Source organism: Myiozetetes cayanensis, unplaced genomic scaffold (assembly GCF_022539395.1).
Source record: "Myiozetetes cayanensis isolate MyiCay16 unplaced genomic scaffold, myiCay2020 scf7, whole genome shotgun sequence".
NCBI classification, from domain to species: Eukaryota; Metazoa; Chordata; class Aves; order Passeriformes; family Tyrannidae; genus Myiozetetes; species Myiozetetes cayanensis.
The window spans coordinates 33,950,592-34,807,734 of record NW_026087964.1 but is presented as its reverse complement, the minus strand read 5'-3'; the positions used below and the strand labels follow the sequence as shown (position 1 = coordinate 34,807,734).

Genomic DNA, 857,143 nt, shown 5'->3' with positions numbered 1-857,143 from the left:
AGCTGAATCTAACAATTGCATGTCAAGGATGATGTAGCTAACAAAATATACAATTGTCTCCTATCACTTGCCTGTATCATTTGACAAAATGAAGAATTTTTCCTTCAAATTGGACAACCTTCGTATTACTTTCAACAGGCATGAATTTGGTTAAGATGAACATTAATTAAGATTAATAGTCTTTCTTTCCTCATCGCTTCCATTGAATGAAAGGATGGTTACTGATTTTTCCTCTTCCCCCACATTCTACTTTTCCATTCTGTTTCATATAATGAAAAATGTAATATTGGTAATGAAAGGCAAAATAAATGGGAAAGCACTCACACCTGTGTTTGTGATAGTGTGAAGAGCTTAATGAAGGTGGAAGCCTCATTATTGATAAAATTCAATTGATTTTTATTTAATAAAAATGCCTTTTTTGCTATAGTGTAACTGCAGTTTTAATTTTTTTGTTTTTGAGACATCAGGCTTATAGAAAGTTATCTATACTTACTGCTCTCAAGAAATTGCTAATTAAAAAGACAGTATGATCCTTTTATTCAAGGCTAAATTATGCTCAGTTAACAGGAATTCTTCCCTGATGAGATTCACCTGTATTAATCTAAGATCCAAGACTGATTCATTTTGCTAACAACAGGAGGTAGTAATTTCATCTTCTTGGACCATATCTGACACAGGTAAACTGATAAACAATACTTAAGAGGCAACTTTTACTTCAGAATTTTAATGCATTTCCTTTTTTTCTTACAAATAATTCTCTCCTGTTGTATTCTATGCTATATAACTCAGCTGTCATTGCGTGCTGAGAAGACTAGCTATAACAATATTTTAATGTAGATGAAGTTGTTAGGTTTTTAATGTTGTCAGAAATCTTGACTATATAAAAACCAAAACAATCTAGAGAGTAGAAGATGGGAGCCTTTTAAATGGATTTTTAGAAATTGATTTTTACTGTTAAAAGTGAATTTATTGTAGGATCCAACTCTGTTTTGTATATGAAACTTCAAAGGATCGCTCCTTTGTATTGTAAGTGGGCAGTATGAGAAGCTGGATCCTGACTTGCTTTAATCTTTTTCTAAAGGCTGCTATCAGCTCTTTAAGACTAGATGTTTTACAAAATAGATAATAAAGTCCACAGAAAGTATATGTGTGTATATGTTAGCACACACATGAAGGAATTCGTGGTTCCACGGTGCATCATCCTTACCCAATGTATGGAAGACAGTTTAAGATGCAATGGTTTTGGAAGATCTTTACCCTTTGGTGTATTTAACTAGAAGGCAGAAACATTAAAATACTAGGGAATACATTTAATTCCCTTTATAGCTGTCCCCAATGCTTCCATTGAATGAAAGGATGGTTACTGATTTTTCCTCTTCCCCCACATTCTACTTTTCCATTCTGTTTCATATAATGAAAAATGTAATATTGGTAATGAAAGGCAAAATAAATGGGAAAGCACTCACACCTGTGTTTGTGATAGTGTGAAGAGCTTAATGAAGGTGGAAGCCTCATTATTGATAAAATTCAATTGATTTTTATTTAATAAAAATGCCTTTTTTGCTATAGTGTAACTGCAGTTTTAATTTTTTTGTTTTTGAGACATCAGGCTTATAGAAAGTTATCTATACTTACTGCTCTCAAGAAATTGCTAATTAAAAAGACAGTATGATCCTTTTATTCAAGGCTAAATTATGCTCAGTTAACAGGAATTCTTCCCTGATGAGATTCACCTGTATTAATCTAAGATCCAAGACTGATTCATTTTGCTAACAACAGGAGGTAGTAATTTCATCTTCTTGGACCATATCTGACACAGGTAAACTGATAAACAATACTTAAGAGGCAACTTTTACTTCAGAATTTTAATGCATTTCCTTTTTTTCTTACAAATAATTCTCTCCTGTTGTATTCTATGCTATATAACTCAGCTGTCATTGCGTGCTGAGAAGACTAGCTATAACAATATTTTAATGTAGATGAAGTTGTTAGGTTTTTAATGTTGTCAGAAATCTTGACTATATAAAAACCAAAACAATCTAGAGAGTAGAAGATGGGAGCCTTTTAAATGGATTTTTAGAAATTGATTTTTACTGTTAAAAGTGAATTTATTGTAGGATCCAACTCTGTTTTGTATATGAAACTTCAAAGGATCGCTCCTTTGTATTGTAAGTGGGCAGTATGAGAAGCTGGATCCTGACTTGCTTTAATCTTTTTCTAAAGGCTGCTATCAGCTCTTTAAGACTAGATGTTTTACAAAATAGATAATAAAGTCCACAGAAAGTATATGTGTGTATATGTTAGCACACACATGAAGGAATTCGTGGTTCCACGGTGCATCATCCTTACCCAATGTATGGAAGACAGTTTAAGATGCAATGGTTTTGGAAGATCTTTACCCTTTGGTGTATTTAACTAGAAGGCAGAAACATTAAAATACTAGGGAATACATTTAATTCCCTTTATAGCTGTCCCCAATGTCCTTTACTATCCTCAGGCACTTGCAAAACTGAAAATCTGCTGAAAACCTTCATTTGTGGTTTGTCTTCAGGAAGAGTAGTTATGAATTGTCCATAACTGCATAACTGCTCATTAGCCTGAGCTCTTGAACTTCATTAAAATGCTTCCTTAACATTTCATGAAAAATCAAAGAAGAAATGGGGGATTAATGAAAAAAATAACATGAATTTGAAAACATTAATATCAGTTAAGACCAAAGTTTATATTAGTTTAAAGGAGAAAGAGAAGATAGAATACTCACAGTGCATCAAGGGGTTGACAAAGAAGAAATAAGGGGAGCACAGTATTTGATAAGTGAGCAAAAAGAGGTTCAGAAAAAAATGGTATGTATGCAGTTATACAGTTTTAGAAAAACAGTGACACAACAGGAACAATATAGAACCAAGAGAAGAGAGGAGAAATAACCTAAGCTTACAGTACTTTCAACCAAGTCCTTAAATGTTGTTGCAAGCAGTTTTGCATAGAAAAATGTTCTCATTTTGCTGTTTTGGTTTTTTGTCGGTTTTTTTGTTGTTGTTTGGTTGGTTTGGTTTGGGTGTTTTGTGTGTGTTTTTGTTTTGTTTTGTTTTGAGGGGGGTGGTGGTATGGTGGTTTTGGTCTGGTTTTTTGGGTGGTTTTTTTTTTTTGTTTGGTTTGGTTTTTTGTTTTGTTTTTGTTGTTGTTGTTGTTTGTTTGTGGTTTTTATTTGGTTTTTTATTCGAGTTATATTTGACCCTAGGTGTGAAATTCTTCAAGTTAATTGGATCTTGAACTTTAATGTTATTTTTAGAAACTCTGTGGGTTTGTATATGTATTTGTATATATTTGCTTTTCAATCTTAGTATTGAAGCTTTGTGAGATTTTTAATTTTAATCCAGAGAAAAGTGAGATGCTTCAGGAACCAAGTAGTGGAATCTGATATGTGAAGGCTACCTATTTTAGATCAAATGCTTGACATAAGCTATTCTTAGATTTGGAATTAATATTTATATTTGCTTCATGAACTAGCTTGTGAAGTGCTGAGTCTGGACTTTCTCTATTTTTATACCTGTTTTAACTTAGGAATTATTTCAAAACGTATTTTAATCCCCAAATCATATAAGTCATGTAGCGATAAATCCAATTTTTATTTACGATTAATTTAAACTATAGGTTGCAATTCTAAACTAATAATGGAAAGCTAGACTGCCTAGTTATGACTCCTCCTTACTGCCAAAAATCAACAGTCACCATTTAACATGACTTCATGGGGTTCTAATACTGGTGGATATACCAGTTCATAATCAGTGTATTTTACAAAACATAAAAAAAAGTTGTGCTAAACACTTAGATTGAAATCCTGCCTTTGTGGGTTTTTCAGTGCTTTCTGACTCTGTTCATAGATCTGTATCTTAACAAGGCACAAACCCCCACAACCCCCCAGGATTTCTCTTCTGCCTGCTGAAGTATGCCAGATCTCTCAGCCTCTGCTCATGTGGCAACAAGGAGGAGGATTTCCACTGGTCCCCTTTTGGAAACCTTTGAAAGGCCTCTGCCTCAAGAAATTGAAGATACTGACCCTAATTTCATCTTCCTCATCATCTGTGCAATTGCACTTTGGTGTGGTGGTGCAGAAACTAGTGATCTAGATTTTGGTGGTTTCTGGAGTACTGTCACTGTAATAATAGCTGTGGGAGAGACACTACAGACTATATTACAGGTAGAAGGTGACAACAGTGAAGTCAGGTGGGAGAAGGCAAAGGTCAAAGCTTTGCCTACAGAGAGCTGACTGGAGAGAAAGAGATCAGTTTCCAAATAAGGTAAGCTCATATCCCAATAAAAAGGTTGGCTAAGTTCCACATTGCCCAGGGGCATTTCACTGAAATTCAGGCCGTGCCAGTGGGAAGGAAACATGCCATGCAATCACACCCTGAGGCATGAGACCTTGGCTGGGGCTAAAGCGTATGTCAGGGGACCAACGGGAGATCCCCCCAGCCCCTGGAGAGGTGACCAGAGGATGAGGAGGACAAAGAAACCTGGTGGGAGCCCTACAGGACCTTATCCACTGGACCGATTGGCCACTTCCCTTGTCACACCAAGCATCTGATGGGCTGGAAAAGGGATGCTCTGGAGAGTTCCTGGTCAATCTCTGGAGAAGAGCTTCTCCCAGCCTCTCTCCCAGGGCTGTTCTCAGGTCTGGTGGCCTTCCTAAGGACAGTTCTGCCAGGTGGGTGCCAGCAGCATTGCAGGACAGAACAGGCAGTGGACACAACAGGTAATGCTGCAGGGAAGTCGGCATCCCTGAGAGTCTCCAAGGATCTTCAGTCCCAGCCTGGCCCAGTGGGTGACAGTCCAAGTGCTCACAAGAGTGGTTTTACATCCCTTTTCTCAACGCACTGAATTTCCCTTGTAATTGCTATTTCTAATTACAGAATTAAAAAGAATATGGAATAAGAATATTTTTAAAATGAAAACAGAGAGCCACATTTTCCCTCATCTTTGGACAGTAATCAAGACAGTACTGATGTATTTATTGCCATAATAAATAATATACCTTCTTATGTTACTAATCAGCTGAGTTCTAACATATTAAACAGCAAGTACATCTGACCTTATATCAAGATGCTGATATCATTTGAGTGTTACGGTAAGAAAAATGCACACAGAAATGTTGCTTTTTGCAGTGTTATTCCCTGTCTGACTGACCAGGGAAAAAGCATATTACCCTCCTGAGACCTTAAAAATCTAGACGAGAAAGCTAGAGAAATAAATGCTATTGCAGCAGAACACTGCATAAAAGACTAAAGGAAGGTGGAAAAGTGTGACATGATTTTAGAAATAGATTTAGAAAGCATGATTTCATACCAGCATCATGATTACTGAGAATTGTACTGCTAACATATTAATTCAGGTTATAGATTTGATGTTTAGTACTTTGAATTTCTCATATGGAAAGATAAGGCAAGGAAAAGGCAGAAAAAAACCACAAAAAACAGGCAAACATGCATATATTTTTTGCACTGATTCAGTGTTGTCTTTTCACTTCATTGCTATCATGACTATTGACAGCAAGACTTATCTGAACATTTAGCAGCTCTATTTGTGAAATATGGCAGTTTTTCCTATCGTGTTCTGTACGTATTCTTACATATTCTGTACAAGACCGGAGATCAGAGCTATAATCCTGTCCTGATAATCTTATTTTTTCTTTAGTTCTCTCCAGTTACATATCCAGTCTATTCTGTAATTGATTGATGACTGTGTTTCATTGCTTGAATAGATAATTAACTAGTGGATGCCTAGGTGTTGTACATTTAGGAACTTAGGAATTTCTGAAGAAAGGTTGATTTTATGTTCACAGCATGGCTTTTTTGCTTAATGACAGGTGAACTTCCAAGTGGCATCATAAAATGGCTTCCTGGTTGTATTTGGCTGGCAATAAATACTATTTCTTACTTTGTTGCAATAATTTTTGTGTTGGGTACTAAAAACTGTGTGTGCATGTACAAACTAAATGTAGCTTTAATCCTCTAATATTAAAAAAGAAATTGAAGAGTATTATTATATTTAAAAATTGCAAGTAAGTAAATAAATGCTGAATTAGTGACAATGTGACCACTTACTGGAGTTAAGGTATTAGCTGCCCTGAAGAACCTCTTTCCACTGGAAGTAGGAGGTGGAACTCAAGCATTGCACGTTGGACTCCAATGGCTATTGTGATCTGGTCTGACTGAAGCATTGAAAAGTTACCAGAAGAGGAGCTGGGAGTCCTCCTACCTGTGCTTGGCAGTGGAGTTATGACGTGGAAGGAATTAAAGCTTAGCTTTAAGTTTTCCAGATCTTTGAGGAAAGCCTAGAAATATGAGTTCACTCAAGAGCTTGAGCTGTTGATTACTTGTCTTGAAGAATTAATTCCATTTTTTCTACTTGTATTAGACTTGTCTGCAAACCAAGTCCTGGGAGAAAAGTTACATTAACAGGCCTGAAACTTCTAAAGGTTCAGTTTTGAAAAACTTACCTCACGTTCTACCAAATCTAAAATCCAACTGAAGTATTTTATGTTAATTCTTAAGCTCTTTACAATGATGTTGTTTCAGACTTCTGTACTTTTATATGACCAATGGGAGAGGACCTAACTAAAAAGTCTATGAATTCAATTAAAAATAAATATAGAAAGGAAGGGATCAGGAACTTGAAATAAATTACTTAAAGATTATTCTGTTGTGATATTGTGTTTACAGATTTTCTGCTTGTAAACTGAAAACTTCAGGGTTTTTTTGTGTTCAAAGATTCTTAGTTGTAAAAGATGCAGCGTTATTTCCTCCTGAAGAGCAGGGTTTGTCCCCTTTTTTCACTTTACATAACTTCAGTGAATACAGTAGAATGTAAGTTTAGGTGATCTCTAGACTGGGGTTTTCACTCAAAATCCTTTATGCAGCATCAAATTCATTAAATAATAATAGGTAATGAGGCTGATCTAGTTGCCTCAGTCTTTTTCCTGCAAAGAATAGCTATATTTGATTTATTTTTTTAAATTACTTATACTGGGCAAGTGTATGTGTTCCTCAATACAGTCTATTTGTAATTGCACTGGTACTCTAGGAGATTTTCAGCTTTCTTTTCTGATTTTCTATCTAAATCATTCTCTGCAGACGTAATAAACTGTTAAACACTGTGTGAACAGTAGAATCTACCCAGGACCTCTGTTCTTGTTCTGTCACCAGCTGTTTTACTGGAAACCTTGCCTGGTACCTGCAGACAGAGAAAGAGCTGAAAAACTTTTGCAAAGATGAAAAGAGGATAAGATATGAGAAGAAGAGAGATATTGAAGATAAGATTGAAAGTAAGTGAGCAAAGAGGAGAGAATAAAAGGAGATTCAGCTTTTTTTTTTTTTTTTTTTTTTTGTTAAGAAAACACTCTTGTATATGCCTGGGGGTTTTTATAGTGGATTTAGGATGTTAAATATCTTGTCCAGGAGATATGTTGGGGTCTTCTTACCAGTTTGGATCTGTTCAGTCTGAAGGTTTTCAGAATTATAACACATTCCTGGAAAACATAGACATAGGAATGGAAATAATCATGTAAATATCTGTCAATACTCCCTAAAGCAATTATTATTCAGAATACAGAGCTCCTACAAAACAAAACAAATATTGTCATTATAAAAAATGAAGCATTTGACCACTTGAGTCAAAGGATGGCTCTCCATGCCACAACAAAAGCTTAGACTGGTGCTGAATGCTGCCTTGGTCAGCAGGTGAAAGGGCCGGGCCTTAAAATAAATAATTTCCTAGCCTCCAGATATTCAGCTCTGGGGATTTTCAAGAGACATATCCATATGATATGTCTGAAACCTTTAGTGCTTTTATCATCTTCCATTTTTCTTACTATTTAGACTGTAGCTTTTCAAAACCAGCTGATTTTCCAAGTGATTTATTTTGAATGCCCTTTTAATATATGTAAACTGTCAAGTGTAAGATCCTCCTCTTCAGAGGAATCCTTAAGCCAGAAGAAAGAATATTGCAGAAATTACTTTAATATGTATTTTAATGCTTTTTATGAATTTTAATTTTTAATGAGTAACTGAATATTTTTCTCTTTCATTATAAGAAGCCCATTACAATAATTCTACATGATGTTATATAATTAATGAAACCAAATTAGCTGCTTCTAATGTTTAAAAATAACCTGAAACCAAGAGATATTGTTAATATTAGTTAGCCTGTTTTAAACTGTCAGTCAAGATACAAGTCTTTATTGCTAGATTGTTTGAAAGGAGTGATGGACTAACTCTGGGTTTTATCTACGTGTTTAAGATTTCTAGTGCTTTGTTAGGTGTTTGCTTTAAAAAGATCCTGTTTGTGTGCAACCGTAGCATATGAAATATGAAGGAAGCTCCAGATGGGTGTAGAAAGACAAAAGAGAGCTTTTATGGATATTGATATAGAAAGTATAACAATACAGACCTTCAGTGTGTCAGATGTAGAAATATAAGACTTTGACAACAGAATTTTTTTAAGACTTGCTTTCATCTGATTTTCTCTCTACTAATCAATTCTGTAAAAGTCATCTAAACTCAATTTGTATGTTGCTTTCTAAATCCATTACTTTATTTCTTTTACATTATTAGTCTAATGGTAGAGGTTCTGGTTGATAGTTTTTAATTCTTCCTCAAAAGGAAAAGTAAAATGGAAAGTTTTTCTATTTGACTCATCACTTTTATTTTCTTGAGAACTAGCATTTTAATGATGGCTGAAAGATAGGTGGAAAAACTTAGTTCTGTGAAAATTTTATAACTCTATTGGTAGCAGTACTTTACCTGTTTAGGAAATGTTTACAGTGTAGGGTTTTTTAATTATTATCTTTTTCCCTTCTAATAGAATACTCCACTTCAAAACTCAAAAGGAACCCACAGGGAAGGGGAAAACTGACTTGGACAGAATTTTTCTCTTTGTAAGTAGTCAGACTTTACTTTTAGGGGGGTTTTTTCACTTCAGATAAAGTATGTCTGTGTGTGTACTTAAACCAATTTTTTACAATAACTGCATTTAATCATGTTGTAGCAAGATGGTATTCATTTATGTGTGTTAGTGTGACTATGGCTCCTTTTACAATTGCTCTCTAAATGGGAAGAAATGAAGGTTCAGTAAAATACCATCCCAGACTTTGAAGGGAGGTTGAAAGAGAGCTTTAAATGAAACTGAAATCACCCAAATGGAAAAGTGAATATTCCTAAATCTACCCCTGACAGTAGACCTGCTAAGCTAAACTATATATGATCCATGGTGCTTAAATACAGGAGCAGACATTCTCTTTCTGAGCACCAGTCTGTTCTCATAGTGCTGGGACTTAAAGAAAACCTACAAAACCCCACGAAAATACACCAACAAACAAATGTACAGTGTTTCAGTCAGGTTCAGGATAATTTTTTGGCTTATTTAATTAAAATTTTTTCTTGTTTTATTTGTTCTATTTTCTTTTATCTCTGTTCTCGAAGTTTAAAACCAGCACTGACAATGGAATATCTGAGGACTCTACCTGTGCTTACTTTAAATGCTGCTAGTATTTTGTCATAGAGTATATACATTTCTACCAAAAAAACCCTCTTTATACTGCTATGCTCTTGAACAAACTCTCTTTTTTTTTCCTCACTATCTGGTAGATAAATGGGCTGTGTTCAAAAAGGACAGGGCAATTTCCATTTGATTTTCCTGAAGTGAATGTGCCGGTGTAGCCCTGAGGGACCTAATCTTTGTGGTTAACTAGTATAGTGAAAAAAAGAGGCAGAATGTTGTGACCCCAGAGCTAAAAGGAAATAATCCTTGGAAATAAAAGCCAGCCACCACACCTCTTGCCTACTAGTGGCATCACGTAGTAGTTCTTTGCTATTGACCTGTAATAAAAGTACTTGTGGTAAATTTGTGCAAGAGGAAAGGATGAGAGTCGTAAAGAAGTAACTAACTGTTGGAACTCACTGAATTGAATGGATTTGTGTTGTTGAGATATGGTTTGATGCAACATGAAGTGCAAACACCTGGCTGATCATTTGCGGAAATAAATTGTTTTTAAGACAGTCAAAACAAACGCCAAGTTTTGTCCTTTTTAATCTCTGATTAAAGAGACCATTAAGTATTTTTCTTTACGTTCTATGATGTGAAGCTGTTCTGTGTGATGGAAGAAGTGGGAGCAGTCATGCATAGACAGGTTGGCAGAGGCTTTTTTTGTTTCACATAGACTATCAGATGGTAACTACTGTAAAGCACTTCTGACTGTAAACACTTCTCTGTTGCACTGTAGATGTATTACATTTGTTTTTTCTCTCAAGGATTTGGTCATTAGTTCATCTAGCTTGTTGCCTCAGCTGCATCAGATCTGCAGTTTGTGCATGTTCTGCAGATGACAGATTCATAAAAGATTATGAAATTGAACATGCTTGACAGAAGCCACTAACAAGTGTTCCATTAAATAATCATTAGCATGCTTGCTGTAAACTATCCTTGGACTGAATAAATAAGTTAAAAGAGAAAGCAGTAATGCAAGCAGAGGAAAGACACACTTGAGATGGGAAGAGAGGGAAAACATACTGCTAATTAATGGTCATAAAAATAGAAGTTTTATTGCAATTCCTTCTTGGTTTTTTCTCTGGCTCAAAAAGCCAAACAACAAACAAGAACCACAAAACCCCCCCAAGTTCCTAGGAAGTAGGCAATATTCCCAAATAATTCTGTTTTAGCCTAGAGAAATAAAGAAAAAATTGAAAAGTGACTGAAAATGGCATTTTGCATGGGACAATGCTATAAAAAGAAAAGATTTCTTTACTCTGGTAAAAGCAATACAGGAAAATATGTATATTAAGTTCTGCCATATTTCTTTCTACATAGTAAAAAAAAAAAAAAATCCAACCTATTGAGAATTTATTGCTGTTCGTTCCAGAAACGAAAATAAAAACATGAAAGTGGAAATTCGGTTTGGTTTCTGCTGCAAGACCATATCATATATTATTGATAAAAGAATAATGTCTAAATCTGAGCTTGTCATTGGATTGGCAGAGATACTTGTCATTTGAGAGAAAGCAAAACAAAAGTGACTAGATTATATTGTTACTAGGTAGTACAGGTGTTGGGGTTTCATTTGTAATTAGGGTAAAAGCTGAGAAAATGCACCAATCTGGTATATGTGTGGGGGTTTTGCCATATTTTTAACAGAAAACCTTTGCTAATGTGATGCTTTCTTGCCTCTTGACAATGCTGCAAGCTACCAATAAAGCTACTGTTGCCCTCAACGCTGCAAACAGAAGCAAGGAGTAAGTACTGCTGCAGATGTACAGTACCAATTTAGAATGGTTTTTTTGTTAATACAGTGTAGAATCTAATTGGACAGTCCTTTGACCTCAAATGGTCTGTACAGAGAGTATGTGTCCACCCAGGATGAGGTGAAGAAGCAATACATATTAAAGTTGTAAGAGCACTGGAATGCAAAGCCAAGGATTTTAATATAAATGCAGATTGGCCATAAAATGATCTGTGTATGGATGGTACAGCTGCAGAATTTAAAGGGTTGCTTGGCATATTTCTTAAGGACACTGAGATAAGTATTGTTCTGTTCAAATTAGGTAAGCTTATCTAGGGCATGATTGTGCATTTTAAATCTGACAGGATGCTTTAATTGATTGTGCCCTTTCTCTAAGCAGAATTTCTGCAGGTGTTAGCAGAACATAGGCTTATTATGATGTGACTGGTACTGTACAATACATTTATCCATTTCCTACAAGGCCAGTTTGGGACTACAATAATTTTACTTTTGAAGAACTTTGAGGACAGCAAAACCAAAGGAAGTTTCAGAGGCTGTTGTTGTGAAGGCTTCTGGTGCGTTCACCAAATGGAAGATAAATCGAAGGGTAACACTGCAACGTCAGCTGAGATGGCACAAAATGGATCTGCAACTACATACTCCATTCTTAGGAAGTGAACAATGAAAGGATATATCTACTGTTCTCTTAAAACCCTTGTAGCATTACTTTGTTCCACAGTAATGCAATGTGTTTTGCCTTCCTTGTCAGGTGAGATCTGGAGAATAGAGTTTCCTAATCCATTGGAGTTGAAGAAAATTCTGTGTTTGTGCATCAGTATTTTTTGCTGATTTCTATTTTTAACTAACTTAATAAAAAAAATCTAAAAATTATTCTACACTTTTAAGAAGAATTCTATTGAGATCAGATAAAAAGAAAAATAAACCCAAACCATAGTGAAAGCAAAATAGTGTGCTCTATATTAACATTTTTTCCTCACAGAGGGATAGACTCTTCAGTTTTAATGAGACATGATCTAAATCTTTAACTTACAGAAGGCATTTGTTTGCACAAAATTGCATTTGAACAGAAAAATATACCTGCATTCACATAAAACTAAATATTATCATCAAACTCTGCAAATTATATGAAAATTCTGCATTATCTACTTTGTGGCTTAGAACCATTTGTATAAATTAGAGAATTTAAGTTTTATTCTAGGTGAAATTGTGAAAATTAACATTTTCCACTGTCAGGGTGCCTCAATTTTTTCTGTGAAGGAACTTTGTAAGATCCAGTGGAGCGAACGCTAGTAGTACCTGTATTAATTTTGGAACTAAAGAGAAATTCAGCAAAAGTGTTTATTCTATAGGTGTTGGATAAATAGATTCCATCACTGCTTCACAACCATGCCAGTTAAACTCAGCTGTCTTATTCATAATGACATAAGTTAATGCTACTAGTAGTGACCCGGGTTGCTCATATGGACTTGGGAACCAAACACCAAACCTACTTGAACTTAAACAAACACAAAAAAATAAATGGACAGTCAAATATATGTATATGTGTAGAGATGTAACACCCTTCTCCCAGGAATACATAAAATAACTTTTTCAACAGCTAACCTTGAAGATTACTGGGCTTTTTATCCATGGAAAGGTAGCTTTGCTGCATGATTAATGTTTCTCTTACTGTTCCTAGTTTCTGAATTTCTTTGTAGAAAAACAGAAGTGCTTATTTACTTAAATCTCTTGCTCTATGTTTTAGAAATTGCTATAAAAGAATGGATTAATTAGTGAGTTGCACAGGAAGATGCATAGGTGCAAGACAGCACTAAAGCAAACTTAGTATCAAGGATAACTTGAGACAGGGAAAAAGGAAGTGGTAGTCATTTAGAGCAATAACTTCTTGGGATGAAGGACAGGAGAAAGAAAGAAAGAGGAAGATGGATGACTTCTTTGAATCTAGATGCTGCTATCAGGAGGTTTATCCCATTCTTGGTTATACCATTCATCAGTGTCAAGCTGGTGACTAGCGGTGCTTATTGCTAATAGTTATTGATCAGTAGAACTGACAACAGATTTATAACTGGACATGATTGCATGGCTCCAGACAAATGAAAACATCACACCTCTTCTTCTCCCTTGTCTTCTAGTCTGGAAGTCATCTTTGTATTCTGCAGTAAGTCTGATGGAATGGTAAACCTAACCCTAGTTTAACACAAGATAGCCATTTTAAACTAAACAAAATTATTTAAACTAAATTGCAGTATGCTTAGTAAATTCACAGTTGTTTTGTCTGTAGTAACAAGACAATTTAACTCTCCCCATAAATAGTAATTAAAAAAAATAAAAAAAGAAATCATGAATAATTTTAGGGGTTCTTTCAAAACCTTCTTTCTGGACAGTGTTACTTACACTGACCAGTAGAAAAATTACATTGCCACAGACTCCAATGTATACTAATGTTGTCTACTTTGATGCTGTGTTTTCACAAATGCGCACACACACATACATCAAAGTGAGAAGGAAACAAGGAAAAGTAGTCCATAGAGATATGACCCAGAATTATTATTCAGGTGGACTTGATCCTTTCCTTCCTGTCAGATGGACTGGAAACAAATTGCATCTGCAGTGACAAAAACTGTTTCTTCAACATACAGATAGAAAACTGTGCAATTTCAACACTGAATCTGGGACTAGCGTTTTTTTGTTTGTGATGTGACAAAGGTGATGTGCATGATGATTTTGTAGACTGACTTCTGCTGGGATGTTAATTTCAGATGTTGATGGTAACTTTCTGTGTTTTTCTTGAGACCTATCTCAGTCTATTCAGGCTAAGCAGCCACTCTGTAGTGTCCGTGGACACTTGAATCTCTCTTGTGAAAAGGCTCCAAATTAGTTATCCACCTATATGTGTACAAGTAGGTTAAGCTGTTCCTTCCAAAGTACAGTCCCCTGTACATGTTTAGAGTAAAGGCTTCATCTGACATTCTTCTGGCAAAATATATAAAACTAATCTCTTGCAGACTAACAACTAGTCTTAAAAGAACAGCACTTCTTCTTTTCCCTCAGAAAAAAAAAAAAAAAAAAAAAGCAAGCATATCTGTAATAATTTAACATATTCTGTGCTACTTCTCAATGCTTTCCCAATTCTCCAATAGGATTTCAACTTTACACATCATCCAACCTTTCTTTATTGTGATATTGAACAAGTTCCAAACACAACATGTGTGTCTTGCCTTTTTATTTATTTTTTGTAATGGTCTTGCATGCTGCTGTTCATATCCTCTTCAGTCTGCCTTCAGTAACAGCATCTGTCTTGTACCAGCTACTGTTGAACTACTTCACACATCACAGGAGTTCTAATATGAACTGCAAGAACAAACTATATTTCTAATTTTGACACTTCCCTCTTGAACTTACAGATTATTATTCTGTACTCAGATGGTGAATATATTTATTTTTATTCATTGATTTATCTAAAAAGTCTGTTGGCCATATCTTCATGGGGTGTTTGGAATTAAGACACTTAGAATAAAGTCTCTATGTTCAAGCATCTGGCATACTTCTGTGTGTACTAGGTATGTCAATTCTCATTATACCAGTTAGGTGTATGAGATGACATCACCTCATGCTACTACTTCAGGATGAGCTTTCCATAGACTCTGTGTTTGATCTTCCAGCTACATACATATGTCTTGGATACACCTAAGCATTACAAAATTCTTCTAGATCACCATATTTATGCAAATAGTGGTCTTGGTTTGTCCAGAATTGGCTTTGTAGGATCTTAGGAACCTTCCTCAGATATAAGGTCCGGGAAAAACTCCATGAACTCCTGTCTTGGCTCTTCCAATGTTGTTCAAGCACTCAGTATTCACCATAAGGATCTAGGAAACTGAGTAAGCAGATGTATGAGAGAGGTTAAAAAAAAAAAAAAAAGGCAGCAAAATTGTTATGGCTGGCTTCAGAAAAATAAAATTGCCTGATATAGTAGACGTAGTTGACTTGAAAGGTAAGGTAGTCCTAGCATGAAATAGTTCACAATTTCAGGCTCATCAATTTTACAGAGAATCAGAGAGCTGTTGGGTTGAAAGGACCTCTGGAGCTCATCTAATCTAACCACCCTGCTAAAGCAGGTTCACCTAGAGCAAGTTGCATGATATTGAGTACAGGCAGGTTTTGAATACCTCCAGGAGAAAGAGATTCCACAACTTCTCTGGGAAACCTGTTCCAGTGCTCAGTCACCCTCACAGTAAAGAATCTTAATCCTCATATTCGGATGGAACTTCCTGTATTTCAGATTGTGCTGGTGCCCCTTATCCTGTCACTGGACACATCCACCCTTAAGATATTTTTATGTGTTGATAAGATCCCCTCTCAGTCATCTCTTCTCCAGGGTAAACAGTCTTCTCAACCTTTCCTCATAAGAGAACTGCTTCCCTAGCAAGCTTTGTAACCCTTCACTGGACCCCCTCCAGGAGCTCCAGTCTCTCTTGTACTGGGGAGCCCAGAACTGGACACATTACTGCAGATGTGGCCTCACCAGGGTGGAGCAGAGGAGCAGCATCACCTCTCTTGACCTGCTGGCCATGCTCTTCCTAATACACCCCAAGATATCACTGGCCTTCTTGGCCACCAGGACACACTGCTGGTTCACGGACACATTTGTTGGCCACAAGGACCCCCGGGTCCTTCTCCAGAGAGCTGCTCCCCAGCAGGACAGTTCCCAGCCTGAACCGGTGCCTGGGGTTATTCCTCCCCATGTTCAGGACCCTGTGTTTTCCCTTGTTGGTGTTTGTTAGGTTCCTCTCTGTCCATCTCTCCAGCCTGTTTGGGTCTCACTGAATTGCAGCACAGCCTTCAGGTCTATCAGCCATTCCTCTGAGTTTTGTATCACCTGAAAACTTGCTGAAGGGACACACTATCACTTAAAATATCATAATATAAGCACAAACTCTTAATATATCATAAATCAGCTATGCTTCATTATTTTTTTTAATTACAGAATAAGGATAATTTCTTAATTACTGAATAAGAAGAAAAGCCTTTTAAGCCACAATGGGCCTGTGTTTTCTAGTTTTTTCTTCCTTTCTAATTAAGAAATAAATAATTCAGCCAGAGTTTTGCAAAATACTTGAAAGCTTTATTCCCTTGTCATTGGCTTAACAAACAGCAGAAATGCACCCTGGGTGTTCTATTGCCATCAAATATTGTTTCTTTCTTTTTAATGTCCCAGTGAAAATGTTGTATAATGAGTCACCAAAACCAAATGGAGCAAGTGATCTGTGGAGTCAGAAGGGAAGGGGGTGAAGGACTTGAACAAAGAACTGACAATGCTGTGAGTTAGTGAGGAATAAATATTAATCAAATATGTGTTGTTCCCTGCAGTCTGACATCTTTCCTGAAAAAAAAAAGTCATTTGTAAAAATGAAATAAACTGGATCTAAACTATGATATGAATTGCCATTAGCCATTGAGGATAATTAACTAGGGAATGAAGACAAACTCAAGAGTTATTCAATGAGTTTTTTAAGAGGGTTTCAGCTTAGGTCTTGGTTCACAGTCCTCTCTAGAATGAACATTTTCAGGCAATAAATTAAGCTACAACACAATAATTCTTGGGAAAAAATGATTTTGAACTTCTGGTGCCTATTTTCACATTTTTCTTACTCCTGCTATCAGATCTTAGTCAAACATAAATCAGCATAAATCCTGGATGATGAATCTCGTTTGTGGATTAAATGGAAGCAATGAAACTCCATATTTCACAGTGCTTCCATATTCTTGTGCAGAACTTACTGAACCATGTAGACACCAGTGTCGTTTGGTCTTTTAATTGGGGAACCCAGTGGTCAAGTGGCAATACTAGTAGCTGAGGATCAAAGTAAAAAGGGTTGGTTTACTTGGTTTTGGGTTATTTTTATTCTTTGCCATTCTGAGATCAAGTCTATGTTCTGCTTAAGGCAACGTGAATTCAACATGTAAAACAGCCAACTAGAATACGGCATAGTCTGTTCTAGACAAGCTTGCAATAGGAATACCTCTGGCAGATGTAGAAGTGAGGCTCTGTCACCTCAGATAGATGCAGAACTGAGTGAAATGGAAAAGAACATATGTGATTTGACAGTACTAAAAATCCCAAAGGTTTCTTAGTCTCTATGGCAACACAGAGACTCTCAACTTTTGTTTTTTCTTTTCATTGTCATTTTCTTTGTTAAGAAGAAATATTTGGATTTCTTTTTTTTTTTGTATACTTATTTGTTTCCAAAGAGTTTTTGTATTGCAAGAGCAGGACACCGGTTTGGGAAGAGAGGGTCACAATAGCAGTCATGACATTTAAGTTTACACAATAATAGTGAGAGTGGCTTCTGAGCATATGAAATATTCATTCTATACCAGGGTATCACTGAACTAATGAAAGACTCAGTAGCAAGGAAATAATGTGACAAAATAACAAAATCTGTGCCATGGGCATGTTTCTCCCATTGCCTTCAGTATGTCTAGGATGTCCATCAGAGTAAACAATCAGGGAGCTCTGACAGCTCCCAGGTCCTGAGCTAGTCATGGAATTGAGACATGTTTGACCTTGAATAATCTCATCCTATGCTAATAACAAAAACAACAACAACAACAAAAATTCAAACATCCACAGAAACTTCTCCAGGGATTTTTTGTTTGTTTTATTCTTCTTTATAAAGAACTGCCAGATAAATCTTCAAAACATACTGCAGTTTTCTTATGTGCTTTAAGAATATTGACTTTCACAGAAATATTTGACATAGGAGAAGGTTTAAGGTTCCAGCACTCACTTAGAGTCCTTTAGACATGGTGCAACTAAATAAGGCAATATTCACTCCTTTGATAGTTGAAGTCTGTATATATCAGCTAAACTATATTATGTATATAACTGCTAATGTTTTTGAGTGTGAAGAATATGGACAGAAGTGGTTTCAGACTTCTTTATGGGGAATAACTGTTCCTCAGTGTTTACAGGGTCCATAGAGGAGCTGTTACTCTGACTTCTCTTACCTTCAGGGACATATGCAATCGATGTTCCTGAAGTAACAACATCACTTCTGGATGCAAAAGCTGTAGGAGTCTTCTAACTCTGAAGTCTCCTTTGACAGAAGGCAAGGGATGTTCTAACTTTTTCTCTCTTTCTACATGCTAGGCCCTGGATGGGGGGGTGGGGGGGTGAGGGGAGACGGTGTGTGGAGTATTTACTTCTGAAACTAGACAAGTTTAGCTTTCTGTACTTAGTTTTACCACAGAACGTTCCAGTCTCTGTATTGCAGCACTTTGTCATTCAGACTTAGGTTTTAGGCTCCTACCTTAAAAGGATTTAAGCATGCTCACTTGCACAGACAGCTGCATATTCAGATCCCCAATAAAAAGAGACAAAATGTGCTTTATGATATGCCAAAGTTTAGCCTAGATTACAGTTCTTATGGTTAAATAGATGCTTACCTTCTCATATAAGTGCCTTTCCTGAGGACTGTCAAAACAAAACTTAGAAAGTAACAGTACTGAGTTTGTTTATAAACCTGCTATTACAGTGCTCTTACTTGCACAGTGAATATCTGCATTCTGTGTAGTAACCAGTCTCTAAAGAAAAGTTAGTAAAGATCTTCCAAATGCTCACAGAAAATATGTCTGCTTTAACTTCAGAGTATTTTAATAATCATGTCACCATATGACATGAACTGATTAATGTTTTGGTTAGCACTCCTTGTGACACAGTTTTGTTTTGGTTTTGAATGCACCCAGAAAATTGTAGGAAGGTGAAGCTCCACAGATTTAATTTTGTTAGAAATGAGTATTTACTGTGTGCTTACTGGGAAAGTTTCTGTATGTATGAAAATAACCTATGGTCTTTAAAGGCAAAAACACTCAGACGATGAGTTGCTTCCAAGAGAGTGGAGGGTTCCTACTGTATCCTGATGCTATAAATGAAGGGGAAGCTACTGAATCAGATGAAGAGCTGAATTGTCAGAGTTAAAAACTGTCTGTACTTGCAGGTATGTACAGGGGTAAGGACTAAAAGACAATCAAACATTTGTTGTTACCTTCTAGAGGCTTGTGTACGGTAACTGCTTGGTTAGAGCACGGTGCTAACAATGCCAAGGTCACGGGCTCAATCCCCATACAGGCCATTCTCCTAAGAGCTGAACTCGATGATCCTTGTGGGTCCCTTCCAACTCTGAACATTCTGTGACTCTGCTTATTTTTATCATTACTAATCATGTATGTGATTTATCACAGTCTGTTTTGTTCACTACAATAACGTGTTTTGTATCAGGTTAGTATTAAATCATTGGGTTAGTAAGGGCATCTTATGTAATAAATATCGAATCTTTCCTTATTTCTTCCTTTTGCTGTGGTAAATTATGCTCTGAAGGCTATCTATCAGTGTGCAATAGGTAAAAGAGGCATTTATCACTTAGCTACCTCGCTTCTTATTCCTCCTTTAAAATAGACAATTCTCAGCTCAGAGTGTCTCTCTGTGGTCTATTGTGATACAAAAGCCCAGATGATCAAATAGCTAAAGAACTGAATAAAACAAACAAACAAACAAACAAACAAAAACGACTGGTGCCTGGGAGATAAGAAAAATAAGACTGATTAACTTACTGCTCTGGTGACCTACTTGATAAAATAAAAGGAGGAAAGCAAAGCATGTGGTCACTTCCTTAAAACTCATTGTCAGTTATTCTGCTTCATAGAAATCTAGGTCCAAATGTCTAAAGAGAGTGTTAGCTGAGAAATGAGGAGGTTGGAGAACAACTTGGGATACAGCCATTAGTGATATGACAAAAATTCCTTTTGTAGGAATTCTTCCCCTTGAAGCAAGTGAAAAATCACTGGAAAGAAACTTTTCTTCTCAAATCAACTTATGAGGAAAAAAGCATTCATAGCTTTTGAATACTGAACTATATGAAGATAAATCCATCCTATTCATAGCTGAAGATGTTACCCTTGCGTTGGACTCAGCAATAACTTACTTTGCCCAACAGAAACGAAAGCTAGGACTCAAGCCCAGTTCAGATCTAAGGATAATGAACTAATAGGCTGTTCTGGGATTTTTTCAGGGCATTAGTCAGAGGAATGGGGAAGGGAGGAGGATTAGAAATATCTTTTAAAGGCCTGCTTTTTCTGTACTGACCTTCCTAGTTATTTTTCAAACATTTTTTTTTTTTTTAGATGAAAGGAGTTTTGTAGTGTTGTAGAAGTTGAGCTTTTTCTCACTGAAGAACCTTGTCTTCTCAGGGTGGTCACTAGAATGAAAATGTCTTGTCTGATGCACTTTAAACGTCTGACCAGTTTGGGGTCTTGTCCCTAAATATGTTAACAATTTAATTGATGATGGTGCACAGCTTTTCAGTACCACAAAAGGTGAAATGGATTTCAGTCAGCCGAAGAGTTTGTACCCCAGAGTGCATTGTATATTCAGACGGAGCCCAGCCCTTATGATCTGAATGTTGTATGTCAGGTTCAAGGGCAGTCTTCTTTTAATGTATTTTGTTCATGTATGGACAAAAGAAATTTGGATGTTTATTTGTTGTCTCTCAACCAAAGCTCTTCTGAAGTTTCTGAAATTCAACCTTGTCTGTTACTGTCAAATCAAGGAGGTCAAATGCATTCATAAGAAATTGAAGCATGCAGGCATGTGCAACATGAAATTTTATATAAACTAAAACCTGAGGATAGTAGTGTGCAATATTTGTAAATACACATCCACTAAAACGAGGGGAGAATAATGCTGTTTGGAAAATAGAGGTACTGCATATATATTTGTAATATATTACAAGTGGAATTCATGTGCTCCCTAGTTTAACACTGAGAAGAAACTTTAGTCCTTAGTGGTCAAAAGCTACTCTTACTATATGCAACATACTGCATTGTAACTATTTATGATTGTCACTATGTGGAATAGTGTTGATATAAAAACACAATTGTCTCCACTAAGATATTTTTCAGAGAAAATTACTTTTATATAGGCATAAATATTTAATATATAAATAAACCATTTCATATATACATACAAATATAAAAATATATATACACCAAATTTCAAACATCTTTGAAAATAATAAATACAGTTTATCAAATGAAGTCATACCAACAGCTAACACTCCTGTTTTCTGCTTATTGATTATAATGACATACAAACCTTGAGAAGCAATATGCAGTATCTTCAAGACTGTAATGCCAAATGTGCCTTATGAAAGATTTCTTCTCTTCCCTTTGCTCTCTAAAACTCTTTATAAACTTTTCTTGCTGTATTTTACATTATAGAATCATAGAATCATAGAATAGATTGGGTTGGAAAAGACCTCCAAGATCATCAAGTCCAACCCTTGATCCAACTCTAATTACTATATCATGGCACTAAGGGCCATGTCCAATCTCTTTTTAAAAATTTCCAGGGATGGTGAATCCACTACCTCTCTGGGCAGGCCGTTCCAATGCCTGATCACCCTCTCTGTAAAGAATTCCTTCCTAACATCTAACCTAAACTTCCCCTGGCAGAGCTTGAGCCCATGTCCCCTTGTCCTGTTGTTGGTTGCCTGGGAGAAGAGACCAACCCCCACCTGGCTATAACTTCCCTTCAGGTAGTTGAAGAGAGTGATGAGGTCACCTCTAAGCCTTCTCTTCTCCAGACTAAACAATCCCAGCTCCCTCAGCCTCTCCTCATAGGACTTGTGCTCAAGTCCCTTCACCAGCCTGGTTGCTCTTCTCTGGACCCGCTCCAGCACCTCAATATCCTTCCTGAACTGAGGGGCCCAGAACTGAACACAATACTCAAGGTGTGGCCTCACCAGTGCTGAGTACAGGGCAAGGATCACTTCCCTGCTCCTGCTGGCCACACTGTTCTTGATGCAGGCCAGGATGCCATTTGCTTTCTTGGCCACCTGGGCACACTGCTGGCTCATGTTCAGCCTCCTGTCAATCAGCACCCCCAGGTCCCTTTCTACCTGGCTGCTCTCCAGCCACTCTGTGCCCAGCCTGTAGCGCTGCAGGGGGTTGTTGTGGCCAAAGTGCAGGACCCGGCACTTGGCCTTGTTGAACTTCATCCCATTGGAGTCAGCCCATCTCTCCAGTCTATCCAGGTCCCTCTGCAGAGCCCTCCTGCCTTCTGGTAGGTTGACACTCCCTCCCAACTTGGTGTCATCAGCAAATTTGCTGATGATGGATTCAATCCCCTCATCTAGGTCATCGATAAAGATGTTAAACAGGACTGGGCCCAGCACTGATCCCTGGGGGGCACCACTGGTGACCGGCCGCCAGCTGGATGCAGCCCCGCTCACCAGCACTCTCTGGGCCCGGCCCTCCAGCCAGTTCCTAACCCAGCACAGAGTGCCCCTGTCCAAGCCATGAGCTGCCAGCTTTTCCAGGAGTATGTTATGGGAGACAGTGTCAAAGGCTTTGCTGAAGTCCAGATAGACCACATCCACAGCCTTCCCCTCGTCCACCAGTTGAGTCACCTGATCGTAAAAGGAGATCAGGTTGGTCAAGCAGGATCTGCCTCTCCTAAACCCGTGCTGGCTGGGTCTGATTCCTTGTCCATCTTGTAGGTGCTGTGTGATTGCACACAGGATGATCTGTTCCATAACTCTGCCAGGCACCGAGGTCAGGCTGACAGGCCTGTAGTTACCAGGGTCAGCCTTGCAGCCTTTTTTATGGACACTAATTAAAAACGTAACACACTTTATTGTCAGAAAATAAAAGACGGTGACCCAAAAGTCTGTTCATTTAATCAGTTTTACTCATTAGGGCAAATAGAGGGGACTAAGATGTGAATATGAGATATTTTCAGTTTAATATATGTAAACATGGAAAAAATAGTTTTATCATTAGTAATCTGAATAAGCATATTAAACAAGGACTCTCAAAACATCGAAAAAAGAGAGTTGGAAGTCTATAAACACAAGAAGTTGTTGCATTTTTGTAGACTAACTAATAAAGGATTCAAGAATCCTTATCTACAGCTAATCACTTTGGTGTGGAATTGCATGTAACTTTATGTTTGTGTACTAGAAAAGAGTTGGACTCTACTTCTTAAACTAAGTAAAGAAAATGTTACTCTCTTCTTTTGACATCAAAAAATACTAGTATGTGCCATACACATCCAAATTTCTCTATTGCTAATTTTTCCAACATGCTTACGGATATTTGTCAAAAGGCAAAATTTTACATTTATAGTGAAAACTCATTCTACTGTTAAAAGACACCCCATATTTAAGGAAAGTGGTTTAAATAATTCTCAGAGGATAATAGAGACTTAATGTTTAATGCTAAAAAGAATTATTTAAATACTCCAGTAGAAAGCATACTCCTTAAGGAGGCAGAACTAGAACAAAAACATGAGTTTAAAGCACTGGGTTTTTCTGAATGAAGGCTGTGGCATATCTGTCCAGCATCAAGGCCTATTTTTACTGGACACAAGCTATAAAGTATGTAAAGTGTTTTTAACATCCAAAAGCCTGCAGGACAGTCTCTCCCTAGACTTCCAAGAGATCATGACAGCAAGGGATATATGAGTCAAAATGCAAACATTCTAGGATTCATATATATATCCATATATACATCACATGCTAAGTAGCCAAAACATATTCTTATGAGGTCATGAAGAATTGTCTGCCCTTCCATGTCTTTGAAAGCAATAAACTTTCTATATGGAAAAAGAAGTCTAAAAATTAATCAAGATATTTAATTTTGCATAGAGAGAGAGAGTTAGCCAGGAAAAAGAAAAAATCTTATGATTTAAAGCCATAACTGCTGTATTTAATCTATTTTTAGATTTCAACTTCTTGTTAGTGGGGGGGAAAACAAATCACAAAGCAGCATTCTTCATGTTTTTCAGCTGTCATTTTTTTTTTTTACTTGAAGCAAATATTTCTTCGATGTGAAACTTAAATATGAGTTTATTTAATGATAAGCTGGCTTTGAAATTCAGTTTTTGATCAGGCTCACATTTAAATAATAATAAGTAACAGATAAATTTGAGAATTAGTAGTACGCCTGGTTTCAATCTAAATTAAAAGTTGTTAACTAAATAAAAAATTTAGTTTACCTTGTCAGCTATCCCCCTTCCCAAATCTGTATTGCCTAAATCATATTTTTAATTTTTATTGTTGTGGGGTTTTTTTAATGCAAGAAATCCCTATTTTCTGAACTACATTTTGCAGAAAACCACCACCCTTATGAAGGTTAGATGCTCACGTGAAAGTCTTTAATCTGTGAGGTGACAATATTTGTGAGTTTCTCGTGTAGTGTAAGAACTTGAACTTAAATGCAGAGAAAGGGAGGGAGGCAAAGAAAAAGAAATGGAAAGGAAGGTAATACAGAGTGTGATTGACAGATTGCTCTTTGTAGCTTTCAGATAGAAACTGCTTTTTTGGTGGGGTAGGGTGGGGTTTTGTTGAGTGTTTTTTATTTAATTGTGACAGTATTTGTGAAATTAATATTTCAGAATGGAAAATACTCTTCAATAAAATAGAAATTCTTACTTTTTTCCCCAGAAAAATCTTTTACTTTCTATAAGAAAAAAAAAATTGTGCTGATTTCTTCTAGTTTTTTCACAAAAGAAAAAAAAAAATTATTCATTAGAAAGACAAATTTGTAAGGTCCAGGAAAATGTCCTTTCAAAACTTACTTGAACTGACAGTCTCTGTAACAGAGTCTCTGGAGAGTAAGATCTGCTGTGATATTTGCTGGTGTTCCTGAGTGTTGTAACTCCCTTAAGAGCAGAAAATTCCTTCCTCAGCAACTTCCCATATAACACCTACTAAAGGACCAGCCCATTGGGTAGTGCAGATAACAAACATAACTTTTTCCACATGGCAATGTCTTAATATGGAGAAAGTAATGTTTGATGTTGAAAAAAACCAAAATCAAAATTTCTAACTGTTCAAAGAATGAATTATATATTTGAACATCACCACTTCTCTAAATCTACAAATTAAAAAGAAATATCCTAACTGGGATATTCCCTCTTGTAAAAAACCACTCTAAGTTGTGCTTATGTACCTCTCTCCAAATCAAAACTTTGAAAAAAATCTATTTTTTAAAATGTCAGAAATTACTATTGTTCACAGATTCAATTTTTCTGATTTTTCACTTCCAATTCAAACTGAAGGCCTTGTGCATTGATTACTGTTGCACTGAATGTCCGTAATTTTTCAGCTTTTGCTGTTTAATGAGCAGTAGGAACATGTGTAGTCAGGAAAAATAACGGTCCTCCAAATTTCTTGCGTCAGTCCCTTGAAATAGTTTTGCTTAATCTGTTTTCTGTGCAACTGTCTTACGCTGAAGGATTATTTTATAATTAGTTTTAATATTCAGAGCTTCTCATCATATTCCTTCAAATCTTTCTCTGTACTTCATGTTTTGAATATTATCAGAAACTGTGGATCAAGATGGCCACACAAATCTTTTCATATCTAATTTCAGTCAGGCTCCATCTGTAGTGTTTTTCTTTGCTGTGAGGGTTGGTTTTCTTTTTCCTATTTTCCCTCCTTTGGCCATATTGGCTTTTTAAACTCCTCTTTTTATTGCTTTATGTTATGCATTCCATATCCTTTGGGCACACTTTAATCTCATTATACACGTTTCAGTTTCTCTCTGCTGTTTCCTCTCTGCTATTTTATTACACTCGATTGCACTCAACCTGCTGAAATTTTTCCCCTAAACTCTGTTATTCTGAAACCCAGTATCTTCATTTTCCCCCTTTGGCTTTACTCTAGATGTAATTTTACACTTAACTAGATTAGAATTACAGTGTAAAAGCACTTTACTTGTTCTATAAACTTTGTCTCAAATACTGTCCAGAACTAAAACATTCAGCACAGTAAGAAAAACACAGAAAACAAAAACACAAAAAATAATTACATGACAAATGCATTAACCATCCAAACAGATCTAGAAATGATGGATGGTAAATAAAGAACTCCTTGGAACACCATAAAAGTGTGTTCAAGAGACTGGGAAGCAAAACCTGAGATGAGTGTATTCACGTAAAAATAATACAAAAAATACCAACCATAACATAGGTAAATAATATTAATCAAGTGAAAGGAACAGATAATTAAGCCAGCTGGGACTGAATGATTACTATAAGAATAGAAGGATGTTTCTTGGCCTTGCTCATTGTCTCTATTGATAGTTCCTTTCTTCTCCCTCTTTGTCTAAATTGTCACATTTTATATAGTTATCTGAGTGAGAGATGGCCAAACAGGAATTGAAAATTCTGGGGAGGAGTTAAAGGTATTTGAAATTTAAGTTAAATTTTTCTTTTATGCACTAGTTGGGGGTGGAGAAAATAGTTTTTCATGTGCCACATAGACTTGACATTAGTCAAGTGTGACATACCCTTACGGACCATTGCTCTTTTGTATAATCAGCATCTTGCAATGGAGTTTATCTTACAAGTTAATTTCCTTTCACAATAAGTGATATTATTACTAATTACATTTATATCAGCTGTGATGTCTCCTTATGTGTATCTTTCTTGTTTTCTTAAAAAACCCCAACATTCTTTGACTAGAGTACAAGATTTATTAGTGTAGAGTTTGACCATCACCAAACTCAAAAGAAATGGAGTATTTGGCATCATTAGAATTTCCAGAGGAAGAAATTATTGTTATTTTCTTCAAACAGCAGAAAAATTATGAAAGGAATCACAATTTAATTGTCTTGAGTATTCTATGTTTCTCTACTAGCAAAATAAATTAATAACAATAAAAAGTTTATTACTTTGCAAAAATATTAATTTTGTTTTGGTTCTGTTTAGAATATGACTTCAAATTAAAATTGTTTTTCATGGGTACACTTCTGTGTACTTTATCTTTGCCATTTTGACTCATGCTTTTTTCTTTCATTTTTAAACATTCTTTTTAAGCAAACCCATGTTGGATTTCTCTAATATACTGTTATCCCTCCATATTAAATTAACGAATATGCTGACCTGCTTTTTCAATGGATGATTATAACCCTCAGATTTTTGAAAAAATCAAAGTCACAAGCATGGTTAAGTTTTAATTCTCTCATAACTATATGAGGAATGGTGGGATGCTTGCTCTGATATTGTTTAATTTTTTTTCTGTCAGGAGCATGCCAATACATTATTTGAAGTCTTTGCTTCTCCTGGTCCCTTGTGGCTAAAACTCAATCTGTTTATGCCTGGGAGGGAATATTAAATAGGTTTATAGAAAATTGATGGCTATATCAAGGTTTGAAAATGGAAAACTGTATTGACCCACTTTTTGTATACATTACAAAGATGAACCTAGTGAGCTTACCTTCCTTACTTATCACATTACCAATTTTGCTATAGCATGCAGCTACCTTTTTGATATCTACAGAAACAATTTCCTTGAGTAATTAGACTTTAAGTTCAGTCTGAAAAGAATTTTCCCAAAACAAGCAGTATCACCTTTGGTGGTCTGTTAATCTCTGAAGCTATGCAATAGAATTAACATTATTCTTTATACAGACTTGTGTTTCATATAATTAAAGAATTCCATAAAATTCTTAACTACCTGTACAATATTACTACCTATAATTGAAGGAATTTGAGAGGACTGGGCTAAGAAAAGTGTGTTGCTTTAGTACCTTCTACTCGTCACATTTCCATCTGGACCTGGTTGGAAGTCAGGTTTTAGGAACACGGGAGGGTTTTTTTTTTGTTGATTTCTTAACAGTCAGCACTTGCTGAGAAATTGGGTATATATATATATACATATATATATATATATCTTGGCAAGAATCAGAATTCTTCTTCTAGGTCCTCTTTCTTATTGTTCATTTTCAGAAAAAAACTTGCCTAAGTGGCTGCAAAACTAGAAGGTCCTCAGAAGTGGGAGTTGTGTTTTATTATATTTGGTCAGTTTTCAGTGTGATACAGAATATCTGTAGGGATGAGTGAGTCTTGAAGGAAAATTACTAGGAGAAGTAGGAAGCATTTAATTCCCAAAAGGAAAAAAAAATCTTTTAAGCACTCACATACGTGCTTAGAAATTAACTGAGGCAAGAATAAGACAAAGTGTGGGTTTGGTTACTTTGGGGATGCTTAATACTGTGGTGCTCTTTCCTCTAAACATATGCAACAGGCCAGATTATTCTCAGCATAATTTTGTTGAACGATTGAAGAGATAGAGTGGTTGCTCGGACAGAGTATTCTAGAACATTGTCATTTGGCTAGGATGTCCTGCTGAGAAAGTCCATTTAAGTTGGAGGGAAATGTTGGTGATAAATTGTAGTGAATTCAAAAGTACGAAATCAAGTGTGATGTCCTTAATGAAAATGGATCTTGTTCAACTGCAGTGGGACCATCATAGGAAATGTAGAAAAGTAACTTTAAAGTTGTGACCTCTCTTTAAAGAAGAACAATACTTGTAGACCTACTCTTAACTTTCAGATACCACCATCTGAAGGAATAACTAATTTCCAAAAATGTGCTTGGTTCTTTTTTATTTTTTTATTAATCCTACTGCTGAATGTCTTTTTCCAGCTACTGATTTTAAAAGACTTCATGAATTTGAGGACATTTATGAACTTAGGCATGAAATTAATATGAAGAAACTAAAAAACAGAAACATAGAAATGAAATTAGTATGCTGTTAAGATGAAGAATTAAACCAGAATAATATGCTCAGATATCAAACTAAACCATAATAATTACTTGTTCTTATTTTTCTATTCCCTCTTTTCAGGGATCAAAATGTTTTTAAATGCATAACATGATAGAAATAGATACTTTTAGAGTATCTTTTAGATACTCTAAAAGGACTTAATAATTATTCATGGATCATTCCTCCTGTCAAGCTCATGGTAATGTGAAATTACCAAGAAAAAAAATTCTGAAATAGGCCTTTTTACTACATTTCTTCAATTAGAAAATTCCTGTAAACTTGCTAGTAAGTAAAGAAGACAAAGGTATTTGAAATATCTTCTTTGAACAACAGTAATACTCCATATTTAGTACTATTAAAAAGTTAGATTGTGTTTTCATACATGTACTAAATTTAAAAAGGGACTAAGGGACTTTCTTAGGAGGGAAGTATTCATGGTTATCAGCAATAAAGCAGAAACTAATGCAGTACTTCTTTGATTTTTGTACTTGTTTATTGCTACATTTGCTGCAAATAATTATTGGATTTATGTATGTGTGCATTCATACTGTTTCTGGTTTCTCCCTCTCATAATCTTTACCATTCCTTTTTTTTTTGCTATGATATCATATGGAACTTTTAGGATCACCATCCTACATATAAAAAGGGGTTTTTACACTTTGCCATTTGACACAAGTTGACCTAACAACAGCATGTAAAGATATGACAGCTGAAAAGCTCACTAACGAAGCACTGTTCTGTATATCAAATGCTATCTAAGGGACAGCATAAGTGGCTCTGAATGAATTGTATATCACTGTAATGACATGTAATTCTCTTGATTATACAAAATCATCATTTATCCCATGGCTCTCCCTACTTTCAGATATTTTTTTGCTTATTAACACTATAAAATGGTAGGAGATTAAAAACACCATATGAGAAAATCAGATGATAAACTCAGTTTGGGGGATTGTTACCATGTAGACCAGTAGAACTACTAACATATGAAAGGCCTATGATCTTTTCTTAATATAATTTGGCCTAAAGTAGAAAAACCAGTCTGATTTGTGTAGTTTACCTCATAAGTTCGTAACTTCTCCCTCTGATTGAAGGATGTGGTCCACTGATGTGATTTGTACAGTGCACAAGAATGTTCTTTCTGAACTCCACTCTTTAGTCAAACACCCTTCAAAGCAGTGAGGTGCGAGCCATTGCTAATCCAAAGTTCTGTGTTTTAAGGTGTCAAACTATGCTGAGAGACACCCTCCTGATGAGAAACCGTGGAGTTCAGGCAGTGTACATATATGCCCTGAGGATTGCTTCTGTAGGGATGAAAGAGAATTTGGGAGCCACTTGGAAGCACAGTGGTGTGTTGTTTCCGGTTTAAATTCCCTGTGAAGCGTACCCCTCCACAGTAGATAGGCTGCAATCAAATACTGTCTAGATTTGAAGATGCAGCCCAGGAGTACAGGAGACTGGCTAACAGAAGATTTTTCCCTGTCATACAAGGAGCTGGGGTTCTGCCTGGATAGAGCCTCAGTGGATGTTGGAAAGAGGAAAAGTAGGTCTCTAAACTGACATTACTAGAGAGTACTGGAGCTACTTTTAAAAGTAATTTTACTGAAACCTTTCTAGAACAATCATGCTTTCTATTACATGATGTTCCTGGAGTTGCATATTAAAGAAAAAGTATCTGAAGTTGGTAATTTTATATGAAGCTCAAGCAGCAATTGACTGCAGATACTGGCATCAAAAATTGAGGTGGGTCTGGGGGAAATGTACTGGAAGGAGGAGGCAGGAAAATGGGATTTCCTCTTTAGGAAAGAGGTTGCAATAAGTAGTTGCCATGTTGGCTGGGTAAAAGGAAAGACCAGAATTCTTCCCCATGACTAGCACATAATTTCTTCAGCACAAAACAACTCCCTTAGCTCTTACCTGGTTCTGGTGAACTGTAGTGGGATAAGAATTATGTGACTGAACAGATGTATTAAAATCTAACTACATGCAGTGGTGGTCTAACCTGTATATATTGTGCTGTATTAAATTAATAAAGTGGTTTCTGAAAAAAAAAAAAATCAGTCATTGTAGATGAAGCTATCTAATTTAGCTCTAATTGGATGAGTTTTGAAAACAAGGTCAAATGGATTAATAATTTCCATATGATTTTTGTCGTAATTGGAGTATGCTGGTTGGAATGGCTCTCAGCTCTGTATGCAGCAATGGCTCTTAAGTAGTTTTTAGTAACTTTATAAAGGGACATACTTCAAATTAGTTTAGTTTATAAATATTTTGGACAGTATTAGCATTCACAGAAACACTGAAGGAAAACTATTTTGAGATCAAAAAAGTTATGATCATCACTCCCTTTTTTTTTTTTTGTTTAGAGTCTTTCACTTTCAATTTCAGTGCTGAAAAATGAGAGGAAAAAACTCTTTGGCAACTGAATTTTTCTTAATGAAGAATTTTTTTCCTTTGGTATCTGAGTGTTTGCATACACATCTAGGACTAGGGGGAGCTTTTGATATTCTTACTCAGTTTTATAGAACCACAAGTTTTTTAAAGGTTAAAAGACAGTTTCTGATCTTCTAGGTGGATTGTATGAATGTAGGTTAACACTAATTCAAGTCACATAATGCTTGTGAGAAGAAAAAAGGACAACAAGAAATTTCTTAATATCAGTTTAAGAAAGACATACATAATAATATATCTGCTGTTGGGTTTTTTTTGTTCTTAATCTATAAACATGTACAGTCTCCTTGATTTTTCTTTTGGTACATATCCAGTTACAAGATAAAAAGCAATAGAAAAGTTATTCTCTCCAAGGAATTTGTAGGCTATTGGATAAGAATGACCTTAATAGCAGACTCATGAAATAGTTCACTTATTGGTAATGAAAATGAAAGCTCTACTTAGTAATTCTGGCAGCTGTCAACTTGCTATTCACTTTAATACACATAACTATATAGAGAGTTGATGGGGTTAAAACAACAGAGAAGAAAAAGCTGAAGCTTCATAAGTATATCAAAATGTATTAAAATCATTGTCAGGCAAAAGCAGGAAATAAAAGAAGTACAGCTCAAAGTGTCACTAACACACAGGCTACGAAACCTATGTAGGAGTATTTAAAGGTATTATGTCCAAAATCTTTAGTCAGCTAATGAGATGCAATCAAAGAACCAAAGCTGGATGCCAAACTGAAACAAATTATGTTTCAGTCTCTAGACCATAATTTACTTCTGCCTGCCTTCTTTTATCAAGACCCATGAGCTGGGCAAACTGGAAACTATTGTATCTGTGTGGTATAGTTACCAGATTTCTTTTCCATATCTCCACCTACTGTATTTAAAGACTGAGAAAGAAATGCCAGGCTTCATTATGTGTTGGGATTTGTTCTCATTAGTACTGAGTCACTGATTGCAAACCTTTCTGGAAAGTATGGAACCATAATTTAGGTCAGAAGAAATCTCTAGAGATCCTCTAGTCCAACCACCTGCTCAAAACAGGTTTAATTAGAGAAATTTGCTCAGGGGCATGTTGAGTCAAGTCTGGAACACCTCCAAGGACAGGATACCTGTTCCAGTAGTTAACCAACTCTCAAGGTAAAAATATTTCAACTTGCATCTGTTGATGCAAGTTCCCACCGAGCCTCCTCCTTTCCAAACTGAACAGAGCCAGTTTTCTTCGTCTCTTCTTGAATGTCATATTCCCCCAACTGTGTTCCTAGTGAGTGAGCTAGACTCACTCCAATATGTTAATATCACTTTAGAACTGGAAAGCACCAAATAGGACACACCACTCCAGACACTGTCTTACAAGTGACAACAGAGGGGAAGGACCACTTCACCGGAACTTTACTGTATTCTTCTGAACAGCAATCCTACCACTCTTCAGCATACTGGCTGCTCTCCTGATTTCGTGCTGTCTGTAAACTTGACATCCCACTGTCATGGTTGATGAAGACAGTAAACAGCACTGGTCCCCATACTGATCCCTGAGAAATCTGACTAGTTATTGGATAGAATCTGAGCTTTGAACCAGACTTTTATTTCTGGCAGTTCAGTTCATTTTCCACTTACCTTATATATTCATCTAGCTCATATCTCTTTGAATTAGTGATAAACAGACTGTGGGAGGCTTTATCAATGGATTTGATAAAGATCAAGGTACATGGCATTCACTGCCATCTTCTTTGACACAGTGCTATCCACTCATCTTAGAAAGCAATGAAGTTAGGCAAACATGATTTACCCTGATTAAATAGTTCTCATTGGCCCTAGTCACCTTCTTGTCTCTTGTCTTAAGAGAGAGCTTCTAGGGGAATTTGCTCCATAACCTTCCCAGGGCATAAGGCAAGGCCGACCAATGTAGGTCCCTGAATCCCCCTTCTTGCCCTTTTCAGAGATGGATAAAACATTTGTCTTTTTCCAGCCATCAGGAACCTCTGATGATTGCCTTGATAGAGAACAATTCACAGTGACACAAGCAGCTCTATAAACCTCAATTCCACAGACTTGCATATGTCCAAGTGGGTTAAGAAATTCATAACTCTTTCTTCCTCTACAGTGGATAATACTTCAACAAATTCTGTTGGGAGGGCCCAGGATGGCTCAAACAAGCTTTATCTCTGAAAACTGAGCCAAAGAAGGCAATGGATATCTCAGCCTTATCATTTGTCATTAGACTTCCTGCCTCCATGACCAGTGGGTTCATATTCACCTTATCTTCCCTTTTGCTACTGAGGAACTTAGAAAAACCTTCCTTATTATCTCAGTTGGTAGTTTCAAATCCATTTGAGCTTTAGCTTTTTTCTAGATATGATTAGTATCTTCTTATTCCTCTCAAATAGCTTATCCTTGTCTCCACCTCCTATATGCTTCCTTTGTAGGTTTAAGGTCAAGTCAGGAGCTCCACATTCATCAGTGCTAGTTTTCTTCAATGCTGGCTCAACTTTCTGCAAATCTAAACATGCTCTTTTCAATTCCAAATTTGTAATCCTGTTCTTAATCTCAGTCACTATTGTTAAAATCTTAAACTTCACAATTTTGTTGTCATTGAAGCCAAGGCTGGCCTTGACCTTCACATCATACGGCAATGCTTGTTTGTGAGCAGTAGGTGCAATAGGGTCTCTCTTTTAGTCTGTTCATCAATCACCTGCATCACTCACCTTTTCCCTGTTGTGTGGATATGAAGTTTGGGTTAAGGTGGTCCTGGTTATCCTAACAAGTCTTGTTCTTACCAATGACCAGGCCACTCAACACACCTGGGCCTGCAGCTCTGCAGGTGGAGCAGGAAGCCAGGTGTTTCCAGCCTGCCCTGCAATAACAGTCCCCCTTACTTCAGGGTGGGTAGCAGAGTGTAGGTGGATTGTAGCATGTGCTGTTGGCACTGCCTGTGCTTTGTCTATGCTCCACTACTCCTGGATATTCTTTGGAACTATTCCATTTCTGCTCTTACCATTTAGAGATCAGGTAATCAAGCTGAACAGAATTTTCAGAGATTTTCCATTTTGTTATTTTATATGATGGCATTTTAATGTGTTTAGTGTTGTTCTCATCTCTTACACAACCTAATACCTTCTTTGCTTTCTGACTGTTGTGTACTGAAATATAAGTTTTCACAAGGTACCCACAGTTACACTTGCATCTAAGTTGTTTCAGCTCACTTTGAAAGTTGTGAATATGTAAAAAGCTGATGTTTCTTAAAATCTTCCCTGGGTGAGACCAGATTCAGAAATTGTGCTGCAGATTTTATCATGCTCTTTTGTCTTGCTTTTCTCAGGTTATTCTAAGTATAATACATAAAATACATGCTAAAATGACAAGTATGTATAAAGGTGTGTGCTATATACAGAAAATGGAACTTCAGCCTCGTGGTATGTTTGTGATTGTGTTTATTAGTATGCTGATTGTTTAGAAGTGGAAAAAAAGAGAGAATTGTGACAGGCAGAAGGTAATCTGGCTGACAAAAATTAATACATTGCTTCATGGCTGAGTGTCCTGCTCCTGATATGTTTCTTCTATTGTGTATGAGTAATACTTTTTTATTAATAGAAAAACACTAAAAAAAGCACTGCAAACTGTTAAAATAAGGCAACTGAAAAACAGAAAAAATAAGTAAATAACATAAGCAGCTATGTGAAAAATATAAAATATATTCTCTGCCCTCTATTGGTCTGCTCCTCTCCCTCTTCCCCTTCAGCACACACAACACTTGCAGAACCTGGCAATTTCACATCAGTGTGCTCTAATTATTGTGAGTTACTTCATCCCTTCTATTATTTTTAATACTTGCTATTTACCCTAGTCAGTTTTTTCTCAGGTTGACTATCTCTTTGCTAGTGCTTTTTATTTAAGTAGTACTTCTATGTTTTCAAATGCTGCCATGATATACTTTCATTCAATAAATTCATGTACTCAGTGAAGAACTGTGTGATTATCACACTAGGTTGATAGATATACTTGTTTCTATTTATTGAATGATAGTGAAAATTGTAAAAGCTTTATGAAAAATGGGTAAAACTTTTAAAGTCAAGAGGAATCTTTGAAACTTAGAAAAGAAACTGGGAAATGTTATGGGACATCAGGGCCAAGTAGTTTAGAATGCTTAGTTTATGTAAAGTGGTGTTTCTTTTCCTAGTGATATAATCAGCCGTGATATAGCTGTGACTAGTCTTAGACTAAGTTCTAAAATCCTATTTCTAAACTGAGATTTGCCTGGGATGTAATTTCAATGACAAACACTAATGAATGAAGAGTGTGTTGATAATTAAATATTAGACAATTATCATCTTCAGAGTTTGCAATAAAAATGGTCTGGTATGTGTGAAAGTAATTCTGTGCAAAAGTATCAAGGTTGGACGCCATATGAGAAGACTGAGTGAATAAGTAGATGATGAATGTGGTAGGTACTGTTTTGTTGCAGTGTGTGCAGGCAGACATGTGGTATGAAATTCATTGGAGATGTTATTCAGTTAGTAATGAATTACTCCTTGGGAATATGAATTAATGTTCCTATGGAAAAAAATTGTATAAAGTCTTTGAATAAGTATAAGTGAGAGTGTAGAGCTGGTTGGGTTCAACTGTGGCTACTCTAGGTAAATATTTAACTTCTGAGTTTTATAGACCTGGGAGGTAATTTATAGGGGGTTTTGTTCCATCAGCAGCCTAATCCCTGATTGATTCTTTTATTAACTAACTTTTTGCATCTCTCTTTTCTACAAACATACATATATACTGAAAAATAAGAAGTATTAGATTTCAAATAAGGGATGCTAGGGTAAAAGTTACATTTTTGAAAGGGAAATGCACAATGTCTTACATTTTAGTTAAGTTACAGTAAAGTCTCCCAAATACATTGCCTATGTGAAAACTGAACAGCCGTTAAAACCCTTTCAGTGACTTCAGCCTTCCTTAGTTTTTAATTTCTTTTCAGATCAGTAACTACATCTTCTTTCTTGGTAGTCAGGCTAAAATGAATAGCTGCTCCAAGTACACCTTGAATTAATCTCTGATATAACTTTGCTGACTTTGAAGTACCTTCTTTGCCTGCTATATGTGTTGAAGCAAGGTGGGTCTTGTGTAGCATACATGTATTGACATACAGCCACATATATTTTATGAAACAGGAACTGACATAGAGCACCTGTCCCAATATTATATAGCTATCTTCCCATAGTCTGTTAAAGTATGGCAACTCATCTACGATCATTTACCATATAATTTTCAGGGTGATTTTCCTACTTAGCATAATACTTCTACATTAGATAAGTTTAAAGAAAAAAAAAGGTAAATTTTTAAAAAAGTTTAATGAAGAGTGTAGAATGAAATTATGAAATTTAACCGGTCTAAGTTAAAAATGTTAGCAAGAACATCAGCATCAAGGGAGCAATTTTGTAAAATATATATTCTGTTTTATCTATAGTTTTAATATTCTTAATTCATAATCTAAGAAACAGAAATTCTGAAAAAAGGATTGATGTTGTCTTTAGAAAAATAGGTAGAAAAAATGAAAGAGCTTTTTAAGGAGAAGAGTAGGGGTGAAAAATATAATTTTTGTTTGAAAAAATAGTAGGTGCTTGGCACTCTAAAGATTCAGCCAAGGCTTGAATGCAAATTAGTAGAGATTGCTATTCAAATATGAGGTGGGGGAAGATTTATATCTTCAGAAACACATTTTTAGAACTCTCACATTTTTAATACATGAACAATAAGCTTTTCAAGTTGAAATCCATGTCACATATTTATCACTGGGGAAAATCCTGGTTGTATTATATACAAGCCCAATACATAAAACTGTAAGAAGTCAGAATTTGATCTAATTCTTTTAGAATAATTAGTTGTAAAACATACCAGTGTACATTTTTCTTTAAGTTTGTGTTGTGGGTGAAGTAAGATGACTCTACCCATAGGAACAGACTGTAAGTACTATATTAATGCCAAGTTGAAAACCGTCTGGCAAATTGTTCGTTTACTTGCCACTATAATTAGAGTGGAAAAGAGTGGGGAGAACATATACAAAAGATAAATTCTTATACTTCTTAATAGCTAGTATTCCTCTTTTAGGCCTTTTTTCTTCCAGCAAATGGGAGTTGTCTTAGTGTCACATATCATGACATTGAAGGATCATATCATTAATGTAAGGTAACATTGTTGGACCTATTGGAGGTGGCCAGATTTCTGTATTCTCCTGTACTTTGATTCAGATAAGCCTTAGGTTTTCCACAGAGACTTGAATAACTTCAGTAGAAAGGACTGAAAGTGCTACTGCATATTAGTGTGTAGTGTAGTTGAGGAAGCTTCCAGTAGCAGGGAGCTGTGGCAGTCAGTAAGGAGAAACAGAGAAAGTGGTTTAATTTCCTCTATTCTAACCCCTGAACTACAGAGAAAGAATAAGAACTGGCACCTTCTCCCCCATGTTTTGAAAGAAATGAACATTTCTGAGAAACGGATGAACTTAAACCAGATAGGTTAATCTCTGGTTTCAGTGATTTATAGAATAGACTATTCCCTTGATGGCATAAGTTAAAGGTTACTGGTTTTCCATATGCTCAGAGCTGCTGTAAAATTGAACATTTTGTTGATCTTATTTGTGTGGTATTTATTTACATTTCTGTTAAGTTACCTGATTTCATTTGTGTGTTCTTCCTTTGTGTAACCGATAGCAATCATATAAAATTGACACACTAACTTTGTAGCTGAGAATGTGGGTTGAAAGAATTCATTTCCTTTAAAAGAGTATCATAAAATACTCTCTATCTTTCCTGGTATTTTGAACTATTTCAAAACCAAGACAGAGCAGAACACAAGTGATGAATTTTCTGCTGATTGTGCTGAGATACAGAAAGTAATAAAACCAGAGAAGGGTGATTTCATCTAAAGCCTGAGAAGGGAAAATTGTTCAGTACCTGAGCCATGAGTACATAAAACTTACATTACTATGAGTCAAACATTTTTTAAAAATACAGACCTTTAAAGCTGGCAGAATCACTGTATATTGCTGTCTTCATGCTGACATTTTTTGTTGACTAATTGTATGTGGTTCAGAACATCTCTACAGATGTTTCTGGTCTAAATTAGAGGACATAGAGAAGACTGGTTGTATCACTGCCATCAGTATCTTATTCCAGAATCTAATCATCCTTATAAAATTTACCTGCTTAATTTCATAGAATTGCGAATATCTTGAATTGGAAGGGACCCTAAGGATTATCAAGTCCAATTCCCTGCTCCGCACAGGACCATCCAAAAAGTTATATGACTAAAAGCATTGTCTAGACACTCCCTGAAATCTGACAGGCTTGGTGTCATGACCACTTCCCTGGAGAGCCTATACCAGTGACCAGTCATCCTCTCAGGGAAGAACCTTTTCCTAACATCCAGTCTGAACTTTCCCTGACACAGCTTTGTACCATTTCCATCTAATTTTTTCCAATTTTAACATCTAGCCCTTGGTTCCTGTGTTCTATATTTCTTTTAATGAACTTGTGCTCCTGCACTGTAGTTGTTTGGTTTGTTTATTGGTTTAATTTTTTTTCCCTGTGAAGCTGCATAGATTCTATAACTAAAAGTAAAGTTATCTCTTATCTACCTGACAGGTAGGGAAAACTTAGCTAAAACCCCCTGGTTTGTGTAGTAATTTAAATATCTTCTACATAATCATTTTTTAATCTCCTCTTAAAAAAATGTTGGCTGCAGTTTTCTGTTGTCTTCCAGTATTATCCCACCAACAGAGCAGACAGCTACATCAAGGTGTACATAATCCAGCTCAACATTTAGCCACCCTACTAGGTTCCTGTATTAAGCCATGAATGTTGAATTCTCTCCTAGTGGGGCTCCACTAATTCTCCATTCTGAAAAAAAAGCATGTGAGATTTTTGCTTCTCTAGGCAGAATTTAGAAGAACATTGTGATTCCTTTGTAAACTCCCTGTTTAGCATTTTCATTTCTGTAAATGTTATCATTTCTGTGCATCAATGATTTTATTCTTGGGGACCTAGACATGCAACAGACAACATCATTCTGGCAGTGTGTTGGAGGCTAGATGGAAGTTATCAACACAGTGCATTCTGCCTTTCCATTTGGATGTTCTTTAAGGTAATGAGTACTCCGGAGACTGTACCACTTTGGAGCTACTGTAGCCTCCTTTTCCCACAGCACACTTAGGAATGGAAAGAGAGACAACACTAAACCAAAACTGGTAAAATATTTACAGTCTCCACTTCTGTTGAAATCCACACATGCAACCCATCTATGACAAGAAACTTTCAGCTCCCTAGACTTGTAGCATTTATATTCTAGAATGTAAGCACATCGCACAACACAGTAATTGGTGGAACAGCTAAGCAAATGTATACAAGGGTTGAGATTAAAATAAAAAATTCTTTACATATAATATAGCAGTAGTTTGGTTATTTAAAGAAGAATCAACCATATAGTGCTACTCTACTGCCTTTCACAGAGAAGGAATGCATTTGAGAAAAATTTATTTTTCACAGCTTGAGGGGAAAGCACAGCTATATTTGACTATGTTCTCAGAAAATGGTCACATTTTCTTAAAAGAACACTGATAAAAACATAACCAGCTATTCACAACATAACTGTGGTTAATATCTGTCTCTTGTGAACACTTGCATTAAAAGTTTGGAAATCTGAGAGAAAAAGTCTTCCATGCCACAGAACTGGTTTTGCCTCTAGTAGCTGATTGCAGACATGTTACTATAGAGAGACTGCTAAAACTGGGTCTTTGGTATTTGCTGTTGTGTAGAGTGATGACTTTGAAGTTTTTTGAGGTAATTTACAGGAAAACAATATATTTCAAAGGTTCCATGTTTTGCTTCCATACAACAAGACTGAAACTATTTCCAGCTAGAAGTAATGCTGCATTATCAAATCTATGGTTATCCTTTTGCAAACTGAGCTAAGGTTAAGTTGCCAAAAACTGTATTTCTGGAAGGCGGATAGAACCATAGAGTCATTTAGGTTGGAAAAGACCTCCATGTTTGAGCTTAATCATGAACCCAACAGCGCAATATTCACCATTAAACCATGAGCGATGGTGACTCAACTACTTCCATGAGCAGCCTATTCCAGTGCTTGGTAGTCCTCTCCATAGTAACATTTGGCATAAGAAAGCAAAGTTCTGGGTTGGATTTCATGATTAGAGGCAACAACAACAACAACAAAACTTTAAAAAACCAAAACCAACAAAAAAACCACCAAACCACAACCCCCCCCCCCCAAAAAAAAAAAAAATCCCCAAAACTAAACCAAAAAAACCCAACCCCTGCCCACCCCTCAATCAAATTTAAAAAAAAAACCCAAAAAAAAAAAAAACCAAAAAACCAAAACCCACACATTTTTTCCATGGAGAAACTATATTTTTTAACTAACTAGAGCTATGTCTTTAGTTTTCTTACCCTCTGGGACCTCTTGTGCTCTAGCTTAAATCGCATGTAACTTCATTGAGTTATATTTCCATTATGCCAGTTTAATATCAAAGATTTTATCTCTAGAGCAACAAGTGTACATTGTAGCTGGTGTGTATGTTTCCTTCCTTGATCCATGAATTTTACTTATTACATTAGCTTTTCCCTAGAGGATTTCACATGCATTTTGATGTCAAATGCTTTTTCAAAGTATCTGTCAAGAGAAATAAATATTTTCCGAGTGATTGACTTGAGGGAGAAAATGTACAGATAATAAGTCAGAAACGCAGTTTTATTTTCAGATAAATGGTTGGAATTTGGTGACTTGTCCTCCCTGGGAGATCAAAAGGGATCATAAGATTTAGTGAGTGGGAAATATAGAGTGCACTTTGCTTCAAACGGTGTTGGAACTTCTGGGGTCTTGGGGAAATGCTGGAAGCAGGTACAGTGGTCTTAATATCCTCAGCAGGAACATTTGATAACACGAGAGACTTGAAACACTTTATTGGAAAATTGTTATCCAAAGTCTCATCTCAACATTTCTGAAAGTAAAGATATTTGAAGTGTTGATAAAGGCTGATGAGGTTAATGTAAGATGAGGCCTAGGAGAGATCTAGGCTACTATGATATTAAAGATTCCAGACAGCTTGTGACAAATTAAAATTTAGAGAGAAAACTGCTCTTTCATTTCACCTCAGTGAAGCAGTAAGAGTAAAGCAATGTTCCAAAGAAATTTTTCTTAGTGAACTTCTGCATGAGCAACACATGCCTATATATTAAACCATGAGCGATGGTGACTCAACTACTTCCATGAGCAGCCTATTCCAGTGCTTGGTAGTCCTCTCCATAGTAACATTTGGCATAAGAAAGCAAAGTTCTGGGTTGGATTTCATGATTAGAGGCAACAACAACAACAACAAAACTTTAAAAAACCAAAACCAACAAAAAAACCACCAAACCACAACCCCCCCCAAAAAAAAAAAATCCCCAAAACTAAACCAAAAAACCCAACCCCTGCCCACCCCTCAATCAAATTTAAAAAAAAAACCCAAAAAAAAAAAAACACCAAAAAACCAAAACCCACACATTTTTTCCATGGAGAAACTATATTTTTTAACTAACTAGAGCTATGTCTTTAGTTTTCTTACCCTCTGGGACCTCTTGTGCTCTAGCTTAAATCGCATGTAACTTCATTGAGTTATATTTCCATTATGCCAGTTTAATATCAAAGATTTTATCTCTAGAGCAACAAGTGTACATTGTAGCTGGTGTGTATGTTTCCTTCCTTGATCCATGAATTTTACTTATTACATTAGCTTTTCCCTAGAGGATTTCACATGCATTTTGATGTCAAATGCTTTTTCAAAGTATCTGTCAAGAGAAATAAATATTTTCCGAGTGATTGACTTGAGGGAGAAAATGTACAGATAATAAGTCAGAAACGCAGTTTTATTTTCAGATAAATGGTTGGAATTTGGTGACTTGTCCTCCCTGGGAGATCAAAAGGGATCATAAGATTTAGTGAGTGGGAAATATAGAGTGCACTTTGCTTCAAACGGTGTTGGAACTTCTGGGGTCTTGGGGAAATGCTGGAAGCAGGTACAGTGGTCTTAATATCCTCAGCAGGAACATTTGATAACACGAGAGACTTGAAACACTTTATTGGAAAATTGTTATCCAAAGTCTCATCTCAACATTTCTGAAAGTAAAGATATTTGAAGTGTTGATAAAGGCTGATGAGGTTAATGTAAGATGAGGCCTAGGAGAGATCTAGGCTACTATGATATTAAAGATTCCAGACAGCTTGTGACAAATTAAAATTTAGAGAGAAAACTGCTCTTTCATTTCACCTCAGTGAAGCAGTAAGAGTAAAGCAATGTTCCAAAGAAATTTTTCTTAGTGAACTTCTGCATGAGCAACACATGCCTATATATTATAGCATTTAAAATGTTACTGCTTGGTAACAACTTTGAAAGCACTTTTTCATCTATATTATTGGATTTCATTTATAAGGAGTATAAAGCACTATATCGATCGCCATACATATCTCCAGTATTTGTGAATTAGCTGTGAAACCCTAGGATCTGGTGGTTCCTGTCCGTGTAGTTAAAAGTAATTGTGGTTTTTTTGGTCTCATGTGAAGCAAATATTAGTAGTTCTTCAGCAGTCTTTTTCCTGTTTCTGTCTTCAAATCTGTATCTCAAAGGAGAATGGGTTCTGCTTTCTTTCTTTTCATGAGGGCCTGGGATATCCCCATTAGTTACTCTGATTGTAATAGGGAAGATAAGCAACCGGGTGTTTGCCGTGTTCTTTGCACACTGGCAAAGTATTTTTGCAGTGGAGCAACAAAGACAGTAGCCCTTAAGTGGCATCATTGCATGCATTTGACTGTTGCATACTTGATGATATGTATAATATATTTGCAAATTGTTCTCATGTAAATTAGCTCTAGACTAAAATTGCACTTATCACTAAAAAATAAGGGCCAGATTCTATAATTTTTACTAAATTATCTTGCATAATTTCTATAATGATGAATAATTGAATCAGCAGCAGTACAGGCTTTGGTGAATTTGGTCTTTAACAAAGTAAAAGAAAACAAATGTATCTGACAAATATTTTATGGAAAATCTGAATGCCATCATGGTCCTCAAAATAGCACCTAAGGGGAAAAGAAAAAAAACCCTGATTCAGATATCTCCTTTATAGATTTTCTGCTTTTCAAATTGTGTTCTATATTTTCCCCATAAAACACAATAAAATGTGGAAGTTCTCGTTTCCACTAAGATGCACATTACTTTGTATTCCCAGATGTTGACTTCCAGTGTTCAGTGCTTTACCATAAGAATTTGCACTTGAAAACTCTGGAGTTAGAAGAATAATGATAAATGAAAATGAAACAAACTCTGGCATAAGCAGGTATATTGATTGCTTCGACTGAAGTTGATTTTAAAGTTTGTTAAATCCAAAGTAGACTAAAATTCCTCTTGAATTGTTTCAGATGCTCGAATTTCTGGTTCTCTAGACCCTTCACTAGCTTCATTGCTCTTCTTTGCATGTGCTTTGGAGGCTCTTCTCTTCAGCACCTCAGTGTCTGACTAGTAGTGAGGTGCCCAAAAACAGAGTATTTGAGGTATGGTCTCCTCATTGGTGAGGACAAACCAAGCTTCCCTCCCACCCCCTCGCCCTTCCTACCCTTAGGGAACCCTGTCAACCAGGAGCACCACAAACAGGGCAGGAAAACAGGAGATGATATGGCAGTTTGCACCACAGAGTGTGCAGGAAGGGTGCTGCAGCTCTGCTAGCTTGATCAGGGGAACAGTAGTCTTGACCCAGCAGAAAGCCACGGCCTCTTTGAGCTCTGCACCCACCATGACTGACACAGGTGCCCAGACATAGCTTTGGTGGTGACAAGATGACACCCAGGTACTGGGCTGTAGGGTGGCCCTTCGTACTTGCCAGTACGAAGGGTAGCAGCAAGTGGAACTGTGGGAGGTGCACCCAGGTAGAGGAGCTCTTCTGCTTAGTGACAGAGCTCTGGGAGGAGGTGACTAAACTGAGCAGTATCAGTCAAAGAGAGAGAGAGAGAGAAAGAGAGAGACTACTGTAATCATGCCCTCCCTGCCTTTCCTGGGACAGGCCCCACAAGCAGACCAGATGCATGATACAGAGGTTTCCCTATCCTCTCTCCACTGGTTGAACACAAGGGCTTAAGAGATGGGGGGCAATGGTGACAATACCTGCCCATCCCAACAGGTAACTACCTCTGTAATAGGTCTCCCCTGTAATTACCCATCCTTACAGTGTGTCCCGGCATAATAGGCACAAGGATCTAGAAGTGGAACTCAATAGTAATGTGGGTGATGGTTCATGTAGCTTGGAGGAGTCACTGAGGTTAAGTCAGACTTAACCCTGTGTCAAGACTGCTTCATAAAGAGAAAAAGATGGTCATTCACGTAGGAAACTCCCTTCTGAAGGGACAACAGAAGACCTGATACACAGACTGGCCACACTTCTTAGGAAAGCCTGCTGCCTCACTGGGGCCTGGGTTAAAGACATGAAGAGAAAGCTTCCTGTCCCTGTCCAATCCCTCAACCATTATCTATTGATTTTTCAGGTAGGTAGTGATAAAGTTCCAGCAAGAAGGTAGAGGAAAATCAAGAGAGACTTCAGGGTCTTGAGATGACTGGTTGAGGGATGAGGAGTGCAAGTAGTGTTTTGTTCTATCTTTCCAGGGGCAGGGAATGATGGGGGGGTGGGAACAGAAACAGCCAGCAGATCAATACCTGCCTCTGAGCCTGGTGTCACTGGCAGAATTTTTGGTTTTTTGATCGTTGTTCCATTTACACAGCAATAGAACTGCTGGTGACAGATGGAGTACACCTGTTCCCAAGGGGGTAAAAAGTCTTTGCATAGGAGTTAGCACAGAGTTGATAAACTAGATTTGAGGTATGAAAGGGATAAACCCAGGCTTGGTAGAGGGCTGCCTGGGGGCAGCACACCAAAGTTTGATGGATGGTGCACTAACGAGGTCCTTCAGTCTGCTGGCTCAGTGGAGGTAGGGGATGGAGGTCCACGATGCAGCAAAGGCACAATAATTATTGATATATTAGAAACCATGGAAGTGCCTGAGCATGGTCATGTACGAATTAAGGCACCCCACGCTCCTACACCCCAAAGAAGGGTGGGATCAATAGCCCAACCGAAGGGCATCTGCACCAATGCACACAGCATGGGCAACCAACAGGAGGAGCTGGAAGCCACTCTGTAGCACAAAAACGGTGATGTAACTTCCATCATGGACAGATGTTGGCATGACTTGCACAACTGGAATGCTGCAGAGGATGGCTATAAACCCTTCAGAAGGAACAGACAAGGAGAGGCAGTGGGATAGGCCTGTGTGTTACAGTGTTTTGATGGTCTAGAGCTTAATGATGGTGATGATAAGGTTGAATATTTATGGGTAAAAACCAGAACCAGGCCAACAGGGAAGGTATGCTAGTGTGAGTCTGCTGCAGACCACCCAACCAGGACGAAGAGGCAGATGAAACATTCTATAAGTTAAACGGAGCAGCCTCACAATCACTGGATCTTCAGAGTCACTTTGGAGGCAGTCCTGAAAAGCAAAGGCATCTAGGAAGACTAAGCATTCTTCAAGAAGGATATCCTGAAGATATAGGAGTAGGCCATCCTTATGTGCCAAAAGATGAGCTGGCAGAGAAGATTAACCTGGCTGAACAGACAGCTTTAGCTGGATCTCAGGGAAAAAGAAGCAATTATGACCTTCGGAAGAAGATGAAGGCACCTCAGGAAGACGGAAGGGTTGTTGTGAGGTTATGCAAGGAATAAATTAGAAGGGCCAAAGCTCAACTAGAACTTAATCTAACTGCTGCCATAAAAGACAATGAAAATTATTTTTATAAATACATGAGCTACAAAAGGAGGACTAAGAAGAATCTCCATCCTTTATTTGATGTGGGGGGAAACACAGTGACAATGGTTGAGGACAATGCTCAGGTACCTAAAGCCTTCATTTCCTCAGTCTTTAATAGTCTTTAATAGTTGTTCTTGAGGCACCCAGTGCCCTGAGCTGGAAGACAGGGAGCAGAGTGAATCCCCCATAATCCAAGGGGAAATGGTCAGTGACCTGTTACACCACTTAGGCACACACTTATTGAGCAGTGTGTGGGGGAAGTGTTTGAGTCACCATCCTTAGAGGTATTTAAAAGATGTGTAGATGTGGTGCTTAGAGTCATGGTTTAGTGATGGACTTGGTAGTGCTGGGTCAGCAGTTGTAGTTGATGATCTTAAAGGTCTTTTCCAACCTAAAAGATTCTATGGTCACTTCCCCAGTCCTGCTGGCCACAGTGCCAGTATCTTGGCTCTCGTCTAATTGTGCTGGCTATGGTGAGTGAGTGATGACTGTATCAGATATTCAGCTTTAGGCTGATGCTTTGTTTTGTTGGCTAGCAACGTCATGGCTTTATGGTATGTTAGGGACAATACTTGTAACACAGTGAGTATGCCTGCAGTAGAATGTTACCAAACTTGGTTACAGCTGCCAATGTGCTCTGGCATTGCAAAGCAGTATCTTCCTGCTGGGTCCTGCACTTTGACCACAACAGGCGGGGGACAGAGTGGCTGGAGAGCAGCCAGGCAGAAAGGGATCTGGAGGTGCTGGTTGATAGGAAGCAGAACATGAGCCAGCAGTGTGCCCAGGTGGCCAAGAAGGCCAATGGCATCCTGGCCTGCATCAAGAACAGTGTGGCCAGCAGGGCAGGGAAGTGATCCTTCCCCTGTACTCAGCACCGGTGGGGCCACACCTTGAGTATTGTGTCCAATTCTGGGCCCCTCAGTTCAGGAAGGACATTGAGGTGCTGGAGCAGGTCCAGAGAAGAGCAACGAGGCTGGTGAAGGGACTTGAGCACAAGTCCTATGAGGAGAGGTTGAGGGAGTTGGAGTTGTTTAGTCTGGAGAAGAGGAGGCTCAGGAGTGACCTCGTCACTCTCTTCAACTACCTGAGAGGAGGCTGTAGCCAGCTGGGGGTCAGTCTCTTCTCCCAGGCAATCAGCAGTAGGACAAGAGGGCACGGGCTTAAGCTCTGTCAGGGGAGGTTTAGGTCGGATATTAGAAAGAAGTTCTTTACAGAGAGAGTGATCAGGCTTTGGAACGGCCTACCCAGAGAGGTGGTGGATTTCCCATCCCTGGAGGTTTGTAAGATGAGGCTGGATGTGGCACTGAGTGCCATGATCTAGTAATCACCATGGGGTTGGATCAAGGGTTGGACTTGATGATCTCAGAGGTCTCTTCCAACCCAGTTAATTCTATGATTCTCTAAGTATCTTCCTTTGTATCTTCTGTAATTTCATGTACTCTATTTTCTTGTTATGCACCTTATGACAATATTCACCATAATGTTCATTAATCTCCTGAAAAAAGATTAAGTAAGAGAAATGTAGCAAGAAAGGAAGAGGATGATTTCAGCATTGTTAGGTCACTAGTATCCTCTTCCTTGGTAAATTTGAGGCTAACAAGCACATCTTGCTTGATTACCACTTGTTTCCTGCTTTGTTGCTAGTTTTTCACAAATGGAGAAATGTTCAGTGCTGCTATGTGCTCTCTGTTGCAGATTCTCACATGTATGTGCTTAGAAGTTGCCCAGTTCATGAATAAATGCCTTCTCTGTCCTTGTGGCATAAGGATTTATGTGTGATAACCTTCATCAACTTGAAGGATGTAACATTTGCTTGTTACTCACAAATGATTAATATGCAGGGTTTTTTAAATTTATTGGTTCTAATTTGTCTGTGAGCAGTTTTTCGTGTGTATCCATTAGATAACATCTGATAAACGGATCCTGTTGTGCATCTTTTTTTTCCCTTTTGGATCAGAATAATTTTTTAAAAATAGAAACGGCATTACATTTACAAACATAAATTAGAATTCTCTTTTTACTATCACCATTTGATAAATATCATGAATTTGCAGAGTTTCTATTAGAGGTCAAACTTTATTTTAACCTGAGAGAACGTATGGCTACTTCCACTACAGCCTTGCCTGTGCTTGTCCACAGCTCAAAGCTGAAGGAAAAGTTGGACAATCAGTCAGAATATTCTTGGAAGGATATTCTATCTTTTATGATTTTCTATAGTTTCACCAGGGTGAATGACTTTTGCAGGGACAGGTTTTTTCTTCCATTTTCTTTTAATAGTCTGTGTATATAAATACAGGTTTTTTAAAAAAAAGCCAGTGATAGAATTCTATTAAAAATAATAATAAAATTCTTAGAACTTGAAACAGGAATACTTTCCCTTGAGAAATTAGAGCTTTTTACTCTAAATGTTATATATATTGAATGCTAAATATGTTGAGCTGGAAATGATCCAGACAGGAGATTGACTGCTCAAAATAACTGTAGTCCAGTAGGATAGGCTTAATTAGGTTTTTCAAAAAATTTTGGACTTGCTGAAGACATTTGAGCTTGATCTTTATTTTACCATTTTCAAGATGGCAGTCAGATTTTTCCATGATGAAATTACTGTATTTGTAAGACTTGGTGCTGATACTGTACCCTGACCACACAGCAGAGGATTCTGAAAGCATCTTAAGCAACTTGTCTCCCCTTAGTCTGACCACCCACATCTATAGTTTTTACACCAATTAATATATTACTTCTGAAAACTGTTTGATTCTTCTCATTCACTTCAAACCTACTGTAATATCACTATTCTCACAGAATATTTCTGTTTTAAGAATTTTTGTTAACCATAAGCACTATCTTAGGGAATCATAGGATCAGATGGGTTGGAAAGGACCTCTGAGATCATCAAGTTCAACCCTTGATCCACTACCACCGCAGTTACTAGACTATGTCACTAAATGCCACACCCAGTCTCTTCTTAAATACCTCCAGGGACAGAGAATCCACCACCTCGCTGGGCAACCCATTTCAATGTCTGATTACCCTCTCTGTAAAGAATTTCTTCCTAATATCCAACCTAAACCTCCCCTGGCAGAGCCTGAGATCATGCCCTCTTGTCTTACTCATAGCTGCCTGGGAGAAGAGACCAACCCCCACCTGGCTACAACGACCTCCTTTCAGGGAGTTTTAGAGAGTGATGAAGTCTCCCCTGAGTGTTCTCTTCTCCAGGCTAAACAACCCCAACTCCCTCAGCCTCTCCTCACAGGACTTGTGTTCAAGTCCCTTCACCAGCCTGGTTGCTCTTCTATCAGTCATTATTAAACACGTTGATGTAGCGATGTTTGGAGTTTCCTGTTTTGCCTGTGTTACTCTATGTGCATTCATTCTGCAGGTTTTTTGTTTTCCTGATCTTCACAAGTAAACATTTTCATCAGTTCTCATTATGCTGATTCATCATTTTAGGGTTGAGGCAAAACTGGCTGTGGGAATATGTTTATTGTAAAGGTTTTAGACCTTGATAAATATGAGTAGAAACAAAGTTCCTCAGTAACCAGCAATACCGAGTCCTAAGACTACTTATATGCCTAAGCAAAATTGCAGGTGCCTACAGCATTTCAGAACAACTTAGTTCAGTAGGAATTTGGCAACTAATTTAGCAAATACTCTCCTGAAGTCTTGTTTGAAAAACTGTGAGTAGATAGGGTCTGGCGATCGGAAGATTTCGGTTTGTTACGGAAAGATAGGGACCAACCCCCCACCAGGGACCACCCCCTCCCATACCTGGCAGCCAATAATAGATTAGGTGACTTCACAAGCAGACGGAAATGACGGTGTAACTTAGCATTATAAAAGACTGTGTTACAAGGTAATAAACGCCATTTGCCGTCCACCACATTGGTGTCTATGAGTTCATGGCCCGAATGACTGGAAGATAGTCACCGTGCTTTCCCTGAACCAGGTCGTCACGCAACAAAAAACAGTAATGAAATATTAAAAGACAGTAAAACAATAGTAAAATTGTGGCCTTAGTTCTTTGGTGAAATTAATATTGTATATCTATGTGGCCAGCAGGAGCAGGGAAGTGATCCTTCCCCTGTACTCAGCACTGGTGAGGCCACACCTTGAGTATTGTGTCCAATTCTGGGCCCCTCAGTTCAAGAAAGACATGGAGGTGCTGGAGCGGGTCCAGAGAAGAGCAACCAGGCTGGTGAAGGGACTTGAGCACAAGTCCTATGAGGAGAGGCTGAGGGAGTTGGGTCTGTTTAGCCTGGAGAAGAGGAGGCTCAGGAGTGACCTCATCACTCTCCACAAACCCCTGAGAGGAGGTTGTAGCCAGGTGGGGGTTGGTCTGTTGTCCCAGGCAATCAGCAGTAGGACAAGAGGGCACAGGCTTAAGCTCTGCCAGGGGAGCTTTAGGTTGGATATTAGAAAGAAGTTCTTTACAGAGAGAGTGGTCAGGCTTTGGAACGACCTGCCCAGAGAGGTGGTGGATTCCCTGTCCCTGGAGGTTTTTAAGATGAGGCTGGATGTGGCACTGAGTGCCATGATCTAGTAATCACAGTGGGGTTGGGTAAAGGGTTGGACTTGATGATCTCAGAGGTCTCTTCCAACCCAGTTAATTCTATGATTCTATCTACAGGGAATAAAATGTTTCAGAATCTTCTCTCTTGCCCCTCTCCATCCCAATATAAGAGAATGAACTCTTCCAAGTTAATTATCAGTAGGTATACTGATGGATTTGAACTCTAGAAAGATCAAGCATGGTCTTTAAAAACCATATAGATGTCTTTTCTACTGAACTTGGTGTTCCATCACACTACTGAACTGAATCTTCAAAAGCTTACTTTTCACTTAAGTGTTGCATTCAGAATTTGAAGATCTTCTCCCAGTAGTGAAAATGCAGCAGACACCTTTTTGCCAGCTAATTCTCTGGAAGTGGGCATCCTTGTGCCTGATGTATTCTTTCTTCATAGCCAGGTCCCTTCATTCAGGGAGTTGTTTATGAAAAACCAGACTCAGCCTCTAGATTTGTGTTCATTTACTGGTGCTATTCTGGGTAACTTAAGATTTCCACCTTTCATTTCTGCATTTGTAATATTCTACTTCATTCATCTTGTCTATTTAGATCAAAATTGGATATGACTATTTTTTAGTCTAAAAAATTTTGCCAGCATTTTCCTTTGACTGGATTTGGTCTTGAGTCACTTTGATCTTTACTATCATCTGATTTTATTTTTTTTTTCCTGCATTTATTTTTTTCTGGTACAGTGGGTCTATGATAAACAACGTTGTTTGGCTGAAAAATATCTTTCATTCATATATTGTTTCAGATGATATATGTGAGATATTCTAGTCTCAATATTACAGTAAGTAGAGATTAAGAATGTTGACTGTTCTTAAACCTGTCATGTTGGTTGCAAAAATTGCAAACAATTGTTTGGTACAGAATATTTACTTGCAAATGGTTTAATGGTTGTGTTACTCTGCTTGAAGAAAGCAACCATTTTCTATACTATTTCTTTATGGGGAAGTGAAAATCAATGCAGAATATATAATTAATTTATGAACTATGTCTGCAGCACAGAACATTTGTCTTGCATTAAATTTTACCTTAATGCTGCCTGAGTGTTTAAGATACAGATCAGTCACGATGTGATTGCACTGAGTTCTCCAAAGCAGTGGACTCTATTTCATCAGCCACAGCATTCCTTGCCCTTTTTCATAGGGTACATATGTTCAGGGTAAAGATAGGGGAAGAATATTTATTAGGACCTGAAAGAACACAAGCTGTGAATTACAGTAAAGGCAGAGAGTTTACCTACAAAAACCCCAGTGAGGCAGCTATAGTTTAAATTGGTCACCTAAAGTCAATGTGTGTTCCTTGTAGCCAGGTGATAGCATTTTGCAGTCTATCTTTATATTTGCAATTTTTCTGCAAGGGCAGAAACAGCCATGGTAATACTGAGAACATTTGACCTGGACATTCTTTTTCAATTGCTGTGAGTGAACTGTGCGGTCTCTTGCACACAAAACAAAAAAAAATTATTCAGTAGAATTTCCAAACTTCCAGTAAAGGGCAAAAATTATATGCAGATCTTGCTGTTGATAGTATTTAATTTTTCCATATTCCCTTTGGTAAGTGTAGAAATTGCATACAGAGACTTCTACTTTGAAGATTGAGTTCCCCTCCCTATCTCCCACAGCATATGCATTCAACTTTACAACAGTGGCCCTTTCTTTTGTCAATCACAGTGTGGCTTTCAACAAAGAAAATATTTGGATTGTTTTGATATTTGTTCAGGAAGGCGTTTTATTCACCTTTGGAAAGCATTTAAATTATTAAAGCCACCCCTGAAACTCTGCAATTGAATGAAACTTCTAATCCTTGTTTGAAAATATAAATTATTCATTATAGGGTTTAATTTAAAAGTTGGCTGTGTGGTTCCTATGGTTGTTTACATTGCATTCTGGTGAAATTGAAAGCACAAATGAATTCCACTAGGTTTTGTTAGAGACCTTCTGACTCAGTATATCTGAAGGTTGTCTTTCTATTTCTTTAAATATATAATCCTTTTGTTTTTGCTTCCTTTATCAAAATAAAATATAGATAAAAGGACAACGTTACTAAGTGCCTTCAGCAGTAGCATTTCACTGAATGGTGTCATCCATTCAGACTGGCCACAGCTGGCTCTTCAATGCAAAATCCAAGGAAAATTGATATCTGAAGTGCTAGCACTACTATTTCTGTATATTTTGTTTCATTGTGAGCAAGAAATGAACTGATGTGCCCAGACTCTGACAATTTAGAGGTAGTGAATAGTCTATACCATTTTTTGAAAGAGGAGTAATAGCACCTGAGGGCTACATGAATTTTGTTTGGATAATTTTATTCAATGTAAATGCCCTGCTCCCCAATCTCTATTCCATTCTAGTGTCTTAGGAGCATTGTTGTTATAGATTTATGTTAAATTTACTGAAAAAAGTGAGCAGTGTATTTTGTCTATAATGTTAGTGTTGAATGCACTTGGGTTTAACAGATAGAACTGTATAGATCAGTAAATAATTCTGCCTCCCCAACATGTAAAGATGAACAGGAGCTGTGTCATGCATAAAACGATTTTGTAGTGGCTCTTACAGCATAAGAGAGAGGGTTTAGGGAATTTTCTGATCAATCTCTGTTTCCTTGTGACTTTTCAGAAAAAAATATTAGTTATAAACAGGCCAAAAGCTCAAGGACAGTGTACAAATAAATAATATGAAAGTATAGCATCCAAAACAGAAAATATACCTTTTTTTTTTTTTTTTTCCTGCTACAGAGGTATTTTAGGTATTCAGGACTGTATTATACCAGTAGAAGATTAATTTATTTTTTTATTAATAATATTATTTATCCCCTTTACTCTTATGATAATCCCAAATCTCAGAAATTACTGGGCTGGAGAGTAGAATAGACTGTATGACTTGAATATTGTTCTGGTTTGGGCTGGGATAGAGTTAATTTTCTTCTTAGTAGGTGGTACAGTGCTTTTTTTTTTTTATTATTATTCAGTTTGAGAATAACATTGATAGCACACATTGATTGTTGCTAAGCAGTGCTTACCCCGAGTCAAGGACTTTTCAGTGTCTCATGTTCTGCCATCGAGTAGGTGCACAAGAAACTGGGAGGGAACACGGACAAGACAACTAATCTGAACTAGCCCAAGGGATACTCCATATCACAGAATGTCATGTTCGGCACATGAACTGGGGGGAGCTGGCCAGAAGGGGATGATCACTGCTTGGGGATAGGCTGGGCATCAGTCAGTGGGTGGTGAGCAATATTATTGTGCATCACTTTTTCTTCTGGGTTTATGTGTCTTTTTTCTCTTGTTCATTATTATTATCAGCATCAATATTATATTTTACTTTAATTCTAGTTATATGAAATTGTTCTTATCCCTTCCCAGAAGGGTTTTTTTTCTGGTTCTCCTCCCCATCTCACTGGGGTGAGTTAGTAGGAGAGTGAGTGAGAGGCTGCATGGTACATAGTTACTGGCTGGGGTTAAACCATGACAAACGTGTAGGATTATGAAGCAGAAAGAGGCTTCATATGTGTTGCTCTACACATGACTGTGACACAAGAATTAACTGTGTAAGTCCAATGCAAAGTGACTGAGACATGACAATTTTGTTGGAATCTAGAGGAAAATTAGTTAATGCAGCCTTTATTCTGTATTTAACCTGGTTTAACTGAGATCAGAATACAGCATGCTGCTGCCTGAGTCTGTTCCGTCTGAGTTCACTCTTGTTGTGTTCTGTTTTAAACTCATTCCTATTGGGTTTCTGACACAAATCCCAACGCATTCCACTTCTATAGTGTAATGTTACAGTACATTTTGGTGTAAATGCTTAGTTTCTAACTGCTGCTTCCTTTTGATCATCTACACTCAAGTACATTTGTGCTTGTCTAAAAAGTGCAGCGTAGCAGCTCGCTGTTACTCCACCAAGCAGATTTACTCACTGCAATCCTGTACAGTATCCCCGCTACAGGTTTGGAGCAACCATATGCAGTCAGTTTTTATATAACTCTGACATTTCCCATCACATCAACATCTGCATTTCCTCCTTTTTAAAAAACGGCACTTTAGTAGAAAGTTTGTTCAAAATTTCAGCTGAAACAATCAAAAATCTGTGACTGAGGCTTTAGTGCAGGGAATATTGTGAGACTCTTTTATGTGTCAGCATGTCAGAACTAACTGACACCGGGAGAGGATTTAATGCTTCAATAAAACAGAGCAGAAGTAAATCAGCAATTTAGAACATTTCTTCAAGAGACATAATTGTATTAATAAATATTACATTCAGTTTTATTTTTTGAAAGATACTTCCATTGTGTGCAGCATTTCACTCCACAGTCTCACTAACGATATTTACCTTTTGCAATGTTCAGGAACTGACAGAAAATGTCATTTTCTTCCCTACAGGATTTTTGTCAATTTCAGTAAAATGTTCTTAAGTAGCTTTGCATGGTGAGAAAAGATGGAAAAAGGATTTCTGTCCTCAAAAAATATATTCTGAAAGAACATGATGGAAAATTGTGAAATACATCTTCAGTATTAGAAGGGGAAGTGAACATGTTTGAAGTGTTTGTTTGTTTTTCTTGAACATACTTGAGGAGAAATCTTGGTTCTGTCAAATATCATGAATGACTTCTGCATATGTAGGAAAATTGTTTTTTTTTCTCTATTGGTTGCTAAATATTTTTTTCACAGAAGCACAGAATCACTTAGATGGAAAAAACCTTTGAGATCATCAAGTCCAACCATTTTCCTGACTGCCTTTACCACAATACCAGTATTCAATAATCTGAAGCTTTTCTGCATGGACTGTAAAACACTTACTATGACACTTTATTATATATTCATGGAGTCAGATTTGTAGTCTTGTATATTTGGGTTGGTGGTTGACCTTTTCTTTCCCTGCCTCCAACCCTGTCCCGTATATCTCTCAATCTAGTATATGGAACACACTATGGCCCATGATTTTCTGCCGTGTCTGAAGGAACCTCAGTGATTCCTTCTGCATATTCTAGTTTTTCCTATGAGTTGCCTATATCATTCTCTGTAGTTTTAAACACCTAGATAGAGCTGTCAAATATGCATCTTTCCTACCCTAAGGTACTGGCCTTTGAATCCTTAGGCTCTCCCTCTCTAAATCATTTATGTAAAACAGAAGAAGGAATGCTTTTCTTTCCTATAATTATAACCAACATTAAGTTCTCTATGCAAAAGCTAAAGTGCCATCAAAAAACAACTCTTACACTGAATAATTTTTCCATCTTCTTAGCATTGCCATGTCTACAGCCTGGGTATGAGATAGCACTTCCAGTCGTATCAGAAAACACTCCTTAAAGTTTTCTATTAATACTTATGGAATCAAAAGAAAATTCGAACAGCGAAAATGTACTGTGAATGCTTTAAATTCTGAAAGCAAGGCAAGTTATGTGGATTTTCTGCTTCCAGAGTATATTTTCTGGAACAGTTTCTATTCAAAGGATATCATACATAGTCTCTAAGGACTTGGCTTATGACTGAGCTTTCAGGAAGCAAATCTCAGAAAATAAGAACCATAAGATCAACAGTTCCAAGTCAGACAAATCATTATCTAGCCTGTATCCTTTGGCTAATAGCAGATGCCTAGGGAATGTGCAGGATCAAAACAAACACATAATGATACTGCATTAAATTACTCTCCCAACACCCAGTCGTTTGTAGCTCGACTATTACTGAACCAAAGGTAGTTTCTCTCTCTTTTAGAGACTGCTTCATCTGTCTGTCCAATTGCTTTTTGAATCACTCTAGTCTTCCAGCCTCAGTAATATTCTTTGGTTGAGGCTGCAAATATAAACGCTGAGTGTTAGGCTAGTCTAAGCTTAGGCTCGAGCATATTTACTCATGCCTTATTGTGTGGTAGCATATCCATCTGTCAGTGAGACATGTTAGTTTTTTCTATTTCACTGTAATGTACTTAATGATTACGCTCTGCATTGGAATAGTATCTTAGGTCTTGCAGAATCACAGTGTATGCTGAGTTGGAAGGGACCCACAGGGATCATCAAGCCCAACCCTTAACCTGCAGAGGACCACCCCCAGGAGTCACATCATGTGCCCGAGAGTATTTTCCAAACACTTCTTGAACTCTGTCAGGCTTGGTGCTGTGATCACTTCCCTGGGGATCCTGTTCCAGTGCCCAGCCTCCCTCTGGGTGAAGAATCTCTTTCTAATATCCAGCCTAAACCTCTCCTGACACAACTTCAGGCCATCCCCACCTGTCACCACTGAGGAAAGATCAGTACCTGCACCTCCTCCTCTTCCCCTCAAGAGGAAGTTGTAGACCAAAGTCTCCCCTCGGTCTCCTCTTCTCCAGGCTGAACAGACCAAATGACCTCAGCTGCTGCTCATGCGGCTTCCCCTCAAGGCCCTTCACCATCTTCGTTGCCCTCCTTTGGACACTCTCTAATGGCTTAATATCTCTTACATTGCAGTACCTACAACTGCATGAGGTGAGGCTGCACCAGTGCAGAGCAGAGTGGGACAATTATTTCCCCTTCCATCTGACTGGCGATGCTTTGCCTTATGCCCCCCAGGTCATGGTTGGCCCTCCTGGCTGCCAGGGCACTGCTGATTCATATTCAGCTTGCCATCGATCAAGACCCCCAGCTCCCTTCACATGGCACTGTTTTCCAACGTCTCATTCCCCAGTCTGTACGTACATCCGGGGTTGCCCCTCCCAGGTGCAGAATCCAACACTTTCCCTTGTTGAACTTTATGTGGCTGGTGATTGCCCAGTCCTCTAATTTGCTGAGGTCTCTCTGCAGGGCCTCCCGGCTTTCAAGGCAGTCAGCTCCTCCCAGTTGTGAATCTTAGCATACTTAACCGGCATGAACACTTTTGAGCACAGCTACACAAACATTTTTGGTAACACCTTTATAGAGGGGGTAAAAAGTGTTTTTTCTGAGCTGATGTATTAGCATATCAGCTTTGGCATAGGTTCTCCTCAAAAAGCTTTTGAGGCCCTTGGTTAACGGTGAAGAGAGAAGGTGGGGGTGAATTGCTGGAAACAGTTTTGGGGATTTTTTTTTAAATTTTTTTTTTTCTTTTGAAGGTGAACAAATCAATATAGTCCCACTCTACTGTGAAAGAAAAGCAGATTCTAAGTATCTAATAGCTGCTGTAAGACTGATTTTTTTATTTAACCACATAGTTGCAATATTTTTGGCTGAATGTTTGTCTTCTACACTATGTGCTTCAAACAATGCATATTTGAAATGCTTTATTTCATTGTCAGTCATGCCCCTCTCTGTTCTTTGCAGCACAAGCACAGATGAGAAAGACCTGACAATTCCTTAGTCTTCCCTGTTGATTCTGAAATAGATTATACTAATAAGACTAAAAGACTTCGAGCACATGAAGAATTTTCATCCCTCTTTGGTTAATATACACAGACTACTATATACAAACTACTCATTTTCCTGATACGATTTAATACATCTTAGAGGATTTCTTGGTGTGTTCTAAGGTTCTTTCAGTAACTATACATTTGCAGAGAAAGAGAAATGTTCTATCTCTGGGAAAGGAGCTATCCAATAATAAACAAACAGTAGTTCTTACCTTTGTGAAATAGGATCACTGAAGTGTAAAAGGGTAGGAAAAGATTAATCAGGTCCAGAAAACTGGGAGAAAAGGTCGATATCAGGTTACATCGGGGATAGAGAGTGATCATGATCAATTTATTATTACAGAAAAGGACCATATTTTTATTAGAACAGCAAAAGAAACACAAATAATGAGCAAGGAGAATGCTTTGATTCCCAATGTTAACAAGAAGCTACAGTTATGAGTCAAAAACAAATCAAGAAGTCTACATGCTGAGCCCTAAAAAGACATAAACAAACATTAAATCTAGGCTTCTGGAATGCTTGTGAAAGTGATTGATTTGTAAATTAGACAAAAAAAGAGAAAGTGTCATTCACTTATGTTATGTCTGATTCTGAGGCACTCTTGAAATTATGGTTCAAAAGAATGGAGGAAATTTTTAGGAAACGCCTGTTTTTCATTTTGCATAGGAACATACACTAGGCAACGTAAGGCTAATTGAAAGTACTTAAAGAATTTGTATTATTCTACTTTGGGCATAAGGTAGAGACCTTGGTCTCTCATACTGTTACATACAACACAACAACTGACAAATATCAGTCAGGGCTCTGAAGGTCATACTAGTGCATTTTTAAACTTAAATTTACAAAACATTTCAAGGGCTTAATCATGTAAGAGTAATTTGGGATTGTCTTGACCATGCTGTTTCAGGAGCAGGTGTTTATGACTTCCATTGATATAACCATAATCATTGGCTTTAAACACTTATTGAGGTGTTTAAGAAATTCACAGATGATAAAAAGCTCTCCATATGGACTGCCTGACTATATTTCAGCTGGTTTAATGGCATGACTCTTGCTGCAGAACAGTGGCTTCTGTAAATCTCATGCTATGTTACAGAAGATGCTTTGAAATGACATTTCAAAATCAATGACAACATGTCAGATTTTGTTTAGTAGGTACAGTATATTCAGGGTTCCAGTATTTTTACTTCTTAATGTAAGAAGGAAATCTGAGCTGGTGTCAAAGGGCTTCCCAACAAGAAAGATCACTGAAACAATAATAATATCTAAAGGGTTTGCAATAACTTACACTTCTATAGACCTTGTTCTACTTTGCTAGTATGTAAAAACTTCTGTAAAATTTTGTAACAGAAATCACACCTAGAATGTCTAACTTTAGTATATAGGAGTTCAAAGTTAATTCTATTAATTATTTTTTATTTCAGCTTTGGAATTGTTTTCAATTCTGTGCTGGCTTGCAGTAACATTTATTAATTTTGTCTGTTGAGAGATTCTATTTCAGTAGTATGTGAGGAAAATTGAATAATCTTGCTACAATTTTTTTTCTTAGATTTCAGATCTGCAGGTTGTTTTCTCACCAAATTCAGCAAGGATCTGAGGCTAATGCTGCCTTGCAGTTGCATCTATCAACACTGTTAGTCATAACAGGTTCCACAATCAGAACTTGGTTGATGGTTCTATTCATGGGATGATAGGTAGAACAGAATCTCTGCATTGCCTTGTATTTATAGCTAGTTTATTGTCAATAAGGAAGGCAGATACATCTCCAAAACTCATGGAATACAGGTGTTGTATATAAAATGTTCATAGAATGGCATCTTATCTGAAAATAGCTCAAAATTATCTCAAACACATCTGATTAAATGTTTAGCTATGAAGATATAAATTTTGGTGTAGTGGAAATGTACTGTGGGTATAGAACTTCAATGGTTTTCTGCAGGAATGTTTTCTGAAATCCATTGTGGACTCTGGTCACATTAATAGAAAGAAACAAAATCAAGTATGGTAAGCACACATCTCAAGTTTTTTGTATGGGCTGCATGTTTTGACACAATTCCATTTTTCAAAAAAGTCTTAGAATTTAGGTTTTTTGTCTTGAAGTCAAATGAAATCAGAGTACAAAAACTGTTTATATGAAAAATATTTTTTTTAATACTTTAAAAGCTCCAATTTTGATGACTCCAATCATGTTGGATGCTTGCTTGATTTTGTAGGGGTTTTTTTTGTGGACCAGAAGTCTGGTTCTGGAATGTAGTCTTCATAGTTATGTTGAAATTCAAACATTTTAAAATAATTTATTTTCTCTCTATTCTATATCTATGTAAATGTTATTATAATACATCAACTTTATTATATTTTTGTACACTTCTCTTGCCTTAAGGTTTGATTTTATTTTTTTTCCCATTTATTAGATAGCAAAAAGTAGACACTACATGCAATTTAAACAAAGGTCTCCAAGAAGCAGTTTATATGTTATGTTGAGCTGTGACCAAGACATAACATTTGCAGGTGTGAAGGAGCAGAATCATCTGCAGGTTTTCAAACCTAACTTTAATTTTGGGATTCAGAGTGGGGTTTTTTATTAACGCAAATTGTTTCATGTTTTGGCCTTAGTTGGTATAATCTTCTACACCTGAATAGAAGTGCTCAGATCCAGTGTGTATTCCTTATGTATGGCCTGGTGGTTAATATGATTTATAGCAAAGAAGTGCATGACATAACATGACCTACTCTAAAAAAATATAATACTGCATGGTTCTGATTTGGAAAAAAGAATCCACAAATAACAATTCAAATATGTAAGCAGTTTGTACAAGTCAAGCAAATCTCTGATCTGGTTTATGCCTTGCACTGTTCATAACAGAAAGGGGAATCTATTATTTCTAAAGTTTAAGAGATACAAGAAGATGCAGATATAAGACATCCCAGAAAATCTTATCTGAAATCAGTAACAAGATTTGTTAGGCCAAAAAGATTGATATAGACTTGGTCAAAATCATAAAAAGGTAGATTATCCCACTTAGTGGATTTGACTGATCAGTTAAGAATTGTTGCACACCTTGAGTGAGAATGAACAGATTTTGCACTTTAAGAAGGGAATATCAATTTCCTAAGAAGAGAAGTGTTTGGACAATGACTTTGTATGGAGCTTAGTCAATACCAGTAGTGATAAAGGTATAAAAGGTTACATATTTGGAAAGTGTGATGAGACTACTGTTAGAAGTGTCCTTCTGGAATATACAGTTTCCTAATTAGAATATGTTCCTGTATTGTTATCTAGAAAAATTGAGTAATATTTTTTGTGATATCACTTTGTCATTAGAGTGTTACTATTTATAAGAGATGCAAGTTGTATATTTGTAAACACTGCACTTTTGTTGTGTAATTTATTCTTCTGCAGTTCTGCCCTCATGGATGTGATCACCTATTTCATCTTTTTGCATTATTTATTGAATTATGTAAAAAATAAATAATTTTTCCAAGTCTTTATATTTTACTACTCTATTGATATATATCATCTGATATATTAATAATACTGGTAGCTCAGAATCAGAAAAATTTTGATAAATCAGATTGTTTTGCTCAAAAATATAAAAATACTGAAATTAAATTTTTATTCTAGATCCTGGCCATTTTCCTCTTTGGAAAATGATTATTTTTGTTTTTTCAGTATAAAATAATTTTGCATTAATAATAATAATTATTATTAACTTAAAAATAATTTCAACTTCCTGAAACCCTGAGAGCAATATTTTTACATGGAATAGTGAATTATTAGTATTTTTAGTTTGTTTTGTTTTCCTAGTCACAGTGGAGAAAATATATAAATTTCCTTTCTTTTTTCTATTGAATGGAAAATCAGTTTCTTAATCATCAACAGGTCTAGTTGAAGTCCTGCACAATTTTGAACCCTTGCTACCTCTTTGATGTTCCAGCTTTTTAAAGCTAGTATGCCAACCAACTATAGGAAAATTAGATTTAATAATTATATTTTTCATTTCCTAAATGTTCTCTACTGAATTTTAGAAGTTAAACTGGCACTTGTTAGTACAGTTTTTAGTCTTGAAATTACTTGGTAACTTCAGTATAACAGAGTATTCAAGAGTAGTTATTAAATCAAAAAGCTTCTACACTGAAAGTAGTGTCTTGCAGACTCTTTTATGTGTATCTATTTTAAAAATTTGTGCCACTACTTTTACTATGAACAATGCTGTTTATTTTTCCTACATAAGTGCTTTGTTGTTTATTGTAATTATTGTGTAAAATACTTACGTATTTGCCATCCTTTCTGCTGGCAGTATAGATGTTCTACAGGGTAGTTTTTCATTGTGAAATGGTACAGGGAAGCATGGAAGACTGCTCTTGGCTCCCATGCCATGACAGCTATTTGTCCTGTGATGTCATATGAAGAGTGTTAAACAGCACAATACTGTCAGTAGGATGAGGCCTATAGTAGTGGGCCCTAGTTAAAGAAATTAATCTTCAGGAAATTATAGAGCTTAAGTCCAAGGCAATACAAGAAAAGGAAAGGACAACATGAAAGATTTCTCCGTTGTTTATTGATTTTTACTTAAATGGATCTGTGATGTTTCTGCTGTTATCAAGTTTGTTTATTTAAAGTACTTCTCAAGGTATTTGTTAAACTGTTGAACATAACAGCTTGGGAATAAAACTTGTCTCTGTAGAATGTGGACCTGAGCCAGGCTGTTTAAAATTTAGGCCACATAAACAAGAGGAAATTAAACACTGAAATGTTCCAGGTGCTGGAACTTGATTGTCATGTTGATAAATTGTTGGAACAGTCTTGCCTCTGTTTTGATACACAGTCTTGCAGATGGTTCTCAGGTGCCTTTCAGAGTGTGCATTGACGGGGTCTGCTTCCAAAAATCAGTTTGGAAACAGTCACCTCCTCTTGAAGCATAAGAGAGTTTGCAGAGAAAGCCATTCAGTTCCAAGATAGCTTCAGAGCCTGAGGATAAACCTGAGCACATTATTAGTGTAGCATTAGCTTTGCAAGCTATGGCAAGTGTACAGGGGAAAAGAAAGGAGGGCAATGTATTCAAAGTTTGTTGTTTTCAGGGAGTATGTTGCAGGGAATTTTCTTTATACAAAGTTATGTGAGTTATGGTTAGTGCAGGAGACCTTCAGATTAATTTTGTTTTTATCAGAAAATGCATTTCTTTCTGTCATACATGTCTAGTGGAAATCAGCTCTATTAGACATCCATCCTTTAAGGACAAGTTGTAATGACTGCACTTTGTTCTGGATTACAACCTGATTCCATTGTGGCACAAACAGTAGGAAATATTGTAAAATGGGAGATGTGTCACTCTAGGGTTAGACAGAAGATGGGAGCTTCACAGCAAACTCCCTCTCTTGACAAGCGTATGAAATGCTTACTTCTATTTCTGTGTGACTGGGTGCAGGTAAAGAATGTCACACCTGAGGGAAGTCAAGAGGTGGAGGATAATGAATTTGTAGGTGGTACTTTTGCAAAATCAGCTGAATTTATGGTAGATTTCAGAGGAAACAAATCTTCTATTTTCTCTCAAAAACATAAATCCTTCTACATTGGGGTCAGCTGGACAAAATTTCAAAGGGAAGCTGTTGTGGATATTGTACTGGTACCATCAGCTTGTGCAGTATTCTGTTTAAACTAGGTTTTTGATACTTTGTCTCTTATTTATGCCTACTGTGTCAAACATCTTTCATAAACCACTCCTTTTCCCATAATATTACTTTTCCAGATCCTTTCAGCTTCTTTAAATGCTTTTATTGTATCCTCAGTTATTTCTCTTGTTCCTTAAGTACTACCATGGTGTCAGCATATGCTGCAGCTAGCTTGGGAATAAAACTTGTCTCTGTAGAATGTGGACCTGAGCCAGGCTGTTTAAAATTTAGGCCACATAAACAAGAGGAAATTAAACACTGAAATGTTCCAGGTGCTGGAACTTGATTGTCATGTTGATAAATTGTTGGAACAGTCTTGCCTCTGTTTTGATACACAGTCTTGCAGATGGTTCTCAGGTGCCTTTCAGAGTGTGCATTGACGGGTCTGCTTCCAAAAATCAGTTTGGAAACAGTCACCTCCTCTTGAAGCATAAGAGAGTTTGCAGAGAAAGCCATTCAGTTCCAAGATAGCTTCAGAGCCTGAGGATAAACCTGAGCACATTATTAGTGTAGCATTAGCTTTGCAAGCTATGGCAAGTGTACAGGGGAAAAGAAAGGAGGGCAATGTATTCAAAGTTTGTTGTTTTCAGGGAGTATGTTGCAGGGAATTTTCTTTATACAAAGTTATGTGAGTTATGGTTAGTGCAGGAGACCTTCAGATTAATTTTGTTTTTATCAGAAAATGCATTTCTTTCTGTCATACATGTCTAGTGGAAATCAGCTCTATTAGACATCCATCCTTTAAGGACAAGTTGTAATGACTGCACTTTGTTCTGGATTACAACCTGATTCCATTGTGGCACAAACAGTAGGAAATATTGTAAAATGGGAGATGTGTCACTCTAGGGTTAGACAGAAGATGGGAGCTTCACAGCAAACTCCCTCTCTTGACAAGCGTATGAAATGCTTACTTCTATTTCTGTGTGACTGGGTGCAGGTAAAGAATGTCACACCTGAGGGAAGTCAAGAGGTGGAGGATAATGAATTTGTAGGTGGTACTTTTGCAAAATCAGCTGAATTTATGGTAGATTTCAGAGGAAACAAATCTTCTATTTTCTCTCAAAAACATAAATCCTTCTACATTGGGGTCAGCTGGACAAAATTTCAAAGGGAAGCTGTTGTGGATATTGTACTGGTACCATCAGCTTGTGCAGTATTCTGTTTAAACTAGGTTTTTGATACTTTGTCTCTTATTTATGCCTACTGTGTCAAACATCTTTCATAAACCACTCCTTTTCCCATAATATTACTTTTCCAGATCCTTTCAGCTTCTTTAAATGCTTTTATTGTATCCTCAGTTATTTCTCTTGTTCCTTAAGTACTACCATGGTGTCAGCATATGCTGCAGCTAGCTTTGAAATACATGTATAATTAGCTATGCATTTTATGATTGGCTAAATAAAAGGCCAAGAGAATAGAAAAATACTGAACTTGAATCACATGCCTTGTGGGAAACAAACCCAAGCCCCTTCTACTCCATTATGAAATATGTTGCAACAGCTTGTGTCCTCCTGCTGCCTCCTTTCAAAATTGATTGAAATGAACCAAACATCAGAATTTATGGGATGAGGGGTTAGGAAATGGATGAGCAGACAGAAATAATTCCATGAGCAGTCTAAGGTAGATAGAGTCTGAAAGCTAAGGTGTTTTTTTTTTGTTTTCAGTAGGAAATAAATTGGTAAATACACGGTTGTCACTTTTATGTTGCCAGAACAGTGCACTGAGCAAAGTCAATATCCTTGAAGTGGGTCTTTTCGCTGGCCTCAAGTTACAAATGTTTTTTAAACTTATGGGTCCTTTCCTCTTGTCTCTTCTTACTTTCCTCCCTTTTCCTCCCTATAAAATCAACTTTAACTTTTAGGTGGGCTAACTTAGCAATTTGTAACAGCTATCTACATTTTAACTTAAAATATATAATTTCTGGAAAAAAAAAACCAAACAAACAAAACCCAAACAAAACCAAAACAAAATAAGCTTTCACTAAGATTTCAAAATTGTAAATAGAGCATGTTGGGCTGTATTTTATTGCTCATTCTATGTACAATAGAATTCTATTCTCAGCAGGGACATGCATTTGCTAAGAGAATGATTAGGGTTCTGATCTTGTTTCCCCTGGCCACAGGCCTATTTTAAACCCTGTTTGTTCTCTTTGCTGGATCTGCTACATGTGATCTAGATTTATGTAGCACTTCTGCTTTTCTTCCACTTCCAAAAGTGGAAAGCTTCCAGAAGCAACACCTTCTGCCAGTTTGAACCTTCTATTGGCAAAGCAGTAACATTAGAGTGGACCTGATACATGTAGAATGGATCAGTATCTGCAACAAATGGAGTTTTTTACTACCTAGCTGTTGGTTCTTTGATGTCATAGTCTAGTGATAAGTCTGATCATAATAGAGTTTCTTCCTGGTCTATACAATTTTATCTTGAAAGAACTTGATATACTGTTTCATGTTTTGATATCCTCATTAAGACATTTACTATAAATCACTGAGGCGGACTCCTATTTTATTCATCTTGTAACAAGACAATGATCCAAACAATTCTTAGGGCATAACTATGTACCTAAATCATACAAGAAAACATTTATGCATAATTAATAAACTATAATCAGACTGAATTAAATAAACTTTTCCAACATGTTGGGTTTTTTTTAAAATGGTCACATGATTTACATTAAGATTTCATATTTTAACCTTTTCAAACTCCTTTGAAGCAGGCAGGTTTTCCTACTCTCTAATTCTAAAAGATAATATTCTAAACAGTGCTTCAGGTTTTTAACAACTTTGACCACAACTCAGCTGGAAGATTAGCAGCTGCAAAGATAATCCACAGTCTTTTCTTTAGCTGGGCTTTCACACTGGATCTCCTCTTGGCTTTTCCACTGGGATGTGCTTGGTGTTGCTTGGCAAGGCCTGATACAAGTAGTAGAGGGGGGAAAAAATGAGCCCATCCTCTTTTTCTTCCTGGAAGAAACACAGCATTTGATGAAATTAATAGACAGAAACACAGATTATAGTTATTCGCTATGCATTAGTTTTCAGTACTCAAAGGTTTGTTACTCCATGCACAAAACACAGACTTTTCAAATTTATCTGATCTAACAATTTCTTTTTTTTTCCTTTTTCTAGCTCTTGAGTATGCAATCATCTGTTTATATCTTCTACCTAAGAAATTATTTTAGATACATTTTAATAACTAGGATTAAATTGTTCATTATTTCTTCACTATAACTAGGATTAAATAATCGAAAGAAAAGATACTAAATATTCCTGCAATGTCTAAAGAAAAAAAAACTTAAAAATATTATCCTACCCTTTCATAACATTGAATAATCTCTCAAAAAGGTTGACTGTAATTGCATTTTTATCATCTACTTATATTTTATTGCTATTTTTAATGCATCATGATTAACAATAATGTCTATTCATCACTTCAATTAAATATTTCCAAGGTCTATTAGAATAATAGATTAATTCATGCTCATTTACTTCTGTATTTTCAAGGTAGAGCATTTTTGTGTAGAATTTTAAAACTTGATTTCAGGTTTTGCCCAGTTGCATGTCAGTTCTGTTTTCAGATGCCTTCTCTCTGCTTTTCACCATCATAAGCTCCCAGTTCCCTTTAATCAGATTTATTGTTGTCGTTCTGTGTCTTGAGTATTAACATAAATTATGGAAAAGACTCATGCAAGAGGAAGATCCTAAGAAACTCCATCACAGTGCTCAGATCTCTGGTAAAAATTTGATACAGTGTAGCAGGAGTTTGGTTACAACTGCCTGGATGTTATTTGTGTTTCCTGGTATTTGAAGCTAGATCTGTGACCTGAAATTGCTCAGGTCTCCCCAGGCATTGTAGTACTGCAGTCATGACTCCAAAAGCTTTTGAAATATTTTATACATAAAATTTAGAAAATCAGCATAGATCCACTTTGGCAAGATAGTGTGCAAATTTCAGCCATATTCACTATAAAAAAATTGTTTTGTTCCAGGTGCTGAACTGATGTTGCAAAAAAAATCCTTGGCATTCAATTATATATTAAAAGAAATCACAGCCTTAACATGTTTCATGTAAAAGTTTTAAAGTGTGGAGTAATATTGGAGTAAAGGCAGCGAGGACGTTCATTGGAGTTCACGGACAGGCTAATCTGTAACACAAATAGAGCTTTCAAAACTCAGAAGCGACATGATCTGAGTTCAAATTTGCTTTTTGCTGTTTACTTCTCTGACTTTGTAGAACAGAGTCATAATTTTTAGTCCTTGGGGCTGACAATTTCAAGCCAGCTGCACATTACCAAGTGTTTCACCTTTTTATGGAAAAGTACCTGTGAAACCCGACCACAGCTTCTCTACAGCACTTGTACACTGCTTGAACTGAAGGTTGGGCAAAGGCCTGAACACACTTATTTTAGATTTTTATCACTGATTGGTATGTTATCTTTTCTATACAATAAAAAAAATGATTCCAGCACTTAGAGAGGATGTCTAATTAAAGCCTTTCTGTGGTAAGCATTGTGAGCAACTCCAACACTGCTTTTGATAAAAATAAAGCAGGGGAAAGGATTAAAGGAATTGTTGAAGGCTGGTGAATGAAAGCCAGAGCTTAGTGATGAGGTTAGAATTTACTACTCAGTGTGACTCACTTTAGCTGCTGGAAAAATTGTGAAAAAATACTGAGGTGGAGTTAAAGACTCTTTACCCATTTAAAATGTATTTTAGAACAGACTTAAAGCATAAACCACTATTTTATTCAAAGGCAAACTGCTATGCAAACCTGATTGTTCTTTCTTTTAATAAGAGGTAATAAAAATTAGAGAGATAAAATATTTCAGAAATTTTTTTAAGAAAAACTTGATTTTTTGTCATGGCTTCTGAGCAGTTTTGGATTTCTGTGCGCTTACATGGTTGTGTATTTGCACATGCATAGGTGTACTTACAAAAATTTAAGTGTATGGAAGTGCATTAAAAATATCAGAACACCTTTGTTCTACAGTCAGCAAAGAGATTGATTGCAAAAACCATTTGCTAAGAATTGCTGGCTCCAGGATCCTTCCACCAGTCATTAATCCAGCAAATCAGTTTTACTCCCAGACAGTGAGACTGATAGGGTGATATTTTTCCACTTGCCAGTCTCTACCTCACACAGTGAAGCTTAGATGCTTTACATTAGCAGAACACCACAGCACCCAGAAAGTGGAGAGAAATTCTACTCACTAATCCAGATTATCACCTCTGCCCCAGGTTATTGAGGATGAAGGACCAACCAATAGTTTAATGGGTGCAAATTTCCCTGCAGAGTAAAGTGAATATGAAGGAGGTGTGGACTTGTTGACTATGCCTGATAAATTCTTATTTTTGGATATAACAATTTGTATTGGTATTGGCTCTTACTGTATAGTAATTCCTGTGTTAAACATGGAAAAAAAAAAAAAAAGCTTAGCTTCTAGCTCTTCAAATTCTTCAACTCCCTTCCAGGGTACCAGAGTACATATCAAAATTTAGTGATGCTGATGAGGTAGTAAGAGTCAGATTGAAAAACAGAGAGGATGATCTCCTCTGTGGGGAAAGTTGCTGAAGGTATTGTAGCACTGCTTAGACTGTAATATCTACAACACTAAAAAAGCTGAAATATTTACTGTGGCCTCAGAAGAATTAGAAGTCATGTAACTTGTAAACTCTTTTATTTATACATCCCCATTGCAATAGCAGCACTTACCCACTGTAAAAATTAAACTCACATCACAGAGCTGAACACCAAGCCTGCCTTTCCCTTGACAAATCCAGGTTCTGTCAGCTTCCTGAAACCTCAATATCATTGAATTACATCCACTGTAATTTTCTTGCTCTAATGTGATGAGAAAAAGTTAAACTGATTGGTTTAAAGTTTTTTTTATGTTTAAAGAGGATATTTAATTTTAAATTATTGCTGCTACTACTGTATTTAGTTTTATTCTAAATTAATATTTTCATAGGACACAATAACCTTTAGGAATTTATGAGGGAAACCTGATGATATGTCTTTTAATAAGTCATTCAACTAAACAGGCCAAACCCCCAGGATTTATTTAATATATAATGAAGGGCAGAAAAACATCTATGTGGTCTCATCCTTGGCACAGCTAATTCAGAAGATTTTGTCCCGATATAATATTAATTTGCTGACATGACTTTCATGTTGCATGTTATAGTTCTGTGAATTTGAGGTTTGCCTGCTAAATCAGTAATAAAATTATTCATCTTTTCATGCCTTTTGTTTATCTAATTTTGTAGTATTTAGTAGCAATGAGAATCCTTGTAGATATTTAAAATATACAGACCCACAGAAAAAAGCTAGGGTCACAGATCAGTACAATATAGACGTTTATCCTGATATATGCAGTTCTCTGAGTTTTTCTCTTTTCTTTCTGAAATAAGAGTCCAGGAAATACTAATCCCTGTATTAATTTTTCTAGCGCTAAAAATGAGTATTGATCTGTCTTCTCATCCATAACAGGCGGTGTCTTCTCTCTTTTCTTCTATTTTCTTTCTAAAGTTTTAAAACAGCAGCTGATTCACTGGGGGGGCACAAGTTTCACTGCTGTTTCTGCGAAGTCTGAAAGAAAAAGGATCAAGAAGAAAAAAAAAGCAGTAGGGGAGTATGATTGTTTCAGAAATTAATGCTGAGCTGGTTTTATATCTGCAGCAGTGGGTCTGTGCTGGAAGTGTAACCAGAAATAACAATGACAACTGCAACCTATAGTTGCTTGTAATTGCTGAAGTGATCAGTACTCTGCATCTGCTAGCTGCTTTCTGGAAATCAAGGACCAAACCTGAGTAAATATAAGAACTTTAAATGTAAATCCAGATGTGTGCATTGCTAAAAGTGTTAGAAAGAAAATAGTTTAGCTTAGGTCTGATTTATCTGATTATTCTTTGCTTGCTATTGTAGCCCCAGGCCAGTAAATGTAGTGGAAATCACAGAGAAACTGGAGAGCTGTAGACTCTAGTAAGGACATGAGGTCACAGGCCACTGTTCAGAAGGAGCTTACACTTATTCCAACAGGTGTAGCTGCACAGGTTGATTTTAATCCATCTTTGTGTTTCTTTCAGCTTTAGGTCTCTTTTTGTTTCAACTTTTTTAGTAATGTTTTAGTAATGTTTAGCAATGTTTTTATAAACTTTGCTTAGGCCCAGAGCTTCCTTTCTGGTAGGAGGTTCCTTTTCTGATTGAACTCTAATTATCTTGTCCTGGGTAATTGTGTACACAGCAGTAATCCATTTGCCTGATTTTTTAATTTTTTTTTTTTTTTAATTCTAGACTGTAACCCAATATGATCTCTTCTTAACCTTTCATCTTAATCTTCTCCAAATGCAAGACTGTTCCTTCTCCAAATGTAGGATTAGTGCTTTCTTCTTAGTTGTTTATTTATGGAATGTAATGACCAATTTTTTTTAATTTCTGCACCTTCGCCTTTTCAGAGAGTGATGCTGATTATGTTTTTCTAATAGTTTTATGATTGATTTCCAGTTCTTCATTAATGAAAAGTTTAAAACCTACTGAGACTACCCAGATATTCTGTTGGAGATGCAGGTTTTTGATTGTCATTCTTCTGTTGACATTACTGCCTACAGATACATAGTTTTGGGCTGATTGTCCTATTTTCTTTTAGAGTTTTAACTTTTGTGGAAGTTTATTTCTCCTAGTCTATTCAGCTTATTTTGTTTCAAACTCTTGAGAATCAGGCTGTTAGGTGAGCTCTTCGTTGGTGAATTATTGCTGTTGCTAGAAAAAATGTTTCTCTGATATCTCCTCTTCATTGTTTCCTGAGTTTGGAGAAAGACACTTAAAGGAACATTTTTCCAGAATGTACCTTAGATAGATGCTGTAGACTCATGCAGCCAAGGACACTTCTCTACAGGCTGAACTACCCAGTTTATTGAAAAGGGAGTGTTTACAGGATACCACAGTTTAAACTGATTTTCAGAATGAAGGCAAAAATTAATTCAAAAGTTAGAATAGAAAATATTTTCCTTTGCCTACTATTACCTTAATAGGCAGATGATGTTCTGAAACTTTTCCTGAACAAATGAAACTGGTTTTCATCCTTCTGAAAAAGGATCTACTGATCATCTAAAAACTTTATTCTCAGTACAAGATTCATAAGTTCTGAAGTTAAAAACAGGTCATATATAGATTAAAAATGGAGCAGATGAAAGAGAGAGCTTTCTAAAAAGAAGTGAAATGTGATCTCCTCCAGTATGACCTTGCTTCTTACTTTTCTGAATGTAGGGTAGGTTTTTCTTTACATAAATGTAGAAGTAATGTTTAAAAGTAATTTTTAAATTCTAGTTTTACCAAAATCTTTAGATTGGATCAAATTCTGATCTTTGTTTTGAATAATTCAACAACTCCATTTAAATTAGTAATCCGTATTTGGGAAAGGCATTTGCATTGGAAGAAAATACACAGTATATATGTTACTGAGAAAAAAATGGCTTCACAAAGTATCATAGTTGATCTTCGAATGATTTAAACTGTGGATAAGATCCTAGCTCTGTTTGCTTTCGTTAATTGTTGCTTTGCTTTTTATCCTTTCTTTATGTTTTCAGCAGGAACAAGGTGTAGTTATACATTCATCTCGATAGATGTTCCCTCTGGGAACCATGCAACTATGCTAAGAATCTTAGTCTTAAGTAGCATTATATCTCACAGACAGTACCTTGATTAAGATGAACTTTAATTAAGATAAATGATGGCTGCTTAGTCATCTGTTTGCCATGGTGAGATTTGTATCTTCAGATTAATGTTAGAAATGAAAATTTTTCATTTTCTTAGTGGAAGTACAAATTAGATTTTTGCAGGGTTGTTGCTCACCTGTCTTGATAAATGTACACCTGTTAGAAAGCAATAGTTAGTAATTTCATTATACAGATTTTTCTCTATAACGAAGTTGTATTATCTTCCCAGTTATCCTAGGAGGATGCAAGTCAGCAGTATCTGTTCTGGGAATAGTACTATTTAATCAAGGTTAGGCTTAATTCCTACTGATGCAAAGAGTCTTACTTTCACAGAACAGTTGAGGAGTGATATTTTTTGATCTATTTGGGAAGATGGTCCATTCAGAAATCAAGATGAATTGTTCAGTTGAGTAAAAACCTCAGGATGTATACATTATTTAGGTTTGACATTTCATCTTTGTTAGTGGTATTGAGTACACCAGCTTGAATTAGCAATCCATAAAGGTACTCTCTTGTCTATACATCCATAGATAGGTTCAGATCTTGTGCAATGAGAAACACTGAAAAATAGCCAGTTCCTTAATGTCAGCTTTAAACTGAGTAGCCTGTTCTCCTTCTGGGAGTAATTTAAAATAGCTCTGTGTTATTGGTTTTTAAACCCAAGCATTTTCAAGATTCCACTTAAAGAAATAAAGAAAAAGAGGATCTATGTGACCCAAATCTGTCATGGCAGAATTACACATGTATTAAATTTTTATCCAAAATGTGAGGGTTTTGAGCTTCAAAAGTCATTGAGAAAATCCTGGTGGGTTTTTTTTTCCTGGTCTCTAGGTTGTTTACCTGGATTCCATCTTTTCAATTGCTCAGTGCCTCAGACTTTTTCAAGCATGTGTACATGAAAGATTTGACACCAAGCGAGTTATGGGAAACACAGTACAACTTCCTAGCAGACAAATTAATATGAAGGGCCAGTTAAGTAACTTCTTTATGCTTCCATGGGAATGTTGTTTGGGTTACTTGCATATTTTGACTGATGCCATGAATTTGTTCTTATCAATATAGTGATGAGAATTTATAGTGGAATACAGACAGATCAATGAGCACCTTTTCTCCTACTACTGTCTTAAAATGTCATCTTTACTAAGGAGGTTCCTTTCTGCTCTTGTGAGCAACTATCTTACATTTCAAATGTATGATTAGACAAACTACCTAATGTGTGTAATAAAAATTGTATACAGGCTCTTCAGAATATCACAGTCTTCAAGGTTACTTATTAATAAAACAGTGAAAATGTAAGTAGTCTGTAAAACAGAGATCTAATCTAATCTTGTGCCTGATTTATTATAATATCTTTGTTCAAAAGCAGACTATGCCATCTCTTAACATGTGTGTTTACGCTTCCCTAGTCAGAAAAACAAAGCAGACTGTCAAATGTGGAAAATAAAGCTCTTCAGAAAGGTATATTTTCTATTACTGTTAAGTATCCAATTGGCTTTTTCACTGTGCCAACATCACTTGAATTGTTCAATGAAATGCATGCAGTTTTTGCAAATCTAAATGCTTGTTACTATAGTCATAGTATTAAATTTTAATATTAATGTTTTCTTGATATGAGTAGTCATACAAACAAGTTATTAGGAGTAAACAAACAATATGGTTACACACTTTGCTTCAGATTTTATTTAGAAATAGCACAGTTCTCTCACATTTTGTTGATGAGAAAACAACAAGCTTCAGTTTTACACTTCATCATAAATTTAAAATCTTGGCTGGATAGGATTTTTCAAAGGATATTTTTTTACCATAATCTAGAAGCAATTGAACAATTGTCAGTGATGATACCTAATTCTTCTAAAATACTCTCAATATAGTTTTTGAAGTGGTCTAGAAAAGAAATAGTCGAACAGTATTTTGTTATAGAATAATGAAATATTTTCAGTTCACTTGACTATGAAAGCATGCTATACACTTGTGGTTTAAACAAAGAGCTGAAGAGAGGATAAATTTTTTGAAAATACATATTTTATGAAATTCTACAACTTGGTATTTTCTTATTTGCCTTTAACTATGGACCATTTACTACTAATTACTAGTTTGCTAAAAGTACTTTTTGTATCCAAAAAGCATTGTTATCTTGAAGTATTAGTAGAGAAGTAGAAACGATTTGTGAAAGTTTTAGATAGAAAAAGAAAAAATCCTATGGTTTATATTTGACTTTTTCTTGGGTAATGCAAGCAATACTTTCCTGGAATATATTATTTATTTGGATTATATGTTGCATACTTACACTACATGATTCAGCTGCAAAATGAGATTGCACTGCAGGAGGCTCGGAAAACCAAATAACTTTCAAGTCTATATAAATACTTATTGGGCTAAGATTGTTGTATATGACAAAGACCATAGCTTTAGAATTTTGTAAGTGTTGACATATGGTGTAAGACAAGTATGGGTAACATGCAGTGTCCAGTTTGTTTTTATATTGTTCTTATTTATACAAAATTCATAAGAAATGTAATGTAATAAAGGCAGAACCTTTCAGGCAGCTGTAGGGCTGCATCAGACAGATTCAAACAAATCTCAGAGGTAAGATATCCTGTACTTTAAAAAAATATATGAAAACCTCTTTTTACTTCTTGACCTCTGGTAAATATCTGCATCATCTTCATCTTTCTTGCAGGGCCTTTCTAATCTTTGGTGCAGAGTAGCATTTGGTATTTGATTGTAACCTTAAACACTAGTTTCACTATTTCAGTGAGGTAAAGCTTAATCTCTTAATCTTAAAGAATCAATTTCTAGAAGAGATTTGGTTTAGGAAGAAAGTTCAGAACAGCTACATTTTATAGTTTCATCAGGGACTCAAACAACCCCACAGAAATAAAATGCCTTCCCACTCCATTTCTCTGATCCCTGGTATCTAGGCTGTGTTATTCAATTCACAGAGTCATAGAATATTCTGAATTGGAAGGGACCCACAAGGATCATTGAGTCCAACTCTTAAGTGAATGGCCTATACAAGGACTGAAGCTGTGACCTTTGTGTTATTAACACCGTGCTCTAACCAACTGAGCTAATCTCAGAGGTTTTTTTAAATATTCTCTGGTGTTTTTTTTCTTACCCAGAAAAGTTCCCCAAGGTACCTGAAAAATTTACATTTATCTGGGATTTCTACACATCTGATAGCCTCAGTAAACTTTATGGTACGAACCAGGATGTCACTGGAAATGCTATATATTATAGCCATGTCTAGCAAAGCCTTGTCTAATAAGATATGTAACTTTAGGAAAGCATCTTTCAACTTGGGAACATATAATGAAAAATTACTTTAAAAACTTCAAGTATTCTCATGAGATAATGAAAATGTATTGCTCTTACTAAGCAGAACAAATGATTATACACGTAGTACTGAGAAGAAAACCCCACCTGATTTATTGGCTCTGTTCTACAAAAACAAAAGAAGTACAATATAACACTATTAAAAGTTTTAAGGTTTGAAGCAACATCTGCACAATTCTTGTCTTGCAGGACCAGAGCTTGGGTTTAGTTATATTTATTTCGTTGTTTTAAATTCACATTTTATTAATGCTTACCTCACGTTCTTGACAGTGGGAGTACATGAGGTGCATAGGAATGGCTGAAACATTTTCAGTTAAGAAAAGGTTAGAAAAAGTGTTGTATCATGACACACTCTTTTAAAAGAAGGCTGAGCAATGTTGTTCTAATTCTACTTGCTTGTCTGTGTAGGAAAGTACAAAATTTAAAAATCAAGAGGTCACAAAGAGATGCAAGCATGAAGTATCAGGAGGGTTCTCCTGAAAGAAGCAGTTTTGATAAAAGGGTGAAATTTTAAAAATAGTTTTAACTACTTCGGGACTGTTGACTGAAAAGACCAAAAAACAATTAAAAACAAGGAGATTTTTTTCTCAATTTCCACCACATTTGAAGGCTTTTGGAAAAAACCAATGAGAGACACTGGCAAAATATTGTAAATGTCATCAAAGGCAAAATATTTCAGGAAAAATTTCCAATACTTTTAGACATCCTGATTGGGTTTTTTTAACCACCAAATTTTTTTTGTATCTTTTACTCCTCTGGCATAAGTCTCATCTACTATTGTTTTGTGATTTCTAGAAATCCAGTTGTTCTGAGTTCCAAGTGATGATTACTTAACACATCTATTCACCTAGGTATTTGCAAACTGTTTATGCATAAGCTTTTTGTCCTCTTCTCCGCTGTATGCCAGTTTACAGATTATCATTTCACTGACACACTGCATCTGAAAATTCAGAGTTTGATGAAGATTTTAAATGAAGTACCCTGCAAACTGGGTAACAGATGTACAGAGGTCTAGACAAAGCCATGGCCCCAGGGAGCCTTATTTGGGATTCAGATCAATTAATTGCCTTTCATGATTATAGTCTTTTCTCTTTTCCCTCTGAAAAGGGAAACTCAGCAGCAGACTTCTCTGGTTCACAGTCATGTAAAAAAATCTCCAGTACTCCATGTCCTTGGCATTTTAAACTCCTCTGTATGTTTGCATTGTCCACTCTTCCTTTCACGTTGGATTATCCTTGCCCACTTCTTTTCCCCTCCTGTATAGAATTTTCATTGTTTGGTTGGGTCACTCCTTTTATCCCACCTGTATCAGGCTAGAGCAGATAAGAATTTACAGGATTTATCTTTGATTCCAAAGTGGTTGATACATCTGAGGGACCACACTATCCTGTATTTAGTTTCCAGCACATAAATTTATAAAGTACTTTAAGATATGATAATATCTGACAGATTTCAAAGCAATTTAGTCATAATACGGTTCATATACCTCTTTTTGCTGTTGTTGTTGTTACACTAGGTTTTTCTGTTTGGTTGGTTTAGGTTTAGTTTATCTTTTCTACTTAAAGTGCCTGTGTGAATGCTGGCATTTTATTCTACTCTCCGAGCACATCAGGTGCTTTTTGTTGTTTTTTTAGTGCTTGTGTTGGTCATAATGGCATGTTGTAATGTTACCATGATAACTTTTTATAAGGTGATTATGATACTTTCAACACTGTAGCATCAGTTGGTAGAGGATTAGTTACACAATAAAAAAAAATAGAAAAAACTTTATATTATACAAAAAATGGTCATGGACTCTCAGATTCTTTGTGTTAAGCTGTAGAGTAAAACATCAGAACCCCCCCCCCCTATTTCTGTTGCTTTTCACTTCCACAATGCAAATAACATATGAGAGCAAATTTCACAAGAAGTCATCTGTATCTTCATCAGTGTCCAGTCAAGTGCTGGAAGTTGTGTGGCTAATATTTTTGTCAGCTCTCATGAGCTAGGAGTGGTAATCATTAAACCAAGGGTTACTTTCATTGACTTTCACAGTGTAGCAATATTAATGATGTTCAGTTTTCGGTTTAAACAAAGGCTGAGACCATGACAGACAAAATGTGAACTGTCTGTCTGTCTTTCTGACTGGTGGTGTGATTGTGCTTTTATTGTGGTAGAACCTCATGCATTCACATTGCAAATAATAGCTTTGTACTATTTCTAGCCTTATTCTAAATGTCTTCTTGGAATAATTTTCACTGTCTGTTCCAAATTTATCTGATTGTCTCAGTAATTCTGATAAAACAACAGCTGACATCTGTGGGTACTTTGCCTCTTGCAAACAATCAGCTAAAATCAACTCAAAAAAAGCATCTGTCATAGTAACAACACAGATTAGTAAAAGAGTTGTGGGTCACAGTTCTGCTTAAATGAGTGAGAAAAGGATGGGAAGAAATAAGTAAAGAAAAAGTACTTTTGAGGGTGAGGAGAAGAATAATGTGCTACTTAAACCTAGTAACACTATTACTTTACTGTTTTATGTGTTTTGTTTTGTTTTTTTCATTTGTTTTAAAGTGGCAGCTTGTTGTTTCAAGTAACCCACAATGTTTTGGATTTTTTGATTTGGTGGGGAGTTTATGGGGGAAGGAGGTGACTAAATCAACTGCTGTCAGAATGAGAACAATGTTTTTGGGGTACTAATTGGACCCTTAGCCAGAAGAAAATATGAAAGGAATGCCAATGAATGCACTAGATAAACAACAATAGAAAAACCTACCTCTCCACCCAAACAAAACAAAACATACCATGATAGGACCTACAACAGAGGGGCTAATACAACTGTTCAGACTGCTATTAGTTGTTTTCCCTGGCATGCTAAATAAGGTATCCTGCTGGATCTTCTCAAAATGGGATGTTGCTTTCTAAATCTATTAATTGGTGACATTTACAGTTTTGATCTTGAATAAGTCACTGTTAGGCTTCTAGATCACGTTGAAGGAACTTAAGATAGTAAATAAAGAAATATATTCATAAGCAAGAGACGCCAGTTTCTATTTTGTCAGACTAGCAAGAAGACACTGACTTGGGATTTGTCTGTGTCTTTGGATTTCTTAAAGCTTTCATACAGGCCAAATAAAATAAGGTCAGTCTAATAGCCCTTTAATCTCTTCCCTAGTAATATACCAAATTGTCACAATCACAGCCTTTACCCGGGATAAAAGAGTAACAGTTGTATTCTTTGTAAATACCCAGTAGGTGGAATTTGGAGCCAGCACAGGTCAGATCTGTATAAAGTGAAAGCGCTAGTTCTTGTTCATTAGCGTGCTTGTAGCAAGCGTGGGTAGAGCCCTTCTCAAATCTTTGTTTGTGAAGTCTAGCCATGATGATGAGTTCTTGTTATTGCTTAAAGTCAAATTCTCATTCTTCAAGCTGTTCTTTGTAAAATTTCCCAGAGGGCGACAAGAGTTTTTATTTTTTTTGGTAACTGCTGGCTACATTTTTACTTTATCATGGAGAACAGTGTTGACTTTTCCAGCAATTAAGTTTTTGTTTTTCTAGGTTATCCTAACGTAATTTGTGAGGATTTGAGTTATGAGAGGTGGGACAATAGGGAGTTGCTTAATGGGATTTTTTTTAATAACAGGAATTTTATCTCTACAGCCAAATTATTGGTCCCTATTGTCTTCATATAAGCCTATATGATACAAGAAAAGATACTGCTATTTGAAAACAGTAGGAGGGAATCTAAAATTTTAGACGTTGAATGTACTAACTTCTGGATAGGACTGCTATTGGCCCTGCTCAATAGGCACTTACTTCAAGGAGCCTTTGCAGAGATGACAGACAGAGATAACAATGTGAATCCCATTGGAACACTGTGGCCACAGTAAACCAAATCAGTAGCTGATGTAAATTTAGAAGAAACACATTCTGTACCAGCTAAAACTCCTGAAAATAACCCTTTTTTGACCAATATTCTTCCCTCTTTTTCTTTAATCTATGTTATTTTTCCCAGCTTAGTGATTAGTAAAGTATCTATTCCTTTATAAGTCCTGATGATCATGTGGTTATTCTTTTGTTTGGCTGTGTTACATACTGGCTGCTTGACCCAAAAGGAAAATCTTAGGACGTTTAACACTAGCCTTGAGGGAAAATTTCAGGTCAATTTCAATGTAGTGCTTCTATGCAGCAAGTTTTCCATAAACATGGTCTCTTCTCTTCCCACAAAAACTTCTTGCAGCAGATAAAAGGAACCCTTTCTTTTTTTTTCTTTTTTTTCTTTTTTTCTTGGTTGGAACATTTCAGTAGTAACTTCTCCAGAAAAAAATGTTGACAAGATATTTAGAATTTATTCTGACATACCTGTAGGGAGAGATGTACTGCATGGGGTTTTCTTTCCTTACTATTTTTGTGGAAACAAGATCAGTCCTGACACTTTCCTGAGTGCATCCAAATCAAGACCTTAAAAAATCCTCCAGTTGAAATGTTCTTAGTTAGTAGAATATCACTGTAGAATATTTCACCCACTTACTTCCTTCAGCAACGTCTCCCCAAGAATATTAACTGAATTAGAGGAGGCTGAGGGAAGACCTTATTGCTCTTTACAGTACCTGAAAGGAGATTGTAGCAAGGTGGAGATCAGTCTGTTCTCCCAAGTAACAAGCAATAGGTCAAGAGGAAGTGGCCTCAAGATGCACAAGGGGAGATTTAGACCGGATTTTAGGAAAAAATTTCTTCATCAAAAAGATTGCAAAATACTGGAACAGGCTGTCTGGGGAAGTGGTTGAGTCACCATTTCAGGAGGTATAAAACTTGTGTAGATGTGGCACTTAGCAACATGGTTTAGTGGTGAACATGCTAGTGCTAGGTTAACAGTTGGACTTGATGATCTTGGGGGTCTTTCCTCAACTTAACAATTTTATGATTCTATAAATTAATGCTTGAAACTAAAATGATTTTTCATATAGCTCCCTTGCTTTATGAAAGCTTGGTGTTAACCATGGTAACTAGGTCTTGATCCTGGGGGTTGTGCTTATCTAAACACCCCTTTTGTGCCAGTTGAATTATTCAAATGAGAATGGACTGATGATGAAGTATTGTTTCTTCTGTATTATATGTCTAATTTGTAATTCCTCACAGTAGTAGAAAAAAAACATGCATAGAGACTAAGTTGCCTTTAGAAAAATGTTTAAAATGAAGCTAAATGGATAAGTGGTGTGAGGGACTCAAAACAGTTCTATATGTGTTGGAGGAGACAGATCAGGTTCTGCCATGGTGATATTGTGCTCTGCCTCCCCCATAACTCCACCTCTTTGAGGGCCTTTATTGCAGCTGTCAGTCACTGGCACACAGGGAGGGAGCACTGCCCTATATCATACCCCCTGGAGCCCCTAACCCAGCCCCAGAATGGCTGGCAGACCCAAAGCCCCACCTGGCAGGAATGGCCACAGGAGTCCAGAGAAACCTCCACATGGTCATGACCCTACGTGCCTTAGACTTGTGGTAATTGGATCTATGCTGGATATAAGGTGGTAGCTATATCTTTCTCTCTTTGCTTCTTCTTCTCCTCCTAATTTCCTCTTCTTGTTTTAAACTTCTGACAAGTTCCCTGTTTTTCCAAAGTTTGCCAACAGAAGCGTGTTATTTCAACCCCTTGAAAAGCATCGTAGCAGTTTTCCTGTTCATGGCCTTGAGGTATAAAAGAACTGAAGGCCCTTTCAAAAAAATCTGTTGGGAGGATTTTCAGGGCCTTGTATCTTTTTGATGTAAAACTCCTTCAATGAGCTCATAAGCAGAGCCTGGGGTCTTGCAAAAAGCATTAAGGAAAACGGAGGGCTAACCCTTAGGTATTACACAAGCCAGGCTTAAAAACTAGCCTAGAGCCTAAAGCAGTGGTAGTAGGTGTAGTTGAGTTCGGTGTCAAAAGTAAATACAGGGGAACAAATTCCTGACTCCCTCAACAGACTAACAAGTATCTTGGTTTTTAATAATGCTTGTTTGCAGAGATTTCAATAAATAAATCTCAGAAAACATTAATGCAATTTAAAACTTCATTGCCTAAAATACAAAGCAAGTTATATACTACTCTTCATTTGGAATATTTAGTTTTACAGCATTGGTATTCCAGGCACATCAGCACATTTTTTTTCCCCCTTTAGAAATGCATAAGTGAAAATTCTCCGTTTTTATCACTATGCATTGGTCTTCTCAGTGATCAAAGGCCCTATGAAGAGTTTAGTGAAGTCATAATTTTAAGTTGTACATGCAGCTGATGAACACAATCTCTGCTATTACATTCTGACTTGTTAATTATGTCTTGAATTGATGACTTGCTTTCAAATTAATATATCCAGTGTCTCATACTAAAATTGTTTGACTTCTGAGCTGTCCTGTGAGAAGGAGGGTTGTACCACTGGAATTTTTGGTTATAAATTTTGGGGAACACAATGGAATCCCTTCCTGGTTGTTGTGGATGATAAGACAGTACAAATATAATATTCTTGAGTAACAACATAGATGATGCAATAGTCTCATAACTGCTAGTAAATATTGGTTTTCAATTAACTCTTGCAAATTAATATATGGCAATGAATGCAAGCAGTATTTGAAAATAGAATGTTAGAAAAATTATGGTGTGACATTACCCTTCACTTTTATTAAAAGAATATTTAAGTTTTGGAGAAAAAATAACAAAAGAATTCACACGCACTGTTTTCAAGATAAAAAAGCATACAAGTAAGGAATAAGATTTTAAGTATAGAAAGTTTTTAACCCTTTCAGTTCAACAGTACCTATCTCCATTTTTGTTGCAGTGGCTACGAATGCATCTATTTTTTTACTAAATTTAGACTGGCAGCAAACATTTATGTGAATTATTGAGTCTGACATCTAATTAACACAGTCTTTACAGGTTTAATGAGCAGTGATAAATTTCTATCCTTTCTTTGGCACATTTTAATTAGTTGTAATTATGAGTGGAGTGACCTAAAAAGCTTGTTGTCCCATGGACTCATCATAAATTTGTCTAATTTATATATGTATATATAGAATGAGTTTTTATTGAATTGAAAAACCAAAGGTTATTTAAACCATTACATCAGTTGTATAATATTCTTCTGTAAAACTCAGGTAAGCAAAACATTGGACATAAATATTTGACTATGCTGCAGGTGATGCCTCATAAAATAAATTTATTGTCTTTTTTGACTGAAGAAAAAGTAAGCATGGAAATACACTTCATCTGTTGCTCATGACTGAAATGTTGACTGCTGACATTCCTCTTTAGTGACAGTATAAATTTCAAGTAGAAAGTGTATGTGTTTAAAGTATTTACTTATAAAGATTTTTAGCACTGAATAGTCACTGAAGTGAAATACTAACAAATGAAAATATAATCTTAAAGATGGCAACACAAGTGCAAAGTGTTTTTCTTAAAGTAAATATGAAAAACTTTCTAAGCCAAGACTAATCTTCCTTCACAGGGAATTTTGTAGTCCCTGGAGAGAGACATGAAAGAACCATCAATGAGACTAACACAATTTACATCACCCAACACAGCATATGAAAGTAACCAAAAGATTCATCCATTAAAATAAACACGTATTTTATAAAAACTGTATAAATGAAACATGTTAACATTTTATAAAAATCTCAGTCAAGAACTGTACTTTGATATAATGAGTATAATTTCATGGGACACTATATAGCATTTCTCTCCTATAAGCCTGATATTTCACTTCTTGTATGAGTAACAGATAAAAACTTTTGAGGCCCAAACTTGTAAAATGGGGCCTTTGGAAGCTGATGGGAACCTGAGGCATTATGATACCCTCCAGGATCCAGTGCTCTCTATGCTGTGAAGCACAAAGTCCTATTTTTTTGGTATCTTTCATGCTAACTCTCCAAGACTGACAGCTACTGCACAATCACGCAGAATATCTGAAGACAGGAGAAACCAGGTGGGGGATTTTCTCGAATTGTGAAAAAAGGAGCAAAAGAAATCTCACTTGTTAATACAATTAGAAAAACATGAATAGTCTGTGTTAAAGGTGGCTAAAAGATTCATATTCAGAAGTCAGAACAACATGGGAGCATGTCTTTTTCCATGATTTGTGCTCAAATACTCTTTCCCGCAATTGCCAAAGCACTGAATTAGTTCCTAGCTTCTATATTAGCAGCAAAGTGATGTCTGTTATTTTCATTTCTGTCAACACAACTTTGGACAGCCTCTGCTGAAAAAGAAATGATAAAATTACTGAATAAGATCTTCTGTTGAACCTACACTCCATATATTGGCAGCTTGTGAATGGTAGAGATGGAGAGGGAGCGGTAGAAAATGCCTTGGCCTTTTCTTCCTGATCTCTATGCCTTTGATTACAGTTGCTTGAAATCATTTCATGATCTCAGCTGTAGTCTCAGTCAATCCAGAGCTATAAGGACAAACCTGAGGTGAAAAATATAAAAGTGGAACTCAAAAACAAAGAATAGCCACATTAAAAAGAACAAGGGTCTAGAACTTGAAATAGTACATGGATTGAAAAGCTTAAACAGCTTTGGAAATTTGGGGTTTTTTGCCTTAGGGAATCTCTTGAAGATAATATTAAAATAAACTTAAGTGTCCCTGTGAAGCTCAGGTCTCAGTTTTTTGTAATGCCTTATTTTAATGAACTTCCTTCTTTATTTGGTTCTTTCACAATGTTTACTGGCTTTGTTGTCTGCCTTCATTTTCACTCAATTTTTTTCTATTTCTTTTACGAAAGATAAGTAAATTGCTCTTAATTACTATGCATAATGATTGATGACAGTGTCATGTTTAATCATTTTTTGATGGTTTTGTCTTTCAGCGGGGCTATGCAAGGATGTCTAGCATTTGTTAATATAGACAGTAATTGTAAGTACAAATAACTCACTTTTTTATTGATGAGAAAATTGCACCAGGTCACATGTGCAGCTATGAATTTGTTTCCTGGAGAACATTTACTGTTGCTTTTTTAGGCTGGTTTTAAACAGCAAAAAATACGGGGTTGTCAGTTGCTTTAGGAGCCTAGACCAGACCTTACCAGGAGGATGTTTTCTTTCTCACAATCATCCTAAATTTTCTTCTTTGGGCATAGTATGTGCATTCTTAGAAAATTAACTAAGAATTGACATTTCATTTCAAAGAGAATTAATATCACACTCCAAAAGACACAGCTAAAATTTCAGAATATCTTATTCTAAAAGCAGCTTATTAATAGCAGAGTACTTATTTGCCAAGGATCATTACATGGTCCTTAGAAGGCAGGAAAAGTGTGACCTCATTCTAACAATTTGTTCTTTTGTAGTCTCAAAAGATTTTTTTTTTTTTTCCACGATCGGGTTGATGTTAGCCATCAATATAATCTCATTTCAAGGACTGTTTGCTCCCCTGCTAAATCTGACCTGTAGATTTTGAGAGTTTGATCTGTAGTATGTCTTTTCAAGACATTTGTTCTGTTTAGTTAATTGAAGTAACTTCAGCTTTCACATAATTTAAATTCAGTTTTTCTTCTTCAGCAGCACTATTCTACAAAATGAGTAAATCAAGAGTAAGTATTTTTGGCGTGGCATTTTGAAACAGAGCTATGAAGATGCAAATGAGAGCCTCAACAGATGAACATCAGACATGTGAGTACTATTTCTGAGATGAATGCTAACTTGTCCCAGTAACAGCTGAGAACATAAAGGAACCAGACTTTAGTGTGTCAGTAAATTGAGATGACTTTATTTTATCTCCTGCTAAACTCATCAGGAGTAAAACAATGAAATAAAATATTGTGAGAATTCAAATCATCCAACTGGTGAATCTGAGACAGATCCTGGAATAACTAGCTTTTTCTAGTACTGCTACTCATATCTTTTCCATTTTCTTGCTACTTATGCTGTCATCAAGTCAAAAAATAGTTAAATCCTGAATCTTCTCAACTGTCTGTGAACAGAGGTAATGAAAATTCCTTGGACTCCATTTGAGGACATAATTTGACCTTTCTTGTAAATTCTGTCAAAACTGCTGTGTAAATGGAGAACGAATAATGACAGAGGATACACATCACTGTCCTTACTAAATCTGTGGAGACTTAGGAAAGATAATGATGACACACATTAACTCAGACAGGTACCACTTTCAAAGAGTAGAACTTCCTTTTGGGGGAATTCTAGTACATTTCTAGCTTAATGTGTTGTGTTAAAGGCCCAGACATGCTGTTTTGAACTGGGTGTGCCCATGTATTTACAGTGCAAATAAGTACTTTTTCATTTACAAAGGGAAGATGTGGTCTAAATGATGCATGGTCTGACATAAACTAGTATGTGTAAAAATTACCTCAAACGTGTTAGTTTGCAGCATTGTAAAGAAACACCACTTTTTGTATGAAATATTTTTTCCGGTTTTGTTTATAAATCAAACCTGTGTTGATAAAAGGATGAAGAAATGAAATAAAGCTAGCTTTCCACTTAAAAAAGGCCAGACCCAGCCAGACCAGTCAAGTCAGTCACATGGTGCAGAACAATATATTTAATATTATAAAAGATACATCATATATGTACTATACTGCATATTTATTGCTCATTACAAAGTTGCATAGGCCCTTATTCTTAAAGCTATTTATTCATCTCTTCAGTGTTTGACTGACTTAATCTAAATTTCATTGGGAATGAGTGAGACCGAAAGTTAAAGCTAGTAAAGGATTTAGGTGCTTTAAAGTCTGATTTAGGCTTTTAAGTCCGAAATTGTTATTCAGGAATACTAAACTTATTGATACTGTAGCTCAGGGATATTTTGAAACATTTAAATGCTTTCTTGATTAGTTTAAATATTTCTGCTTTCTGTACAGAGAGCAGCTCCAACACTGCTTTAACCCTAGCAGAATCCAGTAACTAGATGACACTACTCTTCAATTTTTTGCAGGCTCAATTATTATATCTCTAAGACATAGACAAGGTCTAGCTCCTCAGAAAACACAATTATGACAACTTTGTTTCAGGGGAAGGTCTGTGATGACATGTTTCATGAAGTAAACTATTGTGTACACTATTTGCACAAAAAATAAGAAAGTCAGTGATTGTTTGGAAGAGAAACAGACCTGAATGCCTCAGCTGCTAGAAGAGTCCCTCCTTTCTCTTATGCTTGTTGCATGTTTCATCTCATTATTGCTATATTATCTTTGCTAAGAAGTAATTTATTGGTTATTTCAAAAAACGTTATAGTATACTGTACATAAGAATATTACCTGGCTCAAGGAGAATTTCTGCCTTCTCAACTTTTATCCCTTTAATCTGTTATAACCATGAAAAAAGAAGTGGAAGTTCTCCTCATGAAGTGTCAACTTGCAGGTTGATTTCATTTGTATTAATGTTTAGAGTTAAAAGGAATGTTCTTTTTCAGAAAATGGAAACTCTGGTTGGCTTGACTTTTTAGAAGTGTTTTGAGAAATGTTTTAGTTCTTAATTTTTTCACAAAGGCTTTTTCAAATGAAACAAGCACAATATTACTTATGCACCATGTCAAATGAGCCCTGTCCCATGACACAGAAAAGACTTTCCCACAAAAATTCTAATCTGCTTCTGAACTTTATTGTTTAAAAAAAAAAAAACACCAAACACAAACCCAACAATAACAAAACCCTACACTTGTCTGTGTAGAGCACTAAAGCATAAATATTGATTGTTTTCTACCTGAAGGGTTATTTTTATTCTGATAAATCAGTGCTTGCCTTCATGGATCTCCTTGACTCCAACAGAAAGTATACTTGTTTAAATAACAGAAAGTAGATAGAGAGTCTTCTCTGTTGCAGTAAATGAAAGAAAAATTTTAAATTTTAATATCTAGAACTATTTTATGTACTTTTTTTGGTCCATTTTTATAACAACAAGTTTGAAGACCTTCCTGCTCTATTCTCTCTGCATTCAAGGAAAGTAAACTAAGAGAACCATCTATTGGTCTGCAGAATGTACATAAAGTATTTATCTGGTTATTTTGTTAGTACTATTATTTATTAGTATTACTATTTATTAGTATTCTTGTGTTTTCTTTTCTAATCGTATGGGCCAAGAAAGTAAATAAATATACTTTAAAAAACTTCAAAGAACTGAAGTAAAATCACTAAATATAAATACACCTGAGCTTTGCAATTCTTTCTCTCATATACTTGGCAGTTATAGTTACAGCAGCCCCAGACCAGACCAGCTTCTACTTTAAGTTCTTTCTGGTGCTACTGCACCTGTAAGGAGCAGGATTAGTTCTGTGATTGACAGAACTTATAGAAACTGTAGTATGTGTATAAAAAAAATGTTTTTTTTCACTTGTTTCCACTTCCAAGTGACTTCAGTGGGTAGCTTTTTTTAGCTTGCATTATGCCTGCTGTCAAAAAGAAAAATATATGGCTGGTTTGTGGTCAGGACTGCACTTAAAAGAAGTGGTGGCTCCTCTCTCTTTAAATGAAAAAGAAAGAAACAGAGTTCTCATGTTCACAGCCACCTGAATGTACTGGGCAGCTGAGTAGCTAACAGTAGTATAATATGTATTTACTTAGTGTTTAGCATCAACTAAATAAAGTTCTACTCCAAAGTCTATACAATTGTTACGTTCCAATTAAAAAGGGACCTGCTGAGCAGTTCTACTCCCGCAATAATCAGAGAACATTTTTTTCTTTACACCACCTTCAAGCATGTTTCTGTGGGAAATGTTTAATTCTGTTGGATCTCCCTCTGTGTTTACTCTTTTTTATCTCTTTCTCCCTCTTTATTTACATTGTGAACCTCCCAGTGTTGAGGTGTAGATATATGATTAGCTCAGTTATAAATGGGCTGTTTTAGCTTTCCTACCTGTTTGTACTGTCTCCTCTCCCGTGATCATGAACACTCTCTCACGGGTTTTTCTAATACTGCTCTCTCCTTGCAGTTTTGGAAAGAAAAGAAATAAACCTGAGCACTGGTTTTGGCTGGAATAGAATAACTGATATTTTGGATTTATGCTGGAAGAACTGTTAATAACACAGGGATGTCTTCCTTACAGCTCAGAAGCGCTTACACAGAGTCAAGGCCTTTTCTGCCTCTCAACCCTCTCCAACAGAGAGAAGTTTGAGGGTGCAGAAGTTGGGACAGTGTCTTGGTTCTAGACAATTTGGAGGTGTGAAGACCTCGGACACAAGTCTCCTTCCTCAGATTCAATACACCTGGTTTTTCCAATACAGAAGGAGAGACCAAACGGGCTCACACGTAAGTGAAAAAACAACTCTTCACCAGAAGAAATGCTAATAACAATACTGATAAAACTGGATTAAATCAACTGATGAGGACAAACTTCCCAAGCCCCACCCACTGAACCAAATTGAAATGGTGGCCAGCTTCCTCCACCTGGTAAAACACACATTGCCACAGGACAGAGACAAGGTGGCCACCCTTCCAGGTGGTTTACCTCCCCCACAACTGGAAAACCTGGCAGGAATAGTTGGAGAGTTGGTGCTGGCAGGAAATGGCTGGTAGCTGGGATTTGATACCAGCAGACTATTGCATGGTGCTGGAATGAGGCCATGGTGCTGGTACAGGCAGTCAGAGCAGGGCTGTGTACCTCCCTGGGAACTGGAAGGACCCACAAGACAACTGCTGGATCCAATCCTAGGTAGTAAGGAAAGTTCTGTGTGGTAAGGGAAGAAAATCCAGTGTTGAGTGAAGTCCCACTGAGGTCTTTTATTGGGCTTAGGCTAGGTATGAATTCCCCCCGTACCTCCCCTGGGGCAGGGAGTTCTACACTGGATCATGGGACATTTCAGGATCTTTGACACTAACTGAGATGTTACAGCTGCCTGTTATGTTAGCCCAGGTGGATCCATTATGGCCCATCAGCAGAGATGAGTCTCTTCAGGCCATGTGTGAGAATTGTCCCCATGCTTTCCTGGAGCGGAGTTATCACAGCTGAGTCACCTGTGTAAGGACTAAGAAACACTACCCCGCCTCCTGGGATTTCCCTCTCTCCTCATCTTGTCCAACACCCAGTTTGTAGCCTGAGGTGTCAAGTGTGCACAGCCTCAGCACCTGGGCGGTTACTTTGCACACATCATCATCTTGCACCTTGATTGTCTGCGTCATCAGCATTTCAGTCTTTCACACTTGTGAGTACATCCTTCTCCTAGGATAACAGTACCACACTTATCTCAAGTTTTCATCACAGTCCAAATTTGTAGGCATATTTGGGGAAAAGAGAAATGAAAAGGTGGATGCCAGAATTTTTGTGTGACCCAAAACAGACAGCTAACCCCCACTGACTCAAGGGACATTCCATACCATATGGCAGGATGCTTAGCATAAAAACCATAGGGAAGAAGTAGGAAGTGGGGATTTTTGGAGTGATGGCATTTTTCTTCCTAAGTAACCATTACAAATGATGGAGCCCAGTGTTCCTGGGGATGGCTGAACACCTGCCTGCCCATAGGAAGCAGTGAATGAATTCCTTGTTTTGCTTTGCTTGTGCACACGGCTTTTACTTTACTCTTTAAAATGCATTAGTCTCAAACCACAGGTTTTATTCTTCCAATTCTCTCTCCCATCCCACCAGGGAGGTGTGAGCAAACGGTTATGTGGTGCTTAGTTGCCAGCTGGAGTTAAACCACGACAACCTGTGTTTAGACATATGAAGTAATTTGGTGAGACATTTTAGTGTCATGGCAGGTGTAAGGCTGAATTCAATGTGCTAGCATTCTTTTCTTGTAGTAAATGAAAAATAATATGTCACTCAAAACAAATGAAGAGCAATTCATTGTGATCTGCATTAAGGTTGAGCTGCCTCCAAATTAGGAAAAACTAAGCAAAGTCAGGACTAGAGGGATGGCTAAAAGAAGGCTATATTAGGGAAAAACTAGATTTGGAACAGTCAGACTGAGTATTTTTCATGATATAAGATTTTTTTCTTCCCTCAAAAATCCCAAGTTTTTCTTGCATGTACATATATCCAGTGCTTAAGTAGTGCTTAAATTAGATTTTATTTATGCTTAAATCAGTATGTTGGAGAATTGTCTGAAATCCACTCAAAAGTGCACTTCAATGGAGTTGATTTTTCTAAGTTTTTTTATAATACTATACTGAGGGCACCAGAATTCATGAGAATTAAAGTGCAGACTTTTTTTTTTTTTTTATTCTCCAACTTTAATCGTTGGGTCTGGCACTCACTCCACTGCATTTTTGCAGATGGTGAAAATAGGAGGAGTTAGTTTAATGTGTTTAGTAGCAAAATGCATCAACATTCTAGAGGCTTGTCATCATGGAGGTGAAGATTAGAGATGGTTGAATTTTCCATCCACCTCTCAGAGCTGCATGTGTTTTCCAAGGTGCAGGAAAGTAAAAGAAGACTTTTCTAGAGAGAAGAAATGAACAAATATTCTCCAGGGATAGTAGGTGAAGAGAGAATGCATATACCTTATGTGTCAGTAACAATAAAAAGAAATTTGCTTGCACTTGAATGCTCCTGAAAGATGAGCAGTACAATCCTAAAGTACAAAGATTGAACTGATTTGTATACACCACCTGAATGTAGTTAATTCTCTGCTCTTTAGCCATCTGAGCAGATTTCTGCAGGTCAAATGTGACCAAAAAGGAGCAGAACGAAAGGAAGAGAAATGATGTAGCTCTCTTGATGCTTCAACACAATCTACAGAATGAAAACAGTCATTGGGTTTACAATGTTAATTAACTGATGGAATAAGGCACTTCACATATGTGTAAAAGACTTGCTTGTTTGAAGTGAAGACTGGGGAGTGGAGGAACTGGTACAAATCTCCTAATAGCAGTTTTTCCAGACTTTTTATGCTACAGCTTTCACAAGCAGCTGTGGTATGCAGCAGATAGTGCAGCGAGTGAGGGGTTGAATTAACAGTATTCAACAGAGGCAGGAGGGACGGGTAGAAGATGAAGTGTCAAAAAATCTGTGGGGACCTCTGTATGTGATGGGACTGGCAGAGCCAGGAAAAGGATTTAGACGGGGTTGAGATGGCATCTCAGAACCTAATGAACAGTAGTTTATTTACCTTTCAGGATCCTATGGAGAAAATTATAACAAATAGCAGCAATAAGGTTTCTACTACAAATTGGATGCATGCAGAGGGCACCCTGGATTCTACCTTCTTCTAGTTTTTGGTGTTTTAAATTGCTACCATAAAATAAGGCTTTTTATACAAATTAATTGCTAATATTAAATTTTAATAAAGTAAGATTAGTGATAATGTAGAAAAAAAAAATCTGTTTTCCTATCAATATACAATAGATATCTGAGGGCATACGCTGAGTACTATATTTTAATAAGTTCTTTTAAAATCATTCCTGCAGCAATATAGTCATCTTTCAAATATCAGGGTCATGCTGTATACCATATAGGAAGTAATAAAACATGAATGCAAAATGACACACTATAATAAATAAAGTTTGAACTCTTAAAATAGGTGATTTATAAGACACTTTAGTAAGCTTTCCAAGTTTTGAAGAATAAACAACTTTCAGTGATTATTTTATCAGACAGGGCAATTTTTAGGCATCTCAGAGTTGTATCTGCCAAAGAAAAATAAAATCAAATTATTAATGACAGCACATATCTTTCTTGTCCAAATGAAAAAAAATATTCTGATCAGAAACACTCCCCTGTGTATATGGGGGAAAGAAATCTTCATTTTGTATGAGTGCAAAATGAAAAATGTCTTAAAAAGCAATCCCCACATGCTGAAATATGACATGCTATGGATTGATGTTCAGTGACTAAATACCATCCTCTGAACTCTTTCCAGGTTTTTTTTGCAAAAATCAGCATTTTTCTCAAATAATAATAGGATGTAACTGTCAGGTAAGACAAGCTAAATGTGTTATCAGGGAAAATGGAAATTGGTGATATGTATGTTACATGGTATTTGCTAGGAAGTCTTCACTTATCAGCAAGGAGAGTGGAGCACTACAAAGCGCAGCAAAACTGAGTTTCTTACCAGGTTTGGAAGGATTTTTCACCACTTTCTATTATCATATAATTAGAGGCTTTTCTCTTGGTAGAAGTTGGTTATGCCACATAAGGTATGACCAAATACTGGAGGAGCTGCCAGACAAGTTAACACAAGGGTGATCCTCCCTCACTTGTTTTTCTGAACTATTGAATTTAATTTGAATTCCTATTCAGGTTGCTTAAATACCAAAGCTGATAACCACTTCCCACTGTTAATCATTTCACTTAGATTTTGGATATATGAACCTAAAATCTGTATACATGATTAAAAGTTATTTTCCCAAGTACTTTATAAATAACTACATACTTTAAATTCAGGCAAGCCAAAACAGCTGGAATGTATTCAGTTTTCACTCATAGGAGCAAAATCTTCTTTGTAGTCTCTCTGAATATAGTTTGAGGTAAATTTGGGTTTTTGTGGTGTAATCTGCTGAATTACTGTACCTAAGAATAGATCCAGAAACTCAGATTATTATCTATATCTAAACTTAGCCTGCAGCATTCTATCAGAAACCTTCTATGAGAGGGTTCTGGAAGTTTATTCAATATTGCTAAAACATCATGTCTCTGCCCCTCTGGTCTCCTTCACCTTCTCGTGTAATTCAAACATTCGGGATTGTATTAGATCTGGAATATGATAATACTGTGACTATCTTAGAATTCAAACTCAGTCATTTCATCTGGGGAAATAAATGCAGTCCTTCAGTGTTTCCAGTAGATTTAAATCTGAGCTTTGAGGTGACTATTCTATACAAACATTGCATCTCTGTCAGAAATATGAAAGTGCCTGATCCAAGTCCCTACTTTATCTGCTACATGGCAGTTTTGAAACCAGAGTTTCCTGTTGCCCTACTTTTGTTTTTCTACTTTTCCTTCAGAAGTGACCTGGGAACCCAGGACTCCGTGGGAGCTAACTGCTGCACAGTTGGTAAGTTAGCTCCTGCTATCCAGTGCACACACTAATAATCTTCAGTGTGAAACTGTAGATCTCAAACTGAAGATTTATCTGACCTGGATGAGCTGGAGTATGAGTATCTTAAGAAGACCAAGTGGTATTTCTATAAGGTGTTCAGTTAGTGGCATGTGTATTGAACAACTTAAACCACTTTCTCAAGTCTATAGGTTCATCTTTGTTAATGTTTTACTTGAGATCAGAAATGAACTTTCAAAGCTAATATTCTGATCGCCCTGATTTGCCAGCGTGGTGATCCTACAGTACACAAGGTGGATTTTTATTTACAAGATGGTAAAAGATAAAAAATTATATAGGAGCGTGCACAATGTGATCTAAATGTTAAGGGATATTGAATCTGTTGAGATCAGACTAAAGCTACGTCAAAACAAAACACGCTGAAATGCTTGTAACATAGATGTAAATGTCCTTGGCCCGAGGTGTTTTTTTTTTCTTCATATCCATTCTCTGGCATCTTCTAATGTCCCTATTACCTCTCTGTTACCATACTGTCTCCTAATGTAGTCATACAAGCCTGCTTTTTCATAGATTGGCTTGTACAGAAGTAAATTTTGCCTATTGATGTTGCAGAAACCTTTCTGAAATCTCATCAACTTGAAAAGAACATTTCTCTATGCTTCATGCTGTTAGCAAAGAGGTTAAAATCAATGATATGTAAAGGCCATCTACCCTTTTAATAAAAGTGTTATTAGTGATTATTATCAAGCTTTCAGGTTGGGTTTAGGATTTTTTTGTTCTTGGTAATGATTTTATTCAGTTACTATATGATCTGTAAAACACTGATTTTTTTCTCCCCCTTCCCCCTCCCTGCTTCTTCTGATGTTTTACCCCAGATTTTCCAATCTTACTATGAATAAGCTAGGGTACAATCAGCCTCTTCAGAACAGCTTAAGTGAAGTGCATTATAGGGTGGGAGTAGGAATCGTACTAGTTATAAATTATCCATAAGTATTTCTGCTTTTCCCAAGGTGTATTCCCACATGAAAATAAATATTGATTAATTTTTTTAAATTATTGATTTTTCAAATGATCTTGCTTTGATCTCCATACAGGAAGTTAGATACTTCAAATTAAACCAGTATGAATAATATTCTTTGAATTTACCAGACGAGATTAGCATGGCTTTTATAGCTCAGTTTTCGTTAATAGTTTTTTCCAGTCAAGATTTCTATAATTTTGGTAATAACTCTCTTTTTAGTCATAAATCTCATTAAATTTTTATACATATATTAACATAGAGGAAGGTCAAACAAGTTTTTCCTAAATGAACTGGCAGGTGAAGAATTCGAGGTGAAGCCTCAGATTCTACAAATAGGGAAGCAAGCAACATAAAAACAGAAGAAAAGAAAAAAACACCCCCAAATCAGGGCTGTAATACACTAAAAGCTCTGGAACAATAAAAGGTAAAAACTTTCTGAAACAGAATGAGCAGAACAGTGCATCCTAAACTCCACTTTAGGTATTCTTGTGCTACATGAACGAGGTATTCGTGTGCTACATGCAGTACCAACACAGAAGTTAATGAAGACTCATATTCAAAGAACAAATTGCAATCTATTTTTGTCATTCCCTCTTATGCAGAAATGGAGGGAAAAAGCCAATTGTAGCTCTGCAGTTCTGAAGAAAGTTGCCCGTAAGTGTGACTTTGTAATACAGTTGCTTTGAATGGTTTCAGTTTCTGGAGGTTGTAGATTTGTATTCCAGGAAGTTCTCTATGCAGTCGTGAACAGTGTGATCTCACAAAGGTTTTTTTACAGGATAAGGCTGTGGATTAGTGGATTATCCCACTGTATTAGGGTGGAGGTTTTTATTATCTAGCTGCCCTAAGGTCTTCCTGCTATCATGTGCTGCTATTGTGAATTTTGTGAAGAGCATATGATTTGTCAGGGGGATCTCAAGCAACAGTGTTTAGGATAACTCTAACTGTGTCCACTTTAGTGTTCAATATTAGATAAGGAGTCTTTTCACAACTGTGCTTCAGTTCACCTCCAAATATTTTCAGGTTTCTCTAACTCAGTTCTTTCCTGATGACCCTGAATTGGTAAAAGGTGCTGTCATGTTAGAGTACAGTTAATGAGCTCTGATCCCTAATGGGCAATAGCTCACAGGATCAAACTAGAGTTAGTCACCTATAACCCTTTCTTATATATAAGAAAGGGTTATAGGTATGTATATATATAACATGGACTGCTGGTCCTCTGCAGTGAATGGTTCACTCTACATATTTCACTCCCACTGTGCCATGCTACTTGCTAAATTAGACCTAGTCTATGTTCGTCCTTCTATTGTATTTTCCCCTGCCTTAGCAATAGTGAGAATGTATCTTCCCTACCTCATATGACTCAGAGACGGCCTGTAAGGGGACACAGAGCTTTTGAAGAGAAACAAGCATTTTTAGATCTAGTGATCTCAGCTGGATTGAGCTTCAGAAGGATCAAGGACAACATAAGACAGATAAAAATAGAATGGATATTTAAGATTTGATGCAGCTATTTTAATTCCAATATCTGATAAGAATGCTGTGCTTGAACTAATTTCTTTGCTTCTTAGTAAATGCACATTTCACTGATTTCAGGAGAGATTACATGGCAAGGTCAGAGGTCAGCCTTCATCCAAAAAACAGTTCTACTGAGAATGTGGGACATTCAGTTTAAGCTTTCTACCTCAGTAAATAACCATGTTCTAGAACTTTTTTCAACCTGCCAGTTTTACAAATTGGAATTTTAAACCAGCACATAGTTGTCAAGCATGTCAAGGTATGAGAAATTCACTAGGGAAGAACAAAAACATAATTTATTGACTGCAGTATTTTCCAAATTATTTAAATGTTACTCCTTTTCTGTCTCTTTTCTCTGAACTTACTATGCTGTACTGTCCTGAGGACTAAAAATACAAGGTTGTGTTGAACACGTCCATACAAATGAGTAAATTTGTTTTATTATTCAGAAAATGAAGGGCAATAGAAAGACATCCTATTCCCAGAAATAAACCTGCATGTGATTTGATGTGTTTTCCCCTGCCTATGACTATGACAAAGAAACATGAATCCCTTTATGTTTGAAACAGATTCCCGTTTAAGACCTGTACAAGAACTGTCAGTTCTTGTACGTTCACTGGCAAAATGGTAACACAAAATTGATGGGTCTTCCTAAGCTGGCAACCTCTGCCTGGTATCCTTCTGCCCTTAGAGAGATCCATTTTTCTCTCTCTCTTTTTTTTTTTTTCTTTCCCCCCTGTGGAAGCTGACTTTCTGTGGCACTTCTAACAAATGCTAGAAATAATAGTTTATAATTTTCAGTTCCTTAACAGTAAGCCCAGGGGTCTTCCAGTGCTTTTCAAGCTTTGCTTAAACCCATTTGCTGTCCTCAGTAACCCAGACCTCGCGTCTGTCATCTCAGTTAATTCCTTCATTTTCAACTCTACTTGGGAGGCTTTTGTTTCATAACTGAGAATATTTTTCTACATGCTTCATCTCCTTGGTCTGCTGCCCAAATGCTGTATATTTCCTATAGGTGTTTCAGGCTTGTTCATTAGTTTTGGGCTGACTATTGCAACAACTTTGTATGCAAACATTATGGTTGATATACTCTTAGTTAAAACTATCAGAAGATGAAATACTTGTCTGATTAAGGACCTCACTAGGATCACCACATAATCAGAGGAAGATGGAAGCAGAGAAAGGTGGAGAATCCACACAGGATGTTGCAGGAAATATCTACCCATTCAATATCTTATGCTGAATTTTGTATTAGTATATTTTTGTGAAAATATTAATTGAAAAATACTCCTCAAAACCCTCTGGTTTTGATTTCAGAGATAAAGCAAACAATATGCTCATCCTTGGTGAAGCAAACTTTGAAGGAAACTGGATGACCACTCTGTTTACTATACACTGCCAACTGTGTTGCAAATTAATATACTGAAGACTGCTGGGCAAAATGATTTGCAGATTTTCAGTATGAGTGTGAACTGCCTCCATAAATATAGGTTTATAGATCAAACACTTGGCAGTGCTGAGAACATTGAAAAGGATGGCATCTTTCCACAGAAGGAAATGGTGTTTTGTGTGACCTTGCAGGCATCTTCTACATGGATTACCACAGACAAAGTCTCTGGATTGATGATACCAGGCACAAGCTCAGTAAGAAAAGTATGTGTGTTTATTACTGGAGGCTAAAGTGCATCTTTGCATCTTCACAACAGGTTGTTCCTCCCCTATAAAATAATGTTGATTTCTGTGTTCCAGCTCTCATTCTCAAAACTGCTCTGGGAAAACCAGACTTGACTAGTGCAGTAGCTATTAGAGCCTGTGTAAACAGGTTCAGAAGCTGTGATGTTGATAATGAAACAAAGTTTGAATTTTGGCCTAATCCTTCAGAGCATTGAGTACTCTCAGTTTCACTAATAAGATGTGAGGACATTCAGCATTTCTTACAAGGAATTTGACACCTTGCAGAATTAGTCTCTGGATGAATTTCACTGAGATACCCGGGACAGATAATGAATAGGTATTAAAGAAATATTTGACACTTTAAGATACATTAAAAGAGATTCTGTTGTGGCGGGTCACTAACGACCAGAAACTATGAGTTGAACAAAGTTTTAATTTGTTAATTTTACTACCTACTTATAGAGTAGGTAAATAATGCATTTATAAAATTGCCTCCCATTTCTTTTTAAAATAGTAGAGATTGATCTTTTCTGTTTTTTTTATTTAAGAAGTCTTTACAGAGAACTGGAACTGCTCAGCCATGACACCATACTTCAAATTGCAGTCTACCCAAACAGTGCAATTAAAAACCAGACAAATGTGGCCTATGTTAAAATAAATAAATAAATAAATTCCAAATGTTGAGGTTCTATTTGTCTTGCTTTAAAGCTAAGGTTTAATAATAAATTATAACAAAGTGAAATTATTAGTAATCCTTTATATGTATTTATATATTATTGTGCTTTTTATTAAAATTTATTTTCATATATTTCATATTCATTTTAATTATATAACTAAAATAAATATCTAATAATACACATTGTATATATTTCAACAACATTTTTTTCCCCAAAGCATTCTACTCACAGTAGTTTCCAGTTCCTACCCCACCCTCTGCCTGGTCTTAAATACATAGGCTCTAGTGAAATTACAAAAGCTCCAATATTGATTTGTTTTCAGAGCTGATTAATATGTCAGATAATGTTTTCTCTTCTTAAGTCAATACTCAATTTTTTAAAACTGTGACAATGGAAAACTAAGTAATTTTAGTTTAATTCTCACAGCTCTAAATAGTAGTACTAAACATAGTATATTTTTTACTGTGTAACTTGGCTATAAGATGGGAAATGAAAACCACTTTCTCCTTGCTTTAGAAGTTTCTGTAGTAAGAAGTTACAGCACTAAAAGCAAATGCTCTGTGAATGCATTCTATATGTAATTTCCTTCATACTGAATGCAGATAGAAAACACTGAAGACACTGGAATCATCAGGTGGCCCTGGAATTTTCTGAAGAGCAGAGTGCTTTGATTCTATTTCATATTTATTAATAAACCTGAGAACTGCAATAGCTTATCGTGAATTTTAGAAGTGTGAATGCTGTAACACAATCTTGAGAGAAAGGGCAAAATACGTGAAAAATTGATTGAACTTGAGTCAACTCAGTTCACCTTAGACATGACTGAGATGACAGTACTTATTAGGACAAATTCTCAAATGCTTGCTTTTTGTTATGTTTGTTAAAAAAACCTTAAAATTGCAGAAGTATTGCTAAAGATTGCAAATGAATAATTGATGTATTTGGTGTTCAGTGGAAACACTAAATGACAGCTTTGCTCTTTGGAACAGATTGAAATAAGGCAAAAAAGGAAGGAGTATGCCCAGTGGAAGCAAGGTCAAGTGACACAGGAAGAATACATAGATGCTACTTGCCACTGTAGGGAAAAAATTCATACAGCCAAAGCTCAGCTTGAGTTAAAGCTGGCCAGAAATGTGAGGGAAAAAAAGAGTTTTTCACCTATATTAAGGGCAACAGATAGTATAGAAATATTGTTGGCCCATTACAGTGTGAGGATGGTCACCTCACAGGTGGGGACAGAGGCAAGAAGACAGAGATGTTTAAAGCTTTCTTTGCATCTGTCTTTAACACAGATGATGGACCAAGGGGGTCTCAGTGCCCTGAGCTGGAGGACCATGACTGCAAGAATGATCATCTTCCAGTCAACCTTGACATTGTGTAGCATCTCCTGCTCCAGCTCCCTACAGCTCCAGCTCCATAGATCCCTACAAATCTGTGGGGCCTGATGAGATTCATCCCAGAATTCTCGAAGTGCTGGCTGATGTCATTGTAAAATCTCTCACAATGATTTTTGAGTGGTCTTGTGAATCCAGAGAGTTCCCAGCTGACTGGAAGCTGGTGAACGTTGTCCCAGTTTTTAAGAGCAAGACACAGGACCCTGAAAACTACAGGTCTGTCAGTCTCACTTCAGTGCCTGGTAAAGTCATAGAGAAGGTTACTCTGGGAGATATTGAAAAACACCTGAAAGACAATGTAGTCATTTGTCACAGCCAGCGTGGCTTCATGAGAGGAAAGTCCTCCTTATCCTACCTGATTTCCTTCTATGACAAGGTAACCCACATTGTTATTGATCACTTCAAACAGTACTCTGCATATTTCTTGGGTTCTCTGGGTGTGCTTCTGTAGCAATTTAAGCTCTAATCACAATGTCAGGTTTAAATCTTTGTCTAGCTATGTCACCATGATGAAATCTCCCTGGTGTTGGGGTGGGAAATGTGGTGGCATCATCATGCAGGGGGACACCTGGCCCCATAGGCCTGTAGGCAGTGCTGAACTGGGATGGCTCCATTTGGTTTTAATTGAATATTTTCACCTCCAGGCCCTTTCAGATTGCTCTTACTCTTGTTTTTCTCACTTTCCTCAGAGAGGAATGTGTTTATAGGTTCTTAGCTTCAATAATGGCAACTGCCATTATAACTGCTCACAGGGTTATTAGTAGGTGGAGGAAGTTCCTAGACTGAATTCCTAAGAATTAAGTGATTTTTTTAATAAGAAAGCTTCCAGAATCAATAATTGATTTAAGTTTTGTACTGAACTCTTCATGGATATGAGTGATGAAATATGAGAGGAAATGTCTTTTCTGTTTTGGACTGGATATTCTGCATTTGTACTTTCATGTGCATAAGAAGGGAAGAAAGGAAACTGGAAAGTAACTTGATTTTAAAAGTAACTTGATTTTATAATTATTTTGATCAATGGAATAGTTCTGTGACCTGTTGTAATGTCTTTATTAACACTGACCCATAAAATATGGTAGTGCTATTGTGAACAATATTTTGAGACACAGACTTGGTCAGTCACTAATGAAAAAATGTTTAAACTAGGATCAAAAGAGATTCCAAATATTCACAAATATGTATAAACAGTAATGACTGGGAAGAGAACCTAAAAAAACAAGGTCATAAGAAGGACAAGGAGAATAGTAGGATGTCAATCCACCAAATATTTTAATTGTTTCAGCACTAATTTGAGAAGGGAAATAAACAGGAAGAGCTGAAATCTTAATTAATGATCACAACAGTGTCTTAGTTGGCATATGAGACACTCAGTGGGATAATTCACATGATTAGAATATTAGTAGATATAATTTGCTCTAGAAACATCTGCAAGGGGGGAAAATAACAGAATGTATTGGTTTGCATGGCAAGTAGGTCCGTACAGAGATGATACACATGTTCTGGACAAGGATAGAATGGTCAAATCAGCTGTGAACCATAAGACAAGGTTTGATTCTTTGGAGGGGAAAAGACTTCTTTTTGAAGAAAAAAAAAAAAGGCAAAGCTTTCCATTGTATAGATGATGGTAGTAAAAATATGTTTTAGAAAATAGATGCAACAAGACACAGAATTTCCAGCATATTTTCATACATTAAACAGGGAAGAGAAAAAGGGAAACTAATTAGAATTAGATATGTAATTCTAAACGTTGTGGAAGAAGGACAGAAAATATTAAAGTACAAAAAAAACCAGGTGAAAATGACAGTGAAAAGAGACAGTTTACAATACTTAAAAAGGAATAAATGTAAAAACAAAGCAATAAATCTTAAGGAAATAGGCTAAATGCCTACCTCTGTGACTAAGTTAAGAGTTGTTATGCATACCAATATTAATAAAAAATATAAGGACTTTTTTTTCCCCTGTGGGTGCAACATTTGGAGAATAAAACATTTAAGACCTCTTTCAAAAAAATATTCAGAATTCAAAGTAAACTTCTTGTTCTCTTTCCTGAGCATCAGTCTTTTTATTTAATCAAATACAGTTTCCGGTTTTCTTGCCTTGACTTCCTCTTTCTTGGGAAGGACATGTAAATCTGGGAAGCATGCTGCAGTGGATTGACCCTGGACAGAGGAGAGAAAAAAACAGCTAAGGATTCGTGAGTTGAGATAAGAGCTGGGAGAGGTCAGTTACTGATTATCTTCACAGACAAAATAGACTCAAAGTGGGGACAGTACTTAAATTTATTACTAACAGGATAAAAGCCAAAGAGTGAGAAGTAAAACAGTCTTAAAAGCGTCTTACTCCCACCCTTCTCCCTTCCACGTTCTCCCTCCTCCCCCCTAGCTGTGCAGGGGGATGGGGAATGAGGGTTATGGTCAGTTGTTTTAGCCACTGCTCAGGGTGAGGAGTCCTTCCTCTGCTCCCATGGGGTGCCTCCCATGGGAGACAGTCCTACATGGACCTCTCTAACACGAGTCCATCCCTCGGGCAGCAGTTCTTCCCAATCTGCTGTCCCGTGGGTCACTCCTCCATGGGGTACAGTCCTTCTCAGATGAGCTGTACCGGTGTGGTCCCCCACAGGGCCGTGAGTCCTACCCCGGAAAAACCTGCTCCAGCATGGGTTCCCTCTCCACGAGCTGCAGGTCTCCAGCAGGACCCCACTCCATCCTGGGCCTCCCACAGGGTCACAGCCTCTTTCATGTATCCGCCTGCTCCAGCATGGGCTCCTCCGTGGGCTGCAGGGGCACAGCTGCCCCACCATGGGCTGCACCACGGGCTGCAGGGGCCACAGCTCTGGTGCCTGGAGCACGTCCTGCCCCTCCTTCTGCACTGACCTTGGTGTCTACACTGTTATTCCCATGTTCTCACTCTGCTCTTCCCTGGCTGGAATTCTTTCTGCGCCACAACCTTCTGTTCTCAAATATGTTATCACAGAGGCATTACTATTGTTCCTGATTGGCTTGGCCTTGACCAGCGGCAGGAAGTCTATCCTGGAGCCGGCTGGCATGGACTCCCCAGGACAAGGGAAGTTTCTGGCAGCTTCTAACAGAAGCCACCCCTGTAGCCCCCCAGCCAACTCCCCACCCCCGCTACCAAAATCCAGCCATGGAAACCCACTATACATGTATTGGGCTTCCCCAAAACCTTCATAAATGGGCTTGTAGAGATCCTCGCATTTGCTAAGCCTGTGTTTGCTGAAGGTGCTAAAAGCTCACATGGGCTCAAGGGAAGACAAAAGGAGATAAACACTGATGGTGATTACATGCTTCAAAAGATACATCTGGCTCAGGATGTCCCTGAAATAATTGGAGCCCGAGAGGTAATTAAAAAGTAGTATCCAATAAATATGTCCTTTCTTCTGGCTTTTATCAGGAGTGCTTACAGCCACTGCTGAAAATATTACCTTGGCTTGGAGAGGTCATTCGTATCTACTATACCTGTGAGACTAGAGCCTGGAGTTCCAGCCAGGGGATACTTTTCCTGTTGCAGGGCAAGTGGAACCAGTGTCTCTGCTGTTTCCTAGCAAATGCAATACACCAGGATGGTCAGAGAGCTGGAAAGCTTCCATAGAAAGGCAAAAGAAACAGAGTGATGCTAAATGAAATAGAGCTCTGTCTGCAAAGGGAAATGTAAGTTCTTTTCTTTATCTGCTTCTTTGAAACTTGACAGGACACTTTTTTTTAAAAAAAAGTATAAAAATTTGTCTCTTACATACATTACTTGAAGGAGGTAATAATTCAGTCTTAATTCCATCAAAGGTGAATATTTTATTTCCACTCAATATTTTCAATTCATAGGGTCAGGGTTAAAATAAATAAATAATTAATTAAATAATGGCAATTCTAGGTTAGGCAAGCGTATTTGCAGTTAAATTTGTAGATGTTTAAGATTGGTAAGATTTAGATGCAGGTTTCTGTTTCTTCCTCAGTGTACTGAGATTATCGTTTGTATAGGAGGATGTTACCAATTGGACTGGGAATATTTGGGAAAAAAAAAGATATTGTGCAGCAGATATCAACTTAAAAGCATTATCTTATGTCCATAAATCTGGATATAATGAGTTCTCACACTTGAGATTTTACTTTATCTTGTAGTGTTACTATACTTAAATTATCCTTTGTTATATTATTTAATCTTGTTGTTACTACCCACCCCTGAAAGCAAGAGTAACTCAGGTTGTTGTTAATAGATCCCTTGGGTGGATTAGAGTGAAAAATACTGAATGACCGATGCTTGTAAATCTATATATGTAGGGTTTGTTTTAGAACAATTTGATTGCAATGGAAAGCAGGTATGTACCTGCTTTGATTATCTATAGTAATATGACAATATGAAAGCATAAAAATATCACTAAAGAAAATATAAAAGGGATAAAGAAAGGAAAAGATAAAGAAAGGGTAAGAGTAGAAAGATCCATAATCAACACCCGTGGATCTAGGAAACTTGATTGTTGCACCATTGGTTGATGTGAGGAGTGAAGTCTTGATCCATCTTGGTCCATCAGGGGTAGGGGGAGAAAGCCCATGAAACACAAAGTCTAATGGGTTAATATACACTCAGGAAGACACTGGTACCTCTCCTGTGTGCATGGGGGGGGATAGTTTTACACTGTCTTGCAACAGGCTTTGGATCTGTTGTAACACTTCTGGATCACAGCCAGTCCTCATATAATTTATAGTTAATCACTGATACAGAAGGAAAGAGAATAAAGGGCACCATTTTTACTGCAAGAAATTACAAAGAACCAAAGTTTTTAATACCACCTTTAAAATCTCAGTTCTATTTTACATGTGTGGTCCAATGCATAGTTTAATATTTTGAGTGGCGTTCCTACAACTCTAGTGTCAGAACAAAAAGGAATGGCAAAGTACATCCTTTTAAGCCTTTTGTCAGATAGTATTTTCAGCTTAGATGAATATCCCAATTTCATAGAACATTTCAGTTTTCCCTCTTATTCCCCTTTATGGATTAATTTGGGTTTTAGTTAGTTGCTGAGATAACTACTCAGACTCTGTCTCTCTCTTGCTCATTCTTATGGTCTCTCAAGTGTCACTTTCAGTCTCTCCTTGTCAGGGAGTATTCTCTTCAATGGTCTAGAAGGACGTCCTGAATATGTTCAGAGGTGCTGCAGTGGAAGAGTGTTACTGTCTAATTGTCAGGAAAGAAGCAAAGGGGAATTGGCCATTGGCAATTCCTTGTAGCAGCTTCTGTTTAAAGGAAATGGGCAGGTAAAGATAGTACAAGAAACAGGGCATCAGATGAAAAGGGAAGCAAAGAACCTTATAGCTTAGATTTAGAGGTATGGTGCTAGAGATAACACTCACAAATATGCAGTAACTGATTTTGACCTGTATTGAGTTTATATATTGTGTTTTGTGATTTCCTTCTTCATTGAAAGTCCGGTGATGGTGACTAAGACCAGAAATAGCACAGCGATCTATCATGGCTGAAGTGCCAGCTCTGGATGAGGAAGGTATGTGGGCAGAAAAGACAAGGCACAGAGGGAAGGATCAGTGGGACAACCTGAAGTGGTTCCTCAATGAAGTAGGGGCGGGTCCCTCCCTGCAAGACTTTCAAGATTCTTTTTTGAACAGCTCTTCCTTCATAGTGTGAATTTGGATTAATGCCACATCAGAGAGCTTTCCTTGAGCATAAATAGCTGAACTCTCCTGGGAGACAAGAGTGTAAACTTCAGGTCCTGAGAGTAAACAAAAATAGTGTTAGTATGTCAAACATTATGGAAAGGAAGAATGAGAGAGATATATATATAAAATATATGTATATGTATATATATAATATATGTATATGTATATATATAACATATATATACATATATTGACAGACCAAAACAATTAAATAAAGATCTATAATTGCAGGGGGAATAAAAATAATTGTTTTGTAACAATTACCATTCAAAATAATTCAACTTCTTTTTGTGGAAGTGTTAATCCATGTAAGTCAACATATTGTAATCTATTTAGTTTGTTCTTCTTTGTGGAATTAACTGATAGAGACAAAAGAGTGGCCAAGGTATTAACTCTCCTTTTAAAAGTGCTTAAACAGTCAGATGTTTTTCAAACAGAAACAAGTATACTTCCCATTGAATGTGGAAATTTAAATTACGCCCTTTGATGTATCACTGTACCACTTTGCTTAAAGCAGGTGTTGTAGTACTGCGAAGCTGGTAGGTCTCACCAAAGGTGGTTTGGTTTGATTTTCTGGGACATGTGTCACCACAGCTCTTGTTTTGTCTTAATTCTCTTGCAAAGAGTGCAGTGACATGCAACGTACCATTTTCAGTTTGAAATATTTGTCACAAAAAGGAGATTTTTAATAGATTAATGACCCTTTTTGATGTTTAGAACCCTTTTTATTTTTTTATATTCCTTAGTTTATTCTTGGTATTTATCCATGACAGATGATGAAAGAAAATTCCTATCTATTTAGCCTCCATAAAAATAATCCTCCACCTCCTCAGAGTTCAGGCCACTAGTTTTATGCACTCTGTATAAAACAGAGTATGGACAAGTTGTTCCTGTGAAATGCCATCACCTCTTACTGTGGATGGTAGGTTCACTTAATGACGATGCTAAGAGTAAGTGTAGTTTGAGATTTCAGATATGGGCAGTCATGGTTACCGTCTTAATTATCTATAGAGAGAACTTACAACTGTACCTAAAGTACAGGTGCTAACCTAGTACATTTTTAGACATGTACAAAGATGTTCTGAGGACACGTTATGCATACATTTTAAGGGCAATTGCCAATGTTTTGAAATGCAATTTTCATTTAGTATGAACAAACAGTGTGAGAGAAATTATACATTTGCCTTTTGATATCTGTTTTAGTCCTCTGTATCTCCCCATCACTCAACAGTCCTTCAGAGTACATACTGCTTATGGGAATTTTCTTTCATCCTCCCTTTCCGTCCCTTTGCCATTTCTCTTCCTCCAGCCTATCAGCTTTGTAACACTAATTCTCAACTTCAAAGTAATTCATTTATTTATCTCCTAATAAATAATCTCTTTGATTTTTCCATCTTCTTTTTCTTATTTTGTACCTTTATACTTCCAAACTTTGTTTCGCAATTCAGTTTTCTTACTGTTCCCGCATCAACTCTTCACCTTTTTTTTACAAGGATATGGTGGGAAGTAATGGGAAGGGATTACATTCTTGAAATTCTCTCTCCCTTTTGTTAAATCACACCTTGAGATCTCTTGTATGATGGTTAAAAATAATTTGTGACATATTTACGTAATTGTCTGACATGTATATGTTACTTTTAGTTATACAAAAAAATCAACACTTTTTAAATATTATTGCTCTCATGATTTATAAATCAGGTTAAAGTTGAGTAGAGATGTGTCATAGTTCTGATGATACTTTGTGGGTGGGCTGTATTGTTACTGTGTTCAATTCTTTATTCAGTACACTGCTTTCATCTTGTGCTTCAAATAATATCAGTCAGAAAATATAACAATACAACTGGAAAATAATAATTCCATAGTAATCTATTCATTAATTATTTTAAGTGGTTTAAGGATAATTTTGTATATACAGCTCATGATAATGAGGGTCCTTGTATGGCCAGTAGCTTCTCACTATGACAGGTGAAATCACAGTTACAAATACACCCTCTGTGTGATCTTTTGATGGTTACTGATGAGTAGCAGCCAAGATGACAGAAATTCATACATAATTATTTCCCAAACATTTAGACTAAATTAGGAATGATTACAAGGAATAAAAGCCACCTCTATGGCTTTACTGGAAGGGTGGGCTCTGGGATTCACCATTAACATTAATTTCCTGTAATAACACTGTGGGGGTTTTGTCTCTTGTAACTTTGCCAAATGCTAAACATCTGGGTTGATGGTTTCCATGTCATGCACCTGCCCTAATGTTTAACTATTTTATAGAAATTTAACCTCATGTGGCCCATCTAGGTACGATAGCATGGTTGCAAATACCTTGTGTGGCTATAGTAAGGAAGAAAAATCTGAAGGTCTCTTTAGTATTTCATATGTTATATGCAAAATATATGTTTAGTACCATTAGATTATTTCCTCTTGTTCTATGCAGTATTCTAGAATCTGTTGGTTTGTAGTGAGAGATTCAAACTTGACAGGGAGAAGGTTTCTGTGAATAAGAACCTTTTGACTTGTGCGAAATCTACTCAGATTTAGGTTTCTACTATTCAGAAAATTTTGAAAAATTCTATGTGCTTTTCCTAGAAGCTACAAGCTTTGAGGTATTCTCATATTGGCAGGGAGTGACTGCTCTTAATTCTCTTGCAGGTCTCACTGCAGACAAGACAATGCTCTGTTACCACAGAGAAGCCAGACAGGAGTGCAGCTGGAGGGAGGACAGAAGTCTGTTTCTCCTTTGTTAATAACTGAGGTAGCAGAAAACCATATCCCTAGAATGAGTTTCAGTTAGAGAAAAAGGAGTAGGCTGTGGTTTTGGAAGTCTAGGGAGACAAAAGCTGGTCAGAAGGGGATAAAAATTGGAGAAGGAAAACAGGAATGGAGAAAAAAAAACAACAAACGAGCTAGCTGGAGAGAGGAGTGGAAACTAGGGAGTTTGACGGAGGGAGAGCAGATCTCCATTTGTAATTTGGATGCTGTGTTTAACATCTTTAATGCAAAGTTGTATATGAGGGGGTGTAATTTTCGGTGTTCTGATCTCTCTCAGACAGCCAGGCAAATGTATATATGGATCTGAGTTCAGGATTTTTTGTGAAAATTGGATTTTACTTTTCCAAGAACATAATAAAACTTGCATAAGATCTCACTGACACAGTAATCTATTAATTCCAGGAGCTCAGGGAGAAACTGCTACAGAGATATGCTCTGTGAGGTCAACATTTAAATACAGAATGTATAAACAAAACTTTAGGAATGTGAAAATATAGACTTTTACATTGAGGTGACTACTTTTCATGTGTTTAAATAATATATATTTATGTACTCTAAGTTGGAATCTTGTGTTGCTATATGATTTAAAGATACATAGAATATTTAAAACATTATTATTCTCTCACTACATATTGATTTTCTGCTGCCACATGTTTAGAACAACACTGAGAAATGCCCTGTGTTGGAAATGTAAGCTGACAGAAAGCGTTCTGCTTGCAAAGTGCAATGTTATGTTTCATTCATGTGCAACTCACGTGTGAGTGGGTGGATAGTTAATGGTGAGATTATGGTTAAAATATACTTAGTAGTCCTGCTGAGATGGGCACTTTGGGAAGGAATTGAAAATTCATGAGTCACCTGCTGTTTTCCTGAGTGGCTTAGGGTGCATCACGCTGACCAAACTGGCATGTCTGAGCTGTCTGCACAGTAGTCAGCCTATTTTCATTCTTCAGGTACAAGTCCATTTTGTCAGGCAGCAAAATCTCTTACTCTGTTATTTTCGTCTCTCTCTCTCTCTCGTCTGATCCTAGTAAAATTTAAACCTTTATATTTTGTTTGAGGTATCTTTTCTTAGAGACAACTGCCTACCAAAAAGTTCAGATGAAGTAAGGAACTTTGCCTTCTGCTTTTAGTGTGTTTATGCCTAAGTATAGTTAGGCAGGAGTTTGTGAGGCAGAAGAAAAATAAATACATGATCTTACTCAAAACAAAATCTTCTGCCTTTCATTTAGCCTCCAATATGACTCTCAGAGGTCCTAATGTTTATCCCAAATGTTTAATGTGAACATCTATTTCCTTAATCAACCATAGGTGTTGCCAGTGTTAATCCAGGAAATAAGTTAGCTGGAACCTGGGAACCAACAATGCAGAACTCTGTGTGTGTTTTTAATTGAAAGGGAACTGAACAGAATCTTTCATGTGGATGAATACCGGTCAGCATCTGAAATAATTTGAAGGCAGTCTTAAAATTCACTACTTGTGTTCTTGCCTGATTCCTTAGTAGGTGTGAAGAAAGGTAAAGAGAGCTACAAAATCATTGCTGTTGAGACCTCAGTCATCATTGCGAATATTATTTGATATGGTCATTTCACCTACACAAGGATTGTCACTGATATTTATCAGGAAAGCACATAAAACTGCACATGGAAAATATCCCCCGCTTCACAGAAAGCTTTTAACAGGTATCCTGCTGAGACCAAGGCAAGATGATCAGATGACAGAATACCTCATTTTCATGTCAGTTGCCACTCAGCAACTTCAATCAAGCTGAGACCTCCTGAGAACTGTCTTAGTAGATCCTTTAATTGATTAGCCTTGAGTTTTTCCAGAGCTCCCATTTTCAAATCTTCTGTTGCTTTCCTTCACTTGACAACAGGTGCTTATTATACAAATAACAAAAATAAAGCAACCAAAACCTTTAGTAACACTCCAGCAGCAATTTTTTTCTTTTAGAAATCTGCAAATAAATCATAAATGAATAAGTTTGACTAGATGGCAAAACATAGCTACTGCTCAGGCTTAAAATGAGAAGCTAATCACTTGTAGTAGACACTCAGAATTGTGTTCATCTCATCATTTACTTAGGCTTCAAAAGAGAAATCCTGTTTCTGATGGGTGCATAAGGTTAATAAGTATATCAAACAGGCTGTTTATATTTTCAAATGGCAAACTTCTTCAGGTTCTCCATCTCTATTGCATCTTTGTGTTTGTAATGTATTTGCATCACTTCTTGAACTTCTAGCACAGCTAGAATACAGAGGGCACAGCGAAAACCTCTTGTCTGGTAGGTTATCTTAGATGTTGCAATATTCTAGTCTTTTTTTCTGTAATAGAGTAGGAAACTCCTGAAATAGAAGGACAATCCTTTTCTTTTCTTCTCCACATCAATTTTTGTCTGCAATTCCACTAGGTTTTCATTTGCCATGTGAAGGACAGTGCCTTTGTGTTAAGATCTCCAGTGCTAGATGGAAAATTAAAGTGCTGTTTCTTTCCAGGGGGAGATGAGTGTATCTCAGATCAAAATTCAGAAGAATTAGATCTGCAAAGAAAAATGTAGCAGATATGTAAACTTCCTTGGGGAGTCCTACAATGCGTAAAATTGTTCTTCAAGAATGTGTGAATCTTTCAGATAAATTCAGTTTTCCAAATGTCTTGCTAGACCTGTTTGAGAGTCAGAGATGCATTATGAGATGTGATAGATGTTGTTTTCTTGCTCTTTAACATTTATTATTCCTGCCATATGCCTCAAAAGTTTTTAAAGCTTTATTTTTCTACCGTGTTGGCTTTGCAATTGCAGGGTTAAGGGGTAGTCATTACTTCATGGCAACATTCTTTAATTGCTGTATAAGAATTTTGTCTTACTGTCTCTGTTTATTGAAAATCAGCTGCTGTGTTTCCTCCCAAACTTTGAAGGTCTTTTGAAGCTTGAATGAAAGTATTAAGTATTTTCTGAAATCGTTACAAATTATTTTAAATTCTATTTATGTATTCCTGATTTCATGTTACTAAGAATAAATAACTAAATAAATTTAAATAGTTCTACTCGCTTGGTCTACTACTGCTAGACTCATCTATTTTTTTATAATTAGAGGTAATGTAGTTCTGCTCTACTACTTTTACTTGTACTTAGCTGTGTCTGAAGGAATATGTGTAGACAGCAAACTATGGTTTAGTCATCTTTTATAGTAACAGTCAGTCTAGAAAAGAAGAAAAATGGCAGTAGGGACTTTTTTTTTTTTATGAAAACTCAGGGTAAAATAGTGAATTTCTGGTATTCAGAATACTGTGTAAAATCAGTCAGTAGGCCATGTCACTGCAAGAAATGAATCCAGACAGGAATTCAGTTAGGAATGATCCTAAACTATTTAGGAATGTTAACATTGCATTTAAATATGTGACATGGTCAAACCTATGTTAAAACTTGTGTTTAAAATAGTTGGCTTATATACAGTTTATGTGCATGAGGCTTCCTGTGGCTGCAAAACCACGTTGAGGCATTAATACATACTGAGCTCTAGGCTGCTATGGCAACAATGGTAGCAATACAGGAGTCAGCTAATTTTAGACTAGCTTGGGTATGTCTACAAAGATTTTGGTTATGTTATTGCCTACAGTAAAAACTATAACTTTAGTTCACTTGAGTATCTTAAAATATGAAATAAATCCCGAACACCAAAAAGTTATATTTATATGTATGTGATGCGTTACTGGACGTTTGAGCAACTTCAGATTTTTTTTTTTCTTTTTTTGCTGTGTATTCTAAGATATATTGTAGTAATCAAACACAAGGTATAAAAAAAAATTGACCTCCATGACCAGAACACAAACCTGAGGCAAAACCTCAGGTAAAACCAATCTGCTTGAGATTTCTGTATTTAGTAGACTGAAAATCCAATAATCTCTTTGACAAGAATGTTAATGTCCATACTTTTCCCCTGGGAATCAATGAAATTTTTCAAGTAGGTATAATATTCATAGGCAATCGTTATGACATGAAGATGGGAACCGAGCAACTAATTTTTACATGACTGGGGAATAACACAGTGCAGGGAACGAGGTCACCTTGGATTACAACCGATACATATCACATATTTTCTGGTCTGGGCAGAATGACAAAACGCCTTGTGCAGGTAGGCTCACAGATAATTTATGGCCTTCAGCAGTCTGCTTTCACTTTTTCTGTATTGCTGATGACATGTCAAAATTAGAATTTGGTTATAGACTAATATCAATAAACTGTTATACCAAGAATGGATTTTATCAGCATACTTGAGGACATGAATTAGAGAATTGAGCTGAAAACTATCAGCTGCTGTAGGTTTTAGAATACAATACCAGATACTCTGACACAGGTAAGAAAAATATTGTATTGATTTTATTCTTTTTTAATTATAGACTGATTTAACAAAATGTACTTGAAAATCTGCTCATCTTGAAGGTTTTTATGAGCTATATATAATTCCCAATTTGGAAAGTGCGTAAGAAACTTTTAGATTGATGGACCTAAAATAAGTTTACTTTCCTGACACTGCTTCCAATACCAAAGTATGGCTTATTTTAATTTAATTTAAAGAGAAGTTTGCCTTGCTCTCACAACTGAGAATAGGAGTGATTCCCTTGCCAACAAATTAGCTAAATAGTCTCAATTTGCACACCTTACTACCATTTCATCTTTGGTTAGCTAAGTAACACTGTTATTGCATAAACTACCTTGTTCACAAAGAGTTGCTGTTTTAGCGAGGGTTTAATTTTTAATAAAACACAAAACCAAAATCAGCACTATTTAACTTTCATGAAGGCAAAAACCCCAGCTTGATTTATAAAAGCCTTGAATTAAAGTATTACCAATGTACACGCATGCACCTCCACACATGAGTTCTGAATCTGCAGAAGATGGTCCACTGTGATGTGTCCTAAATGGCTCAAATGACAATTGTTGATAAAGAGAACACTGTTAGAGCAGCGAATGCAGTAATGACCCCACTTATAGTGCAAATACTTGAAGATTTTGCTAAATATTGAAGTAGGTGAGTTAACTCTTCCTTACAGTAACAGCAGTGAAATTGTTATGTTATCAGTTAGGGTTGAGTGTTCCTGTTGTTCTTATTTTTTTTGTTGTTTTTTTATCCTTTTCATAAGAGGATTGTTTCAGTGTGTTGGAGTGTTTTATGGCCTCTGAGATAGACCTTGACCAAACACATTTAGGACTAAAACACTCGTTCAGTTCTGGAGCACTGCATCGAGTGGTGCTCACTTTCAGGATTGTTCGTTCCTGATTTACCTGCTGTGAGAAGGTGGTAGCAGAAGTGAGGAAGTGATTGTGTATGCAAGAAAGGAAGAGAGGAAAGTCTCAGAAAGAGACTTTCTGAGATAAGCATCATTTAGATGCTCAGAAAGAGCATCAAGCATCATTTTCTTCTCTTTTTTTTTTTTTTCTCAACAATGTGTTTGTTCTCTTGACCTCACTTCACCAAGTAGTCTTCTTGTAGTTTTGAGGGTGGTCCTGATGTCTTTTTCATGATTATTTTTCTGATTCCATCTGAGAAAATGTTGCTTAATCGTACCCATATAGCAGGAAACAACGAGTTATTTAAAAATGATCACTTGGCTGGTGATCTAAAATGATCACCATCTCTAAAGCTGGTAGAAGAAAAGGTTTTCACAAATTGGATAATAGAATGGTCACAAATCCAACTTTAGGACTAGTACAACTAAGATATATCTCAGAATCTGATGGAATTTGTGCAGGAATAGTATTTTCTCTGTTTTGCTATTAGCACATTATTCAATCTGTTTTTCAGAAAGAGGCATATATGGAAACATGGAGACAGAACACAAGGTGTGTGATGGTCACTACACGAATGTATTTTTAAGAGCATATCGGTGAGTGAAACAGTACCTGCCCAACAGACTATTGGAAGGAGGAGGAAATATATTCTTGTCTCAAAATTAGCTTAAAAGCTACTGACGTGCCTATGAAGCTTTCCCACTGATAATCTAGACTGATCTTGTGTCAGAAAGATAACACGCAAGGCATACTGGATCAATTCCTGAACTCAATTGTTCAGAAAGCAACATGCAACAACAGGTTGCATAAGCAAACTCCAACAGAGGAAAATGGCTTCATCAGTTAGCAGAAAGTACAATCTGATATTTTTCTGAGCGTGCAAGCTCAGAGGAATTGAAGTGATTAGGAAAATACATAATTACCTCTTTAGAGGGATGAGGTGGAAATATGGGCTGAACAACTTCTACTGAGTATGGAGTAGTAAGGTCTGTGTCTGCTGACCCAGAAATTGATAGAGTTTTAAAAACAGGTTAGCATAAGGAGCTAGTGAGTTTGGAAAACATAAGCAAGAAATGAAAAGATGAAGGATGGCTGTGAGACTATGAAAGAAACCCTGAGATGTAAACTTGGCTTCTGTTCAGATTTTGTTCTGTACAAACTTGTGCAAGGTCACTTCTCATACATGCTGTGTCTCTCATTTGTAAATTAAGAATAATACCTGCCTACCTTGGACTATTTATACTGAAGATTAATTAAAATTCATAAAAGCACTTTTAGAATTTACTGTTGCAAAAATGCCAGAAGATGATTTGCAATTTTGATAAAGAGGAGACCTGTGATGAATAGTAAGAGGAAACACTACATACTAGATGGCTAATGTAGTTAGAAGAATTGCCGAAGTTTCGGTCAGTTTTTGTGATGGACTGTTTTCCTGAAGTTTGTACCTTTTTTCTGAAAGGATGAAAGTTTTAAGAATTATTATTCCTTCTTTTTTTTTCTTCAAAGAAAGCTGTTAGCTGTACAACAAAACATGTACACTATGGAGATTTTAATGAGAAGCTGACTTTTTTTCATGCTGTAGAAGTCTTATTATGGCTTTAAATCATGGGTTGGCTCAAAGAATCTGAACAAATTATAATATGGGAAACTGACTATCAATTACAGTGGAAAAGCAGACCCCATTTTTTTTAAGTAGCTTGACTTGAAAGGAGTACTTTGGAAAGGGTGATTTTCTTTGCAGACATTGTGACCGTTTTCTAATCAGGGAAGAGGAAACTGAGTCCTTAAATGGTTTTCCATATTCTATTTTCTGGCACAGATGCCAATCATAGCCTGCTGTTTGAAATGGGTCTTCTCTTAACCACTCATAGAACAGTGTCAATGGATTTTGGTGAAAATGTGAATGGGTCTGGTGGGTTAACCTTGTCTGGATGCCAGGCATCCACTAAGCTGCTCTAGCACTCACCCTTCTCAGCTGAACTGGGGAGAGAAAAGATGGGAAACAACTCACAGATTGAAATAAGGCAGTTTATGAAAGCAAAAGTGAAAGTTTGCACAAGCAGAGGCAGGGGTGTGTGTGGAAAAAAGGGTTTTATTCTTTACTTCCTATCAGTGGTGACGTATGGCCACTTCTCAGGAAGCAGGACTTCAGCACACAGTGGTTGCTTGGGAAGGCAAACATGGTAAGTGAAAAATGCTCCCCTTTCCTTCTCATTTCCTTCTGGCTCATTTCCTGAGCTGACATCATATGGTATGGAATATCCCTTTGGTTAATTTGGGTCAGCTGGCCTAGTTCTATCCCCTCCCAGGATAGTGCCCGCCCCCAGCCCACTGATGGGGAGAATGTTGGAGAGACAGTCCTGATGCTGTGCCAGCGCTGCTCAGCAGCAGCCAAAATACTGGTGTGGTATCGACACCTTTCTAGTTACCAATGCAAAGCACAGCACTGTGAGGGCTGCTATGGGGAAATGAACTCCAGTTCAGGCTGACCCAATACAATGGGATTCATTGAATATGCTTAGGAATATTCAAATAATGGCACTGCCTGCCAGATTCTCATCGTCACCTAGATACTAAACATTGCAGACATAAAGCTCAATGAAGAAGGTAATGACTGTTCATAAATGCAGTATATTCATAAAGCCACCTGTGATAGTTCTCAATGCACATGTTAGACTCTAGTTTATTTTAAAGCTGGATATAAGATCACAATTTCATCAGATTTTTTTTTTTTTAGAACATGATTTTAACTTCTTCGAAACATTGTTTTGATTATTTTGAGGTTATTGTATAGCATCTATCACCTCTAGGCTGAAGTAATTAAGCTGAAGTTACACAGTTGGCTTGGCCCTGGAAACTAAGATGGAAAAGAACATCCCTGTGGATCACAAAGTTTGTGTATGCAGAATGCTACCATTTCTTGTTCCGTAAATTATAATTAATTAATTGCAGTTGTTGAACGTATATTTGCCTGTAGTGTGTGTCTCAACTGTTGGGTGGAACTGACCTCTGTATAGATGTAGAAGCTTCCATTTGGTTTTACACTCTTAGTAGCAACTCATTTTCCCTGTTTCATGTGAAAAATGTCTTCCCCTATTTTTCCAGCAAACAGTTTTTCATTAAAGCTTGATTTTTCTGTGAAGTTCCATGCAAATCTGTAATTAGTTTCTGAGTTCCAGTCAATTAAATACTGGCCTAAAATAGCTCTTTGGGTCTCATGGTATTTTGGGCCTCTGCAGTGTGAGGGTTAGACTGTGCAGAAAGTAAAAACTACAGAGGAAACATTAGTTAGTCTGTTTGGATTATGTAATTATTTAGTTACCTACAAAAAAGGAAAAAATACTCACTAAAAGAGAAAGATTTGCATCAGCTGTGTAGTACAGTATGTGTCCTCCTACTTCAAGCACTCTAATAGCTGGTAAGGAATGTTCTTAATGTTGAACTGGTTTTATATTGTAAAATATACTTGTTAATACTGCATTAGTTTTATTTTTGAAAATACAATCTAAATTTTTTTTAAAACTTTCTGTGTTTGCACTTTTTCCTTTTTATAAGACGTGGCTTATAATATAAATATAAATATATTATATAATAAATATATATATTTATATATAAGTATAATATAAAAAATATATATATAAATAAATATACTCAGTTCATGTCAAGAGTAATCAGAGGAATTTTAAAAACCAGTAAGACTTGGACAGGGCCTTGATTGGCTAGGCAGCCCAAGCAGCAGCCTTGAGAGGAGTAGGAAGCCCTTGGCAGCCAAGTAGGAGAGGAGAGGGTGTTGTTAAAAGCAATCAGGGGGGATTTTCAAATGGCTCCAGGGAGCATGAGTGACCCAGAGTGCAGCAAACAGGAGAGGGCAAAAAGGGGTGTGTCACAGCGGTTTGCACAGCAGTCCATGCAGGCAGGACAAGCTGGAAGGGCTCCTTTCTGACCATCTGGCAGTATCCAAAATAGGCAGTAGCTGGTAAGGAAAAGCAAAGAGATCCTATCAGCCCCAGCCTTATTAGCATATTAATTTAAGCTTCCTCAACTATGGTGTTGTCACACCATAAAGCTCAATCCTTTGTAGCTGCAGGAGCTGATGAACCAGCTGTGTCAGAGGCCTCCAACCAGACAGATCTGCTGATGGCAGACACAGCTCTCCATGTCACAGGTTGCCAGGAGTGCCTGATAATTCTTCACGAGGCTGAGCCTAACAAACAGCTGTCTTGCAGCAAGTGTGCCATGGTTGAAGAGCTGTGTCACCAGGTGAGGGAGCTGCGGGACGAAGTGAAGAGCCTGCATAGTATTGAGTGAACGGGCAAGAGAGAGACAGATTATATTCAGAGACTCTACAGTCTCAAGACTCTCAGGAGTCTCAAACCTCCATTGCAGTGGAGAAGCAGGTGGACTCAGGACCCTGCAGGGTAATTAGTCAAAGGACTGTTTGTCAAAGGGTCTGTGAAAGATGAAGTTTGGAAGCTTGTCTCTGCATGTACCAGGAGGAAGGTTCCTCCTCCTCAGAATTTGACAGGTAGGACTGGCACCTTCTACAACAAGTATGAGACCAGCACTAGAAGGCCAGAGAACTGATGAGATTCTTCTGGGCTAGTGGGGCTTCCCAAAACAACACTGCCTGTATCTGGCATCAAGACCTTCTCTATCAAGAGGAAAAGAAGGGTAGTTGTAATAGGACACTCCCTTCTAAGAGGAACGGAGAGCCCAATATGGAGACCAGGCCCAATTCACAGGGAGGTCTGCTGTCTCCCAGGGGATTGGAAGAGGGAAAATAATGGGAAACTCTCCAGTCTAATAAGGTCTTCTGATTACTATCCACTATTTGTTGTTGAAACTGGTAGTGACAAAATAACAAAGAGAATTCTGAGAATTCACTGCATCAAACCTAACAGAATTCAAGAACCATTCGACACATGATGTGACTCTTGGGGATGGTCCTGTGCAGGGCTAAGGATTGGATTCAATGATCCTTGTAGGTCACTTCCAACTCAGCATATTCTGTGTGATAATTGTATTGATCACAGTGGATTAATTGATGCATTTTCAGATGAGAGGAAGTATAGTTGAGATTGTCTTCATAACAGACAATGTGGACCTTACTCTGTTGTAGTATTCTTCAGGAAAGAGAAAAATATACCAGAGATAGACAAAAAAGCTCTCTATTGTACTTTGTACTGGGAAAGAGCAATTTTATTACCTTAAAATCAGAACAAAATCATTGGACCTCCTTACCTTGCCCCATATCTGCCAGTTGCAATAGAAAGCACTAATTTGTTTTGTTTTCCTTTTGTATGTTTCAGAGATGTTAGTATTATCATCCACTGTTACTGTGTTCTGCTATAATTACTGTTGTTACTGTTATTATGGTTTCTTTTTATTAAAAATGTGTACACATTGCACAGTACATTTTGAAAATACTGATCCTAATCCCCCTTATTTTAATAGAAATGAGGAACAGCTAAACTCAAGAGAAGATTGTCAATTTTTTGAATGCTAAGGGACAGGAAGTTCATCCTAGTTTTTATTGAATACCAAACTTCTGCATCCATGTTACAAATTAATTGTTCTCTGTCCTAGCTAGAGCTAAGGGTTTTTTAAATTATGGCAAGGAAGTTGTTTAGAATTTTTTTTTTTTTTTGCCTTTTACATACTCTTTTTTGACAGTTTAAGCAAACTGAATTTACTTATTGTGAATGCAGGCAAACTGAGGTAACAGATTTAACATTACTGGTGAATACCTTTTTAATTAAATGGATGCTTCATTTCTCCATACTTTTGCATAGTGTCTGCATTTATTTTCTGTTTCTTTTTTTTTTTTTAAATCTTCCTTCTGCCTAACTTATTGACAAGATCAGGAGAGACAAGATCATGGACAAGCTGAGAAGCTTCAGTGTTTGACAAGCTACTCCCTGGGCACAAAACCTAATGAGTTCTGGTTGCCTGCAGTTCTGTGTCATTTCTCCCTCCACCCCTGCTGCAATACCTTGACTTCCCCTCACCCTGCACGGTATCCTTCTCTATTTCTCCCAGCTCCTGCTGGTCTACACCAGTATGGACTGTAACTCATTCCAAGGCAAATGCTGAGGGCCATCTGTTAGGCTTAACAGAACAGGTAAGTCTTGCACTGTTTAATTGAATGTGAATGGAACTTAATTCCAATATGCAGAAATTAACTTGTAAAACTCAATTCTTTAATAAAAGAAACCCTGCTAAAAATAGTGAGCTTGTTACAGGATATAGAAATGTCTAACTTAGAAATGTAGTTTTGGATTCAGACTGTGAAAATTAGGCATAGAATTGCTGATGAAGCTGTGAATTATCCAGCTTGAGGAGTTTGGTTCTGCAAACTAAGTTAACATATTTCGTTAATTCATTTGTTAGAATTCATACGTGTTTACTGAAGTTACTATTTAAATCTCAGCAATGTTATGTCACTTTTTTTTTTCCTTGTTAGTCAATCAGTGTACGCAAGTAATTGTTCAGTTTTCATATTCTCAGCTCATGCAAAACACATGAAGCTCTTCAGGTGCCATTCTCGTTTTTTAAACCTCTTACAAAGTATGCAAACCCAATCAGAATTGTTTTAAGATTCTACTATGAACTTTTTACTTGCAAAACAGAGGTCCTTTATTTTTGACATGTCTTTCACGAATGAATTAAAATTTCCAGAAGAAAGAGTTTAATGCCTTGCTATGGAGACTTAAATATTATAATTAGTTCTATTGTCTTTCACGTTTCTTTAGTCATTGTCTCTCAGCTTGTATTATGAATGATTTCTTCTTATTGTTACTATTTAAAATTATTTGCTTTCTTTCATTGCAGTTATTGTAATACAGTGATTAAATATTCCCAACATCGCACTAATGATTATCTAGAAAAACATCTAATATGAACAGACATTTTCATTATTAATTTTATTAGTGATGGTTTGAAATTTCATGTACTTCTGATAAAAACACGGCAATAAGAGTACGGGCCATATGGGCCAGATTCCATAAATTCTTGAATTTAAGTTTAGAGTTGGAAGTAAGGAAACGCTACTGAAAGTACCTCTTTACAGTCTCACTTCATTATCTTCGAGTTGTCTTCTGAGAATAACTATTATATATCCTAGGAGAGCCTAACTGGAAGGGCTTCATTATTATCTTGAACTTCATGGTCTTTGCAGTCGGTCAGTGGAATAGGAGTGGAATAGGTTTCTTTAGATTTAAGTAGGCTACAACTTTCTGAAGGGTTGATAAGTACACATGCTTCATATAAACAGGCTTATTTATTAAATCAACACTGATTTAAGCATGGGTTTTCACATGCAAGCTTTACTTTGTGCTTTTTGTAGTATTCCTTGTACTGTCTGTTGGTTTGTCATTTAGGGAAGTGAAGAAAACTTACACATTGCAATCCTACTAACAGTTTTAATTAAAAACTTTAGAGGTACTTTCAACCAAAGAGGAATAGAGGAGAATTGAATTCCAGGGATCTGGAGTTGGAGGTGCTTACAGGAGCTGAGTGAACCTGAGAGACTAGCCCAGCAGTTTTTTACATGATTTGAATACAAGCCATTTATGTTGTTTCATCAACTGAAAGGTACAGGAGTACAGGCTGTTTGAGAGACTGATTAACCACCTGCAGAATACAACTAACAAGAAATTAATGTTGGCTAACAAGAAATTGATGTTAGTAGATTCTGAAAATCTTCATAACACACTTGAATATGTCAGAAAAAAAATTTCCATCCTTGAAAATGGAATCTTACGTTTAAACCTTTTTTTGGATTGTGCCCATTACTATTGCATGTGCAATACTTGGTATTTTATTGCTGTGGCAGAGTTATTTAACATTCCAATATTGAGTTAATACACCATCTGAAGTGGTCAGTTTAAGGGAAGTAAACATTCAGTTTAATGCTATGCTTCTACTTGGAGTCATCTCTTGAAATTGTCACTCATGTTGTTAACGTGAGTGGATAACACCTCTACCATTTGTTATCCCATTTAGATACTAAAACTGTAAGCATTTTATTTCACCAATTCTTTTAAATATATTGCTGTAATTGAAGAGGAATTGCTGACATATTTCATAATAAGAGCACACTCTGGAAAGAAATTGAGAGGCTAAAGGTTTTAAACCAAGGAAGCAAATGAAAAAATCTGAAAAGGAACAGTGTTGAAAAAATATTTTACATGTCATCAGAGATGGGTTTAGATTAACTGCTTTCTGCAATGGGTAGAATTCAGAATCTTACTTTTAAAAATTGAATGCTGCTTTCTGCTGCATCTTTATTCCTACTGTTTTTATTTAGATGACTAGAATGAAATAATTATTTAGTATTTAATTTATTATTAGGCATTTTTCTCCTATGATTTGATTTTGTTAATGACTAGGCACATGGTTTAGTTCTCAGTGCTTATTCAGACTGATCACCCATGTCACTACTGAGTTATGTGATGATACTATTTCCTGTTAAGTCTTTTAGAGCTTATGGAGGACCTTAAAGATTTATTTTTTTTTTTTAGTCTAGATAAAGTTTTGTAGAGGGAAAAACATGGCTTTGTGCACTTTTACTCTAATTATGATCCTTAGAAAAAAATTACTATAATTAGATTAATACAGTCCATATTTAGTTAATTTCACATATTGAATTTAATAACTTCAATCTCTTTAGTTATTGAGACTAATTTAGACTAATTTAGATAATATGCATAATTTTTTGTGTATGCATGAAGGTGTATTTGCAGAATTGCCAGCAGTCATGTTTTTTATAAAAATGTAAAGAAATTACTGCCATTCAGGAGGTATATGGTAACTCTTTAATTATGGCTCACTGCAATGACAAATAAACGTGGATTAGGTTCTGCAACCCATTCAATAAAACCTAGCTAATGAGCAGCTGACAGATGAAGACCTTGCCTACAGTAGAAGACACTAATTTTTGAAAGATAAGGAGCTCTCAGAAATGTGAATGTTCCTGGAGCTAGTGTGAAACACGTGCAGCAGAAACTTGCCTTCTACTTTTACATTTCAAGTGGGTGCTACTAATTCAAAGCAAAATGCTACACTTGAATTCCTTTCTTGTTAACAGTTTTGTCAATACTCAGGTAATCCTGTGGGAAGTATCCATTATTTTTTTGTGAGAAACTTGATATTGTTCTTACTAGGAACAACAAATCTTCTGCTGAATAAATTGAAATTGTTTTAGTCTTGTCTGGCAGCAAAAAATAGTTAACATAACAGCAATAATAAAGAGAAAACTGTGTTAACATGTGTGTTAATGGAATTCAATAGCAGATACAATCTTATGCCACTTTAAAAATAATTTCTATTTTAAACATCTTTGTTTCTAGCTAACTCATGTGACAAGATTCTTTTCACTGATCCATCAAAATGTCAGCATAAGAATTTCTGTTGATTGTGTCAAGCCTATTGATAGAGAAGCAAAAGAAGCTTAAAAAAAAAAAGTTGAAATAGTAATAAAATACCATCAAAAGAAGAATTAAAATTGGACTAAAAAGGCAGACAGGTAAAATCCTGGTTCTACTAACATCTAAGGGAATCTGTGTTTGATTCATGCTGTCAGGATGTCATCAAATGTACAGAGCCTTGTTTTGAAGAAGAAGGAAATTTAATCAGAATTTTGAATAAAAATTGAACTGTTGTACAGTTATGTATTTTCAGAGATGAAATAAGAGCAGTTGGTCACTTTATACTGATTTTCACTAATCATGGCATGAGTCATATAACTTCTAGATCAGTTTTGTGAGGATAAACATATCATGCAGTGGTGAGCAACTGGGTAAGAGTGAATGGGGTGACATCAGACTGGAAATTGCCCTGTGCTCTTCAACATCTTCATAAATTACTTGGATTCAGGATTGGAAGGGATCCTTAGCAAGTTTGCAGATGACACAAAACTGAGAGGAGCTGTTGACTCCCTCAAAGACAGGGAGCCCCTGCAGAGACACCTCAACAAATCAGAGGACTGAGCAATCACCAACCATATGAAGTTCAATCAGGGGAAGTGTTGGATTCTGCACCTGGGATGGGGCAACCCTGGATGTACAGACAGACTGAGGAATGAGGAGCAGCACCAAAAACAGGGACCTGGGGCTTCTGGTCGACAGCAAGTTGAATATGAGTCAGCAGAGCCCTGGCAGCCAGGAGGGCCAACTGTGTTGCGGGTGGCATCAGGCACAGCATTGCCAGCTGGTCAAGGGATAGGTTCTTCACTCAGAATGTGACTGAGCACTGGAACAGGCTCCCCAGGGAAGTGGTCATGGCCCCAAGCCTGCCAGAGTTCAAGAATTGTTTGTAAAAGGTTTTTGGGCACATGATGGGATTCTTGGACTGTCCATGCAGGGCCATGAGTTGGACTCTGATGATCTTCGTGGGTCCCTTACAACTCAGGATATTCTGTGATACTATGGTAATGTTATTGGATTGTTGTGATTCAAGAAATTATATGCTGGGAGAACAAAAAGAGTAAAATTCTTTGCTATTGTCCCAAGTCTTCACAACATGAGGTAAAATTCAAGAAAAGGAAGACACAGGAAAAACAGTAAAGGTGAGTAGCTTTTATCATGTTGTTTATTTAGTCTATGATTTGAAGACATATCATACTAGTTCTTTATTTTAATAAGGGTCTTAGACTGTTTTTCAGACTTCTCCTTCTCTATAGTGTTTTCATGCTGTCCAAGTTTTCTTTTGACAATAATCCTTAAAATTCCCAAGAAGAACTTCAGCAGAAATGTAGAAAGTAACCAACTTTGTGTCATTGACACTTAGAGATTTCCTGTGAACACCAAGGACTTTGGAATTCAAGTCTAAGTTTCAGCTTTATGACTATTCTCTTTTTTTTTATTTGGGAAGTAGGGGGAGTTGAATAGGAAATACTGAAGCTCTGGAAGATATGGTATTTTTTATTGTTTGTTTTGAATAAGTAAATAGTCTTACTTTTTTATCCATATCCTGTAAACTTTTACTCTGATTATTTAAAATTTGTACCTCAGTTGCTAAAAAAAACGAAGAAGGCTGCCAACAGCATGTTGTACAGGATATGGATATCAATTTATTTAAAATGCTTTCTAAAATAAATTGGAATGCACTGTACTATAATTTAAGTATTCTTCTGTGTAGTTACTCAGGAAGCTGTTAATAAAAAGAAAAAAAAGAAAGAAAAAAACTAATTTTACTGATACCTGTGGGAAAATCTGGAATAGTGGTCACTCATATTAAATTTATATCAACTTTATGAGGTTTTTGTCATCTTGACACATTTATGGAGCTGTTAAATTTTTGCTGCCTAGGGGATATAATGTACTTGATGTGACCCCACTTATTAAATCGGCACGATGCAAGTAGCATTGATGACTTGTCATTCAGGAATAAAACAGAGCCAAGTATTCTCTGGTTCTAGAGGAAGCACGTATTTGTCAGCAAAATAGGTACAGAAAGAGATACTGTGATCTATATCAAGTAGACACTTGAGAAAGAAGAAGAAACATACAGGTATTTAATCAGATTCTCACAAAATTTCTGCAGTTGTTCATGGGTGGTAAAATAGGTACTCTTGGTATGATAGCTTGTAAGACCTTTCAGTGTCCTAACAAAAAAACTGAGTGGACAAGCATATACACAGGATTTGTTACACATTTCAAATTTCTGTATTAATGTACTTTATAGAAGCTATATTTTCTTTATGATTATGCAAGCAAGTGTACTTTGCAGTAAGGCCCATATCATCCCTGTGTTGTTACCACTGCCTCAGAATTCTCGTGATCATTAAGTTGAATCAAATTCAATTTAAATAAAAATATTTTTTAATGCGTAAGTTATTTATGTTGGAACCAGATCCAATAACTAAAAAACTGTCAGTATCCACTGTAGTTCAGAGAGATCAAATTTAAATTTATCCTATCTTGAATAATTTTAAATTAGGATTCCAGTTCATTCACCAGGAGGATTTCAAGCTCATCAGTAAACAAGTAATCATGACAAAAGTCATTCTGATGTTAAATATATGATCTCTGTACTTTATTTTTCATAATCACTCAAAATATAAACTAATTTTAAAAAATCAAGATGTTCATATTCAGACCTTCATATTCTCTGGAGAATGTGGTATTTTGGTTCAGAAGGGAACAGTTCCACTTCTCTAAATATTTTTTTAAGAATTTGTATAGCTAAGGCATTTTGGTTAGGTTCAAATTAATAGTAATATAAATTATTTTGTCATTGAAAATTTTTATTGTATTACATCAAGCTTTATATCAATGGCTTTAAATATTTGAAATTTTAGAGTGAGTTATTTTTACTAGTTAATTTCTTTTTTCTGTGGTAGGGCACATTCTTCTGGTTAAAAATATTTATTCTCTGTTTCACAGCCAAAATCTTTCTACTTTTACTAGGCACTGTCTTGCATAGTCATGCACATATTACTGAAACAGTAGGAAGCATTGATTATATAGCTTTTATCTTCGCATCAGGAAATCTCATGGCAAATATTCCCATGTCTAAACATAGTCCTCTGTCGTATTTACTAAACTGAATCATAGCCATGCAGTTTTGTAACTTGTGTTTTGAAGTGTGCAAAATCCCTCCTTTTACATTTTGCTTTATCTAAATCTACCAGTGCCCTGGTGATTCTCTGATATTAACATTGTGAAACTATTTACCTTGCCAAACTGTTAAAGAATTGTACAAGAATGTGTGTTCTGGCAAGCATTCACTGCAAAATGTTTCTGTCCAAATGAAAGGTACAGTGAGCAGAGTCTTTTCTTTAATATTTCATTATTGTTACTTAGTTTTCTAAGTGAAGAAATTCACTGATACATGAAAACATATATAGGAGTTAACCAAAGTTTTTTCTGTGTTGGAGCTAGAGAATCCATGTTATTTTATTCTTTCCACTTTTCTCATGATCACTACTATTCTCAGCGCATAGAAGTACTCACAAATGATGAAAGTTATGAAAAAACTAACAACACTAGTAAATATTTCAGAGTTAAATATGTCTTTGCTATTCCAGTTAGTGACATTTAATAAAATTCCATATGTAGTACAAAGTACATTTAGTGTCTTTCCTATGTAGAAGACAACCCACTATGACTAATTGTAAAGTAGCCACAAGATTTTCTCATGAGACTACATTTTTTAATGCCAAACAGGTGTGAGACAGGCAACTTGCACAAATCCAGTTTAATCTATAGATTTTCTTGCCAGATTATAAATTAGCATCCAGAATTTTTCATCAGGGAGATGACTGAATTAATCTTGAAACAAAGCTATTAGTATTATCACATCATAGATATCTATCCAGCCATATACCATATATTAGGTATGGCACTGAAATTTAAGTTTTTTTAATTTATATCTATATTAAAAACTTAGAAAATTACTTAAGAAGAGCAGTGGATATAATTCTTTGTATTAAAGCCATTTTTACTCAGTCTTCAGTTATTTATTCATATAATAAAGCAATGTAAGCAATTAAATTTATATACTTTTTGTATTCCCTTTCAGATTTTTTTTGTTGTTCTTCCAAAAGGTTGCAAGTTCGTCTGTAACAGCTTCCCTATATAACTTTGGCCTTAGTTTATAAGGACAATATAAGAATATTTAATGAAAATTGAACAATCTCTATATTTTTATAACTAAGAATATGTATCAAAACTCAAGTTTTATACATATTCATCCCTATTTTTAGGAAAAGAAGGCCTTGATTACACAGACTTGTCTATTACCTTTTCAGGTTAACTCATAGAATTCCCAGAATTATTATGCTCTAGGCCACATCTGTTTCATGTGGATCAGTAATGAAGGTGGGGTAGCACAGACCAATTCAAAATTATTTTGTTCAGATCATAACACATTAAGGTCCTATATAGTTCTGTAGACAGAGAAGTTACTTTGTACTTATGACTTACTCTAAGTAAAAAAAATAGTACTATATCCAGTATTCCATTTCTGATAAAGTATACAGATGTTAATAGCAAATATCTTAGAAAAGAAGGCAAATAATCTGAATTTTACTTACTTAGTCCTATCTGTTTGAACAACAAGCCCTTCATGTTTCCAACTACTATAGGGACAGGCCAGTCAATCTTGGAGATTTGATCTCTTTCATCTATAATACGCATTCCCAGTTGCTGTCCTCTGACATCTTGGCATACTCTCAGTTTTCTCCACATACAGATCCAGTACAGAGTGGATCTCAATATTGGAGGGTGGACCTCAATGAAAAAGAAAAAAAGTGAATAGCCATGAAGCATGATGGCTGTTTCCCGTTCTATCTTCTTCACTGTATGATTTCTTGCATTCATCAAAATGTATGTATATTTTTGTAGTAGTTAAGCAGCACATGAAATATGCATAGTAGAAATAATGCTATTATTGCAAAAAAATGCAAACCACTTGCGAAAACTAAACCACAGATGTTTTAAGGCATGCATATCACACGTAGGAATGCTATCTCTAAAATGTATTACTGTCTTACCAAGGATTACTATGTCAGAAATGCACAAAAGTACTTTATTGACTACAATAGCTGTACCTAAAGGATATTTTTTTTATCTTAAATGACAAGAGGTGTCCTTTATAGTCCAGTAGCAGGAACAAAATAAATTTTAAGTTTCTATTCATCTAGAGGAGCATTTTCTCTTCAGCTGTTGACTGTACCTGAGTTAGAAAATCTTACTGGAATTTGGGTGTATGAGATGACTAGGTTAACATGCCAAAAATTCCTACAAGATATTGAAAAATTACTGTTCTGACCAAAAGAAAACTGGAGACATTTTCTATGATCTGATCTTTTGACTACTGTATCAATGAGAGCTTCTAGTTACAAGATTCATACAGCATTTCAGCTGTAAGTTTATCTATTAGTTATTTCATTTTTTTCCAGTTTGTGCTCCTGATATTTATCAAAAGCCAGTCAGACAAGATGAGCCTTCTCACTAAGGTAGATAAAGTATTTCATTACCATTTCCATTATCATCGAAATAGAGAAAAATCTTTCTGAACTAAAAACCCTGTCAAAATATTTAAACTAAATATAAAATGTGGAAGTTAAAATATTTAGCTCATTCATCCTGTTTGGGTCTATTTTTAAAGCCAATGCTTTGAAATCTACTTGTGGTTTTTAAGTGAGGTGTTCCATCAGGATACTCTTGATTTGCAGGATGTTTTATTTCAGCTACTCACCTGTCTTCTCATTCACTTTGTTACTGAGCAGAAAGAGGTATTGAGCAATTTGAGGGGGGGAATCACCTCTTCAGGAAAAAGAAGGAAAGCTTCAAATGCATCAGCTTTTACAACACTGTCTCAGTATCAGTGACAAATACCACAGTAAATGAGTTATCGTAGTGGACTTTCAACTAACTGCTAACCAAAGGAGTGTCATGACCTTTTCAGGTGAAATAATGCAAGGTAATGCAGGAAACAGGCGTTTATCACTTCAGTATAACAGAATCAACAAATATCCATTAAACACCAATGGAAAAGGAAAAGTACAAATTATGGTTAACTGCATAAATGTCACTGAGAATACACGTCAGTTTAAGAAATAGCAACAACAAAAAAAACGTAACTGATTTTCTGCATTTTCTGTGCTTTGAACAAGTCTTGGTGAGAAAACAATTGTTTTAATGGTAATCTGAAATGGTAATTTGTGTGGCATTGAGCCTGTTACTGTCCTATAGTAGCTTACTTCTAGTGGAGGAAAAGAGTCAACAATTCATAGATTTGTGTGAAATTCAGGAGAGAGAGTCCTATTTTTAAGCATTTGAAAGTACATATATGACAGCCATGCAAAATATGTACCTATATTTCAAAACTCCTTTCAGCAGCATAGCAAAACTGTTTCTATCTGCAAAAGGAAAACACTTGTCCACAAAACTAAATATGCTGAAAGAGTAGTGCCAAACGAGAGCCAGTATTTGATATTTTAAGGAAAAGAGCTGTGCTGAGTGCGAAACAGAAAAACTGTAGAAGTATATGCATGATTTTCCTCCCATTTTGCTTAGTTTTAAGGAAAAATCCCATGCATTTTGGAATAGCACTGAGCTCACGGTAAATGAAGGAGATACCGTAAGTACAATCACATTATTAGCTCAAAATTCCTATAGTCCATTACAGTGGTTCTGGTGAATGAACCACAAAACTACAGTTACGTAACTGATATTTCTTGGCTTCTGCAGAACTAATGCCAAGGAATGTAGTTTTACTCAGTGCCTGTGGGAAACAGTTGCTGGTGACAAGTCTTCAAGTAGTGTTAGTTTTAGATGCTCAGCACCTTGCTGAGTGTCTTTGCAGATTTATTTTATATCAAATTCTGGAATTTTTTCATATTTAGGCACATAATCTTGTTCCTAAACTGGAGGGATATGATTCTGGAGCAGTTAGGTAAATCAGTGTACGCAGTGTACATCAGGTTTAGATCTTGATATGGTTCCCATGCAAGTAAAACTAGAATTTCCTTGGAACTTAACCAAGACCAGGCATAGTGTCTCAGTAGAGAATGAATTTCAGCCCCAGAAGTGTTATTTTTTTCATCTAGTCAGAATACCTCCATACTTTCAGTTGAAGAAACAAGTCAATCCATGCAGATAGAAAAAAATCTTGTAAGATCTCATTTTGAAAAGAGTAGTGAAGTGAACTGTAAGGTTTTTCTCATGTAGTATCTGAAATGCAAAGAAAAAATGCCTTTACCATGCTACTCAAAAATTTGCATATAAAGGGAAGTTTAAATTATAAGAGATATAAAATTATAAACACAGAAAAGCAAAAAAAATGCTAAATATCACAAAGATGCAGAAATAAGAAACTGGGAAAAATATTTTTTTTTATCCTACTTATTAATTCATGCTCTCATTTCGTCATGCAACAATATTTATTTTGAAAGAACATTGAAAGAAAAAAAACACAACACTTTTTTTTTCATGTCCCTACACAAAATACTAACTGCAATCCAAAGCAATTAAGGTTATTAACATGTATAAGTGGAAATTCTCTTTTCCAGGACATTTTCCATGTTATACTTTCTTTCAGTATGTTTGAAATTATAAGTCTGCCAGATACACTTCAAATATTAAAACAAAGGTTTCTAGCTGTTAAAAACTTTGTTTGACATGTTTTTAATTAATGGTTAGCTAATGTGCTGTCCCCGATAGGGAACAATTACTCTTTCTTTTTCCTGAAAGAAGAAAGGAGTTGTCTGTTCCCTTCATGCATGTTGGAAGAAGGGCAAATTATAGACTAAGTAAATGTGAAGCTGGGACTTTGTTCTGTCTTGCCTACCAAATTATTCCTTTGGTTACAATTTGTAAGGTAGAACTTAAAATTTTGGTTTTGTGGGTAAGAATCCACTTTCCAGGTAGCATGGTGCCTAAAGATACTTTCTCCCACACTGCAGTGTGGTGTTTCTCTAGTTTTGCATTTGCTTGACACTGTACCTTTAGAACAAGTGCAGATTGCTGGCCACTGACCTATATTCCTTCTGAGTACATGAGCTTGGCACAAGTAGTTCTAATACTGTGGAGAGACATATTGCTATTTAAAAAAAAAAGTTATATTCAAGACATACATGAAGTAACAGCACTTAAAAGTTTCATAGGAGCCTAGAGAGATGGCATCCCATCCTTCAGAGGTTTCAGCTGCACCACTAAATGTAGTGTTATCTGTAAACTTGAGGAGGATGTCTTTGTTTATAACACACTACTGTCAGTGTGGTTGGCATTTCCAAAGGGATCTACTATATTTTCCCATACATCACTGGGTGAGATTTTAGTGCCCACAAGATCTTACAGCAAGAAGTTCCACTGAATAATTAAACATGCGTCTCAAAAAAACCCAAAGCAACCAACCAACTTAAAAAAAACCAAACCAACCAAACAAAAAAACACCCCAAAAAACCAAACCAAAACAAAAAACCACACACACAAAAAACCACACAACAACAACACAAAACCTAAGAATAAAGCACCACAAACCAAAAAAATCAACCACAGTTTTAAAGAAAATTTATTTTAACAGCCGAGAACACTGCCACACACACATATATATGATGAATACAGGTGGTCGAGAAGGTGAAAAGGAAAACCCATTTTGGTGCTTTTATAACAACACCTTTTGCATGCTCAATAAAACCCCAGGTTGTGTTCTGCCCCCGTGCTTTACGGCCTGCCTGGCCCCCCTGTGGGGGCCTCCAAGCATGCCTGTGAGAATTTCATTACTTATAGCAAGGGAGTTATCTCTCAGCAGAGAAAACATACACAGCATCCTGCATGAGAACAAATTCCTTCCGATGTTAAAGCTTTTTCCTGGCAGCAAAAGTTTCTTTGACCAGGTATTAACCTCTCCTTCCTGCTCATTTCTTCCAAAGGTCTGCACCTACAGTCTGTATTCTTTTTTAATTTTGTCATCTGTTCTGGAAACGACTGTTAATTGCTGTTTTCCTCTTGCCTCTCTTCACTTTTTTTTATGATATAGAGATGTTCATCTGTCTTCCTATAAACTGTCTTATTTCCAGATTGAAGAATTCTAGTTTTAAGTCATACCAATTACTTTTCTCTGGACTTTTCCCAGTTACTCCATAAATTTACTGAGATGAAATCCAACTGCGTAAGTTATTCAAGCCACCAGTGCATTTTAATGACAGCATGGCAATGTTTTCCATTTTTTCCTTTCCTTATTGTTTCTTGCCTTCAATTCATTTATTTTCACTGCTCCAAAGCTTTGAGTCGAAAAAAACACTCCTGAGAAAGCATAGCATTCATTGTTTTATATGTGAAATTCACATTTTTTCCCCCATATACATCACTATCTTTCTACACCTGTTTTTATCTGCCATTTTATTGTTACAATTGTTGTATATATTTTTATACTTGTGTATTGTTGATATAATTGCATATATTGATATAATTTTTTCCTCTGAAGTTATGCACTATTCTCAATGACCTTGTATTCTTGTATTCTCAATGATCTTTCTTCTTCACCTTCTCAGGGAAGCTGTGAATATATTAAAGAAAACAGATCCTTAGGTATTCTCTGCTGAAAGCTGCTCATTCTTTTTTACTGTTTGGGGATTTTTTTAACTTTGAATTTACCCTTGCAGAACCTTCCCTATTATCTAGAAATATTATCTAGGTAAGAGTAACCCTTTTGAATGCCTTAGAAATAGACAAGTGGACTTTCCTTTTCCACGTGCTACTTCATAATCAAGAGAACTGGATGTTCTCTTTTCCTGATGAACCCCGAAGAAAACCTGTGTAGAGACCAAGGGAGTAGAAGTATTTTCCTCTATGATCATGACTGTTGCCAATGAAAAATACGCAAAGTAAAACCAAAGAAGATTTAGTTACTTCTCAGATAGCATCTTTTATTTCTTAGATATTCACCCATTTGCAAGGCATGTGGCAATACAACCTGCATGTGGGTTTTTTCATTATCCTCCTTTAACAATTTTACTTAAGACTCCTGCCAGGAAGTAACAAGTGGAGCCCATTTGTCCTTAGTCATTATATATCATAAGATGTGCCAGAATGCTGACCAAATGATATGTGTTCTACTTAACGTATTACATTTTGTGCTTAAAAGTAAAAAGATTTATTGATAAAATTATTTTGGCAGTGTTTGAAGTTGACTTCCTTCTCATTCATTTATTCATTCTGTGTGTTCGTTTGTGCATTCTTAATATTTGCAACTAAAAAGCCCCCATTTTACATTGTGCTGTATCCACTGAGTAATGAACTGAATCCAGCAAGTGGAAAACAAGAGTAATATTATCTTTCTTAGTAATTGAATCTCTGTGATTATATGGTGCTTTCTTTAAGGATGGCTGGGGAAATATATTCTGAATATCACTAGCAAAACAAGGTCTTTGTTCTTGGTCAGATTTGAAAAGAGACAACTTTTTTGTGAAACTGATTTACAGAACTCTAAAGTCCATTATCTGTATTCCACTGGCAATTACTTTTGATTATCACGTATATGTATGCTTTAATAAGAGCTGCCTTTTGAAATCAGCTCCTCCTTAGACCTAATCTAGGAATAAAACCGTAATGCCAAGTTTATGATGTCTTAGTGTGTTGCTATGGAAGTGATATTAGCAATATTAGAAATCCAGCACTGTGGGTGTAGCAGTAGAATGTGATAGACACTGAAAGCATGGATGCGGTAAAAGAAGATTTAATTTCAACACAAATATGTTCGATTCTTTGGAAAACCATAAGAGAAAAAAAAAGGACAGTATATCAGAGTAAAGTAAGTATATTTAGATATTACTGTTCATCTTGATGAGGATGTCTAGAATGTAAGGACATAAAGTTCTTGATTGTGAAAATATATGTCTTAAAAAAATAAATTTAAATGTTACAGCCACTGCATGTGAATTAATATTCTTAGTAAGAAAAAAGAAAGGAAGTTTTTTAATTGTTTGCTTTTGTGGTCATAGGCTTATTTTCCTTTTTTTGTTTTCTTATAATTTTTTAATTTTTTTTTTCATTTTGAATATGCAATGGGAAACAGACCAAGCAGATGGTAGCAGCTTAGTTCTGTTCCTTTTTAACTGTGATTATTTCCAGTGACAGTTAAGAATGTCTGGCTGTCTTGGGCCCTTGTATAGTATGCCTGTTGATACTGAGTGATTACTGAATAGCTCTATAATATATACTTATGTGCAATTCAAGGTACAAAATGATCAGTGGAAGTTTGTTACAATGTGCTTAGATGCATGGAAAGATGAAAGACTGAAGAATGGATCAATAAAGTCATTACTAGATGGAAAATGCTATGAAAACATATCGGTGATGTACGATTAAACTAAAGAACAAAAATCACATACAATCACTGTTTCCAACTTTTGACAGGAAACATGAGCCTTTAGGCATAAATGACTGTGAATGGCAAAATGCAGCTGCTGCCTTCGTTTGAATAGCCTAAGGAAGACAGGAGAGCAATCAAAACATGCCCTAGCTGTAAGCAATCATTTCAGAGCTCTAGCTGACTTAAAAAGCTATAGCAAGTGAGACTCTGAAGAGTACTAGACAGCATCCTGTGATGCGGCACTGCCAACCCCTTTGGAGGAGATGCAGTGAATAAAGGAATATTCATGAGAAAAGGAACATTCCATAGAGAATTAAGCCAGCTGCACAGCCCACAGTCTCTGCATGAAGCATCACATATGTTCCAGTTTCTGCAGCTGCCCTTCAACCTCTCTTCAGCTGCTGAAACACCCATCTTTGCCTCCCTCTCTCTGATCCTAACAAGTGCTCCCCAGCAGCAGCTCAGGACTGTTTGCATGTTCTGCAGCAACTGGATGTAGTGCTATTAATATCTGTTCTCAGATGCACTGTTTTATGTTTGTCCCATTATTGCTTTTTATAATGAGACAATTATAATTGTCCCATTATTACTTTTTTAAATTTTAATTTTTGCTAAGAACTTTAAAAGTGAGAACATACCAGTTGCCCTAAGAATGCATTGGAGCTGTAGAGCTGCACACAGTAACTATCACAAATAAATTGCTGTTGTGAGTACAATTTATGTACAATAGTTGGTTTAAGAGGAAAGTAATTCCAGATGAGGTGCAAACCAGAGGTGTCATATCCTCCTAGCATAGTGCTGTGCCAAGTTTTTTAAGAGCTCTGGATACAATAATATCACAGGTCCAGAAAGAACAGGACCGCATTGGGAACAGCTAGAAGCCCATTTTTATTTTCTTTCTGGTTTTGAGGCAGACTTGATTCAGCAGGAGTTTGAAGGTCTGTATCATGCTACTTGGTGTATTTTGCAGACATATTTGTAGTCAATCTTCTTGACATCAAATACAGCATTTGGGGAGAAAGCAGAAATAATAAGACAAGGTGAAATATTAAAATAAACGTATCTATATTATGAGAGGAGCATATTTTGTTGACATAGGTCCAGATTTTGCTGCTTTTGCATATCTCCATTTCTCTTCATTCACCATTCTCCCTTTTACTGCATACCATAACTGCCAGAAACAAATGAAATCCAAAAATTCTGTAGAGAAAAACAAGTTAAGCACCCCCAGCTGTTTGCAACTGCATAAGCTGCTGCTTCATTAATTCCAATATGTATGTGCATAGGCCTCAAGCACAGCCTTGCTCCAGCAACTGCCAGGATACAGAATTATTGTTTGTAATAAATCATCGTAGGCCAGAGCTCTGGGTACCCTGGTGTGACACATGCTGTATTTGTGAGAATGGCATTTCCAACTATCATAATACTATGGGAAAACTTAAGTTTGTTATTTTCTTTGTTGAGCTGACTTCTGACTTTTGTCAACTTCACATTATTCTTAAAGAAAAAAAAAAAGGAAGAAAAAATTTGGTTTCTAATGTCAAGAAAAGGAGTTTAAGTTGCTCATAGAAAAGTAATACCATTGTATAGTTTTGGTTACGCAAAGAAAAATTAACCTAAGACCTGTATTAATTTGAGAAAGTTTAAACCATGACTGTGTCTCCATTCATGTTTGTTGCTGCCTGCAAATGAGTTCTCCGTGAAGATGAGACAGAAAATAGCACAGTGTAGTGGAAATTGCTAAACTGAGACCAAAGATATCATGAGTATATGTGTTTCCCAATGAGAGTAAATAAATAATTCTTTCCAAGCCTTCTTGAAAGGCATGGTCATATGGCACCATTTTTTTCCTTAATAGACTGTTTAATTATGGTTAATGGAGTGCTCTGCTTAAAATTTCTTGAAATAATATGGCCAATGGCTTTGTCAGGAAATACCTTATACTCAGAGATCATAAGTAAGGAACTTTTCAGAGGAATCCAGAGCCTTATATAAATATAGGAAATACACCAATTCTAATTAGTTTGGGTTTGTTTGAGCTGAATTAAAGTCTGGTTTATAAAATAAGCCTCATTTTTAATTAAGTAAATGTCCTTGCAATCTTTTGCACTATTTATGTATGTCAATTTAAATAATGCCTTAATTAATTTTTTGATTGGAAGATATGAAAGTCTGAAGAGCTTGTTTGGCTTATTTTGTTTTTAAAGGAAGATAAAAACCTACTTCTGTTTGTTTACCTTAGTCCCCTCTGCTCTCTGTCAGGCTATAAATTAAAACCATTCCAGTTCTTTTAGCTGCAGTGAGAAAAATTCATCTAGGGTTTACAAGTGGCTTTCAAATTGATATTTGTGTTCAGTAGCATGTTTTCACTGCACAATTCACTAGACATTCTATTTGAGTTTTAACTCTCCTCAATCTGATCATCTACACAAAGAGCTATGTTTAATAGGCTCACCTATGTAAATGAGAATACTAGCAAGTGTGTAGACACTGTCTTTCAGCTGAAACCCACCAGTGGAGGTTCAGAAAATGTCAGTAAGGAGAGAATAGCCATCCAGTGTTGAGACAGGTGTCAAACTTGGCTGTCAATCACCTGTATACACTGTGTGGTGAGAAGCCAAAGTATATGGTGCAAATGAAGGTAGTGAAACACTGGAGCTTACTGGTGTGCATGGTCCAGTAATAATGTGAAGCTGGGAGACAGAGAGCACAGAGTTGTTTTGGGACTAAACCCTGGGTGGGGTTATCACTAAAGAGCATTCCAAATCATGCTTCTATCTTAAAACCTGACAAAACTTTCCATGCATAGAAATTTATTTATTAGTTTTGTCCAATGTACAGACGATTTCTAGATGAGAGGAACTCACATTGTTAGTGTTTACCTGAAGATACAAACCTTAATAAATGTGGCCTCTTAATTAAATAGATAACATATGTGGTTTGGGAAGAAATACAAAATAATGCTGAAAAAATGTGATTTCCATTTTCTCTTAATAAGAACAAAATTTGAGCAAAATGTCAAAACTGTTGAGTGGATTGAAATCAACTTGGAATTTGAACATAACCAAAAAAGTGTATGTGCTTTCAGGTGAAGATAAAGCACATTCCTGCTTACATAATACATCATTTTATGAATGGCGTACCTTGGGCTGTAAACATAGCATGCTAAAGGAGATTATACAGTTTATTTGCAGTTCATTGCTTTGTAGAAAGAGCCAGAGCAGGTATCTATTGATTAACCAAATGCTTGGGGATAATTAGTATGAAAAAGAAGCAAGCTTTAAAGAACATGGAAACTATATACATCACTTCCACAGTGCTAAAGTTCCAAAAAACTTCCTGTGGAGGAGATAACCTGTGGATGCTTAGCAAGAATCTTTATACGAATACATAAATTAGAAAGCAAATATTAACTGTACATCTGTCTAGATGTTTAAGCAGGACAAATGCAAGCGCATGTTTAAAGTGCATGTTTTAAGTATAATTAAAAAAAACCCACCAACAATAGTTACCTTTTTTCCCACAATGCTTCTTTCTTTTACTCTTTTACTAGCTAGTCTACAGCCAATAAAAAAATAAAGGTAAAGTATGATTTGCTGAAATACCTTTGTACACTCCATGACGAAATGTATATATAATAGAAGTGTTAAAAATAATGCGGTTCCTCAATGCCTAAAAAAATATTTAGAAAATATGTAGTCTGTATGGGCTCAAAAAATGTCTAAAACATTTATTTCTTTAACACTAGTCCTTAGAACCCTGGATTACAAGAAATCATCCAAGTGAAAGGTTTCTACCTCACTTGCTCTTAATCTAAACTAGTTTACACTGTGGAAAAGTCATAGACTAAGACTAGGTATGATGCAGATGAAATGTAGTGAAATAAATCTCTGCAATGGATGCAGTTGTCAGAGTAATCTCACCATGGAATTGCTCTGATGAGAGTCAGAACAGTTTAGTTTAACTCCTGTGTTACTAATTTTTTCTCTTAATTCCTTTATAGTCCCTGGTTTATTTCTCAAATTGAACAGTGTTGGCAACCAACAATCCAAGGGAGAAAAAAAAAAGACTAAGCCATTGTTATTTCAAAACACAGCTAGAAGTTAGTGCCTGGTACTGTGAATCTGGAGAAAGAATTAAAATTTGACTCCTCTCAATTTGACCTGAGCTTTACTGTAGTTATGGATAAATCTTGAATTCAGTGGCAGTTCTACAGCTGACTTCTGTATGACCTTGATTTGACTTCCATGAACTCATGAAATTCCCTATCTGTAAAGTGGATGTCATTTTTCTGCATAATATGGATGCTGTGAGACTTAATTAATTCATATTTTTTGCTTGTAAAGAGCATGAGGTTCTATCAGCAAAGTCTATAAAGAGACAAAGCTGATAAAACCTTTGTGAGTATTACAAGGGAGAAGGCGCAGGCTTAGTTAAATGCTTAGTTAAATTTTGGATGTGCAGTAAATTACAAGTCATGTCTTGCCAGAACCATTTTGATAATTTAAAAAAAAAAAATCTTCTTGAGGAATGTAGTGAAAATGTAGGAAATTGTCTTCTGTGCTTGTGCTGGAAAGCTTCCTTTACCTTGGTATGGTTTTATTTGGATGTTGCAAGGAGACTGGAAAGGAGAATATATTTCTACTGAGGATTGTTAAATGTTGGTACAGACTGGTGTCTTGTAATAGGATTGTTATCGTTGTTACTATTATTTCTGTTGTTTGTCATTAGTAGTAGTAGTTTAGCTCTGATGATTTTCATTATACTATTGTGATTCTATTTGAATACATGAAAGAATATTTCCTTTGAATTCTTGCTTTCATAGCTGTGAATTTCTTTACACATGCAATGGAGTATATACGTTTGATTTAAACTATCTAATAATTGCTCAGAACATTAAATTTATTGAATGCTTGCACAATGTTTACTTCAAAACATTTTACTTTTTCATATAAAATTGATCAGATTTATTCTATGATATCCTAAAAGGTACCGAGTTTGAGTGAACACATCATTACATGAAAATGTAGATGTCTATTTTGCAAATAATTTTAACAGTTTAAAGGAAAGTTAGTCTACAATCTAATTTTCTCAAGTGAATTAGATTGACCACATGACCACAGCACTTTGAAAATACTTCATTGATCCAAAATAAAGTTCTACTTTACATTTCCATATGTTCTGTAATACATTTAGCCTATAAATCCAAAATGTTTTGTAATACTGAATCATAGTTGGATTTTAGTCTTGGTTTGGCCATATAAGTACGGGCCCCAAGGTGCTGATTCTACATTGACTTTCGTGCCATGACTCCAGAGGACAGCTTCCTCATTCATTTAACTAATTTTGTACTCTCATCTCTTCTAGCAACACTTTTAAACTCACTTACAAAAGTCCATGTATTTTTCAGTTCTCCTGTATACTGGTATATGAGATCAAACAGCACCCATGATGTTGTGGGATGTATGCTGTGTCTCACACCTCTGAACTGATTGTCAGCTCCTCTATCTGCACATCTATCATGAACTCTGCTGACTCATTGTTTGGGCTCTCTGTACCACTCAGTTGATCACAGTTGATCATATCTCCATTCCAGGCATAAGTTACCTCCTTTCTTCAACACTCCCTCTTTTCTGATACAACACTTCATGTTAACCTTGGCTGAATGTAGCATTGTTCAGGCAATGATTGCTTGTCATCGTGCTCAGAAGGATGTTTCCTGGGCTGAGACCCTATGTGCAGATAAGTGATGTATCTGTACAAAAATTATAACCTTCCTTTTCCATCTTGCCCTGATTCCTACATTGCAGCAGGTTTTACGAACTCCCTTTCAATAGCGGATGTTGTCCTCTGGAACCCAAAGCCAAATATGGGAAAAATTATACATATAGGGTTTTTTTGTTATTTGTTTTGGGTTTTTTTTTTTTCCTTCTTCTGGGTCCTGTGCTTTTAGGAAAATAATTAATGCACAGGCTTAAATGATCTAATAAAGCATCATCAAGGTCATCATCAGCATAAGAGTAATATTTTTATATCTATTTAAACTACTTTGATTCAATGCTAAAGATATACACAGCATCTTTTTGAAGATGTACTTCTTTCTCCCTTGTTTCCTGGACCAATAGCATGTGTTATTAGGCTTGTGCAATGACTCATGAATAGTTTGCCCATCAGTTCAAACTGGATTTATATTAGAACTATCTAATTCTCGGTGGATGGAATTATTTTCCATTAAATTTAATTTTTTTTCAGTTTTTTTCTGATTTAGTTGTTGTTTCTTCTCTGCTACCTAACCTACTCCTATGGAATGTGTAACTCACTGCATTAATTTAAGGTAAGCCTGAACAGAGTTTTGAAGCTGATAGATGTTTCCTAGTTATAGGAATCTCTTTAAGTAAGCTGTTAAATACTACACTGTTACCATGGGCTCAGTTAGAACGATAAACTAGTTTAATGTGGAGTATGACTATTTCTGTCAGTATACCCTTGAATTTTTAAGTTTTTCAAATCAAGTAGAAGTTGTTTATATTATGAAGAGTTTTTTTTTTATTAGTCTAGAGAAAAATATGAAATTATTTATGTTGATTTGTGGGGGATTGAAATTGCCATAAGTAGGAAAATCATATTCATTATACATAGGATAGTTAACAAATTGATTGGAAGACTTAGATTGTATAATTTATCTTATATCATGACTTCAATAGGTAGGCTATGATTCTAGTAAAAAACTGTCACTTTGGATTTTAAATCTATTTTTATCACCCAGAACATCTTATCTGTCAATATCTGACTAGAAGTCCTGGTAGCTTGAGACAGCCTTTCTCTGTGTGACAGATAATCTGAAGCTCTGAGATCATCGGCTGAAGTTTCATCTCTAGGAGTGAGAGGAATAAGAAAAAAAAAAAAAAGGCTAGAAAGAGCAAGAAGATAATTTTTGATTATACTTCAACCTGTGACTTTTGCCTTGAGCCCAGATAGAATGAGTGAATCTTCCTATCTTATCACTGCAAAGACAGACTACTCCTGTATTGATTTAGACAGAGAAATTCAAATAAGTTTTGGCTTGATTATTTCTTCATAATGTCTCATCTGATTTTAAGGGAAACTATACTACTGATTTTTTTTCTTTTCAGCCTCATTTTCTCTTCTAATTTTCAGTGCAGCAGAATATAAGTTGATGGTCTAACATAGACCTTTGTTATACTTGTCAGCAGTGCCACACATACCATGAGAAGCTTTCCATTCAAGCACCCTCAAGGTGATTACTTCATTACAATACAAATGTCTTGAAGATGAAAAAGAGGCTAAAATTTCCAACTAAGATATATATAAAATCAGCAACAGAGTAAGTGATTGTTGTTGAAGACCCTGAAAGGTCTTTCACGCCTACTTGCTATAGTGACAAGTGCTTGTCTAATCTACTCATAAATATGTCTTTTAGAAAACTGGAATCATATTTCTTGGTACCCGTAGGGAAAAAGACACTGCATTTAATGTTTATAAACATTCCCTTTAGTTCACAAGTCTGTATTTGACAGTAAGAACCACAAGCATATTTTCCTGACAGTAATTTTGAGTACTGAATATCAGGCATTTATTTATATACGTACCATAAATATGGGATAGATTTCTACCTTTACTTCTACAAGTAATTTTTTGATTTAATGCACAGTGTGCCTGTATTGTTTACTTAGGTTCCTAAGAGGATAACTGCGTGTTCTTCCTTCTACTGATGGATTTGGATACTGCATAAGGTAAATTAAGAGCCTAAGAGGCAGAAATGTATTAGTTGACTACACAAAAGCTATAGTGCATATTTTATAATTTTATATTTATATCTGTTCTGTTGAAATTTGAGAATATTCTAGGTTTGAAGTTGTATTTTATGTCGGAGAGACAAGTGTTGGCAAAAAGCTGAAAGGAAGGTGAGACTTTGTGTTGACTTTAGCATAGACATAAAGTCAAATTTTTTATCTGGAGTCAAAATGAAAAGCCAAATTAGTGAAAATAATCGGGGACACAAGTGAGTACCTGAGATTACAAGACATCTAAAGATGTAGAATCAAACTTATTCAGACCAAGCATACTTGAAAACAAACAATACAATCACTAAAAATTTGCTAGAAATTTTTTACAAGGAATCATATCTGTTGACATTCGCATTAATAACTTGATACAATATGTAGATTGCTGGAAGCCAACACAGGACTCAAAGGGGTTGTTTCTGACTTTAACTGTAAGGTTAGAACAGTGTTAGGGACCCTTAGTAATAGATGTCCAAACAAATGTACATCAGAGATACTCACAATTATTAGATAATTCACATCTAATTAAGCTCTCCATTGGGTTTCTGAACTAATGACCTGATTAAATTTGACTTGCAGCTTTGCCAATTACATATTTTCCTTTTATATGTTCCTTTTTGAAGCAAATTCACAGTATGATCAGAGTAGCAGTTTGCACACATCACAGAAATGCCATCATCTGCCTCAACTGGAGTGCTTTTTAATCATTCTTGTGAAATGTAATACTGTATCTACTTCCAGTAATCTGAGATTTCCTTGCAGATTTAAGTTTAGATTAATCTGCTTTGTCAAAAACCCTTGAAAATAAATAATAGCTGAGATTTGTTGACAAGAATGGGCAGGTGTTGATGACTTTAACCAAACTTCATGTAGAGTCTGTAGGTTTTGGAAAATTTTCAAGCTCAAAGCACTGAGAAAAATGCTCCTGTTTAGATTCTTGAAGTTTCAAAAGCTACCAGATGAAGAGTAGCAGGTAACTTTACAGCAAACTAAGTTAACAAAATAACATTTAACGGAGTCTTGTTTCTCAGCTTCATACAAAAAAGAATCTTGGGTATCATGATGGCAATTTTGAGTATAGCAAGAAGAGAAGGTAAAAACAACAGAAGAAAGAAAATTTAGTCTTTCTTTTGAAGAGAAGGAAAGCTGTTTACAGTGATGGATGTGTACAAAATTTGCTCTGAGTCTAGATTTAAAAGATGAGCATAATTATTGCAGAAGAAAAAAATGTTAAATATGTTTAACTCACTTTCATTACCGCAGGAATGAAAATGTCATTTTAGGTAACGTAATGAATCTGATGCATTTTTAATTTCTACTACCACAACTATGAGCACTATTAGTTAACAAAGTAACAAAGTTGACAAGAATTCCATATTTGCTCCAGTCATTTACACTATGTTAAAATACGAGTGAGTAAGCAGCAGTTGAATAAAGGTTCATTATCTTCCAGAATTTATGTTCTGGAGAACAGGTAGAAGAAGAAAAGTTACTTCTCTTTCTATATAATAGAAAAATCACATCCTAGAAGAGAGGGAATTGGACTGGAATATTTATTTCTGTCTTGTTGTTTATTCACTGATGTGTCATACATTAGTTGTTAACTTCAAGGAAGAAATAACATCTAGATTGTTAATCATTAAATCCAAATACCAAGGGTATTTTTTTATTTGCTTTACCTGAAGAGATTCAAAGAATTAAAATGGGATTGGATTCAACAGAGGAAGTTATGAATTTTATTTTTGCCTTTCTGCACTTCCATTTGCATTATATAAACCTATTTCAATTCCAGAATTTCCAACATCTCTTATTGCTTTTCTGTAGCAAACATCCCATCCATACTTTATTTATTTTTAAAATATTTATTTTTAGATCACCTTGAAAGATGAGAAGATGACATACTGTCATATACTGTCATACATGGAGATTAAGGTCAAAATGCCTCAGTTTGGTTGACAAACTGAGCTACCCATGACCTGCTTTCCAGACTACTTAGCATTACAAATAGCTCAGTGGTACAGTAGCTTAAAGCAAAGCTCCTGCTGACTTTCTGTTGCAGGTTTTACTATTCAGTATGTCTGCACATCAGGACAACAGGTCAGAAATCAGGTGATCACTAATTCTAAGATCCCATTAATGGCCATCCATGAATAGTCTATTTTAAATTACTCGCTCATTAGCACATAGAAATTCAGTAGCTAAGGAAAGAATATTATTCTGTTCTATGGGTTTTCATTCAACTGCTTTAATTGTGAGTATGTTTTTGTGTTGTTGCTATAACCCCAGGTTTGTTCTAGGGAAGTTGAGGTTGGGAAAGGAAGGAAGAAAGAAAGAACTGAGACTGAGATGGGCTCCTATTATCAATGTTAATAAGCAGACTTAACATACATGAGAATCATACAGGGTCCTCAGATGCTGCTAAGAAAATAACTGGTGTCCTCAATCTGAAGCATTCTTAGTACAAATGTAATTTCTTACTCACAGTAAAGCTGTCTTTTCTAAACACATGAAGGTTGCATTTTTAAAAGCAGATAATTGGGGCAAGCTTTGACACACAGGGCTAGCTTGTGCTTTCTATAAGAATATGCCCTGCTAGATATTAGCTGCATGCTTTGAAAGCACAGAAATTCTATAGCTTTGCATTTAAGAGTTGATGAGAATCTATTATCAATAAGAATTTCTTTTCTTATTAGTGAACCACAAATTTTCTCTAAATTGTTTGGCTAAAATCAAGACAAAATAAATTAAAGTAACCTTACATGAAAAATTTCATCCAGCTTTGTCAAAATTATAGATAATTAAAACCATTACCTTAAAAAAATTGACTAGAAAACACAAAAGGCTACAGTTCCACAGTTCTAATATTTAATGACAGAAACTAAAAGAGGAGGTTTTTTGTATCTCTCCTCTTTCAGCAAAACACACTGTTTTCTGAAACCCCAAAGTGAGCTGAAAATGTGTCATTGGTTGTAAATGGGCTTTAAACTAAGCTCGTATTGAAGGCACAAAGTTAACTTTAAAAATTTCTCACCAGAACAAGCATTTTTCAATTTCTATATGGTACAGATAGAAAGAACTTGGCTGAAACTACATTAGTAATTGTTTCTTTTTATTCCAAAGCACTCTGTCCATCAGTTCAGGTTTTTTATGTAGTTTTTATAATATTATCAAGGCAATTGCCGAGTCAAGTTTCTTCATACCTGTCTCAGCAGATGGTTTGCTGGAGGCCCATCTCACAAATGCTAATCTCTTATATCTCTTTAATTGAAATTTTGATCATTCAATTAAGTTCTCCACTGTTCCTTTGAGTGAAAACGTTGATGATACATGCATGTATACGTTTTAGTGTATATACACACACCCCCTACGTATATATACACAAGGCACACACACACATATATAGATATACACCAAAAAGAACCCAAATTTGGGTTTGATTTTTGTGTTCAAGAGAAGAACTGTCACCATGTAGTATCTGTTCATAGCTAACCAGACTGGAAAATCTTTACTTCACTATTTTTGTGTGCAGAGATATATTGACAGAAAGGTGGGAGGCTTTTACATCGCTGAATAAATCTGGTTTAATTTAAAGGGAAAGCAGCATGCCAATTATATGACAGAGTGATAGGACACATTGAAGAAATGTCTGTCAGGTACATTTATACATTTAGCTTACAGGGAGAAGATGCAGCTAGGAGTGCAGTAATTTGATTATTATATTAGCCCAGCTTTTAAGAAATCATATTCTGATACTGTTATGCTTTTGGAAGACTTTTTGCTAATTTAATATCATATTTTCATATCTTGATGACTAAATCCCTTAAAACTTTCCAGAGAAGTTCAAAGCTTCCTTAATTTTTTCTTTTTAATCATGTGAAATTTCATAAGGATTTGTATCTTTTATTAAATGGTCAAAAATTTCCAAGCATATTATTCATTACTAAATTCTACCATCTACCTAATACTGTTTTTCTTTTGCACAGTAGATGTCCATAGAGACTCTATAGATGTTCACAGTAAGACTCCTAAAGTTTTAAGTCTCTGCATTGTACACAACACTGTCTTCTTTTAACAATTGTAGGAAAATGCCAAGGTGTTCCCTCAATCCCAAAGGCATCCTTTCTTATTTGCCTAAAATTTAATGGTAGGAATTTGCAAGATATCTTCTTGTCTGTGTAGGAGAACAGACTTTTGGAAAACTCAGAAAACTGGACTTTCTAGAAGTGCCTTGTTATGTTTATTTAAAGTATATAAAGTATATAAAGTAAAATATTTAAAGTAAAGCTATAAAGCACAATTAAGGGTCCTCAGGACTCTCCCTGGACAACCAAAACCTAGAAAATATGAAAATATTTTGAATTTCAGAGGCCTGAGATATGGATACAGAAATAAACTTAATATCTTTAGGGCTTCACTTTTACAACATTACGTTCATTTAAAATGAGAAATAATAATATCTTTATCTTTTAAAACAGATGAAATCAGAAATGCTCTATATTACACTGGATGCACAGGAGATACTGAACTACTGAGGAAGAATAGTCATTCCCGTTTTTAGTTTACAAGTTTGAACATCTGACAGAATGTGAATAAATGGTAAAGAAAGTAAATCAGTCCAGCTGGGCTTTAGTCATTTCCCACTCCTTGCTGTATATAGACTGCGTTTTCCAGGGGTTCAAGTTCAGTTTCCACATCTGTGAACAAAAGCATCTTATCTCAGAAACCTCATGAAGAATTGGTCTTAACACGTTGCTTCAAAAGGGGAAACTTGTGTTGAGATAGATTACTGTGTAAATTACACTGCTGCTGTGTAGCTGTATGCATACCACTGCAGTCTTATTTGAATGTTCAGGTTCAGCAGCAACCTTCTGCTGAATCTACTACTGAACCTAATGTCACCATGAGCAGTTCTGCATCTCATGAGAGGATTGGATGCTTCAATGAAAGTATAAATAGAAGCTGTTTGGAAAATGCAGTTTAGACTTGTTTAAAGGAAAAGCATTTTTTCGAACATATTGATCCAATTGAATGCCACTAGTTGGACACTAGGAGCTCTCTATTTTAATGTCTTAGCGGTTAGCAACAAAAAGGAGTACATCAATTTTATACGGGGGAAAAAAAAAAGGAAAATCATACAATGAAAATTACCCAGAAAAACTAGTCATTTGGTCAGAAACACTCCTAAATATGCTAATGACTTTACAAGTAAATGGGTTAATAGTTTCATATACAGAAGATTTTTTTCCCTGGTAATTTTAATAAAAAATTTTTCTTTAATATCTGCTGAAGGTGAACTAAATTTGACCAAGTTTTCTTCGCTGTATGTAGTTGTCAGGTAAAAACAACTAATATTGGAGGGGTTTTCAATATGTCTGGTTTTAATTCCTATTTCTAAAAATCTCCTTTTTAGTTTGGATATTTGACCTTTAGGATGGCATTTTCCTTTCACTCTGTATTAAATTTAAGACCAGGGAATGCATTCCAAACAAAATCAATGAATCACAGAAAGAGTTACGTGATAAGACTGCTCAAGAAATATTTGTATTTGGTTCTGAGGTTTGTAGATAAATATTCTGTAAGTTTGGAGAAATGAATAGATCTTTATTAAGTGCTATTTTTGTGCCAGTGAGATGGAGATCTTTCTATAAAAATTCCTTATTGCATACATCAGTCCTTAGTTGCTATTATAGAAAATGTTAAGTTTCTATTCTCTAAAGTGCTTTAAAGACACTGTGAGCAGCACCTTTTTCAACACAGGCCAGTGCAAATTCAAGAAATCAATGATAACATTTTTGCATTTGAAAGTAGCCCAGTTGCAGTTCTGGTGTTGTGGTTGAAAGATGACAAAAGGTGTACAGTAGAAATAGATCAATGACTAGTGTTTTTTATGCATGAGCTTCATTGTTTTCTTTGCTCTGGCTAATCCACTCAGCCATTCTTGGTTCCTCACTAATTTTTTGCAGCTCAGTAAGCCTTCTTACCAAATCAAATCCATCCTTTATCATCAAATCCACCCTTTCCTCCTTTCTGTTCATATCCATGTGGGCAACTTCCCCTTCTTCCTTTTTATCTAAAATTTGAATACTTGATACGTCGTCTTTCCTCACAGTTATCTCTTTCTGTTCAGCTCCAGGGTTTTTGCCTTCATCTCTTGCAATCAAATTTGAGCCCTTTGCCACGTTTTTAATAATGGGGCTTACCTCACATGTTTAAACTAATAGCTTCCTCGTGTCCTTTGCTTCCCTTGCTTCACATTACTGGCTTGTTTTTCATTCCTACTCTTCTTGCTTCCTGTGACATGAATAGTAGTTCTATTATACCCTCTTATTACGAAGTATTTCTAAAAATACCTCCTTTGAGAAAATGCCTCACTCCTTTTGTATCCCAAACTTCCAGTTCTTACATATCTGCAGCAAAGGCCTCTGAAAATGAGTAGAGGATGGTATTCCTTATAAGCAATGATATTGATAAGTTAGTATGCTAAAATGAAGAGTAAGTGATGTGACACAAGACTGACTGAACTGGTAATATGGGTTCAGACTCTCTGACCTGGCTTTGGTTGTTTCCCCTGACCTGCTACATAAGTTTTACAGCTTCAGTTGTTTTAGATGTAATGGTTTACAAAACATAGAACATCAGCTGCCAAAAAAATGACAGAGAGAAATTACTAATGTCACTTTATAGTAGGGAGGTTTGCTTTTTCTTTTTTTTTCCTTTCACTTTCCTCTTTCAGGCATGAATCATTCTATTCTATATTAAATGAATATGTTTCAGGTCTCCAGATTTTCATCACTAATGAAGACTAAGAGTAAAAAGTTCTGATCTAAAACAAAGCCTAAATGATCCTTCCTACTAAAAGAGATACTAAAGGAAACAGGAGAAATCTAATAAATGAAATCCCTCCCATATTCACCCTTGAAATGGCTGGTCTTAGATATGGTATGCACTGCAAAGCATCAGTATTCATGACAGAGTAGACTGAATTAATAGCGTTGAAAAGTGAATTATTTCATAGCATAGGTTTTGGTTTTTTTCTACTGCAGTCTTTTTAAAAGAGGAAATGAAAATGCATGAACTTTCTGCTATGAATTATTTTCTTTTTTATAGTATTTAACTTCACTAGGCCATCACTGTGCATGTCATTTCTAATGGATAAAATATTCCTGCAGCAGCTGTACAACATTATAATTAAACTTTTCCTACTTTTGATGGATAAATTACTGGAAACATTTATATAGTGGAACAACTGCATTACCCATCATTTCCTTTTCTTTTATATTGCACTAGAGAGCCTCATTCATCTGTACATACTTAAACATAAAATTGTGGGGAGGGAAATTGCAATCAGGATTAAATAACTGATAGGAGTCTTTTAGTTTTGACATTGGAGGTTTCTTGGGGAGTGGGATAAAACTATTTAGGAAGTAAAACTCTGTTTTCACTTTGCTTGAAAAGAAGCTAATCTATTAAACATCAAATTGCAATGGTGATTTTAGAGAGTGTCAAATTCTGAGATATTCCTTTGTTAGGAAATTTTAAACACTGTGGTTAGTTTTGACCTTGAAAATTCAGTTACACAAGTCAACAGTTGAACAAACATCAAAATTTCCAGTTGAAACATTTGTGTGTGTTTGATTCATATGTAACCTGTATTTCTTATGAACTTTATTCTGCTGCCTTCAATGGTATCACTCATTCTCAGCAAATTAGTATTTTCTTTTGTGCTCCACAGAGATCTGACTTCTGGAAACCATAGCAATAGTTTAGTAAGTGGCAAAACTGCAACATGATTGAATATCTTATCAACCTAAACCTTAGAGATGAACAGGGAACATGAAACACCTGGAATGCAGTGCCTAAGAGACACTAACAGCTCAAAGGAATGCACAGATTAATATCCTGTGGTTCGTGTATGCAGTGCAGATCTCTAGCCTATGAATGCGGTGGATTTACACTGCGGTGGTTCTCTATTTTCTTATTTACAGCCTTTTTCCCCCTTGGAAATTGTTCTTATGAGAGAAACAAAGCAAGTCCTGCTCACTTTCTGTTAGGAATACCTCTGGAACATTGGTAGAACGGATAAAGAGATGGATTCACTGTTAGCTCTGCAGAGGCAGAGTTATCAGGTATTGCTGCAGGTTGCCTGGTGCAAGCTGTGGGTAACTCTTCCTTCTATACTATAGTATGTAGCTACTGGTAATTATAACTGCTTTGGTGTGCTGCAGGTCAAACCTGGAAACAATGCAAATACAGACAAACCTGTGGCAATGCACAACATAGAATGTGTCAGTTAGGGATTTAGCATTTGTTGTGGAAAGGAACCTAAACTGCAGTGACAGTATCTTGAAAAGGGGTGGTGATCTGAACTACATTTGCAACAGCTTATGGTACCTGAGTAAAGAGAATATTGAACTTCCAGCCGTATGGATGATCAGCATTACTGCTACGGCTGTTTGACCTCCTAATCTAGCAAAACTCTTGTGTGTTCTTTTTCTCTGTTCTTTCCTTATTTCCCTGCTCCTTAATGGCCAAGTCTAAACCCTGAACAGGCTCTGCCTGAGTCCTATCCTGAAACTCATAGCCTACAGCTTCCCCGATAGAGAAATATCAACCACAAGGACAAGTGAATATTCTGAAAACCAACATCAGTGTGACTCTAGGTGGAAGAAAATTTGACTTTTTCTCTTTTGTATAGGACAAACTCTGCTTGCCCAACCTTGTCAGTATTCAAAAAAACAGTCAGATTTCAATCTCCATTAAAAACTTGCTTCAGCAAACACTAGACATTCCTTTAGAATAAAATTTTTTCTCTCCATTAGAACTCTACTTGTAAGCTTTGTGTCCAGTGTGTCTACAGACATTCCCATACCCTCCAAAGTACTTAAAGCAGAACAGGACATTTGAAATAACTGTGATATTTTTACTTTTTATTATTATTATTATTTTCAGTTGTCCATGATAATTAAAAGTCCTTTCTTTGAGATATTTAGCAGAGGAACTACGCATCTTAATGGGACCTTGGCTTGGCAGCATGCATTTAAAGGTGATAGAAACCATGTACACTATTGAAGGAAATGAGCAAGGGTGGTGGATAGAAAGGAGATGATATCTTCTCTGGGAATTTCCAGGAATAAGCTGGGAACTTAGATCCTTGACTCCAAAACTAACCTTTCCTCCTATGGATCAACTAGTCTGTGTGATGAGGCACTCTACCACCTAGATACCTTGCACTGAAATTGTAGTAACCTGAAGTACATTTCTAATGCTTCACTGAGTGTAAAAATAATAAATGCATTTTGTTGTTCTTTTTGTCCCCCTTTTATATTTATCTGCAGTTGAATGGTGAATGAATAGTTGGAAGACTCACAGTTTTGAAGACAAAAGTGCACCAGAAACACTGAGATGCATGCAAGAGGATGTGCCTGTATACTCTACTAATACCTTCCAAAGCACTGTTTTTATAAACTCCATAAACTAAAATATTTTATTAATTGATGGCATAACCTTGAGTAAAGCAGTCACTCTGTTTTGAAGCCAATGTATGACCAGTATGAAATACCACCTGCAGGTCCAAGTAAGAAATCTAAGCATTTCAATGCTCCTGAAAGATTATGATGCATACTATTTTTCATGTACAGTAGTGACATTTAAACGTTATTCAGAGAAGGGGTAATTAGGAATTCTTGCCAATGATGAGAAAGACTGGCCATATGTTACTGAAAGTTGCTAGTAGAGATTGTTTCACTCTCCAGTGTCTCTTAAAGCACACTTTTTTTTACAGCCCTCAGTGTCTGTAGATATTCTTCTGCCTTAAAGGGAGGTTGATCATTTTTGTTTGGCCATGTATCTAAATGGGTAAGAGGAAAAACTTTACCAAATCTTTGACCTATACAAAAAGACTTCTTTTGCTAAAGACAATAAAGGATAGCAAGAGTTAAAAAGTTACACTTAGTGCCCTGAGTTGTCTAAGTATTTGTTTGAACCATAAATACTGTCCAACAACTGAAGAATTTGATTCAGTGATGAATATTTCTCTGTAAATTTCTTATTTGTATAGTCAACTAAGTTCATTCGCAGTACGATTAAAAATTATTATGACAATCCTTTAAAATATCATGAAGGTTTTTACTTTTACTTTTCTATTTTTTTGAAGGCAATTTCTGATCTTTCTTTTTCATATATAAACATGAATCCGTGTGAGAAAAAGTTTAGGGGTTATTGGTCATGTCAAGGGTTGAATGGAAGAAATTACACTACCTCTACTCTGGTTGTCACTACTTTGCCCGATATAGTCGTAAAGAAAAATGTATAAAAGAGCTTTGAATCCTTAGTTCTTCGATCTATAAATTATAAGCTGTCTTTATGGTTTTGAGTTCTTGATTTTATAGGATTAGTACATTAAATTTAATGCTAAGTAGGACACTAGGACTTACACTTTTGTCAATTTCTGGTTCACATTCAAATTTAGTCTTTTTTAAATACTATGTAAATATAGACAGCATAGAATAACCAGGGTAGAAGTTTCTTTTTCATTAAAAATGCAGCACAGCAGATTTGTGATAAATGGTGATGTTATATATATTGTATATGCCAATCCCTTCTGGAAAATTGGAGTGATTCTAGACCTAGCCAAGACTTTGACGTTCCACCCTAAATGTTTAATCAGGGATGCTGTGACATTCAATGCTGCTTGTATAAATGTGTCAGCCTAATTTTTATTAAATGAAACAGCATCCACTTCTGAAAAAAGAAAAATTATGACTGAACCAAACTAATGCTATTAATGCTTCTCACTGGATATGATATAAAAAATCTTAGGTTAACTATGATCCTCACTTCACTGAACACAAACTTCCCTAGTAAAAGTTTTGAATTGAAATAGAACTCAGAGGAGTGCTGTGTCAAATTAATGATCACAAAGCAAGGCTCACAGAGCATTAGTAGTCAGCTTTTGCCTTGGGTGAGACCAGGGAATAGATGCCATCCAGTTATCTGAACAGAATTTCTATGCTAAAATCTGTCCTTCAAAAACCAGGAGAACCTTATGGGATTTATCTGTGACTTCTCCACTGGATGATTCTATTCTGGCCATGGAAAATACATACTGGATTTCAGATAAGGGTCAGAGACACCAACCACAAAGAATCATTAAGTTGTTGCTGCTGCACATTAAAAGGGCTATCCAATTCTGACAAACTTTGCTTATATATATTATTTTTATTTTTTTGTATAGTCTAAGGCTTTTTAAAGGGAGACTGGATGCATAAATAAGGAGAATTTAGCAGAATTTATGTTTATGGGTATTAGCTAAATTTCCCAATATAGAAAATATTTTTGTATGAATATTTCTACTTCATAATGATGCTTTTACTGGTATTTCTTCTTCAGATTGTTTCTTATGTATATTTTATCTGCTTTTTGTCCATCCCATGGTGTTTAAATAACAAAGTAATTTGGTTGTATTCTGCTATCAACAAGTGATGCATGTTTTAATAATACCAGTTCATCCAGGTTTTAATTCCCAGTGCTAGTGAGAAAGTAGTGGACCCCATCAGAGTTTCCATATTGCTGTTCTGGAGTAGGACATTGGGAAGTGCTGGTTTGGGAATGCTGCTCTTTAAACACAGAACAGAAACATGCTCCATAGGACAGCCAAGGTAGAGGCACATACACAGGGGAAGTGTAAGGCTGCTCAGTGGATAAGCAATGGGGTTTGTGCTTATGCTCTAAATCTTCTGAAGTTTTACAGGAAGTATGATAGCTAAAGAACAAAGAGATATTTTGAGACATATTTAAACATTACTGGAAGAGAGGAAGAGTTCTCTCTTTCTATACAGTCAGAGCTTCCAGTCAAGGTGGAAGGAGAAAAGAGTCTTTTTCTTACAACTCTTTTTCTCCCATTGTTTCCAAGGGGAAATTGTACCATACTCGTTTTTTGACAAAATAATAAATTAAGACTCTAACACCTTGACCAGCTCTAGATTGTAAATTTACTCATATGCTCTTACTTAATCAATCCAAATTGCAGAACTGTTGTATGTGCCAGAATTCTTTCCTACCTGGAAAGTGGGGGCAGTCAGAACCCCGGTATCCTTTCTAGTGAATGAATGATTAGATGTGTTTAGTGGCAACAAATACTGTTCTGTATTTTCTTTGGTGTATTGCTATGTCCCAGGATATACTTTGCAGCACTTCTACCTAGACCTGATATCCACCCCTGCTGTTGGGTGGGAACAGAAGGTAAAATGCAGGATTATATTCAGAAATACAGATTATGCTTAAAAAGAGACATCAGGTGATGTGGAGCTGTCATGGTTTCTGTAGATCCAAGCTTTTTTGAGAAAGTTGGTGCTTAGCTGTTACTACAGAGATTTTATGGTTTAAGGTAAAGAAAAACCCTATTTTGTTTCCTGTAGTCCTGGTTCAGGAAGAATTATGTGATAGACCTATGCTCAGAAATATTTTATTCAAAAATCACTTTTTGTGTTACAGAAATACAAAATGTTTCCATCATCATAGGAGAAAAATTTAATAGGAAAGAGGACTTGGGGTTCCTAACAGAGAAAAAATAATGTTCATAGTTTATCCTGTATAAGATCTAGTAAGATACTAATTTTCTTATCTGGTAGCTGGATCTTTAATCTTATCTATTTAGTCTTTATTCTTTTTAAGAACCCATCATCATTTGTCTATAATTAGGAAGCAGTTAGTACATCCAGAAACCTACTGAAATGCAAGATTAACCCAAAGGGAAAAGTAATTTAATCTTCATTACAGTTTTGCCATGTCACTGAAGTCCTAAACTTAGTCACAGATGCATTCTCTTTCTCTGTGCTTGAGAAGAGATTTTGGTAAATTGTACTGTGACAGCTCTAAAAAATAGCAGCCTGCCTTTTTGTTCTTCCCTGCCCCCCAACCAAACTGCCTCCCAGTTACCCTGACATATGGTTAACTCATGACCTTTAGTGTAATTCGTGATTAGATGAAGGTTGAAGATGTTCCAATGTAGCTGTGGAGGGCACTGTGCCATTACATGTTGCTGGTGTCACTGGAAGAAAATATTGCTCATCAAAATACTTCTTTTTTTCCCCTTATAGCACTTTTAATTTTATGTTTGTCTAATTTTATATGTAAATGGCAAAATTCTGCAGCTTACAAGTATTTCCAGCCAAAACTGAAGTGACAGTCATATGAGTCATATTGTTTCTTTGGGGAAAAGTGGAGAAGATTAACTATGGGCAAAATAGTATTAATGTAGTATCCAACATTATCTTGTTTACTCCACTTGAAATATTTAAGTTGCATTAACAGTAATGCTCCATTTGGGCATTACATGGCCTTTGATGACCAGCTGATAAGAGGAGACAAAAAAAATATGCAGGCTGACATGAAGCCATCTGTTGCTGTCTGAAGACAGTTACCTCTCAGGCCTTTAATCACAGAGAAAAAAGAATTCTGGATACAAACATTCAGCCTTACAAAGGTGTTTCAGAAAAAAGCCCAATCAGAAATCAGATAAAAATATAGAGAGAAATATGTTTGATGTTAAAACTCCTCATGATTTGATCAGCATGTTCAGCAACTCAGGAAAAGTAACACTTATATTTTCTTTATTACATAAGAGAAGGAGCAACAGAAGCATAAAATACAGAAATTACGGGGGGAAAAAAAAAAAAAGATCTTTTATTGTAGTGCACAAAGTAATGTTTGTATTTTAGGATGAAATAGAAAACAACTGGAAAGCTCTTTTAATCATGTTAAAGACTGTATGATGATATATCCAGGTCAAAATGTTCCCTAGTTACTGCAGCCAGTCTGGTAAAGTCATACTGGCTATTCATATCCCAGAAGCAAAAGCAAGGAAAACTTGCCCTGGTCTTCTGGAAGCAAGTGGTCTATGACCCAAGTGTGTAGAAAAGTAAAAAGGGATGACAAAAGCTGCAGAGTCTTCAAAGTAGCCTGAGGAGCCCTATGGCAGAATGATTCCTAACCTCAAAGTAAAATAGCTATTACTTGATCGATGTATCACATAAAGTTCTTTACTCTGCAACCTCACAGAGCACTGTTTAGTTCATAATTTGTTTTTGAAATGTTTTATTCTGCAGCATACCCATAACAGTAACTGCCATAACTTAAATGATGTTTTAATACCATGAGATCTCATTATAACAGTATGGTTATTCAGTTTTTGCTGATACATGAGGTAAGAATACCAGCTGTTCTGGCTGAGTTACTGGCTCTATGGATTAGTAAAAAGAAAATTAATATACTCGTTATTGACAGGGTTTTTTCCTGTTGAGTTGCATTTAGAGGCACCAGTCAGGATTAGAATCTCATTATAATAGATGCTATATAAACATTAAAGATGACCTTACATGGTAAATACAACATGCTGTTACTGTTTAGTTTAGTGTTGAAGCAAGCTGAGCTTTTTTTACAATTTCAGGAAGAGAGGTCCTGTTTAAATAATGTTGCTCCTATTTAACTAATAAAATTATTTCAGTAATCTAAAATGTGCATAAAGACTAACAAAAAGTATAATTTAGCTCTGAGATTACACTGAAAACTGTCTAAAATGTACTTCAATGATTTGTACTGACAGCCTAAATATTGTATTGCATAGTGATCTGGGGGTGGGGAAATGGAAGTAAAATAAATTGTTTTCCATCACAAAACAACACTGAGTATAGTAGCACGATTTTATTTATAGCATATATGTTTATTTAATAAATTTATTGGTAGTAACCTAAAGAAAATTGAACCAAGTTGAAAAAATGTAGCCTATCATCACATGCTGGAAAAGAAGAATGTGTGCAAATATGTTTGCAATTTACTGAAATACACTGCATTTTGATATATATTGTATACTGCAGGAAAGATAAGTTATCTTCATATCTTACATTATTATCATATGTGTCAAATAGAATTTTAGTTTGTCATATTTCTAAAAAATATAGGCTCATTTCAGGAAAGCAGTCATCACTATATATGTATGTTTGTCATATTTATTTTAAAGTTTTAACCATCATCTTGACTTGATTTTTCTTGGAGTGATGGAAGGAAAGGACCATCTTTCTGACTGTTTAAGAGAGAAACTCACCAGCAAATGGGTAAGAACTCTAAGGATGATTGTAGCATTAGCTCATCTGGAGTGTGACATAGAGAAAAAAAAGGATACAGAGCATTTTGGCCATGGCATTCTAGTAAACACTCTGAATGAACCTATTCTTGGAAACAGAGGCCTTCTCATGTAAAGAGAATGCTATAAAAACACTGTAAGTGATTTAAAGTAATTCAAACATTTTTAACTCTGCTTCTAAAAATTCATTTTTAAATCAGTAAAGTCATGCCAAATTGTCAGAGTTCTTTGCAGAGGGGAAGTTTCAAAATTTTGTCCGAATTTTAATTCTTAAAAAAATTTCTATACTACATATGCCATCATCCAAGTTTAAAAATGACAAACCTTAAACAGCAAATAATTAATTTTGAATATGCTAGTATAACAAAAAGAAAGATGAGCAACTGTTTCTTCTCAGTTATTGGCTACAAGAAGAGAACATTGAAGTTTATTAGGCTGGGGTTGGAAAGGTTTCTGAGAATCTAGTAACCAAGTCAAGTAAGTGACTATTGTTTTTGCAATTTTTGCTTTTGTAAGAATCCCTGCATTTGAAAGAAAAATATATTGTTTCAGATTTTTTAATGGTTACCTTATTTTGTGGGTATTTTCTAAAAAAAAAAGTTTAAAAGGGAGGATGAAAAAATAGACTATACTTTGTTTTTTTCATTTTGTATTTAGCTGCATGTTTTCCTATAACTATTTTTTTAAAAATGCATTTAACTTTGAAATTCTATTGTTGCAAAAACATTATGTCATACAGGAACAGCAGTTAGCAATGATCACTTGGGAAAAAAATGTAAATCGTTTATATAAATTGATAGCCCAGAGGAACCCAAGAACCATATAATAAATATCCACAACATTACATCAGATAAATGTAGCTTCTGCAGAAACCACTTTCAAAGCTTAATTAGAAATAGTTATTTCTGACAAAAATGTGTGATTTGAATTAACAAATGTAATAAAATATCCAGACTTGAAGTTAAAAATGCATTTTCCTTTGAGACATGACTTAAATGGGAATAGAACACATACAGGGAAATTTTTTATTATTCTTTAGCAGTACATTAATACAGTGTTATAGACAGAAAAGAATCTTCAGTGTAATAATAATTTCATATTAATATATGGTCTATGGTTTAGTAGGATATTTACAGAACAGCATGTGACATGTTTGGTCACTGAAGTGTTTCCCAGAAACAACTCATCACTTTTAGCAACAGTCTGAGGCTGTAGTAGCTGGGTACGGCCAGTATGGAGGACAGAAAGTATTTTCCATATTCAGGGGTTTTTTTTTTTACATTATCATGTTCTTTAGCAGTCTGTCAACAAAAACTCCAGCTATTTTAGTTATATAACCTAAGACTAATACTAATAATTCAGTTATAGATGATTCATTCATATCCAAAAAAATTAACATCATTTAGTAATGTCAGAAATTGAAGTCCAGCATAACAGAGAAAAATCCAAGAATAATATGTCTCAACCTTTGTAATTATGACCCAAACCCTCAGAAAGTGTAGTAAATGTTTCAATTGTAGAAAAATATTTTGGGATCATTGCAGTAACTCTTGCAATAGCTCAGTGTAACAAGATCTGGGCCTTTTACAAAGACTAATTTTATGCAACACACGGATCAGTCAGAGCTCAAGCAGTGAATAAATTAGACCCATGTTGCACTTTAATGCAGTGTGATTGCTGATTGACAACTATTGCAATAGATAAACATTCATTTCTCAGCTATGAGTTAAGATCCAACTAGAGAGAGATCCCTCTGCCCGAATTAAGGTGCAAACAAGACCATATGCCAAACTCAATAATATGGATTTATTTAACAATAAATGTAAGGTAGACAAATAGAAAGAAATAGAAGAAAGGAGAGAGAGATCAATCAAGCAGAAGATAATCACCACACCCATGGATCCAGCAGCATCCTGTTGGTCCTTTTTCACCCTGGGCTTCTTGGTTTTGGGGGTCCCAGAGATGTTCTTCTGGGGGATATTACCTTTATACAGTCCAAGTTCCTGATATCTGCATAGGTGTACTCCCATAACTTGAGGTGATCTTTGTTTGCATGGTGATATGTGTATGAGCAGTTGCTTCCTTTCACGCAGTTTGCCATAGTGGTGATTTTTGTCCGAATGCATTAACACAGTGGGCTAACCAGATCTCACCTCTGCCAGGCCTGGAATTAATACCTTCCTGTTGCAAATTCCTCCCTTCTACGCTTATCTCAAGTTCCTGCTCTGGTTGCTTGTCTTATGTCAAGTTCCTTCTGTGGCCTTGACAGTGTTTGATACAGGTAACTATGTTAAGTCCTTAAAATACTTTTGTAATGATTTGATATTTTCCCCTCTCCTGCTTGTGGCTGATCCAGTTAATCCTTACCATCTGTCATGATTTCTAATGAAGGGTGTTGTCTGGCAGGTGCACCTGCAACAGAGAGTCTGGGAGGCACTTAAATTTGATCTTATCCAGCCAAAGAGTTCCCGTCTCTTCTTCACTAATTTTCCTGTGGTTTAGAGCTTTAGGGTAGGGGTGAGTTTTATGGGGAGGTTTTTTGTATTTTGTTTTATATGGGGTTTGTTTTTGATGGTTGGGTGGGTGGGTGGGGTTTTTTGAGAGAATAATAGATACAGAATGGAAATGGGAATCAGAACAGTAAATGCTCATGTCTTGAATCATATGATATTCCATCCAAGTTTCTAGTTTGTTTATTAATACACCTTGTTCTTTTAGGATGCCTATCAGAAATGTTAATGAAATTTGTTGTACCTAAATCTGAGCCCCAAGGTACTAATTTTGCACTTTGCTCATCTGATTCAAGCTCCAACTAATGTATAGCCTGGTTGTATTACAAAAAGTTGTGTCAATTAACTATGCCATATTTCAACAGGCAAACACAAAACCCACTAGTAGCGTCAGCTGCTCACTGGTGTGGTGATGCTATCCTATGTCCTAAAGCAGGACATCCTGCTTGGATGTTTAGAAGAAAGTAGACTTTGAAGGTGTCTAAAACTGCGTCTTTTATGGCAGACAGGTAAAGGGACAGGAAATCAAAGCACTCCTGTTATTTTTGGCTGTAGGCCAAGCGACTTGGAAAAGTTCAGCCGAAAACTTGAACTGCTCACTGCATCATTTTTAGTGTAATGAGACTATTAGTCAAAATTCTTTTTAAGTGATCAAAATTTTGTGCCCTACTAGGTTCTAAGTGCTGGAGATAGATTTTATTTGTTAGGAGTTAAAATATCAGATTCAGATACTTCTGGCAATGTCTTTGGTGTCACTGTAATTTCAGCAGCACCTGACAGCTGTAATAGAGATCAGTAAGTTATTGCAAATAAGTTGCTTATCATGTAGCTTTGCACTGGAAGAATATTTAGTGAAATTAGTGTCAGTGTAAGTGTCAGTGAAACCATTTGGCAAATCTAGCAGGGAATTTAAAAACTAATAAAGAAATAATATATGCATCTCACCCTCCTTGTCCCTGTAATGTATAAACCTCAAGACCCTCATATCAGGTAAGACTAAATCTCCCATCTATTCTAAAATAAATTTTAATAATTATTCGGTTATGAAAGTATTGACATCTCTTCTAAATACCTGATAGCAAGCTGCCTGGAGTTACCATTCTCAGATAAACCTCAGACATATGTATCTTTGACCAGTACATCTTTCCTGTTGTGTGTGAGTGACCTGACAACCATGAAATACAAAGGTGTATTTTTTTTCATGTATTTTAAAGACTATTTGTCCTTGTTTTCTTTGGATGTGAAAGTAACATTTGGTCTAAGTGGAGAAAAATACTGCTTGTCTCTGTTGCAGCAGGGAAGATCCTAGCCAAGGAAAGGTAGACTAGAAATTGTCAAAGGTTATGTACCAAGTATGAAAGGGGAAAACTAAGGGTGGGAGGAGGCAGGAGCAGGAGGGCTGAGACACTGAATCACAGCACACGAGGGGAGGAATGCTCCATACTGGGCAGAGCTCATCAAGAGGCTGCTGCTGTATTTGCCTTCATCTTCCATTGTAAGTCTGCATCTAACATGTTGTCTTCTCAGTGCACCAGCATGTTGAAGAATGAACTGTCTTAATAGGCTTCAAAATTCTTCTGCTCTACTCATGACAAGAATTGGTAATTGCCTGTCTACTGGATTATATCAGCCACTACAGCTTACCCTTTTACCTTTGCTTTTGAATGTATCTATCCACTTCTCTATTCAAGCTTTACATCACATAAGGACAAGAATTCAAGATCTAAATTACAATAAGATTAAGCATGCAGGGGTTTTTTTGGGGGGGAGGGTATTTTTTTTGTGCATTTCAATTTTTTAATGTATTATGGAATTACCTAATTAAATCATCATCATCATCATCATGGCTAAGCTTCGCGAATGAAGATTTGAGAAGGGCTCTACCCACGCTTGCTACAAGCATGCTGATGGCTAAAAAGGCCAATGCGAGATAGACAAATCCGGTTGCAGAAGGTACAGCAGAAAGACTCCCCAGGTGATATCAATGAGACGCGATTCTTTCTGCGTTGTCTTTTCTCCTCGAGAGTGATCCTGCGTGTGTTCTCAAAAGCAGCAGCAGCGTTATAGATGGTGTGTCTCCAGGCCTCCCGATTGGAGGCCAGGGTAGACCAATGGTGGTGATCAATATGGCCAAGGCTGAGGGATTGTTTCAGGCAGTCCTTGTATCTCCTCTTCGGGGCTCCTCTCTTGTGGCAGCCAGTGGCAAGTTCCCCATAGAGCACGATCCTAGGGAGGCGGTAGTCCTGCATCCTGGAGACGTGCCCTGCCCAGCGCAGCTGTGTTCTCAGCAGCATGGCCTCAATGCTCGTGACTGCTGCCTGGTCAAGGACAGACGTGTTGGTCACACAGTCAGTCCAGTGGATGTTTAGGATTTTAAGAGACGCAAGTGGTGCCGGTAAATGACCCATGATTCAGATCCATATAAAAGAGTAGACAGTACAACGGCTCTGTAAACTCTGATCTTTGTACTTGTCTTCAGGTGTTTGTTTTGCCACACTCTTTTATGGAGTTTACTGAAAGCTCTGTATGCCTTAGCTAACTTGTTGTCTATTTCTGCATCAATCTTACCGTCTGAGGAGATGATGCTTTCCAGGTAATTAAGCTGCTGGACTGATTTGAGCTCTGTTTCACCAATGGTGATGTGGGAATGCTGGGAGACTTCCTGACGTGCAGGCTGATATAAAACTTCTGTTTTCTTCAAGCTGACTTCCAGTCCAAAAAGCTCAGCAGCCTCTGCAAAACAGGATGTTAAACACTGCAGAGCTACTTCTGTGTGAGCAATGAGGGCGGCATCATCAGCGTAAAGCAGCTCACGGACAAGATGATTTAAGGTCTTATTGTGGGCCTTCAGTCGCCTTAGGTTGAACAGGCTCCCGTGAGTACGATATCGAATGTAGACACCGTTTTCATCATCAAGGTCTGCTGTGGCCCTTTGGAGCATCTTGCTGAAGAAGATTGTGAATAAAGTTGGTGCAAGAATGCAGCTTTGCTTCACACCATTGGCTATTGGAAACGGCTCAGAAAGTGCGTCACCATATCTCACTTGGCCGCGCTGGTCCTCATGAAGCGAGATGATCATTTTGAGGAACTTGGGAGGACATCCTAAATGTTCCAAAATCTGCCACAGACCTTTTCTGTTTACAGTGTCGAAAGCCTTGGTGAGATCAACAAAGGTAACATAGAGTCCTTTGTTCTGTTCCCGACACTTCTCTTGCAGTTGTCTGAGAACAAATACCATGTCTGTGGTACCTCTGTTGGCTCGGAAACCACACTGGCTTTCAGGTAGAAGTTCTTCTGCTATGGTGGGTATTAATCTGTTCAACAGAATTCTTGCAAGGATTTTACCAGCAATGGAGAGCAAAGTAATACCTCGGTAATTTGAGCAGTCTGATTTATCTCCTTTCCTCTTGTACAAGGTGACAATGACAGCGTCATGAAGGTCTGAAGGCAGTTCACCTTGTTCCCAACAACGCACCACAAATTCATGAATCTTAACATGGAGTGCTTGGCCACCATGCTTCCAGATTTCAGGTGGGATTTTTTTTTTTTTTTAATAGCATCTTTTTTTTTTTTAATACTGAATTAAGTAAGGTTTGATTATATTAATGTCAGGCATTCACTGTCAGATTTCTTACTTTTCAGAATACCTTCAATGTTAATAAAAAGGATTCTAGTGGAAGTTTGCTAAAATTTAAATTCCATGTGTTTGTTTCTGCATTTCAAATCTAAATGGTACAAGCAGTTTCCTTTAAGTATTCATATTCATTCTGGGTTTATTTACAATCTGCTGAGGTACAGAAAAAAAACACCTCAGTCTTAGTTGTCTTATCTCAAATAGTGGACAGTGGAGCCAACATGTAAAACCATATATTAGCACATCAGTCAGAGTGTTACTGTACTCTCCCAAAATAATAGGTCTACATTAAACAAGATTCAGAATCATAAAAACTCTCTTTCTAAGCCAGTAAAGAAGACATCTGGGAAGAACAGATTTAAGCCTGTTCAGACCTCAGAGATTTTACCTTTTATAAATTCAAATTATCTACTTTCTACATTTAAATAGTTCTTTCTACTGACAAAAGGAGCTGATCACTGGTGTACAACAGTCTGACTTAACCACAGGCATCACTGGAAGAGTGCAGGAGAGGTTTTGTAAATGTGACATTAAGAACAACTGGTGGTTGTCTTGTATTTGGTGTGAGCAAGAAAATAAATTCAAGTGAATGTAAGTGTTAGTTCTTAGATGGCAGCTCCCACTACATTTATGTCTAATATTAGAAATTATACTTCTGTGCAAATTAAGGAACTGTAAAGACTATTGATTTCAGAATTTAGCTGACGCTTTGAGAACCTTGGGGTTTATCACATACAGAGTAAACAAAGGTAACTTGAAGGAACACTCTGGAAGTCACTGTGGTTGAAACTGAAACTGCAGAAGCCAGAGCAGAAACATGGGTCACAGCTGTCTAGAGTTCATGAAGTGATCAGATACTGGCATGAAGTTTGCTGATGTTATTTTAAATTCCTGCTTTGTGCTGTGTAAGATCTGGAAAAATAATGCAAAGGAGAAGGATTCTGATTCTGGCATATTTGAGAGTAAAACTTTCATTGGCTTTAGTTGAGCCAGGAAAACACCCAGCAAGTGTTTTCACATAATGTTGCAAATATAGTGCAAAACATAGGAACTACACATTCTGAGTCCTGGCTCCGTATATTTGAACCTCTTATCTTTCTTTCTTACCTGACCACACCATAGAATTCCTGCTCATCCTCTTCATATCATGCTTGCCATAATGTCTAAAGAAAAAAAAAATAAGAAAGCTTAAAATACAGAAATTTTGGAAACATACTATCAGACCAACTTCTGAATCATTGTGGAAGCATTTTGTAAAAGATTAAACTCACACAGAACTTGTCATTCAAGATGCTAGGTCTTGTTCTATTAGCTTTGTAGAGGATTTACCTACTGAATGCAAGTTCGTAAGAAAAATTCAAACATGACCTTCAGCATCACTTTTGTGCAGGTGGCAAAGAACTGCCTCTCAGAAATTGCAAGTTCTTCATACACTGAAGTCTCCAACTGGCTTCAAGTAAGGGTCGTATATTTCTTTGGAAGAGGCATCTCCAGTAGTGACAAATAATGTAATGGATTTTTAATGTGCGCAAATTGACACTTAGCATATATAATTGTTTTTCCTTAGTATCATTTACGTAAGTTCAAAGTGTGTTATTCATTTAGTGTTTTAGAAATTGTTATTTTGGAGTTGTGCCAGAAATTAGCACAAAATTTGATATTACCATAATATTCTTTTTAATTTGAAGTGCACATATAAATGGAAGAAACCAAATCAAGACATAATTCAGACTCATTATAGATAGCAGCTTAACACTGACATATTCTGATAAGAACAAAATTAAGTAGAGGATTAATTATAGAGAAAAATAAAGTGAACACGTGCAATAAACTAATTGGATGTGGACTTGTTCATAGAAAAAAAGAATGTTTACCCTGTCCAGGGACAGATTTAAGATCTACTGATAATTACAAAATCCTGCTGATAGTAGTTGAGGACATCAAAAGTTCCTACAAAATATTTCACCAAATGATAGGACATGAAATACAGGAAACCGCATGTGCATTTCATTCACTTTAGTACCATGTGCTTCAGCAGTTACTAAATATAAAGCCTATATAAAGCTATATCTTCTGAATGGCGGTGGCCTCACAATATTTCAGCTCTACTTTAGTTCTCCTGTAACAGATTGGATTTGATACTGAAACACTTCCAGGTTATTTTGGAGCATTTATGCCTCTTGCATCAAATGGAACTATTTACATGATCAGATGTCATCAGGACAACAAATTAATATAACAAATATTCACCTGTTCTGTTCTAAGTGTCCATCCTTGGAGGTCTTTGGTGTTTAACTTATGAGAAATCTAACTTCAAGTGAAGAAGAAATGTAGAGTTACAGCAAAGGTTGTGTGTCAAGTAGTATGACAGCTTGTTGCCAGGCTAAAGGGGCAAATACAATAAGGTCAGTGAAATGTTTCGAAGTTATCAGAAGGTATGTAGCTTTAGACTTTCTTGTTAGATTAAGATGTGCTTCAGCAAATTATTTTAATTTGTTACAATCCAAAGATGCTCATCACTTCAATACTGTGTGCAAAGCATTCATCAATGCAATCCCGAACTCCGGAGTATGATTCAATCCTGAAGTCTCTTCAATAGTCAGTATATGCTGTCATAATGAAATCAATATTGATGAAAATAGTGGTTCAAGAACAAAAGCAGTTCTTTATTAGTCAAAATTTCCTCTCCAGAGACTTCTTGACACAGTTTCCAAAGCACTGATCTAATAACAGCCCAATAGTCACAAAAAGGATGGAGTAGTTGGTGGCGGGTATGCACTGTCTGCTCTAAGCTGGATCTTTAGGAGATATCAAAGCTTTAAACAGGGCATGGACAAGAGTCCAAGGGTCATGGCCTTACCTCTGATGTCTTGTTAGAGCAGGAGGGAGGTAAAGGCTATTCCAATAAGTACATAGAGCCAGTTGTCTTTATAAAGAGAGATGAGAAATGAGAAACGGTCTCTAAGCACAGAAACAACAGTTGTCTCTGAGCTTCCTTGTTTAAAAGAAGGATTGATTTATCTAATTTTTTCCACCTGTCTGTGTACTTTATATACATATATACGTTTCAGGAACAGGTGAGAACCTTGTGAAATGAAATTATCATTATTTTTTCTTCCTTATTTTTCTTTATCTGTAAGAGCTTCTTACTTTCTTTCTTATTGTGCTTTTCTTTCTTGTTAAAAATTTCCATTTGCATTTAACCTCAGGCCAAAGCCAAGACCCACTGATTAGAAGAAGTGTTTTTGTGGGTTTCAGAGAAACCATTTTTTTTAAATCCCTGAGACAGCACCACTTACAGAGAGTGTTCTGGATCCTTTATGATGTTACATTGTGGTGAATTTCATAATTTACTACTGCATAGGGTGCTAATAAATGCCTCCCTAATAGGTGAACACTTTTATTCCTAAAATGTCGATTACTGTAAGTGATTCAGAAATCCTAATGAATAGTTATGGATAAGGAAGTAATTTTGAAAATGAGTTTTTGGAGTGCATGAAAACACAAAGAAATGCAGCTTGCTTAGGAGGTGTTGACGAGATCAAAGAAGTCCAACAGAAAATGGAACTCTTGGACTTGACAGGAATAATTTTGTTAAGTGTGAGCAGATATGACTCTCAAAAAGAGTAAGCATCCAAATAAAAGGCATTTAATCTTACAATAAAACAGTGCTTGAAGCATTTGCAAACATTCATCAAACCCTTTCAGTGTGAGCAAGGAATATTTTAGGCTAGATTGTCACTATCCTTTCTGGCAGAATTCAAGTTATGAATACAAATGGCCTCTACCTAGTTGGCTAATAGTAACAGGTTAGAGGATGCCTTTGCACTCACCTCCAGCTTAAAAAGAACATAGATGATGAAGAGGTCACAATCTGCTCCTGGGCATGATGCTTCTTGTGGCAACAGTAAATTTATAAGTTTGGCTGATATAATTCCCCAGTTGATATACTACAGCTCAGATCTGCATTCTTGTGCATTCTTCCCAGCTTCATTTCTTTTGGAGTATTTCTTTCTTGTCTGAGCCCAGTCATATCCTTTTCCTCCCAGGCTTTCAGTAAGCCTCCTACTTCTCTTGTCCTCAAAGTAAAAACTTTCTTCAATATTTCAGGAGTCCTACAGTGTTTCTACTGTCCTGTTACACTTCAGGTGCTTAGGAGGTTGGCCTTTATTTTTTTGATTTTTTTTTTTTCCAGTAAAAATGCAAGCATTTTTTTTCTGCATGAGTTTTTGAAATTTCCCCCAGAGTGTCTGAGAAAAATCTTCCAAACAGCTTCAGGCTTCTTACTCTTTCTTTTCAACTCTGTACACAACACATATAAAAGTTTCTCTCTCCACCTTTTTTTTACCCCTCTGTGGAAATAAAGCCTTTAGAAACACTGCTTTTCTCTTTGCTTACCATCTAGTTGTCTTAAACACTTTTTTACTTCAAACATTCAGGTAGAGATGAGTGAAATGCCTTTGTTTTTTTCATTTTCTTCCAGGTAAGACTGGATTGTCTCATGATGTCTTGCATTAAATTTTGAACAATGAAGGATGATCTGCCTACACACTGAGCAGTATGTGCTAAGATAGATGCCTGGGGATTTGAAATTCCTGATGTGCAAACCCTTCTAAGATCCTCTTACATATGTCCCCAGTTCAGGCAGCATCCGAGGAAACTACACATAGTATGAACATCAGCAATGTCACAACACTGTGTTTAGCCTGTGAGTCCTGTATCAGTAAAAGTGATCTTTTAATTGCTGATTGGAATTCAGAAATTACACAGAAAAGCATTATACCAGTTGTATTAGACTGTGAAATGAAGAGAGGAGCATTTGAACTGCCAGATACTGAAATACAAATGGTTCACTCTTATGCCTGTAGTTTTACTGAAAAGGGTGTGCTATCAATTTCACTTTCATGCTGACTGCTGTGTACATAAACTCTCACTTAAAATACCACCAGTGAGAATCAGCATATAGACACAGATAGTTAGTTATCTCATACTACCTTTCTCAGGAGGGTGGATTTTGACAGATGGGTACACCTAAAAATTCTCTGTGGTAAACTGCCACTTTTTGTGAAAGTCGATCTGTTCCCTAAAGTTTAAGTAGTTGTTATTAGTCATTTTACTTTCTAGAGGATGCTATTTAGCAGGCTGGCATGTAGGCAGTCAGACAAAGTTAACTAGCATTACTTGAAAACCAAGCAATTGTTGGTGATCAGTTGTCAAAGGTTTAAGTGACATATATTCATCTGTGGGAAGTCAGAGGAGTCAGTTTGGATAAACTGGGCCTTCTGCTTTTCTTCCATTACTTTGAATCAGGAAAGCAATGGCTATAGCACAAAGTTTCAGAAAATGCTGCTGGTGATCAGACAAGCATTTTCTCCGGAAAATGCAATGAGTGGCACGTGTGGTCTCATAGAAGCATCTGCAGTAGAATCCAAGTTAGGGCAATTCCTAACAAAAAGGGACTCCAGATCTTGACCAGTTCAATGTCTGCCTAGGGACATGAAAGATGTTTTCAGTGCTTTACATAGGCCTTTAGTCCTAGATAACCCAGCTTTGTGCTCTGTGAACTCATGATGGGTAGCACAGACCTTATACTTCCCTCTGTGATTCTTCCTAACCGGTGTCTGGTTTTGTTGCAGATTTCAATGTCACGTATCTCTTCAGAGCATTTTAAGGCATCCAAATTGATGGCACCTAGGCAGTCACGACTCCACCTCACTCAGAATTTTACTGTGAGCCTTCATTATTGGTAATGATTCATATATGTTCCATATTCTGAAAACAGTGAAAAAATTCATGGTTTCAGTACTGAAGAAGGATAAAGTTTACAGGTATAGAGGGAGTACTGGAAATCCTAGGGTTTTCATGTAAGTATTCAGCACATTTTAGATCCTAAATTAATAGCTGATAATCACATTCCAGGTAACATTTTTTACATATTGCAATATTTATAAATACTAAAGAAGTAAATAATTTTTTCAGACATTAGGTTTTCTTGAGAAAAATAAATAACTTTCAGTGCAGGCACTTATGATAACATAGTGAAAAAATAAATAAATTAAGTTATCAGTGGAAGAAGGAAACAATCCTAAAGGAACATTTAATTCCTTTTGTATACCCAAGGAAATAATCCATACTACTTTAATCTGGGGTTGTATTGGTTTCAGTTTGCTGCAGTGATGGATAAGGATGCAATTATTTGTGACAAATATGAATTTCTTGTAGGTATTTTATATAAAAACACAGAGAAGTGACAAGAAACCTAATAGGTATTTGGACCACAGCAGAAGTTTAATCTAGCTTTGAACCACATTTAGTTCTGTAGGAGTGTACAGCACTCATTCCTGAATGAGATTGAGTTATTTTGTGCACAGATTATGATATCACCAAAATAAGCATGACAAATGCTCCAATTTGAGCAGGAATCCTGTCTGAATGTTAAAGATCCCCTTCCAGGCATTGCCTCTGAATTTCTAATTTGCTAACCATGTTCATTATAAAAAATATATGAGACATCAGCAAGTCCATATTTTAATGAAGAACAGGAAAAGCATCCAATTAAATTTCTCTGGAACAAGGGCTATTTCCCCATAAACACACAGGGACATGCATATATGCAGCCACACACCCCCTTTCTCCATTACAAAATTTTTAATTGTTTTGGGGCTCTCTCTTCATGGGGGAGCTGAAGGCATAATGTTGTGTTTTGTCAGGTGCTTGTAAAAGTGTTTCCTGTGCCATCTCTGTAGGATCAAGCAGATCTAGTCTGAAAACCTTGAGTTCACTGTAAGAAAGTCAAATGTGAAGATATTTTCCAAGACCAAAAATTGTCTCGTCTCACAGGAAATGCAGGTGAACAATTAAGTTTTTCATCGGGTCTCCAATGCATATAGACCAGTCTTCTTGCAGCTCAAGAATGGTGATCAACCATAAAGCTTTAAAGAGAAAAGAGGAGGTAACATATATTTTGTACTTTGATTATGTTTATTTGTGAGGCATTATATATGACATTAAATGATTTGTTAGTTTCAAATTTGACATCATAAGGCATTGCTAAGACTTTTGATTAGTGATTGTGGCCTTAAAATGTCCTTGATCTGAGCACACTTGTTACATTTTTAGTATGTGTACCTACCTTGCTGAGATTCTCTATCCTTAATTTTGGTTTTTACACCCTTGTATTTTATGAAACTGTCCATTGGCTTGAGTAGTATTTTGATCCACTCTTTCTTGTTCATTGTAATGGCTTTTTCCTTGTGTATAATAATTTGATCATATACAGTAGCTGTCTGTAACCAGGAGGTTCTACTGAAGCTGGAAAATTTTGATGAAAATTTGAACTGTGAAACAATGATGGTTTGGAGCGTGAGCTGGACTATCTTCATTATGGTAACATGAGTTATAAAACCTGATTATTTTCACATACATTAAAGACTTCTTAAGATTTGTTTTAAGATTAGTTTCATAAACCTGGTTATCCTGTGTAAAATTCAACTCAGTCATATAAACCTCTATTTTCTTTGGCTAAGTTCACATGACACACAAAATTATGCATTTATATATATACTATGTAGCTTGTATTTTTATTTCTAAAGGTACTTTGGTTAACTATTTGGTGGAAGATGATCCTAACAGAGAAGCTTAACTGTAGTATCTATTTAGTAATAAAGGTGAACTTATTTATTAAGTAAAATAAGTTTTTTATGATTGGAAGTGATCAGTGCACTTCATGTAATCTGGCAATAAATGACTGTGCACCCACAGGGCTACTTAAGTTCAAAACCAATTTGGTAATCTTCCAACTGGAAATTACAACAAATTAAGGTCATTTCTCTGAGGAAGGACATAAACACTAAGTAATGGAGCTTCTTTCTTTATGTTGAATCACAGAAGTAAAATTAGAGCCTGCTTAATTACATCTATTGTTGAATGTTTTGATCAGACATTTAAATACCTGCAGTGGGGCTCACAATCACATTTCTCCTTGCTAAACTGGAAATATTAAACCCCCAAACAATCAGGGCACGCATATCTGTTCTGCACAAAATGAAGCAGGAGAAACAAGCTAACTAGTAAAGCTAAAAAAAGGAAAAAAAAAAAAGCACTAGGTCTTACAGATTGTGGACTTTTATATTCCGCATTAAAATATTTGTTGTCTATTTTTTACACCATACCATTAAAGTCTGTGTTGTTTGGTTTTGTTTTTTTTAAAAAAGGCCTTTATAAAGGCCTAGAATATAAGGGTGAGTAGGTATTTTCCCTCTTCATTTCTCCACATCTCCATGTAATTTTGTAAGATATACCATATCTTCAAAGGGGAGGTTGAGCCTTGTACAGTACTGTGTGGACCAGACAGCTGGATTGTCTTTAGCCTCCTCTGAACTCCAAAAATGATATTATGTAAATACTCTCATTCTCTAGTTTTACTGTATGGAAAAAATTTCCCTTGGTACTTAGAATTTGCTCCTTGGCATTTTTTGTCGATGCCATATTTAATAAAACAGCAAAGTTATTCAGCAACTCAAAACCAGATTTTTGGAAATGTTTAAGCATCTGAAGTCCTTGGTGTGATTTACATGTGTCAGTCATGGTAGCCTGATTTTGACTTTTGAGATTCACTCAGGCTCAGATTCACACTCAGTGCAGCAGTACTGCACTAAGAAAGATGATTGAGCTTGAGGTCACTGTGTCCTTTCTAAGAGAAAGGACACAAGACTTTTGGGAGAATTCTTTACTTTTAGTTTACTAATTAGCTTAGTTTTTCACTCCACAATCCCTTGTTTTCCTTTCTTATTTAAGACAATAAGAATAGAAAATACTTTCTCTTGGAGCTTGGAGAGGTTAAAAAGGAAAGACAGTATTGCACTGACCAGATGGGATAGTACAGATACAGGATTTCATTCAGGCTGTTAGGTCCTGAGAGCATTAGACACCACATCTGCAAATACCTGTGAATTTCATGGGTTTCATGCTTAAATTTTTTGGTCTTTTTGGGTAAACTGAGAGGCAATAAGTTGACTCAAGAAATGCAAAGAAGGACTACATTCAGATGGATTAGCTGGAAAAGCCTGTGCAAACTGTAGTTGATGTTGACAAGTGAACTATGGAGTCTGTGTTTTATTGAATTATTTTCAGTTAAATAATGTAAGAAAATGACAGAAGGAAATATATTAAACTTATACATATGGATGTTACAGTCATGCATGAACATTTTGGACATAAAAATCTACTTAATCATCTTTCTCAGATAATAATATTTGATGTTGTTCTCAGAAGTACTTTAATATAAGCAGATAATATTAATAAAGCAATAGAATTGAATTTTAAAAGGAATTTTAGTTAAGTTCATGAATATTCATCCAGGTAACTTCTGCCTCTGTGCTAGATATCCATGATTTTCAGTGCCTGCATAGCATGACCGTAGTCCTGGGTATTCAATTAAAACCTTATTATTCATAATAACAGATTAATAAGCCAAGACCTCCTACATGGATACAAGTGGTATATATTGTTATAAGAAACATTCAATTTCATGTAGAAAAAAATGGAAGTTTCTGAACAGTAATTATGCTTTTGCAATGTGTTATAATTTGACAAATAAGATTGAAAATGCTTTCCTTTTTATATTCTGTAGAAGCAGAACAGTGGTGAGTGAGATATGCTAAAAGTACATGAAATCAATTTCTCTTGCTTATTTCACATGGCATTTTATGTTTCATTGTATATTTATAATTAGACTTTGTGAGTATATAAATGATACAATGAGCGACAAAATTCTCAATTTTTAAAAATACATTATTATAGCAATGTTTAAGAACTGAGTTTAAAAATTGTAAAAGCTTGCTTTGCTCCGTACAATAGAAAAATAAAAATGAGAAAATATGTATTTCAACCTTGCTTAGCAGTTAAAATTTTTAAAAATATTTATACTCCTACTGTATGCCATTATCAGTGGTTGAAACATGGGGTTTTCAGAAAATGGAGGAAAATATACTAAATCCATTCATTGTGCAAGGATTACAATGGAATCGAAGTTTACTTAATTCTTGCTTAAGGGTTTGCAAACTCACTCTGTATTTTACCTCAGTGGTGAGGTACTTGCTTTGTTGAAAGAAAAGAGGTTTGCCATTGGCTTCAGTAGAAATTGGAATATTTCCCCATGAAGTACAAAGTAATGTAGTTATTTCATTTATTTTCTCAGTAGGGTGCTTATTAAAGGGTATTAGAGAACTTTCTCCAAATCTGTACTCAAAGGAATTTCAACCCATCAGTATTAAACATCATAATGACATTCTGGGTTCCAGGAACTACATTCTGCTTTTAGAAGGAAATATGTTCAAGCAACAGGAATTTAAAAATGCTGTGACTGTGTTTGGGAATCCATTTCAAACACAGGTGGACCTGCTTTTCTTTTCAGATTCAGCCCAACTTCCCTTGCCTGGCTAAATGATCCCACCTATCTGGATATTTTCACAGGGATTCACGTGAATCCTTGTCTTGTCTCATATGGTTTTTATGTCAGCAGTGCTGCTTAATGGGATTCTTAGTACTCATCAGCTGGCACTTGAGTAGAAATGCTAAGAAACACTAACCTACGTGTCAAAACAGATTTGATTTAAGGTACATGTAAGTTAGCAATAGTTTATAACTGAAAACTGTGTGCTCTTGAGGTATATTGTTTTAAAACTGAAAAGGTTATGTTTTGTGTCTCTGCATACAAAGCAGGCAACAGTCTCCTATAACAGGCTAATTTGAAAGCTTAGCTAAATACTATTAGATTGTGCCTTTCTTAATAATGAACTGTGCTTTGCTGTGAGACTCATCTTTTCCTTAGCCAGAAACAGAGACTAAGGTATGCTTGAACTTAGGGAAATGCTTTATAACATGGTCAGTAGTCATGACTCAGTATATTTCACTGTGATTTCAGTGAGGATTGGAAGGACCTCTGTATATGGGTATATGGATTTTGTGGGAATGCTAAAGTATAAACAAAATATTAGAAATGGTATTTGCTTATTACATACTGGTGGGCTGAAACCTGTCTAAATGGTTGGTTTAGTTTCAAAGTTGCAGATCATGAAGATAATTTTAAAATTCTGCCAATAAACTAAAAGAAGGGTCAGAATATTTCTTGCACTCTGCCTTCTTTCAGTCTTTCGTTATTAAAGTTCTCCTGCCAGAAGCAGCTTTTCAATTAAGCTTCTGAGAATACCTTTCCTTTAGGACAGACCTTTTAGTCTTGAAAGGCAGATTTAAAAAAGAAAATAACTAGAAGATCTTGGAACAATCTTAATTCCCCTGTTCACTCCACATATCATAAAATATAAAACTGATGCATCACTTTAATCATTTGTTAGCGTTTCTATTACAACAGCACCTGTAGAGAGTGTCTGATCAGTGGTTCCTCAGTTCTAGACATTGCAGCCCATACTACTGTACAATCCTCCCTCCACAAGCTTGTGATCTTAAGGTCCTAGTCTTGCAATGGATCCCAGGAACCAAATGGAGCACAGAAAAACCTAAGGAAAAGCCCATAATATCCAAACTCATGGACCTTTGATTGCAGAATTGTAGAAGCCACAAGCAGTGCTATTAGCAATAGGGAAGAAAAATTTCAAGCTCCTTTTGTTAGTTCATAACAAGGACCCATTCAGCAGTGCCTAGTGTGCCAACTAGCAGACTAGGTCAGAGCACTTTAGGCAATTTCATTATAAACCCTGCTGTTGAGAAATTTATAAGACTGCTATAAAACTCCACTCAAGGCTGATCAGTGCCAAAGAACATTCCTTTTCCACTTAAAAATAACATGTGGCTGCTGTTTATAAATGATAGGTTTGCAAACGTGGAGAGAGAATTTTGAAAAGGCATAAATTGGGGTTGGACACCCATTCTCTGTTTCTTGGAATAGAAGTCAATAAATTCAAAACAAGGTGTAGCAAAAATCTTTTACACAATTCCCATGTAAAAAAGCATAAATATTGATTAATAGGAGGAAGTAACAATGAAAATTTGCCTGCATAGATTTTTTTCCCTTCTCAACAGGCAATTTTTTCCAACTACATATTTTAAAATTATAATTAGATTTTGGACTATGTTCTTTTGGTGATTGAAACTTTAAAAGGACAAGTTGCAAGAGTTTCAAAATGATCTTCTATAACTTCTCCTTCATATAATTTTATACCTACCCATATTGTCATTTTAACAACTTCCTGCTGTGATAAATTGTAATGACTATCTGCCCATGATCACCTGTCAGCTATAAAATATTGCAAAATACATTTTGAAATTGGACAAATTAATCTTTACGTGATAGACTTTTTCACTGTCTTATTTCTTATATACCTCTGTAATATTTCTTCTTCTAAATTTGGCTGGCTTCTAATTAATAAAATTAAAAAAGAAGAGTTAGACAAAGGAAATTAAGTTTCAAGTTGCCAAAGGACAAAAAGTTTGAGGAATATATACAAAACGCATGAAAAATCAGAGTTCTTACTGCGCCTCTGTTCTACAAGGATTTAAAAATAATGCAGATTATAACACCTGTTAATTTCTTTTTTGGTGTGCATAGTGAGCATGCACAGTATTATTGATGCTGGGTATTTGCTGAAAGATTTTCATCTTTCCATCAATACTAGTTTCTAGAAAGGTGCAGTTAGTCCTCATTGACTTGCATATAACACTCACCCTTATAAGCAGCCCACCTCCTCTCCAAGAACAAATTTGTTGTATGCTCTTGTAGCACATTCTTAACCCAGCCACATGAAAAGAAATGGTAGCTCCAGATGTAGGCAAAACGAAAAGGTGATGTTTAGGAGAAGATGTTTCTGACTATGACTATAAAATGAACAACTGAATAATACCTCTTCTAACAGCTCTGCTGGTTTTAACCTCCTTTCTTTTCTCTGGTGTTTCAACTCATACAATGGAAGACAAAGAGAATGCCATTGGTGGAATACAATCTAGTAAAAACAAATGAATGCAGACATATCACTAGTAAAGTGATCTAAGTCCTTGAAATACAGCTAGAGGATGGGATACTTTGGCAAATTCTCTCCAGCTTTCCAAGTCTTTAGGTTTTGTAGGAACAGACTGACTTGCATCTACCTTCTCCCTCAAAAATCCTCAGACACTGAGAGGGAAAATTCCATAGAGTTGCCTCTTTGAAGAAGATATAAATTATATCTAGATAAGTAAAGTTTCTTAAAATGCCTTCTAGTCACAGTAAAATGTTATTCAGATCAAACTGGGAATTAAAACCAGCTTTGTATCTCCTATGGCATCTGATAGCATTTAGGACAGAACCCCTAACTAATTTTAGAAAGGAACAAAGGACCTGTTAAAAATGTGAGGTGAGTCTTACATAATCTAGCATTGTGTTACCCCCTTGTTTCCAGATATATATTGCTATACCCACATAAGGAATAAAGGAGGAATAACATTTTGGGATTTTCCTATACTTGTCATTCATCATTTCATACATACCTTTATATACACTAAAAAATGTTAGGTATGTTTTGTATAGAGATAATTTGTTGTGATGTAGAAAATCTGCTCTTCATAGAGGCAAATGGTGGCAGGAATTTTTTCTCCCATATATGATATGGCACTGAAATATGAGGTACATGATTTTGCAGGAGAAAAACAGTTTTAACTATATTACATGTTTAAAATCCCAACTGAACACGATATAACTTTACTAGCTCATTTCTCCTGAGGCATCAACACCATTTATCACTACTACTTCCATCTGGCATGTCTGAACTATCATGATCAGCATTTTATGGGGAAATGAAAGCATTCAATATGGTCTCTCTTCTCTAATGCTCTTGGGTCAGATACCATACTGTTGGAGGCAGTGAAGATGCATTTTTATCACACACTTGAGAGACATCCATTTGACATATTTGATAGGTTAAGACCAGTCGAGCTTTTCCTTATTTTCACTGACCTGGCATGGGGTCATTTTCTATAATAACAATCTAAGATTAATTTTTTTTATACTGCAATGTTAAAAGTTTGGCACCCTGCAGTCAAACATTTGGAGGATGAACCCCAGATTTCTAGTACATTTTTTGCAGATCTTAGAAAGGCAATGGAATCTCTTGCCCAACTGTTTTCTCCCCAAAGAAAGGCTGCATATGGTTTAACTTAGCTGAGGTCTTGTGAAGAGGTGTTAGTTGCTCTCATTTTCTCACGGAGGATTCACGGAATGTGGGCTGATAACTTGGTTAAGTGCATCTTGTAGTTTAGGTTTAAAACTTCAATTCCAGTGTGTAAAAATATATGACTGTTCCTTTTTACACCACAAATTCGTGAGTCTCTCAATTTCTAAGCCTCAGTAGTCCATCATGTGAGAAGCAGTGTTACCACAAATACTTTTTTAATCAGCTTCTTCAGAGCCATTTGTGATAATTTTGAGATAGAGAAGGAATTCTGTAATAAAATATTAGTCTATAACTCTCTATAGATAAAACCACAATCCTTAATTTCTTTAGAATTCATCGTAACAACTTACATAATTTCAAATTCCATTTTTCAGTGTAACATTAAAATAAAGACATTCTTTTTATTGACATTATATAGGTCGTGAAAAAATACAGGTAAATTTAGTACAACAGGATGTGGTATGTACATGGGAGGTTTTGGATAAAATTTGTTCTGATTATTGTCTTTTATTACCTCATGCTTTTTGTTGACTGGATAATATTACTTACAGGCAAAGAATCTTCCAGAAATTTATACATTTATACAATCACCCTCATCTCTCAAATGTCTCTTTCTCTCACTTAGTGTCACCACTGAACCAACTCCTGCCATCATCTGCTGTAAAATGGCTAGTCAGTACGTCTTGTACAGGTTTGTGGTTTTATTTCTTTTACATATGTAAGCAAATGAAGATGTCAACTGAAGGCAGCCCTTCTTTACATAAATAATCTGGCAGAAAATCTGGATGCATATACATGCACATATATGTCTTCATCCAAGAGCACCTTGTGAAAGAGAGTGAATGTACAAAATAAGGGAAGCTTGATTCCTAAACGCTCTTTATTTTTGGAATACTAGTGATTTTTCTGAATTCTTTGTCTCTAACACTGAAACCTGACTTAAGCACTCTATTTGAAGGTTTTGAGCAGAGGAAGAACACCCGTTAGTCCAGGTTAGCACTTGTGAGCAGGAAAAAAACCATTCCAAAACCTACAAGCTTTCTGGTGTAGGTGACTTCTCAGCTGCATCCCACTTCCTCTGGTTGGTGGCACATGAGTGACTCCACTTCTGCCTTATGATATTCTGCTTGCTATGAGTAAGCAATCTGAAAGTGTGACCCTACTGTCAGTGGAGGCACCCAGAGGACCAGGAGCCTGATATAAGGCACTACACATACCACCTGTCCAGTGCAGATAGTTTTGATGGTGCCCAAATTTCATCTTTTCCTCTATATTTCAGTCCTATGTTCAGGTATCATGTTACTGAGGTCTAAATTCTTCATATGTCTTCTTGGAAAGGCTGTTCACTTACACTGGGATCAGACAACCCATTAGGAAAACCTTGTTTTGAAAGGTGAAGTTTAGAGATGGCTTTGAAAAATCTCACATGTGAATCCAGTGCTTAATATTGTGTTCAATAGCACACAGACACAATGCCAACATCAAGAAGAAGATGACCACCACAAAGCACTAAAATCTGTTATGCACTCTAAAATCAGGTATCCTAATTGAGCTAGTTCTCTAATAGAGATAGTTAGTTTATTTTTAGAAAATAGAAAATTACAGAACTGAGGCAAAAAACTGAAAGAACCTCACTGTTACTACAATTTCTGTTAATAAAGTGAAAATTGCTTCTTATATATTAGCATAATAATGCCAAGTACAAATATTGTTACATTATCACAACTATTTTGCACAATTTTTTAAAACATTCATATCTATTAATACTGAAAAAGCTGAGTATTTTAATTTTTCTTCTTAAGTTACTGCTTAGCCATTAATACTTCCAAATAGCTTTTTGCATTCTCTGAAAACATACATTTCAGTATCCATCGAAGGAATTAAAAATAGCACAACTTTGGAGAATTAAACCTAACTGACTAGGATAGCAGAGAGTCCTGAGGGAATGTTTCTTCCCAGGTTTGCAAAATACTGTTGGAATCCTCAGGGAAAATAACTAATCACTGAGGGGTTTCTCTAGGTTCGTATATCCTTTTATACTCTCCCCAAGAAATAAACATGTTTTATACACTCTCTAAAGGGAAGAAGGAATGGCTTGACTTATTTATATTTCCTTTTTTAAATTTCAGACCTGAAATCCTTTGAGTATTCAAAACAAAAATGAAAATTCTAAAAACTGGAAATCAGAGTTCTGAAATTGCTACCATTCTATACTGGTGTCTGTGTGATGGTCAGTGACATCACTGTCAGAGGTCCTAAAAGGCTTTAAGCATTTAAATCAAAAGCAGATATTTATTATAAAAACAAAACAACAAAAAACAAACAAACAAACAAAAATTTTCTTTTCTATATTTGATGAGATTAGTGTAATATTGTATACCAAGCTGTAACTCATCTATACAACAGTTATCATTTATACACTGATTTGTATTTTTTTCCCCAATGGTTTTATGTGACTTATATACAGGAATCACGTTTCTGTGAATGATGGTTCTGAGTTACCACCTCCCTGGTGACTTTCAAAGTCTTATTTGAGCTGTGTTTATCACCTTTCAAGCATCCTTATTGAATATTCATTCTTTTGTTTGGTTCTTTCTTTTTAGATACGAATAGTAATATGATGAGAAAAAGTATGAAAATAACCCCAGAAGAGTATGCATATTTGAGCGAAAAGTGCTTGTGTATTAGAAGTTTGTGTTTAATCTGAGTTCATGTGCCACTTTCCTAAAATGCAAGATATTGGACACTGCAGTTTTATCATGACAAAATTATGTCTTTAGGTAGAACTGAAATGACAGTTGATGATTAGTGTGGACAGAAATAGAATGCATCTGTAAGTCTTCCTGGTAAGAAGTCAATAGTCAATACAGATTACATCAGATTACCACAGTTAACTTGGGGTTTTCCTGTTCTTCATTTGGCAATTGCATGTCACATTAAAGACTTTTTTAAGCCAAATTTCAAATACCTATCAAATTATAGACTTTTCCACAGAAGCATCAACAAGATCTTATTTTTCACTAGTTTATGATGATCCAACCAATGACAGTTTATTGCAGAAAAATGTACATCACAAACAAGCTGAGACAAGCTAAACAAACTTCTCAAAATCCAGGACATAGCATTCCCTTTCCATGTGTGTATGATCATTTGTGCAAGCCTCAATGAAATTCATTATGTCATCTCTCTTCAATGAGGCTAGAGAAAGCAGAAACACTAGTATCACTGAACTGTCAGAAGGCAGACCTATTTGCAAGTGCTGAGTTTGAAGCACGGAAGGGAATGCACATGATCACCATCTTTGCCTAACAGAGACATACTCAAGATGTAGGCCAAACAAGTCTCTGGTATCACAGCTTAAGAGAATCTTTCACGGTATGTTCACAGCTCAGTTTCTCCGAGGTGTAAGATCCAATTATAAAATTATTAGAGAGATGTCTTTGCATGAATCAAGGTGCAAACAAGACCATATGCTGAAGTCAATTGTACTGATTTTATTTAATAGTAAATATGAGAGATAGAAAGAAATAGGAAAAAGTAGTGGGGAGGGGAAGAAAGTGAGTGACAGAGAAACAGATTAAGTATAAGAATAGTCACTCCCATGTGGATTCTGACAGTGTCCTATTGGTCCTCCTCTTGTGGTCTTCTCAGTGGTGAGGGTCCCACAAAACATAGAGTTCAGTGGATTAATTTCATTCAAGCTAAGTGAGAACGCCAAGGTACCTCCCCTGTTGAGGGTGGTGACAGGAGGAGTTTCGCACTGTCTCTTGCAACAGACTCTGAATCTGTTGCAACACTTTTGGATCACATACAGTCCTCTGGTGGAAGGCTTCAGGAATGATGGATGCTTTGGAGGTCTATGGTGGTTTATGACTCCTTCTCAGCTGCCTCTCACGTGAATGTCCCGGGTACATGTGACCTTCCGTAGGGATTGTGGGGGGGGGGGTCTTTGTGGAGGACAGGGGTTTAACAACTGCTTTGTAACAGCTGTTTGTGTAAGGGAAAACAATTACCATGGTAAGAAGAACTGTCTCATCTTGTAGGATCTGCCTCATTAGCCTCAAAGCATGGTTTGTAGCCTCTTCCTCAAGGGATGCAAACTTGGCATCAGCAAATGTGTCTGTGAGCTATTGTCTCTCTGCTGAACCCAGCCAGAGCTGATTTTCATCAGGGTTGCTGATTTTGGCTTTCTTTGTGGATACCTTCTTCTCCCCAGAGCTTTGTTTACTTCTCCTTTAACCTGAGATAACTGGACAATAGTATCACCTTTCCCTTATCTCAAGTTCCCATCACAGTCCAAGTTCTGATCAGGAGGCATATTCGGGGAGGGGTGGGTTTTGGTAGTCAGTGGTCACAGATGAGCAGTTGCTTCTTTGCACAATTTGGTACAGTGGACACAAGTCCATCAGAGATTTTAACAATGTTTAAGTCATTAACCATTTCTGTCTGTCACACTAGGTTTTTATCATGTTTCAGAGCAGTATATGGTAGAGAGATGGTACAGGAGAGGAACTACTTCTAAATTCAGAGAAATCAGGATTGTGCCCTGCAAATACTTGCAAAATTGCTTGCAAAATACTTGTTGATTAGAACGGGATGAGGTTCAACAAGGCCAAGTGCCAGGTCCTGCACTTTGGCCACAACAACCCCCTGCAGCGCTACAGGCTGGGGACAGAGTGGCTGGAGAGCAGCGAGGTGGAAAGGGACCTGGAGGTACTCATTGACAGGAAGCTGAACATGAGCCAGCAGTGTGCCCAGGTGGCCAAGAAGGCCAATGGCATCCTGGCCTGTATCAGGAACAGGTGGCCAGTAGGAGCAGGGAAGTGATCCTTCCCCTGTACTCAGCACTGGTGAGGCCACACCTGGAGTGCTGTGTCCAGTTCTGGGCCCCTCAGTTCAGGAAGGACATTGAGGTGCTGGAGCGGGTCCAGAGAAGAGCAACCAGGCTGGTGAAGGGACTTGAACACAAGTCCTGTGAGGAGAGGCTGAGGGAGCTGGGGTTGTTTAGTCTGGAGAAGAGAAGGCTCAGGGTTGGCCTCTTAACTCTCTACAACTACCTGAAAAGAGGTTGGAGCCAGGTGGGGGTTGGTCTCTTCTCCCAGGCAGCTATCAGTAAGACAAGAGGACATGGTCTCAAGCTCTGCCTTGAGGAGAGGTTTAGGTTGGATATTAGGAAGAAATTCTTTACAGAGAGGGTAATCAGGCATTGGAATGGGTTGCCCAGGGAGGTGGAGGATTCTCCATCCCTGGAGATATTTAAGAGACTGGATGTGGCACTTAGTGCCACGGTCTAGTAACTGCAGTGGTAGTGTATAAGGGGTTGGACTTGATGATCTCAGAGGTCCTTTCCAACCCATCTGATTCTATGATTCTGTGAAAAGTATTTTTTTAACTACAGGTAACAACAGTTAACAGAAACTACAATTTATAATTCTCTGTTTTAAAAGATTCTGCAGCAAATAACACAGTGCTATCAAAATTTCAATAGTAAGTCAATGCATACCTGCACATTGTGTCTTTTCATTTCTGATTGCTGTTTATATGTATGAATGAAAATAGTTTATATGTAAAATCCTATTTGGGAAAACAAATCAAAATACAAAAAAGATTGTGTGAAAAGCAAGGTTCATTTTAATTTATACTCTGGGACAGTTCCCAAAGCAAGGTGCTAAAACTCCCCCTCTTATCATGAACATACTTTGGTGTTCATTTATTGAAAAACCTTTGCCTAATAAAGGATAAATATTTTGAGAACTTGAACCTGGATTGTGCAGAGGTTTTCCCTGCAAAATGAGAACATTATTATTTTCTTGTGTCCATTCATTGTTTACCATATGTAAAATACAAATAAAAACATATATATATTTACAGTGACATTATGTGGTTCAAGCTTTTCTGCTTGGACTCATGTATTAGAACTTAGTCCCACAAATGACCTATTTTAAGAAATGCATGATAATGATAATGGCCAGTCTTCGCGAGCGAAGATCCGGGGAAGGTCTTTCCACCTTCCAGCCTGCGCATTGGATTTTTTAGGTGAGACACAGTGTGCGCGGAACTGAGCCCACCCTTTAATCCTAAGGTTCATCTGCCGGGGCCAAGCGAGCTTGGACGGTGGCAGCGAGGTCCTTAGGACGTAGGTGGGTTGCCTTTAAGGGCTGACGAGCCCCACCTGCCCGGGAGTGGCCCTGACCGGGAATCGAACCCGGGTCTCCACGGTGACAGCGCGGCGCCTTTCCATTAGACCACCAGGGGCTCCTTGAAATGCATGATACTTTTGTTACAAAGGGAAATCAATGCCTGCAAAAAGTGTTGCAAAAGAATCTTCCAAAAGAATCTAAGTCTCTCTGTAAATATTGCAAATATCAGACAAACTACTGTGAAGTTTAGAATGCATCAGGCACAACATTGCCAGCCAGTCACGGGAGGTGATTGTTCCACTGGGCTTTGTTCTGCTGCAGCTTCACCTCAAGCACTGTGTGTAGTTTTGCATGCCACAATACAAGAATGATATAAAGCTACTAGAGAGCATCCAAAGGAGAGCTACAAAGATAGGGAAGGATCTGGAGGGGAAGTCTTAAGAGGAGAGGCTGAGGTCACTTGGTCTTTCAGCCTGGAGAAGAGACTAAGGGGAGACCTCATTGCAATCTTCAACAACCTCACAAGGGGAAGCAGAGGGACAGGCACTGGTCTTTTCTAGCTCTGGTGACCAGAGACAGGACCCGAGGGAATGGCCTGGAGTTGTGTCAGGAGAGGTTCAGGCTGAATATTAGGAAAAGGTTTTTCACCCAGAGGGTGGCTGGGTACTGGAATAGGTTCCTCAGGGAAGTGGTCACACCACCAAGCCTGACAGAATTCAATAAATGTTTGGACAATACTCTCAGGCCCATGGTGTGATTCTTGGGGCTTTTCTGTGCAGGGTCAGGAGTTAGGCTCTGTGATCCTTCTGACTCAGGAGATTGTTTCATATTCTATGATTATGCCAGTGCTGTTCAATACTGGTTTATATGTTGTCTCTAAAAGAAACTGAAAATCCAGTTTGAAAGGGAATTCTTTAAAGCACCAAACAACACTGATACCGGTTTTCCCTAGTTTCATTCACCTGCTTTTTGTTCTTGCAAACTGTTCTCCATTTCAGATAATGTTTCTCATAGTTTCTGTAGTTACTGTGTGTCTCCTGAGGTTGGATGTGTATTCGGCTATTCCCATCTACTTCATAAAGCCTACAGTTAAAGGTTTATCTCATTTTTAAAACTCATCTATTCTTTGGAAGAATTTTGAGCCTCCACTAATCAAGAAATATAGCAAAAGAATTATACAGAGAAAATAATGTCAGCTAGATATGACAACTTGGACCATTTTTGTTTCACCTGGGATCTTTTATATAAAATGCCATTCTTTGATTGCTTCCACTTATTTCTGCTCTCATATGACCTCTTTTCTGTCCTTCTCAGTCTTTCTTTTCTACTGCTACTTCTCACCTCCTTTCAGCTTTCTACTTTAGCTTCTTTACTGGATTTCTTTTGAAATATTTGGTGTTCAGAGTTCTTTGGATTAACAGTTGATACACTGTCTCTTGGTGTATGAATATTTGCCATGGACATAGATTAATTAATATTTTTGCAATTAATAGATCATGATAAAATTACAATCCTGAGACTTCCATAAGAGAATTGTTTATCTAATGTAATTAACTAACTGTTACTCAATTAACAGGTCTTGGAGGCTTTAGTTCCGAATTTTTATGTTACTCATGTCATCAATAACAAAGACAAAACTTAAAACCAAACAATATCATGTAGTTAGATAGTTAAGTCTAAAAACTGTAAAGCAAAACAGTAGGTAGTAGCTTGTTGTTTCTTTACACTACACAGGCATCTGGAGAGTAATAGGGCTATGAAGATCTATGGAATTTAGATTTGAATTTGGATTTTGAATTTTGAAAATCTTTGGATTTAATTCTTGCTGAAGCAGCTAAGGAGTCTGGAAGATGAGCCATAATTTTTATCCTGAAAAAGGTATGATCATGAAAACTAGAAATAAATGAGACTGTATCTCTGCTAGCTTTAGCTTCAAAGGTTTCATACCTGAAAAGAAGCTCTGTATAAATCCATGTTGAGTGTTACAGAGGCACTGGAACTACTTTGCTGAAATGAGGAAGATAAACAGTGAGTCCTGAGCATGACACAGAAATAGCAGTGAAGACACTATGAAAGTAACTTGAGTGAAAGAAGATAATAGGGAAAAGAATCAATTAGAACTAAAATTAAAGAAATTGAAAAGAAAACAAACATAAACGACAGCATATCTTCAAAAAATGTGCACAGGTGAAAAATATGTTACTTAAAAGAAACCAACAGTGGTTTTTGATGCACTATATGTACTTAACATTTTTAAATCCCATAAAAGAGACCAACTATAAACATATGCTGCAAAAGTTTCAGAAGTATGGCACTGCCCATATAATTTCTTTTAGATTTCAGAATTTTTAATCATTCTGACAGTGTCAAGCTTGCACTGAGACCTTCCAAATTCTGCCCTGGTTCTGGTTTCATAAGTAAAGCTCAGAATGGAGTTAAGTGGGCATTAGATTATGTGGTTTGCAGATAAACATGATGTTAAGCATTTAGTTCTACCATCACAAATTAACAGAGAAAAAAGTCTAAAAGTAACAATATAATGATTGGAACAATTTGTAGCATCAGAGTGAGTTGACTTTGACATTGCTAATTTATAGAGTAACAGCAGCAAAATGTGTTTCAATGCTTACAGATTTTTTCTATGGGAAATTGGAAATTTCACTGCCTGTAATATATGCTGGTGTTTAAGAAACTGAGACGTTAGAGAAACAGACACATTAAGACTCTGTGTAAGACTGGAGAAGGAAAACGTCTCTGAAACCAATTTTGCTTTGAAACAGTGCTTATTTACGATGGATTTTTTTTTTTTGGGGGGGGTTATGACACAAAGCTGTCACTTTGAAATTGATAAGTCAAGTCATTCCTAAAATAGAGAAAAAATCCAGTGTGTTCAATCTCAAGTCACTTAGATGGAAGACTGTCAGGAAAAGGGTAGATGAATTACCAAAAAGGCAAACCATCATTTCAGAGGGAGGATTTTAATGTGCAGATTTGTTTCCCCACCTTATTCAGAAAAGGTCGGTACTCCTGAACAGAAGTATAACATGTCTTGTAAGACAGCTGAGACCCTCATAGCACTTCCATAACACAAGTCATTGTGCATCTCTTGACAGCAGTAAGCAAGAGTGGTAGACAGCACTGTGCGTTTCACAGGTTAAATGGCAGCAATAAATTCAGTCAGTAGGTAGATTACAAATATTTCAAATTACACAGCAGAGTTCTGTAAATTGTTGTCTTTTTTGCCTGGAATAGAGTGATGTGAAATAAAACTCATATGCCATTTCAGCAAGCACCCTAAAACCCTTAATTCTATATAAACCTTATATTTTTTTGTCCTAGTACCTTGATTTATTTAGGGAGTATGAGCTTGAAACCACAGAAACTCATGGATTGTTTGGAAGTTATGGATCAAACTGATCATCTGTTAACAGGTACATTTCTTACATGAGATGCAGGACCTTTCAAAACCACAATAAAAGTAAAACACCATAAGCTAGAGCTCTTTGATACCAGAAATAGCATCCATCTCTCTGGGTGTGATTAACTGAGTTTCTTTACTGTTATTCCTTTCCTACATTCCTGCCCACTGGAAGATGCAGACAGTGAGGATTCACAGTAGCACTTTCCTCTATGTAGACCTCAGTGAGATCTTCTGCTCTGCAGTTCAGGAAAGGGCCAGACTCCTTCAGGCTTGCAGAAACTGAGGCAAACTCCTGACTAAGTTAGTATGACTTGTACCCCTTGCCTTCTCAAGAAGACAGATGTATGAGCTAATTCTTGCAGTTTAGTAGAAGTTTAGGTTTTGAGAGAGTGCATTACACACAACTGTGGTGTCTCATCAAAGCTAGTTCTTGCTCTCTGTGCTGCATAAACCAATCTCTGTTGTAACTTCACTCAGTTCCCCAGTCCTCTTTCTCCTCCTTTCCACCTGCTACAGAGAAGTGTGATGTGTTAATTACCTAATTAACTCATCTTCTTCATAATTAACCTGGCCTTCTCTTTATCCTGACTATCCACACCAGAAAGAAGGATGGCAGGTGGATCAATTTACAGCAATCTAAGCTGTTTACAAGCATATAGGCAGTTTAAAACAAATGGTATGTTAAAAGGGTCTCAATAGGAAAAAAAAAGATGTATCAGCAGCCAGTGAGGTAGCAAAAAATGGCATTTTCATTAGAATAGCATCTCTGTTGTACTCTCAAATGCCATGCTTGTGAAAAGCTGAGAAGTATTTGCTAGAAAAAAATGGAAAACATTCCCACTGGGCAGAGAAAGGTAAGAGGGAAAGATTAGTCTGAAACAATCACCTGCTGGAAGGGTGCAGGTTCAGGAAGAACATTTCCTGACAGCAAGCCTTGGGTGAGGCATTAGTCATTCTCTCCTGCTAGGAGCTTGTTGCTTTCTGTGAATCTCCTGGGGAAAATCCTGCTAAAGAGTGATTAGGAGCAAGTAGTTTTCAAGGTTAGACTACTGCTTTATTTTATTTGATTTAGGTGGATATCATTATGGAGGGATTTCATTTTTAATTTGCAAGGTTGTGAGTGTAACAAAATATTTTTAAACAACTAAAGCTAAATCAAAAAAGAGAGTTATGTATTGCTACAAAATAATACTAGTGCCTTGCTTTTAAGTGATTAATCTCCTGAGTGGAACTCAAAACCTGACAGGAAATTTTCAGTGTAGAAATGCATATTATATCTATTCACGCTCCAGACCACGGGTGACCTACCCATCAGAGGCTCAAAGTTTTAATTTTTTCTGCTTTGGAACTCTGATGTGGAGCATTTTGTTTACGGTTTTCCTCTAAAAGGAAACATTAAGGACAGGGAAAAGAGGAGGGATGAACCAAACAACCCAATAATTGCATTTCTGTGATGTCAATTTTAACTGATTACTATGAGAAGTCTTGTCTGCACTCTTTTACACATCCAGGTAAAGTTTTATGAAAATGTATAAACAGTCTTGTCACCTAGGGCTTCCCTTTACAAGTAAGGTTTTTTCTTTCTTTTTCTTTCATAGGTGTTCATGTTCATTTTACATACTCGGAGTTGCTACATGAAAGTTCTTGATGATATTTTTCTCTTTAATGTTTAGAAGAATTAAGAGACCACTAATACGACTTTATGCATATCTTTATTCTGAAGGCGTTCTCTGAACACTTCCAAGTGGTAAGAATCACGGCGGGGAGAAGGGGAAAAAAAAGAAAAAAAGCCAGGTGTTTATGTTAGGTTTTGGTGGGAGTTTGTACGGTCTGTCTGCTCAGCTCTGTCAGGACTGAGGTGTTTGTGGAATTACACTGAGGAAAAACTTTCAGCACTTGAGAACCCCTTAGGACAAAGAAGCAGAGGCAACAATGATGATGATTTGAAGCGTTCTAAGTGTGCTGAGGTAGATGAACAGGGACTTCTAGAACTATAAATTCTGACATCAGTATCTTCTGTCTAAGTCATGCTTCAGATGCTGAAATCTTATTTTAAATCAGGATACTAAAGCTTACGTAGTAGCATAAACTCAAACATTAATAGTTCTATATTGCTTGGGTGCAGTGAAGAATAGACTATTTTTTCCCCCTTCCATTTTCTCCCCATCCTTTTCACAAACTTGCAGCCTGTTTCCTAAGAAAAAGTTTGAGTTGGGTTTAAAAAGGCTTCCAGAAAGCTTTTTCAGCTTATTTCTAGAATTTTGCCAGTGTTCAAATGCAATGTATTAATTAACTCATCCTCAAATTAGGTGATTCTTCAGATCTTTTCATTTACAATAGAAAGTATTGTATCTTTAGAAATTTTAGGAGCACCCTCGTGAGTGCAGTGCACACGAGTGATGCATGGCATGAAGGATGCAGTCCATATGCTGGCACGTGACTCAAAGGGAAGCATGTTCTCAGTGCAAGGGAATGCTGTCAGCTTATCTTGCTTTTCTAATTTGAGTTTATTTGCTGTAGTTGCTCTTCTGGAAATATGATCAACTTTAAATTAGCACTCCAGTCACCTTTAACAGATCTGTATACTTAGCTGAAAGAAAGCAAAACCCCATGACATTTTTCACTTTGCTCTGTTGCAGTAATCTGTTTTGGCTGAAGCATAGGACTGAGCCTGTAGATGTTAAGTGTGTTATGTCTACAGATGTAGTTAGGATGGGAACACAGTCTGTCAGAAATCAGTTTGCATTTGTCAGAAATCAGTTTGCATTATTCCAAACTTTACTAGTTCCAGAACAAATACAGAGTGCCTTTTTGAGATGTGTCGTCAAGAACAGATGTTAATGAGTCCAGACAATCAGGATGCTGCAGGACCTGCCGACCATATCATGCTCATTCCCCATAACTGTAGGGAATGGGCTTGTCCAAGCATGCACAGATAATGTTCTCTGTGTGGTCTTTGAAAGTGCATCTGTATGATTCTTAAGGTCCTTACCAGCTCTGGGCACCATGGAGGTGAGAATTCTTGTCTTAGAAGATGCTGGGGGTGCAGCTTTTGACATCGACTCCTTTGTTTGTTAGGAAGGATCTGTACGTTTGAATCCTATCTAAGGGCTGGCTGCCTCCAGACAGGAAGAAATTGGCTTCCAAGTGTTCGTCTAGGGATTCTCCCTGCCTTACAGCTCTTCTTGTGTGTTCTTCAATCCACTTTAAAACAGCATTAGGAATTTTCATTCATACCACACAAACACATGTTTGTTGAAGACAGTGGAGGCCCTGCACCTGTGCTACCTGCTGCCTTTCCAGTCATCATCCAAAGTAACCCCACAGCACTGGAGGATGAGATTTTCTGTAAGTCATAGTTATTTTTTTTGTCAAGCACATTACTGTTCCCAAACAAAGGGAAGATATAATGAGCATGGACAGTTGTCTATGCCGAAGTTAAAAAAATCCTGACTAATAAAGAGTGAAATAAACTGCATGTTATATCCTGAGCAACAGCCAACTAAATCACCCCTGATTATTCCTGACATCAGCCTCTGGGATACCCTCTTTCCTCCTGAACTTTGTGCTCTATGAAGAATTTACAAAATAAAAAAATTGCCAACTGCTATTCAAATGATAAGTGGTGCATGCTAATTACATTTTATATGGTAATTAATTAAAAATAACCATGCAAATGTCTAATTTAAGAGTCACTCAATTCACTAAGTCTTCAGACACTGCCTAGCTGCCCTAGGCATTTGGTGGTTAGGCATTTATTCAAGCTTTCAAAATATTCTCAAAAAGTCCAAGATAACGAAGGTTCTTGAAAAAGTTCCAGTTAGCTTGGAATATATAAACAGAGGTTTCAGAAGAGTAAAATAGCACTGCATATATTTGCATTTTTGAGCCAAAGTATACTGTGTATACATAAAAATAGACCAGGAAAGGAATAATAGAGATCCTAAATTATCTGAATATTTAGCTGCAGTGCGCAGCAGGCTAGTTCATAGATTATTTCAGGACCTGAAGAAAATTAAATATAATCTTACTTAAATCTAACTTCTTTACATAGAAGGTCTTTGATTCACACATAGACTGTTTGGCTATTTGCCTTATTCACAAATATATATAGGTGTATCAGGAGAGCTACGTCATAACTGGGACTCGGTTTAAATATAGTGAACTTTAATTGGTGGAGTATGCAATTTACAGAACAGATTACAATGGAGAATAAAATATACACTGTGATGCACACTTTCAAAAAGTAATGAATAAAAGTTTACGGAAGAATAATTTACCATCTTTGCTAATAGAAAAATAATGTTAATACCTGAATTGTTATTTTTAGGATCTCATTCCATATACTTTTTTTTTTTTAGGGTAGAATTTTTATTGAATTTGATCAATACAGAAGAAAAACAAAAAATCAAAAAGAATTTGTCCAAGAAAATCCCTGCACTTGATTGCATGTTACTGCTTATGTAGAAAATGGTACTGCAATGAATATTGACACAATTCTACCTTGATAAATACTTGCTGTTTCTGTGTGATGCAAGAGAATTTATGTTGCTCCACAGTATCAGACTCTCAAAACTAACCTTTTTAAATATAAGTCTCTATCAGATACTGAAATAGTTTCCACAGATGTGAATGAGTTTTAGATTATTACAAATGGTCTTAAAAGCATAACCTGCACTGGGTCAGCTTCACTCCAGTAAAGGAATAATCGATACAGCCATCTCAAAGAAAAGAATGATGGTATAAAGGCATTAGCCATGCCATTCTAGACCAGTTGGGAACTGTTTCATCTCTGAAACTTTTTCAGCAGGTTTAACTGCAGGAATATTCTGGTATTTAACCACAGAAAATTTAGATCTATAAATGTGGAATACACTTATTTTTCCATGCATAAAGGACGTTTCATCTGCTCTCCAAATATTAATAAAATATTCTTCATATTTCAAAAATACATATAAAATATAAAGTACATATACAATACATTTAAAAAATAAAAGATACTTTTTTCTGGGACTGTTTACAGAAGGCTAAAAAATGGAGTCATAAGCTTCTGTGTCTGCAGACACTCCTACCTGAAAACACTTCACAAGCAGAAAAGTTAAATTAATTAGTTGCAGTAATAAGTATTTCTCCAGATTTTATAAATAGCAGCTTTTTTTGTCACATAAAGTGAAACACAATAGCTGAGATTATATAATGACACTCTCTGCTATTCTCTAAAATGAATTTCACACACAGAATAAATATTTAACTTTTGAATGTTTAAATAGAGTTCACTGTTTAAACACTTCACATAGGAGCTGCATAGAATCATGAATAATAGAGATGGAAAAGACATAATGTGGTATATTTTTTTTTACTTATATTTTGTTCATACAAACAGGTTAACCTGTTTTGTTTACTTCTGAATGACTGCTATTTCAAGTGATGCAATTCAGGTTACTTCCTACTGGCAACATCCACTGTAGGTGCATCGGCACTGTATGCATGTGTTCACCAAATTCCCTCTTTGTGTGCCCAGAAATTGTGTTTGGTGTCAGTTATTCTGATAGTGTCCACAAATTCAAAGAGGTTTTTCAGTTTATTGATGACCTGCCAGTGGGGGTGTCTAGTGTAGTTTGAGACTTAACTACAAGGTATTTCAAATACTGTACTAATTGCACAGTACAGTGTAATTGTACTGTACTAATTGCAGAGACGTATTTAATAAGTTCTGTCATCTCACTGTATTCTCTACTTCCAGATGAAGTTACTTCATTTAGCTAAGATTCTGGGTTTTTATAAGGAGTGCATTTAATTTGTAAATTCTTTAACTTTGGATGAGGTGTATAGCATGTGTATAGCTTTCTCCAGATTTACAAATATGGCTCAGACCCAGTTTTTGGACTCTTAGTGATCAAAACCTCTGTTTTTTAAAGTGGTTATTTTTTTCTGATAGAAATTAGCAATATAAAAATATCCTGAATCTTACCCATAGCCCACTAATTAAAAGTGATATCTTGTTTCTCAGCAATGTTTGAATAAGAAACTGATTTAGAAATTAAAAAAAAAAAAAAAAACCACATCCATAGAATAATAAATAACTGATGGAAAATACAATACATACCTTCAACAAAATGTTCTATTGGTCTCCCATGTTTTGATCAAATTCCCCCACACTGAAAGTGTCCCAGATTAGTTACATCATAATGCTAGTCAGAATCAGTTATGATCTCAGGTGAAAATCAGTGACCATCAGTTGAATATCTGCAGTATGTAAACCAGAGTGTTTCTATAATTTCTCTTTCCTTTTCTTATGTATTTTTGGACATTCAAGGAAAGTTTTATTGCTACAGTATCATAAGTATGCTTTATTTCCCCTTGCTCTCTGGCATATTGACTGTCAGCATGGAAATTATTTCCTGGGAAACTTGAAAAGTCAATCAAAGCATTGCTGAGAACCAGTACAGTAAGGAATAGAGTTGCTGTTCATAGCACTATGCATTTGACATTAGTAAGGCCTGTTTCACATTGGTCAGCAACACAAGAGATCTGGCTAGGACCAGTAAGCACTCAGTGACTCAAAAGCATCAACGTATTATCTTCCAGTTGCACTCTTTTTGTTGAGACAGTGACAAAAGACAAGACTCAGACTCCTCTGAGCCTCCTGCCTGTATGGTTCAGAAGTCCTCAACTTCCCTCTGTCATTCTACTAGAGCCTGCTGGCTCCTCTTTCCACCCCATCCTGGCAGGCCCTACAGATACGGTTCCACCTGGGGCTCTGTGTGGGCAGACACAGGCAGCCAGTCTGTGAAAATATGATTGCACTGGGCAGACATGAACTCCATTTGTCTTGGACACTGTCTCCTGTGCGTACACAACAGCTACATTTAGCCTGCAGAACAGTGTGATTCAACCAAGTTGATAACTCTGATGAGCCCTAAATAATGCTACGAATCAAACCACTGTCTCAATTGCCTGCGACTGATCTTTTTTCTTCCTTTTCTTTTTTGTCTTGGAAAATTTTAAAATTTGAGTGAAATGAGAAGCAGTCTAATAGGATGTCTCACTGACCTTGTTCTCCCTTTTCTTTCAGAGTGTACAAATGTTATGTAACCGTTAAAGTGCAAACAAAGCAGGTGTTTATATTTCAGAACAGCAATGATGACTCCATCTCTTTGTAGTTCTTTTTGTCCATACTTTATCCTCTGAATCGGTTTGAAAGAATTTTAACGGGAAAAAATGAATATAAAAAATTCTGCAGAGAAAAATACCCAAACATTTTGTAAGCTCATTTGCCCTTTTCACAGACCCTGTTACTATAACAACTTGAATTGTTGCTGTAGTAATATTCTTTTATTATGAAACACAGTGTTTTTTTGTATGCAAGATATTTTCCTAAGCATCTTGACCTTCAAAATTAAAGTAATCTAAAATATTTCCTGGAAAGTTTTTCATAGTTTCATAGGAAAATATATGCAAGGGATAATTTTAGAAAAAAAAGGAAGAGGTGTTTTATTTTTCTTTAGGAAAAAAAATCAAAAAGATTCTCAGAAGAATTAAACAAAATTTTACATACTTACATTGTAAGGCTCCTTATTATCACCTACCATATTTTTTCTCTCTTAATTTTTTGCTTTTAAATGTAAGAACCTAAGGATCAAAAAAACCCAATAAAAAACAAGTGTTTAGGAAATGTCTTCAATTTAAAAAAAAAAACAAAACAAAACAAACTGTAGTAAGACAGTAATATACCAATATAATAGATTTAAATAATAGAATATATATTATTTCATATCATATTTTGTTTATAAATAATAGCAATTTTTCCTTTCTTATGGACCTGCTATAGGTTATGAGAGAATTATCTAAATTTTCTAGATCTAAACAATGTATTCTATTGTTTTTCTACCAGCTTCTGTTTATTTCTCCCACTGCATTTTCCTAGTTTTATCCTTTTGTGAAATTTTGTCTTGGTTTTGCTGTATAATGAGAAGCTGTTCCCAGCTCTTACTCTAGGTCTCCAAGAATAGAAGACTGTATTCTAAAGAGAGACTTAGCAAAAATCTAACTTAAAAGTTAGATTCTCTAGAGTAAGTTGTTTTTCTAAAAAACAAACAAACAAAAATTTAAAAAAAAAACCACCTGAAACAATACAACTAAAATTTTCAGAGGGATGCTAATTTTAAGCAAGGTATTTTGAAGAACTTAGATATAAACTCCATCAGAATTCTAATGTTTGTTAAAAAGAAAATTGGATTAGGAGGTTGCTTATGCAAATGAGGTATTTTAATTTCATCAAGTCTGTTTATATTTCTGATATCTATTGTTAGACTCATCTGTTCCCCACAGATGTGTCCTGCCTGAGGGCCACTTATTTTGAACATGGTGAGAGGTAAGAAATGTGAACTGCTCCTGTTCACCCATTTTGTAAGTGACACTTCAACATGTAGGCTCTGTGCAAGATGATATCATCGCTGGTCTGATAACAAGTGATTGCTACCAATTCTTTCTGTTAGTCTCATCCTTTAAAACATAAGAGGCAAAATTTAAGAGCATTGAATGGAGGCCTGTGGGTTATTTACAGGAAGAATGTGTTTTGTGGCTCTTAAACAAACTGAACATAAGTGCTGAGCAGTGAATTTTTTTTTTTTTCAGAACTAGGACATATGCAAGAAATTTTAAGATCAAAAAAAAGAAATTTAAGATCAAAAACTTTGATCTTCACACAGTGAAATTAAACTGTGTTGCAAGATGGAATCTGTGAAAATTTTGATGCTTGCAATTTTGTACTTGGACTGTTGGAAAACTCCAGCCAAGTCCTGATTCCGATGTCTTCCTTCCTAGTGTTAGTGATTACAACTCCAGAAATGTTATAAGTGTTAGTACATTTTCTCTGTGACCTTATGTAGAAACTATATCTTTGTTCTGATGTAAATAGTGTTTAACAAGTGCAGTATCTCAATACTGAAGTTTTTTTAACATCTGTTTTAGATAATGGTGCTTCGGTGGAGCCAAACTTACATCCTCAGTAATGAAACTGCTAAACTAGGTAACTCATCTCTTGTTCGTATGTAACTTTTTTTGCTGGATTTTGTGTAGAAGAACTGCAGTCATTCATCAGACACTCTGAGCAATTTTCCACTTCTTTAATTACAAATATATTGACCTATGCATATGTAACCATGCTAAGAATGCTGGAGGTCATCTTTGAATTCGTTTTAATACCATAATTGCAAAATCTACAGGAGTGTTCATTTTCTAGAAATAAGGCCTACAATGCACATATTATGAAGGATTTCCAAATCATATTGTTATTTTTCTGTTCACATATTTGGCACTTTTTTATTATTTTTTTTCACACTGTACAGCCTTTTAAAAATTATTCACACTTTCAGCAATTGTGCTGATAAAACACCAAAAGGAATTCCACTACTGTCTTTCGCTATTTTTCATTTTTATTTTACCATCATTATCTCATTACTCGTTACTGTCTAGTCTGACACTATGTAATAGGTCTTTAGGACAGAGTGCTAGCTTTCAAGCTGGTATTAGACCATTTTCATAGTATTTATCTCTATAAGAGTATGTCTCCTGTATAGACACTGACGATATGTAAGCATAAAATATTATTAGTTATATATATATAAATTCATAGTGGGCATAACACTCAATGTCTATATAATGTTCTATTTCTACATGACATCATAGATAAACTGCTGGAGTGGTCTGTTTAGCCTGGAGGAGGCGGAGAGGACACCTCATCGAGGTCTACAACATCCTCTTAATGGGAAGAAGAGGAGGGGCAGGCACTGATCTCTTCTCTATGGTAACCAGTGACAGAACCCAAGGGAATGGCCTGAAGTTGTGTCAGGGGAGGTTTAGGCTGGATATCAGAAAAAGGGTCTTCACCAAGAGGGTGGTTGGGAACTGGAACATGCTCCCCAGGGAAGTGGTTACAGCACCAAGCCTGACAGAGTTCAAGAAGTGTTTGGAGGATAGTCTCAGGCTCATGGTGTAACTCTTGGGGATGGTCATGTGCAGGGCTAAGGGATGGACTTGATGATCCTTGCGTGTCCCTTCCAACTCAGCATATTCTTTGATTCTGTGAAATTTGTGGTCGCAACATAACACATGGTTACGCTGATAGGTGTTTGTTTAAATAATGTGAAAATTTATCTTTTACATGGTGAGAGCAAAAGTTCAGCAGAGGTTACTCTACTAGGTTTTCTGATTAGCTGTTGCAAGAAAAGTATTAAGTCTTTGGGTTTACTGTTTACATTAGGATTATACTACATACAACAAGACTTTAAGTAATGTTTATCTGTGAAATCTTTTTCTGCCATGAAAGGACCAGGATCATATTCAGTGTCAGTTACCCATATCTGGAATGGAATAATTTTTGTTATTGGAAATAATGAGGGTGTTCTTACAATAACAAAAAATAATTTATATAATAAATTATGGGAAAAATCAAGTTACCTCTATAAGATCAAACTCTGATACTAGCATGGGGTCTGTACAGAATGGTGTTTTACTCCTAAATATGTCTTGTGCACAACTTGTTGGAATACAAAATTGTGTTTACAATGCTGTAGGGGAAAATCTGGGTGCAGGAGCCGAAAAGCACTCCTACATGCAGAAGCCAGGCATAGATATAACTAGCCCAAGCTTGCCACTGTATATTTCTTCTCTCCCTGTAGCAACACTGTGATCAATGTCATGCAGAAAATCTGAAACAGTGGAAGGGTTCCAGTACTGTGTGTTTGTAAAAGGTGATAAGATCCGTAAGTCAGCCTGTGCTCAAGTTGGAGCAATGTGGCTCCACTGTATAAAACTAAATGTCATTCAGTTACTAATATAGGTGCCTGGAGCAGGACTTAAGGCAAATGCTGTACTGTAACCCGCTCTTTAACATACAGAACTCCTAAAATTTAATGTTAGAGAAACCAGGAAAACAGGGGACTGAGGGCTTAATAAGTGGAAAAAGTAGATTGACTTGATTTTGTGTACTATTGTCTATTAAAAAAGGTTACACAGAAGGAATCTTGTAGGTTCCCCTTTTCTCTTCTCACATTTTATTTTTGCACTAGAGATATCGTAGCAATGCTTTTTGCAAGTCTTTGTTGTCCTTTGCATCTGAGATACTAAAAATGCTAATTAATGAACTTTTCTTTGCAGTCCCACCTTCCTCTACATTTGTAAGCATTCTGTAACCCTGCCAGAACAGTCAAGCAGTACTTGTCAAATAGGCATATTAAGAATTAGCTTGTATTTTCAGGATCAGTTTGGAGAATTCTTTTTTATTTCCTTTTCTTTATGTTATGCACTTTCTAAATATAGTCAAGCAATTTTTGGGGTCTCATTTTGCTCTCTTGTCATGCCCATTCACAGGCTTGAATGAAAAACGTACTTATTAGTAAGGCTGTACAATTAACTCCTCACTACATTCTTCTAAGTGTGAAGGAAAAGATATGCAACCATGTTGAGCTTTATAGTTAATATATGATTTTTCTATAAGTAAAACTAAGTGGTTACACCTACAATGAGCTCCAAATTTCGAGTTTCAAAAATGGTATTTTATCTTTCAGTGCTAGTGGAACTAGAGACCCAGAGCACTAAATTTAGTACCATAAAATTCCACTTAGACTTCTGAATCTAAAACTACAGTTCATTACTGTTTGAACCTCGGTATCAGGATCAGTACTGTGAAGGCAGTAGCTGATTCTACACTCCTCAGAAAGACCTGACACTCATACAGGTGGTCTCTGGAAGAGAAGAAAATGTTTCTTCACATTAGAAAATATTACAATTGTGAGGGTCTTGGGGCTCTGGTGACTAAACCACATATGTGTCTTGGTTTCATTTACAAAAAACTTAATTTTCCTTCTAGTAGCTAGTACAGTATTTTTATGCTGTTGCATTAAAATGACAGTGATGACACTACATAATTCATTAGTCAAGATACTGTGGGATTCATCTTTTCATAGAATGGTTTGGATTTAACCACCCACCATGGGCAGGGGTACCTTCCACGTTGCTCAAAGCCCCATCTAACCTGGCCTTAAACACTTCCAGGGTTGGAGCATCCACAGCTTCTCCGGGCAAGTGGTTCCAGAGCCTCACCACCCTCACAATAAAGAATTTCTTCCCAGTATCCAACTAAATCTACTCTAAGTTTAAAGTCATTCCCCCCCTTTCCCATCCCTACATGCCCTTGTAAAAAGTCTCTTTCCAGCTCTCTTCTCCAGGCTGAACAACCCAAATTCTCTCATCCTGCCTTCACAGGACAGGTGCTTCTACCCTCCTATTCTCCTGTTCTTAAAAATATCATCCTTGAATCCTAGATTAAATTACACTCTAATTCTACTTTTGTGTATTCCCCAATCAATTCAAATAAATTTAGTGAACTCACTTAAGTTACTCTTTCTTACACCAATATTAATTAGTGCACAATGTGGTCACGTGTATCACTTTTGACAATGAAGTAGTGTATCAAAACATCAGAACTCCAAGGTATCACTACAAGTCTACATTATGTGGTATTCTATTAACTTACTAAACATTTTTTTTATACTATGTCCATCCAGCCTTAGGCACCTTGAAACAAAATAGCACTTTAAGAATCCTCTTGCTGAATTTAAGAAATTATTCCTATGTAATAGTGCCCATCAGTGGCTAACTAAAGATTATCTGAAGCTAAAATGATGGAGGAGAACTGCAAAATCCTTGATGGTTATATAGGAAACCTTCAGCCATTCAAAGCGAGTCTTTAAGGGTCTAATCTCAAACAGCATGAGCTTGCCATTGATTTCTGAGGGTAGAGGATATTTGGAAAAGGTGAATAGTCTTAAAATACTTAAAATACTTAAAATCTAATAAATTAGATTTTTAGGGATACCCTAGAGGTGGGATCATTGTGAGAAGGGAATCGGATGAAAGTTACCTTTGTAGTATTGACATACAAGGAAGAATTCACAAAAATAAAATATTCTTGAATAATTTTGAAGATATTTGAATAATACTAAATTGGAAAGAGAAGCATAACGGTAAGAATTTGATGCAAATAAACTCCCCATTTCTCATGACTCTCACATCCTTGATTCCTAATGATTCCTAGCACAATAAAATATAATGAGTAAGTAATGACAGCTCAATTTCATGCTCTTCAGCAGTAGTAGCTGGATCGTGCTCACAAATGAGAAAGCTTGAAGCCCAAATTATTCCAAAGTTCCCCTGCAACAGTGATTGTGCATTTGTATTACTTTTCATGTTTTCTGTTGAGAGCCAACAAACCATTCAGTGCCTTCTGAGGCACAAGTGTGTTATTTTTAAAAGATTAATGGTTCTGCAGAGCAGTAACATATATAATTAGGAAGCCTGTATTCCTACTTTTAACCTGATTCAGTACCCTAGACTTGAAAGAAACGTAGACTTTGACAGTCTAATTGAGTTCTGTCAAAATATGAACCAAAAGAAATTTAGTTATATAGCCCACAAGAAAGTAGAATGAAAGCAAGACCAAAATTAGCTTGATCCAGTTAGAACCTTTTCATCAGATAAGACAGGGGTGAAATTATGAAGAACAGTGATATAATTGTTGAATCTGGAAAAATTAGGAACAGTATCACAAATGGAAGGCTATGGCTAATGGCAGCATTTATGTTAGATACTTGAAAGGTAATGGAGCCTGCAGTGGTTAGCATGGCAATAAGCTAAAGCTAAGCCATTATAGTCAAAATAGTATGTAACTGTAACCAGCAGGTACCCATAAATTCTAAGATTACTGCAGAGGATTTTTAGAGCTGTTTGAATAGCTGTTTCTTGATTAAGCGAAACAAATACAAAACACAGGCACACCAAAGCATCAAGGGCAACCAAAACTGTTCTTTACATTTGCATTTTCTTGGATTAGTGTGGGAGATGCGTTTTATTTCCCCATTAATGTTTTATTTTTTCCCACTAATGCTATGTCTATATCTAAATTGGCCCTGACTGTGTCTGAAACCAGGAATTGAAAAGGAATACAAATATGGTGTGCTATGGTATGCAGAATTCTAGCATATCTCATCCAAGAGATGTTGCTGAAATATTGATTATAACAACTTGTCATAAAACTTGTGTTAATCTTTTTTCTTTTACTAGTTATTCATCTCTGAGAGTATTTTAATGATTAAAAAGTCATTCTAACATTGTGAAAAATATTTAGTTCATGGAATGTATTTCAGAGTAGCACATGTGTGTAGGCCAAAAGGAGGGAGAAAGCGTCCTGTGCAAAATCAGGATGCAGCAAATAAAACACAGATATTGTGGGAGATAAATTACTCTAGAAAATTGTAGGGACTAGAAGTTTGGGGTTGCAGAGAAAATTCTTAGCTTGTTGCAGAAATTCCAAGGGAAACTAGCATCTTTCTAAGTCATAATTCTTTAATTATGCATCTTGAGTAAACTGCCAAGAAATGCAAAATAGTATGTTATGCACTAATATAAAGGTATCAGAAAGATATTAAAAAGAAAATTCATTTTGAAAAAGGTTTTCCTACTTTCTATGGGTTAAATTATAATCTTGAAAACATAGGTAATTCCTCTCCCCTCTACTGAGCACTGGTAAGACATGTCTGGAGTGTCTAGATCTGGGCTCCTCACTAGAAGGAAGACATGGACATACTGAAGCCAGTCCAGCAAAGGACATGAAGATGATTAAGGGCTTGAATTATGCTTCATATGAGGAAAATCTGAGGGAGCTGGGACTGTTCAGCCCAGAGAAAAGAAATCTTTGGCTTATCCATGTGTAAGAATACCTGATGGCAGGAAGGGGAGGGAAGTGAAAACAACAGATGGTATTTACTATTGCTAGTTTTTATGAGAACCCCCTAATAGATGTTGCACAGAAAAATTAAGAACCTTGATAGCTGTAGGCAGCTCTAGTTAAATAATTAAATAATTTAAAATATTGTCGAAGTTATCATGTATTATTAGATTAGGAATCAAATACTGCTAACATTAGTTTAATAAAAGTGAAAAAAACAGAGTTCTGGAAATTATTCTGTGTAAGAAAGTGTGCCATGATTAAAAAAAAAAAAATAAAAAATTACATGACCTGTTCTGCTCCTGAAATAACAGATTGGAGTGGACATAGTCTTCATAAATTGCTTGTTGATGTTCAGCATCTCTATAGTAAACACTCTGGTAGAGCACAGGAAGAGGGAACGAGAAAAGCTTAAAAATATTAATGATGTTTTACAAACCTTCACAAAAGGTCTATAAAAATTGTCTACAGCAATGGAAAATTTCATTGGATGTCTAATAATAAACATAATAAGAAGTTCAGAATGGACACTGACTATAGTCTTTGTCCTACAAGGCCTTTTTTTCTTTCTTTGATTTTTTTTAAACCAACTATGCTTACATTAATGCTTTACACACTAATTACTCACAAGTCTTGCATTCTTCTTGACCCAGAAACTACAAAGATTCAATTGCATTCTATTATGAAGCATGAAGCTACTACTGCTTGATATGGATCTTATTTTGAGTCCTCAGCAAGATGTAATATTCAAACAGTAACTCTCACGCTATTTTTCAGTGTAAAACAGCTCCCACATTTATGCTGTTTTCTCAAGACTGTAGGTTTGGATAGCAATTCTTGATTCCAGCTGAAATATTCTGTCCTAAGGAGGACTGGCATGTGAACGCTTTCATATTTTCAGCTGCTTGAGTAGTGTGGTGCTTTAAGATCATTAGCCTTCACTGACAGAAAGGTACAGTTTACTTACATCAGTTTAAAAGTTTAGAGAAACGAATCATGGCAAGGCAGGCTGATTCACATAGCGTTTCTTCAGCTTGCTTACTAAGTGAAGCTCTTCTAAACAATATGATAATTCCTCTTGCCTTCAGTGAAACAAAAAGTAAGGAAACTGGAATTCCACAGAAACACCTGTAGAACAAGTTAATAATCTTTACTGTTATCAGTTGAGGAAAATGTACAGTAAGGTTAACTTACTTACAGTAAGGTGATATGCTGAGAAACTGAAAGAACAGACTCAAATTGCAGTGCAGTCTCTAAAAATCTGATACACAGCAGGATTAAAATTAGATAATTTGCAATATGTTATTTAGTGATTTTTATACCTTTCAGTGTTTATCGCGTAACAAAGAAAAGGATTTTTTTAACATAGCCCAAAGGAAAAACACTTGAATATGACTTGCTAAAATTGACCTTTACTTACACATTGTGACTTTTACATGGCAGAATTATGATAAACTGACTCTAGCTTCAGATTTATTACTCAATCCTGACCTTTGGTTATATTAGAATATTGCTTTCAACCAGACTAAGTAATAATGTCTCTGTGAATGTAAGGAACTGGCATATCTGAGATGTCAATTGCCAGCTCAATTTTCCTTTCATCTGGGAGTACAGCATGTCACAGTGCTTTATTGATCTAAGAGTCATTAGAGTTCAGTGTTATAACTCTTCAGTTTTCTACACAGTGCAATATTGTAATAGGGATGAACCATGAACAGGAGCATGACTCCATTCAAGGCTGGTCAAAATTTGGAAAGTCTGTTTCACCAGAAATAAGTATAATGACTTTTTTTTTCTCCTAAGTTGGAACATGCAGCCAAAATATCTTTTGAAAAGTTCAAAATAATCCTTCCAAAATTATTTTGATAGATTTTGCTGATATGTTTTGATTTAATAAAATAATATCCATTGATCAAAACTGTTTAGGTAGTCAGAAAACTTTCAACCTGCTGTAAACTAGAGTATAATAATGAATAAAAGTACCTTCTTGCCACTTCCACTTATCACGCTTCAGGAGAATTAATGTATTTATGCATCTGAATGTCTTTCAAGTGGTGCAGTAGCTTCATGTGCCTTTGTTTTTCAGATAGGGACTGAAATCAGTAGGATCTTACTTTAGGAAGGACTATGATTATAATCCTACTATTAAAATAATAATTCATTTACTTAACATCTACATAAAGATCAAAGAGTTTGACATACTAATATTGTTACCCTATTGCTGCCAGGATTCTTCTGGATACTGCATTTGTGCTAGCATGCAGTCCTTAACCAATTTTTAAGCACAGAATCATTGAACAGAATCATTTGTGTTGGAAGGGACCTTAAATATCGTCTAGTTCTAAACCCCCTGCCCTGGACAGGGACCTCTCCAACAAGACGAGGTTGCTCAGTGCTCCATCCAACCTGGCCCTGAACATCACCGGGGATGGGACATCCACAACTTCTCTCAGAAAGCGGTTCCAGAGCCTCACACCCTCACAGTTGTTGCCTAAATGGCTGTGGGAAAAAAAGACTCCAAGCCAAATTAGGTAGGAGATAAGATAAGAATACAAAAGTTTTAATGAGCCCCCAGGCTTTCTGGAATACCCCAACGTGCGCTCCCGAAATAGAGATGTCCACAGTTTTTATAATGATTTTCACCCAATCCCCGTCCAGCCACCACCCAGGTTCTGCCCCCACCACGCCTCTTGGGAATTGGGTCTGGGGGTGTTTTGGGACCCCCTCTTCTTCATCTTCATCTTCCTCAGAGCACGTAATGTCCTTGGAGGCCTTCCAGAATTCTAGGCCTGAAGGTTGTTGGGTCTATGGCTGTATCTTCTTCCATAGGTTTAGGGTGTTCTTCTACAATTCTACCTTGAAAAAGAGACTAAATAGGCTGTGGAATTTAGGGAATTGATATGGGAATGGGTAACAGGGGTTTCAGCTGGTGTGTTAAGGGTAAAGGGATAATATGCTGCTATTCTAAAATCTACATTTACTACATAACTACTTCTAAGATCTACAAAAATTAAAAAAATCAAAAGAACAAAACTCCAAGGTATCACAGTGAAGAGCTTCTTCTCTGTATTTAACCTAAATTTCCTGTCTTTCAGTTTGAACCCATTACTCCTTGTCCTACCACTACAATTCCTGATGAATTCCTCTCTAGCTTCTCTATAGTCCCCCTTCAGATACTGGAAGGTTGCTATAAGGTCTCCATGCAACCTCCTCTTCTCCAGGCTAAAAAGCCCAAATTTTCTCAGCCTGTCTTCATAGGGGAGGTGCTCTAGTCCCCTTGTCAGCTTCGTGGCACTCCTCTGGACTTGCTACAACAGTTCCATGTCCTTATATTGGGGGCACCAGCACTGTATGTATATTAATAAAGCTGTTAGTTGTTGGTTCTTACAATAACTTGTAACGTATTTCTATCTGTTTGTTGCTGTGTGGATGTCCTCTCTATCCAAATTATTTTTGAGGTATTTGAGTTCATTGATCGTGAAAGCAACTAAGTAGGAAGGTATCCATTATACAGAGAAAGTTTAGCAAGGTATTTTCTAGAAGACATATAATTGAATTCTTTTATTTGTTAAGTGACTTTTAGTTAATAGCAGAAAAAGAAAGGAGAATTTCTCCATAGACTAGCAGTGTATAGTTTTGTGGTTTAATACTTTCTTCAAATGAAATACATATTGGTGGTGGTTTTAATATTTTAGGCAGTTTTGTGTAATTATTTTAAGCGTACAGTTTTTCTTTCTTACTCATGGTGTATAGAAACACAGTTTAGAAGCTACCAGAGCAAATTAATAAGAATGGAGGTGATAAGTAAATTAAAAAGCATTGATATTGTGTTCTAAATGGCAATGTCCTTCAAATTAACATTTGTTGAAACCTAATTTTGTTATTATTATACCTGAAGACATACTTACGTACTGTACATAATGTTTTATGCTTTTCAGCATCATCTGTAAAATTCACTGGTAGTCATTGAACCATTACAAAGAGGTCTCCAGTCATCTTGCTTTAACATCATAACTGTTTACAACAGATACAGGATTTTACTAGTTTGTTGGCAGACACAAGGTTACCTTTAAAATGTTTGCATTAAAGCAGAGGTGCTTTCTGGAAAAAAAATCAATGTGTGATGCTTTGAAAACAGCCATCAGTCAGCAAAATGGTTGTGGAAAAAGATTCCAACAACTATTGCTCATTTTACTTGACTAATCTGAGAAGGCCAGTATACCAGAAGCAGGTTTTTATTCCAAGAATTCTAATAGCACTTGAGGAAAAAAATAAAAAATCAATTGTCATTTTCAGCTCTTTAGAAGATTCTGTGTCTTATTTTACAGAGCAAATATTTGTTCCTATTACGATGGAGGAAATAAAAATGCAACTTCTGTCTAGAAATTACTGCTTAGCTTATTTCTCTTTTATGAGCATTTCTTCCCCCTGATTGAGAACACAATTTAATTGCTCAATAAAAGTTTAAGGTTTTAAGAAAAAAGTCTACTATAAAATTAAATGAGATTTAAAAAATGTATGCTAAACAATGTATCAGTTCATTATACCAGTGCTGGTGACTCCGAGAGCTGAGAATCAAAGGGTCAAATTCATTAAAACTAATTTGATTTCAGATGAAGTTGAGGCAACTTTTTGTTTTAAGTTTACCGTATATTCAAATTCAGCAAAACCAACACAAAAATTTTGTGGAACAGGTCACTACTGGGGATATGAGGTCTTTATTCACAGATAACCACTTCTTCCCAAATGGAAGAAAAGAGTCAGATTGCAACACTTTGTTGTTTGGGGGTTTGGCGCTCTGTGACATTTTTTCTATAAATTTCATTTACTGGGCAGTGACAAGGTAGACAAACAGAATTCTGCATGTCTGCTCTGCTATTCAAAATTAATGAGAAAAGACAGTAAAGCCTAGTTTTTAAATCTCCTGAGAAAAAGTAGCTGGATATGCACCACAGGGAAAGGATTTTTGCCTGTAGCATTTTTAGAGATTCACAGATTAGTGAATAAAGCCAGCGCCTGACAGTTCGATAAGATGGCACTCCACAAAAATTCCTGTCACCCATTGCCTTCATCTCCATGAGGTGTTTAGTATTTCTGTGCTGGATGAAATGCTTCAGCTTCTTTAACCTTCAAACCGTAACAAGGACACCTTTTCATACCGACTTCAGCACCCTGTTAAACTAGGGACTGTGGCCAAACAGTGGTCAGAGGTACAGGCCCAGGACTGGTGTCTAGACAAGGTTTTTCCGTTGCTCTGCTTGTGCAGGAGATGGACAATCCTGGTTCAGGTGGGAGTTCGGTGGCAGGAGGCCACCCCCTGGCAGGCTGTCTGCAGGGCATAGCAGAGGGCAGGGGTGCAGAGAGCAGATCGTGAGAAACCATTGATGAGACAGTGTAACGTCAAGCAGAGGCTTCTGGTTCCATTTTGATATAAAATCAGAAAACTTTAGAGTATTGGTGCTCTGGGATTTTTTAATAATTACTTATATATACCAAATTCAGGGGGTTTATAAGCCAATGTAATATTAAATTTTAAACTGTGAATCCTTTCCATAATCCTGGCCAGGATTAAAGCAGATTGATGACAGAAATATTATGGACAGTTTTACACATTTGCTTTCAGTTTTTTAATATATATTTCATTGTCTGTTAAATCCTTGCATCACTAGAGAGCCTAAAATAGCTTGCTTCTAAAGCTGAAGCCAAATGGACTTCATTACAATGGAAATAGCATAATTTATTCTTCATTATTTTTTGTTTCACCACTAACCTTTGTACCTCATAGCTTTTCTGTCTATTACTAAACTTTGTTCTACAGGCTGGAGAAGAAGGAATTCTATACTAATACATCCAAATTAAGTAACAAGGTAAGCTCACTGGCGCTATCCTCATCTTCAGCCTGGGAGACAGGACTTTTCCTTACAGGTTATACCCTTAAGTCTCAGCCATACGTGTTGTCAGAGAAGAATAGATCTTTACAGGAATATGCTAGCAGAATTGCTGAATCTCTCACAATTCTCATAATCTGTTATTAAAATTTCATTTTGTGGATATTTCATGAATTTATGGATTTCCTCCTTGATGAATGGTTAAATCATAACAACATAACATCTATTACCACACTGCTGAGCAGAAGGTGGCAAAAATTTTGAGTCACTGACCAAACGCTCCAGGATGAATCATCTACCAACAGGGAACACTTCTCTGAACTTTGGTTACTCTGTTTAACACCTCTGCTTTTCTGAGCTTGATTCTGTTTCCAGATGCCCTCTAAATATTTGTGGTGATGAAAACACATGCATGAAGCACGTGGAAAAATTCTTCTTATAGAAATGGAAAAGGAGAAAAAGACTGCACTTGGAAAAGCTCTGGACAATGATACCTATTGAAGTTTCTCCCCAAAAAGATAAATATTAGATATTATTTTATCTGTTGCAACCTTGTAAAATGCCGGTAGAAGTAATCCAACTTTTCAATTCACTTTGGAATTCCTCTAACATACCTTTCATACCTAAAAGAAAAGAAAGAATGTTTGTTAATTTATGCTTGTTTAGAACCAGTGGCTTTGAAATCAATCATTAACACAGTAAAATTAATGGTCTTGTATTGCAGTTCCTGAGCAGACAAGTGCTGCTGACTTGCATGGGAGTTCTCAGATTGCCATGGTAAATTTTAATTTTGGATTGATCCTGATGCATTATCTCCTTCTAAGTATTTAATTCTATATATAAAATAGGTGATGACGTTCATTCTTCTAGCTACTTCTAGCACGTTAGGAAAAAAAATATCATCTTTCCTGCTTTGTCCTAGAATCTGGCACCTTTCACTAAAAAAAAGAAATCTTGATATCTGGACATTACATTTTACAAACGTTATGGGAAAGTTAAAACTACTATGTCCATTTTTACAACCATGTGCTTTCAGTTTCCTACATACATAATTCTTTGTCTGTTAAATCCTTCCGTCATTGAAGAGCCTAAAATACCTTTAGATCTATGTAGGCCAAATAGTTTCCTTCTCTGTTCAACAGTCATTAGTTGGACATGGGGATTTTGATAGCTCTAGATAATTGATTATATATAAAGACACAGTTTATGATTGCCACTGAGATTGTAGCCAGACATTTAATTTCACTTAATTTTCCATGTTATTTTATCCACTATTGTGAATCAAGTCAGTCAAATATTTATTAGTGCAATAAGATGTGATTTTATTATAGGCATCTGAGTAAAAGGTATATGCCTTCCTGCATAGAACTTTTATGAAGAGATGCCCCATGATTCTCTGAATAAAGTCATTATTCAGAATTTCAATTGTTTTTTAAATAATGTTTGAATAACTCAGTGTTCTGCCAAAGAACTTTTTCACCCACTTTGGTGTTCCCAAGTCTTTTAATTGCTTGGCACACCCAAAAAGCTTCACCAAGAGTGATCAGTGTTGTGAGTGGCTTAAAACATTGTGGGAGTTACCTTCTCCCATTCTGATAAAATTATATGGTAAATAATGGACTTATTCATTTTGAATAAACATTGCAAAATTTGAAATAATTTGGCACTAATTCTCCCACTATGTCATTTTCTAAAGCAGCTTCAGTACTCAGTCTGAGGTGCTTTGCCATACTTTTTGGTGAATAAATTATAAAGATGTACTTTGATATTTTATTTCATTTTAGAAAGCCTCAACAACCAATTGGAAGGAATCCTACTGTTCTTCAGGACATGTAGGACTCAGCAGACAGAGGTCAAATAAACTTTTTTATTTTGCTCTGCCAAGACAACTGGGTCAGTGAATGAAGCAGGCAAAGAATTGAAGAGGTACCCATCTTCACCCTAGAGCAGATAATTCTTTGTTCTTGGTTGTTGTATTTTATGTAATTAGGATATATTTTTTTCAATCATTCTAGATGCATTCAAGTTGTAAGTGCCTCAAGATGCACATAGTGAATTATTATACTGTTGGTCTATCCTGAAAGCTTTATGAGTAGTTCTGCATCCTGATTTGTTAAAGGAAGATAAAACCACATTAAAAGTCAAGCTGAAAGGTACAAAAATCCATTACTGCTTTGTTTTTCATATTTATGAAGCACTGAACTGTAGAGTACTCTAATGATAGCTTGTATTAATTTTAACAAATTTGAAAATCTTGCTGACTAGTCTAACATTTAGGTGCTTTTCCACTCTGTTTCTCATCAACCTTTAGCTTTTTGCTGGAGGCACCACATTTGTTATGTTACTGTAAATAGAAAATTACAAACAATGGTAAAAAGAAACACCACCACTGGCAAAGCTAATAGGCTTTAAAAGCTTCATCCGATTCAGCTACAAAAAAAAATTAAATTAAAATGCATGTATTGTGAACATAGTTTTATTAACACAAAACTTTTTTTTTTCCTACTTGCTAAATAGCTGTTAGAAAGTATTCTGTTTACTAAAACTGGCATTTTCTGGTTCTTGTTTTCTACTTACACATGAACAGTGGAATTTGTCTTCAGAAACTACCCATGGGATTTGTGGCAGGGGGGAAGTAATGCCTCTTCTCACAGATTGGTCTTTAACTGAAGATTAAACTGTATAGCGCTTGAAACACTGGTGATCCTGAACTGTCCGCTAGAGGTGATCTTTAGCCTTTTGCAAGCAGAGCTTTAGTTTGCAAAGAGACAGGGGACGTGCAGGGTGTAATGCCTGATGTGTTGTACTGGAGAGCTGAGGAAGAGAATACTAAAGAGGGAATAGTAAGTGTTAAGAGAATAACAAGGGGTACCAGCAAGTGCCTCTTCCTCAGATGAGTTTAGGACATAAAAAAACTACTGGTGGTTCATTTGGAACCTTAACCTATAGCTGCATTTACTGATGGTGCTTCACTTTATTTATTTCTAAGCAGAATATACTTTATATATGCCCTGTAAACACTAAAGCTCTTAATACTTTCTTTGGCCTTTGACCCATAAACTTCCATCACTGAGGTTCCAGCAGCCCTGAGCAAAGGGAAGTCCACGGGTGAGATCCAGATGTACAGGGAGGTTCCTGAGTCCAGGAACACCCAAGCAGCACCACACAACTTGGAAGCCCTCGGCAGCAAACCAGGCGAGGAGAGGGCAGTGCCAGGAGCGACCAAGGGGCATTTAAATGGCTCCAGGAAGTAAAATGACCCAGAGTGTGGCGTGTCAGTGAGTGGCACAGCAGTTTGCAGGGTAGTTCCATGCAGGCAGGACAAGCAGGAAGAACTCCTCTCTGACCACCCAGGAGCAGCCAATAAAGGCAGGAAACAGACTCAGTCGCTGGTAAGGAGGAGCAAAGAGATCTTTTCAGCCCCAGCCTTATTAGCGTATTAGTTTAAGCTTCCTCAGTAAGGGTGTTGACACACCACGAAGCTCAGTCCCTTGTAGCTGCGGGAGCTGCTGAACCAGCTGTGTCAGAGGCCTCCAGCCAGACAGACCTGCTGATGGCAGGTGCAGCTCTCCAGGTCACAGGTTGCCAGGAGTGCCTGATGCCTCTTTGCGAGGCTGGAGCCAAGAGTTATTTTGCAGGTGTGCCGTGGTTGCAGAGCTGTGTCACAGGGTGAGGGAGCTGCGGGAAGAGGTGAGCAGGCTATGTAGTATTTGGGTGAATGGGTGAGAGAGAGATGGATTATATTCAGAGGCACTGCAGCCTCAAGACTTGGAAGCTGGTCACCGCAGGTACCAGGAGGAAGGTTCCTTCCTCCTCAGAATTTGGCAGGTAGGACTGGTACCTTCTACAACAGGTGTAAGGCTCTGGCACTAGAAGGCCAGAAAACTGATGAGGTGGCTGAAGGTCCTTCTGGATAGTGGGGCCTCCTAAAACACCTCCACCTGTACCTGCATCAAGATCTCCTCTGTTAAAAGGAAAAGAAGCGTAGTTGTAATAGTTGTAATGGTTCTAAGGGGAACAGAGGGCCCAATATGCAGGCCAGACCCCCCCTTATGGTGAAGTTTGCTGTCTCCCAGGGTCTCAGATGAGAGACATTACTGGAAAATTCTCCAGTCTAGTAAGGCCCTCTGATCACTATGTGCTATTGGTTGTTCAAGCAATGAAATAACAAAGAGAAGCCCAAGGGCAATCAAAAAAGACTTCAGGGCCCTGGGACAATTTGTAGGGGGTTCAGGAGTTCAGGTACTGATTTCCTTGATTCTTCTGGTAACAAGGAATAATACTGATAGGAATAGGCAGATCCATCAGAACAATGTATGGCTGTGAGGTTGATGTAATTGGAAAAATTATGTATTTTTTGCCCATGGGATAATCTACTCAACACATGGTCTACTGACACCTGATGGGATGTGCCCTGAATTTGTGCAGGATATGCTTCTCCAGCTGTATCCCTACAAATCTATGGGGTCTGATGGAATTCATCTCAGAATCCTCAAAGCTGGCTGATGTCATTGCAAAACCTCTCTTGATGATATTTGAGCAGTCTTGGGAATCCAGAGAGGTCCCAGCTGCTGAATGGTGTCGAATTCAAAGAGCTGAAAGCTGGCAAACATTGCTCCAGTTTTGAAGAAGGGGAAGAAGGAGGACCCCAGAAACTACAGACCTGTCAGTCTCCCTTCAGTGCCTGGTAAGTAATGGAGAAGATTACTCTGGGATGTATTGAAAAACACCTGAACCTCATTGATCTTCTCACAGCATGGCTTTGTGAGAGGAAAGTCCTACTTATCCAACCTGATTTTCTTCTATGCCAAGGTAACCCACCTAGCTGGTCAAGGGAAGCCAGTTGACGCAATCTTTTTGGATTTCACTAAAGCTTTCAATAATGTCTCTCACAGTATCCTTCTAGACAGAAGTCCAGCACACAGCTGGACACACAGCACATCATGTGGTGGATGAGTAATTGTCTCACCAGTCGAGCACAGAGAGTAATAGTGAATGGGGGAACAACAGACTGGTAACCTGTCACTAGTGGGGTTCCACAGGGCTCCATCTTCGGCCTGTGCTCTTCAACATCTTCATAAACAACTTGGATGCAGGACTGGAAGGGATCCTAAATAACTTTAAAGATGACACAAAACTGGGAAGAGCTGTTGACTCCCTCAAAGGCAGGAAGGCCCTGTGGAAAGACCTCAACAAATCAGAGGACTGGGCAATCACAAACCATATGAAGTTCAACAATGGGAAATGTCAGATTCTGCACCTGGGATGGAGCAACCCCTAATACATGACTGAGGAATGACATGCCAGGAAGCAGTGCTATGGAAAGAGACTTGGGTGACCTGGTCAATGGCAAGTTGAATATGAATCAGCAGTGCCTTGGTAGCCAGGAGGGCCAACCATGTCCAGGGAGGCACAAGGCAAAGTATCACCAGCCAGTTGAGGGCGTTGATTGTCCTGCTCTAGTCTGCACTGGGGCAGCCTCATCTTGAATATTGTGTGCAGTTTGGGGCACCATAAAGTCATTAAGCTACTAGAAACTGTCCAAAAGAGGGCAATGAAGATGTCAAGGGTCGTGAGGGGAAGACGTGTGAGGAGGGGTTGAGGTCACTTGGCATGTTCAGCCCAGAGAAGAGAAGATTGAGGGAAGACCTCATTGCAGTCTACAGCTTCCTCTTGAGGGGAAGAGGAGGGGCAGACACTGATCTCTCCTCTGTGGTGACCAGTGACAGGACCCAAGGGAATGGCCTGAAGTTGTGTCAGGGTAGATTTAGGTTGGATATTAGAAGAAGGGTCTTCACCAAGAGGGTGGTTGGGCACTGGAACAGGATCCTCAGGGAAGTGATCACAGCACCAAGCCTGACAGAGTTCAAGAAGTGTTTGGACGATGTTCTCAGGCACATGATGTGACTCTTGGGGATGGTCCTGTGCAGGGCCAGGAGCTATGCTTGATCCTTGAGGGTCCCTTCCAAATCAGCATATTGTGTGATGTTCCGTTATCCTGTGTGAAAGTCGTCCTGGGAGACTCAATGAAGTTTTCAAATTAAAACCTTAATGGGACATGGTCTATGTGCTGGCCCTTCTCCAGTGATGAACTTCACCTTTTTTGGAATGAACTTCTGATTTTTTCTTTTGTGATAGGTCCTCTATTTCTGTTAAGGAGTCCTTATATGCTTTAGTAATTAATATGTATTTTAGTCCTTTATAAAAAATGTGACAAGAATACTGGCAAAAAAGTAATGTCTTTTCTATTCTTATATCTCAATGAGACTGGTTACAGAAAAGGAAAAACAAGGAAATACAAATTCACTGGCACTTCATAAATATTATCTGTAAATATTATCCTCAAAATCATATTCCTCTTTTTTTTCCCCCCTGTTCTGTCTCAATATCATCATCTGCCCTAGGGTACCTTACAAAAATTGTAAATGTGTTATTACCATTTTTTTATTTCAGTTTAATGCAAATGAGTAATCAATATTGTAGCATGTAGTTTTTTGATCCCCTGACTTTATTAGGCATGAAGAATGTATATTGCATCCACAGGTGTTTGCTACTAACCTTGTCTTCATATGATTCTTGATAAATTGAGGATAATATTCTGTCTTAAATCTCCAAACGGGCATGTATTTTGTAGTTATATTTTTCTAAACATCAAGTTACAGAATTCCCTTTTAAAGCCTGTTTAGCACCGACCTATTAATACTTAGGTATTATAATTTAATTAATTTGCTGTTTTTTTCAACTATGATGGTAATTTTTAAAGATTTTTTTCACACAAAAAGTGTGTATGAAAATATTTATGCATACAGCAATTCACTTTTCTGTATGCTTCATGAAGGTCACATTTTCAAGAAAAGCAGACGGTTCAGGAAAAAAATTCCTACACATACACACACACTGAAGCATACATGCTATATTTATGACTTAGTTTATTTTGATAGAAATAGAAATCAAGTATATCCAGTGAAATGGAAATTTTTAGGCTGAAGAAAAAATACTTTAGTTGTCCTTGTGTTAAGAGGAAAAACAGTAACCATATGCAGTTTTCCAAGGATATTAAAATAGTCTGGTGTTAAAACTGTGTAAGCAAATGGGTATTGCAAGATGGGAATGAAGCATATGGTGAAGTGGCTGAATATCTTATTGCAGGAGTTGTAAACTGATTTCAATATAGGTCAGTCATTGACGTTCTCCAGAACTGAAATCATGGCTTCAACAATCCTTCTTTAGCAATATTCTGCATTTTTGTCAAATATGGTGGTTAGTTTTTTTCAAATAGGAAAAATGCTCTTGAATTTTCAAAGTAGTTTCAAGAGGCAAAACCACAAAGGAAGTGTTTTATATCAACCTGTATGACTGAAAGAAAGAGAAGATTGTTGCTTTTCAACTTCTTTCTTATACTATGGCTTTGAAGTGTGATTAACTGGTTGTTACACTCTTGTAATAAATATGCTTCAGCTGAAGAAGCATTCAATTGGCTGTTAACTCTTTAAATTAATCAGTGTGTACCTCACAGCCAGCTAAAGCTCATTTTTGTGACTGTAAAGTGCCATCTTTGTCATCTTCTAGTATAGCATATATAACGCTTTTCTTCGCAATACCTTTAAAGTAGCTTTAAAGTGATCTCCAGGGACCACACTTGTCATGAGATAATTACTGTCCTGTACTGTATGAAACCCTTGGCTGCTCTTCATGCTTTATGATATCCCAGGGAAATAATCACTGTATTACAATGTATTTTCTATTGTGATTTAATATCTTCTTACATTGATTGACAAAGCAGTCAAAGACGAAATTAATTTATCTACTACTAGTAGTTTCTCGGCACAGTTTGCAGCAAAAAGTCATTGGGTAAAGCTGCTCAGAAGTGTAAAACAGCCCTTCTTTGTGAAACTAGGCTTCAGCTACCTCCATTTAAAAAGGTATGAAACATGACATCTAACAAGCTCATTTTTCTCAATCACTTTTTATAATCAGGTTTAAGATCTCACTGGGTGCACGAAGCTCTGGTACAGTCTTCTTCTTAAAGACAGGAATTTGGTTTTGTGAATGCTTTTGTGATTGCAAGTGCTTTTGAAATATATGCACTTTTTTTCACAAAAAAACCCCCCAATAAACTGTGAGAACAACACCTTAATTTTTATTTCTTATGTAATACAGACAGGAAGCATATGAAAAGAAGGCTGGAAACCATTTAAATCATTGTTTGATTTATTTTGAGAGGAAAAGTAAAGTTATATCAGAATTTATGATTCCTCATTCTCCAGCTGAGAGAGAAAAAGAATAATATAGCAATGATTCGTAACATAATTTCTGATTTGGCCTTAAGATATTTATGAAACTGTTATCTTTATTCCCGTTTTTTATTCTCATATAATTTGATTTGTGGGAAAATTAATAAAAGAAATTACATACACAAAAGCATAGCCTATAACTGCTGCATACTCAAATTGATAAATGTGAACCATACTAAGCGTGATATTTAACAGAAATGAAAATATGAAGGTACTAAAGTTATATATCCTTTTTTTCTCTTCATTGGCTCTGCTATTAAATGAAAGGAAATCTGAATATTATGCATCTTGACAATGGACTCTTACATAGTGAAACACCATTTGGTGTTATTAAAATGTGAGTTATTCTTGTAATTGAAAATTGTTTCAACACTAAAACAATGATTGATGTACATAATATTCACTTGATAAGTCACAGAAAATACAATAACAGTAAATTTCTAAAAGCAATTAAGTTGTCTTTCATTAACATTGAAATTACAAGCAAAGAATAGTTATTAAGTTAATAAAGATATTTGTGGCATATGTAATTGAGATTGAGGTAGAAACTAATCAAAACTGAATTAAAATGTATTTTTACACATAATATGCTTCCAATAATATGTCTCTTTGCTTAGACAGGCAACCACAAGCTAAATCTATGCACCTTGATGCAGAAGTGAAAATATATATTTAGGTTGAGCAATACTAGGTTAATGATTGGACTTGATGATCTTAGAGGTCTTTTCCAACCTTAATGATTCTATGTCTCTGGAACTCATCAGAGAAAGGAAGGTTTATTAGTGGAAAAGCCAGTCCAGTGCTTCTTTCTTTTATGCTTTAGCAGTGTGGTTTCTGTTTTCCATGTAGAATATAAGATTTTTTCTCTACATTATTGTTGTGTTTATCTTATCTGTGTAAGATCATAAAGGAAGGTCTCAGATGCTATGGTAACAGTGACTCATGAGCCTGACAAATCACAAAAAACACTTTATCATTTGAATAAAATGAAAAATGCATTTGCTCGTAGAGCCAAATAAAATTAAAAGAAGGTAGAAAAACCCTGGAAGAAAGATGTGTGCAAAGCAAAGACAAGCACAGCATGCAGGTTGTGGTGGCATGCAATGAAGACTTTTATAGATGGTCAAATAAAAATGACATTTAGAATCACCTTAAAAGCAGGAATTATAGAAGGCCTTATAATTGTGGTTAAGAAACAATTTGCCATACATTGGCAATGCATGTTCTGTGGTTGTTATGTATTTTACAGAAAACATTCATTTATGCTATTTGTGCTGCCACTTCTTGTGACTATTAACACCTATTCTTGTGCATAAAGACTGAATACTCAGTATGTGGGGCAAAATATATATTAAGTCTACTTTAGAAATCTCTAAAATTGAAGTAGGAGGTGTCCCTGCTCATGGGGACATTGGAACAAGATGATTTTTCAGGTCCCTTCCAAACCAAGCCATTCTATGACCCTGTGATGATTCCATGAAAAGCTTCAGTTTTACTGTCATAATCCAAAGTCTCACTGTCTCTTTATAGGTTATAAAAGAGTGGTCCTTTGTGCTTTCGGGAACTTAGACTTCTTGGATTTAAATTATTAGAAGCTTAATGAAGTGCCAAATATTTCTCTAATGCAAAGTTAGATGTTGTTAGTCTAGGATTGCTTCTTGGAGAGAAAATTCCATGTATGAGAGCAGAGCACCTTACTTTCTTTAAAACACTGTAGTGGTTTGAAGCTATTCAGAGGCTATACCATAGCTTTATCAACTTTTCTAAGTTTTCCTAGAAAACTTCCTAGAGTGTATTTCTAAGCAAATTATGAATCTGCTGTGTGCATATCATGAATATTAGCTCTAGGTAAATAGTGGCACTGAAGTCCTGCCGTGTTTACTTCTGGATTTCCAAATAGTCTGTCTAAAGCAGTGTTTTCTATCCAAGTTCAGGCTTTTGGCAGAACCAAAGTGCAGGAAAGGCTTTGCTTCTCTGGGACTTCTGGTCTCCATGATTTGTTCCAAAATACTCCATGTTAATTTCCCCAAATGAAGTGATAACAACAGTAGTTTCATCATTATTCAATGGGATCAAGGCTTCACACCAAACCACTGCCCATAATTCAATGACATAGTGTTAGCAGTAGAAAAAACCCAATCCAAACAAAGATGACTTGCCTGCATCTTTGTTTTCTACTACTTTGCAAAATAAGTGAAATATGCACAGCTGAGTATTCAGCTATTACTATTGGCAAGCCTCTACTTGCATAAGTTATAGAGTTGCAGGGTTATAAATTAACACGGTCATACTGGGAAAGTGGTTCCTATGATGTGGGATTTTTTGTTTGGGTTTGGTTTTTTTGGTTTGGTTTGGTTTGGTTTGGTTTTTTTGTGGTTTGTTTTTGTGTGTTTTTTTGGTTTTTTTGGTTTTTTTTTTTGTTTTTTTGTTTTGTTTTTGGTTTTGTTTTTTTTTTTTTTTAATTATTTTTTATTCCAAGTTTCTTCAAGCGTAGCAAAGAATAAAACTATGTGTTTTGTTCTTTCCTGGATGGCAGGGCTAACAAATATTTAAGGAACTCTGCAGAGCCTGATGTGCTCTGCACTGCATGATATGATGGGAAGGAAGCCTACCTCTACAGGAGGTCATTGAGAAAGCAAGATAAAGCAGCACTCTGAAACGATCAGCAGCAGGACATATCTCAAAATATTATCAAAGGAAGAAAACTGTTTTCTTAAAGGGCAGCAGTCTCCACTGCAGAGGTAATACATTTGCATTGTGGCACTTTTAGAAGCTTTGTGATTTTCAGTGTGGTGTCATGGCATTCAGACAAAATGCCACACACAAAAAGAGGTTTTATAATCTACTGTGCATTTTTAAAACCTGCCTGAATGTGTGTCTGCCACTACGAAGAACTTAAGCAGTTCAAAGTGAAAAAGTTATGGACCTTTCTCACCTAAACAGAAATATATTTCTTTCCCCTTTAAAGGAAGGGACAGAGATTAAGTATTAGAAGTATGCGTTGCAACTGTGACTATAGATGCCGTATAGAGCAGATGTTGTAACAGCACATATACTTCTTTTCAGTCTCTTTTTTTTTGTCTTCAGAATGTATTTCTGAAGGGACAATGGAGGCTCTTACCCATAAATGTCAGGAGCAATATTTTTAAAGAAAGAATTCATAACACTTACTTAAAAGTAAATTTTGATAGTCACAAACACACTGTCATATAGTATTTCAGTGTGTTTTTATATACTGTTTGAATGTTCCATGATTATAATGCTTGAATATATAACTTCAAGACTGAAGGCAAAGGAATGTCAGAAGAAATACATTATGAGAATAAAAATTGCATAAAACTAGCCTTCTAAGTAAGTAACAGTCAGGCATGGCACTGGCAAATGTCAAAATAAATAACGATTATCATGTGCAAATTCATGTCTGAATGATACTATGGAGTAACTGTGCCATGAACCCTGTACCTTGTCTGAATATTATATAATCTCTCCCTCAGATTTTGACCAATTTATTTGCACTACTCTGAGCCTTTAATGAGTAACATGATAAAATGAATGTAAACTTTTAAATTTAAATGATGTGCATAGTAGGTGTCTTGTTTAAAAAAGCTAATACTCTCTCCTGCTAAAGAAAAACCCACCTCTCCCATAAAAAAAATCATAGCCATGACTGATTTTATTAAAAATGTCAGTTTTTAATTGGCATTATTCCAGTTATTGACAAACACTTTGCAACTTCAAAATTCAACTACTGGTATATGATACAAAGTTTTAACTGTCCTGGTTTATCTGAACATGATTTGATTGCCTTAGCATCCTCTTCTACTAATGTGCTGTAGCATTAGAAATTTAGCAATCACAGTTGCATTGGGATGACCCTACTGGTTAGAGCAACAGTCCATAACTGCTGAATCCTGTCTCTGACAATGGCCAGTCATAGGTGCACAGGGAAAACATCCTGACCATATAGATAGAGTAGATGCATGATCCTTCAATATTTCCTCCAAAAGTCAATAATTTATATTTTACTAAATTATTCTCTCTAACATCATATACACCATCTTTTGATGGGTGTTCTTTTATTAGTTCTTTAATTATTTCTTAACCTATTTTAGCTACTGCTAATTGCCATGGTAAAGTTATGTAATTTACAACTGTTATTTTCCCTCACTTATTTTAAACCTGTTGCTTGATAGTTTAAGGGCATCACCTAGTTTGGGTATTTTAGCAGGAAAAAGTGAATAGAATTTTTTTTCACTTAATTTCAAGCCTTCATAAGCCCATAGCACTCTATCAGATTCTCTCCAAGCTGTCCCTTTTCAAGGTGGATAATATATAGCTGACTATGTATTTTTATATGGAAGCTACTCAACGGTTTGCCTCATCACCCTTTGTTTGATGTCTAGAGGTTTTTTTTTAATTATTAACATAAGTCTATGTTCTAATTCTAGATTCTAAAAAATTCAGAATTTATCCATTTTCTTTGTGCATTGTTGCACAATAACCTAGATTCCTCTAGGAAGCTGAAATTCCACTAGTGATCTTCCTTTCCTCTGGCAGTAAAGCTGATTGAAAGTATAAGTAATATACTTAACATGTTGGCAAGTTCACACTGAAATACTGAGCAAATATCACATGATCTGTGTGATTGATTACTATTCAATTTATTGATCTCTAATTGACAATGATTTATTAGCATGTCTGACTGAAACAATTCCTCAGACTTATCTCCTGTGAAGAATGGTCTGTCATAGAAACAAGTCCTCCTTGGCTTCTCTGCTGTGAATATCAAGGCATTGAAATGCTCAAATTTTCTGTGACGGATTTTTCTTCCCATAGCACTCCTTTTTGTACCTTCGGGATCTATTCACCCCGAAATCACAAATCTCTGGCACAGGATTGCAAAGCCGTACAACTATTGGGCAGATTCCATGCTTATGATAAGTCTCTAAAATTATTCATAGCCTTGGAGTACTTACTAAGACATTCCTCAAATCTTTTATTTGTCCTGCACTGTTAATGGTTTCATATTTATGTTATGAAAGGTAATGATTCTCCTGGTCTGATTTATTCATAACTTCCCCATCCTTGATTTATTTTTGCTGTAAGATCCTCCTCTTTCATTTAATTATGATACATTCTATAAATAAAATGGCCCTTTTTTTAAGTGATGGAACCTGTTGGATGGGCTTTTGCTGTAATGTTATTTTTATTCTGATTGGCTAGTGTGGTGTCTTTATCTATTTTCCATGAAGTATTTTACCCTGTCAAGCTGCTTTTTTTCATTTCCTTTTTTTAACAAGATTCACATTTTTATTTACCACTACTAATTGAAGGCCAGCAGTATTATTATGAATAGTTAAAACTGTATCTCTTATTTCTGAAAGGATATAGGTTGCTTTCACAAAGTCACTATTTGATAAGGGTATTCTGAACCAAATCCTGCCCTTGACCCAGAACTAAATCAGGTTGATTTTTCTCTCTTTTTGCAATTTCTGCAGTGAGTTGCTTTGAGTAGCAGTCATATATGATATCAAAAACTTATACTTTAAATTATTTATCATCTGACATTTATCCGCTCTGGATTATGTTTTCATTTATAGTTTTATTGACCACTCTTGAAACAAGATATACATTCATGAATTTAATTGAGCCTTTTCTCTGACCTAAAAACAGATCAATCAAACTTCTGATTTACTTATATACAGTGAATTGTACTTACTATTAAAAGGTATTGATGACTTAGAATTTTTAAGATTTCCAGCTTTTTGTAGATTTTAATGTAGCTTGAATTTTCTTCACTTTAGACTCTTACTTTCTCACCGTCTATGTGTCACACTCCTGAAGCTTTGGTTTAACCATCTTTTAACCATCTTTTCAAGGCAATAGATTTTTAGCAAGGACATTCCATTGGGATGTGCACCTGGACCGGATCAACAAGAGATATGGTAGACAAAACAAGATAGAAAGCTCAAGACCCTTGGAGGGGTTCCAGTGGGGCAGTTCTGAGGGTGGTACCCAGGTAAAAGGGGTCTTAGGACTGGATGTCTCCATTAGATATGATAATTAGTAAAAGGTATAAAAGTGCAAGAATTCTGTATGTGGGCACACACCTTTGTACTCCTTTAGCCAGAAGGTCGTCATTAAAAGTGCTGCTCTCTATCTTATCTATACTAACACTGTCTGGAGAGTCTTTTTCTCCCAGTTTTTTTAGGCAACACATCCCAGAATTACTTTAGGAATCTTAATTTCAAAGTGGCCATGGGAAATCTAGTCCACAGGTAAGGAATGAAAAGAAAAAAGTTTTTAAACAGGGAAGAAGAAAAGTCCTCCTTAAGCTGAAGAATCATATATCAAGTCAACCCTTTCAGGCCTTTGATGTGATTATTGGGGTGTCCTGTGCAGGGCCAAGAGTTGAACTCAGTGGTCCTGATGGGTCCCTGTCAACTCAGCATCTTCTATGATTCTAAGAGAAGTTTACAGATTACAGGTTTCACCAAAGAGCGAAATTAGAGGTAGCCCCCAGAGGAACTGTAGAGTTCTATAAGAGTGAAATAGAGTGAAATAAAGTTCCCTACAGAGAATAATGGAGAATATAGTAAAACTTACCGGTTTCTAGGTTACACAAGACCCCAAAGCTCCCCTTTCCCTCCTGGACTGCAGGACAGCAAAGTGCTTTTATGAGAAGAAATACAAGCTAGAAATTGTGCTTTAATTTAGACTTCTGTCATATGGTTCAAGTGTATTTTCTAATGTCATGTAACCAGGTTTCAAGATAAATGGAAGAAATATTTTCCCAAATTACTAAGGTATGTCTCTGTTGTGCTGAATCTGGGCATTTGCTACACACTAGATTTGTACAAAACTCTAGTATTCCTTGTCTGAAACAGGAAACATACCCATGACACTTCATACAATTGACATTGTAAATTAAATGCTAAACTGAAGTACTAGCTATGAATTGCCTACCCATGTAATCTGTAAATTACTTTTAGTAATCCATAAAAGGAAATATATTGTGTTATGTTAAAGGTTTCTGCTGTATCTCAGTGAGTCCAGCTCTGCAGTTGCATTTATTCACTCTGGGAAATTTTCCTAATGCCTCAGGTGAAGAGAGGTCTTCAGTATTTTATCCTTGTAGTCCAGATCTCCAAGACTGCAAGAAAAAGATTTCCCTGTAGCTGTTCAGATAAAATAGTCTCCCTTTTTGACCTACAAGTCTAGAATGAATAGTTGAATTCCAGGGAATAGCGTGGCACTATTGAACAGAGAAGAAATGGGAATTGTAACATGTCATTCTGATTTACTACACAGCGTAAATGCATGCTTTATAAGAAAAAATCCCACCTTTCTGGGAGAACTCTGCGAAGAGGAGTGGTTACTTTGAGGCCTTTCTTTCAGTTTGATGTACTTCTACACTCTTAATGACATGGTCAAGGCAATGTTGCTATGTAATGTATGCATGCTATAATCCTGTCCCTCCAAAGAACGCATCCAGGATGGGTTCACTTAGAAAAATCGTCTCTTTTACAACTGGTGTCAGATCTTACAGCTGCTGTATATACTAGTCAGCCATAGTCATTGAGGGCTACTCAAGTGTTTACAGTGAATTACAAAGAATTTACAGGAGCATTGTGAGAGAGAAAAAAACAAGTTTTGTCTTCAGAAATGCTGACAATGTCATAATACAGAACAACAAGTATGGGTGTTTTATGATCCATATCAAAGGAAGATTCTGGCATTGCTGATATTTTAGTACAGCTGCATAACAAGAAATGGTCAAAAGAATAAAACTACATGGCTGAGATTCAAATATGCTCATAAAGCAGTGTTTGGATGCTCAGTGAGCTTTGTAGCCTCAATAATGCTCACTTGTGTCATATCAGAAGCCTTAGGCACTCTTGTCCTATGACAGCATCTTGTTAGCAAGCAGCAGACCCCAGCAGAAACAAAGGCTTAGGGCAGCTCTGCCTAACTGCCCATGAACTCCAGTTTCATTATATTTCTCCCTAACAAGGGACTTGGTTACTAATTTGATTTGTAGAAGAGAAAACCCTGGCAAATTAAAAGCAGCAAACATTCCCAAGTGATTTGCTACAAAGCAGAATAAATGAGTAACTGCTTTAAATTAATCATATTCCATTAATTTCATGTAACAGTAAAAATAGAGTGGTTTTTTTTCCTTGTTTATAGGTGAAATTTTCTAGTCTGAAAACATCCATTATTGGAAGTATTTATATTAAAGATGGTTTATAGAAAATACTTGATTACAGAAGTGCTTGATTCAAAAGTTGCCTTTTTAAACAGTATTATCAATGTCAGGGGACCAACAAGTCATCATTGCCTTATTCAAAAATTGCTTCAGAGTTCAGGCGAGAAATGTATTTGGAAAACAGTAGGGAGGTTTTAATGCTTAACATCCTTACCACACAATTATAAGGAATGAGAAATATTTCTCACATGGATGCCTCACAGTCTAGTGAAATAATTGCTCTAACACCTAGGTTCAAGATTGAACAACCTGGGCATAATCAAATATACTTTGCCATTGTTGTCCCAGTACAAATTTTACAAGATTTTGTAACAAGAGTTAACTGCAGCAGAAAAAATTAAACAGACGAAAACTGGAATAGATGGGTCTATTCTAGGTTTTGACATACAGAAGGATTTGAGAATCCAAAATGCCCTGACCTATTTTGCAGGGTCAGAGATAAGGTAAAAATTCTCAATAATTCTTGAAATAGTAACATTCCCCACAAATATAAAAATATAGAAAAAGGAGGACTTCCAGCTATAATGTTAGATTGAATGAGACATTTTTCTTAGCATTGGCATCTGTGCTCTTATTCGTCATTCCTTCTCCATCATCCTATTGCTTTTCTCTCTGATTTCTGTCACTCTTCTGTAAGCAAAATAAAACAGATGTGTCAATTTTCACATAGAAATCTCTGCTTTTGGTGCTTAGCATCATTCAATGTTTTATTTCCCTTTCTTTTCAAAAACTTTCGTCCTGTTAAAGCTGAGCTAAAGCTAAAGTTGTAAAACTTATTCTCCTCCTGATTTTAAAAACAGTTTACTAATCTTTACTCACCTTAGCAGTGCCACTGCAGTGTAATACTTAATTTACATTAATAATCCCAATTACTTCATTTGGTTCCTGTTGCGGGTCTGGAAGCCAAATATGTATCTTTAATCACATGCCTGATGAGCCCATTTGGCATTCCATCCCACAACAGGAACCAGATGAAGTAATTGGATTGGATTGTTTATGCAAGTTAAACACGCAGTTATTTTCAGGACAAATAGCCAACTGTACTTAACTGTTTCTCACAGTCAGTAGAAATAACTGAAGTAAATGGTGATTATTATATAATTTCTAAGAATCATGGAAGCTAAAGACAAGTTCCCTCCTTGGAGGTTTTTTTTTTATTCTGAAATAGAAAAGATACAAACTACAGAGTAGGTACAGCCTACAGAGATACGTGTTTTATATATATATATTATATATATATATATATATAAAAAACTTGTTAATAATTGTGTGAAGGACTTGAGAAATATGATGATATTTTCTTGCCATAGAGGGTGCTTAAATGCTGTCAACCCTTGTGTTATTTCTGTGTTCTTAGTTAATAAAATCTATTTACTAGCTAGAAATAAATAGTGGGTTTTCTGTGGAAAGAGGTCAACACTGAAGTCCCACCAGAATATCTGTTCAAACCTGTCATGATTCATGTATTCTTAAATACCCTGGAAAGGTAGTTGAATAAGAGAGAACAAATGGTTAAGCCAAAATTACAGGAGCTTAGTAAAGACAAGGACCAACTGTGAGTAATTATAGAGGGATAATGAAACCACTGAGTGACTGGGTGACAAAATAGCTGATGAAAATAATAATATGTGTTAAGTAATAGAAGGAAAATATTTGAACTTTATATGTGCAGTGGTGAGTTCTGAGCTGACTATTATTATTCAGGGATGAGATTATGAGACTGCAGTATTTAAAGCTATCCACATTACAAAAAATGTTTTCTAAGAAATCAGAATTTCAATGTACAATGTTCAAAAAATCCCAAACACAGTCAAAAAGAGGAGCAAACCGAAAAAGTCATTCTTACAGTCTATAAAACTATGACATCTCCTTTTTTCTAAAACTCTGCAGAGTGCTCTGGGTCATCTCCTTAAAAGGGATAGAGTGGATCTGCATGTTGCCATAGGACAATGTATGACAAGGATACAACAGGATTGGGCATTTGGTCTTGCACACTGTGTCTGCTTTCACAGACTAGCAAACTTCCATCAGCAAGGTGAATGCCTGAGAAGGAGGATACTCCATTCACCCCAAATGTCCAGTCCATTTGCAGACCTATGGGGGATGGTTAGGCCCCTGTGTAAGACAGAACACCCCTTTGGGTGTGGTGTCTGACAATCAATGTGACTGTGCATCCTCTAGTGCTGATCTGTCATTTTCAGTTGGTGCTCCTCCAACTCTTTGAGGTTCATTCAGTTTATTGGTGATGATTTTCTCATGTCTCTACAACAGGTGATCACAATTTGATAAAGGAAAATGTTCCTTATGATTGATATAGGTGTAACACTGCTTAGTCAGTGATACATCTCAACCTCTCAGCCATTTTTTTCCAGTTGTTTTCTGTGCCTTTAGGTGTTGTCCTAGGTGACAGTGGAACTAGTCTGACACTTCCTCAGTAGCAGTTAACAATGGACTAAAAAAACTTTTATAACACTTTAAAACTAGTTGCAGTAACATTCAGATTTTTCATGTAAATTAGAGCTCTCTTTTTTACTTTCTTCTGAAAGCTGTATTCACATAGTTAACTAGAATAATTTTTCATTCTTGATGTAGAAATAATTTTGAAGTCTGGAAAGACCAAACAACTCATGTTATGTACTTTTTTTTACAGATTAATTGGCACAAGACAAATAATTATAAAGCTCAGAATTCACAACAGGAAAATTGTGAGACTGTGAAGTGCATGGTCATGGGAAGGAGACAAGTAAGGGATGAAGAAGAATGTTTCCTATTCTCAGCCATTTGTGCCTTTCCTAAGTAAGAAAGATTAATAAAAGGTAGTTCTCCCCATATAGAAATTTTGTACAATATAGACTACTACAGCAGTAAAGACCAGAGTGAGAACCCTTAGGGTAAGCTTAGATAAACAAAGGGACTAAATTACTACAGCAAAGCTAGATATCTCTTAAGAACTGACAGTGTAGGCTCCCTTTGCCTTCTTTTACTGTGAAATGCACTGATTTAATATACCATGCTTTAGTTTTAACAATCCTGATTTCACTAATTTCCTTTGTTAGGCTGAATACAATGGGGAAACCACATTTTTATTTGCAAGCTCATATGCATTAAGGGAATCATAAAGTGTGGTGAGAGATTGACATGGACCAGCTAATGCCTTTGACTGAGTCCTAATACATGTTAGGTGGTGAGTATTACTTTAGGGACAAATAGCTGTGAAGCAGCAGGATTTTTCAGACATACCTATTTCTATTTACAGTAGTCATTTCAACACAAGAGCAGAAGAGTGAGAGTTGATATTATTTGTTTTTTAATATGTTCTTCTTGATAATCATTACCCACCAGAGGGAGCTGCTCTAGAAATATTTGAAAAACAGCTTAATTGTGAATTTTGGCTGCAAGATATAATTCTTCCTCACTTTCAGCCTAAAGGAACAGGGATGTTTTGGAACCAAAGTAAAAGATCAATCTTAATACAAGCAGGATGCCTTTTCATAACCATGTGTCACGCTTTTATCCTTTTTGTAAACAACTTTCAATCCTAGGGTTCATGAGAAAAGCTAATGTGCAGGGCTCTGTGCCAGTCTAAGGACACAGTTTTTAAGATGTGATATTAATGGAAATGACCCCTGTCAGTAAGATGGACTAAGCTTGCTTCTGAAGCCTATCTGGTCTTTACCAGTTTTATATTTCAGATGCTCCCTTAGGCCCATCAGTGCACTGACACATAAAGTTACAGAATTAAAGGAATATAAATTTCACCAGTAAAAGTATTCCTATGAGTAAAGTAAGTGAAAGAGTTCAAATTTTATCAAAATTTGTTCAGCCAGTGACTTCTAAATACTAAAGACTTTCTTTTCTAAATGTAAGATTGGACTCTCCAAGAATCTTTCAGTATTGGACCAATTTGATTGCTTATTTTGCTGGTGTGGTATCTCTCTTTTGCTTTTCTTTGCTTCTCAATGCTCTGGAAGAATCCATCTACTTTATGGGTAAATTCTATTATATTTAGTTATAATTAAAGCATACTCTTAGGAATGATCCTATCAATCCTGAAATTTAGATACATGTATCATCATATATTAAGCTGTTCACATCTACACCAAATATTTCCAAAACCAACACTTTTAACAGCAAATTACAAAGCAATTTAAGTCACAGCTGCAGTTTTTAAGTTGCAACTATATATGTTGGTCGTCCTTTGGATTATTATTCCAGGTAAATGAGTAGGTATATTTAAATATTTAGTTGCTGGGAACATTTGCAGTTGTTAATTTTTCCACTAAGAGCAAATACAATCATGTTTAAGGTAATCTTAGAGAAGTTTTCACTTCATGCTTGAGGTGGACTTGAGGTATATATGTGTAGGGCAAACAGGAACGGCCCTTAGGAAATATGACCGTATAAATTTTAAAGTTCCATGTATGTAAAATGAAAGTAGAGAAACTGGGTGCGTTGTACAGTATCTGTTTTATCTGTCTGACTCACAAAGAAATATAACAACCTATCTCTAGAGTACTCTCTAGAATACTTTGAGAAAGGACAAAACCCAAAATACTTACAGAGAAATACTTAACAGGCAGGGACTAAATTTATTTGCTGGAATGCTAAAGCAGTAGTACCTTATTTCCCAAGGTTATATAAAATAGTAATATATTCCAAATGTTTAGATGCTTTGTTATCTACAGAAAATCAGTATTTTTTTTCAAACAGCTGCTGATACTCATCAATTGTTCGTTCAAAATCTGCTTCAAAGCTGCTGGATGCATTTTTAACAAAGAACAACTTTTGTATCAAACGGTAGGCAGATTAAATGCAATTTATTGAGATTAAATTTGAGGCATATTTCTGAGTCAACTTGCCAGTTGCATCTTTTTGAAAAGCTACAGGTAGCTGCAGTGAGAGGCATTTAGAACTTCCAATAAGCTTAAATCTAAATGATCAGTAGCACGCCTGGGGCTGTGTTGAAAAACTAGGGCAGATTCACTGCCTTAGAAGCCAATAAAGGCAAGTTTGCTACACGCTACAGCTATGGGCAAGGGAGTGCATCCATTCAGCACCTGCTATATTGCAAGCTCCACTGAGCTTCTTCTGGGCAGCTCATCTTACAGCCCTGAAGGAGAGTTTAAATTTGAGTGAAGTCCAAAGAAAAATCAAACAAATGCTTTGTGCCTTGAAGCCCGAGACAGAAAGAAATTTTATATATTGCACAAAGTAGTAACTAACATACATTTGTATATGCTTTACGTAATTTTTTAGGTTAGTCTTCTGTTTTACTGACAAAGTCAGTAAGACTGACACTGCAGCTTTTTTCACAGCTCTAGCAGCAGAAAGAGGCACTCGAGATGCACTTTGATGCAATGTGATCTTTCCTGGGAGTACCCTTAGTGGTCACAGTTCCTAAGAGTCCCAATCAACTCTGGATATTAGTCTTAACACATAAATTTATAATAGTAAATTTATAATAAGAAAGAGTTATTATTACATTTACTGTTGTTATAATTTCCACTGTAATTTCTTTTCTGCCTCTATTCATTACGAATAAATTCTTGGTACAGCTCCCAGATTGGGAAAGAGCATCAAAGCATGCACTTTGAAGTTCAAAATATATTAATGCAGGTGACCCATTAGATTCCCCCATCATCATGGTCTTCTTAAATTGGTACTGGTTGTTCTAGCTTCACACCAGATTATCAGCACAGTACATAATTTCTGCCTTAGGCTTTCCTACCAAGAATTGTCATTGAATTTCAACATTATCAGCTCATGACATGGTATTCCAGAGAGAAATGCCATGTTTTACATGCAAGCTGTGATTTTTTTTTTTAATATTATTTGTTGTCCTACCTTTTTCTGTATTCAACAGCATAGATAAAACTGCATGAAAATAATCCTTTTTTTTTTTTTCATTCCAGCTGATCAAACTAGAAAGGTTACTGAGGCACTTAGTCCAGAAAGGTATTTAAGGAAAATTTCCTTTTTCTATTAATTTATTTTTCAGAGAGGTAACTTATTCTGAAGTGTTATTAGATGTGAAGAAAGAATAAGAATTGGAAGGAACTGAAAATTTCTGGAAAGCAGTTTCCCAGTTACTATGGAGGAAGGGTTTTAAAAGCCTTCTGCAAATTTGGAGTTTCTCTCCAAAGGATCTGTCTGCTATTTCAGATTTAAGAAAACTGGGAGATGTCTTGAACACTGAAATATTAAAAAGAAGTTATTTTATTTTCTCAGCACAGAGTAAAGCTAAAGATGCTTCATAGAGATACAAAGGGGGAAAGGAATATTCTGAGACTGAGGCAATTTAGTCAATATATTCTCTAAGGGAAATTACAAAGTGATTAACAACATGAAGCAGACCCAGGGCATACAGCCAGGGATTTATCTCCTCTAATAAGTAACACATGAGAAGAGGCTATTGCAATGATATTATTCAAAGTTTCACTGAATGCAGGTATTATTGGAACATTTAGCCTGACCTTTATAGTAACTAGTCCTTTTTTTTTGCCAAGATACCCTATACCGAATCCAAAAAATATTCCTGGATAAAGCATGTCTTCCAGAAATAACAGCAGGTGGGTCTACCCATCCTATTAATAAAGCATGACAATGCTAAATCCCACTCATTATTGAAATTGCATGCATTTTCTCATATGAGTTTCTGTAATTTTAGACTTTAGGTGCCTGTTTCTTAATCTTGTCCTTTTTTAAGTGCCATGCAGTGTTTTCTCCCAGTGAAGATACTTAGGCACTTCTTGAATTACTTCTATTACTGGTGGAGGCAGAAGGGAAAAAAAAAGCAGTTGCAAGGTTTCTCACTGCAAGGAATTAGTTTGCCATGTCCATCAGAAGATGCACCTAATCACTTGCCACCACATTTGACCTGGTAACGTTTAAATCCACTTACTGAGATTAGTTAAGCCCATTCTACAATGCATTTTTCATAATGCCTTTAACTTCCTTTATTGGATATCTATATCTGTATATAAACATAAGTTTATATTGATTTATTTTCTATTTCTCTCTTGCTGTTTTCTTACACTGTTAAGTACTATCTTCACATTGTGCTGGACCAGGACATGCTTTTGGCTGTCATTCTCACCTGGATAACAGAATTGTTACCGCACAATTCTTGCTTTCTTGGAGCCACCTTATTTTTAAAGAATTTCCAAATTTCTTTTGACATCTTTCTCTTTAAATATTGCTTTCTAACCTGTTTGACTTATGATTACTTTTGTTTTGGGGAAATCAGTCCTTTGGAAATCTATGTACTAACACAATTCTCAGTGTCTGGGACTATATTTATTCTTTTTCCTTGTGGGGAAATAGGTATGCAGCTGCACTATTTCTATTGGTCTGTAGGGTCCAAAACAATATCCAACTCTGTTATTATTAATCTTTAGTCAACACAATGATGTCTAAATTAAAATAAAATTGCAGTTAAAGGAAATGTCTTTTGAACTTGAAAGTTATCTTCTTTATTTAGCATTGCTATAATTCTCCTGGTTGGTATCCTACATGCTTTAATCAAATGGTATTGCCCAAAATCCAAGTTTTCTTTATGGATGTTGGAAAAGCAATTAAGAACTACGTTATCCTCGTAACATTTTTTTTTTAATAAATGTTTTCAAATATTTATTTTATCTTTCTTGATTATGACAGTTTCCTAAATATGGTTTTTAAAGATCTATATCTTCAGTGATTCATATGCGTTAAGGTTCTGCATTATCACTACTTGATTTAGCTACAAATTTTTCATGTAGAGCATGACTCTTTTTTTTTTTTTGTCTTTGTTGGGAGCATATTGGTGAATTTTTAGCATTGCACCACAATGACTTGTTCCCCCAGATTTCAGGTAATTTCTTTGCTCTTCTCATGAGTCATAACAATTCTTTTCCTTAGCAAAACAACTGGCATTTGTTATATAAGCACTTTTATATTCCTTGTCAGCTCAGCTGAACTTGTTTGCAATATGCTGAGTAGGCGTTTGCATGACAGTTGTCATCTCAGCACCCTTTTCTCCCTGTTGCTGATGCAACAGACTCCTTGAAGTCCAGCTAGCCTCTGAGATCATTAGTTCATTATCATAATCAGTGGAAATGCAGCCTGTTCTCATTGGCTAGCCTCCTCCCTTATGGGGATGTGGTAACACTATTTTGCAAAAACAGATCTTCCACTTTACACCAGCTATGCAAATAGTCGTGTGTCTGTAGCACTCACAATAACAAACTGTGCTGCAATAAACACTTTTCTAATATCCTCAAATCTTCTTCTATTGAAGTAGTTATCTGATGGCAAAGGATGTTATTAGAGACGCCACACAATTTTATAATTTCATGCAATTTAATGTTGCATGTTTACTTTTGCTCCAGCAAATACCACAGTATCTTAACTTACTACCAAGAGCCTTCACTCTCACCTGAGCTGTAGTAATGCTTCCAGCTCTTTGTCTTCCATCTGTGAAATACTGTATAAGTAGATAAATCTCTTAACTGAAGAGCTTACAAATTAGAAAGGTATATTTTAGTTCAAACAGTACTTGTCAGGATTGATCTTACTTCAGAGCTTACTTAACCTCTAACACTAAGACAAATGGAAATTCACTACTAACTCACAATCTATATTTCAATAGCTAGTGTTCCCTCACATTTAAATGAATGGTTTAAATGAATGGAGATGGATTAAGTTTGATAGGCCAACAGCTATGTATGAAAATGTACTCTGTTAGTATTCTACTTCTGAATAGGAAGTACCCTTTCCAAAATGAGTACAGGATGTGCATGCCAGTTGCATATGCAACCTAAAATTTGATATTCTCCCTAATTGCTAGTATACTGAATGACTGTCATACATACAAATGAACACTTAACCCATTTTCATAGCTCATTTGCTTTTATAAGTATTCTTAAAGGGCACAGGCCTGAAAATTCTATCTCTGGAAAGTTGCAGAAGTGACATCCTGTTACCACTCTTAAATGAGGAACAAATGTCATTCCTAGAGTGTTAATTACCAGTGAGGACACTGTCTAAGAAACCTGGGAGGATTCTGTTAATTCTTTACATCAGCCAGGCAAAACTTGGGCACTGTCAAAGGAATCTTCTCCAGCTGTAACAAGGAACTGCAACCTGGGCTCCTCAACTCAGAGTACTCTTCGCTTGCTTTAGAGTAAGAAGGAATCCACTGTAAGTAGACATAATTGAGTTCTTCTGATAACATAGTTTTTAGAAAATTTCAAAGTGAAAGTTCACAAAGCCATAAAATTTTACTGCCTCATGCAACAAGAAGCAGCCCTCTCTTTCCAATGTATAGTTTTTAATTGGTTTTAGAGACTGTCATCCTATGCCTGCAACAAATAGGCTTGATTGTCTGTGACAATCAAGTGGTTCATCCAGAGTAATAACTTCACAGCTGAACTCTGTTTCCACAAATTCACAAGCAATGTAGTAAATGGTAGTGTTTTTTCTTTTGGGTATCCCCAGTGTGACAAGAAGAAATGTGTTAGGAGACATCAATTCTCCTTCTAAGAGCAATCTATCCTGACTGGATATGGGGAGCAGCTTCAAGCTTCACTCATGACTCAGTTTTGATACCTTTTTTTTTGTAATGAGAAAACTGTACATAGCTAGTATAAAATAATGTAGAACTTTTTTATTTGACATATTTTTCTTCATATTATTTTAATGTGTATCTGAACATTAAAGTTTATAATACTTAAAAAATAATAATTTCAAAGAACAAAACAACTTTTGGTTTTGGAAATGAGATTAAGGCTTTACTAAAAACTTATATATATGACCCTTTGTATTTTCAAATATGCTTGTGAATAAGAAAAATACTCTGCTTTATGAAGCTAATTTTGGAATAATACTTTAGCAAACGAATGACTTATGCACTTCATCTCAATTAAGATGCTTTACACTGAATGGTACTTTTCATTGGCACATGAAAGTATTTATCTAAAATCAGAGATGCTTATTGTCCCCAGGACACTTGATTATAGTCTGAAATCTTCATGGAATTGCTTTGTTTGTATGATTTCCCTTCTGAAATGGAAATTTCCCCCTTGCTGTGGTATACTTATGATATAATCTACACTCAGCAGCAATGAAACTTGATGACTGGCACTCTACAAACAGCTAGCTATTTCAGTTAATGAAATAGATTTCCTGACACACTTCAGTTGCAGCTTAGTTCAAGAAATCGCTGTTCTATAGGGTATGCTGGAACAAAGTGATTCTGTTGAAAGCTGGATGCTCTCACACTTATGTTATGTTTCTGATTCTCTCTCAGTGTAAAGCTCATGCTTTTGGCTCCACCATGGAGCTACCAATTGTAACTGCAACTGCACTATTGACACTCATCATACTACTTGAATCTTAAACTTAAATGTCTTTATATTGCTATCTCTACCCTATGTATTTGTAGTATAACTTCAGACAGTCATAAGACATTTTAAAAGCACATGATGTTAAAGAGTAGAAAGATTGCTAAGCTATCAAAAGTACAGTTTCCAAGTTAATACATTTTCAAGACTTTATTTAGAAGTACAAACATGATAAAAAAATAATCTTTTAAATAATCAGTGAAGAAGTTTTTTCAGTACATTCTTATTCATCAAACAACTCTTAACACCATCATCATTTTCCTATGCTTATGAACTTCTGGTAGTCATAAGAATGTGTTTTCTTACTAAACCATCTCAATATGTATATCAAAACTGCAGAATTTTGGCTTGCATTGATGAAACTTTTTGTTGTTTCCATCTTGAAAACTGTTATATACCATTTATTTTGTTTCATACTGTGTCAATTCCACATCAGCCTCAGCTTTTAAATTCTATTGCTGTCTTCCACAAAGGGGCTAACTCCTTCTCCTGAAAGAAAAATATCTTCAAAAAAGTAACCTCAAGGCAGTTTGAAATACAACTACATGATTGCATATACCGATGTCACATATTACATATCTCCTAGTATTCCCTCAAATAAGAACATAGCACAGTTCACATTGTTAGGTTCACTGTATTTTATACACAGGTAGCTGGAATGGCACTTAATAATTTTAGGACATGGTTTGTGTTTATTGGAAAGATTCATCAGCCCTTCTATCTGATAGAGATTGATGAGTGTGGACTAATCAAGAAGGTTTACTAGCCAAGACAGCCCAGCGTCACCAGATTTCAAAACATTCTTCAGATCCAAAATACTGGCAACTCATGCATGAGTCACTTATGAAGTTCAATTTTTTAGAATTTTCAGTAATGTAACTATGCCATATTAATAAAATAAATGTGTCTAATTCCACCTTACTTCGGCCACCTTCTTTCCAAAGTAGGCTGATAGGCAATTTTCTGAAACTTACTGGCAAGTAACATTTTACTGAACTTCAGTGGAGCTTTGGCCAGGCAAAAATACCTGATATTCCAACCATGAAAAAAATCAGTAATTGAGATCTTGTTAAGCCAGGAACTTTATGGGGTGAATTCCCACCAAAAGTAGAATTTTCATACTTTTGAACTTATTGTGATGTATACTGAGGAACTCTAACACTTTCCAACTTACCATCAATGTCCTTATACAGTGACACTGACCAAAACTACTCAGCTTTCTGAGTGTACACAGCTTTCTTGTTCCAAAAATAAAGAAACAGACAAAAAATCTTAAGACCTATTTTATCTTCTGATTTTGGACCTTTGTTCTGAATCAACTGGAGAAGAAATAGTAGGCTTATGTGATTCATTACATAATGGGTAATCCAACACATAGAAGCAGCTTTATTTCTTCCCTTAAAAGGCACTCTCACCCTACTGCAGCTTGGTTTCAATAGTGTTTCAGCTGGGCAGAAACAATATTTCTTTTCTGTGCTATACCTGCTTCATCTTCTTTTTGTTCAGTAGCTTATTTGTCAAGCCATCAGCACTTTGAATTGTAAGCATTTTCAAAAGGATCCAGTTTTTAAATACTTATACTTAAAAGATGTAAAGAGTTGGGAAACTAGGTAAGACAATGCTCCTTGTTCTTGAGTAGAAGGGCAATACAGAATTTTGAGAGTTTCAAACAGAGGTAGGAGTAGCATTAGTCAAACAGATCCAACAAATCAGCAAAGCCCCTCAGGCCAAAAGGGACTATTTGATCGATTAAGCAAGGTCTCTGCTGATGCACACAGCTACAATGCATTTTCCTAATCGTAGAGTTAGAAACATCCCCTTAAAAAAAATTGTTTTCCTATAAGACTTGGTGAAATTTTAGTCTACTAGTCAAAATTTCATTCCCATTTTTCATGGTTTTTTTTTTCTGAACATTTTATACATGATCTCGTCCTACACTATACTAAACTCAGTTTCACTTTTCTTATTCTAGCCTTTAAGGTATTCTATCTTTTCCTACAAAACATTCTAAACTTCTCCTTTATTGTTTATGACTCTCAAAATGTCATTTGCATATACCTTTTTTTTTGTGCCAAGACCTAACATAATATTCAGCATAATTTTTCCCAAAGACTGATGCTTGACCATCCTCTACAAGAGCTGAATTTTTCACAGTGAAGATAAACTTATTTTTTTTAAAAAAGGAAATATATATCTAAATTATAATCTGATATAGTACATATTCCCTGAGGACATAAGTATATTTCTCAGTCAACTTGATTGAATACAGTCAGAAGTTCAAGAATTGAGCTGAAGGAAAAACAAAATACCATATCACTCATGCCAATAATAAAAAGTGCTTCTAAATGCAGGTCTATATGCAGATAGCTTCCCTTTTCTTTCATAAAAACATTTAATGTGGGATATGGGTGAATGCTTTTTTTCCCCTGTAAAGAACCTCAAGAGACCAGAAGAAATTTTCATATCAAGATTTGAATTAGCTTGTACTAGGAATGAAGTTTCAACCAACACCAGGCTGACTAATAACTGATGCAGTGCTGCACTACTAATCACAAAAGCTAGATAAGCTTGGGTAAAGCACTTTCCTTTCTTGGAGTTTTTTTCCTATTGTCTTCTGCACTAACAGAATAAACCTATTACCAAACAGGTAGGTGCAGTTTTTCTGAAAATTAGGTAGTATAGATGTGCTTCTATAACTGTATTTATGCAATTATGTTTGTTAAACCTACCATGAAAAGCTCTCATAGCAGTAAAAGCACATTTTCTATATGCTTCCTGTGAGCATCTCCTCCAAAACATGCCTCTCTGCTATGAGTTTTGAATACTTTCCAAGAACATGTTCGAATTGTGCTTAAGTAGCTTTTTAAGTGCAGATGCATAAACATGGTCAACAACTGTGTATTAAAAGTTGTTGGAACCCAGATACATAAGAATCTTTATTGTAAAAGCATGGGGTGTTGATTATAAAAGAGAGTTGTGTGAAAACAGGTCCTTAGTTGCAGTGGCCTAGGTCAGAATTATACGGTAACAGTTACAAGGAGGTTTGTTGTCACACACAATGGCAGTTCCATCTTCGCCCAAAACCAGACATAAGCAGTGCTCAGAAAACTCTAAACACTGAAGGGTTTTTTTCACCCTTTTTCATCAATAAAATTTGAGCCTCTCTGCAAGATATAAAAGTATGTGTCATTGTTATTCATGGAAACTGTCAGGCTTTTTAACTCTGCTGAGAAACAAGAAGAGTGAATGACAGATGGGACCCGCTCTCTTGGCAAGGAAGTTCTCTGCTAGCAGAATGCCATAGTATGAGACCTGAAAGAAAAAGGAGGTGACAATTTAACTTGTTCTTATACATAAACATCATCTGAAAAGAGGCATTTCATTGTGAAGTGGCCTGATTTGTCATATTAACTTCTATGTTAGTATGACATCATACCAATACTGTCTTCACTCTTACCCTTAGATGCCAAATGGTCTTAAAAAGCTTGAAACATATATATTAAATGTAATACCAATAATGCAAGCTGCTTTTGTGGCTTCCCAAAGGCTGGAAAGCATTCAACTCAAGAGTGAAACCCGGAGAAGATGAGCTTGAAGATTTTATAAGAAACTTCAAAATTCCCACCTATTGCTGAGGTGTTCAAACTGTAGTGACTCTTCATCTTGCAAAGTGCTCAGTATGATATGTTGTCATATGCTTATTATATGCTCTTCAGGTCAGAAACATGAATCAGAGTAATTGGTTCCAATATTATACATTTACATTCATGATGTGCCAATGTTCTCAATGCAAGGTCATTTAAAGCATGGGAAGGACATAAGTGAAAACCTCTTCAACTAAGTATGTGTGTGTGGGAACAAGAGAATGGGGTTGATGGCTGAAAGAAAAAACTGAAAAAAAATATTTTTGAGCTAAGCAAAAGTCCTCATATACATTGAAATGGAGTACTTTCTTTGAACTTTGTCTAAAAAGGTCTTAAGGTTTTTGCTGTTTCAAATTTTAAAGGCTTCTTTACAGTGTTCATGCTTTACCTTTATTTAGTTTGGTGGAATTTCTTTTTTTCTGTTGTTGTTTAGCTTTTAACTAATCCATTTGCTTCTGCATCAACTCAGATTCAGATTTCTTTTTTCCCATTGAGTAGAATCTCCAATTATAGCAGAAAGCTTCTTCCTATTTTTTTTCTCTCTCCTCTAGTATATATGAAATTGCAGATGCACGTACCTGGAAAGTTTTTGAGATTTGGGGATTTACTACCTGACAGACTTCATTAATCATTTCATAAAGACCTCTTAATATTAGCTATTCTTTAATTTATCTTTAACTTCAGGATGAATGATTTTTGAAAATCCATTTGGCTCTATTCTTAGCTATGTTTTATCCTTGACCATGGAATGATCGTCTTGATATCATATTGACTAAAATTGGCTCCCCAAGGTGTGGAGAGCCCTAGGCATTTTAGTTATAAAAAGTGTTTCCTCTAAATAATGAGGTGGGGAAATTTCCAAATTACATTTGTTAAGATTGGACAGTACTGTGGAACAACGTTTCTCTTTCAGAATGTTAGCTTTTTCAAAAAATAAGTTTTCCAAGCCACATGAACAAGTTTATTGCCTGTAGCCTGAATCACCTCTCGTTTACTCCTGATTGCTATAGCTAAAATGAAGCTGTTCTTGTTCTCACTTTTACAAAAAACTTCAAGCCAGATACATGTGTTCAAGAGCTCCAACTCTGAAGTGAAAGGACATGACAGAGTACTTATTGATTCACATTACGGCAGCAGAGGATGTAATTGGCTTTCCCAATGTACATTTCAGTGTTGTCTAAGCACTATCAACTCTCAAGGTACTGTAGTTCCAGCACCTGGTGCTGCTTCTCATTATTTGGAGTTCAGATCACATTTAGAAACATACAGTAAGCTGGGTGTTTCCAGACAATGAATTTGTAAGTATTTTAACATCAGAAATTTGCAACTCTCTCAAGTATTCATAAAAGGGATAAGCACGTGCTCATGGAGACATCCACGCATTTGTTAAATTTTTCTCTTTTCTCAGTTTCTTGATAGTTATTATCTAGTCTTTTATTCAGAGCATGAGGAGAATCCCTTCCCACCCCTCCCAAAAAAAAAAAATTAAAAAGCCCCTTAGATCCTTTAAATTTAAGACTAATTAGATACATGTAACATTTTTTACATATGATAGCCATTAATACTCTATTTCCTCACCTTTGCACTATAATGAAACTCATTGAAATGAAAGCTTTTAGTTAAAAATTTTATACAAGCTTTTGAAGAAACTCTTTGGTTTGTTTCATCTTTATTTCCTTCATAATATTTGGTGATGTCTGTATTTCTTATGTTTGATCCTTTAATGTATTCTGAGTCCTACTACAGTGGAATATCCTATGAGCTTGAACGAAGTCTGAGACTGAAAAGACAGCTTGTGATGTCTGAATTGCAATAGCTGAAAAAATCTTCAGGTTCATATGATGGCTATTTTGAAATATAAAAAACAACTTTCATGGGAAATACTAAATATCTGGTTAGTAAGACTGTAGATCAACCTGACAGCAGCTATTGGTTATAAAGATACAGGTAAGCATTTTTTCTGAGTGGCATTCTAGTTCTTTATGTCCTACATTGGCTTATCTCTGCTCTTCAACATTTGCATGTGAAGTGCCACAAATACTCATAAATAAAATAAATAAAAAGCAGAAAAAAATTACTAACATTCCTTACAAAAATATACTTTGTAATATAAAGTATTTATTCTGAGCCTTGTTTTTTCACCATTTATTTTCTTACTTGAGTATGGTGGAATCAATATTTCAAATCACATTCCCACAGCTCATCAGAAGTCACTGGATTTGGTGATTATAATTTTAAATAAAATGAAATTTCCTCCTTAATGATGGAGCACTATGCAGTCATTAGAACACAGGTTATGTAATTGCTGGGTTGCACCCAGAATAAAAGGCCATCATCTTACCTTCTATGGCATCTATTATGCCTTTTTACAGTGCATGACAGAATTCAATGCACTAATGTTGTAGAAATGTGCTGCTTATTATTTGCTTCATGTTTCTATATACATGTATACTAGAAATTTGCACTGGAGCTGTCAGCATTATGACCTTCATTTAAATTCTCTTAGACAGTTTCTTAATCTACAAATGAAGAAAGGATTTATATAGCATTCGTTGTCCTAGGTATAATTCACAGAAATTGTCAGCCATCAGTGAGTTAGGGAAATACTTCATGTATTTTGAACTCTAAGTAGCGAACCAACATTTCGGTGTGCTCACTTTTCAAGCAGGTATCTTGAGGTCTGTACGTAACGGGGAGAGAAGAAGACGTAGGCCATTACAATGTTTGAGGTGACATGAGGTCTCTGAGCAAACCACTAAAGGGACTTTTTTTCAGACCTCAAGGATGTGTAATGTACCCTAGGGAATGGTAGGAAGGCATGACACGTGTTTGGAGTCTGTGGTGCTCTGCAGACTGGGAGTGCCTGAGGATCACAGAGATACGAAGAGCCATCTCATCCATTCATCCTTTTATATTGTTAATGGAAATAAATGATTCCCAGTGTTGGACCCAGGCATAGTCCAGCCCAGGATCAGCCCAAAAAAACCTAGATGGTAAATGAGCAACTAAGCAATGTGAAGCTCCTTCTACCCTATTCTCCTTCCCTATTTATCAGTGTAGACATCTCTGAAATTTGTCGGTGATGCCTCTAGTGAAAAATCAGAACTGAAGGTGACATCTGCTAGCTTTTGATATATTCTGCACATTTTACAAATTCGGTGAGATGAGATTTGCAACCTTGTTAAGGAAGCTTTGCAGAATGTACTGTTTTATTTCCAGTAATATGTTATTTTAGATCCAACCTGGATCAGATTGCATGTTGAGAGTGTGAAGGTCCTATGCATTATCAGACAAAGGCAGTCTCTTGGATGTGAAAACAGTAATGTTGATGTGAGACCTTACTACATACTTGGAAAATGTATAGCAAGGTTTCTGAAATGGGACAGTGAGAAGACTGAAAAGGAAGGTTGATCTTCAAAAAAAGTAAAGTGCTTTTCCTAGCTATCACAGAGTTGAGTTTGTTCTGTTCTTCTGTTTTTTGAAAAAGATGATCTAAAAGAAGATAACTTTTTTTCATCCAGCTTTCTGCGAATGCCATGTTCCTGCACCATATTTAGGTCCAAATTACTGTGGATTTTTATGAAAGGAAGAATGAGCAACTATTTTTCCTGACATCAGTGTTTTATGATTACTGAGCTATTTAGAAATATTTGACATTTTACTGATTTTCTTTCTCAAAATAAACTTTACTGATTACCCTTACATTTCAGTGATTTCTTTTGTGCAGTAGTGAATCTGCAGCTTGTGAGGTAACTGGCAAAAAGTCTGATCCATCAGCATTTTTGTTTGCTTTCTTTAGTTTGTAGTGGCACAGCAACAATGAAGAAGCAATCATTCATCATCCAGCTAGTCAAACAGAACAAAGATCTGAAAGCGGAAATAATTCATGGTGTTAGCATTACTCATTTAAGTTCTATGTGACTTTTAATTGAGTTTTTCTTCAGAATTTGAACCAAACTATAATTCTGGCATAGGAATGATACAGTTTTCTAAATGACAAAGATTTGGGGTAAGGAGGCAGGGATGGGGGAAAGGACAAACAACTTCCCTAATAATATTTTCACATTATTTAGTTCTTTTCATTGCTATTAAGCTTTTTATTTAAGGTAATAGACCTTTAAGCGTACTATGACTAGAAAATTTCCAGTACCTAAAAAGAAAAGGTCTTCAGATTTACAAATGCTTCAATTTTAATAAATGTTTGTAGAATACTTCTCAAGTAAATTTTCTAGCTCTATCCAATATTGCCAAACTGAGTATCCTAAAAAACACAAGTCAGGATCCAAAAATCTTAATAAAGGGAACTTCTCTTGAGTTTATGTGTAGGAGGGCTCCCAGCTTTCCCTTTCAGTTGAAATTCTCAGATAACTTTGAGAACAAGAGTTTGATTCCAAGAAAAACCCAACAAATGAGATTTACAAAAAATATTCCCACAGTTAACAACACTACAAGTATGAGATAACAATTTTGAAACTTGATGACAAAACTGGAGACAGAGAAGGCCTAAGTGACTTAGAAACAGGAAGTCAATAAAAAACCTTTTACATGTGTTGTTATTTATACCCAGAGTTTGCATAAAAATAAGCATTTCAGTTTTTGAGGTGAAGACGTTGAAACTTTTCTCTGCAGAAGACATTGAAAATAAATGTTTTCTATGGGAGTTTGGAGGATCTTGGATTTTGAGCTTTTGTAAAAGAGTACTTCTGTATCAGATTGAATTTCCATTTCTATTTCTAGTGTGCTACCAGTGTCATGCCTTTCCCTTGAGGTTTTGGTGGTCTTAAGACAAGTGATACAGAGACAGGATGTGAGGTGCTCTGATAGACCCTTGAAGGTCTGAGGATGAAAACCAGCCACGGTACAACATGTCAGTCACCTATATACCAGAATTGCCAGTTTTTTGCAGCTGTTTCAGATCAGGGTTGTACCAGTAAAAGAACAGATCCCTTTCACCTTCTTGCTGCCTTTGAGAGTGGTTTGCAACACTACATTTCTCTCCCACTAAGCACAGTGAAAAAAACCATGGGAACAGATCTGGTCATTTTACATCCTGAGTTACCTGGAGGTAAATCCTGTAATCAAAGCAAACTCCCATTTCATTACCTTTATTTACTCTTTTATATGGCAATATTACAGATGGTTAATCATCATTTTACTAGATTCATTCTCTGCTTAGAGCACATCAACCTCTGCTGTTTGTAACAGTGAACATGAAGGGAGGTACTTTGTCTTTCATGTGAGTGCAGAGTTTGGCTGCTGCAACAGATACATTGAATAGTGGCAATGAAGAGTATTGATTAGTCATGCCTTGGAGTCCCTTTTGAAAAATTCTGTGATCTCAAAAAATTTACCTTGCAGGCTGCCTGAGTTCAGCTTCTAGGTTTGAAATACATGACTGAACAGCTTCTCATAGTCATCTTACTTGTTAGTTCTCATCTCTGCTAGGGTGTTTTACACTCTAATTTTCTGTCCTAGGTCATAATAGAAATCCTGGTGGAACTTTTGGCCTAGGAAGACATATAAGAGTTGAAATGAAAATATGTCCCCAATACATTAAATTGTGGTGCCAAGGTGTATATGGTTTCAGGATGCACCTCTTTCATTCTTTATAATTCATGGCTTGAAATTTCAAACATCAGTGTTGTTCAGCAGTGCTTAATAGCGCTAGGTGGCTTATGTGAAAGAAATTATTTGCTGAAAAATATTACTTTAATTCTTTACAAAGAAGACCTGGATTTGCCAGTTGTGGACTACAACCCTACGACAAAATTGTTCTCAGGATTCAGGAAATTAAATTGAATTTCGTCTCCTGAGAGTCAATGTCTGTATTCACTTTGACCTCCAGAGACAGGCTTAACTGGCATGCTGTGGAATTCTAGATGCAACATCTCCTAAATCTTTCCTGCCAGTAGTCCTACTTTTCTATACAATTATTATATGATCTCATAGCAATCATTTCTATACTTAGGATGGTTTTAGCTATTACACTTTCATCACTGAGTGGAAGAACATCAGGGCTCAATGTCTTCTGACAAAAAGGCAGCTGAATTAAAATCTTCTACATGCTTGGTAAATTTCCTAACACTGGATGTTGAGCTAAAAAAATAAGTCGAATTCCTCACAAGATCAATGCCTTTTGGTTTTCTGAGTACTTCTAATCTTTGGGTGGACTCAGCTGTTGAATACAACCCCAAATTCTTAAAATTTGGTTTGACTGAATGTCTCCTTGGTTAGCTGCAAAAATCAAAAGGTGTAAATGCTTTCATAGTGGTTTTTTCGTGATCTTCTATGACATCCTTATAACCTGGAGTAAAATGATAGATAAAGCCACACAAAAGAAGACAAAAAACCCTCTGATGGCTTCCTGGAAACGCCCAGCACCTAGGGAGACATTGCCAGAAACTGACAAAAGGATTAAAAGGAAGGAGTGATATGGAGATATACGTGGCCTTTTTTCTCGAACATCCTGGAACTCGGAAAGTGGACCGTTGGGTCTGTTTCATCTGTCTATCACCCCCAAATTAGTTTATTGACTATAGCCACTCAAGCTGCCTAAAAAAAAAGCTATAAAAAGAGATTGGAACCAAGCAAAGATCCAGGAGAAGTTCCATTAACTCTGTGGAGGTAATCGACGGACTACCTTTTCTTCCTCCACCTTCTTGGAACGCCTTGGGGTGAGCAATTGCTCTATACATATATACTAATTTTGCTTTTGCTCCATAGGACTTTAAATTTTTTACTTACTACTTCATTGTAAGTTGCTTTTGCTTCAGAGTGTGTGCCTATGCTTCATATTACTATTATTACTACAGAGTTTGTGTGCTTTTTGCAGTTAGACCCTATTCCAGACACAGTGAACCCCATAAACTGTCACAAATTTGCATTAATAAACGTGTTGTTTCATGAACTGTTAGAGTGAGTCTGTTTTTAGGTGCCAACAGTTTCTTCACTGGCGAAATAACTCATAGGAGAAACCTGCTGAGGGGTTTTTCTACTGTTACTAAGTGCAGTCCCCGTATATAAAAGGTACCAAACGTCAGCGAATCTCTTAAGTGAAGGGTCTCAATAGGTGAGATGCTAACAGACTGTTTTGGATATTAAAAGGCTTTGATCTCCTGGAGGGGGGACACTGATAGATAAAAAATAAATTAATACAGGTTGGACAGAAAATTCTTCTTTTCTGCCCCTTTTAACGTGACACCTGGCAGGGGTGAAAAAGAAACAATGAAGTATACATCCTTTGTCACCAATACAATAGAACAAAGCCTTGCACATGAGATTCCACTAAGCAGGATTAGTTTACTTAGGTATTGCAATTTTCAGGGTGAGTGCAAAATTGTCTGGAAACTACAGAGAGAGTAAAGTATCAACGGTGCAATGTCAAATGTGGGAACATGCATTTTGCAGAACTCTGCAAGGATCTGTCCTGCCTCTGAACACACTAAAGTTCTTGCTAGCAGTCTGGATTGTAGAATTGAACAATTTTTTTATATTTGTATATGACAGAGGAAAATAGGCTTAAAATCAAAGTGATTTTGATAAACTGGATAAATATTCCAGAAAAAAAAATTCAATAACGACAGTATAAACAGGAGAAATATTCAGCCATAGAAATAGAAACAATGAATTATGTGTTCTTGAGGCAAACAAAACAAACCAGAGTTTAAATTTTTCACAAAATGTTTATTAGTTAACAGGTTATTGCTGTTATAACAAAAGCTTCCATTCCACATGGAAGCATGGAAAAAGAGAACACATTGTGACACATCCACAATTATCCTTCTTTTCTTATAAACACTTAAAAAGGTCCCAAATAGCTTATTAGATCGAGCTTTGGACATTGCTCTTCAAATACAATACAAATCAGTTGAAGACAGCCCTGATGAAAGCGTGAAGCAACATCAGTTCTTGAGATGTCCTGGAGTGCCTACGGAACAGTGTTTGGAAGTGGACTTTAACTCTGTGAAGACTCTGCTTGCTGTCCCTTTGGTGGCTAACGTAACACTCTGAAATTACAGAAAGGAAGGTCCAGGTTAAACATTAAGGAACAGTTTGCAACAGCAAGTCAGAACAGATTGCCTGAGGAGGCTGGAGTGGTGCTATCGCTGGAGGACTTCAGAATTGGTTAGACAACCACTTGTCAAAAATGACACAGATGTAGCTGATTGTGCCTTGGGGCAGAGCCATGGAAGAGCTGACCTCGCAAGGTCCCTTCCAGTTCTACTTTTATGTGAAGAGCATTATGCAATTTCCTCCTATCCCCACCTTCATCGTTCAGTTTTCCTGTTCCTCCCACAAGCTTTCTTTTATCTCCAGCTACTCTCCTAAAAACAACCTTTAACTGCCTCTTGTTTTATGCATATGTAGGAAATCCTTTCTGCACGAGACAGTTCTGTGGATGGACAAGACCGATCTCACCCATGGAAAAGGAGAGGACTGCTTCTCACCATTTGTAGAGAGATGCACTGTGGTTACAGAAAGAGGATTCTTACTGCAGGATTAAGACCTAGACAATCAAAAATATTTTAGCCACTGATAGAAACATGGACTGTTGCTGAAGTGGTACCTTTCTATATGCAGGACAGAAAAAAAAAAAGAAGTTAGATATACCTTTATTTTTCAATATTCATTCTGAACGCATTGATGTTAAAAGTCTCATACACGTTTCCCCACTGTTTGATGTGACAAAGCTTAAAGGGCACTAGGTCCTAGTAAGCTTAACCTGAGCGTCCTCCTATTTTGCTGAGAGGAGTTAGTTTGAGAAGAAAAGGTAATTGCACTGCGTAATCAGAACGAGCAGTGAACTCTTGACCAGAAGCCCAAACGGGTCCGGTTGCAACAAGCTGGGTACAAGTCGACATTGCTTTGTACACCTCCTTCGCTCGGTGCTGCTACCGAAGTGGGGGGTGATCGCGTTTCGGAGAAGGCTGGAGCTGCTGGGGTTGCGGTCAGGCAGCCTCGGGAAAGGCGGCGCCGCGGGGGGAGCGCAGGGAGAGCCCAGCAGGTGAGCGCCCCGACACTGCCCGCCGCAGCGGGCCGGGCCCCCGGGCAGGGAGCAGCCCGCGGGCTCTCCGCGCGGTTCCCCCCGCGTTTCACGTAGCGCCGAGGAGGACGGACCGGAACGGGAATTGCAAGCCCCGTCCCCGGTGCGCGGCGGCAGAGCCGGCAGCAGCGGCAGCAGCACCGCCCGGCTCCGGCCCGCGGAACGCGCGCCGGGCTCCCGCTCAGCGCCTCGCCCGCCGAGGCAAAATCCGCGGAGCCGGCGGATGGCGCACAGGGGGCGGCCGGGATGAGGGGGCGCGGTGGGGCGGGCTCGATGTCGCCTGCCCCCGGCCCGGCCGGCGCACGTGGTGGCGGGGGGCGCGGGGCCGCCCCTCCTTGCCCGCCTCCCTGGCGCGGAGGGGCGCGCTGTGCCGCTGCTCCGGCATCAGCTCTCTTCTAATGTTTTGGCGTGGTTTTCTTTTTTTTTTCTTTTTTTTTTTGAACTCTTGCTTAGCAAATTGCGCTTGATGAGCTCATGATGCCGCGCCCCCCGGCCCGGTCCCGGGCAGGCAGCGGGACGTGAGGCGGGCGGGCGCGGCCAGGCGCGGGGGCTGCGCGCAGCGATAGCGCTCCGGCGGAGCCGGGCGGAGGGGGCGCTCTTGGTCCCACGCTGCTTACTGGACTCGGCTTGTGGGGCTTTTCCCTCCTTTTTTTTTTTTTTTTTAAATATTTCTGTTGCCCCTCTCCCTCCGTGTGCCGGGCTGTTTGCCGCTGTGCGCGCAGGTGGATCCATGAGCTCCGCCAGGCGCGGCACCGCCGCCGCGCAGCACCGCGCCGGGGCGGGGGAGCGGCCGCCAGCCTCGGCCCCGCCGCCGCCGCCGCGGGGGGCGGCCCCGCCCGGGCACGGGGTGGGCAGGCGTGAGGAGGGCGAAGTTTCTCCGCGGCACCGGGCGGCACAGGGACAGCGGGGAGGGAAGGACCTGGCCCCCGTGGTGCTGGGGGAGCTGACACCGCCGCCGCCAGCAGAGCAGCCCGGCTTTGGCCATGAAGAGGAAACAGAAGAGGTTTCTGCAAATGACGCTGCTCTTCACCGCGGCTCTGATTTTCCTGCCTGACATCGGCCTCTGGTCTCTCTACAAGGAGAAGCACCTGGTGAAGCCGCCCGAGCCCGCCGAGCCGCAGGTAGGTCCGAAGCTCCCCCCGCGGAGCCCAGCTCAGCTCAGCCCCGCCGCGCTGCCGCTTCCCGGGGCTCGGCCCGGCCCCTGTCTGCCGCCGGGCTGGGGGGTCCGGCCCCGGCGCGGGGTGCGCCGAGCGGAGCGGAGCGGGGAGCGGCAGCACGTGCGCTCGTCCTGCCGCCGCGCAGGGGAGAGAAAGTTGTGAGCGAACATCTGAGCCCGCCGGGCTGGGCTTCCCCGGCAAGGACGGGCGTGAGCAGCCACACAGGCTGCCTGTGAAATTAGGAGGACGTGGGATTTTGTGTGCTTCGTTGGTGAGCCGAGGGTGATGCTGGGCTCTGATTTTCATTACGAAAAGTGGAGGTTTTACCGCAACTTTTGTCTGCCTGTCTTGCAGTACTTCTCGGACTGATGTGTGGCTGTAGGTCCGGTGAAATTGCTCGAGATCCGTCTAGGTGTCTTACCGCTGAGATTTTTTTGTTTTCTCTTCTGTTGAAAACTCGACAGAAGTAACAGACAGTATTCTTCTCTTCTGAATATTATTATTGTGACCTGATACAGCTACACTATGTGTAACTGCTTGTCAAACTAATGTCACAACAAACTCCCGAATATTTTCAGTTTACTGTTTCCTCAATCACTATTATTAATAACAGTAGTTGTCATAAACTGTTTTTTTTTCTTGAGTTATTCTTTGACTTGCTGGATTCGTGTATGGCTCGTAAATCACAGTATGACCTGCATTAAGTGAAGTTTAGTTTTAAGGGAGTTGTTGTAACGTAGTTCTTTATAACCCTGCCTGTAATTTACCAAAGCTTATGTTTGTTCTGCTCAACAGTGCTCCTACACTATAACTGTCAGTGTAATTTAAATTTAACATGATATTTCATAGATCATTAGTAAGAAATTAAGGGATTGTCTGATCTTTTAGCTTGTTTACCACTTGCATTGCCTTCATGTTAAAGTGTATTAGATGGCATAACTTATAATTTCATTGTATTAGTAGTCATTTCAAGGGTCATCACCCATGTATGTAATGCACTTTCCACATACCAAACTTATTTAAATCAATGACATCAACAGTAACATATTTGATTCTTTATTAATATAGCTATCCATTACAGAAGTTAGTCCTCCAAAATATTGTAACTTTGGTTAATGAAATATCCTGAATATTACTAGAGTAGGAAGTTAGGAATAGCTTCTTAATTTGAAGCTTACTTTATCTTTCCATGGGTTTTTAAAATGCAGTAGGTGTCAGCTGCTAGAATTTAGTTGGAAGTAATTTCTGCTGAAAGAAAATTATACACAATCATAAGTGTCTGTCATTAGTTTACAAGGTGCACACTGCAGTCTTTGCAGTTTCCAATGCAAATAATGATTGCCATGTGTATTGCATGGCTTTTTAGAACACACATGCCTTGACATAGGATATTTCTAATGTTCAAGACTGCACTTTTAAGTAAGGCATGATTAGTTAGCAGTCAAAGGGAGATACCTTTCTTTTTTAAATTAAAAAAAAAAGAAAAAAGGGTTGTGGATAAAGTGGTGGAAGAAAACGTTGGAAATAAGCAGTTGGGCATACGTGAAGGGCTAGTGAGACTTGCTAATGAGACACCAGAAAATTTTAAATCCTGAGTTTTCTGAAGAGGTCTTTTTACTAGCTTCCTTTTTTCTCACACTTTTTTTTTCCCCTTTCCCTTTTCTCCTAGCCAGAATACTAATTGAGGAGTAATGGGACTGTTTAATGGGGCAACAATAAAAAATGAGCAGTGCAACTTCGAACCTTACAACTGACTCTAGTGTTATTCTATTATCATGAAATATCTGTTAGCATTCAAATCATGTTGGCAATGTCATTACCCAGTGGGGAAAACCAGGTTGAGGTACAGGTGAGTAATACAGTTAGGTTACTTCTGTCTTTAGCTGTGCACTGTTATAACCCAAAACAATTAGAAGGAACAAGGGTTGAAATACAAGTTTGAGTTCAAGTCCCTTAAATACAAAGGAAATGTTAAGACTTCTTTGAGACTTTACTAAAAATGAGGTCATGCTAGAAGATACTGCGTTAGAAGTAGCATCATAGTAGAACTGTAACTTTCTTTTTCCCTAGTAATTTAGTAAGGCATGCAAGAATTTACACACTCAGCGCAGTCATTCTTTGCCCTTGAGGTATTCAATTACTTTGTACTTAGTGTGACTTAGCACAAGTTTGGAGGTCAGTCCTACTGAAACTGCAGCAGACTTTTCTTATGGATTCTAAGATTGTGTTAGGTTACATAGGTGTGTATTCAGAGTCAGCATGTGATAGTGATGTATAGTCGGACTGCTGTGGTGTGTCTTGACCAGGGAAGAGAGGCAGAGCTGTCTATGACTTTGATAATTTGATTACAGGCTGAAGTGGTTTCGCCCTCATGGGTAAAATGTGTGTCTAGTGGTATTCTGATATTGACAGTAATGTTTATAAAAGTGCCATCTTGTTTTAAGAACAATTAAATTAATGTTATTGATCATCAGGTGTTTTTGAAGAGATGGCATAGGGAAATGATGTTTTGCCTAGTTACAAATTAAACTTTCCAATTCATTGCTAAAACAGACATCCCCAAGCTTCCCTGTGAATGAGGGCTCTGTCAGCCTCGCCCATCACTTCAGCTGTTTGCTAGAGCACCAGAGCAAAGGAGGAATAGCAGACTGATGGAGGAGGCATTGATATCCTGACAGCAGTAAGCAGAGAAGCTGTTTGAAAGCAGTCCATAATGCAAAAATAGGCTGTTTCTATCAGTGGTAGAACAGTGTCCCCTGGGGACTGTGTCATTCCCAGTGCCTAGAAGAGGTAGTTGTATTCTTTAGTGCTATCTAGAAATTCTAATATGACAAAAGTAAGTTGTCTTTTTTATTCATTAAAACAGTGCTACAATAAGTTACATTAGAGTATTTTTTGTCACTGTGCAAATTCTGTTTCTGAGCAGAGAAGCTCTTCTGTAGGAAAAACTAAAAGATGAGAAAATGGTATTGACAACTGTGATTTCAGACAACATTAATGATTTTGTTCACTTTACATGAATTCTGTAAACATTATTAATCTCTGTGAACCTCCTTTTCATAGAAACTTTCTATAAACTTTTGTGGTTTTGTAGGTTTTTCTCTTGAGAACTTAATAGGCTTGATCTTTATATTTTGATAATTGATTTTTACTTTTGGTTTCTCACAGTATTTAAAGTGGAACTTCAAGAGTAAAGGTACCTATGTTAAGATTCTGAGTTACATGGTGCAACAAGATCTTCGTAAAATATAGTTTGATAGTAAAGTGGCACACATGAGATAAAAAAATGATAATTTCTGATTTAAATCTTTCTAAGTCAGTCTTCCTTGCTATATTGTGGCAATAAGGGAAGTTGGATAGGGCATTTTTATTGCCTTTTTAAAAAAGTCTTATTCCTTAACACATTATGGTGTCCTTGAGTTTTGATTGCAGTTTCTACAGGTAGTTTAATTGGGGTGTGTGTGTGTTTGTTTTTGTTTTGTGATTGAGATATTATATATATATGATATAAGAGTCCTATCTGATCTTTTGATAAAATTCCAAAGCCAGTTTTTTGGATATTAAGTTATGCTAATAAAACTTAATTTCAATTTTGTTTTCTGTGGAAGAAAAACAATAATGTAGTACAACCAGTAGGATGTAATCCTGGTCCAAACCTGGTTATTTTATACTGTCTAAAGTTAGTGCTACTTTGTTTGGCCACAGTAAGGTTTTATCCTTGTCTGTTTATACACTTTCAATATATGAAACATAACTTCATATGAGAGAACCAAATTTCTTGCAGCAGCTTTCTAGTGTCCACAGTGTAGGTATTTGATGAAAAGTGTTGTGAGATACGTTTCTTTCTGTTTATATGGGATGCCAGTGTGGGTGTCTGAAAGGAGGGCAGTCTAGTGAAGTAACCTAATATATTTCAACTTCACTTTGTACTTTTTTTCATTGAGTTGTCACCTTCCTGCTACCCAGTGTCAAATCTCCCCACTTAAAGTTGGATTGAACAACAGCATCCCTTAGTCACAGATGCTCTGTAATACATTCTCAGTGTATTAATGAAATGCTTTATGATGTGTAAAGGAAGGAAGGAAGGTAGATTTCTGGCTTCATTTGACTTATACTGTGGTGCAGTGAGGCACGCTACTTTAACCTCCTGGTTGAGGCACTTCTGCCAGAGCAACTCTTGATGGTTTTGGTCCTTTTTATTTTGGAGCTTGCATGGTGTCCAGAACAAAGAGCAAAATACAGCTGTGCTGTGAGGGGAAAGCATTGTTCCATGGGATAGAGTCACACTCTCTTTCCTTTGTTCTGTTAAGTCTTTATTTCTATGTGGCTAGCCCCAGGATTGCCTCTTTCTCATGGGATATATGAGGTATGGATTCAAATGAACTCCTTAGGATAAGGAGGACTTAGTCCTTGCAAATCCTGTGGTCTTGTGTTATAGTTGGCAAACAGGCACAGAATTGACCTTCTAAGCCCAGTGGCTGTGAAAGTACTGACTTTGTCTTCTGAATCTAGGAAGCGGTTTCAGCCTGAAATCTGTCTTGCAAACAGTCATTAGTTTCTGAAGTCTGTGAAAGAGGTGAAAATTTAAATTCACCCCAAAGTGCAATGTTTCCTAACGTTTAGCACACAAGTTCTGGTAATCATAAATTTTCCAGGACAGTTAACTGTGTTAACTTACTGTTGATTGCAGTGAAGTACAAAGCTTGGTTTGGTGAATTCTCTTTCTAGAGCTGCATAAAAGCTGTGTCTTGACAGCAAAACTTTCTTCCACCTTCCCCCCCCCCCCAACTTAGCTATATTTCCATTGTTTTTCCAGTTGATTTCAACAGCTGCAAAATTTTGTGCAAATTATGGTTTGGTTTAGGACACAAACACACACCTATTTTCTCTTATTACACTGTCAGGACACTGTCAGTTAGTTCCATTGTCTCACCTTTGCTTTCACTGCAAACTTATGAGGTGGGAGTTTTGTTTCTCTTTAGCAGAGGAGCAAATAAAGTATAGAATGACAGACAGTCTCAACTCTACGAAAGTAGCTGCTTGACTGTTGCTGACATTCATTTGTACTATTTTTGGAGCGTACCTGTCAGACCATAAAAAATACTGATAATATGAAGCCTCACTTTCTCTGCTCAGTTTCTGTGCATGTGCTGTTGTTCTAAGCAAATCCTCATTTCTCTCCCCAGAGCAGCAGCTAAGACCTGGTGTGTTCAATGCTCTTTTATTCTACAGCCCTTTTCATTGCTGTGCTGGTGTGTCAGCTCCAAGAGCCCCTATACATGGCATGACAAAACAGAGTTATTGTCTTAAAATGCTGTGCGTTGGCAACCTCAGTTTGCCTTTTAGGTGTTTAAGTCATACAGTTAACACTTCCGTAATTTACTTCTTTATCTAAATTGCTCAAATATAATTTTATTCCCCTGTATATATTGGAGCCTACTGAGAAAAATATAATTTGAGGTCTAAAATCTTTGTTACTTTTAAGATGCAATATTATTTTTGGCAATAAGCAGTATGCTTCTGTTGTATTCAGTATACCAGAGGGAGCCCTCCTGTGGTTAATTTAATACCGATCAATTTTCAGGAATGTTACTAAACAGAGTATATCTTACAGGATAAAATGGACTGGTTTCTATACTTAGTTTTCTTTCCATTTAACTCCAAATTTGTAATGCATTTCAGCTAATGTGTGTAGTCATTTTGGATTAATCTAAATTAAAACACAGGGTCAAGGAACGTCTGTGCATGCCAGCAGTTGGACTTTTAGGAAGACTGCTGTGATGAGGGACTGCAGTGGAGTGCAAGGTTGCTCACTGACTAGGGGGGCATACCCCTCACTGGGACGTGATGCTCAGTTCTTTCCTAAAATTCCTTATCTCCCTGTGCTGGGAATTTTTCTCTTGTGTTTGACCCTGGAGAATTGCAATGGCACTGTAGGTGCATCCCAGTCAGGAGCCAGACTGCACTGTGTGTACCATTCAGTGGAGATGCAACTGTGTGTGTAGGCAGGTGTCTGTTCACATAAAGAAAGAACAATTCAGCTTTTCTTGTGTTTTTATTGCTTAGACAGGTAACTTATGGTCTTTGTCTAGCAATATGCTGATGCACACATTTATAGCAATTGACTTCAGCAAAACTGAGTGTATCGTAACTATTTTAATGGATTTGGGCCAGGAGATTTGGCTACTTTAAGTAAAAAAAATTAACTCAGAGATCAACAAGTCAAATACAGTGCAACTCAGGAATCCCAAGCTAAAAATCCTGCATGTATTGTAAATGTTCCTTGTGGTGAAGAGACCAAATTACGCTGACTGAAAGAAATAGCAGTTTTTAAATGTTTCTTTAAAATGTGCAAACTCTTTATGAGGGCATGGCAACTTTCTGAATCAACTTCTTTCTGAGAATTCCTGTGTGTTGTGGTTTAACCCTGGGAGGCAGCTAAGCACTGTACCACTACTCGTTCACTACCGTCTTGGTGGGGTGGGAGAGGGAATCCAAAGGGAAGAAATGAGAAAACTCATGGATTGAGTTAAATTCAGTTTAATAGGTAAAGAAAAAGTCCCCCACACAAGGAAAACAAGGAAATAATTCACCAATTTCCAAGGGCAGGCTGGTGTTCTCTGGGCCGTCTCTGGGAAAGCAGGAATCCATCACTTGTAACAATTACTTGGGGGGAAAAATGCCATCATTCCTAATGTACCCCCTTCCTTCTTCTTCCCTCGGTTTTATTGCTGAGTCTGATGTCAAATGGTATGGCATGTCCCATTGGTCAGGTGATTTCAGCTGTCCTAGCTGTGTCTCCTCCCAGGATTTTTTATTTTTTTGCACTGCCAGCTTCCTTGCTGGCAGGGCAGTACAAGAAGCAAAAAAGGCCTTGACCCTGTATAAACACTGCTCAGCAACAACAAAAACATCCCTGTGTTACCAACACTGTTTCTAGCATAAATTCAAAACACAGCCCCATAACAGCTACTGTGAAGAAAATTAATTCTAACCCATTCACAATCAGCACACAATGTAAACTGTTTTTTAAGGTCAAGCTCTGTAGTGATTCATTGGTTTCAAGCTGATTTTGACAATTGTCACATTTGGAGGAGTTTCACTGGATGTTATGTTTGTCTGGGTAATTTTTTTCAAAATATGTCTTCAACAGAGAAATCTTTCCCTCTTTATGAAAAAACACTATAGGAGCTTTGCTCAAGAGGGAAAGAAGAGGAAGAAAATCTGTTGCAGGAATTTGACTACTTCTGAATTTGTCTTTCAAATTCTTTACCTTCATTTCCATAATTTTCACATATTTTTCTTCATCGAGAAGGTGACGTGGCTCCAAGTCTATGCATACACTTGGTGATTCAAGTCACCTATTTAGTCACTGAACTAAGAACAATATACTAAGAGAATTGCAGGAAAAAATAAAGAGATGTTTGTCCAGCTAACATAGAAATATGTAGGCTGCAATGTCCCACTTTTTTCTGGATGCTTGTACTCTGAAGGGTCACAGCTGTCATGTTTCTGTTCAAGGTTGTGTTTCACAGGGACAATTGTATCTTATGCTGTCATTTTAAGATCTTTTGGAAGATCCTATTGAAGGAATTTCCTATCATCTCTTTCTTCTGGTCAAATCCTGTTTATTGAAGACCTCTGCCCTTAAGAAGTAGTCACTAGCTGGAATACGAGACTCATTTAGCCACATGTGGATTTAACAAATAACTACAGCATCCCTATCCCCACCATCACCTCTAGGTGTTGGTTACCATCAGATGTCTTGAGTTTTTCAGCCAAATCTCTGATGACAGGACATAGTGGTCTTGACAGATGCTTCATTAGATCACTGGAAACCACCTCCACGAGAGCTGCAGCAACAAGGAGTTTGGAGATTGGTGCCATCTGGCACAGCATAAACATGCAGTGCCATGACACTTGTGTCAGGTTTGTGCTACCTGAGAACTACCATGTCCAGTGCAGTTTCCTGTGCTTTGCGAGCTGTTATTTTTTGTTTGTTTCTTTTTAATACCAAATTTACAGTGCAGATTTGACGTAGTAGACTAGAAAATCTGGCCTGTACAACCTAAATGTTTCATCAGTCAGCAATAGACCATTGATTCTGTGCTTAAGAAGCAATGGCAATTTAACAGTTTACTTCTTCGCTACACAGCAGTTTATGACAGCATACGATACTGCTAAGAGATTTAGCTAGGCAGAGTAATTATCTGAACTAGATTTTTGTCAGGACACCAGTGCTTTAGAAATTGGATTGCTCACCGAAGTGTGTAAGTGTAGATTTATCAGACTAACTTAAGGTGCTCATTTGCTTAAAGAAGCATAATTTTTCATACTTGTACTTAAAATAGAAAACCGGATGAATTTATTTAGAAAATTTTAGCCTGTTTACTTATTGTTGCTCTCTGAAAATAGTTTTCTATAAATTAAGTACTAGGAGAATGCAAACAAAATTTTAGGACAAGGAAGAACACATTATAGCAGCCTATGACAAGTTCTGTTTATAGATAGAGAAGAGGAAGGACTCCTTGTGTCTCTGTTCAGAGCCAGTGACTGGGAAATACAGGCCCTGCAATGTTAACAGCTCTACTACTGGGAGATGAATATTTTATCCTGTATGTTTTTGCCTCACTGTGATTAAAATCTTTCAATTTTGCATTAGATAAAATAATTCTCTGTCACCAGCAGTTTGCCTTTCTGTTTTGTCATTCAATACCTGGGCTAAAAGTTGCGCTTGTAATGTAACTTTTGGATACTGCTGCTGAAACTTCATGTAGTTGAGTCCAAGAAGACAGGGTCAAACGGTGTATTAGGGAGGTCTTAGATATTCCCACCCACAAGAGTTAGCTCCAGCAGTTATTGGCAACTGAAATCTCTTCTGCACCAATTAACTTCACCCTTGCAAAGTCTTACTAGTCCCTGACAAAGCCTGCACAGATGCAACAGTAGTTTGTCAGAGCTAGATAACTTGAGAAGAGACTGTAAATCATACCAACTCTTGTGCTTAACCACCATCCTTCAATGGTTCTACAGTTTTGAATCATCTGTTTTGCACAGAGTGTAATACATGGTTTAATGCAATAGTTGACTTTTTAAAATATGTATTTATTCTTTTATTTAAGAGCAAAAAGCCTGTGTTCTTTCAGTGGGGAAAGCCCTTTCATTTTAAACATAGCAGCACACCTCTGTCTCCTGACTCTTTTTCTCCTTTTTGTGTGCTTTTTTTGGGGACCCCCCCCTGATTTCAGTTTCTTTAATGTTTTTAATATCTCACTCGGCTGCTGGGTAAATTACTGTATTAGATTGAGTCACAGAAATTTTTAGATTGCTTTTTCTATGAGGGGTAGTTTCACATTAGCAGAGAGAATTCATGTAAAAGACATGTTAATGCCATCCTACAAGCAATAAATTTCTATATTTCTCAGACTCTGATAAATGACTGCACTTTAAGTTGCATTTGTATGGGTACAGAATGAATGACAGGCTTGAACGGATGTTGTTTTTCCAAAATTGCTCAATATAAACTAAAGTGACAGTCAAATTGCTGATCAAATTCTGCAATTATAACACTAGTATAAAAATGTAAATTCAGAACTTTTATAACATTGAGTAACAAATTCTCCACTAAAGTTACAGAATCATTAAAGATACAACATACAACGGTATAAAAAATACTTGGGATGGCTGTAAAAGTTAGCAGAAAACTAAAAAAATTACACGCAAAAGCCTCACAGCAAGATAACTCTTGCAGTATTTTTAACCTATGTTTCACATCAGCTTAAATCTTTTTCAGCACAAGGGCATCCTTGACATAGTTTGTAATAATGGTGAAGCAGTGGGAATTTCACCAAGTACATGGAGACGCTCCTAACAATGATTAGATTTTGAGCTATGTTGCTTGAACTATATAGCCTGAGAAGAGTGCAGATTTTCCTCTCCATTCTTCCTAAAGTTGTCCATTTAAGAAATACAAGCTCAATGAAAGTGCTACCAGAATATACATATTAGTCTGTGCTTTGGTAACATGAAAGTGAAGTTATGTTCACCTCCACCAACTGCCTCTACTGATGGAATTTAAAAGCAAAATTGAAAGCTGCCATCTTCGTCAATGCAAGTAGATAAGCCATGTGAGCAGGAAGGGTTGCAGAGGAGGACAGGAGCCTTCTGGAACTCCGTCAGGGAAAGCAGCAAACCTGCAGAGAAGTGGGAAATAAATCTGACTGGAAGCACAGTCTACAACTTTCCTCATTTTCCCTTTCTTCTTGTTCCATGAGGAGAAGGTGTACCTAGAGCAGTAAAGATGGAGATTTTGAGATGTTGTTTAAACCATTCATACACAAAGTGTTGAAGAAATTGCTTGACAAAGAGTTGTTATTAATGTAGGACTTACTTTCTATAAAACTGAGGTGGTATCCCAGCACAATATTACTCAGAAATTCCAAGTGCCTTAATGTGCTCTGACTGTATGCATAGTAATAGTGCAGTCATAATTAGGGTGTTTCTTTGAAGCAACTTCAGTATGAACATGTGAAAGATATTTTTCTTTAAATACTCTAGACTCAGAACAGATGTCTCCTTCAGAAGCAATGAAGAAAAATTGTATTTTATATTGGAAACAAGGAAGTGGAGATGGCATCATGCTAGGCAACAACCTGCTTCTGCATCTGCAATAGATGTGAATGACAAATGAACATGGGAGATCAAGGCCAGGACACATGTATTTACTGCCTGTGCACTTTGTAACCTCTTCCAAGACACAGGCCTTGGAAAACTTGCCACTTTCTTGTCTTGTAGTAACGTTGGTTCTATGACATACAAAAGTCAAATCTTACTGATTAAGCTTAAAACTAGAATTCCATGAGAAGTGAAACTTATTAAATGAATTATAAGAAATTGTTAGTAGAAGAGGTTCTTCAGACGTACTTATTAGTGTGGGCTGTGAGTTTTTCCTTTTATTTATACATATACACATATACCTTCAGACATGTATATTTGTTTATGCACAGGAGGAGGCGAGGAGACCATCTTTGATTCCTACAGGGAGAGGGAATTTATTTTTCTCAATGTAACATGCCAACAATCTTGCGAGGCATGGAACAATTTTATGAGACACCATGTAAATACATGGAGAAGCATATGTTAATGAGAATGAATGCGGTACAATCTACAGTGTCTTTGGCATTTTCAAATTTTTTTTAGTAAATTTGGTTTTTTCCTTTTGGTCTTGTTTCTTGTCCCTCTTTAAGCACAGCTTGTATGTGAGCTGACTTTAGTTTTTGAACAGTGATAACTTTCAACAATCTACTGAATGTTTTTCCTGTTTCTGTTTCTAAGTCCTGAAATACATAGGAAATAATGATGTTGGCTCATTTAGTTTATGCCTTTGTTTCTTTCCAGTCTTTCCTGTTAGTCATTTCTACTCTTTAGACAGTGGACTCCCATACAGATTTTTTTAGGAGACTATACACAACTTTGTTCAAAAACGCTTGCCCAATGCTGCCATCCTTACAATACACTTTGCTAAACTGCTGTTCTCCTGATGTATGTGTCTAAAATAAACAGTTGACCTCCTCCTCCATTTATTAACCTCCTTTGTATTGCAGATTAATCTCCAGTTTACTGATTTGGTTGTTTGAAAGACTGGCTACTCTCTTTTAATGATAGCAGAGAATGAGAAGCTGCCAGAATGCTAGGATGGAAGTGACAGGAAGGAAACATGAAAGTCAGAAAAATGTATACCCAGGAGAATATTAAGGAAAATACATCCCATCAAATATATTTCTTGAACTTCTGAGTCATGTTGCTGTTGTGCCTTCTTTTTCATGTGGCTCTAATCTGCATGTCTGGCATATTTTGTTATCATATTATTATTTTTAAATGCATGCTAACTGCAACCTTGCTTCTCTGTTCTAATTTATTATAGCATATTAGTAAAACTGCTTTGGAATACCCTGGATTAATGATGCATTTAAACTGTTTTAAAATGACCCTGGGCTAGGTCAATTATTGAAGTAATGCCAGTAAGGAATATTTTATTTTGATTGCAGTAAGCTCTTAGTTTTATGTTAACTGCATCATACGAACATGACCTGTGGGCATTTTATGTTGTAGTGAATTGAAAATGCGTGAATAAAACATGCTTTATATTTTTATGTAGCAAACTAAGGCTGTTTCTTGAGAGGAGACTCTATAATCTTGTTTTCTTCTGATGTATGTGGGGTCACCTTTTTGTGCAAGTGCTCTGAGAAAACAGGGCTACCTTTTTGATATAAGGGAAGATATAGTGAGGTGTGGGTGCTGCTTATGGCATGTTAGGTGTCAGTGCAGTCACCCCTTCGGTATCCCAAGTTTACACAGACCCATGCTACTACTCCTGTACTCTCCCTTTCTCTGCAACCTGAAGGTTGGAAGACCTGAGTAGTGCAGCATATTATTATTTGTGGTGCAGGGTGGGACAATTCTGTGATACAGTTTATTTCTCAAAACTTCATTTGTAAAATGAGTGCTTTTATATTTTTTTCTTGTAAAATTCGTATCCTTAATTATTGCAATATTCCTTTCCTTTCTGGAAGTGTAAGGTGTTACTTACTCTATTCTTCTTTAAAATTGAGCTGGAATGAGAGCTTATTATATATTTTTCAAAATGCTGGGATATGTTTTTTCACATCCTGAATATGTCTCTGTTTTAATGTAGTGTGCTTTTCTGTGCAAAACTGCACTATAGTTACTGTACTAGAGTCTAAGATTACAGGCAGCTCGAACTGCAAAGTTAAAAAGCAAAAAAAAAAAAAAAATCAGCTCAGTATAACAAAATTTAGTAACATGGTATCATGTCACTAAAACCGGAATTGACTGTTCTTCAATGACACTGAACTTAACAGACCTGGCAGTGCTTTGGAAGCTTGAGTAACTTGTTACGTTTTACAAGTGGCTTTAGGTGGTGGCTGTAGTTTTTTGTTAAAAAGCTCTTCTGGAAGAGGAGCTGAAAAAGGACTCCAGTCGTGGCCTTAAAGTGCACCTATACAGAACTTGTAGAAATTTGCTTAAAATAAACAAAATATGTGCTTTGCCAGAACAATGTTTTCAGATAATTTAGAAGTCTATTGACTATCTAAAGAGGGATAAAACCAGTTTTTAAAATAAAGACAATTTGGCAGTGACTGCTCAAGAGATCAGCAGAGATCTTCAAAATCAAGCCACTTGCAAGACAAAAGAAAATGTAAAACAAGACCAGAAAGAATAATTCCAATCGCTTCTGAAGAATCATGAGAAGGAAGATAAAAACCTTTTTATGTTTTGGGGGTTGTTACTAGTCTGAGGTATGTCCCAGGTCCTTGAAAATTAAGATGTTCCATACCTAGGAAGCAGATGCATAAACAAATGATATGTGTATTGAATGGCTGGTGTTTGGAAGATTTATTGTAATGGACAGAGTTTGTGTAATGGAATAGAGAGGAAAATAAGGAAACAGGAAATTTGGGGTAGAATATAAGGAGAATTTTGCTGCTGTATTTCAGGATCTCTCCATATAATCTTCTGTCTTTGTCTAGCCCTCTGAAGAAAAATGAGGATAAATTATAAAATAATGTATATGGGGAAGTAAATAATCCTAGGTTTACATATGCAGCAATAACTTTTGACACAGTAATTGCTACTCAGGAAGGAGCTCTTGATGCCTATATTAGTTTTATGAAAATGTTAGCTTTCATTTCAAAGAGAATAACATTATTATGACTACTGTGTAAATTCATTGTGTACTCTCAAATCCTGTATGCAGTTTTTGTGCAATCATAATCATCACAGATGGCGTAGAAAAGATACCCATTAAGGGTGAGTGAATTAAGTAAAGGCTTCACTGTTGAGTGACTGATGAGAAGACTGAGAGTGTCATAGAGGTACCTTAGAAGAGAGTACCATGGAAAAGATATGCAGGGATCAGTTTATTGACTCTCTCTTTCATTAGACATAATAGCATTAAATTAAATGCTGTACCAGTTTCAAAACAAATGGCAAGTACAGGTCTGTGTACAATAGGTTATTAAGCTGTGGAGCTTTCTGAACCAGCCATTGTGGATATTAAAAGCTTGCATGGCTTCAAGAAACAGTTGAATACATTCATGGAGGAAAAATACATTAGGGATGAAGTCAGTTTGTCTGGTTTGCAATGTCCTTGAACCATAGGTTGCTGGAGGCCAGAAAGGTGTTGTAGGGAAGTGAAGTTGTTTATTTGCCATGTATTTATATCTGCCTCTAGGATTTGCTGTTGTTTGCTATCAGAAACAAATAGTTAGCTAGATGGACCTTTTTGTATGATTTATGAAAGTCATTCTTAAACTAATAATGTGTAAGTTAAAGTCATCCATAGTAGTTGCTGATACTAAATCAAGTTGTGGGACAGGAGATGATTTTGAATGAGTTTCTTGATGACAGAGACTGTTCTGGTGAGCCAGAAAAAGTAATATTGCCAGACGGATTCAATGTTGCTGCTCCACAATGAATTGGAGGGGTGGCACACAGAGAAAGCAGGTGTCCTAGACTAAGTATACCTGTAACAATATGCATTTTCCTGTTATAAACGCACATCTTGGTGTATGCATTAATATTTGAGGGAGACTAAAGACACAAAGGATTCTAAACTTTAATCGATACTTACAGGGGAACTGATCCTCCTCCTCTCCATCCTCTATTTAGGTGCTAATAGTAAGATCTTAGAGTCTTCTGTGTAGTTAGTTTGCTTTTAGTTTTTAAACTATGTAACTTTATCTAAATAGTGTTAAATTTTTCCTCTTCAGGATAAAATATTGAACGTGGACATGTTGAATGTGGTAAAGTATCATAAGGAACATCTTCAGTTTGAGATGGTGGTATCGTTCAATATGTGTGAAACAGCTTGGAGGGGTTGTGGTTTTCCATGTAAGGGTTTTTTTAATATTGAAGGAAAATATTTTCTTAAATTGATACATGGCATATAAAGAGGAGATTATGACCTTAAAATATTCAAATTACTCTGGAATATCTGCAAAGCTGTACAGTCATTACCCTGTAATTTGAACTCTTGAGTACATATGGATGTGAAGGTAATGGTTTCCTATTTTCAAATGGTTCCCATTTTCCTAGTATTGAACTTTGTTTGATATCAAGGCAGATATCAATTTTTGATTTCAACATGAGTAAAATCTACTACAGGAATATGTATCTTAACCATCTAAGACTAAAGAAAATATCTTTTCTTCTCCCTGTCAGTAGAGGTTGCTTACAGGAAACCTTACTCATTAGGATTCTATAGGCTGTGCTTGTCAGGGGTTTGCCAGGTACTTACCAGAACATCACTTAATAGTTTGCTGACAGTAACTGATGAACATAAAAGCCCATCCTTTTGTCTTTTTTATTTTTTTTTTAATGTTTGTTTGGTTTGGTTTTGCTGTTGGTTTGGTTTGGTTTTGTTGTTTTTTTGTTTAATGTGAATAGCATAATGTGAAATTGCTAATGCAAAGCACCACATCTAAGAGAGAAAAGGTATTTTTAAAGAATCGTGGACCTTTAAGATCATTGAGTCCAACCATTAACACTGCCAAGTCAACCACTAAGCCATGTCCCTGAGCGCCACATCTACATGTCTTAAATACCTCCAGGGATGGTGACTCCACATGTCCCTGAGCAGCCTGTTCCAATGCTTCACAACCCTTGAAGTGAAGAAATTTTTCCTAATATCCAATCTAAACCTCCCCTGGTGCAACTTGAGGTCATTTCCTTTTGTCATAGGAAAAGACTGTAACTCCCACTTGTTAACTGGGAGAAAAGAAGCCCTCTTGTCTACAATCTCCTTTCAGGCAGTTCATAGAATCGTAGAATCAGATGGATTGGAAAGGACTTCTGAGATCATCAAGTCCAACCCTTGATCCACTACCACCACAGTTACTAGACCATGGCACTAAGTGCCACATCCAGTCTCTTCTTAAATACCTCCAGGGATGGACAATCCACCACCTTCCTGGGCAGCCCATTCTAATGTCTGATTACCCTGTCTGTAAAGAATTTCTTCCTAATATCCAACCTAAACCTCCCCTGGCAGAACTTGAGACCATGTCCTCTTGTCTTACTAACAGCTACCTGGGAGAAGAGACCAACCCCCACCTGGCTACAACGTCCTTTCAGGTAGTTGTAGAGAGTGATGAGGTCTCCCCTGAGCCTTCTCTTCTCCAGACTAAACAACCCCAGCTCCCTCAGCTGCTTCTCAGAAGACCTGTGCTCCAGACCCTTTACCAGCTTCATTGCCCATCTCTGCTCACACTTCAGCACGTCAGTGTCTTTCCTGGTGTGGAAGATGCAGCCTCACCAGTGCCCTGGTCCTACTGGCCACGCTGTTTCTAATACAAGCCAGATGCCATTGGCTTTCTTGGCCACCTGGCCACAGTGCTGGCTCAGGTTCAGCAGCTGTCGACCAGCACCCCTAGATCCTTTTCCACTGGGTAGCTTTTCATCCACTTTTCCCCTAGCCTCTGGTGATGCATGGGGTATTTGTGACCCAAGTGCAGTTCCTTGTAATCTCCTAGAATTTAATTTTAGAATCATAGAAGGGAATGGGTTGGAAAGGACCTTAGAGATCATCTAGTTCCAATCCCACTACCATGGGCAGGGATGCCTTCCACTAGGCCAGGTTGCTCAGAGCCCCATCCAACCTGACCTTGAACACTTGGGATGGAGCATCCTCACTGTGAAGAATTTCTTTCTTACATCTGTTGTGGTTTAACAGTAGTCAGCAACTAAGAACCACACAACTTCTTGCTAACTCCCCTCTTGATGGGATAGGGAGGAGAACTGGATGAGTAAACGGGAAAACATTCAAGGGTCGAGACAAAGTTTATGAAATAAAGCAAAAACTGTGCATGCAAGCAAAGCAAAACAAAGAATTCATTTACTACTTCCCATGGGCAGACAGGTGTTCAGTCAGGAACAGCCCAGGAAAAAAAGGGCTCCATCTCACATAGCAGTTATTTGGGAAGACAAATACCATCACTTCCTTCTTCTTCCCCCACCTTTATATGCTGAGCATGGTGCTGTATGGTATGGAATATCCCTTTGGTTAGTAGGGATTACTGTCCCACCTGTGTCCCCTTCCTATTTCTTGTGTGTTAACCCCCTTCACTGATGGGGCAGTATGAGAAGCAGAAAAGGCCTTAGTGTAAGCACTGCTCAGCAATATGAAAACTGTGTTACCAACACTGTTTCCAGCACAAATCCAAAACTTAGCCCCATACCAGCTGCTATGAAGAAAGTTAACTCTATCCCAGCTGAAACCAGGACATACCTAATCTAAAATCTACCCTCTTTGAGTTTATAATCATTATCCCTTTTCCTATCACTGCGTGTCCTTGCAAAAGTCTCCTTTCGACTCTCTTGTAGGTCCCCTTTAGATACTGAAAGGTGTTATAAGATCTCCCTGGAGACTTCTCTTCTTAAGGCTGAACAACCTCAGTTCTCTCATCCTGTCTTCATAGGAGAGGTACTCCAGCCTGTGATCATCTATATGGCCCTCCTTTGGACTCCAACAAGTTTACATTCTTACTGTGTTGGGGGCCCCAGACTCGGTACCCTATCAGCTTTCACCTCCAGATGGGGTTTCACCAGAGTAGATAGGCAGAATTGCCTCTGTTGACCTGCTGGCCACGTTTCTTGTGATGCAGTCGAGGATGTGGTTGGCTTTTTAGGCTGCAAGGGCACATTGCTGGGTCATGTCAAGCTTCTTGTCAACCGACATCTCCAGGGCTGCTGTCAATTGATTCTCTACCCCGCCTGTATTTGTACTTGGGATTGCTTTCAGAGTCCCTCTGGATGGTAGGGTCCCTTCCTTCCAGTGTGTCAGCGGCACCACATGGGTTGTTGGTGGTGACAAACTTGCTGAGGGTGCACTGAGTCCCACTGGCTATATTGCATACAAAGATGTTAAATGGCACCTGTCCTGATACTGAGCCCTGAGGAACACACTGCTCATCACCAGTCTGTGCTCGAACATTTAACTATTGACCACAACTCTTTGAATGCATGCATCCATCCAGTTCCTTATCTGCTGAGTGGTCCATCCATCAAATCTGTATCTCTCCAGTTTAGAGCCAGCAGTTTCATGCAGGACAACGTGAAATGCTTTGCACAAGTCTGGGTCTTCCTGAACCGTTGCATAGTTATTTACTAAAGTCATCTCCTGTACTGCACTTTTACATATAATGTACAAATTTGTTTAATTTCTCTCTTTCTTAAATACGTGATTGCTGTGTAGTCCTAGCTTTTATATACAAAATTGCAATATGATCCAGTCAACTATACTGTTGACCAGGTGTTAGAACTTGAATTCAAGAATTATGCAACCTCTTGTAGAGTATTTCATGGCAAAACAATAGGATTTTCAAAGAAATAGACTTCACTGCCATAATCCCCATTACTGGAGTAAAGCTCCCGTTGCCTTCAATGGAAACTGAGTTTTGTAATCAGTGCTGTCAGTCACCATCTGTACTGACAGAATCCTGCCATAACGAGAGTCCATCCTTTCTGGGATGCCATCTGTCAGTGAGTTTCTTTTGACTTGTTTCTAGCATCAACCTTTATACCTTCTTTCATGTTCTCTTTTGTGCTCCAAGCAACCTCTCAAATCTTCATTCTCCCTGCTGTTTTCAAAATATGTTTTTGAACACTGATGAACACCATGAAGTACCCTAGCAATAATGTCTATTACCAAACTCTGGGCAAAATCACAGTCATGTGAAGAAAATTTGTCAGGAGGATAAGGTGTAGAAGGAATTGATCCCAAACTCTTTTCTCATCTCTACAAGTCATATTTCCAAGCGGTGGCTGAGGGAGAGGTTTGAACCACTGAGTACTTTGAGTCTTTGCTGTGGATAAAAGAAATTGGTTAGTGTGACAGTTAACCTAATAATAGCTTACAAAAGTATCAGCTCTTACAGGTTTAAAAATAAGATCAAGTAGCATTAATCTAATGGTATAACTGTTTCTGAAGGGCTTTTACTCAGTAAAGCCAGATTTATGAACTCTTAAATAAAATGTAGTTTTGAGCTGATGCTTGCTAACAATCTTGCACACAGTGCTTTCACCCAGTTATAGTTCAATGCCATCAATTTATTTGGCACTTCATAAGCAAACAGAATGAAAAGTGTGAACCTGAAACCTTCCAGTTTGAAAGGGAGAACAAAACATAAGAATATATTAGAAATAATAATTACATAAGGGGTGCATCTTCTTAATAAAGGACTTAGCATGTGTTTTAATGAGTTTTAAATATAATTCACGCATAATATTCACTGTAACTCATGCGTGGAGGAGATGTGTGTATATATCTGAACAGCAGCCTTTCTTCCAGGTGGTTTCAGAGATGTGATTTTTCTAGACAAAATTTGAGTGAAACCTTCTTGATTTTGAATTTGATTTCAACTGTAAAAAGGGATGATTTAGACTTTCAAAGAGATAGAAGTAGCAGTTACTTTCGTAGTAGTAGCCTTTTTTTAGTGTATATATATATCTATATATATCTATATATATCTATATATATACCCCCCACCAAAGTCTTTCACCTTACTTGTAGATAGCCTACAGGTAGAAACAGGCCAGGCCAGTTGCTATGTTCATACTGTATTCATTTTCAGAGGAATAGCCCTAGCTATTTCAGAGGTTAGAAATGTGCAACAGATAATTCAAGTGGATTTTACAGTATCAAGGCTTGCCAAAACCTTACAATGCTATATTTGCTCATGGTTATTTTGCATAAAAATTAAGAGTAGAATACTGTGTTGCAAAAGTGTAACTACATTCCAGACTGATTAAAAACTGATATGCAGTATCTATAGATAAACTTACTTATCTGTAAACAAACTTTCATTTGTTTAAATGTATTAAAATAAGAATAAGCAGTATTCTTTCTGAGGACCTAAGATGACATAAGGCACCTTCCTTTTGCGAAATATGAAATCTATTCCTTGCTGGGAAGTGTTGTGGATGACCAAATATGTCCTGTCTGCAGATGACTGAGATGCTCTTCATGACTCTTCAGTTCCTCCATTTGTAGTGTCCAGCTTATTACTTTGTGTGATTGGATTCCCTTATTTTTAAGATGCAGCTAGGAAATCTTCCTCTGGAAAACTGTTCTCAACTGACAGATGACCAATAATTACTGTGTGACTGATGTTACTGTTCAGCTTTACCTTACTGTGGTTTCTTGAAGGCTCTTTCCCCTCTGTTAGATGCTGAAGAGAGCTGACCATGTGCAAGCTTTTTTTGTCCTAGGATAAGATAGTTGTGTTTATTTTTCACCTCCAGCTGTATGGTGTTATGCTCCTACTGTTTCTCCTTGAGAGGAAAAGAAAAAAATTAGTCTGACAGAAAACTTAAAGAGGTTTTTCACCCAGGTTAGTGATGCACTTAAGTATTTTGCAGTCTTAGAGTAAGCCTTTAAGGTCCCCGAGCAATCAGTGTGAACTATTTCTGTCATGGAAAACTGTCCATTTGCTTCATTACCCTCTTTCTTCTAGGCAGACAAATAGATACGGGGGGAAGAAAAGTATCATTTAAACTTTGCCACCAAATTTACTTGGGATGTATTTCTGTGGAATAATAGTAGATGCGAGCAAGCATGAGAAATCTGGCTGCAGAACATCAGCTTTCACCAGCTCTGATAGGTTCACACACTCATATTTTTCAAGGCAAAGCTCCAGAAGCTCCTAATTTGGCTTTTTTGCTGTCTGTCTTGAAATTTTTCTGATTCAGTTCAAACACTCTTAGCTGAAATGGGGGAAAAAGTTAAGTCTGAGAAACAACTTCTGTCCAGTTGTCACCTAACTGCCTCCCTATCCCCAATTTCACGGTGTAATAACAGCCCTCACTCAAGTGGCCTGTGAGCTTGTAATGTAGAAGAAGCAACTATGTAGAAGAAGCACATGTGTGACTAGGTTTTCTTTCCAGGCAGTGAAATGTATACAGTTAAAATGCTGCTTGAAATTGTAATAAAGCAGTGCATGGGAGTTTTTCAGATGCACAACAAATATTTGGAGTCCCTTCAGACTTTGTTCGATGTCTCTGTCTTGAGTGATCTCTTGAAATGCATTTTATCAGTCTGGGGGCTTTCATTATACTTATTTGGGAGTACAATTCTATCATTTTATCGGTTCTTTTGGACCAGGCGCTGAGCAGTTAAGAACCATGAATCGGTCTTCCTGAAAAAGCAGCTGATTTCAAACACCTTCTGTTGGTTATCTTTTGTTTGAAACTATTTGACTTTTTCACTTTTTTTACAAAGAATAATCACAGTATATTTGCAAAATACGAACTTCTGTGTTGGGTAAATTGGTTTTTATATCTGGATCATCAGTATCAGCCCCTCTCCAGTAGCCCCTGTCTAGTAAGAGGTGTTAGAGAGGATTATTTTTTTTTTCTTGTGGTGGATGGTTATGGAATATCATGTTCACAGGGAAAATTATTTCTTTTTAATCCTTGTCAGTTGGCTTATTTCCTGTAGTCTGAAGAAGTATATCCCATATTCTAGTTCATACAGTACTTCATTTTAGCTGAGTTCAAATTTTGTTCATTACTGACTCCCAACTTGGGAATCTTATTATTCCTTATTGTCTGCACTTTGACAAAAATCAGTCAAGATACTGTCATTCTAACAGAAAACTGTGACCGATTGCTTTAAAAATAAATGATACTTGCAGTGGCACAAGAGAGCAAAAGAGATTCATTTAAACTCATGTTGAAGAACTCTCATCGCTCTTTTCCCATTGCATTTGACATTGCCTGAAAGACTGTTATATATTACCTTTATTTTAGGAGACTATTGTTCTCTTTATACCTGCTCTACAACTTGAGGAAAGCAATAATGCTTTCAAACAGAACTTAAATTTACGGAAGCAAGACATGGCATCTTTCTGTTATAGTAAGTGGCTATTTAAAGAAATACCTCTTTAAACAAAAGTTTGAGCTTGGCAGGGAAAAAAAACCCACCAAAACATAAGGGGAATCACTGGCTGCTTTAGGGCATACAGATTGAAAACCTTTCAAAAATGTAGTAATATTTGTGAGACCTTCAGCACCTAATGCTCATCTTAATAATTTCTTTTGAAGTGCTTAAAAGGCAAACTCATTTCATTTAGTTTACTTTTTACCCCAAGATTGACCTACTCTGTTACTCAGTGTCCTGCTCATGTACAGAGCTCATACAAAACTAACATACTGTATAACACAAAAAAGATGAGCTGTTGGAAAGATTCCAGAGGAGAGCCGCTAAGTTGATCACAGGGCTGGAACACATCTCCTGCAAAGACAGGATGAGAGTTCCAGGCTGTTCAGCCTGTTCATCTGTACAGGTTTCCTGTATTTTCCAAATTGGTAAACAGATTTCAGGGAAAGCCACACATATTGCATGTGTTTGCTTTGATTTCTTTGTCCTCTGTGTTTCAATAACTAGTTATTTTGCAGGGAAAAAATCCTAGTTTAAAAAATGCATTAGCTATTGCAGTGGCCTTATTTCTCTTTTCAGGTACATTGTGGGTTTGTCTCATACAGTAAACTTTAAATGGACTGCAGAGTTGTGGTTTCCAGGGGCTGCGACTTCACCTTTGCAATCCCTTCATTTCAGCCATCAAGACTGACTTTTGGTCGGATGAACAGAACACATCATCCCTAAAAGTTACCTGTAAAACACACCATGCTTCTCCTCTTTTCTGTTAGTACCAGGGCATCATGACTTGCTTTCACCTGAAATGAACGTTTGTAGGGAGAAAGAGATTGGTGAGTAAATAAAAATTCAGAAAGTAAAGCTCTCATTATATATTCTACATTGCTGAAGCAGCTAACACATTAGAACAGCTGCCAAATTACCTGTAATGAACATCCACACAATAGAAAGCACTCTGCTTACTGATGAAGTTGTGATTAACACCCATTAACAGCATGGAATTTGTCAATGAAAAAATAAAGATGATTCAGTGCAATATTTAGAAAGAATTGCTGTCTATGAACTTTCCTGATTTTGGGCATAGTATTTTTAGATAGTTGGAAGTCTGCTAATGATTTGAAAACATGCCTTGAAAAACTGTTTTCATAACTACTAAGACAAGGAAATGTGTTGCAAAATGATGCTTTAATGGAAAAAATAGTGGGTCTATCTTTCTGGTTCTTTTTTCCACCCCCACCCTGTCCCTGCTTCTGACTATGTTAAAAAATCAAAAATTTTTTTAGGCATGTTAGTTCTCCATTTTCCTTGGAACTTCTGTCCAGATTGTTTCTTTCACCTTTTCCGTATTTTATTCTGAATCCAAACTCTATAAAATCTGCTGTGGTAACCTGAGATAGAAGGATACATTATTTACTGTAATGCCAACCCTTTTAATCCCCCTGGAATAATGTTGAGAGCACATGGGCTTTTCTGTAGAATAATTAGTAGAAGCAGCATGTCAAGAAAATGTGATTTGCTTATGCTCTTTTTTTAATGCCCCCAAAATCTCAGGAGATAAGTAGGAACACTGAATAGTGTATATTAATTATTTCTCAAGTTGGACTTGTCTTGGGACTTTGTGACACAAAAGTCAGCTTTGAAACCTGTTTTTTGGGTTTCAACCAGCATGGAACCCCAGGATGGTGTCTTGACTTTGGTAATGTCATAGAAATCTATGATTCTGTGAAATCCACCTTTGGAATTTGAGCTTTGACTTGTTTGACTGAAGGCTAGATCTGCAAAAAAGGTCTCTGAATGTCAGAAGTTCTGGACTTTTCAACACTTTGTGCTTGAGGCAAGTGCAGAGTGATCCAGAAATCTCTGGCCTTGAGGATTAAGCCTCTTGATCATATGCTTGTTTGTGACCTGCGTAACTTCAAGATGGGGGGAATGGGCTGTTATACACTGGTCTGGAAGCTCCACACTTTTACTGTTAGTACACTTTAATTTTAGGCTTCAGGAGATTTTGCCCACACAGACCCTTGCAAAGCCTTTGATTTTTTGCTACCTTGAGTTCACGTCCAGAGAAAAACGACACGTTTTTCTCTAAGAGATTTCTTTCGATTTGGTGAGAAAAGAGGCGTTTTGGCAAAAAGGGTTTTACAGAAATAACAAGCAACTTCTCAGAAGCATTACAACAGATTCCTGAGACCAGCAAGCATTGCTATAGTGAGGGAACCTTTGTTATACCCAGCAAACACAAACTTAAGTGAAATACAGAAAACAGGTGTTTAAGTTGCCCATAGGAGTAAAGGAAAGGAGATTAAGAGAAGAAAGAATAAAGAGAGAAAGAGAGGAGAGAGAGAGACATATTTACCACCCTGGAGCTCACATGTTGACAGGTCAGGAGGGCAGAGGCCAAGGGGGGATGGAGGCCATGTATGTGTGTCTGTTTATAGACTCTGGCTATTCCCCCTAGGCGTAACTTTTGGCTCCCTGACACTCGCTGTCCCCCCAGCCAAAGTGAGGGGTGCCATAGACACTTAGAGGCTCCAGGTGATGTGGTGTGGGCAGAGCACCAGGCTGAGCTTGACAGACCAGCCGCATGGCTTTCCTGTCCATGTGCTCTTCATGGGCACAGCCCTGTTGGCTCCAGGCCTAGGCCAAGCCCTGCCCATACCCCAACAAAGTGGTTCTGACCCAGATCTGATCACTGATCTGGTGTCTTAACATGGACCTGCATGGAAGTAGCTGGAAAAAAATGCTGCGCAATGCTGCTCAACATGTAGTTCCTTCATGGCATCCTTCTTAAGAAGCCAAACTGATGGGAGATGTAGACAGCTTTCATCAGTGGTGACCCTGAAGTCGTATTTTAACATTCTTTTATGTAAAGGAGATGCAGTGGCAGTCTTTTTTTGTGTGTCCCCCGTCCTTTGCATTTTTCTCTCAGACGTTGCAATGAGAGCATGTGTATGCTTGGGTTCAGTTCCCTCCTCTGCCTGACGGGGTCTAAGGGTCAGTTTCCATCTCTCTGGAGAAAGAAACTACCAATTTTCAGTCAAATTTAAAGTAGGAATGCTCATTTTTCTCCCTTCTGAAGGTACACCTGAAGAGCATTCAACATTTGTTGGTTATCATCAGCGTCATATCTCTCAAGTGGCTTAACTTCCAGGTATGCTCAGTATCTGTGTCACCTAACTGGTTGAAGAAATAGGGGCTGTTGGTCAACTTCAGTGCTATGTGTGGGAGTAAGAGTTTCCATGCAGCTGGGTTAGCTGCTGAGTAGTCAAGAGGTAGGTAGATTTCTCAACTAAGGGAAGCCTGCAGATGAGGTCAGCCTATTCAACATGAGTTCTGCAAATACAAGATCAAATATCTTTGTTTGGCAGCAAAAAAAATTAGCTTACTTACATGTTGTTATGCAATAGTAGGTATCAACAAAGCCTGTCTTAAAACACCTTCAGTGCGTTCTGCTCAGACATCTCATGTCAAGAGTTCCTGGTTCCTTGTCTTTATGCTGTGTATTTTGTCAGATACTTTTTTAGTCTAATTCATTGTCAAAATGGGCTTGTCAAATCTCATCGTGATTTAGAGAAGGAATAAATTTAGTAATTGCTAAGTTATTTGAAGATTAGTCAGTCTCTGTGATAGTCTACTGTGTTTTGCCAGCAGAGTAACATCATTAGCCAAATTTGGTCTTTGTTTCATCTGTATAATCCCCACCAATGCTAACAGAGGCATACAGCTGTAGCTAAGAAGAACAACTTGAGCCAGAAAATATAAAACCAGAAGTCATATGCAGAGAACTCTAATGGCAATGTTGTTTTTTTTTCATCATTAAAGACTATGTAAATTTTAAACAGTTGTGGAGGGTTCAGTTGATTTAAGAATGCGGCAATTGAGATGGAAAATTTGCAGTGCTTTGCCTTTTTTTTCTGGTGACATGACAACTGGCAGAACTCATGTGCAGCTCTGATAAGACATTGGAGATAATTAACTTGGGATTTTGGGCTTTTTTAGTGGATATATCTGTCACTAACATTGAAGCTCGGAAGCTGGAAAAATGTGGCTTATTAGTTTGGAAATATTTGAAATGTTTTGCAAGGGACAGGGAAGAGCTGAGACTGAGGCTAAGTTATTAGATAAAATTGTATTGATGTAGTCCTTATATTTTTTTATAGGTAGATTTTTTTTTATAGATAGATATTTCAAAGGTACAAAGGAAAATTATTCCCGGAAGTCAATAGGCACCCACATTAAAGGATGAAAAGTTGAATTTTTTATATGTCCAGAATTGTTCTATGAAAGTGAAGGCTGATGTTTTTAGGACTACAAGAATTCTTTAAACCTTGAAGGTTTAAAGATTTTATATGCGTACATATATGTATATGTGTACAACCCCTTAAAGAGGCAAAGAACATAATATGGGGCACTTAAAAGCATCTAGCACTGTAACTCTGCTGTTTTCAATGCTACCATGACAGAACATGTAGTCTGAAATACACAGAATCTGCTGCCTCTTGTTTGCATGAGTTTTGATTCCCTTGCACCAGATACAAGGTCCTGGCATTGGACCTTGATGACTCCTAAGGCCTTGGTAACTTGAACCCCTTGGAGATTTTTTGATGTTATGCAGGGAGAAAATTTGAAGAACATTGGTGAGGCCACACCTCGAATCCTGTGTTCAGTTTTGGGCCCCTTCCTACAAAAAAAAGATGTTGAGGCACTGGGATGTGTATGGAAAAGGGCAGCAGAGCTGGTGAAGTGTCTGGAGCACTGGTCTTAGGTGAGATGGCTGAGGGAGCTGGAGAAAAGTAGGCTGAGGGGAGACCACAGTGTTTGGTGTGGGTATGGTGACCACCTGCAGAGTTGCAAGGGTTTTGTCTGTAGCTAAGGCTGCCTCTCCCCTCAGAGGTGAATTAATCTCTGAGCAGTGCCCTGTGCTTTAGCTGCTGTGCTTATATCATTAACCTATAGTGGGGACAGTTTCGGAAATGGAATAGGCATGATTCGTATATTCTACATAACTGTTTTGGTAGTACTTGAGTGAACAACCTTAAAGTGTCATAATTTCTACAATTATATACATTGACGCGTAGTAAAGTTTCAGACCTAGCATAGAAAGCTAATGTCTCATCAAGGTTACTATTTAAGTTTACTGTTTTCTGCTCAGAATCAGAATTACATGCAATAAAGTAATGTACTTGTTGGGAAAATAATGTAAAACAGTGAAATATGAGATTCATCCAGCAAATGGAGGTAAGTGTATTGCAGAAAAAGTGATTGATTTGGTGGGTTTTTTTTAGTGCTTCCAAGCTTGGTTTTCAAGGTGATTTTACATTATTGAAAATTTTCTACCTATTTTTCAAGGACTAAAGGATTCAGTATTATTGTGCTGTGGGTGCTTTTTTTTTTTCCCCAGATTTTTTATATTGTTGTTTTATTTTTGCTTTAATCTGCATTTTAAATATAAGGGAGCAGTTTTCCTGTGTGTTGTTTGGATTTTGGCTTGGTTTGGTTTTTAGCCTTGTGTTGTCACTTGTGTGCTTTTAAAGTGGGAATAAAATGCTATCGAAATAGAACAGCAGTGTTTCACATCTGCTTTGCACCTGGTTCAGAAGGCATAAATCTTAACACACAGTGCATATCATACTTTTACTCTTCATTCTTGACCAGAATTTTTACTTTTTTTTTTTTTTTTTTTGAAATGGAAAATAGAGGAACCTTAAATATTTTTCTGTTTATTGCTGCAGGGTGTTGTCAGATAAATGTTTACTTGTTTATAGCAGTATTTAGTTGTTTATAGTGGCAGGCCCTTGCTTTTACTCAAAGGAAAGTTCATATACTTTAAAATAAAAACAATCTAGCCTAAGCATAGTTTCTCATGTTTATTTTTGTAATGAAATAAACATTTCATTTTTATGTCATGATTTGATATATAGAACATACTGTCTTTTTGCACTGTGTGCTGACGAAACCAGATCTATTAAAGATCATGTATAGACTGAACACCCTGGGCTTTTATCAAATTTGAGAAATTTGATAAATTCAGATATTGCCGTCTGAACCCAGTGCAACAGTGTTACTTTTAATTTTTTAATCCTCTTATAAGGATAATATGGGAGGATTGGAATCATCTTTCTTCTTGTAGTATCTGACTGTCTAGGTAGACTAACCCAGAAATGTAGCAGCATTACCTTTTGAAAGACATCAGCTGGTATTTTCTTCTCTCTTACAGACTATGCCTGTCTCTTGCCAGACTGGGGTATTGTGCCTCTTGCTTTCAGGTGGATTTGGCTAGTTCATGAGTTTTCATCTCTGGTGTCCGTCACCTTTTTTAGTGGCAATTCCTCTACATCCATCTGTGCAGAAGTAAGAGGCTATTCAGGTAGTGAAGTGAAAAGGAAACAAAATAGAAAGTTGGATTAAATGCAATTCACAAACTAATGTGAAATGAAAAAATATACCTGATAAAGAAACCTCTCTGGTGGAGAAAAGCAGGAAGGAAATGAAGTTGTTGAAAGAGCACAAAAGGGTAGGGGAGGTAACTGCTAAGAGCAGACATGGGTAGATTTTAATTTTGGTCCATAACACCTCAGTAATTTACAAAAAAAAAAGAATGGGAGGAATGCCATCTCTGTCCACAGCCAAATATACTCCTTGCCTTTTTTTTTTAATGGAAAAAATGTATCATTCTGTAGGCATCCTAGAACAAAATATAATAATCCATTTCTGCTTTGGAGGGCAACTTTTGAGCTGTATGCATGTCTATGGCTTATAGGAATCTTAAACAAAATTCACATATTTCAGGAACCCTGAGTGGATTCACTCCATTGCTATTGGTGATGGACTAGAAATAGTGTGAAGGATGCAGAAAACTCATTATTTTAGGCTTTTTGTATCACCACACAGTGCAAGACAATAAATTAAATAAAATAATCCTGAAGAAAGTCTGAGCCCTACATTTACCTCTTTGGAATGTATTTTCTAATGTAATCCTGTGTTGCCAGAACAGCTTATTACCCTGGATTCTCATGTGAAGAAATTAGTCATCATTTCTCGAGCTAGATATGATATTAACTAACCCCACCCCTATTAGTTTCACTTACTTTATAATTTTGTGTTTTCATAAAAAGTCAGAATTTATGCAGCCGATGTTAGTAACTCAAGTTTTGCTTATCTTAGTGGTTTTTTGTGCTTGTTTCTTTGTGGGTTTTTTCCTCTTCTAATTTTGTAAAGAAGTTGCACCTTCAAAGAAATGCGCACCATTCTGTAGCAGACAAGGTTCAGATGCTTTCTGTGTCTTTTTAATAAAGTTCCTTTAACCTCTGTTTTTATATTATTAGTATTATTAGTACTGTGTAGTACCTGAAGAATTTTAGTGTCCTTTATCATGGTAACTCTAGATTAATTGAGACACAAAAAGTATTTTGTCCTGCAGATCTTCTGTTGATTGAAAAATTTAACTTGTTTGTAGGAGTATTTCAGTGTGTTTCTTGTCTTTCTCATGTGGATTCTTTAATTACAGTAATACATCAAAGATGACCCTTTTTTTAAATGCAGTGGCAGACTACAGTGATAGAAAGAGTAGTCAGCATCACAACTACCTGTCTTCTACTCCTCTGACATTGCTTTCAGAAATATATCACAGAATCAAAGAATTGGGTTGGAAAGGAGCTTAAAGATCATCTACTCTCAGCCCCACCCCTGCCACTGGTCAGGGACACCTTTCCCTAGACCAGGTTGCTTAAAGCCCCAGCCTTGAACCAGGGAAGGGGCATCCACAACTTCTCTGGACAACCTGTTTCAGTGCCTCACCACCCTCACAGTAAAGAGTATCTTCCTAATATCTGATCAAAACCTACTCTCATTTTCTGTTTTTAGGCCATTCCCCATTGTGCTATCACTGCACACACTTTTGAAAAGCCCCCCTCCATGTCTCTTACAGGATCCCTTTAGGTATTGAAAGGTTGTAATTAGGTCACCCCTAAGCCTTCTCCTCTCCAGGCTGACCAAACCCAATTCTCTCGGCCTTTTCTCATAGGAGAGCTGCTCCATCCCTCTAATCATCTTGGTGGCCTTCCTCTGGACTTGCTGCAACAGGTCCTTTCTGTGTTGGGAACCCCAGAATTGGATGCAGTGTTCCATGTGGGGTCTCATGAGAGACCTGCTGGCCACACTTCTTTTGATGCAGCCCTGGATACATGTTTGGCTTTCTGAGCTGCGTGCACACGTTGCTGGATTGTGTCCAGTCTCTCATCCACCAGCACCCCTAAGTCCTTCTCAGCAGGGCTGATCTGGATCTGTTCATCCCCCAGCCTGTAATGATATATAGAAATATATGCATATACACATAAATATAGATATAATAATACATAAAAATAGATACACATATAGATACATATAAGTATATTAATTCCTATAGAAATGGAATTCAGTGGCTCCACAAGCACTTAACCATATGCATGGGTTTCCATATGATCAGTATAAAGGACTTCTTACATTGAGTCTTGAGTCACTTAAATGAAACACGGATCAAAAGGTGTATAAAGGCACATAAACCTTGGTGAAAGTCAATTCCACCAAAACTGTTCAGAGACATTTTATGTCATATTTTCTCAGAGTTTAAAATAATAATAATGAAAAAGCAATTAAGATGTCTCTTTCCCTCCCTTCAATCTAACCCAAATTTCTGAACTCGAGGTCTGTTTGCTCAGCTTGGCTCACTGGTCATTAAATCTCCATGAAACATGAAAAGCATTTGGGAAAGGTCTCAGTGGGGCAATTTGAAATTAACCTATGCCAACTACACTTTGCTTATTCTATATTGTAGATTTTTTGGGTTTTACTGATACTGAGGCTGCAGGTTGCTGTTGCATTTATAGTTCTGAGCTACTATATACTTTGGAAATTTGCTAATATAATGATTAACTGCTTAAAATGAATTATCAATTTATATAATTTATACAAATTTTTTATTGCTTTAGTGTTGAATATTAAATTTTTCTGCAACTGTCCATGTTTTAGTATGTTTTGTTTGCCTCAAAATAAAAAATTGTTTCCTGTTACGTACATATTCGGGTGGCAGCAAAAGACATTTTTAAAACATTGTTCAGAGTACTTCCCAAATACCTCTAGAAACAAATCTAAAATACTTTAGATTAAATTCAGTGATGATGTTTTACTGAGTTTGTGCAAATGAGTTTCACAGGATCTGCACAGATGGATCCCTACACCATTTCAACAACCCCTCCTATTATTTTTTTTATTTTTCTGTGGTTTAAGAAAATGTCTTGCCAGTGTTGAATACTAGATTTAATAGTCCGAGCTTCTGGTGTTTGGCTGAGAATTAATTAATTTGGTCAGTGTCTGACAACTCAGTGTAATCACTGAGATTTTTAAGTATTAATCTTAGTCCTCGCAGAGGTAGTCCTGTCTGTGGTACCTAGCTGTGGATAATTTCCTATACTGTTCTAATGGAAATAGTTGTGCTGACAGTGTTTTCAGTGCAAGCCTAAGTGCAAGCTGGCTGAGGTGACAAGGAGGGGAGGTGTTAAGGGATACTATAATCCACAGCATGTCACCAACCATGCAAACCTGGTGGAAAGCAGGATCTGTGCCTGGTGCCATCCACAAAGCTGTTTGGACTATGTGCAGTGGTGTGCCAAGCAAGAGAAATATCTGAAGTTAGGCACACACAGACCAACCAAGGTAATTTAAATCAGGTGTGAAATATCAAAACCCATTTCAATATTCAGCAAGATGTGAATTGCCTTTCAGGCAAGACAACAGCTGGTGATACATAAAGCCCATTTGAAATATAACAAACTCTTTTTCTAAAAGGTAGGAGCTTGAGTTAGTCTGTGAGTGCACTTCTGTTGAAAGGCAGTAAGTATTTGTATAGAAGTATTGCATTAAATGACTTTTTCATTAAATGAGTATTGACTGGGTTAAATATGCAGTTTCTTAACACTTTTTACAGGTTTCTCCCATTTTAAGGATGACAGCAGTGACTTCATTGTGCACAGCTATTGACATGTTGTCACTGCATGTTTACTTTTTAAACAAAACCTTTTTCCCTAAAATTACTGAACATTAGGGACTAAGTCTTTAACTGTGCTCTGTAGGTTGTAATCATCCTGGCACTAGAAAGTAATTCTTAAATTGTCTTAACTGGAGCCATGGGATTTTTTTTTTCTGTGATTCTACATCAGTACTTAAGAGCTCATCACTAGTGTGGTCCTCACCTGCTGTAGAGTGGTACTGGTTTGATCACTGGCAGCAGAAAAATGTCCTTTAATTTGAGGATGCAAATTACATGTTTTACTGGTTAGGGCAGAATAATGAGTCAGTTCCCCGATCACGTAGACGGTAGCAGCACCATTGACTTCAACAGACCTGTGCTGTTATACATCAAGTGAGAATTTGACTCAAACCCTGACTAATGAACTCATGTAACTCCTGTGACTCAGAAATATGGCTATTTTTTCCAATGCTAGCTTACAGGGTGAGGTGTGTTTAAGCAGATTTAATTAACTAAATTTGGTCATCATACTAATAGGTGTTCCTGTTCATTTAGGGATGAGGCAGAATTGTTGTATTTTCTAATTAAAAACTAAAGGTTCTGTGCCCATTTGAAATATGTAGTGTTTGGATTGGAAGGGGAGATTTGGAAAGAAAAAGCAAGCTATCTGAACACTTAATAGAAAGAAACTTGGCCGGGAAGGAAACATGACATTGCTGGTCCTTACTTCAAGATAACAAAAAATATATTAGATACTATGCTTTGTTTGTCACGTGTTTTGCAATGGTCCTATGTGAGGGCTTGCACACCCTGGTGTTTTAGTTCTCTTTCAGATTTACATCTCATAGAATTTACTCTTTTTCTGTCTGCTAAAACTGAAGCTGTAGCAAGACTGGATTTAAGTTTATTTCTTTCAAGAGAGCTCTGATTCATCCCACCTATGCCTCCAGCTTAAATAAAACTTCTGTGGTGCTTTATTATAGCACATGTGATTTTTGTCCTCATCCTTCTGGCTGCTCTGTGTTTTCTTTCCCTGTTCTCCCCAGTTCCCAGTATCTGACAGCTCAGGGGCTGCTTGACTCCTCTAACTGAACTTACCACATGCTTCCATGTCCTTACATGTTTTACCAATTTTAGAGCTTCCATGGTATTTCTCGGAATCATGGGAAAATTCTCTCTTAGCTTCTCTCCCCTAGGGCATCTTCATTTTCCCTTCAATTCCATCTGTACCTCTGTTGTCTCTCTCTTTCTCCCCCTGCCCCTAAAACCATCATCATCTCCTCTGTGAGCTGAAGTGACTTGGGAAATGCTGTCTCTGTCTTGCTCCTGCTTGTTCTTAGTTCCCTCTTGTTACAGCTGCTCTTCTTTGTACTGTTAATTCTCTCCAGGATGCTCTAGAACTATGAGGAAGGATACTTAGGACAACACAAATTAGACATATGAACCAGTCTTGATGATGTTGTTCCATTATAAGCTGATCATGACCACCCCGATCAGAAAAATACACTATCTCTGGCCTCTACAGACATGATGCATTATGTTTGCATTTTCGTTACATAAAAGTCATCTGAATTTCTGCTTTTTGGAGCCACTTTTGCTTTGGATCCTTGTTTGCCATGCAGCAGTGGGAGGACTTCTCTGTTCTCTTTATTCATCTCAGTTGGTGAGATTGATCTTATTGTACTGAAATTTGCTGTATTGAGTGCTTTGTAGAGAATGGATTTTTTTCCAGTTTGTTAGCAACTGAAAATAGGAATTTAAATGAGTTTTACAATAGTGAATAATCCTGTACCACTCTCATGTTCCGTATTGTTAATGATTTTTAGAGATTTTCAACATCTATCATGTTTTCTTCTCATTATCTTCCCAAGCTGGAGAATCCCAGTCTATTTAATCTTGCCTTTTAAGAAGGCAGGTTATGTGCTTGTGATCATCTGTACCCAGTGCTGGTATAGCTTATGAAATTGTGAAGAACCAAAATATCATGCATCCTTCAAAGCATAGGTACACTGTGACTTACACAGCAGCACAGTAATGTTCCTTTATTACCTTTCTAGTAATTCCGTGGGTTTGAATATCTGCTTTGCATTGTATGTAGTACGTACTTTACTTTTCCCTAGCACATGTGATTTGTTATTCTGGGGAATAACTGGAGAGAATGTGTTCATGCAATGACAGTTGCAGGTAGGTAAAAATGCAAACCATGGAAATCGGGTAAAATACTGCAAATAATTATAACTGAATTTGAGTGTGTATATATATCAGCTAAGGAATTAGAGATGGCTGTGATGAGAAGTGTTTAGAAGACTGATGTGTCAGGCCAGTCCTAAACTTTAAAATTAAACTTTACTAAACTAGGCAAACACTAACAGCACACTTCCTGTTAATAGTTTCTTGTACATGATGAATCGATGTCACTGTGTTCAAAGTAGTCAGGCCTTGAAGCTTGTTTCGTGCCTGAGTTGGCAGTATACAATACGACAGAGCTGGGGCACTAGTAGATGACAAATGCTGGTTTTACAAACAGTGTGAGCCAAGACAGCTTTAGGTTTTCCCGCCTCCCCATTCTACTCTTTGACTTTTCACGGCAGGTGTGGATGAATTTTTCATTTCTCACTCTGAGTCATAAAGAGGTGCTTGTCAGAGGGAAATGCTGGGAGAAGCTGGGTGGCTCAGAAGAGCACTCAGGAATTCAGATAGAGTTGATCTTTGAATCCTTCTGACCTGACCCTACTCACGGCAACATGAGTAGAAAGATTCTTCTTTTCTTTGTTGTCATGTGGGTCCTTACAGAGCTCCACTGTTTTAGTGGTAGATCATATGAATCAATGCACCCAAAACCACAGAGAGAAGTTCTCTTTCTCCTGGGAACTGTAAATCACAACTCAGATAGCACTCATTCAAGGCCATCAGGCACTGGCTGTATGGTTTGTCGAGGCCGTTATTAACTTTCTGTACAATAATGGCTGTTAACTCTGGAAAATCTTGACAATTTCAAATTTTGTCTCTGTACTAAACAAGTGAAACCTGTTCAGTGGGAATTCTGGATGTGATGAGAACTTTAGAATGAAAATGATATTTAGGCACTTGAGGCATGAAATTAAAATAATCTGGCTTTGTTATTTGCCCTCCTCTCTCACATTGAATTCAGTTGCATCAGTCTAACTGCAGGATTTTACCAAAATTGCATGGTTTTGATTTGCAAAGTTAAAACTGTCAGATGGTATTTGTAAATAATATGTCCACATATATGCAGAAATAGATGTTTTCAAGTACACATGCAAAACTGTGTTGTAAATTCTTACTAAATTCTTACCAGAACACCAGAATTACTATATAGAGAATTTTACATGTGCTCTTGACAAACAAAGCTTTCAAAGTTAAAAGAAAAAAAGGGGGGGAGGGAAGAGAAAAAGAAAGCAGTAGCAGCTTGTCAATGATATTTAATGAAGTACTTCAAATTTTTACAAATTTTGTACTGGAAAAAATGATACCTTTCCATTCAAAATAGGGAGAATTCAGAAAGTGAGTTTAAAGTATCAGCTAATGGTCTGTGGTATCTGGCAATATTTGCTGTGACTTCAGACAAAATATTTCAGGTTGCTTGGTGATATAAAATACTGGAGTTTAGTTCAAAACAATTGTTAAGAAAAAAATGCTGTAAATTTTCTATTTTCTACAGCATCAACCTAAAATTTTCCCCAAAGGATAAAAAAATCAGCTTCTTTGAAAGCAATTTGAAAGCTCCCATTTACATTCAGATTTTTTTGTATCTCTGTTTCATTATGCATATTTACAAAGCCATTATTGATACTGAAATGCGGCCATTTTGAAACTCCTTTAATACTGTCACATTTGTTTTAGAGACTTTGACTTGTATATAGAGCTGATCTGTAGCTTACTCTGATAATACTGTAACTTTTGTTGTTGGCCTCAGAATTGTTCTGGGGAGGGAGCAATCTGATTTTTACAAATACTGTGAATGCTACTTAAACTATTTTAGTTTTTCACATTTTTTTCCTGTAGTCACACAGCACAAGCTCTATAGTGTCTGTACATTGTAATCACAAATGTTTACAAAATGGATAATATGGATGTACCTCTGAAAATTACTTGAACACATTTTCTGTTCATGATACTGATAAACCACTATCTGTAGATATATATATACTAGAACTGTATCATACTAAAAATCTCATTGCAAAAACTGTGATGGTTCATCACTATGAAGAATTTAATTTTCTTGTGAAGTAAGGGGCTAAAAATTGAAATGAAGTCATACTCTACAAAGATGCATAAGGTGTTTTTTTCTAAAGCTTAAGAATTTCTTCTTTTGAAAAAGATCTTATTGCCTGAAAGTGGCAGCTGAAAAAATAACAAACCTAGTCTCATCAGATCATAAAATAATTGCAATCTTCTGATGTGATTCGATAGGAAAAAGGCATGTGTAACTAATTTTATAGGGAAAGACTAATGAAAGTGCTACCAGAACTCCACACATTGTTGTGTTCCCAAATGATGAATTTAAAGAAGGACCTTCTAGGTAACCAGACGAGGGGAGATGGAGCATGCAAGCAGAGATTGAAAAATTCTTCTGTGTTTTTCATTTTTGAAAAAAAATAAAGTCAAACAACAGCAAAAAAACACAACCCACCTGCAAACATACAGCACAACTACAGACTCCAAAAAATTATAAATTGCTCAGGAACACATTAAGTTGGAAATGTAAAGGGATCATTAAATGTAAAAATTATGCAGAAATAGTCTGTCAGAGCAGTAATAAATGGGTGAAGAATCCTTGAAGACTGTGTTTGACTAGTTTATGAAGTAGATTAAGCAGTTTTTGAGGTAGTAAGCAGCAAGAGTCAGTGTCTTGGGGGTTTCCTTGCTGTTTCTATCCTATGAAATCTTAAGTTTTATTGAAGACACACTCAAAATATATTCCAAAAAAGTAGAGATATCACAGAAATTCTAAAGGGCTAATCTATTTAATATTAAAAAATTGAGTCGGACAACATAATTCAAAATACAAATGAGTTGCATTTTTAAAAGACTTTCTAAATCAGTGTTTTGGAGCTTTGTATTGCAATGTGCTGGACGCTTCTAATGCAATTTTGTGGAAGTTCAGAGTGTCAGCCCCTTGCATGGTTGTGCTTTCTTTCGTTTCTTTGGCTTGATTTAATTACATCCGATTTCTTTGAAACTGCCAAGTTACTCTGTGTGATAATACAGGTCTCTTATGCGTAGGGGGTTGCAGACTTTGCATAAATATTCAGAAAGGGAATTTTAATAAGCAGATTTACTATGTGTACCAGGAACAATAATTTACAACCTAATAACAACCAACTGTGTTTCAGGACACAGTTAGTGAATTAGATGTCAGTACTTGCATATTTCATTGATAGTTATGTACTTTTTAAGAAGTCTTCTAAGCTCCTACATGCTGTTTAAATACCTAATTACTACAGGAAATCTGCCTCCTGATTTTTAAATCTATTCACTGACATTAAGAAGATTCAGAAAAGGAATTAATTTATAAGAAATAGTCTAAGATGTTTTATGATAAAAGATTCAGCTTGGTATGCACGCGTGATTTTTGAAGCTCACAGTGTCATTCTGACAGAATTACCTCATTAAAATGTTTCCACATGTATTATTTGAAAGGATACCTCATACAAATTCCAGGTCTCGTAGACCCTCTAAAGCACCCAAAGGTGGCTGTTTCTGGTTTGTGTGGACAGGGGAAGCAGTGACAGCACTACAGCACAGCTTCCACAGTGGCTGCAGAGGCTTCCTTACAGAGTGGGCATTGCACCACCAGCCAGGCTTGGGCTCCCGAGGCAGTCGATCGTAAACGTTGGTATCCTTGTATGCTGTAAGGGTTGAAGCATTTTTGTGCTCAGAAAATACCATGTTGTCTGTGCTAATAAATGTGCCTCATTTGAACAGGCGTTTGTGCTAACAGTGCAGGGCCCAGCCCTGGCCTTTCATTAAGCTCATTATCAACTAATTATGAGGACCTGCTGTGCAGACAGTGTCGTGGTGCCTGTTGCTGTGAGGATGATGTTCAGCCTAGGGGTTGTGAGCATGGCATTCCAGCAGAGGCCTTGTGGCCACCGTGCCCTGCTAATGGGAAATGAAAAGGGCACCCTGGAGGTCCAGGAAATGGTTAGTTTTGTCTTAGCCAACCCAACAGGGTGAGGCAGCTTCTGTGGCCTGGGAAAGAAACACCCGGCGAGCACCTTACAGCAGGCAGTGCAGACCAGGAGCTGGTAGTTTTCTGCGAAATCAATTGTCTGACAAAAGGACAAGATCCCAAGTGCAAAAGGGGGCACATCCCCCTCTTGACTCTCTCTCTCCTTCTGGATGAGCTCTCTTGAGTCTATTTGCTTTGCCCTTGATGGCTGAGACCACCAAAATTGAGGTGACCATCTCAGTGGAATCAGAAGATCAGAACAAAAAAAAATACCCACCCCAAAACCTTTCTTCTGTGGTGTTAAAATGAATGTGTGATTTAATACGTATTCATTACTAGCATCGTGTTTGTGTAAGCTGTGTAATACATCAGTGTGGTGCCTTCCTGACACAGTGCCTTTAGCTCGTAGGTTGTGAGTTGTGGTTGGCACATTTCTGTTTGCAACAAGGCCTGGGTTGCAGAGTAGCAGAAGAATCATCTGAAATTCAGCAGAGGCAAATGCAGGGTCCTGCACCTGGGGAGGAATAACTCAAGGCATTAGTACAGGCTGGGGTCTGAAGGCCAGTGGTATCCTGGGTGTATTAGGAAGAGCATTGCCAGCAGGTTGAAGGAGACGATCCTGCCCTTCTACTCTGCCCTAGTGAGGCCACATCTGGATTGCTGTGTCCAGTTCTGGGCTCTTCAGGACAAACAAGAGGGATATGGAGCTCCTGGAGGAGGACCGAGGGGAGGGCGGCAAAGTTGATAAAGGGACTGGAGCATCTCTCCTTTGAGGAAAGGTCAAGGGAGCTAGACCTGTTCAGCCTCGAGAAGAGGAGACTGAGAGGGGACCTCATCTGAAGGGAGGGTGCCAAGAGGATGGATTCAGTCTCTTCTAAGGGTGCCAAGCAATAGGACAAGAGGCAATGGGCAGAAACTGATATACAGGAAGTTCCACCTGAATATGAGGAAGAACTTCTTTACTGTGCAGGTGACCGAGCACTGGAACAGATTGCTCAGAGAGGTTGTAGAGTATCCCTCAGAGGAGATATTCAAGAACCATCTGGGTGCAATCCTGTGCAATGTGGTCTAGGATGACCGCGCTTGAGGAGGGAGGTTGGACCAGATAACCCACTGTGTTCTTTTTCAGCCTTGTCTGCTCTGGGATTCTGTGATTGTGGGGAGCACAGTGACATCTGTTAGAGCAACCTACACTATAGTAGTCTGTAACAGGCACACTAGTATACTGGTGAGCTGTGAGAAATGTGTAACTGAGGAATAGCATACATAAAATGCAATATATACAGGTGAGCCATAGGACTGACTTTTAAATTCTGCAAAGTGCTTTGCTGTGGTCTAATAGCAGTAACTCCAGTGTGACACCTTTTACCTATAGGGCATTGAGTATTGGTCATTGCTTGCTGGCTACTGGCTGCAGGAGGTGCCAGATCCAGTTTGGCTTCCAACAGACAAAACCTAGTTTGTGTAGAGAGAATTTAAAGGTGGAGATACTCAAAATCACTAACAATTACTCAACAACTTCCTTCTTTTTTTTTAAGCATGGTTTGTGCTATTTTCAATCATTTCCCTGTCCTAGATCATAGAAGAGAGGCTTATTTTTCAGCTTGGCTGAGAAGCAGTTCATATTACTATAGGGAGTCTGACTAATAATTTGCAAGTGAGAAGCTGGAGAGATCTGAAAGGTTCAAGAAATGAGAGTACTTTTTCTTTATGAGTTACTGAATATAAAAGACTGATTATGTCTTTTGTTTTTGTGAGGGACAAAACTCATCATCACAACACTGCCAACACCATCAATCTGAACAACCCGACGATTTAAAAATATTCTGTCATAGCTTGTGCTTGTGTATTGTTCAGCTCCTTTCTCTAGAGTGAAATAATCTGGTGTAGTATTGAAACTGCCACTAAGAATTGTTAATGTATAATTTATCTTTGCAATTAAAAAGCATTTTTAACCAAGTGTCACAACACAGTGACAAGTAAATTAGGCTGTGATTTACATTACAGTGCTTTGCAACTTGATTTAGTGTCACCCTGGAGGAACTGACAAACAGCCCCAGTGGAGTAAGACAGTGCTTTCAGTTAAGAATGAATTCATTTCCTGTGTGTTAGCAAGGATTGAAAGATAGTTGCTTCTTGATACTGAAACAATGATTCATATTTTTTGTTTGTTTTCTAACATGTTAAGCAATACAATAGCAAAACTTTCCATTCGGAAAGAATACAGTCAGACACAATGATTAATAATTCAGTGATTTAATAAAATAAAACTTTAAATTACTACTTTAAGGTATTTTTATAGTAAGAAAGGAAGATGGATCTGCTTGTTTTGTATTTTCCTTAATCATTGTCTTATATTGGAAGGTTTGGAATGTCAGAATATGAAAACCGTGAAGAAGTCAAGTTAAATATTGCTAGATGTTGCTCACCAAAGGTAACTTAGATGAAACACTATTTCCTCTGAATTTAGAAAAAAATACAGTCCCTTAAATATCATTAGTAATATCAAGTATTCACTACACTAGTATTTTGGGATGTCATTCACTCTTGGTTTTGGATGATTCCATGTTTTCTTGTCTTACCTTCTTTCCAATAAGACAACAACATTATAGAAAATAAGTGTGAAGCTATAATAATGATATGATTTTTTTTGCTGAGAGAAAAAAAATCTTACACAAAGAGATAAACGAGTAATTCAATCTCCTCATCACCTATAGTTACCAGTTTCTAGGGAAACTATATGAAGAGAGAGAGTGAGGTTTACCAGTTTGTTCCAGCTGTACTTGCTTTGCTCCACTTACTGGAAGTAGTTGAATGAACTTCTCCTTGTCCTGGTAATGCGAGAAATGTTCTTGAGTCTATGGGATGACATGGTAGTTGCAGTCACTAGAGATGGCTAAGCAAAGACCATTCCTGCAGTGGGAAGGAATCACAGAATCATAGAATATCCTGAGTTGGAAGGGATGAAGGCACCCACAAGGATCCATACCATTAAGAGATACACAAGGAACTTGCATTACTGCAAGGTGTTCATAATGGTCAGTCCTTTAATCCACAGTTACAGAGATTTTTCTCCTCAGGTTCCTTTAGATACTCTTCAAGAAAGATGATGAAAAATTGACAAAAAATCAGTCTCATCCAAACAGTTACAAAAATGTTAAAAAAGGTAACTCTATTTCCGCATTCTAAGCACGTTATCTGCCTTTCACAGTGACTTATCACAGTGGATATTCATACACAAATACACAAAGTCAGATATAAACCAGTAAATATGAGCTCTGCAGGGCATACTGTGACCTGGTTACTCTAAGGTTGTAAACTCACAAGAGTCTGCAAGGAAAGAAGTGTTTCTCACAGTTTACAAAAGTTAATTTCCCCAACATTTTTTCAAATCAGAGTCTGAGCATATGATGTCAATTTTGGCAAAAAGTGTAATCCTTTGTATCACAAAGTGATTTGGCATTACTGTGACTTAGTCTCAAGTGCCAGCTATTGCTGTACAAAATGTAGGTAAAAAGAAGACAGGTCTAAGGCCCAGTGATATTTCCAAGATAATTTTCTTCTTGCTGAGTTATTCCTGTTGTTCATCTGCCGTAGGCTTACCACCTTAATAAACTGTATTTAAAATACTGAAAAAAACCCCCCTAAATTTGGAGGAAATTGCGTGGTCATTTTTTTTCCCCATGGATTATTAATTCAGCCCTAAATACAAATTCTTAGCTATGACTTATTATGTAAGGTTTTGTTAGACAAATGTCTGCAAGAAAGAGTAGGGCAGGGAGAAGGTGGGATTATCTTTTAGTAAAGCTCAGGTGTAGCACCTTTATTTCCTGATTTCTCAGGGTGGAGACTTGAGTACTTTGCACTCATGAGGTGATGTACGCCTTGGTGGGGTTTGCTCCGGAACACTGGAAAACCAGAAGTAAAAGCATCATAAAGTGAATTTACCTTCTTGAGGAAGTTTGCTTCTGTTCTTCTCCTTCTGTTAGTGAATTCAATAACAGGACTGACTTCAGAGCTGAAAGTTCAGGCATCTTTGGTCTTTCCTATACAAAAGTCAGGGAGCAGAAGAATGATAAGACTGGAGCAAGAGCTGTTTGTTATATACTGACATGTCTTTGTTAGGAGAGCTATGCACTCAGTCACAGTGAAGAAGGAAGACACTTCAGTGACGTGCCCAACATGAAAAACATTAACCTTGTTCACTTTTTGAAGCTCTTAAATGTTACTAGTAATTTTCAAAAAGTGATTTTTTGTTTTTCAAGTTTTTTCCCTCCAGTGACTTCTCATAGCATTTTTATTTGTATATTGATGATATAATAAATACATTGAAAAGATGCTTAACAGAAATAGAACAATGTCCCTTCACTGCCTTTTCTTTCTGGCTGATCCAATTAAAGTAATAGAGGTATAAATCCAGTTGTGGGGTAAGCTTTGCAAAGAGAGACTATCATACTGAGGAGCTGAGTGGACCAATAGCTGTTCTTTCCCAGTTTTGGTATTTGAAAGATATATTTTCTATTAAGAAATAAAGTAGATAAGTCCTCCTTTCAAAAGGTGTGAATTACTGTTGAGAGCACAGGAGCTAAGTTTGATATTGCTGATTTTTATAGATGTGACTTCAAAGGTAGCCAGACTTTTGGATTTTCTCTGCTTAAATTAATGAGTAACCTGCACTCGTCTTGACTTGTGCCCTCCTTTCTTTCTCTCCATGGCACAGGTCAGCATTACAGAAAACCTCTTTTATGTCTGTCTAAAGTGATTGTATTGTGCTATTGATTTATGCATGAAATGTGTCTGTGTTATTGTCCAGTGTAAGCTATATAAGGAACATTACCTGAATGTGCATTGTTTTCTCAAGTACCTAATGATGTCTTTGCAGTGTTAAGACATCAGAACATGAAAAAGCAGAATATGGGTAACAAGCACTATAGAGAGAAGGAAAATCTTGTAGTTTGTCTAAAAGAAAGAGGAGCTGCTGGCAAACCATACCAAGGAAAGGGCCTTATTTATTTATCTTTTTTGTATGTGTGACATAGAGACAGAAATATTGGACTTACATTTAACACTGTATTTACAAAAATAAAATATATGAAATACTGAAAGATAATCTAGTTGAAACTCACTGGAGGCACAAATGCATGTCTCTATTCCTTTATCTCTGCCTTTCTCCAAAGATCTGAGAACTGAGTGGCGTTTAGTAAGAATTAACTGCTTTGAGCTGGGCTTCATACTTACCATAAGGCTGTGGGGGGTTTACATGTTTATATATAATAATAATAAGCTGGTTATCTACTGCGATTTGCTTTGAGTTTAACTCATTTTTGGGTGCTGTTAGGGTGGATTAAAAATAGAAAAGAGGCACAGGGAAGAGGAAAAAAAAGCAAAAGCGGGGGGGCAGAAGGTTTTGGGAGAAAGGTTGTTTGAAAGTAACAGGAAAGAATTCTTCCTTAAAAAAGGGACATATATTCATTACCAATGAAAGGCTAAAGATGCCTGGGACTGAAGAAGAGTATAAAAAAATAAAAAAAAGAAAATCACAGTGCCTTTGAGTTTTCTGCAACAAAAGAGGTTACAGCACCTTTGTCACAGAACATGGCCAATGAAAAAGGAAGCATAAGGAAGATGAAGCAATTTTCTCTCAGAATTGTTTTGCTTTTTTCTGTTTAGTGTTTTAAAATACACACCAGATACACTAATGACACTGCTACAAGCATTGTTTAAGCAAGAAAAATCAAGAGGCAGGTTTCTGTGATACTTTTTTCCAAAACCAATTTGGGAAGGTGATAGAGGAAACAGGCATTTAAGAATTAATGAACAAAATGTTTTACAAAATATATTCAATTACATATAATTTCCAAGCCAATTTTATTTTAATTAAATATATTGCACATTGATAATTTTGATCTAACCTCAGCTCAAACAAACTAGAGTGCACAATCTTTCCTAGAAAATTGTTTGACTATTCTTAAATTATAGCTTGCAATACTGTTTGCGTGTGATAGGAGCTTAACTTACAGAAAACATGCTGTGAATATCTTGCTGCTTTATGAAATGATAAGTCCTTGGAGCTGTTTCGTATGTAGTTAATGATAGAAATTTTAAGGCATTTAAGTTCATGCAATGTAAAGATAGACAAAAAAAAGAATAGGGTTTGCATTATTAATATGTGTATTTTAGTAAGAAACAGCCTAACAATAGTCATTTGTAGGGAATAAAAATTGATAAATCTTGTGATCAATTCTGGGAATTTTTTTTTAACTAAGAAATTGGTATTTATTGGGATGAAATTGTGCTTCTGTACTCTCAAATTCACCAGTTTGTTTCTACGTTCTGGTCTTTCACTCTTACCCAAGTAAACATCTTTTGTTCCAAAATTTCCCTGCATACCCTTATGGCGTGCAATAGGAGTCTTCAGGACTGTGTCATAAATGTTGCACCGCAAGTTTCACCACAGTCTTCACAGTGCTTCAAGTACATTAAATTGAAAAGCACAAAATTATGTCTTGGGCCATAGAAGGCTCCCAGTTGGGGTGAATAACCATGCCATGAAGGTCCTTCGGTGAGCAGCGTGCATGTGAGCCACCCTGGCCTGGGAAGTCCCTTAATTCTACTACCAGAGATTGTTGCCAAGTGTGAAAACATGTAACAGGGTAGATACACCTTTGAAAAATCTTTGATGTAATCAGTTTGATTTTACACTGAAGTGGAGAATTGTTTTCAGTGCTAACAGCTGTGTTCAGCATGGAGTTGGAAACTACTAGGACAGCAGAGCCCAAGTAAAACGTCTGCTGTGTCTCAGCTGATAGCAGTGCCTGTCTGGATGAGCTTTTTTTGTCATCTACTTCCATCCAGCTCAGAGAGGTGCTGCAGAGAGTGGAAGTTAAAACAATTTGACATTTTTTAGAGCAGAGTAGAACTGAAAAAGGCAGAAAATAAGAGTTGCATTTTGTAGGAAAATATAAAAGTATACAAATGGGCATTCAGGGACTCATCTCACTGAGAAACTAACTACAAGTAATAACATACAGAAAATGTTTACCTGTGTGAAAGAGCAATATTGTGTGTTTTCAAGACTCAAGCTTACAATTACATTTGTTATGCAATCAAAATCATGCTTTTTTAACTGGCACTCTTTCTAATTGTTCAAAATTTATGGTTTTGTTAGATTCTAATAGTGTATCTGAAATCTCAGTTGGTACCTTCAGCATTTGCCAGCTTATATTGAGAAGTAACTGCAGTGTTTCATTCCCTCTTCCATCCCCTTTTCTGCATTTCCTTTTCCTCCGTTTACCTTTTTGGAAAAAACCATGGTAGGTTTTCTGTTTATGTACTAAGTATTGTTCAGCTGTGATCGTAACATCTCAATCAAAAGAGTCTGTAATATCTAATGCCACAGAAGAGTAATGAGTCAGGGATTGTTCTATCTGTTGTGGAACTGAAAACCCAAAAGATAGAAACATTTCATGTGTAGAATGTCTATGATAGATACTAATGTTGGCATGCATAAGTCTAGTAATTATTTGGTTTAGAAATAATTTTTTTTTTTTTAAGCTAAAGGAGAGAAATAAATGCTAATAGGAAGCATGTAAAAATATCCGATCTTGAATTCCTGTTTTTTAAATATACTCTTAATAATCTATTAGTTGTCGTTTGGTTGCAAAATTGCAAATTTCAGCCATGTAAAAAATTATGACAACCTGAGAAGCTTTACACTACTCACTTTCAATTAAAACACCTGTATTGGATTTTAACTGGTATAAAGTGCTGTAATTTTACTGACTTCAGCATTAATTCTACTTGTTTAGAAACTGTCTCTTCTCTTTGAATCTTCAATAATTTATCACAATAGCTGAGTTCGCAGAAAATTGCTGTTAGAGTCCACAAACCTGAAAGAGAATGGAAAAATTTCAAAATTATGTTTACAATAATAGATATTTAATCTCCTGTTCATGAGCAAAAATGTTCATTGATACAGTTTATATAATGGAAAAAGCTTTCTATTTTAAAACACCGAGGGACTTCAGAAACTGCCAACGGAGACACTGAGCAGTTCATGGTGAACCTTCTTAGGAGGAGAAATTCTTCAATGTTTGGTCTTTCAGTAGCATAAATATTTTTTAAAGATTTATGTGCTGTTGCAATATAATTTTTGATACACCATATTAAAAAAGCTATGGTGTATGGACCTTTTCATGCACTTTTTGTCATTTGTATGGCTTTATAGTCAGTGGCTAAGCAATATAGTCCATGAAGCCTTTAGTATGATATTCTAAGAATGATTAGGTCTGACAGTCAACAGAAAAAGAGAAAAAAGGCAGAGTAATGCAGTTGTAATTTTTAATCTGGATTAGGTAGAAACTCCAGTAAGGAAATAAGTATATTCTTCGTAAGACACTTAGAAGTGAGTCAGTTCTACTCATAGTAAAATTTAGTACACTGTAGAACTATTTTTAAAAATTGTCAGAAGAAGAAAGAAAAAGGAAAAAGGACTTTGCAGATAAGGCAGTTATTTTGGATGCTGTGATAATAAAAGGTGATCGGCAGGAGGGGAGTTACAGCAGTGCATTAATGAGTTCTGAAAGGGAGAGAATGGCAAAGAAAAGCGTTAACTTGTAGTTGCTACATGTGTAGGACTTTTAATTGGGGCTTCATTCTTCATTTTAAAGGATAATGAGTAAGGGTTTAGTTCTTGGTTTTATAAAGACATCGGCTGGGATGCCTCAGCAGTTTTATTTTGAATATTGTCGCTGCAGTTTTTTGCATTCTGTCTTTTCTCTCTTGATCTTTCTGTGGTCATGTCAGTTCTTTCAGAGTAGAAGGACACCTAGGGGAGACAGGCACCCAGTGTAATGAAACTATCATTAACGGAGATACAAATACTGAAAGGTTATAAACTAACACTTAATATTTAGGTATTTTTGCTATGTGATTTTCCTCTTCTCCACCTTCCCCTCCCAACCTCAATGGAATACTTTACTGAAGCCTATTCAGTAAAGAAAGGTTACTTCATTTTTTCTTTAAAATAAAAATAAATTTTTCAATTTGAGGTGGTCTGTGCTTTGTGTACCTCATTAATACTCTGGCACACAAGCATGTGCTTTTTTTCTGTGTACAGGTAATGTTGCAGTTCTGTGAGAATATGAAGTGTACATTGTTACACCAGTTGCAAAACCCAATCCGGACAGTAGCTTACATGATGATAGTAAAAGAATAGAGTTCTGAAACTGTAATACGTAAATTTGATCTGCTCATTCTCAAAGATGTCTTGATACTCCTGATTTGACTTTAGGGTCAGTGGGAGATCTGAATGGGAATCCTAATAAGAATTGACTTCCTTATTTCCAGTGGCCAACATTTTATAGGTTTTTGGAGAAAATCAGAGACAATTTCACAGTGCTTTTAGTAAAATTAAAAATATGACCTTTATATTTGGAGAGAGAAGGAAAAATAAAATCTCTGCAAACCACAATCTTTATTCCAAAGGAGTATAAGAGATTTGCATGCTGTGAATATATTAACTATGGTGCTAATGCAGCACTATCAATATAGTGATCTCTAGCATTATTGAAGTACATTCCACAGTTTGGGCTTATCTAAATTTGTTAATTAAATACTGCATTTAATATTTGAAAAATTATGTTTTCTGTGCATCAAGGTCTAACAGTTGTGACATACTGCTTATCTTCTAGTTATCAGCAATTTGTCTTAAACTAAATTGTAATGGAAGCCTCTGCTTTTCCTTAAATACTTTGAAAGGGGACTTTTTAAAAGTACAGCTAGAAGCTGTAGTTAGAACAGCTGCTAAAAGCAGCAAGGAGCACCTGAAGAAGTTTTGTCAAATGTGATATTCAAAAGTAGTTCGTATTTGTCATCATAATTAGGAATGTTAGATTTTTAACTTTTCTTAATATTAGCAGCTGCGGAGACTTGGAGTAGTAACAGTACATTTTTCTTTCAAAATAAGCTTCTATAGATGGGCATACTTTTTTTCACTTGAACAAAATCTCAGTGACACCCACTAGCATACAGCTAGTCTGTCTGTGTGCCATTTGGAGGCATGAGTTCTTTGAGATTCATATTTTATGAAGCGTTTCAAAACCTTCTTACCTATAAGCAGAGGATTTTAAACAGGTGTCTGAGTTTTGGCCAAGGATGGGGTTAATTTTTCACAGTAACTGTGAGGGAGTGGAGCCTGGAGCCATGTGGGTGTGACCAAGACATTGTGTTATTCGATGCCGTTTTATGTCATGGCCAGCGGTGGCAGAAAGGGACTATCACGCATCCAAGAAGAAGGGACGTGGTTTCCGGACGTGGGCAAACATGGTGGATGTAGGGTCCATCTGCTATTGTTCATTGTCTCAACTTGGTGAGTATTTTGCGTGTAAATCACTCTATGTTTTCTGTCCACTGTCGCTGTTACTATTGTTGCAGTTACTGTTCATTCTGTTATCCCATTGCTATTTCCTGTAAATTGTTCTTATCTCAACACGTGACCTCTGTCTTTTGTGTCTCCCACCAGAGGGCGGGGGAGGGGGAGCAAGTGGCATCCAGTTTGGGAGAGTCTCAGTGGTGGGGGCACTAAATTAGGGAGTGCCTTTCCTAAACCATGACACCAGGTGATTTCAAAGTGAGACAGTGCGTCACTTTCGATAATAAAATGAGGTGTGAGAAATTTTAAGTTTAAAAAAAAAAAAAAAGGAGGAAACAAAAATTGATCTACTATTAAGATTCTGAAGTGGCTCCTTTCTGAGCATTGGTCTGGAGATGAGCAGTGCACCCTTGCTGCAGCTGAGAGGAATCCAAAATTATACTTGCTCTGTATTGCAATGAAAACAAAAACTTTTGCATGTTGTTTGTAAAATACCATAATCTTTCTCTAGTCTTTTTATTTTAGCTTAGTGATAAGGGCAGATGTGTACCATAACTTGAGCACTACAACTTGTTGAAGTTCAAGGCAATGTCCTACCTGATTAAGATAAGGCTTATTTGCCTCAGCAACTCGCCTAAAATGTCAAAGGTACATGAGTTGATACTGCCCAGGTAACTAAATATAACTGACATCAGTAAAGATGATTTGAGATCATAACAATGTGTAACAGAAATGGCTTATGTTTCTGGGTGAAATTGTATCTACTCTGCTTGTTTATGGTGTCTCTTGGAGCCACCAGATCCATTTAGCTCCAGTTCTGATATTTTGGGACCATACTGTGTAAACTTCACCTGAGTGGGAAGAGCAAAGACCAAAGTCTTCTCCAGATGCACAACCATGATCCTTGACGTTAAGGACAGAAAGCATTTTTTCAGGCACAACACTGAATAATTGCATGAGGCATCATGACTGTAACCTGTCAGTTTGTGGTAGGATGCATATAGTGTCTATGTTTTCCAAGGTAGTTGGAGAGAACACTGTTATGCAAAATCTGTGATAGTGGAAACACTTCCTGAGTGCCACTGAATGTGATGGATGTTTTCCATGAATGGAGCTCCTGTCTTTGCATTGTAATGAACTTACCCTACCAACGCTGAAATTATGTACTCAGCTACTCTAAAGTGACCATTAATATGCCTTGTTAATTAAAGTCAATGGAGCTACACAAAACAACCAAATTATTCTTGTATGGGAGGGTTTGCATATCAAATATTCAACATAAGTGGTGTTTTTTTTGGAAAAAATAGCAAAACTTCCCTGATTTATAGGTACTTTAAAGGGGGAAAAAAGTGATTATGCAAAGTCTGGTGAAGGTTTTTGGTACTAGAGTACCATAGTAAAATCTGATATCATCAGATGAAGTAATTGGTAGCATAAGGCATTTTGTCTACACAAAAGAAAATCTGTTTCAAAGCTGTTTCTTTCTTAATTATAGTTTTAAAAGAAACCCCATATACACCACAGTTACCTAGTAAAATTTTAGAAGTACAAAGCCAAATTTTCGTAAACTTTTCAGTATCGCTCTGATGTCCCTGATGATGTAATTGGTGTCTGTGCCAAACAGTCAGCAGTACCCAGATGGATGGGCACAGCTGTTCGCTCTGTAGGCAGTGACCTTCGGCAGAGAGGTATTTCAAGCCCTCACAGATGTTTGTTTCATGACCATGCTGTGGAAATAAAAGGTGCAAAAGGCAGATTTTGAAGAAGAAAGTACCATCCTTACAGAGTTCCAGAGTAAACTTTGGAAGTCATTACTCTACCATTTTAAACCATTGTTTAATTAATCCATTAATTCAGCTAATTGAAATTATATTGAATCGTTCCTTAATAAATTTATTTAATTCAATTTAGTGGAAAAAATGCTGTGTGGAAAAAGCATGTCTAATGAGGGAATGCCACTGAAGTTGAAATCCTCTCTTCGGATAGGATACACTGTATGTCTTGAAACAAGTTTTATTATCAAGAAAATTTCTGCCTTTTCTGAGATAGGATGGAATTGTTCTTGTTATTTTTTAGATCTGTCATTTTTATACTAATTAATTTTAATGGACTTTAGCATTTTTGTTGTAAATTGATAAATATGCATATCAGCCATCTTCCTAAAATGTTTGAAGCACCAAGAATATCAGCTTTGAAATACCAGGGACAGATTAGTGTATAAAGTATGAATCTATACAGTCCTTTCTAGTGTAGGCTTTAAAATAATTCAGAATACTTCTTGTATATTATCAGCTATTGACAGGAAAAGCACAACTCTGGCTAAGTTTTAAAATGTTTTTACGAATGACCTTCTTCTATATACAGCTGTATCTGTGTAAGCACATTCAGTGGTAAGTGGGGATTGTACTAAGGTATTGCTTTTGGGCGCAGGGAAGTTACATTTTAAAAAATCTATCTGTGCCTAAATGGAAGTAATATATGCCCTTTATTCATAGGTGATTTAAATCCAAAAGGTCCACATCCTTAGAGAACTAAATACTAATTTTTAGATTCAACTTGGTAATCTAAGTCCTGTAAGGATCTGAATAATGAAAAGCAAGATCTTATGTGAATCAGTTGGACTTACAATTTTAAGTGCATGTTTATGTATATATTTATAAATATTTTCTGTATTCTATTTAAATAATCTAAATTTATTTTATCTTTAAATTTACTGAAAGATTGAGTACATTTGGTAGCATGTAAATAAAGCTCTGCAAATCTGAAATCATGTTAAGTAATTAAATAAAGGAGGGGGTTTTGCAGTTCTTGTTATTAAATGGTTAATACAGCATGTTAAGGAATCTCATCATTCTCTTCTAGCTATGTAAAACTGTGCCATGCAATTTACAGTGTGGGAGTTTAAATTATGAATTCCGTCAGTTGATTACCAATTATTACTAAAATGATTTTTTATAACCATCTATTTCTTACATTTCTAATTTTCTCAAATTGCTAGGTTTTTGCAATAAATTTCATAGGAGGCTTAAATGGCAATTGAAGCAGCTGTTCTTCCAGGGTACTGACACTCCTTCTTGTAAGCTTAATTTATTTTAGTTTGTGCTTAAAATTGTGTGTCGCCCAGTGCAATTATTTTAAAGGAATATTGTAATGAACGCAACTTTAAAATTGGAGATTTTCCAAATATGACTATTGTTGAGGAAAATAATGGAGAAGTGACAGTATAGTGTCTCTTACTGGTTTTATATTGGATAAGCAGAAAAATAAAATAAAATAAAGGTTTCATACTGCTGCCAGCTTTTATGACTAGCACAAGATCAGTGTGGCTGATATTTTATATGCAGGTATACAAGATTTGTTATTTAAGAAGCATTATTGTCAAATGAGGACTAAGATATAATGAGGACATTACCAGTGTTGTCATTCATTTCCAGGTATAAGATGTTTTGTTCAGTCTTAACTGACAGTAATTTAAATTAAACTTGAGATTTCATTGCAGAAGTGGCAAAATATTCACGAGAGAGAGACATCAAGTAGAGAAGGGTTTTCTGTTCTGCATTCAGGTGCTCTTTTCTCATGTGCATGTCTCTTTCAGTGGTAGTAATTATCATGTGAGAAAAAATGACCATTTTAGTTTATTTGTAATGTGAATATGTGCTCATAATTATGTTTATGAAATGTATGTGTATATACACGTTATTTAGCATAACACTCACATATTTTTGTATGCATAGAAGTAAATTCTTCCTTTATTTATCTGTCACATTCCTGTGCTACCCACACACTTTATGGTTGATAGTATCATAATTTCATAAAAAGCCAACTTTTTGCAGATACCCAGCATAGGCAGATATGCTAATCAAAATGATAGAGTTTATGAATTAGAGTAACTGCACATTTTATTATATAATACACTTTACATTTTACATTTTATTATAATACACATTTTAACATTATTACAAATTTTACAACTCCTGAAATAATTTAAATGTTGATTTGCTACTGGTACTAAATTGCTCCTTACTTTTAGCTGATACAGCTATAGTTATTACCTGTTCTATTGCCTGGTGGGAAAAGAATGAATAAAATAAATGCAAACAAGAGATTCTCAGGCCCAGGCTAAGTTTTGCATGTTCAGACTGCAGTGAAGTCAAAGCAAATAACGTTGTCTGGCAGCATAATGGCAACATGGATACAGTTTGGTGGAGACTCCTGAAGGAAAGAATACTCTCCATTATTTGGTTTGAGCACGACTATGTATGATGAATGTTTTAACAGGAGACTGGGCTATTGCATACTGTCAGTGTTTCAGCAAGAGTATCATTCTAGGGGATAAACTCAGAATTTCTCTGTAAAGAATGAATGTTTTCTACTGTTTCGAAGTATGCTTGTATAGCTTATTGTTTTCAGCAGAGACAGAGTGTCTCTAATCACACTATTTTAATGAAGTGCACTCTGATTTCTCCCTTTTGTGAGGATGATATACGTTCATATTTTTAAGAATATATTTAAATTTGGGGAGTCCTGATAAACGGTGTTCACTTTATCTCACTGACTTCCGTAAGAGTATTGTTTGTGATCCCCATTGCCACTGGATCCAGTAAATACTTACGTTTGGTACTTGAGGAAAGAATGTTCAAGAACTTTAAATTTAGATGAAATAATGTGAGATGAAAACTGAAGAGCAAGCAGGATGGAGCTTCTGCTTCTTGAATTATTTAACAAACAGGGTGGAAATTTGCTCTGGTGAAGTGTGAATCTGCTTTAGTCCCACCTGCACCCATTGGCTTTTCATGTCTTTATTAATATGGCATAGGATTCTCCCATTTCTAATCAGTGCAGCATTTGTGAGCCCAGTGCTTCTGGGTTATTGCAGGTGAGCACATACCTGCTAAATCCAGTGTGGTCTGGGTTTGCAGGTTGAACCTGGCAAGTCTAGGGAGTTGTGATGGTGTTGGACTCAACATAGGGTTGTCAGTTTTGCTTCACAGTGATGTCATCTTGGATATGTTGGACTTGCTGTTAGCACACAGCTTCTGTAAGTTGTGGCCTTATCTTCTCTACTCTGGACAAATTTCTGAGAGGAATAAAAGCAGACTGCATATTACACTTCTGACCTCAAACCCTTTGTGTAGTTGCATACATTTTTGTATTGTGAGCGAAATGCTCCTTTGTTGCAGAAGTGAACCGGTAGAATGATACTTGATTTGATAATTGTAGACTATCAAAGAAAGTTGAGATGGCTTGTTGTAAACTTTTCCTTTGGAAACAGTTTTGAATTGTTTCAGTCTTCATTCACGTCAAAATCTGATGGAATGGTTTGCTTTATGACTTCAAGGATTAGTTGGCAATCCAGGACAATGAATATTTCTGATCAGTAGAGGTTTTTCTCATAAGAGGAAAATGTTTCTCATGTTCTCTCTAGATTTATGCATAACTCTATTTCCAGGTAGATTGCATAACAAAAAGAGCATAACAAAACAGTCTTTTGAAAGACTTATGCATAGGGCTTTTTTAGTGTATGCCAAGTGTATGCCATTACTACAAAAAGAATTAATGGGCCCAGATATTTGAATTTTCTAGAACTGGAAATGTATTTGAAAGGAGATGATCATAAGAGTGATACAGCTTAGTGTCATAACAGTGAAAGAGGAGAATGTATCAAACCATAAATTGCCTGTGGGGTGGGATGTTAAAGAAGCTGGAGGTGAAATGTACTCTGGTTCTTTGGACCTATCCAACTGTCAGAGAAAAGAAAAAGAAACAGGTGGGCAATAGATTGATTCCCCGTCAGTGAGTTTAGTGGGGACTGCTTGTGGAACTGATAAATCTGGAAGGAATTTCTGAAATTAATTCATAAATAATTAATGTTTTTTATTAAGTTAGGCTCTATAGTTAGTTTTATTTAAACTCTGCACCTGACATGATTTCATTAGTCATCTGATAACTCTAATCAGGATCACTGTACTGTGCAAAAAATGCATATCCTTAAAGAAAATGAAGTTCTAGTCAGAGTTGACAGTCACTGGGAGGTTTTTTGAATTATACAGACTTCTAATTTTAAATGTCATCTCTGAGGGCCACTGAGCAGGGGAATAGTTTGTGCTTGACTTGGTGTATCTGTGGTTGCGCTGTGTATCCTTAGATGGTATTCCCTGGAGCTTAACAACTGTACCACTCTGTTTCTGAAAAGGGTAGAAACTGTGGCCATTTCTGACATCAGATGTAGTTCTTTATTTTAATTTTAAAACTTGCCTTTCTATTTCACAAGAGGAAAACATGAGGGAACATAGGAATAAAATGTCAGGATCCTTCCTAACTGGGGTAATGACTTGGCGAACAGAACTCCTGAGCCTGATGAAGTTACACTGTTACATCTCTAGAAGAATGCATCAAAAAATTAGAATTTTAAATAGTGCTGGATAACTTCAGGTAGTTTCTTTCATCTTTCTGGAAGCGGCCAGAGAGAGATTCAGGACCTCTCTTCTGGCTCTTCAAGTGCTTGGGGGGACTCAGAACGTCGTGCTGACCCAGTTCTCTTAAGGCAATTTGTAGCTTCAAAGGAGATGTGCCTCACTGCTTTTCCTTTTGAAGCACAGCTGAGCTGAGGTCAACTGTCTTTTGAAGCCCCACAGTTACAAAGAAGAACCCAATCTCCTGTCTGCCCGATCCAGCCTTTTCTGACCACTACCAAGCACTCCTGCCCATCTTTGTGAATATGCATTTGCAAGTGGTCCTTGTGTAATGTCTTGTAATTAAATGTGTGTTAATATATTAAGTTGTTAAGCAATAAATTGTTGTTTTCTTTTGCTCTCCTTCTTTGCCCTATATCTGACAATATATATCCATCAAGACCATACTACTGTCCTGAGCAATTAAGTGCTGGACAGTAACTCTGCTTAAACGTAAACATAAAAATAAATCTATCAACAATGTTTCCCTTCTTTAATAGGGAATTTATTTCCCCAATGTTACATTTTGATTTAGAGTTAGAAGTCTTTGTGAGTAGGTTAGTGATTTCTTTAGGCCCTAGGCTGAAAATGAGAGGTAAGCCTTTTTTTTTGCAGTTTGAAAAGACTGGAGTTGTATTGTACAATTAAAAAAAAATAATAATAAAAAAAGAAATTCTATTGAATATTTTGTTATAATTCCTGACCTTAAAAGTATTTCATATAAATTATATCAAAATCAAAAATTCCCATCAATAGTGTATGCAAATTATGTAGCAGATTGTTGAGCGTTTTTTAGATAGTGTATGGCTGTGTCACTGAGTAATCTTTTAGAGATATTGGTGGTGAAGAGAAGCAAACAGTGTGTTGAAAGTAACTTTATCGCACAGTCAAGTGTCCTTTCCCCAGAGATCAGTGCCAAGTATTTGATTAGTGGAAGTTTCATTTTTGTGGTAGATCACTTGTTTACATGTTGCTGAAACAGTCTTGTTCTTGAGCATCTTCCATTCAGTCAGAGCTCTCAAAGTCAGCAAGCAGAGTCACACCTTGCAGAAGTGGAATGTTATGTGTATATCCAAGTGACCTAAATTCTTCCTAGGTTCCTACTTCTTTTTTTTTTTTTTTTTCTTTATTGACTGCCTGTAAGCCTCCAGAACCAAAGGTCTCAGGAACATAAATAGAAATCAGACTATCTGGATCAGAGCTTTTGTCCTCAAGATAAAATGAAATTGATTGCATACTCCAGTTGGTGTTTGTGTCCTTTATCTGGTGTTCCATATACAAGTGAATTTCACCTTTTAAAAATGTGCTAGTGTAGTTAGTTCTTAAAACAGAGGTTTTCATCCTTTAAAAAGCTAAACTTGTAGTAAGTAGGGACAATTCTGCTTTCATCGCGTCTCATGTGACTTTTTTTTGGTAAATAGACAGCACTGACAGAACATGGACGTTGTGCCCAAAACAGAGCACATTTAACAGGAAAACTTGGGATATCTAATCTTTCTACATATCGCTTTTATAATTCCTTTATGATTTTGTTTCTTTTTTTTAAAAAATTTTGTGATAACCTGTTTAAGAAATGTATTCATTTTGCATAGTCATGCCTGTGAATCCTCTCTTGAAAATAACAGAGGGGTCATTATTCTGTCTTATATTTTAACTTACAATGATCTTTTGAAAGGAGTTTAGAGTCTTCGACTTTTGCACCAGGAGTAAACTATTTAGGGCAAAACCCCCACACCTTCAAAAAAAGCTTTTTTTAATACGGTACAATTATTATTTTACTCATGGCAGCTTTTATGGTTAAAAAAAATAATCACAGAATCAGTGTTCTGTATCTTTTTTACCTGATTGTCAATTAAAATTTATTAACTGAAATGGGTAACAGTTTTGCTCACTGTTTGTGCTGTATTATTTATCACAAAAATGTTTTAGTATTTAACTTTGGTCTAGATGCCTCAGTTTTGGTTTTTTTTTTCTCTCCCTCCTGAGTTGCTACACTAGCAGTGGATTTTGTTTTCATTCACAGGATGCTGGGGAAAAGCCAAAAAGGTTTCAACTTTGCTTTGATCTCACTTCACATTGCATGATGGAGATAGTTCAGCTTAGATCTTTTTGTCTGGAAACCATTTCTTGGGTTCAGAATTTTGCACCACTTAAGTTTAGAGCCTGAACCAGCTAGGAAGAAGACATTGGAGTTGGAAGTAGAATATCATATGTTATCATATGATAGTAGACATGCATATAAATATCTCAAAGGCAGTTGTCAGGAGGATGGTGCCAGACTCTTTTTGTTGGTGACCAGTGAAAGGATGAGGTTTGGTGGCTGTAAGCTAAAACACAAGAAGATTGACGTGAATCCCAGAGAGGTTGTGGAGTCTCCCCTTTTTGGAGACATTCAAAACCCACCTGGACGTGTGCTTGTGTAACCTACTCTTGATGACCCTGCCTTGGCAGGAGAGTTGGACTAGGTGTTCTCCAGAGGTCCCTTCCAACCCTAAAAGTTCTGTGATTCTGAGATCATTTCTGCTTTTTTCCTCTCTCCATACTCTTGTAAAACAAAACTTCATGTGGTATCTTTTTTTTTCCTATAAAGTCTCTGTGCCTGTCTTTTTGTTTCAGTAGTTTGTCTGTGTCCTTTCCCACAGGTTCAGTCAGTGAAAATGACCATATTGAATAGCCTTTGAAAGAGAAATGATGGCGATGTCTTACATCACCTGACAGATGAAAAACGAGCAATGGAGAAATGGAATATTTTCCTACCCCACATCTTGGAACTTACAGAATAGCCAAGCAGAAATCAGCCCTGTGCTAGTATTTAATTTCTCTTTATGTTCTGTTATGTAGTGGGTAGCTGCAGATGTTTCTTGACTGAATACAGGTGAAAAGAAAAAATACCCTTTTTTTTCCCCTACATTTGCAGTAAATATTGCTCTAATCTGCATTTGGACTGCTGACATTAAAGAGATCTCTTTTGCTTATCGTATATCAGCTGTGACAAAGTATGCCAGAATCTGTTCTGGAGATTTCAATGAATGAAAGGCTTTCGTACATAGTTATTTTTAAAACTGTAGAGCTCTAAAACATTAGTAATAGCATTAGAAAACCACTTTATTTCCTTCTTCGTCTTGAAGAATGTTTCCTTCTAAATGGGGAGATAAAGTACTTATAAAAATGAGTTACTGTATTTTTTACAAGCAATAATGTGTAATTCTAGGTATATATGTAGTGAATGCTACAAGGAGATTACCTGTATGTTCATAAAAAACTACTAGAGAAAAAAACATGTCTCGCCTTCCAAAGGTACATAGGGACCTTTTCCTGAAAATACCCAGTAAAAAAATCTTTGGTCCTCAAATAGAAAGAAGAGAGAGATTTATATCCAGTATCTGTGTAATCTTTGCTATAAGATCAGCAAAGATCGAGAATACAAAAATTACAGCATGGTTAATAACCAAAGAAAAATGTAATGAATTGACAGCAAGGAAGCAAAGGCAGATAATGCAAATAAAGTTGAAATGTTTTAAAAGAGAGACCAAAAATGCTGCATTAATTATAAATTGCTTAATCTCACTTTGGACTTAACTTATTCAGACTTAAATTCTGTTCTTACACCTCAATAGTAATGATATAACAAGGTGTAAAATTTAAGCTTTGTTAATACGGTTGGATGATTGGCTGTAAATGGAAAGGGAATGATGAGAAGTTTATTAATCTCCCATTATCTTCTCTACTATTATAATGGATTGTCTTTGCCTCATAGTATGCTGAACAATAAAGGATTATTAATACATTCTGAGTGAATAGAGGTGAAAAATTGGTCATATGCTTTTATTTTGCTATTGAATATTTGCTTCCAAATAAATCTGCTGCAGAAAGACAATCGCTGTGAATCAGCAGCTGCTATTATTAGTTAATAGATACTGTTGGTGACTCTAGAGTTTTCTAGTCTTTGTGAGATTTGCATAAGTGTTTTTCTGAACAGAGCGAACAGTTAGAATCTAGACATGTGGTGTTTTCATTTGCGTCTTCCAGTCACTTTCCCTTCACTAGACCTTTCACAATGCAGATGAAATCTACACAAATAAGAACAAGTCTCTTTCTTCAGTGACTTGCATATAGGATCTGGTCTTTCTTATCAAAGTCACTGGCTATGCTTAGAGGTAAAAAAAGAAAAAACCCCAAACCAGTAACAGATACGGAATTTAAATTCATGTCTTTTGTTCTTGTTGCTTTGGTGAGTTTGTTACATGGAAAGATGCATGGTCTGTGCTCTCAGCTGGTGACAGCTTTCATAAAGAAGCTCCGGCTAAGACTCATATAATTGGAGCTTTTACAAGAGGATTTGCTTTTCTCTCGGTGTGGCAACCCCACAATAACTTGTAGCAGGTAGAGAGCTCCCTGGGAAGGTTCATGATCAATGGAGAGCAGCTGAACAAGGCAGCCCAAAGCCAGCAGGCTTGCTAAAACCTTTCAAAGGCAAAATCTGTCCTGCATGGGAAACAGCTGGTAAATGAAATGTCTCATTTGTATGAAGGTCTCCTGTTATACAGCTTTTCAAAGAAAGGGAAATGCTTTGGAGGCAGAATGCTTGTGGAGAATTTTTTAGCATTATTTATGGGTTAAAACTCATGAAAAACTGAAGAAAATGAAATTAATATTAAAAAAAGAAGTGAGATTTAAGGAATATTTTATTAATGTGAGATATATAAGAGTAATATGTGCAATATGATTTGATGTTACTTTAATGTGTAGTAAAGCAGAGATATTTAAAAATAATCATGGTTATTACAGCAATACTAATGTCTTAGTGAGTTACTTGGTTTCATAGCTCTGTAATCCTCATCCCGCCATAACCGTAAACACAATAGTATATATTGAGAAAGATGTGGAGTATGGGCTATATAGTGTGCAACAGAGTGATTATTACACATTTGAGGACTGTTGTCTCCTCAAGGAGACTAGGAAAACCTAAGTTGTCATACAGGGCTTTTAAGAATGAGAGGCTGTGATTCATACCACTAATAAGGGTCCAAAATATTCTCCCTTTATCTTCAAAGTACTTCCATGACAGATATCAACAATATTGAAGATTACTATGTAATTTCAAAGTGAAAAATAGAATATTAAATAAATGTGTGGCTCAACTGGACATATTAAAGGATTATATTTATAATAAAATTATTTTGTGTTTTCAGTATTAGTCTCAGTTTTATCTTGTCCCCTGTTGATTAGCTGAATGATGATATTTCTTCTCTTTGAAAGAATGTGTGCATTCACAAACAGTTCAGGAAGGAATCATAAGACATTTCTGTAATTTATTCTCTTCAGAATTTGGACTGCTACATTTTCATATATTCTTCACTAAGAATGTAGTTTATTTATGAAACGTATGCACATTACGTATTTTATATGTACATATATATATATGCACACACACATTAACTCCCTCTTAATTCTTGCAGCTGTAACTGCAGTGCTTTTTGGTTATTTTTTTTACTACACTGGCATTTTTGCAGGGCCAAGCCTGTAATTCTGGTTAACTTCAATGTTGCAATAAAAGGTATAGCTTTTTGTTGTTAGTTCTTTTTGTTAGTAGTATTCTTTTCCTCCCAAATGTAAAAGCCCTGCAGAAAGAAAATAGAACTGTGGATTTTTTGTTTTTCTTGCTTACTTTTTGCTTTCTTTTGCTTTTCCATTTCCCAGCCACTGCAGTTTCTGTTACTTGTAGAATCAGAGCTTGAGTTAATCGCTGACTGAAATTGGTTTGTCTTTCCTAAGAAAATAAGAATTTATTTTTATTCAGAGCTCCAGCTTTTAGTGACACTTGGGTAGATAGGTCAGTGTTTATTTCACAGTCTTGTTTTTCCTAAACTCAAAGAGAAGGTTTTCTGAGCAAATTATTTTTCCACAGAAGCAATGGATTAAAAGAGAGAAAAAAAGGACACCCTATAATATACAGTAGATAATATATATACTTTACAACTTGTATCTTTTTTTTTTTGCATATGACTCTTTGCATGATTTTCTGTGTATATAATTGCAAATGTGATACAAAGAAGTGCTACACACATACAGGAAAAAAATACAATAATACTAGTTGAGTGATTACAAACATTATTTTGCAGGGAAGAATTAAATTTCGCCTTTTTCCTTTATGGTCCCAAGTATTTCATTACTTTGAATAACTAAAATTTGAATGAAACCATTTTGACAAGCTAAAATAAATGATAGTCTCTTTCTGTTCTTTGTTGTATCTCCAAACTTCTGCCTAACTAGGTCACTGTGATTCTCTCTAACTATTCCCTGTGATTTCTCCACGCAGTAAACTTTCTTTGTAGCTGTTAAGAATTTGAACAAAGGACAGCTGTAAGATCAGCCTACCTCTGTAGAAAGATTTTGCATCATTGAAGCAAAATAGCTGAGGATGTGGCTCACAGTTATTTAGAGCTTTTGTTGTGTTTTTTTGGTTTCAGGCAGCTCCACCAGACTGTGTAATATAAATGAACATGCCGTGTTTAGTAGTAATAAAACAGACAGATGTAGAACTTATCAAAATGGACTGTGTCAGAATGGAAGTTGTGTAGAACACCTTAGGCTAAGTACCTTTTTGTTCATTTGTAATTGAATATGCAAATATATATCCCCCCAATATGTTTCTCTTCCTGCAGCTAGCTTTTTTCCTTTATCTGCAAATCATTAACTAAGAAAATGTCAAAATCCTGAGATAAAAAGGCCTATATTGAAAAAATACTGTGTAGTGCAAACATCTATACTGACAAGATTTATGTATACTCACTGCAGGAAATTTTCTTTGTATTTTTTAAGGAATAGCTTTTGAGCAATTCGTTTACCTACAGCAATAAATCAAAAAATGTGTTGCATCTATGAACAGATTTTGAAGTGTTCCTCAAACATAAAAAAATTCTATAGGTATTAAAAACCATTATATTCTGAAACCATAACATATCTTTAACTTCTTACACAAAAAGTTATTAATGTAATCAGAGACATTCACTGTATTTACAAAAAACTCTAATGTTAAAGATTTTTTAATTTTTCCATGGAATGTCTGTAAATGTTTGAGGTTGCATTTATAATTACATAAAGTTTTTGGAAACAAGTTTGTTTGTGTAACTTTGGCTCAGTTCTGTGCACGTCTAGGTTATATACTTTAAAACATGATGTTCTGCTTTGTATTTTATGAATGGTTAATGTTCTCACTGCTCTCCCCTGCCCCACCTGTCTCTATGCTGTTAACCTGTGATTACAAATCAAATACAACGAATACTGCACTATAATCAGTTTAAAGAGGAAAATCAATATCAAGAGCTGTTGTAATTCAGTACCACCCCCCCATGTGAAAAGTGTCATTTTCCATTTAAGAATGCAAAATTATACATTCTAATGTCACAAAACCAAAGCAGTTATCTCTTAATACCCTACGAATTAAGAAGCTCCTTGTTAGTGATTAGTTGTGATTGATCTGTTTGACTTCCCAGTAGTCACAAGTGGCAAAAGCAGCTGCTGTCCTGGTTGGGTTTTCTCTGTGCTCGCCTACGGGTGCAGGTGTGCATCTGATTCTGTGGAATGATTCCACTTTTACTGTGGTGAAAAAACTTATCTAGATTATTATCCTAAACACTGATTGACTATTGTACCTTATACCTTCCCTGACTGGTCCCCTCAGTTCAGGAAGGACATTGAGGTGCTGGAGCAGGTCCAGAGAAGAGCAACCAGGCTGGTGAAGGGACTTGAGCACAAATCCTATGAGGAGAGGCTGAGGGAGCTGGGGTTGTTTAGTCTGGAGAAGAGGAGGCTCAGGGGTGACCTCATCACTCTCTACAACTCCCTGAGAGGAGGTTGTAGCCAACTGGGGGTCAGTCTCTTCTCCCAGGCAATCAGCAGTAGGACAAGAGGGCACGGGCTTAAGCTCTGCCAGGGGAGGTTTAGGTTGGATATTAGAAAGAAGTTCTTTGCACAGAGAGTGATCAGGCATTGGAATGGGCTGCCCAGAGAGGTGGTGGATTCACCATCCCTGGAGGTTTTTAAGATGAGGCTGGGTGTGGCACTGAGTACCATGATCTAGTAATCACAGTGGGGTTGGGTCAGGGGCTGGACTTGATGATCTCTGAGGTCTCTTTCAACCCAGTTAATTCTATGATTCTGTTCTATGATTTTATTTGCTCAAAGGCTGGACTTGATCCTCACATAAAAAGTCTATGTTATTCCACATATATGCATCCTAGGCTATAACATGTCTTTCTCTACTCAGGAGATTCCTTGATTTATTGTTGTGGAACTAATTTATTGGAAAATGAAAGTCAATCTTCAAATTTAATGTTATTCCTGGTGAAATGCTATGCATTTTACAAAGACAATAATCTTCGAGCATCAGAATTAGGATTCTTTCTCATTTCCCTAGAACTTGTAGTATTCTGTTTTCTGAATTACAGTTGACTGTGTCTTTTTATCACTAGCATTAGTTCTTTATTGCAAAACAGGTTGCACAAGGTGAAGCAGAGTCGTTACAGCAACTCCAAGTCCCTATATAGTAACAAAATCTTCTTTCGTGTTGGCTATGATCTCATCTAGCAGACAAGACAGAGACAGGAGCAAGACTCCTGTGTGATGCTAAACTGTGTTAACAAATCCCAGCTTGGAGTTAAAAGAAAGTGTAAATGTGTATTCATAAAAGTCATATGTGTATTTTAGAAAGTGATATAGGAATAAGTAACCTCAAAAATAAAGTGCCATCTGCACACTGAAACATTACAGTGAAGATTGTATGAATTACAGTATGTGTAGATTTCAACCTGTATTTAAGCTATGCCAAATTTTATTTCTTGTTTTATAAATTTGCCAAATTACAAGAAATACCTTAGACAGTTTTTTTCACAAACAGTGAGTTGGTCACTAATCCCTCTATTCCCTATTGCAAATGTCAATGATGTGTCATTTTGTTTTAAAAGTTTTTCCCTCTGTTACCTGGGAATTCTCCACAAGAAAATTTTTCCATTGCTGCATTAATATAAGCAGGTAGGTGTATTTTCATATTCATTCTGTAGAATGTCAGGGAACTGATTACAAGAATATCTAAAAGAAAAATACCAGTCTCATAATTCTGTATTGATTACCTAGCTATTAGTGACTGCTGCATACCATGTCTCATCACTGGATATGAAGTGTGAATACTTGTAAAAATTTTGTTGTCTTCAACCTAACAGTTTTATTCTTACATTAGTAAATTATCTCAATAGTGCTACCTTTTTCGTGGGGTATGTCTAACGACACAGTTATCATTAACAGAACAAATGCTACATTGCACACATACTCTTAACAACAACTAATAAAAACATGATCTCCAAGTGTCTAAAGCTGCAGAGGAGCCTGCGTGCCTGGCTATTGAATAACTGAAAATACTTTCTTGTAAATATTTAAATATTGTTTATGAGGGCAAGTGCAATTGATTTCCCTTATTCTGCACATTCACCCACCTCCCAGAATCCTGTGGTGTGTGGTTTCCAAACGACAAGTTATTAGTATCAGTTTGTAGCTATAGATCAGGTTTCCTCAGCTGATTTCTGCTGATTTTTCTTTTTGACTTTTGTTTGTTTCTGTGGCTGCCAGATTGGTATGTAAGCTCTGGTTCTTTCTGTTGAACCGAGTGCCATAAATTACATCCCTCTTTTCATGATGCAGGCTTAGCCCTTTTCAAAGGAGCACAGCTTTCTCACAATTTATGCCATCAAAAGGTCTCCAGAAATGACAAAAATACTACTCCTGTTGTTCCTCCTCCCCTCTGTTGGTGGGTACCAGTCTCTCTCAGCTGAGAGCAGCCTACAGCTACCCAGCTTCCTATTACCTCCCAGATACTTTGTATTTCAATTTCAAGATAAAAGGCGGTTCTTTTGCATGGCAGAGAAATTTTCCAATAAAACATGATTTATTTTTGCTCATGGTGACTGTTACTACAACACAGCTCAATAGGAGTTCTAGTCAACTCCTTTTATACTAAATCAAAACCAATGCGCCAGCATTATTGTTAGTTGAGGTTTTGATCTAGATATGGCCAGTAAAATGCACAAACCTAGTAAACAATTAAAAACCAGCATACCTGAAATCTCAGTGAAACTATGGAGCTAGACTTAAGCCTTGTAATTTGTATTAATTTTTAAGTACCACTGTTTTTTCTTTCTTGTGTATGTGGTTAAGGAGGAGAGTTGTTGGATTTTCTTTTGGTGGTGGTGGTTCTTTTTTTTAAGCTGGGGGAAGAAGTTTCTCCATAGGGAAGAACTATCAAAAGAATATTTCCTTTTTCTCATCTTGTTTGGGAAGGCATTACAAGGAAAGGAACGTTAAATTATAATTTCCTATGAAAGTGACAGTAAATGGGAAAGATATTTTGTTTATTTCTTTTGAACTAGTAGGAGACAGAAACAAAAAAGTAAGAATTGCTTTGAATCAGCTTGTGGTAGTTGTCTTATGAAATAAAACTTTTGCATAAGGTCTTTTTCTTTGTTCTGACATTACAGAATTCTTCAATTTGAAACTCAGATAAGTAGCATATATAGTAATTTATATATGCCAGTTGCTTCAGTATTGAAATACTGAAAAATTATAAATGAGGTTAGAAAATGTATGATATATTAGCAATGGTTAGACTCTTTAATACATTCACTAACATAAAGAATTTTTTCTTTGAATAAAGGAGTTTTAAAAATTGTTCATTTAATTTTGTTGAGAATATTCATTCAAAATACCTGAGTCTTTCATTTAGATGGAAGAATGCATAAGAATATTAATTTTTAAATGCCCTTTTTTTAAACCATGCTCAATTTCTAGATGTATTTGCCTTGATGTGGTATGCACAGTGATTAAAGCTTGCATGTGCATGTACGCATGTGTGTGTTCCTTTGCATCTAGGGAGCAGTTATCCAAAATTTCAAAATGTATGTCTGGAGCAGCAATGTTCTTCTCTTCCGTACTTGTAGAAGAAACTGGTTTGCCTTCTCCATAAACTGCTTTTGCCTTTGAAGGCTTGGGTTTCTTTTGCTGTGAGTTGCTGCTCGTGCCAGAACTGCTGTGCAAAGAGAGGATCCTTCCCCAGGTGCCTGCATTGTTGTGAATGTTTGGTTTTTGGATGAAGTCTGCTGCTTCAATGGCACTCATCACTATCTCAGATTCAGTGGCCTATACAAACATCTGTGTATTTTCAACTACAGATTTTTGGGCTTAAATAAAATTGAGTGTTTGTTTAAACTATTTTCTAAATATCACTGTGCCAGGTGATAAAAGGAGAGAGGAACCCAGGCCTGTAATGTAAGATTAGTCCTTAGATCTTAGGAGTTTGGGTTGCGCAGGGCCCCTACAAGTCTTTGGGTTATAGGCGTGATGGATCCTTGGATTTTTTGTTCACTCTAAGTGTGAGAGGGCAAAGAGTTTCCTGAAGTTAGGGTTTACTCAGATTTATTTTGTTTTTGGTTTTGTTTTTTTTTATTACTACTTCTGTGGATGTTGATATTTGAAAAAAATTCTATCTGTTTCTTACAGATGTGTTTTCTTCAAAGATAAGCACACTGATTTAATATCATTGGTATGTCATAGAAATATTTTATATTACCATTATTTATATTACAGGGAAAGCTTTTTGAAAATTAAAGTGTCATAATGCCTTTAAAATAGATAATGAAGAGAACATAGATAAAGCAAATTGTTTTCACTGTTGTTTCAAAAGTAAATTAGATTGTGATTTCTGAATCAAGATTTCAAGGCTTGTTCCTGTTATCTTACAGTATGTTCTTTTTTAACAGACCTTTGTAAATCCTGCATATCGTATATCATAAGCTTCTGTACACTTGTGTGCTAGTATTGCAAAATGAGGGATACTCTGTCAAAATATTTAAGGATTTTTTTACTCTATATTTTTTAATTGGCAAAATAGATGTAATTTAGAATGGACTGATTTCCTGGATGTATTTGAAAGTCTTTACAGAAAACTAATAGTTTTCCTTTTTTTGTTTGGGTTTTTTTCCTTAATAAAACAGCTCTAAATCGTTTGTTGCTGTTGTGTTTAATTAGCAGAGATGCAGTGGAACAGATGTGTCCACATCACTGTCAAGTTCTGCTGTAGAGGCTGTAGTTTACTGATTTCTTTTACTAATGGAAATAAGCAATGCTGTTGGTTCAAAATTTCATTCTCCAAAGTCATAATGACATCATTGTTATGGTTCAAGTCTGCCACTCTTTCAAAATACTGTCAAATGTGTTGGTTACTTGGTAACTTAGATTAATACCTTGTCAAAGCAATGTTTGGAGATAGAAATTTTGGGGGGTTTCATGATTTCTTTGTGATGGCCCAAGTACTTATTTTTTCCCTGCGGTTTTAGTACACTCTAAATGACAGCAGATCAGCAGTTATGATCGTAACTAAAATGTGCTATACAAGATGACAAGTTGACTTCTTATTTACTAAATGTAGTGATATATGTGCTGGATGTCTTGTCTCCCCAAAAGTGAAGAAGTACTAACATGAAGGGATAAGTTCACGTATTTAATTTTTTTGTTTGGTTTGGTGGTTTGGTTTTTTTTTTTTTTTTTTTAATTTGTTTGGGGGTTTTTTGTTTGTTTGTTTTCTTTTGTGAAGAATTAACTTCTTCCAATTTAATGTTGAAGCTTCTCTGCATTCACTTCTACTTAATTCACTGCTTTATATGGATCATCTTTTGCCCTTTACACATTAAGATGCTTATATTGAAAGTCTGAGAAATCTTTTATGACAAATTGTTCTCTTTTCATTGTAGTAGAATGTAGAAAGTAAAGTCAAGTTTCTTACATGGGAATATTGCAATTGGAGGGTCCTAGAGTAACCTTCTGTAATCTGAAAGCTTTTCTTTTGTTTTTTAGAGTATCTTGAAAAATAGAAGCTTCTACAAAACACGAGGTTTCTACCTTCTAATGCGTTTTTTCTACTATCCAATATTTAGTAACGCTTTAATATATCTGGCTTCTATGGCATCCTACATTGGCTAGTTGGAAATACACTGCCTTTGGTTGCATGGTGCCTTGAAAAAGGGCCTTCTAGGAATATTTCCTCCAAATTAAACTTTTTAAGAGCAGGCACCATCCTCGTCTTTAGCTCAGTGGCAAAAAGGAAGTAGTACTTACCTTCTTTATGGAGAAAACCTTTTACTCTAATGTTCATCGATTGTTTGTTCAGTGGTGTTTCTCCTGAGATTTCCAGAAACACTTTGAATCTACAAAATAGAGCGAGTTTCACAGTTCACGTGATGTCCAAGAAAGAATTTTGTCATTGCTGGTTGTTTTTTTCTGTTACTTTAAGGGGGCTTGCATTATGAGAAACAGTAAGGTTTCCTCGTTCAGCTTTTTTATACGATTCATGACTTCTGTAGCCAGCTGAGCTGAAGAATTCTGAAGTTTTCTCAGCAGCTTTTCATGTCAATTATCACCTTTGTTACCTTTCATTGTACAAGGTTTTTAGCTTAATTTTAGTTTAATCATACGTTTTTGAGATGGGGTGAACAATCTGCTGTACTAAAGGTACTCAGTCACCATAGTTATGTAGTTAGTGACATAGTAATTTATTCTCAATTCCTTTATAATAATTCCTGAGGTTTTTTATCCTTTTGGCTTCTGCTGAAAAGAGACTCGAATTCCTGTTTTTTCCTAAGCGATAGTAACAAATTTAAGACTCGTAACATTATCATAAGTTATTTGTTATCAACACTCAATTTCATTTCTTGTTTTATCAACTTGCCCTTCTTTTCCATTTAGCTTTACTTTTCATTATTATTAATAATTTCAAAGCATTATTAAACTTTGATATAATATTACGCTTTCACTCTTCATATCATTTGTTAAACATAGTGAAGAATACAGAGCTCAAGACAGATACTGTAAAATTTAAGAATACAGTTTATTGTAGAAAGGATCATAAATTCTTCTCTTAGGTTTCCTGTCCCTAATACATAATCTTCCACAGGAATGTTTTTGAATTTATTTCATGATAAGTTGGTTCTTTAATAAATTTTGAAAAACTGAAAGCATTTTGGGAATTCAGATAGTCAGTAAGACCAGCTTATTTCTTTCTGTAATGTTTTAAGAATACAAATATGTTTGTCAACTGCAACTTTCTTGAAGTCAATACTTACTATACACCATTACACGGAATGGTACCTGAAATGCTTTTCTGATGGATGAAATTTAGTTTTATGAGTACTTCATGAATTTTGTTTAGAGTATAAGTAATAAATTGTTATGTGGTACTGCATAATATGTAAATGGGGTAATGATTAATAAAGATGTTACTGTGTCTCCACTTTCTAGAGGTTTCTGTCTGCTCACCATGTATTTGCCTCACAAGGACAAGAGCCAACATTATGACTTGACAGTTCTAGATAAATGTTGCAGTGAGGTCTCCTATTTCATCAGTGTCTCCAATGAATTACGGCAATGCCAATATAATCATTCCCATCTTCTGTAGTTCAGTGAGGACAAATCGGTTCTTGGAGCTAACCTGCAAAAATTGATGTCATGTACGTTCTCTGTGTGACTGTCTTTCATGGTCCTGATGTTGTGTTGCTGAAATAATGTTTGAACTCAGTTGGGTCTATATGTTTGTTACATTGTTGGGTGTTAAGGGACAGTGACTATCACCAGTCATTACAACAAAATCCTCCACAGCGTGCAAAGACTGTGAATGGTAAAGAAATGCTTCTTAAAATATGAAAGCACTTTAACAGGGTATAAATACGGCATTTTCAGGCTCATAGTTAGATTTGTCTGTAGAAATAAACTCCTTTAATCTAATAAAACATTAATATCTCTTTCTCATTAACATTAAAGCAATACTGTGAACAATTGAAATCTGTAGATTATCATCATTCTGTAAAAAGAAAATATTTTCTGTTTCTTTATCAGTAAATAGCGATATAATAATTGTTTACTTTTTTTTTTTTCATTTTTGTCCAGGTAAGTTGCTCAGCATAGTTCTGTCCTGTCTTCATGCAGTAATTTTGTTTTGATGGGTAAATAGGAGCTCTAAACCAGTGAGATTAAGACCATAGCTCTAAGCTTACAATTTCTATGGCTCATTACTATTCTTTAGCAGCAGACATGCATATAATTTAAAGCCTGTTTCACTGCATCTCTGCTTTATCTGGTGTCCTGCTAAGGACAACTTCACAGAAAAGACCATTTAGTGGATATATTTGGAAATGTATAATTTAAATTATTAGTCTGAATACCATAAATATGTAGATCAGAACAAATAATTTTCCTATGTAATGTATTTGTGAGAGAGGGTTTTACATACAGATGGTCTGATATTTTAATCACTTAGGGCTACATTCAGTCAAAAAAATAGACAGACTATGCCATATTTGGTTAGCAGATTAAGGCAGGCTTCCTAACTTGTTCAGGTAGCTGTAGCAAGAGAGAGAACGAAGCACTGTGCCTTGCATGCCAGAGAGCAAAGCAGGGAAATCAACTCTGTTTGCCAGAACTTGTGAGAATCATCTTTAGTTTTGTAATTCATAACAATATTGCTCATCCTGAATATCTGAAACCATTGTATATAGAGTTGCTAAAGCTCAATCTGTGGAAATGTCACATAGACACTGAATTTCTGATGTTCATATAAGCAAAGTCTTATGTAATTAAAATTGCAAATGCGTTTTAATGCTGTTGTTCTAGTTCAGCATTTTTCACTGCTAAGAGCACTTACTGTCTTCGTAGCCTTTGTTTCTTGGCATACTTCAAATGTTACATGAGTCTCAGCAAACTGTATCAAATATATATACCATTACCAGCTGAAAATCCTTTAACTTAATTAACTTCTGTGCAGTGCACTCAGGTCTTCTCACAGAGCTTTGCACTTTTTGTTGCTCATTGTATGAGGCAGGTCAAATGCTACCTGGATATGTGCAGAGGCACAGTAAAGTTGTAACCTGGGAAGAATCTCTTTCCAGCCCATACTATGTGGCTGTAGCTTCAGGATCCTAGATACTAACTGATGGGTCAGAATATTCTGCTTATGGTGATCCTGGAAATCTCCAGGTTCATATCACTGTGATGTGTACGGAAATTCAGGCACTGCAGCAGAAATCTTGAAGTCACAGAGGATCACACGGTATTTAGGATGATGATAAGATCAAGATAAATTTCAGGAAGGAAGGAAAGTTTTTGTTTCTCAGAGCCGTAGGAGTAGTGACATTTTGTGTGGGCATAATTTACTGAGGTTAGCAGACTTCCTTAAAATGACAGGTCTGAGGGAATTTTCCAAAATGTTATACTAAACCCGTGACAAGAGGATAACAAAGTAACACTAATTATTTTTTTTAATTATGATTTCTAAATTATTTTACATTTCAAGACCTGTAGAGGGTAGTAATTCTGATTAGGCGTGGGGTTTGTGTGTGTGTGTGTGGGGGTTTGGTTTATTTCTTTGGGTGGTAAGTTTTTGGATGCCTATCTTGGATAATCCAGAAAGAACATTTTTGTATCTGGCTATTGTAATACTATATGAGAAATTAAGTTCTCTATTGACATTACAGGCACTTAAAATAATAAATAATGGCCAGTCTTCGCGAGCGAAGATCCGGGGAAGGTCTTTACACCTTCCAGCCTGCGCATTGGATTTTTTAGGTGAGACACAGTGTGCGCGGAACTGAGCCCACCCTTTAATCCTAAGGTTCATCTGCCGGGGCCAAGCGAGCTTGGACGGTGGCAGCGAGGTCCTTAGGACGTAGGTGGGTTGCCTTTAAGGGCTAACGAGCCCCACCTGCCCGGGAGTGGCCCTGACCGGGAATCGAACCCGGGTCTCGGCGGTGATAGCGCGGCGCCTTTACCACTAGACCACCAGGGGCTGCCAAAGGCACTTAAAATACATGTGCTTTAAATGCTGATGCAAAAGTAGTAGAATTTTTGCTTTGTGGGTTTTTTTTCCCTCCTCTGAAGAAACTATAATACATAATACTACTCATAATATATGGTACTTGAAGCAGCTTGGAAAAGAAGCAGAAGGGAGATTGCTACTCTTGCTGCTAATAATTAACAGTAAATAAAATAATGTGACAGGGTAAAACACATGGAGGAAGCAGGACAAGAGGATTAGCATGGGATTCAGTGTGCTTGCAGTTTTTACCAGCCCAAATGATACAAGAGGGAAATCTGCCTGCCTGAATTGAACTGCAGGAGCAAAAGAGAATAAAGAGATAGAACTGCATATAAATACACCCCTTTGAGATAGGTTGGTTGTATATAATGGAGGCCAGAGAAACAAGAATTATGTAAAACATTTCTTTACCATGCTGAAAACGGAGTGATTGGTAGAATCATGAACTAGCAAAGGGCAGTGAAATGATCACTGAGGAAACAGATGTTGTTAGCAATAATCTGTTGGGAATCCAGAAACTCTTTAGGTTGTGTGCAGTAATCCATTGGAAATGATTGAGAAAAAAATGGAGATGTATTGCGGCACTCACCATAGACCTACACACAGATTTCCCAGTTATTTTATCAAGTGTTGTCAAAATTTAGCAGTACAGTATGTTCTATATAAGGTATATTTCAATTTGGTAATGAGCTGCTAGTTTATCCAAATGACCCCAACAGAGAATGCTGTGCTGAGTATCAACAAGTGAACTAGTTTCAGGATTTGAAAAAGCAATGTGTGATACTCTAGATCACAGTGGTAAATAAGGGGGAAACCAACAATTAGATTGTGTGTGAGGGGGTATTTTTAATGGAGATTTTCAGAGATTTTTGAGGTTTTGGTCCTCTGTAACTAGGGCAACTAACTTGAGATGCAAAAATTTAGAACGACTTAAAATTTTGGTCAGAAATGAGTTCATTATTGTATCAGGACTGGAGACCTAGGCTCCGCAGAGAGTATCTAAAACTGAACTCAGTTGTGCTACAACAGTGGATTAACTTCTGTTTTATCTGAACTACTGTTTAGCAGTAACAATAACAACTTTAAAAATATTTTTACTATTTGACGTGACAGAATAATCCAAAATAATTGTTGCTTGGTTAATTCTAATCTGTTACTCAATTTAGGTGTTTTCCTTCTTTTTACCATGCTCAGTAATTACTTGAAACCATAAGCAGAAGTTGTGCATCTGAAGCACATGAACTGGTCTCTGTTATGTTCAATAAGCTTCCATAGTCTTGACAGATATGGTCCTCTGTGTCTTCTTTTCCCACTTAGATAGATTTATAATTAATAATAATCAATATTTGCTCGTCAAAAGACTTTTCAAACCTTAGTTGGAAAATCCGAAGCTTACAATCCTATATGAACTTTCAGGACTCCCTTAAACATTAGTCCTTGTTGGTGAATATCAATTATTCTAGTAATTTTCCTTGTTGTGTTATAGCTGTTGCTGATCTGAAGGAGATTAGTTGAAAAACAGCCAGTTTGTTGATTTCTTTCTTTGCTGTTTATGGAACTAGAAAATTGTTTTGTAATTCTTCACAGTAGATGTCTGCATGAGTGAGGACTGCATGTCTGTGACACCTCTGCAGTTTGCAGCCGTGGTATTAAAATGGGACAGCATTTTTAGCACTTGGTAGCAATTACTGGTACCTTAATTCAACATATCTATGTATATATACACAAATATAGATAAAGCAGTAGAACAAAACTTCTCATTCTCTCTTTGCTGTGTTCAGCACCTTGGTGATAGAATTTCATGGTTTTCCATTTTTTTATGTATCTTTTGTTTCAAGCAAATGCTGCATTGGTAAGATTATTACCAGTTCTTAATACTTTTGCTTGCCCATGGCTGTTCACTTCTGCTGATATTGCTGCCCTTGGCACATATGTCGCTGTCTAACCTGAAAATAATAAATTCCTCATATCCCTTCACACTGATAAAGTGATAATTTTCTGTTCCAGTCCACCTATGAAGAACTTCATTGGACTACTGTTACTTTTCTTACTGTTTTTGGCAGTGCTGTACTTGCTTTCCTGTGTGTTCATGTTAGTTTTTGATCCTTGCAAAAACCGGCAAAGATGAGAACACATTGGCATTTTTTGCACTTCCTCTCAAATTTGAGCACTGCGTAGACTTGTATCACTTGCTGCAGTTTGTCTGTTGCAAAGGAATGCAAGGTGGATTGTATTTTTGTGTCGTTTTCCAGACACAGTTTTAGACTTTGCTTATTCATATGTTACTAGTCCAGGACAGTTTTTTACAACTCTTTTGCCTATAGCCTTCTCTTATCTCATAGAGTCTTAGGTTGCATATGAGATCAGAAAACGTTGGCACACTTGCCTGCACATTATTATGATTCTTGACTCATAATGTGTCAGGATGGTGCTCAGGATGTCTCTGAGTGTTTTGGTCCGGAACACTCTGGTCATGTTTCATGTACTTCATAGTATTGAAGACGTTTAGGCAGATGGGAGTACTTCTAAATTTGACACATTCTTTACATGTTGCTTGAAGTTAACTGATACCTTCCTATTGCCCATTAACATTAAAAAAAAAAAAAAAAGAAAAAAACCAAGAAAAAAACTATTCTATGTTAATTGAGAAGAAGCGTTATTTGTTTACTAGTTCTCACTAGTAATTTGAAGTGCTTTGTGAAGTTACTTTTTTTCCTCTATATTTCTGTTATTTTAAAGTCTCTTTTATTTAATATTCTTAGTGAATACTGTTTCAGCTTTCTATTTCCAGAAATTGCATAGAGTCATGAAGCTTGACTTAATAGTGCCTGTAACCTAATCTGTGTGTCATAATTTCTGTGTAAGACAGGAACAAGTTCCAACAACTAGTTTAAATGTCCCAAGCCTTGTAATACAATTCTTGCCTTATATTCTAAGTGATCACAGGGTCAAAAGTATAAATTGTTTTGGTTTGCAGTGAGGTTGTTGCTTAGACACATGCCAGTTTATGCATGGTAATAAGGCAATTTGTTATTGTATGTTAATCTGTTATTTTTCTATTTTAAAAGTATAATGAATGCTTGATAGGTTGAAATAAATTTGCATAAACTATTATGGGTCAAATTCATGGATCTTCTCTTTCAGAGTTTGTAATGAGACATGAAAATTTTAATGAGACATTCCAAAAGAAATAGATTCTTAATATGTTTCTATGAATGTGTCTGTAAAACGTGTTATGAGAAATGGAACAAAAAGAGAACAAGGCTCTCTATAGTGTTTGCTCTCTTAAGAGATTTTTAAAAACAACCAAATAACCCTTCAGGACAGCTACTTACACTGTTTCTTCTCTGACTAAATCCAAATGCCATTGAAGTGACCTTTGGGAAAAGATTAGAAATGGAGAAACCAATTGGGAATTTATAAAATTTTATTAGTTTATGATGTGAGACATCTACAGGATCTCAGTCAACAGACAAAGGGATTTGCTGACTTAATGTAAAGGAAGGGCTAAGGCGTGGCTCAGAGCACTAGCACCCACAATATGGTGTTGCTTATGTCAGCTACCATGCTTAAACACTGCATGAACAAAATTCATGTCACCACTGCCAAATTTGCCAAATTTACTGATTTTTACTGGCTTGGAGAGTTTGGCCTGTGTATCAGTTAGTTTTGGAGTCAGAGAATGGTGTCTGACCAGATTTACTTAACAGTGTTGATACAGGTTAAATGAGTGACTGCAAATGAAGTAATCAGCTCATCTTTGTTCATCTTTGTTAGCTAATGGTGAATTTATGTACTGCTTAATCTAGTTCAGTGTACATAATGTAAATACTGGCTTCTTTGAACAGAATTTAAAACTTGGACCTGTTTGTGAATTTAGCTCGTAATTTCTGAAAGTTGTTGCTTACAGAATTACATACTTATGCAATCCATTGTAGCAGAATAAGAAAATCTAGGTATAGAGTATTTTTTAAAGTGCTGAGCAATAGCACAAAAGATAATAATTTCTGTTATAGAAGACTGTTGCAATTATAAGATATCAATCAAATTCTATGTTATAAGTATTGATAGAGCAGTAATTTATTTTAAAATTAAGACATTTTGAAAGATAATACAAAATGACTAAATAATATCAGAAAAGCCAAGTTACTGGACAATTTTCCAGAAGCTTGCCTGAAAAAAGAACTGCTGAATCCATGCTGTCATCTCCTCTCAATGATGCCTGGTGTGCCAGCGCAGCTAAAAGAGTACATTTATCTCCCTACACCTCATTTGAATCCTTTATTAATGCTGACATCTGTTCAAATCTTAATTACCACATTACCACAAATAGTCCCTTGTCAAATCTAACCTAATTTAAAAATAGCTCAAAAACAGAAGTGCAAAATGTGTCTCTATGTAATACAATGATGTTTTATTAATAAAGTAAATGGGTACATCATTTGCATAGTATTAAAAACAAGATTACAAAGCTTTTTATTCAGTTTATGGCAATTTTTTGGCATGGAAATTTTTATTGTTGATAACTTTTGAATGTATTTAATTCTAATGCATGATGCTTGGAAATATGATCCATAATCTGCCTAGAAAAACTGTTTTGTATAACACATAGTAGTTTTCTAGTTAAATGTCCCTTGCTGATACTTTTTATAGGACAGCTGCAAATATTATTATTAAAAAAAAAGAAGGAAAAAAACCCCTCACCAAGACTAAAGTAATTTTGTGCCATTTTTGATACCTAAATATTGAGCACATGTCCAAGTGTTTGAAATGACTATTTGGGTAGCAGAACCAGGATGTTAGAATATTTCCCCTCGTCCAAAATAATAAGAGTAAATCAGTGGCCTTTCTTTCTTGATGATCATATTTTCAGAGGCACCTGAAAGACCCTTAAAGGTCATTACCAAATGTGTGTAACTTCATTACCAGGTGTGTGTAGCTCCAGATGTGTTTTCCAAAAGTTATCACATTGTTTATCTTTCTTAATTATATTGTTCACGACTTTGTACAATTATCGTGGCCTTTGACTCTCAGGTGAAGTGGCAAAATCTTGGAGAGTGAAAATCACAGCAAAAGTCAAAATTTACCCCTTAGGCTTATGTAGATAAATTGTAGCACTTTCAGGTGCATCTAAACTCTTGATCAGCTGTAAAAGGGATGTAAAGAATCTCAAAGATGTGTTAGGCTAAGAATAAAGGGTACCTTCTGGTATACTGCTCATCTGCTTGTAACAAAACCAAAAAATGTGAAATGGACAGAAGAAAAGTTTATATGTACATCTGGACCTTCTGCCTGGGCATTTGAGCCTAGAGCTTGACTGCCAAGGCTAGCTCTCAAAATGCGATTGTCAAGTATCATTTCACCACAGCTGTTGACAAAATAAGAGCTATGTCTGAAGCTTATAAATTACCCTTACTACATGGGTCATTGCTTTTGTGAAAAGTTTTGAGGCAAAATCTACCAGACTGGATTTGAGACTTTGATAATCCATAGGGTTTTCCTTGGGTATAGCTCATCTGTGCAAGGGGACTTTGTTAATAGTTATATCAAACCTAAGAATTAAAAAAAAAAAAATCACTTTGTAGACTCTTAACTTTACAAAGAGTCAGTTAGTCATTCTTGTATCAAGATGAATGAAATTGCTTTAGAGCAGGAAGGGAAGTTGGTCACTTCCAAAGGGCTTTTCTGAGGTCTTGAGGGAATGCCGGAGGTTAAGGCTGAGAAGCAGTATCAGCAAGCACTTCTGGACAGTGTGCTGAGGGAGTACTTTGTGTTGAAACACTCTAAAAATTGTTTGACATAGTGTGGTAGGTTGACCCTGGTAAGATGCCAGGTGCCCAGGAAAGCTTCTCTTTCACTTCTCTCCTCAGTTGGACAGGGGAGAGAAAATACAATGAAAGGCTCAAGTGTCAAGGGCAGAGATCACTCACCAATTACCATTATGGGCAAACCAAACTCAACTCAGAGAAATTACCTTATTACCAAAAATAATTCCTTCCATGGGCTCCCATGTGGGCTGCTCTGTCTGTGGGACCACAGGTCCTAACAGAAGCCTGTTGAAGCATGGGCTTACCGTGGAGTCACAGCCGCCTTTGGGCATCCATCTGCTCTGGCATGGGGTTCTCAAGGGGCTGCAGGTGGATACCTGCTCTACTTCAGATCTCCACAGGCTGCAAGGGACACAGCGTGCCTCACCATCGTCTTTGCCACAGGCTGAAGGGGAATTTCTGTTCCTATTCCCAGAGCACTACTCTACCTCTTTCTTAACTGACCTTGGTGTCTTCAGGGCTGTTGCTCTCAGGTATTTTCACTTATCTTTCTGGCTGCAATTGTAATTTTTCCCCCCTTGTCATATCTATTGTGCCAGAGGCACCACCACAATTGCTGATAGGCTTGTCCTTGACCAGTAGCAGGTCTGTCATGGATCCATCTGGCATTGACCCTGTCAGACTTGAGTAAGCTTCTGTCAGCTTCTTACAGAAGCCATCTCTGTAACCTCCCACTACCAAAACCTTGCCATGCAAACCCAAATACATCCAGTCAGAAACAAAGATGTAAAATATTTGCTCCTTCCCTTTCTGAAAAATCCCTGTAATACAGAAAACCAGTGGTCATATAGTATGGGCGCTGAAGGAGAAAATGAGGCTGCACACACAGATTTCGATTTTGGGACTTGTCCGCTGACACTTTCTGGTATTCCCCTTTTTTTTCATGTTCTCTCATGAACAGCACACTGTGTTTTTCTTTTAGTCAACCAGAATTCCCATGATCATCCCAAACCAGTGCTGTGATCCCATACATTGACACTTGCATATATGGTGGCTGTGTTCAGCCATGAGAGAAAAACACACACTTACCATGCAGGCTGTTTAAAATGGTTTTCCTCTTTGAGACATAACATTCTGTCTCTCAAAGCACTTAGCCAAGGTCAATCCTCCCTTTTGATTCCAATTAACTAAATGCAGATGCAGAGTAACTCAGTTACCACAGTCTAGCAGTGTTGTTACTTCCATGTGTCATGATGTCATTTTGTGCTTCTCCTGATAAGGCCCAGCTGTCTCACCTGGACAGCAAATTTCTGTGGTGATCTAGATGAGATTCAGAGCACTTGTAATGTGGGGATCTAAACGTTTGTGGGATGGGGGATTTAAACTCTGTTCTCTGAGTTGTTTTCAATCTATAAAAAGCAATTTTTTTTTAGGTACTTTTCTTCTACAGTTTTTGTTGAATTATATGATTGTGGTCATCAAGAGAAAGACAATATTGTAAATCTGTTGGTGATGTAATCGATGAGAATCATTCACTTAGTGCATTCTTGCTTTTAGAGCTCAGGCCAACAAATGGTGTATGATTTTAAACATATAAGCACTCTTAATGACTTTTCTGATTATTTAATCTTTCTGCATAAATACATTCAGTATTTGTTTTTTGCCATTGGATAAGCTTCTAAATGCCTTTTTTTTTTTGTGAAAATAGCGTACAGGAAGCAACATAGGTACTGTAAAGAACTAAATAATGGTAACATTTATTGTGTAGTTTGAAATATGTAACAAGCTGTTCTGACATTAAAGATTATACCCTTTGATTGCTCAAACATTATTCCTCCAAAATGCAAGTTTTATTTGTTGTGCTTTAATTTAAATGTAAAGCACAAATAGGGTGTTATGTTGCCTTCCAAGTTTGTGCATACTTCTATATTTAGTTTGCTGATAACACTGATGTGTTTCTATAAAGACTTTCAGGTGAGTTTGTAAAGAAAAGGAAAATCTAAACTTAGGTCTTACATTTTCAGTTCTCTGGAAAATGTTTTAACTTCATCTGCCAGCTGACTGTTAGAAGACTCAGATGATGATGTTCTCTTGAAAGGTTTGTAAAACCAAAATCACGTATTTCAAGAGATCTGATGAATGTTGGTATTTGGATAATCTGTTATGTATTGGAAATACTGGCTTGTCATACATCAATAACACTGATTTTTTTTCAGTAATGCCTTTTGTGAATAAAAACTTGTAAGAATCTTTGGAAGTTTTGAATGAGAAAATCAATGAGCTGAAAAATGAAATAATGCCTTCCACCTAAAAATTACATTCTCTTGAGGCATTAAGAATATGAAATTATGACTAAAGCAGCTGAATTTGCTATTTTCTCATCTGTCAGTAAGAGAAAAAAAAGGATACATTTTCTTAACTTTTTCAAACTCTTGAGTTACTGGACGTCAGTGATTTCAAAAGAGCTAAAGGAATGCAAATCTGCTGAACATAAGGTGATGTCTCTCAAACAGCTGTTTTTTATGCTGAAAGAATAGCAAACAAGCATTTGCTTTTATTTTTTTCTTTTTGTTATGCAGAAATTGACTTAGGCTTATGATCCAATGCATGCGAGATTTCTTCCTCCAAAAACAACTCAAAGCTCTGCTCTCTTGCACTCCAGATAAAGGTACCGAAGGGTGGTGCATGCAAGAGAAACAAGGTATCCTTATCCTTGCGAGCCCTAATCCATGCTCAGTAAAATACAGTGTTCTTTGGCTCAGCATTACTCTGTTCTAGACTACATGTGTAAAAATGGTACCGGGGTGTTGAATGCTTTCTGGTTCTGGGTACTGTGTTACATTTAGTGATGAACTTTGTTTTATTGTTTTTTTTGCTTTTTCTGGCACAGTGTTAACACCACAACACACATCGTCTGAGTGGAATTCTCTTCTAGTGGAGGATAGCTTACCCACTGCTAATGAGTAACATCTGTGAGGCTCAAGCCAAAGCAGCTGATGCTTAGAGTCCATTTTGGATTACCAAGCCTTTATTGTGTGTAATCTCATGATAGCAAAAAATCCACTGACCTCTCTAGCCCACAGCTAGCTGCTGGGGGAATTAATCTGTTTTCCTGTTCAAATGCAGCAGATTTTTGAATAGCTAGTGGAAATAGAATATTCAGTGATGGCATAGTTTAAGGGTTTAAACTTTCTAATGGGTATCTAGGTAATTGCTTGCTTTTCCCTCTTGGAAGCAAATGAATGATGGAAGAATTAGGCAATGCTGTGCAAAACTGTTTTCTAATTAGTGAGCCAGCTACCTCAAAATATACCCGCAGCTCTCAATCCCTTCTAATTTTCACCTTGCATCTATTTTCTTAGTCCTGTCAAGAGCATTTAAGAACAACTCCTTTTATCAGTTGCAATTTGATGTCTGTATCAGGAGTGCTCAAATCAATGTCATAGACTCTACCTCCACAGGAGATCAATGTATTTTATGCTTAAAACTTAGTGTACCATCAGCACTTTTGTTTTAGATATGGTAATATGAGTCTGCAGCACCGAGGACCTGGCTGAAGGCTTACACACGTGAAACCAGCAGCAAGTCTGTTGCTGTAATTGTAGTGTGTTGTTGTAGATTGTTATGCCTGTTGGGTGGGTTGCTTTAAATGTGTATTTCCTTTCCCATCTTTTTATGTGTCAGTCTCTGAGAAGTTGGGAGAGATTTTTAAAAACAAAGTGGGATTCAGTAAATGTGTAGATGACATTCAGTGACTTTTGATGTGTTAAAAAGGAAGTAAAGTTCTGAAATGAAATATGGAGCTTTAGATTTTTTTTCTCAGCAGTGAAGTATTTTGGTGTCCTGGTCCTATATATTCACTTTTACAAATACCATACAATGTCTCATATCACTATATTGAGAAATACATTTCATATGTCTCAGCAACTAGTTGTTTAATTATCTTTTCATCTGCAGTGATAAAAATTGAACGTGTGTAAAGTCAAGTTCTGGATATATCTTCAAGATTGGCTATCCAGAAGATTTGTGAAATGCGTGAGCTGACCAGTGCAGTCACTTGAACAAGAACAGGTTGCAGAGAGTGCTTTCCTGAGGAGCAAGCACTTTCTCAGGAGATTGTCTTAGATCTATTGCATTTTCCCTTAGGTCTTAAAAATTAGAATGCCTAGATGGTAAATAGTAAAGCTTCCTATTTCACTAACAAATTATCACAGTAATTACATGGTCTGCACATGCTTTAGGGAGATGAATTTACTGTATTTGTGAGTATGATGAATCTCCTTGGCCATGACTGTCCTGTAGAGGTGTCCTCAGTGCTTATGTGACTCAGTTGATTGATTTCTGAGACAGTATCTGTACTGTGGCATGAAATATCTCTTACTTCTCATTCTTTGATTATGGTCACCTCTGTCTACTATACTAAAAAGACTGTCTGATTTTAGTCCTGGCAGTGGTCTGTTTCCTATAAATTTATGTTCCACCCTGATACCTTGGGTAATGTAACAGCACACTCTCCCATCTCAGTCTTCAACTGTGGATCTTGTGTTCCTGGAATCACATTTCTGAAACGGCTGCTCATTCAGCATTGCACACTGCAAAAATAAGAGTATTTCAAACTAATTATTCTTTGTTATTTGACTGTTACTTTGATTTGATACCACCTGCCCATATTTATCATTACTCCATATTTGGCTTCTTTTCTACAGATATTCATTACCTTTCTTTCCGATTCAGTGCTTTCTCAGTGCCAGTGAATGTTCAGTTTCTTCGTTCTCTTCTAATTCTCATTCTTTGCTGAAGGGGAATGTCTATTCATTCATTACAAAGGCACAGTTGTCTTTGGCTTCTCAAGGGGGTATTGCTTTTCTCTGAATACAGAGAATGTGCATTCTAAATTCTTGTTCACTGATGGAATCATACTTTTTTTGCTTGAATATGTTCATTGGATCTCATCTTCTGTGCTTCAGAATTTTTTTCTGAGAATCTACCTACCTGTGCACATGCATAATTGTAATTTGTAGATGTTCCTACATAAAATATCTACACACATGTATTTTTTTTTCCCCAGTAAGAAACAGTCCCTATGAATTTCATCTTTACTTTACCACTATTCTTTTACTGCCTCTGGTCTTGTCACCCTTGGCACTTCTTTTTAACCTTTAAAGAACATCCTTGTTGGCCAGACATAGATATGGACAGAGAGCCATGAATTTCCATTGAATTTGGCTTATATTTATCTAATGGAGCATCTATTTATTGTTGTTGTTCCTGAATTTTTTGTCTGTCCTTAAAAGGGTAGATTTTCTTTTCTTATATCTCTGAAAGATGTACGTCTTTGACATTACAGTAAGCAACTAACCTCAGGTTGGAAAGCATCATGAGATTCATATCCCAAAAAGAAATTTTCCACCCTAGGCATCAGATTCCTATTTACTGCTGTCAAAGACAAAGTAAAGTATTGCTCTTCAGGCAGTTGTATATATAAGCTTATTTCTCAAAACAAAAGATGGAACTATGTTTTTTTAGAATATTCTTAGTAATGCAGTGATAATACTTGTTTGACCAGTTTTGACAAAAGAATCATTTTACTGTCTCTTGGAGCTGGGTTTATCATGCTTTCAGTTTAGATTAAATCCAGTTTTAGTTTTTCCCTTCTGAGAAAAAAGCCCTCATTACATAACCAAAACAAATTAGGTCTATATTCTGTTTCCATATGTAGAACTCCAGTTTTAAGTCATTATTTTTAACACAAATCACTAAATATTAAGTATTACTATTCTTGAGAAGGTGTACAAGTATTTTAACAAAATGTAAAAGCAGTAGCTTAGGTAAAAATGCTTTTACTTAGTGAAAAATAGGTACACCAAAGATTTTTTACAAGCAGTATTTTTCTCCTACCTATTAAAAAAATAGGATTTTTGATTGCTGCAATGTATATGTTTTTAATTCCATGCTGTGTATAATAGAATTATTGGTAAGGGGAAGCATAAACTGCAGTTAGGTTATCAAGATTACTGTTTAAGTTTCTGTAACTTTCAGTGTGCAAACAGCCCCATCCAAATAATGTTCTTTTCATTTCATTAGTGAAATGAGTAAAAGTTATTTATGTTAAAATGTAGATAGTTTGCTAGAGCAGCATCACTGTATGGGCAGAATAAACTCAATTATGTGCAACTGTTTTTGGTTTTTGTGCCTTTCTGAATGATATATTTTCTGAATTCTGTTTTATTTTAGAGATTATTTTCATATGAAGGATCCATTTGCTTCTATTTCTCTCATCTGTTTGGCCATGATTAAGCAGTTCTGCATCCAGTACAGCCGTGGTTAGTTTTCTGTATGCAAAAACTTACTTTTTACTGACTTTATTGATCAGTGATACCTGATACTCTGCAAGAAAATTTCTGTAGTTGTCAGCATTCACAAGCAGATTCAAATAGTGTATTTCCTTCCTCCTCTGTCTAGAGTGTTCTGGCTCATAACAATTTTCAACCATTTAGAATGGATGAAGAGAGGTTTTTGTCCAGCCTGCAGGTAATATGTACTCTTTTCAAGGTAATTGTGGTGCTTGTCTGTGTTGCTAAGCACATGGTCACTCTTAGTTACTTTAAAACTGTTTTTGTCCATCATAGCAAGCTTTTTTCTTCTTTTGAGAGTGATTTTGCTAAGTGTGCTTCACTGAGCATAAATGCAGTAAATCCCAAACAAGTATTAGGAAGCTTTCCTTCTGACCTGTAATTTATGCTAATTTGTTTTCCTGGTGCTCAGAATGTTGTTTCATTGCAGTAGTTTCTCCTTCATGGGAAGAAGTACTCAATTCTGGATGTAAACTTACGTTTATGATTCTGGGAAATAGCAACTCCTAATATTTTTTGGACATTAACTTTATGAAAAATTTACTTGTCCATGACATAGGCAAATAGAGTGCCCATGGTATAGCACATGGTGGCCGTGGTTGTGTGGGTGCACAGTTTCCCATTTAGATTTGCATCCATTCTTTACAGTAAGCATTAATTTATGTAGATAACATCATCTTATAGATCAGGGCAATGAAGGTGATGAAAGGTCTCAAGAGTAAGTCATATGAGGAACGACTGAGGGAATTGATGTCATTTTGCCTGGAGAAAAGGAGTCTCAGGTACACCTTATCACTCTCTGCAACTACTTGAGAGGAGATTATAGCAAGGTGGGGGCCAGCCTCTTCTTCCTGGTAACCAGTGAGAGAATGAGGGGAAATGGCCTCAAGCTGCACCAGGGCAGGTTCAGGATGGACATTGGGAAGAATTTCTTCACCAAAGGACTATCAAGAATTGAAATAAACTGTCCAGAGAGCTGGTGGAGTCACCCATCCCTGGATATGTTCAAGAAACAACTGGATGTGGCACTTAGTGCTGTGGTCTAATTGACAAGGTTGTGGTTGTTTAAAGGTTGGACTTGATCTTGGAGGTCTCTTCAAGCCTAAATGATTTTGTGATGATTCTATAGTCTTACCTTTTTATGACAGCCATTGCATTTGACGTTATTACTGCACTGCCTGAATAAAAAGAACCGTTTCTGTTATTCTTTGCTTTCATTACTTGAGTTATTTTAAAGAGCAATGTAAATTTTGATTGTGTTGTTGTAGTGTGCTGCAGTTGACAGCATTTAATTCTACTCTCCTGTTTTTTCATCACATAAGCAGGAACTGAATTATTTTATTGATGTTCTCTTTATACTACATTTATTTAAAAATCAATAAAGAGGCCATATTAAATAAATATTTTTTAAACTGTGTGCTTTGGTTTTTTTTCTTGTATTCTGTCTATGCTGACATTTTTCCTAGGAAACCAAACAACAGCAAAAATGCTGTGTGTGCCTTGCTGCTTTGCAGTCATGTTGGTTGAGGAGTTCATTATTTGTTAGGAAGGCTTTCATGTAGGTGATAGAATTGCTTATACAATAGAAGTCAGTTAAGTCTGAAGCTTTGCGAGATGGGAAAACTTCTTGAACTTTTACGTAAGCTGTACTCACAACTGTTTTTGTAATAGCTGAAACAGTGTGGGGATTGTATGAGAGAGTTTTGTTCTAAAACTAAAACGTGAATATTTTTAGCTAACACACACCATACTGTCAAAAGAAGGTTTTTTTCCTCTAAACAACAACCATATATTTTTAATTAGACTTTTTCTTAAGCTAATTCATTTTTATAGAATAATATTAAAATGTAATGACAAATTCTTTTTTTAACTTATGCTTTGATTCCATTAGCTGGCAACAGAATTTGGTCACTGGTGTTTCAAAAACATGTATCACAATTAAATGCTTTGTCTCAGGGTAATGTGTTTTCAGGAAATTGATTTTTGAGTTAAACAGTGAACATGGTAAATCTGGAAAGCCGTTATATGCCACTGGTGCTATTTATTATCTGTCAGGTAGGGAATGGACTTCCCTGTTTTGGAGTGAAGTCAGCCTTTACTTCCTGACTGAAGAAAACGTGGATACAGTGATTCGAAAGCATAGTAGTAATCACATGGGGGCAAATCTTTCCAGCTGGTGCTTATGCTCATATATGGCTGAGAAACACCAGAGGAAGATTGCTCTGTCTTTCTTTTTTGTCTTAATCAGTAAGAATGGACTAAGAGAAAGTGCATTAACCCCTTTCTCTATTATATCTAAGAAATGGCACAAAACATTACTATTTGTTTTGGCAGCTGTTTTGAGTCTTTAATTCTGCATGGGGCTATGAATACCTCTCTGGGCACCACTTGCCAATTTTAGGTGGTTTAGGTCCCATAGGAACTGACATTTTTTGAGCTTATTCTATTCTGTTAATTATACCGATTATATCATACCAAGTAAGCAAGAATACAAAGAAAGCAAAGTATGTTCAGTTGAATCAACTGGAAGATTCAGCACCATGTTATTTGTTCACATTTTCAGCTACCAAGAAAAAAATTGACATCTTCTGGTTTGAAATGTTTCTGACAATATTTTCTTGTCTACAGGAAGCAGAAGGACTTCAGAGAATCGCTATTTTAGATGTTTAAACTTGAAAACAAAATTATATAAGAAGATATGATTCTTTGTCTATGCTTTTGGAGTAAAACATGTTTCACTCAAAGTTCTTCACAAAGTGTCTGTACTTTTTTCTCTGCCTTTCACACATTTTTTTATCCTTACATTTTTGTTGGTTTTTGGGTTTGGTTTTGTTTGTTTTGTTTAGTTTTTGTTTTTTCTTATTGCCAGCTGCATTTGCTAACCACCCTATCAGGCTTCAGGGTTTCATTGATTTCTGGAGCCTTTTTTTATTTTTTTTTTTAATTAGGAAGAAACTTTCTTGTATTGGTATTGCATTGATTTTAAAAAGTTCCCCTAAAGTATCCAGTTTGTTTTTCACTGAGTCTCACGATGTCTTAGGCTTATTGGTTTCTCATGATGCTGTCACCTTTTAACAAAGGTCTTTTCTGATGGGATGTAAGTCAATGTTCTCTTTTTTTCCTGTGGGCAGTTTTTCCCTTACCATAACCAAAGGTGTGGTAAAGAAAGGTAAGAGAGGAGCCTGGAATGATTAGCAGAATTTCAAATGTTAGTCAGGACCTCTGTAGGTGGTAGAAGGACTTGAAGGACTAGAGATGGCTTACTGAATGAATAGGGTCAACATACAGTGAAGCCTGTGAAATCCTGAGCTGAATTCTCCATAATTGATTATCCAAAACATTAAAGCTCTGTATTTAATTGTTCTAGAATTAATTTGACTTAGGTGCTGCTGCATGGAGGAACCAGCAAAGTGACTTTAGCTAGATTAAACCCAAGTGCAGTCTTTCAGTTTAAATCTTATCACATATCTGGTTTCGAGTTATTTATTGCTTTTTCTCTGCTTATACATCTTGTTCCTAATTACAGCCAGTTATTAAGATTAATGCTTACCTTGAACAAGCAGTATTTACCAGGTTTACCTTTTGTTTTGTCTGCCTGATGGATGCGCTGAAAGGACAAGGCTTACAGGATTCCCCCTCAGAAACAGGGAAGATTGATCAACTGTAATGATAAGAACAGCAGCATCTTTTTGGCTTTACCATGGGGTAAAAGCTTATCAAAATGATACAGCTAAATAAAAGTGAATACCAGGTAGTCAGTGACTGTAGTTTTTTCTGTAGGGATTTTGTTAACCTTTTATCTCCTGATTAAATTTCTGTTTCATACAGCTGTAGAATACGAAAGGATAGAGGCAAAAAATGACAAAGAAGCAGAAAGCTGTCAGGGCACTTTTTGAATATAAGACTTGTGAAATTTGGTGTTTCATTACTTCTCTGTGTTCTGCATGTGTACGGAGGTTTACCTTTCCACCTTTCTTGTGAAGAGATATATACTGTGTAACAGGACAGCAATGCTGGTTTGCTCAGTTAGGCCGTATTTTACTTTAATCATGGTGTCAGAAGTTAAGCTAAGGTGATTAAAAATCTGTTGCTAATGTATTCTTCAAGCTGAGACAGCTTGACCTTTAAAAAAATAACTATAGTTAAATAATCTGATTAGATAATGATGTAGTCATAGATCTCCCTCACTCCCTTTTTAAAAAATGTTTTCATTGATAGAACTGAAAGACTGAAATGAAGTAATGGCTCAATCCTATTGAAAAGCTGCATCATTAATCCCATTGCCTCTAAATTTTAATGAGGGTAAGTGAGGTTGTCAGGCTGATGCAGGTGGGTAGCACTCCAGCGTCCATGACAGGTTTTATTAGGGTTCGGCTGCTCATGCTGCTCTTTGGGCAGTGTGAGATACCTGTATCAGAGAGACAAGCCGCTCCCTTGGGGACAGGCACTCTGATACTGCAGCATAGAGATGGCCATGCTAGAAAAATCAAAAAGGCTGCCTGTGGAAGGGTTTGAAGAAGAGAATGTGACTGTGGTGGTGTGTTGCTTGTCAGCCTGATGGAAGTGCTGAGGTACTTGGGATGCTCCAGGCATAGATATTCTGAAAAGTGGCTCCTGCAGGAGGCAGCAAAGGTCAGTTGATTTTAATACTTTGTGATATATCCAATATGGCTTATCAGTTCATAAACTCTTAGCTTTCAAGAAGAAATACTCTATGAAGTAGAATAGGAGGCAACTTACTACTGCCAGAGTAGTTCTTCTCCCATCTTGTTTAATGAAAAGTGGATGCTCCCAAAAATCTTGTTGTCCTGATCTAATATCCCATCTAATTAATTTTCTTGATTTGTTTAAAAATATTTTTTATTCTTCTATCGGATCATAAAGCATTTGCTCCCCTAAAACTTGACATTGCCTGCAAATTTAGTAAGTTATAAATAAAAACTCTAAATAACATGCCATCTTATTTCATAAGGAAACATTTGCAGTGAGTTTTCAGGTACGTTTCCCACACTATATACATGGAATAATTTGTTAATTGATTGCCCACCTCATTTTCTAAAGGTGGTTCCTAACACATCTCAAGAATTTTTTGGGCAGCTGTTTTCAGCTGTGTCCTGTATCAAACACATGCCTGGGTAGCTGACGCTTCCTGTTTACACTAAGTTTTTAACTCTGTGTATTTCTCTTTAATAATTTCAAAAGAAACTCCCACTCATGCTACCTTTTTAGATGATCCATAATATAACCTTATTATGAATTGTATGTATATATTTATATGTGGTGAACTGAATTGCCTTGATAGAAAAAACAAACATATCTGTAGGACAGACAAAGTTTATTTCTGTGATTGTTACCACTTCAAATTGGTATGCACTTCGGAGATTATGTTTCAAAAACACTTATTTTTTGGAAGTATAGTAAGTGAAATTCTGAATATTTAAAAAATGTTCCATCTGGAAAGTAAATACAGAAAACAATAAAAGTCCCCAGTTTTTATCTGTAAATAATCGGCAAATAAAGCTTTTATCTATTTGAATATTTCTTTAATTTCTTTCTATACTTCATATTAAACATGTATATTTGTATTGTAGTGGGGATGCTCAAATAACACTCTTGTTTCCTGAAATCCAGGCAAATTGGAAGTAATATGCTAGTATAATCTGTTAAAAGGTGAGCTGCCTCTTGGTTTGATGGTAGGACCCTATTTTATTTAATTCACTTTTCTACAAATATTATATATGCATATCTTAAATCTAAAACAAGTTATGTAATAAACTACTACTAAAAAAACCCAAACAACTATTTCAGAAAGGCTGAAATAAGCTTTTGAGAATTTATTCCAGCAACTATTCTTTCAACAAATGTTCTTAATAAAAATCTAATTGCATTGTTCCTTTTAATTGTCCTTTTGTTTTTTCTTCCAAAGATAAATGTGCCTGGCATTGTAATGAATTGATTGCACATAGATGTCGGAATTGGCTTTGGCTCTTCACATTTGCTAACAGGTAATGAACTAGAACAACTGACAATCTATGCAGATTTCTTACTGAGAAGGCAGTTTCTTTAATTTGAACAGATGACCTGAGTACAGGGTCCATTAGGATAACCAAAGATGGTGTGCAAGGGGTATTTAGCAAGAAGAGTTTCTTAGTACTTTTTCTTTTAACAGAAATAGATGACATTTGATTTTACAATTACTTAAAGCCAAGAACAGTTTTTTCAAGGACAGTGTTTTGCTGACAGAAAACCCTAAATAATCTTCACAACAAAATCCAGAAGTATGAATTTTTCATGTTGAATATCTTTACTGATAAATTGTATAATGATCATCCCACAATGTACCACAAATAAATTGGTTTTTTGGCTTAAAATAGGAAACACGAATTACAGAGCATAGGGATCAGAACCTGGAGTGTGACGCTGTATTTTAAACATAATTCTGTAGGCAGTGTAGACTAATTCATTTGTGTCCTTCCCAGGCATTATTTCCCTCCTTTCATCTGCAGTCATCTTCATAATTTTCTATTTCTTTTTCATTGTTATGTAAGTGTAAGGATTTTCTTCTCGTAATTCCATCTATCCAATTTTATTTTGTTGAGATGGAATACAATTTTTTAAATATCAGTGAAAATATATGAAGTCGTGTTTTGTACTTCTAGGGTCAAAACTTGGTGTGTGAATTGCACACTGCAAGGAAGATAAACATGGCTATTAGGGGTAATTTTTTGAGTGCTGACAATGTGATATAAAACAGGAAGACATGGCCCATGTTGTAAAACAGCTTGTAAGGGTTAATTGCTGCCTCTGGCTAAGCAGGAATGCAAATGGAGAAAAACCCCTACAATTCAGTTTGTAGTTAAAAGCCTCCTTTGGTGTTAGATGTCCAGCTTTTGTGTAAGTGTTTGGGTAACACAAAGGTAAAGGGAGGAAAAAAAAGGGTGGACTTGGAAGAAAAATAACAGAACAACAATCACCTGAAGGATTGTGGAGTTTCTGTGCCAAACCCTATATTGTATTTTCCTTGTCCATAAGTGCCTTACATGAATTCCTAACCTCTGTCTGTAAGCCGTGATACTGCTTCCGTTGCTTTGTTCTTTTTATAAGTAGAAAAGCAAAACAATGAAAGCAAGTCAATACATTTTACTTCCCATGCTGTATAAATGGTAGGATCATGGGTGCCATCCTGTCAAGCTTTGGTATCCAAAAAGAGTTTAAAAAAGGGGGATTCTGCCTTTGCTATCCCATGCAAGAGCTCAGAACCTTTTACTAAAGGAGGATGAGTGAGTACATTGTAAAGCTGAAAATCATTATGAGAAGACAAACTGAGTATCTTCAATTAGTTCCTCTATTAGTGAAGTACTAATGTTGAAAATAATGGAAAAGGACCTAATTCACTAACACAAGCACGAAGCCTAAGGCTGAAGACATTTTGATAAAGGCTGGCTATTTTCAGTTCTTAAAAACTGCTACCTGTGGGGAAAAATGGCCACCCTCTTCGTAAGAAGGTATATTTGAAACCTGATGAAACGTATTTTAAAATGGAAGCAAAAAATTTCCATAAAGTCACAATTTGAAATCCAGTAAACAGAATCCTCTTCCATTATTCAACTTTTTCTCATATTCCTTTGACTTATGATGAGTTTTTCTTCTCAGAATTTTGAGTGGTCTTCTATGCTGTCTCTGCTTTTTTGCACCCAGAAAATAATTCCAGAGTGTCCATTTTGTCCCCTTTCTTGCCCACATGAAGCAAAAAGTCTGTTCACGTACCCATGTCCATGTCAAAGTTCAAAAGGAACAAAAGCCTTTGCTTGCATCTCTTACTGTCCTCAATTATCTCATTTTTCTTCTTTCCAGAACTGTTCTTTTTATCAATTTATTCCTGATTTTAAAAGTTCCTGGATACACTGGAGCAACAGAAGACATTTATTTTTATTAAACAAAACCTAGAATTATGCTGCGGGTGGAATGCCTGATTTAAAACGCTATCTCAAACATCTTGGTTTAGCAAACCTTAAGATGAAATGAAGTCCAAAGTAGAGACAGGTGCTAACTAACCATTCATCTCCTCAAACATAGTGGATAAACTGGAAAAAATTACTAGATGTATGCTTTTCTATTCCTAACTCTGTGTTCCAGTTCTGAACAAATGGACACTCAAGTAAAACACTGAACTTCATCAGTGTTACTAATCAATTGATAAGAGAACTGAAACTTTCAGCAAAAACCACCAAATAAATCAATAAGAAAGTAATTGTGGTCAGAATGAACTCTGTAGAAAATAAGTTTGCTATGCATTTATCTGTGGTTTGGGTTTTTCCATTTGTTTGTTTTTGTTTTAACTGTGTCCCCATTGTATTTTTTCCAGTCTAAATTGATCACTGCTTTTAAAAAAATATAATTTATTTGTTTTTTTATTTGTGGCCTAACCAGTTACATTTAATCTGAGAGTATAGTGTTTCCTGTGTGGTGGTGGGTGTTGAAGATTTATCCTTGGCACATTAATCACAGATAAAATGAGAAAAGGGATCTTGTAATTTCTGTTTGGCTCTGGAGTATACAATGGTTAAAACACATTACCAGTAAGGTGGTAGTCTAAATGTGCTTTTCTCTATATAGCCTTTGCAAATTTTCTAGTAATAGTGTTCAAAAATATGCATTGTGATTCTCTGCTATCCCTGATGGTGATGAGATGGTGAAATGATGTTCTTCTTACTGAGATAGGCTGAGACAGCTGGTTCAGTAAACCGTGGACTACTTACTTTTTGGGGGGTTTTATCGACTTATAAATGGGAGAAAGATTACTGCTGGTAAATTGTTTAGATACACATTCAGAGAGGCTTCTTGCAACCTCAGATCTTGATAGTAATATCCTCAGGATCATAGAATTTGTTAAGAAAAAAGCAGAGACTATTTATTTGTTATTTATTTAGTCTTAATGTTTTATGAGCTGCAGTAATTGCTTATCTCAACCCAAAGTTTAAATCCAGAGTTTATGTTCAAAGAAGGTGAAGCAGTTACACTGTTTTTGCGCTGCTGGTGGTAATAAGAATTATGCTGTCAACAAACTGAGGACAGATAGCAGTAGTTAGGTGTGAAAACAAGCTGTCACTTCTCCAGGTCTTTATTTAGTGCATAATCACAGAAGGTCTGTTGTCAGGAGATTACAGAACTCTGTAAATGAAGCTAGAGAACACGCAAAAAAAATTGCCATCTCTACACCAACTGTTAAAGGAAGTTTAAGGCAGTTTGTCTTTCAAAAAATGAAATGAACGTAAGAAAATCCTAGATTATTAGCCAGTTGGTGCAGGATTTGCTGAAAAAAATGATTGGGCTACTAATTCACATGCAGGTTAATTGTTAAATGTGACCTACATCCTATGGAAATGTCTACCTTACCAATTTTTTAAAAGTAAACTGGATAAGGAAGCATGCATGAGTAATGCAAAATGGTGTAGCAAAACTATGAAAATTTTTCTTTTTTTAATGTGGAGATAACTAGAGTAGTCATGCCAAAGTGCACTGCATGGAATTGACTCATGGTGGTAATTAACAAATGCAGCAACTAAGTGTGTGGCCATCAATCATCCTAAAGAATTAAAGAAAAATCAATTAACAATTTAATTAAAAGTCATTTGATGACCTCAGTTATTCTGTTTAAATAAGATCATAATTTCACTTCCCAGTTTAAAATTTAGACCAATTATTTAATTAAAATGCCAATGAAATACTGACCTAGGGAAACCTTTGTTCTAGGTGTTTTAAATATAGATTATCAAATTATCTTTACAGCTACATATCCCATGAGATACGGTAGTGTTCCTTTTATTTTATGAAATACTTTTACTGCTGGTGAATTCTTATGCTCTAATATAGACATGTTTTCTGGAAGAAGGGCACTCGGACTGTTTTTATCTGTTCCTCAAATTTTTAGCTGTCATCTGAGGGCGATTTTTCTTTTAATCACCTGCAGTTCTTGTCCATTTTCTCTCGCTTTCTTCTGATGAGAAGGCACAATGGGAGAGAATTTACTGGTTTTTGTTAATTCTTTTCCAAATGTCTTTGCTGCCGTGGTTTGCCCCTTGCTTATATACAAGAGGAATCTCGATCCTGGACTGAGTTCTGCGGGAATTTCTGTTTTCCTAGACTCATATTTGCATGCAAGATGGTGTTAACACTCAGTTTAGTCATTCGGGTTATTTTTTTAGAGGCAACTGGATGAATTCTAAATGTAATGTTTTACTGTTTAAAAAATGTAAATTAGTCAACTAGTGGGGTTTTTTTGATTGTTTTTTAACTTTTTTTTTTTTTTTTTAATTCTGCAGAGGTGTAAACTTTCCTCTTGCACTTTCGTCTACCAGTATTTCAACTATTAAAGGTTAAAAAAACCCTAAATTTTAAAAGAAACATTGAAACAATATTCTTTGAATGCTTTCGTGTCTTGAGCAAAGAAAATGGAGGAGAAAAATACCAGCTACAAAACAAATCAGCATATTAGCACTCCTGTCTTGCCAGTGATATAATTAAGATAGCGGGGAACCAAATATGAAAGAAGTTATTACCACCCTCCCTGCCTCTGCATTTTGCTCTGGCACACACATCTGTGACAATAAACATGTATTTCCCCACTACTGAAGTACAAGTTCCTGATAACAGAAGGTTATCAGCATTATCACCAGTTGTCATGGTTGGGAAGAGAGGAACTTTTAATTTCCTAGGTGTCACTTGGTGCTAGGACAAGCACAAACATATCAAGCAGAAGCGGGGCATCCAGGCTAACAGCAGGTAGTTAATGTGGATCGCTGCCACTGTAAAATGTATTGCAGAACTTGGAGTAATCTTTATTCATTTCTCTTGAGTAAGTTTCAGTGAATCTTCCTTCATATGCATATATTGAGATATTTCTAATATGCCCTGCTCATCAACATTCATGGGGTGGGGGAAGTAGACCTTTGGGTAAATGTAGACTCAGGATGATCTACATTTTAAGTGTCCTGTTATGCCAGTGAAACCCATATGAAGGTTCTGCTTTTTTCAGTTGTCACCAGTAGGACGTTGGAGGACGTCGACTCAGTGTAACACTTACTAAATTACTTGGAAAAGTCACTGAATCAGTAGTACAAATAGACTATCAAGTTCAGTGCCCTGTCTTCCCCAGTACCTCTTGAAGGTGACAGGAGTATCCAAACTTTCTGCACAGCTCCAATATGTAAAGGCACTCTGTCCCTCCCCATTGTTCTACTCATAACATGTTTTAGTAAGTAAAAAAAAGGCAGTTTACAGAACATCAGTTTTATAACTCCCTTTGCTGACACAAGAAAGTGCAGATTTACTTTTTTTTTTCCAGATTAATATTTGAAAGCATGCTTGAACTATTTTTACAAAGCTCTAAAAGCAGCAACTGGTATCTGTGAGGACTTACACTAGAAAATGAGAAATTTGAATAGTGTTAGGGGTTTTTTTAATATGGAAGTTATTCATTAAACCGACTTTTGAATTTAGACTTAAAAATGGGAAGGATGTGTAATGTGGTGTCTTAGTGACTGACATATTGAAGGTTGCATTAAATATTTTCTGTGAACAACTTGAAATGTTACTGAATGAATGTCTTGGTCTTTCGGAACTAGGGGCCTCCATCCTTCAATCCATGAAAGGAAACTTAACATCTAGAGCTCACCTTTCCTACATTGCAATAGTATATAAAAATACAACAGATACCAGAATAGACAGCCAGAGAGCTAATGATTTTTTTTTTTTTTAAGTAAAAGTCAGTAAGAATGTAAAATTTATGTGAAAGCTGAATTATAAGCAGTCTGTATGTACATACACAGTGCAATCAGTAGCTGGTACTACAGAGTATATAAGATATCTATGCCATGGTAGATTTGGTACTTCATATCAGGTGCTATTACAACTTGATGTCCTAACTAAATCTTGCCCACGGTATATGTACTTTTAATGTACAAAAATATACTTGAAATGTGATTAAATGGGTTGTCATGTGCTTTGAAACATTTTAGATCCTCTTTGTCTGTCAATATGTCTTCTGGATATACTCACCTTTGAACACTTTTAAGCATCTTGTTTCTCTTAAGCAATCACAGTCAACTGTTATATGTCCATTTTTATTTCACTTGTAGACCTTTATATTGCACCTTGTCATTATGTGCTGCTTCTCAATTTATTTTATAACACTAAACTATAAGACAAGGACTATCTTTCAGTCTTTTGCACTAATCCAAAATGATGGACTGCCTGATTTAATAGACCAGGTCATGAGCCAGACTTGGTTATGCTAGCTGGAGTTTATTTATACTGCTTTAAAATGTGCATTTACCTGTGTCATTTTTTTTTTCTGCCTCTAAATGTAATGATTTTGTTAAGTTTAAAGTTAATCTTATTATAAGAATAAAAACTCAGTTTTTCTTTTATGATTTTTATCTTCAATTCTGTCCTACTATTGGATAATTGAAATGTGATTTGTTTGGGCTTCTTTTTTTTCTTTTTTTTTCTATCTAAGCTGTTTTTCTAAGTTGTTTAAATAAGCACCTGGACATGTTAAACTTGACTAAAGATACCTTTTTACGGTATTGTATGTGATTTTTATAATGGTGGTTTGCTGGTTGTTTCTGTTGTTTCGTTCAGTTGTAAATGTATTTTTACTTGTTTCTGTTAGTTTTATGTTAACTCTTGCATGGTGAATTTTCACAAGCACTGGCAATTGGCTTAGGTTCTTCTGGCAGAGGCATCAACAGCACTAAAGACTGCAACTTATCAGTTCTGCCAACAATGAATGATTTTGACTAGTTTCTCTGTCATGGAGATCCATAACGGTATTGTGTGCAAAATATAGCAGTAGTTTATCATTGGAAGAACACAATCTTCTTGTTGATGCGTGTCAGTTGCCCTTAATTAAATAGACAAAGATCTATTTGGGCAAATTAGCCTAATGCTGTCCCTCCGTAAGTACCAGGTATTGTAGCATTTTGACTACTGGGACTTGCAGTCCTGCCCCGGCCCTATTTCCTGCTTCACCTCCTCCTATTTTGAGGCAGTTTGTGTATTATACTGCTCAAAGTGACATGAATGTTCTTTTTGTTTGTTTTTGCCAAACAAATTTATTTTGAATACAGTTTTAAATCCTCTTTTTTTCTTCAATTTACTTAAATTCTTTTGTAACTTTGTTGTATGTGACGAAGCGTCTTTTCTTCATGGTTTCCTAAATGTGTGAAAGTAATGTCTGCTTCTACACTACGTCCAAACACAGAGTTAAAAATTTTTAGGTTTCCATGGGTCACAATATTGTGCTCTTTTTTTCCTTCAAGAAACTATATATATATTTAGCAAAGTGAATGGTAGGTTTTTCATAAAATTGAGTGATTCTAGAAGCCAGAGATTAACTCTAATACATTCTTTGAAAAAGAATCGCTAAAATTTTAGTAATTTTCTGTGTAATTTCCTTACTCTTGAACCTTTTCTGTCACTTCTAATGGAGTCTGCATGTATCTCCTTTTATTTTGAACAGTTTTGTTCTGTATTAAGCTTAAACTTAGCCATTTATGTGTATTCACACTTTTCTTCATCATCCTAAAATATAAAAGGAGGGAATTTATTTGTTACATGATCTTTTATATTTCTTTATATTCCTTTTACCACTGCTATAAACTTTGATTTTGTAAAGTATTTTAGCATACGTTCTCTGTGAGAGATATAATATTGTATGAAATTTTATTGTTCTCTTTAAGATCGTGGAGACATCCTGTTAAGTGTAGTAAATTGTTTTAATGTATGGCAATAACTGTTAAAACTAATATGGGAACATAAACCACCAGGAACATATATTTATAGTGGAAAGTTTGGTGATAATTATCTTTCATACTGTTTGATGAATGTTTCAGCATGTAAGTGATGGCAATTTCTGAGTGATAAATCTCTCAGGTATTATAAAGGCTAAGAGCAAAACTTTTGCATCAAAAGCTGTCATTCTCTCCTGGTACAGCTATTTGTTAAGGCAACCTGGAAAATAAGTCTTACTTTATAATGACATCTGAAGTTTCACAGTGTGTTTTTATCAGTATTTCATTTTCTGAACAGGTCATGCTAAAGCTAGTTTATCTAGCCTTAACCTAATGTGAAGATCATTAATGTGACCAAAAAAATGATAATGTGGCAAAATTATCTGAACATTGGATTATACTTTCACCGCATAATGAGGGGTGACAACAACTTTACCTTCCTACTACAGTTCTCCTTGAAGTGTATGTGAATTTTATTAATCTGAAGTTTTATGATACACTTTTTGTATCATCCTTCCTATAAGACAATACAGAAAATTTGGACATATTTAAAGTACATTTAACATAAGCAGAACTTTTCTACATGAAGTCTTGACCTTGAAAACTTCTAGAACCAGTAGGGCTTTGTTACACAAAGGCCACTGCTTTTGCCATTAATCATAGTAGACTGTGCCTACAGCTATTGTTGGCTGAATTATTAAAGATATAGGAACATGAGAAGTATTTATTGCAGATCATTTTATCAAGCCAAAAGGTCAGGAATCATTTTGTATGGAGTGCAGCAAAAGGGATATTTTTCCTGTCTGCATTTACAGTAGGCCTCTAACTCAGTGCATTTAGGATACGTCAGCTTAAAATCAATGTAAGGAGTACATTTACAAGGAGTAAGGATTTGGTAAACCAATTGCTAAATATTAGTGTTTTTATTCACAGAAGTATCTTCAGGGTCCTTTATGCCAATCCATGTCACCTGAAATCTCCTTACATATTTAAGCAGCTCTCTCTTCTGTTTCTGTGTATTTTTGGTAGCATACAGGATGCCATCACAAACTCCTAGGGGCTGTTTGGTAGATAAATACTTGACTGCCTTTTTATCTTAATTAAATCATCATTGATGAAATGATGTATTGATTTATAGCTCACAGACATGCCAGGAACTTGGGGGTTTAAGCTCGAACAACAATGCTGAAAAGACTTTTTTAAAACAAGATAAAAATTGAATAGTAATATTACTTTTGAAAAAGCTCATCATTCTCTTGCTGTTTCGTTTAATCAATTGAACTAAAGCCAGAAGAAAAAGAAAAAAAGTACAATCAGCAATCATAAGAAATACATAATTTATTTGTCACATAAATATAGACAGTGAAAAACTGCTGAGATAAGTCCAGCTGTGCCCCCTTAATAATGCATGCTCAACTTACTGAATAGGAAATTCCTGTTTGGTGCATCCAGTGGCCGTGGCCATTCAGAATGGAGCACTGTAATTTGAGTTTGACTTAACAGGATTTCCTGTGAAACAGCATCTTGTTATAGGTATATATGAAGATGTGTATTTGCTTATTCAGCCTCAGGTACTTCAGAGTTAGGCTTAACCACATTGTGGGGCCAAGGGAAGACAGGTTCCTTCAGAAATTTCCAGAATATGGTGGTAGCACAGGGTTGAGTTCATTCCTACAGAGAAGACTGGAGAAATTGTGAAAGCCATCGCCACTGGTGATACTCTAAATTCTGTTTCTTTGAGTTTGAAGAGTCAAGAGGTAAATGAGTGCAAGCACTAACTACATCATTCCTTTGTGCATCCATTGAGTATGCTCAGATGGGCCGTTGTGGACACTTTCATATTTATATGTGCATAAAAACATACAGTTATATGTTATATTTATTTTATTACCATCTAATCTTCCTTCTTTGCTGGTTGAATGCCATCAGTTCCACAATTAGATGCTGCTTCTGTTAGTCAATCTCTGTTATCAGGCTATGGATGCAAATGTTCCCCCAAAAATGTTTATAATGCACTTTTTGTCAATGTCAAATCAGAAAGGTTTTTAGTTTATCATATATACTAAACAGTTAATTGCATAGCTACTCACAGATTATCTGCATACAAGGATGCACCAATGGTATGATTGTGCAGAGAAAAGCAGGAGCAAGGTGTACTCTTGTAGCATGGCAGATTAAGTTTTTAGAATTTTTGTCACAACTACCAACTTTATTCAGCTATCTGAAATTTACCTCTTGGGTGAAAGTTGATTGCAAGTGAGAATGTATGATTCGTCTTTGGAATTAACCTTGAAAAAAGAATATTACAATATTCATAGTACTTAGCAGCTTCTAAGGCATAGATGCTCTGCTTTCTTTGTCAGAGTAGAACTTGAGTTTGAGAAGTCTGCTGTGTGCAGTGTCTCACATAACTTCAGTTCCATTTTTTTAGGGTGTCTTTAATCTCAGTGTTTGGCTAATTTAAGAAGTTTCTTTTCACGTTGACAGTGTGAAATCAAAGCTCATTTCTCTGGAATGTTGCTACTAACGTATTTCGGGAAAAGGTTTTTCTTCCCCCTGAAACAAGTAAAAAACTTATTTTTCTTACTTTTCAAGGTGATAATTTATGCACAAGGTGTTGTAAACAGATACTTATATTGGATATAATAACTTGCAGATTTTCTTTTAATCTGAAAACCCAATTAAGCATTGGCCAGATAAGCTGCTAAACCCTCTTATGGATAAACATGATGTAAATTATTGCATACCTTCCTCCGAGAAGAAGAATCAGGAAAATAAATTTTTTTGTACCTAGAAAAAGGACTGAAATGAAACATTGTAATACAGACATTGAAAGGAGATAATAATGATTTTATACATTTGTAGTACTTTAGCTGGATTTTAGCAGTTGTTCAGTATTTTATTTTTTGCAGTTTTTATGGGATTCTGGTGAGTACTTTTGCTTAATGAGGACAGTGCACAGTGTTGAATGAAAAATGAGAATGCTGTTTTTCTGAGGGGAAGAACAAAGGAACACTAAAGAACCTTAAGTTTTCATACAGTATTAGCTTAGGAACCCCTCTTCCAAAGTAGTCTAAATACACTGAACTTGACTGCTTAGTTCCTGAGCTTGTAACAGTGTGTAGCCTATTCCAGAGCTTCATTAGATCTTTCTGAAGTCTAACCATGAATCAGTTTAAGGCCATTTCTTCTTGACCTGTTTATCAAATATATGTTTTTACTTTACATGTTTTAAAATTGCTATTGAATTGTGGCTCAGCTCTTATTTGTGTGTAAGAGCTTTAATTTGGATATGAGAATAAGGTGAAATTTTCCAAAATAATGAACAGTAGCACAAAGGTAGTGATGATGATTAGAGACAGTATTTTGAAGCCTCCTCTCAGGCCCTTGGTGGGAAGGTCTGAGGTCTCTTGGAAACATCAGAGGTCTCTTGGAAACATCACTGTTTCCTAGGATGCTTCCAGGTTTGTGTGAAGTCCAGGGAATAATGTCAGCCTTCATTTGTATTTCAGGCTTAAGCAAGTAAATTTAGAATACACAAACTGCTGGGGCTGCGTGGGCATGGGCAGCAGGGCTCTGCCAGGTGGGGCTTTGTTGCTTTCTGGGCCAGACACATGCATTTCATGCTTCTAAATGTGAATTTGATACAATATTTAAAATGTATTAAATGTGTGAGTGACAAAGCAGACATCCAGATAGTTAGCAAATTGCTTGCTAGTAGGTAGATCAGATAACTGTGTCAAAGATTCTGTTATTGTGTTTAATCTATGTTATAAATTAGGTGACATGTTTAGGTACATAAACCAGGCAGACTCAATTAATATATTTTTTATGTTCTTTGAATTTGGGGAAAAGTCTTGTATTTCTGAAATATTTTGCAGATTGGAGCCAGCAAATATGTTCTGTGATGAGAATTTAAATTTTCTGAGAATTTTACTGATCAAAAATGAGAGAACCAAAACACAGATGAAGTTGAGTCTGAACTTTAAAGAAGTCCCCTCTCCTTGTTGTATTCTATGGTGGATTTTAATTGTTTAAAAAAAAAAAAATTTTTTTTTTAGATCTAATCTAATTAATTAGTGTCATTTGTAGAAGATATGAAAAGGAGCTGCATTAGAATTCTCTCTCAGCAGAGAATTTCATAATAAATAAAAATATTCACTAGTTTTAGATAAGTATATATATCAATATTAACAGGCATTTAAAATCTTAATATGTTTCATAAATTTCTTTCAGCCAAAGATGGAAGTCTGTAAGCCACTAGTAATGCTTTTGGAGCAAAGTAATACAGAAAATATAGTATAGCACTCCATGATGATGAAGGTGTGAATTTTCCCATACATCATCTTAATGGCAACATTTTCTACAAAATGACATGGGGCACTCCTTTCATATTTCATGACTTCTATTTGCCCAGCTTCAAAATGCCAAATGTGCCAGTGAACAGCACTTTAATATTCATGGATTTCTGGGATGGCTTTGACAGTTGTCAGCTAGAAAAATGGCTTAATTAGAAGGAATATGACCTGTGATTGCTTCTTCATACTCAACCACGTACACAAACATGCAACATATATCTCCATGTTTGTCTTCTACAGAAAGTATAATTCACAAGTGAGAGTATTCTTTTCCCATCACACTTGACTATGTTGATTGAAAATGCATTTTCATTTATTATAATTACTGGAATTATACCTTAATGGAAAATATACTCTAATGCAAGGGGGAAAAAATCCTGATCAGCTCTGAAACTGATGATTTAAAATGGTAAATATGATTAAAATACCATTATTATTAATTTATATTATCAAAGATACAAATAGAAAGCTAAACTACAGGCAGCCATTTTCCAGACAGCACAGATATTTGTGTGCAAAACAGATTTTTGAAGAGATGAGAGGAAGTCAGTGTTTTGAAAGAACAGAAGTTCAGTTGGGGATCATGTTCATACTGAATTATTAATAGCAGGAGAGGATAAGCTAAACAAAAGCTTCAAAAATTAATTGGACTAATCTGTAGGGAAAATCAAAGGTAGTGGCAGAACCTGTTATTCTGAGAGGAGGAAACACAGTGGGCTGAAGACTTATCATAGTGGATGAAGTCCTGAGCAGTCTGGAGTTTTTATAACTTCACACACATTTTAAAGAATAAGAAACAGACTATCAGTATGAAAACTTGGAAAGTATGTGTAATATCACTCCTTCAAGTTCATCAGTTACTCATTGAAAGTGAGGTCAAGTGCAGATTTTGTGATACAAATTGCATTGAAAATAATGAGATATATATGTTTTAAAGTTGTTCTCAACCCAGGCTGTTATTCCATTTCACCAGTACCTCTAACAGTGTATTTTGGCTGTACAGATGTGAGTTTTTTGCTGCGTTTTATTCAGTGCTTGATTTGGTCCTCATATCATTTATGGTAGATTCCTTAAGGAATTCTGTGAAATGATGTGTGTAAACTGCAGATGCTGTACACTGCAGGCAAATTGCAAAATGGGACATGATTATCAGTTCTTGACCAAAAATAGTGCCCCCACTAAATTCACAATGAAATTTCTGTAGTCAGAAATACACCGTCATAACGTTTCACTACTAGTAGTAGTAGACAATCTGAAGGTAATACAAATTTAAATTTATTATATAGAAAGTTCTTCATAATTTCTTGTCTTTCACTACTGTGTAAATATTATTATTTGGTGGTAGATTCTGAGCAGTGGAGATACTCATGTTGATGACTAAGTGCTTTGCTACACTGAGTAGTCACATAGCTGAGAGAGTAACTCTGTAGAGCTTATTTATGCAAGACCTATTTCTGAAAAATAAATGACATTTTCTTCAAATCTATCTATGGTCAGGGAAGCACTTAAAAATTTGTTTAAAGTACACAACTTCCTTAGCATTCAGTGAAATTTTATGGCTTTTAAATTCCTAAATTCTGAACAAAGGGTTTAGACTTGATGGAGGATCAATCCTCAACTTTCTCTTCAATTGAAAAATCTGCAAAACAAAAAGCTGATCTTTTCATTATATCAGAAGTGAAATCTATGGCAGTGGACATTAATTTATACCATAATTCAGGCTTGTCTGCGTTAACTTCATGATAATTTATTTGGATTTTAGTTACTCTAGTATTCTAATACATGCTTTTATAGCTTCTAGAAATCTTTTGGCTTTTTATTATGTGTATTCCCTGTAAAAATGTCTTTTCGAAGAAAGACATTTGATTTATTGCACATTTTACTGCAGGAGAACCTTTACTTGAACGCATGCATTGTGGTCAGTGCTACAGATAATTAAATCTTGAGCGAGAGGGACAGCAGGGGATTAATTGTTTTTATTAAGAAATGAACATGAAGTTTGATAAATAATGATGAGGGTAGCCATGAAATGTTACTCTACTGACTTACTGTTTCCATTCATCAGTAATTACTGGGTTTTTTTGGACTTAGATACTGATCCCCTATATACTTTTGTTCATGTGTATATAAATTCAAATGAACTTCCATTAACTTCAAAAGAGTTCTCATAAAATTATATATTCATAAGCTTTGCAGAAGTGGCATTTCAGATTATTAATATTCTAGATAGAAACCAGAGAATTAACTTCCATCCCAGCATTTGCTGAAATAAAACCATAGCTTTCCCTGAAACTGAAGTGATTTATGTCACCTGACTTTTTTCCTTAAAAGTTTTTAGATTTGATGATTATAAAAATTTGGATTTAGCTGATCAGTGTTAGCAGTATTCAAGGTCAGCTTTACCACACACAGAGATGTGGAGTCAAGGAGATTATAAAGATACTGAGGTAACTGTGTTTATCTTGGGATCGCAAGTACCCTGCCTTTTTTACATAACACAGCATTATGTTACATAAATAATATGCTATATTCCAGAGTAATAATATATTACTTTTTTTTTTAAAATTTCAATTCTGTAGGTCTTGTTGTCTGATGTGAGATAATCAAGACATTTTTCAGTGCTCTGGGACTTCTAAATAAGGAATATTAATTGGTCCCTTTCATCATCTGGATGAGGAATAGGTCATGAAAGAATATAACATTCTTGGGTGACATGCCATTATGGACATCTCTGAGAAATTCTTTGTCATGGCAGTATTTCTTAACGTGATTTGCCCATAGCTGAAGTCAAATTTATTGTAGTCCTGCACAGCTAGTAAATCTGCCATCAGCCTGTCAGTTACATCAGTAAAGCTACCTTTTCCCAGGTGTCAGTCCGTAAATCCTTCATTGTATTTATTGATTAAGTCACAGATTATTTCACCTCTGGCCTTCAGTTTCTGGTAAAAGAACAGCAACGATTTACTTCTTCCTCAAAAAGGATGTTAAATTTAAATTATGGATAGTATATCAAGAAAAAATCTGCATCCTTTTCACACATATTGTCCTTGATATAATTCATTGTATTTACTTCCCTTGTGAATAGAATTTATCAAACTGTAGGAATTTTTCTTGAATTTACTAGTGATTTTGTGAAAAGAAGTAGTATACTTCAGTGGAAACTCTTGAATTTTAAATTGTAATATGGCATGTTCTGTTTAGACCGTGTAGTACTTTCTGCATGTTCAGAATGTGATGTTATATGATGTATACACCAAAAGGTTATGAAAGTAGTGTAAAATGCACTGGACTTTTGCTCATTTTCAGCTAACTATAAACTAATTTCCATGTCTTGAATCAGTTACAATAATCAAAAGTTGGGGGATGGGGGGGGGGAAGACTCTACCAGTTAGCTGTGAAACAAGAATATAAAAAAGCTGTACTTTGAGAGCAGTTGCTCAGAGTGGTAACATTTTCAGTAATGCACATTTCCCATATGTAATTTTCCACCAGGCTTTTATCTGCCTTCATACTACTGCATCATAGACTTGTTCAAGTTTGACATTATAGGATTTTGAACAGATCCTAAATTTTAGCTTATTTTACAGTGAAGTACAGCTTGTTGAGGGGATTTGATTTTTTCAAGGACAGACAGTTAAATTAATGTCTATCCTTGAGTCATTCTCATGTTGTTTATACAAGTAGTAATATATTATGGTACTAATATTTGTAAAGAATAAGAAAATGAAACACATAGGAAATGTGAAATTTTACGAAAAATGTACCGTGGACTGGTGCTTTTAATCTTCTATATTATTAAGAAAAAGACATTTGTTTGAATATATTAATTTGAATATTAGCAAGCAATGATAGGTAGTGATTCATGCTATTGAATGGAGCACTAACATTACAGTGAGAGAAGTCATCAGGTACAGCCTTCACCAGGGGCAGCTTTTGACCTTTTGTCAATAGTGATGAGTTTGTTAAAACTGGATGGACGTGAGAACGCAGATTGTGAAAAAACAATTACAGTTTGCATATTTTCTTTGTATTGACAGAACCAGGAAGGGCTCTCGGAAAGTATCTAGAGTATTAGTAGCTGTGAAGTTAATGAAGATGAGAAGATGGACTTTGGGAATTGGGCTGAAGATGTAAATCCAAGCCAACACCTGCAGTGTGCTGAATTTAATGTTGACAGACTCAACAGAATAACGCAAAAATATTGAGGTTTCAGTTTATGATGCGTGGGAAGGTTGTGCTGAAGACTTATCCAAAAACTGAATTCCAAATTTGGAGTAGTCCTGTATACAGTATACTTAACCTATGTGGTAATTTCCTCACAACTGAAATATGTACTTTCTAGAAAGATATGGTACAAGTTAATATGTGCTCTGAGTCAGTAAAGAACTATACCGTTTTAATTATTTGTTGAGATCCTCAGTCCTGATGGACTCCTCAAAACCACATCTCTTGGCTCTAATTTCACTAGCTGTGCAGTCCTTATCCCCACCTCAGCCATCTCTGGTCCCCACTGCACCACCCTCTGGTGTCTTGCCTCTGTTGAGAGCCTCCTGCTCACCCTTGATTATTTATTGCTTTTCCATGTCCACTTGTTGCTGTGGATCTCTGGCACAGTAATTCCTAGCAGTCTGCCAGGTTTTCCCCCTCTTCTAACCAGAGTTCCTCAAAAGTTACATTGGCCTTTCCTAGCTGTTTCAAAATTTCCTGAAGCTGTTGGAACATCCCCATTACTGTGGGAGGTGCATCATCCCTATTGCAAGGACACTCTCTGTTGCCTTCATGCAGAGATGTTTTTATGTGGCTGTGACCAACTTAAATTCATAGCAATCAGCAGAAAATCAGTAGAAAATAGGGGAAAAAATCCTATAAGCTGTTATCTTATGGCATCTCTTCTTCCTTACCATACCTGCATGACTATTTTTAATTACTTCAATATGAAAAGGTTTCTAGTACATTCTGACTTAATTTCTTTCTTTCAGGTTGTATCCTAATATTGTAGCTAGCTTGATACTACTAAATCTTCAAAATACTCTCTACCTATCTACTTACTTAACTGTTTTTATCTCTGTATTTTCAGTTAATTCAGCTAGACTATTCATGATTACTAAGGGGCTTTACTTGTTAGCAGGGCAAAAGTTAAGCAGTAAGTAATAAACAAAGAGAGATGCAATAAAGAAGTTAGGAGAAGAAGTACAGTTTAGAAATTTATCATAAGGCCCAGATCCTGTCATTATGCTGAAGAATTAAACTGAAAGGTCAATACTTTAATATTCTCTTTGCCTCATCAGATATTAAATGTCAGGACTTTACTAAGGTGCATACTAAATTAATCTCCAGTATTTTGGTCTCTCAAAGTCTTTGTCAAGGCCTGTTGTTTTTCCAGAGTGGGAGAAGACAGGCCATTGTTTTACCAGTTCCAATAGAAATTGTACTCGTAATTTTGGAGGGGATAATGACTCATGGGTTTTGTATGATTGTAGACACCTTACTAGTGATGGTGCTTCACAGCATTGTTACATTGAGCTTAACCATGGAAAGGGTACCTGCTGTCCTCCTCCGTTACTCACTGTTGCAGTTTGAGTGACCCATCATCTGCTGTTCTTCAATTGCTGTGTTCCCTGCAGCTTTCTATTGATTTCCTGGTAAAAAAGGTTCACTGAGACAGCGGCACTTGAATCTAGCACTATTTTTTTTTGTTTGTTTTGGACTTTGCTTTCGGTTAATTTGAATTTGTCTCTTTAAACAAGATGAGTCTGTGGTCTTCTATTACAATGGATATATGGTATAGAAATATATTAAGCAAATATGGTGGCCTAAAACGTTAAAATTAAAATACAGGAGGTATTTATTATATGAGTAATAGGAAGATACACACCACTGGGTAAATAACAAATGTGTCAAAAAGATGTATTAGTTGAATTTTTTTTGAGCTTTTTTCCTTACCCCGTAACCTGAAAAAGAAATTCCAAATCTCAAAATACTGGTTAGGAAAGCAACTGAGAAAGACAGTGAATTGTTGAATGAATTATATAAAAAAAATATATGTTGACTTCCTAAGAATAAATTGATAGAGCTTTTTTTCATTTGTAGATTGCAGCCTGGTGGTTTTATAACCAAAATTGAAATAATATTTTTCATTAATTTGTTAATTCCTTGGTAAAGGAAGTTCTATACAGTATTACTCTTCATTTTGTTAAAATTATGAATATTTTTTTCAGAAAATAAAAGCATTTTGATCAGTTGGATTTTAATTTTAGTAGTTGAGAGTTTGACCTCCCTTGAGCTCTGCATGGAATGGTAAAGTGGGTGTCTGACTTTGGCTCTTTCTACATGCCTAGCACCTCTGATCTAGATCAAGATGGCATTCACGGTTAGACACGTCCAGTTTGCATGTGTGAAGAATTTGCTCTTTATCAGTCCACATGTCCATTTTTTCCAAATTGCTAAAGATTTGGAAAAGTACAAATCCATCTCATTACAAGGCTGCAGAAAACCTCCCTCTGCCATCTCACAAACTCTTTATTCTAGTCAGGGTGAGGAACACATGATCTCTCAAACTAGCATTACAACTTATCTCCTGGTGTAAAATCAGTTGTGTATCTCGGCCTTTGGATCAATAGAGAGTCTGAGCAGGGCAGTAAAGTTACTGATAGAGGGCAACCCAGATTAAATTAAATCAGGAGACATTCAATTAGGTTTAGCAGAGACATTTGGAGAGAACATGGCATGGAAAAGAGCAGGAGAATTGTGATAACATCACATTGCTGCTGACAGCTGATGTGCACCATGAGTGTCTTTTAGGTCTGCCTACAGAAATATTATTTATTGGTGCCTGGGCTGTGTTTTTGATGTATGTATGGGATGCAGTAGTAGTATAATTGCATATAAAAGCAAACAGTAATCTAACATTGGTAGAGTAGCTGTATGTAAAACTCCTGGTTGTTTCAAAGCCACAAGTTTATGAAGCCTGTCAAACAGTTTGGCCTTTCTCAAGCATAAAGCCCTGTGGAATATTACAGAATTATTTTTTCTGAAACTCTAAAACTTCGTGCCTAATATATTTCAAAATAAATGAACAGAACAAAATGTAGCAATTGAAATGTTTTTCTGTTTGAATAGAAGGATGGAGTCTAGCCAAGAGCTTTTTACTGACATTAGAGCATGTGACAAAATTGCTCCATTGGCACTGGGAGTGGTCCCTTAAAATTGTATCCACTTAAAATTGCGCACTCCCTGCTATGAGTTCTGATTTGATTAAAAAAAAGTCATGTCATACTAATTTAAAGTGTAGTGCATTAGAAGGAGAGAGAGAGAGAGAGAGACAGAATACCAACACTTGATGATTCTCCTTTTTTCAGTTTGTTTTGGTGGTTTTTGTTTTGTGTTTTGGTTTGCTTTTTTGGTACTTGAATAGTAAAGCTTGGATTTGTTTAGAAGAAATGTTTAGGTCACAGATAATTCTATTCCTTTATGTAAAGGAGACTTTACAAAACTTTACTTAGCTATCCTCAAATGAGAATCAAATAAATCTCTCCAGTAGCTTCAAAAGGTTTTTGAAATATCCTTAGTATTTTAGAATAAAACTATCATAATACACATTTATTTGTTCTCATTCACCACTACCTGTGGCCTCTCCAGCTAATTTTAACTAGTTGATGTCTGTATTTTGTATGAATATTATAAACTGTGACATCCTGACTGTACTTTTCAATTGAGTTAAAATGCTTCTGCTTCCTCAGCTATTGAATGTCTAAAGTTGCATGAGGTCTTGAAACAGGCATAACCCTTGCTAAAGATTGTGTTATTTTTTAAAAGGATTGCTATGTTTTTTATTAATTTTAGTTCTTTATTTTTTTAAGATTGAGTTGCATCATCATTACCTACATTAAGTTTTACTGCAATGTGGAGATAATTATATCAGTACGTAGCAGTATCAAAAAGCAGAAAGGCCACAGGCAGTTTTAAGGCTGGTAACACAGCACTGTACCAGCATCCTCCAAGGCACAATTGGCTCTGTCAAAAGGTTCTCCCTTGAGTTTTTCAAGGCTTGTAAACTAAGCCCCTATATTATCATGTGTTTAAAGCCATTTTGTCATCATCATGGGATATTCAGTGGAATTAAATACCACCAGCAGTGGAATTAAATACCTGGTGGACTGAAATTTGGTCTCCCAAAACATACTGGTGTGTTTTCCCTTTTTACTCTTTGACACCCTTACTCCTCCCTGGTCTGCATGGCAATGCAGTGTTGCTCTCGGTGGCACACTGTGATAGATGAGCTAGACACTGGATAATGATTCTACAATAAATACTGTCATAGAGTTTCATAACGATTATTTTCAATCCCATCTGTTTTTCTCAAGAGTGTATTTCTGAAAATGATGAAGGGGTAAAAATCAAAATCCAAAAGAATTAGGGTGATACAAAGCAATCGTCTTTCATCCTCTTTGCTGCTGGAAGGGAGAGCTCTGATCCTGTCCTCCAGCTGCTTCATAACCCACTGCTGTCAGCTGGAAATGGGGATACAGTCTATTATTAGCATCCTATATGTATTATATTATTAGCATCCTATATGTAATAGTTAACCCTTGGTATGCTGCTAAGACTCTCCTGAGCCTCTTGTTTCCCTGCCTGGTTTATTAGCCCTTGTCTTTTAACAAACCTCATGGAAAACAATTTAATGCAGATCAGCAATCAGCTACATTTGTAAACTCTGCGGACACTAAGCCGAAAGCTTGGAGTTTGGATTTATTTCAGAAGTTTTATTCTGCAAATAGTAATGCACAGAGTTGCTGCTTTTCTACAGTAACTCCTTTAGAGAAGTAGAGGTTAAACATTTGTAAGAGTCTTCATTATCTACAGAATTTTTGATTGGAGCCTCACTTTTCCTACACAACATGCGAAAATATTGAAAAATTGACTGGACGTTTTTAAATTATTAGTTCAACAGAGAAAAAAGCCCTGATGTCTGAAGTGTACACTGATCACAGCTAGAAACCAATTCAGTGTGATAAGTGTAAGTGTGAAATGAATAAGAAAATATTAATGAAAATAATGGAAAAGTTTTGGAGCAGCATTGGTTTTAAATTTGTTCTGGGTACCAAATATGTAATTACAAGTACTGTAATCTTTTTTGCTGTAATTACATTTTAAAAATTAGAGGATAATTATTGCTAAGGAACACTCCCTTTTATTCATTTCTTACTACATGCTTTTTTATAACACTGCATTTAAAATGTGTAATCCATGATATGCTAACCTCAAGGTGTTTTTCGTGAGCTGAAAACACGTAAGGACATTATTGCTGCCAAAAGGAAAGAAGCCAAAATGGGGTCTTGCATTGTATGCTTGCTTTCTTGGGGGGGGGGGTCTGTATGTACAGTTCTGTAGTGGTTTCAAGCTAAGGAATTGCTGACATTCTGAAATGTAGCCAGGTCCTCTGTGAATCCTGCTCACCCAGAAAATGTACCTATAAGGTACCATCTCTATCATTCAAAGTTAATTCTTGATTGAACTTGAAAAGTGAGATCTCCTTATCCTGTATTCTTAGTTTGAATTGGAACACTTGCCCTAGTTGTTCAGTTCTATGAAAGAAAATTATCAATCACAGCTGGGTTTTCTTCTGAAGAGTTAGAGTAAGAAACAGAAAATTTAGACCCAGACATGTAAGAGTGCTACATGTTTCACTGCCAGTGACATCAACATTTGAAAATATGCCAGACTGGAAGTTACGATATAAAATATTTTAAATACTAGAAGGTTTAGACCAATTTAGAAATACTTTAAATTATGAAGTCACATTACTCAGTATATTACTTTGAATTAGGTTATATTGTATTAATATAGTGCGATTAGTACCAAGGCATTGGTAACTGATGTCTCTTAGTAGGAGAAAAAAGGTAACCAGATTGGTAAAAGCATCAAGAAGAAAAATGCATGCTTGTTGCTGATCAGAAAAAAAAAAACACATATTAGAAGAATATCATCTTCTGAATTCAGAAACTATGTGCTTTACTTACTATGTTGCATGATAACTTAGACATTTAAGTATAACTTTTTTTTTCTAAGTTAAAACAGAGCTGGAATTTATGCTCTTATTTGTTACTATTTTCTGGGCATGTCTGACAGCTGAGCTATTTGCTTGACCATAAGATCTAGAAGTCTGATGAAGAAAGAGAATGATTCATCTCAACTCCAAATTAAAGTCTTTCTGACATTCTGATGTAATACTTTGCACCTCACTAAGTGAGTGTTGAGTGAAGGCACTGAAATCTTGACACTACAAAGACTAAAATATTCATGCATATTAAAAATAAAGAATGTAAGAAATAATGCTTTATATCCACATTCATTGCTAGGAGTTTAAGGCAAATATATTAATCTTATCTGTACATTCATTCACTTGCCCAAAACCAAAGATACAACATGCAGCTTTTCAGCAAGTTTTCATCTTTCAATGTTTTGAAAGCTGATCATATTGGAAAAAGAAGGCAGAAAATCTCCATTTAAAATTTCAAGTATTCATCCATTATACAATTCTCTTCAAGGATAATCTTTTAAAAGAAGGAAAAAGAAATTGAGTTTGTATTATTTATTGTTTTAAAGTAATTATCACAATCACTTTTCCCTCTTAGTTTTTGCAAATTAGAAAATATCACACAGTGTAATGATTAGATGGAGGCATTCAGCATTGGCATATCCACTCCTCAAAAAATTTCATACACAGAGGAATTGTATCCATGGGAAGAAGGGCCAGCTTCTTTCAAAAATAGCTCTTGCACAAGGGAAAAGTTATTCTTTCTGTTCTACTTTCTTATTTCTGCCACCTTTTAGTTTATCTTTGGAAATAAAGAGCCAATATTTGTTCTGTCTTTCTCTTTACTTTTGAACAGGCGGTGGGACAAGCAAGTCAGTGTACAGCACAAACTATACTAGAGCTATAATTTTTACTACCTGTGGTTTCACTACTCCAATAAAAATATTTTGTGAATATTTCTCTAACGTGATAATACTTTTGTTCTAGCGGGTCTTGGACTGCCTTTGAAATGCTTTACTATTTAGTATGCTTGTGGGAAGGAGCTGGAGTAGAGAGGGAAAGACACTGTTCTGTCCTCACTTGTGAATCTGTGTTTTTAGCTTAATAAGAGAACAGACAAAGCCTGTGATCCACAAAGACAGAAAGCATTCATTTGAAATGGCATTTCAAATATAAGGAAATTGCAAATGAATTTTTTGTTTGTTTGTTTACTTCAGAAAGTTACATTTCTTTGCCATATCTGTGATTGAAAAGAGAGGCAAATAATTTTTGATTTGTAGGATCAACAATATTGCTTTTTATAAAACTAATATTTTTTTTCATTTTTGGTTTCTGAATTCATTTATCTGGTGGGTTTGTGCAAATGTCAGGTTTCAGAATTAATTATATGTGAATGATTTAGATTTACAAAAGAAATTGATTAATTGAGCTGTATTGAATATTTCTCATGTAGTTCAACTCACTGCCCAGTCAGTTGTTATATGAATTTTTTTATGTTTTAACCATAGATAATAAGGTATCATTCTTTGTCTCAGTGAAAGCATTTAAACAGTTATAAAAGGGAAACAGAGGAAGATAAATTCAGTTAGTTCAGAAAAGTATATTTTTCAGCTTGTGCTGTTTTTGTCTATGGTAGAGTTAATTTTCTTTCTAGTAGCTAGTATGGTATTTTATTTTGGATTTGTGCTGGAAAGATCTTGATAATTCAGGAATAAGTTAATTATTGCTGTCCAGTGATTACATGAAGACCGGGCCTTTTCGGCCTCTCACCCCAACCTGCCAGCAAGGAGGCTGTTGGTTCACAAGGAGCTGGGAGAGGACACAGCCAGGGCAGCTGATCCCAACTGGCCAAAGGGATGTCCCATACCATATGGTGTCGTGCATTGGTCATTGTTTTTCCATTGTATCAGAAGTCTGACTTGGTTTTTATTTCTCTCTCTTTTTTTATTGCTGTTTTCCTTTCCATTTAAATTATCATTATTTCAGTTATTTCCATTTAAATTATCATTATTTCAGTTATTAAACTGTTCTTATTTCAACCCATGAGTTTTCTCACTTTTACCCTTTGATTCTCTCCTCCATCCTAATGGGGTAGAAAGTGAGCAAGTGGCTTCATGGTACTTAGTTGCCATCTGGGTTTAAACCATGACACAGTTACACACATAACTGACTCCCAGCAAATTTAAGGAGATGTTAATTTTTATTTGTTCTCTGCAGAACTGAAAGATGCTGAACTTGCCAACATGATAAATTCCTTGATGCCCTTCCCTTCCTTTGATGATTCCTTGAAAACTGGTACCTAGATTTAGTGTTGTTGACATCAAGTTAGACTAATAATTTTTAGAAAAAAAATAACAAACCCCCCACCTATAAAAGTAATTTACTGTAATTCTGGAAACTGAGAGAACATTTACAGCCAACCAAAATCTGAATGACTAAATATAAAACTTCTGGATGACTTAAATATGAAAAGATTCCATTTTCCTAGGAAACTAGGAAATTATTTTCCTAGAAAACTAGGAAAATTAATTAATTACTCAGTGGATTGAAAAAAAAAATCAGTAAGTTTAAATAAAAAAGTATCAAAATGAATGACACTCAGTAAAGAAAACTGTATAAATGGGACTTTTAAAAAATAGATTCTAGTGTTACCAGTTGACATTACAAAGACAGTTTTAAAAAATTACTTTTCAACTTCGGATATTTAAGGACTATAAAAATACTTTTTTTGGTACACGTGATTTTTGCCAGATAATTTTGTAGTGCTCTTCACCATATGTCAAATTGACTTTCCCAAAGAAGTTTAAATTGTAGCTTGAAAACTTATCTGTTGAAAAGTTAAATCAGTATGAGAAATAAAAGATGATTATAACTAATATTATCTGTGCAGCTAATTATTTAAATTTCTAATTGTGCTTCTAAGATGGTTTCAGGAGTAATTATAGTCTCTCATCCAGTTATATTGTGAGCAGTAGCATCTCTTATGGAAATGGGTTGAAATTCCAGAGACTGAGTATGATACAAATTTTTTGTTTCATGCTATTTCTGAAAGTAATTATCTTTCTATGATCTGACTTAGTGTTATAGAAGATGCTTGCAGTGCATGGACTGTGAAAGGAATTTAAAAAACAAAGAAAAAACCCAAGAGGTTGTATTATTTCCAGTGCTGAAGTAGTTATAAGTTTGCTAAGACTCAGATAGCAATGATAGCACATTATGTAATAGCCTTCCTAAGAATGCTCTGTCAGTGTAGTCATTTCATGGACTTCTCCCCCATAAATCCACTCCAAAAACACTTGTCTTGATTGGCAAAATGATTCATTAGAGTGAACTTAAGATGTAAGTTTGTGACCATTGGTAAATGTCACATAAGGAAAACCTTAAATATTCTTTATCTAGAACATTGCTTTGAATGCCACAGCAGTTTTTATAGGGTTATTTCCATTACATGTTTTTAAGTTATTTAAACTATTGAAAGTTATGCTTCTTGTTTTTGCCATTTCTTTGTCTGTATGACCAGTAGAAGAAAATGTGTGGGTTTTCTTTCATTTTGTATGTGGTGTTTAAGAACAAGCATTATGTTATTTGATGTCTGTTTTATGCAAAAAGTTAAAAGTCAAGATTTATAACTATGAAATTTTGACTCTTGCCCCAAAGTGTGTACACACTCAAGATACGAAGTGCTGTCATGGTGACTATGGCTCCATGAAACCATTTTCCTCATTCTTATATTTTAAGTTGGAGCAAAAAGAGTTGGAGAATGGACTAGATTCTCAACGATATTTAGAAACCTGTTTCCCTTTTTAGTCACCTACCTCGTGGATTGAACTCTGAGCCTGGAATTCCTAGCCAAAATATGACCAGTGTCAGAAAATTAGTTAAGGCCAGATGCAGAGTCCATCTAACCTCCTAACTACAGCCTCATTCACTTTAAATAGTAACAGACATTTGTGAATATTTCTATAATTCAATTAAAAGATTCAACATGGATATTTACATTTTTTTGTAGATAGAACTTGTTACCTCATTTCACGTTACTGAAAACGTGATTCATGATTAATGTTACTGTGCTCTTTTCTTCATGTATTGCCTGTCATGTTTTCATGCTACCGTAGTCCATAGAACCAGGACTGACCCTGTGTATTGTTTTTCCCCGTGTTTCTGACAGCTTCACCTGTCTTTGAAGAGCCCTTTTTTTCTTCATCCTCCATAATTCAATACTTGCATTTGTGGATGATGGGGTTGGAAGGAGAGTCTGGTTCAATAACTCCATTCCAATGCTTCAAAGTTATTTATGACTTTCTACAGAATACTCATTAGACTCCCCTGCTGCCTCTTTCCAGGTCTTTTGTGAACACTTTCCAAGATGGTGACCCTGTCACCTTTCTTTCAGCAAAATTAGTCAATTAGCCCCACTAAATATGCTTGCATTTAATTATGCTTGCATTTTATTCATGCTTGTTTTTCTCATACTTCAAGGGCCATTTCTTCATGTTCTGACAGTAACTACTTCATATATATATATTTTCATCATTTTTATTAGCTCTCTTTACATATTTATAAGAAGGTACTATACTCTTTAAATCGTATTTTTTTATCTAGTTATATTAACTAATTGCCCCACCTGTTTCTCTATACAGTATGCCTTTTAATTTTTATCACATTTACTGCTCTTGCATTACAGCATAACTCTTTACTGTTCTGCATTCTTGTTATTACTATTTTTAATGTACAGATTAGCAGCATATTTACAGTATTCTGTGTTTATCTATGTCAATACAATCAGAAAGGTAATTGCCCCACCAAATCTCTCTGTACAGCCTCTCTATGTACAATCTTTAGCATATACTGCTAGTTTTGTAATTTTGTTCACATTCAATATATTTTATTTTTTTCTCATATCTTTTCCTGCAGTTAGTACTGACTATTACCTAGTCAATATTTTCTGTGGTTTATATTTGTCCCTTAGAGCTTTTCTTCTCTAAGTGTATCTTGATAAAGTGTCATGCAGATTATTGTAATATTATATCTTTAGTCAACATGTTAACCACTTTAGAGTGTTTTCTCCTTCTAATTCTAGAAAAAATTGTGATTTCACCTTATCCTTGCTTACTCCACCTTCTTCCAGTTTAACAGAGCACTGGTTAAGACATGATCTCGGCTTTGCATGATCACCTTTGTATTAATGCTGTGCATTTTTCAGAAGTTCTCTTGTACTATGTTTGAAATTCAGGGATCGCCACTTTCTGTGGTTATGTGACACATGATCGTGGCTATATGTGTTGCCATAACTGCAGCAATTGTTGATTTCTGTGGCTGTAGTTCTAGTTAGGCAAGCACTTCTTAGGGTCTTAGTAAGACACAGAGGACTGAGGATGGATTTGCAAACTGTTTCATCTCTTACAAGGTCTTCGTAAACCTTCCTATTAGCAGAAACTTTTAGTGTAGAGCGGAAAGGAAGCAATGCAGCTGCCGACATCCTTAAGTAGCCAGTCTAATTAGGGTGAGGGTGTCAGCCACATAGCACATGCAGAGGTGTTCCAAGCAGCAGTGATTTTGTAGGCTAAATGTTTTAATAAGAGCTCCCGCTTCCACTCTGACACTTGACATTGAATCAGTGTTACCTTCTGTGTGCTCTTCTCTTCAGCTGTACTGTGAATTGGGGCTGGATTGGATGCATGGCAGTGTTGGCACCTGTTTCGTGTTACTCCATTTGTTCTTCGCTACAGTGTAAGAGAGCTCTTGAGTCTTTTTAAGAATATCTTTTGGGCTCTCTGCTAGCAATCAGTGACATATTTCAATTGTAAATACAGTGGAAGCAGATAGAGCTGTTTAAATTCTTATGGAGGAAGTGGAAGTCCATTAACATAATCATAAGGCTATTTAACGTCTGCAGCTATTGTACTGTCACGAGACATGAGTCATGGTAGTCCTATTCTGGTACACACATTTGATTTTTGAACTTTTTCTCAGCTTAACTAAGACAAATGGAGAGTTGCTACAGCAGTTATTTAAACAACTGAGAAGAACCAAATATATTCCAGTTAAAGTCAATTAGATAGACAGATAGTGATTGAGGCATGCAAAACTGAGTGATGACATAAGATCGTGCCAGTAACAGATTAATTGTGTTGTGAAACACTGTGAGATGGTATGCAGAGGACCCAATTTCTGTACTTCTGTTGTATGAGATATTTCTTCTTGGATCATTAATTGACAGTTAAAATATTGCAACATGAACTTGGAAAAGAACTTGTAAACTGCAGAAAAACTAGAGAATCTTGAGTTTGTTTGCTGAATAAAAATAAAGCATTATGTTGTTATAGTAAATTATTAATGCATAATTGATTCATAACTGACCATTTAATTAATTTTTTTGTCTTTTAAAATTTGGGAAGGTAATAGCTCTCCTTTGATGGCTATATTCTAGAATCATCATAGAATGCTCTGGGTTGTAAGCAACCCTAAAGATCATCTAGCTCCAAACCTTTGCCACCCCTAGGTTTGCCACCTGCTAGGTCAGGTTGCCTGGGTCCCCATCTAACCTGGCCTAGATCTGTTCCAGGGATGGGGTATCCACAGTTTCTCTTGGCAGTCTGCTCCATTGTCTCACTACCCTCTGAGTGAAGAATGTCCTCTTAATATCTAATTTAAATCTTCTCTCATTTAGTTTAAAACCATTAGCCCATGTCCTATTGCATGTTGTCTCACTGTATAACACAGAAAGTAAATATAAAAGTAGGTCTCTCTCAGTAGTTTGCTAAGTGTAAGAAATATAGATGCAGAATCCCCATATTCATGTTTCTCATAGAGTTTATGTCAAGGATTCAATTATTTCTGTTATTTCCAATAGAATAATATATGAAGAAGTATTTAGTCTTAAAAAAGTAATGAATTACGTTACTACTTAATTTAATGTGACATAGATTACAGTAGGGCAATAAATCATATGCATCCTTAGATGGGCTTTGAAACATTTTATGGCCAAGATCAGGATGTAAATTGAAAAACTGACATACCATTTTAGAATAATGATATGGCTGCAGCAGGGAGAGAGATGGCCAAGGATAAAGAGGCAGCCTCATTTTCCAAGGTAATTGCACCTGTACTTCTCTCATGGTTTTTGACATTGCAGGAGTGAGGCCTAAGAAAGTGATTTCAGTTTATTGACAGTAGTTTTGTTCTTGTCTGGGACAGGGAAAGTATAAACCTGGGGTCACATGTCTGATAAAGTAACTTTTATTATAAAAAATAATTTTATGAATAAATTTGGATTTGTGGTGGGCCAAGAAGCTGTAGGCAGTAGATAAGAAATATTTTAGGTCTAATTATACAGTTCTTTTTTGCAAATAGTTTTTGTGCTTTTGACTGTTCAAGTGGTTTCTTTCTTACACCCCAAACCCAAAGTTTTTGCTTTAGGAAACTTGTAATTTGTATTTTTTTTCATTTTTGGGGAACACAGTTTACTTGTCTTTAATTCTGTAGCTAACTGCAGTAGCTGTTGAATGAGTATTAAATAAGAACATTTATTCAGATCCTTTACCTTTTTTCTTAGTCCTAAGAAAATTTTAGTCATTGAGTATGTCACCAAAAACGATGTATGAGATTACTATGGAACTATGAGCCATTTTAAAAGTACCAATATTGTAAGAGATATTAATGATAATCATTATATTTAACAAGATGTCCATGTAAAGGTAATGCGTGTACAATTTTATTTGCCTTGGAGAACAGTTTAAATGCAGATGAGCAACACAACCAACTTGCATTTGAAATATGTAAGTGGAGTTGCACTATATTCAGACTTAGGAAAAGATATCAGTGCGGCATGACTGTTAGTATCTAATTTAGCAGGCTAAATTACCTCACTAATCTCCCTAGGATCTCTTCAAAGTATATGAGAGAACATGGCTTCTCCAGAGAGCAATTCTTGAGCAGAAGCCTAATTTAAGGTGCTGAATTGTCCTCTGGAGAAGTATATCATTCTCCTTTGAATAAGTCAGGAGACTGATTAATAATGCTAAGGTAAATATCAAAACAGGAATTCAAAATGTATATGAAAAGTTGGCCTAGTTATGGTAGTTTGGGAGAGTCTGTAATTTCAGGCAAAATGGCCTGCTTTGGTCTCTGGAGTTTCTGTAACTCCAGACTTCTTGTTGAAGGAAAAAAAATGCTTACAGTTATATTTACCAAAACAGAAGGTATGAAAACAGGCCTCCTATCAAGAAATCACAAGAGAACTTCACAAAGGTGTTGGACTAAATGCATGGGGGAAGACCAGAAGTAGATTGAAAGAGACTATTTAAAAGAACTAATCAATCCACAAATTCCTGGGTGTTACCGAGATGTATCTTATAAAGCCTGATAGGTCTGCCACCACCTCTCCCCCCGCACTGTCTTTCAAAGACAGTCTGTGCGAGAGATGCAGAGGTAGCAGCACACTCATAAATATTACCTTTCTGAAGGTAAGTGTCTTTCCTGAGACCCCATAAACTGCCAAGTTGCAGACGGAGAACTCATCTTGGGAGTTCCGCAGCTATTACCTTGCAACTAGCAGAGGTTGTAGTGTTGGTGTGGAGACTTGATTTGCCTTAAAATTGCGTCATGGTTACATTAATTGAAATTAAATGTTTTCAGAAAGTCTTCAAATTGATTTTCTGCTTGGTAGGTGTTTGCTGACCATATGCAAGGTCATATACATGTAACATATGCATGTGTATACAAGTGAATGAGCTCAACAAGCAAACCTTTGAGGTGAGTTCAGTTTCCAGGATAGAAAAAGCTTTTAAGCAGCACTGAGCTTCCAAAAGTCAGAATAAGTGTCTTGAGATTGAGCCAGTTTATGGTCTTGTAGGACCTCCTAAATTGAATTTGATTGAATTTGAGCTAGCTCAACCTTCTGCTTAGACTGTTTGCTAAATTGGAGTAATTGCATTAGAACTGTGAAGAGATTTATTATCCCTTCAGTTCTTCCATCTAATTAATTCTGGCCTAATTGTATCCACCAGACTCAAAAAGATTTAAAAAAAAAAAAATAGAGAAAGAGACAATAAGTAGAATTACAATTAAGGGGAATTACAATACTGGAGAAGTTTACCTTTTTTCTTGTTGATGTTTTGTTCATTTGGGGTTTTTTTTTTGAGTGGATGAGAATGGGAATAGCTTTATGAAAAAATTTAAAATATCACCTAGGCTTTCCTGACTGTTGTGGGTATCTGTACTGCTGTCACAATGTATGACTACCACGTTAGTTAGGCATACCCGTTCTACCTTGAATTTACCTGGCCTGGATCATCAGTGATGTCATGGCTTCACAGATTTCTGTGTGAGTTATACTGTTTCTATTAGACCTTGTATATTAATTTGTACATATTCACTGCTATCATAATCATATGGTATCACTGATGTATCAGTGAAGTAATTAGATAAAGCCTCCACTGGTGAATTATTGGTATGTTGGTTTGATGTAGAGATTTTTTTTTTTTAGTTGATATTTAATGTATTAATATCATGTTCTGTTCATTCTCTAAAAAATGAGACACTTCTTGAATAAAGTTTGTTTAGGTTTGCATAACACAGCAGAGCAGAGATACTGAAGCTGGCTCAGCCTGGTAGAGCACTGTTTTCAGACAGCAAGTGCACAGTAAGTGCACACAGCTGCAAGTTAGCACCTAACACAGTACTCCACCGAAGTATATATTACTCTGCCTGTAGCATAGGTAATGAAATAAAGAAGAAAAGATTAAATAAAATTTCCCTCTTTTATATCTATAGGTTAACGTAAGTTCTTAGTGTCTTTTTAAGTAAATACACTTAAACTTGAAGTGTTGGAAGCAATGAAAAAAAATTGCCTAATAATGATACAATTACTGCTATTATACATTGCTTTATGAGAAGATACTCTTTTTGATGAAGATGAATCATTTTGACGTTATTGTTTTGGCATGTTTTGTCACAAATAGCTGTGTTTTGTAATAAATTTAGTTTTATTTTTCTAATAAATATCATAATTTTCCTATCTCTAACAGTTATAATATCAGTTAGTATGCTCCAGTTCCTTATCACAATGCTTTAATTTACAGTTCTAACATGACCAATGCCAGTAAAATGTTCTAGTATATTATCTGGCAGTAAGTAAAACCTGTCAAAAAATCGATGAAAAGAACAGTGCTTAACAAAAGACATATGCCTCATAAATAATATGTCATGACAACTGGCAGCCCTAGTAACATATTTGAAGGAAAATGCTGAAAGAAGTAACCAACCATAAGGAGCTAATGGGTTATTTTTGCTAGAAATCTGCCATAGACTTTTCCTGTCACAATATTATTGCATCTGTGATAAAGCAAAAGGATTTGTACTCTCATTTTTCTAGCATACTATAGAAATTTCAATTAGCAAATGTCATCTCACATTTATTTTTATAAAAGGCAAATCTGTTACCCTATCACCAATCCCTTTATATATCAGTATTCAATTAATATTACTGCTTTGTTTTATCCCCAGATCTGGCTCATTGTTTCCCAGATATATAGGATGCATTTATGTGAAACATTTAACGTTTTTGAAGAAACACATTCTGATAGTTTGGAAGTGACAGTTAATGGATTTGAGAGAAATCTGTATGTTTCATTTGAACTGAAAAACTAAATAACTTTCAAATTTCTTGATACTAATCTCGGGATTTTTTGTGGGGGTTTTTGTTTGGTTTTTTTTTTAATGAGTATGCTGAAAATATTTGTGGTGAGGGGGCATATTTACTTTAATGCAGCATATGACAGTGAAGTGTAATATTACAATAATAGCATCAAAGTGCCACACAACCACCATGACCCCCCTGAAAAAAGCCACCCAAAACCGCACAATCCCGTCTCCGCAAAACAAGATATAAAGGTATCATGAAACATTAGAACTAAAAGTAGGCTTTTAGGGAGATTTCACAGCAAGAGTTAATCAGAGACCTGGACGAAGACCAATTTGATGTCATGGAAAACTTTGAGTGTGAAGGCCAAATGATTTTTAGACAGAGGATAGAAAAGACAAGACATAATACAGGGGATAGGGTATAATGCAGTAGAAAACAGCAGTAAAATAGTAATAAAATGACAAAGGAAAGCAGTTTTTGGAACTGTCATCTTGATTTGATTCAAAATTAGTAATTTAGTTAGAACAGCCAAGGAGGAGGAGAGAAAACAAGAAGAGACATGGTGCGGCATTAGCAGTTGCAGGAAGGGGAGTGAATCATGACACTGGTGATTGCAAACAATTTTTGTGCTTTACTCTTCATTTTATTTTTGTGTCCGCCTTGCACTTAGCTGATAAATTTAAATGTAAGTCTTCCACGTGTTCTCTGATGCAAAGAAAGTGTAAAGAAAGCTGTAACATAAATACACAAGAGTTCTTTGAGTACTTAATGGGCTGGTTTGTTAAAAGTTCAATAGTTGTCCAATTTATCTGCATTTACTCTGTGGGTGGCAGAACAGCTGTTATGAAGTATTGTCTTCCAGTATTACATATTTTAAAAAAGTACATGACATTTAAGTTGTCTGAGGCTTTGCTAATCTTATTACATTCATAATTTTCCTTTGTTTCATTTGTGATTTTGCTGTACAAAGAATTCAGTGCTCCTGTTACCATTGGTGAATTGAAAGTGTGTTATTATCACATCAGCCCTACAGAAGCTGGTATGTGAAATAATGGTAGGAGCCCTCCTGATGTATGAGATGCAGAAGTCGTGCTATTTGTTAATTATGTACCTTTTCTTCTTTGAACAGTGAGATGCTGAATAAGACCAGAAATGATAAAAGTAGCATTGACTACCTGTATCATACTTTCAGGAGAGCAGTGGGTCACAATTCAAACAGCAAAAGAGATCTCTTCTTCAAACAGCAAAAGAGATCTCTTCTTCTTAAATAAGAAATTATCCTTTAAGGAGGAGGAACATTATTTCTGTTATTTCAGAAGAGAGGAAAAATGACCCAGTAGCTTCATAGGTTGTTCTGGATGCTTTTCAAATGTGACTGCTTCAGAAGTGCTGTCTGATGCTTTTGGTGGATAGGGTGGTATTGGATATAATTTCATTGCTTCTGTTTATTTACCTAGGAAGCATAGTGAGGAGAAATGCATATATTGAGAAAAGACCAGTTTGGGTCATGTGAATAATATAAAGAGGATCATCTCAGCACTCGAAGAGTCTGCTCCTCTGTGTCATTTAGAAAAAAACTCCAAGTAAAAAGGAATTTGAAAGGTTTTAGTATATTTCTCTTTTAATTCTCCATTGATGAGAAGATACATGATGAATGAAAAAAATATTTCCAGTAAAATATTACCAAGCATTACTTTGTGGTTTTAGTAGATCTAAGGATGGATCTCACGCTGCTTAGGATTTTCTACTGTTATGGTCAGAATACAGACATTTGTCCTACTCAAAACACGTTTGTCTATAGATCAGAGGGAAATGTTCATTGTCTCCCTTGGGGTGGGACTGAGATTAATTATTGTTATTTTGACTTGTGCTAGGCCTACGTGTGTCTAATGTCACATCTTGGGAGTGCTTAGTGGCACCTTCTGCTATTATGAATGCAAGAACCCTTGCACACTTCTCTGTGCCAGTATTGAAAATCTAAATTAAAATATGATCTCAGCAAGCAGTGCTGTAGGGGTCAACATGAGAAGGAATATTCTGTCTACAATTTGGGCAGCATGAATGATAGCCAAAGAAACCAGCTGTAGAAAACAAAAGAAAATATAAGCACATATTAAACCCCACAAAAATCATATTTAGAAACCTCAAAGCAAAGAGTGGAACCATAAAAAGGGATTTATGATGTATCACTTCTAATTCTGATTTGCAGTCTGTTATTATGATATAATCTGTGGTTCTCTTTGGGGAACAGCAAACAGCATCTGGTAGCTCTTTGGATTCCCTCCAAACTGCTTTGAAATAGATGTGAATATAGTAAAGTAGTATGAATCATAGGCAGCTGGTGCACGTATCTGAAAAATGAGAAGTTCTTTTTTTTTTCAGGGTATTCTCTTCTTTATATTCTGGTAAGGTTTATTGTTACAAATGCTAAGTTTAAAACTTAAGTAAGCTTCTTATTTCAAGTGCTGTAATACTGCTTTGCAGTGTGAATGTGTTCACAGCTGTCATTGAAGGCTTCTGTAAATTGGATAACAGAACTGTGGAGGCCAGCTGAGTTTACCAGTCAGTCTTGAGCACTGTGCTGGAGTGATGGAACCGTTCTGAGGCTGTGTGTCCTTTAGGTTCACTGTCTCTTCAAAGTGCCATTCATGCCACAGCATCACAGCCAGGGAAGTCTGTCTGGGGATAAGGCATCATAGGGAAAGCTCACCGCAGCTGGCTGACTTCTGCAGTTACAGCAGCCTTTAAAGCCGATAGCTCAAACTCTACTGACAGAAAATCCACATAACCTTTTGCAGATCGATGCGAGCTGACTCTGTGAGTAGTTTAGGCTGATGCAAATGAGTTCGCTCCTCAGAATAAAATAAAGCTCTTTGGTTGTGTTTTCACAGTGCAGAATGCAAGCTTACATATGCCATTTTTTAGTTTTGGCTTTGATAGATGGCCACTGGGGGCTAAGTTTACATCAACAGTGTTGATAGCACAATAAATGCTGCGGAGTACTCAGTGTCTAGTTACGTGTGCTCCAGAGGGGTTCACTCTGGAGTAGCACTAGACTGGTCCCATGGACTGAATGCTCACTAGCTGTTAGCTAATAGAAGATCTGGAAAAACTCAGATCTGTGAGCCTGGGCAGTTAGTTCCTGTCTCTCCAAATGTCTGTATAGATGTAGCCTGGAAGCCCAAGCAGAGGAATGCTACTATGTAGGTATACACATACACTACATTTTCCTTCCTTGCTTCCCTTAATATTTTAATAAAATAAAATCACTTCCTTTGGAAAATTATTTTATAGTTTAATTAACCTAAGTGTTATGAGATGCCTTTTAGTATCCTGTCCAATTTCTTTAAATTGTGTCATACCTTTAATTATTTCTTACAATAATTGCATACAATTTCTCTGCTTTCTGTAAGATGACAGTGCTTAAATCGGTATAAAAGATTTATCTTCTGAACCGTATGTGGTGATTTTCAATTTATAGTTATTTATTTAAAAAATATGAATAATGAATGTGATAAACAAGTATATAAGAAATGTAATTATGTAGCAAGTAAAAGCAGATTTCCACCCCAAAACTTCACATAGAGTTTCTTATATTTTCCCTTCCAAGAAATCTCATCTCTGCTTGCAGGACTTTTTTTTGGTGTTGTTTAATGGTTTATTAATAGTTGCCTCACATAGCAGTCCTAATTGCCATTTATTTATCTCACTCACTGTGCTGATCTCCAGAGATGCTAATGCCTATTCAGTGACTTGATGTCAGTGAGTACCCACTATTGGAAATAAGATTCTTAATAATGAAATCCCTATACCTTTTGATTTATTTTTACGTTTGTAACTTCCAACTTGCTTGCTTTGATCGCCAGTGCCATCTAATGCAAATCAAAGATTCCTGATAAAATCCATTATAAGAAGGATGTATAGGATTTTTCAAGCCCTTGGTGATATCTCTGTTCTCCAAAAGTCACGTTAATCATGAGCATGAATAGAACAGTTAAACTGTTTATTGCCACATATGTCTTGTGAAAACAGTTATAGCATAGAAAATGTTACATATGCTCTCATAGTGAAGAAATGCAAAGTGGTGATTATTTAATTATATGAAGTGTTACAGAACTGAAGTAGTGAAAGACAGAAAGAGCTATATTCTTTTTATATAATTCTCTATAATGCTTTCATCAGTCAACTGTCTCACAGATTTATAAAGAATTTTCCCATCAGCAGAATTATTTGATTATTTTTGGTAAGGGGTTGGAGTTCCAAGCATGGCATGCAAACTAAAGATTTCATGAAACTAAACTTTACTTGTAATATGACCAATAGTAAAATAATTTACTAGTTAAACGACACTTTCCTCATCAGCTTCTTAAGAGGTATTTAAACTAGAAAATGTTTTCTTTGTTTACTGTACAATTTGCTTGCTCTGAAATGGGTTTTCTGCCCCTCTCTTTCATTGCAGGAAAATTAATCTATTAATGGTAGGGCAAATAATTGAGAACTTCAGTCTCTCAGCCTTTGTGATTTGGAGTGTACTGAACAAGCGAGTCAGTTATTCCTTAAAGCGAAGATACACACAGTGATTGGGAATATTTTTCTATATTTCTTTATAACATAAGTCTACTTTAAAGTAATTTGACAACAGAACACAGATCCCTATTTGAAATAAAGGGATTTTTATCAGTGCCTGGATGTGTGAGAATGTGCATATAGCACTCCCCTCACAGAAGAAAAGAGAATAAGTCTTTGAAAAGCACAGTCATTAGTGTGGTCAGAAGTTTAACCTTCCAAAAATAGATGAGTGTATTTGTTGTCTCTTATTAGGGAAGCAGAGTGACTCTGATTCCCAGCTTGTGGCTTCCACAGTGCTCTTTTAGGAATAAAACATTTTTAGTTTTATTTTTACTCTTAGAACCCACCCACCCACATGAGAGTAAAAAGTAGACTACTTCACTTTAATGCAGTGGAAGGCTATTTGTTCCTAAAAATCTTTGAAAAATATAACAGAGACCATTAATAAAGGATTTCTATTTCAACTCTGCATTCAGAGCATTAGCAGTAAGCCCTAGCTGGATCACTACCTTTGCAGTTTGCCCAGTGACCCAAGCAGAACTGGTCCTAAACTGTGTCAGAACATCTTGGGTGGGGACTTCTGTAGGGTTCTTTTTCTTTGAAGCTTGTTGTTTTGGCGTTTGTTTTTTTGTTTTTGTTTCCTACATATAAAGCATGCCTGCTATTACATTACTTATTATATAACACCAGACTGAAATGGTAAATCTTACATGTGACAAAAAAAGAAATTGCTTATACTTCGTAAAATTGTATTTATCTTTATTGCACATAAGCAGTATAAGATACGATAGATTGAGCAAATTATTTTCTTTCTTTAAGTACTGTGAATTTCTGAATAATGTAGCAGGAACATTTGTGGGTTTAGTGATCTTTACCCAGTTTTTAAGTTAAGTGTTTTAGGTTTTTGCAGCACAGAAAGCCAACCAAATCCTGGGCTGCATCAAAAGCAGTGTGACCAGCAGTTCAAAGGAGATGATTCTATCCCTATCGTTTGCTCTTGTGAGACTCCACCTGAAGAACTGCATACAGTTCTTATGTTTCCAACATAAGAAGGACATGAAAGTCCTTGTTAGAGCAAGTCCAGAAGCAGCCACAAAATTGATAAGAGGACTGGAACACCTCCCGTATGAAGACAAACTGAGAAAGTTGGACCTGTTCAGCCTGGAGAAGTGAAAGTTGTGTGGAAACCTCATATTAACCTTCAGGGGCCTACAGGAAAGCCAGAGAGGAACTCTTCACCAGGAGCTGTAGAGGTAGGACAAGGAGTAGTGGGTACAAATTGAAAGATATTAGGAGTAATTTTTTTTTACTGCAAGAGTGGGTAGACACTGGAACAGGTTGCCCAGGGAGGTTGTGGATGCCCCAACCCTGACAGTGTTCAAAACCAGGTTGGAGAAGGCCTTGAGCAACCTTGTCTAGACGGAGGTGCCCCTGCCCATGGCAGGGGTAGTTGGGACTAGATGATCTTTGACGTCCATTACAACCCCTTAACATTCTGTGAGTCTATGATTCTTTGAGAGTTAATAGCAACATATTTATTCAGGTTAGGTGAAGTAACTCAGATAATTTAAACCGATTAGTTGATGACATTATTATTAAACTCTTCAGAATCAATATTACAATTATTGTTTTTCTGTAAATCTTAAAGTATTTAAGAGACAAATTTGCAGAAGGGATGCTGGTGCCTAAATGTCCCTGCAGGCATCTAAATCAGGAATTTAAATGTCAATGTATTCATACCTCACCTGTCAAGTACTGAGAAGAAAACTCCTTTGGATTTTTGGTTTCGAATTCCATAGCTGTATAAGCTGATAATTTGCTACTCCTCCGTATTTACATGTCTTACAAAATGTGGCCAGTGAGTTGAGCTGCAAGGAACCTTTGCACTGGTGGCCCTGTTTGTGAAAAGAGTGGAAACAGCATGGATGCTCACATCTGTTTTTCCATGATGATATGGAGAAAATGTCCTAAAATGAGCTGATGAGAAAAGCGCTGCCAGAAGAGATGGTGTAAAATGGTTTTGCTGAAAATATTTTGCTGAAATATTTGAAACTGGAGTCATACTTCCTCCTTTTCTCTAAGGGTTTTAGATTCAGGTTTTCATGTTAAACAGTTGACTAACCCTTTCAGAGGTTTTCATAGTGGAGCTGTTCTGTTTAGAATTAAGTACTTAAATGTCTTTTAAGCTAGAGAGAAGAACTCTGTAACCTAGTGATTAAGGCAGCCCTTTGGGATGGGAGAACAGGCTTTCAGATTACGCAACAATGAACATTTCAGTATTCTAAATTAAGCATTCATTAAAGCAGGGTCTTGAACTCAGTTCTCCATCCTCCCAAATGAATAACCTAATCATGGAGCTATGGCAATTCCTATGTGTTTACTGTGATTGGGGGGTATCTCAGGATTCCTTGTGGTGCCAGGGAGGTGTGCTTCGAGAGTATGAGAATGAATGCAGAGTCTGTTATCGCGAGCTGGCTGAAGCAGTCTTCTCAAAGTGGAGATCAGGTATTCAGATGCCCCTTATTTGGAGGGGTTTTGAACCTGTACTTTCTCTTATCTCACATGTGCCTTTTAACTAGCAAGGGACTAGATAAAACAGCATCTGCGTCAAACCTGTTTTGAAAGAATCTGTGCTGCTTAGAATTGTTGCTGCTTCCACGTGCTTAATTTTCAGATGGAAGCTCAGGACCCTGTTTTAGAGAATTTCAGAGTTAAAAGTCAGGATAAAGGCCACCTTCTGACAGAAGATCCTATAGAAGGGAAAGAACTTAGCTTTTTTGTCAGCCTTTTATAGTGACTAGCATAGATGCTCTATGCTGAGTGTACTGACTGTAGTAAAGTCCTTGCCTAGACACATGCTTCTCCTAATATATTGTGAAAGTGTGTGTAATGGTTATATATATATATATACACACACAGATGTAAATTTATCAGCATTGTCTAAAAATAGAGGAACATTTTGCAATGTTAAGAAAAAATATTCATTATTTTATATAACCTTCATGTTTTGAAATACCACACAAAAAAACCTCTGTATTTAATGTTCCCTTTTCATTAAAACCATCAAATTAGTTAACTGAAGTAATGATAATTGAAAGTGATTTGTCTGGCATAAGTGTATGCTGCTTTGTAAAAATAATTGCAGTTCTTGTGCCAAATACTTTCAAATCTCCACTTGATTTTTAATATTTTTGACAGAAGCTTCTCTTTGTCAGCTTTGACAATTAATATTGTAATAGAACAATCTAGGGACTTCCATGATTTAGCTCAAACACTGTAATACATTGTAGAATTTTGCATTCAATTAGTATAAGTAAAACTGATGAAATGTTTGTTACCTTTGTTCAGTATTTCTCAATATAATTTTTGATTTTAAGTGGCTTATGACACTACTGAGTATAAGGCATAATGGTTGGAATTCCTAATGTGAGGTATCTGCATCAGGTTGAATATTTGGAGAGATTTTCAAGCAAAATGCATATTTCAGAAACCTCAAGTAGAGGAAACAGTATTTTGCTTATTTGTGCATATTATTTTACTTTAAATAGTCTTACTGTCCTAGTTTGAAGCAGGAACGTAAATAAGGGGATTTTATGAAATCCATCCTTATTGTCTGCTTCATAGGCCCAAATTTAGACAAGTTTTAAAACTTATAATAATACCACTTTTTACATTCCCAGTGATGGTGTTTCAGTTCTTCCTAGGAAGCTAGATCTGTTTGTCACTTAGCATCAGTAATCTTGACCGTTCTGTGGGACATCAGAACAGAATCTTGTGGACTAGTATATTGGAAACATGTCATGGTGTCTGATGAGGCAGGCTTAGAATTGAGAATGTGGCACACGAGATTTGTGTCATAAAGTGACATGAGAAAAGGAAGGAAGAAAAATGGGTACAAAGTCTGGTAACATTAGGAGATAGGTATGGGGAATAGAAGCTAGGACTAGGTTTACAAAGGAAAGGCACCAGAACGAATCAAAATAAGGAGTGGGAAGAGAATCTGTACAGTTTTACCTGGTGATGATGACTGGGCTATTTCAGAAACAGGGAAGTGAAAGCAGAATGAAGTACAGATTAGAAAATAGGCAGATGACTTTGTGGAGTCTTGATTTCGCCTACATTGCTGAGATTAGATTTGGAAGGTATTGTGGATTAATTCCCTTCTCTCCCTTACAGGATCTGATCCAAAGAATAGTCATTATGCACTGAAGATCGTTTGCATTCCAGACAGTACGAAAGAACGTGTTTTAAGTTCAAGAATAATGTTGCCTCGTAAGCAGGACCACAGTTGACATGGAAAGGAAAAGATAGAAGTGAAATTACTTTAACTTGATGAAATTTATCATCAGTCCCTCCAGTCCTGCCCTTGTCTCTGGAGCTGTTAGGAACCATTAATAATAGGTATATATTCAAATGTGTGAATGGTGCCTTATTGGCTGATGGCTTATTTGATTGCAGATGAGGCTGTAAAAATATTTATATGACAGAGGTAATGGCTACAAGGTGTAGCTCTTTCAGCATGAATTTTAATTTGGTAGAGATAAGATATTTATTTTCTTATTTGATTTTGGAGTAGAGATACACACTTGAAATTGATTATTTGGAATGTTAATGCTAGGGGAATCTCAAAATAGTTTAAAATAGGAAGTAACATCTGTCTGTGTGTGTGATTTCCCACAGGAGGCAACCATCTCTTTTCCTTACTTAATTTCAGGGGTAAGTTCTAGCAAAATTCTGTCAATAATAATTATTCATTATCTTTAGTGAGGGTTTTGACAACCAATTTGACATCTAATCTACATATATCAAACTTAGTGACTATGGTTCCTTAAGATTTCCTTGAAATACAGGATTTGGAGGGGCAAGCGAGTTCATCTTCTTCACTTGGGAATGCTGGGAATGCTTACCTATCTGAAGGTAAGCAATACCTTGATAAACCCATACTGCCATCACCTGGAAACAAAACTGCACATTCCCTTGCTATGAAGAGTTGTGTGGGAGTTGGGCCACATTCCCTCTCATTTCCTCCTCCAAGCTCAAGTGATGAAGTTGTTTTTATTTGATGTATATCTGCAGTTATAGTTGATAAGGTACCTAAGGTACATTTCAAATGGTACCTTTTCTGAAGTCATGGAACCTAATTTTATAAAAAGAAAGATACTTAATCATAAAAATCTCATTGCTAATGAGGAGGCTTTAACCATGATTGATAATTAGCACTACTGACTTGTTGCAATGCCCTAAATAATGTTTCCTGCCAAGACATCACATTCACCTTCTCTCAGTGTTTAGCGTATAGTCTTGTTTCTTAGTTGAGAAAAGTTTTCTGTAGAAGTTTCTTTTCCATAGAATAGGTAGGAATTGCTTCTTTTCATTGTTCCTGTCTGTTCTCTGTACATCTTTGGAAGATATTAATTTTGCAAGTGTTGAAAGTTAGGCCAAAGTTGGTGCCTTTTGCATTGTAACACAAGATCTATTGTAAATATAAATTAGCTAAATTGCTACTATCCAATTAGTTCATCATCAGGCAATTTAATAATGTTGCTTTAGTTTGCTGTTTACAGCTTTAGATAGATTCTCTTTTCCTGCGTTATTTTTGAGCCCTGAAAACTAGAAACTTTTTATAAATAAGCTTTTGAAAATGAGCTGGAATACTTTTTTAAATGTGAAGGAAGCATTTCATAGCTGATGTAATAAACACTATTAATTTGTTACAGTTTTTTTAAAAAAGATAAAATGAAAGAGATCTGTGCATTCAAAATCAATAAATACGGGACAGTATCTCAGTGGGCATTAATACAGGTCCTGGAAGACAATATAAGGGAAAATTACACTAAAAAAACCCTGAGTCTTTAAAAGAAAACTGCATCAGTGTTCCAAAGCATGGAGTACAGGTTTCCCAGGAAAGCTATGAAATACTCATCTTTGGAGGTGGTCCTGGGCACCTTGCTCTAGGTGCTCACTGCTTGAGCAAGGGTTTGGTCCAGATGACCTCCAGAGGTCCCTTCCAACATCAGACTTTCTGTGAATCTGTGATAACCATGTGGTAAGCCTGTATTGCTTATTGGCTTGATTGTTGGCTGGATAAGGTCCTTGAAAGAGAAAAAGACAGTTTCAAAACCCTACCACATTTAATTTTTTTTATTTTTAATGATCTAGCTTAGACAATATTCATGGCTTTTATTTCCTTTTGCAAGAGTTCAGAGCACATGTGAATCTAATTCACATAAGGAATTAATCTTTCTACTCTGGTTAGTCTTGATTTTCTCAGTGCCTTGCAAGTGAATCAAATACAACTGCAGCCAGATCTTGACATAATTTGGAAAAATATGTAGTTTAGTTTACGATTTATTTATTTGGTGGAATTGCATAGCTCAAGAGAATGGTAATGGGATATATAATCTATCACCGAGAAATAACCAGTGTAAATAAAATCACCATGATTAGTGATCAGAGTGTTTTTGGCATACCACGGGGTCAGTGAATACCTTTGTGAATTGAGATTGGTCTTAGTCCAGTTCACAGAGTTTCAATGTTGTTTTTTTATCTCAGGAAGCATCAGCTTTTGCTGATGGTTTCCACCAACAGAACAAGGACTTCTGCATTCAGTCTGTTTGAGAGCAGAGTTACAGATGTAATGTAGGTATGTTTTGATGCTGCCTGATGCTGTATCTATATAAAGTTGGTTGTTTCAGGGTCACCAGATTAGATGTCTGTGGATTTTGTTTGTTTTTAAAAATAAGTGTGGTACTAATTTTTAGCAAATATGTATAATTTTTAATGTTGCCTTATCTTAATTTCTTCTATTATAACAAATCAATTCAATTTGAAACAATTTACTTACAACTTTATTGCTAACAATATTTAATTGCACCCACAAAGCTGATTGGTATTCCAGGCTTCTCTTTTGTGTGGTAAATATGAGATTTTTTTAAACTCCATGTTCCTGATTCCACAACTATATACTGTGCAAACAAGATAACTGTTTGCATTGTTTTGGACTGTGCAGAAAGATAATTTCAAGGGTCAGTGGAAGCTCCTCCATTACATCTTTCTCCTCATCCTCAGTGTTAGCATTTATACCTACTTCCCTGGTCTGTCCGCCCTCTCTTTTTCATGCTTGACTTTCAGAGATCTTAGACTGACTTTATTCCCACTAAAAAGTTCTAAAATTATCATAATAAAAATGTTTGATAACCATACTAAAGAGGGTTCCTTGAATATTACTTGTATGTTTCTTTTGCATGGTTTGTATCCAAAACATACACAGTATGTGAAGATTTTTCCTATTTCCACTACTGTGTGCTCAGAGAGAAAGAGGAAATAATAGAAATTTTTAAATGTTTCTCCAGAGATTTTTGTCATGTAAGGTAAACTCAAAAGTTAAGCTCCCCATATTTTTCCACCCTCTGTGATATATACATAGTTGTGTACTTACCAGTTGCACTTCTTAGTTTCTCTCTTGTTTTGTACTTTCATTACACTGACTGATTCTTTGCTAATGTGTGTTGGCCAATAGAGCTTTGTTCCTAGGTTTGTTCATGACTATGTAGAAGCAGACAGTTAAAAAACATTGATTTGATCACTTTGTTTTAAAAAGAAATTGTCATTAAACTCTGCGTGCCCCAAAGTTCCATAACATCCAGGACAGTGATTTGATTTTTTCAAACATCCGTGCCATTTCATTTTGTGCTAATACAAACTTGCCTTCATACTTATAACATAGAGTAGTAGCATGGCTTGGGTTGGAAGGGACCTTAGAAAACATCTAGTTCCAACCCTTCTGCCAGGGTCAGGAACATCTTCCACTAGACCAGGTTGCTCAGATCTCCATCCAGCCTGGCCTTGAACACTTCCAGGGCTGGGGTATCCACAGCTTCTCTGAACAGCTTGTGCCACTGTCTCACCACCCTCCCAGTAAAGAATTTCTTCCTAATACCTAATCTAAATCTACCCTCTGTCAGTTTAAAGCCATTCCACCTTCTCCTGTCACTACATTTTCTGGTATACGGTTTCTCTCGAGATTTCTTGTAGTCTGCTTTCAGGTACTGGACCGCTTAGGTCCCTGGATTAGAGGAAGAATCACCTCCCTCAGCCTCCTGGTTTTGAGGCAGCTCAGGCTCTCTGAGGCTCTGCTACCAGGCTAAGCAGGTCATCCACCTGGTCACACGGGACGTAACTGCTGCTCCCTACCTGAAACATGGATGGCCACATGTGTTTTTGGGAGCTCTGTCAGGGTCACTGCATCCTTTTTGGCAAGTGTAGATGACTTGGCTCCCTGCTGAATAGGTACCATGCCAGTGTTCCTCCTAAGAGGACGATGACACCAGCTGAGCTCTGGAGCAGGTAAGGTATCCACACCCTGCCTGCACAGAGTGCCTACAGGAACTGTTGCATGCCTTGTCGCTCACGCTCCCTGGGGTTGACTTATCTATGGATGAGGGTGGATGCTGGCACCACCCACACTGCCATCTGCTGGGTCAGAGCTGCCTCCGAGTCCCGACTCCACTGCTTCCTGCTCAAGAGTTGGGGATTGGTGCACCTCTCTCTGTTCTAGTACCAAAGTCTTGCTGGGTAGGAAAGCTCACCTCCCTCCCTTTGTGGGATCCTCAGCTCCAGAACCTGTTTGTCTGTGCAGATGGCCTCGGAGTCTTCACTAAATAAGACTTACATGTGAATAATAAATATACCAACTGTGATACATTCAACATTTTTGGGATAAAAGGAAGAAATCAGACATACCTGCCAAAACATGTAAGTCTTTATACACAGAGCTCAAGTAAATTACAGTAGTTCAAGTCTATTAGCAACACAGGAAGAAACATTAATCCACCTCTCCATGCAGTACTCTGTCTCCTGGCTGCTATTATCCAGCCATACGATTATCCAGATTTTCAATATAATGTATAGATAGGAGTGAAATAAAGTTTATTTAAGCCATCAAGACAGACTAGTAATAATTTTTTTTTTTTTTTTTGTGAATTAAGTTACAACTCGTATGATGTTTCTGATTCAGTCATTGTGGATCTGAAAAGAGGTATGGTGCTCTTCATTTTCTTAAAGAGTTTGTTCATTTCTTTGGAAAGATAAGGCTTTTCTTTTAAGTCCTCAGTGTGTCTTTTGACTGTTGAGCTTTGAAAAGAGAAAGTCGGTGCCATACAGAATGAAGAACTAAAAGGTCCTTGAGAAAAACTGTGTCTTTGCCTAACTAGGATACAGGAATCTGTGGGAATTGATAGTTAGAAATATCTTCTGCAGGTAAACTTCCTTTATGTTGTAATAGAGGGCAAAATAAGGCCTGTAAAAGGGACATTGAAGTGAAATTCATTCCAGATAGTTTTAATTATTTTCTTATTACTCTAATATTGGATTTGAAGAAAAGACTAACTAAAAGGTGAGAGTAATACTCCAATCTGTCTGTCTACTCACAGTCTTCTATTGAGTAAAAAAAAAAGAAAAAGCTGCCAAAGTCATCTTGGTGGCATTTCTTTCTTATATAATTTTAAATGAATTCTCTGTATCAATGATAACTAAGAGCACATAATTAAGATAAAGCAGTTATTATACTTTTAGACATAAACCCCACACTTATGTAAGCCCACACATACAGACAGTCCTCTCCTTATCAATGTCAGAAGCAGGGGAGGATGAAAAGCAAGACAGGTTTTTGTGGTAGTGGAAATAGGATGAGTAATAGCAAGATTACTATTGAGAGATACAGATTAAGCTATGGGGGATCAGGCTGTGGGAGAGAGAATCAACTCTGAGAAAACTCCTCTTTAGGTTACTTTTATGTATACACAACCATAGTGCAGCTGCATCACAGATTTTTTTTAGCGTATAACCTCCAAGCTCTAAATATGAAAATCGTATTAAATGAAAAGTAAGTCTGAAGGATAAAATCACCTTTAAAAAAGTGTCCTTCTGTCAGTATATGGCTTTTCATTCATAAGATAACATAATGATCTAATTTAAAACATACACAAGAATGAAACAGTAAAACGGGTATTGAAATTATGAGTAGTTCTGCTCTTAACAGTTACCAGAGCACAGTTGCACACAGTTCACCTACCAAGTGCCTCATGTATATTTTGTGCTTTCATTCTAACTATTTCTGATCTGCCTTTCAAGCTGACCCTTTTGTGGAGTCACGTGTTCAACAGACATTGTAAGCATTTCACAAATGAATTACTTTGTCACTGGAGTCTCTGCTACTGCTCTTCTAATATCTGTACTTTTATGTTGTGTCCATGGCTGTGAACTACTTGTGTTCTGGAAAGTCTCCATGTTAATAAAACGAAGTGGAGCACAGACTAAGCAATTGAATATTCTACTAAGAAGCACTTTGTGGTGTTGGGAATTGTGTTTTTAATTGAAAAAAGGAATGCTGAATAAAAGCTGCAGCTCTGTTTCTTAGAGGTGCTTTGGACTGTCATCTGTAGATGTTGTCTTTCAAGAGCCTTGACATTCAGCTTCTCAGACTTCATCATCTCTCTACACCTCGGTCTTTGTTTGCACTCAATCATTTGTTGAGGGGTCTTATACCCTTATTGGTCTTGTTTTGCTCCTGGTGGTCCATTTGGACTCCATTCTGCAAAGAAACATACCATTTGAAAAGCGAAATGGGATATGTCCCTGTTGCTCTGCTGCTGACATTTATCCAGTTCCCTGTCATCAACTCCTGAGTAAATGGATGTTCAGAGTTCACGGCCATGCTGGTAGGAAACATATTTTTCCTGTACGTTGGAGCTGTTAAGTGTAGAAAGCTCTTGATTCTTTTGTCACAGATTCCCAGAACGAGAATGTCTGCTACTGTCAAGTTTCTGATCCAAGATGGGTACTATAATTTGCAGAGAGGGTTGTAATCATAAGTAGATCTCTTGTATCAAAATCAAATTCATAACCTGAGACGTGATGTCATGAAAACTCCCATGAAAATTATGCTTCTTTGAATATAGGAAATTAGGATTCTAGAACTCAGTTAAGTTATTGCCTTTGGCAATCTTGGATTTGGCAGTTCTTACTGTTTTCATTCTAGCAAATGTAACTTTTGAGACTATCCTGAATTTTTAATATAAAGGTTTTAGATAGAAATACAGAAAATATCTCAATGATCATAAAATCACTTTGAGATAAACAATGGAATTTTAAAATCAAAAGACTCCAAGGTACACAACTTAGAGTTTCCACAGTACTTACAGAAAAGAATAATTTATTTTCATTACCTAAAATCTACATTAGATAGAATGGTGTGGATCATTGAGGAATGTGACAGCTGAAGATAGAAGTATTTTCTCATGAGAGTATAGCAGTGCTATCAGAGAAGGAAATAAGGCATCTGCAGAATTCCGATAAAGAAAATGGTATATATTGATGAGTTTAAGTCTGTGGGAAAAGCTTGTCTAATCTATCTCAACAGCCACTAAAGCAGCTGAACTCATTATCGAAAGGTTGACCTATCTGCTGTACAGGCTATTCAGTTCTCTGTCTTTCAGGAATGGTTTTTAAAGGATCATGAATGTACTCTATATCATGTGCTCCAGTCTCAGCATCACTGAGTTTTTGGAACAGCGATTATTACTGAAAGACCTAAACCAAAAGAATTCAAGTGCAATTCATCTCCTTCTGTGAAATTCTTCTCACTATTTGTATTTGTTCTATCTACAGTTCTTATTACAACTACTAATGCATGTTATTTACACTAATGTACATGCAAATAATAATATTATGGTGTATGAAGCTGGTAAGTTTTTGGTTTAAAATGTACTAGAGGTTATTTCAGTGAACTCAAATTCTGTCAGCCAAACACAATGCATCTTTTCTTGTTATTTACTTACCTTCTTTGGTATAAGCCTTGGGAATTTAGTCAACCTCAAATAGGATCATGGCATCCTGGTCTTATCTGGGGATCATAGGAATTAAATTAAGACAATTTGAATTACAGTTTCAACTTTAGAATCCCCTTGACTAAATATATTTCAATTTTACTTTTCAGATTCCAGTATAAGTAGTATGATATACAGCATCAGAACAGAGATGAACAGAGTTGGTTTTGAAAGATTAAAATGGTTCATTTTGACAGCCCTGACCTCAAAGCACATTGTTTTATAATTATTCTTTTTTCTATTTCAAGCATTCTGGAATTTCTTTTGTGTTGTTTTGGGAAATGAATGGACGAAAAAATGGTCACCATGTTTACATACACAGTCATGTGTATTTTCACATCACATCAGTTGAAATATTCCTAATGATGTCAGGAGTAGGAATAAGAATTTCTAGGTCAATGACAGAAAAATCTCAATTGGAAATAACATTTCTGTATGTTCTCTTCTATACTGTCAGCACATGTAGGGCATATTCTTTTCTCTGCTGGTTTTTTTCCCCCTTTGGTTTCTGGAGCATCCACTGCATTTGGACTCCACTCTGGATCCTGATCTGCTCACTACTCTTATCACTGTATTTACAGGTGTGGAGTTTGCTATTCTAGAAATACGCATTCTTTGCATCAGCAGTTACCTTTCTGCTCCAGGACTTTTTACAAGGACAGCTAATGTCAGGAGAAGGGTTAATGACTTTACAGTGACAGAGGAGAAGTTTAGATGAGGTATTAGGCAGAAATTCCATCTTGTTAGGATGGTCAGGTAGTCAAACAGGTTACCCAGAGAAGTTGTGGATGCCTTCTCACTGGAAATGTTGAAGGCCAGGCTGGATGGGGTTTTGAGCAATCTAGTCTAGTGGAAGATGTCCCTACCCATGGCAGAGAGGTTGGAACTAAATGATCTTTAAATTCCCTTCCAACACAAACCATTCTGTGATCTTAGAAAGGTTGTGTACTTGTCACAAGGTATAACATGTTTTAATAAAACAAGAAAGCTGTTATGCTTTAGTTTTAAAATGCAGTGACGCTTCGTCTCTTCTTGCTGAACTATAATGCAAATTTTATGGTTCCATAAGCATTGGTCATGTGTAGATTTTTGATAGTTTACAGTTTAATATGCAACTCTGTAACAAAATCTACCAACACTAAACTTGATACTTTGTGACAAGTAATTCACTGTAAAAAAATGTCAGGCATAACTTGAACAATATTTATAAACACTATATATATTACATATGTGTATTATATGTATGTGTAATCCATCTGTGTAACAATCTGAATATTTATTAGAGTAGTGTAGATCTGTTACATAATACAGTTTTGAAATAAAAGGATATTTTAATAAAAAAATACAGTGGCCATGTCAAATAAAGCTTTTGACCATAACTGTCATGTTTCAGTAAACATCCTCAGAATTTTGCTCTGTCTTTACATATTACCAAATCCTGTGAAAGTGAGAGCTTACTTTTAGTTGTCGTGCAGTCTGCACAGGAATCCTGTGCTGCTATAGCTTTAGACACTCAGAGGAGTTCAAGAAAGTTTGGAGGAAGAGCAGGCAGAGAACACAAGATCTGCTAATTAGCATTGTCACAGCACAAAGTGGTATTGTTAGCAGCTAAGTTATTTACATGGCTCCTGTTTAAAAGCTCCAAATCCATTCTCTCTATTCCTTACTCGTTTGCTTGGTACATCTGGAAAGTAAATGTAAGTAAATTCTTTTGACTCTAGTTTAATTAAAACAGGAAAGGTGGATTTAACGATATGATGTGATGTAGTGTTGCACAATTATAAGTAAAAGAAACCCAGTCTCAGAGCTGAAATTCAACCTGACTTGAGGAAGGACAAAAGTGTTAAAAATCAAACTTTGACCAGAACTCCAGAGGCTGTGTGAGGGAAGCAGCAATAATACATGGCAATTTGAAATTCATAATTCAAAACATGTCCATACTTGTTACAACCTGGCCTATGACCATGTGGTCACAGGGCTGTTGGTTTGAAGTGCTGAAAAATTCTCAGCCTAAGGAGAGAAACATTAGGTGTTTCTGCTCCGAGTTTCTGGCCACTCTTGTAGTCTTGGAACTTTGGTCCAACATCCTTCCTTTAAACAAGCTGACTGCAATGTTTCAACTCTGAAATCCATGTCTTGGATCTCTCACGTGTCTATCCAGTGGTCGCTCATGCTAATGTTCCCTCAGGATTTGACAGCACTCAGGCATCAAGTTTAACTCACTTTTATATATGATGGATAGCAAATAGAATAGACACAGCAGAGAAACCATTTAGCAATAGTCAATTTTGAAAGCACTTGGAGAAAGATACTTAAAAACTATCCTTAGAGTTTGAGTTGAGCATTTGGATTGGGCAGAGAGGGCACCTTACCTCATTATTTTTTCAATATATGACATCAATAAATGACATATGGTGTCAGTAAAAAACATCCTCTTCCTTTAAAAGGAATCTATTTCCACAAGTTCAGCTGGAAATTCAACTCTCTTTCCTTAGTCCCACTCATTCCATCTGTGCAAAGAAAATGTACTGCTCCAGGGAACAGATGGAGTCAGTGTGGCTGTACTTTGTTGTGCTGTGGACTCCACATTCTGGATTAGTCACGTTTCTTGAGTAGGATACTCTTCTGGAGTATAAGACAGCAAACCCTGTTGTGTGAGTTTATTAGATACTCAGCACAGAAGAAAAAGAAATAGAGTTCAGAGTACTATTCATCAGGCTCCATTCTACCTCACTGTTACTGTTTCTGGATGCATTTGAAATGTCATGGTATCTGCTTAAATGTTATACCTGTGTCTGTGATCATAATTTTCCTTAGTTTTGCTTTTTTATCTGCCCTGGAAAAATGAAGTCAGCAACTGTTCTAAAAATAAAAAAAACCCCACCACTTGCAGTTTGGCTTTAAAAATATTTGCAGTCTCAGAAAGCACAGTATCCACCACGCAGAAATCAGTTTCAAGAGAGATTTGTGATCAAAAGAGTCCTTTTCAGCTTCTTGAACAAGGATAGATAGAAAAGTTGTAGGAACAAATGCATAAGGATAGTGTCAATGGTATGACAGATGTAATATTCATCCCTTGGGTGCAGTTGAAGTTTTTGTGAGAGTTGGCTATGAGACTTGATTGAAATTTGCTGTTTAGAGCAGCCACAAAGGAAATACCAAAAAACTTTCAAGAGCATGTGAGTCATCAATACCTACATTCCAGTACTACTGCTGTCTAGAGAGGACTTAGGCTTTCTTATTGCAACTACAAAGTTATTTTAAGATGAACTTCTACATCTTCTGAGTTTAGGTTAAGTATTATATTAAATTTAAAACATTAACAAAGATATCTTCTCATTTGTAGAAAAAAATGCATTTATTCTTTTGGTGGAATAAGCTTCCACCTTTTTTAGAGCAGATGGCTTTATTTTTCTTCTGAGAAAGGTGAGAATAAGGAATTGCATATGTTATTGAAATTGAAGTCTATGCAAATGAGTTATCAAGTAGCAAATTTTCAGAAGTAAACTCAGAATATGTAAAAATAAATTTAAAAAGACATTTAGTTTTTTACTTCGAAGTATAACCCACTTCATTTTCCTGTTGTGGGAATCAGCTAGTTAATGAACAAAACAAATTAAATAAATGTATTTTACTCTTTTCTGTCATAAACACATAGGATAACCTTGTGTGGAAATTATATGCCTTTTCATCCAGTTGTTCTCTAGAAAATATTCAGTCTGGCAGGTGGTAGTACACACAAAGGACTATGTGCTATAGTATAGTATAGTATATATGCTATACTCAGGAAACAGAGACCTGGGGACCTCTGTAAGTGGACAGAGCCTTTGCTAAGAGATATTTCATTGCTTAGATCATCTAGACTGCTTGCAAGCTCTAAATGCTACAGGTTTGTGGATGAGGTATATCTTTGCCTAAATATGATTTTTTTTCCACCCTCCTTTAAAACCATATATTCATTATTCTCTAGAATAACTGGTTTCTGACACTTGGGAAACGTTGAGGCTTTTTGGTGGTACTTATCTTCTGTAATAATCATAGATGGACACACAAACAGATTTCTGCAGCATGCCAGCATATTTTAAAATAGTGTGTTGTTACTCTATAATTGTTTCTATGTGAAAAATTTTAAAGCTGATAAAAATTCTAGGTGGCAGCTTTGCAGAACAGACAGACGCAAAACCATTAATAATGTAGAGATAACACTACTTCTGTACCATCTAAGTAAAATACTTTTTAAGTTGCTTTACAATGTTGTATAAAACCATGTTTTCCACACTGCTTGAATTAAGCTCCAATGCACCATCCTTATTTGTTTCTGAAAACCGCACTTATGGATAGTGTGCTGTGAGATTGGAGTTTGAGCTATTCTTACATTTTTGTTCTGTGTAGGTTTTATTTCTATGTCTGCAAAGACTGTTTTATAGATTTCATTCTTTTTACAATCTTAGATAATATTACTGTGTCTCTTATGTGTATTTACTGTATCTAAACTGTAATGTAGCAAGAGAGTGAAAGAGTTTTGTGCTCACCTGAACATCTCCTGCGTCTTCCCCATCAAAGGCTCTGCACTATACTGGGAATGTGTCATTGACATGGGATAATATATTTCCTCCTTGAACAATATTTTGGGTACTAGACTGCATAGACTCTGGTGGGAGGAAAGGGTTAAAAGTGGAAAAATGATGAGGAGGATGGTAGATTTGCTCAAGTGACCTGGCAGCTTGGAATGCCAAGGTCTGGAGAATAACAGTTTGGGAAGCCCTACATATATTATTGCCTCTGTCTGTTGTGAGAAGTGGAATTTCTGTATAGAGATATGGTGTTTTGAGAGACTTAGAGGCACTCTCACAGACATGCTTGAGATCCCTGTTTTGGAAGAGAGAAGATCAAAGCTCAGAAATCATAACAATCACAGAGGAGATCACAGCATGGTGGTAAACTACACATGTATGGACCCTTGATAAATGGGTGCAAACAGGAGGCCCATCACCTGCTAGGATGGATCGAGCCTAATGATGCCTGTTTTCCTGCTTATGTGTCTCCATCTGGGTGTTGCTTTGGGATCCTCAGCTTAGCAAGGTGATGAAATAAATTTACTCTTTGCATTTCAGCTGTGGTTTTGTGTTTGTTCTGGCTGCCTGCCTGTGTTGACTCACACAGGATCTGAAATACTTGTCCGCATCATCAGTTCTGTGCCCACAAGCAGTTATTTGCTGTAATACTTTACAGAAAATATACCACAAAAAATAAGGAACATGGGCTTTGCACAATGCAAAAGGTCAGGGGCTCACGCCATATGAAAGTTTTAGATCTTCAGGAAAAGTGAAAAAACACATCAAGGTCTCCTGTCTCTCCTTTGTCCTCACTTCCTTAGACCAGATGTCTTTTCAGGCAGGTCTTTTCTTGCATGTAATTGCATTACCTCCTTGGTAATGATGGTTAACCAAGAGAAATACTTTATTGAATAAACTTTCTCTGAGTTCTTTTGACACCCAATACTCAGCATCACTTCAGAGATGCTCTTGAGCAAAACCTTCTTTTAAGGGTGAAGTCCTTGTGTTGAGATGAAAGTCACCACTCGTGACACTTATGTAAGCCATCCAAGAAGGCGACAGGCATTCCAATAACCCTGTCAGCAGCTTACCTGTGACAGCTACTTGTGGGTTACATGTTCTTGCATCATAGGTCACAGTTTCAAGGCAATTATATAGGCAATTATAATGTCAAATTAAGGTCACAACTTCAATACAGTTGTGTACAGACATGTGTCTATTACACTAAGGTGTGGGGATTAAGCAGAAAACAATGAGGTGGTATTTAGGATCAGTTAGACACCATGAAGATTTCCTTCTATCTGCATAGGTTTTGACTGTATAGTAGCTATAGTGCTTCAGTATTTGTGATTAAATTGTTGTCATATGACATTTGTAGTGCTGGTATTTGATATGGCAACTAAGAAGAAGATACTGGAAACACCTTTGGCACTTTTAATTAGATTCTCGCTACTTTCAGTTAAGAAGCATCCAAGCTGTGTAGTTATACATATGTGATAGACATTGTAGGCTTTATTTCTGTGTCTGCAAGGACTGTTTTATAGCTTTCATTCTTTTTCAATCTTGGGTAATATTGTGGTGTCTCTCATGTCTTTTTACTGTACCTTAATTGAAATGTACTAACTGATGATTCAAACCTTGTGAATTAACTGATGTAATGAAAATTTGTTTGTGTGCTGCTCAGTGCTCTACTGCACACTGCAATAATGCCTGTAGTTTCTTCAGCAAGCATTTTGAGGATGTGACATTACTGAGATTAAAAATGAAATTTAGAAGAGTTATAGCTAATGTATTTATAATTTTTGTCATTTAGTTAACTGTACTTTGCAGATATGAGTTTTAGTATTTTTCATGTTTGTTAAATGTAAATGTGAGAACAGAGAAATTGGATGATGGAATGTGACAGCTGATACTTGACTGTGTTGCATTAACACTTTGTCCAAGCAGTGCTTTCATCGCATGTAATTCCCCAAATTATTAACACTTCCATAAATGGTAGCCAATTGTCACAGAGAGGCCACCATCCTCACTATGCAGCTCCTGGTCTCCAAAGCAAGATGTCTCAGTGAAAAACACCGGATATGAATTGACGCTTAGGATACTATGATTGCAGAAATTTATGTGGATTAGTTGGTAAGGGACGAAAGCATGGTAGGGATTGTTCTAATGGTTCTCAGTTATGAAAAGGCATGTTCCCTTGTCCCAGATTACTCGCAAGCACTTTTAAAAGTGTTAGTGTAGGTATAGCCTGCCACGTTTCGTAGGCTGCAATCCACTCTGTCCGATTATTACCCTTTTTAAAAGCACAAAATTACATCATTTCTCAGTGCTTTCATGTAGTACCTCATTTAGTAATATCTCTGGTATCTAGACCAGATAAATGACAGGTCTTTTTCAATATTGATTTGACTTACATGCAGTGCAAATGATTTTTCTTCATGACTTTCCCTTCCCTTGCTGGTTTTATTTTTACCTTATGCTCCCCTTTTTTATGACCGAGATATATTTTGGTAAGCATATTCTGTCATGTCTGGTCTTCCTTTTGCTTTTTAGCAGATAGTACTGCTTGACTGTAGCGTTTATTTTCCTCAAAGACTGCTGTTCATGGAATTTGTTTTCAGGTATGTTAATTTGAGCGCATTATGGCCTGAGCAGTGTGATGTATCTCTTGTAAATGATTCATATTGGGTCCAGAAGTCAGCTGCCTCTGTGGTTTCACCAGAGGTGCTTTGAAGAAGCCTCTAGGTCACTGTAAACTCAGATGCATCACGAGCCACAGAAAACTGACCTCCGTCTGTTGTTGCCCTCCTTTAGTTCCCCCTGGGCTTCGTGCATTTAGGTAATGTTTAACAACCAGTTTGAGCAGATGGTCTGCTATGGGCCCTGCTGGGTTTTGGGTTTATATTGCAGATCCCCATGTGGATGGATGGCTCTCATGCCTCAAGAACAACTTTCTGGAGAGAAGTTGTGACCTTTCCTTAGTTTTCAGGTCACAAGGATGATTCTGTGGTGGTGGGTGGATGGCTGCAGCTGTTGACTTTTTAGCTGACTTTATGATGTTCTTTCTTCACGTTATGTAATGATTAATGCAGTCATTTTAATGCTAAGTATTAATTAGCATTATATAACGATCCCACTTAGTGATTTATATTTCTGTGGATAACATACCTCCAGCTCTCTGGTGAGTTATGTATTTTTTAAAGGTGCTCTCAGGCCTTGGGAAAGTGAGTAATATTTTCAGCGTAGGATTGACCAGAAGCAGCAAGTGCCCAGCTTAGGGCTGGGCCACTCTTTAGGGTCTGGTGGCAGGGCATGAGTAGGACAGGGAATGAGCAGACAGCCTCTGGGTCAGGGACTGGCTCCCAGGTGTATGGATGAGCCCAGTTTGGCAGCAGCAGCCAGTCGGGTCAGGTCTGGGTCTCCCCAACAAGACCCTAGAGGGGGAGGTGCAGCAACCTGACAAGAATATTGTATTAAAAGTAACTTACATAATGCAGCTTTTTAGTAGATCTATTCATTTTAACAATGGTGAAGCATTTAAAGATGGCTTTAATGTGATTGTTTGCCACCAAGTTACACCTTAGTAACTAAGATACAGTGTTCGTGAAAAATATTTCAGTATAACATTCATAATGATTACATTATGTTATCTAATTTCTGTTTCGAGAAACACAGTTTTTCACATAATATGAAGTAATGAACAGAAAGTAAAAAGCTATATGTAAATACAAATTCAAATTAAACTCTTCCAAAAGATTTTTTTCTTTCTATGTGTATATTATCTAAGGCACCTGATGATCAATCCAAAGACGATCCCGTCCTTTAAAGAGTTGTAGAAAACATTCTTGAATGAAAAAGAAGTTACAGCCAGTTGCTGAAGAAATTGAATGAGTCTTGAGTTGAATAAATTGCTTTAGTTGAATTTCTTTTTGAATGAATCACTTAAGTTGCACTTGCTAGAGATATTGATAGTAGACATAGATTAGAGATTATTTTTCATCTCAGAAGAGTCTGTTAGCAAGAACTGAAGGGGGTTTTACCCCTCTTGTTATGAGGAGGACTGGATTATAGCTTCTCTTGAACCTCTTAATTCCTCTTCAGGTCAACTTAATGAGAACTGTTCTCACTTAGAATTGTATGTTGAACTGAAATTGTGTGGCAGAAACATTAAAAGAAACTGGGTTTAAATTATTTACGTATGGTGCTAAATACAGATGATCTGACAGATGAGTACCTGAACACAGATGAAGGACAAGTACTGCCTTAATCAGTATTGAATGGCGCTGAATACAGAGCAGCTTATGAAAATGAAGCTGTGGGCACCAGACTGATACATATTGGCATGCCAGGAGGTGTGATGAAGGGGAGCTGTTGCAATGCCCAAGTGACACACTTTCTTTAGGGTTTGCTTATGCAGTAGGGTCTTGATACAAGTAATCAGTGAAATATAGACCTGACCAAGGGTCATGCACGTGTTCTCCAGGAAGAGCAGTGATATGAAGCCTTTACTGATGGTGCAGTTTTGTGTAACCACCTTTGTCAGTGCCGTGTCTGTATGAAATAAAGAGACATGGCGAGGGGAGGGGGAATGTATGGGTCTAGTTGATTGTGTAAAACCCAATAGGCATGCTAATGTATAAATGGATGTGGATGAAGAAAATTTTGTCTTACAAAATTTTCAGACCAGTTAAAAGAAAAATCAGCAAACTAAAGGGTTACTTCTGGTCTGAGGACCCTGTATGATATCTTGTTTGAAGACAAATTGAAAACATAAGGGTTTTTTTCCCCATATCTTTAGAGACATGCAACCTTTCCTATTGATCCATGGAGCTGAGTATTTGTTCAGGCATCAGCATCTTTATTAGCGTTGTATCTTTCTCTCTGGAATTGACAAAGAACAAGGAGAAGACTACTGCCTTGCCTATGGCACATTGTTGTCCCTAATATAAAACATGAGGCATTCTCTTCTTGATTTTAATCTCCAAGTGCTTTGGAAATTACCCCAGCTCTTTCATTAGGTCATTGTAATACCAACTCTCATCAGCCCATGGAACTCAGGCTAAACTCTGATCTCCTTTTTGTGTAGATGCCTGGGAGGAGCACAGGGTGAGCTCCTATGAAATATTGTAACTATTCCTTAAGTAAAAAGAAAAATCTTGTCTTCTGATGACTGATTATTGAATTTAGCACTATTTAGGGTCACAGTGCACTGAAAACCTAATTTTCCATGCTGCATAATTCTGTCTAATTGCCTGTATTTCTCTCCTCATCTTCTTAGGCTTTGATTGTAAACACGTTTGGGCAAAAACTAGGTTTTGCTGCTGAGCACAGTAGGCGTATGATTGTTAGGCACTGTCCTATTGAAGGATCTATAATAAAACTTTTATTACAACTGTTCTTGATACTGTTGCTGAAACTTTGTCTGTGGTAAAAGCTTAATAAGATTTGCTTGCACTCTGAAACCCTATTTAAAAAGAAATTTTCTGTTCAGTAGATTTCCAGTTAGTATGAATGCAGAGGTGAGGGTGTTTAATTTAGTAGCAGAACTAGATGCTTTTGTTTTCCTTCTGTTAACTTTGCTCATGCTGAGCACAGCTAAAAGCATAACTTCAGTTTATTCCTTCTCCTTCACCCTGACTGGGTTTGATAATTCACCTGCAATTAGAGGTTTAACAGGCTTCACAGCTGTAAACTCAGGGAGGCACATGAGTGTGCGCAGGTGGCTCTGGGGGCTCAGATTTTACTGCTCAGAAAATTACTTGGAGGAAAATACTGTCAGAGCTTTGTTTCATTTAGGGTTCATGGTGACCTGATCAACTTTATGTAAGTGATGGGCTTCTCCAAATGGCTTTTATTCCAAGATCTAACAGTAACAGGTAATGATACCTCTCTTTTCAAGGTACACGTATTGGTGACTGGTAATACGATGGTAGGTGCTGTAATATAATAAAAGGACCTTACTTTATATCTATCTCAAAATATATATCTGATATATTTTACAAATTACTATTGAGCTATTCATATTTCATTGTATGTTATGTGTGCCAAGGCACTGTATATCAGACTGATAATAGAAGTGAAAATTTTAAGTCAAATTTATACTGTTGATAGCATTCGGAATATGCTGTGCTAGGCATCATGTGCTTGTAACTCTGATTTTACAGAATTAGATCTTTAAATACAACCTAAAAAACCAGTTCTAGTTACTATATAAAGTTAGGGAGATCTGTGACTTTCAGTTTTGTTTTTTATCTGTGGAACATTTAGTATTGAATTTTACCTTACTATGTTTCTGTCAAATGTGCTAGACTATGCCTCCAAATATTGAACATCTCCCAGGCTGGTTTTTTGTTGTAACCAGAAATTTTGTCTTCAGGGTGGAGGAAAGGAATATCTGCTTTTATACCTCTAGGGAGGGATTATGTGTATGAATAAGTGGTAGAGGGAAAAACGGTAAATTACAAATGTGCAAAAAATAAGCTGGTACTTGTTTGACCTATGATATTTTGCTTTTCTGTATATGTAGATATTTCTTTCCATGTATGTTGTGTATGCTGTTATGCAATCCATGAGTATTACTTTATCTTTTTGTGTAATCCCTGTGTGTCTGGGTTTTTTAATTACTGTGTTTATAGCTGTAGACATTGAAGTCTCCAGAACAGGAGGCATGGGAGGAACAAGAGAGATCTGGATGAAGCTATTACTATGATTTTTGTTTGTGCTTATGAATTCTTCAGTTTAAGGTTTGGCATCTTGCTCCACAAGTTATTCTCAAGTCACCCAGGAAATGTCTGTGGGCTCTCAGTTTGAATATTATTTGCCAGTAGAACTACATATTTAATTACTTCCCATTTCTTTGTGTTTTACGTGAAAATTCTGCTTTGGAAATGCATATACATTTCTTAATAGTCCCTTTAAAATCAGGTTTACTTGAATCTCTCTTTTTCATCTATTATGTGTTCTGGTTTTATGGTAGTTCTGTGGTTTTGACCTTTATTAACTTCCCTAGTGAACTTTCTTTCTCTGTATACGATCTAAGTCATAGCTCTCTGATGTTTCACTAATGTCTTTGTACCTAAGACCTCATTAATGTTTAATATTCATAGATGAAAAGCAAAATTTAATGTCTCCGTGGATTCTAATACGTATTAAACTGACAATTTAATGTGTTTCCTTTTTGACTCCTCCCCAGTTTCCAGACATTTTAAAATTATGGGGTTTTTGAGTATTGAAATATCCAGCAAAGAGAAAAAGGGGACTAATAATATTAATCCCTTTAATTGTAACAGTCGTCTGTAAAAAGTCAGTTTCTAAAAAAGAGCTACTTCATGGTGCTAGGTATGATAAAATAATTTTTTTGTCTGTTTCTACATGGTAGTAATGGCCCTGCTTGTAGAGACAATTGGTCTTTAAGGGAGCCCTGGAGTTTGCCTTAAAGCCATTGAAGCGTAGCTGGATATGAGATCTGCTGGGGAACATAAGGATATTGAGTTCAGCCAAGGTAGTGTGAAGGGAATAAGAGCATTTTATGTTTATGCATAGAGACTTTTCAAAGACAGAATGGATACTCTCCTAAGCTCTTAGCCAGAAGGTCTGGTGAAAGCCAAGCCTGCAGGCAGACGCGGGCCTGCTGGGATGGATGAAAGCCTCCACAAGGGCCAGGGTTAACTGGTACGGCAGCTGTGACCCAGCAGGAGGCTGGCAGGAAGGTCTGTTGCCTCGAGTTTACTGGAAACCTGCCCTCAGAGAGGAGGGGTTATCAAAAGGGTCAGGAAGACCTTACTGCAGCACCTTTTCTCAAGGGCGAGGGCTGTGGAAAGTGCAGTACCATTTCTCTGTCTGCTATGGTTTCTGTAGAATTTAAGGGCTCTTGAGCACAAACTTTGCATGAATTTCTCAGTGTAATGCCACAGAAAGATCTAAAGTACAACATGTTTAGATATAGTAACTAACATTAACATTTTCAAACTTAAAAGCTGACATCAGTATGATCTGTGGGTACCGATGAAAATTAGGCTGCCTATATTAATGTATGTAAACACAAAGTTAGATACCTAGCTTTGGACATGGGATGGGTTCTAGTTCTTAGAAGACTGAAGGTCTTATTTAATTAGCTCAAGTAGTTAACCCGACCTGGAAAAGAATTATTATCTTGCATTTTAAGGAAGACTTTTTCAAAATCTATAAAAATAGTCTATAGCAAAGATGGATATAGAGTCTTCTGCTGAAAGAACTATGATAATAAATTTTAATGCTCATCCTGGTTTGTTGTGGTTGTTTTTAAATAAGGATTTTATGTTTTAGAACTTTTCACGTAGCTCCAGACCTATCAATTTGGTGTCTATATATTACTGCGGAAAAAGAGAAAAAATCTGAGATAAATTGAAGGTCAAATCTTTAAAGCTGCATTTGAGTTGCAGGAGCTTACCCTGTTCAGTGATGTGTAACCTTCAATTCCTACCAAAAGAGTGGGAGACAAGAAATTAGAAATTAAAACTCAGTGTGTCGATCAAAGCTTACTTTCATCCTACTTTAATATGCTGTTCACATTCTGGCTGTTGATAAAATTAGATTTAAATAATCAGAGTACTCCTTTTAGTGGAATATACTGTGATTGGTTTTTTAATTGAAAACTATTGGCATAACATGGAAAGGTCATCTTAAATGGCATTGGGCAGAAGGAGATCATCAGTTTGTCCGATATCAATATTTTTGGTTCAGAGGAAAAAAATTAAGTCGTCGTTTGAATTTGAACCTCTTATAAGTCTTCCCTCCTTCCACTCCTGTTCCTGTTTTCCCACCTGGGGATGACTTTCTTTGCATATGTGAATTCTTTAAATATGCTCTCACTGTTAAGGGAAGATCCGGCATTGATTCAGGCACAACCAGAAGTACAAGACCTGTAAGATCATTATTGCTAGTAGTGTGGTAATTTTAAGTATATGAATCCTGTTGAACTTTAGTGTCTTTTCAGGTTTGTAACATCATATAACCTTGACTGCCTTAGTTATGTCTAAACGTTTCAGTCATTTGTCCACTTTAATTAGGAGAATTCACTGTTGCTTCATAAAATGGCTGGGTTGGAAGTATAAAGTGTATGAATGCCCAACAAGGCTATTTTATTCTCAGACAGAGAAAAAGGATGTTACAGTAAATAATTTAATCTCTGTTATTTTTAGTAAATGCTAGCCTACTGACACTTGTCTTAGTTCTTTGTCCATTTAGTAGTCATGTTTCTTGTTGATTTGTTTGGGGTTTATACTTGCTATTCTTAGCCTTACCCAATTACTAACAGTAATGCTGTTCTCCTCAAAGTTTCATATACTCCCAGGGTCAGCAACAAGAACTGAGAAGAAGTTGAAAAAATAAGAGCATTTAGTCTAGGGGAGAAAATAATTTTCATGTCTGTGAAATGTAGCTACTGGAAAGGAAATATGTTATTCCTGTCCCTAGTGAAAAGAACAAAGAAATAAAAGGCTTAAATTATGGCAAGTAATGCAGGTTAGATGAAAGGGGAAGTTTTCTAATTGCAAGAATAATGAGGTATTGAAGGAGATTGCCTTGAGTGATTGTGCAATCTCAGCTATTGGAAATCTGCAAGGGCAGATGTGATTTAGACATACCCAGTCCAGATTTGAGGTGAGGCAAGATTATGCCTCAGAGGAACTTCCAGCTATATTTTATGATTCTGTGCCTGACTGTTGAATTCCACACAAAAAAACCTTAAAACTTACTGTAGTAGTCGATTTATTTTGGTATTTCAACAAAAATGGACATGACAGTGTAGCAACAGGAGCTGACATAATATCTTAGTATTAAGATACTTCAGTATTGATTTACCTGTTCTTGAAAGTAACTGGATTCAGTTAAAAGTGCAAAAGTTAAAGAGCAAAATCTATTCTGTTTTAATATGTTAAGGTATTCATTATATTCTTGTGTTATTGTTCTGTTGGTAGAAAGTAAGAGTGAAAACTTTTTTCTCACATGAAATTATTATATTAAACAGTGTGTTTTGTCAAATCTTAATTTTTAGACAGTTACCTATAAAAAAGGTATATGCATGGGAATAGCTTGACTTAAAAACACTTAGAAGAAAGGAAATGATTGTGGGAATGAGTACAATATTGAGAAGAAAACAAGCATTAGAGTCAGATTGAGAAAGCATGATGAGATTTAAAAAAAAACCAAAAAAAAACCCAAACCCCAAAAGCTTCAAATCAATTTATTAATAGTAGGAAGAAAGGTTATAGTGCAGACTGAAAAAAAAACCCAAAAAAAAGCAGTATAATTGCAATCTGACTTTACACTGGGAAGTGAAACAAAGTCTTTAGCTCAGGGCTTAGGAGCTGGTTTAAGTGAATGAGTCTGACTTCACTTATGATCAGCTGCGAAAATGTACAACCAAATGTACCAAAAATTTTAATTCCCTTACTTGCAGACTTCATCATGCTGGAAGCATTAGGAAAACTGTCTTTGATCCCAGTAAACCTGCACTGAGTTCACACAAAGCACAGAAATTGTCATGTTTTCCAAAGACCTTGAAGAGGTCTCCTTATCAGCTGTGTGCTGTCTTAAGAAGGGTAAACCTATCAGTTATGTTTAATCGGCTTGCTTTCTGCAGCAGTCTGTGGACTTTGAAAATCTCTAAGACAATGGAAATTACTATCCAATGCCCACATGAGAAGAGAATTCTTTGAAAGATCGTGTAATAATGCATATGCTGCAGCATCAGAAGCCCGCTGATAAGGGTTGTCTCTCTCATTTGGGCAGTTTAGTTCGATTTAAAGTCTTCTTTAAAGTGCAAGATAATAATTGTTTTCCAGCATGTGTTCACTACTTTAGTTAACTAAACATTGGGGTTTTTTTCTTAAATCAAGCATAACCCAAACTGCAAATTACAAAATCAGCTATTAATGCCAAAAGCTTTAGTATTTTACAAGTCAGTACCCATGGAACATGAATTCTGTTGTATCATGGATGAGCAAGAAACTTCAAAAATACTATTTAAACAAATCAGTATTTTCTTTCTGTTGCTTCTAAAAATGTGCGTGTAATTGCATAAAATAAAAAGCCACTGTATTTCACCTGTATGCAGAGCTGTTTAATTGTCAGCTAATGTAACTGTAGAGATTATAATTTAAAGCTCATTCAAATACTTGTTAAAAATCTATTACTTTTCTATTGTAAAAATTAAAAAATGTACTCATAGAAGGCAATTAGCTTTTACAAATATTCAGAGAGGTCAAATTAAGTTCTACCCTATACCACAGGCAAAAATACAGAATATGCTATCTCACTGCTGCAGAAACAAATGTTTTGTACCAAATTTTTTATTTGTGCTCCAACATTCCAGGTAGCAAACTTGGCTAAAGTTAGTTTCTGCATCTGACATTTCTCTTAAAATGTTTCTATTACAACAGAATATGCAAACAAAAGACAAAAACCCATTTCTATTGAAAAGATTGGTCAACTCGGGTTATTTAAGAAAAGTAATAATAAAGGTAGTTATCTTTTTTCTAATGTAACTGTGTCTGCTGGGTCAGTGGTTTGAGATTTGCTGCAAAGTGTTTATCAGTTGTACCTCAGGGATTTTAACAATGTTACACTCATGAAGCAAATAGTATTTCTGTGAAAGCGGCACCAAAGGAGAAGACAAAATAGAAAATGCTTCTGAAATTATTGTTGTTCTCTCATGAAGCAACAAATAAGTTGAATTTTACTCATAAGGGATAACCTAACTGTAGTGAACATTCTGTACTGTTTATAAAATCTGTTCCCAAAGAGAGAATGGGCTTTTAGTAAAAAAAGTTCAAAAGCAAATTACTTTAGGAGTAAGTTATCATAAGAAAATAAGATTTTTAATCACCATTGCATGAAACAGGTATCTCAAAGTAAGAAATGTATTCCTGCTTAAAACACCTGACACTTGAATCAAACAAAAGCACTTTTTGTGTTAAGTTGTTGCTGTGGCCAATGCGAAACAGCATGACACTTAGCATAGTAAAAATCTAAAGACTTTTTTCTTAACTTGAGGAAAAACATTTTTATAAAAAGTCTATTAGCAATAACCTCTATTGTATCTTTATTATACAGCCTTGCAGTGTTGCACACTGCAGGTAGTAAAAAAATTAATTAGTCCACAGACTGTAAGTAGATTCTCTCTAGTTTTGTTAGTCTTTTTTTAATTAACTTTCAGAAATCTCAAAATTACTAACAATTTGATTCTTTGCCATGAACATAGAATTCTGTTTTGGTTTGGGGAATTTGGTGTTTTAGGGGTTATTTTGGTGTGTTTGTTTGTTTGTTTGTAAGGAGAAGACTGTTCATATAAAAGAACATACTTAAAATTTTCTATGACTGTGTGGCAGATGGTTAAAAACCCCATAAACCTAACATATAATAAGTGCTTTCAGGAGTCGCTCAAAGGTATTTTTTATATTGTTCATCAGAAGGGTCTTAGAGAATTTTTTTTGTTCAAAGGCCAACCAGTAGCCATACTGATAAAAGTCCTGCTGAGTCTCTTCAAACCCCTTTCATGTCTTTTGATGTTAAAAATAATTTCGGGGAAAAAAAAGAGTCATTAAAAATATGCAGCATTAACACATCATCAGGTACAATTTTTAAACTTGCTGAAAATGAATAGTTGAATATGGATGCAGGCTTTTCTGCAAGCTTACCCTGTTTTGCTGCCAAAGCACTCTTTGTTTGAAAGAGAAGACCTGAAGAAGCAGTACATTGTCAGCATGTGTTCATTTAGATCTGTCATAGATGCTTATGTTGAGTTTTCTTACTTGTTAAGATGCTTACTTGAGTTTGGTTTCTTTTCATCAAATTGGAAATGAGACAAATGAAAATTAAAAAAAAAAAGAAGATGGGGTGAGGTATTTTAGTTATTGAGCAGATCTATCAGAAACTTAGACTAGGATGCAGAGAGAGGGGAGTTGCTTGCTATCTATTGTTTTTTTATTATCCCTGCAGTCTAGACCCTATCTCCTGTCCTACTGTCAGATCAAATAGTGTTGTTTAGGAAGCCAAGGTTCACTCACAGACTTTGTAGGTCACCTTTGGCAACTCATGGTGTTTCACATTTTACTGATAGGGAGTCCAATCTCCTCTGGAGTTCTGTGCATTTTATTCCCTGTCAATAGTGATACCATCATCCCTCTCCAAAGGGACTGGAGCATCTGTCTTCTGGGGAGAAGCTCAAGAAGCCAGGTCTACTTAGCCTTAACAAGAGCGGATGTTTATGTGTGTCATATTAGTGGGTATAAATATCTGACCATGGAGTAAAGAAGGCAGAGCCAAACCTTTTTAAGTGGTGCCGAGGGAAAGGGTAAAAGGCAAGAAACTCTGACTGAAACACAGAAGAATCCATTTAGACATACACTGATGTTCCCAGGATAGCTACTTGATGCTATTCATTTCCATTCTGCTGTCTTCTTTGGGGATTTAGAATCCTTTTGGCTGTGTTACTTGAGTCATCCTTGTCAGTCAGGAAATACAACTTTTTTTACTTCTCCTTTATGGTAATAAGAGATGCCATCATTGTTCATATGATAAATTAACTGAAATTGTTCTGGTTCTGTTGAGGTGAAAATGGATGTTTTGAAGATGTTAGATATTAGAAGAAATAAGAAATAATTCTTGATGATAGTTTTTCAGTAGTTTTGAGGATAGATACAGCAGAGTTGTGAAGCTCAGAACTTTCCTTGGTGAATACCTAATGTAGTCAACACAGGAGTCCATGAACACTTTTCCTGATAACTGTAAAATACACGTGTTTAAAATTCAACATCCTGAATGACTGTGCATACTGCAAGATCTTAATCCATGTATGATGGATGCAAGACAGCATCTGTGCTAAAGAAGCTGTTAGTCTTCTCACACCAATGTATATTATTAAACATCCATAATCTTCCATTACTTGACACGATAAATCACAACTTTGCAGCATGCAAATGCGTCATTAGAGTTCTTATTCACTCCATGCTCAAGCACTCATACATGGGTCAGTAGGAAATGCTGAAGTTTTTAAAACTCATGTTTTAAGTTAGTTTTTGGGCTGCAGTTTTGTGTCTTTGCTATATGAGAGATATATTTAATAACAACTTTTATACATGTCTATAAAAAATCTCAGTAAAGAAATGCTTGGGAGCTTGGCATTTTCTAAATAACATCATTAACAGCTTTGATTTGGAATTGATGGCATGATGGTACTGGGTTGTCTATGATATTCTAAAATCTTAACAGCACAGAAAATCTGATGTAAGTGTTTCAAAAGTGAAATAAACTTGAGTCATTCAGATGTCGCAGACTAAATCAAGTGATGCCCTTTTTTTGATGTGCTGGACTAATTATTTCTACTAATGTAAATGTCAGTGCAATGAACACTTATTTGCTGTGGCATAACAAATAAATGGCATAGGAAATCTCAGCCTATGAAGAAATTTATCATGTCCTAAAGTCTCTATTATATAGCTTCAAGCCAAAGATTTAGAAAATAATTTGGGTTCATATTTTTTAAAATGTTTTTAAAATACATAAAGTAAAAATAAAAATAAAAGGCAGTAATTATATCTTAATGTATTATTTTTCCTTCTTTTTGAAAGATTCTATATTTAGAGCCTTTACCACCTTCTACTGATAGCAAATACTAGTTCTATACATTTTACTGAACAACCTTTGCTCCATCATCAGTGTCTCCCAACCTAATGAGGATCCATCCAGATCTGCAGCAGTCATTTGTTTGAAGTGTGTGGGAGAGTGACACTGTAGGATGAGGTCCCTCAAATGTCCCTCTGGTGCTCTTGTCCCTTTAGTTCTTCCTGGGGATGTCTTGTATGTCCCTGAAGTCCCTCTCCGATGGGCAGCAGTTTTGGCAGGCAGTGGCTGCCCACCAGCGGTGCACGACTGACTGGAACTATCCGTGACTGGCATCAAGAGGTTGGTGCCAGGTGTGCAGGGTGGCTGCCACCCCTCAAAGCCTGCCACTGCATGTACCTCTGCTCCCCACCTAAAGGGACAGCATCCCAGAGAAGGACCCTGACAGGAAACATGGAGCTTGGGGGTTCAGAACTACTGGCTGGTATTTTTAGCCCATGTGATGCCTTGCTCCTGTTATCTTTAGGAAAGATTCATGGTGGATCCAAATGACTAAGTGTGATACTCTCATTTTATGGTTGTGGGTACTTCACAGATACTTAAGGACTGTATTGTACCCTTTCACTGTTCATAATACTTGTATGCAGATCTCAGTTCAGATACAGGGCCTTTTTTTGTTTTTCAGTGTAATATTGAAGAGATACAGGAAAGGAGAGCCACACAGGCAGTATACGGAGCTTAAGCTTAAAGTTATAGAGATGAGATAGTGTGATGCTTGGATTTTATACCTTTTCTGTAGATCAGGCTGCCTTATATCAAACACATCCTTAGGGGAAATAATATTTTAGTTTTCATCTCTAATATCCTCAGCCAGTCACTGGAACCAGAACGGATTTTGCTTGAATGTAGAAGTGAAAGAGCACTTGACTTCAGATTTGGGTGCCCTAGTGCTAAGATATCACTTTGATGTTCTGGGCTAAAATATAGCATTATCAGAAAAAGGGGAAATCTTTTAAAATTAGTAGTTTTTATGACTGATCCAGCTACAGGGGAGGAAGCTTCATGAGGATGTCTGTGTTCATATACTTGTCATAATACCAGAACAGAAATTTAGGAAATGGTTATGCTGATCAACATATGATGTGTTGTTAATGCAGTATTCAGTTGTATATTGGTGTTTAGTAAAGTAACCCCTGAACTAGTGAACAAAGCTTCAGGCTCAAAGTGAATCTGTAATTATATCTTCTTTTTTTTTTTAATTTTTTAGAAAGGTGCATTTCCATTGATATATCCTCTTCCCTTGCCTGAGTTGCCTCTAATTGTCTGCCTCCACTGAGTGAAATTAAAAATAAATGAATTATTCAATGAAGGCACTTCTTTCTGGGTTGGAGCTTTCAAATGTCACAGCAGAGAAGCTTTTTTTCCTCTCTGAGGGATCTAACAGTCTGTGAGTGAGTTTTTGGTAATTGTGCTATTTTTGGGGCTTATCATATTCTCCGTAACTGAACCAGATGTTGAGTCTTCTCTGGAGGAAAAGGGTCTTCTGAGTCTATGTAGTAGTGTATCAGTCGTGCATCCCAAAAGGTTTGAGGTTAATGTGAAAATGAAATAGTATGGCAGATGCTGTATGTAATGTTCCTGTAGATGGGTAATCCCTTTTGGACCGAAACACTTAAAAATGTGCAACTCACAGGTGCATACTACGTGTGAAAAGTGGTTGGATGATAAATTGTTGTAAGATTTTTTTGACAGTCAGTCAAAATCCAATACTTTGTATGCAGTGGGATATTTGCTCTTGTAATTGTTCTGAAATGATGAAAATAGTTCATGAGTTCAAGAGGCTAAGGGCTGTAGAGGCAAACTGCACTATTTGTGGGGGACTTACAGAAATGTTTTGGAGGGGAAAACCCTGAGTATGTTTTAGCTGATCAGTAGAGCTCATTTCTCATCACTATGTATTGATATGTCACTAAAGAATACATATAGGCATTGCTTTTGTGTTAGGATGATGTAGTGAGGGGAAGCAAGGGCAGGTGTGCCTGAGTCTTCTCCTTTCTCATATCTTGGTTTCCACCAGAAAGAAGCCTTGCTTCATGTGTTGGAAGGAGCCAAAGTGTTCCATAGTCATGCTTCCCATTTCTAAGGCCCTCATGTGTACCAAAAGAGTATTATTGCTCTTACAGTTACAGGCACACGTAGAACTAACACTACACACTAGCCATGGAGTGTTGCTGCCATTGAAGTATAGAAGAATCCAGGCTGTGCAAATGGCACTTGTGTATTTCCAGAACAATTTGTCTCCCACAATCTATGGTTCAATAACTTGCTTAGCCACAGATAATTAATCTTTGATAAATTTTTCTTTTATGGCTTGAAACCTAACCATATTTGGTTATTTGTTTACACACTTAAACCTATTTTTTGTACTGAATTCATAAGGTATTTTATAGCATGAATTTATTAAGTTTTAATCTGGATGTTTGTACATTACCCCCGAAATGAAGAATTGCTTTTGTTGCCATCTTTAGTACTTCTATTTGTGCAATGTGGTAATTTTATTTGAGTTTAGTCCATCAGCTTATGACTAAATATGTGTTCAGAAAAAATTCAGAATCAGGATCCATTAACACATTCTATCTTTTGATGTCATATTCACCTACTCAAACCTATCTTTCTGAGGTGGACTGTGGAGGTCTATGGCCTTTTTGTGTGTACTTACAAGTAGCAAGACTTTGTTACTGTTATCTAGCTATTATACCAGAGAGCCACCTGTGTATAACTAAACTTGAGCTTGTTCTAGTTTGATGCAAGATAGAATATAAATTGTCAATGTATCCAAAAAGTTAGAGAACTAGAATAAGAATATTACTTTTTTTTATTAGGTTTTTTTTTTTTTTTCCTTCCTTGACATCTAGAAATGCTTTAGAAATGGGAGCTCTTCTAGTCATTATCATCTGGAAAAAAGAGGCATGTGAGCATATTTAAGAGTTTTACAGTGGAGCCTTTTAGCAGTTTTAAAACTGCTAAACAGAAACTGTGTTTTAGGGTCTTTGAAAATGCAATTTGTTTACCCTTAGGCAGAAGTGAAATGGAGGAAGTGCTTTTGTATCCTGTTAAACAATATAGCAATGTCAAAAAAAAAAAAAAAAAAAAAAAAAAAAAAAAAAAAAATCCTTCAGTTGCTGTCAAGGGAGTGAAGGCAGTTCCGATCTCTTCAGAGCTATAGAATTTGCACTGCAAAACTCCTGCTCTTAATCCCTGCTCCATGCTCACTGCAGAGGTAAAACTAGTGTGTACACAGGGTGAGTTTCATGAAGTCCAGTCCCTCTAAGGGTCACAATGTTCAGTCCTCATTGAGATTATGCTGTCTGAATACTGGTGTTAAGAAGTTAAATGCAAGAGCATTGTATTTAATTCCCCTTACATTGCAAGAGTGTTAGAGCTGAAAAATCACCACGGTATGATGTGAGAGAGTTAAGGGACTTGTTACAAAAAAATCCCAACTATCCAAATGAAACTCAGTTGTTAAACAGGGACTTATGATGGCACCAACACTAGGGTTTTGAATTTGTTCATTTCTTATGTTCTCTTAGGGCACTATTACGCTTCCAAAATACGAGCCACAGAAAGATTTCTGTGAGCCTTTTGTGTATTGCACAATATTTGGATTTGTATTTATCCTTTCGCTATATAAATTTTAGTAGATGTAATTATTTAACTATATTATACTTGCAAGAGGGTGTCCTGATACATTAGACTTGTAAATGTTATCAGGTAAAGTAACTACATATAATTAATACTTTTAAAGAGTAATGGCATCAAAATGCAAATAGACAAACCAGAAACCTCTAAACTCTACTTCTCAGCTGTCTTTCAGTGTCCTGCAGACTTACCATTTAGATTTTTAGGGAAAGAAGCCAGCATAGGAATAAAGGATCACAAAAGTAAAGTTTATCCTGCATTTGATAGTTTCGATAGTCTTGATTTTTTGGGACCACACCAGCTGTACCCATACTGACAAGAGATAGAAGTTTAATTGAATCTGTCTGGGCCTGACTTTTAAAGAGCCAGCTATTGCTTCAGAGTAGATGATTTTAGGAATTTGGGCTCCAGAATCATGATTAATGCTCTTGCAGCCTGTGTTCTACCTTACACTTCTGAATTTAAAAAACAAGCAGTTTCGTATTACTATTAGAACATTAACATTGTTTTAACTCAAGAATGACTGAATTTAGGGAGTTCATTTCAAGAACATGAAAGATTAGATATTTTGATAAACTGAAATATTTTTATCAGTGTCTTTTAAGTTCTTTGGTTCTTCCAGGTGTGAATCTCTGACTTGTATTATATTAAAATACAGAGACAACAAAGTTTTAATAGAAGAATAACCACAGACTGGATTGCATTTTGGCATTATGTAATATAAATTACCTTTGATATTAAGACTAAAAAAATGTAGGTCATACTAGCAGAATGTGATGGGTTTTTCTTGGTATCTCAGGGATTTATTGGAGAGCATGGAGCTCACATCACTTTGCCCTGAATATCCAACGTTCTCAAAGCAGAGATTTTCAGCATGAATCTTTGTCAGCCAGGATTTCTAGTATCCTTTGCTTGAAGGCAACCAGTCATGCCTGGCATTCCTCACTTCTTGATTACAAATTCAAAAGCCTTTGAACCTCAGTTTTGACGATCTGGCTTAGCAACCAGATCTGCACCACGTAGACTGGCAAATATTTGTCTCTCCTAAAAAGAGCAACCCTAACTGAGCATGCTGGGACAATTTCACTTGGAGGCAGTGAGTGTCATTCAGTTTTGTGCAGCTAGTAGTGTAAAGTCAGGAATGGCAGATCGGTGAGTCCCGTGTTGTTTGGGTTTACAGACTTGATACATGAAGGGGAAAGCGTCACTGTTACACATGCATAGGATTTTTGTAGAGCTTTCAATATTTGCTGTTAGAAGATTGATCAGATGTTGTGTCCCTGGAACTGCTTTTTGAGTGCATTTTCACAGAACTTTTATAACAATGTTTCTAACATGCATTATGTATCTGCTCTTTATTCTGAATAGCTTGCTGATTCAAACCTACTGATTCAGTCATCTTCTTTGCTTGTCAAATTTTGTCCTCCACTTCCTTTACCACATTTTTTTGTAAATTAAGCATTTAGAAAAAACTAACTTTATTTGAAACCTTCTACAGCTTTGTACTACTTCCTACAGATCTACATTTCATGTACTTCTAATGGGATTTTCAATTCTTATTTTTCATAAAAATACTGGCATTTGGCAGAATACATTATGAAAATAAAAGCTCTAGAATGACAATTTCATCTAGAAGCAAAAGGCAGTTCTTAGCTTTACCCAAGAATCAGGAGTCTGGAAAGAGGAAGTCAAATTACCAACTAGATGTCATATGGGGTTTTTTTCTGGGTATTTTGTGGTGTTGTGTGTTTGGTTTTTTCCCCTTATCACTTATCATGAAATGATATCAAATCTGCAGGATTTGAAAGTGTTTTGGGGATCTGTTTGTTTTGTGCCTTTGATGCAGTCCTTTGACCTTGTGTAAATACCAATAACTCAACAGCGGGTATTGAAAAAAAAAAAAAAAAGAAAAGGAAACATTGAAAGGTACAGAGTAAATATAACTATATAACTCCAATTTTGCACGAGTGATAGTTTAAGGAAAAAATCAAGGTACTTCATTTACCACAGTAAAGTTTCAATATTTGCATTGAATAAGCTGAATGTTTTATGTGCTTGACTGTTCCTCTTTAATAATGCAAACCACCTATGTATGTATATATTTATTTGTTTGTTTATTTACTGTTTTCACAGACACTTCCATTGGGGCTGGGAGATGGACAGCTCTTTACCTGGACTGATGGCTTAAAAAGGAAGGACTGGCATGATTATGAAAGCATTCAGAAAGATGCTATGCGTTCAGGTATACGTGACTTCAGAACAAATTAAAGCGGTTTACTCTTTCTTTATCTGCATGGTTATTTTTTCTTTTATGTCATGTAAAAGGCATTCCTAACAACCTTTTTTTCTTATTGCAATGCCACAAGGACATAACGTTCTGAATTTAGGGGTCAGACCAAGCATGAATACCTTATCTCTGAAAACAGCCGGGTGACAGTAAAAATAAAGTGTTTCATGCTAATAAGTGTATAATGATTTTGTAATGGGAAAAAATGTTGTCAACAAAATATTTTTCATATTGAAGTCAGTTGTTAGACTGTGACCAAATTGAAACAAAGTATTGGTTTCCAAAGGGACATACATCACAACTAAAGCCAAGTTGTCCTTAAATCAATGAATAAAACCTGAGTTCAGTGAGTTCAGTACCTAGAGCTGCCAGGTTCTTAGAAGAAAACTTTTAACACTTTTACTTTTACCATTGTCAAACTTCAATCCTAAATGCTAAAGCTACTTCACTTCCTTTTGACAGTTTGTAAGTATTTGAAAATGGGAGAAAATTGTATTTGCAGATACACTGAAGGACACTTTGTTACAGTGAGTAATGCAATTTTAATGTACCATCCCGTGCTGCATGCCCTAATTGCAAAGGATGGTTTGTGTGCCTTTTTCTGTCATCAGAGCGTGTTCAGACTTGAATTTTTCTTTTATAATATAATGTACAACTATTCAACATAAGATGAATTAAATTAGAAGGAAGGGAAACAGCAGTTGAATTGCACCTTAATCAGTGTTTCAAAGTCATTATTTTACAGAGGCCTATCTACTATTGTAAAATAAATTATCCTGTCTTGATCCCACTGTCTTGAGACAGACAAAACCTCCCACAAAATACCTCTGTAGCTGAATCTAGTTGACAAATTTATAAGACTTAGTAAGTACTTAATTTTGAAGTAAGTACAAGTTAAACAAGTAAAATATTGCAACTGTAGGTTAATTTTGTAAGCCGTTTCTCCCTTTCTCTTTTGAATTTTGATCACTAACTAAAAAAAACTTATCCTTTCCTCCCACATGTGCTTAGGAGGTATAAAAGGTGCGGAAGAGAAGGATGTTATTTTAAGCAACTTAGGAGTTGTCAGATCAATAATTATTGTGTTCCAAAATTCTAACCAAAAAATGACAAATATCTAAGAGAGAAGGTACAAAACAGAAGCAGCATGTATGTAGAAACTTGCACATATGCAGAGAATATCATGTCTGCTGGTTGGAATGGACTGTTTTGAGAGATGTGCACTGATGCTTTGGCAATGTGCTTTTAATTCCTAAATGTGTAATATGAACAGTAATACTTAGGGCTATCTGAAGGATAGCTGTACCATTGCCAACATAATGCAAGTCATTGCATGGAGTCAGCTAAGAAATTTACAGAGTGTGTTATGTAGCTTTGTTATTTCCTGTCCTGATCCTAACATTAGAACTGTAGTAGTACACAAATATTTTTTCCAGTAAACTTTGATCCTTGGTAATGATAATACTTCAAATATTCTGACTGACTTATATTTTTTAATTTTTTATTTTACTGGTTGCTGAGTTTGCCCTTTTAAGAAATCTCTTTTAAATTATTTTTGTCATCATTATTCAGTAGATTAAAATAGCTTTTAATGTTGGGGTTTTTTTTGAAAATCACAGTATAGTAATAAAATTAAAAGGTAGATTATCTCAGTGCATGCTTTTGGAACATACTAGGTGATTTCTCTTCCTAATAACAAAACAAAATATATCTGAAATGAACTTTTAGTTTAAAATCTATCTGAAAGCATGAAATAACAGCAGGGAAAAGGCTTCTCAGGACATTTCAGGAAAGATACTCAATGCTCATTGCACAGAAAAGAAGAAAGGAGTGAAGTATTTCTTTTCATTCAGTCTAGCTGTTGATCTGTAAAGCTTACAATTTCCTAAGCACTGGGAATGTGAATTTCATAATTTCTAATTATGGAGAGGTACTAGTTTCTCCATGACTACTACTTCTGTTTCACAGACAAATATTTTGATCCCTTTTCATTCCATGAAATTAAAAATTTATGTTCCTGGATTTGTGTGGTCTCTACTCTTAAAGCCAAGGAGTAAAGCCATTTACTTTATAAATATATTATTTGTCAGTACAGAATAAATGTAGTGAAATGAGGATTATGTCATTCAGTCAAACCAATCACTTCCATTTTTCTCTGAATATTATTCTGTCATTAGCTCAAAACCAGTGACTGAAATATAGGAATAGGAATGCAAAAATTAACCTTAACAAGAAGTAATTCATAACTAAACAGTTGTGATAGATACTTTAGAAAGAAAAAAAAAAAGAAGTTTAATTGCTTCCATTTACTGAAGTGAGACATTAAGTCAATCAGATATTACAATGGAGGGGGAGGGAACAAAATAAGCTAATCAGAGAAACTGACTTTATTGGAGTTGATATGTCATGCCATCTTTTTGACATGAAATCAGCATTTTAAATAAGAGCTGTTTCTATTAATTTATTTTCCTTTGGGAATACAACTGATGACATGCCTTGATGAAGAATGTGCTTAATTTGCACTAAAAATATGAGAACTGTAAACAAATGCAAATCATACATCTGTCAATTTTTGTTTCAGTAAGTAATAAACAATGTCCCAAGTATATTGGAGAAGTGTTCTTGCACTGAAGTTCAGATTTGTGAGTGCACCTTACTCAGCTTGTGTGGTAATAACCTAGGTAGCTGCTGGTGTGCATATTAACCCAGCTACAGCAGCACTGATTGTGTCATGGCAGTGTAAACCTACCTGCATCCCTAGATAGAGTGGAGATCCTGGATGCTGCAGCCCCTGATATTGCCATTAATCAGCTACTGTAGCTGTCATTTCTTTGTTTCATCAGAGATTTCCCTACTTACCTTCAGTTGTCTGGGGAGGACTGAAGGCTTTCCTACCAAGACATTCATTTCAGGAGCATGGCAGCTTCTGTGGCACCAATGGCCACTGATTTTCCAAGCTTTCTGTGCAGAACTAGGAATGTGAGGTCCCTGAATGCTCCTGTGTGGGATGAGATTCACAGGGGAGAGAGCCATGAAAGCCTAAGGTAGTAATTCAAAAGCATCCATGAGAAGAAATTATGTTGATTTCACCTCTATCTTTATATCCTGGGTAGTGAGAATAAAAGTCCTCGAGAATCAGTCAATGTCATTGTTCCTTCATTTCTGAGAGTTATTTTATCTAGTTCACTCAAGAAATTCTCAGCTTTACCATCAGATACAAGTAGGACCAGTAATGATGAATTACAACCCTTTTCAGATAAGGGGAAGGATTCATATGTGTAACTCTTGGGCTTTTAAAGAAGTATAGATTGAATGTTTATATTTTAATATGGTGCTATTTTTTATATAGTGCTATTCATTTAATATGAAAAGCTGTTCCTAACTACAAGTGATAGCTTTCCCAATGTAAAATACTAGAAAAGGAGAACTGAGGGATTAGAAAAAGGGAAAATTTTGAGCTGAGTAGAACTGGAAAACAAAAAATAAGGTGTAATTTCTGAAAACGTTTTATCAATTCTAATAATTATATTAATGACATATAAGATACATGTAGAAATATTGCATACTGCAAGTTCCATAGTGGTTTTTTATTTTCAATTTGTATTTTTTTAATAAAGTCTTTTTTTTTTCCTTTATAGGTTTGGAGATATTTTTGTCTGATTGCATGTGTATGCTGAAATGATTATGTTCTATGATGTTTGTTAAATATTTAGTGTAATAGGAAAATTTCTGAGAGAATGATGACATGTAAAGAGCTGTGTAAATATAAATACACAAAAGCCTTTGTCTTCAAAAGAAATTGTTTAAGGGACTGATGGAGTGAATTCTGAGATGTAGCTGTCAATACTTTCATGTTTGACTGTTGAGCCATTTTGCTCCTTTGCTAATAAGGTCTCAGAGGAAAAACCTTTCAGAATGTACCATAAAAACCAATAGTTATTCCAGCAGTTATCAAGCCATTTGCACATTCTTTGTTCCTCCTATTTCTGTATTTAAATAGTATATGGAAGCCTGCTGTGGAGGGAAGGAATGAAGGTTTTAATTCTTTCCTATATTCAGTATTGTTTTTACCTTTCTGCTTCTTGAAAATGTTACCCTGACTGGGAGAAGAGGATTTTAAAGATCTTGACCTTTACATGCCTCAGTGCAGGCATTTCATAGAGATTAGTTCTGTAAACAAACAGACAGTATGTTCTATAGTTCTGCAAACAAACATTCATACTGATTAGTTTTATAAACAAACTAAGCGGAGATATTGAAAAATAAGTGAACATGTTAGTGATGAAAATGGAAATAGAATGAAGCTCTGTTAAAGGAAGCAAAAGTCTCGAGTGCTTTTTTACTGCAGTAACAAGTAGTGAACACCTGACATTTGACTTCAGCGTGACCTAAAGACATTGTGCAGTGGTGATTTTTTTCCATCAGTTCTGTTCAAGTATTTTTGAGAATAAAGTGTGTAAAATAATTCCCTAAACTTTTGCAGTTAAATCTTATAATTTTGAACAGTACATGTTCTTAAATTCAGATCAACTTGTCAAGGCAAAGCCTAGTGCCAGAGTGCCGCTAGAAGATTTGAGGCAGTATGATACAAAAGCAGCATTAAATGCAATTCCCTATTGGTCATGAAAAAAATTAGTTCTATGATACTTATACAGGTAAATGTAATAAAAGTTGTGCAGAAAAAGTTGTGTATACTGAAATATTGATTTACTTATCTTGTATTTTGTATGGGATTATACACTTGAGGTTTTGTCAGCATTATATATTAAACAAATTTTCTAGATTTAATTTAGGCCCCTGAACTTGCAGTTCTTTTCAAAAGAATTTGAGAACTTGCAGTATAATTGGAGCTGTAGTGATAGCCAAGGTCTCAATAAACATTCCTAACCTAATTTTTCATAGCATTAATCACAAATATGCTTCATGCAGCTTACAATGTATTGTTTTTTTAAGAGAGAAAAATGTTCATCAGTTTATCCTAATGCAAGTCTGACATGATTAAAAAATTCTAAACTGTAATGTTAATCATGGCTTGTCAAACAGACAGCACATAAAGGATATATAATATGAAAGATGGTTGCAATCTACTGCAGTTACATAAAGTGTATCACATATTAAAATGCCTTTGCTCTGTAAATAAAGTGCTGTAGACTGAGATGTGATTCTACCACTCTTATTCTTAATGGTCAGGATATCCTAATGAAAACAGTGAAATCAGTTTGGAGCTCGGTGCCAAGCAGAAAAAAAAATATTATATTTTACTGTCAAATAATGATTTGGAAAGAGATATATTTTTTTTCAGTGGTGCCTTCTTCAGAAGTTTAAACCATGATATCTAGAAAATATGGTTTGGTTTCTTTGGTTTTTTTCACAAATGCTTAGGGTTTTCCCTGGGTGACTACAGACTGGCTTTCTCAGATTGTGAAATGGCATGTCACAGTATTATTTCAGCGATAATTTGTGCTACTACACACCCTCACTGGATCTCAAGTTACAACTTAATATTACACTACTACAGAGGAAGCAAGGAAGAGTGAGCCTGTCACTGTGTAGAATTTGTGTCTGTCAGAAAAGTGTGCACTTGATAGAACTAACTCTTGGCACTTAAATCTATGCATAAGAAAGAGTTTAAATGTGCTGCAAGTCAGAGCTAAGCTGTTGTAAAGCACAATGCCTCTGTTGCCTTGGCCAGATTTGAAGCCCTTCTTGTGGTTAAAGTTAATTTGATTATTCTTGTATTCTTACCTGTCCCCACCCCCCATCCACACACACAATGGTTGAAAACTCATCAATTAAACCACTTAGTTAATAAGCTAACTTTAAGGAGCTGCCAGAGAGGCCAAGGAAGCAGGAGCAGAGTTCATAATATGACTCGTATTATATAGAACAGTGAACATTATCTTCTGTGTCCTTTCTGTGCTGGGCATTGGCATGTTGATTTTTACCATGATAGGCAGAAAGAAAATTGTGTTTCCAGAAACTTGGCAAGAAATATCTATGACTACATGGTAAATCAATTGTACATATTCTAGATTGAAACTAGCGCCAGATTCTAAGAAATGCTCTTATAATCTTGCTGTCTGCTTGTGATAGTCCCAAGTGTATTATTATCTGTTCTGTATAGTGGTGAAGAGCTGTCAGTGGACTCACATCATGTCAGTATTTAATGTGTAATACTTGTGGGTTTAATAGAGTTGCTGCCTGAAAAATAAAGGAAACTTGAGTTTAGAAGTTTTGGGCTTGGGGATTTTTGGAAAGGAGGGGTATGAGGGGAAGTCTCAGCTGAAATGGATCTTTTAATTTGGCACTTGCAATCTGGAAGGGTGTTTTGGGTTTTGGGCACTGTCAGTTGTCTTTCTCCCTGTGCTTAAACTTTTTCAGGACTTCTTAAGTATTTGTTATTTAGTAGGAGTCCATCTGCAGATACTTGGCTGTCTGGTGTTTTTCTGTTTAAGGGGAGATGTATTTTGTAGTAATTCTGGAAAACTGATTTTATCTGAAGACTCCTCTGAAGCATGTGTCTCATTTGCAGGGAGAGTTTGGAGTGAACAGCTTTGAAACCTTCAGGCTAGACCTGTCTACGTGTAACAAGGAGGAGAACTCTATAGACCATCTAAATTGAGCTTGTTGTCTCTTGTAATAGATGTAAAGATGATCAAGTTTGTCAGTTCAGGGCAGTTACTGCTTGACTCAGTGGAACAAAGAACCATTGGTTGGTTTACTATGAAAACTCAAATTCAGAGAAGAAGGAAATTTATTCTGACTACAATGTAGTGAAAGAGCTTCAAGAAGTAGTTGGCAGCAATTATAGCATATCAAGAGCATACTTTTCAGTTCAGTTGCAATGGGAAAATTAAATTTTTCCTTACTACTTTTATGTCATCTTTTAATTTTAGAACATGGAATAAACTGCTTCAACCGTCTTTAAAGTCTGTTTCTTTTAAAGATTTAAGAAAGACATTCCTTTAATCTGAGTCCAGGTTAAAAGACCCATAAGAACTTAAATTTTAAAGGCTTGCCAAATGAACAAGACTCTTTTTTGGTCTAAGCTACATGATATTTGAGGGAATTTACTATCTGCATTGTATACCAGTGCCAGATACTGCTTGCACTCTAGTCAGTAACCTTGCATGTTACAGACTCCATCATCTAAAATAATCATGATAATAATCACAAGCACACCATTCCAAAGACATTAGAAAACTCTTTACACTCTAAAATTCACCACTTTCTTTCCTTAACATTGCAATTGGCTTGATACTGTAAACTTAATTATCTTCATGTATAGAAAATGCAGTTTAGCAGAGGAGATAGTTAAATTTGCCAACACATTTTTAGGTATTATTTTAGCCTTTTGGCCTTCAAACCACCAGCAAGATGTTTGGATTCCTAAAAGAAACCCCAAAACAATAAGTTGTGCCTAGTTTCCTGTCGTAGCTTTTTTCTTTTGAGGATATGAATTAAGTTTGCAAGTACAAAAGTCTAGTGTACTTATCTCAATGCAGTTCATGACTGAAGTATGTGTAAGGTGACTTTCTTTTCCTTCCTGTTTTCATTAAACAAGCTGACAGAGGAAAATTATTGGACTGGTGAAACAATTTGTCTGACATCGATTGAATGTATGTGAAAAGGCAGAGATGTATGATTGTTTTGCTGTAATTTGCTTTTTAGACACTAGCTCATCAAACGATACCCTGTAATCACTGCTTCTCAAGGAACACAGCTACCTTTTGGGTGTTATTATGTGACACAAAGTTGTCCTCCCTCCATGCTTTCAGTGAAGTGGTGTCTGGAGGAATCTGTCCTCCTAACAAAAAGGAAGTAAAAAAAGGGAGTGGCATTTTGTTCTACCAACTTGTGTGAAAGTTCTGCTTTGTACAGGCTGGAAATAAACTTCTGTCTAGGCAATTCTGACTAGAGGTTCTGTAGGTGATGTTGAAATGTGAATTGTAAAACTTGCCAGGAAATTCAGAGGAAATATTCTCAGATTTAAAAAAAAAAAAAAAGAAGAAATCAAGATATGCATTTAAGTTGCATTATAGGTATTCTTAAAACATAGAAAAAGTCTTTCTTTTGGTATACATTTTAGTTTACATTTTTGTATTTTGTAATGATAGCTAAAGACATTTCAGGTTACCCTATTTATTACTTCTATTTTAGATGCTAATTAATTGGAGAGCTTGTATGTGTTTTGGAAACTATTGTCAAAGTGTATAAGGTTACTGATACTTCTTAGTTGCTCCTTGCATTTTTATTCCATGACAGCTTACAAAAGGTGAGACTGATCCCGAAACACAGTGAATACTGGTGCATAAAGCAAGGAAGTCTCCACTGGGCAAGTTGGAGACACTGAAAAGATACTGATTCTTTTGTCCTCCCAGGTCTTCTTTCCATCCTAGAGCAACTCTTAATACTTCAAGGATTTTTTAATTGTGAGACTAATCTATTTCTAATATTGTCACACAAAAAGAAAAGAAGCTCTAAATAACATGTTAATTTATTTTGGAGGGGTATGTATTTTTTTCCCCAGCTTTTACTAAAGCAGTTATACTGGGAAGAAATCAAAAATTCATGTGTGTCACAAGAAAGAGTGAAAGCTGTGAGTGGTTAAAGTTCTAGAGGGCTGACATTTTAGTTAGCTTCTATTAATGAGTAAGTTAAGCAAGTTACTAACATACTGCCACTTCAGTATGGTATTTAAATTACTTTTCCCTTCCAGTTTATCCAGTGATTAAATTTTTAAAATTTGTAATAAATTATGTTTTCATCTTTTCTCTTTATTTTGTGGAGATGTCTGAAGACATACATAGAAGCATATATAAAACAAAACACAACAAAACAAACAAATAAACCAACAAAACCCAACAACAAAAAACAAAACCACCCCCCCAAACAAACAAAAACAAACAAACAAAAACCAAAATCAAAACAGCAAATACTTTTGGCTGAATCCAAACATCAGTTTTCAGCAAGTTAACTTTTTCAAAAAGTTCCCAATGGACATACCAATTATGCATAAAAATGGCCTTGGGATAAATATTTAGTTGTGTCTGTAAGTGATGACTTGTCTTTTTTAATAGAAAATATTTTAAACTAATTAGTTGAAAATCAGTTCATGGCAGAAGGTGATCCTTTGAGTCTCTACTTCTACCTCTACCTGATTCCACAGCATGTATTGACTGGAAGTTTCACTTGACTTTAATACAGGGAATGTACTCAAATTTGTGTCAGGCATTTGAAAAACAGTTGGCATTAATTGGACTTGCGTTATTCAGAAAGACGTGAATCAATGGCAAGGGAGGAAAAGGGCTGTGTAGAGCTGTGCTCGTAGCAGGTCAAGCATTAAATTCAGCTTTCCTTACCACAATAACGTCAGTCAGCTGTAACGCTCTTTAAAATAAAGAATACATTTTAAACCACAGAATGAATTATAAAAGGCAATATTAATGATTGCAGCATTAGTGGTGTCTTTTATAAGAAGAGGGAAAGGCAGTCACTGGGAAATGCAGCAGTAGGGGGTATATGCAGCAGTTATGTAGTATCAGAACAGTTTTAACAGGAATAATGTGTCTGATTTTTCTAAAGAAAACATGAAAAGAAGAAGACAGCTGAGATTAATAGTGTTACTTTGTGTGTGGTAGAACAATACGCATTATGCTTTATGTAAAGTAGAAGGACTTTGGTAGGCCAGTCCCAAGAACATGAGATTTTTCACTTGTATCTGCTGTAACTGCACCTTGCTATATCTTAACATGTTAGTACACTTCCTTGGGCTTATATTGCTTGCCTTGAGGATTATTCTTGTATCTCTGAATTTGAAGGGGTGCCTGTTTTGTTCATTAACCCAGGTAATTATTTGCATACCCAGCTTCAGCTTCGTATTAAGCTCATTATCATCTGAGAAATATGGCACTGTATTGTATAATGTATAGATCCAAAGGGACCTGAAAAGGCAATAAACCACTGGTATACTACATGGGGAAGTTGTCCTGAGTGTGCAGACTCTGATTGCTTATAGACATTACAGAAGGAAGAAGTTTGACCTTGCCACTGAGTCACCATGTAGGGAATCAGATGGCATAGTTCTACTTCCTGAGTCTACCTCAAACTTCAACTGTGAATATTTACTATCTCCATATACAGGAATGGGTATTTTTTATTATTTTTTTTTTTTGTAGGAGTCTTACAGGCTAAATCTAAATTTACTCTGAACTGTCTGTGACAGATCATGTGTTCTTTGTAGAATATACATCATGGAATAGTGCTTCAGGTACAAGAGTGACCACACTATTGCACACTGTTCACTCACACTGCACTATTGAACATTGTGGACTCACACATAGCTAAATTCATTTTTACAGGTTATTCCATCTTCTTTGTGTGACAGTCACAAAGCCAGCTTCTGGAGCTAGTTTATCTTGAATTCATGAAAAAAAAGAGAAAAAATAAGGAGCTCATATTAAGAAGTTTGTTGCTTGGAACGTCTTATTTGTTTTCCTGTAATAGAATATGGTAAATGGTACATGGTTATAGTATGTCTTAGAATGAAATAAAATAGAGGAGGAGGGATAGGTTCTCAGGTAGCTGTTAGAACCCCATTGTTTTATATTTTGGGGTTTTCTGAAACATTATCTTTACAACTGTAATTTTGCATTAAATTTGTGGAGCTGTTTAGTTCCTATATAAAATCATGTTAGGAACACTTTAGTTTGAGTTTTTCAAGATGTCAGCTTGACCACAAACCTTAATTATAGAAGATCCACTGGTACTAGAGACTATTAGAATGCCATTCTTGATGCAGTTTGTGTGAATAAATTTATGTAAGTACTGAAACAAACACCTTACCATTATTAGTAGATTTTTTTTTAAGGTAATCTTGTTCTGTAGTAGGGACTTTTTATTCTAGTAGATCGTTCAGTTACTAAATGAAACTGTGAATCCTTTTTTATGGTTGAATTCTGTGTCTCGTATGCTTGCTCATTCAGTATTTGGCTCTGATTAATGGTCTACAACCAGTCTGTTCTCATGTTAAATGAAAAAAACATTCTGGTGGCTGTGGCATTTGGTGATAAGTAGTTAGACTAAATAGAAGATGTACTGTGCATCCCTTGGCTACAGAGTTATGATTAGATTCAGCTCAGCCTGCAGAATGCTACTGAGGATATTGCTGCTCTGCTGTAGTGATAGAGCAACTCATATCAAAACAGCATGTGTTGCTGCTTATCTTTCATTGTACACTGTGGCATTCTAAATACACTGGACAAACCAAATAGTATGGTCTATTTTTTTTCTTCCTTTTTTTTTTTTTTTTTTTTTTTTTTGCTAGATTTATTAAAATGGGAAAGGGGGATAGAATGAGTCCACCCACCAAGACACTATAGTACTTGCAGCAAGTTTTAAAAGCCATAGTTTTTTTTTTTTTTTAATTGTAGTACATATTTTTGTGAAGTGTTTATTCAAGCCTTCAGACATTTTATGTTTCAGAGCTCATATGTGGTCACTTTTCTCCTAAAACAAAACAATGCCACTAGCTAACCTCATGATTTATTTTAAAACAATCACTTGCCCCACACACACACTGTATTTTTACTCTGCAATGTATATGTTGGAAATTTAGAGGCTGCATTTTCAATGTTCCAAATAAATGAAAAAGGCGAGGGATACACTAATCTAATGTTCCACAAAGCACAGGCTATAAGAATTAGCAATTAATTATCAATTGAAAAAATGCACATATTTAAGATAAACCACAATGTCATTTCATGATGGTTATTTGAAAATTGCAAGGTGCAGAGTTGGATTGTTCCAGTGTATAATGCACTTTTCTGCTAGGACACCACTGCCAAGAGTGAAGGCCAGGTTGAATCTTAAAGTGGCGTGTAGTAAAATGCCTAGATACCTGCAGGAATTAATCTCAAGAGCACTGATCTATTTTTTTTCTTGCAAATTAATTGACTCAGTAAACCATATTTTATTAAATATAAACAGGTAACATATAAGAGCTAATTCCTGAAGTATAACTACAATAATTTTGCAGTCCTCTTTGCCAAGGCAACAGCTAGGCCAGCTGATTGTTCCCCACTCCTAAAATAAAGCCCTCCTTACTTTTGGGAACTGTGGAGTCCTGGGAGTCAACAAGCCCCAGCTGAAGCTACCAGAGCTTTGTGCTGCGATCTGGGGCTTTTGACACTGCCAGATGTTGCTGTTGCTTTGCTCCACTTGCTACTGATTCATTCTTCTGCTGACTGCTGCTACTGCTCCTCCTTTTTTAGCTGTCCTGTCTCACCAGTGTCATTTTGTAGCATTTCCTCTTGCTTCAGCTTTTAAGAAGTGCATAGGAAGTAGTGCCGTGTCCTTTATGTACACAGAACACTGGTAATCAGCTTCTCCCACTTCGTGGACCCTTAAAAAAAAAAAATCTTGTGCCATTTTTTCCTTGCAGTCCTACACAGAAGTTATGATCTCTCTAAATTAACATAAAGAATTGACCTAGTGTGTCTCTGGAAATCTAGAAATTATGTCTAAGGCAGTTACAAAGCTGTAAGATTTTTTTCTACTTTGATATTAATTTCTTTTTACAGAAATGCTTCTCAAACATCTGTAAAATAAGTAAATTTCAGAGGTTCCCATTTATCTCTCTCATCTCCCTGCTCTCCAGGAAATGCTCTTCCTTTACCTACTTCCTACCAACTGTGGGTTGAGGAATGGGGGAACACATCACTACATTTTATGTTAGCAACAGTTCATTTCATTTGTATCTCATGTGAATGATAAGCAAACAATACTCCAAAGATTCAACTACAGTACAATATGAATGTACCCTTTTAAAATTTTTAGGGAACATATTCTCCTTTCTTCTCTGCTTTTTTTGTTGTTGGTTGGTTGGTTGGTTGGTTGGTTTTTTTGTTGTTTTGTTGAGGTTTTGTGGTTTTGAGTTGAGGTGTGGTGTTGAGTTCTGGATGTGAGCAGGCAGTCAAATAAAATTTAAAGTTCTATGTTTTTTCTTCCCTTTTCTCCCAACCTATGCTAATTGTATAAAGCCATTCATGAAGAGAGAAGCAATTTAATTCATATTTCTCCAGCTGACCATCATGTTACTGTAGCAGCAATCTGGAGGCCAAAACCTCATTTTTGCTCCCAGCGACATCTCTGTACCACTCACCATGGTCCTTGAACAGAAAATCTGTGTATGCTACTGTCATCTGAAGGTAGATAAAATAGTAGGAACTTTCTACCAGAAAACTGAGTGACTGTTTGATTGTTGTATTCTGTAGTAGTTCGACATTGAAACTGTAATAAATAAATTTGATTTACATTTGATTTGATTACAGCTGTGTCTGTAATGCTAAGAAAAAGCCTTTTACATTGCCTCAGGTCATGACAGAGTTATGTAATAAATAATTAAAAGTGTTGTAAATCTTACTGCAGTGGTTTTTCAAGCTGTTGCAAGGTAGAGTAGCAATAAAATAAATTTTAAAAGGTTATTTTGATCCCATTTCCATTGATGTAAAATCAGTTGAATTCCTTTCCTATAAATTAGGCTAATGAAATTGTTTGACTTAGTGGAATACTCTGAGAAGTTTGGGAAAAGTAGAACAGACTTGACATAAATATATTTCAGTTTCTGATGCAAGTTTTCTGGACTCTGAGGGAACTTATTGTCAGTTCTCTTCCTGTTTCTCATAGTGTTCATAGGATTTTAAGGTTAGGATAAACCTCAGTATACGACCAAAGCTGTGATATCATTTCTTGCTTGCATGTATTCCACAGTTCCCTGGATTTCCTATTCCATTGTTTCACTATTCACACAGTTAGAAAAATGTTCCTTATTTTCAATCTGAAAAGCCCTTATATATATATATATATTTATATACGCTCACACATTTTTTGCAATTTGGATAGTTCCATTTGATATGAAGGAAATTCCATTAATGTGAGATGTGCAGTTTTAATTTTCTGTCTCCATAAAAACTTGGCAAAGAAAGATGCTTCATTAATTTATTAAAGTGTTCATCGTTTTTATTGGAAATTAACGTAAATGTGCAAAACCACAGAAGGCGTTTGCTCAAAATAATCCAAATCCTTGCTTAGTATGAAAGGAGAAAGTGATTTTGATATAACAACTTCCTTTTTCTCCTTTTTTCCCCGAGGACTAGTCTATACCAATCCCTGATTTGCCCCTTAAAATAAATAATTGTTCTCCTGTATGTCTTTCTAAGGGTTCAAAATACAACATTTGTGAATAGGATTAGAACTCCACCAAGTGTAGATACTATTGATACAAGATGAAGATAAGATGTATACTTTCAGGAAAAAAAAAATCCTTTTTTTTTGTGCATATATCAAGTTGCCTCTCTGTTGAAGATAATTTAATCAGTTTTTTTGCAGATGTACTGCACCCTGCCTTTCTGTTTGTGAGGAAAAGTAAGGAATACAATTATTTTATTTGTACTCAAATGGAAATTCACTTCCTAAAAAAAGCAGAACGTGCTGGCAGTCTGAATTGCTAATCTGTTACACTTATTAATCTAAGTAATATGGAATTGATCTCCACAGCACAAGATGGCGAGTTGTATACAGTTGTGCATTAGGGAAATTCAGAAATTATGTAAAAGATGCTACAATAGCTTTAAACAGAGTTTTTGCCCTCTGACTTGGCCAATTGCCATATCAGGGATCAAAAAGGCTATTTATTGTGTAGAAGTTTATGTAGCAAGAGGATGTAAAATGTCTGATTCAATGCTCTTATTTTGTTGCTGATCTTTATTTTCCATTTTACTTCCCACACTCTTTTTTTGAAGCTGATGTGTGACTGCATTCATTTGAAATTTGTGTTTCTCTGTTAAAGAAATACAGTCACTCCCTCCCACCCTCTGTGGGACTTCAATTCTGTATTGACATATGATAAGATGAAATAACTGTCCTCACTGTGAGAACTTTCAAGAGGGAGGATGGACTTGAACTTTATGTGTGATGAGCAAAGACAATGTTGTACTATATTCTCAATGGAATGTTTAGAGATAGTAGACAAAATTCATAATATATTTTTTAAAAATATCAGAATTAACTTACCCAAAATAAAAAAAAAATGCACTATAAGAATACTTACTTATTTGTAGATTCATGTATTAAAGTAAACTCCTTGTATTTACTAAAGCTTTTAGCACATGGAGAATTCTTATTCCCTACTACAAATGTTATTGGATTAAAGGATGCTTGAATGCCTGAATTAAAGGGTGTGCTTAAATACTTCTGTGAATTACAGTTTCGAGTTAGTATAGCTATGTAGTCATGCCTGAGTAAGCTAACAGCAGTGAGTATAAGCAGTAAATAATTCAGATTTGTACACAGTTCTTCCCCACAGACACTGAGTGGTTTATGTTCTTTATCCACTTGGTTTCCTGTGTTAAGATGTTAAGTAATTGTTTAACCCCTTGAAGTTATCTGGCAAAGCCAATCTTTTTTTTATCATGCCTATTAAATTATAAATAACTCTCATCTGAATTATGAAAACAAAACTCAAAAAGAAAACCCAGAAGACCCTGATAACACCTGTTGCCATGTGTTTTGTTGTTTATAGTTTTAAACAAGTTTTCCTTTCCATTGAATATGGAAGTAGTGCAGAACTCCACTTCTGTTGCATATTCAAAGTTATTTATAGCTGATCTGTTTTGCCAACAGTTTCCCTGTTTTAAAAGTACTTGTCTTCAATTTCACTAGCAGGGGACAATATAAAGAAACTCTAGTATTATGAAAAATATTCATCTCCTGAATAGCCAAATGGACTCCTTTAAGAAAAGCAAAGCAAGAATCCACCTTTCTTTATACAGAGTGAATGGCTGGAATATACAGAAAATTCTATAGTAAAAAAAAAAAAAATGTTAGTGACAGTAGTAGTATGTCATCATATAGGTAACTTATTCTGGAATTTTCACAGTATTAGTAACCACCTTATTTAAGTAACCAACAGTACTTAACCAACTAGTAACCACCAGTTAAAATAGTTACTTTTGGTCTATCTAGAATATATGATGAAAATGAGGGGCTAAAATTTCTATACTGGGAGTTGAGTAACATTAGCTTGTTACTTTATTATGAGTCAGAATTTGGTGCAATCGTACTGTTGTATTTTGAGTAGTACTTTGACTCATCTAGTGTTTCTTTAATGTCATAGTTCCTCATATGTAGCATGAAATCATAAAGACATACTGAAGCTTAATCTCAGATTTTGTATTATGTTAGTGTGTTGCATGCATTTGGGGATGTTTGAAAGTAAAAATGACAAGATACTTGTTAGTAATGAAATAGCATAAGCAAAATGCCTTTCATGATACAAACTAAATTTTTCCCCCATTGTAAGTAACATTAATTGCTTTCATAAGTTCTTAAATCAGACTGTAAATATACGCACAAAGTTTGGGATAAAAAAGTATTATTTTAGCTGAAAAAAAATCTAAAACTGAGTAACTACAGCACCTTAAGTTGCATATTCTATGTTTTTATTGTCATTTGCCTGTGTGGTATGAAACAGAGTACTGACAGAGGCTTGTGAGCTTTAAAGATACCACTGGATGTTTCTCTCAGCTCCTGGTTACTTTCCTCTTGATCCCCTCCTATAGCTGCTCCTGATTAGCTGAGGATCAGGACCCAGCTGGTCACCTATTGAATCCAGCTGGCAAGTTAATTTCTTTATAAGAGCCCAGGTAAAAGGAAGTATTTTTTCACAAGTGGGCGCTGAGGGAGAAGCAGAGAGAGGTTATATATAACCAGATCAATTAAATATAGAGGAAAGCATATCTTCTTGAGAACATGAGTAGGCATGAAGGGCTTTGAAACTCTGAAGGGTACATCCTCTGCAAGAATGAAAAGAATAAAAATAGTTGAGAAGAAGTGAAGGTTTTTATGTTCTGATTTTCTTTGAAGTGTTTTTGTTTGTTCTCTGCTCTCTCACTGGAACAGATAGAGGTATAGTTGCCTGAGGTAGGTACTAAGCAAGTCTAGTGACTGGTGATGAGAACTACCTTGGAAATAAAAAGCTGGAATAGAAAGTCTGTAGTTTGCCAGGGAACAAGCAGATGATTTCTTTGGGGAAGCACGAAGTGACCAGTTTCTGAAACCACATCAGCAGTGCTCTTACATTAGAAGCACTAAGCATATCTGGCTTGTCCCTAGGAATGCAAGCATGTTCAAGGAGCCTAGAGTGAAGCATTTGGTTTCCTTACTGTTTCTTCTGGAAAGTTAGACACTCTAAACTTCAGTGATAAAGTTGCTTTCTGAAAAGATGAGTGAGTGGTACAGGTGTTCTGACTACTAAAATGTAAAGCAACTCAGTAACCTGGTTCCTCATATTAATCAAAAGGAGTATTTCTGGAACTGGAATTTGTTCTTAATTTTGCTATGAAAACTTGATTCTGATGCCAAAAAGGTCTTAGCTTAATCTACAATTCAATTTTTTCTGTATAAGATGGCTTTAAGCTGATTGTGTATCTGGAAAGAGAAAACTAGATGACTTGGGTGAATTCAGAACGACTTCTTAGTCTCATTATTTGTCCCTACTTTATGGTTTTGTGTTGGAAGTAACAGGAGTGTTGCTAAAGATACTGGAAGACATTTCTTTGAGATGTTCCAGGCACAGTGTTCTAATGGAAGTTCAGTGTAACTTATTTTTCTCTTTGTAGTCCATTTTGTGCTGTGAGTTTGAGGCAAATAATTGTTTTGTTTTGTTATAGGAAAAGGTGAACATGGGAAGCCGTACCCTCTTACAGAGGAAGACCACGATGATTCTGCTTATAGGGAAAATGGCTTCAATATATTTGTTAGCAACAATATAGCACTGGAACGATCACTGCCAGACATCCGACATCCTAAGTATGTAAATTGTTTCCTGGACTATTTAGTTTTTAAGTTTATATCTTTACGTATCTCTAAATTATCTGTTTTCCTGGAAAGTCAAACATGAGCCCCCAGGCAACAAAAAAAATATAATTTCATTAAATGGGAAATGGAAAATTTATCACCATTGTTATATCTTTTGCTCTGTCTTTTAAACTGATATCTTATTAGTGACAAATTAAGACTATAGAAGGCCTTTTTTCATTACAGATGATTTTCGTTAAATTCCTAGGTAGTGATTTCTGCAAAAAAAAAAAAATCACATAGTTTTCAATGTTCTCGTTTGGTTAATAGCTGCAGGTTTTTGGTCTGGTGAGCAGAGTAATAAATTGCATACAGTTTTTGGCAAAAGGTTTTGACACGAAGGCTTGTCAGATGCTGATACTACAGCTGATTTATGCAGTATAAAATTATGTAAAAACGGAACATTCACGATGCACATGCAAAACTTGGGAGCGCTGGATGATGGTATTGTTCCCTAATAGCACTAACATAACACAGAGAAACAGGATAAAGATTATCCTGGAAAATAATCACTGAGCTAAAAATAGTAATATGATTCTCAGCAAACATAACTTCCTTTTGTATTCTTTGAGTAAAGCTTCCTATCTGTAGCAGGGAAAGGGGTACTTTTGCCTTTCTAGATTCTAAGTTCCAGTCCTCTAGAGTCACTTTGAGCTCTGAAGAGAGGACTGATTTGAACTGTCTTTTTACCTGGTATTTTTCCCCTCTTTTAATTAGATGTTGTGTAGCTATCATGTGGGGGAAAGATACAGGAGTGAGACAAAACAAATTGTCTCCATGACTATGTTTGTATTTTCTTTCACATGTAATTCTCTTCATTACACAGCATTTCATGTTAAGGTACCTACTCGTTAATTTATAAAATTTTGGGGTGTGATTAGTTTAAAAAATTTCAAGGACTGGGGCAGAACTGTTTGCATAGTAAGAATTTAAAAAAGGGAGTTCACTTGAAGGAACTAACCTTTTGTTGGAGGTGTTTCTAATTTAATGTTAAATGTTAATTGTTTAATTGTATTGTTTTGATAAAAAATGTTGCTCTTAATTTCTTTATATTAGTATTGTTTCATTGAATTAAGTTAAAAGAAATGTTTTTATAACAAGCTGTATGTTTTACATACTTTCTGCTTTGCCAAGTTACTTGAAATTATTTATAGAAAGAATGCTTTCAAGAAGTTTGGGTTCTAACATACAGCTTTACAGCGTCAAATCTGTGGTAAATTACATCGCTGGTATAATGAATATGCTCATCAGGCATCCTCCTCTGTTAGCAAAACTGCAGAGGACAATTACTAAATACAAAAGGAAGCTGTCAGGTTTATCATCCTTTTGTGTTTCTGTAAATTGATCTTTTGGCAACTTGTTCCGCACCCGCTGCTTTCGCACAGTCAATGACATTTCCATGCCTGTCCCCAGGAGCGATGTGAGCAGTGTGTTTTCAGAAGTGACATATTAGGAATGAGTCAGTGCTACACCAGCCTTTCTCTGCCCTCCTTCCCCCAGCACAAATCCTTTAGTGACTTTCACCTGAGTGTCGCATTTGGGAAGCTTGTATCCTTAGGTGTTGGCATTGTTTCCGTGTTTCATTTCGGCTAGGTTCCTGTGGTCTTCAGTGAAATCCTGTGTAGTGGTTTGACCCTTGTCGGGTCAAGCTGCTACATCACCCCTGTGCCCCCCCTTCCCCCAGCTCCTGCTGCAACTCCACAGAGGAGAGAAAAAAAACCAAACAGCTAAAGAATTCCTGAGTAGAGATAAGGGTTAGGGAGAAGCCACTTGCTTTCATAGACAAAACAAGTCAGATTGGGCATAATACTTAAATTTATTGCTAACGAGATAAGAGCTAAAGAGTGAGAAATACAAGTCTTAAAAAACACCTTCCCCAGCACCCTTCCTTCTTTCTCAGCTTCCTCCCTCCCAACGGTGCAGGGGGATGGGGAAGGGGGGTTTTTGCAGTCAGGGCTTTGTTTGAGTCCATTCCTCCAGCAGCAGCTCTTCCTATTCTGTTGTCCTGTGGGTTATTCCTCTGTGGTCCGTAGGGGGACACCTAAGTCACCATGGTCTTCACCACAGGCTACAGGGGGACCACATCACTGAGTCCTTCCCCTGTTCCCGTGGGGGTCCCTCCCATGGGATACAGTCCTTGATGGACCTCTCCAGCATGAGTCTGTCCGTCAGGCAGCAGTTCTTCCCAATCTGCTGTTCAGTGGGTCACTCTTCCACAGATGAGCTGTATTGGCATGGGTCCCCCACAGGGCCACAAGTCCTATCCAGGAAAAACTTGCTCCAGCGTGGGCTTCCCTCTCCACAGGCCACAGGTCTCCTGCAGGACTCTGCTCTGTCCTTGGGCCTCCCACGGGGTCACAGCCTCCTTCATGCAATCACCAGTTCCAGCATGGGCTCTTCCATGAGCTGCAGGGGGGTCTCCCCACCCAAATGATCTTCCACCAGCAGCAGGGTCCTCGGCTCTCAGTCTTTCCCCTGCTGGAGCGGGAAAGGGGGACCCCTGGGCCCTTCCACCCCCCTCCTGCTTCACTGACCTTGGAGTCTGCTTGTTATCCCACGTAATCCCTCTACTCTTTCCGGGCTGGAATTTTTTTCTGCACAACAGCCCTCTTTTCTTAAATATATTATCACAGATATGGTTCTTAAATATATTATCACTTCTAATTGGCTCAGCCTTAGCCTGCAGCAGCAAGTCCATCCTGGAGCTGGCTATCATTGGCTCCTCATAGGACAGGGGAAGCTTCTAGCAGCTTCTAGCTGCAGCCACCCCTATGGCCCCCCCACTACCAAAAACCCAGCCACATAAACCCATGACATCTTGTGTGGTGGCTGTTTCAGTAGTGCTCTGTGTAAACTGACTTGTGTCATGTGCTTCTAACCTTCCTTATGTTGAACACTCATAACACAAGTTAACATTAGTTAATTGACTGTATTGCTTACCATGTAAATGCAAAGAAAAAAATGTTCTTGTGCTAAAATTGCCTACTAGTTAGTATGCTGATTAAGGAGGCAAAGCTGGGGTCTGTACTTCTCATGGTTACACTTGAAGCAAGTGTATTTCTTGAACTTCCGAGAGACACAGAAGTCTGACAGTGTTTTCTGTCCTGCTGTCAGAAACAAACCCTTTTCTTAGCTGTTGTGTGTTAAGTATGGTCAGTCTCAAATTGCACTTCACTTTTGGAACTGTGTCCTCACTTCAGAAGTGCATGAAATGTGAAGTAGTTCATACCTCATTGTGCTGGTTTTGGCTGGGGTAAGGTTAATTTGCTTCACAAATTTGCGTGTCACCCTTGCGCAGGGACCATGTTAGAGGCTGGTCATGACACTCATAAAGTTGCTTTCAGAGAAACTAATTGGAAAATTATGTGATTTCTGTGTCAGGAAAGGGTACTCTTATTTCAATAACATTAGAGTAGTAATGCAGGTGAGGTATAGCAGGCAAGATCTAGTTTGTTCAGCTTCTGAACATTATAAAGGGCTTTGGTGGAGCTTCCAACTACCTCAAGGCTTTTAACTGTTTTCTGCATATTTGTGGGAGATGCTATTACTATAGACTTTAAGTCTTTGATCCTCTGGCTCTATTAGTGTATAGCATTTGCACAGGGGCTCATCTGCTAAAGACTGACTTTCTGAAAATACTGTCTATGATATATTTTATAGAACCAAATAGAATGGTTTTATTGCCATCAGTAGAGAAAATTCACAAAATGGAACCTCAAATAAAACAAAAAACTGGTTAATCCTGTAATTTGAATCAAATTAAAAGAGCAGGTACAGTAGTGTCAACATTTATCTGAAATAACTTCAAAAATATCTTGGTCCAAAGTCAGGTCAAGGAAATTGCAAGTACTGCTTCCAAGTGTTTGGTTTTATGGGAAGTATGAAAAGATAGCAGATAACCAAAACTTGCTATTTTTAATCCAAATAAACTTTCTCCTTTTGAGTCTCTTAGCAAACTGGGCTCAGGATTTCCAAATAACACCTTCTAGTGGGGACAGGTAGAACTAAACAAATGCTTAGATGATTCAGCTCTAAGAAATTCAGATTTTCAATTTTTTAAATAATATTCTTGTGTCTTTCCTGTGATATTTTTTTTTAAACACTTCAGCAAGATATGTTCTGATCGATTTTTCTTTCCTTTTTTAAGACATCAAAATGTGTGTACTGTAAAAATCCCTAGAGAAATTCTATTTTAAGGCTAACTTAATAGCTTTCCTGTATCCTTAATATGTTTCTATTGCGTCCCTTTAATATCTCCCATGTTTTTTTTCTGTCTCTCAGAATATTTTTTCCATTTCTGAGTGGTTCTTTGTCTGGTTTCTGTCCCACTCTTGTGTGAAAGTCCTCGCACAGCTGGTGCTCTTGCCAAGCTACATTAGCTAATTCTCCATTCTTTGCCCACAATCACCCCCTGGTTTTAAGTTTAAACAAACAAACAAAACTTTTTTCACCCCCTTAATTGTAAATTAAAATCTGAAACAAGATTATCAACTCAGTTCATTGTGCTTCGGGACCAATTTAGTGAAAATAAGAGTTTGGTCATCTAAAGTAGAAGGCAGCATTATGACCTTTAGGTAGCATTGAGCAAAAATAATGGAGTTAATGTTTAGGGAGTAGAAATTCTGTATCAGTATAAAAAAAATATTTCAAAACCTGCAAGATGAGTGTTTTCATGTTTTCTTTTTCACCTGCCTTTTACCAGTTTCTGTAATGTGGAATACAACAAACATGCTAATGCTAGAGACAGTGTTGGCAGTATTATTTTTTATTGTTGAAGGAGAAATGCTACTTACTCAAACTGTTGAATGTACCAGTTACGATTAATTCTTATCTTCTCTGCATTATTAAATATTCTGCCATTCATACCAGTTTTGTTCAAACAAACAAAACTGAATCTGATTCATGTTTTGAATATCATTCTAAATGTGATTTTAATGAGGCTTGAGGGAGTGATTGCAATCATCTAGTCTGAACAGTGAATATAAATTTTGTGATCTATCGTGCTTTAAACTCTTAAGTCCTTGTAAACTACAGAATCCATATTTTTAGCCTTTTACTCTCGAATCAAGGAATTTGAGTTTGTTCCTGATACCAATAGAGTTGAGACCTTTATAATTTAAAATCTTTGGATTTGGTATATTTGTATAGCTTCATTTTAGGACCAGGTCTTGTTTCATCTAAAATTTGTAGATTAATTGCTGATAACTGTATGCTGGGGTGCGTGAGCTGATTGAGGAAGGTGATTGCTCTGCTCTACTCTGTGCTGGTGTGGCCTCACTTCAAGCCCTGTGTGCTGTTCTAAGTGCCACAGCATCACCCCTGACAGAGTTCAGAAAGTGTTTGGACAATGCTCTCGTGCAAACACTGTGATTCTTGGGGTTGTCCTGTGCAGGGCCAGGAGCTGGACTCAAAGATCCTGATGGGTCCTTTCTAACTCAGGATATTCTGTGATTCTATATGACTTGTGTAATCACAGATCAGATGCACAATCCTTCTTAACTTGCCTGAGTAATCTATCACAAGAACTCCCATCCTTTTGAGGTTTCCCGGGGCATAGATAGAATCATTTTGTAGTGAAAGTCTTCTTATTGTACATTAAGGATGCCAAACCTGTTTTTTGTGATGTTGTTTTTTAGGGCCAGAGTCAGTGTTTCCAAGCATTGTCTGCTGGTCTTGCTGTTGCTGAGTGAAGTGCTGGCCCTTCGCTGTCACTCCCACCAGTATTCCTTTTTAGAAGTCTCAACTATGCTCATTTTTCTTACACATTAAATTTTTCACAGCCCTCAGAAGAAATGCATTTTCATATTCAAAGAAATATGAGTGTTTAGCCAAGGGTTGTGAGATCTTCTGTGTCCTGAACACTAATGAGATTTTTTTTAATAATAAAAGCAAATTTCACTTTATGGGTTCTGCATAACTGAAACTCTTCTTTTTAGTAGCAGAAGCTGATAGAATGCCTGAATGGTTCTCTCTCAAGATATTTGAATGCAGTGTGGTTGCTCTCCATTGTATTTTTAAAAGAGGCTAAAATGAATGTGCAGTGGGATTTCTCAGGGGACCATTTTTTGGATTGATTTTATTTTTGTGTGTCTTTAGTTGCAAAGTTAACAGAGTTGGAGTTACTGTTAATCACCATGTTTTAGTAAACTTTCCAAAAACACTAGTATTAAGACTCACATGGGAAAGGGATATATAACTATACAGTCAGTCATTCAGTAGTTCATATCTGAATCCCCTAAAAAAGTAGTCATTGCATTGTATTTGTTAATTTTTATAAATAGAATGCAGTTGTCACAGTCTAAGCTATATTGTCCCTAAAAATGAAATTTAAAAATTCATCTTTAATCTGCTAACCTCCAAATCTACTCAAAGATAAATTGCAGTTAAGTCCCTCAGCATTCTGTGATCTTAAAGACTGGCTTAGGTTGTCCTGCTTCACTAAAAGAAAATTATTTAATTTAAATGTGCTGAACTTCACAATATTTAATAAGGCACATGGAAGTAATTAGTTGTTTGGATCGATCTTCTGTTGAATTTTTGATTAGGTGTTGGAAGAAACAAATATGTTGGAAGATTTCTTTCTATTTCTGATTCAGTTTGGGAAATCGGAAATGTTGTCAGACATGCTGCATTCCTTCATACTGCTAATTGCTAGTATTAGCTTAACCTTAGTTGACCGAGGAGCAGCTGCTTAAACTCCACTTGTGCTTTTAGTGCATAGTGAAAAAGCTGGAGTTTATTACTGTGACTGTTTATCAAAGTGTTTTTTGAAGTTACTGAATAACGGAGTGAAAGTGAAAAGTCACACGGTCCAAAACATGATAGGCAGTGTCCCCATTTCCAAACCTCATCAGATTGTTGTCTGCAGTTGCTTCAGGGCATCCCATTCGAAGTGCAGCTACTCCAAACAAGATTAGGAATATTTTCTGCTCAAGAAAATCTATAGCTCTCTGTCTCTATCATGCCTGGTGTCAGCTCCTCTGCAGGATATGTACTGATAGTAAGAAATAACACGGAATAATTCCCAAGTCCTTTCTGGATGCTTTGTGTGTCTTTTTTTTTTTTTTTTTTTATGGCAACAACAGCTGAAATATGGCTGAAGATTGATGATGCCCCTTCCATCCTTTTGGTGAAAAACAAACTGCATTAGTTAAATAGGCCAGTGCAGAGAGTCCAAGCCTGATGGGTCTGTTTCTGTTTACTGAAAATTATTTGATAAAAGAAATAATCTGCTTATACAAGTAGGGGAATGCCTTGCATGTTACTTATAATCCGGTAAAGCCTCCCATGCTGCTGAGAAAATAGCAAGCCGCAGTAAACACAACTGTGAAATTTAAACTTAACGGGGACAGGAATTCTGAAGCATATTTACCCTCCAGCCAGTTCTGGACATCTGGGATAGCCAAGTCTATTAACATTTGACAATGATTAAAGCTTGAACTTTTAACTGTCAAATAATACAGTAGTAAAATTGGAAAGTACGTCTATCTTTTGTAAGATCTGTGAGAAATGTGGGATGTTCTGGTGTTTTTTATCTATGAAGTTCATAGGTGAAAGTGATGATATATGTTGTTTCATGAAAAACCTCGGTCTACCTTACTTTTTCTCATATATTACTCCTTGCTTTCTTTTCAAATATTTTTTTCGTACAATTAGGTATATATCTGATGAATTTGTATAGACTGGATACTTCTTAAGCAAATGAAATTCCAACTCTAATATTAACAAAAAAGAGCAAGTGCCAGCAGTACATTCTCAGTAGCAACACAATTGGCTGTTACACCTCATGTAATAAAGAAAGCAAATGTGCAGCAGTGCTGGAAAGGAAAAGGCTGATTTGATTATGAATAGCCTTATGGAGCTCCAATTTTCTGAAGGCTCTGCTGGCCACAAGATGCAGTAATAGGTGTGAGAACTTGCCAATCTTGTTGGCACATGTCGTCCATGAGGCCCAACAGCTGCACTTTTACAGGATTTGCTTCCATGTCTACAGATGTGATTTTGGTGTTAATAGGCACTGGCCAGACCTTGTAATAGCTTGCCCATTATTTTATCACTTTTATTGTGTACAGGCAATGTTATTGAGAGAGATGTGTAAGCCTGACCACATATTGCTATGAAAGGAGTGGAGAAGAGATGTAGGTAGGTCACAGAAGGACTGTCTTTCAAAATTATTTTATACTTAATCAAACTGGACATAGTAAGTCCAGTGCCCTGATGGGATGTACCCATGAAGGAATGGACATCTGTTTGAGGCCACTCTCAGTTGTCTTTGAACAAACACAGGAACTGGGAGAGGTACCTGAAGAGTGGCATGAAACTGGAGGGAGTGGCCAATTAGCTAGAGGATTCCTAGAAGCCTATAGGATATCTTTGGAATGTAAGGGCAAGTGCTAAAAGGATAATTAGGATTTCTGAAACAAAAGTTAAAGGGTAGTTGAATGTCACATCTTGGCTTGTTCCTGAAGTCGTGTACTTAAATTACACTTTGAAGTGACAAAAACCTTAATTCTAATCCTGTTTCTTCTTCAACCAGGAAAATGACCCTAGACTCACAATAGAGGCTTTTTATTGATTATTTTAAGGTCTGCCTTACTTTTGAGAGACAATCAGATAAGTATGCTAGGTTTGAATTAATGATTTTTGAGTACATTGATATTTCTGTGATCTTCTCTTGCGAAGAAAAAACTGTTTTGGGGGTGTTGGTGTATATGTTATATAAATTTGTCTGCTAGAGGTTACTTTGGAATTCATAGGTAATAAAGTGCAAGGTTTAAGCTAAAATATAGAGTACTAAGATGCCTCCTGGTGTCAGCTTGCTTGTGAGGAATTTTGAAAGGATATAAAATGACTATATGTATTTTTTTTCCCAAACCTCCTAGATTTAATACATGTGGGTGAGTAGATAAATTTTATGTTAATGATTTTTAATTTTTTTAGTAAGATCTTTCCATAAATGATGATGATTTTATAACTAACTGTCTTGTAAAAGAAAACTTTGCAAACATAAACATGCTTTGTGTCGATGTGGTTAATCTGACTCAGACTCTTCCCTTGGTTAGAGAAACCTTTTGATTTGAAAGACAGAGCGAGGCAAACTCACTGACTTGGGTTTCTTCAAAGCCAGGCACTGCTGCTGGAGGTTGTACATGACAGGCCAAAATGATGCAATTCGACATAAAGTAGCAAACACCTCCTTCAACTCCATCAGTTTTGAAGCCCGTACTAAAGGAAGGCTATGTAAAGAGCACAGGGCTTTGCCTCCTTAGTTCCCAAGACATGTTGTTTGCTAGTGCGTTTAATAGCAATAGCACAAACAATTTCTACTGTACAATTTAATCTTTTTCTTTTTTCATGAAAATAGCACTAGTGTTTTGGAGAAGGCTTATTTGTTCTAGTAAAGTGTTGTGACATTTATTGAGGTCCATACGCGGTAATGCCTACTTGTGTCCTAGCTGTGAACCACCATGAAAATAAAGATTACTTTCCCTGCTGTCAGCTCACACACAAGCTAATTTTACAGCCTTGTCAAATAGCAGCAGAAATTACTAGTTATCACTACTTAATCAGGCTCAGTTGACAAGGCTAGATTGGAACAGAAACACGGTGTGACTGAAGCTTGTAGCTGTAAATTGAATACTTTCACATGCTAAGACAATTACTATGTAAATCTTCACTGGAAAATGTTTTGTCCTGGTAGCTTATAGGAGTCTTGTCAGTAGCTGGGAGCCCAGTGGGTGCTGTAGTTTCTTTTAATAAAGGGAAAGAAAAGGTCAGATATGAAAAAGCAGTTCAGCAAAGAGAGCGTGAACTAACAAAGCCAGTGGGGGAAAAAAAAGGTTAAAAATCTTTCTGTTTTGCTTTAACTTTCTCTGGCACTTCTGAAAGAGGAGAAAATAGGAGGTGGGCTACTTTTATGATAGAGGAACAGCTCTAGTTGACTACCGCCTTGCTTCCTAAATGCTGCAAAGAGATAAGCGTGAGACACTTAACTTCTATGTTATTATCTCTCCAAAAGGGCAGTTTACAAAGTTGTTGATGTGTCTAGAAGGCACAGAGCCTGGTAACTGACCACAGCATTTCTACTGTATCCCTCAATGTGCATAAACTGTTGTTGATATATCCACAGGGTCAAGGAAATTGCTGCTTTTATGGATTGGCTTTTACTGTCAAGTACCTGAAGTGGTGCCAGCCCTGCTCTCCTTTCTTATTGTTTTAGAAGTCTATTTTCTTTAATTTTGTTGTCTACAGAGGCAGTAGATTTCTGCATGTTTCTCTTAACAGAGAAGCTGTAAAGATGGAGAATTTGGAAATTCTGCATCTTTCCTTAAGCTGGTATGATATTTTAGGGCATTTTTTCCCCCCACATGTAAGCTCATCAGGGAATTAAACAGAACTATCCCTATTACTTGAAGTCAAATAATGCTGCTTTGTTATTTCTGCCCAGTAGAGTAGGCTAACTATAAAATTAAATCACGATAGTCTTAGGACTCTTAGTAGTGAATAAGAAAGAAGTGTAATTTTAATGATTTTCTTTACTTCTCTTTTTATAAGCAATCCTCTTCAAGCTGTATTTTGTTAGAGCTTGCTGCAGAAAGCTTCACAGTTTTTTTGTGACAATTTTTTTCTTCCTTAGACAGGTTAATATTTCAGGAATATGGGAACCTCTTCCTATTCTCTTAACCTTCTAAAAGGCTCCCTACAATTTTGAAACCAACTCTAAAATTGTTTTGTTCAGAAACTCAGAACCTCAGTTTTGATTCTTCTTTCAATTCTGTCGAAAAATTCTGTCAACATTAAGTGTTTTAAAGCAAGTTAAAGAGAATGACAGTGCATCACTTTTATGAATAAACCTTGCACTTCTGGAGCCAAATGCCCAGCTCCAATGGGAGCAGCATGCCAAATACAAAGCTGCTGGGAAGTTCCACTTTGTTAGTAATGTACATTTAATGGTTTTTACTATAGAATTTACTTACAAGTATATTCTACCTTACCTTTTTGTTAAAAAACTTTGTTTTCCTAGGAAGATAATTCTTGGTGACTCTGTGGCAGGTGTGCATAATAAACGGGTTTGTGCAGCTTTCCAAGTTCAGTTTTTCAAAACAGTAATAAATGACATACTTGACTCGTTCATTTTATTAGTGCTTAGCAATGTATCTGTAAGGTAAAACATGGGCAGGTATTCTTCCCAAGAATGCCAAGGCGGTGGAAGGATTAAAAAAGGTGTATTTCAGATGCTGCACACACTGGGCCCCCAGGGGAAAAAGGCAATGCCCTCATCTTCCCTAAGGCTTTTTGTATCTTCTCTCTCTTCTCCCTCACTATCTCTCACCCGAGGCGGCCTTGTACATGTCTGCAAACATGTTCTCTCTCTTCGTACCAGGGAGATAGCTTGCTCACAGCTTCTCCCTGTGACTTTCTCTGAAATGCAGAAGGAAGAAAAAAAACCACCTAACCCGTTTGAGAAGGTATTTCACAGTCTTCCTGAGCGAATTTCTGTTACAAAGTCTTGCACAATTGCACCTGTCCCTATGGTATGTAATAATGGAAGGGAGAGAGGAAGGTGATTCTTTGGACAGAGACAGTGAACTCACAGCTTTGAAAATTATTGTGGAAACAGCTCACGGAATAATAGATAGGTCCCTTTTTTAAAAAATCTCATCTAAAAGTCTCTGAGGGAGAAATTTAATGATGTGGTGTTATTCTTTGATAAGAAATACCAGATACTAAGTTCTGAAATATCATGAAATAAAGACAAAATTGATCAAGGATATCAACATTTGAGAGTGTAATTCAAGGTTCATAGCTTCTGACTCATTATAATCTTGAAGATTTCTCTTCATGGAGATGTATCTGATTTATCGGCAAATTCATCAGTTGGTGCCAAGTTTTCATAGATACACAAGTGTTAGCATTTATATATTTTTTTTTTTTTTTTTTTTTTTTTTTTGCTAAGCCCACATTGCTAGTGTTATTTCATAATTTTGAGTATTTGTGCAGGGGCAATGCATAATGTCCCTTGCATGTTTTCCTCTTCTAAACTGCCATTGTTCTGAATGGTAATGTAATAACTTCAGTAAGAAAATAGAGGTGTGGGTTACTTAACTAGCAGGATGACAGTTGCTTATCATGGTTATTTTCTTCCTAGGTGTCTCTACCAAGGCATTTCAGACCTAACACAAAAATTATTCTGATATTGAAGACTTTAATAAATAAGCTTGAAGTAATTTATTATTTGTGCTAAGAAATTACAATTTTTATATCCTTAGCTACTGAACCCATTATTCAGCATTGTTCCATGAATAAGTACTGGTGTGCTGCACTAAAATATGTTATGTTTTAATGCAAGAAAAAATGCACGAGTCCTTTTCTAGTTTCAGTTGTCACGTTCTTCACCCCCTTGAATAGTATTCCTGCCATGAGGCCTAGATATATACTGTTGTTTCTTCATCCCCTTATCCCCTCCTACCTTATTGATTCAGTCATTTCGATATTGCACTCTAGAAATAAATGACTCTGCTTTCCAAAGGCTTAAAAATCATCTCTTTTGATGACAACCATTTATTTATTTTGAAAAGTACAACCAAAAGACTAGCAGTTATTTGACTAAACTCTGAAAAGTTCTGCATTTTTAATGTCTAGGGAGAGTGCATAGCTAAAAAATGCAAGAATTTAAACTCCACTCTTTGTTTAAATTTAAAGGAAAAAAGTTCACCTAGAGAACCCCTAGAGGACATTGACTTTGCAGTTAGTCTTATAACCAACACGCAGTAGGATTATACTACAGAAGTAATTTATTTGGGTTTAATAGCTAACTTGCCATATGGAGTAATGATAAGCTAGTTTTTTTCACTTGTTCTGTATGGGCTTCTCTGACTGAGTGCAAACAGTTATTTTGTGTTTGTGAATTTAGGGGTGGAGGGGATATCCCTAGGAGTAACTTCTTTATTAGTTATATCTTCAGATTACTAGGAGGAAAGAGAATAGGCATATCAGTGCAGCATGCATGCCTGGTAAGAAGCACTCCTGCAATTACAGAGTAACTAGAAACAATAACAAAGATCAAATGTCACTGTGGAAGTCAGCAATAAGACGGAATTTCCAAGGAAGAAAGTATTGGTAAGGGATTCTGTGAGATGAACTGAAGATGATCAACTTGTTTTTGTGTGGTGTTTTGTTTTTTTTTGGCTTGGGGTTTTATGGAGATGAAAACTTACTAGTTTTAAAATTGTATTTACTGGGATTTGAAAATGCTGAAGAGAAACTTTCACTTTCAAGAACAAGCATTTGTTCTAGTTCAAGAAGCATCAGTTTTGGCAAATAGCTGGCAACAGTGTTTATTGTAGGTGGTTTTCATTTGCCAACTGAAAGAGTTACACGTTAATAATTGGGTTCATTTTTTGTAATTGTTCTTACTGATAAGAAAAGGAATTTTTTCTAAATTCTATTGATGCAATGGATTTTCTTTTTCTCAGAAAATGTTTAAATAATTATCTAGACTTTTCTGTCACTAGATAATGAGCACTGTTTTCTCCAGAACTGTACATTTTTACAAAGCACCTGTCCATTTTCCAGTGTGCATCTATGTTCTACCAACAAACTGCTTATTAAAAAGTTTCAGAAGTTATGTCTGATAATGACTTGTCATATAATTGTCACCACATTTTAGAAAGAAAAGTCTGAATTAGAAATTTAATTTTTTTTTATTTTGGAAAGCATCAAAGAACTAGTTAGTTTATTCATAGCTACATAACAGTTAATATTTTACAAATAAAACTGTAGTAGATATGAGTTTTTATTATATCTTGAAACATTTCATCAGTGCGGTAGCTGTACAATAAATGGGTAAATATTGATTTCTAAGTGACATTTAGAAAGAGGAAATGCAAACTAAGGTGCAAATATATGTAAATCAAAATTGTAACCTACATCAGTGTTTATGTGTAGTTATTCTTTCTAACAAGGAGCAAAGATGTCTCTACTTTTTTTAAACCTAGAAGTTGCAGGTCTAACCTTTTTTCCTTTTTTTTTTTTTGTTTTTTTGATAATATTATTTTAGTTGCTTATTGCAAAGGTGACATGTTCCTGCTTTTAGGGATACTTTTGTCAGGATGTGACTTACTTTTTTCAGAGAGAAATCATTCCATTACTTTGTCCCCAATAGGCGAAAATGCCAGGCTTTGTTAATAACAGAGGAATGTGTCTCTTTTTTCCCTTTTTCAACAAAACCTGAAAGATTAGGTCCTATAAGTTGCAATAACCTAAACTTTAGTCGTAAAATATTTTTGGATATTAGGAGAAACCAAATTGCAATGAAGATGTTGCATGTACAGTGCTTTCCTTTGAAAAATGAAAGGTTGTTTACATTTCCTTGTTTATGAGTCTGTGTTTTGAGAGTTGTGGTGTACGTTTATATTTAATACCAGCAATCATTTTGGATATCGAGATGTGGAGTTGGAGTTGTATTTGTGGATGTTGTTGTTTTTCATATTGTAAGCATGTATCATCCAGGATAATACTGAATTGTTTTCTCAAATTTTATCTCCTGGTATAACAGACTGTTCTTACAGTCTTTGCTATTGACAAAAAAGGGATCACTTCAGATTTTCTTTTACTTCAAATTATGTTTTGGAATTCTTTCTGGTAATGATGTTGTAGAAGATATGTCCTCTGTCATTTTGCAGGAAAAAGTTTCCAGCGAAGGAAAAGAATTCCAGACAGTTAAATTTTTCACTCATTCTGCTTAAGTTTTGTCATTGTTCCAATTTATTCTATACTGTAAACAATATAAATGTTTTAAATTAACTAGTTATTGTCACATGAAAGTACTACTTGATTGTACTGTTGAATTTTTATGCCAGAAACCATGATGGTTGAATGGCCCAATTGGATGACACTGTATGCCAGCTCAGATTTTTGTTATGCTTATACAATTATTTTCTTGCCTCTCCAGCTGTAAGCACAAGGTGTACTTGGAAACACTACCAAATACTAGCATAATTATCCCATTTCACAATGAAGGCTGGACTTCACTCTTGAGAACAATACACAGTATTATCAACCGCACTCCAGACAGCCTGATAGCAGAAATCATTCTGGTGGATGACTTCAGCGACAGAGGTAAGGCCCAACTGCTTTTAACCTAAATTTTACAATGCAATGTGGTCTATACAGAAACTAAAGGGAAGCAAAAAGAGAGGAGAGGAGACCAGACCCAGTGGACTGTTTGCCTTGAAGTACTGTTTGATTGTTAATGGGAATAAACATTTATAAGTGGCTTTTGTTTTACTTGGCATGAATACTGAATTCCATGTCAAAGGAAAGAGTCTGTGAGCTGTTCCTTAGCCCTCATTAATACAGCATTTTGAATATATTATTTCTGAAATACTGCAAATTTAAATGTTTCCCCGTCTTTTCCTTACACTTCCCTTTTATTCTCAAAATGTATTATGTTTGACCATTTGGGATGCAACTCATTAGATTTTGTTCCTGGAATTTTATTTAGGTAGGCAGCTTCAAAAATACTAGTACAAAATAACCATGCAGAGAAATGTGACTCTTTTGAATGGAATGCGAAAAGAAGTGCTTTAGGATAGTTGATGCAAGTTTACATCCTTTACATACACTGAAATTAAGAAAACTGCAATTGCTTAATGACTTCTGCCATTATTGCTTCTTGAATGCAACACAAAAAGTGCATGCCTTACATTTCTTTAATGTATTTTAACAATTCCTTAGGTAAAATTAATCTATGATAAGGATATGGAACTGGGAAATAGTTTTTCTTTCAAATTCCGGGACCTCTCTTTGAAGTTTAAGCATGATGACTTTTGGCTTTTCTTTGGTGTTTGAGGGGTGGGTTTTCTGTTTCTGTTGAAACATCGGTTACTGGTGTTTATGTGAGGTTTGTTCTGAGTAGGTTGATAGACAACAAAAGAGAGAATTGTACCCTTTACCTAAAACCTTTGTCGCAGCTAGGACCTTAGAGCAGCAGATTTCTTACCTACTGTTGTGAGAAGCCCCTGGATAAGTGAAAGGAATAATAGTAGAGCACTGCAGCAGCAGAATCATTTTTGTAAGATTTTTAACTTGATATTTCAGGGTTTAGAAAGATGAATGCTGCACACATCTATCTTGCCCTCTCATATCTGCTGATTTACTTGCAACGTCCTTTGATGAACTGCCTCTCAGTCTGTAATACAATTTAAGAGAAATTGTAAAATGAGTACAGTTCTGACTATTCTATGTTGATGAAATCTAGACCTTGGATGAAAGTTTCCAAAACAAGAACTGCAAAACAGCGTGACCATTTTTCTTCAGGCTAACAATTTCCTAGTAGTAAACAACTTACGGGGAAGTCTGTAAGTTGATTTTATGAGGTACCTGACAAGTAAAAAATACTTTCTTTATGATGGTAGCTACTGAGGCTATGTTTGCTCAATATGGTAATACTGTAGCATTTTTTTGATCAAGATCATAATGACTATTGTTGGTGCACTTTTAAATATGTTAATATTTTGTAAAGCTTATCTACTTCCTGGTTATTAGAAAAAGAACTAGTGCTAGTAAACAGGGAATATTTGTAACTTCTGTTGCTATTTTTAGGTTAACTGCCCTAACTTAAATTGTATTGCTGGCTGAAAGTAGTATTAATTTGTATAAGACTATAAAAATTTCCATAATCTTCTTCATTTCCAGTTACATAAAGTTACCTAACTTTTCACTGAAATGCTTTTCAGCTGGAAGAAGTGGTTCATATAGCATGAAAATGTTTAACATAAGTTTGGAAAACCAAAAGATTTGTGGGAAACTGGGTCTAGAACTACCATTTTAGTAGGAGAATTAACTTCTGTTTTTTGGTATTATTGAAATAAAAATCAGAAATGTGTTTATGAATGGTTGCCAGTTTTGAACTTGGCAATGTTTGGTGTACTGTATGTTTTAAGAAGAGAAAGCATACCAAAAAAAAGTGCTGGAGTCTCTACTTGGAATTCAGAAATACTGAATTTCAGATCAGGTGAATCATTTTGGTGCATATGAAGTGTTTAATTCTTGTATTTGTATTCACAAATACAAGCCTTATATTCCAAACTATACTTAACTGAGATTATATTGTATTTTCTTGTGCTCTTTTTTCTTTTTCATGAAGTGACCATGAATGTAATAGAACTGGATTATTTTATGTTGAAAAAATGCTGCCTGATATCTATCCCTGTCTCCTCCAAGTTCATAGCAGAATCTTTTTTTAAGTAGCAGATGGCAAGTTTACTGTTGTTATTCATTTGCCCTTTCATAACATTTTCCTAGTCTGGTGAGAGAAGTAAAGGAGTGTAAAATAGTTTTTGGCCTAATCTGGCTTCAGTCGAAGTTTAAGTGTGGTCAGATGTTGTCAAAACTCATAGAATCACTGCAAGCAAAGTTTGCTACAGTGTTGAGGCAACATAGCGATTAGTGATAAATATATATCACTTTTTCTTATCCTATATTTTTTTCATGAAGCTTCATATGTCAAATAGCTGACAAATGGCTATTGCTTTGTTTTGTGAAATCAGTTATATACTATTTAAGGGATATTGTGTATGTTATTCTTATTTCCTAACTTCATGTTATAAGGAGAGTTTTCTGTTGGGAACCTGAACATCATTTGTAGGTAGTCAAAAGTGAAAATAGGATATTTCAGTAACACTGGAATTTTAAAAATAGTGATTAAATAACCTTTTTTGCTAAAGTGTTCTACTAATCAGACTCTTCCTTTTTGGTAAACATTGAGGACGTTGTTATGAAAAGTCAGTTTCTGTTAGAAATAGAGTAAATAAGAAAAAGTAAGAACTTGAAAGCTGTGTAAAAGATGGAGATTTTTTTTTTTAACTAATGCAAATATAAACCGAGAAATGCACTTAAGGAATTTTTGATAACGTATGATGAAAATGTGTTAGTGAACTGCTAGGTACTGAGCAGTTTGCTGGTTTGTCTCCAGAATTACTTGCATGCCCTTACTTTATTCATATTCACTCCTTTGGCTTTTATGATCAAACACCAAAAGCTTTAAATAATTCAAGCATAATATTCACCATAAATTATGACATTTGGATGTTATAAAAGCAAAAGGACAGCTGCACCTTTTTAAATATCAATATAATGCATACTAGAGGCTTGGTATTAAGAGGGAGGTAAGCAGATGTTATAAAATTTGGAAGTGAAATATTTGGTCAGATTTAATGGACAGATTTAATATAAAAGATACATGAAAATAGGAAGTCATCTGTGATAGTCAGAAGGAAATGTAGATTTTAAATATATGTACACAAAGTTGCAAAATTTATTTGTTCACATAATTTATAGGGAACTCTTATACTTAAAAGTGATGAAACAATGGGATGTAGAAATATGACCACGAGGCAAATACTAGACTTCTACTTAGTTTACCTTAGAAAACTATGAATAAGGGAGCTACCTCTGACATGTGCTGTTGGACACTTAAAATTTAAGAATGTTTTTACTCTTCCCCACTGATAGAGCAATCAGGTCTTCACTAGAGACTTCCACTAAATAACTTAGGTCCAAGTACTGTGGCTTTTTAACAAATTTAATATGTTAAACTTAATTAAGCAACTTAATGACGCACATGCTTTTGCATTCTAAAACATGCAAAATATTTCTGTTTTGTGATGGATTTGGGGTTGCAATCCCAATAATTCATTCATGTAAGCCTTATATTCCAAACTCTGTAAGTTGAAGATTTACCAGTTTCATAAAGGGTCACCTACCACAAAAATGAACCCTTATACTGGAGATACCAAAACATCTTTGTGTCAGGTGTCTCTGCAGTGGCCTTGTGTGTAGCTCTGGTTTTGTGATCCTGGTTTCTGGGAAAATGAGCCTTGTGGAAAGTGGCTTTTTTTTCTGGGAGTGTTTGACCTGGGATTAGCTCATGTGGTTAGAGCATGGTGCTAATAACACCAAGGTTGTGGGTTAGATCTCTGTATGGGCCATTCACTTAAGAGTTGGACTCGATGATTCCTTTGGGTCCCTTACAACTTGGAATATTCTGTTGTTCTGTGTGAGAGGTGTTTGAAATGGGAGGAGGATGGGAGGGGATTGATTTGCAGGTTTGACTTTGGGGATGGGGTGTTTCTTGTTGAAATAGTCTGTCAGCAGACATCTCTGAAAAGGGGGCAAGAAGCAGAATGTGGGCAACAGTTTTATATGGAAGGGCAAAATGAAAAAGCACACTTTCATTGGTTCTGTTATGGAACATCTTACATTTACAAAGGAGTATTCAAAATTCCAATTATTGTTTTAAAACTTTGGGGGGGACATAGATTTGCATAATTAATTAGTTAAACAGTTCATGTAGGTTGCCAACATGAGAGAGATTTTTGTGCATCAACCTTTATTTCTTTTGTGTTTCAATTACTTTATTAGCATAGTCAGACCTGTGAATTGTTGCTAACGCAGCATGTACCCATGAATGTAAAATTACCTTACCAAGCATTTTTACTTTATTCTGTTGTTCTTGAACTGGTACAGCACCTCTTATAAGAAAAAATAAACAATGCCACAGCCAACAAGTAAATTTATTAGCAGTAACAATTATAGGGTAGTATTTTAGTTTGGGAAAAAATTATCAGATTTGCCACCGAAAAAACTGAGAACTTAGCATCAACAGCTTCTTGCAGAACAGGACTATTTTCTGTCACTGGCAAGGAAGTGGTGTTTTGGTAGAAAATGACAAACTGTGAACTTCTCCTTGATGTTGATGAACCAGTCCTCTCTCTGTTATGTTCTCCTATCTCTGTCCCCTTGTTTAAGTCTGCACTGCTACCCATTTGAGAGTATCATACTGTCCCATATCTGGTACCATATGCTTTGTGCCAGATCTCTGAATAGCCCAGATTAAAAATGTGGAAGTCGGTGTGCAAAAGCAAGCTATGACTTCTTGGTCAGAGCTCAGTTTAGTTGGTCAGTGAACTTCAGTGCTAGTGATGTGCTTTGTTTTGTGTGAACAGTCTGATCTATTGTTTTTTTAAACTGTTGTTCTGTAAATTATATTAGTCATACTGTACAGTAATGATACAATAAGGGAGTCTGTGCTAAAAGCAAAGCAACTCTGTCAGAGTATCAGACTGCACAGCTTTTCACTGAAGGAATAATGCAACAAATCGCAGATGAAATTTCCCGTATTTTGGTCACAGACAGTTTATGTAACATGTCATTGTGATTCCAATTTATGGATGCTTGGCTTCAGATCATGGCTGGATATAACTCTTCTGATGAAATGAAAGGGAAGGTTATAGTGTATGAATGGCTGTCTTGTCATAAGAAACCTCTGCTATAGACAGAAATCCTCCAATATGATGAAAGCTCATGTCTCCAAAACTTGCAGTTTTTGTCAAAATATACAACATTTAAAATAGAAAATTGGAAGAGGATGTTCTAATATTGTGAAAGTCAGCCTCTGCCAAAGAAAACACTTTTAGTCAGTCCCTTTCCTTAAGTCTTAGAATCTTTATTCAACATGGTGTAGAGTTGCTCAATGACTTTTCATTAAGCTGAGCTCTTCAAAGTTACACAAGTGATTTGTTTTTCTTGTATATTAATGGTTCTTCCCCTTTATATGCCAAAGACCAAACTTCTGAACTCAAGTTTCTGCTCATCCCCTGAAAACTAAACACCCTTCTCCTCAAAAAAAAAAAAAAAAAAAAAAAAGTGTGCCTGTGGGAATTGGAGCACCAAAGAGACCTTGGAGCAGTGTCCTCTGGAGCCTAGTTCGGAGCTGCAGTGCTGAAGCGGACAGCTCCGAGGTGTGACAGAGCCAGCCTGGTGGCGCAGGGTCAGCACTTGGGCAGATGTTCCCCCGGCCCCCAGCAGTGGAGAGCTGGAAGTGGCAACCCAACCAACTGTGGAGAACTGAGCTCAGCCAGCAGCCGTATAACCCCTTATTTGGATGAATTAGCTCTCTAGGTTTTGTTTTTCCCCTGTTCTCCCATTCTTTTCTCTTTTTTTGTGGAGTAGATTGGGATGGGGGAGGGTGGGGTGGTTAGTGGGGAGGACCCTCTGCCATTCTTTTTCCCCTTTGTTCCTGGGGGGTGACGCGATGCTGTGAACTCCTTTTTTGTTGGTAAACCATTTCCCTTGTATCTTTGTGGTGCTGCTATTGTGTTTCCTTGTTAGTAAAGTTATTAGGTTGTGGTTTTTTTCACTTATAACCTCCTGACATGTTTTTGTCTCTCTGTGTTGGGAGTGGGAATAAAAAGGGGGGGAAGTTAATTTTATCGGAGTTTCCATCTAATATTTGTCTTTGTAACCAAGAAAAAAGGGTATAACTGTAAAATGTTTGGTAGGGACACAAGTCTGCACCTGGCAACTGACACGCTGGAAGTCAGATAACCACTAGATGCAATCAGTGGTGTGTGTGGAGGCAACAGTTGTGGCAATGGAGGGGCTGAGGACTGTGCTTGCTCTTGACCTTGATGGTGCCTGACTGTGTGCAACCTCTCAGAAAGCTGAGAAACAATTTATTATGAATACAGACAAATAATTCTATCCAAGTGATTTCACAGCAATATTTTGTGACAAATCACTAGGGTTTTTACTTGATAGTGAGGGGTTTGTTTTGGTGGTTTTGTTGCTGTTCTCTATGTTGTGTTGATCTGGGACATTGTGTGTTGTTTGTGATTAGAATACCCCTCTGTGGCAGAAATGGAAAAAAAACCAAAAAAAAGCAGCAGCGAGAGGAGAAAGGCAGAAGCAGGAGCATACATGCTTCTGCAGGTATGAATCTGCTAACAGTGGGTGTTTCCAGTGACATTACAAGTATACAATTGTGCTAAGTAAGGTTAATAAGCTTGGGGGAAGTGCTGTGCTTCTGGGATTACTTCTGGGACTGATGCTAGCTTGACTGCCACTCGGGCATTGTGTTGGACAGCATAAATACCTCGTGTAGGAGAGCTGTGCTGATGCAACTTTCTGCTGCCTACCTAAGTTGTCTCATGGCTGGAAGCTTATACAGTAGGAAAAACTTTAGAAATCACTATCTGCAAGTCTCATAGTTTACACAATAGGAAAAACTTCTGAAATCACGTGCTATGTTGTAGGATAGACTGTACCAATTGATAGTAGTTAAAAAGGAATGGAATAATGATGCACAGAAATGTGTTTCCTTGACTTAACTGGGTACTAAACTGAAATAATTCAATTGAACAATCAAGCCTTATTCTGTTTTTGTTATACAGACGAAAACAATTTATTACTGCTGTAGTAGGCATACATCAATATTTACACTTAAGTCAATCTGACTTTAGTAAACAGCAGTCCTCTGGAGAACACTGGTAATTGGGTTCAGACTAGAGAGATCCACTTCATTTTGAAACAGTTAAGAAACAACATAAAACTAAGGATGAACATTGACTTTGAAGCACACTTAGTCTTATAGAAGACATGAGGAGTTGCATTATCTTTTTCATGAGTGTCTTTTGTGTATTGAATTGGCAAGAACTTTGAGACATGGCCATTGTTATTCCTATACCAACAGTGGAATCTGAGGGTCTTGTTGCAGCTTTCTGGAGCAAACTGCTGGGCATTGTTAATAAAATGAAGCATTGAGTAATAGGAAAAGAAATGGTAATAAAAGCCCTTGTATAAGGCTTGGTACTTCATTTAGTTCTGAAACAGTTGATTTTTTTTTTTTTTTTTAAGAACAAACTGTGATTACCTGTGTGAAACTTTAATGAAAATGGTGACTAAACAAGCATAACCTTATGCACGTGGTATTTTATTATTCGTTCCCTTTGCCACCTTCCATCCTAAATTTTGGGTATCCCAAAATACAGCTCTGTAAGAGAATTTTGTGGTGAAAAGCCTTGTTGTATCAGTAGGGAGTGGTTCACTGAGGTAAGTTTCCATCAGCTTGAAGTGGTAGGCCAGATATTGCTGTCTTCTAAAGTAACTGGAGACTGGCGAACCTGGTAGTGACTTGCACGGAGTAAGCTGTGTCTGTGATGTAAAACGGGCTTTCAATGAAGTTTTAAGCATGCAGGCTCATCTTGTCGTAGAAGATCAGTCTCTGTTTTTACCATTCCTGTCCCCTTGAAGTATCTGTACTTCTGATGTAGCATAGACAGAAGGGAGACTGCTGAGAACAAGAGGCAATATTGTATCGGTTAGCCCAGGTTTTGCCTCTTCACCTAGGGAAGATTAGTTTGCTCTAAGTAATAAGACTGGTTGATGACCCTATCAATTACAGCACAGTTCTTACAGTAAACACAATACCTAGACTGAGGACTTGCATGTGAATCGGTGTCATCCAAAAGCCATCTCAAATGTAGATGCTGACACCTCAGGTATTTGAAAGATGTAAACTTGAGAGAGCTAACACTGCTGTTTTGAAAACACTGCGATCTTGAGGTGTCAAGTTCAGTGTGCTGTCACCAACCACAGCGTTGGCAGGTATTTGCAGTGGTAGACATAACTGACATAAGACATTATTTGTAAGAGAGTAAGTGTGAATTCACGTATCTGTTAGGTTTATAGGTGAATAGTTAGACCTGAAACGCACGCACAGCCTTACCTGCTGGGAAGCCTATTGCTGCAGTCAAGTAATTATACAAAGGTAGATAGATGTTTTCTGCTTCCTAAAGGATTTACAGTGGCTTCACACTTGCTTAATGCAATGTCCCGGAACCCAGAGTGATCTCAGCAGCTTGAGTTCTGTTGTTCTTGTCACTGAGAGGGTAAGTGAACCTTTACAGGAGCAGAGTTTAATGCAGCAAAGTTTTGAAGTAATGTTTGACCTGCATATGCACTGCATCAGAAAAAATATCTTAACTTCTAACCCTACATGAGGGTCAGTCTCATATTGTAAAGGAACTTTAAAACAAAAAAAAACACCAAAAAACAACAACAAAAACCACCAAAAAAACCCACAAACAAACAAACAAAAAAAGGCCAAATAGAAAACAAAACAAATTCAGTTTCAGGATACCTACATTAACTAGAGATCTAACTAAACAGAGGATTTACATTTTTGTACTTGGGATATTGAGCTATAAAATTACTCTTTAATTTCCTCTACAGTGCACTCACACAGTTGTTATTTGAATTTCTTGAAACTTGGATTTGCCTCTGGTCAAAATAAAATATACTGTAGCAAGTACAACCTAAAAGATATCTGAGCATGAGTTGGAATAAACTGATTTGAATCTGTAATACCAAGTTTCTGTTCTTCACTGCACATTCTTGATTTGGATTACTTAACATTATAAATTCTGTTATGGGGGTTTTATTCTGAAATTACAGATTACAAAATTTTGCCTTCAGCTCCCTGATGTACCTTACAATAGCAGTTTAATTACTGAAGGCATTCTGACTTGACAGAATGGATTTACCAGTGGGAAAACAAAGGGTTGCCCTGAGGTTGGGGAGAGTTCAGCTCCAAGAATAATGGTTATCTTAAAGTCAATGGCAGCCCATCTCAAAATGCACTTCATTTGCTGGAGTAGAAGAATATTACCATATTGAGAAAAAAAGGGAAAGGTGGGAAGAACTTCAAATAGTTGAAATTTTACACTTTACCTGGACAGAATTAATTGGGAATGCATCTGCTGTGGGAGAAAGTTAGGAGTGACCCCCACCTCCCAGTGCTGTCTGCACTTGGGCAACTCAAATACAACTCAGCTGTAAAAATGAGAACCCCAGTCATGAAATGTCATTACGAAAACTAATTCTTACTTTTCACATAGTTCAATGAATTGCTTATAATGCGCAAATAATTTTACTTTTGAGTACTTGTGGAGTCAGAATACAAAGTTTGTGTTTCCACAGACTGTATGGGTTGGTCTTTCTTTACTTGCCCACCCTATGAAATACTTGCTGGCTCTGCATCACACCTACAGCTTGCATCCCTTTCATGTATGAACATGCAAAGAATTTTTGACATGAGAACCAATGGGCAGCCTGAACTTAGTAAGACTGTGTTCTCTGTGTGTCAGCTTCTAAAAATGTTGTGCCATGCTTGTATTGAGTGTGGTTCATGAGATACCTGAAGTAAATTCGGATGTAAAACAGTACAGTCACTCTGAGTAATCTTAAAAGATTAGAAGCACGTTTATTCCTGTGGCAAATTAAATTCATTCTAGTTGTGTTGAGTTTTTGTGTTGTATTTTCCACTGTGCGTCTCAGCTTTGATTTACATTTCCTTAGGGTTAAATTGAATTATGACTGAAACTTAATTATTTCAAAATTCCTCATGTGGAATACACAAATTTGATCTCATAAACAGGAGAGAAAATTTCGAAAGATGAGTAAACATTGGTTTCTACATGGGCTTTTCTCGGAAATATCAGTTGTTTACTTTCCACTTGAAAAAGCATTATTATATTACAGTAATACACTAAACAATTTGACAAGAGACTTGAACAATTAGCTCAGGATTATCTTCTTCAGCTTCAGTTAATGACCTATGCAAAAGATGCACATTAGTTTCTGAAAAATTAGAAAATATGTGGTTCTTGCATCACATTTCCCTACATTTCTGTCTTTTATAAGTTTCTTAAGTTTCAATTTCTCTTTATAAGTTTCAAGATTTTTTTTTTTAATGTCAAAATTGATGGCATGAATCTCATGGGAATCTCCTTTGCATTAGGAAGTTCTTAACTAGTATTCCAAATGTATTACTTCCACAACTTCACTGAGTAGTATAATGGAGATACTAATTTTTACATCTTTGGATGATATATCTCCTGAATGTTCAGGATGAAAACCCACAGTCAGATGATGTAGGATAGCAGCTGAAGTTTGTTGCTTTGGACTTTTTGCAAACATTCCATCTAAACTGATCATATTTTCTTTTTTGAGTGGTTCTTTGTTATTAGGTGTCAGGAGAAAAAGCCTGAGATGCTGCATAATATTATTTTTCATAAGCTGATCAACTAGGTTTTGCCATAGTATCTGCATAAAGGGTTCTTGCCAAATATTAGTTATCTGTTACTTAGGAACTTTCTTTTAATTTAAAATTTAAATTCATTCATGATCGTTCTCATTGAAACTGTTGTTTTCATGTTATTGTTATCTTTATGTTAAATAACTATCTTCTCACTGTAGACAGAAAGAGATAGCAACTTTAGGTTTTCAAAGTTAATTGCAGTTTAATAAGGTGTGACAGGCTTTGAATTGACATCCCAGTAGTCTTTGCAAAGGTGGTAGTTTGTTACAGTCAAGGTTACGTTAATTACAGCATTTGAGTTCACCTAAGCAGACTTCAAAAATATATTTCCTGAACATAGGCTTTCAAGTAGGCTTGTAATCACCAAGCAAAATTATAACATCATGAAAGAATAGGTAATGGCATTGTGTATCTGATGAGTTACATTTTATGCCTCTTAAACAAAACAACTTCAGAAAACCTTTCACCTTATTTACTGTATTTTAAATGTGTAGCATTTTGGTTTTTGTTTGTTTGTTTGTTTTTGTCCTGTTTGCAAATCATGGGTGAGCCTGAGATCTGCTAATATTATTCCAATTATATTGCCAGTAACATAAAAGAGAGGTTATTTTCCTGTTAATGCACTGCTACTGAATCACTTGTAAGAGAATTTTAAACCCAAAGTTTTGGTGGTAAAACACTGTGTTTTACTAACAGGCCTGTAAAAACCCTTACAGTCAGAACTGGGATGCAGATAGTATCTGATAATAATTTCCTTGTGAGATGACTGGGAGAATGTTGATTTGGTTGTTAACTCTATACTTTTTTTTTTCCTTTCCCCAGACTAAATACCGATGTCTTTTCTAGGCTGGTTCTTTCATGTAGGATTGATAGCACGTGTTTAGTTTTCAAATCTTAACACAGACTAGAGAAGGGAAATCTTGTACTGAGATTAGCAAATGAATGCCTTCAAAGCTTTGTACGTGAAGAGCAAAGGTTTGTCCTGTCCTGTTAGTTTGGTAACCCTGACAAAATCAGAAATGTTTAAGGAGTTTTAATAGGTATTCTGACTTGGTTTTACTGATGGAATAAAACATAATAATTTCCATTGAAGTTTCAGTATATTCTATTTCTGTGAAAACAAACAAACAAAGCCTACAGAGTATTAAGAGAGCTGCAATTCTTCTATCATAATTTAATCTTGATACTTTTACGTTGAGATAACACAATACATAATTTGACAGCATTTGTTTCTGATGATTCTTTCCTAGATAATGGCAAGCAGTTCCGCCATTGACGAACGCTGAGGTGGATAGGGAGAGGGAACCCCAGAGCAAGAGGCCTTTCCTTTTATCCCTTGCTCCGAGGGGGAGCATGCCCTCCCCCTGGCCCCCCCACCCCGCGGCACCTCATGGCACCCCAGAGGGTCCACCGGCGCTGTCAGCCGGGCAGGAGAGAAGCAGGCAGAGAGAATTTTATTGTTCTGGTAACGGCTTAAATAGCTCTTGGAGGAATCACAATGTGACCAGTAGGAGTTCAGGAGGTGTTACAAACCAAGCAATTACAAGAAAGGGTTAACAGCCAATAGGTGAGTTTCCAGGTATCTCTTAGACATTCCAAGGTACAGTGAGGGATCTTGGGAACAAGAAGGGTTATACAAAGGGTTACGATCACCATTTTAGAAGCGTGATCGCTTTAAACAATCATTACAACTTCAGCATGCTTTATATCCTAAAAGCATACTGCAACACGCCATCATTAGTATTTATTTAATTTAGTTATTCTGCATAAATGAAGGCCCTGTTGCCAAAAGCATCTATTTGTTTAGTGTTGTATATGTTTATGCAGATTTTTATTTTGTGCAGTCAAAAATTAGAATTCTACTTATGTGTGTTTGTTCATTGCTCTCAGCATCTTGAGTGTCTCGCAGGAAGCATTCACGACATATGGAATTGTTGTTACAAATCTTCTTGTACAAAAATACAATTATAATTTTGATTAACTTGAAAAAGAATGTTTTGTTGTTCTCAGAAATCACTATCCAGACATTCAGTCAACTTAAGGGGCTTTTCCCTATGTGCTAATTTTCCAAATTGAGCTCATGCATCTTTCAGACAGATGGGCACTTTTATGAAGTTTATAAATAGCTGAATGCTTTAATGGCTCTGTCATGCACAGTTTGTTTTTTAAATGTTACTGATTTGTGAGCAAAAATTAATAATTTATGTAGAGCGAGTATAAAGGATTTATTTTAATTGGACTGGGTCAAACCAGGTTTTCTAAATTAGAAGTTCCACATCCAGTGGAAGATTTCAGTGAAGAAGAGTATGACAGAAGCAAAGTGATTTGGTATGTGCAAAGAGCTTTTAGCATTCCCCTCTGTCTCCCCAAGTCACAGCTTTAAAATATTTTTTTCCCTCTTGTTATCCAATTGTATGTTTGTGCATTGTGAGAGTACATGCTTCAGTCTTTTCAACTTTGCAGGGCTGCTGCATAATTCCACTGAGACATGCAGCACAAAGAGGCAAACAAATACGTTGATTTCACTCATGGTCAATGACTTAGTAACCTTTGTTCACCTACTGTAGGAACCCCCATAACTACCCCCCCGACAAGTTCAAGAAATATGCATTAGGACAAATAAAAAGGGCCAGATGCCTGCAGTGTTTTAGCAAAGCAGAATGCACAACACAGTGTGGAAAATCCTAACCATTTAGAACAGGTGATTGCTGGGGATTTTGTTTTTATGGAATGGAGAAAACCCTTTTAATTACACTGGTAAAATGTACTGCAAATATGTACATGGCATTCTGGGACGAAGGCTTACCAGTCTCTGCTGATTTCTGGCAGTCAAACCTTGATTAAGTGTTATTGTCATCAGAGAGGTGTTGGGGGGCAGGAGATTGTGAGATTTTGGTTTTGTTTATTCCATTTTTCTAAGATGTGTAATTTCATTACTCCTACTATTTCATCAGGATACTTCTACACAGTATTTCCTTTCTCTGAAAAAATAGTCGCAGAGAATGCATAGTATTAATTTGCCAGCAAAATATTAATTCTTTACAAGGGACTTAATAATTCTTTAATAGGTAGAAATCTCTCAACAAATCTAGAAGAGGATGTCTGGTTAAGATCTTTTGCCCCTTCGTTTGAAGGGTAACATACTGAAATTAGAGAAGAGAGTTGACATTCTTTGTAAAGGTGCTGTTTGTGCACAACTATCAAAATAGCAAACCTACTGCTTTAGATTTAGAAGAGTAGACATAGGTTTATTGTCATACTCAATTTCTGCCTCATTTAATCACAGAAGATACCCAAATTAATTGTCCTTAGATTTTTGCGGATCTTTTGAAGAGAGACATCCCATGTCTCCTGGATTTTTCTGATGTCCTCTGGCTATACTGGCTACAGAGGTTGGCTATTCAGTTCAGTACTTCACTGTAAGAAGGCTAGGATTTGGTTGCTTTTTCCTTAAGAATTTCTAAATATTCTGATCAACTAATTAATTATCATTACCTGTAAGAATGCAGCCTGTACAACAGCTGGGTGAGAAGGGAGTGTTTTATAAGAGCTGGGAACCTTTCTGAGTATCATATATAACCAGTAATCTTAAAGGCCAAAATGCCATTAAAGGTTTGTTTCTGAAGTGAAATTATATGTCTTCCATTTTAAAGTGTATATAATAAATCATGCCTTATATTGAAAATCAGTACTGATGGAGAAGGTGAGTTAAATGACAGTTAACAGTGTAAGATTTCTCACTTGATGTTTGAGTAGCAGTCTCTCTGCTGCAGCTCCACGGAGTAGCTGTGAGCAACTTTCCTTTGCCTATTTGCATTATTTTCTGTATTTGTGATACACTGTTTTTAGTCAAAAATGAAATATGCTTATGTTTAGGACAAATTTGTAAGTGTTCTCGTGGAAAGTCATGGTGCATTAAAATGTTTCAAGTACAACTGATATATTTAGATAAGAATTGAGAAAAAATTACTCAAGGATCTTAGTCCCATAGTATGGTGTATAAAGCTGTTCCAGGTGTATAGAAAGACACACTATGTACAAACAAATGTGATAATATTGAAGTCAATATCCTTTAGCACTACAAAGCAGTACAGAACAGATGTTAGTTTTGTTCTTGAGTGGTTTACCTATTGCATTTTTTAACTGCAGAAAGCAATGACAGATTGTGTTAATGAATGGAAAAATGAAAATAATCCATACTTAAATTTGAGTCTGAAATTATTGTAGTTCTTGAATGTGTTTGAAAAAACTAGCTGAGGTGCTTGCTTCTCATCTGCAAACCTCATTCTTTTACTTTAGTATTGGCAGTTTGATATTAATTATAGGAAATACGTTTTGTGCTACAAATTGTAATAATACATGAACATAGCATTGAAGTGTACAAGTGTACTACATGGCAAATTCAAATACATGCATCTAGTCAGAGTTATTTACAGGACTTTAAATATCCTTTTTTTTAATGCACTCCCTGCTAGTTTTGTTTCTTTGAAGGAAAGTTTAAACATGTTCTTAACCAGTGAGTGACAATCTGGATGCCAGCTGTGAATGTAAGGGCATGAAATGTAAAATAGGTTAATGGTGCCAATTATGCTGGAGCCCTTTTTTTTTTTTTTTTTTAATGTGTACTCCTGAAGAACAGGTGATTAAATTTTGAAGGTAATTAATGATTATTACTTCTGAACTAAATGGATTATTTCTGTAGAGTCTTGTAAGTGTTGCTAGTTGAGGTAATTTAACTGAATTTAGAGGTTCACAAAGAACTGAGCAAATTTCTTCTTTACCTTTTTCATATCCCCTTGTTCATTTTAGTTTTTTTAAGTATTATATATTTCAACTTCGTTTCCTTCATGGAGTGGGCAACTTATGCTGTACCTGACAAATGTCATGCATTCTAAAATGCTATGTTCTGATTATGAAATAACAGTACTTACAAAAATTCAAATAAAAGCAAATTTCCTTTATTTCAATGGGATGGAGTTTAGAAGCCCTTTGAAGAGGTGTGAAATTCTGTAAAGTATATGCAATTATCATGTAGCAAACTATTCTAGCACACTTTCTGGTCATAGTGTCTTCTTCATTTTTTATATGGACAATCACTCGCATTCCTCTGTGCTGTAGTGGGTTTTCTTTGTCCTCTTTAGGTAGTAGAAGGCATGAGCTTCACAGAATCACAGAATATGCTGAACTGGAAGGGACCCACAAGGATTATTGAGTCCAACCCTTAGCCTTGCTCAGGACCATAGCCAAAAGTCACACCATGTACTTGAGGGTATCACCCGAATGATTCCTGAGCTCTGTCAGGTTTGGTGCTGTGACCACTTCCCTGGGGAACCTGTTTCCATGTGCTCAAGAACCTTTTTCTAATATCCAACCTAAGCCTCCGCTGACACAAACTTCAGGCCATTCCCTCATGTGCTGTCACTGGTCACTACAGAGAAGAGATCAGTGCCTGCCCCTCCTCTTCACCTCATAAGGAAGTTGTAGGACTCCGATGAGGTCTCTCCTCAGTCTCCTCTTCTCCAGGCTGAACACACCAAGTGACCTCAGCCCCTCCTCACACGGCTTCCCCTCCAGGCTCTTCAACATCTTTGTTGCCTTCCTTTAAATGCTCTCTAATGACTTAATATCTTCCTTTTACTGTGGCCCAAAACTGCACACAATATTCAAGGTGAGGCCGCCCCAGTGCAGAGCAGAACAGGACAATCCCCTCCCGCTACCAGCTGGTGATGCTTTGCCTGATAACCCCCATGATGTGGTTGACCTTCCTGGCTACCAGGGCACTGCTGACTCATTTTCAGCTTGCCTTCAGCCAGGCTTTTTACATGGGCATGTAGTGATAGGACAAGAGGGAATGGCTTTGAACTGAAGGAGGGTAGTTTTAGATGTTCTAATGGGAAGAAATTCCTTCCTGTGAGGGTGGTGAAGCAATATAACAGCTTGCCCAAAGTTGTGCATGCCCCATCCTTGGAACTGTTTAAGGCCAGATTGGATGGGACTGGAAGCAACTTGATCTAGTGGAAGGTATCCCTGCCCATGGCAGGAGGGTTGGAACTAGATGATCTTTAAGGTCGCTTCTAGTCCAAACCATTATATGATTAATCAGATATCAATCAGACGCATAAAAGCAAGTTTCCGTTTGCTGTAAAGGTAAAAGCAGGTTTTCTGAGTATATTTATATACAAATACAATATATAATTAGAATTCTTCCTGTCTGCTTTAGACAGCTGGACAGAGCTCTGGAATTATATGGTTATGCTATTTTTCTGATTAGTGTGAGATATGTACATGTTGTTGATACAATATGTTTAACATATTTGTGAATGTAAATTAAATTATTTAAGTATCAGATATAAATAATCTAGTAAATTTAGTATTCCCAGAGACATATTTGAGAAAAACAAGTCCAGAACTATAAGCAAGGTTGATCATCTCACAGTAGCATGCTCATTTATTTAATTGACTGTTTTATTCAAAACCATGTTGTGAAAAGTATGATATAATGCTTTTTAAATAATTCAAAAAGTATCTTGCCAGAAAAAGATTATTACTGAATGTTCAAATACTTTGTGGAGTGCTGCCAAATAAGTATGTAATTTTAACTCTGTTACTCTTAGGTTATTGCACAAGGAAACAAGTAATATTAGGTTTATGGAAACTGTTCTTGAATTCAGTTACTCTTCTATTGTTTTGTCAATGTATAAAATAAAAAAGATGTTTAGTATATATGTTTTTTGAAAGAATAAGTTGTCCTAAAATTACTGAAGTGAGCATACCTCCTTTGTGGCATGCCAGTTCTCTCCTTTAAATTAGCTACAGAAATGCACTGTGGGAAGAAACACAATAAGGCTTTTATGAGTAATATGATTCACAGAATCACAGAATGGGTAAAGTGGGAAGAGGCCACAGTGGCTCATCTGGTCCAACCTCCCTGCTCAAGCAGGTTTATCCTAAAGCACAGGACTGTGTCCACACAGTTCTTGAATATCTCCAGTGAGGGAGACTCTACAACCTCTCAGGGCAATTTGTTCCAGTAAAGAAATTCTGCCTTATATTCACTTCCTGTGCATCAGTTTCTGCCCATTGCCTTTTGTCTTATTGCTGACAAGAGACACCCAAGAAGAGACTACTGAGAAGAGCCTGGCTCCATCCTCTTGGCACACTTCCTTTAGATGCTTACAGACATTAATGAGGTCCCCCCACAGCCATGCCTTCTTGAGGCTGAACAAGTACTGAAGAGTACTGAATTGGGCATCTTGTGTTTTCTTTCGTATTTGAGTTTGTGTGGCAAGGTTTTTATAGTGGGGGTAGCTATAGGGTTGTCTTCTGGCAGAAGCTTCTCCCTGATTCAACAGAGCCAATGCCAGCCAGCTCCAAGACAGACCTGCCACTGGCCAAGGCTGAGCCCATCAGTGTTGGTGGTAGCACCTGTGGGATAACAAAAGTGGAAAGAAGTTACTGTGCAGAAGCAATTTCAGCCAAAGAAAAGAGGAGTATGAATATATGAGAGAAATGGCTCTGCAGACACCAAGGTCAGTGAAGAAGGAGGAGGTGGAGGTGTCCAGACATCAGAGCAGAGATTCCCCTGCGCTTGAGATGAAGACCGTGGTGGGGCAGGCTGTTCTAATGCAGCCTGTGGAGCTCAGCAGTCCTCAGATATCCACCTGCAGCCCATGGAGGAACTACACAACAAAGAGGGCAGATGGCCAAAGGATGCTGTGACCCAGTGGGAAGTCCATGCTGGAGCAGGCTCCTGGCAGGACCTGTGGAGAGAGGAGGAGGAGCCCACACTGGAGCAAGTTTGCTAGCAGAACTTGGGACCCTGTGGGGGAACCCACACCTAGCAGTCTATTCCTGAAGGACTGTATCTCATGGAAGCGACATCCACTGAGTAGTTTGTGAAGAACTACAGCCTGTGGGGAGGACTCATGCTGGGGAAGATGGTGGAGTACTGTCTTCTGTGCGAGGAACTCCATACTGGAGTAGGGGAACAGTGTGAAGAGTCCTCGCCTGAGCAGGAAGAAATGAGTGGCTGATACATGTGATGGGCTGATTGCAGCTCTTATTCCCAGTCTCCCTGCACTGTTGGGGGAAGGAGGTAGAGAAAATCACGAGTGAAGTTTTAACCTGGAAAGAAGGGAAGAGTGGAAGGAAGGTGTATTTAAGATTTGGTTTTATTTTCTTATTATCCTATTCTGACTTGCTTGGTAATAAATTAAACTAATTTCTCCAAGTTTAGTCAATTTTACCTGTGACAGGAATTGGTAAGTGATCTCTCCCTGTCCTTATCTTGACCCATGGGCCTTTCATTACATTTTCTCTCCTCTGTCCAGCTGAGGAGGGGAATGATAAAGTGTCTGTGATGGGCATCTGGTGTCCAGCCAGGGTCAGCCTGCTATTATTTAAATAGAACTAAGTTGCTTAAGGATCAAGGTCAGTACCTCTGACCAGGAAATAACAGCTGCCTTGCTGAGTGTCATAAAAGAAATGGTTGGCTGTCTGGTATCCTAGAACTGGCCAATCATAATGAATGCAGAAGGAAATCAAGTAAAGTGATTCATGATAATGACCTATATGATTTTTGTTCTTTGTGTAAGACTCAGAAAATGCAGATGATATTTAAAATATTTAGTTTAAGCCATAAGAAATCAAAGATTTGCAAAACTGCTCATTTCTGTGTCTCTCATGAAGCAGTTCTGGGATGATATAAAATGTTATTCTTCACTGTTCTTCTGCATGGCTTTAGGGGCCTAGTAGTTGTCAAGGAGAATTGAAGTAGGGTGATTGATGTGTTAAGGTAAAAAGTCAGTGATGTAATCTTTGTCCCAGAAGGCATGTTGTTCCTTGGTATATCTCCTGTTTTACAGGGAAAGGCTTAGCATAGATTGATTATGTATGAGAAAGAGTAAGCTAGAAGAATTAGCTGAGAGAGCATAGTATTCATCTAGACAGTTTCCTTTTTAAATTGAATAAAAAAAAAAATCTATAATGAAAAGCAAATAACCTTAGGGTGAAACATAAGTGAGAAATTTATTGTGTGGAAAGAAGAAGAAATAAACTATCTTTGCAATCATTGCAACAGGAATATGTGTTTCCAGCTACATGAACCTATCTAGTGCTGGCTTCTGTTGGGCAACTTTTTAGGAAACACTTGGATAAGATTGCACCTAGAAAAAAGCATTAAGATGATTTTGTTGCTTTCACGAGTGTTTCTAGTGAAAATTTTCGTTTTAATTCTAACTTCATAAATCCTGGGTATATGCAAAGGCATCTAAGGCAGCATCATGATTTTCCTTATGTGTTTTTAAAGTTTGTGGCTATATTCCAAGATGTATTTGGGAATTTAAAAAAAAAATAAAAAGAAAAATTTGGCATTCAAAGAAAAAATTAGTGAATAATAAATCTTATTGTTATGTAGATACGTTGTTTTTTCCTGTTTATGTGAGTGGACCTCTATTATATAAGGGATTTGAATTTTATGCTAAAAGCTAGTGAATGATGGGTGCTTTTGCTATCTGGTAAACAACTAAGCACTGTGGCTTTTGCTGGTTTAGGAAAGATAGAATTGACCTGAAATTGAAGACAAAATGAAATGTAATTAATTTCTGGAAAACCAATTTAGAATTTCTCTTAGGGGTTGCAAGTTATACCTTTTCCACTGAGAAATCTGGTATAAGAAACTTACTTTTAATTGGAGCATGTCTTAGAGGAAGAGAGAATTTTTATACCTTAATCCTGTTTCTGGGTTTTTTAATTGTTTTTAAGATCTGTCTTGATTTTCTTTTCTTGATGTCAAACATCTGTGAGCATATTTAACTCCAAAGTCATTCTTGTCTGCTTGGTGCTTGATATCGTGCACTAAATTTGCTTTGCTAATGTAATAATCTAATTTTATTTTGTCTATTTTGCAATCATTTTTCAGCAGGGAAACCCACAGCATCTTATCTAATTGAGCAGAATGAACTTAGCCTCCTTAAAATTCCTGTGGATTTGTATAACAGTCTCATAGCAGGGAAAGCATCTCATTCACTAGTTTGCTCAGAAGTACCCCTAGCCAGCTGGAATGCTAACCCAGCAGATAAGATTATGCATTTGAGAAGCTTCATGCCAAGCGAGTAATGCTGCTGTTGGTACCCAGCGATATTCCACAGGCACAGAACATCTTATGTTAACATCCTATTGTTAACGTAATGGGAGCAGGGAAAAGAGATTTGCTGTGGGAACATTCTCAGGTGAGCCTCAAGATTTACATACATTTATGCTTGTTTTGTGTTTTAAACTTCCATGCGGTTCCCTGGCGCTCTGATCAGATTGCTTGCCTTGCCAGCAGTTGAATATATTCAGTTTGTGGTGCCTCAAAGCACATGGTAATGACTCCAATGTTTGAACAGTAAGGCAAATGTTTGTTGGCTGTGGGATGCAATGAAAACAAGATGTGTGTAAAGCGTGGTGTGCTCTAGTGGCACAACACAAACAATGAATAATAAGGAAAGTTTAAATTGCTTTTGGCACAGTTTGTTATAGAAGGTTAGTGTCTTCCCCTTATGCTTGTGTTCTGTTACTGTGGAATACCCACTGTCATGGGAATACAGCTCTTAGGTGAATGTCCGTGTATTTCTCTGTTCCTTGCGTTTTAATGGCCACTGCAATTTTAATTCTGTTTTTATCTTTGTTCTGCGGAGGTTGCAAGCCTTAAGAAAATTATTTTGGGTGGGAATGCCTCAAGTAGGTCATTACAGGAACTAAGGCAAGACATACATTTTTCTTAAGCCTCCAGTGAAGACAATGAGACATCTAGGATTGATATTTTCCCTACAGTTTATAAGAACTTGAGGGTCACTAAACTGCTGTTATGGTAAGTATGTAAGTACCATGTTTTAGAAAAAAGGTAACAGTATAAATGCTTTTTCCTGATAAAACTGCCCATACTGAAGTAAAACAATCTTCTAAATGGCTCTCCTTAACTGTTTAATGCAGGATAAACTCTGAGGTGAGTCAATGTAAGGTCAGCAATCCTAACATGAAGTGGAAAGGTTAGCAGCCATGTAGAGCAAGTTGCTTCCCTCACTTGGCTGGCCTTATTGGGATTACATTAATGATTTATTTCTGATTTTGTCCAGCCTCAGCATAAAAGTTAGACTTCAAAACAATTTGATAAATCATTGAAGTAGTACATTATAACTGAAGAGTTAAAATGGTAAAGTTATTTTGGTCACAGAAACGTAGTTGAGCATTGAATTTGGTTTTAATAGAGTTATTCAACTATGTTTAATTTTTCATAGCGTAAATGTTACAAAGAGAGACACTTAAGCATATTAGTCAATACTAATTGCATTGCAGCATAGCTATTGCTATTGCAGCATAGCATAAATAAGAAAATAAACAAGAGGAATTTCATTTGATGCACTTGACCATTAGAACCAATTATCGCTTTCAATGTTTCTTCACTCATGAAAATCCTTCTAACTCTTTTTTTCTTCTGAGAAGTTATGCATTTTAAGCAAAATATAAAATGCAGATGGTGAAGATTTAACAGAAAGGAATTGTCTATGGTAGAAAGAAGGGAACCAAATATTCCATATACTTTCCTGTTTCATAGTGCCCCAAGAGGTTCACCTCAGGCTCTGCTCAATTCTCCTATCCTTGCTATCAGTTTCTGGGTTTTGTTTCTTGATACTAAGACTGTCTTGTGATGTGATGGATTTTAGAGTTTTTTAGTAACAGGCACAAATTGCTCCCAGGGTGACAAATTATTTGTGTGTTTTCAGTGTTCCTAATTGCTACTTTTACAGCCTTTCCAGGGGGCTGTCAGGTGTGACTTAAGATAACTGTAGGTCATGACTGAAGTGAGAAAGACAGTGAAGAAGTAAAGGACAAAAAGACATAACAAATTCTTGACATTTCTTGGCTTTCATCTCAGACCAATATGGTTACTTAAAACATCTTAACTTTTAAAGCACATGCTTATTTAGTAATTAATTGTATTTTGTGGACAATATTGTATAAGTTACAATATAACTTGTAATGTATTGGTATTTTAAACACTGAACAAGAAACTATACATGCATTTCTTATCCATACAGCATCTACCAGACTTATAAGCTGCAGATCAAGTGTAATTTCTACTTTAAAAGTGGTCACACATCTGGAGTATGCTGACAGACAGATAATCATGAACAATCCATTTGCCTTGGGAGGTGAATGTTGATTTTAGCTGTTCAGACACTGGAGTCTTTTGCAGTTAACCTATTTTCCCTTCTTTCTTGGAATGTTCTGTATGTGGTTTCTAAAGCTTTGTACTTACATCCAAGAATATCCTTACTTTGGTTTTTGGTTGGGTTTGTTTGTTTTTAAGTGCATCTGTAATTATCTTACAATGTTGCATGTGAAAATTAAATGATAGGAGCTTCTGATCTGACCATATTACAGAGGAGAAGAAAGTAGTCTTTTGAATAAAATACAGGTTTTTTCCTTTTTGCTCCTATATGCTCCTTAATACTTCTGCAAGAATGCTAGAGGCAGTCTAACTCATATGTATTTGCATTGATATTGTGACAACTAAGCAGGATATGTAAAAGAAATTAAAGATTATCTTCTCAGAAGTCTGTATTCAGCGCTTACATGGGCACAGTTGTCTTGGCTACCTTCTGACTTAGCCAAAGCTAATTGCGCTTATATCTCAGAAGTACTTGTTTTTCTAGATATTAACTCAAATTTGGCTGTTAATGTTTTTAAGAAATTATCTACTGAAACTTAGAGCATGGCATCTGTATTCACTTTTTTGGAGACATTTTTGTTCTAGGTAGTTCTTAGCTGCCCACTAACAACAGCAGCAAAATTCTTTCCATTCTTTCAATAAGGGCAGAAATTATGACATAAGTGAAACATTTGTTAGAAACACACTGTTAAACTATTGTTGATATTATTTATAATATTCCTCCAAAGTTTTTCAGTGCACTCAACCATCTGACTAGTGAACAGATTCACATCCTGCAGCAGCAAGGTAAAATAAGAAAGAAAATAAATGCCAATGGCCCCTTTAGGGCTGACTTTCTTCAGCTGTCATTTTATCCTGTTGTCTGATTCTGCCGTCAGCTGCAGGCTCTCTGAAGCAAGAGCTATTTTGGGGAGGATGTGTGTCTGTGTGTGTCTAGCGTGGTCCCAATCTCAAGTGATGCATGTAGGATTTACTACAAAGTACATGGAAAATATAAAGAAATGTATTGCCTCATAAACAATTAATATTAATTGTGTCTTTTAAAGGTAGGTAGTAGCAATGGCATGAATATTAAAGAATGGCTCAGTCTGAACGAAGCTTGCCATTATGTGAGGCAGGTATGCCTTTCTCTTTATGAATTATTTAATTCCTTTCATATTTTGTGTGACAGGTGGTACCTTCTTGGAAATGCATATAGTTTTCTGTGGAAATAGCTTGCAAAATTTTCTAATGCTATATATTCCCAAAACTGTGGTATTCCAAGTAGTAAACGATCATTTAAAGCAGTGAACTGTTCCTGTTTCATGCCAATGTGTGCTGTTAACCCCAAGCTTTTGACTCAGTTCCTAAAGTTTCCTTCTAGAGCATGAATGTCAGTGTGAATGCCGTCAGTACTTAGAGCACTTTTGTTAGAGCTGGATCATGGTTTAGAAACTTCATTTAGTTTCAATTAATTTCCCATCCAGCAATGTACAGACTTTAATTCCCAGACTCCTTAAATCAATAAGTTTTGCTCATTTTGTTTTCTCATTTCCTAGGATAAATCGTCATGACCCAGGCAACCAAATTTATTCCAGTTATGAAATATGAATCAGATTTAATTTTTTGAGGTGGAGGCCAGTAGTGCGTATTAAAGCATACTACCACCTTCCTCCCTAGTTAGCAGTTTTGTTTGCACTGTAAAGATGACAGCTGAAAGGGTTAACACAAATTACTTGCTGTATGATATGAAACTGGGAGAGAATTACTTTATTTCTGGCATGAAACGGGGAGAGATAAGGAGTGGAAACATAGTAGCACATTGATACATTGATGACATATTGCAAAAGAACTCAGAGAAACTTCTGTATGTTTGAAAAACAAAACCAACTTAAATCTTCTGGGTGAATTTACCCAGAAAATAAAAACTGGAAAAATGTAGGCAGCTTTCTTCGAAATCACAGTTGCAGTTTAAAAAAAAAAAAAGAAAAGAAAAAGGAAAAAGATGAAATGCAGTTATAACTTACTATCTCTGTTATTTGATAAAGAATACAGTACGAAGTAAAACCAGAATTTAAGATCTTGTATGTGCTTATATTTTTTTTACTACTTCTACAACTGTCCTTGCATAGTCAGCATTCTCATGATACGTACACAATATACACACAATATTTTTTATATATATAAAGCTCTTAGCTCTGTAACATTTTTTTGCTATCCTTTGCGCTTCCCTAGGTCCACTCAGCAGCATTTGAGTTTCTACTTGGCCTCATTTATTGAGACATAAATCAAATCTATGGGCAGCAAACTGTTCTCTTTAAACAGGTATGTTAGGATTGCATCCCCACAGATGCTTTTTATTGTTTTTAAAAGTATTTGATTGCAAAAGTAGTAATACATTTATTGGTCTTCATAATGATTTATGTAACTTATTTGTGTCTCTGTATATATTAAACAAGCTTATTATCTCAGTTTTAAAATACTTTATAATCCCTTTTAATCTGCATGCTTTAGTTCTATTTGAAAGCAAAATAAACCCTCTACCCCAGCACCCCCCCCCTGCAATTTTTTCTCAATCTCAAATCAATCGCCAATCTCAAATATGCAAATTTAAGATCTGCCAGAGCTGGTTGGATTGCCTGAACACAGATTAATGTTTTTCACTGTGGATTTTGTGATTTATTACTGACCTAAATAATTCCTGAAAAAGATTATAGACTGTACTTCTGCAAAACACCTTTAGTAAGACATTACTTCTGTGAAACACTTAAGATGGTTTTTTAGATAAGTTTTGTCAGGAATTCACTAGTATTATAGAAGGGTGTTATGAAAGCATACTCTTACAGAGGTATTAAGTTGATTCTCTTTCATATTGGGTTTTTAAAAGGTTCTAAAATTACTTCTTACCTGAGGAATGTAATAACTTATTTCATTGTAGTGAAGTGAATTTATCAAGAGCTGTTATATTTGTGACAAACATACAAAAATAGCAGACAAATACGGATTTTTAAGTAGTGTAAACCATCCAGTAAAGAAGAATTCATATCCTTAAAAGTACCTAGAATTAAATTTCTAAATTCTAGTGAGATGAAAAGAATAAAAATTTTGTCAGTAACGCTATGTAATCACCAGATAGTGTAATAGTAATAGTGTAAGCTTGTGTTATCGTCATTGTCTTCATTATAGAATTCTTCTCAAATTTTGTAAAATATTTGTCCCCAAAAAAGTGATCTTTTATCATGCTGTCAAGATCAGCAGTTCCCTATATTTTGTACTAATCTGGACAGTATACTCAGAGCTTGAATTTTGCACAAAATAGGTTGTTATACACATCAGACCTTAAACTAACACATTAAAACAATCAGTGACTTCACTTTTCCACTTGCTTGTATCCTTTACAGTACAATGCTATGGTAAATGAGGCTCTCTTCAGTGCTATATGCAGTGTTCAGTTTTACTTTCTTGTGATTATCTAATCTAAAACTTATAAAGAGAAGAGTACTAGCCAGATTTATAGGTGGCAGAAAGTATTACTACTTTCAGTTGATCTTTCAGTTATTCTGAAGTAACTGGAAAACCAGCAGAATCTGTGCTTTCCTCTGTTGAATATCGATGGAAAATCAGCCATCTTCATACAATTTCTTGTTCTGTTTTTGCTATTGAGGTGATGTGATGACCTGATTAGTGAGAGACACCTCTGCCTGAATTAAGGTGCAAAAGAGTATGCTGAAGTCAATAATACAGATTTTATTTAGCGATAAATGTTATTCCCATGAGGCTGATAACACATACTTGAGAATGAGTAGAACAGGTCAAAAAAGTAGTGATGCTTACATGAAATGCTAATTCACCAATCTGTAGCTTAGTAACTCTTAGAGGATGAAGTACTAATTTCTTTATTTTTAGAACTTGGTGGATTTTCCTTCCAGAAATTTTTGTCATTATTTTGAAGAATGCTTTGTGGCACTGAGTTCTGTTTTTTAAAATGCATGTAGTGTAAAACAAGTACCTGTTCAGTTCACTTGTGTTTGCTTTGCTACTTGCTAGTTCTTCCAATACAAGAATCAGTAAACAGAGTTATCGCTCTATCTCTTCTGTCGTTCATGATTTCACACATAAGGCTTGCCATCAAACCTCAGTCACCTCTTAGTTTGCCTGCCATTTCTATCCTTCCTTGTTCAGAAATACTAATTTGTACCATTGCTTTTGTTTTTATTTTCACTGTTCTTATCTGTCCTATATCTTGTGTGACGTCAGAGAGAGCACTGTAGATAACACTGAAGGTGTGGGCACACAGCAGATTTGAGTGGGTTAATGTTTTCTTTGCATTCTGTTTCTTATTTTACTAGTGAACATTAAGCTGTCATTTCTACTGAGATCTCTATATTTGTATCTATTGTCATCATTTTTTTCTGTGTAGTAGTTGTCAGCTCAGTCCATCACATATTTGAGGTTAGCGTTTTCTTTCCCATGTGGGTTATTTTGTTGATCTACAGTGAAATTCATCTGCCATCTAGTTACTGATAAATTTAGTCTTTTTTACTAGCCTTTTTGTCAGGAAAAAAAAATGTCATTTCACTATTAACTCTTTTTTGAATTATATATGTGTAAGTTGAAAAGCAGTCCTTAAATAGATCTTTGTGGAATTTGAGTCTTGTCTTTTCTCTGATGTGAAACTTGAGCATTTTGCCCACCATTAATCTTGTGATTAGGCATTAATCCTTCCATGAAAAGAATTTTACCTCCCTAACATTTCAGTTGCTTTCTATTTTTATGTTTGGTAAAAACAACACAGATTCTGTGGGATGATGTATTATCCATATATGCATTAATTCTGCATAAGTCTAATATGGATATATGTGAATTAATTCTAATAATTCATTTTCCACTTTCTGTCAGTTTTGTTTTCTGGTATCAGACTTCACGAGCTGTAGTTTACCAGATCCTGCAGACATACTTTTATTAAGTACTGAGGCAATATTTACCACCTAATGTTTCTCTAGTGTCTAAATGCTAATTGATAGTTATGGGCTGGAGTTGCAATTCAGCCATTTCATGCTAGGGTTCCCTTAAATTTCAAGTGGGATTGCCTCTGCTTCTGACATTCTGATACTGACTGTTTTATGAATTTATTTTGTATTCTACTAATAACTAATTTTGAGAGAGACCTTGCACCATATCTGTGATAAGCAGAAGTTGTTACATAAATACCACCACAAACTCTTTTACACTGGATGCAGATACAAGTTAATGTGCAAAGATTTCTACTCTGTTCATGTCTGATTGGTTTCATACAGTAGTCTTACTTTTTGGCAAGCTTCTCTCTTTAGAAAAAAATTTATTAGGCATAAATACGTTTGCAAGCTGTTCCTCAGTGTCTTTTTTTTTTTTTGTCTTACCTTTGTGAGGTAGGACACTCAATTTTCTAGCCATGGGGGTTTTTTTAATAATTTATATTTGACTTAACGAATAACCTTATTTTAAACATGCTTTGATACTTTGCTGTTTGACTTCTTTTCTCCTTTTTTTCTAAACTGCTGTACATTTATTACTCAGAGACAAGTATAGATTGTTTCAAACACTGCAGACTCTGAAAGCCAAAAATCCCTCATTGCTTCAGGCGTGCTTTTTACCCTTTCAGATGGTCTTCTTAACATTCTCTTACTGAACATTTTTTTTTTTAATGTAATTCTTGTTTGACTATCTTATTTCAATCTTTCCGCAAAAATGTAGAATATAGGAAATTTCAAAATCTGCATAGAAGTTGCATTAAATTATTCAAAACATCTTGAGTTTTGCTTAGGATAAAGTAAAAACTCATTTTTCTTCGTGTAGTTTACTGCAGTGCATGCTAAAATATTTTTTGTGTTATCATGAGTAAGTCTTATCATGAGGAGAGGCTGAGGGAGCTGGGATTGTTTAGTCTAGAGAAGGGAAGGCTTAGAGGTGACCTCATCACTCTCTTCAACTACCTGAAGGGAAGTTATAGCCAGGTGGGGGTTGGTCTCTTCTCCCAGGCAACCAACAACAGGACAAGGGGACATGGGCTCAAGCTCTGCCAGGGGAAGTTTAGGTTAGATGTTAGGAAGAAATTCTTTACAGAGAGGGTGATCAAGCATTGGAACGGCCTGCCCAGAGAGGTGGTGGATTCACCATCCATGGAGGTTTTTAAAAAGAGATTGGACATGGCCCTTAGTGCCATGATATAGTAATTAGAGTTGGATCAGGGGTTGGACTTGATGATCTTGGAGGTCTTTTCCAACCCAATCTATTCTATGATTCTATGATTCTTTGAAATTGTGTCCTGACCTGAACTTTAGATAAATTGCATTGGTTATGAATTCATTACTGTTTTAATAATGTTTCCTGCTCACAAATATTTCTAATATCTATTGGCTTGTCAGTCATTAAGGTCATCATTTAATTAGTTGCACAGTACTATTTTTCCCTGATCAGACCGGAAGTGTCAGTCCATATCTGCTGTCTGCCAAACACCCCAGCCAAGAAAACCCCAAAACAAAATACAAAAATGTCCAACCAATCAACCAACCAAAAAAAAAAAAAATCCAAAAAAACCCCAACTCCAAACCAACCAAACAAACCAGCATGATACGGGAGTTTTTGCTGCACTGTTGGATGCTAGATTGATGAATACTGAGAAAATTGGAACTGTCCAGTTAAACTGATAAAAGACTTATCACAGTCATTTTAATATTAATGAAAAATGAACAATTTAATGGTGCTTAGCAGCTCAAATGACTGTCACTACAATTTGTTTTACAGTTTTATTCGAGCAGGTTATTTATGCATATTATCTTTAAGTATTGAGCTACTTGACATCTCTTCTGGCCAGCCAACAGAATCCCAAACACAGAGGGTTAAGTAATCCTGCCAGGTAAAGGAGGGTGACTGGTAAAGTGTTGCCAAATAAGAGTGGAAGAGCTGGTTATGCCTCGTTACTGCAATGAATACATCAGTCTGGCTCATATTAGCAAATATGGGACTTGGTATGGTGTTTGCCTCTTCAGTGTCAATATAGTATCTTCTAGACATTTGGATTTGTATCTCATCCATTAGAGTAGCCTAATAGAAATAATTACACCTGACTGTTCCTCCTTTCACACATTATCATCCATTTCTCCTTTATGACATTTGTTGTATGGTTTTGCTTTTTGATGTTAATGTGTGTCTTATAAACAACTGAATGTAAACCTATCACTGTTTTTTCTTGTATCCTGTTACAGTCTAACCCCAAGCAATCATGTAAGGGAAGAACTAGTGTTAATTAACCATGCCATTAAGGATTTTTGTGACATTGAGACAGTGGAATTCATGTTGATACAGTTGAATTTGTTCTCTGTTGCTTTTACTCATCTGAGGGATTGATATGAAACCATATATCTAGAAAGGAGAAATGTTTCTAAAATGTTTTATTAAATGTAAAAAGCAAAAGTTGTTACATTTACTTTTATTAAAGATGTACACCAACAAAGGCATAGTTAATAACTCCCTAATCCTTTTGATCAGAATAGACTTCAATCTTCTGTGCTGACTGCAGAGCAAGTTACAATGAACCAAAGGTGCTTGGACTCCCTTTGACTATATCCTCACTGCAATTTTAAGTGGTTTCTGTATGTGTTGTTAGATATTATCAACATTACAACTTAAGGTTATGGAGTGTTTGTGGCATATAAATCTTGGTTCCATTTTTAATTGCAAAGAATTGTGACTATTATGTAGCTGATCTTGCAAATTCAAAAATATTCAGTACTTTAATTATGCTTACTTTATTTAAGTGCTAAAGGCCACAGCAGGCCTGCAATTGCTAGCATGCTAACAGCATATAATACAGCCAATTGCAAACAGCAGTCTAATTTGTTGATTTCAACTGAGGTGTAATTATATTGCTTCATTTGCTGAGCAAATCATATGAGAGCTTCTCTAAATCAGCCTGATTGTGTAATGAAGAGCTAATTACAAACAGCAGTGTTCTTGCAGGAAATTTATGGTGACTGCTAATGCCAGGTTGGCACCACTATGACAATGGCTCATTAGTACATTTACAAAAGCAACAGTGGAACTCTGCCCAAAGCACAGCAACTGTTCTCTATTTTGGGAGATGAGAGTGATTAACTCTCTCCCTTCCATTGTTACTACTTCAAAAACAAAGAAAAGCCCCACATTTTTGTTACTGGTTCTTGGAAGAAATTAAATAGCATTTCTAGAAAAGTCCACCATAAGACAGAATGACTTCAAAGGAATTCTTCCTAAAAGAATTTGTGCTTTAAAGGACAAAGACTTTGAAAATGTTGTTTTGCCAGAGCTTGTGCATTAGTGACAAGTGGAGGTCTGGTATGTCTTTTTGCAACTTCTCTTCTCCCCTTTTACCTTTGCTGCATGCAGTTGGAGATAGACTTGGCAGTCCCAAGGCTGAAAGAGAACTTCTGACAATTATTTTTGTGTCAGTGCTGTGATGATTAAAGATTTTGAGATTTCTGCATTTTAAGATTTTTCTTCTGTTTAAGTTATAACTGGTCACCACCTGATACAGCTTCTTTTATTTAATTCTAAATTGTTTACTGTCAGATCAACCAGCTCAAGTGGAAAGATGAACTGGTCACTTTACAAATTCACAGCAGGATAAGTTCTCTAGTATTTTTGAAATTTCCATTAATCTTTTCGGTTTTATTAATTTCTTGGAGTTCCATGAAGCATACTTTCTTATAGATACTTTCAAGCAATTGGAATAATTTATTACTGAATTAGATGTGTGTAATTGCCTGTTCGATTTTAAGCCTGACACTCACAGTAGATTGAATGCTATTTTACACAAAGGCTTCTAATCTATTAAATGGTGCAGTGGGACTGATTTCCTATGAAATTGTCTGAATCACTTTCTCTCTTGGCACAATAGCACAGAATAAATTTCTTCCTGTATCTCTCCATCTTGCTTTTTTCTCCTGTAACATGGAATATTGAAGCTGTGGCCTCTTCTTATTTCCTCTCTAATCTTGCTTAGTTACAGGTGACCCTTAATAAGTGGTTTGAGTTGGACAACCACTTTGAATACAAAAGTACTTATTCATTAGATCAACAGCATTTGAATTTATAGGAATTTATAGGAAGCAGACTTCTTTGAAAAATATTTGATATCTAACTCAAAAAAAAGTAGTGTGGTTTGGGTTTTTTTCTCTACAAGCACCAAAGTAGCTGTTTGCTTTGATGCCTTGGAGTTTTGACTGGTTTTGAAGCTTGTATATAACATGAAGACAGTCTAGGCTAAATTTCTAGATCAACACTTTGTAGTAGGAGTGAATTTGTGGAGAAAGGATATAAAAAAGTCACTGGTATATAAAAGTCACTGGTAGTTATTGACTCTGTCAGGGCATGCATGTGCAGTGTTATTTTTAAATTCCAGAGAGGAAATGAATACATGCAAATTTCATCTAATTATACATTATTTAGGCACGGGGAACACTTAGTAAATAGTGATTTTTTTTTTTTTAAATGGTGGTTTGCCTCAGTCTTGTGAAGTATACATTCTCAATGAAATATTATACATGCTCTCTATTATAGCACTATATTCTGACACAAAATCTGTTTCACTAAACAGATCTTCTGCTCTAAAGCTAATATATTAATAGCTGTTAGTAAGACTATCAAAGGAACCATATTTTTATGTTTCATGAGACATAGCCAAAATATTGTAGTAGAAAATATCATAGTTATGTTTATATTGCCTCAATAGCTATTTTGTTCTCTGGAGAAAATGGCAAGAGGAGGTCTCAAAGGCATAGCAAAAATTATTTCCCAAATTTATTCTCCTGGTTTTCAGACTAATATACAAAATAATTTTAAAAGGACCCTGACATATTCAGGGAAGTTTGCACTTTGGATGAAGATGGGTCTCTAATTTAGATGTGGCTCACATGGCATTCTCTTTTTGATTTTGGATGTACAGGCTGGTCTCCTTATTTACACTTGAAAAGAGCCCACAAACATCTACTTCTTCCCTTGGTCTCCCTAACCAAGATTGGTGTTAGAGAGAGACCTTCCACTTTTTTTTTTTTACTTTGATTTCCCATTAATATGAAAGTTGAGTTCCAAACAAATTATTTCTTTGGGTGGGGTGGAAGAATGGAACAGAAGAGCAAACCCCCTCAAAATGGGGTGATGCCTGAGGCATCTGCATGAATTTTAGTCTAGTTTCTCATAAATATCAGCATCAACACACTTTGTTGCCTTTGGCATTTGTACTTACCACTTTTTGTTATTGTCCTATATGAACTCCTGATCACGTTTCCTCTGAGGAAAGAATGTGGATGTTTTATGGGTTTTGGAAAGTAAAATGTAAAGATACCTCTCTGTCACACTCTCTTTCTTCCTCCCTTTTTTATTAAAAAAAAAAAAAAATACACACACAAAAAAGCTCCCTTAGTAAAAACTGGTTTGAGTTGGAGCAAATGTAAAAAAATTCAAACAAAAGCCTGTAGCTTTAAGAACTGTCTCAAAAATCATTGTGCAGGATGAGATGGCATTATATTGTGGAGGGGGGGGGGAGGAGAGAGAAAATACTTTGTGAAAGCATGTTTGTGAAATTTTTATGTGAACCAACTCAGATAAATTTTATCTCGCAGAAGTTAAGATGAAAATATTGTTGAGACTCAGAATGCTTATTATGGTACTCTAGTTTCCATATACCTTTCCTGTACCATATCTTATTTTTCTGTTTTCTATTGTTTGCTTTTAAAAAAACTTTGTTATGCTTATGATACCCTCTTGGATGTAGTTTACAAACTTGGTGTCTAGGGTTTGGTTTGCTACTGAAGGAAAAATGGAACAACATGGCAAGATTGATTAATGATTTGGCCCACAGAGCAGGCTTCATTTACTCCAGAATCATAGTGACTCAGTTGACTGGAGATGATGAACAGATGTAAGGTGCAGAATTATTCATTAATGGTTTTGGGGCAACAATACCACTTTAAAAGTATTAATGTATGTTATGGGTAAATATGTTTGGAGGTTTTTTTTAGGAATGCTGATGCTATTTCTTGTGTTCCAGCACTTCACTAATTCAGTTATGTCTGATGTTTGATTGGGGTTTTTTTGTTAATAGCATGAGAAATAATTTGTAAAGGTGCTCGAAATGTATTTGGGTCATAAGAAGTAGAGGACGTGACTGCTACTATGATTGTAGAAGTTTGTATGTTTGGATATGGTTTGCATACACATTTGAATGTGTATGTATGTATGCACGATGCATGCATTTGTACACTGCATATTCTGGATTGTACAATACCATTTAATCCCAACTGTCTTTATAAGTATTAAGTAAGTATCTTGCTTAGTGCTTTCATTTAAACAGCGATTTTCACTGATAGAAGAGTGTCTCAGTTTGGTTAACAGATTGCTAATCATTCTGACTGAAATCTTCTTGCACTCATGATCCTTTCATGAAACTGTTTGTTCTGAGGTCTCCTGAAGCCAGCTGTACTTGAGTTTTACCTTCATGTGTTCAAGTTTGTCTGTCCTTTAATTGTGCATTTGACAACTGGTGTATTAAAAGATAAGGGTTAACTGTTTATTTCTGTTTATCACTTCATTAACCACTTATTACTATCCAAAGTCATCCCAATTACAGTGATTTCATGCTGCCAGTGTCCTGTTTCAGTAACACCTACTGCTATTCCATATTGTTAGCTGAATCAGTTTCCTGGGACAGCTTAATAAAGTAGCTGTCCCAGTTCAGCATATCCTAATCAAGCCAAGTATTTTGTAGCAATGTATTACACTTGTGCAGCAGTTCTCTTAAAGCCTTTTACATTGACATATTGAACAGCTGCTGAAGTGGTAGAGAGAAGCTATTAACTGAGGTTTTAGACAGTGCAGATTAATGACAAGAGGAGAAAGTTCAAACAGTTATGTTAGGGCAAACATATGTTATTTTAACATGCAGTACAGGCTCTTCAACATCAGTCCAATTCAGTCACTGCTAAAGTTTTAGAACCTACCTGAAAGCCCTTAGAATAAATGATGTAAGACTTTGTCCTTAAAAGACTGACTCGTTTTCCTGTTCTATTCACCAAACTTCGCTCTGGTCTCCCTTGAAGGAGAGGAAATTTCATTTTATTTGAGAAACTACTTTGCTTTGAGACTTTTTTTGCAATATTACAAATACACTATTGGTTCATCTTTTTGTGTTATTGAAGTACTTAAAAGCACCACTGAAGTACTATTAGCTTTTCACTCGATTCAAGTTGACATCTTCAAAAGGAGTATTGACTGGATTTTGTTTCAAAAACCTTCCTCTTTCTCAAATACTGGTAATAAGACTGGCAACTGGCTGTTTCTCATCCTAATTTCTTCAAAATAGTGCTGATATATTTCCTCTGTCTAGAACAAACTAGAGGTGAATGTTAATAACAATTGGATATGGAAATATGTTCATACAACTTCTTAGAAAAGAAAATTATTTATATTGGTCCCAATTTCTGGTTGAACATAGTAGAGACTTCCATCCTTAAGGCATTTCTGCTGCCTTGAATCTTATCTAAGGATTTTTTATTTATTATTTTTTTCATCAAACTTCATCAGAATCAGATCATTGGCAAAAACCATTTTCTGAAACCAGCCATATTCTGAATTGGTGAACATTAATTCTTCTCAATGGGAATTCAGTACAGCACTGTCTAAATGTTTATTTTAAAGAAACTAGCATGGTACAAGCTGTTGAAATGGAAACCAATTTTTTATTTTTCTCTTGTTTGGCAGTGGTGTTGATCAGAGAGATCCCCAGTATTGTTTTACATTTGCACATGTTTTTCATGGTGTGCTTGTAATACTTGACTCTGACACTGCACTTCAAACTACTAGTGAGAAGTACTTTCCTGGGGAGGTCAGCATTACTGTCTCAGTTCTGGTTCTCAGTTCTTAAAACTTAAAGAAAAAAAAGAAGTCCAGTCTTGTTTTACAAATTGCATTGTTTGGAATCTTCTCATGGCAAATTACTGGCTTAAAAGCCTCAGTATCTGATTTTGCAGTATAGGCAAACTCTTCCTAGAAATAGTACACTTCTTATCTTTTCCTTTCTCCTGGTACAGTATTTTATAACATAAACTGTAAAATTTCTCATTTCATGTTTTGCCGTTAGTGCACATAGTATTTTCTTTAGTGATAGAAATTAAGTTGGCCTTTATATCCTGGTAGACTTAAATGCTACACTATTTTAATATAGCTAAAGGAGGTCGTTTTCCATTTAACAAGTCCTTCTCAGTGCCTGTCAGTGCCTCTGTTCATTGGAGCCCTAGTAAAATCTCATTTAAAAATCTCAGAAAGTTTTGATGCAGACTGTTTTCTGCGAACAGACTTGGTTTGACAAGCAGTTGTTGGAAACACGAAACATTTTAGTTCTTTGCGGCATCCAACTTGTGTGCAAGTCAGCTGGAGACAGATAAATCTGCATCTAGAACAGGAGATACACAGTATTGTATGTCAGCATCATCTGTTTTCTGTTTCCAAGACTCACAGCAGATTGTGTTACATCTTTGGAAATATTATTCAATTTGTTTTTCTCATCTGTACAATAGGATAGTATTTACTTTTAAAGCAAGTGAGTTGTTTGCAGAAAATACTCAAGGCATTTGAATCCATGCTCTTTTCTTATGGGTCACTCTAACAAGTATTCCTTTACTTGTCTTCAAAATTTAGAAGATTAATTTAGCTCACAGCAGAATTACAATGTCATATAACTTAAATGTGACAACACGTGAATGTTCTCATAGAAGAAACTCTACCCTTGACTCTCACGTTTCTTAAGCTACATCATAGTTTGGTGGTGAACACTTAAAACCATCTGTGAAGATGGCATATAGCCCATTTCTAGTAGGTGCCAAACAAACATGTTCTTAAATGGTAATAATATGCAATATTGCAAATGCTGTCTCTGCTACAGAAAGGTCAAGCATTTTGAAAGTTTTGCCAAGCATCTTTTTACACTTCATCATACTTTTTGACACTAACAGGCCAGAAAAAGATTATTTTCCTTAAAAAGCAGGCACCTGTGCCTGCCCACAAGGAAATATAACTGTATGAGTGACCTTGAATAACAGACTTTGTCAGAAAATTAACATACAAAGTGTCTGTAACAATTCTCTATTATTAATCTAATTCCAGAGTGCATTAGTAAATTAAAGAACAGGGCACAAATTTCAAACTTTACAAAGAAACTGGTAATGAAAACAGAAAGTGCTTCCTCCCACAAACCGTCATTGTTGGGTTTTGACATTGCAGTTAGATGAGAAGGGATATTACAGATTTGGCATTTGTCATGATGGCTAGTCATCTTTTTTACAGCCAGCTTAATTAGGCCCTTATTTCAGCTCAGAAAAATTGTAATTGGAAAATATCTAATTTCTAAAGTGAAACTTTCTGCTTTGTGTTTTGTTACCACTTTTTTTTTTCCTTTAAATACCTGCCTGCCTTTTAACATTCTCAAGGAATTACATGTAAAGTCATCTACTTTCAGCATAGTTCAGTGCACAAACTTGCTAACAAGGTGTATTTCAAACATTGAATTATCATCACATAGAAGCCTTTGAAGAAATTTTGTATACTATATATATATATATTCTTTTTTAATAGGTGAAAACCCGTACTGGTTGTGGTTAATATTTGCAAATTGTGCTTACGTGAAGAAATAGTGTATGTTTGAACAGCCTTATCTATAATTTCAACCATGTTTTGTCATTTCAGAATTTGTCAAAAAGTTTTTGACGTGAATTCCCTCTTTCAAATCTTAATAAAAATTCAGGCATGTTTTTACCTGGAAATTATCTTAGGCGGAGTTACTCTTAAGAGTACCAATTGAACTGATTATTTCTTTCTGCAAAGTTAACATCATCAGTCTATTATTTTCTTTTTTTCTTCTCTATTGTAAAAGAATGTAAGATTTGAGAGAAGAATCAGGGCATTAAAAAAAAGTTAATAAAACCATAAATAATTCACTTATGATCTTCCTACTCCCCACTGCATATGCGCATTTTACTATGGTTGAAGTACCAGAAGAAAAGATTAATTTATCTAACCAGATTATCCTGAAGAGAGTGACCTAACTCACACAATGATGGGACTGGTAGAATAATTCAAATCCAACTTGCTCATAAATCTGAGTGAATGATAAATTCATTTTTATCTTGGACAGAAAAACTTGTATTATTTCTTCCAAAGTGATTCAGTTTTGAGTAGTGAAAATTACAGTATAAAATTAAAGAACCCATTCATTGTTTGTGAAAGTTTCTGCCTTGACTTTACTGATGATCCCAAGTTGTGTTTTCATAGCTGGAAGGTATTTGTACAGGTGCTGTAAGATCTGCTCTTATTTTTTAGCTGAGGACATGATTATGGTGCAATATAATCAGTTCTACTAGTGTCATAAACTGCAAGGGCATAATCTGTACCATCTGTCGAATATCAGCAACTATAGCAGAGTATCTCTGCATTGGTATGCAGTTGGAACTAAGGTATTGTCTTCCGTATTTAGTACAAAATTGTGTTATTTGCCCTCATTTACGACAACGATTTATGGTACTCGAATACAGCAAGTAGAATTGGTGCAGATTGACTTCAGAGAAGGCCTGTGACTAGCATAAAGGTTGTAGAAGCTGATAAAACACAGAAGTGTAAAAGAAACCTAAAATGCAGATTTTTTTGTGGACTGTCTCTTGCTGCAGCATTTGATGTGCGAGAAGGGTGGTCCTTGCAAACAGCACTGAGCTTGCACTCAGGTGACTCTGTGCAGTTGTGACTTCTACCACTGACCTGCTGTGTATATTTATTGTATAACAATACTTTATCTTTTCAGTAGCCATTCTTTTCTGATGAAATTGCATATTAGTGGGCAGGGGCTGTTTGTTACTCTGTACATAGCCTGGTGTAACACATTGTCAAACTTGATTAGCTCTATATTATATTTTTCCTTTTAGGTTACTTTAATGGGCCCTCCCCAAAAAGGTTTTATAAATCTGATTTTTTGCTAGTTCTCTTTAATTACTGTCCAGTGTTGGTACCACATCATTTATGGATGTAAGTTCAGAGAATTAATTTTTTGAAACAGTGTTTCTGTTCTGTTTCCTACTACTGATTTTTATATATAAGTAGGAAACAACCTTTTATTCTTACATGTATAACTAAAGTTACAGTAGTATGTGGTATGAGTGTAATAAATTTTTGAACACCTAAGTGCTACTGTTTATGTAAGGAATGAAACATGATGAAAACTGATATTTAGAGTGTTGGTGGTGGTATGTTCCTTTGTTTATGGCTCTATCCGCATTCTGTTTAGTGGAATCTTCAATCTAAGACTGTTAAAATACACTTGTCTATGGGGGAGCCCAGCTGGTTCTGGGCTCTCTGTAAGCTGAAATACCGAAGATGGAACTTGTACACTTGGCAGAGGGTTAGCCACGGACAGTTAGGACTGTGTCACAGAGTGGGTTTCCTGTTAGGAATGTTAACCTATTGTGTTAAGACATGTGGCTGTGTGTCCAGTCATGAGTTGTTATGTTAGTGGTAAACCAATGGTGCATATACATGCGTCACCTAGAACGGTATAAAGTAGCTACACTGTTGTAATAAAGTGAACTGGTATCCTGAAACTGTGTCGCTATCCCGCCTCAACCGCAACACTTGTCCTTTTCAAAAAGGACTAGCTATTCATAGGTTTTGATATAGACTTTGATGATCAGAATTAAAGCCAAATTTCTCTTAATGTTGCATCTGTTTGTCTTCACTGTCGTTAATTTCACCACCATTATGTCATGGTTGGGAGCTCTGAACCATAATTTTGTTTCCATCTCTAACACATCTTCTTTTCCCCCAAGGAGGTGCTACATTTAAAAGTTAATTAGTTTCCTCACAAATGTACAAGTCAATAAAATTGAGTTATGATTATTAAAATCTTAAAAATTACATCAGTCTTACAGATCTGGAACATTTCTGAACATGTGTTCATCACAAGCAAATTTCATTGGGATACAGATCATCTGCCCTTCAGACCCTGACAAGCCAATATGCTAAGATAGGGATGATTCTCAAAAAAAAAAAAAAAAAAAAAAAGTAGTTAAAAAAAGACAAGGTCATGATTAAAGAAACAAAAAAATGAAATGTTACTGATGCCAGCCTGCAGAGCTCTTCTGCTTTTTGAGCTCTTCTTTTCTTCTTTCACTCTTCTTTCATGGTTCTAGTTCCCCTAGTTCTTCCCTTCATTTATTTTCTCTTCCTGATAGCATAATCCTCTATTTCTGTGCAGTTGCTAAATGATATTGACAAAACAATTTTGTAATATAACAGGGAAAAAAACTCTGTTCATAAGAGTTCATATGTCCAAAAGAAACAGGCTTTGTTTTCATGAAAAAAGCTTTATCCTTTTGCACGAAATAAGGTAGTACTTGAAAACCTCACTGAGAGATACAAGCATCTGTACTAAAAGTAATAAAGGTCAAAGAAGGGACTTGGACAAAATGTGACAAATCAACATAGCTTCCACATGTTTTTTCAGGCTTTCCCCAAGAGGAATAACAGTCTTGTAACTAGTGACAGTGAGTCCTGATACGTTTGTGTTTTTTGTGAGTTATTGCTTAAATAATCTCCTTTTCCTTAAACTACAGTGTGTAATTTTGACTTCAGTTTGAAAGACATTTTTCACAATAGAAATATTTCTCATTATAAGAAGTTGTATTTTCTGAACTTTCCATGAGAATGAAAATGTGATTATGTAGTTGATAGTAGAAGTCAACAGGAACAAGACTTTTCATTTTGTTTTAAAAAATAGGTTCTCCGTTTTCTTCTGAAGAAAGAAACACAGCATGCCTTTCACTGGTCTTTCAGTTCTAACTTGTAACAGTTGAGATATAATAAAAATGCATTCCTCTGCACACAGACAAAGGCATTAGAAAATCTCCAATTGTATGTTGGATTTCTTTTTCTTTTTAAAGGGAGACTATATGGGGGATCTTTTATGTCACTGATTTTCTAACATAAATGAAACTTGTAAAATTATACAACTTTAGTGTGTATATATATATAAATTTCCTTTCATTGTTTAAGCTTTAACTGCCAAATACTTTCAACATGTACTTTATTAGGTACATTTAAGCAGTTATATATTTGTACTAAATTCTTTAAAAGAGAGGTGACTAAATGCTATGGCCTTTTTCTTTTTATTTTGACTGAATGCTTTGGAGTATTTTATTTTTGTTTCACTTTCAATGGCAAATTTCCCTGGCAGTTCAGTAGCAGTAGCTTGGACAGCAGAGCTGGCCAGGCACCCCTCATAATTATGTCATAGTCATGTGTGCCAGAAATCTTTGTCACATTATAACTATGTACTTCAGAGGTAGATAATTTATTGTTAGTGTAAGTTAAATGAATGTAAGAGGAAAATCAAATACTTAGAGTTTAAATATTATATGTTTGTAAACATGCACACTTTCCTTTAATGAAGTGAGTTTCTGAGATTTATTCTTTATTTTATAATTTTTTTTTTTTTAAGTTTTAGTCCTAATTTTCAATTTTATTAACCAAGAAAGCAAGAGAATGCAACAGCAGTCCAAAAGATGTAACTGTATTGTAAATCTGTAATCATAGATTTAGAATTATGGTACAGACTTGTACTTCGACCTCACATTTTCCTGCAGCAACACTTAAACGAAGTGATGCAACATTTTTCAAGAGCAGCAAGAGTTTTTAATTTTTTTGCTAAGAATATATCAATTTATTTGGATATTTGTCTTACCTGTTCAAATCACTTTAGCTTTTAAAGTATAACTTGCATTTCTGGCTGACATGTGTCCTGATTTCAGCCAGGACAGGTTAAATTTTTGCAATAGCTGGGAGGGGCCGTGTCTAAGGCCCAGATGTTATTCTGTCACTTCAGGTCATTGCCGGGGATAGGGGAAAGCGACACTCTCTTCTGAGGAGAAAGGCATTCCTTCCAGTTGAGAAAACATGGTAGGGAAAAGCCGATCTGTATTTGTTTATTGTTATGCGCTTTCCATGGAAATAATCTTTTTGTCTTATACCTTTTGTTATTAATATTGTTGCTGTTACTGTTCGTATTCTTATCTCGTTGCTGTTTCCAGCAAATTGTTCTTATCTCAAACCTGTGCTCTTTGCCTTTTGTGCCTCCAATTCCCAACTCCATCCTGCCACAGCAGGAAGGGAGAGCGAGAAAGCATCAGAGTGGTTTGGGAGAGTGGCAGTGGGGGCGCTGAATTGGGGAGCACTATTTCTAAATCATGACTACATGTTTGGATAGAATTCTCCTTTAGGACAACTGCTGAACTAATCCCTATTCTAACCGAATTTCTGTAATTTCTTATGCCTTTTTTTTTTTTTTTTTAATGTACTGACACATAATTTAGCATTTTTCTGTTTCAAATGTACTGTTAAAAGCATATCTTGATGATCAATAGGTATCACAAAGTCCAAGGTTGCCTGCTAGTAATTAAGCATACTTGCATATCCCCACATGAATACGACGGGAATATATATTTAACACCCATTCTTTAATAAGCTTTATCTGTCTTGTACAATAGAAAATATCAATTGAATCTGGTAGAAGCTGGTTTCTAAGCAAGCCAAAGAAAGGGTAGTTTTTTTATGAAGCACAGATCATGCAGCTGCAGAATTCAGTGGGCAGTTCTGTGTTTGCTACAGTGTAGAGGGGTTCAAGGTAAGATTGGAAGATTCATTCAGAAGTACATAGAAGCCAGATGACTCTGAAACTACCTTTAACAAAAATTTTTAAAGTCTCAAAGAGCACTGGGGGAAGTACTGTGTACATTTGCCCTAATTTTTTCTTTATTTTTCCCTGGCTTTTGGAGTCAGGATAGTTGAATCAAGTGGTTGATTAGTCTAGTCCTGTATACCTGTTATTACATTACACCACGAACCATAACGGAGTTTACCTTTTGAAGGAAAATTGTTGTTGCCTTCTTCCTTCTTCCCTAGATTTATTCACAGTATTTAAAGGCTCTTTGCACCAAAAATGGTTATAAAAGTTCAGCATTTGATTTTGTTCTGATTGAAAATGTTGTATTAAAAGGAATTTGATTCAAAAATCAAGGTTCTTGTTACATCTCTTGGGAAACAGTAAGAAACTTACAAATAAAATTTGAAATCCATATGCAATATACTTTACTCCTAGTGTGTAGTATATATCTGAATTTTGCTTCACTAAACTTTCGGTGGAGTCCAGAAGGTTATTCCTGACTCTCTAGTGAAGCATAAATGTCAAGTTACAAAGTTAAAACCTTTAAATAGGCCAATTAAAAGTAATGAAAATTAAATTTGCTTAGATATAGAATGGCAGATATTTCTTTAATTCCACTGAAAGAGTAATATGTAAAATGTTTGTTTAATTGTAAAATTATGTGTTTGTGTATCTATATTTTACTTTTTTCTTGTGTCTGAGATTCCAACAATCTATATCTTCATACTTCTTATGATTTACAATGTGATTGTAGTTGTTAACCGTGTTCAGGCTTAATGAGTACAATGAACCTTAAGGAATAACTGATGTAGCTGTTAGGACAAGAAAGTACCCTTCTGAGTAATACAAGTCTGAGTTAATTTGAAGAAAAATTTTAATCCTCTCTGTTCTTCCTGGGAGAACAAGACATTCTCCTGGAAGTAATGGTGAAAGAAAGTGTTTGATCATTTTTTATCCTTAAAAAGTTGTGGTAATTTTTTTTTTTTTTTTGAGTATAAAAGAGGCAAGTTTTAAGGTGGTTTTTTTTCTCATTTTAAAAGCAATTCAACATCACAATTAAGTGTATTAAATTTCAGTGAGGAAGGCTTTTATGTGGCAATAACCATGTGGTGCATTACAAGGCTTAACATGATCCCAACAAAAAACTTTAGGAGGACTCCTTTGGGCAAATGTTTCATGATGCATTACCTAAACGTTTAAAATTTTGGATCTGATGGTCTGAGTTACTGGAGAAACACTGGATTTAGAGTCGATAATGGAGACAACTTCCAAAAGATAGAAGGTACACTACTTGCCTGCTAGTCATATCTTAACATTATGGCAAAAATTTATTAGACTTGATCTTACATAGCAAAGAGATTTAAAGATTATGTGGGATTGATTTTGATTGCTAAATAAGTGCTTGTGCAATTAAAAACAAAACTAAACAAACAAACAAAATATCCCTGTAGCAGATATTGCTACTTTGTGAGCAGAGACCTGTTTTAATGTGGACCTGAACTCATAGATGGTTTACTTTTAGCTAAGCGTGCTCGTAGTGAAGAGCAATTTCTATGTGACTGTTAATAACCAGTTAGTTTCTTCTTATTTAATTTGCTTTTATTCAAATTTTAAAATATTAATTTTACTGAAAGGGCTCTTATGATGAATAAATCTGAATGGGTAGTTACTGACTTTTTACTAAATCAAGGATTTGGAAAAACAGCTTAAAAAGATTTTTTTTTTTTAAATGTGAGTAAAACGTTACATAAAATTTGCTTTTTTACATAAAACATTTAATTTCACTGGAAGGAAAATACTCCTTTTTGCACTTAAAGTAACAAAAGTAAACTCCAAATCAAGATAACTGTTGAATTTCAAGTATTTTAAATGAAAGTCGTGACTTCAATTTTTGTTTAATCAGAACAAATTACTAAATTTCACATGAAGAACCAAAATACATTGCTCAGCAAAGAAATTACTTTCTAAATTTTTTTGAGGTGTGATACTGAGTCTGATTTAGTTATGAGTGCTGACATGTTAACAGCTACCATCTGCTATATGTAAACTGAAAAAGGGAAATAAAAAATAGAAATTATTATTTGTGTTATACCACTTAAGTTAATTATGGACTACATTCCAAAATAAGAAAAAAGGGGAAAATTTTTACTGTCTAGAGGTATGCAGGCTGTGGGACTGATAAGCTGCTTGTGTCCAGTAGGTGCGAGTCTGCTTTTGTCAGACCTACAGATGCTCTTGAACCAGAGTTGTGCATTAATCTTTGAGAACAAAAGAGCATAAATCCCAAGGACAGAGTAGTGTGCTTGGGATTTAGTGGCCTGTTTTACTGTGTATATACTAAATCCAGTGTATTGGGCTTGTATTATATAAGTTTATAAAATTTGAGAGGTACATTTGGATTTCTGGCCTTCTGGCTGCCTTAGGCAGGCCTGTCAATAAACTGCATCACTGTTATTGATGCCTAAGATCCTTAGATCCTAGTATAGATCCTAGCTTTTAAGACTTTTTAATAATGGTAACTAACCACCCTTTGTCATCCTTCATGCCAAATTCTTGAAATTCTCTATAATGTTCTTTTTCAAGGAAAGATTTTAGCAAGAACAAATAGTGTGTAAGGAATGTACCTAAAAGAACTTAATATATGTGTTGTTTGATACAACTTTAGACAGAATTATCCAGAAGGCCCAGAATCCTTGAAATGGTTCCAAGCAGGATGGGAGGTGTTGACTAAGAGGAAAATATGGAGGAAGGAGAGGTTGTAGAAGCCCACTGACTCATACTGGGGAGGCCTGGGGAAGGGCCTGAGGGAGGTCTAGAGGACAGACAGTTTTAGGTGTAACCATGATGTAATGGTTAGATGTGGTATATAACCAGTATTATAAAATTGTAACAACCATTCCGTGTGCTTGTGCTAAATGTATTCTATACACCTTAAGGCCTTCATTAAAGACCTGCTCTCTATCTTACTTTACTGAATTGTCCAGAGAATTTTCCTTTGATTTTAGGCAACGTTATAATGAGTGATATCACTGACATTGCTAAATTTTTTTGATTTCTTCCTTTCTCTGGTTGCACATGACCTGCATCATATAAGGCCATTTCCTCTGCCCAACTCATGGTCACAATGATCTGTAGAGGAAAGGAGTTGACAGTAACTCATAACTTAAACGTTTATTTCCCCACAATTAAAGATGAATTGAAAATGTGACATGGAAGTCAGAGCAACTATACTACCTAAGTGCTGTCTTTGCAGTTGTATTGAATGCTTCTGGACTAACACCATAGGTTAAAGCTTTCTTAAAATAAGACTATTCAAATCTCACTTGAACAGTTATGGGAGTTGTAATTATACCAGTGACTATTGAATAGCCATCATTTATAAAACATCCAAATCAGAAATGTTGCTGATGGTAAAATTAAAGAAAATTAATGAAAGAGTTTCCAGATTTTAAATTTGAAGTCAAATTGAGAACTTGAATTAGTCAAAATAATGATCTAATTTGGACTGGGGATTCTCAGTTTTGATATTTGTCTTAAATAGGTATTTTCATTGGTAGACAAAGGATGTTGATTTCTAACTATTTGTTATAAGCATTATTTTGATGTGTTTATTGAATGTCAGTAGATTAAATCTTATTGAATTTTGATTGCCTAGCAGATCTGTAATGGATTGCATAGCAAGAGCTATTGGTTTATATTTACAGCTATAATATACTGCTTAAAATTCAGTCTCCTCATAAACAATTTCATTTAATGATTCTGTTTGGCATATGAGTCAGCAATGTAATGCAAAAACTTAACTATTGCCTGTCATAAGTATGCTTTTATAGAACAAGAAAATAAAAATGTGAGGTTTTTCTCTATTTGGGTGAAGAGCAAAATCTAATTTCATTATGACTGACTTATACTGTTAAAATAAAGAACATGTCATATTGGGAAAATGGCAAGGCCAGATAAGCAAGAACTTAATTTGGGGTTTTTTTTATCTTGTTACACTGTGTGACTAAACTTGAAAAAAAGCTCTTCCCTTATTTTAGATTGGCTTTTGATCTATGTGTGTAATAACCTTTTCCCAATAATAACTTTATTAGCAAACTTTTAGCCAGCACAAAATTTGGTAGCCTCTTTGACCTCTGACCAAATACACTGCGTAAGTGTTGCTACTAAATCTTTCGATGATAGTTTTTCAGTGGGTAAAAATACATCAGGCAAATACACATTCTGGGAACTTTTCAGAGAGTTTCTGTTTGTGCAGAAAAGGTAGAACAACCGAGGTAGCACATGGAAAAGGAAGGGAGTTGACAACTGCAGTAGCAGACCTGGAGAGAGACCGCTGTGTGTAACACAGATTTGAGTCAGAGGAGAAAAGCAGCTAACCTCCTGGTTTGGTAACCAAAGTGCCTTGGTAGCCAGATCTGCCCACACTTGCTCTTTTTTTTTCAGTTAGTGCAGACCTCACCCAGCAATTAGAGTCAATGCTAAAAAATAAAAGTATTACGTCACGATGTTATATAGAGTCTCTCTTACTAAACTCTGAAATAAAATATAAGAATTCATTGTCACGAGCTGATAGTTTTACCAGGAAATATTTTGTCAGCATAGTATTGATTCTGAATTCTAGTTCATCTGCCTTCTCTCTGGCTTGAGGAAGGAATTTTGCTGTGCATTTTAGGTCTTGCAAATTTGCTTGCTATTGATGTATGTATTCTGATTTTTCAGCAGTGTAATAAGCAGTAGAAGCAGGCTGCTCATTGACCTTGAAAAACAGTCTCTTAGTGTTTCTCTCTATCTGTAAATATTCTTTAAAAATTCCTTTTCTTTTTTATGTTGGTATTACTAGCCCATGGAAAAAAAAGAAACAAGTTTTTTTTTCAATTGCCACTTCTTTCCTTTGCAATGTGTTAAGGAAACTTCCCCTCCAGCCATTCAGGAGCCACTCTGGCAGTCACTATCACACCACCAGAGCTGGTACAGAGGTCCCTCTGCAGCTACACCGCTCACACTCGCACAACCAGACCAGGTTTCCTTATTGACTCGACCCCAGGTTTCCCATAGCAGTGTCTCAGATGTTCAGATTCTCAGAATAATTTAATCATGGAGCAGTAACTAAATAACGAAATAAGAGCTGGAGCTGGTGTCTCTGAGGAGGGACCCTGAACAAAGGAACCCTCAGAATTTATACACCAAGCTACCTGCGTTGAATTTATTCTTTAACAAATGTGTAACTGTTTATATCTAACATGGTGAAATAGTCACTGTACTTCAGCAGCTGACAATACTCTAGATACCCTGAAGTATTTTAAGACAAAATATATGCTATTCATGCAGAACTCTATAGACTTGGATAATGTTAACAAGTAGGAGGAGCTTGTTAAACTAATTTCCTTGGGTGTTCACAGAATATCAAGGTTGGAAGAGACCTTCAAGATATCTAGTCCTACAGTCAACCCAGGCAGCCTAGCATCACCATAATCACCTCTAAATGATATCCCCATGTGTCACATCCAGGTGACTCTTGAACACTTCCAGGGACGATAACTTCTTCAATGCCTAACCAACTGCAAGTGAATTTTTTTTTTTTCTAATATCTAGAGTTTGAACCTCCCTTGGTGCAACCTAAGGCCATTTTCTCTTGTTCTTTCACTTGAGACATGGCAGAAGAGACCAACTCCCACCTCACTACAACCTCCTTTCAGGAGGCCTGGTTGAACCTTATACAATTGACCTTGGCCCTTCAATCCAGTCTGTGCATCTGTCTCTACAAGCCTTTCTACCCTCAAGCAGATCAACACTCCCTCCTTACTTGGTGCTGTCTGCTACTGAGAGTGCACTCAATCCCCCTCATCCAAATCATCGATGAAGATGTTAAACAGGACTGGCCATAATACTAAGCCATGGGGAACCCCATTAGTGACCAGACAGCAAATGGATTAAATTCCATTCACAGCCACAATGTTGGGGAATACAGTCAAATGTAGAAGGTCCGCATGCATTAGATGGCAAACATTAGACCCCCCTGGTTATTTCTCAGACTGGGCTTTTGATCTCAGGAAAAAATTTTACATATTTTAACTTTGAGAAGTGATTTCATCAATAACCTTGGGAGGGGATTTATTTTTTTTTTTTTTATTTAATATAACCTGCTTTAAAGTGACTCTTGTTGCTTTTGTAGCTGTCACAGCTTGTAGTGTCCCTAGTGCTTTTACTGAGCTTGAGTCATTCTTTAAAACTCTTTTTCTCTTGCATATTCAGAAAGAAATAAGGTTTAGAAAGGAAGAAATAACTGTATAATATGCAAATATTTCCTGGGAAGAAGGAGGCAATAGCTTCATCTCTTAGTCATTTGCTGTGGCACTAGCATTTGTCTTTCTAATGTGTTTCAGCAGCTTCTCGGAGAGTCAACACACATCAAGTGAATGACCAGAAAGCACTGAAAGGCATTATCCTACTTCTTTGGATGGTGATGCACTCAAGGCTCATTATTCTACTTCTTAGGATGGTGATGCACTCAAGGCTATCTCTGCTAATTACTGTAGATCAGAGTCAGAGTGGGGCTTACTTGTCTCACACTGCTATGGTAGAAAAGGGCTTTGGCTCTGTTAGCTTTGTCCTCTCTAGGTCTGGGCTAAAGAACAGAAAAAGTAACAGGGCATGAGTACAGTTGAAAGCTTGGATTTCTTCTGCAGTCTTAAGTCTTTTGAATGGCACACAGCTCAGAAGAGAAAGTGGAAGAAGTGCTGAGTTGTGACAAGTTGAGGGGGAAAGGGGACGAAAGAACATTTCGTAGAGAAAAGGGTATAATAGTTCATTTCTTATGGCAAATCAGTAAAGGTGAGCATTTGCTTGACCCTTTCCCATGTCAGTCAAACGTGTAATGACTTTCAGAAGTCTGGTGGCTGGGAAGTCTCAGCTATTACTGCTGTTTCACTGTTGGTAACAAATTGCAACCAGAAGCTGCTAAGTTGTCTCTCCAAATGCTCTGAGAAGATCTATGTGACAGCCTTTTGCTGCCTCATCCACAGAAAGCTTCCAGCCTTGGATAGCTTAGAAGTTTGGCAGGAGGTAATTCCTACAGGAAGCAAGTTTATAGTTAAAATTAAAAAATAATAATCTTGGGTTCCATTTTCCTCCTACGCCAGACTTTGGAATGCACACAAGTGGTCTTTACATACATCTGCTTAGATTAGTTGATTATTTATGTGGATTGATATTATTAGGTTTCATCCTGCATAATATTGCACTCTGTGTGCAAATGGAGAAAGATAATAAGGGGTCTCTCTTTGGCACTCTGTTTGTGTTCTTGCTGGGGTAAATTGCCCCAGTTAAAATATCTAGAGTTTATCTCAGGAATCTCATGTTTTTCTACACACGTGCACCTGATGTGCATGACAATTAACTATTACATTGTTGCCTAAATGGCTGTGGGGAAAAAAAGACTCCAAGCCAAATTAGGTAGGAGATAAGATAAGGATACAAAGGCTTTAATGAGCCCCCAGGCTTTCCGGAATACCCCCAGTGCCGCTCTGGAATACAGATGTTCACAGTTTTTATAATGATTTTCACCCAATCCCCGTCCAGCCACCACCCAGGTTCTGCCCCTGCCACACCTCTTGGGAATTGCATCTGAGGGCGTTTTGGGACCCCCTCTTCTTCATCTTCATCTTCCTCAGAGCACGTAATGTCCTTGGAGGCCTTCCAGAGTCCTAGGCCTGAAGGTTGTTGCGTCTATGGCTATATCTTCTTCTGTAGGGTTAGGATGTTTCCTATAATTCTACCTTGAAAAAGATACAAAACAGGCTAGTGGAATTTATGGGAATTGATATGGGAATGGGTAACAGGGGTTTGAGCTGGTGTGTTAAAGGGTAAAGGGATAATATGCTGCTATTCTAAAATCTATATTTACTACATAACTACTTCTAAGATCTACAAAAATTTAAAAAATCAAAACATCAAAACTCCAAGGTATCACGTAAAGGTTAACTTTGGAGGTATTACTTGAAAAAGTGACTTTAGCTGACTTTTAACTTTAATACTTTTCCAAACACAAGTCTGAAAGTGAACAGAACTTCTGGATTGCTTGACTAGGGGATAGTGGTAGTCTTCTCAAACACTGAGGACTTCTGTATTTTTTAATAGAAATTTGTGTAACCATTATTTAATATAGTATGTATTGTACTTCTATATTTTTGTCCATGCTAGGAGGTTCTTCACAGGAGTGATTTAATGAAAGCTTCCTCAGATATGCTGTGCCTTATTTCATTGCTTTTTTAGTCACCTGGTCAGACAGTGTAGGGGTTTATGGCTTTACCTGTGTGTGCTATCTGAGCATTGTATTTACCACATTCTCTTTAATTGGGGCAGGCGACCAGATTCTGAACTAAAAATCTGATGCACATTTGTTTCGACATTCTGACATCTGAGTCCTTGTTTTTCGATCTGTGCTTATCTGTTAACAACTAACCGGTTCATTTGAATCAAATTTCCTAAATACTAAATTCTGGCAATACTTTCTTTCCCAGTCCTTGGGGAGTAAAGAAGAAACTTTATTTTCCTATTGGGTCTGTCTCTCCAGTTTCTTACACATAAAATTCTAGTAAATAGAGCTCAGTTTAATATACTTACTCAAGCTAACCCTTCTGAGAGAGTGCTTCATGTCAAATGGAATTAGAGATGCATCAGACTCTTAATTTGAGGCCTAGGTTTGGCACAGGAATTATCCTTTCATCCTTTCACGTGTGAAATTGAAGGTTCCCTGCTGGCTTAACACAGCCCTTAACAGCTGAGCACTTGGCCACAGTGCTCGAGCTGTGAGTATCTTTCCACAAATACTTCCCCCACCCCCCCGCCTATTAATCTGGGGTGGCTATGAGCAAGGCAGCCCAGCGTGTGCCTATTGCACGTTTCTATTCAGTTCTGCTGGCACTTAAGGAAGAAGCCGAGCTATACAATTTAGTGGATCTTTTCCCTTTGTAATGATTAATTGTACCAGAGGGCTGTGTTCAGAGGTTTCAGATTATTTCCAAATATGTCTGTTTGATAAAGATTTTAAAATGAGAAAGTAAGTAAACTAATTATTGTAGTTATATCTGAGTACTATGAAATTCTCCAGTTGTCAGCAATAGCTGCAACCAACAGTCTGTGTGTGAAAATCTTTTTTGTGCCAAGTGTGTTATTTGCATCAGTGTGATAGATCAGTAGGTATGATTACTTAATACTGTGATTATGTATTTAATGAATCAAGAAATATTTCTTCACAGTAGCAGAATCACAGAATATTTGGGGTTGGAAGAGACCTCTGGAGATCATCTAGTCCAAACCCTGTACTAAAGCAGGTTAGTCTAGAACAGGTTGCCTAGAATCTCTGAGCAGCGTGTTCCAATGCTCTGTCACCCTCAAAGTAAGGAAGTTTTTCTCATATTGAGGTAGAACTTCCTGTGTTTCACTTTGTGTCCATTGCCCCTTATCCTGTTACTGGGAACCACTAACACCTGCCCTTCAGATATTTGGGTGCACTGATAAGATCTCCTCTCAGTTGTGTCTTCTCCAGGCTAAACAGGAACTGCTCTCTCAGCTTTTCCTCTAACAGAGATGCTTCTGTCTCCTAGTAATATCTGTAGCCCTCCTTTATAAGAATTTAATGTTTTTCCAGTGTGACTCTTCCTGCTGTGAAATTTTTAGATGATGGTTGCCAACCGTCATCAGTTCAATCAGGTATTTTTTTATGTGTGATCTAAATCAAAATCCTGCTTACTGCAGGGAAGGGTAAGTTCTCACAAAAGAAAACAGTTTGCCAGCTCTGATGGTACTACAGCAGAGACATTCCTTAAAGCATTGTTACAGCTAAATAATTTTTTCTTCATATTCATGTACTTTCATTAACGCTTTCTGAGATACTTATAGACCATAGTGTTCTATTTGAAACTATTTCATAAATAACTATTTTACTTTTCAGTGGGGATGATCTGTGCTCTCTCCATCTTGTTCCTTCTTTTTAAATGTGCTGTTGTCTGCAAAGCCAAAGATTACTCTGTTTGTCTCAGATTTTCTATGTACGAATAATAGTCTAAGAGGTTTTAGAAAAATGTAAGCAACAATCTTACATAGTAATATGCAGTGACCATGCTTTATTAAATACTTCAAATTTGATAAGATGTACCCCTTTTGGGGAAAAGTATTTTGTATAGCAGAGTTCTGCAAGGTGTGAAGAATTAACTAATTATAGGGTTGGCTCAATTGTAAAGAGGATTTATTCAGGTTTTAATAACTGTGTAAAGAAACAGGAAACTACATGTAACTGTTAAAACACCTTACATTTTTAGGGAGGTCTTGTAGGTTTTTTTTCGGCAGATAAATATTAAAAGAGCATCAAAACGTAAGAATTAACTGCTGTCATCTGTGGTCTTTCAGATTAGCAATGTAATGAGCCTCAGGATGAAATCTGAACTATTATTCTGGTTGAACTGTATTAGAATATACCATTAATTATAAAGAAAATGTTCTACTAAAGCTAATAAATGTAAATGGTAGTTTTATGAAGTCAGTGGTAGTATACAAAATATGTTTTAGAATAAGTAATAAATTGCAAGAATAAAATTCTATGCAGGGCAATTTCTTGAGCATTGGAGGTCGTATTTTACCTGTGTCATTTCTTCATTATAAAAATTTTAAAAGTATATATTACTTATTGTGGGTCAGTGCATGCTCAACATATGAAATGCATTTCAGTGATCAATGAATAGCCAGAATACTAAGAATTACTAAAGCCACTGACATGTGAAGGCTTTTATTGATTACACTATTGTCCTTACTTGGGACCATGTTGAAACCTGAATTTCATTCTGAAAGGCTGACAAAAGAATTCCCAAGATAGTAGTTCAGTGGAATTTTCATTCGGTTTTAAAAATTAGTCCATTTTATTAGATGTAAGCAGTTGTCCATCGTGAAGCCTTGTTATAGACTTAAAAATATATTAACTCCTGCAGATTAAAATTTCTTGGCCCACTTTCATGTATGTGCCACTTTAATGATTCCTTAGATGCTTTTATTGGATGAAAGTGTTAGTGTTGCAGCTTTATTTGACCTCCATCTAAATAGGCAGTAAAGGGGAGTAAATGAGAGGTTGTTCCATTTGTATATATGTCCAGTCTGGTTTTTCATTTTCAGACTAACTACAGCATAAGTTCAGACAAAATGAACATGAGTGCCACTCCTAATGAAAAGACTGCTTAAGGATTTGGGATTTGAGGGATTTTTTGGTTGGTTTTTTTGTGTGTTTTAATCACATTCTTGAAGTGAATTCAATATCAAGCCAGATGGAAATTAATGTCTTGTTTATTTACACTTCTTTGGATGCTTAAATCACCAACTGGTACAAATTTTTGTGGCAATAGGCTTTTTTGTCAACCTTCAATGCAGTTTCTCTAAGTGGAAGTTAGACCTTCAGAATGTCTGTTGTAGAGTTGCATTAGCTAAAAAAAAAAATATTTGAAAAGTGCATAAAAAGTGTATGAGGAAATATGAAGAGTTCCATTTACTTAAAATATGTGAGATCCGTACTGCATGCTTCATGGTTGAGATTTTTAGTCTTTATTCTAGACAAAGCCTTCTACTCTACACTTCTAGGAGCGGTTTCCATTGGTGTCATAGTACTATTCATGTGCGTAAAATGACATCTGTGCTTCAAGGATTTCTGGGTCAATGAAATGATCAAAGATATAAACAATTGCTTTGTTGTTATTTTGTTTTCTCCTTTTCACCTCTGTTCACTGGAACCCAGTGTAAATCATTTTACTGAAACTGATAATGGAGGTAGAGATGACAAAAAATGATGTATTTCTGCACTGAGAGGAAGCTTAAGGGGAGAGAAAAACAGTTGTCTTTGTCCATCAAGTTCTGCTTCTAGAGATATTAATGACTTTGAAAACTTTTCTTTCTGAAAAGAGCAGACTACTGAATGCACAATGGTTAGGAAACAAAATAAAAATAAATCTCACACAACTCCTAATTCTAAATATGAACACTAGAATAGAATAGAATCATACAATAGAATCAACTGGGTTGGAAAAGACCCCCAAGATCATCAAGTCCAACCATTGATCCAACACACTAGTGATTACTAGACCATGGCACTAAATGCCACATCCAGTCTCATCCTAAAAACCTCCAGGGACGGTGAATCCACCATCTCCCTGGGCAGCCCATTCCAATATCTGATTACTCTCTCTGTAAAAAACTTCTTCCTAATATCCAACCTAAACCTCCCCTGGCAGAGCTTAAGACTGTGCCCTCTTGTCCTACTGCTGGTTGCCTGGGAGACTGATGCCTACCTGGCTAAAACCTCCTTTCAGGTAGTTGTAGAGAGTGATGAGGTCACCACTGAGCCTTCCCTTCTCCAGGCCAAACAACCCCAGCTCCTTCAGCCTCTCCTCATACGACACTACATTTTTTTAAAATGCAGATGTCCCAGATATTCATAGTATTATTTCAGAGTTTCTATAAATTGTGGCACTGTGCAAACATACTTTTTTGAGGGAGGAAGGAGAGGAGATATTCTGTAACCTATATGGTCATATATGCTGTTTTGTGTTTCAATATGTTTGTGCTTTTATTGGTTTCTTTCACTATGCTGACAAAAGAGTAGATCCATGAGTCTTAGTGACTGCAAAAAGCATTGCAAAAACTTGTCATAGTATCACATCTGGTTGGAAGTTTTATCTGTTTTGGAATTATATGTGTGACTTGAGCCTGGTGTTTAGTGTGTGTACTTTACAGAATCACGGGGGACCCAGCAGGATCATGGAATCCAACTGCTGGCCCTGAACAGAACCATCCCCAAGAGTCACACCACGAACCTGTGTGTATTGTCCAAATGCTTCTTGAGCTCTGATAGAGTTGGTGCTCTGACCGCTTCCCTGGGGTGCCTGTTCCAGCACCCAACCATCTTCTGGGTGAAGAACCTCTTTCTAATATCCAGCCTAAACCTCCCCTGACACTTCAAGCTTTTTCCTTGAGTCCTGTCACTGATCACCACAGAGAAGAGATCAGTGCCTGTCCCTCCTCTTCCCCTCAGGAGGAAGTTGTAACTGCAGTGAGGGCTCCCCTCAGTCTCCTCCATGCTGAACAGACCAAGTGACCTCAGCTACCGCTCATATGGCTTCTCCTCAAGGCCCATCATGATCTTTGTTGCCCTCCTTTGGATGCTCTCTCATAACTTAATATCTTTCTTATATTCTGGTGCCCAAAACTGCACACAATATTCAAGGGGAGGGTGCAGAGCAGAGCGGGACAATCAATTCCCTTGACCAACTGGCGATGCTTTGCCTGATGCACCCCAGGATAGTTATTCCTTGTTTAAATATAGTGACTAAAAAACTGTTTAAACTTTAGTGTCAACAGCTTTATACATTTATGTAAGTATCCCAGGTTCCACTTAAAGTTGTGTGTCTTATGTTTGGAGCAGGTTCATTCATGTATCTGACTATATTCTAATGTTTTTATGTGCATGAGATAAACAGTCTTTTCTTATGGCATAGAACTGCAATGGAAAAGAATGAAGCTTAAGGTAATAGTGAAAAAAGTTGTGTTTTTTAGAAAGTCCATCAGCTCCCTTTTTTTTATTATTTATAAATACAGGTACATACACTGTTATCATCAATTTTTTCGTTTTTTTGTTTCTCTGCAAGAGTTTAATAAGGCAAAATGATATTTGAAGGAAGTAGAGATTTTCACTTATTACTTTTATATGCATTTTATGTCTTTTTTTCATTGCTCACTTTGAATTGTCTGAACAATTTATAACAATAGCTAAATGATTAGCTGGCCAGCCTGCAGACTCTGAATTTCTGCTATTCAGAGGTGGTAGAATTTTTCAAATCTATTTCTTTGTTTTGTGAGCTTTCATAAAAACACACATTCCATTACTATAGTGATGAGTTTGCAAAAGTAATTTGGAAACTTTTTTTCTTTTCAAAAATCATACTTAAAATGTAATGACATTTCTGTCTTCAATACATTTTTCTGATTTATTTTATGTATATTAAATGCCAGTATGTTGCAGTTAATTTTTGGGGAGGTTCAGTGGGATTTATTTTTTTAGTTCTTGAAGACTTCAGTGAGTGTGACTGAGAAGAATCTGGCAGACATCTAGAGACCTTTTGAATAAATTTAGTCTTCCAATTAAGTTCAATCCTCTTAACCCTCTTCATTCTCCTTGGAAAGCATGTCTTCTATATTAAAGCAAGATATTAACTGCACAGGGGAATATAAGAGACTGAAAACCAGGCAGTAAGCATTCAGAATTTGAATGTTGTTTTTTTAAATTCCTGTTAAAAGTTCTAGTTTTTCACTTCTGTGTGTCCTAAACAATTGGAAACTATTCTCACCTGACAGCAAGGATAGAAAGTGTCCACTGACTTAATGAGCAGACATCTCAGTTTTGCACTGTGAGCATTCATCTGTTATTAGTTGCATGTGTAATACACAAACATCTTAGTGACCAAAACAAAGATTCTGTTAGTGTGAAGATGCTGGCAGGAACAGAACCACACTGTTGGAATGCTTCCAAAGCTTTTACAAATATTATCTCACTGGACTAATATCAAAGATTTGTAAAACCTTTACTAGAGTCTCATCTGGCATGCTGAAGGGTGAGAGGCAGTTGAATACTGAAACTTGAGGACTTCTCACTCCTGTTCAGTGAGAAATGGATAAAAGAGTAATTGATGGACTGACCTGAGCTAAAACTGCTTTACAGTTTTTAACACAGTTTGCAGAACAAATGATACTACTGGTAAACATTTTTGGCTTAAACTTAATTGTGTAGGAGGAAAAAGTTGTGAAAGACCCTTCCTTTCATCATTTATGTGAAAGCAGCCAGAAGAAATGATGCTATCAGAATCTCTAGACTAATGGAACTGTCTGAATAGGTAGGCCATTCTTCTTCCTTTATCTGGTGAGTTGATATTTAGGATACTGTACCTTATGGTGCATTTTGTCAGTTTTACTGCTTGTGGTTCCCTGTGGAAAAAATAAATCAGTAAATATTTTCTATTCAACAGTCACAAAACTGTGAAGAGAATAATGAATTGAAGGAGTAAATACCTCTTCTCAATAAATGCTCTTTTTTATGTTTTTACTTCTACTTCTCTTTCAAAGTTCACTTGCTTCCTATTGTTTGCTGTTCTTTTTTTGTTAATCACTGTGATTCTATTTGTTTTGTTTTTTTCTTGTTGGTTAATGATTCCACCCGTGTGCCACAGGACAGGCAAGTGCTTTTAGCTTCTAATGCCTTTAATAATTAATGTAGTTCCTTAAATGTAATCAACATAATGAGTTAAAAGCAGTTCAAGTGAGATCTTTGGTTTTAACCCATATCTGTTCTGAATTAAATAAGGAGAAAAATATTGTTAAAGCATTTATATCAACGTTTATGTGCATCTCCATAGATCTTAAACAATCAGGTGATAATAATCCTCGTACCTCATTTATGTGAAGAACGATCACCATTCAAGCCTTTTCTTTCTTGATGCTTTGAGTTAGTTACCTCTCAGATCTGTAGGTATTGGGGTTCAAGCAGGCAGGATTTGGTCTGCTGGTACCAAACTAGCTATTTGAATCACTAGGGATATGCTAGTTGCTCAGCTCCTTTTTCAGACACCTTTAGGGTGAGCAGGTGTGTTTAGAACTTCTTTGCATCATCGGTCTTGTGGGTGATGTATCTGAATCAAGAAGAACTTTCCAACATGGTCACAGCCAGGTTCATGATTTCCAGCTTTGATTTCCTTTGCACCTGATAAGCCTCTTTTGTATGCTGGTGGAAATGATTGGGTCAGCATCATCTAACAGGTTGTATATTTTAGCAATATTGTCAAGCAGAAGATAACCTCAATGCATCATCTTGATTCCTAGTGAACAATTATCTTGATTCCTAGTGAACAGACTAATTAAATTCTGCATAGTGCATACACTTATAAAGGGGAAGGAACTCATGATTTGGGAATCCTGGTGGTTCTTCTATCTGATCAGACAACAGGCCAGATGTTACATTCACAGTCTGCTATGAGGAGGGGAGTTCCTTTGCCCAGCCTGTGGTGCAGTGTGCATCCCTGAGGTTATGCTGAATGACCCAGACAGACTAAAATGGTGACATTTCAACAGGGAAATGGGCCATTTTACATGCCTTTTGACGATTTCAGCTATTCTGTTCATTTAATCTGTTATATATATATATTAAAAGAGAAGATGAGGAATTCCTTTTGCATGTGTTCTATCATTTTACGCAGAAAAAAACTGCAGAAGTTGAGCATTCTTGCTGCATGTTTGCAGTAAATGTGAGACATAGTCAATGCAGTGTGAGCATGCCAGTACAGAGAAAATGTAAACACAGAAATGATTCTTCAGAGGTGAGAGGCAGTTCTAACTCTTAATTTCTTCTCAGTTGTTCATTTTTTCAACTCTGATACTCTGGAATTATATGGAAACTGCATGGAAGGATAAGGGAAGATATAAAAATAATGCAGAGGAAATTTTTTTCTGCTTTGCAGTCCCACCTGTGTTGCTTACAGAAGATCAGGTCTTTGCGAATTGAAATCTCCCTCCCTGTATATTCCTAAGACAGGAACTCCGGAGAGAAAGGTAGCTTAAAATTGAGTACAGCAACATGTCTGCAATTTCCCTGCTTCTGACTTTTTCCTCTTCTGTTGATGTTACTCCTGATGTGCCAAATTTGATCAAAATATGTACAGTTCAAATGAGGGAGAGCCCAATGGTAGATTATGGAATTTATTTCCAACTGTCGTGCATCTCTGCAAATTCACATCTTTATATGAAAGTAATGTTTACACACACTGCATAAACTGATATGTTCCCAAAGGCAGTCACATTTCCATATGCAGAGCAATAAGAAGCATCCAGTAAATGCATCCTGTGAGAGGATTGTCAGTGTTTTATTCTGACAAGTCTACATGTTTGTGTGTGTTTCCATATGTATGTCCATATTAATTTATTTTTCAAATACAAACTAAATTCTTTCCACTGAATCCTCATTTAGTTTTGCCATTCTGGGAAGATAGTGGATAGAGTTTTACCATGTAATTTCTGGGTGAATTTACCTGACTTGTCCACATATTCAACACATCTAGGAGCAGGCGCTCACCTGATATACTACTTAATTCTAGTGAGTCAGTGGAGCTACAGCAGTACTTATATATCATCTTTAAATAAGCTATAAAATGGTTCTTCTTCCTTTGCTGAGAATTTTTGTGCCATTGTTCCTTGCATTTTTCTTCTAGTTAGGCAATACAGAATCACAGTCTTAAAATATTTGCAGACATTTTTTTATTTAAAGTTTATACAAATGGTTATGTTCTAGGTGTTACTTTCTGAATATCCAGTAAGTCCACAGAACTTTTAAAGCAATGTTGGGAATAGGGATCTGTTTTGATATACTTTGCTGTTCAAGGCTGCCTTGAATTATCCTGTTCCTCTATTTCAAGTGGAGCCTCTTCTGATGTATTGTCACCATTTTTTATTAGCATTATTTCATCACTGGTGTTCATCTGGATTTACTTTATTACAACTGAGAATGGAATTCAACCTCATTATTGTGGGTGTCGGAGCAAAATTATTGCATTCTTTCGTGATTTTTTAATAGTTGGGGCCAATCCTTTGTTAACTCTGAGTGAAATACCTTGACTTTTACTCACTGAGATTCAACAGAATAGTCCAATATTAAGATAGTAGCATAGTTGTGAATACAGAGAAGTCCTCAAAAATAAATGAGGGGCCAGTGAAAGAGGTAAACCCCCTTGAATATAAATATTAACTTTAGTTTCTCAATTTAAAAAGTAAACCACCTTAGAAAATCATATTGTTTATTGCATTTGCCTCATTACCTTTGCCTAGATGCTTGTAAGAAGGTGGGAGGGATGGGTCCAAAGTAACCAACTGCGGGGAGAGTGCATGGAAGCAAATCAGGCTTAAACACTTGGAAATGGAGAACTGTTAACACATGTGGAAAGAGGTGTTTACCAATGTGTGTGAATGAGGCAGTCTACCATCTTTTGTGCTTTGTTGTGCTTGTCTGCTGCCTCCCTCAGTGGGCTTCTCCATACAGGAGTTTCACGAACAGCCAGAGAGAAAGCAGCAGCACAAAACCTCTGATTTGAAAGTCACCACTGTTGATGGCAAACTTACTGCACAAAAAATCCTTAGTGAGATATTTTAATGTTCTTATCCATCTGTTTATGCTCCATAAATAACTGGAAAAATAAGTAAAGTGCTGTGCTACTGCTGTTCTGTGCAAGAGAATCGCATGACAATGGAGCCCACCTGTGGTCTCTTGGGTTAAGGAAGTTGAAACAATGTAGAAACCCATGCCAATTGTGAAAGGAGGCTTTTCAAAGAAACTAAAAGAAAATTTTTAGCTACAAAAATAAAAGAAGAAAAAATCCTAAAACAGTAATGAAAAACACTGGTAGCTACTTACAGATGAGAATAAGAACCGTTTTCTGTCTAAAGTTAGGATATTTATTTGTTCCTAAGAATTTCCTTAAAGGTTTTGTGTGCTGTTGATGCATGCTGCTCTGTTGAACTGTCCAGTCCAGGGGCTTTTTGCTATTTCCTTTTCCCTGAAAGCCAGCTTTTAGTATCTAGAAATTCATCAACAGAGAAAGAGAAAAGTAGAAAACTACAAATAAGCATACATGTCAGATTGCATATAGTTTGCATTTTCCCATAGGCCAACAAGGGTAGTCAGTTTTCAGTTTCTGTTACAGAAGATGAGAAGGCACATACGTTCTCTTGAGCAGAAGATCCTCCCAGGACACACTGGAGTCAGAGCTGGCAGCCTGTCCTGCTGTTTTCCTGTGTTGCTTCCTCTCTGGAGTGAATGTGCATGTCCTCCTAAAGCAGAACAGACACATGGCTCTCCCACTGGGAGTCTATTACCATATTGCCCTATATTGTTTTTGTTTCTGATAATGTTCTGTTCAGACAAACACTGCCTACCGCCAAAGAAGGTGCTCTTTTCTCTGCAGCACCTTTCCCATGGAATTCCCATCTTTACAAGTATAATGTTCCAGGAGATGATATTCCCCTGTTTCTAATGGGTTCTGGTTTTAAAGGTGCTTTAAAGTGCTTGTAGCTTGTTACTGCTTCGTCTTCTGAAGTGTACATGTATCTGAAAGAAAACAGCTGTAGCCCTTTTCTTTTTTCCACCTGTGTCTAAACTATTTATCATTAATACTCTGTATAAATCTCGTAAGGTTAGTCACCAAAGCCAGAGAGCCCCAGTCTATGTTTTATACCTTATTGCACTAACTCACTTCACTGTTTTTCTCATAAAAACCCTTTTATGTATGTTCTACTAGATTTGCTGTAGTATTTGTGTGTATTTATGGAGAGGTTCTGATTCCTTTACAGATTTTCTTCTCCCCTTCTTGCTCTTGCATGCTTTTCTGAATTTTTTATCTTTGTGGATTCTTCATCCCTTTCCTATGATAATCCAGCTCTTTTTCTTCTTGGACTTTTATTATCACAGCCTTCACCATAACTATATTATTTCATAAAAGTGAAGGAGAGATCAAATATGTCTCAGTGCCTAACAGAATTTGCAAGTATTTGCATTTGTTCTTGAGAATGCTAATATTTGTGGGGGGAAAAAAGAAAAGTTGCTGAAGTGGTTGATACCAGACTGTCAAATCTACAAGGATTGTGAGTCAGCTTTAAAGTATATGTTTGCTTATTTGATGTTTTCCTACATGTGCTTGCAACCATATAACTACTATTTGTCCTAGATACCGTGTTGTATTTACTGAAACTGAGTTTACAAACATGACCTCTTAATCAGATATTTATATATTTAAAAGGGCCTGTGCAATCCTTTAAAATATTGACATATGAAATGAAGGAGTTTTTCAAAATGCTTTTATTGTGGTTCTGTCCTTATTTTGTGTTTTCCTTTCTTCTTCTTTCCATACTCAACACAAGTCTTGCTCATGGCTGTTTTCTTATTTTTTACATCCAAACTTTATTCTAACCAATGTCCTGCTGCAGAATCTTAGTAATTGTCAGTCTGATCTGGGATATCCCACATGGTGCTTCACAATTGTCTTCAGATCTTTTTTTTATAACTATAAATCTTATGGTGCAGTTTCCCATGAGGACCTGTGAAGTGCCCTGTCTTCCTTGACTACAAATGAATCTGAATCTCTTTATTCTTAATTTTGTGGGGTTTTTTGATTCAAAAAATTGTATCTGTGTTCCTTTATATAGAGGGAAAGCAAGAACTGAAGCTACTTTTACACCATAAGGTTTTAATGTTCTGAAATGTTTGTAGATACCAGGCAGTACTTCTTACAAGAAATCCTAGACTGTCATGTCAACTAACTTTCCTAAAATGCACTGTTTCTACAGTGTCTCATCCAGTTGGCAGTTTATCTGCTTGAGAAGGAAACTGAATTGTTTTCATTTTTTCCAGTACTTTCCTATTGGCAAACTTGTTGGTGTTTCTCATCTTCTTATTTTTTAAGTGCTCTTTTAGTTGTTGGTTTTGATTTGACTTTTTCTTTTTCATTTGCTCTAATATTTTTCTAGGGATCAAAGAGATTTGGAGTAGTCTCTAAATTTTCAGGCTCTCAATTGTTCTTTCATTCTGTAAAAATAGATACCATGTTTGCCCTCTTCGAGTCTTTTGGGATTTGCTTCGTCCTTCAGTTCACAGTGGCTATGTGGAGATGGCTTCAGATCCTTACTTAGTTACTTAGTTACTCTAGGGTGAGTTCCATCGAGTACTGTGGGTTGGACCTTTTGTCCTTAAGATTAGTCTTTTTGAGTAGCTAATCATAATTTATTGCTCCTAGAAATATGCTTTTATGATTCAAGTCTCCTTGAGTCATGGAGATCTCCTTAAAGGAGTTACATTACATTGCTAATACCACAGTGTCTTTCCACCACATCACGTTACTTTTCCAAGAAGGCATTGAATGTTCTTTTCTAGCTACTTTCACATTTGCTTAAAGTCTGTGGTTTTCTCAGCAACCCTATTTCATAAAACTGTGCTGTGATGTTCCTCTTGATGCTGTCTCCAGTGCTGTGCTTTTGCCTCTGGTGATGTTTGAATGAATGCCCACATAGTGGAGGGATCTGAGTTTGTTAGTGGTGAAAATTTTACATGTTCTGGTATATATTATAGTGCAGAAAACTTTTTTGCATGCTGTAGGAAGAACAGCTTTTGTTTTAAATGAAACATGAAGGCCTCAAAAAAGGACAAACACAGCATGTTGGTGCCAAAGTCATGCTGGCTTCAAAACATTAATATCATCTTAATACGTTGAAGGAATTACAAAAGTAATTCCTGCAGAAGGTAGCTAAGACATTTCAGCAGTACCACCTTACAACTATTTTTCTTTGACTCTTTGTTTAGGAGGACCATTAACTTTGATTGTAATTCCATTGTCATCTCTCATAAACATTTTTCCCAATGAAAAGACAGAAAGGCATCATTATTGTATAACTATAGTTATCTTTCATAATCAATATTATCATTAGACTATATAAACTTTCTTACTACAACCTATAATGCTATTACAGTGATTTAATGAAGAGTCTCTTACATCTGGCAAGCCAACCATAAACTATAAAATACATTCTTGATTATGAATTAACAATAATGTCACAACTGATTGTTAATTTTTATCCTTTAAAGTGACATAGGAAAGATGTGAAGATTTATAGAGGTCAGTTCATGTTATTTAGCAGGTTAATGCAATTGTTATTATTTTATTGTGGTGCTGATTTCCAGATGTATTTTTGATTCTGGAAAGAAATACTCTAGTCTTGCCTTCAAAATGCGTGCTAAGTCCATGTAAAAATCCATCCCAGATTACTGGTATTTAACCAACTATGTATACAAATGCAGTATTCTGTGTATTTATTCCATGTGCTTTGATGTTGTTTGCTTTGTTTCTGATTTCCCTCAACAAGTATGTTCAAAAATAGGCCTTGTTCAAAGGGGTTTGGGACACAACTACAGTAAACAGAAGTCTCATAAAGTTGCCTTTTACTGTAATTGTTTCATGTTCCCAGTCCTCCTGGGATTATTTTGCTTATGCATTTCTCGTAGTCATAAATTTGATTATTCTACTACAATGATTTACTCTAAGAAAATTAATACAATCTCTTCAAAACTCTCAGCTGTGAGCTGTAACTCCCTGAACTGCTGTTTTACTTTCCAGGCATTATAAATACATTTCCGTAATTGCTCCATGTGGAAGTCATCTCACAGTGAAGTGTCTTTTTTTCCAAGTGGACTGATGGCATAGAGTAATAATAAGTGCAAATAGTAAATTTTTTTAAGACTTGTGGTACAACAATCACAGAATGCCACCCCATTTATGAGAAACGCTCAAATAGTAGCTTTGTACTTCAAACTTAAAATACTGTCCTGAGCGTGAGGTGTGATGTGTCAAATGGGTTCAGTGCTATGTAACCTGCTGATAGAACCTCATGAATATAAACTCAGTAACTTTGTGGATAGCTTTCTGGACCATAAAATACAGTTATGAAAATGTAGGAAAAGTATGTATAAGACAGATCACTGCATCAGAGAATATTCCAAATTTTAATGAAAAATACAGCTATGTTGCATAGCTTTAAGTGCAAAAGAACAACATTTAACAGTCAAAAAATGTATACGTATTTTGCTGTATATACTTTATCAAATACTTAATGAATGCCTTTAAGCTGCTTTAAATAGCAGGTTCTTCAAATATGAATTTGTATTTGCTTCAAATATTGTATTTCTGAGCATTATGTGGCTTATCTAAATTATTTGATAACAATATTTACAATTTCTATGTAGTCGTTTTTTTATCATACATATACGGAGGATTCTTTACCTAACTCTGTAGAAACACTGCATCATGATTTACAGAGTATAAAAGTTCTGTAAAGAAGATTTCTTACAAATGGTAGATGTGTGCAAGTGCATAGACACACATATATATACATTTGTGTGTATAAAGAACACGTTTTTTTTGTACGTATGCAGAAAAACTGTACTGTTTTCATTTTTATTGGATTGAATTTAAGCATCTTTAATTTTATTTCTGTTACTAAGAAAAGAGTTAACATTCTGAAGATGGTTAAGGTAATAAATCTATATAAGATTATATTTTGCTGATTGTTCCCTCTAAATGTGAACTGACAAAAGAATTACGCAGCTTAGCTAGAAAAACAATGAATCTGTTCTCTCCAGATCCAAAACTAACACTTTTCAAGTGGCTTTTCTGAAAGCTCAGTGCTCTCTTGGAAGAGGAATTCAAAAAGATAGTAAAAATTCTTACTCGTTTGAACAAAATAGAAGAAAAAAAGGTGTCAGTGATCATATGGCTGAAGATTTTAGTTGCTGTACAAAGACCGTTTTACCTTACTTTAAAACTACCTGTGACAGCAAGGACCGGGGCCCAAAAAGTTTCTTCCAGATTAGTGGTGGTGTGAGGATTGATAAATATTTGTGTTAAACTGAAATAAATAACCTGGGAGAAGAAATTTTATTTTCCAGTGTTCAAGGAAGGGGATTTAACCTTTAACCTTTTAACCTGTTATTTAACCCATCAAAAGATGCTATTGTATGTAAGATATTCTACTAGGACAGGCATGCAGGGGAACAATAGGAAAAAGCAAGGCACTTCCATGTTCATACTTGTGTTTCATACAAAGTACACCTCTTTCTCACAGCGTATTACTACCAACAGTCCTTATCTGTTATTACTAATATATTTGGTTGGCTTCACAGCCATCCAGCTACTGATGTTTGAGGCATACACATTAGCCCCTTATCTTCTGGGATTCTGCAATGATAAAAAAAATTAGTCTCCAATTGTTATTTGTAATGGTTTGGTTTAGGCAGAAGTTTCTAGCGCCTGCTGGTGAGATTACTTGAAAGCATTTTATAACTTCGTAATTCATGCTTAGGACTGCAAGAATTGTTTATATTAACTTTCCTCTATTGTCACTACACTATTTCAGGATGTACATTTGGACAGGTGTAAATGCGTACACAACACATGTTGCCTTGGAATACATTACCAATAACAAACACGTATTCTTCAATTTTCCTAATGGGGCAAGTGTACTTCTACCATGGTTTTTTTTTTTTCTATTTCTAAAATGACACCACAAGGTTCCTTTTCCATCTGTTGTGTTTTTTTATTCCGACAAACTTGTATACCATACCCATATTTCCTTTGTCAGATCTAATATCTCCTGTAAGAGAAGTGTCCACCTTTTTTGGTGAACACTGTGTGGTTGAGCTCCTCTCCAAAGAAAAGCAGACTGATGGCTACAGTAAGTGGGAGTCTGGAATGAAGATAGTTCTTAGTAACTTCTGCAGTTAAAACAATCAGGTAGGCTTCATTAAAAAAGTGAAATTCAATAAAGGTAAGCAGAACTCAATAATCTATGAAGCCAACCTTACCTTAGACTTTCCAAAGGATGTTATAAAACCTTACTTATCATTGTGATGTTACGCTACTGATAAGGGTCATAAATGCCTTTTTTTCCATTAGTGGTCACTATGATCTCTTTATTTTCATAGAAATTTGCCATAATTTGTAATTTTACTGGGGTGGTTTTTGAGAGTATTTCATCAATAGAAATGCTACATTTTCATGGTTTTCTGAATCCTACAGGAATTTTTTAGTGTTCCCATTGTCACATCACTACATAGAACACTTACTGATGTGATAACTTAAAACGCACAGCTCCATTCACATCACTCGACAGCTGAACTATTATAATTTACATTATAAGGAAATAAGGATAAGGAAAACCATATGCAAGGGTGGAGCTCAGATGGGCTTTGCAACTCCCTATACATTATTTAACAATTACCAGGTAAATGATACATGCTGTCATAATTCTAAAATGAGTAGCAGTACATCTATGACCACTGGTAAAGGCTGCGTAAATGAATTTTTGTTTTGGAGCAAACAGTTGTAATATTAACTCCAAATTAGGTTAGGCTGGTTCTCCAGCCTAGAACACTACTTTTATTATAATTCTTTTATATTTGCCCTTGGCTACTCAGGTTCAGTGAAGAACCTCATTACAGGTGTAAGAATTTGCATGAGCAGGTACCACAAAACCATTGCTGCATTAGTTTGTTTCCAGGTTGCTTTACTGTGAGCAGTGATAGTGATGTTATAATATATGTTCTCTGAGGTACTGCCCAAATTTTTATTTTATTCTTTAGTCATACATTATTATTCAGAAGATGCCATCTTGACAGCTTTTCTTATAGCTGGCCAAAACTACATCCAGAATTTCTTTGCCTCTTACTGGCTCAGTGGTAGTGGTGAGAATCTTGGCACTTGCAATCAGGAAGCAGCAGTTGGTCCTTTTGTCTCCCCCTGTCTCACCCTGAAGGCTTACACCTGACTTCTGATGTTACACTGCTTCATCTTTTGTGACAAAACTTGGTTTCAACCCAAGTAGGTTGTGTTTTATCTGTCTTACTCTTTTTTATTACCTAGAGTACTCATCTTGTTGATCTTTAGCATTACTTACCCAGTTTAATTTTTATACAAATTGTATCAGTTGCATCTCACTGACCTTGATGTCAAAGAACAACTCTAGGCTAAATGAACTTAATTAGTTTGTCAGCTTTGAACTGTTGTATTTCAAGTCTGTACAATATGGCAGTTGAAGGTAACAAAGGGTATTGGGGAAGACTTAGAAAAAAGAACAATGATACTGTACAGGCTGAGTAGGGAACTCTGAAGATAGGTCAAAATAAGACAGAATAGAGAAAGAGCTGTTAGATGATTAAATGATGTCAGCATCTTTTGCAGATATAAATTAAATTATCATTAATAATTTCCATGCTGAGCATTTAAACAATGCTCACAAGTAAGATGTCCTAAAAACTAATCTCCTTTGAGTTTTAGTGTTCTTGGAAAAAGAAATTTTAAAGTGCTTATTATTCAGAGTTTACAGGAGTTCAAGGAAATGCAGAGGTTGACCATCCAAGTTTAGAACAAAATTATTTTAGTCCTGCTTCAAGGACTGTTTCAGTGAATTGCATAAATGCCCATTTTGGAGTCATACTGAAATTAAGATTTAAACAATGTTATAGTTTTACTCTTTCAGTGAATAAATGCAAATGCCAAATGAACTTTCATTGCACATACCTGAATCTTCTCAAGGTATGTAAATACAGAGTGATTCCTGCTTACCTTTTCACTCTCAGCCTCCTGTTTATGTGTATTCTGGAAACATTAAAGCAGTTGTTGCTGCCAATTTACATTGTTGTGGATAGATTGCTCAGCTGCATCACATATTTATTGAATAATACAGTGATTATTTCATTTGAAAATTTTTATGCTGTTGTGTTAGTCACATAAATTGTAGTTCAATGCACATGAGTTTGTGAATAATTAGGTACTGTAGGAGCTGGCTGAAAATGTGGGTGAGCAGTCGATGTTGTTCCTTTAAACATACGCAACTTGAAAAGCAGATGGAATTGTGTTCTCATGATGTTTAAGGACTTTTAGAGCACTGCATATCACCAGCATCTGGAGACCAATTACTGAAGAGTCTCCATAGGGGTCCTGCCTCAGGGTTTTTAGTTGGATGAATAATATATAAACTCTATAGTTTCCCACAGAGAGCAACTGGAGCAGTATCAGAAGGAAATAAGCCTTTTAGGAGTTGAACTGAAAATGAAATAGCAGCACAGGATTTAAAATGAAACAGTTTTGCTTTTACTTGCAAAGTCGAACATTGCATATTAGTTACATGAATTCTGGGGGGGTTTTTTTAACCTTTACCATTTTTAAATCTTTCTCTTTCTAGTTTTGGTACACACCTATTTGAAAGCCTTAGCAAAACGCTGTAAGGCTTATTCAATTATTCCAAGAACTAGCATGCAAAATTTCCTTTTTAAGAAGTGGTGGAAATTATCGTTTGTATGTACATCAGTCATTTTACAACACAGGTTCAGCATTATAGTACTCAAACCATAGTCAGATTTTATCTTACCTGTTACTGTGTCTGGTTCTGGGTTAACTCCGTATACTTTTTACAACTAGAAACAGTTGCAAAATGGCATATTCACTACTATTCAAACCCCTCTTTAAACTCATGATGCATCTCTTCAAATTCCTAATCACTGTGTTCTGTTTAAATTTGCTTGAAAGCAGAACATATTTGAAAAGGAAATAAAATATCAGAATGGAAATACTTAGATCTAAGAAGAAATTTGTCTTTTTCTTAATTATGGTAGAAATTCTTCTTTACTAATTTGTTACAAGTCAAAATTCACTCAGTAGTCACTTTGGAGATGAAGAGTACATTAGCTGGAGAACACTTTTGAGACCTATACAGAAGAAAACAAAGGAGGGTGTAGCTTTTACTAACAGAAACAAGAAAAAAAACCCCAAATATCAAACCACAACAAAACAAACAAACACACACACAAAAACCCAACCAACCAAAAAAAACCCTCTAACATTGTCATTGCTGCTATGCATGTTTTATTTTGCAAGTCCCTACTAGATAGTTTCGGTAAATTTGGAAGCTCAGTCCCTTGACTTTTTAACTGTGGTAGTAATATTTATGAGGAAGATGTTCCTACCAACTTCAGCTTAACTATACCTGAACAGGCAGCAGAATCACGGAATGGTTAAGATTAGAAGGGACCACTGGACCAACCTCTCTGCTCAAGCAGAGTCATCCTAGAGCATGTTACTCAGGATTGTGTCCAAATGGCTTTTGAATATCTCCAGTGACAGAGACAACCTCTCTGGGCAACCTTTTCCAGTGCTCAGTCACCCGCGGAGTAAAGTTCTTCCTCACGTTCAGGTGGAACTTCTTGTGCATCAGTTTCTGCCTGTTACCTCTCATCCTATTGCTTGAGACCACTGAGAAGGGCCTGGCTCCATTTTCTTGACACCCACCCTTCAGATACTTTGAGATATTGATAAGGTTCCCTCTCAGTCTTCTCCAGGCTCCTTCAGCCTTTCCTTATAAGTGAGGAAATAAACTGAAGCATTTGCAAGTTTGATTGTGGCACCAAAATCTATGAAACGAAAGAAAAATTGAAGGAAAAAAGGTAGCTGTAGAATCATGTTCTTGGGAGAAAAGGATCAGAATGTATGTGGAAGCTATGTGTTTTACTATGTCAATCAATTTGATATTTAGAGCTTCAGAAAAACAAATGCAGCTTACCTCCAAAAGAATAGAAAGTGCTATATTATTAATAAAATAATTACTGGTGTGCAGTGGAATGCTAGTGCCACAAGAAAAATCAGGGTATAGTTGTGCCAGATTAGTATACAGATTAGTATACATAGTTTCACATGCAAAAAAGCAGAATAATTTACATACCTTCTATACAGTTTAATATGTAAAGAGAAAGAAAAGTAGCTACCAGGACTAAGTATCAGGCTAAACTGAACCTGGCTAATATCAGAGAGCTCAAGTTGGACTTCAATGAGGTTAAAACAGTCTCTTGGCTTTGACTGTTCCAAAACCCGTATCCTTATTTGAATAGTCTTGAGTTTTTCATGCGCATCACTTCTCTCTGGGTCTGGTACTCTGTTTCTGATGATATTTGAAAAAGTTATTCGTCACCTCTCCTCTGTTCCCTGTTATTAATTTCCAGCCTCTGTTTTCATTCATGAACATTGTATCTAGTGTGAGTTAGTGGTACCAAATCATCCTTTGTCTAGTCATTGTTGGTGTACTGGGCCACTGCTTCTTTGTGAAAACAGTATCTGTCAAGGTTATTGACCTTGAAGTTTAATGTCCAATGCTAAACTTTGTGCTTCCAAGTTTACTGCGGGAGTTTAAAAGGCAAGGGTAAAGTTTGATGGGTCACAGCAATAGAAATTAAAAAGGATTTAGACTGCATAGTGATAGAGTAGCAAGGGAAAAAATTAGTGTATGTGTTGGTGAAAAAGAGAAAAGGTTTCCAGGTGTCATCTCAAAAAAAATTTTTTTCTTTTTAAATTCTTGCTTCCATTACAAGATAACTTAAGGAATATAGGTCAAGCTCCAGTTATTTTATTTTGTTATTTCTTCTTCAGCTCTTAGTTCTGAGTGTCCAATACTGACTGACATCCAAGCTATGGAGGCCATTATGAACTGGCGAGGATATCTAAGATGATTCAGGGAAAATGAATGGACCAATGAAGTCATTACAAAGTCATTTATGATACCATAGCTGTCATTATGAGGGAATAAAAACAATATGAGGAGAGAATTTGGGGTGTTGTGTTCTTGGGTTGTGGTTTGTTGATTTTTTTTTTATTGTTTTTTAACTGAGAAAACTGAAGACTTTAAAGTAATCAAAACTTGATTTATGTGGAAATATGTATGTGGTTCAGTTATAAACTGCCTCCATAACGTGACTTCTGAGCCTGCAATCTCAAGTTGATGCTGCTACAAAGCAATAAAACAGCTTAGAAGCAGAAGTGTTTCTGCTTCTGCAAATTCAGAAGAATACAGAGACAATGCAGATGTTTGTCCCTGTAAGATGATCACTGTTCACTGTCTCTGCAGAGCCCTGGCTTAGATCAGGCTGGGACCGAGAGAACTGCTTGTTCCTGCTGCCTGAATGCAAGGATTTACTGTTCCCTCTCAGGGAGGATTCTACCTAAGACGTTTCTTTTCCTCATCCATTGGTCAGCCTCAGAGGTTGCAGTTGAATATGCCACCTTTCTTCTGAGCATCTTCTTAGCAAGACGATAGCTCTGTGGGCTCAGCATAGTAAGTACATAAAATGAGAAGTCTGTAAAAAATAGTCAGTAATAAGGCATATTTGATCCCTCAAGGCTCAAAGGCATAGGTCTCCTACACTGCTGGAGTGAATCCTTCCACTCCTTGCTGTAATATAGTTCCATCTCTTGCAATTGGAATAGATTAAACTACATATGGGAGCAGAAATGCATGTATCAAAATAAAAGTACAAAGAAAAAAAGATATAGCACATCATTTTGTATACCTTTGTTTCTATTTACGACGGCCTTTTTACTATGCCATTACAATTCCTGAGGATGGGAGACAAAATTACACATGGTTTAGTATGTTATCTTACTAGCTGTTTTTACTCCATGCCCTTCCATCTGTGAGAACTGGCTTACACTAACTTTGCACTGCAGCTGAATCTAAAAGATGTAAACTTTACCTCTGCAACTTCATGTGCTCACTTTAGTATCAGATACATTTCAGAAACTAATAATCAATTAAACATAATCCATATCCTAATTTGTCTAATATGATCCTTTGTTGTCTCTCAGTTTCTGCATAATTGAAATGCATTTCCTGCATTTTGCAGAAAATCATAGCTTATAAACTTTATTTTGTGTAAAGCTGTACTTATCTCAACTAATAAAACTATTAGTTAATTTACAAAACTAAAACCTTTCCTAACAGTAGTAGAAAAATTGAACAAACATAATTTGATTTCTCAGCAGCCTGTAGTGATAGACAAGGCTGTCAAGGCTCTGATTTCCATCTCCTTTATGGCTTTAGTGCTGGATACTTCATTTGAAAGTTTCACAAAATATTAAAAACTTTCCTCTGGTGTTTTTCATCTAATTCAACATGTCTGTATGCATTTCAAATGGATATCATTTTTTCAAATCTCTCTTTAAACTGGTTGAGTCTTCTAGGAGTACTTTCGAACAATCTCTAGTGGTAAAAGTTTAAAATGCAAAGGCAATCTGTAAATACTAATTACAATAGATGGCTTTTTTTTTTCTTCTAAAGAACTTCATGATTTAATTCCTTTGTTTCTGTTATGTATGTGAGAAGAATTTCTGAGTAAAAGGATTTGTGATTTGCATGGAGGTATGTATATACAAATTACGATTTAAATTAAATATTAGAAAACAATTCTTCACTGAAAGGGTTGTCAAGCACTGGAACAGGCTGCCCAGGGAAGTAGTTCAGTCACCATCCTGGAGGTATTTAGAAGATGTGTAGATGTGGCACTTAGGGATATGGTTTACTGGTGGACTTGGATTCAATGATCTTAGAGTTCTTTTCCAACATAAACGATTCTTTGATCCTGTGTTTTCATCTTTTGTAATGGACATAAGGTAGAATTAAGAAGCGTAATCATTACTTTTCATAGCATCATCTGCTACATTGTAGTTCAAACAACGGTTTGCTTGAAAAAATTGCTTAGCAAATTTTTAATGAAAAATTAATTGTATTATAAAATATGGTGTGATTTTGCAGCTTTAAGGTTTCTTTAACCTTTTAAAGCTGGTTTAGCATCTTAAAGAAGAAACAAGTGTTTCAGATGCCATACATAGCATATGTGTGATTGTACTCCATAGTTATGCAATGTTTACAAACTGTAGTATTTTATTTAAATATCTCTTAAATAACCTCATTCTTTTTTTTTTTTCCTGCTGAATGTTGTGCCAAGAGATGCTTAGTCAAACAACTACCATCTTTCCAGCAAACTAGCTCCTTTGTCTGATTTATTCTTTGCTACATTGTGACTGCTCAGGCATTTCCCAGGAGGTGAACTGTGATGTTTCATGCAGTTTCACAGTTCTCTCCTTATTTTTGGTGCTGTGATAAAGCAGACTGGTCACAGAAGGAAAAACTTCCCTTTGACCAGAGATACCCTGAAGGCTACTTTGGTAAAGAAATTTTTTTTTTTACAGTCTGCCACAGTGTGGCAGTAGTTCTTTTTGGTTCCCACCTGCTGATCCTGGTCTCTGTTGAAAAGCTTAGGCATATGCTATATGGCATCTGGCACTTTGCAACAAGTTCCAACTCTTGTGCTACTGATAGTGACAAGATTCCAGGAGCACTATAGTAAAGATATGGTCTTTTAACATCCAGAGTATTTTCCTCCTTTCCTTTTCATGGTTATTCAAGACAGAATGGCCTTATTTATTGAACGGGTAACCAAGACTGAGATCTCAGGCAGTATTTTCTTGAGGCACATACCCCTAAATTTCTACTGGAAGTCACTAGTTTCAGGTTTGAGGTGTGCCCCTCCTTATACTCTTCCTTCAGGCTGTTTGCTGTTGTTTTCTTCATTTCATCATTCTTTCATGGTGTTGGTGACAATGGTCACTCACATATCACTCCATCATCTGATTCAGCTTTCATTTTTTATTTACTTGTTATTCCAGTCTTATGCAGGTATGAGCTCTAGATGCAGTATTACTGTGTTAAGGGTTCTGTTTAGTCCAGCATCACAGTATGATCTAAGTCTATAGACTAGACAGAAAATTTAGTATACAAGGTAGCTCTTTGTGTATGCCCTGTGATTGCAACTATAATCAATGTGTTATATCACCAAAGTACTAAGAAAGTTGTACCATCAATAAATGTATTCATTCATAAAACTTTTAAAAGTGCTATCTCTCCAAGGTTGTGAGAGGCAATACTGCTTGATAATGTGTTCTCTTAGAAAGAAAGGTTAGTCTGGAGATAACAGCCTTCTCTGTGCTTCCTGCAAGTGTGTGAACGCAAGTGACTGAATTCTGATTTTGTTGCATGGAGCATATGTTGATGTTACATATTAATAGAAGTTTTCTCTTATGCTCAGAGAAACCAGACAAAGGCCAAACAGTTTGTTATGTGCTTCTAAATAAACAGTTGAGTGTGTTATGAACTGAATCTTTAGAGCAAATGCTGAGCACCGGGCAAAAATGATGTATTTCTTTTGAGTGAAATATCAGGCTCCTTTGTGAATCTACCTATCTACAAGGTCATCCTTATGGAAATTCCTGGTCTGTTGGTGGAAAGTGAGTGTATCTGAGGTACACTTGTTCACTGAGTTTAAGATATGGAAGCTGAAATTGTTTCTTTAATTCCAGCTCTGGTGACAAGGCACAATGCACAACATTATATGTTGATGGAAGTAATTAGAGTGTTTTGTCAGCAGCCATTAAGACATTAATGCTGCTTTGTCTTCCAAATTGCTAGAGAATAGGATACCTGCAAGATTAAAAGATATGGTGGTGGATTTATTTTAATTTGGTGAACTGCTGTAGGCACTGGGCTTGATGACTTGAGTATGTGCCAGTATTACTTGTTAAGTGAGGAAAGTTTATCAAGAGGAGGCAGGTTTTATTACAGAGAAGACCTTAAGTGTCTGAAGCCACAGAGTTCGTAGAAGTTGATGTGCAAAATTCATTAACAGAAAAACTAACAGGAGGTTAGCTGGAGGGTTATGATAGTTTCTCAAGCTATGTAGTAGCTCAGCCATTGGAGGGTGAAAGGACAAGATAAGTGCTGGTGTCTGGTTGGTGTGAATGACATAGCACCTCAAGCTGTATTAGCAGTGATTAAGGCAAATAATTTCAAATATGTGTGTCGGTAAGATTTGCTGACAGTTCCAGAAATCAAATGTTTCTTAAAGGGGAAGTAGCAGTAAATTATCTCAGTAAATTTCTACAAAGCTTTGAAAAGTTCCATTACTCTTTCTCAAATGGCAGGGAGAGAAAGAGGAGGAAATAAGAATTGTTATCTAAGAAGCTGGCAATGCATAGTAGTCAAAGGTCTGATGAATCCTCTTTGTCATCTCTCATTTTGGTGACTTCTTCAAAGACAGACAGTGTGGTTATTTCTTAGCTATTAAAAATGAACCAGCTACAGAAAATAGATAACAATTTAAAAATGCCCTCTGATGTTTTGCTGACTAAAAGATGGAGCTATGCTGAATAAAATTAATCCTGTGCACAGTGCCTGGAGTTTTAGGGCATGTGTAAAATTTTGATGTAGTCCTTCATGTCTGGACAGTATTTACCATAAGGATGAAGTTTGTGCAGTTCCTTGAGTTATAACATCATAGTTCAGGGATTCTAAGATTTTTTTTTTTTTTCCTCCTCAGTGTAGTTTAATGTGCTGACAACAGTTTAGAGGTATAACTAAAAGCAGGTAATGTTGATTGAAAGGTTAACTCTGAAATAGTGGCCAAAAAGCAAATTAGGAAAGGAGTTGAGTAAAGACAATGGAGATCTTGTTATGCTATTAATGTACCCTTGATACAGCTACAAGTTGAATCCTGTGTGGAATGCTCTCATTTCAAAAATGGCTTTCCTACAAGTGTCATGAATGCTAAATGATTGTATTGATTGCAAGACTGGGAAAATTTAGGGCAAATTCATTGAGGCTTCATAAATACAGGCAAGTCCTTCACCTCAGGACACTCTGAGGTTCACAGCTGTAGAAGCAGAGAGAGATGTGGGAAGATATAATGGGAGGTTCATCTGTTCTCATATGCTTTTGAAATTACCTGCTATTGATCACTCAGAAGATGCTGGGCTAACTAAACCCACAGAGGACTTCTACTCCAAACTGACTGAAGAGAAAAGTAAAGCAGAAAAATTATGCACATTAACATTTCTGTTTACGATAAAATAAAGTATGAATAATACACAGTAAAATTCAGGTTTAGAAATTTTCACACAGCTGTATTAAGCTGGGCATGTAACCCTCCCTTAAAGTACTTACATATCCTTTCTAAAGCACTTATATACCTTTTCTGAAGTAAATTAAATTTTCCCTAGTTTATGACTGCAGAGCTATTCAACACTTAATTTTTCCAAGGAAAATAATTTCTAAAAGTATGGCCTGAGTAGACGAAATATAGATCAGTGAGTAAACATTTAATGGGAGAGGAATATTTATGGGAAAAGAGATGCTGTTTTAAGATGATGTTGTTTTAAGAAAGTGAAAGGGACAGAGTTTAATGGAAAGCCGTTTTTATGTTTTCGTACTGTTATTGTGGTATCGTGATGAAGATTTACTGTTAAATGACCATTGTATTAATTCTTTATGAGAACTCTCAAATTTAATGATTCAGGATTGAATTCTGCTGCTCACAAATAGAAATCTGGAGACTTGTTTCAAATTATTGAAGGTTTTTCTCCAAGGTAATCAAGGTCCAGTTTTGACCCTCTTTTTTCATGGGAAAAGAGATTAATAAAATAATAAAAAATAGAATTTTAGACAATCTAAGTAATCAAAATAATAACCTATTCTTTAAAAGGTAAACAAAGTTTGTAGTACGTTGTCTCAATCTTTCATTACCACCTTCTCCATTTCTTTTCACAAACAGCAGAAAGAGCAGAACTAACTTCTGAAGTTAGTCTTCAGAAGTCTGGTCCCTATTCTGGCTCCATGAAATGTGGACCATATCTCCCTTCTGTGAAATAATTTTTTTTTCTTGTCTTGGTAGTATTTCCTTTTGGTCTGAGATTTACTGCAAAGGGATAACATTTCAAGAAAACATTACAGCTAGAGATGTTGGCTTAACATTTAAAGAATGCAAACTAAAATTATCTGCTGGGGAGTGGAGTTAGTCTGGATACAAAGGAAACTGAGCTCATGGTGTCATGAAAGCCCATAAAGGAGTAGTAGAAAAATCAGAAAGAAGCATTAGATAAACTTTCATAGTTACTTTCTAATTATTGAAATATAAATTATTGTCTCAGTATTTTTTCTGTATTCTCCACATACAATATGAATGTGTATGTCTCATACTAGCTGTGAAAACTGTCAATAATTTGAAACTCTAAAAAAGCCCATATAATTTCCACAGTGCCAAGGTTAAATGTTGAGACCAATTGTGATTTATTTATTGCTACTTTTTAGTTCCTACTGTAGTTGTATACAGAACATATTGATCATTATAAAAACAGAAAGACTGTTCTTGCCTCAAGAGTTTTTGTTTGTCTTTCAGATCACATTTTTGACTGGCATTTACAGATCCTGCAACAAAGCTGTTAATTTAATTTTGACATCTGTTAGCAAAGGGAAGGAAAGTTATTCCTGCTGTCTTCATAATTTTTTAGTGAAATATTTCACCCTCGGAAAATAAGGTTTTCCAAAAGTCATTAATTTCTTCTGTGCAGAATCACAGTTTCCATTAAACACTTTACAGTGTAACAGTAGAAAAGAAAAAAAAGAAAAAGGGAGGGCGGAGAAAAAAAGAGATGAGAGTGATTTCAAAACCACTTTCCCTTGCATCCTAGTTTACTCTTGAACATGAAAACGATTGTGACCCATGCTCAGATTTTAGCATTGCATCTGTTTTAACGTTTTTTAGCTTTGCTAAACAGTTTTGAAATTGTTCAAAGAAGTCAGTCTGTAATTATCTCTGCATCTCCTTTTTTGTTGGTGTTGCTTTGCTTAGCTTTGCTAAACAGGCAAATATAAATAATAAACTAATAAATTCTGAAGCATCTGAACAAAAACTTGTGCGCAGCATAATGTCTTGAAAACTTTGTAACAAAGACGTTTCAAAGAGTAGATCCATCGTTCTATTTTAAGATTTGGGAAATCTGGTTTTTTTAACAATATGTTAATGGAACAGAAGTTCCAACTATCTGTTAAAGTCTAATGGAAGTTTAAGTAAAGTCTAATTAAAGTTTAATGAATGTAGAAAATTTTAATAAGTGATGTGCTGTGTATGGGTGCCATGACAGTGCACGCTATTGAGAATTAGTTGGCAGAACATGGGCTTTTAGAGTTAGCATGTACAACTTTCATAAAACTTTGTTTTGATTTTGGCAGTTCTGCATATCTTTGAAAAGCATGAGCTATTTTAAAGGAAGGCATTGTAATCTTGTGCCAGACAAACAAAACCATTCTGCCTTTAGTTGCAGTTTCTTATTTCCTTTGTACTTTCAGTATTATGTTTGTAGCACCTTGGGTCTGCAAATGCATTTTGCTGCAGGTGTTGCTCATTGTTAATGATTGATTTTAAACCCATAATACACCTGAAAATGTTGCACTACTAAAGCAAATCTTTATGAAGAATTTTGCAGGCTGTCCTAAGAGTATCTCCTAAAAGGCTATAAATGCCTTAAGATGCAGAAGGTAACTAGAAGCTCAGTTAAAGCTCACCTACATGCTATCCAACCCCACCAGCTCTGCAGCTCCCATTTCCTGTTCTGGAACTTTTTGTCTCCTGTCTTTGGAAAATGGGCCAAATAAATTTGGAAAACTGTAGCCTTCGTAAGCAATTATATTCTATATAATTATTACTGTTGTTTTTTCCCCACAGTTCAGATTCATGTCATTAAAAATATTATTTGTAAAACAATTACTTCCTTATAAAACCATAGTAAGTAGCTAAAAAAAATCTAGATAAAAATAGAATAGGTGTTTTGTTTTATTTACATATTTTGTGGGTATTAGATGGAATTGAAAAAGTGTAATATTTGCATTTATTACTAGAATATAGAGCTATGGGATGCATCTGTCTTTTCAAATATACTTAATATGGGGATAAAAAGGAAGATTCAGAAATTTTTTAATCTCTATTTATCTTCAGTGACATTTGTCTTCCCATTAATTACTCTTTTTCCATTTGTGTCAGCCCAGTTGCAAACACTTTTTAGGCCTTTGAAGGACTGAAGAACTCTCCATTTACAATTTGGGGGGAAAAAGCAATCTTTTAGCACAAACAGACCTTTGGCAGGTTTAGCACATCTGTAACAGCTGTTATAAGTTGCCATAATTTTTTATGCAACATCATAAAGAAAAGGCCATAACTCCCATCTCTAAATGCAACTGGCATATTTCTTCCTGCTTCTCCTGCTGTGGACTGCCAATTATCAAGAGTGAGTAATGAAAGAGTGAAGCCTTTGGAGCAGCCAATTCTCAGAACCATTAGTTTTCTTTTATACTCAAGCCTAATTCCAGGAATGTGCTAGATGAGAAATAAGACATATCATGTCATTTCAGGATAATACTATGTAATTTTGGGGTAATAAAGAATTCATTTCTGGAGAGAGAAGTGATCTGATATGGAAAAGTTCAATTTCGTTCTCTCCAGAGAGTCTTATCTCTTCAAATGTGACCTTGTATAATTAAATATATTTCAAATATCAAAAGAAATGGCAGCAGAGCAGACAATAGAATTCTCTATTTTATGTAGAAATGAAATGAAATTATATGAAGCAGTCACTGCAGTATAAGATGAAGTAGATTGCTACTATTCATTGTTTCCAGTGGAATTCCTGCTGTTTGATTTTATTCATTACAGTTTCATGAGAAGGCAATTGTATCGTGTCTGTATGACTGGAGTTTTAGATTCACACTTAATTGCATTAATTCAGAAAGTACTGGCAAGAATCAGTACTTAATTGCTGTTATTACTTGAATATAAAAGAGAAGAGAGATGGTGTCCACTTTACAAGAAGTTACAGATTTCACACGTGAAATATCAGGTGCTCAGAAGGTACACTTCTGATCCTTAAAATAATATGTGTTTAATCGAAGAGAATCCAAACCCATTTTTTATTCCAGCAATAAAATAAAAATATTTTTTAAAAAATAATTTCCAAACCATGCATTTTTCCTAAAAACAACTGACCTCATTAATCTAAGTCAGAAAGTTTTCACTGTTTTAAGATGACAAGCTCAGACACAAAAATCCCTATTGCATTAAGATATCTGGTAATATAATGACAAAGTGGAATTAATTCAACATGTTTTTATATCTGGTTTTGTAAGTGTCGGTCCTTATACTGAAGGAGAGTGACAAAGAGAATGGTTGGTGACATGCTAGCTGCTAAAAATGACTTAGAATGGCTGAAAAAATTTTTCCTGAAACCAACATGCGTCCTCTGTTGTTTTCACATTTCACACTTAGTCTTTTTGAGCTGTTACTTAACTATAGTGGTTATAGTGCTCAGCAAATAATTTTTATCGTGGTGTTCATTGAGTTTACTTTCAGAGTAGAGGCATAGGGTTCTTTCTCAAGCTCGTATCCAAATCTGGAGAGCCTTGTAGCACACCAAGGGGGAAAGAAGGAGCATGCTGTGTTCTCACCCTGTGTCTCCCTTGCTTGCAGTGAGGCTGGACTTGCAATGGCAGGCTTGTCCTCAGGCCACTTAGGTGTGCTGTTCCTGCAAGTATTTTGCAGGTGGCAATGTGGGTGCACAGAGTCCAAGTCACAAAATGCCCTGAACCTCAACCTGCACTCTGACACACTCTCTAAAAGGCATGGCAAACATAAATTTTGTTCATGTTTTCTTCAGCTCTGATTTTACAACTTTGGCACTGGTAATGTCAGATGCTATCTAGAAAATATATAATAGATGGAACTACTTGCAGTGGATTGGACTTAGACCTTTCTTTATGAGTGGTGTCATTTTTAAAGCAATAACATAACTAAACTAACATGGCAAATTCTATTGTATAAAATAAGCCTGATAGACATTTAGATTTAGATTTCCATTCACTTAGAGTACTTTTGGTTAATGGCATTTCAGTACTCACTGAAAAGGCAGTTACAGAATCTTGTGGTCTGAGGTATATTAATAACACAGCAAGTATTGAGATGGGCTTCATGTTTCCTTTCATATGAAATGTTAAGGAATGTAAAGCTTTGGTGTAAAAAGAAGTGTGCCAGTTTCAGCAAAAAACGGGGGAGGGAGGGGATTGGTTTATTCTGGGGGGTTTTTCAGTAGTATTGATTATATATTGTCCTCCAATCTGGAGTGGGGGAATAGTGTGTCAAAGTGTCTGTCTCAGAAAAATTTTGTATTGTAAAGATAAATATAAACTAATGTTTTTTGCCAAGCTAAAGGCATGAGTTAGAGCTTATTCTTGTTGAAAGCAGCTTCTTGAAGTTCCACAGGAAGGTGAACCATTAAAACCTCTGAGCAGAAAGGCTTCTGTATGTTCTCTGCTCTGGCACGGTAACCTACTCTACAAAAAAATGTCAATTTTTCCATTATGCTATTTATTTTGAGAAAGATAGTAGGTTTTAGAATGGGATGCAAAAGGGAAGCATTTTGAGATGATTTACTTTGCTAGTGTCTCACTATTGCCTTATGCATCTGTGTTCAAAATAAAGTTTCTTTTATTGTCTCTTTTAAGTGTTCTTTTGTGGGCATGATCTAAACGAAGGTCAGAACAAAGCGGTTTCCTTATCCAGGCCCAAATACATGCCAGCTACCTTAATTTATTCTTGTAATTTAAGAATCTAGTATGTTATGAAGTCAGTGCCAGAGTAAGTTTTGAAACAGATAAGTGGTTTTGATGTAACCTCAAAAATTAATGTTATATTCATTAACTTCTGAACTATACTGTATCCTTTGTGAAAATCATGCTTTGCCGAGGTTTTTAAGCATTTCAGATGTACGCTCCTGCTGGGTTTTTGTAACTGATGTACTTCTCAATTCAATTCATAAAAGTTTGTTGTCTTTCTAGCTTTAGTAGAAGTTATTTTTATTGGAGTTGCCAATTTATATATTTTTATACTGCTAAAATGCTCATATTTAATTCTGTAAATTGCAGTTTTACTTTTCACTTGGTTCTAAAATTATATGATTAGTTTACTGTTTATTTTTTCAAAGTGCAAATTGCAACTGAGTATCTGAACATGAATTACGCAAATTCACATTGTTTAATATAAAAAGTCCTAGTTTAAGCTTATTAATTTCATTAATATGACTCAGTATCAACTGCACATATAAATTTGTTTGAAATTCTTAAGACTTACTCATTGTAAAGGCCTTAGGAATGTAAGTAGTATTTTCTACTCCCCCAAGGATACTGAATGTGTAGAATAAAAACATATGAGATGAATACATCAAGCCACTGTTATTTTGGTGGTTTGTAGTCAAATACTCCGGAACTGGAGGTGAAGAGTTTCATACAGATATATATGCATAGATCCAATTTGTATATTATTTCTTCCAAAGGAAAGGTAGTTGATAATGTGACCCCAGACTTCTATAAAAGACAGGAGGAAAATAAAAAGATTTCTGAATTATGGCTAATTCAAACCAGCAGGATAGGGATCTGATAATCCATGTCAACTGTTTCCCCATCTGTTCCTGTATATTGCCACAAAATGATTTGATGATGGTATCAAGGGACTTGATAGGTTTATGACTGGTTTGTTTGTTTTTACATCATAGCAGTGCAAATATAGACATGAAATTGTAGTAGTCTTTGGCAGAACAATCTCAATAACTGACCTCTTCTGGCTTTTCATCCATACCTCTATGTGAGCCTAATATGCCCTCAATCAGGTTAGTATCTGAAAAAATTGCAATGATTATGAAGAATTTATATTGATGGTGCACAGATGTAGTCCTGCATTGTTATGTGCATGTGCAAAAGTACAAAGAAAGGAAAATATTTCATTAGAAGAGTTTTAAGTGGTATTATTTTATAAAGAAATATTTAAATAACAAAAAAAACGCCTTTAAATATAACAGTATTTTTTTGTGTTGCCAGTATCTGAAATAAAGGTAGATACAAGTTTTCAATTGAAGTGTTACATTTACTCTAAGTTTACTTATATTAATCAAAACAGAGATTTAGCTACTCAAAGTTATGAAAGGTTGCTTGCCCTATCTCTCTCTTTTCCTGTTCCTGTTTTCTTTACCAAATAGTGTGTATGGAGAGCACTTTTACGTGTGGTGGGGCAGTAAATCTCTAGACATACGTGTATGTAGCTGTCAGTAAGTTTCTTGTGAAATGATATCCTGTGAATGAAAGGCATGGAGACCACACGTGTATATGTCAGGCAAGTGTAGCATCTTCTGTCTGGCATCCTGAAAGCTCCCAGACCCAGCTGAGTCCTGCCACTAGCTGGAATTCACACTGTAGAAGTTCTCAAGGATGAGCACAGCTGACATTGCAAAGAGTATAATGAAGCTCCAAGGAGCGGAAATCTACATCTCTAGGGAATATATGCAAACTTTGTTGAAAATACTGTCATAGGAATGATAAAAAAGAAAATTCTGAGCAAGCTACACCCACATCTGTCAAATTTCAGTTATATGTCATGAAAAAAAATTTCTCAATGGGATTTTTCCCCTTTTTTTTTCCCCAAAGCAAAGATACTGAGAATTGGTTTTAGTGAAAGAAATAATTTTTCCTAGTTATTCATAAACTGTTGAGCCATTTTCTGAAGTTACTTTGATGATTAGAAAAATAAATCTTCATCAAGACCATGATGTGGAAGATTCCAGTACTGATCATTAAGTTTTTGTAAGGCTGACATAGTGAAAGCTGACTTGTAGCAAGGAATTCTTGAGAAATATTGTTAGTAAATAGTACAAAAATTTTCTCTATACGAAGTAATTACGAAGCACCTTCAGTATGCACTGCCACTTTTTAACAGCAGTGTACTAGGCCCACTATGGTTAGTATGATACTTTTTCTTCTTAAGGGTAGATAATTTGTGAAATACGGAATTTAGTGAGTTACCATCAAAGGGATTTTGTAAAAATTGTGAGTAGAATGATGAAATTCCTTGTCCTTTGACTTACCTGTACAGTCATGCTGATGTGTTGGGAAAAGAATTAAGTTTGTTGAACACTGGGTTTCTGTGACAAGTCATATAGAATTATTAATTTACAAATACAAAATAAGACAAGGTTTTATTCCAACTGTTTTTCATTCCATTTAGAAAGCAGCATACAGTCTCTAATATCACAGGAGAAAGAAAAAAAAAAATAATGAGTGCAGAATAACTGTATAGAGTACTTGTATTCATGAGCAGCCTTAACCTTAAATGAAAATACCTAACCAACGGAAGCCCTGGATCATGCTACTTATAAAAGAACAGGAAAAAAAAAGTTTTCATTTTGATTAATATTTTCCTTTGATCTTCCTTTTGAAAGGCAAAAGAATTTTTAGTGCAGTCATTATTGTTCCCATTACCCACAGTTCTCTAGTGACTCTTTTCTCTGGGGTTCCTAAGAAATGCCTAGATATATATATATATATCATAAGTTTTCAGATTAAAAGAATAAAAATTAGTAACATTCTGATCATTTGATGAAATACTGTGTTTTGAAGTGCCTCCCTCTTTGGTCTTTACCTTACAACGTTATTTATAAGGGACTTACAATAAGTCTTAGATGCTGCAAATGAGACTCTTCCAACTATATAGTGGTGAATCATATGAAAGTTTTTGTTTTAATAATAGTGTTCCAGTATTTACTTAGTAGAAGAGATAATAGAAAAGAACATTGTAATCATAAATAATGTAAAAGAGAAACCAAATACGTGTATTTATACTAACTACTTTGATACCATATCCAGCAGTTTAGGTATGAGTTAGTCCTGAAAATATGACCATCAGGATGAATAAGATTAATAAACTTAAAGGTCTTAAAAATCCTCTGGCCCTGTAAAGACAAGGATTCTTTCATCTTTGTGCACTGCAAATGGATAAACCCCATCAAATAATGTAAGACTGTAGAACTGAGCACATCGTCTTTTTTAAAACGGAGAAGCAAACCAGTCATAGAAAGATGAACAGTAAGAATGCTGATGTTTCACAGAGCTACTTATTTTCCTTTTAAAGTGTTTTTCTGCAATACTTTAGAAGGGAAAAGGAATTGAATCTCTGAATGTTTGGTCTGATTAAAAAAAAAAAAAAAAAGCTAACAAAAATGTGTATTGTTAACCCTGAAGGTAACCCATGAGAGTACCTTTTCCAGGTTTGTAGCATAAACTACTCAGGTGTCAGTAGCTATCAAAGTTGTCAATCCAGTGAAGATTTGAAGAGCTGCAGGATCTTGGCAAGTTTTTAGAAAGTCTATCATGTTTCAGTCAGGGTTCTAAATTTTTCATAACAAAACTACTTATTGCGAACGTCCTTGACTAATGCATTCTCCACACCAGTAAAGAGCCATAGGAGTTGGTAACAGTGGTTGTGCCAGTCTTAAAGCAATTCCCGTGGGCTGTCTTAAAGAAACTGAGAGAAGCCCACTTAAAATTCTAAACTTGTGCTCCCTTCTGAATATCATTACTGTGTTGAGACCAAAACATCTCATTATCTCTTTATTTAGACAACCATGCAATGAGGAAGTATTACCAAGTTCTCTGTTTAGTTGAGACAATTGCCAGATACTGTGTCAGGAGGATAGTTTAAAACTTTGGAGCTGAGTGATTTCTTTTTCCCTCTGTTATGAACATCAATGGGGTTTTTTTGGCTTTAGGTGGGTATTTTGAAAGGCACAGAAGAGTAGGGAATCACAAAGGTAAATGTTTATTCATAATATTTTATATGGAAAAGAATAAAAAAATGTCATTTACATATCAAATACCTACAGCAATTTTTGAGTTTTTTAAAGTATTCACCAGTACTAGGTTTTTGGGTTTATTTTAATCAGATTTTATTTCTTGCAATGTAAGATTTTCCCAAGTAGAGGATTACCTGTGCTTTTATCTTTTTCTGCATATCTCTGAATGCTTCTGTAGACTTTTTTAAACATGAACCTTTATTTTTCATACAGTATTTTCAGCTGGAGATAGTACTGTGACACAGCAACCATTTTTGTTCAGCAAGTCTGTCCATCTTCAGTGCGTGTGATTCTTTCCTTGGCTGTGGGCACTAAAACATGTAACAACCAGACAAGCCTTTTGAAATAACAGTGTTTATATTCCTCTTAAGAGGAAAAGCATGTTTAAAAATACTCCAGATTTATTTTTCTAAAGATCTTGCTACTCTGTAATTTCTAGCTGAACAGACTTGCTTTCAGTTAACCTTAGGAAATTGTCTGTCTTCCCTTACTCTCCCTGATCCTAATTCCCTACTGTGTCCAGAGAGTGTTACTTTGTAAACCTCTTTGTTCTTTTGATGGCTGTTATGCTTCAAGTGTCGCCTAAAAGCAATCTTTTTCTTTACAGAATTATCACTTAGCACTCCTTTAGAATTTGGAGGGAACTGACTTACCCTGAACACCTAATTTCTATCTTTGTACCAGACCTTGAACCAAACTAATATATTTATATTTAGTAACCTGTGCACTAATATAACATCACCTGGTGTATGGGCAAGCAATTCTATAGTTTTTAACTTTTGTTGAGTATATTTAGATTAAAATTATTTCATCAACTGTGAACTTTGAGGCTTTGAGCTCATTCTGCATCTTGGCATTGTAGTTTGAGAAAAATTCTTTCATTTTCTAAGGTGAACTAAAGTCCTACCATGAAGGACCTAGTAAGATACAATCAGTATTCTCTGTTGTGTACTGATATCCTGACCTATATTAAATCATAGACTAGATTCTCACTTTACATAAATAAGCATCATTCTGTTTATCTCACTTTATTCCTATGGATTTTCTCTAGCTGTGGTTCTCTTTCAGTAAATTCCTCTTTAGCTTGCAAGTATGTAAAATTGAACCATTATAATATACGGAATTGCTAGGTATTATTCCAGATGCTCAGATTCCTTGAAATGATGAAACAGAAAAGCTATTCCGTAAAGTATGTTGTTAAACCCTTTCTGTAACTTCAATAAATGAGGAAAAAAAAAAGCTACATCATTATTAACTTATTATGGCCATTGCTAGAGCACCAAATACAATGATTCTGCTACTTTATTGCTGCTTTCCCTCCAGTTATGATTCATTTGGCAAAGTTGATAAATTTTATCATGGAGAGTAATTTCCATTTCTCTGAATTCAGTAAAGCAATTTTTAATAGCTATGTTTGTACCTCTTTAATCAGCCACATGTTAAGAAGTTTTGTCTTCATGGATTCTATAATTGCCAGCTAAAGAATATTAAGGAGAGTTACCAGTTTGATATTTTCTGAGTATTCCACAAAAATAGGTTTTGTGTAATGTAAAACACCCAGGATTTACAAACTGCCACTGTGATGGAATTTCCTGATATTGTTCAATATCCACAACATTTTATTTAACACAAAATTGAGATGAAAGACGATTATTAAGGTGCAAAAGCCAAAGTGAACTATGCACAGTTTAATGATGGAGATAAATTGTGGTTAATTACTTATACCCAAACCAAAAACAAAAACCTGGTGGCCACTTGATCCTTCCTTCATGCAACTGACAATTAATGTAATCAGGAATTCAACCCTGGAACAATTCTTTTAATTTCTAATTTTTTGGAGGCAAAATTCAAATTCAAGTTTTCCTCCTGAAAAAGAGTGTTGATCCTTCAGTGCTCTCCTCTTGTGAAAATATTCCGTAAAGTTAAGCGACAAATTAAGCTCTAATCCCCAATTTTTCATGTTAACATTTTACACACAAGAATTGGCATAACTGAATTAAAAGTAACATATCAGAAAAACATTGCTTATAATTTTCCTCTCTCTTATCCTTCTGAAGTTTGGGGGATTTGGGGTTTTTTTTCTGACTGTGGTGGATATTCACAGTCAGGTGCATAAGAGACAGGTCTACATCACTTCTTTGCTTCACCTGCACCCTATAGATTGTGCTTGGCAATATCGGCCTTGCTTGAATTCCTTACACATTATCCGGATAAGAAAAAATAAGATCTCCTTTTCCTTCCACACTGTTCCTTTTGTCTAGCACCTCCAATTAAATCAAAGGCTACAAACCCATGAGTTTAAAATTATTCTGTCTTCTCATCTTCATCAGAAGATACTTCTAGAAATTGCTAATTGGCAAATATTTCAAAGGCTTTCATGACTCGTCAAGAGGAAGCTGGGTCTGTAAAGAATTCTGCTGTTTTAGGGGATGTATTTGCTTCCCCTTGCTGGATTTCAGATCTGTTGTCTCCAATCACTCAGCACCATAGATGGAGAATGTTTCACTGATTTGAGGTACTCACAATCTATATATTTTGTTTGTTGCTACCAAATTCTCTGAAATGCCTAGATTAAGAACTCTAAAGGTTGGCAATGTGATGTTTGATACATAATCTAAGAAAACATTCTTATATGTGCACTGTAAATGGAAAGATTTTCCAAATAGGCTAGTGCCCAGAGCTTCTCTCATGAAAGGCAGTCAGTCTAGTATTATTTACCATCTTGCTTATAAATGCACCTCACTAATGATAAGGTACCACTGATCTTTTCAGAGGCATCTATTGTTATGAAGCAAGGATATCATCTGTCAAAATAAAAGAATCTTTTTAATGAGCAAAACTTGAAAGGGGATGTGACGGAAATTTTTTTTTTCTTTCTTTTTTTTTTTTTTTAATTCTAAAATAGATGCTAGATGTCTTCTGTAACATAAACAGGAAAAATAAGATTAAGCACTTTTTTGTCCTAATTATTTCTGTTTTCATTTTTTGTCTTCATTGTTGGAAGAAACAAAGAACTACAGGTTTCCAGGATTTTAATTGCTGTTTATTGCCTAGTATATCTAGCAGAAAGATTACAGGATTGTGAAAATTCATTCCTCTAAATTTGTGCTTGTGAATCAAATGCATTATCCATTCTTGCAAATGATCCAAAATGACCTTTCAGTGACCAGTTTTAAGGTTTAGTGGCAAGGTGGTGTTTGCATTGCAAGACAGATTCTAAAAACTAATTTTTTAACACTTAATACTATGAAACTTAAATAGCTAGAGAAGTTTTCAGTTAGATCATCTTTGGTTCCAGTTCAATTATTTTCTTTACTACTTATTTTTAATTTGTTTTAATAGTCAGAATGTGTCAATATTATCGTATATTGCTCTCTGTTGCATAGAGAATGTGACTTGATAAAAAAAAAGTACTTTGTAAATAAATTCATTGGTGAAAGGAAGTGAAGCTGCAGAACTGACTCTGAAACCTCCTGCAGTTCATAGTAATTAGTGTAACTTAAAGTCCTGCATGTGTAAGTGCCTATGCACTTCTGCTGACTATTCCATGCAAACTAATTGGGGATAAGATCTTTGACCTTACCTCTTTTCATCTTCTTATGAGTTTGATGCATTCTTCTTAGTTATCATTTAAAATACTGAAAGACTCTTCAGCTCACATAACTCAAACACATTACACAGGTGCTTTAAAGGTGTTTAAAGTCTACTTACCTCAAAAACTGACTCATTAGGGAGTATTACACTCTCAGTATATGATTAACATTTGAGTCAGGTGTATGCAGCTGCTTTTTTCCCTTGTTTGTGTTTCAGTCTTTGGTTATTTTTCTGATATTTTCCAATGTGACTAAGTAAGCAAAAATGCTGCAGTAGTTGCAGTTGCATTTGGCCAGATGATGTTTAATGGTAGCCTTGATGTCAAGTCTTAATGTTGTTAATTAATTAATCTTGGTTTTTAAATGAATAGTTTTGTCTTTTAAATCCTGCCCCAATATTCATGAAATACAGAATCTGAATTTCCCAGAGACATAGAGTGAATCTTCTGAAATTAAAGCTTACAATGAAGAGGGTGCAAAGTTCTTTCCAGATGATGAATCATGCCTTTACCATGTAGATGATTTTTCAAGGGATGCAAAATAAGTAAGATAAAAAAATTTTAATTATTATGTATGTGTATTTGAAATGTCCTCTCAATATTTAAGCATGCGTTTGTTATTACAAGATGTTAAAGTTTTTGAGATGGGACCTCTCTTTTTCCTGGAGAAGGGTTCTCTTGTGTGACTTTTTTTATACAGAAACATTGCAGAACTGGTTTCCTGGTAATTATGAAGATTTCGAAAATGATGTTTTTAAAAAACTAAACCCTGAATACAGGAAGCCAGGCAAATTAATGTTTCTTCTCTTCTGAGTCACATGGCTTAAGAATGCTAACAATTAAGCTGCAAACAGACAAATGTGGAAATACCGATAAATTCTATCCTTCAATAAGTAGTACAGATAAAGTGTTGTGTTCTTGTTGCAAATTATTTTTCTATGATGGAGAATAGTGTAGGGTGCTTCTCAGCCCAAGAATGTGAGCAACTTTGTTATGTAGTAGAAAAGCTCATGGTGTTTTTTCAACGGGAAGAGAACAATCTCTATTCCTTTTTCTGTCTCTTTCTGTGTTTACAATGCCAATGTTGAGTAACCAAAGTCACCTGGAAGTCACTGTTCTGACTCTGCGAAAAGGTTTAAGCATTTTCGTGACTGATTGTTTAGTCTGAATTTCTTGAGAAGTAGCTCTTGTTTGTTTTTCCACCTAAATCTCCCATTGTCAACAGGTCTTTATCAAAGGAATTGCTGTTATTGAACCTTGACTAATAAGAAGGGTCTAGTACCAGCAGTGACTCTCTGTCCTACCGATAATCATCAAACCATATTTGAATCTGGACTTTCTCCATATTTTTAGATACATGTGAGTAGCTAGAAGTTAGCTGAAGAGGAAAGAAAACTGCTGAAGATAACTTGTTAAACCCAGTTTAATGTATATGGTGTAACAGAGCGAGCGTGACACATGCTTCCTTCAAGGTCAGTTATTGCCAGTAGCCATAGTTAATGTTGGATCAGAGAATATTTCAAGGAACTTTGACTTGAAGTTTCAGTGTATGTGGGAGGGAAGAAAATATACTTCATAGTGGTTATATCGTAGACATGCAGTGACAACATCACTGCAGCTTTAGTACACAAGTTGCTGTGCCTAACTAGTGAATTAGTTTACAAGATAAATGGCAGAATTGCAAATCTAATTACAAACATAAAGAGAAAAATATGTTCAAAAGTAATGAATCCAGAAGTGACACAGTAGGAATATCTCAATGGAATACATGTCTCAGAGTATATTAATTATTTTCACAATTTTCACATTAGATCTATGTAAGTGTGCTTAATTGCTATTCCCTGGAAAGAGATGTTGCTAAGTTAACCAAATGAACCAAGAATCACAGAACCTAAAATTCTTTTAAGTCTGGATATGCAAGTTGACCTCTGTTTTATTTCATAATGGGCAGTAAAAGATGTTTTTTTTATAGAGGTGGAATAATAGAACAAAAGCAAAAAAGAATTACTCTAATTCTTCCTACACAAAAGTTCTACACTTGACAAACTTTTCAAAGTTTGAAAAGTTCTGTGAAAATGTGGGGTTTTTTATTTAAAATTAGAAGTCAATCTTTAAAAGATTTAAAAATTGAATAGGTGAAACAAAAGGGCACATTTGGTCATGTGCCCCAAAGAATGAAAGGACCATTGCTTTGTAATTATTCTATGTGCAGGGCTGCTTATGAAATTTATATTGTCAAAATGGGCTTGAGTTCAGCTTGTGTCTAAACTCACAGAAACCAGGTTTGATATCATAATTTTCATGTGACAAGATAAAGATGCAAATGCGGAGAATACAGGGAAAGAGAGAAATGCTTTTTGAGGGAGATAATTATTGTAGGAGCCTCTAGTGGTCTGCATAAAGAGTTCTATCAGTAGTCTTGGGGAAAGAAAACAAACCCAAAACAGTTTTGCTACCTGTTTCAGGAAAATGGTATTTATCTTCCCTAGAAGGAGACTATGAATATTAAATAGTTAATATATTTGATAAGCTTAGAAGGTGAAAAGGATTTTAGGACTACTAGGTTTTAAGGGTACATTTTAAGATACCTAGTAAAATTGCATGATGTCTAACTATTATGTAAAATAAGCAAAAGAGCTGTATTTTGTTGTAGTAATTCAATATCTAAATGTGCATTAGTAATAATTCCTATTGATCATAGATATTTCCACTCACTTCAGTAATATGGGACCCTTTTTTATGGTCTTTGACTTAATACTATCAATCTATATAAGATATATTGAGAATGTGCAGAAGTAATCCCTCTGATAAACTGACTGTGATTCCTTTTGCATTCTTCAAATATGGTGTTATTCCCTGTGGTATCTTGACAAAGCAGAAAGTCTATTTGTTGGGTTGATGATATATGGTTACTCCCATAGTTTCTAAGCAAAAGTTTTGTGTATTATGTCTGAGTGAAACATTGGCCTTTTTTGAAGCTTCAATCCCTATTTGATTTCCTCTGTCCTGCTTTTATAGATTTTTTTTTTATTACTGTTTCCCAGAAGACTTGATAGAAGTTGTATTTGCCCCCAAAAATTTGATACAATGTGATGTTGCAATTATAACCTACTTAAAGAAGAGGCAAAAAAAAAAGGCATTAGAACAGACTGTCAGAAATACTAGTTGATGGGGGAAAAAGGTGGGAAAATGTGACAGGCTGACTCCAACAGGGTAGTTTCAAGGATAGAGTATTTGTTATGGAAGTATGAGCAGAGTCTGACTGTCCAAACTGTCTCTCCAACCCTCTTCTTCCCTGAAACCTTTTTATTTGTGAAAAATGGCCTAGGACTCATCCCCATGGCAGAAAAATCATTTCTGCACATTAAACTGAGGAGTGTTGAAGTACTTCTGGCAGCAACTGAGAGAGCTATATAAGGATCAGCTTTCAGAATAATCCCTAACACTCAAACTAAAAAACAGCATAAGAAATGTACCTCCAACAAAGCTGGCTAGCACTGTGCCATACTTTTTTTCTTTTGAACATTTGAGGTCCATTACTGCAGGTATTCCTAAAACTTGTTTTATGATGTGGATCAGTTGTTTCCATAGTGAATGCATTTGGTAAAAAAAGCAATCAAGGAGAGTATTTTGTGGTTGGTGGTAGGGAGAGGGAAGATACATTTACCAGAAATATTGCTATTATTTTCCAAACTGAAAGAATGTAAGTATTATAATAGATCATTTAGGATTGTGAGGCCCTGAATCACATTTCTTAATTTTAAAATTAAGTATTCCTGTCTCTGGAGAGGAAATATTTAATGGAGTATGTTCAGTGTGTGTGCAACCTTGTACATTTGTAAGCCTATCATATGTCAGATAGTGAGTGTTATTTCTTGTTACAGACATACACCATATGTTTCAAGGAGCAGTAGGAAGTCTCAGGTCTTGATTGCTATTGATCAGCTAGTGACAAAAATTATTTATTATATGTCTAAGGAGTATCTGCTTTTCTTGTGAATTCAGACAGATGTGCTTAGGTTCTTTTCCTTTTTCAAGAAGCAGTCTAGTTGTAGGTCTTGCTTAGCAGCATCTTTTCTTCAGTAATCTGTCTCTGAATTTGTATATGTAAAAGAAAAACTAAACAAAACAAAAAATACGGCATTTTTAGGGACTGTTTATTAGGGCCTGTTTGGTTATTATACTAGCAGTTTGCAGTAAATATTATTTAACATGGACTTTTTCTACATAAACCATATTTTCATGTGAATAGCCATTTTTTGTGCTGACAGACCACTGTCAAAGACAATTATTCGAGTATAATTAACATGATCCACATATATAAACATATAGTATGTATTAATTTGTGAGATCCAAAACCACTGGGTTTTGCTTTACAACTTTAGAAGACTGTTAACCAAATATCTGTGATAACTTCAGTTTTGGTGGACACGCCACAGAGACTTAGTTCTTTCAGTATCTTAAATGTCCTCATACTTTTTTAATGTAGATTTCCTACGTTAACTAGACATAAAACAGATTGTTTCTGTAGGGCAAGCAAAAGTACAAATTTCTCTGTCACACTCACCTCTATAGGGAATCGGTCTCCTTGTTATTTTGGGTCACGGTTAGTGTTGTCAGATATTTCTGACCCTTGTTAGAACAGTTCCATGTTTGTAGTCATGTTCTTCTGCAAATTGTAATCTCCTGAATACCTTACAGCACATTGAAAGTGATTACGCAAAGTTTTTGAGGTACGGAATACCATCCAAATGGCAAAAATGTCTTTTAAGAACAAAAGTGAATGTTATGACCTGGTTATAGCACCTGACAAAGTCTTGCTGACATCTCAGATATTAAGCATCCATCATATTTCCTAGAGTTTCTCTTCATATATTCGTTCATAGCACAAAATGTTCCATCCTTAATCTTTAAATACAGAAGCCCATCAACTCTTACTGTGATTTAATTAGTCCGTTAACTTGGCCATCCAACAAAAATGTATACATATCACATTACTGCTCTCGCCAACAATCTCTACTGGTTATAGCCCTAACTTGCTAATTTTAAAAACACTGCTTGATGCAATGTTACCTCAGTACTCAGTTACTCAGCTGTTGAGATTCTTGAGTATAAATAAGGTGTTGATACCTCCAAAGGCTAGGGAAGACCTAAATACTATCAACATTTGTCTTCTCTTTGTCTTTTTGGGATTGTAGTGCTTGGTTTGTGTTAGTATTTTGCACATTTAAGAATACACGTATCAGCAACTTTCCATGAACATATCCGATTGCCAGAGGAATTGTGAAAGGAATCCAGTTTTATCAATGTATCAGAAATGCTGCCTTGATTTGAGAACTTGTGCCTCATCAACAAGGTATTCCCCAGCAGACAATAGAACAAAACATGTTGCAGAGAGAATCAGAGACTAAAGCAATTCTGTTCGTCATGTCTTTAAGTGAACTGAGTCACACTATGTTTTAGGATATGGAGGGAGGCAGAAGGTGTCATAATTAACAGGTCAGTTGTAATGAAATGGTGAGAAATAAAATGTGGGTGTGAATAAGAAGCAGAGTTCGTCATTCTTTCAAATAAAAGCTACCAAATTAAATCCAGTTATTTATGTTATGAGGGGAAGGATAGGATTAAGTTTCTGATTGCTGTTAAAAATGCAAAATCACAGTCGTTAGACTCATTCTCAATATCAAAATATGTTTCTTATTCTCTGATAATATTTACATTCTTATATGCTTAACTGTGCTTCAGTAAATTTTATTTTCTACTGTTAGACTACTCTGTATATCAACTCTCCAAGGTTTTAAGAGAATAATTATATGTCAGTCATGCAGTACTCTATACTTGTGTGGCCTAATAAAACACATCTTCACCGCTAATCCAGAGAGGTAATTAATAATAATATTGACATATAAAAGTAAGCTATTCTTTGAACTGTACGTGCAGAAGGGGTTGCATGCAGAGAGTGGAGGCAATAACTGCTTTACAGGCAACTCCAACTCACTACAAGAGAGATATTGAGGTGCTGGAGAGAATCCAGAGAAGGGCACCAAAGGTGGTGGAGGGTCTGGAACACAAGTCTTATGACAAGTAGCTAAGGGATTGTTTAACCTGGAGAAAAGAAGTCTCAGGGGAGACCTTATCGCTCTTTACAACTACCTGAAAGGGGTCAGCGTCTTCTCCCAGGTAATAATTGGCGGGGCAAGAGGAAGTGGCCTCAAGTTGTGCCTGGGGAGGTTTACACTGGATATTAGGAAAAGTTTCTTCACTGAAAGGGTGATCAAGCACTGGAACAGGCTACCCAGGGAAGTGTTGAGTCTGCAGGTGTTTAAAAGATGTGTAGATGTGGCACTTAGTTTAGTGGTGGACTTGGCAGTGCTGGGTTCATGGTTGGACTCTCTGATCTTAGAGATCAGATCACTAACATCTTTCCAAACAAAATAGTTCTGTGATTCTGTCATTCAGATAATCCTCTTGGTGCCTTTTTTTCTTATGTGCAAGCTGCAGAGCTTTGTATTATGGGCACTTTTTGTGGCAGTGACTGATGTTTGCTGGTGCTTCTGGAGCTGAGTCTCAGTGAAACTCTACCTGTATATTCAGGTTCTTCTGCATACATCTTGCTTCCTTTCTGTGCTTTCAGAATACTTTGAAGGGTAGAACTGTAACAAGACTGATACTCAGGAAAGTAAGTGTAGCCTCTGCTTCACTTAGTACAGCTTTTAAATGTTGTGCACTCCCTTGGACAGAGTCCTCCAATCTAGCTCTTACCTACCAAGGAACAGAGGGCCACAAACCTTGATACACATTCTTTATTGAAAAGCCATATAACTTTCAGTATTTTGTATGAGACTATGAGCAGTAGAAAATTACAGGAAACAAACCTGCTTTGGGTTTTGTTTAGGAATTAATTTAATTTTTTAGGTTTGATTTGCTAGGTCATGTACCATTCACTGTGTCTAGCAGCTCTCTGAATCTTCTTAATGGAAAGGTAATGAAAGTATTTCTCCTTTCTCTGCATTTCCTATGTATTCCCAAGTTTCAGAAAAGGAAAAAGCTGGAAGACCAAGAAACTTGTAAATTAGTTTAGCTTCTCATCAGTAATGTATTCTGCAGGGTATTAATATTTTCCTTTGTAGCCATAAAGATTGTGTTGCTATTCCTCTGTTAAAGTTTTTTTTTTTTTTTCTGAATTCATAGGTATCTTTTCTCCTAACAAGATTCCTTTTATTGTTTTATTGTCTAAATTTTTCTCTATGTGTCTCTGCATTGTATTTTAAGATCCTAAAGTAAATGGTTGCCATTTGGTATTCTTTCTAACTGTTTTTAAAGCTTTCTATTCTGAGGAGAAATTCACTGACATACTCAGGTCTCTGTGCTTTCCCTAGTCAGTGTCTGACAGTACTCCCAGTGGCCCCGCTTGTAGTTAGTGTGAAATGAGAAACTGGCAAGTAGTACTCTGTTGGGATGGAGTTATTACATTTTGGATACTGGATGATTAATGAGATTTGGGTCTAGAAATGAATATTATCATAATCTGATCTCTCTTGTATACTTGTATGCAGTATACCTGTGGTTTTTTAGAAATCATGCTCTCAGCATCAGTAGTGCAGCTGGAACAATTCCTCCCTCCTTGCACTGAAAGAGTCAATAATTTCAGACTAAAGGGCTTCCTGCGTAACCAGGCAGAAGACAACAAAACCTGTCTGAAGAGTTAATCTCTGGCTGCCAATGTGTCCTCATTATCATCCTGAGCAGTGATTGATTTTTCTAACAGAACCTGCAGAGAGAATAATGTCAGTATGATTTCTAGTAGTTGTATAATTAATATGGTGGTGTATAATATTTTGTGACTGCACAACTTTGTATGCTCTTGTTTAAAGTTTCTGTGTAGCTGGCATTTTTCATATGTGTTTGTTTAATTAGTCCATTGATTTCTCTGAGCAAGAAAGGTTTTTCTCAGGATAGGAACGACGTTTATCTTTTTCTGCTAAACCTATGTTGCATAAATTTTTGATATCTGGCTTCTCTGACTTTTATAATACTGAGACCTCCATGGGGTTTCTAAAGCTGGTTTCTTGTCACTTTCTTTTTTGTCTTTTTAAAGCTACCAAGAGATAGAGGAGAGAATAATTGTTGCCATAATTACTGAAATTGTTTACACAGCCATACTATTTGTCAAATTTTATTCTGCTTGAAAATGGTTCTTTATAGATCCAATTCACCAAGCATCAATAAAAAATAAGGACAATTAAAACTGAATTTTAATGCAAATGTGGCCTTTTCCCTATTCTGCATGAATGCACATTTATCAGGCTCATAAACCCTGCTGTTGACAGCATACCATTGAAATAACCAAGAAACAGCCATACTGTTATTGTTTCATGAACCTTTGATATCAAGATTCATTTTCCTCCAGAAAAAGACTGCAGAAGGTCAGTAACACACCACAAAAGTCTTTACCAAAACAGCTTGGGGACATATTTGCCTAAATTTGCAAACTCTGCAACACTGTTGGACCAGATCCCTTCAGAGGGGCTTGTTTTAACAAGCATTTAACACAAAATTGATCTCATCCTTCATTCACATATTCCCTTATTACTGACAGGTTGCGATTATAAATCATGAAGTGGTTGGGGTTGGAAGGGACCTTTCGAAATAACCTCATTCAGTGCAGCTGTTTGGGCACTGGTCACGGGGTTGCACTTGTTTTCTGTTGTAGTAGTAGTAGTTTCCCTTCTGCTTCTGTCCAATTAAATTGTTTATCTCAAAACATGAATTTGACTTTTTTTTTCCAAATTCTGTGCTTAATCCCATGGTGGGGGCAGAATTTTTCAATTTTACACTTAAAGATTCTGCAACAGGGAAATGCAGATGTTTAGATTTTAAGCTACACTGAATGGACTTCATATACTTAAAAGCTGAATATTTATGTACAGTAGATGCCCTAAAATGAGACTTCACAAAGGCGAATGATAAGTTACAAGACTCATTTCAACTCGGGAACATTCAGTCATATTCTCACAATGAGATGTAATAATAACTTGTGTGAATTCTGAAATCCTAAGTGATGTTTAATGCATTGATGTGTGATACACATAGCAAAAAGTAGACAGTATCAGTCTTGTTGAGACTATACCACCAAACAATTCATTAACCTGCAGAGAGAGTACAGATTAGAATGAGCAAGACAGTTTGTGACTGAGCGGCTGTTGAGTTCCCAGAACAGACCTGCAGCTCTAGGTCAGAAAACATGCTGTGCATGTATTAAGGCAGAACTGATAAGATATTGAATGATGCTTTCACCTTTCCAAAGTATGGATTTATTTTTTAAAACTTTATTCTCTAATGGGAGTCATGAAAATTATATCACTGTTTTTCCTTTCCTCCGTTATCAGTTAGGGATTGGTAGTGAGTGCTTATAGGTTGTTGTGGGTTTGTTGTGGTTTTTGTTTGTTTGTTTGTTTGTTTTTTGTAGGATTTTTTTTTAACTTGCATCAGAACTTCCTTGATCAAAGATGTCTTATAGTTCAGTAGTAAAAGCCAATACTATGGCAGTGTATTTAGAGATTTCTTCATCAGGAGCTTAGACTCCTTTCCATCCAGCATGCACATTCAGAATGGTAAGCGGTATCCCATACTTGGAGCTAAACCTGCCGACTACATGCCATGTTGGATTTGGATTTTTTAAATTGTTGTTAAACTTTGTGATGTAAAGCAAGAAAAACATGACATCAAGAGCAGTTTATTACATTTAATGAACATTTTATATTTTATTAGTTTTGTACAGTTAAGTGTAGGCATGTTTCTGTTAGAAGAACAAACATCTGAGTTTGTCATATATAGATAAGATGTGTGATCTTTCTAGTAATAATAATAATAATCATAATAATGTAAAAAAGTGTTATTCTCATTCCAGTAATGATACTACTTAATAGATTTTCATGGCAAGCATGATCATCATCATCATCATCATATTTTTAGAAGAAGTTTTGAACTATTGTCACCTGGAGTACTGTGCCCACAGTGACCTGTTTACCTACAAGATCTGGGTGCTAAGCTAGATCTGGGGCTAGATCTGTACAACATATACTTATTACATGTGATGAACCCCATAGTTGATTTTGGAAGGGCAGAGTGTGTTCAGTATTCTGAATGTGTTGGCCATGCACAGTCATAATTGTTAGTGTTTCTTTGCAGTGAGACTCTTTACAAAATCCCAAGTACTAAAGCAAGATACTCCTTAGAGTTTGAAATAGCACATTTATGCACACACTGAGGCTGGAGAAGGAAGAAGAAAGCACCATGTCCCCTAAATTTTCCTGTTAAAATAGAGCTACCTCTTTCAGTTGTTTCATAAAGTGGTTATTGCTGCAAAGTGAATGAGAATGCATCTGCATTTGGGAATTCCAGGCATGGGCCCATTTAATTTTGTGTATACTTAAAGGACAAAATTACAAAATCATTTCCCTGCTTTGAGAAAACTTGCACAGTTTCCCTCAACTTTTGACAGTTTTTTCATTTATAATAGAAGTTCCTCGGATCAACTTCCTATTCCATTCTTTTTTTGCTTTGTAAACCCTCTGTTTGTATCTATAGAAACAGCATAAAATTCTACTACTGAGTAAACGCAGTGGAGGATAAAGGATCATTTGATCTCAGAAGATGAAAAGCATTTGTGAGTCCAGAAGTCTTTGGTTTGTTTCGAACATCAAACTGTCACTCTATTACAACATGATATATAATTTAGCCCATTGGGAAGAAAAATCTATAACTTTATTATATAGTTATTGGAACTGTGGATTTTTTTCAATGGATTCCAGTGGATTTCAATGGGATTTTTGTTACGAATAGTTGTTCCACCTGCATGAGTGGCAGTTACATAATAAATCCCCAAGCATTCAGGTCAGGAAAATTTTACTTTTTACATCCAAAACCTCTCCAAAGAACAAACCCTACAGTGTAAGGATACACAAGTAAAGTAATGTAGGAAGACGGTTGGATTTTTTCATCAGTAGATACACAGACGGTAAAAACGTGTGACCGATAAAAAATAGTGTCAGGAGAAAATTCACACAGATAACTTCAGTTAGGTTTCATGGAGATCATGGAGACTGAAAGCTAGGACTATAGCTATCTAGCTAGCTATATATACAACTGAGCTGGTTGTTATTGACAGGTTAGAATATTTTATGAAGACAACCTGTGATGTTGAGGAAGTGTAAACTCTCTGTGGTAATTTCGTGATATTTTGTGAACTTTCACTGATGACGTGTGCCATAATGTGCTTAAGACTTTTGTTATAGGCTTTAGTAAAAATTCCAAATTGAATTGCTAATGGATCATTGTTGTTCAGTAGTATAAATGAAAATACTGCTTATATATATATTACCACACGTAGTTATTGCTCCCAGTGTCCTATTTATTTGCATCCTCCTGGATCACAGTTACAAAAGTAATAGATTTGCTACCAGGGGACATCAATTACAGGTGGCAACTACTTTAGTTCTGTGCACATTCCTATTCAGCTGTCTTTACTGTAACTTGCTTACTTTTCATTCGATTCTAAAAACTGCATTATATCAAATTATGATAGCATAGCTTTTGATACGATTTTCTCAGAAATTAAAATGCCTGTTATCAGTATACTTGGGTTAATTTAAATCATTAATCATGCTGGATTTCAGTATTCTCTGGAGGAATGTTACAGGAATCACTAACAGCTCAGTACTGCTTTAGTAATATTAAATATGAGTTACCTGTGCTTTGAGTAATAAGGAAAGAACTGTATTCTCATGTTGGAGGAACTGGATGTCGATACATAAAATTATGGAAAATATTTTCTAATGGATTTTATTCAGTTTGCAAGTTTCCTCTTACTAACTTACATGGCATAGGAGTAATTGTTGTAATGTTCAATGATTTGATTATTTATATACCTTAATTTGATCAGCTCTGAATTGGATGTAGGATTGATTTTTATTTATTTTACTGATAACCAAGATAGAGGTATACAGCACTGTCTGGTCAATACACTCAATATCTCTTAAGGTCTTCAAGGCCAATAAAACCTTTAGTAGGAAGAATTTTACTTCAGACTGTGACTGTTACTTAATTGCTACCACAGACTTTACAGACCAGCCCAGAGTGACCACTCCTTCAGAAATGCTGCTGATGGAGATGTCCCCATGCCATTACACAACACAAACTAGTGGGACCTTGGTGGGCTCCTACTGCTTTTTGCAGTCTGCCTCTGTGAATTCATCAGTAAAGGTGCCCAGGCACATCAGCAACCGCAGCATTGTGTGTGATGATCCAAACCAGTTGATTTTGTGTGAGACAAATACAGCTCACAGACCAAGGATGATGCATGTGACAGCCAGAAATAAAATGGTCATGGCTGAGGAGTATTGGTCGTAGACAATACCTTTTATGGAGTGTGGCATATGCCTTTCGAATTTGTTTAATGTGGAGGGTATTTCACAGTGCCTTTTATTGATAAAACTTTCCCCCTGTAACAAGAATAACTTGCTTTGTAAAGGCACGGGGAGAAGAGAATGGTTTTCAACCAGGTCCACTTGGAGCATTTTAGGGCAGATTAGCATTACTTGCATGGTTTTTGGTTTTATAGGTGGATTATCCTATAACATAATTTGAAAGATAAGCCATTTTCTCTAAGAAGGTCAAATATACTTCTATTTTGAGTTGTTTCCTTGGCTTATTATCTAGTCATCTTTGTGTTCTTGTCCACAATATCTTGAAATAGGCAAGTGCCCTAGCCCTGCTGTAAGCATGGTGAACATAGTTATGAAAACAAGTCTCACTTTGATTCAAGACTAGCTTTTTCAGACCACAGTGGTTAGTTTTTTCTGCCCTGGCCCTCTAAATTTTCTTTTATATTCAGACTACAGACCTTTTTGTTCACTGCAGGTAGAAAATTTGGCAGTTAGCTGAGTAATGGAAAATGCCATACTCGTCAGGAAATCCCTTCAGAAAGATATGAGCCATGGCTCACCAGCTATCGATCCTTTTTCTACATCTTTGGTGCTATGGATGCCACTTCAGTATTGTTTGAGTTGGAAGCAGACATATGCTTTTAAAGGAAATCTCACTGTCATCCCACTTGACTGTGCTTTGGCTCACATCATGAAGTGTTCCTGGTCTGAATCAGCTTACCTTCCTTTGAAACCTGTTTTTTCTGCAAAGCTGTCACTGGCTCAGGGAATGGTGGAGGTTGGAAGGGACCTGTGGGGGTCATCTCATCTGAACTCAAAAGGGGACAACTAGAGTAAGTTGCCCAAGACTATTTCAGACAGCTTTTGAATATCTCCAAGGATGGTGACTCCAATTAGCTAATCGTTATGGGGAAAAACTGGAGGACAAAAAGCAACAAAATAAAAGTATATTAAGCAAAAAATTTCAATAAGTAGCCAGTTCTATGGCAAAAATAGTATCCTAATTATAAAATGAAAATATACCCCAAAAGTATGTTCTCTAGAATCATGACAAAAAGAAATTATATCACTTCACTATAGAGAATATGGCTTTCCCGTAAGTTAATGATATAGTGTTATGACCTGCCCCAGAAGGCAAGGGTAACCCAGGTTCTTGTTGGGGCAGGTTTGAGTGAAGTAACACTGAAGCCTCAGTGTTTCTAAGTATGTATATGTAGGGTTTATTTTAGAACAATTTGGTTGCAGATTTGCTGAGGGTGCACTCAAACCCTTCATCTATGTCATTAATGAAGATATTAAGTAGCGCTGGCCCATAAGGGACACCACTTGTCACTGATGTCCATCAAGACTCTGAACCATTGACCAGTGGTCTGGATGCAACCATTGAACTGTTTCCTTATCCAGCTAACAGTCCACCCATCAAACTCTTCTCTGTCAAATTTAGAGAGAAGGTTATTGTGGGGGAACCCCACAAAGGCAGAAGTCCAGATAAATGACATCTGTAACCCCTTCCCTTGCCTACTGATGTAGTCACTCCATTATAGAAGACCACTGGGTTGATCAGGCAGGAGTTGCCCTTGGTGAAGCTGTGCTGGCTGTCTCAAATGACATTGTCTTCAAGATGAGCACAATTATCCTTCAAATCATAGTAAGTTATAACAGATTATTTGATAAAATTTCATGTATAATTTCAACCTTTTTTTTCTCAGTCATAACAGTTTTCAAATGTCTTATAAAGACATCTGATGTAATTAGAAGAATTGTCATTTTATTTTTTCTTTCAGGAAAATAACAAATAATTCAGTTCCACCACCTCTCACTACTCAGAATTCTGATGACTTCTGTGTACTTGATAGTTTTCAGTCTTTCTATTCATGTAGTCCTTCTCAATTTCAAAACCAAAACAGTGGTTTTACAGTGAGATTTTCTATTTGAAAGATGCATCCACAAGGTGGTCATGAATAAAGCTATTTTGTAAACAAAGTTTCAATACGTTTCAGTTTACTTTTGAAAGATAGGTGAGAATAGCCTCTGATGCTCCAGTTTCAATTCTGAGTTTAGCAGAGGGAGACCTGTGAGTAAAGCTGTGACTATTCTGTTACGTGTTTAGCAAAGCCATCTTTTTCACCTCAAATATGTGCTACATATATAGGGCATTAAGTCCCTTCCCAGGGGCAATGGGCAAAAAGGAAGGAAATTCTTACCCAGTCATCAAAAGCTTTAGGTTAATGTGACTCTGAACAAAGCTCTTATCTCACTTTTCTTTAGGCTTTGGTGGTGAGTCACAATGTTCTTGAGGTTTTCTTTCATACTGTGTTTCATGTCTTCAATTTAAAGATATAATTTGAAAGTAGTTTTCTTAAAGCAATGTTATTCACAGTCCTTTTTTATGTTCTCTTTATACCTTTCTGTCCTCTGTTAATAATTTCTTTCCAGGCAACCAGTAAAGCGTACAGTAAATCTCTAATTGTTCTGTCTTCTGTTTTCTTTCTGAAAAATCACAGAATTTGAGGTTTCTGTTTTATTGCTTTTCCATTCTTCTGCTTGCTATCTAAAACATGACTAATGATGGATCTTTCACTACACTGGGTTTTCAGTACTTACTGAATAGATTCCTTCATTTTTCTATGTTCATGGCATCCTCTTTCTGCTAGACATGACACAATTGTTAACTGCAGATATGCACAAAGATTTCCAAATCAGAAAATTATGTTGTATATATGACCAATGTGTTTTTCCACAGTAAAAAAAAAAACATTCTAAAAGCAGATTAATTCCTATTTCTGCCTCGAATACCATCTAACTTTTTCTGAAATACATCCTTTTCTTTAGGGGGAAGATGCAGTATGCATGGTGACTAACAGAACAGTTAATCTCTATAACTCATTAAGTAATCTCTGTGATAACATAGGTAGGCGTTCACACCTTGATATGAACGGGCAATGTTTCTTCTTCCTTCTTCAAATTTCTGCTGTGGGATAACAGTATATTCTTTAGGCAGCAATGCTCCAAGATGGATCTCCCATTACTGTTTGTGTTGGTTGTGAACTGAGTTGGTAGGTTTGGTTTGGTGCATTTATGTGAACAAAAGATGTTCCAATCCCCGTAATCAGAAATCTACAAAACATAGGGTAAACCCCATCCTTCCTATGTGAGCAACTGTTGTAGTGTTGGATCTCAAATTTGGTTGTTGCTGAAATTGCTGTGCAAAGGCAGCATGGGAAGCATTATTTCCAATTTTTGTCTTTTTGGAAAAATCTATCTGCTGTTTTGTGAGGCCCATGAAGAACAGAAATGCTGTTCATTACTGTGTCCTCTTTGACTTTTCTTTTTTTTTTTGTGGGGAGGGGAGGTTGGTTGGTTGGTTGGTTTGTAAGCTGCACTTTTTAGCATGTCTTTTCAACACACTGATCATTTGAGCAAAATTTCTGTTTATACTTTTGAAGAACGAAAACTGCATGTAATGTCAACTCCATTTTGTCTTCATTTATTTGAAGCTGTGGAAAAGTTGATGTATACTATTTTTTAAAAGTACGTTGAGATGAGAGTTCTCAAGGCTCATTCATCGGAAGGCTGCTTACAGGTTTCAGGGAAGTTTATAAAAGTAACTTTAACTGCCCCTTAACTTTTTATGTGAAGGAAAGAATCTGCAACATAGATTTTAAAGGATATATTGCACTGAGACAAAAATCTGTCATCTGGTCCTTTGGGAGTCAGTAAGTTAAATAGTTTTAGTCTTAAGCAGTAGTCTTAAAATAACCAGATGGGCTACATTTCTGAGTAAAACTGGGGAAGCATTGTCAGCATTGTAAACTTAATAAGGTGGGTGATGTGGATCAATTTGTTCTGTCCTTGACTTTCTGCTTCTATTAGAATTCTGGAAGATCATTAGTCACCTCTGGGATGTATTTGATTAATAGGCTTGGTTAAACAAAAGAGGTGAGGTCAAGCGTGATCTGAAATTATGAAAAATGTGTATCCCAAAGGGACTTTTCACTTTCCAAATTACGAATGAGGGAAAGTACCTTCTCTCTTCTGATTCTGATTAATTTGACTGGTTTTCATCATAGTGATAACCTGCAAGAGCTTAGTTTTGCTTATTTTGTGCTATACTGCACTGTGTAAAAGCAGCATGTAAAAGTGTGCACTGTTAGTATGCATGTTAGAGAATAATAAACTTAAATGACAGTTGTAAGGAACTAGTGTACAATACAGATTCTTTAACCTAGAATAAGACAGGGAAGTGGGCATCTTTCTGACAACCACTTTTTCCCCTGAAGATGATGTATCTGCATAATTTCAACAGAAGACAGTGCTGCCAATTCACATGCCATTATCTATGTGCACATGTTTATCTGCACCAAAGAAGATGCTATTGGCTGGTAGTTATAAATGATGATATTATGTTGGTTTAAAAAGAGTAAAAATGAAAATGTATTTCAACCATTATTAATCTCTCTATTTTTCTACTCTCCTTCCTCCTCAGTCCTTGCTCTTCCAAAATTTGTCAAAAAGATCATTTATTTCAAGAAATCATGTAAGGCAGAAATTACATAAATGTGTGTAATATTATAGTTTGCTTACGAGTGGCTTTGAGGGTTTTTTTCCTCTTGCTCTTATTTTCTTCTTCAGGTCCATTGGTTTGTGCAGATTAAGCATGTTTTATAGCTTAAAGATGCTATTTCTGTCTACTTAGTTCCCCATGAGGTGAAAGCAATGAGTTTCATTGTCTTTATTTTTGTGTAATTCATAATTAGTTCTATGATAATATACCAAGCGTGTCTGTGTATTATAAATCCAATCCATAACTCTCAATTTTTTGATGATGGCAGTGAGTTCTCAGGAGATAGAATATGACTTAATTTTCTTATGATAACATCCTTTTCATCTTCTAAATTACTGCTGTCCTAAAAAATGGTGCCAACACATGTAGCAGGTTTGCAGTAGCTGGATCTTAATCTGAAACATTGGTATCATTAGCTTTAATTAATAACATGAGTCATTTTCTGTTTATTAGGCAGCAAAGGTATGATTTTGTCTTGTAAAATAGGTAGTCTTGCCTTTTTTATGCAATTTTTATTTACAAATTTTTGGCAACTATATCAAATGCTTTACCAATAAAGTAAAACTTAATTGATTTTCATCTTTTCAGAGCCAGTATTACTCAGTCATCATGTGCTTGCTCAGATCTTAAAGATCTATACCAATTTTTTAATAGGAAGAACTTATTACTGAGATAATTTTTCTGCATTTTTCTTGGTTGCCCCTAAAAAAAATATAATCTTCATTAGGTACAAATGAAATTCAGTGTAATTATATATGTTTACAACAGGTTTTACTTTTATTGATAGACTTCACAGAATATTCTCTTTCCAGCTCCATCTGCTGCTTCTGACACAAAAGCAGTTACATACATTGATAAAAGAAGTATGCAATAAACTATTTAAAGCCAAGTGTAGGGATTTTATTCAGCCGATAACTCGATTTCTCAGAGTTCTTCAAATATTAGGCACATATGGACAAATACTGTGGATATGTTATGGACACTGACATGTTCAGACGTTGAGTCATTGTACAGTCAGATTTACAAAAACAGAATGTAGATTCTGAGTGCCATCAAACATAATATTTTAATTATATATCAATAGATACAATAAGAGAACTAGAAATAAAGAGAAATGGAAACAATTAGCAAGTAGAGAATAGGGAAGCTTACTCTGTAGCAATTATTTAGAATAGGAACTTGATGTTATGGGGCTTCACAAACAGAGTGAATTAATAGTCTTTTTGTGCTACCTAAACTTAAAAAGATTGCAAGTCATATTTCTGTGCCTATATTCTATATTTCACAAAAATGTCAATGCCTCCACTGATGTACACTGTTCAAGTTTTGTTTCCACATTGCAAAAGTTTCTGGAGTTAATGTTTTAAAAAAGTTGTGGAAAAATCCAATCTATAAGTCAGCACTCAGGTAGTTTATTCCATTTATTGACAAATCTCTTACAATCTGGTAACACTGGAAAAACACAAGACAAGTAAATTAATATAGTTTCAATACACAAGGTCTCAAATAAAAGTTTTTATCCACAGGCCCTGTAAGGACAGACTCTTACTTTCCTAAGCAAATCTACATTATCTGCCATTAAAAAAGTAGATTTAACCACTTTAAATAGTAGTTGCTTTGAAATTATAAAGAAATAATCTTAAGTGCTACAACACTTTCCTTTATTCCACAACTGTTACTAGAATTATTGCAAGGAATTATTTCTGACCATTACATAATCCTTTTACATACTGAAATGTGAGATTTAATCTCCATTGATAAAATAACTGGAAGTCAAAAAACTGGCAGGCAGTTCTTCCAGGCAGAAACCAGCAACTTCCTTCACTGTTCTCCCTGAGGTCAACTTCCAGCTATCTTAAAACCTCCTGTTTAGGCTGTGCTGTCCATCATATGGTGCTTTGTTCCTAAATTGGCTCTTGACTAGATTTACATGGAAAAGTTTTTCCAGGTGGTTACAGGGATAGGTGCTTTCTTTAATAACGTACCAAAGAAATTCAGTTAATGTTTTGCGTGTGTCTCTTTTGAGCCTGAATATAAAGGCATGGTTTCCAAGTCATTACCTTAAAAATTTATTTTAAGACTTTTTTATGCCTGCATCTGAATACAGGTATTTTTTTATATAGAAAGTAATTTTACTTCAGGTAGAGCCTCTGGAGCATTATAACCATTCAACTTGTATTTAAAATTGATAATTGAGATGCTATAATTTAGAATACAAAAATTAAGTATTACACTTCAAGTGGATTAAGGTTTGATGTTAGTAAGAATCTAATTTTTAATACAAAATCATGTTATATTTCTGCTGTGTAAGGTGATGTGATCATATATTGATAAATAATCTAGTTTGACACTTCACAGAATGGCCATTCCCTCGGGTCCTGTCACTGATCACCACAGAGAAGAGATCAGTGCCTACCCCTCCTCTTCCCCTCAGGAGGAAATTGTAGACTGCAGTGAGGTCTCCCCTCAGTCTTCTCTTCTCCAGGCTGAACAGCCCAAGTGACCTCAACTGCTCCTCACACAACTTCCCCTCCAGTCCCTTCAGCATCTTTGTTGCCCTCCTTTGGACACTCTCTAATAGCTTTATATCTTTCCTATACAAAACCGCACACACAGTGAGGCCACCCCAGTGCAGAGCAGAGCAGGACAATCCCTTCCCTTGACCGGCTGGTGATGCTTTGCCTGATGTCCCCCAGGACACAGTTGGCCCTCCTGGCTGCCAGGGCACTGATGACTCATATTCAACTTGCCATCAACCAGGACCCCCAGGCCCCTTTCTGTGGCACTGCTTTCCAGCCTCTCATTCCCCACCTTGTCCAAAAATTTGGGGTTACCCCATCCCAGGTGCAGAATCCAGCACTTTCCCTTGTTGCACTTCATATGGTTGTGGATTTCCCAATCCTCTAGTTTGTTGAGGTCTCTCTGCAGGGCCTCCCTGTCTTTGCAGGAGTCATCAGCTCCTTCCAGTTCTGTGTCATCAACAAACTTGTTTAGTATCCCTTCCAGTCCTGCGTCCAAGTCATTTATGAAGATGTTGAAGAGCACAGGCTGAAGATGGAGCTCTGTGGAACCCCAGTAGTGACAGTTTGCCAGTCTGATGTTCCCCTATTCACTATTACCTTCTGTGTTCGACCAGTGAGCCAGTTGCTCACACGCTGCATGATGTGTTTATCCAACTGTGTGATGAACAGTTTGTCCAGAAGGATCCTGTGAGAAACTTGTGCTTAAAGAAGTTTTTATTGACTTTGTCTCTTAAGATTCTTTAAGAGAAAGGTGGTGCAGTCTGCAAACCAAGTAGTTAATTTGGAATGTTGTTTCTGGCCTTTTCACGTAGCCTAGAAGTATGATTAGGAGTGTCCTCTCTTCTAGCGTACAGCCCTAATGAGAAATTGTATATGTAAAGTTCTTTAATTTATATGTTATATGAAACTTTTTTTTAAGAGTTTTGGAGAATCTTATAGACACAGAAAACAGACATATTTTTGTCCATTTGTAAAAAGAAATAGGACAGATGGAAAAATGGAGAGTGAAAGATGATCAACATAAGCGTATAGTCTTACCCTGTATACCATTGTTAAATGTAGAATTTAAAATTATAGGTATTTGTGTTTTTCTGTGTAGTTAGCTGTTTTGTACTAGGGCATACCACAGATAATTACTGCTCTTCTTAATCTCAGAAAACTTCTGTAGTTTGACATAATCAGTTAAATCTCCCTTTCTGGTAATGGTCACTTTTCTAAATTATCTGGTTATAATGTTATTAGAACAGTAACTCAAGTATCAATAATTGAAATATTAATAATTGTAACCTTTTTACTTTGATAAATTCTATTGAATATCTTACTCTGATATCTCTAAGCTTATAAAGAAAAGAATATTGGATCCATATTTTTTTTAAAACCTAAATTGTTTCCTTTCCCAAATAGACCAAAATAGTGTAAATATATTAGCAATAATATATTAAAAAGTATGCCATATTTCTCATACTGTTACATCTTTAACCATACATTCCATGGCATGCCGAAGAGCTGAAACCATACAGTACCAGGATTTTATCCACAACCTATAGCTAGGAATTTTTTTAGATAAATTACTCGTAAATTAACATAACATGTATGGAAGAATCAGTCTTGGCCATGATGATATCACTTTTGGATATATTGATTATGAATACAATATGCTACTCTACATTAATTTCTTACAGTTCACATGCCAATCTGTTTAATAAATTTTGGAAGCCATGTACCTTTCTGCAGAAGTTATCAGTGGCAAGTAGTGTTCCCTTGTTAAATGGTGATAGATGGTGTAACATTTCATTGTCGCACATTTATGGATGATTTTTCCAGTAAGAACGAAGGCTATGGACAGCATATCTTTAGGAGAATGTGCTTACAGGATCTCAATCAGTAGATTTGTGGAGTGATGGAATTTCTGTTAAAAGATACATACAGCCCACTCTTTCTGGTGCTTTCACATTTCTCTAGAATTTGTTCTCCAATGCCTCATGGCAGTGAAACTGAACTTCAGCTTGTAGACTTGGAATAGAAGAAAGACACAGGACTCACTCCTCCTCTAAAAATGAAAATATTTTCATGGTAAAACATGTCAAATTACTTACACAAGAGAAATTTTATTAAAGATGTATTAATAACAGAGAAGTTATGGTCATTAAAAGAGAAGCTTATATAATTACTGTGGTTTACCATTCCTTGTGAGGTGAACCCCTACTGGTATTAAGAGACATCATTCCACAGGTTTCTTGTTTCACAGAAATACTGTCAGAGTGTAGCCATCTGGTTTAAAACTTGCACAACCTGTTACTGTTCTAAAATTTGCTTTGTTGGCATATATAAGAGGCACAATGCTTCCTGTCAGGAAGAAGGTTCATAGAAACACTGTAGTGGAATTGGAGAAATATTTCCTTACCAAGTAGAATATGTATTCCTCACGTATATTAGGGAATATAGTCCTTACTAGTATAATGTCTATGGGCTTATCCCATCTAATACTTAGTAAGTCTGTGATATTTGAGATAATCAGGTGTATTTCTCATTTTCATATATAGGCTAAACTTTCATGCACTGACATACCTACAGTTTGGGATGTTTTCTATGGGCTAGTTATTGTGTTGTCATGTTACAGTGTTTTTACAAGTCCTAATTTTTACCTGTTGTTCCCTTAGAATGAGCTCTCCAATTTAATATCATCATCTTTACTGTAGATACAGTAATTACAGTGTTTTTTCCTGACTGAGGATATACCTATTGAGTAGATATTGATAAAGAAATGGTGGGAGTTCCGAGTAAAGTTTCTCAGTATAATTTTATTAAGAATTAATTATATATATGTTTTTTGCAATACAATATTCAGAACAGTTCTGAACAGTTGCAATCTGGTGCTGTCATCATGCTTTAGCATGCTGATTCACCACTCACATCAGACAGTGCTGTCATTTATTTTATAAAAATGGAAAACTCTTCAATAAATCATACTTAGTTTTAAAAATAGAAACAGCAATAGAAAACCCCTTTTTGTTTATTTTTTTATTCAGTTAATTAGATTGCAACTAAATTCCTTAGAGGAGATGCTATGAATTTCTGTATGCATAACCTCAATTTGTAACTTTACATCTGCAGTTACTAGTGAAAAAGTACAAGAATATATTATAGCTACTAAAGATGTTGCTTATGATGTAGGGAGCACTTATCTAAGTAGGGAGCACTTAGAGTTGTTACTCCTGATTGACCTGTTTGAGAGAGTTGTGTCACTGATGGCAGGTCCGTTTTGTAATCAAGTCCAAGTTCATCTTAATACCATAAGAAAATTACCCGTGGTCATACTTCTTTTTTTGGTGTTTTTTTTTTTTTTTTTTTTCCTTTAAAATCTGTCTCATTTCAGCCTGCCACTCTCATGTGATTAAGTTTCAACTTATGACTCGGTGGCAAACAGCCATTGAGTCTATCATTATATATCTCAAAAGAGCATCCATATACAACTTTCCCTGCAGCAGAATTTTTCATCTAGAACTCCACAATTTGCATTTGTCTGTAATTATTTATATTTCCATTAAAAACCAAAAATTACTGTAGGAGAACAGGAGAATGAAAGGTGATGCTTTGAAGGACCAATTCATTAGGTGAAAACAAATATACCTATCTTTGTTTTCTGGTTATAGCTGACCAGTAGAGCTGAATACACCTGTCTCTCTCTTCCATACAGCAAGTACATGTGTTTTTAACAGAAATGAATCCACAAGGGACAAGAACAGGAGGAGTATTTTCTGAACAACCAAATTATTGACTTCTTCGGATGACTGTTGCCTCTACCTGCTTTCCTTTGAAGTAATGCAAGAGAAAGAGGTAGGCTCAGGAGGCAATGGTCTCCTCAAATTATTGGAGAAGGCCACTGAAGAGTCAAGAGTGCAAACACAAACCTGAAAGCAGTCTTTAAATGTCAGACTTAGGAGAATCCTACTTTGTGTGACTAAATTTGCTATAGACTACTGAAGAGTGTAATAGTAGATAGTGTCTAGCCCCAATAGGTGTCCTATTGTTCACTTGCTGACTTCAGTTTTAAATTCTGAGAATAAAGCTTCAGCATAAATATAAAGTAATGCTCAGAAGTTTTACAATATATCGTGGTTAAGAATCCAGTTTTTCTTTGTCATCTTAAGAAGAAAGCCACAGTTGCTGTAAAAGTTTCAAAGTTTTCAAGGGTTTTTATGATCATGACTATGGCTAATTCCCTAAAGGATCATAAAAAGAGACTTGATTTTTAGAAATGGTTAAGCAGCACTCAGATTCTAAGTGTTGGATATTACAGAGTCTATAGATTCAGCATCTAAAGATGCTGCATTTCCTAAATGATCTGTTGTGAATTATTCACTCTGCTGTCAGCTATCGGTTGTTCCCTAAAGCTGAGGGATTATACTGACTCCTTTGATAGGTCTTCTTTTTTTCTAATTGCACTTCTTTGCCCTTTCCTACGAAGTATTTCCATTCACCTCTCAATCCTACTGGTTGGTTGCTCCAGTAACAAGGGCTGTCAATGACTGCGGTTAGTAATTATGCTGATGCGAGCAGACAATCCATCATAGTGGATTTTGCATGTGGAGCCTTATAATTAATCATGGGGCCATGGTGCAGAAACTACATAGCAGAGTAGAAATTTGTCTTTTAAAGGCCATTCAGGGTTGGAGCATAAAGAATAATGAGCCCATAGCTGGTAATTCTTGTTTACCACTCAATCTTCCTATTTTGTCTTTTAAATTCTTCTGCAGGGTTTCATGAAATCATCCATGGAAGTGATAATAATAGCTTAATGAAAAAAAATGCACCTTTGGTGATTTCACTTTTTAATCCTCTGGAATGTTATTTTTTTTATGTTTCCATCTAGTTTACAATAAGGGGATTTAAGTAACTGGTAAATTAGAAACTGGATATATTAATTTTAGCACTAGGTAAAGAGGGAGGTTTAGTGGTATCAGCTACAGTGTGTACCCTACCTAATGGTGTTTTAAGATAATCCTACAACATATGTCTTGCCTATAACTGTCAATATTAGAGCACTCAGTTTTATACATTTAGTCCAGAATCCAGCACATCAGAAAAAAATTTGACCCAGTAACCAACAAGGAAGAGCAGGCAATAATGATTTCACTATTGCAATCTATGCTTTTTCTACCTAAAAGAGTTTTAGCACAAAAGGCAGACAAGCTAGGATTCCACTCCTTTTCCCTTCCTGATGAACACTCCTGCTGAAGCTAAACTGTCAGAAAGCCTGTGTGAAAGATCAGTCTTTGATTAATTTTTTCAAAGAAAAATATTTTAAAAACCACCCCAGTCTATAAAAAGTAGCATTTTAGAAAATCATTAAGCTGATTGTAGTTTTTGTGGTGTTTTAAAAGTCATTGTCTGTCTGAGAGCAATAGGATATTGAGTGAGGTATGGCTATCTTATTAAGAAGAATATGATCCACATTTCTTTGAAAGCTTCATGCCACTTAGGTTCTTTAAACCCAAAGCTGTAGTGAATCACTTACATACAGTGTACCTTGAACTAGTCCCCAAATATACCCCAGATAAACCTTGCTTCCCAGCCCAGTGGGTTGAGCAGGTGACTTCTGAACAGGTGGTATATGACTGTACAATGGATACTTAAATACCCCCTCAATTTCTCCTAAAATGAGAGAGGATTGTTTTGTCTCCTGGTATCAACCTGAACTCCTAACGTTCAGGTGACATTTCCACCTCGAGTACTTTTAAGTATACTTGAAGTAAGTGTCTGCCATAAAAGTGAAGTTACAGTTCCCCTTGCCTTAAAGTAGAGGGGAACTGTTTCACTGTTCCAGTGAAATCTTCTTTAATCTCAACACATTACACCAGAACATCATTCACTCTTTGGAATGCTTCTTTACCTTTCTGTTACAACCATTCTCAAGCTTTTTTACTCAGATTCTGCATACTTGAAATCCATACTCTTTATTGGCTAGACCTCTGTGATACTGACCTACTCTATATTAAATAGTAATTTTTATCTCTTTTCAGAGATATTATTGCCTGATGATGAGAAAATGGTAAATTTTGTCCAGAGGACTCTGGATAAAATTTTTCGTCTAAACTTTTGTGCAACTGCTGCCTTATGATGAGCAAGTCACTTTCTGCTGTTTGTCTCACACTTCGTGAAGTGTGCCAAGATTACCCTCATCTTTGACAATGCTAAAATTTAAAGTGTTCTTGATTTTGCTACTATTTTCCATGTAAATGATTTTGCATAGGAAAGACCCTAATAAAAGATCCCTTGTCAAGAGGATGAAAGATTAGAGGGGTGCCTATTTTACTCTTATGTCAGAAAAGTAAGGATCTATGATTTAACCTGAGATCTTAATCAGATCAAAAGCACTGCGCAGTCAGCAGGAACCTCTTTGAGACTACACAGGAGCAAAGAGGGAAAAGTGAAATCTGGGTTGCTCCAATGAAAAGGTGCACACATCTGGAATTGATTGTAAAAATGGAACTTTTAATATTGAAAACATAAGTGATGTATATAGTTTTGTCATAGTCTATGCAACAAAACATGAACAAATAGTTCTTTTCAGTAATATGAGCTGAGGTAGGTTCTCTGCTGTTTTTTCTTCGCTATCCTAAACTTCACATAAAGAATTCAAGAAAAAAAAAAGAGATCATCTTTTCTCCCAGTAATTTCTTCTTCCTTTACTTCTCAGCTGCACTTCACAGCTTCTCAACAAACCAATATTTTTGTAGTTTGTTTAGTGCCACTACTGCCTAATCTCTTTCATGTCACCCTGTTTCTTGATCTGCTCACTTTCCCACACCATTGTATTGTAATGTTAAATATACTGAAGGGTAGGAGTACAACTCAATGCCCAAGATCAACTTATCTTGGAATTAACACATTTTTTTACTCTTTTTCCTATTAGTTAATAATTTTTCTATATCTAAAGTCTTATCATCATCTCCTGAACTTACTTCCATTTTAAAACAGAAAGGTTTTCAGATTTGAGTTTTATAAAATTTCAGTTTTCTCCCGCAATTAAAAAAGTCCGATAGTTACTAAAACAACATCAAAATGGGCTAATCCAGTGTTCTGAGTTCACTTACTGCTTCACTTGCAGCTATTACACTGCATGTTTATTCCTTCCTTTTGCATTTTCCTTTGCTTTGCCTGTAGCACCAGTCCGCCTCTCCACACAGTCTCTCTTGTATCTTTTCACAAACCTACAGCTGTCTAAAAAGGACCTCTCTCCTTTTCTCTTGTCTGTGCTTCACCTTGTCTTGTTTCCTCATTTAGGTCACTAGGACCACCATAAGACAAATAATAATAGTGACTCTCAAATATTTTAAAGAATGCTCTTTGTCTTACTGTTTTAAAAGTGAGAGCAAGGAGATGGGTAAGTATCACAAGGTGAAGTACAGGAAATGTATTTAGAAGCAGCACAACTTGGCACAAATATCAGAGGTTGTCTGGTTTATATCAGTAAGAGCTTTATAGATTGCTAAAACTTCTTTTAAATTTCTGTGTGTGCCACTTACGTGCTGTTAGGCAAAAATGTTGAAATAATTGCCGTAGTTTGAGGGGCATAGGTGTCACCCAAAAAGATTGTTTCCTGACCCTTCATGTGGTTGCATTGTAAAGTTACCATCATGTATTTCAGTACTTGAGCAGGTGCCAAGAGGTGACTCTATGACAGGCAGCAGTATAGCAACAGGATTTAAAATGCATCAGACTGACCTGCATGGAACTGCATTAACTGAAGTTGGTACACTGTAAACTGGCAAACAGAATGACACTAATTAAATGCTGAGGTTAAAAATGTATAAGTTGGCATAGCAGTTACCATTAAACCATCATGAAGACAACAGCCTTGGAATATTTTGAGACTGTCAAACAACTGTTTTGGTTGTACTGTTAGAGTACGATTTGTAAAGACCGAGCAAGATTCTGTAGCCTTGTGTATTGTAGAAGTTAAAAATTTGTATGATGACACTAAGCATGAAGATTAGAGGTAGAGATTGGGTTAGTAATGCCTCATAATATCATGCCTTCCTTCTTTTTTTTTTTTCTTTTTTTTTTTTTTTTTTTTTGGCAAATATATATACTATTTGAAATATGACCCCCAGAGATTCTACATTTCTCCTAAGTCACTGAAGTGCTGCCTGCCACTGTGCTAAAACTATTAGCAGAAATGAGAGATCAGTGTAAAATGATCCATAACAAGAAAACTCTCAGCTGCATTTGCAACGGCTAAAGAGTTGTTCTCTGGGTGTATCAGAAAGATCTAATATCCATTGCATCCTCCTTCTTAGTATTTCTCATTGATAATGTACATACTGTCAGTTTTTAAAGGTGTGTTGTATCATTTACCTGTGGGGGGAGTTTTTCCCACAGTATATGCTGTAAATCAATGCTATCAAACCTGTTATCCACTTAACTATGGCAGTTCTGTTTACACTTTTTTTTTTTTTTATTAAGAACTGTTTCCATATTTTTTCCAGTGGTTGAAAGAGGGGATGCTGGATTTATAGATATATAGGATGAGGATATGGTGATAAGTGAGAAAAGCTTTGGAGCTAGACATTTGTCAGAGGGGCTGAAGGGGATTAGCAAGTTGATGCAGCAATGAGGCATGAAGAAATAGAGCTACATGTGTTCAATAAGAGAGGCGTCAAGTGAACATCTAGTTTCAAAGGTCCCTGAAGTGTGTAGGCTTTTAAGGGTGGTTTCCAAGCTTCAGTAACACTTTTACTTGGTGAGGAGGTCCAAAGGAGAACAAACAATATGCTTTTGAGTTGAATCAAAAGGAAACTGGTTTGAACAGAACAGCTCCTGCGACCACTGCAGGATTCAAAGGTAGAAATACTGTGTGTTTCTGGAAACTGTGTTGCAGGAAGGGGGAAAAAAAGGAATTTTATTCATGCTTTGGATTGAGAAAAGTGGCAGCATGTCAGTTGTAGGAAGAATGTTGTGATGAATAACTTTTGCAAACGGGGACAGACAGACATTGAAAACTGATTTTACTTCTGCTTCTTATCCTAGGGAGTTTCTAGGACTTGAGCATGAAATTTAGTGAGAGGCACAGGCTGAGAGTGTGTTAAGAGCTGGCTTCTGATCTTTAATTCAGTTCCTAAGAATTTAGGAAGAATGAGGTGGAGATCAAATGTTTGAAAGGGACATTTGATGTAGTTCCTCTCTTTATTTTTTCCAAGTCAAAATCCACTGCATGTGATTTCTGAAGATTTTTAGGTAACAATAGTACAGTCCAAGTCAAGAGAAATTGGAGGGGGTAAGTTTTTTTTCATAAAGGAGTAACGCACAACAACTATTTCAGCAACAAACTTTGAAGGGAATGGTATTTCCAGGATAAAGAAATTTAAGTGCTTCAGGGGAGAAAGAACTGCTCATGTTTTCTACACCTTGCATTACTGCATTCCTATTTAGGGACATTTCTGACAGTAATATTCACATTTATGCCATATTTCTCATGCTTATCAAAGTTTTACAGAAAATTGACATATGTTTGGGTGTTGCTCTGGGGCAGTAAAAGTATGTTCATTATCTAGCAAGATTTGTGCTAGTTTCTTGGGAAATTTTATAGAGGAATCATGATTGTACATGACACCTTCATCTGGAGAAGTCAGGGAAAGATTGCTGTATTGATTGCTCTGTAAAAACATGGTTGAAATGGTAAAGTGTGTCTCTAGAAGTTCAGTTTTTGCTGAGGCAGGAAATACTTTTCTAAAAAATACCAATAAAAAGAAAAGTGCAGGGCCAAGTATCATTTCAGTTGTAACTCTATTTCAATCACCACTAGAAATATATGAAAGAAAGGGAAAAAAATGGAAAAAAAAAATAAAAAGAGACAAAAAGTCTTACTAGATTTCTTCCTGAAAGCCTACAAAATGTGGGGCACGGGGTGGTGGTCTATGTATCCAGTTTTCAAGTTGCATCAAAATTCCAGCTACATAGAATCATAGAATTCTTTTAAGTTGGGAAAGACCTTTAAGGTCATTGAGTCCAGCTGTGAATTGGAACTGCAAAGTCCACAACTGAACTATGTCTCTAAGTGCCACATCTACATCTTTACCCCCAGGAACGGTGACTCAACCACTGTTCCAGTGCTTGACAACCTTTCCAAAGAAATTTTTTCTAACATCCTGACATAACTTGGGGCCATTTCATCCTGTCCTATCACTTGTTACAACCCCCGCCTCACCACAACCACCTTGTTCTAGAGAGTGATAAGGTCTTCCCTCAACCTCCTTTCTCTAGGCTAAACAACCCCACCTTCCTCAACTACTCCTCATAAGACTTGTGTTCCAGACCCTTCGCCACCTTCTCTGGACTCTCTCCAGCACCTTAATGTCCTTGTTGTAGTGAGGGGCCCAAAACTGAACACAGAACACGAAGTACAGCCTCATCAGTGCCCAGTGCAGGGGGATGATCGCTGCCCTGGTCCTGCTGGACACACTATTTTGGATACAGGCCAGGATGCCATTGGCCTTCTTGGCCACCTGGACACTTCTAGCTCACGTTCAGCAGGTTGTCAACCAGTTCCTTTTCTCCTGGGCAGTTTTGCAGCCACTCTGCTAAAGCCTGTAGCAATGTATGGAGTTGTTGTGACTGAAGTGCAAGACCTGGCACCTTGGCTTATTGAACCTCATTCCACTGTTCTCAGCCCATCAATCCAGTCTCTTCAGATCCCACTCCAAAGCCTTCTGACCCCCCACAAACAACTTGGTGTCTTCTGCAATCTCACTGAGGGTGTACTCAATCTCCTCATCCAGATCATTGATTACATTATTACCAGCACTCTCTAGGATCAGCCATCAGGCCACTTTTAAACCCAGCAAACAGTGCACCTGTCCAAGCCATGGTCTACCAGTTTCCCCAGGAGAATACTGTGGGAAATATTGTCAAAGGCTTTAGTAAAATCCAGGCAGAAAACATCCACAGCCTTTCAGTCATCCGCTAACCAGGCCAATCTTGTCATGGAAGGAGATCAGGTTAGTCAGGCAGAACCTAACTTTTATAAACCCTTCCTGGCTCAGCCTGATCTCCTGGTTGTCGTGTATGTGGCCAGTGACGGAATGCAAGACGATCTTTTCATGACCTTCCTCAACAACAAGGTCAGGCTGATAGGCCTGTGATTCCCCAGGTTCACCTTCAGGCCCTTCTTGTGGATGACTGTCATGTTTGCCAACCTCCAGTAAACTGTGGCCTCCTCATTTAGCCAGGACTGCTCGTAAATGATTGAAAGTGGCTCGGTAAGCACTTCAACCAGCTCTCTCAGTATCTTTGGATGGATTCAGCTCCATAAACCTCTGTGTGTGTGTGTCTAAATAGTGTAGCAGGTCACTGACAATTTCCACTTGGATTATGGGGTGTCTACTCTGCTCCCTGTCCCTGTCTTCTGTCTCGGGGGCTGGTTACCCAGAGAACAACTGGTCTTGCTATTAAAGATTGAGACAAAGAAGATATTAAGTACCTCAGCCTTGGTCACTTTACTTCCTCCTGCATGCAATAAAGGATGAAGATTCTCCTTAGCCCTCTTTTTGTTGCTAATATGTATACAGAAACATTTTTTCATGTCCTTTATGGCAGTAGCCAGATTAAGTTTTACTTGAGCTTTGGCACTTCTAATTTTCTCCTTGCATAACCTCATGACATCCTTGCAGTTCTGCTAAGATGTCTACCCCTTCTTTCAAAGCTGATAAATTCTTTCTTTTTTCCCTGAGTTCCAGCTAAAGCTGCCTGTTCAGCCAGGCCAGTCTCCCCTGCCAGCTCATCCTTTGGCACATGGAGATGGCCTGCTCTGTCAGTTTAAAGCCATTCTCCCTTGTCATATCACTCCATGCCCTTGTAAAAAGTCTCTCTCCATCTTTTTTGTAGGCTCCCTTCAGGGAGTGACCACAATTAGGTCACCCCTAAGCCTTCTATTCTCTAGGCTGAACAATCACATTTTTCTTAGTTTCTCCTTGTAGAAGAGGTGCTCCATCCTTCTAATCATCTTGGTGACCCTTCTCTGGACTGGCTCCAACAGGTCAATGTCCTTCCTGTGCTGCAGACCCCAGAGCTGGATGCAGTTCTGCAGGTCTCATCAGAGCAGAATAGAGAGGCAGAATACCCCCCTCCACCTCACCCTGCTGGCCACCACTCTGCTCTTGATGCAGCCAAGGATACAATTGGCTTTCTGGGCTGCAAGGGCACATTACTGGGGCATGTCCAGCCTCTCACCCACCAGCACCCTCAAGTCATTCTCAGCAGGGCTGCTCTCCATCAGTTCATCCCCCAGACTGTAGTGATACTGGGAATTACCCTGTCGCAAGTTCAGCACCTTGCACTACATCTTATCAAACCTCTTGAGATTCCCATGGGCACACTTTTCAAGTTTGTCCAGGTATAGGTATATATTTTTCATCTACTGTGTCAGCTGTGGTTCTTTTGGCTGCAGTTTGGAAAAGAATAGGAAGATGAAATGAAAGGAGACAGTTTCTCTCCATTCTGACGTGGACCTATTGAATCCAGTGAAAGAACAGCAAAATTTGAGACAACAATAGACTCAAGTCTGCATGTTTCTGGGCCTTGTTTAGTCCTTTGCACCTTTACAAAATCAACGTTAAGCGTAAGCATGCTGATTTTTGTAGCATGCCTGCTTTTCACTCAGATTTCACAGAATGAATTACAATGAATATTTGTCCTTTGGGCAATCAGAGCACAACATACTTTGACTCTCTTCTGATAAATAATAGTACTGTGCATATAATTTTTTCTGCAGCCTGTAAGAGCATCTTAGACTGTTTGCCATTTTCAATAATGTTTCTAGTGGCAACATCTATGTTATGACCCAGAAGTTAGTTTAATTAGCCTTTGTCCAGCAGGTTCATTCAAAGCCTAAAATTATGGCATTATCCAGTACACTTAAACTAAACAAATTAATTGCATACAAATGGCTTTATAATCAAATAATTAATTGAAGACTCTCAAGGACATTGATTAAGTGAGAGACGTGCAGAGAGAGCACAGGCAAATGCCAGAGAGGAGTCTGTAATCAGCCCTCCAAATGTTTGGGGGGTTTTGTGAGTTTTCCATTAACTCAAAGTAAATTTGATGATTACTTGGGAAGCCCTTAATCTGATATCATACCACGCTGGAGGGAAGTCCACTAAATAAACTTGGCTTGAGTGAGTCATTGGAAGGTATTGACCATAAGTTTTCAAGATGTCAAAACAGTGGTGCAAAGATCTGTGACTACTGTCCTCCATAAAAAGAAACATGTGTTTGTATGCGCACATGTAGTCACACCAGTAAAGCTTTTGGGTACAAAGTCACCACGCTGAAGGCATTAGACAGAGGAAAATTCCATGCATGATGTGATCCCAGCCATTACATACTCGGATTCTGTTGATGTGTTACAGACCGCAAAGAAAGTAATTGATTTTGTATGGAAGTCAAAAATAATTGAGCTTTGACAAAGTTTCTTCAAAGGATTTAGAATTGCAACAAATTGTATTTTTACTTCTGAAACAGAATGAAGTGCAAGTATTTTCTGAACTCCCTAATACTATGTGTCACAGATCTGGTCACTTTATCTTGCAAGGCTCTTACCAATATCAGGTGGGCTTACTACTTTGTGTTTAAAAAATCAACTGAGATCAGTCTAATTATGCATTATCCCTCAGGCTTAAAGAAATATTTGTAAAGAGGAAAGAGAAAAGCTAACCTCTGCTCAGAAAAAAAAAAAAATTGCCATTCATTTTGAATTATTAAGACAGAGTAAAGCTGAGTAAATTTTTGTTTTCAAACATTAGTATGTTCTTCTGGAAACTGCTTAGTACAATTTAATTAATAAAATATAGTAATTCTTAAGCTGAAAACCTTTTAAGTTCTGATTGAATTAATGGGTAACTGAGTTAATTACACTCTCCTGTGAAGAAAATACTGCTAAAAGAGAGGAAGTTTGGGCATCTGATTAAATTTTTGACTCTTAACAGCTTTCTTGCCTAATTTTGGCACATTTCAGATAGTATGTGCATCATTCCCTTTCCTTAGCTAAAACATTATCAGCTTCCCTGATCTCCAGCCATGCTGTCAGAAGTAATTCGCTGATGCCTATAAAAGCAAAAAGGCATAAAAATAAATAAATAAACAAAATACTTTTGACCTGGTTTTCCCTAATCTGATTTACAACACAGCTGCATAAATGCTTGTGCTAGCATAAGAGTAACAAGATCAAGTAGTGGGGTGAAAGGGTGGGAAAATTGCTTCTTATGGAACTACCAGCTTAAAATGTTCATGAAACATCATCTTTTAATGGGTCTTAGGGTCCCTGAATACACAAAGAGGAGTAGCAGCCTGTTTTAATCATACATGAGCAGTTCTAGCTGAAGGTAAAAGGAAAACTCACCATGACTTCAAAACAAGCAAGGTTTTAGCTCACCTGAAAAAATATAATTGTTTCAGCTATTCCCCATCACATCTCTATTAGTCAGGCTTGAATATGCTTAATAATATACAAACTCTGAACAAGTACTAATCAATTCCCAGATTTGGAAGCTTTTTCTTTTTTCCTTTTCTATTTTTCCTAGAATCAATTGAGATTGGGAGGGAAGGGACTGACCTCGGAGGTAAAGCAGGTTACTCGGGGCCTTGTCCAATTCAGTTTTGAGTATTTCTAATTTTTATATTTCTAAGATTCTGCAGTCTGTGTGGTCAAGTGTTTGATCCATGAAAAACTACTTTGACGGAAACAACATTGATAATCAAGTGTAGGATTTATGTATCTTGGTAAATTTTTCCAGGCTTATCATGTCAGTGATTTTAGAGAATTGCTTCAGATCATTTTTATACAGTCTGACTTGTTCCCATTCCTCATCTTTGTTTGAAAATAACATCTTTCCCAGGGTTGATGGCTTTGCCTGCAGGTCGTTGTGTCTGAGGATATAGCAATGTTCAGTAGTTACCATGAAGGAAAGCTAGGGTTGGCTTCATGCAATTAATTCTGTAACTGTGTTACTTAATTGTCAGCCTGCAATACCTTTAAAAACAGTAGTGTAATAATGGTTCATTCACTAGGAGAAAAAAACACATGTAAACACTATAGTACATTTCTTGTTGTAAAATATGTAGGATTTAGGAGAGACAAATCATTCAAAAGCCATTTAATTAGATAGGAATTTAAAATTTAATTTAACTAGTGTTTTTTCATCCATTCATTAACTTTTCACATTAAATTCCTTATGTTAATGTACACTTCCTTTTGTCTCTGTCAACTGAATCAAAATGGAATGTTGGTCTGTCTTCTAAAATATTGCAAGTGAAATCCTTCAGGTGCTGAATCTTTTTTGACAAGCATCCCAGTATGAAGAGTTGTCTTTTAACTGTCCCACTCTAGTGTGCTAAGTTGCGGTAAGCTGGGTGTTCAAGAAGTTTGAGAACAACTCTTGTAATTAAGACAGCTGAAATGTGTTACTTGTGCTGTAGTAGTAGCTACACTGAGAGGGACTAAGGAAATCCATCAGGCAGGAATCTGGTCCTCCAAGCTTAAGAGCTGCATGGAAAATCTGGATGTAAGCTCAGGCACTTGCATCTTAGCTTGCTCTTAATTCTGCAGAGGATCTGAATGTGGTCTGACAAGGCATTAATACTTTGCTTTGTAATATTTACGCACTGGCATGGCTTACAAAAACTCTCTTAAGTATTCTGTATTTCTGTGGACTGAAAATGGGAGCATGATAGCTCTTGGCTTTGCTTCCAGACTATATTAAGATCCATTGCTTTATCTATACCATTTTATACAGAATGTCTGCAGTACTTTCTTTTTATAGAGGATTAAAAGTATTCTCACTTTTCTTAGTGTTTTGGAGAGGGAATTTGGGTCTACTTTTGTAGGCAGTTATTGACAAAATAATTACACTCTTCCTTAATTATAAAAAATATTCTCTATCCATATGTCATAACTGAAGAAGTTGTAACTAGTCTGATCATAAGACATTAGACTTTTGAAAGAGAATAAATGTTATTAATGAGCTTCTTACTTTTGTTAATCTGTAGGTACATTCAGAAGATCAGGAAAGGTTTTACAGGAATGTGCAGCTAACAGTGTTTTCCACTTACTAATTCCAAGTTTGATTATATGCAACCTAAGAGTCATTACATGTGGAAAAATGGATTTTTCTCTTATAAATTGTGGAACTGACACCATTTTGTATTAAGCAGGGCAGAAAACCCAAAATCATTTGAACTACTGGCAAAAGATCTATTGGTGTAGATGCCTGTTTTAATTTTTCTTATAAAGTGATACCTGAAGTATTTGTGGCAAGGGATATAGCTGTAAGCTGAACACTACCAGACACTTGTATGAATACTTAAGTTCAGTGATCTAGATGGCTAAACACTTTAAATTTGTAGAAGTGTTTGTGGTACACCTTAAGCCTGAGACTATCAACCATATAAAACAGTTCCCAGGCATGGTTTGGGAGGGGCCAAGACTATTCCTGTTACACAGTTTGAGGGTTGTTGTGATGGTGTGAGAGGTTCAAAGAGTTTAATTGAGACTTCTTTGTAAATTATGGAAGTCTCAAAAAGGGGAACTGATATGGGAGAATTTGATCTAAGAGAGCAGGGAGATAAAATCAGAAGATGAATCTGTAGTATATGTAGTACAACAAAAGGCTTCAGAACAAGTCAAGTCTAACTATAGTATACACAGGGATAAAGTGTGGGTTGTACCTAGACATTCTGATAGAAAGCAAAATGTTCCAATAGAAAATTTAGCAGATTGGCTCAAGAGATTGGAAAACTACATGTACTTGTCATAACTGTGCATTGTATACATGAAATAAAAAGGGAAGGACTTTTCTCTGATGGCATACATGATAGGTGGAATCGTCCCCCATGCATCTGGCTCTGTCAACTGAGAATGTCTGCCTTCTGAATAACCACATTGCTGACAGAGGATTCTCTTTATTTTCTGTGATTTCAGTACCATCAGCTTGCCCTGGAAGGGGAACATTCTTATCATTTTAGATGTTAAAGACGAAATCACTGAGTAAAATTCTGTGATCTGTATTATGCAAAGCATCTTGTTGACTCATATTGAGCTTCTGATCTGCTATAAATCAGAGAATTACTTTGAGGAACTACTAGATGAAGGAAAATGTTTCCCATCCAGTCTTTATACAACTGCTTATTTGCCCCTGAATGTTAGAGGCTTTCCTTTGTTGAATGAAATGTTTTTCTTCAGGTCATCTCTCCAGTTTGACCAGATTATTTTGAATTATAACCCCATAATTTTATATATATATATATATTAGCATTTTTCAGCTCCCTGTCATGTGGAAGCTTTTCTGCTATGCTATTGAATAAATCCTATTATCTTTTCCATATCTTAATGGAAAAAAACAGAGCAGATTCAGGACAGACTGCATCATATCCACATATGATACCTCCTTCTATTTTAGAAAGTGAATGATTGACAATGAAGAAAAAATAATTAGTTATACTGTGTATCATTTTCAGTGACTGAGAAAAAGAAGACAGCATGCAAAATGAATAAAAGGTGTGTGTTTCAAATTCAGTTCATTTAACCTCCCTTAAATAAAATATTTTGTATGAATTTGAAAGGTGTGATGGGAATGAATGATAAGCATTTGGCTCTAAGATTCAAGTTTTGTTAGTTCAGTGTTTGTATATAACTTGAGTTTGTCATCCTTCCCTGACAGGAGAATTTAATTTTTTAATTTTTCATCTCACTTTCTGAGGCCTGATTTTAGGCTATAGAAGTAGTATATTGCAAACTGGAGGGAAATAGGTAAGTATTGGGGCATCTTTCTGATCTCTAGTATCAGGAACCCAGCACACACCATGAAGTCATCTGAAAACTTTAAAGCTATACAGAGGAACTTGAATGGGATAAAAGTAATATTCCATTAACCAGTCTAGTGAAAGTCTAACTTCCTCTGCTAATCATTTTTTTAGTATATTTCAGTATTATTCTGGAATCATTTTTGGTCGTGAATTTTTCATATTAAAAACAAGCAAATGATACCAGGTAGAAATAAAGAAAAATAATCCTGGTGCAGGTTTTAAGATGACAAAAAGCAAAAGAACTCCTAAAATATTTGTTCCTTTAGCTCAAGACTCCATTACCTCTGAAGGCTGATTATGTACTGTGTTACCTGCTCAGTTGGAGAATGGCACTGAGTGGTTTAATCATCCCTCTGATAGACTTGTTGAGCTCTTACATCATATATCTGTTCTCCTGCAGACTGGACAAACTGCTCGAGAGAGTGGGAATGTTTTTTCCTTTGGGTAGCAGCTGCCAGATACCACAGAATGTCAGATTTCGTTCCTTTCCTTAGGCTGTGGGGAAGCATCTGAGGACAACAAATTCTGTCACATATTGACAGCCTCACAAATATTGAAATCCCTGGTTTTCTCCATAAAATCAGCAATGTATATTTTCATATCCATAAATAGAGCTGTGGGTACACTCAACAGGAGTTTTTTCTGATTGCTGTCTTTAGATTATATCTGGGGGGGAAAAAAAAAGCCGTAAGAATCTGGCATTAAAACAGAGTAGTTAAAACGCCTTTTGATATTTACATGTAGAGAGAATTATGAAATGGCACTCTCAGGCACAGAATATCTTGCTACTGTTTTCCCTGCACCTGCTACTTTCACTTGCATTCAGTCAATTGTAGAGAGATCCCGTTTAAATTCAATGGAAGGATGTGGAGGCAGGAGTGCCAGAGAAAGAGAGGAAGCCTGGACAACTTCCCCAGCTGCAGAGCAGCCACTGAGGACTTGTGTGTAGCAGGTAGGACTTGGGTTTTACTTAATGGCTCACGGGTAAGATGACTGTTCTGATCTGCAAATTAGTTTTCTAATGCAAACCCTTGCCCAATGAGAAGTCTGCTAAACCTAGGAAGAATCAGGAGATTTCAGAACAAGGGGTTTGTTCTATCCCACTGAGCTCATGAAAAGAGCTTGTAGTGGCTCCTGAATCACCACTTGCTGCCTACAGTGTTTTTCCACTGTAAAAACTGCAAGAAATGGACACTGTTTTTTCTCTGGTGACTTAAAAAGGTTCTCTTTTAGCTTTCAGTCAGACCAAATTACAGTAATTGTGAAATCTCTTATGCAGCCTTCTGGGAAGATAAACAGTTTTAAATCTTAAATCTGTAAACCTTTACACAATTTTTGGTCTGACCAAGCACAAAACAAATCACTGATGCGTGAGAAGTTGTTGGATACCTATACAGACATAATTCATGATGTATTTTTGTCTGATCTTGTTTTATGAAGAAGATGTCTTCACTTTCCCTAGGCATCTATTCCATTGCTTTATGTCTCCTACAGTGAGAGGGTTTTTGCTGCAGTCTAATGTTAGTCTGTACTGCAAGCAGTTAGACCCATTTTGTTCTACCTTGTCTACCATGAATTTGAGATGATCTTTTCCTCTACAAACAGCTTTTTATTTACATTAGATTTGTCACTCCCTTCAGTGCAGACATCTAGACAGCTCATGACCTCTTCAAACAATCTCCACATGTCTGAGACTGCAAAATTTTGGAAGGACTTCTTGCTCAACTTTTGGTTGCCTGTTGTTGATGATGAGTGGACGACTTCTCATATGTCTTTGTGATTGGGTTTCACTCTTCCCAGTGCTTCACTTTCCCCTGACACTACCATAATGTACCTATGAGTGATAAATCCTTCCATTTGAATTGCCCTTGCATAATTTCTTTCATGAACTTTTGAACTATAAAAGGGCTTGCATATATTAGATGCTGAATCTCAATCTTTTCTAAGTGCAAGCACACTCTTCTCTCCCATGCCAATATCTGTTACAAGTATGAATTTCAGGTTTAGAATCTGTGGAATTATCACAACCCTTTTCCAGAGAATGCATCTGGGAAAATATTGGTGTGAAACATGAAATTTTATGGAAAAATATTTTAAAATATCACCAAAGAAAAATTTCTTGCACCATTATGATCCCTTCCCAGCCAGAAAAAGATCACTTCTTTTCTGATATATGAGGTTTTACAAGATTTCCCTTGTTTTTCATCCAATGCTGTTGAAGTTCTGAATCATAAATCCAGCTTATTGGAGTATTGAGGGACTTTCAGTGTTCAGTTACTCTGAAGATTCTTTGCCTGCATTTGAACCTCTCCTCAAGACTAAATGAGCAGAAAGAGCTAAAGGCGTGTGCTACAGAAACATTGAATTGCCATACAGAAAATGGCAATTTCATTGTTTCATTTGAGCACAAATCAGAACAAATAGGCCTTTCCTTTATCTTCCATGAAAATAGAAACCGTTTCCCCCTTAATATTGGATTGTCATTAAATCTTTCTTTGTGTATGTTTGCAAAGTTGCAAAAGTATAGACACAAATCTTCAGTTCACTGCAACAACAGAGAAGAGCCTTTACCCTTTAATAAGGAATTGTTACAAAAAGTTGAAGAAAGTACAGAAACAGCTGTACAGATGATAGAACTAGCTGGGGCACAGCTGACAGCAGTCTGTGAGCTTCTAGTTTTGTTCTCAAACAACCACAACTTACAAACTAAGGATAATACAAAAAAAAAAAAAAAAAAAAAAGAGACATGGGGAGAGAACTGATTGAAAAAATCCTGTATTTCACACAGCTCTGTGTGCATCATAATGTTCCCTTTACCCATTCCTTTAGCATTCAAATCCTTGGGAGATTTTTAAGGTTTAGGCTTCTATAAAACTGGCCAGACTGCTTTGCACTGAGTTTTCACTTTGATTTGAGAAATACTTGTGCTGTAATATACATTTTAGGAAAGTGAGTGATATTAAAAGTTGAGATTAAACTTGTAAGGTTTACCAGCAAAAATAACAAAATTCAAAATGCGGCCAATCAATGTTTGCTGCAGTTAATCTACCTAAAAATCATGAGACATATGGGAAAAGTTACTTCCCAAGTCTTGATGGTGCTTTCAAGAGGTGGTGGCATTTCGAAAGCAATTTAGAGGTTCACCATAATATGAAACATTTTTTAAAGGATATTTTTGAGGGCAAAATCATTTTAGGTAAAAACTGTGATTTTGAACTGAATTTTAGCAACCATTTTCTACTTCAGTACCACTATTTGAAACAAAGTGTACTTGGAAAACAGAAAACACTTGGAAACAAGTCCTCTAAAAACATACAGGTGATGGCAGAAGTAAAGCCGGCAGTCTTCTGCAGTGCAAGGTGTGGTATGTTACTATTTCTGACATTTTTCAATAATACTGCAAACCAAAATTCACACATAAATGCCTAAATGCCACTTTTGTACCCACGCCCATTTACCACCATACAGTTTGTGAGTTACCTAAATTGTCTTGGTTCAGTTCTGTTGTAGGAATTGCTTACATAAGAATGACAGTTTGCTTCTACTGACTGTGGCTCTGGGAACTTTTTAGTGCTTTTTTGTCTTCAGTTACTGTGATATTGTTTCTTTTGCTCTTGACTTTGGTAACAGATTTTTGTTTGTGAAGAGTATGTCTTTTGAAATGAGATTGAAAATCAGTCAACTTAAAGATCTGTCTGTTTATTCAATGTCTGTTTACTCCTGCATGGAGCAGGAACATGAGATGCCTTCTTATACAGACCAGAATGATGTTAAGGATGAGAAATTTATTTTGCTGTAGATGACAAGCTGAAATTAACAAAAATAATTATTAAAGAAAGGCAAAATGCAGATTTAAGGGCTAAAAAAGAGAACAAAAATAAAGCAAAATGTGAACATTTATAAAAATAGAAAAGTAAAAAATGCATATCCTATTACACACTGAAATTATCTCTGTCATAATTAGGTCTACCTAGAGTACAGCAATGTACTCTGCAAATATGAAAGACTATATCGTTCATTCTAGAGTTTATAAAAACATTTGTATCAAAATAATTATCTACTGTCATTGATACTAAAGGCGATTCACCTATTGCGGTGAGACACTTCTAATACAGCTATATATAGGCAAATATCTTATAACATGTCAAATTCAACCTTCAACCATATCACAGTGAAAGGTTCTCTGTATTTAAATGTTAATGTCAGCATATCTCTTCTTGTAGGTCATGTTAACAATGCGATGATAAGGGTCATCACTTTTTGAAAGGGAAGAAAATTGTTTCATAAAGTGAAACTTGCGGCATACTTTAAAAACTTGTGACTTCTTGAGAAATCTACATAATTTATATTATTTTCTTTTTCTTGGACAATCAAGTATTGTAACTTTAGCCTGATATATTAATGTATTGGAAGAAAATTGAAGAGCAGATATATAACTCTAGGTTATATATCTATTTAGGTTATTAAAATCTTCAGATGGATGTAAAGTATCTTGAAAGAAACTTCAGTCTGTGATAATAGTCTCTAAGGCACTCTGGTGCCCACAGTCCTCTAATTTGTGAAGATCTCTCTGCAGGGCCTCCGTGTGTTTGAGGGAGTCAACAGCTCCTCCCAGTTTTGTGTCATCTGCAAACTTGTTTACATATCCCTCCTAGCCCTGTGTCTGAGTCAATCACCCAAGAAGGGTGCCAAGAGGGTGGAGCCAAGCTCTTGATACTGTTAAAAAGTAGGACAAGAGGCAATGGGGAGAGACTGATGCACAGGAAGTCTCACCTGAATACGAGGCAGAATTTCTTCACTATGCAGGTGACCGTGCACTGAAACAGATTGCCCAGAGAGGTTGTGGAGTCTCCCTCACTGGCAGTATTCTAGAACCATCTGAATAGAATCCTGTGTGAGGTGCTTTAAGGATGACCCTCTCTGCTTGAGCAGAGGTTGGATGAGATGACCCACTATGGTCCCTTCCAATGCGTCTCTTACCCATTCTGTGATTCTGTAATGGCTAAAATGTAATTTAAACTGTTCCTTGCCATTGGCCACTGTTGCTCTCTTTCTTCTGAGATTAAATAATTAGCATTTGAGCATCATATTGTGCCATCACCTAACTCATCGGTGTCCTTTACCCTAAAATTGTGAGATTATTACAGGCAGAACAAACAAATGTTTGTATTCTAGCACAGTGACATTTTTGTGTTAGAAACATTAAATCACTCTAGCTGAACTTGAAAATGTGCTTATTAGTTAGTTTTAGTAGTGCTGTGTTGTACTCTTAAAAGAGGGGTATATTCTTCTTAGAGTTACCAGAAACTTTATCATACATTATTTTTTCACTGTAGTCATTAAGACCCTAAGGGTCTGAGCTTTTAAATTCATGGGAGAGTACAAAGTGGAAAAGTTTGTATCGATAACTAAGTTATCGGATTTCAGGTGTTTATCGTCTTTGTATAAATCATATCAATCCATGAACTTCAGTAAATTTCATTTAAAGATTCCATATAAATGTTCTGAGCCAAAGCAGGTGACTTTCTCATGGATTTGTATTTGTTTGCATATACTTCCTAAGGTTCATGTCACGATGTCTGTGCTATTAGTTTGTGTGGGAATTTGCACAGTCAGCTCCTTCAATAGGCTTTATGGCTGTATGTTGTGCAGAAAGAATCAGGAAGATTATTTTAAGAGAGTGATGTCCAGAAAATATGTTTAACAGTACTTTATAACTATCATCTTCTTACTTCTTTTTGTTCTATATTACTGGTCTTGCATCAATGGCAAAAAGTACTTTCTTGTTTTCAGAGTGATCTATTACAGATTAAAAGGGATGAGCCAAAGTGAATGGTAGGGAAAATAAAATGCTTTATTTACCTTGAGCTGATTCAGTACTTGCTGTTGTTTTTATACTGAGGTCTGGAGCTGCTGCCACTTGGTAGCTTCCACAGTGTTCCTTTTGCATCACAAAGTTTTGATAAAAGCATAGAGTTTATTGTAACAGAAAAGTCAGGTTTTAGCTAAATAGCAAGCAGTAAAACAGGGGGGAAAGGCTACCAGGTATGTTATCCAAGCTAGTTGTTCATTTGTTTAGAACTCAAAGTCTTGAAAACACCATGACAGACTTTTTATTACTAGTGTGGAACAGGGACTTAATGGAGCAGTGAGTATAAATGGTTACTAGAGTAACCAGTTTTCTGTATTGTATTGTTATTTCTTGTGACAATGTAGTCTGATCAGTACGATGTAAAATAACTCAGAAAAAAAGTCATTATAATCTAAAACAGAACTGTAAGACTGCTTTCTTGTGTGTGGTTGGTCACATAGCTGATGATTTCATCCATTCACTCCTGCTAGACACAAAAAGCCAAGGCATCTATGAATGATTGAATAGTATTGTACTGCAATTCAGCAGAATTGCTTCTCGAAACAAAGACAGCCCAATGAATAAGTTAGTAGAGATCCTTTGGCTCGTATCTGCAGAATGCATTAATAAATACTATATTTTTGGGGATATAAACAAGGATGAAAATGTACAGTACTCCTTATTGTAGGATAGAACCTCTCCGGTGGCGAGTATGATAATTTTCAAAGATGCTATATGGCTGAAATATCCCTCCTGAGGGAAAAGCCCTTTAAGATAGATGGAGACACAAAGACTCTTGTCAGCATCCCTTTTAGATGCTTGGAGAGTGCTTCCTCTGTCCCTACTGAGACATTTAATGACTGTAATGTTCATATGTATGCATTTCTGCAGAGCTAGGGATTACTGCTGTTAAGTGGCATTCCAGAGAATCAGCATACAGCCCTTTGCTTCTGGTAGGAAACTTCTTTTTAAGGGGTTTATGTAATATCCCTTCATTATCTTGGGCAGGCTACAAGCGCCTGTTTGCATGCCTTTGGCAAGAACTGCTCCAATCTGTCTCCTGCAGTTACCTACTTTCTTCCAAACAATAGGAAAGTCCATTCTTTTAATGTACAGTAAATGTGTGAGTGAAAATTATGCCATATACACTTGCCAGAGGAAGGGAAATTTAATGAGTTATCAGTAGGTAGCATAGTTTCCCTATGGAAGTGAAAGTTTTTATTCCACAGACTATTTACATAGTTTATCCAGTGGTTACTTTGTTATGCAATATTGGCAGCAGGGTGTGAAATAGAGACCCTTTATCAGGCAAGGTGGATCTTTTCCATAAGGCTGGAAATATGCATGTACAGGCTCACATACATATGAACATAGATATGCACAATGCTGGGAGCATTGAAAAATGTGTTACTACCTACTTAGGTGCTGCAAAGATTTAGGTGGATTCCAAGGACTGCAGTCCTAGACACAACCACAACATACTTTTCAGAAGAGTTTCTGTGGATCTCTTCTTAATATTTACTTTAATAAGTCAAGACCAAAGATTTTTTTTATGCATCAGTTAGTTGTCTAAAAGTGATAGTAGCTAGTTCAATTAACTATGTGTATATTGTTCACTGGAATATTTGACAAGTATCCATATATTCAGTATTCTTTAGTCTTTTATGATTTTTAAACAATATTGTGGCCCACACTATCAAAATTAATTCTTTCTTCAATAAGTACTTTTAAAGAATGATTTCTGTGCAGTTAAATCATTCTAAAATTCAAATTACTATCATAAAAGCAATGCATTAAAAGACTTGCAATTTTTTTCACAGACTACTCTCACAGAATAAAAATGGATATAAGCCAATATTTCTCCCTTTGAAAGGCCGCTCGGCACGAGTCCCGTGAATTTCTTGAACACTATATAAATATAACGTACAGCCAAATGTATTTTACAGCTTTGAAAGCTAACTAAAATAGATTTATTGGACTGGAGTACAACATTGGTTTATAGCCAAAATGTTGTTGTCCATGGTTTTCAACAGTTTATATTTTTATTTATGGGAAGGAGACTTCATGCTATGCAAGGTCTCAGTCTAAAGCTTGTGAGATCATCTCACTACAGTGCATGAAGAGAGGAGCACTAAACGCCAATCTTCTTCACCACCCAGAGGGCAGCTGGACTTTTTGAGGTTTTGTTTCCTTTTTGAAACCCGGATTCTTGTCTCTTAGGTTCATAACTCAAGTATTTCCTAATTATCAGCAGCTGAATTTTTGACAGGAAGCTGCAACCTTACCTTCACTGCTGTGTTGAGCATCTCCCTCAGGAGACACCACAAGGAGGGTTTGGTGTTTCCTGTCTTACCAGCAAGATAACAGTTGTTTCCCTAGTGTAACTCAAAATTATGTTAAATCCCTGGCTAGTATTTTTACTATGTCAACACAAGAAAGTTTAGAAGGTCCCTGTCCTAACTACTGCTGGTGATTTCAGGCCAAATTATGGTGAGCTGTGCTGATGAAGTTTGCCTTATTACAAAACACCAAATCATTTCACAGAAAATTAATGAAATCTGCTTGCTATTTCCCTAACCAGCAAAAAATATTACAGGATATAAACTGCTCTCAGATTGCTTCTCCCACCACACCAGCTCCTCTTTCTCACACCACTGATGGCATCAGAGAGTCACCAGAGGAACTTGTAGATGAGCCTGCTGCATTCAAAGTGCACGCCACAGCTTGTGTCACCTGCCCACTCCCACTGGAAATGTACAGCAGCCAGATTAGTGCTGACTTTGGCTCTCCACTGAAGGACTCTGATGTGTGAGGTATGTTTTAGTGACTGAGTTCAACCTTATCTGCCGCTGCCCTAATTCTAAAAAAATTCCAAACTAACATATGAAGAATCCTTGTATTTTAACCACCTTCTTCAAATAAACACACACAAACAGATCTGTGGCATACATCATGTCACTCTGTACTAAAGGATCTTGTCCTCAGCTTTCTGCTGTGTAAGTCCTTCATTTCCTAACCTATCAAATCCTCGCTTTGCATCTTTTTTCTGCTTCTTTTCCTGCTTTTGTTTTTGTCAGAATGAAAATAAGCCTATCGTTTTAACTATCAGTAGCCCCTGTGCTATGAAACCCTAGCAGTGCTTTCAGATTGCAACTTCTAAGGATATTGTTGACAGAAGGAGCACATGTTCTCTCCCTGATGCCACTGATAAATCTCTTGCAAAATATACAGTAAGTCTGAAGCTCATCCATAGTGATGGGCTATTGGAAGGTTTCCCTGGAGTCTCTACTGCCTTGAGTTTGCTGTTCTACCATAGGCCAAAATCCCACTCATGACATGCACTGATCATCATCTTGTGTTGAAAGGCATAGTGCCTGCTGCGAGATCACAGTGTGCCACTAATGCAGCATGTTGATATTTCCTCTTTTGGCTATTAGGCAATTGAGGCTGAGACCCGTGCTCATCTAGAAATACATAGGCGAGGTATAATGCTTATAGAACCGAGGAGCTCTGGTGTTCCTGAACTCTGAAGTGGTCTGAGGTGTATGCTTAAGAGACTTGTGTTTCAGACAGGTCAGATACCATCCAGTGTAACCAAAAGCTGTACAGCAATTATGGTCATAGCATTAAGTTCAAACAAGCACAATTCTGTTGTGCAGAAATGACATCTGTTTTGGAGTTGAATAATGTAAGTCCTGTTTGCAAAGTGGCCTGACCAAATGCACACAAAGTCTCCCATGTAGACACATAAACGTTATAAGTGAACCTCAGTTTAAAAAGCCATTGGATTTTTAGGCTTTCAGGTTCACTTCCAGTAGCTAGTTTGAAGAATAGGGATGCACCACGCTCACTGCTACTGATTCTCAGAACATTATTTTTCTTGTCTTTGCACTTGAGTTTTTGGATGAGCATCGAGGTCTTGACCACTCAGGAGAATGGGATATGATCTCATTTATATTGCTGTATCTTCTGTCTTGAATTCAAAGAAATTATTAGACTTATGGACACTGTGATTGATCTAGATTTGTGTTAAAATATGGTATATGAAAATCTGATCTATTTTATTTAAAAGTCATCAAATTTTGGACATTAGCCTTACTATCTTGGAAGTGTTTGAGTTCATGTGATTTTTTGATAAAAATAATGTCTATACTCTCAATTATGCATAGTAGGCTTCCCCTTCTCCTCTGTTCCTCTTCACTGAGTAATGTGCTGTGAAATATTTCTTAAGCTACTGAAAAGAACTGTTTTTTAATCATGAGAAGCCATTCCTCTGGAGTTCAGGAAAACAATGCAACACTGAGTTTCATGAATGTAAATCCAGGTTAACTCCACTAGTTTCTGTAACCTGTGTTGTAATGATATTACCAAAGAAGGCAAAAATGTTTATAAAAACATTTTTGAAAGTCAGTTTTAACATCTCTCAGAACATTAATTTATATACAGCTGTTGGCACATAATTCATTAATCATATTAAATAATGTTCTGATAGGGACATCACAGATTTTACCTAGCTTGCACACTATTTCCTTCCCCAACATTAAAACATGTACGTGATTTATGCTAGAAAACATCTTTAGAAATGCTACATGCCACACGTGGGTGTACATGTTGGAAAGGCACCTTACCTTATTTTCTCCCTTTTGTCCTACCTCAGAAACCAGGGCATAATTAAAGCTACCCTGGTGAGCTTTCCTTCAGCCTTTGCACTTGTTCTTCATTGCTTAATTGTGTTTAATAACCATGAATGCTATGCAGTGTCATAAAGGCTGAACACTGTTTCCTCAGCCAGAACCTGGAATACATTTAACAACATATTGAGAGTGAAGTCATATCAACTCAAATGTTTAGTAGCTATGCATATTAAATGGCTGTTAGTGGAATCATCAAAATCAATAGTTCATTTGTGTCTCAGGATGTGATTGCACTGGAGTTTCATTCATTCCTAGTCTAATTATCCCTAATCTGCTGCTCCACATGCTCAGCAAGTGAAGCAATTGAGATAATAAAGTTGTATTAAGGCGACCCTAGCAATAATGCAAGTGTTTTGGATAATAGAAGAATTTTGTTCATTTTGTTGCTTAGTAACAAAAATACTGCAAATAGGTTATGTGAAAAAAATGGGATTTTTAGTCAGGTATTCATATTCTGCATATTTATAGATCATGATTAATGTTGCTGCCCAGTTTTGACAAGACATTGTATTTAAGGTTTGAATCTACAGTAAATAAGCAAAAAGAAAAGTCACTTGGCTTGAAATTATATTTTTATTTTCCTCATTAAGATCGCAAAGTAAGTGGCAGATAGGATTTTGTCTAAGGGCTAAATTATTTTAAATTTTATATATATGTTTTTTTCTTCCCTGTAGACAACCCCAATTATGGTTTTAAAAACTTTTGCTGTTATTTTCTTAGGCTAGGCAAGAGGCTGTCTAATTGGTGTGAGTGCTGGCAAGAAAGAACTACAGAGCATGATAGAGCAAGTGCATATTCATATATGTAGCTTTCTGTACCACGAGAACACCTTTATTTGTCCTTAGGTCTCTCATGCTGCATAGAGAGTAGGCACAGGAGTTTGTAGCTTTATGGCAGTGGATTCTTCTGCTTCTTTGTTTGTGTAATGGGAGAGGGTTTTTTAACCTGGGCCCAGTGAGAAACTTAGAAATGTACAGTTGGATCTCAGCAGCAGTTTTGTTGAGGAGAGCCAAGCACAGTGCTTCAGTGAAAGAGTTGAGCAGCCAATTTGAACTTCCACAGAATAAAATCATTACATACACAATAAGCATAATATTTTTTTAGAATACTACTGTCCCATTTTGCATATGAGCTTGTGTGTGTGTTTTTCTAATGCCTTGGCCTTAAGAGGCAAAATCAATTTCTGAACTGTAACCTGACTTCTGTACTAAGTGGGATGGCCATGGGTACCACAGAGCCTATACCTGCTTGACCCATAAGAATTACTGCAGGGTATGTTTGTATAACAGATCTGAATGTAAATAAGGAGGTAGAAATCTTTGTCTTGATGTGTAGGAGGTTTACTGTTGACTTTGGTGAGATTTGGAGAGTTTTGGATAATTTCCCACACTTTAATAGCATGATGAAAGACTTGTAGTGGATGTTATGAATTGTGAATAAAAAAGTGTGTTGAATTAATGTGTCACTTGAAATATCACTAACAGAGTGGTATTTAAGAGTTTTTCCATTATAAATGACCAGGCTGGAGGTCATTTTCAGTATATGCAGTTCTTCTGGTGTGATTCTTGGGGTGGTCCTCTACAGGCCAGAAGTTGGATTTCAATGGTCCTTGTAGTTTCCTTTATTCTATGTTTCTGTAATTCTTAATTTGTTTAGTAAATGTATAAATCATTTGCTATTGTTACTCATCCCGAGTGATTAGCTTAGTGTAAGATATTTTCAAGTTGTTTCACTCAGTAACCACAGAATCCTGAAGTTTGGTAGAGATGTTCAGGATCATCAAGTCCAACCACCAACCCAGCACTACCGTAATCACCTCTAAATGATATCCCTAAGTGCCGCATCCAGACACCTCTTGAAGGCCTCCAGAGACAGTGACTCCACCATCTCCCTGAGCAACTTATTCCAATGCCTAACCACTCCTTCAGTGAATGTTTTTTTTCTAATATCTAATCTGAACCTCTCCTGGTGCAAGTTAAGGTCATTTCCTCTCACCCTTTCACTTGAGATATGGCAGAAAAAACCAACTACCACCTCACTACAACCTCCTTTCAGGTAGTTGTAGAGTCCAGTGGGGTGCTCTCTGAACCTCCACTCTCCAGACTAAACAACCTCAGCCACTTGTCACAGGATATGTTTTCTAGACCCTCTGCCAGCTTCGTTGCCCTTCTTTGGACACGCTACAATAACTCGATGCACTTCTTGCATTGAGGGCCCCAAACTGAACACAGGATTCGAGGTGCAGTCTCACCAGTGCCAAGTATAATGGGACAATCACTTCTCTAGTCTTGTTGGCCACAATATTTCTGATGCAGGCCAAGATCCATTGGCATTATTGTCCACCTGGGCACACTGCTGGCTCATTTCCACCTGGCTGTCAAAGAGCACTGACAAGTCCCTCTGAGCAGCTTTCCAGCCATTCTTCCCCCAGCCGGTAGCACTGCATGGGGTTTTTGCAATCCAAGTGCAGGACCTGGCACTTGACCTTGTTAAACCTCACGCCATTGTCCTCAGCCCATTGATCCAGTCTGTACAGATCTCTCTGTAGAGCCTTCCTGCCCTCCAGCGGGTAAGCAGATTGATAATAACTTATTCAACTTATTAATAGTGTCTGGTGAAGAGTGGAATTACTACTCTTAATAGCAGAATTATGATCATCAGAAAACATGACAATCTAAGCCCCAAGTATTCTAATAATATGCACTTCTAATGAACAGTCAGTATTTTGAGAGCAGCATTCACTGTTTCTGAATACTGTTGACTAATGAAGCGTGTGTTTAAGTATGCTAGAAATCTGAATGTAAGTTTTGGGGGTTTTTATAAACAATTCACTTTTGAATTGTAGTAATATGTAAAATTTTTTTAAACAATATTATTTATTTTCTGTATTATTTCCCTTAATCATTAAATGTTTATAGTACAAAAATGCAATAGGAAAAAAAGCAAACTTCAGATTATTGTCTTCAAGACACCCAGTGTTAATTATTAGACCAAAGTACGGGTAGTATTGCTTTTGAATGTTAACTGTCTATCAGTAAAAGGCAAAACATTTCAAAGGTGCTGAGTTCCTTCAGCATTTCTGGGAAGACCAAATTGTTAGCGCCTGCAGTAAAAGATCTGAAGTGTTTACTTTTTCCTAAAGGTCAGTCAAAATAATTATTATAGAGAAACTATTGCTACTGAAGCAAAGAAAAGGCATTCATTTTTGTAGAATAAGCATTATCAGCATTATTCCAGGGCTTCCCACCTTAATAAGAATTCAGTTGTGCTAAATACTGCAGTTTTAGAGAAAAATACTTCATTATGAAACATTATGGTCCTTGGACTAAATTGTTGAAACTTCATCTTTTCTTTGAGACGTCCATTTCTGGAGAATTAAAACTCATGGTTTCACACACGGGTAAATCTTAAATGTTCAAAGTGAATCCCAAAAGCCACCTTCTTTGATTTTCAAATCAATTTGCTTTGAGGCAAACTTCCTTCCTTTCTTCCTTCCTTCCTGCCTGCCTGCCTTTCTTCCTTCCTCCCTCCCTCCCTTCCTCCCTTGATCCCTCCCTTTCTTTCTTTCCTTTCTTGTAATTATGCTATGTCCTTGTATTTTGTTCTTTAAAATATGCTATAAAAGTAGGATTTAAGTAGTAAATTCAGTAGCTTGTAAAAGCTTATGTCAGACATGATTTGTGTAGTAAGATGCAGAATTTCTTTTATTTCCAGTTAGTTGGGAGGTGGAATAACTGTGAAAATGCTATTATAATGACAAATACAGAAAAAGCTAAGATGTCCTGCTTCAAAGGTGTGTAAGAAGAGGCATCAATGTTTGTGTAACTACAAGAGGATAGTTCCTTTTTGGGAGTTGGCAGTAGTCAGTAGTGATTGTGGTGTCTCATGCTGAATGTGTGGTTTACGACCATTCTTGAAACAAACTTGCATTGTATTTATTTTGTCTGTAAAATATTATTAATCCGATATCTATAACAGATTCTTCATAAACCTGGATCACCAGCCCATCTGTTCAAAGGCTGTTTTTCTTCTGTATATTTCAGTTTCTATTTATTTTAACTTACTCAAGGGTGGAACTTTCATTGCTAACATTAGTAGCAGAAAATCTTTTCATCTAATAGGTCTATATTCAATCCTTGAAATTTTTATGTGATGCCTAAATTATTCACAGCAATATTCATTCAAAAGTCTTTCACATCTGTAAATGTGTAAGCTATTGTGATTCAGCAAGCATTGAATTTCTCTTCATTATTTTTCTATTTTTTCAGTGTATAAGGAAAGGATTACATTCATTTAATTCAAAAATCATGAATTGTCTTCTACAGGTCACTTCACAACTAAGTTACCTAACAAATTAAAAATACAGTATTTTGAAGGCTTTGAAAAATAGGGGTTTTTTTTGCAAGTAAGTGTTGCTAAATGCCTTGGACAGATATCACTTTGAATTACAGACTGTTAACTTGAATTCATCCTACTCACTTCCTTAAAGTGAGATTACTTTTCATTAACATTTATTTTATTTATGTAACATGCTCTAATACATCTGATGACCTAATTGAAAGAAAGCTGTATTTATTATATCACCTGTTTTAATGAGATATTTGATCTGTACTGCAACCCTTTGTTTCCCCTTTACTCTTACACTGTCACAAGTACATAACACTGATATTAGTAATTCTCATGCAAACATAATTTTCCTAAAGCATCAGAGAATCTCTTGCCATGAGTGTCATCAGGTAACTAAATTAAAAGAATTTACATGAAGGAAGTGAAAAGAAAGGAGGCTACCACCACCACCAGCTTTAACCATTCTATTCCTTTTTCTCATTTTTGGGTTTTATCTTGTGTCTTTTGTGTCCCATATCTTCAGAAATCTGTTTTAGCATGAAATAATGGTTAGTAGGAACTTGGTGAAACTTGCTCTCAGCTCCTCAGGAGTCATCTTCTCATAAACTAGAAATTAATCTGGATCTCTGATCTTTTGGAATACCAGTAATAGTTCCTGGCATTGTGTATGCTACATATTTTAAATTACCATTTCTTGTAGAAATATACTGAAAGAGCTTCTCAGAATTTCTCATGATCAATCAATATCTGACTTAAGTGCCTATCAGCCTGTTCTCTAATCGCTCACCTGAGCAGTGGACTATGAAATTCTTCAGCTAACTTAAGAACGTTTTAGGAAAATCTCTGAAACTTAACATTGGAAGCTTGGTTTTTGTTTGTTTCCTTAGTCTGACTGGAAGCTTACAAAAATCATTATAACTTGAAACAATAAAGTCCCATTTACCTGAATGAGACTATCCACCTTCCTAAAGCAAAAACTTTACAGAAATATCTGCAGCATTAAGTCTTTTTATGGTTGTCTGAACATAGATGAGCCTGAAAGATCATACCATATTTTCCAAGTATTGTGTTAATGGAAAATATTTGATATTCTCTGTCTTTCTTGGAAATTAACATTTTATTCATCCCTGGTAAGTCATTGTTAGGTGTACTTGGACATAATTTGCAGTGTTCTAGTACACAAATGAGTATGTAGATAATTATGTGAGATCTGTAGTATGGAGTGCAGATGTGGTGTGGTGCAGTGTAAAGGTTTTCATTAGCAAGAGAAAAACACCAAGCTTTCTGTGAATCTCAAGGTAATCTGTTACTAAGGCTTCTAGTTCACACTTTCACATGTGTGTTCATTATAAGCACCATTACAGTTATCATCCTGTATGATCATCATTATTGTCATTTACTTATATCCAGCTAAAAAGTCATAGATCTCTGCCCTCTAGGGTCTAAGTTTTCCCCTTTCAGGCCCATATTTGCAAATGTGAAAAGGGAAATATTTCATTATGGAACTAAATATATAGGGGGAAGGGGAGAGAAGAAATGAGTCTCTGTAGGAGACTATTGGCAGATTTGGGCTGGAATTAAATCCAAATCACATCCCAAAAGAACCTTACATCACAAAGAAAGTTTACCATGATCAAATTTGCAGATAAATCAGTATTTCAACCCACAGCATTAATAATTACATACCATGTAAGTGCTTAGGTAACTGCATCATGATGGAATTCTTAGGGGTAATGCCTCTATTATAAATACCTTCAGTATAAACATTGTATCAGTGCCAAGATTTATTCCTGTTTCACAATTTCTTTCTTATTCTGATCCTTCTTTCCAAAACTGATCTTCTAATGCATGAGGCATAATATGACAGTGAAGGTTGTGCCTCAAATCATTAGACTCACAAGTTTTCATAAATGCACATCAGTAATTTGAGAAACCACTCTAAACTGTCTAAGAGGAATCCAAATTCTACATTTATTAAGCTTAGTCCAGTTCAGACTTGGAGTACTACTTTATTTGTTTACTTGTTTTTCCCAGCAGAATGACAAATGCAAATGCAAATGCATATTGGTATTTAGAATTCTTCATGGGCTAAAGTTCAGATAATAACCACTGGATTTTTTATTCAGTTAAAAATGTTCTCATTTTCTAGACTCAGTATGATTTTAGATTCAGCTTTCACAGCCAGCCAGAGTCAGTTCACCTCTAAACAAACTGCAGAGTTCGAGGCATCCCTAGACTCATAAAGATACAGGTGTATGACTGGCTTCATCCAGATTTCACAGCTTGGACATGCACCTACTGCTCCCTGGGCTCTGGTTTCCACCTACGCAGGTAGGGACTACGGAAGGTGGCTCAAAATAGTGAAGAGGGTAGGATGGACCAGAATTGGAGTCATCCTTCACACAATCTGACTTTCAGCAACCTGACTATCAGTGAGCCACAAATGCTTATATAGCGTGGTAATTACTTAACAAAGGCTAAATTGGCCAGAAGAGCTTACTTTTTTTGCAAGTCTGATAATGCCTAATGACAAAAAGCCATTTTGCTACTTAAATTGCCTTGTACTACATTAGGTACATCAATAGGAACTTTCTCAGAGTTAAAGCTGTTGGATCAAATTGTTAATTTGTGCAGACATTGAGACAACTTTGCTTACAGTACACTAACTTCTACCAAAGAGTTTCTTCAATGTGTACATGTAAGTTTGTTTTGACAGTAAGATGTGTTAAAACAGAGGTAAAATGTATAGTTGTGCACTGTAAATACCAGAGTCTCTAAAAACATCCTTTCTGTGGCAAATCAAATGCAGCTATGTACCATTTTGTTCATCTTTGTCTCAAAACCTGCTGAATAGTTTTTGGTCACCACAACTTGGTTTGAAGACATCTTGGTCAGTCAGAGAAAAAGAAATATTTCTGTTAATTTTCCATCTCTCTTTCTGCCTGTTTTTACTATTGAATAAGTGCCAACAAAATACACTTTACTGGCTGGTATTTTAACAATTTGTAAACAGTTCCAGAGGAACATTTCCGCAGTGTCAATCAGACTGATAATAATCGCAATAACACATGCAATGAGCTTGGAAGTTGATGATAGATTCTGAGTGCTGTGAGTCATGGAGTGATAATTATCACTTCTAATGAAGGGCAGCTTCTGAGACTTTGCTTGGGATGTACGTATTAACATTATTCTTTTTGAGATTTGTCAAGATCATGGATCAAGTCTCCTTCTGTGTTTTTTGCCGGCGATGAACTGGTTCCATATTATTAGTGTTACAGGATTATATTATTCAGTAATATTGCCAAATCTAACTTGAAAAACTAAAAAGCCTTTTCTGAGCATGCTGAGCATTCTGAATATTTCTGAGTGTAACAAAGATATGTCCTCGCTGTGTTCATCTGCCTGAAGCTGTTGGTGTGCGAGCTTCATTTCTACTCGTTATTCTGTCAATCTGCATTTGTCTTGGCTTCATGTCCTTGTCCATGGGCAAGTGTTGCCACTTGCACTATTAATGTGCTTCTGGATTTTTTGTTTCTGACATTTAGACTGTTTGAAATTAGCTAAGCCTCAGTTTTTGTGAGATCCATCTGCATTGTGGGCATATGTTCTAGAACGTGTGTTCGTGCATCTGTTTTTCAGCGTGCACTTTGCACTTCAGTCCCCCCATCCCATTGCAGTGCTCTGCTCCACTCTCAGCACCACCACCCATGGCAAAGAAGATTGCATGAGAAGGAACATGAGATTTTTAGTAACAGCTGGTGAAGGAAGATAATTCTAAAGCATAGATGGTTCAGAATGTCATAATGCAGTCAGTTACATTAGTATCAATACTCAAAACTCTGGTTTTGCCCACCATTCTCCTGCTTATATAAGTTGCAGGGCTTTGATTATTAAGTACACATGCACTGCTTTTAAGTCATTGTAAACATTGCTCACTAATTATATCCAATTCCATTTTTCAGGTAGCTTTTATAAATGAACTTGCTGGAGAAAATAGCAGGAAGTGAGGTCAGAATATTTTTACTTATTATGCTTTTTTGTTATTAATGAGAGTTTTAAAAGTACTTAAATATTTACCTCTCATTGTTACCAAGGATTGCTCAATGCTTGAAGAGCTTTAGCATTCTGGCCATTACTTACCAATTAGTTTATCTGACATGGTTATTGCTTGTTTAAAGATTTTCTGCACTTAGTTTAGCTGTATTGCTTAATGAGAACTTATAAATGTAAGGAAGGAAACTTTTCTAAAAGCACCTGACTAACTACCATTAATTCCTCTCACTTCAGATAAAGAAGCAAAGTGATCTGCAGAGATTAAATAAATGGCAGCTCTTTTCCTAATGCTCTGCAACATATGGCTGAACTGTGAAAATTTTGTATTATGTAGAAAAATCATCCTCCCTAATGTGTGCAATTCATAGCTGTCTGAGGGTGTTAATATGAGGAATTGTTGTTAAAGCGTATATTCATAAGTTATCCTTGCAGGGATGAATTGTGCAAAGTAAAAAGAACATGAATCTTTAAGTGAGGTCTTTTGTAAAGCAGTCTTTGCGGTTTCATTTCAGCAGGAACGTTTATAGGATCTAAATTATACTTGGGGAGAAATTTTCAGTTCCACAAGACAGTCATTCAATTGCTGCCGCAGGATCTATCAATCCATGCTTCTGGTAAGCATCGATCTGTGGTAACAGCAGCAGCAGTTTTCCAACTGTATGTTGTCCTGGACAGTTTGGATTCAAGAACAGGTGTTCATGTGTCAATTACAGGGGAAAATGCAGCAACCAGGTAGAAGGCAAGTCATTCAAATGACATGAGAAATGGGGAAATATAGACCAGTGATTTAGAAAACAAAATAAAATTAAAAAAAAAAAAAAAAAATCCACAGCCTAGATGCATGTAATTCTGATTGGTCATATGCTGTGTTGTTTCAGATGACTATTTCTGCTTTGCTATATTACCTGAAGTTTTACAGGAGAAATTTAGTGCAAGGTAACCATTTTTAAAACACACATATATTCACCTTGGGTTTGTTTTCAGAAAAATTCAGAACATTCATAAAAATTAATTAGGTGTTTAAAAGTGCATGTGGCAGTATTATGAAATATAAAAAGAAAAAAAAAGTCCTACTTAGTCTTTTTAGTTTGGGCAGTTTAGCAAGTCTTACATGACATGAAATACATGATGTCATTCTAGTGCAGAATGACTGAGAGTGTTTCACAAAGTTACCAATAGTAACTATTCTCCATTTTTGCTGAGGCAATCTCCTTTTTCACTCAGAAATATGAAAAGGAAATTAACTTTAGCTTATAATAATGAAAAATAACAAGTGATGGCTGTCTTTTTCCCTAAAACAGTACCCACAATCTAGTTTTATTCTTTCATTTCATGTAACCATAACTCTAATAGCAATAATGTAGTGTGAGAAAATTTATGAATACATAATTAACTGACTTCAAAAATATCTTTTTTTTTTTTCTGCAATACATCCATTATTTTTACCCAGGAAGAGAGATTGTGAAGAAATTTGAAAACTATGGGGCAGGGGGAATTACTCAGAAGCATAAAATAGATTCAGAGTTCCAGTTGTTCTGCACAGATGTGTTCAAAACATAGGTGAAGTTTGGGGCAAACAAACAAACTGGGCTTCATTGAAAAAAAGAAATTAAAGTTTCTGTAAGCTGACAATCAATTTGGTGAAAACTCCAAAGCAAACAGAAATACTTGTAAAAATTAAATTGACTCCTACGAAATAGATAGCCTGAAGTTTGAGCAGAATTATTTGTTCTCAGCTTTAGCCACCTGAGATGGTAATTTGTTCGCTTTTGCTGTCTAACCAGTCACCAGAGTGAGACAGGAGCTTCACGGAGAGTGAATTTCCCATCTGCTGTCACCTCCTGTCCTCATGTGTATACATAGATAGAATGTTTTGTATTACTACTTGGGGGCAATGTCTTAAAGACTTGGTGCTGCCTTATGCAGTCCTTAGGCTACACTGGCTCATTCCCCAGCAGTTCTTAGAGCTCCTCTTGGTAGTGACCTTGAGCCCTTCACACCCTGCAGAAATGAGGCCTAAAAATGAGATGAGACAGGGACTGAACTGGAGTCCCACAGTACCTCAGTGGCTCTGCTGAACTGCAGCTCCCAGAGAGTTTGTGCCTGGCTGGCTGAGGTTTAGTGAAGTTCACCTGAGATGTCAGATACAGAGGTGGCAGCATAAATTGTATCTCTTGTTCTTTTATATATGCTGAAGTTTTCCCTGTATACTTCACAAATTATCGGTGTTATCTAAGAGTCCTTTTCAGAAGATCTTGGCTTAAAACAAAGCGCATTTTCATAAACCTGCTAGATATATAAAGCAATTGTTTGTGTGTATGCCTGAGTCTTATGGCAGATACTGAATCATTACACTAACAAGCCCTAAGTCCCATGGTAAACTGTTGTCTGATGAAACGGATAGCTCTGGTGTTCAGAGGCTGCAAAAGGCCTTAAAAGTAAAAACAATATTGACATTGACGAATAGATGAAATACTGCCTTGCTGACTTAGTTGCTTTAAAGGTATTCTGCAGAGCAGTTGCTAAAGGAAACATACAGTAGAGTTATTGAAACTCTGTTGAAACTCTACTGAAAATATTATGAAAAGTTTCTAGGACATAGTCAATGGAAACTGAAGTATTTTTTATTTTCTCACATTCAGTGAGATCCTTCCAAAAGCATGATATAAGTGTGCTGCTATATATACAATTTTGTCATGGTAAACAAAAGAGCACACGTTTGTATCCAAGAATTAAAATGAACTGTTGATCTAATGTTTTAATTGCCTAATCAAGATATCACAGTCACTTAATTTAGTGCAATTGAAATTGTATTTACACTTACGCAAATTATCTAATTATTCCTTGTTCTTATTAATGAGGCAACTGAAATAGTTTTAAGGCAACATCCTACCATCTACTCTTTTCTTGGTGTTATGCTCACCCTCCCTATTTGTTGCTCCATTGAGTTGAGTTCTTTGCCAACAGGAATATGAAGTAGAGATTAAGGGTTTCTTCCTTCTGGGGTTAATAACTCAAGATTTTTAATCCTTCTCTGTAGATGCTATGATTTCATTTTATAGAGGGAGAACCATGCAGTTACACAAAACTAAACAAAATGAAACAGAAAAAAAAAAAAATCAGATAATGTAACTAAAGCTTGGAAACACAGAATGAGCAGCAGCCAATTTCCCACCAGTAATTGTGGTATCACAGCTAGGGAAAGCTAGGCAATAATCATCAGCTCTTTAAGCAAGCTGCACATATGGTCTGTGTTCCTTGTGTATTTTTACAGTTACAGCAAATCAAAATAGAGCAAGCTTAAGACACAGCACAATGATGTGTTAATTTTTTTTTTTATAAAGACTGAGGCCTATTGCTAATGCTTGTCCGTGCCAAAATGAGTGGTCCACAGAGATACAATGTAAATGAGCCCTTCAGTCCTTAATTCCCTTGAAACTGAAATTTACACTTGTGTAAAGCTCTTACTTTAAAAAGTTGTCTCGTAATCTTAACAAATGGAACATGTCACCTTCGTACTGAGGGAAATTTCCTGTTAAGGGAGTCTCTTATCCTAAAGAGAATTTCCTCTCTGCAAAGTGAAGTGTGTGTCAGTGAAAGAAACCAGGTAGCATGGTACTTCCTTCTTCTGAACATCTCCAGCTGTTCATTTGGAAATCAGTTCATTTGCCTGTGAGTTTAAAGTATTTTCTCTTTGACTCCAAGCCACAAAGTGAACCAAATTACAATATGTATTGCTAAAATGTAGTGTGCTTGTTACACTAGAACTAAAAGATCAACATTTTCTACAGCAGAATAATAGCCTGGTATGAAAAGAAGTCATATCCATATCAGAATATTATATTTATTTGCATCTTACCTTTTACTTATGTACTCTCTGCTGTTTTGGGCATTATAGTTTTCCCATATTCAGCTTTGCCCACCGTAGGTTTTATTTAGCTCCCCTGTTATTTTTCTGTTGCTCTTACTTTCTTTCAGCTGCTTCCAAGAAAATATGAACACAGAAACCTATTTCTAGAAAGAATTCAGGGCTCCAGCTATCAGGTAGCTTTGAAATTAAGCTGAACATGTTCCTGGATGTGTAAGTGCTGTCACAGTTTGCTTTCCAGAGTGTGATAAGCATCTGCCACTGCAGCTGATGATAAGCAAATCTAGGAATGTCTTAGCTAATCAGAAAATTTGAGACTTTTTTTTTTCCCTCCAGGTTTTCATTCTTTTCTAAACAGTTCACTAAGAGACAACAGTTGCAAAACTGGTCTGTAGGTCTCAGGTAGCGCTGTTTCTGTTTGCTTGTACATGGCTTTTGCCTACATCTATTCTGTTTGGTTGCTACCTGTTTTACTTGGGCCTGAGCTACACCCTTACAAGAAGCAGAAATTAAACAAACCAGGGAAACAAAACAGGGAGTAAGTTATAAAAAATTAAACAAAGCCTAGAATAGCAATAGCATGGCGATGAGTGAGTTGTCTGGTACAGCTGCTCATGTGATTCTGAGTCGCTGGAGGAGGTTATTTGTCTTGATATGTATCTCAGACAATGAAAAGTTTTTGCAGGGAGAGTACTTTCTGCCTTGATTTATTTTTGCATTGCACTTAATGTACTTACCACAGTAGATCTTCATGTGGCTGGTTTTCAGATTAGAGTGCAGAGGACACATAGATTAAAAAAATAAATGCTTGCAGCAAATGGCAGTGACTTCCCCACTCCTTTTGTTAGACCTTTTTTTGGAAAAATACTTGCTTTGCTAAAGCTCGCTGGTGGGAAAGCTCACACCAGCACAAGATTGGGGGGAGTGTAGAGTGACACACACTGTGAACTACAACACTTCCAGTTTAGTGAAAAGATGGTGGTGAGGGGAAGATTCATGTAGTTCTGGTCAGGACCAGTGGGACTTCTTGGATCAGCCAAGATATTGAAAGTCCACTGAATACTCAACAAAAAGTGCTTTAAAATGAAAATGATGCCATCTTTAGCTTTTCTATTAATATTTTTTTTTAAATTCAAATATTTCTAATATATATTGGAACAGTTATTTTTCATATATCAAGGAAATGTAAAAGGAAATATGAAATACAAAGGTTATGAGGTATTGAATTGGTATTCAATAGAGGTATTGAATCTGTAATCTGTAGTTTTTACAGTAAAAAAGGTATGAAAATTGTGTTCAGAATTGCAGCATTTTGTCCATTTTTAAAGATTGGTAAAATGCTGTAAAGCAGATATGTCCATTCTAATTTGGAAAAAACTTTAAACTTTTTAAGAGCAGTAAGACATGTGCATGATAATGACGTATTTTTCACTTGATACCGGCTAGTCCATTAATCCTTTACTTATGAAAGATTTGAAAAGATCACTAGGAACAATGCTGTGTTTATACAGGTAAAGGCCAGATGTAACAAATTCTTGTGTTGGGATCAGATACATGAAAATGGAACGAGCCTAAGGCTCAGTTTTCCAAAGGAATTTAGAACAGTCCATGCCATTCTTATTCCTTGTATCCAGAGATGACCATGTTACATTAACTTTGTTAACATGTAAAATAAAAAATACTAGGCTATATCCTATGTCACATCCTCTGTCTTCTGATGTTGCAAGGCAGACAGCAGTTTGGGTGAGGGTAAGTTTTGGAGGAGTGTTCAAAATAAGCTGTACAGAAATGAATGGGCATAGTCTAAACCTGATTCCATTGTCATCGAATGAAAGCTTCTAGGAGCTTGGATTTGCTAATTAATATTCAATATAGTATTTATTTATTAATTATTTAAACTTTAGGTCTTAGCTGTTCATTTAATATTCAATATGTCATTCTGTTTCTTATCCTTAATGAGGCAACCTGCAAGACTAAAGAGGATGTGAAGAGCATTAGTGATACTGCAGAACAGTTTGTGACAACTGAGAGATAGAAAAAGAAAGATTGATTTAGTGTTTAAAACAAAGGGAGAAAAACATAACAAAGAAAAGAAAGGACTCGATGTCTCCTCTTCCAAAGCTTGATTTATGTAGCAGCTCATTTATTTATTCTTTTTCTTGTTTTAAATAAAAAGTGAAAAACGGATCATCTATCCATGAAAAAACATGGTGTTATTGTTTGATTAATAGCTCATACTGATGTTAGAAGATGCCTAATTATGCATCAGTGTTTGCCTCATTATGTAGAGGAACATCATCATAGCAGATTAGTCTATGAACAGAGAATAGTTTCCTTTTTGACAATTAATTCTCATGCTTCAAAGTATGTAACCCAGGCAGAAGTCTAATTCTTTCATGATGAGATTTCTAGATACCTAATCTTGGAAGCAAACTGTTTGTTGCAAATATTGAAAGGGGGTAAAAAAGATACCTGACCTAATCTAAAAAACATGACTTAAACTGATTGGTTTTCTTTACCAGGAGGTTGTCAGAGAATTCCCATGGACTGCAGCTTTCTGAAAGCCTCTTCAGCAATATTAACTCCATCTTCTTTCACTGCACTCCTTGACACAGCAGTGAGTGCAAAGGTTATACTAACAACACAGCTAACTTTTGCAATTAAATGAGTGAATCAGTTTTAGGAACTACAGTTCTAGCTTAGTAAAAACAGAAACTTTCTAGTATCAAAGTATGAGAAGAAGGATTGTGTTTCCACTCTAGTCAGAGTTGAAAAGGGGAAAACTCTCAAAATAACAACTAAGAAAAGAAAATATTTGGATGATGGAACGCAGCAATTGAGAGAAGGAACTGGGTGTTTGCTTCAACAATAAGTGTTCTTAAAGCTTATAAAGGCCTGCATTCCAGCTGTAAAAAGTCTAGTAATGCCAGGTGCTTTGTTATAGGAAATAAAATTCAGGAGATACAAAGATAATTAGAAGTTTATGGCTCCATACTTCTAACATTTGCACTGATAGGAATTTAATCCCTCTTTCAGTAGGTTAGAGAAACCTCATTGAGTATTTCCATGTTTTATCTTGTTGCACTATGCAGAGCACAGGTAAATTCATCACTCCACAGGAGAGACTTTATGCCTCAGAACTCTAGTTCCTGAGTCAGAGAGGGCATTTTTAAAAAGAAAAATGTTGATTAAAAAGTTGGAAGACAAGAGCAACCTCTTGATGTAATATAAAATTTCAAGAAGAATAAGGTATTGCCCATACTCTCTTTCATACTTTGAAATCTCAGTTTCAAAGCATATTTCAAGGACTTCTCTTATTTACAAGAACAAACCTGTGCAATAAGAAAAAACACCCACTGAATTCTTGAAGAACAAGACTAATTGGAAACTCTATTTAGGACCTGACCATTTACTTGGGATGGCTACCACATACAATGCAAAAGAACTAAAGAAGTGTAGCCCTTTCAGTTAGGCAGAAAATTATTCAAAGATTCTGTTAGTAGATGTCTATGTTGCAATACCTTGTTAGTAGTGCCTAAGGAGTTAGAATGTCAGTATAATTACTCTTATAGAATTTGATGCCACTTAAAAAGTAATTTGAGAGGTTAAAAAGATCAGAATGAGACAAAAACAGCACCTGTTGCAAAAGTCACTGATATATTTTGGAGGAAGAATTAAGAATATATCAAAGATAGTTTCAGGCAAAACAGAGAAAATGTCAGTCTAAAGACAGGTCTCAAAATCTGCAAGGCTTTTTGCAGTGTTAGACATATTTTACAAAAGAAAGTGTTGCTTGAGAGGTCGTAATTTACAATTTTTAACAATCAATATTGTCAGGATGCGAAGCTGTGGCTCTGAAAGCAAGAGGATAGCATTTGTGAGTAATGTATTGATCTTAAGGAAAGTTATGCTTCTCTGGATTCACTTAAAAATAACATTCTTCTGATTGGTCTTGCAACCTGGAAGAAATCTCACAATACGCTTCTCTCAAGGGTAAGTTACTCTATAAATACCTGTGTAGTAAACAGGCCTGTTAAAAAGAATTAAATTTTGATGCAGCAAAGTCACTCTTCTGACAGATCTGTACAATGCAATTGTGTCCAGAGAATGATCTGAAAAGGCAGCTGTACATTTCTTCATTGTCTTACTATAGTTACCTGATAGCTAATGCAATTGCCCAGATCCTTGTTCAAGGTGTAGCCACAAGTTGTGTTGGTTGAATTAGTGGTGTAAGAAAATACCAAAGCAAGTGAGTGTATACACATCACAGGTGAGAGTCGGGCTTCAGACAATGTTTGTTAGAGAGGCCCACCCGTTGAATCACGAGGTGCAGAAAGAATCCCCTTGCTTTCTAAACTTCTCAGAGATGAACCTGGATGTGGCTGGATCTGACCTTAGCCCCAGACTTTGTCAAGGGTTTTAAATACAACTTTGTCCTGCAGGGTTAAAGATGGCAAACCAGGTATATTTATGTAAAACGAATTGCTTGTTATGACAAATGATTAGACAGAGGATCTTACTCAGAATTATTTACTGCACAACATAACGGCTAAAACAACTAGAAGTGTATAGTATAGTGCACTATATCAAAGCAATTATATCAAAGCACTTGTATTAAATCTAGCAAAAAGAAACAATCATTAGAGATCAATGTAATACACCATATGCATGTGAACAGATCGCTTTCTCTTAAGCTCGAGCAGTATCCTTGAAGGGGCATCCCCACTTCAAGGGAGAATCTTCACATGCTCCAAGAAGAGTATGTTAGAAGACTCTGATTGTATGAAAATGGACTGGACTTCTATAATATAAAGTGATTGACTGTCAGTCACATGACTACTGGTCAGCTTAGCAGCTCATCTGCCAAATCTTTGCCTCACTACCAGCATGTTGATTTGAGGTTGATGAGCCAGACTACTTTTAGCATAATTTAGCATAATTTAATACCAAAAGCAGTAAGTGGGCCCCCTCTCAGCCCACCACTGATAGATTTGCAGATAGGGAATTGTCCTATTGAGTTGATTGACCACATTCCAGGATGAAGAGCCCTGCTACACCACAGTAAAGTCTTTGTTGTAAAAAAATTGTCTCATAAAAAAGCTTTCTCAACCCCTTCTGCCTTCTTGCTCATCACCCAAGTGGCAGTATATACCTGAGCATGCTTGTATGGGTAACATGAAGTTCAGGACTACCAAAATGATACTGGGAACCAATTCTTACCAGTTTGGTTGAATTTATTCCATGAGCCGTTCTGCTGTTGGGGTAAAGTTGTTCCAGGAGCCAAATATTCTGCAAAGTGCCATTCAAATTGAGTTTTATGGTTTCTTTTCAACCCTTGAGGTCAGTCACTTTACTTTCAGTGCTCTCAACCTATGTAGTTAGCTGGAAGACAAGTAGAGAAGAATGTAGCTTTTGTTTCCTGTTTGTACATTAAGAGCTCTCTCCTGTTTAATCTGCAGTGTCATAAATTGGTTCCGTTTCTTGATCACATTCCAAATCAGGCGATTATTGTATTTACCTTGCAGCAAAAATAATTTCCTGTTAATTAATTTTTCCTTTTCATTTAAGACTGCTTTACTGTATATTCTTAACCAACCTCGTTATCCAACATAAGGTAGTTGTATTTTATAATGTGTCCTTCCTCTGGTGAACAAAATTATTCATCCATGTATTATAGATGGCAAACTACTTGGATACAAAGAGTGGAACAGAGCTATAAAAATAACATATTTCCTCACTTTTTTTCGAAGTTAATATTGGGGAAGCGTTAAAAAATAGGTATGGGCACATACAGGTAGAAGTAGGTCTTAGTTTTAAGAAGCAGATCAAGCTTTTTTCAGGAGTTCCAAAGTCCTTTTCTGAGCACAGACATTGAAAGGGTGTGAACAGACTGAGATATATAAAAGATAATTGCTACAAAATTAGATGAAAAGAAAATTCAAAGAAATAGCAATTGTCTTTATTTTAAATATTTTAGTTTAGAAGATTTATTTCTTCTGGGGAGATACATTAATTGTCCTGGCTGCAAAAGACAGGGAAAAAAGCTGAGGTGCGTACTAAGGTTTGGTTTTGGGATTTTTTAAATTTTTTTTAATTTTGTGCATTAACCACATAGGATCAATTAATAAGGAGTGTTTATTTCTGTCTCCATTTTAATGTATAAAATACACTAGACATTGCTTAATTCCTGGAAGAGTCTAACTGTGATATGAAAATAAGATTTTCATCATTTTCTTACTTTGGAGGCTTTCAGATGATAAATAATGATTAGATCATTTAGTCTGTGGGTAAAAGGTAGCCCCACCATTCTCCCAGCTGGAGATCCCTTTCTCTGAGCTAGACTGATGCAAATGAAGGAGTCTGCTATCGGCTGCATAAAAGACATGCTACCACACCACAACACCACTGAGAGTATCAAGAACCCCCTCCTACAACTGGCAGTTGAAATAAATTCATAAAAAGAAAATCCTTTCATTATTCCTTATTAAAAAGGAAAACTTGGAGTGTGTCAGCACTACTGACAAACTAGCAAGCCCTAGCTGCTTATTGTTTGGTCTAACTTACTATGCTAACTTGCTGCAACCTAAAAATGAAGTGTTTCACTCCTTTCCCTGTTCACAAAATCTGGAATGGAAAAGTACCTCAGGAGTTTAATAATGCTTCAGTGGCATCTGTGTAAGCAGTCACCACACCCTGTATCTGAGTAATGTGTGTGTATTCAATTACCTGAACACTCATCTTGTTGACAAAGAGGTCCCAGGTGCTTCTGGGACAGAACAGCAGAACAACTGTAGTAAGTCACAAATACCTGGGCTCAGGGAAGTGGAACAAGGAGATACCAGGATCTCTGCATGTGTTTGTTGAGTGGAACTATAGGCAGAGAAAGTCTCAGCAAATCCAGCAAGCCTCACAAATTCTGCAGTCCTAGTTGCTCTTTTTTATGACTGTATGAGAGCCCCTGCACAACAAAACAGATTTGTTCAGAGAAATTTATCTTAAGTCTATCGTGGAGGAAATCAAGCTAAACTATGTATTTATCTGCTCTGTTCAGCCTCCTGCTCTTAGTAATTCTGACCTTTTCAGGCTGTGGCAGAAGAATGTGCATTTGCAATTGATTCTGGAGATTCTTTCAACTTTAACAGGCTGAAGTTGAAATTCAACATCAAAATGAAGGTGATATCTGGGAGTTTATAGTCAATTGATGTGCAAGCAGTGAACAGAACTACTGCACATTCAGGATACTCTGCATAGACTTGGAGTATATAATCTAAGGACTTTGCCTCATTATTAACATCAGAAAAACAAACTGCATTTTAGCTTGACTCATTATCAATATCAGAATAAAGAGAGTGCTTTTTAGCCAGCTAACTCAAACGTCACAGCCAAAAGAAGTTTCCAAGTGATTAGCACAAATGTCTCCCTAAACAATGCTACTTCCAGATCAGCAGTAAGTACACAGGTTTTCTCAAGTGGTCTTACTCTTAGGTGTGCAAAACCTAGGTGTACCTAGGTGAATAACCCCATATACCAGTAAAGATGCAAACTGGATAGCTGGTGCGCTGTAAAGGCCCCTTGGATACCAAGTGAATAGGGGAAAGTCGTGGCCTTTAATCACGAGGAAGGCAAATTGGATTGGGGTATGCTAGGAGGAGAGTAAGCAGATAAAATTATGCTTTTTACAAAGTTGGTTCTGCATACAGCTGTAATTCTGCATCCAGTTTTTTTCTGCATACAGCTCTGCAATTCAAGAAGGACGACAGCTGGAGTTAGCTTAGCTGAGGACTAGCAGAACTGTCATGGGCCAAAAGTATGTGACCTTTGAGAAGAGGCTGAGGAACCTGGGCTTGTTTAATCTGGCAAACCAGCAGCTAAGTGGTGATCTGCCCACAGCAGCTTGAATGGAAATTGCACAGATGAGAGAATCAAATTCCTCCTGATACTGGCAGATGGTACAATAAGAGGCAACAACCATGGAATGCAGCTTGGAAGGATTCAGTTTGGATTTTAGGAAAGACTTATTCACAAGAAGGGTAGTGCAACAGTGGATTAGTTTACCCAGAGCTGTAGCCAGGGGAATTGTCCTTGTAGACTTTGACTTGGCTAGGAAAAAGCGACAGCTGACTGTGTAACCTTTCTGTGTTCAATTAGCACTTCCAGCCAACCTTCTGCAAATAAGAAATTTTAAAGGAAACTGGGAGGAAAAAAAAATGAGGTACCCAAATTCACGGGATCACCTTGTGTTCTCTCTTCATACTGATTTGCTTTTGTGGTAGCATATATACAGGCAGGGAAAGTAAAAATAGTGACACTGCACTGGACAGGGCTATTTTGTCAATTGCAGCAGAAAACAAATAATAATAGAAAAACCATAGGCCACTAAGTTTTCTTTATGTATTTTCTATCAAGCTTAAGTTGGTCACCAAAAGATTAAGCTGATTTGTTTGAGGAAAAAGGTATGCTCAAGGCTTCAGGAAAGGAATGGAGGATATCCTTGCTAATTTTACCTGGGAAGATAATCCCAACTTGCAGAAAGGACACCATAAGTTGATGGAGGTCCTTCTCACTTTGAGAGCCAGGGATGGTGCATAAATGTACTTGCAGGTTTTTCTGTGCTTAGGGGGCACAAAGCTCTTTGCTGCTGGCCAAAGAATAAAAAAGATTGAGAAAATCTTCTTGAGCCTCAAAGAAGCTGGCCTCATGGCTGTTGCATGTCAAAATAGCCATTTGACCGCTTTCATTTTCACCAATGAAAATAGTCACTTGTATATTGTTTTACTGACCTAAGATCACATACTGCTATGGTTTTTAGCCACGTTGCTTCCTCACATATGCATGTGCTGAGATAACAGGAGAGGCCAGCATACCTTTTCTACTACTGTAACTTTTTCTTGAACTCATGTTGGATATGGCAGAACGTGGAATTACCCCTCAGTCAATTAAGGTTAAAAATAAACAGATTAAGTTCAGATTGTTTATCCAGGCATTTAGCGGACTCTGTTGCTGCTCTTAATTATTTGATAATTTTCAGGTCAGTCATACTGTAACAGAAATTGTCAGTACTTTTGGGCAGAAATTTGAAGTGGTGGAGAGGGGCTGTGTTACAGGCACAGATTTGGGTAGACCTGCCTGGCTGTCCAGAAGAAGGGCTTAACAAAAGGCTTTATTTTCTTTGTATTTTCCTTCCTTTTTCATGGACTGTACTTCAGGCAAGCAAGTCCTGAAGACCAGGTCTAGCTTTCACATGATCTTTTAAGTCTCTCTTATTGTCTTCTCAATAATCTTAAACCCTGGGGGAACATTTCTTGTCACATATTGCCATGTGGTTCTAATGTGATAATGAAATTCATCCTGCATGCATCCCAACACAACAGAAGAATTGCAGTTCTGCTTTTTACTACTATGCAGTTTTTTTCCTGACAAAGACAGAACCTTGATTTCCAATTTATTTCTGGGCACGAAATTAAGTAAATGGATACTCTGCTTGAGTAGATCTTTAATTACTATGACCTGGCAATTGTGTGTCTGCTATTATTCTAGAAAAACTTCTCCAGACTTTAAATGAAGACAGAGGAGGCCCATACAGAACAATCACAATGGAGAATTTGTTTACAGGCTGTCTCAAGAAGAAACATACTGCTTCCCTTTATCATCACTTGTCAGAGCAGTGACAGCCTATAAACCTCCTGCCCATGCATTATCCTTTATTTGTCACCGCTTGTGCCAACTCTTGCCCTGGCAGGTGACTGGCATGTGTCAAACTTATGATTCATGGGTTCGTTTGATCAGCACTGTAAAGAAAAGTATGATGTATTTTCTTTTAAATTACAAATTAGACATTTGCTCCCCATATCCAGTGACAGGGGCTTTGGCTACTTTATATGCAAAAGGTACCACTTATAGCTCACTGCAGAATTTAAATACTGGCTTCTCTCTCATGCCCAGCTCTGAAAGTGGAATTTATGTAATATTACAGCATATAAATTAAACCATCCTACCTCCCTGTTCTGTTGTCATGGCAAACCTGCTCGAACTGCTTCCTTTGATAATAAATGGGCAGAATGTTGTCCCCTGGACATTTAAAGGTCTTTTTATTACAGGTTGTTTTCTACTTTACACACCGCATTATCATTTCTTAAAGAATTTCTTCAGAATTATGGGTTTGCACTGACATTGATTCATGTGTGTTTACCTGTGCACTTGAGTTTACCTACTTGTAAATGTATGTGTGTAATATACAGGTTTAGTGTGTGAGATGCTTCTTCTGGAGATAATATTAGCAACAAGATAATTGGAATCTGTGAGAAAATGCAGTTGTACTCTAGGAAATAAAATATCATTTGGTGTTCTGTAAAGGAAGTTTATGGAATTCTGTGAAAAGGGGCAGTATACTTTAATATATTTGGCAAAATACAAGACTAAGAAAAAAAAATTGTCAGTGATCACAAACACCGAGATCATGTTAATCACATTTATTCCCATACAGAGAGTTTAAAAATCTTGTCTAGTCTGTTTTAAGCAACAGTTGAGATGTGAGATTCCCAGTTATTGTCTTTGTCAGAGCATGTATGTCTTCATGACCCTTGGCTCAAAGACAGGCTCTTGCATTAAGTAGTTAGCCTTTAAAGCCAGCTGCTGACTGCAGGTCCTTAAGACTTACCATTTTGCTTTAAAGAGTCTTAAGTAAAGCCAAGTTCATTTAATGAGTGGTTCAACATGAAAGATATGCTTTCACTACTTATATAAATGGTAGGAAACACTACAGTTTTCTTTAAAACTCCTACTGTCTACATACTGTTCTACTGTCACTGGCTCTTACTCTGTGTTTGTTTATGCTTTTAGAGGCTGGTAACATTCAAAACAGTTATTGCTATAAGACATTGCAGGAGAAAATACAATATGAGAGCACTTTCATATTGATTTAAGTTTAAAAAATTGTTAGAATCATAGAATCATAGAATTAACTGGGTTGGAAGAGACCTCCGAGATCATCAAGTTCAACCCTTGATCCAACCCCACTGTGATTATTAGATCATGGCACTCAGTGCCACATCCAGCCTCGTCTTAAAAACCTCCAGGAATGGTGAATCCACTACCTCTACTTATGGATCCAAAAGGCAATTTTTTTCCTTCCCTTTTAACATCTTTTCATGCTCAGAACCATATTGGAGTTGGTCACTGAACTTAAATACTTTGCAGTGTTTCTATAGTTATGTGTAGCTGTTGAGATTTTTCCCAAATAAATTACCAAACTGCCTTCCTTGCCATATCTGAAAACTAAAGATACAGTAGGTATTGCTTCAGGCATCTATTTTACTATGTTGTGACTTATGGTTAGGTATTACTAACATGTAAGTGTTTTATAAAATTTTAATACCTTATATATCTCTAGTAATCTATATATGTTGATTTGTATGCAGACCTCATCTTTTAATGTCATTTGTCTAAATAAGCTCTATAAAATCTACCATTTATTAGTTTTGCTTTCTTCCTGACTACTTCCAGATACGTCTAAACAAGGATGCATTTAGAATTCTGTGTAAACAAGGTGTGGAAATTTTGTTTGCATACTGCTTTTTTGCAACTTATTCTTTGAGCAACAGGGAGAAAATAATAAAATTATTCAGTTATGGAACTTACTGAGTAGATGAAAACAATTTTGGGATATGTGTTTCTGACATCAAAAGATGTGCTGGATGTTTTAATGCAGTTCTTCACAAATCAGGTGACATGCTGTCTCAAATGTGTGAAGAGCTATGTGAGAGAGAGGGAGGAAGGTAATACAGAGCTCTTGTTTGCTCCACAGAATTTCAGATATTATTCTCACAAAAAAAAAAAAAAGTTTAAAATTTGAGAGACCTTTTTCCTGAGTTTGTAGGGAATATAAAGCAATGAAAGAACAGTGTGAACTACCATTGATTTCATGGAGTTCAAGCTCCAATACAACTGATGACAATCAAATCATATTATTCAACTCCATTGTTATTTAGCAATTGATATAAGAACAGAAAAGAATGTATCATAATATGAGAGTTTACATCATATTATTCTCAAGTGTTTTCCTGAAAAGATAGGCACTCAAACTTTCAGAATTTGCTCTCTGCAAGATGTGAAAAGAACGAAATGAAGTCCTTTGTAAAAGACTGAATTTCACTGAATTAATTTGGCCCAAGACAAATGTTAACAATCGGAATACGTGAAAAGAATACATTTGTATTAGTTCATTTAAACATCAGTGGTGGCCGTATTCAAAACTGCCTGTTGAAAGGGCCTTACTTTAACCATTGTGACTGATTCCTTTTATGACTTGTCTGTATAGTGCACAGCAATGTGGTCTTGCTCTTGGTGCTAGGTCTCCATGCACTATTCAGTGCAAACTTAAGACTTGTGGGTGGAAGAGGTCAGAGGAGAAGGGTTAGATGACCTTAGAGAAATGCAAGAAATTTCTAGTGTCTGAGGACTAACAGAAGCTGTGGTACCTAACAGATTAGGTTTTATTTACTTTGGAAATATGTAATAACCTGTCACTTTGCAGCTGTTTCATTTTTCATGGCTATTAGATGATACAATTTACAATATAGAAAAAAATCCAGACTGACAGCCCTAACAGACTTTCTTATATTACATACAAGGTCTTTGTATCTTTGTTTTTAAGGTCTATTTCCCTTCTTCTATATTCCTGCACCAAGGGAATAGTCTCAATGGAGCTCATAAAAACAGGAAAACAGTTCAATAAATATACACTTTAAACTGTCTTACCTGTGGGCACAAAATGATCCAAGACTTGAATTAACCTCAGTTCAGTCACAATACTGAATTGTAGCTGGTACCTAAAATGAGTCAGAGTAGCACACAGGCCTTGTCCTGTGAATATGGTTGGTCATACAAAAGCCCACCATTCAGGACACAAAACTTCTCTTGACATTGTGACTGCTGAGAGATTGTGTTGGTTTTTTACTGAGTATGTAAATAGTGAAATGGGATGGAAAAAGGGATATTCCTTCATATTTTAGAACTTAAATGTATATTCTAAAGTCAACCACAGAGTAGAAAACCAAAAACCATTCTCTATTTATCTGAATGTCATTCTCCCCTCCCCCAAATCTTGGCTTTCCTCACTTGATCTAATACTTCTCCTGAGCAGTACTATGAACACAAACCACTCTCTTGACTCAGCACATCTCCAAAGTGTTGAGTTTCTCCTCCCAAAACGCCCAACCTGCTCTGTAATCCTTGCAAGCTGATGTTCCCACATCCCTCTTCTGTACCAGCATGCATCGGGATTCCTCAGTGCAGAGGAGCATCCCATGTAGTACTCTCCCACTAAATACACATAACTATATGTTGGTGTTCTACTTCTTCCTAATCTGCTGGTAGATTTGGAGAGTCTTATGTGTTTGTCAGCCAGGACAGGAAAGAGATGAGAAGGAGCATGTGCAGGGAGCTCTACTTCAGTGGAGCATAATTTTATTTTCACACAAGATCTTGTATTGTCTGCACTGTGGCTTGTTTGCTCGTTGCCTGTAGTCTGTGTGTCAGCAGGTACTCCAGTACTCCAGAGTACTGCTAAATGGCAGTCCTTTTGGATTTCTTGCAGTCTGTAATGATGTAATGTCTGGATCAAGGCCTGTGCTGTCCCTAAAAGTCCAAAGAATCAGTAACTAATGTAAGAAACAATCATAACCTGGCAAAGCCATTTTAGTGAGAATTAGCTTGCAACCCCTAGAATCAGTAAATGTGGCTTTTCAACAGTTTTAATTATCATAGACTAAGCTTTTCTCTCCCTTTTTCCCTGACAAATGAAGTTATCATATTTTTCTTAAGTAATGAGTCTGGCAAGCTGAAGTGTTATAGCAAAGACCAAAGATCAGGGTTTGTGTTGTAGATGTATTTAGGAGGCGGTTAAACTATAGGGTGTTTTTTGTTGTTGGGTTTTTTATGATTTTTAGTGCGTTTCTAGTCAGAAGAAAAAATGTTCACAAAGATGATGTTTTGTGATACAAGCAGAGCCAGATTTTGCAGATCAGAGAACCTATCAACTATTCTACATTTGCAGCTTAATTTTACTAGGAAGTCAGCTGTCTATGTGCTTCGTGCTGGTATCCAACTATTAAGATCTTTCTTCGTAGCTGTTTCTCTTCCCATTGCAAAACCAACATAATCATTCTAGTTTTGTTTTTTAAAATTTATTTCCATGCATAGTGCTTCATAATTAGTTGATATAGGGGACCCATTTGGAAAGGACACTGTTTCTAAAACAGCATGCCAGAATGTTTATATGGCCTTGGGCTGCAGGAACGAGAGGATAGATGAATATCCTGCAATTGTTTTGGCCATTATATCGTGGATGGCAGGTTGCCAGTAGCAACTGCAGCAGAGTGTCAGTGTCTTCCTCTGTGTGATAAAACACTGAACCACCTCAGGGAGGATTTGTGGCAGTTTGGAGGACTTGAAGTGACAAGAGATGAAAGTAGATAAGCTGCTTGCAGGTTGTATGCCAACCTGTCCTTCTGTTGGTTCCTCCAGGCCTGGCACCACTGACGCTTTTTTTGCCCTTCCTTCTAGAACATTTAAAAGAGAAGCTGGAGGAATACATGGTCCGTTTTGCCAAAGTGAGGATTGTACGAACCAAGAAACGAGAAGGGCTCATTCGAACCAGACTGCTAGGAGCCTCACTGGCTAGAGGAGAAGTCTTGACATTTCTGGATTCCCATTGCGAAGTCAACGTGAATTGGCTGCCTCCCTTGCTTAGTAAGTGTATGAGCGTTCATCAGACATTAAAATTAGAACATACAGCAAACAATTGAAGCTGTGTCCCACAATAAGCAGGACATACACTGTATCAAAGTGTTTGAAGCTCTGCTGCAGTGTCTTTAAGTGTCATCATGAGAGAGAGCTCTGGGAAATGTAAGCAGCTCCATTTTGTTTCTTATGACTAAAGAATGAGTAACATTTTGAAGTATCATTTTGGCCTAATATAGTCACAGTTTATTTTATTATTAATACTACTAAATACACTACTAAATCTATTATTATGCTATGTCCTTATTATATACCAGAAGAGTTTTCTTATGTAGGATATTGTACTCCTTCCTAGTCTGCCACATTGTGTTAAAACAGCTTTTGCTGTAAATGTATCCAGGGCCTTAGTGTTAAATCCAGTAGCAACTGCATTCACAACAGGAAGCCCAGAAAGAATGATTTGCTATTGACTGCTTTGCTGGATTCCAGCTGCAGCCAGCAAAGCTCCATTAGTCAAAGGAATGGAAAGAATTAATTGTAGTCTAGGATTTCACTTCAGGAAACAATGTCTGCTTTTCTACACACCTGATTACATGCAAAGTGTATATGCTTTGCAAAGTGAGTGCTTTTTTTTCTACTCTAACCAAAGAAAATTTCTGAGTTTCCTGTTGAAGAAATTTGTATTAATTAAAACAGTCTGTTGTAAGTGCAGAACAGGTTATGCTTTCACCAATTAATGGTTTTTATTTCTTGAATTTTCTTGTTTGGACTGTTGGACCACACAGTAAGCTGATAAAGCATTTGCAGGCAAGATGTGCTGTTTTGCTTAATGAACTATCACTAGAGACCAAAAAAAAGTACTAGTAATCAGTTTCTCTTCAGATCAATAACAAGATAATGCACAAAATTCCAAATTTTTATACTTTCTAGTTTCCTTATCAAATTATGCATACAGTCTTTTCTCTTGTTACTCCTTTGCCCTTAGTTACAACATCTGCATTTTTAAAAATAACCTCCATGACTTCATGTGAAGCACAAATGGCATAAAGGAGCTGAGGAAAATACGAGTTTCAACAAGCCTTCAACAGGCAGCCCCAACAAGTAGCTCTTAAACCCTCCAGAGTACTCTACATATACAGCCATCTTTCCTTTGTTTTCTGTTTTTACCCCACTTCACATAATACATTACCACAAATTAAAAAAATCTCAAGAAGCTTCTCACTCTTGTCCTCCAAAGTCTTTTGCTAAGTTACAACAGTAACCCTTCTATTTTGCAAACTTTAACATGAGAAAATTGCAAGTTGCAAGAACAGTTCCTTTTCTTGCTTTTTTCTCTAAAATGAGTCATGGAATCATTAAGATTGGAAAAGACCTGCAAGATCATCAAGTCCAACCTTTCCCCTGATACCACCATGTCCACTAACAATATAATGAAGTCCAGGTCCACGCATTTTTTGAACATTTCCAGGCATAGTGGTCCCACCACTTCCCTGGGTTGCCTGTTCTGTTGCTTAACTAGTGAAGAAATTTTTCCTAATATCCAATCTGAACCTCCCCTGGTGCAACTTGAGGCCATTTCCCCTTGTCCTATCACTAGTTACCTGGGAGAAGAGACTGACTCCCACCTCATCACAACCTCCTTTCAGGTAGTTGTAAAGGGTAATAAGATCTCCTCTAAGTTTCCTTTTGTCCAGACTGAACAACCCCAGTACTCTCAGCCACTTCTCAACAGACCTGTGCTCCAGACATTTCACCAGCTTTGCTGACCTTCTCTGGACTCTCTCCAACACCTCAATGCCTTTGCTTTAGTGAAGGGTCCAAAACTGAACACAGGACTTGAGGTGCAGCCTCACGAGTGCCCAGTACAGGAGAGTGATCACTGCCCTGCTGGCCATACTTTGCTGATAGAGGCCAGGATGCCATTGGCCTTCTTGGCCACCTGCACACTGCTGGCTCATGTTCAGCCACCTGTCAGCCAGCACCCCCAAGTCCTTTTCCTCTGGGCAGCTTTCCAGCCACACATCCGCAAGCCTGTAGTGCTGCATGGAGTTGTTGTGACCCCAGGGCCTCAGCCCATTGATCCAGCCTGTCCAGATCCCTTTGCAGAGCCTTCCTACCTTCCAACATATCAACAGTCTCACCCATCTTGGTATCATCTGCAAACTGACTAAGGTTTCACTTGATCCCCTCATCCAGATCATTGATAAAGATATTAAAAAGAAGTGGCCCCAGTACTGAGCCCTGGGGAACATCACTTGGGACCTTCTGCAAGCTGAATTTAACTCCATTCACCACCACTCTCTGGGCCTGGCCATCCAGCCAGTTTTTTATCCAGTGAAGAGTGTACCTGTCTAAACTGCCAGCTTCTCCATGAGAATGTTGTGGGAGACAGTATCAGGGGCTTTACTGAAGTCCAAGCAGACAATATCCACAGCTTTTCCCTCATCCACTAGGCAGGTCACCTGCTTATAGAAGGAGATAAGTTAGTCAGGCAAGACCAGACTTTCATAAACGTGTGCTGGCTGGGCCTGGTCCTCTGGTTGTCTTGCACATGTGTTATCTCACTCCAAATAGTCTATTCCATACACCTAGCCAGGTTTCACCCTATAAAAATGGGAAAATAATAGAATGGTGGCACAGGATTCATAATTGCAGTTAGGTTGCAGTTGGGTATTCAACCCTCATCCTCAAACCAGAAAACTGGAAAGATGAGAGAAAGTTAATCAGTGACAAAGTCCTTAGTTCTCAAGTGGAGTGAGATCTTTCTTGTTCCACATATAGTAAAATACCCATAGATAACCAACCAGCCAGAGGATCTGGAAATGAATCTTGAGGAATACTGAGATATTTTGAAAGAAAAAGTAAAGCATTACATGAAGAAGGACAAATAGAGAATGAACACACATGTAGTATATTTAAGGATGCCCTGTTTTCCTAAAGGGATGAGAGAACTTTCTTATAAACATTAGATGGCAAATATTTACTACACTGAAATCAGATGACACTTGGCTGCTAATAATAGTAAAGTTAATGTATATTTTCAAGTGTTTATCTGAAGATCTATCTTAAGATTCACTCAGCACTACATGTGACTGAAAGTCATTTAGGGAAACCACAGCAGAGGATATGTTGGGTGTTTATTGCTTTGAAGCTGACCTATTTTAGCTCTGATTGTTTCTACCATGTGTAGTGAAAAATCCTCAACAAGAACACAGTTCAACCCTGCTCTGGACTGGCAGCCTTCACTGAGAGGGGCAGTGGTTTCCACTGTTCCAGCCCAGGTTTTATTCAAAACAAGACCTTGAAAGTTAGAGGACAGGGAGGTGGTGAAGAAACTGAGAGCTATCAGTTAAAGACGGTTCTAACAGTTATTTAGGGAACTTAACTTATATTTTCAGAATTGACTATAAGCATTTAGACCAAAGGAAAACTGAGTTATTTTATTACTTGTAGGGTATCTAACTGGCTCTGTGGAGCTGAGCCACAGTTGTTTTCAGTTACAGTCCTTTGTTTTGCTTTCTTAAAAACTGGTGTAAAATGGCTTTATTTTCTTTAAGCTTTATTTAGTTTATTTAGCTTAAAAGGGCTGTTCAACTTAGATAAGACCCTCTGAGATACCAGATAGACTTGACTCATATTCACTGAGTAGGCAGCTGTAGTGATGTAAAAAGGTTGGCAAATACAGCTGTTTGTTGTCACTCCTCCGTAGTATAAAGTCAGCAGAAGGAAAGGTGTAGCTTGGGCTCTAGCTGCTGTAGTTGGCAGTTTAGTGCAGTGTGAAGTCAGTTATTGCAGATATGAAACTGAATGGCGAACCAGCTGAAAGGTGCAGGCACATATTTCTTTCTCCTGATGTTGCTGCAGGAGAAGTAAGCAGAGAGATGGGCAATAGATCAGTAGTCCCATAGGGTACTAGAACTAAGTTTGTTAAAATGTATTTTTTTCCTGACCAAGAATTAAAAATGCACCATGATTAGATTATGCTTAACAAGTTATCAAAACACTCACTCACTATAGCCATCCATCTGCACAACATGTATGTGATCTATTGCTTGTCAGTGGGGAAACTGGGGATACAAGTACTTATGGCAACTCAGATTACAAGACATAATTTGCTGAGCCACTCAAATGTTGTCACTATCTGTAATCTTATATTTTCCTAGGACAATAACAGTATTTGCATTCATAAATTGCAAAAATAAGAGTAGTTGATACTTGGCATTGTTACTTTATCCAGGTCAATTTGAAACAAGCACTTGAAATTAAAGGTGTGCATCTTTCTCATAGAGATAAAACCTACTGAAATAGTGACTAATCCAATATCGACAAGTTCTTGTTTATTGCCATGTGTGCACACTCTGTTTGATACTAAAAGTGCAGCATTCAAATATGCATGTATATACTGCTTAAAATTGCTAGGGAGAAAGCTCTGAGCAATGTTCTCTCTTTTTCCCATGCTTTCCCTCAAGTCTGCAAGATTTTTGCATGTTCAGTGATGCTTATCTGTCTGTTTTTCCCTTTAATTGCAGCATAGATGCATTGAAACAATGTGTGGACATTTTCAGACCAGTAGGAATTTGTGAGAGGAGGATAAATAAAGGCAATGGAAAAGAAATTGTGAAGCATTTATGCAGTGTCTTTGGGTGTCTTGCATTAGAAGCAGGTGGGGTAAAGAGCAGTGGCTGGCAAAGGCAGCAGCATGTTTACATCTCTAAAGCTATGATACTAGCACACTTGTGAAATGTAAGTCTGTAGCCCTACAGACTTCTTTTCTGTTTCCTAAATTTGTATTCATGCTACATTTAAGCCTAAGTAGTATATATGCAAAATTCATTATTTTAGCCATATGAAAGAAACATTGAGGCTGCAACTTTGGTTACTCTGCTTTTTGGTGTGCACAACACCCTGGTTTCATCACAAGTCAAGATCTTCCCGTGGTTCCTCATCTCTAAAACATTTTGGGGACTGAGAAGTAAGTTCTGCAGAAACACACAAAAGCAGGCAGTTAATCATCATCTTACTTGCAAAATTCTTGAGAGTTGCAGAAATGAAGACTGGTATTGAGTTTGAGCATTGCTCAAGTAAATTTCTCCCTGACTATCTCTGCACGTGACTTGGAGACTTCAAATCCCTCAATGTATTTAAAGACAGCAGATTTTAAATATGAAGAGAGGGATACTAAAGCATTATAAGTCCACCTTTGACCTGCTCTGGCCAAATCAATCCCACTTAGTTTCTCTCCTCCAATCAATTTAGAAGGGGGGGAACAGAGACAGACTGTTATAAGTCCTATAACTATTAGCAGGACCATTGCAGGAAAGAGATTATGTAGAAGTGACTTCATATAATGATCACAGATAACACTACACAGTATACTAGTGAATGTAATTATATTTGGAATAGCAACAGTAATGCAGCCATTATCTCTGAGATGAGTTTCCTGGAATTTTGTGAGAGCCTGTGCTTTAAATTTATTTCACTATTAAAGGATAAGGATGTAAAAACCTCCTGAACTTCCAGTCACAGTAATTTCTCACTTGCAGTCAGCATTGATCCCTTATTTGGACATTCTCTTAACAGCAACTTAGAATAAATGTAAAAACTCAGATGCTATGCTAAAAACTAATGTATACCCTCCTTTCTAAGTGTTCAATCCACACTGAGCCCTCTGATTATTTTTATGGTATTATCAAACCCCAAGTTTTTCACATAGGCCCTAACATATACTAAATAATGTAAAGGATATAGGCTGTGGTTCAGAGAAAAGGCTTTATTGTACTTGGAATTTTGAGATTTTAGTTTTTTCAGGGGTTCGTAGGTAGTTTTTCTACTGTCCTTTCATGTCAATCCTTTCAGATTTTCTCTGTACTTCCTAATTTCAAGCCATTATTCTTCTACCTAGATCTTGCAGTTGGCATATCTTATTTGTTTGCCTTTTGTGTTTTTTTTTGGAGGAGTTCTATAGGATTAGGCAATAGGACTCACCAAAGCAGACTGAAGACCACCTTGAGCTTATACCAGACATGAGAATTTGATTTAGCCTCACAGTTCTAACATTTTTTTCTTTGAAAAAAAGCAAAACCAAACTGCTTTCTTTAGAAAGCAGGTAAAAATAATACTGTGGAGCCTTCTTTATATCTCAAAGATTGGTATAAAAAAAAAGGACACAAGCTCTGTTTTGCTCACGTTGGAGTTTGCCTTTAATTTGGAGCATTTGATCTCAGAGCTGATGCACACTACAATGTGGTGTGAACAGTGTAGGAACAGTGGCTGAATAGTTGCAAGGGCTGAGATTCACATTTAGGAACACAAATCCCTCTCGCAGGAGCTTGCCTTACACACTCCCCACAGCTGAAGGAGTATTTTTACAGTTTGCTTGCTGGTTTGTTTCATAGCTGACAGATTGGGGACAGCTCAGAGTAGCAAAGTGACAGAGATATACATGACTGGACTCATGTGGGTCTCACAGGGATATGCCTCCCTTTAAAGAACTGTAAATACTTCTAATCATTTCCCAACTGCCTTAATTCCACTTTAGATAAAAGTTTGATACAGATTTGAAAATTAAATTATTTGGGGGGCCATAGGGCACAAAGCAAGCAGTCTTCAAACATCAGAAACCCGTGGGATTCACTTTGCAGTAATATGATAGATGGCTTGACTAGACATGCCGTTTCCTATTTTCTACTTTCATTTTTCAGACCAGATTGCACTTAACCACAAAACCATCGTGTGTCCTATGATCGATGTCATTGACCACAATCACTTTGGCTACGAGGCACAGGCGGGGGATGCCATGCGAGGAGCTTTTGACTGGGAAATGTACTACAAAAGAATACCGATTCCTCCAGAGCTCCAGAGAGCTGATCCCAGCGACCCCTTTGAGTAAGTAGTGATAAAGGGGAGAGTGGGAACATGAAGAAGAGCAAGGAGAAAAGGTAACTGTAGGATAATCGAAGCCCAGACGTTTCCATGTAGGCCACTTCCTACTAATGAAAGGTAGTAGAAGTAAACAGCTTCTATACAGGTTTATAAAACCTCAAAACTATGAAAAAGATCAGGGCAACAATTTGCAAAATTCACAAGCTGTGCCTGGAAACACAACCTGGCTCAGTGGTTATAAATAAAACAGGCAGGCACATACCTGTAGTTCAGTTATTGGCACTGGACAAGAAGTAAATGAGATTGTGGGTATTCTGTTTATTCCACAGAAGACTTCCCGAACAGACTTTGTTTAATGTTTTATTTGCTGAAGGTTGATGCAATATATGCGTCAGTAGTTGAGTCCACATTATGCCAGTAGATGCTTTGTTTATAACTGGTGATATTGCTACTGTATATATATTGCTGTAACTTAAGCACAGAGCTCTCAAACCTGAACAGTCTCAAGATGATTTGTAAATAGTTTTAGATAAGGCAGACTCTAATCCCAGTATTAGACAGATCAGTTCATTCACAGGAATGATCTCCTACTTTTCACAAAGGTAGTTCCTTTTTTCTTATATTTTCTTTTAATGTTCTCATGTAAGGATCAGCTAGGATTAATGTACATCAACAGAGAAAGCACAGACAGACAGACATGGTTCAGGTCTCTCACACAGCTGCATTCCAGCAGTGCTGGCAACGGAGGGGACTCTGATGCTATCTTTAGCACTGGCTGAAACTCCACACTGTAGGTTTTGGCAGTTTGAAAACTCAGCATTTTCCCCTTCCCAAAGCAAAACCTGGAAACAATAGCAACAGAAAACCTGTGTCTTGAAGTAATAGATCTAGTTCTACTGCCTTGAAGTAATAGATCTAATTCATGCAGAAGTTTACCCTAATATTCAGGGACTGACCAGCTCTGTATAGGGAAGAGTAGGTAATTGTGACATTTGTGGACTTTTTTTCATTATTCTGCTTGTTTCTTTTTACTTATCTCCATCCAGGCCTCTCAGTCCTCATCTTGTATTAGTGTAAGTGCTGACGAAGTACTTTTCTTCAGCTGCTAATGTGACCACTCCACAACAGAGATGCAGCTATTGCAATCACATGCCCAACATTCCAGAGTTGCTAGAGCCTCCAGTGCTCTTCCACGAGTCTTCTTGGTCCTCTGAGCAGTTGTAATTTCTTGACACTTACTGAAGGTCACCTAGCACATTGTATAATTTGGTTCAGCATTCACAGTTTGTGTTAAAGTACTGTGTTGCAGTTCGAGTCCCCCCCTCCAAATCAGCCATCGTAGTACTATATTGCCAGCACAGATATGGGGTTGCTTATCAGCCAGTTTACACATTTGTAGTTTGTGGTATGCATCTCTCAAGTGCAAGAGAGGATGGAAAAGGAGGCACTCTTAGGAAACTTTCTAGAAAGATGAGGCTTTCTGCAGTGCAGAATAGATGTGGTGGTTTTGCATGAACTGCTGTTCCAATCAGAATAGCAGCAGTTGATACCCACCTTGCCCTGCCATCATTCATAACACATGGGCAGATAAATGGGTTCACAGGGAACAACATATAGGACAATGCAGCCTATAAATCTCTTGTAATCTAAGTAGTTGTTAGGTGGAAAGACTTCCCAGTTCTTACACAAATCAGTGAGAGTCTTCCTTTGTTTTCACTGTCACAGGATCTGCGTCAGAGCGATGCAGTGGCAAAGCAGCATTGCACAGGAAACCACCATGTCTGTCCCCACACGTGCCAGCAGGACTGGAGGCTGGCTGAGCTAGGACAATATGCTTGCTTAAAAGTACCCTCTGACTAGGATGGCAAGGGAATGGAAGTGTTTTAAATAAATCAGTGTGAATTTTGCTTAGGGGAGAAATTATTTTCTAATTTGAAGTCAGTTCTGCTTTTCTCCTAGGGCCTTCTCTGCTGAGACCTCAAGCTTTTAATACCTTGTCTACAACAAATACAGTAAACGTTACAAACCATTTTAGCTATCAATTACTTAATTGACCAAGACAGCTTCTATGGAATTAAAGAGACAGAACAGTTTTCCTTTAGTTGCATATACATTAAAACTAGAAATTACTTCAACCAGCTTCAGCCATAATTATTATGTTACTATTTTGTAAACAGTTGGGATTTTATTTTTTTTTTAATTAGGTTAAATGTTTTACTATTGGCATCCTAATAGCTTTATTTCTTGCCAGCAGAGCCAGATCTGAGAGGAACCTTAATGAACTGGAAAATTGCCAACATTTTTAGTAAAACACCAGCAAATAATGGATACATGATCCAAAAATTCTGCTGATGACTTTTTCCCCTCACTTAAAATGCCAATGCAGTATGTGTGCGAAGCAGAAAAGGTCACATCAGCCTAAGAAATAATGTACATAAAACCAGATCAAAGTACAGAAGACCTAAGAATAGTTGTTGTATTATCTGCGTGGTACACTTGCTTTCCATCTGCACATGATCAAAATACTGCTGCAGTCAACATCAGCAGCATGTTTGTAGTTGACACAATCAACTGAAATGTTCTCAGGTGGGCTTTTGGTGTGACAGTAGCACAGAACTTACTAAGCTACAATGCCAGCTGAGCTAGTGTTTCTGGAATTAATATTTTCCCAATTTTTAAGGTCTTTTTTAATTGTGTTCCACAGTGCTCAGTGGTTGACTGGTGTTCTCCTATTGGATACCATGTATCTGGACACAGTCTTTCAGTTCAAAATCCCTCTTGTGAAGAAGACACATCCCCATCCATTTGTGGTGTGAGTGTAGTCATGATTTATTGTTCCTACACCTGCAGTTCTACTTGGGCAGCATCTCCACCCTTTGCTGTGACAGAATTTGGAGCTTCATTACAGATCTCAGCTTTTCCTGGTGTACACTTTCACCTGTTCTCAGACTCTCTGCAGTTGTTCACAAGTAGCTTTACACCAAATTATGGCTCAATGTTTATGACTTTAGAACTGTAAAACACTCTCAAACTCTTCCAGTGTCAAATTCAGGTACAGATGATGTACTAGCACCAACCAGGGATCACGTGACAAATTTGAAATTTGCATTTGGATCAGGCTCCATTAATCCATAAATTTTGTCAGTATGGCTCACGTGTACTTTGTCACTGGCCATGCCAAGTTTCCCATAGGTTTCACTGAACCAAACTACAGACATATAAAATGTATTTTCAATCAAAGCTCCCATGTTAATTATTGGGTATTGTTCTATGCTCATTGTAGCATTTAGGAAAGTTTAACAATATTCCATAAATGAATCTCGTGTAGCTTTTAAGATAGCTACTTTTCTGAAAGATTTCTGCAGCTATTTTTCAGGATACACTGAATTTTTAGACACATGGAAATTGGACTTTGCCCCTTATAATGTGGTCTTCTCGTCCAGAGACTAAATGTCTCAGCTCCTTGATTTCCCTTTTTCATGTGCCAAGAAACAGCAGAAGTTATATGTTGTTTTATATTCAACTGATCTGTCACAGTTGCAGATCATCACAATGACTGTAGTTATTTTTCTCTTACAATTCATATACAACTACCCTAATATACTCTGAAGGGGACTTCATGCTGTTTTCTTGTGATGTATTTAAGGTTGTGTAAATGACACAAGACAAATCGGTGTTCTGATGTATGGCAGGAAATTGTCAGACAATTGTGAAATCATCATCATGTCATGATGATGCTCACTGTCTTGATCCCAGGGTCAGTGATCATTCAGCAGAATTGGAGATGACTTGGCAAATTTTCTTCTAGTCTGTTAGCAGTGAGGACCAGAGATGTTTGTCTCCTTTGTGGCAAAGGTCACCTTGGCCTATTCTCTCTTGCTGGTTTGTTCCTTTGTCGTGGCAGAGGTTTGAGAGTATGCCCTTACAGGATACACAGATTTGGGACATAAGAACATGGTCTTCTGTGGCTGCTTCTTTCTGTGGTGGAAGCACCCTGGTGTGTGGAGGAGTTTGCCTAACCCAAGCAATCACCACTTAAACTAATAGGGCAACTTTGTTACTATAATGGACTGTGATACACAGCATGTCAGTTTATGTGATTTAGTAGCCTATCTGGGCTAAAAGCTCTGTGGAAGTTTAAAGCAGAGGTTTGATATGCTGAAGCCTGCTGGGGATGACTGCTCTTTATTTCCTGGCAGCACTTACATTACATTAATTCATGTTATCAAATGCCTGATCTGTAAACCGGCATCAGTGTCCATTCATGCCAGCAGCAACATATTTTTAACCAGTCAAGAAAACATCAAGTCAACTCAAAAAACTATTTGGAAAATCCACAAACTAATCAAGAAGATTAACATAGCACAGATCAATTAGGGTAGGAATGGGCTGCACAGCTCCTTGGAGCAGTTTTATGGTAGTGTAACTTTATGATGCAGGAGGGAAGGAAAGGTGAGACCTAGCAACATTGCATTTGAATTGCAACTCAGGATGGAAATTCTAAGCGGTGAGAGAAGTGTTATGCTACTTTCTGGATGCCAAGACTTCTAGCACCTACCTGAGAAAGTTAGAAGTGTTTTGGTGTATGACCACTCCTTACTGCCAAGAGTTCTTTGTTTGTCTTCTGGTGTAGAGCTGTGATCTCCAGCCCTCCCTGAGGGCTGAAGACAAAGCTGAAGAGTCATGTAATTCTAGGAAAGGACCAGGACAATAATTTGGCAAATATGAGCTTATTCAAGTAAGTAGAAACAACTTTGTAATGTCTGACAAGACATTTTAGTTTCTGTTACTCATTTTCCTATTTATAAAACAGAACAAGAATCACTCCAGTATCACAAGGCTCTCACAGTAATAAGGCCACTTATGTTAAATGAATTTACTTTTGGGTAAAATTTTGGACGTGCTCAAGGGATGAAATTGGATGATCGGTACATTTTTCTTTTCCCTTGCATCACAGGCTCTCAACCTTGAATGTAATGTATGACCTTAATGTAATCAGTTCTTTGTAAGATTGGAAGGTTACTTGCCATTTTCTGTTGAATTGTGTATCTAAAATCATATCATTATGTTGCAAGCTCTCATCAGGATACTCTTATTCGAATTTGATATCCTCTCAGAAACACTTTTTCTGCAGTTCCTTACTTTCAGTATTTAAATATATACTTTTTACAACATGATGCTGTAAAGAAAGCCTTTGCTAAGACTGCATTTCAAATCTGACAAGTACTTTTACAATTTTATTCTCATTTACTGAAGTTCAGAAAGTGCTTTGGACAATGATTTCTGTTCTATAGCTCCCAGTGCTTTATAGTCTGTCTTTTATGGCTGATTTCTGCCTATAAACATATTCATAAAACCTTTCACAACCAGAAACAATCATCTATTTTTTTAAAGCCTAAGTATAATCTTCTATTTTGAACTGTGGTATAGGAATGTTTTATGCAAAGGCATTATTTTACAGAGAAGCAGTCTCCAACCAGTGTGAGTTTGTGTAACTTACAGTCTTGATTTATTGTTTTGACAAGCTATGGTCTGTAAAAGACTGTTAGTGGAGATAACAATAGTGGATATAACAATAGCTTTTACAAACTATCATCTACCCATGGCCCCATGAGATCTCAGAATTTTTTTCAATGAAAATTGTCAACACTAGCACACAATCTGTGAGTACACATGTGCTCCTATTGGATCATTTTGTCCTACCTTTGATAGGATTTCAGTGTAGAGGTTCTGTACAGTCAGTACATTTTCTCTGAGGACCAGTTCAGAAGAGAGATAATGTAACCTGTCAGAATAAAAAAAATAAAAATCAAGGATAAAAAGCTGCTGCTGCTTATATTTTAGTTAAGGTTTTAGTCAAGGAATTAGTTAATTCTACATGTTAGTTGAATTGGGTAGATTCAGATTTAATATACAACTTATCACCAAAATGTTCATAGCAGCTTATGCCACCCAAGACTAAGGGCACTAATTTTGTTCCTAATGCCTTTATGCTGCAGTGCCAAAGTATCTGTGTTGTTCTGTTTCTGTGGAAACTCATATTTCCAATTTTCTTTAACACTTGGAGCATCATGGCTGACATAAAAATGTAAACATTTTGAATGTAATGTTTCTAGAGCTGTTAGCCTGCTACTTCACACAAGTATTAACTTTAGAGTTTGACAGGCTTTATGTCCACATTCTGGAGCAGATTCATAGAATGGGTCACCCAAAATACCAGTAATTAGAAAAATAAGAAGTTTCTGGGCATTATTTTAATTTGCCCTTACATAAAAAGGACTAGGATGGTGGCCAAGAAGAAGACAGAGATATGTTGCTCAGTGCATACAGGTGAGCTATTTAGCACTGTCAACGTGCTATTGATACAGATGACTTAACTTTCAAAATTATTAAAATCATGTCTGAACAATTTTCCACAAAGAAAATCACCTTTTTAAAGCAATTATTTTTATTCTTAATTATATATTTTTAAGCCGTTTTCTTTAGGACTTTCATGCAGAATTTGGTGACACCTATTGGTACTAATAAACAGAAAACCAACACCTTCTATTATTTTCTGTAGTGTATACTGGCATAAAGTTGAGAGCAACCTCTGCATTCACTTCCATTTCTATTTGGTTGTTGCAGTTTATTTAAAGAATGATCTATTGCTGTCTGAAACCTCAATCTAGTGGCTGCATTTGCTTCCAACAAAAGAGAGAGCAAAGAGTGAACCAGTTAATTTTATCAGAACACTCTGTGCCAAACCACTTTCAAATCTGTAAATTGATGCAAGTTCCATACATACTCATCTGCCCAAGTGTACTAATAACCTTTAGCATCTGTCCAGTATGAGCAGTTGGGGTTGGGTGGGATTGTGTGTTTGTCATTTACCCCTTGCTCTGCAGGGTCTGCAGGAACCCCATGGTATCACGGTGCTTTTCCTCCACTGCCCACGGTTCTTTTTTCAGAGGCAGTGATCAACTAAGTGTAACATAGAAGCATCTTGACCCACCAGTACCTTCTGATTTTTTGTCTGCATAAAATAATTCTGACTGTCCAGTTATCTTGGTGTAGGATCTCCTTAGCCCTGAGGTGAAGAGATTTTTCTGGCTTCCACTCTGAAGAACTTAACCTGCCAATGAAGTGTGGGCTGGAAGCATGAAGAGGAGGAGCTGGAAAGAAATTTATGTAGAGACAGTGTTTCAGTACTATTCTTAAATTTTTCCAATCAGAAACTTTCTTACCACACTTTAAACCTTTTAAATTTTATCATATACACTGGGACTAGACCTTTTAAGTACTTGAAGACTCATTTCAGATCAGTTCATTGTTAATTTTCAAGCAAATTATATTCTTTTCTTGAGTCTCTCTTAGTAAGTAGTGTTTTCTAAATCTCTGATGATTATCCTTGCTCTTCTCTGGACTATTTCCATACTGAGAACATACTGCACCAGCCAAAGTCTTATCATTTCCTGGTAGAATAGGTGGGTGATTTTGCCTGTCTCCGAGACTGTGTTCCTGTTTATATTTCCTTGACAGTATTGATTCATGCCAGGCTTGTGCTGTGGTGTAACCTCCACATCATTTTCTGCAGAACTGGTATCTAGTCAAGTGTTCATCATCCTCCTCTTGCAATTCAGATTTTACATGTCTAAAGGCAAGGCATTTATCTTCATATCTACTTCAAGTGCCATGTCCAAAAGGGTGATCTGTCTTCATTATCCCTTGATCCATGTGATATTTTGTAGCTGAACATTTATAATTTTATCTTTTATTCTTTATTTACTTCATTTCTCCTATTTGCTAAGATTTTTTTAATTCTGATTAACCCTCCAATTTTTTACAGCCTATTGCAGTGTTATTTGCGCTTTACTTGATCTTTATGCAAATGGAAAATTCTGTTCTAAATCCTGATTGCAATAACGTCTTTTTGGTCCATGCCAGAAATCAAGATATGTGAAGTCCCTGGCTTTCCAACAATCCATTTTTTTCAGCCAAAAATGCAGCATGTACCACACTGTGGACCTTGAAAATTTGTCAGATTTGGAAGCCTTGCTTCCAGCCAAGCAAACCATAAAATGGTACAGAAGAATTGCTCCTGTAAATGGTATCAGGTTTATAGCACGATGGCAGCTAGCTCTTCAGGTCCCTTTCAGCCCTGAGATCAAGATCTAGGATCTCATGGGCACATGTTCCAATCTGATACAGTTATGCACAAAGCCCTTCTTAAAGCTCCAGGGAGTGGAGCTGCTGAATTGCACCATGCAGATTTTTAATGCAACACTGAAATGAATCAGATGCAGGACAATGTTTGCAGATAATCTCAAGACAGTTTCCACTGTAGTGTCAGATTGTAGCCTGTCAGCACTTTTGCATCTCTGACAGCAATTACATATCTTCCATATTTCTGCAGTTGTTAATCCTGGCAGTTTATCTGTGAATCAGATCTTTTATCTGAGACTTGAGTGAGAAAAGAACAGTGAATACATGCTTTGTTTACAATCTTAGGAGAGTTCAGTATAGGCATTGACATGATGAGGACTTTAGAAGTAAGACATGAGAGATCACATTCTGGATTATCCCCAGACAAACTAGCACCTGCTTTGTTTTCATGTAAGTAACCAAAATATCATTATTCTAGCTGGAAAACAAGTTTTGTCAAGAGGCAAAGGTAAATGCCTCCTGCAACCTGTGAGGTGAAAATTATGATAAACACTTGGAATTTTGCTATGTTTGTTTATTTATAAAATGCTATGCATATCTTTTGAGAGACAAGGAACAAATGAGGCTTGAAACAGTTGACATTAGTTCTTCCGTAAACTGCCAAGACAGTGTCCTTTGTTAGAGAACAAGATTCATGTATCAGTTTTGCTCATTTCTAAATATACCTCTTTTGTTTGTGGCAAAACAACAGAGAAATACCTCTTCAAGTGAATTATTTGGAAAATCATCCCTTCTGATATTTTCTGGTTTTAAGGTGGTGTATCAGTGTTATTTTCAGTGCTGGAAAGTCACTGTAGGCATGAAATTTTACAAGTCCATTTGCCCCCTACAGAGAATGAGATGCCTGCAAGGAGAGAGGAGACCCCACTCCCTCCACTCTCCTGGTTCTTCAGCAGAAAGTTTAGCTGATGCTGCAGAAATTCCTTGGGTTTTTTGTGCTAGGGCAAATAACCACTCTGTTTTCCCATGAGTGCAAATGACCTGTGGACATGCGGTGAATTAGGAGTGGAAGAGTTGGTGATAAGCCAGGAGGAGCACAGTGGGAGAACAGTAACAACATTTTTTCCCTTTCAAAGCACTGCAGACATGCGAAGGACCTCTCGGAGTACCCGAGGAAAAGGTAAATAGCAGGGAAGAAAATAGTTTGGAGCAATGTTTTCAGACCATTGTCTGGGGAGCACTGGGTAGTGGTTTTGAAGAGACTCCAAAGGCCCTGAAGGAGGGCAAACCCTAAGCTGTGAGCCCACAGGAAAAGTTTCATGTCCCCAGCATTCTGCTTTGCAAAAGATTTTAATGCCTAGCCCATCACTTAGTGATTTTTTTTTACAGAATGACAGTTTAAACAGCAAAACTGTTCAAAGCACAATCTTTGTTTCTGACTAGTTCAAAGGGCATTCAGGGAAGATGAATAGTCCTTTTTTAGTCGTATATATAAGTAGTTGATATGTCTAATTCATATGGGTCCTGTTATTTCAGGGGTGTTTTCATTTGACCTTAAACAAAACAGCATAACCAAACAAAGATGTTGTTATAAACGTTCAACTATATTGCCTTAATTTTTACACTTTGTCTTATATTACTGCATTTGTTTGCATTTCTATTTCTGCTACAGATAGGGATATTATTATTCTATAGCAGTGTGATGTTAAGAGACATGATTGTGTGTTTTGTAAATCACAAGATATTGTTGCTATTGCAACCAATTTCCAGTATGAGTTCCTGTAATGGTAATTTAATAGATTCATAAATTTTTAATGCCAAAACAGAGTATTGTGACTGTCTCAATGGAAGTAGTAATACTTTGTGTATGTACTGGGAGGTAATAACATGCTCATAATTTCTGTAGGCATGAAAGGACTCAAAACTTGTCAAAATGTGGGTAGTGAATACCTGAGACTATGCGTTTTTTTATACTACCGGGTTTTTTTGATGTAGTGTAACAGGATACTGATCAAGATTTTTAATAACACTTGATTTATATATTCATGTATTAGAAATTATGGGGTTTGATCACCTATTTAGCTTTTTGCCTTATTACTTTCATTACTACTTTGTTGGATATGAAAGTTTCCTAAGCTCTGTGGGCACAGCTGACCATAGGCTTGTAAGAACGTCTGTGGCAAGGAAGGCTGATAGATGGGCTTTAACTGCAGACAGATTTCATCTGTCTCATCTAATGCTTATTAAGAAATCTAACCTCGGATAAATTGTATTATACAAACCTTCAATTGCATCAAGGACTGCCAAATAGCTGTTTTCTACTTTTCCTGGACTTACATCTCCACCTACTGGATGATGTGCCAAAGTCCCATCAAAATGTTAGTTTAAAGGAAATCCAGGTAGTGTTTTGCCTGTAAAAGCTTTCCTTACGATATTAAAATATCGTATAGCCACGATTTTCAGGAGAGGTTTGTTCAAAGTTGTTTGGCCACTTATATAATGAAGCCACTGATTTCAAACTCATTGACTTATGAATATTAGCCTAGGTCTTAATATAGAAAATACCAAACAATTTTAAAATCAGAAAAAAAGTACCTATCTAAAGCCACCTACAGAACCTTTCAGTGGGAATGCATGAGCACATGCAATGGTCAAGTACACAGTAGACCTATAGAAAGTTATTCCTGTGCAATTCAAAGGTTAATAGCATGACAGGAATGATGTCAGTAGAGAAATAATTTTTTAAAGGAGAAACTGAGAAATGTGCTGTAGCAAAAAACTCAGATAACCCGTCAGGTGATTATCAGTATAAGTGCTGCATCCAGAAGGCAAAATAAAGAGGAAAGAAAAAAAAACCCCAATGTCGGTTTAGAAGTTAGCAAAGAGAACAGGCTAAATTTTGGTAAGAAAAGATTCAAAGTCAAAGTGAACTGATAATTAAAATTTCTTTCAGAATCTTGTCATTCATTGGTAGCAGTAGAGGAGGAGAAAAGCTGTTTGTAGAAGCTGATGATCATAGATAAGGATGACTCTTCTGTGTGATAACAGCTGTGAAAAGAGCAAATGCAATCCTTGAACTTACTTTGCCTATAGACTTTGCCCTGGTTACAGAATATTTCAAGATCCCAGCTACCCTCTTCTCCTTTTCCTCACAAGTCAGAATATCATCTCTTCTCATTCTCACATGGATTTTGTCATGCTTCTGTTGTCTTTGAGACACTACAACTGCTTCTTCATATCCCAAGGGAGAAGGGGAGAACATTAAACAGGCACAAAATTAGAGCACAGGGTATTATTTTATACCTTAATTTTCTCAAAAGATTTTGCTTTCTCATTTTTTATGATGGGGAATTCACCTGTGAGAGATGATGTCACATCCTGTCTACCTGCACCTTAAAATCTTTTGACTGACATTTCTACTTAATTAGCAAGTTGCTAGCTTCAGAAAGCTTTCTACTAAAGACACATTGGTAAAATCTTAACTATTGTGAGGAGTATAAAGTACACAATCTCCCTAATAGTCATATAAAGAATAAATACAGTACTGTGCCTGGCGAAACTAGAAATCTACTGCTTGGGCTGAATAGTAGTAACTCTCTCCCATATGCACACACAGAGTTAGTTTTACAGGGATCAATTTAGATTAGATACCACATCAGGTGCATCTACAAAAAAGTCATGTGAGCCACTTAGAATTAAATATCTTTTTTTGCAGAGGTTTGTGATAAGCAGTGCTAGAATTCAGATGCTAAATGATGTAGGTTTCTTCTGAATTAATTTTTTTGTCTGAGGAATTTCTTCAAATAGTTACAGAAATAACACAAAATCATGCACTGATTGGAAAAGCAACTATTACCGAGCTGGAACAGAATTTTTCCAAAAATGTGGAAGATAACTGAAAGAAGTTTGAAAGGCACTTTTCTTTGTATCTGTAAACAATAGGTACAAGCAGAAACATAAATTACCTAATGAGGCAATCACTGTAGTTCTCCAGATAGCTGATTTTTGAATGGTTTCGTTTGACGCAAATAGGGAAAGTTAATTATAAAACCTAATTAAGTGAATTTGTACATTTCTGCATGTTGTGACATTCCGGACATAATAGAGAATCCAAATTCTCTAGAATTCTGCTAGATTGGAACTGAAGCAGAAGGATGTGGAGTTCAACCCATAAAGCTAGAACACCAGCAGGACTAGAGAGCTTCCTGCAACTTGACAGCAGCAGAGATGATGCTTCAGATCTCTGAAAATGCGTGTCTTTCTGGATATTAATTGAACACACCTAAACAGTCAGGTTGTTTAAAAATATTTGATCTGTCAAACAATTCCTGGTCTGCTGCTAAAGAGAAATCACATCCTGTTTCAGTCTTCACTTCATTGGCCTTCTTCAGCCTCTTCTCATAAAATACCAGCTCCGTATTCATGTGGTTGTTCTGGCTCAGATTTAAGTTTATTTTCATTTCTCCATTCTTGAAAAATGCAGGCCAGATTTATATGCAGCATTATACTGCATACAATCCTCAGGAGTTGACCTATATCTGCTGGAAAGTTCTCTACTAATAGATCTTAAAGTCGTCTTTACCCTTTCCAAGGCTTATCTGTTGCTTGTTTCTTCCATTCCTGAACAATCTGACCTTGCAGATCTCAGATCCTTGGGACAGGTATTCTTGCAAATGTTCAGTTGATCCAGTTGTGGCTCTCATGAAGTACTCTTTTATATTGCTGGATGCCACTGCTAATGCATATGTGTCTTGCAGCTGTCTGTATTTGAATTTGCCTAGAATTTTTCAGCCATCCAATTTTACATCTAGATTTTCTCATACTAAAAACACTCAAGTGCTGAAGTGTTAAGACAGAAGCATCCACAGAGGGCTGTTAAGGCCAGGTTTTGTTACCACATATTAGGCTTTCTTCCCCCATTTTCTCCAGCTGTTACCCTTCTTTGTAATTTAACTAATTTAAATCAACTAGTTAATTATCTCTTTGGTAGAAATAATAATAATAATTAAAAATCTAACATTTTCTAAAATATTTTTTTGACATTTAGTTATCACATGTTTAAATTTAAAGAAATAGCACAAAAATAAATGTCCTTGATATTTAATGTCAACTTGAATCCCTTTCACTTGGTCTTTGGTTGATGTAGACATACCTTTATTAGCTTTAAAACACGTGGAAAACATATTTCAGCTTTCTGTGTACAGGCCTTATTGGAAAGCAAATGGGCAGCACTGAAGCAAGGAGAATGAGCAGTACCATACCAGTTGATTCAGTCGACTGGTCACAACAAATACAGCTCAGAATATGGAACTTTTGATCCATGAAGATAAATTTCAAAATATTATTAATGAAATAATTTTGAGTCACAGCTATGCTCAGAGAAAAGTGCATGCAAATATTTTATAAGATTTAAAAAAGACACTGAGGAAAATGTTTTGAATTTGGGATTTCTTAGTGCTAATGTTGGTGTTATGGAAAATAAACGAGAAAAACCAGAAATGCTGGAATAAAGCCAAGTGTTTTGTTAGAAATGTTAGGTTTTCTCGTTATGAGAAGTTAGCTTGATTACTGAGTAGAACATCCTGGAGGACAGGCTTAAAGCCAAGTTAGCCATCCATCCATGTTAGTTACCTGCAGGAGTGATGTCAGAGTTGGCTCCAGGGACACTCCAGCTGGTGTTCTCCAAGCGAAATACTTGGACATGTCAGCAATCTGAGTGCATCTTGCAGATACACTTTCCTGTCCTGAAGGTAGGGTCAACATGCTCTGATAACAACAAGCAGAGGAGGTGAGCCAGGGAAAAGTTGTTTGAGATGAAGGTTGTGCTGTCTGTGGCTTCCCCCAGTTCTTCCAAAACTGGAGTTACTGTGTGATTCTCATGTCAGGCACCCAGAAACCTGCAGATCTGGGGCATCTTTGCTAGCACAAAGGTTGGGCATATTCTTCTGGGTCTCAGAAGCAGCTTAAAATTCAGAATGCTCCCAGGAGCGCTCTACTGGGTACAACAACTGCTATGTCTTGCAAATCTGATCTAGAGTGAGAAGGAGGAGGATTTCTGTGGTATGCAAGATTATATATGCCTAATATAAAATTTTGGACAGGCAAGAGACAGGTTTATTGACTGACTCTGGGTGAGGGAAGAAGGGAAAAGAAAAGGGTGATGGTAGATATTATGGAATACTTAATCTGTTTTTAAACTACCAAATTTAGGGCTGACTATGGTGGTGCTAGGTTGACAGCTGGACTAGATGATCTTGAAGGTCTCTTCCAAATTTGATGGTTCTGTGATTCTGTAATCATAAAGAAGTGAATAAGGCTGTCTTTGATCATGGATCAAAAATTTTTAGAAAATACTAAATAATCCACTTTAAGTTATCTTAAATATATTAAAATATTAATATGGGCTTTTCAGGAACTGATCCTGTCATAGAACTTTAATTACCTTCTTTGACAGGGGATGTGGTCTCTGCCGCTGGATTGCAGAGACAGTGCTCCTGCCGTGGGGCAGCCTGTCACACGGGTGACTTGGTGTTGCCTCCTGTGCTTTACAATACCCACCTCCAGGAGCCATGTAAACTCAAAAAACCCCTTCACGCTCAGGAAAGAAATGTCTAGTTTTCTACCATTTGTGTGAATTCAGCAGTTTGAGGAGCATAAAGTTGTTGTTCCATGGGGATCAGACCACACATCTGCAAGCTATAACAGGGAGGATTAGAGGAGTGAGCAGAAAATGGGTTCTCTCCCTTTGGTAGCAGAAAGACATTAGATCTGTTAAGCCATAGTAGGAACTTGGTTACTTAAAAAATAGCGAGGCAGTGAATGTGATCTTCCTTCTAAGACTTTTGGTGTTGCCATACTTACTTTCACATAAAGTTTATAGAGTGTGGATACATCTTTATTTTTCATCAGATGACCCCATGACAAGTTGAGAAGAAATTGTTGTCAAAGAGTAGCTGTGAATGGTTTGAGGTTAAACTGAAATACTGATGCAGGTCCCTGAGGCAAATGTCTCTGCAGAACCCCACATCCTAGTTCTGTTCAGTGTCTTCATTAATTATCTGAGCAATAAATTTTTTAAAAACAAGTAAGCTGGCATTAACTGGGGCTTACAGGTCTTTGAGAAGAGAGAGTCAAAATGCAGTGCTGGTTTGTCCTGGCAAATTGAAGAAATAATTAGAAAAAATATTGTGAAATTTGGCACTGAAAAGCAAAGAGTGCCAGAGCTGAGGAGAAATTTAAAGCATAAGTGCAAATAGCTAGTTAGTCAGCACTGTGACAGGAAAGATGAGAGTGTTACATTATTAACTGAAGTTCAGCTTTCATTGTGCAATGTGTTGACATCCATAAAAGTTGCAGGTAAATAATCCAGTTTTTATATCTGTATATCATGGGTGCATTGCTGTGACCAGATTTGACCACCATACTTGGGAACCATGGAACAGTCATTTGGAAACTCCAGATGAACTTCAGAACAGAGAGGACTGAGAGAGAACATTGTATCTGTCTTCTGATATGAAAAGAAGTCATTAAAAAGAGGATAGTTTTGAGTTGTTCCCATGGAGACTGGGGCAGGTTTTCACAGTGGTAGCATTTTTCCCCCTTTGTTTATTTACTGAAGTTTGCATCAGGCAAGAGGCAGTGTGTGACATGATCAAGGAGAAGACAATGTGGTGGTTCATCAGCCCTTAATGTTGTATAAAACTTCAGTGGCAGTGGTGGTTTACTTGTGCACAACTAATGGTTTAGCTATGCAAATGGCTTTTCCGCAGACAAAGAACAGTGCTTGGTGATTTGTTGAACTCTTCAGCTTAGTCAAGAGACTTAATTTAGTAACTGAGACTTAGGGAGGAATGTTCTTAATTCACTGACGTACTTAATTTAAATGTGTTTGTTTCCTAAGAGGGAATTATAACATAATAATTAAACCTTTTGTGATAAAGTCAGTTTGCAAGGCTTACAATAACAGGGAATGTTAACCTTGAAAAAGTTTCAAGATTTTATTACTGTAAAGTAAATAAAGGAAAAATTCAAACAATACTTGAAGTTAACATTAGGGGAGTGCATGAAATCATATTTCAAAGAATTTTTTTTTAATGTAGCTTCCTGCATAGTAGCCCTGAAACCACTCTATTTGGTATTATAGGTCAGTATAGAAGAGGCCCAGCTAGAGTGGTTTAGTGACTGAGGAAAGCCCTCCTCATGTATCAGTTTCTGAACAAATACGGTTTTTTGCAAGAACTGATATTTCAAAGGATTATTTACATCAGTAGACAAGCCATGCATTTGCTGAAAATAGATTATTTCTATGTTTTGCTACTTACTGCAATAGATTGTATGCTGACTTCTTATTAGAAAATATATTTAAAAGACCTTGCATTAGTATCCATCTAAAGTATAAATTAGCTGTACTGCATCAATAAAACCATAGCTGGAAAACTAAACTCAAAATCTTTCATGCAAGAAAAAAAATGTTCTATATTCCTTTCTCTGAAACAGGAGCTTTTATTACATACATTATTTGTCAAGAATATGATACATATTTCTTTCTGCATACTTGGCTGTTGGCTTTTGTCTTGATAATGAAATACATACACACATGCTCTGAATGTATCTTGACAGTGGAGTGAACTTCATTATTCCACAGAGATGTGAAGATCTATTGTGAGAATATTGGCTTGCTTGCATAGTGTTCATCATGTGGATGCCATTGCTCATGGCAATAGGAGCTTGTGGAGGATGATATTATTCATTTGGAGTTTTGCCTGGCACCCATTGTTATTATTAGCACACAGCAAATAATGTGGTGATATTGAAGAACTACCAGGATTGCATGCATGGATCTTTTGCTCACATCTACTGTGTACTTTCAGAGTTGTTCAAGTGACCAAAACAAAAACAGGAAGACTTGTTTCTTAATTTTCTTCTTAGTCATCACTTCAGATGGCACCTGTCTGTAATGAGGGTCTGTGTCCTGCAGCAGTTGTCTTTAAAAGCTGAGCCCCAAACAGATGTTGCATCTCTTGCATCAATTGGTCTCCGATTTAATAAATCCCACAGAAAGTAACATCAAGTCTCAAGGTGAATCTCTCCCCCGTGATGCAGGAAGAGGAAGGTTGCTTTTTGTGTTGCTTCTACATGGGGAGTTGGAGTAGTGAGTTTTCTCCTTGGAAAACACAGGTGTATGAAACACTCCCAGATTAATGGGAAGGTATTGGTAGAGACAGGGTGATGTATGGAGGAAGAAAAGCACTAATACAGAGCATGCTGTGTCAGATTTGCTTGAAGCTGTTCTTCCTGCTCTGGAAAGAGAAGCAATGAAGACAAAATGCTGACCTCTGTGAAGCTCATTCTTCTTCTAAGAAAATGTACTTAGTCTTTCTTTCTTGCCATTACTCTCTGTCAAGAAATCGTATCTTCCAGGTAGAGCAGGTTTTGGCCTCCAGGAATAGTTGCACCTTCAAGTGATGGAAAGATGTTGTCAGGAATCCACTTCACCTGACCCCAAAACACAGTTTAGTTGTGACTATATTGCTTTTCTGCCTCCATTCAGAGATTAAGCCTCATCACTAAGCAGCAAACTCAGTTGTGAATGGGGTTCCTTTAGCAATACTTGAAAGCAGATTTTTTTTCCCTTTGGCCTGTTTGCTTTCCCACTTGCTCCTAATAATAATTGTTAACAGAATAGCATCTTCTGTAATTACTGTTGAAGCATGGTTCTGCTTTTAAAGTATAGTTATGAAGAGAAAATATTTGTAGTGTTCTGTTTCATTTTATTTTTATTTATAGGCATAGCATTTAGAAGAATAGCATCCTGTGTATAGCTTGAGAAGAAAACCTTTAAAAGCAATTCTATCAATGCTAATAGCTTCAGTCTTTGACCTGCAGTTCTGCAGTTTGTGATGTACTTATTTGTGTTTTGCAATTTGTATTTAATTGCATGTCTCAAGAAGGCCCATGCATAACATTCTTCCTTTAAATCTCTCATTAGTTTTATTTTCTTGCCAGCAGAATATGGGTGAATGCTACAGCAACTGCTTTACAACTGTAACTCTTCTCCCTTATTACTGGTAATGACAGCTGACAATTTACTGTGTGTATTAAGTTAGGTTCTGTGTTGCTGTGTAACTGAAATTTTTAGCAACATATTTTCACAAACATAGAACTGACCTAATTACTGTTTTTCTCTATAGTTTCTATGGGCTCTCTTCTGCTAGCTGGAGATGAGTGGTTTGAAAATGTATTCTCAAGCAAAGTATTCAGATTTATTAGCATGTGGGTTATGGCACCATAGCTCTCATTTCTATTTAGCTGGTAGTGACAAATTATTTTTACTTACAAAAGTATGGGAAGAACTACCCTAAGTGGCAGGAGTAAAACCTGCTGGTGAGATCTATGCTCCCCAGCTCACACCAGCTGCAATCAGAAGCATCCCCTGAGAGTTCCCTCCTTTCAGGGGAGTTGGCAAAGTTACCCAAGTGGAGAGTTGGGGAACAAGCTAGAACAAGGTCACAGCCAAGTATTCAGGGAACTCAGATCAAGAGTTCAAAAAGAAAGGAGATTGTAATGACAGTGTAGACACAAGCAGTCCTCTCCTCAAAGAATCCTCAGAGGATTTCTGTCCTTTCGAAGCATACAGATTTTATTCAGTTAACATAATCCGTGCTGACCCTGGCCAACAAATAACATATTATAATCTCAAAGATTAAAGGTAGATTACTTCAGCACAAACAGCGGTGATGTAAGTACCTGGAGAGATAAAGTGATGTCCCATGGCAAGAAGTTTTTGTGCAGGTGGAGCAGTTTGACTCCTTTGGGGAAACAGGTGATTTAAGGCATGAAGCCCACTGATGCACTGACACCAAGCTGGGGTAACAGCAGCACCTCAACATTTCACTGAGATTCAGTTCACACTCCTGAGGATAGCCTCCATGTTTGAGGCCAAGAAGCTGGGGAAAACTGAGAAACATCTCGGTGTGGACTCAGAGCCTTAAAGCAAACACTGAGAGTCCTCTTTGAATCTGCGTTTGAAGTATTTCTCAGAGGAGATAAGAAACCCATTGAATCAGAAGCACTGAGCACTCTTTGTGTAGTCTGTAAAATGATAACAGTATTACCAATTCCCTCCAATGAATATCATCTACTTAATGAGACTATCTGTCAGTAACCATCTACGTGATATAGAGCCCATTTGTTTCTGGTGGTGAATGTGGCCATGATGGAGGAGATCAAATAAAATGAGAGTTTCAGTGGGGCCAGTAGCTGCCATTTCTGGCAAAGATTATTCTGATTATTTGTTATTAAGGATTTGCTTTTTCTCTTGTGATTTTTTTTTGTATTGGTTTTTTTTGTGGTTGTTTTTTTGTAACCACTTAACAATAAAGCCTTTATAGGTCAGTTACAAGAGTCCTTATTACTGTCCAGTTTACCTTCCTGCCAGTTCAGGATTTGATACACCATTTTTTTGTGCTTTCTAATTTAATTATGAAGTGATAGGACTATCACCAGCAAATTTCTGTAAATGATTCAGAGACTACTACTTGCCCCAGATTTCTCCAACTCTTCAGATGTTTCTTAAAATAACCATAGTACTTATTTTTTCCGTATAGTATTAGTCTAGATAAATGCGAAAGAATAATTTTTCCTAAAAGCAAATTCAGACAGGAGTCTTGGCATTTGAGTTAATGCAGTTGCAGTGTGTATATGTTATTGTTTTCAGTTGTCAGTTTTTTCTTGCAGTATCTTCATTATAGTTACATACAGGTTAGGGTGACCCCTCCTGATCCATGTGTTATTACATGGCAGGCAGTAAGATGGTGCTGGCACAACAGTAGCTGGGTTGTGTGAGCCTCTGAATCTAGAGGAATAAAGCCTGCAAGGCAGCTTCAGTCTCTGTTGGTGAGTCACCAAAAAGCCAGCTGTGTACCCAGTCCAGCCCAATCCTGCATGAGTCAGGATTACTCCTGGGGATCTCCCCTTGTCCTGCTTTTGAACTACTCCCAAAGGTTCCCTTCTGCATGCTGTTATCAGAAACGTATCTTGTACAACTTCCAGCTAGATGAAATTTTAGTGTGCGACTCCTGGTGTGAGGGAGGTTGGCTGTCTCACTGGTGGAGTTACTTTTCTCTGTGTGAGCACTTACACTTCATAGGGATTCTTGTTTCCAACTCTGAGACCAGTATGGTTTGCTCAGCAGAGTTTCCACTATGGCCTGTACAAATTAGCAGAACTCTATGACAAATTCATTATCCTTATTTGCCTTCAAGGTCAGGTCCAGAGTTCACATACACAGCTTAATTACACAGCTTAATTTCACTGCAATTGATAATGAACCAGGAAGGTTCATTTCTCTGGTTTTCCACAGCCTTGCTTGTCCATCTTTACAACGTCACATTAAAAGCAGATGTTGTTATGGGACAATCAAGTGCTCAGACTCATCAGTTTTCAACTGCTTTATCCTTCACTGAGAAGTACTTTCCAGTGTTTTTTCTATCAGTTCCCTTTTTGGAAAACTGCTTTCACTGCTTCAAAGTTTTTACAAGAAAATATTGTTGTGCCTCTGGTGCAGACTAGGACAAATCTAATTTTGTTGTAGTAAAGTGCCTACCTCCCCATTACCCTCCATAATATGGTAACGTAGCAAATTATAGAGCTTTAATAAATGGCAATGATGCATCTAGGAGCACATTTCCTGAATACCTTTGGCTGCATATTTGCCTCTTCAGACATAATTTTTTTTGCCTTCTTAAAACTTAGTGACAATGTCCTTGAAACCTTTGACCACTGTCAAATGGATGACCTACTTTTCGTAATAATGGTTAAGCTAGTCAGGCTTCAGTCTCCCTCTCTGTCAGCTTGGAATCATTTCAGGCTCCTGCATTAATCCACAAGGACAGACATAAATGAAATATTAAAATTACCTTTTGTCCCCATTTCCTGCCTGCATTTGAAGCAATGTGTGTGCATAAGGGTAGAGTGGGGCAGTTGCTGACAGTACTACTGAAGAAATGATCAAAGGAATAACATTCATCCACATCCTCAGCTCCATGGCAGATCACAGCCATATCATTAACTGTGTGTCTCATCCACTTAGCCTGGTGTGAGAGCTCTGTCTGCTTGAGTCAGAGTTGCCAGGGGCAGTTTGTGGGACCCTGAAAAAAGCCAATTCCATCAGCTTGCAAGGCAGCAGTATTTTTAGAGACTTTGCAAAAAAACGAGGAGCAGGTTATTGTAACTATACTTCCCAACTCAGAAATGTTCTGGAAATGGACTTCACTAACTATTTAGTCTGATCTGGTGTGTGAACAGAGGCATGAACAAAAAACAAAACCCACTAGAACACCAGGTGCCATTTCCTTGCAGTGCTTCGATACGAACTCTTCTCATTTGCCCACCTAAATCATTTAGTGTTGGACAAACAAAGCTTCAGCCTGAAATACTGCAGGAAATCCAGAACAAGCAAAGGCTTCTCTTTTGTGTGAAGTTGATGGTGGTGTTTGTAGAATAGGCTGAGTTGGAAGGGACCCATTAGGAGCATAAAGTTCCAACTCCTGGCCCTGCACAGAACATCCCAAGGATCACACCATGTGCCTGACAGCATTGTCCAAAGGCTTCTTGAACTCAGGCATGCTTGGTGCTGTGGCCACTACCCTAGGGAGCCTTTTCCAGTGCTCAACCACCCTCTGGGTGAAAACCTTTTTCCTGATATCTAAACTAAACCTCCCCTGACACAGCTTCATGCCGATTCCCTAATGCTTGTGAGGTTGTGATAGAGTTACTGTGCAATCGGGATGGATAATCTAAAGATATGCATCTGGCCTTGTTCCTTATTTGAAAACAGAAGATTAATCTCAAATGACATGTCCATTTACCTGAGTGTTATTTTCCATTTATATGGATTTCCTTCTTAGCTTGAACAGATTTTTCCTGTTTAAAAGATGTACACTCAGGTTACAGTATTGGCATTGTCTTAAAGTCCCAGTTTCATGTTTCATAATAACCCAGAGGGAAAGGATGATTATAGAAAGTTTATTGTGCCTTCATAACCAAAATAACTGGATTTTCATAAGAACCAGAAACAGAGTGACTTGTTAGATTGTGTAAAATACTACTTATCTATTTGAATCTTGACCTTGGTTAAAATCTAGACAAGCTGATACACACTATATATATACTTTTTAAAATAAAAAGAAAAATTATTTTTGGTGTTTATTTTTGAATGGGCTTCAAACTAAAGCTTAACAAAAGCCAGGAAGGCTAAAGTAAGTTCCTATTTTAGGGACAGTTGGTAGTATTTTGCCTCCAATCAATCTTTATTTCTACATTTAATTTTCAAAGATTACATTTTCCAGGGACAATCCTGAATGCAGATGATATCCATCAATATGGAAAGGAACTGCAATGACAGAGTTGTTTCAAACTGTGTTCAGAAGTTTTTGTTTTCTCCAGCAGTTCTTACTTTGTACTAATAGGCTGAAGGTTTTTTTTTTGCTGCTGTTGAACTCCATATGTCCAAGATCCGTCCCTCCTCATGACATGAATGTGTCTCAGCTGAAGTGCTGCTCTCACCTCTGCTTTCTTGCTTTTACAGCACCCAAGCTGCAGTCTTGTGAGACTGCTCATGTATTGGATTTGTCCCTTTAGTATGACGTGCAGCTGTTCTTCTGCTCTTTCATTTAACTTCCTGAACACCTTTGCATGCGGGGCATTTCCAGAATATTTCATTTACTTTTTGCATCAGGATGCTCATGTCTGCTGACCTTAGTTTGAGTGCTGTAGATCTCCTCTAACAATAATTCAGATAGATTTCCCTTGGATTATGAGTGGTAATTATGAGAAGGGGAAGTCTTATCTTCAGAGTCTTTCATCTCTACCCAACTCACCTCTTCTACAGCTTCATTAACTTTCTAAATATGAGAGGAAAGGCTAAATGGGCCTTAGCATCACCACCCTCATAAGGGCTCATCACTCTTTTACAATACAATTTTTTCACTGAAGTTTATCAATGTGGTAAGAAAAATAAGCATGTGTGATGAAATCACAGTGGAAACTTTTATAAACTGAGCATCAATTGATTTTAGAGCTTTCTTTGTAACTGAGTCTCCACAGCTTTCTGGCTCACCGTTTGAAGGGGTTTTATCTTAATATTTCCCAAACAAAAGTCTACTTTAAAAATGAAATGTGATTATAAAGACACTTGGGAGTTAATTTTAAATAATACAACTTGGCTGCTACATATTTCAGCGCAATGATAACTTGAACTGGTAGTTTACATAAAAACTAAACCAGATGCTTTTTTCTTTCTCTTTCATACTTGTAAGAATATTTAGTTTAATGCAAAAAAAATTGCATTTTTAAGCTTCAAGTGAATGAGATGTGTATAATCCCACTTACACAAGTTGCATGTAATGAAACTAACTGGTCATAATCTCTAACAAAATTCATTACATAAGAATAGAATTACTTATCAAAACTTTCTGAACTCTGCTGGTCATGAAAAATTTGCCACATTTGGCATCAAAATGAGGTCTTGTTGCAGTTTTAGTAGAGAGACTGTTGATTATGCAGAGATGCAGGCTGCAAAAGTAAAAATAGATTGGCTTTGCTCTCCATCCTGCATAATAGTGCTTTCTGCACTGGGAAGTAATGGAGAGTCAGGAAAAGCTTGTGTGACTTTTTCACAGCCTGTCACAAGCATCTGCGATCACTGGTGGGTACTGCTGGGTACATACCCACTCTTCTTCCACCTTAGCATTTCACTTGTTTGAATTGTCCAGGAAAGATTTTGGTTAAAGTTAAAACGCAGTGGAACTCTGCTAAATCTGAATGCAACTCTGCTCTGAGAAAGGGAATTATTTTGTTGTCAACATTGAATAAAATTTGAATGGAACTGCTTGCTTAAAAAGCAAGGCATTTATTATTGCAAAGTTAGTCATCTTATGCTAGCCTAAGTGTGAGTGGTCCCTTAGACTTCAGAATTTGCTTTTGGGAAAAAAAAGAGGAGAACATTTAGCATGAGTGAAATTTTAATGCTGTGCCTCTTAAAGGACTGACGGTTCACAATTTAATTATCACTCATACTGTAGTTGACCAGATGCCATTGAGTAGAAAAGTATGAATCATACATGCATATACACAGGTATTTATTGTAGGTAAGATGGAGACAGTGTGCAACTATGTTAAATTTATCAATGTATGACTAATTTTGCAAACAACTCATTAGAAAGATATAACGAAGGAAAATTAACATAAGAACATCCCAACTGTTTAAGAATGACAGTAAAATTATACAGTGATTTAATGAGAGAATACAGATTACTGAAACCAACTGAATATACAGAAGGAGTCTGGACAGTGGGATACAGCTCTACAAATTTGAATTTGTGTGAGAATAAGTTCAGTTTGCTTTGTGAAAATTTCTGGTGTCCACTACTGTAAGTAGTTGGGACTTAGGGGTTACAGACATTAACTGGACAAATATCAGCTGGCAAATTACAGTGTACTGTGGTGATAACTTTGAATGTTCAGTGAACGTAACTGGGTGGAGGCAGCTTTTATGGGAGCAAACCAACTTCAAAATAGGCTTTTTCCTTACATAGTTGATCTGATATATATTGTGAGATACTGCTTCTAGACTCTAGGGAGATAATGGTTTCAAAACCACTGTGATTATTTGGTACGAACAGGGGCACAAATTCATGTAGAGTAGAAGTTTTTCAGAAAACTGGACACTTGAGGAAAAAAAGAAAGAGTAACTTCCTTAGGCTAATGTCACAGATACAGGTTTTACTTTCCAAATGTTGATGGTTTTATAAACCTGGAGATGACTCATGTTGTTAAAATGGATAAAAGATAAAAAATAAAACAATGTCTTGCAGAAATTTTAAATGTACAACAGTCCATACATTTTAATTATATGTGATTATAGAATTAAGTATATAAAATATTCCACTTTTTTTTTTACTTCTTGAGAAATTCAGTAAGTCTTATCCATATTCATTCCAGCTACATCAGCATGTTTTTCTATGCATAGTATGGAATCTGTCTTAATCTTCAGCTGGAGCAACATCTATGTTCACATTTTTGTCATTTATTTTATTAATATAAAATGTCATTTTATTTATTATATATTTCTTTATATGTTTATTTATTTATATTTATTAATATAAAATATAATTTCCTTGCCCTTTGCTTAATTCATCTTCATTTCAGTTTGTTTAATTTCTGCATCCACTTCATCCTAGTGGATAAGTCTGTCTCTTACATTACCCCTACACAGATTTTAATTTTTAGTTTTATTAGAACCTTTTATTATCTAGGATTAATATCAGTTTCTGCTGTTTGCTATCAGGAATCACTGCAGAGAGCACCTAGAGCAGTCACCAGTGAAACAAGGTGACTTGAATTTTTACCCTCTCCTGAGGTGCCTTCTTATGGTATCACTAGGGTGAAGGAACACTCTTCTTGTTTAACAAGACCTTGAATTTCACTATAAAAAGTGCAGAAGCCTAGCTCAAAGCTGCATTCAGGAGGTCAGCAGTCATTTCTGTGACTGCTGCTGTGCTAGCAGCAACATGGCCCCCTTCCTTCTTGTCCATTACATCCCTGTCTCCACAAGGTCAGCAGGATCTGGTCCTGATTCCTGTTGTGGGTTGGCATTAACCTCAGTGTTTATACCAGTGGGTTTGGCGCTGAAGATCAGTTTGTGTAATGTATCCTGCACAAGGTGGACTCCTCTTTCCAACATTCATCCTTTTCTGTTTAGGAGTTCAGCACAGAGCCTTTAATCAGTCTGGATTATACAGAGAGAGGCATAGTGCAATATGCCATTCAGTGTATAGGATTATAATGGCCAAATTTCAGCTGTTTCGGACAGGTGATTCCTATCAGTGTACCTACTGCACATGTACTTACTGCACAAGTGCTTTCCCATTTTCATTTCCCTCCTTTTCTTTCCATGTGCTTCAAAGCTTCTCTTCCCTTTTCACAAATCCTTTAGTTCCACTGTATATATCACTCTTGCAGTATGATTCCAAACCCTGCTATGCAGTTCACTTGTTTGCAATATACCACATTTGTTTCTAATGCAAGTAACTTGACAATTCTTTTAAGTCCACGTCATTTTTCTCTTACCTTGGAAATTCATAGGTGAGATTGTCTCTTTACTTCTGCATGTAAATTGCAAGCAGTTAAAAAATTCTTTACTGGCTACAGTTTGAGCTACTGCTACACTTCTTTTAGTGCACTTTTCTAATTTGTTTCTGAGCTGTCTTTTCACATTAAGCATTTGCCTACCTTTTTCTCAGTCTGTCTTTTTTTGCAAAACAATTTTCTCGGCTTCTTTTTTTTTTACACTCTCACTAAATCAAACTCGTTTTCTGTCTCAGCACAGCAATCTTTGACTGCTTGGGACATTTTTGGATCAGCTAGCTTTTACTTCCAATATTGTTCTTTTAGGTATTGTGAGTCTGTGCAATAGTTCTCATGTGAAAGGTTTTTACAGCTATTTTTAAATTCAGCAACCTTCCAGCTTCCCTGATGTTTGGGGAGTCTTTGTCCTTTTAAGTTTTAGACCAAGCATTTTACAGCTTCCCACTGTAATTACTTATGTAATATTATGGTCAGGTCTGATTGTTTAAGCATCTAAGTTGGACATTTCAAGGAAAAATTACTTCTACAAACATAGCTTTACATTTGTATACAGAAGTCATTAAATAAGAGATTAATTCCTTTCCTTTGGGCTCAGTGCTGGTCAGTGATCCCAATTAACTACATAAAGACTTCATATCAATCACGATTGCAAGACTGGACTCTTGTCTTCCTATTTTGGAGATAATTTAAGACCTGTTCAGCAGTAGCTACTTGTGGCATGGAGTGGAATACCCATACTGTGCCAACCAGTCACTTTTATACAGCTTATTACTCATCCCACTCCCATGAAAACCAAAGGGCCATCCTGTTTTTCCTCTCCATCGCTATTCCTGCAAAACAACAAATGTCAGAACATCTTGTGGAATATGAGTTAATGGGGCAATTACATTCAATTTCTTTCTTTCTTTCTTTTTTTTTTTTTTTTTTTTTAACTGAGGAAGCAGAGTTTGCTACTGTTCCAGTCATTAGGTAGTTTTGTTAGTTGTAATAAATGTTTTGTACTTTCACATATATTTAACAAGGGGTTTCTTTACTCAGTATTTATCACTGGAAAGATCTGTAGTTTCAAATATAATTTGTAAAGATTTGCCAATTATTTTGCAATTTTAAGTCTGATTTCTTTTATCTTCCATCTGATTCACCTGCATGGATTGCCTTTTTATAGGCCATTCACTATGTTGAGAGAAATGTTTAGGAAAGATATGGTATCTAAGAGAATTAGAGTGATCCTGCATTTTCCCAGGGATTTCTGGGACTAAATTTCTTCTACCAGTAGCAATTTAGTTATAAGCATTCTCCATGCAAGTCCATCTTTATGAAAGTACATTGTGTTTTGATTATTTAGAACCTGAAGTCACAAAGGACATGTTGTAATTAGATTTACTTCGGTAGGAATTGAAAATGTATTGTAGTAGTCAGAATCCCCAGGGGAAGGTTTCTAATAAAATCTCCATTGAATTTATTCATATGTGGAAATACAGTCAATATTTGAGATACGAAATGTCAGTAAAAGTAAAAAAGTATTAGCATTCAGTGTATGTTACAAACTGGCAAAGCCTTGCCAGTTTGAATATTTTTTTCACAAAGCTTTGTTTCACAAAGCTTCTATGTGCTTTTAAGAGTATAATCTCTTAAGGAAAATGCAATTATTCTGTTAGAGCTCCCTAGTCCTGAAAATGGGCAGTATAATTTTTTTTTTTTTTTAACTACCTTATGGAAGTGAAAGGAAAAATATCCATAATGCTTCTCATTACTGTGAATGCAAATGAGAGAATCATTTTCTATCATTCAGTCATGGGGATTCACTGGTCTCCTAATGGTAGCAGAGACTACTCATCTGTCTGCTTGCTATTTTATTGTCTCCACTGGCTTGGATAAAAGACAGCAACATAAACAAGTATTAAGGCAGAGAAAATGTGGCAGAATGTTCCATTAACGTGATGTCCTCTTAATAAACTTCTACCTTATGCATGGATTCATGAAATACCTACCAGTCCTGAGTTCACTGCCAAATCCTAAATTAGTGGCAAAGGGGGAAGTTTTTATTTTCCAGTCAGGTCTTCAGGGATGATCCTATTTGCTTCCATAGCCCCAAACAAACCGCCAATAGTAATTCAAAACAAAAATATCCCACAATGGAATAATTTTCCCTTGGGACTTCAGTGTTAGAAGGCACATGGCATAGGATCCAGTTTCATGTCTATTCTCTGGTAAGGAAGCATTGCCTGGAAGCCATCCAGGTCTCCAGGTCTTTTCTCTCTCTGATCAGCCATCAGCATGAATGTGTTCCTTCTAGCCTCTCGCTCTAAAACTCATAAGGCTGTATTGATTGAATTGCATAGTTGGCTTGGACTCTCTTCAGTCTGTTGTTTCCCTCCTCTTTGGTGTAGATTCCTCTGTATTCCCATTCCAATTTCAAGAAATCAGTGAGCAACATTTGAATCCTGAGAGCTGTCGATGTATTTACTGCACTAGAAACATGAGTTTCTTGGTAATGAAGAAAAGAAAGAGAAAATGCTTATTTTCCAGTACAAAATTCCTGCTTATAAATTTACAGTGCATTTTTCATCAATATTATCTAACACTAACTTTAAATATCTCATTTGTTTTCTATATTGTCTGTGAAAAAGCCTGAGTTAGTTTAAGTAAATTCCACATTTATTCATGGAATAAATGGAAACATGGGAAGCATAGCAAATTATTTGCCTATAAATTAAATTACCGCTGTGAGACACACATGAGGAGTTTTAAATGCTTAGAAAAGCAGATGTATAACTCCCAACAGCTACTCTGTAGCCATGTTCTGTCACCTTTCTGCCTTTCTCTCACCAGCACCTATGAGACTGAAATGAACTGAAAACTTTTGCTAACCTTCAGGTGCAAGTTACTTCACATGGAGTACTGAGATCATTAAGTATTTTGGCAGCTCTCCAGAGTCCCTTTTTTTCTCTGTTACATGGGTTTATTTAGCAATGAACAGAACTTTTACTTTTTTATTTTAAATATAAGGAGTTTTTGCATGACTGTCTATCATGCTCAAGATCCATCATATTGCCTATTTCTCATCTAGAGACCATTTGGGGGTGAATAAAGGTAAATGTTGTTTGGTTACACTACTGTTTGTCTATGCCTTCCACAGTTCAAAAAACTTTCACTCAAACACACGCAGAGGCACACGCACACGTGGTCCAAATATTGCCATTATTGTTTGTGTTGCTTTATTCATCCTTCAGGTCTCCTGTAATGGCTGGAGGTCTATTTGCTGTTAATCGGAAATGGTTCTGGGAGCTGGGAGGCTATGATCCAGGATTAGAAATATGGGGAGGAGAGCAGTATGAAATCTCCTTTAAGGTAAGTCATCAAGTCAGCTTGCAGAATACTTCCTTTCTGATGTTATCATGATGCTTTTATTCATACTGGCTTTGTCTTTTAACTAAAATTAATTTAACACAATGCTTTTTTTTTTGTTAGAAATTCCCAATAGTTTCACAAAGAATTATGCCATAAACATATGCTCCAGAAGCCGTACAAAAATCACACTGAGGGCAGTTCACTCCAAAAATGTGGTAGCTTGCCACCATCAAAGTCCTACCTTGTTCCTTTCATCAAGTCTTCTCCACTTACCTTCTCTGAGGTGCTGTGTTTACTTTATGCTCAAACATTGAGCATAAATAAACCAACAGAGAAGTATTACAGCAAAAAAAGAAAAGGGCAAAATTTTCTGCCCAAATCAACAAGTTTGATCCTATCCTGGGGATAGGATCCCATGGAGTCAGCTCAGGAAATGTGTGGAAATGGAAATGAGAAAGTCATGGGAAGAAAGACCCCTTTCAGTAGCAGCGGATCACTAGAGCTCAGCTGCTATGAGCTGACAAGCTGTTCAAAAGCAGATTTTTTTTTTATTAGTGCATTTAAATTATTGTAATGACATATGGGGAGTTTTCAAGTGCTCAGTACAACCAGCCATGGTATACCCTCATATCCTCTCTTAGACAGGTGTGCTCAAATCAGTTACATCTCGAAAGTCTTGTTACTTTCTGCAGGTAAAACAGGCATTTGTATTAGTTTCATGAGGACTAACATGTCTAATTTTGAAAACTAAGTTTATTTTGTTCCAGTATACCCAAAGACACAAGAACTTTGCCTCACAGTCTCTACATGCAAAGTTTTTCAATGACTTGATAGAATTTCATGACATAGATGAATTGAGTCAAACATATTTTAATGTAGTTTGGAACTGAAATTAGAATTCAAATTTAGCTTCAGGTACTTCCAAACTCTGTCAATTTAAAACTCTGTAAATAAATTCAGCATGTCAGCCATGACTAATATCATACATCTTGTTGAATCTGAGTTTCAACAGCAATTAAAACAACAGTGCTGAGACAAACTGTACAGTGTGAGCCAACACTGGGCTTCCAGGCTGTCTTTACAGGAGTTACCAAGAACAGCAAAATGTTTTGCATTAACCAGACCTACTCTCATATTTCTCCAAATCATTTTTATATCTCAACAAAATAAAACAAGAATGCAGGGAAAACCCAATAGCTAGACCATATATTTAGAATATATTGATTTACCTTCTGTTTTAGATTGTTTCAGAGGCAAATATAAGTAGTTGCTTGTAGCTGTCACCATGGTCTCTGAGCAGATCACCCATGATTTTATTATCCTATTTCAAATACTTCTTTTATTCATCATCACAAAGAATATAGTTGTAGTGCTCTCCAGACTTTGTATAGAAACCATGGTAACACAACTGGAAACTGAGATACCAGATTGTCCCAGTGGGTTTTGTTCAACGGACAGATTTTTTTTTGGAGGCATCTGTGTCACATTTGGTCTCATTTCAGTCATATCTCTGGATCCATCTCATTAGTATATAATGACCTTAGGATCCCTATCCTTCCTTACTAGTGTTAAAAGAAGAAAAAAAATAGTCTTTAATGATGATTGCCATTGGAAGAATTTAATAGATGTAAGTTTTAAAAAGAAAGCTGCTGTTTGGTTTGGAATAACAAAAAAGAAGAAAAATCATGGAGGTGGAAGGGAGAAACATTATGTCAGGGGTTTATTATGTCAGAATCACCACTATCAGCCTGGGAAGGGTTTCTGCTTCAACAGTTTTTACTGTAGCTATAGATTCAGTCTTAAAACTTATTTAAATGAGGACAAGTTAGCAAGACAGTTCAACTTACCAGATTTATTTGCAAAACTTGGTAAGATGGTGGACTTGCAAACTGTTACGAAGTCAGTGAAAAAGCCAAACAACCAGACTGGTTCTGTTTCTGTGGCTACTAGAGTGAATTTGAAAATACAATTTACTTTTTCTTAGAGTGTTACATCTATGACCTGTGGAATTGTTGTAGGATGAGTGTCGTGTGTCGATGCCATGTCTTACATTAATTTGCCTGGCAAATAATTGTTTGGAGTATCCTGCCACAAGAACATCTCTAACCACCAGATAGATAGCCATTTTCACACATTTCTTCTTTGATTCAACTAATTCTTAAGTATTTTGTAAAAATATGATTGGTTTTCATTAAGAAGTTGCAAAGAGAAGCTGATTCAAAATGTCCTATAATTGTGTGAAGTTCACATACAGAGGACTGTTTCAGACTGATCTTTAATCTCAGACAGACACAGTGTTCCTTTTATGTTCTTCATATTTCTTGTTTTTAACTGTGAGATTAATTTTCACAAGAGCTGCATTATAAGAGTAAATAAGTAAACAATCTATCTGCTGTAAGATAGAGACTGTGCTGATGACATGACCTTACTCATGTCAGATGGGAGATTCTTGTGGTTAATTCAAATACAGTGACGCAGTTATGAGGGATGAATGTCAGAGCAAAAGCCATCATATGCTTCCTGAAATGAAGTAGTGTGTGATTCGTCTTGAACTGGTTGCTCTACTCTGTGAGCTGGAGTGAGGAGTGTTTGCAGACCATTTCCCAGCCTCAGTGATGCATTTAAAATTCTATGGATTGACCTACAACTGTAACCATTCTGTTTAACATTTTAACAATATGTCCAGGTGCTATAGAATCCAGGTATGCTGTGGCACGTTGTTAATTAGCACTGCGAATGTTTTGCTGCAAAGGAAAGCTTTCAGGTATGTTCAGGAGATTTTTCACAAGTATGTGTGTCAAGTATCAAATATCAAGTTTACATGTTCCAATTCAGTGGTGGCAAATACAGAACCAGTTATTTGGAGAATTGCCCAGATGTTGTAATGAACTGGACTCCACAGAAACATTCACACATTTTGTTGGGAAAAGATCTCTTAACAATCAAGATCCTCTTAAAGAAAAACATCTCAACCAAAAGCTTCTGCATTTCTGTACCAGAGACATTCATAGTCATTTGCACAAGTCAAGCTACAGAAGTGTTTGCTACAAAGCAAATGAGACACCATAAATGCAAAGTGTGGCCTGTCATGGGGGGTGCGGAAGGCTCTTAGAAAAAGTTTATTTGAGTTTATTTATTTGAGTCATGAGGTGCAGAAAGGATTCCCTTGCTTTCTAAACTTCTTCTCAGAGAAGAGCCAGGGTGCAGGTGGATCCAGTCTTAGCCTCAGATTTTATCAACAATTTAAATTTAGGGAATTATAGATGTGTGAGCTCAAAGGAATTACTAATAATAGCCATATTGCTTTATGAGTTCAACACACTAAGGCAGAGTTCAAGGACCAATTAAAAATCGGATTACTAGGACAAGTGGAGGTTGAACTAGATTTAGGAAAGGTACTCAGAGTTGGGAAGCTTGGAGGGAAAGTGTCTGCTTTGATATTTGTCTCCAGCTGTTTCACTAGATATGACCTGGTGTGGCAGACACCAAACTCCTTTTTATGGGGGGGAGGTTGCATTATCTAATTGTACATTCAATAATACAGTATGGTTTATAATGTTTCTGTGACATTTGGAATTGTACCACAGCATGAAAAGGAGCTTCCTCAAACTTCAGATGTGTCTATTCCAGGTGCTGAGTGGTCAGGAACACACAGAGGCAGGTAAAAAAAAGAGTTACTGCTTTAAACTTTGCTTGACCTTTATTTCCACACCACAAAACCCAACATATTTCTCTTTTGTTCTCTTCTTACTTGCTAACATCACTGCAGAGGACAGCAGCAAGCATAGCACAGGGTGCCATTCTGATTAACCCGTGTTTCCAAATCAGAGCACACACATACACACACATTCAGTGGATGGTTTCACAGTCACAAACCATGTGCCAAAATGTGACGTCTTTATTAAATAGTTTCTTAGATTCATTTTTACATAGGAAAATGTGCAGGATTTTATTTTTTGGCAGCATCAGGATTATTGGGGGCTTTTTAATTAAGAAGACAAATGACATCTTGCTGACAATACGTGTGCTGGACTTGTGAAAGCTGGCAAAACACTGGATTAATAGCATCTCTTCTCAATATCAAGAGAAATCACTATTTATGAAATCCTAAATTTAAATTTCTTAGACAAGTACAGCTTATGTAGTAATCACTAAAACACAGAGTAGTGAAAGATACTAACTTCCTATGTTTCCCAAAGTTCTTCGTGGTGGGCTTGACCTTGGCTGTATGCCAAGTATCACAGCAAAGCTGCTCTATCACTCCTCTCCTCACCTGGACAGAGGAGAGAGAAAATATAACAAAAGGCTCATCAGTGAAGGTAAGGGCAGGGAGAGATCACTCACCAGTTACCATCACAGACAAAACTGACTTGATTTGGGGGAAAATTAATTTATTACCAATCAAATCAGAGTAGGGCAATGGAAAAATAAACCCAAATCTTAAAAGACCTCCTCCCCACCCCTCTCCTATTCTCAGGCTCAACTTCACCCCTTATTTTCTCTACCTCCTTGCCTTCAGGGGGATGGGGAATGGAGGCTGAAGTCAGTTCATCACATGATATCTCTGCTGCTCCTTCCTTCTCTGGGGAAAGACACACTCCTCCCCTGCTCCAGCATGCGGTCCTCCAGGAGCTGCCAGTGGATATTTGCTCCACCACAGAACTCCATGAGCTACAGGGGGACAGTTGCCTCACCATGGTCTGCAGTACAGGCTGCAAGGGAATCTCAGCTCCAGTACCTGGAGCACTCTCGCCCTCCTTCTGTGCTGACCTTGGTGTCTGCAGGACTGTAGGTCTCACATATTCTCACTCCTCTCTCTGGCTAAAATTGCACAGTAACTTTTCCCCTTCTTAAATCTGTTGTCCTGGAGGTGCTGTCACCGTCACCAATGGCCTTAGCCAGCAGTGGGTCCATGCTGAAGCCAACTGGCATTGGCTCTGTTGGACATGGGGAAAGCTTCTCACGGAAGCCACTCCTGTAGCCCTCCTGCTATCAAAACCTTGCCTCAAAAACCCAATACAATCCTTTGCAGTGGACATTCCTTAGGCATCGTAAGTCATACCTTAACAAAAATGCCAGTGGTGATCTGTCTTCTTGAAGCTAGTCACCTGTACCTAGAGTTGTTTTATCCTTATCCATGCCAACACATCTTCCAGATTCTCTTCATCCCTGTTTTCCAAAACACATCTCCAAGTTCATTAATCCCTTTCTTTATGACCATTATCATCATAATCATTATTCATTCCATCCACAGCTGTCAATCTTGGCAGGAGATAGGGAGTGGGGGAGCATTACCACTTGTCAATGCAGTTGTAATCTATATGAAGAACTGACAAGTGTGGAATATTGTGAGTTTTCTCAGGATTTTAGAGGTGCCGAGGAGAATTGTTGAAATACCCAGAGTCATCAGTTCCCAGTGTACGCAATACTATTTTAATATCCCTGACAGGAAATCCCACTGCACCTCCAGTAAGTGGTTTTGCAGCTTGTGAACCCATTGACTGTAAATTTGCAGTCAGTGATCCTACTTTTTTTTCAGTTAGCTGAACATTCTCACTACATACAAAAGTTCACAGGAAAATATTCTTCTTTCTCCTTTTCTACTACTGCCAAATCTGTTCTTTTGGCTTCTGTTTCAATAAGAGTGACTGAAAAATCCCAAAAGGTTTCTATATTCTTATTGTCTACAACTTTTTCAGCCCCATTGTTGTAATATGTTTCTCCTGTTTGTAGTCCATCCCTCTTGCACGAATGTGAAGAGCACCAAGCTGTCACCTTGGCATGAAATATGTTATATTCCTCTTCTACCAGTTTAATGCTTTGGTTTGGTTTTGTTTTTTCAGTTTCGCTTTTTCTGTCCATTTCAGTGTCCCTCACTGTAGTCTGTCTTGTTGCTCTCAGCAGCAGTATATTTCTCAATTAGTTTTGAAGCCTGATCCAACGTCCATTCCATACCATTTAAATCCCTTGCATAATTTGCTGTACGTTTATGTTCCTCTTCCACAGCGACACATCCTCCCCTGCTCAAAAATCATGAGTCTTTTGCTACAGTAATTATGATTATAGTGTAAGATATGGGTTGGAGTCTCAGTCTTGCATGCACAGTATTTATATTTTCCAGATAGTCTCCAGGTTGGATCACTCATAAACCAGAGAGATAAGGCAGCAGGAGAGGAAACCACAAGAGAAGGCAGAATTCAATTTTAAAGACAAAGATGTCTTTAAAAGTGATGTGAAAAGAGGACGATTCACCCAAAATCCCACAGGAGCTGTAGAACAAAGCCAAAAAATGCATCTGTGACATCTGAGCTCCAGTCAGGAACAAAACCACATAACCACAGCTTAATTTCTTTTAAAGCTTGTGTTAATGCCTGCCTTTTGCTTTCAACCATCCCTATAAAGTGTTTTGCAACATTCTGTTAGAAGGAGCTGTATAAAGATAAATTGTGAGATAGTATTTAGTTGACACATAAACTACTCTTCTTTTGATCTTTCCAAGCTGGAATTACATTATTTGGGTTTCATGTTCAGTTTTTATATGTCAGCTGCAGACCAGATTCATTGCTTTTGTAAGAAGGAGACATTAGCAATCCTGAGAATTTCATTGCTTCTGATATAATTTTGCCAAATGTCCCACACCACCTGAATTCCTTGCATGGTACACTGGAGATCTGTAATATTTAACACAGAAGTCATTCTCCAATTTCTTGCATTTAGCACATGTGACAGAAAAATGCACATTTTAAAGGCAAAGTTGCCAGAATTGATCTTCCCAGGAAAATAAAAAATTGCTTTTAATATCACTCTGAAACTGAAAGATAAACAGGAACAGCTGCTAAATGTCCTTCAAGGCAGCCCAAGATTCATTTCAATTACCCTGCACAGCATACCTCAGGTGCAGCACAGCATTTTCAGGTTTTATGTCTATCAAATATAAGCCTAACACTATGTTATTTCCTCCCACTTGTTATTGCCTCAGTATATCTCACTTTTTGGGGTTTTTTAAATGCCTTTTCTCCTTTTCTTTGTTTTCACTGCTATGCTACTGCTTTAGAGGAAACGCATTATATGTCTGCTTCAGCTCTCATTGCCTCAGTTAAAGTAATATATATATTATATTATGCCTGTATAGATTTTTTTTGTCTGTTTTCTTGTCTCTTAAATTTGTTCAGAGGTTGACATTTGAGTCAAACTGCTATGCTGCCCACTTTACAAAGGCTAAGGAGGCTTGATTAACCACTGTAATAACTTGTCTAGCCTTTGAAATGACACCTTCATTTAAAAAACAAATACTAAGCATAGGTCTTTATTTTCATTGGTGCAGTGGATTGTTTGAAGATAGCCATAGAGAGGAGATTCCCACTGAAAAAGGTACAAATGATGTAACATACAAATGAAGCATTGTTAGAAAGGTGAACAACATTATTTTAGCACTGTGATTTTTATGATATTTTACTGTGTTTATGCACATGTTTTCCAGTGAATTCCAGTGAGATGAAACAGGTAAAGATTTCAAGATTTATTTAAGAGGTGCATTTTACAAAATGGGTTTTTTTAAAGCAAATGATCTTCATGTCCACATGCCCTGACTACATGCAAGATTGCTCTGGATCGTAATGAGCTATTTTGGCATGGAGGCAGAGCATTCATTTGGGTCTCCATTCCCACCAGTAAATCTCCTCCCTGAGGACTGTGCTCACTAGGAGACCAGATGACATGTCCTCAACGCAGAAATAGGTACTGAAATACTCCTAATTTCATCAGTGTACAGACTTCCATTTGGTAGAGTGATACCCAGGACAGCTGTCTTTGCTATGCCATACTACTAACATGCAAAATTTGTCTTCTCTGGTGAGATGCTACTACATACCAGAAGCACCTACCCAGAGCTCCTGTGTTAATTCTGTGGTCGGAGGTAGTAAGGAGCAACTTCTACCTGACTGCACGAGTGTCCGTGGAACTTAAGGACAAGACCTCGCTTTTGCTGGTTTCAAGCCTTCCTTGAGCATTTACACTAGTGTATTTTGGTTTGTTAGAAATGCTTGGCATTTCTTTACCAGGTCTCAGCTGGATGCCATGGCTAACAGCTAAGGGCTAATACACAAATGAGCCATAAGAAGCAGCTACCTAAATCACTTTGCAATTCAAGTCTTCACTCTAACCCATTTTTCTCCATTCACAATATGAACAGCACGGTCAGTCTGAGGGGCTGAATTCCAGGACCGTGCAGATATATTATACCCACTGTAATACAAACAGACAAGCACAGTGAAAGAGGCCACAATCTTGCCCATTTTCACTATTGTTTTAAATGAATGGAATTAATAATTTTGTTTTCCTGTGATTTCAAAAAGCCAGTAGCTACAGCCAGCTGGTGGACAGGACAAAAGAGATGGAATATGAAATGTAAAAAAAGTGCAGAGATGCACATTGTTGTCTGCAGGCTTCATGCAGAATGTTAAGTATATGTGATAGCATCATGTTTCCCAATACCTTTTTTTAAGGGTCTGGTTACTATTGTTTTAATTCAGAGCATGTTAACTTATGGTTTAATTCTTTTCTGTATGAAACATGTTGGTGAAACTTTCAGTTGCTTTCCGTTGCTCCTGTTCTGCTCTGCTTTAGTCTCAGTCACAAACTTATTTCTCGTCGTTTTGCTCCAGAGTGCATCAAATACAGCTAAAATTCCCCCATATATGTAGTGCATGGACCTAAATTCTCATCCAAAGTCATGGAGATGTTTAGTGAAGCATCTTTATGTATGTCCTCATGAAGAGACACAGAAAGGAAAAGTCCTCTCTCTTTCTCAGTTTTGGTGCGATTGTTGTTTTAATTGGGTGGGAAGGGGTTGGGATTTTATTTTTTGTTTTCAGTCGAAAGGCTGAAAGCTGAGACCAAGTGTCCCTCACATGGAATAACAGTCATTCTGTTCTAAATTTGTGAGGGGAAAAAAAAAATTAGTTTTCCAGGATTAGGAAATAATTTTTATAATACTCATGTTTTCATTATGAATTAATTTCAAATTTTTGTTGTGTGGTTTTAGGATAAAAGGTGCTGGTTGGGGGGTTATTGTTTTACATCTCCCTGATTTGCAAAGTCAAATTGCTTTTCTTTATAAATGTTGTCAGAATGCTACATAAGTCATCTAATAACTGTGTTAGAGCTCTGCATTGCTGTAGGATAGAAAATCATGTCCATGGCAGACAACCTTGCTCTCACATACGCTTGATAAAGCCTAGTCATTCTAGGTGAAGAATTGTGAAAAATTCATTACTTGCTGCCCATCAGGATACAGCTTGATTTTTAGGGCTGCGAAGTATTTGCTTACAGCCCCCACCAGTTTTGACTGAGCTTTGGTTGCTCAGACCTGAAGCATCAGACCTGTGTACTCCAGATTGTTCTGTCTCTTTCAGTTTTAAAGTGTTAATGATGAAACGTAGTAGCATGTTCTTTCTCTGCCTGCATAAATTAGATCAGAAGGATATTGATTTTTGTTCCCTTTTCTTTACAAAATGAAAAGCATCTTTACGTAATGAAGAGCATTTGAGCTCTGTATTCACTACTCAAAATATAAGCCATGTGTTTTGGAAAAAATATTACTTCTGACTGATGGTTTGCTTTAATCACATAGCCTTCTTTTAAAATTTTGATCTTGTAGGTTTTGAACAACAGATACAGTAACGTCTTGATTGTGTTGCAGGAGGACCATTGGTGGATACTGGACTGGGTTGGAAGTAGATAATCTTTAAAGACCATTCCAACCCAACCCAAAACATTCTATTCTAATCCAAATGTGTTTTATAATTTTATTTTGAACATACACTGCTTTTGTACAGTGAGATTCAGGTTAGGAGAATCTACCATGTTACCACATCCCACCTACCAGCATGCCAAGGAGGCAACCATGTCAGAGGGGTCAGTACAGAATGATGTGTCATTTTCACATACACATTACTTAAAATGCTTTTTTTTTGCCTCATTTTTTTCCAGGAATCATTCTTTCACTTGCTTTCTGTCTCCTTTTCAGGTGTGGATGTGTGGAGGTGGCATGTATGATGTTCCATGCTCTCGAGTTGGACATATCTACAGGAAGTATGTCCCATATAAAGTCCCTTCTGGAACCAGCCTAGCACGGGTGAGTAATTGGGTGTTGCTGGTTTTCATTTTCAGTCATCATCAGTCTCTTCATTTCCCGTGAACCAGTTTCCAGTAAACCATTACAATGGAAAATGAATGTTTCTTTATTTTTCTGAAATGAGATGTGCAATTACTGCAGTTTTCTGCCTTTCAGAGATAAGATTGCCAGGAATAAAATGGAAGCTTAAAATTATAGGGTTGGACGTCTCAGCACAGAAGGATGTTTCATGCTGATTCAAAAGAACCTAGGAATAACCTAAGGCTTGCAGTTCTCAGACTACACAGTGTTGTCAGTCATAGTTTTTATAAGCAGGACCAATGTGAATGCACATTTTCTTATCAGTCAGCAGAACAGGCTGAATCTCATGGAAGGGATGTTTTCTGAGGCAAAAGGACTGAGTAACAATGATTTGAGTGACTGTCTGATTATTGTGTAAAACCTGATTGTGGAATACAGCCAGCTTGGAGCTGTGAGAGTGAGAAATTACAAGACCTCTAGACATTACTCAAAGACTGCTGAAAACATCCATATCCATGAGGGGCTTTTTGCTCAAGAGAAAATGTTCTATAACTTTCTGGAGATGTTCACAGGATGTCAAAAGATGGAAGATGAAGGGCACAGATGTAGCTTCCAGGCAGATACTGGTATTTATTCATGCTTGAGTTTAATCTTTTCTGTTTTAGAGGAATTTTTTTTTAATAAAATGACATTAATATTAAAGTCTGCATATTGCCATAGGGTAATATTTTATGAATCGTATTTTTTCTTAATAATGAAAATGTGGTATGAATAAAAGAATGAATTTCTTGCTTTAAGGGAGAGATATATCCGTGGTTTCAGCACCACAGGACAAGGCTTGCTGTACTAACTGCAGCAGCAAAAGGAGGCCACCTGTGCTACCTGCCTGACAGCTGTCTAGACAGAAAGAAGGTTTTGCCTTTAAAAGACCATCACACAATTCAGTAATGGGATTAGTGGTGGGGACAAAAACTAAATTTTGAGATTAATATCTTCCCTCAGTATAGCTCTGTGTGCTATCCGAGTTGCACTGTCCAGATTTTTGGACTGCCTGAATTAAACTGCTCTATTTATGGTATCCCCTGCAAAAATCACACACAACTTAAAGTAAGAAATTCAAACCTCATTCTCTGTTTGTTTTTTTATTACAGCACATAGTATCTAATTAGAGAATATGCTGTCTCATGCATTACCTGTAGGAGCAAAATGCAGTAATTTCTATTTGGACTACTAACATCTTGTGCAGTTCAGCATTTAACTGGCTTTCATGGTGGCACTTTGAGTGCTTAGAACGACTGGGTAGCCACAGCCTGGAGCAGTACTATTTGTTTTAGCTTGATTTCAATAAATCACTCACGAAGTATTACTGAAAAACATTCCCAGTTATAAAAATTATATCTCTGCCAATGCACAGACCACCCTATATCCTGTGGGGAAAGATCTAGTGGTGGGTCTTATCCTTCCCATTCAAATAATGGGTAGTTTTTTCTGTGTTGTGTCAGTCTAAAACATGACACTTCAGTAATTTGTGTAAATTTATCACTAAAAGAAACTCTGAATTCTCAGATTCACAGCATCTTTCAAGTACAATATTCTTGTATTGTATGGAGGCTGCCTAGGGCACAAGAGCATCTATATGTTTTCGTGTTTGGGGCTATCTCAATAAGAAGCCAAGGTAGAGAGTTTTGTCCCTGACCCATCCAATTGTGTGTAGTTTTAAGCCTAAAAATATTCTCTTTCTCTCATCCAAGCCAGAAAAGAAAATCAAGGACAGATTAATCTTCGGTGTGTCAATCCCTTTGATAAATACCACTTGTGTTTTAAATAAAATGCCCCAAATGGAGCTGTTAGCCAAAATAATACTAGGGAAATATGCACGGGAGTGGCCTGGATATTTCAGCTGTCTACACCATATGAGTATTTTATCTAAAATTTCCCTCTAGTTCAAACATATAATGAATAACACACTCAAGCATATCTGGAAGTATTATCCCCACTGCCAAAAGCGGTACTTTTCACCACTAAATAGTTTCCACAAAAGTTTTTACTAATCGTTTCCCATCTTCTGCTGTTTAAAGGAGCATGCAAGAGATGCAGTTCACAAAGGAGTGAGCCCTAGAAAGCCCAGCTGTGATTGTATAAATGATTGGAAATGCCCTTCTTTAATCAAGGGAGAATTTCCCCTTGTGCAGGTTCTGCGTTAAGGATTGACAGATTTTTCCCATCCTATCCTACAGCACCAGCACGAGGGATATGGGGACTGGAATCAGGAAGAGAGCAGAGCTTCTGCACAAATTCAGGCATAGCCCAAATCATGCCATGGGTTTCCTTTCAAGCTGTTTCAGCTTATGTTTGCCCTTTAACAAATAATCCTAAAAGTGAGCATTTTACCTTCCCTTGGGATTTCACCTGTCTTTATCTTTTACCAGCAACTTTCAACACACAGTTTCAGCCAGCTATGTAACACTTGACTAAACTATGTTATAAATTAGTATAAGAATTTAGACAACTCAATTCCAACTAAACATTGATAAATTTATTAAGCAAGCGATAATAAAGCAAAGACAACGCTGGGTGGTCTGGGGAGCAAGTGCCCCGCCCGAGACCCACATCGAAATGTAGTAAATGTCCCTTTTTATACATTTTCAAGTCCCAGGTTTTGAATGCAAATGCATTATGGCTGCGAGTTCCTGGCTTGTTGCTAGGTAGTTTTCTGCCTTCTGGAGTTTGTCAAGGATGAAAGCTGTAGTTTTTATCAGTTGTAAATTCCACCAATACTGATACTTGTTTGTTTAGCAAGATGTCTGCAATTATTTTTACTGACGCTTGCTTGATTAGCAAGCTGTCTGTGAAACTTATCTTGTTTAATTACAAGAAAAAGTTTCTGACTCCGTCGTACACTTAAGATTTTATGAACAAAGTTAACCTTCTATTACAACCTAGATATCTTTTTAGTGAGCTGTGACCTGGCATGAGGATCACATATGCTTTAGGAAATGAGAGACCCATCAAAAACTTTGTTCTGCCTCCCCATCACTAAATAGCTATTAGTGTACCACACACTATGTATCATGACATCGGTTTTCTATGTCCTTCTTATCTATTGTTCAAGGTCTGCAAAGCTTATGCATAATTTGCTGCTGCCACACCCCCCATAAATTGAAAACCATACACATGTGAAACACTTAATAATGTAGTTTGGTGGTGCAGAGTAAAAGTAAAGAAAGCTGTAAACATGCATAGCAGATTTATAAAACAGATTCTGACAATCAAATGCAGAAAAAAAGGCAAATATTTTTGTCTGGAGATGTCTCAGGATGTTGCTGCTTGCCAAAAGCAGTCAATGTTCAATTTACATGCAATTGCAAATAAAGAAATATAAATAGACACACAGATGTCAACACCAATTCCACTCTATAACCTGGAAGCACCAAATAATTATTCATTCATTCCAAACCTCCGCACAAAACTGCAGTGACTAATAACTAGATTTACCTGTTTGTTTTAGGAAAGGCATGTTTAGAAAGCAGATCCCCCAAGTCTCAAAGTCGTATGCAAGTCCTAAAAACTTCTTAATTGTTGTACTGGATTATTTTAGTTGCTTTGTGCTATTTTTAATTATTGCTTCCTTTTTAACAATTCTAACTAAGCCATTTTCTCTTAGGTAGTTACTTAAGAAATTAGACTTTGGAATATTATTTGCATTTTCTTTTAGGTGTATCTCAGTTTATTATTTATTTTCTTTATTTTCCTATTTGCTTTTTGGTTGTTTCTTTTTCTACTTGTGATTCTATAAAAGCCATAAGAAATACATCAATAAAATCTCACTCTTCTGTAGGATATGCAGAGATGAACTCAGTTTCAAAATATATCCACAGGATTTTGTTTGCAGATTTTTTCCACAGCATTTTAGCATTAATTACAAAATATTAGTACATTAGGCCTTTCTGAGGGGAAAGGCAATCCCACTGAAATTCAAGCTGGATGCTAACCCAGCAGCGTAGTGAATCCTAACCTTAAGTTGAATTCATCCCTGTATGCCAGGATGTGGGATCCCAGAACACAGTGGTCCTCTGACTTAGCAGGCACAAACACAATGACATTTCTGTCATTACACGGTTTCATTGAATTGGAACTTGCATGAGTTTGGGTTCAGGAATTCAACTGATAAAGGGTTAGGGTTTAGACTCCTACCTGAACCATTTGTTCAGCCTTTTTGTGTGGATTCAGAAGGGATCTTCAAAGAAAATTACTGTAGCTAGACCATCTGGTGCTCTGACCATATTTGCATTTTTGACAGAGCTTCCTTTAATACTGTGACTAGTTTGGTCTTATTTTTTCCAGCTGCAAACAGTATTTGGGAGTTTCTTAGAGTGGTCCATGAATTTTTTATATTCAGTTAGCAGGCAGGTTAAAGAACCAAGGAGAATCAGTTAGGTAACAGCTATGTTTTGTCGTGAGCAGGGTGCAAATGGATAGGGTGGCGTGCTGTTCAGAGCACACTGCTGGCACTTTAGAAATCACCTCTGTAGCACAAAGGACTGTAACAAAAAGTCAGTTATGATTCAACAGTAACAGTAAGCAGCTGCAGCGTCAGCTTGGGACAAGCAAATTATTTAGGAATCAAGCAAGAATCACATTCTTGCAACAGCACAGCTATAATATATGATAACTGTGATTCACAGTACAGCTTTTAAGTTTCCATTCTAACTTTTTTCATTTGAGAGATTTATACATTCATCATTAAAGTTAGTTAAACCAAGTTCTCAATTGAAGAACTTACCAAACAAAATATTTAAATTAATATCCTTGAGTCCAGCAAGGTTTTCAACACTGTCTCTCACAATATTCTCAAAGGCAAACTCAGGAAGTGTGGACTGGATGAGTGCACAGTGAGGTGGATGGAGGGCTGGCTGAATGGCAGATCCCAGGGGATTGTAATCAGTGACACAGGATCTACTTGGAAGTCTGTCACTAGTGGTGTCCCCCAAGTTTCAGTACTAGGTCCAGTATTGTTTAACTTATTCATCAGTGACTTGGATGAACGGGCAGACGCCTCCTCAGCAATGTCACTGACTGCACAAAGCTGGGAGGAGAGGTCAATACCCCAGAGGGCTGTGCAGCCCATTAGAGGGACCTCAACAAGTTGGAGAGATGGACAGAACTGTCTGAAATTCAACAAAGGCATAGGCAGGGTCCTGCACCTGGGGAGGAATAATCCCAGGCACCAGTACAGGCTGGGAGCTGATCTGCTGGAGAGCAGCACTGTGGAGAAGGGGGTCCTAGTGGACAACAAGCTGTCCATGAGCCGAGAGTGTGCCCTTGTGGCCAAGAAGGCCAGTGGTACCCTGGGGTCCATTTGGAAGAGCATTGCCAGCAGGTCAAGGAGGGTGATCCTGCCCCTCTACTAAGCCCTGGAGAGGCCACATCTGGAGTGTTTTGTCCAGGTCTGGGCTTGTCAGTGTAAGAGAGACATGGAGCTCCTGAAGCAGGTACAGCAGAGGGTGACATCTCTCTTATGAGGAAAGGTTGAGGGAACTGGGCCTGTTTAGCCTCAAGAAGAGACAACTGAGAGGGGACCTCATCAATGTCTGTCAGTATCTGAAGTGAGGGTGTCAAGAGGATGGACAAGGCACTTAGTAAGGATGAGAGACAATGGACAGAAATTAATGTACAGGAAGTTCCACCTGAATATGAGGAAGCATTTCTGTGCTGTGTGGGTAACTGAGCACTGGAACAGATTGTCCAGAGAGGTTGTGGAGTCTCCCTCACTGGAGATACTCAAGAGCCATCTGGACACAACCTGTGCCATGTGCTCTAGGAGGACCCTGCATGAGGGGAGTTGGACCAGATGACCACTGTGGTCCCTGCCAACCTTACCCATTCTGTGATTCTGTGATCATCTAATCCTTGAAAACAGAAAGTTAAACCAAATTTTCTGTGCTTTTTTTTTTTTTTTATGTTTTCTCTAGTCTGAATAGAAGTTTTACTTTTAAGTTAATAAATAGTTAATAAATGCAATAGGACAGACAGCTCAGCTATCCAAAAGGAACACAAAGAAGATGGACAGCTAGACATTTTTGGACAATAACAACATCAAAGTGATAGAGGCTACTTTTCAGGATTTGTTCTGTAGGCTGCAGGTGAAGTGAAACCCAAGTTACAAGACTAAAGGAATCTGTTTGGAGTCAAGCTCCTAAACTCTTCCAGGCTTAGCTTCAGGGATTGGATTTGGTCTGTAAAGCAAGCATGGCAGCAGCCAGAAAATTTGTGGAGATGTTCTTACAGTGTCACTGTTTTTCACTGCTCCCTCACAGATGCAGAGCTGAAGTCAGGTAGTATCTCCACCAGTACCGGGACCATGCCTGCCCTCCAAGGCCCTCAGGCTGGCCTCAAGTGAGTCAGAGGTGTAGCCTTTAGTTAGTGCACTGGTTTTTTGTATTTTTTCCCTTTTTTCCAGTGCATAGATCTTAAATTACTATTTTTGTGTGTGGTGGAGATTTAAACCTTTATATAGAAAATGAAATCCTGGATGTTTTCAGGTGACATCTGTGGAATTTCAGTTCTAGGTATTTGCAGACTACAGGCTGAGAATAAATAGTCTCTTGCTTCTCTGCCAGCTGTGCTAACTCTTAGAAGATTTATTTATATACTACACCAGTTTTGTCACCTAGTTAGAATACTGTCTTCCATGCAAAAGCATTTCTTTTGTGCCTGCAGACATTTCTTTATTTGGTAGGGATTTTGTTGTTGGTTTGGTGTTTTTTTACAGAAACACAGATCACTGCTAGAATGAAACCTAGTTAAGTTATAAACATACTTAAGTGTAAAGGACCAAAAATAAGATACCCAAGAGGAGTAAACTGACAAACAGTAGCACTGCCTAAGTTAAAAGGGAGTTAGGTGAGAAGAGGAATGGTATGAAAACCCCACTGAGACTTAAATTATGTGGGCAGCCTAGGTATTGAGTCCTGAACATCAGAAGACTGTAATTAGTGTCCAGGAACTGTTTTATTGTTTTTCCGCTGTAGAAATACACAGAAATGATAAATGCTTATATTCTGACACTGATGGAAAGACCTTTGCATGAAATTGAGGGGACCATTTTTCTCCTTGTGAGCGCTCTGCAGTTTTGTACTCCGTTGCTTCTGGCATATTAATCCATACTTGTTGGATGAGTTCCTCCAGCAATACTTTGTCCTCCTTCTCTGTGATGATTTATTGTAACATTATGCTACCCATATTCCAGAGGAACATAAAGTAGAGTTGTCTTGGCTGGATGAATCCCAATGAAATTTTTAAATACATTTTATGTAAAACAAATTGTGTATTATATTATTTCCAGCCAAATTAAATACAGCTGCTTCCAGAGGTAAACAGGGCACCCATTTTGAAGTAGCAACAACACTGTGCTTTGCAAAACAAAAATAGAAAAAATTTAAATTAGGAAGACGATGTAGGTGGAGTGAAAATAACCCCACTGGAATTTTACTAGAAAGGAAAAGAGATTAATATGTCGGTTGTTGCTGAGACTGTTGTGTTATTCTTAGCAAATAAGTAGTCATATCCTATCTTGTATTTCACAACTGAAATAAGCAGTTGGGCTTCAGACATGCTGTGGTGATTCGTATTTGATTGGCATACTTGTAAGGGATTTTTGATGTCCTGGCTGATGAGAGAAGTGACTAACATGCCAAAGAAGACTACAGCAGCTGATGACATCCTGCTTCCTGGAAAATGTTCAGATTAAATGCAGGACAATAGGAACTCATTACAGGATTCAAATGTTCCTGTAGTAGTTTAATATTGACAAAAGTAAAGTCTGTCGATTGGGTTCAGGATCAGTTTCATGCAGTAAGATAGACACAAAAGAAGAAAAAAACAGGTTAGGCAGATGAAGTGAAACCAATAATAGAACCATTGTGCTCCTTTAGTGACACCTGATCTGCTTTAGAACATCTGGAGAAACTAAGAACAGGAATTACATTTTTACATTAGTCTAACTGCTGCATCTAGAATGTTAATTGGAAAAGATGCGACTAGAGGATGGAGGTGTGCTGGCTCACAGTACAGCTAGGTAGCTCTCTTGTAAGTGCTGTCATTGCAAGCCAGTACACCAGTCACTGCTCTGAAATGTGGAACTACCCCTCTCATATTAGGGACTAATCTAGTTAAACCTTGCTTAGAGGTACTATTTATGAACCTGTCCTTTGGCATGACCCTGCCTCACTCTGCTTTTCCATTCAGCCTGTGTCTACTTTCTTCTCACTGTGTTTATTTGAGTAATATCACATCACTTGAAAATGACAGGTGATCTTACACACTTAAAAAGAGGGGACAGTCATTTGACCAAAGAGATGTATCTTCCTTACTCACTGAACAAAATGCCCCATGAAAAATCTTCTTTTTTTCAAGTGCAGAAGTCCTCATTTCTCTTTCTCCAATCAAATTGATTTAAACTCCTTTATTAAAGTCTAGTGTGCTGGCTTTGGCTGGAATAGAGTTAATTTTCTGGAAAGTAGTTAGTATGGGATTGCATTTTGGATTTGTGCAGGAAGCTGTTATCCGTGTAGAGATGTCTTCCTTACTGCTGAGCAGTGCTTGCACAGTGTCAAGGACTTTCCTGCTCCTCACTCCACCCCACCAGCAAAGCAGCCTGGGTGTGCACAAGAAGCTGGGAGGGAACACAGCCTGGACAGCTGACCCCTGCTCACCAAAGGGATATTCCATATCATATGGCATCAGGCTCAGTATATAAAGCAGGGGGAAGAAGTAGACAGAGGGGACGTTTGGAGTTTTCCTTTTGAGAGTAACCAATCTGGACATCTGTACCCTTGCAATGAATTTGTCAGCCAAGCTCAGCTACACCAGTTTCAGCTGTAGAAACATGTTGTTGAGCACTGGAACAAGCTGCCCAGGGGACTTGCTCACCATCCCTGGAGATATTTAAAAGGCATATAAATGATGCACTTAGGGACATGGTTTAGTGGTGGACTTGGTAGTGCTGGATTAAGAGTTGGACTCAATGCTCTTTGAGGTCATTTCCAATGTAATAACTCTATGATTCTATGTTTAATTTTTCCTTTCTGCATGCATTTACATGAGGTGTTCAGATTTAATCCAAACAAGAGTGATCTAGCAAAAAGAGATGCCAAGGTTGATTCTTCTTATTGTGATTGATAAAGATATTTAATGCCATTTGCAAAACTGGTGTTTACAGTAGTTTTCTTTAGAAGATAATATGAATAGTAACAGGAGACAGAAATCAGGAAGATTCAAATACAGCTCCTAATTTGTTTGTTCTAAATTCTTTGTAGATTAGTTTCACTGTGAGACTTAACTATCTCATGATGATGAAAAAGAAATGAGTGCTTAAATGATGCTATAAGACGTTCACAAAATGCTGCTTCATCTGGTAGGCTCTTAAACTCCTTTGACCTGTAAGTTCTGTAGCAGTATACACACACACAGAGTAAAATCCTATCAAACTCCTTAGCACCTGTTTTACAGGTAAAGTCTGTCAAGACTGGGTAGCTATTCAAAAGCATTTCCACTTGTAGGTGGCTTAATATGTTGGCATCCATCACCTAGGGCTCAGGCAAAAAGAAAGTTACCATCCTCCTTTCTTCATCCACTATATCAGACATTCACCCGGATTATGGGAAGGGCAACTCTGGGAGACTTGTAAAGGACTTCATATCACATCCTTGCCTTACAGTAAGCCACTTGATTAGTGGGCTCTAAAGTGTTCAGAGATGAGGGCTCTCATTTTGGTTGTGGTCCTCAACCTTTCTGTTATGGTAAGGTGCATAAAAGCCCAGCAACTCACTGCCATAATTTGCATAGAAAACTTATGATCCTAAGAGGTTCTTCACATAGGGCAATTTATCATGCTTCTAAACAGCCACAGAATGGGCATTTTCAGCTTACATGAGTTCACCCATCTCATCTTGCACAGCCTGTGATTTTGCTCCAGGGACATGCTGGGTTAGCGCATTCCAAATAGGAATGTAAATTATGTTTACCTTCTTTTTGCAACGTTGCACCAGACCAGCTTTCAGAACAGCAAGTCTTCCTGAGTTCATTCAATTCAGGGGGAGTAACTGCAATTTGAAGTTTTGCTGCTAGTCTGGATATGTTTATGTTAAAAGGAAGTGTGGTTACTGAGCTTGCATAGTGGTAATAAGGATAAGAAACCCATGCTGAGTGTTATGACCCTCCCTACCAGGCAGGAGTAAATTTTGTTTTATTATTAAATCCCTTGGAGTGATTTAAACAATACTAGATGATCAGCGTTTGCAGACAGATACAGATAGATAGATAGATAGATAGATAGATAGATAGATAGATAGGATTTATTTCAGAACAATTTGGTTGCAAAGGAAGACAGGTATGTAGCCATTTTGATTGTTATTATCTATAGTAACATGGCGATATAAAGCATAAGGGTATTGCAGAGGAAAACAGGTATTTGACCATTTTGGTTGGTATATAGCCACCCAAGAAAATATTTAAGGCAAAAGAGAGAAAAAGAGAGAGAGAAAAGAATAAAGATTCATAGTCACCACTTAGAGGTCTTCAGTGAACTTGGTGGTTGTTGTCCCTGGTGTCTTGGTCCATCGGAGAGTGGCGGGGGAGAGAAGCCCATGAAGCATTTGACGGGTTTATATACCTTCAGAAACCCCCCTGGTGCCACCGTATGGAGGGAGGGGAGGAAACCACTTTTGCTGAGTCTGGAAGCTCTGGTTTTTTGCAGTCACTTAGGTTTGGGGAGGGGATGCTAAGAGGTCTTCTCCAGGGTAGTCGTGGGTGTGCAAAGTGGCCTCCTTTGACAGGGCCTGGCCCACAGGAGATAAACACATGGCACACTCCCCAGAAAGCATCACACACCCAAGACTTCACCCCTAGGGCTGACAAATCTAACAGCTTGTGGGCTGTGGCCTCCTCCCTTCAGCCATATCCTCAGTCCCCTGGCAGGTGGCTTGCACAGCTCCCTGCAGTAGCAATGTTTTAAGGCAATTAAAAGAGTCCAGTTGCTCACACTGAGGTCAACAAACCTCTTTAAATTGTTTGGATGCTGAGTGCTTGCTTCCTAGTAACTGGCATCTTTGGAAAGAGCTTCCCACTACTCTGGAACAGAGTTCCTTGCAGTCATAGTCATAAACAGTCTGGAGATTTAGACCTAGCAAATCAAGGGTTTGTATTTTTAAAAAGGAACCTCTTGAAATTCAAAGGACTGCCTCATAAGAGTTTGGCTTATGACAGCAATATATAAATGTACTAAGGATAATGTACAAGTTCATTACAGGCGATTTTTAGCATACGATGGAATGGTCTTGGAAGAACTGGGAAAAAAAGTTTTAAATAGATTTGTGCAAAGTGAACTGCCTAATACTTTGGGAATTGTGAGAAGAACTGACTATTTTTTTTTTTTTTTTAATACAGTGTTTTGGTGGGTCCCAAACAGTGACAAAGGTCTTATTGGAAAACAAAAAGTTTTTGACTGATGAATGAGAATTTTCAGTTTGTGACCAGCTATAATATCAAGATTTTTGCTGGGATCATGTTTTATCAATTGCAATCATCTAAAGCAGAATGCAGTTATTTCACTGCAGCCAAATAACTAAAGAAAAAACACTATCAGAGACTACTCTTAATATTTTGAGGCAAGTTGCTGCAAGAGTTAACTTGAATTTTTCTTTCCTAAGAAGTTTTTACTGTACTTTTATTATATGGCTCTTTTTACAGTATGCATTTTAAATATGAAAATAGCCTATCAGATAAAGTAATTGCAAAAAGTATTTTCTAGAACAGTTTTAAACTGCATTTGCATTGTAGCAAAAGAGGTGTACAGCATTACAGTGAAAGATGTACTATAAATTACACAATTTTTCATTATTTTGGCTTCCTGTTTACTGTTCTTAATCATATTTTTGCCTCATCTGCAAAGTCTCATCACACAGTATTTTAGCTTGTCAGGAGATTTCTGTGTTATAGGTTTTCTGCCAGAAAGGTGAGATTGTCATTTAGATGATGTTCTTGAATTTGTTCTGGTTTTCTTTACTGTACCCAGTTCCTGTATTCTTGAATTCTAACGTCTTGTGAAGTTATTTAGGTTTTCATGAAATTTCAATAAAAGTCAACCTTATGTGGGACACAATCCATTTTTTAATAGGAATATGAGTGTTGTGAATTCTCATACTGCTTTTATGTTACTTTCTTTGTCCCTGCAGGTTTTAACACATTTGCCTCATGGAGAGAAAGCACACAGAAAATTATCTTGCAGTGTCAGCTAAAAGTACTTCTTTTGTTCTGTATCTTTCTGTCTTTGTATTCAGATAAGCCTTATTAGTTCAGAGACATTTAGTTTATGTGGATTAATAAAATTCAGGAAAGGAATTTTCAAATGAATCTTGAAAGCAAATCAGAGTATGAATCAGACTTACTTAGATGTAGAGTGTTCTGAAAACAAACATTACCTTATGTTGATGATAATCAGATGTATGTTGTCCTCCAGCTTATTACAGAGTGAATCTCAGCATTTTGCAGTTAGTGTTCTATAAAAAAAATATTATAAAACTTGATTATCTTGTTTTTACAAACAAAGCAATAAGAACATCCTAGTGTCTTGATGTTTTCCAGTGAGATTTTGCTTTGTTGGTGGGATAAAAGGTTGTTGGGCAGCTGTAGCAATACAGAATAGACTAAGCTTGTATTCCACTACAACATCTGCATATAAATTTGTGTGGATTGAGTTGCAGGAGGAATTTTAAAAACAAACAAAAATACAGAAAAATGTACACCCAGCCTACTTAGACTCCTTGATGGTAAATAACAATAAAATGTCTCTCTTCAGTCTATCCAGAATTTTTCCTTACAATTACATTTGTTTTATTTTATAATTCGAGTCAGGTGATTTAAGTAGCTATAATTTGAATAAATTCTTATGCAATAAAATAAGTAATTCTCTTTCCTATAAAATACCAACAAAAATAAACTCTGCGGAACACAGGCCAGAACTGGGTTTCATGGAGCCTAAATAGCCTTAGATATGTTCACAGAATGAGCACAGAAAGCCAGAAGTTATCATATCTATCCCATGAGGTGTTTTGCTTCTGGTCAACTCTCCTTCAGGGTCATGTGCTATGCCTTTGCACAGACTTATTAGCAGAGTGACACAGCAAAGCTTCCAGTCCAGGAGTTGTGCAAAACCAGCTGTGAGATGGGACAGGTCCCCAAATATGCACATGAAAGACCAGACCCTAAAATTTAGGTAGGAATTGCTACGTGACTGAGAAGTATGATGACAGATTAAAATGCAGATGCCTTTCAAATGCAAAGTGAAATACATCAGAAGGAATAATTTGAACCGTTCTTGCATGCTAGCAGGTCCTGAACTAACAGGGAAAAAAAAACAAGTACCAATGTGAGCAACTGAAAGAAAGTTTCTGTTCAACATCCATCATTAGTCAAAAAACAAGGTGAAGAATATTCATGAAGAATATAAAGGAAAATGTGATGTTCAACAGACATTAGACTGCATATCTTACAATGTCAGCAGGAAAACAGAGTACATTGTACTACTACTCTGTAGTGTTTGCTCAATACTGCAATAAAGATAGCGTATGTTTACTGGTACTTTTCCACTGAGAAATTAGACCAGCTAAGCTTAGAAGTTGTGTGGAATACTGACTTTTTTGTTTTGCTTTGTTTAGTTTTCCCTGTTAGGAATATCATTCACTCAAAGCATGAAGAAATTAATGTTTGTTTTTTTCTGATGCACAGAACCTGAAGCGCGTGGCAGAGACATGGATGGATGAGTTTGCAGAGTACATTTACCAGCGACGGCCCGAGTACAGACATCTCTCAACTGGTGATATCTCTGCCCAGAAAGAGCTGCGCAAGCACCTGAAGTGTAAAGATTTCAAGTGGTTCATGGCTGCAGTGGCCTGGGATGTCCCAAAATATTACCCTCCTGTGGAACCTCCACCTGCTGCCTGGGGGGAGGTGAGTCATACACAAATTAGATCAAATTTAAATGAGTCTAACATTTTAGATTGCAGGAAATGAAAAGTATTAATTCAGACTTAATTCAGTGATAAGTAGTGTTATTACAGCAGTTCACAGTGGTTGGAACAATCCCTGACCTACCCATTAAAATTAAAAACTTTCATGTCTTAGAACTATCACTGTCCCTTTTATAATTCATTACAGTTTTGTGCGTACAGAGCATAAGATGTATGCACAATGAGGAAAAGAATGAGGAAAAGAGCATGTAGCGCTCATTATTGCATGTCAGAGGAAGATTTTAGGTTCAGAGAAATCAACTTAGTAAAAAGGAGATCCAAAGTCAATGCTTGTGGTTTTTGCCTATCTATCCATATACCTCCTCCTGTGCTTACAAGGATAATTGTATGCAGGTGGAGGTTTGCTCTGTTTTGCTCACATGTGCAAGTGTGGCAAGTGAGGCCTGGGTACTTTCCTTTTTAAAAGACAGATTTTGCTTAGCTGTTGTCTGCATTCTGTAGGTGCTGTCATGACTGAGTACCAGTAGCAGACAAATGCAGTTTCTCCTTTGATGGATGAGGGGAGGGAGAGACCACTAAAGAGAGGCATGTATTGGAGCATCACTCCAGAGCAGGGGGTGAGCAAACAGCTGGCTGGAACCCTCCACCTGTGATCAAAGATATTCTGCATTCAAACCTCTCTGAAGAGCAGAGCTGTAGCACACCTTACTTTGAAAGTTTGTATTGTGCAGAAGAAGAGTGCAGGGACAGGAAATTACAGTGGCTTCATGCCAGGGGAAGGTGTCATGCAGAGTGTTTTTTCCTCTCAGATCATTATAGATCCATAAAGAAGGCTTTGCTCTTTCAGTATGTTGTGCTACCTTTTTAAAAACCATAGTAATATCTGTACTGCAAGTTCTAGCCTTCTCTGATTTTGCTGGAGATGTTCTTAGGGCTCTCAGACAATTATCTTCCATATTTTAAACCAGAGGATGAAGTTGAAATTTTGACTAAAACATTTGGTAAGACCAGATGCACCCCTGCATATTTCCAGTGGTCAAGACTGGACCATAGAATCCTAAACATAGGTGCCTCTATTATTCTCCATTACTTCCTTTTAAAAAAGCAAATTACATCATAGTGAGATTTTCTGTGGTAGTAGCAGTCCTTAATTTTTCTTTATAAACAATCAGTTACAGATGTTCAAAAGAACTTCAATTTATATGTGTCTAATTGTTTGCTACTTCTTGGCAGTAATGAAATCCTTTGTTGTTAAAGTTTCTTCTATCTTTGGTGCTGCTGTCCGCACTTTATGAGTTTAATGTGTACCAGGAAGTAAGGAGTTTATCAATAGAAGTCAGGCTGGATCAGGTTGCTGTGACTGCTACCATGATCTTCCTATACCATCCTCCACATGTGTCCTTGGAGGACTGTGATCATGAAATGTGTAAATTCTCTTGCCAGCTGGACAATCCTTAATCAAGAGAGTCCAAGAGGAGGAGATTGTGACTCAGGTATTCATTCTTTCCGCAGCAATATTAATATAATCTTTGCATAAAAACAAGTATTTTTAAAAGTAAATCAAAGTTCATAGCAGTGATATCAAATCTGTACTTTAAAAGTGCTTATTAAGCTCTTAGGAAGGATGTGAAGACCAAAGACTCTTTTTCCTCTGAAATGTGCTTTCTCTAAAACAACAATAAGACAAGTTTCAGCTCTACTGCTCTCTTTTCTCCTGAGACTGTCACATTCCTGTGCAGTTTTAATTAATTTGTTGGCACTTGCAAGGAACTTGAAAAAACTTGAAGGTTAATGGCTGTCAGAAGCTGAAAGAGGGAAACAGACTGTAATGTTACTGCTTTGTAAGAGTCAAGCAGCTCTAGAAAACTTGCTGATTATACACACCGAAATTCTGTGCCAAGACTGACTGTCATTTAGTACCCTCTCTGCTTCCATTTGGAAATACTTTACATCTGCCAGTCTGAGAAAGGGTAAACAATGAGGTACTCAGACAATTTTGGCTCCAGTATTTTGATACTTAGCTAGTAAAAGCATGTGGTGTGAAAGCAGACATCTCACAGACAGCCTCTGCTCCAATCCTCTTTTTTTGCAAACACATTTGTTTAAAATCTGACTCATACATTTCTTGACAAAATCTGTTTATGATGGAAAAGAAGGGCATTTGGAAAACAAAAAGCAATCGTTCTTGCTATTCTTGTCATGGCCTTATCTCATCTGTGTGTTTGTGCCTTTTGTCCTTTGTAGCTGGCAGGGTATACATTCCCTTGATACTCTGCTTTGCCTTGTAACATCTGAAATATGTGCAGTAAAGCAATGTAACAGTGAATCCAGACAGATTAAGGTTAGTGAGACTGTCAGTTCTGTGTTTGAGTGAGGTAATTGTACTCTTTCCCACTATGGAAAAGAAGGAAAGTTTTCAATTATGTTTTATTCTTATCCTTTTGAATATATTGGGAAGTATGCTACCAGTTGAAAAACAATAATACCCATCCCATTCTCTAAGACAGAATAATTTATTTGTACTGTGTGTTTGAAATCCTAATGAAGTTGAAACAATGGGTGAGAATTAAACACCAAGTGTTTTCTTAGGAAGTATTGATGAATCTACAACCTGTGATCCAGCATGAATATCTTGTGCAGATATCACAGCTTTCAATGTCTTTAAAAACACATTTTACAGGAAATCAATCATATCGTCTCAGACATTGCCATTTATTTTAGATGTCATGAGTCCTATAGTCAAAGTGATATGAAATATTTTTTTTGTTTTGCTCAGTCAAAAGGGAGTTATTTAAGCTTGGTTTCATTTGCTGTTACATAAACTTATTATTCAGTGATTTAATGAGGAAGTGCCTCAGTCACAGCACTGCTAAGCTACAGGACCTGAAGGTACTCTTCTATCGGTCCCAAGCTCGTGGATTTTACAGAACAGTGTTACAGTGCTGACATGAAAATGTCCCCTATGAAGTTAAGTCAAGTAGCACATTTGAAAAAAGATGGAAGCCTAAGAACTCACTAACTTCTGTTTCTATTACTCTCTTTTTTTTTAAAGTGTGATATTCTCATACCCTTAATGAGTCAATCTCAGCCCACCAAGAGTCACACATCTTTTGGACAAAAGCGATATAACCCCAACCTGCACAGATCAAGTACTGCACAGCTGGACTGTTCAAATTCTTTCATCAGGATCAGTGTCACACTGAATAAGAGTCCCCTTTTTCTTCAGTGAGGTGTTTGGCAGTGCTTGACTTCCTTTACCTTTGACTTTTCCTTTTTTATGGCTAACACAAAGGATAAATACTCTAAAATTACTATGTATCAGTTGACAAGAGAGGCTCATTCTTCCATATTTGATCCATTGATGTTGATGGCCCTAGGGTTATCTGAGAATGTAAGCAGTACATTAAAACTGGCTCCAAGAGCTGCTCAGATTAAAAAAAAAGTAGCATAAATGAACATTGATAATGTCTTCTAAGAGCTACAGCCACTTTCTTATTTAAGGGATTAAATCAGATGTATGGAAAGTATTATATAAACTGATACCACCAAGGTGCCTGCCTCTCTTGTTGCTGTATTGGAGCACCCTAGGGATTGTCCCAGCACCATCTCCACACTCATCATTCACAGGTGACCATATTGAAGACAGAGTTGTCTTTAGATTGCTACACTTTCCCACTTTTTGCTTTTGGCAGGCAGTTTCATGTTATGATGAACATGTAAGCTTCCAGAACCCCTGAGAGTGCCTCTCCCTGTCCGGCTCACCCCTCTCTGCCCCCAGGAAGGCTGAAGTGTATCTGGGTGATACACTTGTGATACATCTGATGCAGGCAGAGCCAGGACATCACCTACTACCTCAACAGCAAGTCTTGAAGGAACTCATTTGCCCATGAACAAAGTTGTAGAGTTTTAGAATTATCAAAGAATATTGGTCAGTATAACTGCTGGCCCCTGGAAAGCTGGATTCTCTCTGCTTCTACCCTTCATCTGTTCTCTGCAAGGACTACAGTGCTCATGGTCTTAATATCTATGTCCCAAAGTGAGTTAGGATGCCATTTCATGAACAAAATATGTATAAGGACTTAAAAATAGCGTCCTGTGCTTTTTTCAGAATGTGTTTAATTGTACGTTTATCTGTGTGTACAATTGATGGCATTTAAGGTTGAGCAAATGAGCTCTGTATGTAGCAACTCAATGCCCTACCTGCATGGCTGATAAAATCTGTCTCCTGTTCATCCCCAGCCTCTACAATTGCACAAATATGAATGTTGGAAACGTAAGTATTAGGATCACTAGCTATTTGTTTGCTAGTTGTAACTCATAACCTCAAAACCCCTCAATCCATTGTGCTGTGTGACTGGAGTCAAGGCAGTTCCAATGCATATTGGTGCATACATAAGAAAAAAGCATCTGAGCTTCTGCTTTCCTTCCTTTGTTCGTGGAAACATCTTAGGGGATTTGCAGGCTGTGTGGTGCTGATGCTTGGCAGAATGTTCCCTGTGGCTCTGGCTCTGGCTTGATGGCTCAGTTCAGTTTCTAGCAACTGCCAAGGCCACACAGAAGCACCAGAGAACAAAAGCACAGACTTGACTGAAATGCCTGTATTACAAAAAGAAAACAAAAAACAAACAGCGACCCCTCTGCAACTGAAAGGATGAAACATAAAAAGGATGAGCTAACACATAAGCTGCAACAAAACAGAGGAAAAGCTAACTCAAGCAAACCTTTCAGGAGCAGGGGGAAGAGGAGAGGAAATAAAGAACTTGAGATGGATTCCAGCAGTGAAGGAACTAAATGTAACTTCAGCTCAAGCCTCTTCCAGAAATGGACTGAACACATTTATGCACAGTCCAAATGACTGAGAGTGGAATGGAGTGATGCTATCAAGACAAAATTGTGAAAGCTCTTTAATCCAATAAGTATTCACTGGACATGGAGTGTATTCACCGTCATTTTGCAATTCTGAATCGCATAAATATACCCCAATTACTAATGGCAATTGTTAGCAGCTCCATTTTAATTAACTTTCTTGCTCTAAGAATAGATCTGATGTATATTTTATTTTCTGTTAGACCAGAAATCTTTATCTGTACAATGGAAATTTAAGTGCACTGAGAAATGATTGAACATTTAAAAAAAAAAATTTACTTGGAGTAGGTATTTCACATGAAACCTTAAAAATATTCCATTAAAATCTATGCCACTCATTATCCTTTCCTGCCTCTTTTTCTGGGTGATACGAAAAGGAAGGCAGGGTTGTTGAGAACTAATTACCTTTCATCTTTTTTACTGTGGGGCTTCTCAGTGCTGCGTTTCTGCGTCTGGTTGTGTGAATGAACTGTTAGCATTTTACCTCATCTTTAGCAATATTTATTGTATTAAAAAGAAGAAAAAATATTCTAGAACTGGGTTTGTCGAAGTTTTAGAAGAATGCTTCTCTGAGCTCTGGTGAAGGATCAAAGGACCTTGTAGTCAGTTGCTCAAACTGATGCTCCTCCATCTTTCCCCGGTCTGCTCTTTTCTAGGCTAAACAAATGCAGATTTTAAAACCTTTCCTGAAGCTGGTGGGTTTTACATTTTTTCCACTACTTGTTGATTTCCCATCTGTCTAAATCTTTCTTGGTCATGGTGAATAGACTCTATCCCACGCCTCCAGAGTCAGAAAAAGAGCAGAGTAGCTCTGGCCTGTGTCTTGTATGCTTGAGGATTTCCCCTCCTTGCAGTGTTTTGTGCTATGGTGACAAGTTTTCCATCCTTTGGATGTGAATGAGGTATGCAGTGACAATATTTACATTTGTCTAGCATATTATAGCAACAATAGTGACTTTAAAGTATTTTTCATTAAAAAACCACAAATACCAACTCAACTGTATCTCCATTCAGCATCTAGCTTTTTTTAAAAAATAAGGATCAGAGTAGTGTCCAGAATGTCAAAATACGCACCTGCTTTCTATATATTATACTTATGGAATTTGTGCCTGTCTCCATGCATGTACATTCATTTTGATTACTCAATTTCTGTTTATCTCATTGACAGGGTAAGTTTTGGGTTTTTTTAAATCCTTTTCATTATGGAGGTGTGTAAAAGATTTTTAACTGGACCAGATGAGGTACTCAGGGAGAAATATGCATATTTGCAAAATAAATCAAGGATTCTGCGCTTTTCAGTGGCAGTGGGCAACCTACTCCTTTTCAAACCAGTGTTTCAAAGAAAATATACATGGCAGCAGTGGTACATAACTGGTATGATTGATAGCCACAGATTAATTATTACTCAGTTGCTTCCGTCTCAAGAATGAGATTTTCCTTTTAAGAATAAGTTACACTGTAGTGTTTGCAGCAAGCATGCAGAAGGAACCTCCATGGCTAAGCATAAGTTCCAGTACAGATTTGTTAAGTACTTTTTAATTTTATGCACTTCAGGCACTAATGTGTGACCTTATCTGCAGTGGTGTCATTGTGTCAAAGTAAGAGCAAGGACTGGAACAAGGTGTGCCCAGGTTTTTAATGCATACTGCTCCAAAGCATGGGAGAGACTCGTACAGAAATCAGTTCCTTCTGATGCAGTTGATCTCTCTTGCTCTTGTAGGATGGAAGAAGTGGTCAGACCAAACTTTGAACTACTCAGACCTTTTTTCTCTTGGTTTCTTTGCATGAAGACATTTCTGAAGACCCACCTTTCATTTGTTAAGCAGCATATTTCAAACTTTGCTGCTTCTGAAGCTGCTCCTAAGAAGAGTAGTTCATTCCAGAACGTGGCTCTCTATCCTGTAAAAATAACTCCTACCGGTTTTATGTAACTAATAGTCAGTCTCAAGCCCTTCAGAGTTAAACTCCTAACCCCTTAATGCTGGAAACTCTATTCTGCAGCCGGGTTTAATGTGAAATGTTGCTGCTTGGTTTTGCAGATTCGAAACGTGGCAGCCAACCTCTGTGTGGACAGTAAACACGGAGCCACAGGGACTGAGCTGAGGCTAGACATCTGTGTGAAGGATGGCTCGGAGCGAACGTGGTCACATGAACAGGTATTTTAACAGCAGAAAGAGAAAATCAGAGTAAAATTGTTGCTTCCCATTTCCAGTTTTTAAACATTTCTCTGAGGGCTTCTCCCTTTCCTAAGGCAAAACAGAGTGTAGAAATAATTTGTGCATTGTTACTGACCTTAATGGCTTTAATGGCTTTTACGAAGTACTCCTTAACATAACTTCAGAAATTCCAGCTGCCACCTGAGCTGTATATTAGTCTTCATTTCCAAAAGGAATTACAATGCCCCAAGAGCTTTTTGATGCCCCATTCTCCCCCACTGTGTCATGAAAACATGTAGATTTTGGTTCAGTTACCTGAAAATATTTTTAATATAGTACCTGGGCTTGTAAAGCTCTAGTTTTTGTCTGCTTTTATGCTTTCATCTCAATAAGCTCAATAAGTGATTCTATTTAAAGTAAATGTGAGGTATAAGCGAGGTAAACGGAGAAAAGCAAGGGGAAAAGCATTTCAGAAAGACGAGGAATTATAAAGACTCAAAAAAAGCTTTTATCTAGGTTGGTTGGGTCGAAAAATATCATCTCTCACAAGTATGGAGGAAAAGAGCTCTGATTTGTACTCACTGTGAGTGCCACAGGAAATGACCCACAGGCTATGGGTCTGGCCAATGTGAGCAAAGACAATCTAGATGGAGAGTACAACCTAACCGTTTGGTAGCAATTTTAGTGAGCGTGCCTTTCACGGCGAAAGGTCCCAGATTAGAAAAAAATTTCCAATGCTGAAGAGAAAAATTGACCTGGCAGTTATACATGGCACTTTGTAAAAACTTAAAAGCTCCGGAGAGAGGAGTTCTGAGGGGTATTTGAAGTGCTGAGGTCAAGAAACCATTCTCTGAGGGTACTGAGAAATGCAGGGGGAGAGGTGCATGAAACGGAGAAGCTGAAGAATTATCGCAATTTAGGTAAGTGCCAACATGGCAAAAAAGCAAGTTACTGAAAGAGGACTTCTTCAGATAGCTACCAAAGATACTGCACAGGGATAGGATGCCAAGACCTGGTAAATATAATCCTGGTTTTTTTATAAAAGGCATCCAGTGATTCAAGCAGTTAATTGAAGGAAGTTTTATGGTCCAGACTAGACCATCTCAGTGTTCTCTGGCTTTAAAATCTGCAAACATTAGGAGCTCCAAACCCTCCTCAGGAAGGGAGGGAGGGCATCCTGAGGCTGCCAAAGATGAGAAAGGAGGGATGAAAAGGTGAGACAAGAAAAAGAGTTAGCAGAGAAAAGAGAGACCTGAAATACCCTTTGAAAGAGTGAGAGGTTGGGTAAAGGGGAAGGGACGCAAAGGGAGAGGGATGCTTGGGAGGACCCCGTGTTTCAGCCGTACTCCCTCCAGTGCATTGAGAGGGAGGCGTGCAGGGCGGCGGGCGGGCGGCAGGGGGCAGCACTGGACAGCGCAACGCGCCGTACCCCCCCACCCCCGTGTTCCCCCGGGCCGCTCACGGATCCGGCGGCGTCCCACGCCCAAAGCCATCCCTCCGCTTTGGATTCCTCCCCGGGGAGGGGAGGGTGTTGTGTCAGAAGTCTTCCACTTGCGCCACAGCAAGCTGTGAAGATGATCTGTGTTAGAAAGTGGGGATAAGTGCCGAACACCTGGCCAGCCTCAGAGAGCTTCTCTTTCGTCCTGCTGGAGTGTGTTGCCTACATGAGTTCTGCATATGCATGTAGAAACTAACAGTATTAGTGAAAACACCAAGTATTTTATTACCATATTTCAAGTAGTATGGATTGACACTGAACTGGACTGGACTTGTAACTTCTGGTATAAATTTCCAAGGAGTTCAGTGGCAAACTATGGTAGTTTGATGTGACCGGTGCAGCAGGCAGTCAGTGCTGCTGCTGCACAGAGATGATCCTTTGTGCCACTTGGTTCATGTCATGTTACCAGGGCAGGAATTGAAAGCTGGCAGTCTCAGCCACTGTGCTGGGGGGCACAGCCATTTAGCAGACCCAAGGAGAGGAAGGCAATCTTCCATCCCAGGGCTGCGCAAACAGGCTGGGCAAATAGCAGTCAAAAGGTTTGTGGGGCACTTGCAGGCTTTCTGGTGAACATGAGATGGGTGGGAAGTGAGGATGCATGTCACTGTGGTTCCTAGAAGCTTTCCCAAAATTAAGAACCATAGGGGAAGAAAAGGGGCAGGAGGATGTCAGAGCACTGTGTTCTTCCACCTCTGTATTTCCAGAACTAACTTCTGGCTTTAGGGAAAACTGGGGCTCTGCTGGACTGATAAACAATAGCAGAGGAAAATGACAGGCATTGCTGTCTCTAATCAAGTCCCCCAGCCTTGCCAGGGAATAGATGGACAGGCAGCATCTCTAACATGGCACAGCAAGTAGCCATGGAGCCTGCCCAGCTCTTTCTTGTCTGCTTGGAGGTTTAATTCAAGTCAGAGTCCAGTCTGAAACACGATGTTTCATCTTTGCACGGGGTACATGTTGTCCTCTCAAGTCTAATGCCATAGTCAGAGCACAATGCCAGCTGACGGACCCCAGCCAGACAGCGAGTAATTGAGCAATGTTGTCAGGCTGGAAAGTATTAATGGTATCAAAAGGGCCTTTGTCCAGTAGACAGTCCTAAGCCAGTGGCTGTATCAGGCAATCATTCTGCAGGCCCTGTGCCAATTATAAATGAAGCTGGAAAGCTGTATTTTCCCCGCTTACTGCATGACAGGGCTAGGCTACATGAAAAGGCAAAGCATAAGGGCTGAAAGGTTGCTTGATTGCAAGTGCAGAGGATAGTGCTGTGTTTTACAGACTCTGGTATGAGAGAAGGCAAAGGAGGAGAATGAGCATCCACTGAGCCAGGACACAGGGTTTCTTGGGTCTGACAGGGAGCAGTGAACAGCAGCCCCAAGTGTTGCAGGGGAAGAATCAACCTCCTGTTTGTTAATAATGTGCCTGGGAATTTAGTTGCAACCTTGTTTTAAATCAACAAGCAGTCAGAAATGAATGAAGTACAAAAAGAGTACAAAAGGGTTCAGCCATTTATTGTAAAATCTGGCACACTTGGTTGCTAACAAAGGAACAACAAAATCCAAAGTGACAGGTGGAGCATTATATACTCAGGGCTCCAGCTAATAACATGTAGCATTGTTGCACATTATGCAGTAGAGAGATAATATTTGTACTGGCCAGTTAGTGTTAACTAGGGTTTAAAGTAGTGTATCTTAGAATTATGAGATTGGAAGGACCATAGGCCTTCGTGTATTGTCTGTAATTGCAAGGTCTTAATATCAATTGGGTGTATAGAGAAGTATAACCTTTTTTGTGATCATTTTTTTTTCTCTTCTCTCTCTTAGTCCTAAAACTGAGTTCCTGTCCCTAACAAGATTGGTTTTATGATAGTATCACTAGGGGGAAGACATACTTGTTGACTTAAAAATAAAACTGTTTTAAAAAACAGAAGGCTAAGGAAGAAGGAAAAAGAATCTGTCCTAGTCTAAACATTGAGATCTAGTATTGCACAGATCCTGGTTTTCAGTGGAAGGGAATAAAAAAACCCATTGTGTTACTGTGTCTTGACTTGAAAACAGGACACAGCCCTGGCAGCCTTCAGAAACTACGCAGGAGTGGAAAGAGCAAAGGGATAATCTAGACCAGGATGATCTGATTTAAAGGCTAGCTCGAGCTCTTTCATGTGTACTGATGCATTCAGTGGGTAGTAGTCCTCAAGCCAAGGTCCACGGAGCAGCAAGAATTGGCCCCTCAGCTCACCAGTCCTGCACAGAATGAGAAATTTGGAGAGCCACTTACTATGAAAGATGAGGATGGTCCTGCAATAGGATCCCTCTCTAGCTGTAGTGATGAGAGTGAGAATATCGCAAAACTACTGTTCCACACCGTTCATCTAGGTATTTGTCATTCATCACTTTCAGCTCTAGGTTTATTACATGTCTGTAAAAAGGTAAAGGATAAGATAAAGAAAATGGCTTCTGCTGGTTTTTTCTTAAAGCAAAAATTGTCTCAGGCTTCTCTTTTTCTAACGAAACGGCAGCATAGGTTTTTTTCTGTACCAAATCTTAACTTCTGTCTTTGCTTGTGAAATGATAAGTTATCATTGTAGGGAGTCCATGATGCTGCTTCAAAGAAACACGAAGAAAAGTGAAAAATAGATTTAACCTTTTGAAAAGCAGAAATTGCTTTGAAAATGAGATTAAAGCTGTCCACTGCATTTTAGTGTGGATAAATGTAAAACGCACTCTGGGAGAAAGAAGAAATAAGCAGGACACGGGCAGATTAAGAAAACACTCTCTAGGAAACCTATAATACAGAAGAAATAGGAAGTAACAGCAGCTCATGGAGAGAACAAGGTCTTACAGTAAGAAACACATCAATATACAGCAGATATGTGCTTGTATTTTGGGCCTGCAGGCCAAGAGAGGCAGTAACACCTCTCAAATGTGGTATTTAGTTGTATCTTTCAGGAAGTATATGAAAAGAAGATAACTATAGCAATGAAAGGGTTCTTCCCACAGAATTATTCTTCTACCACAGAATTATTCAGGATCAGCCCCATGTGATATTTAGCTTCAATTTATAGCTGTTTCTATCAGGGAGTGTACACACTGCAGGGAGCAGGATGCTAGGTGAGGACCAAAGAGACCATGAGATGAGGTGCTGCAGGCAGTCTGAGCTCAGTATGGGGAGCTGCTTCTCGGGACAAAAGCTTGCATGCACTTCTACATGAACCATCTCAGCTAAACAGTTTCTACTTGCAAAGTTTGCTCATTTAAAGAGAGCTTCACTTTCTCGGTGTTACGTTTCCGTTTCTTTTTCCTAGGGAAAATCAAAAGTCATGCAGAAAGCCAAAGAATAGCACTCACACAAAAGGAAGAAAAAAAAAAAAAAGAAAGAAAAGAAAAGAGCCTCAGAGCTCTTGGCAGAGCTTCTAGGTAGTAATTTACAACCTGAAGCCTCTTTTCTGCAAGAATTGGTCCATGGGAAAGGAAAATTCACTCCACATCTTTAAACTTGATGCTGTCAGCCTGTCACCTTCATCTGATGATTGAAAGACTGCAGTGTCACAGCGCCACTTCAGACAGCTGGTGTCTAATTGAGAAGGATTCCTCTATTAACTGTGACCCTTCGTGACTCCTCTCAGGCAGCGAGAAAAAGGATTTTGACAAGCTGCCTGTAGCTCACAGGTTTCACAGTGGAAAGATGAAGATCATTTAACATGTGTTGTTTGGGGGGAAAAAAGACAGTTGAGAGGTTCTGGTAACAGTGTCCCGTATAAACAGAAGGAAACTGTTCATTGAACATAGGGAAGATGCTATGATGGGAAGATCTCTCTAGGCAGCTTCTTCAGACCTGAACAAGAGCTAAAGGAACATCACTGGCAGAAGCTTTCTGAGTCTTAGGTAGCTGAAGTCCTAGAGCATATGAGTGCTGCTTTAACTGGGGTAACTAAAGGCTTTAATACAGCATATCCCCTCTCCTCTCCACAGTACTGTGTCACCAGAGATCTTTTCCTTCCCTGACATAGGGATTGTGCCTTCCTGGGGTATAATCCACATCGCTGCTGATGCACTATAATTGAGGCAGTTGGCATCACTGAACTATACACAGGCAGGATCTTGTTTAACCAGCACCTAGAGTGGGTGAAAAGGGAATAATGCATCAAGTTTTTTGTGTTGCTTTAAATGTTTTTCACTATTAATATATCATTATATTGCCTGTCTGTTTTTCTAGCTCTTCACCTTTGGTTGGAGAGAAGACATCCGCCCTGGGGAGCCACTGCACACCAGGAAGTTCTGCTTCGATGCCATTTCGCACAGTAGCCCTGTCACACTGTATGATTGTCATGGGATGAAAGGAAACCAGCACTGGAGCTATAGGAAGGTCAGAGTCACTGTGGGGCATCTCAGAGGCTCAGACTGTCTTGAATGTTTATTCAGTTTAGCACAGGCTTGTGTTTTCCCATCAGAGAAGTTTGTTTTAAAATCCACTCCATCCTATTCCAATTTAATTTTGGGGTAATCTCTCTAGAATATGTTCCTTTCATACATTCTGCTATTTAGGTCAAATTTAAATGAAAATGGATGTGATCCAGCTCAGAGGGTGTCTGTGTTGGATCTGTTCCCTGAAAGGTGTTTTACCATTCTGGCGCTTCAAGATACTTGTGTCATTTTAACAGAGGTACTGTTGGAAATATTTTCATCCAATGTGACAGCAGCAAGAAATGCTACTCATGAGTTATATGTTACTATTTTACTTCATTTTCAAGACTACAAGTGGCAGAAAAATCTCCTTCAAAAAAACCCAACAAAAAAAAAACCAACAAAAAACCCCCCAATCCACCATCAAAAGCAGTGCTGTAAGCCCAAAGAAGGAAGGAGTTTATAAACTAAAGATAAGCAGCTTAGACACTACTTTGATCTGCTGAGTTTCAGCCCATTTTTATAAATCACTGGAAACAGGAGGTCAAGCTAGAAACTGTCAGAGCCTCATTTATGATAAAGTCCTGGTAACGCTATCAACTTGTTGTTATTGTTGTTGTTAGGTTTTTTTAATGGTTAATCAGCTATTTACCTTGATTAAAGATTTTGCTAATAGACTCTGTATTCCATTCAGGATAAGGATATACATTTCTCTGAAGCACTGAGGATTCCTCTCACACATGCTTCAGTTTTCTTTGACCATCGTCCCTTGCCCTCCACCTTGCTTAAGCTGAGGGCAAGGTGCCAGGAACTGGTCTTTTCCAGATAAACCTCAATACTGCTTTCTAGTTTGAAAATATATATAGTAGAAAACTGATTCAGAGCCATTAAAAATAGGTTTGCCCTGAGCTTTTTTCTGAGTGTCTGCTTATTACAGGCACTGTGCCTTTTTACCTTATTTATGTTGCAAATGGAGGTCCACCACAAGATTTTCCAGAAATGTAATCCCTTGAAAACTGAAGTATTACCTATAAGAAAGTTAGAACATATGTGCCAGATATTTAGAGCAGGTAAGCTGTGATGGCTGTATTGCTGCCTCTCTGACATTATAATGCCATAATAATACCTTCTTGCTTCAAAATCCTTCTGATTTATCTTTTTGCCTCCCCAAGCTGCAAGAAAGAAGCTTTCATGCATTTAGCACTTCACTGTTGCTTAATATATCCAGTCCATAAGACAAAATGTGGGTCCGGAGCTGCCCTCTGTAAGGCTTATCACCTCTGATGAGGACAGAATACAGCAGATAACTAAAAAAATTTACAGTTGAAAAAAATACGTAGCGTGAGTTCTATTAAATTCTCTATACAGCTTCCTTTCTAATTTACAGAAGGCTCACAGGGCTCATATAAAAATTCTCAATGCAAGACAGGCATTTCCATCTCAGCAAGAAACACCATAAAGTTTTGTTATGGTGGAAGTACTGGCACAGTCTTAGCTGTAATGTGAACCTTCAGTTTGCGTAAACCTTCAAATTAGGAAACTGCATTGGAATAATAGACCATGGGAAACAATACTACTTATGGTGTAGCCAAACTGAAACTAAGCCTAAAGAAAACCATGTGTACATATTTCTATTTCCTCAGACACCGGGCAGATTTGTATTAGAGATTTTTGGTGGCACATCTATGCCTCCAAAATCTTAATGATATAATCGTTACCTAGTTTTGAAAGCATCTTGGCAACAGGATTTTTAGTGTTCTCCCCACAAACAAACAAACAAAAAAACATACAAGAAAAGATGTTATATTGGTTAACTGCATCTATACTAGAACCCTTTACCTAGAGGATGGTATGCTACTAAATCTGTACCCTAAATAAATAAGAATAATAGTCTAGTTAAGCAAGAAGTGTCTCCTTTTAAGAAACAAACAGAAGGTCAGGAACTCCTTTTTGTTCTCTGCACTGCTTACAGACACTGAAACTTCCTAATGGTAACATACCCATCCTGCCAATAATTCTCATGCTTTAGGAAAAATGACCCTGCTTGTCAGTGTCTTACAACATGCTTAACGTGAAGCATTTCTTACCATGTTGCCATAGTATTTCTATAAAACTAGAAAATAGGAGGTTTTTATTGGTTTAAAGATGAATCTTTTCTCATGAGCATTTGTATCCTTGAGCCAATAGTAAGAAGTAGTTCAGGCAGTGAAGTGATTACAAAGTGCTGCAAATGTAAATTGAATACAGGCACTGATTTCAGATTCGGTATTCTTACAGCATAAAAACCCTAACAACCTGGGTTTGGATACTGGCAAGTAAAACCAGCTTAAATATTTTAGTGGCAAATAGAATACCTTAATATTTTACTTTAGGTAAGGAGTGCTCTTCTGTCAAAAATTTACAGCTTATGCCCATTACGGGCACTTTGCTTCTCATTGCAGTGCAGTTGCAGAGTGTTCAAACCACATTCTTTTCAGATGAATGCAACCCAAACTACCACTAATAAAGATGTGTCAAAAAACTGTTCTTATTCCCATACTGTTTGAACCACATCTGAGTAGCTATTTGAAAGTCTAGTAAGTTTGCGATATTAAGTAATCAATTTTCTTAGGACCAATCCCAAACACTGGTCTACAGCCAAGCATACCTTTAAGAAAAGCCTGTAAGAAGAATAAAGCCAAGTAGTACTGCAAACATTGCTATGGGTTGTAAGTAGAAGAATAGAATTTAAAACCAGGAAAAAAATATTGACACCATATTGAGCAATGTAAGAAGTTACGTAGATAAAGGTAAATAACCTGTAATTATTAGTGATTTAGGAGAATGGCTTTAGCTTCCCAAGCCTAAAGCCATTTCGTTGAATCTGTTTGAGATTCCTAAGAATGCCGAGTCAATGATCATCAGTGCCTACAAATTTCTGTTCCTTACAATGAAGGAGTATGCCTCTGGTTTTCAATGTAGCATCATTCTGGGCTGACTGGTAATACATTTGTTCTGATAAAGGGTGATTCAATTTGTGTGCCATAGGCCCACTAGTGCTATTTGTAGAGCACAGGTATCCAAGAGAGGACTGATTTAGTAGGTCTTTAAAAAGGAACAATTATGCAAAATCAATTACACGATAGTTTTACCCTGAGTCTAATGCTTATGGTAGGTGCTAAACTGACAGCATCAAAAACTGTGCCCAGAAGATAGTGGTTTGCTCATAGTCTCCTGATAGCTTCAGGGACAAACTGTGAGTTCACTCTTCACACAGTGGGTGCTTAGATTATTTCCTCAGACAACGAGAGACATGTCATTGTGATAGTGGCTTTTCTAACATGGGCATCTATCCTGCTGAAACTGCACTGGGGCTACCAACTAATTTCAGATAAACTACTGCAACCACCAGCTGATAATGACTTCCAGTTGCTCTTGACATTGGCTATAGTTATAGCAGTGACCTAGAAGAAATCAAAAAGGCCCTGTGTCTCATTACCAACCCCCTGAACTGTCAAGACCCATTATCTTATGGAGGAGTTCCTCCTTCTGCAAATAATCTTCAGGCTTGCCATCATGCAGAAGGAAAAAAAAATTCTCTGTTGTTTTCAGATGTCAGAAATGTCTCCACAGTTGCGCTTGTGGTGTCTCAATATTGGTGTAAAGAGGAATTTATGTATTTCTCTTGTAAAGTTCTTTGCTGGGGTGCGTGCAACTGTTACCCCTTAAAGTCCTGAGCCTGTTTCTGTAAGAGCAGTAGGCTTTGACCTTAGGTCAGCATAAGCTTGAGATTATAAATTAATAGGCCTTTATATATAGCTAAGCCAGCCAGAAGTTTTTCCAGAGTGGTAACTCTGCCTCTATTCTTAAAAGGCAGTCTTCTCTCCTAATAACCAGACTCTGAAAGAAAGCACCAACAATGCTTCACTCAGAAATTGCATCCCTGGGATATTTCTGTGAGAAGAAAAACTGCCAGCTTTCTAGAAAGGCTGGAGTGTTTTTCATAGCAAGCTTTTTGTGCTGAAGCTGTTTCCTTTCTTCTTGTATCAGCTGTCTTATTAAAGCTTCTAGTATTCCAACGTTGACCTCCTAATAGCTTGGCTGACCTTCATGCCCAGCTATAATGCAAGGAAAACCAGATGCCCCCTTCCCCCAAGGCCCCGCATCAGGTCAGGTGGCCATGGCACAGTCACTGTGTCCTGATTTTGGGCAGTGCCACTCCATCAATGTCTTACTTGAAAGACAGGGGAATTTATCATGGTGCAGATGGGTGTCTGCACCATCCAATAGGGTGCTTGGGAGTTCTTGCACCCCCTTCTTGCAAGCTGAAGTATTCTCCCTGCTCACTTTGTAGAACATGAGGGAAAGGCCTCTACTCGTTTGATTTAGTCCTGTCAGCTGTGATGGTTGGTATCCCTCTGAATTACAGCGTTGGGTGCGGGTGTGGGGGTCTCTGTGTTCACCCACTGTTTTTGGGGAAGGGCAGATGCTGGAAGTAAAAAGCGGTGTTTGTGAAAGGCAGATGTAACACCATCACCCACAGCAAGATGCTTTTGCCTTTGTTCTTTCTTGCATATATTAATTTTTTAAAAGAGGCATTGTACTTTACCAGAGTTTCACAACCCCCAAAATCAATCAATTTCATCTTTCTTAAATTAAAAAAAACCCAGACTTTCTTTTTCAAAGTAGTTTTAAATAGCTGCTATTTCTTTTTGTCTTCATACTTTTTTTTTTTTTTTGTAATGTGGGGTATTTGTAGTTAAAGAGAAGTTTCCGTGATTGTTGGTCAGCACCCACAGCAGTTGTGTGAGTTTTTAATCAATTTCAATTTGACAAGTAGATCTTTTTTTCCCTCTCACAAACTGGGCAAGCAGGCACATCCTGGATTAGGATTAAAATACTAAGCAGGGCATGTTTGGTGTGGAGAGGAAAAGCCTGGATGTGGTTTATCAAGAGTAATCTGAAATTTATTTCGACAGATGCAGTATAGTCCCTGGAAACTTTCGAACCATTTAATCACTCCCACATCTGTCTCTCTCAAAACACTTGCTATATGAACTAAGTGTGTTGAAACTATCCAACTCACACATACCAGCTGCTCAACTGAGTAGTTTCTGCTTTAACAAAGATTCACAGTCAGGTTACTTAATATTCACTCTAGTTTTATTAGGTAAAATTAATAAAACTAATAATCATACTTTTTAAAGCAACTTAATCCATGCTTACCCTCCCAAAATCTCCATATGGAGCTAAATCAGTATTAGCATTTCCATCTTATTAGGAGAGAGGACATATTTCAGTGGCTGGTCTTATCAAGGCCAAGTCTGCTTTGCATGTGTGTGAGAACTGAGAACATCATTCCTGTGTCCACCTGTCCACCACTTCAAATAATAATTCATTTTTAATGTCTTCACCAAGTTGAAGATTGTTACAGCTTTTCCTGTCCAGAAACATGAAACTGTCAAGAATAAATCTAAAAAAAAAGCCGAAAACCCAAACCACTTCAGACATTTAAATGGGCTCCAGGCAAATACATGATATGCAAAGATATTAAAAGACATTCTGTTTTTTCATTATATTATGCAGTTGTTAGTAAAATACCAGATGATGTCTCCTCCTTCTTTCTTGAATCCCCAGTTTTATAAAGGATAATAGCCCAAGGGAAGAAAACACTCCATTCTCTACAGCTTCCTAATAGTAGCTGTGGTTATTACATAGGGTTAGCTCACAGAGACCACAAAATCATTTCATATATAGGGCTGTGTTAATCCATGTTCTGTAAAATGAGAATACTGTCAATGATTTGGCATTTGCTACCTAATTCTGGTTTTTTTTCATTCCTCTAGGACAAAACTTTGTTCCATCCGGTAAGCAGCAGCTGCATAGATTGCAACCCAGCTGAGAAGAAGATTTTCATGAACAGATGTGATCCTTTATCTGAAACTCAACAGTGGATTTTTGAACATATTAATATGACTGTTTTAGAAAAATTTAACAGCAAGGCCAGTTCCTAGAAAGAAAAAAAAAAAAAAAAGAAAAAATGAACACACCTATTTACGTACAGACTGCAGACTACGTTTTCGCCAGCATCTGGGTCAGAGGAGTCAGGAATTAAGTTTCCTAGATACAGGAAATCTGTTCTGAGGATTAAGAAAATGCCACAGCAAGAGCCAGCAGGCTGTCCTTGTGGATGTACAGTATCTGGAGAACTTGGCCAAGAGCCTCACCGGATGCTGCTGAGAACTTCAGGCTGAAAATTCCCTTGCTGGTCAAGGGAAAAACTTTGTTTAAAAACTGTTTAAAAGTACTCCAAGTTAATAAAGTAAAACAAAACTCTAGTTTCTCAGGTCAAATCCTGCTGTAGTGAGTAGCTCAGAACAGGCACTATAATTTGGGATGGGTATATGGTGTGCATGACAGCTACAGGAACCTGAAGAAATCCCAGGTTTTAGAACTAAACATGCTGGTAGAAGAAAAATGATGTCCCAGCACTCCCTAAACAAGATATATGCTCTGTTGATATTCTCTTAATAAAAAGTTGGGTTAAGCAGGTTTAACCCTCAGAACTGCTGCAATTAATTTTAAATACCTCCCTTTTACATTCCATTCATTACCAAAATAGGAATGGTAGAAATTTTAGGGTCTAGAATTACACTGTAGTGAAGCATGGAATAAGCTGTAAGGTTTTGCTCTCATATTTTCCCCTTCAGGAAAAAAAAGTAAAGCAATCAAATCTCTATACATGATATATTTAGCCATTGTGATTCAAACCCCATTGTCACATAAAGTGAGGGGTTTTTTTTAGTGACAGATATAACAGCAGCAGCTGCAGCATAGTGGAAGGCTCGTGGACTACCTATCTTTTCTAAAGGTAGAATCCTTACCAATATATAAATTAAATTGAAAATAGGCTGGGAAAAAAATCAGGAGAGTAGGAAATAATTGCATACTGCATGCTGAACTAGATTAGTCAAATTAACATTGGTGTGCTGCCATCACCTAAAAGTATGTTGACTCCCTGCAGTGCAACTTGAAAGATCTTGCAGTGCTCTTGACAGATAGGAATGGAGAGAAAAATTGACATGAAATCAGTTGGGTGGTTTCAGAGGCTTTGAAATCTGTGATGGAAATCATGTAAACTTTGCAGAGTTACCGAGTGGTATTGTAGATGTCATGAGGGAACAAACAAGGAGTGCAAATAAGTTAAATGTTACAATATTTTGGTACTTTAGGCACAGGCACAATTCACGGTAACAACAGGCTTCCGTCACCGGGATGATTATAGTGTCTCTCAGACCCATCAAGCCTTTGAAGTGAGAGGCCTGTAAAACTTCTTTGGGAGGGTGTCTGTGGTTCTCCTCAGTTAATACTGATGTGTGGAACATGACTGATAGCTTTGAGATTGTTCAAGGTAAGAGCAAGTATAAATTTCTATAAAATATGTGGCCTACTTTTACTTGAAATATGAATTCACAGATGAAAGCAACATAAATGCAGATAGCTCACATCTTCTGTGCTGTAACTCCTTTCAGGTTCCAAATATAACATTTCTAGTTAAGTTGCTTATTCTGATTGCTGAAGAGGTGACCAACTAACTAAAATACTGATGTGCAATCTACACTGTTTTGAGGGAGAGGAGTGACTGTTTTGTATTTCTCTTTAAGCTGTGTTTATGCACAAGAGCACTGATTGCATCCAGAGGATGGTCCTAGTACCAATAACTATATGCTATTTTATGGCAGCACCTTGTAGTTGCAGGTCATAGGAGAATTTTAGGAGGGAAATGAGATCCTGTAGCATTCAGGATGCATGCATTTGGAAAATTGTGAAATGCATCCATATATTTAGCAATTGCTGCAAGTTAGGGAAGAGATCTTTCAAATAATTTGAAAGAAATGTATCTACAGAGATAGACTTCTCATTTTATGATTTTAAAGTAAGTGAGATTGTTCAAGTATTGTTTAAATTTGATTTGAAGATATGGTGCACTCGGGAACAGAAGCAGTAATGCTATGGTATGCGGATACTTCAGATTTGTTTAGCCATCAGTACACAGAAGAAGTCTAGCCATTGCAAACTGTCAGCCTTTCCAGGTGTGGTGCTCACAGCAGCATTTATTTGCAGCTTAAACATGAGGAAAGACAGTTTGGAAAAAGAAGAAAACAGCTGCCTCAAATGTAAATGCAGCCCTCAAGCTGCTGATTGTAGCTGGCCCCAAACTGTCAAAGTCCTGGAAGAAACACTGTATGCCCGAAATAGAGAGGCAAAGGTTGGATTGCTAAACTAGAACAGATTGGTAGGGTTGTATCATTCAGTGTCTGACTGCATGTCAGTGGTCTGAGTTTGAGGTGTCTAATGGGAACTAGGCTGCTGTTGGGGCTAAGAACTTCTGTGCCTTTTACAGCCCTCGTTGAGTAACTAATATTCAGATGTTCTGGGGAAAGATAACAGTCCTTACACAGGATTCCTTCAACAAAAGTTTTATTAATAATAAATGATCATCGCTACCTCTCAATTAAATTCTGTCTTGGGTGTTCTCCAAAGGTTTCCACTGTAAGAGTATTTCATTACTAATTTATCATTCTGAATTTCTTTAATTCTTCCTACAACCATATCTTTTCTATGCAACAAACTATGAACAACCTGGTAGGTTGGACAGACGTATTTCACCAGGAGAATGTGATGCTAATATGTGTTTCTTCAAAAGGCTGAAGTTTCTTCCCAGAATTTTTTTTTTTGAATACCAGATAGTTCTGAACGTATTTTAGGTGTAGTGCACAGGTGACATTAACTAATGTGGGCTTAACTTTTCATTGTAGTTATACTGATTTCCCCAACTAATGACTTGCTTCGGTTTTTTTCAATTAATTATTTTATGGCTGAGAGGGCTTTAATCAACATGCCTTGAAAGATGTTTGTATTGTAAGAGTTCATCAGCACCTACTCTAAATTTTTTCCAGTTAAAGTTATCTGACTTCTTTTTATGGCCAGCAAACTACTATGATATGAGAGAGCTACTGGAAAAGCTGGAATAAACTCCAAGTCCAACTAAAACTGTAAAATCACACAGTCCCTGCATGTATTCTGGAATCTAAACTAAACAGAGGCCTTGAGGAACAGGGCTTGAAGGAGAGAGGAGGAGCTGGGAAAAAAAGTATTTCATGTGTGGGAGAGTAGCCCTGTTGCAGAGGCATGACAAGGCTTCGCTTTTCACTGGCCACAGTCTTATTTCAGAAAAATGAGATTACTTTAGAACAAATGTTTCTGCAACAGTATGGATATTTTCATGATAATAATGCATTATTCCTGGGCTTTATCTGTTTATGAATGGTCTGTAGCTGCTGAACTAAGTCTGCCTCACGATATAGACTAAGTCTGAAAGGAAGCTGACAAGCACTTAACAACCTTTAATTACTGGCAATTTACCAGGCATCAGTGTCTCCATGACCTCAGTGAAATCGGATGCCACAGAAGATCATAGAAGAATAGTATATAAATAGCTTGGCCAAATTGATTAGATGGGTTGCACTTCTGCAGGAGTGGATGTTACCTTTGTTTTTAAAAAAAAATCATGATCACAATTCATTTGCATTTTTAATGATAACTTCTGCAAGGGAGTGAGTGAGGGGGACCATTTTAACCTACCCAGATGGATTGAGGGTGGAGCATTTTAGGAAGGCAGCACTGGGAGGCTTTCAGTGTGGCTGACACCAGGGGTCCATCCATTTTCTATTTAAAAAGCATCTGTAATGCTGTTAACCTAGCATTTTTTAAGAACGCAGGATGTACAGTTAAAAAAAAAAAAAAGATTTTATTTTTCTTTTTAATCTATCAAGATTGTTCGTGAATTAATTTCAAAACCCTTGAAAACAAAACAGGCTGATCAGAAGTAACTTTTATTATAGCTGGTATTAGTATTAAAATGTTCTTTAATTCATTTGTTTAACCCCCTTCCAAATCTGTTTCATATCCTCTTAGGAAGAGCACAAGGGTCCAAGAGTGCTTTTACATAATGTTTTCAGGATCTTGCCCTGTCTGAAAGAAAGTTTTGAAAGGCCTTTGAAAAATTAGCAAATATAAACCAAAAGGTAACAAGGAAAAATACCTGGCTATTATGTCTAGTCTACCAAAATATTTTGCTAAACTTATGCAAAAATAATATATTTTGATGGGAAATTTTTAGATTAATAAGTAATATAGCTTAGTGAGTCTTTAGTGTGTAGTGCTTTCTATTGAAGATTTTTAATTAAAAAAAAAAAGTGAATTTGTGTGGTTAGTTGCTGATAGGGTTTTTTAACCACATCTAATACATAAACCTGTCCTGGGGTCTCCTGTAATCTCATGTTTCCTTGTCATAATTCCTAATGCACTGGATTTAAGAAAATGTGAACATAGGAAAAAAACCTCTAAAAAGTAAGAAACCTGCGTAAAAACAAACAGTGAGAATGTGTAGCTAGAGATGTTGAGAAAAATGCATCACATTTCCAAAGACTTCAGCTGCATTCAGAAAATACATTTGCTTTGTGTGGTGGCTTTCTATTCTTTCAGTGTATCATTAATATCAGTGGTACTACTCCCGAGGCAGGCCTTCTGAAAATGGTGTTTCTAGCATTTGGCACAATAGATGGACAGCTTAGTGCTAGAGGGAAAAAATCTAGGAACCGCTCCTGAAAAAATTGAATTCAGACATTGCAATCTGATATGTTTTCTAGATTCCTGTTATCTTAGAATTTTTTTACAGGACCATGGTAGTGCAGTGGCCCTTATGAAAACAATGCAGACAACAGGGGAACAGAGAGGACACAGGTGGTTTACCTGAAGGTCTGGTTACCACAGCAGTGTCAAGGTTAATTATACACAAGGAGAAGTTTGTTTATTTTGTGTGGCCACTGTGGTAAGTGCCCAGCTTAACAGAACAGATGAATGAGAAGGCGTCTTGCAAAGTGGGCCAGCAGAAAAGCTTGTACTCAATAGAAGATGTAGAAAAAGTCCCAATGGTCCATTTTGGAGAAGCAGATGAACAGGGTGTTGAGATGAATATCATAGACAGTGTAAGGAATGTGATTGGAGCTGCAAGTGAGCTAAGTCTGGTAAGTGAGGCTGCTATCTAAAAGATATTAAGACATAGGAAAGGAAAACTTGGTCCTCATTAACCTTAGCCCTCATTAACCTTGGCAGGATCCCTAACGCTTTGTCAAAGTATTAGTTGATTTAATTAAGTTAATCCTTCATCTCTCCCAGTAAATGACTCAACCTGGAAGAAACCACAGTTCAAGAAAATTTCTCTTTATCAGTCCAGAGCATCTAATCGGCAAAATATGCCACTAGCCACAGTTTAGTCAAAAACCCCAACTGGCACTAGAAATAAAACAATATTATCAGCCCAAAAGATCAGTAGGCCTCTGGCATCCCTCTGTGAAAAAAGATTTCACTTGCCTAAAGGAGTGATTGATGGTAATGATCCTAGATTAAGAAGATCAGGAATTGTGAGCTTTCAAGGAGGTGAAAGGCCAAATGGTGAGATTAGGACTTGGCAGTTTAATTGAGAGAGGAAGGAGGAAATAGGTGGTAAAAGGGAAGAAACAGGAATCGGATTTAATTCTGTATATGAAGGAAGTATGACCTACAAAGGTCAGTCACTAATTTTGGATACCTCTTCATAGCAGAGCTTGCATGTTTATTTCCTTCACAAATATTCAGGAATTGAGAGGCAATCAAGTCCTCTTGCAAGGACTTAAATTTAGAATAGAAACTGGATAATCTGAAGTGTATTGATTGTGAAATACATGATGGCAACTAGAGACAAGCTTTGCTGGACCCCAAGCTTGTTCTGAGTTTTCCACCACAGGTATGTGTGGGCGTTCCTGTGGATACTTTGTGGGTAGTATGTAGAAGGAGAACATTATGGTCGCTGTTTTACCTCAGATTAATCTCTCTATATATCTCAGGCTTTTTTGAAAGAGGAAAAGTGTTTAGCTAAATTTTTCAGGAAATGTCAGAAAACTCAGATCAATGTGAAATAGCTCTACCTGCTCCCTGTGTGGATCAAGGTAACAAGTGTTTCTCTTCAGACATCAAATACAGCTCTGAAAAAAAATAGAATGGTGTGGCTCTGCCTTCATGGCTCCTTGCAGCATTCACCTTTTTTTATGCATTTCAATCAGTTATTTTATTTATTTTTTTCTATTTGGTGTTTCTTCCCTTCTACTGGCTTCCCATCTGCAGGATTCTGCCATAATGCTGTTTCTCTTTCTTCCCACCTTTCTGGTTTGTGCCAAAGGTGTTTCTGCTGTTGCAGATCCCTTCCTCAAGATAAAAGTGACTAAAACTGCTTTGATCTTGACTTGGCAGAGCCACAAGCCTTTCTGCCTCAGGGTACATGGTTTACAGTGGCTTCTGCTAGCAGTGGGATAGGGAAGAGAAATGCACCTGACAAGTTCTGTCTTTATGGGACAGTCTTACTACAGATTTTGTTCATGGAAGAGTTATAGCTCATAGCACAGTCAGTCAAATGTCTTTGAGGGAGAAAATTGCATTGGTGATCTACTTTCTCACCCAACTTCAATATTCAGCGCTATCCAGAGAGGGAAGTATGTAAGAACAGGAAGCATCTTAGTCAGTGGATATACTTTGTACTAATGTTTAGAAGCAGCCAAACTTAGTCTGGACATCAAGTTTTCATCTTTTGATTATCTGTATTGAGCTAACATAGATACAAGAAACTGAGTAGAATTATATTAAAGTGTGGTTTGTGAAAGCCACCAAGGGATTATAATAACTTTAACTGAAGGCATTATTGCAAATCTGAAATGGATGCATAATCTGTGATGAATGCATGATACAGGTTAACCTCTAGTCAGGCTGCAAAGAGTAAGAGGGGCTTTTTTTTTTACAAAAACACAAAGAGAGAGAGATTATTCAACATGCAACAGCTTTTGCTTACAGATGTACAGCACTACAGTTTATTCTCAAGCATGTCAGCAAAGTTAATATCTATAATGATTCCCATTGTCAAAGCAACATTCACAGAGATGGCAGTAAAACATCACCTTATTCTATTAGACAGGAATCCTTTCATGGGTTTCCTATTTGTTTTTATGCATGTCCAGAGTCATTTATTTGTACCCAGAACATACGGATAGAAGTTGTACCATGTCCCTTCACTAAACAAGTTCCTAGGCAAGCAGAGTACCAGGGTAAAGGCTCACAAATGCACTTTTAAAAGAATTGCCAGCCAAAGAAGGGGTATTTCATACAAAAAAAAACTCCCCCTAAATGGACATGAGCTAGCAATGTGTGGTCGCAATGTGCACTTGCAGCCCAGAAAGCCAGTGGTATCCTGGGTTGCACCAAAAGCAGCATGGCCAGCAGGTCAAAGGAGGCGATTCTCCCCCTCTCCTCCACTCTTGTGAGACTCCACTTAGAGTGCTGCATCCAGCTCTGGGGCCCCCAGCACAGGAAGGACGTGGACCTGTTGGAGCGAGTCCAGAGGAGAACCACCAGGACAATTAGGGGGATGGAGCACCTCTCCAATGAGGAAAGGCTCAGACAATTGTGTTTGTGCAGCCTGGAAAAGAGAAGGCTAAATTCTTTGCTGTGATGCTGGTGAGGCACTGGAACAGGTTGCCCAGAGAAGTTGTGCATGTCCCATCCTTGAAAATGTTTAAGGCGGAGTTGGATGGAGTTCTGAGCAACTTGGTCTAGTGAAAGGTGTCCCTGTCCATGGCATAAGGGTTGGAGCTAGATGATCTTTAAGGTCGCTTCCAACATAAACCGTTCTGTGATTCTAAAACTTGTTTTCCTTTATACCTATGATATCAGCCTCCCTACTGCAGCTACTGCTCTTCATCAAAACATATAATGTTAATCTACAACTAGAAAAGTAATGATGCTTCATCAGGGCTCTGCTGCCAGTTTTTCATACAAATCTGCACCATAGCTGTATAAATCCATTCTTTGGGGGTTGTTCTCCACAGTTGTTGTCCTGGCAAGGGGTACATTCCTTCCAACTTTGGCCTGACCTGCCCTTTTTCACCTCAAACTCTGTTGGCTGAAGTAGCTCAGTACTGCCCAGCTCTCCAGGTAATGTGGTTCACGGCACATCTCTCAACACTTCACAGCAGTCCAGTCCACATAAACACACGCACACGATTTACCAAGCGTTAGGTGGCAAAATAGAAACGTGGTCCCTTCTGAGTCTCTGAGATGCTTCTATTTTTCAACTAGCCTTTCTGATGGTCAGAGTATTTTACAGGCATCTTTGTGAATAAACACCCTTTCCTGCAGGTATCCTGCAAAACATCCATTTCTCTCACTTTTCTGAGAGTCTGGAATTACAGCCTTCACTTGCTGTTAAACAACATTCAGGACAAAACATTCCCTGGCCATTAAACTATTATAAATTATATATAAAGGGCCAAGAAAAGCTGAAGACAACTTTGTGTAATCTCTGTCCAATATCCCAGTAGGCAAAACAGCCAGTAATGATCTGGGCTGATAGGCAGCTGGTAGAGCTCAATCAACAAATAAAATGGAGTTGTCTAATTTTCTGTGAATCAAGGTCAGATTCTTTGGTTATTGTAATTTAGGAAATATAGCTCTCTGAAAAAATGGTTAAAATATTTTCAGCTGTGTGTATTTGAAGTATTCTACGATAGACTACAATTAGTAATATATAAATTATAATAAGTAAAGGAAAATATAAATTTCTGTGCTGACTGGTCTGAGATAGTTGGCTTAGATGTTATTAAACAACAGCTGTAGAAGCTTTGACCAACTTACTGATACATTAAAGTTTTCAGGACATGCTTAAAGGGTTTACAGAGAGCACATGCCTGTAAATTTCTGGACTGTAATTAAGAAGCTGAACTATGGAATAAAAATTGTACACCTGTCCTATTTTATATTTGGATGTATTACGTTACAGAATACAAAGTAAAAGATTGCTAAAGAGCAATTTCAAAAAAATTACCATGATGTGAATGAATAAATACCTCTCAGAAGCTACAGCATTAATTTTTGAGTTTGTGGTACATCTACTGCTGCTAAAATAACGTACTGTGGGTGGGTGAAGAACCAGAAAAGCCCAACCAGCTGCAGAGCTGCCCAGGGCCATATGGCTGCTCATGTTCCCACAGCCCCCAGCCATGCCAGCTGTGTAATATCAACAGAAAGAGAATCCAAAGTCCTCTTCTTTAACAAAGAGCACTGTTAGCTCTGGCAACACTGTAAATCATATCTTGAATGGCTACTTAAATAAGAGGCAAATACAGAAGTGAGGGCAAAACAGATGTAGTCATGTAATAGTCCTCGAGTGACAAATAAGGAGGCATTGAAAAAGTTTGTGAGGACTTAAATCTTGACTTATATGACTTTTTACTGGAATCATTTGTTTCACTTCCACGCCAAATTTAAAAAAAAAAAAAAAAAGGCAACCAAAAAAAACCAAACCAAACCAAACCAAACAAACAAACACACTAGAAATTCCCAGCACCACTGGTTTCTTTTTCTACCTACAACTAATAAGACATAAAATACATCATGTTCCTGAGGAGAATTAACTGCAGAAGTTTAAGAGTCATACAGAAGAGCATGATTAGTCAAGCATGATTAGTCAATCACCTTCAAAGACTAGGGAAGGAAGAGTTGCTTATTATGTATTATTTATCTTAAGGGAATTATTTTTCTTTTTTATTTTTATCTCTTTGTCTTAAGCCCTATAACTTAATTTTATGCGTACCCATACACTTCTTCAGTTCTTCAGTGCTGTACCTCTATCCTAAAAGCTTCTAATATAAATTAGTTGTTAAATTCATCCCTGACATCCACTACATGTGGCAGGGTTGAGGTAGGATTTAACTGGACACAATCTAATTTTTGGTTTTTTAGGCATCTTTCTGAGGGAGCAATTAAAGTGAACATTGCTTCCAAAGACCTCTGAACATCAAAAATAGCAAAATGAAGAAAACTGTAAGCATGCACTGAAAATGTGAGCATTCCTTGTCTTGAGAGCTTAAAAGGGTACTGTAGTCCAATGCAAACTGAAGACATTCCCAAACAGTTCAGACTGAACCTTTCTATTTACACTGTTTGGGACTAATTTCTTACAGGCAGTTCTGCTGAACAAAAGTGGTAAATATCTTCCAATAGTGATGATAGACTGAAACAGTGATTATAACAACAAAACAAACTACCAGTGAGGGGGATTTGAAGAATAACAAAAACTTCTATCAAATCCCTAATGAGACTGGAGTCATTAACATTACAGGCACTACCCTTGGCAAGGGAACAACTAGAAACAAAGAAAAATTATTGTTAAAAGAACAGTAAAGTGCTTTAGGTACATCAAAATCAATTAAGCATTAGTTTTAATGCAGCCTAAATTTAAAAGCTGTAAAACAACAGAGAATTTTCCCCTTTGTATCATTTAAACTTCACAGCCCGAGGAAAACACCATGTATAAAGAAACCAGAGAGCCTTGTGTGAATTGTTTGTCAATTATCTAATTATCTTTGATAACATCAGGTGCAAACCTTCAAGGAAAAATCTTTAAAGACCTCTTGCATGTAAGAGTGCATCAGGAAAGTATAAGACTTTAACCAGGAGGAAAAGAAAGGAGAAGGAACTGCATCTTGCTCTGAAATGATTGTGCTGTCCCTGTTTGCAAGAATCAGTGATGGACAAGAGTTACATGGCAGTTACTGGAGCGTGTTTATTAACTCCAAACACAGCTTCTTGGCATGGGAAGAGGGACAAGACTGGACAGGTTTCTGCTTTGGCTTTTCTTTTACTTCAAGGCTGAGATGCTGCCACATATATTCCTGCTAATCCTCCTGTGAGATGCCTGTGGATGGGGAATGGTGAGGGCAGTTTGTGATCCTCCCGGGTGGGCAGCTCCTTGCAGAGGCAGGAGTTTTCTCTGACAGAGGAGGTCAGCAGCAGCTGCAAGATCTCAGCCTACAGATACAGCTCTACCATAGCAGCAGCCATTTGTAAGTGCTTGAATAGGGCAGCTGCCCTTGAATTTCCATCACGGAAAGCCATCAGTTTGTGAAGTATTTCTGTACATTAGCTACCTAATGGTGGTGCTTACATCCCTGCTTCTGACTGGTACTTCTGTGCACCATCTGGATATGTGTTGCCTTTCTGCACAATGGGTAATGCTACGAGCTCTGGACAACAAGCTGCCCCAACTGGGTGAGAAGGAGATGGGTCTGTGCACTCCTGGTCAGCAGCAGTATCTCCTCTTTGGTATTGAAGGGGAATTGTAGTGACTTCTACAACTGGAGGCCTTGGTAAGTGAATTCAGAAGATGGTGTCTGGTGGGGTGTTTGTATATGGATGATTACTGCAACTAGCTTATTTTTTTTTGGCTTCCAAGATAAGGGGGAAAAACAGGGGTGTTTTTAATACTGTGTTTTCTTCTACCAGACTAAGTGATTCTCAAGTAACATTCACTACTGGCTCAGTTAAACATGTCTCCTGATTTTGAACTAATGAACTTCTACATCGAAGAAATGCCAGGGTAAACTTTATTTTGGCAGGAGGGAAGCAAAACTGACAAGTAGAACGACAGTGTCTCCCAACAGTGTCTCTCAACTTCCCAGAGAAGTGCGAAGCGCTGAGAAAGTGCAGGCAGCTGGGGGACTAACCCCAGTAGTAGCACCTTCAAGGTAATTACTTGCAGCCCTTTAACAGAGGTTGGCTCCGTAGCTACTGCCTGAACTAGAGGAGAAAATGCCCCCTGTATCTGGATTACTTGGTTATTCTTATCTTCTCGGTGCTTCCCAGAAGCCAAATTGAGAGCAGGAAACCAGTCATCATTAGACATCCCCCTGAAGTGCTTCTGTGGGCCACCCTCCATGCTTCAGGTGGCCCAACAGAGTCCATGCTGGCACCACCAGGAGAGGAGACTGCAGTCAGAGGGGGAACTGCCAGCTCCTCATGATCCCACAGAGCAACAGACCATACCAAATATTACTTAAAAGTCTTTTGTAGAATCATGCTCAGGGTTTGGTTGTTTTGGGGTTTTTTTAGCTGTCTCACTCAGGGGTTCCTGTTTGTACCTCCTGCTTAGTGACTAGCTGGGGCTTCACCATTTTCATGCCAAGAAACCTGCATTTGCAGTCCTCTAAGAAGATACGACTCTGACTCTCCAAAGACTGGGACACACAACTGAAAGAAGGCCACATCAATCCAAAATCAGGTCAGTGATTAAACTTCTTGATGTTGGCATGTCAAGTGTCAGTATCATAAGGGTACTCGTGAAGTCATTTGCAGTTGTAGAGCTGAGAGCAAGAACTGTCTCTTTAACTGTTTCTGAAATAGCAGCTTAGGGGAGGAGAAGGTGGGGAGCCATAGCTTTTCTGTTAAGAAATGTAAGATACTAGAAGTGTGACTGTTTCCGGAGCTGTCACATTCTGATTTCCTGTAAATGAAAAGCAAAAACCATAAATTTTGTGTCCTTTATGCTAGCTACTTTTGGTGCAGAGAATGTTGCTGAACTTTCATTCCATGCAAAAAATCTTTCTCTTGCATTAGACCTTCACCTGACTTATTATTAGATAATCTTCAGTGAGATTACACCTAAAAGGCTGAAGCTGTGGTGATTCTCTGAAAAGTCTTGTCAATGCATGTGTGATGAAATTAAGGAAAGTCTAGCTATGAATAAGGTCTGTAACATTTTCAGTTCCCCTGAGAGCTTCCATCAAAGTAAACCTAAAGTAAAATATTTCCCTTCTTAAAACACATTTGAAGCAAGGGGAACTAAATATTAATCTATTGTTTGCCTGCCACAATATTCTTTGCTTGGTGTCTGAGCACAGTGGTTGGCATATACAAATGGAGCAGCTCGTTTTTAAAAAAGCATTGTCTTTTATGATTAATAAAGAAAACAGTTTGCATTTCAGATGAAGAGACAACAGTCTATCACAAAATATTTACTCTGCCCAGAAGAGCAGCAATTTACAGACCATTTAACAGCAGTGTGTGTATACATTTAAAGATTATATCTTTTTTTCTAACTAAGGTTTTTGTTTGTGTGCTAAGTAGTTTTCTGTAAATTAAAGGATTAGATTTTGTCTGGCATCTTTGAATTTATATTCTGTGAAAAGCAGTAGTGATTTAGATCTGAGTTTTTATAGCATGTGGCATGTAAGGCATATTTAACTTCTTGTGGGGGTTTTTTGGAAATTTTTTTTTTAATAGATCATAGTCTTTATTTGCTTCTCTGGGAAGGGTCAACACAAGTTCAGAAGTGTTCTCCTTTTAAGCAACATAGGAAACCTAACCTCTTTGCCTTTATTAGTTTAATGGTCTTACACTATTCACCAACATTCACCAAACAAGAACATTTTCCATGAGAATGGATCTTAGTCACTCTCTTGTCTCTGGCTTTCAAAAAAAACAAACAAACAAAACCGCACACAGCACCTATTTTTTCAAAAATTAGGGAGAAGGGTAGGAATCAGAAGGGAGCAAGAAGGGCTAGGAAGAGCCCAGTTAGTGCATAGCACTTGGGCAGACTCTTGCCGTCTCTTGCTCCATGTCCTGTGAGCTGAGGGAACTGGCACAAGAGAATTTTATACAGCTGTCATTAGAGTGCATCTGGTCACAAAATTGTATTGCAGGCCTCTCTTTAAGCTTTATTGATTGTAATGGTGACAGCTGTGTGCAAGGACCAAATATGAACTTACTTGCATGGAGATGTTCCCATCTGCAAAGCCAAATTCCAGCAAAGGGTCTTGGGCTCCACAGTGCTTGACGGCTTGTGAATCTGATTGTGAACAGCAGCTGCTTATGTGCTGGGGGCAAGAAGTCTGATAGTTCTTAATGAAATAAAGTTCAAAAGGAGAATATTTATTGGAGGAGCTGCTGTGTCTCACCTTACAGCGTATGCTACTGCTCACTGTTCTGAAGCTCATGCTCTCAGGCCAAGGTGAAGTTGATTAAGTGTAGAAGAGCTCCGAAAATGAACTTTTTGCATTATCAAATTCACAAAAAATGTAATTTGCTCCATAAATGGCATCTGCAGCAAGATATGCCATATCAGATAACCCAGGCAACATCTATATATCCCTACTTAATTGCTGTATTACTTGTGGTAATGATGCATCAGAAGGAAGTCCCCAGCCCTTCTGACTGGAGCTGGGACCCTGGCTCCCACTACCATGGCAACAGAAGTGCTGCCTGCTGAAAAAGCCAGCTGAGTCCAGTAAAGGTCACCGGAGGCCTTTAGAAACCCTGAGAAGCTTTATCCTCAAAGAAAGAGGAAGAAGCACAAGTCTGAAGCTGGAAAGGCAAAATAGTTTGCCAATGGCAAGCATACCAAATTTCCAGTTTGCGTCATAAAGTGTATTTTTAATGTGCTTATATTGACTTTAGGGCTATTTGACCTCTCATCATGTTTTGTGGGCAAACGAAGGGTGACAGGGCTTGGGGAACAAGGATGGGAAGATTGTGTTTTTCTTTAGTTGTCACAGCTAGAATTTATTCATAAGCTGCAAGGACTGAGACCTTACAGAAAAAGCCCTAGGATTGCAAAAGCTGGTGTCAAAAAAGAGAAAATACCTTTTCTTTGGGTTCTTTTCTGTAGTGTCCCACTCCAGCATTTGGCAGACCAGAGGTAAAACACAACATGCTGCTTCTAGGGATGCTTCTTACAGTACCAGATCTGGGAATATCAGAGGCCGCTTAGTCCCACCACTTATGACATGCTGAAGTTGTGGGAACTGTTGGGTCCATTTACCAGATCCAGGCTGGATCATCCTCTGATTGTAAAGCTTTTTAAAAGAATTGCAATTCTTGAAGCATCCTTTCATGTTTAAGGCTGTATATGATTGCAGGAGTTTACTCTTGCATGCTTTAAGCATTTGTGCAACGCTTCCTTAAACCTGTATAAACTCTATCTGGCAACAAATAGGTTGGGAAGAAAAGCATTTTTCCTCCCCCTAGAAGGGTGTATTGAGGCTGCTGGGGTTAATACAGGGAAGAAGCTGAATGAGGAGCAGCAAATGCAGCCTGGCTCGCTGACCTGAAACGCTGTGCCGGCCAAGGAACAAAAGCCTGACTCTGGTCTCCTTTCTTTTGCCTGCCCTAAAACAGCTATGCAAAGTCACATCACTGGGCAGCAAAATGAAGCAAAAAGATGCCACCACCCACCCCCTCCCCAAACCCTCAGTATTTAAAGAAAATACACTAAAAGGTGCTGGATGGGCATATGTAATTGAGGATTCAGACACATCCTTAGTACTGCAACCTCCTCTACTCCCAGTGCATGCTAAGCAAGTAGGTGATTCTGAATGCAGGAAATTTTTTTCCTTCAAAATGAAAACACTTTAAGATACCTACAACATATTTGGTGTTACAGTTGTATTACTGAGAAGTGAAGGATTTAAAAAATAAGTATAAAAGCACAGTTGTTACAAGGAATAGATAAGCATGAAGCCTTCTAAACACATTAGTGTATGGAAATACTCAACAGTCTTTACTTTTTTTTTTTTATGCTTTACTTTTCTACCTGTCGTTCAACTTTTCATGTCTATGCATGTTATTCTTGTATCCCTAACATGTTCCAGGGTCTTTAAGAAGTCTGCAGCAAAAGGGTTTTTTTTTTATTTCTTTTTTCCTTCAGTGAACAGTTAAATCCAATCAGTGGATATTGCTGTCTTAATTATGGAAAAGTCAATACACTTCTACAGCTTTGGGCAGCATGACAGACACAGCACAAGCACCAGTACCTGGGTTATGAAATGATTTAGGCATATGTGTAACTTCATGATAACAGGGTCATCGTAAAGTGACTATCTCATAATCCCTGAGGAAAGTGGAAGGCAAAGGAGGCTATGTGTAGAAGTGCTAGATACCTTTCTTCCTTCCCTCTGTTCCTGGAGGCTTGCATAGCATTCTTATTCTCCAATTATTTGTAAATATGTTTCCCATACCTCATTATGAACAGAATCAGCTAGTTAACCAAAAGCTGCTGCTGAGGCAAAACCTTGGAACTCAAAATGTGGTATATGGAGGAAGCAGTAGAATAATATGCATTTTTGGGAGGAAAAGGGCTTCAGCACATGCTTTCACTAACTCTGAAGAAAACAGCAGGATGAGATGTGGTTTCATTGTGCTAGGTAAGGTAGGTGAAAGAAATAAAAAGCAATAATACATGGCTACATCCTGGATTGCATCAGGAGCATCAGGAAGTTGGATTTCAGGCTGACGACTGTCCTGCAGCACCCAGAGCACACACAGGGGCAGGTGTGGATGGACGAGTGCTTGGCTGACCTCAGACAATGCAAATACTCCAGCACCAACTGGCGTAATCAGTGAAGCCAACTCACCTTGTTTGGCATGCTGGCATACCTGTGCCACAGCATCAGTGCAAGAGCAAACAAAGGCACGCAAGGTTAAACTCAGCAAACCCAGCCCAAATCACAATGTGAAACATACTGCAGGCAATAGTTACATGTGAGGTAGGCTTACTTACTTGTCATGAAACTTTATGTGAAATAATAATATGAAGTGTGGGAACAATTGTAGCAACCAAACCAGTCTGCAAAACCCTGGAATTTTAGATGTAACTAATTTTAGGCATTACTAACTTGAAAAATGCGGCACATGAGTCTGCCGTTTTCAGTTGGACTGAAACTTTACATAAGGTATCTACAAGTTGCTGCCACTTATTTACACTTTACCTAAAATATCTACAAGTTATTCCACTTATCAGTGGAAATGTTGTTGGGCAAAGAAAGAGAGAATGAGTTGCTCGTTAACAAAATGTGCAGTGCAAATATTTCGTGCACATAAATGCTAAGTGCAAAGCGGAGGCAACTTGGACAAAAGCTGCAGCACATATCAGCTGCTGCTAAAGTAATGACCCACCCTTGGGTTATAAAGTTGTGTGTTAAGGGTAGATGTTCACGAGCTCCCAAGGCACAATACGTAACTTGAAAGACAAAAAGGTAACTGTGCTGTAAAGGATGCATACTTCGAACACAGTGTTTACAAGCCAGCAGCACAAAGAAACTGTTTTTTTAAAAAAATCTTTTAACTCCAAAGAGTAAACCTTTATAGCAGTGCAAGGGAGTCATGCCCACAAATCTCATTATTCTGAAAGCTGCTTAGAAACTTTAGCCCTTGGAGTCAACATACCACAATGCATTCAGAAGTACAATTTCAAAGAGTTACAAATGCTCCTAACAATTAGCCAATTTACTTAAAATAAAAAAGAAAAAAAAAAAGAAAAAAAAGAGGAAGAAGAAAAATTAAGATTTAAAAGGATTTATAAGGAAATATTATGGGGGGGTTGTTATATGCTAAGAAGGAGGTAATTGAAAAGGATTGAGAGGAGTACGGTAGGAAGTGGATGTGGTTAAGGCATTTGCAAGATTAGTTAAAGAAAAGCCTGGTAAAACTAGAAGAAAGAAGCCAAATCCTGGGACAAAGGAACATATTTTCTTTGATCTGTTTGGAGCTGTGTGATTTATACATACTCAGCATCTAGCCTGTGGACCTTAAGAATGATTGGTTAAAAGTAGTGATGAAGCTTATTAAAATGCTACTCAGAAAAGCAATATTCAGTATTTGATGCACAAAAGGTACTGGCATTTTCAGAGATTAAATACTGAGTCATTGATAATGAACAGCTGCAGGTATTTCAGCATCAGTGGTCTTAGAGAATTAAGCAACTTAACAGTAATAAAAGCTGTGAATTATCACAGGATTCATTACTGCTTTAGATATGGATTTGAAATTTGAATTTTCAAATATGTTCTCAAAGAAGCAGGATGATATGAATGTTAAAATGGGAGTAGGTAAGGGATGTTTGAGGTGATGAGTAAAGCTCTGGCATGCAAATGATACAGATTCTAATTAGTGCAGATACACCTTTTGAAATTCCTGAGGGGTTTTTGTATCTATTGAAACATATTGAAATTCCCAGATAAGCTGTGTGTGTGTGCTTGAGGTCTCAACTTCTTCCAGGATTAAGAGACTGCAAATACATTCACTATGCTTTAGGTGCTCTAACAGCCTGAAGGCAATTAGTAAACACAGGACAAGGATACACAATAGACAATGTACTAAGCAAAAAGACAACAGAGAAAGATAAAGAAACCAGGTCAGCACGACAGTACCCAAACTTTGTACTCCTTGCCAAGCCTGCAGAGCTCCTAGGATCTTTTTGCATTTTGCATACTGAAATTTTGAAACCAGAAGGCAGGGGAATTTCTTTCTTGATGTTAAGCAGAACCATTTCTAAAATGGCTCCTATTTCATTTTTCTAGCTACAGAGAGCCAGTGCCACGATCAGAGCGCCGTCAGCATTCAGGAACAATAGAGGAGCACTGAGAGTTTCGTGCTCTTAAAAATAAACACTGTCAGCAGGATACATAAAGTAATGTATTGAATTTGAAATACAACATCACAGGAGAATGAAGAAAACCAGATGCATCTGCTAAGGGTTTCTGGATAGATCAACTTACATAATGATGTTCTTTAACCATGCAACTTTATGTTAGAAGTTGGACAGGGCAGTGGTAAGAAAGCACTATCTTTTTTTACCTTGATTCAAAGCTCATCAGGATGCTCATCCCCAGAACCCCTGAGCTTATACTTGGTGGAAAGTTGGGTGTGTTCAGACAAACTATGTGAAGATTTGTCAGCTTGATTTCTGCTACTTCTTTAAAGCACAGGAGTTGGATCACTTAATACAAGGACTGTTGTAATGAAGACGTGCTGTTTTGCAGAGCTGAGGAACCTCAAAGGCATAAGCTTAGGCAGGGTTACAGGTATTTGTTAAGGACTTTAACCATCAGAAGCTCTTGAACCAGGACAGTTATTTGCTGAGTGATTCTGGTTATTGTTTGCTTTTTACACCACGTCACAGGTTTTCATTAGCAACAGACTGGTATTACCCTGAAGTGCTGGAGGTTTGTTTGATCTCTGTGAGAAGCTTCTCCTACACCTGCAAGTAGCAGGGAGAACGCTGCAACACCAGAAGCTTAAAAGAGGTCTAGCTTTCTCTTAGTCTGTGTTGTGAGTGTAGATGCTGATGCTGTTGCTGGCCCTTTCCATGCACCACGGTGCAGGATGCAACACTTGTCTTCCTAACGACGGTTATTGTGGAGAATTGAATTGAGTCATTTAACTCTACCCAGATAACTGAGCAGGAAACGGGAAATCCTAGTATTAGAGCATGATGAGAATTTATAATGTATAAAACAGTATTTCCTTTTTTTGTTTGTTTGGTTTTGTTTTTGAGGGAGCAAAAAGAATGACAGACTAACAAAAGGGCAGTAGAAGGAAAGGAAGAATTAGCTGAAAGCTTTGAATGATCAGAGAGGATCGTTCATCTTATCAGATGAAGCGATTTCTAGCATTCAAGGCATAAAATGAACTATTTTAATTTTTCAACAACAGTGCAGGTTGTGCAGGCACTCATAAAAATTTAAAAGCTCTTTTTAAGATAATTGCATGTGTTTTCGTGTACTACATGCTCTTACTCTTTCAGACAGTGCAAGTTATTTCTCCCTCTTTTCTAAGTTAATAGCGCATCTCTGTCTGCAAAGCAATAACTACCAGTTAAATTAACTTTTTTTTTAATAAGGAATTTTATATAAGGTTTTATAAGGAAAATTATGCCTTATAGAATCTAAAATCCATAATCTTGAATGTAGGGAATTTTTAAATTAATGTGACTGATTCACTTCTTAATAATAACTTTGTGTTTTTCTGCTGATACAGGGCAGTAACATTCCAAGTTTAGAGCCTGCAGAACCCACACAAATAGCCCACCTTTTTCTCTCTTCTCTCTCTTTCTCTCTCTTTCATCAGGATGCTGCCACGAAGATTATAGGTCACTCCATCAACTGTAACTTTTGCTCAGCTACTCGAAACTGATGAGTTTGAGAGTCTGATCATAAAAAAGGTGGTGAAAATTTAGTAACCTAGTGAGCATTGAACATGACGGAAAATGGCAAGATTAGAGATCACTTTGGTGTATTCATCTTGCTACCACCACCAAACCACAGTTTGCACAGTGTTTGAACTGAGTGATGAAGCACAAGAAGGGGTAAGATCTCTAAAGCAAAGGACAAATATGCCATAATCTCTCAGTAATGGTACTTGGTCCCACACCATTATGCTTATTTTGCTATTTTACTTAATGCATAGCATCAGGAAGCCCATCACTGTTAAAATCACTTGTATAAATCTAGTTCATCCTTCAGCTCAGAATTGAGCTGCATGACCAAAATTTAGGCAGAGCCTATCTGCCACATATGCTTATAGGACTCAGATACAGCCAGAAATGTAGGCCACAACAAAAAGGTGAGAGTTCCTCTCCTATGGTGAAGTCCAGTATAGTGGTAGGGGACCTTGGTGGAAGAGTAATGTGAATTGTGAGGGCTTACACTAACTGAGAATGTTTTTATATCACATCACCAGCTTGTGTGCATTTTTCGCCTTTCAAAACAACATTATTTTTTTACCTATCTGAGTTCATCCTAAGACATTAGGTGGGATTTGTCACTTGCAAGACCAGTGGGATTTGTCACTTTCACACCATTGGCTATGGAATGCAATACACCTATATGTACTTTTTCTGCAGGTGGACTCATCCTGCATCTGAGAAAACCTGCTTTTCTACTTCTGATATGAGCTAAAATATGAGATGACTTCTCAAACGCAGATGTCAAGCATGTTAATGCAGCTATCAGCTGCATATTTGAAGGACAGGTAAATCTTAACACAGGCAAAATTCATGATTGATACTGATTTGACTATTTCTCAAGTGATGTTAAAAACAAGAAGTCTTTCAATGTGGATTATTTTTTTTTTCTTAGTGTGTTGGTACTGAGCATTTATGAATAACATTTCCTGGTTTAGTAATCAACTCACATAGGAAAGGAACAAGTATGTGAAAAATCTGCATCTTATTTACATTTGTAATATTAAATAATTCTGAAGGTATTAGTAGAAGCATTTAAATGACGGTTTTGACAACAGTGCTGTACCAAATGCAGGGAAAATCCTTTTGATGTTAACTAAAGGAGATTGTAAGGGTTTAATTTGAAAAGTGGAGGGTGGAGTTAAAAAACAGACCTCACCCACTGCAAAAATGTCTGGGCTGTTCTGGGCCTATGTTTTGAAGTGCATATTAATAGATCTCCAATAACAGGTACTTCTTGTTCTGCAAGAAGTAAGTTGTCTCATCATCTAGTACTTTATCATCAGGTATAAGAAAAAATCAACTGGCTTTTTGCATATTAGATGAATGCATGTTTATACAGCATTGATTTCAAAAGTCATGATACTTTGCCCTCAAGATACAAATATGGTACTGTTTGAGACACTCAGCACTTTGCATAATTGCATATAAATTTAGCATTGCTAATTAATGCTCTATTTTTAGTACTGTGATTCTGTGCTTCACTATTGTGATACACAGAAGATGGATACAGTGTATCCTTAGCTCAGTAAGTGCACTGGGTTATTTTTTGGTGGTCACCAATTGCATATCTGCTGCTCCACAGTGCTAGTTTATCTTCATTTAAGTATCTCCTGGAGCTGCTGAGTGTCTTTGCAAATTCTAGTAATGACCATAGCAGACTGTAGACTGCAGCCTAAAGTGGACAAACACAATTTAGTTCCTTAACCTTTTCTGATCTCCAATAGGCTTTTAGATGGAATTCTTATTTTATTTTTCAGATCTTCTGTATTTTCTGATCTTACTTTGATCAAACACATTTGGCTTAGAAAAAGAAAAAATATGTAATTCTTTTGAATAGCAGCATCAAACTTAGAGCTGAGAAAGCTGGTAAATTTTATCCTAAACACAATTGTGGGTGAAATCTTGGCTCTGTTTAAATCTGTGGCAACATTCCAGTAATTTCAAGTGAAGGTATTCACCTCGGCTAAATACTTTACATCCTAAGGCTCTGTAAATTGTTGCGTAAACATTATGTAGTTAGAAGATGAAAGAAACCACTCCCATTTGCCTTTAGAAAAGGGAAATTCCTCACCTAAGGTAAAAAATCTTTGCTGCCAGGTTTCTGAGGGAGAAGCTGACAGAGGTAATCTAGCAGTGATGGAATATTCTGGGATTAATTAGACGTGGCCTAGATACATGCCAGAGAGTATCAGAGCTGACCTAAATGTTTTGAGGAACAGTGCCTCTATCTCCTGCTTTCTGCTAATCAGCCCTGACACCAAAGACTTAGCAGGGCAATTTTGGAGAGACTGTTTGGATATAAACCTGAAAGAGAGACAAATTATTACATTAATTTTCATTCATATTGTAAGTCTGCTTATTTAAATGTAAAGTGTTTTGAAAACATGTTTGCTTCCTGTATCTTGTAGGTTAGTAAGAAGTCAACCAGGTTTTTCAAGCAGTTAGCCAAGAGTCTACAAAAGTTCAGCTGTGAATTCCCATGCTTTAACAGAATCTGGTTTTCCTATCACTTCTACTTTGTCCCATAGCACCATTTGAGTGGGAAAAGAAAAAGAAAAATCTGTTAATTACACAGATGCTTTGTTCAGTTTTATATATATACAAATATGTCAGAGTTGTTGCTAGTAAATAAGGAATGGAATGAACTTCATTTTGGCCTAAGATTTACAGGACTAGCTTTCATTACTCAAAGGGTCAGTGAATGGGAATTAGAATAAATCAGTGATTTTTCAGTTTAATTTGAAATAATGTTAATTTAAATAGTCTTCTCCTCTTTAAGTATGCTTTTCAAGTTGAAACAAGTGATTTTTGAAATTTTTTTTAAAGTTAAAACTTTAAATCAACCTTTCCCCACTTACTCTGTAAACTCCAACTAATGTTTGAATTTAAAGGTTGTCCCTAAATTGAGCAAACTACCCAGAACAAAGAGTTAGTTAAGCCAGACTTAAAGTACAATCTAGTGATCTGCTTCCTGGTAATTGCACATAGCTGGGAATTTCGAGAAGTTTTGGTTTAACTGCAATACTCAGCCAACTAGTTTTTAAATCACTGCAGTTCGCTGTGGTTTAACCCCAGCCAGCATGCAAGCTCCACTCAGCCATTCACTCACTACCCCACCCACAGGATCAGGGACAGAATGGTAAGGGTTAAAGATAGAAAAGTCGTGGCTTGAGATAAATACAGTTTAATAGAGAAAGCAAAAGCCACGCACACAAGCAAAGCAAACCAAGGAATTAATTCACTGCTTCTCGTGAGCAGGCAGATGTTCAGCCATCTCCAGGAGAACAGCTCCATCACGTGTAATGGTTACTTGGAAGACAAACACCATCACTCAAAATGTTCCCCTCTTCTTTCTTCTCCCCCCCCACTTTATATACTGAACGTGATATCATGTGGTATGGAATATCCCTTTGGTCAGTTTGGGTCACTTATCCTGGCTGTGTCTCCTTCCAATTTCCAATACACCCCCAGTCTCCTCGCCAGAGTGGCAGTATGTGGCTCTGTGTAAGTACTGCTCAGCAATAAAAAGAGTCTCTATATTACCAACCCTGTGTTCAGCACAATTCCAAAACAAAGCCCCATACCAGCCACTGCAAAGAAAATTAACTCTACCCAAGCCAAAACCAGCACAGCATTATATGTTAGAAAAAGGAAGTTGAATGGCAGTGAGCTGAGAGATCTGGAAACCTGCAAGGATTTGAAGATGGATGAGATTCTGCCATTGTCACTCTTACTTGTCGCAGATGACTAAAAAGCAGTGGAGTTCAGCTTGCCAAGATGATGACTTTATTACAGTTCTTCACCTTTATTTCAAAGTCTTCTTGACAGGTCTAATAATTTTTTCCTTTAAGTTGCTTAGATTTGAGGTTTTGGAGGGTTTGGGGTTTTTTTGGAGGGGGGATTTGGTTTTTTAAATTTTTGTTTGGTTGGTTGCTTAGTTTAGCTTTCAGTTTGGGCAAAAAATGGAAAATATCATTTAAAAAATGAAAGAAATATCTATATTGACACCTGAGCTAAAACTGTACAAGTTGGAATTAATTTAGTTCATGTCAAATAGGGACATCTGTGTGTAACTTTGGACCTGAGAAAAGTGAGAAGCTTCCATTCCAAAATGATGCATCTATGTGGTGTACTAAAGCCCTTATGAAATCTTTTTTATTATGATTGTATATAGTAAAAGACTTGAATGTGCTCAGTATTATGATATAACAGCTGCTGTTGCCTGCAATTCCCAGAAAATATGCATTTTATAACAGAATAATTTCATTGAATTACTAATCAATACAACTTTGTGTCAGACACCACATAATAGAAATAATCTACTGTTTAAGAATTTCTCTCTGAATGGCAGCTCACTAAGAAAAGAGGCTGCACAACATTGTGGTGTTTGTTTCCAGCCACCAATAACATCAAACTTGCAGCTTATGAAATCTGCAAAGAATTAGGAAAGCTCAGAGCTACCTAACAGTTCTTTTATGATTTATTGCTACTAAGTTATCAGTTTGTGATACATGCCACAAACTTTATATGACTAGCAGCAGTAGCCTTGCTGTCATTCTCTGTTGCAGACAACATTCCCATTCCCCAGGCATCTAGGGACCCCAGTTTGAAAATCTGAGTGCAGCAGATTTCTGTGATGTTATTCAGTTTCTATTATTTCAAGGTTATTTTATAAATCTATCTACTGGACCATTTTCCCCCAGTAATTATTAGTTGACCTTTTACATATTAATGAGGCAGGCCAAACTTTCTGAAGTGATATTTTGCTCACTTACCCTGTGATTAAGCTAGGGACCAAAAAACTTTACTGGTTTTAGCATCTGTTAACTGTTGTACATCCACACTTACACTTGTTACACTGTGTAACAAATTTTGAGTGTCTTTTTTTATTTGTCAATGAAACTTCATAGGTCTTCTTCTTGTGCAGATTTGACATGTTGGCTTTATTTAACTTATCCAGTGATTTAAAAATGTTTCTTATCTTCAGTAGTAAGGTTTTGTTTAATTTTGAACAACATAGCAGAATATATCCTGTAGAGAAATCTGTCAAATATATTGAAGATTTGTTGCAGATAAATGATACTGAATTGATAATACCCAAGTTGTCAGTTATTTGCTAAACTGTCAACAGTTCATCAATAAATAGCAAAATTCTAAAGAAATACAAAAATCTAATTAATTTCCAGTTGTAAATTTTTTCATTTTTCTCTCAAAGGCACTGTCGATCTTGTTCAGACTGACAATTTCACCAAATTAACTCCACTTATTTACTCTATTTGAAAAGTCTATTAGAAAAGTAAATCAGCATCTGAAATGTGGGTGTTTACACCATTCATTTTTTCAGCCTAACAGAAATTGCAGCAACCTATTTCAATTTTCTCTGCCCTAGATTCAGGAAATTATGCAAGTTAATTTCTGTTTGAAGAGCTCAGAAATATGGTGCCTTGGAAAGGGAAATTTTCTGGACCTGAGATATATTAATACTCACACTTACATCTGGCTCAAAATATAGGTGAGAGTTTATTTGAAAAGTAATTTAAATATATATTTTACTTTTTAAATGGCATAACTATTCTTAGAATCATTCCAATTCTTTTCAAACTTAAAAGAAACACCCACGTAACAGACTATCCCATCCACTATTTTAATGAGATCTAAATCTGTCAAGGATTGTCAACACTCATCGGTGTGGATATTTTGAGGGCTCATAAGTGCAAAAGAAGTTAAATTTCTTTAGACAAAAGCAGTATTAACAATACAACACAATTCATAAACGTTGATTGATACTTATCAACAGAAAGGGCAGCTGGAATAAAAGGTATTTTTACATTCCAGTCTTCAGAACACTGGTAGCATCCAGATCAGTACAAAATAATGAGCTTGCTTACTGTTGCTGTGTGGGAAAAGAGAAGAGGAGCTAGAGGTGATACTGTAGGAGAAAAACAGACTAAGTAGGCATGACAGGAGTATGGGGGCTAAATGTAATGACAGGAACTTCATAACATGTTCTTCATAAAAGTGACAGGAAAAGCAAAGGAGGCAAACAGCACTCTGCTAGAAGCATCCATTCAAATTCTGAAATACTGAAGAAGAATTTTTTTGGTAGGATATGCATGGCTAAACCTCTACCTGAAAAAAAGAAGGATAGTTCAGAATTACAGGAAAAATGGTACTGAAGATTAGAAATCATGAACACAAAACAATGAAGATTAGGCACATCCTAGTTTAAGTTGCAAAAGCATGTATTAAGTACTACTGAGTGGCACTTACTTGATTAAAGTACTTTTAAAACAATCTCAGAAATTAGGAAGAATTTAAAATCCTGTACTTCAGTTCCTTTTTAACAACTCTGAGGTTAAATATACACACATTGTAAATATTTAGGGTATAGATTTATCTTCATTGTAATGTATGCCAAACTCTGCCCTTCTGGATTATTCCAAGTAGCGACCACCTCATTAATCCACAATCTTACTGCAAACCCCTCAGTGCTGGGAATGGTGTCAGAAGGGAATATGAGCCTCTTCAATACTAATTAAGGTAGATCTAGAAAGGCTTCTCCAGCCACACATTGAGTGTGCAATCCCTCAGATGCAAATTAGGGAAGGTGTACCTTGGATTCCACCTGGACATCCCAGGATTTCAATATGCAACACTAATAAATCTGCTGTAGGGGTAATACACTACACAAGTTTTCCGTATGTGTCAATGGCCTTAGATCCAAAGTAGCAATATGGAAAACAGTATAGGCTTTGTTCATAGATGACCATCTAGATGCAAATAATCTTTAAAGTGGAGAAAGTGAAACAGAGGAGGTGAGAAAGGATGGGAAAAGGAATTACATTGAGGTGGAAGGTTTCACTAGAGCAGAGGTGTTGCTTGTGTTGAGAGTATTCAGTTTGGGAAAGCAAGTTACTGTCTGCCAGCTGGCACTTTACAACACTTTCTTTAATCAAAGCATGACCAAGTTTGCTGTTCTATGAAGCCTAGAGTATATCACGTAGTGAAATACTGCACTAAGTGAAGTGTTGGTTAGTTATATCTGGAAACACCTAAGGAAAGTGAAATTGCTTGAGGTCTGCAATCCATTTGTTGTGGTTTAACCCCAGCTGTCAACTAAGCACCACATCACCTCTCACTCACTCAAGATGGGGGAGAGAACTGGAAGGGTAAAAGTGAGAAAACCTTTGGGTCGAGGTAAAGACAGTTGAATAAGTAAAGTCATGCACACAAGCGAAGCAAAGCAAGGAATTCATACACCTCTTCCCTTGGGCAGGCAGGTGTTCAGCCATCCCCAGAAGAGCAGGGCTCCATCATGTGTAGCGGTGACTTGGGAAGACAAATATCATCACTCCAAACGTCCTCTCTTCCTCCTTCTTCCCCCATCTTCATATGCTGAGCATGATGCCATATGGTATGGAATATCCCTTTGGTCACTTGAGATCAGCTGTCCCAGCTGTGTCCCCTACCAACTCCTTGTGCACACCCAGGCTGCCTGCTTATTGGGGTGGAGTGAGGAGCAGAAGAGGTCTTGACTCTGCAAGCGCTGCTCAGGGAACAACCAAAACATCCTGGTGTTATCAACACTGTTTCCAGCACAATACAAAATGTATCCCCATACAGCTACTATGAAGATAAACTCTATCCTAGCCCAAACCATTGCTAATTTCGAAGAACCTGTTTACACGGGGAAAAACCCACTTGTGTTTTGTGCTCACTGCACTGAGGAGAAAGAAAAGTTGGTCTCTGACTTGTAGATTTTACAAAGACCACCTATGTTCTGACAGAAAAATCCCCCTCAGATGAGTAAAATGGGGGGTTATGTATAGTGAAGCCTTTACAGCAGCTTCTTACATTATGAATTTTGTAATGCATTACTTTCAACTCGATAAGTACAAAAGTCTATAGGAATTTCCTTTCAGACATTGTGTTGAAGCAGTTTGTTTTACTGTGGCCAAATATTGAGGCACAGTTAAGAGATGCATCCAAATCCAGACACTTCTCCCATGTGAGCAACTGTATGAGATTTTGACATTTGTTAGTGACCCTACTCCAGACACCATCCCCCAAATCCCCAGCAATAAGGCAACTGCGTGGCTTAGGGGATTGGTAATCGGATACCTCACCTCTAGGTCATTGTAGGTCTCTGGTTCAAGAGCAGCAAGACTTTGTAATGACTTATATGCCACTGGATATTTCTTTGGAGGCATAGCTGAAGAAGTGAACATACGATTTCTATGCAACAAGCAGTAGATGTCCACATATAAATTCAAACATTATGACAATTGCCAATCTATTTGAAATATTTGAATGACTGAATACCAGTCTAAAAGAGGTTGATTAACTCCCTAATAACAGTCAGGATTGTGTCTTATTTTAGTGCTGCCTGGATAGTTCAAGTGTCATGGTTTATGTTTATATATATATATATATTTATATATATATTTATATACATACTCATATTTTGTAACTGAGAGAGGCAAAAATTTGTCTTTAACTCTTTTTCTTTTCCCCTCCAGGCTATAAAAAACTTTGAAAAGTGGTTTTGAATGTTACTGCAGACAATCCAAAGCCAACTTTAATTTGCATTTTCTATCTTAGCTGGTATGAATTCAACAAGAGCGAAAATATGTTCTGCAGGTCTTCTTAGGCACTTTACTACATAGGACAAACTGTAAGCTCAGAATTTGAAAGTTCATCATATCCTTAATGAGGATACAACTAAAGTAAAACTACTTCCAATGTCATTATTAATCTAATACTTCTGGAGTCAGACTGCCTGGCCTGTGCATATGCAAAAAAAAGGTGGGTGGTTCTTCCTGTTGTGAAGGCACCAGGGCAGGCAGGTGTAATACTCAACCAGAAACATGATGCCTTCTCCAGTCTCCTGTCACTGGCCATTCTGGAAGAGAGAGGGGCTGGCTGGCATAAACACCCTGTCCATTGCCCCGTACTGCCTCCCAGTGGTCTTCAACTCTTTCAGGGTAAAATGCAGAGATTTTAAAGTGCCGGATACAGAAGCCACTGTCCTTGGATAACTAATGGGGGAATACACTGACAGTAAGACTCTGGGTATCTAAAACCAAAACAACAAAACTCTTGGTCATCTTCTAGTGTGCAGCTCTCTGTGATAATCATGGATATGTGGTTTGCCTATGGGTTTCTGCAGAATATACACCTTCACATAAAAAACTCCTCGAACCCAGTTTTGGCAGGCAGCCTTACAAATGTGAGTTTTCATCGCATCAACTTGGCATGCAGAGAGCTCTGTCACTGTCACTCTCAGCTCTGAGAAGCAGCAGCAGAGTGGTGTCACATGCTATGGCTGTAGCGAGATTTACTGTACCCTCCACGCAGTGCTAAGTGTAACTTCTTATTTTTGTTTTACTCTTCTTGAGTGTGCTGAGAGCAACAGCACAGGAGACTAAAAAAGGATCCCAAACATGGAGAATGAAACAACATGAGGAAAGAGCACTGTTTGCTGCCATAATGTCTCCAGAAAGGAACGAAACAAGAGATGGGGAAAACACTTCTATACTTCCCTGACAGCCTACAGAGCTCCATAGTTTACAGCCCCAGCTTGCCTTTTCCTTCTGGGCTCAGGAAGCCAAGGGATCTGTTCAGAGCTGGGCACCTCAACTCATGTCTTTCCCAGCAAAAAAAACCCAATCCCTCCCAGCCCTGTGCAGATGCTGTTACCTACCTGAAAACAGTCACCTAAACTTTTGTGTTGGGATGTTTGTGTAATTACTGCTACTGCAAACAGGGAGGGGGTTTGGGGAAAACAGTTCTGGGGACCTGTGAAAGTCACAATGCTGTGCAAACACCTGTGAGGATTAGGGCTGTTGTCTATGCCTTAAACATCGCATTTGTCTATGTCTCGTGCCTTGATCTTACAGAATGGGGAATTAAAAACAAGCACACAGTGCTATAGCACAAGTTAGACGAATAAACAAAGACCTCTGTGTCTGGGTGTGTCCAGCTACAAAGGTCACTTCGGTGTGGGGATTTTTTTCCCTTCAAAGTGATCCTGTTCAGGGTGTAATATCCTGTTTCATTTCTCTACTCCCTACCATTGAAAGTTAGTGTTCAGAAATCTTGGATCTGATATCCTCCCAGTGCACACAAGAATTAGAACTAAAAAATCATCAAAGCAAGCAGACAGTACTGAATACACAGAAAAGGCAAAAGTATTACATTGGAAGTATTGTTCTTGCATCACTCTACTTTGTGGAGAGCTTACATTATCAGGTTTGTGTGTGTGTGTGCATGCACGTGTCAGGCTTCTTCAAAGGAGGAAATAGGATGCCTAACTTTTAGTGCAGAAAATTAGTAACAAAACACACACAAGCTATGGGGCTGATAGCATCTCTGTAATCTTGAACTTAATCTGCTATCCGCAAGAAAAATCTGTTGCCTTTCCAGTGCTACTCTGCCCAGGCTGCACGCAATTAATGGGCCTGTGTTACCCCTACGCCTATGACAACCCTTAAAGTTAAGCGTTTGCACCTTAATTTTTAACAGTCGGTGCCCGAGCTGGGAAAGCCCAAACCCCACTCGAGCCCTCCCGCTCCTCCCCCTTTCCCGGCGGGGTTCCAGCCGCGGTGCGGGCGGGAGCAGGTGCACGGGAGCGCACTCCCGGCGGGGCGGCGGGGCGGGGGCAGGAGCAGGAGCGAGCGGCGGCCCGGGGCGAGGCGCCCCCGCCCCGGTGCGGGGCGGCCACGTGGAACCGCGGCTCCCGCGGCGGCCACTTCCTGCTCCGCATCACCCCGGCCGCTGCGCCCGGCGGGGAGGCAGGCGCGCAGCCCGCCGCGGGGAGCCTGCCGGGGCGGAGCGGGAGAGGGAGGGGAAAAAAAGGGAGAAAAAGGGAAAAAGAAAAAAAAGAACAAGAAAAAAAAAAGTTTGTACGTGCGGCGGCGGGAGGACAGCCTCCGCAGGCGGGCGGCTGCCGGAGAGCAGCGGCGGCCGGGGAGGCGGGGGAGCGGCGGCGGGGCCGTGCCGTGCCGTGCCGTGCCGTGCCGCGGGGGGCGGAAGGCGGCCGGTGCGCGGTGCCGGGCGCTGCGTGCGCGGCGGCGGGAGGCAGAGGGCGGGCGAGAGGATGCGGCTGAAGCTGGGCTTCCTGCTGCGCGCCGTGCTGCTGGCGGGCAGCTTCTTGGGGCTGCTGCTGCTCTGGTCCTCGCTGTCGCCCCGCGCCGAGGAGCCGGATCTCCCGGGACGGACGCGGGTGAGTGCGCGGCCGCGCCGGGCGCCGGGGCGGGCGCGACGGAGCGGGTGGCGGGGCCGCTGCCCGGGATGTGACCGGCGGCGGCTGCGGGCGGGCGGGCGGGGCAGCTGCCCGGGCTGCGGCCTGCGGAGCCTTGCAGGCCTGAGAGGGAGCGCGGAGCAGCGGGGCCGGCCTCATCCGGCCCCCGGAGCCCGGGAGGCGCCGCGCCGTGGGGCTGCCCGCGGCGGGGCTCGGGGGGGGAGCCGTGTTCCGCCGGCCGAGCCCGGGCGGTGTCCCATCCCGCCGTGTCCGACCCACGCCTCCCCACCCGGCGCGGGGCCGCCGCTGCCCCCCGCCCTCCCGGTGCCCGCCGCCGGCGCGGTTGCTGCGGGCAGGGTCCCGCCGGGGCCCTTGCCTCCCTCCCTCCCTCCCTCCCCGGGACTTCCCCACCGGCGGTGCCCTGGGCACCCTAAACCCGTGGGTTCGTCTCCCGTTTGGGGCTTTTCCATCCCTAAATACCCACGCCGATGCCCGCTGCGTGTAAGTGTCCTGCAAAGGTCTCCCTAGAGGTTCAACAAAGGATGCAGGTGTTCCCTCGCCAACTCACCTAGCCGCCGCGGATCGGCTTCCCGGCGCGTTACTAACCAAACGGCAGGCTTTGCCAAGGAGACGCAGCAGATCAGGTAATTTAAAAACAGCGCACGGAAAGCCAAAAGGCTTTATCTAGCTGGCGGTGCAGATCTCCCAACCCGAAATGGTGAGGTGTGAGGTGGACAGTGCATCCAGAAAAGCTTCAGGATGTCAGAACAAATCTGCAGAGCGAGTCTTGCTGTGGCCTTGTATTAGTCAGGTGAGAATAATCTGACCCTTTGACACCATGGTCTCAGAAGAAGTCAAAGTGCTTCTTCCGTTTTCACCAGATGTTTTAGAGCTCAGGAATGTAACTGGACTTAAGGAGATCTGCTTGAAGTAAGATTAGCCAAGATTAAAATAATCTTAGTAAAGTCATAAAATTTTTCAGTGATTATCTTAAAAAGGGATCTTTTAAGATGTGTTCGCTAATGATCTTGGCCCTCTCTAGTGGGCTGCTTTCAATAATTGTGGAAGGCAAGTGACCTGACAGAACTCTTGCTTTCAAAAACTGGAAATTACTTGGGACTTCTTCAGCAGATTTTCTGTCTTCTGAAGCTGTTACAGTTTCTGTATCTTGGCAGTTACTGCTGAGATAATAGGCCATGGTGGTTCTTTTGGAGATAAGCAGTTTATTAAGTGGTGAAGTTTTTGTAATCTGGTCTTCTAGACACAACATGAGCTTTTCTGTGTGCTGAAAAATCTTCAGGAATTTATTTGCATACCTCCCAAGAAAATGTCAGGCAGTAGACATTTTGCATCAAAAGCAGTCAAGTTACTTTTTGTGCTCAGGAAAGGGCTGTAAATGGACCTGCAAAGTGACAGTCTCTGGGAAATAAAGTAGTTGTGATTGCATTGCTGTGTAGGGCAGTGACCATCTTCAGATGCTTATTCTGGGGTGCCCACTGAAGTATTGCAGCCCTATAGTGCGTATGCTATATCAGCTTGCTCAGGTGCTGTAATGAATGTTGTTCTTTCTTATAAGGCTAAATGCTTTTACTTGGAGACTTTTGGGCTGAACCCTTGTATCTACTTCCATTCTCATGTGAGGTCTAATTCAGAAATTTTTCTAGCTGGTTTGTGTGCCAGTAAAGGAATTGGAAGAGTTTTTATGGTCCAGCCCCTGAAAAGCAGCATTCTGTCTTGATTACCCTCTCTTGACTGGAGGAGGAAATATCCATGACAGCTGTATCAGGAAATAATTTAGTCTTTGTTGAGAACAAATATAATCATATTGAGTAAACATTGACAAAGATGAAATCTAAACAGAATATCTGGTTCATTAGCTAGATCAGCTGTTTACTTGCTGTTGTGATATATGTGAGTGGGTAACACATGCTGCTTCATCATTTTCTGGGAAACAGTATCATTATTACTAAATTTGTGTTTTGGTTTGGAGTGCCTTCCACCTCAGAAGCTGCTCAGGTAAGGAATAGTAGTTAAGCAGTAATGACTGCATTCACTGCTAGCAGTGCTTCAGCATATTTCTGGGGAGCTGTCAGAGCCCAAGAGTATGTCCAGAGATTAGGACCTGCATGCCCTGCATCATGCTAGGAGAGGCAGAGCTGATCCCAAGAGGTGGGCTTGTATCTTGTGGTGTGCTCCCTGCAACATCTGGAAACAGACTGTGCATTGGTACAGCTTCAGGATGTGAGAAGTAGGAGTTTAATCTTAACTGTTTCTTTAAAATGCAGTGGTGTACACGTAGTTCAGTCATACAAATGTGTGTGTTTGCTCTATTGTTAGTTGCCCGAAAGTTTGTTAAGCCAAAGATGACAGATTAATTCTTCTTCTTCCTGTACAACACCCTCCTCCCTTTGCTTGGGTTGAAAGCTCTAGCTAACAAATATAAAATTCCTCCTCAGACAGTGCCAGCTTAAAATAGAATTTAGCTTTTTTAGCTAACCTCAGCAGTACCCTTTCCCTCTCTGCACTGTAACCCTTGGCAGTTTTTAATAACACCGAAGCATTAAAGATCAAAAGATCTGCCATGTTGTTCTTTTTTAGTTTTAACCTTGAATCGTTTCCTAATCACAGCAGCAGACAATAGGTAATACTGAAGACCTTGTAGTATTTAAACTACGTACCTTTAGAAAAATTATTCCTTCAAATATTGTGTTACGTTTTTTTCTACTGATAAAAGATTTCAGAGTTCTTTTGGAGAGTCAAAAAGATTAATGGACACAGAGTTTTAAAAATAAAAATGAAAGTGGAGAAGTGGCTGTTTAAGAAGGAAATGAGAAAACAAAGAGGTAGTAGCAGTAATACAGACAGTTGGAGATAAGACCTTTCTTTCCCGTAGAAGATTCCCACAGATGCTATGTTCATTGAAAGCATATGTAGAAGTTGGGAGGACAAAACTCTTCTCCGGGTAACCCAACTGTGGAACTTTCTCCAAGAATCCATGTGAGGAAAAAGTGCTTGAGGGATTTGGAGGGAGAGGTAAAGTATTTATTTGCATTATCAGAAATATCCAAAGACAATAAAATCACTCTTATCCTTAAGAGCTTTCAGTTTTCAATCTAAACCAAAGAGAAACAGTGAAAATATATTAAGGTCTGTTCTCAGAGTCTTTAAATGAATATCTGCTGTTTTGTAAGTAAGGTTACCTGCTGTCTGATAATAAGGACTGCAGGGTTCCTGAATATTTAGGCAGGGACTCTATTGTTTATAGCTGTGATAAAGATTAGGTAGAACTGTTGATTTAATTAGCATGTTGTGGTTTGGATGTTTTTTGGATGTTTTCTGATACCTTCTGCTCTTCTGGTCAAGGGGTCACAGTTTTGGAGACAGCAGGAAGTGATTGAGAGTCACAGATTCAGCGAAAATGCTGAGTTGGAAGGGACCCATCAGGATTGTCGAGTCCAGCTCCTGGCCCTGCACAGCACACCATGTACCAATCACACCTTTGAGGCCATTCATCGTAAGAAGCTTGCTGTAGGGATCCCGGCTATAGTACTTTTTGGTCTCCAGCAAGATGCGTCACTAACATTTAGCCTCAGAGGCACAGCCTTAAAAGCTGGTGTTGTCAAGGAGTAGGTAGCACAGCAGGCAGACCAATGGACCAAAACAGTAAAGAAAGATTCACTACTGAAAAGCTGAAAGCATATTTGGAGTAAATGTAGTCAACTTTAACTCTCTGAATCTGACCAAATATAAATGGCTCTATTCATTTGTCCATATGAAGGACATAATAAGGAAGAGTGTCCAGTGTGTTCCTATGTTCCAGAAGGGGATTAGTGAGGTAGTAAAAGATTTGCTGGAAGTGTGTGGCTGACCTTGCACAAGTCAGAAATATGGTGGTGAGATTGATAAACCCACAAAATAAATTCCATGTTGTGTCCTATTCATATGTACAATGAGGAGAACTTCCTGAAAACTTGGCATGGGCTGCCTGGCCTCATATTTGGGAAACTCGTGCTTCAGATTTGAAGCATTACAGTATTTTCAGTATTTCCCATATCCACTGCACCTGGGCCACTGATGGGCTTCTCGTATATTGAAGGTATTTAATTTTTTGTGTCTGTAAGTGACATGTTTTTAATGGGCTTTTGTTCACATCATATTTGTTTGTCAACAGTTCTCAGACTTTCTGGACTGTGTTCCCAGGGCTTTTTTGGGGGGCTTAAAAAGTTGGACAACTGTCTCCTTCCTCCTACCACCCCTGAAAGCATTCATGTCTCCTATACCAGATGTGCTTTCAGTGCTCTATAACTTAACAGGAGCTTTTGAGGTCGGTTTCCCACCCTTAGATATTTATGCTCTCATCTCCCTGCCGGGACAGTTAGCTGTCCTTGCTGCCAGATGTCACAGCAGTCATGCCAAAGTGAGGGAAGAATGGTTGCCCTTGGAGTGGGAGAGGAGGCTTTGCTGAGTGCCCTGGTGCAGGTGGTGATTCTAGCACGTCCTTCTGGTTCAGGAAACCAGATGATGGGCTTGCAGCTGGGGCTATGGGCCTTCACTGACTGCCAAGTTTAAACATTACAATTCCCTCATGGACAATAGAAGGTGGAGAATTTATGATGTGGAGGCAGAAACATTAGGAAAAAAAGACAAAAAAAAAGCTGAATGGACATTTTTGAGCTTTCTGGTGACACCTCTTCTACCCCACTTTAAGAACTGCTAATATCCTGTATACCTTGGCTGGATTGTCACTGAGATCTTAATGACAAGTTGCAGACTGAACTTGAAGTGTTACTGTGGTTTAAATTAGATTCTTTGTGGTGCAAACCCCAGAGGAAATTCTTCACTTTCCCTTAAGGAATAATGGCAAGTGTGTTTAGAAAAGAAACTGAGACACAGGAATTTGAAGTTGATACCATTACTGGAGGAAAGGCAGGAATCAAAATAGGGTGGTAAGTCTGATGTAACAGGGAGAGTCGTATTCAGTAGTGAAGGTATTCAAGTTGTCGGAACTTGCTAAAAACATGGTGGTACATGGGTGATTAAATAACAAAATAATCTCTCTCCAGTTGCTTTGTATCTATACGTTGCTCACTTTTTTGACTGGTTTGCCTTTCCAAAATTGCATGAGACCTAACACAAAGGGCACTGCATCAGTTTTGCCACTATGGCATTATCTGAAAGCTCAACACCATTATTTACCACCTGGGTATGAATAGCTCTGTACAGGTGCAGGGCTAGACATAGGCACACTGACTTCTCCAATCAAAGCTGTAATAAGTCACTGACTCTCATAGGACATTCAGCAGAAATTAACACCTTGGCAAATTTTTTGGTGCTCAACAAGTTCGGTTTGAAATCTGTGCGCAGTGAGCTACTGAGCTTGCTATAGCCAAACTATTTCTGTTGTAGAAAGTAAGCATCACTTATTAATCTTTAGTGTTGCTAGCAACAGTAATAGGCAAAATGTTTTGAGATATCAAATGCTAATTTTTTTAATGTGTGCTTTCATCTAAATTGGCTTTGAAAAAGCTTGTAAAAATCTATCACCCTTGGGAGAGTGTAAAAACCCCAATTCCTATCATATTAAAAGGGAAATAATTTGACAAATGTTTCCAGTTATGTTGCAGAATCAATGACCACAGAGCAAAAAAAAAAAGAGAACCTACATAATACCTACAATTTATGTGTACATATATATATTGCATTAAAAGTTTCTTGAACTCTCTTGTCATTAAGATTGCTTTTATTAAGTTAGGTAAAGAACTCATTATTATCTTAAGTCTATTCATTATGTAAATGTCTACTGCTCTATAAAGAGCAGGTTTGCACCATTTTTTATGTATGTGACAAGACTCCTTTTGTTCTATTTTTGCCCCAGGTGTTACCATTTGTGAGTAATGTAAAACAACTGAACGGATGAAAAATCAAAGATCTTAATCTAGAACTGGCATTTACTTTTCAGGAATCCCACTGCAGGAGAAGAGGGACCTAAAGTATCCAGGGAACCTTTGGCAGGATCCTTAGCCTAGGATGAAAGGTGGCTCTGCACAATTAGGTAACATAATGTAACAGAAACCAGTAATTGTGTCTGTTTTGGGGACCATACAGGCAAAACTATTCGTCTGTTGCAGTATCTAATGAATAAAACATTAGTAAGACCGCAGAAATTGGAATCAATGCCATGGATTGGGTAGGCTGTAATTTGGTTTTGGAGGGGAAAAAAACCAAAACAAAACATAAGTGGTAATTTGTGCTGCTTAGTGGCCAAACAGTGGGATATTAAAAATGGCATGTAGTAAATTCCTCTTTAAAATCAAAATCTAGGAAATAGTTAACTCTCAGTTTTAAATGTGGTGAAATAAGATATGGGTGGCTAAAGTGAAGTAGTAGGAATTCTGTTGCTAGTAAATTTAGTCATTGGAAAAGACTCAGTAGGTCATCAGGACAACAGTCTTGAGAGAAAGACATATCCAGAAGTAGATACGTGGATTTTTTTTTTGCCACATGACCAAGCAGCATTCACCTTCCCTAACCCAAGCTCAGCAGAGTCAAAATTGCTTGTATTAAGCTGACTTTCTCTAATGAAAAATGACAGCGTCTTTGTCCTATTTTTGTCAGATATTAAATCAGCATTACGGGAGACTGCCAAGTGGAAATAGGGCAGGCTAAGCTGTTACATTAATAGGTTTGACTTCTACCTTAGGGGGGGGTAGGGGGGGTGGTATGCTTTTTGCAGTAACTAGGCCATATAATCTGAGAGAAGGACTCGAGTCTGGTAACAGTTATATTTAATTACTAGATTTCCTCCGTAAGTATGGAAAACAAATGTCTGCTGCAGATGATTAGTTTAAAAATAGCAACATCGAATCACAGAGTATTCTGAGTTGGAAGGGACACGCAAGGATCATCAAAGTCCAGCTCCTGACCCTGCACAGGACAGGCCCAAGAGTCATATCATGTGCCTGAGAGCATTGTCCAAATGCTTGAACCCTATCAGGTTTTGTGCTGTAACCACTTCCCTGGGGAGCCTGTTCCAGTGCCCAACCACCCTCTAGGTGAAGAACCTTTTTCTAATATCCAACCTAAACCTCCCCTGACACAACTTCAGGCCATTCCCTTGGGTTCTGTCACTGGTCACCACAGAGAAGAGATCAGTATCTGCCCCTCCTTTCCTCTCATGAGGAAGCTGTAACTGCAATGAGGTCTCCCCTCAGTCTCCTCTTCTCCAGGCTGAACAGACCAAGTGACCTCAGCCACTCCTCATACAGCTTCCCCTCAAGGCCCTTGACCATCCTTGTTGCCCTCCTTTGGACACTCTCTAAAAGCTCAATATCTTTCTTATATTGCAGTGCCCAAAGCTGCCACAATATTCAAGGTGAGGCTGCCCCAGTGCAGAGCAGAGCAGGACAATCCCCTCCCTCGACTGGCTGGCGATGCTTTGCCTGATGTACCCCTGGAGACAGTGTTAAGGAATATGCAGCTGCAGATTGAGTCACTATGTGACAGGTGCCCCAGGCAAGAGGCCATGAACTGAACTGCAGACCCTTTGCATAGCAAAGGGCATGGAGACACTTGGAGACAGAGGTACAGAAGACAGAGGCCCGGACTTTCCTAAGTTGAAACTGTGGGAGTATAAAAGTCCAGAGTTTCCTTTGTTCAGGGTCCCTCCCTCGGAGTCATCCAAGTTGAGCTGTTATTGTATTATTTAGGTATGGCACTAAGATTAAACTATTTGAAGAATCTGAATGTCTGAGACTGTTATGGGAAACCTAGGATTGAGCCAGTAAGGAAACCTGGTCTGAATGTGTGAGTGTGGGGTGTGCAGGGAGTCAAATGGGGCACTTGTCAATTTACTGGAGCTGCCCACTCCAAAGGGGTCCCAGTCTGCAGGTAGTGCGGGTGTGACTGCCAGAGTGTCTTCAGGATGGTTGGACAGGGAAGTTTTCTTACCAACGCTTGGCCCTCCTGGCTGCCAGGGCACTGCTGATTCATATTCAGCTTGCCATCACCCAGGACCCCCAGATCCCTTTCCCTGGCACTGCTTCCCAGCGTCTTGTACCCCAGTCTGTACGTACATCCAGGGTTGCCCCATCCCAGGTGCAGAATCTGGCACTGTCTCTTGTTAAACTTCATATGTTTGGTGATTGCCCAGCCCTCTAAATTTGGCGAGGTCTCACTGCAGGGCCTCCCTGCCTCCAAGGGAGTCAACAGCTCCTCCCAGTTTTGTATCATCTGCAAACTTGCTTAGTATCCCTTCCAGTCCTGCATCCAAGTAATTTAAGAAGATGTTGAAGAGCACAGGGCCCAAGATGGAGCCCTGTGGAACCCCACTAGTGACAGTTTACCAGTCTGATGTTACCTCATCCACTATTACCCTCTGTGCTCCACCCATGAGCCAATTGCTCACCCACCGTTTCATGTGTTTATCCAGCTCGTGCTGGACGTTTTGTCCAGAATGATCCTGTGAGAGACACTATTGAAAGCTTTACTGAAATCCTGAAAGATTACATCCACTGGCTTCCCTTGGTCAGTTTCTTGGGTTACCTTGTCATAAAAGGAAATCAAATTTGACAAGCAGCATTTTCCCCTCATGAAGCTATGCTGGCTTTTACCAATGACTGTATTGTCTTTCAGGTGTTTTTCAACACCTCCCAGAATAATCTTCTTCATAACTTGACAAGGCACTGAAGTGAGACTGACAGACCTGTAGTTTCCAGGGTCATTCTTCTTGCCCTTTTTGAAAATTGGAACAATGTTAGCCAGCTTCCAGTGAACTGGAACCTCTCCAGCTTTCCAAGACCTTTCAAAAATCACCAAGAGAGGCCTTATGATGACCTCATCAGCTCTTTAAGTGTTCTCAGATAAATTCCATCAGGCCTCATAGATTTTTAGGGCTCCAGCTGGAGAAGCAGATCCCTTGCAGTTTCATGGTCAACCATGAGTTGATCATTGGAACCCCCTTAGTTCATCATCGGTGTTGAAGACAGAGGCAAAGAAAGCATTAAACATCTCTGCCTAGTCAATGTCCTTGTTTGTGAGGTAACCATCATCATCCTGTAACAGGCTAGTGTAATTTCTGCACTGCCTTTTGCCATTAATGTATTTTTAGAAAATCTTTTTATTGTCCCCCCACAATTCTGGCCAGCTTCCGCTCAAGTTGAGCTTTGGCCACAAAGCCGTGCTGCTCAAAAGGCCACCTTGTCCATCAGTTCTCTTCAGTACTTTTGTGAATTAAAGGGAATTTATCTTGCTTGAATCTACCTTTATCAGTCCATCTCTGTCCCACAGTGTGCTAGTTTTAGACACCGTTTTGGTGAGTGAGGTTTTCCCTCCCATGACTAATCGTAATGCCAAGGTAACATTCAGGGAGTCAGATGTTGCCAGCATAGCCCAACAAAGGGGAGCAGTTAGCAGCCAGCAACAAGCATGCGCTCACAACCCGTGATACTGTTTAGGCTTGGAATTGGGGGTGTTTTGGCCTTTCACCTAATATAGCTTGTAAGAGAAAAAAATTAAACTCAGGGAGTTTCTGTAAACTTAAACAAAAGGTAAAGGTGCTTTATGGGAGATTAGGATTTATCTGTTTAATTACAGCATCCTCCTCTTTGAAAGAGCTTGTGGGGAAAGTATGTGTTTTGGTGGAAATAACTGTAAAAAGATATAGAGGAGAATGCTAATACTTGTATTTTACCTTTGTTTTTCAAATAAACATCCTTATTGTGTTCCCCCTGCTAGGAATTGAACAATTTTGAACTGTTTGCTTACTCGTTGGAATATCATTTGCATCAATACGTCTGAAATTTAGGAAAAAACCACAAATTCTTTGCTTAGTGTGAGCTGATTTTGAAGTAGGTTGGGGCTTTCCTACAGGTGCATTTTATAGCACAAAACTCCTATTTTCTGAAAACTCATGGACTTCCATGTGGGAATAAAAATATTTTTCTTACCAGGCTACATATGTACATTATTACTGAAACAAAAACGGCTACTTTTTGTAATGAAGAGATGATGCTTTAAAAATAGTTGTATTAATCAGGAATTAAGCATCCTTTTCCTGCATTAGCATGCTTCCTTGCAAGAGAACAAATTGCTTTTTTATTTTTTCTCTCTATTATAATAAACTAATTGTTTGCTGCTCTATGGTGGTCTATATTTCTTTTAAGTTTCTCCCTGACCATGTCTTCTTGAGTACCTTGTTGTAATCCTTGACTCCAGTAACATTTTTTTTGCATTGCTCTTGCTTTCCTAAGCTACGATGTGTTTTCCTTTTATTTCCTTGTGGAACATTCAGTTGCAAATAGCAGCAGTCAGCACTGATGTGTGGTAAACCTCTGAGCAGCAGAAGAGAACTGGAGGAAGGTTTAAGGTAAAAGCAATATACTGCTTTACATGCTGTTTACATTTGGAAAACTTGCTTTACCGTTGATGATCTCAAAATATAACTGTTAATGAAATTAAAGTATAAGCAGATGGTGCTCAGCCCACAAAGTTTCTTACTTATTTTGCTGCATTTTAAAAAATTGACAACGAAAACAGCTCAGCAAGAACTGTTCTGACTTGAGTAAATACAGTTCATTTCCTTTAAAAAGGTAGAAAACTACTATTTAAATCTTATGTTTTGGAAAAAATACAATATTTTTGATGAAATCAAATTTTTTTTTTCGTGTTCAGATATTTTTGTCACAAGTTTGGGATTAAAATTTTTTTGTTTTTAACTTGTAGTAAAAGATTTTCCTTTTAAGCATCACTTAATGAACTAAGGGCCAAAGCATAGCAGCACCCCATTTTATTTCTCAGTTCCAACCTTTATGGATTTGAGATATTTTAGCAATGCCTTTGTTTTGAGGTATTTAATAAGAATTCTAGATATGTCAAAGAAAGAGGTATTTAATTTTAAATTGGGTGTAGAAAATGCCTCATCTGTATTCATGTTTTGAAACAAAATCAAAACGAATAACCAAGCTATCTCACAAAAGAAGTTTCTGTTTTTCCTACTGAGGAAGGAAGATCAAGAAAGACGATATTAAGATAACGTGGTCTTCAGAGACAATTAATTGTTCTCTGTATTGCTGTCTCTGGAACAAAATTTGCTGCACTCCCTTAAATGAGGCCTTGAAGTCAGCGCTTCAAGGCTTATAATATATGGCTTTTATAAGACTGCTTCACCTGCGCTAGCTCTGCTAATCCATCTCCCACAGTGTTATTCTAACATTTCAAAGTCTCTGAGAATCTTTAAACTGCAGCTATGAAATATGTTGGATTTTTTTCTCACTTCTTCCATTTGCCTCCCCTCTATGAAATATGTTCCTTTTGCACCAAGAACCAAGACCTTCACTAGTGGTAGCATAAAAACAGTATCTCAGTAAACTGCAGAGATGGAAAAGCATGATAGATGGGTTTTCTGTTGTTTATTTCTTTTGATGGAATATGAAATTTTAGTGTTTGTAAATTAATTGACTACCTCTGATTTCAGAGCTCTTAGCCAAGAGCCCTCAAGTCCAGAAGGATGCTGCATGGGTTTCCTGTGCCTCGGCTCCTGTTGGTGAGGGAGAAGAATCTTCTACTGCCTTTCATCTAGCCTTTTGGAGATCCTCAACTCCAAATTCTGATATTTGAATTAGTGTAAAATATTCCTACAGCATGAGATTTACCAAATGATTAAAGTGGTCTTTAGTACTCTCTGTAGAGATATTTCAGCCCTGGGTGTCTAAAATAAAACTGCTAATTAGTTCCTTGGATGCATCTGTGTGATCTTGGTGAGTCTTCTATCCCTCTTTGTTTTCCAATACCAGTCTAAAATACTCATCTTGAACACTTGCTTAGTTTTCATTTACGTGAATAGTACAGGAAAGTTTGGGCTAAGGAGCACCAAGAAACGTTGACTTGAGAGTGAGGCCATGAAGCATTTTGTGCAGTCCAGGCATAATACCCTCTTTCAGGGTCATTTACAGAAAAAAAAAACATCCTCAAGGAGAACAGTTATCCATAATGCTGCAATCAAGACTGGGAGAAGACTTTGATGTCAAACTTAGGGCAAACAGTTACTCTGGCCCAACTTTAGCAGTGGATGATGAGACCCTTGAGTGCTCATTGACAGAGCAGTGAGTGGGTGTCCAAAATGTCAAAGCCATTGCCATTATTTCATGTATAGAAACAGTGGGTCAAATTTTTGCGAGATGCAGAGTGGCTGTAGTGGAGAACAGGCTTACCCTTTCCATGAATAGTCACGTCAGTCACCTCTTGGGAAGTTAACAAGTTTTGCTCCCATTATTATCTTCTACCAAGGCTGGTGATGACAGGGGAGTTGTCAAGCTGTTGTGATAAAAGGGAGCAGACTGCCAGGATAGTTCATGTAGCTTTTAATCTTTGTGTATGCCTGAGGGGCCTTGGGAAAAGAGGATGGCAGGGAGCAGGCTGGATTAATTTTTCTGGATGAAATGGATATATCCTGGGGGTTGGCCTACTTTAAAAATAATTAGAATTCTTTGAAATCTGCTGTCCTTGAGCACACTTCATCTGCCCTGTGTCCCCTTTCTTTGATTCCCATACGCCTAGATCTTGTGGTTGAGAGATGCCTTGTGCCTCTTTGGGAGGCATTTGTTTTGGTAATATTTCCCAGGGGTGCATAATTTCAAAATCAAAGCTTGTATGTATGTGGTGAAATGCACACAGGAACTGCAGGTAATCAGAGGTACCTAGTTATGGTTTTGCTCTTAAACTGAGAACAGAGAGGCTGCAGCACTTACAGTAAGGCATGAAAGACACTGATTTTCAGTTCTTAACATAAGTTTTACATTTACCAGAAACAACAATGTGTTTTTTCCCTTTAAAATGAACTTTTAAAAATAATCCTTTATGTTTGCATTGTGTGATAAAAGTATGATTTGTTCCTTACAAGGGAGCTTGATGGTGAACACTGATTGACTGCAGCCAGCATAAGCCCATGTTAGTGTAATGAGATGCACTGATCTTGGTTATTCCAGGTTCTTATTCAAATCTCATCCTCAGCTGAAAGATGAATACCTCTCTTAATCTATTTTTATTTCCTGGCCAGTTTTTTTTCGTTTGCTCATTCTTTGTGGGAATCTGGGGAGTTAATTAGGCATATTCTGCCGACCCACCATTCAACAGCTTCAGAGTTTTCTTGCAGTGTAGTAATACCCTAAATGATACGGATATCTAGAAGTAAATGGTCAGACTACTCTTGATTTTATCTCCTGTAATAGCTTGAGCAATCTGTCTTCCAACAGGTTTGTCACGGTATATAAAATGCTAAGGGTTTTATGGGGAAAAAGAAAGGTTTCATTTTAAACTCTGCAATTCATGTCTATGACCAAAGAAATCTTCACAGCCTTTAACACTAAGCACCAGTGTTAGACTAAGCACCAAGTGATAGACTTGGCCAGTTAGCATTGCTGCAAAGGAGAGGCAAATTGAACAGGTTTTATCTTGTACAATATTTGAAAGAATTTATTCTGTACTGATAACTGGTCAAAATACTGTATGCAGTCCCAGCAGTTAGAATTTTCATAATTTTCAGGAGTGGCTTCACGGCTGTTAATTTCTAAGAAATGGACAGAATTTTATCTATAATTTGGCTTATCTAACAACCATAATGTACTACTTAATGTTACCAAAGGCGTTATGTTACAGAATTCATTATACTTTTTAGATCTATGCTTTAAAAATATATTTTATTAGCTTAAGTGAATAATCTTGACTCTGATGCCTTAAAATATTCATTTGCGAGAATGCTTTTGCATATCAAAAATAATTGTATTTTATCATCTTCCTTTTTTTATTTTCCAACCCGAGATTTCTTTTTTGCAGAGCATTGTATTCTTTACATGTTTACTAAAATACATGGACATTTATTTTCAAGTCCGCTTTTACCGATGAGGAATTTAGCTGGGTCCATTAAATATCCCTGTATGTAGTTGTATGTAGCTGATGTTCTGTAAGTCACTTTGGCTTTACAAATGGAAACCTTTCAGCAGTGTATATTTAGGAGATCTATTCATAGTCTGACACCAAACCCCAACAACTTTCCTGTAGGAAGTCTGTTTTCTGCCCTGCATGCAGTTGTTAATTTTATCAGACCTTAATGTTCCTTATCTGGTTTTACACTGCACTGGCTGTAGCACTCAAAGAAACTTTAAACTGCATAAAAAAGATCAGTTATGGCAACTCAGAAGTTTTATCCCAATGAATGTTAACCTCTGTGATCTTCCTTTACCTTAATACATTTGATTTTAAAATTTCGGTTTCTTAACTCATTTTATTTTGTCTTTAGACTGAAGACATGCCAGGACTAGACTGGCACATTCCCTAATACCATTTTTATTTAGCTGTAGTTGTATAAAAGATTGAATACAAGAGTGATAAAATACTTATGTGAAAGGGAGTTCCGCCTGATATTTGGGTGTGTTTTCTAAGGAAAGGAGACCTAGAAATACATGTTCAAATCATAATGCTCTGGAAAGTCACTAGTTCCATGTATTTTGTTAATGAGAACTCTATTGAGACTTGGAGCTTTCCTGAAAAGGGAGAAGTGCCTTCACCTAGAGAAGGGCAGCTGCTGGTTACTCACGTCTTCCCCTTTCTCCATGAATTTACAAATATGCAGCCATCTCCTTAATTCTGTAGTAAGAGACAAAATAATATTGGGTTTGTAGCTTTGGTTTGAAAGAAAAAAGAGGCATTCGTATTGCGAAGAATATTTGACAGAAACATACTTTTATTTAGAGCATAGCATGTTCTTGCATTACCATTAACACCACAGGAACCTCTGGGAGAGCAGTCATGGGCTCCTGGGGCAGGGGAACAGCTGCCATTACCCAGGCCACCTGAAATAATTAATCTGTCTGACTGTTATGGGCTTTTCCTGCTTGGATTATTTCCACTTGGATTATTTCTGATACAGGATCTGGGTGTGGAGACTGAGTAAACCACACGACTGGGCAAGTCTTACCTTTTTTTTTTTCTGATCCTTTTAATACACCACAAGTGTATGGCCCTAAATGCAGTGAGGACATAAGTGTGCTGCCTTTTGTGTCTCTGCTTTCTCAGCACAGCAAATGGGTCTCCTCAAAGAGAGAAGAAATGTTTAGAGAGAAGAACTCTGGGTTGGGGTTTTTTTATGGTGTTTGTTTGTTTTGTTTAATTCGTAGAATCATGGAATGGTTTGGATTGGAAATGACTTTAAAAATCATCTTGCTCCAACTCCCCTGCCATGGGCAGGGGTATTTTCCGCTAGACCAGGTTGCTCAAAGCCGCATCCAACCTGGCCTTGGTGGGGCATCCACAACTTCTCTAGGCAACCTGTTCTAGTGCCTTACCACCCTCACAGTAAAGAATTTCTTCCCAATATCTAAACTAAACCTACCCTCTTTCAGTTTAAAGCCATTTGCCCTTGTCCCATTGCTACATGCTCTTGTAATAAGTCCCTCTCCATATCTCTTGTAGGCTCCCTTTAGGTACTGGAAGGCTGCTCCAAGAGAACCCCGAAGCCTTCTGTTTTCCAGGCTGAACAACCTCAACTTGCTCAGGCTGTCTTCATAGGAGAGGTGCTTCAGCCCTCTGACCCTTCTGTGGATTCAGTGTTTCAGAGTAGTTGGATTGTGTTGTTTTGTTTTAAAGTACAAAAGAAGCAAGCCCTATCAAGTCAAGCAGCTGCTGTGCTGCCAGTGCTGCAGGTACTTGTTCTCCCTGGAGTCCCGCAGAGGTGCTAAGGAGGGCTCTGAGGATGGCTGCGCTTTGCTGAGGGGAGCAGGACTGCACAGCCCTTGTGTCTCTGTTGTGTGCCTGTGCAGAAGTAATGGTTGTAAACAACCCAGGGAGGCAGCTGTGTTCTGTGTGTTTTGCTACTAGGCTTGCTGTGTTTTCCAGCTACCCCTCGCCTCCAGCAGCTTCCCCCCCCATCCCGCTCCTGTTTTGAACTACCTCGGCACTGGTGTTCACCCTGCTTAGGGATGCCAAATTCATTTGGCTTGCTAATCCAGCTGGCTGGGGGGAGTCCTTGATCCAGCTCAGCATGTGGGTGTAAAGGTGCTTGTGTTGGCACACAGACAGGACAAGAAATATGTGGCACAGAAGTAAACTGACTGTAGAAATGTATTCATCCCACTCTATAACAGCAGCTTGAAAAATCCAGCACCTATTGGACAGAGGTTTAAATCCGAACCAAATCAGCAAAAACAACACTTTAAAGGGAGCTCATCTGCAGTGGCTAAAAAATGCACTAGGTGCATTTTGTAATTCATAGTTTTGCTGTTCCATAGTTTTCCTTACTGCAGAGCTGGAAAATATCCCCTTCAGATTTTGCTGTGTATCTGCAATCTGGGGAGGGCAAACGTCCATGTAATCCATCATACTACTGACATTCAGAAGTCTTCCAAATTTTGCTTTTTAAATAGAATGAGGAAGTTCATTTTGAGTGTCTTCATTCAGTAGGAGGAGTGGGCAAGGGTTTGTTTTTTTTTTTTTGCTGTATCTTGTATAAATCTGACATCCTTTACAAATCCACAGTTGCCTTACTGTTAAGAATTGTAGAACTGTAAGTGCTATACTAAACAAAAGGAACATATGCTGTTTCCAGGTCAAGTACTATGTCTGAAGCAACAGCTAAAGAGATGCATAAGGTTATGCTGTTCATGTTCTGTTGAGGTTATTAAACATGGAAAGCTGAGTAGCAACTTAATTCTAGGCTGTTATATTTTTTTAATGGAAGTGAGTTGAAATGTCAAAAGTTCCAGCTTTTGGTGGAATTTTTGCTTTTTGTTTGTTTGTTTGTTTTGCTTTTTTATTGTTTACTGAAACTGTTTAGCAGGATAGGGAGTGAAGCTGATTTTCTCTATCTTAACTTACAAGATTTGTCCAAGTCTGCATTGGATGATAATGTGTTGAAAAAATGCTGATTTATGTAACTTGCATATGACAGTTTCAAACAGAGCATTTACCTCTTATGTTGTGCTGTTGTCACTTGTGTGCAAGAACTTTTGACAAGGAGGCACCTCATCCCAAACGGTGACTGATCAATGACAGCAATAATATTGGCTTTGTTGACAACCATGGGAATGTATTGTCTCTTACAGAAGAGGCTCTTTTATATGGCTTTTCCTTATAATTTTCAATATAATAGTTTTGCAGGTTATTGAATGGTAGCAAAACACAGTGGATTTTATTTCTTTTGTATTTTGATTAAAGTATCGTCCTTGTGGATTTTGGTTTCTTTTGCTGATTCTGTTTTGATGTGCAGTAAACAATTCTGTATTGTTTACTGTCCTGTCCTGGTACATTTGCCAATTTATCCTTCTGTGATATTTGATGGTTCATGTGTGTAGCTTCTTTTTCATACTGGAAATTGAAATACTGACAACTTTCTTCCTTTGCAGCTCTTCCTCTTGGGAGGCACTATCTTTTCCCAGTCAGACTAAGCTATGAACTGCCTTACTGGTGTTTCCTTCTCTAGCTGCTGGCCAGATTTTTTGTGTTAGAGACAATAAACTGTCTTTCTCAAGGACTGCAGAGGGCTTTTAAAATGAGTTTTCTGACATGCTTTAACAAAATTGTCTTTGTTAGAAGTTAAAGTGCAAGGCTAGCACATAAAGGTCCTGATTCAGTGAACTGTGTTCCGATTTAAACACTCCTTTAATGAACTGGATAGATCATAAGTAGACTTCACTAATGTCTCTTCTGTGTTTGAAGCAGTAAATGAAGAGCACAGTTTTCATAAATGCACTTATTAACAGCCCTATTTGAAGCCCACCAGGAGTGGCCTTAGGGCTTGTGGAAATTGCTCCAGCTGAAAACAGCATTACTGGGGTACGTATAACCCGAGGAAAGGCTCTCTGTTATTTTAAGATCAATTTTTAACCAATATACCATTCTTGGTATTTACATGGAGAATCTGAATTGCCAATCTGATTTCATAACAAAAATGTTTACAAGGAGTGAACATCTGTTGAAAAGATTCCAGTGCTTCATAGCCTGTTGCTATGCTGTTTAGATGGTGAGGGTATCCTGCAGACAGGGACTCGGTGCTGAGAACACTGACTTCCATTTGTTCCAAGCAAGAAGGAGCCTCATCCATCTCTCTTTGTGTGTATTGTACACCCATTAATCTAAACAGCAGAACACTACAGTCCCATTGCTGAGGAATCAGTGCACACAGGAGGATGATGTTCACTTGTATTTTCTCCAGGCAGGTAATCAGAAATGCCAGCCATAGCATACCTGAGCTGGAAACACAAAGGTCATGTTAAAACTCTCTTCAGGATCTGACAGGTGTAGGAAGGTCCCTCAAAAGATGTTCAGGGCTAGAGGCTGATCCTTAGTGCCTTGTTAAGAGAAGGCAGTAGGATGTCAATACCCAAAGTTGGCTGTGAGAGTAATGTTTTGATCATTAGTCTCGTGCTGCTTCAAGTTTATACTGAGGCACCAAAATGGATCATCTGCACTAACAAAGTAAATGTCAAGACAGTCCATTACTTGTAAGTCAGTTGCAGCATGTTTGCCTCTCTGATTGGTCCTGTGGTCTTAAGGTGACCATGGTGGTTTCCATACTCAAAATAAAAGATATTGCGTGGTGAGTGCAGAGCAGAGTGCAAAGCTGGAAGCACAGTGGAGAGCAGACCAGTTTAGTGGAGTCCATTTGAAAAGGTTTGTGGATTATATTATAGTATTCTTGCTGGCTAGTAAAAGATGCACATAACCTGGCTGTGCTCACACGTTATGTGGCTTCTAAAGCAAAGGTATGAATTAGATTTTGATATCTAATACAGATAAGAACTTACCTCAACAGTTCAATAGACTATAACTCACTTATTGGCAAATACCATGCAGATTGTCCTACATAGAAAAGACCAGGAATGAAGGGTCAAGGAAAGGTGTGACAGATAACACAATTTATCACAACAAATTATTTCCCCTTTCTTATCTAGTCAAGCAGTATACAAGGTAATTATACAGATACTCTGAATTTCTGAAATCTTTTGGGAGTTCAGATGAAACTTGCAGAAATGGGGTTTGTATATATTTGTATGTATTGTAGGTATAATTTGCATACAATGTAGCTTTTGGCTTCAGCTGTTTCATTGAAAAATCTTTCAAAATGGTAGGGTAGATCAAATTCTAAAATGCAATTTAAAAAAAAAGGACAGGAATAGATTGTTGTAAAGCTTGAGAACGGTGACAATATTTCAAGATAAATGAAAATCTAATCATGCAGTTTGCTTCTTAATAGCAAGGAAAATGAAATGAGATTGACGCATCTGTCTTTAAAAATTGAGGGAGACAAGCTATAGCACAGAAACCGACATCCCTTCATCAAGCATGCACATCAGTGATGGATTTATTGTATTGTAAATGTCATTTACTCACTGAGTTATTTAGAAGAAATGCAGGATTTTAAATATCCATCTGTCTTACAGGACTGAGAAGCAAGGATGAAGTTCCTCTGCAGGCTTGAATCACTGCAATGTTCATAGCTGATGTCTGGAGGCCAGAAAGGCTGTCCTCATCCACCTACAATATGAGGACTGATGATAGCTTTTGTTTCTTTCTGAGGCTTTTTCTGAAAAATAATAAAAGTTGGACATTTTCAATCACAAAATTATGGACTATAAATTGTAACTCTTTGTTCCCTTACTTTTTCAATTGGAAGTCTGTGCTTGTTTTAACCTGCTTATCTCTACAGCTTAAACCACAATTTCTTAAATTTTGATGGTTTAAATCCAAAAGAAACAGCTTTATCTTTTTTTCTTCAGTCTACAGAGAACATTCCTAAAATGGGCTTGGTCTTAGTAAAATGAAAAACCTTTCCCCACATAGTCCAGTTTGTAACACTCTACTATGCAGGAAAAGGAGAATAATTCTTCCTTCGTGGAAGGCAATTAAGCTGAACAGAGGATATCTTACAAGTTCTTAAGAATCTACTTTCCATATGAATAAAAATGAGTTCTATTTTTAAGATGTCATTCAAACATACGCATGAAATGAAGGGTATTCCTAGACTGAAACAGAACGTGGAAGGAGCAATGACTCAACTAGAAAGGTCACAAGCTTCATTTAGTGTTGAAACGTAGTGACAAGAACAGATCTTGTACTAAGCTCTTGAGTGATGCTGTGATTTAAGTCTTTCACCGTGGAGGGCACAGCTTCCCAGGAAGAAGATGAAAGAGATATCTGGCATGTGAAGGAGATAGCTTGTTATTGCTAAACTATGAAGGGCTGTGGAATAAAGTTCTTAGCATTTGTAGCAATGCCTTGAGCGTAAGTGTAGGAATGGATGAGAACAACTAGAGGGCACAGAAGACAAGGTGATGCAGCTGAAGATCACAGAGAGCAGGAGTGAAATGAGAAATTACCAGAGAGAAGGTCTGAGTGACAGAGATATTGGTGTTCTGGATTATGGCAATATTGCATTGAAATAATTCATTCTCATGTCTGTTTTCTCTCTTTATCTTCCATTTGATTGCAAAAACTATAGGAATTGTTTACCAAGCACTTTAAAGCATGTGGCAGTAGTGGAATACTACTATAGAAATAGTTAAACTGCATGGGTCAATATATACTAAATTGATAAGTCATCAATGCAATACTATTTTCAGGTATTCAGGCTAATTTTCTCTTAATTTTTCTGAATTGTTAAAGTTGCATAGTCTTTGGGGATCTACAAAGGGAGGAGGTCATTTAAGCTTCTAAGGAATGGGACCTGCTTTCCTGTGTGAATACCATTTTATTAATCTACTTTATTAACAGAATATCTGTTCTTCTGCTAGCCTTTAATAGGCAGTGTAGAGAAAGGTAGTAAAGGTCAGATGAAAAATCAATGTATTTTTAAATGAAGAGGGGAAGAAATACTCCAAGAGTCACGAAGGCCTGAAATGTGAAGGCCCTCTTGCATCTTGCAGTCAGCTCTGATAGAAATGATGTCTTAAGCAATTGACCATTTTGTTCTTAATATATTCATGATTTTTCCAGTTATGCATTTGTAAAATCACTCTAGAGAGAAAAGTTGTGTATAGTTTTCTAATTATGGTATATTTCTCTTTTTTTCTTGTATCATAGGCCAGTAAGGTGTTAGTTATTCAAAGCATTAGGAAGCAATTTCTTATTGCCCAAGTATGCTTCTGATTAAGCATTGTTTTCAAAATCTAATTGAATTACTCCAAACCACATAGCCATGGGTAAATGTGGTAGTCCTGCTCACTTCGAGGAGGGAGACAGGATAAAAAAATTCTGCATTTTCTACCATCCATTTCTGCAGTCCATTTTTCAAAAGAGATTTCCAGCTGTTGCCTGGAAGAAAGAACTGGAAAGATTTCTTGCCTCCACCTTCTGCCGTTCTAAAATAGGTTAAGCAATGGCATCATCTTCATCAGAACTGTAAACAATACTGGAAATTTGAGAAAAATTAAAAAGAGAATCAAAGGTTGCATTTGAACAAAAATAGTAGTAAATGTTTTCAGAAATGAGAGATGTTGATATTGATTAGAGCAACCAGAATTCTGAGCATTTGGAGACTTCCCACAGTCATCATCTGCTTGTTATTCTGGGGTTGACTGTGTCCTTAGAAGCCAGTTTCATGCACTTTTTGTTTAGAAATGCATCCATTCATCTACTGCTTTGCTCCTCCTGTGATACCTACAGCTGCTGGCGCATTAGGTTAACGAACAAGTCACCTTGCTGAACCTCTTGCTCAGGAGCACAGGTCGTATGAGAAGAGGCTGAGGGAGCTGGGGTTGTTTAGCCTGGAGAGGAGGAGGCTCAGGGGAGAACTCATCACTCTCTACAACTACCTGAAATGAACCTGTAGCCAGGTGGGGTCAGTCTCTTCTCCCAGGCAACCAGCAACAGGACAAGAGGGCAACAGTCTTAAGCTGCAGCAAGGGAGGTTTAGGTTAAACATTAGGAAGTTCTTTACAGAGAGAGTTATTGGGCATTGGAATGGGCTGCCCAGGGAGGTGGCAGTGTCACTGTCCTTGAAAGTGTTTAAGAGGAGAGAAGAGATTAAAAAGAGACTGGATGTAGCACTTAGTGCCATGGTCTAGTAGACGAGGTGGTGTTAGGCCAAAGGTTGGACTTAATGATCTCAGAGGTCTTTTCCAACCTAGTTAATTCTGTGATTCTGTATCCTCCAGGTTGGGAAGTTGAAAAAGGATTATTTTCATTAAGTTTCTTAAGAGAAAACAAAGTTTAGCTTTCTGGGCAATAAGCGATGGCCTTTCTGTGAGTAGATGCCACTTTACATCTCCTAACCCTTGAGGTGGAGAATTACTTCAGGAAAAGAAGGAAAACTGAAAGTGATTGGGTCCTTAATGTCTCTTGTCTCAAAACTAGACAAGAAACTAAACTTTATATTGGTAAGACAGGGTTCAGGGTCTGATGGGCTTTGCTTACCTGGAAAAGATTTTCTCCCTAGTGCCGCAATAGAATAACTGCCCCAGGGCTTAGTGCTCTTTGGCCTCTTTATGGGACTTGACTGTTACCACAACAGCATTCTGAACAACTAAATTACAATAAAATATGTTAAATGGCTGAATTTACCATGGAATGAGTCAACTGGCATTCAGATAGATTTTTTTTTTTAAATTTATGTGGAGTCTCATCTGTGGTATAGTAACCAATATGGTGCAATTGATGAACAGGTGCTTTTTTTGTTGGCTTGGAGGTCTGAGTCACTACAGTCTCTGTTTAAGAATGAATTAATGTGGATGACACTCGACAGAAGTTTGTAGTTGAAATACAATGCTAAACACGTGGTAATGACAATGTAGGCTGCAACATGAAGTAATCTGTCTGCTGTGCAGAGAAAGAAGGTAGGTTATGGACATTTGAAAAGCAGTTGATGGCAGACTGTTCTACAGTCACTGAGTCAGCTGGTGGTTGATTAGATCAGTCTTAAGTGCTTAATCTAAACCGACTTACCTTGTGTGATGTACAGTATTTGGCTTTTCTCAATCTGTGTCAAGAAGACAGGGCCAGGATCAGTGGAGGCAGGGAAAGTGTGTGGTCTCTTGTGGTCTCCAGTTCCCTGGAGAGCAGACAAATTGCACTTTGATGCAGCTGAGAAAGCCACTTAATTAACAAGGAGCAAAAACACCTGAAAAGATGCAGTGTGTAGGGATATCCTTGCTTTTATGCTCTTTTATTTATGTTCTGTTCCACTTGATCAAGGCCAGGTTGGATGGGGCTTTGAGCAACCTGGTCTAGTGGAATGTGTCCCTGCCCATGGCGAGGGGTTTGGAACTAGATGATCTTTAAGGTTCCTTCCAACCTCAGCCATTCTATGGTTCTATGATCACTTTGGCTTTCTTCTACTGAAAATGTCGATTGGTCTAGTGATAAACTTGTAATTGGTTCTTGCTATTCTGAGTTTAAAAGTCTTTCTGTCATCTTTGCTGTGCTGTCTGTAAGGAGAGGCTTTAAGAGGCTTTGAGTCATACTTCTGCCTCATCAAGGGTCCTTTAACAACTTTTCTGTTATTCTGCAGCAAGCAGCTGCAGATATGTTTTTTTTGTTCTTTTTATTGCACAGGCTACTAGTGCCAACATGTTTTCATTTCTAGAACATGGGAGAGACTAAAATACATCCCCTTAGGTAATGCAGCAGCTCAATTTATGATTCAGTTTAAGAATATTAAACTGAAATTTAAACTGTTACTTGAAAGTGATTGTAATCTTAATGATAACAGACTATTTTGCCTGCTTTGGAACTAGCCTTAAGTTACAAAATCAAGCAGAGATTTCTTTACTATCAGTTTAATCAGGTATTTATTTGAGTCTTTCTGATTTAGATTTCATTAATTGTTATCCCAGATTACATGGTGCTCTCCAGAGCCATAAAGAGAGGTACATTGAGAGGTACAAAGAGAGTAGGGCTAAGTTAGATATTAGGAAAAAAAATCTTTATTGTGAAGGTGGTGAGGCACTGGAACAGGTTGCCCAGGGAAGCTGAGGTTGCCCCAACCCTGGTAGTGTTCAAGGCCGGGTGTCTCTGTCAAGACTTCTTTGACACACCATCATTATTGAACTGCGGATGGGACCAGGGGTAGTATGAAAGTAGCAGGAATGGAAGGATGGGATGTGTAAAAGCTGAGTAAGAGTTGAATCCCAGGCAACAAGAAAGACAGACTGCTAGGTTTAAGAGCTGGTTCAATATTCTCTAAGCATTGAGTGCTGGTGAAAACAAGGACAGTAAGACTGCTATTTTTTTACGGTTATTTGTTCTGAAGCACTCAGTATCTTTATTTTTACTTGCTTTCAGTCAGGCAGAGTCTAATCCTGTACTTGCCACACAGGAATTCAAGGAGTACTGTACCTCTTCTAAAGAGGCATCCTCTAGGATAGGTAAGGTACAGGGTTATCTTAAATCTCCCTGAAGGTGATAGAAGTTTACAGGTTTTGGGTGGCCAACGGCATGCCCTGTAAGAGACTGAGCCTGGTACAAAGCACTCTGGCCAGGTCTCCTGGTAGTCTCTGAACTTCCCAGAGGAACTTGATCAGTCTCGACCAGATGCTTATGAGTGTGACCAATGCATTTATGGAAAACCCAGGCTCCAGGAGAAACACATACAGCAGGAAGTTATGGAGGAGCAGTGTCATGGGAAAAGGTGGTGAGAAGCAAGGACAGGGGGTAAAGCAGTGCACATCGAAAGAGCACTTGTGGCAGGATTACACTACCCTGCAGGAATTTTAAGTGATACATGCACAGCAGAATTGTTGATCCTAATCCCCCAAGTTGTTTTGCCTTGGCTCCAAGGGACTGCTACCTAATTTTTTTTTCTCAATGGCTGAGTGAATATCAATGACTGTGGACTGCTGGTATCTGTTGAAAACTCGGTAACTTCTGTACTGTAGAAGTGTATGCACCAGTGATTGTCCTGTTCTGCCTTATCAGATAGGACATAAGGAATGAGGGGAAAGGGGATTTTACTCAATACTGATGACTAGCAGTTTATTACAGGTATCTGTCCCTGGCAAAACTGTTTCCTCTTGGGGAGCTACTTGGGACCTGAGAGAAAGAAGGCAAGAGTAGCAAGCTGGATAAATTCTCGTGATCCAACTTCTGTCCTAATTTGAGTCAATAGGGTTCTCTTGTGATGATATAACCTGTTTGATGAAAGGTTTTGCCTAATATGACTTAGAGGCAGTGCTGCATGTGGAGCTTAAAAGAGACTTTTTTTAGTGCAAAAAGTTGTAATGATTGAAAAAAAAAATTATTACTATTTATTTATTTTCTGAAATGATAGCAGTTGTGCCATAGATTTTTATCCTTGTTTGAGAAGCTAGTTTTTTTCCATTTGTGTGTGCTTTTGGTTTTATTTTCGCTATTTGCAGCTGGTCTTGCAGTAGGTAGAATTTCTAATTGCTTGGATGGAGGCTACCCTGGTGGGGGTGAAAGTGGAAGGTGTGCAGTTTTATGGGATGGATGCCTTTGATAGTCAGACAACTGTGTTGTGAGAATTATTGCTTATTTTATTTATTCTGGGGTTAGTGGGTGTCTAAAGTGAAATCTATTCAGAAATACATTGTTGGATGTGTTGATTTTCTCTTTTGTCTGTGTTTGATCCTATATACTGAAAAGTTACCGGTTTTTTTGGTCATAAGAGTGTCTTTCTATGCTGTGGTGAAAAAATATTTGCAAGACTAAGTAATGCAGTGTGACACTATTTATTCTATCTATGCCCTGAACTATAACCTGGTATGTAAGACCCACACGTAATGATTCAAAGCAAACAAGAATATACTACATGCTGGGTTTTTTCCTCTCTCTCATTAGCTGGTAGAGCAGAATCATGCCAGAAGCTTGGCTGAGAACAGGCATTATTTTAGTATCTTCCCAGCATGAGTCTAGTAAATAATGAAATCTGTGAATCCAGCTTGTAATCCTTTTTTCTTCCCTTTTTTCTTCCCCTACCACGGTAACTGAATAAGTCAAAACAACCCCTTCCTATTTAGTGAAATAATTGAAAATGCTAGACTCTGCATCATTTCCCCTAAGCATCTTTTTTTCCTCCAATAAACTTTGATCAACCGCATTAAGTTGATTCAAACAAAAAAGAGTACTTTAAATATGTTGAGGTCCTTACTAAAGTGATAGTTGTGTGGGTCTGTATCAGAGTACCTGTGACAGAAGCTCTATTCAAAATGTTCCTTTTTTGCTTAGAGGGATCAGGTGAGCTCTGAATGCTGTTGATTTATCCTCAGTTACAAGTGCTTGAACTCTTCCTTATGATATAAGAACACACACTGTAGTTGTGTTTTGTGGTAATTGCAGGAGTGTAGATTCAGCCAAGAGGTAAGAAAGGTAAAAGATGGACTGGATAAAATAGAAACTACGTATGGATTGACCTCCTAGGTTACTAAAATATTAAACTATATCAGTTTTTATAGTTTTTTCATGAGGAACACCAGAATATTGCAATGCTCAGTATCTGTCTTTATTGAGCTGGATATGAACATGTATATTCTAAGAATATAAGAGTTTTTTTAATTTCCTTTTGCATCCCTGGGTAATAAGAATACTGCTAGATTCTATTTAATTATTTCCCTTTTCATTTTTTGTGCATCACTGATTTTTCCTAGATGAGCAAATTGCTTTTGTAGTCATTGCTTTTAATTAGCAACCTTTCTTCAGTATGATAATCTTTCATTTTAGAAATCAAGTAAATCCACTTTTCTAACATAAATTTGTATTCAGACATTATTTCACAGAGTTTTAGGGAGTTGCCAGTTGTCGTGGTTTTGCCCTGGTTCAATTTATTTTTATACCCCCACATACAATTACTATTAGTTGAGAGAAGGTTTATGCAGACAAAAAGAGACTGAATTAAAAAAAGTATGAGTATTTATTATTAACAAACTAAAATTAAAGAATTATATTTACAACAATTCTACTTAAGTAAAAGGTATTATGTATTTACAGAAGATACTTCTCCCCCCACCTCCCTTTATATCAGTCCAAGGAGGAGAAGTAGTTCTTTTCTGTTCTCAGAATTCCAGCTCTCTTTCTCTCTCCAGTAACTCTGCAGCACTTTTGTCGCAGTTGAAACCTCTTTATCTCTCTCTCTCATTCTGTGTTGGCCTCCAGGGCTGGGCCTACCCCCCTCCTGGGTTAAAACCGAAGGCTGAGGGTTACTCAGGTCCTGAAGGATCTCCTTCCATAGACTTGCAAGGGGACACTTGCCTACTATGGATCTTCTTCCACAGGGTTACAGGGGATAATGGTTTAAGAGTTCACCCCTGTTTCCCTATGGAGGTCCCTCCCCATGGGAGAACAGTCTTTGATTGACTTCTCGGCATGGGTCCAGTCTGGATCCCTTACTCGGATCCCAATATCCCACCTGAGCCATTTTCTGCTCCAGCGTAGGTTCTCTCTAGCACCAGCAGCACGGATCCCACACATGGATCCCAACATCCCTACCTGAACCGTTTTGTGTTCCAGCGTAGGTTCTAATACCCGTCAGGGTCATAAATCTTCAACAGCAGCAGCATGGATCTCTCACTGAGATCCCAAGCTTATCTGAGCCGTCTCGCTCCAGCATAAGCATCGATCCCTTCGAGGGTCACAAAGTCTTTAACAGGACTCTGCCTCATCTGAGCCGCTTTTACTCCAGCATAAGGCTTTCTCTGTTAAAGTCACAAATCTCCGGTGCATCCACAAGCTCCTCTGTGAGCCGCATGGGGGTCTCTTCACCTCAACAAATTTCTACAGGTGGCAGGGTTTTATTTTTCAGTCTTTACCCTGCTGAAGGGAGGGAGAGCGGAAAGGAGAAAAAGCAGTTCTCCCCCCTTCGAACTTTTCTTCTCTCTCCTGTGCTGCCAGCTTCGACCTTGAAAGTCTTGTTATCTCATGGCTGGAATTCTTCTGCAGCGGTTTCTCGTCTAAGCAGTTCGTCTTTTAAACCTTTTTTTTCTTCACTCTCTCACAAGAGAGAAGGAGGCTTCAGTGCTGCACCTGGCCCCCTCCCGGCCCAAGCCGGGGAGGAGAGGCCTTGGCCCTCCTCGGGCCCACCGCGTCTCTCCTACATGGCTGCTGCTCCTAATTTCAACTGCGCCACAACCTTCTCTTCCGTTTTCTTAAAGATGTAATTAGCAAAGGCGTCACTGAACTTTTTGATTGGTTTTTTGTCCGGAAATCACCTGGACAAAACCATCCTCAGCCCCAGGGATGGGCTGATGGGCAAAACCACGACACCAGTCTTGAACTAGTTGACTGAAGAAAAGCAGATTACACAACTTTCACATTTGCAGTTTTATTGCCAGCTACAACTCGAACTCTCCTACCAGCTGACTGATCTCACAGCCCTATTAACTCCTCTCCCAGATTTTCCTTTTACTTGGTGTAATTTATAAGCATGTCTCCAAAGGAAAACAGTTATGTTTCCTATACCTTTAACTGGATTCTTGTCTTCTGCAAAAAGGCACCAAATTTGCAAAATAAAATTTGCAAAATTCAAGTCAGGTAGTGACTGTATTTATATCATCTCACTGTTTTGGAAGCACCCATTGGAGTGACTGAGACATAATTCCCTTAGGAGGGAAAAGAACATCTGAAAAATAAAGAAGCATGTACCAAACTGGAGCTAGAAATCTCATAGCAAGTTCTAGCTCCAGCCCTATGGAAAAAGACAGTGATCTCTATATAAAAACACTACTTTTTTCAATGTTATGTGTCCTTTTTATAAATATGTAATGAGATTTTATTGTGTTGTTTGTCTTCAGATGTGAGAGAATTCACAGTTTTTGCTTCTCTCACCTCATTCTTGGACAACCTAGAAGTGCAGAGTCCAGATGTATATTGTGCTTACTTGTTCCAAACCCTCCCTTCACCTTGCTGTTATTATCTTTTTCGGAGTTTTTAAAACAGCTTTCAGACCATCTTGTTTTTCCACTTTAGAAAGGTTTCTGGGGTTTATTTTTTTTTTCAATGTTCGAGCCTTCCAGTTTGGCTGTTGTTGTTCTGTGAATCTTTAGGTTTAATACTTTCACCTAATCCAAACTCCTAATCAGTGAACAACACTTAATAAACATTACTTCAGATTTTCGATATGTCATTAATTTATTTTTTTTTTAGAAAGGGGTGTAGAGTAATAATTCATAAAAGCAAGAATAAGCTCGAAGTTCCTAACCAAGGCATTGTGGCTTATATGATGAACAAAGGAGTTCTTTGATTGTCATTTGACTTTGCTTCTTTTCCAGGCAGTATTTGGAAAACCTTTGTCACAGTTATCTCTGGATAAATGAATAACCTCCAGGAGTTGTGGTCTTCACTATGCACTTAAACACTACTAGTTTCTCTTTTTTTTTTTTTTTTTCAAATCCCATAAAATGCTGAGATGAAGTTAATTTTCTTCATAGCATCCCATATAATGATGTGTTTTAGATTTGTGTCCAGGCGTGGGGAGGGAGGAGTAAGCAAATGTGTCATGCTGAGCTGCTTGCAGGAATTAACCAACAACAAATGCCTTCTATCTTATTTGTCCTCAGAACATAAAAATCAGAGGAATGGGGTGAATGAGTGTGCCTGTGTGCTTGTGTATAATTTTCGTGGTTTATGAAATATTTTCCCTGGTCTACTAATGTGGAATATATTTAGTTTGTAGAAGGGAACTACAAATAAATGCATTATAATGCAAATTGTGCATAACAGTTATAATGAGGCTAAATGTAATAAAGGATAAGTCATAGTTCTGATGGCAGGAAAGTAAACAAATTTCTTTCAGAAGTGTTTCAGTTGAAGAACTGGCTAAGTGGAAGCTCATAACTGTTTCATAGGTAGTGGAAATGAAATGAAAGGATATTAAATTCCACATAGACCAGAGGATTAAGAAATTCCAGTCTGATGGGAACTAATGCTCCAGGGTGGTTACTGAGAATGGCAATGTGTAAACCTGGCTTCTTCCAGCATCCACAGATGTTTAATTTGAGTTTTTAGAAGGTACTTCCCTGCCTAGCCCTTTTATAGTCTCCCTATGGACCTGTCATCCCTAAAGGTAAACAGTGGATTTCCATTGAATTTATCCATCACCTTCATGATTTTTTAAACTTCAGTTTTATGCCCTTCAGCCATCACACCTCCAAACTGCAGAGCCTTAGAGATGAAAGGCCAACTGCCTTTCTAGTCCGTCATCTCAAGATACCTATCTACCTTCTCCTTCATTCTCGTTACCCTTCTCTGTACCTTCTCTAATTCCTTTTAGATGTGGAGATATGGAGACCAGAACTACATATTACTGAATGTTTCAAAATTTTAAGTAGTCAAAATGCTCTTTAGCATCCTTCCTGATGATGCCCACCATTTTGCTGGCTTCTGTAGCTGCCGCCACAGTCGGAACAGGAATTAAATTCGAGTTGGTAAGAGCTGAGAGCTCAGCAGTGTTCTGACAGTCTAGTGGCAAATCCTTCCTTTTGATTTCTAGGGTAAGTGTGAGATTATGCTCTCTTCAAAAGTCCTCTCAGGGCTTTATTTAGATCCATGGCAGCCGTCTACTTCCTTGTAAAATGTGCCTTTTCACATGCCCTTATACTTCCCTTTTCTCATGCTGGCTTTTGAGTTCCTCAAAAAATGTTGATGGAAGAACAGAATAATGTAACACTTCGGCATGTCATACATCTTCCCTGTTTATAACAAGCAGAGAGCTCAGGAAGTTTCTTGAATAAATTTTGAATTGGAGCCTGACTCCCATTGTTATCCTAGAAATATTGTATGCTGGGTTTTTTCTTAATTTCTGAAGGGTTTTTTTAATGCAGAATCATTTGTGAGGAAAATACTGTGATGTAGTGTTAAGTATTGTGTGGTTTTGTTAAACATGGACATGAATCAGCATTGTGCCCTTGTCACGGTAAAGGCAGAGTGCATCATGGATGGATACCCTAGAAAGAGCTTAGCTGTCTGGAGCTCGGTGTCTGGCTTCTCCTCCCGCACTGCCCCAGCACAGGGGAGATGTTAACAGGTGCAGAGGACCTAGGAAAGACCTGCTAGGGAGACTGCGTTTGGCTGGAGAAAACTCTAATGGGGCATCTAATTGCATCTTTTCACCCTGAAAAGTGAGGTTATAGAGAAAATGGAAATAAAATTTTCTGAGGGGTGCAGACTGAAAGGACAAGAGGCAATCGCCACAGGATGCAACATGAGAAACTTCTACCAAGTTGTGAGCTCATCTTCACAGTGAGCTGGGTCAAGCAACTGGAACAGGTTGTCCAGAGAAACTGGGTGTTTTCAGTGTGTGATTCGACAAGTCTCTCAGAAATCACATCTAACTGTGACCCTGCCTTCAGCAGGTTTAAGTAGGTGGCATCCTTCTGATCTCAATTTTTTGTTTGATTCTGTATTTATGAATAGGTAGTGAGACATTGCTACAGTACATGTGTTGATCCCTGCAGATTTTCAGTATGATCTAATATTTGTCCTGCTTACAAATAAATAATGTGAGCACAAAATCTGAACTTTCAGCAATGTTTCTCTTCATCCTCTTGGACAGTAGTATTGGAAAAAGCAGTGACTGTGTTTTGGAGTGCATTCGTGGGTGGGGTTGTTGCACCCTGGTGACTTCACACTCAGACACTTCAGAGCCGTTCTGTCTAGTTTCTTCTAAAATCACCCACCCTTGTTCTAACCCCATCAACCTCACTGATCACTGAAAATATCAACTGGGGAGACAGGGAGGAGTGCTGTAAAATTATTTCAAACAAGGAGGCAGGAGATGCCGGTGCCTGTGGCAGCTCTCTTCAGTCCCAGCACTTCCTCCCCAGGTAGGAATCTCATTTCTGCCTGCTGTTCCTGATGCCATCAGTGTAACCTCATAGCTCTAAATAAACAGCACTGCTGTTGTAGCAGAAGGAGTAATGCTTGGTGGGAGCAAGTTGGGTGGGGAGGTGTGGGGTGTGAAGGGTGGGGATTATATGTGGCTCACAGCTGCCACAGATGTGTGTGTCAGACTGCATGTCGTCACAGATCTCTTTCCCAACACAGGAGCATGTTGAGGCTATATCTAGCAACCACTGAGACCTTGTAGAGATCTGAGCCACCAGTAGGTGTACCTCAGAAATACCCAGTGTCCAAGAGTGGGCCCAAGGATGCCATGCTCTGGACTGTGGCATTGTTGGCCTCCATACCACCTTCTCCTTCATAAAATGCTCTGTCAGTGCGACCTGCACATCACTTTGGTGTGCAGCTTGAACCACATTCAAGTTAACATGTCCTGCATGGGTATTTGGTCTTTGGGAATGCTTTGGGCATTAGTCGATTTCCAGGACCAGCACACCAAGGTAAGTGTGGACAATAGCTAGTGATGTTCTCCAGCAGTCAGTAGCTTTAGTAAAAGTGTTCATTGAGCCTCTCAACGCAGATTTCTCCCTTCTTGCTTAACATGTATTTAGTGCCAACTCTCAGTGCGTTTAGCTACTGGATGTAAATAAAGAGTCATCAATTCATATGGTCTGCTGTTTCTCTGTGTGTGTATATAGGATGACAAAGAAGACAACAGACCCATGCCAAACAAAGGAGACCATGGACTAGGAAATGAGAAGTTCAAACCCGTGGTACCTTGGCCTCATGTTGAAGGTGTGGAAGTGGACTTGGAATCCATTCGAAGGAAAAATAAGGCCAAAAATGAACTAAATCATCATGGTGGTGATAACAAACAGCAAAACATCATCCAGAGGCAGTATCTCACATTTAAGCCTCAGACATTTGTATACCCAGATCCTGTTTTACGACCTGGAGTCCTTGGTAATTTTGAACCCAAAGAGCCTGAGCCTCACGGAGTTGTTGGTGGCCCTGGAGAGGAAGCAAAGCCATATGTTTTAGGACCAGATTACAAAGAATCCATTCAAGCCAGCATTAAAGAGTTTGGGTTTAATATGGTGGCAAGTGATATGATCTCACTAGATCGGAGCGTTAATGACTTGCGTCAAGAAGAGTAAGCAAATCTTTTGTTTTCTTTTAGTTCTGTTTTTATGGGATTCAGTTATTTTCTTTCCATATATCTTAATTGATGCTTAAAATAATATTATTTATTAGGCCAAATACTTAAGGCTTCTTGTACTGACAGGCAAGAGTCCTGTATTATACCAAATGTTTCCATATATTCTTCTTAATGCTGTTGCAATGATTCCTTTCATGAAGTATTAATCTATAGTGATTTATCTCTGAAGTAATTTGTTTCAGTGTCTAATTGCATGTATTTGCATGTTCTGTGTAGAGCCACAGTCTTCATTGTCATATCTTTTCTTAAGCCCTAACTTAAGATTTGTTTTTAAGAAAGAAGGTTTGCCTTTATTAGGTATTCCCATTGTAGTTAGTTTATTAAGTTTTGGTTTACCCCAATGCTTTTAAAATGAAATGTAAATAAATAAATAAAGAGAGAACAGAAACACAGAAATACTGTTCTCTTTAAATAACACTTCTCTAATTACCTGCAACAACAGAAATATAGAGCTGCCATAGTGATGTCTGGAATAGTCTTTTAATAGTTTCTCACAGCATTTGTCATAAAGGAGGAAGCAATCTTAGACAGAACATTTTTTTACTTGCTGGGAGGGTGTCTACTTTGTTGTGAGAATATTCTGGCAGGTTACTAATATTTGCTCAATGATTACTAACAGGTTTACACAATGTGTTCTGTTGGAGCCAATTCTACCCTTAGGTTAATCTGCGTTTGATATAATTTTCCTTGTTAAATATCAGCTAAGGACAGGTCTCAGCAAACTGATTGATTGGTAAGGCATTTTTTAGTCTGTTTTTTTTGGTTGGGGTTTTGTAGAAGGTGTATGAATTTAGATATGAAATTAAGTACTTTGCAATTTTCACTTCCACCTCAGCCCTAGCAATGGATCAATGCTGATCCCTGGACTGGGTGCCAAGCTCTGGGCTTTTATTTCCAGCTGTGGTAGCTGATCTGTTTAGCTGGTCACTGTCTGGTTACAGGGCCTCTGCTCTGGCCTTTTGTGGTGGGTGTTTTTTCTGTTTTGCAAGGCAGGAGAGAACTGCCCAGCTGTGGGTCTGACTCATACCCATGCACAGACAGCTGCTTGAATTTACTACCTGGTGTGTGCTCACTGAAAGTAAATGAAGTACGCAGAGCACAGCATTTCCCTTCCTTAGTGCTGTATTCCTCAGATGACTTACTAAAGGTTTCCACTTGCTGGCAGTCAGAGGAGAGGACTGTGCCTGTCTGCTGCTGGTGGCAACGAAGCGCCAGACGTCCTGGGGGTTCACTTTGTTTTTCTTTCTTTGCTGTGGTCAGCAGTTGGTCCTCTGCGCTACAAGAGATTTTTCTGAAGGGGAAGAAATGATCTGGCTAACCTGTGTAGGTCAGCATTTTCTTTTTATGAGGTTATTCCCTAGACACTGCTGCTTCTGCTGAGGCATTTGCAGCCACTGGGGTCCCTTTTGTAGGAGGCAATAGGACAAAGGAAACTCGAAGAAAAAGCATTTGACTGTCAGGTGTTGTGATTAACTGAGATGGAGGGCTTGCTGCCTGCTGTTGCCAGGAGTTCATTTTAGCAGAACAGGGCTTTGACCCTGCCTTCCTTAGAGAGAGAAGGGGGAGGAGGTGGAAGCATACTCCCCTCCTTGCCCTCCACTCTGGAAGCAGTATGTCACGTGTGGGTGGGACTGGGCTGACTCTGCCCAGGCTAGTTGCCATGTCTTTGGCAGCAGAACTCAAGTATTCCCTCCCCTCAATTTTTACCCAAGGTGAAGAGCATCAGAGATCATATGTATCTGCCAAATAGTTCCACACCTGTAGCTTCCTGAAGCATTCTTGGCATAATCTCAGAATTCATCTTTACTTCCATTCTGAAGGACATTAATAAATAGAAATTCCTAAAGATGATTAAAGACTTCGGGGAAGAGGAGGGACAGCCATGGAAAGATGAATTTCAGAAACAGCTTCCTTCAAGCACAGATGCAGATAGGTCTTCTTGGAGGTCAGAGCCAGTAGCTCAAATCAAAGTTATGTTTCATTATTTAATGTAATAAATCAAGTAAACAAAACAGCATGAAAAAAACAATAGGAACAAAAGGCATCTTTTAGATATCATTTTATTTATTGAATGCTTGGGGTGCTTGCAATTGCCCTAAGTAAGTTAAAGGTTTATAGCTTCCATGTGTCTCCTGGGAAGAGCAGAAGAGAGGGGAAGCAAGCAAGACGAACTGATATTGCTATATGCTTTTAGGTATCCACATCCTCACTCTCCTGCGCATTCCCCAAGACGAGAAAGAAATGCAGCAAAAGGTAGCACATTGCCTATTGGATGCACCATTTATTTTTCTCCCGCTGATCTGCTTAAAAAGACCAGAAGCCTTTGTGGTTGATAAGGCTGGTCAAATTCAGTTTAATCCTACCAAAGAACAATAAAGTAATATTTTTCTAGTTAATGCTATCTTGGCATTTCTAATTGAGGAAGAATTCTGGTAAAGACCAGGTTATGTGTTCATAGACAGGCAGACCTCACCTCAGCCCTCTTCCTTCAAGCATTGGAATTTTTAAGCATCACCATGTGCAGTCAGGTTTGTTCAGTGAAGTATGTCAAATGCTTTCCCAGGCTCTGCTAGCAAGAGTGAAATAGTGCTGCAAGAGTTGTCTCTCCCGGCTTAAAAGCCTTGTAGCCTTAGGGCTTGTCCCTGCTGGAGGGAGAAGAGGGAAGAAATGACAATAAAGGGGGATTCAATTCTGCTCTTTTTAGATTTGACTTTGTAGTCTGACATGTTACCAAGATGATTTACCAGCTGCCTTTATTGATGCAGGAATTTTGCTGGTGATTCTTGGCAGTTTTACCTTCTGTAAAAAACCTTAACTCTTGCTGTGTGCTGTAGAGGGTAATAATGCTGGATAGTGTGATGAATTTTTTTGTCAGAATATTTACATCAGAATATTTCTGTTTTGCCAGTACCATATACTTTTGGCTTATGGATTTTAACCAGTATATTTCAGCGTTGAAGCCCTTCTGTTGACATACAGGAAGTCATAAGTTTGGTTAAACAAAAGCAAGAATATATGGGGATATGTAAAAGTCAGTGTACAAGCTTTCAAAGATGGCTCATCTCACTGCAGCCTTTTCAGCACCCTGTAGGAGGGCCAGGGGAGACATAAAATGGGTTTAGGTGAACCTGTTTTCCACCTTATTTCTTGTTGCGAAGAAGTAGAGCAGGCTTAGCAGGCCCTGTCAAAACATCTGTACAGTAACTGGAAGAAAACTTTTTCTTAAAACTTGGTGATTTTTACCTTTTTGAGATCTATTTTTATCATCCTGTTAGGTGGCAGCCTTTTAAGAGCAGTCATTTATATTGGATTTTACATGTTGTACCTGGTTCCTAGCAGACCTAGGTTTTGGGAAGAAGGATATTAATTTGATTACTCCCTGGACGATTCTTTTGTAATCAGAAGTCTCCACAGAGATAGAGCTGAAGTAAAACTAGAGTGATAAGGTTTCTGGACTACTTTGGATGCGAGATAAACACACCATACTATGGAAATAAAAAATGGACCTAGGTTTGAGGATGGATGCTTTTGGGTAGAAAGGTGTGTCCTCTCAAAAAAAAAAAAAAAAAAAGAAAAAAAAAAAAAAAAATATCTCAAGAGATAACTTCAGAGAATTGTAGCAAGGAATAACAAGAACTTAGTTGTTTATCCTGCATAATGATCCACTTGTCTAGAGAACTTTAAAATAAAATTGAATTTAAAAAATGCATCTGTACTGGGTCTGACCACTGATTATTTTTGTTGACAAACTTATCTCTAGTTCTGGCCAGTAACATATACTAGTGAGAAAACATACAGGAGTGGATAAGCTTCATTCCTGGCAATCAGTGGGCTGGAACACTTGAGCCAAAAAATGCAATAGGATTGTCATGCTTCATAGACCTCTTTCTACGCACAGACTTGTCTTTTAAATGCATATATACACCTGAAATTAATGACATCCTGAGTCAGTGACTGCAGAATGTGGTGTTTGTTTTAAAGTCTCCTCCCAGATACTGCCATGTACTTCTGTTACTCTGCTGCTCCACAATATGGGAATATCAACAGATATCTCCATGAAGCTACTATATAAATATTCATGTTCCTTCCTAATTATTCTTGCCATTTTATTTCCCCTTTGATTAACGCTGAGCTAAAATTCTGAAACAGCTATCCATGTTTGACTCCAAGATTTTTTTTTAATTTTTGTTTTCCAGTGGTGATACAGAATTTAGGGTTTGTCACTGAGCACATGCATTGAGTGGCCTAACACTTCATATACAGTCATTGCACTTACAATGAGCTCTCCTGCCAGCTCATTTCCTTGGTCCTTTAATTGTTCTGCAGGTGGTTATAGTCATTTGAATTGCAACTAACAGGAACTTTTTATTGTTCAGTAATGACCTGGAAGAGGAGGTGGACTATTTGGCTCCCAGCACAGACATTTATGCTGCTACAGTCACAAACTCACCTAAAAATTGAATAGAATGAATTGAATAATAAGTCTACTGAATGAATAGATTTTGGAAGCTACTAATCTAAGAGATCTGCCATATTTGATGAAGAACTGTGCCTGTAAAGAAAGCAAAGAACCTCATCAAATGCTTTGGAAATTCAGTTACTGTTTTAATACCCTGATCCATGTTCACATAATTTTTGATTTCTTCATAAGATGATAATATTTTTCCATGGCATGACTTTTTTCCACAAAAGTTGTGTCTATGGTTTACTAATTTTGTTATTTATTACTAGCCTCTATTCAACATGGAAGTCAGATTTAGTGGTCTGCAATTCTTTAGTTCCCCAGGGCTCTATGATAAAAATTGATGTTGTATTTTCATCCTCTGTTTGTTTGATAACAAGGCTGGAGTCAGCAATAGTTATACACCACAATTGTTTGTCTATTTATGTTGGATTGTCTGGGAAATACTGGGTTTATTAAAAGAAAAAAAAAAGTCAATAGGCTATTAATGGCAGAAAATAGAGAATTCCAGTAGAATCTATCATGCAGATTATCTGTGATCTCCAAATTACAAAGTCCCTAAGCTTTAGGTAGCTGAAGATAGGAACAGGGAATACAGTGGGAAGTATCACTGTGCACTTGCCCTGGTTTTGGTCTCTTCTCTGGTTATGTGGTGTTGGTCACTGCTGAGAGTTCAATGGAAATACTTAATTTAGCTCTTCTGCTTCTGAAGTGGTGTCTTTTCATTTTGATCATGTATCAGCCAAGCAGACTTTGTGGCAAACATCCTACTTCTGGTGTTTGAAAGAAATATTTGAATAGCAGCTTTCATACTTCAGTAAGCTATTTCTGAAACTTGGGGTTTGGGTTTTTGTTTGTTTGGCTTGGTTTTTGTTTATTTGTCTTTTTTTGGTTTTGGTTTTGGTTTTGTTTGGTTTTGGGTTTTGTTTGTTTGTTTGTTTGTTTTTACTTTATCTTAGTATTTACATGCACTTAGCCTGAATTAGTGCTCATTTCTGTTTCTCTGATGTGGACACCACCCTGTATATTTAAAGAATGTATGTCTTACTGCTAACAGCATCTGGGTTTTTTTCTTATTAAAAACCAGGTGTCTTTCCCTTCTTCATAGTTCCCTTTTTTTAAAAGGAGATGTCTCCTCCCTGTGTCTTCTGTCCTGTCAGGTGCTCCGATTCTTCCATACCCATCACAGGTGCTGTCTGAGTCTTTCTTGGCAGCCAGTACGTCCGTGTGGTTCTATTCATGACTTCCCCTTGTCCTTATGCTGGACAATCCCTTTCACATTTAAGCTCTAATGAAATGGTTCTGATTTATTTTAGCAGAAGGCAGTCCTTCATGGATAAAGTTAATCAGTTCCAAAAATGTCACCCATTGCTAATAGATTTCAGGTCATAGTTTCCTGGATCCTGCTTCTTGAAGGTGGGTAAGAATTTGTCCTTGTCAGTCCTCAGAAACTACTGTCAAGCACCAGGACCTTGCAAATATTGTTGAGTGTGACCTCACAATGACATCACAAGCTTCCTCAGTGCCCTCTGATGTGATCCATCCAATCCCATGGGCTTGTGCTGTGTTTATTCCATTTGCTGTGATATGTCCACCTAAGTGGTCCCTGACTCACCTGTATGGTGGATATTTCTTCCCTCCTGCTGACTTTGCCCCTAGGCTCAGGGACCTGGGAGGTGTGACAGCAAACCTTGCAAGTAAAGACTGAAGGAAATCATATGTTGAGTGTCTCAGTCTCTTCTGTGTCCTTTGACACTAAGTTGCATCTCTTTTATCAGTTTAGTCTTCCTTTAGCCTACAAGCTCTTCTCATTGCCCTTCCTATCTTATGGATTTCAACTCCATTAAAGCTTTGCCTTTAATTCTCTCTGCGTGGTCTCAGGCAATATTTCTACACTCCTCCTAGGTAGCCAGTCCATACATCTACCTTCCCTGCTCTTCCTTCTGGAGTTCTTGGTGCAGCCAGGTGGGTTTTCTTCCATGTGTCTTTGACTTACTGCATGTGGGAATGGATGGTTCCTGTGTTTTGGGGAGGTTGTCCTGGAAGATGCCATTCCCAGGTCCTTTTTGACGAAGCTGTAGCACCTGAAATCATTAACTTCTTATGATAGATATTAGGAAACACGTAAATTCTCTGGACCCGCTCCAGCACCTCAATGTCCTTCCTGAACTGAGGGGCCCAGAGCTGAACACAATACTCAAGGTGCGGCCTCACCAACGCAGAGTACAGGGGAAGGATCACTTCCCTGCTCCTGCTGGCCACACTGTTCTTGATGCAGGCCAGGATGCCATTGGCCTTCTTGGCCACCTGGGCACACTGCTGGCTCATGTTCAGCTTCCTGTCAATCAGCACCCCCAGGTCCCTTTCCACCTGGCTGCTCTCCAACCACTCTGTCCCCAGCCTGTAGCGCTGCAGGGGGTTGTTGTGGCCAAAGTGCAGGACCCGGCACTTGGCCTTGTTGAACTTCATCCCATTGGAGTCAGCCCAACTCTCCAGTCTATCCAGGTCCCTCTGCAGAGCCCTCCTGCCTTCTGGTAGGTTGACACTCCCTCCCAACTTGGTGTCATCAGCAAATTTGCTGATGATGGACTCATAATGTGTGAAAGAGCCAAAAGGGAAATAAAACTGCCTGATGGGCAAAACCGTTGATGACTACAGGTGTAGAACTCTGAGAAGAGGCTGTTTGGTGTATGGCTCACAGGGGCTGCACCTGGTTATACAAGACCAAAGCAGTGTGAGTTGTTAAAAAAAAAAAATCTGTATTCAGTATTTCTAAAAATACGCATTTATGATGCATTACCTGCAGTAGTCTCTTTTTATACTTTTAGCTCAAAACCACTAAGAATCAATGCAGGTTTTGCTTTATGAAGTTACTTTCACAGTAGAACACTCCAAATCCTCATCTGCCATTTCTATTCCTGTATTTTGCTGCATTTGGGTCATGCTTAGTGCACTTTAGATTGAGATTGAAGTCAAGTAGCATTCTCTTAAAGTATCTTTTAAGTGATGCACTGTGAAACCCCCTCTCTCTCCTATTAACAAACTTGCAATACTGTGGAGCCCTTAAGCCAGGGATGATCATAGTGCTGATCAGATTTCATGCCAGGGTAATTAACAGTGTTGGCTGTAAGAAAGGATCAGAGCTCAACATGCTTTGCTCCAGGCTTGATGTGCTGTTATTATCCAACCCATGGAAGAGTTGCTTACAAATTATTCTTACTGACCCAGAAGGTTGTAGTCTTATTACTCTATTTAAACTAGATTTTTTTTTTTGACAGCTACTTTTGAAAAAGGTTGCAGGAATTTTATCCTGAATAGTTTAACTGGGAGAAGAAACATCATTAATGTTTATGGCATGAGACAAATTAATCTCTTGTTGGATTTTTTTTTTCAATATGACGAGAGATAGCTGCTGTCTGCTCACCAGTGTGAGCCAGAATTTCAGCTGTATCACCCACACACACCTGTCAGTATGATCATGGCAGAACAAATATTTTTAAGTGTTTTTTCCTTCTGTGGATTATCCAGTTTGAGTTTTCCTTTTTAAGGACATTATTGCTGTTACAGGGCATACTCCCTGGGCCATACAAATCTGTGCTTGAATAATTGGATCTGTTGCCATGGGTCACCTTTTGACTTCAAACAGAACTGGCAATAAGCTTTTGTTGAAAAAATAACTCTTCCTTGCTTGAGTACAATGCTGCTTGTATTTTTGGACAATTGTTTTTGCATCTCCTCTTATAAAACAGAAGTGAATGAGGATTATTGGCTTGTTTTTAAAAATTGTACAGGTAATTGTGAAGGGTGCTTGTTTTATTTTTCAATTAATTTTAGTTAAAAAAGAGGAGAGAATTCTTGCCAAAAATAAAGACTTCTAACTTTACTAAGAATACACACATGCAGAGCCGTTAGGAAAGATATTTTTCCTGTCATAGTTTGATAGTGACAGCTCGGACCCTTTGTATGGTCCAAATGCTATTAAAAATGTTGAATTGTGTAGAAAATATTTGGTGCTGGACTGGAGTCAAAAAGTACTGAAATCTTTAGTTGTAACTAATTACTCAGGGTATGAAATAAGGCAGATAAGTCTTGGCTTCTCATTTGAAATGGACAGTCTTATTACTCTGGGCAAATAACATGAATTTAATATGTTCTCTTACACTGAGTAGTTACTTGTCCAGTCAATCTTGTTGTAGCTAAGAAGATTGAATAGAAAGGCTCTGGAGTAAAGCCTACTTTCTTCAGGAATGTGATTAGTTCCTTAATTATAGCACTGAACAAATTACATATTTGATACTGTTGTAAGAAAAAGGATTTCAGTAATTACTCTTGATATCTATGTCATTGGAAGTGGAGTATTAGGGACTTGGTTTCATTTCACATGGTACCTTGGGAAAATCTTTTATTCAAGTGCCACATAGTACACTGGAACTGTTCTGTAACAAAGAAAACTAATTTTATAGTGTGCACATAAATCTTTGTGCACCTCAGTGAGAGCTGGGGTTGGGAATCAGGTGAATTATAGTGGTCACACTAAATCAGGAAGGCTTTCCACTGCAGATTATCAGCTGCCTTACTGCTGGCAAGAGTCCTAGAGGGAAAAGAATGCTTTTAAATTGTAATTAGCCATAATTGAGAGAGCATCTCCTTGTGGTCAGGAAAGATTTGAATTCTGAGCATTAAAGCAAAACCTAGCATTTTCTGTTAGCATTTCAGGTCCCAGTAGTGAAAACTACAGAGAAAATGGATCCTTCGTCTCTTTAGTGTTGGTTGCTAGCATTTAAAATGATAAGTTTTGAGGGAGAAATAATTCACCCAAAGAGTACAAAGAAGCTGACAGAGGCACCAGGTGTGTTATCTGTAGCTGGATTTACTTACCTCTTTGTGTGTGCATTTGAAATGAGATGACCAAGTTCTGAACATGACCTCTTACTCAACAAAAATGTACAGCGCAGCACCTGGAGTATATTTAAATTCTGTCTTAAACCTTGACTTCAGTGGAGAGGCAGTCTGAGCGATTTCCTGCAGCTGTTTGTGTAACCCTTCAGGTGCTGACTTGCAGCATAGAAATTCTGGGGCAGATGGAGGAAACATTCTGTCAAATAAGTTGTTATTCGAATGTGAGACTAAAAAATTAAATAGACTTCTTATACTCTGTCTTGTTCATGTTAACCAGAACATACTGAGCTAGAGCATTCAAATAAATGTGCCTGATACAAGTTATAATGCAGTCCAGCTAAGTATGGGCAGGAACTTCAAGGTTTAATATCTGATGAGCAAGGCATGGTGGAAATACAGTATATCTGTGGGACTCAGCTCACTGCCTCAAGCTTCTTTCCAGTCACTTGATTATTACATTAGGTAAAGCCTGTCATGTTTGACAGTTTTATTACTGTTTGATAAACCCAAAATTATGCACAGCCTGGACTCTTTGGAGCAAATGTATCAAGCCATAACTTCCTCAACTGGTGCCCACTCAATGGAGATATAACGAGAATTGCCATATGGTGGCTGCTTAATTGTGAAGATGCTTTCTCACCTCCTCAGGGGGGAGAGGGTAGTGCATCCCATCCAAACTGCTTTTGTGCTGCTGGTCCACAGCACTGCCCTGCCCTGGTCCTGAAGGAGTCGCTTGCCCTCTCTCCTCCCTGTGACGTGCAGAGTGTGTCACCAGAATGCAGAAGGCCTAGAGACCTGGGGGACGTCACCACTTTAAACCAAAACAGGAAAGAAGAGGGCTTCGGCTTCATCTCCCTCTATGGGAGATTCCCCTTTCCCAGAGAAGTGAATTTATTTTAGCCACCTGGCTGCCCTAGCTTTCCTGCCCTGTGGTGTTTATTATAGATTCAACTTTTTCAGTGTTGGATAAGTGAAAATATAGGCAAGAATCTTGTGATTAAAAAAAAAAAAAAAAAGCAGTATTCCTTTAATCCTCCTGTTATCCCCAGTGTTGGGTCTTTGTGCAAACCTTGCCCTGAATTTGGATTGTGATGCTTTCAGAAGTATGGTAGATGTGTCTTGTGCTCCCAAGGGCACTAATAATATAATGTAGTCACATAGCCTTGCAGATTACTTCAGGAATGGAAGTGGGTAAAGCTTGTAGCTACTGTAAAAATAGAAAATGCTGTTGCAGCGTAGGTTTACGCTGTTTGTTAGTGTATAATAGAGGCTTTTCTGCTGTCTGCTGAAGGGAAAGAAAAACAAAACAACTTAGCTGATCAATCTGCCCTTCTTGAGTTGGCTGTTCACTTCTCTTTCAGAATCCCTGTTTTGTAAGTCAACTACTATAATCTTGTATTGATATGGATGGTCCATAAAAAATAAGGTTTCATAGGTAACAAATCCAGTATTAACATTAGATTTACTTAGATTTCTTAAAAAAGAAATGCCCAGTTTTGTAATCTGTTTCTGTCTGTTTTGCCTACTCTAGACTTAGTAGCCAGTCTCAGCTATGACCTTGATGATGTAAAACCATACACATGAGCAAACAGCTGACAGTGTTTTGTGGGAAGAAAAAAAAATTCTCATCCATCTTCCTAAGGGTTAGATTCAGTTTACTGCAGTAGTCATAATAAATTGATGATTTAAAATAAGGAGCAGCCCTAAATTCAGTATTGAAAGTATGTAAACAGCATGCTATCTATCTGAAGGACTGTCTCCTTGTAACAAAAGAACAGGACTTGCTAGAAAAGGAAGCTGCAAATGAAAACAGAGCTCCTAACTTATTTCTCGGCTTTGCTAGTGCTGTACCCTCTCAAATAATGAGAAAAATGCATGCACTATAAAGCAATTATAATAGATGAATGATAATACAACTGTGAGCTTCATACCACTTTAAACATGAAATAAAATTTAAAATACAGTTTATGAACAATTTTATATGAATGGAGAAGAGAGATTCTGTTTTTTAATTTAACCGTCAGTTACGGTTTCAGGATAAATACTAAATTGAGACCTTCAGCATTGTACTGGTTCGGGTCCCTCATCTTGCAACAGCTCATTAGCTTCTCAGGAGCTTCTTAGGAGCTGGCTGTTGGAGTGTTTACAGGAATGCGATGGCAGCTGCCTTCGCTCTTAGAGGAATCAGTGCTGCTACATTTTGGTCTGAGCACACAAGTACAGTGCTTAAAATCCAGAGGGTACTGTTGTGTCCTTGGTAAATGCAGGTGCAAGATGGTTGACCTGGGGAAACTGTATGAAGATAGAGTGTCACGATATGCAGCCACAATACCTCTTACTTTTTCTGAAGCTTAGGTGCTGGTATGCTGGGTAAGTTAGGGATTCAGGATGACATGAGAAGCACTTCTGTTGGCTCAAGGTCTTAAATTGCCCTCTTAAGTATCTTTCTGTAGAGGTGCAATCCTTTTTCAGTTCTTGCATTTTTGTTTGGTGGCTGGATTACTCTTCCAGGAGAAGGAGACTCCAGTCTTGCCTCTTTTTAGCCTGAAGAAATTTGAGTCCACATCTGCATCTTCAGCAGTTACTAACAGGGAGTCTGTACAGTCATCCCACCCTTGGAGCACATATCCATGATCACGACTGTGGGGCCCCAGGACATCTGTAAGAGCAAGTCAATGAACAGAGTCCGAAGCTGTAAGAGCAGAAATTTCCTCAAGTCAAGGAGCACTCCAGCCCAGATTCCCAGCTTCTTGTCCAGAAGTGTCCCCCATAAAAGAGCTTCTCTCTGATGTGGCTGGTGCACAGCTTTGTGATTGAGGGATTAGGGATCTTGACATGGCACATGCTCCAACTGTGTTGATCTTCTAGGGGTGGAGAGGGAGTAGTACTAATTCACATCCTAAGTATGCAGGCTAATAGTCAGAAGAAACATTACTCACCCTGTTCCTCAATTAGATCACTCCTGTGCCTTTTGAAAGGTTTCGTCTTGCTCCAGTGATGAGTCACTCCTGGTTTTGCTCAATAATGCTGGTGCTGATTTGGGAATGGAAAGTTTTTATTCATGGACTGATCTGAAGGTGTTTTTTCCTTTCACTCATGAGTTCCTCAAGGAAAGGGGAAACAAACAGAGCTGCTCTTCCCTGCAGCACTGCCCAGATAAGTTGTTGCCAGCCCTTCACAGATCTGTACACGCTTGTTACTCTTGCCCATACAATAACTCTTTACAGGGGTCAGGGAAAGTGATGTGAAGTGTCTAGAGGCAAGACTTGCTTAAGGATGCTACCCTGTTATTCCTGCAAATCTTCTGCCAACGTGCCATCCTCTCAGCTCTACCAGTAAGAATTCAAAATATTTTTTTAAGTGACTTTGTTTACTAACTTGGTGCATAGTGTGTTGCTGCAGCTGGCCTGCAGGCTACACCTGAATGGGCACTGTGCTAATATGTGGGCAGGACTGCACCCAGGGGATGAAGCTAGAGGCTGAAACATATTTAAATCCTCTTTGTCACAGACCCTTCTGTACTTTGAATCCACTCATACCAGTCTTCAATAGCTTGAAGCTTTTGCCTGAACACTGACCCTCTTTTTTAAAACTGAAGAAAGTTCCTGGAAATTCAGGCATATTATTTTCCTTTTTTGGTGCCTAAAACCTAGAGGGAAAACAGTAGTCTAAAATTCAGCTTCAAACACAAGGAAAATACGTTTATGGTTTCCTGGCATGTGGTTTGCCCACCACTGGATGTCAGTGCTGCTCCACTGAGGAAAGGCTCTTCCCTGCTTCCTTCCCTGTAGATGTGAAGGAAATGAGAGCTGAGGCTCCTGGCTTTTGTCGTTCAGATACCTGGGCAACATTCATGTTTATTGGGAAAATAAACTGCCACAGAGATTAAAAAATTCATTAATTGCACATATCTGAAACAACTACTATGTTTCAAATCTCCAGTTCTCCACACAAGATGAGAGAGAAGATTGTGCATGGGAGTTACTGCAGTCTCTCAGAGCTTATGGGCTTGACGATTCAGTCTGTGGACTGTCTAATGAGTGAAATAAAGCCTCTGGAAAAAAACTAAAAGCATGCTCTTACTGGAGATATAAATTTAGTGCTTCGCTGCTTGCAAATGGCACATGTAGCAACACATGATTTTTCAAGTTTAAAAAGTAAAATGTGTTGACAGATTTGAAGAGATTAAGTCGGATGCATAGCAAAAAGCCTTTCTAGACCTTTGGTTTTATGTTTTAAAAATGTATTAAATGCAGATCAAAAATTGCTTAAGTGTTATAAATTGTTCACAGATGTATTGTTACAGTCAGGATTTTGTACTTGGTTCAGCTTTTTTAAATTACGTAAAGCTACATACTCTCATTCTTATGCTCTTCACCGTTTTGTTGCTAAATATGACTAACCTTTACTGCAGGAAGTGGGAGAAATAAGCAACCAAAAGATTTGTGATCTTTTTCAGTGTTTGTTTTGGTTTTGCCCTTGAAGGCAATCTGAAACTGTGGTCTTTTTATTTGGAGAGCAAAACAGTTTCCTGGCTAAACTGCTGAAGGTGTAGATCAGGGCACAGGGCAAGGTGCATCAGATACTGCCTTCTCCTTTGAGGCAAAAGGTGTTATTCCACTACCTCTTGCACAGAGGTCTTGAATGGCATTCAGCTGCTGTTTTTTTGAATGTGTGACACCTCGTTGTCCTCCATTTTAACATAACCATATCACCAGAATTAATATATATGTGCAAAGCAACACAGTTCTGTTATAAATCTGCTATTAAACATATTAAATATTCCTTTTACACAGCCCACTTAACACACCTAGGTAGGATATCAGTTTTATCTCTGCAAATGGCTAAGTAAGTTGTTGACAGCTTAAGTGCTTATGCTACAAATGGTAGCACTGCGTCCTGTAATCAGCTGGAATCTTTGAGAGGGATCTGTGGAAGGAAGGCATCTGTGGCCTGAACCTTTTAAGCAGCCAGTCTAGCACTTGTATATTGGTAGCTTGTAACTATGATTAGCTGCATCTACTTCAGGCATCAAAACAATTGAGCTGGAGGACTTCAGTCAGTAAGTCATACTTTTAGTGATTGTGCTGTTTCAGATGTTGCTTACAGCTCACCTAAGAAAAGAAATACCTTATTGGATACAATTTTGTTGTAGACTGTTTTGATTCTGTAATTTTCTTTTCCCACAGGACTAAAATTAATAGTATGTTTCTACCAAATGCCTTTCGTTTTCTGTGAGGTGAGAAATAAATATTTATGCTGTTCTCTGACAATAAGTGAAATGTGTCCTTCTTCACCAAAGACACACTCTTTAAATACCTATAGATCTGTTAAGTGAGTTCTTTCCATGTTTAACTGAATGTAGTTTCAGAAACTTTGGTGATTTTTGATGATTAAGGCCATTCTTTTCAAACACAGGAATGTTTCTGTGCACTTAAGCTTATTGTGTATAGAGAATTGTAACTATGGAGGTTTGTGCATCCATAAGTTTAAAAGTTTTTATTTGTCACTAATAATTTCTTAATACATGAGAGATGTTGTTGAAAAGACTCTCTATTAAAGAGTTGCTGAAAGATGAAAAAAGGAAGGATTTTGCGCATTGAAATCAAAAGTGCTATGTCTGTGTGTTTGGTGATAGGAATTGAATTATTATAGTTGGAAAAGGGGCTAGTGATCAGCTGGGGAAACTTCCAGTTAAGGAAATACTTAGACTGATTGTAATTAGGGAGACTGTGAACAGGAAAAAATACCCAAGTCCAGGTCCACAGAGAAATAAAAATGCAAAATGTTTTAAATGAATACAGAGTTTCATGGCACACCAAGCTGAGGCACAACCCATTGATAGAGATACTTCAATTGAAAAAGTTTAATAGAAATTAACATAGGCAATAGTTACACTTCCTATGTCACTCTTTCTGACACTGGGTAGTCTTGCACACTCCGTTGATGCAATTGTGATATGTCATGTTGGCTACTAGAAATTTGTATGTTATAGCCAGATGTGTGCTAAATTGAACCTGTTACTTGAATTCCTATTTAATGCATTTGTAGAGTTAGAAACTTAACTTTGATCAAAATATGTGATCTTTGTTATTGTGATAGTGTTTTTGTCAAATTTTATATAGGCATTACACTTCCAAATAATTTATAAATTCTTGTCTTTTTCTAAAATTTGGCAGCACTTCAGTGTTCAGTTTCTCACTTTATTCCTTTGAGTTTTCTGCTGTGTTTTTGTTTGGTTTCTTCTCTCTTGTCTTGTTTTTGTTTTTGTTTTTTTTCATCCATGTCTTTTCATATCTCTCATGAAAGGAGCCCATTGAAGAAATTGGGCCAGATTTGAAACTTGTGCTTGGCAGTATGTATATATATATATTTTTTTTTAATTTTTGTTTGTATTCTGTTTGAAAGAGAAATGTATGATTGCAAAAATTTAGCCAAAGCTGTTAACTTCCCACATATGGTGAAACACATGACTTAGCATTTTGATTAAGGGAATGGAGGGCAGAATGGATTTTATAAGGTTGGGGGTTTTTTAGCTAGTAGTTATATCTAAAGGTTTAACCATGGACAATGGATAGTAAAAATCACATTTTCTCTGCCATGGGATTACATGTTTTCCATGAGTAACTATGCTTTTCTGATGGTATTTGCAAAAGGAAATGGTTCTTTGCAGAGCAGATGACATGAGCATTTCATGTGCTGCTGCTGTTCTTCTAGAAAGTTTACTTATTATGTTTAAATCTATTTTATTATGAAAGAGCAGAAATTAATGCGTTTTGCCTTGCCATAACAATGTAACTTTGCTAATTATGCAGATTCTGCATGTGGACTGTGTAAAACAAACAGAAATACTTTTATATAGAGTCCTTCTACTGGGTAAACATGATTTAAAGGGCCTTAGGAAGAAATAGCGTGTCCTTATTGTGTACGTGATGCAGTTGGTGAGCGAAATAAGCAGCCCATCCTGAAGTGTGATGTTTTGAGGAGGACACTGATCACAGCTGCAGTCTGGGTCTTTTCTTCCACTATTCTCTACTGGCTGCACAAGCAGCAAAGTGGTGGTGGTGGTTGTGACAGGGGTCTCTCGGTGGGGTCTGTGCAATACCAGCCACCTACACTGGAAGAAGCATGTAAATGTTGAGAAGAGCTGCATCACACCTCTTTCAGGAGGAAAAAAGGCTCTAGGTGGGAAGGAAGTTGCTCGTTGGGCCTCACACCTCTATGATGCACTTAAGCTGTATTACCATTTATATCCTGTTTCTCTTAAATTTGAAGGATAGCCATGAGTGAAGATGTCATTTGCACAGAGGTGTTGTTAAGCAGTTCTGTAATCATATTGTGAAAACTAATAAAAATCAAATCTTTTTACAGATGCAAATACTGGCATTATGATGATAACCTGCTCACCTCCAGCGTTGTCATTGTCTTCCATAATGAAGGATGGTCCACGCTCATGAGGACAGTCCACAGTGTCATTAAGAGAACACCAAGGAAATACCTGGCAGAAATTGTGCTGATTGATGATTTTAGCAACAAAGGTATATTTAGAATATTAACACACTACTTGTAGAAAAGGAAACTTTTTTATTTTTTTTAAATGGTTTTCTTTTGATTTATTACCTGCCATGTTGACTCTGGAAGGAATGTAGGTTGCCTTTTCAAAGTCCTTTGAGCTTTCAGTGAAGGGGAAGCTCTTGTAAAGGTGGCAATCCTTTGTCTGTATTCAGCTGTTTGAAATACAGGGTTTGTAGCAAGTTCTCTGCCACAGTTGTTGCATAGTATATAGAAGAAAGCTGGGATACCTAATACCCCTCTTAGCTCTTGTGAAAACAAGTAGTTTGAACAGTATCAAAGGTGTTTGAGCTAAACCTGTTAGGAATTATCCCTTTCTTTATTCCATATAGGAATTCAGATGTCTTAATGTTGTTTTTAACTATAATTAAAAGGTAATTAAGGATATCAAATTATCTGATTAATTTTCAATATATCCTTTTAGATTCTTAACATCCTTTTTAAATTAAACATCGTATTAAGCTGTTTATTGTTTCTTATTTAGGAGATGAACTTTTAAGGACTTAAGTGTGTTTTAATTACTGCCTTTCTTTGAGTCCTACATATCAACATAAGTCCAGAGATTTTCTTCATCCTTTCTGATTTACATTCTGGTCTTGGTTGTATAGTCAGGATGCCTGTATTCATATGTGATTCATATAAATGTAAACTGGTTTTTTTCCCTTTAATGGTGATAACTTCACCGTTAATGTAAGTCAAGGCTGAATACAGAGAAGAACTGAAAATGGTATCCTAGAGATATAGGTTGACTGATATAGAGGAAATCTGACTGATTTTAAACTTTGAACAAATTTCAAAAGAGTGCATCAAAGCTGCACATTCTGTAGGATTTTATTGCAGTGTAATTCTTGAATAGAAGTTGACAGAGAAAAAAAAGTAGACCCATAAATAAAAAGATAATTTTGAATGTGTAGAGTAACAGTCTCCTCTAGACAATGATGATGGCTTTAGGAGCACAGGCAAGTTTGGTCAGCAGCACAGGATACTCTCCTCTTTGTTTTTATGATGGCTAAACTGTGTAGTGGCATAGAAAACAGATGACTGTTCTGAAACTCTCATTTTTATTAAGTGATCTGGGCTTCTCCCAGTTCCAGCCTTGTGCCAGTTGTTTTCTGTGGATATATCCACTACAAATTTTAAAACTGAACTCATCACATAGCTGAGTTTACCTTTTTTTAAGTTACTATTAAAAATAGTTACTTTATGTCAATTCTCACATCGTACCTGTGGGTAGGTAGATATCATTTTCTGTTTGTTTTAACAGGAGAGGAAAAGTTCCCTGTATTGTAAACTTTACTACGGTTAGCTTAGTCTAATAAAGATTCTGAATGCTAAATTATAGTCTCCTGTATCCTTTAACAGCTATTGGGAATTTGGCTTAGATATACACACATGCTATAAAATGAAAATATCTTCTCTCATAAGGGATATAATTTTAATAATTCAGCCAGCAGACATATAGTGTGTTCTTGCTTTTCAGCTAGGATCACAGCTTTCCTTCAGAGCTATTCAAGGACTGAGTTAGCTGTATAAAGTAACTATGACACTGACTGTCTCTAGAAAACGTACCAGATTTTTTATTAATGATAGGGCTCAGTACCTGGGTTTCATGTGAGTTGTAGCTGACTCTTCAATGTATATATAGTTCATAGAATAAGTTTGTCTGGCATAAAAACTCATACTAGTTTTCCAATAGATGATTGTTAAATAAAAGCAATATTTTTAAAGAAATTTATTTTGAAATACAGAACTTTTTTGCTTTCTACTCATAAATGAATGGTTAGCAGATACAGCTAGCGTGGACCTAACATCCAGCAGACCCTTGCCTCTATATTTGCCACACTTCAGTTTCCCAAGTAACTTTCTTGAATCAGAAAATTCAATAAAGAGAGCTCAAGGTGCAGTTTTCCCAGGTATGAGTGACTGGAAGGCAAGCACAGGCTGGAATTGTTCTGAACACCTTGCTGCAACTGCGCTATTTAACTATAATGATTCTTCCAACTGCTTTAGGCTATTACTTGGTAAAAATAATTAACTTAATTTCAATAATTCAAATTGTGTTCTAGATGAAAAATGACCCAGAGAGTAGAATCTTGCTCCACTTCTTTCTTCCCAGAGAGAAGGATGAACTAGTATGGGCTGCAAAGCATGCCAAGCTGCCTGAAGACATCTCCAGTTGTTAGGAGAGCTGCAAAACACAAACTCCCTTAATCACATCAGAGCTGCTGGCAGCCTTTTGCTTTTCCAGCCAGAAGAAAAACCATGCTGATAGCACAGATACAGAATTTTCTCCTTCCCCACCTAGTTTCAGGCTGCACACTTCATATCTGCCTTTCCACCCAGCAAAGACCATCTTACACTCTTGGAGCCCAGTGTTGGACTGGGTAGATGTTTGCTCACACTCAGTGTGACTGTCCTTATTTCTTAGCTGCTGCCTTCTCCAGTGATATAAAATTAAAATGGAACACAGTGATTGCAAACACTTCTAAAGACTGGCTCATAGAAACCCCTGCCTGTCCTTCCTTTTGAGAAATCCTCTTTCATCAGAAGAGAGTTGCAGCTGCATAGAATCTTATATATGTCATGCCTTACACTTGGAAAATGTTCATTTCATTATAATTCTTTGTATAAAGTCAGTTGGGAGCAGTCTTTTTGCTGAATGACACTCTTTCCTTAATCTCTTCTGCAAACAGCGGGATTTGACTGTGGAGAACTGTGCAGAGATATGTGCTGAATCCTACTCTGGTGTTTTTTTCCTATTTCAGAGCACAAAGGGAACAGTAACAAAAAGATGATGCCTAGCTAAGTAAATGATGTTATCTCCATTTTCAGTGGAGACCCCTGTGTTAATTAGAGTCCAAGAAGAGTTGCAGCAGTGTCAGTGAGGCCACATTGTTGCACATGGTGGGGTTTTCCCAGTTTTTCTTGGGTTTCTTCATAAAACCAGTTTGTTTTTCTGTGAGTTTTAGTGTGTGAAGGAAACGGCTGTTCTGAAGAGGCGATGAGAATTCATAAAACTGTATTTTCTAAAGCTGCCTACAATTTCAGTGGTGTGTTAGGTCTTCAACCACTTGTTACCTATTTGGGTACCAGCTTGCTTTCTTTCTGGAGCACAGAGGTCAGTATCTCAGCTGGTACAGCGTTTGTAGTCTGTGCACCTGTAAAGAGTGACTGTGAGGTCAATACCAGTGTTCCTAGTAGAATTCAAAGGCTTTGTCTACCTTTTGTGTTTCCTTATTTTTTTCCTTATTGCTGTCTGTATTTTCCATTGATGGAGCATCCCATGAGATAACCAGAAGGGAAGTAATGAGAGTAGACAGGTAACAGTATTTTTATTAACTTGTTTAATGGTGCTTGCCGTGGGGAAACTGAAACATTGATCAGTGTTTGTGTTAGAGCCGAGAGCCCCACGTTAGTAGTATTACAGTTCAGGGTAGTCAAAGGCAGCTGCTTTAGAGGGGACTTCTGATACCATTTTTCTAGTTCTCAAACTAATGTCCATGAGTTGAGGGGAAAAAAAAACTCCTCTCCTTCTCCTCTTCCCTTCTAATCTGCAATACCTAAGATCCTGTGGAGAAACTATATGTTTTTAAAAGACACTGATTCATGCTTTAATCATGCACTCAGACATGAGAAAGGAACTCAAACAGGGGAAGACCAGATTGGTGGTTATAATATTTTGAAAGATAAAATATACATCTTTGAACAAAAAACAGGTTTCTGTAAGGCTGTTGACAGATATAATAAATACATGTTCTAGATGAACAAAATTTAATGCTGGCCAAACAGTATTTTTAACTGTAAAAGTACTGGGATTTTATACACTACTGTCATGCAGGCTTTGTAGTATGGGAAGGAGGAAAAATTCAGCTTTCCTGGGGGAAATAGCACTTGCTGCTAACCCTGGCACAGTTTCAGATAATGGACTGCACAGTCCTGAGACTTGTACTGTAGAAAAGCTTTGCACAATCAATATGACAGGTTTTTACAGCTCCCTGTGAGCCTTACATAGTTGAACGTTTGATAACTAAAACATTTGGCTCCATAGGCAGGAGAGCTGGAAATAACTTCAGGTTTTAAATCTTTAAAACATTCCTGACAGTCCTTCTGTAACACATACTTGAAATATGCAGCATAAATAATGGTGTGGTATAAAGATTCTCTTCGTACCACTTCAGTATGACCTCAAAACTCTGTTGATTTTATCCCATAAAAATTTATATCACAGCTATCATATCATATATTCTCTATTTATTACATGGTATGTTATTCTGTTCAGCATATGCGATAAAATTGTTCTTTCTATAGTTTGACATTTGTGTATCCTTGAGGTTTTCCTAATGCACAAGGATTTACAAAAGAAATTGTAAATGTGTGTGGGAAGAGAATACCTAAGACTTAGTTGAGAAAACTTATTCTTTTATAAAGTTGGAGAGGAAAGACAATAAATGTATCAAAAGATAGTGATTTCGGAAGATTGTTCTTTGATAGAATTGCTGAATTTTCAATTTTGGAAGCTTCACTTCCAAAACCATTTCCACAATTATATGTAACTCTTGTTTAAACTTGAATATAAAACATAGTGAAACTAAGTTGCAGAAGTCTCCGGACTTCATCATTTTCATTCAGGATTCAGGAAATGTTGCTACTGAAGTAACCTGATGGCTCCTTGCAGTTGAAAGGGGCATTCTTCTTCTTCCACCTCCACATGTCCCCTCTCCTGGTTAGATCAGCACAGACATCTATCAGCCCCTTGGAGCTGATGCAAACCAGTGCATGGATGCCTCAGCTATAGCTTAGGTGGCTTATTTTGGTTCCTGACTGAGAGAAACTGAAGCTGTAGGCAATTCTTTTGAGCCTTTCAGTACAAAAATAGATTTTAAATGAACACCAGTAGCTAAATCAGCGTAGCCTCAAACAGCAGGCGCCTGATTATCAGCCTTGCTGCCTTCATGAGTTTTCTCAACAGAATCATCTGGGCAAAGTATTATGCAACACTAGGATCCTTTTTATCAAATTGTGCGATAGGAATGCGGTTTCCAGAGTTGTCTGGCAAAGACCAATGTGCAAACACAAATCTGAAAGCATTTAAGCACAGCTCATCTTGATCGCTATGTGGTTATTTGTCCCTTTACTGACAAAGGTCCCTTTTGCACTTCCAGCCCTTTATTAATTTCATTAGAAGACTACTGTAAGACCTCCCCAAGAGGAAACTGGTCTGTATGAGGGAGGGCAATAATGTGAGCATGGTGGGTTCCTGCCTCAGGTTTCTGGATTTAATAGACTGACAGAGGATTTTGTGAGGCAGAAAGTGAGGGAAGAGAAAAGTTTAACTGAAAAGTGGTGCTTTCAACTGTACATGGGACATTATCTGATGAGGAAAGACTATGTGCTAAAGTGTAGAAACTCCTCTGCCCACTTGGAATACAGATGAAAACCTGTAAGCTACTATGTGATATACTGAAGTGATTGGGAATTGTCAACCCAGCTCCCTGTGGTCTGGCCAACCACTTCAGATGCTTCAGATGTCCTAGAGATAAACCTCTGTGCCATGAGGTCAGAGGTCTTGATCTTCTCAGTTTTAGTGTTTGTAAGTGGTTGAAATAAAGGTTCTTGTAAAAGTCTGTAGATATTTTAGGGTTGTATTAAGAGTACAAAATTGTTTATTATTAAAACTCACTAAAATAATTTTTTTCTTTGTTATTTGATAGCACACTTACAAGAGAGGCTGGATGACTATATTAAGCAGTGGAATGGCCTTGTAAAGGTATTTCGAAATGAGAGGAGAGAAGGTTTGATCCAAGCTAGAAGTATTGGAGCCCAGAAGGCTAAACTTGGACAGGTAAGAGCCAGTTCACACACAAGTCTGGTTTTTTTAACTTTTTCGGGGGAGAGGTTTTGGTAGTTCCAATAGATGTGTGGAAATATAGTATTATATTCTATTATTTATACTGTTTTAAGAATAGATCAATTTTACTCATTTAATCATCATTTTCTTGTTTAGAATATTACTGTATCTCAGTGTAAATAAGCTTAATTAAATCACTGCGATCTGGTATACAGAAATATAAATTCCTCTTTTTTTTTTCTTTTGAAGGTTTTGGTTTACCTTGATGCCCATTGTGAGGTGGGAATTAATTGGTATGCACCACTTATAGCTCCTATATCTAAGGACAGGTAATGTTCTGCCATTATTTCCAGCATCTGGCCTTTTAGGGAGAAAAAGGCGCAGTAACAATGTTCACTCTTCAAACTACAGTCAATATGTTTTATATCTATATCAAACTATATAAATATTTTCTGTATGATGATTACATTATCCCCCAGCATAAAAGATACATAAGGGGGAAGGAAAATACTCAGGCAAATTAAAGTCTAAATGGTTTATTTTAATAGGCATACTGAATATTTTGTGTAGTGTAGATTACATGTAAGACAACTCTTGTTTTTTACAATGATCTGAGGCACTGTTATAAAATGTTCTGTTATAGCTGAATAAGGAGCCCTGACTAAACAAAATAACTAAACAAAAGCATGATTTTTGGTAGAGGAAAAGTAGCAATGAATGTTTTGATTTAATGGGGATTTAAAGCCCCTGTGATCTCAAGAGTTTTATGAGTTTCTCATCTTTGGTCTTGATATATGGCCTTATTTGTTTCCTCTGAAGTACTCTGAAGTGCTGTTTGTAGCAAATCGAGGCCAGGGCTTGAGCCTGTCTCTGCCACAAGCCCACGCACTTGCTAGTAGTTTCTGGTTGAAGAGCCTGTATTATGAAGGGGAGATCTGTGAGAGGTAACAGAAGAGAGAGATGTCTGAGGGTTTCATTTCTTCCAGCTGCTGAAATGCTGTTGTTGCTGTGTGCCCCACACTCTTAGCTTGTGTAGTCAAGGGTATGTGTGTTTAGGAAACCATGTGCTTGTTTAAACTCTTTAATACTATAAAATAGCTGCTTAATCCTAAAAACTATTTGTTAACCTGTCATGCTACCAGAAGTCTCTTGAAGAATTAGGTTTTGTGTGTTTTAAAGGCTGTAACTCAACTTCAAGACTATATTTGGGCCAGGATATTGGCGAGAAGATGGAAATGCTTGTGGGCTTCCATTGAGTGTGTATTACTGTTTGACAGAAGAGAGGCTGGAGAGAACAGTCACCTTTAGAGGCATCTTTCAGCATTGCCCACGAATGTGGAGGTTACAGGGGGACCAGTAATGCTGAGGCACATGATACTAGAGAGCAATGCTTGTCAGCCTACTTCCAAGCCCTGGTACACTGGGTGCAGCATGCTGCTGCTGCTGCTGCCTCAAAGAGGAGCAGTGTGTTAAAATTTCTTTTTCCACCACTCTTCTGTCTCATAAAATTTCACTTAAAAAGACAGAAGTGCTCTAAGTCTGGTCACTGGGAAACTCATTTAGAAAAGGTGGGAAGAATAACAAGATAATGTCTTTTCCTTGGTGAATATTGTATGTGATCAATCACAATGAGGAAGTGTATTGCAAATCAAACAGGCAGAATTCTACTGAAGACTGCTGCTAGGAGAGCACTAGTAATGGTTTTTTATCCTGAGAGGTTGTATTTTCAGGGTGGTTGAATAGGACAGAATAATGAATATCCATGTTAACACTAGTAAAAGCCAAGAGTTCATCATACTTGTTGACCTCTACGATCTGATATGAATAGAAATTACAGGAACTAATAGTAGTGGGAGAACCCTAGCCCTCTGAGGGCTCCTCTGTTGCCTCCAGCAGTGCTTTATTAGAAGACCAATGTCAAGAAGTACACAAAATGGAAAAAGTGATGATAAACAAATTGATATATTTGCATCTCACACCTAACTTTTCTCTTTCAGAACCTCTTAAAACAACATAAGGAAAAGACTATCTCCTTTTTCTTCTAATGAGGCTTCTTTTTTTTTTAATATGTTTACAAGTGACTTTTTATATACACTGCTCTATAAGTTTAATTAATGGTTTAAATTTCAGATTAGAGAGATTGCTCTTCTGAAATCGTATTTTGCTCTTTCTTTCCCTTCTATAAATGTTTCAGAACTACATGTACTGTACCTCTAATAGATTACATAGATGGGAATGATTATTCCATTGAGCCACAACAAGGTGGGGATGAAGATGGTTTTGCCAGAGGGGCCTGGGACTGGAGTTTGCTATGGAAACGAATTCCGTTAAACCACAAGGAAAAGTCCAAACGAAAGCATAAAACTGAGCCTTATCGGTAAAGAGAGCTGTTTACATACTGTGAACCGTTATGAGTAATTTTCTAAACCCTTTCGTTTTTCCCTCCACCCCTGTTTTCCCATGAACTACGGTCGGTGCACGTGTGCCACGCGGGTCCTTGCACATACCTGCATCTTCCCTGCCACCACCCGCCACCCTGCAGAACCACATGCACTGTGCCGCTTATAGATGTCATAGATGGCAACACTTATAAGATTGTGCCCCAAGGGGGTGGTGACGAAGATGGGTTTGCTAGAGGAGCGTGGGATTGGAGTATGCTATGGAAGAGGGTTCCCTTGACCAAGAAAGAGAAGGAAAGCAGAAAGACAAAAACTGAACCGTATCGGTAATCACTAAATCACTTACCCGTTTCTTTTTTTTCTGAAGTCAATATTGATCCACTAAAACTTGCATGTACTTCCAGCCTGAAAACCTTCACATTTCTAACCATTCTAACTGCTTTGTTTAGTTGGACCTGTTTGCCACAACTGACTATTTGCACAAAATATCTTTGCTACCTTGTGTTGCCTCTCCATTCCTGCTCTTAAGTGGTTAATAGGGTGCGCATTAGAATGACTGGGTTTTGTTTGGCAAAATAAAATACTGTATGACTTCATTGCCAGGGGAGACTCTATTTAGCTATGATATTTTTTTTGAAGTAGAGTTGGAAACAACAGTGCTTGTTTAACCATTTGATTTGAAATAACAAGCATGCTGTAAGTATTTATAATAGAATTTAATGCATAAAATCTGTAGCCTGCTGTCATGGCCTGATGCATGCATACAGCTGGTGGATTATGCATGTGTATCAAAAAAAACCCTTTGTCATATTTCTCCCACTTGCTTCATAATAGATCACATCTGACAAAGAAGCATACTGTTTAAGAATCTTGGCTAGATATTTTCAAAGAATTTTAAAATAATACATGTAACATTAAAAAAAAAAAAAAAGGAAGAAAGATTAAAATAGCACCTTATATTGTGAGAAAATGCCAATAATTTTCACAGAAGTCCTACCTTTTTTATTACACTTTGTAGTGGGGTACAGTTTCTTCCCAAAAAACAAAAACTGGCTAGAAACCCTAGCTTAGAAACTAGGGTTTTTGGTTGGCTTTTCAATACTGGGAGACTGTGGTTCTGCTGGTTTTTATTGCTTTCCCCTTCACACTTAATTAATTATTACTACACTTGAAAGCAATCCTCACATCTTCAGAATCTGATGTCTTCTATTGCTTGTATATTATGATTTAAACATTGTAAGAACTCATGTTGGTAATTCCCTATCCTCACCCATGATTGTTCTAAATTGCTAAAATGGCAACACATGCAAGCAAGTTATGAAGGTTTGATCTGTTTTGTATACAGTATAAATAATACCATTTTCTGATGAGGCTGTCCACATTGGAACTTTAATATTCACTTAGAGGGGGATAAACTATTTCAAACATTGCTGTTGTGTTCTGTGTTTACCATCCAGACAGGTCTTAAAATCACTTAAACGGTTCCCAGCAACACAAAACATATGTTCTCAGAATGGTTTAAGAGATGACTTTATTTTTAATAATACTTTCAGAGAAATGCCCTGCATCTGTTTATGTTCAGGCTGTGTGCATTTTCTTGCAGCAATACCAAGGCAAGTAAGGCCAAGTAAAAGTCTTCCTGAAACCATAGCCAGGACTGCTTATTTTAAAAGGAAAACAGACAAAAGATCCTCTACAGCTTAAAGCACAGAGACAAACCTTTTGTAATGTGAGAATTGCCCCAGGACTGGATCCTTCTTTCAGTAACATTATGCTTACCTCTTCATATCCTATAAAGTAAACTACTGAGCTTATGTAGATTTTACTGTGTTCTTTAACACACTTGACAGCACTTTGGAGGCCCAGACTGAAACTTCAGTATCTGAGGCCTCTGCCCTTGCCAAGTCTTTATGGTGCTGAGGAAAACCAAAAGGGCAGGAAGGCCATGAGGCTTTGCTGTGCAACGTGCTTCCCCCTGCTGTGCCTGCTGGTTTCCTACCCTTTGAACCACTGGGATACAGAAGTGGTGTTGGAGGAAAATACAATAGGCAGCAAGTAGAAAGGGACATTGAGCAGTAACTTGGCATCTGATCAGCTGATTTGGACAGCAACTAAACTGATAACCATTATACTGACAGTCAGTGGCTCTGTTTCTGTTGCCTTGCCTCTGCTATGCAGAGAGGGAATGTTTTAACCCTACAGGTTACTTTTTCTTAAGCAGTTCTCCAGACATTTATGTGTGGAACAGAAACACATTAACATTGCTGTTAAAAGGAACACCACTAAGCTAGAAATCTAATAGAACTGAGAGACTGTGAATAGTGCTAGAAATGGATGCGTAGTGCTAGAAATGACCCATCTCAATAATTTGGTGATCTGGGAGTATTTCACTTGTGTTTTATCACAGATCACCAGGGTGATCTGGACTCTCAGATCCTCCTTTCAGCACTGCAGATCATTTGAAGTCAGAAAGAATTCACTTTATCCTTACTTTTTTTTTTTTTTTTTTTTTTTTAATTGCCAACTTATTAAGGACTCCAGATTGCATACATTAGGGGTTTTATGTATTTATTGATCCTCAGGTGAAAAATGCTTGCTATGTGCACTGGAAATGGATTAACATATCCTACTCCCTATTTCAATGTGAGCAAGCTACCAAAGAATTTTGCATAGAGCTGTTCTGCAAAAATGCTCTGTCGTAGTTTAACCCCAGCCAGCATCCAAGCACCATGCAGCTGCTTGCTCATGCTCCCACCAGTAGGATCAGGGAGAGAATCCGAAGGGTAAAAGTTAGAAAACTCATGGGTTGAGATAAAAACAGTTTAATAGGGAAAGCAAAAGCCACACACACAAGCAAATCAAAACAAGGAATTAATTCACAGCTTCCCATGAGCAGGCAGGTGTTCAGCCATCCCCAGGAGATCAGAGTCCCATCACGTATAGCGGTTACTTGGGAAGACAAACACCCTCACTCCAAACACTCTCCCTTCTTCCCCTCATTTTTGTATGTTGAGCATGATGCCATATGGTATGGAATATCCCATGAGTCAGTTGGGGTCGATCACCTGTCCCAGCTGTGTCTCCTCCCAGGCCCCTAGGCATCCCCAACTTCCTTGCCAGTGTGGCAGTATAAGAAGCAGAAAAGGCCTCGGCTCTATGTGAGCACTGCTCAACAGTAACAAAAACATCTCTATATGATAATATAGATAAATAGATAACACTGTGTTCAGTATAAATCCAAAATATAGCCCCACACCAGCCACTGTGAAGATAATTAACTCTACCCTAGCCAAAACCAGCACTTGCTCTAATCCAAACCACAGCATCTTTTTGACACATTAAAACTTATTAATTGAATCTTTGCATATGGGAAGGGATTTACAAAGCCATTAAAGGCAAAAGAAAAGAAGAAAAAAAGAGACTAAACTGAAATGGAAACCTTGTACAACTTTATCCACACCCTCTTAAAAATTTTACTGATTATAATGTAAAGTGTCTCCTCTGACAGTAATAGAAAAAGAGCTAGAGGAAAAAGATAAAAAAGATATTATTCAGCTGGGAAAACTCTGTTTCTTGTTTAACAGACAATATATTTCAATGTGGCAGCTCCTCAGAACATAAGCCTAAGTCTGCTTTGCAGTCTCATACATTATCTCAAAAACTTGAACAACTTTTAAGAGAGAAATATCTCATGACACTGATTCTTATCTCCTTTTTTTTTTTTTTTTAATTTATATTAATACTAACATGCTGACTGGCTGAATGAATAATTTGGACCAAAATTTTGTATCATCAGATTCATTAATTAAATAAATTACTTTTAGAAGAAAACCTACAACAAAATAAAAGCTGTGACTTCAGTAAAAATTATATAGATGTCACTTCAAAATATTGCTGCAATCTGGTGACAAAGCTTCATGATATTTCAGTGTATTGCCATTTACCTCATCTTTACTATATATTAACTGTGAATCACTTCCTTAACTATTGCTTTCTCTGAAAGAGAGACTTTTGGCAGAAGGAGTTACACTGTCTTTCTCTTTCAGATCCCCTGCAATGGCTGGTGGATTGTTTGCCATTGAACGTGATTTCTTCTTTGAATTGGGCCTCTATGATCCAGGGCTTCAAATCTGGGGTGGTGAAAATTTTGAAATTTCTTACAAGGTAACATCATTATTTGAAACTTAATTCAATTTAATAGATTTTTTTTTTCTGTAAATACTTCTGTTTGGAATTCAGGCAGACCTACCTCTGCCTCATGAAGCCCAGAAGGTTTTGTTGTGAGGAGATATTGTGTCAGAGATGTGTCTCCTCAGTGTTTACTTGTGGGCTTTGGGACGGAAGTGTTCGGAGAGGTGGCCTAGTGCTGAGACACAAATGATGCATGATCTAGATATTGTTCATGGTTTGGGATTGCAACCCCCCCTCAAATATCTAATGTGAAAGCACACTGTCAGATTTGATGGGGGAAACTGAGTGTTCTCATAGTGAGTATAGAAAAATGCTGTTACTAACGAAAGCAATGATAGAGAACAAGTAGCACTCAGCTTAAGCATGTGAGCCTAAGTATGTAATGGTACAACAAAAAGTAATCTACCTCTTCCCTACCATTTTTGTAAGTGAAAAATTATCTCATATACTTTTCAGAATTTCAAGAACTACTTTACAGGAGTAGTCTTCATAACTGAAACGCTAACTGCATAATTCATAATCACTGCGGAGGATTTTATTTTCACTCCTAGGCATATGCATGCTCTTCAGTTTGCAGGAAATGTAAGATTATCGTCATTAGCTTCTTGCAGCTTCAGTATTCTTAATGACACAAGTGGCAGACAGCAGAAATCTGTCCCAATTAACAAACAAAAGTGGAGATGTCTGATATCCTCAGCAGCAATCTCAGAAATCATAGCTGAATTTTACTAAAAGTACATTCAGAGCTCCTCTAGCTACTCTTGCTCTTCTTGATTTAGAGGAAAGCTCTGAGTGCACTTCCTCAGCTGTAAATCCATATGCAAAAGGTAGTTACTGAGGATGTTACACACACAGGGTATTTATCCATATAATTCTCCATCTTGCTTAAAGAAAAATCATTATTGAAATTACATACAGTAGTTTTGTAATTGAAATGCTTATTACGTAGAGACCTCCAAATTTGTTTCACGTAGATCACAACCAATCTTCAGAAGAACTAAGCATTTACCAGGCTTGTGTTCTGGCTCCTAGATATCAAACGTTATGAATGGCCTTGCATATCTGAGAAGGTTTCCTGATGGAACTTAAGAAAATTAATATCATGATGCAATGAAGAAAGTAAACTATTCTGCCCATTTTTCCTAACAGTGATGAGTCATATTTTTAATCTGGAATTTGGACTAATTTGGAACATCCCCAAAGTTAGCTTGAGTTTGTATTTGATGCTACAATTAAACTTGTGCAAACTGTTAGCAACTAAATTCAGATTTAGGTATGTTTTCTGTTTCCTGTAAAGGGATTATCCAATGATGTGTGGGAGAGGGGGAATTTCAGAATGGTAATATATTTTACCCATTTTTTATATTCAGCTACTATAGTTAAGGAAAAATCTGTTTCTACTTGGAGCAATGGATTACCTAAGATGTCCTTATCTCCTACTAGTCTTTATTAAGAAAAACTTAAATGAGAATGGGCATCTAACCAAAACCCACTTTAGTGATGCCATGTGAGGTACTTAAATGAAATCAAAATATCATTTATTCTGTCATAATAAAAATTACCCAGTTCCAGATTTTGTGCACTCATTTGTTACTGTTGCTTTAAAATAATAACGGAATGAGATGGCCAACTTTTTTAAAAGCTTTTTGACAAAGTATTTTAGTTGAGTAGCTTCATGGCTGAGTTGAAGATGTATTCAGTGCAGCCTTTCATATCAAAAACCTATTTTCTTTATGCTTACACATGAAGCAAAAAATATGTAAATATATCACAGTCTATATAGCAAGAAAAGTAGCTGACATTTCTTCCATAATTTATTATCTATTTGTCTGTCTTAAATTCCTGTGCCTATATATTAATAACACCTATGCTTTAACTTGCAGATCTGGCAGTGTGGGGGAAAACTGCTGTTTGTTCCCTGTTCTCGTGTTGGACACATCTATCGCCTCCAGGGCTGGCAAGGAAATCCACCCCCTGTGTATGTTGGGTCTTCTCCTACATTAAAGGTACAGTTTTGATATAACCTTGAAGGTGGTTTTGATTTCAGATAAGAACAGTTATAGATAAATTTGCTGAAATTATCAGTAATAATTTAGAAAGCACTACATCAAAGCTATTTAGTATCTAAAGCTAAGATGGTCATCCTCATGGGAGAAAAATCTTTGTATTAATCCCACAGTTATTAAGGGTAGAAATTCCTGGAACCCATCTTCTTGCTCTAAAGCCTTCTCCCACCGTCTTTGAGGTACAAATCACATTTCATATTACTTAATCACAGCTCTTCAAGCCTTTTCTGGGCTGTCCCAAACTATGTATGAACAACTCCAGTAACTATAGCACACTCCTGGAGATGATGATCATGGGTTCAAAATCCCACTTTATCTTGATAGGGTATGATCCTAGGCTGAGTTAGCAGATTCTATAATCTAGCATCTCGCAGACTTTTGTGACTGCATTTGTTAGTTAAGAAGCAGTAAATGACACCTGAGAAAATGGCATGTTTTGCATTTCACCGTAAAGGTTGGTAACTCCTCAGGTACCTTGCAAGTTCTAGATATGTTACTCAGGCTGTGAGATTAAAATTAGACACCACCTCAAGAAAAGAGTGAGCCAGCTGTCTGTGTCTGAAGAGATAATTTGAATCAAGAAAAACTGTTCCATATCAGTTTGCATCTACCAGCAGGAAGAGAGGCAACCCTTCTGCTAAGATTGCTATAGCCTAGTTTAAGCTTTCTCTTGTGTACTGTTTTGGCATTGGTAAATCCCATTCCCAAAGACACAATTCCTTGTAAATTCCAATCCCAAATCTTCCAAGACATTACCTTTGACAATGACTATTGGTAGGGTTATAGAGTATGACTTGAGCCAAGATAGCAGTTAGATGAAAAGGGAATGTCCCAGCCTAGCATAATGGTAGAAAACTAACCTGGCACAAACCCCCCATCAAAAAAAAAAAAAAAAAAAGTCTCTGAATTGATTAACATTTTGATGAAACAAGGACTAGGACCAGTACAAGGGAGGCCAGGGGGACATATCTGGCAGTAGAAACAGAGCAATGGGTGACAGGAGAGCAAATGATAGTTCCATTGCTCAGTGCAGGCAAGATATGTCTTTGCCTTGTCAGAAATGATGAAAACCATTTCGGTCTTCTGAAAACCTGATTAAAAATATTTACTGCATATATAAACCCCTTACTTGAGTCTGCTGGTCTGCTTATTGAATGCAACAAAATGCTACTGAGTGTTTTTAAACATTATGTTGCTTCTCCGTCCAAGGCAAGATATAGAAATAGCTTTTTTCTTCATCAGGTACTCTCCTATCCCCCATAGTAAATATCCTTTTTTTATAGCTTTGTTCAATTTGTGCTGGATGTGGGTTAAAGTCACAATAATTTGTGCCTTTAGTCAGGTCTGTTAAGACTGTTTTAACAACAGGTCATTAATGCTAAGGAATTGTACAAAGTAAGGTGTACATCTAGAACGTGTATAGGTAATGTAGAGGTAGGAACCAACAAAGAGAATGAGAAGAAAGATGAGAGGGAGAGGCTTGTTCACTAAGTGAGCTATCCAATTTTTCCCCTTCTCCAAATACTTGACCCATTTAAGACTGAATTTTTTCCCCATTAGTGGACTAACATGTATCATTCTCTGTATTAAAACTGTAGAAGTTAAATAGAAACCCTGAATTGCAGTTCTGGTAACAACAAAGAATGCAACATTTTATTGCGCACAAAACTGAAAAGGCTTTATTTCAAATAAACATTTTCTAACCTTAGAAAAAGACTTTGCAGTCTCATTAAGCAACCCAGTTTAATTTGCTGCCTTCAGTTCTAAACAGCAATTTGCAAATAATATTCATGCATCTTGTATAATCTCCTGATGGTGACAATTTATTAGTGCTATATAATAACTTCAAGCTGTTACTTTTTCAGAGGGTAAATCCTTAAATTTCAGTTATTAACGTGGAGCTGCGCCTGACCTGTTTCGTGTGCTTTGAGGTCACAGCAGTGTCTTTGTTCTTCACAGAACTATGTCAGAGTTGTAGAGGTATGGTGGGATGAATACAAAGATTACTTCTATGCCAGTCGGCCGGAGACGAAAGCGCTACCCTACGGAGATATATCTGAGCTAAAAAAGTTCCGTGAAGATCACAACTGCAAAAGTTTTAAGTGGTTTATGGAAGAAATAGCATATGATATAACTTCATATTATCCCTTACCACCTAAAAACGTGGACTGGGGAGAGGTAAGTACAGTACAAAACCTCTATGTATTTTGGGTTTTTTTAAAAAATTGAGAATTCAAAAGGAAGCAATTGTTGCTTGACATCACTCTGTGAACAAGCTGTTTGGTTAATGCTGTACTAAGCTATATGGTACTAACCAGAGAGCTACAGAAATGTAACACCAGGAAAAATTATATCTACTTTCACAGGTGTGATTTTTTTAATTAACTCCGCAGGTCATGGATGGGGGATTTATGTCTAGCCCTGTCTTCAGTTATATGTAAAGCTCTTTTTTCCATAGTTGGAATTTAGGTTTTCTCAAAAAAAAAAAAGTGAATCCTGCATGTAGGATTATTGGAGAAGATTAATAGGTGAAAATATTTTTCTGGGACAGCCTAGAGAATAGATCTTGAAATCCAGGTGGAGTATATTCTGCCCATGTTTGATGGACTGGGGTGTACTCACACAGTTACAGCCTCAGTGAATCCCTTATCTGCATGTAATAATTTGATATGATTCTGTAAGTATCATCTCCAGCATTACTGTATATAAATATGACTTCACTAAATTAAGAAAGTGGTTATAAATGTGGCATTTTGAGGTGGTTGACAGAGAGAGGTAGCACATCACCAGGTGAATGCAGGACACCTCACTGAACCCTGCCCATCTCATTCTGACATTTAGCTTACACCTTGCAGAGCACTCACTACAGGTCCCCTACCTGTTTTTAGATTTTATTTTTTTCCCTCTCTGCAATTGGTTCCAGCCTTGTCCTGTCTCTCCTATTAATTTCCTTTTGCTCATTGTTGAGGCAAAATCAGAAAATCTTCTTGCTAGCTGTGCAGAACTCCTGTGTCCCACCAAATTTAACAACCTTCTTTCCCAAGATATGATGGACCTGTTTTTATAACTTCAGAAGTGGATCAGAAAATACAGATCTGTGCTGTTTCTTATGGCTAAGGAAGTGTCATCTCTAATTTCTCAGAAGAATTAGTGATACAGAACATGTGCATGATGAAAGGTGGTACAAATAATTTTTTATTTGAAGGACCAGGTGAACAACCTTGATTTCTTACCTGAAAGCTGGCATAAAGCATCCGCAACTTATATTAGCCTTAGACCTTCTTAGGAATCTACATAAAGGATTATGAAGGCACATTATATAATACTAATCACAGAGGTGAAAGCATCTGAAGAGAATAAAATAATAATGGTAACCTTGTGGGAAATCTCTGGTAAAAGCGAGCAGGTCTGGTGAAGCAACAGGAAAGTTCTAAGTTCAGAGACTTCTCTGAAGTTTTCTTCAACTTTTCTTCACAGGCTGCTAGTTATCCTACATCTGATAAATCCCTCCTTCCCCCCTTTTTGTAACACCACACTGATTGCATTTCCAAACCATAAGAGAAGAAAGGAGTTCATCTTCCCTAACGCTCTGTGGAAGGTCTAAGCCTAGTCCTCCAGACTTTCTGTACCATTTCAAAGAGGAAAGAGGCTCTGGCAAAGAAAACAGATCTGGGAAAAATGTTATTTGTGTTATAAAGTCTTTGTAAATCTGCTTTTTGGCCCTTCTGAGAAGGGAGTGAGATAATCAGCAGTTGAGGCATGCTTTATGACAGGACCTCTGTTCTTTATTCATGTGTCTGTGCCTGCCCCTTGTTAATTTTATTTCTTTTTGGTTTGTTAGGGGTTTTTTTCCCATGTAATTGCTGCTGCAGAAGGTGCATCTGAGCAGCAGGGCTAGTGGGCTGTGCCTGGCTGTGGGTAAAAGCTGCTGTGCATAACTTCTCTGCATCCCACTTCTCTTCATCCACAAGATGAGAGAGAGCAACTTAGCTGAGCTCCTGCTTTATTTATGAGGGCGTGGGAGATGGAACATGTTTTACTAGGAGACTGAATAAATTAAAATACTTGATATTTTGGTGCTATTAATTTGGAACTAAGCTCTGCAACTATAACTTTATCAGTGTTCTCCAACTCACTTAAGAGCCTGAAAATTAGCATGGGCAGCTTGAAGCTCCATCTTCCAGAATGGTTAGCATCAGTATTTAAATTTCATCCAAAAGTTTGTCTCATCTCTCTCTGTCAGATACCTGTTTCTGCTTTGAAAAATAAATGGGAAATTTCTGAACTCCTTGTCACTTATTTTTCCTTGAGAGTAATTTAGATGGCAAAACCTCTTTTCCAGATTAGAGGCTTTGAAACCTCTTACTGCATCGACAGCATGGGGCACACCAACGGTGGCTTCATTGAGCTTGGCCCATGCCACAGGATGGGAGGAAATCAGGTAAGGAGGTTGGAGGCAAGTCTGAATGTGAATTGATTGCTGTGGATTGCTAACAGGCTGGTTTTCTGTTAAGCCTGTACATAAAGTCACTTGGGTGCCAGCTACAAAGATGGGAGTTCGGGGTTTTCCATAAGGGTACTTACGTTGCAAAAGTACAGCAACCTGAAAATACCATTTCAAACATTATGGTGCGAAACAGAAGGCAAATTCTTAAGTCTCTTCTCCTGAGCAATTGTATCACTGCATTAGAATAACTACAACTCTTAGCATTGCTGCTGATTCATCACTTATCTTCACTTAATAATTTATCCTTCAGGATAACCCCTTTATTCACTCTGGCTCAATTATTTCAAAAAGTTGTTTTACTCTAATGGAAGTATAAAACACTTTTGTGCAATAACTCATCTTCCACCACACGAGAGAGGAAATTGAATAGAAATTTGTCTGCTCCATTTACAAATTAATTGACAGAGCATAATTACTATTAGATGATTGCAACCCAAGCTTCTCTTGTGTTTGACCTGTATCTTCACAAACCTTCACACTACCACACAAACCTGCTGTTCTGTGTCTACATCTCCTTTTTTGGTTGGAAATTTTTCCTTATTTAAGCCGTTGTAAACTTAAACCAAGCAGTTTTGTGATGACAGTCATGAAATCATATGCAGGATGATGTTTTTACAAATCATATGTGGGTTAGCTCCTAGTAGCCCTGGAAATGTCTCTTTTCTTTTGGTGTTTAATGAAAAGGTTCCCTAAACTATGATATGTTATTATATGATATGATACTCCAAACCCTCTGTAATAATAATTTTATAAGAAGTAGCTAAGATAATCTTTTTGTATCAAGATGCATTGGTTTGATTTTCTCCATGGGTAAAATACCAAAGTTTTACTGTCTTCACATGAAATTACTGTCCAGGACCAAGGACTTTCTACCAGACTTTTACAAAGATAGTGGACTGTTTGGCCATCAAATCATACAAAAGTTTTTAATCAAACACTTTCAGAAGTCTCCCCAATAGGAATCCTCTTACTATTTTTGTCTTACTGGTTAAGTTTCTTAGCCTTCTAAATCCTACAGGAAAGTTATCCATGAAATTTACTGTTGTGATAGTAAAGGTGTGTTACACTGTGTAAAATAAAGAACCCTCCTGAAAGACAGGTGTAATAAAACCAAAGACTATTTTGAATGTAGCAGTTTTCTTGCGTTTTCAATGTTTCTAAAATACTCTTTGAGTCAACTGTTTAAAAAAGGCTTCTTTTTTTCTGTTAGCTCTTCCGAATCAACGAAGCTAATCAACTCATGCAGTATGATCAGTGCTTAACTAAAGGACCAGATGGATCCAAAATTATGATTACACACTGTAATCAGAATGAATACAAGGACTGGCAATTCTTCAAGGTATGCAACAGATATATAGAAGAAAAAAAATATTTAGATTTCATCCTGGTTTTTGCACTTTTAAAATTATTTTATGTATATCTAAGGTTAACTGAATCCAGTAGAGTAAATTTTAATGGTATGTTTTTGGAAATACATGCTTGCCAGAGAAACTTCCTCTAGGGAAAGATGCTTTTGTTTAGCTGTTCTAGTTGCTCTCTTCTGTAGCAGAATCTTTACAGAAAATCTTATGAGGCTACATGTGCTGCCGTGGGTATGTTAGGAGTTAGCACTTGTCTCAGAGGAAGAAAAGAGCGTGTCCACTACCAGTGACAAACTTTATAAAAGCTTTTAATGCTATCACCTTCTCTGCTTGCATGCTTTCTATCAAGAAAGTTTCTTTATCTCATGTATGCTGTGAGAAGATTGCTTAAATGCTGGTGTGCGTTTAGCAGCTAGGGTCAGTATTAGGTCCAATTTTGGGCAGTCTAAATTGAAGTGTTTCTCTGTTTAAAGACAGAAGGTATTTTTAAGCCTCCTTTTAACCTAAGGAGTAGGTAAATATAACATACTTTGCATTTCTGTGTTGTCTTCTTCAGTATTTCTTTTTCCTGTTCATTAGCCGTTCTCTAATAACAATAACATGCTCTGTTGTTAATTCTGGGTGTGGTGCTGTTCTAATGCTATTGCAAAATCAATAAATTTTTAATAAGGACATGGAATGTTAGCTGATATACATGTGGAGGCTGCTATAGTTATTTATTCACTACAACTGTGCGTTCTCTATTCATAGTAGTTTTGTAAGTGTTACTTTAAAAAAAGTCTGAGGTTTCATTTCTGTTTGTCTCTTAAAAAAAATTAGACTGAATAGTCTAAGGGTGACATTATCCCTGGATATAACCACACATAACTTGGTTCTGTATCTAAGAAACTATTCTGTCAACTTTTCTTCAGTCTATCCAGCATATTGCATATTTATTAATTAGTTAGCTGGTTATCTGGATTGTTTGTTGTTTAAACATGCAAGCACTGTTGAGTGCAGGGAAAACTGTCTGCTATCCTTTAAGCCTCTTTGCTCTTTCTAATGTTTGCATATAGCTAGGAAATACCAGGCACTGTAATGCCATTTCCACCCAGATCAGGTTTTTTATGGTATATAGACAGACAAAATTCTTTAAATCTGAAATGTAAAAATCAATAAGCAGTGTTTCAGTGCCTGCTGACTTTGGTTTTAATATTGGAATAATGCATAGCATTTGTTCACTCTCCAGCCATTCTACTGCATCCCAGCATGTTGCTTGGCTTCTCTCTAAGCATTTCTTTTACACAAGAAGATTTGTTTTCTCTACACTGGTACCAAGTTGTGTAATTGTTTGCTTATTACCACAAGTTATAAGGAAGCCCAGTAGGCACGGTCTGGGCTGTAAAACAAAACACTGACTGGCTTCTAAAAGGAAAAATAAGGGAGGGTGAGAGTGAAAGGACCACCAAGGGTCTGTAACCAAGCAAATAGTAGAAATTTGGCACACTCTGCTGTACAGTACAGAGAGTATGACCATTTCTTCTAATGAGGAAGGTGTAAGGAATGAAATGCTTGTGAGCTGCTGAAAAATGTTGTGGCCTTGTGTAAATGAAAGCTGCTGGGAGATTTTATCTGGTTGGTTGGTTGGTTGGTTCTGGAATGAAAGCTTGTGTGCCAGTTTGGTGGGTGTAACATGTGCTGCTTGAGTGCTGAGCAGCAGCAGGGCTTCAGTGCCCATAAGCAAGCATCAAGAACAGGGCTGGCAGTGGCCTGCCTGTTGCTTTTGTCCAGACATCCATTTACCTCTCCAAGTAGAGGACCCCCATGCTGGCCACACAGAAGGAGCAAGGATTGAGCTGAACCAACATTTGGCGATGGACATGTGTGTGGGGGTGGCAGAGAGGGTCCTCGTGTCTGGGGGAGATGGGCACACTTGGCCCAGCTGCAGTGCCATGGGCTTGCTTCTGCTCCATTGCCCTCCACACTAGATGCAATCAGTCAGTGAGTCAGGACTGCATCTGGCACAGCAGGTCAGCAAGCAGGAGGTGAACCACAGGCCACTTTGCAAATGCAGAACACTTGAGCAAGGGAGCACAGGGGTGTGGGAGGAGACAAATGTCCCAGAATCAGCCTGAATGTGCCTGGCACAATAGGTTTACAGTTTCTTAGGCAGCTTCCTGTTGCTCCAGAAGGCAGACTTAAATCTAATACTCTCTACCCTTCCTTCTGCCAGCCAAACAGGGAGACAAGTTAGTACTGTTTTCCCCCTGTGTTGTTAATATTGTTGTTTTACAGTTGCATTCTGTGAGGGCTAACTAGAGGAGGATCTGCCCAGCCAACCTCAAAAATTAATCTTTCATTTTGGTTACAGGATGGATGAAAAAGCTAGAAGCATTTTAGATACAGTTTTGCTCATTTTCTTAGCAGTTTGTTGCCTAAGAGAAACAAGAGGCATTTCAAGTGGACCTACATGAACCAAAGGATGAAGGATATGAAACTCTAGTTGTAACAAACAGTAAAATGACTATAGAACTGATCTGTTCTGGGACCCTGAAACCTAGTTTTGTAAATAGTTATATTGCAGTTGTAAAGACAATGTAAAAAAAAACCCCAAACCAAACAAAAATAAACCCAACACAGAAACCAAACACATTTTCCTGATGGTTTTGTTTTTCAGAATCTGCACAGATTTACCCACATTCCGTCAGGGAAGTGCTTGGATCGCTCCGAAGTCCTCCATCAAGTTTTCATTTCAGAGTGTGACTCCAGTAAAGCAACACAAAAATGGGAAATGAACAACATTCTTAGTGTGTAGACAGACAAAACCTACCTACTGACACATTCGTTTGTACAGGACTGAAAATAGCCTGAAAACTGCTGCAGTTATTAACTTTGTACAGCTGTGAGCCTCCTGGCTTGGATGAAGGACATAGAGGAACTGTGATTATTACAATAACATTATCATCCGCAGTTAATGTTTACAAACTGCTTTACCTTAAACTCTGTAGATGTTTACATCTTTTTTGTTTTAAGATGTTGGTAAATTAATGTGCTGTTAGCTATGATCCATAGGAACATAGTTAAAAGCGTTGTCGTCTTCTTTGGGATTACACTCAGGGGTCTGAAGGCAGTTTTTTTACACACACTTGAAAAGGTTGGAGTAACCAGATTTTCATAGAACTTGGTGATTATCAACCTGTTGTATATTTTTATTTAATTTTACATCTTACTAAGCACTGCCACAGGTTATTAGCCAGGGTGGCCTTCTCTCACAGTCATGCTGCTTTTTTGGAAGATGAATTCAACATATTTAGTGCCTCTTTCCTTTCTCTCTTTCACAAGAAAAGCATTTGTTGAAAATTATACAATGGATTTTTCTGAGCTGTCACCAGGGTAGGGACCAACTGTACCACCCTATGTAATTACTGTGTTAGCAAAGACAAATTCCTATTGCCAGTCTGGCTGCTCTACTTCGACTGAATGCTTTGTACGGTGGAAGGAAGAGTGTCAAGTTTAGTGCTAATGTGGTACATTTTAATGGAGGTAAGCACCCTCACAATTCCAGTTAAGAATTTATAAGCACTAACTTGCTCATTTAAACCATGCCTTACATAAAAATATTTAAAAAACAAAAAAAAAAAAAAAAGCTGCACAATTATGTAAAACTTGGAAATAATCAAATGCTTCGGTTATATTGTTATTTTGAATGGAAATCACTTGGAGGTGGACTAAAACTTTTAATTAGGAAAAAGCATCCAGCTTTTAACACATCTGCGTAAGTCATTCCAAAGACATCTGTCAACCAGTTTAGATGCCAGATTTAGATTTGAAAAAAAGAAATGGAAATCCTGAAACCACATTTATTCATACTAATTTTCTTATTATTTTGGTCATTTGCAATTTCTCCAGTGGGATTACAAACACAAAAAACAACTGTTTGGTGCTATAGTGTACAGAGTAGAATGTGAAGAAGTTGTTTCTTAAAATATTCTGGAAAGGAGTTGATGCGAACTCCCTTAGGAGTATAAATATTTACTCTGAATGAATAGAGAGGTGGAGGAGAAATGACTTATCCTCACTTCCTTTGTCCAGATTTTGTGACTTAAATGTTGACATCAGTGTACTGGATTTATAACAGTTATCCCTATAACTTGTCACACAATTAAGTATGACTAAATACTTCCCTGAAGTCTAGAATAGCACTGCATGCAGCTTCCATTGATGTTAACAAGGGTTATGTATCATATTTGGTGACAGAGTTTGATCTTTATCAGTCTGCACTGATCTATTAGTCTGGGGTCTTTCCTAGTTTCTTTAAACTTCTCAACTATCCTTTCAGAGCTATGAAAAAATAGAAAATAAAGGAGGGAGAAACTGGAAAAAAAAAAAAAAGGAAAATAAGGTTGTGTGACGGTACTTGTTAATTGTGTGTATGAAAACTGACTCCATTTGTGTGTTGGGTAGATTAATTTAATCATACAACTATGCATAAGAGAAAGAATGGTGGCACATAAATTGTGCGGGTGTGCATTTTAAATGGGTATTATGTGCAATTCATTGAAAGCTGATGCTGTATGTGAATATGAATCTGTATGTGAGACTGAAACCTTACAAAACATGAGATCATAAGAAGCTGTTGCTGTAATGACTTTTACCTACTATAGCCGGCTTGGAAAAAAATAATTCCCATATTCTTGCTTTGTAAATTGATGATAATATCACTATGCATTTCTACATATTTTATAAATTTGATTTATGCAGATTTTGATACACTGTATGTTTCTGTAGAAATTGTATAAATCTTAAAAAAATTTATTAGGGATAAATCTGGGAAACCTGTGTATATCTTACTCATGGGTTGCTTGTTTTTTAGGTGAAGTAAATAAAATATTTGAATTTTTCGGTTTACTATACTTTTACAGAGTAAGAATCAATTATTATCTTCATAGAAACCCCATATCTCAAAATCTAGACAACTTCAATGTTACAAACTTACAAATGTTAAAAGTGGTTTATTTTAATTTTTATATAGGTACCTTTTGTCACATCTGTGAGGACTCAGATTTTTTTTCCACTGAAATGAAGAATTCCCACTGAGAGCTGTCACATAGGCATATTTGGATTTTCATATCACCTGCCCTGATCTAATTAGGTAGATTTAATATGCTCATGGAAAATGAACTTGAGAATTATTTCTAAAGTAGAACCAAGCATCAGGACTGGTTTGTAGTGTTTTGACTATATTTTATCTTGGTCCATTTATGTTTCTGCCAACAAATATGTTTCAATCAAACTTTATTTTTTCCTGAGAACTTTCTTTAGCAAGAGAGTATGCAATTAAATTGGGACATGAAAGACACGAGTTCTGGCCTAAGAGCAAACCTAAGTGCTGAAATCTACAGGGCTTTTTTACAGATGGGATTCTTGCTTCCCAGCCGTATCTGTCAGTGTACTGTTGCGTATTCAGATTTCAAAAGGCTCCTCTGACAAAACCATGCAAGTATAGGAGGAGATGATTCATGTAGGCGATACCTTTTCATGTATGAAAACAGAGACTGACAGGAAGGAGGGGACATCTTTCTTCATTACCAGAGATCCTAGCACCAGGAGAACCTACAGCACACTTTGGGCAGTACCAAAGATGCTGTCCCCACTGGTGGCATCCTAGAATCAGTGCATTCTTTTTCCCTAATGCTAGTCGTTCTCCTTTACTTACTGTCTGCTTCCTCCATACCATTTGCTTCCTAACTGCAGTCCTTAAAGCCAAAAATTATCAGCTTACACCTCTGAAACTAGATCAAGAAGCTTGCGATCTGTCACACCATGCCAGAGGTGTAAAAGTTTTATGCTTACCTCTCATCTGTGAGCTTTCTCACAAGAAACAGCAGAACATACCACTGCCTATAAAAACACAGAAAGTGCTGTGGTAAATTTTGCTGTGTATCAATTTTCTTTTTACATTAAAAAAGATCAAACTGAGCAAGATCCATGGAAGCAAAATAATAAGGGGGATTTAAGAACATGAAGAGGAAATCATCTACACCATTGAACACAAACTTTGTTTCTGTAAAAGCATTTGTTGTTTGTTTCCTGCTGGTGAGCTTGGATCCATCAGTTGTAATAGGTGAAAAGAAACAACTTGAGGAAAAACAGATTGGCAGTGGTTTTATTTCTGTTTCTGTTTGTTGTTTTCCTCGATATAAGGAGCATGGGAATACTATGTCTTGTGTTCTGAAATCTTATCTTGCTTACTTTTATGAGAATAATCCTTGAGAATTGTCAGTGGTTATCTTGCAGGGTAATATGTACTTTCTGGGAACATCAGAACTAGTTGCCAGCATTTAATCCTCTGGTTGTTGACTTTACATACCCTGCAAGCCTCCTCTGAACTCCTGTAGTGTTGGAATAGTAAGCTGTGTAACTTGGCTGGCACTATATAAGAGGATTCTCTACATAGAATGAGTCTAGGGAGAAAAAGTGATAGGCTATCAAAAAATGCAGGTGATTTTGGCTCTCTTGGGATTTAAAAAAACCCCAAAACATCAACTGTGCATAAGTCTTGAAGCCTGAAACTACTTTGGCCCTCCTTTCACTGTGGGGAGCTTCTGTTCATCTTCCCTCACACATTACTGCCACAAGCATGTGTGTTATTGTGTGCTACCTCCCTCATCACGTCCTCAGCTGTGGTCACTGGTATGGATCCCAGCAAAGTGGGAAGAGGTGCTTTTGTGGATTATACATCTCAGTGACCCAGGTAATGATTAGTAACCCTTGTTTTTTAAAATCTTAAAAATCTAGTCAGTTTTTTACATGGCGAAACAAATGAAGTATTCTCCATTACCATGTAATATGGGTTCTGGTAAAACTAAAACTAAGCTATCTGTACAACCCTTAGGATTTTTACCACATTGCAGTGCTCTGTGGCTTTTCTGAACAACAGTGTGGATAGAGAATCTTCACTGAGGTAGTGGCATAACTGATGGTCTGATGGGTCTGAACTGACTGATGAAAAATGCATGTTTCTTCAGTCAACAGGTCAATGAAGGTGACAAGCATCAAAGTGTGTAAGGAGGAGTTAGAGCCGATCAAACAACAAGACAAAAAGGTATGTTTGCATGTTAGATCCTTAATTTTTCTCACTAATATGCTTCATCACAGAGAAAAAAATACTATTGCTTTGGGGACAAGAACAGTGTCTCCTCCGAAGTGGAGGGCAGGTAAAGCAGGGCTGAGGGCTGGGTGGGTCCCACAGCTCTCATGAACGTGATCATTCAGTGTGAAAGTAGAACTGCCTCCAGTGGTGTGACAGTTTGAACAGCTCCGTGATGTTTCCTGTGCAAGCGTAATGTCTTCTGTACAAATAAGGAGCAGAAAGGTGGGAGAAGCAGCATAGCACTAATTCACAGTAAAACCAAAACAAGCCAATGCCTGAGATGCACATGATGGCATCAGCAGCCCTTTGACTGAGCATCCCAGGGAGCCTGAGAGGGGAAGGAAAAATAATGGAGAGATGATATTTTACTTCCCTGAAAAGAGCTGCTGGTGGCAGTGTGTGTCAGCTAAGGCAACATGCCCAGATAGTTGTTAAACCACAGTCCTCAGATGAAGAAGCACAGTTTAGAATAGGCTTTCTGAATCGCTTGAAGGCACTGAAGTGGACATAGGAATCAAAATACAGCCTTTTTCCTTGAAATTTGTGGAAGGATTCCCCAGGAAAATAATGTAGGCCAGTATCTTTCGACAAATCCTGACATTAAACAGCAGTGGGTCTTTGAGTATAAAGTCCTCTGGATCTTCTGTGTGTGTGGGTGCATGTTCTCTGACTTAGACCTGCCACAGGACACAGCATTAGTACTTGTGGGTAACATCTGTACCACAGCCATCAAGACTGGTACTGTCGCTTCTGAGGGTTATTGGGTGAAAACACCTGTTTGCAAGCTGTGCTTCCGTACAGCCAGATACCTTGTTGCACTGGGGAAGCACCGTATCATTCTGTGGTAGGCACAGGAGACCTTGAGCCCTGCCTGGCAATGGATGCCTTACTAGCCTGAGCCTGCAGGATGGCTACAGCCTCTGGCCAGAGCCCTCAGAGCCATTGCAGTTGCCCAACAGGCAGCTACTCGTGCAGTTTTCATATTTTTGTTTCTAAGGCAGGAGAAACTGTGAAAGAAAATAGAATGGGATGAAGGTAAAAGCCTTCTGGAAGATTCTTGTGAGTTCATAAGGAAGGGAGATTTGGGAAAAGCTGACCAGAAGAAAAAGCACGCCCAGCTCTGGAAGCACTTCTAGTCATGCTGCTCTTTCAGTTGCACTGAGGAATGCACTGAAGTCCTACCTGTCCTGAAGATGCCAGGGAACCTCTAAGGACCAAGCTAATCTGAGGAAGGGAAAGCTGTCTGTCCTGCTGTATGTGCGTGAAGGTAAGATGGTGTGGAGCACTGCTGAGGAAAACAATTCTGTAACCCGATAGCAGCATGGGGTCTGGTTACTACTGATATTAAAGCTATTGAGGATAAAGTAATATTGAACCGGGTCATTCCCAGTTGGAAATAGGAAACACTCCTGATTTTTTTTTCTTTTTTACCTTTCCTTTCATAGTATTGCATTATCTTCCATGTGATGATTATGAAATAAATAGAGTTCATTCTCCAACAATATCAGGACCCTTTGTCTCTGATGAACAAGCTAAAAAATGTTTTGAGTTAGGGTAAGAACTGAATGTAACATTTGAACTTAAAAGCACATGGAAGATCAAATCAAAAGTCCAAGTAGCACAGCAGCCTGTCTCAGTTGTCAGAAGGATTAGTGTGGTCAAAGAGCATGGGGCAGAGTGAAAGGATACAGCAAGGATACTTGTCTAACATTGTCCCTACTTCTGGCATTATATAACTCAAGCACTTTCTGACTAGAAATGGTATTTTCTATTTAATAGTCTAGAATTTGTCCAACTGCTGCTTGAATCTGCACAGACTTTGGTCATGTATCGTCTGATTTATGCAAAGAGTTTGAAGGTTTTTGAGGAGGCTTGCTGGCTCTGCAGTGCACTCTTCTGCTCTGACAAATCAGTGAGATATAGGCAAATTATGAAGGCTTGTTGAAGGTCTTAATTCCTGAAGGAGTAGTGCTAGGTCCATGCAGGGTTCAGCCAGCCTCAGTTTGACTAGAGCTGGCAGCACTGACAATAACATCATCAACAGCTTGTTTTTGAAAAGGCCTTTTAGAATGCTGTGATCTTATCCACACAAACATCCCTCCAGCTCTGCTGGAAAACTGATTTATGGGTACAAACTTTACCATTAAATGTTTGGGCCAGGAAATACTAAAAATAGCCATACAACTTATAGGTGGAGCACTGGACCTGCTGACTATAAAGATTTTTCTGGTAGTTGACTTCATATTCAGTCCTGGAACATCACAAGCCTCTCCAACATTGAGGCTGAGGGGGATAGATGATCACAGGATGTTAGGATAATCAGAGCAACATACAGGTTCATAATTGTCAGCAACATAATTGTCACTGGCCTGTGACAATTAAGTAGTTTGAGGAATTTTTGTAGGGACTCAACTTTTTGACCAGGTACGTCTGAATTTCATGATATCCCACAGTTAGGAGACTTAATGTTTCCCTGGAGGGCCGTGTGCATTGGAGAATGCAGCAGTAAGCTCGACATCTGGGCTCTGTTACAGGATTCTTGACAACGGATTCAAATGGGATCATGGAAAAGCAGACAGGTTGTGATGCAGCTCATACGAGAGACCCAACCCGATTTTGGAAATGCAGAGGCTGCTGGAAAAACACTTAGATATTTCAAGATGTGGACAGAAATACAAGCCAAAATGAGAAAACAAACAGACAAATAAATGTATTCTGAGGGTGGTAAAGCAAGTGAAGCAGGATCAGTGGCAGTCACCACCACAGCAAATAATCCATCTCTCAGCAATATGTATTGAATTATGTACCAGATGGCTATGATACACTCTTATGAAATGGTTCAACAGATCATTGGCTAATGAAAGGTAAAACTCCTATTTCGTTTTTTTTTTGTTTTCTTTCCACACTCGTTTGCAACTTCATTTGTGTTGTAGGAGTTCTAAAGCCTGTATATACTGCAGTCAGTCCCCAGGTCTGTAGCTGTTCTAAACAAGACACACATGCCCATGTACACACACGCACACACACACATGCACAAGCGCGAATTTAGAATTTTCCAGATCATATGTTTTGCTTTGGAAAAATAGGACCGACTATGTAAATAGTACTTTGCCTTTGTACTAAGATGACCCAAGAAAAAGCAAACTTTATATTCCTTTAGGAAGATGATAAGGCAATAGTACATATTTGTTTTGTCCTTAACTCTTTTACCTAATAATGCCTAACATGCTATTTGCTTTTCTAGCAAACATTCATTACATCTTCACAGTTATCTATTACAGCTCCAGCATCTCCTCCAGACTAATGTAGTGTAGTTTATTTTCTACCCACATTACCTATGACATGAACATTAAGCCTGCTTTTTCCCCTTTACATGTGAGGGGGGAGCACATATCAATTAATACACTTTGTATTAATACCATATTTCACCTACTGGTTTTACTATGCTGTCACTTCAGGCTGCAGGCTGGCTTTACAGTTCTTCAGTGTTAGCTCTTTTCATTCATGCAAGATCTTAAATAGTGACTTATTTCTTTTATAGGAAGTAAATCAGACCAAACTCAAGTAGACCAGAACCACCCGATCTCCTTTACCTTCAAGTTCACAGATTTCTTTGAAGAATATTTACAGGTCTATGGAACAGGATTTCCTATTGTGAAATCACAAGTTCTGTTTAGCCATTTGTCCAGCAGCTCTCAGCTACCCTGTGGCTCCTACCAACTTGCCATATGGGCATTACTGGTCTGAAGTTCCCTGTATCTCCACAGAATGCTTTCTAAAAATTAGTGTCATATTTGTGACCTTTAATTCCTCTAGCACTAAGGCAGTTAGTTTTAAGTGAAAAAAATATAAAGTATGGTTCATAGTTCAGCCATTTCAGCATTTGAGTCTCCTTAGAACTCTTGGATGAATACCATCTGTCCTGTCATTTTGTTTCAAGACCTTTTACACTTGGATTTGAGACAGATGCTTCACCATGCTTCTTCCATTATAAAGTTGTGTCATGAAAACTTCCTGAAGCTTCTCTACAAGGTTAAAAAAGAAGTTTTCTTTTTCTAAAATCTTCTCTAGTCATTGCTACTGTATCTCGAGCATCTATTGTCCCTAGGACAGTTTGACAGCCCTTTTGGTTCTGAGGATGCCTTTGGTTCTCAGGGTGCCCTCCTGCTTTTGGAAGAGTTAATTTTCTTCCTAGTAGCTGGTACAGTGTTGTGTGTTGGATTTAGAATGAGAATGATGTTGATAACACACTGATGGTTTAGTTGTTGCTGAGCAGTGTTTACAATAAGTCAAGGGCCTTTCAACTTCTCATGCTGCCCTGCCAGCGATGGGGCTGGGGGTGCACAAAAAGCCGGAACGCGACGCAGCTGGGACAGCTGACGTCCACTGACCAGATATTCCATACCATATGGATCAGCATAAAAGCAGGATGGAAGCTGGCTTAGGGCCACTGCTTGAAAACTGGCCAGTGGTGAGAAATTATCTTTCATTTACATCACTTATTTGTCTTGGGATTTATTTCTCTCTTTTGATATTTTTCTTTTCATTATAATTTATTAATTTATTATTACTTTATTTCAGTTATTAAACTGCTTTTATCTCAAGACATGAGTTTTCTTACTTTTATTCTTCCCATTCTCTCTCCCATCTCACCATGTGGGGGAGTGAGCAAGTGGCTGTTTGGGGCTTGGTTGCCAGAAAGGGTTAAACCATGACAGATGTATTTGAAAGTTGTTATTAGTCCATCTGTTTTCTCAAGGTGCCCTGATGCTCTTCTTCCTTGCCACATGTTGCTGTGTCTGGCCTGTTGATGTGCTGGGTTTTCTTTGGATAATTGATTTAGAAATAATTTGAACTTTTCAAAGACTTGCTTTTCTACATTTGTTATTCTTTCATTCCTGCTCTTTATCCACCTCAGCCTTATTTTTGGTGGTCTTTTGGTCTGCTTTACTATGTGGGATGCCTTTATGCTGGACCTCACTCTAGTGCAGTGTGAGCATTCTCCATGCTGCCTGCAACCACTTGGGACATCCCTTTTAGTTTTGATTTTAGACAGACCTCCCAGGTCACCTCCAGTGAGCTATTTCATAAGTTTGTCCATATTAAAAAATTATGTGAAAAACTAATTTAGGTTTTCTTCTATGGCCTTATCTTTCCTGAACATTCCGGTTACATTTTGATCACTTACCAATCCTTTCCAGCAAGTGCTCACAGATGGGGATTATCTGAACTCCCTAACCTGACATATTATACTTTTTAAAGCTTAATTTGAAAATAGCAATTTTCACATTCTTTGTTCCATTTGCCTTTATATTCAACTTCCTTAGAGAAAGTACTAAATATTATTTTTTAAAAATGATACTTATCTTTAGCCAGGACATCGTTCTCAGTTGATAGATCAGCCCGATGCAGAGCTTTGCCGTGACTTGCTGCAGCTCATGCTGACATGGTGCGTAAACAAAGAGACTTGTCTCATGATGTGGGGCAGGCTGTAGAGCAATGCAGTAGCCTATTTTTTGCAGAAAAATTCTCTCCAGCAGTCAGGATATATTTGTGAATGAGATCATAAAGAAAAGCAACCCACAGCTAGCGTTTCATAGAGCACCGTTAGAATGTGGGACAAGAGAGTGGTGACACTAGGCAGTCCTGCACCGATTTGTGTGGAAGGCATGCTGAAGCTAAATTAGCCAGTTAATGATTAAATGAAATAGAATCCAAAAGCTATTTTACCTCACTGAGGAAAATATTAAAAGAGCTCCTTTTTCTGAATTATCTCAAGATATGCTCTTATTCTGACACAGTATTTAAAATTCTATAACCTGTGCAGCTTCTAGGACACCTGAAGGGCTTCAATTTAAAAGCACTTGAGCAGAAGTAAAAAACATTTCCAATAATGAAATTAGTCAATTTACTCTGACACTCCTCCTCCACTGCAGAAGATTATTTAAATCTAAAGACTTCTTGAAGTTCTGCACAGGGAGGGAGCATGAGAACTAAGAGGAAGTGATGGTACATTTCCACAGGGAAATCTGAACAGGATATGCTGACAATGAGTGAGACCAGCATAGTCTTGGCTACACACTATGACAGGGAATTGCCTTTAGCTGGAAGAATTTTTGATTTAACGATACAGGTGCTGTAGGACTGCAAATTCTACAGGAGAAAATGTTCTTGAGCACTGGAGGTACTGTGCACAGAATCACTGCCTCTCACTTCCAGTTTTTGCCTGCAGCTTCCCAAAATCTGAGCCTGAAGAATGGAGCCATTGATCCTGCCTGTGCCAAGTATCTCTGGCAGGTCCAATATGTAAAACGGCAGCTAATCCTTCTTGATACCACTTTAAGTATCTCAGGGACATGGTGGGGAAGAAAAAACAATGGTGGGTTTCCAAGGATCCCGAAGATTATTACCTACTTCAGTATAAAAGTGAATTGTCTTTACAGTTACTTTATTTCCATACTCAAAGGAATACACAAAGTATTTTTTGTCCACTCATTTCTGAAAGTGCTAAGGTATTGACCTACTACAGTGACATTTACCAGAGTTATAGTGATGAAAAGAGTTATCTCACACATGTACAATGACGGGGCACAAACATATTTCCTAAGTTGGTGGACAACAGGGAGACAGTTTCAACAAAAACCTTGGAAGACTGTCCTTTATACTTAACTTTTTAGATCTTACACGTTTCAGGCTTGGGCTTTCAAAGGCTAGTAAAAACTATTTCCAGGTATTTATCTCAAAAAATTAAGCTATTTAGTTTACCTGTACTATCCAATTCCCCACTTGCACATATTTTTAGGTATCAGATTTAGGGTTTTAAATATAGTGAAGTAAAAGTGAAAACCATGAAATGGTGTAACTGGAGACAGTGTTACCACCACAAACAGGAACATATCAGGAGCACATGTTCTTTACAAATGCCTTCTCTCCTTTCTGCAGGAATCTGTTGGCATGTGTGGAGATAACATTCCAACATTTTTCATGCTGTTCTGCAAGCTGTGTATTTTATGAGAAGCCACTAATACTGGGGCCAGGGGAAGAGGGAAGAAGCAGGCAACATCTGGGAAGACATGCTTCTAACCACATCTGTCATATTGCCAACCTTCCTGTCCTGATATGGACAAGAGAAAAGGCCAGTGACCCTGAGCTCTGGGAGAGAAAGCTCTAAAAACTATCAGCTAGTACACCAAAACAAAACTGTAAGACCTGTGCTTCAGTAGTGTTGGGAAAGAAAACAACCCAGGAATAACTATCAGCAATCTCAGTATTGAAGAGACTTTTTTTTTTTCACTCACAAGATAATATAGGCAAATGGAAGCATAAGGAAAGCATCAATCGCAACTAAGGGTAGCATATGTGGGAGAGGAAATTTTGGTTAAAAAAGTTTAGACACCTGTGTAAGCTCCAGGAGCCACAGGTTAAGAGACTTGCCAGTTTTGGAGTAACAGCAATAGCCCAAGAACAGAGCAAAACATTTCCCTGCAGAGGGCTCCAGCACTCTGTGAGTGCCCAGCCTCTCAGAAACACCATGAATACAACAAGAATCATGTACAACATTTTATTACAAAACTGTTAAAAAAGTATAACAATGCAACAAAATACTACAAAATATAAGATCAGCTATTAAGCTACCTCCTTTGTTTTACTTAGCTATAAAGAAACACCTATCAGTCACTGAATTTCAACAAAACCATTAAATATGGAGAAACAGCAGAAACATTCAACAACTTTCTTTTTCAAACCAAACTGTAGCAGCCCTTAGCTACTACTTACATTATAAATTGAAGTCTCCCTACAAAGAACCACATTACCTATACACAATTCTGTACAGATTTTTATACTGAAGCTAACAATGAGCTGCACTTGAGTTCACATTCTTAGCAAAATATTGGATTTTGAGCATAAATCTTTACAGCAGGACATTCATTTATTCTTCATCCTCATCTTCTTCCTCTTCTTCCTCCTCTTCTTCCTCTTCCTCCTCCTCCTCCTCTGGTTCTGCTTTCTTCTTAGATCCTGCAGGCCTACCTGGGCCCTTTTTTCCTGCATCACTCTTGCTCTTGGCACGATATGCTGCAATATCCTGCAAGAGAAATGCTGTTAAGTTGCTAGCAGTATAACTCTGAAGACAAATTTGTACTGCTTCAGTAATTCAATACTATTGTACTGTGCAGATCAAATACAGGATGTGCAAAACAGAGGAATTTCAACCTTGAGACTTAAACCTTTTGGTAAGAGCACACACAATCCAGAGTTTTAAGAATTTTGTGACCATAATGCTCTGGAGTACGACTGTATTTATGTTAGCAAGCAGGTGAGTTGTTTTCTGATAGTAAAACATCTTACTAGTAAAATCTCTAGGCATGCAAAAACCACATGCAGGTTCACTGTAAGGGTTCCAGATACCTGCCCCACCACACCTCTCCATGTGTTCTAAAGCCTGACAGAGGTTGACATAGAGTTATGAGCTATATATGGTTCAAGTGCAAAACTCAAGTCACACATTTATATTGAGCTCCACAACTCTAACCATTATTTTATTGTTTTTACTGTACCTTTTCATATTTCTCCTTTAGTTTTGCAGCCTTCTGTTCATATGGCTGTTTATCTTTGGCCGACTGTTCAGACCACATTTCACCTAATTTCTTTGCTGTATCTCCAATAGACAAGCCAGGATGATCGTTTTTGATTTTTGGACGGTGTTCAGAACAGAAAAGGAAGAACGCAGATCTACATTGAGAGACAGTGATTAAAGTTATGTATCAAACTATTACAACTAATACTTTTTCCTGGTTTGGGGGAGGGGGTCATAGAAACACTCACGGTGGTCTTTTAGGAGCATTGGGGTCCTTTTTCTTTCCCTTCTTCTCGCCTTTGGGAGGAACATAATTTTTCATCTCCCTGTCATAACGAGCTTTGTCTCCTTTAGCCATTTCTTCAAACTTTCCTTTTTCCTTGCTCGACATTGTCTGTGGACACAGGGCAGGGAAAGGGGAAGAGTCTGGATGAGATAAAGCGGCTGCTGACCCACTAACGCCTAAGCAGCAGCTGCTACCAGGGATCTTTTCCCAGCAGCCCGCAGCAGGGGTGGGGGCCGGCCTGGCAAGGGCTCAGCACGGCTCGGCCTGACCCCACTCACCTTCCACCGTTCCGAGCACTTCCGCGAGAACTCGGCGAAGTTGACGGACGAGTCCGGGTGCTTCTTCTTGTGCTCCTCGCGGCAGGTCTGCACGAAGTAGGCGTACGAGGACATCTTGCCCCGCGGCTTGTTGGGGTCGCCCTTGCCCATGGCGAGGTCGGCGGGGGGTCCCTGCTGGGGGCGGAGGGGCGGCGTGAGGCGAGGCCGCGCCCCGGGACGTTCCCGCCTCTCTCCCGCCGGTGCCTTCCCGCCCCAGCGCGCGCGGCCCCGCCCCCGCCGCGGCCCCTCCGTGTCCCCTGCCCACCCTGCGGCACCTTCCGCCCCGGGGCCTCTCCCCCGCCCCCGGTGCGGCGCCCGGCCCGCTCGACCCCACCGCCCGCGCCCCGATCCTCCCCGCCAGGGCCGGAGCCGCCGCCGCCCTTCCTGCCCCACCCGCCCGCCGCGAATCCTGCCCTCAGCCTCGGGCGCGCCGCCGCGAGAGCCCCGCGCTCCCTCCGCGCCCCGGACCGCGGCTGGCGCGCCGTCCGCCCTGCTCCCTCTGCCTCCCACCCGCCCTCCCGGCGCGCTCTCGCCCCGCGGGCGGGCGAGGTGCGCGGCCCTTGCCTGGCTGAGGCGGGGGCTCTGCTCGCTCGGGCGCTGCTGCCGAGTGGTGCCGCGGCCGCGCTCTTGCCGCCTCTTGTTTTGCGCGGCGCTGCCCGCCACAGCAACCCGACTCGCGGCGCCGGAGTCCCGCCCCCCGCCGCACCCTATTGGCTGCCGCGCCCGTTCAAACTGCCCGAGGCTCCGCCCGCCGGCGCCGGGACCGGCCGCGATTGGCTGCGTGCCTCTCTGACGTCACGGCCGAGCCTCTCCCAGGCCGGGCCGAGCGCGAGGGGGTCGTTGGCGCTCGTACCCGTTGGAACCGGTTGGGGTGAGGAGAGCGGGGGGGAGGGGCGGGACGGGGCGCGCTGGGCGGCGATTGGGGGACAGGGACGGTTTAAAAAACCGCGGGGGCCCCTCCCATTGGCCGGCGGGGGCTGCGCCCGCTCTGATTGGGCGGAGCGGGGAGGCTGCGGCGTGGTTTAAAAATACAAAGGGAGGGATGGAGGGGGCATGGCGGCCGGCCGGGCAGGGGACGGTGGCTGTGGGGGCGGCGAGGGGCAGGGTTCTCCCGGTGCTGCCTTCCCGCGGCCCGGGCTGCGATAAGCTCCGCCGACCCTTTCTCTGGGCCGGGGGGGCCTGGCGGGCAGCAGCTGCCGGCTTTAAAACGGGACTGAAACTTGTGTCTCGCTGCCCTCTCCCCGAGCCGGCCCGCCCCGCCGCGGGGCAGGGGCAGGGGCTGGGGCGGTGCCGGCCTGCGAGGGTCACCCCGCGGGAGGAGCGCTGGCGGTGCGGGCCCGGCTTGCAGCGGTCCCCGGGCACAGAGAGGGCTGGCTGCCCGCAGGGAACGCCTGCCTTCCCCTCCCGGGATGGCGAGGCTTGCGAGGGGAGGGTGTCCCCACTCACGCCGGACTCAAAGCCTCGGCGCTGGGAAGGGAAGGTGTCGGCTCTCTCCGAGTCTTGTGCTCCCTGTAAGAAGTGCGAGCCGCAGCAGTGCAAAGCCTGGGATCCGACTTCGGTCAGCTGAGGTTTTGATGGAAACCACGCCTGTGCTTTCGAGTGCACCGCCGGCACTGAAATCTGGCCATTTCGGTTTGGGGGTAAAACCGAAGTTTCCATATGGTCATGTACTTTATTGTGGTTTGCCCCAGTTGACATGATACAGGTTTCGCTGATGTTGTTTTTCTTCCGTTTGGTTATTTTCATCCAATTCTCTACTTAACATCAGTCTAGGTAAATATTCCTAGTAACCTAAGTGGTTTTTAAGAGTCCTTTTTTTTCAGGTGGAGTTTATAACACTGGTGAAAAGCTGGTTATAACTTTGTTTACCAAAGATGCAATGCCTTTAGCAGAACTTTAATCATGTTAAGTTGGGTTAATGGCAGGGGAAAAAAAAAAAAAGTCAACCAAGCTAACAAACTTTAAAAGACAGCAGCACCAATCCCTAAGCTATGTGAGAGTATTGACTAGTTGCAGGTGTGAGTGGTCAATGTCTTAATCTCCAGAGTCTCCCCCATTCCAGATTTGCTCAGTATAAGAAGCATTTATCAGTTATAGTCCTTCAAGCCAGTTTTTTTTTTTTTTTGTTAGTTGGTGGTATGGTTGGGTTTTTTTGTCCTGATGAGGATGTATTCGCGAAGAACAGTTCACGAGCACGGTGTTTCATTTTAAGCTTGGTGTACTTGCCCAACTTGCAGCCCTAAAAGTCATAATGTAAACTGGAAAAAGTTAGTCTAAATCCTATAAAGAAAGGGAGATAAGTTGACAGAGCAAAACAGAGATATGCATTCCCTTTGCAGATGTCAGAGCCTTCATAAGCCAGTTATCCAAAATCTTGTATCAGTTAACTTATGTGGCTATTACTTTTGATAGTGCTTAACATACAAACAAAACTTACCCTTCCTTACCTTCTAAAATAAACATTTACATGGGGGATATTCCACATTCCAATTCTGGTTCATTATTACTGTAAAACTTCCCACTACTTCTGAGTAGCAAATTAATGTTCTCAGCTTTATGGTACTGAATTCTGTGAATGCCTGTTCACTTCACAAGGAGTTATTTTAATTTATGTGGCTTTAACTCACTCAAAATCAGTTTTACTTCTTGATCTTCATCAATGCAGTTAGAAGAACAATTAATTTTCTGGTAATTTTCAGGAAATAGTTTTCTCAATATCAGTGGTTTAAAAATAGCAAGTCCTAACACCTGCGAGTTTGTCACTGAAAAGTTATCAAGCAGCAGAAATAATTTTTTTTTTAAGTTGAAAGGGGGAATAATTTGTCTCTCCCTTCCAAATCACCTCTCTGTCAGTTCTTGAAGGGAAAGCGGAGGAAAAAAAGCTTTAAATAAGTTTTATTAACATTTTCACTCTTAATTTTAACAGCAATATAGGAAGTTCATGGAAAAAATGACTTTGGAGCAGCCTTTGGAAATTACGGGATGTAATTGCAGTGAGGCTTCCTCTGTTGCATCTGTTTTTATATCTGCTCTAGGTATATGAAGGAAATGATTGTGGAAGAGTAGGTTGGGTGAGAAAGTGTAATGACTGCTATGGGAGAAAATAAGATCTGCCTTTCAAATTATTTAATCAAATGTTTTAAGAAAGAAAATAGGTGCTTTAAATTCTCTTATCTGAAAAAGAAAACCTTTGTCCGATTACATAGGTCCAGAGAGTGTTATGTCATGTCATACAACATAGGGCACGTAAGAAACCAAACAGTTGTACTCTTTAACATCTGCCTCTACTCCAACAAGGAAGGCAGTACTGAAAATTTTCCATGCTTGAACATGATACTGGAAGCTTTCCACAGCAACGCCAACGCTGAAAGCCCCGTGCAAGAATGCTGATATTAGAAACTTGTCATTTCCAAAACTGTGCCTTCCTCCCAGCACCCTCGCACCTGGAAAAGCATTTCTCTGTGCACCTGGTTCCACAATAAGCTGTCACTGTTTTTTCACTGCGCCACACTGTTCCTTTTCAGACAAAACCACAACTTCTGTCTCGAGAGATTGTCACTTACTCTTCTGAAGCAGTGATCTGTGCAGTATTGACTTTGGTCGGTCCATGTGGTTAATTTATTAACCACATGTGGATGACAGTTGTGGGGAAGAAGCATAAACTCCAGGACTTGGAAGCTTATTTCTGTGTGAATAAGTCAGCTCATGAAATGACTGTTAAGTTTTACAGCTCCCTGGCTTTGAGCTCCCTGGAGTTTCTAATCTGCTCCACAATTACAATTTGGGGCGCTTAATTTTCAGCAAACTGCAAGTGAGGAGGGAATGGCTAGAAATACTGGAGAGAAGGTGGTGAAAAGACCAGATAGGTGAGACCAGGTCACAAAGCAGAGAAATGGATTTAAAGAAAAGTATGTCACGGACAACAAAAATGTGTGATGGAAGTGATACTGCTTTATATCATATTGTATCTCATGGCTTCTGTGGGCAGCTTCTACAGCTTTTCTGGATAGTGGTGCCAGTGTGGACAAAGCAAGGCAAGAAAGTAACAAAGACCTTTTATTTGAATTAACGTTTCCATCAGTGGATCCATTGCAACAGATACTGTTCAGCTGAGGAAACTGCCAACTTTTGTTGCATGACCTTAAATCTTCTTTCATTCTGGTGTAAGTGTATTTACGTGGTGATGCTGTCAGTTTTAATTCAGTCAGTTGGATGAAGCAGCTCTACTGTCTCTCCCCAGAAAATCTATTAGCCAAATTCCTGTATGGAATATGCCCTAATGCAGCTGTAATGACATTAAAATTCTGCTTTGAAAAGTTATCATTCTTGATTGATTACTGGTGGAAGGATCTCTTCTTATGTACCTGAAAAGTCAGTGTTTCCTGGATGAATAATGAAAGTGAGTTACAGCTGTTCTCGATTTTAATCTAACCTAACTTCACTGGTAGGAATACAAGATGTTGAAAGAAAGCAAGTTTAGTTCTAATCAGCAATTTTTTTGTTACAGAAGAAAGTTTAACATTCAAGACACAAAAAGCATTTAAGTAGGTCACTGCTTTAAAAACCCTTTTAATGTGAATTACGAATTCTACAGACAACAACAATATTTTGGGCCTATTTCATGTGGGCATCTCACACTAGATATATGATGGGAGCTTTAGGATAAAAAGCAAAAATCAGAACTACCTATGCTTCTGCTTACCTAAATTCAACACAAAACTTACTTTGCTGTAGTGTTCCAGTTACAAGTAGTTACTTTCTTTGTACTTTGATAAAAACACATAGAGCTGTTGCTGTCAAAAGGTTCGCAAAACTGCTATTTCTGTCAATATCTTAAAAATTGCATTTAAGATAATATATTAGAACGTTCCCTGTTTTTTCTGGTGTTGTATAACATGTAAATAAGATGTATGTTATAAAAATGAAATATATTTACCCTTTAAACATTAGAGTTTTATTATATGGGCTGCTGTAAAGCCTGCATAACCAGTTAAGCAGCTTGTAGGCAAACGCAGCTGTGTTAGTTCTACCAGCCTGGTATAGTCTGAAAGCTCAGGAGCTTGTTTTGACTTTGTGCTGTGTACCCAATACCTAAAACAAAAGCAGCCTGCATGAGACACTACCCGGGACAGCTGCAGAGCACAGGCTGAAACTGCAGTGGTCATGTGATAGGAAATAAATACAACAAATATCTTCTGGTACTAATGCAGATAATATTAGGAACAATGGCAGTTCCTGGTCACAGTAATTGTTAACTGACCTTTTTCAGTCTTATTTTCACAATAACTTTTCTTGCATTTGGTTTACAAGCTTTTAACTTTTTTTTTTAATCTTTTTACTTTTCTATTCCTAGACCTCGCTTTCACTCATTTTCTTATTTACATTCAAAGTAATACTCATGTAACATTTCCCCCTCAAGACATTAATAAACCTTCTTTACATTTTGCTATACTACTAATCCCTTTTTACAGGTATAAGAAGAAAGCAGCACTTTGCATTTGTTTATCTATTGGATAGTTTCACAGGCAGTTTGGAGGGGCTCTAAAATTTGGATAGCTCTAATTTACACTAAAAAATGAGGTTAAATAGGTTAAAAAAAGTTCCTGTTCTTCTGTCCCCACTCCCCCAAAACTCTTTGAGCCTTGGTAAATGTTTGTACTTTACCTGAAACATATACTCAACTTACTCTTAAGAAATAAAATTTCTTTGCCAATGGAAATGTTGTGTCATTTGGGAATTGGAGGACATAGTTCGAGGATTTTTTTTTTTTTTTTCTCTGTATGAGCAGTGAGACAAAGGGTTGGACTGTGTCTAGCTGACACACTGGAGTGGTGACATCCAGTGAACAGATCCAAAGAGGCTGTAGTCACAGTCCAGCTTCTGAATAGTCATGTGTGATGCTAGCTGCTTGCTGTTGCCAAAATGAAGTACCTGTCAACCCATGGTGACTTACAAATACTGATTTGTACCTTTGTCCAGTCTGAGGGATTGTTCCCTTCTGTGGTCATGAAGGCTAGAAACTTAAAACCAGGCTGAACCTGACAATAGAAGCTGTTTCCTATGTCACTGCAGCTCTAGAATCTCTTAGGAAACAGAAATAATACTGTGAGTTGGCAAGGCTGCGTGCGTGTCACAGGCTGCAAGAGGAAGAAGGAATCATGACATCCTATCTCCCAGAGCCAGCAGAGAAAAGCGGGTTTGGCTGCTAACAAGTTTTGACTGGTTTGTTCCTCATAAGCAGTGTGATATTCATCAGTATACTGGTCTTGCATCCAGGTCGTAGAAAAACTTAAATGGGTCTTGTTTTGGTGGTGTAGAGTGCATCCCCATGCTGTTGCTAATGTAGACATTGGCTTGGTAGAGTAATTTATTCTGTTACTTCTGGTAAGTAGTGCTGTCGATATGTGTCATAGAAAGGACCATAGGATACATAGGTAATCTAAGACTAGAAAGAAAATGCTCATGAAATTTTGAAATTGTTGATTGAATCATTACTCTTATTTTTAGTCATGGATCCCATGAGATTTTCCAACAACTGCTGATATAAATGTATATTTTCTTTAGAACATCCTATTGCATACATTACTCTATGCTGCTAAAATATTTTACAGTAACAGGGAAGGTTGTTTCAGAGCTATTATCCTATTAGGAAATGTGTCTGTCTATAATACCAGTCAAAAGCTAATATTTCTACCCCACAGCCCCAACTCTTGTGGAAAAAAGAAATCTTGAAGTTTGATAATAAGCCCTTGGGTCTATGGTCAATCATTGTTTAGCGTGACCATATGTGAAGTTGGGTAGAAGTTCTCCCTAAATACTGGCAGGAATAAGGGCCCACTACAAATGAAAAAGAATCAAGGAGTGGCACAGTTCTGCATTTTAAGAAATAAAGAAGGAAATTTCAAGTTGTTTTGCACCAAAGATGGGTTTGATTATTCAAAGACCCTGAGAAACTGAACTGCAGCCCAAAACATATCTATTCCAGTTTTTAAAAGTTGGAAAAGAAGTAGAATCTGTAAACCTGTAAGCTCTCAACTCCAGTTCATAGGCTTGATCATGTTGTGTGATTTTCATGTTGCTACATTTTATACTGATAATTAGCATTTATATTATGTTAAATTATTCTAATATGTACAAATATTAAAAGCATAGAACCCTCATTCTCAACAGACTTTCGTGATAGAAAGAAAGATAATCACACAAAAAAGAGGTAAAAGTTAAGAGGTAAAATATATGGATTATTAGACCCTGATATTATCTCAGTTGGTCAGAGCATGGTGCTAATAACACCAAGTTGTGGATTTGATCCCTGTGTGGGCCATTCACTTAAGAGTTGGACGAGATGATCCTTGTGGGTCCCTTCCAAGTCAGAATATTCTGTGATTCTATGATTTTCCTAATTCTGATATAATTTCAAGATGATGTAAAACCCTGTTCCAGCAGTCACTTCTGGAGAGAGGTAAAGATCTTTTTTGTGACTGTGGATAGCTGTAATAGCAAAGTTGGGTCTCATTTGTGGTGTTTATAAAGTTAATAAATATTGGATTTTAAAAACCCAAACAAACAACAACTTCTAAAACCATATCTGTTTTAAACCCTTAATGTTGAAACTGCAGGGTCAGGGTCTCTTTCTGTGTTCTGTAGTTTAGGATATGTCCTTCACTAGATTCAGGCATACCTTTGCAACTCTAAAGGCTAGAAGCTTTACCAGTATGAAGGCTGGGACTCTAACATTATCTCTGAAGTAAGGAAGTTGAGGTTTGAGAGCATTAAAGTTGAATGGCAATATCTAATGAAGAAACAATGCTTTTGATCATCTGCTATGTATTGAATGTGAATGATAGTAGTAGGGACTATTCAAACATAGGAACATGGTACATTCTGTCTAGTGGCCATTTTTTGAGAAAAACTTTTCAAAACAGTTTATCTGATCCTTGTTCCATAATATGTCTTACTTAAGGGTTTATTATCAAGTAACACTAGCAAAACCCAACTACAGTTCAGAACTCCTGTTATACTTGAGTTTGTTTGAGTATAAGCCCATCTATATCTTTTACCCAGAATGAGCTCTGCAGGAAGTCAGGAAAGCATTTAGACCCCAAGCCCACATGTAATTTTACTCATTTTATTTTTATAAAAATGTCTGCATTAGCATCAGACTCTATTTTGTTTTTACTGATGGAATCCAAGAATCTAACTGATGCTTGGGTGGAGGAAGTGTTCATCCCCTCCCAAGGAGCACTTAAAACTTGCTTTTAAGTTCTACAAGAGCTAAGTCAGACCTAGAGGCGGTTATAACTGTATTGCAAAGACAAGGGCACTGGAAGAGGCTTCAGGGCTACAGAACTTTCCTGTTTTCCTTTCTGTAAGATGAATCCATATCGGAAGAGGACCTGATGGTGTAACAGCACTGTTTCCAGGACCCTCTGACAAAACTGTGAAGATGCTGTAGTGTGCGTTATACAAAGGAGGAAGCAGGTGATTAAAGCCAGTATTGAATCTGAATTTCTATAAGCAGAAAAGAGTTGTTCACAAAATGTAAGATTGTAGCAGATAATGTGAAACAAAATGTTAATCAAAGCAACCTGGATGAACAAGTGATCAGTGACTCTGAAACAAGCAGCCGGAGATGCAGTTTTAACTTGGCCGAGTGGGAGCTTTTTAGGAGGAGGAGGAACTGAGAGGTACCTCAGTGCAAAGCTGGAGATTGGCTTCTCTGCTTCTGTGCCATGGTTGTGTTTGAGCGCTCTCTCCTATCTCATACTTCATTGTTTTAAGTCCACCAACTAAGAATTTTTCACGTGCATTCAACAAAAAACATCTAAGTTTCTGTATTTTTGCACATCAGAGCAAAGTCTTCTACCAGAAGATCCTCTGACATCTCCTGTAACAAATGGCTTATTGCAAAAGTGAATTGGCACAAACCATTAAGGGAAATGTATTACAAAACTTTAGAGCTTTTGTAGTACACAGGGTTATCAGTTTTAATCCTGTAACACCTAGATTATTCTTAAAATACAATGTGCAGTTTTGGCCTTTGTTTACTGTTTTAAATCTTTTAATAAAAGCCTGTGTTGTATAAACCCTTTCATACATCTTTATTTTCCATTGTACAAGGCAGAATGCTTAAAAAAGACTGGCTTCAGGTGGATTCAGACCTGGAATAATTTGGGGTAAAGTTATGATTTTTTTTTTCTCTTATCACATTATTTGAATCCTATACAATAAGCTCTGTATTACAATTAAATTTTGTTATACAATTAATTATCTGAAGTTATATTTTAACTATCATAGTCTAAAACCTGTAAAGAAGTAAAAAATACAGTTTGTAGATAAGTTTCAATATTCCTGTGCTTTGGCCTCTATGCTTTTAACTAATTTGGACAATAAATTGGAAGCAGGGCAACAGGCAATAGCACAGTTGGTGCTGAAGTGGGAAAGGAAGACCAGATATTTAAAAACTCAGAAAAAAAAAAGAAAAAGGAACAATAAAAAGAATAGGACTAGTTCCTGATAAGGAAGGAGAGATTTGGTCACTGTTCTTTATCACAGCTCATGGATTTCTATCAAGTAGGTTGCTCTTTTGTCAAAACCACCAGGGCATGTGGTGGAATTTGCAGAATTTTTCAAGTGTTTAAAGGAATCTATTTTCACTAAAATAGTTACGATACATAACAAAAAAATGCATATCTGCTGAGAACAATGTACATCACAAGTTTTCCTTATTATTCTATTTGCTAACAGGATTTCAGGTGCTGTTCACAAGTGCACTAGTGTAGACTTCGACTTCAGCTGAATAGTACCTGTTGGGGAAGGGAATAATCATCCCCAGTTCAGCCTTATCAGGTGGATATGTATACACAATTACAAGCCACATTTCCCTTCCAGGATTAATTACTAATGATACGTTTGCAGTGTGCTTGCAATATATCTAAGGTGATGCATCTGATTATCATTCTTCCCTCTCGAATTACAAAACACATCAATCAAAAGCTAACAGGAGCTGGGACATATGGCATCTCAGAGAGGCACAAGCTGCTCGGCTCCCACCTGTGCCTGGCCTGTCTCGGTGCCAGGAGGGGCCACTGAGTCCCACTGACTTCAGAGCCTGGGAGCTGTGAATTTAGGCAGACTTTTCAAGATGCTGTAGCTCCTGTTCCTTCTGCATGCCACATACAAGTCATCCATGCTGTGTGCTTGGCACCCACAAGGGATATATATTACTGCTGCCTTTTGTACTATTTAGCTCCACTGTGAGTGCTAGTGATGTCTCACGTACAGAGTTGTTGTTTTGAAGCTGCTGTTTCCTTTGAACCGATTTATTTTTGAAGTTTAATCAGTATATTCTTGCAATGCTGCATGTTTTTGTGTTTATTTAAAATATCTCCCTATATATGCTTTATTTATATCCGAATACTTACGCTAGCCAAGACTAGAGCTTATGTTGTAAAATAATTTTAGACAACATACTCTGTGATGAATTCTCTTTTGATTTTGTGGGGCCCAAGCTTTGTGAAAGTTTGTAGATCCAGCCTTTAGTAAGCTTCATACTGTCTGATAAGCCCATCCAGCTGCAGCTCTGTATTTTTTGATCCCACATATGATGCAAAATTAAAAGTGACATGATTTCTTTGTTACTGTAAGCAGGCATTCATACCAAATGAGGTGGTCATCCCTCTGCACCAGTCACACGGTCCTGCCCTGCTACCAGACCTTCCTGTCTGCTGGAACATCATGCAACTGAGTGGTAAAGCAGATCAGGATTAAACCTAAATGATTTTTCTTGTTGCTGGCCTAGTTGTAACCCAATACAGTTTGCTGTGCCGCCACAGAAATCTTTGTATGCGCACAAAGAAGCACAGGGCACAGGTGCAAAAACGAGCAGCTTAAGCAGGAGCAGAACAATCTTTCTCAGCCCCATGACTGTCTTATCATGATCTAATCATGAAACTGTGATACTCTACTTGAAATTACGCTTATAAATCAGCATCTTGGAAAACATGGCTAAGTCACATAATCAGGCTTTTAACTGCTCCCAAACGACAAAAAAAAAGATCGGAAACATTTAAAATGCACATTTAAAAATACCAAATCACAGCAGCAGAGCCAGACTGACATGTTTTATGCTCACAGTAAGGTCAAATCCTTTTGGGGAAAAAAAAAAAAAAGGGACCTCCAAAGACATAGTCTGAGAGTCTAGAAATTGCTATTCATGACCCAGATGCCCACTGAAGAATTCCTGGAACTCACCTTTGTCCCACTTTTCCAGCTCATGCTTCCTATGTTCTCCTTTAAGGCTGGCTATGATTGTTATAGTTTTTTGAGGTTTGGTGCTTTTTAGGTTTTGTTTTGGTTTTTTATAATTATTATTTTTTAAAATTTTTTATACATTTTTTGAAAGTTTGAAATCACAAGAAACTCAAAAGGTGAGTTAAACCTTTGCTGCCCGAGATTGCACAGCAGCAGAGCCTGGAATTAAACCTAGGCATTACTCAGTCTTCAGTTTGTCTGATAACAACGTGGGTTTAGTGTGTTTTCCAACTCTTCTCATATTCCCCTCCCTAATCACTAAAACGTGCCTTCTGGGTAACTGCTGTCTGTGACTTTATGCTCAGTTTAGCTTCAGTTGCTGTATCGTTCATTCAGTTGTGACAGTGGGGAGCGTGAAGTGGGACCTACCCTTATTCTCTAATACCAGGTTATGAAATCAGATTAAGGAGCCATCTGCAGCACTAACTGAAACTGCTCTATAATCTCGTTCTTGGCTCACGCAGAACTTTGGCTTATGCAGGATCTGTGTCTCCTTGAATTATTCACCAGCCTCCCTGCTACTTCTCTCCTTCTTCAAGCTGGAAACATATAGCAAGCAATATGGTCAAATATTTCAGTGATCAAATCATTGTGCTATGAGTATGCTCAGCTCAGATGCCATTTCTGAGATTTAAAGGAATATTTGCGGTAGTTCAAAAGGAAAGCAAAACCTCTCCCTTCATTGCATGTCATTTGAACGTGCTTGAAGAAAGATAGTAGGTCACAGCTTGCTGCTCCTGCCGCTCTGCTGTCGACAGCTGAATTGTTAAATGGTTTAATGCCAACGCATCTCTTACGTAGCTTTATAAAGTCTCAAAACTAAAAATACCTGCTTTTATCAAGTATTTTCACAATGTCTATTTTAGCTAGTCGTGTGCACAGCAAGGTCTTGGTTCGCCGTTAGAAAAAAATAATTCTGCATTCTCAGTCTTTCCTGTTGTTAAAGTCACCTTTATTAACAAAAAGTCCTTTTAAATGACGAAAATTGGAAACTCGCACTGCAAGTTGTCTTTGTCTTCAGAGATCTTTACTACGGGAACGCAGGACGACCCCTAACTACGTGTGTTCTAAAAGCAGTTCTAACAAAGGACGCGGCTGCGTTTGTTTTCGGCCGGCAGACACGGCCGGCGGTTGCACTTCGGCTCCCGGGAGCTCCCTCCCGCAGGCAGAGGGGCAGGATAAAGCCTGCCCGCCTTCCCTGCGGCCGGCGGGACCCGCTCCCGAGCCACGGCCGACAGCGACAGCGGGACAGACAAGAGGCAGGGAAGGAAGAGGCCGAGAAGAAAGGCAGGAGACAGAAGATCCGGAACCAGCAGCCCGAGCAGCGCCTGCTTCGGCTAAAAGCTTACAGAACAAGTGAAAAAAGGGGAGATGCTGCGAGGGTGGGAGGGGGCGGCGGAGGAGCCCAGCCCCGCGTGGGCTGGAGGGCGGACGGGAGCTCAGCTCCGACCCGTGACACCCTCCGGGCCCGCACTTCCAAATCCCACGGCCGCTCCGCTGGGGAGGCGCGCGGGGGGGGTGGGAAGAGGGGCTGTCGCGCGGGGCCTTTTAAAGGCGGGCTGAGCCGCTGCCGCGCGGCGGGCCCGGCCTCCACACGGGAGGGAGCGGAGCGCGAGGCGGCAAAGAGAAGCGGCTGCCTCCGCCGCCTCCGCTGGACGGCCCTGCCTGCCTGGGCGCCGCCGCAGCCCATCCCATCCCATCCCATCCCATCCCATCCCCTGCCGCCGATCCCTCGGGACATGCGGCGGGGCGGGCGCGCGGGCCGGGCGCGCGGCCGGGCACGGACTGTGCTTCCCGTGGGGCCGCGCGCGCCGGCGGCATGCGCAGCGGGCGGGGCGGGGCGGGGCGGGCAGGGCAGGTTGCTGTTGTTACATAGGAAACAGCTGAAGAGTCTCCACATGACAGGGGGGGAAGGAGGAAGTGGGGCGGCCCGCGGGGCTGCGCCGCCGCCGCTGCTGCTCCGGTAGTCGCGGGGCTCGGGCAGCGGCAGCCGGGAGGAGAGCCCTTCACGCAACTCGTGGGCCGGCCGCCCTTGAAGGCGGACTCGCGCCCCGGTGCCGTCGCTGCAGGGAGGCGGGCAGGGAGCAGGGGAGCGCCCCGCCGGGCCGCGCCACCTCGCCGGGGAAGTTTGGTGCGGGGCGGGATCCTGCCAGCCGCGGCGGTGGCGCCGGGCATGAACGGCTTCGCCCCCGAGGAGGTGACCCAGCGCGGGGCAGACCCCGCCGCCGCCGCCGCCGCGGTGGTGGGCAATGCGGGCTCCGCCGTGGAGGTGCCGCCGCCGCCCGCGGCACCGGGGCTGGGTCCGGCTGCCGCCGCGGGCTCTGCGAGTGCCGGGTGCGCGGGCGGCCCCGGGGCCGGGCAGCTGTGCTGCCTCTGGGAGGAGGGGGAGCGGTGCGGCCGCGCCGCCGGCAACGCCAGCTTCAGCAAGCGGATCCAGAAGAGCATTTCGCAGAAGAAGGTGAAGATCGAGCTGGACAAGAGCGTAAGTCCGGGAGGGGAGGACACGCCGGGGCTGCCAGCGGGGCGGGTGGACAAAAGCCGCCGGCGGGTCGCTGCATCCGTGGCTTAGTTGGCTTGGGGGCTTTCAGTAAAGTTTAGTGGGGCAGGGGGTGTTTGGCTGCGGGAAGTGTTCGTTACCCCTTCCCCCCTTTTCCGTAGCACGGCGGAGTTTGGCTGGTGCGGCAGCAGCACTGCCTGAAAGTCCTCTCCCTCCGCGGCGGGGGAAGCGCCCGCCTCCCCTCCCTGCTCCCGGGGCCCATTCCCAAGAGCCGGGGGCATCGGCTGCCTGTGCCCCCTTGCAGCCGCAGCGGGAGGAAGCGTGGCCGCGAAGCAGCGGAGCGGAGCCTGCATGGCTCCTGGCGCGCTGGTCTGTCTGTGTTCTTGGCCAGGGCCGCGCTCGCTGCTCCGCCTCGTGTTGCAGCGCCGCACGTCTGTCTGCCCGCGCCGCTCTGTTCTCGCTCCGCAGCCATCAGGCGCCGCGCTGCGCGGCTCGGCACCGCTGGGCTGGGCAGGGCAGGGCGGGCGGACCCCCGGGCGCCGGGGGCGGCCGCCTTTCAGGGCGGCGGTACGCCCGGTGGGCTCGGAGTGTGTCCGACCCGGCCCGGGGCCGCGGGAGAGCGAAGCGGGACCCCAACGCGCGGCTGCCGCGGGAGTCCCCGGCGCCCCGGCCGGGGCTGCGTGTGCCCCGGGGGACTGCGTCCCGGCGGCACATCGCGCTGCAGGCCGGGACACTAACGCTGCCCGGGCTCTCGTTTCCCGTAAAGCACGCGGGCCTGGAATGCAGGGCTGGTACGCGCCGAGATCTCCCGCAGCGTGCAGAATGCCTACAAAGAGAAAGTTGTATAAAAAGAAAGAAAGTAAAAATAAGTGTGTTGCGTGACCGCGCCGGGTAGCGGAAGTAAAACAAGGAGGGAAGGATATGGACGTGGAAATGAGAGCTGTGTTTTTCCCCTCCAGAGAACAACTGGAAGCTTGTTTTTTGTTAGCGTGCTGCCCGGCCCCGGCGCTGCGATGAGCGGGGTGGGGGGGAGGGCTGTGCTCGCGTGTCTCCACAGCCTGGCACTGCTGAATCGGCCGAGGGCAGCATTTCGGCGTGCTCTGGGCCCAGGCGGTGGCAGCGATCTGTAGCACAGCACACTCACTGTTTAGAAGAAGGCAGTAGAAAAGCTTCCTTAACCCAGTTAACGCGACTTTGATTATTGAAGGGTTGTGTCTCTAGGCGCATTTGTATCTTAAGTCTGGGGGATACACTGTATGGATTTGATTGAAAGACGCCGTTTTACTCTTGTAGGCAAGACATCTGTATATTTGTGACTTCCACAAAAATTTAATTCAGAGTGTGAGAAATAGAAGAAAGAGGAAAGGCAGCGACGATGATGGCGATTCACCAGTGCAAGACATCGACACTCCAGAGGTAGCTAATTAGTTATGTTTGTTTGGGGTTTTGTCCTAATTGCTGTGTTAAACTTGGTTTTAATGACTGCCGAGTCTGCACCGATAGTGCTTCCTCACTTTTACAGCTTTTCTTACTCTGGGGCATGTGGGAAAGGGAAGGTTCTTGATTCACATTGTTCTTAATATAACAAAATTTAACTGAATTTTATGCCATATTTTCTGGTTAAACTATGCAGAGGAGAATGAACAAGAGTCTATTTTTAAGTGATGGTTCTCTAAGAAATCTGCTGTTTTCAGTCTTTTCCTTCTTAGTGCTTCCTCTCCAGAGTGGTGCTTTGCCACGTACCAGCAAACTCTGTCTTCTGTAGGAGTTGACAGCTCGAAGGGAATTGCACCCAGGACTTGGGATATAAATGCTGCTCTGTCCCGTCCCTCCCGTCCTCTCTTCAGTGCTAAATGCGTTGCAGATGGCTCTTGGCGGTTACTCCATTGCCTTAGTCACGTTAAGCACTGAAAAGTTTAACGGTGGTGTCTCTTTATTTCTACACCATTGGTGGGGGAAGAGCCATTTGGAGATCTATGCTAGGAAGGAGTGGAGAAATATGGTGTTTTTTCAACCTGCTTTTTCCACTGCAGCTCAGTGAAACCTCACCCATTTAAAATAAGGGGACTATAGCTTTCATCCTTTTCCATAGTGCAGTGGGAGGGTCTTGGCACCTAAGGCTCTCTTTTTTCTACACGCGCTCTGGGTTATTTCTCTTACAGCATGGCTTAGCAGGTGCTCCTCGGTGTATTAATTTTGATCAGAGGCTGTCATGCCTACCTGGTCCCTTCTGAGAGGGATTGTTTAAGCATTCTTTAGAAATCGCTCTGTGTTAATTTAATGGCATCCTTATGGTCAGCATCTGCAGATAGCAGCAACATAAGTGAGGAAACTTTGTACAGGAATCCGTGCTTAAAGGCACGTGTCTCCAGTCTGAAGGCTCTGGCTAAGAGGATTTTAGGGGATTGAAAGTAGTTTGATGTAGGGCTATGTTGTTTGTCTTAAATATCTGGAACTGCTTCTTGGAAAGTTCTGTCTAAAGCTAATGCTCTGTGTGACTTCAGGTAGCTCTCTGATGCTGTGTAATTGCAGCTCTTCTGCAAGCCTGTTTTGTTTTCATATGCCAGAATTATAAAACATGACACAACTGATGGATATCTCCAGAAGAAGAAAATGAACTTTTTTTCTTAACAGTACTACTGCAGGGAATAAAACCGTCTGGGAACTACTTTTGAGGAGTTTCAGCTGGCTGTTTGGACAGGGGCAGTATGTTCATTCCATGTAATTGCTGTATGTCTTAGATGCCTTGGCCCTTGACCACCTTTATTTTTAATTATTATCCAGTTTAGTAAGGAAAAAAAGTATCATGCTTCTGCCTGAAGGCTCTCCTCTTTCCTTCTCAGTCATTCTCATCTTCCTTCTCATCCCACTAAAGATAGTCTCACTACCTTTACTGGTTAGAAGTGATTCCTACAGGAAGGGAAGAGACTCTTGTAGTACTGGTAGCTTCTGGGACCTGCTGAGAGGCTGCTGCTACTCCTCTGCATGATGCTCTGGGGGTGAGTTCTCCACTGTGACTTGGGAAGTGGAATATAATGCCACAAACTTTAGAACACCAAAGGATACTCATCCTTTACCATGCAAGGTGCCCTCACCTCCAGTCTGGCCAGGTTGCCAAGTATGCAGTAGCACTACTGTTTTAAGTATTCTATAGTGAGGCTGTTAAAAGAATTTAAAGCAAAAATGAATGCTATCATCAGTCTTTAAAGTAGTGAACTTGGAGAATACATCTGGTAGAATTTCTCATTCAGCCTGTTTTCTCAGGTTGCTTTCCCACTCAGTCATCGGATTAAGCTCTTATGTTATCTAAGAGAATGTGGTGGGGGAGGTAAGCTGTTGCTGGGAGAAGTGATTGTTGATCAGAGGTCATGGGATTCAAAACTGACGGACTACTGGATTAAAACAGTGTATTTGTATCCCTAAGAGAACCTTGTGCAATTCTCTCAACTGTTGACTCACACTGAAAAATAGTTTTGGACATTTATGCCCTTGCACATAAGTCCTGTATTGTGCTTATGTAGCAGGGATACATTTGGAGAGCAAGAGCAGCTGTTTTCTTTTCTCACCTCAAGCCAAGAAAACTTTGTACTGCAGACTTTTTCCCGATTTTGATGCATGCTCTTTCATGGTGCAGATATGCTGTGTCTTGCATGTAACTTATTTAAGATTTAATGGCTGAAATCACATTATTGGAGCTTCCTTTGAGTCAGCATCTTCACAGATGTTAGATGAAAGTTGTTACTGGACTTTGTGTTATTGTACTTGAACTGGGGAACAGAGAAAAACCCATAACTGATTAAAGTACAGTAATGAGTTCTAAATACTGTCCACAGCTAAAGGGAGGCAGAACCATGCTCAGTAACAATAAAATGCTCTTAAACTGAACTGTGCTATTTTCCTTTCTGCTGGAAGGTGCAGGGTGGAGTTTGTTTTTTGTCAAAATGACATCTACTGAGCTGACTTTTACACTTGTGTATTTGTGAGATTCCAAAATGTTTTTGAAAGGCAAATTATTAATGACTGAATCTTTTTCAGTTACATTAGTTTGTTTTCCTCCCCTTCCCCATCTTTTCTTCTAGGTTGATTTATATCAGTTACAAGTAAACACACTTCGAAGGTACAAAAGACACTTCAAGCTACAGACCAGACCGGGACTTAACAAAGCACAGCTTGTTGAAGTATGTATGAGTGTTTTTCCATAATAGAAAATGCAGCTTGCTATCCATAAAGTGCCTGTATAATCTGGATTTTGGGAGAACAAAAGGGAGCTGCTTATCTAGTTTCCTTCATTGGCCACAGCTCCTGAGCCAAGTAAATAAAAAATAGACGCTTTTTCCAGAGGAGGAGCTCTTAACTTCCAAAAGGAGTATTTGCTGCTTAAAAACACAGTGTTGACTTGGAACAGGAAGATGATGTGTCTCCCTCTGAATACCATAGAATTGTTGAGCAGTGAAGTTCTTGTAAGGTGTTCAGACTTTGCTTTAAAAAACTAGTTACTGCAACCATAGGTGTTTCTGTATATGTAAAGTACAGAAACCTGAAAAAACCATGCTTCTATTGATAATTAATTCTGTTAAGACTACTTGGGTCTGCTCTCAGAAAAATAGATTTTTATGAAATTACGGTTTTTCTTACCAGTATTTCTAAAAATGCTGAAGCTGTGTGTAAGTACAGCTGTACATAAGCATCTTTGCTTCATGTGAGTGCAATTTTAAAGGAATTCTTTTGTGCTGCAGAGATGCAGTCACAGCATGTTTGTGTAAGTAAGTGGAAGAGCTGGTGATCTTTTAACAGGGAAGCATAGCTACTGTTTTTTCACCTCTGTACAGTGATAGACTCAGTTGTGTTTAAGTGCAGACACCTGTTTGTCTCTCCCTTAATCTGTGTGGATTAAAAACAAGGTTTTTAGCTGTACGAGCAATCTCAAGGCTGAGCCGTAAAATAATAGTGCTACTACCACTGTGCGTAAGAATGCAACATCAGTCTTCAGTTTTCGTAAAAGTAGGTTAAGGTGCAGCTACCTCTTGGATTAGCAAGACTGTGAACTGAAAAAGCACAAGCAGTTTTTGTTCTACAAAACTGTTGTTTTTAAGAGTCTGATTAAGGTACATCTCATGATGCAATCTCATGATTACACTAGTTTATTCTTATGCTACATGGTGTGCATGGGCAAAGCTCCTTCTGTCACATGCTTGATTTAACTGACCTGCAGGTCTTTGTGAACTATAACCACAGAACTTCCTTAGTATACAGTGCATGTGATTCCTTGTAACCTGTCCTAACATACAATAGACACTAGCTGTTACTTAAAGTCCACTTCAAAGGATTCTGTCAAACTGCTTCTCTCTGGATGTTTTTGGGGGTAGAATTGAGGAGGTGTCCTAAATTTTTAATTAGGCTAAACACTTATTCTTAAATCCTGTGGTAGTTAAATGAGTAGTCCCATGTTTCTCACTTGTTAATTTTAACCTACTAACCTGGCCAAAAGCCAGAGAATGGACTCAGACTGGTATAATATTTTGTGTATTTTCTTTTAATGATGTTCATTTTGATGGAGGGAAAGACTTCTGAAATGACAGAATTGATTCAAGAACTGTTTACAGATTGTTATATTTTAGTGGTTGTAGCATGCTGAAATTTCATTGATAGCTCTATTTTGAAGAGCTGAATGTTCAATTATAATTCTTGAATATTCTTGTGTTAGATGTGTCTGTTTGTGATTTGATGCAGACACAGACCACCTCCCAAGCTGAGTGGTGAGCAGTAGCCTCTTATTTCTGTGCTGACACGGCTACTATTCTATAGTCATTACCTGCTTTATATTCAAGACTTAACTAAACTGATTTAGTGATAGTCTCATGCTTGTTTTGATAACTTTGGGTTTTTTCCTGGAAAGTTTCTGGACTTTTTACTTTGTAAATTAGGGTATAGGCTGATATATTTATTTCATAGTTCTCAATAAAATGGTTCCTGTTTACCTTTTTTATGACTATTAAGAACTTTTGAGGAAAGGCAGCTTTTCCTTTTTTTGCAAGCTTCTTGATCAGTCTTTCAAACTTTAACATAATAGATTTAAATCTGAATTGTCAGTTTCTGTATATAACCTGTATATAAGTGGTTATTTAATTTCCTTGCATTCTTCCTTTATAGATAATTGGCTGCCATTTTAGGACAATTCCAGTGAATGAAAAGGACACCTTAACATACTTCATCTACTCGGTGAAGAATGACAAGAACAAACCAGATCTAAAGATGGATAGCGGGGTTCATTAGGCGGAAAAGGTTGGGACTGAGACTCACACCGCAAATCTAAAGACTGAGGTTTTGTTGATATGCAGAAGCTTTCTTTGTAATTTTTTCTCCTGAGAACAATTGTCTCTGTTTTATTTTTCATAACATTGCTGATTTGTTTGAAAACCATCTCTTATGAAACAAATTTCCTCAGCAAAAGTATTTTAAATAAATATCACAGATATTGTTGCTCAAATGGGTGTGTCTGTAACTTTAGTGAGTTGGACTTGATGATCCTGATGGGTCCCTTCCAGCTCAGCATATGCTATGATACTTGTACCTAATAGTTAAGCTTTGAATTATGTAATAATATTAAAATATTTTTCAATTAAAGTGTGCCAAGGATATATTTATGAATGTACTTAAAGTTCTCATGATGCAATGCCTTTAATTTAAAAAAAAAAGCTGTAGCAGACCTGGCAATAGGTTCTTTTTCATAAGGTAAAAGGCTTTAAGTAACAGTTCCAGTTGTTAGCTGGGCAGAAATGGCTGAATAACACTTTCTTTTTCCCCTTTGGAAATAAGAATCGATGGAAGTTTTTCTGATTTGTTTATTCACTTTGTCCTTGCTGAGATAATGTGCTTCCAAGCTCTGAGGCCATCCTACTCCTATATTAAAGTGGAAAAAAATGCTACTCTCGAATTTCAAAGCTGTAAGTACGGATGAAGAGACTGCTGCAGCTTACTGTGCTGAGAAATCCTTCAACTCAGTAAGAAATCCTTTAGCTGCTGACTTTTCCATTCGTTTTCATGGACTACTGCTAAGAACTTAATTGGAGAATGAGAGTCAGAGTCTGTGCAGGGTCAATACAGTATCTTTTAATAGGTATACTGTTTCTTTTTCATTGCATGCATTAGCTCAGACCTGTTTAAAAAGAATGAAAAACCCTCTCACAATAAACCCAAAACTTATGGTAACATATGAGAAAACTATCCAGCAATATACTTATGCTTTTAATTTAGTGTCTTAGTAAAGTCTGATGTTGAAGATGGTATTACGAATGGCTTCTTTTAACTATTGTTCCAGTCCAAATGTGTGGTGTATGGAATATGATTTCTTTCTGCTTTAAGCTGTGCACATAGGGTGAAGAAAAAGCTGAGGGAAAATAGTTTTCATCTTAAAGCAGAGGAGGCCACAGCTTCAGCTTGTTCACTAAGCATTAAATTGCAACTCCTAACCTTATCCGAGGTTTATAAGCTCTTTCTTAATTTGGGAAAAATGAAAAAGCAGTATGTCCATGGTCTAATTTGCTCGATAATTATCTTGTAAGGTTTTTTTGAAAATTACTACTTTTCTGGCATCACTGCAACTAAGATGCTTTACTTTGCTTTTTTTTGACCTGTGACACTTGCATAGAACTGAATGATGATAAACCCTAATCTCAAACTGGCTGTCTTCCCAGTATCTCTCAGTGGTGTGATTTTTCATTGCACTGTTTTATGTATTTCCACAATACAGTTCTGCAGTGCTGGCCTAAGTTCAAGATGGTTAGTGATATCTAGCTAGTGACAGCTAAAATTGGTGCTCCTTTGAAGATAATGTTTTCATGCCTGTTTCACTACAGGGACTGTCAATTTGTTTGCTAAATATCCTTTACACAAGTTCAACTTCTTATCTTCAAAGTGCAAGTTGCATAAACAGCCAGGGAGCCTAGTCATGGATAGGACATCCGAATGATAAAGACTTTTTTCCTCTGAGTGCATGATGGGGTTGAATGTTCTCACCTAGGCCTGGCAGGACCTGTAGAAGAAGCTGTGTGAGGGAAGGAGAGTGGGGAGAGGAACAAAAACAAATTTCTATGGGAAATCAGTGTTAAAGTAGTAACTTAAGTGACCCTGTCCTGCTGCATGTCTAAAGTGGCAGAACTTTGCTTCAGTGGATTACGGATATTTCAGGAGTGGTGGAGGGCAGATAACTGAAAGCCACCAACTTTAGTACCCAAATTTGCATTTGCCTTAATTTTTTTGCTATTGCTGCTTTGGAAAGCTGTGAATGCCAGGCATATGCAACATGATTTTCGTAGAAACTAGATGGCACAAACAACAGAAGTTTCATACCCTAGAAGCTTATAAAGGACTTTGCACAAGAGCAGTTGCCATATGCTTTGTTAGCAGAGCTCTGACTTCAGATATTTTCACTGTGTTGCCAGATTTATGGGCTTTATTTTGCTCTTAATTTGGTAGGAAGCCTAAATGACTCAGGAATAATTACACAAACAAAGCTTAAAAAGCCCAGTGACACAAACTGTTTAACAGTCAGTAGTGCAAAAATAGTACACACAGATTTACTTGCAACCTTTATTATTGGCAATGTATAATCACCCCCCCTCAGTATCTAACCCTTGCTTGCGAATAGGAAGAAAAACTAGTCACCCTGATACTTCATACCAGCACATGAAGTAACCTGGTAAACTGGTCGTAGAAGTTTGGTCTAATGTGTAAGATTATCAAGTGAATGAATAGTGCGCTTTTTGACTGGAGATGACTGAATAGTTACTTCAGTACTGCATACCTTCCACATGACTGACTTAATACCTAAGGAGTCTTTCTGTGTAAGGCAACAAGCCAGGTTTACTGCCTGTAAGTGTGGCCTGTTCTGGTGGCTTTCCTTAAACTTATACAGTCACTGCTCAACACCTTCCAATATAGATTGCAGTATAAGCAAAAAACAGTAAAAATGTATGTCTCTTTCTATCTATTGCCTAGCTACCTCTTAAATGTTAAGATGATTACCTCTATGTCTTCTCCTCTGTAGCTATTTCCTTACAAGGCTAGCCTAAAAATAAAAAGTCAGCATTTTAACTTAATTCTGGCGTACTGTATTTCAAATACGGCTTGTTTAAAAAAAAAAAAACTAGTATTTTCAGTCTTCAGTGTTAATATTAAGTAATTTAAGGTTTTACGGATTGCATGGTTAAGGCAGGTGACACATAATTAACACCTAAGTGTGCTTTAGTACTATTAATGTCAGTTTTTACTTTTGTTTTATTCCAGTGGAATATTTTCAAATATGAAAATACACACCTTTTGTATGTGCGTGTATTTTAAGATGCCTGAATAGAATGTGAGAGCCTGTCTGCAAAAGTACCAGGGACTGAGTAGCTTCAGCTTAAAAAAGCATTGAATGCAGTAGGAAGCTGCACTGCCATAGGTTGCTGTGAGAGTCGTGTTCCTGATGACGTGAAGGCTCAGGCTTGAAGTTTCTTCATCCAGACTAGTTGAGAATATTGTGCTGAGAAAGAAGAATTATACTTTCTGCTGGGGTATGCGTATTAGTATGCCTTAAGAGCTTGTACAGACTCTTAAACCGTTGGAAATTAGGTCATCTACCAAATTTGAAAGAACTTCTTACGTGCTTGATACTCCATAAAGGTGTAGAAAGGAAATTTTTCTGCAGTGTAAAATGAGGCACCATTTTGTGGTTAGATGGTGGTGGTTTTGTTTTTCCCCTTGAAAGCGTTATTACACAATTGTAGAATAATGTCTGTTATCTTCACCTGCAGACTTGAATCACTGGCTGTTGCAGGGGATCACAAAAGATATCTTTGGTCCAAAGAAAATATCCCTGAAAGATATGATCAGATATTTAAATAATTAGCTCATTAGTTTATCAGAGCTTTAACATGACATACATTTCCCATTGGGGATATTTTTTAGCATATATTGTGGTACATGTAGGATTATTGTGTTTGTGGGAATGTCCTTCCAGCAATGCAACTGCAGATCTGAATGAAGATACTGCCTTTCTACCTCTGCTGACCTGGTTCAGAAGCGGTGACAAAACTTTCATTGACTGACCAAATTGCCAGAACTCCACCCTGGTATTTTAGCTTTGAGAAAATAAACTTAACAAGTAGATTATATTATCAAAATAAAAGACTTTGGCATGTGCATGCATACTGGTTTACTGCAGTTTGTCCCTAGAGCAGACATGCAAAGAATGTCTTGTGTAGCTCAGGATGGTGGAAAGAATGCTTTCTGAAGTATTTTTTAGGCTGCTCAAAGCTCAGAGGTTGAAGCTAGAAACTCAAAGTGTGCTTGAGAGTGAGGACACCGTAACTGGTTTTAGGGAGAGATGGAAAACTTACTTAAACCCTGCTCTCAGTTTGAATGTGAGATTTTTAGCTTTAGAAGTCTTTACCACTTGGTTCAACTCGTCTCCCCTACAAGAGTGTTGAAAACTTGCCCTTTATTGGAGTTTAGGGAATGTTAAGAGGAGCAAATATAAAAAAATTTTGCTTGCCTATATAATACCATCACATTTTAGTGCCCCTGAAGTATTAATAAGTTTTGAATTGTTATTTCTAATATAGATATACTGAAGAAAAGATGTTGCTGAATATATGACAGAATACTCTTAATACATTTTATTACTTAAAACCAGTATGGGCTGGTGATGGTTTTTTGAGTCAGTTATGTTTTTTCTGTGTAACAACAACAAAACGCTCATGCTCAGTGAGAACTTCACTGTTAAGCTTTGTCAGCTGTGCCCGCAAACCACAGAAATGTAGATGTTCTGGGACTAAATCTTTTCCCTGTCTTACAGGTATTTGTGAACCTCTGTTCCCTCCATCTGATTTCCTGCTGTTAACAGCTATCTTTACAGAACCATTTATTCAACTGACATACGTGCATACACCTTAGAACATCAATACTGTTCTGTTCCATGGGACAGAAGTCAAATAGTTTTGTTTGTGGTCCGAAAGCATCTTCATTGCAAAATGCTGTGGATAAGGGTTTGATGTAGTTATACTTAGTTTGGATCAAACAGAGGAGTTGAAAGTTGGGTGATTTTAAATGCTGAAGTCCCCAATACTAGGACAGGGAGGTTTACAAAATATGCTAAGCAAGTCTTACGTGAGCCCCTGAAGACCAAAACCTGAGACACTGACAGCGTATCAGATAATGGTCTATATCATTTCAAGCCATCTGAAGTGATTAATTTCTTTAAAGTGGTAGCTTATTCCACCTGTGGAAACTGTAAAATGATGGAAATATAATGAGCAGTTGTAAAAAACTGTACAAGTTTACATGCAATGAGTATGGTCTTACTTTGGGCAGCAGAGCAATTCATTCAAGTTGCAGTAACAGATCACCTCACAGCCCTTCCCTTCCCAAAAGTGATCTTGCAGACCATCATGAATTTGTCGAAGGTTCTCTGTGCCTTCAGGGATGTTCTGACAGTTGTGGTCTTTGAGGGCCCTCTTGTAACAAGAATGGCGGTGGGAAGGCACCGCGAGGGTAACCAGGAGGGTGCTCAGCAGAAGCAGCGCCGAGAACATCTTCATTTTTGCAGCTTCCCACAGCAGGGTGCTAAAGAGAAATGAGGTACGTGACACAGGTATTGCAGCTGAACAGACCTCTTTCCTCAATTGGCTTCCATACTTACATTTTTCTTTTCTTCCCTGTGAAGTTTTGGAGGATTGAGCATGAGTTCTGGAGAGTGTTTTCTCCTAGGAGGTAAATAATATTGCAGCAGAATTGATATTCATTACTTTCTGTACAACCTTGGAAATCCTTTCATCAGGAATTGAGGCTTCTGATGCTGGCAATTTTGTTGTTTCTTTGGCCTCTCACCTTGAGAAAATTGCTTTGAGCTGGCTGCATTTTCTCAGTGGTATAAGTGATTGTATTGATTGCTGCCAAACCAGGGGAAAATGTCTGGGTGTGTGTCCTTGCCTTCCTGGCCATTTTGCCTGTCAAAATACGAGTCACTCACATAAAATTAATAGTATCCTTTCCCATCAAAGTTGTGGAAAAACTGTTTGCTGATTGAATCCTCTGTCATGGGCTGCTTGAGAAACTGAAGTGTTACACAGCTGAGAAAGCTGAAGCTCTCTGCAGTGGTGCCGAGTGCCACTGTCCTAGACTGCATGTTAGGGTATGATACTGCATTACGGAGAACTTTCTTTTTTTATATTGGTTGGTGGTTTGTTTTTTTTTAAGTACTGCAGACTGCTTAAGTTGAGCCTTGCTACTGGAGGCCATTATGGCTTAATTGGCTTTTTAAAAGGTGGGATAAATTATCCCTTGCAAAACTCTCCTGCTGGTGACTAGGATTTCCGTTGTCTTGTTTAACACTAGCTCTGCTGTTCTTAGCTGCTTTGCACAGTTTGACCATGCTTTGGATAAGATCCTTGAACTTGCATTCGCTTTAAAATTAGCATTTTCAACCTAGACTTTATTGTATGAGGAGAGAGAGTGGGTGTTATACCTTTCCTCATGCTTGAACAAAAGGGATCTGACATGTTACTGAATTTAAATGGGAATTCTGCTCTGAAAACTAACCTAAAGCAATGACCAGCTCTGCCAAGCACTCTCTCTGTGTGCTCGTTACTGTACTCGCTTTGGCCTCAAGGAAGACTTCGCCATCCTTCATCCTGTTGGCACTTCGGAGTTGATCCCCTGACGTGCTGGCATTATGGGCCAGCCCTAGTCTTTCTTGTGGGGCTGCGGATTAGAGTGCTCTAGGCTAAGCCAAAAATAACAAGGCGTTAAGGCAATGTCTGGTCAGAGACTATCAGAGGCCATGTTGAGATGGCAGAGCTCTTATCTGGTTAAGTTAAAAAATGAGGTATGCCAGCTATAGAAGTCAATTAATAGAGTCCTATATGAGTTATTTTGTGAAAATCCTGAGGTCACCCTTGAAAAACAAACAATAAACTTTTAAATATATAAATTTACAGTATTTTGTAGTAATTTTTCTAGAGTAGTTTTCTTGGCCCTATAGCTGTCCTGCTTATCTTCCATTTCTTCAGCCAATGAATAACATGCCAGGGACTATTAGAAAATCTGGGAATATAGATTCATATTAGGGGATGACACCTCAATGCTCTTTGGTTTTGTTTTAATATTTAAATTTGGTTTTTAAAACATTGGTATTTATATTTAGACTTGATTTTTTTGAACACTAGTAGCCAAATAAAATATTAAAAAGTGGCCTATATACTAAAGAACATGACTGAAGTGGAAATAAGCTCTTGTGTACTTTTTTAACTTCTGTTGTAGAAGCAAAATTCATGGAATAGTTCCTTTTAGTTTCCATGAACTTGTATGGGAACTCTTTGAGTAGAAGGCTCCTATACACTATCAATAGTTGAGTCTTGGGGATCATGGTGTCTTGCTCCTGTGTACTTTTTAAAATTATTTTATTACTTCTAATAATTCATGTGATCTTTCCCTACCTGGAGTTCAGCTGGAATGCTCAGTTGAATCTGTTGCCAGCTGCCTATCTCCTCAAACTTCCCTTTAAAAGGAATTCACTCTGTCCTGAGAATTGGCAGATTCTTTACTGTCAAATTACTGGATTCAAAAATCATGACCTACAGTTTAAGATGATTCTGTAACTCAGTACTTGGCTTGAAATATAACAGAATATTGCTCTAGTGCATTGTCAAGAGTGGGTGTCAAAATCAGTATTGGCGAGGTCAACATGCAGTAGAGCAATGGATAGACAGCTTCTCTGATAGGTCACCTATGCACCTTACCAGTGTTCAGCACTGTTATTATTCAGAAAAGAATATTTATTTTAATTTTGTTTCTGCTTAAATATTTCCTCTGTGGTTTTTTGCAGATCATAACCACATGGAAATTTTTAGTCAAAAGACCTATCTCAAAAGGCTGCTTCTTTCCTGAGAATGGTCCCTATTTGCAATGAAAGATTGCCAAGGACCTGAAGTGTTTCATCAGCTCCCTGCACAGGATCAATGCTGGTAAACTCAGCAGACCTTTCAGATGCAGCATCTCTGTCTGACAAAGTGCTGCAACTTCTCTTCCTGAATACAGGATTGCACAGATGTTGGAGTGTCACTGATCGCCTGGGTAAAGAACAGAGCTAATATGCCTGTATTTATTTCAAAATGGGTGCCAAAAAGACTTTATCTGCTTTTGCATACCGCAGAAGACAGTCTTTTCTCATAAAACAAGTCAGGAAAATGTGAACAAAACTCATCACTAAGGTGGCTCAAAGACTCATTGCTTCCAAGCATCTTCTTCTATTTCTTTATTTTATAAAACCTTCTGTAAAGACAGCAATGCCATTCATGCTAAGCCTGACAAGATTGCGCTATCAAGATTGTATAATTTCAAATTCTAGCAGGAATAAAGCCGTCTGAAAATACTGAAAATGAACTTGCATTTACATAAGTTCTTTTTAGTTAATTATTTTGGTTTTTTTGACATTGTATAAGTAAAGTTTGAGGCTAAATGCAGCTGGGAGTACAAGTGCTCTGAAATAGTTTGGAGCTTTTTGTAAAGGAAAAGGGTGAATGGGAATATGCATGGTAAGTCAGGAATCAGTGTAGTCCCTGCTTTTTCAGCTGAGAGTGTTTGAATTATCCTGCCAGGCAATTTGGCATTATTTAGTCTTTGGATCTGCTAGATGCAGAGGTAGTCAAAAAAGACCAAAGAGAAAAACTGAAGTTTCAGCCTCCATGTCCAAGAACAACAGGGTAATAGTTCATGAGAAGTGATGCCCTTTAAAAGCCACATGGTATCAGTCGGAGCTCAGGTGTTAGAAATAGGGAAAACAGAATGGCAGAAAATGTGTATTTTGGCACCTCTAGGGATCCTCCATGTTTGGAAAAAATATAAATATTTACAAGTTGGTTTATCAACCATTAAATATACCCTTCCTTTATCCTTAAGCAGACTGTGTCTCTAGTTGCTTAATGTTGAAAACAAGAAATACATTAATTGGTACACTTTTGGTGTATGATCTTTTCCAGTCTGTCCAGTGGCACGTGCCACTTAAGTTGCATTTAAGAAGCAAGTATATATTAAATTTGTTTCCCTTTAATGTGTTTTGAGTTCAAGAGCTAAAAATACTTATTGATAATAAAACATATATTATTGTTTTTGTTGAGTTTCCCTTTCAGAAACACCTGTAAAATGCTGAGCTAATTATTTAAAATTTAGGTGTGTCGGTGCGCAATAGTTAGGTTTGTTAGCGCATTCCTAAGAAATCATTACATAGGACCTCCATAACTGATAATATTGTAAAGAATTTTTTCCATTAAAAAAAAAAAATCCTTCAAATCTTATTTTATTTGAACTGTTGGTGCACTGTAAGGACAGTGTCTATTCCACTGAGGATGAATTCAGTGAATTACTGCTTTGTAATTATCGTCAATACCATGATTCTTTCCAGAAACTGAGCTGTCATTAAACCCCATTTATTTTTCTTTAAGACAGCAATTCATTGTAAATGCACCCCTCTCCATATACACCAATTTTGCAATAATATTGAGCACTGGAAGGCAATATAGTATGCTTAATGACCTCAGATGTTAATATGTAGCATCCAACTTTGAAAGAAAGCAAGATAGTAAAAGAATTATTTTGAGCTGGATCATAGCCATGTATCTGTCTTAAATAGCACCTCTTGGCTATGATATAGCAGCTTCTCCCAAATCCTCCTTTGGGTGCTTCCATATATATTTCTAATTCTGTACTCTGTAACTAGCAGCAGCAGAACATGTGCACAAGGATAATTTCAGGAGCAAAACGTACCTTTTTCTTCTGCTTCACTCCCTTTCACTTTCTTGGCAGCTGTATCTTTTTAGATGTACCCAGAGAGAGCTAGAACTAGCGGGGATGAGAAGAGAGAGGGAGGGCTGATGGGAGATGCTGTACAAACAGTCCTTTGTTTGTCCTGACTTCTGCCTGTGACTGACGAGCTGTTCTCCAGCAAGAGGTCAGAGGAAGCTCCAGTAAGGGATCAGAGGATGGGCTTCAAAGAGTTACCTTTTGCAGTCACTGCCAGCCTTGTCTAGAGGCAAAACCATGGATGTATTCCTTCTAGCAGGAAACAATTAGTTCATCCAGGATCTGATGCAAAGGTGTCTTCTCATAGAGTAAAGCATAACACTGAGAACGGCAGAAGAGGAAATATCCTGTGGAATAACTGTGTCTTGCCTGTGGTGTGTGAGCAGGCTGGAGGGAGCGGGAAGCAGCAGACTTCTGGGGTTGCACAGCCAGAAGAACGTGGTTTCTAGGCAGATGCCTTCTTTTGCATTTGGTGGAGAAGAGCAGACCTACCTAACAATCTCATGCAAAGCTTTAATTCTTGACTTTGGGATCCTTTCAGTTTTCTGGAACTGACATAATAAAAAAACCCCTTTCATTATTTTAACCTAAATTCTAGTAATGCATGCTCAGTGATGCCATGCATTGAGTTCTTTACTGAACAAGTGTTTAATCAAGAGGTAAAGCATTACACTGAACAGTGTTTCAGAGGAAGTTATTTTAAACTAATACAGCTAATCAAATTATCTGGTACCATAAAAACACATAACAAGGTTCTTAAATTGAATTGAAGTATTATATATTAATGAGAAAATAGTCTTGAGGGTGAAGCATGTGTCCTCATATTTCTGTTGCAATTTGACCCTCATTCTGTTATAACCATCCTGGATTTATTTTGCGATGGGAATAGAGAAGTATTATTGTTGAGCTGTAGTTCTTACATTTTCTTCTGTGCATTGTTTTGATTCTGATGTTTTGTTGTAAAACTTTGGTTTTCTCTATCTGTTGGGCTGCTTCTAGTACAGAGGTTTGTTAGGAGTATCTCTACCTCCTTTTTTGTGAGAAGTGCCTCTACTCAGCTGGCTCAGTTTACAGTTGGATGTCTTGGTGTTTGTTCAGTTTGATTTATTGTATGCCAGAAGTGAGCTAGGGCCTCTGTAAGAAGTGCATATTCATCTTCTGCTGCCTCAGCAAAGAGAGGAGGAGGCAAATGGCACAGATGTTTAGAAGCAAACCTTTGAGACTGAGCCTACTTACTTGAGGTGGTTCCATCCACCAGGGTGTTCCCCCTCTCTGCTGGAGATGGGCAACTTGGAGGGCAGAGAGCAGGATACATGTTTGCACTTCTTCCTCTAATTCAGGTTAGGAACATCATGAAGGACATTTTTTGCCACTGCTGTTACAGACATAGCAACTTAAAAGGGGAGGGAAGAGATAGCTGCAGGCAGCAGCTGTCAGAACAGGACAGCCTTGCCTTTTCAGGGTGACAAAATGCCTGGTGCTGCCTCTGCTTTTCTACATAAATTCTTTTCTGGTGCAGAGCCTGGCCATGGCGGGCCATGCCTTAAATGAGATTATTGTAATGCCTCTGGGAGTACACAGTGTTCCAGGGCAGCATTCTGCTGTGGGAGGAGGCTGTGAGCCTGGTGTGGATGTACAGGGGACTTTCTATATATAAGCAGGGATAAAACTTGGGAGGAGGGAATGAGAGCATATTGTGCTGATGCTCTGTTGAGTGCCTTTTTAGTTAATTGCAAATAAACTTTGGTATTAATAATTTGAAGTTTTTATCAGAAGGTGTAACAAAACTGCGTTAGGATTATCCCTTTGCTGTCTATTTAACTTCTCTTGTGTTTTCCGGGGAGTATCTGTGGTTCCAGCACATGTTTTGAGAACCCTGTATGGACAGCAGTCTAGTGAACTGATAGTTTTGTATATAAAGTGAAGTGTGTGAGGCACAGTTTTCTTCAGGAAACATCCTGCATTTTGAGAAAAGACAGTTCTAACAAAGTTGGTGTTTTGCTGGTGATTTGTTTTTTCTACTCCCTCTATATTTCCATGTATGATGTTTTCAGTCACTGAAAACTTTGAGGAACAGGAGGAAATTTTCTCGCTTGCGATGCTGCTTCAGAGTAGAGACTGAGAAGCAAACTGGGACTGGGAGGAAGCAAAAGTTGTGGGGAATTTCATCAGGGAAATACAACCCAAGAGAAGGTAGAAGATGGCTGCTCTAGGAACAGCTAACTCTTGGGGTGTTAAAAGTGAAGGGTTTTATAGAAAATGCATTGAAAGACAGGTGAGCATGCAGTGGGAGAAAGCAGTAGTTCCAGATCTTACCTCCTTTCCCCTTTCTCCACTTTGCCCCTGACCCATTGCCATGGATATCTCTTTCTATACTGACTCTGTCTCCCTCCTTGTCTCCAGCCCTGATAGCCTTTTCTTTATTTTTGGTTTCCTTCTGCCTTTCTGCTCCAGCACAGTGTCCCCAGTGGGCTCAGCAGCCAGTGTCTGGCACAGGCTGGCAGGGTGCCAGCTGTGACAGAGGGCTGTTGAAAATCGCAGGGGCTCTTTTGTTCCCCACTGTGGCATCTGGGAGCTGCAGGAGAACCATAAGGAAATCTTGCCTTTTCACCTTCCTTCATTTGTGTCGAGACAGTAATCTTGAAGTGTGTTTGACTCCTTTTATTTAGAGACACTGTTTTGGATGTATACATATGCCTGTTTCTATCTGAAGAGGTATGGCAATATTAGAGGTAAGATGTAAAGTAGAGCTGCTTTGGCTTTTTTTTTTTGTTCCTCTTCCTTCCCCAGGCTGGAGCCAGCAAGAAGGGATGGCCCATGAGGAGGCAGCAGCAGATGGAGGCAGGAGGGGGTGTGACAAGGTAGCAGCAGCAATCCATAGGAGAAAAGCAGTTTTCAAAGGAGAATGGCCCCTGGTAGGGTGAGATGGAAGAAAGAAAAGGCAGCATTGAAATTCAGCTGCAAAAGCATGGCTGTGTCTGACATACAGCATTACTCGAGACTAAATTTGTGTAACATGCCCTGAGAAAATGATCTCTTTCATCTTTTTTTTTTAAAGTACTCACTGCACTCTAAATTTTGCTTTGCATTTTTAACATAAGCCACACAGGTTTAGCTTTTTGCTGTAAACAGAAACCAATTTGTGTCTTGTTTGCATCCTGGATATCAACACTCAGTTCTTTGCAGGCTGACAGTGAGAAATACCGATGCATCTCCACTCACATTAAATCTTCTTAAAAGATACCACTTTACCTTTGAGTCAGATGGCTCATTAATATGTAGAGTGTATATGAGGAGATCTATAAGGAGCCTGATTTTGGCAGATGATGCAGTCTAAAACCTGTACTTTGAGATTATAAATGAATGTAAGTATTGTAGGGATGCATAAAGACTTCATGCCAGTAATAATGACACCATCAGTGCAGCTAAGATATTAACTGCTGTCATCATTTGTTACAGGATCACAGTAGGTAGGTGCCTTGGACTCAATCATCAGCACAATGGATTATTAAGCAAAGATAAGAATATTATGTTTGTTTTCAAATATACATAAGTGTAAAACAAATATATCCTCTGTTATACCCCTCATATAATGTTTTCCATCACTCAAAATTTATGTCAGTCAGAAAAAGTATTTGAAAACAGTTTTTTGTGCTTTTTGTGTAATTTTAATTTTGTGTCCTTTGGCTGCTTCATGATTTTTTTTTTTTTTTTTTTAGAAAATGTCTTTGCTGTTAAATACTCTACAATTGCCTTTGCAATTTTTGCATCTGATAACTTGCCTTATACCTTGTACTTGCATTAGCCTGAGGGATTAATCTCAGCTTTCTGGAACACTGTTGTTTGTTCTGTATAGTAGTTCTTGTTCATCCAGCGTTTCTTCTATTTCTTGCCTTTCTTGTTGGGCACTGCTTTCTTTCCAGTGGCTGTTCTCTGTGGAGTCCCAGAGCCCTCTCTTTCCTGTGATTTTCAGCTTCCTGGTTTTACTGTTAGTTTTCAAAACTTCTTCTGCAGGCTGCAATCTGTCCTTGGTTAAAATATGCAGCCCAAAGTATTAGGCTCATCAAAGGCATCTTTCAGTGTATTTCCTCAGATCAGTGGTCTGTTGGCATGCTCAGGCTGTTACTGTTTTTTTTCTGTGAAGGCAGAGAAGATGCAGTATATTCAGAACCTGCTGCTGTAATGAACTGTCAATTCCAGACAGGCCAAATGAGTCGATGTTCTAAGTGTGTATGTATAAAGTTTGGTGTCTCAAGCTGGCAAATTAGTCTGAATGTATTATGGAAAAAAATATTCTAAATTGAGAAAGTGTTCCCAGCCATCAAATGTATTACTTATCTGATCCTTAGAAATCCATGGCTGTTTTGATTCTTCGATGGTTCAGGATGTTACTGGGTTTTGTTTGGGTCTTGGTTTCTACTGTTTTGCTAGGAATTAGCTGTTGATACTTAAAGGCATCTGGCCTTGAGGGTGAGGAGCATTCTGCAGCTGCTGAAGTTGGTGGTGCCAGAAGTCTGATAGAAAACCAAAAGATACCTTTGTCTCTACCACCTGTGCTAGCTTCTCTGCAGATAAAGAAAACAAAAATGAAAATAAACCCAAAAACTTTAATTATAAGGTTTAACTTGGTTTTCGTAAATCACCACGACTAAAACCATTATGGCTACTCTACTGACTTTTGAAGTCCTCGACCACAGCACTGCCTTTTGCCTATGCCAAGGCATGAAAGCTATCCAGTGTGACTGCATGAGACAAAAGCATCTTTGCCAACAGGTTGACCAGCCTAGGGAGGAAAGCTTTAAAAAGGAAAAGCAGGGGAGGGAGATGGCAGCCCACAACTGAGTGAGGAAGTGGTGGCGATCTCAGGAAGCTTGCAAAAGAATCAGGAGCAGAGGGAGGAAACCATGCACTTAATAGTTAGGCTGCCATTTGAAGGGCCTGGAGAAATAGACTGTCAGGAACACTAAGATGTTCAACAAAAGCAAAGGCAAAGTCCTGTACATGGGGAAGAGTGACCCCATGCATTATGATAGGCTGGGGACTGACTGGTTGGAATGCAGCTTTGGAGAGTAGGACCCAAGGATCCTGGATGGCACCAAACTGGATGAGCTGGCACTGCACCCTTGCAGAAGAAAAGGCCAACAGTATCCTGGCCTGCATGAGGAGGGGGAGGTGATCCTTCCCCTCTTCACTGGTGAGACACAGCTGGAGTGCTGGGTCCAGGTCTGGGTGACCTAGTATGAAAGGGATGTGGATGAACTGGAGCGAACCCAGTGAAGGGCGACAAAGGTGATTAAGGGACTGGAGCATTTCTTTTATGAAGGCTCTGGGAGAGCTGGAACTCTCTGTTCCAGCTGGAGAAGGGAAGCCAGGGGAAGCTCCTGTATTTATCTATCTAAAAATGCCTGGTGGGGGTTGAGTAAAGAAGATGAAGCCAGAGTCTTCTCAGTGGGGCCCAGTGGCAGGACAAAGAGGCAATGGATACCAGTTTGGATACAGGAGATTCCACTTCAAAGTCTAAAGAACTTTTTTACCTGTGAGGAAGGTAAAACAATGCCCACAGAGACTATGGAGATCTCCTGAGAGATATTAAAACTCCAGCTGAATACAGACCAGGGCAACTGCTGTACCTGACCCTGTTTGAGGAGAGTTGGACTACATGGTCCCCAGAGGTGCCTTTCAAGGTCAACTACTCTATGATATCAACTACATGCTCAAATGAAAATCAGTTAATAGTACAGCTTAGGCTCCTGAACTCTAAGCACCTGTACTGAGTGCACCATCTTGAGTGAGCTCAGGTGAGCTTACAAAAAAATCTTTTGTTTGCAGACTCCCTAGTGGTCCCTATTACTCTTTGTCAGGTCACAGCCCAGATGCCCCGCAAGAACAGCAAGCTCCCTGCGTTGTGGCAGGTGATTTTATGCCACCATTTGTTTCTGAACATTAAGAATGAGTAAACAATTTCATTTGCCCAAGAGCCTCTGATAAGGGATTTTTACCAAAAACTTTCTGGAAACTATAAATGCTATGATAGAAGCTGAAGCACCTTTACCACATAGTAAAGGTATGTCAGAATTCTTGTTCTTCCACCTGCTTTACCTGCAAGAAATTGTTTTGGGCATGTAAAAACTGAAAGGTCTTTTGTCTTTGAGTCTCATGAGAACCTCTTCATTTTTGATAGATAATAATGAGGTAATTTTAAATATTTATTGGAAGGGAAAGAATTTGTTTTTCTAATAACTAGCATAGAGTAATGTTTACAATTCTCAAGTATTCACCTCATTTTTGCAGTGTTGTCTGTCTGGACTCTTTCATCAAAGAAAACTTTGGTTTCTGTTACATATTTTCTTGGTAACTTCAAATTAATTTACAAAGGTTTTGTACCTGAGCAGAACTGCTGCTATCTTTTCCAGGTCTTTGAATCCTACAGCTGCTGACAGCAAAAGCTACCAGCTTTAGGGGTAGTACAAAATGACTAGCAAATCCATGAATATTAATGGAGTAAGCTCCATTAATGGTGTTCATGGCATTTCATATCTTCTGAGATTAAGACTTTAGAGTTTATTAATTACACCTATATATCTACCCCAAATGAAGCCCCACAGAAGACATTTAGGTGTTTCACCCAAACATTGCTGCTGCTGGCAGATACAGCATTCTGCAGCCCTCTGAAACATACCTAGATAAGATAGATCTTTGGCTCTTAGGCAGACATGGCTCTGTTAGAGGATGGAAATGAAGAGAGGAACATCTTCACAGTCTGGGGACTTTTCTGTGTGAAGCAAGATAGCATGCTTCACTACTGGAAGGGCTATCTTAAAGTGTGCTGTAGGCTCTATTCTAAATACTCTCTGGGCTTCTTTAATGTAGTGAATAAAGAGGAATTTTACTGAAACCACTTTTAAATCCAGACTTTTATTCTGGACTCAACAAGTCAGAACATCAGTCTCTTATGTGTACAAGATACAGATTGCAGGCATAACTGACACTGTGAAAGACTGTTCCCTAGACTTTTGGGTAACGAAACTACAAATCACAGCTGAAACCTTTTTTTTGAATGATATTAGACCTGACACTCACCGGAGAGAAATAACATGGTCTTATTTTTAACATGATAGCGCAGCTCATTTTTAATCAGCTTTCACTACTAAGGAAGACCATTTAAAGACCATTTACTGTTGTAATTTTCCATCATCATAACTCAGAAAAATCCATGAAGGAATGTTATTAGTGGAAAAAAGAAATGCAGCTAATCAGTCTTTATTGCTGAAGAGAAGCTGAGAAGGGATGATGATTTATTCTCTTGCTGGAGTGTGCAACTTACAATGAATACTTTTCACATTGTTCTCCTGGGTCACAACAGTAAAGTGTATTACTTCTGATACTATTTCCTTGATATTTATAGACTGGAATTAAATTGGTAAACAAGTAATAAAATTGTGCCTTAAAATGTCTTTTTTTGTGATCCTCAAGTCAATAAAGAGTATATTTTGGTCCCTGAGGAACAGTTTAGGTAGCTTCTTCAAGGATACTTAGGTGACTACTTCATTGTTGCATGTTTCTTGTTATTACTGCAAACAGTTTGCAGAGTTTTTAACTTTGCATTTAAATTTAATATGTCATCTTACAATAGATCTCTGTTTTTCAAGGTTTAAAAATAAATGTATATATAGGTCCTCAGCTTCTTTTTAAGCAGTCTTCCTTGGTCACTGGAGAGACTGAAAACTTAATCCAAAGCATTGTTGAAAATACTTTCCAGACTGTCCCTGCCTCAATGGAGACTTAAAAGCTTCATGATCAGAGCATCTAAAACTGAATTATTACTTTATAATCTTTGCACAGACCCTTGATTGTATTATCAAGACCTGACAATTGAGTGTTAGGTACGCATTATGTGACTCTTGAATATAGACCTAGTAGACTTCAATGTGTTTTGACAGTAAGTAGGCCAAGAAAAAGGGCAATTTTACATAAAGCAAAAGCAATGAAGCAGTTTACTGTTATCTTCAGCACCTTGGCACCTAAGCTTAAGATATATCCAACACATGGAAAATAAAAAAATAATTTGACCTAAGAATGTTGTGTGTATTTATGTAAATACTTATATCAAATTAATATTTTCTATATATTGTCCTATGTCTGTCACCACCAAACTAGAACTTATCACACCAAATCACAGAATGGGTAAGATTGGAAGGGACCACAGTGGGTCAGTTGGTCCAACTTCCCTGCTCAAGTAGGGTCATCCTAGAGCACAATGCCTTTCACCTTAAAAAATTTCACCACCAGATTTGCGAGATATCTCTATGGAAGTAAACTATAGAAACAGTTTCATCTTGGCTTTTGTTTATATATCATAGAATAAAAAAAATTAATTACTTGTATGATGTGCATTTGCAGCAGAGTTCCTACTGGATGATTAATGTTTTGTGGGTTTTTTTGTTTATGGTTTCTATTTCAATAGTTCAGAAACAATTGCAGAAAAACCTTTCTGTCTGGTAGGGTGACAACCCAAGCATGAGCATTCTTTGTGTTTCTTGAGGCATGCTTGTTAGGGAAAGAGCTGGTTAACCAGTTCAAAAGGTTAACCAGTTCCCTGTTTCTTACATATTTGTGTCAGTTTTGTTGTCCTGTAAAGGGACTGTTTCCCTAGGATCCACAACTCAAGTAAAAATGATTATTTGAGTTATGCTTACTTTTAACCCCTCTTGCCAATGCTGTTCCTCATTGTTGAACTTGTATAATTCTGACTCACTGATGCCAAATTGCTTTTGACAGTACCGACACATTAGCATATACAATTCAGGGACCATTTTTATACCCTGAAATATAAGCTGTCTCAACCAGTCACTAAAAGAGCTTGTTCAGTTCAGCAAATCCATTCTTGAAAATAACTGGCATGCAAAGCAGCAAATTGACTTCTAGGTGGTGAATGTTCACCATTTATAATTTCATCATGAGGAGTTCATGCTTGAAAGATGTTTGCATTAAATATCTTGGGTTTGCTTTCTCACCAACTGAATAAACATAGAAAGGCTTACTTAAATCCTAGTCCTCACTTTGCCAGTTCTTGAGGGCTTTTAGTTACCCAGTAGGAATGTAATTCATTGTTAATTGTGTACTATAAAGCTGGATTTGCTGAAAAGCTTGAAGACTCTCGTGGTTTGAATATTCCTGCGGTGTTTACTGTAATGCCCTTTTCTTTGCTTACCTTCTCCATGGTAGATCTTATGAAATTAATAACTTGATAAGCTCTCCTGTTGGATAAGGATTCATTTCTGCTCTCATGCTACTTGATGATGAGCCTAATTTAATGTGAAAAATAAACTGTGCTATCACGGGTAAAGCTCGAACAGTCCCACCCCCAAAGCATTTAAAATGTAAAAGTATGAATGTTGCACATCATAGCAGCATACCAAAGGTGGATTCTGAAGTAAAATTATTCAGCTTTCTCGTGACCACAACTTATCCCTGGCTGGTCACACTTAATCACTAGGTAAGGTAACGATTTTTCTAAAAAAGTCTCTTTGGTAGGCATCACATATTCGTTTAGGCTTTTGTTTTCCCATTTTATGCTTTGAGGAGGTTACATGTCATTTATACGTTGTTTTGGCACTGTCTGCTCAGTAGGTAGGATTTGTCTTAAATTTAAACCCTTGGTTTTGCTTGGGATGGCTTATGGATGAGAAGGATAATACCAGCTCCTCATACCAGCTCCCTGGAATGTCTGCCCTTGGTCTGTTATCACCATGAAAAGTATGCAAGACATGTATGGGAGGGGGAGGCTGGAGTAGTGATTGTTCTCCCTAAGAAATTAGATTTTTAACAAAACAAAGGGGCTGTGAAGAAAGAGTACTCTGTAAAGTGTAATGTTGTTGCCTAGTGGATCAAGAAGGTGTTCCTACACAAGATTAAAAGGTAGAGAAAGACCATACAGTTCAGGAAAATACAAAGTCTGTGGCTGTATCCATTATGCAAGATCTTACAGATTAAATATACCAGGGGTTTTCAGAGCTCTCATAGCACAGGACTTTTTGGATTCAAAAGCCTAAACTCTCTCGCTTGAAAAGAAAGCAGAAATCCGCTCTTCTTTCCCTCAAACTATTAAGGGAAACATACAGTAGTTCAGTGGTTAGCCAGTTTTACCAAGGTAAGAAAGGTGATTTCTTTCTCTGCAACTTCAGAGAGTGCTCTAAGCAGCTGGGTATAATTTGTGTAGAATTGGCAGCTTTTGTGTTTTGCATAGTTACTGTTCTGTTTATGGAAGAGAAAGAGGAGAGAATAACTTGTCTCCATTACAGGTAAGATGAGCTGTCAATTGCGGATCAGACCCCTCAGTTCTAGACAGCCAAACTGGAGCCTGTCTGATTTCAGCCAGGACCATCTCTGTGGTCACTGTGGATGAGCTATTGCATGAAACACAGCATTCCCCCTGCCACTGCTTACATTTTGTTTGGTGGTCTGGAGGATGAGCACTGGGAGGAGTGCTAGGCTTCAGCTAAAGTGAGTTTTGGATCACAGTTTTAGATTAAAGTAATTAAGCTCTTTTGTAACTCTGGCCTGCTACTGCTCAAATGTACAGCTTACATTCGAACGATATAATGGTGGCAAAAAGAAGCACTGATTTTTTAGAAGTTTGTTTAGTTTCACCACTTGCTAGTTTAATGTATGCATTATTAAGCATCAGTCTCTTGAAAATTACTGTTGTTTGGTTACAAAGAAAAATGAGAAGTTAAACAAAATTCTGAAGAATGTAAAGTAATTTTTTAATTCTAGGAGGCAAGCACTGTATCATTGTCATAGGAGTTATAACTTTGAAAGTACCTAAGTTCGCATAATATGCAAGAACCTGATCTTGCCATGATGCTCATGTGAGTAGTTCTTTGAGAAAAGTTCTTTATATGTTTTGCTTGAACTCTCGTTCAAGCTTTGTAGGAATATGCCCTTGATCTTTTGTCAGAGAAATCTGATCCCCAGTTCTCCATATTGTGTGATTTGGTGTCCCATCTTGCAACCTTTTACTCATGTAAGCAATATTTACCTATTTGAATTTGTCTTTTATGTAACTATGTGTGGATAGAGGAAGAACAGAATTTGTTTGTTGGTGAGCCAAGCAGTTTCAAAGTAGGTAAGTGGGTGATTGGGCTAATAAGGAAAACAGATTCTTTAAACGTTTTTCACCCTGCCAAAAGTAAAAATATAACCTAAATAATTACTTGCTTTAGATATTAATGACCAATGGAGAACAATACAAATGCCACAGAAGAAAAAGTAAGTTATCATTTACTAAAGGTGGTGTTCAATTTTTATAGCCATTATCATCAACCTAAACATTGATCCTGTCATGCAGATATTAAGTCTGAAGTTTGCAGAATTGCATCACTCCTTCCATCCTTCCTGAGGAAGGAAGTTACAGCAGTGCATTTTGTCTCTTCAGTGATGGAGAGAGAGAACACCCCTAATGCTATTGCGTTTAGGAAGGATGCCAATGCTGCCATTCAAGAACATAAAATTCAAGATGCCTGCCTGCTTGCTCATTAAGGTAGAAAACCTATTTTAAACTTCATGGCCTAGTTGAAGGTCTGAAGACATCTAGCACACAGAGATTCTGATAGGTGCAGTTTCTACCTCCAATTTAAATTGTACTTCAGCAGTGTAAATTGGAAAAGAAAGAGAAGGAATGAAAGGAAACATATTGCATAGAAATTGTACCTCATTACTATATAAGAAGGCAGTGAATGAGGTTTATATAATCAACTTTAGACAACTTCATCTTCAAAATGCAGTGATAAGTATTAAAATGCAGAACTGGCTTTCCTTACTGATAGTTTTTAAACAGGCTGTTTGATTTTATTCAAAGTTAATTCTCCTTTAAAACTGTTTTATTAGTTAAAGCCTGACTTGTACACAACCTTTTTAGCTGATCAGACAGGTGGCTCATGTGTGATTGTGCTGCTTTTTTGCTTGTTCTGGCAGTGCTAAGCACACCCCAAAACCTGCCATTGCCTGGAGAATTTACAGCGTGATAATTGTGGCCTGTCCATAGGGTTAGTTTGCTAAGCATAATGGCCATACAGCATTTGTGTGTAGCACAAACATCCATATATTTGTAGATAATATGGTTTATTTTATCCTTCCTCCTGCTGCTCAGCCCTCGCTGTTCCTCTGCCCCAAGGTACTGGGAATGTGTAACCTGTGCGAGCTGGTAGCCACAGCAATCCTCTGACTGGGATATCCATGCTTCATCTACTAGACAGTCTCTAACATCAGCCTGAACTTCTTTTACCATCAAAACCTGGGGAAGCTTCAGGTTAAAATTTCTGCTTATGAGTTTAAGAGCATCCTCTCTCCTTTGGAAGATGTGAATATTTAAATTTTGATCACTCCCCTTTGCATCCCACAAAGGAAACTTAATTAAATAATTGGCATTGGATTGAGCATCTAATAATAATAATAATGGCCAGTCTTCGCGAGCGAAGATCCGGGGAAGGTCTTTCCACCTTCCAGCCTGCGCATTGGATTTTTTAGGTGAGACACAGTGTGCGCGGAACTGAGCCCACCCTTTAATCCTAAGGTTCATCTGCCGGGGCCAAGCGAGCTTGGACGGTGGCAGCGAGGTCCTTAGGACGTAGGTGGGTTACCTTTAAGGGCTAACGAGCCCCACCTGCCCGGGAGTGGCCCTGACCGGGAATCGAACCCGGGTCTCCGCGGTGATAGCGCGGCGCCTTTACCCCCTAGACCACCAGGGGCTCCATTGAGCATCTATGGCATGTAAAAAAAAACAACAATTAAAATAACTGTATTAACCTTGTGTAATCAGGTTTTCCTTTCCCTCAGTTTGGAAAATCAACTATGACAGCATTGTGGCTTCTCAACTGCTTGCACGGTAATCTTCAAGTGTGCTTTCCTTGTGCACATACACACACACAAAATGTCCAACCACAATAGCTTTATTGGTTATATCAATTTAAATTTGAGGTAACTTCACTGGGCTCAATATAGACACTTGTGGCTTCCTAACAGGTACTGGTGTTTTGCTTTGCTCTGGTTGTTAAATGTTCTTTCTAATCCAATTATTTCTGACTTTGTTAACAAGAAACAAATTCTGAGGGCTTCATTGATCCACTGAAGGCCTGAGCAGCTGTTCAGAGGGACCTCCACAGGCTGAAGGAATGGGAGACCTGTGCAGGCTGGGAACAGACCAGCCCCGGGCAGTTTAGCGGCAGAGGACACGTGAGGGAATGGCATGAAGCTATGTCAGGAGATTGGATATTAGGATAAGGTTCTTCACCCAGAGGATGGTTGGGCCCTGGAACAGGCTCCCCAGAGGAGTGGTCACAGCACCAAGTCTGACAGAGTTCAAGAAGTATTTGGACAATACACTCAGGCACATGATGTAATTCTTGGGGATGGTCCTGTGCAAGGCCAGGAGTTAGACTCGATGATCCTTGTGGGTCCTTTCCAACTCGGGATATTCTATGATTCTAGGATAAAAGCAAACCAGCCAGTTCATCCTTTTGTGCCACTGATCTTCTGAACAATATTCTGCAGAGGAGAAAGCACCACCCTTTCTACCATATCCCACCACAGGAACACATGATCCAGTTTTGTGCCCAGCATGTAAAATTTGGCAGTTGGGCTATTGCAAAGAGGGAAAGCTGTCTGGGGCTAGAAATCGTGTATGTTGATTGTCCAGCATGTCTCATCTGCACTTACACACTCCAAAAGCATAATTGCTCTTCCCTAAAGTACTGCCCCGGCTCTCATTGGCATGTTATGATCTGTTTGAGCAGTGTTAGTCAACGTGGGTGGCAAGGAGAGCCCCACTCAGAAACCTGGTGACTTTGTAGCAGTTAATTAGGAGGAACATGTGTTTGTTGTGAGCTGCTGAAATAGTTATGGCTGTCAGGTTCTGGAGTGAGCATCTGCATATGCAGGTAAGGCCTGGGGTGCCTGTCTGCCCCACCATCTCTCTCCACCTCTATTTAGGTGGAGGCATTGCTCTTGGTGAACTCACCCTGGATTCATTCTGAGGTTTGTTGGGGGTTTTTTGTTGCTGCTGTTGTGTGGTGCATTTTTGGTTTGGTTTGGTGTTGATTAGCTGGGGGCTTTGTTTGTCTGTTTGGATATTTTTGTTTGTTTTTTACACTATCACACATTTCTGTGGGACCTTTTCACCAATTTAAAACAAACAGACAAAACCCCAACAAAAAAAGCCAAACTATTGAAACTTGTTATTTGGTGCCACCTGGTGTTTAAATGACCAGCGTGAGAAGGGACCTGTGCCTGAGAGGAAGGGGCTTGTGGTTTTGGGGTACAGGCGCACATCGTGGCATGATGCTGCCAGCTGGAGCAACAGCTTGGTTCGGCTGGCAGGGAGGCAAATGCGGAAGCAACAAGGAATCTCACTTATCTTAAATAGCTTTGTGACCGGGTGCTTTCATGCGGGAAAAGCGGTCACTCTTTCCAGCTGGAATTCGCTGGGACAGACGGCAGAGGGCATGAGTGAATGCCTTAAGCATCTGGGCTTGCTTCCAACGAAAACCTGAATTTTGCTGGTAGTGTAAATGTACCCTTTTCCTTCAACTTTTTTCCCTTCTTTTTAGCATGATGATGGCTATGTTTGTCATTAATTCCTGCATACCTTGTGTTGATTTCTGCCTATTTCCTTTATATATGTCCTGTATAAAAATCAAGAAAAATATTGCTGGTCTACTCTGCCTGAGGGGATGGGAATGTACCGAGTGGAAAAATACTAAAATGTTAGGCATATGGTTGAGCAAGCCTAAGCTTCATGAAGAATAGCAAAAAGCTCTTAGCTGTTTTCATTCCTTACTATTAGGTTATGGCAAAAAGAGTCAACTGAGACGTCTTTTTGATGGGAATATCACTGGGTTTAACAGACCCGGTGGACTGCCCTTTTAAAGCTGTGAGACTGATCAAAAGAAAATGCTCAGCTACTCTGATCCTTTATAGGCATGTTTCACTCTTGTACTATTTAATTTCTGATAGACAAGTTCAGGACTGAACTAATTTACTCCTGGCATGAAGCCTAGGATGTAACATGCCAAAGAGCAGCATATAATAACTACAATTGGATGGAGGAGTGTAGGTCAGCACATGTTTCACACCACTCCTTTTACTACTGGAGTCATGGGGTAAAATCTACTCTTTTTGCCAACTTTGGTGAAGGTGTAAATGCACATGCACAATGTAATGGCTTTAAATCTTGGATTCCTACTTGTATGCGCCAGATGGATCTTGTATAAATGTTCCACTTTACAGCATGTTAGCATTTGCTAGTACTTAGCTGGAGGTTATAGCTGCCAGACTTTTCTGTGGCAGTTTCCAGCCTTAAAAAAAAAAAAAAAAAAAAAAAAAAGGACAAAAGAGAAAACACAAACAGACAAAACAATCACCCACACAAGAAGGAAAATCAGAATAATAGATAAAACTAATTTTAAGAATTGCATGTACCTATCTTTGTTGTTGAACCATATTTGATTTGGCTTGTCCTGATTTAAACTACATGAATATTAGGATTTTTGAGAAAAACTATCTTGATTTATTAATAGTGATTGAAAAAGTCTTATAAATGGATTATGTATATATCTTAAGAAAGGTATGTGTATATGCTTATTTGAATATATTTTTCTTCAAAACAATTCTGGAGGCTAGATAGGTTCCAAATTAATTTAGACAGTGATTTAATTTGATTATATAAATCAGAAGTATTTGTCAGAACATGCACTACCAAATATGAAATGCATTTGTACTCTCTCCGTTTGTTAAATGCTTCTTTCTTTGCTAACTGGAAATATAATTCTTGCAGACTACATCTTTAGGACATGATAATATGCATTTTACTAGGCTATGAATTCTTGCCTCAAGTCCAAGTTTGCTCCTCTATATACCTGAGGCACGTATTAATGGTATAGTAACATGTGCTTTAGAGTGCTTTTTTTCGTATTTCTCCCTTTCCTTTTCGTTATCCTTTGGAATTAAACATGTAAAAAAAAAAAAAAGACAAATGGAGGTTCCAAAAACTCAGAAGAAAAATTCATTAGTTTTATGATGCAGGTGTTTAAAACCTACAATACTGACTGATTAATTGTTAAAAACAGGGTAAAAACAAGCCTTTCTTAGCTGACTTCTTTCTCTTGTTTTCCTTCTACTGCCTCATTCCCATTTCCTCCCAGCACTTTCTCATACTCTAACCAACAAGCATATTTTTCTCCTAATGAAAAGCATGTCAACACTTTAGTTCCAACATTACCATTACAGGTGTATAATAAGAGGTACATGACGCTGCTCCAGCGACTTCCAGGAGGATTTCATCGCAATCCCGTAGAGGGATGGCAGAGTGCCTGTGGCGCTGCTGTTAGCCCTACCAAGTGTGAGGGACATCTTCGTCCCTCACTCTCTCCCCTGAGTGTGCTGGAAGCAGAAAGCCTAGGTGTAATCTGGCTGTAACCCTGAACAGCCAGTGCCTCTGAAGCCATGGAGAGGAGCATCCAGCCACGCTTGATTCACTCCTGAAAGTCAGTGGCTGCAAAATTCCCCCTGCCTTGGGGAGAACAATTATGATGGCACCAGAGGCATTGGAAGTCACACTCCTGGGTTCCCGCGTCTCAAAGAAGGACACACGTGCCCTGTTTATGTGCTGTGAATAGTCCTGCTGAAACTGCTTGTATCAACTTAAGCAGGTACTTTGGGGAATTAGTCTGACAAGATCTGTGCCTGTCCTCTGGTAAACCTGGGCAATACCACTCCTGACAAGGGGCTCTCAAGAGGTGATGCCAGTTTGTAGCACTATGATTTTCTTCCTCTACAAGGTCACATTCAAAGTCTCCTGTCGTGAAGGAAAATTTACAGTGTTTTTTCCTTAAGTTCCTCCTGTACATGAAGAAGAAAACACTCATGGCTGTGATTGTAGCCAAATGTCACATATTACCTTTTTCTGCAAGATCTTGCCAATGCTCCTGAGTTTAACTTCAGATAAAGGTCTCATGCAGTATTTACAGATGGTAATGTCACATTTTTTTAAAATGTAGTTAAAAATGTCTGGAAATTTAATAGTTGCACTTCCCACCACGGAAAACACATTTGGAGAAAAACTAATTGTTACCAATAGCTCCAATTGCCAGCCTTGATCATTAAACTTCGCCTTTCACTCTGCCAGAAGATTATTAAGTATGGATTAAGAGGCCATTGCTAGCATTAACTCTGGACTCATAAGGCATCGCTGTTCCCAAATACTGTGCACTTTATTTGAGCAAGCTTCAGCAGCAGAGCATTTTTCTTAAAACTTCCATTAGTGACCAACTTTCAGAGAGACTGAGGGCCGTAATCGGATTATTCGCTTCCTGCTGGCTGCAGAGGACACAGGCTTCTGCTTGTCTCACGCTGCCGTTGGGTCCCTGCCTGCTCTCTCTCACAGCTGAGGTATTGTTGAATGGCCACAGTCCGGGGCCATGTCCTTTTGTGCTGTGAGGGCTCGCGTTCCCTTGTGTTCTCTGACAGCGTCTCCATACTGGAATGCTCGGTGGAACATTTTAATTGTTGGAAGTATTCGCTTCTGAGCTCACCGTGCATTTTAGTTCTGTGCTGATGGCCAGGATATATATATATGTGGGAGAAGAGAGTTTTAAAATGCTTTTGGATGTGGTTTACAAAAGCTTATTTACTGTATGATTGCAAAAAAAAAAAAAAAAGAAACGTGCATATCATACTGGGCCATGCACAGTTTCCAGGCACATCTTACCGATAAAAAAAAAAAAAAAAAATCTTTCCTGACTATTGAATTTATGACTGAGATAGCCAGATTACTAGAAACACTTATGTGTTTAAGCTTTTCATGTTTTAAGCGGGAAAAGGTAGGGCACGGAAAATGCAGTGGAATTGCTTTTTATTTTGTGTAGATTGTAAATTCTGTTATGGAAAATGTAATAAAGAAGCAGCTTAAACAAAAAGAGTGACTGTGTGAAACCATTGGGTGAAAACAAATCCTAACTTTATGTACATTTCCCCCAAGAGATGTAATGTGAATGCTTACAGCTGTTTTTAGTTTCTTATTCCCTGATTAGGTTTAAATTAAAGGAAGGATGTCATATTGAATTATGAAGAATTACTTATTTTACGTATTTTGGTTTATACGTACCTTCTCTCAGAGTCTCGCTGTGGCACTTGAAAGGACATGTTCTACATGTGCACACAAATAATATTAAAAATAAACTGGCTGTAGTGTAGTGGTTCTGACAGGGAAATGCATACAGCTCCTGTGTCTTTCTTCCCAGTGCCTTCATCAGGAGGGAAAATCTACCCTGCCATACCAAAC

General features: G+C 37.3%; 5 protein-coding genes and 3 long non-coding RNA genes across 15 annotated transcripts; 6 read left to right on the top strand and 2 right to left on the bottom strand.

Annotated features, from left to right (window-relative positions):
- The first annotated feature begins 133,972 nt into the window (after positions 1–133,972).
- On the top strand, positions 133,973–157,415 carry LOC126652148 (uncharacterized). Of its 3 annotated transcripts, none has more exons than XR_007631894.1 (5): positions 133,973–134,082; positions 140,896–140,977; positions 141,802–141,901; positions 142,338–142,397; positions 151,784–157,415. It is a non-coding gene; the product is annotated as an uncharacterized LOC126652148 (long non-coding RNA). The 3 variants fall into 3 exon arrangements; XR_007631893.1 differs by having other exon boundaries at positions 141,777–141,901; XR_007631892.1 differs by lacking the exon at positions 141,802–141,901.
- Positions 157,416–189,066: 31,651 nt separating this feature from the next.
- LOC126652151 (uncharacterized) lies at positions 189,067–195,832 on the top strand. The gene is made up of 3 exons (XR_007631896.1): positions 189,067–189,201; positions 190,533–190,802; positions 195,786–195,832. It is a non-coding gene; the product is annotated as an uncharacterized LOC126652151 (long non-coding RNA).
- A 13,022-nt stretch (positions 195,833–208,854) lies between these two features.
- LOC126652149 (uncharacterized) lies at positions 208,855–210,375 on the top strand. Its single transcript, XR_007631895.1, has 3 exons — positions 208,855–208,907; positions 209,915–210,056; positions 210,146–210,375. It is a non-coding gene; the product is annotated as an uncharacterized LOC126652149 (long non-coding RNA).
- Positions 210,376–248,633: 38,258 nt separating this feature from the next.
- On the top strand, positions 248,634–700,380 carry GALNTL6 (polypeptide N-acetylgalactosaminyltransferase like 6). 2 transcript variants are annotated; one of them, XM_050338755.1, is made up of 12 exons: positions 248,635–248,880; positions 413,203–413,311; positions 431,086–431,224; positions 446,226–446,392; positions 611,582–611,767; positions 618,460–618,643; positions 648,166–648,283; positions 658,311–658,418; positions 672,225–672,446; positions 679,372–679,488; positions 685,199–685,348; positions 691,212–700,380. In XM_050338755.1, exons 1-12 carry the CDS (start codon positions 248,743–248,745, stop codon positions 691,377–691,379), a joined length of 1,806 nt encoding a protein of 601 aa, XP_050194712.1. In that variant the 5' UTR covers positions 248,635–248,742; the 3' UTR covers positions 691,380–700,380. The 2 variants fall into 2 exon arrangements, with proteins under 2 accessions (XP_050194713.1, XP_050194712.1); XM_050338756.1 differs by lacking the exon at positions 611,582–611,767 and having other exon boundaries at positions 248,634–248,880.
- Positions 700,381–703,460: 3,080 nt separating this feature from the next.
- GALNT7 (polypeptide N-acetylgalactosaminyltransferase 7) lies at positions 703,461–797,741 on the top strand. 2 transcript variants are annotated; one of them, XM_050338754.1, is made up of 12 exons: positions 703,461–703,570; positions 755,024–755,478; positions 772,277–772,443; positions 778,189–778,319; positions 778,575–778,654; positions 780,520–780,702; positions 784,771–784,888; positions 786,799–786,921; positions 788,941–789,159; positions 791,324–791,422; positions 792,699–792,827; positions 795,506–797,741. In XM_050338754.1, the coding sequence occupies exons 2-12, from the start codon at positions 755,048–755,050 to the stop codon at positions 795,641–795,643; spliced, it is 1,818 nt and encodes a 605-aa protein (XP_050194711.1). In that variant the 5' UTR covers positions 703,461–703,570; positions 755,024–755,047; the 3' UTR covers positions 795,644–797,741. The 2 variants fall into 2 exon arrangements, with proteins under 2 accessions (XP_050194711.1, XP_050194710.1); XM_050338753.1 differs by lacking the exons at positions 703,461–703,570; positions 780,520–780,702 and adding exons at positions 722,398–722,537; positions 780,868–781,050.
- A 9,787-nt stretch (positions 797,742–807,528) lies between these two features.
- HMGB2 (high mobility group box 2) lies at positions 807,529–809,851 on the bottom strand. Of its 2 annotated transcripts, none has more exons than XM_050338034.1 (5): positions 809,727–809,851; positions 809,124–809,297; positions 808,808–808,953; positions 808,540–808,714; positions 807,529–808,067 (listed from the first exon to the last, which is right to left on the bottom strand). In XM_050338034.1, the coding sequence occupies exons 2-5, from the start codon at positions 809,271–809,273 to the stop codon at positions 807,912–807,914; spliced, it is 627 nt and encodes a 208-aa protein (XP_050193991.1). In that variant the 5' UTR covers positions 809,274–809,297; positions 809,727–809,851; the 3' UTR covers positions 807,529–807,911. The 2 variants fall into 2 exon arrangements, with proteins under 2 accessions (XP_050193991.1, XP_050193992.1); XM_050338035.1 differs by having other exon boundaries at positions 809,124–809,294; positions 809,727–809,814.
- A 12,513-nt stretch (positions 809,852–822,364) lies between these two features.
- On the top strand, positions 822,365–829,456 carry SAP30 (Sin3A associated protein 30). Its single transcript, XM_050338033.1, has 4 exons — positions 822,365–822,954; positions 824,263–824,385; positions 827,049–827,147; positions 829,120–829,456. Exons 1-4 carry the CDS (start codon positions 822,646–822,648, stop codon positions 829,240–829,242), a joined length of 654 nt encoding a protein of 217 aa, XP_050193990.1. The 5' UTR covers positions 822,365–822,645; the 3' UTR covers positions 829,243–829,456.
- A 603-nt stretch (positions 829,457–830,059) lies between these two features.
- Positions 830,060–838,871, bottom strand: SCRG1 (stimulator of chondrogenesis 1). Of its 3 annotated transcripts, XM_050338036.1 has the most exons (4): positions 838,771–838,830; positions 834,650–834,713; positions 834,313–834,573; positions 830,060–832,825 (listed from the first exon to the last, which is right to left on the bottom strand). In XM_050338036.1, the coding sequence occupies exons 3-4, from the start codon at positions 834,546–834,548 to the stop codon at positions 832,771–832,773; spliced, it is 291 nt and encodes a 96-aa protein (XP_050193993.1). In that variant the 5' UTR covers positions 834,549–834,573; positions 834,650–834,713; positions 838,771–838,830; the 3' UTR covers positions 830,060–832,770. The 3 variants fall into 3 exon arrangements, with proteins under 3 accessions (XP_050193993.1, XP_050193994.1, XP_050193995.1); XM_050338037.1 differs by lacking the exon at positions 834,650–834,713 and having other exon boundaries at positions 838,771–838,871; XM_050338038.1 differs by lacking the exon at positions 838,771–838,830 and having other exon boundaries at positions 834,650–835,085.
- Between the last annotated feature and the right edge of the window lie 18,272 nt (positions 838,872–857,143).

Coding starts and splice junctions, on each gene's coding strand:
- HMGB2 (XM_050338034.1), bottom strand. CDS start 809,273: ATGGGCAAGGGCGACCCCAACAAGCCGCGGGGCAAGATGTCCTCGTAC. Junction 808,715..808,807: donor AATGCTCCTAAAAGACCACC/GTGAGTGTTTCT, acceptor CTCTCAATGTAG/ATCTGCGTTCTTCCTTTTCT. Junction 808,068..808,539: donor TAAAGGAGAAATATGAAAAG/GTACAGTAAAAA, acceptor TTTCTCTTGCAG/GATATTGCAGCATATCGTGC.
- GALNT7 (XM_050338753.1), top strand. CDS start 722,412: ATGCGGCTGAAGCTGGGCTTCCTGCTGCGCGCCGTGCTGCTGGCGGGC. Junction 722,538..755,023: donor ATCTCCCGGGACGGACGCGG/GTGAGTGCGCGG, acceptor GTGTGTATATAG/GATGACAAAGAAGACAACAG. Junction 784,889..786,798: donor ATTTTGAAATTTCTTACAAG/GTAACATCATTA, acceptor TTTAACTTGCAG/ATCTGGCAGTGTGGGGGAAA.
- SAP30 (XM_050338033.1), top strand. CDS start 822,646: ATGAACGGCTTCGCCCCCGAGGAGGTGACCCAGCGCGGGGCAGACCCC. Junction 822,955..824,262: donor AGATCGAGCTGGACAAGAGC/GTAAGTCCGGGA, acceptor TTACTCTTGTAG/GCAAGACATCTGTATATTTG. Junction 827,148..829,119: donor ACAAAGCACAGCTTGTTGAA/GTATGTATGAGT, acceptor CTTCCTTTATAG/ATAATTGGCTGCCATTTTAG.
- SCRG1 (XM_050338037.1), bottom strand. CDS start 834,548: ATGAAGATGTTCTCGGCGCTGCTTCTGCTGAGCACCCTCCTGGTTACC. Junction 832,826..834,312: donor GAATTGCTCTGCTGCCCAAA/GTAAGACCATAC, acceptor CATATCTTTCAG/GGATATTTTCTTTGGACCAA.
- GALNTL6 (XM_050338755.1), top strand. CDS start 248,743: ATGAAGAGGAAACAGAAGAGGTTTCTGCAAATGACGCTGCTCTTCACC. Junction 446,393..611,581: donor GGATGACTTCAGCGACAGAG/GTAAGGCCCAAC, acceptor CCTTCCTTCTAG/AACATTTAAAAGAGAAGCTG. Junction 679,489..685,198: donor GAACGTGGTCACATGAACAG/GTATTTTAACAG, acceptor CTGTTTTTCTAG/CTCTTCACCTTTGGTTGGAG.